Source organism: Saccopteryx leptura, chromosome 4 (genome assembly GCF_036850995.1).
Source record: "Saccopteryx leptura isolate mSacLep1 chromosome 4, mSacLep1_pri_phased_curated, whole genome shotgun sequence".
NCBI classification, from domain to species: domain Eukaryota; kingdom Metazoa; phylum Chordata; class Mammalia; order Chiroptera; family Emballonuridae; genus Saccopteryx; species Saccopteryx leptura.
This window is the reverse complement of record NC_089506.1, coordinates 34567527-35720959: the sequence shown is the minus strand read 5'-3', so window position 1 is coordinate 35720959 and position 1153433 is coordinate 34567527. Positions and strand designations below refer to the sequence as shown.

General features: G+C 42.8%; 9 protein-coding genes, 1 long non-coding RNA gene and 3 pseudogenes across 23 annotated transcripts; 11 read left to right on the top strand and 2 right to left on the bottom strand.

Annotated features, from left to right (window-relative positions):
- Positions 1–9591: 9591 nt before the first annotated feature.
- Positions 9592–138778, bottom strand: RASA3 (RAS p21 protein activator 3). The gene is made up of 24 exons (XM_066380489.1): positions 138637–138778; positions 99148–99265; positions 70195–70298; positions 57306–57400; positions 52483–52559; positions 40489–40569; positions 40023–40095; positions 36996–37072; positions 34071–34175; positions 31738–31894; positions 31171–31319; positions 30256–30370; positions 29085–29159; positions 28077–28200; positions 26568–26674; positions 25561–25638; positions 23967–24044; positions 22865–22938; positions 21872–21978; positions 20930–21012; positions 16891–17099; positions 15335–15438; positions 12486–12669; positions 9592–11104 (listed from the first exon to the last, which is right to left on the bottom strand). The coding sequence occupies exons 1-24, from the start codon at positions 138689–138691 to the stop codon at positions 11029–11031; spliced, it is 2505 nt and encodes an 834-aa protein (XP_066236586.1). The 5' UTR covers positions 138692–138778; the 3' UTR covers positions 9592–11028.
- Positions 138779–171904: 33126 nt separating this feature from the next.
- CFAP97D2 (CFAP97 domain containing 2) lies at positions 171905–191621 on the top strand. Of its 5 annotated transcripts, none has more exons than XM_066380488.1 (5): positions 171905–172026; positions 176984–177064; positions 178455–178573; positions 180357–180566; positions 191034–191621. In XM_066380488.1, the coding sequence occupies exons 1-5, from the start codon at positions 171937–171939 to the stop codon at positions 191047–191049; spliced, it is 516 nt and encodes a 171-aa protein (XP_066236585.1). In that variant the 5' UTR covers positions 171905–171936; the 3' UTR covers positions 191050–191621. The 5 variants fall into 5 exon arrangements, with proteins under 5 accessions (XP_066236585.1, XP_066236582.1, XP_066236581.1 ...); XM_066380485.1 differs by having other exon boundaries at positions 190998–191621; XM_066380484.1 differs by having other exon boundaries at positions 190968–191621.
- A 12858-nt stretch (positions 191622–204479) lies between these two features.
- On the top strand, positions 204480–236049 carry CDC16 (cell division cycle 16). The gene is made up of 18 exons (XM_066380490.1): positions 204480–204700; positions 207094–207148; positions 207250–207347; positions 208644–208682; positions 208999–209139; positions 210714–210873; positions 211876–211967; positions 212458–212591; positions 213425–213504; positions 214544–214593; positions 216804–216877; positions 218458–218583; positions 222544–222696; positions 224617–224680; positions 227118–227179; positions 228157–228292; positions 230389–230479; positions 234440–236049. Exons 1-18 carry the CDS (start codon positions 204653–204655, stop codon positions 234697–234699), a joined length of 1863 nt encoding a protein of 620 aa, XP_066236587.1. The 5' UTR covers positions 204480–204652; the 3' UTR covers positions 234700–236049.
- A 12838-nt stretch (positions 236050–248887) lies between these two features.
- On the top strand, positions 248888–272922 carry UPF3A (UPF3A regulator of nonsense mediated mRNA decay). Its single transcript, XM_066380483.1, has 10 exons — positions 248888–249153; positions 250506–250612; positions 252484–252590; positions 255493–255591; positions 255716–255826; positions 260593–260648; positions 260739–260897; positions 266589–266758; positions 268298–268583; positions 271840–272922. Exons 1-10 carry the CDS (start codon positions 248947–248949, stop codon positions 271990–271992), a joined length of 1455 nt encoding a protein of 484 aa, XP_066236580.1. The 5' UTR covers positions 248888–248946; the 3' UTR covers positions 271993–272922.
- A 7425-nt stretch (positions 272923–280347) lies between these two features.
- On the top strand, positions 280348–294784 carry CHAMP1 (chromosome alignment maintaining phosphoprotein 1). Of its 2 annotated transcripts, XM_066380481.1 has the most exons (3): positions 280348–280499; positions 287552–287608; positions 291283–294784. In XM_066380481.1, the coding sequence occupies exon 3, from the start codon at positions 291331–291333 to the stop codon at positions 293794–293796; it is 2466 nt and encodes an 821-aa protein (XP_066236578.1). In that variant the 5' UTR covers positions 280348–280499; positions 287552–287608; positions 291283–291330; the 3' UTR covers positions 293797–294784. The 2 variants fall into 2 exon arrangements, with proteins under 2 accessions (XP_066236578.1, XP_066236577.1); XM_066380480.1 differs by lacking the exon at positions 287552–287608.
- Positions 294785–405133: 110349 nt separating this feature from the next.
- Positions 405134–466548, top strand: LOC136402743 (arylamine N-acetyltransferase 1-like). 3 transcript variants are annotated; one of them, XM_066380471.1, is made up of 2 exons: positions 405134–405215; positions 462622–466548. In XM_066380471.1, the coding sequence occupies exon 2, from the start codon at positions 462628–462630 to the stop codon at positions 463498–463500; it is 873 nt and encodes a 290-aa protein (XP_066236568.1). In that variant the 5' UTR covers positions 405134–405215; positions 462622–462627; the 3' UTR covers positions 463501–466548. The 3 variants fall into 3 exon arrangements, with proteins under 3 accessions (XP_066236568.1, XP_066236569.1, XP_066236567.1); XM_066380472.1 differs by lacking the exon at positions 405134–405215 and adding an exon at positions 428661–428695; XM_066380470.1 differs by lacking the exon at positions 405134–405215 and adding an exon at positions 452863–452924.
- Positions 405155–419581, top strand: LOC136402741 (arylamine N-acetyltransferase 1-like). The gene is made up of 2 exons (XM_066380467.1): positions 405155–405215; positions 417146–419581. The coding sequence occupies exon 2, from the start codon at positions 417152–417154 to the stop codon at positions 418022–418024; it is 873 nt and encodes a 290-aa protein (XP_066236564.1). The 5' UTR covers positions 405155–405215; positions 417146–417151; the 3' UTR covers positions 418025–419581.
- Positions 415737–415880, top strand: LOC136404737 (small nucleolar RNA SNORA48; annotated as a pseudogene).
- On the top strand, positions 428640–441698 carry LOC136402742 (arylamine N-acetyltransferase 1). Its single transcript, XM_066380468.1, has 2 exons — positions 428640–428695; positions 438759–441698. Exon 2 carries the CDS (start codon positions 438765–438767, stop codon positions 439635–439637), a length of 873 nt encoding a protein of 290 aa, XP_066236565.1. The 5' UTR covers positions 428640–428695; positions 438759–438764; the 3' UTR covers positions 439638–441698.
- Positions 466549–536427: 69879 nt separating the features above from the next.
- PSD3 (pleckstrin and Sec7 domain containing 3) lies at positions 536428–1133888 on the bottom strand. 7 transcript variants are annotated; one of them, XM_066380473.1, is made up of 19 exons: positions 1133773–1133888; positions 1127858–1127913; positions 1071420–1071469; positions 1029222–1030115; positions 889976–890084; positions 842146–843241; positions 838800–839195; positions 787242–787436; positions 787073–787153; positions 785495–785607; positions 780725–780783; positions 763179–763268; positions 651930–651973; positions 633979–634172; positions 612426–612496; positions 589685–589842; positions 586893–587037; positions 567777–567920; positions 536428–544898 (listed from the first exon to the last, which is right to left on the bottom strand). In XM_066380473.1, exons 4-19 carry the CDS (start codon positions 1029990–1029992, stop codon positions 544683–544685), a joined length of 3882 nt encoding a protein of 1293 aa, XP_066236570.1. In that variant the 5' UTR covers positions 1029993–1030115; positions 1071420–1071469; positions 1127858–1127913; positions 1133773–1133888; the 3' UTR covers positions 536428–544682. The 7 variants fall into 7 exon arrangements, with proteins under 7 accessions (XP_066236570.1, XP_066236571.1, XP_066236572.1 ...); XM_066380474.1 differs by lacking the exons at positions 1127858–1127913; positions 1133773–1133888 and adding an exon at positions 1075903–1076012; XM_066380475.1 differs by lacking the exons at positions 1029222–1030115; positions 1071420–1071469; positions 1127858–1127913; positions 1133773–1133888 and adding an exon at positions 960725–960937.
- Positions 931420–940340, top strand: LOC136403251 (amidophosphoribosyltransferase-like; annotated as a pseudogene).
- Positions 1010815–1010958, top strand: LOC136404734 (small nucleolar RNA SNORA48; annotated as a pseudogene).
- Positions 1129073–1135445, top strand: LOC136402747 (uncharacterized). The gene is made up of 3 exons (XR_010751030.1): positions 1129073–1129239; positions 1133799–1135032; positions 1135397–1135445. It is a non-coding gene; the product is annotated as an uncharacterized lncRNA (long non-coding RNA).
- Positions 1135446–1153433: the final 17988 nt, after the last annotated feature.

The window sequence follows — 1153433 nt, the reverse complement described above, 5'->3', positions numbered from 1 at the left end:
GACTGAGGGAAGATGAGAAAGAGGAGAGGGAGACTCCAATGCCCCAGGCCAGGCCAATCCTCAACATCGTGAAGCTTCCTCGGTGCTGTTGACCTTATCTCAGCCTCCAGCACACTCGTGAGTGGGGCAAGTTCCCCAGAAACGCCTTGCAGGTACTGAGCACAAGCGTTCCCTGTGGCTGGTTTGGCTTTGCTGTGGGAAGGCTTTTTTACCTCCTCGACATGGTCTCCCAGATCAATCTCCACAAACGTAGATCGTTTCTGTGAATGCAAACCAAAGAGACATGGGTGACAGGCTTGGGGGAGCTAGGGAAGTGAGTAGACTTCTTGGGAGGTAGATTGAACTCCTGACTCCGGCGGTCAGGATCTGAGCGATTACTGCTGGGACCACCAGTCACTGGCAACCCTCAGCGGGGCCCTGAAGAAGCTGAGCAGAGAGCTGCCTGCAGGGTGGACAGCGAGGTGGCTATGGGGCAGCACGGGCAGAGGAGGCGGGCGGAGCAATGTGGCCTTCCCACCTCTGCCGGCTCACTGTCCCTCAGGTCCCTGAGACCCCAGAAGTTTTCTCTCACCTTTACCCTCTGAGGACCAGGGCCTCTGGGTGACAGATGATGTCCAGATCTGGGGCAGCCCCTCCAAGCCCACTTCAGGCCTGCTCGATTGGGAAGAGCCTTTACCTTCACCTCCACAAACCTACCTGTACTCACTGTCCCCCGCTTTGCCAGGCTGTGAACACTCACAGGGAGACGTGAAAAGCCCAGGCAGCTCAGGTGCTGCTGCCCTGAGCTCGCTCACTAGGCACCTTGGCTAAATCCAGAATGGGTTTCTAATGGTGGCACTTTAGTCAACATCAAGAGGAGTATTTGTGGTGGGTAAAGGACCCCCCAGAACCCCGAGAATCACAAGGACCGTCGACCATAAATCCTGGTCAGACACAGCTAGCTACCTCTCCATTCCCCATCACATGGCTAGGGAAGGGGAATGACAGCCACCATCCCTCAGAAGTGCCCTGTGCCACTTCCTACTACAGTGCTGACATGTCCCTGGCCAGCGCATCGGGGATGGAGACTCAGAGTGTTTCCCTGGGCCAAGGTCAGTGTTACTTCCTGTTAGGGACCTGCACACCTTCAGCAACTGCACTAAGCATGCCCCAGCATAAAGCTTGCCCTGGAAGGCTCTCGGGAGGTCAGTGAGGTTTGGTCCAGCCCACACCATGGTCCTGCTGAGATGAGTCAGGACCACATGCCCACAGTGCACTCAAGGTGCAGCAAAACTGTCCCTCATAGGCCTCTCCATCTGACTTCTGTCACCAAATTAAAAAGCTCTTGCCTCTTTTTCCAGAAGGTCTTCCGGCTTTATGGATTCCGACTCCTGCTTCTGTAAGAAGACACCAAATCAGTGAAGAGAGGCTGAACTCTGACCTGAGGGGACAGCAGTCCATAAACGTGCAAGGACCACACAGCCTGACCTTGGCTTCTTGGGTGCCTCTTGCTGTGCTCTCCTCTTCCTCGTGCTCCTCCTGGTCACTGGCCTCTGAGCCACTCCTCTCAACATCCGGTTCCAACTTCTCACTCTCATGATCCTGCTCTCCAGGGACATCCTGGCCCCGCTCTCCAGGGACATCCTGGCCCCGCTCTCCAGGGACATCCTGGCCCAGCTCTCCAGGGACATCCTGGCCCAGCTCTCCAGGGACATCCTGGTTATTTTCCTGCTTGTCTTCCTCTAGGTTTGCCTGACTGTAGAAGTGGAAACAAGGGTTCAAGATGACCCCTTTCTCCCCCGTGGGCATTGGGCAGCTCTGGGAGCAGCCCCAGCCTGGCCGCGTGGGCAGAGAGGGGCCCAAATGCGCAGGGTTTCCCTCCGTCCTGAGGGCAGGAGGCGTGGGGGGGGGGGTTGACAGAGCAGAGTGGGGGGGGGAGGAGAGGGGAGAAGGAAGGTGACGTGCAGAGGTACAGAGGACAAGGCAGTGCTACCCAGGTCGCTTCTGTCACAACTGCACATTCAGACCTTCCTCCCATGAGGCCTCCAGCAGGCCCAGCGGTCGGTGACACCTTTCTGGAGACGGGTGCCAGCTCCGAGGTTCTAGGGCCATGGCGCTGCTGGAGGAGCTGCCTGGGGAAGTGGGCGGAGGGCAGTGGAGGGGGCTTGCAGCCGTGAGAACCACCTTCGTTCATCTTTCCTCAAACCTGGCCTCAGCCGCGGTGCCGGCCCCTCCTCCTGGCCTCACTGTCTCCTGTGTCCTCCACACGTCTCTAGAAAACCACCCTCGCCAGGCAGAGTCCACTTACCAGACGATGTCTTCCGTGTCGCCTTTTAGGTCCTTCGCCTGATCTTCGGGCTCTGAGGAGGAAGGAGCAGAGTTTGTCACTGCCCCTCCGTCCTGTGGGGCAGGGCTGCCGCTGGCCCGAGGCCTCAGCCGGGGAAGGACTGACCGTGCCCTGGGTGTTGGTGCTGGGCCCCCTGTAGCCCCAGGCGCTCAGTGTTGGCCTGAGGACCAAGGTGACTGAAGTGAGTCTCAGTGTTTGCCCTGATGGGTAGTCTCTGGGTTCCCTGCCCCAGGACGGTATCTAATCTGCACGAGGGGTGTGGGCCCCACCCACCCACGGTCACTCTGGGACCTCTGCCCTCTCTAGGCAGAACCCCGGGTAAAGCAAACAACATTGTCTTCACAGTAAATGTGTAAGAACTGGGGTTGGGGGGTGGTGAAATCCTCCGGGGCGCAGCACCCTAGACTGTGAGCAGCAGAAGTGGAGGGCGCTGGGCAGTTCCGTGCGCCGGGGAGGGCGATGTAGCCCCGGGGAGGGGGGACTAATTGAGCCACACATGGCTCAGCCAAGAAACTGCTCTCCTCGCTTGCTCCTCTGAAAGGCATGGCCAGGGGGCTCTAGTACAGTCTTTTTCCAAGGAAAGTGCAGACTAATGTCCATCTAGAAAGGATCTTTGTCCAAGAGAGAGTGCCCTGTACTCACTGGCTCAGGAACTTGCCTGATGTCCAGAGAGCTGTTCTTCCAGCCTGAGCCTCACAAAAGTAGCAATTGTCATTAAAGAATTAAAGTAAAACTGTATTTGGGTGACTTTGGCCAGATCAGAGCTTGAGCCTCCTGAACTATTTTCACTGAACACAGAGACTTCTCACGCCCAGGAGCTTGTCTACCAGGAGAGCCTTCAAGGATTTATATAGGAGGGGGTTTCCCCAACCCTTCTTTAGGACGTAAGAGGGACGCTCCGAGGGGACTCAAGGTTGCCAACACTGAAGGCCCTGACTCTGTGCGGTCACATCTGAGACTGGAATGATTGAGATGACCAGTTTCCTGTAGTAGCTGGTCCTCCCTACAAGCAGCTCGGTCCATCCCCCTCCCAAACACACACACACACACACACACACACACACACACACTGGGGCCCAGACGCAAGCACAGCACAGCCTGGGGGAAATTTCAAGGCTTTAAGTAACACTTCTGACGGAAGGTCTGGCAAGGGCACCTCTGAGCAGCCTCGTCTTAGGGAATTTTCTCACAGGATATGGCTGTTGGATCAGCCACTCCAGGCCTTCCATTCAGGCCAGATGTGGCTCACAGACCTCAGGGCTGGGACAACCGTCCCACCGGGTGACAGCCTAGTTTCCAGCAGGTGCCCCGCTTCTCTAGGGCATCTGTCTGGTCGGGCTGGTCCTTGCATTCTTCCATGCTGTTCTTCTCCTAGAACATCACTCCTCTCCTGGAGCCAGGGATCGAATCATTCCAGTCTCAGACGGGACCCTGCGCCTTCCAAAGCCTTCTTCCTTCAGGGGGACCTGGGTGCCCCCGCCCAGTGTTCAGCGGCCTGCCTTGGAGGGAGCTTTTCATCATGGCCAGGTCTGCGCGTGCTCAGCACATGTGACCTTGGGCTGTGTCGGGGGCATTTTCTTTGTCTCTGACTGGTCTGAGTTCCCTGTGGATAAGAACTAGGTATTCTTCATCCTCCTCACCTGCAGGCTCAGAGGATGTTTGTGGATCTGCAGCTGTGCTGTCCCAGGCAGACACTGGCCACACGGGGGACAAAATGTCCTAGGCAAAGGGGAGGGGTGTGAGGGAGGGGGTGGGACAACTGTGTTTTTAGAGACTGTTTTAGAACTTGGGACAGTAGTCCTGATTTGCACACAGTTTTAGTTCCGAGGTCAACTGTAGTCTGAAAATATTAACTGGAAAATGCCAGAAACCAACAATTAATAAAGTTAAATTGTACGCCATTCTAAGTAGCAAGATGAGACCTCTCACTGTCCTGCTCCATCTTGCCCAGGTCGTGGATGATCCTTTCGCCCAGCGCACCCACTGGTTAGTCACGTGGTAGCCATCCTGGTCAGCAGACCCACGGTCACTTTATCGTGGTGCTTGGATAATCCTTTCGCCCAGCGCACCCACACTGTGTACACTACCCGCTGGTTAGTCACGTGGTAGCCATCCTGGTCAGCAGACCCACGGTCACTTTATCGTGTGCTTGTGTTCAAGTGACTCCTGTCTTACTTATCAACAGCCCCTGGTGCGAGAGCAGTGAAGCTGGCAATCAGACGTGCCAAAGCGAGCCTGTGAAGTGCTTCCTCTTCGGTAGAAAGTATGTATATGTAGGAAAAACCATAGTACATACAGGGATCAGTACTACTCGTGGTTTCAGGCATCCACTGGGGGTCTTGGCACGCGTCCTCTGTGGGTAAGGGGGCTATGTAGCTCTCAATACATCCCTCAGGGAGAAAAGGAGTGGGCCAGCCTGGACCTCAGATAAGGGGACTGAAAGGATTCAGAATTAATAGCTTTGAAGCTGGGATTTAAACATCGGCTTCTTTTGGGAAATCTTTGGCAGCCCACGAGCCCCTGTGTGCACAGGTGTGTGTGTGCATGTGTTTGTGAGTCTGTGCATGTGTGTGTGTGCATGTGCTTATACGAGCCTGCGCATGTGCTTGAATGAACCTGTGCATGTGTGTACATGTGCTTGTAGGAGCCTCTGCATGTGCATGTATGAGCCTGCACATGTGTGCGCATGTATGTGTTTGTATGAGTCTGCACATGTGCGTGTGTGCATATGCTTATATGAGCCTGCGCATGTGTGTGCATGTGCATGTGCTTGTATGAGCCTGTGCATGTGTGTGTGTGTGCATGTGCTTGTATGAGCCTGCGCATGTGTGTGCATGTGCATGTGCATGTATGAGCCTGCACATGTGTGCGCATGTATGTGTTTGTATGAGTCTGCACATGTGCGTGTGTGCATGTGCTTATATGAGCCTGTTTCAGAAGACACAAGGCTGTCCCGGGCAGATCTTCCTAGTATGTATCCAGCAAGAAGAAAAGAGTCAGTGTAGAGAGGGACGTGATTTTTCTTTCCCCCACTTTACGATGTGGAGAACAGGGCCTGGGGCAGCCTTCCCAGTGCGGCTGGCGAGGCCTCCTGCTCTGCGTCCTCAGGCTCCTGCTCTGCGTCCTCGGGCTCCTCCAGGACGGCCTGGGCATCCTGCTCTGCGTCCTCGGGCCCCTCCGGGACAGGACGGCCCGGGCGCCCTGCTCTGCGTCCTCAGGCCCCTCCGGGACGGCCTGGGCATCCTGCTCTGCGTCCTCGGGCCCCTCCGGGACAGGACGGCCCGGGAGCCCTGCTCTGCGTCCTCAGGCCCCTCCAGGACGGCCTGGGCATCCTGCTCTGCGTCCTCGGGCCCCTCCAGGACGGCCTGGGCATCCTGCTCTGCGTCCTCAGGCCCCTCCGGGACGGCCTGGGCATCCTGCTCTGCGTCCTCGGGCCGCTCCGGGACGGCCCGGGCGCCCTGCTCTGCGTCCTCAGGCCCCTCCGGGACGGCCTGGGCGCCCTGCTCTGCGTCCTCAGGCCCCTCCGGGACGGCCCGGGCGCCCTGCTCTGCGTCCTCAGGCCCCTCCGGGACGGCCCGGGCGCCCTGCTCTGCGTCCTCAAGCCCCTCCGGGACAGGACGGCCCGGGTGCCCTGGGGCCTGCACGGCAGGGCCACGCACCACACGGAGCCTGCAGCCGCCGGTTACTGGAGACGTGCCCTCTGGGTCTACTTGCGGCACTTCCTAAGCAGTCTTTGGTTGATTTCTTCTATTGGGAGCTGGGCTCCTCTTGTACAAGTGAGAAAAGGAGGCCCTGCTCGGGGCTTGAACCAGAGGGAGGTGGACGAGCCACACAGCTGCCCTGCTGGCTGAACCAGCATCTAGACTCTTTCTCCTCAAACACCACATATTTTAGATTTTTACACTAGAGAAGAACAAATATTTTTACACCTCCTACCTCTTAATATCGCCTCTAGGGCTTGAACGAGCAAGCTGTCTTTCCGTTTACTGTGTCTCATTTCTCGGCTTACCGACAGCCTCACAAAGGGCCCCTTGCTGGCGTGAACTTCCCAGGAGAACCGGACTGCTACGTGCCCCCAGCACAGGGCTGTGTCGGCCACCACAGTCCTTCAGCCTGCTCAGGGTGCTGCTGCTCAGAGAAAGGGCCCTGAGGTGCCTCTGGGCAGGAGAGCCCGTGTGGGTTAACGTTCAAGGCGCAGGCCCACAGAAGGACTGGGGGTGTTTCGGGACCCATCCCCACTTTGGCCACATCGTGGCCTCATTTAGGGTATTTAGAAATAGCCTAGAGTGGCAAACACAGCTTAACATAAGGTATAAACCTATACAGTTTACAATTTAAAAGTCGCATTAGTGCCAAGCAGGACAGGCAGTGCCGTCCCCCGCAGGTGCTTGGCTGACCCGGGCCCTGGGAGGTGCCATGGGGCCCTGAGTCAGACGGAGGCTGGACTCAGAGACACCCTGTCGGCAGGGCCTCATTATAAACCCGAGACACTGCCTACTGCCCTGAATCAGACGGAGGCTGGACTCAGACACCCTGTCACCAGGGCCTCGTTATAAACCCGAGACGCTGCCTACGCTGGCTCTCCCGAACAAATGGGATTCTCCCCGTGTCCGATGGCTTTGCAGGTCCACAGAGCTCACCAAGGCCCTGGTCGGTCCTCCTCCACTTCATCCTGCCCCCACAGCGGGTACCTGGTCCCCAAGCTGGCCTCACGGGAGCCCCAGGCTGGTTGTGTCACCTGGAAACCTCAGTGTGCGGTGCTCGCCGCCTGGGCCTCTAAGGTTTTAGCGGGGGCAGGGGGACAGGGGGGAGGCTGCTCTGGGCAGGCGGTGGCCCCTACCTAGCTCCTTGCCAGGCTTCCGCACGCGGCTCAGAGGGTCCCCCTTCTCGTGTAAGCCACCCACGCTCCTGCTCCTCTGGAGTTCGGTCATCTCGCTGGTCCCCTTGAGGTGTCCGGCGGCCACCCCCAAAGGAGGGGCCCCAGCGCCCAGCCGGTGCCTCCTATGCAGGGCGGTGGCATCCTTCTCCATCCTTCTCCTCTTTTTAGGTCTCGAGAAAGAAGAGGAACCGGCTCTCAAGCACGGCCTCAGATGGAGGACATGGCTTTCAACCTCTCCCGAGGTAAGCAGCCCAAGAGTGTGCTCCGTGGGCCTCTGTTGCTAAGTGTCCCCTGTGACATCACCGCAAAGTCAGAGGTCAGAGGTCATCCAGAGCAGCCCTTCACCCAGGCTGTGGGTCTGCACAGTGGGCTTTGCTGGGTTCCTCTCCTGGACCATTGCTGGTCTGTCCAGCAGAGAAGCAGAGGAAGAGGCCAGGCAGGCTGAGGGGACAAAGGTGACACAGCCAAACTTGAGTAAATGGACGAAGGACTCAGAAGTGGCAGCAAGTGTCGCGGGCACCTCCTCCATGGTGAGGAGGTGCTCTTTCTCCGTGCCCCACACAGCAGATTGCTGCAGCTCCAGCAGGCAGGGCGGTCTGGGAACAGGTAAGGTCGAATTGGACTGACAAAAAAAAATTTAATCTGTATTTTCAGTCTGTATTAGTTTGCTGGCACTGTCATGGCAAAGTACCACAGCCTGGGTGGCTTAAACATTTTCTTTCCAGGTTTGGAGGCCTCTTTTCTTGGCGTGTAGATGGCTGTCTTCTGTGTTCTCACATGGTCGTCCCTCTGTGCGTGTCTGTGTCCTAATCTCTTCTTAAGAGGTCACCAGTCACACGCAATCAGGGGCCACGTGCATGACTTCATGTAACCTCAGTGCCTCTTTAAAGACCTGGCGGCAGGTCTTCATCAAAGGGGTTTGGGGGGGGGGACACAAGTCAGCCCATAACCCAGCCTAGCGGAAGATGCTGATATGCTATTCAAGCACCCCGTTCTCCCCTTCAATCATCCAAGACCATGGGGGACAAATCATAGCAGGCACTTTTCCTGAGCAGCCAGCTGCTAGCACTAGGGTGTCACACATATTCAGAAGGAAGCAAAGGTGCTCCCTAAGCCCCCCTGCACTTCTGTTTCCTCTAAGCTTATAGCATCTTAGCTCTCAGGAGGCCTCAGCGCTCCAACCCACGCGGCCAGTGCAGGGGCAGGCGTGGCGCTCACATAGCCGAGACATTCCTCAGAGGTGTCTGCTCCCATCCAGAAGGCTCTAATCTTGGAGTCACTGCAGTGGGAGGCTTAAGGACAGCTCTTTTCTTCAGGTACCAGGTTTTCTGGAGAAAGAGCAGCTGGAAACAGAAATCCAACTGTGACCTGTCACTACAGGGTCCTGGGAGAGGGGCCTCTGGTCCCCGTGTCTCCTAGTGTTTTCTCCTGTCAGCCCTTCCACGTCCTCCCCCGGGGGCAGAACTCAGCCCTCCCGATTCGCTCTGCTGGGCCAGGTCCTTCCTGTAGGTGCAGCTGAGTCATCTCAACCCCCGGGAGCTGCCCTGTGGCCCTGCTGTGGATGCTCACGTCTGGGCTGACCGGTGGCCACCCCTGCAGCCCCCACTCAGCCCTCAGCTGTCCCCGCCCAGAGCAGACAGGAGGGGCCAGAGAGAAACAGCAGCAGCAGTTCCCTCCCCAAGTTCCCACGTCTATGCCCCCAAGATGGATGGCCACCATCGCCGTAAGTCCTGTGGCTGCAGCACCCCCAGAAATGTCCGATTCTTCTCAGAACAGCCGACCCAGGTTGGAATTTAAAAAACAACGGTATGAAAACCAAATAGAGAAAAGAAAGGAATAATGAAATAATTAGGTGCATTCTTCCCCAGAGGGTAGGGTCTCCTAATGGAGCCACTGTTGAGCATCTGGCTCCTCCCTCTCCACCCTTCCAAGGACAGCAAACCTCTGCTCAAACGACACTGCAGGCCAGCAAGCTCCTGCTCCTCCTCTCTTGGGAGGCCGGCCTGTCTGGTCCTCAAGCACACAGCCCACGGCTGAGTCCTCAGACATCGCACACGACAGAGCCTGTCTCTCCCACCCTCCTCGAGCTGGACCCCCATCTCCATCCACACTGGAGGTTCCCAGCAGAACCTGCTCTCCTCACCGTGCCCGGCCCCCATCTTTCCATCCGAGATCAGCATGGTTTCCAGCTCAATCCAAAGCCCCACAGCTGGACCTGAACAGTCAGAGGGACCTCACTTGTCATCGGGGGAAAGCTCACCTGTCGTCAGAGGAACCTCACCTGTCATCACAGATAGCCGGCCAGCTCCCCAACTCCCCCTCACATACCCCTCATCTCCTACACGGGCAATTATCAGTGGGCACTTCTGAGAAACCAAGCCAGTCCTCAGAAAGAATAAAACGTCTGTTTTAATTGGCCAGTAAAATGCATCACAAATCATTAGTATCTTATAAACAAAAACATTAAGTTACAAATCCATGTTAAAAATTGCAGTTCGGTGCAGCCTAACAGCTGTGAGTCCCAAAGTTTATTTTTTGCAACATTTTTCTCCACCACTTTTGTGACAAGTACTGTTTGTTACTCTCAGCCCCCGAGACTCGGCCTGAGGAACAGTACTTGCAAACAAGGACAGAGCCGGGCACAAGGGCACGTGGTCCTGCGTGTTTGAACAGTGCTTTCCGAAGCCGGTGCCCGCAGCGACGAGGACGGTCTGGGGACAGTCAGCAGACAGTCCACACCCCCCTCCTACAGGCAGGACCCCCTCGCCCCAGTAGAAAGCAGCCTCCCCTCTTGCTTCCAAGGGCTCCACAGAAACATGGCGCAATACTGTTCTTGGGGCCTAGGGGGCGCGTGTGCAGCGGAGAGCCTCCCATTTCAACCTCAGAATTTCTACCCTTTCTTGGTTTTCTTTGGAAGACCTGTAACTAGCCTCCATGAGATGCACCCCATTCCCTTTTTCGCCCACCTGTGGCACCCTCCACTTTCATGAGTCCAGGTTTGGACGTTCCAAGTTATTTTTTAACAAAGAGCTAATTAAAAATGTTAAGAAAAACAGCTTGACAATAATGCACATTTCTATTTTTCAAACCTTCCCTTAACTTCCACAAGGGGTGGGAAATGTGGATTCTACTTTGAAGCCCCGCTGACAGCACAACAACACAGCTTGTTCTTGAAGTGGGGACTGGGCAGACACCCAGCTTGGCCAGTCAGCAGTTCAGGGGCCATCGGGGGCTGCGCACACGTCTCCGCAGCCAGCAGGTGTGACTCCACCCCGGGGAGAAAAGTATGAAAATACTCACTGCTAGGAACTCTCTGCCAAAGAACCCTGTACCCCTGAAATAGAAAGAGCATCCTCAAATTGGGATCTCCGTGTAGTTCTGCACATTCCGGCCACAAAACGGACCGTCCAACCAGGAACAACTGCAAAAGCTGAAACCGGGAGGCCACCTGCCTGTGAGCGCCGGGACAGCAGGCTCAGGAGAAGAACAGTGCTCCTAACGTCCTGGCCTGGCCCTGTGGAAGCGAAGGCTCCCAGCGCAGGCGCCACAGAGACCAGCAGAAGCAGTAGTGCAACGAGACAGGGGCCCTCGCTGAGAGGCCAGCTCAGGACACCTGCCCGCCAGCGTGAATAAAGTGCACAGCGACCGCGGAGACAGTCTCAGGGGTTCCATGAGCTAGACGCTTCTCATCCAGGCGGACGGAGAAGCCTGGATCCCGGGGATCCCTTCCTCCGCCTTCTTGTCTGTCTCCTTCTTCCGCAAACACTGCGGCTTTCCTGGTGCAGCTCATGGCGCCGTCCTGGGGCAGGACGTCCTCCAGACTTTAAATGGAATGGGTGGAGATCTCTGAGTGCTGCCTGATGTAGCTCTGAAAACTCTTATCTCCGATGGGGTGCTCCCTGCAGAGGGGAAACGGGGGAGAGGGGAAGATGAGGCACAGTCCCCTCCGTCGCAGGTGACCATCTGCACTTTCTAAAGAGCCCTTTTCCTATCTATATATGTGATGTGTATTCTTTGTAATAAATATGAGAAACAAAGACACACTCAAGAAGAAAGAATAAGCCCACAGCTGCCTGTGGAAGCACCCACTGAGACGCTGGACACAGTGTACATAGGTCATACGTGTGTGCGGAGAGGGGTGTGATGCACCCACATGTGTGTGGGAACCCTGAGCTCCATGAGGGCACGTGCTCCCTGCTGAACGCCTGCTCCCCAGGGTCCCAGGCGCTCGGTCCTGTGAGCTGCCTGAGCGCGGCACAGCCGGAGGTAGGACTGGGCTTCTCAGGCTGTTTTCGACCTACGGCTTTACCATGTTTAATAAAAGACAACATTTTTAGAAGGTCAGCGTGGGCTCTCCTGATGGAGGGGTGTTAAAGGGAATCTGGAGCATGCTGCGAATGTTTACAAAGCCAGGACAGGCTCAGCTGCCTAGTCTAGGAGCAGACTGATCAGCATCACCTGGGAGGTGTTTGCTGGGTGCTCAACCTGGTTGAAGCTGGCATCTCTCCCAGAGCCTCTGCCCTTCTCTTCTCTTTCCAGATCAAACTCACAGGAAGAAAGGAAAGTGGAGAGGGAAGGAAGAGGGAGGGAGGGAGGGAGAGAGGGAAGAGAATGACTCCCTACTAGAAGTCACCCTGTCCAAGGCTGTGTGGGTGAGTGGGCTCTCCGCAATGGTCCACAGGAATACCGGGCAGACAGGGAAAGGTTGGCAGAGAGGCTGACAGGGTGGCCTCTGAGCTCTGTTCTAGTCCTGTATGCTGGAACCCGGTGTGTCAACAGTTCCTGAGGCTCTCGTCACCCTCCATCCTTAGAGCGGCAGGTGAACTGCCTGTGGGCACAAGGCCAGCAGGGGGCGGAAGAGACACGGGCAGCCTGGCTGAGTCTGTAACCTCTGCACCCCAACCGGCCCCTCACAAGATGCAGGTGGGGCGCCCCAGAGCTGGCCTCAAAGGAGAGGAAAACGGTGCAGAACTTGCTGGGGGCTGTGCTGCTGGCCCAGGGGAGCCTAATTTTGAAAGTGAAAGAGCTGGGGAGGCAGGAGGGCAGAGGGACAGGGAAGTCAGGGGCAGGAGAGGTGCTGCTCCCAGGGCCCCGCCCAGAAGGCCCTGGAGAGGGAGGCGGAGCCCTGCTCTGAAGGAGCCGGAAGCCTGCCGTCCCCACGCCGCGCAGGGGGCTCTCGGGCGGGCCCAGCACCGTCCTCCCCGCTGGGGCTCCTGCAGTCTCTTCCCCAGCTCCCCACACCCCTGCCGAGACTTCCTGCACAGCCAGCTGCCTACTCACTGGCTTCCATACTTGGTCTTCTTGAACTTGTCCCTTTTGTACTGGGCGTGCTCCTGCTCCAAGGCCGAGACGCCAGCGATGACCTGCTTTAACGTCTTGTAGGTCTCCTGGGGGTCGTCGATGAGGAACGTGGAGTACTCCTCCTGCTCCGGGCCGTCGTACACGGATCTGCTCCCGCAGGCCTCTGCATCGTGGGGACAGGGCTGGAGGTCAGTGCCAGCGGGGCGCCCAGCCAGGCCGCTCCCTGGAAGTCCTCCGATATCCCCACGCGATGCTCCCAGAAACAGAAGCCGTCCCCACCAGTCCCACCGACACAGAGCACTGGAAGAGCCAGTGGGGCCAGAGCCAGGGCCCAGGACCTGCGGCCTCTGAGGGTCCAGTGCCCCCAAACCCAGGGCCCCCTCTCTGATCAGCCCTTCTCCTGGGTGACCTGCACCTGTCCACACCCCACCGGCTCACCAAGCCAAAAGAGCAGACGTCCTTCTGCTCCTGGACACTTGGCCAGGCTGGCTCAAGGGCCTGGGGGAACACACATGGTCCGCCTGGGGAGATGAGCTTGAGGACATCACCTCTCCATCAGTCTGTGCTAGCAGCTTCCTAAGACCTGCATCGCCTCACCTGCTCAGCAGCTAACCTTCTCCTCGGGCACCTCACTCTTGCTGAAGACCATGCTATGGCCTTTAGTCACCCACAGGAAGCATCCAATACCAGAACTGGACAGCCCCCCCTTCCTGTCCCCAACACCTGGTCCAAGCCCCTCTCATCCGTCCCCGAACACGGATGCTGGGCCCTATGCTCTAGGGCCACTGAGGGCCAGGTGGAAGACATGCCTGCAGGGCGCCTAGCCCCAGGTGAGCCAGCACCAGGGGGCGCCTTGCCCGCATCTGTACCGTTGGTTCATTATCACAGGAAGTCCTGGTGTCCACTCTACTGTCTTTACTTCCTACTCGGGAATATCGTACCTCTAATTGAAAAATCGTAAGTCTGTGCAAAGAAAAACTGAAAAGATGTAAAATTTCAGAGAAAGGGGGAGTGTGATATGAGCAAGATAAGGGGCTCTAAACATGAGGGATAGCAGAGCGAAGAGGAGGAATTGGAGGAGAAGTGAGAGGGGCCCCGGGCCCTCAGAGCACCGATTGCGGTCCCTGGAGCCAGACTGCCTGCTTTTCCTCCCCAGAGCCACGCTGGCAAGTGCTTGGCTCTGGGCAAGTGACTTACGCTCCAGAGCCACAGTTAACCCTTCTGGGAAATGGGAGACGCAAGGCTCCCGGCCCAGGACCCAGCACAAGTGTGAGCTGAGGTTGTTACTGTCATAAAGGTAGAGGGAGGGGACATATGCAGAGGAATGTCCCAGCCACCATGGACAGGTCAAGAGGGCTAAGACCCGACTAAGCAAATGTGTGAAGCTTGTTAAAGAAACAGAAACAAAAAGATCCTGCTCTCAGCCAGGACAGGCATCTGCAGCTGTGCAGCTGAGATGCTGAGGAGGGCTCACCGAACGCCCTGCCAGGAGGGACCAACGGTGGTGATGCTGATGAGGACGGGGCCCAGCGGCTGAGACCCAGCCCTGGTGGTGATGCTGATGAGGACAGGGCCCAGCGGCTGAGACCCAGCCCTGGTGGTGATGCTGATGAGGACGGGGCCCAGGCGGCTGAGACCCAGCCCTGGTGGTGATGCTGATGAGGGCAGGGCCCAGGCGGCCGAGACCCAGCCCTGCCGCGCCCTGGGCGCTGTGCTCACTGCCTCACGGAGTGTATTTCATTCGATCCTGCGATTAACCTAGTGGGGTCGGTGGCATTGCTGCCCCATTTTGCAGAAGAGGAATCGGGGCCTGCCCGGGGCCTGACGTGCCCAGTTTGTCTCATAGAGGATGCCAAAGCCGGATCTGCACTGAGGCCTGTGAATCCTGGAAGAGTCCCATCCCAGCGCTGGGAGTGGCCTGGGAGAGGCCGGGACCCTGGAGGAGGTCTGATGATGGATGGTGGGTACAGTTTTAACTGCTGAGACCATGAAGAAAGAGGAATCCATAAACCACCTATCAGATGCAAAATCCTTGAATGGACTGGTAAATAGATTATGAGCTAAGCTCAGGGAGGAGAAAATAAAACCAGAATGGATCATGACAAGCAGCCTGTGTTTCCTCTTTAATACGGTATACGAAATCAAGGTGTAGGAAGTGCCAAGTGTGTGTGCACTGATTTCAGCAAAGCAAGTGAAGCACCTTCACAAGCCCGGGAACAGGATGCAGCACTGGATGATGGGATAGTTACTCGTGTGGTTTGTGCTGACCAATCACGGCCCCAAGTAATAAATTGTTCCCCAAATAGATGCCTAACCTGAAGAAAGCTCTCAGAGATAACGCCGCCTGTAAACCAGGCAGGCTCAGGGGGCGTTAGGGGCTGATCTTGGAAATATCGTGGGTTCAGTTCCAGACCACCGCAATAAAACGAATGCTGCAATAAAACGAGTCACACTAACTCTTCAGTTTCCCGGTGCGTATAAAAGTCACGTTTCATTATGATCTAGTCCATTAAGTGTGCAAGAACATTATGTCTAGCAACATCAACACACATACCTCAATTAAGGTTATTTTATTGCTAAAAGATGCTAACTATCATGGGTTCCTTCTATGAGTGGTGATCTTTTTGCCGGAGGAGGGTCTTCCCTGGACGTTGCTGAAAACATCTTCTCTGGGAATCTTAGCAGAGCAAAGCACAAGGAGCTGAGGTCTGCCTGCACTTCCTAGTCATCGCTGCAGAGAGCTCCCTGTGTCCCCAGGACCCTGACCGGGCGTCCCCAACGCTGCCCGCACTCGGTGTGCCAGAGGCCGGGCTGCCTCCTGTCCTTACCCTGCATCTTCTCCAGTTTGCTCATGTACAGGCTGAACAGGGAGTAGATGCGCTCCGTCTCCCGGTCCCCGTCGATGTCCAGCTGGATGTTGGCTGGGAGGCCGCTGCCCGACACAGTGAGGAGAAGGGAACACACAATGCAGTTAATCACGGTGTTGATTTTTTTTAAAGATCACTATAGACCAGGGGTCCCCAAACTACGGCCCGCGGGCCACATGCGACCCCCTGAGGCCATTTATCCGGCCCCCCGCTGCACTTCCGGAAGGGGCACCTCTTTCATTGGTGGTCAGTGAGAGGAGCATAGTTCCCATTGAAATACTGGTCAGTTGGTTGATTTAAATTTACTTGTTCTTTATTTTAAATATTGTATTTGTTCCCTTTTTGTTTTTTTACTTTAAAATAAGATATGTGCAGTGTGCATAGGGATTTGTTCATAGTTTTTTTTATAGTCTGGCCCTCCAATGGTCTGAGGGACAGTGAACTGGCCCCCTGTCTAAAAAGTTTGGGGACCCCTGCTATAGACGATGGAGTGATCCAACAGTGAACTCATCCCCGGCAGGGGCTGGGGTCTCTGTGGGGTTTGTGAAATAATTCACAAGCATTGAGAAGTGACTGTCTCCAATCTGGGGGACTGACTGCAGGTGTCTGAGGACCCACAGGTCTGCCAGGACAGCAAGCACACCAGGCAGACCTACTGTGCTGTGAACAGAGATGGCCTGGAGTGGAAACAGCCCTGCACGCGGGCGTGAGCCCTGAGTGTCGGTTGGCTGTCTCAGGTAGGGACAGGCGGGTCCTCTCTCCTTCCTGGGGCTACGGTGGGCTCCCATGTCTGCCTGAGGGTACAGCAGGGGCCCTCCCCCCAGACACAGCACCCAGCCTCTATGGGGAGACGGGATGGGGCTCGGTCACAGACACCTGGGCAGGACCCGGCAGGGGGTCACCTCAAATCTTAGCTCCTCTGTCTGTTTCTATTCCCACCTCCAAGAGCTTTGGGGGAGTTTGTTATATTCACAACCACAACAAACAGCAGTTGTCACTGTTCTCACAACTGTTCTCCCATGCACAAGGACTGGCCAAGCTTGAGTGACCCAGGCCTCCTTCCAGCATGAAGATGAGCCACTAATGACCTCCAGGGGGCCCCCAGCTCATGGTGGGGCTGGACAAGAAGGGCTGCCTCAGTTTCCAAAGGAGGGAGGGCGTCGGTTAGAGAAACCAGAGGGGGTATAATCAGGAGGGGCGACTAGTCCCAGATTCTTCATAGAAGAAACAAGACAGTAAAACCTGCCCTGGGGGTCTTCTCTCTGCATGGAGCCCCCTCTTTCATTGCCCACCTACTTCCCAAAGATGGCTGTGACCTCCAGCGGGGACAGCAGAGCCCACGAAGGCTTGGGGCTCCTGGGCAATTTAGAGAACAGTCCTGGAGACTCAACCTGCATGCGCACAGTTTGCTGAGTGGGTGGGGACTGCGTTTTAGCCGGGTGCACAAGCCAGATAACTAGGCTTGGCCGCCCTGGGCGGCTGGGAGGGCCCAGGAGGCCCGGCAGGCGCAGCCCTACCCGGTGCAGGGGGAGCAGCCCGGGGCCGTGTCCGAGGAGGCCCTGCAGCACAGCCAGTGGCCGTTGAGGTAGGCGGAGGGGTGGTAGACGGTGAGGCGCTTCTTGTTGCACTGGCTCACTTTGGTGAGGATGTCGATCCAGGCCTTGGCCTCCACACAGTTGTTGGCCTGGATGTACAGCGCTCGCTCGGGCTGGATGACCTGGAACATCTGAGGAGACAGAGACCGGGCTCGGGGGACCGTCCAGCAAGAACCACGGGGCTCGTTATCTCCGGCCTGGACCCAAAGGTTATTATCTTCAATGCCTAAAGCCCAAGGGGTGCAGGGAGAGGGTCTGAAACTGATTTAGGGGCCCAGACAAGTCCAGTGGGCACAAAGGGCTTTCTGCTGCCCTTGAACTTGAAAACAGAAACCGAAGTCCTCCCTCTGGAGGACACAGGAGCAGTGGGAGCCACGGGAGACTGAGAAGGCCAACGTGAGCCAGAGGTCACCCACAGCCAGCCTGGCCGGGGCACTCCACTTCCTGGGGCATCAGGGGCCTCCGTTTGAAAAGCCAGAGGGCAGCACTGCCTGTCCCTCCCATGGGAACTCCTAAAGCTGGCCCTGGCTGTCACATAAATGGACTGGCTTCTTTGGGACCCCTTCATTTTTTTATGGCTGTTTTACAATCATTTTTCCTCTCTAAATGTATATCTAGCTTTCTCATAGGTATAGTCTTGCTTGCTTTCTTACCACATTACATTTTTTTAGTTCTTTTTTTATTTTAAAGATTTTATTGATTTTAGAGAGAGGGGAAAGAGAAAGAGAGAGGAGAGAGAAGAGAGAGGAGCAAGAAGCATCAACTCATAGTAGTTGCTTCCCATATGTGCCTTGACTGGCCAAGCCCAGGGTTTCAAACCAGCAACCTCAAGATTCTAGGTAGATCCTTTATCCCCTGCGCCACCACAGGCCAGGCTGGGCCCCCTTATTTTTTAAGCAGAGCTGGGCTTCTGGGCAAGGTACATCAGAGCTCATCTTGCCCACCTGTCTGTCCTCATCCCCAGAGCCCTATTTGGGGCTCTCTCTCTCTCCCCACTGACCACTTTGGGGATTCTTCATCCTCATTTCAGACAGGGCGGCTCTCAGAGCCTCCACTGCCACCCCTGCCGTTCTTATTTATTATTCATTCAACAATCATTCCTGAGTAACAGGTACTGTCCTAGGTCCTGGGTACACAGTGTGGGTGGAGAGTACCTGCCTTCTTGAGCTTCCAGCAAGCAAGAGAAAGTGAGCACAGAGTGCAGGGTGGTGTAGCCTAATGGGGGGCAGGTCAGTATGGAAGGCCCTAAATAAACAATTCTCCAGCTGGGATCAGAGGACGAATAAGAGTTCATTAAGCTGAGTGGGGAAAGCAGGAATGGCCACTGTCCCAGGCAGCAGGGCCAGCAGGTGCAAAGGGTCTAGCAGGCGTCCCCAAACTACGGCCCGCGGGCCGCATACAGCCCCCTGAGGCCATTTATCCGGCCCCCCACCGCACTTCCGGAAGGGCCACCTCTTTCATTGGTGGTGAAAGGAGCACTGTATGTGGCGGCCCTCCAACGGTCTGAGGGACAGTGAACTGGCCCTCTGTGTAAAAAGTTTGGGGACCCCTGGTAGAGTATCGGGGGGGTGGGGGTTGTCAGTGCTCCAGCAGGAGCGGTTCAATGGCACACAGAAGTGGGTGACCAGGGCAGGTGGGCAGGCAGAGCCCTAGAGGGCGTGAGGGCAGGTCAGGAGTCAGGATGTCAAGGAAAGAGGACAATGACCTTTTCCAAGGGGTGGTGGTGTGCACCAAGAGCGGGAAGGAACAGGAGTCTGTGGGAGAAGGAGCCGTGAGCCCCAGCTCCTGAATGTATGATCGGGGCTCATTTCCAGAGACCGACGTCCCCCTGTCCCACCTGGCACACGCACGCACTGTCACCCAGACCTCCCACTGCCTGAGTCTGTGCAGGGCTTCCGTCCCAGTGGAGGAGAGCCTCTAGAAGGATGTATTTTGCCCTAACTGTCCTCGCAGCCCCTGCAACAGGGCTCGGAACACAGTAAACCTTCAAAACTGGAACAGGACATTAGCTTAGTGGTTAGTGCCATGGGAAGCTGGCTGTGAGGAAGGCAACAGGAAAAAACAGGCTGATGAATAAATGATGCTAAAATTAGGAAATCATTCTAAACCTAAATTAAGGGCTCGACGGGACAAAACAGCTCACAGCTGCTTCCAGGACACCTTTCCCCCTTGCGTCCTCCCGTGGACGTCTGGGAAGGCCGCCGGCTGAGGGCACAGCGCTCCCAGCCCCCCGTCCTGGAGAGGGGAGAGGGGGGGCGCACACTACAGGAAGCAGCCTGCAGAGGGTGCAGGCCAGCCACCTCCTGGAGCAGGTGCAATGGGGCGAACATCCCTCAGGTCCAGGGGGAAAAAATCCACATCCGCCACAGGACCGTCAGCTTGCCCAAGAAACGGCCTCAAATAGTCCTGGGAGAAGGACAAGGAACTGAGTTAAGAAAACAGGGCAGGGGGAACAGGAGCTACTGTCCACTGGCTGAGTGTCCGGGGTGGGGGCCCCTCCTCACACCTCCTCACCCCTCCTCACAGCCTGCTGGGCAGATGATCTCACACCCAGACAGAGATGGAAGCACCTTGTGACTCTTCAGCCCAGCCCAGCCAAAACAGATGCACAGTGTCCCCCACGGACCCAGTGTGGCCTGAGGCACCTCCTGAACACCAGACCAGGGAGCTGTGCCAATGAGGGAGGGGCAGGCAGACACACAAGGAGAAGGAGAGGATGGGCCGGCTTCCCTGTCAGCTTCCGAGAGGCACAGCCTGACACGAGGTCCTGTTCTGTAAACCGTGAACCTGGCGTCCGCCGCAGAGCCTGCTGAGAGAGGCCATGCTGCTGGTGCAGAGAAGCAGCGTGCAGGGGAACACGGTGTCTGGAGAAGCAGGCCGTCCCTCCAGGGCAATGAGGCTCCAGCCCCTGAATAAGACGGGGCCCTGGGAGTCCTTACAGTTCTAACAAACGAATGAACCAGCCTCCTTGGGGGAGGAGAAAAAGCTATGCACAGTAGAAAGCCAACAAAAAGCAGTGAGGACCCTGAAAACGGTGGACCCGGAAAGTCATCGTGGATGGGGAAGAACTGGAGGAGGAACAGGATTATGACACGGTTTAGAATCTCTCCCCATGAGTCCCTGATTAACTGTGAGCCATGCCTCCGGACAGGATGCACCAGCAACACAGGGCGCCTCTGGGAGTCCCAATAGAACGCATGGCCCGAACATACCCGGTGGACCGCCTGACACACCCAAGTTGAGGGATGTCCACCCAAGCTGGCCTGTGTGCTTCAGAAATGCCAAGGCCACGAAACAGGGGTGAAGACAGAGGAATGTCCCAAATTAAGGTGACAACAGAGAAATAAAGGGCCATGTGGCCCTGGGTGGCCTGGGAAGAGAACCGCAGCTACAAAGAATGTTACTGGGACAATCGGCAGAATTCAAACACGGGCCGTGGATTAGAAGAACCATCGCATGAGTGCTGGGTGTCCTGACTTTGGTAACTGTGTGAAATGATAGAAATGCCCTTGTTTTTAGGAAATGCACTGAAGTGTTTATATGGTTCAGGATAAAAAGTGTGCCCACTATACATGGGGAGGACCAGTGACTGTGTTACGAGACATGGGAGGTCCTTGTTCTAGTCTTGTGACCTTTCTGTAAGTTCAAAACTAGGTCAAAATAAAAAGTTTCAAAGAAATTCCACATGGTCCCAGAGCCAGCCCCTGGTGTCCTTTAACAGAGGGTCCCTGGGCACCCAGAGCCACCAGGGAAGCCACCTTCCAGCGGGTTCTGCCTGCCCCGGCCGAGCGGGCAGGGGAAGCCGGCCTGCTTTCCTCCGAGGTTCTGAGGCTCAGTGACGCCGTGCCCTGCGTACACTCAGGTGACGTGGGGCCCCCACGAGGAGAAGCAGGGCGGTGAGGTGTCAGTGGAGAGGAGAGAGAAAGCCCCAGAAGAGCACGCCTAGAGATGGTGCACTCACATTCTTCATCTTGAAGGACTCCTCCTCCAGTCTCTCCACTGCCAGAATGTTCTCGATGGGAATGCTGTAGAGAGGCTGGTCTCCTGCGGCAGAGAGGGGTTCATGAGCGGCCGGGCCCAGAGCCGGCGCTAGGTTAGGAGGAGGTATCGGGGTCTCCCTTTTTAGGCGAGAAGGCTAAGAAACTGACAGGGCACAGGCATCAGGGGGCCGAGGGTCAGTGGTTACTACAGGCCTGGAAATGGGTTCTTTGTGTTCACGGAAAAGTGAGCCTCAGGCACTCGCTCCCAACAACCCCTAACACTTACACCCATCAGGACACTAAAGCCTCTGGTCATACACTGTCCCCAGGACAGTGTCCACATTTTTACGGGGAGAAATTTCTCAGCAGTCCATGATCTAAGTCTGAGCCATTTCAGATCCAGGAGAACACAGGCAAAATAGGACAAGACGACCACTGCCCGGTGAGACCCTGAGTCCTACACCCGGAGGCTGGGACCTGCCCGTGCCCCTCCCACTCCCGCCAGGCGCCCCCCCACTCCCGCCAGGCGCCCCCCCCTCACTCCCGCCAGGCGCCCCCCCCCACTCCCGCCAGGCGCCCCTCCCACTCCCGCCAGGCACCCCCCCCACTCCCGCCAGGCGCCCCCCCCTCACTCCCGCCAGGCGCCCCCCCACTCCCGCCAGGCGCCCCCCCTCACTCCCGCCAGGCGCCCCCCCCCACTCCCGCCAGGCGCCCCTCCCCCTCCCGCCAGGCCCCCCCCCCCCCCCCCCCGTGGGTGCCTCCCCTGCTCTCCTGTTTAAGGCAATGGCTGGCTCTAAGGAACATCTGTTCTTAGTTTCAGCCCAGGAAAGCAGACAGTGCCCCCACGGGGGCTTAAACAAGGCTTTGGTCCCTCAGGATAAAGGGATGTGAAAAGAAGGAAAAAGTGAACTTTTTTGTGATACCTTTGCTTTTCTGGTAGGTAAATTCATGATTTGTCAGGCGGAACCACCTTTTCTTAAAATTCTTCATCCCAAAGCGCTTCCGTCCTTGCGCCCTCTTAATCATGAACCTATTGTGAACAGGATAGGATGGTGGTGAATGTCCTACGGCTCCGGGGGCAGGTGCCACATGGCCCTCACTGCCCTGCAGCCCAAAGGCACGTCTGCAAAATCAAAATAACCCGCCACTCATGCGCCTGTGGTACCCAGTGCAGACTGTGGATTTTTAATATCTTCTCATTTTATTTCCAAGTGATAGGATTAAAAAACCAAAAAGCCAATGTCTGTACCTTAGAAAAAAGTTTAGTCCCCCCCCTACTGGTGTTAACTTGAAATTACAAGTTGGTGATGACCGTGGGTTTATTAGACCTCCATCAAAGCAGCCACCCCCTACCCATCTCCCCATCTCCCCATCTCCCCGAAGATGCTGACGAGCCGCCCCTCAAGGGCAGGTGCCGGCAGTGGGCTCACAGAGCGGAGCAGTGTGGAGCTCCAGCGGTGTGGAGGTGCTGCTCTGTGACCAGTGCTGTGCTTTAGGGTCTCTGGACAGACACTGCAGGAATGAGGGGCTGACGAAGGAGAAGGTAAGGCCTTGAACGCAGGTGTGAATGAGCCAGCTGCGCACGAATGCCTGACTATTCGGGCGTCATTTAGTTTCTCACTCCCCTTTCTTCCCAATGATGGGCATTTCTCCACTTCCAATTCAGCAGTGAACAGGCACAGAGAGATAAAAGTAAACCACGCCATGTTCAGACATGCCCTGGGGGCTGTCTTGGAGGGTTTAAGAGTGGTGGGCCGAGGCCACGCTTCTCCTGGCCTCAATGGCCCCGAAAGCTCTGGGCTGCCTGCCACCTGGGGGACCAGCCCGCGGGCAGAGGCAGACCGCTCCGCGAGGCAGACCGGAACACCCCCGCCTGCACTTCTCTCCGCCCGCCCAGCCGTGCTCGCCAGCCTTACCCCTCCTTAAGCAGGATGGGCTGCTCCACGCTCTTGGGGTCTCTTCTCCCAGAGGACGAGATCAAGTCTAAGAACTGCAGCGGGAAAGAAACCAGGTTATTGAAAGGGGAAATGACACGCGGCATACATTCATTCTTACGTAGAAATGATGCTGCAGGACGCTTTGTGGCCCTTCCTGACACCCACAGAGGGAGGCGTGTCTGGGAGGCAGGTGCCGGGGCAGCGCGTCCTTCTCTGAGAACCACGGGGACTCTGAGCTGGTCTCCACTGCTGCTCAGAAGCTTCCGGCCCCCACCCGGCCCTCCCGCCAGCTCCTCCGTCCCTCCGGCTCCTCTGGGGAAGGTCTCCCTGCACCCCCAGCTGTTACTCGGCCTGAAGGGCTGCCAGGCTTCCGGTGACACCTGGAGCAGTCTACCTGCACTTGAACAGGTGACCTGAGCAGCACTGCAGGCTCTCCTCCCTGGCCATCCTCACCGCCCAGGAGCCCTCTCTTGTCTGCTGGGGTGGGGTGGCAGCGAGGGTTGGGGCTGCCCACTCAAGCCAACTGTCCCATGGCCTGTCTGGATTCCTTTCATCGAGAGGTGGCTGCCTCCAGCTCCTCTCCCTTCCTGCTCTTCTAGGTCATGGTTTTTGAACAATAAATACATATGATTGCTTCTAAATGGAAGAAACAAAGCTTAAGCATCCAGAAGAGTTTCTCTCCAACCATGCTGTTCTTAGCTCTTGGTCTGGGGCCCTAGGCTCTGTGACTCTGCAGGACATGGGAGTTTGTGAAACAAAAGGAAAAGATGTTCTATGAAGGTGTGATGCTCAGTCACTTAGAGAAAGAAATTAGATACAAAAATGATGAGGGCCCCCCCTAATCATCAGATTCCAAAGAAGAGTGATGGAGGAGGAGTTTACGGCAGCCCCGAGTGAAGAGAGTCCTGGCTGGGGGGGGGGGGGGGGAGCTGCCTGATACTGAGAATGGAGCCAACGGTCGGAACTGCTTCAAACGGCAGCGAGTGGTCAATTTTATGACCATTCAAATTTAAACTCAGTTTCTAAAAAAGCAACTCTGTTTCTTAGACACAACATAAAACGGTGGGGGATTGCTACTTACATTTTTTACTGCATCAGCATATTTCTGTTCATTGAAGAATTCATAAAATGCAGCCATGTAGGATTCCTTAAAGCTGGCCTAAAATGAAACAGGGGTCACTTAACAAAGGCCCACAACCCAAATCTGAAAACTCTATAGAGGCATGGACTATACAAGCCTCGGTCATGGTAACTAAACCAAAGGAAGATGCTAGGTATTGCTGGGGGCATAGGCGCTGCCCCCAAAGTTTAGCCCGGGTACAACAGTACTGAAATCACAGAAGCATGCTAAAATGTTCACAGGAGAGGAATTCCACTTAAGTGGAGTTTTTAAAAGCTAGCTATATGGGGGGAGAGGGGTCCTCGGTGAGTTCTTTGTTACAAACAGCTCAACACCCTTCCACGTGTGGTCGGTAACATCTGGGTCCACGAAATTGACATTGCACCCAGATGTGGCCGCTGGGATGGAGCCCAGTCTGCGAGCCGAGGGGAATGGACAGGAGTCGGGGCAAGTGCAGGTACTCAAGAGGGGTCTTCAAACAATCATTCCTGCTGCCCTTCCCTATTTAACACTGTTTGCATGTTTAGGCCACTTTGCTAGTTCTGGATATGAAAATGAGGTGGGTTTTGACCAGACCCTCTGACCTGGCAGGTGCCTGTTTATCTGAATTTCCAGCCAGTGAAAGCTGGGGTTGATGGATAGAGGAAAGCAATCAGCGCCCGTCAGCCTGCCTGTGAGCACCGTACACCTCTGACTTCACTCTGATCCAGAGAGAGCCAAGCACTGGCCCCAAAGGGGGGCTGCTTGCCTGCAATGACGGGACCCACAAAGGATACAACGAGGCGGTCTGGGGTGAGGGCTTCTGTGAACCCTGCTCAACCCCTTCCAGACAGAAGGGGAGGTTTCATTCCACCTGGGTCAGCCCGTCCATGGTCAGAACCAGCGTCTGGCTCAGCCCCCAGGAAGGAGGCCGCCTCGTTCTGCATATCACTACCTGCACACGTTAGCTCCCAACATCCTCAAAACTGCTTGTCATGAGGCATGTTCTTAGGGCCCCGGAGCCTGGGGTAGGCCCTCACGGTGCCCTCAGCACCGAAATCCAGCCTGAGGCGAGCGACAATGAGGGCGAAACACAGATCAGTCAACAAAAGGGGTCAGATGAGCACGGAGCCCAGGGACCGAAAGGAGTAGGCTGCTGGCTGCGTGTGGACGGGCCCTCCGGTCACCAGGCAGTGACTGAACTCTCCTAAGACACAGCCGCCCTCGGATACTCACGGCCGAGGCCACCGCCAGCTTGCCACAGCAGGGCGATGGCAGCTGCACTGAGGAGACTCCGTCTCTGAACCCACACAGAGGCGTGGACGTGTTAGTCATCCTCTAGGTGACAATAACGTACCACGTGCCATCCTCAGTTTCCCAGCAAAAGGCTGAGGTCCACAGCTCACCAGTGGAAAGAGGAGCTTGGACAGGGCTGGACTGTTCTACCTCCTTCCCTGGTTGGTAGGAATGCCTGGCTGCTTGTATTGCTCTTTATCCTTATAATTGCATTAAACACACACTCTCTCTTGTGTTAGAAAAAAAAAAAAAAAAAAGATGATTAAAAGAAGTGACTTACAGACTTGGACTTGGATAAGCTGCCAAGAGTTTGAATAGTCTTTGAGATAAGGGTCAGCGTCCTAGATGTCTGTGGGTCCTGTCAGACGGGGATGAGAAATGCAAGGTTCGTTTCACTTTTACAGAAATGTTGTGATTGAGCCCAGAATCACACAGCCGACAGAGTAAACGACGTCACCTAAAAGCTGGACGGCAGGGGCATGTTGTCCGTGAGCGAACAGTAAACACGCAAACACTGGCTTCGGAGAAGTTCATGTGCACCCTTCTACTTTATGGTCTGGGAGTTGCTAACAGTGCGGGCTCTCAGTCCCCAGGCCCCAGACCCCCACATTTCCACAAAGCGCTGGACAGTCCCCCAAAAGGCAACATGTGAAAAAGGTCTGTTGGAAACCAGAGCTCTGGGTCCAACGTGCAAAAGGAGCGTCTTCAACTTAGCAGCATCCCTGCCCGGTTACTGTCCCCGCCTGTGTCTCCCAGGTCACCCATCTCACCTTCACGTGATTTGGAAGTTTAATTTAAAACCAGCAGAAACAGGAATGGGACCATCACCCTCAAATTCCCTGACCTTGGACTTTTTGTCAAGCACTGTCCCCACCTGGCACTCTTTTTGCTGATGCACCACTAACATCAGCTCCGTGAAAGCTCAGAACCTGGCACATGGTGGGCGCTCAATAGACACTTGTTGATTGATTGAATTAATGACTGAATATACACAAGATAAAAAACACTCATTTTCCCCTGTGGTGGGAGGAGGAAGAACATAATAGCAGTCAGCAGTTAAAACCTGGCCACACCATCCATGTTTTAAGACACAATTTAGGCAAGTCGCTCAACCTTCCCATGGATGAAGAAGTTAAGAGCGCGTGACACATTCACAACCCGATGACCACAGAATGGCTGTCTCTCTCGCCGCCCCACACCGGACACGGAGTGCCTGGCCCAAGCCTGGCGCCACCTGCCAGGGCGGGAGGACTGGTTTCCCAGGGTACAGGGCTGGTGCTCACTTACTGTGTGGTGAGGCGTGAGCTGGAAGAGGTTGGGGGACAGGATGGCGGGAGCAAAGAACCTCAGGAAGATGAAGCTGCTCACCGCCGTGTACCTCACGTCCAGGTCATCTGTAGCCGGGACACAGAGAGAGCAGACTCAGTGGGGCTTTCTGCAGGGGTCGGCCGTGGACCGGGGCAGGGGCTGCAACCCGCAGCCTCCGCTCCTCCCGAGGGTCTCCCGGGGGCAGGGGTGCTGGCCTGCAGCCCTCCCCTGGCCACACTGTCTCTCTCCTTCCTGTCTCTCCACCTGTCTCTCTGCCTCTGTCTCCACCTCTCCATCTCTCTCACCCTTTCTCTCTCCCCCTCACTGTTACTAAAAGCTCACCACCACCTGGCGGTTGGGCTGTAACAGACATCACCTGCTCACCGGGCCCTGGTGACCTGACAGGGAGATGGCTCATTATCGGGAGGCTAACTCACATCTTGAGTGAGAGGATATGGTTTGTTTATTACTTATTTCCATCTTATTCCAAAGCAGATCAGAGGTTTGGTGAGCTTGGTAACTGCCCACCCCAGACACTAGATGCTTGTCGGTCCTAGGAGCCCGAGCTCTCTGGAATCGGGAGGTCCTGGCCCAGGCTCTGCTGCTGGAGGAGGCTGAGCTGCCCAGCAGGTGGAGGGAAGGGGCCGGAGCTCACCCTGGGGCCTTCTGTCTAGTCCACAGGGTCTGCTCTGGGGGCCTGGAGGCCGAGGTTTTACAATTCCCCAAGGCAGCAGGTCACACCTGGGCTGACCCATGGACTCCCAGGGATGAATAAAGTGGGTCAGAACAGTGCCTGCTGGACCAGACAGGGGCCAGGTACCAACCGGCTCCTCCCTCAGCCTTCCAAGACCTGGTCTGAGCCGGTGAGTGCCCTGCATCCAGGTCCTGAGTTACCCACCCCACCAGGGTGGGATGCCTTTGCTTTGCCCACAGGAAGGTCTGCCACAGTAGCTCCAGGTGCCTCCCCGAAGAATCAGCATAATTAACAAGGGGGGCTCAGCCCCGGGACCCTTCCAGTCCCAGTTCCCCAAAGGGCTCATCCTGTCTTTCTTGCAAATGCAGCCAGGCAGAGTCAGATGGCACAGAGCACTGAGTGGCACCATGATGGACCGCGGCAAGAATGCCGGAGACCTGGAAGGGCAGCCTCCTGCCTGCAGAGGCCCAGACCCGGAGAAGTGAACGCCGTGTCCCAAATAAACCAGTGACGAAGCTCGGCCAGCCGCCTCTGCCCGGGGCTGGAGCCCTAGCTCACCCAGGGACAGGTGCGGACAGACACCAGGGAGCACTGCCTGGCAGGACACAGATGAGGGATGTCCTCTGGGCACCATGTGCTGACATCTGAGGCCCGGTCCAGTGGCTACATTAGAACCGTCCTCTGCAACGTCCCTTCCTTGCTTTGAAAGGTCTGGCCCGGAGGAAGGGAAGCACCCAGTGGGGGGCCGGGGGTGTTTTCTGCTGGCATGAGCGTAGTAGCCACAGAGGACTCACCCTGGAAGCGCTTGGCAGCCGCCTCTCGGAGGGAAAAGAAAATGTCACACATGACAGTCGGGCAGCTGACCCCCGACTTGGTGATGACATTGAAGATGCGGTCGACGTACTGCCGCAGGTTCTCCTGCAATGAGACGTGGGTGGGGCACCCCACGGTGCTTATCTGGACGCAGCCCTGTCCCCAGGCTGCACAGAGCACCTCGGCCGCCCCAGGGAGGGAGCGGGTCCACAGCCAGGGGCCGGCTCGGAGCAGCCGGGGAAGCCGCGGCAGCAAAAGATATAATCCCCATCACGACTAAACAACAACCCGTCTTAAAACACGTGCTGAGTAGTTATAATAATTCTTATGGCACAAATAACTGGAGTTAAGGGATACATGGAAAAGCCACATCGTGTCCCCCGCCTCCATGCCTGACCTTATTAACTAAACACAGAAGTCAAATTCACAGAAATGTAAGCTCCCAAAGACGAGACTCCTGTCTCTCTTTTTTAAAGATATGACAAAGTCCTAGCATGATCTGGATGAAGAAAACATTAAAAAAAAAAAAAAAGACTACTATATTAGAGTAAAGTATCAAAATTAGGGGGCTTTGCTTTTTAAGAAACAGCTCTGGGAACAGCCAGGTCTGGGACCCGTTTGTTGAGAGGAGAGAGGATGGGCGGGGAAGGCTGGTCAAGCTGGTCAGGCTACCTCGATGGAGGGGTGGAGGCTGGCGGGGCGACCCCGGGTACCCCAGGAGGGGAAGGGGCAGGACTGAGTGTGGCACCACAGAGTGATGCGAAGTCAGCAGGAAAGACATCAAGAGCAAAGAAAGATGGTGGCCCATCGTTGACCAGGGCTGGTCACCTGACACCGGGTAAGTCAACCCCTGTAACCTCAGGCCCCCGGAGGCGCCCTTGCAGAGCATGCCCCACCCACCCTGACACTCCCAGGTGTCTAGGTGCCAAAACCCCTCATGACAGTGACTGGCTCTGGAAAGGGTTTGTGGACGAACCAGAACCCCTTACCATGTTGTTTTCAAGGTTTTCACCATCTTTTAACTTCACAGGGTCAATTTCACAGGATTTGTGGCTCTGGCATATCTGGAAAGAGTGTTTACAACAAGCAGTGGGTGAGACAGACCCCAGAAGCACGGTGGGGGGGGGGGGTTAGCGGTGTCAGGTTCAGAGACAGACTGAGCCCTGCTCAGGAACCAGCTGCCCACAGGTCACCGCCTGCTCGGCCCGTGGGAGGGGCAGCGGCCAAAGACACTGGGCAGCGTGCAAGGCCCAGTTCTGTGGGAACGGGACCTGTTTGACGGTCCTGCATGAGCTCACACGGAGTCAGGCATCATAAAGTTTAACAACGATTTTACTTCAAAGCGTCACCAGGATTTTGCACACAGGCTAAACCAGAATGCTATTTAAATTCTTCTCACACTGCACAGGGCCTGTTTTTTATGAAACTGTTCTGGGGGAAACGCTGCCCGCCCAAGCGCCCCGTTAAGGGGTCAGGTAAGAAACGCCGAGTCCTATGGAGAGGAAGCGCGTGGCCCCTGTGAATGCGTCTGACAGCCAGTGAGGAATCAAGGGGGGGCCTCCACAGCTGCAGGGCTCCAGAGGAACTCCAGGCCTCACGGGTCCGCGTTCGGGCGAGCCACACTCGCGGGGAAAGAAGCGTCCTCTGAAGGACCAGCTTTTCTCTTGCATGGCCCTGTGTCTTTAGAATAATGGATTTTCTAAAGAACGTTTTTAATTTGAGAAAATAAGGAAAATTCTGAAATACACATGGACGGTCCCCATGGTGAGGTTGGGAACCGACTTTAGTGATGGCTCTTGGATCAGGGGAGCATAGGTACACTACATTCCCTGCGTGTCCACCTGTCCCTCTCACGGGCATTCCCTGCGTGTCCACCTGTCTCCCACATGGGCATTCCCTGCGTGTCCACCTGTCCCTCTCACGGGCATTCCGTGTGTGTCTGCCTGTCTCCCACACAGGCGTTCCCTGCGTGTCCACCTGTCTCCCACATGGGCGTTCCCTGCGTGTCCACCTGTCCCTCTCATGGGCATTCCGTGTGTCTGCCTGTCTCTCACACAGGTGTTCCCTGTGTGTCTGCCTGTCTCCCACATGGACGTGTGGGCTCCTGGCGGAATCTTTCACACATGCGGTAACACTGGGCCCTCGGGGACCCTGACCCACCTCCTCTATGGTGGGCTTCAGGGTGACGTGCAGATAGTGCATCCCAGCTAGCTTCATCGTCTCATCAATGCACTTGGAGGTCAACGAGTTTCCTCGGAAAATGGTGTTGGGGTCCCTAGAAAACAGCATCAGGGGTGACTTTTGTCTCCTCAGCAGAGCAACGTGGAGGAAGAAGCAGGTCCTTGTCTTGAGCGCCCATCTATCAGCTGCAGAAACATGCTTGTCCTGAAGCCCACTCTCAGGTGTTTGAGGACCAGGAGGCCGGGCCTGTCAGAGCAGCGGGTCCTGCACCCCAGCCCTGCCTGTGGACTAAACCCCCCGTACAAGAGCGGCCAGTGCCGGTCGGCAGGCTGGAGGCACGTCCCCGCCATCCACCTGTCTGAAGCACAGGGAGGAGTGGTGCCTCCCTTCTCGGGGCTTGTTTTTACGTCGCTAAGGACCAAACCTGAGGTCAGCGCAGGAGATCGGCAGGGAAGCAAATAGCATAGGCTGTGCTTTTTGTAATCTGTTTCAACAAGGGTATCAAGGGTGAGTCTGGGAGTCTCTGAACCGAGGGACCAGGGAGTGCAGAACCCACGGTGGGAGCAGGTCCTGGCAGACGCAGCAACCCAGTTCTCTTATATGGTTTAACACTGAGTGAGCCCGTTACCAAGGCAACCGGTGCCGCATTCACCCCCTCTTGTACACACGCCTCGGGATTTCCAGGTGAAAAGGTGCATTTACAAAGTGCTCTCTGAAAGAAAACCTGACTGCTATGGTTTCACTTATTTGCCCCACCCCTGGATTCTGACGTGTTTCGAGGGAGACGTCTGCTGTCCCGGTCCCCACCGTCTCCAACCCCAGCCCCCGCCACCGGGCCAGACGCCCCTGGAGGAGTGTGAGGGGGTGCCGGGCAGAGGTCGCAGCAGCACTCACTGTGTCCTTCGGACCTCGGCGTTGGCGATGGCGCTGATGAAGGGCACCACCCGGCCACAGTGCAGCAGGAGCCGCACCAGTGGGATGGCCGCCTCCTGCTTCTCTCTGCAAACCTCGCCCAGGATGTGGGCCGCGGACGCCGAGACGGGCTGCAGGGGGACACAGTGTGACCCGAGGGCAGCTTCCAGACTGTTCCCACAATAACTCCCTTGTCCAGCAAAGGGAGATGCAGGTGTTCCCGGGCACAAAACAGGCCCAGAGGCGCCAGGCTGCAGGGGAAGTTACCAACAGGGAACAGGCAACCCAGGTGCTGGGCCCCAGGTGGTCGGGGCCCGGGCAAGGGGGGGGGGAGTGGGCAGGTGTTGGGGGGGCGACCAGGGGACCAAAGGAGTGGAAGGTGGATTTGGGGCTGGTCTGGGAAGATGCAGGAGGCCACGCTGGGCAGAGGGCAGGGGGCGCTGTCCACAGAGGGAGTGGGTCTGGGTAAAACAGGGCTAGGCAGCGGCCTGACAGCAGAGAGGGGACAGGGCCGGCCGCGGCTCATAGGTGCACCTGGCACAAGAGTACCTCGACATCCGCAGACTTCAGCAGAAGGTCCCGAAGCGGGCTGTAGTAGTCAGAGGAGAAGACGTGGTCTTCCGTGTAAACCACATTCAACCTCAGGGAGCCCAGGTCCCCCGGCTTCAGATTCTTACTGCCATTGCCTCGGGGCTGCAGAAAGTACCTGGGTGCAGGACGCAGGACGAGGCAGCGTGAGGCGGCGGCACTCTGGGGCTGGTCCTCCCACCAGGGCTCTGCGGACCCGAGGCGGGAGGGGGCTCCAGGGCGACTCAGTCCGTGCACGGTCCGTGCATCCTCCCACCAGGGCTCTGCGGGACCCGAGGCGGGAGGGGGCTCCAGGGCGACTCAGTCCGTGCACGGTCCGTGCATCCTCCCACCAGGGCTCTGTGCGGGACCCCAGGCGGGAGGGGGCTCCTGGGCGACTCATAGGACACTCCCCTGCACGGTCCGTGCATCTGGGCGTTCCCCACGGGATGTCTATCAGGGCTCAGTGCACAGAGTCCACAGACGGAAATTATGATGGGAATGCGGGAAGGGTAGAAGAAGGAAAAGAGAGGATGAGAAGGAAGCGAAATGACTACAATAACTAAGAAAAATCCAGCAGTAAAATAATATCTGTGAAGATTAACACCCGGCAATGGCTAGCAACAAGCAGAGCAAAATTGTTCTAAGAAACAGGTGGTAGGTAGAAGGGATGGTGAACTCGTGCTGGCGGGCTAGGCAGGCCCTGCGGGCGCTGTCCGACGGGCCCCTCCTCTCCCCCGGGTGCTCCCCAGCGCGGCCCTGCAGGAACCCTGCCTGCTCTGAGCTCACTGGCCAGGCAGGCAGAGATGTGTTGTGTGTAGGGGACCCATGGGGAACCAGGCGAATGTCACATCCTCAGTGACAAGGCCGAGGGCTGCTCAGCTTAGCAATGCCTCGTGGCCGGAACCAGAACCCAGCGGGGGGCTGTGCTGGTGTTATCCTCATACAATTAAAGACCTGAATTTCACAGCCTCCTGAGGACGGGAAACTGTGATTAAGCACAAAAATACAAAAATCCACCCACATGGCGAGTCTCTGTACACGTGCAGGGCCACGGTGTGCAGCGTGTCGTGTGATGTGTGGCGTAGGACGGGGCATGTGGTGCGGGACCCGCACCTTCTCCCCATCTGTGTGTCTGTTAGAGGAGAACGGATGAAACGGGCGTGCCCGTGGTCAGAGTGCCTGCGGCGTCCTTGTGATGTGCACCGGGACGCAACGTGACTTGTGAACTGAATGTGACATAAAACAAAGGCACATCCCTCGCGCCAAAATGCAAAGTGGCCTACAGAAAACAAGAAATGAAGACACGGGAAGGGAAACAGTCTTCTGGGACATGTGAGTGCTGGGGAGGCAGAGCTGGGACCCCTCAATTTAGACGCACAGATTGAAATGGAGATTTGCCTGAAACCCACAGCACATGGCACACCTTCCTCGTCAGGTGACACCTCTGACGATAGGCAGAGGGCAAGGCCTGCCGCAGGGCAGAACCTGGTGCGATGCCGCTCCGAGCTGTGCCAGCTGTCTGCCCTCAGTGAGCAGGCCCAAAGAGCTATTCTCGACGTTCTGAGGCTTTCTCGCCCCTGCTGTCCTGTTTTAGGCTCTCAGCCACCACATATGATGTCAGCGTGATCACCTGCACCAGCGACCTTCCCCCGGCATTTTCTCACCTGAACCTGTCACCTCGTCAGAGCTAGTGAGGACAGAGGCGGATTTAATGGTGGACACACCAGGCGCACCAGGCCCTGGGGCCCAACTCCTGAAGGGCCCTGCAAAGCCCCAACTTGACACTTTTTTCTCATGATAACAACTTTGGTTTCACATGTGTAACTTTAACATTAAGAGTACATAATATTTTTTATTTATTTAAAAATATGATTAACATGTATTTTTTCCCCTATCTTTTTATTTTATTTTTATTTTTTTAATTTATTCATTTTAGAAAGGAGATTAGAGAGGGAGAGGAGAGAGAGACAGAGAGAGAGAAAGGGGGAGGATCAGGAAGCATCAACTCCCATATGTGCCTTGACCAGGCAAGCCCAGGGTTTCGAACCGGCGACCTCAGCATTTCCAGGTCGACACTTTATCCACTGCGCCACCACAGGTCAGGCCTCCCCTATCTTTTTTTTAAGGAGTCCAATATTTTCTTCTGCGCCCAGGGTCTCAACCGGCCTTAATCCACCTCTGAGTGAGGACCATGGCAAAGCAAAAGTAAGTGGGTAGGCAGGAAGTTGATTCGGGCTATGTAGAGGCAGCTTTGTGTCCTTTTGACTTGTTACCTCTGTCCCGGCTCAGTGACGCCCGGCCAGGCACCTTACCATGCTTCGTAGCAGCTGGACTGCCGCAGCACTTTCAGCGGAATCCTTAGTTCTCCCAGAAACTCATCTCCAAATTTCAAGTTACTGGCATTCCAGAGGTCAACTCTGAAAAACAATAATCGGTTTGTGGATCTTCTAGAAGAATGACCTAGGGTGGCACAGAGGCTGTCACCAGAGTTCCTTCTTTCTCCCCAAGAGGGTTCGGAGCAAGATGAGCCTTCGGTTCCACCGAGTCAGTCTCCGTGGTGATCTACACTGACTGAGGTCAAAGCAGGACCTGACCTCGTCAGGAAGTTGTGCATTTCCCCAGGCTGTGGGAAGTAGCCCAGAGAAGAGGGGGTAGAGGCACAGCCCTTGGGCTAGTGTTGGGTGAGGTGGTCTCCTGTCTTTACAGCAGGAGGGAGTTGCTTTGCACTGAAGCCAGTAGCGTCCATTGCCTTTGTCTGGGAGGGGCCCCTGGGTAGCAGGATTTATTGCCTCTCAAGGCTGGGCAGTGTCTCAGACATAGCCTGAGTACTCAGCAGGGTGACCTCAGTCTGCAGGGCTCACAACACAGTGGAGTAAACACAAATGAAGTCCAGTTCTGCTTGGGCTGTCGCAGAGGATGATGCCCACAGGGGACTGACCAAGCTGCCCAATTCAGGATGCCCCCTACCTTCCATCATATGAAAGTACACCTGGGGAGAGAAACTGTGTCTCTGACCCCTCTTTCTCCCTCTGCACTCAGAACCCTATGCCCCATGTTCCCTGTGATCTATCAGTGTGACTCATGACCTAGAGGGCCCGACACTCCCAACAGAGAGGGGAGACGGTGGCTGACAGCTGCAGCCACAGCAGTCTACCACCATCTCTGTGAAAAGTTCCTGCTCACCTTGCTAAAGAGTCTGGTCCCTCACTAACCCTTTTCCCTTGGGGGTTCTCACTGTTCCCTCTGGTTTGGGGACATGGCAACTATGTAGGCTACAAATGGAGGTAGATGACGTTACCCAGTGCTAACTAGCACGCACTACATGTACCTACAGAAAACAACTTAACCAGTGGTTGTGATTCCATGAATTGGCAATCGAAGACCAGGAGAAATTTCTAGAAGACTGTACCAGCCCTTCTGTTACCCCTGCAAGACTGAGCAGGAACAGTAGACATCACAGAAGGTAAAGGATGTTCCACAGGAACACATGCACATCGGGGCACGAAGATGAACACTGTCCATAGCATGATACTTCTAGATTAACAGGTGGAAGAATCTTTGTGTGTGTGTGTGTGTGTGTGTGTGTGACAGAGACAGAGAGAGGAACAGATAGACAGGAAGGGAGAGAGATGAGAAGCATCAATTCTTCATTGCAGCACCTTAGTTGTTCATTGATTGCTTTCTCATATGTGCCTTGACCGGGGGGGTTACAGCAGAGCAAGTGACCCCTTGCTCAAGTCAGAGACCTTGGGTTCAAGCCAGCGACCTTTGGGCTCAAGCCAGCGACCACAGTGTCATGTCTATGATCCAACGCTCAAGTCAGCGACCCCACACTCAAGCTGGTGAGCCCAAGCTCAAGTCAGCTACCTCGGGGTTTTGAACCTGGGTCCTCTGCGTCCCAGTCCGACCTTCTGTCCACTGCACCACCACCTGGTCAGGCCAGGCAGAAGAATTTTTAATCCGCCAAGCAACACTTTAACAATAGACAAGTCATCAGGTGCCCTTTTCTTTTAACAAGAGAAGCACTTAAAAACATTTTTGGGTTGTATGCCTAGAGTAAGAACTAGGACTTACTTCTTTAATTCAAAGCCCAGTCTTTCATAAACAATTCTTTCTCTGAACAAGAAAGGGGAGCTATGTATCTGAAGGCAAGCAGTACACAACCACCCCTCAAACAAGGCCTTCGGACCTCCAGGGGGGACCTTCTTGACTTGGAGTCACTTTGCCTCTGCTTCAGTATTTTGAAATGGGAGATTTAAATTACTTGGAAACACTTTAAACTGGGCTCAAACCAAGATCCAACGTGGAGGCCACGATTCCTCCTTAGGACTTGAGTCCAGGCGAGAAGAAAAGAAAGAGCGCACAGGTCCCACATCTGGGAGAGGAAGAGCCCTGGCCTGTCCCCGGTACCCGAAGGTCAGCCCCCACCTGGCCTGGAGACCCCACCCCCAGCTTGGTTATCGCACAGAGGCCTAGAAAGACACCGCAAGTCAGAGGGAAAGCCCCCTGAATGAATGCCTGTGGTGTTTCTAGTCGAACCTCACGTGCCTCAGAAACCCGGACTCTCAAGGAAAGTAGATTTTAAACCATGCCAGATGGATCAGGAGTGTTCCGACACTTCTCCTGCACAGGGCTAGGCGGGCCTCCCTAGCCCAGGAGGATGGCACCGGACACCTGGCCTCTGATTTCTCTTCCCCCAGGGAACTGTGCACCTGGGGGAGGTGCTGTAGGCAGGCAGGGCTTCCTACAGGCAGCACAGGCGGGAAGAAGGCCCCTGAGTGGATCCTAAAACAGAGGCTGGTGAATTCACGTTGCGATCTTCTAGGGTGACAAGTACAAACTGCACACTAAAGTGTATGTCACAAGGATCCCTAAGCAACAGGGACCAGTGTGCTTGGCTGAGCGATGCCGCTTGGCAGATAGAGCCTCACACATGCTGAAAGCCTTTGACCTTTGACACTTAGAAGATATTGCAAAGTGAGTTATAAAACCAAGTTTGTCCCTTGGGAAATTAAGTGTTCTTTCAAACGCAACCACACAAATATCAGGGATGATCATGACGGATTTCAGCTTCCAAAACCCTCGTGTTAAAATCACCAAGAACATTAAAATTCCTTCCTATCCATTCCCCTATTTTTAGAAACAACAACAACAACAAAAATGACAAAAGAGGTGAGTTCAAACTGCAGCCAGCCACCAGGCAGGCAGGAATCTCAAAACCCCTGACGCTTGCTCACCTGATTTCAAGCTTGTCCACATCCTCCTCCTCAAAGTCAAAGTGGGACTTGCGGTTGTAGCTGCAGGGTCTGGTCACCTGGTGGTGCAGAAGGACAGGGAGCGGGGTGACTAAGCGCCTGCCCAGGGCTGACCAGCTCAGGGGAGGAGGCTGTGCGCCCCACTCACCATGAACAAGCAGAAGCCGGATTGGAGACCAATTTCCTGGGAGCTAGAGGTGAGTGCTTTCTACTAATTCCTGTGGAATCCCCCCAGCAGCCATGAGCATCTGCCAGCTCCCTCCCTCTTCCAGATGTCTTCTCCTACTGACCACCTCCTGACCTCCACTACCATGTGCCTCCAAACTGCTCCTCCCCAGCTTTCCCATCTCATTGCCTCCATCTGCTGCTTCCACCTTGTTGGCAGCCTGTCTTTTACCATCCAAGCAGGGCTCCCACCACTCACCCAGCTGGTTCCAGCCTCATCTGCCTTTGGCTAAGACTTCTGAAGACCGCACCCAGCACACAGGGATCTTTCTGCAACCTTTGCCCTCTGCCCAGCTCACTACTAAGTCCATTCCTCCCTCTGGCCCATGCTGGGAAGCCCACAGGTGTCTCTGAAATGCCACCTACTCCAGGAAGCCCCCCGGTGCCTCCTGCCTAGTATGGCTCACAGTACTATGATAAGGTGTCTGGCTTCCAGTGGGATGGCCGCAGAAGCTGTCTGTTTCCTTCTCTGTCTTATTCCTACCTGTCACCTAACATGTCTGTTGAGTGAATAAAGGTGGCTCTTATAGAATTTTAAGTCATTTCTTGTACATAGTTAAGGGTTTTTAGGTAAGTCTATTGTCTTGGAATAAGACGGCCTGGAGGCTACCACCTGTTGAAACTCCTGCAGGAAGCAGCCTGCCAGCCCCAAGCCCACTGCCAGAGTGCGGGTCCCCAGCAGGGGCTCAGCCTCGGGCTGTTTGCCAGCCGAGGCTGGAAGGAGATGAGAACCCGACAAAGGCTGAGACCTGTGAGTCACAGGACATAAACTCCCAACAAAAGCATATCTACAAGTCCTCCAGCCGGAGGCCACAAGCAAGGTCATTGTTAGACGGGCCATAACCAGCAGCACTGAGAGCCCAGGTCTAGGCCTGCCCTGGGACCCCATGCAGGCTTTGGTCGTGGCTGCCACATTCAATCATATCTGGGGGTCATAAATTAAACTAGTGAGTTGAGACCCACAATTCTACAAGTATACAACATAGCAAATACGCACCACTCCTCGTGTGAGATCCACACAGAAGCGGACATAGCTGTTTGACTGAGGTGTGTCATCATGTAAAGTCTATGCCTTACTGTGTGTTGTATTTAAAACAAAAATTTGTAAAACGCTGGTCTAAGCCTTTCTAGGCAGACTGGACATGGAAGGCTGCTGCCCTCTTTAATGCATTCATATGAAAAACTTTTCTACACTTTTTGTTCTAGACTTTCATCCTTGCCTTTGGAGACACAGCACAAGCCCCCTTGAGGTTAAGGGTGACCACATCGGCTTCCTGACTTATCTTGAATTTCTTAGAAACCATTTTCTTCCCCTGACTATAAAACCAGAACGGCCCTCTGGGACAGAGAGGGGCTCTTCATCTACGCCCTCAGGATCCGTCTCCACACACCTTCTCACGGCCATCCAACAAGGGCAGCCACGGGCTTTCTCCACTTAAGAAACGTGTGACCTGTGGTGGCACAGTGGATAAAAGTGTTGACCTCGAGCACTGAGGTTGCCGGTTCAAAACCCTGGGCTTGCCTGGTCAAGGCACATATGGGAGTTGATGCTTCCTGCTCCTCCCCCCCTTCTCTCTCTCTCTCTCTCCCCTCTTTAAAGTGAATAAATAAATTAATTAATTTAATAAAAAAGAAAGAAACGTGTGAGCTTCTAGATGCCAGCTGGAAAAGGTCCAGGTTCTCTTCCTATGAGCCCCTTGGTTCTAACTCTCTCTCTCACTTTATTTTCCAAAAACCCTGTCTCTCACCCCAACCTCACGCTACAGTCTAGATTCAGAGTTTCCTGCTCCACACGTGTCCACGCGTCTTTCCAGACTGCTCGGGTGCCACCGCGCCGGGGAGCCTGGCCCCACTTCCCGGGCAGACTGCTCGGGTGCCGCTGCGCCGGGGAGCCTGGCCCCACTTCCCGGGCAGACTGCTCGGGTGCCACCGCGCCGGGGAGCCTGGCCCCACTTCCCGGGCAGACTGCTCGGGTGCCGCTGCGCCGGGGAGCCTGGCCCCACTTCCCGGGCAGACTGCTCGCTGCATTTGCTTTCTATTCCCCAAAGCCACTGACTTAACAATCACTGCACCAAGTGGGACGATCAGTTCGTATGTGCTCTTCTGCTGGGCAGCAGGCTCATGACGACAGAAGCGAGGCCGTAGTCCTGCTTACCTACCCATGGCTGGTGCACACTGCCACTCAAAAAACCTTTGTGGACGGACAGAACACCTGCCTAAATATATCCCATGTGGGCCACCTTAGAAATAAAGCAGCCAGGTCTACTTGTTGTTCTGGTCTGGTCTTCACCCTCACCCCCTCCACCTCACTAATTTTGGTGGTTCCCATTCTGAGAGGCAGCCGGGGGTGGGGTGGGGGGTGGAGGGTCTCTGTATCCGAATGCACTTCCTCTTTGCTTCAAAACCCTCAGTTTCCGGTAGAACAAGCCTTCCTTCACTGCTCAAGGAAGACCGGGTAGAACAGGCCAAAAAACAAAAGAACCCAAACCTAAACAAACAAAAGAAAAACCTAAAGTTCTGATAATTTGGAAAGTATGATACTTTTGGTCAGTATTCAACTCAACACTGAGTCATTCTGGAAGCAACAGACAGCCTTTCTAGGGAGGAGAGGAAAGTTCAAGCCGCCGGCTGCGGAGCAGGAGGGGCGATCTTCCGCTGGGGCGTAATCACCCAGACAGCTTTCAGAAGGAAGCAAGTCATGGAGATCCTTCAGATCTAGACTTTTTGCCAAAGAATCTCGGGTGTAGGGTTTCAACTTAACTTGCAAACCACTGAAATACCAACCTCAAAATAAAACACTTCGTCAAACTGAGGGTTGTTGGTCTTCTTTTTCACTTTCGTCTTCTTTGCTTCCGATCTGTAATGAGGGGAGGAAGGGCCAGGATTAAAAATACACTTTTGATGCCAAATCCCTCCGCCTTAAGACTGAGCTATCAAATGCACAAGTAATTCGCTGCCTTTATTTATCTTATAAATATTTCTGTTTGTCTCCAACCCCAGATGGTATGCAAATCAGGAACCTTTACTGAGCCAAAAATACTCAACATGAAGAACAGAAAGGCGTTCTTTTTTTTTTTTTAAACAATTTTAGGGCAATAAAGGAAACAAAAGGATGCATGCAAAATTATGCATTCTACCTCACAGCGCATCCCACCTTCCCCTGACTGAGGGATCTTCACCATCGTCCCAAGTGACTACGACCCCCTCCTGGCCTGCAGGCTGTGGGCAGGTGAGGGTAACAGCTACTTGCCTGTATGGTCCTGCTAGTGTCACAGTGGCATAAGGATCACACTGCCCATTCACGATGGGGAGGCCTTGGCACTCGAGGATGCTGAGGGGAGAAGTGGGAGGGGTGGTCAGGAGTGGGTGACAAAAGGCCTACAGGCTGCCTCTCAAGGCCATCCGGGGTCCCTGAGAGCAGCTGTCTCACCAGCTCAAGGCCAAGAGCCATGAGTTCTGGCTTAGCATGAGTCATCAACTGCCCAGAAGCTCCTATCCAATAAATAAATAGTAATAGGCACACTGATTAGCGACCAGAAAACATTGGGGGGCAGGGCAGAGAGAAAGTGTGTGTTGCACTCAGGGTAAAGGAGCCCAGCCGAGAAGTTTCTGGTGAATTTCCACGACAATGCCACTATCTTCACTCTCTAGGAGCTGGATACTCTTCAAGAGCTTTACATGACTCATGTGTGGACCTCTGCAACAATCTTACTGGACTATTGTTAAGCCCATGTTAGAAGTGGGGAAACTGAGGACTGGCAACCTGAGGGGGCTTCCAGCTTCAGCCTGTGCCTCTTCCACGTCACATGCACCTCTTGTCCATAGAAGACTCCCCAGCCTCAAGCCACACTTGTGCCCAACCCTGCCTGCAGATCCGGGCCAGGACGAGGCCAGCTGTCCCAGCTCCTGGTTTTGTTTAAATTCTGGAACATAGTTACACTAGCTCCCCAGCGTCCTTGTTACTAATTCTATCACCTCCTTCACACCCAGTCTGTATCTCTGGACTGCTCCCTCTCCAGGTGTCCCTGCTTTGGGCCCGTCAGGTTTTTTTTTTTTTTTTTTTTTTAATATATATTTATTTTTATTGCTTGATTTGTTTCAGAGAGACAGAGGAAAGGGGGGAAGCATTCATTTGTTGTTCCGCTTGGTTGTATGTTTATTGGTTGCTTCCCGTGTGTGCCCTGACTAGGGTCTGAACTGGCTTATTAGCTTTGAGTGGAGGCTGGATGTGGCAGGTGTCCTGATTCTCTGGTCATCTGTAAAGAACAGAGCTGCCAGGGCTTGTACTGGTTGGCAGTTAAAAGTCTCTTGCTTCGGGCTGATCGTGGCAATTTTTATTTGAAGCTTTGTCCTGGGAGGGGCCAGCAGCTATTGTCTACGCTTAGTTTTAGCCCCACTACACACAGGTGTGGCCCTCCTGGAGGCTGTGGCGAGTGTCCCAAGCGAACAGAGCTCTCCGTTGGGCCGGAGGGGATTCAAATAAGTCCCAGTCCCATGGAGGGAGCCCCCTCATTGCTCAGCCTGGCCGGTGGCATTTCCCCTGGCACACTCACACTGGCTTGTGGAGCACTGTGAAGTGTCCTCCTCTCCAGAACACGTGGCCTCAGACCCACAGCTCCTCACCCACCTCTGAGCTCTGCTTGGGACACCTCCCTGCCCCACGTTACCAACACACCTCCAGGACGGGAGCTGGCTGCTATGGTTCACCTCATCTGCTTCCCTTGTTTGGGGGTCACAAAGCCAGGCGGCCGGCTGCCCGGGTTTGAACGGCTCACTCACACAGCGTCCAGCTCTTGAGTGGTTAGTGTGGGAGAGGGGATCGGATCCAGTTCCCACTATTCCAGCGCGGCCAGAAGCCCCGGTCCCCACATCTGAAGGTCGGTTTGGCTACATAGAGACACACAGTCATTCTCCCTCAAATATCTGCGTGCTCCATTTCCTCTTTACTGTTGGGAAGTTAGAAGGCAACCTCATCCCCTCATCCCTTCCTAAGTCAAGCGACTGACTGACCCAAGCTGCTCTGTCCCTCTTGGGAAGGCTTTGGGTTTTAACGTTCGACCAGAACGCTTCTTTCGGGAGGAGAGGTTTGTTTCCTTCCTTCGTCCTTCATGGCACTTGTGACCCCAGGACTGGTGCCACCCCTGTCCTGAGCCAAGGAGTTTTCTGTAAATTTCTTCTCTCTGTTTCTGAACCATTTTTCTTTGGGAACTCCTGTTCGATAAGGCTGGGCCTCGTGGCTTGGTCCATTATTTCTATTAGCTTTATCTAATATTTTTCAACTCTCTCTCTTTTTTTTTCATTCTACTTTCTGGAATATGTCTGTATATTTCTCTACCAAGTTACTGACTTGGTCTTTGGTTATCTCCCTCCCTTCATTAGTTCACCATTTTAAAAAGAAAGATTCATTCGTTCCTTAATTCATCACTAGACAAATATTTGTTCATCCATTAACTCATCATTAAACAAGTATTTGTTGAGCTCTCACATTTCAGGCACATTGCCAGGAACGAGAGGGCAGCAGAGAGGACAAAAGCTCGAGTGTGAAGCTCATGACCCGCGAAGCTCAGGTTTGCTCGGCTGGCACAGCAAAGAAGTAACGGGTAATCACCGTGTGCGGTAACGCAAGGGAGGAAACGAACTCCCTTTACAACAGTGGAGAAGTGCAGTGTGGCGGTCGACCCCTCAGGTGGGTGGCGGCCTCTGGGAGAGAGTGGGCCTCAGGCTGAGGTCTCGCCCATTATCACTGGGGGAGAGCAGGTCCCCAAAGGGCAGCAGCTCTGAGATAGGAAGCCAGAGGCAGGGGAACGGTTTGTTCGGGAGGCATGAAGGAAAGCCCACGCTCCCTCCCTGCACAAATGGTACATGTTTAATGTGCATGCATTTTTATTACATTCAGTTGTTGACAAAGAAGAAGTTTCAGATGGTAGGTACATCCCCATTTTGGATTCTCAGAGATAACGGGTTTTCACGGTCAGCAAAGCATCTAACAGGAAGCGACTCTTCGGCCATCTTGTGCCTTTAGAAAGCGCTGTCAGATGTGGGGCAGCGGGTCACCACCTAGAGCTCATTCGGCTCACGTCGGTGTCACTGTCACACCTTCTTTTAAAGACCAGTTTGAGAGACACTCTATTGTTCTGTCTCTCAGGACAAAGCTTGGCTCCTGATTGCAGTTACATGAAGATATCTCGGAGAACAAGGAAAATCAATACCCCACCATCTGGCACGCAAATTGCAGAAACTGGAATAAAAATGGTGTTAGCTTCCATCACACCCTCCTCCCAGCAGCGGTGGCAACAGCGAGCATCCCTTCATTAGCACCCTGACAGCTGTGGCTGGATCACAGCTCAGCAGCACGATCCGGGGCTGGGGGTGTGGTACTCTCCTGGGCTGCTCGGAGCACATAAAGCCAAAGCTCATTCTACCTGAAAAGCTATACACACACGGTGCATCTGTCTGGACCCAGTCTATGCAAAACAAAACTCACAAATTCACAAATGCTTAGGAATGTAACAGGAAAATGAAAGGAGAAAAAAATACAGTATTCCCTGCACTGGGCATTCCTATGTCCTAGAAAGGACACTCTGAAACATACAAAGTGACCAAAACAGTCCACTAATCTGGAAGCTAAAGTACCAAAAATACAATAATTTGTATCTATTTTAACATTTATAGGTTTCTATATTCAACCTGACCTTTAAAACAGTTCTGCCTCACAGCTAGAGAAAGGGCTTGCAGCTGTGAACTCTTGTTTCCATTTTCTTCCTAGCCTCGATGGGGGGCACGGGCCAGTGCCTCCACTTCCTGCCTCGCTAGGAAAAAACATAGCGTGCCTGCTGAACTGGCCCGTGTGTGGGCACGAGAGGGCTGCAGAGATGCCCTGGTCCTGTGGTGACAAAGCACCACCCATGGTCACCAGCAGAGGGCCCACATGCTGCCTGCCCAGTTCTCCACCTTTACCCATTACTTGGAAAGGCTTCCTGACCCTAGAAAGAGCCACAAATCAAGAGCCTGTCTGCTGTTTTTTCTTTTTGTAATTCCTTAATAATAGAAAATAAGATCGTTATTGGAGTTGAGATATTGGAAACCTGCAAATAAGTAATTTCTCGGTTGGGTGCTCCTCGAGGTGGAGCCAATGGCAGACCGCGCAGCCTCGTCTGGTGATGAACATCTCAGAGCCCGGCCGGTGTGCATGGCCCACTGCTCCGGTCAGGAGGGGCGGCTCGGCGGGCATCTGCAAGCTTGTCAACAGGGCTCTTGTCTGCTTGTAAAGTGACAGAGCTTGTCAGTGAAAGAACACACGAAACCTCACTCTCAGACAAAGCGGAGCACCCAAGAGAAAGACCATTTACAGGAACAAGAAGAAAGGAAGGGTTGCGAAAGGAGGCAAACCAAGCTTGACCTCCGCAGAGCGGAGGCGAGAGCCGGCGCACGTGCGTCCTCCTCCCAACCTCCGTCTTCCGGCACCAACAGCCGCTGCCTTTCTCCCGATCACACTGGTGTCTGAAGGAAGAGACTTGAGGTCCAAAAATAAAAAAAACATTCATGAAAAATCAATTTACGGTACCTTCAATCCTCAGCATGGTTTCCTCTAAACCTGGTGTAGACCCCCAGGGCCCCAGTTCACCTCCAGGTCACACATGTCACATTTAACTCACTCCACAAATGGCTACAGAACCTTCACTCTGTGCGCAACAGCCTGGCCTGGCTTCTCTCCAGTGAAGTGAAATGTTACGTGTTATGAATGCAACGTGTTAACGTCTCTCCCCCGCTGGAGTGTATGCTCAGCCTAGCACAATGGCTGGCACTTCGTACGGGCTCACTGAATATTTTTGAATGAAATAATGATATATTGCCATTTACGACAACATGGATGGACCTTGAGATCATTATACTGAGTGAAAATAAGTAAATCAGAAAACGCTAAGAACTGTATGATTTCACACCTAGGTGGGATATAGAACTGAGACTCATGGAGACAGATAAAAGTGATGTGGTTACCGGGGGGAGGGGGAGGGAAGGGGAGTAAAGAGGGACAGATCTATATTGCACGTAGGTGAGAAATAAAATTGAGACTCATAGACATTAAAAAATAAAAACAGATGATGTGTTTATCTTTGTTGGAAATTAAAACAAACAAACAAAAGAATCATAAGATCGTAACCCCGAGTCCCAGCTTGAAATCTGGTTGGAAAGACAAGGCACTCACACATGAACAGGAACCGTCCGAGGCAGGGACGGGTAGGTGCCGAGTCTGTGTACAGATACTATGAACATTCAGGAGGGCGGGTCGCCCAACTGCCTGCGCCTCAATCGGGCGTCCAGGTCAGCAGACTGGGACGTAGGAGTAAAATGAGGCAAAAAGAGGGATTATGACCAGGGAGAGCTGCAGGGCGGGAAGAAGGGCGAGATTTCTATGAGCCAGTCCGAAGGTTCTCCCTCCGCAGAACCGCGAGAAGGCTGGGCACTGGAGGGCCAGCCCAGGCGGAAAGCCCTCTGTCCCTACTTATTTTGTAAACATTTCCGTTTCTTAAGGCTTTCACTCGCAAATCCAGGGAGGGAAGGAACTGGTGATGTGCTTCCTGCGGTGCAGCTGGGAAGGCCCACAGATAATACCCATATCAAGAGCAGGAAGAGAGAGTAGGGCGGGAGCCTCCAGCCCCTTGTGGGCTTGTGGGAAACGGGCAACCTGCAGAAAGCGGTGGCCTGAAAGTAGAGAGGGAAGGGCTGGAAGGAGAACTCAGCCCAGCCAGAACACCCCAGGGACCCCACAGAGACTGAGTGGGCCCGGCAGAGCTGAGGGGAGCCCAGGGAGAACCTGATGGATGGGAGAACTGCCTGCCTCAGTAGGAATCACCTGATTGGTGGCTGTCCCCCCAAAACACGTTGTTCTGCAACCAGTGAATGGGACTATTTTGGAAAAAAAATCTTTGCTCAGCCTAAATTAAGGATCTGGACATGAAGAGCTCACCTGGGATTTAGGGTGGGCCCCAAACCCAACAGTAAGTGTAGTGTCCTTACATGAGAGATTTCACAGACATAGGATGGTGAGAAGACAGAGGCAGAGATTGGAGTGATGTGGCCACAAGCCCAGGAACATGTGCAGCCCCAGAAGTTGGGAGAGGAAGAAGGACCCTCTTCCCCTAGAACCTGCAGAGGGACCACAGCCCAGCCGGGTTTTAGGCTTCTGGCCTCCAGAACAATGAGAGAATATATTCCTGTTGTTTTAAGCCACCAAGATTGTGGTACTTTACTAAATAGCATCAGGAAACAAACATATCTGTGATAAGGGAATGATTCGTCTGGGAGGCCAAGAACACATCCCGGGCTGTAAGCACAGGCCCTGCCAGAACTCTGTCACTTTCTGGTGTGGGAAGTGGGAATAAGTCACAGTGCTGCTGGGCAGAAGGGAGGGGATGAGGTGATTCTCAGATAAAGAGAGAAGACTATTTATTGGAATAAACTTTCCTTTGTCCAACTGGCTTCTCATCAGAGGTTCATCATCCCAGCTCTTAATTTTTCCTGAGCCCATAACACACCACGGGGTTGGCCCAAGCCCCTGCTACGAGGGGAGACCCACAAACAGAGGTGCTTGGCTTCCTTTCTGCATCCTGGGAAAATGCCAGCACAGATGCTATTACTCTCATTCTGCACAAGGAAGCTGATACGCAGAGAGTGTCAGTGGTGTGTCCAGTTAAGGAAGATTTTGCTAACTTTGGACACCAGGACTTTGGGTCCAGAGCCTTCTACACCCGATCACAGGTAGATGCCTGCACCTGATCACAGATGGGTGCCCACTGTTTCCAATTCCATCCTGATTCAGAGCTGTTTGTGGAAAGTCGCAGGTATATGGAACAGATTTGGAGAGCTCTAAGAAAGTTATAAAATATAAAATCTACAGTGGTGTTACTGGGAAATTTGTTGCTATAAACACCAACATTAAAAAAAAAACCCATCTCAAATTGATAACCTAACCTTCCACCTTAATAAACAAGATAAAGAACAAACTAAACCTAGCACAGGCAAAAAGAAGGAAAAAATCAAAATTAAAGCAGAGATAATGAAACACAGAATAGAAAAACAATAGAGAAAAATCAATGAAACCAAAAATGTGGTCTTTGGAAAGATCAACAAACTTGACAAATCTTTAGCTAGACTGATCAAGGAAAAGAGAAGACTCAAATGATTACAATCTGTAATAAAAGATGGGGCATTACTAATGCTCTTACAAAAACAAAAGTTTTAATAGAAATTACAGAAGGCCTAACTAAATGGAAAGAAACTGTGTTCAGGGGTTGGAAGATTTAGTATTGTTAATTCCCCAAACTGATCTAGAGATTCAATATAATCCCTATCAAATGCCAGCTGCAAATTTTGCAGAAATTAAAATGCTGATTCTAAAATTTACATGGAAATAAAAGAAGCTCAGAATAGACAAACAATCAGAAAAAGACAAATCAAGCTTTAAGACTCACACCTTCTGACTTCAAAAGTTACTGCAAACCTATAGTGATCAAGACTGTGTGGTATTGGCATAGTGATATAGATCAATGGAATAGAACAGATTCCACACATACCTTCACCCATTAATAGTTATTAAATTTCAACAAAATGCCAAGACAATGTGATGGGAAAGAATGGTCTTTTCCACAAATGACACTGGGACAACTGGATATTCAAATGCAATAATAATAATAATAATAATCCCTACCTCATACCGTATATAAAAATTAACTACAAATATCAATATATTGAAGATCTAAAGTTAAGAGCTAAAACTATAAAAATCTTAAAAGGAAAACATAAGTGTAAATCTTCATGATCTTGGATTAGAAAATGGCTTTTTAATCAGGTACCTAAAACACAAACAACCAAAGAAAAGATAGATAAATTGGATATCATCAAACTTTAAAACTTTTGTTTTACAAAAGATTTGAATAGGTATTTCTTCAGAGAAAATATACAAATGGCCACCAAAGACAAGAAAAGATGTTCAACATGATCAGTTATGACATTTAGGGAAATGTAAATCAAAACCACTTTACACCCACTAGGATGGCTGCAATAAAAGTCAGCCAATAATAACAAGTGTTAGCAAGGAAGTGGAGAAATTAGAGCCCTCACATACAGCTGGTGGGTGTAAAATAGGGCAGCCACTATGACAAACAGTCTGGCAGTTTCTCAAAAAGTTAAACATAGAATTACAATATGACCCAGCAATTCTACTCCTAGGTATTTACCTAAGAGACATGAAAATAGAAGTTTGTACAAAAACTCATACAAGAATGTTAATAGCATTATTCACAATAGTCAAAAAGTGAAACAACCCAAATGTACACCAATGGATGACATAAACAAAATGTGGCATAACCATATAGAATGGAATACTATTCATCCTTTAGGAATAAAGTAGGAACACATGTTACAACTTGGGTAAGTAAACCTTGAAAACATTATGCTAAGTGAAAGAAGCTAGTCTCAAAGGACCACAAATGGTATGGTTCCATTTATATGAAATGTCCAGAGTAGGCAAATCCACAGACAGAAAGTTCATTAGTGGTGTCAGAGACTGGGGGTGGGGGCTGGGGCGTGACGGCTCATGGCGATGAGGTTAGACAGTAGTTGGTGGTGCTTGTATCACCCTCTGAATACACTATAATTATGCATTTTAAAATATTGAATTTTAAGGTATGTAAAGGATATTTTTTAGTAAAAAAATAAAATAACTACAGGGAGAGGGGAGGGGAGAAAAGAAAAGTCACTGGTCCCTCAGAAACTTCTGCTCTTTGATTGGAAACTATGAGCCCCTGTGGGATTCCCCACTCTTTCTTCTTCATAGCACTCCTGTGGAGAACCCTCCTGCTCCAGGGCTCTGAACAAAGTATACTAGTGTGAGTACACATTATACTAGTGTGTACTAGCACATGTACTAGTGTGAGTATACTTGTCTGTGCTAACATGTATACATGTGTATGCCAGTGTCCTGGCCTGTGCACTAGCATGTATGTATGCTAGTGTATATTAGTGTTGTATATTAGCATGTGTACTAGCGTGTGTGCTAGTGCATACTAGTGTGTATATTAGCATGTAAGCTAGGGTACTAGCATATATATTAGTGTGGGCACTAACTAGCATGTGTACTAGTGTGTTTGCTGGCATATGTAGTAGGTATACTAGTGGTGTGTACAACTAGTATACGTAATAATGTGTGTACTATTGTGTACACTAGGTGTGCCAGTGCATGTACTAATGGCAGTGTGACAGGCCCAATTCCCACATGTGAAAGAGGCCAAAAGTCCTGCTCAACATTCAAAGAAAAGTCAGCAAAGAGAGGAAATCTCATCTTGGTTCCTCTCTGAGCCTCCTTCCTGCTCCACTAGACAGAATGGGCCCTATAAAATGAGCTGGAACACGCCCAGTACACAAGTGTTTGCTGAGCACTTACAATGTGCCAGGCCCTGTCCCAAGTGTCAGAGATACAGCAAGGAACAAGAAAATTTACAATCCAGGGGAAACACACAAAATACAGGGGTCATCGACCACACGCCCTGTAGTTAGGGGCATGGGGCGGGGACACAGAGGGCTGGCTGTACTCTGTCCAGAAGGGGATGCTCCTTAGGGACATCTGAGCACAAACCTGAATTAAGGGGGATCTGGAGGAAGGACGTTCCAGGCAGAGGGTCACAGAAGCAAAGGCCAAGTCAAGGTGGGCTTGATGTGTCTGAGAACCCACAGGGAGTCCTCGTCTGGGGCAGTGTGGGCAGAGGGGCCTTGACCGGATGATGTTAGCTCTTGCCCCTCCCATGCACATGGCAAAGCAATCAAAGGTTGACCTGCAACACTACCGAAAACAGCATGTGGTCAATCACTGGGGGACAGAACCCAGAACTACGTGAGGCAGGTGGCTGACATCCTTCTGACATTCAAACAGGTATCTGAGCAGGAAAACTCAACGGAGCCACCCTGGCACACACATTTAAGAAAGCACTTTCAGAACAAAGCGGGTTATTTCCTTTCATGAATTGGAACCAGTGAGAAAAACAGTGTTGGCAGGGCCCCGTCCTAACAAGGCATGCTCCACTTAGCAGTCGTCTGCAAGGATCCAGTCTACACAGCCTGAGGCCATCATGGATCCAGATCTGTTCGAGTGGTTGGAGGCATTGCCTAGGAGACACTCTAGGGTGCACAGAACCTTCCTGATTCCCACTCTGTGTCTTCTCTAAACCAAAGCTCCTTTAAAAAAGCAAACCCCCAAAAAGGGGCCATGCACACAGCACACTCCTGTGTTTCATAACAGAACCCCAAGCCCTCACCCGCCTCTGGGACTTGATGTGCCAGCAGTGGGCGTCTGGAAATAGCTACAGGCCCACACTCAGGCAACGGCTGCTGCTGACAGACGGTCCCGACTTTAGACACTTGTGTTCCTGGAACCGCAGCCTAGCGTGCACCCCAGTAAGATGCAGGACCCGATGACTGCAGTGTCCTGGTGTGTCACACATGGATTCAGTGGCGAGCGGACATTTCCACCCCTCATACCATAGTCGTGGGACCAGATGGGGCCACTCTTGGACCAGGGCTCCCGGTCCACATCGGCTGGTCTGCCCTCCTGGCTCCGTTCTCTGCCCAGCCCGGTCCATTCTGCCCCCCCACCACTAGCTCACATCTGCCGGTCTGCCCTCCTGGCTCCGTTCTCTGCCCAGCCCGGTCCATTCCGCCTCCCCACCACTAGCTCACATCTGCCGGTCTGCCCTCCTGGCTCCGTTCTCTGCCCAGCCCGGTCCATTCTGCCCCCCCCCGCACCACTAGCTCACATCTGCCGGTCTGCCCTCCTGGCTCCGTTCTCTGCCCCGCCCGGTCCATTCTGCCCCCCCACCACCACTAGCTCACATCTGCCGGTCTGCCCTCCTGGCTCCGTTCTCTGCCCAGCCCGGTCCATTCCGCCTCCCCACCACTAGCTCACATCTGCCGGTTTGCCCTCCTGGCTCCGTTCTCTGCCCAGCCCGGTCCATTCTGCCCCCCACCACCACTAGCTCACATCTGCCGGTCTGCCCTCCTGGCTCCGTTCTCTGCCCAGCCCGGTCCATTCCGCCTCCCCACCACTAGCTCACATCTGCCGGTTTGCCCTCCTGGCTCCGTTCTCTGCCCAGCCCGGTCCATTCCGCCTCCCCACCACTAGCTCACACTGTCTTGCCCTGTGTGAGGTTTGTATTAAGCAGCTTGCAGTCCTTTGTGAACAAGGAATAAACCAATAAATAAACAAGAAAACAGGCAACTCTTTCCTCACGACTACAGCATCTGAGAGCACAGCAACTATTTTAAGTAGAATGGGAATAAGGAAGGAGTGAAGGATGAAACTCATTGAACCCATCGCCCACGTGCTCCCTGGACCCCCCAGTTTCAGATAACAGGGAGTTCTCACCTTCCACACGTCCTACACATGTCCTCTGTCCTATCTGTCATCGTGTCCCTACACTGTGTCCTCCCGTATGTTCTACAGAGACGGCCCTGCAGCCCGAGCTGACCACTGGATGATGAATGCGGGTTGGGCAGCCAGGACAAAGCCCTCTTGGACAAGAAACAGTGGGGGACACTGCTCACCACCTGCCTCCAGACCCTGCTGGTGGGCCAGAGAGACTGGAATCCTGTTTCCTCATCTATTATACCAGGGTGCAACACCAACCTTTTTGCCTAAATGTTGCACACAAAAACTGGCTCGTGCCTGACCAGGCGGTAATGCAGTGGACAGAGCGTCGAAATGGGATGCGGAGGACCCAGGTTCGAGACCCCGAGGTGGCCAGTTTGAGCGCAGGCTCATCTGGCTTGAGCAAAAAGAAAAGCTCAGCAGTTTGGACCCAAGGTCACTGGCTTGAGCAAGGGGTTACTCGGTCTGCTGAAGGCCCGCAATCAAGGCACATATGGGAAAGCAATCAATGAACAACTAAGGTGTCGCAACAAAAAACTGATGATTGATGCTTCTCATCTCTCTCCATTCCTGTCTGTCTGTCCCTATCTATCCCTCTCTCTGACTCTCTCTCTGTCCCTGTAAAAAAAAACAAAACTGGCTCGTTATGTCTAGGATGAGCATTTGCTTTATTGAGAACATTCAGAGCATGCCAGAACCTCTAAAAATGGTGTCGTCCGGGGAAATCACCTGTTCCGGGAATTCTGATTCATTTGTTTGTAAAACAACAACCCACCCCCCTGCCAGGGATCACAGTTATTATTTCCAGGCAGACTCGAGTCTTACCGCGTGGCCAGCTTGTGGCAGACGACGCCAGTGTCGGTGATGACCTCACTCAGCCTCAGCTCCAGGTGGACTTTGCCCTGAAAGGCACAAGGGGAAAGGGTCATGGGGGGCAGCCATGCAACATGGAGAGCCACAGAGGCTATGTTCACAAATGTACGTGCTTACCTCTGACTTCACGCAACATGGAGAGGCACAGAGGCTATGTTCACAAATGTACGTGCTTATCTCTGACTTCACATGGCGTCCACCAGGCTCCTACCACCCCCACTCAGATTCCAGCGACCAGAACGGGTATGACTCCCCCAGCAGGTTAAAGGTTCCAACCATCAGGCACACCAGGCTCCTAGCTCCACAGACAGAGCGGGAGAGAGGTCCTGAGAAGCCCAGACCTCCGCCTGGCACGTGTGGCAGCAAACTCACCCACCACAATGCCCCACTGTGGGCAGGGCCAGGTACTGTCCTTTCAACCTTTTTCTCACCCGCAGGACAGAGTGGCCACAGGGAGGGCAGGAGGATGGTCAGGCAGGATGCCCGGCAATCAGTTCTGGACACAGGACCAGACCACTAGCATCGCATCCATGTCTGGGCCCTGCCCTCCTGGCTGACCCCACCAGCCAGGAGCAAATCCTCAGGGCCAGTCACTGAGGAAGGGACCTCAGTGCCATGCCAGCTCACGGTGACAGCTCTGACTGACAAAAGCTGACCCCTGTGCCTCCATTTCACAGAGCACGGGCCAGGGTTTAGAGCATTCCGAATCCTACCGCGATTCCCAGCACATCCCAGGAGGCGGGCTCACTCACCCTCTGCTAAGAGGAGGACACTCAGGCTCATAGCAACTAGCAGCCTGTCCTCTCACACCAAACCCAGCACAAAAGCTCGTGGTCAAACACAGAAAACACAGCACGAAACAGTCGCCTGTGAAGTCTGGTTCTTCACCAGCCTTCTCAAACACACTGGGTGCCAACTCCTTCGTGGCTTAATTTCTAACATTGGCCACGGCCACTCAGCCTGACATTTCCCTGAATCACTTTAAATGGGCTTCTAAGAAGTGAAAGAATGTGTCTGGGGTGAGACGGAGCCCCCACTGCTGACGCCCGGGCTTGCTGTCCTGTTTCCTGTTTTTCCCAGAAAGGACGACACGTCCACACCAGCAGGCCCTGTGACTGCTCAGGTTTCCTCTCTGAGGGCAAACACTTCCTTACCAAGGTGGCAAACGCTGTCAGCTAATTCGTGTTGTTACCACTGCCCGGGCATCGGGGAGAGGACGGTGTGAGGTGAACCAGCACAGTACACACACTCGACATGACTGAGAGGACTCGACCCCCCAGAACCGAACTCACGATCTGCGGTTCAGAAGTTCCCAGCTGTTGCTACACAGCATTGCCGCTGGTTCGGGCCACGCCTCGCACGGTGTGGGTATCACAACACCTCCAGCACAAACAACCCAGCCACAAATGCCGACGCCCAGAGGAACCGAGGGCCACACCTTACACCTCAGCGCAGGCAGGAAATTCGGGTTTTCTAGGCTCAGCCTCTGCATAGCTGGTGTTTGGGGCCCACAGAGTACTGGACGCAGACATGCCAGTCTGAGCACCAACCTGCTCAGTTACCTACATTGGGGTGAGTGGAGGGGAAGGAAGGGGGCCTGACCTTGCACTTTCCTTCCTGGAATTCCTTAAACCCTTAGAAAGGGTCAGGCTGGGTCCCTGTATGTGGACAGCTGCTGACGCTACTGGGAAGTCCTTTGTAGAGGGCTGTCTGACACGTGAGTCAGCTGCTCAGAGGTGGCCTGGATGTGGCTGCTGGGTTGTCTGCAATGACTCATCTGCAGTCTTCCTCCATACGTGCTTCCATACAAGCTCGCTAAGTAAACCAGAGCACAAAGCGGGGCTCAGTGGCTGTGGGCATCCTGGGAAAGTCGGGGAAGGACTCCCTGGAGGCTCAGTGGGGGGCCTGCTCAGGTAGGTGGGTGGGGGCTCCCTCCCTCCCCACTCGGTACCAAGCAGGACACGGGGCACAGGAAGAAGGGAACCCCGCAGGTTACCCTCGGAGGGTCACGATTTGGCAGCTGTGATTGGCCGTCAGCAAAGATCCACTTCGCTCCGTTACCCTCATAGGGCAGGGAAGGAACAGAAGCGACTAATTCTTTTTAACAGAGTGATCTACCAGAGACCTTCAAAAACATCAGTTCTGGAAGGAAGCAAGACATCTTTTAAACCGTCCTTTCCCCCTATTTTTCCGCAACTCACTGATATGTTGTTTTGACCCCAGTTTTGTGACACTCTGTTTCAGACACAGGCTTTTTATAGAGCAATGGAATAAAGAAAATATATCCGTCCTTTGCCCTTCCAAAAACCGTAAATGGTGCCATTTCAAAATGAAACTGGGGTTGTCGGAAAAACGATCGTAATTGCACTTTTAAAGGCTAGTTTGAATCTGGGGGAGCGCTGCCCCTAAGTGGCATAACCACTTCATGAGGGGCACTCTGAGAACCAGCTACCCTAAGGAAAGCACTCAGCTCCTGTCGAGCCTAAGCTAACAAGCAACCAGGAAACACTGTCCTTCCTCCTCCTCTTTGTAGTAAGACCAACAATGCACTTGCCATTCATAATTCACAAAGTCCAGCTAGAGTGAGTCAGTACACCATCTCATAGATGATACAAACCAGGCTCAGAAGGACAAGGGACTTGTCCATGGGCACACAAAGGGCATCAGTTATGAAACAGTACAAATATTCCACACAGCTGTACAATTTAAAGCTCATCCATGTTTGTAAGATGTGTGCTGACGCAGCAGTTTTGGATATTGACCATGGTGGTGATTACATAAATTAATACATGTGATAAACTGCACAAAATACACATGTACATATATGCAAGCACACACAAGTGATAGACTGCATAGAATACACACATGCACTTGTGTGTACACACACACATACTGGCACACATGCATGCATGTAAAACTGGTGACACTTTTATGAAATCTGTGTTTCATGGGAATGTCAGCATCCTGGCTGTGACCTTGTCCCGGTCACAAAGGATGTTACCACGGGGAGACAGGGTGAAGGAATATGGGTCTTTCTTCACTATTTTTAGTCTTTAAGTATAAATAGGAGAGTACACAATTTGCTAATCGTATTCCCTGTATACTTTTTTGTAGTTTCCTGTAAATCTGTCACCATTTCAAAACATAAATATTAAAAAAAAAGGGCATGAAAAAAGAAAAGCCACACCTGCCAATAAAATCCAACCTGAATCTGGGGGTAACTCAGTGGGAAGAACATGGTGTAGCTGCCGCTAGCCGTTTGCAGAACCTTTTAGATTACTGTGCCACAGGCTGTGTTATTTCAGAATGAAAGTGATGGTGGAAATTATTAAAATAAAAAGCAGAAATGGTTCTAATTATCGAGCACCATTTCATAGCACAGTGCTTCTGGAAACTTCCAAGTCACCTAACATTATCATCCATCTTGACTGTTAGAACTCTGATTTTCAACTTCAGGCAGAGTTATTAGTTCTGCAGTAATTACAGTGTCTTCTAATTTACACAGCAAGTTTGGGCCCTGGGTCAGAATTAGTTAAGCGTGAAGAACCATTATGAGGCCTCCCTTCGAGGCAGCTCCTCAACCTTTCCCTCTTGCTGCCTCTTTGTTAAAGTTTGTGGGTCCGTCCCAACAGCCACCAGGGTCTGCGCGCCCCATGGCCCCAGCAAGCAGAAACCCTGAACCCCCTGCCTTCACGCTCAGAGCTCTGCTGAGGACACGAGGGCCAGCCAGGCCTCCAGACGCTGGACGAGGAGCCCAGGAAGGTACACGCCAAGCAGGGCCAAGGGAAGCCCTACAGCAAGATGTCAGGCACTGTCCAACTGCTCACAAAGCCCCGCTCTACAGATGAGGAGACTGAGGCTTGGAGAGGCCCACTGCTGGCATACTTCACTAGTGAATGGGGGCACTGAGCTTTGAGCCAGGCCTGCCTCTGCCAGAGACCCTGTGCTCGGTCATGTACCCCTGCCAAGCCCTGGCGCCTCACAGGACCCGATGATGAAAACACTCATGCATCTCAGCGCCAGGTCCGCTGTGCTGTGACATGGCTCTCAGTCTTGGAACTCTAGACATTAGCATGAAACAGGCTTGACTGGAAACCACACAGGCCAGGGTCACAACAGAAGAGAAGATATGGCCACCCTCACGACGGGTGTTTGGGTGTGCTCCTGGACACTCAGCATGGAGACTGACCCCAAGTTACAGGCAAGTCCAAGAGAGCCTGCGGGGCAGGGTTGGGATCTTACATCCCCAGTCTCCCCTGCTAGGCGGAGAAACCCCCAGTCCTGTGGGTGTAGCTCCTTCTACTGGACAGAGAAAGTCAGAACACTTAACACATGGCCCAGGGGCACCAGGATAAGCCGAGGACCCCTCAAGACAATGGGAACCTCTTCAGAGTGGTCACTTCTTTTAGCTCTAAATCCTTCTTTGCTGAATGCAGGGTGCTTGAAAACACATTCGGTGACCTCCAACAGACACAGGGACCTACAGTGTGAGGTTTTGCGTCCTGTTCTCAACCCACAACTTTGTTTTTCTTACCCCTCTTTTCTCTTCACCTTCAATTATGTTATCTTTCTTTCACATTTTGTATTTTTTAAGCTGCTTCAGTCGTGCATGACAAAGCATGACGACAGCCAATTGAACAAGACCATACTTACTATAGACAGTAGGACACAATGTGCTAAGCATTATTCCCTGTCTCTACTACTTTAACCACAATCCGAGTCACCTCCGTTCCCAAAGACCTCCTGTGGTCCACGGGCTCTGCCAAGGGTCTCACCTGAACTTCTGAGTCAGCGTCCACGTGCTGCAGCTGGAACCAGGTGTCCCTGTTATGGTACTTCTGCAAGTCTTCCTTCTGAATGGCCACCTTCCCTAAAACATACAACACAGAGGAAGAGCAGTCACGGAAGGGCACAAATCCTCCAAACCCACAAGGGGCCCTGGAATCTTCACTTTCACAAGGGCCCCAGGGAACTTCTGTGGGGCCCAACGTTTGACAATGTTTACTCTAGATAGTTTTATGTTCCTTACACAGGCTTAGTACTTTGCAGTGAAAATTTCAATAAAAATACCCATAAAAATATATGCTGTCGGCTCTTAGCTACTCCCCCGAGACCTGTTCTGTTCCCAAAGGCTCACAGGAGACCTTCCCTAGGCCCCCGCCCGATCTGTTCCTCAATGAGAGATTCAAGGAAAAGAAGAGGACGCTCTGCTGTTAGATCCTACGGGAGTTCAGAGCGTGCCACCCCAGAATGCCACTCTGGCATTAAGATTATTTGAGTTGAAAGCAAATGAGAATCAACGTGTGCAGAAAGAGGGTTCCCAGGGCTCCCCTTATCTGATACAAGCAGAAACCGCCGAGAAAGGAGACTGCCCGAATCCTTCTCCCGGGAAGTTCTGGGCCGTGACAACGGCGGAAAGCCTGCGTCAAGATGATCTTGCACATTTCCCCACACTCATATGTACTACCCCACAGCCTGCCACCCTTGGAAGCCTAAAACCTCTTCCCTTCGTCTTCTCCCTTCTCTGAAGTGAATTATTCCTCTGCTAAGATGCCATATCAGTCCAATTCTAACTCCGAGTTATCCACATACTGTGCTGCAGGCGTTAATAGGCTGTTTGCTACTCTCTTGTTAATCTGTTTGTTTGTTTTGTGTTTTTGTTTTTGTTTTTTTGGTTAGTCCAATTTTACAGGGCCCCAGCCGGACGTCAGTGGGCAGAGAACAAAAGATTTCCTCTCCGATGGTCTTCACACTTTGTTCTGAGAACTCAGTCCACTGAGCTCCGCTCTGTACTCCAGACCCTGGGAGACTCGCCCACCAGCACAGATGGGATGTTTGACGGGCAAAACAAACATGTAAAAAGCTGGTCCAGGTGCCAGAGTGTGAAGGTGCCCAGAGAGTCGGGACAGTTTGCTTCCACTGACACGTGCCTTCAATCCCCATCTGTCATTGTGCCATTCATTATTTCAGCACAATTACATCGTCTCGTGTTCTCAAAGGGAAGGTAACTGTACCTCATACTTCCTGCACTGCAAAATAGACTTGGGAAGGATCCTGGAATCACTCCATCAAGGCTCCCCAGTTCATGGCCAATTATTTCTACACAGCCAATACTTCTGTCCACTGTAGCATGCACCGGGTACAATAACAGACGTCAGAGACTTTCAGGAATATATCAATAGATGTTTCTTTATTGGCCAGTTTAACCTGCGCAGGGGCGAATTCCCAGGTGTCCGGAGACACCTTACTCACAAGAGCTACAAACGGGAATCGCGCCTGGTGCTGACAGCTAGTTCCTTATATATCCTAAGTAAGAAAGCATAATACAGAAGCAGATGTGGCGGTTACCTATTCACTAAGGGGGCTGCACATAGCATAGCAACAGGGGCTGGGTCTAGCTCATTGGCAAATTCCAAACATAAACTTCTGATAAGGGTCTTTAACCAATGGAATGCAAACGTTTGTCTTTCTTTGTTCTCAGCCTCACAGGGTCCCTATCTGTCTCTGCTTCTTGAACGACCTTGGGCATGGTATTCCTAACAGAACAGGAGCAGGACCTGCCTGTAACCCTTAAGTTCCCTGTTCCATCAGTGCCCTGCCTATATCCTATTATTTTAGATATTCTGATCTTCTCTTGGTCCTTACATCCACCAGCGAAGTGGATACAGCGCATTAGCACTCCAAGGGTCAATACCATTGCCCACGTCAGCCTTGCTGGTTCAGCTCTCACCCCAGGCAGAGCCATCTGATGCTGAAAACTGCCCAGCCACACACCAGGTCCCCCAAAGTCGGCAGGTGGGAGAGCAAGAGACAGACGCAGGACACACGCAGCAGACACACGTGGCAGAGGGTATGTTCCACAGAAATTCAGAGACCCAAATATAAGCCACGTGGAATTTCCTCCAAATATCAGGTTACCGGGGCAGAGTCGCTCCTTCAGGGCTGGTCTCAGGCTCCTCCCCACGCCTTGGCCCTCCCCTCCCACCACAAACTGTCTTGATGAGCACCTGGCTGAGGCCCCGAGGGTGGGTCCTGCAGCCTCTGGCAATCCCTCAGCACACCAGGTCACCAGGAAGAACAGCCCCAAGGAAAGACTCCTTCCTCTCTGCTTGGCTTCTGTAGAACTTAGTCCTCCCCCCCCCCCCCACCTATTGGGAATATGATTTTGAGTTTTGCAAGAATAAAGCCATGTGAAACAAAAATTTCTTGGAATTGAATTGGGCAACATAATTCATTGAAAAACAATTAAAAATATCTTCAGACTGCATGATTAGTTCAGCTGGATAAGAGGATTAAGTTTGAAGTTTGAAATGTTAAGTAATTGTAATGCTTTTATGAGCTTTAACTGTAATAGAGGGACTCATGTATTTAATGTTTATATGAATCCTACAACTTACACATCATTACCCTTTTAGTTTTTCAAGTACTTAATGCAATATTAAGTAGGTAATAAAGGAACATAGGGCAGCATGTGAAACAGTCAAAAGAATATAAAAGAGCCAAGAAAAAGTTTCTCTTTCCCCCGCTACACAGTTCCTGACTCAGGGTCACCTCTGTCCCAAGCTACTAGTCTGTCCTTCTAGAGATCGATCATATTCAAGAATATACAAATGTGTACTTTTAAAAACCATGTGTATTAGTGTTTTCTAAATGCTGTTCTGAGACAATACCTGACCCACAACCATAAGGTCCACTTACATGTCTTAATCTGCAGAGCTGTCCCAACCTATCAGAGTAAGTGATAGGGTCACTAACCCACCCTGGCTGGGCCTCACTTTCCTGGGCGTGGTGCTGCCTGCCTTTTCGCCACTAAAAACCCATGTATTGTTTCCTCTGGTGGGTGCTGCACCTGCCGAGGTCTGCTTAGAAGACAAGTGATGTGGAAACCCAGGTACAGAGGAGTCAGAGGGCATGGGGGGAGGTGAATAGCCAGGGTGAAACCTGTAGGAAAGCTGACTATGGTCAGACTCAATGAGGGACAGCCCAACGCTTGCCCAACACCTCCCCGAGATTGAACTCGTGGAAGAGAAGTCTGTCCTCATCACTCCTGTTCGACCTGGCATCCTAGCCAGTGTATGACGGCAAGGGAAAGAAACAAGGCCATAGAGACTGCAAAGGGAGAAATAAAAGTCTTTATTCACAGACTCTACAGAAAAATCAACAGGACTAGCTATTAGAAAATGTGTGTGTAGCAAGACCACAGACTACAAAGTTAATGCATAAAGATCAATTGTGTTTGGCTTGGCCTGTGGAGGTACAGTGGATAACATGTCAACCTGAAATGCTGAGGTCACCAGTTCGAAACCCCAGCCTTGCCCCGGATTCTCAAGGCCACATACAAGAAGTAACTATGAGTTGATGCTTCCTGCTCCTCTCCCTCCTTCTCTCTCTCTCTCTTCTCTCTCTAAAGTCAATAAAAATAAAATCAATTGAGTTTGTGCACATAAGCAATGATAATAAAAATTGAAATAAAAAACAGTATCTTTTGCAAAATGATGCTTTTATGGGTTATGATTTTGGTGTGTGCTACCAAAAAAATCTTTGTCTACTCCATCAAAAATGAAATAGCTAAAGATAAATTCATGTGTGTGTGTGTGTGTGTGTGTGTGTGCGTGCGCGCGCAATGTGTGCAAGATGCGCTTGCTGAAAACACATCGCAAACTCTGATGAAAGAATGCTTTTTAAGAAGGCCCAAGGACATGGAAAGACATGCCATGTTGGGGGATCTAAAGACTAAAATTTCGTTAAGATGTTAAGTTCTCCCCAAATTAACCTACAGATCAAAGCAATCTCAGTTATTTTGGAAATTAAGAACCTAATTAAACATCAGAGAAATGCAAATCAAAACCACAATGATATACTACCTCTCACACCTGTCAGAATGGCTATCAATAAATCAGTGATCAGTATTGATCTGGATGTGGAGAAAAGGGAACCCTCCTGCACTGTTGATGGGAATGCAGACCAGTGCAGCCACTGTGGAAAACAGTATGGAGATTCTTCAAAAAATTAAAAATGGAACTGCCTTTTGACCCAACCATCCCGCCTCTAGGAGTATATCCGAAGAAACCCAAGACACTGATTCAAAAGAAGACATGCACCCCTGTGTTCATTGTAGCATTATTCACAATAGCCCAGATTTGGAAGCAACCCAAATGCCCATCAGTAGATGAATGGATAAAGAAGCGGTAGTAACTTTACACAATAAAATACTACTCAGCCATAAAAAAAAGAAATCATACCCTTTGAGACATGAATGGACCTTGAGGGTATTATGCTAAGTGAAATAAGCATAAAAAAACAAATACCAAATGATTTCAGAAGAAACAAATACCATATGATTTCACTTAGATGTGGAATCTAATGAACAAAATACACAAACAAAATAGAAACAGATTCACAGAGAAAAAACAGACTGACAGGTGTCAGGAGGGGCTGACAGTTAGGAAGCTGGGTGAAAAGGTGAAGAGATTAAGCAGTACAGATTGGTAGTTGCAGAAGAGACACAAAAATGTGGATTGCACCATCAAGACTAGAGTCAATAGTGTCGAGATAACTGGGTATGGGGCCAGGTGGGTGCTTAGGGGAATGAGGGCACCACTCTGGAGAGTGCTTGGCTGTCCAGCCACTTTACTGTACATCTGAAACTGGTGTGGAATGGTACAGATGTAAACTGTGGTTGAAAAGAATAAAGAAGCCGATTTCAAGATGTCAATGACAATTCAAAGGCCCTAGAATAATAAAACAAGTTTGGAATAGAACAAAGCTGGCGGCAGCCTCCCTGGCCCCACCCCTTCCTCCTGGACTTGAACCCGCAGCAGAGCACACGAGCTGCTGCACTAGGGACGCCTGGGGTGAGTGTGGGCTCCTCCTGACGCAATGCCAGCAGATCAGGCTCAGGAGACCGTGAGAAGCCCAGTGCGACACTGTGCTTGTTTCCGCGACACAAATTTATATCCTGCAACTTGGCTTCTCATCCTGGTAACAACATAATTACTAGTCATAACTTTAAATTATTCCTGGAGATCCAGACAGCCACTTATTTTTACAGCTGTAAAACGGTGGTGAAAACATCTAAGTCCAATTGCACACTGACACACCATAATTTTAAAGCCACTAAAAAATGGCTAAACCATGATTTTGCATGTTATCTTCAAAAATAGCAGGTACTACTATGAGTAACTTATCTGATTATTTTTAGGAGAAATAACCCCAGCACCAATTTGATCAGATTCTCTGATTAAAATGTGCAGAATGACTTTAAATTTTCTTTTTTCCTTAGGCTTATCATTCAAAAAAGTTCTCCTGTGCCTCCAAGGTTTAATCAAGCTCCTCTTCAGTCTAGTAGAACCTGAGCCAAGTACTAAGACCAACACTGTATCTCTGTATTCACTTTCACCTGCCGCTCAGGTGCGTCCAACGCAGCCACAGTGTCGCTGGGTAAAATGCCAACTTCTAACCGGACGGTTTCAGAGTCTACACTTTGGCTCGTCCCTCTCCTGCTTCCTTCCTTCTGTCCTTGAACAAACCCTGGCACACCCAGTAGGTGCTGGATAAAGATAAACCCAGGTGCTCCCTCACAAGCTCCGGGCCATAGGACGTACAGTCCAATGAACACTGGACAAGAAGCAAAAGAGTGGCTCCAGCAAGTGCAACGACGGAGGAACATACACACCAAGGGGGCAGCTCACTCAGGAGCCGCCTCTGGCTAACCGGGGTCTCAGGTGGGCAGTGGCAGCCAGGTGAGCATGGGGATGGGGAGAAGAACCACAGGTGGGCACCAGGCAGAGAACGCACTGTGAGTCAAGGCCAGGAGGCAGGGGGCACCAGGAGAGTGATGGGGAGGGACTGGGGGTCCTCAGCCTGCAGCTGGGGTTGAGCGGACAGGAAGGAAGAATCCCTCAGCAGGGCAATCACAAGTGCTTGGAGGCCAGGCTCAGGGTTTAGGAGTCATCCTGAGGGCCAGGGGACCCCTGTGGGTCCTGGCCAGCAGAGTCCCATGGTCAGATCTGAACTTCAGACCCATCATGCCAGTGGAGACATGAGGAACAGCTGCCATCGACTCCCGGAAGGTGCGTGCTGCCACCCCGCAAACCCTTCCTCACTGTTCCTTCAGCAGTGAGGATCCTGTTGGGAAGCTCCTATCACAGTTCCACATTGAAATGAAGTCAAACGTGGATTATCTCAGTTCCTATGTGATCCATGAGCAAATTCCCGTTATTTCTACCTACATCACAGCAGCTTCCAAGAAATGTTACCAGTTGGAAATGCAGACCTTCAGGCGCTGCCCAACTCATGAATAAGCATCTGCATTTGAACAAGTGTGTGAAGCTCTGGTCATTACTGTTAGAAACACTACCAGAGGCATGGGTCATTCCTTCATAAGCACCACTGGATACCGCAGCACCCAAGCTGATTTAGACTTTGTGAATTTGAATTTGTTGTTACCTGTCATCAGACATCTTCACTGGACTGGGAAAGCAGTCTGGTTAGCATACTCTGGCTCACACCAGAGGAGGCACAAGCTGAAAGGAGCTTTCGGTGGGAGAGGATGAGCGCTCCCTTCCCACCAACAGGCTTTGCAGAAGTAGGCCTCCCTGGCCTGTGCCTGTGCAGAGCTACCCTCTTCGGGGGAAGTAAATCTACTGCGGGGCTCTGGTGTTTGGATGTAGATACCCAATAAGGAAGTGTTCCACAATCACATGGTTCCACTCCAATAAAGGCAATATATATCAGAGGCTAGGACAGATATAAATGAGGAGGGGAATCCAGGGTGACGGGTTCGAACCAAGAGAATTTTTGGTGGAGGGACATAGATGGAGCTGAAAAATAGTGGACGGTGGCAGTGGACGATGGTGGGTGATGGGAGAGGAACGGTGGATCAAGGGACAGGATGAGGGCTTAAAGATGATGGGTGAGGAGAGCAGATGATGGTTGGTGGATGGTAGGTGATGGGTAAAGGTGGTAGGTGGTAGATGGTGGGTGGTGGTAGTTAGTAGCTGGTAAGAGGTGGGTAGAGCCTGACCTGTGGTGGCGCAGTGGATAAAGCGTCGACCTGGAAATGCTGAGGTCGCCGGTTCAAAACCCTGGGCTTGCCTGGTTAAGGCACATATGGGAGTTGATGCTTCCAGCTCCTCCCTCCTTCTCTCTCTCTCTGTCTCTCTCTCTTTTCTCTCTCTCTGTCTCTTTCTCTCCCTCTCTCTCTCCTCTCTAAAAATGAATGAATAAATAAATAAATAAATAAAAAGAGGTGGGTAGAGAGTGGTGAATGGTGATATGGGTGGTAGAGGAGGGTGAATGGTGATAGTGAAGGGTGACAGTGGGTAGTGGTGGTGGTAATGATGAATGGTAAATAATGGATGGTGGTAGAAAGCTGGTAGGTGAGAGATGGGAGGGTGGTAGAAGACAGATGAATGACGGATGGTAGGTGGTGGGTAATACATAATGGGTACAGGTGGTGGATGGTGATGGTGGAGACTGGTGGTAGCGGATGGTGGATGGCAGGTGACGGGTGGAAGGTGGTGGGCAGTGATAGTGGAACGAGAATGGTAGATGACGAGGGAAGCGTGGTGGAGACGGGTGGGTGGTGGATGGTGCATAACGAGAGGACGGGGGTGGGTGGTGATAGCAAATGGCACCTCATGGGAAGGGTCATGGAGGGGTGATATTTTGTTCTGAAATGAATAACTCAGCCTTCTGCCATCACCACCCCCATTTCCCATCCAGCCGTCACCAGTACCGCCTCCCACCATTGTCCAGCCCCATCTACATCCCGCCCCCCACCATCCACTTGGTGTAGTAAAAACCCATAACCAGGAGTCATCCTGGACTTCTCCCCATCGTCAGACTCCACATTCACTCACGTAGGGCCTCTAAATACAGGGAGAGAAACATAAGCTAAAATGAGGTCGATAGCTCAGGTAGCACAGACCTGAGCATGTGGCTGCCAAGGGCTGAACACCAGCTCTACCGCCCAAAGGCCGTGTGACTTGTTTGTATCAGTTTTCTCATCTCAGAAATATACCTACTTCCCAGAGTAAAGTGAGTCAATATTTGTAAAGCACCCAGAACAATATCTGCATATAGTAAATGCTATGTGATTGTTACATAGAAAAATAAGATGGATATACACCAGGTAGTTCCATTTACGTCTCTCCTCCTTTCCAACAACATGAATTCCTGCCAGGCAGTTCCAGAATAAACAGGCAGCAATTCCCATTCGTCCAGAGTGAGAGTGTGGAAGATGGAAGGAATGACAGAACAAAAGGACAGCCCTCTGACACACCAGATGGCTCATTAAAGCCGGATGGTGAGTTTAACTTCCTAGGATCAAACACTAATCTCTATCTACACCCCAAACACTTTCAATATAAGCAACAGAGTTTATTGAAATCTCAACACCATGAATGCTTAATAAAACTTGCATAAAGTTTTATTATTCTTCAACTAAGCCACCCTAGCCAAAATCAAGCAGGAATCAACATGTCATACTCCTGTATAAAGGCTCCTCACTGCCCCGCCTGTATTTTCCCTAAGCCCTCGGTCCATGCTGCCTTGGAAGCCTTATTCACCCAGTTTCGAAAAAGAGGCATTGCAATGGCTCATGGAGATGACTCAGGGGTAGGAAATAAGCCACACGCATGGACTAAAGGAGGAATTCACACGTGGACCAAGAGCCTAAAAAAGGAAAACAGGGTGAAGGAGAGAAGGAAATGACGGAGCATGATATCAGAAAGGGAGGAAGGGGAGGGGAGGCAGAGAAGGGGTGGGAAAGGGGAGGGCAGGGGAGGGCACGGGAGGGGGTTCGAGGGCACATCTCCTCTCTGCCCACCACGGAACAACTGGGCAGCGGAGCAGCAGGAGTGTCTGTCTCTCTCTCCTGTCCCCCATTCCCACTGCAAACAGTGGGCCTGGTGCTTCTGGTAGACAATGGGACTACCGCTCGCCCTTCCTCTAGGCCAGTGGTCCCCAACCTTTTTTGGGCCACGGACCGGTTTAATGTCAGAAAATATTTTCACCGACCGGCCTTTAGGGTGGGATGGATAAATGTATCACGTGACCGAGACAAGCGTCAAGAGTGAGTCTTAGATGGATGTAACAGAGGGAAACTGGTCATTTTTAAAAAATAAAACATCGTTCAGACTTAAATATAAATAAAACGGAAATAATGTAAGTTATTTATTCTTTCTCTGCGGACCGGTACCAAATGGCCCATGGACCAGTACTGGTCCGTGGCCCGGGGGTTGGGGACCACTGCCCTAGGCAATCCAAATTACTCATATTTAAGAACCTTTTCACCCTCATACATCAGGTGGCTAGTGGCCAAAGTCCCAGAGAAAGCATGAATCTAAATGCTTGATTAAAATCTGACAGGTTCAGACTGAAATTCTGGGAACTACCTGTCACACACTGGGCAGGATAAAATGAGATCCAGAGTGAGAGTGAGTTCTGGGGATGATAGGAGAACCCACTGAAGAGTCTTCAGCGAGGAGATGACTTCATGGGATGACTAACGCAGGTGTAGACACACCTTTCTCCTCCCCTGTCTCTTCCACCACTGGTACTCACTTCTCTACAAATACGACAAGAAATGTTTGACTTGTCCTTACCGCCTGTGTTATGCATCTTCAGGCAAGTGTCTTATGCTTTCTGAGCTGCATTTTCTTCTTGATATAGCAAGTGGAAGTGATATCTACTTCCTGAGGTTAACACAAAGGGCAAATGGCATACTTTTATGACCATTAAAACACCTAGCACAGTGACTGGTGTATATAAGCATTCAGTACATGTTAGCTTCCTTCTAACTGTAAATGTCACCTTGAGGAACTTAATAAAACTATGGGATTCCAGGTTTAGCCCCTGGAAAATCTGGATCCAGCAGCATGGCTGGGGCCCAGGGATCTAGATTTTAACACACTCCCCAGTAGCAAAAGAGGAGCCTGCTGCTTACGGATAGACACATGTGAGCTTGTCACTGCAGGACCAGTCAGATTTCAGAAAACCGAGACATATCACAAAGGCTTCTAGTATTGAGAGAATGAGACGGGTAAACTATGTAGGTGAAGCCTGCACAGGCGCACAAGTAGGGTTCTATGCGTGTGTGAATGCACATGTGACTGTATGTTGAGACAGCTAGAAAGGCCACTGTGGATGTTGAGAAATTAAGCCCAGAGAACACTTGATCAGATTATGAAAGGTCTTGAATACATGCTAGGGAGCATGGCTGTCCTTCTCCGGACCAAATGAGACAATATGCCTTCAAATTTGGCAATTTAAAAAAATAATATCTAATAAATGGAAGCATGTAACTCCAGAAAAGAGCTTCTTTAGGTGGGAAACTATTAGTAAGACACACTGAGTTTCTAAAATGAAATAGATGTAATACATGAAGCTGTTTTCAAAAACTGTCCATTCTTTTAACAAACATTTAATGACTGCTTCCTGCGCCAAAGCCCAATGCTGGGGACAGACACGAGGGAGTCATTTCTGGGCCCTCACCTGGCTTTGAGCATTCTTGTGACTACAGTATGATGCCGGTGGTCCACTTTAAACTGGGAGGGCTTCCAACCCACACAGAGAGAAGACAGCTCTGGTAGCCGGGGAGTGAGAGGAAGGGAGGCGGGGCGAGCCCCGAGACCATGCAGGCCACCATTCAAGGAAGCAAAAGCTCGGCCTAGGGTGACGTGGGTGCACCCTATGGGACCTGAGCTCCAAGTCTGGGCAGGCCAGCTAGAAGAGTAAGGAAGCAGCAGGTGTGCCGGGTCCACCCAGCGATGAGGAACTTTTAGTGGCCACCGTGAGCTCAGCATGATGCATAGAGATGCCTCGAGACAACCATAGGGGTCCTGCGGGACAGCTGGACCTACAGGCTGACAGCTAAGGAGGCAGCGGAGTAAGAGTAAGAGCCAGAGGGGGCGAGGCGGTCCACTGTCCTGAGAGCTGCTGGGAGTGCACTGTGCCCGGCGGTGAGTGACCCTGCTGGGAGTGCACTGCGCCCGGCGGGGGATGACCCTGCTGGGAGTGCACTGCGCCCGGCGGGGGATGACCCCGCTGGGAGTGCACTGCGCCCGGCGGGGGATGACCCGGCTGGGAGCGCACTGCGCCCGGCGGGGGATGACCCGGCTGGGAGCGCACTGCGCCCGGCGGGGGATGACCCGGCTGGGAGTGCACTGCGCCCGGCGGTGAATAACCCCGCTGGGAGTGCACTGCGCCCGGCGGGGGATGACCCCGCTGGGAGTGCACTGCGCCTGCTGGGAGTGCACTGCGCCCGGCGGGGGATGACCCTGCTGGGAGTGCACTGCGCCCGGCGGGGGATGACCCGGCTGGGAGTGCACTGCGCCCGGCGGTGAATGACCCCACTGGGAGTGCACTCCGCCCCGGCGGTGAATGACCCCGCTGGGAGTGCACTGCGCCCAGCGGGGGATGACCCTGCTGGGAGTGCACTGCGCCCGGCGGTGGATGACCCCGCTGGGAGTGCACTGCGCCCGGCGGTGGATGACCCTGCGGGCTACGTGGTGACCTGCTCAAGTGGTCTGGCAGTGAGTAGGAGCTGGTCAGACGCCTCAAGCATGATCAAGAGGAAAGGCAATGAACAGTCTGCATGACTCAAGTGCACTTCAGATTGAAAGTACTCTACCCAAAAGCCTCCCCTGCCAGGAAAGGCCAAGGCCACGAGGTGGACGTTACATGGTGCTTGGATTCCAGCGACTACAATTGTGCCCATGTTTGGCTTCTCTATTCCACTTTGGGGGCCACAGTAAACATGAATAAGGACACAGGTGCATTCCTGAACCTGGGAGGCTTTATTGCTATTCCACACCTCTCCTCCATATTCAAGCTGAGCCTCACTCTCTCCAGTTATCCCCCACTGAAATGCTAGTGCCTCTGAGAGCACTCCAATACCTGAGAACCCCAGTATCCCTGAAAGCATCCCAATACCTCTAAGATACCCCCTATATTGCGAGCACACTGGTACCTCTGAGAGTGACCTAATGTCTCTGAGAGCACCAAAACCTCTGAGAATCCAATATATCTAAGGATATCACAGTACTTATGAGACCACCCAATACATCTGAGCACTCTAATGCCTCTGAGAAGCTCTCCAATACCTATGAGAGAGCTTAATACCTCTGAGAGCCCCCATAGGTCTGAGAATACCCCCATAGCTCTACGAGTCCCCCAATGCCCCTGAGAATACCCAGGACCATCCCGTTCCTTACAGAGGGGTGCTGGGAGTCAGGAACAGGAGTGGCCTAGAGATGGCGGGAGGGGATCTCCTCTGCACACCAGCCCCTGGGAGGAGCTCTCGGTAGTCATTTGATGGCAGGTTTGAGGGTTGCTGTATTCTTGCCTTAAAGGGCAGCTCCCAGAGCCTTTCCTGGTGTGTGCTGGTCTCTTCCATGGGGCCTGATGCTGTAAAGGCCCTCCACATGCTGCCAGAGAGGGCCGCAGACGGCCTGTCCCAGCCCTGGGGGATGCCACAGCCAGGCTAGCTGGCTGCCCGGGGCTGTTCCTGCCACTGCTCCACACGGCCAGGAAGGCTAGGCTAAAATGCTGACTCAACTCTGCTGTCCCAGAACTGGAAGAGACGCTCCACTTTGCCAGAACGAGACCCCATCCAGGAGAGGCGGAGATAAAGAAGAAAGCATCCATTTAAGTACCTACCTATGATTGAATCCCTCCGAAAAACGTCTCTATCGAAAATGTAAAATGACAGGTGACGAAAACTCCGAGGAATTTCACAGTAGAAGTCTTCTCCATAGAAGGGGCTGGACAAATAAACAGAATGAGCACCGTTAGATTCTGTTAGGTAATGGCCTTGTCATCAGTCGTGGCGTCGGCATCACCATGGGGCCTGCAGACTAAGCACTGACCTCTGGGACACATGGGCAATCTCATTTTTAAATGCACCACAAACACGCCATTCTGAGTTTCACCTGTAAAAGACATGCAATTGCAGTGTCTTATTTGGGATTAACATGAAATCAAGAGTAAGCAGGCTGTAAAAATCTTCACAGATGTGGCCCCAGCACCAAAGGCATGTCACATTAAATGAATGAATTGCTGTGCTGGTTTAGTGACAGCTCAGGGAAACTGGACAGCTCGACAGAGATCATGGCGTTAATAAAACTATGTCTGTTGTGTGTGTCCAGGTTTAGCACAAACTGCTAACCATTTTGAGCAGGGGTCCCCAAACTGCGGCCCCCTGGGGCCATTTATCCAGCCCCTGCCATACTTCCGGAAGGGGCACCTCTTTCATTGGTGGTCAGTGAGAGGAGCACTGTATGTGGCGGCATCGCAAAGCACGGTGTCGCTCACGTACAGTACTACTTCCTGTGACACAGGGCGCACACGTCACGGCTCCGGAAGCACGTCATTTCACTTGTTACGGCTAGAATTGACAAATATGGAACCGGACATTGACCATCTCATTAGCCAAAAGCAGGCCCACAGTTCCCATTGAAATACTGGTCAGTTTGTTGATTTAAATTTACTTGTTCTTTATTTTAAATATTGTATTTGTTCCCGTTTTGTTTTTTTACTTTAAAATAAGATATGTGCAGTGTGCATAGGGATTTGTTCATAGGTTTTTTTGTTTTGTTTTGTTTTTTTTAATATAGGGGTTTTTTTTTTGGGGGGGGGGGTTCTGAAGCTGGAAACAGGGAGAGACAGTCAGACAGACTCCCGCATGCGCCCGACCGGGATCCACCCAGCACGCCCACCAGGGGAACGCTCTGCCCACCAGGGGGCGATGCTCTGCCCATCCTGGGCGTCGCTCTGCCGCAACCAGAGCCACTCTAGCGCCTGGGGCAGAGGCCAAGGAGCCATCCCCAGCGCCCGGGCCATCTTTGCTCCAATGGAGCCTCGGCTGCGGGAGGGGAAGAGAGAGACAGAGAGGAAGGAGGGGAGGTGGAGAAGCAGATGGGCGCTTCTCCTATGTGCCCTGGCCGGGAATCGAACCCGGGTCCCCCGCACGCCAGGCCGACGCTCCACCACTGAGCCAACCGGCCAGGGCCTCATAGTTTGTTTGTTTGTTTTTTTTTCTTTTTTCTTTTTCTTTTCTGAAGCTGGAAACGGGGAGAGACAGTCAGACAGACTCCCGCATGCGCCCGACTGGGATCCACCCGGCACGCCCACCAGGGGGCGACGCTCTGCCCACCAGGGGGCGATGCTCTGCCCCTCCGGGGTGTCACTCTGCCACAACCAGAGCCACTCTAGCGCCTGGGGCAGAGGCCAAGGAGCCATCCCCAGCGCCCGGGCCATCCTTGCTCCAATGGAGCTTTGGCTGCGGGAGGGGAAGAGAGAGACAGAGAGGAAGGAGGGAGGGGGTGGAGAAGCAAATGGGCGCTTCTCCTATGTGCCCTGGCTGGGAATCAAACCCGGGTCCCCCGCACGCCAGGCCGACGCTCTACCGCTGAGCCAACCGGCCAGGCATAGTTTTTTTTATAGTCTGGCCCTCCAACGGTCTGAGGGACAGTGAACTGACCCCCTGTGTAAAAAGTTTGGGGACCCCTGATTTTGAGGGTTTGGGATAGCAGGTGGCAGGCCTCACACAGTGTTCCCATTTCAGAGAGTGCAGAGCGCTCTCTTTTTGCAAAACTCAGGGTGAAATTCCAACTGGGTGACTGTCCACACCCCTCGCTAGGGAAGGGCACCTCACCAACCCAGGCCACCCTCCACACTGACCCTTAGGCTCATTCACCCCCAGATGGAGACTCAAAAAACAAAACAAAACCGCAAACTCTGACTGAGGGGCTGGAAACCTGGACCATCCCGGCCAGGCACAGGCTGAGGCTAGCAGACGCTGGCAATGGAAGCCACGTTGAATGTGCACAGAATACGGCACCCACCAAACCCGCATCCATGGTTAGGAAATGTAGTAATTATTTCAGCACACAGGCCTACAACTACCTTGGAATCTGACATGATTCCCTTTTCATGCATGTTTATGGCGAAGGTCCAACATAGGAAACGTATAATAGGCCAAGTAAAAATGCCTACATTTTGTAGGAGAAAGCGGGATGTAGGCTCCTGACCAAATATGAAAGGAGAGGTAGAAAAGAACTGATACCGTGAGTGTCTCCTACTGAACGTTTACTGTGAGTGACACAGAAATGACAATGGGAAGAAGAGGGGAGGAAGGGAGGGAGGTAACAGTTCCCAACTAAGAGAGCTCCAGAGCCATATTTCATCAATTCTGAGATGATCCTCCTCCCACTAAATTTTAGCATCCAGAATGTATCCTGCAATCCATGTCAGAAAGGAGTGTTTCATAGCGTTATTAGTTAGCATTGCTTTTTCTTAAGAAGTGCACATAAAATAATGGTATATCCTATAACTGACGAATGTCACAGGTTCCATAAAATACAGTATTTATGATGGCATGACATGCTGTTGCTTGAAAGTCAGTAACACAAAGAGCTGGAGCTTTGAGGAGTTACAGAAAGAAGAAAAGCAAAGAAGCCGTCCAGCAGGCAGACATCATGCAAAAGCATAAACTCATTCAGAAGGGGAGGGGCAAGTGTGGAGGAGAGAAAAACAGCAACGCAAGAAGGGAATCAGATAAGTCTGGGGTCCAGAACAGACCCACAGTGAGCACTGCCCATGCCTAGACTCAAAGATGGCTGAGTCAGGGAGAGTGAGTCAGTGAGGAAGAGAGGACTGAGAGAGGTGGGAAACTAGCAGGTTTGACACTCAGGTCAGAATCCAAGTGGTGTGCCAATCCTTACAGCTGAAAAGGCAAAGGACCCACTACAGCCAGCACGTGCTTGAGATAGAAGAGCCAGGGTGAAGGGCTCACAGTTCCAGGTTTCAAAATTCACTGCAAAGTAAGAGTAATCAAGACAGTGTGATCCTGACCCAGGGACAGACAGAGATATATAAAATTACCTCACACCATATATAAAAATTAACTCAAAGTAATCACACACCTAGGTGCAAGGGTTAAAACTATAACAACTAAATCTGTAACTATAAAGAAATAAAGCTTTGAAACCTAGAGGAAGGCAAAAAACTTTTAGATATGACATGAAAAGCACCATCACCAGAAGAAACATATCAATATCAGGAAGCTAGACTTCATCAAAATTAAACATATTAAACATTGTATTCTGCAAAATACACCATTAAGAAACTAAAAAGAAGTCTGGGAGAAAATATTTACAAATCAATATATCTGATATAAAAACTTATATCTAGAATACATAAAAAACACATTTACAGCACAAAAATAATAAGTAACTCAACTGAAAAATGGGCAAAAGATTTGAACAGATATCTCACTAAAGAAGACAAATGACCCACAAGCATATAGAAAAAAAGTTTAACATCATTAAGCACCAGGGAAATGCAAATGAACTAACAAGATACCACTTCACACCCACTAGGATGGCAATAATAAAAAAGATCACAGGTCACAAATGCTGGGTGCGGTGTGGAGAAGTTGGAACCCTCATCCATTGCTGGTAGAAATGCAAAATAGCACAGCCACTTCAGAAAACAGTTTGGTGGGGTCTTTAAAAATTAAACATAGAGGGACCACAGGACCCAGCATTCCTCTCATAAGCAGTGGTGGGATTCAAATAATTTAACAACTGGTTCTGCCCTAAGGACTGTTTAAAGTATAATATAAAAAAGAAACCATATACCAAAGGTAGCTTATTATTTCATGCATTTAATACTTAAATAAGAACAATAAAAGAGGTACACAAAACTATATTATAAGAATTTTAAAATATGGATATTAATGAAAAAACATTAATGTAACATATTTTCTTCATTTTATCAATATTAATCAAAAATTTCTAGGCTAAGTTAATAAATGGCAGAGGCTATGCAGATTAAATATGATCAAATAATGTGTACAAGAAACCTGTTTGTCATGGGAATGTTCTACGGCTTTTGAAATGGGCGTTAAGATAACCCTTGAAATCTATATTTCTATTGGTTGTGTCCTAGCTTCCTATTGGTTTCATCCTGGGATTCAAATAATTTAACAACCAGTTCTCTGCCCTAATGACCATTTTAAGTATAAAAAAAGATATACTGAAAGGTAGTTTATTATTTCATGCATTTAATACTCAAATAAAAACAACAGAAGAGGTATACAAAACTAGATTTATTATAAGAATTTTAAAATATTAATAAAAAATATTAAGTAATACCCTACAAAAAACAATAAAACTGTTATTTAAGGTATTTCCATATTTTCTCTTGATTGGTGTAGCATTCTCACTTGCAATTTTTTTCACCTATGGACGGATGAACATTAATTACTACAGGCGCTTAGAATACGCTGTTGTGCAGGTGAATGTTAAAAAAGAGTAAGGAATGTAAATTTGTGATTTCCACATGGGGCGGCTGCCCAGGCACCCACCGTAGAGAGAACCCTGATTACAGGTGCCATTTTAATAACTAGTTCACCAAACTCAACAAAAAATCAGGTATGGGTTCTGCCAAACTGGTGCCAACTGGCCGAATCCCAGCACTGCTCCTAGGTATTTACCCAGGAGAAATGACAATGTGTCTACACAAAAACTTATACATGAATGTTCATAGCAGCATTATTCACAATAACTAAAAGGTGGAAACAACCCAAATGCCCATCAAGTGACAAATGGAAAAACAAAATCTGGAAAATCCATACAATGGGTTTCCATTTGGTGATAAAAGGAACAAGGTAGTGATAAATGCTACAGCAATGAGCCTCAGAAGGATACTAAGTAAAAGACTCCAGATGCAAAACAAAAAGAAAAAAACACACATTTTTTAATATTCCATCTATATGAAATGTGCATAAAAAGCAGAGGTGGATCCTAAGTAGGTCAGTGAATGCGGGAGGCGGGAATTGGGAAGGGGGTAACTGAAAAGGGCTCTTTTTTTCTTTTTTGAGTGTTCTAAAATGGATTATAGTGGCAATGACATAACTGTAAATTTACTAAAAATTGCTTAATTGTACACTTTAAAAAATGCCTACAGCATGAAGAGAGCTCTCTGTAGCCCTTTTCCTAGCTCCTCCCCTCCACAGCTCACTCAGCAGGGAGCCAAAATAGCTCCTGCATCCTGGTCTGGGCGCCGGGCCCCGCCCCCTGGGGGCCTGCGCTCCCTCCCGTGGGGCAGCCCCCTGCACCCGGGCACCCATAACGGCCCTGGTCCCGTTCTGAGACCCAACAGGTAGCAAATACAGTTGACCCTTGAACAATGCGGGTTTTTAAATTCACAGGCAAGTGGAGCCACACTGTTCAAACCCACATTGTTCAAGGGTCAACTGGATTCAGCCCTCACAATACCTCACAAGGTGGGGAAACTGAGGCCACTGGGCAGTCTAGCTTGTAAAGACTTACAAGCAAGGTAATAATGGGGGCTTTGAATCCCACTGTGGTCAGCAGAATAATGTCCCCCCAGAGCTGTCCAGATCCTAGTCTCCAGGGCCTGTGAATAAGTTACCTCCCTGGCAGAAGGGACTAATAAATTAAGGATCTTGGAGTTTGGAAGATCTCAATGCTGGATTATCCGGGTGGGCCCAATGGATCGCAGGACTGTCCTCAGATGGTGGTCGAGGGCTCAGAGCCAGAGCAGGACCCGTGAAGACAGAAGCAGATGTTGCAGTGATGCAGGGCCTTGAGACCAGGCTGGACCAGGCTGGACCAGGCCGGGAAATGTATGCAGCCCTGCCGTGTGCAGACGGAACCAGTCCTGCTGGCACCAGCTTCAGCGATTTTGGACTTCTTATTTCCACAGCTGTAGGAGAAGTTTCTGTTGCTTAGCCACTAAGTCTGTGACTTTTCATCACAGCGCCACAGGCCCCCACACACCAGGCCCGACCCACACGGAACCAGCTTCTCACGCTAACGGGGGAGCTCCTCTATATGGGGGTCAGTGGAATACAATGAAACACAGGAGAAAGTATAACATGGAGTGAAACTCAATAATGCACGGAAGAGACAGTGCACGTGATGGTATTTTATTCTCCTGGGACATCACATGGCAGGTCTCTAGGGAAAAGGGTCTGGGGTGTCTGGGGGACACTCCCCTGACAAAGAGCAGAGCACAGACAAGGCTCAGAGTGGTCCCCCAGACCTGGGCTGACAACACGGCTGACTGCTGCTATGCCAAGGACGCTAGAAGGAAGAGAAGGGAGAAGGGTGACAGCCATAGACACCCCCAGCTGTGGGGCCAAGATGGGGAGTCCAGGCAACAAACACCTCTTCCTGCTCAGACCACACCTTGATGACAATACAGCTTTCATCTGCATTTAACTGATTTCATAATTTTTCAAATTTGTCCAAGAGACTGGGTGAAGTTTACTTAGAAAACCATGTCTATGTAATGAAAACAAAACCTTCAGAGGGAGATTTAAAATGCTTTTGTTGTTTTGAGTATTCCACAGAAGTATCCATCTAAAAACAAGAACTATGCTCTTATCTTTCGATGAAAGCAGAATGCCTTCATACTTCCATCAAGTGACAGGTCCCAAGTTTAACAAATGCTCATTGGAAAATCCCATCTAAGCATACTCCCCCCATTGGATTTTCGCTTCGATGACCCTTCCTGTGACTCGTTGTCAGGCATCTGTGAGACTCCGTCTGATGTCAACAGCCCCCACAGGGGTGTGATGCACTGGGTTACCTCCAGCTCCACAACCCACTCCTCCTGTGAGACGCCAGCCCTCTCGCTTCCAGTTACTCTATCTGTGACTAAGAGCCTAGAACATCATGAATGAAGATCAACGATATCATCTACAGGAAACCCTCTGACACCGGAGGAAAGAAACTCTGAAAAGTCAGTAGGTCAGTGTGAGTGGGTGTGCGTGTGTGTATGTGCATGTGCATATCAATGCATTGTGTGTGTGCATGTCCAAGTGTATGTGTACGGGTGTGTGCGAGTATTCAAGTGTGTGTGCATGTGCACATGCATGTGTGTGTATGTGCGCATGTGTTGCACAAATATTCAAAAGCACACACGTGCACACACTCCTCACAGTACACTGCTTTTGTTAATGAGGTGCAGTGCCCACCTGCCTCTCCCAAGTCTAAAATCACGGTGGTGCTGGAAGTTGAATTAAATTTTAAAACATGACTGAGCTTCAGAATACACATTCTCCCGGCCTGACCTGTGGTGGTGCAGTGGATAAAGCGTTTACCTGGAAATGCTGAGGTCGCCGGTTCGAAACCCTGGGCTTGCCTGGTCAAGGCACATATGGGAGTTGATGCTTCCAGCTCCTCCCCCCGTCTCTCTCTGTCTCTCTCTCTCTCTCTCTCTCTCTCTCCTCTCTAAAATGAACAAATAAAATAAAATAAAAAAAAGAATACACATTCTCCCTTATTCACCCCATGAACCCTCCCGGGCAGAGCCTAACACCACGTCACTCTGGAGACGGCCAGATGCTCTGTGGCGTCACTTCCTTTTCCACAGGAAAAAGCCACCACTCACCTGCAGGTCTGAGAAAGGGAATAAGGGGAGATGGCTTTCTAACTGAAGCAGGGAGCCAAATCAACAGCGTCTCCTTGGGGACGCGAGGCACCAGCTGGTGGTCCTGGCAGGGCCAAGACTGAGGGACTAATCTGGAGGCAGGAGGGTGACTGAAATACGGAAGGACCAGAACAGAGTGAGATGAGATAACAGCCAAGGAAGTCACACCAAAAAAGGGAAGTGACTTCGTACAGCACAGCAGTGCTGCGTCCAGCAAAGCAGCAGCCTCACCGGCGGCATCAGAACAATTTGCACCGTCAGAGATGCTGTTAGAAATACCTAAGAGGTTTGCCTGATTTAGTAATCATCTCAAGTCTAAAGCAGAACGGGGGGACCCTGCTGTCCTGAGGTTCAGAGAGTAGAGAGAAGGCTGTATCAGCAGCTGTTCCTGCCTCATGTTCTGGGGGCCAGAACCCCAAACTCACTGTCACACAGAAATTAGAACTGCTTCTCAAGGCCTCACAGAGAAGTTACCCACTCACACTCTTCTGTTTTTCCGGTTGCAAACATGTCAGATATTTCTGTGGGAATGCCACAGGAATGGGCGGCCACATGTGAGTCCCGACTCCACTCTTCCCTCACCAACACTGCCACCCCCACTGCCGGGGACCCACAGCTCTGCATGTGGGACTCTGATTGTTTTCCCTCTCAGATTCAAAAGACAACACAAGCGTCCAGGCTCAGGAAGGAGGACACACACATGAAGGGTGTGGTGGCAACTTAGACAGGGTACGGGCACCGACCTCCAAGGTCTCCGGGCTATTTATTGCGAAGGCTCCGTCTGCAGGCACCACTCCTTATCAACTCGGCCTAACCCGCCCCAACCCCAATGTGGCCTGTGTATCCCGGGAAGACATTATTTTTAAGAGTAAGTTGATTCATAATTAGATTTATGTGTAAATTTTTAGAATTTCTCTGTTGTTTTTACGCCTTCATGATCTGGATTTTGTTTGCTTTTTTAAAGGACATTAATGGAAACAAATACTTCCTTTCATTTTACCTAAAAAACAAGAACTTGTTTTTTACTTTTTAAGAATAACAGCCTATTGAGAATATTACATTGTAAAATCAAAATTGGACCCCCCAGGATGGCAAGAATCAAAAAGACATAATAACCAATGTTGGTGAGGACGTGGAGAAATTCAAGTCCTATACACTCCTCGGAGGAATGAAAACATGGTGCAGCTACTTTGAAAAACAGTGGCAGTTGCTCAAAATGGTAAATATGGAGTGACCACATGGCCCAACAACCACACTCCTGGGTATATACCCTGGAGAAATGAAAACACACATCCCACACAAAAACTCATACATGCAAGTTAATAGCATTATTCGCAATACTCAAAAGTGGAGACAACCCAAATGTCCCAACAACCAATGAATGGATAAACAGAACGTGATCCAGCCACACAATGGAATATTATCAGCCACGGAAGGAACCTCTGACACATGCTGCACTGTGAATTAGCCTTGAAAACATTATGTTAAGTAGAAAAAGTCAGGCCCAAAAGGCCACACAGTGTAGGGTTCCGTCTGTATGAAATGCCCAGAATAGGCAAATCTATAGAGACAGAAAGTAGATTAGTGGCTGCCAGGGGTTAGGTAGCAGGGTGTTGGTGGGAAATGGGGACAGTGAAAGGGAATGGGTTTCTTTTTAGGGAGATGAAAATGCTCTAAAATTGATTGTGGTGATGATGACTGCACATCTTGTAAATGGGTAAATCATATGGTATGTGAATTGTATCTCAATAAAGCTATTTTTTTTTTTAATTTAAATATATAAAGATGTCAGAAAGCAAATACCAGAATTAACATTCTAGGGTATTTCCTCTTAGAGTTGTTTTTTTCTCTAAATGTATATGGATATGTAGATAGAGAGACATTTTTTAAAATAAAAGTGGGATTACATTAAATATCTTGATGTGTAGCCAGCTTATTCCCTTCACATCATGCCATGGGCTACCTTCCAAATAAGAACATAAAATGTTAGTGGCTAAACAGTACCTGAGGTCTGAATGACCATAACTACAGTTCCCCGGGTTACATGAGATATTCTGTAGGTTTGTTCTTAAGCTGAATTTGTAGGTAAGTTGGAATAGGTACATTTACCTATTAAATGCAACTTAGATGTTTGTCTTAATATAATATTTATTTTTACCTTTCTGTGCATATAAATACTTAAAACATTTTCAAATCAGCAGAACCTATCTTGTTTATAAGCCGGGGACCGCCTGTACTTGATTCACCCATTCCACCATTGATGGACAACTTGAGTCCTCATCAACTTTATAATTAGGAGCAGCACAGAATGAGACTCTACATTAGGGGGTCTTTTTTTTATTGATTTTAATTTATTGTGTTTACACAGATTCTAGTGTTGCCCCAAATGCATCACCCCGCTCCCCTATTCCCCTCAACATCTCCCTTGCCCCCCTCCCCAGAGCACCCTCCCCCCTTCCCTTCAGGTTTATCCCCTCCTATCATCCCCTTTCCCTCTGTTCTCTTTTCCGCTGGTCCCTTTGATCCCTCCTCTGTCTCAATTCCATTCCTCAGTTCACATTGTTTATTGGATTCCTCAAATGAGTGAGGTCATATGATATTTTCCTTTCTCTGACTAGCTTATTTCACTTAACATAATAGTTTCCATGCTTGTAATGCTATGAACTTCCCTCTCAGTACTTTTTTTGCTGTGTCCCATAAATTTTGAGGAGTTGTATGCTTATTATCATTCGTTTCTAGGAATTTTTTTATTTCTTCTTTGATCTCATTGTTAACCCATTCGTTATTTAATAACATGCTATTTAGTTTCCAAGTGTTTGAGTATTTTTCTGTTTTTCTGTTGTGGTTGATTTCTAGTTTCATGCCATTGTGGGCAGAGAAGATGCTTGATATGATTTCAATCTTCTTAAATTTGTTGAGACCACTTATATGCCCTAACATGTGGTCTATCCTAAAGAATGTACCATGAGCACTTGAAAAGAATGTATATTCTGCTGCTTTAGGGTGAAAGGTTCTGAAGATATCTACTAAATCAAGTTGATCTAGTGTGTCCTTTAAGTCTGCTGTTTCTTTGTTAATTTTCTTTCTTGAGGATCTATCTAGTGATGTTAGTGGGGTATTGAAATCCCATACTATTATAGTATTGCTGTTGATCTCGCCCTTTATATTCATCAAAGTCTGCTCTATATATTTAGGTGCTCCTATGTTAGGTGTGTAGACATTTTTAATGGTTCTAGTTCCTGATGAGTTGCTCCCTTTATCATTATGTAGTGACCTTCTTTACCTCTTACTATAGCCTCTGTTTTAAAGTCCATTTTGTCTGATATAAGTATTGCTACCTTAGCTTTTTTTTCATTTCCATTTGCATGAAATATTTTTTCCATCCTTTTACCTTCAGTCTATGTGCATCTTTTGTTTTAAGGTGTGTCTCTTATATACAGCATATGTATGGGTCCTGTTTTCTTATCCACGCAGCTATCCTATGTCTTTTGATTGAATCATTTAATCCATTTACATTTAAGGTTATTATTGATATGTAGTTGTTTATTGCCATTTTATTCTTTAAAGCTGTATTCCTCTTTTTTATATTCTTTTCCCCCTTTGATCTGTTTACAACAAGCCCCTTAATATTTCTTGTAGCATTGGTTTGGTTGTAATGAATTCTTTGAGGTTTTTTGTTTTGTTTTGTTTTGTTTTTTTTGTCTGGGAAGCTTTTTATTTCTCCTTCAATTTTAAACGATAGCCTTGCTGGATCAAGTAGTCTTGGTTGTAGGCTCTTGTTCTGCATTACTTTGAATATTTCTTGCCATTCCCTTCTGGCCTCAAGTGTTTCTGTTGAGAAGTCGGATGTCATCCTTATGGGGGCTCCTTTGTAGGTGATAGCCTTTTTTTCTCTAGCAGCTTTTAATATTTTCTCTTTATCACTTAGCTTTGGTATTTTAATTATGATGTGTCTTGGTCTACACATCATAATTAAATACACAAGACACTTTCTTTGGGTTTCTCTTTAACGGAATTTCCTGTGCTTCTTAAACTTGTGTGGCTTTTTCCTGCATCAATTTAAGGAAGTTTTCAGCTATGATTTGATTGAACAAAATGTCTACCCCTTGTTCTTTCTCTTCTTCTTCATGGACCCCTATGATGCGAATGTTATTTTTCTTCATGTTGTCAAAGAGCTCTCTTAGAGTTTCCTCAGACTTTTTGAGTCTCTATTTATTTTGCTGCTCTTCTTGTCCTCTAACTTGCTGATTCGATCCTCAGCTTCATCCATCCTGCTTTTAATCCTTCCATTGTGGTCTTCATTTCTGATATTGTATTTGTCATTTCTGACTGATTCTTTTTTATTATTTCAACATCCTTTTTTATACTTGCTATCTCTTTATTTAGTAGTTCATTATGATCATCTATTGTTGTTCTAAGATCTTTGAGCATCCTGACAATCATTATTTTAAACTCTGCATCTGGTAATTTGGTTATATCTGACTCATTTCTGGGGATTTCTCTTGATTCAATTGGGTTGCATTTCTCTGCCTTCCCATTTTGTCTGTGTATAAGAAGGGTGTGGCCACTGTAGTCCAATGGGTGTGGCCTCCGTGTTCCCTAGGTGTGGTCTCTCTGCTGGCCCACCACCCCCTCTGCCACTGCCTCAGGCGTTTGGGTATGGGCGTTGCCAGAGCCGGCAGCCGGCAGCTGTCACTACAGTTTCCACCTCTCCTCCACAGGGGGGAGAGGGGGGCTGTGTTCACATGCCCGGGTCTACAAGCCTCAGCTTTTGACCCGCTGGGGGCTGTGTGCCACACCCGGGGCCACAAGCTTCGACACCGTGGGCAGGGGTGAGCCTACATTAGGGGGTCTTTGCACAGCTGTCCAATTGTTCTCTTTGAATCAATTCCACTTGTAAAAGGGTATCATTGTCATATGGCTTTGGTATATAATGCTATATGACCCTCCAGAAAAGGGGGCCAATTTATGCCCCCACACACACTAACACTAAGTCTTACCTACATTTATAAACTTTGCTAAACTGATGGCAAAAAAAAATCTACTGCTTTCATTTGAAAAGTTTAAATCAGTGACTTCAACCTTTTTACACTTGGGGACCAATGAAAATAGGAGAATTATTTCATGGACTGCTAAAGCGGACATCACCATGAGCATAAGCAAATTCGACTAAGATCATTGAGTCTATAATCTTCATACAATATCAGGTTGGTTAACTATTTCATGGACTGGCACGAAATTGCTGGTGGACTGGTCCGCAGACTGGTATGTAGTTGAAAAACACTGGTTTAAATTATTGGGAGGTTGAATATCTATCATGTGTGTATGAGCACTTTCTGTTTCAATTTTCCATTAAAATGCCTTGGGCCCGTTTTCTATGACATGCCCATCTTTTCATATTATTCCCATGCTCAGGACATCTAAGCCACTGAGAACTTGTAAACTTACATTGCAAATTAAACTTACATTGCAAATTAAAAGACAAATAACTACAGTACAACATATAAGGAATATCTTTTTAAACCAGAAACACAACAAATTTGTTAACAACATCTGTCATCAATGGGCAAGAACGGGCATGTGATCCTGCTGTTTCTGAAATGCGCTCCACCAGAAGAGCGAGAGGGTCCCTGCAACGAGGGTCCCCGGAGCAACAGGCTGAGGCTGCCTGCAGCACAAAGGCCATTTCAGCCCCAATCGTGGTATCTCTCAGGACATCTCAGCCCTCCCAGCTTCAAGAAGAACCCACGTGGGGGTGTGCATGGGGCAGGCCACACAGTCGGTCTCCTCTCCCTCTAGTCCTGCGAACGGAAGACAGATGTAGGATGAAACCCTCCCCAAACCCAGGTGCCAACCACCAATGTGGTCATCGTCCCTCCTTCTTGGTGAACAAGAAAGCTTGCACGTGTCTGTTCATGGGCAGCAGGGTTGAAAGTTTATTCCGAAATAAAAAAGAGACAGTCAGATGTTTGGGAGCAGAGTGAGTTCACCCTCACCACTCTTCTCCATGTGCCTGGCAAGACAATATATTCTTTCTGGTGGACTCAAAGGGGACACACAGCCTAAACTTCCCCTTCGCATTAGAGGCTTAACCTGGGGCATCTCTCGCCACAGGCTTTGTCTCCCACCCAAGGTCAGCACAGTCAGATACATGATTAATGTCCCTGAGCAGCCGGCTCCCACTTACAGCCTTAGGGCTCCAGAACCCTCTTTCCAAATAAAGAAAGAAAAAATGTTGCCCAAAGGACTTGGCTTGCCTTAAATACCGCTATCTGACAGAAGGAAATTAATGTGTGCAGCGGCATCCGCCTCTGAGGCCGGCCAGAGTGACAAGCTCTTTGCCTCAGTAATTACAGAGAGAAGCTCAAATGAAGTTGCACAAAACCAAGCAAATTCTCCTAAGGAAAGAAGAAAAACATCTCCTCCAGAAAACCAAGTAGGTCTTTAAGGAGCACTCTGACAAGGGGAAACGGTCCGCATTCCTCCTCTTCCTCCCACAGCCCAGATGTGCAGCCGAGAGGTTGAGACAGGGCCCCGTTTGGGACCCACAGAGAAAACTCCGACTTCTCCATGACTCATTTCCCAGCATCTGCGAGGCTGGCACGCCCCATCCCACACCAGGGCTGCTTGCTGCTGCGACAACGATGTTTGCTCATGAGAAAACAGCCGTGAGCCTGGTTTTCCCCACTTTCATGCTATTTCGTAAATGCCTGCGTCCATTTCCCAACATCTGGGGTCAGGGAGGAGGGTTGGGGGAGGTGCTGAGCTGCTCCACACTTCGGGCAGATGGAAAGGCTGCATGCTGAAGAACAGGGGCCCCGCACTGAGTCTCTTTGTGAGAGGGCTATTCTTAAGACAGTCTTTGTGCCTCAAAGTCTGAACTATGGGTACTCCACAGAGAAGGCCATAGAGGGCCAACCATCCAGATGCAGTGGTTCGTGGCTCCCAGGGGAAACCCAGGGCTCCCTGCCCTGCCCAACGTGATTGGGAAGCCAAGCAAGCAGGGCCAGCTTTCCAAAAAGGGCACCAGCCCAGTTCTGAACAGTTTAATGCTCAGCTAATAAAATTTGCATGCAGTTAAATCACTAAGTAACAGCTGGATTAAAGCGCCATCAAACCAACGCTGTATTCAAAGGTCCACAGCAGAAGAATGAGCATGGAAAAGGTGTCATGTAGTTTGCACCCCCAAACAGACTGTTGGGGCTTGAAGGGCCCACCCATGTCCCCGACATCTGCAGCAGGTGGTGCTGTGCCCTGCATGGCAAGGCCTGCCAATCGACTGCTCCAGAAAGGAGCCTCCGGCTGCCACAGTTATCCTACAGGCACTCAGGGGCAGGAGGAAAACCTTTTGGGTTTCTGCTAAGTCCATCTCTCCCTTTAAATGGTGATTTTAAAACTCCTTTAAAACCCCTGTCCAGCTCGGCCCCTCGGCATCTGCGACCTTCCATTATTAAAGGATTTTTCCTCTGTGACCTTCCATTATAAAAGGATTTTTCCTTGAGGTTCTCAATAAGACATTGCATCTTATTGAAAGGCAGGGTGCTCAGTCTCTCATAGTGAACTGTAACCCTCAGTCCTATGTCACTGCCTGAACTGTTCACAGAAGCCTCCCCCGGGAGGGGCAATTCCCAGGAGAGAAAGCTACTCTGTCACCACAAAGGACAGGATGAAGAAATGCATGACGTATTGCACAGCATCTTGCAGACCGGGGGGCAGGTGGGTGCAGTTAACCCTCTTCCAGGGAAAGAGAGAATCTGAGGTCAGAGCACAGTTTTTGTCCAAACACTGGGGCACAAGTGTCCTGAATGGCCCGTCCTGCAGCTGAGAGACTTAGCACAAGTACTGGAACTGCGGGACACTGGCTGTGAAGCACTGAAGGTCCGTGGTGGTTGCTAACAGATAGCAGGGACAGAGGACAGCTAAAGGGCGTGGCCGTGCAGGCAAGGCCAGAGGAACAGGAAGTCAACACTGGGCAGATGCAAGAACGGGGCTGGGCAACGCGATCAGCTTACACTCTTCCCAAAGGTCCAGGGCCCAAACTGGACATCTGTGCATCCTCCGAGCCCAAGTCCGCCGGCCACCCCCTCAGTGGGGACCTAGCTTCAAGGTGTAGCCATGTGGCCCAGGCAAGTTACCTCACTTCTCTAAGACTCAAGTTTCCGTATCTGCAGAACTCCTACCCACAGGGTAACAATGGTGGGGTCCACCAGACGCTCCGCACAGCTCCCAAAATGCCCAAACCCATCGTCCACAGCAGCTTTTCCTTCTCGGGTTCGTCTCTCAAATAAAAACCACATGTTCTTACCAACAAATTACAATCAGACCCATCTTTACTAAGGCCTGGCCATGCTTTCTAAAGTGACCGAGACAGCCTGACCTGTGGTGGCACAGTGGATAGAGCATTGACCTGGAATGATGAGGTCGCTGGTTCGAAACCTGGGCTTGCCTGGTCAAGGCACAAACGGGAAGGAACTATTATGAGTTGATGTTTCTCACTTCTCCCCATTTCTCTTTCTCTCTCTCTCTCAAATGAATAAACAATGAATATAAAAACAAAGTGACTGAGACAATGATTCTTGGAAGCCTGAGTCACACACACTGGCAAGTTGTGACGGCAGAAATGTTTCAAACTCCAAAAGAAAGACCCTGAGAGAGGAGGGTGTCAGGGAGGAGCCCAGGGGACAAGAAGGGTGGGCAGCCTGTGGGTGGAGTGATTAGGGTCTCCTTCAAAAGTTCTAACCTGGACCAGGGGAAACCCATGACCTCTGGCATCCTGCCAGCCCAGGTAGTGCCCACAACTCCCAGAAGGAGGAGGGAAGGGAGCCGCCATAGCGCTCCCCTCAGAGAGGGCAGGCCTGGCTCCTTCCCCACCAAGTGCATCCAGCTGTGAGCAGAGCCACAGTCCCTCCCGACAGGGGCCAGCCACACCTAGCACCGCATGACTAATGAGCCTGGGCCTGGGTGTGCAGTAGGCATTCAGTGCTTGTGCAATAAAAGCAGACCAGCACTCGCCATCAGCTGAGCGTCCCTGAGAAACTCTAAGAGTCCTCACATTCTGACCAGAGATGTGCTCCCATGACCAAGGGAGAAACTAACTGCAGCTGGATGTCAGGAAGAGGACACTCGGAACACGGCAGGCTCACCCTGGACCCGGAAAGCCCGTCGAGGCTGCTGGAAAGCCAAGCGACCCGCTGCCTACCCCACGAGACCTTCAGAAAATCAGACTTACATAAAGCTACCAGAAAAATTCTTCTCACAAGACTCACCCTTCGGCATCACAAGTAAGATTATGATGACCAAAACCCAGGTCTTTCCGGGAAAACCCACTGAGGACCCGGTCTGTTGTAACTGAACTGGAATCCTGATTCTGTCATGCAAAGACACTTGAAAGGACTTGTCTCCCTGCTTGGAGCACCCCAGAACCATAGAGGGATGGAACTCACCACCTGGAGCACCCCAGAATTGTAGGGGGACATGTTTCCCACCTGGAACATCCTAAGACTATAGGAGCCGTGTTTCCCACCTGGAGCACCCTAAAACTGTAGGGAGCCGTGTTTCCCACCTGGAGTACCCCAAGACTGTAGGGAGACATGTTTCCCACCTTGAGTACCCCAAGATTGTAGGGAGATGTTTCCTACCTGCAGCACCCTAAGACTGTAGGGAGACATGTTTCCCACCTGGGGCACCCCAAGACTGTAGGGAGATGTGTTTTCCACCTGGGGCACCCCAAGACTGTAGGGAGATGTGTTTCCCACCTGGGGCACCCCAAGACTGTAGGGGGATGTGTTTCCCACCTGGAGCACCCCAAGACTGTAGGGAGATGTGTTTCCCACCTGGGGCACCCCAAGATTGTAGGGAGATGTTTCCTACCTGCAGCACCCCAAGACTGTAAGGAGATGTGTTTCCCACCTGGGGCACCCCAAGACTGTAGGGAGGTGTGTTTCCCACCTGGGGCACCCCAAGACTGTAGGGAGGTGTGTTTCCCACCTGGGGCACCCCAAGACTGTAGGGAGGTGTGTTTCCCACCTGGAGCACCCCAAGACTGTAGGGAAATGTGTTTCCCACCTGGGGCACCCCAAGACTGTAGGAAGGTGTGTTTCCCACCTGGGGCACCCCAAGACTGTAGGGAGGTGTGTTTCCCACCTGGGGCACCCCAAGACTATAGGGGAAGAGTCCGTCTGCTCCAGCTGGTGTGAAATGTGTGGGCCAGAGGCCTGCTTTTATGTCAAAAAGACTTTTTTAAATGCTTTAAGTTGAAAAATTAGAAAAATAAATGTTAAGAGGGAAAATGTTACCTGTCTAATCTCTTATATTTCAAAGTCAGTATTTCTAATTAACAACTTGGTTTTTATTAAAAATGTCTCAGAAAATGAAGTCTGTCTCCAAAACCACAGACTTCCTCCTGTCCTCTCAGGTCCTAGCCCCAGAGAGTTTCTCCCCCTCCTAAAAAGTCTGGAGGTCCTCCTTGGCTTACTCCTTTCTACCACGCAACAGTACTATGCATTTTCTGAGCAATGTGCATCTTTCAGCATGAGCAGAAAGACACTCTCATGTCACTGACCCTCACGTTCCTTCCAAATCCGAAGTGTGCGCCCGTCCGCTTATGAGCAGTCTTTCCGGTAAGTCCTCAGCAAGAATGACAAGATTTGAGGGTCTATAATTACACCCATGCCAACACACAAGACAGTGAGTCAGCCCCTCCTGACGTTGCTTAAGAAAGCAGTCATTTTAGTGTCTAATCTCTCAATTTATGTTAAATATATATATACACACACACACACACACACAGAATAAAAATACCCCCCATAATCCCACTACCCTGAGAAAATAACCACATTGACATTTATGTCCATATATTCCAGACCAATTTTGAAGCAATCCAAATTGTTTTTAAACAAAAAGGAATCTTACTATGAACACAGCCTTGTAACTTGCTCTTACCGCTTAGCAGACACAACCAAACTCAGAGAAAGGCAAGCACCACTCCAACCAGCACGTGAGCAGCCATGAGGGCCCTGCCGCTGGGGGCAGACCAGGAGGGCAGCGTGCCTGCCGGCCTCGGCAGCTCGGGCGGGACCAGGTGGTGGGCCCCTTCCCTTCCAGATGGCAACACAAATGAATACAGGTGAGAGGAAGCAGGAGGGAGGAGGCCTCTGGGCTGGACCTGGGGCGGGGTCCAGGATGGGCTGCAGGTGACAGCTCAGCCCCGCCTCCATCGGAGCCGCCACTGGGGAAGGAGAGGGTCAGACTGGGAACCTGGGCTGGACCTGGGGCGGGGTCCAGGATGGGCTGCAGGTGACAGCTCAGCCCCGCCTCCATCGGAGCCGCCACCGGGGAAGGAAAGGGTCAGACTGGGAACCTGGGGACGGCACCTCACTGAGCCAGGAGCTGGGTTGTTATTGTGGTTTCATTTATTTTGTGGGGATTTTCTGGCAAAATGTAGCTGACAGCATCCTCACAAGAATCGCACAGATAAAAGGAATTGAACACACTGATCGTTCATGGAATATTCTTGCCAAGGATGGACTAACCCAGCATTTACGAGCTCTTAATTTTAACTCTTTTGTTCATACAATATCAATGTGTTCTTTTTACTGGATAAAACGGTGGTTTCCTCCATAATATAACTTTCCCCTCCCCTGAAGCAGAAGGCGGCCCCTCCCTGGGGAGTCCTAAGGTGCTCTTAACAGGTGCTCTGTGTAGTCCAGACAGCAGCTGCGTCCCAGCCCCAACCCTGCCGACCCAATGTCATAGCTTTCAGTTTATTGATTGATTTTTTGATTGGGAAAACATTTTCACTTTCACAGTTGATCATGGGGCACAGTTCCTGCTCGCTGCCTTACGCACAGATGTCACAGATGTTGATGAAAGGATCTGTGAACAGCCTTTCCTTTTTGTTCCCTGGCTGTGTGGGCCCTGACCTGGGGCAGAGACTGGAGCCAGCAAAGTCCCCAGTCTAGCACAGTCCTTCCCTGGGAGCAGGGCTGGATTCCATCACCACCAGGGAGAGTTACACCAAATTTACCCGAAGCTTAGAGAATAATAAGCAGAGGCCTTGGCTGGTGAGGGGACAAGAAACAGGTCAGGGAGAGAAGATATGAAGCTATAACTGGAGTCCCAAAAGGTGGGGTCTGTTTAGAATAGAGTCCAAGGAGCCGCTGTGCCGAGGAAGGAGCCCGGCGGGTCTATGAGCCCCAAGGCCAGAAGAAGCTGCCAGGGGACGTCTCAGGAAGTAAGAGTCTCTGGCAGGGTCTGGACCTGCGGCAGGAGCAGGATGGATGGTCCTTGGTCCCAGAGAGCTGTGGGGGCTGGAGATGGTGAACTGTGTTTACTGCTCCTTCAGGTAGCATTCCGTGAGTCCGAAGAAGCTACCATCAGGGTTCCTCCTCTGCCACCAATTGGGGTCAAGTGAGAATGAGATGAAGGAGGAGGAGCACCTGGCCTTGGTGCTGGCCCTGGGGACACCACCAGCAAGGCTGATGGTGAGCCTTTCCCACAGGAACATGGTGGGTCACAGCGGAGGTGGGAGGTGGGAGGCAGGCTGGCCCTAGGAGAGGAGGGGGAAAGCCCCAGGGGTGCCCGGGGAGGGGTGGGACCATCTTCTGGCCCTCTCATATGCCATTTCTTATTCCCTCCTGGGGCCTGGGCCTTTAGATGTGTGAGCCCAGATGCGCTGGGCTCATTTCTTACTAACTCAGTGTCCAAGTGGCTAGCTGGTACCAAGTGCCAAGCACCAGGCAGCCATTGGACCCGCTCTGCCTCTGACTAGTTGGTCACCTCAGAGAAGTCACAAAACTCTGCTTAGTAAGAGACCTTTATAATAAGGAAAAAGCACTCTGGTTCTTGCCCAAAGAAGTAATGGGGAAATATTTTGCAAGAAATAAGATTTTTCTTATATTTCAGATGGTGCCTGCCATTCCAACTGCTTGTGATCCACCGCACAGCATGAGCTGACAGTCGGCGCCGTCCCCATAGCTCATGCCAGGCCTTCCCTGTCACTAACACTCAAGCCCCTGAATGACCCCAGCACCCCGTCGTACTGCCTGGTGACTGAAAGGTCACAAAAGTTTAGTTTTATAAAACCTTTAAAACTGACCCTCCGGAGATTGGGCTGTGTGGATCCACACCTAACAGGGGAGCCCCTCCTGAGCTGTCTGGAGCACTGATGCTCGGGGTACCGGGCACCAGCTGGCATCATACACACTGGCGTCTGAAGGCAGGACATCTCCTCTTCAATAAGTGGCGATGGGGAAGATGATTGTTTTAATTTTTATACACACACATATCTGTGTTTTTAAGAGAAAACCTACCCATCTAGTGTAGAGGTCAGGAAACAGGCTCTGACTAAGACCGAGACCTTGCCTTTAGCTGCCTGGTGACAGCAGGAGAGAGAGAAGGCTGATGCTTTTAGTACACTTGTCTCATGTTCAGCGGCGTGGGGTTCAGAGTATCGGACTCCTTCACCCGATGGACAGGATTCTACACTTCATCTTTTTAACCAGCATCCAGTTCTGTCCATCAGGGTCCCTTTGATTCATGATTTTGTCATCCTATGTACCCTTCTCTGCTTGGGTCATTGCCAAAGACAGCTGACATTTGAGAGGACATGTCATTCTGACTGTCAGGACTGCTCAGTGTGAGCCTCGAAACACCCCAACCCTTTGCACGCTACAATTCTTCATTTTGACAGATGTAAAACCATCAGGCTAAGAATTTCTTGACACACCAAATTACCTAATGAATTAAAATGTAACTAGTATTGTAAACACGGAGAGTTCCTCCGCTTGCATGCAGTCAAAAGGGAAGCGAGGACCTTGTATCTACCCTTGGAACTCAAAATCTGACTGGAGACACAGATCACACGGAGAAAAGGGACTAAAACCACCTTCAAGCAGAAGTGAGTGTGGGTCCGGGTTCCCACTGGCGCACAGTTCGTGAACTCTCGCCCACTTCCTAGTATTTATGAGAGGCCGGCCTGGCCCTGAGGGCGACACTCCGCCCCACTGACACTGGGCACTCACCCAACGCTGGCTGAGCTTTCTTCCCGGCACGAGCTTCCTGGTGGAGAGGAAGATGGCAGCTCTGTCCAAAGGCTCTCCCACACTCGTGACACGGATACGGCTGCTCCCCAGTGAGGATTCTCTGATGCACAGAGAGGCCTGACTCCCCCTGAAGCCTGAACCACACTTGCCACGTCTGAAGGACTTCTCTCCAGTGCGGAGGCCCTGATTGAGCTCAGCGGAAGGTCTTCCCACTTTCTCAGCATTCGTAGGGTTTCTCACCACTCTGGGATCTGTCGTATGCAGGGGGACCTCTGGCTAAATCTGTTCCCATGTTCATCGCCCAGGAAAGGTTCCCCCCGGTGTGGATCCTCTGGGGCACGACAAGGGCTAAGGCTTCTCCACACTCCTGACGCCGAAAGGGCTTCTCTCCTATGTAGTTTTGTTTGGTTTTGTTTTGTGCCGACTTTCCTCCTCAAGCGCACTCTGTCTCGGAGGGCAACCCACTTGGGGCCTGCCCGGCTCCCCCGCTGCCCCTCGGCGCTCCCCTCCCCCCCCCCAGGGCTTCCGGAAACCTGGCTGCCAGAGGGGCACCCTGCCGACACCTTTCGGGGGCTGTAACTGCTGCTCTGACTTCTGACACTGGCCCCTTCTTCTTTTCCCTGTGGGTTCTTAAATATGAAATACTTTGTGAGGCTGGATTAAAGCAGTTCTCAAATCCTCTGACTTTCTGGCTTCTCTGGGGAGAGATCTGCATCCTTGATTTCTGCTGGTTTTAGGCTTTTGGCCCTTGTCCCCAACACGCCCCTGGCAGAACTTCACTGATGAATTTCCAAAGTATCATCCCAATGTCTGCATCCTCTGGTCCTGCATCCTTGGGGATTCATTATTCTGAAGTCCTCTGGAGGCGATTCTGTGGCTCTGTTTCTCTTGATACTTCCTGCTTTGGAACCAACTTCTCAATCTCAGATTTGGCCTCACAATCAGAACTCCAGGCCATTAGAGCCTGACAGACCCAGCGGTGGCATGGTGGGGACCCCAGGGTGGTCCACAACCCACAGCACCCAGGGGATACTGGACCTTTTAGTTTAAATCAGCAGTAAACTAAAAATGAGTTGCCATTTAAATGATTAAAAAATAGCTCACTCTTGGCCCTGAGCAGGTGGCTCGATGGATAGAGCATCATCCCGGAGCATCAAGATCGGGGGTTTGATCCCCGGTCAGGGCACATAGGAGAAGCAACCACAGACTGACTGCACAACTAAGTGGAGTAACTAAGTGCAACAATGAGTTGATGCTTCTCACTCTCTCTCAAATCTATGAAAAGAATTTTTTTAATAGCTCACTCTCAACAACAGAAAGACATTTTTCCTAGTAAGACAGAAAGAAACCTTGCCTCAAATCACTTTCCCAGAGAAGGGACAAGGTCTGGGAGAAAAGGCCTGTTCTCCCAGATGTGTCAGAGCCAAAGAGTTTGAACAAATATATCTGCCACAGGTGCTACCTCTCCAACCTCCACTCCCCCACATCAAAAATAAAGAGCCAGGAAAGAGAAAGGCATGAGGGCTCTTTTCCTACAGTACCCACTCAGGCATCAGGTGTGATGCTGCAGACATCAGTTAGTGACTGCTGGGGACACTCAGGGGACACTCAGGGGACACTCAGGGCAGCACGGTGGGAGCCTGGTGTGATCCCCCGGGGCAACCTTCTGCTGGGGAAAAGTAGGGAGGGACACGTGTGTTTTCCCTCTTCGCACACATTCCATCTGCACTCAATGCTGAGTCAGAGGACAGACAATACTGGGCCACAGCCGCTGAGCTCCAGGCTGACCCTTCGCCCCAGAGGCTGCTGAAGGGCTTCTGCGGAAGCACTGCATTCCTCCCTGGGATAGAGGGCACAGCCTGCCGGCTCCGACCAGAGGCTTCCAGGAAGCCACGGGCTAAGACGCTTTTGAGTTCAGAAATCAGATGTAGGCTTTTTGTTTCCTACAGGGGCTTTGCCAAACTAACGATCACATCTCCAAGAGGACGACGAGCCTGGAGGGGGCATGTGAGAAGGGGGAGCAGCCGCTTTCTTGGTGGGAACAATTAGACTCTGGAATGTGGCGGCTGACAACTGCCTGGTCCAGGCAGCATTGCCCAACCTTGTCTCTCAGATTTGTCCACCTCCTTCCACTCTCGCAGCCACCATCCGAGTCTGAGTCTTTGTCCTCCTGGACTCCAGCAGAGGCCCCCAGACTGGTCTGCCTCTGGACTCTGCCCCTCTAATCAAGGCTACTCAAGAATGTAATGTTGAATCTTCCTACAATTTCCACCTATGACCTCTCTCCTCCATTCTCTCGCTTCTCACCATTGGAATTCCCGTGAGAAAGCTATCATTATACCTCTGTCCCCTCCAAACCTCTTTCATACTTTCTATTTCTTTGTATCTCTCGGTATATTTAAAATCTACCTTCTAGTTGACCAATTTTCCCTTCAGCTATTTCTAATCAGCTGCTTTGCCGGGGTCCAGCCCCGGGGGGGATCCAGGGGTCCCACAGGAAGAGACGGCGTCGGCGAGATCGAGTGAGAGAGCCGAATTCTTTTCTTTCTCTTTATTCTCTAGTTAGCATTCACTGCCAGGCATCTCTGCTCAATGCTAGTATAGCTCCCTTTTTATACACACACACTGAGTTACAATTACATGGTGTTAATCATTGCTTCTGTTTCACTATGTTTACATGTTTCTGGATAGCAGTTAATTTATATCTATAAATTACAAACCAGGTAGCAAATCATTCAAAATACAAAATAACTTGAATAGTGATAACAACATCGGTAAAAGCTTTTAAGGTATTAGTACTAAAAGTTAACTAACTTTACTGCTGTTGTGAGTTAAGGGGCAGAGAGAGATTAGCAGACGAGATTATTAAGGACTAACAATGGACAACCGTTTGCTCAGATAAATGGCTTTGAGTTTAAGCAGTGTCCTACTTTTTCTCACAAGATTCTAAAAGGCTTGCCTATAAAGAAATAGACAGAACATTAAGAATAGCTTTCACCCAAAGATATACAGAGTGCACTTGCAAGATAGCCTAGTAGCAACATAAGACATTAATTGTTATTACTTCTATGGATTTTCCTACATTTCTCTCATTATTAAAGAATTTTTTGAAAGTATGTAAATCTTATGAGAACATCTCATTGAGAAAGCCTAGCAATTGCCTTTAGTCAAAAGACAATTCTCTTAGTAAAACATTCTTTTCTTGCTGACTGCGCTTTCATTCTAGGCCACACAATGGGCCATTTTATTATACCTTACCTAAGATACTATTGTCTAGTCAAATATTACTTATTTATTATATTTAAACACTAGTTAAGTTCTACCTCTATTCTTCTCAGAGTGTATCACTATCTGCAGATCAAATAAGCAAGAAGAAAGGAATGTTTCTTTACTCTATTACATGAAAAGGCTAGGAGGAAAAATGTTGAATTAAGTGAAGGCCGAGAGGTGCTCTGTACACAGCCACTGCCTCCTACCTAGTCACAAGTCACAATCTATTCTTTCTAACATGATTAAGAAGGAATTCTCCTACAAACTTAACCCTTTATGAGGGATATCATAGCCAGCCTCTTATGTCTATGAGCCCAGTTCAAGGGGCTTACAGGCTTTTCTGTGGAACTCACACCCTCTGTCTCATTTCCAAAGAAATTACTACAAATCTACAGGGAAAGTACGGTACTATTATCCCTGTGCCACAAATAATAGCACACACCCAGAAAAAGGGGGGATATAAGGCCAGATTAATTCAAAAGATTAAAGGGGGAAGTATCATGCCTTTCCTTGCGGTGACTTTGTCACCCCACAGCCATTGGTCTTCACTGCTGTGACTTTGTCACCCCGCAGCCATTGGTCTTCTCTGCTGTGACTTTGTCAATCAGCAGTTTTTGATCTTCTTCTGCTGTGACCTTGTCAGCCAGCAGTTGTGGGTCTTCTCCTGCTGTGACCTTGTCAGCCAGCAGTTGTGGGTCTTCTGCTGCTGTGACCTAGTTAGCCAGCATTAGTGGATCGGCTCCCGACACTGCTTAATTCATCCACTGAGTTTTTCATTGAAATCCTGTGTTCTTCATTTCTGGAAATACTATTTTGTTCTTTTTTCACATTGATTCAGTCATTCTTTATTGTTTCTTTTCCTGCTCGTTTTTACTTTTGTCTTTTACGTTAAATCATTAAACTGTTAGTTGACATTCTGCATACTCTGCAGGTCTGATTCTGCTGTCTGTTGTTTCTCTTGGCAAATATGATGTTTTATTTCCTTGCGTTCTTTGTGTATTTTTCCCTCTGAGTTCATGTTTCTTGAAACTTTATATAGGAGAATCCTTTGGGACCTGAATTGAAAGATGACTGGATTTGATTTTGACTGGCATATCATTCCGTTGGTGGATGTTACAAACTACTGATCCAGAACTACTTAATGTATATTTAAGGACTGAGATTTTTTTGATCATGGATGTGGTGTGGATTCAAGTAGCAAACTCACAAGAGAGACAGTTTTTGGTTTCAAATATTCAGCACCAAGTGGCGCCAGCAATTGTCCTTGCTAACTTCTTTTATAAAGTGGATTTACTTGTCTTTTCCCTTAAACTATAGAACAGGGGTCCCCAAACTTTTTACACAGGGGGCCAGTTCACTGTCCCTCAGACCGTTGGGAGGGCCGGACTATAAAAAAAAACTATGAACATATCACTATGCACACTGCACATATCTTATTTTAAAGTAAAAAAACAAAACAAGAACAAATACAATATTTAAAATAAAGAACAAGTAAATTTAAATCAACAAACTGATCAGTATTTCAATGAGAACTATGCTCCTCTCACTGACCACCAATGAAAGAGCTGCCCCTTCCGGAAGTGCGGCGGGGGCTGGATAATTGGCCTTAGGGGGCCGCATGTGGCCCGCAGGCCATAGTTTGGGGACCCCAGCTATAGAGTATAGCTTTGGGGCTACTAGCTTACAAAGCCCATCAGTGGAAATAGGGTTTTTGCCTCAATGCTAAATGGCCACAGAGACCCTTATTTTTTAAACTTGGAATTATTTTGTGCAAGTTTGTCTCTTTCTTTGCTGTCAGTTTTAAATTTCTGCTTATAGCACCCCTGTCCTTATCTGGCATAATTGCTAAACACTCAAATATTCATTAAGCTAATGAATAAATTAATAAACAAAAAAAGAACTAAATTCATGAAAATTAACTATAGGAAAGTATAACTAGTCTGTGAAGGGGTTAGGAGCTCTGACGCGCTGAGAGCACTACTGCGGTGTGCTCACTAGAACTAACCGGGCTTCTGGGACAGCCTTTCAGGGGCTGTCGCCTGGTTCTGCCTAAACCGGGCTTCTGGGACAGCCTTCCAGGGGCTATCGCCTGGTCTGCCTAAACCACAGCTGATTTCCCAGAAAGGACAGTGTCACTATGTCATTGTTCTTATTTAGCTCTCACCCTCCCTCTCCTGCTCCGCAAACACATTTTCTAGTACCACTGAAACCAGAAACCATGATTCCTACTTCTAAATTTGTCTGAAATATTTTGAAGAAAATGGTCCCCATTCCTCAATCTCACCTAAAACAGAGGTTCCCAAATCTATCCCCTTCCCAGAGATCCTGATTCAGCAGGTGTAAGGGGAGCCTGGCTTTACAGAGACTGGCAGTCATCCTCCAGGTTTATGATCCACAGGCCTCTGACGTTGACTACACACAGAAAGGACTCTTTTCACATTATGCTGATGGAAGTAATCCTGGAAGGATGCAGTGACAGCATCAACCTCAGGGTCATCTTATCATCAACTCAGAGCCAGACTTGACCCCTGACAAATTCCTCAGGCTTTTCATTTTCTTCAGGAAATCACTTCAGAGAATCAGTCATTAAAGGAACAACACCACAACTGGAACAGCTCGACCTCAGGAGGAGCCTCGCCAGTGCTGGTGGCAATGATGCGGGTGGAGAATGAACTGCGTCTCCACATTTCAGGGGCAGGAGATCCTTAGCAGTTTTCTAAAAGTCAAATTCATTAAGTTATTGAAACGTGCTGTTTGTTTGCATTTAGGAGTAGCAATATGTAAGGATATAATTCATCTGCTAAAAATGCTCTCAAACTCAAAATAGCAGTTTGGATGAGCCCATACAACCCATAATTCTAAACCCTACGGTGGAGTCGCTGGCTGCACAGGGATTCTTCTTCACTCCATTAATCATCTCATACAAACAACACGCTCAGGGCCCCACTACCAGTGTTGGTGTCCTTTCCCCAAACTGCAAACCACTAACCCCACCCACCTGCTAACACATATGTACCGAGATGTTCTGCAGCCTCACTGTTGGCATTTCTGGTTTCTCTCTTCCCACCCACTATGTAAACTGCTGTGACTTTTAAGGTACCATCACTTCCTACCCCCTGGGGTGTGGTCAGGGTCAGCAGCAGCAGCTTCTCCTGGAAGCCAGTGAGATATGCAAATCGCGGCCCCACCCCAGACATCCTGGGGCAGACATCTGTTTTAACAAGCCCTCCAAGTGATTCTTAGGTAGGTTCAAGTTGAGAGGCACCGATGCTTTCTTTACCCAGCAAACATCTCAATCTTAAAACCTGTTAGATGCTGCTCTTTCTTACCTCACCCATCTTCCTTAAATTCTATCAATAAATGTTATCTAGATCTCCTACCTCAGTGAATAATTACTTCCCTGACCATCTCAGGCATTCCTCTCTGATAAATTTAAAAGAAGCTGGCAAAAAAGGGGGAAAAAAAAGCTTTCCAACTATCCCAATATTTATCTACTCAAAGTCCTGGATTTGTACTCTTTTGTTGCAGCCTACACTTTCCAGTTCAGCTCTAATAAGAAATTGTCTCAAAGGGAAAGAAAACACAGTTATGTACGTGGTTTTGGTTCCCTGATGCCGTTCAGTCCAGGGCATCACAATCACTTCAGGACATATCACCCACTACCGAGGATGGAAGCTCAGGCTGTAACTGCCCTGTCCGCCAGAGCCCATACGAACATTTCCTAATCCTCTCAAACTAAACAACACAGAGGATGGCAAGATGACATGTGTGTTCAGGGTATTTTCCAGACGGAAGAAAACTTAGCAGTATCAAATAAAACAAGAACACACATTACCAGAGGGATTTCTCCACGATTTTGGTCCTGAAAACCTCCTCTTGGTCCAGGTTCACGGTGCAGTAGCAGTCACGCATCTTGTTTGGCCCCGGGTAAGTGGGAAGATTTTTGGCTTCACCTAAAAAGCAAGTGTAAAAATATCATTGACTTAGCATGGAAGTATTTAGTCCCCTTGATGATCACGGATGCGTTTCCAAATGATGGATTTATTTCAGAGCAATGCACCTGCTTCCACTTGTGTACATTCATTAGTCTTCCGAAGGGCTTCGTTTTCTTGCAACCACAAGTCAAAACATTGATGAAAATACCACTTGTACTGCTAAAAAAAATGCAAGGTAGCACATGCTCGTTAACCTCTAAAACAAACTGATAAAAGTAAGAATCCATCAGCCTGGGAATTAAGGATTATTTGTTTTGTTTTACTCACATTAGTCCTTTTAATTTTTTAATGTTTAAATTATGGTAAGATATATAGAAATTAAAATGAATCATCTTAATCACCCTTAAGAGTACAGTTTTAGTAGCACTGAGTATATTCACACTGTTGTGCAACCAATCTCTAGAACTTTTTTCATCTTGCAAAACAAAACTCTGTACCCATTAAACAACAACTCCCCGTTTCCTCCCCCCCCCTCCCTTGGCAACCACCCTTCTACTTTCTGTTTCTCTGAATTTGACTACTTTAGAAACCTCATAGAAGTAGAATCGCACAGTGTCTTTCCTGTCTCTGACTTACTTTACTTAGAGTAATGTCCTCAAGGTTCACCAATGCTATAGCATGTGTCAGAATCTCCTTTTCAAGGCGAAATGATATTCCATTGTATGTATGTACCATATTTTCCTTAACCATTCAACCCCCAGGTCCCTTTTTATTTTGAATTTAATTTGATAATATTAGGTCCAAGCTGGGGAAATACTTAAGGGGAAGGACCCATGAACCTCAGCTGTTTAAAACACAGATTAGCCAGCTAGGGAAAATACAAGAAGGAGAAAGCTGCTCTAGGTTGAGTGTCTCCCTCTCACAAGCCCTTTCCTCCCCACAGGGCCCTATGAGCGTTGAAGCACATTGGAGAAAAGGGAGACATCTTCCAGAAAGCCAGCTTGCCTGGCCAGCCCTGCAGAAAATGCCCATGATGTCACAACTGCCTGTTTGACCCTGGGTCTGTCTAGAGATCATTATCAAAACCACAATGGCTGGCATCCTCTGCTAGAAGCTCGGAACAAGCATGAAGGGCTTGTCCAAACAGCTCTGTTACTTGTGAACTGAGAGTGAACAAGAATGAATGAGAGGTGGCTTTCAACCTGGACAGCGGATGCCCACGTGAAGTCCACGACATGGAAGAAATGTCTCGAACATGCTATCACCACCCAGAGTCTTCCTAGTCACCAAGTCACTTTGGTTCTAAAGAATCCTGGCCCTGGGCATCCACAGCACCAGAACCAGTGCTAGAAAGAGAGGACAGGTCTGAGCACCCAGCACCATGACAACAACACGCCAAGAACATCTCAATAATGCCTGTTAATACCACTCACGAACAACCTATCTCACTCTTGTTAAAACTGAAAAAACAAAAACAACAACAACAACAACAAAAAACCCAGAAACCAAACCAAAACCAAGTAGAAGTTCCTCCAAACTATCTTCAGAGCTCAGTGCAGACCACTCTGCATCAAACCCACCCAGGGCCACCATATCTTCTTTTGTACAACCCCAACCAAACGTGCATTGTAACCCACGTGGGCAATCCATCTATCTGAAAAGATATCCATTTGTACACTGGCATGCCAGAATCTCCAAAGGGCAGAGATGAATTCCATTTGTTTGAAGCTTTTCTTTTTTAACTTTTCATTCATACTATTACTTGAGACCAAGTAAGGCAGCAAGTTAACAGAAGTTACTCAATAACTGATTGGATGTTTTCGGAGCCAATAAATCTTTTTTTCTGATGCACCAAGGTGTTTTTTTTGGATTTCCACTAGTACCAGTAGTAATCTGTGCATGTGGTCATTTTCTGCATATGGCCAAAACATGACACCTGCTTCTCTGGGCCTCAGTTTGCCCAACTGTAAGAAAAATAAAAGAGCTTTTCAAGGCTCCCTTGGCTTTGAAACTCTTCTAATTCAAAAGATCCAGAAATTTTTCTTTTTCATCAAAGAATCATCAATGGCTATCAGTTGCTGAAGAAAAATAACATAAATGTCTTCTTATGGCCACTGTTATTCTTAAGACACCTCAACATTATAATGCTCCCAGAACATGCCGTTTGTGCATGAGTTGAGCAAATGAAAACATGGCCAATCTGGTAAGAGGCATTTGAGTCTGAGCCAAGCTTCAAGTCAGTTGTTAAATGTCAAAAGACAGATTCTCTGAAGGCTTCTAGCAGATGTGAAAGGTCGTATGTGCACATGCATATGCATGCGGAGTAGGCGATGAACCCGTAGACAGGAAAGCGTAAGATATAACTCTATGGCAAGGGTCCCCAAACTACGGCCCGCGGGCCGCATGCGGCCCCCTGAGGCCATTTATCCGGCCCCCGCCGCACTTCCGGAAGGGGCACCTCTTTCATTGGTGGTCAGTGAGAGGAGCATAGTTCCCATTGAAATACTGGTCAGTTTGTTGATTTAAATTTACTTGTTCTTTATTTTAAATATTGTATTTGTTCCCGTTTTGTTTTTTTACTTTAAAATAAGATATGTGCAGTGTGCATAGGGATTTGTTCATAGTTTTTTTATAGTCTGGCCCTCCAGTGGTCTGAGGGACAGTGAACTGGCCCCCTGTGTAAAAAGTTTGGGGACCCCTGCTCTATGGGCTTCTCCAGACAAGGAGGGGAGCGGATACCACAAGCAGCAGTCACAGGTTTCCTGGTGACGGTTCCTTCCACTGAGCGGACCTGAATGGGCAGCCGCAGCACATACACCGAGCCTGAAATGAGGCCTGTCAGCCTTCCAGTTCTGTTTCTGGAACTGATCGTAACTAGCCTGACTTGACTGGCTTTCCAGCTGTCACCTTTATGATAAGAATGAGGGCTCACCATATTTCCCTTTGAAAATTATTTTTTGCAACAAATGGGATATTTAGCTGCAAGCCCTGTGTTTCCTAAAAAGAAAAAGATATTTCAGAAAATACTTTATTGAAAGTCTAAAGGAGACGGTTGAGGGAACTAGAGAACTGGGATTTTGCTACTGTTTATTCTCCAAAGAACCTCAGAACACAAGCAACAATAGCTGACACTTTTCGTCATGGTGGGGACTGTCAGGATAAAAGAGAAAGAGCCTTCTCTGAATAACAGTTGCTTTAAAATGTGAAAATGCTGAATTATCTTGTTCTGGTATGAATACAGTCTGATCCACATTCCTCCCACCCTACAGGCCCCCAATCTGGACTGTTATAGAAACATCCTGGTTGCTATGACAATGGCACACCAGGGAGCCAGCTGGTCGACCTGAGCCAACATTAATAAACCACTCAGACAAGGAGGTTTGGGAGCAGTGGCCAGAACCCTACCCTGGGCCATGTAATCTACCACGGTCCGGTCCGTATAGTTGGGGACCCCACCAAAAAGGACAGAGAGCGATGAGTTACTCCCAAGTCTCTGCTTGGAGCCCCATAGCAGAGCGAGGGTGGATGTCCCAGTTATCAGGGTTGTTTCATTTCAACCACACTCAAAACAGATTTGCTTCTTCCATATTGATTATTTATGCCAAAGGCTAGAGGTTGCTTCCCTTCCTTTTTGTGTGTCTCAAAGAAAAAGCATTCTTTTTCCCAGCAAGTAAGACGTTTACATAAGAATGTAAAGCTGGCCCCCCTATACAGTACATGCTGAGTTATTTGCTGAATGAATAGATGCATAAATGACTATAAGATAAAAAGAGAAGTCAACCCTGGTTTCACTCTAAGAAGCAGATAAGTAAGCATTTTCATATGACTCCTCCTATTACCCACATCTGTAAAAATTATTATTCACCAACCAGAACTGTCGATCGGTAGATTTGGCAAAGACAGAAAATTTGGTAGGTGAGATCATCTCTGAGCACCTAATTTACCAAGAGAAGTAAAAGGCAGCACTTAAGAAACAGTGACATAGCGCTGACACAGCAAAGCCTGACTTCTAATTACAGGAATCAGGCAATGAGTAAGAAAAACAAAGATTAGGGTCTGAAAGCCGTCATTATTCCCCACTGGTAATAATTCCTATGTATGCTGTCAGTGAACACAGCCAGAAAAACTCAAACCCACGGGTAGCTGAGTCTCTGGCTTGACCTGGAGAGAGGGAAGAGCCACGTGTGACTGCCCATGCCTCACTGGAGGGACTGTGAGAGGTCTCAGTGACACTGATAATTCAGCCCCAATAAAGAAACCCCCTGTCTGTCTGAAGGCTAGCTTCCCTGGAACACTCAGGAACAATGCCCTCTATGCCTGGAGACGGGATATCAGACACCAGGCACCCTAAGAGTGAATAAGTAGGCTCAAACTCAGGTCGCCTCTACAGGAAGTCCAATCTTGTTTGCTGCCCTCCAGCACCTAGCACGAAAGAAAAGAATGGAGGAGGGAATGAAGGCATTGAGAGGGAAGGGTGAGGGATCAGGCAACTGACAGAGCACCGTCCTTCCAGATGTGAGCCTGGGGCCAACACAACAGAACCACCTGGGAGCAGACTTCCCAGACGTGTTTCACTCTAACGGAAGTCCATGCACCTGTGGCACTTTGTTCTTTTCTACTTGAATATGGTTTTCAACTCAACTACAAATCAATCTCACTAAATAATACACAAACAGGTGCCTGAGCCCAGAGCGCTAGTCCCCTAGGCACAATCTCCTCCCAGCCCCAGGGGCGTCCAGGCAGAGAAGCAGACGTGCAGAAGAATGACTGTTCCTAATGCTCCCCATCTTTATGCAGGCCTCCGGTCATTCTGACTTAAGAACACACAAATGGGTCTATAAATTCTAGTAGTCAATATAGCTTATTATAACAAAATAAAAGTCTATTTCCCCAAAGAGATAAGTTTCATGATTAAAAACTCTATTTCCTTGAATATATTTTTGGCTTCCTTGCTATTTTAGCACTTGATATTAAATAGAACAAAATTCTATAAAACCAGATGAGACTGGATTTCTAAATCAAGTTATAAACAGCCTCCTCTAGTGTATACTGATTTAGAAGTCTGGAAAACTCCATCCTGAGCTGCCTGGCTGCCCGCAGGACATCACCAACCACCACCACCAACAGCAGACATCTGCTCTTGGAAGGAGCATGGTACAGGAATAGTGAATTATATCCATTTCAAATTTCCTACAATTTCCAAAATAAATAAATAAGTAACACATTATAAAATTTTTTTTAAAAAACACACAAATATACAATAAAGCTGTTAAACTGGAAATTAAAAGTTTAGAGTATAGTAAAAGGGAGGAAAAGTACATCTATCCAAATCCGACATGTGTGACTTGGTGGTCCATTGAGCGCTGAGTTTCCTAGTAGCTATGGTACAAATGGAAGTACAGTGGGACATGTAATCCTCATAATTTATTTAAAAATTAATAACACCAATTCTCCAGGAAGAAACACCTTTCTACAGCAACTCCATTGCTGGGAGCCCTCCACAGTGGGCACTAGAGGATGGACCGGGCATGTAGAAGATGCGGGAACGTGCTCCACACGCCTACTTCTTGTTCTATCCACCAGGAGAAGGGGCTTCACGTATGAATTATGCAGCCTGTGAGAACAGTTCTCAGCAGAGGAGGTGGGAGCTAACCAAGGAGGAACCACTCTCTGCTGTCCCATTTGGTTCAAGGCTAGAACTCCGCACATTCTGGACAAAGTCCGACTGGCATTTCCACCTTGACTCTTCATCTCACAGCCATGCTTGACCCCATCTGCCCCCCCCCCCCGTCTCAGCTCTTCAGGGCTGGTCTGTCCGTCAAGATGCAGACTGTCCCTATACGTTCCCAGCTCCTCCCACAAGGGGCATCTGGGGTCACCTGGAATAATGGGCCTTTATAAAATGTAGAGCTGGCACCCAACCCCCTGGCTCCCTGGAACCTATGCCCCCCACACACGTGCAGCTTTGCAACTGCTGCCTTGAACACCCAAATCTTGCGCACCCCCAGCAGCGTCTTCTCCCTCTCCTGCTCCCTCCCCTCTTCTCCACTCTCCACTCTGGGCTGTCCAGTAATGTCACTTCTGCAAATGTTCCTTGAAGAGCCATGTGTCAGGACAGTCATTAAAATTTGGTAAAGCACCTTAAATGTCTCTCTGCTTTCACAAAATGACAGGAGTGGGGATGGGGCAAAGAGACACCAGAAGTCTGAAGAAAAGTGCATTTTAGGCTCCCAGACCAGAAACAAAAGCCTGACACTAAGAATGGCAGACGGAAAATCATCCTCTGCACCCCAGTCTGATGCTCTATCCACTGCACCACTGCCTGGACCGGAAAATCATCCAATTCTCCATTTTCAGATTAATTTTAGAGGCAAAAGCACATCCCCAGAATTATTTAGAACTTCAGTTTTGAATTAAATTCAGTCTATTCAGTATCTACAAACACACAAAACATTAGCTAGCTCCTTCACTTAAAATCTGGTATTTTCCCACTGGGGAGAAAAATGCATGCTCTATTCTCTTATGCTTTTCCAATTAGGCTAGAAATGAAAATAGTGTTCTTGACAATAACTCATTCCTGAAATAATAACTGTAAAATTAAGTCAAGAAAAGGAAAAAAGGAAACCATTAGTTTCCTTTTAATTTGTAAAATGTCATGTTGTATGGGTATTTTTGATTCCTTGGAAACTAAAACTGCATCTCTGCTTATAAAATATTTTTTCATCTAAAGCTGTGTTTTCTATCGAATGACTATTAAAACCAGAAAAGAGCAAGCAGGCCCTCAAGAATGCTGGCACTTATTACTAAGGTGAGCATATTATAGAAACTTCTGGAAGAGTGAGGACCCCTGGAAACTACAAACTCTCCCCAGAGCAAGACTCACAGGCAAGGAGGCCACCTCCACATGGACCCCTGTGCGCCTGGACGGTAAAATGAGGTGCGGGTAAGGTAGTCCGCGGGATGCCGCCAGGGCTGTGGAGAACCTCAGACTGAGAATGCTCTTCATTCAGTTGGCGCTCCCCGCCGCCGGAGGACTGATCATGTGACCAAAAAAAGAACCCGGAAAAGGGCAGAACGCCTGGGTGAATGCAAGAGGGGACTACCTTGGAAATCACCCTGGAGAACCCCTGGGCCAACGCCTGGAGAAGACCTGGAAGTGGACACGAGTCCCACACGGCCACACCCACAGCCAGCCATTTTCTCCTATCGAGGTATTATGCAAGTGCTTGTGTATATGGACACCTTTGTGTCTTGCTGCTTTTTAAAACAGCTTTATTAAGATAGGATCAGCACACCATAAAATTCACCCATTTGAAGTGTACAATTCAATGCTTTTTAGTATATTCACAGGGTTGTGCAACTTTCACCACAATCAACGTTAGAACATATTTGACCCCCTGAAAGGAAACCAGGACCTACTCACTGTCACATCCCCTTTCTCCTCCCCTCCCCCCCCCCCCCGACCCTGGCAACCACTAATATGCTTTCTATCTCTACAAATTTGCCTATTCTGGACATTTCATACAAACAGAATCATAGAATATGCAATCATTTGAGTCTGACCTCTTTCACTCAGCATAATGCTTTTTCAAGATTCATACACATGACAGCATGTGCCAGAACCTGGTTCCTTTCTCAGCTGAATGATATTCCATTGTTTGAATGTAGTATAATCTGTTTATCCATTCTTCAGCTGATGGACATTTGGGTTGTTTCCAACTTTTGGCTATTGTGAAGAATGCTGCTATGATATTTGTGTACAAGTGTTTGTGTGAATGCATGTTGTGAATTCTCTTGGTTATATATATGGGAGTGGAATTGCTGGGTCCTAGGGTAACTCTGTGTCTAACTGTTTTCCATAGCAGCTACACCATTTTACATTCCCCCCCAGCATTGTACGAAGGTTCCGATTTCCCCACATCCCCATGGACGCTTACTATTGTCTAGCTTTTCAGTTACACCTTTACTTTGAATCAGAGAAATATCAGTTTTCATTTCTTTAATGATGGCAAAATGGGTCGGGAAACGGGGGTTGTGGTGACAGTTTTATTAAGACAGTAAATATTTTTGGCACATGGCCAGGCAGATAATGAAACTGACTTGGAAGAGCACAGATGGAAGTTCCTTCCGCACAGCAGCAGGTCCAGGATGCATAGCTTTGGGTTTCATGTCTCATTCCGGACCAGATTTGTGATCTCCCCAGCCCCTATTCCCAGCATGAGAGATTCTGGGTTTATACTGCCCACGTTGGAGCACTGGCTTTGAAAACATAACGAGAAAAACACATCACACAAGAGAGCCAGACTCGACAAGCAGGCATGCGTGACTGCGAGGGCAGCTCTGCGGGAAGCTTGGGTACAAACCACACAGAAATGAAATCCATCTGCTTCCTCTCGGCTCCCCAGAGCTGGCCCTGAGTCGTGGGTAAAGAAAAGAAAGCCAGTTCCCTTTTCTAGAGAAAACTGGAGAGGTTCCAGAGGCCTGCTCTATAACACTGGTTCAGAGTTTTAGAGTGTTATTTAGACACATGTATTTTTTGTTGTTATTGTTCAGTAGTACCAGTAGTGCATGGTAGGAAATTTCCAGATGTAAGAATCCAAGATTAAACATTAAGAGTTTCTCTGCAGTCCCAGGCCCAGCCAGGGACCCACTCTCTAGAAATAATAGCCTTGCTTACTAATTTGTTCCTTTGTTCACTGAGCAAGCACTATAAATTTAAATAACAGCCTCGTTGATAGTTGTTTGGTAATCAATTTAAACTCATTTGCAGTTTCCTTCTATGAAAGACAAAGAATTGAAAGCCATATACATCACCCACCACCACCTCCTAATTTCTGTTGTCAGACCATTTTTATGGTGTCTTACCTATTTTGTTTATGAGTTGATTCTAAATCTTTTAACCCCACAAGATGTCACTTATATCATCAAGATTATACAACTATTTGCTGGGAGTCCACCCCTGTCAGCAGGCCCTCTGAGCACGGAGGTTTACTGTGGCTGATACTCCCCCCAGAAAGCATTCCGGTCTCTTTCGTGTCATGCCCAAACACTGCGGTGTCTCACAGCCTGTCACTGGGCCTGAGCACCTCCTGTAGTCACTTTGTTCTGTGGTGGCAGGAGGACACATCTTTGCCAGCTCAAGTGTCCTTACAGCTTGACAAAGTATATATTCAGGGTTCAAATTAACTTTAAGGTACTGTTCCATTTGTAGGAGCTCTTTGAAGCATTAAACAGGGCCCTGGCCAGGTGGTTCAGTAGATAAAGCGTCATCCTGGCGTGCCATATACTTCTTAAAATAGGTATTAATACACTGCTCATAAAAATTAGGGGATCTTTTATCGCTTCATATTTATTTAGAAATATCCCCTCATTTTTGTGAGCAGTGTATTATACCTGGAGGAGATGATCAGTATATTAAGAATTTACTCCTCTTTTTTAGGGCTGACAGCTTTTCACTAACTGAACACAGCTCATTTAACCCTCCCTAAGGGTGAGCACTTTGGTTGTCTTCTGTCTTTGGCTACTACCACGAATACAGAAACGAATGACCTCGCAGAACTTCCATTGCTGCGGGATAAACAATAAACTCCTAGTATCAGAATTTCTGGCGCGAGGGATAATTTGTAATTTTCATAAAAATTTATCACATTGCCAAATAGTTCTCCACGGTAGCAATTTACATTCCCACCACCATCTTTGAAAATGCCATTTTCCTATACCCTTGCTAGTACTGAGTTATTAAAATCATGGATCTTTTGCTAATCTGATAGATGAAAAATGGTGTGTGTGTGTTATGTGCTTCATTTATTATAACGGATTCTTTTTAAAGTACTTAACTTTATTCCGTTTATGCTGGAGGTAAAAGCACGCCCAGTACACATGCACAGCTTTCTCCTCCTCTGTTCTCCACCCTATAAGATCCCCATGAACCAACCACGACAGAGGCGGGGCACACACAAAATTTTGGGAAACTGAAATCATCTTTGTTGTCAAATTCTGATTTTGCCCATTATGTCTGGATTCATTATTTCTAACTCTAAAATATCCAGCGATGCACAGACTTGAGGGGCTGGGACCTCGGCCTGGCCAGAGGCTTGGGGACCCTGGGCAGCCCAGATGCTGTGGGGATCTCCCCACCCTCCACCCAGAGTCGTCCTTGGTAACGGGGAAGCCCAGGGACCTCGTCGTCACGACCAGTTTAACGCTTGGCTGTCATCACTGCAGGGCCAGCTCCTGGATTCTAACAGCAAAAAATTCTTCATAGTTTGCATTAAATGTATCTTTTTTTTTAAGTCAAGGAAGGAAGACAATCTGGAAAATATTGAATGTGTGGAAAGTCATTATGTGTGCTGCCGCCACGAGCCCACTGACAGGTCTCGTGCGTAAAACAAGATGACTGCGTTGGCCCAGGACAACCATTCCCAGTTTGTGGTGGACAGAGAATCTCCTCTTTCAAGACCCACGTTTACTTTTCAGAAACAATCGGCGTACTATTTCACCCGGCTCTTTCCCGCCCTGTCTGTTTTGGTACCACCACTTTTGCTTTCCTTTCTTTTCCCCACACCATTCTCTAAAACAGTCCCGGCTTGAACCTGAGAAATAAAACTCCTTAGATGTTAACAAAAGGTTAGAAAAACCATTTTCTTCCTTACAAAATCACAGTGCAATAATCTAGTGCAAAACACAAGTTCTGGAAAGAATTTTAAACAGATGCCTTTCCTTTGTGCATCCACATCTGACCTGCAAGGGAAATGGCCTAACTGCTCTCGGACAGGCTGTGGAATAGGCCAGGACCGTGCCTAAAACAAGACCTCACGCTGAATGAAATAGCTTTCATATGTTATTCTGGGGCTAAGGGGGCCTCGGAGAAGCCTTACTGGCCAAAGCCTGAAATTTTCATACATAATTTATCCTCCCACAGTTGGCTAAATACACAACAGGCTCAGTTTCTCAAGCAGTTCCTATTTTGTAGTCAGGGCTGTCTCTGGCTCTTCGTGGGGGTCTCCCAAGAGTGAAAGCGGGAAGGACATGGCCAGCTTAATGCAAGGCTATCTGTTCGTTTGACTTCACATGTAAGTGTAACATCTGTGAAGATGCACATGTGTGCTAAGACTATTCCTGTGCACATGTGGCATCTGTTAAGATGCATGTGTGTAACATGCCTATCACTGTTCATATGTGGATGGGTGTAACATCTGTGGGCATGCATGTGTGTGCAACACGCCCTTACTGCTTCGCTGTGTGGAGGGCTGGCATTCACCAAAACCCTAACAACACTGTGACTTTCCTTTGCAGAAAGTAGACAGGCTGCTTCCTCATAACAAACCAGTAAAATCCCTTCTTCCCTTTCCTTGCTCTCAGCAGCCTGAAGCAGCAGTGACATTCAGAAGATGTTGATGACAAACAAGAGGGACCCAGTCACATGACAATGGCAAAGCCCAGGGGAAGGAGACACTTTGGCTAGAAGCAAGTACCAATGATCTCCAGAGCTCAGGATGAGCCCCCTCCCCACCCCAAAGGCACAATCACCAGGATGGCTGCCTCCTTTTCTCCAACAGCCAAAGGAGACGCACTGAGACATGAAGAGAAATAGGTGATGGCTCTCCAGGTGTAAGACCCAAGATCTGCAGCAGTGCAAAGGCTGTGTAAGAGGGTCACCAACAGAAACGGGTAAGATATGTGCAAAACGCACATCTGATAAGTATTCTTACAGCCAAAATATACAGAGAGTTCCTACAACTCAACAAAAAGACAAAGGATCCTATTCAAAAGGACCTGATAGACATTTCTCCAAGGACAGACAAATGTTAACAAGCACAGGAAAAATGCTGAACATCACATGTTATTAGGAAAAAGCAAGTCAAAAGCACAGTGAGATACCACTTCACACCCCAAGGATAGCTCGAGTTTCTTTTTAAGGAAAATAGGCAGTGTTGATGAGAAGGTAGAGAAAAGGGGGTGTTGGCAGGAACATGAAATGCTGCAGCCGCTGTGGAAAACAGTCTGGTCATTCTGTACAGTTACCAGATGACCCAGCAATTCCATTCCTAGGTATTTAATGCAAAAGAGCCGATGTTCACACAAAAACGTGCACATGAATGCTCAGAACAGCTTCACTGTCAGGAGCAAGCAAGCACCTGAAGATGGAAGAAAATTGTCATTCAAATAATTTCAGGAAAAGTAGGGGCCGGATGGGAGTCTGTGTCCTGCACTAGCCCAGGGGTCAGCAAGGCTCCAGTTGGAGGCTGGAAGGATGCTCCTGCCTGGGGGCTTCGGGTTAACTATGTACGTGCCATGCGGGCTGGAAACTGCCCTTGCAGAAAATGGTGGCAAGAGCTAGTTCTGGCTGGGAACCCAAAGACTTCACAGGAAATGTGACCCTGTTGCAGGCGACCATGGCGACAAAGGAAGCGTAGGTGAGGTGGAAGCTGACTTATATCCAGAGGAGACATGAGACCCCGTGGAATGTTGCAGAATGCAGGTTTCCCCGTGTCTGAGTCCGGCAAGGAGAGAGAGGCAGCGGAAGGTGCACGGCGGGCAGAGGCAGAACCTCCGGAGGGATTTAAAGAATGAAGCAGTAAAAGCTTTACAATTATTTCTAATGGGTAACTGGCTGTTCTCTTAGCCGTGACTCGTCTGCACGAGAGCAGAAAAGCTTGGCACAGTCTCCCAACCGCAAGGAGGAAACACCAAGATCCCAAACCCACCAGCACATTTGGATGGACTGCACCGGGCGTGACTCATGCCTCCGACCAGCACCCTGTGCTGGGCAACCCCTCCCTCCCCGTGTGGCCTAAATCAGGCTGCTTCAGACCTGGCACCAACCGCTGTCACACGCACACACACACGCACACGCACACGCACACATACACCCCCCCCAGCAGCCCCCTGGCACTCCAGCATTTCAGGAAGTCAGAGTTCTCTTTGCTAAGCTCAGAGTTGTTTGAAACTCCTAAATTATCTTAAACATCACTACTGGTCTAAATAGGCAAGAAACACCGCCAAGCTTACAAGCCGACTGACTACGTTTGAAGAACCATGGGCCATTACAGGTGAGACCTAAGCACAGGATGTTTCTTAAACTTTGCTGAAATGAGGAAGAAACTAAAAGGCAAATAAAAGAGCTTGCAGGAGACTCCACTCTGATTTCGTCTCCCCATTCAGATCACCCTTTTGGAGTGGGCGCACGCCAGCCAGCTCGCTTGTATGAAACATCCATGCCTCCTGTCCTCTCCCTCACCCCCTCCTCCTCTCCCATCCTGGCCCTCTTCCCCTTCTCTTTCCCCCACTACTTACTCCCTCCTCCTCTCTTCCCCTCCCCTCTCCTCTCCTTCCTCCTCTCTTCCCCTCCCCTCTCCTTTGTCACCCCTCTTTGAGATGTACCCAGCCGCCTTATCTTTAAAAACAGAGCTGTGGAGAATTCCTACTGCCAGCATATGCAAAAGGAGTGAGGGACCCGCCACTGATCAGACACACCAGATCGCCAACAACAATGTTGCTGGCTTCGCGGACCTCACCAGCCTGCCCCACACCGCCCGTTCACAGGTGAGGAGCATGGCCTAGGACAGTTAAACAGCTGGCCCAGGGTCACTGGGTGGTCGAGGCAGCAGGATTCGAACCCCAAGGATTGTGTGGGCTCCTTACAACACTGGGCTGGCATCTTGGTCAGAAGTTGTGTTTCTAAGATACAAGCCTATTCTGTCTTTCCTGCTTCGGGTGCCATTCTGAGATGAACCTGAGCCTCAGAGGAAGGACCCTTCGTGCCCAGAGGCACTTATTTCCTTATGGAAGTAGACTGCGATTCTTGGAGGCTTCCTGACACAGTGTCTGCTTCCTCTGAAAATAGTCCATTCGCCCGTTCTCTGGCCAGTGGTTTCCCCCGAAGTAGAGCCCCAGGGACCCGGACACAGGGTGCTGGGGTCCTGGCAGCCAAGCAGGATGGTCCTGGCAGCCCCGAAGGATGGAATCAAATGATAGTCCTGAATGCCGACTGTAATGCAGGGCAAGGTAATACAGACTGGCCTGGCAGGGTGGACCTTCACACCAGATGTGGCTCTTCCCGAGTCCGGCTCCTGAGCTAAACCATTCCTGCTGCATAGACTCACCAGGACTGAGGGGTGAACGGACCCCCATTCTGGCCTGTCGGGGACCAAATGTACATGCAGCATCCTGCTCTGTGGGTCATGGCAACCTGAGCGATGCTCACCCTCCTGGCCCTCACACCTGCTGCCCTCTGACCACCAAGCAGTGTGCTAACTCTTCTCCTTTCCAGGGAGCTGCCCTCATCTTTGTGGTGGTCTTCGGCAAAAAAAGGGAAGTGGGCTTACCAGCTCTCTGATGTGACCATACTTGAGTCCCTCCAGATGTTGTGAGGGATATGTGCCTATTTGCCTGGCACCCACTGGACTTTGGGTCTGAGCGGATGCAGTCTAGGCTGGTATAGGGGTGTGTCCCAGAAGAACCTAGCATTCTCCTTTAGGGTAAGTCTTGTCCAATCAAAGCACAACGGTCAGAAAGGCTCAAAGGCACCAATCAATGCACCGAGAATCCCACAAGTAACTTGTGTCTCTTCCAGAGATTTCTGTCCTCCACAGAAACCTGCAGGCTGGCTCATGGGAACGAGCCCTAAAGAGAGCTCCTGCCACAGAAGCAGGTTCCACAACTAGGCTAACTGTTGAATGCAGCCAAACTTGAAGAAGGGCCCAGGTTGCCGAAGATGACCCAACACACACACCAGCAGAGCAGCCCTCCTGCGAGGCGCTGCTGGAATCAACAAGCCCAGCACGGCCACCGAACCCCGCAGGAAGGCCTATGCCTCTGGGCTGGCTTCACGTGAACCTTCAGCCAGCGGAAGTGGGCTTCTCTGCCTGACCCTGGTCCTCGGGGGATTGCAGCCAAGGACACCCGCCCCCAGCCTGATGATGTGTGAGCATCTGGCCTTACTTCAGTGCACACAGCCACAAGATGGTCTCTAATCTGCTGTCCCCTATGGAGAACCACAAACCAAAACCTTGCTCTGGCCGCTGGATTTGAGTCTCAATGGCAATTTTAGTCTAGGAGGAAATGCCAAAATTAAAATTTTGGTTTTTCCTTCCTTATTTATTACTGCAAAAGACTGCCCAAGAGAAAGATCAGATTCTAAATGCAAAGAGACTGTCATGTGCTGGTTGGTTCTGGTGCAGTGTACGTTCCGCCTCAGTCCTAGTGTCACAAATACTAGCAAACACAGAAATGCATCCGAGTCATCGGCATCCTCTCTGCTTTGTGGCCACTGCGCTGATAAGCCCTTGCCTGTCCCTGCTACCCAAACCCCAGGCCCCCAAGGAGAGCATTTTCCACCCCATCCAGGACAGGCAGTGCCTGCCCGGCAGACCTTATGAAGGGGCGTGCGCTCTCCTGGGTGGAGGGGCAGGGAGAGCAGCCCGACGAGAGGTCCCAAGCCCCTGCTGCCACGGGCTCCCAGCTGTGTCCCCAGCAGGCCACACCTGCGCTGTGCACAGTCATCCCACCATCCCAGGCGGGCTCACCTTCTGTGGCTGAATAACCAGCAAGTGGCAGGTTTATTTATAAAATCAGCTGGGCTCTCAGAGTACAGAGAACAGGTGCTGGTGAGGCAGCACCGCCAACCTTTAGGAAGGGAGCCCGGGGCAAGGGGCTGTGGAGGGAGAGGCTCTGCGGCCCCTCGGACAAGAGTAGGGCAGCCCCCAGGAGCCTCCAGCCTCCCACATGGGGGCAAAGACCCCTCTCCAACTGCCTCCTACCTCCCCAAAAAGACCATCACATCAAGGGGTAGAGGCTGACAAAACAGAAGTTCACCTGGCTCGCTTTCACCGAGCTGCAGCTTGATGGTGCGGCGCCCACGCTTTGTCGCCAGAGCCACACCTGGGCAGGGAACACGGAAGAGGCGCCACCAGCCTCCAGACTGTTCTTCTGCCCTCCCCTTACGCCTGGCCAGGATTTCCAAAATGGCCATCTCTCAATCTTTTAAAAACTATATAAATATATTTTTTAAATAAATAAATAAATATCTAAGTCTCCTAGGGAAATAATTCAAAAAAAACACAAAGATTTATGAATGAGCAATGCTGTTCATAACAATATTTCTGCTGATCAAAGAAAAAGAAACAATTAAATGTTCAGCAGTGGGAGATGCCAACAGAGAGCGTGCCTTTGGCAACACTGGGCCAGGATGTGGGTCCAAACTGTGACACATTCTAGAGTATCGCTTACCCCGTTTCTGGGCACACAGTAGGTACATAATCCACAGTAACTGGATAAGATGCACAGTCTCTTTCAGAAAGCTCTATGATTAAAATTGAGAGCTTCATTTAAAAAAAAAAAAGTATGCTTTTTCCTTATCCATTTTTAAACATTTTTAATTACAAAAGAAATATATTTTCATTGTAACAAGAAATGCTCCATAAGTGTAGCATACAGAAAAAGTCAGTCATCTTTCCTTTCCCTCCCTTCGACCAGCCGCACACCTGTGAGCTATCACCCACACTGGCCATTCGCTGCGGATCCTTTCAGATCTCTCTATGATCTTACAGCCATACAAGGAATAAATGTATTGATATACGAGAGTGAGGCGTTTTGAACTTGTTCATTAAAATAGGATCCTATTACACGGCTCTTTAACTAGCTTTTGTCTCTTTGCCATATGATAAATGTGTTACTGCCTGCGGGCTTATTGCAGCCCTGTTCAGCAGTGGCCATGTTCCTAGGTTGGCAGCACCAACACAAAGGTACTCACCCAACTGCTATCTGAAAACTCAACCTGCAGGCACCAAGTTCAAGTTGCTGTTACCAGCTGGCAGACTAGGACACTCAGACGCCCCCACACCTCGGCTAATTGCCTCTCTAGTGGGGACTGGAGTAGAGATACTCGCTGGTGTGAGGGCACACACCAATCACGGGAGAAATGTCACTTCTGTGGGGTCTGCACTTTCCTACCTTTGCTCATGGTGTCAGGCCTGATGGGACAACCTGCCATTTCTTCTTCTGTCACTTCTGAGCCCACGTGTCCCTGGATGGCAGGAGTGTACCCTAGGTGTGAGCGGCCCAGGTCAACTGTGAGCAGATTGGTCATGAATGTGTGTCACAGACACTTCTTTTGGGTACACCATTAGTCATTAGTGTTTTTTGCCACACAGAAATTTTAAATTCTTATGTAATCAATTCTGCCATCTTTTCCTCTTCAGCTTTTTAGGTTACTAATTACTTAGAAAGTTCTCCCATGTTCCAGAGGTTATTCACAATATTCCCCAGAATACTCCTGATATCTTTGTTTTATTTTTTCACACTATAACATTTAATCTATATAAATGTGTTTTTATATGGTGTGAGCTAGGATGTAATTTTTTCAAGACAGTTAAGCCAACTCTATTTATTAAATATAGCATTCTTTCCCCAGTAAACTAAAATAAATTAGATTCCCATATATATTTTGATTTGCTTCTGTATTCTCTATTACATGTTTTGTCTATTAGAAACCTAAGACTAACCAGCTTAACATTTAAAAAAGTTGACCATATATATATATATATATATATATATATATATATATATATATAAAGATGATACATAGGTAGTAAATATCTATTTAATAATTCTATCACTTTTGTTAGTGAATGTCCAAGTTATGACCTTTCTATCCACTAACATATATACAAAGCAGGCACCTAGCCCTCCTACCTTCTGAATAATTTTTCCAGGTTTGATTTCTCATTACATTTAATAAACCAACATTGAAAATTCCACATGTATTCTTTAATTTATTGTCTTTTAAATTTAAACTGTCCCCACCACTCTTAAAGTACACTACTGCTGCTTGATTAGACAGAAAGGAAGCCCTCGGGCCACACTGGGACTGGCCCTACTCTCTCTGCCAGCTGTGCAGGGCTTGGGAGCTACCAATTTACTCATGAAAACTTGCTCGCTTCAGTTTCAGCTAGAGCTCTTCCCCTCCATGAAGCTGCTCCCTTTCCCTACCACCTCTATTTTTAACTCCCGAATCTGAGCCGTTGGCTGGTCTAGACTGCTTGTTATTCAATCAGGCCCAATTCACATTTTCCCATGAATTAAAACAAAGTGCATTCATAGAAAACCCCTAATCCTAATGTCTACCATTATGTCCAAGAAATGTCAAGTGCTTTGTGCCACCAAGACCTCTATTGGCCCTGATGAAGTAGGGCAGGCTCTGGGTGGCCTGAGACAAGGGGACCAGGAGGCAGGAGAATGGAAGCCAAACCATGCAGGGAGACGGGGACAAAGGCTGTGAGGTCAGAGAGCAAAGGGCAGGGGTCAGGGAAGGTGGAGCCACAAGGGCAGAGGGAACTTGACAGACGTTTTGCATAGTGTCCTGAGTTAGAAACACAGGAAACAGCAAACCGTGTGTGTGTGTGTGTGTGTGTGAGAGAGAGAGAGAGAGAGAGAGAGAGAGAGAGAGAGAGAGAGAGGAGAGAGAGAGTGTTTGTGTGTTTGTGGAGTAAAATGATTGCCTATAACATCTGAAATACAGAAAAAGGAGAAAAGATCACACATAAGCCAATGGCCCTAGCACAGCCCCTTGTGCTGTGCTGGTGATCAGTAGAAGTAACATCTGGTAACCTGCCTTCTTATAATATGATCCTATGGGTTTAACTTTCCACCCTCATAACCTGCTCTTTCAATGTTAACATCTCCATCTCGTGTCAGAACAAAGTATGTAAGGCTGCTTCTTTGTTCACGCATGTTTGTGCCCCTCCAAGCCCCAGCTTCTTCGCTCGGGGCTGGGTCTGCACCACCCATGACCTGGACATCCACCACCCTGTCCAGGGACAGGGACCCTGCAGGCAGCCAAGCCTCCTTGGAGCCCCTCCAGGAGTTCCTTGTGGCAGCTCCGCTCCCAGCTGAAGAACCACCCTGGCCCACCACCACCCACATCCCAATCCTCCCAGGAAGCTCAAAGCCGCCAGGATCGGAGGGTGAGCAGGGCCCCACAAAGGCAGATGAACTGCAGGGCCATCTGAGAGGGGCTCAAATTACTGCTGAGCTTTCCAGAATGAAGCCAGCATGGTTCTGTCCAAACCAGAGGCAGATGCCAATGGCCCAGCACCGAGCCAAACTGCCCTTCCCTGCTGCTATCTCAGATCAGGTATGAGTCTCTGGCTAAGCCTCAGTTTCCCCATAAATAAAATAAGGACAATACTGAAATGCTTAGCATGGCTCCTGGCACAATTAGAGTAAGCAGTCAACAATGACTATTTTGAGCCTTTTAATTCCCGCTCACCCCCCCTACACACACACACACACACACACACACACACACACACACACACACACACACACAAGTTTAAACCAGTGATGTTAGGATCAGGAACTGGTCATTGTCATCACCATATAGCTTTCTTGGTGCTAGAACACAATAGGGAGTTAACACCTGCTGAGTATACCTGATCAAAGTGACTACAGAGGCGGTGGTCTCTCGGGGATGCAACCTTCCTCTGGAGGCTGGGATCCAGAGAGGTATGTCCGTGACGTCCCTCAATCACAGTAACAGCTACTCGTTTTGAGCTACTCTGAACTGTGCCCAAACATCCCTGTAGTAAATCATAGTCTTTCCATAAAAATCTTCTCCCACTAAATTATCACAGTGAATATTCAATTTCCCACAGAAAGGTATACCAGAATAACAGAACTGGCAGCAAATGCAGAAGCCACCTAAATTGATACAGAGCCAAGGAGAAGGAGGCTGCAGTGGTCAAGGGGCCTCGTGGTGGCTGAGGGCAAAGCCAGAGCCAGAGGCAGTGTCCACCACTCTGCTTACAACCTTCAGTGGGATCAGAATCCCATGTTTCCCAGGGGAAACTGCTGGGAAACTGTCAATTCCTCGGGTCAGACAAGAGGCAGCATAGAGCCAGGCCTGACAAATGAGTTCTCAGAACCTCATCTCGGTCATGGGATGTTCATCTGGTTTTATTTCAGTCCAGACCTCTGGCACTGTGGTCTCATCTTGAGAAAAGTGTAAACAGCACTGAGCATCTTCTCCTTCGTTCCCTTCACATGTCTAACTGGGTCACAGTTTTGCATTTCGTTCTTCCCCATCAACACCGGAACCCGGTCCAAGCGTGTGGAGCCCTGTTCACAGCCTCCTCTTGTCTCCAGCATCAGTTCTAAAGCTCAGCTCCAGCGCACACCCCAGTCACGCTTAGATGATCCCAGGCCAATGACAGCTCGAGAATATAAGGATGAAGTCCACCAACATTCATGTGGCACATATCATAGGTACTCTACATCACCATTCTGTCCAATCTTCCCCTCAGTCCCTCAGCTGTGCGAACACCAGGCTGGGAGGCTGTTGCTGTTCTCTTAAACCACATACCTAGTCAACATCAAAGCTAAAACTAAACCTGGGACCAACCGACTTTAAACTTGTTCTCTCAACACTGCACGAAGGTCTCGCACAATTCCATCTGAAGCTAAAGCCAGTCCCTCAAATCTCTAAACACCATCATCAATCCCTCCAACTCCGGCTTCCAAAACAGAGACTGTGACAGGCTCCACGGGCCGGGGAGGGGGTGCTCTTTGATAAGGGGGGGGAAGATATCTAAGCTTTAAGTATAGGGCTGACAGCTTCAGATCCACATGGGATGTCCACACTTGAAGCATCTTTGCAGCAGGCACCCCATAAATGTGCCCTGTGTCTTAGCCACCCATAGACATAGTGACAGTCCAGTCTCACCTGCAGAAAAGGAGTGTCTGGGGTTTACCCATGCGAAAGGCGCCTGCTGTGGAATTACAATTTCTTCATATTCTCATTTTGCTTTTTGATATTCCCCAAATATCTTCTTCAATGAAAATGTTTACTTTCACACACACACACACACACACACACACACACACACACACGGCATCCAAAGACAGGAAGTTGCAGTTGCTAGCAATCTTCAGGACACAGGAGTGAAGAGCATCTGGGAGAGGCCCTTACGGCAGAAACATGAGAGACGAGAAGGGAAGGGTGGCTCAGCAGAAGACCCTGAACCCCACTGCATTCTTCACTGACTTCCCCCTCTTCTTCTCACCCCGGGCGGGGATTAGATTCCCCCACCCCCAGAGGGGATGTGAGGGGGGCTTTGAAAGTTTGCAAGCACCCCAGCCCAGACCCATGGAATCAGGTCCTCAGCAGGTGGACCAGGCTTTAGTGTTGTTTAAAGCTTTCCAGGAGGTTACGATGTACACCCAGCTAAGGACCACTAACAGAATGACCCCCTGAGGCTCCCTGGCCGGGTTAGGGAGACACAGAGGTGGGCACCGGCCCCCAGGGGTACTGCCACACGTTTTGCACATGAATACCCCCCAGCGTGTCTGAGAGTGAATGTCACAAGGCGGGCGGGCAGCTGTCAGGGCTGGCAGCATTAGCCCCGGCCAGCACAGCCTGTGGCATGTGGCATGTCCACTCAGCCATTTAGCCCCGTTCACTGGGGTTGGGGGAGGGGCGGACAGGGCCTCACTGCATAGAGACACACTCAGCTGATACCTGTTTGATGCTTGTTGGGGGACCATGAATTCACCCTAACAGACTGAAGGGCCACTTGGGCTGATGGGACGGATTCCGGCCCTGAGCCTCCGCAGGTGGGACTGGACCAACGCTTCCTGCAAGAGAGGCTGGGCCGCCAGGCATCAGCATTCAGGGCCGCTCCGGGTAAAACAACTACAACAACAACACAGAACAGCAAACGGCTGAAGCCACGAACACACCGTAGACAGAATTCTAGTGGGCTGGTGTCTTTGGGAAAGCGGCCTCGCTTCCCACTCCCCACAGTCCCACACAGAGCCCAGCCTCGCTACAACACCCATGAAAAGGCTCGGTATTTTCAACGACACGTGTGACAATCTCTCTCTCCAAAATAGCCTCTGACCGCACAAGCTGTTCAGAAAACCTCAAATGTAATAAGAGAGTATGCAAACTTCCATCCCAGGTCAGTAATTAGGGTTCCCCCTGACTGCAATGTAAGCAAAGCTGCTATTTCTAGGGGCGCATCAAATCCTCAGTTGTGGCTGGGCTAAGAACACATGGCAGCAGCCGTCCCAAATAGAACATGATCACCTCAAAATATCCTCCTCTACGCTGTTATACAGTTGGTACCCTATCCTTTCATTGGAAGTGGGGGTTTTAGTGGAAGAAACAAAAGCAAAAAAGCAGAGAAGCCCCCCCCCCCCCCCGTGTGTTGGGGGGTGTGGTACTGACCCGCCTTGTCCTGTCTACTCCGGGCCCCACAGGCCCTTGGGGCTGGGGCACATCAGGCAGTCCGTATGGGAAGTGCCGGTGTGTAATCAGACCAATTTGGTGACAGCAAATAGAGATAAGGGAATAAAGCCCTCCATCTACGGCTAATGGGTGTTGGCATCGTGCCCAGAGAGGTTTCCCAGCAAAGGGCTCCTTCCCTGAGCTGTTGCCGCTGAGGGAGGCCAGCTCCTCACATTTCCCCAGGGAGCGGGGACCTGGCAGGGCACAGAGGGTTTTCGCCCAGGGAAGTCAGGACCCTCTCCCCGGAGCCAGAGCACAGCCCGTGACGAGGAGCGAGGAGCACTTTCCGTGGATGACAGCACAGGAAGCGCTGCCGGGCTCTCCGCTCAGCTGTGAGGGGAACAGCGTGCTGGAGACCAGGGGCCCTCAGACTCCCGCTGCCTTGGGAAGCGCTGGAAACAAAGGCTGCCAGGCTCTTCCCAGTTACTGCTTCTGCAGGTCTGGGTGGGGCCGGAACCTCTGCCTATCAAACAGGTTCCAGGTGATGCACTGGTGTGGGCACCTGAGAGCCTGGGTTGAAGGGAAGAGTTCCAAGAAGGGATGGTGGGCATGCCCTCCCACCAGCCCCAGTGGCCCAATTAGGTTTCAAACAGGAAATTCAGCAGAAAGGAGACCCTGCCTCCTCAGAAAGGGGGTGGGGGGGGGGGCTGGGCGATACAGGGGAGGGGGCTGAGGGCACAGAGCAGGGGGCACTGAGAGGGGAACCAGGAAGGGGGCACTCAACTCAAAGGGCAGAGCCAGGCCCTCCCGGAGGAGGCTGGCCAGGAGCTAAGAGACCAGACACTGGGACGCCTTTCCTGACTAGGGGAGGGGCTGGGGTCCTGGGACAGCCCCCTTGAGCAGCGCTGGTCATGAGCCACAACTCCAGGACCCAAAGGCAGCTCCCCTTCCTGCTCTGCTATTCACTGGCATTCCTGGACATCGCCTCCTTCTTAGGACAGGCCCACACAGGGCTCCTGGGGCTTCAGAAACCCAGCCCCGCTCTCAGGCCCGGCCCCCAGCCCATCGGGGACCCTAACCCAGCAGACACCCAAGCCAGCAGTCCTGGCCTGGGGTCTTCCCTGCACAGCCCCACTCATCCTCAGCACATTCAGCGACAACACAACCTGTGTGTCACTTTGACAGCCAGACAGCACATTACCTGTGACTGCAGAGTGGTGACAAAAAGCAAAAGAAACGTCAAAGAAATGGATTGAAATGTTAAACAGAGCCCTGCTAAGCCCGTCTGGCCTAACCAAGTTAAGTTGCCTTTAAGCTTCTCAAAAAGAGAGAAACATGCTAATGAGAATACCAGGTTGGTAACCTTTGCTACCCAAATTCCATGATTGTGAAACGGTTTATACTGCAGATTGGTTAGCTTGATGCAATATCCATTATTTTATTCCACAAACTGTTATGAAGTGCTCACACTGCAGACAGACAGGCACTGCACCTGGCGATGGAGCCACCTGAACGTCACGCCCTGGGGCTGACGTGCGCTGTGATATTAGAAAGCCAAACCACAAATTTATCTGCAGAGCTCAAAATGAATTTCCTCTCGTCATGTGCTAACTTTCTATTCTGGATTTCCTGGGGTTTCCTTTCTTAGACTTGAGTCCAAAGCTATCTTGGAAAGGACTCTGGGTCATCTTGGCCTTGCACATGGACGGGGAGTGCGGTGGGGGTGGCGGGAGGGGGGATGGGAATGAGAAGGAATCAGCAGTCACTCCCGACCAGAGGGGGCTAGAGAGGTGGGCACTTCCCAGCTCTGGCAGCGCGTGAGCTTCAGCCACAACACCTAGCTGCTTACTTGCTAAATGGTGCAAAATGGGCAGGGCCCTCATTCTATCTCTTAAAAAACAAAAAACAAACAAAAAAAAACGTATTCTTAGCTGGTCTTTAAACTGCACAGACCAAAATGAGTAGAATATGATGTATTTAATTTTCCTTTTAAGAGTAACTTGATTTTCTTCAACCTTCATTAATCTTTGTTTACTCTTACCCGTTAATAAAATTTGAGAAAGTTTTTAGTATAAACCTGAGAGTAGATTAAGGATGCTCCCTCCAAAACTTAAGTGTTGATTTCTCAGCAGCCCCATTTCTACCTGCAGGGAGAAGGCAGACTCTCTAACTCACCAATGAAATTATCTAGAATTCCCCAATTAATCCCAAGGAGGGGAGGAGAGAGCTAAACTAGTGTGATTCTATTACTCAGATGGCATCCTTGTGCAGAAAGCATCCCAGACATGCAGTCCAGCCGTATGGAGAGGTCACTGTTCAGGGGACACAGGGCGAGACCTAGTCACTACAAAAACCTCTAGTCCACGGAGGGCTTCCCTTGCCACAGGGTCATCTGCAACTCAAACTTGCATCCAGCCACCCAATATTAATAGCCTTGTCCCACTGTGAGAGAAGTAGTAGTTTTCTCTTAGCCTCTCTAGGGGCAGGAGTATTTTGTACACGAATATAATGCCTCAATGACTAGGCACTCCGCATCTAAGAATAACAGCTGGGGGTTAGAGCAATTATGCCCCCACCCAGCACACAAAAGGCAATACTTCTGTTTTAGTGCCTTTTGGGGGATGCCTGCATGCTCCAAGTGCAGGCTCATCACAAGATAACTTCCTATGGTTTCTAAAATAGTTAATTGATTCATTTAAAACCCACTTCCTGTCATAAGAGCCTTGTGCAACAGAGATAAAAAAACATAAAACGATCCAGAAAAGGAACGACGGAATTCAAAACAACATGCTAAATAACTTCAGCTGTCACCTAAAGTCCATAGTGTCAAATGGAGTGATGTGGCCACTGTTTTTCCAATTTCTTCCACAACATACACGGCCTTGTAGGAATTTTTTAACTACACTAACTGCCTTATAATTACCCTAGAAATCAGAAACACCTCTTATTTCCTTCTTCTATTGCATTTCAAGGAGAAACACAGCTCCCTAGTTAGTTTGTTGCTATTGACATAGCCATTCCCGTGAAACTGCATTTATTATGTGCGAGTATGCTTCTTGGTTAACATTTCACTTTTAAGTCATATCCAGCATGCCTAAAGAAGAAGCACGATGCTCTCTATGGAGAGAATGCACAGGCTCATAAGCAGCCTACAGTCAAGCTGGTGACATCCTGGGGTCCCCTTGAAGGGCAGCCTGATGAAACCAGTGTGCGGCCAGGTCCCTCTGAGCCAGGATGTGCCCTCTCACCCCTCCACCTCCCCCCCACCCCCCTACCCCTATCTAACAGGCCCTATTTTACCCGAAGGTGGTTTACAACTCTGAAACACACCTATAAACATAAACATAGAAAAAGTTTCCTGTCCTGCCCTCCTGTTAATCTGCAGATCCCACCCCAGCTGTTCCTACTGCTGCTTTCCAAGGAAAATGTCACAGTTCACAGTTCAAGGAACTAAGCAGCCTCTGTTGTAAGACAGACCGGACGGTTGTTATCTCCCACCGAGATAAAGGGAAACACTGACAATCAAACAGTCACTTGCCAAAGCATCCCTTCGGCAGAACTGTTAAATTGTAGAGAAACTACACTTCAGAATAGGTGAAACTCTAGAACAGGGAAAACGCTGAGTTAATGTTTGATTTACTTCTAACGATGAAGGTTCTGCTCTTATTCAATGATGCCATTGAATATATATATCTATATAGATATAGATAGATAGATATAGATAGATAGATATATAAAATGAAAAATTAATCCCGCATATATAGTTTCTGTTATTTCTGAATTTGTTTGGAAAGTACATTGTATGCAGTGCGTGCATGTGTGTGCACACCTAAGTGCCTGTGCCTAGGAGAATAAGAAGAGCAGCTTAGACCCGCCCAGCCTACCTTAGCATAAAGGAGAGCTCTCCTCCCTGAGACCTGGAAATTCCCCAGTTATTATTATGCCCATACACACAAGACTACGTCAATACATTTGTCTTGTTTACCCTTGAGCCTCTAACGTCTTTGCAGGCAAGACCCCTATGTTCTCTGCATCCCTGTGAAATCCCCAGTTTTTGCCTCCATTGGCCCCTATGAAGCATTTGAAGGTGGCATCAAACTACACGAAACACGCAGGGTGGCAAACCTCAGATCCCCATTGGGCGAACTTCCGCTAAGAGCCTGTGTCATTTGCAGTTGCCACCAAGGCAACCCACAACTACATTTTTAACAGGAGGAGAACTTTTGAAAACTAAATTTTCCCCAACTAAGTATTTGTGACTAATGCCTTGAGTCGAACCAAAAGTTCTTGTTGTTGCCTTATAGTGACCCTAAAGAGTCATCTATCTTATACCGACTTCTGAATGCTACCCCGTCCTGGCCCACCCCTAGTCTTAACACACAAAACCAACATGTCTTCATACTCCCCACAATACTTCCCAGATTCTATGCAGACAGAAATTTCCCCAATAGTTCTGACATACTGTGTTTGATAAACCACTTTTAGGCCATGGTGATAACTAAAGTCTGAACAAGGTTCTAAAGCAAGAGGCAGAGCTTTCGCGACCCAGGTATTCAGGTAACCATCCGTCAGTCCACGGTGAATTAGTGACCCAGCTCGCCGTCACCTGGCCTCTGGAATGAACATAAGCACATATGTCCTACTTTAAAAACAACATTCACAAAACCGGCAGATTCTAATCCAGTTAACAACAGGAAAGCTGATGGAGGCAGGGATGGATGGTACCACTGCCCCAGTACTCTGAGAAAAGAAAAAAAGAAGAGAAACACAGAACTAAATTATTATTGATTACAGTGAAAAAATGGTCCGGAGGAAAAGAAACAAAAGACCAGTCTAATTGGAGGGACCAGACACCCAGCCTGCTCTCTCCTCTTCCCCGGCCACTCCCCGCAGCTCTGGACTCAACGGGCCGCTGTCCGGCAGGGGCAGAAGGAAGAGAGAAAGGCTTCCCCGAAGAACACACTGGAATACACTTTAGGAAGCGAAATAAAACAGAAAATCTGAGCAAAAACATGACAAGTGGTTTTTCTCTTTCCACACAACCCTTTATTTCCAGTCAGGACATGCATAATAAACACATTCTTGGGTCCAAATGCCGAAACTCTTTCTCCAAATACTTGATGCAGAGCTGAGTGGAGCAGGAAATGATGAACAGAGAAAGGAATGCCACAGATTCCAGATGGATGGAGCCAGCTGGGGGGGCTCGGAGAGCTGCCGAGGTCTTCTGACAGTCACCTCCTGTGATGTCTTAGGGCGTCACCTCCGTGTCACTACAACTGCAAGGGGACAATCGAGCTATCTGTACGCAGCCCTCTCAGCGCAGAGGGAATCCCACCAGGCCCCCACCCTGCCAGGAAGGTGTTGGCCGCAGCTGCCAAGGAAGGGGCTGTCACAGAAGCAAGCTAGTCGTTTCCTGGGGTTTGCACCAAACAGGGCTGGTATGAAGCAAGAGCCTGTACACAAACCCCCTCTGACACAGCCCCACGTTAACCAGCTGAAGGTCTTCTCATCAAGACCTGCAGAAGCGTCCAAGGATCACCTTCCCCTGACCGACACCAGCCCATGTACCCCTGCCGGGAGCAGACTTCCACAAGGTCAGGTGGCCACCAGTCACTTCTGACTCCAGTTCAAGTACCAACGTTTACAGTGGTTTCCTTTCCACGTTTTCCCTAGAATAACATCCCTCTCACTTGAATTCTGGTATATTCTCCTGAGTGGCACAGCCCAGCCCGGGTCCTCGGAGCTGGTCAGAGACTGGTAATACCCACCGGATTTCAGTCAACTGAAAGAACAGGCCAGAAACAAGTCGGGGAGAGAAAAGGGCATAAGGAAACTCCAGGCTGGGGGCCTAAAAATTAAAAGGCGTCTGATACAGATACAAAATATTAAAAAATCAAAAACAATTGCAGAAAAAGTTCTCAAGTTATAAAAGTACAAAGAAAACCAAATAGAAGGTAATGGAAGACAATTTGACTTTGGGTGATGGGTATGGAACATAATCAAATGTCAAAATGACCTGGAGATGTTTTCTCTGAACATATGTACCCTGATTGATCAATGTCACCCCATTAAAATTAATAATAAAAAAGAAAATGAAATTTAAAAATGTTATAAAAGTGAAAGGGCAGGTGTCTCAGCAGGGAGGCCGCGGGGCAGTGGGAGCCCCCCCCCCCCCCGTCACCAAGCAGCCCTCAGGGCTCTTTGGCTGCAGGTGTCCCCAAACACACCCCCAGACCCCTGGGAATCAGGCCCACATGGGCCACGTGACTATCTGCAGTGTCTGCGGCCTCCACCATGTCAGGAAGACAAAAAAAGATTAAGACTCACTTGAGAAATACAAACCATTTTTAAACTCCACACCCCTTATTCTGGCGCACAAGGCCGGCTCCCTGGTGCCATGGATCCTGGCTACAGGACCAGAGTGTGCAGAAGCCACTGTGAGCCTCCCTCTCACCTCCGTCTTAGACCCACACAGGGCACACAGCGTTGTGAGCCTCTAAACCTGATACAGGCTCCAGGGCGTGCGCGCGCGTGTGTGTGTGTATGCACATGTGTTACGTGTACACATCTGTCACATGTTTATATGTGTATGCACATGTGCCCATATGTTTGTGCCCATATGTATGCACATGTGCACATGTGCCTGTGTGTGTGTGGCTTATTTGTGTGTTGTGCACACATGTGCATATGTGTGTGCGTGCACAAGAGGAGACTGACTGCGTAAGAAAGTAAAGATGAATGCCTTCCTCCGTCAACAAAACCCTCTGCTTTATGAGGTGCAGCCTTGAGGAAAGGCCTTGAATACTTTGGTCTTCTGTAAGCCCTGACCAACTTCTGGGCGTACTGCATGTTGTCCGGACGTTGGTCAGGGCTTAGAGAGTACGGTGTGTGTTTTCCAGGAGAAAGTCAAAGAAGCAGAATTTATTGCCCTTATAACTCACCCCTATAAAGTAGATAAAATATCCAACTGTTTGATCCTAAGTTACAAACCATTTATGGCTGCTGGCCCCAGAACAGCCTAGCAGAGCCTCCTGAGAAGGCTGAGCTTGCCAGCCGGGTCCCTAGCAATCTGGAATTCCCCAGCCCAGTCCCCATCCCAAAGGCCATGGGAAAACCAGCCCATCACAGCATCCCACACAGACCTCAAACAAGAAGCCAGCTTGGCCGGGTCCCATGGGGTCTGCACACGGATGGAGTTTCTGGAACCAGTTCTTATTCCTGGATCTCTGCTAATAGTTCTGTACCAGTCTGGCCCCAGCCTTGGAAAGCCCCAATTTAGCTGGGCCAACATAAGCAGATGTGCAGAGGCTTGGGGTCCCAGGGCTGAACCACCCTCCCGCACGCCCAGGCTGAACTGCCCGACTCCACCCCCCGCCCCCGCCTGCCCTGCCCCAGCAGAGCCTCCATCTGGAGCACAGTCTCAGGTGCTCAGGTGTTTCAGGCAGCTCAAGCCACTCAGCTGGGAAGTGGGTCAGCAGGCTGCAAACCCCTAGCTGTCTTGGCCTCTTGAGGACCCCGGGTTCGTGAGAAAGCGTGCTCTGCTGAGTTAAGTCCCATAAATGCTCATTTAAAGATTCACTGAGAAGGAGAAGGCCACGGTGAGAAGTCAGCTATCTCCTGTTTGAGGAAGTGATTCGGTTCGATACACACCCAGGGAGGGTGTGTATCCTCCTTGGGTCCTTACTAACCACAGGATGCCTGAGCCTGGGTAATTACAAGTTCATCACAGGACAACCTAGGCAGTCACAAACTCTCTCGTTGTGCCCTCGGGAGGCTCTCTGCACAGAATCGGCACAGGATTCGGACACAACCGTGTCCTACAGGAGCCGTCTCGGTTTTGCTCAGCATGTCCATGGCTCCCTCCGTAATGCCTGATCTGGCAGAGGGGAAAAATGGACAGCATACACAAAAATCAACCGAACTGGCTATTCTGGTAACTCCCAGTAATGGATTTAGAACCAAAAGGAAAAACCACAAAAGCTAAAAAGGAAAATGAAATCCGTATGCTGCAGAAGAAAGAAAACACACACACACACACACACACACACACACACACACAAAATAAATAAATAAAAAACAAAGCTGAAGAGAATATTTCAGGGCATGTGTAGCATCCTCAAATATTTGATGGGCTTGGCTGTGTGGGGATCGCTGGAGGTTACTGTGTGGCTTTTTCTAATGACAAGGAAGGAGAAACTGGCCCCACTCAAATGGCCTACACACAGATCAAACCTAACTGGACCCTGGCAGCAACTTACAAAAGGAGTTCAAAAACAAGGCACCAGAAAAAGAAACCCCAATAATTAGCACCCTCAACTCTGTTTAATTCCCAAAAAAGTCCAGAGCCTGAGTCCAATCCCAGAATCCTGCCAGTCCCAGAGGCCGGCAAGCAGATCGTTCTCAGGAAAGGCCTGGTGACTTGGTCCCGATGTGTTCACAGCTGCGAGCAGAAAGCACTGCGTCCAGCGCCCCGGGGGGCAGCAGTCACCTGGTTAGAGAAGCACCACCGCCCTACGACCACGTGGCGACTTTGCTTTTGGAGTTTATCCTGTTGGCAACTGGGGGCCAAGACAGAACAATTCTTTACATTTGGGAAATTATACAGGCAACAGGAACAGAAACAATGCAAAGAGAAAAACACAGTCACGGAGTCATTCCTCCACTGACTCAGGAGTGATGGGCACTGTGTTCTGGCTCTAGAAAAGGCTCTGATTTACTGGGTAACCCTGAGTGGGGCTCCCGGGCTCCCCCAGCCCCCTGCCAGCCCTCACTAGGAGCACGCTGACCCATAACAACATGTTTCACATGTTCAGGTGTAACATTCACCAGCCATGCTCTTATACCACCAGCAGGGTGACTGTCCCCAGTGCGGGCTCAAACTTACTAGAAAACTGAAACAAACAATGCCCGACTTCAGGAGAGAGAGAGCTACGGCCCCGGGGAATCCTGCCCTGCATGCAGAAACACGCCTAGTATTTTCAGACACTAACAGAACAAGGAATCACCACCTTTGATCCTAGGGTTATCTTGATGATACATCATTTCCAGCAAGAATAAAAAAACAAAAGAAAACACTCAAACCAAAAGCTCCTCAGACACTCTGGTCCCTGGGTAGGCTTCGGGGAGACCTAACAACCCTCGTGTGAGAACCACTTCCTGGCCTCCAGCCCCCGGAGCGAGCTGGGAAGCCAAGAACTGGGAGACACTCACCTCCTTATTTCTAAAGATGATCATGGGACTTGCATTTACACCAAAGTTTGAATGCGTTAACTGTTCATTTTGGAAGCTTCCTCACACTTGAAGAAAAGCACCGGGTCATCTGGTGTGGATGACCTGACTTTAAGTTCCCCTTTACCAGTGTCTGAGTTTCCTGAACCCAGCAGCTGGAACATCAAACCCGCTCAGCGTGTCAGAGCTCGTACAAGGACCCCTCACCAGCCAGCCCTGGGCCCTCCGCTCCGACAGCCTTCGCTGGGCTCCAGCTTGTCAGTCACTCGCTCATCTGGACTCTGACAGCAGTCCCGTTCCGACTCGGCAGCACGTGGCATGCACAGTGAGCCTTCTACAATCCAGGTAAATCACTTTGCCTTCTCGGCCTCGGTTCCTCTACGGAATGTTGTTCTTTCCATTTTTAAAGTTGTTGTGTTTTAAAGGTTCTGTTTACCTTACCTATATACATCTGTGCAGAATAGTCATGCCCTTGCTTTTTCAAAACAGACCTTTTATTTCTCATTTGCTTCCCTCTTCCTAGGAACCATTTCCACGCTGCCCGCCACAGGGAGTCCGCCTGATGGGCTTGTGTAGGTCTTTTCTGCCCGTGTCTGCACTTGCTAATCTCACTTTTATTACTCTGTAAGGAGATGATCTGAGATAGACTTTCTGTATTTTGCTTTTCTTTCTAGTCATACCCCATGGAACTTCCTGCACGTCACGTGACCTGGCCTGGCTCTAACTCATTCCTCTGAAAGCTGCGTAATATTCCAGGCTGCGGAAGAGCCATAATATAACCGCCCTTCCAGTTGGCATTCTTTGTTTCCACTTTGGTTATTTGTTCATTTAATTCTGACTGTGGTGGTGCTGCCATGAATATTTCTGTACATCTCTACCTACTGGTCAAAGTTAGAACATTCAGTCATGCTGTGAGCTCCTCCTTTCCTATGGAGAGTATAGATGCCCACCCTGACATCATGATGCAGAAAAGTAGACAACTAGTGAGGTCAGACAGACACGCGTACATACACACACACACACCTGCCAAGCGCTATGATCTTACATCTGCTCTCTCACCTTGGACTCTCCAGGGGTGACAGCACCTGCAAGACTTGACATCCAAGTCCCCATGAGGTCCAACCAGAGGCCAGAGGCCTATCCACATGCCTTCACTGGCCACTCCACCCAACCATTGCTGGTCCCCAAAGCTGCATCCATTGCCCAGCTCTGCATTGCACGGTGACTCCCTCCTTCACCAAACTCTTCACTGCAGGTTCAAGGCTACTTGTCCCTGATCCCTGACCTGGCCCACCTGCAATCCCACAAAGTGCAGGGGTCTGTATTTATTTAGTGGGAACTCTAATTTGTTACAAGATTAACATAACAAATAGCTTCAAATTGTCCCAGTAACACCTATCAATAAAGACCAGAGCAGTAGGAGTGCCTTTGTTCACACAAGCTTATTAAGCTCCCCCCACCAAAAGATCTTATTCTTCACTTTGACAAAGAAACTGAGGCAGAGGCCCTGGCCGGTTGGCTCAGCGGTAGAGCGTCGGCCTAGCGTGCGGAGGACCCGGGTTCGATTTCCGGCCAGGGCACATAGGAGAAGCGCCCATTTGCTTCTCCACCCCTCCGCCGCGCTTTCCTCTCTGTCTCTCTCTTCCCCTCCCGCAGCCGAGGCTCCATTGGAGCAAAGATGGCCCGGGCGCTGGGCATGGCTCTGTGGCCTCTGCCTCAGGCGCTAGAGTGGCTCTGGTCGCAATATGGCGACGCCCAGGATGGGCAGATCATCGCCCCCTGGGGGGCAGAGCACCGCCCCTGGTGGGCGTGCCGGGTGGATCCCGGTCGGGCGCATGCAGGAGTCTGTCTGACTGTCTCTCCCTGTTTCCAGCTTCAGAAAAATGAAAAAAAAAAAAAAAAAAGAAACTGAGGCAGAGAAAACTTGGATTTGTGTGAAGTTACAGAATTATTGAGAAACAGAGCCATGACTCAGTCTTGGGTCTCCGGTTCCAAGTGTGGTTAGTTGCACCCTCCACCTCCTCCGCTGGCTCTCCGGGGCTCTTGTCCCTACAGCGGCCTGAAAGCGCCAACTGTGAACACAGCAGCCTGACCATCTTCAAGGTCACTCAGGAGTGGGAAGTGCAATCGCAGCCTTAGTTAAGTGCAACTTGCAAACTTCACTTCTTAGACCTTAGCAGCTACTATTTCTGGTTGTTCCCAGCAAGTACATCCATCTCCTCTCCAAACATGTGCACGTCTTATGCCTAAGACCCGACATGCCGGGACCCTCATTCCCCAAGTACCTTCAGGAAGCCTGAGAACATCTGAGTTTATGAACTCAAATGCCTCATTAGCTTCAGAGAAACAAATCTAAACCTTTTCTACCAAATGTTATATTCCAGCCAGGCGATTCCATCCACAGGGCTGCCTCAGGAGCCCGGGTTTGGCTTACCTGCCCGATGCCTTTCCCTAACGTGCCCAGGGCCTGTATGGGTTGCAGGTGTCCCTGTTCAAAGACCCATCTCTGGATTTCTGCATTTTGTTCAGAATCGCATCTTCACAACTTCTCTCCTCTCCAGCTCCTACCCCAGCACCCCCTGGTCAGGGTCTCGGAGCACCCAGGCCAGCACTCCCTGCGGTCAGCACTTCTCTCCTTGCCACCCTCCTCTGTCCCCACCCTCACCGGCCACCATCACCATTCAAATCCAAGATCATGGACAGAGAAAAGGCACACAGTACTAAGTGGTGAGGAGAACAAGAACACTGGCATAGCACAAAGGTGAGTTCACATCCCAGTTCCACTCTTGGAAGCTTGGTGACTTTGGCTAGTTAAGTTCTGTAAGTCCCCGTTCCTCCAAGTCAGTGTCATGGAGTTGTGCGAATTTCAATTACACTGAGATAATACACACAAACTAGGCCCTTCGAGTCTACGTCCTCTCCACCCCTAACATGCATGCACAGCAAACCCACCCCCTTTGCAGGCGAAACCTGGAGCCACAGGCTGAAGTCACCCTTGGCCCCGAGCCCGGCAGCGCCCCAGGCACAGCCCAGCTCTGCGCATTAGTCCTTAGGGGTTAAAAATAGCACAGGCAGCTAACTGAGCCCGGTTAATAGAATATCCAGGTTAATTTTAGCATCAAAAAGCTCAAGAGAATATAAAATCCCTGATGCCAAGAACCACGTGCGGCCAGCACGACCTCTTCTTACACGGTCAAACGCGCGCACACACACAAACTAATGTCACTGATATCACTCCCTTAAATGCACAAAATGATTCCTCTAATTGAGAAAAACAATTTCTTCTTAGCCCTGTGAAGACACTACTAATAACAATAACTATTTTAACTTATTAAGCCGGGCCACCACCTGATGGGATCCTTACAGGACCCTGTGACAGTCACACTAACTGTTTCCCATGGAGGAAATCAGGGTAATTATCACACTTTTAGCAGAGCAGACCTAGAACCCTGAGGTCCCAACCTCCATAGTCTGAGTCTTTTTACCATCTCCCCTCCTCTCCAGCTGACAGGGAGGCTCAGACCAGGGGCCCTCACCATGGTTCCCTGCCTCAGGGACCTCCTGCTCCTGGTGGGATTATGGTTGAGTCTATCGGTGCAGGGAGGGCAGAGGCTGGGGCAGGCCCACAAGCAGGGCCGCGTTTTGCTGAATAGGAGGAACTTGTCAGTTCTGATGTGTTAATACTGGACCCAGACTGCCATCACCCTTCTTGAGGGACAAGCTCTAATCTTACAGAGAAAGAAAGAACTTTCTCTGAGCCCAGCGAGCACCTGTGGAGCGGCTCACTAGACCCAAGGAGAAGGAGGGGAGAGACGGTGTCAGAGGAAAGCCTGCAGCAAGGAACCAGATGGAGGGCGGCCTCACATGGGACACACACGCCAGCACACCACACAGATCCAAACTGCACCCTCAGATGAGGAAAACCATTAACAGAGCAAGAGGGCTTTCCTCACTCGGAAGCGCAAGGCTAGGTAGGCTCTTTTTTTTTTTTTCTGGCTTGAAAGAAACATCTTTGTATATCGTGTTTAATTGAACACATTTATGAAGATAAGATGACACGTGACCTGTGGTGGCGCAGTGGATAAAGCATCGACCTGGAAATCCTGAGGTCGCCGGTTCGAAACCCTGGGCTTGCCTGGTCAAGGCACATATGGGAGTTGATGCTTCCAGCTCCTCCCCCCTTCTCTCTCTCTGTCTCTCTCTCTCCTCTCTCTCCCTCTCTCTCTCCTCTCTAAAAATGAATAAATAAATAAAAATAAAAAAAGAAGATAAGATGACACTTAAACACAAGTAGTAACTATTATGGAAAAGGAAAATGTCACTGGGAGGTGAAGCACCTACAGGAGCGTTGGGTCCCAAATGACACTGCCCAGCAGAAGTGTTCTCATTGTGGGTTCTTCCCCCAATCAGCGCCTACAAATCTTCAAGTTGCTTCCCTTCCAGTGCTCAAGTCCTGACTCATGGAAAGTAGAATAACACACTTCCTCAAAGTAGTCATCTCATAGGAAGTGCATTCGGTTTATACAACATGAGGCACTGGTATAAAAACAGTTAAATAACTGGCACCAAAGACAGACAGCATTTAAGATTTTTAAGTGTCCTGCAGAACTATCCAAATAATATTACAAGACTTAAGTGGAGACAACAACAGGTTCTTCAAGACAAAGATTCAAAATAGTTACAATAAAAATATTCACTTTTATTTGATACTTTCTTGTGTATTGTCTTATTTCAAAAGGTAGAAGAGGAAAAGAAGATTTTTTTTTCTGTTTTCCCCAATTTAGCCTCTCAATGAGACCAAGAACCATCATACTTTCCAAAACTATTTAAGAACTAAATAGTTTTAGGTCCCTACAGCTAAAAACAACAACAACAAAATCTCTTCATCCCCTCCAAAGTGTTCTGCTTTTTTTCTTAGCAACATAGTGATAATGCTTACTGGTATAAAACTTCAGGGAGAATTTTTCGTTTGGTCTTTTTCTGGGAGTGAGAGGGCAGGCGTTAATGTAAGCCTGAACAACACTGTCTTGTAAGCTCCCACCGGATGCCGTAGACAATAAGAGCCTGCATTTTGCAAATGGAAAAATGAGGCTATGAAAGGGGAGGGCACTTGCCCTGGGTCATCTAGCAAGCCAAGAGCAGACACGGGCAGGCAGCCAGCTCGCCTGGAGAAAAGGCTCAGAGATGAATGGACGACTCCGCCAGTGTCTCTCCAAAGAAGGAGAGCAAGTGTGCATGTGACCATGTGTGCCGTGTCTCAGGCACATCTGCCCCTCCTCCAAGTCAACTGCAGTGTCCCTCATCGTCATGCCTTCAGGACCAGGGCATTCAGGAAAGTCAGAGCTGAGAGTGACCACAGACAGAGGACTGGGAAAAGAAATCAGCACACCAGCTATCCCGGGGTCATCACCGTCCTGTTTTACTAACAGGCTTTCCCTCAAGTTACATGAGACTATGCCTCAAACCAGCCTGCCCACAGTTTACCTCCAGGGTCTCAGCCCAGATGCTCACTCTGTAGCAAAGCCTCGTCCATTTCTGTGCTCAGACTCTGGAGGATGCCTTGCCTGCTCCATGTAGAGGCCCTGGCTCCCGGCATGCCCCTGGCTACAAAGGCCAGACACAGATGCTGCCTTCCTAAAATGCAGCATTGTAAGCAAAGGCTCTCCTCAGAAAGGAGAGAAAACAGGGGCTTCTCTGAGCTGGAACCACGTCCAGAGAGTTGGATGGCTGGTGCACGGCTGTTTCTGCCTCACTGCTATAGCTCCCAAACATTGAGGGGTTGGCGGGGGAGGCTCCAAAGGCTCTAACAATACCCAGTCTCCACGTGGGGTTAGAGATGGCAGATGTTCCAGCCACTACACTAATCCTCAGCCAAGCTGGGTGTTTCTCCCACTTGTTTAAAGTGGAGCACACAAGAGAGACCACCTAACCAAGTAGCGTCTTCTAACACCCTTCTTCCACATCAGGCTCCTCCAAATTGGGGTCCAGAACCCACCCAGGAGCGTGCACTTGACAGGGCAGTGGGGCTGCTACTCCGGACCTTCAAGTGTCTCCTCACCCTCCTGCTCCTCACACTACACCATCCTGGAATCAGTGGTCTCTGCTTAACAAACCACTGTTCCGGGACCCTCCTTGAGTCGAGTCTGAAGCTGGCTGGCTGTGCTGGGCCCAGACCACACAGTCCCCAGACCCCTTCCTGCCTGCTGCACCCAGAACCCTGGCACATTTCCCCACAGCCACGCCCCTACTTAAAATGCCCCCACCCCCTCCCCTTGATTAAGGAAGCACCTTGAATTCTCCAGGATCCCCCAAACAACTCACTGCACCCAGACATTGAGTGAGGGCTCTTGGCTGAGGGGACCCTAAGAGAGGCATTTTCCCCCCACCCCCACTTCAGGTGGAGTTCAATGTTGAATCTCTCAGTAAGAGAGCGCAGCAGACTTCAACCGAGTAAACAAGAGAAACCCTTTCCAGACTGACTCCTCCAGGCCGAAGTGCTGCCACATCCTATCTGCAGTGCTTCTGAACCAAGTATCAACAGCGTCTCAGCAATGATCCATAAACCAAAATAAAGCAGACAGGAAACAACATGCTGATTTAGGGTGGCTGGAATTCCTCAGGCAGCATCAAATGTCATCAACAACTGACACTTCAACAGTGACTGGGTGCCTGGCTCTGTTCCCTGTGACCCTTTTCCACGGGGGAAGAGACGGAAACGTGGAGCATTCCCAGGCACAGGGAGTTGAGTAGGAAGGAAGGACCCCGAGCATGACGACATTCTGAGTTCTCAGCCCTTTCCAATATGAACTGTCCTCTTACCCGCACATTTATGTAAAACAGAAATTCCAGGTACGGATCTTTTTTTGGGGGGGGGGCGGGGGGGGAGAATTGCATATCACCCTCCCAAGATAAAACAGAACTGGAAAAAGCAAATATCTCCAGATAAATCCAGGAAGTTCAGATATAGCCCTCCAGCGCACTCCGGAATCTGCATTTCATTTCCCTCCAGCGGCTCTCGGGTCCAGAGAGAAAGGCACACTCCTCCCGGGTGACAGGGCCTGAATGGAAGGCCCCAGTGGCCAAAAGCTTCCTCCGCCAGTTCTCAATGGAAGGTGGAGGAGGGGTGGTTCCAGTGTCTCCCCGCCCCGAGGGAGCCTTGGGACAGTGTGCTCTACACATTCTCACGCAGACACATGTACACAAAAAAAAAACACAGCTACACAGATGTGTGCACACACGGACAGTCACACACAAAAACACACACATACACGCAAAGACGTGTGCACACACAGGCACAAGTCAGCAACCCGACCTGGCCCCATGCTCCTGGGGAAACATGTGGAAGAGTTTATATATTCACAGAAAAGGAAGTTTTGGGGTGCAGCAGCTGAGGAGAGATGCCAAACCCTGAGATCGGTGGATTTGGCACCTGAAATGCACGCATCCAGAGCCCCCACATGTGCGCACGCATTTATGCACACAATCATGCACACACAAGCACACACACAGACACACTCCTAGCGGGGAAGGAACCCACGTCTTGCAACGCACTACCCGCTCCGTACAGGCGACCCGACCCCCAACACTGCACCTTCAGGGACTTTGGGGCTGCTCGAGGCGCAGAGGAGGCGCGGGAGCTGAGTCTCGCCCGGTTCGGCCCAATCACCGTCCTTTGGAAGAGGCGGGGAGAGAGGAAGGGGGTCGCGGTTCGCAGACCAGCCGACCTCAGGGAAGTGGAGGGGGCGCAGCCAACTGACCGGCGGTCCCCAAGTGGTGGGGAGGGGGCGCGGCTCGCGGACCAACGGTCCCTGGGAGGTGAGGAGGGGGGCCTCGACAGGGGAGCGCGCATCTCCAGGAGCGTGTCGGAGATCTAGGGGCGCCGCCGCAAAACCCGCGAAGACCCCGCTGCCTCTGCCGGCTCCCGTGCGCTCACCGATCTTGATCCTCACGCTCTGGAACACCCGAAGACCCTCTTCCTCCACCGCCATGCTGGTCGGAATTCGCGCACCGAGCCCCGCGAAGTAGCCGGAGCCAGAGCAGCAGCGCAGTCCCCGCGCTCTGCGCCCTACCCTGCGCCCGCCAGGTCTGGGGCACCCTGGCCTCTCGGCTCCACCCACGTGCCCGCCCCTTGGTCCTGCCCAGCTCCCCATTGGCCGAGGGCAGGTAGAGGGGCGAGAATGTGACGGCTCCGCCCACAGCGCAATCCCAACTGCCCATTGGCCGAGTCACCGGAGAGGGGTGGGGTCTGTATCAGAGGTGGGAACCCCAGGGACAAGGAGGGGGGCGGCAGCAAGAGGACGAGGAATGCGGGAACAGAGGGAGAGCGGGAGGGGGGGGGGGTACGGCAGGAGGGGTCAGGGTGACAAGGCAGCGCAAAGGGGATCCGGTGAGGGCGTCGCAGGGGGAACTTGGAGTGCGGGGAAGGGAGGGGGGCACCAGCGAATGGGAATGGGGGCTGCACGGGGAGGACCCAGCTTGGGGTTTGGGGGGACTGGGGGGGATCGGCCCCGGTGCACTGCTGTGTGCTCTTGCCCCCAGGCGTCTGCAGAGTCCTTTCCTCACTTGCCTGTTTCAAGGGCCCCTCCTGACTTCCTCCACACTTCCCTCCTTCCCTTAATTTGTACCACAAACACACACACCCTGTATATATCAGAATACAAGCTTAATAAAGATAGGGATCTGTTCTTTTCACTGATTTATCCTCACTTCCTAAAAAAATGCTTAAGTGTGTGTTGAAAGAATTAAGAATCATTCTTTACCTTTACTATTTGAGCTGCCTTCCAGGTTCCCTACCATCTGCTTGAGTTTATTCTCAAGACCTTCATATGTGGTGTTTACTGGTAGTTTAATATGGAGGTTAGGAAAGCAACTTCTTGGTTCAGTGTTGCTGCCCTTATCTCGGGAGATTTCTGTAGTGAGCTGTTGTGTGCCGTCCAGATTTCCCCCTTAAGACCAAGGCCAGATTTCCCCCTTAAAACCAAGGCTTTGCCTCCAGCTGGATAACTGAATAGCAACCCCAGCTTCTGAGCCCCTCAGAGGATTGGCTGAGGCTTTTGTGGCAACTGCATTGTGGTTAATCTGCTTCTGCCTGATCCTTCCCTGGCCTGCTCCTAGGACTTTTTTTTCTGAGAACACTTCTTATGACATCCTGCACACAGATCTCTGCCTCAGAGTCTGTTTCCAGGGGAACTCAGTATAAGACAGTAGGGGCCAGGAGCATCTAGGAGCAGCCTCTATGATGGGGTTTGAGAGCTGAATGCCCTTTGGCTCATCACCGGTGACACAACAGCATTGCTACCTTAAAGCAGTGGTGAGCTGGAATGGAAACCTGTGGAAGGAAATACACCAGCGGGTGCAGGTTGCAGGCATTGGAGAGGTTGGGGAAAGCAGTGATTATTTTGACTGTGGAATCAGGTTGCTCTTGCTGAGGGCAAGGCAATAAAAAAAAAAATCACCCATTTAAAAAAAAAAGTGTGTCAAAGAGGGTTTTCTTGGTACCATGTAAAGGCACTCTCATTTCCTGCAACCATAGAACCAAAAAAGCTATGGACCAGAGCCAGGATTTAATCATGAAGATTGCAATGTTGGAGGGAAGGTCAAATGCTCAACCCAGGGAAGGTTGCTGTACCAAGGTCAGGACCCTGGTTGGGAAGAAGAGAGACCCTGAGGTTTGGGGAAGGAACCTCTGGATTAATGCACTAAAAAATCTTGAATCCCAGATTTCCCTTAATCTTTTGAACCTGAAGAGGTGTCCCACTTCTCCCTGTTAAAGGCAAGGGCTCTCTGTGCTTAAAGATGATGCAGAGACTTGTGCAAGACTACATACACCCCAGTGGTCTACTTCCAGCTCCCTACTCCACAACATTTGTATCACCTAGCTGGGAAAGTGTTGGGCCTGACAAGGGAGGAAGGTCCTATATGCAAAGGAGCTTCAGAATCTAAGAAACAGTGCCAGAGGGAGCTGGGAGAGTAAATACAGAACCAGATCCAGAGAATGTTGGATTCAGGGGAGGCATAACATAAGGACAGAGCAGCTTAGAGTTTATTGATATAAGATTATTCAACCACGATACAGAATTTGGCACGTTGGCGAGTACCACATGGAAGCTTGTAGAAAGTGATGTCCCACACTAAATGAAGTGGAAATGCCAAATGGGCATGGCAGACAGCAGAGGAAGGCATCCAAATGCTCTGAGAAGTGGCACAGAGGAGTAAATGTACTCCATAAAATCGAGAAGCCTTGTCACTGACTAGAAAAGCCCAGAGGACACTCTGTTTACAACCATGATGAGGAGTGTGCTGTTGAGATCCTCAGCAGTGGCTGGCCACTGCAGGGCTGGGCTGAGGTTAGAGGTGCTGTTACAGTGAGCATGGGGATCTCATAGCAATGAGGATGATCAGATGGTGACATGATAGAGGCCAGGTGTTGACATTTAACCATCAGAAGCAAGACACATACAGTTACTGCAGTGATCAGCAAGACCGGAGAGGCAGCCTAGGCTCCCTGAGCTACAAGGAGTTCAAGAAATGGTCAGCTGAACACAGATTCAGGAGTAGGACAAATAGCCAGCCAGCAAGAATATTGCTCAATTTATACAGTCCAAAGAAATCAATGATTGATATCAGAAGGCTGAAGAAAGTTGCCCCAAGAAAACATCACAATCTCTTGCCCAGTTTCCATCCCCAGAACATGAGCCAGTTTTCATCCCCAGAATCCACTGACTAGAGGGCCAACTGAGCAATGTGAGAAATTTTTAGATATATTATTTTCCATTAGGACTATTCAACAATTTAGAAAAGGATGTTTTCAATCTCAAATGACTAACCTTTGCTAATGTGCTCACTACAGTGCCTGGCACATAGTAAAAGTTCAACTAATATGTGTTGAAAGAATGTCGTGGTTTCTCCTAATGATCATGAAAAAGTCAGAAACATAATGCTAAATCATGAGAGTCAAGAAACATAGTTATTTAGTGACCCTAATAGGCTATGAGAAAAAGCATTTAGAGAATCTAGAGAAATGGGTAATAACACACCTTTGAATTATATTTCTCAAATATTAGTTGTTTGGGCCACAAAGAAGAAAGAAGCCAAAAAGTGAACTTGTGTACACTAAGGTTCCTTTTGTATACTCGAAGCCCAGATGTTCTGTACTGCTGGTAGAAAGAAGACCCAGTGCTCTGTGGGTAAGTGAGCCCAACTTGTTAATTGCAATACATCTATAGACCTTACTAGTGTGCACCAATTACTTCTTATAGCATGTATGAGGGCCACACTGCTTATCTTCCTGACATATCAGGGAGGAACTATGTGTTTAGAAATGTAAAGGAAGTGACATCACATCTGAGTGGAAGCTGAGAAAAGCCACTGTGGTATTCTCCAGTGTCTCTCTGCTGCTGTGACAATTGAGAGGCCTTATTTGAAGCTCAAAGATAAGACAGAAGCAGCCTAGATCCCTGAGTCACTACAGGGAAGGCAGCTATAGTGGAGAGCAACTGGGATCTACAGCCAGCTTTATAAAGGTAAAAAACAAACTTCTGTTGTGTAAAGCAAAGAAGATTTGGGGATCATTGGCATGACCCAAACCTATCCTATCTTCATTAATAAAAAAAAATTAATAGAGTTGATATGGGATGCTATTTGATTACGATCAATGTACCTGTCAGTTTGAGTTAATAGTAAAATATAAGTTCAGATAGCTAATGGATTTACTTATTAAATAGATTTGTATAATGCTTTGATAATTTATCATGAACATTTGCTCGAAGTGACTATTTGTTGTTATAATAAAGTTTAACTTGTTATTTTTACCCTAATTCAGGGGATCCCCAAACTACAGCCTGTGGGCCGCATGCAGCCCCTTGAGGTGATTTATCCGGCCCCTTCCACACTTCTGGAAGGGGCACCTCTTTCATTGGTGGTCAGTGAAAGAAGCACTGTATGTGGTGGCACCGCAAAGCATGGCATCGCTCACGCACAGTACTACTTCCGGTGATGCGGGACGCACATATCACGGCTCTGGAAATGCGTCATATCACTTGTTACAGCTAGCAGTGACAAATATGGAACCGGACATTGACCATCTCATTAGCCAAAAGCAGGCCCATAGTTCCCATTGAAATACTGGTCAGTTTGTTGATTTAAATTTACTTGTTCTTTATTTTAAATATTGTATTTGTTCCCGTTTTGTTTTTTTACTTTAAAATAAGATATGTGCAGTGTGCATAGGGATTAGTTCATAGTTTTTTTATAGTCTGGCCCTCCAGCGGTCTGAGGGACAGTGAACTGGCCCCCTTGTGTAAAAAGTTTGGGGACCCCTGCCCTAATTAGTCATCTATTAAGGTGATTTTTGAAGACACCCCTGAAATCATCAATTAACTAGACTTCAAATTTTGTCTTCTTAGCTATGAAAAGAAGGGTTTTTTTTCCCTAAAATCTCCATTAAATTATCCCAGAAGATGTTAAAAGGAGAGGAATGCCCAATTCACACCATTTGGGAAGAGGATTCACCATCAAGGCTCTACTCTGACACTTGATTCTCAAAGCCAAATCTCAACACAAGTCATAGAAAACGCTGCATTTGACCCACAGATGCTTCCTATGCCAGGGACCAGACATGAGAGACACAGCAATAAATGCAGCAACGTGTCCCAGCTGGCCTTCAGCATTGTTACAACCAGGCAGAAAGATTTTATCAATGACCAGTAAGAGCTATTCTTTTCATAAGACATTAAGAGACTCAACAAAATAGTGGAGAAATTTTAAAAGGGTAAAAATTACTTGGGTGCCTATGTGCCCATCATTCTAACGCAAATATTTTTATGTCTCTTTATTTCCTTCAAAGTTTATACAGTTTTACTCAGTGACCATTCAATTTGTTTGAGTAAGTGTTTACTCTGCTTGGCAATTCACTTATTTAGCAAAACTTTACTGAGTACCAATCACATGTCCAGAGCCTCCCAGGTCCCGTGGGTATACCAGAGAAGTAAAACACATGCCCTAATCTCAGGGCACTCACATGAGATATGTAGTGGCCACTTAAATAGCTTGCCTTCTCCACAGGTTCTCTCTGCCTGCCGTCAGTTCAGTTTGGAGTGATACAGCAAAAAAGATAAACAGAAGAGAAAATCCTAGAAGCAGACGTGGTCTCAAAGATCTAGCTACCATGAGAGCACTGCATGCAAAACTGAGATCCTATTTCTGAGAATGTGGTGGTTCTAGATCTCCCACTGAAGAGCCACCTTGTGATGGCTCTCACCCTTTCACAAATTCTGCTCACCATTACTCCTAGTTTCAGGGATAGTGGCAGCTGGCTGAAGAAGACATCTGCTAGATTGTGCGTCATGGGTCGGCACGGTGACCGCAGAGAGGCAGAGAGGTAAAGCGGGGGCTCAGGAGCAAACACTGCATCTGTCTGCACATCAGTACATTTCATTTAACTTTGAGTATGATAAATGGTTGGTAGGCGCTGCTTTTATTACATTTCAGGTCTGTGATATACCACTTAAACTCCTTTCTATTCTTTCCAAATTAATTAATGTAAACATAATTCTCCCCCCACCCAGATTATCTGTAAGCGTCCTTGTCTGTAAGTGGGGAGAACCACAGTGCCCAGGAACAGCGCAGGGAGTTGGCATGGGGCTCATGGCACAGCAGTTAGGCTGGTGTGGAGTAAATAAGGAAAGTCAGTTCTCAGTGGTTTTCTCGTCACCCCTCCTCCAGGGCAAGGGCGGGACTCCTTCTTCTCTCACGGTCCTGACAGTGCAAGCCTTGCGGAGCACCTGGTAGATGCCAGCTGTCCTGTGACGTAAACACCAGAGCCTGCAGACGTCAGCGAAGCACGACACCAGCTCTGGCTCTGGGATCTCAGGATGCGGGTCCATGCCAGCTCCCTCACCAGGAAGTGAGCCGCCTCCAGGCGCCACCCGCCCCCAAGCACCATGACCCCCAGGAAGAGGGAAGCCTCTGGGGAGCTGAGGTGATGTCAGATCCATGTTTACACCGAGATCATTGCTCCCCTCTGTGGGAAGAAAATGTCCTTCAAAAGTACACAAAACCACCAATGTTTACTGCAACTTGATTCATGATATCCAAAATCCAGAGAGGACCTTCAGCCTGCCCTTTGACAGGTAAATGGTTAAACTCTACCCAGCAACAAAAAGGGACAAACCACTGAAACCCAACAAATGGGTGGGCCTCCAGGCTGAGTGAGGAGAACCTAGCCTACGCACCCTACGTTTCCACGTACGCAACATTCTTGAAATGAAAGACTGTAGATCAGGTGTAGTCAACCTTTTCATACCTACCGCCCACTTTTGTATCTCTGTTAGTAGTAAAATTTTCTAACCACCCACTGGTTCCACAGTAATGGTGATTTATAAAGTAGGGAAGTAACTTTACTTTATAAAATTTATAAAGCAGAGTTACAGCAAGTTAAAGCATATAATAATAATTACTTACCAAGTACTTTATGTCGAATTTTTGCTAAGTTTGGCAGAATAAATCTTTATAAAACAACTTACTATAGTTAAATCTATCTTTTTATTTATACTTTGGTTGCTCCGCTACCGCCCACCATGAAAGCTGGAACACCCACTAGTGGGCGGTAGGGACCAGGTTGCCCAGCACTGCTGTAGAGGAATACATGGTGGTTGTTAGGCGTCAGGAAAGGGGGGAGGATGTGGCTTTGACTGTAACAAGGCAGCAAGAGGGACCTTATGGGACAGAAATGTTCCGTGTCCTGACAGTGATGGTGGCCACCCAGTATATATACGTGTGATGAAATGGCACAGATCTAGATACACACACACACAAGTGCATGTAAAACTGGTGCACTCTGAATAAGGTCTGTGGATTGTATCAGTGTAACCCCCTAGCCATAGGCACCACAGTCATGCTAGATGTCACCATTGAAAAAAAATTGGGGAAGGATACACATAATCTCTATTATTTCTCGTAATGCCTTGTAAATGTACAATTAGCTAAACATTTTTTAAAAGTTTAAAGGACAATATGGTGGTAGATACCAATTTATTGACTATCTGCTGCTGTTCTTGCTACAGCCTCACATGGGCCCACATCCTTTCCTGTGGGGAGACTAAAATCAAATCTGGCTACCCACAGGAAGGGCGTGACCTCGTGTTTACTCACCTTGCCCTGTGGGGAAAACGCCCCCTTGTTGTCTTGAGAGGAAGACTGAGGCCAGAAGAAACCTCAAAGTCCTCACTTGCAAACACTCTGCCAACCCTGTTTGACCCCAGGAGACCGAGATGTGTCTGAAGACAACAATTTGCACCTGCAGCTTCAGGGAGCCCAACTGCAAACCTGGCTCCTGCTACATTCTTTTCTCTCAAGGGTCTCCTTTTCCAGAATCTTCTCAACCCCTCTGGGCTTCACCTAATCTGTATTTCCTGGAAATAAGCAAGCTCTCAGCAGCCCAGCTGCCCTCTGAACTCCAAGATGTGGGCTATATTAATGGGCACTGAGGCCTCCTGACAGTCACTCTCAAATTCACAGTGGATAGAAACGCAGCTGGAGGTCTTTGTTCCAGAATTGCTCAAATTTCTTAGTAAAGGACCCACGAAAGTAAATACATTTTAGGTTATGATCTGATATACTCACACAATTTTTATAAAACAAGACTTATCTTGACTAGATATAATGTGTTTTAAAATGTGATTTGCTAGTCTGACCCGTAGTGACACAGTCAATAGAGCGTCGACCTGGGATGCTGAGGTCCTAGGTTCGAAACCCTGAGGGTGCCGGCTTGAGCATAGGCTCATCTGGCTTGAGTATGGGGTGGCCAGTTTGAGTGTAGGATCATCGACATGATCCCATGGTCGCTGGCTTGAGCCCAAAGGTCACTGGCTTGAGTAAGGGTTCACTGGCTTGGCTGGAGCCCCCTGGTCAAAGCACACCTGAGAAAGCAATCAATGAACAACTAAGATGCCACATCTATGAGTTGATGCTTCTCATCTCTCTCCCTTCCTGTCTGTCTGTCTCTATCTGTCCCTCTCTCTCACACTCTCCGTCTCAAAAATGAAATTTAAAAAGAAGAAAAAAATTTTTATATTCTATTCTAGCTTTGTGTAAACGAATCTGGTTTATTTAATTTTAAAAATTTTATTTAGAGCCCTCAAGCAGATAGTGAGCCACTGGTGTGCTGGAGGTACCAGCTCATAAGATCCAACTATTAAATTTTTAGGAATTCTGCCAGCTGATTGTTAAACAGAACCATTATTAAAAATTAAATTCTGTAAGCTTACAAAGTTTATAAAATTATATAAACTCATTCTCTTGAGGCTATCTCTATTATATGGTGGAAATACTATTTAATGACATGTTCTTTACATCTCTTTCCAACTTAGAGTATTTACACCACAGAAACTGGCAAGTGCTATGCACTAAACCCCACCCCTTTTTCTTGGTTGTTAAGCATTACCAACACATCCCTGGTTGTGACCTATAGTTTAAAGTGCCCTGTTCTACTCAATTCTCCTCACTGTTCCCATTCCACTTTTGTGTTTTATGCAAAGAGACTAAAGGAGAGTTTTGGGAGTGCCCAGGATAGAAGACTAGTTAGTATGCAAGCTGAGAGAGATATCGTCTCTTCTGATTCTGATATAATGTCACCCCATAAAGTTCTGCCTCTTGTTTCTTACCCCACCCTGGAGGCAAGAGGTATCCATACACAGCTGAGCTGTGAGGCTCTAGTGTTAGAAGCAGAACTTTCTTCCTATCTAGCGCTGATCATGTCCTTCTGAGACGTAGACATGGGGTGTCAGAGAACAGATCACTGCTCCAGGCGCATCCACTGTGCCCACAGGTGTCCCAGGAGCCACTACCAGCTGGGCTTCTTGGTCAGGCAGCTAGTACTCACTCAGCACAGATGGGGTGCTGGGTGAGGGAAGGCAGTTGTGGAGACCCAAAACCCAGCTTTGGGAACATGTGAGATCTTTGCTTTCTGTCTATCCTACTGATGCAGTCCACTCCTGGGGTGTGCTTCTTATTTGCCCCTTCCAAACTTGTTTATAACATGTCATTTAGGAGGCAGGAAAAGAGGACCTGGAGTAACTAGGAACATTAGTCCTTTGAACCATTTCTCCAGGCTGCCCCTAAATTAGAAAGAGTGTCTGATGGGGACACCATGTGTAGTGTGTAGTTTTTGTTGCTATACATGACGGCCTTCACTGCCCATTCAAAATGTGTTTAATGACAACATTCCAAAGCGTTTCTCTTCCATCATCAATTTTAATTGCTATAAAGGCAACAATTAGGGAAATTTAAAAGAAGCACTCATAGTCCCACCTCTCTCGCATGAAAGCTGTGTGTATGTCTCTATAATCATCCCAGCAGTCTTGCTCCTGACACCTGATTTTCACAGTTGTAACCAAGGTCCTGGACAGCTGGAGCCCTACATCATCCTTCCTGAAGCTATTGTGGACAGCCTTCCATGTTTTACCTGAATGGGCACTGAGGCTCTGAGGATTTGCTGTGGGCCTTGGGACCGATAAACAGGGCTCTCTGCTAATCTCCTTGGCATATTTGAAGGGGATGAGGATGAGGTGTGAGGCCACGGTTTCTCTGTCCTATCATAACTCTCTCCTTGCATTTTTCAGGTTTAAATAAGAACAGATACAATTGGCAGGGCCTCTTTTCCTCTAGAGAAAAAAATAAGCTGAAAATTGCAGTGTGCTTTTAATGAGGCAATGGCCCCAGACAGGTCATTGATGAGCCCAGGCACAGTCCCTGGCTTGCATTGTCTCCGCCTCTCCCACCCCGACCATTGTAGAGAAAGCGGCTTGGGAAGCCTGGGCAGAGGAAAGAAAAAACAAAGGACGACCCCACAGGACAGACTTGGGGCCTCCTGTGATGAAACATCGTGTTTGGGAGCTGGGAGTAGCAGGAAGCTATGACGCTCTGGCTGGGTTATCTTCCGTAATTCTAGCTCAATTCTGCCTCACACAATCAAAGGGGCTCAGAATAGACATTTATAGTGATGAACTAAGTCCTGGGGTGTTACCTGATCCCGTGATCACTATGAAGTTATTTTGAAATTAATATGTGGAGTATTTCTGTTTTATCAGTCTAGAAATTTGAGATGAATTAAAGCACAACCTCTGGAACCCACTCAGCTCAAGAATAAACATCTATCTTTTTTTTTCCAAATTACTGCCTTATTATAATAAAGTATAAATATTTAATTTTTAATTTGGAAATTTTTAGTTGCAGTTGACATAAACAATATTATATTAGCTTCAGGTATACAACACAGTGATTAAACAAACATTTATTTAACAAACAAAGTGATCATTTGCAGCAGTTTTTACAATAACCATGATATGGACAAACCAATAGATGAATAGCTAAAGATGGTACATCTACTCAATGGAATATTTCTCAGCCATAAAAAGAATGAAATTTTGCTATTTGAGACAACATGTATGGACCTACGTGAAATAAGTCAGACAGAGGAAGAAAAATACCATATGACTTCACTTATATATGGAATAAAAAAACCCACAAAGTAAATGAACAAGCAAAACAAAAACAAACTCATAGACACAAAGAACAAATGCATGGTTGCCCAATGGGAGGGGGTGGGGGTTGGGAGGGGGGGCGAAAAAGGTGAAGGGATTAAGATGTACAAGTGGCCAATGCTAAAAGCAGTCACGGGGCTGTAGCCTGACCGGGCGGTGGCGCAGGGGATAGAGCGTCAGACTGGGATGCGGAAAACCCAGGATCAAGACCCCGAGGTCGCCAGCTTGAGCGCCGGCTCATCTGGTTTGAGCAAGGCTCACCAGCTTGAGCCCAAGGTCGCTGGCTCAAGCAAGGGGTTACTCGGTCTGCTGAAGGCCCGCAGTCAAGGCACATATGAGAAAGCAATCAATGAACAATTAAGGTGTTGCAATGTGCAACGAAAAACTAATGATTGATGCTTCTCATCTCTCCGTTCCTGTCTGTCTGTCCCTGTCTATCCCTCTCTCTGACTCTCTCTCTGTAAAAAATAAAATAAAATAAAATTAAATTAAATTAAATAAATAAATAAATAAATAAATAAATAAAAGCAGTCACGGGGATGTAAAGTACAGCATAGGAATATAGTCAATAATAAACATTTATTCTTTGTTTCTCAGTGAGAGGAATCCTCTGGAAACTTGATTCAGGCCATGTCACTCCTCATGAGGAGGTTCAAACCCTCTTGCTGGCCTCTCATCTAACATCTCAAACCCCTTCCACACCAACGAGAGCTAATGTGATCTGGCCCGGCTCGTCCTCTGCCCTCACCTCCCACCACTCCTTTCCTCACTGCTCTGGGCCACGGGCCTCCTTACCCTTCCTTCAACTCTCCTGCCTCCGTACCTTGCACTTGCTGTTCTCTCTGCTGGAACGCTCTGTCCCTACACAGCTGCATGTCACTCTCTCTTCTTCCTTCGGGACTTTGCTCAAATGATACCTGTCAGACAGATTTCTCTGACTATCTGATATCAAATAACTGCCCTTCCCATCCCCATTCATTCTCAATCTCTTCACTCTGCTTTATTTTTCTTCCTAACATTTATCATTACTTGACCTATTATAGATGTAATTGACTGCTTATTATCTGTCTCTCCCGGACTGGCTGGAGTGAAAATATCTCATTTAGAACTCACTTTGCAAAAATAAACAAAACACTAATCTGCATTCAGACTGAGGATGCTTTTGTAGTTGTTCTTTTTCAGTTCCTTAAGAATCTGTTTCATGGGTAAATTGGCGTATCCAGCTAGTAATAAGAATGATAGTGCTGATGGTATGACAGCTGCCATCTGTCATCTGCTGTGGCTGTGAGCCACACCATGCTAGGGCGTCACACTCTCAATCTCACTGGCCTCTCATAGCAAGGAAGTAAGTTTCTCTTGACCCTCACTTTATATACGTACGGAACAGAGGTTCGGTGACTTTCCCAAAGGCGCATAGCTTGTCTATGAACTTTTTAAACAGCAGTTCTTCTCTGTAAAAAGAAAAAAATCTCCAGCCTTTACTGGGCACCCTTTCTATTTCCTCTAAGAATCAAAAGTCAGGCTTTTGAACCTCATGCACTGTAGTTTTCCATCTGGGGAGAATAAAGATCTGAAAACAGGAAGGACCAGAACTCAGGGATGCCTGGGTGCTGGTCCCAACGTTCTCAGTGTTTTCCACGCCACCATCCCTGAAGAGATGCTCAGCCCGGAGCTCAATGACTCACCGCCACCCAGCCAGTCACTTCCTTCCTGCTCTCTGGAGGAGGGCTTCCCGCAGGGAGACAAGAAGAATTGTCACTCCAGCCTCCTTGGTACCGTTCCAGAAGCCAGCAAGCGAGTCTTCCGTTTGTGTGTGTGGCCTGTTTTTCCTGCTCTGACTTCCCTTTACACACACATACACACACAGATTACTTTCACATCCATTCAAATAAGCAACTCAAAAAGAAACTGAGAAAAAGAAAAGTCATTAGACTCAAATGGAAATCAAAAAGTGGGTCAAAATGAGAATTAAGATCCATAGCATCATAGTAGTTGTTGTCGTAATTGAGGATTTTTTCTAATTTAGCAGCTATTCTGAACCTGAGGACCAATACCTATTTTAAGTTGTGACTTAAGGATCTCAGAGCTAAAGTTTGGTGGGTTTTGTCGGGTGTTGTGGAGATGGGAAGCCACCCGCACAATTTGTGAACCACTAATCCAATGACAACACCTCTTTGATCAAATTTTTTTCTTACTCCTGTCCAGTCCTCAATGCTGAGTTTAAAAGGCAATTGAGCCTGATCAGGAGGTGACACAATGGATAGAGCATCAGACTGGGACGCGGAGGACCCAGGTTAGAAACCCTGAAGTTGCTGGCTTCAGTGCGGGGTCACCTGGTTTGAGCAAGGCTCATCATCAGCTTGAGCCCAAGGTCGCTGGCTTGAGCAAGGGATCACTCGGTTGGCTGTAGCCCCACAGTCAAGGCACATATGAGAAAGCAATCAATGAACAACTAAGATGCCGCAACGAAGAACTGATGCTTCTCATCTCTCTCCCTTCCTGTCTGTCTGACCCTATCTGTCTCTCTCAATCCCTGTAACACACACACACACACACACACACACACACACACACACACACACACACACGGCCCAGGAGAAAAAACACATGCAGATTCATTTCCTCTTACTTTTAGGTGGGTTTAAGGCAGAGCTGGGAAAAGTAAGTAGAAGTAATTTAGATTCTCAAAATGAGAATTTAAGATTGACATTTTCCTCCCAGCTCTTTTCTCATTTAAGTATATATTAGCATCATTTGTGCCTTAATTTCTCCATGAAATAACTAGAAATATAAACAATAGTATATAATATTTTGAAATTTCTATTCAAAAGGACAGTATTTTGGTTCTTTTTATTTTTTAGCAAGGGAGCATGAGGAGGGACAAACAGGGACAATCAGACAGGAAGGGAGAGAGATGAGAAGCATCAGCTAACTCATAGTTGTGGCACCTTAGTTGTTCATTGATTGCTTTCTCATATGTGCCTTGACTGGGAGCGCTCCAGCTGAGCCAGTGACTCTTTGCTTAAGCCAGCGACCCTGGGCTCAAGACAGCAATGTTTGACTTTAAACCAGCAACCATGGGATTATGTCTATGATCTCACACACAAGCCAACAACCCCGCACTCAAGCCGGCAACTCAGCGCTCAAGCCAGTGTCCTCAGAGTTTCAAACCTGGGTCCTCAGCATCCCAGGTCAATGCTCCATTCACTGCACCACCACCTGGTCAGGCTGGCTTTTTTTTTTTTTTTTTTGAGAGGATCTTACACTTTTGTTTCAGTTTTGTTGTTTTTGTTCTCTAAACTAAATGCCAGCATTTAAACTATATATAAACAGGCACAATTATGTAATTATCAATGTGGGATTCTCTCAGAGATACATTCAGATAATCAAAGGTCTTTTCACTAACAGAATTTTTTGAAGACTCTCAACCATGTTCATAATGCCCTTGGAAGCGTGACTTTTCTCTGAGAGTTTTCAGCACTAATTGGCAAGGTCCTGCTCAACCCGAGCATTGGCAGGATCACCAGCTATATTTAACTTCCTTGTGCTATATTAAAATGCTTAATTTCTGGCTAAGTTACGGGGACACGTTACAAGACCATCTATTCAAAACTCTGAGAGGCCATGTTATTGCTAATCCCAATGCTAACTTTTCTCCCAAATTCCAGGAAATACTGAGACCAGCAAAGATTTCCGAGGTGCAGTATGCAACAGACACCATGGTAGGAGCATTAAGAACACCTGTCTACTGCATTTCTTAGCAATGATCATTGTGAAGAGTGGCCCCAACAGGCTGCTGTGACCCATCAAATCTCTGGTCCATGGTAGAGCTAGGGGCTCAGGACCCATATCCTATCTGCTTTGCTGCCCATAGCTCACGGCCATGCTCAGAGAGGCCCCATACTCACTGTTCTCTATAGTTTTTGCAGAAGACAATGGTTTCCAGGCTACAGATAATACAGATAATCACACTGGAAGTCAATATCACTGTAGGGCAATTTCTCAGGTAGTAGAAAATAACCTGTTCTTGTATGGCTTTTATTCTAAGGCATCTGTGAAATAATGGGGATATAACAAAAATTTATAGGGCCACTATCTTTACTTTGCCCCAAATTTTCTCCTTAATAGATAAAAAGGAGATTGCATTTTTGGTCACACTCACGTCATTAAATCATCTCATTTCCTTCTCTGTTCCGCTAAAGGCAATTTCATAGATTTTTACCAGGATTGGGCAACATTAGCATATATCCTACAAAGCATAGTAAATTTTAAAATTTGATGGAGTAAACAGATACTGAATTTTAAAATATCATTCTTTATTTTTATCCTTCAAAAAAAAATCTGTGCTTACCAGTCTCAGTGTAACTGGAGCCAAAGAGAGTATTCTTCTTGATGACACATTACTGCACTCAAGTACTAATTACGCCAATTACAAGTTTCTCTTCATCATTGCTGATGGCATAATTTGCCTGCAAGTGCTTTGCAAATGTACACACCTGGTGTTTCAGTAACTCAGTCAATGCTTGAATTTACTCAGATTTCTAACGGGGGCAATTAGCATGTGCCACCTGCTGGAAATAAGGACATTGTCCCCAAGTGAGAAGAGAAGCCTGGAAGGTGGCCTCAGAGCAAACAGACCTGGCAAACTTCAGTTCTCAAGTCTCGGCAGACTTGGGGCTGTCAGGACCCTCCCTTTGGGCAGACCACACAGCTCCAAGCAGTGATGGGATTCCAATAATTCAACAGCCGGTTCTTTGCCCTAATGACCCTTTTAAGTATATATAAAAAAAGATATACCGAAAGGTAGTTTATTATTTCATGTACCTAATATTTAAATAAGAGCAATAAAAAAGGTACACAACACTAGATTATGTTATAAGAAAGAGTTTTAAAATATTAATGGAAAAATATTAAATAATACCTGACAAAAACCAATAAAACTTATTTAAGATACTTCCATATTGTTTCTTGATTGGCATCCTCACTTGCAATTTTTTTCAGCTATGGACAGAACGAACATTAATTACTACATGTACTTAGAATACACTGTTGTCCAGATGCATGTTGAAAAGAGTAAGGAATGTAAACTTGTGATTTCCACATTGGGCGGCTGCCCAGGTGCCCACCTTACAGAGAGCCCTGATCACAAGTGCCATTTTTACAACCGGTTTGCCTAACTCAACAAAAAATTAGGTATTGATTCTGCCGAACCAGTGCAAACCGGCTGAATCCCACCACTGGCTCCAAGTAGCCAATAGTCCCCGTCTGCCAGAAACTAAGGAGGGGTTCTCAGGACTGGATTTCAAAACTGGAGCAGTCCTGGGTTCAAAGCAGTCCAAGGCACTTACTTGGGGACCACACTTTGAAGTATCAGGACCATGATCTAAAAGTATCTACCCCAGTGATCCATTTTACTTCTAATATTAATTGTTCAAAACTTTGTACTTTTATTGAAGATTTCCTTCTTTGATATGTAAATATTCAAGGAAGATAACAGAATAAATCTCTAACACCTAATCTAAATTTGTTCACAAGGAATTTTCTTTTATAAAAAGGAACTTCAGCCTGACCTGTGGTGGCGCAGTGGATAAAGCATTAACCTGGAAACACTGAGGTTGCCGGTTCGAAACCCTGGGCTTGCCTGGTCAGGGCACATATGGGAGTTGATGCTTCCTGCTCCTCCCCCCTTCTTTCTCTCTCTCTCTCTCTCTCTCTCTCTCTCTCTCTCCTCTCTATAATGAATAAATAAAATCTAAAAAAAAAAAAAAAAATAGGTAAAAAGGAACTTCAAAAGAGGCAGCCACTTAAACAGGAAAAAAATAACAACTTGAAGAGAACATTGTACGTTCAAGCTAAATCTGAACTTTATATACTTCACTTCTTTGGTCTTAGCTCTAAATTTTATAAAAGGTTATGTTCTTTTCTAATGTCAGAATGTAGAATCATTTCCACAACTTGATTTTATGCACGAAACAGCTTAAGTTTCATTCATTAACTTTTTAACAAAATCTCGATCAGTTACATAACAACCCTCCACAAACCTAGTGGCTTAAAGTAGCCAGCATCATTCTCCTGGTTCTGCGGGTTGGCAGAATGGCTCCTCTGACAGTAGGAGCTGAGGTCCAGGAGGACCTCACTTTCTGGGGTGAGTGGGGCGGTGGTGGCAGGTAGGGCAATGGCAGTGTGTCTCTCATCATTCTCTCACGTGCTCTCAGGCAAGCAAACCAGGTTCCTTTGTGCTGTGGGAAAAGGGTTCCTCACAGCAAGAGTGGAAAATCCCAAGATCTATGCCCTTTTAAAGTGTCTGCTTGTGTCCCAGTGGTGAAACCAAGTCACGTGGCCCAGACAGAGGCAGTATGGAGGGGAATCACAGGCTCAGAGGCATGGCCAAGTCTGTAACAATCTCATTGCCTCTTTTAACAAAAAAAACTTTATTGTTTCTGAATCATCTTTAAAAGTAACTTGTAGAGGGGAGTGTAATAAAGAGAAAAAATATAAGGTGACAGAAAATGATTTGACTTTGGGTGATGGGCACACAACACAATCAATAGTTCAATGCTATAGAAAAGTTTAACTTGAAATCTATGTGCTCTTATTGATCAGTCACCCCATCAAATAAAAAAGTAACTTCTGAGAAACGTGAAAGGCTAACTAGTATAGCACTCACCAAGCATGGTGTGACAAAGCTTCTCAAATTCCAGATCCATGGGAGCCAACAAGCCAGAACTATCCCTGACCTAGCATCCAAGGAAACCAAGACACTTAGTCACCCTGTGTTCACCCTATTGTCTCCGTTTCACAGTGAAGATATTGTGGGTTGGACACATGAAGTGATTGTCCCAGATGTTCCTGTAAGTAAGCAGCCAGGCAAGGTTTGAGCCAGGCAGTCCAATGTCAGACTTATAGCTGCCACACTGCATTGCTTGAACAGCTAAGAGGCACATTTAACATTTGGATAAGTGTTAGGGCCTTCTCACTCCTTCATTTAAACAACGATTCCAAATTACTTTGGTCTGTGTTGGAAAATAAAATTCAAACTTACCTTCAAAGACAAAGATTTGCCATAATTAAGAATAGTCCGAAGAATGTGCTGCTGGTTCTGAAGAAATACAAAAATACTTTGAAGAATAGCATCATCATTGCATAAGCACATCATATTCTAATTAACTATTAGTGGCATGTTAGCAAAAACTGTCATGCTATCTGTCCTTCTTCAAGGCCCATGTCCAATGCTGTGCTTATACTTTGCTTCATTATCACTGACTGTCTATGCTGGCACTGTAGTAGGTACTTAGCGTGCGGCAAGTCATTCGATTCTTCATTAACCCCATGAAATATATGTTTTGGCTGGCATTCTGTTTGTTTATTAATTATGTATGTATGTATGTATGTATGTATGTATGCATGCATGTATGTATTTATTTTGCAGAGTTTAGGCATCTTGCCTAAGGTGACAAAGCCAGTTAGTAGGGAAATTATGGTTTGAACCTATCCCCTTATCCCAAGTTAATGCTTAATCACCACACACAGAGGCTCCTTTGCTTAGGCAAAGGTCCAAGATAGAGCCCAGGCCCTGGTGCACAAGCTCTTTCCACTAGGCTGTGGTAAAAACCATGCTTGGAAGAACCACCCTCATTTGGCTGAATAAGTTCTCATTGGTTAGTTGAAAATCAAAAGACCCATCACTTCCCACTGGGTATTCTTTTGGTGGATGTATGACAGTTTAATGGCCAGCCCTGGTCCCCACCCAAGGAAAGGGTGGAGAAAACAAATCCATGATTCAAAGAACTACACCTAGAAATAGCACGACTCTTCCACTCCCATTTCCCTGGCTGAGAGTTAACCTATGGTCACTGCCAACTGCAAGGAGGAGACACAAGTACATTTAGCCATGTGTCCAAGAAGGAAGAGAGAATTAATTTCGGTGGACAACTTGCAAACTCCACCACAGAGTTTTGTGTAATGTGAATATTCATCTTTTCATAAATTAAGACCAAAGTATTTTTGCTATGAAATATCTGTTCATCTTTATTGCTCATTTTTTATGCATCTGTAGTCTTTGTATTAATTTGTTGGTACTCTTTATTTATTAAAGAAATTAAGCTTTTATCTGTGATATAGGTTGCAAATCTTGACCTCAGTTTGGTTATTATTATTTTTTTAAATACTTTATTTATTGATTTTACAGAGACAGGAGAGAAAGGGGAGCATGGAATGGGAAGTATCAACTCATAGTTGCTTCATGTTAGTTGTTCATTGCTTGCTTGTTGTATGTGCCTTGACCAGGGAAGCCCAGGGTTTCGAACTGGCAACCTTGGCATTCCAGGCCAAAGGTTTATCCACCGCACCACCACAGGCCAGGCGGTTATTTTGTTTTTGAAATACATTCAGATCTTGGGGAGGGGGGTTGAGGCCATATTCTATTTTTATGTAATAAATTTATTTATTTTTATTTTAAATTATTTTCATTAATCTTTCATATTTTGAAATTTTATGTCATAAGAAAGACCTTCCCCTCTATTATTTTAAAAACCAGTCATATTTTATTTTACTACTTTCATAGTTTTATCTTCTCCAGTTAAGTTTCGACTGACCTAGAATTTATTTTGGCATTAGGCGTGACATATGGATTAAAGTTATTTTTCATGTCTATTTAGTTGTCTCAAGATCACATATGGATTAAACCTTTCCCTGATGATTTGAAATGTCATTTGTAGCAATAGATTTCGGAGTGTATTTCTGGACCTTCTATTCCGGAGTGTATTTCTGAGTGTATTCTGGAGTATATTTCTTTTTTTTTTTAGAGAGAGACAGAGCGATTGCTTCTCGGCCTTTTGGCTAAGATCAAGTGTAGAGAGACAGAGCAAGAGTCAGAGAGAGGGATAGATAGGGACAGACAGATAGAAATGGAGAGAGATGAGAAGCATCAATCATTAGTTTTTCATTGTGACACTTCAGTTGTTCATTGATTGCTTTCTCATATGTACCTTGACCGTGGGGCTACAGCAGACCGAGTAACCCCTTGCTCGAGCCAGCAACCTTGGGTCTAAGCTGGTGAGCTTTACTCAAACCAGATGAGCTCGCGCTCAAGCTGCCAACCTTGAGGTCTTGAACCTGGGTCCTCTGCATCCTAGTCTGACGCTCTATCCACTGCGCCACCGCCTGGTCAGGCTAAAGTGTATTTCTGAACCTTCCAATTTGTTCATTGATTTGTTGATTTATCTACCAGCACTACCACCATGACCATGGGTCCTTTTTCTCAGATATTTTTGTAGCTATTTTTGATGATTTATCTTGTTTAATTAAAAAAAAATCCACATCACATAATGATGTCTTTTCTGGATTATTTGCCTGACATGACTTTGCCCATCCTTTCATCCAAATCCCTGTTTTAGGTGTGCTTTCACATAGCATAAAGCTGGGTTTGCCTTGGTGATTCACCCTGGCTTTCATTTTAATAGGTGTGTTGAGCTTATTTATGGACATTCATTGATAGGACTACCACAGCTGCTCTTAGCTTTGTCATCCTATTTCACATTATAGTTTCTAGTTATAATGTCTTCTCCTTAAAAACAAAACATTTTCTGTGTTCTTTCATTTCCTATGTATGTGTTTCTTAGTTTGGAAGGGCAACATTTTTGTTCCAGGAGCTGTTTGGTCATGATTTTTATTCCTTTATGCCACAGTCTTCTGCTTCTTCTGCGATGTATTTTACTTGTTCCTTTCCTTTTGTTTTATACTTTTTATTCTTGCTCTATCTCTGTATAAATCTTGTGCTGGCTTCTTTCTGATTATGACTCATCTTCAAGTGTGGCGAGTCCTCCCTGATTAGCTATTTTTAGGAGGTTCTGTTGGGGGCTGCGGCCCTGCCTTTCTGCCAGAGCTCCCCTCAAAACCAGCCTGGACAGGAGTGATCGCCCCTCCCCCTCCGTGAGCCGTGCAGTGCGCTGCTTCCTGCGGGGGCGTCTTTGCCCATTGGCTCTATCGCTTCTTCTTTTCTATGCCAAACGAGGCCTGATGCCCACACTGTTGTCTTCTGAGGATGTGACACTTGCTTTGAAGGCCTGTGACCGATAGCCTCGTGGGGGTCTTCCTGTCTTCTCGGACCGGTCTGCTCCACTTTTCTCGCTACTGCAGTTGAGACTCACACTATCTCCTGCCTCATTGGAACTACAATGTGTTTCTCTTTCTTCTTCTTTTTTCTTTCTTTATTTTTGTTCCCCAAAAAGAGAAGGGAGGAAATGTCATTTTCTCTCTGCCGTCTCCCAGTGAAGTCTCAAGCGCTCCAGTGCCTCCTAAAATGTTGCTGACAGGTCTGGAGTGGTTTGGCTCCGGAGGCTCACAGGTGACCTGGTCTTTTCCTCCTGGAGCTTTCGGATAGCTCCTCCTGCCGATGCTCTGAGAGTCCCTCTGGCCGGCTCTCCATGTGCTCATTACATCTAACAGCCTCAGCCCTCTGATGGGATTGTCTCATGAGTCACATCTTCTTTCTGCTCTGGGAAATTTTCCTCTGTTATTTCTTAGTGATTACTCACCCTTCCTTTTTTCCTTCTGAAACTCGTAGTGGTCAGACAGTTGACTCCCCAGCTGGTTACCTATGCCTCTTCTCTCCCCTGGTGTTATTTCTCCATCTCTCCACTTTTTTGGAAATATGTTCTAAAGATCCATTTGGCTCCAGCCTCCAACTATCTTGGGACCTTAAGTTCAAAATCATATTTTTAATTTCCTTCTTGGTTCCTGTCAATTTGTAAATAGCATTCTGTTCTTACCTTATGGATATGCAATATTTTCTTGAATCTTTCTAAGGACAATAATTAGACTTTTAATTATTTTCTTTTGTTTTCAATCTTAAAAGTTTTCTCCCTAGGTTGCTGATTTTCTTCTGAAAGGCTAGAGATACCTGGATATCCAAGTATGTTAAGAGTCCATGGCTCATTCTGATGAGCTACTACTGTGGGTTTTCCCTGGGCTTCTCTGAATGGAAAGTTGCAAGTTCTGTGTCCTCAGGTGGGGTTTGTTGGCTGTGCTTTATTTAGGATAGACACATATACCTTGATATACCCCATCCCAAGAGAGAATAAGGGAAATTTTACTCTGGGTCCTCAGATCTATGTAGTCCGACCCATGCTGTTGATTCAAAGTGTTTGCAGAAGCGCCCTCTAGTGTCTGCCTGTTGGGAACCTGTCTGCCTTGGGGGGTGGGGGGCAGTTGCTGGAAGCTTGTTCACAGACAATTACAGCCCAGTTACAGATACATTTCACATCTCAGTGCCTCTCTAGGGTTCCCTCTGCAAGATGAGACCAGCCTCCAGAGTCACCTTCCTCTGCCCTTTCCACCCACCGTCACCTTCCATCCCCTTTTCAACCTCAGAGATTGTTTGGCATCTTATGTCCCATACTCTTTGCCATTGCAGGTCTATTCTTCTGGCTTGTTTTCCTCCCAGCCCAGTGGGGCCTAAGGAGGAAGGAAGCTGTGTGTGCGCTCAGTGCACTCAGCATCCCACACCGTCATATTTGACTCAAGTTAAGGACAGGTGCAGTTGTCCACAGGGCTCGAACTCTTCGAGGTATTCTGTCACTTCAAGACACCCCTTTACAGAGTATTCCCAGGGGCTTTCTTAAAAGATGGAAATGAAATTTAGGCCTATGACTCTTCTGAGAGATCAGGTCACACTTAGAATAGAGGGTAATTAGTGTCTTTAGTCATGCCCTTGCAAATGGTACCCTGTATCAGTTTATCTTTTTAAAAATCAAGTAGAAAAAGACAATAACTAGTGTCTTGCCAAGGCCTTGGGGGCCTGTGTGGGCTGGGCTTCTGAACTCAAGGTTCTTCAGTTTCAGGATAGATCTGCATTTTTCCTGAAGAGGTGCCAGTGGTGCCGAGTGGGTGGGAGACCCACAGAGTCAGGAAAAGGCAAGGAGAGGGGGTGGGGTGGGAATAGGAATGTTTGAGTTTGGCAGTGAGCAAGTAAGATTTGGGAAATCTTCATCAGTGTGGTCTCTAAGGACTAGAGGCCAGAAGCCTGACTGGAAAGAGTCCAGAGAGCAGCAGTTTGTCAGGAAGCTCACACAGTGAGCTCATGGCAACCAGTGAATCGGAGGAAGGAATGAAGGACACCGTAGCCCCCCACCAGCCTGGGCCCTTCCCCCACCTTCTCAGGCCCGATGTGTTAGTGATACTCAGCAATGAAAACCCTTTGTCTGTAATCTCATTATCTTGAGGAAAACAGAAGCTTGTCCTAAACTAAAGACCTGGTCAAATCTTCTAACTTCTATGTTCTTGAAACCATGGTATCTATTATATTATCTACAGAAGAAGGTGAATTACCACCACTGAAACACCTCAGGCCTATTTCATCAAGACATTTCAAACAGAAAGGTCTAATTAGAGGGAAATGTCACTGGACCAAGAATCAGAACACTTGGCTTCCAGTTCTGTCTCCACCTGAGCTGGGACTACCTTGTAAGGTTGAAACAATTATTACTGCTTATTGGGTCTGGGTGTTGTTTTTGACAATAATCACTTCTGTTGTGTGTGTGTGCGTGTGTGTGTGTTTTTTTAATTGGCCATGGTCAGTTAGCTCAGTCGATTAGAATGTCATCCCAAAACACCAAGCTTCCAGGTTCAGTTCTTTATCAGAGCACATATGGAAAGTGACCAATGAATGCAAAACTATGAGGAACAACAAATGAATGCTCCCCCCACCCTTTTTCTCTTGTCTCTTCCCCTTCTATCAATAAATTTTTTATTGATTGATTTTAGACAGAGAGGAAGAAGGAGAGAGAGAGAGAGACATAAATTTTGTTGATCCACTTATTTATGCACTAATTGGTTGATTCTTATGTGTGCCCTGACCAGATTGAACCCAGAACCTTGGTGTATGTGGATAACACTCTAACCAACTAAGCTACCCAGCCAGAGCCAATCACTTCTATTTTTTTTTTTTAATTAAGCAGCCCAAGAATGTCTCTGGCCTAAGGCTAAGATGACTACAGAATGCTTTTCTGACATTTGAAATTCAATTTTTTCCTTAGAGGAATAAGATTTAAGAACTCATTACTATATATTATTGAAATGATATCTAACAGGGAAGAGTGTAAACGGTCTTCAAAGGGAGACTAGGGTCTTATTTTTAAAATAAATGTAACTATTTAAACCAAAATAACTCATAACTATAAACCAATATAATTGAGCTTTTATCTGAGGGACTCACTGTGTTTTCCAGATTTTAACTAAGCAATGGCTATTTGTTATTGAGGCTTAACAGAACACTCTTGTTCAAGAAATTTCAAAGCACTTAAAAATTCTTCAAGTAGCAATATGAACCTAAAGATCTTGCAAATAGTTGTTAGTTTTTCCAGGGGTCAAATAAAATAAAGAAAGCTAGTCAACTAGAGATATGAAGATTTTTCTGTCGAAGAAGCTGGGTCACTTCTCAATATGGGAAGACAACTATTACCGATGCATAAACCCAGGTGGAAACAGGAATTATTTTACCTTATGGTTTTAGATTCTTGATCTCTGTCCACTCAAGACAGAGAGAAATTTATAGAAAGATTCTGGAGTCTGTGATATAAACCCAAAGGAAACAAGACTTTTTGCACATCAAAATTTGTGCCTGGAAAGCCAGCAGGGGCCCATTGGCCTCTTGGTGTTCCTTCTCTGCCCCTCCTTTCATGACTTTCAATCTTCTCTAGTCTGAAGGCTGTTTCTCCTTGCTTTTGTGTCTATTGGGTAGAAGATGGCTCCCTCGTTTCTAAAGATTTTGTGGGTATCTCAGTGCCAGCACAAGCCCAGACAGATGAGCTGAATTCAAATACTAATTCCAGTTTCTAAAGAGATAATTTTACTGATACAATCGACTGGGGTGCAGGTCAAGGATCGGGGTGGGGGCATCGTATGGTAAGAACATGACATTTAGGGGCAGGTCGGGAGAGCTGGCGGTATCTGCAACACCCATTTATATTAAGAATGTAATTGGAAGAGAGCAGAGATGATGAGATCTTGCCACAGATTTGAGGAAGGTGAAAGAACAAAAGTTAAGAAGCCCGTATCCTAATAATCTCAGGACTGGGGAGCTGTGTTTCCCAACCAGATCCTGTCAGCCTCCCTGAGACATAGTTTCTTATTGAAAATATGAGACTGGACTACAACAAACAATCTATGCATGCTACTTGACCATTTTTCTTGCTCCCACATGACCAACCACTTCCACTGATAGAAGTACAGTACTTCTTTTATACTGGGGCAAGGGTGAATTCCAAGTAGCAGTATGGGGAAGGCAGGTGAGAGATGACACTTAGAGGGGACCACCCCGACTAAGAGGGTTCCTCTACGTCTTCTGGGGCAAGGTTGGGTACACTGTTTGAACTCTACCCACCAGATTCTGATCCACAAAGGGACCTTTCCTCCCTACTCCCCACTCCCACTTGTGAATCACTGTTCTGAGGGATGTTCACTCATTGTTTAAGGAGTAGTTAAAATAATTGAAGAAGTTTCACCAATTATTTTAATTAAGGGAGAGGTAGATAGTGGAGGGGTACACACTACAAACACATCAAATACTGAAAGGATGTCATGAGCAGAAGAACACCTGTTTCTTCAATGTGACTTTAATTGGCAGAATTAGAATCAAAAGGTAAAGGTTATGAAAAGGCAAGTTTTAGATCATTTAAATTTTTTTTCTCTGAATTCACGTTGTCCTAAGTTCAATATGCTTCTTCCGGAAGTATGAATTTTCCATCCCAGGGGTTATTTATGTACCAAAAATATGTAAATCAGGGAAGGTCAAAGTAGAGAAGATGAAGCTCCTTCATCATTTAGTCCTGACGTTTAGGGAATATTTTTTTTTCCAAGTGTTTCTCCCTGTGGTCTTATTTGCCTCTAGTAACATGTCTCCGGTATCATGTCCCCGAGTCTCATTTATAACTGCACTGGAGCCAGAAGGTGAGTGACATGCCCAAAGACAGCATCAAGGTAGCAGAGCTGGGATTTGGCCCTATGCCTTGGAGTACTAGCCCAGCGCTTCTGCCACTTGTTTTAGATAGAACAAAAGTTCTTCATTGCCATCAGGGGCGCACTTCTAGCACACAAGGTGCTTCTACACATCCCTACCAATTGAACGGATGCTTTTGAGTGCCAATAAGAAAATAATTTGTTGTTTGGGTTCTTGATCTATCTTTCTCACCAATTTTGGTTAACTCGGCCCAAACTTCCAAAAGTACAGCTTGTGTTAAGTTCTTACACTTTTGGTGATTTCTGTGAATTTCTCATCATCCTCCCTCCCGGGTCCCTCATTTCTGCTGTTGTCCATAAACACTTTCTCCATTTGGTCTTGAGCTAGTGTGCACACACTACAACTTCCCACCAGGAAACCCACTCGCAGTTTGGTTTTCAGAACTTATTAACTTTACTGAGGACTTGGTAGTTGTGAGGACAAATTATACTGCATTCCACACAACTATCTACCAGCTTCCTGACCTACTCCTCATGTCCTCCATCTTCCTTAAACCCACCCACCCTCGTGACCTCTTCACATGTACAGACCCCTCTGAAGGGTGGACAGCCTTTCACTCAAACTGTCTTTCTGACGGATACAGACTCCTCAGGCCAGCCTGTCCTTCCTGTTTGCCTGAAATTAATAATAGTAAATAACGGTCTCTCTTTTATCACACATGAAGGACAACTACTCTGATTTCACCAGTATCCCTCCAAATTAGCCTAGTTACCACACCCGAAGTTTCACAGATTAGACTTTTAAATGATTCTCAACTGGGGGGGGGGGGATTTAGCTCCCAGCTCTCCCCAGGGTACAGCTGGCAACATCTGGAGGCATTTTGGGTGTAACTCTGGGAGGGAGGGGTTGCGGCTGGCGTAGAGATTCGTTTAGCCACAAAGACCCGTTCAGCCCAAAATGTCAATAGCGCCGAGGTTAAGAAACCCTGAATTAGACCATTTGTCTAGTTGCCTTGCTTGAAGTTCTTCCAATTGGGCAATAAGCAATCTTAGTGAAGAGTGTGGGGGCAGGGGGTGCATCACTCTAATCGGACTGCTTTCCACCCGAAGCACCAAGTGGAAATCACTGTCTGTAAAATAATGGGAATCCTGACAGGCAGTTCTGGGGAAGTAAGAGAAGGAGAAGGGTGGAGGAAGAAGTGGCAGGCGTGAGGCATTTTGAGATGGGGCAGACCGAGGAAATACAGCAACCAGCTCTGCCAGAGAGAAGGCTCCACAGCCATCAAGCTGGACCTAGGTGAAAGCTCCTGTTAACAGCCTCCTCCTGATCACTTGGAAACATGCCAGGAGAGCAGCAACCCTCAGTCATGAGTCACAGATGAGACACAAAACCATGCAGCGATGCCTGGCCCAGAATTGCTATCTCACTAGGAGGCACTTCATTACCGTTCAGGTGCAAATCATACCCGGTGCGCGTGTCGTTTTCTTTCTAAATTGGAGGAGAGGGTGTAGTTTGTTTTTCAGCTTCATTTTCTTCTTTTCCTTGAAGGGACGGCTATGTTGCCAAAAATACTCATGAACTGCTTTTTTGTTTTTATGATGGAGAAAATGGTTTATTTATTTTACAGTTACATCCGCACAAAATGGAAACAAGGGACAGCGGGGTTGAGAGCCTGGACCCTGTTCCCTGCCTGGGTTCCTAAAGCGCTCATGGGCAGGGCATCGCGAGCGTCTCCCGGACACGGGCGCGCCCCTCCCCCCAGGGCTCAGAACGCACACACATCCTGTTTGGCTTGTGCCCCCTGCAGAGCCCACACTTCAAGAGCTATGGAGACAGTGTCCGCAGCCACAGCAGTGTCCAATCCAAGGCGGCTCCCAGCAGCCCTCCTGGCAGGCAGGGCCTGTGGGTTCTCCTCCAGGGACTGGCTGCTCTGCAGCCTCCCCTGTCCCAGCCAGCACCCGCTTCCCTGCCCCTCGCCCGCAGGGAGCCTCCCTTCCGTGCTGATGGCTTGAGCTTCACCAAAGGCCAGGCTTGAAGACCAATAACTAGTGACAAAATATAGCTGCTTTAAAATAGCACAAAAGCTCTGAAGGTCTCACTACCTTCTATAGCCAGATTCAAAAATAAGTTGGGGTGGAGACCCTGGGAAAGAGCTCCCCACCCCTGAGTGTTCTGTGATCATGGAGCGACTCGTGCCCTTGCTTCCTCCATACCGGGAGCCGGGGAGCTTTTGGCAAGACTGCCGGAGGGGTCGGCTTTGCCCCCTTTCCTGGTAAAAGCAGACTGAAAATTCAAATCAGCTCTCCACTCAGGCTGGCTTGGAAGAGGAGGAAGGAAAAAGATGGAATAGTGCCCTTAGGATCCTTTCTGATGTTTTCCCAGGAATACTTAGTGTCCCTGAAACGGTCACAGAGTTTAGTGCCTTCCTGATACATGGCCTCTCTCTGCAGATGCCCTAAGACAGTCAGATGCCATGAAAACAGTGTGGGCTGGTGAGCAAAGGCACATTCACTGACCACATGACCTGAAAGCGTGAGGACCCAGGAATGCACTGTTTAGACCTCAGAGGCCAAGTAGATTCTTGTTTGCTTTACAAGAGACTGTCTAGGGAAGGGGTGAATGGAGTGTTGGGGAGTGTGGTATTTGTTAGTTGAATTCTCAAAACTCACTGGATAAGGGAAATGGTGTCAGGGAGAAGGGGGTGGGCCATAAATGGTGTGATCAAGGCTTAATTCACACATCAAATAGACTTTTTTAAAAATTAACCACACAAATATGATAAAACCCATTTTCAAAATTACACATTTTTTCATTCCCACCTATAACTAACTTTTCCAGGATGTCTTCTAGATGTCTGTGAACACTCCTGATTCTTACATATTGTAAGAGAAACAATTTGGTATTTGCTTTATTGGGTTAACAATCTTTCCAACTGTAACAGTAGCGACTGCACAATGTCCATTGTGTGGATATGCACAGATGTCGCACAGCGCACACTGCAGGTGCAGCTCTCCACCGGCACTAAATAAATGACACCAAAGTTCATTGTTTGTGTACATAGCTTTTCCTCTCTTGTGGATTAATTGCCTAAAAACATCCCAGAGTAGGGTTAATAAACCTCAGTGAATCTTTTCAGGACTAACATTCTTGAGAAGCAATTGTAAAATTAAGGTTACAGTTAACATCACTGTTACTAATTACTGGCAACTAGAATGCTTTATGTTCAACACCCAACAAATATGTCCAATTTATATTAAAAAGCATCTCTTGAAAGTCAAAGATATCCCTGTCATGTTTTGACCTTAAAACTGCATTGGTTCATTTCCAAATATATGGGATTCCGAGTTATCTTTGTTGTTAATTCCCAGCTCAGTTCCACTGCCAACAGTATCCACTGCCATCCTTTGAAAGGTGAAACTTTTTTGTGTATGTGTGACAAAGACAGAAAGAGAGTCAGAGAGAGGGACAGATAGGGGCAGACAGACAAGAAGGGAGAGAGGTGAGAAGCATCAATTCTTCGTTTTGGCACCTTAGTTGTTCATTGATTGCTTTCTCATATGTGCCTTGACTGGAGGGAGGGGGGCTGCAGTAGAGCAAGGGACCCCTCGCTCAAGCTGGCGATCTTTGGGCTCAAACCAGCAACCATGGGCTTCAGGCCAGCGACCATGGGGTTATGTCTATGATCCCACACTCAAGCCAGTAACCCCCTGCTCAAGCTGGATGAGCCCACAATCAAGCCAGCAACCTCAGGGTTTCGAATTTCAGTCCTTGGCATCCCAATCCGATGCTCTATCCATTGCGCCACCACCTGGTCGAGCAAAACGTGAAACTTTTTTACAACTCAGCACATGAACATTTTTGTGATTTCCTGTACATGAAAGTATTTCTAATTTCGTCTTTTTTTTTCCTCCTTAAAAACAGTGAGGGTAGTTGTCTGTATCTTGTGATTTCAGTATCTGTGATCTCTGGAACTCTGTTCCAAGGTTTCTGCTGGTTCTAGTCGTGGTGGATGTCCATGCCATGGAGGCATCAGGAAAGTCCGGGGCCTTTGGAGGCAGGGTCATCACTTTGTCTCGGCATCTTGGGACATTGTCAGTCCAGGGCTACTTTAGCCGGTTTCACTATTTGAGGGTGTTTTGGCTTCCTAACACATTGCAGATATGAGCTGCAAAAACTTTTCCCTGTTTACCCCTGTTCTACACTAACCTGGCAGGTGCTTTGGGGGGAGAATTATTTGATTCATTTCTTCTTGTGTGTCCTATTAGCTCCCCCTCCCCCACACCATCTTTCTAACCTGCAAAGACCTCAGTTTTCAAGAAGAAGCCCCTGTTTTCTAAGCTGGCTTGGGGCTCTGTTCTCTCTGACCATAGCCTGGAAATTCAGACACCTCTGTCAGCTCCTTGATGCATTTAAGTCACTGTCTAGGATTTCCAGTTGTTGTGCGTGGAAGGAAAGGGACCTGGCCCAGCGTTCCTGGAGGTGGGCACCCTGGTGCTTTAGTTAAGGTTCTTGAGCTACCCACACTCAGCAGAGGGCACTGAAGACATGTTCATTTTTCCTGTAACACATTACGTTTTTCCTCCAAAATCTGAATGAATCTGAAGCAATTTGAGTTTGTTTTTAAGCTACTCTGTCCTGCATAAGAATGAAGTCTGTTGTTTTGTTTTGATTTCATTGTTCTTCTGGAAAGGTGGAGAAACATAAAAGCCAAAGCTTGAACATAAAGTTATAGTTCATGGAACACATAAAAAAATAATGACTATTAAGGATTTAGTTAATATATATTATATCACAAAGGCTTTATACCATATATTATAAATGATGTAACAACCAATTCTATGTAATGGCCTTTAGTTATTCAGGATATCTATCGCTTGGTAACATTTAAGGCATTTCTCATAAGCTCAATATTCAAGTCAATATTGGGCCAAAGCACTGATTAAGGCTGAAGTCAAACATATAGTTATCATCTACATAATCAAATCAAAAATAGGTTTTGGTGTTTATGTTCTGCAGGGTATAAATAGAAAGTGTGTAATATTAAACATTTAAACCTACTTCAATATTAAAAATGTAGTCTCTACTTAAAAATTCACAAAATGTGGCTCTGGCCAGTTGGCTCAGTGGTAGAGGGTCAGCCCGGTATATGGATGTCTCGGGTTCGATTCCCGGCCAGAGCACACAGGAGAAGCGCCCATCTGCTTCTCCACCCCTCCCCCTCTCCTTCCTCTCTTCCCCTCCCGCAGCGAGGCTCCATTGGAGCAAAGATGGCCCGGGCGCTGAGGATGGCTCTGTGGCCTCTGTTCAGGCACTAGAGTGGCTCTGGATGCAACAGAGTGATGCCCCAGATGGGCAGAGCATCGCCCCCTGGTAGGCATGCCGGGTGGATCCCGGTCGGGCGCATGCGGGAGTCTGTCTGACTGCCTCCCCGTTTCCAGCTTTGGAAAAATGCAAAAAAAAAAACAAAAAACAAGTTTTAGGAAAAGGGAAAGATAAGAACCATACAGAACCAGCCACATAGTCTGAATAAAAAAAAACTCAGTTGGGGAATCATTCATTAAACTTATCATTATTTCTATCATTATTAATTACAGATATTTATTGAATATCTACTTAATATTGGGCTTGACCAATGACAATAATTGGGTAAAGAAAATTATTTTAATAGAATTCCTCTGAATATCCTCTGAGTACGACATATAAATTTTTCCCCCCAAAGTTAGAAGCAGGGAGGCAGTCAGACAGACTCCTGCATGCACCCAACCAGGATCCACCTGGCATGCCCACCAGAGGTCAATGCTTTGCCCATCTGGGGCATTGTTCCGTTGGGGCCAGAGCCATACTAGCACCTGAGGTGGAGGCCATGGAGCCATCCTCAATGCTTGGGCCAACTTTGCTCCAATGGAGCCTTGGCTGCAGGAGGGGAAGAGAGAGACAGAGAGGAAGGAGAGGGGAAGGGTGGAGAAGCAGATGGGCGTTTCTCCTGTGTGCCTTGACTGGGAATCAAACCCGGGACTTCCACATGCCAGGCCAACACTCCACCGCTGAGCCAACCAGACAGGGCTGACATATAAATTTTATAGGCTATGAAATCTTAATCGAAGCTTATATCTTAAACTGCTGGTTGTATTTTTTTATTATTATTATTAAATGAGAGGTGGGGAGGCAGAAAGGCAGAGAGGCAGAGAGAGAGGCTCCCACATGTGCCTCGACCAGGATCCACCCAGCAAGCCCACTAGAGGGCGAGGCTCTGGCCACCTGGAGCAGCTGCTCCCTTGCTCGGCAACTAAGCTATTCAGTGCCTGAGGTGAGGCCATGGAGACATCCTCAGCACCCAGGACCAACTTGCTCAAACCATTCAAATCATGGCTGCGGGAAGGGAAGAGAGAGAGCAAGAGAGAGAGGGAGGAGGAGGGAGTGTGGGTGGAGAAGCAGATGGTCACATCTCTTGTGTGCCCTGACCTGGAATCAAATCCAGGACTTCCATATGCCGGGCCAACACTCTACTGCTGAGTCAACCGGCCAGGGCCTATTGGCTGTATTTTTTAGGTAGTAATTCTTATATCTATCTTCTGCATGTGCACAGTTTTCTAAAGCTAACGCTTGTGGACTAAACTAAATTAGTACTTTGAAAAACCCAGACAACTTTTTAACTGTCAGTACATCAACCATTTACCAATCTGCAAAGTTTTCTGCCAAAGTTTTGAAGGTCATTAGAACCAGCAAAGGACAGCATAACTCAGCTTGCCTAAAGCAGGAGAAGGGACAATCATATTCTGATCGTATTCACATCTCATTTTTTCCAAGTGTGATTCAATTTAAGCTTGGTCCATTCTCTTTCAGACTGACGGGCACTGACTCATGCTAATAGGCAGAACAAGATTTTTCATAAAATGCCCCTTTTCTTTATTTACACCCAGCTGAACAATGAGTTCCCATTCACGGACTCTGCACTACAACATTTTCTTTAAAGGGTACTGTAATGTCTTGAAGACAAGAATTCTGAAATGAAAATAATATTGCTATTTTGTCGTTAACCAATTCTAATCACGTCATCTCCAAAACGATGCATATGTTTTCAACAAAGATGTGTGACTCAACAGATGCCAGCATGACTTTCCCTTCATTTGTCTCATGGAAAACCATTCCGACCAGATGAGACATGAAGCAAGGAATGGCTTAGGATGGCTGAAACTTTCTATAACTAATCCTCAAATCAATTAAAAACAAAACAAAACACTTAATGATGATCTGCCACTTAACCTGCAAATAAAAAAGTTTGAAGTTGTATAAATTATTATAAATTATTCAAAGATAAGAGAGAATGGGGGTAAGGAAGGGAGGAAAAAACATGAGAAAGAAGGGAATTAAAAGACAAGTAAGAAGGGGAGGAAAAAGCAAAGAAAGGAGGAAGGAGGGGACAGAGAACGAGTTAGTTGGAGGAGAAATTCTCTGACTTCCTCGTGAGTACGGATGGGGAAGGTGGGGGGTGGGCATCAAAATGGCATCACTAAGCTACTCAGTATCTCATTGGAAAGGAAGAATATTAGATTCCTTGTTAAGCACGCACAGCCAGGGATCCTCACATACAGGCAGAGATCCTCACGCCCTCTTTTCTTCTCCGTAGCTTGGATGCCAAGGCGATTGTCATGTGATCCAGCAAACACAGCCACTCCCAAGGTTGCACCTTGGCCTGAACCAGTCTCTCTCTGAAGGGAGCAGGCTGGTGGTCTTTGAGATGCACAGGGCACCCCGGCTGATACTTCCCTGCGGAAATGAGTGCCTGCAGAGCGCATGGGAGAAAGCCTACCACAATCACAGGAAAAAGGTAGGAAATACTGGTGCCAGGCCCTGATGCTCAGGGTGAGGTCCCCAAAGCAATAACAATGAAATACCAGGGCTTTCCCTGGAAACCAAAAGCTAATTTTCTCTTAGGAATGGGATGGTTGAAATGACATTTCCTTACAAAGTCGGTCATATATCTTGCCATACAATAAAAATCCCACTAAATGGATTACGGTTTTCATGTGTCATGTTTTAGGACCATTCCTTTTTCAATTAAAACATACACTTATGAAGTACTTCATTTTGTATAAATCACTTGAAAGTATCCTGAGACCAAAAGATCTGAGGGACCCTTTCTCCTGTCAAAACAACATGCTCTGGCGGGACAAAAGCTGCCTTTTATCTTCATTGGGAGATTAATTATGATTTCCATTTTATTTGATGCAAATGTGGACATCTTTTGAGACTGTCGCCATGTGGTTCCCACATGGTCTGCCCTGGCCTTATGCCTGTGGGGAGACCAGTGGGACCATCCACCTGCTTACGCTCGGTTCACATTCCCACGTCTGTGTTCATGAAGGCTGAGCAATCCTCTGAGGGAATGTTCTGGAACAGGCTGTTGCTTCGTGATCATCTGAAGTGGTCCCCCAGGCAGCGGACCCAAGGTCTCGGCAAGATAACAAGATCCAGACAAGCCTTTCCACTCCTTCTGGGTTGTGATGTGAGACAATGAGCCTTCTCCAGGAGGCTCAGGTGGCACTCTCTGCAAGGCTGGCCTGGTGCCCATATGCACAGCCGGGCCCTGAACCCACTGTCCCCCTTGATAGTCCCACTAAGCACTCTTCGCCCAACTGTTCCAGGGCTCACCCTCACGTCCTTAGACATCTGGTCTTCCTAGAAGTCTCAACCGTGCCCTCTCTGAGAAACACATCTCCTCATCTTTCTGTGGTCCCTGGTTCTGCTGTCTCGTGTCATTTCATGATTGATTTATGATTTGTATTATTTTATTTTGTTTGTTTCTCCCAATCTGTGGAGGTGGTGACCATGTCCTGTCACCATGATATTCTCAGCACCTACGTCACACAGTGCCAGCTTAGTAAATAGTTGTTGCTAGGGAAAGATTGAAAAGGGTATGTGTGACAGTAACAAGTATAAATCTATTCACATCTTTGAATAATAGACCAGAATGTAAACACCATGGGTGTTTCGTTGTTCATTTTGTATGCCAGGGGCTAGAATCATCTCTGGTAAGAGACAGGTGGTCAATAAACACCCCTAGTTTAAATGAGCAACCAGGCTCTGTGCCTAAAAATCTGTAAGAAAAGGAAGATTCAAAATAGTCATTGTGGAAAGTGGCGAGCTGATCGAATGCAGAGTCAGTGTGTTGACAGTTGGCATGGGCCCCGGGCGTGGTTGGGAGCATGCATGCACATGGCACTGATTCATGCAGTTCCGCTCTGTCCCAGAAACACACGGTTGCTGGGTCTAACAGCGGAGTGTGGGCACACCCCTATATGGCTCGTGGCCAGCAACAGGGCATAGGGTTGGGAATCCAATGATCTTGGCTCAAGATGTTAAAGGGAGGGCCACAAATCTTACCTGGAAAGAGATGAAGTAAAGACGGGGAGCCAGTCAAGGAGAGATGCTGGGAGCAACATGAGGTCAAGGAGTCACTCTTGAACACAGTCAACCAAGAAAGCTGAAAAGAAAGGGACTGTGGGCGAGGAATGGGACAACTGCAGCACAGCTTCCCAGAGGGGTGGTTTCAGGTGAGGGACGTGCCTGCAGTCCTGGCACAGCTGCCCCAGGGTGTAGAACTTATTTAGGGGCAGCTGAAACCGTGGTCAAGAGGTTAAAGGCCCTGGTGAATGAGGACAGACAATGGCCTGCAGCAGGAGGAGGAGTGAGGAGGAGCAAGGGCTGGGGTGTGGGAGCCCCCCCGCTCTGTCTGGACGCAGCAGCAAAGAACCCACATGACTCTGTCACCGCTCCAAACCTCGCCAGTTGGCATTACAACTTGGCTTAGAACAAATTCTTCCATATTAAGAGAAAGGAAAGTCAGCTCTTTAAAGTAATTTTATTTCTTACTGCTTGGCTTAGAACCCTGGGAATATAAGGGGCTTCGATGCAATAGAAGAGAGAAAACAGAGCTGAAGGGACTTCCGTGCCCAGAGCCAGCACCTCGTCCTCAGCCTGGCGCCTCCGCAGAGCCTTCCACCTTCCGCATAAACACATACGTAGCCTAAAATAAAATCAAAATAGCCTTGATAAAATATAAATTGCTATTGCTATTGCTCTAACTTAATAAAAAATAAATATCTCATCCCTAAGCCAGTATCTGCAATTAATAGGGAAATACTAAAAGTGTTCCTTATAAAGCAAGAAATAAGACAAGGATGCCTACTATCTTTTATATGCTTTTAAATTGTGTTGTGTTGGAGGTATTAACCAATGCAAGTAGACAGAACAAATCCATTAGGCAAGAAAATAGATAATTTTTTTCTATTTGTGGATAAAAGGATTAAATAACTGATGAACCCAAAAGAATCAATGAAAAGACAAATATAAATTGGGCAAAATAATTACAAGTTATATCACAGACACAAGGTTAATATCCTATGTATAAAGAACTTCTAAAAATAAGTCGATTGATTTGAGCATTGACCCCAGAAGGGGGTTGCCGGGTGGATCCCGGTGGGAGTACACGCGGGAGTCTGTCTTACTGTCTCTCTTCCTCTCATCTAAAATAAAAGAACATCTAAAAATAAAAACAATCCTCTATGAAAATGGGCAAGTGATATGAACACAAGTTAACAGAAAGAAATATTGCAAATAACTCTTAACCCATATAAAGATTACCAACTTCACTTATAATAAAAAAATACAAATGAAACTTGCACTCTAATACTGTTTCTCAACTATCAGATTGGCAAAAATTCCCAAACTTGTTGGCAGTGCTCTGGTGGACAAAAAGGCACAGCCGTGTGTGTGTGTATGTGTGTGTGTGTGTGTGTGTGTGTGTGTGTGTGTGTGTGTGTGTTGGGAGTGAATTTAGCAATGTGTAATAAAATTGTACACACATTTTCCCTTTACCCAGAAGTCCCATCTTTAAGTATTCATTCCAGAGGTACACTGGCAAAGATACAAAAAGAAATTGCAAAAGATTCTAATTGTAGCATTATTTGGAACAGCAAAATTGGAACTAACCAAAATGCAATCAAAAGTGAGCTGCGGCCTGACCTGTGGTGACGCAGTGGATAAAGTGTCAACCTGGAATGCTGAGGTCGCTGGTTCAAAACCCTGGGCTTGCCCGGTCAAGACACATATAGGAGTTGATGCTTCCTGCTCCTCCCCCCTTCTCTCTCTCTCTCTCTCTCTCTCCTCTAAAATGAATAAATAAATAAAAATAATTTTAAAAAATTTTGAAAAGTGAGCTAGGTGAATAAATTAAAATGCTTTCACATGGTGAAGTAGTATACAGCTATAAAAATGAATGAGAAACAGCTATGTATATTACTAGAATGTATTTTGAAGTGAAAAAAACAACAGGGTGAAAATGTATAAAATGTATTATGTTTAGCTAAAAAAGAGGGGATGAAATGTGTATATACACACACATATAGATATATTTACACATATACACGTATTATATATAGCTTTATATTTTCAGAAATGAAAGGAGAAACTGTAAAGTTAGAAGATTTTTCAATAAAGTAAAAATGATAAAGATAAGGCTCAGACCACTTAGAAAAAGAAGTTGTTTGACAGATTCAACTTTGGAGTCATGTGAATATTTTATAAATTCTAAAACAAAATGAAATTTAGCCTGACCAGGCGGTGGCACAGTGGATAGAGCGTCAGACTGGGATGCGGAGGACCCAGGTTCAAGACCCCGAGGTCGCCAGCTTGAGTGCAGGCTCATCTGGTTTGAGCAAAAGCTCACCAGCTTGGACCCAAGCTTGCTGGCTCGAGCAAGGGTTTACTCGGTCTGCTGTAGTCCCACGGTCAAGGCACATATGAGAAAGCAATCAATGAACAACTAAGGTGTCGCAACAAAAAACTAATGATTGATACTTCTCATCTCTCTCCGTTCCTGTCTGTCTGTCCCCATCTATCCCTCTCTCTGACTCTCGCTCTCTGTAAAGAAAAAAAAAAAGAAAGAAAAGAAAAGAAATTTAAAAAGCATCCCAAAATGAGTGTGTTAGTCACACGCTCTCACCATTGAGCCTTTCACCATCTCCTGGCTCCTCCCACACGTGCTCTGCCCATCACTGCACACTCTGTGGGTCTGATTCCCGTCGTGCATGATGCTCAGGTTATCATTTTAGACAGACTCAGCTGGTGGAGCTTCCCAATACTGTCACTTTCAGATTATCAGCTAGTAGGTCCCGGTAGTTAGTGATATCTATAAACAAGTACTTATATAGAATCTGGAGGTGGGAAGGAATTTCTTTTTATTGCACGTGATCAATAGCCCTCATGTATTTAGTTCATCACATTTTGAAGTATAAATTTCTTCTCTTGTTTGTACATTTCCATATAGAAAATTCTGCAGAGATCATTTTGCAGTTAATCAATGTTTAATGCACTCATCCTGAAAATATTGCTGGAGGCTCAGAGATTAGAGTGAGATAGATATAGGGACATAATTCACTGTCTTAAAGGCCTTTGGCAACAGAGTGCAGAATACAAGTGTCAGCTGGTGGTTATGGTTAATGAATCCTCACTCTGCACCTATTTAATTCTTCACTTGAAAATGACATTTATAGGCTCATTTTCGAGGGCTGCCTGGTTCCTGCAGGGGATATTCAGATTCTGAATCAGACCCTGAACCTCATTCAGAACTTCCTGCCACAGGCCAACTTGGAATCATTGGTGCCATGAATAATGATCTATACATGTCCCTAGTGCCCGCAACCCAGAAGCTGTGCAGTCTAAGCTCACATTGATTATCTACTACCAGTGTGCCTAGGGTCATGCCACCCTCTCTTGTGCCGTAGGTCCGGGATGCCCAGCCGCTTGTGGACAGCCATGCCCCACTGTGCCTCAGCCACCTCCACCTGAACCTCAAGAAGCTGAAGGTATCTTCCAGTGTTACCTCTCAGCTACCGTCATTGCTAACTAGAAAATGTCAGCATAAAAACCGAGGAAAGCCCTGGCCGGTTGGCTCAGAGGTAGAGCGTCGGCCTAGCGTGCGGAGGACCCAGGTTCGATTCCCGGCCAGGGCACATAGGAGAAGCGCCCATTTGCTTCTCCACCCCTCCGCCGCGCTTTCCTCTCTGTCTCTCTCTTCCCCTCCCGCAGCCAAGGCTCCATTGGAGCAAAGATGGCCCGGGCGCTGGGCATGGCTCTGTGGCCTCTGCCTCAGGCGCTAGAGTGGCTCTGGTCGCAATATGGCGACGCCCAGGATGGGCAGAGCATCGCCCCCTGGGGGGCAGAGCACCGCCCCTGGTGGGCGTGCCGGGTGGATCCCGGTCGGGCGGATCCCGGTCGGGCGCATGCGGGAGTCTGTCTGACTGTCTCGCCCTGTTTCCAGCTTCAGAAAAAAGAAAAAAATAAAAAAATAAAATAAAAACCGAGGAAAACGGAAAAGGCAGGCTCAGTAAGGAACAAACAAGTTACTATCAAAGATAAAAAGCCGCCTAGGCAACCAATTAACCTTGTCAAGCTCCAGAACGAGCTGGTGGGTCATTGCACCAGACAGCTGTCTCTAGTCTTTCTGTTGATCCATCATGTCTTGAGGAAAAGGGGGAGGGAAAGGAGAGGAAATTTGCAGTAGTAATGTATTCAATGCAGTTCTATAATAATTAATTAATTAGCATCATTTATTTCTACCAGGCATCCCATAGTCACCTCAGAATGCTGATTTCTTTAAACTTAGGACATCTAGTGAAAGTAAAAATCATGTGGTTATGCTGATAGTATTGCCTCCAAAATCAAAATGCTGTGGGCTTTTTATGTGCTTATTAAATAATAATATCATCAATGGGCAGAACAAAAACTTAACCAGTTTCAAGCAAGTCAGCAGATCAATCAATTTTAAAACCTAGAGCAAGAGGGTTTTTGTTTTCTCTGGGCTAAAATCTGCTACTCAGCAGTATAAAATATCTTTCTTAAACTGGAAAGTGATTTCCTCATTAGCATCACTGTTACACGTCAGGGTTTTAGAGGCTGACCTAATTTCACAAAGAATCATAACAACCTTGCTGTCACTTCCACTCTGAGCATAGAAGATTTGGCTTCATCCTAATGTCTTCCAATTTACAGACGAAGGGGCCTTCCCATGTCACACGCATTGCTGAAGCTTGCTACAACGGCGTTTGCTGGTATTTGAGCAGGCAATGTACAACCCGCAGGGTACTCAGGTCAAGGGAAGTGTGGGGCTGGAGGAATCCTCTGAATAAATCAGTGCACAGTAATAGCACAGATACAGCTGGTGCTTCTGAAGGCTCCTTGTGTGTCTGCCCACAGCTGGAGGAGGAGAGGCTCTGTACCATTGCCAGGGACAACCGCCTGCTGCTGGAGAAGCTGTCCTGCATTATGAGGTCCAGGGGACAGACTGACAGCAGGAACAACTACACACAGAAGAGGTAACTGGGGCCACAACACCAAACCTGGAAGAACTTGGAGCACTTGACCCCAGGGCCTGAGCAGAAGAGTTTCCCATGAGCCAGAGTAAGGCATTTCTGCCTTCTCTCAAGAGAACCATCTGCCAGAGAAATGCCTTTTACTGTGGTCCATGAACAGAGGCGGATTCAACGGCGGGTGCACCGGGCCTGCACCCAGGGCCCCAACTTCTGAAGGGCCCCACAAAACTCCAACTTTACATTTTTTTCTAATGACACCAAGTTCGATTTCATATGGGCGATTTTTAACATTAATAATACATAATATTCTTTATTTATTTAAAAATATAGTTAACATGTATTTTTATTTTCCCTGTCTCTCTCTCTTTTTTTTAAGGGGTCCAATATTTTCTTCAGCACCCAGGGCCTCAACTGACCTTAATCTGCCTCTGTCCATGAATCAAAATTCTATGTGAGACTTGGCTTCACTCTGGAGGGTTTGAAGCAGGTGGACTTTGCCTGGGTGTCAGAAACATCCTATGCTCCCTGGTTGCACTCAATACCCAGTCACTGTCATTCAAACCTGGAACTATGGGTCAACCTCCATTTTCCTGGGACAGTTTATATTAGATCTAGAATCACTTTCTGCTTTAAAGGTAGATATTTAACCTGAGTATAAAATCATTGTTCAGTGTTGCTTACCGTAAAGCTGCAATGAAGGGGCCTAGGATAACAGTTAACCTGAGGTGTCACTCAGAGGAAAGCTTACCATTGTCCCCACTTCCAACTCCAGCGCTCTGAGATTTTACCCAGGGAGAGAAGCAGACCACAAAACAGAGAGCTCCTGATCTTTTTTTCTAAAAGGAACTGGCTTCATTTGCAGCAGAGTGTAGAGCAGTCCAAGCCTCACTGGACATGAAATAAAAGGCATCCCAACTGGGGAGAAAGAAGTAAAGCTGCCTCTATACACAGATGATATGATCTTGCATACAGAAAATCATAAGGAAATCATTTTTAAAAAGCTATTAGAACTAAAACAAAAATTCTACAAGGTAGCAGGGTACAAGATCATTACACAAAAGTTAATAGTATTTTTATATACTTGCAATAAACCATCTGAAAATGAAGTTAATAAAAATAATTCTATTCACCAAAGTATCAAAAAGAATAAAGCACTTGTGAATAAATTTAACAAAAGAAGTGCATACATATTCTGAAGTACAAAACACCGCTGAAATAAATTAAATAAGATCTAAATAAATGGGGGAAAAAATCCTGTGTTCATGGTTCAAAGTCTAAATATTGTTAAGTTAGCAATATTCCCCAAACTGATCTACAGATTTAATGCAATCCCTATCAGAACCCCTGCTTACTTTTCTTCAGAAATTGACACGATGGTTCTAATCATATGGAATTGCAAGAGACACCAAATAATCAAAACAATTATTTTTTCTTTTTTCAAACAAATGAGAGGCAAGGAGGCAGAAAGACAGACTCCTGCACACGCTCTGACCGGGATCCATGGGGCAACCCCCATCTGGGGCCAATGTTCTGCCCATCTGGGGCTGCTGCTCTGTTGCTTGGCACCTAAGCTATTCTAGTGCCTGAGGCAAGGCCACCTGGAGAAGGATGGATTACTAAGTATTTATGAAACGAATGAATGAGAACAAACACCTTCTCTCTGGGAGCCCTTCCTACCCTATTGGCACTCAGGCACTTCCTCTTGAATGCAGAGTGAGAATTCTGTCACTGGCATCAACATTCTTAGTACTTCAAGAAATATCTATGGTGGTTTTGTTGTTTTCAGTCTAAACAGGGGTAAAAGAGGACAGAAACTTCACAAAATTCAAAGGGAAAGCCATGTGTTGCAAAGAGAAAGCAAAACCATTTTGGGAAGGATCACAAACTCAGAGCCAGTGTATCGAACTCAGAAATGGCAGGACTGGAAGACAAGGGACAAGCCCGGGCTCGCCTTTATGAAGTATCCTGGGAGTCGGCAGACAGGCCCAGGGAGAAGGTACCTGTGGTTTCTTTTTTTTTTTTTTTTGTATTTTTCTGAAGCTGGAAACGGGGAGAGACAGTCAGACAGACTCCCGCATGCGCCCGACCGGGATCCACCCGGCACGCCCACCAGGGGGGCGACGCTCTGCCCACCAGGGGGCGATGCTCTGCCCCTCCAGGGTGTTGCTCTGTTGTGACCAGAGCCACTCTAGCACCTGGGGCAGAGGCCAAGGAGCCATCCCCAGCGCCCGGGCCATCTTTGCTCCAATGGAGCCTCGCTGCAGGAGGGGAAGAGAGAGACAGAGAGGAAGGAGAGGGGGAGGGGTGGAGAAGCAGATGGGCGCTTCTCCTGTGTGCCCTGGCCGGGAATCGAACCTGGGACTTCTGCACGCCAGGCCGACGCTCTACCACTGAGCTAACCGGCCAGGGCCCCTGGGGTTTCTTTTTAATTTTGAATCTATAACTATCTTAAATTTTCATTTACTTCCCCAGATTTTTCAAACATATGGGCTCACTGATTCTTTGCTATTTTAGGGCTTTTTAATCTATTGTCAACAAGCATATGCCAAGTGATAATATCCTAATAATAGAAGACACCGAATAATGATTCAACTGACAAATTCATCCACACACAAAATATTATACTTACAGAAGATAAAAATGAGCTCAGCTGGCTTTGGTCAGGTTGCTCACTGGATGGAGCACTGTCTCGGTGCGCGGAGGTCACAGGTTCGATCCCCAATCCCTGGTCCCTGGTCAGAGCACATAAGAGAAGCAACCAATGAGTGCACAACTAAATGGAAAAACTAAGTGGAGCAACAAGTTGATGTTTCTCTCTCTCTCTCTCCCTCCCTCTCTCTCTCTTTCCCTTGCCCCCACTTCCTCTCTCTAACTCTAAAATCAATGGGAAAAAAATTTAAATATATACATAAAAACTGAGCTCAGTTGATTGATTATAGATTATAAGAGAAAGGTTTTGTGAAAAATAACTTAGCAGGATAACATGCATAAAACCTCATTAGGAAATTATGTGACAATCTTGAACTAGTTCGCTGCCACACACTGTGTCCAGAACAGCAAAGAAAAGCAGTAATTTGAAAGAGTTTGCCAGCTAACTTAAACTTTACATTTCCCTCTTCATCTAATCCTCTTTACTGGCACAACCGTAATTCCGAATGAAGAAAAATGAAATTTTGTCATTAATTATCCTGCTCATGAGTGTCCCAATAAATGAAACCAAAGAGTTGTAAAACCTTCACTCACACCCCTTGCTAGGATATATAGCACTATGTGGTGGAACATTTCAGCACAATGCTTTCCCTTGAAATCTAACCCATCTTAGGAAAAAAATGCATGATATCGAAGTTAAGAAACACTCTTGGATCCAAGTCCCCACCCCCTGCGCATGCTCAGGCCCCACGCGCTCCCCTCCCATGCTCCTCTCTCAAAGGCTCCTGCTCCCTTAGGTCCTTGCTGTCCCCACAGGTATTGAAGCTGATGTTGGATCTACTGACACTTTTTCCCTTGCTTGGTAGGGACGTTGAGAAGCCCCAACCTGCCTGCCTTCTTGCCTTGGGCATTTCTTACAAAATTTTGAGGCATGAAGAAAACAAATATTTTTTTGCAAAGATGCTTAACTAATAAGCAATTACTAATTACTAAGACATTCAGAAAATTTAGTTTGCTTTGCAATTTATCATACACGGAAAACTTAAACATTTTGTTTGAAATCTTTATTTTTACTTATAAAAGGAATATTTCTTTATTGTAAAAAATAAATGATCAAACAGTACAGAGTGTCTAAGTAAAAGGTAGGGCTTCTCTTTTTTTTTTTAATTTATTTTTTAAAAGTTTCTTTTTTTTTTTACTTTTTTTTGTTGTTTTTTGTTTTGTTTTTTAATTTTTTATTTATTCATTTTAGAGAGGAGAGGGGGAGAGAGAGAGGAGAGAGCGAGAAAGAGAGAGAAAGAGAGAAGGGGGGAGGAGCTGGAAGCATCAACTCCCATATGTGCCTTGACCAGGCAAGCCCAGGGTTTCAAACCGGCGACCTCAACATTTCTAGGTCGACACTTTACCCACTGCGCCACCACAGGTCAGGCAAGGTAGGGCTTCTCTTGAACTGAACTCCCTAGAAGCAACCGATATTGACTTTGTTCATTATTTGTTAAAACAAAAATGGAATCAGACTCTATGCAGTTTTTCATCAACTGCTCATTTCATTCAATAACACAGCAACTTTCAATTTTTTTTATCTAATGGCACACATAAACTAATTACTGAAATTCTGCAGCACACCAAGAACTATATTATATATTTTGCCAACCTGTCAAAAAAAATAGACATAATTTTGATTCATTCACAGCAGACAGCTATTGTTGTATTAGTTGTTGTCATTTTTTTATTTGACAATCTAAGGGAAAACAGGTCAGTGACCCTGACTGAATAGTCAGGTATGGCATGTTTTAAAAATTCTCATGACACACCAGGGTGCTGCGGAACATGGCTTGAAAATCACTGCCACAACACGTCCTAGAAATAGTTTCATGTCAATACAAAAAGAATTTTTCATTCTTTCTGAACCCGTTAAGAAGATTTTTGTACAGATGGATCCTAATCTAATCATCCCCCTAGCTATGGACATTTAGATTATTTCCAGTTTTCCACTATTCCAATGAAACTATGACAATCATCCTAGCTCACACGTGTCATTACACATAATATTTCTGTAGTTTATATCCCTAGAAATAAAATTGTTCAATTACAAGGCATGCATATTTAATTTTTTGATACTGCCAAATGGCTTTCCAAATGGTCTAGCACTCTGCACTTCCGTGTGCCGTGGCAGCAAATTGCCAACCCTCGGTGTTTTATGTGTTTTAGAGTCTCGTCCTGTCTGACTTCTTCCTCTATGAATGGTCTCTTCATACCCTTGGATCATTCCCCTACTGGGTGTGTCTCTTAGTTATTAGTAACTATTTACATATAATTGATAATGACTTTTTTCTATTATCAATGTCACAAATATTTTTTGCACATTATTGCCTATCAAATCAGTCCCTCTTTCTCTTTAGGACATCTGGTTCTTGTATCAAATACAGAAAGGGCTCTCTCCACCTAAGACTGAAAAATAATATTCTCCTCATGCTTTTCCCAGTTTTCTGGATGCACTTGAAATCTTCCATTAACATAGAATTTAATAAATACAGGATTTTTATACATTGTGTAAATTAGAGATCAAAGTCCTGTTTTTCCCAAATTTATTGCAAGTTAAAAGGAAAAAGTTTGCATTATCCGAAACTTTTTCATATTCTTCATACATCATGCGAAGTGGTTTCTGGAGGTTCCCAAGGGCTTCCAGGCCCTCCCACGGTACACAGGATATTTCCTAGTCCTCCCTAGCACACAGGCGAGAATCACCTCCTTTATTGCACATGACACTGTCTCTTCCAGTGAGTTCTCAGTGCTTTGGGGTCCTTTCCCATTGGGATCTTGATTTTATTTGTGCTGATATCTCTGCTGCCCCCCTTTGGTTTATATCTGCCTAATTTGTTTTTTGAGATCATTTTGTTTTATTCACTTATTTATTTATTTTATTGATTGATTTTTAGAGAGAAAAGAAGGGCGAGAGACAAAGATAGAAAGAGAGAAACATTGATTTGTTGTTTCTCTTATTTATGCATTCATTGGTTGATTCTTGTATGTGCTCTGACCAAGGGATCGAACTGGCAACCTTGACTTATAAGGATGACGCTCCAGCCAGACGAGCAACCTGGCCAGGGCCAATGTCATTTTGTTTTTAAATATTTTTGTGTCATTTTATTTCAGGTCTGTGTCTTCTAAGCAGACCACTATGCCTTGCTTTTTATTCTAGCTTAGAGACTTTTATCCCCTCCATTTTATTTGTTTTATATTTATTGGCATAAATATCTTATTTACTTTCATTTCTGATTTTTGTTTGTTTTTATTTTCTTACTTTCCCCCCATTTATATTGTTTTCTTAACAAATGTCAAAAATTAATGCTTGGAATCTAAATTTCAAATCTATTCTTCATTCATTTACTTTGACTCTCTCGAAAGCCCCCTTTTACACACAGGAAACAGATAAAGCCTAAGAGATGTTAAGATAAAGCAAAACAAAGAAATGGAAAACAAGCCTCTAAGAAACAGGGTTTCCGGCAGCTGAAGCCCAGAGACTGCATTTTATTTGAAGTGTCACCAGTTTCGCGCAGTGTTTCAGGCTCTGGCCCCTTGTGATGCAACCCTGAGGAATGGGGCCTTGACAAAGAGAATTTGAGAAGCACTCAGTTCTGACAAAGACCAGAGGCAGGACGCCAGGGTGGCAGGCGGCCAGCCCGGACCTCCTGCTGAGACATCTCTGCTCTGTGTGCGCCTTCCTGCGGACAGATAAGCACGGAAAGAAAGCGTTAAGGAAACAACTGCCAGCTCATTGCCTCTGGACCCCAAGTCGGAATGGAGATCCAAGTGACCTAGATCAACAGGCGGTTCTGCCATGCGCGGCCTTCACACCCTGTTTGTTATAAGTGCCTAGGGCCTTCTGCTGCAGTGTTTGTGGGGGCTGGGGGGAGGTAGTGACGGGGCACAGAAGCAGATGGGCAGGCTATGGAATTCCCCAGCAGAAAACACCCTTCCCTGCTGTCAGGCCCCAGGGCTTTGAACTAGCGGAATGTGTTCTTTTCCTCTGCTAGCCCCCTGCCCGCAGCCTTTCACACATCAGAGACTTAAGTCAGTATCAAGGAGGGGGCGGGGGATAACGGGGCACTTTTTATGGTAGGGTGCTTCCCTGTAGAAAGAAAAACAAGACCAGCTATTTGAAAACTGCGGGTTTAGGGAGGAAAGAACTCAGTTTTATAGGACAAGAAAGTTGGAAAGGGGCCCAAAGAAACGGCAGGCGCCGCCCTTGACCAGCTGTCTGAGAACCAGATGCCACCTACCAGATGTCTGGTCAGCTGGGTCTGGGACCTTTGCTGGTACAGTGCAGACAGGACACGCCGCAGTTTACCGTTAAGTTCTCAGCAAATGTGCCTCTGTCGTTGGCTTGCCTTTCCCTGGACCCCACCCCTCTCCCCAGCAGCGTCTCCAAGGGAACACTGTGAGTCTCTCCCTCTGTGGAGGGCTGCCCTGCCAGCTCTGCAGAATGTCTCAATCTTTTTTTTTTATTTCCACTAGTTTAAATATTAACTTGAAAAATATCTCAAATATTTTGAAGGAAGAATTTCAACATTCTATCCTCCTCCCCCTTTCAAATCATCCTCATTTATCCTTAGCTCCAAAATAAGAAATTATGTATTTAATTTGGTAACTGTGTGTATGGCCAGTGGTGGTCGCCATTGAGGCCATTCACTGTAGGTTCTCATTGAATTTGTGCAGACGGTAAAGAAACAGTGGAGCCAAAAAATGGTGGGCCATTCCGTTTATTAAAGTCTCGCACCGGCCAATGAGCAAACACACAGGGAAAATACTTTCCTTTCATTCAGGGCTCCCAAAGCCCTGACACATTCTCCAGTTCCACAACCAGGAGAAACTTCTCCAGTTCCTCCTAGAATCAAAGGCCTCACCAGTCTCAGCAGTGCTTGCAAAGCCCCTCAGCTCTGGTTCCCCATCTGCACACCTCCTCTCTGCACAAACTGACCTCTTCTTCAGCACTCCGCATTCTTTCTGCACAAACTGTCTTCTTCTTCAGCACTCTGCATTCTCTTCCTTTCCCTGCAAAAACTGCCTGGACCCTCAAAGACCTCTCCTCCAGCAAACATAAGCAAAACAATGGTCCCTCCCAAGTAGGAATGCAATCCACAATTTGAAATCAACTGCCCTGCTCTGTGGGCAAGCGCACACATGGCTGCCCAGTGCCATTTTTTTTAACAATAAAAGTGAGCAAACTCAAAAAATACAAAGCTTACAAACTCATTTGTCCAACACTGTGTTTACCAAGGAAAGATGAGATTTCTACAAAATTGTCTAATAAAATCCATTAGCCATCCGGGAATTTACTGGAGCCTTCAGTTAACTGGAAAGATGTACTACTCTAATCTAGTGCCTCAACCCCGAATAACCCACCTTCATGAAAAGGAAACAAAAACAAAGCACAAGTGATCTTGAGGAGCAAGTTACATGTTCACCTGATCAGTGCAGAGAAGCATGGTGGAGACAGGGGAACATGAGGCTGCCTCTAGCTCATTCAGCCCCCTGAAACCCCTATTTCTTGTTTGTAAAGAGAGAATATGAACCCTGTCCCAGAACTCATGTCAGGGTTAAATAAGTAGCTGTAAAGCCAGTAGCCATGGCCACCATCACAGCTGCCTGGCCCGTGCAGGTTCGCATTTGATTCAGACAGACGGTAATGAAACAACGGAACCAAGAACTGGGTGGGCCATTAGCTTTAATCCTAGCTTTCACCTGGCTGGTGAGAAATATTCTCAGTGAGAAAACACTTTCCTTTCCATTCAGGGCTCCCAAAGCCACTGACTTCTCCGAGTTTCCTAGAATCAAAGGTTTCTACCTCACCAGCCTTATTCACCTCTGTTTCCCACCTCCTTCTCTCTGCACAAACTCTGCACAAACTGGCTTCTCCTTCAGCACTCCACCATCTTGGCTGCTTCTCCTCTTTTCCACATGGCCTTTCTCTGCTCTCCTCCAGCATGGACTCCTCTGCCCCATTTTATAGTGTAGAAATCAAAACTTTTAATCCAATATACAAACAAGGAAGTCTCTGATACAAAGTCACTTATCTGAGGCATAAATGGGATTCCTCATAAGAGTGCACCACCCCACATCATGCAACAGTCAAGGGTGTGGGGAAAAGCTTAGTCTTAAAACTAAGCCTTAGGCTATAAGGACCCTGCCTGCTTACAGCCTGTCCTTCACACCCAGTGCAAACTATAAGCAAGCAAACATATATATCATATTTACAAACCTATTTGACCGACAGTAGCATTTGCAAAAATGACTATAAAAGTGCCTGGTATTTACTTGGCAAGCAATGAAGTTTTTTCTATTTTTCACCTTTAGCTGTATGCATCTGCCACACGGAAGAAAAACACAAATTAAAAAATATTTATATATATCCCCTGGCCAGATAGTTCAGTTGGTTAAGGTGTTTCCTTAGTCACAGAGGTTACCAGTTCGATCCCTGGTCAGGGCACATACAGGAACAGATTGATGTTTTTGTCACACACTCTCTCTCCCCTTTCTCTCCCTCTAAAATCAATTTTGAAAAAGATATCTGCACTCCATGTTGATTGCAGTATTATGTACTATAGCCAAGACAGGGAAACAACCTAACTGTCCATTAATGCATAAAGAAATTGTGGGGTGTGTGTGTGTGTGTGTGTGAAATAGAATATTATTCAGCCATAAAAAAGAGTAGTCTTGTCATTTGATACAATATAAATAGGCCTCAAGAATATTGTGCTAAGTAAAATAAGTTAGACAGAGAAAGACAAATACAGTCTGATCTGTCCTACATGTTGAATCCTTTTTTGTGTGTGTATGACAGAAACAGAGAAAGAGAGACAGAGAAAGGGACAAATAGGAACAGACACACAGGAAGGGAGAGATGAGAAGCATCAATTCTTCGTTGCAGCTCCTTAGTCTCCTTAGTTGTTCAGTGATTGCTTTCTCATATGTGCCTTGACTGGGGAGCTGCAGCAGAGCAAGTAACCCCTTGCTCAAGCCAGAGACTTTTGGGCTCAAGCCAGCGACCCTGGGGTCATGTCTATGATTCCACGCTCAAGACAGTGACCCTTGCGCTGAAGCTGGTTGAGCCCGCCTTCAAGCTGGTGACCTCGGGTCTCGAACCTAGGTCTTCTGCATCCCGGTCCAACGCTCTATCCACTGTGCCACCACTTGGTCAGGCTCCTACATGTCGAATCTTAAAAAAAAAAAAAAAGCACATTCATAGACACATAGATTAGTGGCTGCCAGAGGCAGGAGGTAGGTGGGAGAAACAAGTAAAGGAGTTCAAAAGGTGAAAATAAAGTAAGGACAGAGCCTTTAACCTTTACATAAACCCTAAATTCTGTTTATAAAAAATTATTTATTAAAAAGATGTGGGCAGGTAGTACCTTCAGACGTTTACCCACCTCAAAGATTTAGTGTATATGATGTGTGTGTGTGTGTGTGCATGCACACTTGTGTATTGAAGAAGTAGATGTGGAAATAAATGGACAATGAAAAGGTAGAGCTTGCTGTTAAAGTTATTTTAATTATCTTATGATAGTGTAAAACTAGGAATAGGGTGACATTTTTACATAAGTAGTTGAAATCAAGAATTAATTGTTAAAATATTTCTGTCATCAGTCAATCAATGTTCATTGAAAGCCTACTATATATCAATTATTTGTCATAGCTCCCGGTAGGGATTTGTTGTTTTAGGCTTGTAGTTAGAACTGAAGAGAATACAGTAGGTTCTTTTTAAGGGTTTTAATCATTTAAAATAATATAAAAACTTTAATGTTTCTCATTTTAAGCCAGAAGAATCCATCACTGTGTTTATTGAGGTGGTTTTTTAATTTACCCCTTAAGCTATGTATAAGCTTTGGAAATTTTTGTAATTATAATGATTATAATGGCCAGGACTTGATGAGTTGTTTGCCTAATTATATCTTTTTTTGGGGGGGGGAGTGGAGACAGACAGGGACAAATAGGAAGGGAGAGAGATGAGAAGCATCAACTCAGTTGAGACACTTTAGTTGTTCATTGATTACTTCTCATATATGCCTTGGCCGGGGGACTCCAGCTGAGCAAGGGTGCTCAAGCCACTGACCTTGGGCTCAAGCCAGTGACCATGGGGTCATGTCTATAATTCCATGCTCAAGCCAATGACCCCATACTCAAGCTGTTGAGCCTGTGCTCAAGCCAGATAAGCTCATGTTGAAGCCGGATGAGCCCGTGCTAAAGCCAACGACCTCAGGGTTTCAAACCTGGGTCATCAGCATCCCAGGCTGACACTCTATCCACTGTGCCACCACCTGGTCAGTCACCTCATTATATCTTAACTACATTGTGAAATAAAATAAAACTCTAAGAATTCAACTAGCATCTTAGATGAAAATTTTATACGTGTGTTATAACACTCCCTCCCCCCCCCACACACACACACACACTGTGGAAGGTCAGAGTAAGTGGACACTCTCCAGTGGAGGAACTGGCAGTGAATCTTGATTTTTTCTTTTACCAAGTCCGAATGATTCCATAGCAAAGAAAGAAACCCTATTCCACCTCTTTCCCTGAGAGACCAACACAACTAGGTCCCCTACTTCAGACTTTATCCACATACATTTCTCAGAACAGCTTTCAGAGGAGGAATGAGGGAAATAAAAGAAAAAAAAACTCTGGGATTGAGTTACATCCTGAAAGTCCTGCACATCCAACACCAACAAGCAGACAGTGTCCGTAGTGTAAGTGTAGATGCACTAGTTTAGTATAAAAGTACTTTGATGGATTTCAGAAATATTTCAACAACAAAACTGTAATAACAAAGAATTATCTGATTATTTAAATAGACATTTCTCCAAATAAGATGCACAAATGGCCAATAAGCCCAGGAGAAGAAGCCCAATATTATCAGAGAAACATACCTCAAAACTATAAGACCTGATTTCACATCCACTAGTTGACCTAAATCAAAAGATAGAAAATAACAAGTGTTGACAAAGGATGTGGATAAACTAAAACTCTCAACCTCTGTTGGTGGGGTTGTAAAATGCTACAGTCACTTTGTAAAACAACCTAGCTGTTTCCCTGAAAAGTTAAACATAAAGTTACCATAAAGCCTAACAATTCCACCCCTAGGTATATACCCAAGAGAATTGAAAACATATGTCCACATAAAAACTTGTACAAGAATTTTATAGCAGCATTATTTATAATAACCACATAATAAGAACAACCCCAACGTCTATCAACTGATGAACAGATAGACAAAATGTAATATAACCATGCAATGAACTATTATGCAATCACAAAAAAGAATGAAATTCGGACACATGCTACATTGGGAAAGATCAACTTTGGAGACTGTATGATAAGTGAAAGAGCTCAGATACAAAAGGTCTCAAATTGGATTCATTTACATGAAATGCCCAGAATAGACAAATCCATTGAGACGCAAGGTAGATTAGTGATTGTCAGGGTTATGAGAAGGAAAATTGGGGAATTAGAGCTAAGGATTATGGGTTTTGGGGGGAGAGGTGGTAAAATTCTTCTAAAATTGGATTTGGTGATGGTTCACAATTCTGAATATACCAAAACCACAAAAATACACGCTTTAAAAGGGTGAATTTTATGATATAGAATTATGTCTCAATGAAGTTGTTATTTAAAAAAAAATTATATGATTAACTCTAAATAGAGTAGAATTGCCAATGAATTGAAATGCTCCATTTCCCTTGCATTACAGCATAATGCTTCTTTACTGTCTTTGCCTAAGGAAGGTGCTTATTTCCAGTACGCATTTTTGATCCAGCAGGAACTTAAACTGAACTTTCAGAACAGCTGCATCCAAGCCTGGACCCAAATGGAGAAGTGGAAAAGGATGGCTCAGAACAAAACTTGGGGAGAAAAAGACAAATGTGAGAAGCAGTGATGGAGAAATGGAAAGGCTGCCATGGGCTCCCTGATGCTCAAGTCACTGCTGGTCTTCTGGGGGCTGACCAGGTCTCCCAGCTGTTATCATACCGAGGGCAGCTGTAAATGTGCATGAGCCAGCACTCTAAAACAGTGTGTTCTTACACAATGTACTTGACCTGATGATACAGCACAACTATTTTTTGTGCTTCTTAGGCTGATAGCTGGAAACAATTATGCAGAGTAACATTGGGAGTTGAAGGGCTTCGAATTAGATTTTTTTTTCTCTAGCTATTACTTCTTACTCTATTCTTGTATTTTGTGCAGTTGTGTATTTGTTTATGATTCCCAGATAGGTTTATATAATTGACCTTACAAACCTGTGACTGTTACTTTAACAACTATCTAAATAAATCAGATGAAACCCCCTCTGCATGATGAAATACAACATAACTTCATAATTGTATTCATAACCTATGTTGTGAAAGAAATCAGTGAGTCCCGGTTAGAGTAATAAAGCATGGCTGGAGAGTGTCTCAGAAGCTGCTTATTTTGTCATGCCCGGGTAAGATCATGTTTAAACTATTCCACAACAACAAACTATCTTATAGTTAGTGCCTCAAAAAATATGATTAAAAGACTCATACACACATCCATTCATTTATTCAACAACCTCTGTGTATGTGCCAGGTCCTAGGGCAGTCTGGGTGTAGGGTGAAGAAGACAGATACGGTCCTGCCTTACAGGGGACCCCTCTGTAAGGCCACAGTACTTAAGGCCATATTTATTCTTCCCTATATTTAATTCATGCTGTAAATGGAGGTTGAGGTCTCTACTTAAAAAAAAGAGAGAGAGAAGAATAAGAACAAGTTCCTTTATGCACAAAAGCTTTAAAGCATACTTGATGATCAATAGTGAGTCTCGCTTCAGGTTTCTGTATCTAAACAGAGTCATCTCAAGTCCTTGAGTGAACTTGCGGGCAGGCCTTTTAAGATCATGGACCCTGGAATCAGAAAGATCTGGATGTGAATTTTGACTCTTTAACTCAGTCACTGAGTGATTTGAGCAGTTTGCTCAACCTCTCTAAACTCCTCATCCATCGAGCAAAATAGTGCTGGAACCTGGCTCTTAACTGTGTGCTTGGCCTTCAGTGCACTGTAGGGACCATCTTCAGAACCTCTCCTGGCTGTCCACATCCCTGTCCTATTGTAAAGTCTTGAATTGGGCGCATACTGCGCTAAGAGTCTAGAGCAGTGCTAAATCTGGTAGAGAAATAGCTTCTTTTTTTAATTCAGTGAGAAGAGGGGAGGCAGAGAGTCAGACTCCTGCATGTGCCCTGACCAGGATCCACCTGGCAAGCCCACTAGGGGCAATGCTTTGCCCACCTGAGGTGTTGCTCCATTGCTCAGCAACCGAGCTCTTCTTAGAGCCTGAGGCAGAGGCTATGGAGCCATCCTCAGCACCCAGGGCCTAATCACTTCAATCAAGCCATGGCTGCAGGATAGGGAGAGGGAGAGAGAGATAGAAGCAAGAGGAAGAGGGGTGGAGAAGCAGATGGTTGCTTCTTATGTGTGCCCTGACTGGGAATCAAACCTGGGATATTCACACACTGGGTTGACACTCTACCACTGAACCAACCAGCCAGGGCCGAGAATTGACTTCTTAGTGCTATCATGTATTTGATTTACAAGCCCTCATACTGGCACCTTCTTTATAAAGTGGAAATTTAGGGTTGACATCAGCAGCACATTCTGACTACAGTCAGTATTTTTCGTGCCTTGGTCCTTACCCCAATGAGCACATTACTCCCAGAGTTGTGGTTTAGTAGCTTTGTCTCTGCAACCTTGTTCCAAAAACAACCCCAATGTTATGAAATTTTAAAAATCTATCACAGAACTGGAAGCATTGCTGTGTAGTCATGAGGACATAATTCTCTTTTTCCACCTGCTCCTTCCCAGAAAACTGACAGTTTATAAAGACGGTCAAATTACTCCACATGGCCAAGAAATAGCACTCTCTATTGGAAAAACAGGCTTTTACAAGTCTTCGTGTTACAGGGTGACTTCAGCTCTTTCCTCTCTGAACCTTGCTGAGGGAGTCTGTAGTCGCCAAATGGGTCTTACTCCATACACCATACACAACCTTTACAGGGGAAACTGGTTATCCAGGAGCTCTGATTTTGAAGATAACTTGAAAAAGAAAAGTACATAATGGGTATATTTTCAGGTGAAGAATGTGTCTGTCCCATATTACAATGTGTCTGTCCTTCAAATTAGTTTAAACATGTAGAACTTTGAAACACTTTTAAATCAGCATCATTGTAATAAACAGAAACAGTGAGAGGGTGGGAGGAGGGAGGAGGAAGGAGGAAGAGGAGGAAGAGAAAGAGGTGGGGCGGGAGAAGGGAGTGGGGTCTGGAAGAGCCATGCCACGCTGTGCCCAGTGACCTCGCAGGCACTGAGTGAGGCGGGTAAAGGCCTTGGGCAAAATGTATGGGGAAGGTGCTCCCGTCAGGGTGTGCAGAGCCCGACCCTGCACTTGGCGACCTGAGGGTGAGTGCCTCTTCCATCTCAACTCTTGGGACCCTCCCCTGTACCACCCAGCTTCCAGTGAGAGTGCCACAATGCAGTGGCCCCTGTCCCTTTTCACAAGGACAGTGAGATATGGGTCTGCTAGAAACTCCAAAGTCTATTTTGGGCCAATTTTGTCAAGTTTTACATTACTCATCCTCTTACTTGCTGCTAAATCAGCCAGCGTCACCTAAGAAGACTAAATAAGGGTGCCCTTGGGGCTCCTGTATCCCCTGTATTCTAGACAGAGAAGAAGGAACTCACTATAAAGGGCAGTTTTCTTTCTGTTGGCCTTGGAATACAGGAAGACCCCCTCTGGTTGCTAAGTAGATAGAGTCCTGAATGTGAGAGAATATACCGGAACTGCAGATGTGGGTGGCCCTTGCAGTGTTAACTGTCTATAACTTTTTACTTCCAGAAATGGTTGTCAGGTCTGAAGGTTAGACTTGCCCAGCAGAGACAACAAGCTCCTGTTCGCTAGAGTGGGTTCCATAAACTGGGTTGCAGGGAACACCAAGAGTGAGCACAGAAACAGAACTGAAAACGGAAACTGTGACACAGGCTTAATCCACCAGGAAACAGGAGCAGCTGATAGTGAAGATAACTTGAAAAATGCAAATTGCACGGTGCTTTCAGATCTGCAGATGAGCCAGTCCTGGTGCACGTTGAGTGTGAGCCATTCACTGAGGCCTTGTTTTGCTCATGAAACTGCCATCGCTCCTGGTATTTATCACCCAGGCCTGTTGTTGGGTAGCGGCTGTCTTCTTTCAACCTTCACTTTAATGTCCTAAAACACTGTAGACAATAATACATTTTTAAGGACCACATTAATTTCTACATAAGCCTTAGTATAAATGAAGGGAAACCACAAATAGGACCAACCCTCAAAACAATGAGTGGCTAAACCAGCGAGAACACTGTATGTTTTATGCTGTTGAGTCAGCTCTGGCTACTGGCGACCCTGTGAATGAGTGATGTCCACCATGTCCTGTCCTCACCAGCCTTCCTCAGCTCCGGGGGACTCATGCCTATGGCTTCTTTTATGGAGTCATTGCATCTCATATTTGGTCCTCTCTTTTCCTGCTGCCTTCTATTTTTCCCAGCATTATTGTCTTTTTCAAAGAACCCTACTTTCTTATAATATGCTCAAAGTAACCAGCATCAGTTTTTGCTTCCAGTGATGTTTCAGGCTTAATTTGCTCTAAGACCCACTTGTCCATCTTCCTCGTGGTCCAGGGTATCTGTAGAGCTCTCTTCCAACACCAAATTTCAAATCAGTCAATTTGTTTTCCTGGCAGCCTTCTTCACTGCCCAACTTTTGCATCCCTACATAGTAATTGGGAATACAAAAAAGTGCATATAATCTTAACCTTGGTTTCTAATGACACTTTTTTACTGCTGGCAATCTTTTCAATTCTCTCATTGTTTTCTTTCTGAGTCTCAGCCTTCCCTTGATTTCTTGGTTGTAGTTCCCATTTGAATTGATGACTGCACCAAGGTCAGCAAAATCTTTAATAATTTCAATTCAAATTCAAAAGAACCCTAGCAGTCCTCATTGATTCTCAGGCTTTATGACTTGGACTTTAAACTTCCGATGTTCCTAGCCTGACCATGCACCTATCTGGTCAGGGACTTGCACAAAAATCAAATGCCACAGGCCTACCCACCATAGTCCCCACAGACCTTAGGGAAAAGCCAATGGATTGCATAGAGAAGTGGCACCCACTAGTGGTGATTTCTGAAACTGCAGCTCTAATTTAAAGGAAGATGCCCGATTGGTCCCAGCGGTAAACCACAAAGCACTTCCAAATCACTCAAGGACAATTTAAGGTTTTCTTTCTGTCCAGAATTTTAATGAGAAATTTTAAGAAGCCCACACGTCAACTCCCCTAATTAACATTTTTCCCTTCATATTTCCCCCTAATAACTTCATCAAACCGCAAATTGTAGCAACATAATCAATTGTTCTCAACCAGTATGTGCTAAGTGACCCAGAGTACTGAGACTTGATCAAGAAGAATGTTAGCAGTCATCAAGTGCTACTTTCCTGAAAGTGGCAGTTCTTCAGCACAGTTTTATAGGCTGCTGTTTTATAATGAGATTCTCCAAATTGTGGGATTCAATTCGGAAAAATGAAATTAGATTCCCCAAGAATCTTAACAAAATCATGTTTAAGAAGCGGTAAGAGAAAGAGCCGTAGAGGAGGAAACTTCCATTTACCCTGCCAGATTCTGCAGCCGGTCTCAGAGTTGATCTGACGTAAAACATTAACCAGAGAAAAGTATATACATTTTAAAAATAATTTCACATGAACATGGGAGTCTTCAAAAGGAAAATGAAAACCTGAAGAAACTATTAGCCCCAAAGTTTATGTACATTTTGAACAAAGAATGATAAACTATGAGGGTGTGACGAGACAAAGGGGCTTGAGCCAGGGCAGTAAACTGTGGGACATTGACTAGGAAATACATGGGGAAAAGTAACAAAAAAGTAAGGGTTATTTGAGTAGCTGTGTTTGTACAGATTCATCTTGCATTGCCTCCCATCTGGTGGTAATCTTGTTCTCTTCTTCTTGGTGCAAGGAGGGCACCTTTTTTTTTTTTTTTTTTGTATTTCTCTGAAGTTGGAAATGGGGAGGGCACCTTTTTTTTTTTTTTTTTTGTATTTCTCTGAAGTTGGAAATGGGGAGGCAGTCAGACAGACTTCCGCATGCGCCCGACCCCGGGATCCACCCCGCAGGCCCACCAGGGGGCGATGCTCTGCCCACCTAGGGTCTCGCTCTGCGGCAATCAGAGCCATTCTAGCGCCTGAGGCAGAGGCCATGGAGCCATCCCCAGCGCCCAGGCAAACACTGCTCCAATGGAACCTTGGCTGTGGGAGGGGAAGAGAGAGACAGAGAGGAAGGAGAGGGGGAGGGGTGGAGAAGCAGATGGGCGCTTCTCCTGTGTGCCCTGGCCGGGAATTGAACCTGGGACTCCCGCACGCCAGGCCGACGCTCTACCACTGAGCCAACCAGCCAGGGCCAGGAGGGCACCTTTCTCACGGGAATTTATGCCCCCACCTCACTCCTCCTCCCACTCCACGCCCCCTCCAGCATGCCTGGCCTTGTTTCCAGGGCCTGCTGCGATTCCTCTATGAGGCTCAACACTCAGTAAGGAGCCCTTTCACTGCTCTCCCCGCAACAGCGGGCCCAAGAGCCTAAAATATACATGTGAATGAGCCAATGAGAAGAATACTTTATATTAAAAGATGTTTTCCTAAATTTGAAATAAAAACTGAGACGAATGACCACTCCTTGGCTAATAGTGAGGTTCATGTCTGCTTAACACAACATCAGAGATTTATTGACTTAATGCAATACATTTAAGTCAATAAATAATCAGGTAACCAGCAGATAATCAGGTAACCAGCTAGAGAAGACGTGTGTGAATTGGGTCTTTACCCTGATGGAAAAGCCTAGTCGGGCTTGCCCACCCTGGGCCACCAGCTGTCCATGCCCACAGACGGCAGAGCTGGAGTGAATCCATGGTTATTGTTATGTCCTACAGACATCAAGGCAAGATGTGCTGGTTGCTAGGAAGAACTAGATGCTATGCCCAGGTGACATGGCTTGCTACAGGCAGCTTTGTAGTCATTTTAACACTGCATTTTCAGGGGATAAAGGTTGGAGACACAGAGACATGGTCAAGCCTCTCCAGGAGTCCCCTTGCCTGGCAGATCCCCCTCTGCACAGGCACAGGATTACCCCCACAGCCCGAGGACTCGTTCCCTGGAGAAGCTGTCCCCACACAGAGCAAACACTAAGCCGTTGCCTCAAGGTGCGCTTTTCTCCAAGCCTCAAACCCACTTCCCCCGCAATGGACTCGGTGATTCCTGGTGTGGAAGAATGAGCCATATACTGAATCTGACAAGCTCAGGGGAAGCCTGCGTGGTGGGCGGGCCTTACAAACTCAGAGACTGAAAGTAACCAAGCCGGGTGGCCTGAACATAAATATTCCTAACTAATATACGTGGGATATAAAACTAAAACTCATAGACACAGAATACAGCATGGTGGTTGCCAGAGGGAGGAGGGGTGAGGGAGTAGTAAAAGGTGAAGGGGGCCAACTATATGGGGATGGAAGGTAATTGGACTTTGAGTGGTGGGCACACAATGCAATGTATTGTAGAAATGTACAATTGACACCTATACAAAGCAATACATGTTTTATTAACCAATGTCACATGATTAAATTTAATATTAAATGTTTATTTTATTGATTTTAGAGAGAGGAAGGGAGAGAATGAGAGAGAGACAGGAGCATTGATCTATTCCTATATGAACCCTGACTGGGGATCAAACCAGCAACCTCTACCCTTGGGGACAGTGCTCTAACCACCCAAGCTAACCCACCAGGGCTAAACTAAAAAAATAACTTAGCCAGAGCTAAATTTAAAAAATATCCTAACTAAACATGGGGCATTGTGGGTAGTCATGTTAGAAGCCCGTAACTTCCTTGACAAAAGTCCATCTTTACTTTAAATTAGCCTGTCTATTGTCTTTTTGCATCTCAGATAACATATCTTTGAAATATCAGAGAGTAATCTCTTCCAGAGTCCTCAAGGGACAACCACTGCAACGGAGCAGAGACTATGAACCCCTCATTATTGTCTTATTCCCACACACCATCTCTATGTGCTATAAATCAGTGGTCCCCAACCCCCGGACCACGGACCGGTACCAGTCCGTGGGCCATTTGGTACCAGTCCGCAGAGAAAGAACAAATAACTTACATTATTTCCGTTTTATTTATATTTAAGTCTGAACGATGTTTTATTTTTAAAAAGTTACCAGATTCTCTCTGTTACATCTAAGACTCACTCTTGACGCTTGTCTCGGTCACGTGATACATTTATCCGTCCCACCCTAAAGGCCAGTCTGTGGAAATATTTTCTGACATTAAACTGTTCCATGGCCCAAAAAAGGTTGGGGACCACTGCTGTAAATGGTCATTGTTAACTATCCTGGACTCACCAATGTAAAAGAAGTACGCCTTTTCTATTTTGCTGTTTTCCCAGTCCCAGACATTTCCCCTCTTTGCTTTCTCCAGCCCCCTTAATCTACCATCAATAAATTTCACATAATCCTCTTTACATCTACTCCTTTGATAATCATGTATAAAATGCGCTGCCAAACTGTCATTCTCTGGAGCATTTTCTCAATGTGTTGAGATTTTGCTCCCTGGCAATGGTCATCATCAGTTCAGCGCAAATAAATTCATAAACATTCTCTACTGGTTTGGATGTTTCTTACATCGACACCGGTGTTCCTGTAAAGCCCCTGGGAACAAGTTAGCTGTGATTCCCACTGACATGGAAATGTCCCTAAATCACATGCCCTAATTTTAACCAACTGAATAAATCAATATATAAGATATAAACCAATAGTATTCCATAATGGAAATATGCTCAAATTAATATACCACACACACTCAACTGTAAGAGGCCAGGCAAAATGAAGAAGTAATCAGTTTTCTAGTGCACTAGTGAACACAGGGTCACACAAGCAAGCAACTGGCAATACTCCAAAGATTCAGAGATGACTATTTGCCCAGAACCCTGCATGACCCTTCTGTGGGATGACCTGAGAAAGCACGAGATTCAGCATGAGTCAGCCGCCTGGGGCTGAGTCTCGGCACACCCCTGAGATCAGAGCCCATCCTAAACAATAGAGCTGATGCCACCACAACACAGGATGGTGTGAGGTGGGTGACAAGCTACATGGGAAGGTATTCTGAAAAGGGAGAAGTCTCACATGGATATCGGATATTACCTAAAGATTGCTGGGACTTTGAAATGAAATATTCCAAGGTTTAGATTCTTCAGATAGTCAAATGTCACAAGAATCATCTTGTTTCGAGTGCAGTGGAGAGGATTCTGGAACTGCCCTCAAGAGCAGAAAAGAACAAACTGGGAAAAAAAGTTATTTTTACTCTCAAGGGTATGTGTTTACTTTATTAAATCCTTTTGCAGCAAAGCTTTTAAGACATGAAGACATTTGGAGAGCTGCAGAGAATGAAATAAAAGATGTATGAACCTCAAGCACATCTGGGTCATGTCAACATGATGCAGTTACTAAGGGCTTGTAATTCAAACTAAATTCACTATTTTATTTTGTCTTTTTATAAATGAGTTTGATGGAAGACTATTTTAGGCTATATCTGTGATTTTATTAATTACTCATCTCAACTTTGTCACTTTATTTTTAAATATTTTTTTACTATTATTATTTTATTTATTTATTTTAGAAAAAGAGGAGAGAGAGAAAGAGAGAGAGAAGGGAAAGGAGCAGGAAGCATCAGCTCCCATATGTGCCTTGACCAGGCAAACCTCAGCGTTGCAGGTTGAATGCTTTCTCCACCTCGCCACCACAGGTCAGGCTCAACTTTGTCACTTTAACTAGGACATATATGTTAACAAAAATGTTCGGTAAAAACTCTACGCATGAAATCAGGTATGACAAATTACCTGGCAAGCCTTACCACAATAGAGCAGTGTCAGGCCTATCTGAGGTCCTAGAAACTTTGTTTGGCAATCTGCTTTATAGCTATTCCATACAGTCGAGCAAGCCAGGAGGTAAACAAGAAGTGTTGGCACAGAGACCTCAAATGAAACAGGAACAAATGATCTAATTTTGAGACGGACACTGAGAAATGGCTAAGACAGATATCCATGCTGCTAGTTTGTGTCTCTCAGACTTGTTAGCAAACTTTTACTATTACTATCAATACTGATAAGTGCCATTTAATAATATAATGTAGGTACTTCTGGTCAAGATGGCAATGCAGGTAAATGTGGTGTTTGCATCCTTCCACAACCACATCAAAATTACAGTTGAACTACAGAACAACTATCATTCAGAACCAGCTGAAATCTAGTGGCGTGAAAGTCCTATAACTAGGGATTGAAAAAAGCCACTTCGAGACTGGGAGGAGGGGAAGAGATGCTGAATGGGCTGGTCTCACACTCAGTGTGTCAGATAAACATTGAGAGGGATATCTCAGCTGCAGAGGTCCCACCTGAGGAGCAAGGGGTCCTAGCCCACACCATGCCCTCCAGCCCAGGTCTCCAGTGCCAGGAAGAGAAGTCACCAAAACTTCTGTCAAAACCAGCAGGAATTGTGGCTGAATAAGACGGTGGGCTGCTGGAGTCTCAAGCAGTTCCTCTTAAAGTGCTCATGCACAGACTTATGTGTACTCACTCCTTCTGAGCTCCAGTACTTGGGCAGCAGCTCAAAAGGCACCAGGGACATATAGAGAGGAACACCTGGCATCAGGGTGAGAGCTGGGGCAGTTTTCTGTCAGACAAAAATGCTGGCAGAAGCCGTTGTTCCTTTTCTGAGTCCCCTTTCCCCCAGGGCCAGTAGGTAAGCACCATATTTGAGTCTTTATCAACCAGGCTCACACTGTTTGGCCCAACCTCATAATTCCCTGAGAACCCATTGCTACATAACCTGTGGACCCACCCAAGCTGTTTCCAGTGGCTTTTCCATAAAAATGGCCTGTATTGGCTCATATTTCAGACTTTCCTAAACCCTTTATGGTAAGTGGCCTCAGGACTGGCATTACCTGCAGCCTGCCTTGGGTCACAGCATGGCCTCACCTGAGCACCTCCAACCTAGCACAAGTAACAGCCATCTGCAGATTGCTGTGTAGCTCATGTCAGTAGCAGAACATAAGTGGTGGCTGACATTGGCCTATAACTCTCAGGAGTCCCCACAGCCAGCACACCTGGTGGAGAGCTTCAGACTACATCAAAGTGCCACCTAGCCAGTTTACCTGCAAGGAAGTTCTCATAAGACTGTCAGATGATTCTTTAACAGAAATTTTGCAAGCCAGAAGGGATTAACAAGAAATATTCAATGTGATGAAAAGCAAGAACCTACAACCAAGATTACTGTACCCAGTAGAGCTATCATTTAGAATTGAAGGACAGATAAAGAGCTTCCCAGACAAGGAAAAGCTATAGGAGTTCATCACCACCAAACCAGTATTAAAGAAATATTAAAGGGTCTTATTAAGTAGAAGAAAAAAAAGATAAAAAATATGAACAATGAAGTGGCATAAATACATTTTTATTAACAATTGAGTCTAAAAAACACAATAAATGAACGAGCAAATGGAAGCAGACTCATAGATACAGAAAACATTTTGACCATTGTCAGATGGGAGGGGGGTTGGGAGATGGGTGATTAAGTGAAAGGATTAAGAAGTACAAAGTGGTTTTTACAGAATAGTCATGGGATGTAAAGTACAGCATAGGGAATATAGTCAATAATATTCTAACAACTATGTATGGTGTCAGATGGGAATGAGATTTATCAGGATGATCATGTTTTAAACTATATAATGTCTAATCACTGGGGTTTACTCCTGAAATTAATATAATATTGTACATCAACTGTAATTGAAAAACAAACAATGATTTAAATTAAAAAGAAATATAATTTAACAAAAAAACAATGCAATATATACTGATATACATATAGGATGGAACAAAAGTAGGTTTACAGTTGTTCATATGTAAAATAATACAATAATTAATAAATAATAAAACAAGAGTAAACTCTTTGTTTCACAAATTCACAACTTTAGACCTACTTTTGCCCCACCCTGTATGACTTACAATCATATGGTCAGCATTATTATAAGCACTTTACATGAATTATCTCACTGAGTCCTTATATGCATCAGTCTTACAAAGTAGGAGCTATTATCATCCCCATTTTACAAATGAGGAAAATGACCCACAGAGAGGTTGAGAAACTTGCCCCGAATCTGAACCAAGACAGTCTAACTCCAGTGCCCCCTTTCTCACTGAACAGCACGCTTGTTGCTTCCTCTCTGGTGGGCTTCCTTGGCCTTGACTTTTTATTACTCTTCTGCCCCTAGCTGCATTTTAGAGGTCTGCCATCCCCATGCCATGGTTACCGTCCAATGGGAGTGGGTAAATCACTTGGCTACAGTGTTGGAAAGAAGAGGTGGTCCTGGAAAAGATAGTCCATATACTTTGAATTGACTTCTAGTCAGAAGGGTGAATTTTCTCTGATCCATCTATATATATTTTTTTACCTTGCTGTAATAAAGGCATGCCTTTGGGTGGCTGACTTGGTTAGGTAATCTGGTGGCCAGAATAACAACCCTTAAGGTATTCTCACCTAATTCCTGAACTTATGAATATGTTACCTCAAATGTCAAAAAGTACTGTGCAGATGTGATTAAGTTAAAGATTTTAAATGAAGCGATCATCCTGGTTTGGTTTTTTTTTTTTTTTTTTTTGTGTGGGTACAATGTAATCATAATACCCTCATAAGTGAAAGAGAGAGGCAGGAGGAAGGGTCAGAGTCAGAGAGATTTGAAGATGCTATTCTGCTGGCATTGAAGATGGAGGAAGAAGCCATTAGCCAAGGAATGCTGGTGGCCTCTAGAAGCTGGAAAAGGCAAGGAATTGTATTCTTCCCCAGAGCCTCTAGGAGGAAAACAGTCCTGCAAACACTTTGACATGAGCCCAGTGAGACCCATTTTAGGTAGTGATTGTACATTATAGGAAACAAAATTAGAACTCTGCCAAATGTTTACAAATTCAAGGGTGGTTTGACTAATAGAGGACATTCTATTTATTTCCCTTGGTATTTGCCCTCAGATTCGCTCTAAACTTAACTAACAGGATTCTTGCTGAAGTCAGGCCAGGGTGATCAGACATCACCTGGGGGATGGAGGGAGTGAGGAATTTGGTCATATATGGGAGGTGGATTCTGGCTAAATAGACAGAATTTTTGCTAAAATTGGACAATGACTTATAAAGGAACATGAAAGTCCAAAATTCAGGCCTAGTTGAGGAAGAGTTCATCTTTTTTTCTGATGAGAGTGCCTGAGTAGTGTTTGATGGATGAGTTAACCTTTGTCAATGGAATCATGCAATATGTGGTCACTTGTGACTGGCTTCTTTCATTAAGCATATTACTTGTTGCATTGTGTGTCAACACTTAATTCATTTTTGCCACTGAATAATATTCCATTGTATGGATTCTAAGTTTTACTTGATCTTTTTGTTTTGTTTTTACTTGGGTTTTTTTTTTTTTTTTTTTTAGGTTTTATTTATTCATTTTAGAGAAGGGGGAGGGGGAAGGAGCAGGAGGCATCAACTCCCCCTATGTGCCTTGACTGGGCAAGCCCAGGGTTTCGAACCGGCAACCTCAGTGTTCCAGGTCGACGCTTTATCCACTGCACCACCACAGGTCAGGCTGTTTTTACTTGTTTTTGATCACAGTGTTCTTTACCTGAGGTTGAAGAATGAGCCTTTCGGGTTTGTTTGCCAAAAGACAATCTGAAACAGACACCAGGGTGTGATGATAACAGTAAAAGTTTATACATCACGTGCCAGGACTTGGTGTGTGTGCTCATTTAATCCTCACAACCAGCCTCTGAGGTGGGTCTCCTTACTTTTACACATGAGAAAAAAACGAGGACCTCGCCCAACATGAGGGAAAAGGAGCTGAACTCCAAACATGCCTAGACTCTGGGTGCCCGCGCCCCATCGAGAATGAGTTCATGAGTCCCCGATGCAGGGACAGAGGCTGCGTCCTACCAGGGCACTTGGGTCAGAAGAAAAGGCGTCCAGGGCCACTCACGAATCTCAGCCACCCAAGAGCCAAGAGCGCGCCTCGGAACCAACGGCGGGAACCCAGTTCCCGACGCCGGAGGGGACGCGTTTGCGGAGAACTTCCGGGACGAGGCCTGACCGGGAGCGGAAGAACCGGGTCCGCTACATCGCGGACAGGAGTAGTTCTGTTGGGTCTCTGGGCGTTCGCAAATCGGGGTTGGGGTACGGATCTGCTCTGCGGGCAGCGTGGGGAAGGGTGCGCGCCTGGGCGGCGAGGGTGTTCGGCCGGACACCTGGCCGCGCGGCCATGAACCTGGAGCGGCTGCGGAAGCGCGTCCGGCAGTACCTGGACCAGGTGGGCAGCCCGACTCGGGGAACTGGGGCCCGGGATTCGTGATCCCTTGTCCAAAGGGGTAACAGCGGTGAGGGGTTTGGTGCTGCTTGGCCCGGCCAGGCCTGGGCGTTAGGGTAAAGCACCGGATGGGCGGGATCCAGCCCCCAGACTGCTCTGCAGCCTGGAGGAGGAACACTGAAAATGAAAGCCATCTAAACTTAGGGTGGCCTTCCTTGTACTTAAGGTCCCTCTCTGCAGGCGACCTAACTCCTAGGCACACAGTATGTGCTCAGTACAGACATACTGCTAAGTGGAAGTTGAATTATTTTAGAAGGAAAATTGCAGGGTGGCTTTTGAATTTAGGTAGCTGATAGAAAATGTCGAGAAGCTGTCCTTCTTTATTTGGCCGAATTTAAGTGAATAAAGATACAAACAAGCTTGTCTCAAATCCGTACTTTAAACTGCATCAGTGTTCCCTGCATTGGCCTTCAGTGAACAGCAAACAGTGTTTTAAGGAAAGAAGTGTCTCCAGAAATCAGCATCAGTTCAATCTAAGATGTTTTAGTAAAATGTATGCTCTCCCAATAAATTGGAAACCAAGGAAGGGAGAGAAGAGCATGTTCAAAGTGAGATGTTCAGAATTGGTTGTGAAACGATGCTGCCAAATGTTTGCAGTGCTTTGGAGGGCTTTAATATTGGTTTACCATAAGCCTGTTGAACAATGCTTCCTGAGCACTTTTTCTTTGGCACTGGGGATGCAGTGGAGAATGAGAGGCCTGGTTTCCACCCTTGCAAACTCACTTTGGGCAGATTTGTTACCAGCTTAAGCATTCCTCCTTCCAGATTGGCAGCAGTTTGCATCCAGGAGGACTGAGGCAAAGATTATGGAAAAATTGAGAACCACTGCTTATGACTAGATACTGCAAAATAATCATTTAAATTGTCTACTGTTTTCGATGCCTGCTGATACTATTTTCTCTGTTTTTAAAACTTTATTTTCTCCCCAACCCCTTACCCTCCTCTCTTATGACAGCAATCAGCTTGTTCTCTGTATCTATGGGTCTGTTTCTGTTTTGTTTATTCATTTGTTTTTTCTTTTAGATTCCATTTATAAGTAAAATATGACATTTGCTTGTCTTTGTCTGACTCTCTTCATTTAACATCATACCCTCTGGGCCCTGACATATTGTTGCAAATGGCAATATATCTTCATGCATTCATCTACTGATGGATGCTAGGTTGCTTCTGTATCTTGAGCTATTGTAAACAATCCTGCAGTGATCATAGAAGTGCATATATCTTTTTGAATTAGGGTTTTGGTTTTCTTTGGATAATACCCAGAAGTAGAATTGCTGGGTGATAAGATAGTTCTATATTTAATTTTTTGAGGAAACTCCATACTGTTTTTCATAGTGGCTGCACCAATTTGCAATCTCACCAACAGTGCATGAGGATTCCCTTTTCTCCACATTCTCACCAGCACTTGTTGATTTATTTGGTAGCCATTCTGATCGGTATGAGGTGCTCTCTCATTTTGATTTTAATTTGCATTTCCCTGATGATTAGTGATGTTGAGCATCTTTTCATATGTCTGTTAGGGATTTGGATGTCCTCTGTTGAGAAGTGTCTATTCATGTCCTCTGCCCATTTTTAAATCGGATTGTTTGTTTTTGGTGTTAGGTTGTACAGTTCTGTAGGTTATTTTGGATATTAACCCCTTATCAGATGTATCATTTATGAATATATTCTCCAAATCAGTAGATTGTCTTTTCATTTTGTTGGTGTTTTCCTTCACTATTTGTGCAAAAACTATTTTTATGTAGTCCCATTTTGTTTTTCTTTTTGTTGCCCTTGCTCAAGACATATCCATAAACATATTACTAAGAGTGATGTCAAAGAGTTTATTGCCTGTTTGCTTTTAGGCCTTACATTTAAGGCCTTATATTTAATTCATTTTGAGTTTATTTTTGTATAAATATATGGTTTGATTTTATTTTTTTACATGTATCTGTCCATTTTTACTAAACCGCTTACTGAAGAGACCATCTTTACCCCATTGTATATTCTTGCCTCCTTTAATTGACCATATAAGTGAGGATTTAATTCTGGGCTCCCTATTCCATTGATCTGTTTTATGCTACTACCTGCTAATACCTTTTTGCAATGTATACGTTTAAAAAAATAAACTGCTTCTTGAACTGTATATATCATTGATCTTACAATAGTTTTTTTTTATTGAACGACAACTCACCTAGCTGAGATAGAAGATAAAAATAAGATTGATAGACCCAATACATGTAAAAAAATTATTGTATTAAGATGTTGACTGATTATATAGCATTCTAATAATAGTAGATATCTGTTTAACAGTTGAAATAATAGAGCAATTACCACCTTTTCTTTTTTAAATACAGCAACAGTATCAAAGTGCTCTATTTTGGGCAGATAAAGTAGCTTCACTCTCTCATGGTAAGTGACAAATTCTAATTTTTTTTTTCTGATTTCTGTCTTTAAAACATCTTTCTATTTTGCTTTGCACCTCTGACCATTGGTGTAATTTTTGCCTCCAGAGGAACCCCAGGACATCTACTGGTTGGCTCAGTGCCTTTACCTGACAGCACAGTATCACAGAGCAGCTCATGCGCTTCGGTCACGAAAGCTGGACAAAGTAAGCGATTGTATGAACTTTAAAGCTTTCCAAAGCTTTTTAAAACCATCATTAGATTGGTATTATAGGTGTATGTTTTATTGAAATCAAAATTATTTAAAAGGATTTGATTTTTCTATTCCTAATCTCAGTCGCCTTGTTTTCCCCTCCCATCTCTAGTCACCAAGTTTTGAAAATCCTATTCCCTAAATACTTCTGAAGTATGGGCATTCCTTTCTATCTCATTACCGCTCATATGTGTTGGGCCTTTCATTTGTTTGTTTTGTTGTTTTTGTCTCTTTTCTCCAGTAACATCTTTCCCGCTTCCCACCTTCCCTGTCTCCTTCATCATTTAAACTATCCCAGGGGTGGTCTTCCTGAAATACAGATCTGCTTATGTCACTCACAGTATCACTCAGGGACTTCCAGTTTCCTACAGGATAAAATCAGACGCTTTAATAGACTCCCAGGGTCCTTTATGACTTCTTGCCAGTCTGCTTCCCACCTCCCATCACCATCGGGACATGTGACACATACTCAAGGCATGCTGACTACTTGTACTTCCTTAGACTTGTGGCAGTTACTCAGACTCCGTGCCTGCAGTGCTGACCAACTCCTCACTTAGCCTCTCCCCCGCAGATGTTTCCTTCAGGGGCTAGTACTTTACGGCCTTCTTTTATAGTTTGTGAAAGAAACTCTGTGCCCCCCGCAGGTCCTCACTCCTAGAGGCTGGTCCTCACTCCTTTATGAGTCCTCATTGCCTAGTAAACAGTAGGTTTGTGATGACTATGGGTTGAAAAGACTGGCTTTTATTTTCTCTGCAAGAGGAAAAGGAGATCCTGGCTGGTTGGCTTAGTGAAGAGAACATTGGCCTGATGTGCGGATGTCCCGGGTTTGATTCCCAGTCAGGGCACACGTGAGAAGCGACCCTCTGCTTCTCTCCCCCTCACACTCCTTCTTCCCCTCCCACAGCCAGTGGCTCAGTCAGTCCAAGGGCATCAGCCACAGGAGCTACTCACACTCCTTCTTCCCCTCCCACAGCCAGTGGCTCAGTCAGTCCAAGGGCATCAGCCACAGGAGCTAAAAAGAGCTCAATTGATTCAAACACTGGCCCCAGGTGGGTTGCTGGGTGGATCCTGGTTGGGGCACATGCAGGAGTCTGTCTTACTATCTCCCCTCCTCTCACATAAAAAAAAAAAGGAGTAGAAGGAGTAGTTCTGAAAATAGCTTTCTTTATTTCATCTTCATAGTTTTCTTTTAGCGTGAAGATGCATATTTATCTTGACCACTATTTTAACAGATTAATTTATTTCCTAGCTGTATGAATCATGCCGCTACCTTGCAGCTAGATGCCATGTAAGTATGCTCTCAGTTTCCGTTTTATTTGACAAAAGTGTAATTATGTGAATGTTGTACATTCCTCACATATATGTGAGAATTCTTATGATAGAGTTTGGCAAATTAATATTTTTTGAGGAAATGATTTTTTCTTTAATATTTGTTTGCTATAAAATATTGATTCTCCAATTACATGTATGAAGAAATTTCTACTTTAGACATTTTAAATGTAAGCAATGAGTGGGATAACACCCTTTTAAAGTCTGTAGTATTTGTGTCTCTATCTAATGTTTGAAAGCATGACTGATGAGCAGTATTTCTGTTTTCTACCTAGTATGCTGCGAAAGAGTATCAGCAGGCGCTCGATATTCTTGATATGGAGGAGCCAATCAACAAACGATTATTTGAGAAGTACTTAAAGGAGGAAAGTAGCTTGAAAGACCCCTCCAACGACTGGGAGATGTCCCAGTCCTCGGTAAGTAGGACTGTAATAAGCATGCTTCAGTACCATCAATAAGAATTACCAGCACAACATGGCAAGCATCAATCATTATCTTTTACTTGAGTACAAACCATGTTAAAAAATTAAGTTCTTTAATTTGAGCACCAAACCCCAAGAAGATTCCAGACATTTCTGAGCCATCAGTTGGAAGCTGTAATTATGTTCTCACATGCATGGATCTGAAATAGGCTAACTTGAGATCTTCCTTCTCATACTTCATGCCTTATAACCTAACCCTTACTGTGTTTAAGCACCGTTTGTTCCTTCCCCCCAAAACTTTAATTACCTTAGATTGTTTCTTTCCAGGGAGTGGTTTGGTGTTACTGTTTATGAAAGTGTAGAGTTGTTTGGCTTTTGATATATTCACAGAGTTGTCCCCCCCTCCCCACAGTCAATTTTAGAACACTGTCCTTACTCCAGAAAGAAACCCTGGACTGTTTAGTTGTAACCCATCAATTCCCCCATTTTTCCAGTTATTTTTTTTATTACATTTACTAAGGAACTTGGTTACTTTCACCTAAAAAACATAGGAATACTATGCATTTTTAGGTGTTTTTCTTTCTTGCTTTTTTTTTTTTCACTGTTTGTCTATTAATTTTTGTGCTAAGAAGTTCACATTCATTTTTCTGCTAAGAAATGCATTTATGAGGGAGCTTGGTGGTACTATTATTTTTGGACCTCTTATCCATTAACTTCCATGCTAAGAAATACATGATTTATTTGAAATGTATTATTATTTATTTTATAAAATAACTTTTTTTTTAACAACTCATTGGATACTGCATAGATCTAAGATTCTCTCATAAGGGGTTCCAGTATTTTGATTTCATGATGAATGGTCTTCATTCCTTTACCAATTTTAGCTTCCCTTCTATGGATCATCTTTAAGCTTAGTTATATGTTTCTTGAGATTTGGAGTCTGGAACACCAATCAGATTTCTATATTCTGTTGTTAATGAAAATAGTGAGGTCACTACTATGTTACCATCTTACCATGTGCTAGCTGTACAGAGAATATCACCTCTACTCCTCGCAGAGCCCTGTAATTTAGATGAGAAAAGGAAACTGAGGCCAAGAGAGCTTATATCACTTGTCCAAGGTCACTAGTAAGTGTCAGCAGGATTTGAACTCAGGTCTATCCAATTCCAGAAAGCCATGCTCCCAACCACCGTGCTGCATTGCTGCCAGTTTTCTATTATTTTTAAAGATCCTTTCATTGAGGTCTGTCAAACTGTATTCAGGTTTGATTAAATATATGTGTACTGTTTGCTGTCTCTAAATTATTACCCTACTTGAGACAGAACAAGTAATGAGAAAAGTAGCAGTGACATGTGCACTCTGAAGATTTGTTGGAGTAAGGAGAGCCTAGGGAAGATAGGTTAGAGAAGTTCTGTTTGCCCCCATGTTTCTATTTATACTATGACAGTGCGATTGACAATCCCCGTTAGATGTTAAAAAATGTCTCAGCTTTCAGATTACATAAAATTTTTTGATAAATCAATTTTGAAAGTATTGACTTAGTATGTAACTCATCATTTTTCCAACAGATAAAGAGTTCTATTTGTCTCTTACGAGGGAAAATCTACGATGCTCTAGATAACCGAACCCTAGCTACCTATAGCTATAAAGAAGCTTTGAAGCTTGATGTCTACTGTTTTGAAGCTTTTGATCTTTTGACGTCACACCACATGTTGACAGCCCAAGAAGGTTTGGAAACTCAGGTGTTTTTATGTTTCACACAATTGATATTCATTGTTTTTATTCCTCTGAAATCTGTAGAATCAAGAGCAGCCTATGTACAGATTTAGATTTAAGTGGACCTATTCTTTAATGTCTTCAAATATGAAGCTATTACAGAATACAATTTTGTGCAGTACCTGTTGCAGTCAGGATCTTTAGGGATTGTGTTGTAATGAGGCCATTATTTTAAGAAGTGATAAGAGGTAGTATAAATCAAGATTTCAATATCTGGTTATGTGACTTTCAGCCTGACTGCACTTTACATTCCCTAGGAGCTTTAAAAACTTCAGTGTGCAGGTCCCAACTCTAGACCAGTTGAATCAGAATCTCTGTTGGGGAGGCTCTGGTGTGGTTAAAAGCTCCCAGATGATCCTAAGTTACAATAGATTCTGAGAACCGTTGACCTAGAATATTGGCAGTGATATGAGATGGATAAACAAGAGAAACAAAATAAAGTGGGGATATTATATTAATGAGATTCAAATATAAATTAGCCTAGTGCAGCGGTTTTCAAACAGGATGATTTTGCCTCATCAGGGACATTGAACAATATCTGGAGACATTTTTGATTGACGTAACTTGGGAATAGGGAGGTTGGGAGGTTGCCACTGCTTTGCTAGTGAGTAGAGGCCAGATACTGCTATATATCCCGTGGTGCGTAGGACAGCCAACACAACAGAATTACCCGCACACAGTGCAGTAGTGCTGAGGCTGGGAAACGGGCCTGGTGTTCCATCAGTGTGGTGCCGACCAGGATCACCTGAAGTCTTCATGGCATAGCCCTGCAGGTAGTTCTCACCACCTGGGCCTGGAAGCTCTCTAAGCTTTCTCTAGTACACTTGGATCTTGCTGTTTTCTTTTTTGAGTTTGAGTTCTTAGACAAGAATGATAGAAGAATATTTTTCATTGCTGATTCTTCCCCACATAAATATTGTAAGGACATTTTTTTTTTTAATTAATGTTTTTAAGAGAAAGAACTTCTTGAATCACTACCTCTTAGCAAGCTCTGTACTGAAGAACAGGAATTGCTACATTTTCTATTTGAGAACAAATTAAAAAAGGTAAGTAAAAATACATTTAGTATTTGTATTATGTGTCTTATTTTTTTCACTTAAGATATCCTCTATTCTTTTACTAAATTTTTAGAAATTAATTTTTATTAATTTAGCACATTTTCAAGAATAAATTTAGATTACTTAAAACATATGATATGATTCCTTAAAAAGCTTCCCAAAACAACTGTCTGCCTCCCAGGGATTCCTTATACTAGAAGATTGAAATGTGAAATAAATGGAATGGCACTGCATGAAGAGGATATTTTTCTTATGCGTCCTGAGTTTTTACTTTGTAAAATGCCTTCTACCATGAAGTTCTGTGGTAAAATTGCGAAGAGAATTAAACTCATTGAGAGGAGTCCTGATGAGTCTTGAAATTAAAAATATTTCCAGAGACTCACACTTGTCCTTATGTAAATCCTTGAAACATGGGTCAAGTTCTGCCTTTTGATTTAGTATAGCTCACTGAGTTTATGTTTACCTTCCTCTGTTTCAGTATAATAAACCAAGTGAAACTGTCATCCCCGAGTCTGTAGATGGTTTGCAAGAGAATCTGGATGTGGTAGTGTCTTTAGCTGAAAGACATTATTATAACTGTGATTTTAAAATGTGCTACAAGCTTACGTCTGTGTAAGTATATCTACTCATTTTTGTGTACCAACATAAGAGTTCCGTCCATTTCGCCTAAGAAATGCTTGTCACATGCTTTCTGAGTAATCTTGAACTAACTGATACTTACTTAAGTTGCCTTTACCATTCTGCAGAGTACCAAAGCAGGTGCTGTTTCAAAAGAGCATTTATAGACAAAGGTTTATACACATTTTTAGGGTTATTTCATTAACTCAGGAGTGTATAGGTCCCTCGTTTCAGTCTTTGACAAACTGCAAGTTTGAAAATGCCATTCTGGCACATAATTTTATAAAATCCTTTCTTTTTTCTGTTAGGGACTAATAAAATCTGGAGATACTCTAGGGGCTTGGTCAGGCTCACGGACTAGACGAGCCATCTTACCCCTCACCAGTTTTCCAGTGTACATAGCTCAAACTTGTCCTTTAGCTAAATTACGTATACTATTTAGTAGATTAAATAGAATCTTTAAGGTTGCTTAAATCCTTGAATTCACAGTAATTTTAATTGCTAAATACTTGGTTCTATTTTACATTTCACATTATTTTTGATCCTTCTTAATAATTGGACTACTTATTTTATGTCTCAATTCTGTTGATTTAAAGTAAATGTATGTGATGTTTATTTTTATTTCTTTCAAACAAGCCAGAATTTTCCTTTTCACTTATAACCTAATCATTGCCTTAATTGGACCGGCCTGAGATAATGGTATTAAGAAAGTAAAAGAAAAATATTATGACCCACAATATTGCACATAATGTTGTAATGATTACTTAAAATGGGTAATTATAATGGGTGCTGTTTCTGAGGTAGTAATGTGTTGCTTTAACTTTCAGAGTAATGGAAAAAGATCCTTTCCATGCAAATTGTTTACCTGTTCATATAGGGACGCTTGTGGAGCTAAATAAAGCAAATGGTAAGAAATTTTCTGTTAACTTGTCCAATTTTGCCTCACGAGTCCTGGGTAATTGAGATTGCAGAGAACATACAGGGTTCTACAGTCAGAGTAATAACTGGGAGAAGAGCTGCTTATCAAAGAGACCTGTGGTCTGTTCTGTTATCTCAATAGAACACTCTTTGTCCCTGGTCCCCCTTCCATGTCTCAAATGTAATTTGTGATTTAAGAGACGGTTTTGCTGTTTTCTTTTCTTTTTTTTTGGTAAAATCCTTAAGTAAAGTGATATGGCAAGAGTCAGTAACTTTTTAGAAGTTGGAAGGGGGAGGATTTTGTTGCTCATGTTTTCTTAACGTTTTAGAAACATTTAGTTGTGTTTGGACTGTATTTGCCCTTAAATCTTTTCTTCAAAAAGAAAAAAAGCCAGCCACCCCACTCCAAGTCCCTGCTGCTCAAAGTGGTGTCTGTGACCAATAGCATGTCTCCTGGCAGCTAGTTGGAGATGCAGACACTCCAGCTGCCCTGGTCTAATGAATTCAAGCCTGCATGTAGGAACCATTATAGTGACATGCCTAGGACTCACATTACTCAAGAGGAAATCATCTGGCTGATTTGATCAACTTGAGAGTTTGGTCCAAAAAGATTGGTTGTGGGTGATGGAGCTGGTCCATGGTATGCCCCTCAAATAGGAGAATGAGTTTCTAAGATAGGTGAGGTGCTTTGAAATAATCTCTTAAGGACCATGAAGTGCTTTATCATGTGCCATTCATCCGTTTTTCCAGTCACTCTGCACATACTCAGTGCCCACTCGGGGGTCAGGCACCAGCTAAGGAGTTGGGTGGAGGAGATACCATGAAACGGCCATGGTATCTGCCCCTGGAATTTCTATAGTTCATTGGGTAGATGAGTTTTGTATCTAGAAAGAAAGAAATGGATGAAATAATTGCTGTGAGAACAATATTTATGTGATTGTAGAGTTGTAACTAGGGGAAAGTCATATCTTAAAATTCATTTGATGTGAATAATTTTATTCTTTTTTTTCCCGTTTTTCCTTCTGTAGAACTTTTCTATCTTTCTCATAAGTTGGTGGATTTATATCCTAGCAACCCTGTAAGTAAATATAAACAATTCTCTTTTCTTACAGTGTTTCTTTCTTACTTAAACACAAAGAAAATGTTTAACTAGTATTTAGACAGCTTATATTTAAGTTAAAACAGATATGTTTTATTTTAAGGTGTTTGGAGCATAGTCTCTTGGTGTTTATGATTATTAGAAGCAGCATTAACTTTCTCAATTTATGAAAGTATTTTTTTAGTATTGAAACATAACTTAAAACAAAAATCTTTATTTTTTTCTGAGTATAGAAATTATATATCTTACTATTAAAAATACTTAACAGCCTGACCAGGCAGTGGCACAGTGGATAGAGCATCAGCCTGGGACGCAGAGGACCCAGGTTCAAAACCTTGAGGTTGCCGGCTTGAGCGCAGGCTCATCCAGCTTGAGCGCAGACTCACCAGCTTGAATGTGGGATCATAGACATGACCTCATGGTCGCTGGCTTGAAGCCCAAGGTCACTGGCTTGAACAAGATGTCACTGGATCAGCTGTAGGCCCCTGGTCAAGGCACATATGAGAAAATAATCATTGAACAACTAAGGTGCTGCAACGAAAAAGTGATGCTTCTCTCTCTCCCTTCCTGTCTGTCTGTCCCTATCTGTCCCTCTCTCTATCTCTGTCTCTTACTAAAAAAAAATAAGTAAATAAAAATACTTAACATATGGAAAAATAAAATAATGAAATTTAAAGTTGCCTGACCAGATGGTGGCACAGTAGAGGACCCAGGTTTGAAAACCTGAGGTTGCCAGCTTGAGCCCAAAGGTTACTGGCTTGAGCAAGGGGTCATTGACTTGGCTGGAGTCCCTGGTCAAGGCACATATGAGAAAGCAATCAATGAACAACTAAGGTGCTGCAACTATGAATTGATGCTTCTTATCTCTCTTCCTTCCTGTCTGTCTGACCCTGTCTGTCCCCCTCTCTCTCTCATTAAAAAAAAAAAAAGTCAAAGTCACACTCCCACCTCTCATAAGTAATATTAATAATTGCTTAGTAGCTTTCTCATATTGCATATATAAAGTAACTTACTAGATTGTGCACTGATTGAATCACTTATCTTCCAACTGCCATGAATCAGAATTAAGACCTAGAAATTAAAAATGGATCCGGACCTATGTTCTTAAAGACAAAAGTCAGGAATTGTTGTCTTCATCTCAGGCAAGAATCTGCACCCTAGACCAGTGTGAAAATAATTGATAAAGAAGTGAAACCAGGCCTGGCCTGTGGTGGCGCAGTGGATAAAGCGCCAACCTGGAACGCTGAGGTCGCCTGTTTGAAACCCTGGACTTGTCTGGTCAAGGCATATATGGGAGTTGATGCTTTCTGCTCCTTCCCCCTTTCTCTCCCTCTCTCTCCCTCCCTCTCTCTCTCTCTCTCATTCTCTCTCTTCTCTAAAATGAATTAAAAACAAAACGAGTGCCAGAGATGTCAGCTAGCAACATAGAACCTGGTAGAACCAACATCGAGCCAGGGAAAACTCACAGTGCAGGTGGTAGGCAGGACTTTGGCTGGTTTGAAGTCAGTGTTCAGGGGCCTCATCCTGTATTCATTCAGTGCTGTAGCGAAGGGATTGGAGGCATCTTGAGGAAGAGCTGTGCAGATTGGGTTCTCTTCATCTAGGACCCTTAGATAGCCTGTCTCAGTGAAGTTTCTACCTTGAAGCAGAATGTGGAATGAACACCTAGCCTACCCTCTGGCCTAATACTACATGTTAGATATATATTTTTTTTTTTTTTTTTTTTTTTTTTTCATTTTTCTGAAGCTGGAAACGGGGAGAGACAGTCAGACAGACTCCCGCATGCGCCCGACCGGGATCCACCCGGCACGCCCACCAGGGGGCGACGCTCTGCCCACCAGGGGGGGATGCTCTGCCCATCCTGGGCGTCGCCATATTGCGACCAGAGCCACTCTAGCGCCTGAGGCAGAGGCCAAGGAGCCATCCCCAGCGCCCGGGCCATCTTTGCTCCAATGGAGCCTTGGCTGCGGGAGGGGAAGAGAGAGACAGAGAGGAAAGCGCGGCGGAGGGGTGGAGAAGCAAATGGGCGCTTCTCCAGTGTGCCCTGGCCGGGAATCGAACCCGGGTCCTCCGCACGCTAGGCCGACGCTCTACCACTGAGCCAACCGGCCAGGGGCTACATGTTAGATATTTTAATTCCAAGTTCAGATCCTTGGTCATGGTAAACTTTGAACTTTGTAACTTTGTAGGTGTCTTGGTTTGCGGTGGGATGCTATTATCTCATGGTTGGCCATAAGAATGAACATGCCAGAAGATATCTCAGGTATGAGTTTTTTATCTTTCTCACTCTAGTGAACCTATAGTAAGAGGTTTCTTACTCATGTGCTTTAATGCAATATTTTTAAAGCAGTGTAAATATTTTTAAAGCAGTGTAAAAGAACAAAATGTTTTCTTTGGCAGATTCAGTTCAGTTGCATCAGTTATGAAACTTGCTCTTTCTAAGTTGTCATGAGGGAGATAAAAGTAATCAGTGGTGCTGACCTTGTTCTTGAGGAACATATATTTAAGCTTTTATTTATAAATGAGAACTGTGAAATAATAGAGAATGATATAAAGTGGTTTGAAAGATTCGGTTTTTCATTACAGAGATACTACTAACCATTTACTTTTAGGACTTTTGTTAATAGCTGTGAAATCACAAAACTTTACATAAGATTGGGATCACTAAATGTGTCATAAAACAGAATTCTTGACATAGTAAACTGGTTTATATGAGGACCTGCTGTGGTTTCAGTTTAAGGAACTCCATGCAGCCCAATCAAGATACTTAACCAGTATTATTCAGTTATTCAAGTACAGGAAAATGTCTATATGTGAAGAATTGATTACTAAAGATTTAAAATAAAATGATGCTTGTAATTTCCTTCATGTAAACAAAATAGATAATGGATCTAAGGGAAATATGTATACTTTGGACACAGACTTGAATTCTAATCCAAGTCCTGCCACTTACTAGCCATAATCCCTTGGGAAAGTTAATTTCTCTATTTAATTTTTTCTAAAATTTGGAATGATATAATACTAGTATCCCAGGATTGTTAGGAAAATTGATAAGATGACACAAAAGGATCCTGCACTAGGAAGAAAATAGGAGAGCTCTCAGGTTAGTTGTGTTAAGCAATTTAGAAAACCTGGCTTGTGCTTTTTCCTAGAGTAGGAAGATGATGTGTATTATCATTATTCTTTGAGCTGTGCTTCTTTGAGTTAGTATGCTTATTCAGTGATGGACTCTACATGAAACAGGGAACACTTGGGTAAAAGAAAACTTGGAAAATAAAGTGGTAAGAAGTGTGAATCTCACCCTTTATATTTTCCATGTTTTGTAATATTTGCTTTCTTTCCTGTTAGGGGTCACTATGAAGACTGTTTAAGATTGTGTAGTTCACTTTATAGAATCAGGGTGAATCTCTCACCACCTTCTGTAGCATGTCAGTCTTTCCAGCCTCAGTATTAATCTTGCAAGTTATTAGGATTAGAGGATGCAGATAAGGCATCTGACCTGGTACCTGACACACAACAGGCCCTAAATGGTTGCTGCTACCACCATTTACCCACTAGGCTGTGAAGTAGAGCACCTTGTTCCTTGCCCATCTATGCAGAATTAATGGGTTCAACTATAGTACCTAGACTGGAGTTGTGGACCTCTCCGAAAATTTCTTAAAATTTTGCTTGCACTTTTAAACATTCTTTTAGTTCAAATGAATTAACACAAATGTTACCTTAGTGTTTAATATATTGACAGCTCATTTATTTAATTTGAATGTTCTTGAAACCTTCAGCTTACATAAAATTAACAACTTAAGCATAAAAATTATATTAATTGAGTGAAATTTCTCATTTTAGTAAAGCTACCACGCTGGAGAAGACGTACGGGCCTGCCTGGATAGCATACGGGCACTCGTTTGCCGTGGAGAGTGAACACGACCAAGCGATGGCTGCGTACTTCACAGCAGCGCAGCTGATGAAAGGGTATGGCGGAGCGACTGACCCGGCGCGTGAGGGGATGTTTCCTAACAAAATGAAATTTCTGTTATCACTATCACTGCCATTTGGTTGGTAAACTATCAAAAACAAATCTTATTTTTATCTTGTTACTAGCTTATGATTATAAAATAACTATGGAAATTGAGGAAGAAGGAAGCTGGTATAGTGATTTTTGCCTAGCAGATGCTGTTTATATCCAAAAGGTATTTGATGTGGCTTAATAGTAGGATAGGACTATATTTGTTATATGTTCTAGATTAGTGGTTGACAAACTCATTAGTCAACAGAGCCAAATATCAGCAGTACAACGATTGAAATTTCTTTTGAGAGACAAATTTTTTAAACTTAGACGATATAGGTAGGTACATTCCTTATCGAGGTAGCGCCCGCACGTGGTATTTTGTGGAAGAGCCACACTCAAGGGGCCAAAGAGCCGCATGTGGCTCGCGAGCCGTGGTTTGCTGACCAGGGTTCTAGATTGATATCGATATAAAATATATTTTACTTTTAGGACTCCTTTCATTAATAGTTGTGAAATTATATAAAACTTTACATGAGATTAGTGTCGGTAAATAAGTTAATAAGAGTGTGTTACTTCGGGGAGTAGAGTGTTGCTGCCATTCCCATGGATGATTTGGACTGAAGGTCAGTTCCACCTTGCAGTGTTGTCTCTGTGGCCGCCTCCGCTGCCTGCTGCCTCCAGCTCCGTGTGGAGAGGTAGGGGGAGTGTGCTGGTTCAGAGGGCTGGTCCGCAGTCAGGCTGCTGCTGACCTTGCAGTGTTGTCTCTGTGGCCGCCTCCGCTGCCTGCTGCCTTCAGCTCCGTGTGGAGAGGTAGTGGGAGTGTGCTGGTTCAGAGGGCTGGTCCGCAGTCAGGCTGCTGCTGACCTTGCAGTGTTGACTCCGGGGCCGCCTCCGCTGCCTGCTGCCTCCAGCTCGGTGTGGAGAGGTAGTGGGAGTGTGCTGGTTCAGAGGGCTGGTCCGCAGTCAGGCTGCTGCTGACCTTGCAGTGTTGTCTCTGTGGCCGCCTCCGCTGCCTGCTGCCTCCAGCTCCGTGTGGAGAGGTAGGGGGAGTGTGCTGGTTCAGAGGGCTGGTCCGCAGTCAGGCTGCTGCTGACCTTGGCAAATATTGTGCACTCTTGAAAAACAGGAATAATAGTGACACTTACTCTTAGGCTTACAGTGAGGAGTAATGGAGATAATACCAGTTAAAGTGAACAGTGTCTGGCATGTATCAATAGAAAGCACTCAATAAAAGTTAGCTACCTTAATTTGTTTGCTTACAGTACTCAGGAGTAGGATCACCTATTTATCTGCATTGAATTTCATCTTGTTAGTTTTGATTTACCTTTTCAGACTATCAGACTCATTCTGACACCCAGTTCTTCATTAAAATTATGATTCCCCAGTTGTTTTTTTTTGTTTGTGTGTGTGATGTTAAATTTGATACATGACTTAAATCTAGTCATTCATGAAAATACTGTAAAGGACATAGCTCCCTAACTGTATTAGTTTGCTCAGGCAGCCATGACAAAATATCATAGGCTGGGTGACTTAAACAACGGAAAGTTATTTTTTCACAGTTCCTGAGGTTGGGAAGTACAAAAGGTCAAGGTGTTGGTACGAGTGCTCTTCCTGACTTCTAGACGGCTGCCTTCTCACCATGTCCTCACAGAGTAGAGAGAGAGCTTTGGTGTCTCTTCCTTTTATAAGGGCACCAGCATTATGGCTTATTTAACCTTTATTATTTCCTCACAGGCTCTCCAAGGACAGTCACATTAGTTGTAACATGGATTTTGGGAGGGACGCATACATTCAGTCCATAACAGTAACTTATTACTAGAAATAATCCTCCAGATTAACTGGTTCAGTTAGGTATTGGTCCACCTGATGGTCCTCATACCTAGTCCAGGTTTCTCTAGCCCATCCACCATCGTGTCTGACCTTTTCCTGTGCTTGGCTCCAGGGTCTGCATGGACCCCCATTCTGTCAAGCTGTTACTTGTCAGGGGAAAAAAATCTTAATAATTTTTTTTTTTTGTATTTTTTGTATTTTTCTGAAGCTGGAAACGGGGAGAGACAGTCAGACAGACTCCCGCATGCGCCCGACCGGGATCCACCCGGCACGCCCACCAGGGGCGACGCTCTGCCCACCAGGGGGCAATGCTCTGCCCCTCCGGGGCGTCGCCACTCTAGTGCCTGGGGCAGAGGCCAAGGAGCCATCCCCAGCGCCTGGGCCATCTTTGCTCCAATGGAGCCTTGGCTGCGGGAGGGGAAGAGAGAGACAGAGAGGAAGGAGGGGGCGGGAGTGGAGAAGCAAATGGGCACTTCTCCTATGTGCCCTGGCCGGGAATCGAACCCGGGTCCCCCGCATGCCAGGCCGACGCTCTACCGCTGAGCCAACCGGCCAGGGCCAAAAATCTTAATAATTTGTTGTGAATTGTTTTTTATCAGCACGTTAGGGTCTGCTAATTTTTTTTCCCAATTCTAGGTTCTCTGGACCCAGAATAGTTATTATGCATTATTAGTTGCCAGCTAAAACTAAAAACCAATGGTAACTAATGACATAATTAATACTTAAAATTTTTTTATTTATTGATTGATGTTAGAGAGAGGGAAGGAGAGAGATACATCAATTTGTTGTTCCACTTATTTATTCGTTCATCAGTTGCTCCTTGTATGTGCCCTGACCGATCAAACCTACAACTTTTGATGTTGGGACGAAGCTCTAACCAACTGAGCTACCCAGCCAGGGCAGTGATTAATATTTTTAATGTTTCCCAATCTGGACAAACTTTATGTAATTAAATTTTCAAGTCAGCTTATCAAGCTGTAAGCTTTTAGTTAACTTCTAGAGTTCTGAAAAAGTATATTTTGATCATTTTTGGCAATGCTCTTGTTGCTTTTATGGAGAAGTAGGGTTAGGGTACAACTTCTTCCAGGTTAGTACTTTTAAAGTATTCTGTAGAACAGGGGTCGGGAACCTTTTTGGCTGAGAGAGCCATGAACGCCACATATTTTAAAATGTAATTCCATGAGAGCCATACAATGACCCGTGTACGTTACGCATTATCCAATAAAAATTTGTTGTTGTCCTGGAGGACAGCTGTGATTGGCTCCAGCCACCCACAACCATGAACATGAGCAGTAGGAAATTAATGGATTGTAATACATGAGGATGTTTTATATTTTTAATGTTATTATTTTTTTATTAAAGATTTGTCTGCGAGCCTGATGCAGCCATCAAAAGAACCACATCTGGCTTGTAAGCCATAGGTTCTCAACTCCTACTGTAGAACATAGAATCTTGACTCATGATTCTAGATTAGAACCAAAGCACATACTATCAGTATCTATTAACATTCTTAGAACTATCTTCAAAGAAAAATTATGTTGTGATTGTTTAATGTAATCACTGGTCTGACGCAGTACTTACTCTGTCCCTAAAACTGTCTCAGCGGATATGAAAATGGACATTATATAATTAAGAACTCGGTGGTAGGGAACTGATGATAACTGATATAATGGGAATCCACACAAGGGAGAGCCAATTTAAGTAGAAAGTCAGAAGGAGCGTCATAAAGGAAAGTATAACTGAAACACAATCATGAAGGATACATGGTACTGAATAAAGGAAGACGAAGAAGACAATCTAGCATAGTGGAGTAAAGAGGCAGCATAGACCTGCTTTTGAGGATTTTTGAGTCTTCTTGTAGAATAATGAAAAGTAAAGAGTAAATTACTGATAGGTTCTAGAAGTGGCAGCTGATTAGTCTAAAAGCCCATTTGACATTTGTTAAATATTAGTAAATGAAATCTTAGAAAAAAGTAAGTGCTCTGTTTTTGGCTATATTTAAATTATTTTGCAGACAGGATTTGAAGTCAATAGATTTCTATCAAATTATGAAGTTTTTGGCATTGAGTATGTGAATTTTCCAATATTTTTAGGTGTCATTTGCCAATGCTCTATATTGGATTGGAATATGGATTGACCAATAACTCAAAATTGGCCGAAAGATTCTTTGGCCAAGCTCTGAGCATTGCACCAGAGGATCCTTTTGTCATGCATGAAGTTGGCGTGGTTGCGTTTCAAAATGGAGAGTAAGTACTGAAAGGCCAAAGGCCCTTCTGTTTCCTTTATATAAATAGAAGAAAACCTCAACCACTAGAGTTTAACTGATGAGAGTGGTTCTTCAGCAGATTTTTGTTTTTAAATGTGTATTCTTTTAGGAGAAGGAGGTGGGCAGTTAAAAAAGGAAATAGGAAGTGTTATCTTGGATTTTAAAAAAATGTTCAACTTCAGGTTTTGGTCCTTTTTGATGTGGGCTATCACAAGCTCTTAACTTCTAAGATTGGACAGTTGTTGCTAACTGTGTCAAGTCACTGGACCCCACAGGACAGCCCTGGGGCACTGCAGAATCCTTAATCATCTATCTTCTTGTTGATTAGGAGTTGGGTTCATGCATTTGAGAAAGATTTTTCACAGTTTTAAAAGGAAAATGTTTTCTGTTTAATTACCAGTTAATCCAAAAATTAAACTTAACTAGAATGAACTAATCTGAGTTTTCTGGTCAGTTGAGGTATTACAGTAGCCTTGGATATTTATGGAATAAGTAATTCAATGTCAGACTCAAAGAAAAAATATCTGTGGCCCTTTGCAATAAATCATACAGGAATTTAAAATAGTAAATTAGTATTACTATAGTGGTTTGTTATGGCCTGTGTGTGTGTATTTCTAAAAATTGGGTTGTCTAGTATTTATAAAAGGAAGTTTGGAGCTTTTAAAATAATGTATAGTAATAATTTAATATGCAGTCAACTTATTTTTAATTCCAAAATCCATCAAGTTGCTTTCACATATGCAGACATGCACATGTTCCCAGTGAAGGTCAGTGATGTTCTGCTTTCTTATTTCCACTCTCCTACTATAAGCAAGTGCTCTTTTTTACATTCTGTTTTGTGCCACGTTTTTGTTGGCGATCTCACTCTTTAAAATGGTCCCCACTGAAATGTTGTCTAGTGTTCCTGAGCACCAGAAGGCTGTGTCGTGCCTTGGAAAAAATTCATGTTAGATAAACTTTGTTAAGTCATGAGTTATAGTGCCTTGAGCTCAATGTTAATTAACAATATATGTTAATTAGGCATCACTAAACACAAGCACATATAGAACAGATTATAGGTTGACCAGTTGGTGAAAAAATGTGAGCCAAGGTTTATAAAAATCTAATCTTGTCCTTCCACTGGGAGCAGCGGTTCGGTCTGCACTAAAGCAGCGTGCATGGTGACTTCACAGAATGATGAGAGTTGACTGTGTCTCCTAAAATCTTGAACTCCTGTGATGTTAATACCATAAATTAACCATTGATCATTTGACTTAAAGTTGAATTGTAGTAAAGCATTTAGAGAGGTTTATCTCATTGTATCTTTGTAAAGCTAGAAAGAGATTCAAATTTTTCTTTTTTGACTTTTTATTTATTGATTTTAGCGAAAGAGGAAGGGTGAGTGAGAGACAGGAACATTGATCTGTTTCTGTCTGTGCCTTGACTGGGGATTGAACTGGCAACCTTTGTGCTTCGAGACAATGCCCTAACCAACCGAGCTATCTGGCCAGGGCTCAGATTTTTCTTAAAATGATTCTACTTGCACCTGACCAGGCAGTAGCGCAGTGGATAGAGCCTTGGACTGGGATGCCAAGGACCCAGGTTCAAGACCCCAAGGTCGCCAGCTTGAGCACAGGCTCATCTGGGTTGAGCAAAAAGCTCACCAGCTTGGACCCAAGGTCGCTGGCTCGAGCAAGGGGTTACTCAGTCTGCTGAAGGCCCGTGGTCAAGGCACATATGAGAAAGCAATCAATGAACAAGGTGTTGCAATGAAAAACTGATGATTGATGCTTCTCATCTCTCTCCGTTCCTGTCTGTCCCTATCTATCCCTCTCTCTGACTCTCTCTCTGTCCCTGTTAAAAAAAATTATTCTACTTGCTAACTTTAAATAACCTACAATCTTTTTTCCTTCTATTTTAGGTGGAAAACTGCAGAAAAATGGTTTCTTGATGCTTTGGAAAAAATTAAAGCAATTGGGAATGAGGTATTTTATATAATATCTGTAAATATATATATATACACACACACATAAGTATGATAACTATTGAATGAGAACAATAATCTAAATAATCTGTCTTAGAAAAAAGTTACCTGTTTGTCATATAATAACCTAATATTTATCATAACAATTGTCAGGCTATTAACTGTTTTACTACATGATGCAAAGTTTGTTTCTAATTGAGAGGAGAGCAAAATTTGTTTCTAATTGGCTCTTTGATTCTTAAGAGGGTCTAGCTTTGATATGTGGGAGTAATCAATATATTTGGTGATTATTTGATATGGGAATGTGTGTGATCGTTAATGGGAACTGGTAGGCACTGAAGCATGGAACATAATATATCTTTTTCTAGCCGCCCAAAGAGCCTCATCCTTGATTAATGGGTAAATATAGCAGTTGAGCCCCTTTTTACTGAAATAGGGCTAGGTGTCATTCAAATTCAGACTTATTATTGTTTTTCCTTATCTTGTACTTAGTGTATATTTAGATTGTTAAGTATTTGAAAAATTTACTAGGTTCTGTTGTATGGAAGATGTACCCCATGAATCTGTGCTCATGAATTAACCTTCTAGCCGGCATGGGTGTGTATGTACTACATTATTTTTAAATAATAATAAAAGTTTTAGAGATTGTAAACTTCTGTAGGTAATAGATTTGCCTTTTGCTACTCTTCTGTTTCCTGATTCCTTTTATTCGCACCTATTTGGTTTTATTCTGTTCTGATTGTCAGTTCCCGGTTACATTCTGTCTCTGGGAATACTTGCCCACAGTCCACCTCTTCTTTGTGTAGTTCCTCTATCCCAAGACAGACACCAGCTACCTTGGGCTTCCTGCCAGGTGGCAGTTTGCCTCTCCCTATAGACACAGCTTTGTTTATTTTGATTTCTTCTCTTTTGTCATATGAACTTAAACACACTATATTTCTGTGTGTTTGCACGTGGATGTATATAAACAGGTTCTTCCACGTGGATGTATATAAACAGGCTCAGTCTTAGATGGCTGGATAATGCATGTGGTTTTGTTAATCAAACTGGACCAACCACGTCAGTATTACCTGGGAGCTCCTTAGAAATACAGAATCACAGATCTACTGAATCAATTCCTGCAGTTTTAGCAAGATCCCAGGTGATTCTCCTGCACAGGAAAGTTTGAATTGCGCTGTCATAAATGACACTTAAAATGGAAACTTATGTTCTTTGATACTCAGAAGGTGCTTTGAGACTGTTACAGAAATTTAAAGTAACGGTTTTAGTTACAAAAGCACAGTACTATTAAATGGTCAGGATGTCCATTAAAAAGTTAAGTGAAGAGAGGAAAATATTGTTTGGCTTTAGTTAACAACTGCAGCAAATGTCAGAATGCCCACAGGAAAGCAGTCACACCTCAGGATCGCCAAGGGTTTGTTTTTGCCTACATGGGCTGTGCCTCCTGAGCCAGGCTCGGGAGAGAGTGCGGCTCAGGTCTGCTTTCGTTCAGTTCAGGCTTACTCACTGCTGTTGCCTGTGTCCTAAGCTCTAAGCTAGCATTGGGAGGCAATGGGGAGTTTTTTGATATTTCCTGCTCTCAGATCTATCGGGGAGTGCAGATAGGTAAATTGGCACTAATACAGTGTACAAAAAGGGCTATAATTGGGGAAATGAACCCACATATAAGGGCAGTTAACCCAGACTTGGGGGTGGGTCAGAAGCCCTGGATACATTATACGCCTCAGTCCTAAAGGATGATTGATGTTAACCAGGTAAAAGCGAGGAAAAGGATATTTTCGGTATAGGGAACAGAGTGTGCAAAGTTGGAGCTAATTCAGTATGGCTTGGATTTTGAGTTCACAGAGAATGTCAAGAAATGGTGCAGGAGCTGTTAAGGGCCTTGAAGGTGGTGTTAAGGTCTGCACCTTACCCTGAGGGGGTGAGACAACAAAAGGTTTAAGAACAGTAGTAGCATGGTCAGACTTGCCTGATTGTGGCCCAGACAAGACTTGTTAATGGACGGTTGAAGTTATGTCACGGAGGCTATAAACAAGACGGGGTGATTCCTGGAGGGCTCAAGGATGACATGACATGGTGCCGTGTACTGAGTGATGGGCACTCAGGAGGAGGTGAGTGTGGGGAGCTGCGATGGCAGGAGAGAGAAGATGGTTTAGCATGTGTGCTTATGAGATTTCTAAGTAGAAATATTTAGTAGGTAGAATGGAAGCTCTTGGCCAGAGATACTAAATTTGAACTTCAATATAGATGGGCTCTTTGACAGAATTATGCTAATAAAATAATGTCTCAGGAAGTCTCATTAATAGTAAAGAAAGATGGAAAAACCAGGAAGCACCAGGAGAGAGTCCAGCTCTCAGAGATGTGTGAGATAATGAGTACAAACAGGCCAGGCTGAAAGGTCGTCTGTGAATCATGGGTTTGCTGGTGCTGTGTTTCAGGTAACTGTTGACAAATGGGAACCTTTGTTGAACAACTTGGGGCATGTCTGCAGAAAACTTAAGTAAGTGAAGTAGAGCATTTTCAGAAATACTCTTTGTGACTAGAAGTTTACTTAGTTTTGTGTAGCCTTTTCCATATTTTTATTTTACAAGATTCTCCCTCCATCTTTCTTATATTTGGCTGCTCAGATATAACAAGCATCAAAGTAGTTACTATCTCTGTTGGTAGAATTTCTTTTGGTACTGTATTAAGAATTATAATAACTTTTATTAGATAAAAAATTTTTTAGTGTTCAAAATTAATTTAGAAGAATTAGGACAGTAAGATCTAATTAAAACCTTATCTGGACTCTAATTTACCGTTTTCTCTTGGTAACAGTTTTGTGTTGTGATAAACAGATGGTCGTTAAAAACTAGATTCTTTAGTTAAATGAGTTTGGTACCATCGAGGTTACTCAAAATTTAACAGGTTTTTCTATTTCAGGAGTTCTTGGAGTCTTTACTGTGCATTGTGAACTGTAGCATTTCCCAAACTTTATTGAGCACAATACCTTTTTTTTCACAAAGGTTTTACAGGGCAGTTATTCCAGAGAACTGGGAAACTGCTGCTCCATGTAACTCCTCTGGGCCTTAAAGCAAAACGCTGGTTGCTTTTCACCACCCCTGGTGTGGCTCTGACTTCACACAGGAGGCCTTGCCTTGTGATGGGGCAGGGGCCCGGGGTCAGGTTCTGGCTGCAGTCTTCTTGCTAAGCATCAAATGGAATGCAGCTGATGGCCCTGCAGGAGTCCCCTCAGCTGGCTGAGTGGGCAGGACAGGAAAGGACATGTTGAGGACGTGTTAAGATACACTGAAGTGGACATGAAGTACCGTTACCAGTCTAGACTGTTATTCTGATACAGGGAAGTGTTTTTGGTGTGTTTTTTATAGGTGAATACTCATCTTAGACTTAGGAACTTAGTATTTTTACTGTACCCACCAATTGTTTTCTCTCTTCTCGTTCTCCTTTCCTCACTTACTTCTCTTTATTCTCTCACAGAAAGTATGCTGAGGCATTGGATTATCACCGTCAGGCACTGGTGTTGATTCCACAAAACGCCTCCACCTACTCTGCCATTGGGTATATCCACAGTCTGATGGGCAACTTTGAAAATGCTGTGGACTATTTTCATACAGTATGTCTTTTATTTGTACCTAACTTTAAATCTGCTTAACATTTACCACTTAAAAAAAAAAAGGTCTTTTCTAGGCAATGTTTTGTTACTTTACCATTTTAAACTCCTTTAGGTGACCTTGTATTTTATTTAGTCTTTTCTTTGCAGAGAAAGTTTGTGCATGTTGTGCAATATTCATCAAATTAGAAACAAATGTGAGACTTGTCTTATATATGCAGTGAGACGTGGTAGTGTCCAGTGGTGTCTGTCAGCCCCGTATGAGTCTAGGCAGGGAGTACAGAAATTCTTGTTGCACAGTGAGAGCCCTTTGGGGATTCTAGTCTTTTTATTTACGACTTATAATGAACTCCCTTAGATCGTTAGATCGCTTTAATAGGTGAGCAAAACACTGCATTCATTACGAGGAAAGAATCTCTTCTTAATCTATATGCTGTATTTCATCAAGTATAAGACACCATTAACAAGCAAGATGGCCACAAGGAAAAAAAAGCAACACAAACAAAACACTGTCACTTACGCTTTAACATAATTTTTTCCCATCACTTAATATTTTTGCACTTAGAAAACATGCTTTATTGGACATTTTAAAATGCAGATTTTTATCGGGGATCACTCTAGTACCTACGTCAAGAAGAAAATGTAAGTGACATAAATAGTTAAGATAGTTCTTCACATTCAGACTTTGGTTCTTCTAAATCACTTTTGAACCAGGTGATCAATACCCCTGTTTTCCCAAAGTCCTGTCCTGATGCCAACACACCCTGGTGTTGACTCAGCCAGACATTTGCTCTGCCAATCTTATGCTGCCAGAAAATACCAACAGAGTTTTTAGATAACAACCACAAATCACGTATCTCCTCCCTGTGTCTCCCTCACATGGTTGGTGTCTAGTTTATGCCGCTGACCTGGCCACCCGGTCTGTGCCACTCTCACGGGATACCCTCGTCTCAGCGCGGCCAGGCGACAGTGGTAGTGAGAAACCACCAGTGTAGGATATCCCAAGTTCAAAAATGTCAGTATTTGAAAAATGTGGGCCTTAGAATTGATGGAAAAACAGTATTTGGAGAAATATAAACAATGATAAAATATAATATTTCAAATATGAATTAAAGAGTGAAAGATTCATAACTGATTTTAAAGAGTTGGTGATAGATTTTCAGGTGAGATTATGTCCTGAGGTGCCACAGTGATAATCAGAATACTGAGCTAGTCAGAAGTGTGGACTAAGCAGGTTTCCTAGTGTGTGTGATTTTCAAATATGTGTATTTGAATATTGTATAATTTATTTCTCTTCAGTTATTTAATTAACACAGAGGCTTGGAGGGCTCTGTGTGAAGCTAGAGTTTTTAAAATCTTTTTATAGGAGGGGAATTTTAAACATAAAAATTAGAATAGATGCCCAGAATCTATGTACTCTTGTTGACCAATGTCACACTGTTAAATTTAATTTTCTAAAAAAAAAAAAAAAGGAATAGTGTAATGACTTGTTACATACCGATCACTCAGCTTCCACATCCATTAACTCATGGCTACTCTTTTTTTTTTTTTTTTTTTTTTGTATTTTTCTGAAGCTGGAAACGGGGAGAGACAGTCAGACTCCCACATGCGCCCGACCGGGATCCACCCGGCACGCCCACCAGGGGGCGACGCTCTGCCCACCAGGGGCGATGCTCTGCCCCTCCCGGGCATCACTCTGTTGCGACCAGAGCCACTCTAGCGTCTGGGGCATAGGCCAAGGAGCCATCCCCAGCGCCCGGGCCATCTTTGCTCCAATGGAGCCTCGCTGCGGGAGGGGAAGAGAGAGACAGAGAGGAAGGAGAGGGGGAGGGGTGGAAAAGCAGATGGGCGCTTCTCCTGTGTGCCCTGGCCGGGAATCGAACCTGGGACTTCTGCACACCAGGCCGACGCTCTACCACTGAGCCAACCGGCCAGGGCTCATGGCTACTCTTGTTTTAGCTGTATCCACTAACAACCTCCCCTCTACTCCCACCCTAGATTTCTGGAGTATGTCAAATTGAGTTTAGCAGGTATATTTTGAAACAAAAGAGAAGGAAATACATTTTCTTGTAATAACCATGCTGAATTTTTTCTGGCAGGCTCTTGGTCTTAGGCGGGATGATACATTTTCTGTCACAATGCTTGGTCATTGCATTGAAATGTACATTGGTGATTCTGAAGCTTATATTGGTAAGATTACAATTATTCTTACTGATATTATATTCCCTTTTTTTTAGGCTTCTGTTTAGGTTTCTCAAATTTTTGTGTAAAGTTATCTTTCTAACCATTTTAACTACATTAATATCAAGAAACTCCATTGTTTTATACGCACAATGCTGTGAGAATTAATGACTTATTAAGTATTCATTCAGTTTAAAGTTGAGTACTTGCTATATGCAAAATACTATCACAGAATATGTGCAGAGCACTGGGATATATAAGAATTATTCTGCCTGACCAGGCAGTGATGCAATGGATAGAGCATCGCCCAAGGATGCTGAGGGCCCAGGTTTAAAACCCCAAGGTTGCCAGCTTCAGCCCAGGCTCATCAGCTTGAGCACAGGGTTGCTGGCTTGAGCATGGGATCACAGACATGACCCCAAGGTCGCTGGCTTGAGCCCAAGTGTCACTGGCTTGAAGCCCAAGGTTGCTGGCTTGAGCCCAAGGTTGCTGGCTTGAGCACAGGGTCACTCGCTCTACTGGAGCCCCCCAGTCAAGGCACATATGAGAAAGCAATCAATGAACAACTAAGGAGCTACAATGAAGAATTGATGCTTTTCATCTCTTCCTTCCTGTCTGTTCATGTCTGTCTGTCTGTCTGTCTCCCTCTTGCTAAGAAAAAAAATCTAATTGCATAATGGAAAAATCTTGGAGACATTTTTCTAATAAGTGGCTCTGGCCTTAATATTTTATAATGCAGGGTATGGCTAATTTACTCCATTTTTTGGAATATTAAGTTGGCTTACATTCACATTATAGTGCTCTATAATTCTTCAAATTATTTTTAATGACAAGCAAGTCATAAGTTTGGATGGAAGTGATATACTGTACTTGGACGCTCATTTAGTTATAACATTGTAAGGTAAAGAGGGTGGAATAAGGTTAAATCTTGAGATGTGGACATTGGAGTAGCCAAAGATTTCTGTAACAGGACAAAAAGTCATAGAAGGAAAAATGTTATATTAGGTTTTAATAAAATTAAGAACTGTTCATCAAAAACACTAATATTAAGAAAGTGAAAAGGCAAGTGATACACTGGGAGAAGTTACTCATAGTACACAGACTTGTCAGAGAACTCGTGTCTAGAATACAAAATAATATACAAATCAGTAAGAAAAAGTTCAATCAAAAATGAGTCAAAAATAGGCAAAATACTTGAACAGGAGCTTATGAGATACCACTCCACACCTGCCAGAATGGCTAAAAATGAGAAATACTGATAGTATCTATATTGCCGATAATAATGGAGTAACTGGAACTCTTATATATTGTTGATACAGTTATAAACAGATAAAACCTGTTCATAAAATTGTTAAACATATCAACCAAGTTAAACAGATGTATTATATCAGTTATCTGCTTAACAAACCACTTCAACAAAGTTTAATTCTTTTTCAAAGTTCTTTGGGTTGATTGTTGGCTTTTGATGGTATCATGGTGTCATTCAGTTACGTATCTGTGGTCAGTAGGCACTGGGCGGGGCTGATGATCTGAGTGGCCTCATACACAGTTGGGGACCTCAGCTGACACAACTGAGCCTCTCCATGGGTCTTCTATCCCAAGGTTCTTCATATCATGATGACCTCAGGGTTTTAAAGACAAGAAGTAAATAAAGTTGAAGACCTTTTGAAAGCTACAAGTTATACAAACTCATTTCCATCACATTCTTTTCATCAAAACAAGTCGAATGATTCAGTGCAGAGTCAGCCTGGGAAGGGGTTACTTGAGGGTGGCAGAAGTGCCATGGGGGATGGGTATTAGCGTAGTGATCTATCATACTGACCTTACGATGTAGGGTTCTACTCCCAAGTATATGCCCAGGAGAAACCAGCGCCTCAGGAAGCCGAAGTTCACACACAAGATTGTTCACAGCAGCTTCATTCTTAATAGCACCGAAGTGGAAATAACTAAATGGCCACCAATCGGAGAATGGAGAAATATGTTATACTGTAGAATACTACACAATTAAAATTAGGAGGACTGACTACTGAACTGTGTTGTAACATAGATGAATTTCAAAGATTTTGACAAAAGAAGAATATATACTGATTAATTCCATTTATATGAAGATTAGTAATAAGTAAAACTAATCAATGACAATAGAAAATAAGAGCAGTGACTACTCCTGGCATGGAAAGGGCACTATTCACTAGAAGCAGCAGGAAGTGGTTTTCTAGGAGCTGGCAGTGTTCTGTTTCAGTCTGGTGGTGGTGATGTGGGTTTATACATATGTGAGAATTCATCCAGCTGTGCACACTTTATGGTTTGTAGGTTATGACTCAGTTTTTTAAAGTTAACAGAAAAAGAAGCTTGAGCTCTGGCATCCGGAAGACCATAGGTTGAAATCTCAGCTCTGTCACTCAGTAGCTCTGTGGCTTTGGGGCACACCAGAGCCTCGGTTTCATCATTTGGTCTAGTTGTGAGGTTTAATGCAACATTCGTATATAGATAGCTAGGTGAGGTCTGGAGTAAGACAATACTGAGTAAGACAGACCTTTTTTTTTTTTTCCCTGGGGGAGGGACAGACAGTGACAGACAGGAAAGGAAAGAGATGAGAAGCATCAACTCATAGTTATAGCACCTTAGTTGTTCATTAATTGCTTTCTCTTATGTGCCTTGACTAAGGGGCTCTAGCTGAACTGGTGAGCCTTTACTCATGCCAGTGACCTAGTGCTCAAGCCAGCGACCATGGGGTCATGTCTGTGATACCACACTCAAGTCGGATGAGCGTACGCTCAAGGGTCCTCAGTGTCCCAGGTCAACACCCTAACCATTGCGCCACCATCTGGCCAGGCATGAGTAAGACAGACCTTTTGCTTGTCCTAGTAAAGATTTCCAAATGTATTATTCGCTATACTTGGAAATCTCCTCTATGATTTTATATCCGTACTACTTTTTTATTGAGGTGTAATTAACATATAACATGTAAGTTTCAGCTGTACAACATAGTGCTCCGATATTTGTGTATATTGCAAAATGATCATAATAAGTCTAGTTTAACATTTGTCATCGTACATAGTTACCGAATTCTTTTTCTTATGCTGAAACTTTTAAGATATATTCCTTTAGCAGCTTTCAAACACAGGATTTAGGATTATTAACTATAGTCACCATGCTGTACTATTTATTTTTTGTTTTTCTGAAGTGAGAAGCAGGCAGACAGACAGACTCCCACATGCGCCCAACCGAGATCCACCCAGCATGCCCCTAGGGGGCGATGCTCTGCCCATCTGGGCCATTGCTCTGATGTGACCAGAGCCATTCTAGCGCCTGAGGCAGAGGCCAGGGAGCCATCCTCAGCACCCGGGCCAACTTTGCTCCAGTGCAGCCTTGGCTGTGGGAGGGGAAGAGAGAAACAGAGAGAAAAAAGAGGAGGAAGGGTGGAGAAGCAGATGGATGCTTCTCCTATGTGCCCTGGTCAGGAATCGAACCCAAGACTTCTATACACCAGGCCAACGCTCTACCACTGAGCCAACCTACCAGGGCCTATGCTGTACTATTTTTATTTTTAGAAGGCTTATATATCAGTATCTGTCAAAACACCTGTTCGTTTGGACTGTGTAAAATTGTCCTTTTGTTTATGTCAGAAATGATTGAACCTAATACATCAGTTGAAAGTCTTTCTTCCATTCTAAAGATTTTGATATGTGGAAAATATATTTCCCTTCACTGTAGTTTTTATATACCTAAAACTTGTTACTATACCAATGCTAAAATGCCAACAGGCAGTTCTTGTCTTGTCTATAATTGTCTGCCTTGATAATAAAAATAGAAAGAGCAGGAAAATGATTGGAACATTTTTTCATTCTGAGCTGTACTTGTGTTCTGAAAAGTACCCTTTGACTTCAGTGATAGAGGCGGTGTTACGTAATAGTGGGATGACAGTGAAATAATGGAATTTCTTATTCTTATTATGGTGTTTCTTTTTAGGAGCAGACATTAAAGACAAATTAAAATGTTATGACTTTGATGTGCATACAATGAAGACACTAAAAAACATTATTTCACCTCCGTGGGATTTCAGGGAATTTGAAGTAGAAAAACAGACAACAGAAGAAACGGGGCTTGCACCACTGGAAACCTCAAGAAAAACTCCAGACTCCAGACCTTCTTTGGAAGAAACTTTTGAAATCGAAATGAATGAAAGTGACATGATGTTAGAGACATCTATGTCAGACCATAGCACGTGATTCCCAAATGGGTCTGAGTTTGTTCTGTCCTAGAGCGGAGTAGGTCTGCGTTCCTCACATCCTTGTCATGTCTTAAGAATGTCCCATTTCTGAACATGAATTCAGATTATACCTCTACATTTAGGAATGGAGACCTGCCTTAAGAGACTGGATAGCACACCTTTGCAATAGATATTTTCGGATCCCACAAAAGAGTTATACATGATGGAATAAAGAAGTAAAGCATCTATTATGTCTTTTTTTCTTTTTAATAAATTTTTATTTTGGACTGATTTTCCCTTTACAGAACAGCTGCCGAGTACAGAGAGCTCTGTATATCCCTCACTAGTCTCTTTCATTATTAGCATCTTATATTATCATGGAACCTTTGTCATAACTAAGAAGCCTGCATTTTTATGTTACTAGTAACTAAACTCCAGACTTGGATCTCATCAGTTTTTGCATCAATGTCCTCTTTCTGCCCCAGGATCACAGTCGGGCCACGCTACACTGAACTGAACTGTCCCATCTCATTAGGCGCCTCTTGACTGAGACAGCATCTCAGACTTCTGTTGTCTTTCCTGGTGTGAATGGTTTTGAGGACTGGTCAAATATTGTGGAACCTTCCTCAATTTGAGTTTGTTTTGTGTATTTCTCATGATTGGACTGGAGAGAAAACACTACAAATAGGAAGGCTCTTTCTCATCACATCATGTTGGGGTACACAATATCAACTTACCACAGATAGTGTTAGCCTTGGTCACTTGTCTGCCAACTTTCACCTCTTAAAGTGACTAATTTTCTATTTCCATATGCTGTCCTTTAGAAGCAATCAGACCAAGTGACTCAGTGGGACCAGGGGTTTAAGCTCCACCCCCTGGAAAGGAATATAGCTGCACATATCATTTGGAATTCTGTAATGAAAATTTGTGTGCTCATTCATTCCATCATTTATCAGTATGTACTCACATGTGTATTTTATATTTTAGGTTATAGTCCAATTGATATTATTTATTGTCTAGATTAATTTCAGCTTTTACCATTGAAGTTCTTTCAGCTGGGCTCCTTTGACATGCCCCATCCATTTGTTTTGTTTTACTATGGCAATGATAGATAGATAGATAGATAGATAGACAGATAAATAGATAGACAAATATCTAACATAAACTGTAGACTTTAGTTGACAATAATGCATCACTTTTTTGTAACAGAAGTGCCATACCAGTTCAAGGTGGGGATCTGGGGGAAGTAGGGAGGCAGAGTATATGGGAACTGTGTGCTGCTTGTTCCATTTTTCTGTTAACCTAAATGTTGTAAGAAATAAAGTATGTGTATCTGTTGATATAGCAATAGATAGGCATTTTAACCATTTTTCTGTGTGCAGTTCAGTGACATTTATTTCCAAATTTTTTTCATCACCCCAGGCAGAAACTTTGTACCCATTAAGCTCCACTCATCCTTCCCCGAAGCTCCTGGGACCTCTAATCCACTTTCTGTCTTTCTGAATTTGCCCATTCTAGGCATATAACCGGAATCATGTAGTATTTGTCCTTTTGTGTCTGGTTTATTTTATTTAGCATAATATTTTTAAGTTTATTCAAGTTGTAGCTTTTATCAGAACTTCTTTTTATGGCTGAATAACATTCCATTATATTTATATAATGTATATATAATTATATAATACATTCTTCTGTTAATGGACACTTGGGTTGTTTCCACCTTAAGGTTTTTGTGAATAATGCTGCTATGAACATGGGTGTCATAAATATGAGTGTCTGTTTTCAGTTCCGTGGGTATAAATGAGTGGAATTGCTGGGTCATGATAATTCTGTGCTTAACTTTTTGAGGAACCAGCAAATATTTTCCACGTGGCTGCACCATTTTACATCCCCACCAACAAAGTGTGAGGGTTCCAGCCTCTCTGAGTCCTCACTAGTGCTTTTTACTGTTTTAGCCATCCTACTAGGTGGGTGTGGTGTTGCATTTTGGGTTAATTTGCATTTCCCAAATGACTGGTTTTGTTGAGCATCTGATTCCTGTGCCTATTGGTCATTTGTATGTCTTCTTTGAGAAATGGCTATTCAAGTTCTTTGCCCATTTTTAAATTGAGTTGTTTATCTTTTTTGGTGTTGAGTAGTAAAATTTTTTTAATAGGTTTTGGATATTTAAACCCTTATCAGATATATAATGTGCACATATTTTCTCCCATGTCTTTTTACTCTTGATAGTGCCCTTTGATACACTCAAGTTTTTAATGCAGTTAAGTCCAGTTTATTTTTTTCTTGTTTGACTGTGCTTTGGTATCATACTGGTCAGAAAAATTAGGGGATAATTCAAAATGCATATGAAGTGATAAAATATCCCCTAGTTTTTGTGAGCAGTATATTTAGGAAACTATTGTCAAATCCAAGGTTATGCAGATTTCTACTTATGTTTTCTTCTAAGATGTTAATAGTTTTACTTTTAAATTTAAATTGACCCATTTTGAGTTAATTTTTGAAAACGTTCTAAGTTAAGGGTCCAGCTTCATCGTCATTATTTTGCATGTGCATATTCTTTTCCCAGTACCATTTCTTAAAGACACTGTCCTTTCCCCATTGAATAGACTTTGCACCAGTGTAAAAACCAATTGACAGCAAATAGGAAGGTTTATTTCTGAGCTCTGAATTCTATGCTATTGACCCATTTGTTTTTCTTTATGTTAGTACCACAACATTTTTATTATTGTAACTTTGTAGAAAGTTTTGAAATTGGGAAGTGTGAATCCTCCAACATTGTTCTTTTTCAAGACTTTTAGATATTGTGGGTCCCTTAAATTTCCAAATCAATTTTACAGTATTTCTGCAAAAAAAAAAAAAAAAGCCATTGTACTTTTTTCATTGAATTTTTGTATCTTCTTATTATGATGTCTAATTCATGAACACAGGATATCTTTCTATTTATTTGTGTTCTTAGTTTATTTCAGTAATGTTCTATAGTTTTTATTGTAAAAATCTTTTACCTCCGTTAAATTTACTCCTCGGTATTTTATTCTTCTGGATGCTATTGTAAACGTAAGGCTTTTTTAGTTTCCTATTTGGATTGTTCATTCCTAGTGTGTAGAAGTACAACTGATATTTGTGTACTGACTGACATTGTATCCTGAAAATACTTGTTCACTTTAACATATGTGTATTCTTTAGAAATTTTATATAATAGGATTATCTTCTCTGTGGCTAGAGATAGTGTTACTTCTTTTCCAGTTGGGATTCTTTTTATTTCTTTTTCTTACATAACTGCTCTGGTTAAAATTCCAGCATTATGTTGAATAGAAGTAGCAAAAATAGGGCATCCTTGTCTTATTCCTGATCTGATAGGGAAAGTTTTCACTTTTTTAACATTGAGTATAATGTTAGCTATGAGTTTTCAAAAGCTCTTTATGGTGTTGAGGAAGTTCTATTCCTAATTTATTGAGTGTTTTTTTGTTTTGTTTTTAATCAGGAAAGGGTACAGATTTCGTCAAATGCTTTTTTTTGGTTCAGTTGAGAGAGAGGGCCAGTTGTTTGTAATGAGTTCTGGGATTTCAGAGCTGTTCAAGGAAAAGGCATCACCACGAGGTGGCAGTAGCACATTGTATTTGGGTTAGCTTTAGCTGAGCCACGCTTTGCGGGTTGTGGGGCTGATAGCCCCTTCCAGAAACAGCAGCGTGGAGCTACCACTCAGAAGGGGAAGAGAGCAAGGGTACTCCTGGGGGAGAAGGGAATTAGAGGCAGCTCCTATGTCTCAATGATGTAGGAGGAACATGGCAAGGAGTCTCCAGGTTAGAGAAGTCAGAAATGCGGCAGCAACCTAGTCTTTTATAGTCCTGGATATGGCTCATTTATGCTAGCAGATGCTGGGTATAGTTTTGCCTGGCATGCAGTTTAGGCAGGCTCTAACTGGCTAAAAATATGGGCTTTGTTTAAAATAATTGCAAATGGAAAAATTTGATTTAGTGCCTTGTGTTACTGGCCTGCTGTGAAGAAGGAAACAACATAGGGACTGATACATAGCGGCTATCTTTGGCTCATTTATATAACATCGGGCAGTTTTTTTCCTTCATTCAGTTTATGTTGTATATTACATTGATTGATTTTTGTATATTGAACCACCCTTACAATCCTGTGATTAGTCCTACATGGTCAAGGTGTGTGATCCTTTTAATACACTGCTGAATTAACTTTGCTGATATTTTGTTGTGGTGTTTATGTCTATATTCATAAGAAATAGTGGTCTATAGTTTTCTTGCGGTGTCTTTGGCTTTGGTATCAGGGTTATACTGGCCTCATAGAATGGATTAAGAAGTGTTCCCTACTCTTCAATTTTTTGGAACTGTTTGAGAAGAATTGGTATTAATTCTTTAAATGTTTGGTAGACCACCAATGAAGCCATCTAGTCCTGGACCTTTCTATGTTGGGAAATTTTTGATTAGTGATTCAGTCTCCTTACTTGTTACAGCTATTTCTTCTTGAGTCAGTTTTGGTAATTTGTATATTTTTAGGAATTTATCTGTTGATCTCAGTTACTCAATTTGTTGGTGTATAGAGTTGTTCATAGTATCTTGTTATAACCCTTTGTATTTCTCTAAATAAATAACAATTTCCCTTCTATTTTATAATTTTAGTAACAAGTCTCTCTTTTCTTAATCTGGCTAAAGGTTTGTCAATTTTGTATGCCTTTGAAAGAATTAACTTATGATTTTGTTGACTTTCTCTTGTTTTTTTCAGTTTCTATTTCATTTCCACTCTAATCTTTATTATTTCCTTCCTTCTGCTACCTTTGGGCTTAGTTTGTTGTTCTTTTTGTAGTTCCTTGAGGTGTACAATTAGGTTATTGAATTAAGTTTTGTTTTTTAACATAGGCATTTACAGCTATGAACTCACCTCTGAGCACTGTTTTTGCTGTATCCCATGAGTTTCGAAATTTTTATTTTTTTAAAAAGATTTTTAAATTGCAATTGGCAGTCAATATTATATTAGTTTCAGGTGTACTGCATAGTTGTTATACATGTATCTAATTTGCAAAGTGATGCCCCCAATAAGTCTAATACCACCTTGACACCATAAATTTATTATAATATTATTGACTCTATTCCCTATGCTGTACTTATATCCCTCTATTTTGTAACTGCCAATTTGTACTTTTTAATCCCTTCACCCAGCTCCCCAACCCCAGTTGCACCTGGCAACCATAAATTTGTTCTCTGTAGCTATGAGTTTGTTTCAGTTTTGTTTGTTCATGTACTTTGTTTTTTAGATTCCACATGTAATTGAAATTGTATGGTATTTGTCTTTCTCTGTCTGGCTGACTTCACTTAGCGTAATACCCTCAAGGCCCATCCACGTTGTCACAAATGGTCAAATTTAATATTTTTATGCCAAGTAATATTCTGTTTTATATATACTTATATACTGCAAACAAAAATTAGGGGATATTTTCAAAATGAATATGAAGCAATAAAATATCCCCTAATTTTTGTGAGCAGTAAATATATATTCCACTTCCACAGCTTTATCCAAATGTCTTTATCTATGGGTACTTAGATTGCTTCTCTATCTTAACTGTTGTAAATAATGCCCTTATATAATGAACATAAGGATATATATTTTTTAAATTAGTGGTTTGGATTTCTTCAGATGAATCTCCAGAAGTGAGATTGCTAGGGCATGTGGTAGCCTTGTTTTTAAGTTTTTGAGGAACCTCCATACTATTTTCTTTTTTTTTTAAGAATTTTTTTAAAAGATTTTATTTATTCACTTTAGAGAAAGGAGAGAGAGACAGAGAGAGAGAGAAGGGGGGGAGGAGCAGAAAGCATTAACTCTCATATTTGCCTTGACCAGGCAAGCCCAGGGTTTTGAACTGACGACCTCAGCATTCCAGGTTGACGCTTTACCCACTGCGCCACCGCAGGTCAGGCCATATTTTCTATAATGCTTGCACCAATTTGCAGTTCCTTCAACAGTATGTAAGGGTTCCCTTTTATCCACATCCTTGCCAGCACTGCTTGTTATTTAATTTTTTTATGATAACCATTCTCACAGGTGTGAGGTGATATCTCATAGTGGTTTTAATTTGCATTCTCTGATGATTAGTGATGGTACATTTTCTTTAGGTGAGAGGAGGGAGGATAGTGAGGTAGATTCCCACATGTGCCCCAACTGGGGTCCAGCCGGCAACCCCGTCTGAAGCTGATGCTTGAGTACTGAGCTATTTTTAGCACCTGAGGCTGACACTCTGACCAACTGAGCTATCCTCAATAACTGGGGCCATGCTCGAACCAACTGAGCCACTGGCTACATGAGGGGAAAAGGGAGAGAAGGAGAAGAAGAAGCAGGGGAGAAGCATATGGTCACTTCTCCTGTGTGCCCTGACCAGGACTCGAACCCAGGATGTCCATATGCCAGGCTGACACTACCACTGAACCACCGGCCAGGGCCCTGTTAGGTCTAATTCGTTTATAGTTTTGTTTGAGTATTTTATTTTCTTGTTTATCTGCCTATTTATTCCATCTGTTATTGAAAGTGGGTGTTGAAGTTTTCAAATGCTATTGTAAAATATTTCTCCATTTAGTTCTATTTTTTGCTTTATATATTTTATATGCATCTCTCAGTGGATGCATATATATGTTTATGCTTGTTATAGCTACTTGATGAATTGACCCTTTTATTAATATACAATCTCCTTTTCTGTTATAAAAGTTTTGACTTTTTAAATTTGATTATTAATATAGCCAGCCAATCTCTGTTACTATTTTATGGAATATTTTTTCATCATTTTGTTCTCAACCTCTTTGTGTCTTTCTATCTAAAGCAAGTCTCTTCTAGACAGTATACAAGTAGATCATATTTTTTTTCCGTAATTGAGAAGCAGGGAAGCAGAAAGACAGACTCCCGCATGCACCTTCACCAGGATCTGGCAAGCCCCCTAGGAGGTGATGCTCTGCTCATCTGGGGCTATTGCTCCATTGCTTGGCAACCGAGCTCCATTGCTTAGTGCCATCCTCAGAGCCCAGGGCCAACTTGCGCCAACCAAGCCATGGCTGCAGGAGGGGAAGAGAGGGAGAGAGAGAGAGAAGCAAGAGAGGGAGGGTTGGAGAAGTAGATGGGTGCTTCTCCTGTGTGTCCTGACTGGAAATTGAACCCGGGACATCCATATTCTGGACTTACACTATATCACTGAACCAACCGGCCAGGGCCAGTTCTGTTCATTTTTCTTCATTCTTTCAGCTTTTCATACTGGGTAGTTTCAATTTCTATATTTCAGGTTTACTGATACTTTTTTTTCTTCTGCTTGCCCAACTCTGTTGAACTCCTCTAGTGAATTTTTTATTTTCACTATTATACTTTTCATTTCTAGAATTTTTATTTGGTTCCTTTTTATAATGTCCATCTCTTTATTGACATTTCCTATCATTGTACCACATCATTCTTCTACTTCCCTTAGTTTGTTATCCATGGATCTTTTAGCTCTTTGAGCATGTTTAATACAGTTGATTAACATCTTTGTTTAACAATTCCAATATCTGGGATTTCTCGGAGATAGTTTCTGTGAAATTCACTTTTTACTGTGAAAGCACCATATTTTCTAGTTTATTTCTGTGCTTTATATTTGTTAAGACTAAGACATTTGGGTATCACAACATAATAACTCGGGAAGTCAGATTTCCCCTCTCTGGGGACTGGTTTTGCTACCTGTTGAGGTGGCAGTTGTCCATTTGTATATTGACTTTCCCAAAGTCTATATTCCTCGTTGTGTGTAATTACTGAAGTTTCTGATCTGTTCTCTCTTTAGTTAGCCCATAGCCTCACAGATCTGTTTTAAATGTCTGGATCTTAAAGAAACAGTGTGTATGTGTCTAAATTTTCTAATGGAGTCTGCCAGGAAAACTGCTACAGCCTGAGGGGATCAAACAAGGTTGACTCAAGTCAAACATTTATGCTGGTCCTTTGCCACTTCCGACAACCAGATGTACAACTCTAAATTCTCAGAGGACAAGCTCCTTTCTGTCAACCTTAGCACCAGCTAGTTTATCCAGGAGCACAAGCCACTTTTCCATGGCAGGGAATAATTGAGGTCGTGTCCATAGAGCACCACCCCTTATCAAACACCCAGTTTTTCCATTGTCAGCATTCCCCTGGTACCCATAGTACCTGATCAGCTTCCAGCATTCCAAAAGTTGATTCTGATTTACTTTTTTCATCTTAATGGTTTTGGTGGGGGGACTGACCCCTGGAGCGTCCTCCTCTGCCATTTTTTGTGCTTTTATTCCTATGTCCTAAAACTATAGCTAGATCTTTTCCGATTACTGTGATAAATGTTGGGAGTCACATAGAATTGTATACAGTACTTATCAAAAGTAATTAAAACACTCAAAGACCGTAACAGTATTTAAACTAATAAACTCAACTAATAAGCAAGTTTTGTGATATTTACAAAAGCCAAAAGAATTGAACAAATTTTGGTGCTAACTTATAATTTTGTTCTATAAAATAAATGTGGTCCACTGTTCTCTATAATGTCTACATCCTTGTTTGTAGAAGTTGAGTTCTACCTACCTTCTCACATACTAACTTGATACATTCTTTTAACTGTTGGTAAATGATATAAATTCTCTTGGCCTGTTGTTTTTTAGTCATTTTAGCAGCACTTGTACTTTTCTCACATAGGGATAAGATTGAAAACTAAATGCATGTGAAATAAGTAGGGGATGATCAGTAATGAAGTATAATTTTTAATGTCATAGCTAGATAACTGTCTTGTGAAGACATCTGGAATCAGCCGTGGCAGAGCTGATTGAAATGATATGCCGCATTTATTGGAGAGAAGAAAGTTCTCATAGAGTTTTGTACATTGGCAAGTGATTTATTTTGTGAAGGATGCTAAAATTTTTCTCTTAGAGAACTTACATTTTCAAAGTTCATATAAAAATTTACTAAATCTCTAATTTTTTTTAACTTTTTTTAACCTCTTCGCTGAAATTGGCACAAAAAAATATCTTGCTATGACTCAGGTGATAACTGCATAAGCAAAGAACAGCTCTGTAATTAGTCATTTTAATAAAGATGTGTGCTTCATTTATAGACATTCTTTCAATCTCTTATCTTAAATATGACTTACATAGGTATATTATTCATATTTTTAATAGAAAATGTTGTATTCCAAGATGTTTATTCACAGCTTCACTAACAGATAAGGGACTGTATAGAAATGAATTTTTCAGGCACCTGAAGTGCTTTTTTTTTTTTGTATTTTTCTGAAGCTGGAAACGGGGAGAGACAGACAGACTCCCGCATGCGCCCGACTGGGATCCACCTGGCACGCCCACCAGGGGCGACGCTCTGCCGCGACCAGAGCCACTCTAGCGCCTGGGGCAGAGGCCAAGGAGCCATCCCCAGCGCCCGGGCCACCTTTGCTCCAATGGAGCCTCGGCTGCGGGAGGGGAAGAGAGAGACAGAGAGGAAGGAGAGAGGGAGAGGCGGAGAAGCAGATGGGCACTTCTCCTATGTGCCCTGGCCGGGAATCAAACCTGGGACTTCCGCACGCCAGGCCGATGCTCTACCACTGAGCCAACCAGCCAGGGCCTATTTTTACCTTCTTAATGTAGAAATACATTGGCTAAGGTAGAAAAACTATATATAGTATACAAGTAGGAAAAATACTAGCTCTCATTTTGTGAGGCCCCACCAGTAAGGCTTCCTACAGAGGAGGAATCTGAGCACTGCTCATGAGGCGTCAGGCCCGTTCTCTGTCTCAGCTCATCATAGAGAATGTCAGTTTAACGCAGTGATGCACTTAGAGACCATGACCTGCCTACTCTTTAACTGTGTTCTGAGGGTTTTTTTTTTGTTGTTGTTGTTGGTTTGTTTTTAGAGAGAATGAAAGGAAGGGGGAGAAAGAGAAGCATCAACTCATTGTTCCACTTAGTTGTACTATTGATTGCTTCTCATATGCGCCCTGAACAGGTTTCAAACTAGCGCCCTTAGGATTGAACCAGTGCCCTCAGGGGTTGAGTCCTGACTGGGGCTCGAACCCTGCTCAAGCCACTTGGGATCGGTGACCCCAGGCTCCAGCGGAGGACCTCTGCACTCCGGAGCAGTGTTCTATCCAGTGTGCCATGCACCAGGGCTGCTATCTCTTCTGTGTCAGGTGTCCTCTGTGCCTGTTTTTATGCCTCCCCTTCTCTTTAGTTGGGGCTAGAAATTCAAATGACTGCATTTAAAATAATCATTTTTAAAATAAAAAGGAAAGTACATTTTAAATTTATTTTGCTCATTAGACCAAAATATTTCTTCATTTAGTTTCTTCATTGATTATTTATAATTTTTTTAGGTTTCTGGGAAAATTAATTCCTGATAGTGAGCCATTAACCGTATTGACCATATTTTAAGACACTAAAAGCAAAAGCTTCAAGACATTTGACTAAGGGGCTTTTCAGCTCAGCAAGTTTAATACCAATGTGTAGACTATTTAGAGAGTATCAACAAGGTAATGTGTAGTTGTGCTGTCATGCTGTCATCTTCAAAGGGAAATAGAAGTGTTACAGTCACCACCTGCTTTTTTTTTTTTTTTTTTTCTGAAGCTGGAAACGGGGAGAGACAGTCAGACAGACTCCCGCATGCGCCCGACCAGGATCCACCCGGTACGCCCACCAGGGGCGACGCTCTGCCCACCAGGGGGCGATGCTCTGCCCCTCTGGGGCGTCGCTCTGCCGCGACCAGAGCCACTCTAGCGCCTGGGGCAGAGGCCAAGGAGCCATCCCCAGCGCCCGGGCCATCTTTGCTCCAATGGAGCCTGGGCTGCGGGAGGGGAAGAGAGAGACAGAGAGGAAGGAGAGGGGGAGGGGTGGAGAAGCAAATGGGCGCTTCTCCTATGTGCCCTGGCCAGGAATCGAACCCGGATCCCCCGCAAGCCAGGCCAACGCTCTACCGCTGAGCCAACCGGCCGGGGCCACCACCTGCTTTTAAGTCACTATCATCCACCAGTTAGGCCTGTGCTCTCAAGTAAAACAGACTTTCCTATGACAGGCATTTAATTTAGTCCAGGACCATATTTATGGGTGAAGAGTTCAGATAACCCAGTGATTTTCAATTTTTATCTCATGGCACACATAAATTAATTTCTAAAATTCTGTAGCATAACAAAAAATATATATTTTTGCCAATTTGACAAAAAATAGGTATAATTTTGATTGATTTACAAAAAAAAAATATATAATAGTAATTACCTACACTTTTTGCTCCAAAATGACTTTTTAAAAAATAAGGTGCCTATATTTTAAGGATTTCTGATAGCAAGAATTAACCTATAGACGAAACCTGATGCTATGTGACCAATTAGACACAACTCTATTATATGACCTATATATTTATGGTATAAGACAGGGCATTCACACCAGATGGCTATTGTTGTGTTGGTTGTTGTTGTTCTTTATTTGACAATCTATGGGAAAAGAGGTCAGTGCCCCCGACTAAATTGTCAGGTATTGCGTGTTTTAAAAATTCTTCGACACGCTGCAGCACATCGTTGAAAATCACTGAGTTAAGCAAAATATTTTTTTACTGTGTTCACTGTTTTGAGATGATTTTTTACTAGTTTGTTTTGGCTGTATTACTCTGCATATATAAAACAAAACATTTTAACAGGCTGGACAATGTGTAGGAAGCCTTATTTTTTAATGTTTATTTTTTCATATAAAATCAGGCTATTTTACTAGTGTATTTCATTTACTATATCTTTATATTTTTATTATAAGATTTTTATTTAAAGAATAAGTTTAGAACAAAAAACATGAAGACAAAAGAAAAACAAAACAATTTTAGCAGACAAACTCGAGTTCTAAAATTCTGTCACTTTCGTGAGTCCATTTCTCAGAACTTATTTGAATTAACAGGCAGTACAGAATCAGAGGGGTCTTTTAAAATTGACACTGGTATATGTTTGTTGTGGGGGAAAAACATTTGGGCATTTTTCTGGCTGGATTGACAAACAAACATCCAACAAACGTGTTACTGCCTGTAAGTACCAGGTGCAGGCCTAGGCTGGGTACACAGACTTGAATATAGACATAATTCCTGCCTACGTTTTGGGTGTTGGGCATGTCCTTCGAGCATTGAGTACACTGTGGTAACCAGTGAGTGGGGGTGTGCTCAAGGTCCTGGGGGATCTCAAATGAAGCCACCTTGACTGAAAGGGTGTTCGGTTCGACTAAGAGGGCTTCATAGCAGTGGGGGCAACATGGACACAAGAAACATCACAGGCATTGTGCATGACTGAGCCTATTGAGAAGCTGAGGACAGCAGTTATTTTAACCTTTTGATAATTTTGGTGGTTTTTGTCTGAGTAGTAAAATAATTCCTTTGGAGCAAGAGTTCAATAAAAATAGATGTGAGGTCTGAGATTTAGAATCCTTTTTTATTACCCCTATTTAGAAAACTCACAAAGATAAATTAGATACTGTAAGATTGTTTAATCTGAATTATATTTAGAAATTAGAGAGGGAAATCCTTCAAATAGCTGGAGAGCAATTTTTAAAAAAGCTAGTACAAATATATGCTCTGTATAAAGATTGCTGAGACATTCAAATTTTTTAAGTGAGTGGTTTTTACAATTTTCACCATCAGCCCCCCTGCCCTACCTCCCACCTCACTATATAATAAAAGATTTTGTTTGGCAACCACATTTCCCTTCTTTTTATCACAAGTAAGACCATCATAGTTTCTGATCAGCATAACTAGACTTTCTATACTGACTCCATTTGAGACAGAAAAGGACACTGGATCTAGTTTGTGCAACTTTATTACAGGTGTGTTTCCTACAGGATACCTTTAGACTTTATGATATATTGAAAACAGCTCCTGGCCCCCTTGGAGGGGGCTGTAGAGAACTCAGTTTTGGAATTGCTTTTTGAATCCTTTGGTCCATTAATATGTCACATTTCCATTGTGTTCACAGGTACTTAGTGGTTCAAAGTTAAAGTACTGGATTGCGGTAAGCCTCGATTTACTTCCAGTATCAGCCAGTGGCTCTTTTGATCTCTTAATGTCTCAGTTACTCCATTCTCTAGCTTCCTCTTTTGTTTATACATGAAGTTCTTGGGAAAAGGTAGTGTGAATGAAAAATATAGCCAACATGCATAAACAAATGAGAAAATTATTTAGAAACGTGGCACTTAAAAATAAACTTCCATATAAAAATTATACTAACCAAAAGTGTTACTGCCTATATGTTTGTAAAAGAAAAATAGGCAAATATGAACCTGGTTTAGTTGCTGTCCGATGAGGACCCCCCAAAAAAGCTGAGTAAAAATTGTATTAAAACCTTATGTCTTGTTTTGTGAATATAGTGGGCCAGCCTGAACCTCCATCCACACAGTAGTCGACGTTTACACCTGAGCTCTAAGGACAGTCGAACCTTTTATGCCAGCTAATTTATGCATTTATTTTATTCCGTATAGGAAAGCCATGCTTTTGTTAATCGCTTGACTTTTGTTCAATGTAATTGCTATTTGGTGAGACACTCAGGTTTTCTTAGAGAAGAAAAAAGAGCTGCAAATAGTTTCTTAAGCATGTGCATGTAACCTTCAGCCAAAGGGCCTATTTCCGTGGGGAACACATTCAGCTCTGTAGCTCCTTCTCCTCCACAAGTCAAGTCTTCCACCGTCCCTATTTATGTGACCACACAATACTGTGTACAGAGACATGTAGGATTGGGCTGCTGAAACCTGTATACTTTTGTTAACCAGTGTCACCCCAATAAATTCAATTTTTAAAAATAAAAAATAATAAAGGCTCCTGCTGGAGCCAAAAGTCCTCTCTCTGGCCCTGATTTTTCCGGTCACTGCTGACAAGCTCAGAGAGAGGCCTTTGACGCCTCTTCTGCCCCCAGATCCTCCTTAGTCCGGGCTGCAGGAGAGCGTGGTTAGTCTGACATTTCACCCTCCTTCCCGTGCCCGCGTCTGCTGCTTCCCAGAGACCGCACGCCTGGGCACTGGCGGCACCAGGCGCTGCTGGAGGTGCGGGTCCTCGCGCTGCGGGGGTCCCGACCCCGTCGCAAGCCCACTAACCCCCGGGAGTCTCCAACCCCGTGTGAGGGTTCGGCATCGGAGATCCTGTGCAGGGAGCCGGGCAGCTGGACGTCGAGCAACGAGGACGGAGGAAGAGGGGCGGGGTGACAGTGGGGGCGGTGGCTTCCCAGTTCTCGCGAAGTTTAGGCCCGGGAGGGAGGCGGCGGTGGATCCGCAGCGAGTGCGGGATGCGCTCCGAAAAGGAGGGGGTTGGAGGCCCCGGGGTGGCCGTTGCTGTGCGAGGCCAGAGCGGGAGGGAGAGGACATCGGCCGTGGAAGTTCAGTTCCGCCGGGAGTCGCCACGGCGAGAGACAGGGGCACCGTCGGCCTTATCTTCCAGCTGCGGAGGCAGCGCAGGCAAACCTCGCGAGGAGAAGAGGACGGTCCTGAGCAAGGTGGGTATGAGACCAGGAACAGGGCGGGGTGAAGACGGAGCGGGGCAGGCAACTTTCGCAAGAAGAGCAAGGTCCTTCCCAGCGTGGAGCGGGGCGAGGACGGATGGTATCTGCAAACTCGGGTGAAGAGCAGCGTGCTGAGCAAGGCGGGGCGGGCCAGGGAAGGACGCCCGGAGGGTGGAGCGCTGCAGGCGGCCCTCGCTGGAGGGGGAGGAGGAGGAGGAGGGTGTTCAGCTCGATGGGCGGGGCGGAGGTGGGCGGGGCGGGACGAGCAAACGTCCGGAGAGGAGTACGGTCCTTAGCAAGGCGGAGGCGGGGCGAGGGCAGAGGGCGGGGTGAGTACAGGAGAGGCGGTCGTGCGTCGCGAGGTAGACATTCCTGACCAAGGTGGAGGCGGGGCGAGGAAAGGGGATGGTGGGCGAGGGCGAGGCCAAGGGAGCCTAGGCGGTGGAGGGGCGGGACTAAGGTGCATTCCACGGGCTGGTGGGCGGAGCCGAGGAACCGGGCTGAGGGGCGGGGGCGGGGCCGCCAGCGGCGCGACCGTATCAGCACCGTGGACAGCGGCAAGCCCGAGCTCTGGGCATCGCAGGCCTCCAGGGATAGTTTTCAGTGCACTCTGACGTTTACTTTTCTGTTTTGGGGAGAAAGAAAATTCCTTTCAGCCTCTGGAGGTGAACGTGTCTCCTTGAGGCTGAGACGCTGGGCTTACCAGCTAGGTAGGGACAGTAGCTGTCCACACTCTCGAGGATCTCGGCCTGAGGGGGTACGAAAGGGGTGTGGTGCAGCTCTGCTGAGGTTCTTTCAGGTTCAGGGAAGCCGGGTAGAAAGCCTGAAAAGCCTGGTGGCACGGTGTGAGAGGACCCGCAGTGTAGACACTGGACTGCAGGCGAAGGTGTCCACCGCAGGTGTGGTTCCTTTTGGCAGTAAGAATAATGCGCCGTTGCTTCGTTACTGCTGGTAACAAACATTACAACATACATACATTACCTGCATGGGTCTTATCTTCCATTGTGGCTTACTGTGCAGATAGAGCGTGGGGAAAGGTAGTATTTTTCAGCTTGGGCACAGACATTCCAACAGTTGTCTGGTGGTAATGAAATAATTACATGAAAAAGAACTGTTATGCACAGCCTTTCCTGACCTCATGGATCCCTTTTCAATTATTTAGCGTTAATTACACCTTTTATAGCTATGGTCTTATGTACGTTTTTCTTAACCTTTCCTAAAATGTGTGTGTCTGCTGGACTCCTGGTTTAGATTTTCCTCTGAGCATAAACACAGGTCACCAAGCATTGAAATAAAGGTTAATACAGTAAGAGTGAAACAAAACCCAGCCAGTGTCTTTTCCCCAGGTGGTCATCCGGCGCCTTCCTCCAAGTCTCACCAAGGAGCAGCTAGTAGAGCAGCTACACCCACTACCTGCACATGATTACTTTGAGTTCTTTACTGGGAATCTCAGGTGAGAAGCTGTTTGCTATCATTGAGTATCCAAGAGGCATTGTCACTTTCTGGCAAATTATATAGATAATAGAACACATTTGCATTTCCATCTTCTTTTCCACATGTTCCTAGAAATCAGTGCAGCCCTTTATGTCTGCAAGTTATTTCTAAGTAGGCCGATCATTAAATACCTCTAAAGCAATTTGAAATACACCTCTACTGGCAATGCCACAGTCTAAAAAAAAGACCAGCTAACAATGTAATACTTTTGTTTTTGGATATTAACAAACCTTATTTCATGTAGCTTTTTAAAGTAAATTGCATTAAGTTATAACAAAGTAAATTGAATAAATAATAGGTGTATAACCTGATAAATTTTCACAAGTGAACACACCCATGTCACTAATACTAGGTAAAGAAACAGAATATTCCAGACCCAAAAACCCCTCTGGGCCTCTGGGTTCCCTTCCATCACTTAACACCCAGACCACACCCAATCCCCCTTTTATAGTTTTTTAGAAATTTATTTAAAAAATTATTTTGCGAGAGAGAGACAGACAGACAGACAGACAGGGACAGACAGGAAGGGAGAGAGATGAGAAGCATCAGTGCATAGTTGAAGCACCTTAGTTGTTTGTTTTTTCAACCTTGACAGCGGTGGTGGTGGTGGGATTTCAGCCCAGCCAGTCAGTGACCCCTTGCTCAAGTCAGTGACCTTGGGCTTCAATCCAGAGACCTTTTGGGCTCAAGCCAGCAACCATGGGGTCAGATCTATGATCCAACAATCTAGCCGGCAACCCTACACTCAAGCCGGAGACCTCTGATTTTCAAACCTGGGTCCTTAGCATCCCAGCCTGATGCTCTATCCACTGCACCACTGCCTGGTCAGGCTTATTATATCTTTTTAAATTCTCTTTTACAACTTGGGTAGATAACTATGACAACACTTTTTGCTTTCAAATCTCCCTTTTATTAACAAAGAGAGGGCTAACCTTGGGTTAGACCTTCAACAGGTAACAGTTCAGCTGTGATTTTCACTATGTTTTTATTAGTATTTCAATTATTATCTTTTTTTCTTAAATATCATGAGTTCTTATTTATGGTAACCATAAAATTGTCCTTTTGAAGAAATATATTGAAGTAAAAAATGTTTGGCTATTCAGTAAAAAAAATACCACTAATAGGTAAATACAGATATGGTTAAAAAAAAACCATAAAGATTATTTTAAAATGACTAAAATTGGAAAACAGGTACAGTTAAAAGAGGACTGACGTAGGATCTAGAGTGACTCAGGTTGGAATCCCAGTCTCACGTTTCACCTAACTGCACCTTCTGCAAATACCTAATTTCTCTGAGCCTCAGTGTTCTCATCTGTGAAATGGGGTTGAGAGTTCCTGCCGGTAAAGGAAATTGGTAGTTGTGAGATGGTAGAGAAAGGCCTAGTTCTTCTGTAGACCCTGTATAATACGCTACAATAAATACTCTTATAATACCTAGAACTGTTCTCTTAAATCAGTAAAGAATCATTTTTACGATATAACATTTTTTTCTATGGAAGGATATAAGTAGGTTTTATTGCATGACCTTTGAATGACCTTGTCTTGGTTTCCAACCCCTGAGAACCAGTATTTTGGCCCTGATTCCATGGATTTGAGAAACTAACCTAAAGAGTCTCTCTCAACTCATTAAGAAGACCTCAATTAATGTTTTGTTTGTTTTTGGTTTTTTTGCTAAAGAATATCCAGATCGTTGTCATTTAGTGAGAGATGAATTCTTGGCTTAGAAGTTTCATAGGAAATCGTTTGTTGTATCCAGACAAGGGGAAAAAAAGGCAAATTTAAAAATTCATATTTTATACTAACCATTTTCACTGTTATTTCGTATTTCAGCTTTTATCCTCATCTCTACTCAAGAGCATACATTAATTTCAGGAATCCTGATGACATTCTTCTTTTTAGAGATCGATTTGATGGATATATCTTCATTGACAATAAAGGTTGGGTCATTGGCTTTTTCAATTGCTTGTTACAATCTTTAAGGACATTAATTAAATTTGATGGAAAATTTGCTAATTTTAATTAAAAATTCTTAGATACTAATCTAAAGTAATGTGTAAATTTACATAATGTTACTTTGTGTGCTTATTTTTTTTCTTCTTTTTTTTTCTTTCTTTTTGTGAGTCAGAGAGAGGGATAGACAGGGACAGACAGACGGGAACGGAGAGAGATGAGAAGCATCAATCATTAGTTTTTCATTGCGCGTTGCAACACCTTAGTTGTTCATTGATTGCTTTCTCATATGTGCCTTGACCGTGGGCCTTCAGCAGACTGGCAACCCCTTCCTGGAGCCAGCGATCTTGGGTTCAAGCTGGTGAGCTTTTGCTCAAACCAGATGAGCCTGCGCTCAAGCTGGCGACCCCGGGGTCTCTAACCTGGGTCCTCTGCATCCCACTCCGACACTCTATCCACTGCGCCACCGCCTGGTCAGGCTTTGTGTGCTTATTTTTATTTTTTTTATTATTTTTATGTGTTTTTGTTTTGTTTTTAATTTATTCATTTTTAGAGAGGAGAGTGAGAGGTAGGGGGAGGAGCAGGAAGCATCAACTCCTATATGTGCCTTGACCAGGCAAGCCCAGGGTTTTGAACCAGTGACCTCAGTGTTCCAGGTCAACACTTTATCCACTGCGCCACCATAGGTCAGGCTATTTTTATTTTTTTGTATTTTTGTGAAGCTGGAAACGGGGAGAGACAGTCAGACAGACTCCCGCATGCGCCTGACCGGGATCCACTCGGCACGCCCACCAGGGGCGACGCTCTGCCCACCAGGGGGTGATGCTCTGCCCCTCTGGGGCGTCGCTCTGCTGCGACCAGAGCCACTCTAGTGCCTGGGGCAGAGGCCAAGGAGCCATCCCCAGCGCCCGGGCCATCTTTGCTCCAATGGAGCCTTGGCTGCGGGAGGGGAAGAGAGAGACAGAGAGGAAGGAGGGGGGGGGGGGTGGAGAAGCAAATGGGCGCTTCTCCTATGTGCCCTGGCCGGGTATTGAACCCGGGTCCCCCGCACGCCAGGCCGGCGCTCTACCGCTGAGCCAACTGGCCAGGGCTGTGTGCTTATTTTAAAAATTGCAATTATATATAAAACAAAGAATTTCAGCAATTGTGTAATAGAGACAACCTATTTATGTATTATCATCGATGATTGAGTTTTTTCATATAAATGAGCTTTCTAGATGAGTGAGCTTGACTTTTTTATGTCTCCGAACTAAGTTATTTTACCCATGTTTGATAAAATTTTTCTAAAATACATTATTCACTTATATCAGTGTTTTCCTAAATAGACTATGCCTCATAATTTTACCATTTATGGGTAATCTAATGGAAGGAGGGGATTGTAAAACTAAACATCAGTTTTTGACTGTGTCAGTTTTTGACTGTGTTTAATAGTGTTGTCTGCTGAGACAATGTCATTTACCTCTGCTCTAACTGTGCCAGTTTTCTGAACTTTTGTGTCTGCTTTTGATATATATAAATATTTTTTTCTTTTTTCTCTTATCCTGTCAGACTGTCAGCTATTGTGTTTGTTGCTATCATGTTCGTACACTTTTAACAGTATATTGTTTTTGACATACTCCTTACCAACCAGCCTCCTCCCTCTCCACTGCACCCCCTCTCCTGACAACTGTTTTCTTCCCCTTCACTGAGGGGTTATGGACCTGAAAATATGGTTAAAGGGTGCCGAGGCTGGGCCAAGATATTTTTGCTGTGATTAAAAGCAAGTGTATTGCTTGAACTATTTGACATTTGTGTTGAATGTTCAATTACTCAGTAATTCATTCAAGTACCTTTTTTCTTGCCTTTTTAAAAATTGTGATAAAATACATATAAGTGAACTATCTTATTTTTTAAAGTGTACAGCTCAGTAGCTTTAAGTATGTCCATATTGTTGTGCAGCCAGTCTTCAGAACTGTTTCATCTCGCAGAACTGAAACTGGACTCATGCAACAACCTTCCCCACTTCTCCCTTTCCCCAGCGCCTGCCTTTGGCAACAACCCTTCTAATTTCTGTTTCTATGAATTTATTCTAGTTATCTCATAGAGTGGAAATCATACAGTGTTTGTCTTTTTCTGACTTGTTTATTACACTTAGCATAATGTTTTCCTGGTTTGCTAATGTTATAGCATGTGTCCTCCAGAGAAATGAGAGAATTACAGTATTATAGTCTCCTGGTCATTCCTGACAAGTCTGAAAGTGATTACTCAGTAGGTTTAGTATGGAGGTGGAATGGTTCATTTGTTTATTAAGCATATAGCAGATTCTCATCGTGATTATTTCTATGAGTATGCCGCCTCCCCACACAACAACAAATTAAATTTTTAGTGACTTTCATTGGAACATTTTTATTTGAAGCAAATCTTACCTGAATGTTATATATACACTTTGAAACCTTCTCTTTTAGCAAAGTGTCTATTCAAAAGCAAAGTAATTTTCTTGAACTCATAACAGATTAATAATTGAATTAACCTTTTAAACTTAAAAATAAAGTTCAACGATACTAAGAGACCGATTTAAAGATATTCCATTCTTGATGAGGAGAGACAAGGCTTATTGAGGCATAAGTTATATTTTAAGGTGTACAAGTAGATGAATTTTGAATGTATTCAGTCATGTAACCACGACTACAACATGAGGTATCATTTTATTTAATAAGTAATTGTTCTCCTTTGTTTAAATTTGAAGGCTGACATGCTATGATGCATTTGCTTGAAAGTATGATTAAATTATAGATTAAACAATAACATTTTTATTGTTATGTTCACTCCATAAGGAAGCTAGATCATTCTTTTCTAAGATGAATATAGTAGAATTTCAGAATGATTTTTGTAATTTGTTTCTGGCGTAAGGCCTGGAATACCCTGCAGTGGTCGAGTTTGCTCCGTTCCAGAAGACAGCCAAAAAGAAACTAAAAAAAAAAGATGCCAAAACTGGAAGCATTGATGATGGTGAGTCATTTTTCCAAGGCTGGATGATAAACCTGCCAAATTAAATACACTGATTAAATACAATTTCTCTCCTTTACATGGGAAAGAGTGTATTTATTTTCTTTTTTTCTTTTGAAATGTACAGATCCAGAATATAAGAAGTTTTTGGAAACTTACTATGTGGAGGAAGAGAAAACTAGTGCCAACCCAGAAACTCTTCTGGGAGACATAGAGGCAAAGACAAGAGAACTTATTGGTTTGTTTGGCTCATTTCTTCTCTTTACTTTATTGAGATATATATTCATAGAGGATGTGGTTTTTTTCTTGTTTTCCACGATTTTCATAAAAAATTGACACTTGTGCCTGACCAGGTGGTGGCGCAGTGGATAGAACATCAGCCTGGGATGCAGAGGACCCAGATTTGAAACCCCGAGGTCGCTGGCTTGAGTGTGGGCTCATCCAGCTTGAGTGTGGGCTCTAGGTTGGTCATGTGGTGGCCAACTTAAGCGTGGGATCATAGACATGACCCCACGGTTGCTGCTGTGAGCAAGGGGTCACTGGCTCAACTGGAGCTCCTCCGTCAAGGTACATATGAGAAAACAGTCAATGAACAACTAAAGTGCTGCAACTATGAGTTAATGCTTCTCGTCTCTCTTCCTTCCTATCTGTCTGTCCCTGCCTATCCCTCTCTCTGTCTCTATCTCTCGTTAAAAGAAAAAAAAAAATTGACACTTGTGACAGGTTTGACAGAAATGTAGACTATTTCCTAGTTTTGACAAAGGGAAAGCAAGATGGTGGCTTGGGAAAATGTTCTGTGTGTCTGCAGGTGGGAGAGTATTGAGTTTTCAGTTTCACTCATTTTCTTTCAAAGTTGTGATAAATGAACAGTCGAAAAGACATATGAGTTCTCTGTGCCTGGCTATATTAGGCAAAGAGTGTTATATCTCAAGGTTGAAATCAGTGCCTTTTCAAATATCAATCGCATACAGTGTGATGATGAAGGAGGGGTGTGGGGGTGGGGTGCAGGATAAAGGGGGATAAATGGTAATGGACGGAGACTTGACTTGGGAGTGGGGAGCACACAGTACATGTCCTGAAGACATGTTGTGGACTTTGTACCTGGAACTTGTATAATTTTGATAATCAGTCACTCCAAGAAATTCATTTGAAAAATATAAATAAAATAAGACAAAGAAAATGACCAATCACAGAAATGAGATGTTTGACTTAAGTATAAAATCATCTTAACTGCTGTTCAAAAACATATTAAGCCTCTTGCATGAGCTAAGCAAATGAGAGGATAAACCCAGCCACAGCACAGAATCTGGTTTGAACCTCAGCTTGCCCGCCAATGCTTTATTTATGGAGCCACCTACCCAGAACCTATAATTTATCTTCGAATCTGCCCATCTCCTTCTACATAAACTCTCTTCTCATTTGGCTCCCCATTACCCCTGCCAGTGGAACTGTATGTTTGTCTTCGTAGACCACATAATGCATTGCTTGGACAAGTTTAGGTATTCAGTAGAGGTTTGTTGAGTAAATAAAATAGGTTAACATTATTGAAATATTCTTCATTAGTCTAATAATTGAAGTTTTATATTTTTAACAGCTGGTTTAATGTGTGGCTCAAAGGATTTTTAATCACTGAAGCAAATATTTATTAAGATGCACTTAGGACCTGGCCGGTTGGCTCAGTGGTAGAGCGTCGGCCTGGCGTGCAGAAGTCCCGGGTTCAATTCCCGGCCAGGGCACACAGGAGAAGCGCCCATCTGCTTTTCCACCCCTCCCCCTCTCCTTCCTCTCTGTCTCTCTCTTCCCCTCCCGCAGCCAAGGCTCCATTGGAGCAAAGTTGGCCCGGGCGCTGAGGATGGCTCCATGGCCTCTGCCTCAGGCGCTAGAATGGCTCTGGTCGCAACAGAGCGTCGCCCCAGATGGGCAGAGCATCACCCCCTGGTGGGCGTGCCGGGTGGATCCTGGTCGGGCGCATGCGGGAGTCTGTCTGACTTCCTCCCCGTTTCCAGCTTCAGAAAAATTACACACACACAAAAAAAGATGCACTTAGAATGCATTTGCTCATTTTTATTCAATGCATGTTGACTGGGTAGCGACTCTGAGCCTGGGCAAGGGGACAGAACATGAGCAGGATGACAAGGCCTGTGCCCTCATGTAGCTGCTCTTGTAGTGGGGATGCCTGTGGTAAACACATGCAGAAATCATCAACTTCATGCCAGAGCATTTGTATATGTGATACGTGCCACAGTGTAATGAAATGGGATAATGGGATAGAAAGAAAGGCTCTGAGCCGGTATTTCAGCTGAGACTAGCCGTGCTCAGGGATGGCAGAAGGGGGAATTCCAGCTGGAAGAGCTGCAAGCTGGCACTTTAGGTTATAGGAGCAGGATGGGTTATAGGAGCAAGTGTGTGGTTGGCACGTGGTGGACAAGGAACAGAGTGACTGGAGAGGCAGGTGGGCACATCCAGTCAGGGTGGTGGGTAAGAGCTTTGGATTTTGTCTGTGGGACATCCAGAAAGCATTGAGGGAGTGACACGGTCGGATTTATTTTCCCCATCTGGTTGCTCCACACGTGATGGATTATGGATGCCAGGAGGAGAAGCTGGGCCTCTGGTTAGGAGGCCCTGGCTGTAGTCCAGGGAAGGCTGCTTGAACGAGGCCTCAGAGTCAGCATACAATCCGGGGACAGACTGACAGGACTGACTGACGGGTTGGGTGTGGGAGGTCAGGGCCTCCAGGAGTCTGACTGGAGTAGATCAGTGACTGTGGCGCCGATACTGACATGAAGAAGACAGGGAGAAACGGAGGGGCAACCCCAGGTTTCACTGTAGAACATGTTAAATTTAAGAAGAGCTAAAATAGGAAGCAAATTACAAATTGCTTATAGACCTTGCCTTCCTCCCGCTCCCATTTCTTTCCCCCTTTGTTTAAATGCCCCGTACAGGAGAGTGGCAGGAAAGTGGTTCGGGGACATCCCCTTGCTGGTCAGACACACACCCTCCAGCAGTTTGTTGTGGCTCCCCTGCAGAGGAGGGGTCAGTTCCTCCCTCACCCATTCTTAGGGCCTGCTGCACAGTAGATGCAATGGGGTTATTTACTGAATGAATACCTGCGGCTGAGAATCCACTGGCCCAGGATAAGGCATAGATCTTTGTTTCTGTGATTCTTCCTTCTGCCGTTTAGATTTGCATTTTAATCAAGCAAATCATGGCAAATAGCCTCTTTCTTTTTTTAGATTCTGGCCTTCAGTGAAATTTTATGATCAGGGGTAAGCAATCAGGGTTCAATGGGAATATGAATTGGCTCTGAAGTTGCAGGTGAGTGCAGTGGCATATCAGAGTCTTTAGAGCAGACAGCCCTGAGACCATGTGGCCTCAGCCCTAGCCTCAGGTTCTGTGTTTCCTCACGGGTTGTGGTGACACTGCCTACTGTGCATCAGCTCACTGTCGGTGGTAACTGTTACACTGTTGGTTAAATTAGTATATTACATGGTCATGTGTCCTCTATTTAATAAATGACCAACTTTTGTAGTGTGTAAAGTGCTTTCTTATATAGGGTCTCATTTTCCCTTCACATTGATCATTGGGTTACTCGCCAGGTGTTTCATTGGAGAGGAAGGAAGGTAGGGGTGGTCTCAGGTTGGCTCCTTCACCCAGGGGCGTATGTCTCGGCCCCTTCCTTGGCAGAACTTCCACGGTGCAGAGCGGAGTCTTCTCTAGTTTGGGGTGACCTGCCTGTTACAAAGGCTGTGCTAGTTAATCCTAAGCCACAGTTTGTGGTTAACATAGGAGCCACCCAGGGAGGGAGTGGGCTCTTCTTGGCCCCCAGAGCTGTGCTGAAAAGTGAGCATCTGCACCACGTCAGCTCTTCATCAAGGCCAAGGACCTGGGGCAGAGCTCCCTGGAGGACCGTTTGATACCTGACATCAGGGTGTTCAGCAGTCCTTATTTCCAAGTTCGGAATCCCTGGCCAGGGGCCGTCTTCCAATTTTTTATTCATTCCTGGTCCTCAGAATTCTGGAAATGTCATGTCAGTCAATCTAAAGTATTGAATACCTATACTACAGACCCAAACCATGTTCCACCTTCTCACCTAAGTCCTCCACCACAGCCATGGGGGACACATAACTCTCAAAGCAGGTCCCTGGGGGTGGCAGCACCCAGAGACCTGCCATCCATTTGGGCACCCGATATCCCGGTCATATTGGACAGGTCAGGGGCGTGAACGTTCAGGACACAGTTAGAGTTTGTGGAGACCTTTGTTCCTGAGTAGTTGGTAATTTTTTTTAAATTTTTTAAATTTTTATTTATTTATTCAGTTTAGAGGAGAGAGAGAGAGAGAGAGAAGGGTGGGGAGGAGCAGAAAGCATCAACTCCCATATGTGCCTTGACCGGGCAAGCCCAGGGTTTTGAACCAGCGACCTCAGCATTTCCTGGTCGATGCTTGATCCACTGCGCCATCACAGGTCAGGCCGAGTAGTTGGTAATTTTTAGATCAACATGGAGTTATTTTCTAAACTTGAACTTCTGGTTGTTCTAATTTTTGGAGCATATTTTATAAGAAATTAGAAGAATTCACACTATTGTGTAGGAGAGCTGTAAAGGGAGAAGTTACCAGAATATGCATTGAATCAAAGTGAATATATATCATAAGTGTTATGTAATGGTTTACAATATCTGCAAAAATATGAATATATAACATTTGGGAAGTTTAATTCATTTGTAGTCATTTTGCTTTTATACTATTTTTGTAATGTATGACTCCCTTACGAATCAGAAATTAAGGGCCTACTATATATAAAATTGTCAGTACTTTCAAATTACTTGCCTTTATAGTGATGGAATGAGAACCCCCTCATATGCAATGCATGCTTATATAAATGTAAAAATGAAAATATTCTCCCCTTAATTATTTTAAAAATTACATTGAAAACAAGTATTTAGAATAAAGGAAAGAAATATTATTTTTGAGTTAATACTCCAATACAATTTTTTTGTTTGTTTTAGCTAGAAGAACCACACCTCTTTTGGAATACATTAAAAATAGAAAATTAGAAAAGCAGGTATGTCTGGCTTTTTATGTGATGACTATCCTTCCTGTTTCTATCACATCCGTGCTGACAATTTATACACATACGTTCTTACCTCTTTAGAGAATTCGAGAAGAGAAGCGGGAAGAACGAAGGAGGAGGGAGTTGGAAAAGAAACGCCTACGGGAAGAAGAGAAAAGGAAGAGAAGGGAAGAGGAGAGATGTAAGAGAAAAGAAACCGAGAAACAAAAGAGAGCTGCTGAGAAAGAAGTAAAGATTAAGGTAATTTAGAGGAGAACTTTTATTTCTTTTTATCCAAAAATAGTTATGCTATTTTAATCATTTAAGTATTTTAGTTCTCTAGAAGTAAAAGAACATTTTAATTTGTCTACTTTTTTTTTTTACTCTAGTTTCTTTTCTCTATTCTATAATAGTAGTTGTCACGCTGTGTCCCTGGACCCTCGGGGCTCCTCAGGGATGCTGTGTTTGGGAGGACTTACTCTAGTTTCTTTTCTCTATTCTATAATAGTAGTTCTCACACTGTGTCCCTGAACCCTCGGGGAGGCTGTGTTTGGGAGGACTTACTCTAGTTTCTTTTCTCTATTCTATAATAGTAGTTCTCACGCTGTGTCCCTGGACCCTCGGGGCTCCTTGGGGATGCTGTGTTTGGGAGGACTTACTCTGGTTTCTTTTCTCTATTCTATAATAGTAGTTCTCACGCTGTGTCCCTGAACCCTCGGGGCTCCTCGGGGATGCTGTGTTTGGGAGGACTTACTCTGGTTTATTTTCTCTATTCTATAATAGCAGTTCTCACGCTGTGTCCCTGAGCCCTCGGGGCTCCTCGGGGATGCTGTGTTTGGGAGGACTTACTCTGGTTTCTTTTCTCTATTCTATAATAGTAGTTCTCACGCTGTGTCCCTGAGCCCTCGGGACTCCTCGGGGAGGCTGTGTTTGGGAGGACTTACTCTGGTTTCTTTTCTCTATTCTATAATAGTAGTTCTCACGCTGTGTCCCTGAACCCTCGGGGCTCCTCGGGGATGCTGTGTTTGGGAGGACTGCGTGGTGGACGCGTGGAGGAGGACTGCCTCCCGTGCGCAGGGAGCACTTTGCCCAGAGGAGCCCCACATTTACGTATCATATTGGGCTCCTGCTTACATTTTCCTTTAATGAAAAAGTTTCTTGACTAAAAAATACACATTTGAAAACCACTGGCTCAGTGTACACTGGCCTTGCTGTATGAAGGCTGACTCACAGAGCTGGTTTTCTTGGGAACTGGCCTCTACATCTCTTGCCCGATTTCTCCTTTGCTGGATGCGTTCATCTGGGGAGGGTGGTTTCATGCCTAGAGGGAACTATTCTCTATGTAAACAATGTTGCCCCAAATTGGAGTCAGCCCTTTCCTTCTTGGTACTCTGCTCAGATGACCTTATTAAACAGGTTTCACCCTAATCTGTGTCTTACCTTACTCCATGAAGGATATAAAATGCCTTATAATTCATTAAAATTAGTTGCTATAAAGAAAAAACGATCAAAGCTCAGAACTAGGGGGAAGCTAGAGAGTAGGAAGGGAAAGGATGAGAAGAGATCACAGTCTCCATCATTGTGCAGTAGATTAGTTTCTGATATTCTCAACAGTCAGAAAAGTTGATTAGAAACATAGTTTGTATTTTCCATGAAGAGAAAACATGCCAGTTCTTCAGAGGAAGCAAAGCTCCTTCTAGGCCTTTGCTTCTAAAGCAGTTTCTTCCATGTGGGGTATATTAGCAATAGAGGGTATAATTTCTTAACAATATTCCTACAAAAGCACATTAGCAATTGTATCAGTCAGGACTGCTTAGGTTATCCTCCAGTAACAAATAGTCTCAAAGTCTAACTGGTTTCATAAAACTCAAGTTCTGTTCTTGTTCATGTCACTTGCCCATTGTTCATTACTCATTGTGGCTATTCAGTGACCCACACTGACGGAGGTTCCACCTAGGCATTTGCTTCTACAATTTCTTTTTAAGTGAGGGGAAGGGAAATAGACAGACTCCTGCATGGGACCCCTACTGGGATCCACCCGCAACCCCCATCTGGGGCCGATGTTTGAATCAGTGGAGCTATCCTTAGTGTCCAGGGCTGATGCTCAAACCAATTGAGCCACTGGCTGGGGGGGGGGGGGAGAGAAGGGGAAAAGGGAGGGGAAGAGAAGCAGATGGTCATTTTTTGTGTGTGCCCTGACTGGGAATCAAACCTGGGACATCCATACGCTGAGCCGACGCTTTATCTACTGAGCCACCCAACCCAGGGCCTCCACAATCTTTATGACAAGGGAAAGGAATGGGTAATATGGCAAGTTGCACACTAGTTCTTAAACCTTCCACATGAAAGTGACATGTCCCTCTGCCCACATTTCACTGGCTGAAGCAGTCACATGACCCTACCAGGTCTCAAATAACAAATAAAAATGAAACCTTAAAATATTACAGTAAAGGCCTTTGTCGTAGAAATTCAGCCCTGTCATGACCAGGGACAACATAGGTATACATTTAATGTAAATTTCATGGTCAAGGTGTGTGAATATTGTCTAACCCTTTCATTTTACTTCCTAGACAAAGAGTAATAGCTCACTCAATGCCTAATGCTTTACATTCTCAAAAGCAGTGTTGTCAACAGCTCTGAGAGTTTTTCAGGAAGAATCACTGAAGCTGATAGCCTGCAATTTCAACTCTAATTTTGTCAGACTTTAAGTATTTGGAATATAGTATTCTACTTTCTCAGTTTGGAGAATGAAATTAGAATCCAAGATAAGCCAAAGAAAAAAACACAAATTTGTTAGTAAAGTAGATATAGGATCTTTCATATAGAAAAAAATAAATCAAAGCTTAAACACAGCAAGAAAAAGAGTTAATCTGGTCCAAATCTAATAGAACAAAATCTTGGTGACAGGTTAGACCCAATGACATGAGTAGTCCACAGCTTCAGTCCTTAGGAGTGTCTAGTGTTCTGATCTAACAGTAAACATCTGACCCAAGTTTACTGTTAAGGGTGCCTTTAATAAGCATCCTTGCTCAATTTGGGGTTCTCTAGCTTATGAATGATTTGGAGAATGTAAATAAACTGAGAAACAAAGTCTGTTTAGAAATGCCAAAATAATCTGTATTAATAGCCGAAAAATAAAAAGTCAGCAATCCTCATGGCTAGTGTTAGCAGTAAAGCCAAGGATAATCTAAGGAGAGCAACCCCGCAGCTGTCTATTTTTCTGTGACTACTAGAACTAAGCATTAATCAATTTGAAGTAGGAGGTTAGGTTACCAAAATTACAAAAAAATCCTTGAATATATAAATTGTATAGATTACATTAAAAAATTTGAGTGATATTTTTCACAAAGCTCTTTAAAGACAGATGCATGTGTGTGAGAGCTGGGTACAGGCATGGAGGAGGAGCACAGATGAAGGCTGGAGGGAGCACTCCCGGCCTGGCACCTGCTTCCACCACCTCCTGTGTCATGTGCCCCTGGCTTGTCCCTCCTTCCGTCTCTCCCTCCCTCCCTTCTTTCCTTCCACCCTCTGCCTGCTCTTCTCCAGTGAGCTCTCCCCCCAGACGTATGCCTTCTCATAAGAACCGTACTCCTTCTCATCACTTGCTCCCTGTTCCCGTCTTGTTTTCCCAGAGTGGCCTTCCCGAACCCCCTTCAGAAACCATTCCTCTTCCTCCTCTCACCCCACACATCTCTGTCATTCTATTCTGTTCATTGCATTTCATACCACCTGAGATGATCTTGTTCACGGTTTTCTGTTTTTGTTACTGCATGTACCAGTCTTCGACCCCATGGCCCCACTGCCACAGCTAGAATGTCAAGTGTGAGTTCTTTGGTTGTGGGCACTTGTCTCTCATCCACAGCTATATTCCTAGCACCTAGCACAGGGTTTGTTTCCCTGGTTGCTGGCACATAGCCCTTATAACCCTTGTAATCTCTGGAGTGATAAAGTGTCTTCTCTATCATAATGTTGTGACGGTGGCTAATACCCTAGATAGCTTCAGGGTGGGAGCTGGTCACCAGAAGGCAAGGTGTGATTAGAGATTGAGTTCAGTCACCTGTGGCCAGTGGTTTAATCAATCCTGCTCAGTGGAGCCTCTATAAAAATTCTTGCAGTATGGAGTTTAGAGAGATTTCAAGCTGGTGAACATTCACCAGTGTGGAAGCTCTGAACATTCCCCTGTACCTTGTCCTATGCATCTCTTCCATTTGGCTGTTCTGGAGTTGCATCCTTTATAATAAACCAGTAATAGTGAGTAAAACACTCTCCTGAGTCCCATGAGTCTGTCTTATTCAAGCACCCCCTGAAGTTATAGCCATTTGTCCAGAAGTACCAGCGATGACAACACCATCTGAAGTGGGGCTAGTCTGTGCCCAGGGTCTGGATGTCCCAGACTTGATCCCCGGTCAGGGCACACATGGGAGGCGATCATCTGCTTCTCTCCTACTCCCTCTCCCCTTTTTCTCTCTCTTCCCCCTCCCAGCCAGTGGCACAATTGGTTTGAGTGTGGCCCTGGGCACTGAGGATAGCTGGGTTGATTCAGGCATCGGCCCCAGACGGGGCTTGCTGGGTGAATCCCAGTTGGCACACGTGTGGGAGTCTGTCTCTCTCTTTCCCCTCCTCTCACTAAAAAAAAAGAAGAAGAAAGAAAGAAAAAAGACCTTACTAAAAACTTGGTTTCAGAAGTATTGTGAGTAAAAACAATTCATAGGTGCACAAATTATTTGCTGGATGAATGGATGGGTGGATGGATGGAGATACATACTATTGTACTTCCAATTGCATTTATTATAAGCATATGTTACCTTTGTAATTTAAAAAACAGGTTGATAGTTATCTGAAAGGAAAAGTTAAATTCACAAATCCCACTTAGGCAGAATAAGAGCATATACAGAGGTAACCAAAATGCATACCTTTGATGAGAAGCAACTTTAGTATTTTGCTTACATTATATCTGTTTCTTTCTTAAATGAACTCATTTAGTCCAAATGTATCTGTTTATAATTTTTCTATGCTGCAATTTAAAATATATTTACTTTTGTAAGTGAGAACAAAATTCTCAGAAGTAGATATTACATTATGCTCTACAAACAGACTCTACTTATGGTGTTTAAATTTCACCAAAGAGTAAGTCATATGGGGAACTAACTGGGCAGAAGGCCCAAATCAAAGGTATACCAAACTAAATGTGTCATAGCAAGCTCCAGAAAGGAAACAATGAGTGTTTCGAAAACTCAAACTATTCTAAAAGTCATTAATATAAAGTGATATTTTTAAAAATTGTTTTTCCTTATTATAAAAGTAGTATTGTCTGTTTTAGAAAAACTACAACCTGTAGGTGAAAGGAAAGAAAATCATTCCAATTCTGCCACCTAAAAATAATCACTATTTTTTTAAAAGCTTTTATTTCTTGATTTTTTTAGAGGGGAGGTGGGGGAGAGAGAGAGAGAAAAAGGGAGGGAGGAGCAGGAAGCATCAACTCATAGTAGTTTCTTCTCATATGTGCCTTGACCGGGAAAGCTCAGGGTTTCAAACTGGTGACCTCAGCATTCCAGGTCAACGCTTTGTCCACTGCTTCACCACAGGTCAGGCAATAATAATCACTATTAACACAGTGTCGCAAGCCCTCTAGACATTTTTCTATGTGTGTGTATTAACATAGAACTAGAAATCAGATCGTTCTGTTTTGTATCAATCAGTCCTTTGTTCATTAATATCATCATCGATTATGATGATGATATTAACTATCCTAAATCATTTTTCGTAACTACATAGACTGAATGTTGCCCTAGGTATTTAACTGAAAACCTATTCATTGGACCATTATCTTATATTTTTTGCTATTCAAACATTTGGGCTCAATATTGGTATATATTTCTAATTATTTATTAAATGACCTCTTTTATAATATACTCTTAAAGTGATTATTTTACTAACATTATAATTTCTCAGCTTCTTAAGAAACCAGAAAAGGGAGAGGAAGCAGCCACAGAGAAATCCAGAGAAGGAGGAGAGGAAGCTGATCCTGGAGACGCACCGTGGGAAGCCTGTCCTGGTGGTGGTGTTGGTGGCGTCCTGAAGGCCAAGGCCTGGGAGGGGCTGCTGGAGGAGCGCAGGGAGAAGTGAGCCCGCACTTCCCTTTCTCTGACCATGTTAAGCATTGCAGAATTGTCATCGAGTCATAGTCATTTGTCCTTTGTCAGTATGAGTGCTTATACAATATCCTTGGAAGTCTTGAATGCTTGTCCTCATTTTTGTTTCTCGAGGAACTTGGAAAAAAACCCATTTAAGCTGCAGCCTCAGGTCTGTCATCGGGTTTCTGTTACCGCACTTTAGGTCTTCAGGGTCGTCTTCCCAGCCTCTTTTCCTTGTATTTTTTATCAGTTCATAATTTTCCTGTGTGTTTGGAGGTATCTTGTCCATTTGATCTTCCAGACCTCAGTTTGTCTATGGAATTTTAAATTTGAGAACCTACTCTTGTAGGTGCCCCAAATCTTTTGTGCTACAGATAGAATTCTCAGTGCTGCAGTTCCTTTGTTGGAGTTGTCATTCTTCTGGTCCCATGGGATTTGACCCGCAGCTGTAGATCCTGGTGTTCTGCGGGCCCTGCCGCCTCTCCCCTGCTCGGGGTCCTTTGGCACATAGGTCTTTGCCTGCTCGTGACATGAACCCGGGAAAGGAGCCCGGGCAGGGCTTCTCTGGCAACCTCCTGGAGCCTGGGGCTGCTCTGCTCACAGGGGTGACTGGCAGTGGATTTGAGTTCAAAGGGGAAGATCATAGAATTAGACTGCTGTTTGCCCAGAATCCCAATAATGTGAATGAGTTATTACTGCCTCCCTTGCATACAGAGTTATGTATATTTTCTTCCCCCTTTTTTCTGGGCGGGGGGGGTGGGATTCTGGTTTATTGCTTTGTATATAGAATTAACTTATACATGATATCAAGTCTGATCTGTTAGCACTGTGACTTACGTTGCAGACATTTGTATTATGATTGCTTATGATACAGCAGTGCCTTTTGTCATGTTTCTGGCACCAGCTCACACTTGGCTTATAGATCTCTTTGTCCCCGCCAGTCCTGCTGCTTCTGTATGTGGGGAATCCACAGGTGGTATGTGAGGACTTTTGCCTGTGGTTCATGGAGGGAAGGACTTTAAGAGCCAAATGAACTCACTAGCCACTTATTTATTTACTATTCATTTAATAATCTGACATATGCATACATATTACTAAATTTCAGTCAATTTTAGCTATGGTTGGAGCAGAAACTAAGCTGTCAGTGTGAAATCTTCCTCGTGATGGATGTGCATTTGGGCTACTGGGAAAGTCACTTGACCATGTGCAGCCTCATTTACTTTACCTGCAGTGTGGGGAATATATTTACTTTGGAGGGTTACTGAGAATTGAATATGTATGTATGGTACCTGAGCATAGCACGTGTCACTGAAGTGTAATAGTAAGTATTGTTAATAAAATTTATTCATCTTTTCAATAGCTTTTTTTATTGAATGCATGTGGTGTGCCCATCACATGCAAACTTGGCATAAAGTTATGGGCAGACATATATTCCCTGCCTTTTCTGGAACTTATAGGCTGGAAGGGAAGACAGGTAATTGAGAAACAATTGATGTAAGGTTACTGATAATTTGTATTAAATCACAGGCCACAAAATGACAGCGATAAAGAGCAAAAGGAGATGGAGAGAAAATTTCGAGAAAAAGACCTTGAAACACAAAGATACCACTTGGATGACAGCAGAAAGCTTAGAGCTCACTGTGAGTTTGACAAGTTTTCAAGAAGAGGTGAAGAAGAGACAAAACGGAAAGGATTCTCCCCAGACCGAGGGGGCCAGGACCGCGGCATCCCTGTGGAAGCAGCGGAGAGACCGGGCAGAGAGCAGAAGAGAGAGGACGGCCTGGCGCCCAGAAAGGAGCGCGTGGGAAACAAGGTTCTTTAGTGCATTTGGGGTCATCTCCCATTCACCTGTCTGTGCTAGAAGTAGAAACGTCACTTCTGCAGGCTTGTAACTGCTTTTCCAAACAAATTATTTTATTTCACGAGAAAAGGAAAGTGCACAGGTGTCTGAGGTACAGGACCTCACAGTCCAGCAGTGAGGGCTGCCGCACTGGCGCCTCTGCTCTCTTAGGCAGTCTGCCCTGGGAGTCTGTATCTGCACAGGTGTCTGAGGTACAGGACCTCACAGTCCAGCAGTGAGGGCTGCCGCACTGGCGCCTCTGCTCTCTTAGGCAGTCTGCCCTGGGAGTCTGTATTTGTCAGAGCAGGTTTTTGTCCACTTAGTGGGCTCAGGTGCTGAATGACAAATCAAAAATTGGAACCAGCTATCATCTTTTCACCAGGGGAAAAGATAAGCTTTTTTTAAAATTTAATTTATTGATTTTAAAGAGAGGCAAAGAGAGAGAGAGACAGAAATATCCATCTGTTTCTGTACTTACCCTGACTATTGAACTAGTAACATCTGTGTATTGGCTCGATGCTCTAGCCCAGTGGTCCCCAACCCCCAGGCCGCGGACTGGTACCGGTCTGTGGACCATTTGGTACGGGTCCACAGAGAAAGAATAAATAACTTACATTATTTCCTTTTTACTTATATTTAAGTCTGAATGATGTTTTATTTTTAAAAAATGACCAGATTCCCTCTGTTACATCTGTCTAAGACTCACTCTTGACGCTTGTCTTGGTCACGTGATACATTTATTCGTCCCACCCTAAAGGCCGGTCCGTGAAAATATTTTCTGACATTAAACCGGTCAGTGGCCCAAAAAAGGTTGAGGACCACTGCTGTAATCAACTGAGCTATCTAGCCAGGAACCCCTAATAAGCTTTTTTAGTATAAGACTAGCATATTCATACCATTTGCTTGAAAATAATAGTATGTCATCAGATTTCCCTCTAAGACAGTAAGGGAAATATTAATGATATTTCTGGAGCTTCCTTTTCCATTATTAACAATGTCTGATGATTAATGGACAATCAGATAGCTCATGAACACCCAGAGGTTAGAGCTGCACAATCAACCCTGGATTGAGATTGCCCACTTAGCCCAGCAAACAGGCTTTGTTTCAGAAATTTGAGGTTAATTTGTGTTCAGATCACATTGTCACAGAGAAGCATTATAAATGGGGTCATGTCCCTTCCAGGGCCAGGCCACATGTTGCTTTCGGTCCCTCAAAGTCCACCATCCAGATGAGCAAGTGGAACCTAGGCTGCCTGGTTGCAGGTCACACCCCCCTCCCACCCATTGCTGACTCTGGCAGCCACTCTCTGTTCTCTGTCTGTATGACTTTGTCATTTCAGGAACACGGTATAAATGGAAACATAGAGTATGTAACCTTTTGAGATTGGCTTTTTCACTCCCCTTGATTCCTGTCACATCCATCCCAAGTTCCACATGGTATCCATGCTGTTGATTTCCTGAATGTTACTGGTAAAGGCAAGGGAGATCTTCGAAGAGCCCGCACGCTGTAGCTTCACCTTTGACTGATTGTCTGCATTGAAGGGTTTCTGTAGTTGCCTTAACCCCGGGTACACCACGTACAGCCGTGGGTCTCATCAGTGGGAGTTGTTCCTATGAATACTTGTTTTTCAGTTGCCTTTTTATTTAACAGGAGCGAGTGATTTGGTTATTTGCGTAGCTTTAGGTGCATAGCTTTAGCTCATGATGACTCCTTCTGTCAGTTAAGTCTGCAGTGCCGTAGCAGTGGAAAACTGCTTTGTGGGTAATAGCTCCTTTCTTACCAGACTGGGAAGGTTATGATGTGCTTTTAGGGTCAATTTGAACTCTGTGCACACTGCTGTTCCCCTGGTGAAAGAAGAACTATGCTTGTTGACCTGAGAGGTGGTGGCCTCTGAAGGCTGCATCTTAGCCTACACAGTGGGTCCTCTCCTACTCTTCTCACCTGCCAGGCTTCTATTAAGAACATTCTGATAAACCCGGGTGGGGACTGTGGGGCCTCCACACACAGCCAGGAGAGGGTAAGGGTGAGACAGCAGCAGGACATGCCCACCCGAGCTGCACCGTCCTTGCGCTCCAGGTGGCCATGGAAAGGCAAAGGCTGCTGCTGCTCCGTCATACATGCAGGCGTGCAGGGGGCACTGAGGCAGGGCTTCCTCCCCAGGCTGCAGGCTTCACTGAGCTGGGATGGGGTTGTTCCCTCTCTTCTTGAGCGCTGGTTCCCTGGGAGGAGCTATTGTTCCCACTGGGATTACTGATCCCAGCCTTCAGAATCACACTGTCCTTCCCTGGCCTCACTGTCCTCATGCCCGGAAGCTACCTAATTGCATTCTGTGTACTTTATTCTATCTTTGTTTTTATTCCACTACCTCTTAAGAAATTTTTTGTTTTGTATTTTTCTGAAGCTGGAAATGGGGAGAGACAGTCAGACAGACTCCCGCATGCGCCCTACCGGGATCCACCTGGCACGCCCACCAGGGGGCGATGCTCTGCCCCTCCGGGGCGTCTCTCTGTCGCGACCAGAGCCACTCTAGCTCCTGGGGCAGAGGCCAAGGAGTCATCCCCAGCGCCCGGGCCATCTTTGCTCCAATGGAGCCTCGGCTGCGGGAGGGAAAGAGAGAGACAGAGAGGAAGGAGAGGGGGAGGGGTGGAGAAGCAAATGGGCGCTTCTCCTGTGTGCCCTGGCTGGGAATCAAACCCGGGACTTCTGCACGCCAGGCCGACGCTCTACCACTGAGCCAACCGGCCAGGGCCCCTCTAAGAATTTAATAAGATGATGGGTTAATATTTTCTATAAAAGAGACAGTTCAGAAATAATCCTCATGGAAATGTCTTATTATGACTGTTAATAACTTGAGGTTAGCCCTCTAAAAGCTGTTTCTCTGAGGGGCCATGCCTCATTTTCTTTCGGACCTCAGGTTCACTGCTTGGCGAGTTTGAGGGACTGAGATGTGTATATTTGACTTGTCATCTCTCAAATGCCATGCTCTACTGTTTCCACAGAGTGTTCTAGGTTTGTGCAATAACATATTAACTATCTTTTTATTTCGTGGCTTTTTATTTTTGCCTCGAAATGCTTAGTTTCTGAGATAGTGCTGTGAAAAAGGCTAATTTTTAGCTGCAAGACTGATAGTCTTTAGATAATTAAGATCATCAGTCCCTAGACATGGAGATGTTGCTCCCTCCTGCATTGCCACCCTTGGAAGAGTAACCCACCCTTCTGTCCTGGCAGAACCGGCCATCCTTGCAGCTGTACCAAGCAGGAGCTCGCATGAGAGCACGTGAATGTGCGGGAAGATTCTCCGAGGAGGGCCGTGATGGGAGGAAGGCTGACGCAGAAGATTCAACTGGGGCCGGTTCCAGGAAGAGCGAAGAGGCAGAATGAGTCCATGTGCATACCACAGTTGTGACAAGGGTGAGCTCCCATTCAAAACTCCTTGGATTAGAAATGTATAAGTTAGCCTGGAATACCACCTGCAAGGGGAATTTACAACTTACAAAGAAACCAGAAACTGGTGGTTTAGAAACAATCCTTTAAAAATTCGAACAGTTTTCTTTGATTTTACTATTTTTGGTATTAACTACTGCGTATCGTTTAGACAAAACAGAGAATCTCCTTTGGAAAGAGAAAAGTATGACCAAAATAGGGGAGGGAATTAGTATTGTGTCAGTATGATTCTGAAGCACTTTGAAAGTGTTGTAGGAGTAACACACTTCGCACTGTACACATGTGTAAGCAAATCTGTTGAGATCTGTATCTCATTAATGCTTCTTGTCGTTTTCTCTGAGCCCTAGTTTCTGGGAATTGGCAGCTCTCACTCCATTATAACCTTGGTAATTCAGCCACCTTTGTGCCTTCTGCCATAATATTCCAGAAGGTCTGCTGTTCTGTAGTTCCTCTGATAGGAACCTTAACAGAAGGTAAAGCTTTAAATATGGCCCTGTTAACAATTTGGCCACTGACTTGATGAAAATAGTTTCACAGTCTTTTGATGGATATGGTCATGGTTGATAACCATTATGGTTTAAGGATTGCTAACATAAAAAGCATTACTTTGAGACATGGATAACTTAGGTACAGCATCTACAGTTTTTCTTTTTGCAGTCTGAGGTAACTTTAAAGTGACTTTATGTAGCTTTCTGCAACTATGCATTCTAAAGTATTTTTACTTTTTAGTGAAATTTTAAAATGTTCATGTATTTTTGGCACTGTTTTGAACCATTAAATAAAAATTTTAGTAGCTATGGATTTGAAGTCCAGTTATTGTACTTTTCCTACATAGAATTTTACACAATAAAATTTTGCTTTTTAAAATGTAGCTTTAAAAAAAATAAATAAAATGTAGCTTTATCTGAATATTTTGTTGATTACATCTTATTAAATATGAAATGTTTGTCTTATTAGATAAGAATTACTCATTTATCATTAAAAACATCTGTAATTGTTGGACATACGGTTTTATGGCACTGCTGCATTCTTGTTCTTCACTCCTGAGCTCCAAGACTTTGGTGGGGGAGGAGATAGAGGGCTTACTGTGGGCTCAGCGAGGTCCATGTGATCCAGAGGAGCCAACTCTGGCTGGAAAGGGCTAGATAGTAGGTATTTTACACCTTGCAGGTTATCTGGTCTCTTTCACATCTACTAAACTGCTGTTGTAGTGAGAAAGCAGCCTTAGACAATAAATAAATGGATGGGCAGGACTGTGTTCCAGTAAAACTGCATTTATAAAACAGGCAACAAGCCTTATTTAACCTGTGGACCACAGTTTGCCGACCCCTACTTACAGGGTGGGTCAGACTGGACCCACTGAACAGTGACTGGCTGTGGTCTTTGCTGCTCCTGTGACTTTGATCCAGACCTGAGAGTCCAGGACATAGTGAATCTGATTTCTAAGGCCTCCGTCTTGGTCCTCTTGGATTGTTGGCTTGTTTGTATTTGGTGATGAAAGACCTGGAGGTCTTTAGTGCTCATTTTCAAAATTTGTGGTTTAAAACATTGGTTCTCATACCTTTTGGTCTTAGGAACTATTTACATTTTTAACAACTATTAGCAACCCCAGAACTTTTATCAACTAGGTTATATCTACTATGTTTACTGTATTCAAAATTAAAACAAATATTTAAGGCACAAGAATACATAAACACATGTTCCATTTACTGTCATAGTAATAACATCATATATTATATAGCCTCTGGAAAACTCGACTATACACTCGTACAAGGATCAAGGTGAAAAGGGGAATAATGCCTTAGTCTTAACATAGAAGTAGGGACACCGAAGGAGGGACCAAGATGGCGACAGGTAGGTAAGTCTGTAACACACTCGCACCATAAACCCGGACCCCAGCAAGACACTGTACAACCAGAAGGGAGCCTTCAATTCCTAGCTTGTCCTTGAGGAGAATCTAGGGTCCTCATATCTAGGACCCAACTTTTAAGGGTTCCACCTGAAGGATGGGCCCCCAAAACACCTAGCTTTGTAAGCCAGAAGGGCTTGCATCAGTGAGACCCACAGGACTAGAGCAAACAAAGAAGCAGTTAATGGGTACATGAGTAATTGCTTTTGCTGTCACCCCAGGGCTCAGTACTGAGGGAGCAGATAAAGTATCCATCTCATTATTTTCCTGGAAGAGCTTTGACTGAACATCAGCTGCTGCCTGAGGGTCTGACTTCTCATTAGCACCCATCTAAGTACTGACTGCAATCCTCCCTGGAGCCTGGGGCAGCTAGTGGGCACTTTTACCACCTTCTCCCGCCAGCTTGCTCCAATGATAAAACAAAGTTGCCAGCTTATCTCTAGATAGAGCTTGTATATTTTTTCTGGTGTGTCAGCTTTTGTAGCTGCTGCCTCAGGGTTGGCCCCTGGATCACCTAGTTCTCATATATAGAAGGGCACTTGCCTTCACAAGTCCAACAGGACTATGCAAGCAAAGGCATTGCGAACCCCTGCAAGGGATTTGAGTGCCTAGTCTTACAGCTACCTGAGAGTCCTGCTCCTAGTCAGCCTGTATGTGGAAGCTGACTGGATCGTAATCTAACCTATACATACAGCCTAGCAGTAGCCCAGCACAGACTAGCTTTTATTTAGAATTCATAACTTTGCTTAGATTAACCTGTAAACCCACTTAGATCACTATAGATTTTATAAAGTATAACCATATCCTATAATTTGTTAAAAGTTTAATAGAAAGGCTAACACTTAATTAGCTAAACTTGCTTCCATATGTATGCTGTCACCAACACTGATGATTGCCAGAGCTATTTTTCAGGAACAAACCCAGAATATTTTTGCAGGACCAAGGAGTTAGCTGGCTGAATCTTCCTGAGGCTGGCTGAAGCTGCTTGGAGAACCCTCTAGGCCTCCTCATGAACTTTTCTCATTATAATACAAAATTCCTCCCCAGGAACAGAGATTTTCCAACATGGGATGTATGTATAGCCATGTTTTCTAACTGCAGACGCACAGGAATGTCTTTACCTATACACGCAATGAGGAAATTCACCTTAATGTTTATGCGTGATATCCCTGAATACAGACAGATTCAATCCTTTGTTCAGGATGCACTGCTTTGGGTATGTCCCTGCTTGCTGGCTCACAATAAAGTTCCTTCTCATATAATCATCTTGGAGTTGTCTTTTGGCCGGCAACTTCTGAGTAATTGGGCCCTGTTCAGTCTGGTAACAGGATACACCCCTATGGGACACTGATGGATCTTGGTATACTCTCAACTACTGGAACCCTCTAAGAACAAAGATGATAGTTTGGACAATCAAAGGTTTGAGGCAACCAGCTGTTTGGGCTGAGTTGATTGACAAGGTTCATTTCCTACATGAGACCAATCTCTCAGGAGTGGGAGAGATGGCTGTTTTATTTATCTAGTGCACAGAAACTAACACAGAGAATCAAGAAAATTGAAATAAAGGAATATGTTCCAAACAAAAGAACAAGATAAACATACATTAACAGATTTTTATGAATTGGAGATAAGTGAGTTACCAAATATAGAGCTCAAAAGAACAGTCATGAGAGCAGAAATAGTAAACTGATACATTTCTAGAAGTCTCCGGGCTCTAACCAGCTCTTTAATTGGAAATTGTGTGATATGAATGACAAACTACTTCCAGGTGTCCTTAGGAGTAACAATTACAATAAAAGGTTGCAAGTTATTTTGGTAATGGCTGATATAGCATCAACACTTCAAATAAAAATTACAAGATTTTTACAATATAGACTCAAAATAAGAAAAATAAAACTTTACACCTAACCAGTGGTGGTGCAGTGGTTCAAAATCTTGAGGTCGCAGGCTTGAGCATGGGCTCACTAGCTTGAGCCTAGTAGCAATCACAAAAGTTAACATGTAGAATTTGATATTCAGAAAAAGATACTCATTTTTGCATATAAAATTTACATCTTAAAAAGTGCTTTTACTTGTATTTTATTATTAAGGCTGAAGATTATTTTCACTATTGGACATTTGTCTCTTTTGTAATAGCTGTGTGTTTTGCCTGTATTTCTAGTGTGGTATTCAAATTTTCTTTTTTATAAAGATCTTTTCAAAGTTGGGCCTTGAAGGATGGGAAGGCTTTGAATGATGCTCAATTATTTAGTCCCCTGTTACTCCCTCCCAGCCATAATTAAATATAATCAAAATGAATGGATCACTTTGTTAGAAAAAACAAAAATCTGACTGTAAGGTATTTTTCCCCACTGAGGAAGAAGGAAGGGTATAGCCACCAAGTGTGGAATAGCAAAAGCTTTATTTAGTACAGCGCATCCTGCCCCATGAGGTTCCCTGGTCCAGGGTCCAGGGGCCTGAGAAGTCACATGGAGGAAACCGCATGGGGGAAATTTAAAGGGTTGTTAAGACCATCAAGCTAATATGATGTGGTGAAATTTCATTGGCTGACAAATGGTCGCTCTTTTCCAAAGGACTCCTGGAAGTGTCTTTTGGCGCGCATGGTTGTGGGAGGTCTAGCCAAAGTTCTCCCGGCTGGTTCCTCACGTGACCTTCCCCCATTGCCCACCGACCTTACATTCCGACCTTTTATGTTAGCTGGGGCGCCGCAATTTGTCTGACTACTTCCTGCTGGTTAGGGGCATGTGTGGAGGGGAGGTCGGAAGGTGGTGGCTTTGAGGGGAGTCACGAGGGACAACTGTTTGACCATGACTCGAGAAACTTCTCGGATGCGGTCCTGTAAGAATTAAAAAAAAAAAAAAAGGAGCAAATATGAGTTATATACTGATAATTAGAGGATTTAGGATAGGGGCAGCCCAGGTGAGGATGGGTGGCTGCCATCAGGAGTTAAGCAGGTTGTAGGAGGATTCTTGCTCAGTTTCTCTTGTAGATTGTTGAGGAGATTGAAGTTTTCTTCCATTAGGCCAGTCTCATTGAACAGCATTGTTCCCTGCTTCAGCTCGCTCTGGCAGCAGCTTCCTGATGGGAAGGGACAGGAGCAACAGGAGGGTCTGAAGGGCCCAACCTTTTGGTGAGCCAGAGACGGATAGGGCCCAGTGGTTCTGACTGCCAGCAGTCCTGCATGGGGGCAAGCTTGAGGTGAGAGACACGATTAGAAATGAGGGTAGTATTGATTATAGGGGAGCCCTTGGTAGTGAGGAAGCCTCTTTCCTTCCAGAGGGCATAACAAAGGAGTGCGAAAAGGAGATTCCATCCAATCTGCATGTCAGGGGTAGCGTGTGAAGAGGAAAAGCAGGGGTCCCATCCACTCCCATAACCGAGACCTGTGAGGGAACTAGAGATCCAGAGTGTGATGGCGAAATAGAGAAGGTAACCCTCGTGTCCACAAGAAATAACATGGACTTACTCGCTACACGTTGCATTACCCAGGGCTTGGTGAGGGTGATGGGGGTCTCAAAGTCTGGGCCATGTCAGTTGTCCATGAGGCCAGGAGTTCGAGCGATGGTCCCGCCTGGCTGGCTTGGCCTCCCATTCGGAGGCTTGTCCTCCACGTAGAGGCGCCGAGGAAAAGCCTGTTGCCCAAAGGGGCAATCGCTCCGCTAGTGATCGGGTTGCTTGCAGCTAGGGCAGGGCTTAGTGGGCAGCAGTGGGCCGTGGGCAGGGACACTGTCAGGACCAGTGACCCTACTTGTCACATTAAAGCAAGCTCCTGGTGGGGATCCTCTTTGTCTGGGCACCTGCTGTGCCTTGCCCCTGTTGCTCTGCTGGCCTCAGGGCTGCCACAAGAGCCTGGGTTTAGAGTGTTACCTTCTGCTGCATGCGGGCCTGGCAAACAGCCTTGGCCTTTTTCTACTAGCCGCGACCATTAAAAACTTTAAGTGCCATGTTCACAGGTCTCGGATAGGGGTATGAGGGTTGAGAATAAGAGGAGGGGGCTCCTGGGGAGCCCAGCACCCAGATCTAGCCAGGAATGCTGGAGCCAGAGGCAAGACAGGATCAGGCCTTCCTGCAAGAAGATGGGGGTTGGGTTGTGGGGTCAGGAGCCCTGCAAACAGGTGTGAAGGCCAATGCCCGGTGGAGGGCGGCCTGACGGGGGAGGGGCTGAAGAGCACAGTGGAGAAGAGAGGGGCCCCTATCCGGCAGGAGAGGAGAAAGAGGGACTGGTATTTGCAGGTGAATGAGAAACAAAATTCTGCAGAGGAGAGGGGGGAAGAGGTCTGCAGAGGGACCAGAGAGGGGGTCCCGAGAGAGAGGCGCCCCTGGGTATCAGCAAAGGAGGAAAGATCAGAAGTGGAGAGTTTAGGTGAGGTTTCTCTGGCCATAAAGGGCCTGCACCGTACGTAGAATAGGCAACACAGAGATTAGGATGGGAGCACAAATACTAGAAGCCCTGAATGTAAGGGATCTCCAACCAGTTCCTGTTAGATTCAGGGAGTACTGATATGCTAGCGCTGCCAAGAGTGTAACTACTGAAGGAACAGGGAGTGCTGATATGGCCCCTGTGAGGCTGAGAACAAAGAAGGTCAGAGACCCTTATCAGAAGTTTATGTTTGAAATTCGCCACTAAGCTAAAACCGGCCCCTGTTGCTATGCCAGCCCCTGTTGCTATGCTGTGTGCGACCTCCCTAGCCAATAGCTAAACTGCCACATCTGCTTCTGCACTATGCTTGCTCACTTAGGATATATAAGGACCTGGCTGTAAGTGCCAGGCGTGGCTTCTGTTTGCAGCTCCTTGCGAGCACGGTGTCTCCAGACATCTTGGGAGTTTGCCCCCGCACAGGTTAAACTGGCCAATAAAGTAACATCTAAACTCCTAAAAGTCTCCAACGTTTGGTTTGTTCTTGTACCCGGTGGATGCAACAGTTCCCACTTCTTTTGGCGATAAATTGGTGAGGATGTTAAAATTGAAAGTCCCTTCAGGAGGCCCACCTGTTTCAATTATCCAGTGGGTTCTGTGGCCTGGCCACAGTGGAGAAAAAGAACAATTTCACATTTAGGGAGGGAGAGATTTCGGATAAGGCACTTCAGGAGTGTTTTTGAGTCAGGTTTAGATTCCTGTGCCCCCACGGCCGCCCCCAGTTCTCGGAGTGATCAGAGATGAGAATTGGTGGAAAGAATTGAGGGGAGGCTGGAGGCAGGGGACTTACTGCACCATGTGCAGAAGTGGGTGGAAAGTCAGAAATCCTGGTTCTTTCTTGGAAGGGGAGAGGAGCGGGCTTCAACTCCTCCTGGGTTTTGGCACCAAATGTAAGGTGTTTCTCCCCACCAAGGAAGAAGGAAGGGCACAGCCACAAAGTGTGGAATAGCAAAAGCTTTATTTAGTACAGCGCATTCCGCCCGACAAGGTTCTCTGGTCCTGGGGACAGAGGCCAGAGAAGGTGCATGAAGAAAACCTCCAAACCTTGTGGAAGAAATTTAAAGGGTCGTTAGGACAGTTGAGCTAATAAGATATGGCAAAATTTCATTGGCTGACAGACGGTTGCTTTTTTCCAAAGGACTCCTGGGAAGTTTCTTTTGGCGTGCATGGGTGTGGCTAAAGCACGGTTCTAGCTAAAGTTCCCTGGTCTGGTTCCTCACGTGACCTTCCCCCATTGCCCACTGACCTTACAGACAATTTCCTAAAATGCACCCCAATTACTATACAAACATTAGAAATCAGAATATGTCCAGAAATTAAAGACTGCAGAATCTTAAATTCGGTGTGAAAGGGTGACGAGAAGAAACAACACAACATACTGGAGGTGCCAGTAACTAAGGTCCAGTGGATGGATGCCTTTTGCTTACACAAGTGAACCTTGCGGGATGCGTTTGCTGGCTGGCACAGGTGAACCTGGTGATGGGTTTGCTCACACAAGTGAATCTGGCGCAGATGTGTTTGCTCACGCAAGTGCACGTGGACGCAATGCTCACACAGAGGAACCTGCTCTGATCAGAGGAGCGGGAACACCGAGGTAGAATCAGCTTGTTTTACCCTAACAGGCTCTACCCCGGCCTTCGAGCCAGCGAATCTGAAACGGCGCAGCTTCTCGGCTGGGCACCCCAACGCTAGAGCTCCACTCCTCGAACTGGCAGGGTGTAACCGCGGACTCAACGTGTGTGAAGGACACAGAGGCCCTTCCCCAAACCCTGGCCGAAGGGAGGAAAGTCATAGGAACCAGGTTAGGGACGCGTCACTTCCGGGGGCTGGGCTAGCCGTTTTACGCGCCAACGCACTCTCGGCAAAGACGCGCCCCGCGGTGCGCGATTTGATTGGCCCGTGCGGAGCGCGCGTGTCGCCAAACTCGCTTCCCGTCAGCCCCGGTCCGTCTGTGCCGTGGGCGCGCGCGCGCACGCACGCTCGCGCGTCTGCATCTTGCGCCTGCGCCTCGCCGCCATTCGGGAGGCCGTAGCTCTGCAGGCCCTTGCAGAGCAGCCGGAGACCGCGAGCTGGCCTCCGGTCGACGTTCACCCTCTTGGACGCAGCCGTGGTTTAGCGGTGAGAAGCGAGGCGGGCATGGGGGGCGTCATCGGGGCCTGCAAACCTCGGGGCCCGCGTCCCGAGGAAGCCTAGGGCGTCCACCGAGGAGGGGCCTGCACCGCTCCGCTCCTGCCCTGCTGGCGGAAGGACCCTCTTTCCAGAGGACGCGGGCGGGGGCACTGGACGGGACTTGGGGGTGGGGAGGCAGGAAACGTTTTATTCAGAACTACTGGGAAGTCAGGTCAGGCTGTTGAGGAATGCGTTCTTTTCGTTTCAGTCCTAGATGCAATTTTCTTTGCTCCTAGACTGCGAGGGCTATTGTCATTGTTTTAAAATCAGCTAGGCAACCCACAGAATGGGAGAGATGTAATTATTTATCAGATAAGGGATTAGTGTCCAGAAAATGTAAAGAAGTCTTATTCAACAACAAAAAGCAATCCAGTTAAAAAATGGTCAAAGGAGTAGTTTGTAAGTAGTTATTTCTCCAGAGAAAATCTACAAATGGCCGGTGAGCACACCAAAGAATGCGCATTAGCCATCAAAGTTATGAAAATGAAAACCAGAATGAACTACTGTATCAGACCCATTGAGATGGCTATTAAGAAAAATCACAAGTGATGGCGAGGATTTGAAGAAATCGGAGTATTTGTGCATTGCTGGCAGGGATGTCAGGTGGTATAGCCAGGAGCTGTGGTAAACGGTTTAGTAGTGGTTCCTCCAAAATTTAACCAGAGTTATTATATTGTATGATGTGGCAATTTCACCTCAAGGCATAAACTTCAAAAAATGGAAAGCAGAGACTCAAATAGATATTGTACGTAAGTATTCATAGCAGCCTTATTTAAAGTATCCAAAAGGAGTAAGCAATCCAAATGTCTATCCACAGATGAATGGAAAACAAAATGTTACTCATCTTTCAAAAGGACTAAAATTGTGTTGCATGTTAGAGTTTACTTGAGCTAAGTGAAATAAGCCAGACACAGAGGGACAAATATTGTGTGATTCTACTCCTAGAGAAAGAAAGTGGAATAGAGAGTACCAGGGGTTGGTGGAGGTAAGGTGGGTCTGGGAAGTTATTGCTTAATGGATACAGAGTTTCTGTATGTGGTGAAGAAAAATTCAGAAAATGAGTAAAGGTGGTGGTTTTACAATGTTGTGAACGTACTTATGCCACTAAATTGCACTTTTAAAAAAGTTTAGAATGGTAAATTTTGTTATCTTTTACCACATTTTTTTAAATGTATAGGAAAAGGCAGAAAGATCAGTGGTTGTTAGGATTACAGGGAATTGTTATGGCAGTGACAGTATTCTGTATGATCCTGTAATGGTGGATACATGACACTGTACATTTATGAAACCCATAGAACTGTTAAAATATGTACAGTGACCTCTCATGCAAACACTGGACTTTAGTTAATATCATTATTTGTCATTTGTAGCAAATGTACCACACTAGTACCAGATGGTAATATTGCAATAATAGGAGAAATTTTGTGCAGGGAGGTGTGTAAAAGGAAGTACTATGTGGAAACAAAATTTTAATTTTTCTTTAAACCTAAAACTCCAAAAAAATCAAGTTTACTAATTTCTAAAAAGTCATTTGGGGTAAAGAGCAATGCGAGAAGCACAGCTTTAAAGATGCTCTACTGGTCCTGGCCGGTTAGCTCAGTGGCAGAGTGTCGGCCTGGCGTGCAGGAGTCCCGGGTTCGATTCCCGGCCAGGGCACACAGGAGAAGCGCCCATCTGCTTCTCTACCCCTCCCCCTCTCCTTCCTCTCTGTCTCTCTCTTCCCCTCCCGCAGCCAAGGCTCCATTGGAGCAAAAAATTTCCCCGGGCGCTGAGGGTGGCTCTGTGGCCTCTGCCTCAGGCACTAGAATGGCTCTGATTGCGGCAACGCCCCAGCTGGGCAGAGCATCGCCCCCTGGTGGGCGTGCCGGGTGGATCCCAGTCGGGCGCATGCGGGAGTCTGTCTGACTGCCTCCCCGTTTCCAACTTCAAAAAAATGCAAAAAATAAAATAAAAAATAAAATAAATATGCTCTACCAAGTTGAGTTAATTTTAAAAGCTATACATCAAATGCCTGGCCTGTGGTGGCACAGTAGATAGAACATCAACCTGAGCACTGAGGTCACCAAATTGAAACCCAGAGCTTGTCCAGTCAAGGCAGGTATGACAAGCAAGCAATGAACAGTGAAAGTGAAACAACTATGAGTTGATAACTTCTCGCTCCCTCCCCCTCCTCTCTGTAAAATCTATTTTAAAAAAATTTAAAAGCTGTACATCAAAATGTTTTTTTTAATGACCAGGAAGAAATTGGGTAAGAATGGGAAATAGGTGTGATATCATATGGCATAGAATGTCATTGAAAACTGTAGAATGATGCACTGGCAAAATAATAATGACTAGAACTTAGGTATTTAGAACATGTATTCTGTAGAGGCAAAACTAGGACAAGAAATTTTTATTAACTGGAGAATTTAGAGTTACTTTCATTGTTAGGCTTTAGAGCTCTGATAAATTGGAAAAAATTGCTAGAATTGTAAAACTGAAAGGAATTTCAGTGTCTATACCCAGCAGCTGAATTCTAGACTCGGTTCTGCAGCAACTCTGTGGGAAAGGCTGCGTTTTGTTACAACATAGTTTCAGAATCAGGAAACCAGGATCTTCTCTTGTTTCTTCTGACTTTGTGTGATCTTTCACAAGTCACTTCTCTCACTCAGCATCAGTTTTCTCAGTTGTAAAATGACGAGGTTGTACTTAAGTCCTCTAAGGATCCTTTCAGTCCTGTCCTGATCATTTGCTTCCAGTTACGGAGGGCTCCTACCTGACAAAGTAACTTATCCTGGGCTGTGATTAAGCAGTTCATACAACTTTATATGACATCTGTTTTCCAGCCGGCTTCCTTTTGTTGCTTTTAGGACAACTTACATATCCATACGTAATTCCCCTTTTGAAGTTATGTGCCCATACTCACGAAGGACATGTTTTCAAAGACTGTGTGCTATCCTGGTTGCTTTCTTTTGCAAGTTCCCTAATGCTAGGGACTCTCTTCAGGTGTCCTTCCTGCCCAGTGCAAAATATGAAATGCAGTTCTCTATATATAGTGCTATATTCTGTGATTGGTATTTGGATTCTAAATATTTGATAAATTTCATCTTGTTTTGGCCTACTGTATTGGCTTTTCAAGATCTTAATGAATTTCACTGTATTAGGTTGGTCAATATATACTAGAAAGAATCTGGATAGGTAGCAGAACTTCATTCTTGTCCTCCATCACATTGCTGATTATTTGCCTTATGTGGAACAAGTTAATGTCTAGACTTTGAGTTTCCTTAACTATAAATTGAAGTTTTAAAGTAGTGTGTCTGTAAAGTCATGGTGCACTTTTGACCGGTCACAGGAAAGCAACAAAAGACGATAGAAATGTGAAATCTGCACCAAATAAAAGGAAAACTCTCCCAGTTTCATACTTATTCAGTGCAGTTCGATGTGGGCTCACGCACAGATTTTTTAGGGCTCCTTAGGTAGCTATCCCGTATAGCCTCTACAGACTCGTCACTGACTGATGGCCTACCAGAACGGGGTTTCTCCACCAAACTGCCGGTTTCCTTCAACTGCTCATCCCACCGAGTAATGTTATTCCTGTGTAGTGGCGCTTCATTATAAACGCACCGATATTCACATTGCACTTTGGTCATGGATATGAATTTAGCGAGCCACAGAACACACTGAACTTTTCTCTGTACCGTCCACATCTCGACTGGCATGGCCGTGGGCTGCTCCGCTGTATACACGGTGTTACATCATCATCTGCGCATGCGCACGCACACATGCTGCCACATCATCCTACAGAAACTGGGAGGGTTTTCCTTTTATTTGGTGCAGATTTCACATTTCTGTTATCTTTTGTTGCTTTCCTGTGACCGGTCAAAAGTGCACCATGACTTCACGGACACACTGTAGTTTTGGTCCCCAGCCCTTCTCATCCTGAATTCCAGTGGCTCTAAGACTAGATGGTAGCTCAGGTCTTTTCTAGTTTTAATATCCTGTGAATCTAAAATCAGGTCTTCAATCTTTAGGAAAAAATGTGTGAGATTGAATAGATACTTTCTGAGCATGTACCATGTGTCGACTGTGCAAAGGTTACAGAGGTGAATGGGTAGACCCTGCCCTTCAAGAGCCCACGGCCTGGTATGGAATCAGGCTGTAGTGCCAGAGGATGACCACTATAATAGACATGTGTGTACTCTAGGGGTCCAAGGAAGTTGGTGAGGGTGAAGAATGGGCCAATATTTAAGAAGTGATCCCACCTAAAGGATGGAGGAACTTGCCTGATGCCTGGTGGCATTTCCTGGAGAGGAAACACCTTGTGCAAATGCCCAGAGGCTTAAATTGTCAGGGACTTACAGGTGGGTCAGTACTTTGAGAATGCAGGGTAGTCAGTGAGATTGTGAAGAGCTTTATATGCCATGTTCAAATTTTGTAGTATAGGTGTTGGAATTGTGAGCAGGCAAGTCACATGAGGTTTTTCTCTTGGGAAGATGACTGGCAGCGGTATATGAGTGGATTGGAAGGAAGTGACACTAGTGGCAGGGAGATAAGTTACCAGAATTAAAGCAGTTGACAAGATGTAGGGAATGGAGGGAAGGGCAGATAAATGTGCTAGAACTTAATCAGAAGAGTTTTGTGAGCTCTATCTAGCTTATTCACAGCCAGTTTATCCCATTCTGTTCAAGTCAACAACTTACTCAGACCCTTCTAAATTCATTCATGAAAAGGCCTGAGCAGTCACTGAAGCACCAATATCTTCCCCTTCCCCAGGGGTCCCTTTCTTCTTTGCCTCTTGGTCCTGTTGATTATGTTGTCCTTTTCTCTACCGCCTGTTTTTTGCTGTTCTGCTGTGCAGATTGGTAACTGACAAAATGCCAGCTGCACCTCGTCAGACAACAGTCTCCTGAGTGCTTGTCACATCAGCTGAAGTTAGATGGTGGGTTTGAGAAGGGTTTGGTTCTACTCATGGGGATTAGTTCCATAGTGGATTATTAAAGTGGAATTAGACGGGGATGATGTCATGGATAGAACTGTATTTGGTATCGTGTCATTAAAGTAAGCGTCCAGGCTGACTGGATTGGACCCCTCTCACTGTTGGGGGTGGGACAGGGTAGTGAGAGAAATAAAGGCACACAAGATACCACAGAGATAGAATTTTAATTGCCCTTTAATTTTTTTTTATTTTTATTTTTAAGGTTCAACTTCTTATCTTGGTCCTTTAGGTGTTCCAGACTATTTCCTGTGGTTTAGTCAAAAAGCCATGTAAACTTGCTGTCCTCCGAAGACCACTTTTTTTTTTTTTTTTTTTTTGTATTTTTCTGAAGCTGGAAACGGGGAGGCAGACTCCCGCATGCGCCTGACCGGGATCCACCCGGCACGCCCACCAGGGGGCGATGCTCTGCCCATCTTGGGGCGTCGCTTTGCCATAGTCAGAGCCATTCTAGCGCCTGGGGCAGAGGCCACAGAGCCATCCTCAGCGCCCGGGCAATCGCTGCTCCAATGGAGCCCCGGCTGCGGGAGGGGAAGAGAGAGACAGAGAGGAAGGAGAGGGGAAGGGGTGGAGAAGCAGATGGGCGCTTCTCCTGTGTGCCCTGGCCGGGAATTGAACCCGGGACTCCCGCACGCCAGGCCGACGCTCTACCACTGAGCCAGCCGGCCAGGGCTGAAGACCACTTTTAAAACTTCTAGTAAGACAGCTGGTAAGTCTAACAGGGAGAAGCATGTTGGTCTTTCCCACTCTAACAGTACTCATTGTGGATTTGTAAAGTGTTATTCTACCAGCAAACATTTCTTGCTTTCTAATGTTTAGGATAATATTTTATGATGACAATATTTTTGAAAAGAATTTGGAGTTCTTAAGGAAGAACTCTAAAAGCATACACAGCTATATATATAAAATGATTTATGAACATGTACTGATATGCAGATAAATAATAGAATTTGGGATTTGAGTGGTAAATTCTGTAATTCTTTTTATTTCATTTTTTTAAGAAAGCAGTTATCAGAGGATGATATTGAGGTTCAGTAGTAGGCAGGTGTGGGTAATAGGCACTTTGAGATTGGCCAGAAGGATTTTTGATAGAGGAAAATTTTTTTCTCTCTCTCTGGGAGAGAAAGAGAATGATCCAAGAGTAAGGAGCCATTGGGTTCAGTACAGGCTGAAAGGGAACTGGGAAGGATGATGCATTTACTGAGTGGCCTTCCTGACGGTGGGAGAGCTGGTCAGCGGACAGATTTGGCAGGCAGCAGCTGAGGACAAAAGTAGTCAGTTCACTCCAAGGAGCTGAGGCTGCTTGAAGAGCAGCGGGAATTAGGCTAAGTGGTGTTCATGAAACAAAGACTAAATTACAGGAGCAGCTGTAAAATGTAGGGTTAGTATAAAATTTCCAAAGAGGCAAGAAAGGGAGAAATTCAGTCAGTGGAAAGTAGGAATAAGGAGAAAAGGTGGTAAAGCTTTGCATACTGAAAGGTGCCAAGGCTGGGATAGCAGTCGAGAAAGTGTACAGCTAAAAGAGGACCAGCTTTTTACTGTTTTGCTGTATTAAAGATGTCTGTTATTGAGATGTGGTTTTGTTTTATTCTGTGTTTCATTTGTTGTTTGCCAGAAGCATTTAAAAAAATCTTCCTGACTGTAAAATACTGTGCTCAGACATTTTCTTGGGAATAGAATAAAAAATGGTTTACCTGTAAAGTTCATAATCTGATCCCTATTTATTATACACTTCCTGGGCTTTTAAATGACCTCTATTATATGAGTTAACTATTGGTAAAGTTGATGAGGCAGCCTGTAGGAAAGGAAGAAAATTGCTTTGTTAATGGGACTACACATGCATAGAGGAGAGCGATGTAGCTAAGGATGTGCTACATTGATAGGAGAAAACAAAAATATATTTTTCATGATGTATATGAGTTATTGCTTGAGAAGTTTAGGTAAGGTTTCTATGGTTAGCAGTTTGTTAATTAAGCTTAAGAAAGTTGGACAAAAACATGAAAGTAATGCCTTTCTTTGTCACAAGCAGGACTTGAGTATCTTTTGTATGATCCACTGCATGTTGGTCAGCCATAATTTCACCAAGGTGAGTCGGGACTATTTAATTACCAGAAACTGAAGGATTATATATTTTACAGACTACCTTGTAGTTTTTGATGTTATAATAATAGCTAACACTGAGTGCTTGCTGTGTAAGAGATACTATTCTAAACATGCTATAAAATGTCACATCATTTTATAGTGAGGGAAACTGAAGCATAGAAATATTTAGTGACTTGATGAAATGGTGGAGCCCAGCAAGCCTGAGCTCTTAACCTGTATATCATAATATATATGATATGACATGTTATAATATGATATAATATATAGCATAGTAATATAGCATATATGTAATAATACACATAATATGAACATCCTTTTACTGTTCATTATTGCTACTATGACTATATGGGGTTATTGAGATAACCTATTTTTACATGTTTTCTTAATTTTGTTTTTAAGGTAAAGATTCTTTTTAGTTTTTTTTTTTTTCAGTACTAAGTGATAATATTTTTCTTTCTTTCTTTTTTTTTTTTTTGTAGTCTTTCTAGCCCTAAAAACAATTTTCTAAAAAACAGGACAATTGTGCCTGACCAGGAGGTGGTGCAGTGGATAGTGTTGGACTGGGATGCAGAGGACCCAGGTTCGAAACCTGGAGGTCACTAGCTTGAGCGTGAGATGGATATAAACCTATGGTCACTGGCTTGAGCCCAAAGGTCTCTGGCTTGAGCAAGGGGTCACTTGCTGTGCTGTAACCTCCCAGTCAAGGCACATTTGAGAAAGTAATCAATGAACAACTAAGGTGCTACAACTAAGAATTGATGCTTCTCATCTTTCTCCCTTTCTGTCTGTCCCCCCACTTTCTGTCAAAGAAAAAAAAAGGATAATTGCTAATACTTTCTGAAGCACTAGTTTGTTTCCTTAGTTATCACCCAACTTTAGCTGCCCTCTCAAAAAATGCAAATGATATACCACTGATACAGGTGATAGAAAATGGTATTTTCAGTAGTAACATTTTAAAAGCAAGTTATCAGAATTAGAAATGATGCTAAAATTTTAAATTAATCTGCTTTAAATTAATAGAGAACTCTTGTGATTATCAGTAAGTATTTTTAATCTGTATTTTTTTTGTTTTTTTACAGAGACAGAGAGAGGGATAGACAGGGATAGACAGACAGGAATGGAGAAATGAGAAGCATCAATCATTAGTTTTTCGTTGCACCTTGCGACACCTTAGTTGTTCATTGATGGCTCTCTCATATGTGCCTTGACTGCGGGCCTTCAGCAGACCGAGTAACCCCTTGCTCGAGCCAGCAACCTTGGGTCCAAGCTGGTGATCTTTTGCTCAAACCAGATGAGCCCACACTCAAGCTAGTGACCTTGGGGTCTCAAACCTGGGTCCTTGGCATCCCAGTCCGACGCTGTATCCACTGCGCCACCACCTGGTCAGGCTGTATTGTTTTTTATTGAAGAGCAGTAACATGGAAAAAGTATATTTTGACCTTGTTGTTAACCATTAGCACAGAGCACATTGCATACTCTTAGTCATGCTTGTACTTTTGGTAAATGATGGGGCCTAGTTAAATGAGAAGAGATTTTATAAGCCACTGGTGAATACTCACTGTGTATATTACAGAATCTGTTTTAGCAGTTATTGGATTCTTGTGCTGAGAACAGCATACCAGGTAGAACTGATGGAGAACAGAATAGAATCATATACATGAAATGTAGTAAATGCTAATGGAAAATTATATATAAGTTAGGAGAAGGGTTACATAATCAATATTGTTGACATAACTCTCCATTGGGGTGAAAAAATAAGCTGGGTCCCTAGTTCACCTTATTAAAGATATAAATGTAAAAAAGAATTAAATTATCAAAATCATAGGAAAAATCTTGAGTGGTTAAAAAATAATGATGTGGCCTGACCTCTGATGGCGCAGTGGATAAAGTGTCGACCTGGAACGCTGAGGTCGCCGGGTCAAAACCCTTGGCTTGCCCAGTCAAGGCACATATGGGAGTTGATGCTTCCTGCTCCTCCCCCCTTCTCTCTCTCTCTCTCTCTCTTCAAACATGAATAAATTATAAAATAAAAATAATTAAAAAATAATGATGTGGGTAAACATTTTAAAACACAGATGTAAGGAAAACACTAAAGTTTTGAATATTTGTGTAAACCAGTTGTGTGTGGTAAATGCCATAATAAAGTCAAGAAACAAATGATAGACTGAAAATATTTTCTGTAAGGGAGTTGAATTTTTTTATATACAAGGACAGTTTACAAATAATTTAAAAATGACAAAGCATGTCCTAGAAAAATAAATTACATGGCTAATAAACAAGGAAGAATGTTCAGTGTCATTCAAGAAAAGCATATTAAAACAAGAGTGCGGTATAGTTTTCACCTAAGAAATAGCAAGATTAGAAATATAATGATACTCAGTGTTGATGAGGAATTGGGGGAATTGTTTCTCATATATACACGGTTGGTATGCAGTAGTGCTGTAACTTCTTAAAAGGAGTTTGGTAAAATGTGTCCATTTTAATTGCAAATAGATTTTGAACCAGGTAATCCATTTCTAGGCATTCTTCCTTCAGAAATACCTTGGCATTCAAAGATATGTACAAAGAAATTCAGTGCTTATTCTATTTGTAAAAATGTCCTAGAAAATGCCCTTTAATTCATCAGAGCACCTGAAACCTATACTTGCCCTTTCCATAGAAACTTAGAAACTTGGCCCAGTTTATTTCTAGAATCACAGAACCTCTCATTTTTGTGGAGCCTTGGAAGCCTGGCCTTGTTATTTCACTTGGAGCCAGAGAGATACCTTCTCTTCCTTTAATGAAAGCAGATCGCACAACATGTTTAATATCCCATTTGTGTAGAATGTGTTTATGCATTGTGTGTACGTAGGACATTTCTTCACTGACATGGAAGTACAGAGGCTACCCCTAGGCAGTGATACTGTATGAGCATCTTGTATTGCGTTAATGAGTATGCTTTTAACTGAACTTTTGTTACTTTTATCACCTAAGACGACTCACTTGAAGATTTTAAAAAGACATATTTTCTGGCAAGCAAGTTCCTGCTTCAAGCCTCAAGACTGTCCTCTGTCTAAATTGTCCTTTGCTTAGCAAGGGCAACATCTCTGCTCAAGTAGTAATTTTAAGCCTTGGGTGGCATGTCATTCAAACCTCTGCTTGCGTCTCCTGACAGAAACAGCAACAAAACAAATCTTCATGGTTAGACTTAAGTTCTGAAATGGGTTTAAAGCTTCTTGCTTAGCCTGAAATAGCTTAGCTATTTTGATATTTATTTAGCTTTGTACTCTGACAGCTTACTTATATTCGAGGTTTTAGAGTCAAGGGGGAACACACATACAATAGATAATTCTAGCTTCAGGCTCAGGTCACTGTTAGTTTCATAACCTTGATTAAGTCACTTCTCTGAACCTGTTCTTTCATCTGTAAATGAAAACAATAATACTCAAGTTATTGTTAGGAGAATACAATGAGATAATGTATGTAAACGTAGCAGAATTCCTGGGACTGAGGTAAAAATTAGTTTCATTTCTTTCTCTACAAAATCTTTTATAGAGATATTACTGAATAAATGCATGTGTCATCCTAGGCTTAAAATTATGCAGTTTTAGAATGGGATAATAGCATTTCATTCAAAACTATGTTCCCTGAAAATAATTTATTTCTACTTTATTGCAGCACTGTTGAAAGTTTTTAAGGAATATAACTGTTGTAACAGAAAGAAAAATGGAAGTATTTCAGGAACTTCGTAAACCATCACTACGCTTGGAGTGTGACCACTGCAATTTCAGAGGCACAGATTATGAAAACGTGCAAATCCACATGGGCACCATCCATCCAGAATTTTGTGATGAAATGGATGCTGGTGGGTTAGGTAAAATGATATTTTACCAGAAAAGTGCAAAGCTATTTCATTGTCATAAATGCTTCTTCACCAGCAAGATGTACTCTAATGTATACTATCATATCACATCCAAACATGCAGCTCCAGAGAAATGGAATGAGAAACCAAAAAACCAGTTGAACAAAGAAGCAGATTCTGTGAAAAGTCCTCCTCTTCCTGAACACCAGAAAATGCCCTCTAATTCAGCAGAACTCCAGAAACCTCTACCTGTCCTTTCCATAGAAACACAGAAACTTGTCCCAGTTTTGTCTCCAGAATCCCCCAAACCTCCTCTTGTTTCCCAGGAGCCTCAGAAGCCTGGCCCTGTTGTTTCTCCTGAGCCACAGACACCTGTTCCTTCTCCTGAGCCACCAAAAACTACTCCTGTTTCTTCTCCTGAGCCTCTAAAACCAGCCCCTGTTGTTTCTGAACCTCAGAAGCCAGCCCCAGTTCCTTCTCCAGAACCACAGAAACTTGCTCCTGTTTCTCCTGAGCCAGTAAAGGCTAGTCTTATTAACCCCAAGCCTCAGAAACACTCCCATTTCTCAGAAACATTGGGGCCACCTTCAGCCTCTTCTCCAGAGTCACCAGTTCTAGCTGCTTCTCCTGAACCTTGGGGGCCGTCCCCAACTGCATCTCCAGAGTCTCGGAAGCCAGCCCGGACAGTCTCCCCTGAGCCGAGGAAGCCATCCCCGTCAGAGTCTCCTGAACCTTGGAAGCCATTTCCTGCTGTCTCTCCAGAGCCTAGGAGACCAGCCCCATCTGTGTCACCAGGTTCTTGGAAGCCAGGACCACCTGGGTCACCCAGGTCTTGGAAATCTAGTCCTTCAGCATCAGGATCCTGGAAGCCAGCAAAACCTGCTTCATCAGTGTCTCCAGGACCTTGGAAACCAATTCCTTCTATATCACCTGGACCTTGGAAACCAACTCCATCTGTGTCCCCTGCATCCTGGAAGTCGTCATCAGTGTCACCCGGTTCCTGGAAAACTCCCCCTGCTTCTCCTGAGCCGTGGAAGGCTGGCCCACCAGAACTTCGAAAGACAGCTCCCACCTTGTCACCTGAACATTGGAAGGCAGTTCCTCCATTGTCTCCAGAGCTCCGTAAGACAGGACCTCCCTTGTCTCCTGAGCTTCGCAAGCCAGGCCCACCATTGTCCCCAGACATTCGTAGTCCAGCGGGATCTCCAGAGCTCAGAAAACCGTCAGGGTCTCCAGAGCTTTGGAAGCTTTCTCCTGATCAGCGGAAAACTCCTCCTGCTTCACTTGATTTTCCAGAGTTCCCTAAAAGTTCTCGTGGTGGTTCCCCTGATCTCTGGAAGTCTTCCTTTTTTATTGAACCTCAGAAACCTGTCTTCCCTGAGACCCGGAAACCTTCTGGGCCATCTGAATCCCCTAAAGCGGCATCTGACATCTGGAAGCCTGTTCTCTCTATTGATACTGAGCCTAGAAAGCCTGCCCTGTTTTCTGAGCCTACCAAAACAGCCCCCCCTGCTTCTCCTGAACCACGAAAACGTGCCCTTTTTCCAGAGCCCCGTAAACATGCCCTTTTCCCTGAACTTTCCAAATCTGCCCTATTCTCAGAATCTCAAAAGGCAGTTGAACTGGGTGATGAACTGCAGACAGATGCCATAGATGATCAAAAGTGTGATATTTTGGTTCAGGAAGAACTGCTAACTACACCTAAGAAACTATTAGAAGACACTTTATTTTCTGCCTCAAAGAAGCTCAAAAAGGACAACCAAGAGAACTCTGATGCTGAGCTTAGTAGCAGTGAGTATACAAAAACAGATTTAGAAGCAGTGGATAGTAAGGGCCAAGAATCAAGCAGTGATCAAGAGCAGGTTGATGTGGAATCGATTGATTTTAGTAAAGAGAACAAAATGGACATGACTAGTCCAGAGCAGTCCAAAAATGTACTACAATTTACTGAAGAAAAAGAGGCTTTTATCTCTGAAGAAGAGATTGCAAAATATATGAAGCGTGGAAAAGGAAAGTATTATTGCAAAATTTGTTGCTGTCGTGCTATGAAGAAAGGTGCTGTTTTGCATCATTTGGTTAATAAGCATAATGTTCATAGTCCTTACAAATGCACGATTTGTGGAAAGGCTTTTCTTTTGGAATCTCTCCTTAAAAATCATGTAGCAGCCCATGGGCAAAGTTTACTAAAATGTCCGCGTTGTAATTTTGAATCTAATTTCCCAAGAGGCTTTAAGAAACATTTAACTCATTGTCAAAGCCGGCATAATGAAGAAGCAAACAAAAAGCTAATGGAAGCTCTTGAATCACCACTGGAGGAGCAGCAGATTTGATTTTTAAAAACTGTGGATATGGTCTACGAAGTTGTTTGTTGAAACTATTTGTTGACAATATAGTTAAATAGCCTAGTTGGGTCAGTAGATGTTGCTGTGTATGGTGTTCTGTGTTTGTCTCACTAGTGTACACAGAATAGGCAGTTACTGATTTTTTCATGTTCTCTGTTTATGTTGCTATCTTGTAAGTCAGTGCAGACTGTATATTCCAGGTGGATAAAATATCTAGTCTTTTAACTATATTTGAATAATATGAATATGTAGGTGTTCATTTAACAAGAACAAGTTGTACTCAATTTAAAATCTAGTTAAAGTGTTATCTTTTTTGTGAAAGTAATTTCAGACAATGAAAATTATCAGTTGGAATGTTTAAGAATTAGGCATGAAAATTTTGAGAAATTCTGTTTTTCCTTAAAACTATTTTCAGATCATAAAAGTTATTTTGAAGTTTCTATTTGACCATTTTTATAAATCTTGAACAGTTTCTAGATGTTTTATTACTTTGGTGGTATGGAAAATTGGAGTCTCAGGGTTGCTGACTCTCTGCTAAAAGGGGAAAATTGAGTAAGTATAAAAATTGTTTGCAGCCATTTCCTATAGGGAACAGAAAGATGAGTGTGATTTTAGGTCTTGTCCTTAGTTGTTTGCTTTGGAGTCTTCCATTCTGTGTCCTGTCACAAGATCTGGCCCTTCACTTCCCTGTGAGCTTACACCAATAGATGATCCTTCATTGCCAAATGTGTTAGAAACGTACCTCCTACTCCTAGGCCTCTGGCCACCTGTTGGGGCTTCAGATAAGGGTAATGAGTAGGAACTGAAAGTCTTCCAGAGTCACCATAGAAAAATTTATAAATAGACATTTGTTTGAGAATGTGTCAATTTTTTTTTTTAATTGTGTCTGTAAATACTTGAGCCTGTTCATGGATTATTTTATTCTAAAATATTTTGTCAAATGTGTATCAGGCAAATTAAAAAGGCTTTCATGTCACCAACATCATGTGTATTCTTTTCTGTTGTATGATATCCAGTTTGTTCTTCTTTCCTATTTCCACTTGTTTTCAGCATACTAGTTCTTTCATGTCTGGAGCAGCATTTTCTCAGTACTGTTTTTTCAGTTCTGTAGTCGGTCAGGTAAGTTAGGGAATCACTATACTAACAATAGATACTCCTTGCGTAAAATCTTACCAGTGCACATCAGCTTTGTAAACTTTTTTAATTCTAATGGTTATCAATCTTCGCTGCTTCATTTAAACAATGTGAAACATTTAGTGCTATTAGGATTCTGGTATAATCAGAATTATACCAGAATTGAGATGCTGGCCTTAATTAGCTGTTCTTGAACATTTCTGAACTAAGAGTGCCATTTTTTTTTCTTTTTAATTGCATCCAAATTAATACGCCAGTTGGGAAGAGAGTGTTTAGATAATACTGGGAAGGGTTTACAAGCTTCAGATTCTTGATTTTGGTGAGCCAAGTCAGGCAGGGAGAGCACTGAGCAGTTGTCAGTTTACACTGGGCACCTCAAGAACAAGCTTCCAGTTCTGGAGTTCCCCTTCTAGGCATGATGCCAACGAGTAGGACAGAGATACCTTGGATATACAATATTTTTCTCGGTACTTTATTAAAATTATGAATGGAAGATGGGTCTGCGATACCCAGAAACTCTTGAAGCCTATAGTCTAATCTGTTGTATTCTATGCAATAGATTATTTTCCTTGCACATTTTGGTGCAAACTTCTCACAGAATTCTTTCTAGACCTTTGCTCAAGGTGGTGCCAACTACGTAGTTCCCATGCCATCTAATATGTTTTTGTTTCATAATATCGCTATAGAATAGAGGATGTTACACTAGGGGAAATGGTGGTGACCTGTAGTTTTAGCTGTAAGGCCTCAAGCAGGGATAATCAACCTTTTTATAAAAGCCGCCCACTTTCGCAGTGCTGGTCAACCTGGTCCCTACCGCCCACTAGTGGGTGTTCTAGCTTTCATGGTGGGCGGTAGCAGAGCAGCCAAATGGTGCACGATTGGCAGACCATGAAAGCTGGAAGCCCACTAGTGGGCGGTAGGGACCAGGTTGACCACTGCAAAAGAGGGCGGTTTTTATAAAAAGGTTGACTACTCCTGGAACCAGCATGTTTTTGGCTCACCTCACTGGTGGTTTCCCATTTTTCTCCTTTTTGCCTCCAAGGTTAGGGTAAGCAGTGCCATTAACTGAGGACCTAAAAAGTTGTTAGATCCTTGATAATTCTTTCTATGTGGTAGCATACCTCTCCAATCAATATGACCCTCTGCATTTTTTTTCCCATGTATTTACAGCTTATTAATTGTTAGATCATTGATTTTACTTAATATGCAAGGGAATAAAAATTATTGTATCATCTTTTACTCAATATTCATGGGCTTGATGCCATTATATTTTTGGTGACCAATTCCTTTGAATGAATTAATTGTATCTAGAGACTTAAAATAACTGGTGTGGATTCTACAGCTTTGTCTTACATGAAGACAGAAGAATGCCTATCTAAGTGTCACAAAAGGGTGCCTTTTTAAGTTGAATTGGGCTAGATTTTAAAACCCTGAAATTGTTCCTCTTTCTCAACCTACCTGATTCTGTTCATGTAGTGTATTAGTTTCCCACTGCTGTAACAAATTATATTAAGCTTACTGGCTCAAAACCACAATTTTTTTCTTTTGACAGTCTGGTTTTACTAAGATAAAATCTGGGCATCAGCAGGACCACATTCTTTCCTGGAGGCTTTAGACGAGAATCCCTTTTCTTCCCTTCCCCCATTCATGGATTATTTTATTCTAAAATATTTTGTCAAATGTGTATCGGGCAAATTAAACACATGTTGGCTTTCATGTCACCAACATTGTGTGTGTGTTCTTTTCCCAGCATCTAGAAGCCACCAGCGTTCTTTGCTCATGGTTCCTTGCCTGCATTGTTGAGCTAGTAGATAGCATCTCTTTGGACCCTCCTGTTGTCACATCTCCTCTGACTCTGTTTCCCTCTTCCACTTAAGGACCCTTGTGATTATGTTGGGCCACCCAGATAATCTAGGACCATCTCCCTATTTTAAAGTCAGCTGATTAGCAACCTTAAATTTCCTTTGCCATAAACTACCATATTCACAGGGTCTGGCAACTGGGTCATGGACATTTATTTTTAGGGGCCATTCTTTCTACCACACCTGGGTGTGAAAATTGGGAGTTTTGATTCCTCTTCTTGGCCTAAGCAAACCTGGTTTCGTTTCTTCGGCAATATGTCTGTGGCTAGTGCCTAACTGGTGTAGGCCCTCATTGTGTGCACAGATTGGTGCAGTTGAGACTGCTCATAGTCTGGGGCCTCTCAACCCACCCTTCTTTTTACACACTAGAATAAGGTCTCTACGGCACTGATTTTATGGTGTATTAATACAGAATGACCCCTTAAGATCTAGTTACTTAAGGCATTGGCAAATGATATTTAAGTAACCTTCCCACCCCAGGTTGCTCATTGCTTTTTCTTCTCCAATCTATAATGCTTACTGTTTTTTCTATTAAAGTCCTACCCATATTGGCACAGTTCTCTCTTTCTGCCAAGGCTACTTTTGCCAAACTGCTTTTCATTTTATGAGCTGGGAGGAAATCCTATAGGACTGAATTGGGCCTTATTTAGTTTTAGTTCAGTTCAAGAATGCTTTTTTGGCCCTGGCCGGTTGGCTCAGCGGTAGAGCATCGGCTTGGTGTGCGGGGAACCCGGGTTTGATTCCCGGCCAGGGCACATAGGAGAAGCGCCCATTTGCTTCTCCACAACCCCCCCTCCTTCCTCTCTGTCTCTCTCTTCCCCTCCCGCAGCCAAGGCTCCATTGGAGCAAAGATGGCCTGGGCGCTGGGGATGGCTCCTTGGCCTCTGCCCCAGGCGCTAGAGTGGCTCTGGTCGTGGCAGAGCGACGCCCCGGAGGGGCAGAGCATCACCCCCTGGTGGGCAGAGCTTCGCCCCTGGTGGGCATGCCGGGTGGATCCCGGTCGGCGCATGCGGGCGTCTGTCTCCCCGTTTCCAGCTTCAGAAAAATACAAAAAAAAAAAAGAAGAATGCTTTTTTCCCTTACAAGTTCTCCTGATTGAATACTACATTCATCCTAAAACAAAATACTGTTGTAATAAAATTGTTTTAACACCTTTGATTCTGATCAATTAATATCTTAGTTGAATTTAGCATAATGGCAATTAACTTTGCTTCTAACACCAGCTAATTTCTTGCAAATTCTTCCCATAGGCCACAGGGAGGGTTAGATGAAATAGATGGGAAGCCTACCAAATTCTTACTTTATATAAATACAGGAGTTTTAGGTAAAGTGAACAAAAATTTAATTTGAATCATAGAGTCATGGCTCCTTAATCAGTTCCCAGACTTGAGCCAGCTTACAGACCCAGAGAGAGCCCCTTGGATAAAAGGGAGGCCAGGTCTCTTTAAGCAGGGACTCCAGTACACTGTCAGAAAATGTATGCTGTTAATCCTTTTCCTAGCCTTATGCAAAGAGAACTATGGCCATTTCCTGAGTCACTGTGCTTTGGGGAAAAAGTAATCAGGACACTAGGAATGCCTGGATGCTGGCTCTGAACTGACACTGATTCCAGGATATCCCAAGCATCACTGGCCCTCCAATCATAGCAGGTGCTTATGGAGGTCAGCTAATCAATAGACCTTAAGTTTAGGTCCATATCACAGTGAGTTCAGTGGGCCCCTAAATCATTCTGTGGTTATTTCCCCAATCCTGGAGGGCGTAATTGGATTAGACATACTCAGGAACTTGCAGTATTCCCATATTGGCTTCCTGACCTGTGGGGTGAGGGAAAGGCTAGTTGGTTGGAAGCCACTAGATTTGCCTCTACACTGGTAAATAGTAAGTCAAATACAATCAGGTGATGAGGCTAGGAATCTGTCTCCCTACCTAGACAACAATGTCATTGGCAGAATCTGGTAACTGCTTTGGAGCTGAAGTCTGTTGAAGGCTTGGAACTTCCAGGAGAAGGCTTGGACAGAAAATTGTGGTTCATTTTTGTCCATTTCAGCTCCACACAGTAGCATCTACACCCTCCTCCAACACAACTTGAGGGAGCTAAGGTGGGTTAAAAGAACCCTATATTCCAAATATTGGGGATCTAAGCTCTGATTGCTAATTGCTGCTTTTGATCACAGAGTTGCAAAGAGGCAGACAGCCATTCTTACTGCATCTCCCCCATTGTTGCAAGCACCCCCTTCCCCAGCAGAAGTGACTTTCAGGATAGTTAAATTAAAGATCAATGGAAATTATTGAGGCTAAGGAACAGAATGCAAAATGGCTGAAAATAAGTGAGCACAACCTGAGGACCTGTGGGATATCAAAGTGGAACAAAATATTCATTGTGGGAGTCCCATCAAGAGAAGGGAGAGAGAATGAAGAAATAATGGCTAAAATTTTTGCAAATTTGATTAAAACCATAAAAACATCCAAAAAGTTAAGCAAACTCCAAGTAAAGTGAACTCTAAGATGAACCCAGACACTGAGACATTATAATCAAACTTTCAATAGCCAAAGACAAGGAGTAATTTTGAAAGCAGTAAAAGAGGCAGTTATCAAATACAAGGGATCCTCAATAAAATTTGAAATTTCTCACCAGAAACGAGGTCAGAAGATACAGGGTCAATATATTCAAAGTGCTAAAAGAAAAAACCAAGAATCCTACCCATCAAAACTGTTCTTCAAAAGTAAGGGAGAAATCAAGACATTCCTACATTTAAAACAAAGCTGAAGGAGTTTGTAACCACTAGATGTGGCCTGCAAGAAATGCCCAGTGGAGTCTTACCAGGTTAAATGAAAGTACAGGGGTCCTCAGGTTATGACACAGCTCTGTTCCTACGACAGTGACATAACCTGAATTTTGGTGTAAATCGAAACACACCCTAGCCTAAGTCACTTACGTATCCTAACACACTTGTAAAATCATAATCTAGAAAACTAAACTACAGAAAAAGGAAAAGGACATAAATATACTGTACTGTACTATATATAGTAACAGAGAAAATGATTATAAAAAGAATTACCTTTGTTCCTGTGGTTGGCTTGCACACTGGAAGGGGCATTACAAGGTGGGAGAGAGTGACCTATTGGGAGGAGGAAGCTGGAGAGACAGGATAACCTGCAGAAGGTGCTGGAGAAGCTGGGTCAGGTGAATCAGGATTGCCTAAGGAACATGCCCGAGATGGTGGAGATGATTCTACCTGTACTACAGGTGTGCTATCTCGAGAAGCAGCTGATGTAGAGGGTACAGGGTCTGTTGCAGGTCTCTCTACCTTAAAGAATTATTCCAGGCTAGTCTGTAAGGATGACATCTCTTCCAAAATCTGCCTATAACATTGCAAGGCATCCATAACAGCTCTATAGAACTTACTGAATCTGTCATCACTGGGGTCCTCAGCCTGAAATTTTGCCAACCCATCCTCTACCACAGAAAAACCTTCTGCCAAACCCTTGGTAGTAAATCTCTAGGGTTTCTATTGCTTCCTCTTCAGTCAGCTGCTTCTCCAGCTGAATGAGGTCCTCAGCAGACAGCTCCTCTCCATGTGATGCCAGTAGCTCTGTGACATCCTCAGCCTCCACCTCCAAATTACGCTGTTTATCCATGACAACAACATTCTTTGTTACAGCCTCCACTGACTCCTCAAAGCCATGGAAGTCATACACAAACTGGGAACACAGTCTTTACCACACACCATTTAAGTTTGTTCTGCATAAGCTGAAACAGGTCTCAATTTTTAAAGTTTTTATGGGAGTGAGTGTTATATACTCGAAACGTCATATGTTAAGACTGTTGTAACCCGAGGACCCCTTGTATTACTAGACAGTATCTCAAAGCTCTATAGGAAAATAAATATCTTAACAAAAGTAAATGTATTGTCAATTATAATGGCTAATATTGTAACAATGGTTTATACTTTGTTTTCTACATGACTCAAGAGACAGCTATTACCATATTAATTGTACTTTAAGATAAAAAGCAAAACCTTCAAAACATTTGACTAAGCTGCTTTTCAGCTCAGCAACAATTTAATACCAATGTTTAGACTTTAGAGAGTATCAAAAAGGTAATGTGTAATTGTACTGTCAAGTATTTTTCTGTTACTACCCAATTCTCTAGTATCTCACAATGATGCATATTTTCCTAAAAAGGCATGCTTATTGCCAACTCTACAACAACTATGATGTCTGGATGAACCTGGAGATTATTATGCAAAGTGAAGTAAGCCAGTAACAGAAAGAAAGAAAAATATCATATGATCTCACTTATATGTGGAATTTAATGAACATAGTAACTGATGAACAAAATAGAAACAGGCATGGACATGGGACAGAGGGACAGCTATCAGAGGGGACAAGGGTGAGGGGACTGGATGAAAGAAGGTGAAGGGATTAGCCAAAAAAACCCATATACATGACACATAGACACCGACACCAGGGTGACAACAGCCAGAGGGAAAGGAGGGTGGTGCAAGATGGAGGTGGGCAAGGGGGGTGGGGATGGAAACCGCTTGGGGTGGAGGGTGCACGATGCTGTGTGCAGATGGTGTTATACTGAGTGTGCACTTGAAACCTGTACGGCTTTTGTGAACTAATGTCATCCCAATATACAGTGTGTCCGTAAAGTCATGGTGCACTTTTGACCCGTCACAGGAAAGCAACAAAAGATGATAGAAATGTGAAATCTGCAGCAAATAAAAGGAAAACTCTCCCAGTTTCACACCTATTCAATGCAGTTGGATGTGGGCTCACACACAGATTTTTTTTTTTTTTTTTTTTTTTACAGAGGCAGAAGGAGAGAGTCAGAGTGAGGGATAGACAGGGACAGACAGGAAGAGAGAGATGAGAAGCATCAATCATTAGTTTTTCGTTGCGCATTGTGACACCTTAGTTGTTCATTGATTGCTTTCTCATATGTGCCTTGACCATGGGCCTTCAGCGAACCAAGTAACCCCTTGCTTGAGCCAGCGACCTTGGGTCCAAGCTGGTGAATTTTTGCTCAAACCAGATGAGCCCACACTCAAGCTGGCGACCTCGGGGTCTCAAACCTGGGTCTTCCGCATCCCAGTCTGACGCTCTATCCACTGCGCCACTGCCTGGTCAGGCCAGGTTTTTTAGGGCTCCTTAGGTAGCTATCCCGTATAGCCTCTACAGACTCGTCACTGACTGATGGCCTACCAGAACGGGGTTTCTCCACCAAACTGCCGGTTTCCTTCAACTGCTCATCCCACCGAGTAATGTTATTCCTATGGGGTGGCGCTTCGTTATAAACACACCGATATTCACGTTGCTCTTTGATCACGGATTCGAATTTAGCGAGCCACAGAACACACTGAACTTTCCTCTGTACCGTCCACATCTCGACTGGCATGGCTGTGGGCTGCTCCGCTGTATACACGGTGTTACGTCATCATCTGCAAATGCGCACATGCTGCCACATCATCCTACAGAAACTGGGAGGGTTTTCCTTTTATTTGGTGCAGATTTCACATTTCTATTGTCTTTTGTTGCTTTCCTGTGACTGGTCAAAAGTGCACCATGACTTTACGGACACACTGTATTCAATTTAAAGAATTAAAAAATAAAGTGACTATGCTGTCATCTTCAAAGACTAGCAGTTTATATATCAACTATTTTAATATTTGCTTTGTTTTTAGTATACTTATTGAAATAGATATTTTTAATACTTAGGAACTTAGGGCATTTAATGATCTGCCTACTTAAGAAACAATTTGCAGAAATAACGGTCTGCCTCTGTTCTTACTGTCAAGAGGAGCTCTGCTGTCTAGACGCCTTTTGCCTCCAGTCCACAGTGTCACATCGTGGCGCCTTCTCTCCCACCACTACGCCACCAGGCTTTCGGGGCTCTCTACCTTCCCAGCTTCCCCGGACCTGGTGAACGCTTGCTGAGCTGCCGCCTCCTCGTGCCTCCTCAGGGCCGGTACCGGCGGTGTGGACAGATACTGAACCCAGCGTCTCAGCCCCAACGGGGCATCTCCACCTCCACAGGCTGAAAAGACTTTTCTTCCTCGTCTAACCTGGAGAACTCTGAGTCCAGCAGCAACACGTGCTCCCAAGCAGCGCTACCTAACTGCTGTCCGGGGTGCTGAAGCGCTCGCCGTTCTTGGCCTCCGCGCCTGACCCCTCCAGGGATCACACCCTCTTAGCTCCGCCCATTCCGTCGCCACCCGACCCCTTGAACCGGTCCCATGATCCCATCCGCCCACTCCTCCTCCTCCTTCGCCCCAACCCCCACCTAGCTCAGGACAGTGCACTTCTCGTGAGTTTTGGCCGGGGCACCTCGTCCTCGCCACGCCCCACATTGCTGAGAACCCCCTTCCTCTAACCAGGTTTGCCAGCAGGGCCCGCCCACCCGATCCCACCCCACTCAGTAGCTTCCGCTTCCTCTTCCTCTCGCGAGGTTTGCCTAAGCTGCTCCCACAGTTCGGCCCCAGGCGTCACGTGCTCTTGCAGGCGACCCCCAGCGGAACCGAACTTCCACAGACCACGCCTTCTCTCTCCCGCGCGGGACCTGCGCTGCAGCGGACACCCAGGCCTCCGGGTCCCTCCGAGTGCATGCCACACCCGCCGCGGCTCCGCTGCCGCCGCCTCCTTCCCGGCCCTAAACTTCACGAGAACTGGGCTGCCGTCCCCCCACTCTCACTCCTGCTTGCTCCCACTCCATGCTCGCCCTTCCTCCTGGGTTCAGTTACCCCTTGACCCTGACCCATGTTACTCATAGATCTGCGGCAACTCTCCCAGGCCCACGACCTCCCATGCCACCCCCTTTTACAGTGCTGGAGACACGCGAGGTCCGGGGGTTTGCAGCGGGCCGAGACCCAGCTCCTGGAGTCAGGAGGCCCCGGCCGGCCGTGGACCCGCACCTCCACCCTGTTCTGCCGTCACCGGGAGGCGGAGGTCAGGGTGGTTGATGTGTACTCTCCTGCAGCCCGGATTTTGGAGGGTTGGGGTTGACAACGGGGTCCAAGGCCCCTCCTCTTAGCGGATCAGGGGTCAGCAGGAAATTCAGGACCAGAGGACCTTTGACTCCAGCAGGGCGGAGTCCTTCCCACTGAGAAGGTTGGGCTGGCTCTTTGGCTAAACATTACTGTCAATTACATACACGTGCTTAATAAACTTTACTGCTATTTATTTATTTGTTTTTAGAGAGAGAGAGAAACATGAATTAGTTCCACTTATTCATGCCATCTTTGGTTGATTTACATTTGTGCCCTGATGGTGAAATATAGAAAAGAAAGGCTTCTAGCAATAGGTAACTTTAAAAAGCTCTTAGCATAAGTAACTTCATTTAGCTTCTCTTCTATCTTAAACTCTAAATAACCCCAGAACTCTCTTAGGTCTAAAACTCCCTATCCCCCAGCCTTGAAGTTAATTTTGCCAAATTGCAGATGTGTTGGGAGTGGGTCGTAAATCCTGAAATGTTTAGAAGGTTGTAAATTCTAGAATGTTTAGAAATGTTTTTGTTAAGCATGCAAAACATCACTACTGTGTTTATCTTCAAAGTTTATGGTCTTAATGTGTAGAAATATTTTTTCTTTGAATTAAATCCTATAGATAAACATTGTAACAAGACAGTAAGATTAGCGAGATTAATGAATATGTTTTATTGCTTTTGTACCATACTTTGCTGAGCAGATGGTGTTATACTGACTGTGCACTTCCCATACCCCAACCAGTATGTGATTATGTTTTTATTTTTATTTATTTATTTATTTATTTATTTATTATTATTATTATTATTTTGTATTTTTCTGAAGCTGGAAACGGGGGGAGACAGTCAGACTCCCGCATGCGCCCGACCAGGATCCACCCGGCACGCCCACCAGGGGCGAAGCTCTGCCCACCAGGGGGCATGCTCTGTTGCGACCAGAGCCACTCTAGCGCCTGGGGCAGAGGCCAAAGAGCCATCCCCAGCGCCCGGGCCATCTTTGCTCCAATGGAGCCTTGGCTGCGGGAGGGGAAGAGAGAGACAGAGAGGAAGGAGAGGGGAGGGGTGGAGAAGCAGATGTGCGCCTCTCCTGTGTGCCCTGGCCGGGAATCGAACCCGGGGCTTCTGCATGCCCGGTCGACACTCTACCACTGAGCCAACTGGCCAGGGCCATGATTATGTTTTTAAAAGCTAGCTCCAAGCTGTGTTTGGGGCCACATGATTTCAATGATTTAGGTCTTCGCGTGGTTGCGCAGGCTTTAAAATAAAGACTCCTTAATCGTGTGGCAAAACGTCTGTTTCTCCCTGTTCCAATACAACAATGGAACTGAACAGGCAACCTTGGCATATGTGGCCCACACTCTAACCAACTGACCTACAGGACCAGGACCTACAACTATTTATTTTCCTCCAAACATTCAAGAAATCACTAGGACACATCAGGCTTATGTTTCTCATAAACATAAGAATGAAAAAACTTAACACATTCACTCCGGGACCTGCTGAAATTACTAAATCTTACTAAGAATCTATATATATAAAAAGATAACTTTTTTGTCGTTTTTAAATTTTTTAGCCCCTCTTTTTTATGAATTCTAAAAAGCGTAACTCAAAAAGTGTAACATAAAAATGTTTTTTAATGTCAGAATAAATTTAATTTTGTCATATTTATTTTGTTTAATTACCATAAAAGCACACTTGGACTTTATATTTTTTCTTTAATATTTAACTTAATTATTATAACATATTTCTCAGAAATTTGTATATAGTGCACCTACAATTATTTGTAGGATTTTAAATCTGCCCCGACTTCAAAAAGTTTGTGAACCACTGAACTAATAGCTCATACCAGCCACATTCACAAAACAGAGAATAAGGTTTTCCAAATATAATTTTTACTCAACTTTCTGGGGATTCTCAATGGAATGGCAACCAAGCCAGGTTCCCATTTGTATATTTTCCTTTTACAAACACAGGCAGTAACACTTATTTTATTTTATTGATTTTAGAGAGAAAGGAAGGGAGAGACAGGAATATTGATCTGCTCAATATTGATCTGCCCCGACGGGGATCAAACCAACAACCTCTGTGCTTCGGAGCAATGCTCCAACCAACTGAGCCATCAGGCCAGGGCCAGGCAATAACACTTTTTTTTTCCTCCAAAGTTAGAAGTGGGGAGGGAGACAGACTCCCGTATGCGCCTGACCAGGATCCACCCGGCATGCCCACCAGGGGGCGATGCTCTGCCCATCTGGGGCATTGCTCCTTTGTGGCCGGGGCCATTCTAGCTCCTGAGGCACAGGTCATGGAGCCGTCCTCAGTGCCCGGGCCAACTTTGCTCCAATGGAGCGCTGACTGCAGGAAGGGAAGAGAGAAATAGTGAGGAAGGAGAGGGGGAAGAATGGAGAAGCAGATGGGTGCTTCTCCTGTGTGCCCTGTCAGGGAATCGAACCCGGGACTTCTACAAGATGGCAGGCACTCTACCACTGAACCAACCAGCCAGGGCCCAGGCAATAACACTTTTGATTAGAATAATTTATATATGTAATTTATTCATTTTTAAATGCCACATTTAAAAAATATTTTCTCATGTTTTTCTTTATGTATGTTAGCTATACTTTTCATTCAAAGTACCTTTCTCCCAAGAACTTAAGTACAAACAAGAAAAGAAATTAAAAAATGGAGTAACTGAAGCATTAGGAGATGAGGGCTGATATAGGAAGTAAATCATGTTTACCTCAATCCAGCATTTTATCCTTGAACCAATAAATTATAAATACCTGTGAACACACTGGAAACAAGATGTTACTAATGGACCAAGGATTCAAAAGCAATTCTAAAACTGAGTTCTCTACAACCCCTTCAAAGGGGTCCAGGAGCTGTTTTCAATATATCATAAAGCCTCAAGTCACCTTGTTAGAAACACATCTGTGATAAAGTTGCACAAGCTAGATCTGGTGTCCTTTTTTTGTCTCAAGTAGAGTCAGTATAGAAAGTCTAGTTATGCTGATGAAAAGCTATGATGGACCTGACCAGGTAGTGGCGCAGTGAATAGAGCATCGGACTGGGATGCAGAGGACCCAGGTTCGAGACCCCAAGGGTCTCAAGCGCCCAGATGAGCCTCCAAGCATGGGCTCATCTGGTTTGAGCAAAAGCTCACCAGCTTGAGCCCAAGGTCGCTGGCTTGAACAAATGGTTACTTGGGCGGCCCCCTGAGGCCATTTATCCGGCCTGCCGTACTTCCAGAAGGGGCACCTCTTTCATTGGTGGTCAGTGAGAGACTGTATGTGGTGGCGCTGCAAAGCGTGGCATCGCTCACGTAGAGCACTACTTCCAGTGATGCGGGATGCATGCATCACGGCTCTGGAAGTGCGTCATATCACTTGTTACGGCTAGCAGTGACAAATATGGAACCGGACATTGACCATCTCATTAGCCAAAAGCAGGCCCATAGTTCCCATTGAAATATTAGTCAGTTTGTTGATTTAAATTTACTTGTTCTTTATTTTAAATATTGTATTTGTTCCCGTTTTGTTTTTTTACTTTAAAATAAGATATGTGCAGTGTTCATAGATTTTTTTTATAGTCTGGCCCTCCAACGGTCTGAGGGACAGTGAACTGGCCCCCTGTGTAAGAAGTTTGGGGACCCCTGAACTAAGGTGTCGCAACGAAAAACTGATGATTGATGCTTCTCATCTCTCTCCGTTCCTGTCTGTCCTTGTCTATCCCTCTCTGTGACTTTCTCTCTGTCCCTGTAAAAAAAAAAAAAAAAAAAAAGCTATGATGGTCTTATCTGTGATAAAAAAAAAAGAGGTAAATGTGGTTGCCAGACAAAATCTTTTATTATATAATGAGGTGGGAGGTAGGGCAGGGGGGCTGATGGTGAAAATTGTGAAAATCAGTCATTTGAAAAATTTGAATGTTTAACAGTCTTAAAAGGCAGAGCATATATTTGGACTAAAAAATAACTGTCAATCTATTTGCAGGTCTTCTTTTTCTAGTTACTAAATATTATTCAGGTTAAACAATCATCTGAATTAATATCTATTATTAGCCCTTTAGTGATGTAGCTAGACAGGGGTAATAAAAAGGATTCTAAATCTCGTACCTCCCAACTATTCTTCCGAAGCTCTCTTGCTCCAAGGGAATTATTTTATTACTCAGACAAAAAACACCAGAATTATTAAATGGAGAAAAGAATTGCTGTCCTCAGCCTCTCAATAGGCTCAGTCATGCACAATGCCTGTGATGTTTCTTGTGTCCATATGGTGCCCCCACTGCTATAAAGCCATGGCTTATGCTATGAAGCCTTCTTGGTCCAACTGAACACCCAAAGTGGCTTCACTCCAGATGCCCCAGGATCTTGAGCACACCCCCACTCACTGGTTACCACAGTGTACTCAGTGCTTGAAGGACATGCCCAATAGCCCAAAACTTGTGTGACTTACACAGGAATTATGTCTGTATTCAAGTCTGTGTACCCAGCCCAGGCCTGCACCTGGCACTTAACGGGCACTCATATGTTTGTTGGATGTGTATTTCTTGTCAATCCAGTCAGCAAAACACTAAATATTTTTTTCCCCAAGCAACAGACACCACTGTCAATTTTTAAAGATTTCTCTGATTCCTTACTATCTGTTTTACAAAGAAAGTTCTAAGAAATGTTTTCAGAAATATGACAATTTTAGAATTCAGATTCATCTGCTGAAATTATTCTTTAAATAAAATTTTATAATACAAATGTTGAGATATAGTAAAGGAAATGCATTAGTAAAATAGCTTATAATTTTATATGAAAAAATAAGTATATCACACAAAAAAATCTGGCTTCTCACACAATATCCAGTCGGTTCAAATGTTTTATTTTACATGCATGCGGAACTACAATGAAAACAAGGCAGTGATAACAAATCTCCATTGTCAAAGTGAATATAGTAAGTAATTTTGATTTTGCTCAAATGAACACTCTGCCTATGAATGTATGTAGTCCTGGGGTAAATACCTATCATAGGAAAGGCTACATTTACTTGGAAGCTCAGGTCTATGGTGGTTGACAGTGGCTTAAAGCAGATGCTGACCAGAAAACTCCCATTTTTCTTGAAGATGACAGCATATAGTCACTTTATTTTTTAATTGAATTTATTGGGATGACATTGGTTCACAAAAGCCGTACAGGTTTCAAGTGCACACTCAGTATAACACCATCTGCACATGGCATCGTGCACCCTCCACCCCAAGCAGTTTCCATCCCCACCCCCCTTGCCCACCTCCATCTTGCACCACCCTCCTTTCCCTCTGGCTGTTGTCACCCTGGTGTCGGTGTCTATGTGTCATGTATATGGGTATTTTTGGCTAATCCCTTCACCTTCTTTCATCCAGTCCCCTCACCCTTGTCCCTCTGATAGCTGTCCCTCTGTCCCATGTCCATGCCTCTGTTTCTATTTTGTTCATCAGTTACTATGTTCATTAGATTCCACATACAAGTGAGATCATATGGTATTTTTCTTTCTTTCTGTTACTGGCTTACTTCACTTAACATAATAATCTCCAGGTTCATCCAGACATCAGTTGTTGTAGAGTTGGCAATAAGCATGCCTTTTTAGGAAACTATGCATCATTGTGAGATATTAGAGAATTGGGTAGTAACAGAAAAATACTTGGCAGTACAATTACACATTACCTTTTTGATAATCTCTGAAGTCTAAATATTGGTATTAAATTGTTGCTGAGCTGAAAAGCAGCTTAGTCAAATGTCTTGAAGGTTTTTTTTGTGTGTGTGTCTTAAAATACAATCAATATGGAAATGGCTGTCTTATCCGGAGTTTGCTTTTCCAAAAAGCTAAAAAACCACACCACATAAGTAGTGAAGAACTTTGTGAAGAGCCTGACCAGTGGTGGTACAGTGGATAGAACATCGTACTGGGACGCAGAGGACCCAGGTTCCCCGAGATCACCGCTTGAGCGTGGATTCAGCAGCTTGAGTGTGGGAGCACAGACATGACCCTATGCTGTAGTCACTGGCTTGAGCCCAGAAGTCACTGGCTTGCAGCCCAAAGTCACTGGCTTGTTACTGGCTTGAGCAAGGGATCACATGGTCTGCTGTATTCCCCCGGTCAAGGCACGTGTGAGAAAGCAATCAATGAACAGCCAAAGTGCTGCAACGAAGAATTGATGCTTCTCATCTCTCTCCCTTCCTGCCTGTCTGTCCCTCTCTCTGTCTATCTCATTAAAAAAGAAAAGAAAAAGAAAAACTATGTGAAGAAATATTTTGGTCTGGAGAGTGAAATAAATGGAAAAAAATGAATTCAGTACCTTCATTTTTGCTTATTTTAAAAACAATTGACATTCAGCCATTTGGTTTTCTAGCATCAGCTAAAGAGGAGGGGAGGCATAAACAGGCAGATATAACGCCTGACAGAGAAGAGATAGAACAGCCACTTAAAAAGAAAAAGAAACCCCAAAACATAAATTCTTGAGTCCAAAGAGTTGGCAACTCACGGTCTCTACGTCACTGCATTAAACTGACATCCTCTGCGAAGAGCTGAGAACGAGCCTTGACGCCTCATGAGCAGTGCTCAGATTCCTCATCTGTCGGAAGCCTTACTGGTGGGGTCTCACAAAATGAGAGCTAGTATTTTTCTGCCTTGTATAGTATGTAAGTATTTTCCTGCTGTCACTTTTATATTTCTACCTTAAGAAGGTAAAAAAAATATATGGGATACATTTTAGGTTAAGATAAAAAGTTTTTGTGTTTAAAGGATCATTTCAGGTTTGTGAAAAAGCCATTTCTGTACAACAGCTTATATGTTAATGATGCTGTGGGAAAAATGTGTTGGAATACAGCTTTTCTATGAAGACGTAGCAACATGTGCCTGCTGAAGTCAGGATAGTAATTGGGATTGAAAAGATTTCCACAAATGAAGCATATAACGCTTTATGTTTAGGATGACTAAGAAAAGAGCTGTCTGTTGCTTATGCAGTTACCACCTATTATGAATCACAGTTAGAGTCAGTCTTTCCTATGCCAATTTCAGTGATGAGGTTAAAAATGTTTAAAGATCAGAGATTTAGTAAAATTGTTGTATAAACATTGAAAAGTATAAGCTTTTTGAAGACAGAAATTTGATGTCTTTCACAGAATAAATCACTTGCCAATACTGTATGAGAATTTTTCTTTTTTCATCCCAATAAACGTGCCATATCATTTCAATCAGCCCTGCCATAGCTGATTCCAGATGCCTTCACAAGATAGTTATCTAGCTATGACATGAAAAATTACATATCATTACTGATCATCACCTGCTTATTTTACATGGATTCAGTTTTCAATCTTATCCCTATGTGAGAGCAGGGCAAATGATGCTAAAGTGATTGAATAAAAATAAGCCAAGAGAGCTTAAAATATTTACCAACTGTTAAAAGGATATATCATTAAGTTAGTATGTGAGAAAGTATATAGGTAAAACTCATCTCATTTACACACAAGAATGTAGACATTATAGAGAACAGTGGATCACATTTATTTCATAGAACAAAATGATAAGTTAGCACCAAAATCTGTTCAATTCTTTTGACTTTTTTGAAGTGTCATAAAATGTGCTTACTAGTTAGTTGAGTTTTTAGCTTAAGTACTATGACCTTTGAATGTTTTCATTAGTTTTTGTAACTACTATAGACGATTTTATATGACTTTCAACATTTATCACAGTAATAGCAAAATATCTAGCTATAGTTTTAAGACACAGTAGTGACGTCATAGTAAATGGCAAAGAAGTTTAAGAACACATTTAATTAAAATGTTTCTCAGAAGCTACTTGAAACATGCATTCAGAACAGTGATGCTTAAAAAAACCAACAAAAAAGTGTTGTTTTAATGAATGAAGTGATACTCTAATACATTCAGTAATGTGTTTAGCATATATTTTAAAAAGATGTTTTTTAAAAAATTATTTACAAGATGCCATTCAAAACAGGTTATTTCAGTGAATGAAAGTGATAGACGCTCTGTAATGTAGGTAGTGAAGTGTTAAGAACACATTTATTTATTTATTTATTTATTTATTTATTTATTTATTTATTTATTTATTTATTTTCTGAAGCTGGAAACGGGGAGAGACAGTCAGACAGACTCCCGCATGCGCCCGACCGACCGGGATCCACCCGGCACGCCCACCAGGGGCGATGCTCTGCCCACCAGGGGGCGATGCTTTGCCCCTCCGGGGCATCGCTCTGCCGCGACCAGAGCCACTCTAGCGCCTGGGGCAGAGGCCAAGGAGCCATCCCCAGGGCCCGGGCCATCTTTGCTCCAATGGAGCCTTGGCTGCGGGAGGGGAAGAGAGAGACAGAGAGGAAGGAGGGGGGGTGGAGAAGCAAATGGGTGCTTCTCCTATGTGCCCTGGCCGGGAATCGAACCCGGGTCCCCCGCACGCCAGGCCGACGCTCTACCGCTGAGCCAACCGGCCAGGGCTAAGAACACATTTAATGTAGATGTTTCTTCTGGCAAACTACTAGTAAGCAGTGTTCAGCACAGTATTATTTCAGGGAGTGGAAGTATTACACACTCTTCAATGCATGTAGTAAACTGTTTAATAACACATCTTATATTTCTAACAGTCTCCTTGGAGGATGGGTTCAGCACAATTATTTCAGTGAATGGAAGTGATACCTATCTGTAATGATGTAGTGAATTTTTAAAGAACATTGAATATGTTTCTAACAATCCACAATGTATTCAACACAGTTATTTCAGTGACTTGATGTAATAGATATTCTGTAATGCGCGAGGTGAAATGTTTAAGAACATTTTTTATAAAAATGTTTTCAACAGTCAACTTGCAGTATGTATTCGGTACAGAAACTTTCAGTGAATGGAAATGATACTCTTAATGCATACTGTGAGATGTTTAAAATACTTATAATGATGTTTCTAACAAACTACTTGCAAGGTGCATCTACCACAGTATTATTTCAGTGAATAAAAGTAATATTTTATATGCATGTAGTAAATTAAGAATGCATTTAGTTAAGATAGTTCTAAGAAATTACTTACAAAATGCGTTTTAAAAACTCCTGATACTTCATGAATGGAGTGATAACCACTGTGTAATGCATATGGTGAAGGGTTTACTCACACATTTACTAAAGACATTTCAAATAAGCTGCTTGAAAGTTATTTTAGTGATTGGAATAGAGACCCACTCTGAATGTATGTAGTAAATTTTTTTAATAACACTTCTTGCGAGATGTTTTTAACAAGCTACTTGGAAGATATGTTCAGGTAAGTGTTATTTCAATGAATAAACATTATGCCCATATAGAATGCATTTACTGAAGTGTTTAAGAACCTTTTTGATACAGATGTTTCTATAGGCTACTTGCAAGATGCATTCAGCATAATGTTATTTCAGTGTATGAAAGTGCCACCCATTCTTTAATGCATATAGGGAAGGGTTTTTTGTTTGTTTGTTTGTTGAGAGAGAGAGGGAGAGGCAGAAAGGGAGAGAGATAAGAAGCATCAACTGGTAGTTGTATCACCTTAGTAGTTCTTTGACTGCTTTCTCATATGTGCTTTGACTGGGGGTCTTCAGCTGAGCCAGTGACCTCTTGCTCAAGCAAATGGCCTTGGGCTAAAGCCATCGACCTTTGGGCTCAAGCCAGCGACCATGGGATCATGGTGATGATCTTACAATCAAGCCTGTGACCTCATGCTCAAGCTGGTGAGCCTGTGCTCAAGGTGGTAACCGTGGGGTTTTGAACCTGGGACTTCAGCGTCCCAGGTCGATGCTCTAACCACTGCTCTACCACCGGTCAGGCTGTAGTGAAGTTTTTGTTTGTTTGTTTTTTGTCTTTTTAGGTGAGGGGAGATGTTGAGGCAGATTCCCGTATGATCCCTGACCAAGATCCACCGGGCAATCCCATCTGGGACTGATGCTTGAGTACTGAGCTATTTTTTTTTTTTTTAGCTCCTGAGACTGATGTGTTCTGGTGGCGCTATCCTCAGCACCCAGGGCCACACTTGAACCAATTGAGCCACTGGCTGCGAGAGGGGAAGAGGAAGAGAAGAGGGCAAGCAGAGAAGCAGATGGTCGCTTCTCCTGTGTGCCCTGACTGGGAATCGAACACAGAGGTCCATATGTTGGGCAGACGCTCTATCCACTTGGCCACCGGCCAGGGCATTGTATAAAGTTTTAAGAACTTATTTAATAAAGATAACTGGCTAATTAAAAGATGCATTAGGTACCTTTGCTCTTTGTTACTTCTCTGACTGGAACTTATACTTATTCCATAATGCATGTAGAGATATGTTTAAGAACACATTTATGAAGATGCTTCTAACAAGGCACTTACAATTGCATTTAGAACAGAAGATGAAAGTGACACCCAATCTGTTCTGCGTGTAGTGAGGTTTTTAATAACACTTATAAAGATGTATCTACCAAGCTACTTGGAGATGTGTTCAGCATGGTTTTATTGCAGTGACTATAATGTATGACATGAAATGTACAAGAATAATTCCTATAAAGTTTCCAACAAGCAACTTATAAGATGTAATCAGCAAGTGTTTTTTCAGTGAATGGAAATACTACACATCTTTAATGCTTGCCGTGGAGTTTTTAAGAACACATTTAATAAAGATGTTTCTGAAAAGCTACTTTCAGAGGCAATCAGCACAGCATTAATTCAGTGAATCCAAGTAATAGACATTCAGTAATGCCTCTAATGAGGTGTTTAAGAATTCATTTAATAAGGGTGTTTAACAAGTTACTTGCAAGATGCATTTAGCACAGTGTTATTTCAGAGAATGGAAGTGATACCCACTTTGTAATACTTGTAGTGAAGTGTTTAATAACACGTGTAATAAAGATGTTTCTAATAAGCTACTGGATAGATACACTCAACAGAGTTATTTTAGAGAATGAAGCCATGTTTACTCTATAATGCATGTAGTGAAGTGTTGAAAACACATTTAATAAAGTTGTATTTTTTTTAACAAACTACTTTCAAGATGCGTTCAGCATAGTGTCCTTTCACTGAATTGAGAAGATAAACTTTCTGTAGTTCATGTAGTGAAGCTTTAAGAACACTTATAAAATTGCTAACCTATTAATGATCTAATAAAGATATAAACTATATAACACATAGTAATAAAGGATCTCAAGAATTAGCATGACTTAAAAAAAAGAACACTTATAAAAACGTATCTACCAAGGTACTTGAAAATGAATTCAGTACAGTGAAAGTTCATTATACATAAGTGATACCCATTTTATAATGCATGTCGTGAAGTGTTTAAGAACATCTTTTTTTTGTTGTTGTTAGGGAGACAGAGAGAGACAGAGAATGGGACAGATAGGGACAGACAGACAGGAAGGGAGAGAGATGAGAAGTATCAATTCTTCATTGCGGCACCTTAGTTGTTGTTCATTGATTGCTTTCTCATATGTGCCTTGACGGGGGCGGGGGGAGGGCTATAGCAGGCCGAGTGACCCCTTGCTCAAGCCAGCAACGTTGGGCTCAAGCTGGTGAGCCTTGCTCAAAGCAGATGAGCCTGCGCTCAAGCTGGCGACCTCGGGGTTTCGAACCTGAGTCTTCTGTGTCCCAGTCTGACACTCTATCACTGCGCCACCACCTGGTCAGGCCCTTTTTCCTTCTTATTGAATTTATTTGGGTAACACTGGTTAACACAATTTTACAGGTTTTGGGTGCACAACTATACAACACATCACCACCCCAAGTCAAGTCTCTGTTCACCATTATTTATCCCCTTTATACCTTCCTCCACCACTTCCCCCGCAACACCACACTGGTGTCTGTGTTCATGAATTGTTGGTTTTTTTCAATCCCTCTACCCCCCACCCCAGCAATATACCCCCACAGCTGTCAGCCTGCTCTCTATGAGTCTGTCTCTATTTTGATTGTTCATTTTGCTCATTAGATTCCACATATGAGTGAAATCGTATGGCACTTGTCTTTCTCTGCCTGGCTTATTTCACTTAGCATTATGTTCTCCATCCATGTTGTTGAAAAGGGTAAGATTTCCTTCTTCTTTTTTTAAACAGTCATGTAGTATTCCACTGTGTAAATGTACCACAGCTTTCTTATCCACTACTGATAGACACTTGGGTTGCTTCCAAATCTTGGCTATTGTAAATAACACTGCAATGAACATAGGGGTGCATGTATTCTTTCCAATTAAAGTTTTGGGTTTCTTTGGATAAATTCCCAGAAGCAAAATTACTGGGTCATAAGGCAGTGCCATTTTAAATTTTTTGAGGTACTTTATACTATTTTCCACAGTGGCTGTACCAGTCTGCATTCCCACCAGCAGTGCACGATGGTTCCCTTTTCTCCACACCCTCCCAACACTTACTGTTTGTTGATTTATTGAAGGTAGCCATTTTGACAAGTGTGAGGTGATATCTCGTTGTGGTTTTAATTTGTTTTTCTCTGATTGGTGATGTTGAGCATCTTTTCAACTGTCTATTGGCCATCTGTCCTCTTTGGAGAAGTATCTATTCAGGTCCTTTGCCCATTTTAAAATTTGATTGTTTGTTTTTTTGGTGTTGGGTTGTATAACTTCTTTATAAATTTTGGATATTAACCCTTTATCAGATATATCATTCATGAATATGTTCTTTCCTTCAGTATGTTGTATTTTCATGTGCAAACATTTTTTGAGATGCTCAATATACAAAAAATTAGTTTATTATATAGTTCCATTTGTTTATTTCTAAAGATGCTTTTAAAAGTTACTTGCAAGATTTGTTCAGCACATGTTATTTCAGGAGTGAAAGTAACATCACTCTGTAGTGCATGCAGTGAAGTGTTTGCAAACACATTAATAGAGGAGTTATTTTATTTTATTTTATTTTTAATGGGGTGACATTGATAAATCAGGGTACATATGTTCAGAGAAAACATCTCTAGGTTATTTTGACATTTGATTATGCTGCATTCCCATCACCCAAAGTCCAATTGTCTTCAGTCACCTTCTAACTGGTTTTCTTTGTTCGCCTCCCTCCCCCAACACCCTCCCTCTCCTCCCCACCTCCCCGTAACCCCCACACTCTTGTTCATGTCTCTGAGTCTCATTTTTATGTCCCACCTATGTATGGAATCATATAGTTCTTTGTTTTTTCTGATTTACTTATTTCGCTCAGTATAATGTTATCAAGGTCCATCCATGTTGTTGTAAAGGATCCGATGTCATCATTTCTTATGGCTGAGTAGTATTCCATAGTATATATGTACCAAAGCTTTTTAATCCACTCGTCCACTGACAGACACTTGAGCTGTTTCCAGATCTTCGCTATTGTGAACAATGCTGCCATAAACATGGAGGTGCATTTCTTCTTTTCAAACAGTGCTATGGTGTTCTTGGAGTATATTCCTAAAAGTGGTATAGCTAGGTCAAAAGGCAGTCTGATTTTTAATTTCTTGAGGAATCTCCATACTGTTTTCCACAGTGGCTGCACAAGTCTGCATTCCCACCAGCAGTGCAGGAGGGTTCCCTTTTCTCCACATCTTCGCCAGCACTTATTCTGTGTTGTTTTGTTGATGAGCGCCATTCTGGCTGATGTGAGGTGATATCTCATTATGGTTTTAATTTGCATTTCTCTAATGATTAGTGATGTTGAGCATTTTTTTCATCTGCCTATTGGCCATCTGTATGTCCTCTTTGGAGAAGTCTCTATTCATTTCTTTTGCCCTTTTTGATTGGATTATTTGTCTTCCTGGTATTGAGTTTTACAAGTTCTTTATAAATTTTGGTTATTAACCTCTATCAGATGTATTGTCAAATATATTCTCCCATTGTGTAGTTTGTCTTTTTATTCTATTCTTATTGTCTTTAGCTGTGCAGAAGCTTTTTAGTTTGATATAGTCCCATTTGTTTATCCTGTCTTTTATTTCACTTGCACGTGGAGATAAATCGGCAAATATATTGCGAGAGATGTCAGAGAGCTTACTGCCTATGTTTTCTTCTAAGATGCTTACAGTTTCACAGCTTACATTTAAGTCTTTTATCCATTTTGAGTTTACTTTTGTGAATGGTGTAAGTTGGTGGTCTAGTTTCATTTTTTTGCAGGTAGCTGTCCAATTTTCCCAACACTATTTGTTGAAGAGGCTGTCTTTACTCCAAAATATGCTCTTACCTCCTTTGTCAAATATCAGTTGTCCATAAAAGTGTGGATTTATTTCTGGGTTCTCAGTTCTGTTCCATTGATCTATATGCCTGTTCTTATGCCAGTACCAGGCTGTTCTGAGTACAATGGCCTTGTAGTATAACTTGATATCCGGAAATGTGATACCTCCCACTTAATTTTTCCTTTTCTCTTTTGGTTCCATATAAATTTTTGGAATATATGTTCTATATCTTTGAAGTAAGTCATTGGTATTTTAATCAGTATTGCATTGAATTTATAGATTGCTTTGGGTAATATAGACATTTTAATGATGTTTATTCTTCCTAACCATGAGCATGGTATATGCCTCCACTTGTTTGTATCTTCCCTGATTTCTTTTATCAATGTTTTATAATTTTCCAAGTACAAGTCTTTAATCTCTCTGGTTAAATTTATTCCTAGGTACTTTATTTTTTTTGGTTGCAATGGTAAAGTGGATTGCTTCCTTAATTTCTCTTTCTGACAGTTCATTGTTAGTGTATAAAAATGCCTCTGATTTCTGAGTATTAATTTTATATCCTGCCACCTTGCTGAATTCATTTATCAGATCTAGTAGTTTTTTGACTGAGACTTTAGGGTTTTCTATATACAATATCATATCATCTGCAAATAATGATAGTTTTACTTCTTCTTTTCCAATTTGGATGCCTTTTATTTCTTTTCTTGTCTGATTGCTGTGGCTAGGACTTCCAGAACTATGTTGAATAAGAGTGGTGAAAAGGGGCACCCCTGCCTTGTTCCTAATCTTAAGGGGATTGTTTTTAATTTTTGCCCATTGAGTATGATGTTGGCTGTGGGTTTGTCATAGATGGCCTTTATCATGTTGAGGTATGTTCCCTGTATTCCCACTTTGCTGAGAGTTTTGATCATGAATGGGTGCTGGATTTTATCAAATGCTTTTTCTGCATCTATTGAAATTATCATGTGGTTTTTCTCCTTCCTTTTGTCTATGTGATGAATCACATTGATTGATTTATGAATATTGTACCAGCCTTGCCTCCCCAGAATAAATCCCACTTGATCATGGTGTATGATTTTTTTTCATATATTGCTGGATCCAGTTTGCTAATATGATATTTTGTTGAGGATTTTAGCATCTAAATTCATCAGGAATATTGGCCTATAATTTCCTTTCTTTGTGTTGTCCTGGTTTTGGAATCAGAATTATACTTGCATCATAAAAGGAGCTTGGAAGTCTTTCTTCCTCTTGAATTTTTTGAAATAGCTTGAGAAGGATAGGAGTTAGTTCTTCTTTGAATATTTGGTAGAATTCACTTGTGAAGCCATCAGGCTCAGGACTTTTCTTTTTTGGGAGGTTTTTGATAACTGTTTCAATCTCATTTGTTGTAATCGGTCTGTTTAGGTTTTCTGATTCTTCCAGATTAATTTTTGAAAGATTATATGTTTCAAGGAATTTGTCCATTTCATCTAGGTTGTCTAGTGTTTTGGCATACAGTTCTTCATAGTATTTTCTTACAATATTTTGTATTTCTGTTGTGTCAGTTGTTATTTCTCCATTCTCATTTCTAATTTTATTTATTTGTGTCCTCTCTTTTTTTCTTGGTGTGTCTGGTTAAAGATTCATTGATCTTGTTTACCTTTTCAAATAACCAGCTCCTGGTTTTATTGATCCTCTGTATTGTTTCTTTAGCCTCTATGTCATTTATTTCTGCTCTGATCTTTATTATTTCCTTCCTTCTACTAGCTCTGGGCTTTACTTGCTGTTCTTTTTCTAGTTCTTTTAGATGCAGGGTCAAGTTGTTTGAGTTTTTTCTAGCTTCTTGAGGTATGCCTGTAATGCTATGAACTTCCCTCTCAGAACTGCTTTTGCTGTGTCCCATAAATTTTGAGTTGATGTATACTCGTTATCATTCGTTTCTAGGAATTTTTAGATTTCTTCTTTGATCTCATTGTTAACATATTTGTTATTTAATAACATGCTATTTAGTTTCTAAGTGTTTGAGTATTTTTCAGTTTTTCCTTTGTTGTTGATTTCTAGTTTCATGCCATTGTGATCAGAGAAAGTGCTCGATATGATTTCAATCTTCTTAAATTTGTTGAGACCGGTTTTGTGCCCGAACATGTGGTCTATCCTAGAGAATGTCCCATGAGTACTTGAAAAGAATGTATATTTTGCTGCTTTAGGGTGAAAGGTTCTGAAGATATCTATTAAATAGAGTTGATCTAGTATGTCCTTTAAGTCTGCTATTTCTTTGTTAATTTTCTTTCTTGAGGATCTATGTAGTGATGTTAGTGGGGTATTGAAATCCCCTACTATTATAGTATTGTTGTTGATCTCACCCTTTAAATCCATCAAAGTCTGCTTTATATATTTAGGTGCTCCTATATTAAGTGCGTAGATATTTATAATGGTTATATCTTCCTGTTGGATTGCTCCCTTTATAATTATGTAGTGACCTTCTTTATCTCTTACTATAGTCTTTGTTTTAATGTCCAGTTTATCTGATATAAGTATTGCTACCCCAGCTTTTTTTTCATTTCCATTTGCATGAAATATTTTTTTCCATCCTTTTATCTTCAGTCTATGTGCATCTTTTTTTTTTTTTCCTGTATTTTTCTGAAGTTGGAAACGGGGAGGCAGTCAGACAGACTCCACATGTGCCTGACTGGGATCCACCTGGTATGCCCAGAAGGGGGCGACGCTCTGCCCATATGGGGCATCACTCTGTTGTTACCAGAGCCATTCTAGTGCCTGAGGCAGAGGCCACAGAGCCATCCTCAATTCCCGGGCCAACTCTGCTTCGATGGAGCCTTGGCTGCGGGAGGGGAAGAGAGAGACAGAGAGGAAGGAAAGGGGGAGGGGTGGAGAAGCAGATGGGCGCTACTACTGTGTGTCCTGGCCAGGAATCAAACCCGGTACCCCTGCACTCAAGGCCGACGCTCTACCACTGAGCCAACTGGCCAGGGCCTGTGCATCTTTTGTTTTAAGGTGTGTATCTTGTAGACAGCATGTGAATGGGTCCTGTTTTCTTATCCACGCAGCTACCCTATGTCTTTTGATCGGATCATTTAAACCATTTACATTTAAGGTTATTATTAATATGTAATTGTTTATTGCCATTTTATTCTTTAAAACTGTATTCCTCTCTTGCTATATTCTTTTTCTCCTTTGACCTGTTTACAACAGGCCCCTTAGCATTTCTTGCAGCCTTGGTTTGGTTGTAGTGAATTCCTTGAGTTTTTTTTTTGTCTGGAAAGCTTTTTATTTCTCCTTCAATTTTAAACGATAGCCTTGCTGGATAAAGTAGTCTTGGTTGTAGGCTCTTGTTCTGCATTACTTTGAATATTTCTTGCCATTCCCTTCTGGCCTCAAGTGTTTCTGTTGAGAAGTTGAAAGTCATCCTTATGGGGGCTCCTTTGTAGGTGATAGTCTTTTTTTCTCTAGCAGCTTTTAATATTTTCTCTTTATCACTTAGCTTTGGTATTTTACTTATGATGTGTCTTGGTGTAGATTTCTTTGGGTTTCTCTTTAATGGAGTTCTCTGTGCTTCTTGAACATGTGAGATGTTTTCCTGCCTTAATTGAGGGAAGTTTTTAGCTATGATATGATTGGACAAAGTCTCTATCCCTTGTTCTTTCTCTTCTTGTTCAGGATCCCCTATGATGTGGATGTTATTTCTCTTCATGTTGTCACAGAGCTCTCTTAGAGTTTTCTCAGACTTGAGTCTCTTTTCTTTATTCTGCTCTGCTTCCGTGCCTTCATTTGTCTTGTCCTCTAACTCGCTGATTCAATTCCCAGCTTCATCCATCCTGCTTTTAATCCCTTCCATTGTGTTCTTGATTTCTGATATTGTATTTGTCATTTCTGACTGATTCTTTTTTATTATTTCAATGTCCTTTTTTTATATTTGCTATCTCTTTATTTAGGTGTTCGTAATGACCATCTATTGTTGTTCTAATATCTTTGAACATCCTAACAATCATTATTTTAAACTCTGCATCTGCTAATTTGGTTATGTTTGACTCATTCAGATCCTTTTCTGGGGATTTCTCTTGATTCATTTGTGTTGCATTTCTCTGCCTTCTCATTTTGTCTGTGTAAAAGAAGGTTTTGGCCACTGGAATCCACTGGTGTGGCCTCTGTGTTCCCTAGGTGTGGTCTGTCTGCAGGCCCACCACTCCCTCTGCTGCTGCTGCCTAGGGCATTCAGGTATGGGCATTGCCGGTGCCTGCCCACTGGGGCTGTTGCTGTGGTCCTCGCCTCTCCTTCATGGGAGTGGCTGTGATCATGTGCTCAGGTGTACAAGCCCTGGTGGCCTTGGTCTTCACCCCGCCCCTGCAGGTGGCATTATCCTTGGCCCTGAGGACAGGGGTGAGCACCTTTGCTCAGCTGCAGGTCTCCTCCTGATTCTGGGCTTTCGCCCTGCCCTTGCAGGAGGAGCCTGCTTGTGGGATGGCTGCAAGCCTTGGCTCCACAGCCAGGCAGGACTGTGTGCCCATGCTCAGTAGTGGGACTCTGCCTGTTCTGGGCTTTTGGCTCCACCCCTGTGGGATGAGCCAGCTCCCAAGTCAGACCACAAGCCTCAGTTCCACAGGCAGGGCAAGGTAGTGCTCCTGCGCCCTTGCTCAAGGGTAGGTCTCCACCCCTTCTGGGGTTTCTGCACTTCCCCCGCAGGCTGGATTACAGATGGCCCGCAGCTGGGCCTGACCACTTTTGCACGCCCCTTCCTCCCTAGCTGGGCAAGACTGAGCTCACACTTGGGCCTCAGTGGTGGCCAGCCGGTTTCCGCCCTTGCCGACAGAATGGTGCTTTCGTGTCCCACTGCCACCCACCCTCTGGTGAGCCCCCAGCCATGTGGGTGGGGGTGCTGCAGCTCATACCCTAACACTCACTACTCTAGTCCCGAAAGCTCCCTCCTTCTAAGCGACTCTGCTCTGAGTGCCATGGGAGAGCTTGTTTGGCTGGTGTTCTGCTTCCCTTTGCTGGTATTACTGTTTCCAGGGGAAATATTTGCTTCAGATTTGGGGAGTGACTTGTCCCAGAGGTTAGGGTGGCTGTCTCTCAAAATGTTTCTCCCTGTGCCTCCTAGATATACTCTCTTCCTGCTACTCTGGTCCTCTCCTCTCTCCCTGTCCCCTGGAGCCCTGGGTGAGTGGTTGTGAGAGAGGTATTCTGCGCGGCTCCTTTAAGAAGAATCCTGGGTCTGAGAAATCAGTCTCTTTCTCACAAACAGTATCCTGACTTGTTTCCAGCTAAATACTGTCCATACACCTCTTCTAGGCTCTGGGGCTGCAGGCTGGGGCTTTGCTCCTGGGACTCAGGACCCTCTTCTCTCTGCTAAACTCACTTCCCACCATGCAAGCCTCTCCCGGCTGCCGTTTGCTCCAGGGAGCTGGGCAGCCTTCTCCGCATTTCTGCTTTTCCTACCAGTCTCAGTGTGGCTTCTTCAGTGTTCCTTGGTTGAAGAGTCCTCTTAGTTTAGTCCAAAATTGGTTTTTCCAGATGATGGTTCTTAAAATTAGTTTGTAATCCACTTTGGTTCTGGGAAGTGGAAGTTGGTATGTCCACCTACTCCATCGACATCTTGTCTCTCGAGGAGTTTTTAATTAGCTACTTTCAAGATGTGTTTAGTGTTACTTAAGTAAATGGACATGACACCCACCTTGTAATGCATAGTGAAAATTTTCCTCCCTCCCTTTTCCATCAGGAGTCCCAATTAAGTCTAATATTTGTCTTTCTGGTCAAACCCAAGAACTCTCATAAACTTTCTTCACTCTTCTAAAATCTTAGTCCTCTCACCCCCGCTTCTTATAAGCATATTGTTTATATTTTCCTATCCTCCAAATCACTTATTCTATCTTCCAGTCTGTCTTTCCTGCTACAGATGCTCTTTACTGCATGATCCATCTCATTTATTTAATTCTTCAGCTCCAGAATAAATGTTTGGCTCTTTTAAATAATTTTATTTTTTTGGTTAAGAACTTCTTGTGTTCATCACTTTCATTAAATTTATTGAGTTCATTAAACTTCTTCCTGAATTTTCTTGTGGTTTATTAAATTTTTTATTTTTGTTTATCAAAATAACAGCTATTTTGAATTCTGTATCATTTACATTACAATATTCTGTACCTTTGAGTTTGGCTGCTAAAGAACCATCATTTTAAAAAATACGTACTTACTTGATTTTTAAAAAATAGTGTTTGCAGCTAAATGCTTCCGCTTTCATGTTTAGTAGCATACCCAGTGGTGAGATTCAAATAATTTAACAACCAGTTCTCTGCTCTAATAACCGTTTTAAGTATAAAAAAAATATACCAAAAGGTAGTTTATTATTTCATGCATTAAATACTTAAGAACAATAAAAGAGGTACACAAAACTAGATTATGAGTTTTAAAATATTAATGAAAAAATATTAAACAATACCTGACAAAAACAATAAAACTGTTATTTAAGATATTTCCTTATTGTTTAATTAGCACCCTTATTTGACATTTTCTTCACTTTTTATCCAAGAATCATTGGCTGTGTGATTTATCCTTAACCATATTTTCACTGTAGGAGTAGGATCCCATTCCTGTAGAGGTAGGCTGATCAGACTAATAGTCATCGTGTTTGATACACTGTTTCCTCAAAAATAAGACATCCCCCCAAAATAAGACCCAGTGCAATTTTTTTCAAGCTTAACAATATAAGGCCTACCCTGAAAATAAGACCTAGTGTGTCTTTAGGAGCAAAAAGTAATATAAGACACTGTCTTATTTTTGGGGAAACATAGTATTAGAAACAGGCGACTTCTCTTCTCTGAACATATTAAGTTCATTTTTGAAAAAACCCCTTCTGCTTCTGCTGAATTTACAGCAATTGTTCTGACAATATTTTTAGCTCTTTGAACACTTTCAGAAATTGCATGGTTCTGGAAATTTTTAAAAACATTTTTCACAAAATCTCGATGGTCATTAATATCAATTTGGTAATTAAAAATGTCATTAAATATGAGCAATTGTCCTTCAGCTGCTTTACATGGAACTGGTACTTCTTCAATATTCCAATAATCTGTTCTGTTGTGCAGCTGAACATTAAAGAAGAGTAAGTAAACTTGTGATTTTCACATTGGGCGAACCAGCTGAATCCCACCACTGCATACACCTAACTAAGCTTTTTAATGTCTTTGGTTCTTAAAATTTACCAGGCTGGCCATTAGAACCTTTCTTTTATATTCCAGCAGGTGGCACTGTAGTTCTAGTGTGTGGGTTTTCTTCGCCCACTGACCTTGGACTATTTCCTAGCTTACTCTCTGTCTCTTGGAACTTGCTCTTGCTTACGCAGTAGAGGAGCAGGCACGCACAAGTAGTCAGCAGCAAAGTCGGGGAGGTTGGGTTTAGCACCTGGGGCATTGGGGCGCCCTGGGCCTAGTGGGTAGATCTTCCAGGGGGGTGCTCCAAGAGGCCTGTGGACAGACTTCCTCCTAAAGTTCTGAAGCAAACATCAGGAACCACATTCTTTAATATTTGGTCCTCTTTTATGTCTCCTTTCCTTGGCCCTCTCTCCCTCCAGTCATGGAGGTCCCTCCTCAGAAATGCAAGTGCAGCTTGAGAATCCTTGGCTTCTCCACTTGTACCCCGAACAGCTGGAAGCGGGGCAGTCTCACCACGTTCACTTTCCACCTCCTCCGCAGAAGCTGTTGCTGCCGCCACCAAACAGCTTAGCCTACTGCAGTATTTCCCTGGAGAGGGTGTAGCCTTGGCACGTTTTTCCCTCTCCTCTGTTTCCAAACTTCTCTCTATCCCACACTGAGGGCAAGCTGGAATCCCCCCCCCGCCCCCGCCCACAGGCAAGCTGGACTTCTACAGGTCTATCTCGGCCCTGAGTATCTATCTGCTCAGGATTGCATTCCAGGTTTTCCCCATCACAAGTGTGGGAATGGGTCCTGGGCCCTGATTCTGTCTTGCTTGTTTATTTTCTGGTGCACACGGGCACAGTAATCCTCCCAGGTCCCCTGTGTAAGGTGTGGCAGGCACTTTTGTTTAGTTATTGACATTTAATTAGTTTTAAAACAAAAGGAAGAAGAAGGAAAAGGGACTTGTGTCTCCATGATGCTGACATCACTTCTTTTTTCTTTTCATTTTAAAATTATTTATTGATTTAGAGAGAGTCAGAGAGAGCCAGAAACAATGATCTGTTTCTGTACATGCCGTGACCGGGGATGGAACTTGAAATCTTTGCATATTGGGACGATGCTCTAACCAACTAAACTTTCCGGCCAGGGTTCTTTCCTTAATGTAGGCATTTATAGCTTTCACTTTAGATCTGCTTTTGCTGCATCTAATAAGTTTCGGTTAGTTGTGTTTCCAGTGTCTTTTTTTTAAAAAATTTATTCATTTTAGAGAGGAGAGGGAGAGACAGAGAGAGAGAGAGAGAGAGAGAGAGAGAGGAGAGACAGAGTGAGAGAAGGAGGGGAGGAGCTGGAAGCATCAACTCCCATATGTGCCTTGACCAGGCAAGCCCAGGGTTTCTAACCGGCGACCTTAGCATTTCCAGGTCGACGCTTTATCCACTGCGCCACCACAGGTCAGGTTCCAGTGTCTTTTTGTAAAAATATATTTTGATTTTGCTTTTGCTTCCTTTTTTTACCCATTGATTGTTCAGGAATATGTTGTTTATTTTCATGTATTTGTGCATTTTCCAGTTTTTCTCCTGTTATCAATGTCTAGTGTTACACAGTTGTGGTAAAAAAAAATATGCTTGATATGTTTGTAAGACTTGTTTTGTGGCTCAGCATGTGATCTATCATGGAGAACCAACCATCTGTGTGTGCTTGCGGGGAACCTGTATCCTGCTCCTTTTGTGTGGAATGGTATATATATCTTTTTTTGGGTCCAGTTGTTCTATAGAGTTACATGAAACTTGTTTCCATTAATTTTCTGTTTGAATAATCTATCCGTTGTTCAAAGTGGGGTGTTAAAGTCTCCTACTATTTTTGAAATTTTTTCTTTAATTTGTTTATTTTAGAGAGGAGAGAGAGAAAGAGAGAGAGAAGGGGGAGGATCAGGAAGCATTAACTCCCTTATGTGCCTTGACCAGGCAAGCCCAGGGTTTCCAACCAGTGACCTCACCATTCCAGGTTGACTCTTTATCCACTGCGCCACCACAGGTCAAGCCTCCTACTATTTTTGTATTGCTGTCTATATTTCCTTTGGTTTTATTAATATTTGATTTCTATATTAAGTTGCTCCAATTTGGTAATGATAATTTGCCTGTACAGGATCACTGGAATATAACAGACAGATAGTAGCCACCCTCATCCCTTCTACACGTACTCAAAAATGCATAAAAAGGAAGAGGGAGGAGATGATTGATTATTCTCTTAAACAAGTCAGTCCTGAATGGAATCACCTAGTGTCATTTTCTGTTGCCCAGGATGAGAATTTATGAAGACCCAGCACTTCAGTCATTGTTTCTGTTTAGTTCTAAATTACAGATGCAGTGAGAGCGAAGATAGAGATAGAACACACTCTGTTCACCCCGCTACTTTCAGCAGAATAAACGAAAATGTTTCCTGTTTCGTAAATGTATTCCTTGGTTTTGGTTGGAGTAGTTTTTTTTCTTTGTTTCAAGATGCCTCCTCTGTTGTGCTTTTAGGTAAAACTAAGTAGTTATTGTGTTCTAGCTAAAATTGTTCTCTATAAATCTTGGAGACTTGGCCCTTTTGCTTTGCACTAATTTTCCTTTATGACATCCTAATCAATACTACGATTACTTTGCTTTGTGTCCATCTGTCCAAACAGCCTAGCATTCCAGGTCCAGTTCAAGGTCTTGGTGGTGTTTAGAAAGATGCAACTCTCTGAAGCCACCCTAATCTCATCATAGAAGTGATTCTTCCCACTTCTGAACACCTATAACCTTTATTGTCTATATTACTCAGTGGAGGAGTTTCAAGCTTTTATGACTATATGTCTGTGTCTTATGTTTCAACTTGACTAAAAGTTCCTTAAGAGTAAGAATCACAGCTTATATTTATTTCTCTGTACTCTGCAGAGTACCTGCTCAGTGCAGAATCATTACCAATATGTGTTATTTATTGCATAGCGAATGAAACTGACAGCTTTGTGGGAACTTTCTTCCCAACTTTAAGGTCCTCAAATATCCCCCAATGGGATGCCTTGATTAACACTATAAAAATGGATTTGTTTAAGGCCTTGGAAGATGCAGCATTGCTAAATGGGCGACAAATCCTTAGAGTAAAAGGAGAGATCACCACCAAATCAACCTTCACCAATGTCACAATTGTGCTGCTTCCCCCCTTCTCAGGACTCAGAAAGCAAAGGCCATCATTAACTCGTTCCAGAAAAATATCACAGATGCCTTGGTCACTCAGCTCCTCAATCCAAATGAGATTACTGTAGGTACAATGAAAATGCAATTATAAAGGAACATGTGAGTACATTCCAGCATTCCAGTGTTTTTAATTCCCTTGCCTTATAACCATCAGTTCATGAAAAAAGGTTCCTACTCAAACTCTTGAGACGTCCTAATTCTTAATTAAGATTTCATAGGAAATTGTGAGCTGTCATTCAACTAGTCTTATTAACATTTATAGAATCTGTCCTTTGCTTTGACCTAGGTGTGAGGAGTAGAAAACCAAAGAAAGAAAAAGATAGTGAAACATCTATGTCATTTAGAAGTCTGAAGTCTCAAACGTAGATGAATTGGGCAATCCTCAATACGTGTTATTTATTGCATAGCAAATGAAACTGACAGCCTTGAGGGAACTTTCTTCCCAACTTTAGGGTTAACACTTGAAAAATTAAATCTGGCCAGGAAAAAAAAATCCCAGAGCATAGATAGAGCTATAACAAAAGCCTGAACAGCAGATTAAAAAGAAATTAGGAACACACTGCTAACCGTGGGGCTGATGCGTACTTACTGGTGATATTTCACAGGCTCCTCTAATTGCTTTCTGTGGGGAATGCACCACATGCCAATTAATTGTTCCTAAGTTACCCTGCCTCAGGACTGTATGCGCTGAGGCATGTCGCGGTGTGGAAAGCTAGATGTGAGTTCAAGAGCACCGTGGGATTCTCAGCCCGCTATGTTGCTCTTTTAATCACGGGGCTCATTTTATCCAAGGGAAGCATTTCACAAGAAAGAGCCAGAAACAGGAGAAAACTTTGTCACCAATGTCACAAGTAGGTTCAAAGCAGAGAAAAACTGTCACCAGATCTTTTTTTGAGGCTTTGTTCAGTCAAGAGCCTTTGTTTCATTCCAAGTATGGGTACTGCCAAGTACGAATCAATAGACGTTTATGGAAGCCTACAGTGTGCAAAGTACCGAAATAGGTACTAGGTGGGTCAAGGATGAAAGGGACAGTCTCATCCACACATTCACATGCTGTACTTGTGGTCCCTCCATATTCATGAGCCTAATATGCAATGACCCCCCCCCCCCCAAATCTGGTCACAGTCTCTCCTGCTCATCTTCCACTATTCCCCTTTCTCGATTGCAGCTGGAAGTCTAGCTTCACAAAATGTACCTCCGCCTTCTCTTAGTTGTAATTCATTCTTCATGCCTCGTTTCCATTTTCATCTCCCTGAAACCTTCCCGGCTCATCCCTGTCATCACTGAGTTTCCAATTCCCTTGTGCCGAATGGACTCACTGTCGGCGTCATTTCTGCGGCACTTAAAATGCACTGTCTTGTAGTTTTGCCCAATTTTTTCCTCATGTGACATTTTATCATCCTCATCTATTGCTATGACAGTACCCACAGTATGACGGGTATTGCCAAGGGCTAATGCAAAGATGCAATACTAGATGCAGAAAGCCTGGATGGGCAATTGTGATACCTCAGTGAGTAGCAGGAATTAGTGTTTCTTTCGTTTTCAGCCAACCTTCTGTTGGGTGTCTTAGTTTCTAAAACGAGGATTAAAGACATAAAAGCAAGGGTCTCTTTGATCAGCAAAGGAAGGAGAGGCCTAAAGGAAGGATGGTGATATTAATCGTACTTTGGTTTTATTTGGTCAACATTTTCAGTTTGAATGTTAAATCCTCAGCTCATCAGTGATATTCCACAGTAATTTCTCAACTCACTCCAAGACTAACAGAAATTTCTCTTCTAAAACAAATCTGTCCAATTTGAAGGGAAAGGGTCCAAGTTGCTTCCCCTTTTCATGGGATTAGACTTTGAAAGAACATAGAAATATATTTTGCGTGTGGGAGGGATATGAATTGTTGCAGGCCAGAGAGTGGACTATTGTAGGTAACCTTCTAAGATGTCCTCCAGTAATCCCCACCTCCTGAAATCCATATTCTTGTCTAATCCCCTCCCCTTGAGTGTGGACAAATCCTGCCGGGGGTGAGGACGACGGAGATGCAAAGACCCGACTCCGGGGACCAGGTTCAGTGATGTAGATCCGCTTTATTCAGGAAGTAAGCTAGCTTATATACACAGGTTCAGCCTATAGGATGTTACAGCGTGTCCTTCAAAGCCAATGGCTGAAAAGGTCAGGGTGCTGCCTGGTTAGCGCTGAGTCACTTTCTTAGAGTGGGCCAGCTCCCTCCTGGGTGTGCCTAGGAGGGTTTCAGGAGCTGGAGTGTTCTCACAGCATTGCATCAGCCACAGATGCTAGGAATGCGCTCTGCGCTCTACCTACACTTGAGTGTGAGCTGCACCTAGTATATTGCTTCTAATAAACAGAATATAAACAAAAATGATGAAATGTCCCTTCCAAGATTAGATTATAAAAGACTGTGACCACCTCGGTGTCTCCCTCCTTGCCTGTTCACATTGATGGAGCCAGCTGTCACGTTGGGAGCTTCTCTATGCAAAGACCTACCTGGCCAGACATTGAGGGGTGCTTCCAGGTACAGGCAGCGAGGAACTGGGGCCTTCAGTTCAACAACCTGTGAGGAACTCAGTACTGACAACAGCCACATGTGTGAGGTTGGGTGTGGTCCTTGCCCAGGGCAGCCTGCAATGACGACAGCCACAGCTGGCCCCTGGATGGCAGACCCAGAGGGACCGTGAGGCAGAGCAGCCAGCTGAGCCACAGGTGAATTCCTGATATACAGGAACTGTGAGATGGACAATATATTGTCATCTTAAGCCACTAGGTTTTGGAGTATTTGTTATAGCAAAAGATATCTAAAACACCATGAAGGACGTGCTTCCTCTTATGCACAGGAATTGAATAGGAAGTGTTCATTTTTTTCATATCTTAATATTTTTTACTTTGACAATCAGCAATCTTATAAGTAAGAAACATGATTTAGACATGTGTTTAGAGCCTGTACAGAACCCCTCTGCCAGGCAGCCATGAACTGCACTGCGGGACCCAAACCTCCCTAGATCCCTTCCACAGTGACGCCTACAGCTTGACTTGAAAAGATAATTTTGATTTCTTGTATTTTTATCATGGAAATTTGGCATTGGTAAACAAAAAATCCACAGAGTCAATTAGCTGTAGAAACTAAAGTGAAGAGATTATGATGTATGTATTTGCAAGAGAGAGAGAGAGAGAAGGAGAAAGAGAGAGAGAGAGAGAGAGAGAGACTGGCAATAAACATCTATATTCATTTTGATGTAGAGACGGTAACATTTAAGGGTGAGTAGGAGAAGACAGCTGGTATATACACAGAAAGAAGAATGCAGCAGAGCAGAGAGAACCATATGGTCCATGAGTGAGAAGAGCTGAAATGAGGAACTGCCTTGGTTCCGATGGCCACCAATTAGACCGGCTGCCCGATGGCTTCTATTATCAGTGGGCTCACCTCTGCATTTGCTTTTGGTCTGTCTGTAACATCAACTCTGAAAAATTGTGATTAGAATGGGCAGCTGCCCACAGGGGCCTGCAAACCAGCCTGGGACCCTGTCTCTGTGGTCTGGGAGCACCTGGGGAATGCTGACTTGGGCAGACACCCACAGACAGGAGAGCTTCTGTAAAAGTCCAGGTTTCCTGAGGACAGATTACAACATTCTGTTGGAGAATAAAACCAAACTGAACAAACAACCAAAGGAGTCTGGATGCATTGGAGAGGGTAAGAGGAGCTTGGCCAGCCTCACACCTCCGGAAACGCAGCAGACACGGGCTGAACTAGCTGACGGCCACCTCTGCGAGCCCGAGCCGGCAGAAACCCCGGTCTCTCCTGCTGCACTCAGTGCCTAGATAGGACCCCCTAGACTTCAGGTGAGGCCACACTTGTGGAAGTCTAGTTCTCTTGAGGGGAGACTCCGGTAGCCACTGGAGCATGAAAATGCTTAGTTTGGACGCTCAGGAGAGGAAGGGACTCCACCAGGGCAACACTGCACAGGCTGAGGTGTGCCGGGGCAGTGGCCTCCCCCACAGAGGGGGAGAAAGCGGTGCGTGAGTGCCTGACTACTCCAGTTACGCGGGTCATGGCTGGAGAAACCCCTTTGCATCCAACATCACGCTGAGTAGTGCGGTGGGACCTCCAGGACTGGGGAGGAAGGAGGAAGTGAAGGAAGCAGATACTCTAGGACTTTGGCAGGAAGTTTGCCCACAGGCCTCTGGGAATGAGCCGCAAGGGTCTCCCCACTGGGTCCTTGGAACCCTCAACACCTGAATGCTAAGCTCATCCGTCCTGCGCTCTGCAGCCACCTCCTTGTGCTCACTCCTGGCAATAATAGCTATAGGAGGTCCGGCAATAGAAAAACCACAAACTGGAGCCCCAGCGCCACCTTCTGGAAAACAAGAGAAGTTTCCAGCATCCAGCCTAGTGAGTCATGAAGAGAACATAAAAAAGCTTTAAAAATTCTGCCACAAGAGGGCGCAAAAAGAATGAAGCAAGTTTATCCAAAATAAACCTAAGAAATCCCAGAGAACACCAAGTCGCAGCGCCCCACGTCAACATCACCAGCAAAGGTACTTCAAATGTGAGAGCAGCAACATAAAAATGGAAACAAAAAATCAAGGAAATATGCCATCTCCCAAAGACATCAATAATTCTCCAACAACCGGCTCAACCCATAAAACACAGCAATCTAGCTGATACAGAATTCAAAATAGCTGTGTTGAAACTCAATGAACTACAAGTAAACTCAGAAGGACAGTTCATTGATGTCAGAAAAAATAAATAAACAGAATAGAAACGCTTTACAAAAGAGATAAACCATAAAAAAGAGCCCAGCAGAAATTCTGAAACTGCAGGACTTAATGAATGAGATGGAGAATATGGTAAGAGCCTCTGTAGTATAGTAGAGAGGATGGAAGACGGAATAAGTGATGTAGAGACAGCAATTCTGAAATAACACAGTTAGAAAAGGACAAAGAGAAAATGGAAATGAGCAAAGAAAACCTGCATGATCTATATGAGATTCAATAAAACAAAACATCACAAAACAACTATCAGAATAATCAAAATTCCAGAAGAAGCTGAGAGGGAGAAGGAGGCAGAAAATTTATTTAAAGATATACTGGCTGAAAATTTCCAAGCCTGGAGAAAGACTTGGGACATCCCTGTTCAAAAATCTAATAACAGATCCCCCTGTTATTTCAATGTCAAAAGACCATTTATAAACACATTATAATAAAACTATCAAAAATCAAAGATAAATAAAAAATCCGGCTGAAAAAAATTAAGTGACCAGCAAAAGAACCCCCATTAGGCTATCAGCAAATTCCTTAGCAGAAACTCTACAGGCCAAGAGAGAGTGAAGTGACATATCCAAGTGCTGAAATATAAAAATTGCTCCAAGAATACTCTGTCCGGCAAAGTTATCCTTCAGATAGAAAGGGAAAATGGAGCGTTCCAGACAAACAGAAGCTGAAGGAATCCATCACTACTGGACCTGCCTTGCAAGAAGTGCTGAAAGGAGTCCTTAACAAATGCATAAGATAGAGTAAGGTAGGATGATGTCGGCGTTGAAGCAGCAGGAGTCCTTCCTCCTTTTCTCTCCCCTTTGATCAGCAACCAATAGGACATCCATAATTGAACAAAAGTGGCTCTGCACATTACACCCAGACATGTGGGAGCCTCCTAACTATCTGTGCATCTGAGAGTGGGTAGATAGGACCTCAGTGAGAACTGCAAACCCAAGGCAGTCTGTGGGGCTGATCCCTCCCCTCCCATAATGACTGGGGAGAAAAAGGGAACCTGGAAATTACAAAACTGAGTTGATATCCATGAACCAAAGAGAATATATGGAGGTGCAGCCTCTCTAACGGTAGAGTCTGGCATGCCATCTCAGTGGGGTAGAGATGACTTTAGATGCAGAGGAGAGGCAGGAACAAGGTGGTCCCCTCCTGGGACAGCACTGGAAGGTGCTGGACTTCACTAATGTCAGCAGTGATCTTTCTGGCAGAGGATGTGGAAAGCAAATGTGGTGAGTGACCACCTGCTGTCCACATGTGTGCATCAGCATTGGGATGGTCTCTTCCTCTCCAGCAGCTCCCAGATTTCTGAGAACGGTCCTTCTCAACTGGGGGAAGGAAGAGGAAAGAGAAGGAGGTGGCAGAATATCAAAGGGCACTGATGAAACACATGTCCTGCTGCCTGTTTGGAGACTTCAGCAGGAGCCCACTCATAGCCCTCTGGGTGCGCCCCTCTTGAGGACTCTCCAATTTTCTTCCCCCACACAGTTTTTAGAATGATGTGGAAACCATTTAACTATAGTATAAAGGTTAAAGAAAAAGAGTATTAAAAATAACTGTAGCTTCTATAATTTGTTAACCCATTCACAGCATATAAAAGGCAAATTATGACATCAAAAATATTAAAGGGGAGAAGTGAAAGTACAGAACTATTATAAGCAAACAAAGATGAGTTGCTATCAGCATAAAATGGATGAACTTATCTATGAGAACTATTATGTAGGCCTCATGGTAACCACAAAGTAAAAATCTAGAGCAGATTTATGAAACATTAAAAAAAAAGAAGGGGGCAGGGAACTGTTTACCACCATGAAATACTACAAACTTAAAAAGGTAGGCAGAAACAGGAAAAATAAGCAATAGAGACACAAAACAACAGGAAGACAAATGGTAAAATGGCAGTAGTAGGTCCTCACTTATCACTGATTACTCTAAATGTAAATAGGTCAAATTCACCAATAAAGAGGCACAGAGTTTCTGGATGAATAAAAAACAAGATCCAACTATATGCTGCTTACAGGTGATTCATTTCAGCTCTAAAGACACACAAGCTCGAAGGGAAAGGGTGGAAGAAGATATATTATTCAAGTGGAAACCAAAAGATATCTGGAACAGCCATACTTAGAAAAAATAGACTTCAAGTCAAAACATTAACAAGAGAAAAAGGTCATTATATAATAATAAATGGGTCAATAAATCACAAAGCTATAGCAATTGTAAGTATACATATACTCAACATTGGAGCACCTAAATATATTAAGCAAATACTAACAGATGTTAGGGAAAAATAAAGAACATAATAATAGTAGGGGACCTCAATATCCCACTATCAGCAATAAACTGATCACCAGGCAGAAAATCAACAAGGAAACATTTGAATTGAACAATACTTTAGACCACATGAACTTATAGACATATATACAACATTTTATCCAATAACAGCAGAATGCACATTTTTCTCAAGTGCACAGGGAGCATTCTCCAAGAGGGATTATATCATAGGACATAAAACAAATCTTATCAAATTTACCAAAATAGAAATTATACCAACTATCTTTTCTGAACACAATTGAGTATAACTAGAAATAAAAAACAGAGGAGAACTGGAAAATCCACAAACGTGGAAACTAAACAACACTTCTGAACAATCATTGGTTCATAGAAGAAATTAAAGGGAAATTTAAAAATTGTCAAAAAACAAGTGAAAGTGAAAACAGAACATATCAAATCCTAAGAGATGCTGCAAAAGCAGTTGTAAAAAGAAAGGTTTAGCAATAAATGCATATGTTAAGAAATAAAAAGATCTCAAATAACCCAACTTTATACCTCAAAGAACTAGAAAAAGAATATAAATTAAGCTCATTAGCAGATAGAAGAAAATACAAAGATCAGTGCAGAAATAAATAAAGTAGAGACCAGGAAAACTATAGAAAAGATTAGTGAAACTAGAACTGTTTTTTCAAAAAGAATAAAAATTGACACATTAGTGGGACTTAATAAAAAGGAGAAGACTCACACATAAAATTAGAAAGAGGCAACACTACAACTGATAATACAGAAATACATAAAATCAAACAGACTGCTATGAACCTTTAAATGCCAACAAATTAACCTAGAAGAAATAAATTCCTAGAAGCACGCAACCTACTAAGACAGAATCAAGAAGAAATAGCAAATCTGAACACACCAGTAATGAGTAAAGTGATTGAATCAGTTATGATATACCTCCCAACACAGACACCCCAGGGCCAGATGGCTTTACAGGTGAATTCTATAAAGCATTTAAAGAAGAATCAATGTCAATCCTTCTCAAACTCTTAAAAAATATTGAAGAGGAGGAAATACTTCCAACTCATGTTTCCAGGCCAGCATTACCTTAACATCACAAGAACAGAAAACTGTAGATTGATATCCTTGATGAATGTAGATGCAATAATTCTCAACGAAATATTAACAAACAAAATTCAAGAATACATTAAAATGATTATACACCATGACCAAAAGTGATTTATCTCTGGGATGCAAGGATGGTTCTACATACACAAATCAATAAATGTGATATATCACATTAATAGAATAAAAGATAAAAATTACATGATCATCTCAATAGATGCAGAAAAAGCATTTGATAATATTCAACATCTTTTCATGATAAAAATATATAACAGATTGGGTATAGAAGAAACATAATTCATCATAATAAAGGCCACGTAAGACAAACCCAACCCAATGTTACATTCAATAATGAAAAATTGCAAGCTTTTCCTTTAAGATCAGGAATAAGAATGAGATACCTACTTTCACTCTTATTCAATATAGTCCTGGAAGTTTGAGTGAGAGCAATAAGGAAAGGCAAAGAAATAAAATGCATCCAAGTCAGAAAGAAAAACTTATTTGTAGATAAGATAATTTTATATAGGGTAAATCTCAAAGGCTCAACAAAAAAAATTGTTGGAACTAATAAATAAGTTCAGTGAAGTTACAGACTATAAAATCAACATACAGAAATCAATTACATTTTTATACAACAGTAATGAAATATCCAGGATAAAAAACTATACCATTCACAATAGCATCAAAACAATAAAATACCTAAGAATAAATTTAATCATGAAAGTGAAAGATATATACAATGAAAACTATCACACTTTGGTGAAAAAAACTGAAGATCCAGTAAAGAACTGCAAATACCATGATATTCAATCAATCTGATAATGGTTGCATGGACAAATAAGATGATTGTATATACAATTGTGTACTGTTTAGCCACAAGAAACAAAGAAATTGTGATATTTGCAACAACATGGATGAAACTTGAGGGCATTATGCTAAATAAGATAAGTCAGAGATAGCCAAATACTATATGATATCACTTATGTGTAGACTCTAAAAGAGCTGAACTCATCTACCCAACAGAGCTATCATTTTGAATGGAAGGACAGATAAAGAGCTCACCAGACAAGAAAAAACTAAAGGAATTCATCACCAACAAACGAATATTACAAAAGAATGTTAAAGGATCTTGAAGAAGAAAAAAATGAAGATGACGACGACGAAGAAGAAGAAGAGAAGGAAGAGGAAAAGATAAAAACATGAGTAATAAAATGACAAATACATATCTACCAACAATGACTTTAAATGCAAATGGATTAAATGATTCAATAAAAAGACATACGGTCGCTGAGTGGATAACAAAACAAGACTCTTACATATACAAGAAACATTTCAGATCAAAAGACACACACAGACCGAAAGTAAAGGGATGCAAAAGGGTATTTCATAAAAGTGAGAGACAGAAAAATAAAGCTGGGGTAGCAATATTATACCAGACAAAGTAGACTTTAAAACAAAGGGTAAAAGCCCTGGCCGGTTGGCTCAGCGGTAGAGCCTCCACCTGGCGTGTGGGGGACCCGGGTTCGATTCCCGGCCAGGGCACATAAGAGAAGCGCCCATTTGCTTCTCCACCCCCCTCTCCTTCCTCTCTGTCTCTCTCTTCCCCTCCTGCAGCCAAGGCTCCATTGGAGTAAAGATGGCCCGGGCGTTGGGGATGGCTCCTTGGCCTCTGCCCCAGGCACTAGAGTGGCTCTGGTCGCTGCAGAGCGACGCCCCGGAGGGGCAGAGCATCGCCCCTGGTGGGCATGCCGGGTGGATCCCGGTCAGGCGCATGCGGGAGTCTGACTGTCTCTCCCCGTTTCCAGCTTCAGAAAAATACAAAACAACAACAACAAAAAAAAATACACAAAAAAACCCCAAAGGGTAAAATAAGAGACAGTGAAGGATCCAGCATTTCCAGTTCTGGATATTTATCTGAAGAAACCCAAAACATTGCAGTGAAAATACATATGCATCCATATGTTAATTGCAGCATTGTTTAAAATAGCCAAGATACGGAAGTAGCCTCAGTGTCCATCAATAGGTGGATGGATAAATAAGAAGTGGTGCATATATACCATGAAATATTACTCAGGCATGCCAAAAAAAAAAAAAAAAATCTTGTTTGCAACAACCTGGATGGACCTAGAGCATATTGTGATGTATGAAATAAATCAGACAGAAAAAGACAAACACAATATGATTTCACTTATATATGGGATCTAAAAATCAAAATGAAAAAACAAGCAGACCATAAACAGATTCATAGATACAGAGGACATTGCCAGACAGGAGGGAGGTTGGGAGGATGGGTGAAAAAGTGAAGGGATTAAGAAGTACTAATTGGTAGTTACAGAATCATCACGGGATGTCAAGTACAGCATAGGGAATACAGTCAATAATATTGTGATAACTATGTATGGTGTCAGGCGGGTACTAGGTTTACTGGGGTGAACACATTGAAAATTGTATAATCGGAAACTAATTAGATTAGTTGTATAGCTGAAACTAATATAATATTGTATGTTAACTGTACTTGGAATATAAAAGTTATTTTAGAAAATATAAGAAAGCTGAACTCATAAAAACAGAGACTAAAATTGTAGTTACCAGGGACTGGGAGTGATGTTGGTTAGAGAGTACATGTTTGCTGTCAGAGGGTGAGCAGTAAGTTCTGGAGCTCTTACACACAGCACTGTGGTTACAGTCAATACTGTACGACATGCTTCAAAATTGCTAAGAGACTAGTCCTAAATGTTCTCACCACACACACAAAATATAATGATGTGACATGATGGAGATGTTAGCTTAGCTATGCAGGTAGTCATATTGTAATATATAAGCGTATCAGATCAGAACACTGTACCCCTTAGACGTACACAATTACTCTATGTCAGATATACATCAATTTGAAAGAAAAAATGTGGGTTAGTTAGCAGAGCATAGCACAATGGTGACCTACAAAGACTGCAGCTAGACCGCCTTGGTGCAAATTCTGCCCCTTAACAGATTTCATGCAAGTTACTCAGCTCTTTGGGCTTCCTTCTTCTGCTTGAGAAGGAGCAAATAATAGCATATTGTGATGGAAGCTACATGGCTTAAATAAATTAATGTATGCAAAGTTCTTAAAACAGTCATTAAGCAAAGCAGAAGAGCTGAATACATTTTAGTTGCTATTAGAGGGGAGCATCTGAGACATAGCTCATACCTTTTAATACAAAGTGACTCCAATCACTTATTAAAATTTTGCTAATATGACCAATCATAAACAATTAGGAGGAAAGTTGGCAGGTGGAAGTCTGACCAATGGGAGTGTCAGGACCTCCATAGACCGACACAGTGGGATGTCCTGGGCTCTGGGCCGTGACCGGCTGGTGGAGCAATGGGGAAGAGGAGAAGAAACTCATGTTACTAGACTCAGAGGGAGATTCCGCATGCAGGGTAGCCCTGTCTGGAAACGACGAGCCTCAGTAAGTCCCCAAAAGGTCCACGATAGGTGGACAGAAAAAGAGACTGCTGAGAAACTCGGAGAAATGTTCTAAATAAAAAATAACATTTAAGACTTTTAAACAACTTGCCTCTAAAGAGAACGTTCTTTATAAATAACAACTGTCCTTTTCTGAAGCATCCTTTCCATTGAAATAGAATGCACATTAAAGAGAACACAATCTTCTGGGTAAAAATATGCCTTTGCCCTCCCCCACATTTCTCTTATTTGAGAGTGAGTGGGAATGTCTGTTCTGAAGGAAAAACCAAAAAGAAAAACATATTCATATTCCTTCTTAGACACGTAAATCTACCCAAACTGGCAGAATTACAGCAGCTCCTATTTTACTACGTTCCCATGACTTGGTGGTGTTAAGCAGGAGTTTAAAAAAAAGAAAGAAAAGGAAACCCTACATCCTGTTATACAAAAATATGGCACGGCTGACATCACTATGATAAAATTTCTAAGTGAAGGAATCAACAGTTTATTTAAACATTCTCTTTTTTGATTGCCATATCCCTTAGTTATGTGCTTCACTAAACACATTTACAACCACGAGGAAGGTGTGTGAGTGTGTGTGTGTGTCTTCCTTGGGCTGGATATACCTTTTCCTTTGAGATCACAGCCTAAAAATGTAAGGATCTTTTCTGCTATTGATTTTTTACAAGAATGTTGAGGTGAGATATGCCTCAGACCAGTCTTTTTAAATAAACTGACATATGAGAGGGTGTCTGTTTGCCATTGGTTCCCAAATTGAGTTGGATTAAGGGCCAGGCCAGTTTCCTAACACCTTAATCTAATCTATGATATACATTTTTTCCCTTTTTTCTTTCTAGTGAGAGAGAGAGAGAGAGAGAGGGAGAGAGACAGGGACAGACAGACAGGAAGGGAGAGAGATGAGAAGCATGAACTCATAGTTGTATCACTTTAGTTGTTCATTGATTACTTTCTCACATGTGCCTTGACCAGGGGGCTCCAACTGAGCCAGCGACCCCTCACTCAAGCCAGCAACCTCGGGGTTTCAAATCTGGGTCCTCAGCAACCCAGGCCTATGAGCTATCCACTGTGCCACCGCTCAGGTCATGATGTACTTTTAAAAATCACTAGAAATAAGTTAAAAGTAGAGAAAACTACATTTACTTTTACTCTTCTCAGGGAAAAGAATCTGTAATGGGAAGAGATCAGCTGATAATCAAGAGGAAGGAGGGAGTTGCGGGTGAATGATACAAACCTCACAGGGCAAACCCCTTCTAAGATGGTCCTCTGGGTGATTCACGGCTTTCTATCATGCCAGACAGGACCCAGCTGGAGGCCAGAGCTGCCCCACACTCCACAGAGCAGCTGCTTAGAGCAGAGGCCGAGCCATCCCCAGGCTTCTCCTTACCAGGCACCTACACCTCAGCCTGTCCTAAAGCATCTCCATCAATTTCAAGGGTGTAGTAAAGTGCCCCAAAGGTCCAAAACATCAGATTAAATTTACTAATTAAAGCAAAAATGTATGTTCTTTCATAGCACTTTTATGAGAGGGGAGAAAATTATGAAATTTGACGAGCCATATCAACCCCTCTCGGATGTGGGCTGGGGAAGAATACAGGTTAGTCTTTTAATCTCTAATGATAGAAAAAAATCTTTGCCTCCCACACATCTGTTTACTAGAGCAGTGGTTCCCGACCCCCGGGCCGTGGACCGGTACCGGTCCGCAGAGAAAGAATAAATAACTTACATTATTTCCGTTTTATTTATATTTAAGTCTGAACGATGTTTTATTTTTAAAAAATGACCAGATTCCCTCTGTTACATCTGTCTAAGACTCACTCTTGACGCTTGTCTTGGTCACGTGATACATTTATCTGTCCCACCTTAAAGGCCGATCCGTGAAAATATTTTCTGACATTAAACCGGTCCATGGCCCAAAAAAGGTTGGGGACCACTGTTCTAGAGCATTTGGATGGCTCCTCAGTCAACACCACAGAAGGCCAGTCTTCCAGGCAGGCGCTCTTCAGAGAACTCAGCCATGAATTCACGTAGAGCCAGCCCTTCCCAAAGGCTTACCTGGCTTATCAGCATGTGAGGGAGGCCTTCACTGCCCATTCCTAAACACTGACCTTCTCCTTTGTAGCGAAACGTCACAAAGCAACACAATGAAGTCGATAGATTTCATGTAGAATTTGATTATGGGCAGTTTGTCAAAAATATCAAAAGGTTTTAAAACAGTCAAATAGGATCCTAGTCATTGTGAAACAATACTTGGTTATCCACTTAACCCCAGTGCAAAGACTGTGTTTACAGGCAAAGACTGTGTTTACAGGCAAACACAGAATGTTAACTAGTGGTCAGTAAAACTTAGTTTTTTGCATGTTAGAATACGTAATTTTAAGCAATCAAAGATTGAATGAAGACAGCATGAAGCACAATTGGTAAGATACAATGTCTTTGCTTTCTAGGAAGATTAGTTTAAAAGGAAAAGACAAACCTTTTACATTCATTATCAAAAGCATAAAAAGTCCAAGAAAACTATCATGTTAGCATATAAGAGAAAATTAAGTTTTAGTTTTACATAAGTGCACCATTCGTATTAAAGATTCTTTTTCAAACCCATATGATGAATTCACTCAATGTTATCTAGCTTGAGCATACATAAAATTCCTTTATTAAGATTCCTTTTTCCACCTGAGACCTGGGAGGAACCTCTCTGAAATGTTAACACTAAGGAAGATGGCACTTTTTTCTCCCAGTGGGAAGGTAGGAATCCAACTTTAGTGGATGCCTTGCTCCAACTTGCGAAACTACCTCCTGTATTAGTAAAGATATGAGGAATTTGTTTTTTCTCTGGATAGAGCCAGTTAGCTAATAGATGGTCACCCTTATTACCAGGTGAATTGGAGATGAGCTGCTTGTGACAAATAGTGCTGTCAAGTTCTCTTAACTTGAAAGCTAGTTACCGTTCATCTTGGAAATGTATGTGTCACAGAGTGTATCTTCTTTGCTGTATAAAAGGGGAAGGTGTCTTTCTGCTTTTACAATCTTAGCAGGTTGCCTGTGATGTAACCAATTCTCCCCCCTTTCTCCAAAATACCCATTAACAGAACCTCCAATATTATATTTTTCTCATTCAAAATCTATATATCCTAATCACAAAAAGTGCCTGCTTGACTCGTGGTGCTCTAATAAACTAGTTCTCAGCATAATGTTAGAAGTTGTTGCGTGACCAGTGGTGGCGCAGTGGATAAAGCATCGACCTGGAATGCTGAGGTTGCCAGTTCGAAGCCCCAGGTTTGCCCGTCAAGGCACATATGAGAAGCAACTGCTTCTTGCTACCTCTAGCCCCCCTTCTCTCACTCTTTCTCTCCTCTCTCTAAAATCAATAAATAAAATCTTAAAAAAGAAAGCAGTTAAGTTTGATGTGCTGGTATGAAAAGTTGTATAACCCTAAAGTGGTGTTTATAATCACTTTAACAAAAGAGCCATATGACCACTGCATGCTCCACGGAGCTGCATAAAATAACAAAGAATAAATATTTGCATGTGATTAGAATTCCGCAAAGCAAACTGTGACACAGGTGGCGTGACAACCACATCACTGACTGATGCAAGAACACGTGCCTTCTCAAAGGAAGCTGACCAGTGTGCCGTGGGGGTGACCCTAATGCCTTAAAGACATTTATCCTTCCTTACCAAATATCTCAGCCTAGTCATCACTGAGTTACAAGGATATCCTCTTCATGACACATACGAGCATTAACGAAGGGCTTTCTAGAAACAACTTGAAATTATTTGTTTCTAGAGCATTTCAGTCATTGGTAACCAAACATCTAACACCTGCAGTTCGTTGCTATTATTTTCAAAACTCTCAACACTGTGGTATTTACTTATTGTCACCTCCTAAAATTCATAGGAAGAAACAGATATAAAGAGCCTGTTTAATAGCAAGACCCAACAAGCAAAGCTCCGATCTGGAATGTGCCCTTGAAACAATGTCAAAAGGGGAGACATGCATTCAGGCTGGGTGGGGCTGTTCTAAGGAGGGAGAGGCAAGAATCCAGAAAGGGACTTGACCTCGCTTCTTTCTCTTCCACTATAATTAGGCCACATTTGGAGTAATGTCTATAAAGTAGCATATGCAAAAAGTAATTATAAGCCAGATGTGTGGGAATAATAGCTTAATTGGAGCTAAATATTTGCATGCGATTAGACCCTCACAAAGCAAACAGTGACACAGCTGGCATGACAACCACATCACTGACTGATGCAAGAACACATGGCTTCTCAAAGGAAGCTGACCAGTGTGCTGTGGGGGTGACCGGCCCTAAACTGAGGATCGTTAACTGAAGTCTCTGAGTCCTAGGATTCTATGGATAATCATTAGGAAACGTATGGTTGCTATTCCAAGGAACAGGCCCCTAGTTTCATCAGATTATCAAGCAAACTGAAACACAGTAAAACCTAAAAATCATTTCCTAGGTGTTGTACAGAAATGAAGTAGATGATTTACTCCCTACAGTGATTTGTAGGTCGTTGTATTAATCTGAGTTCTCCAGAGAAACTGAACCAATAGGAGAGATAGATATAGATCACAAGAAATTTATTGTAAGAGAATTGGCTCATATGATTACAGAGCCTGAGAAATCCCAAGATCTGTAGTCAGAAAGCCGGATACCCAGGAGAGCTGATAGTATAGTTCTAGTCTGAGTCCCAAGGCCTGAGAACCAGGCTAGCCAATGGTATAAATTCCAGTTTGAGTCCAAAAGCAGATGGGTGGTATTTTAGCTCAAAGAAGAGAGAACATTCTCTCACTCTCCTGTTTTGTTTTTAGGCCTTCAATGGATTAGATGGAACCCACTCACACAGGGAAGAGCTTTTCTCAATCCACCAGTTTAAATGTTAATCTCATGCTGAAACATCCACACAGACACACCCAGAACAATGTATAACCAAATATCTGGGCACCCATGCGCCGGTCAAGTTGACACGTAAATTAACCATTGCAACTCCACCCCTTGTCAACTGGACTGCCATACATATCTGCTGAAACCATACTTAATCCCAAATAATGGCAATAACAAAGCCATAATTCCACCTGACATAATGAAACCATCCTGCATGTAGAATAAAAAGAAGTAAGACCTTCCCCAGAAAGGAAGGTAACGTCTTTGAGTGATGTTTACTCTTTTCCTTAATATCACATATAATATATTAATACACAGCTGATCACATTAATACTGTGATATAGAATTAACTATACTTAAATACCATGGTATAAAGCCAATACATTTTACAAACATGATGAGGTAATAAGAGAAAGAAGAAAACATATTTGCTTAATATATATATATACGTACACACATCTTTAACAAAATAAAGAGGACTATTCATGACAAATATAGTTCTCATTTTTTATCTGGTCACATGGTCCCCAGGGTTTCATAACTACCTCCTCTTACTATCCGCATTCCCTTCCCCCTACTTAAGCAAGCTTCTCAGCTGATCACGGTTCTTCTCCTGTGGGGTGATGAAAGCTTCACTACTGAAGGGTCTGGGCCTCACAGAAACATCTAGAAGAATGTCTAACCAATATCTGGGCACCCCATAGACCAGTGAAGGTGGCACATAGAGTTAACCAGCACAGGCAAGTTAACCTGATCAGGTTCTCTCCCTGACCTAGGGGCTTGGCCTTGCCTGGTCCTGCTCCACGTCTTAGAATTCTCACCACTGTAATCATTCTTCCTGATTAACAATAGATGACATAATGTTGTATCATGAAATAAATATGGAATGGAGTAATTTTATTTATTTATTTTTCATTGAATTTATTAGGGTGACACTAGATAGCAAAATTATACAGGTTTCAGGCGCCCCGTTCTCCATTAAGGGATGGAGTAATTTTAGTAATATAGTCATTTTCTAGGACTGCTACAAAAAACTACCCCAGATTAGGGGCCTTAAACAACAAAAACTTCTTGTCTCACAGTTCTCGTGGTTGGCTCTGAAGTCAAGCGTCATCAGGGGCGGCGCTTTCTGAGGTTGGGAGAGAGAGGCTGTTTCAGGCCCCTCCTCTGGTTTCTGGGGTTGCCTGGCAATCTTTGATGTTCCTTGGCTGATCGAGGCACCACTCTGAGCTCTGCCTTTATCTTCTCATGCGTTCTCCCTGTGTGTACCTGTCTCTATAGCTCCCATTTTTATAAGGACACCAGTCATACAGAATTACCTCTTTAAAGGCCCTCTCTCCAGATAAGGTCACATTCTGAGGTAGTAGGGATTAGGACAGGGGTCCCCAAACTATGCCCGCGGGCCACATGTGGCCCCCTGAGGCCATTTATCCGGCCCTCGCAGCACTTCCGGAAGGGGCAACTCTTTCATTGGTGGTCAGTGAGAGGAGCATAGTTCCCATTGAAATACTGGTCAGTTTGTTGATTTAAATTTACTTGTTCTTTATTTTAAATATTGTATTTGTTCCCGTTTTGTTTTTTACTTTAAAATAAGATATGTGCAGTGTGCATAGGGATTTGTTCATAGTTTTTTTTTATAGTCCGGCCCTCCAACTGTCTGAGGGACAGTGAACTGGCCCCCTGTGTAAAAAGTTTGGGGACCCCTGGATTAGAATTTCAACACAGAAATGGGGGTAGGGGACAGTGCAATCCATGACAGTCTCAGACATTTTTGAATGTTAGATGGTATCTAAGTTTCCGACCTCTCAGGGTCATAGGAAACTGGTATATAACAGACGACAAATCCTGGCTAGAGAGTCTGGAGGGCAATTTTTAAAAGGCCTAAAGCAGCAACAAATCCCGGAACTCTCGTCATATTAGACTGAAAATATAAATAATATATCCTTGGCAGCAGTTGACCACTCTTGACAGATTTTGCTTCTTTTACCTATAGGGAAGCTTAGCCCTATTCTGCCTGGACACTACCACTGATTTTAATACACTTAAAATTTTTTTTACTTATTGATTTTAGAGAGAGAGAGAGGGAGAGAGAGAAACATCAATTTGTTGTTCCACCTATTTATGCATTCATCAGTCAATTCTTATTTGCGCCTTGAGTGGGGATTGAACCGGCAACCTTGACATATTGGATGGTGCTTTAATCAGCTGAGCTACCTGGTCAGGGAACTACCACTGATTTTAAAGGCCTATCACTCACTCTGAAAGGACTACCTATGTGTTGCAGTATAAATTGCCAAGGATGAATGAAGGGGGTCATAGTGAGATTTTAAATGCCTTGAGTTCTCAATAGTTGCTCACCATTACTGTTTCTCCAAAGGTTATACTAGCAGTGGCCTTAGTCATATGATAAGAATGAAATATGAGGGAGCCATGCTTTTTCATGCAGTCTTTATTGAGTAGACATTGAGTATTTATATGCACACTTAACTGGCACTAAATTTAAAATGATGTCTGTTTGCTAGCCAGTTCTCAGATAGAAAAAGACCAATGAAAGGCTTGTAATCAAGGGAGACATGGGCAAAATCCCAAGAAACCTCTGCATATTATTTTTTCTCACTGTAGTTGGTAGGTTGAGTCTGACCAAATACATCTTACCAAAAATAATCTTATAAGCATACAGTTTTTTTTATGAATAAAGAGAGGGTGCTAAGAGAAAAGATTTTTCAGAAATTACTTGGTGATCTCCCAAGATCTGCAAATATGAGCCCCAAAGGATGACGTGTCCGTGTGGTTTTCATCCCATTAGTCTAAGGTAGCATTTCTCCCATCCGCTTTAGGATATTTATTATTATTATTATTTTCTGATAAAAGATGTTGTGAAACAGTTTACAGCCTTTGAAATCTCAGAAACAACCATTCAGGATATTTTGCTACATTTAATATTGGCTACGCGTCTTTAATTATAAAATTCTATTTTTCATCCTTAAAAAAAAGAAAAAAGGACCGTAGGTCTCTTTCCCATCTGTTTCTACAGCAGGAGGCAGAGTATTTAGTGGAAGGAATGAAGTGCTCCGAATTTCATTTGCTTTTTCAGAGCTAAACTTTGCTTAGTAACCTGTCTCCAGTGCTGTGCTTTCTCTCTGGACTCCAGGATTCTCACATTAAGGAATCAAACTGCAGCAATGACTTACTGCTTCCAAGATTCAGAGGTGCTGACAATCTAGGTCAGATCAGATGAACTATCCTGCCTTTGGCCAACCTTGGGCTGCTATATTGCACGAAGAAAAGAAGTGTAACAAGACTTGGTAAAATTATAAAATCAAGTAAGGAGAATCTGGATTCATAAACAAAAGGACTGGATGGTGATGTGAGGGCCCCTGGAATGATCCCCAGGGGAGACTGCACGATTATCTACACGTTAATTTCCTTGTGTTGACTCTTAAATACCTGCCTGCAGATTAACTGCTTTCAGCATCATTTATCTTGATTATTCCAGGAAATATTTCTCAATTATTCTTACACAGACCACCTAAATTGACATCTACTATGGTGCTGATAAAAATATACAGATTGGGGGTCCCTTTTTTATATCTACTTGAATCAGAATCTCTAGAATGAGGTTTGAGTTTTAACAAAACCTCAGTGGTTTTATATACACCGAGGTTTACAAACCACTGATCCAGGGTCTTTCCCCTTATTGGCCAGGTTCTGGGACAAGACCTGATGCAAAAGCACTTAGGGAAGGCTAAAGAAGAGAGCACTGCTGCTGTCAACCCTGGACCATGGACCCCAGCCTCATCCCAGCTCCTCTAGAGCCGTGCTGTCACTGCTACGTCATCACCTACAGGAGAGAGCGCGCCATCGTCCTCCATGCTCTTGTAGCCTGAGACTCTTCAGTCCAATCCTCCCTTCTCTTCCCTTTCTTCCACAGGGTCAGACCCGCGTCATGCTCTGAAGGCTCTCCCTGCTTTCCCCCGCTTCCTAGCCTCTGTTCTTTTTACAGGTGTTTCCCCACATAAATATTTACAGCTCGAATTCCATCTGAGAGTTGGCTTCCAGAAGAGCTGAACAGACAGACTAGCTTTCCTCTGGGCTTCTGTGGCATAACTCTATAATGACAGTTTTCAAAATAATTGCTCTTTTTAAAAGTATATACTTTTACTTCTGTTATTGCCCTTAAAAATGTTTTATTGACAAAACAGCATGGTATTGGCAGGAAAAATAGACACTCAGACCAATGGAACAGAATAGAAAGTCCAGAAATAAAACCACATATATATGGTCAAATAATTTTTGATAAAGGGGCCAACAACACACAATGGAGAAAAGAAAGCCTCTTCAAAACTGGAAAGCCACATGCAAAAGAATGAAACTCGACTACAGCTTGTCCCCTTCTACTAAAATTAATTCAAAATGGATCAAAGACCTAAATATAAGACCTGAAACAATAAAGTACATAGAAGAAGACATAGGTACTAAACTCATGGACCTGGGTTTTAAAGAGCATTTTATGAATTTGACTCCAAAGGCAAGAGAAGTGAAGGCAAAGATAAATGAATGAGACTATATCAGACTAAAAAGTTTTTGCTCAGCAAGAGAAACTGACAACAAAATAAACAGACAGCCAACTAAATGGGAAATGATATTTTCAAACAACAGCTCAGATAAGGGCCTAATATCCAAAATTTACAAAGAACTCATAAAACTCAACAACAAACAAACAAACAATCCAATAAAAAAATGGGAAGAGGACATGAACACACACTTCTCCCAGGAAGAAATACAAATGGCCAACAGATATATGAAAAGATGCTCATCTTCATTAGTTATTAGAGAAATGCAAATCAAAACTACAATGAGATACCACCTCACACCTGTTAGATTAGCTATTATCAACAAGACAGGTAATAGCAAGTGTTGGAAAGGCTGTGGAGAAAAAGGAACCCTCATCCACTGTTGGTGGGACTGTAAAGTAGTACAACCATTATGGAAGAAAGTATGGTGGTTCCTCAAAAAACTGCAAATAGAACTACCTTATGACCCAGCAATCCCTCTACTGGGTATATACCCCAAAAACTCAGAAACATTGATACGTAAAGACACATGTAGCCCCATGTTCATTGCAGCATTGTTCACAGTGGCCAGGACATGGAAACAACCAAAAAGCCCTTCAATAGAAGACTGGATAAAGAAGATGTGGCACATATACACTATGGAATACTACTCAGCCATAAGAAATGATGACATCGGATCATTTACAACAAAATGGTGGGATCTTGATAACATTATATGGAGTGAAATAAGTAAATCAGAAAAAAACAAGAACTACATGATTCCATACATTGGTGGGACATAAAAACAAGACTAAGAGACATGGACAAGAGTGTGGTGGTTACCGGAGGTGGGGGGGAGGGGGGCGGGGGGAGGGAAGGAGGGAGAAGGGAAGGGGGAGGGGGAGGGGCACAAAGAAAATTAGATAGAGGGTGACGGAGGACAATCTGACTTTGGGTGATGGGTATGTAACATAATTGAATGACAAGAAAACCTGGACATGTTTTCTTTGAATATATGTACCCTGATTTATTGATGTCACCCCATTAACATTAATAAAAATTTATATTAAAAAATGTTTTATTGAGATATATTGCATATACTACACAATTCACCCATCTAAAGTGTTCACTGCAATGGTTTTTAGAGTATTTACAGGTTTGTTCAACCATCACCAGTCAATTTTGGAGCACTGTCATCACGTTACAAACAGAGCCATACTCTTTAGCTATCACTCCCGTGCCCCAGTGTCTCTGGGAAGCGGGTCTGCAGGGGTCCTCCTGCTGTCCTGCTTGAAGTCCCTCTTAGGAATGACTTACCACATTGCAGATTAGCCGATAGAAATATATCTCTTGACTTTTTTTTTGTACTTTATAGATTTTTCTTTTTTTCTTTTTGTTGAATTTATTGGGGTGACACTAGGTTTCAGGTTCCCAATTCCACAGCACATCACTGGTACACTGTAGTGTGTGTTCACCACCTAAGTTGTTTCCCTCCATCACCATTTCTCCCCCCACGAGCTCCTCAGCCTCCCCTCCCCGCAGTCGCCACACTGCTGTCATGTCCCTGGGCTTTCTCTTTTATTTCTCTTTTGTTCAAATCCCTCCACTCCTTCTTCAGCCCCCCAGGCCCCCCCACCACAGCTATCAGTCTGCTTTCTACCTATGAGTCTGTCCTTATTTTGCTCGTTAGTTCATGTGTAGTTGTCTTTCTGTCTGTTGCCTCAGCTAAACTGTGAACACATCAGAATAGGCACCTTACACCCTGGCCAGTGGCTCAGTGGATAGAGTGTCGGCTGGCATATGGACATCCCAGGTTCGATTCCCAGTCAGAGCACATAGGAGAAGTGACTGTCTGCTTCTCCCTCCTTTCCTCTCTCTATACTCTCTCTTCCCCTTCCGCAGCCAGTGACTCGATTGGTTCAAGCATGGCCCCTGGTGCTGAGGATAGCTTGGTTGAGCGTGTCAACCTTAGGCACTAAAAATAGCTGGGTTCAGGGGTTGCCAAGACGATCACGGTCAGGGAGCCTGTGGGAGTTTGCCTCACTGTCTCCCCTCCTCTCTCATAAAAAAAAAGAAAAAACACCTTCTTTATGTTTCCATAACAGCATTTATTAGAACTAGTGATGTTTTATTTACTAGCTCTTTCCTGTTAACTTTCAGAATTGTGGGGACTTGGTCACATTCAGCATTACAATATTCCATTATAATATTATGCCTAGTAAAATACTTGGTACATGAAAGGAACCCAATAAACCTTAATAAATAAATGTATGCGTTATGACTGATCACAACAAATTCAACCCATTGAGCTAGGTCTATATATTTTGTGCCATATGAGACAGGCTCTTTGGCTCCATAAAAGTTATGCCTATGCCCCTCTCCCTTGACTCCTCTCACTTTAGAAACTTAAAGGTCAACTGTTCATTTCCCAACTTTCTTTGCAGCTAGGAGTGACCATGTGACCAAGTTCTGGTGTATATGAATTAAACAGAAATCTACTAGGATAGTGAGTAAAAGACTTCTAGAAAATGTACTGTTTTTTTTGATAAAAAGGAGCAAAGAGCATGTAGTCCTTCCTCCTACTCTGCCTTAAAAGTGGATTTGATGACTGTACCAGTAGTAACTACCATGTGACTAAAAAAAAAAAAAATCACAAGATTAGAAAAGATATTTAATCTGTTGAGTGGCTGGACCAATGCCAGAAACTTCCTACCTCCTGATGTCTTGTGATGTGAGAAAGAGAAACTTTATTTGTGGAAGCCAAGGGTGGTGGTACTGTGCAGGCTGAATATAATTATAACTAATATACCACAGTATGGAGGTAGGGCAGATAGCAACTAATGGTATACTTCACCCATCCTTTTATTCATTTATTCACTAGTCATTGAATGGGCCATATTATTTTCCAAACACTGTACCAGCTAAAAAAATGAGTAGTCTGAATAATATAGACCATGTTTCTTAGGGATCTTACCTTCTAATAAGAAAGACAATAATAAAACAAATAAATAGAAAACATGTGATTAAACATTAGATAGTGATATGAGGTACAAAGCAAAATAATGTCAGGGTCTATTCTTTTAGATTATCACTGAAGTAGTCATATTTGAGTGAAGACTTGGATGAAGTGCCGGAGTAAGGAAGGTAAGGAAATACCCATGGGAAGAGCATTCCGTGTGATGGGGAAGTGCTTGTGATCAAAGGAAATCAAAGAGACCAGTGCATAGGAGCCACTGGCAAGGGTAGGTGGCCCCAAATAAGGGAAGTTTTCAGAAAGGGGGCAGACAGAGCATCAGATTATACAAGGTCTATAGCTCACAGTGAGAACCTCGAATTTCCATCTAAACCAAATGAGCAGCCAATGTAAAATTTGAATAGAGTGCCATATTTGGGAATGTGAGAAATACATTCTAGGGGAGCAAGAGTGGAAGTGAGGAGATGAGTGAAGACATAACCCAGATGAATGGAAAGTCTGTGACGTGATGGAAGTGTTCATTGACCTGATTACAGTCATCATCTCAAAATACATAGGTATAGCAAATCATCATGTTGTACACTTTCAATAGGTATAATATTATTTGTCCATTGTACCTCAGTAAAGGTGGAGGAAAAAAACTAAATAATAATTTTTAAATTCTACATGTTTATGTTCATTTAATTTGATTAGTAAGTTCTTTTTAAAAAAATTTATGCTGAAGGCCCTGGCCGGTTGGCTCAGTGGTAGAACGTCGGCCTGGCGTGCAGAAGTCCCGGGTTCGATTCCCGGCCAGGGCACACAGGAGAAGTGCCCATCTGCTTCTCCACCCCTCCCCCTCTCCTTCCTCTCTGTCTCTCTCTTCCCCGTCCGCAGCGAGGCTCCATTGAAGCAAAGATGGCCTGGGCACTGGGGATGGCTCCTTGGCCTCTGCCCCAGGCGCTAGAGTGGCTCTGGTTGCAACAGAGCGACGCCCCAGAGGGGCAGAGCATTGCCCCCTGGTAGGCAGAGCGTCGCTCCCTGGTGGGCGTGCCGGGTGGATCCCAGTCAGGCGCATGCGGGAGTCTGTCTGACTATCTCTCCCCGTTTCCAGCTTCAGAAAAATAAATTAAAAAAAAAACAACAAAAAAACAAAACCCCAAAAAATTTATGCTGAAACAATAGGGGTTTGTGAAGTACATAAATTGTTTACCTTTTGTAAACTGTTTTGAAGTTGTATGAATGCTGTAATTTACTTTTGTTATTCACGCTAGGAATCTAGGGCATTTTTACCCTTTTAATACAACAATTTTCAACCTTTTTAATCTGATGGCACACATAAACTAATTACTAAAATTCTGCAGCACACCAAAAAATATTTTATATTTTTTGCTGAATTTGACAAAAAATAGGTATAATTTTGATTCATTCACACCAGACAACTATTGTTCTGTTGGCTGTTGTTATTTTTTTATAAGAGGAAAGAAGTCAGTGCCCCTGACTAAATAGTGGTACTGCATGCTTTAAAAATTCCTGCGGCACACCAGTTGAAAACCGCTGCTCTAATAGAATGCAGTTATAACCTCAGCCACTATTTCCAGCAAGTGGTGGATTAACTGATGGTTTAATGTAATCTTAATTATTCAAAGGTCATGAATTTAACATGAACCAATTAGTTTATTTTGTTTGCTTTTGCCTTAACAAATCCTTTGTCAAAATAATTTACAAATTATACTGGTTCATTCTATATCATTATATATATAAAAAATTTGGAAAATCCAGAGATATAGGTAGATAACCAATCATAATTCTTAGAGCAATTAATGTTAACATTGTGGGCATATGCAATGGAATGCTGATACATGTTTAACAACCATGTTGTGTTTCCAGTATGAATTCTAATGAGTGTTGGTTGATATTTTTGTTTATATTAACGAGTAAGATAAAAGTAAAACAACCAAAACATATGTCAGAGTTTCTATTCATTTGTCAATGACACAAGCGGTTTCTTTGCTGAATCAGACTAATAGTTTTTAAGTACTGGAAGAATATTTCCTTAATTTTATGTGCTATTCATGATGTAACAGCTACAAGCACAACACATTTTTAAGTTGAATCTGCATAGTTAATGTATTTTCTCCATCACTTTCTTAAGTCTAGACAATCAATAAAACAATTATTAAAAAGACAACTCAGATGAGACAAGATCAGGATGTGGGAGCAGTATACTGTTAAAGGTCTGGATATAACTGGAAGGTCAAGCCCACGTGGATTGCCAACAGTATGTAAGTGCTCCGTGAGAGAGAGAAGTGAAAATGATCCCCAGGCTTTTGGTTCAAGCAACTGAGTACGTACATGGCGATACAAAGACAGGAAACATTGGAAGAGGAGCAAATTTGAGGGGACAGAACAAAAGGTGCCAGTTTTAGACATACCTAATTGAAATTTCCAAGGTGCAATGATCAGCAGGCTATTGACTGTGTCTGCAGTTCACAGGAGAGGCGAGATCTGGAGATGCAATAATAGGAGTCATAACAGATGGTACTGGAGGCCCTGGGCTTGGATGAGATCAACAGTAGAGTGTGTATAATTAGATAAGAGAAGAGATCCTAGCACTGAGACAGGGGAAATGAGGACAAATCACAGAGAAGACTGAGAAGTTGCTAGGGAGGTGGGAAGAGAACCGGAAGAGTGAGCGACCCCAGCGGCCAAGGGAAGAGAGTGTTTGTGAAGGAGAGAATAGTTGGAGCAGACGGTGTTGGAGCACACCCGCTTCCCCTCAGCTCTCGGGAGCAAAGAAACCACAAAAATAAATAGACATCTAGAAAGAACAGAAAACTACTGACATGCCAAGGGTTACAAAGGTGTTACGAGAATATAATGAAAATGAATGCCAGTAAATTTGAAGACTGCCTAGTAAAATGCATAGATTCTGAAACATAAATTGGCAAAATTAAGGCAAAAATTAAAAAGCTTGACAATTCCCTCAACCACATAATTGTAGTCATTAGTTGATTTTTTTTTTAATTCAATTAGAGGAAGGGAGGCAGAGACAGACTCCCTCATGTGCCCCGACAGGGATCAACCGGGCAAGCCCAGTAGGGAATGATGCTTTACCAATCTGGGGCATTGCTTCATTGCTCAGCAACTGAACTCTTTCTAGGGCCTGAAGTGGAGACCATGGAGCCATCCTCAGCACCTGGAGACAACTCAATGGAGCATTGGCTGCAGGAGAGGAAAAAAGAGAGAGAGAGAGAAGCAAGAGGGGGTGGGGTGGAGAAGCAGATAGGGGTTACTCCTGTGTGCTCTGACCGGGAATTGAACCCAGGACTTCCACACGTCCACCACTGAGCCACCCTGCCAGGGCCAAAATCTTCATTCACTTATAAAGCAAACAAAAAAGGCCACATAGTTTAACACACTAGGGCTATTAAACTTTCAACTACCAGATAATTTTAATCTTAAAGTTTTCCAGAGAAATAAAAAAGGAACTACAGTCATCCCTCGCCATATCATAGTTCACTTTTTGCGGTCTCACTGCTTTGCGGATTTTAAAATTGTATATATCTAATTTTGTATCGTGGATTTTTCACTATATCACGGGATTTTATGTAGGTTTAAGAGTGTAGAAAGTGTTTAAGAGCATAGGAAGTGTTTATAACAGTGTGGGAAAGGTTTATAAGAGTGTGGGGAGGGTTTATAAAGCCTTAGAATATATATAAATAATAAAATAAATATGAGGTTGCTACTTTGAGGATTTTCGCCTATCACAGGGGGTTCTGGAACCTGACCCCTGCGATCGATGAGGGACCACTTCATTCCTCATTCTATAAAGCTAGTGGACCTTTCTTTCCAAAAGTCAAATGAGGGAAGTATAAGAAAGAAATTATAAGAGGAAAAGGGATCCCCCTTGTCAGATGATTAAAGCATGAAGCACTGTTGCCTTGGATGACATTTAGGAAAGCCCAGGTCACTTGTACTTGGTTCCCTCATACCGGCTGGGGTGGCCATTAAAAAAAGACAAGAGGTAAGTGTTGGAGATGATGTGGAGGAAAGGGAACCGTTGTGCACTGTTGCTGGGAATTTAAGTGGGTATAGCCATTGTGCAAAGCAGTAAGACGGCTCCTCTAAAAATTAAGAATTAAGCTACCATTTGACCCAGCAATATCGACTACTTCTGGGTCTATAAACAAAGGAAATAAAAACAGGAGTTTGAAGGAATGTCTGCACTCCCTTGTTCATTGCAGCTTTACTCACAATAGCAAAGAGATGCAAACAACCTGTGTGGCTGTTGCGGGGTGAATGGATAAAGAAGTTGTGATGTATACAAAATGGTGTCATATTTGGCCACAAGAAGAATAAAATCTTGCCCTTTGTGACAACTTGAGGACAAGATGTTAAGTGAAATGTCAGACAAAGCAAGAAAAGTACTGTATGGTATCTTATATGTAAAATCTAAAAACGTTGAACTCATAAAAACACTGCGAGAGTTTATCTGCATCAGCCATTGCCTGCAAAGCTATTGGGCTTTCCGTGGCTTGCGTGCATTCCATTTCCGGTACTTCCTTATGATTTTTTTAAGTTTCTGTTAATTTTGTTTATAACTTCCCCATCATTCATCTGAAATTTACCTTTTTGTTTAGTGCAAATTCTTTGGTATAAAAATTGTTTATCATTGTAATTTTTAAAGTGCTTTGCCTCTTTCAGTCTCTTAAAGAGATCATTGGCAATTTCTACAGAAATTCCATTAGGAGGATGTTCTATTTTATAAATGTGTACAAACACACATGCATGGGCATGCACACATGTTCACACACATATGTGCGCACACACACACACACACACACAGAGTCTTTAATCCAGTGGTTCTCAAAGTGTGCACCAGAGTGCACTGGTGTGCCCTAGAAGATTTCTAGGTGTGCCCTATGGTATTCCAGAGAAATATGTGCCTGTTGGGGACCAAAAAACCAACAGGGTTTTTGGAGTTTAGATTTTTGGGGGATAGAGGTGTGGGGAATTGGCTGTAAACTGACAGTCTACCCAACCCCCCACCTCACTTGCCTGATTAGGTTGCAAAAGGCTGTTAAACTGTGGTGCTGGATTGTTTACACTACCCCCATGTTCACCAGAAAGAATGGAGGCAAGTTTCTTCTATCCTTTGTTTGGTGTAAAGTTAAGATGATATGTATGGTGGGGGTTTTCTGCACTCAACACAATTAAGAGTAAAAAGAGAGGAATTCTTCAATGTATTGACAAGGAAATGAGAATTTGCCTTTCAAATATATGCCCAAACATTGAAGAAATTGCTAGGACACATCAGGCTCATGTTTCTCATAAACATAAGAATGAAAAAACTTAACACATTTGCGCCCGAACTTGCCAAACTTACTAAATCTTACTAAGAATGTATCTATATATCAATATATATAAACAGATAACTTTTTTGTCATTTTTAAAATATTTTTTAGCGAATATTTTTTACGAATTCTAAAAGAATAACTCAAAAAATGTAACATAAAAATGTTTTTTAATGTCAGAATAAATTTAATTTTGTCATATTTATTTTGTTTAATTACCATAAAAGCACGCTTGGACTTTATATTTTTTCTTTAATATTTGACTTAATTATTATAACATATTTCTCAGAAATCTGTATATAGTGCGCCTACAATTATTTGTAGGATTTTAAATGTGCCCTAACTTCAAAAAGTTTGAAGAACCACTGCTCTAATCTGTACCAGGCTTTGTCCTAGGCTCTGAGGTAACAGCAGTTAACAAGGAATGACAATTTGCTGAAATCACCTTGTTAGTTGTCTCTCCGCTTGTCTGCTTTTTGTCTCAAGTGTGCCAAGACTTTGTTCATCCTGTTTCTTGAAGTGCCTGGAATAAAATAAGTACTTTCAATAATTAGTTCATATTTTTTGAGGTAATTCATTAACCTTTGAGTAGTGAGTTTTTTTCATGCTTGCTGACCCCTAGGAGTATTTTTTCAAAAAATAAAATTAGTTCCAGTTCCAGTTTTATTAACTTAAAATTATGTTTGATAACCAATTTATGGAAACAAGAAAAACATACATTTGCCTTTTTTTAATGTTGCTTTACATATTTTTAAAATAAATTGATTGTACTCTGGATGGTCAGAAGGCATGAGAACATACATGAATGTTTGTACTACTCAAAGGGTTAATTCAGCTGCTATACTTACTTCTTGTATTAGTCAGAGCTCTCCAGGAAAACAGTACCAATAGGACATATAAAAAGAGATTAATGGCAGGAACTGGCTCACCACATTATGGAGGCCGAGAAGTCCCACATTACGCAATCTGCAAGATAGAGACCCAGAAAAGACAAGGTAGTGGTGTAGGCCCCAGCCGGGTAGCTCAGAGTGTCATCTGGATACACCAAGGTTGAGGGTTCAATGCCCAGTCAGGGCACTTAGAAGAATCAACCAATGAATGCATAAATAAGAAACAACAAATTAATGCTTCTCTCTCCCTAAAATTAATAAGTAAAATTTAAAAAGCTGGTGGTGTAATTCAGTCTAAGTCTGAAAGCCTGAGAACCAGAGGGCTGCTGATATAAAACCCTGGAGTTGGAAGGCCCCAAACCCAGAAGCTCTAATGTGTGAGGGCAGGAAAATATGGATATGCCAGCTTAGGTAGAGGGAGAGAGACTTCACTCTTTCTTTGCCATTTTTTTGTTCTATTGGGCCCTTGGCAAATTGGATTATGTCTGTCCACCTTGGAGAGGGCAGAACTCTTCTACTGAATCATATGCTGATTGATCACTTTCAAAAACACCCTGAGAGACACACTCAGGAAGATGTTTTACCAGCTAACTGGGTATTCCTTAGCTCAGTACAATTGACACATTAAATTAACCACTGCACTTCTGAACCATTTATCTGGCAATTAGTCATGTACTTCCTTGTGAAATTTATTTAAACACACATATAAATCAAAAGTTAGAAAATAAATTCATTGTCACCCCCTATAGCCCATCTGAATTGTTTTTGGACAGTCACACTGTTTCTTTCTGCTTCTTCCACAAATGACTTGTATTGTGATTGATTCTCAAAAAATGGTAGAGATGGTGATTATAAGAATTATTAAACAAGTTCAAATATAACAATAAAAATTGTCATGAGCATTTTAAAAAGAATGCTCACCAGTTCTTCAGAGTAGTTAATATAAATGTGTGTATATTTGTGTGTATATGTATATACATTTATTGTATTTTTTGCTCCATAAGATGCACCTGACCATAATATGCACCTAGGGTTTTAAGGAGAAAAATAAGGAAAAAAATATTCTGAACCAAATGGTGTGTTAAAATATTTAATAAAATATACTACAATAATATTTCAACAATGTAAACTCAACAGCAATATTAACAACCAGTAGTACTGTTATTAGCAAATGAAAAGAGCAGGGGTCCCCAAACTTTTTACACAGGGGGCCAGTTCACTGTCCCTCAGACCATTGGAGGGCCAGACTATAAAAAAACTATGAACAAATTTCTATGCACACTGCACATATCTTATTTTAAAGTAAAAAAACAAAACAGAAACAAATACAATATTTAAAATAAAGAACAAGTAAATTTAAATCAACAAACTGACCAATATTTCAATGGGAACTATGGGCCTGCTTTTGGCTAATGAGATGGTCAATGTCCGGTTCCATATTTGTCACTGCTAGTCGTAACAAGTGATATAACATGCTTCTGGAGCCGTGATGCATGCGTCCCGTGTCACTGGAAGTAGTACTGTATGTGAGCGATGCCACACTTTCCTCTCACTGACCACCAATGAAAGAGGTGCCCCTTCCGGAAGTGTGGCGGGGGCCGGATAAATGGCCTCAGGGGGCTGCATGCGGCCCATGGCTGTAGTTTGGGGACCCCTGGAAAAGAGACTTTAATGTTCAAATACTCTTCTAGTTGTCCAGGAACCCCAGGAACTCATCATCGCTAGTGTCAGAATTTAAGAAGCTCAGTTGCTCATAATCACTGGTATCACTTTTTTCACTATTTTCATATATGATACCATCTTCAGTGCCATCTAAGGCATTGCTAATGCCACATTTTTTGAATGACCATACCACGGTTTTGTTCTTCACTGACTGCCATGATGTTTTCACCCATTCACAAACTTGAGTGATAGTGTGTCTCTTCATTCGTCCAGTTGGTGTTAGATCATGATTACCAGCACAACTATCCATCTGTTCCACTCTTCTTGCATAAAGACTTTATACGGTTTGTTGATGGAAATGTTGAGAGGTTGCAACTGGCTGGTGAGACCCCCAGGAATTACAGCTTGATGAGTCTTCACTTCTTTAAAGTTTTTTGTTTGTTTGTTTGTTTCACTAATAGGTGCTCTAAACTGGTCAAGCACTAATAGAACAGCAAGTGACATCAGCACTTCACACAGAGCTCCAGCCACTGTAGCGCAGTCCTCCACTGCTGCAGTGCACCTCTCACATCTGCCCCGGATGCCAGATGATGAATGCATCCACACAACATCGCTCGCCTTCCCTCCTGTGCTGCATGCAGCTGTAGAAACCAGAACCAGGAGATCACTCAGCAGATGCTGGGGTTCCGCACGCCGCTGTGGCAGGTATGTATGCTCCCACTGGCGCTCATTCTACACATGTTTACCAGCACATCACCCCACAGCAGCTAAAAATAAACGAACATTTGCTCCATAAGACGCACAGGCATTTCCCCCTCCACTTTTTTTTTTTTTTGTATTTTTCCGAAGCTGGAAACGGGGAGAGACAGTCAGACAGACTCCCGCATGCGCCGGACCAGGATCCACCCGGCACGCCCACCAGGGGCAACGCTCTGCCCACCAGGGGGCGATGCTCTGCCCCTCCGGGGCGTCACCCTGCCGCGACCAGAGCCACTCCAGCACCTGGGGCAGAGGCCAAGGAGCCATCCCCAGCGCCTGGGCCATCTCCGCTCCAATGGAGCCTCGGCTGTTGGAGGGGAAGCGAGAGACAGAGAGGAAGGAGGGGGGGCGGGGGTGGAGAAGCAAATGGGCGCTTCTCCTATGTGCCCTGGCCAGGAATCGAACCCGGGTCCCCCGCATGCCAGTCCGATGCTCCACCGCTGAGCCAACCGGCCAGGGCCTCCCCCTCCACTTTTGGGGAAAAAAAGTGCATCTTATGGAGTGAAAGATACGGTACATGTATTATTGAACAAAGCCAGGAGTAGCAAGTATCTCCTATTAAAGTACTGAATTTCATACATATTTTATTTTCTTCATTCTCTCCCTCTCTCTCTCTCTCTTTAAAAGAAAATGACTTTCCATTTTGCTTTCTCACATGTGCCTTGACCATGGGCCTTCAGCAGACCGAGTAACCCCTTCTTCAAGCCAGCGACCTTGGGTCCAAGCTGGTGAGTTTTTTTTTTTGCTCAAGCCAGATGAGCCTGCGCTCAAGCTGGCAACCTCGGGGTCTCGAACCTGGGTCCTCGGCATCCCAGTCTGACGCTCTATCCACTGCACCACCGCCTGGTCAGGCGAAAATTACTTTCCATTTTGAACCAAACAGAATCTTGGTTCTAAATGAGAAATCTCATTGAATCAGACTGGAAGTCCAGTTCAGGCTGGTCGCTCATTCCCGTTTGACCCAAAGCAGAACACTTAGCAACTGCTCACCTGTGGTGAAGACTGGTTTGGGAGGAATTTTCCATCCTTTTTTTGGTAGGCTGTTGAATGCAATGATTTTTATTTTCTGGGCTTTTTATATTTGGAAAACATCTTCATGCCTTTCGGTTTCATTTTTGTCAAGTGTGTGATGTTGTTACTTTACTGGACTCTTGTTTATTTCTTAGAAATCCTGATTAAGATCCCTACCAATGGTTGAAAGATCTACCTTTGAAGAAAAGAAAAAAAATTTTCTTCAACCTATTAATCAGGTTGAAAAATACCCGCCATTAACCAGCACACATCTTAGAGGCCGTCTGCAGTAATTTCACAGACGGGCTCGCACATGGCAAAAACTATTCAGTGTTTCAAACCCTTGGAAATACTTCTTATTCTGATGCCAAGCCCAAGCAGAGAGGAAAATATAATATGGGAATGTGACTGCCTATAATTCTAAAATTTCTTAATGTTCACTTTACTTCTTGAAATACGTTTCTTTAGTATTCATTATAAATCCTGACAGATAATATCCAGAGTATTAATTAACATTCTCAGTGCCCACTTATTTACTCTGCTCTGAAGTCCTAGAAGAGAATAAAGAGATGGGTTTTTCTACAATAATTTCTGCATGGTTCCATAACTGTGCTCTCTCATCATGTTCGTGTCCTTTCTTCCCAAGTCCGTTGTGAGCAACTCAACACCAGGGGTTGTGTCATTTTCCTGGATGCCCCCCCTGGGAGAGCAGAGCCTCTGAGTGCTGCTGGGTGACTATGGAGAGGTTAAGCTGGCCTGGGACCCAGCGCAGTTTGTGACTCAGTAAGACAGAATATTGTAGCCTGGGGCACAGCAGATACTGTGAAGTGTTTCCTCAGATAGACCTGGGTAAGAAATAGCTGTGCAGCATGAAGGTACATTTGATATGTCTCCAAAACATCTGTTTTCTCCCACGCAAGCAAAATGTCTACGTAGCCTGAGACACATGGCTTTAATTTGCCAAGCTCTCCAGTTTGCTTTGTGGCACTTTAATCACAAACACTCACCTGCTCCACGAGGAAGTTGAAAGGGGAGCTTAGGAAGCACTTTCAAGATTACACTCCAAATTCTTACCAGAGTGGTGGAGAATGTATCATACTGATGTTGTGAATTTATTTACTGTCTTACTATGGGCTAATGATAGAATTAAGATTTCCCGAGACCAGCATAATGATAATAATTCGCTGTGAGCGGGGAACTTGTGCACAGCTTCTGTGAGAACTTGGCCAGGGCAGTGATGATTTTTGCTTTGTTTATTTATTATGCTTTGGCCCACAGAGTCCGTTTTCCTTTTTGGTGTTTGAAAACTATGAAACACACATTGTAATCTCTTAATAGCTATGGGATGGCTTCTCTCCTTTATTAACCATAACATGAAATCTGCCCAATCCTGGGGAATACAGAGAAATTGGCAAAGTTGCCTTTACAGTGTGAACCGCATTTTTTCCTCCACTGTGTAAAATATCAACCCATGAAGAAACCCATAGTGTGCATACATACCTCCCTTACAAAACTTAGTGCCATGGAAGGATCTAGTACATTAATTCTCACAGAGGGTCAAGAAACCAATTATGAAAGAACATTGCTTGATACAGGAGGCTGATGCTTTAAACCAGGGGTCGGGAACCTTTTTTGGCTGAGAGAGCCATAAACGCCACATATTTTAAAATGTAATTCCGTGAGAGCCATACAACAATCCGTGTACGTTATGCATTATCCAATAAAAATTTGGTGTTGTCCTAGAGGACAGCTGTGATTGGCTCTAGCCACCTGCAACCATGAACATGAGTGGTAGGAAATGAATGGATTGTAATACATGGGAATGTTTTATATTTTTAACGTTATTATTTTTTTATTAAAGATTTGTCTGCGAGCCAGATGCAGCCATCAAAAGAGCCACATCTGGCTCGCAAGCCATAGGTTCCCGACCCCTGCTTTAAACCCAGCTGCAGTATTTGTGAACTGGGTCATTTGGGGGCATGTTACTAAAGCTTCCTGAGCAAATTTGTTAATGTTTTTATCTGAATCAATCTAGGTGACAAATTATGATGTGGAAGAAAGAGTGTTAGAATTCAACTCAAAATAACTTCATGTATTGACCTGAAAAGATGTTTTATGCTATGTGGGAAAAAAGCATGCTAAGAATAGCAAGTTTAGTGTATAAAAAAGGAAGGAAGGAAGGAAAAAAGAAAGAAGAAAGTAATGTAGGAATGACTGAAATTTTACCTTCTACTTTGTTTTTAGAAGACCCAAATTATGTAGAAGTGTATAAATAGCATATATTACCATTGTTTTTTAAATTTCCAAGACAATGGTGAACTATATCTTCCAGTTATGTATTCCATGTGCACAATGCATTACCCCATAATTAGTATTTTTTTTGGTTGGAATGCATTCCTATTTACATGGTTGTATCCATTCCAGAAGAAACCTTTCCAAACAGACTGTGATTCTAGCACAGTATTTTCTTGTGCAAGAGTCTAGGGCAGTGGTAGTCAACCTGGTCCCTACCGCCCACTAGTGGGCGTTCCAGCTTTCATGGTGGACGGTAGCGGAGCAACCAAAATATAAATTAAAAGATAGATTTAACTATAGTAAGTTGTTTTATAAAGATTTATTCTGCCAAACTTAATGAAAATCTGACATAAAGTACTTGGCAAGTAATTATTATTATATGCTTTAACTTGCTGTAACTCTGCTTTATAAATTTTATAAAGTAAAGTTACTTCTCTACTTTATAAATTACCATTACTGTGGAACCGGTGAGTGGTTAGAAAATTTTACTACTAACGGAGATACAAAAGTGGGAGGTAGGTATAAAAAGGTTAACTACCCCTGGTCTAGGGCCTGACCAAGCGGTAGCGCAGTGGATAGAGCGTCAGACTGGGATGCGGAGGACTCAGGTTCAAGACCCTGTGGTTGCCAGTTGAATGTGGACTCATCTGGTTTGAGCAAAGCTCACCAGCTTGGACCCAAGATCACTGGCTCGAGCAAGGGGTTACTCGGTCTGCTGTAGCCCCACGGTCAAGGCACATATGAGAAAGCAATTAATGAACAACTAAGGTTTTCCAACAAAAAACTAATGATTGATGCTTCTCATTTCTCTCTGTTTCTGTCTATCTGTCCCTATTTATCCCTCTCTCTGACTCTCTCTCTCTCTCTCTGTCTCTGTAAAAAAAAAAAAAAAAAGAGAGTCTAGGGCAGCTTCCTGACTTAATTTATTGAGCCTAATAATCATAGCATTTCATCCACTGCACCCCACATCTCTCCAGATACAACATTATCTTATGGTTTCAATGAAGTTGGTCCTTGTTTTTGCCAGAGTGTCCTATTTTAAACCACTCCATCTTGGGAATAATTCTCTCCCACCCAGAGGTGGTATTCAAATAATTTAACAACTGGTTCTCTGCCGTAATTATCATGTTAAATATAAACAAAATGATATACTGAAAGGTAGTTTATTATTTCATGTATTTAATAAATAAGAATAAAAGAGGTACACAAAACTAGATTATGTTTTAAAATATTAATGAAAAAATATTCAATAATACCTGACGAAAACCAATAAAGCTGTTATTTAAGATATTTCCACATCGCCTCTTGATTGGCATCCTCACTTGCAATTTTTTTCACCTATGGACGAATGAACATTCCTATGGGCGCTTGGAATACGCTGTTGCGCAGATGAATGTTAAAAAAGAGTAAGGAATGTAAATTTGTGATTTCCACATTGAGCAGCTGCCCAGGCGCCCACCTTAGAGAGAATCTTGATTAAAAGTGTCATTTTAATAACCGGTTTGCCAAACTCAACAAAAAATTAGGTATCAGTTCTGCCGAACCGGCCGAATCCCACCACTGTTCCTACCTCTTCATCACAACTATTTTTCCACCCCTCCACGTAGGTTATTTTTCTTAACTATTAATTATAAAAGCAAAATATGTTTACTGAGAAAAATTCAGAAAATAGTGTCCAAAGAAGAAAATTAATCCACCACCATTTCCCACTAATATTTTAATATGATCATCAGTCTTTTACTCGTGTTTCCCATACATTTTATTTTATTTTATTTATTTATTTTTTCCCTATACATTTTAAAAGAGCAACTTTGGGATGTAACTTCACCGGTTTGTGTAATCTGTTTTAAATTTCAATTTTGGGATTCTGTTGAAAATCCTGGATTCAAATACAAAACCTCTGTTCCATATCTTTGCAGAGGTCACAAATATTGGTTTAGGGGTCTTAATTTTCATAACAAAGTGTTAACCTTGTCACTTGTTCCCAGAGACTAAACTTAAGGAAGTAACTTTAATCAACAGGATAGGTTATCTACATATCAAGCCCTCATCAGAGAGTAGAGCCTCCAACATTATTCTTCAACTCATATTAAAAAGGCCAACTGAGGAAATTGATATATAAATTTGGTAAAATGCTATATATCCCCTATTACAAATATTCAAAGTTCTATACTTGTGTGAGTCAGTACAACATAAAAAATTACATTCCTGTGTAAAGTAGTACAACCATTATGGAAGAAAGTATGGTGGTTCCTCAAAAAACTGAAAATAGTACTACCTTATGACTCAGCAATCCCTCTACTGGGTATATACCCCAAAAACTCAGAAATATTGATACGTAAAGACACATGCAGCCCCATGTTCATTGCAGCATTGTTCACAGTGGCCAGGACATGGAAACAACCAAAAAGCCCGTCAATAGACGACTGGATAAAGAAAATGTGGCACATATACACTATGGAATACTACTCAGCCATAAGAAATGATGACATCGGATCATTTACAGCAAAATGGTGGGATCTTGATAACATTATACGAAGTGAAATAAGTAAATCAGAAAAAACCAGGAACTGCATTATTCCATACGTAGGTGGGACATAAAAGTGAAACTAAGAGACATTGATAAGAGTGTGGTGGTTACGGGGGAGGGGGGGAGAATGGGAGAGGGAAAGGGGGAGGGGGAGGGGCACAAAGAAAACTAGATAGAAGGTGACAGAGGACAATCTGACTTTGGGTGATGGGTATGCAACATAATTGAAAGACAAGATAACCTGGACTTGTTGATCTTTGAATATATGTAACCTGATTTATTGATGTCGCCCCATTAAAAAAATAAAATTATAATTTAAAAAAAAATTACATTCCTGGAGTGTATTGCATTTGAGCCTGAAAATGAGACTTTGTTGAATTATGTGTTAATGCTTTACCTTTACATTTTATTTTATTTTTTTATTGATTTTAATTTGTTGTGTTTACATAGATTCTAGTGTTGCACCAAATGTATCCCCCCTCCCCCGTATTCCCTTCAACATCTCCCTTCCCCCCCTCTCCATACCACCCTTCCCCCCTCCCTTCAGGTTTATCCCATCCTATCATCCCCTTTCCCTCTGTTCTCTTTTCCTCTGGTCCCTTTGATCTCTCCTCTGTCTCAATTCTGTTCCTCAGTTAACATTGTTCATTGGATTCCTCAAATGAGTGAGGCCATATAAAAAATATCATATGAATTTACCTCTACATTTTAAAAAGAATGACAACCCAATCAGTTTAAATTCTCTAATGTGTGGGTAAATAAGGTTTGAGGCTATAGTCTAATATTCCATCTACAGGGAGTGACCTGAGTGAAAAGGACAGAACAGGCATAATTATGTTCATTTTCCAGATGATAAAGTCACCCACCCCAGAGCCTCAGGGCCAGAGGGACTAGGGTTATAAATGAGACTTGAATCCACAGGGGGAGCTGTAGAATGCCATATTGCTGCTTTCTCTCTTAGTCTATTTGGCACCTACTCCTACTTCTACTTTAAGTTAAAGTCTATCTGAGGATCAATTTAACATTTTACTAAATTTCTGATGTTTTCTATAAAAATAAGAGATAATGGAGTCTTTGAGTTTTACTGGACAGCATTTCATAGAATCACTTTAGACAAATATATGCTATATATAATTTATGGTTAGGAATTTACAAATCATCCCTTTTTGCTCTTTTCCATTCTCTTACCAATCTTTTTAAACCACATATGCTAGATTTGGTGAAGACTCAACAAATGTTGCCCTTGTTTAGGTATTTTTTTCTGGCTGCCCACATAACCTCTGCAAACAATAGTGGGAACAGACTAGAACACTAGCTGAGTGCTCGGAGGACACACAGTCATCACTGGCACACTAATCATCAGCCAGGCAGACCCGGAGCAACACAGAAGCTGTGGAACATGAATGGGGGGGGGCTCCGCAAACCCATAAAACAGTATCATCCTGCTGCCAGCTCTGACTTGACATTATTTTTAGACAGCAGTCTGAACCTCAAGGCAACAATTTTCACAGTAAATGAATGTAGTCTCTTTCCTGGGTAAAGCTGGGAAGCTACTGTTTTATTGGTAAGTTCTGCTTTTCTGGATTGCCAGCAACAAGCCATGAGTAAAGGATGAAGGCAGAGGGGAGACCAACAGGAAGAGGCCTTGTCTGCAGCGTGGAGTATGAACAACAGGATGAAGCTGAAGAAATGGAAATAGTTTCCTGAAAGTCAAGTGCTATAAACATGATTATAATTTTGGTTTTCTCTTTGTCCTCCAGGATGTTGATTGTGGTTCAGAGATATAGTAGGATCAGCTAAATAATGTATTGAAACCGTAAACTGAATTAGCATTGAACTACATATTATTTATGGTGTTGTTGGTTGCATGTAACAGAAAAATTCAATCCAACTGGCTCAAATGACCATGGAAAATATATTATCTTATATAATAAATCCAAGGGTAAGCCAGTTCCAGGGTTGTGCCAGTAGCACAACAAAATCAGGATCCTCTTTTCTTTCCATCTTTTTGTTTTTCCTTCCTTGGCAGTTTTGTCCTAAACTCACAGGGTAGGTTTTTCTTCAGATGGTGCCTTTCATGATTATAAGACAATGTAGCAGCTACAGATATTACAGCTAGAACAATGTCCAGCAGAACTATAAGGTGATGTGTGTGCGCGCGCGTGTGTGTGTATGTATGTGCTCATGCTTCTCTCTCCTTTTTGCCAGACATCCCTCGTGTTTTCATTGGCCAAAATTTATCTCACACCCATGCCTAAGCTAGACACTAGAAGGAGAAATGAGGTTCCCATGATTATATTAGAGAAAATATGATTCACGCCCCTGAGACTGAGGATGTGACCAGCTTCCTCTCAAAAGCTCAATTCCACAGAGGAAAAAGTGATCTCAAAACAAAATTGGAGTCTTGAAAGAATGAAATAATCAGTATAGTAACATAGGAGAGGATGAAATTTAAGAGCATCTGTTATTAGAAAACCTCATTCATATTAACTACAAATAAGTATGGTTTGAGACAGAAGATGGGGAACTTCCAGAGCTAAGTAAAGTTTTAGATGTCAAATATAGTGGCAGATCTGGGTCCACAAGGGAGTAGATGCCAGATCTTTTCCAACTCAGTGCCCTGGAAAGGAGAATCTACAGAAATTTGGGGAGTAAATCTAGTATGTATTATTGGAAGCTCAGTTTTATTTGTCACCTTTGATGAAAAGAAAGGGTTTGGAGCTTCTGCTCAATGAAATCTTACGGAGCTACAGAGGCCCAAGACAGGTCACATTTCCTTTGGATAAGTACTGTGGTGACTTTGAGAATATACCTCAGTTCAGTTCCAAGGACTGAAATTGACCATGGGCCCCAGCTGCTACACTCTGAAATCTACCTGAAATTCATTATATTTTCACTGAGGTCGCACTCCTTTTGGGATACCCCAAGCCCTTGATTGCACAAGGGAGGGCTGCTGAGGCAACCCCATTCCTAGGCGGCATTGGACTCTTCCCAGCAACTTTATCTTGAGGGCTCCCTGAAGGCCTTTTCTTAGACTTCCCACAGGTTAGAACACTTCTGCACGGCCCTCTTTCTCTTTCTCCCTCACTTTGGGTCAGACTTGCATGTGGTCTGACAACTCTCTGTGTCTTCCCAGGTTTCTCCCTATTCTCTTTCACTGGCATTTACTCCTTTAAAGTTTTGTACTTTTAACTTCATTTTGATATTTAAATTAACAAAGGACCTGAATTAACACAAATGATACCAGTAGTCTGAGAATCGAATGGTAAAATAAGGATTTGGTCACAGGTTATCTACCACTAGTGGTAGAGTTAAGTGGGTGACAGATAATCCCTGGCAGTTAATAGAGACTGAATTGCTAAGATTTCACTGGTGGTGATTTTGGAAAGCATTGGCTGGTATGTTTCAGACACAAGTACAGGAGTTAAGGAAAATGAAGAATCAGAGAAAGTGTTCCATACAAAGGAACAAGGTGCCCCTCCAGTAATGATGCTAATAAAACAGAATAATATAATTCACTTGACAAAGAATTCAAAATAACTCATAAAGATTTCCACCAAGGTCAGGAGGACAATTCATGAACAAAGTGAGAATTTTAACAGAGAGAAAATATTTTTAAAGTACCAAAAAGAAATTGTAAAACTGAAAAACACAATAATTAAAACAAAAACAATTACTAAGGGGTTCAACAGAAGAATAGCACAAGCAGAAGAAAAGATCAGCAAACTTGAAGAAAGGTCATAATAATTCAGTTAGGAAGCAAAGAGGAAAAAAAGAATTTAAAAAGTGAAGGAAGATCAAGGAATTTATGAAATGAATTATTATGTGTATTATGGAATCCTGGAGGAGAAGAAAGAAAGAAAGGACTAGAAAGCTTATTTAAAACAATAATGACTTAAAAAAAAAGAAAAACAGAACACTAAGAGTTAGTTAGTTTTTTTTTTTTTTTGAAAAGACAAAGTTGACTAACTTTTGGCTAATTAACTATGAAAAAAGAAAGAAGACTCAAATAAATAAAATCAGAAATTAAAAATCAATATAGCTAATATTACAGGGGAAAAGAGGACAATAAAATACTACTATAAACTGTACATGCCAACAAACTGGGTAACCTTGAAGAAATGGATATATTCCTAGAAAGACAAGACCTACAACAACTAAATCATGAAGAAATATAAAGTCTGGAAAGGCCTATAAATGGTATAGAGATTGAATCAGTAATCAAAATCTTTCAATAAAGAAAAACCCAGGACCAGATGGCTTCACTTACGAATTCTACAAAACATTTAAGGAAAACTAATGCCAATCTTCCTCAAACTCTCCAATAAAATTAAATAGAAGAAACATTTTCAAACTCATTTTATGAAACCAGTATTACCGTGACACCAAGGCCACGCAAGAACACCACAGGTAAAGAATACAACAGGACAATATTTCTGATAAATATAGGTATAAAATACAAAATTCTAGCAAACTAAAGCCAACATCTCATTAAAAGGCGCATAACCCATGACCAAGTGAACTGTATCCTTAGGATCTCAGTAAAAATTCTTACCTCAAAAACAAACAAACAAACAAACAACAAAAAAACACCCCAGATCTTGGCACAATACTGTGCCCTAGATAGACCTAAACACTTGACTGGGGGACACCAAGTGACCATATATACTGCATTCCTTGTGGTCCACAAAGTTATACAAATGGGTGGGCTGAGTAGCTGTCATTGCAAAACAGAAATGTTATATTTTGGATTGAGACCCGGAAGGACAAGAAGACATGTATAAATAGCATGAACAGGTAGCCTAGATCTTTATACTACACACCCCAATTGTACCAGAGCCTCTCCTGACTTGGAAATTATTCTGAGCTTGGTCTACCAATCATTCATCTCAGTACATTGGTGCAGGCTGGAAATGAGGATGATTGCATTAAACATTTGTTCATGGGAAAATTTTCCCAAAGGGTGGCATCACAAGCAGTGCACCTGGTCATTCACTTAATGTTAAAGGAGAAGTGATTTGAAGTGAGAGCAGACAGAGATTCCTGGGCAGTGGAAAATGGCCTGGATGTCTGGTCAGGGGCCTGAAGAAAAAAGGGTCAGAAGATTAGAGACAAGAAGTTCATGGGAAAGCATGTGAATGAATGTATGAGTGAGTATGACGTGTGAAAATTTTGGTGCCTCATGTTAAGCTCTACCAGAAAGCATCTGCTAGCTACAGAAAGACCAAGTTGACAAAATTATTTGGCCTATTAACTGACATTAGCCAGCTTTTATAATTAGCCATTTCACAACTGGCACTATGGGCTCATGGATGGAGTAAGTATAGTGGCAAAGAAGAGGTGTGGGCTTAAGAGCACGAACTCCCACTTACCAAGGTTGATGTAGTTACTGCTGCTATCAATGCCCAAATTTTCAGAAATCAACACTGGGTTACTAATATGCCACTATTACTATCAATATATCAACTAACCACTTGATGGCAAACTGAATTTTATCCTAGAAGACCAAAATTTGTTTTCAAAGGGATAAAGTAATTTTTTGGGGATATGGATTTGCCTTTCCTGCCTACAGAGCTTTAGTCAGCACTACTATCTTGAGGCTTAAAAATACCTGATCCACAGGCACAGATCCCACACTATGTCACCTAACCAGAGGGCCTGCTTCACCGTGATGAAGTGGGACCGTGCCCATAGAACCACTGGTTGCATCAAATATCACAAGAGTCAGAAGCAGCTAAACTGACAGACTGCTGAATGGCCTTCCAACTAAAGTCTCATCTTGGAGGAAACATTCTGGCATGATGAGATGTCATCCTTCAAAATGCATTGTATTTATTAAATTAGAGATCTTTGTACAGTGCTGTGTCCTTAGGAGGAAGGACACATGGTGTGGGAACCCAGGGTTGGAAGCAATAGTGGCCCCATGTATTACCGCTCTCAGTGAGCCACTGGATATTTTTGAGCTTTCCATCTCTTCAACTCAGAGCTCTATTAGGTCCATATTTGTGCCAAGACCACATTTACTATGAGCTGTTTTCAATGAATGTTTAAGGCAATCTTGCTCTGCTGATGCGTGACGTGTTTCAAGGATTCCTCATTGGCTTGAAACTTTCCTTAACTAGCATGTGGTCTGGAGCACTTTCATTCAACCTTCCTAACCTCTGTCCCTCACTTGGGATCAAACTTGCTTCATGGTCTCATGGCTCTCCCAGTCGTCCCATGCTTTCTCACTCTTTCTCTCACAGGTATCCCTCCCGATGAAATTCTTGTCTAAAGATCATGTCTTGGCATCTGCATCTCAGAAAACCCAGACTAATATATGAAGGGTTTTGTATGAGAAAAAACAACAATAAAAGATACATTCTGGTTAACCTAACAATTAATTAATTTGAAGGCTAACAAAAAAAGTTAGAGACTGGGTCTCAGAAAATGGCGGGAAAGAGAGAAGCTTTGTGGCCCAAATCATGCCAATGGGAGTGTAGCTGGAAAGCTGCTCCCCCACTGGACCTTGGAAGTCCTGCTAGCACAAGACACTGAACCGCACCACCTCCTCCTTCACCACCAGAATCATTTCTGAACTGCTCCAGATTCTTTGTGTTTCTAACTCCTAATTTAAGTTCCTCGGCTGGAGCATTCACTAAACTGAACTTAGGTGATACTGCAGGGTCATTTCTCCAGAAAGCAATTCTGCAACGGAGGTAAGTGAGACATAATCACCGTCTGTAGAGTGGAAGTCATTATAAGGTAAGCCATGTCGAACTCCATTTAAGAGAATGTATCTAAATTGTTAAAATTTCATTATAAAGCAATTTAATCTGTTCTAGGCTCCTTGACACGCATATGCAATCATCCCTCAAGTTCTAAGGGTAACTCCCTGATCCCATCTTCCCTACTGCTCTTTCTTCTTTGCCTACAGAATCCACTGTGTCTCACTGTGTTTCTATAGAACTACTTTTTTTTTTTTTTTACAGTTCACATCCTTTGTTGCCTTTCTGATACCTTGTTGCATGCCTCTCACTCCTGCTGGAATGAGCCTCTTAGAGACAGAGTCTTACTGATAGTGGCGTCTCATAAACTCTGACATAAGATAGGTGAGTACCCACGAACTCAGAGATTCAAGGACAGCATTATAATGCAACAATGACTCCAACCATCAATGTCTTTCCAGAAGCCAATCTACTTCCCTTAGAAACTAAGCTGATGGTTTGTACATGATGGAATCTAAAACTTGGTTAGATTAGGCAGACTTCAAAGATGTTCCTCACAGTGAGTCTGAGACTAGATAACGGGCAGGAGACTGGGGGAGACCACAGACTGTATCCCAGACAGCAAGAACAGTATGAAGTGTGAACAACAAGTCATGGTCAGGACCAAGAAGAGAGGGCAGCAGAAGCTAAGGCTGGGATCTGAGACAAGCTAGGCTTGTTTCCATAGGAGCTAGAGGCCCATTCAGAGCTTGTCTTCTCCCTCCAAAACTCCCCAAAGAGATCACCCTCCCCTTAGAGCACAGCCTAGCCTATCAGTGGTGGGAGGTGTTAGGTCTTGACTGATCAGGCTAGCAATGTTGAAGCAGACGGTGGGTTTAGCCAGCCACATCATGTAGGGGGCTCCCCTTCATTTCAGGAAACACTGACATCATTTCCCAACTCATTCATTCACTCATTCATTCATTCACGCATTCATTCACTCATTCACTCATTCATTCAATTCATTTAACAAACCATACTCTAAATGCAGATCTGAACACTTTCCAACTGAAGAGTAAGTAAATTACAATCCAGATAACCTACTCCTTACTTCACCCAGTATCTTCTCTCCTTTTATCTCTGAATTCCCTCCACATGCAAAGACAGTCATCAGTGTAACGCTCTGCATGGTCTTTCGTGCTGAATATGTACAAAAGGCTTACATAAGTGGGAGACCACTGGTGACTAGCTGAGTGATGGGGTTAGTAGTATACATTAGAAAGATGATCTGTTATAAGTCACAATCTCCTCTATCAGCTTACCCTTTGTAAAGCTGATAATTTCTCTCCTCTAAAACCTAACTCTATTGTTTTGTTTTTCAGCTGATTTCTGAATTTGGATGGGGAACATAAATACTATATACATTGAGGCCTATCAACCACCTAATGACAGTCATTATATTAACCCTACTTTTTTTTTTTACATTTAGTCTTCCTTTATCCTTCTCTTCACAACAACTACCATATCAGATATCATATTTTGTTTTCACTCATTCTTCAGCACTCTGAAAAGTACAATGATATCTCTCTGTGGAAAAGTTAGAAAGTAGTTTTTTTTCTCACCACGTCACATTATCTACAAACCAAAGTCAGCTTGTCACACTCCCACTGTTATTAAACCTGAAGAACACGTGCCAGCATGTACCTAGGGACACTTCAAACCTCAGAAAAGCAGGCAGGTTTCATTCATTCACACTGGTATTTGAAAGAATTTGAACATACTATGCTGAACTTGTTTTGTTTTGAATTGTTAAGCTTTTTTATAGTTAGCTTAAGAAAATAATATAAGAATAACTTTAAAGAACATAATTTATGCTTAACAGTAGCATTAGTTATGTTTAAGTATCCTTAATCAGTTTAGACATATGCATTTACAACAAACCATGCTAATTATTTTGGTTAAAGTAGATTAGATTTTCTGAAGATAATTTAATCAGATTTATCATCAAGTAAACTTTATATTATACTACCGATTTGACTGACTTCCTCTTTGATTAGTCTGAATTGTTGAAGTTTAATGTAGTACTTCAATTATGAAAACTGAAGTTCCAGAAAGATTATCATCTAAACATCAATTCAAATTCTACTTAAGTGCTTGCTAGGAGCCAACAATTATGTTTGGCATTTTCTCAAATTTCTACCCTGAAGATCCAAAGTAAATTTTCTTTTTTGAAGACATAACTCTAATAATTAAACCTGAATGGTGCTTTTGAAAAATAACTCACTCTGCCACTGTAAAAAAGGGCCACGTATTCTGGGTAACTGAGAAAGACAGCTCTCTCTTAGAAGGAGTAGCAAGAGTCTCAGAAAATAAAAAGCATCTGCATACAGACCCCCAAATTCATTTAATTAAACTTGCAAAAACAATTACTGAGAAAAATACTGACAAGTATAATAAATAAAAAGAAATCTCTTCTTAGTATAGAACACAAGTGACTACAGTTCATGGGCCATGTATGATCCAGCACCTGTTTTTTGTATACCCTGCAAGCTAACAAGAGTTTTTACATTTTTAGAGTAAACAAATAAGATGAATAATGGTTTATGGTAGATGAAAATGATATGAAATTCAGATTTCAGTATTCATGAACTTTTAATGGAAAACAGCCATGCTCACTCATTTATGCATTGTCTGTGACTACAGTGGCTGAGCTAAATCATTGCAACAAGAACTACATGGATCTCAAAACTAAAGTATTTACTACGTATCTTTTTATAGAAAAGCTTGCCTATCCCATTATAGAATGTAATGGGAAAGAAATCTCTATCATTACAGAATCCTACCGTTAGTACAACAAGCAGCTAAAAAATTGAAAACTGCATAATTCTAACTGCATGACATATCCTTTACTTAACAGTTTCTGACCTTGCAAAGTTATTGAGCACCTCCCTGACACCGAGGCAGAGAAATAAAGGGACACACAATACGATCTAAAGCAAAATGTTAGAGAAAATGCTGGGATCATATATGTTTGCTGTTGCCTATTTCTTCATTTTAAGTATAAAAAATGAGAGTGCAGTACTGTATTTACCCACGTATAAAACGCATCCCCCCCCCCCCATTTGACGTCTACAAAATGGGTGCATCTTATACGGTGGGTGTAGTTTTTTTACTTGCATTTCCTGCTTTTTCGCACTTGTTTTTGCGCTCATTGTTGAAGACAGTGATTCATCATCAAACACAGATGCAGACAGGCTAATGGATGGGAGTTTTGACAGTGATGAGGAGTTCTATGAATTTTATGATGAATAAAACTTGAAGTCAATAACTTTATGTAATACATTTTCCCCCCAAATTTCAGGCCCCAAAATTAAGGTGCGTCTTACACATGGGTTTGTCTTATACATGGGGAAATATGGTATATGTAGTCATACTTCAAGGAAAAGGAAATACTAGATTCTATAATAGCTTTAAGAAGACTGCTGTTAATAGTATTTGTGTGTTCTGGAATTAAATATAGAAAACTCAGATGCTCCCAAATTATTCTCCTCATTTAAAAAATAAACAAGTAACATATTTTTCTATATCTTTGTGTTCCTTTCTCTCTTTTTTATGTTTATAGTCTCCATTATACAAATTGTCCTAGTTTTGTTCTTTCTCACACTCTGATAACTTGCTCTAAAAAGGGAGATGGGATGCTGTACTTCTCACTCTAGAGGAATGCCATCTACAGTCTTGGTTTTCTGGTTCTTTCTTAGCCTATTTCAGTGCCTTCTACGCTTTCGTAGTCCACATTTAGGTTTTCTGCGTTTCAGACGTCCTATCAGTTCTCTTGCACCCCCCCGCCACACACCCCCGCCACACACCCCCGTCATCCCCCCCCCCCCCCCCGCCACCCCCGCCCCCCGCGCGCATTCCTCCTCCGCCGTTTTCGTTTGCCGGTGGACGGCCTTCTCCATGACTCAAAGTTCCCTGCTTTTCTTTCAGCATTGAACCTCACCAGCACCTGCTCCTCTAATCTCTAGTTTCCGCCCTCAGATCCAGGATCCCGTCCAAATGCAAATTCTTCTCCCACACCCAACACACCTGCCAACTGCTCGGCACCGCTTCACACGGTCAGAACGCCTCTCCACTGAACCTGCTCCAATTAAGCCACCGTCCCTTCTGTGAGCATATGGTCCTACGCCGTGCCCTATTCCCTGTATCCGGGAAGATGTGTCCTGCCAAGGATGCATGATGATCAGACCTAAAGAGTCTCACACTCTGGCAATTCAACTTCGTTTTATTTTATGTGAAGCTACAATACGGTAGAAGGCAATTTAAAGAGATTTATTATTAGATTTCAACCTACTCCAGAGAAGACAAACCTCGCCAAAAAAATCAGATTAGTAATTGAGGCTGAAAGGCAAAGAAAAAAAACAACAAGAAAGAAAATAGAAGAAAAAGTATTCATATATCAGGTAGGGCAAATATATATATATATTTATATATTGGTTTATAGTTGTGAGTACACGAAACACAGTTTATTGTTGTATTATTACCATATTTCCCCATGTATAAGGCGCTTCCATATTTAAGGTGCACCTTAATTTTGGGGCCCAAAATTTGAAAAAAAATGTTTTACATAAAGTTATTGACCTCAAGTTTTATTCATCATAAAATTCACACAACTCCTCATCACTGTCAAAACTCCCGTCCATTAGCTTGTCCTCATCTATGTCTGATGACGAATCACTGTCTTCATGTATTGCCTCGTCCTCAGTTCCATCTATAACATCCCAAATGCCACAACCACTGTATAAGACGCACCCAGTTTTTAGACCCCAAAATTTTTTGGGAAAAAGGTACGTGTTATACATGGGGAAACAGGGTATATTAGTTATTATATTATTTTCCACATGAATAACTGAAACCCACTTTTGCCTCACCCTGTATATCACACATACACAAACACACACATCTGTGTTTATTAATATAAACATTTGTATTGCACTGATCATATAACATGTTTGGCATTGCCATCCTTTTTTAATTACCCCGATCTTATCATTCTTTGTTATACCTACCTATCTGGGCCTCACAGAAATTCAACTAATAATATGGTTGGTCTGGACTTCACTAGGATTAATATTATTCCATGCACATGTTATTTTCACTGTATACTTTTCAGTTTTTTTTCATAAAAATGTCTCGTTCAACCATTGCAGTTGTTAGTTATGAGCACTGTAGGCCCTGCCTTGCCTAGTATTTGTGGCTCAGTTGTTGCTGTCAACAGAATATACTTTAAAGTCAGAGACAAATCTAATTTGCAAGCAACTCTATTGCCCCTGGGATGCTTGTCATTATAGGAGAAGTCAGTGTGATATCTGAGTCCAACTCAGTTATCAACCATCTTGAATGGTTACAGTGGCTAAAGATAATATACAAAAGTTAATTCAAAATGGATCCAACCTAAATGTAAAGCCTGATGATATAAAACTATTAGGAGAAAATGCAGAGGCAAAACTCCATGAGAGTGGGTCTGCAAATTACATTGGAAATATTATATGACACCAAAAGCACAGGCAACAACAGAAAAAATAGATAAACTGGGCTGCATCAAAATTAAAGACTTCTGTGCATCAAAGGACACAATCCACAGAGTGAGAAGGTGACCTAGGAAATGGGGGAAAGGATTTGCAAATATTGTCCCCAATAAGAATTAATTTCCAAATGTATAAAGAACGTCTGCATCTAAACAATTAAAAGCCATATAACAATTAAAAGATGAACATACTCAACATCATTAACATTAGAAAAGTAAAAATAAAAATTACAATGATATTATCATCTTATCCTATTAGAATGACTATTAAAAAAAGTGTTGGCAAAAACATGGAGAAATTAGAAAGATTTGGGAATGTAAATTGTATATCTGCTATAGAAAAAATTAGAAAGGAAATATGATCTAGCAATTTTAATTCTGGGTATATATTCAGAAGAATGGAAAGAACGGTCTAGAGGAGATATTTGCATACCCTTTCATAGCTTTTCTATTCTTAGTGTCCATCAATGGATGAATGGGTAAACAAAATAGGGCATATACGTAGACTGAAATATACAGCTTTGCAAAGGAAATTCTGACAGGGGTCTCCAAACTTTTTTACACAGGGGGCCAGTTCACTGTCCCTCAGACCATTGGAGGGCTGCCAAATACAGTGGTCCTCTCACTGACCACCAATGAAAGAGGTGCCCCTTCCAGAAGTGCAGTGGGGGCTGGATAAATGGCCTCAGGGGGCCGCATTGTGGCCCGCGGGCCGTAGTTTGGGGACGCCTGTGCTAGCACATGGATAAACTTTGAGAACATTATGCTAGGTGAAATAAATTGACCACACATGCACAGACACAAAAACCCAAACACGGTATGATCTCCCTTAAATGAAGTGCCTTGAGTAGTGAAGTTACTACTCATAATTTTAAGTTATGTGTATTTTAACACAATTTAAAAAACAGTGTTTAGAGGCTGAGACCTCTGATTTTGTAATATAGTACACATTCTACTCCCATGCAATCCTTGCCTTGCCTTAATATCCCTCACCCTCCTATAACAAGAAGAGAACAGTTTTTATGACAGAGGATCCTGGGCTTGATAAAATATACAGTAAGGCCCAATCTTGATGGCTCAGAGCCATAGATATAGTCCTCAAATACGAAGATTACAAAAATCCCACATAAGTGTATTTAAGAAAGGTATAGGACCTAGTTTCAATTATAATCCAGTCATAAAGAAAAACTGTGAAACATTCAAAAGTTCCAACCAGAATGCAGCCTGATATCTGGTGGAGTATTCCCATCCCCCAAAGCACTTTACATCAGTGAGAAAGACTCTTAGCAATGAAAGGAAAATAAATGATTTCTACGTCCACCACAAGACCTGAAGACCTGTGTACAAGCTCCCAATTCTGTCTGAATGTGTCCGCTTCTTACCTCATCCCTCTTTAGTCTCTCCAACAACAATTGCCCTATATTACTACCCTGAGCAAATGACCACTAAATCCAAGGTCAAGTAGTTATTGACAGCCAAGACTAAAGGTCTTCTGCCTTAGGAAAAGAGATGACACCACTCTAGAAGGCCTTTAAAAAATTCCTTCCAATTACTGTCCCATGTAAGGTATATGCAGTAAACCACCTGCCACTGGAAACCACCTAAAGCAGTGTGCTCTCCTTGCCCTCGGAATAAAGCCCAGGCACACGTGAGAAGAAGGAACTGATACCGTGGGTAAGAGGCCCATGCAGAATGGACGCTCACTCAGCCCTGGCCGGTTGGCTCAGGCGTCGGTCTGGCGTGCAGGAGTCCCGGGTTCAATTCCAGGGCACACAGGAGAGGTGCCCATCTGCTTCTCCATCCCTCCCCCTCTCCTTCCTCTCTGACTCTCTCTTCCCCTCCCGCAGCCAAGGCTCCATTGGATTAGGGGTGGCCCGGGTGCTGAGGATGGCTCTGTGGCCTCTGCCTTAGGCGCTGGAGTCGTTCTGGTTGCAGCAGAGCAATGCCCCGGATGGGCAGAGCATCGCCCCCTGGTGGGCATGTTGGGTGGTTCCCGGTCGGGCGCATGAGGGAGTCTGTCTGACTGCCTCCCTCGTTTCTGGCTTTGGAAAAATACAAAAAAAAAAAAAAAAGAATGGACGCTCACTCTGAGGAAGCAGCTTCTGACCATGAGAGCTGCAGCAGCAGCTACAGGAAAAACGCTGGAAGTGGAAACCATGCCTGGAGGGACTGCGGAGCATCACCAGAAACTTCCAATAGTGGGAGGGGCTCGGGAAGGAAACACAATGGCATGACACAAACGTTCTGAGGCCTCTGCCTAACATTTCCACTCCGAGCCCTAATTATCCCAGCATCTGGAGGACACTTTGATGCTGTTTTTTTTTATTTTTTATTTTTTGGTTTTGAAGGGTTTTTAGTTGTTTTGTTTTGTTTTGCACAGACCAAAACCAGAGTTGAATGATACCATTAAAATCAAGAGACTTGGGACAGTATCTTGAATATATTTGAGGCCTTAAAATGTATAAATTGCCCTGAGCTGCCTTATGACTTATTTAATGAGAGAGTCAACATATGTCTCAGACATTGTGACAAATGGAGTCTTTTATTAAAGACACTGTTTGGACATGGCCAAGAAAGGCTGTGAGAAAACCCCACCCCAGGCACATTGATCATGGAAAGTTCCAGGCCACAGGGAGGTTTCCCCTTGCCCTGGGATCCTCACAGGGATGAAGGGCAGCGTGGACCCTGGCTTGGATGCTGATGTATTGAGCCTTGGTCCTGGCTGCATAGAGATCTCTTAAGACTTTTCCAATTTCCCCTCTTAGCTCTTTCCATTCTTGCAGCAGATGGGAGAATGCAAACCCAGATATTTGGCTACATGTTCATACTCTCTGCATCTTTCTAGAGTCATGAGTCTCAAGTCGGGCTGTATAATAAGACTTTTGGGGAGCTTTGAAAATATATCAATACAACCAAAAAAAAAAAAGATGCTGGCAACAGAGGCACCATATTTTAACCTCTCGAAATTCCCTCACACTCCCTCCACAAAGAAGAAATTTAGAAGGAACAACTAGCATAGCAAAAAAGATTTAAAAACATTCATGGACAACATCTTTAACAAACAAAGTGACAAGATACACCAAATAACATAAAATATAGTGGGAGGGTCAAACGACTGGCAGCAACAACATCCAGTTAGTATAAATAACTGTTCAGGAGGAAGAAAGGGCAGAGGAAACTCAGACGGCCCTGAAAATTTGGAAAGCAAGAAATAGCTAATAAGCATGTACCCTAAAAAGAAAGGGTCCAAATCAGAATACAAGATCGGAAGCCGATCTAAAAACAATAGCCAAACTTGGGAGGGATCCTAACAGGCTTGAATTATGGGGTTAGTACAAGGGGACTGCAGGAAGGTTGGAGGGAGTGAGTTGAGTCATAAGAATTCTCAAAACACCATTGTCTGGGGGAACAGCCAGCCTTCTAGTGACAGATTGATTACGTAGTACTATTGCCATTATAACACGGGAGCACTTCCTTCTCACTAGACAGGACACTTACTCTGAATACAGATGTGTTCTCTCTATCTGCAAAGTTTCTGCTAAACTCACTGTCCATTGGCTGCCATATTCATTCACCTTCATGTTATTCTATTTAGGATTGCTTCCTACCAAGAAACTCATTTTACAACAAATGAAGTGCAGCTATTGGCTCATGCTCATAGCATTTACTGGTCTTTCATGTGCTCTGTTATTCTGAAGCATATGGCCTGATAGGTTTGCAAAACAGACCTTTAAATATATACAGCACCAATTAAAGCAAGCACCTTGTGAGGCTGGAGTAGTACCTTCCAGGATGTGGCATACCCTCCAAATCAATAACCAATACATGGCACTACTTTTATTACCAGGATTCACAGATCCAGAAACAAAGAGTGGCTTCCAAGAGAGTGGCCCCTCTCACTGTCATCTCTAGGATCCACTAGCATCTTTCCCAGCTCCATGAGTTTGGGCTACGCATGCCTACAAGTTTAGTTCACAAGGGAGAATGCTTCCAACAGGGGACACAGCAGTGGTAGTTGAGACTATTTGAAGCTCCAGGGTTTGAAATAGACCAAAAAGAAAATAATGACAAACATGAGGGTTATTAAAAGAAAAGTGTTAGGTATTTAATTAGATCACGTAATTATATATCTGACTGAGGTTTGAGTCCTGAGGATGGAGAAATGTGATGGAGACCAATGAACTGTCCCTATGCAGGGGTAGACGTTGGGAAGGGCATGTCACAGGGCACCTGAGCCTCCTGGGACTTGATGGAGTTACGGGATTGATTGCTGGAACTGTGACAAGATGGAGGAAGTGAAAACTACTAGAAATCCTGAGGGAGTTGAAAGGAGTCGCTTGATAAACTGCTAAGGATTTCCAGGTTGAAAATCTCCAAGGAGAATGTTCAGGAATGCAAACTTCTACTTCAGGAGGGTGACCCTGGTTCATAGCAGGGGTCTTGTTTTGCTGACTAGGTTTTCCTGTTTGCTGACTAGGGGCCATGTGAGAGCAGTGATGAACAGCAGAGGAGGAGCTGTGGGCCCCTGACAGCTCTCCTCTACCCTCCCCCTTGCAGCACAGAAAGCCTCTCTGCTAAATAAATACTAAATGTCTACCCTTCCACACGCACATGCGTGCGTGCGCACACACACAGACTCATACAAGCATGCACATGGAAATCCCTTTGGGACTAAATTGGGAGATAATTTTTCAACAAATGTATGAATGATTAAACAGCTGGAAGACCCGTATTGAAGGAACACCAGTGCTAACTATAGAAAATATATTATAAATTTCAGAAAGTTATCCCTTTAATAGCAAAGACAATTTAAAGAGAGTTTTTTTAGAAAAGTATAAATCACATGTATGGGATTACAGAAGTATAAACAAAACATTCTACAAGCAACTTGTATTGTTTGGTAAAAATTACTCAACACAAAGAAAAGTCCTCTTAGCTTATTTGGTCTCGGGCAAGTGACTGAACATCTGCAGCCTTCCTTGCGTGAAGAAGATGAAGGGTAGGTTTCTGGAGGCCCCGTAGGCTATGAAATCCCTGGAGCCGGGATTGTTCCACCAGGGCAAGGTCGACTTTAAATTCACTGCCACATTCTTGTGTTCTCCTTAATATTGTCTACGCACTTTCCTGTTGTGGGTCATTTCAGTGAGAAATTGGGACTCTTTGCCCTCTGGATAACCTTCTTTTCCTTTACACTTTCAAGACACTCCTGCAAAACACTTAGTCTTCCAGCCCAGACTGGCCGCTGTCCCCGGGGCCCCATCTCAGCCTCCCACTCTCAGAAACCTGGGGTCAGTCTTGACTACCTTTTCTCCCTAGTCACCCAAGTAGAATATTTTGTAGATGTTTTCAGAATGGCCCTCTATATCAATAGCCACCACATACAAAACATGATTATTTATTTATTTTTGTGTGTGACAGAGACAGAGAGAGGGACAGATAGGGACAGACAGACAGGAAGGGAGAGAGATGAGAAGCATCAATTCTTTGTTGTGGCACCTTAGTTGTTCATTGATTGCTTTCTCATGTGTGCCTTGACCAGGGGGCTGAAGCAGACTGAGTGACCCCTTGCTCAAGCCAGCGACCTTGGGCTCAAGCTTGTGAGCCTTGCTCAAACCAAATGAGCCCGTGCTCATGCTGGCAACCTCAGGATTTTGAACCTGGGTCCTCTGCATCCCAGTCTGACGCTCTATCCACTGCGCCACCTCCTGATCAGGAGTAAACATGATTATTATCAAAGAAAACAATTATAAACAGTTTTGGGAAAAGTTTTACTTGCATTGCAAGGGAGCCAGACTTTCAGAAAAAGTGTCTTCCTGAATAGAGAAAAGAAGCAACATTTGCAGCTCATTTCTTATATGGTAGTCTATAGTTCTGTTTGCATAGTGATTGTGTGAATTTTAATAAAATTTACCTTAGGACGCAGAACTTCTAAGCTATGACACACAGCATTCATTACCCAAAATGGTGGGGGAGGTTAGTCAAAGGGGCAAGATGTCAGTTTTCCTTTTATTATAATTTTTTACTTGCATAATTAGTCTTCTGAATGGATTCCCAGCATTCATTTTTGTTCCTTTCAATCTGTTCTCTAGTCTTCCGGCATAATAAGCTGCATAAATTGTTTATCAGTCCATATAATGGCCCTAGAATTCCTGCTGCCACCTAGAATAATGTACTCTCATTCCTGTTTAAACTCTATTCATTCTTCAGGTTGCAGCTTAGTTATTTCTCCTCTGGGAAGCCTTCCTTGACCATGACCTCCCCGTCTACCCACATACACTTAGTTAGATTCCCTCTTCAATCACTTCAACCACAGCCTCTTATTTAACCCTTTTGTAGTTCATACTTGTTTACTTCAATTTGACTTGCTTACTTCTTGTCTTCCCCACTAACCTGTGGGTCCCATGGGAGCAAAGATTAGGTCTGTCTCATCCATCCCTGTGTTCCAGCAACTAGCCCAGCTCTCAGTCATAGTGAGCACACTGTAAACATTTCTGAGTGCCTCTGTCTTAGACTCTCTTCTGGCAGAGACCCCACTATTGTCTTCGCCAGAGATGCCGATGCTGACAGTGATGAACGGAGAAATGATGCTGAGAACTGTCCTCGGAGTCCTCCAACAGTCCCCTGTTCTCTCCACCCCCAGGAGGCTCAGCCTCCTTCTGTCTCTCATCCCACAGGGTGCTTCCAGGTGCAACAGCATTAATATTAAGATATTGTTCATTCATTCCTTGATTAAGGCTTGTCTTCCTCTGACACCCACACAGCAGTTTAAATCATCCTCCAGGTCGCTTTGCTCTGCGACAGCATGTGTCCATCTCCCAGTGTCGGGTTCCCTGCCTGCCCGCACAACGGCCAGGGGCAGCTAAGCATTGCTACGGGAGCTTGGACTTCAATGAACCGCATTCTCTTCTTTCACATGTTGCTGTTTTTGTTTTTCATTATTAATAATTTCTACTCATCAATATTTCAGAGATTTCATTTACTTGGCGCCTGAAGACAGAGATAAAGCAGGGGAACTTCCTGCAGCACAGTTGTGTATCTGTTCCAGGGAGTGACTTTTCCATGGAGGGCTCAGCTGCAGACCCCAGGACTGAGTTATGAATGAGAGCAGAATTTAGGGGCACCAGGAAATGGGCAAACCCATTCCTACCATCCTAGTGTCAGCAACCTGATTAGATTGGCTTCACATTTAGGTAAATGTTTACAATGCCATTTCCCACAAGTATCAGGGGACCCGTCATCTACATAGCACTGAAAGAACCCAGATAAAAAGAACCCAGATAAAAAATACCTGTGTCCACAGTGTCCTTCTCCCTGAACACTCCTTAAAGCAGACATCTGCCTCTTCATCAAATCCGTTTGGCACTTTTGCTCGGTATAGAATTTTTAATGTCTCTTCTGGCAAAGAAAAACTAGAGGTGGATAGTATTAAAGCAGTGAAAACAGATTTTACTCAGGACTATCACAGAAGGGGGAAAGAGATGTCAGCACAGCACCAGGCTCAGTTCTGAACACAGCATAACAGGGTGGGGATTTACAGTCCAGGACCAGGGCAGGGGTTAGAAAACAGGCAATCACTAAGAGGAAACATCGTGGGTAAGGGAGATCCTGGTTAAACTGGCCCGACGGTATCCCTGCTGAAGACAGGCGAGGGTGATCAAACTTCACCTGGGAAGTGGAGGAGGATGAGGAACCCAGTTAGATGCTAAGGCTGATCAGATACGGAGGCTGGGAGACTGGCTAAGCCGATGCAGTAGGGCTCTCATTAACTGAATTTTACAAGGAAGTATACAGATGGGCCTAGGAGAAGTTTCGGGAGCCTGACCACAATTTGGTTAAGTAAAGAATTTCTGAATATATCTGTACCTAACTGCCCATTCCAGGAAAGAGCCTGGAGGACGGCGTTGTTTTGGCCTCTAGAGGCTGTGCCTCAACTGAACCCCACTGTTATATTATGCCATACTCTCACATAGCATGGATAGAAGAAGGAGTGTCATGAAGGACAGTGTTGTAATTACTGGGAAGCGTGAAGGAGGCTCCTGGTCACTGTGTTACATACTGTCCATTGAGCGCTCATTCACGAGAGGAGTTCTAGCCCACTAGTAGCAAGAGCGAGGCATCACCTGATTTCACGTTAGTAGATCCCTTATGGCTTCTAAGAATCATGACACTGATTTTTACATTGACTGCCAGCGTGTCAGAGCCTGATGTGTGGCATGCTTCTCCGAAGTATCTTAGAGCTCATTATGCACTGTGTCCTGACTTCCAGTTCTCCTCTAGTCTCATATTACTTTTGTTCTCTTTCTTTCTCCGCTCATTTTTAATTGAATTTTATTTCACATATATTTATATAAGCCAAATTGATACTTTCCTGGAACAAAGCTGCTATATGTCCATGTAAATAAATAAACACAACATATAAACTCAATATTTTAGGGGCTAAATAATTCCCATCATATATATTCACCAAATATTGAAAGTACCTGTCCTGAATAGTGAGATTAAGGGTAATTTTTATTTTCTGTATTTTTCTACATTGTCTACAGTTTTCTAATATGTAATAATAATGACAATAATTTTGTAATTAAAAAAACTTTAAACCAGTTTAATAAGGAATTTAGAAAGTTCCTTAGCGTTATATATAATATAAATGAGATGAACAGGAATGACATTAGTGTTGTGGCAGAATAAGACGTCGCTTGCTTCTTTCCCCTCCTCAACAGCAACAGTTTGACATCCTACCATAGACAAAGTGCCTTTGTGGGAGCCACATGTCAAAAGGACCCAGAAAGAGTCTCACCCACCTGTGTGCCGGGTAGTATGCCGACCTGGGTCTGGGGGGCCTAGAAACCTCCAACACCTCTTGGCTGCAGTCCGGGAGCTTTGGGAAACACTGGTTTAGATGATCAGCCCTTGTCTTTGTGGAAGTCCAGGTTCAGAAACTGTTCAGCATGCTATTGGAGAAAAGAGAGAGAGAACAGATAAAAAGAACAGCTTGCTTTTACCCATATCCTCCCACCCCAGCTTATGGTCAAGAGACTGCACTGATCACCTGTTTGGAATATTGGTTGCAACCATACATTACAAGAAAAATTATGACACACTGAACACTTTCTTGGTGTTTGAGAATTTTAAAAGTAATTTCTTTAAAAACACATAATTAAAAAAAAAAAACAGATTTGTGAAATGCTGTAGTTTGGGTCTTGATTCTGGAGGCCTTCCACCGGAAATGCTGCAATCTATTCCATGCTCTTACAGCATTAGTGTAGTAACATGGTATCATAGCAAATTCTGTAAGTATTGCTGCATAATGACATAACAACTCTGTGTTGCTTGGTGCTCAGTAGAACATTCATTCCTTTTCTGTCTTTGCTTCTCATCTGTCTAGACAGATTTACACAGACACCTTAGAAATATGCAAGACTAATTTCTTCTCTGAGAGCAGTAAACAGAGCTGTTACCAAGTACTCTCTTCTTCTAGACTGGACTGCAACTAGACTGCTTCCAGGGGAGACAGGGAGAGCTAAGTCATCTCTAAGGCCAAACTCTCATAAATCCCCCTTTGAAATTAAGTAGCTTGTTAGTCAAATAAGTTTGTAAATATGATATATATGTTTGCTTGCTTATAGTTTGCATTGAGTGTGAGGGACAAGCTGTGGGCAGGCAGGATCCTTATAGCCTAAGGCTTAGTTTTAAAACTAAGCTTTTCCCCACACCCTTGACTGTTGCATGGTGGGGGTGGTGCACTCTCATGAGGAACCCCATTATGCCTCAGATAAGTGGCTTTGTATCAGAGACTTCCTTGTTTGTGTATTGGATTAAAGGTTTTGATTTCTGCACTATGAGGAGAGCAGAGAAAGGCCACGTGGAGAAGAGGAGAAGAAGCCAAAATGGCTGAGTGCTGAAGGAGAAGCCAGTTTGTGCAGAGTTTGTGCAGAGAGAAGGAGATGGGGAACAGAGGTGAATACGGATGGTGAGGTAGGGCCCTTTGATTCTAGGAAACTCAGATATGTCAGTGGCTTTGGGAGCCTGAATGGAAAGGGAAGTGTTTTCCCACTATGTGTATTTCTTGCCCGCCGGGTGCAAGCTAGGATTAAAGCTAATGGCCCACCAGTTCTTGGCTCCATTGTTTCATTACCATCTGTCCGAATCAAATGCAAACCTGCAAGGGCCAGGAGGCTGTGATGGTGGCCATGGCTACTGGCTTTACATAGCTTTACTGTTAAATGTCTAGAAAACTTTAGGAATAAAATTATATGGTTTGTGCATGTGCATGTATTTTAAATTACATAAATGGATCTCATTCTGTTTCATACTCTTTTACTTAACACAATAGATTTTGAATTCTAGCCTGTATGGCTTATGTACATCTGCTCTGTGACTACTAACTCTAGCAGGCGTCCCCAAACTACGGCCCGCGGGCCGCATGCGGCCCCCCTGAGGCCATTTATCCGGCCCCCTGCCGCACTTCTGGAAGGGGCATCTCTTTCATTGGTGGTCAGTGAGAGGAGCACTGTATGTGGTGGCCCTCCAACGGTCTGAGGGACAGTGAACTGGCTCACTGTGTAAAAAGTTTGGGGACCCCTGCAGAGCATGCAAACATTGGTTTTATCTACCTCTTCTCCTCGGTTGCTTTCACCTCTCTGTCACTGCAAACATTACTGTAGAGATGAATGTCTTTATAATCCTTTATGGACCTCATGAAAACACATTTGGAACATATCTCAGAAGCAGAATCTGTAATCTATTATAATTAAACTGCTCAGAAATTGTGCTTCTGAAGTATATGATAAATAAATTCTCACCTAGGTCCATAAGTGTGTGTGTGTGTGTGTGTGAACACACATACATAAATATTTATATATTTGATCAGTGCTTCCAGCTCACTCACCAGAATGGCTGTTTTAGTTAAGCCTCCAACATATACTGTCCTCCCACATTTATCTAAAGATAAATAGATAGTGACTCTTAGGGCCTTGTACAACTTTTTAATATCTTGCCAGTCTTACAGGAGCAAATACTTGACTGCTATTTGAAATAGCAATTCTCTGATTACTAATGAATTAGAGCATCTCTTCATATGCTTGTAGCTATTTGGATTTTCTCTTCTTTAAATTGTTCTTATTCTTGCCCTTTTCTACTAAGACTCCAGTCTTATTCTTGGTGATGCAAAGGAATCTCTTATATATTATACAAAACAGTCCCTTATCAATTTTGGATACTATAGATATTACCTCTTACTCTATCATTTCTCTGTCATCTTTGTCCCTAATGTCCTTAATTAAATAGATATCCAGATATTTTTAATTTTGAAGGAAGCAAATTCTCCAAATGTTTTTCTCTAAGTGTTGTAGGGTGAGAACATTGTGGGTTTAGATTTGGAGAAAACCCACCTTTAGGAGAATGTTGCTGAGAAGCCAGATCTCACAACTAGTCAAGGCCGGTCTCCATTCCTATGGCCCAATGAACATAGAGAAAGAAGCTGCAGTAGGAGACAATGAATACAGTTTAAGACAACTACCCTCTAGAACAATGGTCCCCAACCCCAGGGCCATGGACCGGTACCGGTCTGTGGGCCATTTGGTACCGGTCCACAGAGAAAGAATAAATAACTTACATTATTTCTGTTTTATTTATATTTAAGTCTGAATGATGTTTTATTTTTAAAAAATGACCAGATTCCCTCTGTTACATCCAAGACTCACTCTTGACGCTTGTCTCGGTCACGTGATACATTTATCCGTCCCACCCTAAAGGCCGGTCCGTGAAAATATTTTCTGACATTAAACCGGTCCGTGGCCCAAAAAAGGTTGGGGGCCACTGCTCTAGAAGATGGCTTGTGAGCTTGAGGGGAGCAAGTCCCATTATTAGCGAGGAGGTGGTTGTCTGAGAGCAGTTGAAATCCATAATCCCCTGGCTCTTATTCCTTTATTCTAACATTTCATTTTTCTTATGCTCCTTCCTTCTTTCTCTCCTAACTTTCCTTTTTTTGGTTTTGTTTTTTATTAATTCCCTTCTTCAACATCATTATTTTGGAAGTTCTGGCTAATGCAAAAACCTGGGGGGAAAAATAAGTACAGAAATATTGTTGTAAAGTACCGTACCTCCAAATGTAAAGTACCATGCCTCACTTCTGTGGGTTTACGTAGAGACACTAAGTCCAGATGAATTTTGAAGGGTTTTATTAAAAGGAGAAGATTTATTAATATGCCGGCCACATATGACTGACACGGGGCATAGCAGACCCAAATTGTGCAGCCCCAAATGTATCTCAGAGGCTGATTATATACCCTTTGACTACACACAGGTTGGGGGAGCATGACAGCATGACACAATCATTAACAAGATTATAACATTTGTCTAGGGCAGGGGTAGTCAACCTTTTTATACCTACCGCCCACTTTTGTATCTCTGTTAGTAGTAAAATTTTCTAACCGCCCACCAGTTCCACAGTAATGGTGATTTATAAAGTAGGGAAGTAACTTTACTTTATAAAATTTATAATGCAGAGTTACAGCAAGTTAAAGCATATAATAATAATTACTTACCAAGTACTTTATGTCGGATTTTCACTAAGTTTGGCAGAATAAATCTTTATGAAACAACTTACTATAGTTAAATCTATCTTTTTATTTATACTTTGGTTGCTCCGCTACCTCCCACCACGAAAGCTGGAACGCCCACTAGTGGGCGGTAGGGACCAGGTTGACTACCACTGATCGAGGTTAATCCACCTTGGAAATGCCTCTTTTCAGACCCCTCTGAAGCAAAAATACCCTCGAGAGAACACATAATTCCTACCTTGCTTTCTCCCACCCTTCATGTAATCTTTTTTATGTCCCCTCCTTAATTCTAAATGTCCTAAATGCATAAAAGAAGCTGCAAACTGCCACTCTGAGAAGCTTTTCCTCAGTCTGTTGAGATCTTTCTTCCAGGCATATCCTCTGTTTTGGCTCACATAAATTTCTATAAAAACTCTCTACAGGTTTGGACAGTCTTACTTCAACAGAATGCAGTTGATTTTTATTATGTATCCTCTGAAGGGAGAAATAAAGGGATTTTAGATAATAAACATCTCATGGAAAATTTTCCGAGTATCTGTTCCAGACACGGTTTCCTCCCCGCAGTGTTCCGCACTGAAGGTGGCTAATAGAAGGTCCCTGGCTCTGTCCCCTGCTGAGTTTCTGCCCCAGCACACTGCTCTCCTCATTTAGCTCCTCTTCCCCCGCTCCTCCTCCGCCGTCTGATGCAACACCTCCCAGGCAGACGGGAGCCCAGGGACTTCCATTCCCTGAAATGGGAGAGGGTCTCGTGCCTTCTTCGCACAAAGAAATTTTTGGAAAGAGTCGTTTCTTTCTCACCCTGAAATCACCTACAGGATGAAATTTTCAGTGAAGTCTCATTTCTCACATCTATTAAAAATAACCTTTAAAACCTAATGTGGCACTTCACACTATACCTCTTGGTATTTTAATAGGGTGTTTAGAGACGTACACATGCTGGCTGTTTCACAAACCAGCACACACAGGTTCTACGTTAACTGCCAGTGTCTGCTGCTTCTTGCTGAGTAGTAAGAGAGCTGCTAGGAGACCTGCCATACACTCACTATCCAAATCTGGCAGAACAGGCTTACCATTCACTTAACCCCAAACATCTAACCATCAGTACTCTGAAATTTAGGGAGAAAAGACATTAAAATAATACCTTCATCTCTAAGTTGTGTGTGTGCGTGCCTGTGTGTGTACATTCTGACATGTATGTTCTATGTCCTCCTGAAATATAATGATGAGAGTTGACTACTCATGTGGAAAGTTATTTTATAATACCCCAAGTATTTCTTTTTATGCCATATCGTTTTCCAAATAATGAATGTTTATTTATTTCCCTTTAAAATAACTTTTAAATTTTAAATAAAAGACTCGTTTTGAGATCCCACTGCATGACAGACATTGGTGCGAGATGCCATAGCTTTGTATTTTTCAGGGTACAGGAAAAGGCCATAAAATGAAGCAAAAACTTCAAAGGGACTACTGTATGTGTAAAACCAGTAGCCATGGCCACCATCACAGCTGCTTGGCCCATGCAGGTTCCCATTTGATTCAGACAGATGGTAATGAAAAAATGGAGCCAAGAACTGGTGGGCTATCATCTTTGTCCTAGCTTGTACCCGGTAGGCAAGAAATACACACAGGGGGAAAACACTTCCCTTTCCATTCAGGGCTCCCAAAGCCACTGACTTATCTGAGTTTCCTAGAATCAAAGTTTTCTACCTCACCAGCCGTATTCACCTCTGTTCCCCATCTCCTTCTCTCTGCATGAACTCTGCATAAACTGGCTTCTCCTTTAGCACTCCGCCATCTTGGCTCCTTCTCCCGTCCTCCACATGGCCTTTCTCTGCTCTCATCCTGCATGGGCTTCTCTGCTCCATTTTATAGTATAGAAATCAAAACCTTTAATCCAATATACAAACAAGGAAGTCTCTGATATGAAGCCACTTATCTGAAGCAGAGTGGGATTCCTCATGAGAGTGTACCACCCCCCACCATGCAACAGTCAAGGGTGTGGGGAAAAGCTTAGTCTTAAAACTAAGCCCTTTAGCCCTGGCCAGTTGGCTCAGCGGTAGAGCGTCGGCCTGGCGTGCAGGGGACCCGGGTTCGATTCCCGGCCAGGGCACATAGGAGAAGCGCCCATTTACTTCTCCACCCCCCCTCCTTCCTCTCCGTCTCTCTCTTCCCCTCCCGCAGCCAAGGCTCCATTGGAGCAAAGATGGCCCGGGCGCTGGGGATGGCTCCTTGGCCTCTGCCCCAGGCGCTAGAGTGGCTCTGGTCACGGCAGAGCGACGCCCCAGAGGGGCAGAGCATCGCCCCCTGGTGGGCAGAGCGTCGCCCCTGGTGGGCGTGCCGGGTGGATCCCAGTCGGGTGCATGCGGGAGTCTGTCTGACTGTCTCTCCCCATTTCCAGCTTCAGAAAAAACAAAAAAACAAAAAACTAAGCCCTTTAGGCTATAATGACCTGCCTGCTTACAGCCTGCCTTTCACACCCAATGCAAACCATAAGCAAGCAAACATATATATCATATTACAAACTTATTTGACCAACAGTATGGCTTGTGTGATATTTAGGGTTGATTTCTATGATTTTTGATTCTATCCAGACTCAAATTGGGAAAAAACAGATGACTCTGTTTGACTTCCCATGTAAAACTGAGAAGCATTAAATAAATGGGAAAGGAAAGAACTCTTTTGGAATCCACAAATCTATTTTATTTATGACTAAGAGCCCCACTTAGCAAATATCAAGATGGATCCCAAATATTGTTCAATTAAAAAGAAGAACTCCATTTTATAAAACCAATGGAAACAATGCAGAATCATCTGTTTTTACTGGGTTTGAATGGGTACATGAAATCATTCTTTTCCTTTAAAATGATATATGCTATCCATATGTCCCATGGGTTTCTTGCAACTCTTACTGTTCTTAGAATGCCTTAAAATAGTTGTTCCCAGATGCTATGGTTTTGTAGTAGGTTATTACTTCAATATGTTTTATAATTAATATTTAAACACATGAATAATTAAATTGTTGATTAAAGGATACAAAAAGAGACAAAATTGTTGGTAAACTAAAAAAATTACTTTTTCAAAATGGGTTTTAAAAATAATCTAATGAATGCCTTCTTTAACTTGATCCTCTCTATGATGTTTATTCTTCACCATTTTAGTCTCCCAATTATTATCTTCCTTTAACACTCTGAGCAGCTACTAATCCAGACAACAGAGTTTAAATAAAATGTGTAGAGCAAAACTAAAGATATAGTCTTCAATTTAAAGGAAAAAGTGCATCTTTGATAAAGATCAATTTCGTCTTCTGTTTCCTCAAGTCTGAGCATGAATAAAAGGGTAACATCAGCCAAAACTCATCTGGAAGGGACGCGCAGCCCGACCGCGACGACAAGCTTCCCAATATGCCAGCACTTCGTCCCTGTGGAGGACATCTGCCTTCCCCTCCTGTTTACGAGGCAGTGTTTGTTGAAGCCAGGATGCGGGATGTGTTGGAGATACCGCATGTATAAACAGAATTCTTTTTCATCCTAGGGGAGAAACCCCTTCTCAATTTAAAAATGAAAAAGGTAGCATGTTTCACTACCTAATTTTTCCAAACCAGAAAGCTTGAGTCTACTCCAGGATTTATTAGTAGTCCCCACATATGAAAGTTTGCCCTTGGACTGATTTAGAATAACTTCTTATAGCAGTTCTGTTGATGCCCAAGTGATCCACAGGCTACCAGTCTAAGTGCTGTAAAGTACTGTACCTCACTTCTGCGGTAGAGACACCAAGTCCAGATAAATTTTTAAGGAGTTTTATTAAAGGAGGAGATTTATTAAATATGCTGACCTCATATGACTAACAAGGGGCATTGCAGACACAAAACATGCACGCCAAATACATCTCAGAGGCTGGTTATATACCCTTTGACCACATACAGGTTGGGGGGAGCATGACATCACATAATTATTAACAAGCTTATAACATTTATTTAGGGGACCCACAAAAACATTAAATTTTTCAAGGTAATACAATCAAATACATTTACAAATCTTTTAGTGTCTATCTTCCTTCCTTTGCTTGGAGGTATGTTACTCTCAGGATTCCAGGAAGGGAGGAAGAGCCAAAATCAATGTAGGGTGGTATGTAAATTCTGTCTCTTATTGAAAGAGAAAAGAAGTTCCTCAGACAACCTTTATTCTATAGTTAAAACTAAATGACCCATTGTCCTTGTAAGTCAGGAGCTTTTACATTCTTCTACCCTCCCTCTCCAAGGAAAGAACAGGACAAAAAGCCTGACCTTTCTTCCTAAAATATCAATATTAATTTTGCAACTTTTTGGTATCTTACCACATTCCCCACTGGTTTTATATCCTAAGTAAAATCCTTGACTTAATTTACTGAAGAGCATGAGGCTGTTGAGTAGGAATAATAATTTATAACATGTAACAGATATTTAACAGACAGCATTAATAGCAATACAGTTCATTAAAGAAACAAATGTTACTGATTAATTTCTTATAAACTGCACAATCCTTCTGCAACTTATATAAAACTAACTGGCTTTTATAACAATTTACTTTTAGTCAGAACTTTAATTTTAAAACCTTAACCTTTAATGACAACTAAGCTGGCTTTCTTTTTACCCTAGTTTTTCTTTTTTTCTCAAAGTCTGATTAAAAGGGAGTCCTTAGTGGGTTTCTTCATGCATTAGCTGTATGTAAACCAATCAGCTTCTGGTTTGTGGATGGAGCAGGGCATGCTGTCCTTCTCAGGGTTAACATACAAGGGTTGGTGGGATCAGTCTCCGCTGTCCACGAGGGTGTCTCTGCTGGGACTGCAGGCTTCAACTGGCTATGGTGGACCCAGGTGGGCATGCCTTCTACCTTGGCAGCAGTGGGAGTGGTCAGGATCATGGTCTGTAGACCCATTCATATGGAAGTCAGTTCTTGGGTGATGTACTTCTTTACCCAGACTGAGTCTCCAGGCTGAAAAGGAGGTATCAGATCTCCTGACAGTGCTGGAAGTGCCTCTCGGACAGTCTTTTGAACAGCCTGCTGAATAATTTGCAGACCCTGCAAGTACTTAAGGAAGGAGTGGTTATGTTTCCTTTATGATTTGATTTATGTGTTCTACTTGCCCTGAACCTTTGGGGCCGGTGGACACAATGTAACTTCAAATTAGTTTCTAATTAATATTGGGTTCTCTTCCTACTAGTTGTGAGACTTTGGACACAAATGCAGGCCTAACATTAGAATGGGCAAGCTAAATTTGGAAAGAATTCTACCCAGCAACTTCCTAACAACTGTTACTGTGGCCCCACTTCTAGTAGAAAAAGCTTCTATCTATTTGTCAATTACTTTAGTAAAATCTATTTCTAAATGTTTACCTGGGAAAAGTTTCTCTCTTCCTGTTTCTTTTCAGTTTCCTTACTTTACTTAGTATTCACTTGGGCACAATCTAAACACTCGGACATTATGTATGCCTTCTGCAATAGATTCTAAGTCTGGCTTTTCTAATTATCCCTTTCCTGCTGGCAAAATCCTTTTTTTAATTGGTTGCAAATAAACCTTTGGCAATAAGGGTTTTAGTAAAGTCACTAAAATTTTCTAGAAACCCCACTGGTTTTATGTAGCATCTTCAGCTGTTTGGTTTTTCTTGAGTCTCCCTTCTTTTGGTGTCCTGGTCAGTGGATGGAAAGTCACTATTTTAGGGGAGCAGGCTCCCATATTATTGGGGTGAGGGTTTGAGCCTCACTTGGTTAGTTCTTAAGCTTTCTCTTTATGGCCCCTTTTTCAACTGTGCCTGTCTTAGGTTGTCCCTTTCTTTCAGGGATTACCCATCATTGATAACCACTCATCTTTAGGGGCCAAGCAGAGCTATGTGATTGAGGGAGGAGCAATGTCCCTTACAAAATGCTTAGTTTTATTCATTTATTTATTTTTAGCAGCTGATGATGCAACCCTTTTTAAATTCTAGAGCTGGTTGCTATATAAAGACTAAGTTGACTGTCTCAGTATCTTTTCTGAACCTGGCTAACAGAAACTGATGGAAAAATGTCTAAACCTTCCGTACTTGCTTGGTTGCTAAAATCTTACTTAAGCTAGGCAACTAGAAATATTTTCTTGAGGTGGTCTCGATTGTTTTACAGATGATAGTTTTTTGATTATTGATTCAATTTCATTTCTAGTAATTGGTCTGTTCAGATTTTCTGTTTCTTCCTGAGTAAGTCTTGGAAGATTGCATGTTTTTTTTGTTTGTTTTTTGTTTTTTTGTGTGTGAGAGAGACAAAGAGAGAGAAATAGGCAGGGACAGACAGATATGAAGGGAGAGAGATGAGAAGCATCAACTTGTTGTGTCATCTTAGTTGTTCATTGATTGCTTCTTGTATGTGCCTTGACTGGGGGGCTCCAGCCAAGCCTGTGACCCCTTGTTCAAGCCAACGATGTTGGGTTCAAGCCAGCTACCTTTGGCCTTAAGCCATTGACCATGGGGTCATGTCTATGATCCCACTGTCAAGCCAACAATCCCACATTCAAGTTGGTGAGTCTACACTCAAGCCAGATGACCCTGCGCTCTACACGCAACCTAGGGGTTTGGAACCAGAGTCCTCAACATTCTAGATCAATTTTCTAGCCACTGAACCATTGCCTTGTCAGGCTGCATGTCTTTTAATTAATTATATATACCATTCACATCTAAGTGATTATTTATATAGTTGGATTAGTATTTATCATATTCTTAACTGTTTTTTTGCTTGTTGTATTTGTTTATATTTTAATCGTCCTGTCTTTCTGCCTTCTTAGTTTTAATATAACATCTTAAAGCTGTGGTCCCCAACCCCTGGGCCACGGACCGGTACCGGTCTGTGGGCCATTTGGTACCAGTGCGCAGAGAAAGAATAAATAACTTACATTATTTCTATTTTATTTATATTTAACTCTGAATGATGTTTTATTTTTTTAAAATGACCAGATTCCCTCTGTTACATCCATCTAAGACTCACTCTTGATGCTTGTCTCGGTCACGTGATACATTTATCCGTCCCACCCTAAAGGCTGGTCCATGAAAATATTTTCTGACATTAAACCGGTCCATGGCCCAAAAAAGGTTGGGGACCACTGTCTTAAAGGATTCCATGTCTCTCTTTTCTTTGCAGATCAATTATACTTATTTGAAAAATGTTTGCACTACTTGTCCAAGGGTTTGCCACATACCTTTACAACTAATCTGTATCCCCTTTCAAAAAACTCTGAAATGCTTCATAGGTAATGGTAATGCAGGTCCTTTATAATATAGTATTCCAGATCTTATCTCACATCCATCATTACATTTGTCATTCATTGCACTTATCCATAAGCCACAATTACACAAAACATTGTTGCTATCATTATTTTAAACAAACTATCATCTATTAGAATAATTAAGAATAAGAAAGGTAAAAGTCTTTTTTAGCCTTCCTTTAATTTTCTTTAATGTTCTTCATCTTTCTGTACATTTGAATTTCCGATCTATATCATTCCTCTTTCTGAAGAACTTCTTTTAAGATTTCTTGCAAGGCAGGTCTACTGGTAACAAATACCCTTGGTTTTTGTTTGTCTGGAAATATCTTCATTTTTCCTTCACTTTTGAAGGATAATTTTGCTAGATACAGAATTCTAAATTGGTAGGTTTATTCTTTCAATACTAAATATTTCACTCCTTGCTTGCATGGTTTCTGAAAATAATTTAGTATAATATTTCTTTTTCCTCTATATGAAAGATGTCTTCATCTCTAGATTTTTTTTAGATTTTAATTTTGATTCTGTTTTTCTACAGTTTTAAGATGGTATTCTTAGGTGTCTCTATTTTGAATATTTTTTTCTGTGGTGTTCTCTAAGATTCCTGGATCTGTAGTTTAGTGTCTGTCATTAATTTTGGAAAATATTCAGCTATTATTAATTTAAATGTTTTTTTTCCTGCTTCTCTCTCTCTCTTTTTTTCTTTCTGGTATCCCATTACATGTATGTTTTGCCTTTTATAATTGTACCAAAGTTCATGAATATTCTCTATTTTGGAGTTTTTCTTTGTGTATTTTTCTCTTTGCATTTCAGTTTAGAAAGTTTCTTATTGACATATCTTCAAGCACACTGAATCATTCTCTAATCATGTTTGGTCACTGGGGAGTTGTTTATTTCATTACAGTATTTTTTATTTTTAGCATTTTCTTTTTATTGATTCTTAGAGTTTTAATTTCTGTGATGATGATACTTACAATACCTACCTATTCTTACATGTTGCCCACTTTTCCATTAGAGACCTTAGCATATTAATTCGTTAATTTTAATTCCTAGTCTGATAACTCCAAAATCTCTACCATATCTGAATTTTATTCTGATGCTTGATTGGTTTCCTCAGACCATGTTTTTCATATGTTAGCATGTCTTACAATTACTATGTTGGAAGCTAGACATGATGATGTAGAGAATATGAACTGAGGTATGTGGGCCTTTAGTGTGAGAGTTTATACTTACTTGGCTAGGAGTTATGCTGTGTATATTATTTTCTTCAACTATAGATGTCTTAGGTTTCAATTTCCTTTAGTGTCATTGGTTTTTGTCTTCCCTCTTATCTCTGGACTGCCTAGAAATTCCTCATTAAATAGAATCTGAAACTCATAGTTTTTCAACAGAAATTCTCTGTTATATACAAAGATGTATTGATGTAGTTATAAGGTATGGTGGGCAGAGAAGTGTTCTACAGTCTTATATGATTAGTCTCAAACTTTTAGTAAGCCTTGGCTGTGTACTACGGTGTAAACTTATGAACAAGGACAACAGTGTGGTTATTGCCAGAAGGTAGAGCTAGGAGGAGGTGGAGGAGGGTATAGGGGAGATAAATGGTGAAGGACAGAAACTTGACTTGGGTGGGGGGGGCTGAGCACACAACATGATCTACAGATGATGTGTTGTAGAATTGTGAAACCTGTGTAATTTTGTTAACCAGTGGCATCCTAATAAATTCAATTAAAAATACTTCTCAATATTTTTCTCTCTTAGGTAAGAAAAAGATGCTACAGAAGGTTGAAGTACTGTTTTTTCCTTACCTCACTTCAACTAGGCCAGGGGTTGGGAAACTTTTTGGCTGAGAGAGCCATGAACGCCACATATTTTAAAATATAATTTCATGAGAGCCATACAATGACTCGTGTACCTTATGCATTATCCAGTAAAAATTTGGTGTTGTCCTGGAGGACAGTTGTGATTGGCTCCAGCCACCCGCAACCATGAACATGAACAGTAGGAAATGAACAGATTGTAATACATGAGAATGTTTTATATTTTTAATGGTATAATTTTTTTTTTGTATTTTTCTAAAGCCAGAAACAGGAGGCAGTCAGACAGACTCCTGCATGAGCCCGACCGGGATCCACCTGGCATGCCCACCAGGGGGCGATGCTCTGCCTATCCAGGGCGTCGCTCTGTTGCAACCAGAGCCATTCTAGTGCCTGAGGCAGAGGCCACAGAGCCATCCTCAGCACCCAGGCCAACTTTGCTCCAATGGAGCCTTGGCTGCGGGAGGAGAAGAGAGAGACAGAGAGGAAGGAGAGGGGGAGGGGTGGAGAAGCAGATGGGCACTTCTCCTGTGTGCCCTGGCCAGGAATCGAACCCGGGACTCCTGCACGCCAGGCCGGCGCTCTACCATTGAGCTAACCAGCCAGGGCTACGTTATAATTTTTTTATATAAAGATTTGTCTGTGAGCCAGATGCAGCCATCAAAAGAGCCACATCTGGCTTGCAAACGATAGGTTCCTGACCCCTGAACTAGGCTCTTATAATTTTCCTTGAGGAAAAGGAGGAAACAGTATGTTTAAGATTCACTTTAAAAATGGTTACGTTGTGTTCCTTCTATCAAAGCAGCAAGGAGATTTTTCTCTGGTCTTCTCAGTGAGAACCTGGTGGGGTTTCTGGAGATAACACTCAGAAAAAGGAAGTGGCTTCCCTGAGACTGAGCCCTCAGCATTATGAACTTTCAAACTAGTCTTCTCTGAGTCTGCAGGAATTTATCAAATAACGTGTTTGAGTGTTTTGAGTTACGAGCTTCAGCTACAGGCTTCTCATCCTGGGCTGCAGTTGCCAGTAATCTGTGATTCTCTACATGCACTGTCTCCACTTTTCAGGACAGCAGCTTGCCTTGTGACCTGACACTCTGAGGAGTCTGTTTTATTCTCATGAGCTGTTGATTTTCTGTGAAAATGGGATAGTTGACTCCCAAATTTTTACCTGATAGAACAGAAAACAGGAGGGTCAGCAATCAAATGATAAAACAGACTTATTCAACAGTAACTAAAATGTCTTAAATTAGAGGCCAGTGTGTTCCATGGATTCAAAAACTGAAGGGGAGAGTTTGACTTCAATCTTTCTACCTTTGCAAAAGTAAATATTACTCTAAATGGTTTTTTGAAAAGCAATAAAAAGTGATCTAGCATGCTTTAATATTTAAAATAAAAATGTAAAATTGTTATAATATACTAACTAATTTGACTATGTTTGTTTTATAAAAGGGAGTATGCTTGCAAATTTTATAGCATTCACATATTGGAATTGAGAGAGCTTACCCGCATGTTGTCATTATTATTATTCCTACTTCACTTCTCTCTGTCCCTTCTGTGGTGACAATAGTGCTCCATGACAGTTCAACTGTTTCCCAGGAAACAGTCAGCTTTCAGCTGAACGTTACTGTCCTCGGGCACCAAGATCTGTGATTCAGGTCTGATACTCCCTTAGACACAAAATCCATGATCTCAGATTCCTGTGACAGTTTTTTTTTTTACAGAGACAGAGAGAGAGTCAGAGAGAGGGATAGACACAGACAGACAGGAACGGAGAGATGAGAAGCATTAAATCATTAGTTTCTCATTGCGCATTGTGACACCTTAGTTGTTCATTGATTGCTTTCTCATATGTGCCTTGACTGCGGGCCTTCAGCAGACCAAGTAACCCCTTGCTCGAGCCAGCGACCTTGGGTCCAAGCTGGTGAGCTTTTGCTCAAACCAGATGAGCCCGTGCTCAAGCTGGCGACCTTGGGGTCTCAAACCTGGGTCCTCGGCATCCCAGTCCGATGCTCTATCCACTGCGCCACTGCCTGGTCAGGCCAAGACCTGTGACAGTTTTTGATGGAGATTTTCAAGAGGCTCCATTCCTTTAGCTACAATGACAAGTGAATAAGGTGAAGAGATTAAGCAATGACAAAAAGAAAAATCTCAGAGACACAGACAACCGTGTGGCGATTATGAGAGGGAAGGGAGGAATAGGGAGGTAGACGAGAGTAAAGGGGCGATAAATGGTGAGGAAAGGAGACTGGACTTGGGGTGGTGAAAGTGCAGTGCAGTATGTGGGTGACGTATTATGGAATGGTACACCCAAACCCCTGTAATTTTATTAACTAATGTCGCCCCAATAAATTCAGTTGAAAATAAAATTGTAGTAGTATTCTCAAAATCATGAATTATCATGGATTTTATGTCCAAGTATCAAATTTTTGTGAATCAAGAGAATAATACTCATACTCTACTGAACAATTCCTGCCCGTAGTTTGTGGAGAAATGGCCCAGCCCCAAAGCTGCATTCTGAGGATTATATCTTTCCCCTGCAATGTCCCTCTGGCAAGATCAGCCCTGCCAGCTAGCCTTCATTTCTGCCGGGTCCTGGTGACCAGGGCAGAGGAGTGCTTCCTCAACGCCTTGCCATGTACTTCTCAAACAAGAAACTGAAAGGGTCAATAGGACTGTGAAGAGCTGCTCAAACTCACTGGGAATCAGAAAAGTGTAAATTAAAATAACACTGAGCTGTCACCTTAGATACATGAGACTGGCAGACATTTGAAGGTCGCTAACAGAAAGTGTCAATCAGGACATGAGGAAAGTGGGAATCTATCTACACAAGAGGACAGTAAGCTCAGTGAAGTTAAGCACACATATGCCCTGTCCACAGCACATCCCACTCCTGATGTTTGTTCATGTAGAGTCCTCCTCGTGTCCATCACAGGGCATGTGAAGGAAAGCTTTCCTCACACTGCTGTTTGTAGTAACTGGAGGGCCCCTAGGTGGCCTTCACCAGTGGTACTGGTAACCTAAATGGCCTTAGGTTGGTTTCCTCTAAGACCAGACCCCAGATGTAGATTTGCATTTAAGTAGCTTATTTGGGAGGTGGTTTAAGGAAGCACCATCATGGGAGTGGGAAAGGCAGGGCGGGGCAGTTTGAAAGTCACTAAAGGCTACATATTGGCAGGTGACCTCAGTGGATAATAGGAGCTCAATCCCACTGAAGGACATTGAGAGGCAATGTTGTCCATGCCCCAGAGTAATCCCACCTGAGCAGGTAGAACTTGACAGCATTTATCATTCAGTTCCCATCATGCTGGGCTGAGTGGTGGTCCCAGGGGCATAAGTTGCCTCTCCATCTAGCCTGCCCACGCACAGGCCAAGAGAAAGGCTTCCCAAGTTCATGCAGGAGGACACCAGAGGCATGAACTAAACCGTTAGTGCCAAAGGGAGGGCAAAAGGCAACAACTGTGTCATGTAGACAAGTTCTAAAACATAGTGTAGAGGGAATGCACAGGAAACAGCTGAGCTATAGGCCAGTATCATTAATGTGATTAAAAACACAATCAGGAACACTGCCACCGTACTGTAGACATGTCACACTCATTCCACATAAGGAGACTCATTTTGGACACATTACACAGGTGCTAGGGTGAGGGGAGTGGTGAGTGGGTCTGACATGGGGGATGAAAGGAAGAAGAATAGAAACCGAAGGGCCTCATAGAAACTGATGACAAAGCAGTATCACAACCTAGGGAGAGTGGCTTAAAACATCCATCTTCTGCCTCCTCTATTTTAATAAATCTGCTTTTCCTGGACCCTCTTTAAAACCCCACATTATGTATAGGAATCTGACTTCAGGCTTTTTAAAAGCGGGAGCTGGCCCTGGCCAGTTGGCTCAGTGGTAGAGAGTCACCTGGTGTGTGGAAGTCCCAGGTTCGATTTCTGGCCAGAGCACATAGGAGAAGTGCCCATCTGCTTCTCCACCCCACCCCCTCTCTTTTTTTTCTATCTCTTTCTTCCCCTCCTGCAGCCAAGGTTCCATTGAAGCAAAGTTGGCCTGGTGCTGAGGATGGCTCCATTGCCTCTGCCTCAGGTGCTAGAATGGCTCCAGCTGCAACGAAGCAACACTCCAGATGGGCCGAGCATTGCCCCCTGGTGGGCTTTCCAGGTGCATCCCGCTGGAGTGCATACGGGAGTCTGTCTGACTGCCTCCCTGCTTCTAACTTTGGGAAAAAAAATAAAGTGGGAACTGTGTCAAAAATAAGATCCTACCTCCCACAGCCTGGGACTGAGGCTCATGAGATAACAAAGCTCTCCACTCTTCTCCAGTGAATAGATTTGAATAAGAGGAGCACAGGACAACCAGAAGGCTTCACGGTTACATTTCCCAGAGGTCCCTGGGAGGTTCTGAGTAGACTCTGAGGGAGGAGCAGTTTGCAAAGCCAGTGAGGGCACTCCCTGTGCTCGCCTCCAAGTGGAAGGAGTGAAGTCAGTGTGGTTCCTGGTGTGGGTCCAACTTGAACTCGGTAAGTAACTTTTCTATGCTTTGAAATTGGGCTTAATCTTATCTTAAATGTGGGTCCAGGAGACTAGATACTGCAGTGTGCCTGAATTTCAAGTCCAACGGTGGTTCAGAACTTTAGCTGACACCTCCTTTGAATCCGTACGTATGCTGTGAGGACTGTACAGTGTAATGTGAAGATAATGGACCTTAATTCAGACTGTCTGGCTTAGAGTCACACATCCCAGCTGTGAGGACTTGGGCAGGTCAGCCAGTATCTCTAAAAAGTCAGTTTATCTGTCAGTAAAATAGAGCTAATTAGAGAGCATACTTAAAAAGATCGTTGTGAGGATTAAAGAAGTGTAGTAACCATTTCTGCTCCCTCTGCATTAGCTGATCAGAACTTTTCTAATGATCCAGAATGGCCAGGGAGGCTGGGGTACGCTGTCTGCAGTGTTTGCAGGAATTCCTAGGGAGAGTTTCATCCTGTTGGAGGGACACTTAGGGGAAAGGGTGCTCAGAAACCATAAATGACAAGAATGAACAGGTTCACTGCCAGGCAGACTGAAGACACCTCTCCCTGGGCAGAGACATGCAGAATTCCACAGGACCCGGACCTGTGGGGGCAGACGGCCCAGCAGCCAGGGCCCTAAGGGTGCTATGTTCCAGGCTCCCACGTTCTGGCATAGTGCCCACAACAACACCTCAGTGGGCTCGTTCTTTTGATAAATTGTTCTTTCCCTTCCCAAGACCCCTCACTTTAGTTTTATACTAACGAAATGATCGATTCAAAAGAAATGAACTCCCAACTATTTATCCCACCCACAGAATTATTGTGTTTGCCCATAGGCTTAAAGAGTTCAGAGCCAACTTTTATGAGCTGGCTACCTCAGAATCAATCCGCCTTATTCTTCTATGTTTGGCTCTTGATTTCAACTTCATTCAAAGTAAAGAGAAAGGATCTTTAACCAATTTGAAAACTGCTATTATATACGAACACATTCTGGAGACTGGGAACAAGTTAGTCCTTTATATTGCATCTGCTCTGCAGGGAGATAGCCATGACGGTGATTTGCACTGGAAGTGGCACATGACATAAGGATAAATCAAACAGTATGTCCAACTTAAATACTGACTATTTGACAAAACAACAGGCATTGTTGTGATCCACATAAAAAAGTCAATCTTTTGTCTGATGTGTGAGGCCTTCTGGAGTTGGCTTCACCCTGTGTATCTTTTCTTACAAATGACTTTTAAGAATGCACCACTCATGTGTCTCAAGTCAGGGTCCCCAAATTCAGACACTCAGATTAGAATTTATATGCAAGTAATTTATCAAGGAAATGCTCCTGGGAGTAACTAATCGAGCAATTAGGAAAATGTGACTGGATAGAGAAAGAATCCTAGCAGGTATGAGATTCAGGGAAAATGCCAGCTTCAGTGTGGATATGAATTGTGTTTTAGACTTTGCCAGACTCCATGCAAGGATACAATACTCCAGCCAGAAATTCATTGGTTCAAAGCTGCCCTGGCAGGATATGAATTTCCTGGCCCATCCAGCTGTCTGCAGAAGGAGCCAAAGCAGCTTCAGTTCTCAAGTGGTCCTTCAAAGAGTTTAGGGTGCAGGTCCTTAAGTATAAGAACACAGAAGCCAGGTCAGGGGCACAGCAAAATGGTAAAAGACATCTGAAGAGATCTTTAGTACAGACAGAATGCTCCCTACAGTAGAATCCAGTCTCGAATCCTCATCATCTCATGTGGCCTCTCTAGGTACACTGAGCATGCTCTGTTCCTTACTTCTGTACATTGTGGAGGCCAGCAAGTCTAATTGGTTTCATTTGCTTTAGATAGGCAATACCCTTTCATTCTCTTCAGGCTCCACTTTCCCCTATTTTATTTCACTGGATGCTTCCTGCCTTTACAGTTCAGTCATTTATCCAGGTTATGTTCTAGTGTTAAGCATGCTTGATCAAATTTTCTTAAAAATCTAGTATCTGATTTTTAGATATAATTTTTGCTTTGGGTGAGTTACTCCTGGGTCTTTCTTCTTTCCTGAGATTCAGGCCATCTCCTTCAACTGTTTCTACTTGGATCATATCACATATATAACCATATTTTAATTTATTTCATCTTAACTTTTAATATTAGTAAACAACATAATTTTTGGCATGGCAACTTTGAAGATCTGAGTTTAAATACTAGATAAATAAACAATCTTGGGGAAATAACTCCATGAAGTTCTAACTTCCTCTTTTTAAAATTAGTTAATATTTATCTTCAAGATTAAATAAAAGTATAGATATCAAATTTTTGGATTTGATCTTGGAAAACAATAAGTATTCAAAAACTGGTAATTACTATTAATCTAGTCTTTTGTTTATACTTGTATTTTATTTCGGAAGGTTTTGTAACATCGTTAAGGGAAAGCTAATCAACATAGACAATTATAATTACATATTAGAAGAAACTTATTTTCTAACATTGAGAGAAAAATAAAGGTTAAAAAAGTATAAACATTATATTAACTCTATTAAAGTGTATAGAAAAAGCCTAGAAATAAATGCACTAAAGTATTGAGTGTAGTTATTTCTTAGTGTTGAAGTTAGAAAAAATATTTTCTCTTCAAAGAATCTTTTTTTAGTGTATCAGTTTAAAAATGTTTCTGTATCATAGGACATACTTTCTAAAAGATTCTTTTAATGTGCAAAAAACACATTATAAATAAATGTTAACTAAACAGAGTCAACTTTCACCTTCATATATATTTTGGTCAAGTAAACATGTTACTTTAACTCCTTATTTCTACTTCCATATAATACAAACTAGTTTATTCAAAACCCATAATTCTCATAAGTTATCTCTTCTTAGTTTTGTTAAAAAAAAAAAAAAAAAAGGAGCCAAAATTGCTCGCCAGTCCTTTACTGTGGCCCACTGAGGTTGCTCATCATTCAGGTATTCAAGTTCTTTCATGTTTGAGATCATCTTTATATTCATGATGCCTTTGTGATTAAACAAAATACTCGCTGAGAATAGTATTTGAGGCTCAGACTTCTCTCTTAACTTAGCAGACATATTACTGTGGAGTATTCTGACACCTGCTTGATAGTCTCTCCCTTATAAAGGGTTTGCTTTTCTTCCAAATACAAGTAGTTTGCTTCAATTTTGAATTTTAATAATTTAACCAGACTTTCACAGAATCTTGCTGTTTTTCAGATCCAAATTTTGCTTCATTTCAGGAAAATGTTTCTTTGATATTTCTTTATATATATATATATATTTTCTATTGCATTATTTGAGTTCTCTGTTTCAGAAGCACCAACTATCTTTATATTGGATTGTCTTTGACAGCTTATTTATGTCTATGGATTCTTTCCAATTCCTTAATGGCTTCATCTTTTCATTAATTTTATTGTTAGTAAAAAGTTTTTCTGCATAAGTTGATAGTATGCTGTATCTATGTGTCTCTTTCTGTTGGGACACATGGGGGTCTATCATATCATATCATATCAATCTATTTTTTGTATGCTATATTCTTTTATTCTTACTCCCATGTTATAGTATATTTGCATTCTATTTTTTCACCATCTTCAGCTTGTGAAAGTCTTCCTCCAAGTTTTATTTATTTTTGAATCTAATGTTGCTGTTGAGATGTCTGGTTGAAGCAAGTACACGGACTCTTCATTCTTTTCTTTTTTCTTTTCTCTTTTTATGTGAGAGATGGAGAGATAGTGACTCTTGCATGTGCCCCTACTGGGATCCACCTGGCAACCCTATCTGAGGCTGATGCTTGAATACCGAGCTATTTTTAGTGCCCAAGGCTGATATATTCCAATGGAGCTATCCTCAGCACGTGGGGTCAGGATCAAACCAATTGAGCCACTGGCTGCAGAGGGGAAGAGCGAGATAAAGAGGAGAGGGGAAAGAAGTAGATGGTTGCTTCTGTGTGCCCTGAATGAGAATCAAACCCAGGACGTCCATATGCTGAGCTGATGCTCTATCCACTGAGTCACTGGCCAGGGCCTCCTCATTCTTTTCAGTGGAGGTGAGGAGAGATGAGTGAGCTATGAGATATCCTAATGACTGATTTTCTGTATCTGTACATAGAAGGTCCTTTTTCCTTTCTGGTGACACCAGATATTCAGGGCACTGACTTGTTACTCTGCACTCAAATATCTGCAATTACAGTTATCACCTAGAGGGAGACTTGTTAGTATCACTATATACTGGTCTTTACTGTGTATGGTATGTGAAGTTAGATGTCGAACATGGTTCACCCATTCTTACTGATCCCATGACAACTAGTCATCTGGTTGGCTGCTTCTGAGACCCTTTGTGGTGACTCCCATAATCTCCATCTGTGTTGTTCTCATCTCACATCATTATATTCAGCACTTTACTAGCCTTTATGCAACCCAGATAGCCATGTTACTTTATTCAATTATTTTATTAAAATTTTTTTTTACATTTATTAGAGAGAGAGGGTAAGAGAGAGAGAGAGAGAGAGAGAGGAGAGAGAGAGAGAGAGATCAACTTGTTCCACTTAATTGTTCCATTTAGTTGTGTATTCATTGGCTGTATCTCATATGTGCCCTGACTGAGGATCAAACACATGACCTCAGCACACTGGAATGATGCTCTATCTAATTAGCCACTGGTCAAGACCTGGATTTTTATTTTAAATATCCTTCATGTTTATGGCCTAAAAAGAATTACTGCTCATGTTCCCAAGGAAGGATATCATATATTTTTAGACAATTTTTTCTGTTATTTCTAGAGTTTAGGTCAGGAAGAAGAAACAGTCTCGGTGTTCTGAATTAAAATTAAAAATCATTCTACATCTAACTTCTTTAGAAAAGTATTAAGTGCTTTTCTGAGACATCTCAGTGGGCTCCCTAAGTGTGTTTACTCTGCTTCTTTTAGTCTTCTCTTATATTTATGATTAAGCCAAAATGAAGGGGTATATCAGTGCACAGTTAAGCTGCAAGTCAACATATAAATTTAGTAATGTTTTCAGTCAGTTATATCCTAGCAAATTTTTCCTAAATGCCTCCATATTTTCCCACAGACGATAACTTCCGTAGTATACAACTCCTTTTACTTAGTTATGGAACATTCAGCTATAACTTGGTTATACCATGTTGCTTGCATCCAGGTCCCTAAGAGAACTGGCTTTTTTGAATGGACTTGAAATGACTAAATCCTAGGTTAATATCGTACCTTTAAAAATACATGGAAAACAAAATGTAGCTTTTTAAAAAGAGGTATAAAGTAAGTTTTAAATAAAAAATATGTTGATCAACCCAAGAACAAATGGCCAGGCATGTCTAAACCATATTCCTTTCCTTCCACATCTTCTGTCCTTCTGACTTAGCACTGCTTCTGAATGTAGAGAAGGAGTAGGTTTGGGATGGTCTGGTTAAATAAATTATAGTAGCTCTCTCTGTGCCTGAGTGGTAGTTTTAGAGCTTGTATAGATGTTTAGAGAATGTACAGATAAAAGTTAAGATGAGAAGATATGAAATGAATTACATAGATATAGGGAAAATAATTTTTCAGATATTAAAAGAAGAGAAAATTAAAATACTAGCCGAATGGGAAGAATAGCTGATCAAAAAAGACAGATAGGAAAATCCAAAAGAAATGACATTAAGAGGGACAACAGGAAAACTTAACTTATCACCATTAACCCAGGGACAGGGTGCTTTGTTCCATGTCACCTCAGTCCAGGTCATATTACCAATGGTAATGCACCACTGTTATAATCAGAGTAGCAGGGGGCAAACCTTCCTACATGGAATTTAACAAAACAAAGACACCCGTATTTTCTTTTGGCTCACCTTACCAGAAAGTCAAAAGATAAGTCGACCTTTGGAGCCTGACTGGTGATGGTGCAGTTGATAGAGCATTGACCCCGGATGCTGAGGTCCTGGGTTCAAAACCCCGAGGCCTGGTTGGCTTGAATGTGGGGTTGCTGGCTTGAGTGCAGGATCATTGACATGATCCCAAGGTCACTGGCTTGAGTCCAAAGGTCACTGACTTGAAGCCCAAGGTCACTGGCTTGAGCTCAAGTTTGCTGGCTTGAGCAAGGTAGAGTAAAGATATGGTGTAAAAGTGAAATGTGGTGCTCATGCATAGGTCATTTACCATGAAAGAAGCTTGTGGGACTGAAGTGGTTCTGGGGGACACAGCGAGTGAGTGCTGCATAAACGTGAAGCTCTGGGGCATTACAGCACACTACAGTAGACTTTATAAACACTGCAAACTAGGCTGCACTAAATTTATGAAAACACAAGATTAAATCAAGCACAGGAATATGATGCAATCAAATATATGGTAAGCATGTGACTGTATGAGGCTGTTGTCGGCCTAATACGGCATCCTGTTCTATAGTAAATGTTTTAAATTTCTAAATTTTTTTAAATTTTTATTTTTAATTAATTTTAAGGGGGTAACATTGATAAATCAGGGTACATATGTTCAGAGAAAACATCTCCAGATTATTTTGACATTTGATTATGTTGCATACCCCTCACCCAAAGTCAAATTGTCTTCCGTCACCTTCTATCTGGTTTTCTTTGTGCCCCTCCCCTCCCCCCACCCCCCTTCTCCTTCCTCCCCCCCTCCCCTTCTACCCCCCCAACCAGTTACCATCACATTCGTGTCCATGTCTCTGAGTATCATTTTTATGTCCCATCTATGTATGGATTCATATAGTTCTTAGTTTTTCTGATTTACTTATTTTGCTCATTATAATGTTATCAAGGTCCATTCATGTTATTGTAAATGATCCAATGTCATCATTTCTTATGGCTGTGTAGTATTCCATGGTATATATGAACCAAAGTTTTTTAATCCACTCGTCCTCTGATGGACACTTGGGCTGTTTCCAGATCTTTGCTATTGTGAACAATGCTGCCATAAACGTGGGGTTGCATTTCTCCTTTTGAAACAGTTCTATGGTGTTCTTAGGGTATATTCCTAAAAGTGAGATAGCTGGGTCAAAAGGCAGTTTGATTTTTAATTTTTTTTAGGAAGTCTCCATACTGTTTTCCACCAGTGGCTGCACCAGTCTGCATTCCCACCAGCAGTGCAGGAGAGTTCCCTGTAGTAGAGAGTGTAGAGAGTTTCTCTACATCCTCCCCAGCACCTATTCTGTGTTGTTTTGTTGATGAATGCCATTCTGACTGGTGCAAGGTGGTATCTCATTGTGGTTTTGATTTGCATTTCTCTAATGATTAGTGATGTTGAGCATTTTTTCATATGCCTATTGGCCATCTGTATGTCCTCTTTGGAGAAGTGTCTATTCATTTCTTTTGCCATTTTTTGATTGGATTGTTTGTCTTCCTGGTGTTGAGTTTTATAAGTTCTTTATAAATTTTGGTTATTAACCCCTTCTCAGACGTATTGTCAAATATGTTCTCCCATTGTGTAGTTTGTCTTTTTATTCTGTTCTTATTGTCTTTAGCTGTGCAAAAGCTTTTTAGTTTGATATAGTCTTTTTTTCTCTAGAAGCTTTTAATATTTTCTCTTTATCACTTAGCTTTGGTATTTTAATTATGATGTGTCTTGGTGTAGATTTCTTTGGGTTTCTCTTTAATGGAGTTCTCTGTGCTTCTTGAACTTGTGAGATGTTTTCCTGCCTTAATTGAGGGAAGTTTTCAGCTATGATATGATTGAACAAAGTCTCTATCCCTTGTTCTTTGTCTTCTTCTTCAGGAAACCCTATGATGTGGATGTTATTTCTCTTCATGTTGTCACAGAGCTCTCTTAGAGTTTCCTCAGACTTTTTGAGTCTCTTTTCTTTTTTCTGCTCTGCTTCTGTGCCTTCATTTATCTTGCCCTCTAACTCACTGATTCAATTCTCAGCTTCATCCATCCTGCTTTTAATTCCTTCCATTTTGTTCTTGATTTCTGATATTGTATTTGTCATCTCCGACTGATTCTTTTTTAATATTTCAATGTCCTTTTTTATACTTGCTATTTCTTTATTTAGGTGTTCGTAATGACCATCCATTGTTGTTCTAAGATCCCTAAGCATCTTTACAATCATTATTTTAAACTCTGCATCCAGAAGTTTGGTTATTTCCATATCACTCAGTTCATTTCCTGGAGGGTTTTTTTTGTGCTTTCATTTGGATTGCACTTCTGTCTTCTCATTATGTCTGTGTGTTTGGGTGTATTGTTTGTAGAGCTGGTTGAGTCTAGGCTTGGTGTTGTCTGCCTCCAATTTTCAGTTGTGTTATTTTTAGGTCTTCTTGGGTTGGCATCAGCTGTTATTTGTAATCCACTGTTGGATTTGGCTTTTGTAGTAGAGCTGCTTTGATTTTTTTTTTTTTTTTCAGAGACAGAGAGTCAGAGAGAGGGATAGACAGGGACAGACAGACAGGAACAGGAGAGATGAGAATCATCAATCATTAGTTTTTTGTTGTGACACTTTAGTTGTTCATTGATTGCTTTCTCATATATGCCTTGACTGGGGGCCTTCAGCAGACCAAGTAACCCCTTGCTTGAGCCAGCAACCTTGGGTCCAAGCTGGTGAGCTTTTGCTCAACCCAGATGAGCCCATGCTCAAGATGACGACCTCGGGGTCTTGAACCTGGGTTCTCCGGATCCCAGTTCGATGCTCTATCCACTGCGCCTCCGCCTGGTCAGGCTGAAGTCTTTATTTGTTTGTTTTCTTCTCAGTTTACTTAACATGTGGTAGTCTTGTTTACTGATCTCAGCAGGGGACTTATTTGAAACTGTATCCAGGAATGCAGTGTGTTTAACCTGAGACTCTGAAGGCCTGATCTGCCAGTTACTCTCTCTGGGGGTGGGGTGTTTTCTCAGCTTCAGTAGGGGGAGATGTATCTCAGATCTCCATGGAGACCTGAGTTACTGCCCCTCCTCCCTACTTCTTGTTTTCATATGTGTCTTGTTGTGCTGATTGGAACTGGAGAGATGTCTGTGATGGGTGACCCGGAACTACTTTAGTCTTGTGTTATGTGGAAGGATCAACTCCTCCCCCAGCTATGGCTGCCTCCAGCACTGGATGAGTCAGCTTCTCAGGTTGTCCCATGCATTCCTCTGCCCCTCACTGTCTGTCCCTTTCTCTTCCCTTTCCTTTTGGAAGACAAGCCAGCCCTTTCAACACACCTTGTTCCCAGGTCCCCAGGCAAGTGGCTGTGAGCAATATTTTCTGCTCTTTTCCTTGGAGTGAGAGCCCTTTGAGAGCTGTTCTTGTAGTCCAGAGTTGGTTTTTCACACTAATTATTCCTAAATTAATTTGTAATCCAGTTTGGTGGTGTGAGCTGGGAGTCTGTGCATGTGCCTACACTGCTGCCATCTTCAGGTCCCCTTAAATGTTTTTTTAGTTTAAATAAAAAGAGTATGCTAAAATAATGATTAAAAAGTGTGGTAAATACATAAACCAATAACATAGTCATTTATTATTATCATCAAGTGTTCTATACTGTACATAATTGTTGTTGCTGTACTTTTATAGGACTGGCAGCACAGTAGGTTTGGTTATGCCAGCATGAGCACAGATATGTAATACTTTGTGTTACAACATTATCCAGCTATAATGCCACTAGGTGCTAAAACTTTTTCAGCTTTGTAATAACCTTACACACAATTTGTATATGCAGCTTGTTACTGACTAAGCTGTAGTTGACCAGTGCATAGCAGTACTATTAAAAGCCCACTATAGATTAAATTAGTCCCTATCAAAATTTCAATGACATTTGGCACAGAAATTTTTTTAAAAATCATGAAATTCATATGAATCAAAAAAGACTAAACAATACTGAGAGAAACAAGCATCACAATACCTGATTACAGACTTTATTACAAAGACATAATAATCAGAATAGTGTGGTATTATTTAAAATAGTCAAAAGGGTAAATTATAAGAGTTCTTATAACAATAAAAATTCATTTTTTTCTTTTCTTATCTATATGAGAGGATGGATGTTAACCAAACTTACTATGGTAATCATTCCATAACATATGCAAGCCAAATCACTATGTGGTACACCTTAATTTTATACACTGCTGCATGTAAATTATATCTCTATAAAACTTGTGGGAGGAGCCATAAGTTTATACAACTAAAAAATAAATCAAAACAAGAAAACAGCATGGGAATGACATAAAAATTATACATAGACCAAAAGAACAGAATCAAGATCCAAGAACTAAACACACATACATATGATCAAATAATATCTGACAAAGGAGTCAATAAGATTATATAGGGAAAGGATAGTCTCTTTAATAAACAGAAAACTGGACAACCATATGAAGAAAAATGAAATTGACCCTTACCTTACACCACTCACAAAAATAAACTCAAAATGGATTAAAGACTTTCATGTCCTTCCAGACCGTAAAACTACTAGAAAATACATAGGGGGAAAGCTTCTTGACATTGGTCCTGGCACTGATTGTTTAGCTGTGACAACAAAAAGCTCAAGCAACAAGAGCACAACTCAACAAATGGGACTATCTGAAACCAAGAAGCTCTGTCAGCAAAAGAAATAACCAGCAAATTAGAAACACATCCTACCCCCTGGCAATGGGCAAGGAGACACCTGGTTGATGGTGTTGCTCTTATATCAGTCAGGGCAAAGCAGACATGTAGCCCTAGTTCATCCTAGTTTGATGGTTATGTTGGTGGCCAGAGCGTTTTTCATGTCTGGGCACATAAAAATATATAAATAAATAAAAATGCAAATTATAGGATGGGAGAAAATATTTGCAAATCATCTATTTGAAAACAGGTTAATACCCAGTATATATACAAGGAACTCTCAACTCAATAGAAAAAATGAACCCAAAATAATCCAATTAAAAGTAGGTGTATAACTTGAATAGATATTTTTCCATAGAAGCACTAAAAGTGGCCAACAGGTAAATAAAAAAAAAATACTCAATGTCACAAATCTCAGGGAAATGCAAATCAAAACCACAATAAGATATCACTTCACACTGTTAGAATAGCTGTTATACAAAAGAGAAGAAACAAGTGTTGGTGAGGTTGTGTGAAGAAAAAGAAACCCTTGAACACTGTTGGTGAGAATGTAAATTGGAGATATGGAAAATAGTTTGGAGGTTCCTCAAAAAATTAAAAACAGAACTACTATATGATCCAGCAATTCCACTCTAGGGATATAGCCAAAGGAAATGAAAACACTATCTTGCAGAGAGAGCTCCACCCCTATGTTCACTGCATAATTATTCAAAATAGTCAAGAAATGAAAACATCCTAAGTGTTCATGTGCATATGAATGGAAAATAATTCAGCCATATGAAAGAAGAAAACCAGGTCTTTTTCCACAACATGGATGGACCTTGAGGGCATTATGCTAAGTGAAATAATTCAGACAAAAGTGACAAATCCTTTATGTTCTCATTTATATATGGAATCTAAAAAGAGCCAAACTCATAGAAATAGAAAGTAGAATGGTGGTTGCCATGAGCTGGAGGAGAGAAGTAGGGAGATGTCCGCCAAAGGGTGCAAACTACAAGCTAGAAGATAAATAAAGTCTGGGGAGCTAATACACAGCATGGTAATTATAATGACAATACTGAATTATATACAAAAAGAAACTAAGAGAATAGATCTTAAATCTAATCACCAACACCAAGAGAAAATTATAAAATATGACAGCAAAGAGGTGTTAACTAACCTTATTATGATAATCATGTTGTAATATAAATGTATCTAATCATGTTATACACCTTAAACTTACATATGTTATATGTCAATGATATCACAATAAGGTGAAAACATTTTAATTTAAAAATAAATTTTAAAAAATTAAAGATTTATAAATACAGATGTTTATAACCATTTTAATCTTAATATATTTATTTATATATTTAAGACTCATTAGATTTATAATTAATCTACTCAAGGAAATCCAAGCACAAAAGTAACACTGTGTTTTTGTTTTATTTTCCTTGCTTTAGGAGATCATGGATATTGAAGCATATTTTGAAAGAATTGGTTATAAGAAGTCTAGGAACAAATTGGACCTGGAAACACTCACTGACATTCTTCAGCACCAGATCTGGGCCATTCCCTTTGAGAACCTTAACATCCATTGTGGGGAACCCATGGAATTGGGCTTGGAGGCCATTTTTGATCAAATCGTGAGGAGGAACCGGGGTGGGTGGTGTCTCCAGGTCAATCAACTTCTGTACTGGGCACTGACCACCATCGGTTTCGAGACCACAATGTTAGGTGGGTGTGTGTACAACACTCCAGGCAACAAATATAGCAAAACTATAATTCACCTGCTGCTGCAAGTGGTCATAGATGGCAGGAACTACATAGTTGATGCTGGATTTGGAAGCTCCTACCAGATGTGGCAGCCTCTGGAGTTAATTTCTGGGAAGGATCAGCCTCAAGTGCCCTGCATCTTCCGCTTGACAGAAGAGAGAGGGATCTGGTACCTGGACCAAATCAGAAGAGAGCAGTACATTCCAAACCAAGAATTTCTTAATTCTGATCTCCTGGAAAAGAATAAGTATCGAAAAATTTACTCCTTTACTCTTGAACCTCAAGCGATTGAAGATTTTGAGTCTGCAAGTTTATATTTTCAGATGTCTTCAGAATCTGTGTTTACAAATGAGTCTTACTGTTCCTTGCAAACCCCAGATGGTGTTTGGTGCTTAGTGGGTTGTATTCTCGTCTTTCGGAGATTTAATTATAGGGACAATATGGATTTGGTGGAGTTCAAGACACTGAATGAAGAAGAAGTAGAAGTAGAGCTGAAAAATATATTTAATATTTCCTTGCAGGGGAAGTTTGTGCTGAAACACAGTGAAAAATTTTTTACCATTTAGAGTAAGAGTAAAAAAATGGGTCAGCCACCAAAGGCAAAAGAAGTAGAAACAAAAATAAATAAATGGGACTTGATCAAAGTAAAAATCTTTCTTTCACACAGTGAAAGAAACCATTAATAAAACAAAAAGGCAACACTAAATGAATTGGATTATATCAAACTAAAAAGCTTCTGCACAGCAAAAGAAACCAACAACAGAACAAACAGATAGCCAACCACAATAGCTCTGATAAGGGGTTAATGTCCAAAACATATAAAGAACTCCTAAAGCTCAGCAACAAATAGACAAACAATCCAATTTTAAAATGGGGTAAGCTGACCTGTGGTGGAACAATTGAAAAAGCTTCGACCTGGAACACTGCTGTAGCCAACTCAAAACCCTGGGCTTGCCTGGTCAAGGCACATATGGGAGTTAATACTTCTTCCTCCTCCCCTCTACTCTCTCTCTCTCTCTCTCTTCTCTCTCAAATGAATAAATAAAGTCTTGAAAAAAGTGAGGAGAGGACCTGAACAGACACTTCTCTTAAGAAGACATACAAATGACCAACAGATATATGAAAAGATGCTGATCTTCTCCAACTATTAGAGAAATGCAAATCAACATGTCAATAAGATACCACCTCATACCTGTCAGGCTGGCTAATATCAACAAGATAGGTAATAACAACTGTTGGAGAGGCTGTGGAAGAAAATGAACCCATAGTCACTGCTGGTGGGGATGTAAATTGGTACAGCCATAATGGAAGAAAGTATGGTGGTTCCTCAAAAAATTACTAATAAAATTACCTTATGACCCAACAATTCTTCTATTTGATATCTACCAAAAATAACTCAAAAACATTGGTACATAAAGACACATGCACCCCCATGTTCATCATAGCATCATTCATAGTGGCCAAGACATAGAAACAAAAAAGTGTCCCTCAATAGAGGACTGAATAAAGAAGATGTGGAACGTACATACAATGGAATACTACTCAGCCATAAGTAATGGTGACATGGTACCATTTACGACAACACGGATGGGACTTGAGAAGATTATACTGAATGAAACAAATAAATCAGAAAAAGCTAAGAACTATATGATTTCACGTATAGGTGGGATATAAAAGTGAGACTCATGGACATAGATAAAAGTGAAGTGTTTACCAGGGGGAGAGGATTCTGAGGTAGGGCTTGCGGGGTAGGGGCGTAAAGGGGGCCAAATATATGATGACAGAAAATGATTTGACTTTGGGTGATGGGTATACAACATAATAAACAGTTCAAATGTTATAGAAACATTTACTTGAAACCTATATACTCTTATTAATCAATGTCACCCTGTTAAATTTAATTTTCTAAATAAAAATTTTTTAAAAAGCAACCAAATGAATAGAAGATATTTTCCAACAATACCTCTAATAAGGGGCTAATATCTAAACTATATAAAGATCTTATACAATTCAACAACAATAAAAAACCTAATTAAAAAATGGGCAAAGGACCTGAACAGATGCTTCTTTTAAGAATATATACAAATGTCCAGCATATATATGAAAAGTTGCTTAAATTCACTGGCTCTTAGGGAAAAGCAAATCAGAACCACATGAGATACCACGCCACACCTGTTAGAATAGCTATTATTAAGAAGACAAGAAGTAACCAGTGTTGGAGAAGATTTGGAGAAAAAGAAACCCTCATACACTGTTGGGGGGAATGTAAATTGCTGTAACTACTATTGAAAACAGTATGAAAGTTCTAAAAAAACCTTAATAATAGAGTTACCATATGAGCCAGCAATCCCACTTTTGGGTATCTACCAAAAAATTGAAAACACTTATTCATAAAGATATCTCTATCCTTATCTTCATTGCTGCAACATTATTCACTGTGGCTAAGACATGGAAACAACTTAAGTGTCCTTCAACGAATGACTGGATAAAGAAGTGGTACATATACATAATGGAGTACCACTCAGCCACAAGAAAGGATGAAATACTGCCATTTGTGACAACATGGATAGATCTTGAGAATATCATTCTAAGCGATGTAAGTCACATGGAAAAAGACAAGAACCCTGTGATGTCATTCATATATGGAATATTAAACAGAAAGCAACAGAAGGACAAACAAAACAAACTCACAGACACAAATCACAGTGTGCTGGTTACCAGAGGAGAAGGAGAGTGGTGGGAGGTTGAAGAGAGGAAAGGGGGTCAAACATATGATGATGAAAGGAGACTCGACTGTGGGTGGTGAGCACACAGATGATGTATTATAGAATTGTATACTTGAAACTTACATACAGTTATTAACCAATGTCACTCCAGTAAATTTAGTTAGAATGGGTCAGTATTACTTCAGATATCAAAAATTTTTAATATGAAGAATTTCAAAAATATTCAAAAGTAGAGAGAATAGAATAATAAGCTATATATTCATCACCCAGCTCATCAAACTTCTAGATTATTTTGAAAAAATAAAAAACTAGGAAAATATAATTCAGAGTCCAAATTTGACCTGTAAACATTTTAGCATATCATTAAGTAATAAAGAAAAAGCATAATTGCATACCTTATAAAAATTGATAATAGTGAGGGAATTATAGGGATAGGAATCACAGTCATTTATAGTAGAAAGCTATACTAGAAAGCTTGCCACATTTGTTGAGTGTTGAATTCATAACAAATGTTTAATGACTGGCCTGACCAGGTGGTGGTGCAGTGGATAGAGCGTTGGACTGGGATGCGGAGGACCCAAGATCGAGACCCCGAGGTCGCCAGCTTGAGCACGGGCTCATCTGGTTTGAGCAAGGCTCACCAGCGTGGACCCAAGGTCGCTGGCTCGAGCAAGGGGTTACTCAGTCTGCTGAAGGCCCGCAGTCAAGGCACATATGAGAAAGCAATCAGTGAACAACTAAGATATCACAACAAAAAACTAATGATTGATGCTTCTCATCTCTCTCCGTTCCTGTCTGTCTGTCCCTATCTGTCCCTCTCTCTCTCTGTAAAAAAAAAAAAGTTTAATGACTAGGTAGTAAAATATTAAGAAAATCATTCTATTAAGTTTAAGCAGAATTTATTCAATATCTACTTTTTAAATAAAATACAGCATGTGTAATTTGGGATCGAAATTTAGCAAAGAAAATGTAATATATTGTTTTGTGTGGTCTCAGCCTGTTGATAGTGATGCAATTGGCTAGAAATGCCTGAAATCACTGCCGGGGCCCCAGAGTTGTGGCTGGACAGATCCTTGTGGTTCTTATTATGATTACAAGATGCCCTTCAGCAATAACCATCAGGAAACTTTAAAGAAGAAATATCTTTATTACTTAAAACAACCGGAACATACACACAAAGGGCTACAAGGCAGGGTCAAGGTAAAGGGAGCAAGCCTGGTCCTGGAGTCCAGCTTTTATTGGGCTTGAGGTGGAGGTCTGGAGTTTCCTGGACTCACTCTTTATTGACGAATTTAAATTGTAAGAGTAGAAATTGAAAGTACTGGGAGAGAGAAAAAGGAAAAAGAATGCAAGCAGCTCAAATGGCCAGTTATTTAAACCAGTCAGGAGCTCTAAAATGAAGGAGCCTCTTTGGGGGCGGGGGGTGGCTGGATCCTGGCTTTTTATCTAGTCATGTATCTGGCAATGTGTTTATTTGGGACCAACCTTCTTTGAAGGGTTTGCCTCTTTAAAAAAACAATTTGGTATGCAATATAATCAAATGTCAAAATAATCTGGAGATGTTTTCTCTGAACATATGTACCCTGATTTATCAATGTCACCCCATTAAAATTAATAATAATAAAAAGACATTTTGGCAAAGCCTAAGTCAGGCACTTGCATTACAAAAAGGAAAAGTGGCTATCAGGGTTTACACTACAATGGTACTTGTTTCTGTGGACGAGTGGATTAAAAAGCTATGGTACATATATATAATATAACGGAATACTATGGGGCCATGAAAAAGAAGGAAATCTTACCTTTTGCAACAACATGGATGGACCTGGAAACTATTATGTTAAATGAAATAAGCCAGGCAGAAAAAGAAAAATATCATATGACCTCACTCATTTGAGGAATCCAAGGAACAATGTGAACTGAGGAACGGAATTGAGACAGAGGAGGGATCAAAGGGACCAGAGGGAAAGAGGACAGAGGGAAAGGGGATGATAGGATGGGATAAACCTGAAGGGAAGAGGGGAGGTGTTATGGGGAGGGGGGCAAGGGAGATGTTGAGGGGAATACGGGGGAGGGAGGGATGCATTTGGGGCAACACTAGAATCTATGTAAACACAATAAATTAAAATCAATTAAAAAAAACAACAAAACAAAAACTCATGACAGAGACCTTAACCTAGACAGGAGTTGGGGCCTGTGGGAGGAGCCCTAAGACCCTGCATTGTCTTGAGAGTGCAACCTAAATAGCTGCATGTTCACAACATAGCTCTATGGCCGTAACAGCCTGTCCCTTTAACTTTTTCTTCACCAATGAAAAGTTCTTTCTCCATCTTGTTCCAAGCAGAGCTTGCATGTAAATTGCCATATCTTTACATTCTACACTGCAATCTTTTATTTTTTACCAAATAAATCTTTCTTGGTGGCAGAATACAACTTTTATTTTATGGCCAACACTTCCAAATAAACTATTAATTCCCAGGGAAAGACATTAAACCAATACAGTAAGACCTCTCTTAATGTCGTACTGATAAGTTCTCTGACTTTAAGCTAAATAATGTATAACTAAGACCAATTTTACCAAAGGCTAATTGATATAAACAAAAGTTTAGTCCCTAGGACATGTTCTCAGCATATAACAAAATAATATGGAATAAAACAAGGTTATTCAAGGACATGCTATACATAATAGTATGTGAATCTTCTATATATATATTTTTTTCTTTTTGTATTTTTTCTGAACTGAGAAGTGGGAAGGCAGAGAGAGAGACAGACTCCTGCATGCACCCAACCGGGATCCACCCAGCATGCCCACTAGGGGGCGATGCTCTGCCCATCTGAGGCATTGCTCCATTGCAACTGGAGCCATTTAAGCGCCTGAGGTGGAGGCCATGGAGCCATCCCCAGCACCTGGGCCAATACTGCTCCAGTGGAGCCTTGGCTGAGGGAGGGGAAGAGAGACATAAAGAGAAAGGAGAGGGGAAGGGTGGAGAAGCAGATGGGCACTTCTCCTGTGTGCCCTGACCAGGAATCAAACCTGGGACTTCCACACGCTGGGCCGTTGCTCTATTGCTGAGCCAACTGGCCAGGGCCGTGAATCTTATATTTTGTGCACATAAAAAATTTAGGCTATTTCTTATAAATGCCTCTGATAATCATGAACAAAACTTAATATGTACATCTTCCTAAAATGGTCTGAGGTAATCACTTTTAACCAATCCCCTGATATCTGGTAATCCCGATTATTATAACCAATACAACTTTTGTATATTCCCTTTATAAACTGTCTTAGAACTACATGCCTCTGAATTTCTTTCTAGTATTGGTTTGAAGTCTCCCAGTTTGCATACTATTTTTTTTGTATGCTGAATAATTCTTTTATGATCTGATTTTATTTTTGACAGACCAAGACCATGACACAGCTAATATTTCTTTCACAGTTCTCTGGTAACCACCATACTATTACCTGTGTCTAGAAGTTTGTTTTGTTTGTTTGTTGCTTTCTATTTTATATTTCACATATGAGTGAAATGATATGGTTCTTGTCCTTTTTCCATCTGACTTATTTCACTTAGCATTTATTGTACTCTTAGGTTCCATCCATGTTGTCACAAAGGGTAATATTTCATTCTTTCTTATGGTTGAATAGTATTCCATTGTATATAAGTATCGCATCTTTATCCTATCATTCATCATATCTAAGAAAAGATTACATCTAAGTAAAGTGATCAATGTATTGTCCAAACCAGAACACTTCTGAGAGAGAAAGGGGAAACCACCAATTATTATGCCAGGACAAGAGGTATAAAGCAGAACTGTTCCAAACAGACAAGGACATTCATCTTACTTAACCCCTATCAGTTCTCATTACTAAATAAAGGGTGTATTTTCTACAAATGAAGCTTCAAAACAGCGAGTCAAAGGAAAGGTTATGGTTCCAGAGGTCCATGGACTGGGCTCAGGTCATAATCTAGGACTTTGGACTGCCCAATCACACAGTTCTCAGTCATCACAGGAACTTAGCTGAGAACAAGATTTGGACTAATTCACGTTCAGTGATTGCAGCCAGCCATGGAGCTTGGTAATTTGAGGAAACACTGAAATCTTCCTGGGCTAGAGGCAGTCCACTTGGACTGGTTCAGAGCCTGAGCTAGGCGTCAAAGAGTGTGGAGCAATCTGCAGCTCTACCACTTTCCGATTATGTGCTGTCAGCAACTTATTAATCACTCTGGGCCCCAATTCATCTGTAAACCAGAAAGAAGAAGAATACTCTTCTCACAGGCTTGTCACTGAGGATTAAATAAGATAATCCAAATAAAGTGCTTTGAACAATGCCTGGCACAAAAGACCACGCTGTGTATGTCACCTACAGTTACTGTTCTTGTATAAGTGATCTAAAATATGCATCCTGTTACCCTATGGGGCACTAAATTCTTGAGTGTCCAATGCTCATGAGATGAAGAATTTTAAGGTATATAGTTATAAGCCTAAATCGATTGTTTAAACTCAAGTAGCAAAAAGAAAATGGCTCAAAAGAAGCATTTTGAAACATTGCTTGCTAGACTGTTCTGACACCACATTACAGCCAGAGCACCTCTTTCCCCTGAGACTGGGCGCACACAGCCCCTGCTTCCCCAGGCTCTGTCTGCTTTCCTCTCCAGTTCTCTGCCTGACTAAATGCTCTGTGCTCACGTGGGGACCAAAGAGCTGTGAGGTCTCACTGTGTCCCACTTGACTGGCATATAGCTTGCCTACTCTTGTCCTCCCCTCCTCCTCCAGGACTCCCAGCACCAAAGTGTCTGAGACTTTGGAAACTAACTTTTCCCGCTTTAATCTAGACTTTCCCTCTACTAATTCTGTCCCTTAACATTTCCTCTCCCCTTACCATACTCACCTACCTACCTGCTGTGGCACTTCCCCACTTTTTACTAAAGTTCCAGCACCCCATTACGAAGAAGTCTCAGAAACCATGGCCGAAAGTCAAGACTCTAAACTGATCCTGACTTTCCCAAGACTCATCAATTTGCTGCTTTTCTCAGATCTCTATGGTCATCTCTCCTAAACAAAATTATGTCTGAAGTACAAACATTATTTAACAGTGCCTTTGAACATTTTAGTTAAAATCCTAGAAAACAGGATAATCTGAAATGATATAACAGAATTAGTCAAAACATTCACCTGAACAGATCAACTGTTTCTACAAGAAATTGCTCCTTGCCTAACTGGTGTTAGCACAGTGGAGAGAGTGTTGACCTGGGATGCTGAGGACTAACGTTCGAAATCCAGAGGTCACAAGTTGACTATGGGCTCACCAGCTTGAGCTCAGGGTCACTGGCTTGAGCGTGGGATCATTGATATGATGCCATGGTCACTGGCTTGAACTAAAGGTCACTGGTTCAGCTGGAGCCCTCTGGTCAAGGCACATTTGAGAAAGCAATCAATGAACAGCTAACGTGCCACAACTATGATTTGATGCTTTTCATCTCTCTCTTCCTGTCTCTCTCTTTCTTTATCTCTCTCTCACTAAAAAGAAAAAAAAACTTCTTAAACTCATCTACAAATAGACATCAGCACTTTTCTATTTCCTGAGTTAAGTACTTTATAATTTCTACTTGGAGGATACAGTTTCAGGCAGAAAATTATTTCTATATTCCTGCCTTCTGCACACCATTAAAAATAATAATAACAATCTTTAACCAAATATCAGTAACACAAGGCCATATGTATACACATGTGGAAAACAGAGACCACAACAAACAGAATTACTCAATAATGAAGTCTCTACTCGGAGCCAGTGTCACCATAAATGTCTTTTTCAAATTAAGGTCTGAGAAAAGAAAGTTTTTCTTCCCTTCTTTCTGCTTTTACAAAAATAAAAGTATGACCTTTAGCAAGGAAAGAAAAGTATGAGTAAACTCTACAATTTTGAAATAAATGAATTGACCCATAGGAGAATGTTTACACTAGACACATTAATTCTAGTGCTTTAAGTTTATTTATTTATTTATTTATTTATTTTTGTATTTTTCTGAAGTTGGAAATGGGGAGGCAGTCAGACAGACTCCCACATGCGCCCAACCAGGATCCACCCGGCATGCCCACCAGGGGGCAATGCTCCGTCCATCTGGGCCGTTGCTCTGTTGCAACCAGAGCCATTCTAGCACCTGAGGCAGAGGCCACAGAGCCATCTTCAGCGCCCGGGCCAACTTTGCTCCAATGGAGCCTCGGCTGTGGGATGGGAAGAGAGAGAGACAGAGAGGAAGGAGAGGGGAGGGGTGGAGAAGCAGATGGGTGCCTCTCCTGTGTGCCCTGGTCAGAAATCGAACCCAGAACTCCTGCACGCTAGACCAATGCTCTACCACTGAGCCAACCGGCCAGGGCCTACTTTAAATTTTTTTAAAAACCACAATCAGCATTCTTTCAAATGACCTCTGTCATGGTGAAAACGAAACCTTCCTTCATGTTATTTATCATCATTACTACTGCTAGCCCACCTCTGTATCTCTGTCCCTTCTGTGATGAGAAGAGTGCTCAGTGACAGTTCAAGTATTTCCCAGGTCTGCTTTTATTCCATGAAGAAAACCTAGCAAGTAGTAAGACTGTGGCTTAAAAGTTTGGATGGCCACTCTACGGGAGGCAGGAGGAAGTTCTCAAGCCCACAGAAGTCTCAGCCCTATAACCTCCGCTGTTACTGCCGTTAAACACCAAGATGGCTCAGGTCTGACTCTCCCTTAGCCTCAAGTCCTGTGATCTTAGATTCCTGTGACAGTTCTTGATGGAGAGTCTCAAGGGTCAAAGTTCTCATAATAAAGGGGGCAATAGTCATACTCTATTGAACAATTCCTGTTCATACTTTGTACCAAACGGTCCAGCCCCAAAGTTGCATTCTAGAATAATTATACTTCTGAGTAATGTTTTCCTAGAAAGACCTGCTCTGCAGTCCAAGCTTTAACTCTGCCGGGTCCTGGTGACCATGGCTGAGGAGTGCTTCCTCAACACCTTGCCATTTACTTCACAAATGAGAAAATGATAGGACTGTGAAGAGCTGCTTATATTCACTGCTATTAGAGAAGTGAAAATTAAAACATCACTAAGCTATCACCTTAGATACATGAGATGGGCAGACATTTGAAGGTTTCTAACAGAAAGTGTCAATCAGGACATGAGGAAAGTGGGAATCTATCTACACAAGAGGACAGTAAGCTCAGTGAAGTTAAGCACACATATGCCCTGTCCACAGCACATCCCACTCCTGATGTTTGTCCATGTAGAGTCCTCCTCGTGTCCATCACAGGGCATGTGAAGAAAAGCTTTCATCACACTGTTGTTTGTAGTAATTATGGAGTGGAGGGCCCCTAGGTGGCCTTCACCAGTGGTACTGGTAACCTAAATGGCCTTAGGTTGGTTTCCTTTAAGACCAGACCCCAGATGTAGATTTGCATTTAAGTAGCTTATTTGGGAGGTGGTTTAAGGAAGCACCATCATGGGAGTGGGAAAGGCAGGGCGGGGCAGTTTGAAAGTCACTGAAGGCTACATATTGGCAGGTGACCTCAGTGGATAATAGGAGCTCAATCCCATTGAAGGACATTGAGAGGCAAGGTTGTCCATGCCCCAGAGTAATCCTACCTGAGCAGGTAGAACTTGACAGTATTTATCATTCAGTTCCCATCATGCTGGGCTGAGTGGTGGTCCCAGGGGCATAAGTTGCCTCTCTATCTAGCCTGCCCATGCACAGGCCAAGAGAAAGGCTTCCCAAGTTCATGCAGGAGGACACCAGATGCATGAACTAAACCGTTAGTGCCAAAGGGAGGGCAAGAGGCAACAACTGTGTCATGTAGACAAGTTCTAAAACATAGTGTAGAGGGAATGCACAGGAAACAGCTGAGTTATAGGCCAATCTCATTAATGTGATTAAAAACACAATCAGGAACACTGCCACCGTACTGTAGACATGTCACACTCATACTACATAAGGAGACTCATTTTGGACACATTACACAGGTGCTAGGGTGAGGGGAGTGGTGAGTGAATCTGACATGGGGGATGAAAGGAAAAATAGAAACTGAGGGGCCTCATAGAAACTGATGAAGAAATGGCACCATAAATTTAGGAGAGTGATTTAAGTTCTTAGTCTTCTTCTGCTTCTTCTAGTTTGATGTATCTGCTTTTCCAGTACCACTTTAAAACCTTTACCTCCCACATTATCCACAGGACATCTGGTTTCAGGCTCCCTAAGGCAAGGACTCTGTCAGATACAGTATTATCCCTCTCACAGCCTGGGACTGGGGCTCATGAGATAACAAAGCTCTCCACTCTTCTCCAGTGAATAGCGTTGACTAGGGGGTACACAGGACAACCTAAGGTCCCAAACTACATTTCCCAGTGATCCCTGGGAGATTCTAAGTGGACTTCAGGGAGGAGCAGTTTGCAAAGTCAGGGAGGGCACTTCCTGTGCTTGTCTCCAAGTGGGAGGGGTGAAGTTAGTCTAGTTCCTGGTGTGGGTCCAAGTTGAACTTGGTAAGTGACTTTTTATTTGAAATTGGCTTTGAAATTAGGGCTTAATTCTCTATCAAATGTGGGTCCAGGAGACTAGATACTGCAGTGTGCCTGAATTTCAAGTCCAACGGTGGTTCAAAACTTTAGCTGACACCTCCTTTGAATCCGTATGTATGCTGTGAAGACATACAGCGTAATGTGAAGATAATGGACCTTAATTCAAACTGTCTGGTTTAGAGTCACAGCCAAACCACATCCCAGCTGTGAGGACTTGGGCAGGTTACTCAGCATCTCTCAAAGTTAGTTTATCTGTCAATGAGATGGAGCTAATCAGAGAGTTTACTTAAACTAAGTGTTGTGAAGATTACAGAAGTGTATATGAGTATGATGTGTGTTTCAGGGAATTGGATTTCCCTGTTGGATAATTGAAACAGTGATGTCCACCCCCTCTGTCCCCGACTGAGGGTGTCCCAAAGGGCTCAGTTAGTCCTTGTAGCAGCAGGTTCGTAACCACTCCTGCTCCTTCTGCATTAGCTGATCAGAACTTCTCCAGTAATCCCAGGTGCCAGGGAGGCTGGGCTGCACTCCCCACAGGGATTGAGGGAAGTCCTGGGGGCAGTTTCATCCTGTTGGAAGGACACTTAAGGGGAAGGTGTTCAGGAGCCATACTGACAAGAATGAACTGCTTCACTGTCAGGCAGACTGAAGAGACCTCTCTCTGAGCAGAGCCGTGCAGAATTCCACAGGAGAGGGGCCTTGGGGGCAGACAGCCCGGCAGCCAGGGCGCTAAGGGTGCCGTGTTCCTGGCCTTGACCACCTTCCCTAGCAGGTGTCCACAACATCACCCTGGTGGGCTCTTTTTTGATAAACTGCAGTTTCTTTCCCCAAGGCCCTCACTTCAGTTTCTCACTCACAATATGGCTGACCCCCCTGTTCTCACTCAGAAAAAGTAACAACTGCCCGTCAACTATGTAGTGCGTCTCACCAGAGAATTATTTCATTGCCCTTTTATGAGTTTTAACAGTTCAGAGCCAACTTTAAAAATACTGAGATTATCACGCGCACATCTGAGCTTGTCAGTTTCGGCCTCTCCTGAGGAGGGGGAAATATACTGTTTACAAGAATTAGGGCATATTTCAAAATGAATATGAAGCGATAGAAGAAAAAGAAGCATTTAATTTTTTTTCTTAAACAAGAATATCAGGAAAGCAAACGACAAGTCAAAGAAAGTTGTTCAATTATGTAAATGAGATGCAATATCAACTTTTATTTCATTGGTGAAAATGTACTATATAAAAGGCTGAGAGTAGTGGAGTATCTGCACATTCCCTGATCCCCTAAATTTTGTGAACAGTATATTAAAAAAAAAACGAAACCTACTCAGAAGTTCCTTTTTTTGCTCTCACCACTGCTTCCCATGCTCAGGGCATTCTGGGCCTGCTCACAGGCTGTCGGGGCACTAAGCACTGTTGATGGAAGGTCTGTGGGTGAGGCTTGCCCAGTGACTTCTTTCCCATTAAGAAAATGACTGGCTGGCCACCTGCCCCTGGGACCGAGCTGGATTGTAGTGTCCTGGCAGGGGGCCTCACAGCCAAAAGGAAAGATCATAAGGAGGGGAGGGGAGGAGAGGGAGAGACAGGGAAGAAGAGGGAAAGAAAATATAATAACAGCACACAGAAAGCAAAGCCACTCAGAAACACTCCGTAAAATTCTATTTAACTCAGCAAATCTGTTCCTAAGTATGAATGCAAATTAATTGAAGACACATGCTGAAACATGCTCTTGAACACAGACTTCACAGCAGCACTATTCACGATAGCCATCGGTGGAACAGTGAACAATGGCCTTTGAGCAGGACTAGCCTGGCAGCGTTCTTTCCATCCGGAAACAAACAGCTGGCCTCTTGCCCTTGTGAGGTGGGGCTGGGTTGTAGAATCAATACAGGGGAATGCCATGACCTTCATGGGGACAGAGAAAAAAAAGGAAAGGGATGGAAAAAAACAGACAAACACCTAAAGAGATGGTTACCCACTGCCTCTCCTCAAAATTCTTCTGTTCTGCAATGCCAGACATTCAAGCGTTAGGTAAAGAAGATTACATTTCAGTCCATAAGTGTACTTGTGTTGCTTGTAGCCTTGAGGTGTGACAGCGCCATCTCATGTGTGGACTAGTTTTGGATCAATCTGTTTTTAATTATTCCATTTTAGGCTTTTGCCTGTAACTTTGTTTGAGAAAAGACTAGGGTTTTCTTTGGCAAAAATAAAATAAATAGCCTGACTAGGTGGTGGTGCAGTGAATAGACTGTTGGACCGGGACATGGAGGACCCAAGTTCAAAACCCCGAGGTTGCCAGCTTGAGCATTGGCTCATCCAGCTTGAACACGGGGTCGCTGGCTCGAGCCTATGGAATCACAGACATGACCCCATGGTTGCTGGCTGGAGCCCAAGGTTGCTGGCTTGAGCAAGGGATCACTTGCTCTGCTGTAGCCCCCACGTCAAGAAACATATAAGAAAGCAATCTCTGAACCACTAAGGAGCTGCAATTAAGAATTGATGCTTCTTGGCCCTGGCCGGTTGGCTCAGCGGTAGAGCGTCGGCCTGGCGTGCAGGAGTCCTGGGTTCAATTCCCAGCCAGGGCACACAGGAGAAGCGCCTATCTGCTTCTCCACCCCTCCTCCTCTCCTTCCTCTCTGTCTCTCTCTTCCCCTCCTGCAGCCGAGGCTCCATTGGAGCAAAGATGGCCCGGGCGCTGGGGATGGTTCTGTGGCCTCTGCCTCAGGTGCTAGAATGGCTCTGGATGCAACAGAGCGACGCCCCAGAGAGGCAGAACATCGCCCCCTGGTGGGCATGCCGGGTGGATCCCAGTCGGGCGCATGCGGGAGTCTGTCTGACTGCCTCCCCATTTCCAGCTACGGAAAAAAAAAAAAAAGTAAAAAAAAAGAATTGATACTTCTCATCTCTCTCCATTTCTGTATGTCTGTCCCTATTTGTCCCTCTCTCTGTGTCAAAATAAATAGAGAAATAGAAATAAATAAAATTAAATTAAATAAAAAATAAAGAAAATCACTTATCCATGAAAGATGTAGAGATCCTAGAGACTGGGAACTGGTCAATGAGTTCTTCATGTCAACTTATTTTCCAAGTGTACATTCAAAAAGTAATTTGAAATTAAAGTACCATGTCATAAGGACAAATTGTTGAAAATATTGAAATGACAAATGAAAATGTTGAAAGGACAAATGTTGAAGTGACAAAAGTCAGTTCAACAATTGACGATCATTCAGCAAACAAGAAGAATCCATTTGATCTTCAGAGAAAAGCAAGTCTCTTTGACTTGCCATTCCAGGCCCTCTGGAAGCTGCCTGTGTTTTGCACAGCTCCCCTAAGTGACCGCCAGTTGTCTTAAGGCAGGTTCCCCAGAATCAGACCCTGAGACAAAGACTCAGAATCACAGACAAGTGACATTAAAGAAGTGCTTCTGGTAGAAACCTGGTTGTAGCCTGGTTGTGCATTCTAACTCCAAGTGTATCCAGACTCCAGGCAAAGCAGCTGGACTTGAAAACCTCCCACCAGTCACTCACTGACTCACAGCTGGCCTGGCAGAATATGACTCCCTGGCCCCTCCAGCTCTCTGCAGAGGATGGTGAAGCAGCCCCGGGAGCCCTCAAGGGGTCCTCCAAAGCGAGTCTAGGGTGCAGGCCCTTAAGCATAAGTGTAACCAAACATGCAAATGCAGGTTCGGCTGCCTGCTGCAACAAAATGAGGCAAAAACTGATGCAAAAAGAAAGAGGTTCATTCAGCTGCCCTGACCTGGGAGAATGGTGGACTCCCTGCTTAAAGACATCTCTCCTTCTTGCTCAAGACTAAGGTTCTTACAGGGAGAGTGAAGGGAGAGTTTTTCCCATCCAAGTATCTTGCTAGCTTTTGGTGCACTGGGGCCCTGTCCGTTCATGTCTCTAGCTTTTGGTGTGCTCAGTGTAATAACCTCCCCCTGCAGCCATCTTGGTCAATGGGGAAGACTTACTGGCGCTTCCTGACTGTCTAGGTAACATAAGAACATAGAAGTCAGGCCAGCAGCATGGTGAAATGGTAAAAGACATCTGAAGGGATCAGGTGGTACAGTCAGAATTCTCCCCACAGTAGTTCCAGTCCTGAGTCTTCACCAATCCCATGTGCCCTCTCTGAGTACACTGAGCAGCTCTATTTCTTACCTCTGAACTTAGGGTGGAGGCCAATAAATAGGTCTAATGGGTTTCATTTGGGTTACTTTTTTTAAATTTTTTTTTTTTAATTTACTATTGCTATAATTCTCATAACTTTCTACTCTTTGTTCTATAATAAAAGGAGCCAATGATGACCATGAGTCCTTTACTGAGGCCTCTCTCTTCCTTCTTTTTTCATTTTGATTCACATCTTCATTGGCCAACGAGGAGGTAGCACTTTATCAGGGTAGCTCGTTGTTCATGCATTCCTCAACTTCCTATTTATAATGCCTCTGTGCTTAAATAAAATACTCGCTGAGAATATTATTTGAGGATCAGACCTTTCTCTTAATTTAGCAGACATATTACTGTGGAGTATTCTGACGCCCTCCTGATAGTTTCTCCCTTATAAAGGGTTTGCTTTTCTGCCTAATACCCAAGTCATTTTTTTCAATTTTGAATTTCAGTAATTTAACCAGAATACAGTCTGAATATTGAGTCAAACTTCTCCATAATCTTGCTGTTTTTTGGATTTAATTTTGTTTCCATCCAGGAAAATGTTTCTGTTTTTTTTTCTATGCATTTTCTATTGTGCTTTTTGAGTTTTCTTCAGAAGCACCAATTGCTTTTCTATTGGCTTTTTTTCTGATTGTTCAATGGCTTTATCTTTTTATTCACTTTTACTATGAGTCAAGCTTTTCTTTTATGTATATAATTTGATATCGTGCTGTATCTATATTGTCCCTTTCTGTTTATAAGTAATTATGTGTTAGTTTTGTTTTTTTTTTCTTAGTTCCCTAAGGTCTCAAATTTGTCTTTCCATAATGCTGTAATATTTTATCACCTCATTTTTTGGCTCTTTGTTTTGAGTCCAATTTAAATGATCTTTTGCTCCAAGTACCTGTGAAGAATTTCTTTCCATTGCTCAGTTTATTCTTCTTCTTGAGTTGGTTGTCTTTTCTTTTTTGTCTGTCTTTGGCATATTACGCCCTTTTCTTTCATTCCCAGCCTCATAGTATATTTGCGTCCTGTTTCTCATTATGTTCATGCGTGTTTAGCTTTGTCTCCTCCTTTTACTTGGCTTGAATCCAATGTGACTGGTGAGATGTCTGGCAGGAGTGAGGCTTGGCCGGGTTATGAAGGAAGGTGAATATAACAGGAGATACTTTGTTGCCTAACTTCCCTATATGCATGGTTCTTCCTTTCTGGTGACACTAACAAAAAGAACATTGTGCCTTATTTTTCCCCCCCAAAATCCTAAAGGAAGAACAGCTGCTACTGTTACCTCCTGTGCCTGCTGTGTTTGGTAAATCTTGTAGCAATAATGGGGGCATGGAACAAGGCTCACAGCTCCTTGCTCATTCCGTGGCAGTTAGTCATCTGGTTGCTTGCTGCTGAGCCCTCTCCTGGGGCTTCCATACCCTCCAGGCTTGGAGCCCATCACTGCTGCTCCTGTCTCCTGTGCTTACACTCTCACACTCTCTCCTGTGCAGCTCAGATGTTCACATTACTCCTCAGTCCTATCCCTTCTGTTTTGTGATTTTTAGGGATTTTTCATAGTTTATAGTCCATCAAAATACCTTTTTATTTTCTTGGGAGGTCACATGATATGTTTTACTGTCTTTTCTATTATTTTTAGAGTTTTGGCCAGAAAGAAGAAATTTCCAAGTCTTCTGAATTAAAACTGAAAATCAACATACTTCCAATTTACTTCAAAAGATATTAGGTGTATTTCTGAGTGTTCTCCTTGTGTTTCCCTTGAGTCTTTTTTTTTTTTTTTTTTTAGTTGAGAAATGGGGAGATAGCAAAGCAGACTTATACACGTGCCCCAAATGGGACCCATCCTGCAACCCTACCTGGGGCCGATGCTGAAGTACCAAGTTATTTTTAGTGCTTGAGACTGATGTGCTGCAGTGGAGCTATCTTTAGCCCCCTAGGGCCATGCTTCAACCAACTGATCCACTGGCTGCAGGAGCAGAAGAGGGAGAAAAGAGGGAGAGTGGGGGGAATAAGCAGATGGTCACTTCTCTTGTGTATGCTGACTGGAAATAGAACCCTGGAACACCCATATGCCAGGCTGATGCTCTACCCACTGAGCCACTGCCGGGGCCCCTGGAGTCTTTTGTTATATTTATCATCCAACTGAAACAAAAGGGCACATCCTGCACTGAAATGATATAAGTCAATATATAAAGTCAGTAATGTTTTCAGTCATCTGTTGCCCTAGGGACGACCTCCTAACTGCTTCCAGTGTTTCACCTTGAATCACAGCTCTAGTAAATCACAGCTTCATATGTTTAGTTGCAGAATACTGAAATATTATTTGGTTACATGTTACTTGCATCCAGACTCATAATAGAAACTGACTTTTTACGAATGAACCTGCAGTTACTCAATTCGAACTCAACATGGTATCTTAAAAAAAAAGAGGGAAAGAAGAGAAAGAAATGGGAAAAAAAGAGAAAAACAGATTACAACATTTAAAACATATTAAATTTTTTTCTAGTAGAAGGAATAATGGTCTAGCCAAAAATCAACTAGTCAGGTTATAAGCCACCTAATTTCCTTTTGGTCAACCTTCACCTCTTTTTCTTACATACTCATTATAGATTCTAGGTTAGGGGCCAGAATTGGTGTGGGGCAGTCTGGCTAAATACTTGTGTTCTTTTTCTGGCAGGGTGGAAGTGTATTAGAGCTTGTCTAAATGTTAAGAAATATGCTGGTGAGATGAGAAGAGATTCAATGAATCTCATAGATTTAAGGAAAATAATATTACAGATATATAAGAAAAGAAAGTTTAGAAACACTGACAAAATGAAAATGATGGCTGGGTCAAAAAGAGAAATAGAAGACTCTGAAGAAATAATATGAGAGAAAAGAGAGATGCTTCGCTCATCATTAAACTATGTCACCTCAGGCTGGGCCACATTTGCAAAGAGGTCAGTCTTGATGTCTCTGTGCCACTGTTGTGATCCAAGTCTCAACAGATTAAGGTAGCAGGTGAAAAAACCCTTTCAGAAAGTTTGGCATGTTGACACCACACTCCTTTTCTTCCATATCACCTGCCTCCTTATTCAGCACTGCTTCTGGATGTAGAAGTGAGAGGGGAGCCCAAAAGTTAGAAATTTGGCTTCAGTTATAGAAGTTTTTCAGTTGCATTGAATATAAGATTATGTAAGGGATTAAATTACAATAGTTTCTTACAAGGGCTCAGTCACAGAATTTTCCTGCAAGGAGTTAAGGCACTGTGGGTAACTAAGGGTTCACAAGCCTTAATCTTTATTTTATTGCCTAAGAAATATAGGGAGTTCTCTTGCAGAAGTTCCCAGATGCATCACAACCTCGGCTGTTCTTGAGAAATGCCAGGGACACCGGATAGGACCATGTTGGTTAGGCCTGTGCTACCTCAGAAGACCTCGTAAAGGAGACGTTCCTGCAACTGAACCTTACTTTCTGCACATTTTTTTTTTGTATTTTTCCGAAGCTGGAAATGGGGAGAGACAGTCAGACAGACTCCCGCATGTGCCCGACCAGGATCCACCTGGCACGCCCACCAGGGGGCAACGCTCTGCCCCTCCGGGGCGTCGCTCTGTCGCGACCAGAGCCACTCTAGCACCTGGGGCAGAGGCCAAGGAGCCATCCCCAGCGCCGGGGCCATCTTTGCTCCAATGGAGCCTTGGCTGCGGGAGGGGAAAAGAGAGACAGAGAGGAAGGAGAGGGGGAGGGGTGGAGAAGCAGATGGGCGCTTCTCCTGTGTGCCCTGGCCGGGAATTGAACCCGGGACTTCTGCACGCCAGGCCGACGCTCTACCACTGAGCCAACTGGCCAGGGCCTTTCTGCACATTTTTACATGACTATCTGCACGGAACTTTTTCTCCCTTCCACCACTACTAACAGCCCCTGAACCCTAAAAAAACCGCCAGCACAGGGAGAGTGTTTGCCAGTTCTTTTGTATAGGAGTCCCCTGCCTTCTTAAGTTGCTACAATTTGAGTTAAGGACACTCATACCTACTCAGCCCCTGTCTCTCATGAAATTGGCAACAGACAACTCAAATCCCAGCTTGTTCCAGTCACAGAAGCAGAGAGAGTAGGGATGGTTAGGTTAAATTAGTTCTCTCTGTGTCTGAGTGGTAGAGTTTTAGAGCTTGTATCGATATTGAAAAAGAATACTGATGTAAATTAAGATGAGAAGAAATGAAATGAACTTCATTGATTTGCGGGAAATAATATTGTAGACATCAAGAATACAGAAAGTTGAAACACTAGCAGAATGGGAAGAATAGCTGACCAAAAAAGACAGATAGGAGAATCCAAAAGAAATGACATTAAGAGGTGCCAGCAACACTTGGCTTATCACCATTAACCCACAGACAGGGTGCTTTTTTCCACAGCACCTCAGGCCAGGGCGTATTACCAGTGGTAAGCACCACTGTTATAATCAGGGAACATACTAGGTTAAGACAATTTAGTAGCAGGGATAGAAACCTTTTCTACATGGGCATAACAAACGAAGCACTTCTTTTATTCTTTTCTCTTTGGGCTCACCTCGCCAGAGAGTCAAGTTAACTTGGGGCTTCATTCAGGTCTTTTCTCATCTTTTCATCTCTTGCTGTTCATTCCTCAACTCAATAAATTCATTGTTGATACTATTCTCCAGCAAGTTCTCCCAGGTGCTTTGAGCAAATATCCTACCAGCTTCTAGCCCCACAGCAGGAAGTATCTGCTTGGGCTTTAGCAGAGTCCCCCACAGAGTCTCACTCACCTGACCTGGGTTACATGCTATCCATGCGCAAGCCGGTGGCCCTATGGCACATGCGCTGTGAAGTGGTCCAACCTGGATCACATTTAGCTCGGAAAGAATGAAGAGACCAGCTCATTCTCCATACAATAACCAAAAATGCCAATATGATCATTGTATAATGTGACCAAACTGCAACCTTTTTACAGTGATTTCTCACCTAAGAGTAAAAGCCAACAGAATTGGTTTTAAGGCCACTGTCATCTGTCTGATTTCATCTCAGCTCACACTTCCTCTCACTCACTCTGCTCCGATCCCCCGGGCTTCCTAGGCAGGTTCCACTTTAAGGCTTTTTAATTTTCCATTGTTTCTGCCTGAATGGTCTTTCCTACATATGTGACATGGCTAATTCTCTCATATCCTTCAGGCCATAGTGAGGGTTTTTCTGACCACCTTATTTGAAATGAAATATCACTGTGTGCACATCTTTCTTTGCTGTAGTTTTCTCCAGACACTTAACATAATGAAGAAATTGCATGTTTTATTTCTTTATTCAGTTGACTGCTTGTGTTCTCCCAACCAGCCCTGTAAGATTTCTGAGGGCAAGTAAGTAAAGTACTAGATCAGTAGCAAATATACGTAATAGGTTTTTATAAACTTTTTATTGACTGCATCAATAAATCAATGAATATAAATCTTTGAGTAGGTTCAGCTAAAGGTGAAATTAAGGGTATTAGGCACTAAGAACACAACATACTCTATAATTCTCCTGTTTGCATTGGAACTCTTTGTAAACCTATTTTAATTCACATCAATTTGAAGCTCTTTAAATTTATTACCAACAAAATCACATATCAGTTTATCATCAGTTTATCATCTTGCTCATCACTTATCTGGATTTACAACGTCTCAAGTTTAAAACATGGAACCAGTGATAATATTTTTCTTACGGGGTTACTGAGACAATTAAGTGAACTTTAGCATGTGAAAGCAATTAATACAATAAAAGTAGTAAACAAATGATTGGATTGCAGATATTCGGAACCACTGTTTTATAATTACATATTTAAAATAATTATTTATAATTAGGCTAAATCCAAGTACAAAAGTAACACTGTGTTTTTGTTTTATTTTCCTTGCTTTAGGAGATCATGGATATTGAAGCATATTTTGAAAGAATTGGTTATAAGAAGTCTAGGAACAAATTGGACCTAGAAACACTCACTGACATTCTTCAGCACCAGATCTGGGCCATTCCCTTTGAGAACCTTAACATCCATTGTGGGGAACCCATGGAATTGGGCTTGGAGGCCATTTTTGATCAAATTGTGAGGAGGAACCGGGGTGGGTGGTGTCTTCAGGTCAATCAACTTCTGTACTGGGCTCTGACCACCATCGGTTTCGAGACCACAATGTTGGGCGGGTATGTGTACAACACTCCAGCCAGCCAATATAGCAGTGCTATGATTCACCTCTTGCTGCAGGTGGTCATAGATGGCAGGAACTACATAGCTGATGCTGGGTTTGGACGCTCCTTCCAGATGTGGCAGCCTCTGGAGTTAATTTCTGGGAAGGATCAGCCTCAGGTGCCCTGCATCTTCCGCTTGACAGAAGAGAGAGGGATCTGGTACTTGGACCAAATCAGAAGAGAGCAGTACATTCCAAACCAAGAATTTCTTAATTCTGATCTCCTGGAAAAGAATAAATATCGAAAAATCTACTCCTTTACTCTTGAACCTCGAACAATCGAAGATTTTGAGTCTGTTAATGAGCATCTTCAGACGTCTGCTGCATCTGTGTTTACAAGCAAGTCATTTTGTTCCTTGCAGACCCGAGATGGGGTTCACTGTTTAGTGGGCTTCACCCTCACCTTTAGAAAATTCAGTTTTAAGGACAGTATGGATTTGGTGGAGTTTAAGACACTGAATGAAGAAGAAATAGAAGAAGAGCTGAAAAATATATTTAATATTTCCTTGGAGAAAAAGCTTGTACCCAAATATGGTGATAAATTTTTTACCATTTAGAGTAAGGAGTAGAAATGATCTTCAGTATTATGTCTGATACTGACACTTTTTATTTAAAAAAAATCCAATAGGTATAAAAGTAGAGAGAATAAAATATAATAAACCCCTATTTTTTGTCACCCGTCTTACCAACTATGAACTGGTAGCCTATTTCTCGTATTTCTTCAATGACCCCACATGATGTTAGAGAAAATCCTAGACATCAAATAATTTCATTCTTTAAAATGTCAGCATAAGTATTCAGATATCATTTTAAAGAAAGAGAACCACATACCTTTTCAAAATTAATAACAGTAAAGGTATTTTAAGGATGGCATATGGCTTTCTGGGGGAAAATAGTAATTTCTGGTAGTAAAATTTTCATATAGGTTGAATATGGAATATATAAGAAATATTTACCCATAGTTCAGTAAATGGAAAATTGAAGATATATCTTTTATTAAGTTCAACCAGCATGTGTCCAATATCGAATTTTACCAAAAAAATCCCAAAAGCATAATGTAAAATTAGAATTCAACAAAAAAGAATGAGACATGATATTGCTTCCTAATACTTCTCAAGACAAGGCTTAAACAACAAGTAACGTAATTAAGTACCAAGAGAGACACAGCTAATGATTTCCTACATGGTTCTTTTGCAACCAGCTCTTTAAGTAGAATTTTCCTTAATATAGAAACACTGATATTTAGAATTGTTTAAATTCCAGAATTGTCATTCTGTCCAAAATAATTATTATGAATTTTAAAATACATATTATCTGTAAAATCTTGATGCCTACAAAGTATGTTAAATATTGGAGGCTAATACAATGTCAGTCCTGAAGTGTGTGTTTGGCAGAGTTGGGATATCATGGGGCCAGTTCTTTCTTGCATCCTTTTTCTGTTTTTGTTATTTTCTTTTATTTCCTCCCACACTCTGTTATAAGAGTGTGGGCTTCAAAGTGTGTAGATCTGAGTTCAAATCCTGTGGATACTGGATGAATCACTTCATGAATCTGTGCCTCTGATCTCCCAGATGTGACATGTGGACAATACTTAGGTAATTAAGTGACAGACCTACAGTCACGTCTTGGTGTAACATTTGTTATATGGATGAATGAAAACATCAGTAATGTTTTGGATACTGAGTCAGCATTTGATGAAAGTTCTCCCATCTAGCTTTACTTCCCTAGCTCGAATCTGGTCTGGAATCTGCCTGCTTCCTTGATTAAAGTGAATACAGTATCAGATGGCCCAAATCTGACTGTGGCTGGTGCTTCAGAATTGGAATCTTTACTTATCTATAACTCACGTTTTCTGTTAGTGAATTCCAGAACCAGGGCTATAATTTCAACTGCAGCCTTGTTCTTACATTATTCTCCCTCTTCAACTTGTGGTTATCATAATGATAATGAAAAAATAAAACAAAATGGAATGAGCTTTGCTAAGAGAGGCACTTCAAATAGAGTCAGGAGGGTATTAAGGAAGTGGGGCCTTTGCAGCCCAAGCACAGACCAAGCCTCAGTGCTTAGAGCTGCTATTAAGTTGCTAACCTGTTGCTAAACTGAGGTCAAAGGCTGAGCCAGAAACCTCCTGGAACAACTGCTGTATGGATGGATCCATATGGACTTTCCTTCTTCCTTGTAGTGTTTGCCTCTCCCACTGCACATCGGAACTAATCAATCCCTGGCAGTTTAGTGAACAATCCTTCCTTTGCAGGAAAGAATTTCACTTTGTGGATTTTGCCTTTATAAACCTTGCCTTTCTTTATTCTCTCTAAAGTGCAGTTTGAGTTGCTACCTGAATTTGCATCTCTTGGATTGGAATTCTTTTGCTCAAACACATGTCTTTGTTCTTTTTTTTTATTTTAATTTTTTTAAATTTCTAAGTGAGAAGAGGGGAGATAGAGAGACAGACTCCTGCATGCACCCCAACTGGGAATCACCCAGCAACTCTCACCTGGGGTTGATCCTTTGCCCATCTGGGCCATGCTTGCATCCGAGCTATTTTTAATGCCTGAGGCAGAGGCTCCATGGAACCATCATAAGTACCTGGGGCTGATGCGCTGGAATGGAGCCATGGCTGCAGGAGAAGAAGAGGGAGGAACGGGGGGGGGGGAGGAGGGGAGGGGTAGAGAAGCAGATGGTCACTTCTGTGTGTCCAGACTGGGAATCAAACCTGAGACATCCACATGCTGTGCTGACGGTCTACCACTGAGCCACCAGCCAGGGCTTTGTTCTTTTTCTATAGCCTGAATCTCTTCTTTGGTTAATAATAAGTTTAAAGGGAAAGCAGTGGTGGGATAGAGAAATGCTAGTTAAAAGAAGAAGTTACTTTGGATTATGGGTACTTCATGAACTGATGTGAGAGTTGGGATATGCTGCTCAGGGTAGATGGAGATCCCTAGGAGGGTGGATAGACCAGTCCTGAGTGGAAGGAAGGATGAAAGGTGTATTTCAGCATGTGACAGCTTGCTATCTTTCTTACCTTACCTGATGGGTCTTGCTCAGCTCTGATGCTGTCTTGTAGCAATGTGGGAATGGATTTTCTCACATTTTTACTAAGGTCATGTCAATGGAAGAGTAGCTGGCAAGAGACACAGACTAGATTAAAAGCTGGCTCAAGGAGAAAGATGCAGGTTTGTACAAATGAGTTAAGGAAGTCGTATTGTACAGTGAGTATCCTGAATCCCAATGCAATTGCTTCTCTTTGACTGCATCTACCTCATGTTTAAAAAGGCCAAAATATACGGATCATAAAAATTAGGGGATGTTCGATTGCTTCATATTCATTTTGAAATATCCCCTAATTTTTGTAAGCAGTATAAATTTGACTGAGATATATAAAATTAGTTGCCATATTGAAGAGCGGTGCCTTATTTGCAATGCTAACTTTTCTTCAATAAATCTAAATGAGTGGTCTCTCCCTGAGCAGAGAGTTCAATTGGTTAGAGCATCATCTTGATATGCCAAGGTTTCAGGTTCCAGCCCTGGTCAGGGCACATATAAGAAAAAAACCAATGAATATATAAATAAATGAAACAACTAATCAGTGTTTCTTGCTCTCTATCTCCTCTCCCCATGTAAAAATCTATAAAAAATTTTAATAAGTGATCTCTGTGGATGAATGGTTATTTTTACAGATACTATGGCTGCTTAACACATTGCCTGAAATTTAGGGTTTAAAACTGCAGATCCTGTCGGTCTGCAGTTCAGAAAGGACACAGTAGAATGTCTCTTTTCTGCTCTACTATGTCCAGTGTCAGCAGGAAGGACTCCGGAAAATGGTGGTTATCTGACGTCTCTGTATATCTTGTCTAGAAGCTTTTTCACTGACATGTGTGGTTCTGGTCTGGGGGTAGCAATTGGAGTACCTCCATGTGGCCTCTCCATGCCAGCTGGGCTTCCTCACAGCATGGTCACCTCAGGGCAGTAATATTTCTTACATGGTGACTCAGAAATCTATGTGTGAGGTGGAAGGTGAATCAGCTTTTTAAAAAGTGTATTGTCTTTAGTTGAAGTAAAAATTACATAACACAGAACTATTTCAAAATGAACAATCCACTGATATTTATTACATTCACAGTTTGTGCAATCACCACCTCTATTTTCAAAAACACTTTCATCACCCGGACACAACGCCCTACCCATTGAGTAGTCTGAATTACCCAGCATCAAAGTCATGTAGCATAATTTCTGCCATAGTCTGTTGGTTATAAGTCAGTCACAAGTCTTTCTGGTTTCAAGGGGCGAAAACTGGACTTCACTTCTTAATGTGGGAATGGATAGCATCTGGAATGGAAGAGAACTCCTTCTTATTTAATTGAAAAATTAGGGTGACATCGGTTAACAAAATTACATAGCTTTCAGGGGTAGAATTCTATAATACATCACCTGTATATTGTATTGTTTGCAGGATGAAAGATACTTCGATGGCCATCTATGGAAAATATTGTTTGACACCGTCAACCTTCTGGTTCCCCAAATTATATTCTTCAAATGTGCAAATACACTCTGCCCATTCCAATATTCCACAAAAGCCTCCTTTTATGGCATCAGGCTTGGGCTTGAAGTCCAGGATCTTGTCATCATGGCCTGGTGTAGAGGATGCTTCTTGGGTGGTTTTGTGGGTATATTCTTTGAGTTCCATTCTTGATATGAACTCTTGTGAGCTACCTTTCCTCCACATACCCAGCACACAGTAGTGAAACCAGTATAAAACAAACAAGCATAAAATAGACCCTTTCATTCAAAAAGTGGTAAATAAAGCACACAGCCATGACCTAAATTCTTAAGAGTTCTGAAATCCAGCTGGGCCCAGGTGGCCAGTTTCTTGATTAGGGCTCAGTCCTATTTCCTAGGAGTTGTTCCCATGGTTCTTGTCTTTATTCTCTGGGCTCTTAGATTTATCACATGCCTCAGTCTTTAAATTATAAAAGAACTTATTTTCTAATAAGAAGCTTACAGACCAATCGGACCTAATAGAATTGTTTATCTAAGGATTTTTCTTTGGGATAAAAGCAGTTTCATTTACAGATCTCCCGAGAAATACCAAGACTCAAATGCTGTTTGATGTGAGTTTATGCAACTAAATATGCATGCATTTATTAATATGATGAGACAACATTTTTAGAAAGTGGTGTCCTAAGTTTGGGTACTCTGAAAACAGAAGTATATTAAATTTTGGGCATAACAATGAGGTCAAGTGTGAAGGAGGGACTGTAGTGGAAGAATGATAGGTAAGAAAAAAGGTTACTTGGAAGCATGGAGGTTAGATGCAGCACTTTAACACTCAGACACTTGTGTGTAGTTTATCTGTGAGGTGACACCAGTAAGCAGGAGAGGGGACAGTGAAAGTGAGGAGGAAGAGAAGTAATACGAGGACTCATTAAGTTTGCTGCTGTGGGAAACAGGGACTCAATGCCACTGGGACTTCCGAAGGAGCATAAATGAGCGCCCCCAGAGTTTTCCACCGAAGCCGAAGCGTGCACATTTACCACTGGTTCCCGTTTGCTGTTGGCTGAGAGTTTCCCCTGAGGAGTTATCTCCCCTGCACTTCCAAGCTCCACATGAGATTGAGCTCCTACAGGGAACCACTGGAGAAGCCTGTGCCAGAAAGTGAGAGCTCCCAGTGTACATGTGAGACAAGACACTATCCGCACGAAGCCGCTGGAAGCCCGCATGGCTGGACTAGCTACTTTGCTTGAGTCCAAGGTCGCTGGCTTGAGCAAGGGGTCACTCGCTCTGCTCTAGCCACCTCCCCCATCAAGGCACATATGAGAAAGCAATCAGTGAACAACTAAAATGCTGCAAAAAAGAATTGATGATTCTCATCTCTCTCCCTTCCTGTCTGTCTGTCCCTCTCTCTGTCTCTGTCACAAAAAAACAAAACAGAACAAAAATAAAACCTCATATTGAATTAATGGCACACATGGCTTCTGAACATGTTTGGTCCATGCAAGGCTCCACACTTGAATATTGTTTTATTCTTCTTGGTGCTTTTTTCTAATTCCATTCTGAGTTAGATAAAGCTCCGTCCCATCATCCTGTGTGTCTCTCCTTTACTCTCTCACTGTGGCCACCCTCACAACCCTCCAACACCAGATGTGCAGGGGTTTCTCCCCACCAGGCAATTTTTCTGTAACACCAGCCTCACTCTACAATTTAACTCAATTCTGACACTGTCTACCTGGAGACAGCATCAGATCCCACAGGTGGAGGGCTCAGTCCCACACACTTCAGATGCCAATCGCAAGCCCAGGTTGCCACCTGGACCTCTGACCTATAAGTCAAAGGTAGCCATGACCTCCTTCTTGGTTTTGATTAATTTGATAGAGTTGCTCACAGAACTAAACAAACAAACGAACACCATTTATAGATGTTTACCAGTTTATCATAAAAGGATATTTTAAAGGACATGGATGAGCATCCAGATGGAAGAGATGCTCAGGGCAGGGGAGGGCAAAGGGGGTGGGGCTTCTGTGCCCTCTCCATGCCCACCACTCTCCCTGCACCTCCACGTGTTCACCAACCCAGAAGCTTATGGTCTTGCCCAATAGTATGTGTTTGTTGGCCTCTGTTTGGGTAGTACTGCTTACTGAACCTTCTGATTTCATTCTAGAAGTCTCACAAGGTTCAGAAAATTAACTTCTCAAAGTGTAACTCAAAACTAGCTTTCCAGATATTAAAACTTGTTATAAAGCTAAGTAACTAAAATAACATGGTGCTGGGGCAAGAAGAGAAACAATTTAATGAGATAGAAGAGAAATATATCCAAATACATGTAAGAATTTACAACAGAATAAAAACCACATTTCAATTCAATAGGGAAAAGACATATGATGCAATAAATAGTATTGGGCAATTGGCTAGTTATTTGGGGAATGGGGTAAGATGGATCTCCAACAAGAGTCAAAATAAATTCTCAGACAGATCAAAGCATTACCTGTAAAAATAAAATCATAAAGGAATTTTTAAATATATAAATATGTTGACAATCATAAGATAAAAGAAACTTTTAAACATAATGATCATGTAAGTTTACAATTCGGTGAACAATGGCATTAATATTTTGTTAGGGATTGCACTGAATCTGTGGATTGCTTTGTGTAATGTGGGCCTTTTAACAATGTTAATTCTCTCAATACCTGAACATGGTACATCTTTCCATTTATTTTTGTCTTTTTTTTATTTCTTTCAGCAATGTGATGGTTTTCTGAGTATAAATCTTTTACCTCCTTGTTTAATTTTATTCCTAGGTATTTTATTATTTTTGATGCAATTTTAAATGAAATTGTCTTCTTAGCCACTTCAATAAATGGTGCTGGGAAAACTGGAAAGCCACATGCAAAAGAATGAAACTGGACTACAGTCTGTCCCCCTGTACTAGAATTAACTCAAAATGGATCAAAGATCTAAACATAAGACCTGAAACAATTAAGTACATAGAAGAAGACATAGGTACTAAACTCATGGACCTGGGTTTTAAAGAGCATTTTATGAATTTGACTCCACAGGCAAGAGAAGTGAAGGCAAAAATTAATGAATGGGACTACATTAGACTAAGAAGTTTTTGCTCAGCAAGAGAAACTGATAACAAAATAAACAGACAGCCAACTAAATGGGAAATGATATTTTCAAACAACAGCTCAGATAAGGGCCTAATATCCAAAATATACAAAGAACTCATAAAACTCAACAACAAACAAACAAACAATCCAATAAAAAAAATGGGAAGAGGACATGAACACACACTTCTCCCAGGAAGAAATACAAATGGCCAACAGATATATGAAAAGAGGCTCATCTTTGTTAGTTATTAGAGAAATGCAAATCAAAACTGCAATGAGATACCACCTCACACCTGTTCGATTAGCTGTTATTAGCAAGACAGGTAATAGCAAATGTTGGAGAGGCTGTGGAGAAAAAGAAACCCTCATACACTGTTGGTGGGAATGTAAAGTAGTACAACCATTATGGAAGAAAGTATGGTGGTTCCTCAAAAAACTGAAAATAGAACTACCTTATGACCCAGCAATCCCTCTACTGGGTATATATCCCAAAAACTCAGAAACATTGATACGTAAAGACACATGCAGCCCCATGTTTATTGCAGCATTGTTCACAGTGGCCAGGACATGGAAACAACCAAAAAGCCCATCAATAGATGACTGGATAAAGAAGATGTGGCACATATACACTATGGAATACTACTCAGCCATAAGAAATGATGACATCGGAACATTTACAGCAAAATGGTGGGATCTTGATAACATGATACGAAGCGAAATAAGTAAATCAGAAAAAACCAGGAACTGCATTATTCCATACGTAGGTGGGACATAAAAGTGAAACTAAGAGACATTAATAAGAGTGTGGTGGTTTTGGGGGGAGGGGGGAGAGGGAGAGGGAAAGGGGGAGGGGGAGGGGCACAAAGAAAACCAGATAGAAGGTGACAGGGGACAATCTGACTTTGGGTGATGGGTATGCAACATAAGTGAATGACAAGATAACCTGGAGTTGTTATCTTTGAATATATGTATCCTGATTTATTGATGTTGCCCATTAAAAATAAAATTATTAAAAAAAATAATAAAAAAAAAGAAATTGTCTTCTTAATTTTTCTTTTTGATAGTTTGTTATTGGTATGTAAAAAACACAAGCAATTTCTGGATATTAATTTTGTATCTGTAACTTTGCTCAATTCATTTATTAGTTCTAATAAATAGGTTTGTGGAATCTTTAGGATTCTCTCTATATAGTATCATGCCATTGGCAAATAAGTTTTACTTCTTCTATTCCAGTTTGGATCCTTTTATTTCTTTTCTTGTCTGGAAAATGTGGTAAGAGTTGATTTTCTGTTTTGCTACTAACCTTAAAATTTTCAGCTTTTAACCATTGAGCCTGATGTTAGCTGTGGTTTGTCATATATGGTCTTCATGAGGTATATTGCCTCTATCCTTACTTTGCTGAAAATTTTTATGATAAATGGATGCTGGATTGTGCCAAATGCTTTTTCTGTATGTATAAATGTGATCACACAGTTTTTATCCTTTGTTTTGTTTATGTGGTGTATCATGATAATTGATTTGTGGATAATGAACTAGGCTTGTATTCTGAGAATCCATCCCATTTGGTCATGGTGTATGATCTTTTCAATGTATTGTTGGATTTGGTTTGATAATATACTGCTCACAAAAATTAGGGGATGTTTAAAAATGAATAAGAAGCAATAAAATATCCCCTAATTTTTGTGAGCAGTATAGTTTGTTGAAGATTTTTGCATCTACTTTGTCAGGGATATTGGCTTGTAATTTTCTTTTTTTGCAGTCTTTGTCTTGTTTTGGTAATAGGATAATGCTGGCCTTGTACAATGAGTATGGGAGCTTTCTTTCCTCTTTAGTTTTCTGAAATAGTTTAAAAATAGGTATTAATTCTTCTTCGAATGTTTGATAAATTTCACTTGTGAAGTCATCTGGTCCAGGACTTTTATTTGTTGGCAGTTTTTTGATTACTGATTCAATTTCACTTCTAGTAATTGGTCTGTTCAGATTTTCTGTTTCTTCCTAAGTCTTGGAAGATTGCATGTCTCTCTCTCTCTCTCTCTCTCTCTCTCTCTCTCTCTCCCTCTCTATTTTATTTTATTTTTTTTAGTGAGAGAGACCATGAGTGAGGGACAGACAGGGACAGACAGACAGGAAGGAAGAGAGATGAGAAGCTTCAACTTGTTGTGGCTCTTTAGTTGTTCATTAATTGCTTTCTCATATGTGCCTTGATGGGGGAGCTCCAGCCAAGCTAGTGACCCCTTGCTTAAGCCAGCGACCTTGGGTTCAAACCAGCAACTTTGGGCTTCAAGTCAGTGACCTTTGGGCTCAAACCAGCGACCATGGCATCATGTCTATGCTCCCATACTCAAGCCTATGACCCTGCGCTCAAGCTGGTGAGCCTGTGCACAAGCTGGATGAGCCTGCGTTCAAACTGGAAACCTCGGGGTTTGGAACTGTAGTCCTCAGCATTCCAGGTCAATGCTCTATCCACTGTACCACTGCCTTGTCAGGTTGCATGTCTTTTAATTAGTTATTTATACCATTCACATTTAAGTGATTATTTATATAGTTAGATGAGTATTTATCATATTTTAACTTTTTTTTCTTGTTGCATTTGTTGTTTTTTTTAATCATCCTGCCTTTTTGCTTTCTTAGTTTTAATATAACATCTTAAAGAATTCCATGGCTCTCTTTTCTTTGCATATCAATTATACTTATTTGGAAAATGTTTGCACTACTTGTCCAAGTGTTTGCCACATACATTTACAACTAATCTGTAATCTGTATCGTCTTTCAAATAACCATGTCATGCTTCATAGGTAATGCAGGTCCTTTATAATATAGTTCTAGATCTTCCCTCCCATCCATCATTACATTTGTCATTCATTGCACTTATTCATAAGCCATAACCACATAAAGCATTGTTGCTATTATTATTTTGAACAAACCTATTAGATTAATTAAGAATAAGAAAAGTAGAAGTCTTTATTAGCCTTCGTTTAATTATTTTTAATGTTCTTCCTCTTTTTATGTACATTTGTTTCCAATCTATATTATTCCTCTTTCTGAAGAACTTCTTTTAACATTTCTTGCAAGGCTACTGGTAACAAATACCCTTGGGTTTTGTTTGTCTGGAAACATCGTTATTTTTTCTTCACTTTTGAAGGATAATTTTGCTGGATACAGAATTCTAAATTGGTGGGTTTATTCTTTCAACATTTTAAATATTTCACTCTTTGCTTGCATTATTTCAGAAAAAGAAATTTAATATAATACTTCTTGTTCTTCTATATGAAAGATGTCTTTACTTTCCCTCTAAATTTTTCTAGATTTTCTTTTTGATTCTGCTTATCTGCAGTTTTAAGATATTCTTAGGTGTTTCTATTTCAAATATTTTTCCTGTGCTGTTCTCTAAGATTGCTGGATTTGTAGGTTAGTGTTTGCAATTAATTTTGGAAAATATTCAGCTAATAATTAATGTAAATATTTTTTCTGTTTCTCCCTTTTTTTTGTTTCTGGTATCCCATTAAATGTATTTTCTGCCTTTTATAATTGTCCTAAAGTTCATAAATATTCTCTATTTTTGGGTTTTGTGTGTGTGTGTTTTTTCTCTTTGCATTTCAGTTTAGGAAGTTTCTTGTTGACATATCTTCAAGCACACCGAATCATTCTTTATCCATGTTCAGTCACTGGAGAGTTGTCAAAGGCATTCTTTATTTCTGTCACAATATTTTTTATTTTTGGCATTTTCTTTTGATTTTTACTTAGAGTTTTAATATATATGATAACAATACTTACAATACCTATCTATTCTTACATATTGCCCACTTTTCCATTAGAGTCTTTAGCATATTAATTAATTATTTTTAATTCCTAGTCTGATAACTTCAAAATCTCTGCCATATCTGAATCTTACTCTGATGCTTGATTTATTTCCTCAGACCATGTTTTTCATAGTTAGCGTGTCTTACAATTATTATGTTAGAAGCTAGACATGATGGTGTAGGCAATATGAACTGAGGTATGTAGACCATTAGTGTGAGGGCTTAATCAGAAAAGTGTAAGTTAAAACAATAGCCTGACCAGGAGGTGGCCCAGTGGATAGAGTGTTGAACTACTATGCGCAGGACCCAAGTTTGAGACACAAGGTCATCAGTTTGAGCGCAGGCTCATCTTGTTTGAGCAAGGCTCGCTAGCTTAAGCTCAAGGTCACTGGCTTGAGTAAGGGGTCACTCGCTCTGCTGTAGTGCCTCTAGTCAAAGCACATATGAGAAAGCAATCAATGAACAACTAAGGTGCTGCAACGAAGAATTGATGCTTCTCATCTCTCTCCCTTCCTGTCTATCTGTCCCTCTCTCATCTCTCAGTCTCTGTCACAAAAATAACAAAACAAAAAAACCCCCCACAAAAAAACAAAAAAAACAACACTGAGCTATCACCTTAGATACATGAAATGGGCAGACATTTGAAGGTTGCTAACAGAAAGTGTCAATCAACATGAGGAAAGTGGAAATCTATCTACACAAGAGGACAGTAATGCTGAGTGAAGTTAAGCACACATATGCCCTGTCCACGGTACATCCCACTCCTGATGTTTGTCCATGTAGAGTCCTCCTCGTGTCCATCACAGGGCATGCATGGGAAGGAAAGCTTTCCTCACACTGCTGTTTGTAGTAACTGGGAGTGGAGGGCCCCTAGGTGGCCTTCACCAGTGGTACTTGTAACCTAAATGGCCTTAGGTTGGTTTCCTTTAAGACCAGACCCCAGATGTAGATTTGCATTTAAGTAGCTTATTTGGGAGGTGATTTAAGGAAGCACCATCATGGGAGTGGGAAAGGCAGGGCGGGGCAGTTTGAAAGTCATTAAAGGCTACATATTGGCAGGTGACCTCAGTGGATAATAGGAGCTTAATCCCACTGAAGGACATTGAGAGGCAATGTTGTCCATGCCCCAGAGTAATCCCCCCCTGAGCAGGTAGAACTTGACAGCATTTATCATTCAGTTCCCATCATGCTGGGCTGAGTGGTGGTCCCAGGGGCATAAGTTGCCTCTCTATCTAGCCTGCCCACGCACAGGCCAAGAGAAAGGCTTCCCAAGTTCATGCAGGAGGACACCAGAGGCATGAACTAAACCGTTAGTGCCAAAGGGAGGGCAAGAGGCAACAACTGTGTCATGTAGACAAGTTCTAAAACATAGTGTAGAGGGAATGCACAGGAAACAGCTGAGCTATAGGCCAGTATCATTAATGTGATTAAAAACACAATCAGGAACACTGCCACCGTACTGTAGACATGTCACACTCATACCACATAAGGAGACTCACTTTGGACACATTACACAGGTGCTAGGGTGAGGGGAGTGGTGAGTGGGACTGACAATAGGGGATGAAAGGAAGAATAGAAACTGAGGGGCTTCGTAGCCCTGGCCGGTTGGCTCAGTGGTAGAGCGTCAGCCTGGCGAGCAGGAGTCTCGGGTTCGATTCCTGGCCAGGGCACACAGGAGAAGCGCCCATCTGCTTCTCCACCCCTCCCCCTCTCCTTTCTCTCTGTCTCTCTCTTCCCCTCCTGCAGCCAGGGCTCCATTGGAGCAGGGTTGGCGCGGGCGCCGAGGATGGCTCTGTGGCCTCTGCCTCAGGCACTGGAATGGCTCTGGTTGCAGCAGAGCGAAGCCCCAGATGGGCAGAGCATCGCCCCCTGGTGGGCATGGCAGGTGGATCCCGGTCAGGCGCATGCGGAAGTCTGTCTGACTGCCTCCCTGTTTCCAACTTCAGAAAAGTACGAAAAATAAAAATTAAAAAAAAAAAAAAAGAAACTGAGAGGCTTCATAGAAATTGATGACAAAGTGGCACCATACATTTAGGAGAGTAATTTAAATTTTTGATCTTCTTCTGCCTCTTCTAGTTTGATGTGTCTGCTTTTCCAGGACCACCTTAAAACCCTCACCTCCCACATACACATTGGACATCTGGTTTCAGGCTCCCTAAGGCAAGGACTATGTCAGATACAGTATTATCCCCCTCACAGCCTGGGACTGGGGCTCATGAGATAACAAAGCTCTCCACTCTTCTCCAGTGAATAGCGTTGACTAGAGGGCACACAGGACAACCTAAGGTCCCAAACTACATTTCCCAGTGATCCCTGGGAGATTCTAAGTGGACTTCAGGGAGGAGCAGTTTGCAAAGCCAGTGAGGGCACTTCCTGCGCTGGTCGTTAGTGCAAGGAGTGCAGTCACTCTAGTTCCTGGTGTGGGTCCAAGTTAAACTCGGTAAGTAACGTTTTTTTATTTGAAAATGACTTTGAAATTAGAGTTTAATTCCACCTCAAATGTGTGTCCAGGAGACTAGAGACTGCAGTGTGCCTGAATTTCAAGTCCAATGGTACTTCAAAAACTTTAGCTGACACCTCCTTTGAATTTGTACGTATGCTGTGAAGACATAAAGTGTAATGTGAAGATAATGCTCCTTAATTCAAACTGTCTGGTTTAGAGTCACAGCCAAACCACATCCCAGCTGTGAGGACTTGGGCAGGTTACTCAGCATCTCTCAAACTTAGTTTATCTGTCAATAAGATGGAGCTAGAATTTACTTAAAATAAGTGTTGTGAAGATTACAGAAGTGTATATGAGTATGATGTGTGTTTCAGGGAATTGGATTTCCCTGTTGGATAATTGAAACAGTGATGTCCACCCCCTCTGTCCCAGACTGAGGGTGTCCCAAAGGGCTCAGTTAGTCCTTGTAGCAGCAGGTTCGTAACCATTCCTGCTCCCTCTGCATTAGCTGATCAGAACTTCTCCAGTAATCCCAGGTGCCAGGGAGGCTGGGCTGCACTCCCCACAGGGATTGAGGGAAGTCCTGGGGGCAGTTTCATCCTGTTGGAAGGACACTTAAGGGGAAGGTGTTCAGGAGCCATAATGACAAGAATGAACTGCTTCACTGTCAGGCAGACTGAAGACACCTATCCCTTCCCTGAGCAGAGCAGTGCAGAATTCCACAGGAGAGGGGCCTTGGGGGCAGACAGCCCGGCAGCCAGGGTCCTAAAAACACAGTGTTTCTGGCCTTGATCCCCAGCCCTAGTCGGTGCCCAGAATATTACCCTGGTGGGCTCTTTTCTGATAAACTACAATTTTCTTTCCCAAGGTCCTCACTTCAGTTTCTCGCTCACAAAATCGCTGAATCCCCATTTCTCACTCAGAAACAGTAACAACTGCCCATCAACTATATAGTGTGTCTTACCAGAGAATTATTTTATTTGCCCTCTGTGGGTTTTAACAGTTCAGAGCCAACTTTAAAAATACACAGATTATCACCTGCACATCTGAGTTTGTCTGAGTTTCTGCTTCTTCTCAGGAGGAGGAAATATTAACAAAAAACCTACTCAGAATTCCTCTCTTTAGCACTAATCACTATTTTCATGCACAGGCTGTCAGGGCACTGAGCACTGTTGATGGAAGGTCTGTGGTGAGGGTTGCCTGATGACTTCTATCCCATCAAGAATATCACTGTCTGGCCACCTGCCCCTGGCACCGAGCTAGATTGTAGTGTCCTTGCAGTGGGCCTCACAGCCAAAAGGTAAGAGATCATAAGGAGGAGATAGAAAGAAAGGAAGAGGAAAAGAGAATAGCAGCACATACCAAGAAAAGCCACTCAGAAGCACTCCTTAAAATTCTTCTATTTAAGTCAGCAAATGGATTCCTAGGTATGAATGCAAATTAATTGAAGACACATGCTGAAAAATGCTCTTGTGCACTATTCACGATAGCCATCGGTGGAAACAACCCAGGTGCCCATTGAGGAAGGAAGAGATAAAACAAAAACCAGAATATTATTCTGTCATGAAAAGGAATGAAGTACTGATACGTGTTATGTAATAAATGAACTTTGAAACATTAGGCTACGTGAAAGAAGCCAGGCACAAAAGGCCCCATGTTGTATGATTGCATTTCTATGAAATATCCAGACTGGATAAACCCACAGAGACAGAATAGGGTGCTGGTTGCCAGGGGCTGGAGGAACAGGGAGTAACTGCTCAATGGGTATGGGGTTCTACTTTACGCTAATGAGATATTTTGGAACTAGATTGAAATGGTGATTGCACAAAATTGTGCCCTTACTAGATAGTACTGAATTGTTCACTTGGACATGGTTAATTTTACATTATGTGAATTTCACATCAATTTTTTGAAAATCTATTCAGTAATGCCAGCAATCCTGGAATTGGGGGGCAGACCATTTTTCCTCAGCCCAGAAGTGTCCCCGTGCTGCTATAGCCTGGGGGAGGTGGCAGCTTTTTATTTCCCTCCCTCATGTTAGTTCCTCAAACACAAAACAAGGACCCCAGTCCTTCCCTCAAGTCAGCGTTTAGCTGTTGTCCCAGGGACTGATTTTGTTTGGCCTTCCCCATCTCCAGCTATTTTGGTGGACTGGCCCCGTGGGCCTGCTCTGTGGACCTGCCTGGCCTCGGCAGGTGCTAGTTCAGAGGCGGGGCCAAGGCCCAGGCCTTCAGTTCACTAAGAACAGAGAACGATGGCCTTTGAGCAGGACTAGCCTGGCAGCGTTCTTTCCATCTGGAAACAAACAGCTGGCCTCTTGCCCTGTGGGGTGGCGCTGGGTTGTAGAGTCAATACGGGGGAATGCCATGACCTTCATGGGGACAGAGAAAAGGAAAGGAAAGAAATGGGGTAAAAAAAAACTACCCAAAAAGACAGTCATTCACTACCATTCCTCAAAATTCTTCTATTCTGTAATGCCAGACATTCAGGCCGTAGGTATAGAAGATTACATTTCAGTCCATAAGTGTACTTGTGCTGCTTGTAGCCTTGAGGTGTGACAGCACCATCTCATGTGTGGACTAGCTTTGGATCAATCTGTTTTTAACTACTCCATTTTAGGCTGTGGCCTATACTTTCATTTGGGAAAAGACTAGGGCTTTCTTTAGCAAAAATAAAAAAAAAATAAAAAAAATAAAAATACAATCCAAAAAATAAGAAAAATCATTGTTGTCCATGAAAGATGTAGAGATCCTAGAGACTGGGAACTGGTCAATGAGTTCTTCATGTCAACCTGTTTTCCAAGGGTACATCCAAAAAGCAATTTGTAATTGAAGTACCATGTCACTAAAAAAAATTACAACAGTCAGTTCAACAATTGATGAACATTCAGCGAACAAGAAGGTCCATTTGATCTGCAGAGAAAAGCAAGTCCCTTACCTGACAGTCAAGTCCCTTGGGAAGTGCCTGTGTTTTGCACAGCTCCCCTAAGTGACCGCCAGTTGTCTTAAGGCAGGTTCCCCAGATGCAGACCCTGAGACAAAGACCCAGATTCATGGACAAGTGACATATTAAAGAAGTGTTCTTAGTGGAATCCCAGTTGTAGCCTGGATGTGCATTCTAACTCAAAGTGTATCCAGACTCCAGGCAAAGCAGCTGGACTTTGAAACCTCCCACCAGTCACTCACTGACTCACAGCTGCCCTGGCAGAATATGACTCCCTGGCCCCTCCAGCTCTCTGCAGAGGATGGCAAAGCACCCCAGGAACCATCAAGGGGTCCTCCAAAGCGAGTCTAGGGTGCAGGCCCTTAAGCATAAGTGTAACCAAACATGCAAATGCAGGTTCAGCTGCCTGCTGCAACAGAAGTTAAACTCATGAGGCAAGAACTGATGCAAAAAGAAAGAGGTTCATTCAGCTGCCCTGACCTGGGAGAATGGTGGACTCCCTGCTTAAAGACATCTCTCCTTCCTGCTCAAGACTAAGGTTCTTACAGGGATAGGGAAGGGAGAGTTTTTCCTATCCAAGTATCTTGCTAGCTTTTGGTGCACTGGGGCCCTGTCCGTTCATGTGTCTAGCTTTTGGTGTGCTCAGTGTAAGAACCTCCCCCTGCAGCCATCTTGGTCAATGGGGAAGACTTACTGGCGCTTCCTGACTGTCTAGGTAACATAAGAACAGAGAAGTCAGGCCAGCAGCATGGTGAAATGGTAAAAGACATCTGAAGGGATCAGGTGGTACAGTCAGAATTCTCCCCACAGTAGTTCCAGTCCTGAGTCTTCACCAATCCCATGTGCCCTCTCTGAGTACACTGAGCAGCTCTATTTCTTACCTCTGAACTTAGGGTGGAAGCCAATAAATAGGTCTAATGGATTACCTTAAAAAAATTTTTTTTGGCCCTGGCCGGTTGGCTCAGTGGTAGAGCGTCGGCCTGGCGTGCAGAAGTCCCGGGTTCGATTCCCGGACAGGGCACACAGGAGAAGCGCCCATCTGCTTCTCCACCCCTCCCCCTCTCCTTCCTCTCTGTCTCTCTCTTCCTCTCCTGCAGCCGAGGCTCCATTGGAGCAAAAGATGACCCGGGCGCTGGGGATGGCTCCTTGGCCTCTGCCCCAGGCATTAGTGTGGCTCTGGTTGCAACAGAGTGATGCCCGGGAGGGGCAGAGCATCGCCCCCTGGTGGGCAGAGCGTCGCCCCCTGGTGGGCGTGCCGGGTGGATCCCGGTTGGGCACATGCGGGAGTCTGTCTGACTGTCTCTCCCTGTTTCTAGCTTCAGAAAAATACAAACAAAAAAAAATTTTTTTTTTAATTTCCTATCGCCATAATTCTCATAACTTTCTACTCTTTGTTCTATAATAAAAGGAGCCAATGATGACCATGAGTCCTTTACTGAGGCCTCTCTCTTCCTTCTTTTTTCATTTTGATTCACATCTTCATTGGCCAACGAGGAGGTAGCACTTTATCAGGGTAGCTCGTTGTTCATGCATTCCTCAACTTCCTATTTATAATGCCTCTGTGCTTAAATAAAATACTCGCTGAGAATACTATTTGAGGATCAGACCTTTCTCTTAATTTACCGGACATATTACTGTGGAGTATTCTGATGCCTGCCTGATAGTCCCTTCTTTATAAAGGCTTTGCTTTTCTGCATAATACCCAAGTCGTTTTTTTCAATTTTGAATTGCAGTAATTTAACCAGAATATATTCTGGTGTGGATACTGAATCAAACTTCTCCATAATCTTGCTGTTTTTCAGATTTAATTTGCTTCAGTCCAGGAAAATGTTTGCTTTTTTTTTTAATGTATTTTCTATTGTGCTTTTTGAGTTTTCTTCAGAAGCACCAATTGCTTTTCTGTTGGCTTCTTTCGTATTTTTCGATGGCTTTATCTTTTTATTCACTTTTACTGTAAGAGTCAAGTTTTTCTTCTGTGTATATAGTTTAATATCCTGCTGTATCTATATTGTCCATTTCTGTTTATAAGTAATTATGTGTTAGCTCTGTTTTCTTTCTTAGTTCCCTAAGGTCTCAAATTTGTCTTTCCATAATGCTGTATTATTTTATCACCTCATTTTTTGGCTTTTTGTTATGAGTCCAATATAAACGATCTTTTGTTCCAAGTACCTGTGAAGAATTTCTTTCCATTGCTCAGTTTATCTTCTTGAGTTGGTTTTTTCTTTTTTGTCTATCTTTGGCATATTACGTCATCTTACTTAATTCCCAACCTCAGTATATTTGTCTCTTTTTACTTGTCTCGAATAAATGTGACTGGTGTGATGTCTGGCGTGAGTGAGGCTTGGCCCCGTTATGAAGGAAGGTGAGTATAACAGGAGATACTTTGATGCCTAACTTCCCTATATGGATGGTTCTTCCTTTCTGGGGACACTGACAAAAGAACATTGTGCCTTATTCTTTTCCCCCAAAATTCTTAAGAAAGAACAGCTCCTACTATTTATTACACACTGTGTGTGCTGTGTTTGGTAAATCTTGTAGCAATAATGGGGGCATGGAACAAGGCTCACAGCTCCTTGCTCATTCCGTGGCAGTTAGTCATCTGGTTGCTTGCTGCCGAGCCCTCTCCTGGGGCTTCCATACCCTCCAGGCTTGGAGCCCATCACTGCTGCTCCTGTCTCCTCTGCTTACACTTTCACACTCTCTCCTGTGCAGCTCAGATGTTCACATTACTCCTCAGTCCTATCCCTTCTGTTTTGTGATTTTTAGGGATTTTTCATAGTTTATAGTCCATCAAAATACCTTTTTATTTTCTTGGGAGGTCACATGATATGTTTTACTGTCTTTTCTATTATTTTTAGAGTTTTGGCCAGAAAGAAGAAATTTCCAAGTCTTCTGAATTAAAACTGAAAATCAACATACTTCTAATTTACTTCAAAAGATATGAAATGTATTTCTGAGAGTTCTCACTATGTTGCCCTTGGATCAATTTTTTTTATTTTTATGTTTTAGATGAGAGGAGGGAAGATATTGAGGCAGACTCCCACATGTGTCCCAACAGGGATCCACCCTGCAATCCTACCTGGGGCCAATGCTCAAGTATCAAGCTATTTTTAGTGTCTGAGGCTGATGTATGCCAATGGAGCTATCCTCAGCCCCCTGGGGCCATGCTTGAACCAACTGATCCCCTGGCTCCAGGAGTGGAAGAGGGAGAGAATGGGGAGGGGGGAATAAGCAGATGGTTGCTTCTCCTGTGTACTATGACCAGGAATTGAACCTTGGACATACATTTACCAGGCTGACACTCTATCTACTGAGCCACTGGCCAGGATCCCTTTGAGTCTTTTCTTATATTTATTATTCAGCTGAAAGGAAAGAGTACATCCTGCACTGAAATGCTATACATCAATATATAAAATCAGTAATGTTTTCAGTGATCTATTGCCCTGGGGGACTACTTTCTCAGTGCTTCCAGTGTTTCTCCTTGAATTCCAGTTTTAGTAAATCACAGCTTTTTATGTTTTTTCACAGAATACTCAAATATTATTTGTTTATATGTTACTTGCATCCAGACTTATAACAGAAACTGAATTTTTATGAATGAACCTGCAATTTTTAAATTCTAACTCAGCATGGTATCTTTAAAAAACAAAAAATAAAATAAAATAGAGAGAAAAGAGAAAAACAGATTATAACATTTAAAACATATTAAATTTTTTTCTAGTAGAAGGAATAATGGTCTAGCCAAAAATCAAACAGCAAGGTTATAAGCCACCTAATTTCCTTTTGGTCAACCTTCACCTCTTTTTCTTACATACTCATTACAGATTCTAGGTTAGGGGCCAGAATTGGTGTGGGGCAGTCTGGCTAAATACTCGTGTTCTTTTTCTGGCTGGGTGGAAGTGTATTAGAGCTTGTCTAAATGTTGAGAAAGATGCTGGTGAGATGAGAAGAGATTCAATGAATCTCATAGATTTAAGGAAAGTAATATTACAGATATATAAGAAAAGAAAATTTAGAAACACTGACAAAATGGGAATGATGGCTGGGTCAAAAAGAGAAATAGAAGACTCTGAAGAAATAATATGAGAGAAAAGAGAGATGCTTTGCTCATCATTAAACTATGTCACCTCAGGCTGGGCAACATTTACAAAGGGGTCAGTCTTGATGTTTGTGTACCACTGTTGTGATCCAAGTCTCAACGGACTCAGACTGCTTGGTAGCAGGTGAATAAAGTCTTTCAGAAGGGTTAGGCATGTTGACACCATATTCCTTTTCTTCCATGTCACCTGCCTCCTTATTCAGCACTGCTTCTGGATGTAGAAGTGAGAGGGGAGCCCAATAGATAGAAATTTGTCTTCAGTAATAGTTTTTCAGTTGTAATAAATATGAGATTATGTAAGTGGTTAAATTACAATAATTTACTATAAGGGCTCAGTCACAGAATTTTCCTCCAAGGAGTTAAGTCACTGTAGGTGAGTAGGAACTTAGTTCACAAGCCTTAATCTTTATCTTGTTGCCTAAGAACTATTGAGAGTTCTGTAACAGAAATTCCCACATGTATCACAACCTCGGCTGTTCTTGAGCAATGCCAAGGACACAGGATAGGACCATGTTGGCTAGGCCTGTGCTACCTCAGAAGACCTTTAAAGGAGACGTTCCTGCAACCGAGCCTTTACCTCCTACACATTTTTACACGACTATCTGCACAGAACTTTTTCTCCCTATCACCACTACTAACAGCCCCTGAACCCGATAAAAACCACCAGCACAGGGAGAGTGTTTGGCAGTTCTTTTGTACAGGAGTCCTCTGCCTCCTCAGGTTGCTGCAATGTGAGTTAAAGACACTCTTATATCTACTCAGCCCTTGTCTTTCATGAAATTGGCAAAAACGGGCGAAAGACAACTCAAATCCCAGCTTGTTCCAGTCACAGAAGAAGAAAGAGTAGGGATGGTTAGGTTAAATTAGTTCTCTCTGTGTCTGAGTGGTAGAGTTTTAGAGCTTGTATCGATATTGAAAAAGAATACTGATGTAAATTAAGATGAGAAGAAATGAAATGAACTTCATTGATTTGCGGGAAATAATATTGTAGACATCAAGAATACAGAAAGTTGAAACACTAGCAGAATGTGAAGAATAGCTGATCAAAAAAGACAGATAGGAGAATCCAAAAGAAATGACATTAAGAGGGTGCCAGCAACACTTGGCTTATCACCATTAACCCACAGACAGGGTGCTTGTTCCACGGCACCTCAGGCCAGGGCATATTACCAGTGGTAATGCACCACTGTTATAATCAGGGAACATACTAGGTTAAGACAATTTAGTAGCAGGGATAGAAACCTTTTCTACATGGGCATAACAAATGAAGCACTTCTTTTATTCTTTTCTCTTTGGGCTCACCTCGCCAGAGAGTCAAGTTAACTTGGGGCTTCATTCAGGTCTTTTCTCATCTTCCCTTCTCTTGCTGTTCATTCCTCAACTCAATAAATTCATTGTTGATATTATTCTCCAGCAAGTTCTCCCAGGTGCTTTGAGCAAATATCCTACCAGCTTCTAGCCTCACAGCAGAAAGTATCTACTCTTAGGCTACAATTAAGTTTCTCATAGAGTTTCATTCACCTGACCTGATTCACATGCTCCTATACATGCACAAAGCAATAGCTCTAGAGAACACATGTGCTATGAATTAATTTGACCTGGATTACATGTCTACTCATCTAGCTCAGAAAGAATGAGGAGACCAGCTCATTCTCCATACAACAGCCAAAAATGCCAATATGATCACTGTATAATTTGACCAAACTGCAACCTTTTTACAGTGATTTCTCATCTAAGAGTAAAAGCCAACAGAATTGGTTTTAAGGCCACTGTCATCTGTCTGATTTCATCTCAGCCCACACTTCCTCTCACTCACTCTGCTCCGATCCCCCGGCCTTCCTAGGCAGGTTCCTTTAAGGCTTTTTAATTTTCCATTGTTTCTGCCTGAATGGTCTTTCCTACATATGTGACATGGCTAATTCTCTCATATCCTTCAGGCCATAGTGAGGGTTTCTTTGACCACCTTATTTAAAATGAAATATCACTGTGTGCACATCTTTCTTTGCTGTAGTTTTCTCCAGACACTTAACATAATGAAGAAATTGCATGTTTTATTTCTTTATTCAATTGATTACTTGTGTCCTCCCAACCAGCCCTGTAAGATAGCTGAGAGCAAGCAAGTACTAGATCAGTAGCGAATACATAATAGGTTTTCATAAACTTTTTATTGACTGCATCAATAAATCAATGTGGGGATGAATATAAATCTTTGAGTAGTTCAGCTAAAGGTGAAATTAAGGGTGTCAGGCACCAAGAACACAACATACTCTATAATTCTCCTGTTTACATTGGAACTCTTTGTAAAACTATTTTAATTCACACCAATTTGAACCTCTTTTAATTTATTACCAACAAAACCACATATCTGTTTATCATCAGTTTATCATATCGCTCATCACTTAATCTGGATTTATAATGTCTCCTGTAAAAAACGTGGAACCAGTGATAATACTTTTCTTACAGGGTTACTGAGACAATTAAGTGAACTTTAGCATGTGAAAACAATTAATACAATAAAAGTAGTAAACAAAAGAATTGCAGATATTCGAACCACAGTTTTATAATTACATATTTGAATACATTATTTATAATTAGGCTAAATCCAATCGCTAAAGTAGCACTGTGTTTTTGTTTTTATTTTCCTTGCTTTAGGAGATCATGGACATTGAAGCATATTTTGAAAGAATTGGTTATAAGAAGTCTAGGAACAAATTGGACCTGGAAACACTCACTGACATTCTTCAGCACCAGATCTGGGCCATTCCCTTTGAGAACCTTAACATCCATTGTGGGGAACCCATGGAATTGGGCTTGGAGGCCATTTTTGATCAAATCGTGAGGAGGAACCGGGGTGGGTGGTGTCTCCAGGTCAATCAACTTCTGTACTGGGCTCTGACCACCATCGGTTTCGAGACCACAATGTTGGGCGGGTATGTGTACATCCCTCCAGCCAGCCAATATAGCAGTGCTATGTGTCACCTCTTGCTGCAGGTGACCATAGATGGCAGGAACTACATAGCTGATGCTGGGTTTGGAAGCTCCTACCAGATGTGGCAGCCTCTGGAATTAATTTCTGGGAAGGATCAGCCTCAGGTGCCCTGCATCTTTCGCTTGACAGAAGAGACAGGGATCTGGTACCTGGACCAAATCAGAAGAGAGCAGTACATTCCAAACCAAGAATTTCTTAATTCTGATCTCCTGGAAAAGAATAAATATCGAAAAATCTACTCCTTTACTCTTGAACCTCGAACAATCGAAGATTTTGAGTCTGTTAATGAGCATCTTCAGACGTCTGCTGCATCTGTGTTTATAAGCAACTCATTTTGTTCCTTGCAGACCCGAGATGGGGTTCACTGTTTAGTGGGCTTCACCCTCGCCTTTAGAAAATTCAGTTATAAGGACAGTATGGATTTGGTGGAGTTTAAGACACTGAATGAAGAAGAAATAGAAGAAGAGCTGAAAAATATATTTAATATTTCCTTGGAGAAAAAGCTTGTGCCCAAACATGGTGATAAGTTATTTACCATTTAGAGTAAGGAGTAGAAATGGTCTACAGTATTATTCCAGATACTGACAGTGTTATTTAAAAAAATTCCAATAGGTATAAAAGTAGAGAGAATGAAATATAATAAACCCCTGTTTTTTGTCACCCGTCTTACCAACTATGAACTGGTAGCCTATTTCTTGTATTTCTTCAATGACCCCACATGATGTTAGAGAAAATCCTAGATATCAAATAATTTCTTTCTTTAAAATGTCAGCATAAGTATTCAGATATCATTTAAAAAAAAATAACCACACACCTTTATAAAATTAAAACACTAACGGATGGCTTATGGTTTTCTGCGGGAAAATAGTAATTTCTGTTGTAAAACTTTCATATGAGTTGAATATGGAATTTATAAGAAATGTTTACCCCATAGTTCAGTAAATGGAAAATTGAGGAAATATATTTTATTAAGTTCAATCAGCATATGTGCAATATCCAATTAAAAAAAATCCCACAAGCAAAATTTAGAATTAGAATTCAACAGAAAAGAATGAGACATGATATTGCTTCCTAATAGTTCTCAAGACAAGGCTTAAACCAACATGTAGTAACGTGATTAAGTACCAAGAGAGGGACACAGCTAATGATTTCTTACATTTTTTTTTTTTGCAACCAGCTCTTTAAGTAGCATTTTCGTTAATATAGAAACACTGATATTTAGAATTTTTCAAATTCTAGAACTGTCATGTTTTCCAAAATTATTGTTAATTTAAAAATACGTATAATCTATAAAATCTTGATGCCTACAAAGTATGTTAAATATTGGAGGCTAATACAATGTCAGCAGAGTTGGGATATCATGGGGCCAGTTCCTCCTCACATCCTTTTTCTGTTTCTGTTATTTTCTTTTACTTCCTCCCACACTCTGTCATAAGAGTGTGGGCTTCAAGGTGTGGAGATCCGAGTTCAAATCCTGTGGACACTGGATGAATCACTTCATGAATCTGTGCCTCTGATCTCCCAGATGTGACATGTGGACAATACTTAGGTAATTAAGTGACAGACCTACAGTCAAGTCTCAGTTTAACATTTGTTATATGGATGAATGAAAACATCAGTAATGTTTTGGATACTGAGTCAGCATTTGATGAAAGTTCTTCCATCTAGCTTTACTTCCCTAGCTTGAATCTGGTCTGGAATCTGCCTGCTTCTTCCTTGATTAAAATGAATGCAGTATCAGATGGCCTAAATCTGACTGTGGCTGGTGCTTCAGAATTGGAATCTTTACTTATCTATAACTCACATTTTCTGTTAGTGAATTCCAGAACCAGGGCTATAATTTCAACTGCAGCCTTGTTCTTACATTATTCTCCCTCTTCAACTTGTGGTTATCATAATGATAATGAAAAAATAAAACAAAATGGAATGAGCTTTGCTAAGAGAGGCACTTCAAATAGAGTCAGGAGGGTATTAAGGAAGTGGGGCCTTTGCAGCCCAAGCACAGACCAAGCCTCAGTGCTTAGAGCTGCTATTAAGTTGCTAACCTGTTGCTAAACTGAGGTCAAAGGCTGAGCCAGAAACCTCCTGGAACAACTGCTGTATGGATGGATCCATATGGACTTTCCTTCTTCCTTGTAGTGTTTGCCTCTCCCACTGCACATCGGAACTAATCAATCCCTGGCAGTTTAGTGAACAATCCTTCCTTTTCAGGAAAGAATTTCACTTTGTGGATTTTGCCTTTATAAACCTTGCCTTTCTTTATTCTCTCTAAAGTGCAGTTTGAGTTGCTACCTGAATTTGCATCTCTTGGATTGAAATTCTTTTGCTCAAACACATGTCTTTGTTCTTTTTTTTTTTTTTAATTTTAATTTTTTTAAATTTCTAAGTGAGAAGAGGGGAGATAGAGAGACAGACTCCTGCATGCGCTCCAACCGGGAATCACCCAGCAACTCTATCTGGGGTTGATCCTTTGCCCATCTGGGCCATGTTTGCAACCGAGTTATTTTTAATGCCTGAGGCAGAGGCTCCATGGAACCATCATAAGTACCTGGGGCTGATGCGCTGGAATGGATCCATGGCTGCAGGAGAAGAAGAGAGAGGAAGGGGGGGAGGGGTAGAGAATCAGATGGTCACTTCTGTGTGTCCAGACTGGGAATCAAACCTGGGACATCCATATGCTGTGCTGACACTCTACCACTGAGCCAACCAGCCAGGGCTTTGTTCTTTTTTTATATCCTGAATCTCTTCTTTGGTTAATAATAAGTTTAAGGGGATAGCAGTGGTGGGATGGAGAAATGATAGTCAAAAGAAGAAGTTACTTTGGATTATGGGTATGGATTCATACACTGATGTGAGATTTGGGATATGCTGCTCAGGGTGGATGGAGATCCCTAGGAGGGTGGATAGACCACGTCTGAGTGGAAGGAAGGATGAAAGGTGTATTTCAGCATGTGACAGCTGCTATCTTTTTTACCTTACCTGATGGGCCTTGCTCAGCTCTGATGCTATCTTGTAGCAATGTGGGAAAGGATTTTCTCACATTTTTACTAAGATCCATGTCAATGGAAGAGTAGCTGGCAAGAGACACAGACTAGATTAAAAGCTGGCTCAAGGAGAAAGATGCAGGTTTTGTACAAATGAGTTAAGGAAGTCGTATTGTACAATGAGTATCCTGAATCCCAATGCAATTGCTTTTCTTTGACTGCATCTACCTCATGTTTAAAAAGGCCAAAATATACAGATCATAAAAATTAGGGGATATTCGATTGCTTCATATTCATTTTGAAATATCCCCTAATTTTTGTAAGCAAGTATATGTTGACTGAGAAATATAAAAGTAGCTGCCAGATTGAAGAGTGGTGCCTTATTTGCAATGCTAACCTTTCTTCAATAAATCTAAGTGGTCTCCCCCGGGAGAATAAGTTCAGTTGGTTAGAGCGTCATCTTGATATGCCAAGATTTCAGGTTCCAGCCCTGGTCAGGGCACATCTAAGAAAAAAACCAATGAATACATAAATAAATGAAACAACTAATCAATGTTTCTTGCTTTCTCTCTCCTCTCCCCCCTGTAAATATCAATAAAAAATTTTAATGAGTGATCTCTGTGGATGAAAGATTATTTTTCCAGATACTACAGTTGCTTAACACATTGCCTGAAATTTAGTGCTTTAAAAGAACCATGTTCTTTTGCTTATAGATTCTGTCTGTCTGCAGTTCAGAAAGGACACTGTAGAATGTCTATTTTCTGCTCTATGATGTCCAGTGTCAGCAGGGAGGTCTCTGGAAATTGGTGGTTACCTGATGTCTGTCTACACCTAGTCTAGAAGCTTTTTCACTGACATGTGTGGTTCTGGGCTTGGTGTAGCAATGAGAATATCTGCATGTGGCCTCTCCATGCCAGCTGGGCTTCCTCACAGCATGGTCGCCTCAGGGCAGTTGTATTTCTTACATGGTGACTCAGAATTCTATGTGTGAAGTAGAAGCTCTATCAGCTTTTTAAAAAGTGTATTGTTTTTAGTTGAAGTAAAACTTACATAACACAAAACTATTTCAAAGTGAACAATCCATTGATATTTAGTACATTCACTGTTTGTGCAATCACCACCTCTATTCTAATGTCAAAACACTTTCATCACCCCAATATAATGCCATACCCATTGAGTAGTTTAAATTACCTAGCATCAAAGTCATGTAGCATAATTTCTGCCACAGTCATTGGTTATAAGTCAGTCACAAGTCCTTCTGGTTTTAAGGGGTGAAAACTAAACTTCACTTCTTAATGTGGGAATGGATAGGTTCTAGATCATCTGGAATGGAAGAGAACTCCTTATTTCATTGAAAAATTGAGATGACATTGTTTAACAAAATTACATAGCTTTCAGGGATAGAATTCTATAATATATCACCTGTATATTGTATTGTTTGCAGGATGGAAGATACTTTGATGGCCATCTTTGAAAAATATTATTTAACTCAGTCAAACCTTCTGGTCCCCCAAATTATATTCTCCAAATGTGCAAATACACTCTGCCCATTCCAATATTCCACAAAAGCCTCCTCCCATTATGGCATCAGGCTCGGGCTTGAAGTCCAGGATCTTGTCATCATGGCCTGGTGTAGAGGACGCTTCTTGGGTGGTTTTGTGGGTATATTCTTTGAGTTCCATTCCTTTTTTCTTTCTTTCTTTCTTTTTTTTTATAGAGACAGAGAGAGAGTCAGAGAGAGGGACAGACAGGGACAGACAGGAATGGAGAGATAAGAAGCATCAATCACGGCCTAGCGTGTGGAGGACCCGGGTTCGATTCCCGGCCAGGGCACACAGGAGAAGCACCCATTTGCTTCTCCACCCCTCCGCCGCGCCTTCCTCTCTGTCTCTCTCTTCCCCTCCCGCAGCCAAGGCTCCATTGGAGCAAAGATGGCCCGGGCGCTGGGGATGGCTCTGTGGCCTCTGCCCCAGGCGCTAGAGTGGCTCTGGTCGCAACATGGCGACGCCCAGGATGGGCAGAGCTTCGCCCCCTGGTGGGCAGAGCGTCACCCCTGGTGGGTGTGCCGGGTGGATCCCGGTCAGGCGCATGCGGGAGTCTGTCTGACTGTCTCTCCCCGTTTACAGCTTCAGAAAAATGCAAAAAGAAAAAAAAAAAAAAAGAAGCATCAATCATTAGTTTTTCGTTGCGCATTGCGACACCTTAGTTGTTCATTGATTGCTTTCTCATATGTGCCTTGACCGTGGGCCTTCAGCAGACCAAGTAACCCCTTGCTGGAGCCAATGACCTTGGGTCCAAGCTGGTGAGCTTTTGCTCAAACCAGATAAGCCCGCACTCAAGCTGGCGACCTCGAGGTCTCAAACCTGGGTCCTCAGCATCCCAGTCTGACGCTGTATCCACTGCACCACCGCCTGGTCAGGCGAGTTCCATTCTTGATATGAACTCTTGTGAGCTACCTTCCTACACATACCTAGCACACAGTAGTAAAACCAGCATAAAACAAACAAGCATAAAATAGACCCTTTCATTCAAAAAATGGTAAATAAAGCACTTAGCCATAACCTAAATCCATTCAAGTTCTGAAATCCAGCTGGGCCCAGGTGGCCAGTTTCTTGATTAGGGCTCAGTCCTATTTCCTAGGAGTTGTTCCCATGGTTCTTGTCTTTATTCTCTGGGCTCTTAGATTTATCACATGTCTCAGTCTTTAAATTATAAAAGAACCTATTTTCTACTAAGAAGCTTACAGACCAATCGGACCTAATAGAACTGTTTATCTAAGGACTTTTCTTTAGAATAAGAGCGGTTTAATTCACAGATCTCCCGAGAAATACCAAGACTCAAATGCTGTTTGATGTGAGTTTATGCAACTAAATATGCATGCATTTATTAATATGATGAGACAACGTTTTTAGAAAGTGGTGTCCTAAGTTTGAGTACTCTGAAAACAGAAGTATTTTAAATTGTGGGCATAACAATGAGGTCAAGTGTGAAGGAGGGACTGTAGTGGAAGAGTGATAGGTAAGAAAAAAGGTTACTTGGAAGCATGGAGGTTAGATGCAACACTTTAACACTCAGAGAGTTGTGTGTAGTTTATCTGCAAGGTGACACCAGGGGGCAGTGAAAGTGAGAAAGAGGAGGAAAGTAATACGAGGACTCATTAAGTTTGCTGCTGTGGGAAACAGGGACTCAATGCCACTGGGACTTCCGAAGGAGCATAAATGAGCGCCCCCAGAGTTTTCCACCGAAGCCGAAGCGTGCACATTTACCACTGGTTCCCGTTTGCTGTTGGCTGAGAGTTTCCCCTGAGGAGTTATCTCCCCTGCACTTCCAAGCTCCACATGAGATTGAGCTCCTACAAGGAGCCACTGGAGAAGCCTGTGCCAGGAATGAGAGCAGTGCCTATGTGAGACAGACACTATCTGCACCAAGGCGCTGGAAGCCTACAAGGCTGGACTAGCTCCTTTCCGAACGAAGCAGTCGGTGGCGTAGGTGCAGGACACAGACACAGTATCCTGGTAGGACTCTGAAGCTGCCGTCAAAGCAGAGGAGGAAGCTAAGAACCAAGTATTACGGTGCTCACATTCCCCACTGGCCAGGCTAAATGTTGAGTGTAAATGAGTAACTTTCCATTGGCGGCATCAATAGCCTAGCTAGGAGATATTAAAATGAGTGCTATGCTTTATCAGAGCTCCTTCTAACAAGACAACATGGGAAAGCAGTTGTTAGCTCTAATCAAAGCTGAGTAACAACTGAGACCTTTGATCTTGCCACTACACCAGAGCCTCACTGGACCTTTAAAGACTCTTTTCTGACCAATGAATAGTGGAACTTGTTTTAACCAAAAAGATAAAAAATCTTATGCAACTATTTTGTCCTGTTCAATCAGAAAGTGTTAAATATCTGACTTGTATAGCCATCTGTATATTCCCCTTTTTAGCCATAAAACCTCCTGACTTTTCCCCTCCAGGGGGCCACTGGGGTGATTATTCATTCACCTGTGTGAGTTCCTTTGTCTGGTAAGTCAATAAGCTCAGCGTTTGCCTGCTTTTATATTCTTTGGACTTTGTTCTCCTTTATAGAAAATAAAGAGATGCTATATTCTGGCACATTGGAGTCTAAGGACTGAAATTCATTTGACTCATTGCATGGCTCATCAAGCTATGAGGTGTCCCCTGCTACAGTGACCAAATACCTGTTCAAAATTCAAATGCCAAGATGTATGAAGCTTCCATTAATGAAAGGAATTGCTTGCATTCCCAATGCCAGCTCTTAGATGTTTTTGCCTTCCCTATCATCTTCCTAAATGCTCATTTCAGTATCCCTTGTGGCAGCTTTAGTCCTTGCTCTGAGAAATACCCCAGTATAGACCTTTTAGTTTTGCAAATGAAGTGATATTGTTTTCCAGAAAGAAGGTGTTCCCTAAGCAGAACAATTTTGGGGATGACAATGGAAAAGTTGTAGGTCACAAAAGAGCACTGAGTCTTTCTTGGGAGAGAAGCAGAGATTAAGAGCTGATGGAGCCCTGGCTGGGTGGCTCGGTTGGTTAGAGCAGTGATCCCTAACCTCCGGGCCGCGGACTGGTACCAGTTGGTGGGCCATTTGGTACCAGTCCGCAGAGAAAGAATAAATAACTTACATTATTTCCGTTTTATTTATATTTAAGTGTGAACAATGTTTTATTTTTTAAAAATGACCAGATTCCCTCTGTTACATCTATCTAAGACTCACTCTTGACGCTTATCTCGATCACGTGATACATTTATATGTCCCACCCTAAAGGCTGGTCCGTGAAAATATTTTCTGACATTAAACCAGTCTGTGGCCCAAAAAAGGTTGGGGATCACTGGGTTAGAGCATTGTCCTGATACTCCAGGGTTGTGGGTTTGATTCCTGGTCAGGAAACATAGAAGAAGCAACCAATGAATGTGTGAATAAGTGGAACAACAAATTGATTCTTCTCTCTTTCCCTCTCCCTTCCTCTCTCTCTAAAATCAATAAGTTAAAAAAATTTTTTAAGCTGGTGGGTTGTTCTCATGAATAATTTGGATATCAACAGTAGCTTCATGGCCCAGGTGACCACAGGAGGCCCCAGATTAAGGAGAGCCCATGCTCTCTGCTTTCAAGGGTATTTCTCTGACAATCTAGAGTAGTGTTTATTTTAAAAGGTAGTTTACCATTATATTTTCTAACTGGTTGTATTAGATTGCTAGGGCAAATACTAATTAAGTTAACCTGTGGGTTACTGAGTCTCCACTTGCTAAGCCCTCCCCATCCAGCTCAAGAGCTGGAAGCAATGAAAAGGCGAGGAGCAAGCCGCCACAGGAAACGGGCGCCACCGCTAGGGCTGGGAACCCCAGAAGGCAAGAGGCACCACTGCCTGAGAAATAGGAGCTGGAGGAGATACTTCTTCTTCTTTGGAGAAAAAGAAGTAAAGATAGAGGTAGAAGAGAGAGCAAGAGCAAGAAGAAAATGATAATATCGCCCCATCTTCTGTCTACGAATCCACTAGCGTCTCCCACTAGTACAACTAGATAGGAAACCACTGGCAAAGAATCGGAGAACTGCCTTTTGTAGATTCCCACCCCAGATTCCCAAAAGAGTGTAAAAGCAGTTACGGAACTGAAAGAGAACAGGTGGCTACCCAGCACCCCTCACCAAAGGGCCCCAAAGAAGTCACCCATCTCTGAGCTGTCTCCAGTTCCTCCATCTTAATAGTCTCTTCCTTTCACAGCTACAAGACAATGATCAAAGAGATACCTTTCCTCTCTTCCAACAAATGTCACTGTCCCAGAAGCAATCCCTTTAGCATGAATAATTCTTGAACCTTTTCGTGCCCATCGCATTTGGGTTATCTATTATCCTATGTGCAATGAAAAATCATTTTATAAATCAGGAAGAGCATGAGGACTGGAGGCATCTCTTTTAAAAAGTTTAAAGCAAATACATATGTATTTGGTTTTTTATTCCTCATGTTTATCAAATACATAAGCACACAAGGGAATAACTCGGGGAACTGGGGAAAATATTTCGACCCTGACTTCGCCCACCAGAGCCATCCTCCTATATTTTTTTGTCTTAGTAGGTGGCACCACCAATGAGCAAGACAGAAACCTAGAAATCATATTTAACTTCATCCTCATCTCGTTTCAGGCATCAAATCCAGTGGATCTTTTTTCTGACAATTTCTCAAACATGTTTCTTCACACATAAAGCTTTTGTTCTCTCTTGCTTAGACAAATGCAACAGTTTTCTCATGCTGTAAGCCCACAGGAACCCATGCTCTACTGAGGAAAGACACATAATAGATGTGTTTAGATTGGGATGGCCTTATTTGCTTATGTGTACTGAGCCCCTAAGACAGTGCCTAGCACCTATATTATCAATAAAGTATTTGGGGAATAAATGGATCTGTCCTTTTCATTGGTGAGAGTAAGGTTTAGTTAATGTATTTAAATTACTAGAATAATTTTGTGTATATTACCAGCCAATGTCCTATCTGATAGTCTTTGCCAACCTAGTATTTATTCTTCCTTTGTCCTTCATAACAGAAATTTGACTATCTTCCTCACTCCCACTTCCAAAGGGGAGTCTGATTCTTTTGATTCAACTAGTTGAATTAAGGCATTTCTCAGCCGGTGTTATTGATCTAGGGGGTGGACACCTGCCTAAAACAAACCAGACTCTCACTCAAGCTTGGCCCACTTCATTTTTGATGTGAACAAGCCGTTTACTTCTGGGAGTAATTTTATAGCCATGAGGAGGCCCAGCATTAGAATAAAGCTGATACTTTGGACAGAAGATTGGAGAGACAAAATAAGTGATGTCTACCTTTGACCCAGGGACTCCAACAACCCTGAAGACTTCTCTATGTCTATGCATGTCTATGCTTCCTTTTTTTTGTGAGATAGTACATTTTCTCATTAAATAAATTGGAGTTTTCTGTTACTTATAACCAAGAGAATCCTACGTGGTTTATTTATTTACCTACTATTTCCTAAATGGCCTATTGTCACCTCTAAAGGTTGTTTTTTACTACTTCTAATCTGAAATATCTCTGCTGATTAAAAAGTTTGTCACAGTGTTTAGAATTCCAGTCTCTACTGCAAAGAGGAGGGGAAAGTGAAGTAGAGGAGTAAAGGCTTCTGCCAAACAGGGGAGGGGTTTCTGGGAGAGAATTGTCAGTAAATATTTCTCATAACTAATGAAACAGGAATTCAAACAAATGCGAATACGCTAGTTAATGTGACACATTGTTGGGAAAGTTTCTTGGGTTGTTTTTAATCCATAATCTTGCCTGGGCCTGAGGATCTAATGTTATGCACCACTTAACGATGGGGGGTATGTTCTGAGATGCACCTTTAAACGATTTCCTCCCTCTACAGACTCATACAATGCACTCACACAAACGTAGATGGTGTAGCCCAGGGGTCTCAAACTCGCGGCCCGCGGGCCACATGCTGCCCACCGAACAATTTTGTGCGGCCTGCAGACTAATCCACGAAGTTCAAAATATTTTGGATAAAATTAAGTAAGCCTAGGGGCCTACTTGTATTTTTCATTTCTCTAGCATCCTAGCTAGATATTAGCTTAGTTAACAGCAGTTGTGATGCGAACTACAGTTTCTGGTCGTTTTGTGACACTGAGTAAACTGCATGTACGATTGTGCTTGTTGTACTGATTTTTTTTTGTTTTCAACTGCAGTGAGAAAAGTGTTGCGTAACAGTTGCCTTTTGTAGACCTAGTGCGGCCCGCCGAATGGCTGTGATCTTGCTCTGCGGCCCACATGCTGAGTTGAGTTTGAGACCCCTGGTGTAGCCCATACACACCTAGGTTATATGGTATAGACCAGTGGTCTGCAAACTCATTAGTCAACAGAGCCAAATATCAACAGTACAACGACTGAAATTTCTTTTGAGACCCAAATTTTTTAAACTTAAATTATATAGGTAGGTACATTGTTATTAACTTAACTAGGGTACTCCTAAGCTGGCCTTTGAGCCACACTTAAGGGGCCAAAGAGCTGCATGTGGCTCGCGAGACGCGGTTTGCCGACCACTGGTATAGACTATATTACTCCTAAATGAGAAGCCAGCACGAGATGTTATTGCTCAAAACAACACAAGAGTAAATCGAGCACAAGAGACAATGATGCAATCAAGAGATGTGGTAAACACAAGATGTATGAGGTGGCTGCCAGGGCAACATAGCATACTTACTGTTTTATAGCAAACAATTTTTTTCCAATAATAGAAAGAGTACACTCTAAAATATTGATAAAATATATAATAAACACATAAACCAGTAACAGAATTATTATTGTCATTATCGAATATTGTGTGCTGTACATAATTGTATTGCAGCATTTTACACGTCGGGCAGGGTGGAAGGTTTGTTTACACCAGCATCGCCGCTAGTATGGGAGCAGTATGTTTTCAACAACATTACAGTGTCACTAGGTGGTAGGAACTTTTCAGCTCCATTATATCTTATGAGACCACTGTCGTATATGCGGGCCATCCTTTACTGAAACGTCGTTTTATAGTGATGACTGTATAACATCAGGGCAATCTGCAACCATAGAGCTGAGTAAAGTTAATGTGATGATAGGAAGTTAATACTTGCCTCATTAAATTAGCACCATCTTATGACATAGTAAGATGACTTGTCCACAACTGTAATTCTACTGTTAATAGATAAGATTTAATCTCTGAGCCTGACTAACCTCTGATCACAGGAAAAGATTTAATGGCATAAAGCAAATTAGAACATCTTAACTCATTCTCATCTGATTTCCAGTACTATTTTAATTTAGTTTTTCTCCCTGACTACGACATGCTCTTCTTCCAATACGGGAAAAGAGTGTTATAAATATGATTCACCCTGAGAGATGGATTCAGTTTGATTGTGTAAGACCTTTCTATCCCTTGTTTTGAATAAAAGCTAGACAAGGTGACTGACAGGCTCTCCAGAGATGTTTTGTATAACAGCATTTCTTATATGTATTGCATCACCTAGATCAATCAGTAGTCAAATTTCATCCCTTAATACTTGTTGGCATTTTCCCTTCAGAAAGTAATTACTTTAGAATTTAAAAAGAAAAAAGGAATGCATTAGAAACAAGCCAATATTGTTTTAATTTCAAAACACCCTCAGAAACTTCTAAGATCAAGGTGAATGGCAGGATAATAGGTTGTGATTCAAATTAAAGACAACAATGTCCCTACTCATGGCACATCACTAGGCAACCAGAATATACCGTCATTTAAGAACCATACCCAACAGTTCCCCAATGTATTTTATATTATTTGATCTTGACATTGGTGGATAGGTTGAAAGAACTCATAGACCACTATTTTCTTAGGTGATTTAACAATTCAATTGTTGACAGCCAATTTTTTAAACAACATATATTTTCATGAGGAACTTATCTTGAGGATAATGAGGCCCAGGAAGGTTAGATAAGTTTGACACTTCCCACTTAAATCCTGGTTTCCCTTTTCCATTTATTCTTGTTCCACTATGCATATTAAGGCCAGATCATAGAATATTGACATGACATGACTGACATTACAAAGAGTTAATCCTCATTCTGTAGTTGGAAGGCAGGGGGTGGGGATTTAATCTTTTGAGGAAGGAACATCATGAATCAGGTTGTTATGTTAAGGTGCTTATATGTCCCATGTGATCTGGGTTAAGACATAGTTCATCAGCATTTTAGGGAAGGTTGATAAAAAGCCACAAAACACACTGGTAATCGATGCCCTCAGCTCCTTCTTTGAGATCTCACAGGCCTAATAAATCTTTATCCAGAATGAATTTCTTGTTTGTTTACTTTAGCCAATTTTATTTTTTGAGAGAAAAAAGGTGGAGAGGGGAGAGAAAGAGAGAGAGAAGCATCAATTCATTTTCCACTCAGTTGTGCACCCATTAATTGCTTTTCACACATACCCTGACTGGGGCTGGAACCGGTGACCTTGGGGATAAGCCGGTGCTCTTGGTATTGAACTAGCGGCCTCTGCATTCTGGAATGATACTCTATCCTCAGTGCTACCAGTCAGGGCTATTTTAACCAATTTTTGGTCCTGCTCATCCATTTTTCTAACAAATCCGAAGCCATAGGCAAACAAGTAATTTTCAAGTTTTATATTTTCACCTTCCTATTCCCAAAATGGGCCTGAATGAAAAAGCATTTACATCAAATGGGTATCTCTCCCCATAAAGGAGCAGTGTTGGAAACACAGAATGTTGCAGAGATTGCCCCGTACTCATCTCAGTCCTGACTTCAGGTAGAGACGGTACTATTAAAATGGAAATCATGCAAGTCTGCATGCTCTGGTAACTTGTTTTATGAAATTAAATATATTTCCAGAAACGGTAAAGCACCGCAGTCGTGTAGTTATTGTTTGAATCTGAGATAAAAAGATGCCCATTTTCAAAAAGAAAAGAACTATGAACAAACCCTGAGTCTTAGAAGATGAATATGAATCAGCAGAATGAGACAATCTTATCCCTGAGGGTTTTCCTTTCGGATCAGAGATGAAACATTTAAAAATAAGAATTCAAAGCTTCAAACCTCTTGCGGTGCTGTGTGACTCAGAATTGAATTTATTAGTATGACAAATTGGTTTTTACAGATGCCTTGATTTGAAAACCTAATATACTGTTTGGCTGATAACCTCACAGAAGCCACATATCTTGCAGAAATGGCTGAGACCAACTTCCACTGTGTTTGTTTATACAGATGACAGAGGACACGGAAGGGGGCTGCCTCCCAGGTGATGAACTTCTTCAAAAAGCAGGAGGATCCTTCTCAGTCGGGATGGAACTGGTTTGCCCCTGCTGCTCTCCTGGGAACTGCCTTCCCTAACCCGGACCTCCTCTGCTCTCCTAACCCCAAGCATGAACAAAAGGGAACATGGCCGCAAGACATGCTCGAGTCTGGGCAATGGAGTCGAAGCCAGAACTGGAAGCCAGAACTCAACGTCTGGATTTATTGGCTGTAGAATTCTAGAGCTATCCTTTTTCTCAACGTCTGGATTTATTGGCTGTAGAATTCTAGAGCTATCCTTTTTCTTACACCTTCACTTTCTCATGAGGAAGAAGAGGAAAGTGGCTAAGTGTCTAGGCTCTGAAGTCAGTTACATCTGAACTTGCAACCTGTCTACCACATGCTGTCTGTGTGTTCTCTAGCCTCCGTTTCTCTATCTGTGAAATAAGGATAAAGATATTACCTCACTGTTTTAATCGAGCTCATCAGGGAAAAAGAGTCAAAATGTGTGTGTGTGTGTGTGTGTGTGTGTGTGTGTGTGTGTGTGTGTGTTGGGGGGTAGATTTGTTATAAGGAATTAGCTCGTGTGATTATGGAGGCCAGAGAGTCCAAACCTGCAGCATGGGCTGGTAATCTGGAGACCCAGGAAAGTGATGTTCCAGTCTGAGTCTGAAAGCAGTTGGCCCTAGAACTAGGAAGAGCCAGTGAGATTGAATGTCAAAGGTAGTCTCCTGGGGGGTTTCTTTCTTTCCAGGGAAGGTTGGTCTCTTCTTTGTCTATTCAGGCCTTAAACTGATTAGGCGAGGCTAACCCATATTATGTAGAACAATTTTTTTCTACAAAGACCACCAATTTAAATCTTAATCTCATCTAAAACAACCTCACAGAAACTTCCAAAATAATGTTTGACCAACATCATACTCATCTAATCCTTACAACAGCCCTGTGAAACGGGTATTATTTCTGAGGCACATCTCCCAAACTCATACAGCAGTCATTTTTATTCCTTCATGTATCAAATAGTGACAAAGTCAGGGGTCACTGCAGCTTTCTCTTGTTTTCAAGACATTTCCAAACAAACCCCTTCTTCTCAATGCCCCCTTCATATATATCCACTCACTGTTTTTTGATAAGAAAGCTAAATATAGTTAAAAGTTACTCAAGTGACTTGAGAGTATATGGTATTTCACTTTCTGACAGTTCTGCCATGAGGTCACTTCTGAGGCACAGGAAATTATAAAAGTGGATACTAAATCCCTGACCCTCAAATTTTCTGCTTTAATGATTATATTCTCCCATCTGTCTCCTCCTTTGGAAGAGCCCTCTCATCTCCTAGAATGAGAAAGAGAAGAGAGGAAAGGCAAGATACGGTAGGGAGAAAGGAGGAAAGGAGGGGAAAGAGACGGACTTAAAAACAAAATGAAAATATGATCAGGATAACTGTATCAATAAAAGAGGCAGGTCGTCATACCCTCAGGGCTGGTTGGCTCAGTGGTAGAGCATCAGCCTGGCGTGCAGGAGTCCCGGGTTCGATTCCCGGCCAGGGCACACAGGAGAAGCGCCCATCTGCTTCTCCACCCCTCCCCCTCTCCTTCCTCTGTGTCTCTCTCTTCCCCTCCTGCAGCCAAGGCTTCATTGGAGCAGAGTTGGCCTGGGCGCTGAGGATGGCTCCATGGCCTCTGCCTCAGGCGCTAGAATGGCTCTGGTTGCATCAGAGCGATGCCCCAGATGGGCAGAGCATTGCCCCCTGGTGGGCATGCCGGGTGGATCCTGGTCGGGCGCATGCGGGAGTCTGTCTGACTGCCTCCCTGTTTCCAACTTCAGAAAAATACAAAAACAACAACAACAACAACAAAAAAGAGTCAGGTTGTCAACTTTCCCTGGCTTAATTTTAAAACCCCAAACCAGGAATCTGGGCTCTGGGTAACAATGCTCACAGTATGTCTGGAACAGCCAGGCAAACTGACTCACTTGTAGTTTTTGGGAAAAAAATTCCAGATATTTGGACATTAGAAGAAGAGCCAGGAATAATTATACCCGCTGGTCAATGGGGAAACCACAGACAGCCAGTCCTGTCCTTCCCACCCACAGCTTGCTCCAACCATGCATGGTGAGCATGGTGATTCTCGGTAGACTTTTGAAGGCCTGGGGACTGTGATGCCTCACAGTGGCGGCTCTCTAGGGCTATGAAGGCTGCAGTGTGCAATCCTCATATATTCCTTCCCTAGTGCGCGGCCATTTGAGATCATATTGTCTCTGTATCACATTTTCATTTTCTTTCTCATCTGAGGAAGAGTCGCAAATCTTGGTATGATATGTTTATAATCAACATATGGCTGTTACTGACCCAATACTAGAAGAAACCCCAATGGTCTATGAGACCAACTCCTTGCCTAGTGTGGAAAGCCCTATAACAAAATCCCAGTCAGATAATCATTGAACACATCATTCCCGTGTCCTCCTGAAGTGATTCAACCTGCTGGTCACTTTAAAATGAAAAAATATGAGGTACTCAAAGGTGTAATCCAAACATTCCCTTTGTGTAAATGATGAGATAATGATGAAGGACTCCAGATTTTCTATTATTGAAAAATATTCCTGAAAATTTTTTTTCCAAAATTTCAAATCCTGACTTACTCTGCATTAGGATAATCTGTTCATTACTTAAAAGAAATTAAATTCTAGATCTATATAGATGTATCTGAATTTTGGAAACAATGAGAATTTAAATGTCACTTCTTTGTACCAGGCTGACTGGGCATTATGTGATAGAGATCTAAAGACTACTTTCTGTCATCGAAACTGGAGTATTTTGACTAAGTCACAATGAGTCAGATAGAAACAGTCACTAAGCCAGGATTTAGGAGATTCTGGGAGGAAGACACCAGGGGAAACACACTCCACCATATTCTTTATGACGCGGAGACCCAGCTGTTCTCTAACAAGATTTGTTTGTTAAGAATCCAGAATAACTAGAATAACTGGTGGGACACATAATAAAGAAATAAAGCTTATTACACAACAAAATGGAAATAAAGGCTGTTATAATTATTCACATTCAAAAGAAAGCCTTCAAATGTGCTTTGATCTATGGATTAAAAAAATAAATGAAAACCTTCCAACTTTAAGTTGCAAATGTCAGTTTTCAATGTTTTCCACATGAGATTAGAAATGCTATTGTCCCCAGTGTGACTGGCATTCTTTTTCATAACACAAGTGGAGGGAGTCTTAGCACAAACAGCCAGCAATTAAGAGAACTATCATTAGAGATTCTGAGGCAGTAGGAGAGGTTGTGTGTGCTCCAGGAAGCTTAAACAAAAGTTTCAATTCAGCTAATATTTTATAAGCAATATTTTAGATTTGTTTTTATTCAAGGTAAAAATTAATTCCACAAACACTGAATGTTTTCAGCTACCAACTTTGCCAAAGAACCTGTGTTGAGAGTAAAAGAAATAACCAGGGAAAATGCTGTTTGTGACTTCATTCTGACCGAAAAGAAAGAAGCTTTGGGTTGTATGGAGAAACTGAATAGAAAGGAATTATTTTTAAAAAAACCTCATATTGAATTAATGGCACGCATGGCTTCTGAACATGTTTGGTCCATGCAAGGCTCCACACTTGAATATTGTTTTATTCTTCTTGGTGCTTTTTTCTAATTCCATTCTGAGTTAGATAAAGCTCCGTCCCATCGTCCTGTGTGTCTCTCCTTTACTCTCTCACTGTGGCCACCCTCACAACCCTTCCGACACCAGATGTGCGGGGTTTTCCCCCCACCAGACAATTTTTCTGTAACACCAGCCTCACACTCTACAATTTAACTCAGTTCTGACACTGTCTACCTGGAGACAGCATCAGATCCCACAGGTGGAGGGCTCAGTCCCACACACTTCAGATGCCAATCGCAAGCCCAGGTTGCCACCTGGACCTCTGACCTATAAGTCAGAGGTACCCATGACCTCCTTCTTGGTTTTGATTAATTTGATGGAGCTTCTCAAGGAACTAAACAAAAATGAAACCTTTTATATATGTTTACCAGTTTATCATAAAAAGATATGATAAAGGACACGGATGAGCATCCAGATGGAAGAGATGCGCAGGGCAGGGGAGGGCAAAGGGGGCGGGGCTTCTGTGCCCTCTCCACGCCCACCACTCTCCCTGCACCTCCACGTGTTCACCAACCCAGAAGCTCTCTGGACCCCCTACTATTGGGATGTTTTGGAGGCTTAGTCACATAGCATACTCACTTAGCTCCCCAGTTTGGCCCTTCTCTCTTCTCAAGAGAATGGGGAGAAAGCCTGAAAATTTCAAGCTTCTAATCATGCCTTCCTCTTCCCAGTGAGCAGCCTCATTCAGGAGCCAACACAGCCACCTCATTAAACACAAGGCACCGTACGGCCCAGGAAATTGTAAGGGTTTCTGGTACCCTGCATCAGAAACTGGGGGCAGAGACTTAAAAGTCCTTCAGTACATTGTTGGCAAGAACGTGAAATGATGTTTCCAGTCCCTCTGGAAAACAGATTTTGGAAGTTTCTTATTAAACTAAACATGCAACTGCTATTCAATCCAGCAATTGGATTCTCATCCCTTACCCTGGAGAATGAAACACAGAAAAATCTGGATGTGACTGTTCAAAGAAGCTTTCTTCATAATAAACAAAACTGGAAATAACCCAGATGTCCTACACCAAAATATGGACATGGAAAAGAGCAGAAAGCGGGGGCAAACAAGACAGAGAAAGGCAACCAGTGAGTAGTGAAGGGTTAAGGGTGAACCGTTAAAGAAAACCCATACATCTTTCCAATTTGCAACCCTTCAGCAATACAAAAGAATGAACCACTGATACAATCACGCAACAACTTGATCAATCGCCAAGCAATTATGCTGAGTGAAACAGGCGCATCCCCAACTGTTACGCACTGTAAAATGTTCTTTAAATGACAAAAGTATACAAATGGCCTCTCAGGCCCCTCAGCACCCCAACTTCTACATCCAAAGCAGCTTATCAAGTATTTTCTTAAGCAATCAGAATCCATATGTTGGCCTTCACCGGTGGCTTGTTTTTACCGGGTTATGTTCAATGTAGAGAAACCACTTGCATTAGAGCCTTGGTTAGTAACCAATGTTTGGTTAAAATTTTTAAAGGAGGAGGATGAACAGTGTATGCTTTAAGAGTCCACACTAGACATCTCTTACTGACTACTCTCTTCCTCATCCTTCAGATGGCCAGGTCTCCTCTCTTCCTCTTCGTTCCAAAGCTCAGCCTGCTCTGTCTCCGCCTCTGTCTCTTCCTGGTGAACAGTCCTGTCTCTGCCTCCATTCTCCCATCTCCCTCCCTTCAGCCCCGCCTGATCCCGTCAACATCTGTCTGCAGAACCATTGGACTTGCTTGCCGTTTCTGCCTACAAACTTACGAACCTGTACCCCTCACTTTGCTCAGGAAAAAGGGGCCCTCTTCATACCTGGACCTCATCATCCTTAGAAAGCAGAAAGGGACTATAAATATTTCCCTTTTTTTCCTTTCACACAAAAGTTCTTTCTCTATGAGTAAACAACAATTTTTTAAAACTTAAAATGTAAACCTTAGTTTTAAAAACCTGTTTTAATAAACTTCATATTTTAAAATTCTTATGAAATCATGGACAAGAGCTGATGGCTACAGAGAGACTATCTCAAGTACCTCCCAGTAATGTGGGCAGCTGGACTATAAGCTAGCCTGCGGAGTGATGCCCACCACTGTTGCAACGCACCGGCATTGCCTGGATGCTTCTGGAATATTGTATCTCACTGCAGCCAACCAGCTTTCTGAAAGACAAAGCTGAGGAAGACAACTAGAATGTCAAAGAATGTAGGGATTGAAGACATTTATTCTCTTTTAAAGAAGACTTAGGAGTGGCAAAGCTGTCATCAAAGTCATTTTGTATTGTTCCAGGGGAAGAATTAAGTAAAAATTAGTGACAGCTAGATGTTAACTTAGTAAAAAAAAGATATGCTCTAACAAATCTTACTGTCCAATAATGGGGTAATAATCTACCTCATGAGATAGTGAACATTCTGTCACTCACAGTCTTTAAAAAGATTAAAAGAATAGTTAAGATGGTTATGAAAGTATGAATTACTGCAGCAGGAAAGTGTCACGGATCCAAAAAAGATGATTTAAATATAATGTTGGCTTCACTGAATGGGGACAAGAGGAGGAGAACAAAAGCATCATCCAGCATTTATGAAGTGCTTACTGTATGCTAGGCGCTATGCTAGTGTCGGCGTTATTTTTGTTGTTAAATTATTGCATGTTGAATAGGCTTTGCCAGTGAACTTGTACCATGTAGAAGTAATACCTTTCACCATGTACTGCATTCTCCAAACGATGAAGTGGTTATGAATAAAATCAGAGTAACTGTGGGAATCCATGAGAACTTTCTGCCCTGTGTTGGCAGCATGTTGCTGGCTCCTTCCTGAGCTTAGTGTCAGTTGAAATTTCAAAACATCGGTAGTGGGAATGTCAGAATTAAGAAGTGTAGATCCTATTTATAATTTTTAATTATTCACTGTCATTGACCTCTAAAATGTAATTAAAGAAAAGGACATTTTTTATTTCATTTAATTTTTCTCTCAGATAATTTAGTGTATATAGTTTTCAGAAAGAGCCTATATGTTTTGAAACTTTCTTGAGAGGAAAATATTTGGGGTTTAATTAAGAATCTCTTTGTAGGCAAAGATTTGAAGTGTGCCCCCCACCCCTGAACTCCTGCCTTGCACTGTGAAAGGATGTGCTTTGAATACTCCTAGTCCAAGAAGGAACAGGAACATGAGGAGCAGGTCGGGATCTAAATCATAGCTCAACTCACAGCTGAACCCAACCCGTACTAGTAAAACTCAGCGGCCCCATAGATGCATGCACAAGAAATTAATGCCTATTGTTGAATGCCATAAAAATAACAATAAAGAAACACCTTTGTTAGGCACTGCTGCATTTGGGTCTTCGATCCATTTTGAGTACATTTTTTATATGTGGTGGACGGTGAGACTGCAACTGCACTCTTCTGCCTGTGGAGATTTAACTGGTTTTTATTTATTTGATTTGGTTGGTTACCAGCAGAAAATTATGTAATATGCTTAATGCCTTAAATAAATTATTTACCTCCTTTAAAATTAAGTAAGACTGCAAGAGAGGGCTTAGAAGATCAAATAAGAAATGGTGTCTCAGAGAGAGGTAGACTTACACGAGATAGCAACACCGAGATTTGAACCCATGTCAGTTGATCCTGTTTCTAGGACACTGGGCTCTCTCTCTAAGGCTGTTTGGTTGCCATTTAAAGCTCTATACTGCTTGTCAAAACCCTGCTTCCCCCACCTCACCTTTTACTATTGTTGCCTTCCTATCTGGGGGCTTATTTCTGAAATGCATATTTTTCTAAATATAATATATTATGAAAATGTCCATTTTTGAGAATTCTAGAGAACAGTGGCACAGCTTAAGCAAACAATACTTTCATTTATTGCAACCCTACCTATCCTGTTTAACCATATTAAGAAAGCACTCTTCATGAGCCTATCCTGCTCTTCCAGAGCTCTTGTCCCCAGACTTCTAGAGCACTTAGGATGTATAGTCATGCTTGGGTCTTGTTTTTTGATACACTGACAATCACCATCAATAATTATTGTATTTAGACCATTGATAGTTAAAGTGTTTACTGATGTTTTGGATTAATATCTACCATATTTGTTGTTTCCTATTCATTACTTTTGTTCCTATTTTTATATTATTTTTGTGGTTTTCTTTTTTTTTCAGAGACAGAGAGAGAGTCAGAGAGAGGAATAGACAGAGACAGACAGACAGGAATGGAGACAGACAAGAAGCATCAGTCATCAGTTTTTTGTTGCGACACCTTAGTTGTTCATTGATTGCTTTCTCATATGTGCCTTGACCATGGGCCTTCAGCAGACCGAGTAACTCCTTGCTCAAGCCAGCAACCTTGGGACCAAGCTGGTGAGCTTTGCTCAAACCAGATGAGCCCGCGCTCAAGCTGGCAACCTTGGGGTCTCGAACCTGGGTACTCCACATCCCAGTCTGACGCTCTATCCACTGCGCCACTGCCTGGTCAGGCATTATTGTGGATTTCAATGAGCATTTTATGATTTTTTTTTCTTTCTTAGCAAATCAGCTATGCCTTTTAAAAATGTTTTGTTTTTCTTTTTTTTAGTGGTTGCCCTAGAGTTTGCAATATACATATAGAACTAATCCAGGATCACTTTTTTTTATTGATTTTAATTTATTGTGTTTACATAAATTTTAGTGTTGACCTGAATGCATCCCCCCTCCCCCCTATTCCCCTTCACATCTCCCTTGTCCCCTCCTCATAGTGCCATCCCCCCTCCCTTCAGGTTTATCCCCTCTTATCATCCCCTTTCCCTCTGTCCTCTTTTCCTCTGGTCCCTTTGATGCCTCCTCTGCCTCAATTCTGTTCCTCAGTTCACATTATTCCTTGGATTCCTCAAATGAGTGAGGTCATATGATATTTTTCTTTCTCTGCCTGGCTTATTTCACTTAACATAATAGTTTCCAGGTCCATCCGTATTGTCGCAAAAGGTAAGATTTCCTTCTTTTTCATGGCCCCATAGTATTCCATTGTATATATGTACCACTGCTTTTTATTCTACTCGTCCACTGACGGACACTTGGGTTGTTTCCAGGTCTTTACTATTGTGAACAATGCTGCCATAAACATGGGGGTCCATGTTCTCCTTTTGAAACAGTGCTATGGTGTTCTTAGGGTATATTCCTAAAAGTGGGATGGCTGGGTCAAAAGGCAGTTCGATTTTTAATTTTTTGAGGAATCTCCATACTGTTTTCTGCCAGTGACTACACCAGTCTGCATTCCCACCAGCAGTGCAGGAGGGTTCCCTTTTCTCCACATCCTCGCCAGCACTTATTCTGTGTTGTTTTGTTGATGAGCACCATTCTGACCAGTATGAGGTCAGTATGATATCTCATTGTGGTTTTAATTTGCATTTCTCTAATGATTAGTGATGTTGAGCATTTTTTCATATGCCTATTGGCCATCTGTATGTCCTCTTTGGAGAAGTGTCTATTCATTTCTTTTGCCCATTTTTTGATTGGATTGTTTATCTTCCTGGTGTTGAGTTTTACAAGTTATAAATTTTGGTTATTAACCCCTTATCAGACATATTGTCAAATATGTTCTTCCATTGTGAAGTTTGTCTTTTTATTCTGTTCTTATTGTCTTTAGCTGTGCAAAAGCTTTTTAGTTTGATATAGTCCCATTTGTTTATCCTGTCTTTTATTTCACTTGCCCATGGAGATAAATCAGCCAATATATTGCTGAGAGAGATGTCAGAGAACTTACTGCCTATGTTTTCTTCTAAGATGCTTATGGTTTCATGGCTTACATTTAAGTCTTTTATCCATTTTGAGTTTATTTTTGTGAATGGTGTAAGTTGGTGGTCTAGTTTCATTTTTTTGCTGGTAGCTGTCCAATTTTCCCAACACCATTTGTTGAAGAGGCTGTCTTAACTCCATTGTATGCTTGTACAGCCTTTGTCAAATATCAGTTGTCCATAAAGGTGTGGGTTTATTTCCAGGTTCTCTGTTCTGTTCCATTGATCTCTATTCCTGTTCTTATGCCAGTACCAAGCTGTTTTGAGTACAATGGCCTTGTAGTATAACTTGATATCAGGAAGTGTGATACCTCCCCCTTTATTCTTCCTTTTCAAGATTGCTGAGGCTATTTGTGTTCTTTTTTGGTTCCATATAAATTTTTGGAATATTTGTTCTATATCTTTAAAGTATGTCATTGGTATTTTAATTGGTATTGCACTGAATTTATGAATTGCTTGGGTAATATAGACATTTTAATGATGTTTATTCTCCTTCCTTTTGTTTATGTGATGAATCATATTGATTGATTTACGAATATTGTACCAGCCTTACCTCCCAAGAATAAATCCCACTTGATCATTGTGTATGATTTTTTTCATACACTGCTGGATCCGGTTGGCTAATATTTTGTTGAGGTTTTTAGCATCTAGATTCATCTGGGATATTGGCCTATAATTTTCCTTTTTTTTTTTTTTAAACTTTTTCATTTTATTTTTTTTTAATATTTTATTTATTGATTTTTAGAGAGAGGGGGAGAGAGAGAGAGAGAGAGAGAGAGAGAAAGGGGAGGAGCAGGAAGCATCAAGTCCCATATGTGCCTTGACCAGGCAAGCCCAGAGTTTCGAACCGGCAACCTCAGTGTTCCAGGTCGATGCTTTATCCCACTGCGCCACCACAGGTCAGGCTAATTTTCCTTTTTTTGTGTTGTCTTTGCCTGGTTTTGGAATCAGAATTATGCTTGCCTCATAAAAGGAGCTTGAAAGTCTTCATTCCTCTTGAGTTTTTTGAAATAGCTTGAGAAAGACGGGAGTTAGTTCTTTGAATATTTGGTAGAATTCACTTGTGAAGCCATCAGGCCCCAGACTTTTGTCTGTTGGGAGTTTTTTGATAACTGTTTCTATCTCATTTGTTGTAATTGGTCTGTTTAGGTTTTCTGATTCTTTCAGATTGATTTTTAAAATATTATATGTTTTAAGAAATTTGTCCATTTCATCTAGATTGTCTAATTTTTTGGCATATAGTTCTTCATAGTATTTTCTTACAATTCTTTGTATTTCTGTTGTGTCAGTTGTTATTTGTCCACTCTCATTTCTAATTTTATTTGAGTCCTCTCTCTTTTTTTTTTGATGAGTCTGGTTAAAGGTTCATCGATCTTGTTTACCTTTTCAAAGAACCAGCTCCTGGTTTCATTGATCCTCTGTATTGTTTCTTTAGCCTCTATGTCATTTATTTCTGCTCTGATCTTTATTATTTACTTCCTTCTACTAGCTCTGGGCTTTACTTGCTATTCTTTTTCTAGTTCTTTTAGATGCAAGGTTAAGTTGTTTACTTGAGCTTTTTCTAGCTTCTTAAGGTAGCTTGTATTGCTATGAACTTCCCTCTCAGTACTGCTTTTGCTGTGTCCCATAAATTTTGAGTTGTTGTATGTTCATTATCATTCATTTCTAGGAATGTTTTTATTTCTTCTTTGATATCATTGTTAACCCATTCCTTATTTAATAACATACTATTTAGTTTCTAAGTGTTTGAGTATTTTTCAGTTTTTTGGTTGTGGTTGATTTCTAGTTTCATGCCATTGTGATCAGAGAAAATGCTTGATATGATTTCAATCTTCTTAAATTTGTTAAGACTGCCTTTGTGCCCTAATATGTGGTCTATCCTAGAGAATGTACTGTGAGCACTTGAAAAGAGTGCATATTCTGCTGCTTTAGGGTAAAAGGTTCTGAAGATATCTATTAAATCAAGTTGATCTAGTGTGTCCTTTAAGTCTGCTGTTTCTTTGTTAATTTTCTTTCTTGAGGATCTATCTAGTGATGTTAGTGGGGTATTGAAATTCTCTACAATTATAGTATTGCTGTTGATCTCGCCCTTTATATCCATCAAAGTCTGCTTTATATATTTAGGTGCTCCTATATTAGGTGCATAGATGTTTATAATGGTTATATCTTCTTGTTGGATTGCTCCCTTTATCATTATGTAGTGACTTTCTTTATCTCTTACTATAGCCTTGGTTTTAAAGTTTATTTTGTCTGATATAAATATTGCTACCCCAGCTTTTTTTTTTCATTTCCATTTGCATGAAATATTTTTTCCCATCCTTTTACCTTCAGTTTATGTGCATCTTTTGTTTTAATGTGTGTCTCTTGTAGACAGCATATGTATGGGTCCTGTTTTCTTATCCATACAGCTACCCTATGTCTTTTGATTAGCTCATTTAATCCATTTACATTTAAGGTTATCATTGATATGTAGTTGTTTATTGCCATTTTATTCTTTAAAGCTGTATTCCTCTTTTGCTATATTCTTTTCTTCCTTTGATCTGTTTACAAGAAATCCCTTAACATTTTTGAAGCATTGGTTTGGTTGTAATGTATTCCTTGAGTTGTTTTTTTTTTTGTCTTGGAAGCTTTTTATTTCTCCTTCAATTTTAAACAATAGCCTTGCTGGATAAAATAGTCTTGGTTGTGGGTTCTTGTTCTGCATTACTTTAAATATTTCTTGCCATTCCCTTCTGGCCTCAAGTATTTCTGTTGAGAAGTTGGATGTCATCCTTATGGGGGTTCCTTTTTGGTGATAGCCTTTCTTTCTCTAGCAGCTTTTAATATTTTCTCTTTATCACTTAGCTTTGGTATTTTAATTATGATGTGTCTTCGTGTAGATTTCTTTGGGTTTCTCTTTAATGGAAATTTCTGTGCTTCTTGACTTTTTCTTGCATCAATTTAGGGAAGTTTTCAGCTATGATTTGATTTGATTGAACAAAGTCTCTATCTCTTGTTCTTTCTCTTCTTCTTCAGGAACCCCTATGATGTGGATGTTATTTCTCTTCATGTTGTCACAGAGCTCTCTAAGAGTTTCCTCAGACTTTTGAGTCTCTTTTCTTTTATCTGCTCTGCTTCCATGCCTTCGTTTATCTTGTCCTCTAACTCACTGATCCTCAGCTTCATCCATCCTGCTTTTAATTTCTTCCATTGTGGTCATTTCTGATATTGTATTTGTCATTTTTGATTGATTCTTTTTTATTATTTCAATGTCCTTTTTTTATACTTGCTATCTCTTTATTTAGTTGTTCATATGACTATCTATTATTGTTCTAAGATCTTTGAAGATACTAACAATCACTATTTTAAACTCTGCATCTGGTAATTTGGTTATATCTGACTCATTCAAGTCCTTTTCTGGGGATTTCTCTTGATTCAATTGGGTTGTATTTCTCTGCCTTCCCATTTTGTCTGTGTATAAAAAGGGTGTGGCCACTGGAGTCCAATGGGTGTGGCCTCTGTGTTTCCTAAGTGTGGTCTGTCTGCAGGCCTGCCCCTGCCTCAGGTGTTTGGGTATGGGCATTGCCTGCGCTGGCCGGCTGCAGTTGTCGGTTGCGGCTGTTACTGCCTCTTCTCCATGGGAGGAGCTGTGTTCACATGCTCTGGTCTACAAGCCTCGGCCTTCACCCTGCCCCTGCAGGTGGGGCTGTGTGCTGTGCCTGGGGCCACAAGCCTCAGCTCCGTGGGCCAGGCAGGCTCTGCCTGCACTCAGCTGCAGGTCTCTGTAGTTCCCAGGCTTCTGCTTTTCCCCTGCGGGCGGGATTGCAGGTGGGCCCGCAGTCGACCAGACTGCTTTTGTGCTCCCCTTCCACCTCCACTGGGTGAGACTGAGCTCATGCTGGACCTCCGTTGTGGCCAACCTGGCTTCTGCCCCTGTTGATTGGACTGCGCTTCCACTTCTCGCTGCTGCCCATCTTCCGGTGATCCCTCAGCATTGTGGGTGGGGGTGCTGCAACTCAGACCTTAGCACTCAATACTGTATTTCTTAAGGCTCCCTCCTTCTAAGTGACTATGCTCTGAGTGCCATAGAAGAGCTTGTTTGGCTGTTGTCTTGCTTCCCTTTGCTGGTATTGCTGGTTCCAGGGAAAATACTCACTTCAGATTTGGGGAGTGACTCAGCCCAGGGGTTAGGGTGGCTGTCCTTCAAAGTGTTTCTGCCTGTGCCTCCTAGATTACACTCTCTTTCTGTACTCTGGTCCACTCCTCTCTCCCCAACCCCCAGAGCCCCAGGTGAGTGGTTGTAAAAGAGGTTTTCTGCGCAGTCCCTTTAAGAAGAATCCTGGGTCTGAGAAATCTGTCTCTTTCTCACAAACAGTATCCTGACTTGTTTCACAGCTAAATACTGTCCATATGCTTTTTCTAGGCTCTGGGGCTGCAGGCTGGGGCTTTTTTCCTGGGGCCCAGGACCCGCCCCTCTCCACTAAACTCATTTCCCGCCAAGTGAGTCTCTCTGGGCTGCCATTTGCTCACAGGAGCTGGGAAGCCCTCTCTGTGTTTCTGCTTTTCCTACTAGTCTCAGTGTGGCTTCTTCGGTGTTACTTGGGTAAAGCCCAGGATCACCTTTTAATAGCACCATACTGCTTTATGGGCAATACAAATACCAAATAACAAAATAATCCTAATTCCTCCCTCCCAATCCTTAAATAATTGCTGTTATTCATTTTACTTATACATAAATGTATATGTATACTTATTCTGTATATAAATATACAAGCATATGTAATTGAATAAATTATTACTATTATTATTTTGAACAAATTGTTATCTGTTAGATCAAAGGTCCCCAAACTATGGCCCATGGGCCGCATGTGGCCCCCTGAGGCCATTTATCCTGGAATACTATATGTGGCGGCTCCGCAAAGCCCGTGGCATTGCTTACATACAGTACTACTTCCGGTGATGCGGGATGCACACGTCCTGGCTCCGGAAGTGCGTCATATCACTTGTTACGGCTAGCAGTGACAAATATGGAACCGGGCTTTGACCATCTCATTAGCCAAAAGCAGGCCCATAGTTCCCATTGAAATACTGGTCAGTTTGTTGATTTAAATTTACTTGTTCTTTATTTTAAATATTGTATTTGTTCCCATTATTTTTTTTTTTTACTTTAAAATAAGATATGTGCAGTGTGCATAGGGATTTGTTCATAGTTTTTTTTTTATAGTCCGGCTCTCCAATAGTCTGAGGGACAGTGAACTGGCCCCCTGTGTAAAATGTTTGGGGACCCCTGTGTTAGATCAAGTTAAAAAATAAATGTTTTTATTTTACTTTCACTTATTCCTTCTCTGTTTCTCCTTCCTTTAAATGTAGACCTGAGTTTCTGACCTATATGATTTTCAATCTTTCTAAAGACCTTCTTTTAACACTTCTTACAAAGCAAGACTACAGACAATCAATTTTTGTTTGTCTGAAAAATTCTTAATTTCTCACAGTATGGTATACAGAATTCCATGTGGGCGAGTTTTTTTTCTCTCAACACAATTTAAATAATTCACTGTCTTGCTTATGTGATTTCTTACATGAGGAGAATTTGGATATTGTTTTTATCTTTGCTTCTCTACATTAAGGTGTTTTTATAAACCCTCTGTTGAAGATGTTTTTAATATTACTCAGGGTAATATTAAAGAAACCACACCAGAAATGTGAACAGAAAACTTTAACATAAAGAGTTGTTAACCATCAACAGAGGTATTGACTACTAAGGGATAAAATAGAACTTTAAAGACCACCGAAGTTACAATCTGCCCTTAGCAGATCTGCAGTTTACTAGATATGTGACCTCTGAAGAGTCAGGCAAGCTCTGCAGCCAGGACTCCCAAGGACACACCTGGATTTATTACCCACTGCAGCAAGGGAGACCATGCAACCTTGCAGTTCAGTAAGAGAATGTTAGATCAGACTTAGAAGATTAGAGCTTGTGTTAGGTGATTTGGGAAGGGCTTAAGCGAGGGGGGTTCTCCTCTGGATTCGATGCTGTCAGAGTCTGTGGTGATTATACGATTCTGTATACAGGAGGACAGATCAAGCAAGGCTGCAGTTCTAACTGAAAAATCGGCTGCCAGTACTCAGATTAGCTGGAAAAGGAGAGGTTTGGTCAATTTGAGGGGTCTGGATCCCTCATTTTGTCTGGGGTCATATATGGTGACAGAAAGGTCTTGATCTTGTCTTGACTCATCATGGTCACAGAATGGCCTTGTGTGATATTGGTCTCTGGTGAAATTGTTTATGTTTAACAAGCAACAGAACACCAGCTGTTAGAACACAGGGGCTTCTCTTCTTTTTCCCACTGCGCTGTTTTTTTTTTTTTCATTTGTAAGGTAGGGAATAATGAAAGTTACTACCTTTTGGGTTTGGGACTAGGGAAGAGTACCCAAGAAGAAACAGACATGGAAGGGACCTCTCTCTCCAAGGCTCAGTTTCAAACACCACTGGAGAGGGTGCATGTGGTTCAGTGGATAGTGGCAAAGTTCACTGCGTTGTACTGGGCCCAAGCCAGTTCCACAGCTTGGAGAGTTAGGGCTGCTGAGCCGGAAACCACAGGCCAGAGATGAAAAGCATAGCTTGCTTGTGGATGAGTGCCACTATAACACTGCAAACGAACAGCTGTGCGGAAGAGCAGGAGGTTGGAAGGAGCACCTTCCTCCTCCAATGGGCCTCCAACGCCCTCTGTAGACAAAGCCAAACATTTGTGCCGGGTGGATAATGAAAAATGTGTGTAGTGTTCAGCTCTAGTAACACAAAGAAGGGAGAATGAGAGACTTGGAGCTGAAAGACAACAAACTGATAACTGGAACAACCAGTATCCATTCATTCTTCTTCTGATAGTTGTACCCCAGTTTCCCACATCTACTTTATTTGTCCACATTCTCCAACCGGAGCACCACATCTTCCTGACTACAGTGGTTAGTGTACAGATGACATGTGACCCAGGCAGGGATCTCTATCTGTCTATCTATTTATCTCATCTAACTGTCCATCTGTCTGTCTACTTAGGCTTATACCGAATTTACAGACTGAGAGTCATGTGTTCTTTTCAGCTGTTTGAATAAGGGAGAATGTGAGTCTTTTGTTGCCAGGGGCAGAACATAGAGCCTGAAAGTATAATTTTTGCAGCAGAAAGCATCACTCAGAGGTGAACCATTGTGTCCTGACAACTTAAAGTCAACAATCCTTAAGCTTTTCAGTTATGTGAGTGAATAAATTCCCATTCTTCTTTTCTTAAATCCTTTTGAATTAGGTTACTATGTTTTCTGTTATTGGCAACAGAAACTATTTTGAATGATACAGTTCTTCAAATTTTATGCACATTGGGTATTTTCTAAAACTCTTAGATGTCTGGTTATAATTTTCTCCAATAATGATTGAATATGGCTTTTAAAATAGGTCTTTGTCAATATATTGTCATTTCTAATTTGATAATAATTAATTCAGAAAACATTTGCGTGAGTGATATATGCCACATAACCTGCTAGGCACTGAGAATTAATACATAAACAAGTGGGCATATTCCTTATGTTTTGGAGCTTATGGTCTAGTGAGGGTTATGGAGAAATGGAGAAGCAAATAGTTGGTAGCAATCCAGGATAAACATGATGTTGAGGGAGTCCTGGGTGCTATGGTAGCTCAGAGGGGAGACAGCTGACCTGCACTTGAGGGAAAGGGTGGGTAATAAATTGCAAAAAACTTCCCAGAGAAGCTAACCAGTACCCCGTGCTGCTTTTCTGATGAGGATGAGAAGTACTTACCAATTAGGGAGGCAAAGAGAGAATGATAGTAGACACAAAGTCCTGATGAGAAAAGAGAGGATGGCATGGCCTGGCACTTGGACAGCAGCAAGGCTGGACCTAGAGTATGGAAGGAAGGGCAGGAGGCTGTGAGAGGTGAATGCAAACCATGCGAGGCAGGAGGCTGTGAGAGGTAAATGTAAATAATGCTAAAGAATGCGGACTTTGTTCCACGAGTGCGAGTGCGATGCCAGGAAGGAGAGAGGAGAGAGAAAGGACTGGACGTGTGTGTTAGGTCATTCCGACAGTGTGGAAGGGGAGGAGGGGCCCCAGCAGGAGCACGGGACGGGGGATGATCCACGTAGGTGATTCTAGTGATCTGAGCGAGGGTCTAGCAGGCAACGAGAATGAAGTGACAGGGACAGACTTGAGACATATTTAGGAAGTGAACTGGACAGAATGTAGGGATGGTTTGACGCCTCCCTAAGGGAGAGAAAGATGAAGGCACCATGGTTGGCTTGATGCCATTCACCAAGAAGGAACAGAGGAGGATGAACAGGTTAACGGTGTCTGTTTGGGACCTGGGGGATGTTGAGAGTGCACGAAGGAAATTCAGAAAGTGAGTGTGTGACCCCTCGGTTGAGAATATCTCGGCTGGAAATAAAAACAAGAGGTCGTACACAGACGGCAACTCTAGCAATGAAAAAGCAGTAAGTCAGGTGTGAAATTACCACAGAAGAAAAATAAGAAACAGGCCAAAGGCAATAATAAAAATGATTAAGAGGTGGTCAAAAAGAGGAGCTTCCAAAAGAGACTAAACAAACAGGGAGAGAGGAGAGAAGAAAGGGTCTGAGTGAAGCAGGGAATGGACAACAGTGTCAAATCACACCAGAAAGCTGTGAATTTAGGATTAAGAACTGGTAATAATTTAACGGCAAGAAGGTCATGGGTGACTTCAGAGAGAGCAGTGTCAGTAAAGGGGGTGGGACTCATAGTCCATTCATCTGCAAGAGTGAATAGGGGTGAGGAAGTAGAAACAACAAGTTAAATTTTTTTCTTTCAAGAAGTTCCCCATAAACCATTGAAAGAAATAGCTAAAGGTAAACTTGTGTTTGAAGGAGAATTTTTTTAAAGATCAGTGTTGAACATATTTACAAGTTAACAGGAAGGAGCCAGTAAAAAGGGGGCCAGATGGGACCCACAGTGGAGTGAAGGATTCACCCGGAACAGGAGCTGGGATATGTCCTCTCCAAAGAGAGTGAGTAGGGAAGGATATAGGTCTGTGCTTTGGGGGACAGGAGAGTGAGGACATCAGATGGCTTCTACGCATTCTCTGTGAACAGGGAAGCAGGCCTCCCTGCCAGGAGGGATGGGATGAGGATTTTGAGGTGTGGGGAGAAGTCCTGAAACGGTCCCTGTGGAACACAAGCAAGAACTGATCAGAGAAACACAGAAGGGGCCACCCCGAGAGCCTCACTGAAGTGGGGACCACAATTACAAAGTGACACAGAGCCTTAAATTGTTGAATTTTCTGCAGTGGCCCTTGGCAGCTTGAGGGCACATGTGGAGAAAACAGAGAAAGCACAGCTAGCTCCTTTTTTAGATTTCCTAATCTTTGGTCCATGTGATAATCTGTCTTTTTTTTTTCCTAAAAACTCAACCATCCATTTCAGTGAGATTCTAAAATGTAATTAGCATTAATTTCCTATAGTTATTCTTTATGAATTGATAATTCTATCCTTGGCAGAATTTTCGTTTTTGACTTCTAATACTCCTTGACCAACCTTCCTGAAAACTAGGATGTCCTATGTATTTGATTCCTTTGGCAGTTGAACAAATGGCCACAAACTTGGTGGCTTAAACCAACACACATTTATATTCTTACAGTTATAGAGGTCAGAAGTCTGAAACCAGTTTCACAGGGCCGCACTCAGTCTCTAGGGAGGCATCTGTTTTCTGGCCCTTTCCAGCTTCTTAGAGCTGCATTTTCTGTGTTCTTCTCATGGTCTCTTCAAAGCCATCTTGCTCGAGTAGTCATATTGTCTTCTTCTTCTGTCTAGTCAAATTGCCCTCTGCCTCCCTTTTAGAAGGACACTTATGATTGTGTGTAGGGACCACCCAGATATTCCAGTATAATCTCTCCATCTCAAGGTTCTTAACTTGATGACACCTGCAAAGCCTTCTTTACTGTATAACATATGCAGGTTCCAGGGATCAGGAGCTAGATTTCTTTGAGGCAACCCACCACATCCTGTGTTCCTCCACGGGACTTAGGGGTGACTAGAATGACTACAGGCAACAATAGCTATAATGGCGATGCACCACTTTCTCTTTTTTTAGTGAGAAAAGGTGTAGGAAGGGAGAGAAATGAGAAGCATCAATTGTAGTTGTGGTACATTAATTGTTCATTGATTGCTTTTTCATATGTGCCTTGCCTGGGGAGCTCCAGCTGAGCCAGTGGCCTCTTCTTTGCTCAAGCCAGCAACCTTGGGCTTCCAGTCAGTGTCTTTTGGGTTCAAGCGATCCTGGGGTCATGTCTATGATTCCATGCTCAAGCCAATAACCCCATGCTCAAGCCAGATGAGTCCGTGCTCAAGCTGGCAATCTCAGGTTTCAAACCTGGGTCCTCAGCATCCCAGGTCAATACTCGATCACTGCACTACCACCTGGTCAGGCAACAATGCACCACTTTCTGAAGTCCATGTGTGGGAAGCCAGGGGCAGCTCTGTCAGACCAGGATGTAGAATCTGTGAAGGGAGATTAGGATAAAGCTTGAATCCCACGAGGTAGCTATGGAAATGATGATGCATCATTTTGCAGGTGGGCGAGTCAGCTTGCAAGTGGGGAGAATGAGACACAAGAAGAAAACAGTTGCCTACGTCCATCAGAGAAAACAACATCCCAACTTCCTACTCTCAAGTGCTTCTAACGTAATTTTCTGTGCCATACTTGCCAAGGTTCTGCTCATTATTATCTCCAACATGCTTAAGAGATCCATTAACTTTAACAAAAAAGATTTTTATACTTGCATATCTCATTTCCTTTGACTTTCCCTTATGAAACTGGCAATTTTCTGGAACAAAGAAGGTCCTTGACCAGCATCAGGACACGATGCCTCTAAACTAATTTCGGGTCTCTCTCATGTTGTAGAGCTCAGTGTGCTTCTATGTAAGTGTTCATTTGGGCGAATAAGGATGATGCAGTGTCAACCCAGGGCATTGCAAAGACAGGCCTAGGAATTCAGGAACCCTGACATCACTCTCATAAAAGCATCTGCTTTCTGTTAAATGATTTCATAACACAGAGAACTGGAGAATTACCAGAACTGGTATTTCTTCCTGTGGTTCATATGCTTCGACTCAAGAAACCCCATCTTAAATTTATATCCAAAAATTTAAGTGGAATAATCAAGGAACATTATAACGTAGAAAGTAACTCTCTCATCTCAATTGATAGCTTTCCAAAAGTTACGAATGACATATGCTTCTGTTATATAAAGGTATAACCATGCATTTTCAGACATGGAAGAGTCCTAGGATCCAAGAACCCTAGGTTCGAGCCCAGCCTGAACATGGCACTTTACCATTTGACAAACTTGTTTTTCTCATCTGGGCCTTATTTTCTGCTGTTGTGTGATTTTATCCACAAGTCAAAAGATATTAGATTAGGGACAATTGTTTAAGAGTCTATAAATTTCTTAGCATAGCAAAGGGTAGCTATCACTCAAATAGCATCTACACAGACATCTGATTCATATGTTTTATTTATATTAGTCAATTTGAGCATTATAGGATCTCTGCAGCCATAGCTAAAGCATATTTCTCTTTGACAAGTTCTTTTATATTGAAAAATTTTGAATCTTTGCTAGGTTTGCTGCCCAGAGCATTTTGAGGGAGATCACACCCTTTCAAAAATGCTTAAATTCTTGAGACAAGGCAACATAGCCATTAAAGTAAAGGCAATGTTGTTTCTATAAAAGGAATTTCATCTCTTTAAAATTTAAAAGGTTATCTTGAAGACAATGACAAAAAAGAATACATAATATATTCAGCCTTGAAAAATGTCTTTCAGGATTTCACCCCAAGGGCTATTTAAACATTAAAGTTACTATAGGATTTGCAAGTTCTGTCAAGGCTGAGAAAATGGTTAAAATCAGAGGTTGGAAATTATAGTTCAGATCTGCCTGCAGATATTTGAGTTTAACCCACACAGAATCCTAAAAGTTCAAAAATTTTATTTAAAAAGAATCGAATTTGGGCTGCTTTTGAAAACTGGAAAGATCTGGCTCTCCTGGGCTTGTTCCACAGTCCCCTCCACCCCCTACTGTCTCACCCAGTGCACTGCTCTCAAACACATCACTCCCTGCCCTGTAGGAATTCAAGTTTACTCCCCAGGCCTTGGGCAAATGAATAAAGACTAAAAATAAACACAATTTTTATGAAAATGATATGGGGGAGAGGGAATTTCTCCTCTGCCATCCTTTACGGCTAGCTCTTTTAAGTAGAGAAATGCCAAGTTGACAGGAACAGAGTGTGGCAAGACCTCCCAGGCAGCGTGGGTAGGAAGGAAAATGGAGAAAAGCCTCAGAGTGGGTTATGTGTAAAGCGCTGCGTTTGGGAGAATATTAACTAGAATCCTCACAGGAGCGTCTCTGAGCCACGCATTACGATTCAGGAGTGATTGCTATTCCTCTCGTCTCCAAATGGATGGGCCACATTCAGGATGTTGCTACTGATACCAGTTCCTCCTTCTGGGAAATTCTGGGGACATGTGCCCCAGGGACAACAAAGTACTACATCTGTGAGTGGCAGCAATTCTTAAGTGGAAGTTAAAATAATTCTAGAAACACAGACTCTCATGTGTCTGAAAATACATGGTTAGAAATGAAACTTGCCCCAAAATGCAAATTCTAAATTACATTTCTACATTTTCTTTATAACTCTGACACTATTTGGCATAGATGCTTTCATTTACTTTTATGAAGAGTTAATACATTTGCATGATTCAAACACTAAAAACTATTTTAAAAAATGGATTTCTCCCTCCCACTCCACAACATATGCCCCAATTTTCCCCACCTCACACCACCCACACACACACACACACACACACACACACACACACACACACCTCTTGTATATTTTTTCCTTTTAGAGACCCATTATATACATAGGATCTAATAGATTTGCTTTTTCTTCCCCCTCCTTTTAAAAATAATACATGCTCTACACCCCTCCATCCTGACTTCTTTCCATTCAGCAATATGTTTCAGAGACTGTTCCTCATTAACACAGAAAGAGCTAACTTATTTATTTTTATTAGATATAAAATAGCCCTTATGCATATACATCATAGTTTGTTTAGCCAGTCTTTGGCTTGACATGTAGATTGCTTTCAGTATCGTGCTCCTCTAAACAAGCTGCAATGAAAAACCATCCTGTATGTTATTTTATATGTATGATAGTGTTAGAAAAAATTCTAGAATTGGAATGGTTGGAGGGCCAGATGTATATATATTTGTAACTTGCATAGCCAAATGGCCCTTCAGGAGGCTGGTGCCAATGTAGCTTCTCAGCACTAATGTTTAAAGGGGCCTGTTTCCCCACAGCCTCACCCACACATATACTGATCACAAAAATTAGGGGATATTTCAAAATCAATATAAAGCGATAAAGTATCCCCTAGCTTTTGTGAGCAGTATATATTAACAATTGTTTGGAACTATTATGTTCTAGTGGTCTATTCTGATTATGTCTTCATGACTGGTACTTTGTGGTTTTAATTGCCAAGATTTATTATTTGCATATTTGGTAGGGCTCATCCCCACTCATTGCTCTGCTTTTACAGAACTTTGGGTTGATACTCATTTTTTTTTTTCTTCTTTTCATATGAGGTTCAGAATCACCTGGGCTAGCTTGTCTGATCTGGTGCGTTGAAATCCGACTTTGGGCATAGCCTCATCAGGCAGCAGGGAGCTACATCCTTGTGTCCTTGATCTCATGGATGTCTTCCTTTCCACTGCTTGTTAATGAGTTTGCTCTAAATTATGTTGGCTCAGCGGTAGTGTTGGCCTTGCATGTGGAAGTTCCTGGTTCGATTCTCGGTCAGGGCACATAGGAGAAGCAACCATCTGCTTCTCTACCTCAACCCTCACCCTCCTCCTTCTCTCTCCTTTTCTCTCCTGTCCTCCTGCAGCATGCTGAAATGAGTTCAAGCAAGTTGGCCCCGGGCTCTGAGGATGGCTCCATGGCCTCACCTGTTGGAGTGGCTCAGTTGCTGAGCAATGGAGCAGCAACCTCAGATGGGCAGAGCATCCCCTGGTAGGGGGCTTGCCTGGTTGGGGCAAATGTGGGGACTCTGTCTCTTTGCCTCCCACCTCTCACTTAACAAAAACAAACAAACAAAAATAAAACAAACAAAAAAATCACGTAAAAGTACTCTCACAGCCACCTTCAGACCCTGGCCAACTTTTGTGGTCCAGCCTAACTTAAAATAGGAGTAGATTAAGGGTGGATGTCTAAAGGAAAAATTAAGATGCTGTTATAAAAAATAAAGGAGAAAAGAATGCTTAAAGGCAACTTTTACCACAAAAATACTGGCTTAATTATCACAGTTTTTGTGGCTCAGGAATCTGGGTCCTCAGCCAGGCTGCCATGAAGTTGTGGCTTGGGCTGTGCTCTCATCTGAGGCTCACACGAAGGCTCTGCTTCCAAGCCCTTGTTCTTTTAAAAAAAATTTAAAGTGATTTTATGTATTCATTTTAGAGAAGAGAGAGAGAGCAAAAGGGGGGACGGACGGAGGGGAGGAACAGGAAGCATCAACTCCCATATGTGCCTTGACCAGGCAAGCCCAGAGTTTCGAACCGGTGACCTCAGTGTCCCAGGTCGACACGTTATCCACAGCCTCACCACAGGTCAGGCTCCAAGCCCTTGTGATTGTTGGCAGATCTCAATCCTTCACAGCTGGAGGACTGAGGACCTTGTGTTCACACTGGCTGCTACCTAGAGGCCAGTGTGGGCGCTGTCCTCATCTGTTAGAGGTCACTCACAGCTCTTAGGGTTCCCCAGCATGGTAACTTGCTTCCTCAAAGTCAGGGGGAGAGAGAAGGAGAGAGAGATTCCAACAAGACAGGTGCTTCCATCTTCTGAACATAATTACATAAGCCCATGTCTTCCATCACTTTTACTATATTCTATTGATTAGAACCAAGTCAGAAGTTACATCCACATTTAAGTTTCCTCCTACTCAAGGGCATGAACAGCAAGAGGAGGGGATCATGGGAGCCATTTTTAAAGCAGCCTACAACCAAAGGTTACTCTTTTGTTGTGGTGTAAACCTAGGTATCAACCTCAACATTCAGAGCCATGCCCTCTGAGAAAAAGCCAGGAATGTATGACATGATAATGTATGACATGATAATAAGTCCTTATATCTTCTTTCATTGGGGAAAGGGACAATGGGTATAGCATGTTCAAGATGATTCCGTATAGGACAGAAAGGGGACAGTGAAGAGGAGTCAGTATCTTTTAAAGGAGATTGGATCTGGTAGCACACAAGACGTCCGTTGTTTTCACCTGTCTCGTCCATTTTATCTTCATTTAACAAGTCCCTGACCTTTCTTGGAACTCATCCTTCCCCCATTCCCAACCCATGTCATTCAAGTGGGGAAAACAACCCACACACCAACTAGAGCTACAGTGCACTATATATGTAGTAACAAGCATGTACCCCAACCCAGGATGATCAGAAGTGGGCCTGGGACTTCTGTAAGTGTTACTGAGAAAGATGCTCTCAGTTCTCTGGGGTAGTCGAGCTCAAAATAAAACACTAGACCAGCTAGCAGCCCAAGTTGGCGGGAGGGAACAAAACAGTTATCAGGTGGAGTGAGGAATAGTCCTGATTATAGCGTCTGAGTAGCTGGTCCCACCTATGTCTGAAGTAATTAATGCACACCTGGTCCTATAAATCCATAAACCAACAAATCCCTTTCTATTTTGCTTGAGCTAATTTAATTTGGATTTCTATCATTTGTAACCGAGATATAGTCGAGATGACTTACTCCAGATAAAATGTCAATTTTAGGGGGCAAGGAGACTGTCCTACTGGAAATGTCCACTTCTCACCATGTTTGACTGCTCCTTGTAGCCTGAATCACCTTTTTGTTCATTTTAGGGTGAAATTTAAAGGGCCGGTTCAGGCCTAGGTGACCTTGTTTCTCAGAGCTGATCACTACAGCTATTGACATCAGGTATCAGCACCAGTTTGGACAGAACCTGCGCGTTCTAGGTGATGGAGACAAATATCATGAAGTAGAGAAGATGCCAAAAACAAACAAACAAACAAACAAACAAACAAACAAACCCAGAAAGTCAAAGGAAAAGAGTCGATTTAGCAGCATGGAGTATTTCAGGTGAGATAAATAACTGAAATAAAATCTCTTCATCAGAGGTGATGAAGAGGTTGCTTGGTGCCTTTGCGAGCGTATCTTCACTGGTGCATCACGGGGTCTGCAGCAAGAATCTAAACAGGAACAGCAGAGAGGGAGCAGCAGCTCACAGAGGAGCCTGCTGAGGGCAAGTATTCTCACCTGAGAAAGGACGGGGAGCTCAGACATCAGAGGGAACAAGGTCTTCTGGGAGAAAGAGTGAAGGCTGTCCTCCGACGGCACCCCCAGCCCCCGCTGCACACGGACTCACCTGGAGCTGGTGTACCAAATACCAATGTCTCCGCCTCATTAATCCGTAAACAGAGTCCCTGCGGGGCATGGCCCAGGCTTTGGGATGATTTCATGCGCTTCCCGGGTTAAGAACCACTCCCTTAGACAAATACTTCACTCCCTGGATCAATGGGAATGGATGAAGTTTGAAAGAGAAACGGAGATTTCAAGGTTTCAAGACAGATGGTATCGGTCTCCTCAATAAAGAAGACAAGGTCATCTGTGAAGAACAAGTGGGATAGTCACTGGTTTGGGCCCGAAGTACAAAAAGTTTAGAACAGCCATTAGGTTAAAAACAAGCGTCTCCGTCTCAGGAGTGCTTCTGCTTCCGTGCAATTAGGTCATGTGATGAATAGTGCCCCAAATGAACTACCCTGGCTGCGACTGGAAAACAATGCAATAACTCACTGAGCTTGTGAGATTTAAAGCTGAAAGGAAGGAAAGTGAAGTGGTTAAATCAACTTTGGAGAATAAATTACATGGAAGGTGTCATTAGCTGTGAGGATTCAACGGTAGGAGCATGTAATGTCGGCTCAAATGGTCATTTAAATATAACACTTTATTCTTTTTAGCTCTGTGGATGAAATTACATTTTTGTGTTGCATCCATATGACAAGGCTTTAATGATTTCTTTCTCCAGTTATGAAAAGATTGGGGGGAGTGGATGGGTGCAGAAAATATGAGTTAATTTGCCCAGGCTCCAAGGAAAGAAAAACATAATTCTACTTAACAATTTTCGAGGCTTAAAAAAAAAGGAGACACAGTACTTGACCGTACAAAGCATTTACTCTAGCAGAGGGTTTAATTAATAACTGCGGAACATGTTGAAAGACATGAGCAGGTACAATGTGCTATGGGGAGACCCTAAAAATAACTCAAAAGGTATTATTTGCAAATGCCTAATTTATCAGAGAAAGTTTCATGTGCCTAACAAAAATTTAACAAGGCCTTTAAATGTGGGCAAGCATCTATGGATAGATGTCGGGGCTGGGGGTGTGGAGTATGAAGGGAGGAGGGAGAGGGAGCTAAGACGACAAAGTATGTCACTATAGGGTCAATTTAAAGAGGAACTAGAGAGCCACATCAAGGACTTTGAACAATGAGAGTCACTGAAGACAGATGAATAAACAAGTCATGAGATTGGAACGTGCCTCTTAAAGATTACACTTGCAGGAATGCTACATGGGAAACTGCAGGGGGTCCTCGGGTTACAACAGTCTGGACATACGATGTTTCGAGTTTCCGATGCTCACTTCCATGAAAACTTAAAGAAGTAGATGTGAATATTTCGGCTTATATTGTTAGCGATGTACTTACAGACAAGATGGGCAAACCAATGTGGTTGCTCACAGCGGAATACACAGTAACATGACATGAGTGAGGGAGTAGGCGTCCCCCAGTACGCTTTCCTGTACCATTTTGGACTGTTAGTGCAAGTGTTCCGTTTGTGTTAGGCTAGGGTGTGTTTCAAATTACACCAGAATTCGAGTTACACAACTGTCATTGGAATGTAACCCAAGGACCCCTGTATTTCAATGTTTGGGTGAGAGACATAAAGGAGGAAAATGGGTAAATTATATATATTTTAACTTTTTTTACATTTTTATTGAAGTGTTATAGATTAAATAAAAGTACAGAAATCCTAAATGTGTAACTCAGTGAACACAAGTGTGTACCTACCACTGAAATGAAAAAATAGAATAACAGCAATATTTCAGAAGTGCCTCAGGCACTCCCCAGCACCCTCCCAATCACCACACCCCCCTCCTCAAAGGTAACCCACTACCTGGACTTCCACACCTGGGTTTGAATTTTATATGAATGGAATCATACACTATCATTCTTATGTCATTGGCTTCTTTCCCCTAATATTATTGATGCAAAATTTAGCAATGATTTTGTGTGTAATTATAGTTTGTTTTCTTTCTGTGCAGTGTCCCATTAGATGAATAAAGCACAACTTTGTTCTTTATTCTCTTATTGATGGATATTTGAGTTGTTTCCAATCTTTGGCTACTATGAATACTCCATCTGTCCCTGTACATGAATTTTTTTGAGTATAATTTAGGAGTGACATTGCTGGTCATAGTGTAGGGGTCGGGAACTTTTTTGGCTGAGAGAGCCATGAACGCCACTTATTTTAAAATGTAATTTGTGAGAGCCATACAATATGTTTAACACTAAACACAAGTAAATGTGTGCATTTTATGTAAGACCAACACTTTTAAAGTACAATAAGTCTCTGAATTCTTTTTAATAACATTGTTATGCTGTTGCTAACCAATGATGAATAAAGTACTTCTTACCATTAATGCGACTTCTGGTGCTGCATGGTTTTGCTGATGGCTTTGTAGTCTGGTTGATACATGGTGAGGTCAAGCTTCATGCAGGCATTGAGACTTCTATCAGTTAAACGTGATTGTAGGTTGGTCTTAATGTTCTTTAGATGTGAGAAAGACTGCTCACATGCATACGTAGAGCCAAACATTGTCAGTACAGCAATACTCACACGCTGCAGTGTGTGGTATGTGACAGGAGCACATTCCAAGTTTTGACAATCAGCTGGTCTGCTGGTTGAGGTTTATTCATTCCTCCCCACTCGTGTTTGCTCGCCAACTCTGCTTGCTGTTGTGCAAGTCTTTCCAAATCTTCATTCAGTGACTTGAACTTATTCACCCACATGTCTGAGACCCTCAGGTCAGCAGCTTGTAGCTCAAAATCTCTGACGGAGACACCGGGATGTAACTCAGGTCCACGCTGTCCACTGCACACTCGTGTGGATGGGTGATAAACTTAAAAAGATGAGTGCGCTCACAAAATTCTCCAAAGCACGCTTTGAATGACTGCAGGAGATTAGATGTGAAGCCCGCTAGCTGCTGGAGATCAAGATGTTGAGCACAGTCACTTGCTGTGCATGCATCTTTAAACTCTCCCAGTTTTCCAAAGTGTAGTAAACGACCTGTTTCAATGTCGGTGATGAAGAGTCCCAGCTTGTTTTCAAATGCAAACACTGCTTGTTGAAGGGATAAGACTGTATTTCCAATGCCTTGCATTTTCACATTGAGCTGGTTCAGATATTCAGTCATGTCCATGAGATAGTAGAACTTCAGGAGCTACTCAATGTTAGCTAACTCAGGATGCTCGACATTTTTCATTTCAAGAAAAGTTCGGATTTTGCTCAGACAAACTGTGAAACCACTGAGCACCTTCCCTCTTGACAACCAATGCACATTTCTGTGCAAAAGCAGACCAGGATAATTATTCTCAACTTTATCCAGCGGTGTTTTCAACTGGCGATCATTTAAAGCTCAGGTAACAATAAAGTTGACCACCCAAATGACCAGCAACATCACCTCACCAAGCTGCTTGCCACACATCTGAGCACAAAGCGCCTCCTGATGTAGGATGCAGTGAAAACTTAGGATGGGTCTCTTTTCATGTTCACGAAGAAGCGCTACAAATCCTCTGTTTTTCCCCACCATCAGTACACACAGAAGTAAGTTTATCCATTGGTAGATTTTTTTCTTTAGCGAACTCAGTGAAAGACTTGAATAAATCCTCCCCTCTTGTCTCTTTCATAGGCAAAACAGCAAGACTTTCCTCACGTAGCATGTCACCGACAGCATATCTTGCAATCACGCTGAACTGGGATAAATGGCTTACGTCTATTGACTCATCCAAAGTGAGAGAAAAGAATGGTGCTGCATTTATGTCCTTCACTTGTGTTGCCTCAATTTGATTTGCCATCATAATGGTACGATCATGAACAGTTCTTGCCAACAGAGTCACGTCTTTTATTCATTTGATTATCTTGTGTTTGTCTGAAAAGTCATCAGAAAGTTCATTGGCAACATCAAGCATGAATGTTTTGGCATACTTTCCATTTCTCACAATTGCTAAAGCACCAGCGAAGCTAGCTGAATTCCAGACACCTTGTTGGGTCCAAACATGGAGTTGCTGCTGACTAGCTTGCACTCTGCACAGTAGCTCTTGACATGCTTTCTTCCTGCTGTCCCCCGCTGGATATTTCAATGCAAGTGTAGTATGGCATGTGTTGAAATGCTGCTCTATATTTGACTGTTTCATCGATGCAGTTTTATCATTGCATATTAGACACACTGCAGTGCCTGCTCTCTCCACAAAGGCAAATTCCTCCGTCCATTCCTGCTGAAAAGTATGATACTCCTCATCTTTATTTCTTTTAGCCATCTTCTTCTTCAAAAGGGTTTCTGCATTTAGCTAGCTGACTACTTGATTAAAAGGAGGGAAGTTTACTTCCTGACCTCACAATGACCCGTGTACTTTATGCATTATTCAATAAAAATATGGTGTTGTCCCAGAGGACAGCTGTGATTGGCTCCAGCCACCCACAACCATAAACAATAGCAGTAGGAAATGAATGGATTGTAATACATGAGAATGTTTTATATTTTTAACATTTTTTTTTTTATTAAAGATTTGTCTGCAAGCCAGATGCAGCCATCAAAAGAGCCACATCTGGCTCGCGAGCCATAGGTTCCCAACCCCTGTCATAGTGTATTTGCATGTTCATCTGTAGTAAATATTTATACTAACAGATTTCCAGGGTGGTTGTACCACTCTACACTCTCAACAGGATGTGAAATTTTTGGTATTCCACATCCTTCTTAATACCTGGGAATGTCAATCTTCAATTTTTTTGTGGTTCTAATTTCCATTTGATCTATTACTAATAAAATAGAGCATTTTTCAAATACTTACTGCCTATTAGGTTATTCTCTTTTGTAAATGTCCTGCTCACATTTCTTGCCAATTTTTCCACTAGACTGGCTCCTACTTATTGATTTGGAGGAACTCTTTATACATTCTGGATATATACCCCTTGTCCATTTTATGTGTTGTAAAAATCTCCCACCTTTTGTTTTGCATTTTAATTTTTTTCACGTTTTTTTTTTTATGGAAAGTGTTTCTTGATTTTAAATACTGTCCAATGTATTGACCTTTCCTTTATGTTAAGCAGTCTTTTGGTCCACTTAAGAAGCCTTTGCTTGCGACTTGTTCGGAGGTTCTAGCAGGGGAGCGCTACTACTCGTATACCCTTGACAGAAGAACAGTCCTCTCCTCTATCAGGGAAGGTCATCCTCTTTGACCTAGCGTGCAGCTTCGGGAAGGACACACATGGAGCAGTGAGGGAGGAAGGGGACACCTGCCTAGCCAGCCAGATCAGCCGAATCAACCCTGGTGATCAATGGGGTGACAGATGTCGCAGCCAGATCGCCCTTACATCCACAAAGCCTTTGCTTATTCCAAGGTTAAATTAAAGTGTTTTAGGAATCTCTGATGCTGTAAAAATGAAATCATTAATTTTTCTAAGTAGGATTTCCTCTGGCAAAACATCCCAAGCTGGTAGATTTAGCTTTAAGCAAATGTTGCCACAATTGAAGTAGCAATGTGTTTGAGGGTTTAACGTTTCAAATGGTAGTCAAATCTAAGAAAAAAATTGTAAGCACCCTGACAATATGACCTACTGAACTTGAACTTGAACTAAAACCATGAGTCTTTCATATACACTTTTCTTTTGAGTTAATTTTGAGCCATTACTAAAGTGGTATATGTCTCCATGTATCATGTATATCTCTTCTTTGAAAGGTATATTTTTTTATGCCTTGCATATTTGAAAATATTTTGATTGCTAAGACTAAGTAATAAATTCTTAGATCACTATCATTTCTGCTCAAACTCTATAAACTATAATTTTTTTCAGGTGCTAAGTGTTGTATAGTCATCTGAAGTTAGGCTGATTTTTTTTTCCATTTATTTGTTTTTTTTTTCCTGCATGGATGTTTACAGATTTTTTTAAAATTTGACTTATTGTTTAATGGGTATAAAGTTTTGGTTTTGAAAATGAATAGAATTCCGAAGATGGATGATCATGATGGCTGTACAACGTGCATGTACTTAAATGCCACTGTACTGTACATTTTAAAATGGTTAAAAATTTGTTTTTTTGTGTATTTTTAAACCACAATTTAAAAATAACACAGATCTTTGATGTGAAAAAAAAAAAAAAGATTTTGCCACACTATGACCATACATAAGACATTCCTTTTTTATTTTCACCTGGAACATAGCATTAAATAACAAAGTGTCAACTGAGTGAATTTTGAAGATTTAATTGGTTTTATTAAATGAGTCATGAATTGGGCAGCATCCTAGCTAACAAGGAGATAGGTGCTCTGAGGAATTGTACAAAATGGAAGGCTTTACAGGCAGAAGGGGGAAAGGAGTTAATGACTTCATTTTTCCTTGAGGGATAGAAAGGGGGTTATGTGACAAATTACCTCATAGGTGGTGACCAGAAAATTCCCGACTGACCAGTTAAGACCTTATTCCTGGGTAAGGTTGTAACTGCAATTAGGTGAGGTATTAAGTCTTGGTTTTGTGATATGAGGTTTTAACACAAGTGTTCCATTTGGGAGCTGTTGTCTCTTTTTTAATAACAGTGAACACTTTTGATCTATATATTGTTTTGTTTTCTCCAAATCTTCAACTTTTTTTTTTTTCAACTAAGTCTTAGTTGTTCCTCCTTTCTAAGTAGTTCAGCCTTTTCATCCTGAATGCCCAGTTCTTCGGTTGATCCTCAGGTTACGTATTCTCTTTATGTGTCGTGACCGCTTTCCTGATTTTACACACTGTGTCCTTTTGCTCTGTGCTCTGATCTGTGGGCACCTCATTCATACCGACGCAAATTCTCACCAGGGGCAGTTCTGCATTCTTTTGTCTTTACTGAGGTCTTTATTTCTATTTATTTTTTATGTCTCTTTACAGACTTAAAAAAAAATCTTGCCAACCTTATATTTTGTCTCATCCTGCTGGGCTTTTTTTTTTTCCCCTCTCATCTCAACCAGTTTCACAGAGGCTATGTATTCATATATCTTCTTAGGGATGTCAAACAATTCCCATCACTTTTTTTTTTTTGATGCTTGTAGTCAATCTCTGAAAAAAAGAGACTTCCTCTTTGTCAGAGTTTTCAGGATGATTCTGCTTTGTTTTGTCCTAACTACCTTCTCAAAAGTGCCACACTGTCTTTCCCCCTCAGCATCCTCATATTTGAAGAAGAAGAGACTTTTATTGGGTTTGACACTAGGAAAAGTTTATTCAAATTCCAGAGATATAGGCAAGCCACAGACAAACCTAACCTCAAGAAAGTTTCAAGAATTATAACAGAATGGACCCAAACTGTCTAATTTTATAAATATAAAAAAGTATGATCTCAGAGCAATGATAATTGAGGGGACTAGTGTGTTAAATAATTTCAGTGCTTATATGTAATGAAATTTTCTACCACAGTATAATTATAACTAACTTTTGCATAAGGTATTGCAAATGAAAACTTTTTTTTTGTGACAAAGACAGAGAGAGAGAGAGAGAGAGAGAGAGAGAGAGAGATAGGGACATACAGACAGGAAGGAAGAGAGATGAGAAGCATCAATTCTTCACTATGGTACCTTAGTTGTTCATTAATTGCTTTCTCATATGTGCCTTAACTGTGGGGGAGGGGGCTACAGAAGAGTGAGTGACCCCTTGCTCAAGCCAGTGAGCCTGTGCTCAAGCCAGCAACCTCAGGGTTTTGAACCTGGGTCCTCTGAGTTCCAGTCCAACGCTCTATTCACTGTGCCACCACCTGGTCAGGCATGAAAAAATTCTTTAAATATTTTATTTAATTGCATTTGACCACATCTTTGAAGTATATATTAGTATTTGACTTTGATGAATAAGAAAATAAGCTCAAGGAAATATGATTTGCTTACAATCACACAGCTAGCAAAGCACAGAGATAGGGTTCAGATCCAGTTCTTGGGACTCTCCTAAACCCTTGTCTTTTCTCACACGATGCAGATATTGCTTCATGTATGAGATCTGCAAATTCTGTAATTTTGACAACAATGGTTTATTTTTAAAATAAAACTGGGTGAAAAGCCAGGCTGTTTAGGTCATAAGCTCATAGTCTGGGCGTCTCCTGGTGGAGGTACCTGAATTATAGGCTCAGTCCCTATAAAGCAGCTCCCAGTGCATCAGCCCTGCAAATCCGAGTAACACAGACAGAAGGCGACTGTCGTGCAAATCAACCACTTACATGGCTCAAGGTTAAGAAATCATTATTCACCTTGATGGTCTGAGGTAATCAGCCATACCCATCTCCCACCTTCAATACAGTCTTCCAAAATATCTGATCAAGAAAAAAAAATTGAGATAACAAATAAATAGCTTTACAATCCTGGAGACTATGTTTGTCAGAAACGGTGAGTGAGCAGGAAATAAGACTGTGGTATTTCTTAACAGTCCTCACAGTTTCTTCCAGAATCCTTCCACTTGCTGCTTGCCTCCATTCAATATTTTATCTAAATGTTCTTGAACCAGGCAAAAGGTGCCCCATAGGCTAAGCAGGGGTCCCCCAGTCTGGGCTTGCTCTCGTGCCTCCAATACCATCCCCCCCAGCCATCTCCTTTGTGAAAGGTCAACGGAAGTGATTTTAGAAAATAATAATCATTTATATTTGTACAGTGCTTCACAGTTTACAGATTGCTTTCATAAGATATTATATGAGGACCTGGGTAAATTATTTTTGGACATTAAAGAAAACTCCCTAACAACTGAAAATGGCATCATTGTCAGTGGTCAACTATTTCTGGTGACAAATGGAAGTCACCTCCTTAACTCTGATCGTTGATCCCAGAGCCGTCTGCTAGCCTTTACTTATCCTTTCAGCAAATATATTTTACTTTCAACAGCAAAAAAAACAAAACAGAAAAATGCTGAGATGATGTTTATTTGAAATGCCTTCCAGCACAAGCTTGATTTATACCTGAATATTGTTTTTATTTTTTCTTGAGGCTCAATGTTTGTTGAGCAATTCTGCAATATTTCCTCACCTCTAATAAAACACATTTTAGGCCTGAAGTAATTTATTAAATAGAAATATAAATCCAAAAAATAATTAGATTTTCCCTTCTCTAATATTAAAGAAAAACAACCTCGAAGGATTATAATGTCTAAAGTGAGGTCTCTCTGGCTTCTCTTCCCATTGCATATAAACTTTTCATTTCTATGCTCATTTGCAGCATTAAAATGATTAGAGGTCAGTTTCAATATACCATAAACAAATATACCAGAATATTTAACATGGCATCAGTGGTATACATAGTAAAAATTTTAAGGTGAGGCAAAGTATAAATGTTTCATGCTTACAAGAATACATGTTGCCAAGTTTTATGATACTGTTTATTTTTCTTTAAATTCATATCCCTCCTACCACTGACAGGAACACAGTGAACTATTTGTAGCTTCCTATGTGTTAAGAAGGTAGTAGGTGAAAACAGGATCTTTGTTCCAGGTGGCAATTTCAACCAACTGAATTTCAAGATATAAAAGGTTAGGCTCTGACAGTATAGCCGAAGTTCTGTTTCCAGGCAACACAGAGGCTGGCCACAGAATTTCAGTCGCAGTCCCAGCAGTGTCCTATGGACAACTGGGGGACTGGCGGCAGAAATGGATGGTCACTCATAAGGGGTGGATGTAGGGGGTTTTAAGAATAGGCAAGAGATTAGAGTAGCCAACAGCCAGCATTCAAAGCTGCGTTCAGTTTCGAGAGTATATGATTCCAGAAGCAGGGGAGGTTTATGTGCCCCCAGGACAAATTGGGTTTGGCCGGCTTCACTAGCCCAGTGTTTCCCCCTCACTGCTCTCGGGAGTTCCCTGCAGTGAAAGGTTCAGGTGCAGAGCTGAACCCTGAGCACTTTGCCTGGGCTTCTCCATGGGCAGGGGCAAGGACACAAGTGGATCTCCCTTGGGTTCCTGTGGGCGTGTCTCATTGCAGTACTGGGATGGTGGAATCCCCCCCCCCCCGCCATTGGAACTGGCACCTGGAGAAGGAAATGGGGAACGAGTGACAGACAACTGAGGAATTCTGAAATGAAAAAATGGAGAGCTGGGTCTTACGTAATGGGAAACCCCAACAAGGATGTGCATCTCAGCAAGTGAAGAAGCTGGTGCCGGTGGGGTGCCCTGCTAGGCTCGCTACTCCTCAGGCTTAGAACTGTGCCAGCATGGAGCCTTCACTGCTATCATCTGCCCTAACTCTGACATTCACTGGGCACCTGCTCCATGCTGGGCCTGTGCTACCCCTTCCCATCATAATCTCTGCATTTCTCACTTGCCCAAGGTCCCCCGGGGAAATGGAGGATTAGGGATTCGGCACCAGGCGTGTCTGCTTCCCGCTCTGAGCCACCTAACTCAGTGGCATTCTCCACTGTCTGCTGGGAGGACCCTCCCCGCAGGCCGAGGGTACAAGTGGCTCCTTCCCCCTGGTTCCTGGATACACACCTCTCTCACAGTGTACATCACACCTCGTGGAGTGGGGACTGTCCTCTCAGTCACCTCTGCATCCTCACGGATGAGCAAAGTCCAAGAAGCGCTCAGTAAAGACAAATTCAACAGAGAGGAAGAATTCATAAAGATCTGGGAGACGGCCAGACCAGGCATAAGGACGGCAGCCAAGGGCAGGCTTCGGAAGAGGGAAGCAAGGCTGCTAGGGGTATGAGCAAGCCAAGAAATTCAACCATTTCAAAACAGGCTCTCAAAGATGGAAACAAGCCAAAAAAAAAATCTCGTTAGCAAAGGAGGGACACCGTGGCCCCCCCGAGCCCCGCATATCTACCTCTCAGCCCCTGGGGAACACGCATCTGCTTATTCAGTGCTATCTTCATTAGCAGCACATTTCAAAATCTATTTTGAATTGGTATTGGAACTGCATGGTTCTGAAAGATGAATTAATAATAAGACTAATTTTATATCTGTCTGGTGACTTCAGAGTCTCCAATATCCTGGGAGGAGACACACACACGCTGGCAGAGGTCGCCGCCACGCCCCCTGACTGCCAGGGTCTCATCCCCTCTGAAGGCGCATTGCGGGTCTTTCTGGGCTGAGGGCTTCAACTCTGGAAATACTAGTTGTCATGGGGTGAATTATCTAATCACTCTAAGCTTCATTATCCGTACTTTCCAACTGCAGAAAGTAGTACCGTGTCGTGGAGTTTTTCAAGAGATTAAATAAGATGATGTACGTAAGAGCACTTAGAACACAATGTTTGCATGGATAGATTTTAATTAAAAATGAGTGTTGGAATTTTGTTTTCATCTTGTCTGTTGGGCCCTTTCTGTGGACTGGCCCTAGATAAAACTGCTCTACAATGACAACTTTTAGAATGTGAACAAGAAATGAAATAATCTTTTAATGGAGCCAAGAAAAACTCACTCTCTACATATTTTTACCGACAGTACCATAATAAGACGTTCAGTTTAAAATGGCACCTGGCTGGCATTAAATAGCACTAACATATGACAAAGTGAGGAGGGAAAATCACAATACTAAAAATGAAGATGACGTATTTCCAGATTCGAGGAAGAAATTCTACTAATTATAAGTCAGCTAGAGGTGGGCCAGCTCCCCATAGGGTTTGTGCCATAACATGGGGGTTGGGGAGGCCCCTCGGGAGAGCAGGACAGGAGCAGGGCTCATCGTCCCTCCCTCTGACACGTGGACGCTGCTTTCTGGAGCAGCCAAAATACACCTCCCACTCTGCTCCCACTCTGTTCGCATGTCCCAGACAGTGACTCTAAGGGCGGGAGGAGAGGGATTGCAGAGCAACGGACTTGACCCTAGGAAGTTCCGTTCTGTAGGTGGAGCGCAGAGCGCATTCCTAGCATCTGTGGCTGATGCAATGCTGTGAGAACACTCCAGCTCCTGAAACCCTCCCAGCACACCCAGGAGGGAGCTCGCCCGCTATAAGGAAGTGACTCAGCGCCAACCACACAGCTCCCTGACCTTTTCAGCCATTGGCTTTGAAGGACATGCTGTAACACCCTATAGGCTGAACCTGTGTATATAAGCTAGCTTACTTCCTGAATAAAGTGGATCTGCGTCACTGAACCTGGTCCCCGGAGTCGGGTCTCTGCGTCTCCGTCATTCTCACCCCCGGTGGGCCTTGTTCACCCCATTCCAAAGAACAGAGCCCTGAAGATGGACAGAGAGACAGGAAGTGCCCCAAAGGAAGTGCTGGCAGGAAGCCGGTTCTTCCAGTCAGAATACCAGAGGAGAGGAAACGGGGCAATGGGCACAGCAGAGACACAGGGTGACGCCACTAGGAAGGGGGACAGAGACGCATGTTAAAAGACCAGGGATGTGAAACATCTTTAAATACTCATTGAATTTTATTCAGTAAGGGCAAAGCACATCAAAATGTAGAAAAACTCCCCCAACATTGCTGCACTATCAAAGGTGGCAGAGCTATTGAAAGGGAAGTGTTTGGTTAGCCGGCAGTCTCACATAACAGCTTAGGTATTTGATTTACTAAAGCCCAAATACAGAGGGTGGAAGGTGGTTTAAGGACATAAACCAATATGGATTGTTTTAGAAAAAGTAGAGAACAAGATAACTTTGGGTACATTTCTTAAAAATATAACTTGAAGACATGTATCAATCAATGAAATGATAAAGTAGATGAGAAAAATCATACAAGAAATAAGATAGCAGATAAACATGGCATTGTTTAAATAATTACAAGAAATGTGGTTTCAAAACTGTATTGCAATGTCAAAGGATCTTTTGAAGAGAGGATGTAATGTGCAGAATGTATTGTTAGTATCTGGGGCTTTAGTCCCAGAGTCAGTGAATTTGTCATAGGAACTGCAAGGTCCACATTATAAATAAGGGCAACTCAACACAGCATGAGGCTTCCACACTGGTTTTGGGGTACTCTCCAGAAAGGCTCTCTATCATGGGAAGTGGGTGAAGTAGAGAGTAAGGGCCAGTCCACCCCCAGCCCTACTCCCAACTGAGCTCATTGCCCATCCCTGTCAAAACCCCAAAGGAAAGAAAACACAAACTCAGAGTCCAAAAGACATTATGAAATTCCAGTGGAAGATGAAAGTCTGAGTGAATAAAGAAGTTTAATTAGCTCTATTTTTTTTTATAAGCTTTGATGAGGTTTACTGAAATTCTGTGAGTAGCTGTTTAAACTACCTCTAATTACAGAGCATCGAAACAGTAATGATGCAGATGAGAATGTCATATGTACAGCCATTTGGGACAGTGTCCTCCAGGACTCAGGGAGACAGGGCACTTTCTGGGGCCCATCTAGCCTCTGGTGAATGAACTGAGTTTTAAGGGCTGATATCCAAAGGGCAGAACTCTGGCCTGGTCATCAGGCAGGCCGGGTGGGAGACATGGTCACACGGCTGAATGTTCACAAGGACTTCAGGGCACAGAGAGGATTGTGAGTTCCGTGGAACACTGGACTCATGGGATGGAAGAAAGTCAAGAGGTGACAAGACCAGCAGGGTGTGTGTGATCAAGGACACTGCAGTGGAGAAGCAATGAAAGTATTCTGGGACTGCGTGGCTCTGAGGGGAGCACGGCAGGACACAGGGACCAGTCAGGAAGCTACAGAAATAACCTAAGTGAGAAACACCGCAATTAAAGGGGCCTGTAAGGATAGCAAGAATGAATTTGAGAGAGATGTAGGAAGCAGAATTGACAGGACTTGGGATGTGGTAGGGAATGAAAGAGAACAGTTTTACAGGACTCAGCATTTCTGCTTTAGATGGCACATCAGTCAGCAATACGAAGGCGTGAACCAGCACTACCACAGTAACATGGACGACTCTCAGCTGGGGTAAGTGAAAGATGCCAGGCTCCTAAGGTTACGTCACGTATGATTCCATTTATATGACATCCCGGAAAAGGCAAACTTACTGTCACACTGAAACAGTACTGTCACTTACTGAAACAGCTCAGTGGTTTCCAGGGATGTTTCAGAGGTTCTGTCCCCTGATTATAGAAGTGGTTACTCTGCTGTAAACCGGTATCAAAACTCAGAGGGCAATGGCTAGGAAAGGCAATTCACTGTATGTCAGTCGTAAGAAGTCTGACCTAAAAATAAGTTTCTGTCTTGGGCAACGGGGTAGGAAATGATGCCATTCATAATTTAGAGAACAGTGGGGGTGGGCGGAGGAACAGGGTTTAGCTGGGGATCAGCAGGCAGATGAGGATTTCTGTTTGGATGTGCTGGGTTTGAGCATCCAAGACACGGAGTCCAGTAAGCAGCTGGGCACACCGGTGCAGAAGAGCTCGGAGCTGAGGTCAGGAACCAAAACAGCATGGCTGCCCTCAGCTCACTGGCAGTGGGTGGAGCTCCAGGCCTGGCGGGGTTGCTGCTGGCAGAGGGGGAGAGTTTGTGAGGGCCAGCTGGCTGCCACAAGATGGAGTTTTAGGTGTCTTCCCTCCAGTTCCTTCCCTGAAATACCTCCCTCCAATGTCTGTATATCCTTAGAGTAATTTAATTTGTCCATTAGCATTTTTTTTTTTTTGTATTTTTCTGAAGCTGGAAACGGGGATAGACAGTCAGACAGACTCCCGCATGCGCCCAACCGGGATCCACCCGGCACGCCCACCAGGGGTGAAGCTCTGCCCACCAGGGGGCGATGCTCTGCCCCTCCGGGGCGTCACTCTGCCGCGACCAGAGCCACTCCAGCGCCTGGGGCAGAGGCCAAGGAGCCATCCCCAGCGCCCGGGCCATCCCTGCTCCAATGGAGCCTTGGCTGCGGGAGGGGAAGAGAGAGACAGAGAGGAAGGAAGGGGGGAGGGGTGGAGAAGCAGATGGGTGCCTCTCCTGTGTGCCCGGCGTGGAATTGAACCTGGGACTTCTGCACGCCAGGCCGACGCTCTACCACTGAGCCAACCAGCCAGGGCCCATTAGCCTTTTTAAAAGTGAGTGCTCCTGTGAATGGTAACACAATTAAAAAAAAAAAAGGTTGATGTAATGATTACCTAATATAAATGATTAAGGTCAGATCTTCTTATGAGAGCTACATTAGAATTTAGGGTAGGGCATTTATTTTTTATTATTTATTTTTTATTTTAGTGAGAGGAGGGCAGGCAGAAATACTCTCCCACATGTGCCCCTACTGGGATCTACCCGGCAAGCCCACTAGGGGGCAATGTTCTGCCCATCTGGGACCCTTGCTTCTTTGCAACTGGAGCCATTCTAGCGCCTGAGGTGAAGACCATGAAGCCATCCCCAGTGCCTGGGCCAACTTGCTCTGATCAAGCCATGGCTGCAGGAGGGGAGGAGAAGAGAGAGAGAGAGAGAGAAGCGAGAGGGGGAGGAGTGGAGAAGCAGATGGGCACTGCTCTTATGTGCCCTGACTGGGAATCAAACCTGGGACATCTACATACTTGGCTGACATTCTACCACTGAACCAACCAGCCAGAAACTAGGGTAGGGCTTTTAAATACTTCAAAATGTAGAGCATATTTCTCAACTTTATCCATTTATCCTGCTACATTACTTTTCCCAAACATAGGTGAAAATAGGCCTCTTTTCCACCACACAGGACTTATTAACCTTCTACAGAGAGTTCTTCCAAACAGCAGCTTGGAAAGTTCTAACTTAACTGAGAGAATTGAGATCTGGCTAGCATTCTGGGTGGAGTAGCCGGTACTGGGAAGGGCAAGGAAGCATCCAGGGCCTGGAGCCTGGTGCCCCAGGCTGTGCCTCTGACAGCGACCCAGCTGTGGCTGCAGGCAGAAAGGGGCACCAGCCCCTACCAAGGGCTGGCCTTGGGCTCTGAGCAAGAGCTCTCAGGCCCCCGGCCAATCCCAGCTCAGACACACACTGGTGGCCAGGTCACTGAAACCCCCTTGCTGATTCTGGGATTCCAGCGCCAACCTCAAAAGATTCTTGTGAGAATGAAAGAAAGTGACAAAAGAGATAGTGGCTGCTGTTTCTTTCCTTTCTTTTCTTGTTTTCCCCCAGGACCAATAGTGGCATGGGACAGAGCTAGTGGACGCTGGTGGAAGACAGTGTGACAGTGCCACTCAGCAGTCTGTAAACGTGAGGCAGCCATACATGCCTAGTCATATACAAACTAACAGTTGACGTGCTTCAGCGGCTTTTCACTTTGCATTCTGAAAATAATTATAGCCTTGGCTGGATAGCTCAGCTGGTTAGAGTGTTGTCCCAAAGCTCAGAGGTGGCCAGTTCGGTTCCCATTCAGGATACATACTAGAACAGATGGATGTTTCTCTCCTTCTCCCTTCCCCCCCTCCCTCTAAAAATCAATCAATAAAGAAAATTTAAAAAAAGAGAGAGAGAAAATAATTATAGGCTCACAGGAAGTTACAAAAATAGTACAGAAAGGGTCCTACATTCCCTTTCCTACCCAGCTTCCTCCAGTGGGAACTATATGGTAGGATACTGCTAACTAGACGACAGACCTTGCTCAGATTGTGTATGCCATCATTCATGTATGTGTGGTTCTCTGCACTTTTATCACGTCTAGATTTGCGTAGTCACCACCACATTCAAGACACACAACTAGTCGAGCCCTGGAAAAGAACCTTTGAACATAGGTTTCCAGATCACCTGAAAGCAATACAGCTCTCGCTCCAACTGCCATGTCATTCTCAGGAAGGCAGAAGGCAGGCACTAAGCTTGCCTACCCTCTTAACCCCCCGCTGGAAGCCACTTGATGAGGAACAGGAGAGAGGAGACAGGGTGAAGTGGGCTTGGGTGGGTGAGGGAGGGTTGATTTATCAAATATTCATTCTACAGACTTGGCTTCTTCTTAGATGAGAAAAATAAAAATTCTCCCCACCTTACATTATTGATATCAGCTCAAAGAAAGCAGTATCGGGGAGACAGCTGCCATGTCTGTGAAGAACAAACACCATGGTGTGCAGACAGAATTAAATAGCTGTTGCATGGATTATTCAAGGTTCAGGGTGACACTGAGAACGGCCTCTTCAGTGACAGAGGCGCATGAAGTTATCAGGAAAGCTTCAGTGTGTCATGGACTAAGATTCTGGGGCAGCAAACTTTCTTATGTATTATGTATTATAAAGAAGAGCAAACACCAAAGGACAAACAGAAGAGAAATGAAACTGCTGCTCTGGGGGGAGGGCGACTGAAGGGAGGTGACCAAGGCCCAGCACCAGGTGCTCTTGTTCATAAGGAATGTGGCCAGGGATGCAGAACTGTTCCCCATCCCGGGGGCCTGACTGGGGAAAATACAATACAGAGGTCAAGAAGTTAACGTCACTTATCCAGGAGCTAATGCTGTCCATTGGTCTTGTAAATGACCTAGACTAGGGGTCGGGAATCTATGTGGCTCTTTTGATGGCTGCATCTGGCTCGCAGACAAATCTTTATTAAAAAAAATAATAACGTTAAAAATATAAAACATTCTCATGTATTACAATCCATTCATTTCCTACCGCTCATGATCATGGCTGCGGGTGGCTGCAGCCAATCACAGCTGTCCTCTGAGACAACACTAAATTTTTATTGGATAATGCGTAAAGTACACAGGTCGTTGTATGGTTCTTTGGAATTACATTTTAAAATATGTGGCGTTCATGGCTCTCTCAGCCAAAAAGGTTCCCGACCCCTGACCTAGACCTAGCCTTTCTTCCTGGTTCTTCCTGCATTTTGGTAAAGGTGTTGCTCATAAGCACTTTATCCTGAAGGTGAATAACCATATGCATCAGCCAAACATTAGCATCTTTGATTAAGGTTCCAAAGAACTGCGGAAGAGGATTTAAATTTTCAATAGTGCCAGGGATTTTGACAGTTTTGCAAATTAACTTCATCCACTGTGGATGTGTTATTCCCCAGGACCCGCACGACAGTTGGAGATCTGCAAAGTGGCCATTAAGTTCTGCGTTAGGGACTTCTAACCATCTACCTGGAAGAAGATACCCAGGAAAATATGAGAGAATTAGAATTGTGCCAGGAGTGAAAGAGAAAATAGAGATAGCACCTACTATTGTAGAAGCCCTCCTTCCCAATGACTCACCACCTTCCCCAGGACTCAAAGGAAAAGAGTTTATTTGGGAAAAAACGTCGGCGGTACAAAAACAATCACACCCAAAGGAACAGGTCTTCACCTAGCTGAATGTTTTAGTTCTCATGACGGAGGACACAACTGAAAGAATCAGTAAGAAAGTGTAGAGCACCTCGTGTGTGACCTGTACAGGAGGATGGTTGAGTGAGACACACCAGCCCTCAGTGAGTTTGTACTATTGTTGTAGGCTGTAAAAGAAAACAAACATCCAGAAAACAAAAAGAGTAGTCTGCCCAGGACAGACGGCCATCGGGGGCTGCACCGTTCGGTCTACATGGTTACATGCTACAGCTCAGGGAGAGGAGTGGACCAGGAGGGCTTCATGAGCAATACAAGGCTCAGCTGTGACAGGTGAGCACAGCTAGAAAGGAAGAGAAGACAACCGGATGGGACATCAGATAGGGGTAGGCCCCCTCTACTTCTAGATGAGAAGTACGCACCTAGTAAGGGGAAGCCTGGTGCTTCTCCCAAGGACACCCAGAAAGGAATCATCCACATGGGAGGCCCTATCCAGAGCCATCTTCTTGGGAACTGAGGTTGGTGGTGGGCGAGGAGAGGAAAAACAATCCACCGAAAACAATCTCAGCCTTTGAGTTTCTCTTGCAAAGACAATGATCCGATTTGTTCATCTATCTTTAAAGGAGGGGTGCCACACAGATCTGAGCAATGGCAGCCTTGCTGGAATAATAAGTACTCTGATGAAGATCTGTCTGTCAGGTTCTCATGATAACAGCACCTACTTCATGGGGTTCTCGAGAGAGCTAAATGACATTTCTCCTCTGCAAAATGAGGATGAATGTCAGAAAACTTACCAGAGGCCACATGACAGGAGAGTCTGAGGGACAGAAGTCCAAGTGATAAGCATGTATGTTTGCAGCGAGGGAGCAGGTGCTACACTGAGGATTGTTTCAGTAAGAAGTTGGCTTTGTCGACTCCACACAACTCTCCTGGAGGCAGAAACTAGAGAGGGGACCTGTTCTGTAGCAGCCAGTATCTCTCTAAAACGGCCTCTGCCCTCCATGGGCCTGTAGTCCCTGCCACAGGATGATGGCCCACCAGGAAGGATTTTTTAAGAATCAAGGGCTTTCTGAAGTGCGCTAGTCTTCTAGAGTTGGGGCTGAGTATAGGCTTTCCCCTAAACAGAGCCCAAGCCTGGCTGACCAGCCCCTCCCCTCCCACGAGGCTTCCCCCAACACAACAGCGCCAGGCCATGGGACCCTCTGCAGCAGCGGGGCGTGGGCTTACAAAACTCAGTCCTCTGGACCTCATCAGTCAACAAGGAAATTAACATTAAAACCATAACATTATACTGCTACACACCCACCAGAATGGTTAAAATAATAGGATAGAAAAAACCCAGTATTAATGAGGATGTGGAAGAAACAGAACTCTCATATACTGTCTTGCGAATATAAAGGGAATTGGTGCAACCGCCCTAGGAAGCCATCGGTGGTTTCTACTACAACTGAACAAGCCCAGACCCAACGACCCAGAAATGCCATTCCTAGGCACAGACCATCGGAAATGTGCACATACGTTCACCAGAACCATGTGTAAGAATGCTCATAGCAGCACGATGCATAATAATCCCAAACTGGAAATGCCTACTGAAAGAAAAACGAGTTAATACCTTGTAGTGTTTTCTACAAAGAAATATTATAAGGCAAAAAGAATGAACAATCTACAGCTGCATGCAACAACCTGGCTGCGTTTCAGAAACATAATATCGAGTAAAAGAAGCCAGACACAAAAGAGCAAATACCATGCGATTTCCCATTATACAGTTCGGAGACAGACAAAGCTAACCCATTGAATCAGACTTCAGGGGAGTCGATACTGGAAGGAAATGGGAACAGGACTGGAAGGAAATGTGAGGGGTGCCCGGGGTACCAATAATATTCTGTCTCTCAGTCTGGGTGCTGGTTAGACAGGTGAGTTCAGGTCATAAAAAGTCACTGATATACATTTAGGATGTCTGCTTATTTTTGTATGCAGGTTATACTTTAAGGGGTGCAAAAACACGTTTGAGGAATGCTTAGAATTTGGCAGGAGGAAGGGGGGGAGGTGGAGGATAAGAAGGGGAACTGAGGAGCACAGACGTCAGTCAGGGGAGGCACAGCCTTGGGGACGGAGAGAGGGCAGCTGGACAACGGTGAGGTCCTCTCTTAGCAAAGCGTGGGCCCCTGCTTTGAAAGGGACAATGGGCATTTGTGTGTGAAGACACACACTGCCCATCCCCATCCCACCCAGCGCTGACCTGGGTCACCCTTGTCATCTTCATCTGCACTCTTCTAGAGGGATGGCAAAGCCAAGCAGAGGCCTCTAGACCTCACCAGGAGGGAATCTGGGTGCTCTCTGGAAATCTGACCCAGGGAGGTTAAGACGGGAGCTGTGGAATCAGACAAAACAGCTACTATCAGCTGAATGATCTCTGCAGGAGTGGCCTGCCCGCTGGGAGGTTATTAAAAATCACCACCACGCACATCAGGATTTCTAGGTTTCAAACAAGACCCAAAATGTCCCGGCTCATGACTTCATGCCATAGTACAAAAATTTCTAAAGTTTCAAAAATACTATAGTATTTAAAAGGAAAATAGAGCTTTTTATAAACCAAGCTATAAAATAAGCTTTTGATATATGCTTTTGGGAGATTTTGGCAGAGTTAGAAAAGGAGGCCAGGTTCCCTACAGCTCAGGTCCACGGAAATCTATGACAAGGTTTCAGTCACGGAAGCAAGCTTTATACGTACATGCTCACACGAAAAACTTCAGCTGGGAGCTCTAGAAATTATTTTCATACCATTTTTATATTGATTAAATGGATGTTCACATTAAACACACACACACACAAGCACCAATCAGAGCAGCAACCATCTTTATTGACAATGACACTTTGATGACCCTTCAGATGTGCAGGAGGTTCCAGGGGAGAATTTTAAAGGGGAAGACGCTTGGGTTATAGAGAGAAATGGGGAAACAAATTCTTTATGGATATTTATCTGGACACCAGGAATGTCATTCATGCTAATCTTTGGCTTGGACTCACACTTGAGGTCTTTCTTCTGTAAGTTTCTGTGGCTTCCTCTGAGGGTCATAAAGCAGCCTAATAACACTGTGTAGGGAAGTAAGAGCCTTGGGTTGGGAGTCAGGAGATGTACAGTGTGTCCGTAAAGTCATGGTGCACTTTTGACCGGTCACAGGAAAGCAACAAAAGACGATAGAAATGTGAAATCTGCACCAAATAAAAGAAAAACCTTCCCAGTTTCTGTAGGAGGATGTGGCAGCATGTGCGCATGCGCAGATGATGATGTAACATGTATACAGCGGAGCAGCCCACGGCCATGCCAGTCGAGACGTGGACAGTACAGAGGAAAGTTCAGTGTGTCCTGTGGCTCGCTAAATTCGAATCTGTGACCAAAGTGCAATGTGAATATCGGCACATTTATAACGAAGCTCCACCACATAGGAATAACATTACTCGGTGGGATGAGCAGTTGAAGGAAACCGGCAGTTTGGTGGAGAAACCCCGTTCTGGTAGGCCATCAGTCAGTGACGAGTCTGTAGAGGCTATAGGGATATAGCTACCTATGGAGCCCAAAAAAATCTGTGTGTGAGCCCACACTGAACTGCACTGAATAGGTATGAAACTGGGAGAGTTTTCCTTTTATTTGGTGCAGATTTCACATTTCTATCGTCTTTTGTTGCTTTCCTGTGACCGGTCAAAAGTGCACCATGACTTTACGGACACAGTGTAGATCCTGATACCCTAAAGCTTGAGGCCATCCTGGTTTATATCTGCTCTCTTGATGTAATTCCTAATAGCGTTCCCTTTCACTCTCACAAGCGTCCCAGTTTAAGACATAAATTACATGATGGGGTACATACACTCAGTGGTGGGATTCAGCCAGTTTGCACTGGTTTGGCAAAACCGATACCTAATTTTTTGTTGAGTTCGGTGAACTGGTTGTTAAAGTGGCACTTGTAATCAGGGTTCTCTCTAAGGTGGGCACCTGGGCAGCCGCCCAATATGGAAATCACAAATTTACATTCTTTATTCATTTTTAACATTCATCTGCACAACAGTGTATTCTAAGCGCCCGCAATAATGTTCATTCTGTCCACAAGTGAAAAAAATTGCAAGTGAGGTCGCCAATCAAGAAGCAATATGGAAATATCCTAAATAACAATTTTATTGTTTTTCTAATCAGGTATTATTTAAATTTTTTCATTAATATTTTAAACTTTCTTATAATCTAATTTTGTGTGTCTCTTTTATTGTTCTTATTTAAGTGTTAAACGCATGAAATAATAAGCTACCTTTCCATATGTCGTTTTTTTATACTTAGGGCAGAGAACTGGCCGTTAAATTATTTGAATCCCACCACTGGGTACACTGAAAAACAACCATTTCTCCCTGAGCCAACATCCTTCCCAATGTGACTTTTCAGCTTCTCCAATAATAAGTTGAATCTTCCCATCATTGAGTCTGGACTCATCTTATGACTTGGCTTTGCTGATATAATACTATGGAAGCAATGTTGCAGCTCCAGGCCCAGGCAGCAGCAGACTGTGCATTTTCATAATTGTTTTTGGGGTTGTGCTTAAGTGAGCCTGCTGGCAGTAGAGCAGAGGCAGACCCTACCAGCTGAGACCATCCCAGACCAGCCAACCCCCAGAGGACAACTGACTTCAGATGTATAGATGAGATCAGTCATCTCCAGAAAAAACACGCAGGGGAGCCTAGCTTAAATTTATGATCCCGGAGAAGTATTTGCTAAATAAATGTGCATTGTTTTTTTTTTTTTTTATTTATTTTTATTTTTTTATATAATTTTATTTTTTTAATGGGGTGACATCAATAAATCAGGATACATATATTCAAAGATAACAAGTCCAGGTTATCTTGTCGTTCAATTATGTTGCATACCCACCACCCAAAGTCAGATTGTCCTCTGTCACCTTCTATCTTGTTTTCTTTGTGCCCCTCCCCACCCCCTATCCCTCTCCCATTCTCCCCTCCCCCCCGTAACCACCACACTCTTATAAATGTCTCTTAGTTTCACTATTATGTCCCACCTACGTATGGAATAATACAGTTCCTGTTGTTTTCTGATTTACTTATTTCGCTTCGTATCATGTTATCAAGATCCCACCATTTTGCTGTAAATGTTCCGATGTCATCATTTCTTATGGCTGAGTAGTATTCCATAGTGTATATGTGCCACATCTTCTTTATCCAGTCGTCTATTGATGGGCTTTTTGGTTGTTTCCATGTCCTGGCCACTGTGAACAATGCTGCAATAAACATGGGGCTGCATGTGTCTTTACGTATCAATGTTTCTGAGTTTTTGGGATATATACCCAGTAGAGGGATTGCTGGGTCATAAGGTAGTTCTATTTTCAGTTTTTTGAGGAACCACCATACTTTCTTCCATAATGGTTGTACTACTTTACATTCCCACCAACAGTGTATGAGGGTTCCTTTTTCTCCACAGCCTCTCCAACATTTGCTGTTACCTGACTTGCTAATAACAGCTAATCGAACAGGTGTGATGTGCATTGTTTTAAAGCACTAAGTCCTTGGTTATTTGTTACACATTAAAACCTAATTGTTATATAGTCACTCTAGTTCTAATCAACACTTTGTCTATAATCATCCCTGAGAATTTGGATGAGCCCCTTAACTCTGCAGAAGTTAAATGCTAGGTGCAGACTAAATTAATTTTGTAAAGAGGTAACTAATATTGCCCGCGTTAGTTTCTTATTGCTGCAGTAACATATTACCAAAAATGTAGTAGCTTAAAACAACACCACTTTATTCTCCTACAGTTCTGGAAGCAAATCAGTTTCCACGGGCTAAAGTGGAGGTACTGGTGGGGCGAGTTCCTTCTGGGGGCCCTTGGCGAGAGTCCATCACCTTTTCCAGCGTCTGAAAGCTACTTGACTTCCTTGGCCTGTGGCCCCTTCCTTCTATCACTCCAGCCCTTTTGGTTCTGCTGACACGGCTGCTGCTTCTTCTCTGATCTCTTGCCTCTCTCCTATACAGATCCCGGGGATTACACTGGACCTGTCCAGATATTCCAGTGTGATCTCCCATCTCCAGATCCTAAACTCAGTCACACTTGCAAAGTCGCTTTGGGCATAGAAAGTATCACTTACAGGTTCCAGGGAGGAGGACCTGGTACCCTTGGGTGCTATTATTCAACCTACCAAGTTGCCCAAGAACTCAATGCACATTAGGCACTCCCAGGAGTCCTGGGGGAAAAAAGAGATGCAAAGATCCGTTTCTGTCCTCATGTCAGGAAGCTGGACTGGAATGATTTCCATGGATTCCTGAGCAATACTCGAGTGTTCTTTACTTCTGCACTTCCACAGTTGCCCCTGGCATAGTGTATGTTGCTGCCCCAGGAGTGATACAAGAGCCATATTTATTTAAGCCGTGAGGTCCAAGAGCAGCTGTTTCCCAGTGCCCGGTCGCAAGTGAGCCATTTAGTCAGAGGCAAGACATGTTATATAGTCTGTGCCAGAGGCAGTGATGGTTTAGTAAAGGCAACTGGAAAAAAGTGCAAGCTGAATGAGAGGGCATATGTTAGCTCCGAACTGGGCGGAGAGATGTGCTAAATATAAGCTATTAATTCAAGTGACACAGTGGATCCGTTGCTTATTTGTGGAGGAGGGGACAAGAGAGGGCAGAGGGTAACAGTGGATGAGAGAGAGCAAGAACTGGATGACGCATCAAGAAGAGGGAGAGGAAAAATGCACGCCAGAAGAAAGGAGGGACCGCTCAGTTTGGAAAAGTGAATCCTATAAAACACCAAACGGCACAGGGACCACAGGCAAACGACTCAGGCAGCAAGAGGCGGGGCTGGAGCTGGGACGCCCAAGCATTCATACCCATCACCACCCACCTGCTTTTATGATTCATTGCTTTGGAGAAGCATTTATCCTCAGTGGGAAAACATCAGAATATTAAAAATATTATTTCTAGAAATGGTGAAAATGACTTCTTGTCAAACTCACTTTGAATTTGGAAGGAAAACAGGGCGAGCACACGTGCCGCCAAGAGAGAATCTGGAACTGAAACTCAGCTGCCCCTTCCTGGAGGCTCCTGATGCCTGAGGACCCCGTGAAAGCAGCCAGTGTGGCGAAGGCTCGCCGCAGGAGTTGGATTAGCAATGGCAGCAACAACAATAGTAATAACTAAGATGGGCTGAGCACTTCATATGTGCCATGTGCTTCATCTGATCACGAAAATAACACTGATGGGACACTCTTGTTTTATTTTATTTTATTAAATTATTTATTTATTTTAGAGGGGATAGAGAGAGAGAGAGAGAGAGAAGGGGGAGGAGCAGGAAGCTTCAACTCCCATATGTGCCTTGACCAGGCAAGCCCAGGGTTTTGAACCAGTGACCTCAGCATTTCCATGTCGATGCTTTATTCATTGCATCACCACAGGTCAGGCTGGACACTCTTGTTTTAAGAAAAAGAATCAGAGGCACAGAGACTTTCCCGTTCTCATGGAATAAGACAGTTGTCTAAATTAGGATATATCCACACATCCTACAAAAACCACACACACACACAGCAATTTAAAATCCATAGAAACACAATGCAGAATGCAGATTGGTGGTTTCTGGGGGGATGGGGGAAAGCTAGCTGGGGAGTAACTCCTTAATGGGTACAGGGCTTCCTTTCAGGGTGATGGAATTTCTTGGGACTAGGAAGAGGCAGTGGCTGCACATTTTAAATGTACTAAATGCCATTCAATTGTTCACTTTAAAATGGTTCATTTTAGGTTAAGTAAATTTCACCTCAATTTTAACAATAACTAAAAAATAACATAAAAATGATCAAAGAAATAGATTGCATAGAAACACAATAAATATATAACACCACGAGGACAGTTAAATATAACTAAAATATGGCAGATGTGATGCCAAAGATATTAGTCACATAAACTAATGTAAATGGAACTGACTCACTTATTAAAAGAAAAACATTTTCAGAGTGGCTCACAAAGCAAACTCAACTCTTTGGTGCCCAAAACAAAGTAATATGGAAAGGTTGGAAATAAAAGTCAAGGCAAAGGTTATGCCAGGTATATGACCAGTAGTTGCCACCGTCATGGCCATTCTCATGCAGTTTCCCATTCGATTCAGAAAGACTGTAAAGAAACAGTGGAGCCAAAATACGGTGGGCCATTCCTTTATTAAAGTCTTGCACTGGCCAACGAGCAAACACAAAGGGCTCCCAAAGTTCTGACACATTCTCTGGTTCCTCCTAGAATCAAAGGCCCCACCAGTCTCAGCTGAGCTCACAAAGCCCCTCACCTCTCTTCCCCATTTGCATACCTCCTCCTTTCTCTCTGCACAAACTCTGCAAAAACATGGCATCCCTCTCTTCCAGCAAACATTAACAAGACAATGGCCCTTCCCAAGCAGGAAGGTAATTTGCAGTCTCACAGACCACATACCTGGCACTGCCCAGAGCCATTTTTTAAAACTAAAAGAGAGCAAACTCAAAAAATACAAATTTTACAAACTCCATTTGCCCACCCACTGGCAAATGCAAACCATAAGGAAAAGGGTTATGATTCCTACAGCAAACAGAAGGATTCAGGGGGAGATTATTAAGCACTTTGAAATGCTATTGTTCCATATCACAATGAAGATTTAATGGTTATCAATGTGACTATTCCAATAAAATAGCAACCATGTTGGCCCTGGCTGGTTGGCTCAGTGGTAGAGCATTGGCCTGGTGTGCAGGAGTCCCGGGTTTGATTCCTGGCCAGGGCACACAGGAGAAGTGCTCATCTGCTTCTCCACCCCTCCCCCTCTCCTTCCTCTCTGTCTCTCTCTTCCCCTCCCGCAGCCAAGGCCCATTGGAGCAAAGTTGGCCTGGGTGTTGAGGACGGCTCTATGGCCTCCACCTCAGGCGCTAGAATGGCTCCCGCGGCAGCAGAGCAACGTCCCAGATGGGCAGAGCATCGCCCCCTGGTGGGCATGCCAGGTGGATCCCGGTTGGGCGCATGTGGGAGTCTGACTGCCTCCCCGCTTCTAACTTCAGAAAAAAAATTAGCAACCATGCTTCCAAAGGAGAAACTACACTAATAACTAAGAAAAGTACACAAATAATTAGAGATTTTAATGTGCCACTCACAGTCCAACACAGATCATGAGTGGATTTTAAATATCTTCAATATTTAAAAATTTAGAAGACCTAATACAAAGCAAAACAAAATAAAATAAGGCATGATCATAAGGTAGAATGTATGAATATACATCAAACTTCATATCCTGAAATAGAGAACATATCTTCTTCTAAGGAGCCCATGGAATGGAACAGTCATGAAAATTGTCCACACTGGTAGACAATTCCAATGGTGTTACATAGGACTGCAGCTATCCATGAAATAGATAAAATGTAAACAGCACTCTTTGATCAAAATGGAATCAAATTAGACACTGATAACAAACATTTAACAAGCGCTTCAACCTGGAAATTAAAAATGTCTTTAACAAATAAGTGTTGGGTTAGAGCAGAAATGACAAATTTCTTTCCAGCTATGATAATGAAGTGATAATAAAAACACTATTATTACATTTCACAATTAAAATGGTAATCTGAGGGAAAATGAACAAATTCGATACTTAGTAAATAACAGTACTTGAGAATAAAAGAAATTAGATTCTCAATTCAAAAAGCTACTAACAAAAAGGCAGAAGAAAGTAACAAAAATTAACGCAGAAATGAACAGAAAAACAAATATCAAAACACAAAATCCTTTAAGAAACAGCACAGAAATATATAAATCAGCATCTAATCAAGCAAAAATGGAGAAACAGCACAAATATACAAGATAAATAATATCAAGGGGAAAACAGCCATCAAAATACAGGATATTAAAAACAACCTTAAGAGCTTATTTTGCACAACTTTATGCAAATAAAATTTTAAATGCAGATGAAATATATAATTTCTTAGGAAATGCAATTCAACAAAATTGACCCCCGCAGACTTGGAACACAGTATTAGAGTAGTTTCCATAAAAGAGACAGGCATTTACTGAAGTTCTTTTTTACAAAGAAGGACTGAACCAGGTGTTTCATAAAAAATTTTCAAGGTCCTGATAGTTCTAATATTCTAAAATATAGAAAAAAAGAACTTCTAAAAGAAAGTTAACAAATAGGATCTAGCAGCATATTTATAAATAACGAATCATGACCAAGTAGATTACTGACTGATCTAGGTTTAAACTGGAAATAAAATTATTAATAATTCAGAAATCTGTCTACATAATAAACATGTAAATAAGACTAAAAAAACCATGATATGATTATCTCTATTGATATATAAAAGGCTTCAACAAAATTTAACACCACTTGCCGATAAAAAACAAAACCAAACACTTAATTAAAAAAAATGGCAGAAACATCTTTATAGAAACTGCATGCATCAGTATTAAAATCGCACCTAAATTAACGTGAAAACATTGGAGGCGCGGCTGTTAAAGTGAGGGAAAAGGATGGCCACCATTTGCATGATTGTGTAATATTGTATTGAACAATATTCCTATATGACAATGAGTTGGTCAAGGCTGAGTGTAGGGAGAATATAGAACACCTGGGAGCTGCTTATGTCAGAGGTACATGCACCCAATTGCAGGCTCTCTCCATGACCTCACTGGGCCCCACAGAAAAATTGGCGAGCCCCGATATTGTATTGTACAATATTGTATTGAACAATAGTCCTAGCAGGGTTGCCAGATAAAAATATAAGATGCCAGTTAAATTGGAATCCCCCCAAATATTGCATGGGACATATACTAAAAAATTATATTACCTAAAATTCAAATTTAGTGGGGCATCTTCATTTTCATCTGCCCAATCTGGCAACCATCAGTATTAACCAGTGAAGCGAGGCAAGAGAAAACAATTAGGTGCATAGACACCAGAGAAGCATGTGTGTGGATTATATGGTAGGACACTTGGAAAACCCAAGAGAATCACTGATCAAAATAACACAGTTCAGTAAAGTAGCAGAATAAGAAATTTAGGGTATGAAATTATCATAACACAAATCAATAGCTTTTTGTGTCATACACAAATCAATTTCTGGCTTCTGCGTGGGATGTAGAAAGTCAAAGAGAGCCTAGCTCCCGTTACTGCAATAAGAAAAGCCAGATACTAATTGGAAAATTCACAACCTTTCTTGAACCCTCAGAGTCCTGAGGTTGCAGGGCAACCATCTACCTGAAATCCGCGGAAAGACGTCAGACGTCCGGGAGAGACAGGAGCTGCGCCGTCGCTCGCCCTCGCCCTCGCCCTCGCAGGCCGGAGTCAGTGAGTTGGTCAAGGCTGAGTGTAGGGAGAATATGGAACACCTGGGGGCTGCTTATGTCAGAGGTACGTGCACCCAATTGCAGGCTCTCTCCATGGACCTCCCTGGGCCCTCACAGAAAAGATTGGCGAGCCCTGAGAAAGTGTCCCTGGAAGAAAGGGGGCAGCTGCTGCAGGAAAGGCATAAAACTTCAGATCTTTGTCCCCCCAGGACAAAAGCTGCCATGTGTGTACAAGCAACTGCCCTGGTAAAAACCAGTTCCAACTGGGGAAAGGGAGCAGAAAAGAAATCTCAACCTCTGGAACCACTGGCCCTAGAACAACGCAGAGGTGAGAGGTGTTGGCCCCATGCAGCTGAAAATCCAGGTATAATTTTTGACTCCCCCATAACTTCACAGTTGGCCTTCGAATTCCTGGGTCAACCAGATCAAAACCAGTATTTTCACATTCCCAAGTGCAGTTTCCCAAACAAGAATAGACCTGTGGTTAGTTGAATCTGTGGATGCGAAACCCCAGATGGGAAGAGCTGATTATTGGGGGGGGAAAAAAGTGGACTCATAGTTCAAACCCGTGTTGTTCAAGGGTCAGCTACCCTTGCGGGAACCCCACACTACAGCTAGGGAAGTGACCTGAACCCTGACACCAGGGACACCCTGCTGCCTCACGGTTGGGACTTGGAACAGAGAACACTCCCCACACCCTCCCCACACCCTCGCCAAGCTGGCAAGTACGGAGTGAAAAGGTAACGGTGGGGTGCCGCTGACAGTGTCCCCGCTCAGGCTGCTGTTATAACAAAGCACCATAGAGTGCTGGTGGACGCCAGGCGTTCAGTTCTCAGTGCTGGAGGCTGCGAGTCCGAGGTCGCGGCTGGTGGTGGGGAGAGCCCTCTTTCAGGCTGCGGACTGACTTCTCCGCGCATCCGCACACGGTGGAAGGCTCGCTGCTCTTCTTACAAGGAGCTCGCTCCCGCGGGGCTCGTGACAATCGCTCCCAAAGGCCCCCAATCACATCAGGGATTACATTTCAACATGTGAATTTTGGGGGCACATGAACATTCAGTCCATGACTGTTTGTTACAAGAGCACGGAGGAAGGCCCCATCTGTGATAACAGCACAAAGGGAGAAACTAAAGCGGAGGCCAGCACACAGAGCAAAGCCTCAGGCAGAGCGGTCCCACGGGCAGCATACCGCCCTGGAGCCTGGCACAGGCTCATTCCCAACGGTAACACGGAGAGGGAAGTGCCACATGGAAAAGATGGAACAAGAGGCTCTGTGCTATGTAGCTAACAAATTGCCAGGCACTTAAGTGCTCGGTAAATATTTTATTTTATTTTTCCAGTAGATATTTAAAATAATAATAATAATATCTATCAACATGATCACAATCCAATCACCCACTTGAGGTTTCCCTTGTTCCTCAATATTGCACCCCTCCCCCGCTCCGTGGGTGCCAGCCCCGTCTGAACTAGTCTGTTGGCAGAGGACTTATCTGTCATGCCAGATTTTGGTGGAAGGTCCTCCCTGTCACTGAGCTGTTGTGTTACTTCTCATAGGTTCCGATAACCAGCGCTAGTTAACCCCGTAGATTGCTGCAGCGTGGTTTCATTGTCCTCCCTCGTAAGACTCAGATAAGCCACCAGTCTCCCCTAGTTCTGTCATGGGTTAACCTTCCTACCCCCTCCCCACCCCCGGTTCATATATTGCCCATGTTCCCCATATTGCTTTGTTCATAACTCTTGCCATCCTGGCTGCTGCTCGTGCATACAGTCTGGTTTTGCACCCCAACTCTCAAGGCCATTTATGCAGGTGCGGTCTCACTAGGGAAGGGCAGTCCCACGGACCTCCCTTGTCAGAGAGATGGCACTGACGTCACAGAGAGCGTGTGCCTGAGATGGCCTCTGGGTTTGGTGGCTACAGCACTGTGTTCACATTCACTGCGCTCGCTGTGGGTTAAAGCTGGAGGCCTTCATTCCTGTGCTCACTATACTATGCCTCACAAGGTCTCCTACCTTGACCTTGGTAATTGTTTTTTGTTTCATAACTGAAGTGTAAAATTGCACACATTTTCATTTCTCAGTGTTACTTTGCCCCATTTCTCTACCTGATGAGATTTCTTTTTGAATCCCAATTCTGTCATTTAGTATAATCATTCTTTCTCAGCTTTATGACATACACATTTTTAACAAACTCATCCTTTGTAGCTTCAGCCAGTTATTAATTAACATGTAGAACAGATAGGAACAGAAGACAAGCTCTGCAGCAGGACACTAGAAGTGTTCTTTTCTTTCTTTTTTTTTTGTATTTTTCTGAAGCTGGAAACGGGGAGAGACAGTCAGACAGACCCCCACATGCACCCGACCGGGATCCACCCGGCACGCCCACCAGGGGCGATGCTCTGCCCACCAGGGGGCGATGCTCTGCCCCTCCGGGACGTGGCTCTGCCGCGACCAGAGCCACTCTAGCGCCTGGGGCAGAGGCCACAGAGCCATCCCCAGTGCCCGGGCCATCTTTGCTCCAATGGAGCCTTGGCTGCGGGAGGGGAAGAGAGAGACAGAGAGGAAGGAGGGGGGCGGTGGAGAAGCAAATGGGCGCTTCTCCTATGTGCCCTGGCCGGGAATCGAACCCGGGTCCCCCGCACGCCAGGCTGACGCTCTACCGTAGAAGTGTTCTTATAAGGTTGATAGGTGGCCTTTAATTAGCACCATTCCAGTGGCTACACACCCACCAACTGTACTGATGTCCAGACTGTACTCCTCAATTGGCCCAGGCATATTTCATTGAAGACCGTGTTAAATTCTTTGTTATGGCTCAGATATTCTGTCTACTACATTCTTCTAACCTACCTAACCATACAAAAATAGGGAATGAATGTAGTCTGAAACGATTTGTTCTTGGCAACCCAGGCTGGCTGCCAGTAATTGCTGCTTCCCTTATTAACTCTAAAACGGTGCCCAGAATTAATACCGAGCTCGCTGGTCCACAGCATCTAGAGTGCACGCTCTCCTCTAATACGCCTGTCTCCAATATGTCCCACTGCATACAGTTTTTTGTTTTTTTTTTCTCAATAAAAACTGAGTGATTCGGCAGTCTCACTGGCGGGATGGAATTAATCTACAGATGAGACATTATTTAGAATTGCTAGTTTTTTCATGATAATATCTTAATTTGCTCTGCATTTTAGTTTCCCCTCATGAGTATCCATCTTTTATATAGTTCCTTTGGTTCTAATATTATTAATTGTGCAATTATTAATTGTGCAACAAACAGAATCTGATAAGATACACAAAACTCTTGGCTCCAGAGCAGAGACAATTTATATATTTTTTGTATTTTAAAAAATTACGATATAATTGACAAGTAGTAACATTATATTAGTTTCAGGTGTACAATGATTCAATGTTTGTATAAAAGGATTCACGTCTGAGATCCACACGCCACAGAGGGCGTTTCTGTGGAAGCCGAGTGGCTGCCGAAAGACCCCTCCTCCCCCTCCCCCTTCCCCAACTATTCAGTTCTTTGAGATTTACACATTGTTGAAGTTTTGATCTCTTCCAGGCTGCAGTCTCATTTATATTTAGGAGGACATAACCAGCATCCTTGCTTCAAAAATCCCAAATCCCCAAACATAAGACACGCTTTGCAATATTCAGAAGTTAAGTGGTGACTAGTGAAGACACTTTTGTTTCCGTTTTCCAAGTCCACAGATGTTATTTTGCCATTAAGTTTGGTTATGAGAATAATATAGTTATACACACAAGGCACCATGAAGCAGAGATCAATATTTGCATTTTAGGGCAATAATGAACTCCTTTGGTCCCTTTACCTTGATGAGAAGTATTACAAATAAATGGGGATGCAGATGGACTTTTGAAATTATTTCAAAAAGTTTTGTTTTTCCCCTGCTCAAGCCCCGTGATGAAGACAGCAGGGGTCTTAGGTCCCATTAACATCCTTAGGAGACACACATTTTGCACAGAAGTCAGAAGAGGTAAGTCGGAGTGGACAATTTTTTTTTTTTTTTGTATTTTTCTGAAGCTGGAAATGTGGAGAGACAGTCAGACAGACTCCCGCATGCGCCCGACCGGGATCCACCCGGCACGCCCAACAGGGGGCGATGCTCTGCCCCTCTGGGGTGTCACTCTGCTGCGACCAGAGCCACTCTAGCGCCTGGGGCAGAGGCCAAGGAGCCATCCCCAGCGCCCGGGCCATCTTTGCTCCAATGGAGCCTTGGCTGCGGGAGGGGAAGAGAGAGACAGAGAGGAAGGAGAGGGGGAGGGGTGGAGAAGCAGATGGGAGCTTCTCCTGTGTGCCCTGGCCAGGAATTGAACCCGGGACTTCTGCACGCCAGGCCGACGCTCTACCACTGAGCCTACCGGCTAGGGCCCGGAGTGAACAATTTGACTCTCACCACCCTCCTCAATTACCCTGGCTTGCTCTCTCACTGTGGGGCCTGTGCTGTCTTTCTAGAGAAGAGGGAATAAGTCATGTTGCTTGTTTGATTTTTAAAGGTATTTATTATTCTAGATGCTTCAATGAGCAAATAAAAACACTCCCCCAAATGATTGAAATTTGTTTTATTTCTTTCTTTCTAAAGTTTGTACATTTACATATATCATATACATACTTTAAATCCTTCACTATTTTGCATGATTTCTATTACATAAAAACCATTTAAATGCAATAAATTTTGTTGTAAAACAACAAATTATCCCCAACTTATAAAAACACAGGAACAGTTCTATTCATAAACATTTACACAATAGAGAAATGTACTATATATATATCACAGCTTCTATACATATCAGGTGACTCACTTGTCTACATGGTTTAGGTTTACTTCAACAACAGTGAAATGTAATATTTACATACAACTATTTTTTAATAAAAAATAAAGCAATTGTAAAATGTAAACTTAATTTTCAAAATATTCTTTAAACACTTTAACAATATCCACATAAATTACTGTTCCATTCCAAAGATGACCACCGTAAATGCCCTAATTTTCTAGGAGATGGCATTTCTGAAATCTGGTGGGTGGTGACGAGGAACAGGTTTCCAGTACAGGATACGGTACCACTAGCTTCCCCCAGTCCGCTAATGCTGACAGTTTGGCCACCGAAAAGAAGTAGGCTGCTATTTTGTCACTAATTACTCTCACAATGTGCAGGGACATATGGCACCAGGACTGCAATGAAACTGAAATGATTGGTGGAGAAAACTTTGAAGGTGAAGGAATGTTGCACACTGCCAATTAGTCTCAGCCACAGTGAGTCTAATCCAGTTCATAGGCTGGACAGTTAAAAGCTTGCTTCATGTATGTACGCGTTAGTAAAGATGCAAACTACCTCCCTTCCACCTGACCTATGGTCGTCCAGGCTGACAGCAGTGGCTCTCCACTTGGGTGAATTTCTGTTCTAGAAATGGGCTCCTAAAACGTGAGGTAGAAGAGAATGCAGGGAGGCATCTAGGCCTTCCCCGACAGCTCTCACCTGGACTGAGCAGAATGGCTAAGCAACAGGCTTAGTGTTCCTTGACCCTTCCCACAGAAACGAAAACGTTTTCCATTTCCAGAAGTCTGGGCGCAAAGGCAGAGATATCATCCATCCCTGGTTAGAGCTCAACGTGCCAGCTTGGGTCTTACAAAGGCAAAATATACGGCCTTGGCTGCAGTTGGATTTATTTTTATACCATCATCATGCGGCTGGGTCACTCTCAGAGTTGATATCTTGCCTCAGCAGGGTCAGCCCGTTAGGACAGCTGGATTCCTAAAGCTGGAAGGCAGCACGTGAAACCCAGGGTGTGCCTCTGCTCAGCGGGAGCCCCAGTGGAGTGGAAGGCCAGGCAAAGCTCCCCTCTGCAGAGAGAATAGATCCTCACCCTCTGGAGGCCCCGGCATTCGGGGGTCAGAGCAGTGAGCCTCAGACCTGCAGGGCTGCCGTCAACGGAGCTTTGCAGCTGGGACTTGGCGGGGAAAGACTTACCAAGGCAGGGTCACAGAAATTCCAAAATTCTCTCCATTAACCAACATTTTCAGGAATTGAAGTTAAGGTGCTTATTTTATAACACTATTCACGAGAATTTAGTTCTCTACCCTGCAGAGGGGAAAGTATTTGAGCTAGGTCCCATCCCATTGTTGCTGATGGAAAAGTGCTTAACTGTCCAGCACACTTCAGTCTGAGCTCCCGGCAGCGAAGTGCAGAGGGGGCTGTGGACCAGCAGCGCATCGGCTCCTGGGGAAGTGCTTTGTTGCTTCTCTGCTGCACATGATTTCCAGCGCAATGCTATCTGGAAAAGGGCGCGCACAGCCTTCTGGAACTTCCCCGGCTACCGCGGGAGGCTGGAGGGTGACTGCTTATGAGCAACAAGCCAGCATTAATTTGATGGTCCATCAGGAAAAATGTGATCTGCGTCCCCTCACTTACTTGTTTAAAATGCAGTGCATCTCAGAGCCAGACGCTGGAGCTCAAACTCCTACCCGGCCCTTGGAAAGCATTCCTGTGATGCAATTCCCACCCCCTTCTCACCACCTCTTAGAACACTCGGGCCCTTGGTGTCTTAAGTTTGTAGAACTTAAAACATTCACTCTATGTACATGTGTGCAAGCACATGTGCATGTGTGAGAGAGGCCCAGATGTGTGAACCTTCCCCCTTACACACCTAACGACACAGTAAACTGGTTGTGAATCTCAGTGCAGAGACTGACCACATGCATGTCTACCTCCGACGGACCGACCAGCTTACATTCCCCTACCCCTGACTTTAATTTGGTCTAATTACTTTTGTTCCTACAGCTTAAAAAAAGTATGTTAATGGCATTACAAATCAATGTGCATATATACTCTCTGCAGAGTGGATATTATTATCCATGCCAAATGGTTACTTGGCTTTATAATGTACATGGCTTCATATTGAAAGTTCAAAACATTCCAAATAATTAAGGCCCAAAATAAAGCTTTGTTACTTTTGCTACTCCTTTTGTATAGGATTTCTGAATCAAATAGATGTTTCTGCAAAGCACTATATACCTCTCAGAAGGAAACACACTCTTGCAGAACAAAGACCCCGCTCATCAGTCACAGGGCCAGTTCACCGCACGTCAAGAACAAATCAGGAAATACGGTACATTTGCAGAAATACTTTGAGACCGTAGAGTCAATAAACAAAGCTCAAGTGGAACTACCGACTCGCCACTGTAGCCTGGAGCCAACGACTAGTCTCCCACCCTACAACTCCAGCTCTCAGAGTCGGGCTCAGACGCGAGACCACAGGCAGTGCGCTGACGCAGACCCAGTGCTCTCAACCACACACTCAAACACGCTCAGGGGCTGCTGTACATACGCCAGACATGCTGGTTAAGAAATGTTAATTTCTAGTTACCTATGTACACGCTGTCAGATAAGCAGTAAGCTCAAACAACTAAGGCCAGTGGCTCTTCTTTGGGGAGAGGCAGGAAAAGAGACTTAAGTATAAAAATATTAAATAAAGTTTTCACCTGGTCCATAGCCTATCCTAAAATTCTTCTACCTGTGACACTAGCTGCTAGTCTGCGCAACTGTGAACCTAGAGCACAGTGCCCGACCGCGGGAAGCCCGATACACCGGCACGTGGGCACTATGTCTTTACAGCGGAGAAGAAAGGAAGTGGCAGGGGGCAGTCTGAGCTACTGTACAACAGACACAGGGACACGGACGAGCAGTGTGTACTTACTTAGCTCTCCCAAAAGCTTTTACATTCCTGGACTAATTACAACAATAAAGAACGTGTGCTTTAAAGCATCACATTTTGTAAAAAGCCCCAAACTGACAGTTTGACTTTATGTTTTAAGTGCTCTTAATACTGAAGTTGCTAAAACGGCCTGCTTGTTTTTTTTTGTTTGTTTGTTTTTTCCCCCCTTTCTGTAACCCCAAATTCTAATGCGCAACTCTCCTTTGTCCGGTCCTCAGTACACTGAGAGAGTTTCCCAAAGTGAGTTCAGAGTCTTTTTTGCCCTGGTGTCTCAAAGCTCAAAGATGGAGTTTTCTAGCATAAAATCTTATTATTACAAAAATTTAATCAAAATAGCATTTGAAGTTAAGTTTAATAAAACAGTACCACTATATATATTCTCAATAACTGTATTATAATATACTCAATCCTATGAGGTTTTTACTTGCTTTTCATATCACACTGGTTATTAAGGACAAAAATAAATTTGATGTACATATACGATATACTGATATACAATCTACACATTGATACATATACATACATACAACCATAAATACCCACAAGGACAACATTGGCAGGGGACAGAAAGCATCTTCTTTGACATCTGACATACTAGCTATATGAATACTTTTCAAAAGCCTGCAATACTACAGATACACACATGAATTACACAGGATGAGCCAAAGAGACTCGAGGAAACCTACTGTATAAAGAAATGACTTAACTTGCAATAGTTCCTTGCTGTTGCATTCAAGTTAACAAACTATCATGCAGATTCAAGTATTCACTGACATCGTCTCCATGAAGACATCTCTCTGCATGCACTGTCCTAAGCAGAAGCTGCCCACTTGGGTTTTGGATACTTTAGGTACAAAATGAGATTGGCTATGACTTTGGACGTTAGTCTCCTTGTAAGAGTGAGGCATCGAAAAGGAATCTGAGAGAAGTGACAAGTCACCTCTCGATCACTTTTTGGGAGTATTTTGTGGTGAACTACTGATTTCTGAAGTCCTGCGGAGAACTTGGTGGTGGGAGATGTCCGGAGGCTGGTGGGGAGAGCTGCTGCCCTGGGCGGACTGGTGGCCCGGCCTGGCAGGGGGGACAGCCAGAAAGTCTGGAGCAAGTTCGGCCTGGAAGCTCATCTGCCTACAAAGGTGACTGATTTTTTTTTAATGTTAGAGTGACTCAGATGATTTGTGACAAAAGCAGGTGCTACTCAAACCCCAAATCACCCTACTCATAGCTAGACTCTCCTTCAACAAGTCCACGATGCCACTTTGTTCTTTGTTGAACAGCGCTAATTTTACTAGTGGAAAAAATGCTGCTGTTTGAAAAGCGAAGGGGCCATTCAGTGGGTAGTTTTCGGCCACCACCCTGCCGAAAACCTGACCAGAACCACAGGAGCTCACTGACAGGGAACTGCACCAACAAGGCCAAGTGACTCCCTGTGAGTTCAGACAAAAAAAACCAAAAAAAACTTAACTGATGACTACAGGAAAAATGTCAAAGGGATTCAAATCTCAAGACAACAATCTAACCCCAACGAAGTCTGGATAGTATGATCATGGAGAAACTTCTTTACGGAGAGTTGTCTTCCCATTGCTCAGGAGCAGGGATCAAGGCAGAGAAAAGGGCGGCTCCACCACAGCGGGCCTGGCCTCTCCGAGAACACCTCCCAGCCTCCTTACACGCCAGAGGGGCAGCAGGCCAGGGCCCTGTAACCTTATATACGATATACAGGGGGAAGCCCTCTAACTTTGTGCTTGGGCAGCAAAGGGCCCCCTCCCCTGCCGGCTATCTAAACCCCTCTCCAGCCTCAGAAGTTCTGTGCTTTGGTCACAGGGTGAGGTACAAACTCAAGAGACCAACCTAGTTTGGCTTTGGAAAGCCAGCCGACTTTCTCCGTTCACAAGGAACTCCCCCACGTGACTTTCACCTAGGAAACAGCGCTCACCTTCTGAAGTTAGCACCCCAGTCGGGGAAGCACAGAGGGGCTCATGCAGCTGCCTCCCATCCAGAAATCACAGCTCCACCACAGGACTCTCCCACACGTTGGTTTTACTGAGATTCATTAAAATGCACACAAGTATTGCTTGGCTCAATTAGGCATTGCTAAGAGTTAATAACATGATGTTTTGTAAAATGCGCACCTCAAATAATATCTATGGCCTAAGGACTCTGCATGCTAGTAGTAATTAAGTTTTGGTTGCTAACAATAAGTTTGACACCTCCCTGTAAGAGTCAGCACATGAATGAGGTGGGGGAACAAGGCCTGAAATACTCACAGATTTAATACACGGGCCACTTCTACGGTCAATTGTGCAACAAGACTACCCATCAAAGTATTTTAATGACTATCAAGACTTTGTAGACTGAAAATTAATATTAAGTGTGTATATGAAGAAGAATAATGACTTATCATATGGAGAGACATCCCAGGCTCTTGATGCTGAGGTATGGGTGAGGAACGGGGTTCGGGGCGGGCGTACCTTCAGAAGGAGAGAAGGGGGAGCTCCCCTGTACCGTGAATTAGGCAGCTGGCTTGGGCTAGCCATGAAAGGAATGTCTTCAGTTTCTTCTGACTACACACCCTAGAGAATAAATTATGGCAAGTGACAACGTGGTTGACCAGGGGCAAGATTCTCAGAACCCAGTCAAACCAGGGTCCATTTCCTCCTACAGGAGAAGCTCCTGGCCTGTTAGGCGCACTGACAACAGAGAGAAACCTCAGAGGGTCCAGGTGGAGGTGTTCTCAGCCCGTCCCTTAGAGAGGAACAACATCACGCCAGGGCAATGTGCCACCCAGGCTCACCAAGTAATCACTCGCAATTGTTCTTCAAGATAAACTGTGCAAACACAATACACTGCAGTTTCAAAAGAGCTCTTCTCATCCAATTACCTATTAGCATATCCAGCAGTTCCTGGAGATGACATTAGTGAGTCATATAATGGAAGCAACGCTGTTGTGCTAATGCTGACCAGGCACTTCCGAAATACTCTGTGTCAGACACGGTAGCAAGGTACCATTCTATGTTTATTAAATACTATAAGGAAAACATAGGGCTATTCTATGTACACAGACATGCTCACACTGTGGGCGGACACATTCAAGCCAGTCAGGGATGTTTATCTTTCTTTAGTTACTGAAGCTCAGAGCAGATATGATCTAGATACCTTCTCCTCTCAGCTTAGGATAAACATCTTGGCAGAAGACCAACAGGAAGACAGACAATTAATTCCCTTGTGGACATCCTGAATTCAGTCACAAGCTACAAAAATGAATCAGGTCCACGAGCCATGTTGGTAACTATCCTGTTTCTCAGTTTTGGAACATAAACTTAGTCATTGGCTTCACCTCAACAAGATAGAGGGTTAGAGTGAGATATTCAAGAGTGAGGCCAAAATACTTATTACAAAGCAAGCAGCTATAACCTTAGAGAGGGGCTCCCTTTTTCTGGGCACCAGCAAATATGAACATTTATATACTAGGTGAAGGAAGTGCATGTGAATAAATAATCCTGTAACTGAATGCTGGCACGTGGAAAAACATGCCATGAGAAACCGCCAGGGTTTAACAGCAGGTGTCCTCTCACTCACTGGAACTGCGCCACCCATGCAGAGTCCCTGCTCCTTTGGTCATAGTACCTTTAACTAATACACTGAGTAGAACTAGAGAAAATTTCTCTAGGAAGAAAAAGAGTATTCAAAGTGATTCCATTAGCTTTGAAGTTGTGGAGATTATAGTTTTAAAGATCACAAAGTTTCAAGTTTTCAAAATCACGAAGTTCTAATTCATAGTGGGCTCAATTTTCACTCCTATCCCTTCTAATACAAGAGAATGTTCTTTTTACCACCCTGAATTTCAAAGGGACCGTCCCTGGAACAAGCTCACAACTTTAAGGTCAACAGAACTATTCTGAGTAGATAGAAATGATGTAATAAAGTATTTATTTATAGGAGAAAGTTCAGTAGGAGCAGAGAGAAGTGGCTATCAAAGAGACTGAAGTAAGAACAAACTAAGTAACTCTGTCTATACAACCAGCAGATTCCTCCGTTTTCCAACCATAATTCATTCAGACTAGTAGTTACTTTCAGATTGACTTTATAAAGAATCAATATTCCATTGCCAGAAAACTGTTACTTTTTCCGCTCTTACTTTGTTTTGCTTAAGACCCCAGTATTCTGACCACCAGACCTGAACACCATGCCTATACATGTATAAATTCCTGGACGGCAGGGTATCAACAGTAGAGAGATGATTCTGGATTCCTAGTCTAGACCCCGTGGGAATGAGGTAACAACTTCTTGCAGATGGAACACATGCCTACCGCGACTGCTCCCGAGAGTCAATTATTATCATGATTCTTCAAAAAACAAAATGAACCTGGTGTCATCTTTCCTCAACCTTCAATGGCAAAAAGGTTCCACTCTCTCTTTCCCCGTTTGGCTGAAATGACAGTCCAAGCAAGCTAACGTGGTTCCTCAGTTCTCCAGTCCTGTGATCTTGCCACCCCCGTCCCTGCTTCCGGCAGGGTCAGAGCTCAACTATGAGTGCTAAGATGCACCCCAGCCGCATCACTGTGAAACGTCCCAGAACTGCATTTCTGAGCTCAACTTGCGTGCGTGCTCAATTCCACATCTGTGACTGGGCAAGATTTCACATATAAAGGCTTATATGAACTCTGGCTAGAACTTACTAAACTACCAAATTTGTCCAGTTAAGTGTTTCACAATGAATTAAGTTTTTAACCTTAAAGAAAAAGTGTAACAGTTGGTTTGAGAATACATAAAACAACTGAGCAGAGTGCAAATAAGAGGAAACCAAAGGAGAAGTGATACAAAATTCATTCTGAAATCATGAGACCCTCCCCCTCCCGAAAAGGTGCATTAGTTATCAAGTAACCAAAATCATCAAAGCAAAGAAATCAAGAGCAAAGAGACACACTGTACAGAAACTAACAAAAAAAAAATACAATAGGAAAGGTTACTAATGCACCATGTAGTCACAGACTTTTTTTTTTTTTAAATATATTCACGGATTTACCAGAAAGATCTTGAAAACTCTATTTTGCTCCATGACCAGCACTTTCCTGGTCGCAGATAGATTCTAAGTAACTTTTTGCTTAATGCTGGGTGTTTCAGGTCGGTGATCTTTCCTCTCTGACACGTTCCGCTTGACTTTGGCCGTGACGGGCGATGAGTCGGGGTTCAGTGAAGGACTCGAATGGGACTTCTTCAGTCCTGCGGTCTCGCTCTCGTTGTTACTCAGGAGCTTCTTGCCACCTTCTTTTAGAATGCTGACATAAGTTTCATAACGGGTTTGCTGGAGGGGAAGTCAGAGAAGAATGGTAATCAATATATGTAACTGGCAATAAATATGCTGTATTACTGACTTACTGATCATATTCTGACTAGCCATTAAAATAGAGCTACAGAAGAACATACTAACAAAGTAATCATATAAAAGAAATTCTTGAAAATGTCGAATCCAGTTTGTTGCTCTCATAACCACAACTCAATATTACTAGTTTAGTGATCACAGTTATTATGTATTCTGTAACAAATCAAAAGTGTATATCAGGCCTGTGCTTTCACCTCTGACCAAAGTCTTGTTACAGTTAACAGGCCCGTTCTTCTCTGGCTGAAGCACAGCAAGGGTTAACACCTGAGCAGGAAGAATACGCAGGAAGGACACCTCCTACTGCTGTCATCATGATGAAGCGTGGAGTTCTGATTCTCGCTCAAGTCCCAGAGGACAACCTGACTGTGGGAATCGGGACACTGGTTACATGAAACAAAAACCCTAATTTATAACTTACTTGTTAACTTCAATTCCTGTACCACCCAAAGGAAGGAACTCTGATTTTCAGATATGCCAGCTCCAGAACATGTGCTGGCCTTCAATGTTATCTGAACACTCTGAGCCGGCTTGCACATCACACACCTCGGCCCTGCTTCAGCAAAGGCCTCTCACCCCTCCTTTTGATTCCTTTGTTCTTTTTCAGTTTATTTCCCCTCCTTCTCCCTCCTCATAAAAATCCCTGCCTGTACCAAAAGAGGAAAGTGGGTTTTTGAGGACAGGAGTCTCCCCATCTTCTCACGTGGCCGACACTTGAAGAAATCTCTTTCCTGCTCATCAGCACCTGTGTTGTATGACTGGCTTTCATGATGACAGGCAGCCTGACCTGTGGGTTCTTTTTCTGGTTTCAAATACACTGTTCAATGCATACATGCAGCATACCTGGTGTGCTAACTACCTGGAGAGTATGCTTTGCTGTTGAAGACTTGACTTCAATCCCCAAAGTGGGCAACAGGTATAGGAGACTGATGGATTCATTTATTTAGATAAGAAAAGATAAAATTTTAGTTCTCATTTGTTCTGCATTCCGAAGGAATGTCAATCTGGAATTGTTGGCTATTAGAAGGAAAAACTGTGCTTCTTGGACACTCAGGTTCAAGAAAGGTGTCAGCTGGAGGAGCTGTAATTTCTGGGTTTGGGGACTGGATGGTCCTTAATGGCTCTGTGATGCCCGTAATCATTGGAATGTCCCTTGCATGGCCTGGGTGTCACTTGAGCCTGGCTTGGATATGGTTGTTTACTCTCTTTCCTATTCCCTGTAACTCTACACAGACTCAACCAGAGGAATCAGTCTACAGTGACTTGACTGTCTAGTCCCCTGCAAGACCAAAACACTTTCCAGAAGCCACTCTGGGTTTCCCGCCATACTTCAAATTATTTTCTGATGTTTTTCTCATTTTACAATTTTTTTTCCCATCTATTATTTGTTGAGTATCCACTACATTTTAAATAGTTCCCAGTACTCTGGTCTCTGAGCATATATTTTGGAAGAATAATTGAGAAGAACATTCCAGAGATTATTTTTTTCTCTAACCCTAATTGGTACTTTTTAAAAAAAGTTTCTATCTAAGTTACTATTTAGAACTATTATATATAGTATATTGCAAATTGCAGAAGGGTCTCGGATTCTTGATTTGGCAGATTCTAGTCAGAATGAGTCTTTCACTCTACTGCTTCAACACATGAAGGATTTACAAAGGCCTACAGTGTTTCAATTCAAAACAAAAGAACATGTCAGTTAAAAATTGCCTCAACAAAGGCAAGCAAATTCTGTTATGACTAAATCTTTGAGGAATTTTTCTAGTCAGATTGAGATTTTGTATATTTCAGTTCTAAGGTAGTAATTATGAAGTTGGAACTATTGGGAGCTTTCGTTAAAGTTATTTCATTCAAAGTGGAAAAAAGCTTCTAGTCATAAGCTTGTTCTGGGTCTGGTCTATGTGGGGTGGCCAAGCTTTGGCTGGTGATGAAGATGACATTAATGGAATGCCCGCATGCTAACCTCGGATCATTAGTACAATAATCATATTAGTACATTCCTAACCCTTTTTTACAGTAGAGGAAATAGAGGCAGAGAGAAGTACAAGGTCAGAGTTAGCAAAGAAATAAAGCCGAGGTTTGAACTCAGGAGATCTGACTCCAGCACCCATCTTCTTAAGCTATATTTCCTCCCTGGAGATGAAAGTATGTACATCAGGGTGACTGTTCTGACAGACACTGTTGGTTTGGTCAGTCCAAAGCCATTCTCAGCCCCCTCTTCTCCTATGTCCCTCCTGCTACACAGTTTGATAAATAACTACTTTCCCAGCTCCTCTGTAGCTGAGATGGGCCCTGTAATATTCTAGCCAATGACATAGAAGAAGAAGTCTATTGAGGGGCTTCTGGGAAAGCGACGGGGGCTAGCTCTTCACTCATTCCTTCCTTGACGCGGGTATGATTCCTATAGCTGTACCCTGTGACTTGGGGCAGTGGGCATGAGGACAAAAGAGTAGCACGCAAGGCCTGAGGAAAATGGAAAGATAGAAGCAGGCTGGGTTCTTGATGACACAATGAGTTGGATTAAACTCTAAGATTCCCTAAAACCTCTGAATACCTTGTTAACCGATGAATAACAGATACCCTTAGGGGGTAAGCCACTGTTAATCAGGTACTGTTAATTGCAACTGAAAGCATTACTAACTGACACACATTCTAATTTTAATAAAGAAGTAACAAAGTAAAAGAATAAAATGCTAAGCTTATCACAGAAAGCTACATCAGGGTTTTTAATAAGGGCATTTGCTAATTTAAAAAATGTCACCGGTAATACACATCAGTCTATGCTTCAGTGAAATCAGGGGATTGAAGTAGACAATATCCCAAGGGCATACTAGTCCTAAAGTCCTAGTCACTAGAAATTTATTACTTAATCTGTCTCTAAACTGCTTTGATGGCAAGATTAAAATGCAGGAAAGAATTACTCCCAATATGAACAAGGTTTAGTAAAATGACCTAAAGGCAGTTTAAAAACTGGTTCGGAAAACCAGTGAAGGCAAGCTATATCATGAAACTGGGGCATTTATACAATGAAAGGGGGGTGAAAGACGATTTTTTGAGATGACTTGAAAGGGGACAAAAGGAGAGAAGGTGGTAAGGCCAGTTTTCTACTAGCCTCTGAAGACACTGATAGTACCGAAAAAATTCACCTGAAAAGCACCTGAAGGAAAACCATTCATCCACTCACTCTGCAGCTCCGGCTGCAAAGCTGTTGTCTTAAATAATTACATCAGGGAGTCAACAAACAAAGTCCAAGGCACGGCACAGAGGTGTGGCAGTCCTTGAGTCATCAGACAAAGCAAAGCCGAGGGTCAGGGGAGCCAGGGAAGGAGGGGTGTTCTGTCCTTGTTAAAGAGAAATAAGGAAAAGGAAACTGAAGTGGGTTATGACTTCCCAATGTCTGTGCTCTATTTCTGAGTTACAGAGGCTGACGGAGAGGTGACAAAACCCAGTAATACAGCTTTGCTTTTTACCATTCTCTGAAACCAAACCAAACATGCCTCTTCAAAACATTTTCGCTAGATATATCTTTTCTTTTTTTGTATTTTTCTGAAGTTAGAAGTGGGGACGCAGTCAGACAGACTCCTGCATGCACCAGACCAGGATCCACCCAGCAAGCCCACCAGGGGGCAATGCTTGTCCATCTGAGGCATTGCTCCATTGCAACTGGAGCCACTCTAGTGCCTGAGGCAGAGGCCATGGAGCCATCCTCGGTGCCTGGTCCAACTTTGCTTCAATGGAGCGTTGGCTGTGGGAGCAGAAGAGAGAGACAGAGAGGAGGGAGAGGGGGAGGGGTGGAGAAGCAGATGGCACTTCTCCTGTGTATCCTGACCGGGAATCAAACCGAGGACTTCCGCATGCCGGGCCGAAGCTCTACCACTGAGCCAGCTGGCCAGGGCCTGGTAATATATCTTTAACCTAAGAACTATTCAGTGGGTATTGGTTTCAGCTACCTCTTTCCCAGATTACAGACTCATCTAAATATATAGATCTCTATCCAGAGGCTGCTCCTCCTCCCCAATATTGCCTCTGTGTAAAGAAACAGCTCTGCAGGAAGCCATGAAGAGCAGTGGGAATGCACATGATTTCTGAAGTTGCTTCATCATTGGTATCTCCTTTTTGGGGGAGGGAAAGACATACTTCTTCTGGGGCGTTTATATTCTATCTTCCTTCCAGAGAAGAAATGATTCCTAACTTTTTTTTTAAAAAGAACAAATGTGGAATTTAAGTTAAAGCTGGTGTGTAAGGAAAAGTACAGCAGCAGCAGCAGGAAGGGTATTTGTGAGTCACTTTGAAGCCCCCGATGCACCAGTACAGAGACTGAACCTGGTGGCACGGCTCAGCCGGGCCGTCGGCCGAGAAGCTGGCCGGCGATACTGCGGCAGTCACGCTGCTCCCCAGCAGCCGCTCCTTTCGCGCTTGGAACTGGGATTGTTAGTGAGGATGTCAACGTGCCTCGTCCCGGGAGAGGAATCGTGGTTTAAACAGGACGTGATAACCCTTTACCTCCTTTGCCAGTCAACCCTGCAGCCATGTGGCCTAGATTTGGTTAATGACCTGTAAGTGGAAGTTGACTAGGGTACTTTGGTGAGAGCAGCTTTTGTGACCCTGATAAAAAGTGATGGAACAAAATGTGTGAAACTCTGGTAGCCATTCTGAGACCATAAAATGGTGAGCATGAAGACAAAACGCCAACGTACTAAGGAGAGCAAGTTAGAAATCAGGAAGATCACTATCCATTTCCAGATTTCTTACGTGAGATAAAGACTGTTTAGACTGTTTAAATAGTCAAGTTTTCCGATATTTGCAGTGAAAAGCATTCTTAGCTAATAAGATGGTCTACACTCAGCTTCATCTCACTCATAAAAAAAAATCCCAGTTGAGTTGTACATGCACCCCTATCTTCATTTTATTTAGGAAAATACATGCTTGATTAATAGGCTTTGTTGTGATGTTGCTTTGTTAGGTTTTCTCTGAATATTCAATAAATTATTGATGGACATTATCCACTACAGGCTGTACGTGGGCAACATAATAAATATCAAATCTCAGTCCTTCTCTACAAGCTCACAACATGCAGGACACCTAAGAGATTCTAAGAGTTAGCCAAAATACTGACAGTTCTATACTAGTTTCCGGAGCAGCTAATGGTCAGTAGTCTAGTATTGAGTGAACAGGCTAGAGATACTTGCAAAGCTCTGAAGACGGAAATGCAACAATAAAAACTTCGCTCCTTGATCCTTCTCTTTCTCTGAACCCCCACAGCCATTCTGTTGGCAACGCCTGTCCCTGTCCCTCTAGCTTCAGAATATACTCAGAATCACACCATTTCCCACCACCGTCACCACTTCCAGTCTGGACCAAGCACCATCATCTTGTGGCTGGCTTACTGCAATAGCTGCCTCATTGGTCTCCCTGCTTCCCTCTTGGCCCTCCCACCTCCACACAAGCACTCTTCCCAAGAGAGATGACATATTACAACGTAAGTCAGAGTGTGCCATCTCTGCTCTAATTGCTCCAGTGGCTTCTCATCCTTAAAAATCCTTTCTGACACCATATTGTTTCTTTTCTTTTCTTTTTAAGTGAGAGGAGGGGAGATAGTGAGACAGATTCTCACATGCACCTCGACCTGGATCCACCTGGAAACTCCTGTCTGGGCATGATGTTCGAATCAACCAAGCTATTTTTAGTGCCTGAGGCTGATGCTCAGACCAACTAAGCTATCCTCAGTGTCCAGGGCCAATGTTCGAACCAATCGAGCCACTGGCTGTGGGAGAGGAAGAGGTAGAGAAAGGGAAGGGGGAGAGAAGCAAATGGTTGCTTCTCATGTGTGCCCTGAGAGGGGATTAAGCCTGGGACGTCCATATGCCGGGCCAATGCTCTGTCCACTAAGCCAACTGGCCAGGTCTATCATATCCTTAAAATCACCCAGAAAACCCTAATCTGTGTCCACTTTCTTCTGTTCTTCTGGTCTGCATGCCAGCGTCTCTCTTCCCGGACACCCCGAGCACGGGTGACTCACTCTTACTCCCAGGGCTGATGGTGCTTACTGTGCAGGAACCCACAGGGCTTATTCCCTCACTGCCTCTTTCTCTTCTTTTGATCTTGACTCAGATGTCACTTGTACACTGAGGTCTTCCTTGGCCATCCAAATCTAAATTTATAACAGCTACTTATATTGCTGTTCACTGCTTTATTTTTCTCCTTAGCACTTCTGAGCATCAGACATATAATATTTACATACAAAAAGCAATCTTGTTTATCTTCTCCCTGCCAAGACTAGAATGCAATTCATGAGGGTAGGGACTTGGGCTTTGCTTACTAATATGTCCCCAGTATAAAAAACACATAGTATACACTAAATAAACATTTGTTGAATGTATGAAAGAAAAGGAAAAACAAACATGAAAAAATAAAAATTTTCATATCGAGCAGAAAACATTTCAAACCCTCATTATAGCAAACTCTAGAAATATAAAAATAATGGGGATATAGATAGACATAGAGGTAGGTGCCTGATGAGTTTCTAAGCCAGTAACCTATGGGGACACACTTTAATCTCCCATGTTTTCCACAAAAACACTAAGGGCTGACCCTATGTGGCAGTACTGAGGCTCACGAGCTGCCACTCAGCAAAAACTGGTGTGTACCCTCCCATGTCCATGTCCAGTTTTTTTTTTTTGTTTTGTTTTGTTTTTTACAGAGACAGAGAGAGGGATAGACAGGGATAGACAAACAGGAACGGAGAGATGAGAAGCATCAATCATCAGTTTTTCATTGTGGCTCCTTAGTTGTTCATTGATTGCTTTCTCATATGTGCCTTGACCGCGGGCCTTCAGCAGACCAAGTGACTCTTTGCTCAAGCCAGCGACCTTGGGTCCACGCTGGTGAGCTCTGCTCAAACCAGATGAGCCCACGCTTAAGCTGGCAACCTCGGGGTCTCGAATCTGGGTCCTCCGCATCCTGGTCCGACGCTCTATTCACTGTGCCACCGCCTGGTCAGGCTGTCCATGTCCACTTGACCGTGACTGTCAAGACACCACGCATAACAAACCCTGACCGTGCACTGAGGGGCAGGCTGCGAACGGGGCTCTCTCTATAGAGAAAGAGGTAGTTTATCGCCTACTTTTGAAGTTCATAAAACAGACAATTGTTTTCTGAGGACCTTTTATAGCAGTAAATGAAGACCAATTTTATTATTCATGTTCAGCTTAAAAATAAAGAGAAGCTGGAGCACAGTATATGGACTATGTTGGATCTTCATTTGGATAGTTACTAGATCTCACTCATAATTGCAGACCAGTCTCTTAAAGGTTGCTTTATATCAAAAGCATCCATTAAAGGGATAAAGATTTGTCCATGGTTATTTATATCTGAACTCCTCTGCTTGAACTTCTTACATGTAATTTACATGCAATGGGTCAGGAGCACATTTACCTTCCAGTAAATACTTCAATACTAACCCAAGAATCTAAGCTCCCTGGGTGGGAGAGCAGCAGCCTCCTCAGCATTTTTCTTTTTTAAGATTTTTAAAATATTTATTCATTTTTTAGAGAGGGAGAGAGAGAAAGAAAGAGTGAGAAGGGGGAGGAGCAGTAAGCATCAACTCCCGTATGTGTCTTGACTGGGCAAGTCAGGGGTTTCGAACCAGCGACCTCAGCGTTCCAGGTCGACGCTGTATCCACTGCCACCACAGGCCAGGCACCTCCTCAGTATCATTATGGAAAGGAAACTGTTGCTGACACTAACAAATAAACCATAGCAATATTGAAGTTTTATATTTTGTTACTTGTTGCTGACACTAACAAATAAACCATAGCAATATTGAAGTTTTATATTTTGTTTTGACAATAACATTCATTACCAGAAGGTAGAAAGGTAAGAAGAAATTTAAAAACCTGAATGTTATAATTAGTATAACTTCATGCTACAAAGTAATCACTAGGCAAGAACTAGCCTAGCTCCAGACAGGAAGAGCAATGAGACCGGATGTGGAAGAGGAGTCCATGAGAAAGAAGCATGGTGCAGTGAGAAGTGTTGGGGGCAGGTCACCTGCTGTGGACGCTGCCAGGAACTAGTAAGCACGGCATTAATTCACTTTCTGAGATCATTATTCAGTCTTCATTATGGGCCCTTTCAGGTGTGTGTGCCTTTCATTAAGAAAGGCAAAGAGGGTCTGAGAGTAAGATGTGCCTCAGGGACGATTTACTACTGGCTTTGGTCAGGTTTTTAAAGATTTTGTCTTAGTCTCTGCTGGCTCCTTTTCAGATCAATTCTAACAAATTTCAGAACTGTGCACTCAACATCCTCGGGAGTTCTCTCACAGTGTGAAGAGCTTTCTGACAGGGCAACTGCGTAACACTCTAATTCCGCTAACAGAAAAGAACTCGAGATGGGATCTTACCAAATCTGAGTCCAGCAGCCGCTCTGCGGACGAGCAGCTGATCATTGTTTTTGTGGCTGGGCATTCAGCAGACTCTCCCTTAATTTCCTTCTTAAGATTTGCTATTTTCATGAAGCCTTTTGTGACCAAGAGACAAAGACAATTCAAATGTTTAATGGCTTCTTTATCTACTAAAATAAAGCCCTTTCTTCCCTTTGTAATCTCCTTACATCTTTTTGCTACGTTATTTAAGTTGGTCTTCAGTTACTTATAAAAATACTTCTCAAATATGTAGAAAAACATATCCTTGTTCACTAGCAGCAATGCTTACGAGGGAGGAATAAAAAATACCACTTCTAAAGCTGCTGCTTAGATTGAATGTTAATTGCTTTAAAAAAAAATCACAGCTCTTGATATTATTCCAAAAGAAATTTAATCATATCCACATGTAAATTTACATGCATCTGACCGAGCAGTTTCTTTTCCCTTGAGCCCTGCATACAATTTTTTATTTAATTTAATAGAACACTATCGCCTTTTGACCTCTGCTATGAATACGGTAGTAACAACCTGAATGACAATGAAACTGCACAGGCAACTGTAATACGGCCCTGCCATTTGCATTCGGACCTCACGGCTCTGACAATCAAGTCCTGAATACATTTCCTCCTGACATTTTTCTTTCTCATGGAGGCAGAAGAAAAGGCCATCTTGAAGCGGGAAGGAAACTAATAATGTCATGTACATAGCAAAACACTTTTTGCTCCTAGATCTCTCCAATGGAAAACAGAAACAAACCAAAAACTAAGGACAAGCAAACAAAACAAAAAGGAGCTTGTGAGTAACTGCTCATTCACATAAAGGCTGCATTGGCGTTCTAGGGGGGGGGCGGTGGCGAATTCATCTGCACAGGTTTTCTCCATGATTGGCTGAGGTACCCAGCATCACCCGCTAACTTACGAAAGGAATTACATTCAAAATAGAGCTTTCTCTAAATTCTGATCTGAAAGCTATGTCAGGACTTATGTTTTTTTAAAATAAAATTAAAGGAAAGGTTTCCTCCTATACTACTTCCCTATCAGGCTTCGGCATGCTGCCTAAATGCAGCAAATACGCACATTCTCAGTTTGTTTGTGGCTTCCCGGGAAAACCGAAGGAAGTGTGGACTCAGCTCCTTTGTTTCACTCTACCTTTCGGCTCTAGCGCTCTCTAAATAATGTTCTGGTTTCAATTTAAGAAATATTTAACATGAAAAGTTTACTTTTTATACTGACACCAGCAGAAGAGGTCAAGGCTGTGACGCAGATGAAAAGGACTGGGTTTGCAGAAACGCTCTGATGCTTCAGAGTGTCTGCTCTGCGGCCCTGGCCCCGGGTGCCTAGTCTTTGCCAGGTGACACGCAGGCCGCAGGCTGATGCCACCGCCCCAGAGGAAAAGGAGAGCCCAAAGGCCAGCAGGGTGAACCCCCCACCCCAGCCCACGGTCCTGCTGCTGCCTCCTCAGGGCCCACCTGAGCACAGGAGCTGGGTTGCTCCTCATTCCCGCTGAGGGCTAACTCCTGGAACACCGGCCACTGCTCTCACGCTGTTTCTCTAGCTCTCAGAGCCCCTCCGGAGAGCCAGTCTGTGTTAGCGCCCAGCCTTCCCTTCTAACAGAGTAAACCCAGACTCTGACCTGAAAAGCACACAAAGATCACTTAGAAAAGCGCATTTTGTTTTCTAGGTGGAAAACTCAAGAAATGAGTTGTCCGGTTCCAACCCATTAACTGGGGGTTCCAGTTACACCAGTTCCTAAACGGCCCCGCCCAGCTTGGCCTTGTGGCAGGGTTTTGACAATAACCAAGTATATAAAAACCTTTTAAAAAATTTACTCTGGCCCTGGCCGGTTGGCTCAGTGGTAGAGCGTCGGTCTGGCGCGCAGAAGTCCCGGGTTTGATTCCCGGCCAGGGCACACAGGAGAAGCGCCCATCTGCTTCTCCACCCCTCCCCCCTCCTTCCTCTCTGTCTCTCTCTTCCCCTCCTGCAGCTGAGGCTCCATTGGAGCAAAGATGGCCCGGGCGCTGGGGATGGCTCCTTGGCCTCTGCCCCAGGCACTAGAGTGGCTCTGGTCACGGCAGAGCGACGCCCCCGGAGGGGCAGAGCATCGCCCCCTGGTGGGCAGAGCGTCACCCCCTGTTGGGCGTGCCGGGTGGATCCCGGATGGGCGCATGCAGGAGTCTGTCTGACTGTCTCTCTCCGTTTCCAGCTTCAGAAAAATACAAAAATAAATAAATAAATAAATAAATAAATAAATAAATAAATAAAAATTTACTCTGGTTGGATAGATTAACGGCATAAAATATTGCTGTTCAGTAAAATGGAAAAAAACCCACGTCTTTTGAAACACAGGGATATGAAGTTAAGTTTCTATATACCCAAATAAGTAATCTGAGCTACAGAAACACTACTTAGTTATCTGGACAAAAGGCTAAACTTAGTTCTTGCGGGATAAACTTTGTTTCTCACCAAATTTTCCCTGAGGGAACTCACGTCTAAAACAAAATTTCAGTCTATTATGACAACATTTTTATACAGGTCATGCTCTTAATATTTCGGCTTACATTTTGTTGATGCTTCTGATTGTATTAGAGCTCTCTAAGGTCACAGAAATGTCCCTCAGAGGCACGTTCCCAGACCTCCTCACCACAGCTTGCTCGTCACAGACTCCGAGCTCCAAAAAAGGCCACAGCAGGCATAAGGGGACAAGGTCAGTCTTCCCAGGAAATCTTTCAAGTAGGATCTCAGGAGGCTTTCAAGGACCTGCCCACGACATTTCACACCCCCCCCAAGATGTATTAATTGTTTTGACCTTGAAGCATTTCTACACCTTCTGTACACCCTGCTAAAACGCCCCTTTCCATAGGAAGCCCCATCAGCTCCCATCTTACCCGTTCTGTGTCCAGCTTTGCCCTGGGGGGGGAGGGATAAGGCTCTTCCACCCATGGAGTCAGAACACCAAGCAACCGGGTGCCAGCCAAGTCCCTGCCTCCCTCCGGGTCTCAGGTGCCTCACGGGCAGAATGAGAGAGCGTGGCCACTTTCCACTGTAATCTTCCCTAGACTCTAAGTTGGTGAGACTACTTGGAAGAACCATATGGAAGAAGACACAGTATAGGTTCTTAGGAGGGAATGTGAAACCTGAGGTGGGAAGAGGGTACTAAAAGGAAATAGGAAAACCAGCCATGATTTACCTATTTCACAACTTTGTCCAAGGCCAGAGCGAGTCAGGGCAGAAAGCTACCGTGAAAACACCCTGCACATTCCTTACTGTGTGGTCAGAACTGCCTTCTTCCACGCATCCTGCTTCCAAGCGTGGGCTTAGGAGGAACGTGAGTGGGCAGGTGTTGATGCTCCTGGGAGAAGTCACTGTGACACAAACGGAACAAATCTGCAGCCTTCCAGCGAGGCTGGGCTGACAGTGCTTACAGCAAACATCTCTTGGCTTGCGTATGACTCTTTTAGTCTCATATTTTCAGAGAAAATATTTCTGAAAACATTTAAAGTTTTCATTGTAAGTCTACTGGGTAATTTTGAACTAGATACAGCTAGAGAACCTCAAAAATCTGCTCCCCACAAAAAGCCTCTTCATCTCCAATCAGCTACTTAAGCAAACAAGTTTTTACAACTCTTATATCACAAGCATACAGAATCTTCTAGAAAACAGTAAGACGAAACTTAATATGGCCTAGAGAGAGATAAAGTACTTTGGGTAAAAACCGAAACAACAAAAACAAAAAGCATACCCTTTTCATTGTTCTGATTCCAGAGAATGGACCCGGGAAAGGACCAGGCAACAGCCATCTGCAACCTGACACACAGGGTGGGTCATTTACCAAAGATATTCGCATTGTTCATGTGAGAACTTCCATTGTGAGGTAAGTGAATCTAGCTTTCTCCTATCTTGTAAGTTACTGATGGGAAAAAGCCACAAGTCTGCAGGTGAGTATATCACTCACACCAGGGGGTGGGGGGAGCCACAAGTCTGCAGGTGAGTAAATCACTCACACTGGGGGGGGGGGGAAGCCACAGTCTGCAGGTGAGTAAATCACTCACACTGGGGGGGGGGGAAGCCACAGTCTGCAGGTGAGTATATCACTCGCACGGGGGGGGGGGGGGGGGGAGGGGGGCTCCTTGTTAGTGTATCTCTACCCAGAAGTAATAGCCAAAATGTTAAACAACTGGCACAGCAGGGGCGCTGCTAAGCCACAGCGGACACCATCCGCAGAGCACCGGAACTCCTAATGGGTGCACAATACCTGCATACCCTACTGCGCAGCCGCGCCCCTTCAGTTAAGCACAGACCCTGTGCCCGGGCTGTTTCCAGGCCTCTGCATACCCGGCTGACTTTTAAGCAGACTGCGTGGGCCACACCTGTGCTGGCCAGAAAGGCAGCCTCCGGCCTCACTTGCCACACAGCACGGCAGACGTGGCTTATCTGCACTGAGATATGCCACAAGGGTAAGGCGTGTGCTAAATTTTGAAGATATAGTAAGAAAAAAAATGAATGTTAAATATCTTAACATCTTATACTAATTACATGTTGGAATGATAGTATTCTGGATATACTGCATTAAATTTAAATATCTTATTACAATTAGTTCCACTGCTTTTAAGTTTTTATTTTATTTTTTTAAATTTTATTTATTCATTTTTATTAAAGAGAGAGAGAGAGAACAGAGAACAGGGGGAGGAATGGGAAGCATAAACTCCCATATGTGCCTTGACCAGGCAAGCCTGGGGTTTCGAACTGGCAACCTCAGTGTTCCAGGTTGACATTTTATCCACTGAGCCACCACAGGTCAGGCCTACTTTTAAGTTTTTAAATGTGGCTGCTAGAAAATTTAAAATTACATATGTGATTTGCATTATATCTCTACTGGATAGCACTGTTTTAGATGCCCAGATCTCCCCAAATCAAACTATTCGTGTTCAGTGTTTAACATCCTTAGCGTGAGAGTGAGTTACTTTACTCCACTAATTGGTGTTAATATGTCACTGTCCTCAAAAACACATACAGAGTTGGAAGGGGACTTATAGGTTAGTTCACTCTTCCCCATCTCAATTTGATACACAAGAAACCGAGGCCAGAGAGGATGACCATGTAATACACACATCAAGGACAAGACGAACAAGACCTCTTCACTGCCAGTCGTCATTTCCCCAGTTTTACTAATTTATTACTCAAGTACTTGCCCTTTTTCTGCAGAAAATATCTTCACTCAAAGCAGTGATCTCATCACAGCAGACATTTCAGGCATAAGGACATAAGGACAGAGTTGGAAACAGGGAGTCATTTCAAGTCACACGACTGGCTGTTTATTCTGTATTCTGGAGGATGGCCCTAGTTCTTGTCAATCATTTATTTAAGATGCCATGCAAAGGATCCTGTTGCTAAGTGTCTCTTCCTTTCAAAAGCACATATCATCATTTACAGATTAAAATTCAGAGCTTCTTAGCCTTTTTTCATCATGTCATACAAAATGCAATTCCAATGGCAATGCAAGAATTATGTCTCTATTATTGCCTGGACCAGAGAGCTTAGACAACTTCTGATCTTAGGTCTCTAGCCTTTGACCCGTAATTATACTACTTAGCATACCACTAAAAAGAAGAAAATTCTTAAATTTTCCCAAGAATTCTATTAATCTGCAATATCTTAGCTTCTCAGACCCAGACGTGTAATTACCTTTGTGATGTTTTCTATAAAGAGGATGGCAATGGAGTCGGGCTAGTCACAGTTGCTAAGACCGAGCTGTGCCACTAATCTTCTTTAAATTAATGGATTTCTCCCTTGCTTTCACCAGGGAGAAAGAGACTAATAATTGCTATCTTTGTACTTTTATGATCAAGGCCACTTATAAATTAATAGCTAGGTCATTTTGTTTCAGAGGTGGATTTGCCTTGTGACAGGTGGCATTATATTGAGATAAGTTCTTGTACTGCTCCCGGGAGAGGAAAAGTGGTCCACAGTGAGAAAATCACTTATCTGATGTAGACAAATAAAAAATGAGAAGCTGGCCCTGGACGGTTGGCTCAGTGGTAGAGCGTCAGCCTGGCGTGCAGGAGTCCTGGGTTTGATTCCTGGCCAGGGCACACAGGGGAAGCGCCCATCTGCTTCTCCACCCCTCCCCCTCTCCTTCCTCTCTGTCTCTCTCTTCCCCTCCCGCAGCCAAGGCTCTAATGGAGCAAAGTTTGCCCGGGCGCTGAGGATGGCTCTGTAGCCTCTGCCTCAGGCGCTAGAATGGCTCTGATTGCAGCAGAGCGACGCCCCAAGATGGGCAGAGTATTGCCCCCTGGTGGTCATGCCGGGTGGATCCCAGTAGGGCGCATGCGGGAGTCTGTCTGACTGCCTCCCCGTTTCCAGCTTCAGAAAAATACAAAAAACAAAACAAAACAAAAAAAAATGAGAAGTTGAGGAAACAAAGTTAAGATCACAACGAGAGAATTTGTTCAAAAGAAATACATCAGACCACTCACCCACCCAGCAACAAGCAACCCAACAATAAAACTGAGGGTTCACAACCAGAAATTTTTATTACATGCCCTTCTAGATATGAGCTGTTTTGAGTTTCCCTAAGGACTGTATGGAATGTGCTCTTATTTTCAAGTATATCAGTTTCAAAGAAATCATGCCATTTTACATGCCACCGAAAATTAGAATTCAGAAACAATGCAAAATGTCTCAAGAATGTCCTAGATTTTCTAGATTTAAAATATTCAGCCCTAAGACATTCATATGTTTCGTTACAGTGGACATTTGTTGTTTCTAAAATTGAGTTTCCTAGCCATGTGGTTGGTGTGGGTTCTGATTGTGTTAAGCCATAAAAAGCTTATACTACTCCAGGTTGCAATTCAGGAGTGACACTTGGCTGAATTCTAGCCCCTAAGCCAAGGAGACTTTATTCTCCATGTGGGCTGAGCCATCAGGGAAGTGAACTCTTTTCCCTGCTGGGCTGAAACCTGCAAACACAAATACCTGGAAGTATCTCCTTTCTAACCACGAAGGGACAGTGATTCCAAAGTCCAAGTTCAAAGATCTAAGAAAGGAGCACATCCACCAGGCTCCGCCTCTGCATCAGGATGGCAAAGCCACTTTGGGGCCAGCCAGCAGAGCAGTGTGAAAACCGATCTGATGTGTTATAATATGGAAGGGCAGGGAAGAGACGGTTTGCCTTCCCTAACTGCTTTCAGATTGTAATAAAAACAAATACAGCGCTGTGCTCGCTAAGAAACATGTTGGATTTGGTCTAGGGACCACATAAAATTCACTGGCACTGTGAGGGCCACCCTGCTTCCACCAGCTCTGCAATGAACCTTGAAAGCGTCTATTAACTTGACCCTCAGTGACCCCTCTTCAGTAAATGCTTTACAGCACAGTCAGCTTTTTCAAAATTAAAGTATGTATTATAGTACATTGATGTTTGTGTTGATTTTTTAGACATAAGGCTATATTGCACACTTAACAGACTATATATCACAGTGTACACATAACTTTCACATGCACTGGGAAACCAAAAAATTAGTATGACTCCCTTTATGTTATGTGCGCGTTATTGCAGTGGTCTGGAACTGAATCTGCAGTTCTCCGAGGTAGTCATGTGTTCATCTGCATCATATTTTTAATAGGTTTGGGCTGCTACCCAGAATCCCTTTCCATAGTCAGATCTAAGAATTAACTACTTAAGCCACTGAAAACATCTTAAATGTTACACGGAAAACATCCTTGAATACACAGTATCTTCCCGGGAACTTCTTTAAAGGCGATGTTTCTCTAAGGGCTCAGGAGTTTCCCAGAGTTTTTACCTCCCATCTATTGGTCCCACACTACATCCTGATACATTTCCAAATCCACCAGAAGCATGGAGAGCAATTCAAACATTTCTAAGTGAAATGGGAACTGAATAAAGTAAAAATAAGTTAATATAGCGAAATTAGGCTATTTCAGATATTTACTTTTGGAAATTGAGAAATAATGGTGCATTTAACATAGACTTATGATGCCTAACAACTCTTTCAAAAGTGAGATTACATTCCAAGTGAACCCTTCTAAAAAAGTAACAGGCCCTGGCCAGTTGGCTCAGTGGTGGAGCGTCGGCCTGGCATGCGGAAGTCCTGGGTTCGATTCCCGGCCAAGGCATATAGGAGAAGCGCCCATCTGCTTCTCCACTCCTCCCCCTCTCCTTCCTCTCTGTCTCTCTCTTCCTCTCCCGCAGCCAAGGCTCCATTGGAGCAAAGTTTGCCCGGGCACTGGGGATGGCTCCATGGCCTCCGCCTCAGGCGCTAGAATGGCTCTGATTGCGACAGAGTGACGCCCAGGATGGGCAGAGCATCGCCCCCTGGTGGGCGTGCCGGGTGGATCCCGGCCGGGCGCATGTGGGAATCTGACTGCCTCCCTGTTTCCAGCTTCAGAAAAATACAAAAAAGAAAAAAAAAAAGTAACAGCCACAGCTTGGAGGCACCAATTCAGTCAAAAATAAAACAACCCTCCTAATTAACAGTTAACAAAGAGAAGGACATGCATGTGGTCATGTAGCCCAGTGCTGCGTTTTGACTCTCTTTCTAACAGGCTTGGGCTAAGATAGATGGAAGTCTCCTGCTCTCTGTAGACATTTTGTAGTCTTAAAAATAAAGCCTGAACCTACTTATTTACCAGAATTTCTAATTATTTACTGTCAGCCAGTATTTGGAGAATTTCTAAGACATAGAAAGAGCTATGAATTTGGCCACCATGAAAAACTGTTGGTGCTCAAAGCAACTTGAGAAATAACAGAAATGCAAAATGTTAGGAGAGCCTGGCTGGGTAGCTCAGTTGGTTGGAGCATCGTCCCACTACACCAGGGGTTGGGAACCCTTTTGGCTGAGAGAGCCATGAATGACACATATTTTAAAATGTAATTCCATGAGAGCCATACAACGACCCGTGTACGTTAGGCATCATCCAATAAAAATTTGGTGTTGTCCCAGAGGACAGCTGTGATTGGCTCCAGCCACCCGCAACCATGAACATGAGCGGTAGGAAATGAATGGATTGTAATACACGAGAATGTTTTATATTTTTAACGTTTTTATTTTTTAATTAAAGATTTGTCTATGAGCCAGATGTAGCCATCAAAAGAGCCACATCTGGCTTACGAGCCAAAGGTTCCCGACCCCTGCACTACACCAAAGTTGCTGGTTTGATCCCAGTCAGAGCACATACAGAATCAACCAATGAATGCATAAATAAATAAAACAACAAATCGATGTTCCTCTCTCTGATCCTTTCTAAAATCAATAATAAAAACAGTCAGAAGCAACTCCCAGTGTCATTACTAACAGCTTACTGTTCTAACAAAATAAGAGTTTTCCTCACCGAGCTGTGAAAACGGTGGAACTGCTCTGAAACCACAGGTGGCCTTGACCACAGGGACAGGTGAGAGAGCTAATTCCAGGCCACAGAGAGATTGAAGCTCCCCTGTCACCTCCCATGTGAGGGTCACACTGAAGTGTGCACGCTGCTCTCTGTCCTCAACTGCCCATCAGACCTGCCTTTTGGGGAGGTAGGTACTGGACGTTTCCAGGGAACTACTCCAACTGCTGTGACCTCTTACACGCAATGATACAATTCCATTTCCTCAACAGATATGAACTGAGCACTCATTCCATGCTCTAGAAGCCGAGGGTAAAGCAGTGAGCAGAGTACACAAAGCAGTCACTAACTCTCAAGGCTATTTAGGGAGTGAAGTGGCTTGCTCAGAGATGTCGCTTATAAAGCAAAGTACTTAATGCCATGTCAAGGATCTCCATTAGCCAACACATGGATCAAAATCTGGTGGTTGAAACAACAGCAAAGTGTACCCCACCCTCAACACACACAAGATACTGCTTCAAGTTTACATGAATGAAAAATGATACTTTTTTTTTTTTACAGAGACAGAGAGAGTCAGAGAGAGGGATAGATAGGGACAGACAGACAAGAACAGAGAGATGAGAAGCATCAATCATCAGTTTCTTTTCGTTGAGACACCTTAGTTGTTCATTGGTTGCTTTCTCATATGTGCCTTGACCGTGGGCCTTCAGCAGACTGAGTGACCCCTTGCTCGAGCCAGCGACCTTGGGTCCAAGCTGGTGAGCTTTGCTCAAACCAGATGAGCCCGCGCTCAAGCTGGCGATCTCAGGGTCTTTGACTTGGGTCCTCTGCATCCCAGTCTGATGCTCTATCCATTGTGCCACTGCCTGGTTAGGCAAAAAATGATACTCTTTAAAAGAACAATTACTTTTACAGAAACCTTTACAGAGAACATCTGGAAAGTGAGGCACCCTTCTACCTTTCTGGTAGACACGGGTTTACCTTTCTGGTAAAACAGCATGGCAGACAATCCAACGTGCTCACCAAATTAGCACAGGGTGTGCTTTTAATGAGCTTAGGGTCCTGGAGTGCAATCCTCAGGCTCCTTGAACCGACAATGTGATGAAAGCAAGACTCGAGCCTGACCAGGCAGTGGCGCTGTGGATAGTGTTGAACTGGGATGCTGAGGACCCAGGTTCGAGACCCCGAGGTCCCCAGCTTGAGCGTGGGCTCATCTGGTTTGAGTAAAGCTCACCAGTTGGACCCAAGGTCGCTGGCTCGAGCAAGGGGTTACTCAGTATGCTGAAGGCCCGCAGTCAAGGCACATATGAGAAAGCAATCAATGAACAACTAAGGTGTTGCAACGCGCAACAAAAAACTGATGATTGATGCTTCTCATCTCTCTGTTCCTGTCTGTCTGTCCCTGTCTATCCCTCTCTCTGACTCTTGCTCAGTCTCTGTAAAAAAAAAAAAAAAAAAAAAAAAAAAGAAAGACTCAACCCCACAAAGCTTGGTCTAAGTTTGTGTCCAGAGAGGAAGATGCTGGCTCTTGCTGGGTTACCTTTTCAGACAAGGGTGTCACAGTAGATTGAAAACAGGAAGTCTTCTCTCAGTGGCAAGCCCTCCACGGTCCTGCGCAGTCCCCACTGCCTGGGACAGGCTTTCAGCCTTCAGGGTCAAGGGCGCAAAGCAAGGTGTTGAGTGCCGGAAGCCAGGGACTGAGGTGTTGGGAAATTTAATTAGCACGTGTGAAACGAAAAGGGCCATAGCTTGAAAGCCCTTCCAGAAGCGTGAAAGAGGATTATTGCTGTTTGAGAGCTCCCACCTCCCGGGAACAAACAAGCCCAAGGAGAGCTGCTTAGTTTTCTTGTTTGTTTTTCAGAAATTATTTGTTCAAGTCTTTCGTTGGTAAGGCTTCCAGAGTTTGTGCTAATAAACTTCCACTTTTACTAAAATAGAGACCCATCGTCACCTGCCCAGAGCACAGACTCTCCTGACCATGAAGAGAACTAACTGTACGTGGAGGTGCAGTGGGTTAAAGGACACACTTTACAGCCAACGCTTTATAACTCGGGAAGAGACTAAAGCTTCCCTGAAATCCTGCTCAATTCCACAAGCGAGCATAGAGCACAGATTAGAAATGAACTGGGTGTCCCTGCACTCCAAAGGCTCACTGTTTCGGGCAGCAGAGGTGTCACAGAATTCACCACAGATACACAGTGAAAGAACTTGAACAAAGCCACCTGTGATGGGACTCGCAGCAAGTAAATCGAACTGGTGGGCTCAGAGCAGGCTTTTCACAGGGGGGTCTGGTCACATCTTGTAAGATACAAAGACTTTCAGAAATGAAGATGAGGGGAAGAGCATTTACGGCAGAAGAAAGCAGGTAAATAGATAGACAAAGGCATCACAGCGTGTGGGAAGAGTGGACAGAGATGTGGCTGACGTGCATGGAGGCTGTTGTGGAAAGACAGACATTGTGGAAAGACAGAAGGAACTCACACCCTCTCAGACTGGAACTTCGAAATCAGCAAGCAAGTGCAGGTGAGGATGTGGAGGAAAGGAAACCCTTGTGCACTGTTGGAAGAATCGTAAATTGGTGCAGCCAGTATGAAAAACAGTATGGAGGGTCCTCAGAAAATTAAAAACGGAACTGCCATATGACCCAGCAATTCCCTTCTGGGTCTTTATCTGAAGAAATGAAAAATACTAATTTGAAAAGACATATGGACCCCGATGTTCACTGCTGTGTTATTTACAATAGCCAGGATATGCAGGTAAACTGAAGTATCCACTGACAGACGAGTGGATAAAGACGTGGTACATCCATACAGTGTAACAGTACTACTGTGCCAAGAAAAAGAACAAAATCCTGCCATTCGTGACAACACGGATGAACCTAGAGGGCACTATGCTAGTGAAATAAGTCAGAGCAAGACAAATACCGTATGATTTCACTTATACGTGAAATTTAAAGAGCAAAATAAATGAACAAAACAGAAAAACAAACTAATAAAGGCAGAGAACAGACTGTTGCCAGATGGGAGGTGTCCAGGGCGGGGGTGGGATGGGGGGTGCAGCCAGGAAAGGTGAAGAGATTAAGAATGCAAACTGCCAGTTATAAACATAGTCACGGGGATGAAAAGCACAGCCTAGGGAATATAATGAATAATACTGGAGTCACTAGGTAGGATGTCAGATGGGTATGAGACTTATTCGGGTGATTACATCTTATGTTCTATAAATGTCTAACCATGAGGCTATACACCTGACACAAATATAATACTGTGTGCCAACTATAATTGAAAAATAAATGAAAAACAGAAGGATCGAGCCTTTACTGAAACAAAGGCAAATTCTGGGGGCAGGTGTAGGGGAAATCAAGGGCAGCTGTCGACCCGAGGAATGGCATTATCTGGGATGAGCCTTAGAAAAATACTGTCATAACCTGCAGGATGAACTGAGCAGAGACCAGAGGCAACCGCCAGGCTCCGGCCAGGACGAAGACCCCGGACTTGCAGGAGGACACAGAAAAGCGGCCGTGTGGCAGTGACGGGCGTGGGACGCCTCAGAGGCACTGCAGGAGGACACAGAAAAGCGGCCGTGTGGCAGTGACGGGCGTGGGACGCCACAGAGGCACTGCAGGGGGACACAGAAAAGTGGTGGTGTGGCAGTGACGGGCGTGGGACGCCACAGAGGCACTGCAGGAGGACACAGAAAAGTGGTGGTGTGGCAGTGACGGGCGTGGGACGCCACAGAGGCACTGCAGGAGGACACAGAAAAGCGGCCGTGTGGCAGTGACGGGCGTGGGACGCCACAGAGGCACTGCAGGAGGACACAGAAAAGCGGCCGTGTGGCAGTGACGGGCGTGGGACGCCTCAGAGGCACTGCAGGGGGACACAGAAAAGCGGCCGTGTGGCAGTGACGGGCGTGGGACGCGACAGAGGCACTGCAGGGGGACACAGAAAAGCGGCCGTGTGGCAGTGACGGGCGTGGGACGCCACAGAGGCACTGCAGGAGGACACAGAAAAGCGGCCGTGTGGCAGTGACGGGCGTGGGACGCCACAGAGGCACTGCAGGAGGACACAGAAAAGCGGCCGTGTGGCAGTGACGGGTGTGGGACGCCACAGAAGCACTGCGCGACCCGGCTCCTGGTCAGACCTTGGGTGCTCGCAGGGCCCGGCAGGAGGGCAGTCAGATGCCTCTAAGTTCCAAGCCTGAGGAAGAAACCGGATGATAAGATGGAAATGAAGGAGATGAATGATGGGAACTAAAATCAAACAGAGCTACAGTGACAAAGAACAGCTAAAGACGGATGCAGCACACCCAAAAGAAAAAAAAAAAAAAAACCAGTGAAAAGAAATGACATTTTGCATGTTGAAAGGTGGCAGCTGAAGGGGGAGAGTCAGAGGATCGATCCTGCATCGCCCTGACACTGTCCAATTAGGGAGAGTATTGAGCCGACGGTAACATTTATATCTATCCTGCTTTCCACTTGTGTTTAAATTTCCCACCATCCCTGAGTTTATGGGTCCGCCCCAACCTCTCCAGCAGCCGCGCTTGCTGTGGCTGGGCCTCCACTCCTCAGCCTCCGCCTGCAGGGCAGTATGCGGGCAGAGGAAGAACAGAGGTGTCGCCCAGCAGCAGGACAAAGCTTCCTGTCACCCCACATCTGGATCTCATTTCTCCACTGCACTGTTTTCTATGGTTTGTCTCAAACTCTCTTGGAAGAGACACAAGTACACAGAAAGCAGCTACCCGCCCGGGCACGACCCTCTATTGTTGGTGTTTTCTCTCACAGCAACACAGGCCAACCAGGCAGGCTACCTGCATTTAAGCACAGAAACCGACTGTTATCTTTGATGTTTCTTTGATGCTTACAGAGCATCATAAACATAAGGGGCCACCATGACTTAGACCAGGCCCGGAGCTATCAAGTTAGAGCCACAGAGCAAGGCACATTTCCCACAGTTACAATAACTGAAAAACCAAATTGCCTCAAGGAAAAGTCACCGAATAACTCAGGTACAGGCTTGCATCACCCGTAGGCCCACACACCTCGAACTCCAGATAGTGGTCTTTCAGTTTGTACTCATCGATCTCCTTGGCCTTCACTTTCTTGTCCGGGGGGTAGGAGCGGTGCTCCGCCAGCTCTGTGCTAATCTGCTTCAGCTTGCTTTCGTGAGATTTCAGCTGCTCCTCCTGCAGGAAATATTAAGCTATTTAGTGTCCGAGAATCAATCAATGAAACATTGCAGAGTACTTTAAAAAATCCTTTATGATGAATGACTTTAATTCACTGAAACAGCAGTCTGCTGTGCCCCGGCTGCCACATCTCACCAGCTTTCCCAAGCCAGGTGCCTGTTCACATGTGCCCCTGCCCAGTGGCCACCCGGGCCAGCTGCCTGCCCAGGGCCTGCCACAGAACCAGATGCTCTCAGAGCCCTTTGCCAGACTGACTGTCACGAAGCTGAGACAAAGCCTCCCACGACACTCCACCAGGCAGGGCACCCGCCAAACAGGGAAGCACCGATCCTCAGTGCCACACAATGTGGCTTCTCCGTTCTGTGGCCACTCAGCAATGCTCTTACTTTCCCTGTCTGTCACAATGACCAGACCACCTATGTGCATCGTTTTCCCCTTTTTCAAATAAGAACTGTCTGAAATAATTCTCTGAGATCTATTAGAGAATATTCTTAAAAAAATGGAGCAGTCTATGTATTTTCCCTCCAAAGTAGTAGTTTCTGACTTCCTTCAATTTTATGGACCCAAAGTAGTTACTCAGTTAGAATATACCAATGGAGTGATTACTGCCCAAATGGTGTTATTATAGGCATCACGCACCATTGCAACATGGCTGATTGTATGTCAAAGAATTTCCATTCTCGGGAGCTTTTATATCACTTTAGCAATAAGCTACCTAACAAGAGACACTACCGAACCCTCTGGCGGCATTTTAAAAGCTGAAACAAAGAGACTGGAACTATCTTGCATTCCTAAAATTGCATGACTGCTTTGCTTACTGTTTTACTTTCACATGTAATAACCCAAATTCTTACTGAGAATAAATTTCACATGTACAATAAAGAACAGATGAAAGCAAATGAAGGCAAGTTATTTAAACTAGTTGATAAATGCATTTTGTATAAAGCTAACATAATTGCAAAGCATAAACATTTTATTCCAGATAAGTGGAAAAATTAAAAAGACTGCCAAAAAGGAGTAATTATGGACACCAATTAAGATTATATAACATCAATGTAAATTAAAGAAGAGATATTCAGAAGTTATAAGAGTCACATATAACATCTTAGGATTTGTTATAATGTACATCCTAAAACTCAAAGAAGGAAAAAAAAATCCAAGTCTAAAGCCATCAAAATAGAGAAGAATGAAACACTTTTAAACAGCAGAGTACATGAATTGAAAAAATGAACAACAGAGGTGGCAGGAATAAGCAGAATGAATAAAAAGAACAAGACTTATTTTTAAATACCAACTAACTAAAAACCAAACCAAATACCTAAAGAAGTCTCAGAAAAGTAAAGGGGGAAAAAAGAAACCTATCCTGAGATTTTGCAAAGGGGTCTACACCCCCACGCCTGTCACTTGCACACTGATGATACTGAACATACAGGAAAGATGCTTCAGATAGCTTCTCTTGACAACTTCTCATTCCTCCTTCTTTTTCTCCAAGGAGACCATAGATTATATGATGGACTGAATGTTTGTGTCCCTTCAAAATTTCTATGTTGAAGCCTAGTATGGCTATATTTGTAGCTGGGGTTCCTAAGGCAGTAATCAGGGTAACAGGAGGTCGTAAGACCATGGCCCTGATGTGCCTGTCTGGCGTGTCCTTACAAGAAGAGACACCCAGAACACACACTATCTCTGGGCACAAACAGCACAGAGAGGCTATGTGAGAACACAGGAAAAGGGAGGGGCCGTCTGCAATACATAGGGAGACCCTCACCAGGCCCCAGCCCTGCCGACACCTTGATCTGGGACTTCCAGTCTCCAGAATTGTGACAAAAAATTTTGCCATGGAAGCCTCACTGTCTGTAGTATTTCAGTCTGGCAGCCAGAGCTGACTAAGAATATATTAATAGCTGTCATCTTTCAAAGTAACTTTCCTTTGTATATGTACTGCAACATGTAAATTATTTAATAAAATTTTTGGCAAAAAGATGTTCGGTGACTACTAGACCATTTTGAAAAATAAATACAAATGCTTCAGGTATATAAAAAAGTCATACTGAATAATTTATGAAAAACACTCATGTGTCTAACACCCAGTTTAACAAATATTACATAAATAAGTTGAAATTCCCTATGTTTATGTATTCATCTTATTCAGTTGCTATGCTATTCCTATTCCATAAAAGTAAGAGAGTATGTCCTTTAGGTTTTTATACTTAATAAGCTTCCTACTGTAACTTGTGTTTTCACTCAACGTTTTTTAAAATTTTGTTCACATTTAAGCTCTAGCTCTTTCCTTTTCGCCACAGTGTAGTATTCCACTCTGGGACATACTACAATTTCACTGAAGGATAGTTAGGTTGCTTTCAGGTTTCTTTGAGCAATTTTAAGTGATACTTAAAACATGTTGCCTAATGAATTCGAGCAAGAATTTTCCTATAGTATAATCAACAGGAGGCGGAATTTCTGAATTTCAGAATATGTACATCTTTGAGATGACCCTAAACTGTGTTCCAAGTATTGCTACCAGTTTACAATTCCGCAGTAGGCTTGAAAGTTCCCATGGCTCTACATGTTTGCCAGAATTTTATATCACACTTACAGATCTTTGCTAATTTCCTTGGTTTGAAATGATTAGCCATTATAATTTGAATTCACATTTTCCTTATTACAGATGAATATATTTTCATATGTTCTTCTGGGTTTCCTCTTCTGTAACCTGGCTGCTAAAATATTGGACTCATTTTTCTACTGGATCTAGATTTGTAAAGTACAGTGACTCATAGTTTAAGAAAATAAATTTGTTTCATTTTTGGTTAATAAAATGATTAGAATCCAAATACGAGCTTTTTTCAAATAAGATTTTATACAATTTGGTAAAACAATTTACAGAATTCTCTGTAGTTTTGGTCTCTGCCTCTATGTCAATATTCTTTTAGGTGTTTGCTTCTTCCAAAAGCTTTAGATCTAGGCTTCTCCATCTTGAATATTCAAATGTCCCTTTCTTATTGAATAAATCCCAATTTCTACTCATTTTAATGAGGACTATATGTCAAGACAACACTATCCAAAGCGTATTACATTTGTCACTTTCCTACTTTCCCAGGACTTATTCACTGTATGGTTTGTAAACCTGATTATTCCTCTAGCAGCATGAAAGATTAGTCATTAGGGCTATACTTTTATGAAGGAACTAGTCGAAGAAATGTTGAAATTCAATGTGCAATGCCTACCTCCTACTTTACTGTATCCATGAAGCAAGAATCAAGAAAATAATCTCAAAATGCAAGCATTTTAGAGTCTGTCCATTTTGACCAGTGAAATACCACATGGCTCTCTTGGGCACAGAATAGGGAAGACCATGGAAATTATTCCAACGCTGAAATCCCACGGTAAAGGAGACACACAGACTTTCCTGACAAAAACCAATGGGAAAAACGGAGGAGGAAGGCAGTGGCCATGGAGGCATGGTGCATGCTTCAACTCAGGACAACTAAATTTGTAACAGACATGATGAAGAAAGACAAAGGAGCCCTGCTGTCTTTCTCCCTTTTTGCTCTTACAATTGATTGGGGGAGCACAGGCTCTATTCTCCCGGGATGAAGCTAACAGAAAGGGTTCCAGACAGGCAGGGAAATGCAGCTGACGGTTACAGGGAACAGAGACAGGAAATGGCAAGTTCTCATGGAAACTGTTCTAAGTTAGGAAGTGGTAACTTACGGAGTGGAACTAAAATAATAGATGCAAGAAAAATTGCTGTGCTTGTATGTCAACAGATGAAACTGGTAAAACCTATGATGATAATATAATGAAATCTTATCTAAAAGGCAACTCTCAGGTGATATCATCCAGGAGTTCATCCCCCCTCCCCTTGTATTGTACTTGGAGGAAAATTTCATATTGTTTTAAAATACTGCACTCTAATTTCATCTCCATGAAAAATGCATTTCTAACAGATGAAGCAATAGGGCCACGCAAGCAGATGTTCAATATCTGGGAGTGAGCCAAGGGCTGGGGGAGAGAGAGCCCTCATACTGACGCACAGCCCAGGGGAGCCCCCACCACCAGCAAGGCTCAGAAACTAGCTCTCCATCCATCTTATACCAAGCATTAGACTTTCTAATTACTTCCCCTGCAGAAGAGGATGAAAGAAAAGCTGTCAAAATAAAAGGGAATGACGATATAGAAATGCACATACAAGAGGAGAGGAGGTGCAGCAAGGACTAGGCAGAAAGAGCCGGGCAGGAGAAAGAAGTCCCCTGTCCCGGACTCACAGAACACCGCCCTGCGCAGGCTCTGTGCTGGGTTCCTGCCAGCTGCCCCCCCCCCCCCCCGCAGTTGTGAATCCTCGGAACTCTTAAGCCAGAAGAGAACCTGGCCATTGCCCTTCTAGCCTATTCCTCTGAGAGGCGACGGAGCTCCAGAGAGTTCCTGCTCGGGGCCGCAGAGGTCAGGGCAGTGGGGCAGCAGCCCCCTTCTCCCAGCTCCTAGTTACAAACTCTCCTTGGAACAACCTTCTTCAATCCAAAGGGCTACCGAAGACAAGCTTGAAAACATTCCATGTTTTAATGTATCAATGCTGACCTCAGTTTTCAAAATTTTGTGCACTGCTTGGGTTCTAACGTGCCCGCCCCCCATGGTTCTCAACACGGAAGTGGTACTCAGGTCCCTTCTCCGAATTCCACCCAAGACCAGTGTCATCACATCTCACAACCTCCTCCTCTTCTGCATTACCTTAGCCCCTAAAGTCTATACCGCATGCTTATTACAAATATACTCTAAATTATGTGTGAATTTAATTTCCTTTCATGATTACAAGCTCTTTAAAGGCAGAAAAAGGTTACTTTTCTCAAGTCCCTCTCTCAAATCCTCCAGTGCCCAGTACATGCTGAGCTGAGACCACAGTATGCAGCAGTCTGTGGCTTACAGATATTGCCTGCCTGACATGAACACATACCTTAGGTTCTCAGAAGCTGAGAGTCAAGACCATTGCCTTAGATATTTTTATAATGCCCACATAGCTAATACAGTACCTGACTGACAGGTCCCTCAGTAAATAGTGGCAGAATAAAGTGGTTTTTTTTAAAGGGAAGGTAAAGACGGGAGGGCTCACACTGTTTCCTCTGTGCTGTTTTAAAGCAGACAGATGACTCAGAAGGTTATGACATTTTGAGGAGTCTGCTAGGCAGTTTATGAGTCAAATTGCTAAGCACATATCAAACCCAGGCTGTATGGAAGTTAGAATAAAAACATCTGCCTTTGAGTCAGTCTGAGGGGGGACTATTGCCGGAAGTACCATCAGAAAGATTGTTTTATCATTTCATTTTTAAAACAGTAGTAGAGACCTTAAACAGTGTTTAGTGAGCTTTAGTATGATAGCTTCAATGTGACTTAATCAATTGTTTTATTGAGTATTTAATGTATGTTAAACACAGACCTCTAAGAAATGAATGTACTATTTCTCTATTCTGGAAAAGTATAGTCATGACTTGGGACGTGGCAGTTCTGGCTGCATCTTGTTGGCAAAAGTGAGTCAATTACAGTTAAGTGACATAATACGAAATATGGATTAGCCAGAACCAAGAAGGATGGATTGGAGAGAAGCAAGATCAGAGGAAGAGAGTTGAGAGTATGCCAGAGTTTCCCAAAGTGGGGTACGTGCATCCTAGGCAAGATGACCCTTGGGAAGAATTTTTAAAATCAGCATTGAGATATAATTCACATACCTAACAGTTCACTCATTTAAAATGTACAATTCACTGGTTTTTAATAACTCACAGGGTTTTGCAACTATCATCTCTATTTTGTTTAATGACATTTAGTTTCCTTAGAATGGAATGTCCCAGTATGTTTCTTTTGTGACTGTCTTCTCTCACTAGAATAATATTTGCAAGGTTCGCCCATATTGTAGGATATGTCACGTCTCATCCATCCATTTCGCAGCTGATGGCCATTTCCACCTTTGGCTATTATGAATAATGCTGATATGAACATTTGGGTAAAGGTTTTTGTGTGGGTGCATGTTTTCATTCTCTCGATACCTAAGTAGGAGTGAAACTGCTGGTCACATGTTAACTCTATGTTTAATCATTTGATGAACCATCAAACTGTTTCTTGCAAAATAGCTGCATCATTTTACATTCCAACTAGCAATGTGTTGCTACACACCCACAACAACACATTATTATCCTTTTTAAATATAAAGATTAAAAAAATATATATAGCCATCCTAATGAGTATAAAGAGGTATCTCATGGCTTTGATTTGTACTGTATTTCCCTAATGACACAGGATGTTCAGTATTTTGTCATGTTGTATTGATAGTAGGACATCCAATACATTTTATATAAATAATACACATACTGTAGGATATCTGTTCAAAGATTTAGTACTGAGAAAGTGAGTGATTAAAAACATCAGGAGACTGGTGATCTAGGTAAAAGATGACAAAAGTCTGAATTAAGGGATGTGGGTAGGATATGAAAGATACTAAAAGAGAAGTGACAAGATTTGTGAGTGAAAGCATGACACTGAATGGGGTGGGAAGGGAGTGGTTCTGGCCAGTGAGGGACACAACTACAAGATTGACTTCCTCCTCTGAAATCCCACCAAATGTCTGCCCGTCGGAGGAGGTGATCAAGGGGATGTGACCTCTGGGTGACCCTCGAGCTTGCCGGCCATCAGAGGCTCCTCGTCCTCTACCCTGTGCTCGGAATGTGCAGTCAGCTTGCCTTCCACACACTAGACCCTGCGCCAAGGACACAGCCAGGAGGGAGCAAGGGGATGCTGAGACTCTATGGATGGTCTGCATGACTGAACCTGTTAAGACCTCTACATACACTTTTAAGATTATGATGGTTGGGTGCAAAGATCTACTTCCATAAATCCCGTGTACATGAAAATTGGAAAATGACTACTCTGATGAGTAGAAAGGGAGGTCCTGGGTACATCCTGGAGAGAGCCAACCACAGAACCCCGTTTGGAATGCTACTTGAGAAGGAGAACAAAACTTGAATTTTCAAACTAGTCTCTCCACTCCCAACAGAGGAAAAATGTGCTCTGGCAACACTGCCATGAAAACCAGCTAAGGAAGGTGACTCCTCCCACACAGCAGAGTGGCTCAGAAAGAACCACGCTGTGCTGACAATTATCGATATTAATAATGAAGGCTAAAACGTTTTGGATAGAAGACAAGAATAAATTAAAGAAAAGCTTGCAAATGACAGGGTGATGAACAGTGTGTTTTCAAAAGCACCAAACAATCTTTTAATTGAACGCTTAGTTATTTTTCTAGCAGGGCACTCACACTGTTATACATGTACTCCGTAAATTGAAATGATCCAAGTGGTCCTGGCATCTAGGGAGGCACAGCCAGGCTGTGGGCGGGCGGAGGAAGGATGGCGGGGCTGCAGCAGGGTTCTCAGCAGCAGGTGGGTGGATTTTGGCCCCTAGGACATTTGGCAATGTCTGAAAACATTTTTGGTTGCACAACTGGGGAGATGATACTGGCATCCATGGGTAGAGGCTGAAAATTTTACAATTCAACTCATCCTACGATGAAGAACTAATCAGACCAAAATGTCAGTGTAGTGCGGATGTTGAGAATGCCTGGGCTGCGGGATGAGGACCAGCCTTCAGGGTACGGAAGAGCTCGCGGGAACGGAAGAACTCGCGGGAACGTCCTGATGCATCCCAGGATTCACCAACGATGCACTAGGACTCCAGCGAAGACTACTGCAACACGGAGGGCACCCAAACACCTGCCCCAGGCTGTGTGTGACCTCTCTTCTCCCCCTTTCTAACCTGGTCTTTATAATGTGCTTGGTTTTTACGTATTTGTTTCTAAGTTAGCCTTTTCATCTTCATTTTTAGTAAATAAACATGATGACCTGGGGGGGGGGGGGGAAGAAAAAGAAGAAAATAGAGCTAGTGATAGAACCTTAAAAACATTCTAGAATGATCTCCTCATTTTCCAGATGGAAACAAAAGTTTGGTTATTTATTTGTAGGAAAAGAAATCATCTTACAGTTTACAATGCAATTAAATGCCAGCAAAGGGCTTGGTTACCTTGTCTTATGTGACATAAGAGGGTACTTCTTTTTGGTTATTGCTTTCTTATTTAAAATGGTGAATTCATCATTTTGATCACATTGCATCATTACATATGCATTTTTTTGCACTTCTGTGGATTTATGTTCAACATGAGGAAATATCTAAAAATTTTATGCATCCTATTTTTAGTTCCAGTATAAGATTTATTTAAATTACAGATCCTGTCTTGAGAAAAAAGGTGCTTGCTTGTCTGGTCTCATGGTAAAAATATACAAGTAGATGAATATTCACTTTTATGTATAAGTGACTTACTAATATATAGCCTGCACATAAACAGTACAATAGTATATTTTTCGAAGTAGAAAGTAAATAGAAATGTAGATTCTATCGTGAGGAAAGAACAAGGAAAAACACTTATGTTGCTCTATTCTTATCAATGGTTCCTCCTTAACTTCAGCTCACCTTTCCCCTGATCTATCAGTGAGGTTAATTGTGAGAAAGACCAATTTGTTGAAAAATAACAACTGAGAAATCCCTAGTGAAATTATTAGAACAAAACCCGACTTTGGAAGGTGTTTTTTTTGCCTCTTTTTCAATTGCTTTTTTCTCCTCTTACGTTCAGTAATGTGGTTCACTGTTTATGTTAAATACAATCATGTTAAATTTATGTTCACCATCCAAAATAAAGTGAGGAACTACATTTGCTTTTAGAGTCCATATGTCAGCTGGGTAGATGGAGAAATCTGCCAACATATTCTCTGATCATCAATAAGAGGTAAAGCCTTCTTTTGTCCTTAGGGTATTTATTATCCTTGAAAAGTAAACGCCATTCTGCCTTGTAAAGTGAGCTGGCTCAGTCCCTTCTGTGCTGACCAGTTTCCTTGGTAGCCCTACGTAACACTGGCAATGACCTCCAACTCACGTTAATAGATAATAATTATGAGCTTACAAAAACAAGAGTCTTTCCTAAGCCCATGTCTCCCCTCTTCTTCGTACCTGCCCATATGTTTTTTATTATACACATTCCCTTCCTGCACCTCCTTACTACCTTTCATTTCTTCCTCAAAGAACACCAGCATGGCTTCTCCCATCACCCCATTCCTCCTCTCACCAAGGGACCCAACGTCCTCCCTGTCACTTCACAGGAGATATATTTTTTTTGGTCCTAATTTTATCTGACATTTCTTCCTTTTCTTAGCACAACACTCTCCATTTTTTCTCAACTAACTTAAAGCCTTCCACTTCCGTCTATTCTGCAGCTAACAGTTATTTTTACACTGCATTATTGCAAGTGCCTTTAAAATTAGCCTTTCTCCTTCTAGCAGTTTCCTTATCTAATACCTTCTTCCCATTGTAACAAGAATGCTTTTTAAAGAGCAAATTTAATCCCATTACTTTGTGGCTTTCCCACTATTACTCTAAGGACGCTGGGAACCAGTGAAGCATCCAAATCCTACATGTGACAAATGAGATTTCATCATTTGGCGTTGGCTCACCTCTGCGGGAACGTCTCTTGCCTTTTCTCCACACTTCGTGTTCAAATCACATTTGATAACTTACGAGTGGCTCCCATATCCCAGGGCTTTCTCCTTTGGGCCCTTTTGATCCTCATCTGATCACTCCCTCTTGCCACACACACCTGACTGCTGCTCATCCCTCAAGCTTCATAGTAGATATCACACTTCCACCTTCACCTCCACGGTGATGTCCCTTTCTTGTACCCCCACAGCACTCTGGACTCATCCTTCCTGCACTTCTCATCCAGCTGTGTCACAAATACTTGCTCGTTTGTATTTGCCAATCCAATCTCAGCGTCTGGGTTTCACCTGCCTTTCTATCTCCAGACCTAAAAATAGTCTCTGAAGTACAACAGGCATATAATACATATTTATTAAATAAATGTATCATTGATAATGATAATATGAAATGTGTAGATGAGCCAGTTAATAACAAGACCTGGTTGATCAGAGACTGATGAAATTGTTTCTATTATTGTACCAATAAGAAATTCACAGTAGATATCAAAGTAGCTTCCAAAGTCCCTGACTCGTCAGTGTTGCAGACAGGTTTAAAGCTGGCAAACCTGGACTGTATGCAGCGTCCTTAGAGCAGTTTTAAGTAGGAGAAAGACACGATAAAATATGATCTTTAGAGAGATCAATCTGACAACAGGAGAGAAGCTTCTGTGAGTGCAGTTGGCACAAAGCTCTAGCACTCTGTCTTGATTAGCTGTGGGAGGAACACCCACATGGTACACTCAGCTCTCCCCGTGGGATCAGGAGGGCCTGCCCCATTGAACTGTGCAAGATGGGATTCCTGTGAATATTTTTTATATACTTAGCATCACATACAGCCTGGGATATGAGAAAACCTCAATTATAAAAATAAGGAAAAACAAACAACTGAAAGAGTGGATAAAAGCTTGTTTCCAAACCAGGATGTCTAACATCAGCTAGTTCATTCAAAAACATGAGCTGTTCATATAAACAAAAACAACAAAACTAGGCCTGTATGACTGGATGGTAAGTAAATGAATATAGATTTTAGAAAGTAATACAGGAGATGACGTCAGAGTAATGGCACGGTAGGAAGCGATACAGATAAATCTCCCCCAAAACTCAACAAGATTTTCAACCAGAAACAGAAAAACCTATCCTTGGAGCCTCCAGATGTTTTGCAATACACCCGAAGGTATGGTTGAGTGAAAAATTGGCTAAATATATAATCAAACCCCAAAGGAAATAGGGAGTAAGAAATGCTCCACCTTCCTCACTAACCTAAATAGGGCTGCTTTCACTGGGAACTGAGAGTATAGAAACTGAGGCGGGCAAAGGGGGTGAATAGATCCAGGCCGCGGCACAAACGGCCGAACCAGGCTGTGGCACGGAGATCCAAGCCAAGGAAAAACTGTGCCTGTGGCAATCCAGGCAATACAAGCTAACACTCGCGCCAAACCCAGACAAAGAAAGACAAGTGGGGCAGCCATTTTCCCCGATCTCCTGGTTGGCGCACGCAGATAGTGGGTAAGAGATTCCTCCGAGTGCCTCAGCAGTGGGCGCTCATGTTACCCCACAGAGAGGCAGAGTCAGGGGCCTTTGTGTGGGCCAAAAGAGGAATCTCTGGACCGCCCCAGTGCCCTGAAAAAGCCGCACACGGGGAGGGAGCGAGAGCCAATTCCAATGCTGCAACTTTTCTGTGCAGGCGGGGGTTTCACTCAGAGGGTGAGGCAGCTGGCCTGATATCCTGGTTGGCACACAGAGAGTGGGAAAGAGATTCCTCCCAGCACCTCAGGAGTGGGAGCCCGTGTTATCCCACAGAGGGGCAGAGTCAGAGGCCTCTGTGTGGGCCAAAAGCGGAATCTCCAGGCCACCCCAGCGCCCTGAAAAAGCCGTCCAGGGGGAGGGAGCAAAAGCCAATTCCAACACTGGAACTTTTCCGTGTGGGCGGGGGTTTCACTCAGAGTGTGAGACTTCCGGCCTGATATCCTGGTCTGCGCACAGATAGTGAGCAAGAGTTTCCTCCAAGCACCCCGGGAGTGGGTGCCCGCCTGTGTTACCAGACAGAGTGGCAGAGCCAGAGGTCTTTGAGTGGGCGGAAGCCCCGCCTGATTATGCTAGCAGCTCTGACTGACTGAGCCTTACCCAGAGCCCTGTGCTGAGTGGGAATAGAGTGGGGAGTTGCCAGCTCTTTGAGCCTCTTACTATCCAGGCAGAGGCAGCAGCAACCCCATAGCTGGATTATCAGGCTACTAATTGAGGAAGGAAAGACTAGGAGAGAGGCTCCAGGAACACGGACTCTCTCACTGTCAGAGCCTATAAATGATAATGAGCCTCGACTGCCAACGAGACTGAAGCACAATATATGACATCGCCATAGAGACTTATCATCTGCAAACCTCTACCTGAGCGTGCCAAAGGGGCAGAACCCGGGGTACAGAGTCACCGACCAGGAAGAAGGAGAGAAAAGAAAAAGCAAGAAGATAACCTCTCAAAATCAAGAATAATCTGCAGACTTTATAATCTATCCCATTTTATTATATTTGTTCGTTTGTTTCTCTTATCTTCATTCTTGATTTTTTTTTTTCCTCCTCCAATTTGGTCATTTAACTCTCTACCAGTCTTACTCTCTCCTCTCCTTGAACTACACTAGCCATAAGTGTTACATCTCCCATTATCTTTTCTTTCCTCTTCCTTTCTCTCTATGAGGGTTGCACTCCAAAACCCTTAACTCTCTCTCTCTCTCTCCTCTTTTTTCTTTTTTCTTCTTTTAGTGGTTCCCTCTTTTTCTCTCTCTCTCTCTTTCTTTTCTCCCTCTATATTAGTTTCTTCCTTTCTCCTTTACATCTCCTCTCATTCAAATCTCAATAACGAACAAATTATCTTATCTGGAACTCAAATTTATGTTTGTGGCATTTTGGGGGGGTTTTTATTTCACCTTTTTAACTCACTAGCAGTGCTCCCATCCCTGGCTCTCCATTTTATCTAGTTCTTGTTCCACTAAATACAATAGTAATTTTTTAATTTGTCCCCCCATTTTCCTGTTTCCCTCTTATTCCTCTCATCATAACTCTTAGTCAACCAACACCTAAAAGCAAATCATTTTATTCTTGACCCAAATTTTTTCCTTATTTGCTTTTTGTGGGTCCACACCCCCTTTTTTTCTGGTTTTATTTTTTTGCCCCTTTATTACTTCTCCCCAATTCAGGCCCTCCATTACAGGCATTGTTTGTTCTATTTAGTCCAGTATAATTCACAGTTCACCACAAGATTTTCTCAAGAAAGAGGGGAGAGGAGAGGAGAGGAAAAAAGGAGGGGGGAATAATTTCCTTTTTTTATAATTTTTATTTTATTTTATTTTTCTTTACTTAATTATTAATTAAAAAAAACTTCGATTTTTTATTTTTCTTTTTTTTAACTTTTTATTCTTTATTAAATCTCATTAATACTATCAACAAAACCACCCTCAGATGCCATTAAGGAAGAGAAAATTGAATATCATGGATACAAAAGAAAGAGAGGTAACACAGATAGATGAGGAAAAATCTATGGAGAAAAAATTTAATATATTGGAAACCTTAGAGTTAAACAACAGAGAATTTAAAATAGAAATCCTAAAAATACTCAGAGATATACAAGAAAACACAGAAAGGCAATTTAGGGAGCTCAGAAAACAACTCAATGAACACAAAGAATATATTTCCAAGGAAATTGAAACTGTAAAAACAAATCAAACAGAGATGAAAAACTCAATTCACGAGCTGAAAAACGAGGTAACAAGCTTAGCTAATAGAACAGGCCAGATAGAAGGTAGGATTAGTGAAATAGAAGACAAGCAACTTGAGGCACAACAGAGAGAAGAAGAAAGAGACTCAAAAATTTAAAAAAATGAGATAGCCCTACAGGAATTATCTGACTCCATCAAAAAGAATAACATAAGAATAATAGGTATAACAGAGGGAGAAGAGAGAGAAAATGGAATGGAGAACATACTCAAACAAATAATAGATGAGAAGCTCCCAAGCCTGTGGAAAGAACTAAAACCTCAAATTCAAGAAGCAAACAGAACTCCTAGTTTTCTTAACCCCAACAAACCTACTCCAAGGCACATCATAATGAAATTGGCACAAACCAACGGCAAAGAAAAAATTCTCAAGGCAGCCAGGGAAAAGAAGAATACAACATATAAAGGAAGGCCCATTAGATTATCATCAGATTTCTCAACAGAAACTCTACAAGCTAGAAGAGAGTGGACCCCAATATTTAAAGTCCTGAAAGAGAGGAACTTTCAGCCACGAATACTATACCCATCAAAGCTATCCTTCAAATATGAAGGAGAAATAAAAACATTCACAGATACAGAAAAGATGAGGGAATTTATCATCAGAAAACCCCCACTCCAGGAATTACTAAAGGGGGTTCTCCAAACAGATACAAAGAACCAAAAAAAAAAAAAAAAAAACAAAGCCACAAGTAAAAGCTCCAAGAAGAACACAATAAAACCAAATTTAAACTGTGACAACAACAAAAAGAAAGGGGGGGAGAGGATGGAGATTACCAGTAGCAAAGGACGATGGAGTGCAAAAGTACTCACAAAATAGTGTGCTACAATGAACAGGGTAGGAACCCTTTTCATTACTTAAAGGTAACCACCATTGAAAAAACCACCACAGAAGCACATGATTTGAAAAAGATAGCAACAGAGGAAAGATGTATGGAATACAACCAAATAAAAGCAAAAGATAGAAAAAGGAAAGAGAAGAATCAAACAAGACACAAAACTAACAGAAAGCAATCTATAAAATGGCAATAGGGAACTCACAAGAGTCAATATTACACTAAATTTAAACAGATTAACTCACCAATAAAAAGGCAGAGTAGCAGAATGGATTAAAAAAGAAAATCCAACTGTATGCTGCCTACAAGAAACTCATCTAAGTAACAAGGATAAAAACAAATTTAAAGTGAAAGGCTCAAAAACAATACTCCAAGCAAATAACATCCAAAAAAAGCAGGTGTAGCAATACTCATATCTGATAATGCTGATTACAAGACAGCAAAAGTACTCAGAGACAAAAATGGCCATTTCATAATGGCTAAGGGGACACTGAATCAAGAAGACATAACAATTCTTAATATATATGCAGCAAACCAAGGAGCACCAAAATATATAAGACAGCTACTTATTGACCTTAAAACAAAAACTGACAAAAATACAATCATACTTGGAGACCTCAATACACCGCTGATGGCTTTAGATCGGTCATCCAAACAGAGAATCAACAAAGATATAGTGGCCTTAAAAAAAACACTAGAACACCTGGATATGATAGACATCTACAGGACATTTCTCCCAAAGTGACTGAGTATACATTTTTCTCCAGTGTACATGGATCATTCTCAAGAATTGACCATATGTTGGGCCACAAAAACAACATCAGCAAATTCAGAAAAATCGAAGTTGTACCAAGCATATTTTCTGATCATAAAGCCTTGAAACTAGAATTCAACTGCAAAAAAGAGGAAAAAAATCACACAAAAATGTGGAAACTAAACAACATACTTTTAAAAAATGAATGGGTCAAAGAAGAAATAAGTGCAGAGATCAAAAGATATATACAGACAAATGAAAATGACAATACGACATAGCAGAATCTATGGGATGCAGCAAAAGCAGTGATAAGAGGGAAGTTCATATCACTTCAGGCATATATGAACAAACAAGAGAGAGCCCAAGTGAACCACTTAACTTCACACCTTAAGGAACTAGAAAATGAAGAAAAAAGACAACCCAAAACCAGCTGAAGAAAGGAGATAATAAAAATCAGAGCAGAAATAAATGAATTAGAGAACAGAAAAACTATAGAAAAAATTAATAGAACAAGGAGCTGGTTCTTTGAAAAGATCAACAAAATTGACAAACCCTTGGCAAGACTTACCAAGGAAAAAAGAGAAAGAACTCATATAAACAAAATCCAAAATGAAAGAGGAGAAATCACCATGGACACCGTAGATATACAAAGAATTATTGTAGAATACTATGAAAAACTTTATGCCACTAAATTCAACAACCTAGAAGAAATGGATAAATTCCTAGAACAATACAACCTTCCTAGACTGAGTCAAGAAGAAGCAGAAAGCCTAAACAGACCTATTAGTAGAGAAGAAATAGAAAAAACCATTAAAAACCTCCCCAAAAAGAAAAGTCCAGGCCCTGACGGCTACACCAGCGAATTTTATCAAACATTCAAAGAAGACTTGGTTCCTATTCTACTGAGAGTCTTCCAAAAAATTGAAGAAGAAGCAATACTTCCAAACACATTTTATGAGGCCAACATAACCCTCATACTGAAACCAGGCAAGGATGGCACAAAAAAAGAAAACTACAGACCAATATCTCTAATGAATACAGATGCTAAAATACTAAACAAAATACTAGCAAATCGAATACAACAACATATTAAAAAAAATAATACATCATGATCAAGTGGGATTTATCCCAGAATCTCAAGGATGGTTCAACATACGTAAAACGGTTAACGTAATACACCATATCAACAAAACAAAGAACAAAAACCACATGATCTTATTAATAGATGCAGAAAAGGCTTTCGATAAAATACAACACAATTTTATGTTTAAGACTCTCAACAAAATGGGTATAGAAGGAAAATATCTCAACATGATAAAGGCCATATATGATAAACCATCAGCTAACATCATATTAAATGGCACAAAACTGAAGGCTTTCCCCCTTAAATCAGGAACAAGACAGGGTTGTCCACTCTCTCCACTCTTATTTAATGTGGTACTAGAGGTTCTAGCCAGAGCAATCAGACAAGACAAAGAAATAAAAGGCATCCATATCGGAAAAGAAGAAGTAAAGGTATCACTTTTTGCAGATGATATGATCCTATACATCGAAAACCCCAAAGACTCCACAAAAAGACTACTAGAAACAATAAGCCAATACAGTAAGGTCACAGGATACAAAATTAACATACAGAAGTCAATAGCCTTTCTATATGCCAACAATGAAACATTTGAGAATGAACTCAAAAGAATAATCCCCTTCACGATTGCAACAACAAAAAAATAAAATACCTAGGAATAAACATAGCTAAAAATGTAAAGGACTTATATAATGAAAACTATAAACCATTGTTAAGGGAAATCAAAAAAGATATAATGAGTTGGAAGAATATTCCTTGTTCTTGGTTAGGAAGAATAAATATAATCAAGATGGCCATATTACCCAAAGCAATATACAAATTTAATGCAATTCCCATCAAAATTCCAATGACATTTTTAAAAGAAATGGAGCAAAAAATCATCAGATTTGTATGGAACTATAAAAAACCCTGAATAGCCAAAGTAATCCTAAAGAAAAAGAATGAAGCTGGGGGCATTTCAATACCTGACTTCAAACTATATTATAGGGCCACGACAATCAAAACAGCATGGTATTGGCAGAAAAATAGACACTCAGACCAATGGAACAGAATAGAAAGCCCAGAAATAAAACCACATATATATAGTCAAATAATTTTTGATAAAGGGGCCAACAACACACAATGAAGAAAGCCTCTTCAATAAATGGTGCTGGGAAAACTGGAAAGCCACATGCAAAAGAATGAAACTGGACTACAGTTTGTCCCCCTGTACTAAAATTAACTCAAAATGGATCAAAGATCTAAACATAAGACCTGAAACAATTAAGTACATAGAAGAAGACATAGGTACTAAACTCATGGACCTGGGTTTTAAAGAGCATTTTATGAATTTGACTCCAAAGGCAAGCCAAGTGAAGGCAAAAATTAATGAATGGGACTACATCAGACTAAGAAGTTTTTGCTCAGCAAGAGAAACTGATAACAAAATAGACAGCCAACTAAATGAGAAATGATATTTTCAAACAACAGCTCAGATAAGGGCCTAATATCCAAAATATACAAAGAACTCATAAAACTCAACAACAAACAAACAAACAATCCAATAAAAAAATGAGAAGAGGACATGAACAGACACTTCTCCCAGGAAGAAATACAAATGGCCAACAGATATATGAAAAGATGCTCATCTTCTTTAGTTATTAGAGAAATGCAAATCAAAACGGCAATGAGATACCACCTCACACCTGTTAGATTAGCTATTATTAACAAGACAGGTAATAGCAAATGTTGGGGAGGCTGTGGAGAAAATGGAACCCTCATCCACTGTTGGTGGGAATGTAAAGTAGTACAACCATTATGGAAGAAAGTATGGTGGTTCCTCAAAAAAACTGAAAATAGAACTACCTTATGACCCAGCAATCCCTCTACTGGGTATATACCCCCAAAACTCAGAAACATTGATACATAAAGACACATGCAGCCCCATGTTCATTGCAGCATTGTTCACAGTGGCCAGGACATGGAAACAACCAAAAAGCCCATCAATAGATGACTGGATAAAGAAGATGTGGCACATATTCACTATGGAATACTACTCAGCCATAAGAAATGATGACATCGGAACATTTACAGCAAAATGGTGGGATCTTGATAACATTATACGAAGTGAAATAAGTAAATCAGAAAAAACCAGGAACTGCATTATTCCATACGTAGGTGGGACATAAAAGTGAGACTAAGAGACATTGATAAGAGTGTGGTGGTTACGGGGGGGAGGGGGGAGAGGGAGAGGGAAAGGGGGAGGGGGAGGGGCACAAAGAGAACTAGATAGAAGGTGACAGAGGACAATCTGACTTTGGGTGATGGGTATGCAACATAATTGAATGACAAGATAACCTGGACATGTTATCTTTGAATATATGTATCCTGATTTATTGATGTTGCCCCATTAAAAAAATAAAATTATTAAAAAAAAAAAAAAAGAAAGAAAGTAATTCAAAGTGTGTGTCCTACTAACCTTGACCCAATTATCTTGGCTTCCTACCTGAATTGTAAAACCCAGTACACTTCATTGTGACCCATTTCAACAACATGCCCTTCCAGGACCAGGTCTCCTAGGTTTCACCCCCGCCCTCCGAAAAGAAAAATATATATATATTTTAAACAGAGACAGAACAAGAGTCAGAGACAGGAATATATAGGGACAGACAGACAGGACGGGAGAGAGAGGAGAAGCATTAAGTTTTTCATTGCGACACCTTGCTTGTTCAGTGATTGCTTTCTCATATGTGCCTTGACCGTGGGGCTACAATAGACCAAGTAACCCCTTGCTTAAGCCAGCAACCTTGGGTCCAAACTGGTGAGCTTTGCTCGAACCAGATGAGCCTGCGCTCTAGCTGGCAACCTTGAGGTCTCGAATCTGGGTCCTCCGCATCCCAGTCCGACGCTCTATCCACTGCACCACTGCCTGGTCAGGCCCTCCAAATATTTAAATACAAATATTTCCAAGGTCAAAGCACTACCAAAATGGTTACCTGAGACAACTTTGTTGTGGTGGCAGGAAGAAGTGGGCGACTGAACTTCTTCTGAGACCCAATGGCTGCTGGGAATGGCGGCGCCGAGAACACAGCCGCCACACAGTTGATTTTGTTTATCCACCCCTGCATCTCTTCCGGACTCCTGCGGAAAACATACATTGACATCAGGGTATTTCTATATCTGAGTGCATCCCACTTTGCCCATTTCTCATTGCTGATTTGAAACGGCACATAAAATCATTTATTCTTCTTGGTACAACTAATCCTGGACAAAACTTCATTAGCAATGAACATTTCCACAGAAATCACCAAGGTAATGAAGGACCCTGGACCTATGATCACCTGCAGCATAAGGCTGCGATTATCCCTTAAGGATACAGAGGGGGAAATAAAGGTAAATCATTTGATAAATATTTATTAAATCCTACTTTCTGTTTAATACTGGGTGAGGTAAAAAATTAATTAAAAAGCTAACTCATCTCTTCCAATCACATATTTGATTTTAAAATCCAACTGAGGGATAAATTGATAGAAGGAACAGAAAAGGGTCGACCCACTTTGGAAAGCAATTTTGACAGTTTACTAAAAAAGGTATCTACAAATTATCACACAATTCAGCAATTCGACTCCTAGGTCTGTACCCAAGAGAAATAATAACAAAGAGGCACAAAAAGATTTGTATGTGAATGTCTAGAGCTGCATTTTTTATAAAAGTCACAAGAAAAAAAATAATTCAAATGTCCATCAACTAGCAAATGAATACACAAAATGTGGTATATATCCACACAGTTGACAACTACCCAGCAACAAAGGATGAAGAGCTGACACACACACTCTGACGTGGGCGAACCCCCCCGAACTTGATGCTCTGTGCAGAAAACCAGACGGAAAAGACCACATACTGTACGATTCCCTTTACAAGAAAGGTCCGGAAAAGGACACACCATAGAGACAGAAAGGAGACAGTGGCCTCTGGGGCCGGCGTGAAAATGTGGAGGGGCTGCAGGATGGGCGCTGGGGGGTCCCTTTGTGGTGACGGAGTTCCCAAACTGAACCGTGGGGTGGCTGCTAAAAATCACTGACGTCACATGGTGCTAGTATCATACTTTAACTTACATACCACAGTCACAGGGTCTAGAACTGACAGCGGTTAATAAATATTTGTGAATTGATAAATGAGTGGTAGAAATAGTCATAAACCAGGACCAATTATCCACCATGGATGTAATCGATAAACAAAATGTTAGCCAATCTAAAATCATTTTCTTTACTCAAAGAGAAACCACACTAACCTGAGACCACATGGGTATCACGCATGGCACTAGGCCTCTCTAATCTGATTTCACCACTCTGTTATTTCAACTGACTGATTTCGGTATCAATTTTATCTGAAGTAATTAGATCTCCTTAGTTATTATATCCGGTATTTTAGATTGAAAATAAAAGAATGTTAGGGAATAGAATAATTTGAAGGACTCTTATTACTAATAGCTATAATTATACAGCTGGCTATAGTTCCCTTTGTGGTGTTAAAACTGTCTTCCTCCCACTCCACAAAAATCCTGTGTAACTTGGATTTCCTTACAACTTTCTCCTCACCGGATGTCAGCAATTTTATACCTTTGCAAGTTCAACATTCACAAATCACTAGAGCACCTGTTCTTGTTCTTATTTCTTTTTTGGAACTTACATTGTGTTGACCAACAACCATGTTCACTACCTTGATGTCAAATTTTGATCCCAGTATCAAATGCAGTCTATTGGCAGTGTTGCGCTGAGAGTGATTCTAAAGTCAAGTTCAGGCTATGAAACGTATGCTGTGAATAATTAGTATTTTCTGTCACAAACACGGATGCTATGCATGCTCCTATTAAAATTCCTGTTCTGAAGGCTCAGTTCTGAAAATCCAGTTTCCCACTTCACAAATCCAGAATTTTCCAGGTAGAATGTTCCACTTCTAATCCAAAGGCTGTCACAGACCCCTTGTTACTTTTTAATTGAATTTACTGGGGTAACACTGTTTAATGAGGTTTCAGTGTACAATTCTCTATCACCTGCACTCTGTATTGTGCGCTCACCACTCCAATCAAGTCTCCTTCCGTCATCATTCATCCCCCTTTGCCCTCTTCTCCCTCCCCCACCCCCTTTCTTTCTTATAACAGACCCTTAGGAAACTAGCACTCTATCCTATTTCCTAGCCCATAACATGATTTCATCTTCTCCTCCTAGTATAATCACAGATTAGAGCTCAGAAGGAGGGAAAAGAGAGAATGCATGGAAATCTACATTTATTGAACAGTTTCTATGTGCCAGACATTGTGGAGGCCCTTTCTACACTTGATTTCATTTAATTCTCACTAGAACCCTGTAAGAGAAACATTATTATCTACACTAGCAACAAGCTGAGGTTCCAAGAGGTTAAATTACATGCTAGGACAAAGAGCCAGGAAATAATGATCCGAACTCGGGTTTATTTTGCTCACTGTTTGATAGACCATGTATACTAAAATACTTGTATTTTATTCATGAGGATATGAAGTTCTAGAGATGAAAGCGGCTGACTAGAAGTCACACGGCGACTTTATGGGGCAAACAAAAAACTCGAACCCAGGGTTTCTATTTCTTTTTCTGTTTCCTTAGGCAGCCAGCTGTCTCTCTAATGCAACCAAACACTTTAACTCCAGCTCAAAAAGTGTCCCCTGCAGATCCTGATTCTCTTTCTCTGTATAAACTGGTGCTATGCAAACTAAAAAAAAAAAAAAAGAAGAAACCAAATCAACAGAACATACTGGGCCTGGAAAAGCAAGACCCTCCAGTCGGCAGTTTTAAGTTTAAGCACGTTCGGTTTCTTCTCGTAGTCGGTGGCCTTGGACGCCAGCGCGTGGTGCACGCTCACGGCATTCTTCAAATCCTCTTCAGACAGAGACTTTTCTGGCTTATATTCATCCTGTGGGCGGATACGACAGAAACAAAGACAAGGTCATGTTCAGATCTCACCTCTATACAACATATAAACGCAAGGAAAAGTTTCAGAATACTCGTGAGGGTGTTCAAAGTGAAATGAATGGTGAGGAAAGACAACTCTTCGCTGCTTCATAAAAGTCATAGAACACGCTGGTGTTTGAAAAGTATGCTCAGAATGAGAAAATATACTTACCTAAGGGGCACTTCTAAAAAAGCTGATACTTCATAAGTAAGGTAAATAGCTAAAGAAGGCCAAAGATAGAATATGTATCATAGACGTTTTGTAGTGATTTGAAATGAAGCTAGGTACACAGTGAGGGTGAATGGTTTCAGGAATAAAGGGACAAATGCAAGAGCTTTCAGATGCCCATCAACAGAATGATACTGGCAGTGAAACCCAGGCCACTGTTTTCTTCGCTCTAAAGATGCTACGTTTCCCTGCTCCTTTCTTTTGAGGATTATTTTAACAAAGAACAATGACCAGCAAAATGAAATAATTTCTCCAGTTGCTCTGAAAGAGGAGGAAATTCAGTTTAATAATCAGAAGAAACCTTAGGTGTTATTATCACAAATTTGAGAAATGGGTAAAATTACAGACTAAGGAAAGTATTATGTATAGATGCAGTTTTATCTTTGGGCATGAACTATACACACAAGTCATAGAATTTAAAGGTCATTATGTATGGCTTCCCTCCAAACATAACTTAACAAGCCAACCAGTAGAATAATAAAGATTTAAAACAAATTTGATTCTATTATTATTATTACTATTATTATTCTACCTAGTTTTCCTGGTGGTGGCAGTGGTATTTGTTGTTGTTATTATTATGATTATATCTAGTGTTTAAAGTCCTCTCTTCCCCCTTCCCGTACTTTATCATATATGATGCTAAACTTGCACTTCTGTAAATAGCACACACATGCATGTACACACGGACACACACAGAGGCACATGTGCGCACTTCACTTTCTAATTAGTAGTAAAAGCCTAAAGGAAGACGCTGCCTATTACCACAGAATAGTTGTATAACTTTTCAAAACAATTACAATTAGATTCTTCCATACCTCTTTCCCCTCCCCTAACCCCCTTCACAAACCAAGCAGTAATTCCAATGTACTATCGCCATCATTGCAGACCGAGTCAGAAATAAACAGCAGCTGTTTATCCTTCATGATCACTGTCAGCGACAGTGCTGAGACAAAAGCTGGACTAATCTCAAATATACAGCAATAGAAAGACTGCCCAAGTTTGTAATATTAAATGATGAGATTTCTACTTTAAGATTGCAACAAGTCTACTTTAGAAACCCGCAGAGATACAGAACTGCTGCTGGCAATAACAGTTTTCTAGACAGGTATGATAACTAAAGAGAATAAAAAGAAATCTTAAAATACAATAAATTTACATGTATCTGTTCTTCTATAATTACCTTTAATGCATAAAAGTTTAATCTACTTATGTGTTAGGGTCTCCTCGCCCTTTCTGAATGAGATTCTTATTAGCGATATAACATTCCAGAGATTCACAAACCTCTTTCCAGGGGAATCGTTGTAGAGTAGGAGTATCTACTAGAGGTAGCATGACTACAAAATCCCCATCAGCCTTATGATTCTGCTAAGATAGAACCACGCATAGATGGCCACCCACTCAACTGAACCGCATGGTTCCAGACAGGAATCTGAGTGGGGAAAAATAACCAGGGCCAAAATTATCTTCACTGAACTGATATGCTACTTCCATTTCCACACATACTGATCTCTAACACCCTGATATTTGAGTTTGCACAGAGATCAGCCTAGAAATTTGTATGCACCATTCTTGATGGTCTAGGTCCATGATTTGGGTTTTTAAAGCTTAATTCCTGCTCATAAGTTTCTTTTGATTAAATTTTCTTGTTGCTTGAATTTAAGATGATTACTTAGTTCTTTTGCTTTTTGTATTTCTTCTCTAATTAAGAGAAGTTAAAGCTATAATTTTTTCTTCTCTAAGTACAGGTTACACATAGTTTAAAAATGAGAGTTTTTATTATTCTCTAGATCAGGGGTCGGGAACCTATGGCTCACGAGCCAGATGTGGCTCTTTTGATGGCTGCATCTGGCTCGCAGACAAATCTTTAATAAAAAATAATAACGTTAAAAATATAAAACATTCTCATGTATTACAATCCATTCATTTCCTACTGCTCATGATCATGATTATGGGTGGCTGGAGCCAATCACAGCTGTCCTCTAGGACACCACCAAATTTTTATTGAATAATGCATAACATACACGGGTCATTGTATGGCTCTCACGGAATTACATTTCTTTAAAAGATTTTATTTATTCATTTTAGAGAGAGGGGACAGAGAGAGAAGCTGAGAGACAGAAGGGGGGAGGAGCAAGAAGCATCAACTCCTATATGTGCCTTGACCAGGCAAGCCTGGGGCTTTGAACCAGCAACCTCAGTGCTCCAGGTCAACGCTTTTACCCACTGCACCACCACAATTACATTTTAAAATATGTGATGTTCATGGCTCTCTCAGTCAAAAAGTTTCCCGACCCCTGCTCTAGATAGTTTGTAGTTTTATTTTATTTTTTTAATTTTTTTTAAATTTTATTTATTCACTTTAGAGAGGAGAGAGAGAGGGAGAGAGGGAGAGAGAGAGACAGAGAGAGGAGAGAGAGACAGGGGAGAGGAGCAGGAAGCATCAACTCCCTGATGTGCCTTGACCAGGCAAGCCCAGGGTTTCGAACCGGCGACCTCAGCATTTCCAGTTCGACGCTTTATCCACTACGCCACCACAGGTCAGGCTATAGTTTTATTTTTTTATCTCTTCTTTGATATGAGTTACGCCAAAGAATGTGTTTCTCAAATTTATTAAAGTACCTAAAGTTTTAGTTATTTATCATTATCTGTTTCTAATTTTATTGGCTTGTGATCAGAGAATGTGGTCTGTAAAATCTATTTTATGTCCTCAAAATTTGTTAAGGTTTTCCAACTATAACTTCGATTCTTGTTAATGCTCCACAAACATACAAAATAAGTTTCTTCCTTGAGGGATGATTGTATATTTATATTTAAGTTTATTGATTCAATTCCTCTTACATTAATTTTTATACCACTTAATCTTCTTAAGACAAGTACATTAATTTCTCTCATCCACTATATCATATTTTAAGTTCCCCTTGCATTTCTAATTTTGTTTTAGATTTTAGTTGCTATGTTGTTTGGTATATTTAAGTTTATGACTGTGATCTTCTTTATAACTACATGCTATTTATTACTTTTAAATGTTCTTTATCTGGTTTGGTGCTTAGTGGAAATGGAAACTTAAAAGGTTCTCTCCCCCATCAAAATGCTCTATTTCTCTACTGCTTGTTTATATCAACAGTATAAAGCTTTTAAAATGGTTTCAATTCCTTGCACCTAACCATTAATTCTAAATTTTGCTGAAATAGTTTAGTATTTTTTATTTTGTAATATTATTAAAATTATCTTGTATTATGTATTTTCTACTGGAAGAAACTTCATTTCGCACTTCAATCACACATTTCCTGAGTTTCTCTTTATTTTTTTAGATTTGATTGTGTCCGTGTTTCACTGCTCACCTACATTCTATTTCTTCTCCATCCTGAGGTTTCTTTTCTCATCCCTTTGACATTTCCTCTTCTCTCAAGTATTTTGCTCAGGTGGGTGATATATATTCTAGTTATTATTTTCAAATATCTTTTGTTTCCTTTGACATGTATAGAACTGGGTATAGAGCTCTTGGTTCCGTTCCTTTCCTATTAACTGGTCTGTAGATGCTATTCTGCTGTTTTCTACCCTCTGGTGTTACAAATTTGCACCTTCTAGTGTTACAAAAGTCTAAAGCCAGTCAGGTTCTTATTTCCTTTTCTTATACTTGCAGTTAGGTGTCTCAAAGGGGTTTCTTTTTATCCTTAGAATTCAGAAATTTTTGCTAGGCTATGCCTTAATATTCTCATCCATCCAGTCTGGAACTAAAATATTTCCATCCTAATCCTCTCTTATATAATCATTCACTTACTTCTAACTGCTGTGCAGAGCATGTGTCAGCACAGATTTATAGTCTCCAGATACAGCTGTACCCAGTGTCAACCTACAATTCTTTTAACTGTCCACATAATTGCTCTGTTCCATTCCACCAAATGCCCACCATTCTTTACAATGTTCCTACTTTACCACAACTGTGGTTAAGAACATGGGTGTCTGGAGTTAGAATCAGCTAGGTTCATGTGACTAGTTCTGATATGATACTTAAAGTTTCTGTGACCTTAGACAGGCTCATTGAGTTCATTAGTCCTTGCTTTCTCTGATTAAGTAATGATGATACCTTCCTCACAGAGGATGAAATTAAATGAGATACTGTGTTGTTGTTTTTTAACTCAATGTTTTACAGCATATAGTAAGCACTCAAATGCCAGGTAGTACAATTTCTAATAATAACTTCTTAGTAGAATATAAGTTTGACCTTGTATTTTATAAGGTCAGTCTTATAAATATCAAACTTTCTGTATATATAACCTATAAACAGCTATATTTTGTGACCACCTTTATCTTTTTTCTTCCTAAAACAGTGAAATCTTGATCAAGGCTAATACTATCTTCTCAGATCAACCTCCATCAACCTTTCCTAAGATTTTATTTCATTGGTTATTATATTTCTTCTATATTTTTAGTCATTCTCTACCTACTGGCTTTTTCACTGTAGCCTATCAAGACAGTCAAGACCTCTGTAAGATAAATAGCCCCTCCTCAATACTGATTTTTCCTCTAGCTGTCACCTCTCTGCTTTTATGCATGAGTTAGTAGTCCACATTAGCTGTTATAATACATTAATTTCCAGTTTACTTTCTAACCCACTGAGATCTGGAGTCCGTGTCTACACTTCATTGAAACTGCTCTGACAATGTCGACAAGGTCAACAATGACTTCCTAATTGTAAAACTCAATAGATTTTTTTTTTTAGTTCTTACCTTCTAGCACCCAAGGGAGTCAACAATATTCTTGGAATTTTTCCTTGACTTCTTACAATACTCTCCTGGTTTCTCTCCTACCTCTCTGACCATGACTTTGCTATCTCCTCTTCAGCCTGTCCTTCAGATGTTAGTTCTGCCATTGGCTTTATCCCTTCTCATTCTATAGGTTCCCTTTGGGATGATTACAACTACTGCTATTAGTTAAACTCCCACATAAATTGTGATGTCTAACAAACTACAACAGGTGAATAAGAAACATAATACTAACTGTTTGCTATTAATACTGGATGCTTGGAGCATATTTTCCCAGCTGATACTTTCATTTAAAACCAAGCTTAAAGAAGGATATTCTCAGACTTTTCTAATAATGAAAAGAATTTGACAATGCAACATTTATTATAGCCCTAAGCAAAAACTAACTTATCAACTTGGAAAAATTATACCATTGCTTTTGATTCTAAGGCAGTTTCCTGAACTCTAAGGTACACGGCCAGCTTACCTTACACTGCAAGGACACTTACACAGGATAGAAATGGAGGGCAAGATGGATTTAACTAGGATGCAACCAAAGTCTAGGAATTTTAAGTTTAACAAGCTCATGCTTCTCTAGTTGAGAGTAATATCATTTAACCATTAAAAAAAAAGGCAAAATAGAAACAAAATATGTTTGGGATTCTGAACTCCCACATGGAAATGAAACTCCAAATTTATAAAAAAATGAGTAAATCCCAGGATAGACTGGAAAAATTGGGATTGACAACTGGATAAAAAGAAATGACTTGGCCCTGACCGGTTGGCTCAGCGGTAGAGCGTCGGCCTGGCGTGCGGGGGGACCCGGGTTCAATTCCCGGCCAGGGCACATAGGAGAAGCGCCCATTTGCTTCTCCACCCCCACCCCCTCCTTCCTCTCTATCTCTCTCTTCCCCTCCCGCAGCCAAGGCTCCATTGGAGCAAAGATGGCCCGGGCGCTGGGGATGGCTCCTTGGCCTCTGCCCCAGGTGCTAGAGTGGCTCTGGTCGCGGCAAAGCGACGCCCCGGAGGGGCAGAGCATCGCCCCCTGGTGGGCAGAGCGTCGCCCCTGGTGGGCGTGCCGGGTGGATCCTGGTCGGGCGCATGCGGGAGTCTGTCTGACTGTCTCTCCCCGTTTCCAGCTTAAAAAAAAAAAAAAAAAGAAAAGAAATAACTTTATCCTAAAGAGTTCATTTTTACATCTTTATTTTTCACTGCTTAAAGTAGAAGATAGTGTTTAAATGATAAAATTGGGAAGAAAATAAGGGATATATTATTGTAATCAAATCATTTCAACTCTAAGACGCTTGGCTGTGCAAATTAAATGTGAAACAGAGAGCAAGATAACTGCAATCAATTCTCCTATAGGAAAAGAAAATGCTCCATGACATCCAATTACTGTCCATTCTCTCAAACAAATGAAGGGTGAAAATGATACCTAAACACGTTACTCTCCTCTATGTTCACCTTCACTCCACATCTTTTTTATTAGCATGATTCATCAGAGCATCCCACCACCTGAATAAGCACCAAGAATATGATTTCAAAACGCTATTTAAATTCATTTAAAGCATGAAATAAATGGTTTCCCCCCAAAAAAACTTTTATTAAACCTCTTGTGATACTGAATCATAACACACCAACACAAAAAATCATCTACACAGGCACAAATAATTGGCATCAATCTGAATATCTGTAGTTTCAGGTGAATATAAAGTCCAATTTGGAAAGTGACCAAATCTCAGTTGAAATTCATCAACATCAATTAAAAACACGTTCTTATTCCTTATTCCAGTTTTCAAAGTATTATTTACTTCATGTCTTATTAAATAGGTGTCATTGCTATACCTAATTTAAAACAATTTAAAACAATGTTGAAATTGTCCTTTTTTTCCTCCTGCTTGAACTATAGTCAAGTTTTATTTTTTAAATTACAATATTACATTAGTTTCTGGTGTACAACCTAGTGATTACACATTATATAACTTACTAAGAGATCGTCTTGATAAGCCTCGTACCCGTCTGACGCCACACAGTTGTTAGAATATCATTGACTGCATTGCCTGTGCTGTACTCACATCCTCATGACGACTGGTACAGAATCGTCATTTTGTACTTCTTACCTACCCCTTCAGCTTTCTCACCCACTGATTTCCACGGAGAGGCCACAGGCAGCAGAACCGGGAAAACGTTCTTGCTTGAAGCTGTGAGGCTACTTATAAAACTGTCAGCAACGAAAGTAAACTGGATCTTAAACTGTCTATTAATTCCTAATTTTGAAAAAAGGCATTAAAAGTATTTTCATAATTTGATAACTATAAAAAAATTTTAAAGGTATTTCTGGTTAGATATCTTTCTAAAAATCATTTAGCTTTATTTTTCTTTCCTGGGGAGCACAGAGAGTGCTGTTATTTCCACAAATCTGAAAGCGAGGAGTAAAAGCAAATCAAATGGAAGGCATGTTTTGCCCATCACGTAACTAATCATGTATCTGGAAATCATCTATTTATAGAATTTCAAACCTGAAAGAAACCTAAAGTATCATTTCACCTCATTTTCTCATGTTTGTAGGTAAGCAAATTTAGAGTCAGAAAAAATGTCCTATATCACTGTACGAAGGAAAATTTAAGAAAGAATATGCGAGTTAAAAAAAATCAAAGGATTCAAAACATTGATATTATTTTGTTCAATTAACATGTATTTGGGGCCTTTCTTCCATGTTACAATGATGTGGAGGTATCAGTAGGATGTTCGCTAGCACCAAAATTCTTTGTATCACAACCTAACTAATTTGTGCAGAGAAGAAGCCGTTACAGACAGGAGAGGACTGGAAGGACTTGTTCTGCTTTCTCAGCAAGGCCCCGGACCTCAGCCAGGCACAGGAAATTTTCCAGGGTAAACCTGGTGCGTGAACCCGGGAGTTAATGATTTATCTTTTTAATGATTACGCGGCTGAACTGGAAGAGAGTAGCAGATAAGCATCAGCAGCTCCTCAGGACGATGACAGGATTCCTTGACTCAGTATCTGCAAGTTAAGCCTTAAAGTTTCCAAGCAGAAGACAAATGTCAGCGCCCTTTCCAACTTCTTCCGTATTTCTACCTAATACGGCGACCAGAGTGTTTACTGGTGAAAGGAGACTTTCTGCCGTCCTCTCAGTTGCAGGTTCTCTCCAACATTCTGTTAAAGGCTGCACTCGTCACTGCCACTGCGTTGCTGTGTCTGTCCATCAGCCACCCTTCCACCCCTCAGTTCAGAACCCCATGAGACCAAATTAGAGTCTAATTCATAGTCACCTCTACAACTTTCACATGAGTGGTGTGGGTACACTTGTTACTGACGGGAAGGAGGGAAGGAGGGGAGGAGGGAAGGAGGGAAGGAGGGAAGGAGGGAAGGAAGGGGGCTGGAGGGGAGAGGAAAGTGCTGCTGAGGGAACAGAGCAGCAAACAGAAAAGGGGCTTCTTTTCTGGACCCATTTCCCAAAGCCCTGCATCAACTCATGCGGGACAAGTTCTGTTTTAAAAAATGTTATTTATTAATTTTTAGAGAGAGCGGGAAAGACACACACACACACACACACACACACACACACACACACCAATTTGTTGTTCCACTTATTTATGCTTTCATTGGTTGATTCTTGTATGTGCCCTGACCGGGGATCAAACCTGTGACCTTGGAGTATAAGGACAATGCTCTAACCAACTGAGCTACCTGACCAGGCTGGGCAAACACATTCTTTAGGAATAAACCAGTTTCTGTCTGCTAGGTGTAAGAATTGGAATTGTGTTTTAAAACAGAAACCTTCAGAGCATAGACTTTGTGTCTTCAACCCTAGAGACAAAGCATGTCTCCAACTGTAATGTCTTCTTATAAATTCGTAGTTTTTGCCGTGGCCAGTTGGCTCAGCGGTAGAGCATCGGCCTGGCGTGCGGGGGACCCGGGTTCGATTCCCGGCCAGGGCACATAGGAGAAGCGCCCATCTGCTTCTCCACCCCTCCCCCTCCTTCCTCTCTGTCTCTCTCTTCCCTTCCCGCAGCCAAGGCTCCATTGGAGCAAAGATGGCCCGGGCGCTGGGGATGGCTCCTTGGCCTCTGCCCCAGGTGCTAGAGTGGCTCTGGTCGTGGCAGAGCGACGCCCCGGAGGGGCAGAGCATCGCCCCCTGGTGGGCAGAGCGTCGCCCCTGGTGGGCGTGCCGGGTGGATCCCGGTCGGGCGCATGCAGGAGTCTGTCTGACTGTCTCTCCCTGTTTCCAGCTTCAGAAAAATACAAAAAAAAAAAAAAAAAAAAAAAAAAAAAAAAAAAAAAAAAGAATATTGTGACAGCACACTAAATTTTTAGATAACAAATGGATTTTTTTACTGTCAAAAGACATGGGAAAAGCAAATATATTCAATTTTGAACAATTGTTTTCTAGACCCTAGAGATAAAAGACATTAGAAGAGTCTCAAGAACCTGGTCTGGGGAATAATACAATAATCAGGATATTGAGTGCCATGTACTGACCAGCCACCTACAGCCACTATGCTTACTTGTTCATCTATTTCTTTATTTTTCATTTATCGTGTTGACATGGTTTCAAGTATCCCACTCAATATAACACCCTCTACACACTGCATCGTGCCCCCTCATGTCCCATGCCAAATCTCTTTCTACCACCTTTTCCCTTCCTTGCCCCCCCCCCCCCCACCTACCTCCAACCCCCTTTCCCTCTGGCTGTTGCGACCCTGTTGTCTGTATGTGTTAGGTATATAAGATTTTGGCTGATCTCTTCACCTTCTTTGATCCCGTCCCCTCTTCCTCCTTCCCTGTGACAGCTGCCATCTGTTCCCTGTGACCCTGACTCTGTTTCTATTTAGTCCCTCAGTACAATTTATTTTAAGGTAACAAAGCTCAGCTTTGTAATAATCCGACCTGTAACAAAAATACCATCATAGAGCTTATAACAAAATAGTTTCAAGAAATAGCAAGAGACAAGCAGGCTCAGACACAAAGCCCACGACAGAAACCAACAGAGAACTTCTGAGGCTTTGGCTGGGGTATTTGGATAGCATATTGACTCATTCTCAGTTAACAGAGAGATATGAAGTTATTATCCATTGTCAACGATGGTAGATCATCAGGACCAACAGGAATTTTATCACTTTATTATCAATTCATAGCAATTTCAAAATTTTGAAGCACATATGAACTGTTACATTAAAAAGATAATATTAGACTTCTCTGCTACGAACACTTAATATTCCAATAATAATAGTTATCAATAGGGTACAAGTTTCTTAGCCATGAGCCTGGGCTGAAGGGACTGCTTGATTAGAACCAAAGAAGGATAAGAGTTCATTCTTACTTAGCTGAAAGACAGACAAAACCGCTCTATCATAAATGCCCTAGTGTACTCTACCTCAGAGTTCCAGAAATGGGTTAAGTTATTCACCCAACTTTACTTTATTCTATTCACCCTATGTTTTTCCCAGTCCTCACCAACATCTGGTTTAAATCATGTCACTAACCATTCACTGCAGAAGACTGGTCTTCTCATCTACACTGTAAACCCAAGCTTGTTTAGGGGGTCGATACCGTGTTATTTCTCAAATAGCTCCGATGTGACCTTTTGTGAATGGTTCTGACATTATTATTGCTATACTCTGTGGATTTGCTATTTGCTTGAAAGTCAGAGGCAAATGTGACTAAGTAACACAAGCAAGGGGGCCTGAAAGAGAAGTGAGGTGGGCATGAGGAACCATGTGTGCCAGCTGCAGAGCCAAAACAAGAGCTTGGGTAATGCCAGAAACTGTCCAGGGGAAAGGAAGAAAGGAAAGGACTTACTTCATTTTAGAGAGAAATCAATAATGGAAAAGAAAAGGCATTCAGTAGAAATGAGATAGACTCTGGGGATCTGTTATTTACAAAAGTCACACACATTTGCAGCAGAAAAGGGGCAGTGGAGGGAAGATCCAAGTCAAACCTTCTGTTTTTTCTGCCTCCGTGCCTCTACCTCTCACTCCACCCTCACTTCCACGCCCAGCCGTCCACTGCAGCTGCTTTACCATTAGCATCCTTGTTGCTGAAATCAAGAGGCACTTCCCAATTCCTATCTTACTTAACCTTTTTACAACATGCAACATTCTACCATGTCTTGATGGCAGTGTCTGTCTGTCCCTCTCCGTCTGATTTCTTCCTGGCTCTGGTCACTTACTGTTCAGGCTCCTTCACTGTCTGTTCCTCGTCTGGCACATACAAAGGTTGGTGCTCCACGGGTTCTCTCCCCCATCTTCTCACCCTTCGACTCTGAGTGCCATCATCTACTCTCATGGCTGGAATGACCAACCATTTCTTCGTGACTCTCCAGATCTGTATTTCTAGGATCCCTATTCAGCTCTAGATCTGAATATTCATAACTGCTTATTGGACAGATCCATTTATTATTCTACAGCTACCTTGAATTCAACACTGCAAAATGAACTGTCCATTGAGACCATGCTCTTCCTTCCCATAGCCTCTACCACAGTTCAAGCAAATCTGGTCTCTATGTCTCTGACAGAATCTGCTTCCAATCCATTCTCTATCCTAGAGCCAGACTAAACTTTCTCAAATACAGATCTGATTATATCACACCCCATTCAAAACTTCAATAGCTCCACATTGCTCCAAGGTAAAAATCTCAACTTCTCAACATGGCTTCCTAGGCTCTGCACATCTGCCTAGGACACCTTCACACTCCACTGACCCAGTAGCTCATTGAATGTGCTGGGGTTTCACCCATCGGCGCATCCACAGATTCCTCCCTGTCTGTATTCTCTGTATGGCTAACTTCCATTTGTTTTTTTTAGTGTAGGCTTCAATATCATTTTCTTCATAAATTCCTCCACAATCATCCCTTCTTTTTCTGAGTTTCAGTTTCATGTCCTTACAAATGCGTTTCCATAGCATACTGCCCTCTTTGTAGCACTTATCAGATTGCAGTGAAATGGTTTGTATTTGTTGCTCTCTTCATATGGAGTGTAAGCTCCATTAGGGAATATGTCTTGCTCACAGTCATTTCTCCAGTGCATACATTTGGAACAAAGTTCAGCTGAGAACACATGCTCTGGTCTCTTTTGAGAGTCAATCTGAGAGCGAAACCTTTAAGAACAGGTTCTTGGTCCTATTATCTTTGTATCCACACACCTGGGATAGCCCCTACCCACAGTACGCTGAAGTCATTGCCAAACTAAATTAAGTTAGTCTTGGGCTAGAGGAAAAGTGGGTCCTTTCTCATGATCTCTGACCCAAATAGTAAAGGACTGGCTAATGGGGAGAAGGAGAGAAAAAGGTGACTATACTTGTATCCCAGGAATGTAAATACTGGCATTTCAAGAGCACAGAGGGAGGGCAGTGCGCCACTCCTAGGACACACCTTATCCACAGGCTCTGTGAGAGGGGCTGCCCCTCATGGAGTCCCAGGCTGTCTGAATGCTTTGAGGACTTGGGCATCGGTGGGAGGAGCACACAACCCACACTCAGTGTCTGAAACTCCTTCAGGGAAGAAAACTGCTTCTTTTGTAAAGTGGACAGTTTATGACACTGTGACGCCATCTATCCCATTTTCACAATATAGTAGTTATTTGAAACAAATTTTCATGTTTCTACCACCTGCTATTTCCCATTCATCCTATAACCCAAACATAAAAGGTTGTTTGGCTATTCTTTGAACATGCCCTTTTCTCTCAAAATGTTAATTTTCCCCTCTCCAGCTAAATGTTATTTATCACTTTGCCTGCCTAGCAAACTCCTGCTCAGTTCTGGATATAAGAATTCCTCAGGGAGGCCTTCTCTGACCTTTGCAATCACAATTAGGGAGCCCTATTCAGTAAGACATTCTCATTCCTCCGTCAATTTATCCCATTGTGTGATGAATGTTCAATTTACCTGCTCCTTTATCTTGTTTTGTAAGCTCTATGTAGGCAGAGACTGTGTCTCAGTCATCAATGGAAGCCCAGTATTTACCACTGTGCTTGACATGTGATGAACTCTACATGGTTATATGAGGATATAAACCCCAAACTGTACAAACCCTCAACTGCCTCGCAACATAGCATACCATATTCTCCATGTATAAGATGCACCCTTTTCCAAAAACTTTGGGGTCTAAAAACTGGGTGCGTCTTATACAGTGGTTGTGGCATTTGAAATGCCATAGAAAGAACTGAGGACGAGGCAATACATGAAGACAGTGATTCATCATCAGACATAGATGAGGACAACCTAATGGATGGGAATTTTGACAGTGATGAGTTGTATGAATTTTATGATGAATAAAACTTGAGTTCAATCACTTTATGTAATACAAATTTTTTCAAATTTTGGGTCCCCAAATTAAGGTGCGTCTTATACATAGGGAAATACGGTAATTACATAATTTACTTTTTGTGGCTATCCTGACAGATTAGGACTCCAGCAAGGTTAAGGATTAGCCAGCAGTGGAACATGAGAAGCCCTCCGTAGGGCACAGCCTGTTCCAGTACTGAGCCTTCTGCACACTCCATAATTCAGAGGTAATTCGAGGAAGTCTAAATACCTAGCACTGCTGTTTCTAGTGAGCAGCTCAACATCTCAAAAGTCCCTTTGAGGCAAAATTCTGTGTAGCGGCAGACAGCACCCTGTTAACTTTACAAGTGCTTGGCATTTTCAGATGTACACATTTTCATATTTATATTGCCTAACTTGATGCTTTTTAAATTTTATAAATCAGAAAAAAACGAATTAAAAAAATCAGAGTAGATATATCCATACAAAAACCTGGCCTGCTATATGATTCAGCTTCACTGACTGAGGAGCCAGTCTCTCGGATCTGTGTGAAGTTTCTGAGAACAGATACTGGTTGATTACTAAAGATTTCAAGCACTTGTCACATTTTTTTTCAACCTCTTCTTTTTCTTTTCTTTTAACAGGTGTTAACAACAACTTTATTGTCAATAGAATAGAGGCAGGATAAAAACATGGCTGCCCTTTTTCAGACCTACGCTCATCCTAAGTAGAGATTTTACAGCAATGCTTGCATTTATATTCAAATGAAACAGCAACTGGATAGAGGCCACAGGTCTAGGCTGTACTTGCCTACGCAAATGCATCATTTCCTTGGTGTCCTATGTTTCGTTGTATAAAAGGAGTTTCACCCAACTTCCCCTAAATCCACACCTGCCACATTCTAGCGGTACCAAGAATATGGAGATGAGACCTAATTTTGGAGCCCTAGTCCAAACTGCTGTTGAAGCTCCTTGGATGACAAAGTTTACTTTCTACTGCCCATGTCAGTTCTTCCTCTTCTCTATCTGGATGAGTCCAACTCAACTCAACTCATTTACCTGACAGAGAGGACAAAGAGAGAGGAGAAGCTGATGAATTGGACACAGCATCTCTCTTCGTTGAATGCAAGAGTATTTCTCTCTTCCCAGGCTCAGCCTGGGATGGAGTGGGTGGAAATCCTGTGGCTAGGTATTATTCAATGACGTGGTTTTGCCAAAGACAGCCATGCCCCTTATAGAGATTTTAGATAAATTGAAAGAGTAAGCCAAAAAATAGGATTTATGCAGGGGAAACAGCTGTGATGTGTGAAATTTACCTTCAAAGGTTGTTCCCTGCAGAGACAAGGCTAGCTGAAAGGACTAATGTGGACCCAGCATGCACACACACATGCTGTTTTGGAGGAGACCAAAGCAGCTGACTTATAAATGAGAAGCTACGTGGATTCCATAGCAAAATAAAGACAATGCAAGATACCTGGCCACCTTCAGAAGCATGGATATCTCATAATATCAACAAATTACTATTTTTCCCATTGTTTTGTCCCTCAAAGTAATGTGTGCATTTTAGTAGGATGCCATGAATCATTTTTCTTTCTTTTTTTTGATAATTTCTGAGTTTCAACTACCTCCACACCTTTCTCTGCAAAGGCTATTTACCCACAAAGAGCGCTCTGGTCCAAAGTGAAGCACCCCATGCTCCAATATTCCTTATCTAATCCAGTCCAAAAGGAATAAAAAAAAAAGAATTTGTGTTAGATATGGTTCTTCCCAGTCTAGACATCTGAAAAAGTTCCAATAGAGAAATACAACAAGTGAGAATTATAAAAGTTCCTTCCAATGCTGCTCTGGCAACATGCTGAATGTTGATACAGGATTTAATACAGTACAGTCAAGGTCCTTTCAAATATGAAGTTGGGTGAACTCCTAAAAAAGTTTGGTTTTAAAAAAGTAATTCCTGCCTGGCCTGTGGTGGACACAGTGGACAAAGTGTCAACCTGGAACGCTGAGGTTGCTGGTACAAACCTGGGCTTGCCTGGTCAAGGCACATACGACAAGTAAGCAATGAACAACTGAAGTGAAGGAACTCTGAGTTGATACTTTTCACTCCCCCACCCCTCTCCTCTCTCTGTAAAATCAATAAATAAAATCATTAAAGAAGAGAATAATTCCTTCAATTTTATTATACAGGGCATTAATGTTTAAATAAAAATAATCAAATATATTTTTCCCCAACAGTTATCCCTCCATTCCAAAGCAGATTATTGTCTCAGTGGTTCGAGTTATGGATGCCATCTGATTCCGTGCTGCAGGTGGCACCCTAAGGGAAGGACTCCCAGGGAAACACAAGTGTGGAAAGGCACCTACAGAAGTGTGGGAGGTGTGTCAGGGCATGCGTTTGTGCACTCAAAACAAAAAGCTCAAGAATGAATGAAATCTTTTTCTTTAAACATCCAAATATTAAAAGATTAGTGTGGTAAAAAAAGAGGTTGTGGTGAGACAGATAGATATTGTCCTAAACTGCTATTGGGAATGAAAAACCTCATTCAACTTTTCCAGAATTTATAAATGTATCTTAACACAGGCACACCTCACTCTGTGCTTCACTCTATTGCGCTTCCCAGACACTGTGTTTTTACAGATTGAAGGTTTCGGCACCCCTGCAGAGAGCAAGAGTGTCGGTGCCATTTCACAACAGCATTTGCCCACTTACGTCTGTGTCACAGTTTGATAATTCTTGCAGTATTTCATACTTTTCTGTTATTGTATTAGTTACAGCAACCTGTGATCAGTGATCTTTGATGTTACCTGGGCAAGATCCTCTACCAGCAAAACAATTACAACTCGCCGAAGGCTCAGATGATAGCGTTTTTGTGTTTTTTTTTGCAATAAAGTATTTTTAATTAAGGTATGGACATATTTTTTAGACAATGCTACAGTGCTCACAAAAATTAGGGGATATTTTATCGCTTCATATTCATTTTGAAATATTCCCTAATTTTTGTGAGCAGTATATTTTAGTTAATAGACTATAGTGTAGTGTAAACATAACTTTTACATGTATTGAGAAACAAAAATATTTGTGTGATTTTCTTTTGTACAATATTCACTTTATTGCAATGATCTGGACCAAACTGGCAACATTTCCAAGGTATGCCTATACTTTTAAACAGTTCCTACCCTGTCCCTGTGTTCCATAGCAATACCAGTAATCTATCTTTAGGATATAAACAGATATGTGCACAAATATATATATTACACAGTTATTTCCTACTGTGGAAAAACTCTAAGTGAGGATGTCTAAAAACAGGAGAAATATTAAATTATGGTAAGTCTATTCAATGGATAATATTTTTTTTCAATGGATAATATTTTAAGTAATTATAATGAATGCTTTTGTAATCCCGAGTAAGAGAGAAAAAATAAAACCATATGACTTATTATTTTATAGTCATCAGATACCAAATTGACCAAAAATATGCCTCTACAAATTTTTTAATTTAAAAATGTTTATGATAATAAATAGAGTAAAAAGACAAGGATGCCAATACTATATCATAGTTCAAACAGATTTAAAAATGTTTTCCTAGGAATGACATCAATAACATGGCAGAATAAGAAGTGTCTCAGTTCTTGTTCCCTTATAGGATTACCAATTTAACAATGATATTCAGACCAAAATACCTTTATGAGAATGCAAGAATGCAGTTAAGAAGTTGTAGTATTATGAAAAACTATATGCCACTAAATTCAACAACCTAGAAGAAATGGATAAATTCCTAGAACAATACAACCTTCCTAGACTGAGTCAAGAAGAAGCAGAAAGCTTAAACAGACCTATCAGTAGAGAAGAAATAGAAAAAACCATTAAAAACCTCCCCAAAAATAAAAGTCCAGGCCCTGACGGCTATACCAGCGAATTTTACCAAACATTCAAAGAAGACTTGGTTCCTATTCTACTCAAAGTCTTCCAAAAAATTGAAGAAGAAGCAATACTTCCAAACACATTTTATGAGGCCAACATAACCCTCATACCAAAACCAGGCAAGGATGGCACAAAAAAAGAAAACTACAGACCAATATCTCTAATGAATACAGATGCTAAAATACTAAACAAAATACTAGCAAATTGAATACAACAACATATTAAAAAAATAATACATCATGATCAAGTGGGACTCATCCCAGAATCTCAAGGATGGTTCAACATACGTAAAACGGTTAACGTAATACACCATATCAACAAAACAAAGAACAAAAACCACATGATCTTATCAATAGACGTGGAAAAGGCTTTCGATAAAATACAACACAATTTTATGTTTAAGACTCTCAACAAAATGGGTATAGAAGGAAAATATCTCAACATGATAAAGGCCATATATGATAAACCATCAGCTAACATCATATTAAATGGCACAAAACTGAAGGCTTTCCCCCTTAAATCTTCAGGGTTGTCCACTCTCTCCACTCTTATTTAATGTGGTACTAGAGGTTCTAGCCAGAGCAATCAGACAAGACAAAGAAATAAAAGGCATCCATATCGGAAAAGAAGAAGTAAAGGTATCACTTTTTGCAGATGATATGATCCTATACATCGAAAACCCCAAAGACTCCACAAAAAGACTACTAGAAACAATAAGCCAATACAGTAAGGTCGCAGGATACAAAATTAACATACAGAAGTCAATAGCCTTTCTATATGCCAACAATGAAACATTTGAGAACGAACTCAAAAGAATAATCCCCTTCACAATTGCAACAAAAAAAAATAAAATACTTAGGAATAAACATAACAAAGAATGTAAAGGACTTATATAATGAAAACTATAAACCATTGTTAAGGGAAATCGAAAAAGATATAATGAGATGGAAGAATATACCTTGTTCTTGGCTAGGAAGAATAAATATAATCAAGATGGCTATATTACCCAAAGCAATATACAAATTTAATGCAATTCCCATCAAACTTCCAATGATGTTTTTTAAAGAAATAGAGCAAAAAATCATCAGATTTATATGGAACTATAAAAAACCTCGAATAGCCAAAGCAATTCTAAAGAAAAAGAATGAAGCTGGGGGCATTACAATACTTGACTTCAAACTATATTATAGGGCTACGACAATCAAAACAGCATGGTATTGGCAGAAAAATAGACACTCAGATCAATGGAACAGAATAGAAAGCCCAGAAATAAAACCACATATATATAGTCAAATAATTTTTGATAAAGGGGCCAACAACACACAATGGAGAAAAGAAAGCCTCTTCAATAAATGGTGCTGGGAAAACTGGAAAGCCACATGCAAAAGAATGAAACTGGACTACAGTCTCTCCCCCTGTACAAAAATTAACTCAAAATGGATCAAAGATCTAAATATAAGACCTGAAACAATTAAGTACATAGAAGAAGACATAGGTACTAAACTCATGGACCTGGGTTTTAAAGAGCATTTTATGAATTTGACTCCACAGGCAAGAGAAGTGAAGGCAAAAATTAATGAATGGGACTACATCAGACTAAGAAGTTTTTGCTCAGCAAGAGAAACTGATAACAAAATAAACAGAAAGCCAACTAAATGGGAAATGATATTTTCAAACAACAGCTCAGATAAGGGCCTAATATCCAAAATACACAAAGAACTCATAAAACTCAACAACAAACAAACAATCAATCCAATAAAAAAATGGGAAGAGGATATGAACAGACACTTTTCCCAGGAAGAAATCCAAATGGCCAACAGATATATGAAAAGATGCTCATCTTCTTTAGCTATTAGAGAAATGCAAATCAAAACTGCAATGAGATACCACCTCACACCTGTTCGATTAGCTATTATTAGCAAGACAGGCAATAGCAAATGTTGGAGAGGCTGTGGAGAAAAAGGAACCCTCATACACTGTTGGTGGGAATGTAAAGTAGTACAACCATTATGGAAGAAAGTATGGTGGTTCCTCAAAAAACTGAAAATAGAACTACCTTATGACCCAGCAATCCTTTTACTGGGTATATACCCCGAAAACTCAGAAACATTGATACGTAAAGATACATGCAGCCCCATGTTTATTGCAGCATTGTTCACAGTGGCCAGGACATGGAAACAACCAAAAAGCCCGTCAATAGATGACTGGATAAAGAAGATGTGGCACATATATACTATGGAATACTACTCAGCCATAAGAAATGATGACATCGGATCATTTACAGCAAAATGGTGGGATCTTGATAATATGATACGAAGCGAAATAAGTAAATCAGAAAAAACCAGGAACTGCATTATTCCATATGTAGGTGGGACATAAAAGTGAAACTAAGAGACATTGATAAGAGTGTGGTGGTTACGGGGGGGAGGGGGGAAAGGGAGAGGGAAAGGGGGAGGGGGAGGGGCACAAAGAAAACTAGATAGAAGGTGACAGAGGACAATCTGACTTTGGGTGGTGGGTATGCAACATAATTGAACGACAAGATAACCTGGACTTGTTATCTTTGAATATATGTATCCTGATTTATTGATGTCACCCCATTAAAAAAATAAAATTATTATAAAAAAAAAAAAAGAAGTTGTAGTACTCTGGCAAGCAAAAGCTCAAGAACAGCTGCAATCAAATGGGTAAAAAGGACAAAGACTGGGAGAAAGGTACACAAGCTAAGGTTTCTCTCTTGGGAAGGAGGAAGAAGAACAGAGTGTATGTCTGGCATTCTGGCTCATCAGAGAGCTGTCTAAAAGGAATTTACCTGTCTCATCTGACTTGGGGCATTGATGGCAATCTGGAATACTCTGAATGCCTAGCTGCAACTCAGAACAAGGGAGAACTAGGTGGTTGCTGCTGCATAACCAAAAACTTACCAGCTCTGAGGAAGGAAATGGACATCCAGATCTAAGTAGCCCAAAAGTCTCAAATCAAGATAAACCAAAGATATCCACACTGAAATGCATTATAATCATTATAATCAAACTGTCAAAAGTCAAGGATGAAAGAGAATTTTGAAAGCAGCAAGAGAAGAGTGATTTGTCATATACAAGGGACTCCATTAAGACTATCATATTTCTCAGCAGAAATCCTGCAGGTCAGGAGAGTAGAATGATATATTTAGCATGCTGGGGTGGGGAGACTCCTGCAAACCAAGAATAGTATATGCAGCAAATTAGACTTCTAAAAATGGAGAGATATAGACTTTCCCAGATAAGCAATAACTAGTGGAGTTCATCACTGCTAGACCTACCTTACAAGAATATGCAATGAAAACAAAACAAGAATGTGAAATGAAAGGAAATGAAACAGCAATATGAAAGTGTATGAAGTAGAAATCTCACTGGTAAAGGTAAATATATAGACAAATTCAGAGTAATGAAATACAGTACAAATTACTTTTAACTACAGTACAAATGTTAAAAAGAAAAGTACCAAAAAGAACTATAAATACCAAAATTTGTTAATGGGTATACAAAAAGAAATAAATGCTGACATCAATTATCATAAACTTTGTATGTGAGTAGAAAGTAAACGTAGAGTTTCTGTGCATGACTGAAATTAAGTTATCAGCTTAAAGTTAGAAATATAATATGTTTTATGTAAACCTCATGGTAACTACAAAGAAAATCCCTTTAGAAAATACATACACACACACACACACAAAAAGAAAAAGTAATCAAAACATATTTCTATAAAATATCAATAAAACACAAAGGAAGACAGCAACAGAGCAAAAGAGGGTCAAAAAGCTACAAAAGAGTAAACAACGTATTAAACGCTAATAGTAAGTCCTTCTTTACCAATAATTATCTTAAATGTAAATGGAATAAACTCTCCAATCAAAAATACAGAGTGTCTTCTGTTAGCTGTGGGATTTTCATATATGGTCTTTATTACAGTAAGGTGGTTTCCAGTTATTCCTATCTTATTGAATGTTTTGGTTTTTTTTTTTATCATGAAGAGTGTTGAGTTTTTTAGTAAATGGTTTTCTGCATCTAGGAAGATGATCATGTGATTTGTAACTTTTGTTGTATTTTCATGTAGTTTATCATATTAATTGATTTCCATATATTGAACAATTCTTGCATCTAAGGAGTATGTCTTACTTGGTCATAGTGTATGTATGCACCTTATACTATGATACTGAATTTGGTTTGCTGGTATTTTGTTTAGGATTTTTGCCATCTACATTCATTAGGGATAGTTTTCTTTTCTTGCAGTATTTTTTCCTGGTTTTGGTGTCAGGGTAATGCTGGCCTCATAAAATAAATTTAGAAGTGTTTCCCCCCTTCAATTTTTGGTAAGAATTTGAGAAGCATTAGTATTAATTCTTCTATAAAAGTTTGGTAGAATTTATCGGTGAACTGGTGATTACTGATTCAATCTCATTACTAGTTATAAGTCTGTTCTTATTTTCTATTTATTCATGATTCAGTCTGGGCAGATGGTATATTTTTAGGAATTTATCTTTTCTTCTAGATTGTCCAATTTGTTGGTGTAACTGTTTCTTTTCATTTCTGTGGAATCAGTTGTGATATCTCTTCTTTCATTTCTGATTTGAGTCTCCTCTCTTTTTTTCTTAGTTGTCTAGCTAAACTTTTGTCAACTTAATTGATCTTTTCAAAAAAACAAGTCTTAGTTTCATTGATTTTTTTCTTATTGTTCTTTGGGTCTCTATTTCATTTATTTCTTCTCTAATCTTAATGTTTCCTTCCTTATGCTAACTTGGGACTTTGTTCTTTTTCTAGTTATTTGAAATGTAAAGTTAGATTGTTTATTTAATGTGTTTTTTTTTTATGTGCTTATCTCTACAGCCTCCCCTCCTAGTACTGCTTTTGCTGTACCTCATAAGTTTTGGTACGTATATTCATAGATCTAGGTAGGATTGAAATAAAGATAAATAATTAAATAAAGAAAAAATAGTTAAATAACAATAAATAAAAGATAACTAATTTATAGTATATATCCACTGGAATAAGTGCTACCACAGGTTTATACCTGCACAGACCTTATGAAGTCTAACTTTTAAACATATATTCAAATTTCTAATTGGACATAACAAGAACACAGCTCATCTATTTATTCCCCCTGGTCACAAACACACACATACTGACACATGTAAAATCTTCTAAATATAAAATATATATTACACATATATGTATAATCTCCCAAATAATTGTTTTACTAGAAACAGAAAAGAATCTAAAAAAGAATTTAGACATCAATGAGTGTTTTGGTGTTTGTACACAAAGTAAACATTTTGGGGGTAACTTGTCTTTCATTGCATAGTTTTGATAAATTAAATAATTAATTTTTACCTTTTGCAAATAAAGAACTGTCCCCTTCAGTACAGCATAAAAGGTTTTCCATCCTCGCTTTCCTCTTGGAGCTAGAAAGGAAAAAAAAAAATGAAAATTTTTATTTGACAGAAATTAGTATTGAGAAAAAGAGCCTGAATCATCAACCCAGTGACTGTGTTTCCATGTTCCTGGTAACAGTGACCGGAACTAACAAGGAGAACCAGAATTTCCTTGAGTTTCACTGTGGCAAGCAGTATTCTTAAAATGTTTTCCACAAATTATGTCATTTAGTCATCACATTAATCCTAAGAGACAGGCACTATTCCTCTCGTTTTTTACAAAACCGAAGCACAGAGAAGTAATCCCTCCTGGTCACATGAGCAGTAAGAGGAAAGAAGATCTGAACCCCGATAGCATGGCTCTCCAGTCTGCACCTGGAGGACTCAGAGACTGGGACAGCGAAGGAGGCTTACTGGAAATACGTATCAACCTTAGAGGATGTTTAAAAGGCTCATTTGCCACGGCCTTTATGGCTTTGCTAAAGTTTCTAGAAATTATAATAAATATGTCCCAGTATATAAAAGGACATTTTCTCCACATGCTCACCAACCAGGTTACGACTTTAATTATTACTATTCACACAACAACTTGTGACACCTTGGTTACAGAACTTGCTGCACTGGAACATAATTTTTTTGTCTAATTTCTCTTCTAGGAAATTGTGAATGACCCGAGACCAGGTATCTTTCATCTTTAGAATCTACAGAACCAGACACAGTGCAAGGCAGACTTCAGGGGCCTTCATAAAATGCCTCCAAATGGCTTTTCTTTCAGAAGCCCTTACATTCCTGTTCTTCCTATTCACCTCGACTACAAGTATGTAGAATTTCTCTGTTGACTTAGATAAGCTTTTACAGACTGTCCTACAATCTATAGGACGGACTGGCAGAGATTAGCAAAACAGTTTAACTATTTATTCTTAATCTTAATAAAAGAAAATCTGTAACTGGAAAATGCTATTTTAGAAAAACGAAGGCCATTTTTCTAACCATGTCTACCGAAATAGAGAAGGCTAGTTATTCTTATTCTTTAGCAATTATTTGGCTGCCTTTAGACTGTCTTTAACTTGGACACCAGATTAAACCGGAAAGTGTATTATTAAGATTTAAATTCTTTAAACCCTCCTTTGACTGAAGACTTAAGAATTCTTAAGTCTTAGAAAGTGGGTGAGTACATCCCCTTCAGAACAGGGGTGCTCCTGCCAGCACCATGCAGAGATAGCCACCTGGCACAAAAGGACTCAAAACATCCGCTCGGCAGATTTCCAGGGGAAACAAAAAAAAAAGTCCCATCTGTTTCCACTATGCAAGGCTTAAAAGTGTATACTCAAAAATAAATTATCATTTATAAAGAAAAAAGCCACTACCACAAGTAGGATCACAGATCATCTCTATATAAAACAAATATTGTCTGTTTTCAACAGATATCAAATACTGTTATGGTTGATGTGAGAACAGTGGCCACAGAAGTGAGCACGGCCGCAGGCGCTATTGAGAGCGGGACCCTGGTGGTGGGAGCACCTGACTCGAAAGCAGACCAAGGTCTGGACCTTGCCTTAACCCTATTCTCTCACGGCCGACCCGAACTGGGTAAGTCCCACAAACTTTCGGACCTCAGCTGCTTCATTTTAAAATGTGGATAATCCACATAACTTAGGGCAAAGCACTAGCTAATGCAGGAAAGGAATTTAGAAAAAAAAAAAACACCTTTTGTTTTCTATAAGAGAAATATAGGTCCTACATTTTGAAGGCTTTCCCCAAGCCCTAAAACTAGTTTAGTGACATCTTGAGATGTCTCCAGTTCCAAGACCTACAAATCTATTTTTCTACTTTTCAAGCAGAAACCTCCTCTCTATGAATCCACGTACATGTTCACAATAAATTCAGTTGTTTAAACTTAAATGAAACAACCAATGTTCCTAACAAGATAACTTAGAAGCAAGTGCTCAACAGTATATAGTAGCTAGAATTCTAGGAAAGCAGTGCTCTAAGTGATTTTACGTGCATTAACCCATTTAACCCACACCGTAATTCTAAACATAAGGTACTAGTATTACCTCCATCTTATAGGATGGTATGAATGCAAACGAGTGGAATTCAGGGAAGAAAGTGACCACTGTGCATTAGAGCAGGCTGGGAGGCTCTCTAGGGGCAGGCTCCACTGCCCTGATTTTTAAAGCCCCCCCCCCACACACACTCTGCTTCTACAGCTTTTGCATCCTCGGTGAGGCTCCATGTGTGAATCACCTGGGCTAAATATCAACAAATGAGGGACACTGTTCCTCATAATGGTGACTGAAGAATAAATTAGCACTAATTTCATAGCACATATTAAGTATATACTCTGGGGAAAGAGTTGTAACTGATTACATAATGAACATAATGGGAGGAATGAGGGAGATGATTGATTGGAATCCCAGTGTATCCTCTTTAAAGAAGTTGGTGGGTAGATGTATTTTAACAAATCTGGCTGTCTATTGTGAAAAAGTGTTTATGAACTTGATCAAAAGATCCCATTTTATGGACTAGACCATGCTTTCATGGTTATTTTTAATATGCATAATCACAGTCCAAAGATAATCAGTTGCTTTCTTTCTTTTTAAAAATACCAGGATCTTGAATATTTTAATTTTAATCATCTTCCTTCAACCTTACATGATGGCATCTATTACATTAGTTTTTTAAAGTATTACTAAAATAGACATTATTTTTCTATCAACTGCCATTGTAGGATTAGATTTACTGTCCCACTTACTATTATATTACCTTTATTCGTTACTGCTTTCTGTACCTCAGATTGATTTTTGGAGGTCATTTTCAACTACTTCTTGAAGTCTATATTTAAGTTTCTTCAGTGAGTGTCTTTTGGTGGTGAACCTTTCCCTATTTTTGTTTATATAAAAATGTGTTTTTTCATTAAAAATTCTAGGTTGGTAATTATTTTCCTTATGAAGGTATTATTCTGTAATCTTACTCCCATCATTGTTGGGATGTCCATCTTGAGTCTAAACATAATGTCTAAGTATAGGTTTTTTTTAAATTAAAATTTTTGGTTTTAAATTTAAAAACTTGGTTTTCTTCAGAGGCGGGATCAAAGGGACCAGAGGGAAAGTGGACAGAGGGAAAGGGGATGAGAGGATGGGATCAGAGAAGGGAAAGAGATTGGTGAAATTATATTGATATATACATAACCCAGCATTGTAGAGAGCAGAAAAGCAAATCCTGGAGGGAAAAGGGGGAGGACATGAGGGGGAGGGGGGCAAGGAAAATATTGAAGGGAACAACGGGGGGGATGTATTCAGTGGGACACTTGAATCTACATAAACACAATAAATTAAAATCAATTAAAAAAATCAAAAAACCCACCTTGGTTTTCTTTAGACTTTTTTTTTTTTAATTTTACAGAGACAGAGTCAGAGAGAAGGATAGACAGGAACAGAGAGAGATGAGAAGCATCAATCATTAGTTTTTCATTGTGCGTTTCAACACCTTAGTTGTTCATTGATTGCTTTCTCATATGTGCCTTGACTGTGGGCCTTCAGCAGACTGAGTAATCCCTTGCTCAAGCCAGCGACCTGGGGCTCAAGCTGGTGAGCTTTTTTGTTCAAACTAGATGAGCTCATGCTCAAGCTGGCGACCTCGGGGTCTCGAACCTGGGTTTTCCGCATCCCAGTCCAATGCTCTATCCACTGCGCCACCGCCTGGTCAGGCTCTTTAGACTTCTTGAACATCATTTCTAAATGCTTCCAGTCATTGTACCTTTGACTCCCGTCTCTCCTCCACTGTGTCCACTACTGTAAACTCTGCGACTCTAACTTCTCACTCCATTCCATGCTCTTTCCTATTCTCCAGCTTTTTGGCCTTTCTGTGCTAAACGCTCTGTAATTCTACCTCCAGTCCTCCTCCCTGGGCACCCAGACCCAGAGGTGCCCCGAGAGGTTAGCAGCCCAGGGTTAGGGTCCCTCCATAGATTTGCAAATTTTTTAAAATCATTTTCAGATGTTTTATAATAGAAGAGTTTTATAATTCCTAGGCTGTAATATGGCCAAAAATAGATTGCCTAGTTCTTTTTACTTACTCTTATTTAAAAAAAAATTATTCACAATATTTTGTAATCTCGTGAGAATTCATTTGGAATAAGATATAGGAGATACAGGCTAAGGACAGAACAAGTCAGAAAAAGAAACAACAGTAAGGAGGTTATTATAATTTCCCAAGAGGAGAGAAAAAGGCCAAAATATAGATAGAGGTGCAGGATAAATTAAGATAAAGAAGTGGAAGGTAAGAGGAAGGCAATAATGTTAACTGAGCACCTATACTACAGTGCTCTAGGCACTGGGCTAGATTATAAATGTAATTCTATCTGAGCTGAACAACCTTTTCAGTTAGAGATGATTGCCTCTATTTCACGTTAATGTTTCCGTTATTAACTACATCCGCAGTTCTAAGAGGTAGATGAAACTCCTGAGGAGGTTACCTGTGTAAGGGTCTCAGAGCCAGTGTACCCGGCACTTCCGATGAGGAAACATGTTCTAAGGGCACATTAAGAAGGAGAAGCTTTGCAGGTGACGACCCTTTGCAATGGTCAGGCTGCTGCCTGCTCGAGGTGGATGTGGGGTGCAGGGAAAGGAGAAAATGAGCAGGAGGGGAAGACAAGTCAGGCACGTTCTCTAATCTCACTGAACTCCTGGACTGTCACGGCATCCCTGCTCGCTCACAGCTACGGGTTTCAGACCTGAGGCACCACCTCCATGTCTTCCCTCTCTGCTGCTAACCGCCCAACATTTCTGCAGAGTAATAATGCTAAAAGCAATGATAATTATAGTAGTAACAGCAGCAGCTAACCTTCACTGAGAACATACTGTTTAAAGCACTGCTCCAAAACTTGATGTGTATTAGCCCACAGCTCTATAAGGGAGCCACTATTATATATTCCATTTTATAGATGTGGACTCTAAGACCCCACCTAACTTCCAACTCTTGGTTACCAACTGCACTGACCACTTTCACTCTGCAGGTGTTGGGGACTAGGGCAGCCTGTCCCCAAATATCCCACAATAGCACACTGATTACTTTGATTGACAGTTACTTGATAAGCAGCCAGTGCAAGAAAGGCATGTTGACCGTTTCTTGTCTCCTTGCGTGTGGGAAGGCAACCTCCCCCCTGAAGGGTGCCCACCTGTTCAGTAGGCCTGAGAGGAACACCCTTATCACTAAGTGATGAAATCCAGGACCAAAAAGCTTACATAACACCCCTTGTCCTCCTTTGTTGCCTTAATACCCAAGCCCACACACTTGGTTTAGATTCCTCATTAATGAGCACCAAAATCTATCTTTATCCTATCATTTCATTAGAAATTTGTTCAAAAAGTAACAATACTTTTCATTGTGGCTGGTTCATCATTTCTGAGGTCATCTTTTATGATCTTTGTCTGCATGTATTATATTGACTTTTCTCCTGTTAACCTGATCTTGTGTCAGTTTTCTAATCAGTCCAGCCATCAGAACTCAAGAAGGATAGAGGAAGAATTTCCCCCTCCCCAACGCAGGGAAAGAGCAATTAAACCAGACTCAGGCTAGAATGTCTTGGTTAACTCTCAGATATAGGGATGAAATTGAAATTATTGAAGAGCTGATTCAGCGTGGAAACTGACCTATCAGAAAAAAACACTGTCCAATCAGGATTGAAGGGATACCCATGGCAAACAGTCTGTATAAATGAACCAGTACCCACTCCCTATCAGCCCTGGCTGTGGGGCTGTTTCTTACCCACTGTAGGCAGAAATAAGAAACAAACAAAAAAAAGTAACCAGGCTTCTATGATTGTTATTCTATGTTACATACACACAGAATATATATTTCTGCAAAGAAATTGGCTGTTGTTCTAAAGATGGGTGATATTGGAAATGTCATTAAATCTTTAATATTAAAAACTAGTTATTATTCATATTCTCATCTCATCTTTATTATACATTTGAAGAACTCTTTTTGGAAATATAAAGTAGAATGAACAATATTTTGGCTTCAATTATTACCACTGATCTTTGTAAAATAGTTAAAGGAATAACTGGGAATGAGGACACAGGTCGTCACCCTTCGTTTGTAAAGAGAAAGGTATAAAATATTCCTAAGCAATAAAATATTCAGTTAAGAGTAATAATGGATATCTATCAGAAATAAAGTTTTATTTTTTAATCCATCAAAAGGTATAAACTTCAGGCAAAAGTTTGTATTTGCATGCTGTGCTTTCCAACTTTAATTTCTTCTGAACTGAACTGAGAACAGACTGTGTTTAAGATCTTACTGTTCCAATGTTTTATTTTATTCAAAGGGCAGATAGTTTTTTCCTACATAAAAATTTCATCATGTTTTGACCGCTTCTCACTCTGGGTTCCCCGATCATCTACTTTTCTGTTTTCTTCAAGTTTAATACCCGAAGGACTTCACGTGCATAGAAAGACACAGTATGCACATTGCTTCTTTGTTCTTTTACTATGTATACTACCCTCTCCTGTTGGCTTGAAAAGCATTCTTCCCTTGACAAAAATACCATCACCCCCACAAGAGTCAAGAAAGCCAGTAAGCCATATCCACAATAATGAAAAAGAATCCTTTAGTCATGCATGGCCTGAAGTCTTACAGTGAAGGTTAGAAAACGAGGAAATATGAGGATGTGATAGTTCTGTGCAAAATACCTTTGGTTTCCTCATATTAATGGAGAAAGATTTAAATTTTATTTATTTATTTATTTATTTTAGTGAGAGAGACAAGGGGTGGGGGAAGAGACAAGAACATCAATCTGTCCCTGTATGTGCCCTGACCAGGGATTGAACTGGTAACCTCTGTGCTTCGGGATGATGCTCTTAACCAACTGAGCTATCTGGCCAGGGTGAGAAAGACATTTAAAATATGATGCAATACCAAGGAGAGCATTCCAAAATAAATCCAACGCCTTGTTGTACTTTGGACAAAGATGTGCTCAGAAAAGCTCTTCTATACTAATATAGTTGGGATGCATCTAGATTTGATTTGTAGAAGGCACAAGATATATTTATTTTTATTTGTATATGAATTACTCTAATATTGAAAACAGCTTTATGACCAGCTAAACTTCTTAACGCCATATCAATGATTAGTAAATTTAGATATCTATAGGGCTTGAGGTCAGGGAGTATAAGGACTGAGATTCAAAATCAGGAGCGCCCCTGTACTACACATACACACCCCTATAGATCACTCTCCACAAGAACCCCTAGACTGCTCGGTGAGTGTGAAATCAGAAATACAGAACATGATGAACTAAATGTTAAATAGTGTCTGATGCAGAAGATTTAGGCAGTCATTTTATCCCATGAGTACTGAATGGTCTTGTAGGAATAGTATGGAGCACAACACACAGGGTGTTACAAAGTTAAATGCTTACAGGAGCCAGGATAGTGCTCAACACTGCAGTGATACTGTACTAAATTACCAGCTGTTCCTGGAGACCAGAGGACGCACACCCTGACCTAAACGAACAGCTGCCCGTCAGTCTCAACGAAGGACCACCCTGGACAATAGAACCAACCCATTCTGATTTTTCAGGAGAGGTTATAAAAAAAGGTTGTTTATACTTAATTTTTTTAAATGTTGATAACTAACTAAAATGGTTTTAAAAAGACATGATGGGTCCTGGCCAGGTAGCTTAGTTGTTTAGAACATTGTCTCAACACGCCAAGGCTGCAGGTTCGAGCCAAGTCAGGGCACATACAAGAGTCAGCCAATGAATACAAAATAAGTAGAACAACAAATCAGTATTTCTCTCTCGAATCAATAAACAAATTTTAAAAAATGACAAATAATACCTGCCAGCAATGACCTGCACAAGACATTTTTAAAGCTTCTATATTTCCCTAATGACGGTATCTAAAATTTGGGCAAAATTCTTAAAGTATCTATCTTATAGGATGAAGAAAGAAGCTACGCTGGTAGGAAGCAAGCTCTACGTTCTGTATCACTGAGGCAGTTGATGGTGTATTTCAGGTGGGCAAAGTCTGCTTTCTGTGGGTGGTCTGCAAAGGGTATACATGAATTCATAGATGATATCCCTACAAATCATTAAGTGAAGTTAAAGGTAATCCTTGCATATTTATCCCTAACTTTCTTTCATAAAATATCTTCAGGCACCACCATGAAGTACTATTAGATTTTAATTAATAGAGTAAACTCAGACACTTTCAGATTACTGCTTGAAGCAACAGAATCCAAGCTGTGCATAACAGAAGTCACCCTGGGGAATGAGGCACAGCACATTAACAACGGACAGTATGAATTATCCCAAGGTTTATAACAGAGTGATAGAAACAAACTAGTACTATTACTTCCTTATATTAATAAATAACACCTTTAAAACTCACAAGGTAATTTACACATTTTTGAAAAACCAGTTAATCTTTATAATCTTCCTCTTTAAGACTGCGAGCTATTACATATCATCAACTCTACCTTATAAAAGGAAAAACTGGGCAGCAGAACGGAACCAGAAGTACCACCAATATCTATTGTTCTTCCCAGAAAAACGGTTGTTTCCTTTGTGTGATAGGAATACATTTATAATACTGACAGAGAACAGAACCTGAAACAAAAGAGAATTGGGAAATAATACCCTACTCAAGCTGTCCCCTCGAGAGTGGACATTCACTCTGGATATGGTTCTACTCTTTTAAGAAGTCAAGACTCTTACCCTAAATCAGTCTGGAATGGCAGAACGTACCCTGGACTGGGAGCTTAGAGACTTGGGATTTTATTCACACCCTGATGTCCATTATTTCTCTGATTTTGGACAAATCACCTAACAACTCTGGTCATAAGTCTATAAAATGAATATTCTACAATGTACCATAATTACTTTACAATTTTGTTACAATGTTTGTTATGTAAAGATTATTAGGAACACAGACCCGACCCCTAAAGAGTTCCCATTAGAAGCAGTCCTATTAAAAATCTGACTTAATACAACATGATAAGCTGTATAAAACCAGATGGTAGCAGGGCACTAACCTGAGAAAATCACAGTGGGTTTCAACCAGGTAAAGAGGGGAAGAAGTCATTAATTGTATTACTGAGTAAAGTTTGGAAGGCAAAGATTTTAAATGAGCATTTAGTTTTCAGCAGGACTTTGAAGGGGAAAAATTTTTTTCTTTTGACCTCTACCATCTCTATATTTTGGACTAAGACATTAAATCAAAATGTGAATTGCAATTATGGAAGTCTCATAGCATTGCTAATTAACACCACCCTTTATCAAGATGAACAGAAGTGAACATAACATTTTCTATAGAGAACATCTGGTTTGAAATTCTGGTTTCACCTGAGTGACCTTGGGGAAGTCACTTAGCCTCTCCACGCTTCACTTCCTTTCTCTGTAAAATAGAAATAAAACAGTACCTACCTCATAGGGTTATTCTGAAAATTAGATGAGTTAATATATGTGGATCTGTTAAAAATATGTTTTTTTAGGCTAAGGCTACTGTGTACTAAAAGAAAATGCTTCCAATTTTCATGCTAAAACAGAAAGACATACTTTTTAAATTTCATTCAAGTATTCAGAATTTTTCTCTTTGTTCAAGTCAACATTTGGAGAAGAAGACACTCCTGATAGTATTGGTGAATTTTTAACAGAAAGAAGATAAACCTTTCATCCTCAATTTAGGGGAGGGTGGTGTGCCATCTTTTATTAATATATTTATTATTTCTATTTTGTTCTGAGACCGGTGTTGATATTGGAGAGGTCAAATATAAATACAAACAATAAAAATAAATAATGGGAAAAGGGACAAAAGCTGATGGAGAACTTTTTACCTAAGTAATAGGCTACAAAAATGTCCAAACTTACAAGTATCTTTCTCTACTCAGCCAGGAGATAGCTTCACAGGTGGCCACTATTAGAAGCACGGGAAGGATTTAAACGACCTGTGCTGAGGTTGGGAAAGAGGACAGAGCATACAAGGACTTATCATCATAAGCTAAGGGTATAGGAAAGAGCATGCAGGCAGGAAGAAACACAAAAATGACTCTGAATACCTAATTATTTTTCAGGAAAAACGGAAGTACTAGCATCATATAAATTTGTTTAGAATTTTGACAAATGAACTATACCTCACATTCTTTCCGGCTAGAATTTCTTTCCCCAGGTGTCGCCATGACCTGCCCTTTCACTTCAGCTAGATCTCTCATTCAAATGTCACCTCACACAGAGGTCTCTTCAATCACTCTACGCAACACAGCACCTGCCCACTCCACTCTCTCCTCACCTTGGCTTTGCTCTTGTCTGGAGCACTCACACCCTTCGGAAATGCCACATGTAAATTTATTACTAAGCTCCCCTTATAATAGAATGGAACTTCCAAGGAGGTACTTTGCTTGGTTTGTTGCTGTGTCCAGAGAGCAGATTAAAACCAAACAAACAAAAAGTCAGATATTCTAAATAGGCATGTAAATTGTGACTCAACAAATACTAAAGAAGTTTTTTAAAAGAGGCATTTTTCTCTATCATTTAGGTGAAACATATTAGAAAGCTCAGGTTGCTCAAGGAGAAGAGAAAGCAGGATAAAATTTTGATGGCTTATTTCAACAGATTATTTCAACAACATGATGTTGGGTATGAAAATAAGGTATCAGCGACAACTCAGGATCATAAGCAACAAATATAGCCTGACAAACGACAATGGGTTGTCAAGGGTTTTTAAAGAATGAACCTCTCTGGTAAGGGAATTCACAATTCTAAGAAACAAATATGATCTCATAATTTTTTAAACTATATAATTGACATACAACATAATGTTAGTTTCAGGTGCACAAAATAATTGGACATTTATATATATCGTGAAATAATTCCCACAATAAGTCTAGTTAATGTCTGCCATCATACATGTTGCAATTTTTTTCTTTCAAAATCTGCTCTCTTAGCAACTTTCAGATATGCAATACAGTATTATCAACTATACTCACTGTGGTCATACTTCTCATAAACTAAAGGAAGCTGGAGAACTTGTTTTAATAACCATCTAAAAAGCTGGACACAGCAAAATGTACTGAAGTTCAGTTAAGTTCATTACATGTGAAAGGTATGAAACAACTCCAAGAAAATCAAGCCTCGTAAGGTTTTTTTCATAATTTCTTGAGTAATTTATAGAGCTCATTATAAAATTCAGAACAAAGTGTTAACACAGAACGTAAGGTTAAGTTATCACAATCTAGCTGAGAAGCACAGGTAACTGCTGAAGCAGACAGGCAAGCTTTTCAAGTGACACCCAATCAGATTTCTTCAACTTCACGAGCACCTTAGACCAAGATGTCAAAGTCAAAGACCCTGCTGAGCACGCATTTCGACAAACAGCAAATCAAATAAGCTACTGTAATTATAAAACAGCCCAAGGCCCATGGGCATCTTTAAAATATGCTTCTGGGTGAACTAGAATACAGGTCAATAGAAACAATTCCTAGCGACAAGGACGAGCAGCCTCTAATCAGAATCTGTTCTGAGAATGTGACAGCAGTCTGACCGCTTCCGCAACCTTAGCAGCTTCAGGCTAGACTTCCAGCTTCTCCTTTGGAAAAGCCATTCCTCACTACAAGGCTGCTTGCACACAAGGACCAGAAAGTGGCCCACTACCATGGTCGGCCTCTGGAGGGGTACCACTGCTTGTTTAACTCTGCTTTCCAAGTCGGGCGGAGCTCCTCCCCTCCATCTAGACTCCCAATGCTCCAGAGGTCCATTCCCACTGAAAGGCAACCAGAAGCCTTTATGCAATTTACTAAGTGCGCAAAAACAACATGAAACCACGTTTGTCAACTGTCCCAATCATCCCCCACTCCAATTTATTTACAGTAAAAACGGCAGTGCGACTGCTGTTAAGCAAATTTTTAAAAGAGAGGGAAACTACCCACCCATCTTACCTTAATTCATCATTATTTTTTTATTGGTAATCATGCTATATAGTAAACATTTGTTTTACCTTTTTTCATTTGTCATTATTTTAAAAACATTTGTGTATATTTTTAGACATACTGATATTTTATTAAGATTTTAAAACATTCCATTGTATTGATGTCATATTTTAAATAACAAGTGTTTAACATAAAATATTATTTTTCCCTGATAAAATAGTTATACTTGTCCAGTGTTAATGGCAAAAATAAAGTTAATTTAAAAATAAGGAAAAATAGCAGAAAAACACACAGAAAAAAATATAAAATCACCAGCCTAATCACTAGAGACAACCACGATTAACCTCCTAATTATTTTACTATACGGACATTTGCCACACAGTTGGAATATTATACTTGTTCTTTTAAACACATATGTATATGTGTGTGTGTATATATATCTATAGATATGTCAACGTCATTTTTAGAATGACTGCGAAGAATGATACTGTATTGCTCTACCATATTTTATACAAGGAATATTTATTTATTTTATTGACATCATTAGTGTGACACTAGTTAACATAATTATACCGGTTTCAGATGCCCACTTCTACACCGCATTTCTACACCACATTGCGTGTTCACCCCTCATCCCCTCAGGCCAAGTCTTCGTCTATCACCATTTATGCCCCCCACCCTCCTCCACCTCCCCCACTTCCTGGCAATCACCACACTCCTGTCTGTGTCCATGAAGTGTTTTTTTGTTTTTTTTTAGCTCTAACCCTCCACCTCCCTTGCCCAGTTCCCCGCCTAGCCTCCCATAGCCGTCAGTGTGCTCTCTATGTATGAGTCTGTCTCTATTTTGCTTGTTAGTTCATCTTTTATTGTCCAATAAGCTGTTTCTAAGATGATGAGTACCATGAGATGAGGATATTCTGTAGCTAAAATAGCAAAAATAGCAAAAAAGCTAAAATAGGTGCTTTGCTGTACTAAACACCTTAACGGGTATCAGCCTCATTTTGATGCTTCTCACCTTAAGGCTTTTGGTTATCTATTTCTTGGCCAGAATAATCTTATCCTTGATCTTTGTGTACAAAGGTTTTATGGACTTCTTTTTGCAATTCAGCTCTAAGTTGCATGATGCCCACTCAGGTACAGCCTCTCCCTCCTCTTATGCCTCATCAAGAGTGATGAACTGGCACACAGCTGCTGCTCAGAAGTGGTTTTTAAAATGAATCAATGACCCATTTCATTTCAAAGCTCAAATTCTTAAGTCTAGACAATCCAGTGGTAATTTTTTTGTGCATGAATTTCTAGCACTGTCATTATTACCTTTAGGAAACTGGTAATGCATTTTTAATTTCAAGTTTTCATCAGATTACTGAAGGATTTGAAGCACTACATTACATAACCATAACAGAGGCCTCAAGATTATTTTCTTCTTTCTCCTAAATGTTAACTAAACCAAAAATGTAAACAAAACACGTCAACAATACAAACAGAATAATCAGAAGCAGTGAAAACTGCATGTCCCTCCTTCAGGAAGAAATACTGACTGCCATTTATTTTTCTTTTTTTCTTTTTGGTGCTAAAAGATTGCAGTTCCTATTCCCTGGGTCCTTGTTAAAAGTAGTTCTTCTGGCGAGAATGGTGGGTGACCTCTTTCAACCAGCTTTACTCCAGTGCTGCAAAGGGTGGATTTCAAAAAAGGCACGAGCCATCAAAACGAAACTGAAACAGCTAAAACTTATTCTTTTAGTCTATATGTAGAATTGTGAAGAGGCATTTCCCGTTAAAACAGATAAAATGCCACCAAAACATATCCTGGGCCAAACTGCTACTCGAGAGCTTGAGGGGCTGCCTTCCCGTGCTGCTCTTTGACCTTTTATCAGAGCTCGTATCACTTCAATACAGACCCTCTGCCACTGGACACAAAGAGGAAGGAAGGGGGACCTTGGTCTGGTTTTAAAATAATTGCTTTGCCTTCATTCAAAGAGTCTTTCTCTAACAGGAGGAAATGACTATTTTCAGGGGGGAGGGGCACCTATACCACTTTTATGTCTTAATTATAGTGTCACTGTTCCTAATGTTACACAATACCAGCATTGCCATTATAAACTCTATTTTCAGTGTATGTGACTCAGAACAACATCTACTCTCTCAAATCTGACATGTGGGACTAAATTTGTAAAGCTTTTGCTGACAGGCAAGTATGAAAACCTGTCTAAAGTGCGTGAGCCTCCCCAACCTCCTCAAGATGTTCCCCAACACTCCTTAGCAGTTTGAACTGGGATTGAAAATGTCAACCAAATATGGTTCTCACATCCTTAAAAGGCAACAAACATTTCAATATTTCAAATCAGAAACAAATCTCCATTGGGTAAAATCACTGGAGAACCAATACTGAAACTGTAATGCGATTAAAACATTTCAAAATTATTGAAGTGAGCTGACCACATAATTACCTCTTTAATGTGCTTCTTCCCAACTCCCCCACTTCCATTTTCCAAAAGAAAATATTTTTTTTCAAAAGAAAATATTTTGACATTTGAGTTGTTTTTGTGGGTAATATCCATCAGAACACTAAACAAGGTGCTGTTTTAATAGACTGTAAAATTCTCTCTTGTTTTTCTGTTGAGACAAGACGATTTAGTAAACTTAACCTCTTCAGTCCATTTCCCCAGTATATTTGAATGGCCTTTTATATGCATCTGTCTCTCTTGGCTCCCCCAGTAGAGCATCCTAACAACGCAACTTTCTGTTTCCTCTGTTAGCAGGTCTCTTCCTACTTTATCTCCGTAAGATCGGCGCAACAGCACCTTCCTGGCTTTCCTTCATGCCTCCTGTCTGGTTTTACCTCCCAATAATTAAATCTTTTGTACTTCCAAAAGTGAAAAAAAACCCCCACCAAAATCCTATTATTTTGGTAAAGTTTTAAAAGGTTACACTGTGGTGATAGTGAATACTAATTTTTATTTTTCGGGTTTGCTGTTACTATTCTTGCACAGATTTCAAAAAAACAACCCTCAATTGTTTCTAAATTTCCTATGCATCAGTCATTCTATTAAGTTTATAAACATTTATTATGAAACATTTAAGACATCAAACGGTTATCAAGACCAATAAAGTCAACATATAGGTACTATCACTTAATTAAAAAATTATCAGTACAAGGTGGAGTAAAAGTAGGTTTACAGTTGTTTGTGTGGAAAATAATGCAATAATAAATAACAATACAAGAATAAACTCTTGTGTTTTGTGTACTCACAACTATAAGCTACTTTTGCTCCACCCTGTATAGTTGAACTGCTGGGTATTCCTCACTGATGGCATGTTCTTCCCCTGCCAGAGTAACCCCTACTCCATAGTTAATAGTTTCTGTGTGTGAATGCATTCTTACTAAAAACAGTGCTGTATGCTTTAGAATGTTATCATATGCGTGCATTCTTCTGCAACTTGATTTTTTTCATTTTAATACTATGTTTGTGAGAGCTTCCCTGTGATTGACAGAACTCTAGTTCCTTGTTTCACACTGTTACATAGTTTTCTATTATATGATAGATAAAATCCCTCTAATTTCTTATTAAGGGCCATTTAGGGTATTTAATTTTGAGCTATTACAATGTTGCTATGAACATTCCCTCTCTTTAAGAGTTTCTGGAAATATTCAACTATGATTGGATTAACTGAGACAAAATTGTGATTATTTTCAATTTTACCAATTACTGCTATCTTCCAAAGTGGTAATACCATCGACACATTCACAGGGCAGAAGAGTGGTCACTGCTCCGAATCCTTGCCAACATTTGGTATTATCATCCTTTCAAATTCTGGCCAATGTGACATATGTGATATGGTATCTTATTGTGTGTTTAATTTGATTATCCTTGATTATTGATAAGGTTCAGCACCTCTTCATAAATTTACTGATTAACAGTATCTCAATTTCTTTTTCTGTGAATAGTCTGTTCAAATTATTGCCCATTTTCCTAGGGAACTGTCCTTTCTAATTAGTGCAAGATTTCTTTTTTTTATATATATTGTGGATATTCATCCTTTATTAGTAATATGCTACAACTATCTTCTCCCAATCTGTGGACTGACTTTTAACTTTTTAAAGAGGATTTTAATATAAAGAAGGCTTTACTTTTAATGTAATCATATGTATCATTATATATTTATAATGCTTTTTTCCCCCTAAATCTTGAGAAATCCTTCTCTACTCAAAGGCAACCAAGATATTGTTCCACATTTTCTTTTAAAATTTTTAGATTTTGTCTCTCAAATGTTTACCTTTAATCTACTTGAAACTTATTTTTCTGGTTGGACTAATGTGGAGAACACACACACAAACCACTCTCTGCCCACACTCCACCCACCCACATGCCACATATATCCTCAGCACCATTTACTGAGACATTTCTGTTGTCCCTAATTATCTGAATTACTTCCTATGTTATATACATCAAGTTATCATATACACTGAACACCATTGCTTCTAGACTCTTCTATTCCACTGTCCTACTGATGTCTTGCTAACTGGGAGATACCTGTCAGCATGGTCCCAAGGGCACTTTCCCCACTCAATTTTGAACATGTTATGTGGTACTTTAGCTAAGTGTATGCATTTAAAAATTTGTACTATGGATTCCAGACTGTAATTACTCTCTATATAGTACAAGTAAATATAGGCTCCTTAGAAGAGAGAGGCTGTGTTTCAAATCTTTGCACACAGAGAGTCTTAGCTATTGAGAAGTGCTTAACTCATGTAGAGAAAAAAGTCATTACTTACTTCTCAGCTTATAAACTGTGGTAACAAAAACTAGACAAGAACCTCATTTAGCACCACTAAAATATAAATACAGCACTAGGGTTCTGTCCATTTGTCCCCATGTCTTGGGTGCTATGCCAGTCTACATCGGGGGTGAGGAGTCACAATTTCAAAAAACCCGAAGGCCAGAAAAATGGCAATTATTGTGTGAGGAGGCCTGGTGTGACACTACAGGGAATTGTGGAAATTACAGTCAACCGGAAAATGCCCAAATAAATTCATGCAATTCAATTTACAAAATGCACTGTTTTGGACAAGTAAAAGCCATGTTTAGTCCTCATTGGCCCTAATTTGAACCTCTAGTCATCTAAATGCATGCTGCATAGTGATGGACTGTCCCGATCACACAAAACATGCTGAACCTAAATGTTTTCTAAGCATATATTTTCTCATGGGCATTGGTTTTAACAATATGCTACAATCAATTTGCTATATTCAGACTTCAGTTTCAGCAGGTGTTCTGTGATTCTATACTGCAGCCTTGAATAAGACATTTAGGATCAATTTCCTCTTCAGTAAACTGGAGATGATGATGATGGCAACGATGATAATAATGCCTGCTTCATAGGGCGATCATTAAACGAGTTAATACATGAAGTGTTAGGATAAAGCTGTAATACTGAGTAATCATTTAATTACGACTATTATCATCATCATTAGAAACATTCATCTTTTCAGTACCTTGTTTCCCATCACTTTATTGATTTCCACAGGTATCTTACATCTAAAACTAAAAGCTTATGTCGAACTGTTTTTCATTCTGCCTGACAAAATCCAGGAGACACATTTCTTTTGCCAAATTTGACTGTGCAAAGCTTTCCCTTAATGTCAGATTTAATGGGCTTGGTAAACACGCTCTTTTATGAGAGACACAGAGTTTGCTTTTAATCATGGTTTGTCTCCTGGAGGCAGAAATTCGGAGCTGCGTGTATCTTCAAAAGGCTAAATAATTAAATAAAATGAAGCAAAGAAAACCTCCAAGGTTTTTAAAATGTTTATATGAGCAATTATGCATTGCCATCTAACAAATTGAGCCTAGAGTTAATTAAGAAAATGAAAGATATCAAATCTTAAGTCAGACAAGTGGTCATTTAGAGACAAGTTAATCAGGTTTTAAATTTCTCCATAGAGCTTTGACCTAAATCTTCACTTATTAAAAAGTTTTAGTGATATCTGTCATTAGAGAACCTGGCCATGTTTATCTATATGTACAAATGCCAATACAGCCCTACCTATACTGAACGTGATAAAGCCAAATAAACGTCTATAGACTTAGCACGATAAATATGCTTCAAACGTATCATTACAGATGTCTTAAAAATTATTTGGAGCTTATGTTCTAGGAAAGCACTGTTTATTTTTCTTTCGAAATGTAGTAGAAGTAAAAATTGCTGTATTTCAGAGCGCATCAGACATAAGGAATAGAAAGCCCCTTTCATGTTTGCTTACAGTGACCACGTCTCAAAACGGAAAGGCAGGTGCTTTCAGAAGATCAGGTTCAAATTTAAAAGCTAGAAAAAATATTCTGTGCATTGTGCTAAAACTAAAAAGAAAGCGAGAGTCACTATTAGACTTTGAAATAAGGGATGTGACCAGGATAAGGAGGATTATCTCATGACAAAGGCATTGTTTTATCAAGAGGATATAACATGCATATCTAGCAAAGATGCAAAATGGTATAGACACTTTGGAAAAAAGTTTGGTTTCTTATAAAGTCAAACATACACTTAACATACACCCAAACAATTTCACTCCCTTACTCCTAGACAACTTCTAAAAACATGTACGTGCAAAGACTTGTGTGTGAATGTCCAAAGCAGGTTTATTTACAACAGCCAATAAACAGACAGCAACCAAATGTCTAGCTGGTGAATGTGTGTACTGTGGGGCATCCAAACCATGGAATGAATATTCTACTCAGCAATAAAAGAGGCAAACTACGAATTCACACAGCACACAGCAATATGGATGCATTTACAAAGAACACTGCTAAGTGAAAGAAGTTAGCACAAAACAGTATCTATAATTCCATTTACTAAAATTCTAGAAAAGGTAAAAATATAGTCCTCTTGGACAGATAAGTGGATGCCACAGGCTGGGAATGAAGGGGGGGAAATTAACTGCAAAAAGTACAATGGAACTTTTTCAGGTAAAATGTTATATATCTTGATTGTGACAGTGGTTACACAACTGTATATATTTTGCAAAACCCAAACTATACACTTTAAATTGGTATATTTTAGTGTATGTTATTACTAGAAATTATTCACTTTCTGTACTGGAAAAGTTAAATTATCTGCCCACACTAAAGTGATTAGAAAAAACATGGAAAATTGGAATGAGAATAGACAGGAAGAGCCCAAAGAACTGAAGGTGGCTGGAACTTGGAGACTCCCTCCAATACCCCTCCCTCAAAGGCAGGGTGAGGAAGCCCCCAGTGGTAAAGCAACAGGCAGGCAGGAAGTCACAGACGGGGGCCCAGTCAGCCCCACGTTACTTGATCCAGCTATTTGCCACTTATTTTTCTGTTCTGAGGCAGGAGCAGAAACAGAGAGAAGCAGAGGCAGGTAAAAGGCAGAACTCTTTGAGTTGCTGACAAGATAAAAGTCCTGTGACACTTAAAACTGCCCTAGTGACCCAGAAGTTCTCAAAGGAATTAACTAAAGCCTAAAGAAGTTTCATTAGAAGGAAAACCTTGGCCTCAGGGGACAAGAGGTCTATGATGGCTCAACTAGTAAGAAACTCCCAGGTTTTCTACCTATATTCATGTGCAGTGGACTGTTAAGGAAACAGAACTTCTGGCTGGGGAATTCTCTCCAATAATCCTCAGAGGTGGTGCAGGAAAACATGGACAAAGAAAATTTCATCAGTAGTCTGAACCTGGGGACATGGAGTAAGTTAACCAAGTATGTTAATCCGTTACTAGGGACGTGAATCCATGAAAAGATGCTCAAGTGGGTTAAATTTGTTCTGGTCCAGTAGGATGTAGTAACATTCTCTGAATCAGTGGTAGCTGTTTGGCTTCCTTGTTTTTTTTTTTTCCTTTTCTTGAACTGGCATTTTAAATCACAGTTATTCCGTTTTCCTTTTTTTGCCTCCAGTACTTCATCTGAAGTATGTCAGTTATTTCTGTATTTTTCATTTAGCCTACCAAGTGAAGCCACATCCCCCCTGAGGAGGACGGATACCAACTGGCAAATTTTAGCCCTGGAGATGGGAGCCATAGTTAGACACGGCATGTGGGACAGAGATGAGTATATGTGTATTTGAGGTTATAAATGAAAGACTGGACTATGTTTGGCAGAAGCGTTGTTTGAACTCCATATCTGGAGAAAGGGTGTGTGTGCAGGCTGGGAACACAGAGATGAATGCCTATTGCTTTGTCTACCAAGTAGCCCCTTTCTCTGAGAACTGTATCTTACTCCTTCTTGATGGAACTTTCCTGTTGCCATGACAACCAAGTTGGTGCTGGGACAGCATCCCATACCCGCAGTCATACAAATCAGGGTCCTGCCCCAGAACACACTAAATTGGAAGTGTGGGATGAAAAAGAATCCTTCTGGTGACAAAACTGAATATATGCTCTACGGTGCTGCTAATCACCATGTGTCCAGCCATGTAAGAGAGTTCTGTTTCAAAGAATACAGCTGACATGCAATATAATGTAGAGACAGAAATGGTTCTAGTGACAATTCTTCATCTTCAGGTGTGTCCTTGCCCTTTTATCCCTGAGCCAGTTGGAACTACCGTCACCTGCAACTACAAGAGTTCCGAAACCATGCTGTTAGAGAAAGTGAAGTAGTTTGTAGGCTAGTGCAGAGGATGCACAGGAAATACGACGGGGGGTAGTCCTGAAGAACTCGGAAACATTCAGAAACCTGCTCAGCCTGTAAGTCAGTGTCAAAGTCACTCTACTGAAGTGTTTCCCCTGACTGTAACCTACCGAGGATGCTAGCACAGGAAGAAACAGTGCCCAGTCACAGATGGAAACAGCGGTACTGCCCATCCCAGCACTGATGCTTGTCTCTGCGGGCAGCAGGGACACCTTGGAGGCAGAGCCTACAAATTTTAGCAGACATGTCAGCTTATTTCGCCTGTTCAACTACGTCAAATTGCTATTTCACTTTGTAAAGGTTATTCTAAACATGGAAACATACTCCATTTTTCTCAAATCTCAAAGACTATATCTGTCAGCAGATATTTATGTCTCATACTTCACAAAGCTGTCATATGGGACTCCTTCAATTTCCCAGTGATGCCATGCTCGCCTACGTCGCACCTGTCCATCTTCCACAGGGCCAACTCTTGCACATGTGCTTGAGTTTTAAATTTTTTCCCTCCTGCTTTGTCTCTGGATTTTATTCCATTCTATGTGTTGTTATATGTTCAACCTTTCCCATAATGACCAGAAATGTAAATGACATGAAGACAGGGACCTTGTCCATTCTATTCACTACTATATGCCTAGCACATAGTAGGTGCTCAAAATTATTTGTTGAAAGCAAGACTAAATGAATAAAAAATGAGAGATGAATAATCTGTAAGAAGCCTTCCTTTCTGAAGTTCTGTAATTCTACTTGGAGATGATAAGATGCCACAGTGGATCTCTGACTTAGGGTTAGTGGTTTTATCAAATTTCAATAATACCTTTCTAGGTCAACATAATAGAATTTTCCTTCATCTTCGACTTTACTTCATACAAATTCACTTTCAATTTTGAGCCAAAAGATGAAATAAATGAAATTACAAAATGACAACAAATGATGCTTACTCTTTTTTCCATCCATATCTGCGTGAATTTTCCGAGCCAAGAATCCACTTTTGTACACAGCAGCATTTGGGTCATGGGGAATGTCCAAGAACGGGTTGGTGGTGCTCCCAATACGACTGATGGTCTTTGGATGTGTACCATTAGCCTTTTCTTCAGTACCTTCTGACGGAGATTTCTTTTTCTCTTCATCATCTCTAAAGGGAGGAGACACAAAGATTGAGCACCTACCACAATATTCAACAAGCAAAGTTATTTAGTGTAATAAACTATCATATTTTCCGATGGTTTAGCAGCCTTAATAACCACCATGATAATATCAGCTATCATTTACTAAATATCTCCTATATGCCAGGTATTAATGATCATGACAATTCTGTAAGACTGGCATCAATACCCTACATTGAGATAAGCAAACAGGTTGAGATATATACCAATGGTACAGATATAGTAATTAAAGGAAGAGACAGGGAGGATATAATTATAAAATCTCTTAAGTCTCTGCTCTTTCTACCCACTACAGTGCCTTCATGTTTGTCTTCTTTCAAACAAGTAGAAGTTCTTTGGCGGAGATTATGATTTTGATGTTGGTTTTTGATATATGCATGGTCTAGCTCTAGTACAACACCAAGCATACAGAATACTACAACAAATAGTTATAAGTCCAATGAATAGCATTGACTTCTATCTGTCAAACAGCATTGAACTATATCTGTCAAATAACCAGGTTAATCTCAAATATTAAAACATCAGGTAAAGTTACCAATGGGTTAGGATGGTGGCACCATGTGCACTACTTTGGCATCTAATAGCTATTATATTTTCTGAACCACATGAAAGTTTGGGACACCCTATCAGCCATGCTTGAGATTGTAATGCACATTAAGTATAAGGGGAAAATGGATGGTTACATTCAGCTAATACAGAGGAGGGAAGAGAAGAAGAAAGTTAATAAGCTTGGCCCTGGCTGGCTGGCTCAGTGGTAGAGCATCAGCCTGGTGTGTGGAAGTCCTGGGTCTAATTCTCGGTCAGGGCACATGGGAGAAATGACCATCTGCTTCTCCACCCCTTTTCCTCCCCTTCTCTTTCTTTCTCTCTCTCCCTCCTCCCACAGCCATGGCTCATTTGAGCAAGTTGGCCCCAGGCGCTAAGGATGGCACCAATGGCCTCGCCTCAGGCACTAAAATAGCTCAGTTGCCAAGCAACGGAGCAATGGCCCCAGATGGGCAAGAGCATCACTCCATAGGGGGCTTGCCAGGTGGATCTCAGTTGGGGTGCATGCGGGAGTCTGTGTCTCTGCCTCCCTGCCTCTCACTTAATAATAATAATAAAAATAGAAAGTTAATAAGCTCTGATAGACTACTGGAAAACACAGCATGGCAATGGAGCATTTGTCTTAGCTCCCCTGTTTTAGTTTTCTGAATTACATCTGGTTCCACTGTTTATGAAACTTTGATTATTGAATCTTTTTATTAAAACTTCAACAAAAGTAACCATCAATAAAATGTATTTAAAATAAACCACAATATTATCATAAAAAGTGTTTATTTAGTGATCAAAGAAATATAGCCTTTTTTCTCCACTGGTATTTTTAAAGTAATTGTGATATATATGAAAATAACACGTGCTCTAAGGCATCCATATTTCAATTTTAACTTTATTTTTTCGGAGAGAGGCAGGAACATCCAGCTGCTCCTGTATATGCCCTGACCAGGGAATTGAACCAGCAACCTCCACACTCCGGGACAACACTCCAACCATTCGAGCTATCCAGCCAAGACTTAATTTTTATTGTTTTTTTTAGAAAGACAGAGAGAGAAAGGAAAGAGAGGGGAGAAAGCAAAGAGAGGGGAGGTAGAAGGGAAGCATTTGTTGTTCCTCTCAGTTGTGCATTTTTGGCTTGGTTCCCATGTGTGACCTGACTGGGGACTGAACCTGTAACCTTGTTGTTTTGGGACAATGCTCTTAACCAACTGAGCTAACTGGCCAGCCAGGGCTACTTTTAACTTTATTTGAGATAATTTTAGATTTACAAAGATAGGGTTCTCATATGCCCATCACCCAGTTTCCCTAATGTTAAGATCTTGTATAACTACAGCAAATGTTTTAAAACAAAGAAATTAACACTACGCAATGATGACTTAAACTTGACTTTATTTAGATTTTACCAGTTTTTCATTAATATTTTTTCTGTTCCTGGATGCTATCCATTATCCCACAGTGTATTTAGTTGTCATGCCTCCTCTAGTTGATGACAGTTCCTTAGTCTTTCCTTGTCCTTCATGACCTTGACACTCTGAGGAGTACTGGTCAATTACTTTGTAGACTATCCCCAATTTAGGTTTTGTATTTTCTCAAAATAGAATTGAGACTATATATATTTGGGGAAGGAAGCTATAGGTGATATACCTTCTCAATGTGCCCAATGTTTTATTACCAGGGATATTAAACCTGATCACTGGTTAAGGTGGTATCGAGTAAGTTTCTATAATATAGTTTTCTTTGTATAATTTGGGGGAGATATTTTATAACCATGAAAATATCCTCTTTCTCTTTAAACTTCTGACCACTAATTTTAACATTTATCAATGAATCTTGCCTGTGACAATTATTATGGTGATCTAATGGTGATTTTATTTTCCTCATTTCCCCTATATTATTAACTGGAAATTCTCTGTAAGTATGGACAATGGATATTTAAATCTTTCTCTGGGTAATAATCAATCAGTATTATTCTTTAATTTGTTGCTCAAATTTTTCCAGCTTTGGCCATTGTGAGTTCTATCAAGTAGGCTGGCCACGTAAGGTTATTGAGAACTTAAAATGTGAACAGCTCAAATTCAGATGTGCAATAAGTAAAAAAACATACACTAGATTTCAAAAGCCTTAGTACAAAAAAATGAAAATTATTTTAATTTTTATATGGATTACATAGTGAAATGATAATATTCTGGCTACTCTAGGTTCAATTAAAAATGTATTTTCTGTTTACTTTTATAATGTGGCTACTAAAATTTTTAAATGATAGAAGTGGCACGCATTATACTTTGTTTAAACAGGGTTGTTGTTGGAAAGGCTTGTAGATTCTATGGCATTGGGACATTAAAACCCAAAGACGACAATAATAGCACAATAACTGGAGAAATGTTCAACAGAGTACAGCTCAGTAAAACGCTGACAGTAAGCGAAAGTGTTCAATCCTGCCAAGTAAGTACTCTTGATATTGCGAAAGTTAGTGAAATGACCTTGCCAGGCTGCGAGAGTAGAGTCTGTCCTCGAAAGAGATGCAGGTTGGCACCACCTGGTGATGGCTGTCTTTGGGCTTAAATACATGTGGCTGTGTGATGGCTGGAACTTCCAGGATGGAAGTGATACCAGTAACAATGCTGTGAGGACCTTTCTTCCCTTGGTAGCGCCCTCCTGCCCCCCACATTCCCTTCTCTTTTCTTCCTGCCCTTCCCCCCATATCTCCTCAGTCCCCAGGACTTTTACCTGGCTCCATTTGAAACATGGAAGAGGCAGAGACTAGAAACCAATCACGTTATATCTGAATTCATATTATTCTTGATTGCATCATTACATCATTGTGAGGTTTTATCGTTTTTACAGAGATAATAAATGCCAGTGCCTCTCATAAGGGAGGTTGTTTCTACTGTACATAAAAGCAGGTACAAATTAATATAATATACTGATAAAAGTAATTTTACAAATATATAATACTAATAAAAATAATTCTACAAATAAACTTAACTTGTTTCTATAAAAAACAGCCCCTTGACTAGGGATTTCCTGTGTACCCTGATCTACTGAGATATTTTCAGAGTGATAATATAAAGGATTTCGTTTAAGTAAAACAGAGAAGACCCAACAGGGCTCTCTGTTTTGATTTTGAAAAGAATGATCCATACATGAATATTTTGTACATTTAAAAAGATTCCATCCTGGCTAGTTGGCTAAGTGGATAGAGTGTTGGTCTGGCGTGTGGACGTCCTGGGTTCAATTCCTGGTCAGGGCACACATGGGAAGCGACCATTTGCTTTTCTTTCCCTTCCTCTCCCCCTTTTCTCTCTCTCTTCCCCTCTCGCAGCTGGCCCCGGGCACTGAGGATAACTCGGTTGGTCTGAGTGTCAGCTGCAGGCGCTGAGGATAGCTTGGTTGGTTTGAGCATAGGCCCCAGACAGGGGTTGCTTGGTGGGTCCCAGTCAGGGAGCATATGGGAGTCTAACTATCTCCCCTCTTCTCACTAAAAAAAAAAAAAAAAAAGATTCTTAGTAGAGTATATTCTACTGAGATTCCAGAAATCACAACACCTTACAATGTACAAAATTCCCTCAAACATTCTTTAAAACAATCTGTTCTCTCGCTGATCAAGTGTATCCTTCATTGGGTGGTTTAAGTCCTACATCATGAGGCAGTCCAAGCATGGCAACAGCTCTAGTGCTGATGATGGATAACCTTTCTACTTCTCTGTTCTTTCTAAAGGGCAAATGTAACCCACATATTTCCTACATTCCGCCTTACTCATGACAGGTGCTTTCATTTTTAAACAAACAAAAATTGACATCATACCAATCCATTGGAGTCTTACATTTTACTGAAATTCCACAAAGAGTGGAAAACAACTGCTTCCTAAAATTTACAAAAGCTGAATATTGTTACTGTGACGTAGCTTCTGAGCAGATTATAAAATACGCCATTTGGCAAGTCTCATTATAGTGAGGTTTCAATTGTAACAAAACTGTTAAGCTAGCACCAAACTCAAAAACTAAAGTTATTTTTAAGGGCCTGTTATGTGAAATTCAAACATTGAAAATAAATTGGTGGGGTTTTTGTCTGTGTGGATGTGTGTGTGTGCAAATAACAGTTAAAAAGAAACATTTTCTGGAGCAGAGCTGAAGTTTTAACCTGCGAAATCATCACTGAGCACGATATTGAAATTGGATAATAAAGATAAATTTAAGTCCATCGGCAGAAAAAGTGAGGAGGACACTTCCAACATTCACATTTATATGTGCATTTCCTTTTTAAACTGCAGTAAAATATTTAACATAAAATTTATCATTTTAGCCATTTTTAAATAGTAAAGTTCTATGGCATTCAGTACTCTCACATTTTTGTGAAACAAAAACTACCAACCATCTCTAGAATTTTTCATCACCCCAAACTGATGTTCTATACCCATTAAATAACCTCTCATTCCCTCCTTCCTCAACTACTGGCAACAACTCTCCCATTCTGCCTCTATGAATGTGACTACTGTGGTGCCTCCTACCAGTGGGATCATACATTGTGACTGGCTCATTTCACAGAGTGACGTCCCAAAGGTTCGTCCATGTTGTGGTATGTGGTGAAATCTCCTTCATTTTTAAGGATGAATAATACTCTGTTATACATTATATATATAATTGTACCACATTTTGTGTATCTATTCATCCATTAAGAGACACATGGGTTGCTTCCACCTTTTGGTGACTGTCAATAATGTTGCTGTAAACGTGAATGTGCAAATCTTTTTGAGTCTTTGCTTTGAAATCTTTTGGGGATATACCCAGAGCTGGAATTGCTAAAACATACAGTAATATTTGTTTAAAATTTTGAGGAACTATCATATTGTTTTTCATAGCGGCTGCACAACTTTACATTCCCACTGACAGTGCCCACGTTCCTTTATTCCATGTGCTTGCTAATACTTGTGTTCTGGTTCTGATTGCAGCCATTCTAATGGGTAATGGAGTATTTTATTGTGGTTTTGATCTACATTCCCCTAATGATTAGTGATGTTGGGCAGCTTTTTGTGTACCCGTTGCTCTGTCATAAATCTTCTTTGGGAAACTGTTAATTCAGATCTTTTGCCCGTCTTTAAATTGGATTACAGAGTCACGTGCCATGGAACAACAGGGATATATCCTGAGGGACAGGGTACTATATAGCAGTGGGTGGGCTATGGGTGGGCTATGAATTAGCTTCTTTGCCTTGGCAAGGCAGCAAGATGAGACCCAGGGCCTTCATGGCTCATTGTCTGGGGTGCTGAATCAGGCAAGAGTGTACACTGAATACTCTGGTCAGATGTGGCCAGCTGTTTTGCTCTGTAGACAGGAAAAGACATGGGCTGTGCTTGCCTGTTTAAGTGGGCTCTCAACTTCCTGTGTGCTCTGTCTGGTGGGTTTCCTGGTCAAGTGACTGAAGACTTTATTCAGGCATAAGTGGGACTACAAACCAGTCTCCCTGCCCAGGCACAGTGAGAGAAACAGCTCCAAAGCTATAATGCTCTGTGCAGGCTTGATTCCTGCCATCTGCGTCTCAAGATCCTGTCTGAACAGGGCCCCTGGCTTTGCTCTGGGGGTGATCAGCTCTGCCTGCTGGGTTTCGGCTGGAGCTGCTGGGTTACCCAGCATCCAGGGGCTCTCACCATCCTTCCTGCCAGATGTGGCTGGGGACATGCTCCACAGGAGATGCGGTGATGACTCGACTCTTCTGCCTGGCTGGGGGCGGACCAGGCTCCAGGGCCAGCAGCACCCGCATTCAGGAACTTAGGAACTCAGATTAGGCAGAGCAGCACTCTGCCAAATTCCCTGGTTACCCTGAAACGTTGCCTTGGTTTCACAGATGAACAAAGCCTCTGGTTGGGACTACCGTTTGGGCTCTGCAGTTAAAAGCCCAGACTGCCAAGATCTGAGCGTTGGTTATTAAAAGTCCCTTTCCCCCTTCTCTTTCTTACTCAGATCCCCAGTAGTTGAGCAACACAAACACCCTTACCATGGGGCAAAACTAGAGTAGGGGCTCCCACAAAGCAACCCACAATGCTGGCGTGGGGAGGAGGGGTGTGTGTGCTGGATGTCATCCCAAGCTCTCTCCCCACTGGAGGAACTGCAGGCTTAGGGAAGACCTCAGCATGGAGCTGGGCTGGCCTGGGAGAGGGGCAGTACAACCTATGGCCATTCCTCTTACCCTTCTAATGTGGTCTGTCTTGGTTTCTGTGGTACAGGGGGCGCTTGAGACTCACTCCAAATTTCTAGGGTTCTCCCAGTGATGTCTTGTCCATGAATAGTTGTTAGTTTTTCTTGTGAAGGGAAGCGAAGTCAAGAATGATGTCATTGGTCTCTTTTTACTTTTGAAAAATAATTTCATAGGGTATAGAATTTTAAGTTGGTGAGTTTTTCTCTCAACACTTTAAATATTTCACTACACTCTTTTCTTGCTTGCATGGTTTCTGGGAAATTGAATGTAATTTTGATACTCTATAGGTAAAGTGTTTTTCTCTGGCTTTTTTCAAAATTATTTTCTTTTTTTTTAAAATTTCTGCAAATTGTATATAATCTGCCTAGGTGTAGAGTCTTTGGTTTTTGAGGGTTTTTTTTTTTATAATACTTGTAGTCTTTATCCTGTTCGGTGTTCTGAGTTTCTTGAATCTGTTGTTTGGTGTGTAACATTAGGTTGGGGGAAATTTTTAGTCATTGTTGTTTCAAATAATTCTTATCTCTATTCCTGATATTCTCATTACATGTATGATACACCTTCTGTAGTTGTCACACAGTTCTCAGGTATTTTGTTCCAACCCCCCCCCCCCCCCAGTGTTTTTCTCTCTGCTTTTCCATTTTTGAATTCTGTTGACATGTTCTTTTAAGAATTTATTTTTCAATTACCATTTACATTCATTATTATTTTTTACTAGTTTCAAATGTACAGCATAGTGGTTAGATAATCATATACTTTACAGTATCCCTTCCCCCCATTATTTCCAGTAGCCACATGGCACCATACATAGTTGTTATAATAATTATCGAGTATATTTCCTGTGCTGTATTGTACATTTCCATGACTATTTTGTAACTACTGATTTTGTACTTCTTAATCCTTCTACCTTTTTCTAGCCCTCCCCTCTGACAGCTATAGGTTTCTTGTATTTATGAGTCTGCTTCAATTTTGTTTATTTTGTTCTTTGGATTTTACATATAAGTGAAATTATACAGTATTTGTCTTTCTCTAAGTTACTTCACTTAGCATAATACCCTCAGGGTCCATTCTTACTGTTGCAAATGGTAAGATTTCATTTTTTATGGCTGAGTAATATTCCATTGTATATGTGTGTCACACCTTTTTAACCCACCTGTCTGTTGAAGGGCACTTGGACTGCTTCCATATCTTGGCTATTGTAAATGATCCTGCAGTGAATACAGGGGTGCACTTAATATTCCCTCAAATTAGTTTTGAGTTTCTTTGGATGTATACCTAGAAGTGCAATCACTGGACCTTTCATATTGTTTTCCACAGTGGCTATACCAATCTGCATTCTTACCACCAGTGCATGACCTCACTAACACTTGTTTGTTCATATATTCATGATAGCCATTCTGATAGGTGTAAGGTGATATCTCATTGTGTATCTTTTTAAAGTAAAAATAACCTTTAAAAAAAAATTAATCCGTTCACCTTTTTCACCCAGTCTACCAACTCCCATCCTCTCTGACAGCTGTCAGTCTGTTCTCTGTATCTATAAATCTGTTCCTATTTTGTTAGTTTATTGTTTTCATTAGATTCCACATTTAAGTGAAATCATATGGTATTTGTCTTTCTCTGACTGGTTTTTCACTTAGCATAATACTCTCTGGGTCTATCCATGCTATTACAAAAGCTTAGACTCCCTTCCTTTTTATAGTTGAATAGTATCTATTGTGTAAATCGACTATAGCTTCTTTTCTTTTTTCCCCCCAAAGTTAGAAGTGGGGAGGCAGAGACTCCCTCATGCACCCAACTGGGATCCACCCAGCATGCCCACCAGGGGGCGATGCTCTGTCCATCTGGGGCATTGCTCCGTTGTGGCCAGAGCCATTCTAGCGCCTGAGGTGGAGGCCATGGAGCTGTCCTCAGTGCCCAGGTCATCTTTGCTCCAATGGAGCCTTGGCTGTGGGAGGGGATGAGAGATATAGAGAGGAAGGAGAGCAGGAATGGTGGAGAAGCAGATGGGCGCTTCTTCTGTGTGCACTGACTGGAAATTGAACCTGGGACTTCCACACGCCAGGCCAACGATCTACTGCTGAGCCAACTGGCCAGGGCTTGACCATAGTTCTCTATCCACTCATCTACTGATGGGCACTTGAACTGTTTCTAAATCTTGGCTAGCGTAAATAATGCTTCAATGGATACAGAAGTGTGTATATTTTTTCAAATGAGTGTTTCAGGTTTCTTTGTATATATTTCCAGAAATGAAACTATAAGGCCATAAGGCAGTTCCATTTTTAATTTTTCCTGAGGTAACTCCATACTGCTTTCCACAGTGGCTGTACCAATCTGCATATCCACCAACAGAGCATGAGAGTTCCCTTTTTCTTACATCCTCACCAGTGCTTGTTCGTTGTTGATTTACTGATGATAGCCCTTCTCACAGGTGTAAGGTGATATTTCATTGTTTTAACTTGCCTTTCTCTGATGATTAGTGACATTAAGCATCTTCTTATATGTCTATTGACACATCTTTTCATATTCTTAAGCTTAGAGATTCTCTTCTCAGATGTGTCCAACTACTAATGAGCCCATCCAAAGCACTCATCACTTCTGTTACAGTGTTTTTGATCTCTAGCATTTATTTTTTGGTTCTTTCTTAGAATTTCCATTTGCATGCTTACATTGCCCATCTGTTCTTTCATGCTGTCTACTGTATTCATTAGAGTACTTGGCATATTAATCAGAGCTGTTTTAAATTCCTGGTCTGATAATTCCAAATCCCTGCTATATATGTATCTGGTTCTGATGCTTGCTCTGTCTCTCTCCAAACCAAGTCTATTACCTTTTAGTATGTTAATAGTTTTCTCTTGATAGAGACAATGTACTGAGCAGAAGGAGCTGCTATAAATAGGCCTTTAATAATGTGGTAGTTAGATGGGGGAAAGAGAAGCATTCTCTAATTCTGTAATTTGCTCTCAGTCTTTAGTAAGCCTGTGCCTTAAACTGTGAACTTCACATAAACTTTTCAGAAACCCCACACACGCACCAGCATTAAGCGGAGGACTCTCCCTTCTGCCTCACTGCGTGGCAAACCCAGTGGGTCAGGCTTTTCTCTGCTTCCTTAATTCTGGTTTCTCAGTCCATAGTCAAGTCAAGAGGGCTGAGCTCAGCAGGCTTAGTCATCCAGCTCCCCACTGCATTCTCCAATCTAACCTTCTCAGGGCACCTCGCACTTTGGGGTATAGAGCAAATATTTAACTTCATTTGATTCAGTACTCCTCTAGCCAGAATATTAAGACAGGAGTAGGGGTATGAGTCAGCTACCAAACTCTATCTTGAATCTCCAAACATTACCATGAACATTATCTTAACTTAATTTCTTAATCTCACAACCACCCTAAAAAGGAAGATATTACCATCTCAATGAAAAACCAAAGGTCAAACAGGTGAACCTTACATAGGTAGGACCCTTGTTGAGTGGCTAACAGACCTTTTTGGAGCTGTACATAGGCTATGATGAATCACAGGCACAATGCATCTTAATGGAATGACAATAATGGGGTGATGGATTGTTATGCAACTCTGTAAAGTAACCAAAAACCTTGAAATCGGACACTTATATTGGTGAATTTTATGATATATAAATTAAACCTCGCCCTGCCTGACTTGCAGTGGTGCAGTGGGTAAAGTGTTGACCTGGAACGCTGAGGTCGCCGGTTCGAAACCCCAGGTTTGCCTGATCAAGGCACATATGGGAGTTGATGCTTCCTGCTCTTCCCCCCTTCTCTCTCTCTCTCTCTCTCTCTCTCTCTGTCCCCTCTCTCTAAAATGAATAAATAAAAAAATCTAAAATAAATAAATAAAATTAAAATTAAACCTCGCCCTGACCAGGCAGGGTTGGGCAGCTCAGTTGGTTAGAGCATCATCCCAATAGGCCACAGCTGCAGGTTCTACCCCCAATCCAGACACATACAAGAATCAACCAATGAGTGCATAAATAAGTGGAACAACAAACTGATGTTTCTCTCTCTCTTCCCTCTTCTTCTCTAAAATCAATAAATAAATAAAAAATAACCTCAATAAATCTGCATTTAAGAAAGAATACAGTGGTTGAGTGTATGAACAGAACCTTAAGTTGAGTATAATTTTAACATTGTGATCAGGTGACTATTGGAAAATTAAAAATAAACTTATTTTAAAAATGTTCTCACTTGTCATGGAGTTTTTATTATATCCCATCATATAATGCCATAAGGCAGAATGAGTTTAAAATAGATCTGCTTTGACACTTAACAAAAAAGCATGTAAACTAAAAAATTGTTGTTTAAACAGTAAATACATTTTATTTTCTGAAAATACCTTATTCCAACACAGGCATCTTGGCTATAAAAAACAGACTATACTTTTATGAATGATGTTAAGCTCCACGATTGGCCCTTTAACACGAAGAAAAATGCTTCCGGTGTGAGTAAGAAACCAACTAGTAACTTGGTTTTCTGAAAAAAAAAAAAAGGGTGTGACTGTATGAACAATGACTGCAGCATACTTTCCAAAAGAAGGAAAACTTCATTGAAGATGTTAAGATATTTTTGTTTTTGAGTTTTAATGGAAAACAGTTGTTGGTTGTACATTGGGGTAAAGCCAGATGCTAGTTTCCAAAAAGACCTACTAGGGAATTTCTAATGGGTAACTAAAAATAATTTTCTCCAGTGTTACTGACAGGAGGCGAAATTCTTCTCACCTCTGAAAATGTATGTATGTGAGTATATCCCAATGTACACATACAAGATGGTCAGTAAAATCCAGACAAATATTGTCAAAAACATTCAGGGCACTATAGTAGCCATTGTATGTGTATTATGCTTCATTTAGAAATTATATTTACTACGTTTCTTCTTTGTCATTCTTTAACAAAAAGAAAGGCTTAGCAATTCTAACTCATCAGCATATTAGGGAAAAAACCCACTGTTCTTATATCCCAGCCTCTGTAATTCATCGCACCTCAGTGATTCTAAAATTGCTTTGGGACAAGTAGGTTACTGCCATTATAATCGCATTCCATCTGTTCACCAACCTGTCTGCTCTGCATATTTTGAAGATAAAGAAAATGTGAAGCAAAGATAACAGTGTTTATAAAATTCTATCACTTTTGTCACCATATTTGTGGATATTAAAAGTTATACCCATAAAATTCTTGCAAATTCTAAGTACTGATCTCAATCTCAGCTTTGAGATGCCACTTACACAGAAAGGAGACTTTTTTTTCAACTTACCCTTTTAAAGCTAAGAACTGGATGGTAAATTCTTTCCAATTAGATGGCCAAGAAAAATATGTACTTAGAGATTGAATACTAAGTGTGAGCTATGGTTCAGATTCTTAATAAAATGATATCTCACAGAGCTATATGAGATAATCTTCCCTAATTTTAAACCTGAAACCTTTCCTCCATTAAACACCAAAACTCAGGAGATTGATCCATGTTCAGTATTATTTTCAGCGAATAAATTTTTAAGTGATATCAATCCTTTAGCTAATAATCCACTTTGCATATCCACTATATATATTTAGATTTACCCTTACTTAATATTCGTATGGATTGTCTCTTAAATGTGTCTTCTAAAATTGTAAAGTCCATCAATTATTAACACTAGAATTACTACAATATATAAAGTTTACTACAAGTCCAGCATGATGCAGTATATTTTCCATGTTAGAAATGTGAGGATAGTCTAATATATAGCAACAATGGTAGAAATGTTAAATTCTATTCTATTTTAGTATTTCAATGAGGCACAATGCATATCTAGAAAATGTTTAAGAATATGAGCACCTCAAATAAAGAACTGAGTTTTATTCATTCTTTATAGACAAATATATCAGTTTTATTAATTTTTAGTTAGTTCTCTTTCTAGCAATTACTTCTAATGCCAACCCTCCTACTTCTTTCCCCTCACACTCAAATTTTTCTTTATATATTTACTATATTTGCTATATCTACAAGCATTGTCTAAATTATAGCAATTTCTCTTTGTCTTAGTTTTCTCAGTAGTATTTACCAACCTACAGGTGGCTACTTGGAAGTTTCAAATGAGAATTACCTTTGGATTTCTTAGATCAAAATATCATATAAATGTTTTGACTCAACAAGATTTGAGTAAGAAAGTTATTATTTATATATACCTGCTCTTAAGAAACACTAACCTGATTAATGATAACACATATCTAGATTCACCAGGGCATTAAGATAATAAAATTATTAACAGAATAACATTGTAAAAATGAATTGCCATGATTTATCTTTTTATGCAAATAAAATAATTTTACCTCTAGGTAAGGTATATTTTAAAATAAAACAAAGAAACACCCTTTCCTTTAGGATACAAGTTCAAATATAAAAGATGTAGATAGGAATTTCAGTTCTTCTTCCTAGAGGGCTCTAATGCTAGCAAATTAAAAAAAAATATCGGGGAGAATTATAACAAAGAGAAATTGATAAAGAAAATTTAAATGCAAAGCAATAAATTACATTTACAAGCTAAAGGTGGCTCACCTAAATCAATCTAACTTAAAAGAAAACTCTCCTGATTGGAAAGAAAACTATCTTTTGAGATGGCCATTCCCATCTCAACAATTGCGACTACATTTTAATTGATATGCATTATAACATAAAATAAAATGAGAGTCAACACAATTATGTTAGATACAAAAAGGGACTAAATAATGAAAGTAAAAGTTCTAAAAGGGTTCCTTTCTTGGAAAGAATTTTTTCCCAAGACTGCATAACAAAGACACTGGAGCAGTTGTCAGTTTAGATCTAGATCCTTGGATTGGATAGAGAATTAAAGTGCCATGTGAATTAACAAGTACTAGTTACTCCACTGTCTTTATCTATCATTCTCTAACAATACACACAGATGCAAACACAGGGACACACTTCACACTCACAAGCAGCATTACATATATAATAATGGTAAAGAAGGAGGAGGAAATATTTGGAGAGCTTTCTCTACTTCCTAAAATCAGCCAATAAATGGGCAGCAATGGTTTCCTGAAAAGCTCAGCCATGATAAAAGTTCTTAACAATAACGACAACAAAAACAAACAATGAGCTGTTGGCATTTAAAACTATACTTTTTAAGGCTCTGGGATTACATAACACATGATCTGAAAGATAGATTCCAAGATGCTACCACGTCACCTTATTAGTTAGGACAGTTTGATACATGAGGGCATTCAGAAACAATTTACTTTAAAAGCAAAGGTAATAAAGATTTTAAACTGCTCTTGTAAAATGAGCAATAGGGTAATGTAAAATAGCAAAGTTTATCCCATGAGGCAACGTTGTAAAATGCTTCTTCAGAATTAAAGAGAACTGTGCATAATGATACAAAGCAAACGGTGTTGTGACCAGACATGGAGGGAAGTGGGGAGTGGAGAGGGGATCCCAGAGTGCATTATTTAAAATCAGTTTTATTGTATCTTAATTAAAGTGAGACTGGATATATAAATTTTTAAAAACCATGGTAAGAAAGATTTCTTGCAATTCCTAAACACTGTTGTACAATAACAGCAATAAACAAGAGGAGACCATCACTTTTCCTAATGAATAATATGCACTGCTTTTCCTTTTGGTTAGTTGTTATGTTCTCTGAAGACCTTCATGCAGCTCATTTTAAACAATTCTAACATAAGTTATAAGCTCCCATACCCACTACCACTCACCTCATCCCATCCCATCCTATCCTGATCAGAGAGAACCTACTCTTTACCTTTATTTTGTCATCATTTGTATTAAACTATAAAATTTGTGAAGGCCAGGGAAAATTCCTTAATGCCTTGTTTTTCTCTCTTACTTTTTGTTCTCTCCAAGTTTCCAGATATTGCCTACTACAAAGTCGTTCAACAAATAAATGCTTCATGAATAATGAACAACTGAACAAAGAGTCTGGGGAAGAAATGGTCATTGTCCTGCATGAGGGAGCTGAGACCTTCTGCAAGGTGGTTTAGCTAACTGCACTCTTCGCTACAATTCTTATGTTTTATGTTTTCCTCTTTGTGCAGTCCACCCCCTCCCACCCACTCCCATGTTGTGTTCTCATTAGGCAGAAAACCTGTCTTTTTCATATCTGTATCTAGGATACAGCACTGGGCCAGGCACAGAAGCAGCAGCTTAAAGATTTGTGAAATAGATGTAATAATGATCCTAGCTACCTAACTTGCCTGAGTGAAAAATACTAATAATTCTAGGAGCATTTAACAAGACTAAAAATTTAATATAAAATTCTCTTAATTTGCACTGTATCAAAAGCTGGCATAGAGACTTTCAGACATGTTTGCTGCCCAGCAAAGACTTGATGAGTATGTGGCTACAGAGAAACGAGGCAACACGGGGCTGCTCCGGGGAGCCAGGGTACCGGGAGTAACGCCTGACTTTGCCACTGCATTAAACTGTAACTTTTTTGGTGTGTGTGACAGAGACAGAGAGAGGGACAGACAGGGACAGACAGATAGAAAGGGAGAGAGATGAGAAGCATCAAATCTTAGTTGTGGCTCCTTAGTTGTTCATTGATTGCTTTCTCATATGTGCCTTGATGGGGTGAGGGGTGGGCTACAGCAGAACGAGTGTCCCCTTGCTCAAGTCATGGGCCTTGGACTCAAGCCAGCAACCTTGAGCTTCAAACCAGTGACCTTTGGGCTCAAGCCAGCAACCAAGGGGCCATGACTATGATTCTACACTCAAGCCAGTGACCCTGTGCTCAAGGTGGCGAGCCACATTCAAGCCAATAACGTCAGGTTTTCGAACCTGGGTCTTCTGAGTCCCAGTCCAATGCTTTATCCACTGCGCCACTGCCTGGTTAGGCACTAACTGTAACTTTTGACCTGTTAATGAATGCTACTTGACTTCATATTCATATATGAAATGAGAACTATTGGACTGAAGTAGTACTTTTCAAAAAAAAATTTTTAAGTTCAGATACCTTTAAAAAGAGAAATATTAAGTAGAATTCAAAATATTTATTTTAAAAAGATAACAGTGGGGCTGTTTTGATCAACCAAAAGAAGCGTGATACTTGTGGAAGGTAGAATTGTTTGTTACTTTCCCTCACTCCCTCAGTCACATCGCTTATGGAGGCTCCCAGCCATGTAGCTCCTAGGGCTTCCATGGAACCCAGAAAATCAATGAATTAAAAAACTCTGAGGTTGTAACATTCCATGATATGATTCCATAATTCAATTTCTTCTAAGGTTCTAAAATCAACGTCAGGATACCTCCCATGCAAATATAGTTATCCTACAAATTTTGTAGCAGCATCTTTGTAGCTGAGCTGGAATTCGAACCCAAATCTATGTGACTCTGGGGTCTGGGCTCCTGAACACGATACTCTGTTGATTTGACAAGGGGGGGGGGGATAGATGAATCCCGTTCCTGGTAAACTCCCACTCCCCACACATAGATAGCGTCCAGGATCAAGGTTTCTTGCACCAAGTTGCCACTGCACATAAATATAAATGAAGCCTACTGTAACAAATTCATATATCAAAAATCTAGATTTGCAATATAGATCCTAAGGGACATATTTATTTGCTTTTAAAAACAACTTTATAAAAGAATCCTTAAAATATTCTCTCCCCTAGTAAGACTATGCTTAAAATTATTTCATTTTTATTAGTTTTCTCTAGAATAGGATAGGATGTGCCTTCATCATTTCAGCAAGATTCTAACTACATTATTTATGTAATTGTTCTAGAAACTAGAAGTCCACTTTTACTTAAGAGAGATAAAATGATCATTTTGGATCTCAGATCATGAATTCTTATTAATCTTAATGAGTTTCCATTGAAATGATACATTGTCTTTAAGTGAATCTCATGATATCTATATATACATACATACACATAAGCCATCACATATACTTGTAAATATTACAGTCCCAACTTAGACTTTGAATCTCTAATTTAAAGCAGTAGTACCATATGACCTTACAATTAGTGGAAACAATTCAAGTGGTATTGATATTTTCTGTCCTTTCAAACATATTATATGTAAGATGAAGACAACTGCTAAGCCGCTTTTCCTCAAGGTACATATGAAAGAATAAGATTAGCCCTCCATGTTATGCTTCTGCAAACAAGTTCATTGCTGATTGCTATGTTAGGTCACATGGCAGAAAAATATTTATGAATGCTTAATATAAGTGAAAATCAAAAATAAAATTCACATGTAGTTCTCATTGAAAACCGTATTTGACCTAACTTCTTGACAACATCAATATAAACTTAGAAAAGAGTCTTCCTTAATAACTTCTTAAAGATTAAATTAACACTTATACTGATCAGTGAAAATTTAACAAGAGTGGTACATTCGTCTACACAGAGTAGGTATAATTAATCTGGAACAGTACCTCCCAAAGTATTTACCTTGAAATACTACATTGTACTGTCAAACAGGCTCAAGAAACATTTCAAATTGTATTCATCTCTTGGAGATTGACACTATATACTGGCACTACATAAGCTTCTGGAAGTTTTACAGTTAAAAAATGTTATAGTTTATTTTACCTACCATTTCTCAAGCTTATATATCAATACCCTGGTATCATAAGAAATAGGATTGGAAAACCCTTGATCTGTGACAATTTGACAGAGAAAATTAGAATAAGGGATGTACTTATTTTAAATGATTAAAAATCACTTGTATTAGAGTTTGGAATATATGTAATTTTATCAGATTTTCTTTTGGAATGCTGTTTTTAAAAGGATACATTAAAAAGGAAATTAAGTGCCTAGAGGTGTAACAACCAAATGAAAAGCAGAACAGGAGCATGCTGGGTACCCAGATAAAGACACGGGCATTTTGGGTTTGGTACAAAGTAGGTAAGACACTAGTGTAAAGTGAGAACTGTCCACGCATATTTAATCCTTCTCTCGGATCACCTCTAAACCATAAAGGAAGACAGAAGAAAAGAGCAAGCGGTTCATTTATTAAAAGGCTGACATCCAGTATACTTACGCTGCCCACTCAAGCTTCTCATTCTTGATTGAGTTGTACAGAGCCTGTAAAGAGAGAAAACAAGATGGAATTATTCCTTCATTCCATTCCACATTTTGAATTCAGACAATGACCAAAGCCAGAAGTCTGGAGTGCTTCAGAAAGCAATTCCCAAGCCCCTTGGCTGGTCACCCTCTGCAGAGACGAGGGACACACGGATGAGGCCAATATGCACAGGGTAAGCAGCATTTCATAAAGCAGATTTTTTACAAAGTAAAAAAAAAGTCTTTTTTAAGTAAGACACATATGACCATTACATTTGACCAATGAGATATTAATATTTATCCTATTTAAAACAGGATATGATTAAAATTAAACCATGTCTTCTGTTTTTCTTAGTCTTGTCATTTCACTAGTTTAAATATTAGAGTATTCAATACCTTTTCCTTAATGGAATAGATACAACTATATGTACAACAACTTAATGAGAAAGATACATGGAAGGAGTACCAGAGCCAGATTATAAAAAACCATCATAGAGTAATTCCAGAGTTTCTACACCAATGGCGCAGGCAGCTTTTACTGGTCTAACTTTATGACTGGGCTTGACAGTTGGTGCGATAGTGGTGTGTGTGAGGTGCGGAGGGGGAGGCAGCCAGCTTGCTCAGAGCCTTGGTAACGATAACGACGAGGGCGGCGTAAGACCGCCTCCCTGGTTCTCCCAGCGCTGGCGTTACACAGGCGCGCCTTGCAGTCAAAATGTTCCACTACCACAGCGATCCAATGAAATGCCACTCCACATCTCAACTTTCTCAATTTTGAGTAAGATGCTACAAGGAAAACACAAATGCACCTCTAAGATATAAAACCACAACAGCGAATCATGCTGAAGGAAAGAATAATGTAGGCGCATAATCACATTATGATGAAGTTGGAACATTTTTCTTCAAAAAAGGACTTGGACCTATTACACTGAGCAAAGACTAGACCGACTGTGAGATGGGACCAGAGGGGCTCGGGTGTCATTTAGCCCCTCATCTTTCAAAAGAGGAAATGGCAGGTTCACACTTTCCCGGGGAACAGAGCAGAGGGAGAAACGCCTCGTATTCCTGCCTCTGCCTTTCGCTCTTTCTTGTACAGGTGCAGGCGAGTCTACACGTGTGTCAACAGAAGACTGCATTCCAGTAGTAAGTCCCCTTTTCAGCGAAAACACTTCCAAATTCAGTTCAAATAGATTTAGGTTACAGATTTTATATTATTTATGGTTTAATACATGTATCCTTACCCAGTATCTTGACAGACTGGGAATTCTCCTATGTGATTACAATAGTCAAGTTTAACTACTGGCTAATTATGGGAGCTAATAAATTTTAAGACACATTTAATCATTATTAGGACATGGCAAAATGTGTCTTCAAATACAAAAATGATAAAACACCAAATTAAAATGAGGATAAATCAAGGCAATAAAAACCATGCTGTAAATTGTGTATTCTTTTCGAAGAACTCAGATTTCCTGAAGAACTAGAATAAACAAGCTAATATACAGCTAATGTTTCATGAGGCTGCACTTAGAGAGGTACAGTGACTAGACATCTCTAACTCAAGACTCAACATACTCTTACTGGATTAATGCCTTTTGAATGGATTCTATTATTTGTATGAGCCATTTTGAACCCACAAGTGCAAGTGGACTGAGAAACTATAATTGAGAAGAGATAGATCATTATAGGTTCTTTATAAATTATCACATTCAATACTACCCAGCGTACTTTAACAATGTGGTAAAGATTTTAAAAAATCTGTTTATAAAGGTAGTTGAAAATGATATTTAAGTTCCAAAATTTTTTGATACAGTCAATTCTGCCCTAGAACAAATTATTTCAGTTTTTTTTAATTTCTGAAAATATTTCACTTAAAGGGATATTGAATTCCAAATCAGGAAATTCTTGTTACTTAATCAGCTGCATACAATACATTAAGACTTGATTATAAAATGTCTTATATAAGTCAATAAACTTGCCACATTGTAAGTCCCTGTGTATATAACAAGATCACCTAAAAGGTGGATATTAACCTTTTCAACGGCAAAATTACAGAGATTTTCCATGAATTATTTTAGAGCTTTATGATGATCTGTTATTTTTCTTAAGGAAGCAAAATCTGTTTTTGCAAATGCATCCAACACTCTTATTACAACTCATTACAACTTCCTATCCTTTTATCTACATACTTAGCTTAGCTAAGAACTGAATTCCCTGGATTCCTCCTCATTCCTGGAATCCCTTTCCTTCCTGTGCAGCGAGGACCCCACACTCTATCACCTCAGACAGTCTTGTTCATGTCTTCTGTTGTATCTGTAACTCTTGACCAATCCAACTCTAACTTCTCCACATTTATACTCCCTATATATTAGTTAGGGTTTCTTTAGCTTCAAACACAAATACCTAAATTCTATCTTAAGGGTAAAGGGGACCTAATAGTTTATGTAGTCAAATCATAAAAGGATATGGATGAAGTTGGCCTTGGGACACAGGAATTTAAAACTCTCCCCGCCTCTCAGCTCTTCCCTTGCCAACCCAAATATCTCCACTCCTTCCTTCTTTACTACACAAGAAATGTGTTCTAAACCAGCAACGTCCATTCACATCTTTGTGTCTCTCAACGAGAGAAAACCAATAGTTCTGTCTCCTACTCCAGTTTGAAAAGATACCAGTTGGTGTGATTGAGGTCATCTGCTTTCTCCATGGACTAATCCACATGACAGGAGATGAGGTGCTACGATTGGGTCCACCCCTGGAGTCAAGGGGGCTGGGTTCTCTATAAAAGAGAAAGCAACACTGACCCCGCCACTGGTGGAATCTTCCTGAACTGAACAGGCTTCCCCCTTTGTAGGAGACTAATTCAGCACTAACAGAAAATTAAACAGTAGTACAAATTAATGCCACTGAAGATCCATCACCTCAAACTTCAGCAGAGCCTTCTTCAATCATGAGCCTCCTTTCACTTTTTGACACCTTCCCTAAAATGGATCTGCGCCGGCATGTACCCTCCCCTCCTTCTGATGGTTCTGATGGGCAAGGAAGGGGCACTCCACATCTCCTCACTGGCTCCCTGATAGGTTTCACACATGTGCGACTCTCCCAACCCCACTTCTGTAATGCAGTTGCGTCACCTCTGTTCCTCAGCTCCTCTTTTTAAGCCAAGTTTCTGAGAGATGCTTCTGCAATCCTTATTTCTATTTACTTCCTTCTCTTCCATTCAGCAATCTAGCGCTCAGCCCTGTTCCTCTATTAAAACTGATCACAATAAATTCATCCACTTCCTTCGATGCTAAATTCAGGCCACTTTTTGGTGCTCCTACATCTCTTCACCTTTCGGCAGCACTGAACACTCTCAAATTATTTTCTTCCTTATTTTCTGTGACACGTACATAGTCTCCTGAATTTTCTCCTGTCTCCTGGGATTAACTTCCTCATTACTCCTATCTTCCTCATCTTATCTCTTCAGCATGAATGAATTTAGGGGTTTTTTTTTTAGCCCACATGAACTCTTGTGAACTTCAGAGCGACTTGTCAGCTGCCCCTGGCTGTTCCCAAAGCATCACAAACTCAGTAAAGAGGAACTAGGGCATGAAGAACTAAAGATAAAGTGAACTCTCAATCTTAGGACATGCTCTTGGTGTAAGGTGTAAAATGTTTACTTTTTTCAGTACAGACACATGACATACAAAGCACCAGGTAATTTATGGTAATATAAGCTACTCAAAACAGAATCCTAGAACCGTGTTGGGCAGATAAAATGTATTATGCTCACTTTGTTAAAGATAACACGAGGAGGCCGTCCGCCCAGGTGATATTAATGTGTGTTGGGGTGGGCTAAAGGCAGGCAGAATCCTTGTAGCCTGGGGCTTGGTTTTGGGATTAAGCCTTTCCTACCCTTTTTGATGTGGGGCGGTACAATCCAATCATGCCTCAGAGAAGTGACTTTGTATTAGAGACTTCCCTACTTTGTATATTGGATTAAAGGTTGTGAAGCTACACTATAAAATGGGGGCAAAACGGGACTTGGCTCTTGGTTCCTGAGGTTAGCATGAGAGAGCAGAGAGAATAGAGCCAGCAGCAGGAGGAGGCCACGTGGAGGAGACCAGGAAAAGCAGCCAAGATGGCGGAGTGCTGAGTGAGAGGCCAGTCTGTGTAGAGTTTGTATCTGGGATAAGGAAGAAAATGGGGAACTGAGGAGAATAAGGTTGGTGAGCTAGAAACCTTTGATTCTAGGAAACTCGGATAAGTCAGTGGCTTTGTGAGCACTGAGTGTGACTGGGTTTTGGAGCCCAGTGTGTATTTTTACTTGCCCGCCGGGTGCAAGGTAGGATTAAAGGTTATGGCCCACCAGTTTTTGGCTCCATGGTTTCTTTACCGACTGTCCGAATCCAATGCGAACCTGCATGGGCCAGAAGGCTGCTGTGATAGTGGCCCCGGCCCTGCCTGCTGGCTTTACAAACCGCCAGAATTTTTCCAGCTGTTATTCCACCTTGTATCTGCCTAATGATGGCACAAGAATACGTCTTTTAGTAACAACATTTTCAGGACAAATTGTTAAATTCTCTAATTTCCACTCAAGAAAAAACAATAGAATTTCAGAGCTGAAAAGTGCTTTAGAGCAGTGGTCCCCAACCCCAGGGCCGTGGACCGGTACCGGTCTGTGGGCCATTTGGTACCGGTCTGCAGAGAAAGAATAAATAACTTACATTATTTCCGTTTTATTTATATTTAAGTCTGAACGATGTTTTATTTTTTAAAAATGACCAGATTCCCTCTGTTACATCCATCTAAGACTCACTCTTGATGCTTGTCTCGGTCACATGATACATTTATCCGTCCCACCCTAAAGGCCGGTCCGTGAAAATATTTTCTGACATTAAACCGGTCCGTGTCTCAAAAAAAGGTTGGAGATCACTGGTTTAGAGAATATGGAACAAATTCTCCCTTTCATAGGTGAGGAAAATGAAGCTCAATATTAATTAACTTGCTCAAGGTCCTGTAGCTGGTTTTCACAAACTTTGACTCAGCAATCACATTTCTTTTAGACATAAAGTAACTATGACCAACTATAAACTACATCCCAAACTTTATAGCACCATAAATATGTGGCTTAAGTTAAAGCCCATGTGAAAAGGTAACAAGCCTTGTACCACCCTTAGAATAGATTCAAATAAGGCTGGTCACTGTAATAGTACAATCTTAAAAGATGAGCTGGCCCTGGCCGGTTGGCTCAGTGGTAGAGCATCGGCCCAGCATGTGCATGTCCTGAGTTTGATTCCCAGTCAGGGCATACAGAAGAAGTACCCATCTGCTTCTTTACCCTTTCCCCTCTCACTTCTCTTTCTCTCTCTTCCCTTCCTGTAGCCATGGTTTGATTGGAGTGAGCTGGCCCTGGGCGCTAAGGATGGCTCCATGGCCTCTGCCTTAGGCACTAAGAAGAGCTCAGTTCACAATAGCGAAGATCTGGAAACAGCCCAAGTGTGTCAGTGGATGAGTGGATTAAAAAGCTTTGGTACACATATACTATGGAATACTACTCAGCCATAAGAAATGATGACATCGGATCATTTACAACAACATGGATGGACCTTGATAACATTATACTGAGTGAAATAAGTAAATCAGAAAAAACTAAGAACTGTATGATTCCATACATAGGTGGGACATAAAAATGAGACTCAGAGACATGGACAAGGGTGTGGGGGTTACAGGGTGAGGGGGAGGAGAGGGAGGGAGTTGGGGGAGGGGAGGGGCACAAAGAAAATCAGTTAGAAGGTGACAGAAGACTTTGGGCGATGGGAATGCAGCATAATCAAATGTCAAAATAACCTAGAGATGTTTTCTCTGAACATATGTACCCTGATTTACCAATGTCACCCCATTAAAATTAATCAAAAAAAAAAGAAGAGCTCAGTTGCTGAGCAACAGAGCAACACCCCAGATGGGCAGAGCATCGCCCCCTAGTGGGCTTTCTGGGTGGATCCTGGTTGGGGCACATGTGGGAGTCTGTCTCTGCCTCCACGCCTCTATGAATAAAAAAAAAAAAAGATGAGCTTTCAACAAGAGTCACTGTTGATAGGACACATGCTTGAAATGCCTTTGTTGGTGAGGATGACACTTGCTGACCGGATATTTTACTGTCAGTCCACTTATGACCAAAGGTATTTGTGACATGAATGGCTGAAAGTGGAGGTATAGTCTACATCCTTAGGGAAATAGTTTATCTCCAGCTATAGGAGGGGTTATCTGAGCTAGCTCACAGGCAGCAATGTTTGTAGGTAAATACTCATGGAAGGCTGCCAGTTCCCTGTGACCATGAGTTGGTACTAGGGGATAAATGGAGAAAGGTACTAAAATCAACGTTACTGGGCCACAGCAGCCCATATAAATTACATGCAGTGAGATGACAACTAGGTATCATAGGCTAAGCAGTGAATCCCCCAAAGATGACCAGGTCCTTAACCCCAGGAGCCTGTGAATGTTTCTGTATATAGCAAAACGTGTGCAAATGTGAAGTTAATGATCTCAGGCTGGAAAGAGTATCTGGGCTGAAGTGGTGCCCATCTACATAAGAAGGTGGCAGAGGGAGATTTTAGACAGAGAGGAAGCCATGTGAAGATGAACACAGAAACTGGAGTGATTAAACACAAGCCAAGGTATCCTGGCAACCAGCAGGAGCTGGAAGAGGAGGGAACAGATTCTCTTCTCCCTCTTAGATACCTTGATTTCAGACTTCTGGCCTCCAAAATTGTAAACGAATAAATTCCTGCTGTTTTAAACTACCGTTTGTAGTGATTTTGTTACAGTGGCCCTAGGAAATACACTAGGGTCTAAATGAAAGACATGTCTGAATAAAGAATAGTCATACCTATAGGCAGATATTTACCCATAGGCGGATTTTCAGAAATATTTCTAGAGTAAGTCCTTAGGTAAAACATCGTCTTTTACTCTACTGGTATAAACTGAAGGAAGGTATGAGGGTACTCACCAGAATCAGCAAAGAAATGTTTAAAGCATTGACTGTTGAGCCCCATCCCACATCTACTGAATCCCATTCCCAGGTGAGAAATCTATACGTGAATATTTCCCAATGCCTACACAATACTTTGCTATGAACCCTTGGTTAAAACTCCCCGCTTTACAAGTTTACCAATCTTTTCTCTAACTGAAATTCCTGCCACTTAACCAGGAGCTATACAACAATCATGCACTTCCACCGGGGCTCAACAGGAGAGAATGATTCTTCAAATTCAAATGAAAAAGCAAAGTTGCTTAAATTACAGAGATCAAGGTATCCTGATCTAAATTTACTTTAAAGTCTTTATTCCTCAATTCTGATTGCTTTCTGGTAAAATGCAATTTTCTTCAAGGCTTAGCACCGTCGTTGACAGTCCGCGCATAGGTCTCTAAAGTTTCCCCCTCACCACGCACGGTGTAACTACGAGTCTCTTTCTCCCTGTCTCTCTAGAAGCACATTTTGTACTCTATGAAATTTATGCATTTTAGTTCAATCATCTCTAAACTCCAATGATTTTCCCCCTCTGTGCTCCTTGAATTATTATGAAAAGTACAAAGGATAACAAAGCTTCCAATTTCCCTTAGTGAGACTGACAGTGGCCACAGAAAATTTTACCCAGCAAGGATTATGACACATCAACACCATGACTACCTCTGTCAAGTGCAATGCTGTTTCACACGGATATTCAGATCAAACAGACTTTTAAGTAGAGAATTAAATACGCACCCCTCTGGAAGTATTATCAGAGAAAGACTGTGTTTGAAAATGATAAAGGTTAAAAAATTAATGATAAACTAGTTACATCAAATAAATTTCAGATTGGTTAGAAAAGCTCAAAATACCTTAAAGCAATGGGCCTCAAGTTTTATTTTCTTCTCTATGCCTTAACATAATATTGAAAAACTGCATTATCCCTCATTAAGGAAGGCTCCCTAAAACCAATATTTATAACTGACTCTTCATTTGACCCCTTTACCTCTGAAGATTTTTACATCTGTGCAATATCAAAAAAATTATGAGTGAGAGTTATGTGGGGCTTTCTTGGACAGAGACAGAGAGAGAGTCAGAGAGAGGGACAGATAGGGATAGGCAGGAAGGGAGAGAGATGAGAAGCATCAGTTCTTCGTTGCAGCTCCTTAGTTGTTCAGTGATTGCTTTCTCATATGTACCTTGACCGGGCTACAGCAGAACGAGTGACCCCTTGCTCGAGCCAGCAACCATGGGCTTCAAGCCAGCAGCCTTTGGGCTCCAAGCCAGCGACCTTTGGGCTTAAGCCAGCGACCATGGAATCATGTTTATGATCCCATGCTCAAGCTAGCCACCCCTCGCTCAAGCTGGATGAGCCCGTGCTCAAGCCGGCAACCTTGGGGTTTTGAACCTGGGTCCTCTGCATCCCAGTTCAATGCTCTATCCACTGCGCCACCACCTGGTCAGGCTATGCTTTTTTCTTTTTTAAATGCCAGAAAGCAACTGTCAAACAGGTAAAAATGGATAAAACAGCATAAAACTTTGACCACAAGGGTATCATAGGTGGATCTATTTTAATGAGAAGTAGACACTAAAGAGGAGTTTCTAAAAGCACTCCCTTTAAACTACATGTGTTCCTGCACCTACTGGACAGTTTCATGCACTCAAGTATAAACGGGGTACATCAAATAGCTTCACAAGCAACCTCGTAGATACTCAATGCTTTAGCTCTCCTTCAAGGGTGACAGAAGCATACTCAATGTAACGTAACATATTGTGAATTTGTTCTTTCCCACATCTATAGTCAGATTTATTTTCTGGATGTAAACAGAGTCAAAAATCGATGCCCTGGACCATGAACTTAACCTTGTGTGTGCGGCACATACTGACCAACCAGCTGCAGCAGACAGAAACAATCTAACCGTGAAGCGTCTGACCACCGAGCAGACGCACCAGCACAAGCCCGTAACAGACACTACAAACTTAGAAAGCCCTTACCTTACGGAATGGGAATCTGAAGTGCAATTAGCAGGTATCATTCATCTCATAATAAACCTTTCTGAGGACATTCTATAGACTAGAGTGGCATCATGCTCAGTGCAGGTGAATCCACCCCACGCTCAGGGCCTCTTATGTGAGATGTGAGCAAAACATAATGTGCCGCTTCACCCAAGAGAGAATTAGTCAGCCAAGAGCATCACCTACCCTTCTTCTTCCCACTTACAATGTACAAGAAACTTTCACACACGGTACCTAATGTGCGACATTAGATTACATGTAGTTAGAGAACAATGAAATAGAACAGACCGATTTTCAGAACTTAAAGGGGAGGGGTGGGCATCTGTCACTAACTTGCCCTTTTAAGACAAATTAAATCCCTCTGCTGGCTTTTATTTTCTAAAGATGCAATCTGAGAGGGTTATGTAAGGCTATCCTTTTAGGCCCCTTTCCAGATCTACCATTTTATGGTCCTGTAAGAAAAGATCGCAGAAATCTCCTGGTCAAACGCTCAAACTACTTCCTTCCCCAGTCCCTACCCCTCTGCCTGTGCCCCCACTAACTTTTTTTTGCCACAGTTGCTGATTAGCAGGATCGCTACCTGCCCTCAAATCTCAGGCACGACTATTATCAACTAACAACTAACCGTTTTAAAATTGCATGTGAACAAGAATGTAAAAGGGAGAGAGGGAAAGAAGGGGGAGAGAGAAACTGAATTGATTCTCTAAGGGGGAGGGGGGCACAGGGGCTCCCCTGATTGTCTGCTGTCAAATGGATCTTTTTCAGCTAAAACAGGAACCACCACGCCTTCATTATTGCCAAAGGTGAAAAATGAAGGGGGTAAAAGGTGCAAACTTACAGCTATAAAATAAACACGTCACGGCAGTGGAATGTGCAGCCCGGTCACTACAGGTACCAATACTGTGTTGCATACTTTAAAATTGTTAAGAGAGTAGATCTTTTTCTAAAATTTTTAATTTTGAAATTAAATTTAATGGGATGGCATTGATCAATAAGAGTACATAGGTTTCTGGTGAACAAACTCTAGAGCATTTGAACTGTTGATGCATTGTGTGCCCATCACTCAAAGTCAAATCATTTTCCATCACCGTATATTCGTCCAAGAGAGATTTTACAAAGTCCTCCTCAACAAGAAAAAATTTTATAACTATGTAAGATGACACGTTTATAATGAGACTTACTGTGGTGGTCATTTTGCAATGTATATAAATATCAAATCATTATGCTGTACACCTAAAACTAATGTTATATGTCAAAAATACCTTAATTTTAAAAAAAGCTGTAGATATATCCTAATGAGTTGGTTTGAATATCAAATCCAAATGCTTGTCCAACATCAGAAAACAAACTAAGACTCAAATATGCAGAGAAGTAGGTAAGTAACATAAATGAGTAAAGACAGCTAGGGAGAGACTCTAGGGAATTCAAGAAAGCTCCGTCTAGAGGAGCAGCTAATACTCAGCTGTAGCCTCATTTCAGCCAGGTGGGAACGTAGACTCACCCCTGCCAGCTCTTCCTATTTTTCAGAAGTAGCTAGAAGTACAAATCATTCAAGGTCTCCAAATTTTCAAGTGTGGCAACAAAAACAAAAACCTCTGGTGGCCAGATACGACACATCTGTTGTTCAACAGGATGCCAGTTTTGAAATGCTGAGAATCACTGAACAGGTCCAGCAAAACTTCTTGGTTTATGATTTATAGATTTAAACTCCTGTCTATGTGGTGTTTCGGTTGATGAGATTTCAATGCTTTTGTGATGATGTTCTAGCCTTTTTTCAATAGCTGGTCCTCCACTAATGTTGATAACACAGATCCAGGAGTCCACACTGTGTGAGCCACTATGCTAATAGATTTATTTCCACTTAGTCACTCTGAATCCTCACAGCAACTATGTGGGAAAGGCATTATTATCCCCACTTTAGAAATGACATAACGGACACTTATAAACATTAAACAACTTCCCAAAGGTCATAGAAGAGATGTGAGGGTCTGAAGACAGGTCTATCCAAAGCCAGGCAGTGCTTTAACTGTCCTACCCATGACCCAGTGCCAACATTCGTATACATATATGCTTCAAATTAACGTAAATGGGGTGATAAATTCTGCAACTTCAATAAATGCTTTGCTGTTAAAAAGCTTATTAGAAACTAGAGTTTATAAAGTTAAAAACAATGCTATAGCTATTCTTTAATTGCTTTTTTTTTTACTATCTATTATGTCAGCTCAGGACTTGTTATTTAGTTTATTTTAAAATGTTTCACAGGGAAAGATAGGCTTGAGTTTTCATAGCTAAGAAAACTTATGATCACAGTGTACATGAATTGATTGATGGTCAGTAGTTCAAATTCTCTTTTAATGCATCATTGAATCTTTATAATCTGTCTGCTCCAACTGCCTTCATGGGATGCCTTGCTTAATTTTTATTGTATTATTTTAAAGTACAATGACCACAACAAATATTTTGTTGTAACATATGCTTATATGGGAAAGTACTTTTTATAAGTACTAGAACAATAGAAGGCATTTTTCTATAATAGTACAGCATATACTATAAGTATCTATATAGAATGGTATATTTTTTATAGCTAATATAGAAATAATTTTTTATATTTCCTATAACAAGAATAGTACAGCACTTCTAACACCTGTAATAGTATGATATAAATAAATCTTGTAAAACAATGCACTCATTCACTCACTGATTCAGCTGACAAATATTTATATTTACTGAGTCTCTACTACCTGTCAGGCTGTCGGGTACTGATACAGCACACAGGCACCACAAGTCCAGTGGTGAACAACGCAGACGCAGAACTTAGACTCAGTAGGGGCAGAGACAGACAGTAAAGGAATAAGAAAACAACCAGAGAAAGATAATTCCGTCATTTTCTGATAGGCTACCAGATAATTATTGTGAGATAATTAAAATACGGTAACTCAAAAGAGTAGCTTTGGACTGGAAGGTCAAGTAAGCCTCGCTGCAAGGGAATTCAGGGTACGAGCGACAAGGAGCAGCCCCGCACCAGAGCAGGAAGTATTTCCTTGGCATGCCAGAGCTCGGTGACTGAGAAACAGAACTGAGCTCCGTGAGGCTACAGCATGGCGGGCCCGGCTGTGGGTGTCAGACAGCAAACAGGTAACCAGGTGAAGTCAGGCTCTGGACCAGAAAACAAGGCTTTCCTGTGTGTGTCGGGCAACCGCTGGAGGACTGCAAGCCAGAGAGTGACTTGTCTGATCCATGGTCTTGAAGGTCACCCTTGCTGCTGCATGGAGACAGGATGGGACGTGGCGGCAAGACCAGGGGTACCGGGGTGAGCGGGGTGCTGGCCGGCACTGCGGCGACAGCAGCGGCAGACTGAGGTGTGTCTGGCTCTCTCCTAAATGACGGAAGAAGGGTGGCCCATTTTCACAAACCTCACGCACAAATTCAAACTGGGGTAAATCAGCTTCAACAGGAGCCCCAGAGATACCTTGCTATCCATTAGTACCTAACGTCATTTAAGCGAAAAATGAGGTAGATATATTAGAACATACTGTTAAAATAAAAAGTAAGGTGCAAAACAGTGTGTTTGGCATGCTCTGTGTGTATGTGTATTTCCTCACACAGGCATTTCTGAAAGCATACAGAAGAATCCATTGACAGCAATTGCCTTTGGAGAGGGCAACTGGGAGAATGGGGTGGGAAAGAGAATTTTCAATGCATCATCTTCTCCATACTATTTGAATGCTTACCACACCACACATATATTATTTTTTCAACTAAAAATCTAGATAACACTAAATTTTCAACTCCTTGCACGTGTGATCAAGTCTTCTGCTTCTCTTTATTTCCCACAATGCATCAGCATGTGTTTTATAAAAACATTGGTTGAGAAGACAAGGACCTCAGAGATAATGATCCTGATGCCCAATTATGATGAGAGGCAGAGAACGTAAAAAAAAAGAACAAAGGACTAGATATCAGTCGGCTTGTATCAAACCTGTTGTATCAAACCAGCTGTGGGAAATGAAATCAGCAGTATGAAAACATCTGTCCTCTGTGAAACGACATGGAAATAAAAGGCACCACTGCTGTTCTATGCAGTCTACTCCTGTCCTCCTCAGACTTCACAGCACACAAGAACTGAAACATCCGGAGTCTATCCATTCCACTCCCCTTAGCCGATCAATACCCCACGCCAGACATAAGCTGAGTGTGGGGAGAATCACTTGTTTTGAATCAAATTGGCAGTCTGGCTTTTGGACAAACAATGCCAACTACTAATATTTATTGGACCTGCTCTTAGGGTCAGATGTGCATTACCTCATTTACTCTTCACCAAACCCATGCATAGCATTCCCATTTTACAACAGTGGAAAATGGGGTACAGAGAGGTTAAGTAAGGTGTTATCAAGTGGCAGATCTCAAAAGGGGATTATAGGGCAGTTTGATTGCAAAGCCTTTAAAATTTTTCCCTTGGCTTTTTATTTTCCTTTATTAAACCTTTCACTTCCTGTCTCCACTTCCTGGCACACAAGTTAGCCTCTGCTATATAATTCTCCTCCCAAAATTTAGAAGGACAAGTCATGCTGTCTCTGTATATTACACAGAATATACTCTATGTACTTCAACTAGTATAGTATTCTCTCAAGGATCTTAGAATTTGGTACAAAACTCCAACCTGGACATTTCACTTCCTTTTACAGCTAGAATCCTGTCTTTATTAGGAGATGCCAGGATCAATGTCTGACAAGTGAAGGAGAACCCTCCATATAGTTGACGCTTACTGAGTGCTTCTACATGGTGGGCTCTGGGCTGAGCAGGTATGTGCCTATTTAAATCTAACCTACAATCTGTGAATTAAGTATGATTTACTCCACTGGTCTCAAAGCTGGGGATTAGGTAGAGTGAAAGGTGCTGCAGGTTGTAAATTGCCAGATCAAATGAACGATGCCTAGTTTAATGTGTGAAAACAAATGACCACAGTAACTCCATCTTGTACTCTGGAATCCATCTTGTTGGACAAATTGCACTGACCTTGCTGACTTGCCAAACGAAGTTATTTGTCGAGAAAGAACTTTTCAAGGGCTGTACAAAATAGCTGTGCTTTTCCAGTTCTGTGGGGAAAAATGTTTCATTCCCAGTAATGGAAAGAGATGTTCATGAGAAACAAATGACTTGTAAAAAATAAATTTCCCTCCAATCACAATTCTTGATAAACAACTAATATAACCTAAATGCTCTTTTTTTTTTCCTTTTTCTTTTAAAAGCCCCTGTGCCTAATCCCTATAGGGGACACTTTTCTGGTTGCTGCCAGAGTGTGTGTACCCGAATTATAACTCAGGACCCCGAATAAATGTTTTTCTTGCCTTGTATACCTGCCTTTTCCTCTCCATTGACTAGTCTGAATTTCAGATAAGTAACATTTTTAAAGCATAAGTATGCCACCCTATTTTGCAAGAGATATATTTATACTAAACATATATTTATACTAAACATAACTTGTTATTTATCTAAAATTCAAATTTAATTAGGTGTTCTGTATTTTATTTGCAAAATCCTACCCCAGTGACTGAGTTATCAAGTAAGCGGCATAACTGGAACTTAACAGGACTATCTGACTCCAGAGCCCATGTTTTTATTCACTAGTTTCTTCTTTGTCCTTCCCAAAGTGGACTTACTATGACGATGTCAGCCCTGGGCTGGGTAGCTCAGTTGGTTAGAGCACCATTCCAACATGCCAAGGTTGTGCATTTGATCCCCGGTCAGGGAACATACAAGAGTCAACCAACGAATGCATAAATAAGTGGAACAACAGATAGATGTTTCTCCCTCTCCTTCTCTCCCTCTAAAAAAATTGATCAATAAAAAAATAAAATACAATTAAATAAATTTTAAAAAATGACCACAATGTCAAAACTCTCCTGGGAAGAGGATATGTATCCCAGGTCCAGAGCAGTGAAGTATCGCTGGAAGGATTGTAACACACATCACGAAAGGCAGCTAACCTTCAAATCAATGTGGGCATTAAAACCTAGTGTCCAAAACTTGATGTAGATGTGATTTAATGTAGCAGTTCTTAAGAGCCTGAGAGCTTGTACAAAGTTGATGTAATTAAGGTCTTAGTGAATCACCACCTTCTCCCATGTGAGTTAAAATTAAGGTCCAGCCTGACCAGGTGGTGGTGCAGTGGATAGAGTCGAACTGGGATGTGGAGGACCCAGGTTTGAGACCCCGAGGTCGCCAGCTTGAGTGCGGGCTCATCTGGTTTGAGCAGAGAATGCTCGCCAGCTTGGACAAGGTCGCTGGCTCAAGCAAGGGGTTACTTGGTCTGCTGAAGAGCCGCAGTCAAGGCACATATGAGAAAGCAATCAATGAACAACTAAGGTGTTGCAACAAAAAACTGATGATTGATGCTTCTCATCGCTCTGCATTCCTGTCTGTCCCTATCTATCCCTCTCTGTGACTTCTCTCTGTCCTTGTAAAAAAAAAAAAAAAAAGATTAAGGTCCAAAGTATTCTTCAGCACATGTAACTATTGTCTGACCTATGCAAACACAATGATTTTCAAATTCACTGCATCTCCTGATTTGCTTTTAATTCTTATACCCTAATCCTCAGGCACTATAATTTATCAAAAACTTGTTTGAATTTGAATAGCTAAGCCATGATTTGGAAATATATAACAATAACCAATATTTTCAGAGAAGATTCTGGATTGTACTTGCCATAATCTGCTGTTAGACCCTCTTGTTGGTAAACCTTACTTGTTGGGATGTGGCAGGTACATATAATAATAAAGGATGCTTCATAATTTTGCTACATAAGGAGAACATAAATTCAAAGTGACCTTGCAAATTACATGCAGTATTTTTTAAATACCCGAGAAAAATGATCAATTATATTTAATGATTCTGGAGATATGATGATAAAGTTAATGTCACAGTTAAAAAACTGTTTTCTGGGTGAAACGAAGAGTTTGTTTTTTTATATAAATGGCTTGTAGAAAACGATCCCTAAGGGACTTTGACATTTAGAGGAATCACCAGGCCTGGCATTTGTTCTCTGTCATTTTCATGCATTAGACAAAGCAATGAAGACAAACCAAATGGAAATAGATTTCATTTAAGCAATCAATCCAGCAAAATTAAATAATCTAATCCAGTGGCTACCAGGCTTTGGGATTTCATAAAATGGAAAATTTTCAAAAGAGGTTTTGGGAACCCACATACAACTGTCAGCTTTTAATTTTGCAAGTGAGAAAATAAACTTAAATAAAACAAAACCAATATTATCTAAAAACAATCTCAAAATAAAGGACTTTTTTCCAAGAAAGGACAAGTCTTACACTAACATTTCCACTACAGCCTGAAAATTTAGGCAGCAATCAGCCACAGTACACAGTCTAGTTCTGTAATTGCCAGAGTGTTCTGAGAAAGACGTGATTTTTAAAAAGGTGTCTGTTATTTGGTATTTGCTAAACACAAAGTTAATTAAGACATACAACTCAGTCTAGTCATTCCAGTTTTAAATTTTTATTTAAAAAAATTTTATTAAATTTATCAGGGTGACAATAGTTGGTAACCTGTAGAGGTTTCGGGTGTACAATTCTATAACACATCATCTGTACGTTGTATTGTGGTCACCACAAGTCAAGTCTCCCTCCACCCCCATTCACCCCACTTTACCCTCTTCTACCTCCCACCCCCTTTCCCTGTTGTAATTCCCACTCAATTGTCTGTGTCTATGAGTTTCTTTTTTCTTTCCTTAGTCCCTTCACCTTTTCCACCCAGTCTCCCAACCCCCTGCCCCTCTGACAGCTGTCAGTCTGTCTCTGTATCTGTGAGTCTGTTTCTATTTTGTTTGCTAGTTTATTTGTTTATTAGATTCCACAGATAAGTGAAATTATATGGTACTGTCTTTCTCTGACTGGTTTACTTCACTTAGAATTACAGTTTCATATGTATCTATATATGCTATCTTCCTTACTATTCAGCATTAATTTTTTTATCAAAGTAATAGATACATACTTTATAATAAAAACTTACAGGCTTATAATGAACATAATAATCTCTTGATGTCGCTCTGATTCTTGATGCCCAGAGGTAACCTCTTCCAATGGGCTTTTCTATTTCAGTAGGCACTATTGCCTTTCAACGTGAAACTCTAGAAAAAGAGCACTTCACTATCTTAACACACACAGCTCGCTCTCACTCTCTTGCTCCTGTCCTCCACCCTCAACCCTTCCACTAAAATGATATGGCAACCACAATTTGGAGGGACATCATCTTTCAGTTCCTACATTATTATGACTGTATATACAAACTGCTCCTGAGCTATGCGTGCATTATGATTATGCTACATTTCTTTCTTATGAACTTTTCTTTTCCCTGGGGTTGATCATCACCTCACTCTGTTGTTGTTTACTTCATGTTCTAAAAGTCTATCTCTAATTCATCTCCACATTCTCCACCAGAACGGGAAATCTCCCTACAGTCTAGCACATCACTCTCTCAGTGACTCTGCTGGAAGCATCCTTAGGACCCTCTATTTTCCCAGCGTCGCCCGCATAACTGTTGTCCTAGGACCTCCCTTTCCCAACATCCTGGGGACTCTCTCTGCCCCTAATTACTCCATCCCCCGTTTGATGGGTATCATGCCTTCTCTTCTTCAAGTAACTGAGAAAAGGTGCATGGGTGAGGACAGAGGGAACAGCCTGTCTATTATGAAATGGGTGTACATTTCACTTAATCCTGCTATTTTCAATGTGGGAATCTCACTACTGGCTTCAACTGAGCCTGGTTTGCTAAATCAAAAGTCTCTGAGTAAACCTACACAGAGCAGAGTTGAAGAAGATGTGGGGATATAGGAAATAGGGGAGATCCTCTGGAAGGTCCAGTCACTGATTTTAGAAGCTTTAAAGCAGTGGTCCCCAACTTCTGGGCCATGGACCGGTACCGGTCTGTGGGCCATTTGTTACCGGTCCGCAGAGAAAGAATAAATAACTTACATTATTTCTGTTTTATTTATATTTAAGTCTGAATGATGTTTTATTTTTAAAAAATGACCAGATTCCCTCTGTTACATCTGTCTAAGACTCACTCTTGACGCTTGGCTCGGTCACGTGATACATTTATCTGTCCCACCCTAAAGGCTGGTCTGTGAAAATATTTTCTGACATTAAACCAGTCTGTGGCCCAAAAAAGGTTGGGGACCACTGCTTTAAAGGGAATCTTCCAGTTTTGACCCACTGCCCTCAGAGACAGCCAGCACCTCCAATTCCTGGGTCTTTCCTGTCTTCTGGGGGGAAAATGGCTCCTTCTTCCCTTGGCTTCGAGGTCTGCAGACACTTGGGCTGCAGCTTCCTCTGGTGTGCTAAATTAGCTAACAAATCTATGTGCTTCCCATCTTTCAACTTTGTTGACATCTTGAGGACAGCCTATCTTGTCCTCTGTGTCTGAGAATATCTATGAGTTCTACTGAGATAAAAGCATACGGTTACATTAAACTTAGAGAGTTATGCTTTTGCAGTATATAAATACCACTTAACCGTGGTCTCAGAGATCACAGCAGGGGGCTGATGAGGCATACAAAAAACCCTGAAAGCACTGCCCAGTCATAACACATGTGTTCTGGAGAGGCTTTCCATTTTACCTGGTTTTTAGAAAGTGTTCTGAGGAAAAGAAATGTTATAAACCAGCATGCTGCTGGAGCTTTCTCATCCCTCTGACAGTCAAAGGCTTTTTCTTTTCACGTACTTTTCTGTATCTGGTTGCTTATTAGATCTAGTTAGTTAACCAAGACCCCCACCCCTTCCAGTTTACTTCTGCTAGATTAGAAGAGAACGCTAATAAAAAGCTGGATAGAAATTAATTCCCCTCTCATGAGCTGCGGGGGATCCAGGGTCTAGAGCAGGTCCCGATGCTCGCCGTAAACAACTCAGCATGCCCCAGAGGACTTCTCAGCTGTAGAGTGAAAGCAGACCCCACTGAATTGCCTCTTGGTTCAAAAGGAGATGACTGTGTCTGGGATGGGTTCATAATCTCATTTGATTTGCAGGCATACCTCGGAGACATTACAGGCGTGGTTCTAGACCCCTCCAATAAAGCCAGCTGTGATCTTTTTGCTTGTGGAGGGTCTTGTCTTCAATCTCTAAAAAAGTCAACAGCTGTGAAGTACAATAAAGTGAAGCGCAGTAAAACGAGGTGTGCCTGTAGTGGAATCCTCAGGTTTGAGTCTGGCGGCAACCAGGCTACCGATGTCTCTAGCTGCCTTGATACTGTCTCACATGCTAACTTCTAACTGCAGGCTACACCAGCATCACATCAGGAGATGAGTCAGGCTATAAAGAGAGGGCCTCAGCCAGTACTTTCGTCAAAATTTTGACCTGAAGTATATTCCAAGTAATCTACCTAGAAAAACACATTTCACTGAAATCAGATAATCTGCGTAATACAAACAAGACACTAAATGTTGTACCATCAAATGTGGTAGACTGGATTTTAAACATGTAATGAAAAGTAACCTACTTAAAGGACAAGATAATGCTCAAAAATTCTTAATTGAAATCAAAGATAAAAGAGTAACTCCCATGACAAATACTGAGGAGCCACTCTGCCCAGCTGTTCATGGTTTTCACATCACTATGGATGAGTAAATTAAAAAGAAAATTCTCCCAAAATTTCCTATTAGTTCCTAAACCGAATGTAATCCCTGAACTAAACCAGGCAAGCAGGCATGATCTAATAACAGACTGCAATAAAGGAAAAGTATCATTCTGGAAAATGCGGGACATTTGGTCACCATGCGTATTTCCACACAGTAGCTGCTGATGGTTAGCTTCAGGTGAGCATGATAGGCTGCTAACCTCCAAGCATCTGCAACAACAACAAAGATCCAAGTATTTTCTTCTCCCTTACCTGACAACACAACAATATTTCACATATTTTTCTTCTTCCCTTTCCTTGCTTCCGCCAAGGGTATTATGCTAGCTTGCCAGGAATGACAGCGTGGACCAGAGCTTTCTTTACAATGTTCAAATACTGCGTGGGAGCTCAGAAACACCTGCTTCAGGGCACCATCACCGGAGGAATATCTTCAAATAGAAAGGCGTGAGTGTAGCAGAGCAAAACTTCAGCGTTGACACTGGGAGTTACTTCAGAAACACTCAAGCCAAACACACACCACCGGCACTTTAACCAAGTACAAACGGGTAAATAGTGTGACAGTGAAGATCTGCTTTTAATTACATTCAGGAGTCAACAGTGTCATCTCACCAGAGTATAGTTTGTTCAGCGTTGTGCCGTATTTCCCCATGTATAAGATGGACTCTTTTTCAAAAAATTTGGGGTCTAAAAACTGGATGCATCTTATACAGTGGTTGTGGCGTTTCAAATGCCATAGATGGAACTGAGGATGAGGCAATATATGAATCAGTGATTTGTCATCAGACACAGATGAAGACAAGCTAATGGAGGGGAGTTTTGATGGTGATGAGGAGTTGTATGAATTTTATGATGAATAAAACTTGAGTTCAATAACTTTATGTAATACATTTTTTTTTCAAATTTCGGGCCCCAAAATTAAGGTGCATCTTATACATGGGAGCGTCTTATACATGGGGAAATATGGTAAATAATTATGGGCATATCCTTTTTAAAAAGGTATTAATTTACATAAAAGTATTGGCAGGATCTGAAAAATTCAGAAACCAGCTGGGGTGGGAACAGGGGGGCATGTAGAGGTTGGAGGAGAATCCAAAAAACCAAACCCAACAACAAAAACATTATCACTTTGTTAGCTTCATAATTTAAAAATAAAAACAAAAGTATTGAAAAACCAAAGGCATTCTATTTTGGGGCAAGGTTGACTCAAGTCTTAAGAGGATTAAATAGCTACTGATAATGATGAAGTCTGTAGAGCTACCATCCAGAAGGGACCAGAGGCATCTTCTTAAGGTAACCTCCTTGGGGTAAAGATTATATTAAAACATCAAAATGTGTTAGTCTGGTAGAGTCACACCTGAGGGAAAAGCATAACTGATAAAATAATGGCAGAGATTTTTAACCTGGACATTACCGGAGGGTCTGTGGGAGGAGCTCCGGTTTATGGGAGGAGTTCTCATACTCTAAGTCACTGTGAGAAGCCTACACAAAGAACCCTATCTACAGAGCTTTATGGTTGTTAACAGCCCCTCCTGTTAAACCTCCTCCATCTCTGCCAGGTGCAGTGTGTGCACGTGCTTCACCACGTCTGTATGCACTGGGCTGTGTTCTTTCCTATATGATCCTTTTGGTGATGGATACCTGGTCGATTCTGCTTTTCTAGTTGACAACTTCTTAGAACACAAGAAGTAACTCCAGTGGCAGGATAGAAGGATCAATAAAAGAAAAACAGAGTTCTGGAGATAAGATTGTTTTTATCTTTGCATTGCCAGATTTACTTTGTGAAAGACCACTCCTCTCTGCTGCTCTCACGTGCCAGGGTTACAACGAGTACTGAGACATGCTCTTGATATTCTGACCCCAATAGTTTAAATCTACTGTCCTTCTGAAAGGATGCAGCTAACAGGTGAATTTATGAGGTTAATAGATGTTCTACTTCAATTTAAGAAAAAATATATATTATATGTAATATATATATATATAAAATGCCATTTGCAGGAAATTTTTTCCCCTTAGACTAAGGATTTCCTCTATAGTACATGAAAATACACAGTTTTGAATAGGCAGATATAAATGACCCATTTGACCAGAATCTTCTTCCTAGGCTCTAGACTTAGTCTAAAGAACAAAGGGATTGAGTAAGGAAAGACAACAATCTGCAAACCTCTCCTATAAAACTTCATGTTGCCAAAGGGCAATGTATTGATTTCTTCAAGGTTCCTTTGCATATAGACTTGATTTACAGGGAGACAAAGGATTACTATTTACCTAACAATGCGAAAGGAATAATAAGCAACGCCTATGCAGGATGAAGAGCATGGAGTTGATGGTGCCTTTCAACACTACTGCAACAGGTTTGGCAAAGCAATGTATTAGGCACTCCCATTCTCCTTTAACACGTTATGGTTAACATCCCCCAGCACAGAAGGAGGTTTATGCAAAATACATATAACATTCACCTTCCCTGAGTCTAGCTCAATCTTTAGGTTCCTTTTATAAAGGAAATAACTCCCACCAACCCCCACAAGATTTCTAAAATTAACACTGCTCGGAACAAAGATACCATTTTGTCAACCCCTGCATTTTATGGATGAATCTCAAGGAGAAGTGACTCGTTTAGGCTCTCATTGCCAATCAGCGAGCAAACCCAGGCTGGACCACTAGGGTGTGGCATCGGGGCACAGGGAGCGAATGGCCCAGGTTTTCATCTTGCACCACCCAAAGGAATACCAGGTGTTTCACTCTAAAATTTCACTGCTGGAAAAATCGATTTCTTTGAATAATACCTTTAAATAGTTCATTTGAATCTAGATGATAATCAATTAGAAAATTCTTGGTGGTATCTCTAGTCTCATACTGTTCCTAAAAAAAATGCCTCCAGGATTCTACCATGCATGTTACGTCCACCCACAACAATATAAAGAAACAAAAGCATCGAGATCTCCCCAATCTACAACGTGTAATGCAGTTTGGCAAGAGACAGGAAAGGAAAAAGGGATATTATCAACATGAACTTTTACAGATTTATGTTTTAAACCTAGAATTAGTTGACTTACTCAAATTAAAAATTAAGCCACACCGAAATAATTTATATTTGAGGAATACTTAGATCTGGAGGAGAAATGAGGGAATGTTTGGCAGATCACCATCTTAAATCTGCACACACAGAATTCCAGAGTATTTGCCTTTTAAGAAATTGATTACAAAATGTTACGTCTGTCAGAGGAAGAGCAACCAGCTGGCTCTGACAGCAGGAAGGTCTGCACTGCCCCCTCATGGACAGGAGCCTCACTGATCACTCCCCCAGTATCAGACCCTTAACTGATAAATAACTTAGATCAAAGTCAGACATGATTAATACATTTTAATAATGAATGTGTTCTCTACCAAACGTATAAATATTCTAAAGCATCTTGACATTTACGTCCTGCCCATTTTTTCTGCTTCAGAATTTGATGTAAACATGTTTATGTAGAAAAGAACAAAGTCACATTCTATTCAGAGCACTAAAGAGTAGGATTTAAAAAACCTTAAGTAATCCTAAAATAAAATAAAAAATACTTTAAGGAAAAAAAGAAAAGGCCACACAAAGGATGGAGTTGGAAAGAAAATAACATATAGACTGTGTTTCAGTAGTTTAATACTCAATATTAACCACAAAGAATTAAAAAATCCAATTTCTTGAATTTAAAACAAGAATAAAGAAAGCCTTTAAGACATTTTGCTGAACTCAGAGGCAAGAGGTCCAGTCCTTGCAGAAGCCCTTTAACGCTTGCTTTAAATAAAGAACAAAAAATGAACAAACCAGATAAAAAGTGAGGACTGCGACACATCAATATTTAAATAAGTCATCAGTTTTTAATGAACAATCAAACAGAAGTTAGAAATGTGGAAAAATGAAATCTTTCAAGGAATATAAAGCATGTTCTAACTCCAACTCTCTGACAAGGGCAACAATTATTACGCCTATTCTAGAAAGAACCAGAGTGTCGAAGAGACAGAAATTAAACCCCAAGATCACATCAGAAACTAATGGTACCTTCTCCTTTCTTGAAGGGGGTGGAGAGATGTGAGTTGTAATTTCTTTTTATCATCAGATTAGACATTTTTCATATTGAATAAAGCATCAGATAATCAAAAAGTGTTATTTACATGATTAGCAGGAGGAAATAAATACTGATTTAACTGCTAAAAAAGTACTACTCTATGTAAGTAACGTGATTGAGGATTCTGGTTATTAACCTCTGGAGTAAAATGTATACACTGTAGGCAGGAATATGTATTAACATGGATTTATACACATTTATAAATTAACTCAATTCATTACACTCAGGGTATAAGTGTTATTCAGGTTACCTCATTTAGGGAACAAAAATGGCTAGTGAAAGACTGGTTCAATTTATCCAATTTCCTAGTCTAATGATTTTTAATTAGCTACTTCTGATGTTCGATTTTAAGCCTGCATAATCCTATAATATCTCTTGTGAGATATTTGGAACTTGGATACATTCTACAACACATTCCAGAACTTAGAGATCACATATGCCTCTAAAATATAATTTTAAAAAATTGACTACAATCTCCAAAGTACCATGTGATGACCTATTAACTACAATTCTGCCAGGAGTCTTTTATATTGTTCACTCCTTGTGATGTTTGCAATATGCCCAAAAAAGGCTTGGCAGTCTCTTGCATAGATGCATATCAGAAAAGAACCTGTTCTGAGTAACAGAGAAGACAGTCAGAATGCTTCATTTCACCTCTGCTAAATTCCAACATTAAAGTACACAATCACAATTCTAGGTGAATAAAATTAAATCACACATAGGGACTGGTGATAGTTGATAATAGTCTGTTAACTCCCCAAAGCCTCTGGCTGCACACTGTGGGTATAATCCACACACAAAAAAATTTAAAGATGCTTCTTAGCACTCTTAATAAAAGTCAATGTTAGAGGCATGTTGAGAATCACATGCCTGCCTACATTTGGTTATTTAACACTATAATAAGGCATCCAGGTCTATCTCAGCAGGAGACAACAGTCATCACACCATAGGAGGTCTCATAACAGTTTCAGTGGAAACCAGTATATATCCCCATGCAGGTCATATTAACGGAACTGTGAAGACACGTTTCCCCTAAAGCTACAGTTTTTAAAAAATACTAAGGAGGAAAGAGCTACAGCTGAAGACATTCCAGCCAGACAATTTGCCAGTGATTGATGGGGTGAGATCCCACTGTGTCATAGTCTGAGGGGGTGGACAGGAAGCCAGCATGCTTCTTTAAGTCACACTAAGGCATTTTGCCCCCTTCTGCCCCACCCCCACCATATCTTGAGGGGAGCCTAATATCACCAAAGTCTTTTAATAATGTAAATGTCACAGAAGGGGACTGGGAGCCTAGAAGCCTTATGTCACTCTCAGTGGGTCTGCATATATAACCCATGAGAAGACCGAAACGATCCTGAGCTCCACCTCCTGGTGCTTTTTCTGTATATTATCAAACCTCCGAATCTCCATCATAATCATCCACATTGCCAGCCGCAGAGTTCTGGGATCCTATGAGTCTATTATTCCATTTTTAAACCTGTGGAGTGGGAGTGTTTCTGAGTACCCTGCTCACACAGATGGTGGTGGGAAGAATCTCAAGAATATGTTGCATGTAGTAAATGCCCACTTCACTACGTAATCACTCCCTTCACATATCATATGAACAGGGACTATATTATCCTACAGAGAGTCTCAAAAAAACCCCAAACCACAAGTAATTAACAGCAGCACAGCCCCAGCACACATACATGGAAGGAACATGAAATAAGAAATTCTCCCCAATTACATCCACCTGAGGTTGAGGACTCTGAACAAGACAAGAATGTATATGACAGGACCGGGTCCCCACTGTGGATCAGCTCCACATACTGAGGGGAGAGCAGGAAAGGGAAAGCAAGAGGAACTAACTGAATGATGAAAATCACAGACCCTGTCTCTGTATTCCCGATGTTCTAAAAATACACTGTACTGACAAATCGTCTGTCAAGACAACCTTTCTGAGTCTAAAAGGAAGATCAATGTGCCAACCAACACTTCACTTTCCCACAGTCGTCTCATTCTGAGCATCGCTTCATCCTTGTCTTCCCCAAACTGGCTCTTTACGAAACTGACCCAGGCAACAGCAACCTTTATATCAGGAGTTCAGATACCAGCCCTTGCACCTAATCTCACCTTGATTATCTTAGAGCCATTTTATACACCTTACTTTCTCAGACTGAGCATCAGACCCTGGCAAAGACTGTACTGAATTTTGTTATCCGAACATACAATTGTCAATATGGTTTAACACGGTATTTCTTTACCTTGGTCTCCTTAGCAGAAAACTCTGAGGAGTTGGAAATTTTCATAGACTTTGACCGGTGGGACTGCCGCCGGATAGAATCCTCCCGGGAGTATTTCACGGACCCTGAGGTCCTCACCCGCACCTTGCTGGCGCTCTGAACACTATTCACGCCAATCATTTCAGAGGCTGACTGGGGAAGGGGTTTGGAGAAATAAAGAAGGCACTTTCCAAACGCTGCGAGGCTCAGAGGCTGGAGGAGCTCTCTCAGGGCTGTGCCGGAGCAGCTCGGGGAGCCGTGATCCGCGTTAGCTTGAACACCAGGCTGCCTCCCCCAGCGGCTTCAACTACCCTGTTTGCAGCCAGTCTGATTGTTCCAGGCACAGCTCACGTCACTGGCTGCGAAGAGGAAAAAAAATGCAATCCCACCCCTGCTACTCGGCTCTCTTTTACACACACACACACACACACACACACACGTATTCACACATTGGAACAAATGGCAATTGGCCAGGCAAGCAATGCATTAACATTCCAAATAGCAACACTATTTCTCTGGTGATGTTTTGCAGTACTCATTAACATCAACAACAAAATAGAGACTCCAAGATACCACAAATAAAAGTCTCCAGTAATTTGTTAGACACTATGTGGGGTGGGACCAGTGATAAATTTTCAAAAGGGGGAAAAAAAATACAGAGAGACATCAAAAGGTTCAATCAATTACAGGCTAGTAAATGAATGGTAGCCACAAAGGCACTTCAATGATCATTCATTTTCCTCTTTCCTGTTCCAGGCTGTACATTGTTTAATAGTAATTCAAACTGTATCGCTTTCTAAAGAACAAAATGTTTCTTACTGCCTTAGACGACTACAGCCAGATATTTAAACAGGAATTATATCAGCTTATGTGAGAAATCAAGAATAAAAATGTTATACTACCTCCCTGACATACTGAAAAGTTAAAAGAAAAATTGGTTGGTTAGCAAATGTTGACTTTAAATATGGCTTAGAGTAAGACCAGTAAAGACAATGACAATCAATGAGGAGCAAAGAGCTTTTCCAAGAGCTACATGCTTAGTACACAAGAACGTATGTAACCTGAGTCAGAGCTACAAATGGGAGATTATGAGAAGCCCAGATAATTTCAGTTCCTGACACATGAGGTTAGCATAATAAGCAGGACTGCATGCCTCACTTATCTAACATCCCAAGGGGAGAGATGAGCCTCCAGATAAAGGAAGATGTAGTGGTTATATAAATAACAAAGTAGTTTGTAAAATGCTCGTCTGGGAAAAGCATTCCTATCCTACTCTTCAAATCTGAACTCTTGGATGGCTCAGGATTACAGGCTTTGTATAGCACACGGCAAAGTACTGAGCACTGTTTCAGGCACCCAGGGCTGTTTCCTTCACGGTCAGGGAGCCCAGGCAAGGTGGTGTTTGGACAGGGCTTTGCTTCACCCTCACACCATGGGCTTGCTCCCAGCCTCCTCCACACTTCCCTCTCTGTCTCTCTGAAGCACTTGATGCTTCAGCTCTGCTCTAAGCAAAACAAAGGCATTCACTAATTTTGGCAGACTTTTGTCCAACATGTAATAGATTCTAGGTTTTGAAAGATCTTCCTCTTCTTTAAGAATGCATCAAGTTTAGAGTCTACATTATTTTAGCTATTTTGAGGTAAATTTTCCTCTCCTGACAGGTAATTGCAAGCAACTGAGTAACTGTCCTTTAAAGTAAACTTAAACAAATTTCTGTAGTGACTTAATACTTTGCAAAGCATGTAACAAAGACATAAAATACGGTGTAGTTATAACATTATGATAAAATTGATCATTTTGAATACATATGTATAATTCTAACTTAAGCGTACAATGATTCCATAGGCAAGCATCTTCATTTAACACAAACTCAAGATAAAAAGGTAAAACCTGGGCCCTGGCTGGTTGGCTTGGTGGTGGAATCGGCCTGGCATGTGGGAGTCCCGGGTTTGATTCCCGGCTGGGGCACACAGGAGAAGCGCCCATCTGCTTCTCCACTCCTCCTCCTCTCCTTCCTCTCTGTCTCTCTCTTCCCCTCCCACAGCCAAGACTCCATTGGAGCAAAGTTGGCCCGGGCGCTAAGGATGGCTCTGTAGCCTCTGCCTCAGGCGCTAGAATGGCTCTGATTGCGGCAGAGCAACGCCCAGATGGGCAGAGCATCGCCCCCTGGTGGGCGTGCCGGGTGGATCCCGGTCGGGCGCATGTGGGAGTCTGACTGCCTCCCCGTTTCCAACTTCAGAAAAATACAAAAAAAAAAAAAAAAAAGGAAAACCTATGAAGCAACCAACAGCAGAGCCAAGATAAAAATGTAAAAAGGATTATGTAAAAGAGAGACCCTGCCTCCACATGGTTACAAATACAGAGCACTTGTTTAAAAGAAACATATCTTTTGGTTATTTGCCAGTCACCATAATGAGGAGTTAGACTATGGTAAACTTAATTCCCTTTTCCCCACCAAAAGTGTTACATAAAAGGAACAAAAACCACATGCCAGCGTGTACAGAAATGGAATCTGATAAACAACTTGATTTCTGGGGAGTTTAGCAGAAGTATGCTATCTTTACCCAAATACAGCAGGTCCTCAAATAACATCGTTTCACTATAACATCGATGAGATGCCACAGGAATTTAACTCTTGTTTATGTGAGTTGAGTTCGCCTGGTAACACCATTCGGCGAGGGCTTACTGTAGCTTATCTTTACTCTAAGACTGACCAACTGGCCTTATGAACCCCGATAAGACATGACTAACAAAAACTCTCATCTGTCTAACCTTTTTACTTTACAGAAGCACCTTGTTATCTCATTTTGCTCACATGACAATTTTGTGAGGTGGGTGAGCTCGTGTGGCAATCCCCACTGTACAGAGCGGTCAGCTGGGCAGCCATGGCGGAGCGGCATGCAGGTTCTCCCTTGAAGCCGCAGCACAAACCACACTGCTTCCCACAAATGAGGGCTATTTACGTCGCCCTTGCCTTTTAAAACCAGAAATGGACCTTTCTGCCACTCAGGGAGAGAGAAGTCTTCCTCCGCCCTCCCCTGCAGTCTGGGTTCCAACCAAACCCTGACCTGGACAGCGCGAAGGGCATGGCTGCAGGCCTCGAGCAGCCCCGGAATTCACAGTGGGTGACGCCTAAGCCCTGTCTGGGTAGGTCATCAAGGGGGATGCAGAGGCGAGGGCAGGACCCCAGCCCCCCGGCCCTGGGCTGCTCTGGCTCCCCCTGCTGGCCTACACGGAACCCCCACTCCTTTCCAATGACACGGCCTCCCTCAGGGAGGCCTGTCGCTTCACCCCAGGTTAATGCACGGGACTGTGGCTTCCACTAAATCCACATGTGACCCAGGAGCGCGCCCCCTTTCGGAAGCTTCCCGAGTTACTCCCCATCTGCTGGCGGCCCGCCTGGAACTCTGCTGCGCCTCCCTGGTCCTCCACAGAGCCGGCTTCTCATCACTCGCGGTACAGCGCACTGTCACCTTTCCTGTTGGGCTTTCTCCCGCCACCCATCCTCAGAGAGCCTGCGCCCTCCACCCAGACCTCCTCCATCGCTGCTGCTACCTCCTCGTCCCACGGCCCCCTCACCGCCTGAGCTCACCTGCAACCCGAGCACAGAGCAGCGTCCAGCAGGGAGCAGGGGCTCAAGGACTGTTTGTCGGATAAACACACTCCTTAAATACATCGTGGGCTTTTCTTCCCTTCTCCATTGGATTTCATGTCCTCGAACTCTCTTTTTGAAACAGTGCAGCATACACAATGAACTTCTTCACAAATGGTGCAAGAGAGGATGCAGGGAAATTTCAGCTTTCTTTCCACACCAGCTTCCCGTCCCTCCGCCCAGAAACAAGCGCCGCAGCCAGCTCTCCATGCACCCTTCCAGACAGTCCAGCCACGCTGAGCGTGCTTCTCCTCCTTAGGGGCTAGACATCAAAGCAGGATACACATCCATTTCTTGCCTTCCCTCCTTCCCATCAAGACCTTCCTCCATCAGCATACACAGCGCTACCTCGTGCTCCTCACTAGCTGCACACAGAACCCAGCGTGTGGATGTGGCCTGTTAGCGGGGTCAGGTTAGTGGATGCACAGTTTAGTCTTTGGCTACCAGAGTTAGGCTGCAGTGGATATGCCTGTAATACGTCACATCTTAAAGAACAGTTGGTTTTCCAATTGTTTTCTGAGCCAGTCTTATTTTTCCTCCTCCTGCATGTATTTCAAATCGCCCACAGTCGTCATGTGATGTACATATGGGTTCACATCTAGATTCAAGAGGAAAACAATCACTTCAAAGACATATTGGATGTCCCCGTCCGACCCCATCCTGCTCTGAGAGGGCGTGACCGTTTTTAGATATCAGCCAGTCGGGGTGCAGAGAGCCTGCTTGCTATAAAATAAAGACAGGCCTCCCAGAGAGCAGCAGCTGTTTAAAAGTCCAAAAATAACTTTCCACAAAAACTTTAGCAGAAAATAAAGGTGACTTCCCTGTCAAAGTAAAAATTGTAGGAGAAATTTCATTATGCAAATGGATTAACTGAAAGGCATTACCTTCTGATGCGTCCTCTGACTGAGGACACTCTTCAGTACACAAGCCCTGAACGGCCTCTAACAGTGGTCCAGCCAATGGAAAACTCTCTAACGCTCTTGACGCACAGAGTCTCAGAGAAACTGGGGGTGCCTACAAGGTACTACGTGCTGGGGACATGGACAACACCGACAGGATAAGGCCCCTTACTTCAGGCAGCTCACATTCAGTTGGCGGTTGACGGTAGGAAGACCAGGACATTCCATTGCCACACTTATAATAGTGAATGCCTTCAGGATATCAGTGAACTGAAGACCTGTAGACCCCAAATGAGAAAGACAGGAGAACATCCATGGTATTTAGGCAGATGCTTCTGTCTCAGAAACTGTCACAGAACCATTAAGCAGAGAAAGCTTCTGGAAACTAGAGAAAAGGCCAAGGTGGTAATGAATTCTAAATACCACTTGTCCAGAGGTACAATTAACACCACACACAGAAGGGCCAGGGGAGGAGAGGGAGGCAGCAGGTGGGGAGAGGAAGCCAGCTTCAGGTTACTTTCAGAACAGAGTGGTGGATGTAATGTTCACTTAAAAGGGCCCCATGGGTCTCCCTAGGTGCCTTAGGTCACACTGGTTTATATGAAACAGAGGAAAGTGACGAATGCTCATCTGGAAATCAGAGGCCAGGTGCTCAGTGAGGCGTTCTGGCAATGAGTGTCACATGGCCCAACAACGTCAAGAAGCTGATGCTACTGTCATAAAGGCACAAAGGAAGAACTTCTTTTCTAGACCGTTCATTTGGGGTTAATCTCATTGGTAGAGCTAGAAGTGCCCTTAGAAATGGTTGCCTTCTATCTCTTCATTACAGAGGAAGATTCCCTGAGATCCAGAAACATGACCTCATAACTGTCAGTGGCAGAACTGAGACTTGTGTCCAGGCTTCCTAATTTCCAAGAGAAGTTATTTTCCTTCTCTGTTCTTTGTTTCTTAAAGGCTAAACAGCCCATGGCCACACATCTGTTCAGACTGCAGTAAGGCTTGGAACGGTTGCCTTGAAATGGAAAATTGAATATGAAGAGACTGACTCCAGAAATGAAATGGAGGCCAGCCACTCCTGTAATAGCTGCAGAAAGGAGACTGGAAAAATCAGCTCTGCCAATCACTTAGGAAGTAGTGTCATGGTCCAGAAAATTGTGTGACAGCTTCCTGACCCTGACATGGCAGGAGGAGGTATGCCTTCCATGCAGCAACATGATAACAAAAGCACTTAACCTTTCAGAGAACAACATCTACTGTCGTCACTGAGAGAACATAAAATCAACAAATGATTTTATATATTAAAAATAAATAGGTTAGATAAAAACACATCCCCTGCTTCATTTTCCTTGTTTTCCTCCCGACTTCCGCAGCTGACACTTTTGTAGTCTGGGGACTTGTTTGGAACCCCAGAAGATGGTGGCAGCCTAGATCACCTAGTGCTCACACCCCAGGACTGGGGTCTGACCCAGACGGCCCAGCTGCAGGAGGCCTCCTGCAGACTCCCGGGCCGGCATCTGCGTTCCGAGTCTGCGCTGGGTCCCTGTTGCCATGCGTCACTAATCTACCACTTCAGTCGCTTGGACACACCTCAAAGACAACTTTCCGAAACAGGACTCGGATCATTTCTCCCAGAATAGACACTGGATCCGCTCTCTGGTCTCTGTATCCTTTCATCTCAGCCTAATGGGCAACTTTCACAGCCCGTCCCCTTTGTCCACTGACCTTTTTGTAAAGGTCTGATAATGCTTCTCTTTATCCATCTCAGCTAGATACAAAACTGAAAAGTTTTCTCTAGCCATGGGGCTACGGATTTCCTTAGTTCATAAGTCATTATCTAGAATGCAAACTAAGTCTAATTTTAATGAACAAGCACTGTCTTCGTAATTGGCAGTTAGAAGCCCAAGTCCCTCTGACATGTTTAACCTTTAAGGACATATTACCTCACCCTAACGGCCCTCAATCTTGCCTGTATTATCCCATGCTTTCGTTCCATCTGTTCTTCAAACATACAGAGCAACAGGATGCGGAATAAATCTTTAAATAGAACCGTATTACATTTAAAATTGAATAACATTCTTACGGAGGAAAAAAAAAAACACACCCTGTAAGCGTGAAAACGTTCCAAACTTGAAAAAAGCATCATTTTTCTCTTATAAACCAAAGCCAGTCATGTAAGACATTTAGACAAAGGATATTCATTTATTAGATATGCTATTTAGAAATACAGAAAAATAAGAAGGAAGACTGCATCTGTGTGTGTTCATAAGACAATTCTTTATAGCTGGCAATGTCACATTCAGCTCTAAACAGAACCTTATCTTGAAGCTCATAGGCTTTCTGAAGGGACAGAAGAACCCATCATGTATACTGAGATAATAGAAATTCTCCTCTCTGTGCCACAAGAAGGTACACTTCATTCTACCACAAAACACATACAAAATGCAAACACAGAAATCATATCAATTCAGAGGCTCCCAAGCTGCTCTTCCAGTGAGTAAACCTATAATTATAGATGGGGCAGTAAGTGCTGAGAATATAGGTTATTCCAGAAGCCCGCCCATGTAATAATCTCTTTGGAACAGTGAGGGTCAACTCAACAAATATTCCCTAAGTGCCTAACACATGCCAGGCACCGTGAAACGGGCACGACTGCCGCCCTGAAGGAGCTGCACACAAAAGACAGATCCACTAAGAAGCACTGCCAATCACAATACGTGACTCTACTTGCATTTTTTTCCCAAATAAAAAAGATGGTTTGTACAGAGAGGCTGCCACATTTTGCTGCTTCACTTTCACTTATCAGAAAATCATCTAAAACCACAAAATGTCATTTTCTATTTCTTTGCTTAGTTCACTTGGTAGTTTGGGTTCCTTCCTTATCCGTTTCCACCAGTCCTTACTCATTTCAAGTCATATCTAATTTCACCAAGAAATGGTCACCATTGGTGCTACATAAAAGCAAATGTAAATTCTAGAGTCCAAATGACAAACACCTGTTCAATCCTATTCACCACGGTGACTTCCCTCCTTTACTCTGTTAGGCATGAGGAATAGAATAAACAAAACCAGACTGCTGCTCCCACTGAGCTTGCATTGAGATAGACATTGATCAAATAACCATTAATGAGTAAATAACCAAATAATCCCACAGCAAATGTGCAACAGAAGCTCTATCCTGGCTGAGGGGAAGCATGAGATGCTCAGAGTCCCCAGCAGGTTCTGTCTGGGACTTAAGAAGCACAGGAAAGGGCCCTGGCCAGTTGGCTAAGTGGTAGAGTGTCAGGCTGATGTGTGGAAGTCCCACGTTTGATTTCTAGTCAGGGCACACAGGAGAAGCTTCTCCACCATCTGCTTCTCCACCACTTCCTCTCTCCCTTCTCTTTATCTCTATCTCTCTCTTCCCCTCCCACAGCCATGGCTTGGTTGAAGCAAGTTGGCCCTGGGTGCTGAGGATGGCTCCATGACCTCACCTCAGTTGCTAAAATACCTCAGCTGCCAAGCAACAGAGCAACAGCTCCAGATGGGCAGAGCATTCCCTGGTAGGGGCCTTGCTGGGCGGATCCCAGTTAGGGCACATGCGGTAGTCTGTCTCTGCTTCCCTGCTCTCACTTAAGAAAAGAAGCAGCAGCAGCACAGGAAGGCTTCCCTGAGGGAAAGAAGAAATGAGGCAGAGGTGGGACCTAGGATGAACAGGAAGGAGAGCGAACACTAGTCTAAGCACTAGTAACACATCAGCAGTAGTAGTGGCTATATAGTTACAAGGAGCTGCAAAAACTACTAATTTGGAGACATTTTCTGTTTCCAAACTTATCTTCAGCTTTCTTTCTCAAAAAGACAGTACCAAACTGCCCATACTACATGGATGTTATTTTATCTTCTCAATCATCAAAGTTCTCCAGAATTCCAATCAAAGAAACGCCTGAAGCAGAGAGGTAGGGACAAGTTAAATTCCTATAAAACCAAAGCGGTGCTCTGGGGCTTCAGGTCGTATCCAGGGATACACGGTCCATTTGGGAGTTTCAGATGGTACCAGCCCACCCTCCTGAAAGGTTTAGAAAAATATTGGAGCAAATTCAGGAGTCTAGTTCACTGTGAAATAGGAAAAGGCTAGACCATACATATATCATAGCATATCAGATGATCAACTTTCCAAACTGAGCCAGACTTTTCAAAGTTTGCAGGATACAGGGCTGTTTCAAGCACATTTGTCTCAACCTGCTGCTTATAGTGCTGCTACCCCTTAAACGAGTCCCAAACTACACCTGTAGGATTTCTATGGCACCAGCACAGCATTCAAACAAAACGATGGATTTCTATTTAACACTTTCTGCCTCATCCAAGTCTCACTGGGGATAAGACCACACTGTGGATTCTACAAGGCTGGCAGCATAACAGTGGCAGCAAAGTGCAATGGTTATGAACCAAACAGACGTGTGTTCATATCTTGATTTCATCACTGACTGAATATAGCACATTGGGCAAGTTTCTTTAATTCTCTAAAGCTCCAGGAAATAGGTGGGATACACGACTCAATGGACACCTGTTGCTTTTGGCTACTCCTAAGATTGACTTCCTACTTTAGGGGAAGTCCCCATTGTGTGCCCTTAAAGTAAAGTGACTTCTCCAGATGAAAGATTAATTCACTTCTTACCTAGATAATCAATTAAAATTATTATTTACAATAGCCAAAATATGGAAGAATTTAAGTGTCCAGCAATACAGAAATGGATAAAGATGTCTTAAAATGCAATATTACTCAGTCATAAAAAAAAGAATAAAATCTTGCCATTTGCGACCCCATGGATGGACCTACAGGGTATTATGCTAAGTGAAATGGGTCTGACAGAAAATCACTTATACATGAAATCTAAAAAACAAAATAAACAACCAATACAGAAATAAACTCACAGACACAGAGAACAAAAAGATGGTTGCCAGATGGGAAGGGTTTGGGGGATGGGTAAAAAACAGGAAAGGATGAAAAAGTACAAATTGCAAAATATAAAAACAGTTATGGAGATGTCAAGTACAGCATAGGGAATATAGTCAATAACATGCAATAACTATGTATGGTGTCAGGTGGACACTAGACTTATGAGGTGATCACTTCCCAAAGTATTTACAGCTCTAATCCGTGTCATACACCTCAAACTAACATACATAGTGGGGCAAAGGTAAAGTTACAGTTGTTCCTATGGAAAATAATGCAATAATAAATAATAACACAAGAACAAACTCTGTGTTTCACATCCTCACAACTGTAAACCTGCTTTTGCACCACCCAGTAAATATTGTATGTCAATTGGAACTGAAAAAAAAGGAAAAACTATTCTGATAAATGAAATGGTTTTCAAGACAGTGGTGCTCACACAAGGGATCCATAGAGGTGACCAAGTGTGTGAGAGGAGTTTACAGAACCCCCTTAAAAACACCAACTCTCAGATATTAAAAACAATCCAATACACATTTTCATGTAAGAGGAACCAATAAGTGGAAACAGAGAATATAAAACAAATCGCAGTAAGAAGGGACCAGAGCTAAGCTGTGCAATTCTCAAGTCCTCTAGGGACTGAACTAATCTAAGAAGACAAAAGGTCCCCAGCAGAAGGAAAAGGTCTCTTTACAAAGAACAGCAACAACCCAGGGCTGACGAGAGCTAGTATTACGGCAATAGTGAGATCACAACTCGGGTTGATCAGATGAAGACAATCTAAATTCAACCTTCATATCTCTTAGAGGAAGCTGCAGACACAACAGTCACTGATACCTGACAGCCTCAAGTGAGCCTTGCAGACAGGAAAGTGCAAGCATGAGGCACAAGAGTAACTGGTTAACAGCATCTTTCATGCCTCCTGTCATAATGTTCGAAACCAACGATCATAACCATGTACTTTAGAAGACTCCTGAAGGATTTCATGGAACTGGGGACAACTTCTTTCTATTCCCTCTTACAAAGCATTTTTATTATGTAATAATTGATAAACACAAGAAAATACATGTAATGTTTATGAAAATATTAAACATGAAAAAATAATCACCTTTCAAACTCCCAATATGTGAAGTAGAATATAACCATCATCATTAACACTTCCTGGGGTCCCTCCCCACCTGTTTTGCTCTTCCTCTGCACACGCTCTGGAAAATCATTGGCGTCATCTGATAAAGCTGAATTTGTCCTCCTTATGGGCTGGCAATTCTTCCCCTAGGACTGTCTCTAGAAAAACTCTTACACATATGCTCAAGGAGATGAGTTTAAAAACATCATTGTTTGTAAAAAGATACAGTTCAAATAGTCAAATTAATTAGGCTAACTTCAGACAACACAAGAGCATATTCTCCTGCCCTCGGGCAAGCTTTGTAACAAGAGGGAAGGGTAAGGGACACTCCTGGGCGGGCACTGCTGCACTGCCCAGGGGCTTCCTCAGGACAGAGGGGCACCTCCAGCCACACCAGTCAGCCCCTCTGAGAGAGACCTCCTGCCCTGCGCTGTGGAAAGCTGCCTGGCCCAAGTCCACTGTTTCTAGGGACGGATGAGTCAATGGCTGTCTGGCTCCTGCACACAGCAGGACAGCTCTGAAGAGCCACTACGGTTTGAGAGCTCCACAGGGTCAGCTGAGGTCTTTGTCGAGACTGTATCGCAGTCCAACTTCTTTTCCTGCCTCTTCCACAGACCCCACCACCACCAACCACCACCACCATAGCCCTGCCCTCCCTAGTATGATCTGGAGTCTAATCCTCATAAACTTCTTACAAGTTCATTCTGACTCAAGAGTATGCTTCCCCGAAAACTTTACGTATGTCAGAAACTTCATGTACATTATTATTTCACTTAATCTTTTAATCCTTATGATTAACCCTATTAGGCAGATATTATTCATCGCATTTTAGAGATGAGTTTCAGAGAGATTAGTTATATTACCTAAAATTGTTCAGCTAAAGTAAGACTTGAATCTACTAGGATCCTAGAAATGATGGTTATTTATTTATTTTTCATTTATTGATTTTAGTGAGAGAGGAAGAGAGGGAGAGACAGGAACATCGATCTGTTCCTGTATGTGCTCTGACCGGGGATGGAACCGGCAACCTCTTCGCTTCAGGACAATGCTCTAACTAACCCATCTGTCTGGCCAGGGCGCAATGCTATTTCTATTACTCAGAGTGACCTACTTTACTAAGCAGCACTTTGCTTAGCTTGTATTAGTATATATTCCTAGAAGCAAAGAGAAGTACATTTCTTTCAAAATATTACCTAACTCAGTTACTAACGATAATTTCCCCCCAGAATTCCCAAGGTTTTAGTCTATTACAATAACATAGTATCACAATCACTCATCAAGTCATGCAGTTTACTGAATATAAGTCGAAATAAGACATTTAGTACTTACTGTGCTAGTTCTGAGAAATCTGGCTCTACCACTTTTACTTGTTCTGATTAGGATAAGGGGAAGGTGTTCAGACTCAAATCATACCATCATTAATTCTGGGGAAAAGCTTAGGGCAGTAGTGTCCAACAGAAATATAATGAAAGTCACATCCATAATTTAAAATTAGTTCTAGTAACCTCATTACAATGAGTAAGAAGAAAACAGGTGAAATTAACAAATAATTTTATTTGACCTGATATATATTAAATATTATCATTTCAACATATGATCAATTTATAAATTAATAAGATAATTCTAATCCTTTTTCCTGCACTAAGTCTTCAGAATCTGGTGTGGACCTTATACTCACAGAGCATTTCAATTTGGACTAGCCACGTATCAAGTGCTCAGGAGCCAGACGGGACCAGTGGCCACAGTGTTGGACGACACAGGGAAAAGGAGGAAGGGGAAAACAAAGAGCTAATTACGATATCTGAGAACTTCCAGTATTTCTACTATCCAATCCCTTCTAGCCAATAATAAAGGACTTGACAACTGATAGGAATCATCATAAGAAATGTTCTCTCAAATATAAAGCCTGTCTCCTTGATGATCTATTTAAACAAGAGCAGCTTACAAAACACTCAGAAGAAATGTTTATTTTTTTTATAGTTATTGAGGTCCATGATGGACTAAAACATCATTACTTTGCTATCAGAAATAGACTTGGAAACATTTGTGAGATGTTTACCCAAAATCTATGTACTTTTGTTGACCAATGTAACCCTGTTAAATTTAATTTTCTAAATAAATTTTAAAAAGTATTAGTATTATTATTTCTTTAATGCCTTAAATTGAGTTTCAAGAGAGGGACAAGGTACCTTCTCTCTTCATCTTAAAATCCCCAGAAAGTTTTGAAGCTCTGTCTCTGATGACTTGAATGACCTCCAGCAAAAGTCTCTTAATTTTTTTAGGGGACCTGCATCATCTCTACAGTTTCTTTTAGAATCAACATTTTGTGACTGTTGAACAAACTGTCTTCTGAAAAGCAACCAAAAATTCATTCCATTGTTGTATAGCTTTTCCCTGAGAAAAGGCTGTTCATTATTTATCTAGTGTGTTAAACTTAATACTGCTCCGCCAAAGATAGTCACATCCTACTCCCTGGATTAGGTAGGGTATTTTTGTTACTCTATGAATACATTACCCACATGGCAAAAGGAACTTTTAAGATATAATTTAAGGACCTTGAGGTGGAGAGATTATCCTGGGGTATATCAGTGAGCACAATGAAATCACAAGGGTTCTTATAAGAGAGAGGTAGGAGGCTGAGAGAAAATACAATGGCAAAAGCAGAGCTTACTACATTTGTGAAGTTTTAAGACACTAAGTTTATGGTAATTTGTTATAATAGTAACAGCAAACTAATACTTATATATCATACAAATATCATCCCAGATTGGAAGTCTATGTTGCTTCCTTATCAGAAATAGGTGTTCTGATTTCTAACTAGGATTTCTATTTCATTAGGAATGACAAATTTTATATTGGTTCTTATATAAGAGAACAATAACAACATATAAGTTTGAAAAGAAAAATAGAAGGTGGAAGGGTTTAAGAAGTACTAATTGCCATTTATAAAAATAGAAATGGGAATGCAAAATATAGCATAGGAAATATAGTGAGCAATACTGTAATAACTATCGTTATTACATATACACACACATATATAGTATATATATATAAAGATGTGTGGTGTCAGATGGGTACTAGAGACTTACTGGGGTGATCACTTTGTAGGGTATATAAATGTTTAATCACTACATTGCACACTTGAAATTGCTATAATATTGCATGTCAACTCTAATTGAAAAATACCTTTTAAAAAATAGTACTAGCTCTTTCAATAAAAGATATAGAAATATTTAAACTTAAAAATTACTATTAATGAAGACAGTAAGTCTTATTAAAACCAATGCATCTGAGAACATCAAGACCCAAAGAGGAAACCTCATTCAAGCAGGCTCATCAGGAAACGGAGGAAAAGATGACCTGGTGTGACACACACACCCTTTGTCAGCCCAAGGCCCTCTCCTTCTTCGTGGTACAGGGTTGCTGCTGGGAACAGCCAGAGGCTGCTTCTCAGACCCACTTGCAGAGGGATGCCTACCAATGGAGTGCGAGTAGCAGGAACGTGTGCCACTTCCAAGCCCACCCCTCCAAGAACCACTGTCCTTCTGCTCTCTTTCCCCTTTCACAAGGCAGATACGAAAAAATTAAGATGTCCCTGGGGACGATGAAGCCACAAAATGGAAAGAGGCTGCTATATTTCTGCCCGAAAGACTAGCAACTTGCTCACCAGGAACATCTGCTTTGAATGACTGGATAAGTAATAAACAAACCACCACTGGGCTTGAGTCAATATACAATTTGGGATCACTTACTGTAGCCATTGAGCTTACCCAAATGGAGACACCTATTCACAATTAAGAAAGAGGGCCGACCATTTAGTTCTTCAGTTTGCTTTTGTAGTGACGATTTGTATTGTGTGGTCAAAATTTAGTGAGTTGACTACTCTTATACTCACTTGGTCAATTACTCTATATAAAGAGAGTTTCCTCAGAAAACTTTTGCTGAGAGGTTTATAATTCCTGGTAAAGATTTTAGGTAGTGGAAGGACTACTGAGCAATATATATATACATTTTGTATTTTTCTGAAGCTGGAAACGGGGAGAGACAGTCATACAGACTCTTGCATGCACCCGACCGGGATCCACCCGGCACGCCCACCAGGGGCGACGCTCTGCCCACCAGGGGGCGATGCTCTGCCCCTCCGGGGTGTCGCTCTGCCACGACCAGAGCCACTCTAGCACCTGGGGCAGAGGCCAAGGAGCCATCCCCAGCACCCGGGCCATCTTTGCTTCAATGGAGCCTTGGCTGCGGGAGGGGAAGAGAGAGACAGAGAGGAAGGAGGGGGGGTTAGAGAAGCAAATGGGCGCTTCTCTTATGTGCCCTGGCCGGGAATTGAACCCCGGTCCCCCGCACGCCAGGCCGACGCTCTACCGCTGACCCAACCGGCCAGGGCTACTGAGCAATATTAATGATGAGAAAAATAAAAGGAATTCAAATGGTATAAAAGATAAATTAATCATAGAAAACCTTTGGCTAAGCATACTGACATACAGAATGGGTATGTGGTAAGAGTGGAAAATGCGATATTGCAGCTTTTTTGATTGATTGATTTTAGAGAGACAGAGAGAGGAAGGAAGAAAGACAAGGTGGGGGAGGGAGGGAAAAAGAGGGAAGCATTCATTTGTTGTTCCACTTACTTATACATTCACTGGTTGTTTCCATATGTGCCCCAACCAGAGCTCAGAGCCACAACCTTGGTGTTTCCGGATGATGCTTTAACTGACTGATCTACCCAGTCAGGGCTGTGTAGCTATTAACACTGTTTCCATTATTTAAACCAAAGTTCACTATGCTTCCCAGAGCTACACACTGCACAAATTGTAATGAGACCTTAGAAAAGAAATGTCAAACTATAGATTTTGCTCTTTTTCCTTCCTTTCTTTACTAGGCCCATTGGAAATAGTTAACTTTTTAAACTTATTCCCAAGTATAAAATTTTCACCACAGGCAGTTAATCACAATAAAATTTCTGGAAACTTCTGATAATGTGAGGTGTTCTCATTTCCAAGGACATTTGATAGAAGTGTTCTTTAGTCAAATCCTGTATCATCTTCCTACGCCAAGAATTATTTGAGAAATAGGATCTGAAATTAATAATCATCTTTTGGGGCTCTCATATTACTATTAAACATAATGTATCTTTTAAAAACAAAAATGAGATAATAATGCAGCAACTCTTTCTGTTTCCCTTTGAAAACAAATTTCTTACTTTAATCATTTAATCAGATATAATTTAAAAGGTACATAAAGTTCAAGAATTTATTATATAGGCTGTTAAAAGTATGAATATTTTACAGGTTCTGATGAATGAGTCATCAAAAGGGCATATATTTACATTAATTACAGGAAATATGGTCTACTTTCTAGAGTATAGGTGTTTTCCTTTGGATCAAATTCTTAAACATATAAAACACCACTTAACAGAGTAAACACTGCTTAGGGACTGCACTCCAAACCTGTCAACTTAAATCTTTCTGATAAACTGAAAACCACGTTTGAGGAAATCAGCAGTTTGCTCTGGGAGCTAAGACTTAGCAGAGCACAACTTGGGCATTGAGCGGGCTTCCCGGACAGAACAACAGCTTCTAGGCTGTAAGGGTCTATCATTTTATCATTAAACATAGCTACCCGTTTACTCGTAAATTAATGGAACTCTGGAGAATAAAGACTTAAAGAAACTACATTTCCCCAACAACAAAAAACCAAACTAAAACCAAAAACAGGCCAGCAGGACAGATACATAAAACAATGCGGAGAACACAGTTTTTACTTAAGAGGAAACGAGGCCAAAAAGTTCAACAATATTCTCAAGACACCAAAACAAGGACAAGCAGGAGCAAAAGTCAAGCCAGACTTCAAAACCAGATCTCCAGACTTCAAAACCAATGGCTTTCACACTGTAACAATTAAGACCAATCCACAGAATACTGCACCTTCCCCTCCTTCTTTCTGTCTTTTCCTCCTTCTCCTCTGCCAGGGTCTACTGACAGCAGAACAGAAAGGGTACTGGACTGACATTCAGAACATCTGAAGTTGAAGAAGTGCCACCAGTTTGCTACACAATCTTGGGAGAGTCCCTTCATGTTCCCAGGCCTCAGTTTACTCATCGGAACAGAGGGTATGATCGCTAATGTCCCTGCAGACTTCAAGATCAACAATTTTATGAAAGAACATTTATCTTAAATACCACAACTAAAAAGATTCTCTTGGTCACAGGAATGATATATTTTTAGTTGGTATAAATAATTTCAATGACAAAACAAGTTTCATTTAGCTTGCTACAAATTTTAAACCCATACACAGGAATCTAGTTTTTTAAATTGATTTAAATTTATTGTGTTTACACAGATTCAAGTGTCCCACTGAATACACACCCCACCCCGTGTTCCCCTCAACATCTCCCTTGCCCCCCTCCCTCTTATACACTCCCCCCTGCCCTCCAGATTTTGCTTTTCTGCTCTCTATAACTCTGGGTTATGTATATATAATTTCACCAATCTCTTTCCCTTCTCTGATCCCTTTCCCTCTGTCCGCTTTCCCTCTGGTCCCTTTGATCCCGCCTCTGTTTCTATTCTGTTCCTCAGTTCACACTGTTCATTGGATTTCTCAAATTAGTGAGGTCATATGATATTTTTCTTTCTCTGCCAGGCTTATTTCACTTAACATAATAATTTCTAGGTCCATCCATGTTGTTGCAAAAGGTAAGATTTCCTTCTTTCTCATGGACCCATAGTATTCCATAGTATATATGTACCACTGCTTTTTAATCCACTCGTCCACTGATGGACACTTGGGATATTTCCAGATCTTAGCTATTGTAAACAATGCTGCCATAAACATGGGGGTGCATTTCTTCTTTTGAGTCAGTGATATGGTGTTCTCAGGATATATTCCTAAAAGTGGGATGACTGGGTCAAAAGGTAGTTCCATTTTTAATTTTTTGAGGAATCTCCATACTGTTTTCCACAGTGGCTGCACCAGTCTGCATTCCCACCAGCAGTGCAGGAGGGTTCCCTTTTCTCCACATCCTCGCCAGCACTTATTCTGTGTTGTTTTGTTAATGGGCGCCATTCTGACTGGTGTGAAGTGATATCTCATTGTGGTTTTAATTTGCATTTTTCTAATGATTAGCGATGTTGAACATTTTTCTTTGCATTTTTCTGAAGCTGGAAACGGGGAGAGACAGCCAGACAGACTCCCGCATGCGCCCGACCGGGATCCACCGGGCACGCCCACCAGGGGTGACGCTCTGCCCACCAGGGGGCGACGCTCTGCCCCTCCGGGGCGTCGCTTTGCCACGGCCAGAGCCACTCTAGCGCCTGGGGCAGAGGCCAAGGAGCCATCCCCAGCGCCCGGGCCATCTTTGCTCCAATGGAGCCTTGGCTGCGGGAGGGGAAGAGAGAGACAGAGAGGAAGGGGGGGGGTGGAGAAGCAAATGGGCGCTTCTCCTATGTGCCCTGGCCGGGAATCGAACCCGGGTCCCCTGCACACCAGGCCGACGCTCTACTGCTGAGCCAACCAGCCAGGGCCTGAACATTTTTCATCTGCCTACTGGCCATCTGCATGTCCTCTCTGGAGAAATGTCTATTCATTTCTTTTGCCCATTTTTTGATTGGATTGTTTATCTTCCTAGTGTTGAGTTTACAAGTTCTTTATAAATTTTGGTTATTAACCCCTTATCAGTCGTATTATTGAATATATTCTGCCTTGTGTGGTTTGTCATTTTATTTTGTTCATATTGTCTTTAGCTGTGCAAAAGCTTTTTAGTTTGAAACAGTCCCATTTGTTCATCCTGTCCTTTCTTTCATTTGCCTGTGGAGATAAATCAGCAAATATATATATTGCTGCGAGAGATGTCGGAGAGCTTACTGCCTATGTTTTCTTCTAAGATGCTTATGGTTTCACGGCTTACATTCAAGTCTTTTATCCATTTTGAGTTTATTTTTGTGCATGGTGTAAGTTGGTGGTCTAGTTTCACTTTTTTGCAGGTAGCTGTCCAGTTTTCCTAACACCATTTATTAAACAGGCTGTCTTTACTACATTGTATTTCCTTACCTCCTTTGTCAAATATCAGTTGTCCATAGAGCTGTGGGTTTATTTCTGGGTTCTCTGTTCCGTTCCATTGATCTATATGCCTGTTCTTATGCCAGTAGCAAGCTGTTTTGAGTACAATGAACTCGTAGTATAACTTGATATCAAAAAGTATGATACCACCCACTTTATTCTTCGTTTTCAAGATTGCTGAGGCTATCCGTGTTCTTTTTTGGTTCCATATAAATTTTTGAAATATTTGTTCTATACCTTTGAAGTACGTCATTGGTATTTTAATAGGAACTGCATGGAATTTATAGATTGTTTTCGGTAATATAGACTTTTTAATGATGTTTATTCTTCCTATCCAAGAACATGGTATATGCTTCCACTTGTTTGTATCCTCCTTGATTTCTTTAATCAATGTTTTATAATTTTCCAAGTACAAGTCTTTAACCCTCTTTGCTTAACTTTATTCCTAGGTACTCTTTTTTTATTGTTGTTGCAATAGTGAAGGGGATTGTTTTCTTAATTTCTCTTTCAGACAGTTCATTGTTGGTGTATAAAAATGCCTCTGATTTCTGAATATTAATTTTATATTCTGCCACCTTGCTAAATTCATCTATCAGGTCCAGTAGTTTTTTGACTGAGACTTTAGGGTTTTCATATCATCTGCAAATAATAATAGTTTTACTTCTTCTTTTCCACTTTGGATGCCTTTTATTTTTTCTTCTTGTCTGATTGCTGTGTCTAGGACTTCCAGAACTATGTTGAATAAGAGTGGTGAAAGGGGTCACCTCTACCTTGTTCCTGATCTTAAAGGGATTGCTTTTAATTTTTGCCCATTGAGTATGTGAGTTTGTCATAGATGGCCTTTATCATGTTGAGGTATGTTCCTTGTATTCCCACTTTGTTGAGAGTTTTGATCATAAATGGGTGCTGGATTTTATCAAATGCTTTTTCTGCATCTATTGATATAATCATTAGATTTTTCTCCTTCCTTTTATGTGATGAATCACATTGATTGATTTGTGAATATTGTACCAGCCTTGCCTCCCCAGAATAAATCCCACATGATGTATGATTTTCTTCATGTATTGCTCGATCCAGTTTGCTAATATTTTGTTGAGAATTTTAGCATCTAAATTCATCAGAGATATTGACCTATAGTTTTCTTTCTTTGTTGTGTCTTTGCCTGGTTTTGGAATCAGAATTATGCTTGTCTCGTAAAAGGAGCATGGAAGTCTTCCCTCCTCTTGAATTTTTTGAAATAGCTTGAGAAGGATAGAAGTTAGTCCTTCTTTGAATATTTGGTTGATTTCGCCTCTGAAGCCATCTATCTGGCCCAGGGCTTTTGTTTTTTGGGAGTTTTTTGATAGCTCTTTCGATCTCATTTGTTATAATTGGTCTTAGGTTTTCTGATTCTTCCAGATTGATTTTTGAAAGATTGTATGTTCCAAGAATTTTGTCCATTTCACCTAGGTTGTCTAATTTTTTGGTGTACAGTTCTTCCTAGTATTTTTTTTTACATTATTTCTGCTGTATCCGTTGTTATTTCTCCACTCTCATTTCTAATTTTATTTATTTGAGTCCTCTCTCTTTTCTTCTTGGTGAGTCTAGTTAAAGGTTCATCAATCTTGTTTATCTTTACAAAGAACCAGCTCTTGGTTTCATTGATCTTCTGTACTTTTTAGCCTCTATGTCATTTATTTCCGCTCTGATCTTTAATATTTCCTTCCTTCTACTTCCTTTGGGCTTTACTTGCTGTCCTTTTTCTAGTTCTTTTAGATGCAGAGTTAAATTGTTTATTTGAGCTTTTTCTAAATTCTTAATGTAGGCCTGTAATGCTATGAACTTCCCTCTCAGGACTGCTTTGGCTGTGTCCCATAAATTTTGAGTTGTTGTATGTTCTTTTTCATTTGTTTCAAGGAAATTTTTTATTTCTTCTTTGATCTCATTGTTAACTCATTTGTTATTTAATAACATGCTATTTAGTTTCCAAGTGTTTTGAGTGTGTTTTTCAGTTTTTCTATTGTGGTTGATTTCTAGTTTCATGCCATTGTGATCAAAGAAAATGCTTGATATGATTTCAGTCTTCTTAAATTTATTGAGACTCGTTTGTGTCCTAACATGTGGTCTATCCTAGAGAATGTACCATGAGCACTTGAAAAGAATGTATATTCTGCAGTTTTAGGGTGAAAAGTTTTGAAGATAGCTATTAAATCCAGTTGATCTAGTGTGTCCTTTAAGTCTGCTGTTTCTTTAACTTTCTTTCTTGATCTATCCAATGATGTTAGTGGGGTATTGAAATCCCCTATTATTATAGTATTGCTGTTGATCTTGCCCTTTATGTCCTTCAAAATCTGCTTTATATATTTAGGTGCTCCTATAGTAGGTGCATATATATTTATAATGGTTACATCTTCCTGTTGGATTGCTCCTTTTATCATTATGTAGTGACTTTCTTTATCCCATACTATAGCCTTTGTTTTAAAGTCTATTTTCTTAGATATAAGTATTGCTACCCCAGCTTTTTTATTCATTTCCATTTGCATGAAATATTTTTTTCCATCCTTTTACTCTCAGTCTATGTGTATCTTTTGTTTTGAAGTGGGTCCCTTATAGACAGCATATGTATGGATCCTGTTTTCTTATCCATGCAGCTACCCTATGTCTTTTGATTGGAGCATTTAATCCATTTACATTTAAGGTTATTATTGATATGTAGTTGTTTATTGCCATTCTGTTCTTTAAATCTACATTCCTCTTTTACTAGATTTCCCCCCCTTTGTTCTGTTTACAACAGGTCCCTTAACATTTTTTGCAGCATTGGTTTAGTTGTAGTGAATACCTTGAGTTTTCTTTTTCTAAGATGCTTTTTATTTCTCCTTCAATTTTAAACAATAACCTTGCTGGATAAAGAAGTCTTGGTTATAGGGTCTTGTTCTGTATTACTTTGAATATTTCTTGTCATTTCCTTCTGGCCTCAAGTGTTTCTGTTGAGAAGCTGGATGTCATCCTTATGGGGGCTCCTTTGTAGGTGATTGACTGCTTTTCTCTTGCAGCTTTTAGTATGTTTCCTTTATCTCTTATCTTTGGTATTTTAATTATGTGTCTTGGTGTAGGTCTCTTTGGGTTCCTCTTTAATGAGATTCTCTGTTATTCTTGAATTTGTGTGACATTTTCCTGCATTAATTTAGGAAAGTTTTCTGCTATGATTTCTTCAATCAGGTTCTCTATCCATTGTTCTTTCTCTTCTCCTTCAGGAACTCCTATGATGCGGATGTTGTTTCTCTTCGTGTTTTCACAGAGCTCTCTTAGAGTTTCCTCAGATTTTTTAAGCCTCTTTTCTTTTTGCTACTCTGCTTCTGTGCTTTTGTTTATCTTGTCTCCTAAATCACTGATTTGATCCTCTGCTTCATCCAGCCTGCTTTTAATTCCTTCTAGTGTAGTCTTCATTTCTGATATTTTGTCATTTCTGACTGGTTCTTTTTTATGATTTCAATGTCCATTTTGATGCTTGTTATCTCTTTATTTAGGTGCTCATTATGTCCATCCATTGTTGCTCTAAGATCTCTGAGCATCCTAACAATCATTATTTTAAACTCTGCATCCGGTAATTTGGTTATTTCTATCTCATTCAGTTCTTTTTCTGGGGATTTCTCTTGTTGAGTCATTTGGATTGCATTTTTCTGTCTTCCCATTTTGTCTGTGTATAGATTCCTCCTTTGGGTGTGTTGTTTGTGTATCTAGCAGAGTCTAGATTGTGTTGACCCCTCTAATTTTCAGTTGTGTTGTTTCTAGGTCTTGAGTTGCCATCAGCTGGTGTTTGTAATCTGCTGTGGGCTACTTATCTGTTATCACTGTTCTTTTTGCTATTTGTGTCAGCATTTTCTATGCCTTAGCTGGGTCAGGTGTGAGGAGCCTTTCCTTAAGCTACCATTCTAACAAGGGTTGTAAGGTCCTGAACTGATGCTCTCTGTATCTGGCCTCTGTATGTGCCTAGCCTGGACCTCAGTAGCCAGAGCCTGGCGCAGATCAGTGGGGGTTACTGCCTATGACTGGTCCTTAGCAACCTTCTTGGAGCTATAAGCAATCCAGAGTTTGTGGCTGCCTCTGCTGGACCCAGGTGCCATTGTAAATCTCAGCTGTGCTCCTAGGCTAGCTTTTATCTACTCTTGGCCTGGGGGGAGTTCCTTTAAAAGTTCAAGCACCCCTGATATGTGCTTTCTGCTGTCTCTTATTGCTCTCCAATGGTCTGCTGGTGGTTCTTTGGTGGCTGAGATTGAGTTCTTCCCTGCCCCAAGCGTCTTCTTGTTTGGAGACCCAGCCTGAAGGAGCCATCCCTCTCTGCATAAGCCCATCCTCGGGTAGAAAGAGTAGGATGCCTGGCCCAACCACACAGTACACACCAGGGTTCTCCTCTCCTTTCCACTCGGTGTCTAAGTCTCCCCACTGCCCAAGTGCAGCTTCTCTCCACTGGCCCTCTCTCCTAAAGCAAAAGTCTTCATTGTTAGTCTTGCAAGAGAAAAAACGTTCAAAATAAAGCAGATGATCTTTATTACAGTGACAAGAAAGTTTGTGTTGGAAGAGAAGACAGAAATGTATCTATTTTCAGTTGGGAAGCAACTGAAAAAGTTCTGTTATTGCTGGCTACTTGTTGGGCCCAGTACTGTAGTTCAGTGATTAGGTATGGTAGTGGACGTGGCTTGGCTCTTAGCCTCAGGTGTCATTCTATCCAGACTTTTTATTTATTTATTTTATTTTGTTTTTTTCTTCTTTTTCAGCAATAGAAGGGTGTGGCCTCTGTGCTCCCGATGTGTGGTCTGTCTGCTGGCCTGCTGCCTGACACTGATGCTGCTGCTGCCACCTTGGGCATTTGGGCTCTAACCCTGCTGGTGCCAGTCCACCTCTGTGGCTGCCGCAAGTTCCACCGCCCCAGGTGGGCTCGTGCGCCCACTTGGACCACCTCTGCAGTCGCCTGGGCCTCTGCCGCTGCCAATGGCGGGCTCATGCCACCGGTGGGATTGCACGCAAGGTCAGACTTCCATGGGTGGGCCTGTTTGCATCTGCTCAGACCGCCTCCACGGCCTCCTTGGCCTCGGGCCTGCTCCTGTGCACTCCGGCCATAGTTGCAGCCTCTGTGGCTTCCGTTTCCATGGGCGGGCTTGTGTGTGCCCGCTCCGACCGTTTCCAAGGCCCTCCCAGCCTCTGCCACTGTCAAGAGTGGGCTTGCACTGCAAGAGGGATTGAGTGCGAGTTTGGACTGCCGCTGCGGCCTCTGCCTCCACGGGCAGACCTACTCATTCCTGCCTGGACCACCCCTCCCCCCCAGTCAGGGCCTACTGCCCCCTGCCTGCTGCTGGGCAAGCACTCAGCAGTGTGGGTGGGCGGTGTAGCTCAGACCTCAGCACTCACTACCTGTGTCCCAATCGTGCTGCCTGCTTCTAAGTGCCTCTTTGTTCTGACTGGAGCAGAAGAGCCTCTGGTGCGTGGGGTAATTTCTTCCCTTTGCTGGCGTTACTGCTCCCAGGAAAAACGTTCACTTTCGATTTGGGGAGTGACTCAGCCCAGGTGTTAGGGTAGCTGTTCCTCAAAGTGTCTCCTCCTGTGCCTCTGAGACCACACTCTCCCGTAGCAACTCCAGTCCCATCGTTCCCTGCTCCCGGAGCCACAGGTAGCTGGCTGTGTATGAGGCTCTCTGTGCAATCCCTTTAAGACAGAGCCTGGGTCCGAGAGTTGTCTCCTTCTCTCAATCAGTGTATCTAGGCTCCATTCTCAGCCAAATACAGTCCGTACGCCCCTTCTAGGCTCCAGGGCTCTAGGCTGGGACTCTGGTTCTGGGGCTCAGGACCCACAACTTGCCAGGCAACTCTTCCCACCAGGAGAGTCCCTCTGGGCTGCCATTTGCTCCCAGGAGCGAGGCAGCCCTTTGCATTTCTCTGCCTTTACTACCAATCTCAGTGTGGCTTCTTTGGTGGTCCTTGGCTACAGAATCCTTAGTTTAGTCCAAAGTTGGTCTTTCAAGATGACTGTTCTCAAAATTAAGCTGTAATCCACTTTGGTTCCGGGACATGGGAGTTGGAATGTCTACTACGTGGCCATCTTGTCTCCTCAGGAACCTATTTTTTTTAGCTTTTTTTTTTTTTTTTTGTATTTTTCTGAAGCTGGAAGCGGGGAGTGACAGTCAGACAGACACCCGCATGCGCCTGACCGGGATCCACCCGGCATGCCCACCAGGGGCGACGCTCTGCCCACCAGGGGGCGATGCTCTGCCCCTCTGGGGCATCGCTCTGCCGCAACCAGAGCCACTCTAGCGCCTGGGGCAGAGGCCAAGGAGCCATCCCCAGCGCCCGGGCCATCTTTGCTCCAATGGAGCCTTGGCTGCGGGAGGGGAAGAGAGAGACAGAGAGGAAGGAGGGGGTGGAGGTGGAGAAGCAAATGGGCACTTCTCCTGTGTGCCCTGGCCAGGAATTGAACCCGGGTCCCCCACACACCAGGCTCTACCGCTGAGCCAACCGGCCAGGGCAGGAACCTATTTTTTAACAAGTCCCTGAGTGAAGGCTGCACAACTTAAAAACCAGCATAGAGTAAGGGACCTCTTATAGAGGACACAACGGAATCATATTGATTATCAACAGAATATAGCTGATCATTAATAGTACAGTTGAGTTAAACCAAATGTGTGTGTCAATGGTACATGAGTTAAGTCTTTCACTTGGGTAACTTCCTAATAGTGCACAACAGATAAATTTTCATGATGTTTAAAAGAATATAGACATATCTGTCAAGGTGAATTGTCTTCAATCACATTGAGTTTATTTGGTAATATTTACTTTTAAAATGGAATTATTTACCAATTGCAAGAGCTTTACAATATCATGACCATCAGCTTTCCCAAAGGTGGAAAAACCTACTTACAAGGAAGAATTTTATGAACAATATTTCATATCAATCGTTTCGTTGTTTTTTTGTTGTTGTTCTTTTTCTTTTCTTTTTTTTTTTTAGGCAGATCAGAACTAATTTTTTTATTTATTTTTATTTTTATTTTTTATAAATAAATTTTTATTAATGTTAATGGGGTGACATCAATAAATCAGGGTACATATATTCAAAGAAAACATGTCCAGGTTATCTTGTCATTCAATTATGTTGCATACCCATCACCCAAAGTCAGATTGTCCTCCGTCACCTTCTATCTAGTTTTCTTTGTGCCCCTCCCCTCCTCCTTCCCATCTCCTTCTTCCCCCCCCCCCATAAGCACCAAACTCTTGTCCATGTCTCTTAGTCTCATTTTTATGTCCCACCAATGTATGGAATCATGTAGTTCTTGGTTTTTTCTGATTTACTTATTTCACTCCATATAATGTTATCAAGATCCCACCATTTTGTTGTAAATGATCTGATGTCATCATTTCTTATGGCTGAGTAGTATTCCACAGTGTATATGTGCCACATCTTCTTTATCTAGTCTTCTATTGAAGGGCTTTTTGATTGTTTCCATGTCTTGGTCATTGTGAACAATGCTGCAATGAACATGGGGCTACATGTGTCTTTACGTATCAATGTTTCTGAGTTTTGGGGGTTTATACCCAGTAGAGGGATTGCTGGGTCATAAGGTAGTTCTATTTGCAGTTTTTTGAGGAACCACCATAATTTCTTCCATAATAGTTGTACTAATTTACATTCCCACCAACAGTGAATGAGGGTTCCTTTTTCTCCACAGCCTCTCCAACATTTGCTATTACCTGTCTTGTTGATAATAGCTAATCTAACAGGTGTGAGGTGGTATCTCATTGTAGTTTTGATTTGCATTTCTCTAATAATTAATGAAGATGAGCATCTTTTCATATATCTGTTGGCCATTTGTATTTCTTCCTGGAAGAAGTGTCTGTTCATGTCCTCTTCACATTTTTTTATTGGACTGTTTGTTGTTGAGTTTTATGAGTTCTTTGTATATTTTGGATATTAGGCCCTTATTTGAGCTGTTGTTTGAAAATATCATTTCCCATTTAGTTGGCTGTCTGTTTATTTTGTTGTCAGTTTCTCTTGCTGAGCAAAAACTTCTTAGTCTGATGTAGTCCCATTCATTAATTTTTGCCTTCACTTCTCTTGCCTTTGGAGTCAAATTCATAAGATGCTCTTTAAAACCCAGTTCCATGAGTTTAGCACCTGTGTTCTTTTATGTACTTTATTGTCTCAGGTCTTATATTTAGGTCTTTGATCCATTTTGAATTAATTTTAGTACAAGGGGACAAGCTGTAGTCGAGTTTCATTCTTTTGCATGTGGCTTTCCAGTTTTCCCAGCACCATTTGTTGAAGAGGCTTTCTTTTCTCCATTGTGTGTTGTTAGCCTCTTTATCGACATTTATTTGACCATATATATGTGGTTTTATTTCTGGACTTTCTATTCTGTTCTATTGGTCTGGGTGTCTATTTTTCTGCCAATACCATGCTGTTTTGATTGTCGTGGCTCTATAATATAATATGCAGTCAGGTATTTTAATGCCCCCAGCTTCATTCTTTTCCTTTAGGATTGCTTTGGCTATTTGGGTTTTTTTATAGTTCCATATAAATCTGATGATTTTTTGTTCCATTTCTTTAGAAAATGTCATCAGAATTTTGATGGGAATTGCATTAAATTTATAAATTGCTTTGGGTAATATGACCACTTTGATTATATTTATTATTCCTATCCAAGAACAAGGAATATTTTTCCATCTCATTGTATCTTTTTCAATTTCTCTTAACAATGCTTTGTAGTTTTCGTTATATAGGTCCTTTACATTCTTTGTTATGTTTATTCCTAGGTATTTTTGTTGTTGTTGTTGCAATCGTGAAGGGGATTATTTTTTTGAGTTCATTTTCTAATATTTCATTGTTGGCATATAGAAAGGCTATGGACTTTTGTATATTAATTTTGTATCCTGCAACCTTACTGTATTGGTTTATTGTTTCTAGTAGTCTTTTTGTGGAGTCTTTGGGGTTTTCGATGTATAGGATCATATCATCTGCAAAAAGTGATACCTTTACTTCTTCTTTTCCGATATGGATGCCTTTTATTTCTTTCTCATGTCTGATTGCTCTGGCCAGAACTTCTAGCACTATGTTAAATAAGAGTGGAGAGAGAGGACAACCCTGTCTTGTTCCTGATTTAAGGTGGAAAGTCCTCAGTTTTATGCCATTTAATATGATGTTGGCTGATGGTTTATCATATATGGCCTTTATCATGTTGAGATATTTTCCTTCTATACCCATTTTGTTGAATGTCTTAAACATAAAGTTGTGTTGTATTTTATTGAATGCCTTTTCTGCATCTATTGATAAGATCATGTGGTTTTTGTTCTTTGTTTTGTTGATATGGTGTATTATGTTAAATGTTTTACGTATGTTGAACCATCTTTGAGATTCTGGGATGAATCCCACTTGATCATGATGTATTATTTTTTTAATATGTTGTTATATTCGATTTGCTAGTATTTTGTTTAGTATTTTAGCATCTGTATTCATTAGAGATATTGGTCTGTAGTTTTCTTTTTTTGTGCCGTCCTTGCCAGGTTTCGGTATGAGGGTTATGTTGGCTTCATAAAATGTGTTTGGAAGTATTGCTTCTTCTTCAATTTTTTGGAAGACTTTGAGTAGAATAGGAACCAAGTCTTCTTTGAATGTTTGATAGAATTCACTAGTATAACCGTCTGGGCCTGGACTTTTATTTTTGCGGAGGTTTTTAATAGTTTTTTCTATTTCCTCCCTGCTAATTGGTCTGTTTAGGCTTTCTGCTTCTTCATGACTCAGTCTAGAAAGGTTGTATTGTTCTAGGAATTTATCCATTTCTTCTAGATTGTTGAATTTGGTGGCATATAGTTTTTTGTAGTATTCTACAATAATTCTTTGTATATCTATGATGTCTATGGTGATTTCTCCTCTTTCATTGGATTTTGTTTATATGAGTCCTTTTTCTTTTTTCTTTGGTGAGTCTTGCCAAGGGTTTGTCAATTTTGTTGATCTTTTCAAAGAACCAGCTCCTTGTTTTATTAATTTTTTTCTATAGTTTTTCTGTTCTCGATTTCATTTTATTTCTACTCTGATTTTTATTATTTCCTTTCTTTGGCTGGTTTTGGGTTGTCTTTGTTCTTCTTTTTCTAGTTCCTTAAAGTGTGAAGTTAAGTGGTTTACTTGGGCTCTCTCGTTTGTTCATATAGGCCTGAAGTGATAAGAACTTCCTTCTTATCACTGCTTTTGCTGCATCCCAGAGATTCTATATGTCGTATTGTCATTTTCATTTGTCTGTATATATCTTTTGATCTCTGCACTTATTTCTTCTCTGACCCATTCATTTTTTAAAAGTATGTTGTTTTGTTTCCACATTTTTGTGGGGTTTTTTTCCTCTTTTTTGCAGTTGAATTCTAGTTTCAAGGCTTTATGATCAGAAAATATGCTTGGTACAATTTCGATTTTTCTGAATTTGCTGATGTTATTTTTGTGGCCCAACATATGGTCAATTCTTGAGAATGTTCCATGTACACTAGAGAAAAATGTATACTCTGTCGCTTTGGGATGAAGTGTCCTATAGATGTCTATCATATCCAGGTGCTCTAGTGTTTCGTTTAAGGCCAATATGTCTTTATTGATTTTCTGTTTGGATGAACGATCTAGAGCCATCAGCAGTGTATTGAGGTCTCCAAGTATGATTGTATTTTTGTCAGTTTTTGTTTTTAGGTCAATAAGTAGCTGTCTTATATATTTTGGTGCTCCTTGGTTTGGTGCATATATATATATATATATATTAAGGATTGTTATGTCTTCTTGATTCAGTGTCCCCTTAGCCATTATGAAATGGCCATTTTTGTCTCTGAGTACTTTTGCTGTCTTGTCATCAGCATTATTAGATCATATCAATCGTTTTCAATCTGACAAAAAAAAAAAATCATGAAAATGTCTTTGGTGTGAAATACTATGCTCACAGGACTGTTTGCAGCTCTTGGCAAAAAACTATGTGAAAAAACTATCAATAAAAGTCAAAAATAAAAAAATAAAAGCTCTTTAAGATCCCGTTACTTTTAACATTTTACTTGTCAAGGCAGAATGTTTCCCAGGAATTGTGGGGCTGACTATATGCTGAGTGATTTTCACTAACCCAGGTTTACTCTGGTAACTCACCCACCTGCAGAGGAAGGCTGAAACCAGTTTTAACCAACAGTTCTTTCTATTTGTTTAAGATAATCTTGAAATAGACCGAACTGTTTGTCAGTCTATGTATCGGATCTATATCCTCCCCAATAATGTCAAAACATGACCGGATCAGTTAAATAAATTACACCATGGCAATCGAGTACAAATGAAAGGGGAGAGGGGTCGTGTCATTTACTACAGGGGAAATCCTTGGGTACCTACACTCTCTAAGCTTCAGTCTTTCATTCTGTAAAATAAGATGTTATGTGCGTGAGTATATGTATGTAACCTAAAATGTATGTATGTAACTATGTGAGTGTATGTATATGTATGTGAGTATATATATGTAAACTATGTGAGTATATGTATGTAAACTAAAATGTGAGCGTATTAGTAAAACAGCTACACCTCAGTGGCACTCTTGAGCAGAGGGACTTTGTTGTTTTCGTGTACTGCTTACCTGGGCCACTTTTGTGTTCTCCTAAAATGTCTGCCTCTCTCTTTTCTGATGTCATCTTGATTTTTGTGTTTTTGTGAAGACACAAACTGTGAGAGTTCCGAGCACAAGAAACTTTTATTTTTTACCAGTGTCAAGACCTGGACGAAGTGGCTATTAAATTTTTGCTGCTAGGGCTGCATTAAAAAGAAGGTGATGCTACCACGTGGGCCTGAGCTTTCTCACTGTACTTCAGGTATGGGGGCAGGGTAGCCTTGATGAATTCACAGTCTACAAACCACAGTAGAAAGTGTTCTCATGTGTGTCTGTGGCTGTGAACAAGGGTGGAGTTCCTGCCCAGCTCAGGAAGGCCTTTCCTGGAGTCACACGGAGCTGCTGTCCCCTCCAAGGCACCCGGTGGTGTCTACCCGGACTTTCAGGAGTTCGACATCAACTTTGCTTTCTTTCAGTTCTTCATGATCACAAGACAACTTGAACTTAGAGGGGATCAAGCTTATTTTTCAAGAAACCGTTTAAAACAAATGAATAAAAACAATGTGCCGTTTTTGTTGGTGTAAATAATCACCCACAGAAAACAGACTCCCACATACAGAATCCCCTTGCAAGTGGAATTTTCAGTTAAAATAAATGACATGGAAATGACTTCCACAGGAGACTGGGTGATTTAGAGCACAATGGGTGCTATTTCTAAAAGGCCAATTGCTAATCTTCAGGGTTTTTTTTTATATATAAAGTAAAATAAAATGAATTTGTTTCTAATAAGAATATATAACACTAAGCCTGAAAATTAGTAAGCAAACCTGGCATTTGAAAACACAATGAACAGAAATGAATGCAGTTGAAACTCAAAGCAATCATTTTCAGAATTTGGCCTGAAGTATACCGACAAATTTCACTTTAATCAAAATGCTTTTAACCCTGAAAATACTGCAACATCACTGACTTGTTCCTAAAATGGTGGCACCGATTTCAAAAAAGCAGCTGATTCATCAAAAAGGAACTTCCTGGCACATAAGATCTAAAACAAAGATGCCAAAAAGATGAAAAAGCAAAAACCAAAGCAAAGCATCATGTACCAAAAAGTTGCTTCCCAACTGAAAATAGATACATTTCTGTCTTCTCTTCCAATACAAACTTTCTTGTCACTGTAATAAAGATCATCTGCTTTGGTTTGAACATTTTTTCTCTTGCAAGACTAACAACGAAGACTTTCGCTTTAGGAGAGAGGGCCAGTGGAGAGAAGCTGCGCTTGGGCACTTAGACACCGAGTGGAAAGGAGAGGAGGACCCTGGTGTGCACTGCCCTTCCTGTGTGTCCCCCCACCCACCCACCTGCCGGGTCACAGAGCATCCCCTCCGGTCCTCCTGCTGCCCCTCGCTCCATCTCACTCAGCCTCCGCACTCTATGCCATTTCTAACGTCTCTGCCCTAAGACTTAAAAACTCGAGTTTAAAAAATAACATACATCCAGCTAAAAGACAAGCTAGAAGAAATACAAGCAGCATGTATGACAGGGGTAAAAAATAATCCCTAAAATACATTTTTAGGATGAATTAGAAAAAAGAAGACAAGAAATAATAACAGGCAATTCCAAAAGGAAGAAATACTAATGTTCAATAAACATACTGAAAAATAACTAATACTAAAAAAGTGACAAGGAGATACTATTCTCACCTGTCAAACTGGCTCAGAAATAATATACAATTTTGTAATACAAATAAAAAGCACTAATTATATGCATTTATCTTTCGATTCAGTAATTCCTAAGAAAATACCTGAAGAAAAATTTTTAAAATGTTTCAACAGTTTAAAATAGCACAATCTAAAAACAATCAAAATGTCTACTAATGGAGCTCTGGTTAAATAATTCCAGCATATATAATAAAATATAGTGAAGGCACTAACATTCTATTGAAATATATGTTGATATGTAAAGTTTTAATATATGAATTGAAAAAAAGCAGACCATAACCATTTCAATTTGTGTTCATTTATAGCTATATTGTGAAAGTTCTAAAGAATGCAACATATGCTGTTTGGATGACTCATCTTAGGGAGGGGTGAGTGCTTTTTGCCTGTGGATGGAAAAGAGCGTGTTTATGAACAGGCAAGTGGAAAATGGTTTTTGTATTATTGTATACGTGTATTTTACGTGTGGAGAAAGGGAATATTTGTGACCAAAATTATAAAAAATTGCATTTTTTTTTCACAAATACCCCCTACACACCCTACTCCCAAGGTCTCCCAAGGAAACCTCCCTGTTCCATTGACATTAGCCATGGCCATGTAACTTGTTTTGGCCAGTAGGCTCGGAGTGAATATGATGTCTGTCACACTCCAGTGGAAGCCTTAAATGCACTGTGTGATTGGGCCAGGCGTCCTACTCTTTCTACCCCAGGATGAGCTTGTGCACAGAGGGACGGCCCCTTCAGGCTGGGTCTCCAAACAAGAAGACGCTTGGGGCAGGGCAGAACTCAACCTCAGCCACCCGAGAACCACCAGCAGGCCACTGGAGAGGGAAATGAATACCTGAGTCATTGAGATCTTGGGGCAGTCTGTTACATAGCAAAGCTACTCAATAAATACATAATGTAATGCTATTCTGAAAAATGTTATTATGGAAAAACTATTTTCTCTTGTTTTGTTTATCTGTACTTCCTAATTTTTGTCTTGTAACTATCTAATACATGATCACATAATAGTTCAAAAAAAAAACAGAATAGTCAATGCACTAGAAGGATATTCACTTTAACTTCACCGAGTATGCTCCAATATATAAAGAAATTACTCATTGTCAGCTATTTGTCAGCCAAAGAAGAACAGGAAAAGAGCCACCCATAGAGCACAGGCCAGGGGAGAAAAGGGCTTAGCTAACAGGCTTGGATATGCTTTTGATCCAAGTGACAATCTCCTAGCACGGAGACGAATACAGAGCTAAAGCTAGGGAGCTTGGAGGTCTGTGGTCCACTGACAAACATCCCTTTAAAAACATGGCTTAGAGCATGATGTTCAATACTCAGTTCTTCTAACACCCTTTTTCCTGAGGCCACACCAGCTAAACAATCTTCTGAGCACTACATGGTTTCTTAGTTGTTTTACCTATCGGGAAAGAATTTGCTGATAAAATAAGTTCAGATAAAATGTATTTAAGTTAAAAAAAAAACCTAGCATTTAGGTTTCATTTTTGAGAGATAGAGAATAGTAAGGAATCATTAAAAAAAAAAAAAAACACCTCAAAGCTCACCCTCCTAAACTGCCTCTTTCTAACTCACAACAGCCCTGCCAGTTATGCAGTTATGCTAGTCTGCTCACGGGTCAAGTGCACGACCCTTCCCCTGCAGAGGACTATAAGCTCCCTGACACTTCTCCACAGCATCAGATGAACAGCAGATTTTCAAAACATATTTATGGAACCGATTTCTGACCACATTAATCTGGCAGTTTCGGGGCAGGGAGGTTTATTAGAATTTATGGGCAGCAGCCCCACAGCAAGTACATTTACTACAGAGTCCTGAGCACTTTATATGAATTATCTCATAAAAACATGAAGTACCAGACTATGAGATATATACTATCATCATTTCCATGTTCCAGATGAGAGAGCAAGGCTCAGGTGTTTTATAACATTCCCAAGGGCAGAACAGGTACAGCTGGGATTCAGAGCCCACAGCTTAGACTTCTGTGTACTGCTTGATGTTAATGCTAGCTCATTATAATATTGGAAGACTCGCTGGGAACGATCACATTCCTCCTCTAAAGAGTGCGCCGTGAGACTGGAAAGTTGGGGATGGGAAGTTAGAGCCTCCAGGAGGCCTGATTAAAAACAGATAGGTACTAACCTGTCTTCTATGGAGAACAGTGACTGCCTACAGTTTTATTTGGTTGAATAAGACAGGAAAGTTTTGGGCTAGGGCTGAATTTCTAAGGACAACAGAGGACAGACGGGACTCTGCCACTGGCTTTCTCCTCGCTTCATGGCCCAGGTGACAAACAACCTCCCCGTTGTAATGACAATTCTGTAAAGAATATTTATTACAATTTTGGCAGAAGTGCCCAGCCTCACCCTGGAGGTAGGGGAAGTGGGAAAGAAACCAAGGAATCATGTCTAACTTACAGTTTAATGGGGATCAGGTTAATACTCAGACTTACTCTATTCTTCCTCCTTTATACTTAGGGCAATAAAAAATTACAAAAGTTATAGTTAGACTCCTTTTCTGTACTTGTGAAACAAGGATGATGATACCAGCAATTCCTCCAAGTTGCACTGAACAGTCTAAGTATGAGATTGTGGTGGAGCATTTAGTGCAAGCCCATACATGCTCTGACCTCACTTCCTGCCTGAACACTGAGCAAGCGTCCGGTGGAAGCTCCAGGCCACGGTTTGAAAAGATGACACGCATAGTCTCTCCACAAAGTTCTACCTTTCAGTGTTAGCAGTATCTGGATAGAGTTGTCCTCTCCAAGTTTTTCAAGGTGTTTTTACTCCAATGTTCAATAAGAAAGAACATTTTCATCATGACCCAGTACATGTAAGACACATATGAATATCTGAAACAAAAGTTTCAGAGAGTCACACTGACCATTCCTATGTGTACTGCATTCTTTTCTATTCCATTTTAATAAAATAAATGCCAGCCACATTGATCTAGATCCGTGATGGGGAACCTTTTATAAAAACCGCCCACTTTTGCAGTGCTGGTCAACCTGGTCCCTCCCGCCCACTAGTGGGCGTTCCAGCTTTCATGGGGTGGGCAGTAGCTGAGCAACCAACTTCGCTGCAATTGGCCCACCATGAAAGCTGGAACGCCCACTAGTGGGCGGGAGGGACCAGGTTGACCAGCACTGCAAAAGTGGGCGGTTTTTATAAAAAGGTTCCCCATCACGGATCTAGATTAAGCAGATCTAAAAAACCCACTTTTAGGACACTTATTTTTATTAATGCATTTATGTATGTATCTGTTTATTGGCCAGCTACAAATTCTAACACTTTAAGGAAGGATATTTTGCTATTTTTTTAATTATCTTAATTTGGATAATTCAAGAAAGTAAATGCTCTATAAACTTTAAATCACCCAGCTTGTAAATTAACTACTTTAAAATGCAATTTATTTCTAGAGACTAGAAACCTTTAGACTTAGTCAACTCTGCTAAATGTAACAGAACTTTTTTTTTTTAATTTATTTTTCTGAAGCTGGAAACAGGGAGAGACAGTCAGGACCGGGATCCACCTGGCACGCCCACCAGGGGGTGATGCTCTGCCCCTCTGGGGCGTCGCTCTGTTGCGACCAGAGCCACTCTAGCACCTGGGGCAGAGGCCAAGGAGCCACCCCAGCGCCCGGGCCATCTTTGCTCCAATGGAGCCTCGCTGCGGGAGGGGAAGAGAGAGACAGAGAGGAAGGAGAGGGGGAGGGGTGGAGAAGCAGATGGGCGCTTCTCCTGTGTGCCCTGGCCGGGAATTGAACCCAGGACTTCTGCATGCCAGGCTGACACTCTACGCCGACACTCTACCACTGAGCCAACCGGCCAGGGCCAATGTAACAGAACTTTTTAAAAAGGAAAACCATGTAGAAGTATTTCCCAAAACAGGTGTGCCTGCTGTGCCTCAGCTACAAGCTCTGGCAGCACGGCGAGCACAGGGCCCTGCTGCAGTCTGTGCAAGCGCCACCGATTAATAACAGTTCTTTCACTGACCCCGCTGCAGTCTCTCGTTTAAGTCTCGATTCTCCAGGCAGCCACCCAAAAACTGGAGTTGGCACATAAGTTCATTCAACAAATATTGACTGAGACCTAGTATGTGCCAGGCTTTGTTCTGGGTACGAGAGGGCACAGTGGAAAAATACAAAGCCTCTACCCCCAGAGAACATAGACCTTAGTGAGGGAGGCAGCCAGTGCAGGAGAATGAAGCACATTAATCATTCTAGGTTATGTAAGTGCTGTGAAGAACACAAGCAAGGTGACGGACAGAGTGTATTGGCAGGGTGGGTAAGTGCTACCTGAGATGGTAGGCACAGCACAAATACTGGTTAGGGCACAAATAGAGAGAACACAGTCTACTTAGCTAGTTTGAGACTGTGATTGGGCAGACAGTGAGTGGTTTTCAGACTGCTGGAAAGGCGGGAGAAGTGCAGACTGAGTGTCCAGGAAACACTCCTAAAACTGTCACGCACCAGGAGCCACTGCACATCCTGCTGCTGGGTGCACACATAAGTACAGACATCTCCACATCAGAAACCACAGAAGAAATGTCACAGGCAGACCCGGCCTCCTCCTGGCCCACGCTCACCTCTCACACTTCACGTGGTGTGTCTGATGGCCAAACCCGAACCACAGATTGGGATCCTAGCAGCAAGGGAGAAGGGACATGTGACCTTTCCGGGCACTACACTGCAGCAGAATAGATGCCTCTGTGAGAATGCAATATTTGAGCAGGCCCCCGATCAACAAGGGAGAGCCAATCAGAGGAAGATGGCCCTGTAATGTGAAACAACAAAAGGGCCGAGAGTGGGAATGAGTGTGGTGTCTTCAACAGCAGCGAGGAGGCTAGTGTGGCAGAAGCTTGGGCAATAAGAGAAAACCTGGCAAGAGATGAGGTGGGGATCAGGGAGGAGGTGTCAGGAGCCAGATATGATGATCCTTGTAGGCCTTGATAAGGAGCCTAAATTTATTTTTTCTAAGTGTAGAGGAATGTTATGGGAGGAAGAGTTCTAAGCAGTGGAATCACACGATCTAATGAACCTTTATAATAGACCATTCTAGTTCTATGGCTAGTCTCCATGTCCTGATATAAATCAATGGCTTAGAAACACACACAGATTTAGAATGGCTAACTCGATCTTGTACAGAATGAGAATTTTATAAATCAGAAGAAAGGCCCAGAGGCCGTGTGTGTCTTATCACGATAACTTCTTCCTTCTCCAGGACCAAGAGGTGGCCCAGGGGTGGCTGGCCAGCCCCGGGCATCCGTCTCCTGCCGGACTCCAAAGACACGTGGTCGGTCAAGGATGAATCTTCTAAAAAGAAATGTCCAACTTCTGAACATAGAAATCCTGAGATTTTTTTTTTAATGTGAAAAAAATACTGTTAGAAAAGAAGAGGAAAGTTAGCCTCCCCGAAACCAGCATTTCGAAGGGAGCTGCAGCCCAGAGGCAGGTCTGTTGCTGTTGTGGTTTTCTTCTCCAACACACAATTCCAAACCAAGCCCACGGGACGAAATAAATCAGCAAAGTCAATCATGTTTCTCCTGGATTTCTTTTTTCAGAGTGTGCGCATTTTACTCTAACCTCCCATTTACAATGGACCTGCATTTTGTAAGGAGAGGAGCCATTTAAAAGAAAACGTCTACTTAGAAAATGCTCCAGAAAGGGAGGAGGGGCACTTGTCCCAGGCACACACAGCATCAGGCTTCTGCCAGGAGCACCTCTTATGGGGCTGAGGTCAAGCACTGTAACTGCGGTCTACATGTTCCAATTCGCTCTTTATTTTACAATATTAATGTGTGAAGCTTTTGAGTCTAAACATATTTTACACAATTTTAAAAGAAAACATGACTTTGGGTGATGGGTATACATCAACATAATCAACAGTTCAAATGCTATAGAAACATTCACCTGAAACCTATGGTTTTCTTATTAATCAATGTCACCTTGTTCAATTTAATTTTCTAAATAAAATAAAAAAAACCCAATATTGCAAAAAGGAAGTCAGTTGTAAATACATTTGATATATTACCTATTTTATGTATTTGTATATTAGATATCTATGTAATTTCATTCACCTTTTCCTCCAAGCAGCCATAATACAGCCTTTGATGGATTCCTGCCATTCTGACTGAGCCAGAAGGATAAACAACCATTATTTCCTTTGCTTTCTTTCCATACAGCCTATCTTGGTGATTTTTGTTTCACATATAAGTACAATCTGACCCAATCATCCTCTTTCCATTTCACAGTTTTGCTGCTCCAGCTCCCCCACTTACAATGAATTAGAGAAGTGAGGCCCGGTAAACACAAGGACACAGAAAATGGTCCACAGAGGGTCAGACTAAATGCCAAAGATGACTCAGAAGGAGTTGGGGCGGCCAGCTTCCAAGGAGGCACCCCGCTCGCATCTCCCTCCCCACTTCTGTATCAGGGTTTAATATACTCTTTTCAAGTGCATTTGATAGAAAGGGGATTTGTTTCAAATCTGCTCCCATGAGCAGGTTTGGGCCTCTCCTCCTGCCTGCTGCCCCCCCGCCCCAACCACACACCTCCCTCCATTCCCTGAAAGAACCCCCTCACACGGGCATGGGCAACAGTCCTTTAGCCTCACATTCTGTGTTTTAATCATGCCTCCATTCATTCGTGCCCATCTCTCCAGAATCACAGCGCAATGTTTACCTGTTTTCCCATGTCATCCGTTACATGCTCACATTACCCTCCGCCTGTAAGGAAGGGTAAAGGGAAATATCTAGAAAGCACACTATTAAACGCATATTTTATTTTTTGCTTTTGTGAGAAAGATGGCAGAGGCAGGGATTACAAAGAGGTTAGAGCATTTAGCTTCATAGATCAAAAAGGACTAGAAGAGGATATTCAAAAACATTAATTATCTTTGGGCTATAGAAATACTGAAAGAGTTTTTAATACTATCAAGATTTTCCATCACTAGTGTTTAATTTAATAATCAGAAAAATTAGTAGCATAAAGAAAATGTGACTACCACATGTGCTCATGTCTTAGCTGTATTTTTGGTCACAAGCTCTTCCAAGACCTGCAATTTTTATGCAATTGTAGATAGAACCCTAGAAAGGCACTTAGGAGATGAAATATAATGGTAAGAAAAAAAAGAAAAAAGGAAACGATGGTAGAAAAAAGGAGGGAGTAGTCAGGGAAAATTTCTAATTTAGAGATATAATGAGTTTGAAAGTAAAGAGGTTTGGAGCAAAACAACAAGGAAACACCTAAACTAAAATGGAAAAAAACAGGTTTGTTTTTTTAAAAAAAGGAGGCAAGTGAGGAAAGTAGAGCTTAGCACAAATGCCTAGACAACGTGCAAAAACAGATATCACAGAACAGCAGACTGCACCCGGCTGCCGCAACGTCTGTAAACTGTCAGGCAGGTGGTGCAGAGATCGTGTGGGAATAAAGGATTAGGGCACGTCAGTGATAACCGAGTTACCCCAGATCAGGAGAATGAGGCTGAAAGGAAAGACTCAAGACAGATAGAATTAGGTCTGTGACTTCCAATAGTCAAGCAGCCTGCTTCAGAAGACAGGGCCTTATTTTAGCTGATAAACTAGTTTCTAGAAAGCACGTGAAAGAGAGATATGAGTGGACTCCATTGAGACTGTCCAAGTAACAAGTTCTATGTGTAGCATATATAAGGTTCCTCTTAACCAGACTGTATTGGGGTATTTACCAAATAAAAATTGACAAAGTCCTTACAGAACTTTTAAACATCTGAAATGAAGTATCTGGTCTAAGGAAATTGTCAAATTCAGGCTCCTCACACCTTTATTCTGTGTCTTAGAGAACTCCAAAGGTGAAGAACTTTATCAGCCACGTAAGCAACATGGGCAGAAGCTGAAGACCTACCTCTTCCAAGGCATCTACTTTATTATGTGCTACTAGCATCTTGCTTTAAAATATTCAGACCTGTAAGCAAATACACACCTTAGAATCTCATTTGAGCAAGACTTTAAAAGTCATTTAGTCCAAACATTCTTTTAGCCGAACCCTTTGTTCAATATCCTGACTAATGGCCCAGTCTATGCTTGCACACCTTCAGGTCAGTGAAGCCACTATTTACCGAGTGGTACATTTTAACCATGCACACTGCCAGCTCTAAGACAGACTGAGAAAGACCGGCTTGTTTGTTGAAGGATATTTTATTTTTATTTCTAAAATCGCCAACATCTGCTATTTTACGGTCAAGTGGTTTCATTTTAATCTAATAGCTTTTTTAGAAATAGAGCATACCAATATAGGCAAAACTCAATTTTTTTTTTTTTGTATTTTTTTCTGAAGCTGGAAACGGGGAGAGACAGTCAGACAGACTCCCACATGCGCCCGACCAGGATCCACCCGGCACGCCCACCAGGGGCGACGCTCTGCCCACCGGGGGCGAATCTCTGCCCCTCCGGTGCGTCGCTCTGCCGCGACCAGAGCCACTCTAGCGCCTGGGGCAGAGGCCAAGGAGCCATCCCCAGTGCCCGGGCCATCTTTGCTCCAATGGAGCCCTGGCTGCGGGAGGGGAAGAGAGAGACAGAGAGGAAGGGGGGGGGGTGGAGAAGCAAATGGGCGCTTCTCCTGTGTGCCCTGGCCGGGAATCAAACCCGGGTCCCCCACACGCCAGGCCGACGCTCTACCGCTGAGCCAACTGGCCAGGGCCCAAAACTCAATATTTTATATGTTGTTTGGCCAAAGATTTTTGAAGTAGTAGATAAAAAAAAGGGTTTTGTAAACCACAAACTATATACTAACACAGAGGATTAAAAAAAATACAAATTACCACTCTTCTTTTCTAAGCATTATGTTTCTCTCACTGAAACACAGAAGACATGTAAGTTGTCCTCAATTGGCGAAAGTATAAGATAGAAGCCTACAAGCTATTGTGGCTGTTCCATCCTGACCCCACCCCAGGGCTACTGTCGCACCCAGGGTGACGGAACTCAAATGCACAAAGAAAATCTGCAGAGGGACAGGTATTCCCTGACTAGAGGGGCATGCTGGAAAACTCCAAAACGTTCAAAGCTCTGGTTCTGGATGCAAAAACCTCACCCTGTTTTGTTGGACTTGGGATTGAAGTACACAGGAGGCATATTCCAATCATGGTCACCTACCTGAACTACCAGATGCATACCAGATTCCACATGTTGGCACAAGTGTATTCTACAAACCTCTCAAGAACATCTCAACTGACAACATATTTTAATAAAACATCTGGAAAAACAGTACAATTTTTTTAAAGTGAAAGCCAAGCAATGAAAGAAACAAAATTTAAGATTAAAAAGCAAACAACCATCCATGGTCTCACACTATCAGAAATTATGTGTGTTCTTGGCTATTGACAACTGGCAAAAGTGGGAAGAATAGAAGCTCTTGACTAGGACAGAAATATAAAATATTATATATATGCAAACTGACCAAAAAAAATGAGAAGTGCAAGGTTCTTAAAGAAGTACATATTCAATCTTCCGGAAGATTTGCAAGAGGAATCCGGTCTTTGGTACCGAGCCGTCCTCCCTGCCTGCCACCCCCACAGTGCCTGCAGATGGCGTACAATCCCGCAATGCAGGGTGCAGATGCATTCATGTACTGTGCTTTAAACACACACATAATTACAACCGAAGTGTCAAGAAAAGAAGGGTCAAAGGTTACTTTCAGAACAGTAACTCATTATTAGTGGTTTTAATTTTTCCTACTTGAATCATTCTTCCCTAGAATTTGGGTAAATAGAAACGAGGCTTCATTTAAAAAAAGAGAAAAAAAGCATGCAGACAGAAGTGTTCATATGAAGGGGTAAGCCTCATCAGCCGACACGAACAGAGAGAATAAACACATCACACACATTCTACTGGTTTTCTTGGGGAAAGAAGCTGTTCATGTCGCCCTGAGAGCAAAGCCCGCCTTGCCCCAAGAGCCCTGATGAGTCAGTTCATTGCCATCTGACCAGCAGGACACCCCCTCAAACACACTTCTGGCTAGCAAAACAAGGTGAATGCAGTTTCTGATACGTTTTTTCAAGTAATCTTAATGGTTTCCTTTTAAGGATCAATTATTTCTGAATAAATCTGCCAAAATTCTAATAGAGATTCCCAAGGAGGTGCGGAGGCAAAAGTGCTATTGGGTATGATTCGTTTTGAGATATGCCTACAACTGGCTGCCTGGATCAAATCATGCCCTAGGCAGCTAGGACCAAGTACTTGAGCCACCTGAGACTAAGGACTTAACTTGCATTTATTCATTACCTCCCTCTGAGGTTCTGTAGCATAGCTAGGACCACAAAAATTTTAGAAGTGTAAATGACTGACATTTAGTGAGAAGATAAAGCAACGTCTCATTTTATCCATGAGGATGATCAAGCTGTGTGTAACCCGCCCAAGGCCACGGAGCAGTGTGACTAGCCTGGCCTGTGTAGGGCCTGTGCCTACTCCCCGCTGCTCTGGAATCACTCCTCATAAATAAAAGATCACTCGAGAAAATGTATTAAACTGCAACACACAGTTATCTGCACACAGAGCAGAAGGGAGCCGTTTAATTATGACACTATTTACCAAGTGGCTCCCTAAGCAAAGATTCGCTGCGCTTCCTCATCCAATAAAACCCAGCCAATAGAGACTCACAGTCCATATTTATTTAACCTCTTGATGTTTGACATATAATTGCAATGAGAAGACAGCTTTAAAAGAAGCCTCCAGATCGACCAGTGTGCGCTGCACACATACTGTTCCCCCTGCAGGGGCAGCCATTTTAAGTAGGTCACTAATAGTAACACCATGTAATGTAAAGCATGATGACTAACAACACATTCTAAAACGAAAGCCGATTTATTGTTATAATTTCTAAACTGGTGCAGACATAGTCTGTGATTTTTGAGACTTAAAAAAAATTATATTTTAATTCCCCTTTTTCCCAGCTGCAGTATTGAACTTAAATGTCTACTAGATCAGTGGGTGGGTGATCAAAGAACATTTAAAAATTTTTAGCTTTACTACCCACAAGGATGTGGGAGTAATATGTCAGTGGGACTAAAATGTATGTGACAGCGTCTCAGAGAGATCCCTAATTCGACAAGGAGCAGGCTGTTCCCTCCTTTAAAGAAGCAATACGCACCCTTCCTTTGCTTGGTTGCCTTCACAGAGCTGATGAGCTGATGAATACAATAAAAAAGTTAAACCAGAATCTAAAAATGTACATGTTCTTATATGTTCTCTTCCAGCACATTAAAAAACACAAATCACAGCTCATAATTTGAGCTGTCTCCTACCTAAACAGCCTTAGAAGCGTTTCCCTTCAGCTGGGTAATAATGTGATCAGCACTAAGAATAAACTCAATCTTGAAGAAATGAACAAATAGAAACTCTTTCCATTTCCTTCCCCTTCATTCCTCTTTAAGGGAGTACAGATGTGAATAAACGTATCTTAGCATCATCAGTAGAGAAAGATGTCAATCTCATTTCCAAAAGCTGCAGCTAGGAAGGAGGAAGGTGCAGCCGCAACTGTAGGTGGAGCACGGACAGCAGGTGGACCCCTCGGTCCCCGGGTGCTCTTCCGGTGTCTCTGACTCGTGTCAGGTCCTCTCGGAAAGTGTCAGACCTGTGCAGCCGGACCTCAGGTAGGCCATCTTTACTGCCACCCACCTCTCATACTGTGCTCCCTCCCACCACCCAAACCCTGCTCTTCTCTAACCCCAGAGGGTCCTTCCCTTCTTGCCACAGGTCCCCTGTCCATCTGTCTAAATCCCAATCTGTCAGGCCCATTCAGACGTCATCAACCCACAGAGCTTCCCTGGAGTATCGTGTACAAAATGAGCTCTCACATTACTATGTGAACCCCATAATCTGTACCAATTACAGAACAGCTCGTGCCCTTTGCTAGTTGTTGCTCTAAGTTACCATTTTTGTTTCCCCACTTAAACTGTAATATTAAGGGTGCACAGCAAAAGTCACACTTTGAAGTGTTTTCTACAGCATTAGCATGTGAGTGGACAGAGAGGGACTTGGGGGAAGTCCTGCTGCACTGGATGACACAGTCAGACTCAGCCCTCTCGGGAGTGACCACAGCAGTCCTTCCTCTGGCTGTGCGTGAACCCAGGTGCAAGTGGATGTTGTGTGGCTGTATGTCACACCACTGCTCCAGCTCCTTGGGAAAGATGAGACACAATCACCAACCCTGTTGTTCAGGGGTCCCCAAACTTTTTACACAGGGGGCCAGTTCACTGTCCCTCAAACCATTGGAGGGCCGGACTATAAAAAAAACTATGGCCCTGGCCGGTTGGCTCAGCGGTAGAGCGTCGGCCTAGCGTGCGGAGGACCCGGGTTCGATTCCCGGCCAGGGCACACAGGAGAAGTGCCCATTTGCTTCTCCACCCCTCCGCCGCGCTTTCCTCTCTGTCTCTCTCTTCCCCTCCCGCAGCCAAGGCTCCATTGGAGCAAGGATGGCCTGGGCGCTGGGGATGGCTCTGTGGCCTCTGCCTCAGGCGCTAGAGTGGCTCTGGTCGCAACATGGCGACGCCCAGGATGGGCAGAGCATCGCCCCCTGGTGGGCAGAGCGTCGCCCCTGGTGGGCGTGCCGGGTGGATCCCGGTCGGGCGTATGCGGGAGTCTGTCTGACTGTCTCTCCCTGTTTCCAAGCTTCAGAAAAATGAAAAAAACAAAACAAAAACAAACAAACAAAAAAAACAACAACAAAAAAAACTATGAACAAATCCCTATGCACACTGCACATATCTTATTTTAAAGTAAGAAAACAAAATGGGAACAAATACAATAATTAAAATAAAGAACAAGTAAATTTAAATCAACAAACTGACCAGTATTTCAATGGGAACTATGGGCCTGCTTTTGGCTAATGAGATGGTCAATGTGCTCCTCTCACTGAGCACCAATGAAAGAGGTGCAGCGGGGACCGGATAAATGGTCTCAGGGGGCCGCATGAGGCCCGCAGGCCGTAGTTTGGGGACCCCTGCTGTTATTATTCATCTTCAGAGGAAGCTAAGTGCCCTAAGTGACACTCAGACATAAGCTGTCATGCAAAATCCTCAAATGCCCGTGTGCATACATGAATGCAATTTTTCCTTAATTTCAGAATTTCACCTTGCAGTGCACCTTCTCATTTTATAGCAAGTCATTAAAAAGATAGTTCAGTCGGCTACTTGAATGTAATCCGAATTAGTCCTACAGGCGCTTCTCTGCTGAGGAACTATTAAATGCCTGGGGCACGCAACCTCCTGAAGGGAATACAAAATAGACATACGACAGAGCTCCCGTTCTGTTTGGATAATTCTCAGCTGTAAAATGAACACACACATATACCTAAACACACACACTCAGACACACACACACAGTCCTCAAACAAAGGTATCAAAACCTGTTCCTTCTGCATCTCCAAACCCATTCCTCCCAGTGCTGTGCACATAAAAACAGTCCAGTGTGCTGTGTCGTTTATGAAATGATGGAATTTATAGGTGTATACACAGCAAAGCACAGTAGTGCCCTTTATAAACAAGCTCGTAAAAGCTATGTACATAGAAACAAATTAATGCATTTTAAGGACATTTTCTTCTGACAATGTATGAAGAAGAGTTGGTTCTCCCACACACTGTCACTGAAAAACCACTTATTGATTTTAAATCAGCACTCAGGTTCCTGAAGCAGAAATGAATTTGAAGACAATTCCTGTTTCCATACCCTTCCAAGCACCTGTGGGAGCGCCGCTGTCACTGAAGTGACTTGCTATTACAGTCATGTTAAAATACAATACATGACTATAAACATTCTTGTATGAAGAAAGTTGCTTGACCAGGTGGTGGTGCAGTGGATAGAGCGTTGGACTGGGATGTGGAGGACCCAGGTTTGAAACCCCTGGTTGCCAGCTTGAGCGCGGGCTCATCCGCTTGAGCGTGGGGTTGCTGGCTTGAACATGGGATCATAAACATGACCCCATGGTCGCTGGCTTGAGCCCATAGGTCACTGGCTTGAAGGCCAAGATCGCTGGCTTGAGTCCAAGGTCACTAGCTTGAGTAAGGGGTCACTTGTTCTGCTGTAACCCCTCCCCTCAAGGCACGTATGAGAAAGCAATCAATGAATGACTACAGAGCTGCAATGAAGAATTCATGCTTCTCATCTCTCTCCCTTCCTGTCTGTCCCTATCCGTCCTTCTCTGTCTCTCTGTGTCTCAGTCACACACACACACACACAAAAATCTTATATAAAAATGAAAGTTACACAGAAAACTATTCTTTTGAAAGTTAATGACAATAGACATAAAAAAATGTATATACTAAAAAGAAGGCTAAAACAGAAGCCTAGGGTTTGGGTCACACAGCAGCAGGCAAGGAGGGGGCACCATGTGGACCAGAGATCCAGGCATCAGGACAATAGAGCGGTATGCCTATTATCGAGGCTGTTACAGGGGTCGGTTGCCAGAAGGAAAACGAGGCAACAACATATTGAGTACCAACACCAACAGCAGTAATATGAAGGCTAGAAACCTCTTCATATAACTCTTTCTGGGGAAGTATGCATATAAAAGTTAATGTGGGCATGTAATGTTAATGTGGAAGAAGTATATACTACTTAACAAATGATTCTAGAACAAAGGATCATGTGATAAATGGGAGAAGGAACACATGAATACATGAATAAAATAATGAGTGGAGAGATCATCAGTAGCATGAGCTCTGGATACAAGGGGAAGTGGACGAAGAACAATTATAACCATTAGACAAGGGCACTGGAACATTTGGAGTGGGCAGGAGCACTTGGGCAAAGTCACCAGTTCAGGGGAAAAGAGAGAAAACTTATGCAAAAAGGATTGTAAGACAGATAAAGTGATCTCCCCTGTCCGAGATCATTGAGCAAGGCCTCATTTTCTTGTTCTTTTCAAAGAAGCTTTCAGAGTAGAAATCATGCCCTGTTCACCGGCTCCCAATCACTTTATTTCTTTTGTAACGCATGCCTGGATTATAACCCCACCTCATCTTAATCCTATCCATCCTTTAGGTCTCACACAAGCCCCAAGAACTCTTTCTTCTTTAGGACACGTAGGAGACAGTCAGCTTTGAGAAGAGAGGCTACAAGCAGATAAGGGATAGAAACAGATAAAGCGGGAGATGCAAGTAGAATCAGAGCTTGGAAGAGAATAACATTCCAGATTTCCTTGGTTGGGTTCTGAAAAAAAAAAGATGAAAAGCAGGTCTCTCAACCACACTTTGTCCTAAGGGGGTAAAAATCCTTTATACGTCCTTCAAGGAGGCGAGCTTGTACTTTCTGGAATCACTCAAGACAATGGGGTTGGTACACTTCTCTACCACCCCCTACCTTATGTCCTGTTTTCTCCTCCTTTTGTGGCTTGAGGCATCTAGTGTACAGGTGGCCCTTAAATAACACTGGTCTGAACTATGCAGATATCTACCTGAAACTTCAAATCTACATAGCTTAAGGGTAAACTCTGATATTGGGATCCTAGAATGCAGAAGGCCAACTGTAGTTAAGTTTGGATTTTCATTTTTTAAATTTTTATTATTATTTTTTTAAGTGAGAGGAGTGGAGATGGTGAGACAGACTTTCACATATGCCCTGACTGGGATCCAACCTGCAACCTGTGACTTGGGCCAATGCTCAAACCAACCAAGCTATTTTTAGTGCCTGAGGCTGACATGCTTGGACCAACTGAGCTATCCTCAGCACTCGGGGACAACCTTCGAACCAATAGAGCCAACTGGCTGTGGGCAGATAGGGAAAGAGGGAGGTTGGGAGAGAGGAAGGAAAAGAAAAGCAGATAGTTGCTTCTCTTGTGTGCCCTGACCAGGAATCTAACCTGGGATGCCCATATACCAAGCCAACGCTCTATCCACTAAGCCAACCGGCCAAAGCCAAGTATGGATTTTCAACATCAGAGGAGGTCAATGCTCTAACCCTTGTGTTGTTCAAGAAACTGTATAATCATTTAGGATATGTCCCAAAGAAAAAGGCAACAGAGAGGGACTATCTCTCATTTTCTTTCTTTTCAGAATTCCTACAGCATTAGCCCTGTAAGATGGGATGAATAACATCTCCTAGGTTATTGCTTGAGAACACTGCCACAACTCCAAAGAAAATGTAATGCTGAGACACTAAGCTTCTCCCAGGGAAACAGGGTGGGGAAGGGAAGTATAATTAGTGGCACCGGTGGCAATGACGCAAAGAGAAAGAAAAAAAGGAAGAAATGCCAAGCTGTAGCCAGGCAATGCAATGCAAACCATTGCTTCATGTCCCACCCACTTCCACACCCACTGAGAATGCTGTTCTTGGGCATGAAAAAAAAAAAAAAAAGCCAGCTTGAAAGAGCAACAGAAGAATCGATGCCAAACCATCCTTAGCTCTGAGCCAAGACACTAACCTCACAGTTCATGGCCATTACAGAGAGACAGAAGGCAAAGACACCGGAGAAGCTATGATTGTGGGTCTCCCCTTACTTGTCCACCGCTTTCCAAAACCCAGAAAGACAGTCATGCTAAATCTGTTAAAGATCATGTGGATTACTGGCCTCTAATTCTTTTCATGCATTTGCTGGAGAGCAGCCTAAACTGATATCGACAAGTTAGTGAGATATTGCCAAGTAATTAGCATGCAGAGACATTAAATGACTGATCTTTAATAAAATGACAGCTTAGAATTTAAAGGCAAAGAAATGTCTTTTTCCTTTCCTTTTTGGAAAAGGAATAAAGCTGATTAAAAGATCCACAAAAATTCCCTGATTTTTTTTTTTCTGCTCTCTTTCTTTATTTTGCTATCAACTGCTATAGAACTATTAAAATCATTATATTATTTCAAACCATAGATATAAAATGTTAAACAAACTACAGGATTTTCTGCTAACTAGATCCAAACCTCCATCCATGCCTGTGACTTCAAGTCATACTTATCAACAGAAGTTTTTCAAACACCTACCTACAATTCCTACCCTCTTATCTGGGTGCCCAGGGGAATGTCAACTCATTTGATAGCAAAGGCCTCTTTTGTCTTGTGTACCTTTATGTCTATGACCACTTCCCAGAGCGTGATAAAAAGAGGGAGGTGAGTTTGACTGACAGTGGTGCAGTGCATACAGCGTTGACCTGAAACGCTGAGGCCCCAGGTTCAAAACCCAGCTTTAGCAAGGGGTAGTGCCTTGAGTGTGGGATCATCAACATGATTCCATGGTCGCTGGCTTGAGCCCAAAAGGTTGCTGGCTTGTGTAAGGGTTCACTGGCTCAGTTGGAGCCCCTGGTCAAGGCACATATGAGAAGCAATCAATGAACAACTAAAGTGCTGCAACTACAAGTTGATGCTTCTCATCTCTCTCCCTTCCTCTTTCTCTCTCTTGCTAAAAAGAGAGGTGTGGGAGCTAAATAAGCATCAAATGAATGAACTTAAGTTTCATGAAATCTCAGATTCAAATTATGCAAATATTTTAATTCCATCCAGAACTATTGCCCTTTCTCAGTGTTCCTACTGCTTTTCTGGGCTCTAAATTTATAGTTGCCCATTTATCTTTGTCCTTTATCTTCTCTAGCCAGACAACCCACCATTAAGGAAAATTTCTTTAGAAACTATTTTGCTGAATTAAAAAGAAATCCAAACACATACACTCCGCCCCGCCCTGCACACACAAAAAGTCTCTTCCGTTCCTCTTTACCTCTTTGCCACCGCCCTATGCCAAACTCGGTATTATTAACCCCTATTTTGGCAATCTTGTCTAAGCTGGTCTTTTTACTTTCAGTTTCTGCATACTAATTACAGACTACAAGCCTCCTTTGCTCAAAAGCTATATATACTTCTCCGTTATCCACCTACTTTCCAAAGTAAAATTATGCTTTTAAGGGAACCATTCAAAGTCTGACTTTGCAACACACCCTAGCCATCAAATTTGCCCCCTCAATGCCCTGCCAGCCTGCTAAGCGAATTTCTACCCTCCTGTTAACCCGTTTTGACCCATTAGTCCACTGGAATGTGAATTCCATGAGGGCAGGGACTTTTCACTGTTCTATCTTCAGCACCTAGAATAATGCTGAAATATAGCAGACCCTCAAAAAATATTTGCTGGGTGAATGAATGAGTGATTATAAGAAAAAAGAGAAAAGAGAAAGGAGGGAGGGAGGGAAGTAAGAGAGAGCATGTGTCAAACTCACCCATGAAGGAGCTTATCATTCAGATCAAGTCCTCATTTGCATTGATCACTTTACCTTCCCTGGTTTTCTCTTCATACCACTTAGTACTTAAACACTCATTAAACAAGCATTCGTGAATAGTGGAGAACCTGCTACATGTCAAGCTCTGGTTAGGCCCTGGGGATACACCAACACAGCAGACGTCCTGCCTTCTCCTAACTCACAGCCCAGGTTAACATGAAAGCCAGTTAAAAACCGGATGCTACAGATGTACATAGAAAGAACACTGAACTCGGACTTCAACCGCAGCAGAGAAAGGGACATCTAAGCAAAGGCTGGACGGATCAGTATGAGTTAACAGATAAAAAGTAGGGAGGAGTGTTTGGGGCAGAGGGAACTGCACGGAGGAAGATCTGGAAACCACAGAGAGTGGGAAAGTGTTTCGGAACTGAAAGCAGTCAGTGGGTCTAGAGTTCGGAGCAAAAACTGGGCAGGAAAAGGGCTGAAGCGCAGGGTGGGCAGGGGCCAGAGTGTGAAGGGTCTTTCAATCACCTCCACTTGCCCCTTAGGACCTAAAGAAAACAATAAGTATGAGCTCTCAAAATGAACATGAAAAGGAAGCTGGGAAGGGGCTAAGGAAAGGGAGGGGCTTATGTGTCATTCTGTACCTCTCACTCTAGTAAATTCCCGGTGGGAAAAACACAGAATCAATTCCCATGCTCTTACATTTTCTCTGCATCTCAAAATGCCTGGTCAAAAAAAAAATGCAGTGTTCAAAAGGTTGATCAAAATCAAAAGGTTGATTTTTCCTTCCCCTTTCCCATGCAAAGGAAAAAAGAAAGATAAATTTAAAAGTGTAACAACTGAACAAAGAGGCTAATACATTTAAATGCAAGAGATTTCAACTATATATATGAACCTTAAGTATCTTTTCCCCCCTTTGAGACTCTGTATTTCCTTGGTTAGTTGGCTGAGATTACTGGACTCCACTCAGAATTCACAAGCCTATAAATTCTCCTAATTACCAGGCAATCTGTAAAAGCTTAAGCAATGAGCTAAAGAAACAGTTCATCAAACTGGCTTTGATTTTCTTTTTTACTTTTGCTTTAAATTGGTTCCTTTAATCCACACTTCTTAACATTAGTCCATAGTCAATACAGAGTTCTATCCAAATGTGATACCAGGCTTGGGGCTTTCTCACCCACGATATTTCAAGACCGGGTTATAGCCAGACTTGTGCATGTCGTCACATTAAAGAAGTGTGCAACAAAGATAAACAGGGCGCAGAGCACCCAAGTTTTTTTAGTATGAATTAAAACAGGGCGCAGAGCACCCAAGTTTTTTTAGTATGAATTAGAAAAGGTATGGACTTTAACTGGAAAATTTTTAGTCTTTAGCATAAACTGTATTAAGAAATGCTACCCAGTATGTATCTCATACCTCACCATTAAACATTATTCTTCCTCAAAACAGCTAGCACTTACTCTGGGTCATGAATGAAGCAATGGCACTATGAAACACTATAAATGCCATTCTGTGGGAAAATCTTTCACACCCTTGTCTCTAGCCTACTGCACATCCTGCTAAACCAGCCTATTGAGGAAGTTACTAACGGAATTTTTCTAGCAATGTCACTACAATGCATCAAAACAATGTCTCTACCCATGAAAAACAACTCTGATTATCACATTAATTTCCTCTTTCATTAAAATAGCAAAGCCTGAACTCCATGGAGACTAGGAGAAACATCATAAAGCAAAAAGCTTCCCCTTTTCTAAAATAGGGGCATCAACCCTAGAATCTATGTAAACACAATAAATAAAATAAATAAATAAATAAATAAAATAGGGGCATCATCAGGCATACTATCTCTTGACTCTGAAAAGTAAGAAATAGACTTTAGTACGGCTCTTTTCAAATTATTAGTAGTATGTGGTGTTTCCCCCCAATGTACCACTTCTTTTGCAATGTTCTTAACATGGAATGTTGCTTTGGAACAGCTCTAAAAACTGCATTTGTTCCCTATCCACAGGACAACAAAACGAGGACCTGCCCTTTTAAGGATGAAACTACCAATGGCATCATTACCTGTGCCACCACCAATTCTCACCTGTTAATACGTCTCCCTGGCTGATAAGTAGCAAGTATTCTCCAACATAAACAAGCACGCATGCAGCACGCATGCACGTGTATACTGGTCACAGCATACGTAAATAAAAGCTTATCTAGCTTTGATTTTTGTCATTCTGTGGAGGAAATGCAAAACCCATTTGTACGTAAATATTAACAAGACAACCATGAGTTATATCTGAACTAACAATCTGGTCTTTGAAAAGCCTCAGTACCTTTGAGGAGAGAGAAAGAAGACAAGACACACTAGACTCATTATTACAGTCACTGATTGCTCACCCGCCCCTTTGATCAGCGCTTGCTAGCCACTTCCCGTGTGCCAGACAGATACCATGCCCTGCATAACGTTTAGCAGCGTCCTTGGCTTCTGTCCATTAACTGTGATATCCCCTACCCGTTCCAAGTTGTAACAACTAAAAATGTCTCCAAATAGTGCCCAGTGTCCAGTGGGAACCACTGTCTTCAAGGTTCAGAGTATGTAGCCACCATTAACCAGAAATTTAAAATATAATTAAAGGAAAAGATATGCACACTTGAAATATGCTTGAACACATCAGAAAAGATATATAAATAGCCTCTAATACCATTTTAGGGCTGGAAAGGTGGGGACCAAGTAGAAATACACATGTACCTAGGTTAAGGTTAAATATAATATCTATATTTAAATGAAACTATGGAGAGAGAATTTGTTCCTAAAAAACACTCCCCTCTCTCCTCTCTAGAAAATTATCTCCCCCTACCCCCCAAAAACCTCTTAATCATATGGCAAAGTATTATGGTAACAACTGACAAACCATCTTGTGAAAGCAGTGTTATTAAATAAACAGTCACCGGAAGTATGCAAAATCATTAAGATGGGCTGAAGATGATTTTGTCGATTAAGAAAGATGAGGTAGGTCCACTAAACCCAGTCTCTTCTATCTATTTGCTACGTAAACTTCACTGCCCTGGAATAAACATGATCCCAGTAATTCTCTCTTAATCAACTGTTTAGGAGTGTTTGAGGGGAGAAACTGCTAGGCAGAAAGACAACAGGAAAAATGATAAATAATTAAAGTACAAAAAACTGACAACAAAATGAGAAAACAACTACACTGAGCTTTCAAAGGAAATTGCTTATAGAAGCTGACACAAGAGCAAGCTTTTGTTCTACTCAGGAAATTAAAAGTTGTATTTTTAAAACTGGTTTCAGATCCTTCCAGAAAATTTAAAATAAAACCTTCTAAGTTTTCCTGGGAATATTTATAAACAGAAAATGTACATTGCAAACTCCCCCTAGAATGGTTGGCCTTTGCTTTACTTTTATATTCCAGACCCTTTCCTTTTGTTCTTTATCCGCTGAGTAGAACAGTCAGCTGTTCATGGAGTCTGAGAGGTGAGTATAGTCTAATCTAGAAACCGGAAATACTCTTTTTATTTATTTATTTTTTATTTTTTTTATTTTATTTATTTTTTTAAAGATTTATTTATTTATTTATTATAGAGAGGGGAGAGAGAGAGAGTGTGTGTGTGTGTGTGAGAGAGAGAGAGAGAGAGAGAAGGGGGGAGGAGCAGGAAGCATCAACTCCCATATGTGCCTTGACCAGGCAAGCCCAGGGTTTTGAACCGGCGACCTCAGCATTTCCAGGTTGACGCTTTATCCACTGCGCCACCACAGGTCAGGCGAAACCGGAAATACTCTTTAGAGAAATAAGACTTTTCCCCCCCCTTTTCATTGTTTTTCTTTTGAGAGTGAGAAGTAATGTTTTCTCTCCCAGAAACAACTGTCAGGCATTGGTGGCGCTGTGAGCCCCGGAGCAACGACCTGTCAGTGGCACTTTGGGAGAAGTGCCTGCTCCAAGTGAAGACAGATCCAAAGCTGGTCGAGAGAGAAATGCAAAACAGCTGCTATTGAACACTGAACACCTTTTACCACCATACACATGATCCTGACCAGTGAGTAGGTCCCTCAGAAACACAGGGTCATGCACGTACCGGAAGAAGCAGTAACTAGCTCTGAGACAAGAAGGATATTTGGAAAATATAAAAATTCTGTCTCAATTATCTATTGCTCTGCAACAAAAGTCAGTGGCTTATAACAGCTACTATTTGCTCGTGCTTCTGTGCACGTGCAGTTTGGGGCAGAGCTCGTCTCTGCCCCACGTGGTGCCGGGTGGGCTCGCCTGGGGCTGGAGGCTCCTCGTGCCTCGTGGCCACGTGTGGGAGCGGTGCTGGCTGCAGGAGGCGGAATGCCCATGTTCCTACTACATGCTTGCTTCCCCCTCTCCATCAGGATAGCGTGGGCTCCCTTCCTTACACGCTGGCTCAGAAACCACCCCTTCTTAAAGTCTGTAATTGTGACAGCACCACTCTGCCACACGAGGCCAGCCCAGACTCCAAGGGAAGGGGAAAGAGACCGCCCTCTAGATGGGTAGAACAGCATAGCATCCCGGGGTAAGGAAAACTGCAGGTGGCCATCTTTGCAAACAATCCATCACACACCCCATTACGGAGAAACCGGAATTAACATAAAGAAATCAAGGGAAGGAAAATAAAAGATGACCAGAATTAAGTGCCTTTTCTTGCCAATACACCCCGTCTCCTGCCCTTGACTCTTCAGCCAAAAGAGAATGAACAGATGGGAGTTGCAGTGCAAACTATGTCTTTATAGAGGCAACCTGGATTACAAACAACTAATTAGCATTCTTCAAAAATACAAAAAAGAGTACAAAAGAGTTTATACAATCGTCACTGAGTGTCTCAGAACCGTGGGTTAAATGTACATTTTACACAAAAAGATTACAAGGGTTTGGTACCAGGTAAAGGATGTATAAATTGTTAGGAAAAAAATAAAATGTTCTTTTTAAGAAATGAGAAGTTTTATTTCTCAGGGTCATGATTTTAGAAATCAGTGTTTCTAGTATATCTTCCTAACAGAAATAAGAACTGGAGTTCTCACACTTGAGAAATAAAACAGATAAACAGGTAGTAACACAGTCAGTCCATCCTGTGGACAGGCAGCTGCCTCTTTCCTGCACCAAAGTGTGATGCAGCCAACACCAACACCCTCTTGAAATCTCCAAATCTGTGTACAGGAAACAGTGCCCTTACTCACGCATGACCTTCGCCAGAAGGCGGTTGGGAGATAGGCTTACATACCAAAGCGGAGATGTGATGGGATTATCCAGAGTCCCCAGGAACTGACCCAATGGAGCCTAGATAACTTTTCACTGGGTAAGAGGTTTATCACTTTCAAAGAAAGTGATCTTATGTGACATGTTACGGTGGCTTCATTTTCTGGTTTGTCACCCTTCCTGTCCGAATTCTCCTTAATAAACAAAAGAAGGCAATAGTCTTTCTTCCAGCTAAGTTTTCATGCCATTCCGTCTCAGGGATATCTGCCATTTAGTAGCAAAGCTTTGAAGCCTGCAAATCATTTAGAACCAAAAAATGAGAAAATTCAAGTCCAATTTTTGGAAAATGAGAAAAAGACAAGCCCTTCAGATTAGACCACACAGAAGGCCAAAAGTGATTACCGAGAGGAAAAACCGGACAGCAATGCTTCTTTGGCTGCCTTTCAAACACAGACCTCAGTCTAAGCCAGCACTTACTGAACAAAGTTCTCAGGTATTGAGGTCTGCACCATAAAGGCACTGGGCTAAATAATTTCAGTTAGTTACTTATGGGCCTGGATAATTCTTCATATTGACAAACATTGATCCCTATGTAAAAGGCAAAAGTAGAAAGATCACTTAACTTGGAGGTAGGAAAAAACTGATGTGAATCCTGGTTCTGACTCTGTTTAAATTAATCTTTGTCTATAAAAAATATGGATAAAAATACCTTCAATGAATGAGTTGTACTATAGGGTTCAATGAAATATGTAGCTTATACACCTGAAAAATAGTATCCAATAAATGTAAACTGTGATCTTATACAGATTAAGGTCCCCAAATAATTTAGACACCCAAGTAAAAGGTTTATTTTTGTTTTGTTTTGTAATCCTGGAAAAGTCACAAAATTGTAGTCAGAAGATGAAATTTCTGGTTCAGACTTTGCTACTTGCTGGCTGGACAATCTTGGGTAAGTCTTTTCTTTTCTCAAGTCCTAGGTTCTTCATTTGCTCAGCAAACCTAACTCAATACCTACTGGGACTCTGGGACAAGGCAGTGAGCCACGTACAGTGGGCCCATGCCCGCCTGGAGCCTCCCCTGGAACAGAGACAGAAAAGGAAACGCACAGTGCCGGGCAGGGTCATCTGTTAAATGAGGTGATTGGGTCAGACTCTCTCCAAGCCCTCCCCACCCCCACCTGTCTATGAATCTTTGACTGTAACAGGAAAGCCAATGAAAAGGAAGATCACCATTCCCCATTCTGTGCTTTATAAGGTGTTAAATCATTCTTTCTAAAGAGAAAATCAAAAGCTTCTAAAGACATAGGTGGGACATAATAGTGAAACTAAGAGACATTTATAAGAGTGTGGTGGTTACGGGGGGGAGGGGGGAATGGGAGAGGGATAGGGGGTGGGGAGGGGCACAAAGAAAACAAGATAGAAGGTGACAGAGGACAATCTGACTTTGGGTGGTGGGTATGCAACATAATTGAACGACAAGATAACCTGGACTTGTTATCTTTGAATATATGTATCCTGATTTATTGATGTCACCCCATTAAAAAAATAAAATTATATAATAAAAAATAAAAAAAAAAAAAAAAAAAAAAAAAAAGCTTCTAAAGAACAGCAGCGTCCTTACAAAGCCTTTCTGTGCTACAAAGGCAACAGTCCTCATCTGTGATGAAAACTTAAAATTCTGCTGTTCCAGGGAAACCTTTGCTGTTAACGAAAAAATCAGATCTGTACATCAAAGACTATGCCTCTCTTTATGCTACTTAAATCAATGATTTAGAGGGTTATACTGGCATCATATATGCAAGAACACTCAAGCCTGAGCATACACAATCACAACGGATGCCTGGGAAACTCACTAGACTAGTTCTGAAAAATATCCTGAGCTGGCACACGGTCTGTGAATTGAACATAAACAGACCCAGGAACCTCTAGGCTAAGATTCACAGTGAATAGACATGCTTTATTTGCAGCCTTTGTACTTTATATTCTGTTATCAGTCGCACAAACATATATTAAGTTAATCAGATGGAGAAGAGTAGGTTCTACAAGGTCAATTTTTTCCTGCAATGTGTCTATTCCCCATAGCATGGTTTGTATGGGCAAACTCAAGTGTGTATGCTTTACAAAGAAAGATTGAGCTTTCAGAATAAATCAGACAAAAACCAAGAAAGAATATTACTAAAGAATTAGAATCAATACAAATTTCTCAGGCTGGTGAAACTGTGAGAACACAAAAAATTACTGGATATCAACAAAGGTTCTTGAAATGATTTTTCAATGCTAGAGTCAGGAACTTTCTGTTTGAGTCAACTGACGAAACACTCACCTAAATAATGAAATTATGTTTTAGAAAATTTATTTGGCAAAATGAACAAATATTGTCCAACAAATTCATTAAAAATCTACTTTAAAGAATAAAAATATAATTAGCATATAAATTATTTTTATGGAAAGTAGCGTCTGAAATACTTGAAGTTTTTAAAACAGCAAGTAATTGTAACAAATTTGTGCACATCTCTAGTTTACCTTATTCAGGTATAAGCATAAACCTTATACCCTCCATATAACTTCTTAACTCCCATCTTCCCCACTACAAACTAAAGGTAACTGACTTCATGAGTCATAATGCTTGACACTCTCAAGCTATAGAATTCTATGAAATATATCAAGGTTCAGAATAGGCTCTCTCCATATTTTTAGATGCTAGATGAATGAATAGAATCTAAATTCCTTTATGTTATGCATGTGTACATGTACACATGAACATATGCATGCATGTATGTATGTATGTATGTGTTACTACAAAGTGAAAAGAGTGGTTTGTTGTGTAAATTCAGACAATGGCATCTGTGACTTAGAATAAAATAAACAAAACTTTCTTGGCTTTGTTATAACTTGAGAAACAGATCTAAGTGTCTGAAGATTGTTTTGTTTGAATATACTATCTTAAATTGATTGGTGTAAACATACTATTATTAATTTACATAGAATCTTAAGAACTTGGAGGTGAAAAGGTACTTGGAGCCCAACATTCTTATACTACAGATGACGATTCCTCTGTTGAAAGGCCATAAGGGTTACAGGTTCTGCAGTAAGACGCCTTATATTATTCAAATTCTAGCTCTGCCAATTATTGTGAAATCAGAGGCAAGACACTTACCTGGTCTACTCCTTGACTTGTTTCATCTTTTAATCTATAAAATGAAGATGATAATAGTTCCTACTCATACGGTTATTGCAAGAGTGTGTAATGTATTTAAACACTAGAACCATGCCTGGAACATATAAGAATTCAAAACTACTAGGGATCATATCATCTACCGTATTTATTAGGGGATGCATCTGTAGACCAGTGAGTGTTGTTAATGATTAAGCTATTTACTAAAACTAGGGACTTTTATTAACCCTAAGCTCAAGTAAGAGTTTGAGAGGATGACAATCACCGAACCCCCCTGGGCTTCCTCCTCTGATCATCAAGGGACACACTGCATGCAAATGATGGCAACCCAGGCTATCTATTGAGCAAGCAGGATCCTGGGATATGGAAATAATGTCACATGAGCAAAAGATAAAAATTTGGGAGTGTTTTACCTTAAAAGCTAAATTTGTGAATCATAAAAGTAATCTTCAAATATCAGAAAGGTCATCAAATAAATAAGGAATTAGATTTATTATCTCTTTCTCCAAAGGCAAATTTGGCTGCTTATCAGAAAAAAAAACTTAAGAATCTAAGATTTTTTATGGTAATAGGCATCCTTTCAATACAAATGTTCACATAAAAACAAGATGCTGCCTTTCAAATACCGAGGGCTGATTATGTGTGGTTGGCTAGATGACGTTAAAAAAAACAATCTCAGAATTGCAGAATATTAGAACTTGAAAGAGACTTTAAAGTCATCTTGTCTGTTGGCTTAGTTGTCCATTAGACTCACCCGGGGAGCTTTAAAAACAATGCCAGTCCCATAAAGACTGATTACAATCACAGCTTTCTGGGGGTGGAAACTGGCATTATTTTGTTTGCTTTGGGCTGTCTTTATCATTCTCCCAGATGACTGCAGCATACAGCCACTGCATAAGAAACACCATATTAGCTCACACATGAGGAAATCAAGGGCTCACTGCTACAAAAGGATAGGACTATCATTTGAACCCTGCTGTGTTATTTTCAATGAACTAAATTACTCAAAAAGTCTATTGCTTCATTCGATTCCACCTATAAGTGAGATCATATGGTATTTGTCTTTCTGACTGGCTTATTTCACTTAGCAAATTAAACTGATGAACAAAATAGAAACGGAGACATGGAACATGGAACAGACTGACAGCTGTCAGAGGGAGGGGGGCTGGATGAAGGAAGGTGAAGGGATTAAGCAAAAACAAACACATACACACCACATATGTATGTATATAAACACACAGCCTCAGACAGCAGTGTGGTGACAGTCAGAGGGAAGAGGGGGTGGGGTCTATGGGGGTGAGCAAAGTTGGGGGATGGGGACAGAAGAGACTTTGCTTGGGACAATGGGAGCGTGACAGTGTGTGTAGATGGTGTTTTAGTAAGTTGCACACCCAAACCTGTACCCCAATAAACTCAATTAAAAAACAAAGAATAAATATAAAATGTCTATGGCTTTATGATAACGAGTTTGAGGAGGAAAAAGGTGTGCATTTTAAATCCCCCCCAGAATCCAGATCATTCTCTAGTCCATTCTACCTTTTCTAGTTTTATAGCCATGACATTATTAAACTTTAGTAAAAAAGACACACAAAAACAATCGTGTAAAATGGGTTTTACTGTTAACTTTGATTTTGACCTACTTTATCATTTCTGCTGTATGAGTGTTTCTCTGCATAGGATCCTTATCACATGTTATTGGTACTGGCTCCCTCTACTCAATTTGTGACCAAGAGGAATTGCTTGTAAATTCTTTTCTACTTACAGGTAAGAAAGATTAAAAACTACCTTTGCTTAATTTTTAAATTAAAAAAACATTTTTTTTTGACAGAGACAGAGACAGAGAGAGAGAGTCAGAGAGAGGGACAGACAGAAAGGGAGAGAGATATGAAGCATCAATTCTTTGTTGCTGCTCCTTAGTTGTTCAGTGATTGCTTATTCATTGATTACTTTCTCATATGTGCCTTGACTGGGGGGCTGCAGCAGAGTGAGTGACCCCTTGCTCAAGCCAGTGACCTTGGGCTTCTAGCCAGTGGCCTTGGGGTCATGTCAATGATCCACGCTCAAGCCAGTGACCCTGTGCTCAAACCAGAGGAGCCCGTGCTCAAGCCGGCGACCTCAGGGTTTCGAACTTGGGTCCCTGGCGTTCCAATCCAACACTCTATCCACTGCACCACTGCCTGGTCAGGCAATTTTTAAAGTCTTAATTAGTGTGAGACTGGGTTAAGGACAATGGAGTGGGAATCAGAAACTCAGAATTCCAGACACAGTCACTGGCAAAGAACAGTAGACCCAGAACTGAGTGCTCATTCCATCCCTCAGCCTCTGCCTCGCAGGCTGTGGTCACAGCATTCCCGTACGTAATCAGTTTTGCATGTCATTTTAAATCAGAGGCATCCTGGCAGGGGCAGACCCAGGGTGGTGGAAATGAGAAATGGCTTTACTCCTCTCTATTCTCTTTGCTTATGCACACTAACTGGGGCCGTGAACTAGTCACAGTCTTTCCCTGAAAACCATTTCCTCACTTGTCAAATGAGGGGTCAGCAGGATCACCTGAAGGGTGACTTACAACTCTAATGATCTATGATTAGATGACACCCACACTGCCAAGATCAACAGGGCCGATCTATTATGTTTTACTCTATGTAGTCGCTTTTCCTGGGGACACCATCCACCAAATGGCACATCTGAATCTACACGGTAACCCATGTTTATAGAGGGGGTCTACACACATATTACACATTCAATTTTGAAAAGTCTAATCATTATTGGAAAAGTGAATTCCATCATAGGTTAAACCATAACATGAGTAGGTGTGAATGCTAAACCGGCCCCTTGCCCTCAACACCAAAATGAAGACTCATACTAGTCCTCAAATAATGGCTCCATGAGAGCTATAAACATCATCCAGGTTGAAGGGTTTGAGATTCCTTTAATGAAGCGATCATTTACCAGAAACGGTCTTGGATTGCTAAAAAATGGCAAAATTAAGCTCTACTCAAAAATAAGAAATCTTCAACAACTCTGCCTCCCCCCAAAAATGTTCTATAAAAAATTCTCATCTCTTAACAAAAACTGTGTCTTTTAATATATTTTTAAAGCCAACAACACCCTAAGAATGATGCTTTTCCTTATAGGAAGAACCTTAGGTATCAAGGTATTGCAGGTTGCTCAGAACTCAGACCAAAGGCTGGTTTTACCTAATAATTTAATTAACAAGGTCAATGCCTAAAAATCATCGTGGAAGGAACATATGGAAAACTAGGAGAAATTCAAATGGATGAAAATTTCACAATAAATATAATTAAGACAATATTAAGCAACTGAAAAACTCATTTAGATTGCAAACTATGCTCAGTTATAATTGAAAAGAAGGAGACATATAATTCTCCCAGTGGAAACAAAGACTAGGAAATAATCAAATCTTTGTGGAAGAAAGAGGACTAGGATATATAAGGGGAAAAAAATGGATGTTCTTATGCTTAATTATTACTTACAGGCATGCTGCTGAAATATCATGAACGTTTCATGCAAACTTAGAAAACATCAAATGTAAATATAGTGCATTTGTTTGAACTCTATGCTGAACTATAAAATGTCCTAAAACATCTGTTTTATTATACAGTTGGAAATGAAAAAGAGGATAATATAGTTCAATTTATGTTTTCAACTTCCATTTTTCATGCGTCTTTTGGTCTATAGATAAGAAGTCCATTTTATAAATCCAGTATCTATCACTGTTAATTAACATGGTCACAGGACTCTAATTCATGCTATTTTTAGTAGCAAAAAAATATAATGTAAATATTTTTAAAGAAAACAAGAGACTAGATGAAATGAACACTGTTAGCTATTTTCAGAACCTAAGTTCTTGAAATAAGAAATTTCAAAAGACCCCAAATAATGTAACATCAAATCTGGGAGGGCAGACTGCTTGGTAACTTTCTTCTTCATGAAAATGCTCAGAGAAACAAACTGGACAATACCAGCCAAACGGCAAGGAGCAGTGGAGGCAGGCCACCCACAGGAGAGGTCGTCGGGCCACCTCCACAGCCACTGTCTGCGCTGCTGCTCTGTCCAGAGCCCACATCCACGTCACTCAGCTTTGTTTCCCTGCGTCCTGCTCCCATCTCCGATCTGTGACCGGCCTGACGGGCACCGGCTCCACACCGATAGCTCCGCTGCGGTCACTGGGCTGGTCCCCCCCACTGCCCTTACCAGCCCTCGGTCTGGCCACCTGCTCGCTCTCTCCTCAGAGACTGACCTCAGTTCCCCTTTTCCCAACCGCTTCACAACTCCTCCTCCTCAATCCTGACAGCTTGCAGTGACCTGCTCCTGCTGCAGAGACAGAAAATACCTTGGTGTTTCATGTGCAAAATTCTCAAGTAGAACACATAAGCCTTGAGTGCCGCTCTTTGGGGCCTCTTCCAGCAATCAAATGACTGCCCGTCTATTAGAAGCAGGGAGAGTCTGCGTGACCTCGAATAAGTCTCAACTCCTCTTCGAGCCAACTCTTAAGTTCCTAGGTTTCCTCATCTACAAATTCAGGGTTATCAGACTAGAGAGACTTTGAAGATTACCTCCAGCTCTAATAAAAACATTCTTGTATTCCTAATCTCAGTGAAATGGCACCACCAGGCACCTCCTGAGTTTGCTTAAACGTCCCTGCACCTTCCCCTGTGAGGCCAACCTAAACCCTCCCGCACCCCCTCACTCTGTCGGGAGCAGCACTGCCTTGGGTCTCCCGGTGTCTCCTGGTTTCTGCGGAGTGTGAATTAGTTTGAGGGCCTCCCCAAGAGCAGAGGGTTCACCTGATCTTCCAGAAAGATGTGCTGGCACCCAGTCTACAATAAATGGAGGACTGAAAGGAAGAAAAACACCAAGGATTATCAGGCTCAATTATCAAAAGGGACTGAGTATTTCCTGTTGTCTGTTTTTTAAATCTTAGACAACAAAACACTGAGCCAGAGGTAGATTAGAACAAATGGGCAGGAGAAGGCTTACAGACACTAGTTATGAGCCAGAGGATGCGCTAACCACTTTGACATATGTAATCTAATTGAATCTTTACAACAACTGTTCAAATAAAGTAACATCATCTCCCTTTTGCAGACGGAGAAAGGAGCCTCAGAATGCATCACCAACTTGCCCAATGTACATAAAGCCAGTTAAATAGCAGGGTCAGAACTTGACCCAAGATGATGAGACTCCAAGAGTACATGGCTCTTCCCCCACTGCCTGTTTCTATCCTGATTCCCACTTCATATCCGTGACTCACAGGAGCCAATTTTATCTGATATTAAAATCCTAGAATTAAAAACAAACAAACAAAGGATTTGGAAAACATGGAATACTCTACAAACACTGCAGCTGTGCAATAATTCATGCAGAAACTCTACAATTATATGTTGGCACTAGCTACATAAACCGGTACCTTTAAAATGTAACATCCTAAAACCTAATCTTGTGCTAAAATTATCTACCGGAATCAGTGGCAATATAACAATATGGGCTTCGATGCATTGCAGCGTCTAATTTTACCATAAAAGAAAAATGCTCTGCCATCCAGTTCCCATAGATGGAACTGTGACTGTCGGAAACAGAAGAAAAACGCAGGCGGAGTCCTCAAGGAAAAAGTGGAACCTACATGAAAAGTAAATGATTTTAAGCAGCAGACCAACCAGTAGGGTGTATTTAAACAAGTGTTTAAGAAAACCAGGATGAAAGAGGTGTAAACACATTACCAAAAGGCCAATGAGGAAAATAAGCTTTTATCATTTTTCACTTTTTTCCTTGGAAAGCTTTGGTGATTTGCATTTGAGAGGCCTATTAGAGGGAAGATATAAAAAGGAATCGCAAATGCAAGAGAACAGAGGGGCATTCTACCTTTTATTCTAATTTCTTGGACTGGTCTTCTGATATCCCTGCAATAAACGTGTTTTTGATATTTCATCCTATTTCCCCCCGTGGTCTTTTTAGAAACCCAATATAGCCCAAAGTCATGAAGACAGATGGGCTTTCAATCTGTTGCACTTAGCCTGACCAGTGGTGGTGCAGTGGATAAAGTGTCGACCTGGAACGCTGAGGTTCCCAGTTCGAAACCCTGGACTTGCCTGGTCAAGGCACATATGGGAGTTGGTGCTTCCTGCTCCTCCTCTGTTCTCTGTCTGTCTCTCTTTCTCTAAAAATGAATAAATAACATAAAAATAAGTCTGCTGCACAGACCTGTACACACTTAAATCAGAATGGTCAGGCTTATAGCCGTGGCACTAGAATATCACAAGCAAGAAGCAAGCATGAAAAAATATCCTTTATAATCATAACAATGTAATGTTATACCTAAAATATAAACATAGTCTTTGAAAATATATACAATTGTGTATATATATTGGGGGGGCAGAGACAGAGAGACAGAGAGAAGAACAGATAGGAACAGACAGACAGGAAGAAAGAGAGATGAGAAGTATCAAATTCTTCGTTGTGGCATCTTAGTTGTTCATTGATTGCTTTCTCGTATGTGCCCTGACCAGGGGCTACAGCAGAGTGAGTGACCCCTTGCTCAAGCCAGTGACCTTTGGGCCATGTCTATGATCCCACACTGAAGCCAGTTGGTGAGCCTGTACTCAAGTTGCATGAGCCTGCGCTCAAGCCTAAGCCTGCAACCTCAGGGTTTCCACCTGGGTCCTCCTTGTCCCAGTCCAACGCTCTGTCCACTGTGCCACCACCCGGTCACGCTTTGCATATTTTCATGCCTATGCTTTTGTTAAAACACTGGTGAACCCTGACTCCCACTCTAACTCAGGTAGGCCTTGACCACCTAGGAATCAAAATGCAATTGACATTTATCCTATTTTTAATAATAGGCCTAGATATTACATCATTTTGGTGATCTACTCCAGGGTTTAGTTATTCTAATGAAAATTACTGGAATTACTTATTTCTGGCTAAACTCTACAATTTAGTTCTTTTGGTCTATTTCCTAGTAAGACAAAGAGCTGGTCACAACCATCCTCAATAATAACATTTCACAGCCGAGAATTATAGCCTAGAGTCATTAAATTTTCCATTTTCCAAGTTAAGAACCACCTTTCAGGGGATGATAGATACTGACAATTTTCGAGTTTTAGGAGGCTGAGAGCAGAATCAGGCCTCTTATATTCTCCACAATGACAGATGACAAGTCACATGGTCTTGGAGACTTACCTAGAATGACTACCCAATTCCTGTAGTCCGCTCATTCCCCTATTTGCTAAGAAATAAAGTGAAATTTAAAAACCTGTTGATATTTTTTAAGGTTAAAAACGGTTTCTCAAAGACAATTCTCCACTCTTAATAATGATAATGTAAAAACACACCATAAATTGAAGTCTGGCCTTTTCATAAAAAATACACCACTTACTGGAAGTTAACGGCATGGAAGGATCTTTACTGGAAACTTTCAACTAAGTATTACAAATAAGGAAAACATAAGAATCTAAAGAAATTGCCCATAAGAGTTTCTGAAGATTTGGTTTCATAGATTTTTTTAACGCAATTTTGCCAACAGAAAAAAAATATGCAACTGAGTGGTGAACGAACAAGGAACACACACACACACACACACACACACACACACACATACATTCAAAGGCAGCAGCAGCAGCACTGTGGAACTATAGAAAAAAATAAGTGAAAGCTACAACAACCTGTTTGAGCTACCAGAAAACGTAGCTTTGTATATATATTAAAGTGTGGAAAGCCAATGGTGAAAGAGGAAATCAGGAAGAGTTTCCGGTACCTCTGAGCAGGAAAGCATAAAGCTTTAATAAGCCACCATCGGAGATCATGGCAGGATGGGGACAGGAAGATGGCTACATGGTGAAGACAGCCGTGCTTCCCTTGTGGGTGATAACTAGCTAAATTAACTACTGTATGACTTGCTTGTACACTATTTACTCAGAACACAGAAAGCAACCCCCAGGAAGAACTATTTTCTCCTCTCCAAGCTAGTAACAAGTAACCCAGAAGAAGAATGGGCTTCCTCTGGCTGGCCTCTCTACTCCTCATGACCAGGCCGTCAGATCTGGGTGGAAGGTGGGAAGGAAAGGAAAGGAAACACACACTGGCCAGTGATAGGAAGAAAGGTTTGGAAAGACTCTTGAGTGCTAAGTGGCCCTGGAGGTGTGAAGAGCAAATTGTGAGTCACGCAAGAGAATCGACATTTGTGGATCCCCATTAAAAGGCCCCTTGGCTTTTTGCCACCATACCTTCCTTTTTGAATTCTATTTCTCCTACCCAGCTTTCAAAATACCAGCCAGCTGTGCTGGTTTCATTATTTTAGCCCTTATGGACACATCCTTTAAAAGGCTGAATAAAAATGACCATTGGCAGTTACAGCCTTTGTACTTTTAAAAGGTTGGCAGGAGACATTGTAAGACTTTTTTTGTACAGATGCATACATGCTTTTCTTTTTTTTTTTTCTTTTTTTTTTTTTTTTCTGAAGCTGGAAACAGGGAGAGACAGTCAGACAGACTCCCGCATGCGCCCGACCGGGATCCACCCGGCACGCCCACCAGAGGCGACGCTCTGCCCACCAGGGGGCGATGCTCTGCCCATCCTGGGCGTCGCCATGTTGCGACCAGAGCCACTCTAGCGCCTGAGGCAGAGGCCACAGAGCCATCCCCAGCGCCCGGGCCATCTTTGCTCCAATGGAGCCTCGGCTGCGGGAGGGGAAGAGAGAGACAGAGAGGAAAGCGCGGCGGAGGGGTGGAGAAGCAAATGGGCGCTTCTCCTGTGTGCCCTGGCCGGGAATCGAACCCGGGTCCTCCGCACGCTAGGCCGACGCTCTACCGCTGAGCCAACCGGCCAGGGCCCATACATGCTTTTCAAAATAAAAAGGTATACACAATCTTTTCTAAAAGCTTATAAATAAATAGGTAAAAAGGAAGATAAGTGTTCAAAGTAATCTATGCATATACAAAGGGATTTTTCCTTTATGTGGAATAACTTAGAAAATAAAATCGGCTGATAAGGCTGTAGTGTTTTGATAGATGCCCAGGGCCACAGGGTCTCCCGGAGAAGCTGAGATCGTACTGATACTGTCATCCACATGGAGCAGGGTACGGAGTCCACCAACAATGGGCAGAGTTCAGTACTGTGAGAAGTATGAAGGAAGAGTGGTATACTTTTACGGAAGGCCACATTCCCTGGTTTTCATCCATAGATTTGGAGTTCTGAAGTTTAGCAATATGGAAATAAAACTCTTTAGATTCATAGAGTCTGACAGCCAAAGAGAAAGTGATACAAAAACCACACTATAAAACTGCTCCAGACCTTTTAAAGATAATATTTCTACATATTAAGTGTGTTACTTTTTGACATTCTTCCTATCTTTTTCTACTTAGATCTTAAAAAAAACACGTCTGTATGCTACAATGGCTGGAATGGCACAGTGCAAAGAATAACTAAAACACACAGAGAGCAGTCATGGGGCCAGGGGCTGTACTGAGCATATGATACATGGTCACCTCATCTTTCTCCACATGGGCACTTAAACTATTACACGCCCTCCCCCCCAATTCAGGCTCCATCGTATCCATCAGAGCAGCCTCTTAAATGACAAGTAAATGCTACTGCTTTGCAGGAAGTTTCCCAGATGCTCCCCTGCTGGAAGTCGCTCATCTTTATTCGGAGAGCCCTCCCCATTTTATATGTACCTCTCTTGTGTAGGCAGGATTCTAAAGATGCTGCCTCCACCTCCCAAGATTCTCATCCCCTGGTTATTTAATCAAACACCTATCTAGGCACTGCTGGGAAGGAACTCTGCAGATAGAATTAAGGTTAATCAGCTGACCTTAATACAAAAAGAACATTCTGGATTATCTGGGGGCCGGGGTTCTAAGTAAATGTACTCTTCAAAGCATAAGAAGAAGACAAAACTGTGACTCAGGGGATAGACAAAGCAGTAAGGGGTCAGAGGCCGATAAAGGGTGAGGACCCGACCTGTCAGTCCTGGACGTGAAGACAGAGGAAGGGACCGGAAACCACAAGCTGCGGTGGCCTCTAGAAGCTGAGAATGAGCCAACAAGGAAATGTGCCCTCAGTCCTGCAGCCACATGGACCTGATTCCTGCCCATAACCTGAAAGAGCTCGGCTGGGGCTTCACCCTGAGACTTTCCAGGAAGGAACATAAACCTGCCTACACCTTGACTTTATCTTATGAAACCTGGGGCAGAAAAAAAGACTCCAGGCCAACCCAAACCTCTGACTGACAAAATGGTGAGGTGATCAATCTGTACTGTGTTAAGCCCCTGAGTCTATGGTAATGTTACAACAGCAATAGAAAACGAATATGCTTTCTTTTGTACTTTATTCTACTTAATAGTTCAAATCTCAGAGGACATCAGAATCACCTGTAGAGCTTTTTAGAATGCACATGGGCTCTAGCCCTGGAGATCTGTAATTATTGGGGGGTCGGGAGAGGAGGGAGAAGACATTGAGTTTTTGTTCATAGCTCTGATAGTAACATTTTCCCCAATATTTAAAAATATTAGATGTTTTGACTTTGGGTGGTGAGCACACAACATATAGATCATGTATCATAGAAATGTACACTTAAAACCTATATAATCTTGATATCACCCCAATAAATTAATAAAAAATAAAGGCCAGGTCTGAGCTCCAAGGGCACTTGGGCTAGTGATTTAAGCTAATACACACACACACACACACACATATATTAACATCACCCCAATAGTTTCCTACATACTTACTCCCAGTGTTAGGCAAAATAAGTTTGTAAAATGTGATTTTTATGCTCACTTTGTTGAAAATGGTGCTGCCCACGTGAATGATGCTGCCCAGGTGAAATCGCTAATTACCTTCCTGCTTGGGAAGGGCCATTGTTATGCTAATGTGTGCTGGAGGAGGGGTTTTTGCGCCAAAGAGTTGGAAGAAAAAGGAGAAAGGAGGAAGAAGGAGGCCACGTTTTTGCAGAGTGAGAGCAGGGAGGAAGAGTGCTAGAGAGAAGGAAGAAGCAGCCAAGATGGCAGGGTGCTGAAGGAGAAGCCAGTTTGTGCAGAGAGTAAGAAGCCATGTTGGCAGATGGGGAACCAGAGGGGACTTAGACTGGTGGTGGGGGGGCTTTGATTCTAAAAAGAACGGAAAAGATTCTCCTGGTTGTGGAACCAGGGAATGTGTGAGTGGGTTTTGGTGCCCTGTGTGTTGTTTTCACTCGCTGGCTGGTTGCAAGGCTAGAATAAAGGGATGGCCCACCCCTTTTCAGCTCCGCTGTTTCTTTACTGTCCACCTGAGTCCAATGAGAACCTGCACGCACCTGCAACGATGGCCGTGACTATTGGCCATACACCCAGGTAATTCCAATCCTCACACCCTCAGAGTATACCGCTGCTGACCTTTTCCCCTTGCCACAGGTTACTTCTGCCTATACTAGTACTTCATATAACAAGATCATGCATCGCAAACATTTGTATAAAGCGTCTCAATGTGGCGTGTAATGGCCATCCGTTCCATTTTATTATCACATGGTTTTATCCGTCCATCTGCTGGTGGGCATTTGGGTCCTTTCCAGTTTTCCAGATCTATTATGAATAAAGCTGTTATGAATACTCTTGTGACATATGCTTTCATTTTTCTTGAGTTGCTGGATCACAGGGTAATTTTATAAGAAAGTTCAAGACCTTTCTCTGAAGTATCTGTACCATTTAGCAGTTTCCATCTGAGAATATGTCAGCTGCCTGCTTTTTCTCCCCTCACCTCAAATGATGTTAATGTGCAGTCAGAGTTGGGAAACACTACACTAGATTAGAGATTCCTTCAGGGCACTATGCATGTCTTCCTCACCTTTACTTTCCCTGGTATAGTTAGCACAGTCTTTCCCAAAACAGGAACGCACACGTCCTATCAGACTTCACCTGGATCCAGCTCCTGACTTCTGCCATACACGGCAGAAGCATCAAGTATGTGTCTGTACCTTAACACAGTTAGGATACGATTTTGAATAAAACATTTCATAATCTGTGTAATTCTGGGTCTGATGTTTGTTTTCCTACCAAATTCAAAGCTCCCTGAGGGCACGGCCTGGTCTGTCTTATTCAGGGCTGTTCCCCTGAGTCCACACAGAGTCCGGCACGTAGCAGGGCCTCGGTGACTGTGCTGAGTACTTCAGTGACAGGGAAACCCTACGCTTGTTTATTGTTACTGAAATACAAGGCACAATCTCCACTCTGGGAGAGTCCCAGGGCTACAGCTCTCAATACTCTGAGGAACAAAGATCCTTCTGAAAATCTGATTAAAGCTATGGATCCCCCCCAAAACAATTATATCAATATATATATTCACAATTCTATATACAGTATAAAATTGTTCACGTGAGCTCACAAAGCCCATCTACGGTCAGAAATCACTGTGTTTTATATAAAACTTAAATCATTTCTGGAATTATGCTAGGGATACTGCGACCAACAAGCACAGTCTCTGCCCTTAAGAATAGGGGCAGGGGGAGATCACGCACAAGTGACAAATAATCCAAAATTTACATAGTCTCAGAATCCATAACTCTTTTCTTTCTTTCCTTTTCATGCAAGCAATCAGGTATTTAATAAAAAGCATGTCTATGAAAACAGAGGGAAAAAGAGGTTAATGATCAGAGTAAATTAAAAACCCATTTCTGGGTCTGTGCGGCCGTCAGTCGAGATTTCTGGACGTGAGGCTCAAAGTTTCTTTAGCTGGAATGAAGGTGGGCAGGAACTAGCCAACAGATCCTCCTTGTCTGCCCTTTGAATGTGTCTGATGATGTTATCAGCTGCTCAGGTGAGTGAGTTCTGCATGGTTAACACCGCATCGTAATTGAGATGCTTTAAGGGTGAGGTGTTGTGGTGATTTTTCTCAAGTTTATATTATGTCCTTTAGCTGACATTTGCAATTGCAAGGCTTTGAAAAGTTTTAGTTCTTAGTAACTCTAAATCAAAGGATCGGAAGTAAATGAAACATTAGTTTGAAGGGTGATAGCCAAAAATTCAGGATCCAGTCCAGTTATAGGTGAAAAATAAAATATGAAAGATAATTAACTGAACTAGAATTTAATTTCCACAACTGTTAGTATCGACTCTATGGAAACACAATTTCTCTCCCTAAAATCATCATTTTTCTCAAAGATAATCAAATGAAGACTATTTACTGCATAAGTCTAGTTTCAATAAATTTGGCTTGATTATTAGCATAAATAAAATAAGAATAGCAATTGACCATATAGGGTCTCTTAAGTCTGCTTTGCTGGAATCTCATAAGGAGTCTACAGATTGAACTTTTTTTTTTTAATCTTTTTTTTTCTTTTTTTCTTTATTCATTTTTAGAGAGGAGAGAGAGAGGGAGAGAGAGAGAGACAGAGAGAGAGAAGGGGGGAGGAGCTGGAAGCATCAACTCCCATATGTGCCTTGACCAGGCAAGCCCAGGGTTTAGAACCGGTGACCTCAGCATTTCCAGGTCGACGCGTTATCCACTGAGCCACCACAGGTCAGGCTGCAGATTGAACTTTAATCCTTCAGAGGAGGAAGCCAGGCCACAGAGCTGCCACCCAACTTTGCCTGCAATACCCACAGATTTGGGTAAATTCCTCAAGTTCTTGATGCCCCCAAGCACCTTGAGGTTCTATCTTTGCCAGCTCTTCATTCCTTACCTGGAAAGACTGCAATGAACTATGTAAATAAGCAAGGTCCCAGGGGTTTTTTTCCAGGGGCTTTTATTGGCCCCTAAAGTCAATCTTAATTCCTTAAAGCTTTCTGGCGACATCTAGAGTCTATGCAGGTCTCTTAAACATGACATGCCACTCAAAGTCTTGGTTAATAAAACCAGTTTCCAATTATCCTGTTATAAAGAGAACAGATTCTCGTTGAATTCATACAAACAACCATATTGCCATGAAAATTAAATAATACTCATTAAGAGTTTCCATATTCTAGAGGAATCAGGTAGGAATAAAAATATACATGCTTCAGTATTGCTTACAAAAGTATAATTTACCAAACTGCTCTAAGAAATAAGTTTCTTTATATGTGGAAAACAAAAAAAAATTTTTAATCAATATTTTGGACAAAGTCATAAAAATAATTATCCTCAGTTCATTCAGCCCCATATGATCAATTCTTCGTTGTCCAGATCATTTGCCAGTATTTCCATACATCTGGCTATTCCTTAGAAATCTAAGAAATAAATCTGAACCCAGTTTAAAGGTATGATCTGAAAACTTACTCTTAGAAAACTCTATCTTAGAGTAAGTCAGAGTCCTTTCCATGGATCTTTAAGAGGAAACCTATTTGCAAATGCATCAGAGTAAAACAATGACTGTCTGTAAATGACAAAACTTAAAATGACATGTTTATAGATCAGACTATAATGCAACTGACAAAGAACTTTGCTTTTCAGTCTTGATGTGGCTTCTTTCAATCCCTAGTTGTGGGACTTCATTCAGCTAGGTTTCAGGCGGTTCTGAATGATAGTTGTTCTGTAGTTTAGTTGAAATTTTGATGTGGTTATAGGTGGATACGAGTACTGAATTTACCTATCCATAACTCTTTTCAAAGATGTCTCTTTTGCCTAAGTCTACAACATATGACTAGCAACTGGAAATGCAAATAATAACCCTTGAAGGTTATATTTTGAGTACACAGATTTACCTCTGATTTATGCTTCTGGAAGTGAAAGGAAAAAGAGGAAAAGGAGAGTAACAATTTATCTATGTTGCATTCTTAAGGCGTAACTGCTTCTAGAATTAAGCAACCTCATAGTGAAATGGCTTGTGCCAGCAGTAAGCACTGACATCCCTTGGTGGTCTTCAAATGGCAGTGTGATGAAATGAACATAGCGGTGTTCTCATCTGGGAACGAATGTGAAGGTAGCAGAATTCTCACAGGCATTCCAGCGAGATGATGAGGAAGCAGCACAGGAATATGTGTCTACATTGACCATGAGGCACAGTGCAAAGAGGAAGGCTCCTGTACCAGCCTCATCCTTGAGAGGTCTGGGGAGACATGTTTGCTGGTGTTTCTGAGAAAGCGACATCACGGCACAAAAGCTATCTGCTATCTGTGAAAAGTCTGAGGGAAGGGCCAATGTTACAACAACTAAAAGAAATAGAAAGCTCTAAAATAACAACAAAGAAAACCCAACACTGAGAGGGAATGCAGTTCAAGAATGTTTTTGGGTATAGAGATAAATTATTCTATATTAGCAGATTTTCTGATAGAAGCTAATTTCTTTAAATGCCAAAGTCTTCATAAAATAATCTTGTTGGCAAGCTTTCCAAATCTATTTCACACATCCTGTCTCCTTAATCAAATTAAGTAAATGTAATGTAACATTTTTGATGACTCATTAAGTACATCCATTACTCTCTGCTGGGCTATAATTCAGCCATTCTCTGAGAAGCTACTGAGGACATAGATTTCCTGCCCTTTGTCAAAACAACTCTAGCTGTTCAGTTTGGAGACCCGGTGTTTTTCAAGGTTTCATTTTCTTTACATCTCATTTGCAAATCACTTCTTGAGAATGTCCATATAGCTGACTAACAGCACCCCAACCCCAACTTTATCCTTCTAATTCATGGCTAACTGGGAAAAAACTGTTTCTTCAAAATAATTGACTTAAAATAGTTTGACTTAAAATATTAGGAAAAACCTAAATGTTTCATGTCCCTTGGTGGTCAGCTAACTGGGAAAAAACTGTTTCTTCAAAATAATTGACTTAAAATAGTTTGATTTAAAATGTTAGGAAAAACCTAAATGTTTGATGTCCCTTGGTGGTCTTAAGGTCTAAATTTGTTTTAGAAAAACCCACTGGACGTGACTATTGCCTTGTCGGCGAGGACCTGGCTCAGAGAGGACCAGTGGCAGGTCTGGCCCAGCCCCCATTTTTGGGGTTTCTTTAAATAATTTTATTTTTTTAATGGGGCAACATCAATAAATCAGGATACATATATTCAAAGATAACATGTCCAGGTTATCTTGTCATTCAATTATGTTGCATGCCCATCACCCAAAGTCAGATTGTCCTCTGTCACCTTCTATCTAGTTTTCTTTATGCCCCTCCCCCTCCCCCTTTCCCTCCCCCCTCCCCCCCCTAACCACCACACTCTTATCAATGTCTCTTAGTCTCACTTTTATGTCCCACCTACGTATGGAATAATGCAGTTCCTGGTTTTTTCTGATTTACTTATTTCACTTCGTATAATGTTATCAAGATCCCACCATTTTCCTATAAATGATCCGATGTCATCATTTCTTATCCACCCCCCAGTTTTAAGCAGCTACTTGTACATTGGTATTCACCTGTGTCTAAATGGCCATTTGCTTAGGATACTCCAGGGGAAAAGACTGGGGCAAATTTTTGAAATTTAGTTATTATTAAAAATAGGCCATATATGAGGGTCAGAATAAAATTTATAAGGTTTGTTATATAAACGCTGTAATACCCATTTATTCTGGCTGTTCAGGGTGACTTTTATTATGTGTTTTCAACTTTTTCAGTCTTTTTTAGATAACTGACCTTTACATTAGTGAAGCATTAATACAATCCCAAGGCACATTGTTTTCCTTTATAGATTTGTTTTTCCTGTACAGTTATATACAAATGCTTTTAAATTAAAGTCTGTTTCCATAGGCACAGACGACAGTATGGTGATTACCAGAAGAAAAGGAGGTGGGGGAGGTGGAAGAGAGTATAGGGGGATTGGATGGTGACGGAAAGACACTTGACTTGAGGAGGTGAAGACACAGTACAGTAAGTATATAGAGGATGCATTATAGAATTATACCCCTGAAACCTATATAATTTTATTAACCAATGTCACTTCAATAAATTTAATAATAATAAAAAAACCTTTGTTTCTATGCATCCTTAATGGTTAGGAAGGGACATTTGCTATGATAGTTCATTTGCCATTGGACTGTAGGCCTGTTAATAGAAGTGCATTGGCCCTGAGGAACTCCCACCCACTCCCCAATCCCCACCCGTATATCATACCCAAAGGAAAATGGTTTAAATTCACAAAGCGACCCACTGCATTCACACTACATTCATATCAATATTACATGTTCAAGCTTGAGTGAGAAGCAGCAACCTTGATGGACTATGTCATGACATTTAAAAATGGTGTAAAGACACATTCTAACATCTGTGGATGCATCTGAATATGAAATTCTGTAGCACTTCTTCACGATCAAACTAAAACTTGAATCTATCTAGAAATTATTAATATTCCATGACAGTACCCTTAGTGATTACTACATCCCATGTCAAACGTTTTTTCTTTCTTTTTGTTTAATAATCTGTTTGTACTTTTTAAAAAGCATCTATTCTGTCAAAATGTTCTAACAGACTTCTTTGTAATAGATTTTTTTTTTTAAAGCATCAACATGATTCGTGGGTCTTCAGCTACTTCAAAGTATTATCCTCATTATCGTCACCAGTTTTCATTCAGGGTCTGAATCATTCCAAAGGGAGCATCATTATTCTGTGCACGCCGAGCACGTCACTGGAAGCAACGGCGGACCTCCAGATTTCCATGGGGACAGCGAGCAGGAATGCACCGCGAACCTTTTATCACAACTCAGCTGGATTCGTTTCACCGAGAAAAGCGGTATTCCATATTTTATGCCAGAACCTTTAAAGCTTTTCTCTTTAAAAGCTTGCTAACATAGCTTTTCTCTTAAAAGGCTCTCCTGCTTCCATCGGAATAAGCATCCAAGCACTTCCCCTCCCTAGATACTGTTGCTACCAGGTTTCCATGACCTTCTCTGAAAGAACTCACCTACTCTAGGCAACAGTTGATGCTCTTTTTTTAGCTACACTTAAATACCATCCATAAGTTCCTATTTTCAACTGCATACTCCGAATATAACTCAGATCAAGTATTTCCGAGACTTCACTGAGGATTTTCATTTATAAGAAGTTCAGACGTTTTTCAGATGGGGCCTGCTGCTTCTGCATGTGATTTTTTAGGAGTAACCCTTTGAGAATGCTGCTACAACCAAGGTAATGTTCTTGGACTTAAATCTGAACTTTTACTCTTTAAGTACACACTTCTTTGTCTAAATCAATAAAAAAAAATTAAAGTTAAAACTTGAGAGATATAAAAAATAACTTGAGAGAGATGACTTGAATTTACAAAGAAATAAATGACAATTGAAAAAGATCCTTAAAGGCCCTGGCCGGTTGGCTCAGTGGTAGAGCGTCGGCCTGGCATGCAAGGAGTCCCGGGTTCGATTCCCGGCCAGGGCACACAGGAGAAGCACCCATCTGCTTCTCCACCCCGCCTCCTTCCTCTCTGTCTCTCTCTTCCCCTCCCGCAGCCAAGGCTCCATTGGAGCAAAGATGGCCCGGGCGCTGGGGATGGCTCCTCGGCCTCTGCCCCAGGTGCTGGAGTGGCTCTGGTCGCAACAGAGTGACGCCCCGGAGGGGCAGAGCATCGCCCCCTGGTGGGCAGAGCGTCGCCCCTGGTGGGCATGCCGGGTGGATCCCGGTCGGGCGCATGCGGGAGTCTGTCTGACTGTCTCTCCCCGTTTCCAGCTTTGGAAAAATACAAAAAAAAAAAAAAAAAAAAGAAAGAAAAAGATCCTTAAAGATCACGCATAGTGTTTTGGTAACTACTACTTTGCCAAGGAATATTTTGCTCAAAAGACATTGCATGGGTAAGTTTGAGCACAACAGAAAAACAAAACAAGAAGTTCCGGTCCAGGTGGTACCGTGGGCCACAGAAGCCTGGACTGAAAACCTTAAAGTTATGGGCACAGCCCCAATATCTTATTTTACAAAGAAACTAAGGCACCAAGAGGTAGAATTACTACTCAAAGGCTCGGTCACTAGTCACTAGCATCACCAAGAGCCTCAGAGCCCCGTCACGGAAACTGGAGCGGTGCTGGGAAAACAAGCTCACACTAGGCGCCCTGGGACGCATTCTAGATGACCAGTATCTGCCGCTGAACACACAGAATTGCATTAACCGTCATAACCACTCTTGGAGGAGGTCGTATTACCCATGTTATACATGAGAAAACAGTGAGGTGGCCTGACCCAGGTAAAATATTGGGCTTACTTTCCAGAGCAGACACTACTTATTCCACTCCACCACAGAGCCCTCTATTCCACTGGCTTCACAGATCCAATACTAACTCAGAAGAAACAATGGCGGTTAGAACAGTGATTTTCAACCCTTTTCATCTCCGGGCACACATAAATTAATTACTAAAATTCTGTGGCATATCAAAACATATATTTTTTACCCATCTGACTCCCCCCCGAAATAAGCATAATTTTGATTTCTTCCCACTGGACAGCTATTGCTGTGTTGGCTGTTGTCACTTCTCTATTTGACAATCTAAGAAAAAGAGGTCAGTGCCCCTGACCAAATAATCAGGTATTGAATGTGTTAAGATGCTTGTGGCAACACTGGTTGAAAACCGTTAGTTTACAATACAGGTGATAGAGAAAGAGAGGCAATCTAGGAAAAGAGTTTTGCAAAAGAAACTTTAGTAATGAGCACAAAATAATTCCATAGCTAATATATTTCCCTCAATACAGTTGCCACCCACATCTAAGCCACCATTCCTCTTCTGGTGGACAATTGCAACCATTTCTTTCCCACCTTTTCCAATTCTACTCCCTTTTCCTTCCAAACAATTCTCCACAGCATCTGGAGTAACAGAAATAATTAAAAACCAAAAAAAAAACCACCCCAGATTTATGTGACTTTCCAGCTCTCAACTCTGGAAAATAACTTCCATTGCCTTTTTCTCAATACACTGTTGTCCTTAATGCTGCTACACAGTTATATCTAAGCTGTTGATCATGACATTCAGCAATATGAAAGAAAGGCCAAGAGCAATGGAATTTCATTATGCTAATTTTTACACGATACATAAAAGTCTCTGGCTGAATGGAAAGAAACTGCCTTTTTTTGGTGTGTGTGGACTTTTTCATTGAAAATTGTATTTAGATAAATGTAGATGCATGTGCAGGTTTGTTTTTGTTTTGGGGGATTTCTTTTAGTGAGAGGAGGGAGGCAGAGACAGACTCCTGCATGCACCCCGACTGGGATCCACCCAGCAAGCCCACTAGGTAGGGGGCGATGCTCTGCCCAACTGGGGCCTTTGCTCTGTTGCAACAGGAGCCATTTTTTTTTCTTTTTCTTTTTCTTTTTTTTTTTTTTTTTAGTGCTTGAGGCAGAGGCCATGGGGCCATCCTCAGCTCCCAAGGCCAACTCACTCTAGCCAATCGAGCCATGGCTGCGGGAAGGGAAGAGAGAGAGAAAGAAAGGGGGGAAAGGTGGAGAAGCAGATGAGCACTTCTCCTGTGTGCCCTGACTGGGAATTGAACCCTGGACTCCCACACACCAGGTGGACACTCTACCACTGAGCCAAATGGCTAGGGACGTGAAGGTTTTTAAAAATTTTTGTTTATTGATTTTCCTTTTTTAGAAAGAAAGAGAAGAGGGAAGGAGGAGAAGTAGAGGAGGGAGGGAGGGAGGGAGAAACATCAATTTGTTTTTCTACCTATTTATGTATTCACTGGCTGATTCTCATATTTGCCCTGACTAGGGATCCAACCCATAACCTTGGTGCACCAGGAGGACACTTTAACCAACTAAGCTATCTGGCCAGGGCATTCTCATGCAGTATGTAAGAAACAATAGATTTCTCTCACCTTCTACCCAGTTCACTCCAACAATAATATTTGCAAAACTATAGTGCAATGCCATACCGAAGTTCTGATATTAATAAAACCCATTCTTGTTCAGCTTTCCCTTTATACTTGTACTCACTGATAATATTGGAAGCAAAGATGAAAGAAGAGAACAAAAAATAGAGGAGAATGTTGCTTAAGGTCAGACTTTTGGTAGAAAGAAAAGTAGGGGAATTGTCGTGTTAAATTCCCAGTCTTCTCCCTGGCTGAAAGGGTCAGATGAGATAGGTAAATTGAACTCTGTGAGAAAGCTGGGCTGACTTTGCTTTCTCTTTTTTAGAAGAATCTTAATAGCTCTTACTGTCACTATGTAAACAAATCTTTTTTGGAGTTTAAGTGTATAAAAATTGTTTATCTCTAACTCTTTAATGGCTGATTTTTTTTTTTTGCTTACCCTTATATCCAACTATAATACATTAAAAAGACTAATGGTTATGACCCTGGATGGATGCTGTATTTCCTACTTTATTTCTTCCTTGTCCAACAAGACACATTAATCTTTATTTAAAATGTGTCCTTTTGTTGTTATTGTTGTTGACCTTTTGAGACTGTTTAAATGTTACCATCCTGGCTAATTTCTCCATCATCTTTACAAATGATATTTCCCTAAAAATGCCAAATGAAAAAATTGCATTTAAAACAAAACATATAATACTTTCAGCCAAGTACATATATTAAGGAATGGATGCAGGTAATCTATATGTTCTTAGAAACTACTTTTAAAAGAACCTCACCTAAATTCTTTCCTTTGGGAAAACAAGGACAAACAAATGCAGCAGAATAAGAAAGAACTTTTATTGTGATTCCACCCAACAGAATATATATGTAACAATTTAATTCACTGCTATTTATCATTCCATTAATGGAATGAAGCATGCAAATTCTACTAAGCCAGGCACACTGATTTGCATTTTTTCAGTTTATCTGCCACTCTCCCTTCCTACCCTGCACTGGAACAAACACACACAGCATGCGCTCTCTCTCTCTCTCTCTCTCTCTCTCTCTCTTTTGTCACCAGTAACTACAAACTTAAGAGAGTAAAAAAACTTTTGGTTTTCCCTTGACTGCAAGCTAATTTCAAAGTTAATAAATTCTCAAGTAAAGGAGATAGAAGCAAGCAATTTCTACCAAAAAATTAAGTTTCTGAAGAATATTGTAAAGTCAAACATCTAATCATAAGCTTGAAAGCATGGTATGTTATTGACTTGCCCAAGCAAGATTTATTTACCTTTTTAATGATTTCTAGTAAGACTGCCTTTTAACTAGAATTATTATTAAAGCTATCTGTGTACTTATACAGATTTAGGAAGAGGTATGTTTTTGTTTTTGTTTTTTACAGAGTCAGAGAGAGGGACAGACAGGGACAGACAGACAGGAACGAAGAGAGATGAGAAGCATCAATTGTTAGTTTTTTGTTGCACATTACAACACCTTAATTGTTCATTGATTGCTTTCTCATACGTGCCTTGACCGTAGACCTTCAGCAGGCCGAGTAAGCCCTTGCTGGAGCCAGCGACCTTGGGTCCAAGCTGGTGAGCTTTGCTCAAACCAGATGAGCCCGTGCTCAAGCTGGCAATCTCGGCGTTTCGAACCTGGGTCTTCCGCATCCCAGTCCAACGCTCTATCTACTGCACCATCGCCCAGTCAGGCGGAAGAGGTATGTTTTAAAACACTCTTCACATTACATTATTTTATTTTTTAGTTATGTTAGAATCATTTTGAAAGACTTGGGTGTTAAGGTTTGTTGTGTCTGTCCTATCATTAAGATGATGCAAATATTCAGAAATTAGAGATTATTTTAGTTAATATTTTTTTTCTAATTCTTTTTGGCACATAACTATGAAGACCTAATTACAAAGAGGATAAAAATATTAAGAACATTATTTGTGTATGAAATGATGGGCGACAATAGGAAAACTGGGATAAGAAACAACTAGGGTTTCATATTTCATGCCAAAATCTTCAGTCTGGATGTCCTCAAAATGTAATTAGTGTGCAGCCAATAACTGACCTTTGCCCCAATATGTCCCTATGCCACTTTTCACTGGCTCCTCTCTTATCTTACTTCATATTGTTTCCTTCCTTCTTTCCTGTAAATATAATTTGAAATAGCTATTTTCCTTCTAAATAATTACATCCCGAGTCCCCAAGTCTCTCCCTCTATGTAACAAGAAATGGAGGCTTATCAGCCACCAGAGTTAGAAACGAAAAGCAGCTTGGGCTGAAGATAAGGATGCAACTTTTCTGTTAAAAGTAAGGATAGAGGCTCATAGGAAACTCAGAAGAAGTAAAACTTAGGGAACAGGAAGACAAAAGAACAGGTGCTACACTTTGAGCACAAGACAGGGAAATATTCAGGACAATTTTGAAGGCTTATTCTACAAAGAGTTTCAGAAACATCCCTAGGACGACATGCCAACACTCTAGTTCCTTGGTATCAGCCCCGAAAGGATTGGATAGAAGAGATGCCCAGGCTAACAGGGTCAAGAGTCTGTAAGAACCTGCTGGACCAAGGCTGAAATACCCACACTTCATGGTCCTGAGCTCTGACCTCAGACTGTCCAGAGAAAACTCAGGCAAGCAGGTACACACGGGGCAAGAATTGTTCCTACCCAGGGATTTTTAGTCACTTCAAATAATTCATATCTCCATTCATATCCCAGGATCACCTTGGGGTCTTTAAAGAGCATAACAACCAATTTGCTTTCTCAAAGGATTTTCAAGAGTCCAAGACTAGTTTAAAACCAAACTCTCCATAGTACCTCCATGTTAGTAGCATCAAAGAATAATATTCCATCCAAAGTTGTCCTTTGATATTCAACTTATTCCACTTTATACTATAGATATCTGTAACTTATAGTCTAAGCAACTGGTGGGGGAAAGTTCTTACTTGCAGAGAGCACTCAGGATTCTTTTTAGTTCATCTGAGTAAAAGGGGAAACTACAGTGGAATTGTGAATTGTAAAAAAAAAAAAAAAAAAAAGAAGCTCAACATATCTATTCCTTCAATGTAGTCTAAGGCAAGTTTAAAACAAAATATTAACTAAAGTCTCTGAGTTAAATGTTTAAACAAGTTTCTCATTTAAGCATGTTAAGATCTTTTTTTCCCCCATAACCACTTCTCTTAAGAACAGCAGCACTCAGTTTATACTTTCATTTTAATCTGGAATGACGGTTTATTTTAAGGGAGAAAGAACCTTCCGTCTTTCTTTGTAGTTGGTGATCTCTGGGGATAGGAACCTCTTTGGTTCCAGAATGTTCTCCAAGTCCAAAACACCTGATGAGCACAGTACACCTTCAGTAAATACCAGCCATACAACAATGAACCACAGACATGAGTTGAAATATTACTTCCAGTCCAAAGAAATCTGTACAACAAACATAAGTACAAACTTTACTTTTGATGTAAGGAAATCTAAAAGTAATAAGGCCAATATGTAACAATAAAAGCTTCAATTCAGTACATGTAAATTAAGCACCTTACCTCATAAATTAAACATTAGTACATGTACATAATGTTTTAAGTTAGAGAGGAGGTAGGAGAAGAAAGGGGTCACCCAGAACCTATAAGATGGTCCCATGTTTTGTGTTTATCTGTATGCATATGTGTATCTGTCTGTGTGGCATGTGTATAATCAGATTTCCCCCAAAATTCAAATTAACATTCCACTCAATAATTAATTTCAGCAAGGAATCAAGAGCTAGCTAAAGAAAACATAAGTGACAGGAGAAAGAAATAGAGACAGAGGGAGAAAGGGAAGGGAGGAGGCAGGAGAGTCATGGAGGAGGGGAGGGGAAACAAATAGCCATATATATAGAAGAAATAAAACAAAATGACCTGAAGAAAACCTTTTCTTGCTCAAATCTGCAGTAAAATCCAGACTCCTACTGAAATGAAAAACTCGTCTTGGGCTGTGAGTGGCTAGACTTTGCTATGAAAGGAAATCGATATTTTGCTTGACAATTTCCATGCTAAACACCATGGTCATTTTTCAGTGCCATTTCCCTGTCATCTTCCCACAGTAAATAAAGAATAGTATAATACATATTTTCTTCCCTAAGGTTTGTGAACATGATCTCAATTGTACAACTGCAACAAATCACCCAGCAAATTCTTGGCAGAGTAAATCAAAGAACGTGTTTACCCAAGGTGAACGGTGGCCACTGGACTGGACGGTAACTACATTTGGTTTCAGACAGCTCCATCCAACACGCCCTAAGCTGCCCAATAATTTACCCACAGTCGCACATGTTACCATAAGCCTACCACTAAAATCTAAAAGCTTCACCAATGAAAAATGTTCCTGTCAATTTTCATTTCTGACATAACTGGATAACAGCTTCACAAGTCCTCTCTTAGAAAGACTCCATTATTTTCCATGCTAATGCAGCTAGACTGAACACAGACTTGTTAATCTGTATCTACAGTATAGCGCCAGTGAAGGTGCAGAACGTATTCATCGTGTCACAACCCAACACCTTTCATTTCCCATTCGCATTTGGAATTAAATTGTAGCTTCAGAAATGCAGCATTTGCTCTATAAAGAAGCAACTTAAAAAAACAAAACAAAAAAAAAAACACCTTCCTTTAACAGATTGGTGGTTGCTGGAGGCAGGAGTAGGCCAGTGAGCAAAATGGGTCAAGGGAGTCAAAGGTACAAACTTCCACTTATAAAATAAGGTAAGTCATGGGGATGTAATGTACAGCATGGTGAGTATAGTTAATAATTCTGTATTATATATTTAAAAGTTGCTGAGTGTATCTCAAAAGTTCTCACCACAGGAAAATAAAATTCTGTAACTATATATGATGACAGATGATTAACTAGACTTATTGTGACCATTCTGCAATAGATACTAATAGTGAATCATTACATTGTATACCTGAAACAAATATAATGCTGTATGTCAATTATACCTCAATTTAAAAAGCTTCCTTAATAGTAAGCTGAAGCTACTTTTCTTCCTGTTTTTTTCATAATGTAACATTTTAACAAACTGCAATTAAAGTCAGAAAGACTAAGACTCTCATTATACCATATTTGTATAATTTCTTTCTTTTTCCAAAGTATATATGTCTTTCTAAAACTAGCAGAACTCTATTCTATATTTTTATATGGTTTAAAAGTCATATAAAACATAATTAAGGACTTATCATGTAACTGGTGCATTTCTATATTGGGCATAATTCAAATGTGTCACCCTTATTAGCAAAGTCATTCAAAGGAAATGATTTCAAAAACATATGTACAAAATTTTTAAAAAGGGCTAGAAACAAACAACTCTAAAAGTCACACTCTAACATACACATCTTATTCTGAACTTCTAAAATAGTCACATCCATTATCAATCAGTGTCTTGCATTTGATCAAATGCACATCTCACTTATGCTGCTGCAGAATGTTGTGAATTTCAAATCGTCTCCTTGAAAACAATCTGATGATAAGAAAAAAACATGCTGACTGCTACCAATAAAAAACCAAGTGCAAACAATTCAGGCATTCTACAATTACTTAGATTTAAATTAATTCATTTTCAGAGACAACCTGAGTGGCGCTGTGACTAAGAACTGAGAACAGTCTGAACTTCCAAGAGAGTGTGCAAATGCTTTTTTTGTTTGTTTCCATAGTGAATGTACCTTTGTGACCTTTCTCAAGTTCTGACAGGCTGCTTACAAATAAATCAAAAACTGCCCACCAAGTCCTTATATCACATTTATTCCAAATCTATTTATTACTATCTGCATGCCTGACTATAATGTTGACTTTCTGGAACTATTAATTGAAGGGTACTTTGCAGTCTGATGCATCAAGAACAAGATCTAATCAAAATATCAACAATAAAACCAAAGCAAAAAAGAAAATATATACTATGTAATCCTTAGCCTGTCTGATAGAAATATATATGGATACATAGGAAATATAAACATAAGTATATTTTAAAAACAAATAGATCAGGGCTTACTTTCAGTAGATCCTTGGAGAAATCACCACCCTCATTAACCCCTTGAAGGTTTGCAATGAACTCTTGGCAGGTCATCTTCTTTCCAATATTCTGGAATAGAGGCAAATGACACATCATAATGCTGTATATGAAATTAAGATTAAGTCTATAAAACGTGATTAAGCAATGCAGGATTGATTTGACTTTTCAAAACATGAATATAAGCACATACCCCAATATATTTGTGTATATATACATACATATAATACAAATCTATATGCATAAGAAAAACATGGCTTTTATGTTTTTAAAATTGTCATTAAAATAAATAACAAAATTATGCCAAATCTTTATTTTAACCTAAGGAAAAAACCCATGCTGCATTTATGTAAATAACATATAACATAGTTTTTAATGAAAAATGGATTGAAAATGGCATTTCTGTGCTGAACTCTGATAGCTATTTATTTGCTTTTTTATTTAAATCTCCTACATATTGTCAAGAACTGTGGAGGATCTGAGATATTGGCCAACTTCCAAGCAAACCAGTTAGCCTGTCACAATCTCATGAACACTGGCAGAAACAGTAAGCTTCCTGGGTGAGAGAGGTACATGAGTTTGTTACGGTAAGAGTAGTCAGAATATCAGCATTTGCTTGCTCCAGAGCAACGTGAGAGGGGCCGGCTGACATGTGCACGCGCAGTGGGCTGAGGAACAGGAAAGGATTCCCTGAGCTCTGGAACCTGAATTGGTGTAATGGGCAGGAAGCATGTCTACCCCTTTGCTCTAAAGGGAGAAACCAGCCCTCATCTTCCAAAGCTATTTAAGCAAACCTACCTATCAGCTCTGGGGTCACTGTATCATCCATAGCTGCTCACTATAGGAATAATCTTGAAAATATAGCCAGAACAAAGGCAACCAATGCTTCTGTTCACAAAATGAAAAGAAAAGCAAGAGCCCCATAAATATCTCCAAACACATTTCTAAGCTGATTTAAAGTTTAACAACAACAAAAAATCATATTAACAAAATGTAATTAGAAAAATCTAAACTACAAAAAGAAGAGAAAAGACACAGCTGAGTTGACTGAGAAAAGTAATAAAACTGCTAGGGCAGAGAATCACCTCCTAAGCCAGCTCCGGTGGACTATAAAGGCGGCCAGTTGAGGAGGACTCGGAGGTTCTATCTGGACACCAAGAGAAAGCTGGCATGAGTGCAGGAGAGGGATGGAGAAGAGAAACAGCACAGGCATGGGCTCCTGGCAGAACATGATCCAAGTGACTGAGTGTGCCAAGAGAATAGCGTCCCTGCACACACTATGCATTCAAATAAAATATATGTATGCTCTGCAAGGCTCTTTTATTCATAAAAGACGATACCCTAAGTAGAGCAGAGAGTAGTCCTCACGCTAGGGCAGCACCTTCCAGAAAATAAAAACCTGTAAAAGGGATGCAAAGCCCTGGATGGTTTTAAGGGAGTATGTATACAGAAGCTTAACTTCAAAATAAAGATCTGCCTGAGAACAGATACACCTACGGGTCTTAAAAGCAATTGCTTCCCACTTCCCCTTTCACAACTGCCCTTCTAATGTATCATATAAAATGAAACAATTTGTCTATCTCATGTTTTCTAATTAATTACAGTGAAAGTGCTAAATAACTAATTTACCTTTCCTCTTTCATCAGCAAAAAGGGCATAATCAAACTTCATATGAAAGATGGATGAATGTTTTAACACTGATAACTGGTTTTGTCAATTAACTTATAGGATAGATATTTCCCATAATTTGAATAGTTAAACCTGCAGTTCCAAATTCTGATGAAAATTAATTTAAAGCACAGAAAGAAACTTGAATGAAAAATACTGTTTCAAAACACTGTATTAAAAAAAAAACCGTTTGACATTTCCACAAAAATTTTAGGATTGGCATATCAATTCCTGGTTGGGGGGGAAAAAAAAAGCCAGCTAGTATTCTGATTGTGAATATCTTGAATCTTAAGATCACTTTAGAGAGCACAGCACTTTAACATTCAGTGTTCTAATCCATGACCATGGGATAACTTTCCTTTGTTTCTTTCAACAATGTTTTGTAGTTTTCAATGTCAATGCCTTGCCCTAATTTTGTTAAACTTAGTCTTAAGTATCTGGTATTTCTGATATTATTGTAAATTAAATTTTATTTTCATATGGCTCATTGCTAGTACAAATATACAATGGATCTTGCAATCAATTCTAAAGACTTGCTAAGTTTCTTTCTAGATTCTAGTAGTTTTTTTTCTTTCTTTTGTAAATTCCTTAGGATTTCTATTTTTAAAAAATCAGCAAATAGAGATCATTTTACTTATTCCTTTCTTATCTTGATACTTTTTGATTCTTTATCTTGTCTAACTACTCTGGCTACAATCTTTAATATAACAGTTACATACATGTGGCAAGAGCATACATTCTCATCTTGTTCCTCAGCTGCAGGACAGTTCTGTTTTTCACCATCAAGTATATTAGCTCTGAGTTTTTCATAGATGTCCATTTTCAGATTAAGGAAATTCCCTTTTATTTCTAGTTTAGTATGTCTTCTTTTAAAATGATAAAATGGCATTAAATTTTGTCAAATGCTTTACCTATGTTTACTGAGATCATCTTTTCTCTTTTATTCCATGAATATGGTATAGTGGGTTGATTTTTCACCTGTTGAACCAATCTTGCATTCCTTAAATAAATCTCAATTGTTTATAATTTGTAACCCTTTATCTTTATTATATGCAGCTTAAGTGTCTGTCGCCGATAGCTTATTGGTTGCTTGTGTAACTGTACTAGCCAATGGGGTGAAGTTGCCACGGCTGAACATAAATTGAGCGGGTCAGGGGGAAGGTGAACATTTGTTTGCATTGGCAATCATCTGCTTTTGAAACAATTTAAGGCTGAACACAAATTGAGCGTGTCAAGGGGAAGGTGAACATTTGTTTGCATTGGCAATCATCTGTTTTACATAAAAACTACGTCTTAACGTAATTTCTTTTAAGAATGCCTCCTAGAAAATACAGCACTGAAGAGGAGAGAAAAGGAGCTAAAGCTGCACAAAAATGGCTTTCTCGACAAAAAGAAACCACCGAGCAGAGAAAGACAAGGCTTGCTTCAGTCGCAGAGCAAATGCGTCTTCCTCGGCAAAATGAGACTGATGAGCATAGAGAAACAAGGCTTGTCTCAGATGCAAGACAAAAAAGCCTGTCTCGACAAAATGAGTCCCTTGAACAAAGGCAGGAGAGAAATGCAAAAAAAACGACAGAGTAATGCTGACCAAAACGCAAAAAGGATTAAAACAGTTTCAAACGGAGAAACTTTAATTTTTGAGCATTCCTCTGGTGACATGAATATTAAATGTGAACACTGTCAGTCCTTAAACTTCAAGTTAGAAACTAATCAATTTGACCATGGCAAGAAAGGATTTTCTCAATGTTGCAAGTAGGGAAACATTGTAGTTTCACTAATTGAGAATTATCCACCACTCTTGAATAAATTATTGACTAATCAGCATCCAAATAGCAAACAGTACATGGATAGCATTCGATCCATTAATAGTTGGCATTTTTTTACCTGAGTCTGCATTTGCACACGGTCAACTTTATGTTGCCTGTTCAAGAGTTCGTGAAAGAACGGAAGTAAAATTAAAAATAATTGATGGTCCTCTGCAAGGTGAGTTTAAAAGTGATGGAAAGATCTACACAAGAAATGTGTACAGAGATCTTTGACATGTGAATTAACATTTTATTATTTAAATCACCTTTATTTATTGAGCTAGCGGTGGCTCTTAAAAAATGTACCACCAGTGGTTTCCTTCACTGCACTCTACTTTAAGCAATTAAGCAAGTAGAAGGGGGAAACCCCGTGGGGCAGTAAGCAAAGGGGCGTCCTCGCCGCCTGCCCTGGGTAATTCAGTTTGAATTAGCAGACACCTTTGCACAAATCATTTTAATTACAATTTATAATATCTAGAACAGCGGTCATTTCATATGACCGCCGGGCTTTCTAGTATATCATATGTTGCTGTATTAGGTATGCACTTTTTAAAAAAGTATTTTTGTGTCTATATTCATAAGGGTTATTATTAATAAGGGATGTTAGTTTTGTGTAGCTTTGTCTGGTTTGGTTATCAAGGTAATATTGTCCTCATAAAATGCTTTGGAGACTGTTTCCTTCCACTTCTCTTTCTGAATATTTTTTAGAAGGATTTATGTTAAGACTTCTTTAAATGTTTGATAGAATTCACATACAAAGGCTTCTGGTCTTAGCCTTTTCTTTGTGGGGAGTTCTTTTTTAATTACTAATTCAGGACCTGGCCAGTTGGCTCAGTGATAGTGTCAGCTTGGCAAATGGACGACCTGGGTTTGATTCCCAGACGAGGCATTCAAGAGAAGCAACATCTGCTTCTCTCCTCATTCTCTCCCTCTTCTCCTCCTGCAGCCAGTGACTCAACAGGTTCGAGCATCAGTCCAGATGCTGAGGATAGCTCAGTGGGTCCAAGCATCAGCCACAGACACTAAAAATAGTTTGGTTAATTTAAAGCATCAGCCCCAGACCAGTTTGCCGGATGGATCCTGGTCAGGGCACATGAGGGAGTCTGTCTCATTATCTTCCCTTCTCTCACTTAAAAAAAAAATTAAGAATTCACCCACTTGCTATAACACAATAATTAATTAAAAATAGAAAAATAAGCTGTTTTATGTACTCACAAATGTAAACTTACTTTTGCTTACTCCTATATTTCTTCTTGAGTCAGTTTCAGTAGCTTTATCTTTCTAGAAATGTATTCAATTCACATAGGTGATCTAATTGTTAACATACAATTGTTGATGGAATTCACTTAACAATCCTTTTTCTTTCTCTAAGGTAATAGTAATGTTCCCTTTTTCATTACTGATGTTAGTAATTTGAATCTTCTTTTTTTCATGGGCATCTAGCTAGACATTGTCAATGTTGTTGATCTTTACAAAGAATAAACTTTTGGGTTTGTTAAAATATTTCTCTATTACTTTTCTATTTCTGCTATTTCTGTTCCATAGTATTTCCTTGATTCTGCTTTTTTTGGGGTTTAGTTGGCTCTGTTTTTTTTCTTACACTAAAAGCTTAGCTTATTCCTTTGAGATCATTCTTCTTATATAAAACAGCAACAAATTTTCCCCTTAATACTTCCTTAGCTGCATCTTATACATTTTATGTTGTTTTTATTTTCATTCATCTCAAAGTATTTTTTAATTTCGCTTGTGAATTTCATCTTTGACCCATAGGTTATTTAGGCATGCATTATTTAATCTCCACATAATTCATTCTGCTAAGATTACTAATTTCATTTCATTTGGTCAGTGAACATCCTTGGTATATTTTCACACCTTTTCAATTTTATTAAGATTTATTTTATGACCTATCCAGGAGAATATTCCATTTGTACTTGAAAAAACAACAACATATTCTGCTGTTGTTCAGTGGGTATGCTATTGATGTTTCCATCAGATTTAGCTGATTTATAGTGTTAATTCAAACCTATTTCTTTGTTGATATTCTGGTGGTTATTCTAAGCATAATTGAAAGTGGTGTATTGAAGTCTCAAACTGTTTTGGTTGAATTGTCTAGTTCTCCTTTCAACTTACAAAAGCTCCAAACTGCCAGCTCCAGTGGATGCCAGGCTTCTGGTCCGCAGAGCTACTGTGATGTGAGGCTACTGGTTTTCAGGATTACTGTGGAGCTGGAGAGGAATGGTAAGCGGGCACATGAAAACACCACGGAGGTTACTGTTCTTATAGAAACTCAGCTGCTTAGTCCCCCTTCAATAAACACTCTTTAGATTGCTATAATCCTTTGGATTTCCCGACAGTGTTTATTTTTTACTTTTTTGTGGGGGGGGGGGCAGAGTTTTCACTGTTTTCTAAAGAAAAAGCTTTTCCAAAGTAGTTACTTTGTCATTTGGAAAGGTTTTCCCTCACCATGGTCATTAGAGTCTAATAAAAGACTATTTTAAAAATATCAATATTTAATGTTTGCAACAGAAATTCTTTTTATGTTTTAAACAAACTTATAAAAAATTTACAAAAACTAAGATACTAATTTTCTCAAACTTCATTAGTAACATGTCAAAAATACTTTTTTTAGGACTCTATGAATGTCTATTGTAAGGTGTGAATAAAGTCTCATTTAATTATCAAAATTATTTATTTTTTTAACATGTAAAGGCAATGGTAAAATCCTTTGTTATTTTAGTGTATAAACTCATAATTCATTCTAAATTTAGAATTATTTTACCTGCTAATTTGTATACTTTCTCAGCACATCATTACCAACATTAATATAAAGACACCATTTGACTCCCTTGGACTTTGAGGCAGCAATTTAAAAGATAGCAATTGGGGGAGGGGTGGATATGTCAATTCAGACCAACAAATAATTCAAACAGCTTGGGGTCCTCACAGTAACGGCCGCATCAGTGCAATCACCCAACTCATGTGTCTCAACTTGTCTGACCAATGCAGAGAATACAGATAACCAAGACACAAGACTTACTACAAGTCAAAGGTGCCCAGCAACTTCTTGAATACTTTATTCACTGAGGCTGTTACATTTGCCATTTATTATCCTCCTCTGATTCACTGGTAATTTTTCTAGGTAAGGTTTAGGAGCAAAAGAGCAAAGGGTCAGATTAGTCCATTATTGTCTTACTGACTTAGATGTGTGAAGGCTCCCTGAGTTTTTATACCATTGGTATCAGAAAATAAAAGTAAAATGAAGTCTTGGTCATTAAGAAACACTCCTTATGATAGCCTGGATTTTCTTCTGCTGGTTATACCAAATTGTATCAATTACTGTGAAATACTATTATTCAAACAAATACTGTCCATTGCACAAAGCTAACGATAACCACTGACTTTGTCTCCCAGTGATTCATAGGCACCAGAGAAGCTTACACACCATCATGGTTCTAGTCATTCTCTTCCCAAAGAGATTCATAATTTTGGCAATAAGGAGGCCTGCTCTGGAACGCACGCTGGCTGGCTGCCTGCCTGCCTCGGCGGTGCTTTTCCAGTACTTTCTGATACTCCCAATTCTCCCCATGAACAGAATGAGGCAGGGAGCGTTGAGAGCACTTCGTGCACAGACAGGCACAAATCACCCCTTAAAATCAATGCAACATTTCTAATCACACCTCAGATAATGAAAATGAATCTCTAGATCAGTACCTTTAAAATCAGGAGGCATTTTAAATCAAACCTAAAAGATAATACATAAAGTGGAAAAACCCACAAAAAGAATTCAATTTGAAATCCCAAAATACTAGACAGGCCTGTCTTAAATATTTAGCCAAGTAAGGTGCCATCTTTAATGAGAAAAAATAGTAATTAAAAAGTCAGAAAACCTTAGACTGGGATTCGTGTCCCTAGACAAATTTAGGCTATTCTTTGAAATAATTAATTTGCCATTATCAAACATATTTTAATACAAAGAAAGAGCTGTTTTCTCCATGTGTTTTCTTTTAAAGATCCATTAAATGTCTTTCAGAGAAAAATTCTTTGATGAACTTATAATTTCTGAAAAACTTAATTCAAGATGTTTTTAACACATTCCTCTTTAGAATGTTAAGTAAAAGGACCCTCCTCAACCAGATCTTACCAAGTTTGGGGAAGGGAATAGTAGGTTTCATGGACAAGGGAGGAGTCTGGAAGAGACACACCATATTTTCCTATGTAAAAGACAATCCCATGTATAAGACACACCTTAATTTGGGGGCCCGAAATTTGAAAAAAAAAAGTATTACATAAAGTTATTGAACTCAATTTTTTTTATCATAAAATTCATACAACTCCTGATCACTGTCAAAACTCCCATCCATTAGCTTGTCCTCATCTGTGTCTGATGACAAATCATTGTCTTCAACAATGAGCACAAAAACAAGCGTGGAAAATGCAAGTAAAAAAATCTACAACCTCTGTATAAGAAGCACCCAGTTTTTAGACCCCAAAATTTGGGGGGAAAAGTGTGTCTTACACACGGAGAAATATGGTATTCTATAAAGTTCTGTAAGTGACCAGATAGGAAATGTTTTAGGTTTTACAGGCCATCAGGTCCCCCTTACAACTACTCAACACTGTCATTTTAGTATGCAGATGTACACAAATGGGTGTGGCTCCTTGCCAGTAGAATTTCACTGGCTTGAGTTTGCCTTGGGGCAAATTTGACCAACCCCTGGGTCCAAAAGAAAACTGGAAGGGTGCCGTGATTGAGGCTGCATGATAACAAGCATGCAAACAGACTAGGCATCCTGATGTATCTTGTACCCCAATTTCAGATTTCTGCTTTGTCAAAGTTGTGGTATTTGCTCCCTACCCCGGCACATAATCAGCTTCCAACTTCCGTGGTAACAATAAGAGCAAAGGGGGAAAGTTAAGATGAAGAGTTTCATTCCTAACAGAGTCATCTAGAAATCATATAAGCTACCATCGAAACTCAGCAGGTGTGAGCGTCTCTGCTTTGAACGTGTCTTCCCAACAACAGGGGAATGGACCCTCTACACAGCTCCAGCCAAGACCTAACCTAACCTCAGTCCTAAGGGAGAGCGGCTAACAGGCTGCAGTCAAGTACTGACCAGGAAAGCCCGCCTAGAGGTTAAAGAATCAGGTAAAATGATCCTAAAAGTTCTCATTTTTAATAGTATCATGTCCAGAGGCGTTATGGAAAAGATGCTTTTGGAGAAGCAAAAAGCTCTCAGGATCCACTGGTAAAATCTGGCTTCCTAAATCTTGGGATATTAAAAACACAGCAGGCATACTCTCCCACATGACAACTCCACCTTCTGCAACATGTTACAATAAATGGTGAAAAGCATACTACTGATCTGGTAATTAAATTCTGAAGTTCTGCTAAAACTCCTATTTTTGTTTGGCAGGCTTCTCTATCAAACAAGTTTAATTGTGCTATGCTGCCCTCCGGTGTCCATTTTTTTACACATGTAACGAGCAGGTAAGGCAGGATCCTTTGTAAATTTCCAAACAGGGAAGCTACTGCTGTGATACTCGAAGTGTTCTTTCATAACCCCAATCGCAGAGCTAATATGTTAAAAGTACAACTTTTAGGGATATCAGAAATATTACTGGGATTTTTCCTACCGCCTGTGCAATACATTGTTATTGAGAAAGGAACCAGAAGTGGTATCAAGAAAAATATGGCAACTAAAAATATTACTGCTGTTCTCAAACTATGGTTCAGGGACCTTGCTCAGGGTGTCTGTGGGGTCAAACTTATTTTTGTAGTAATACTAAACATGTTTTTTCACTCCCTTGAACAAGTTACAGCAAATTTTCTATAAGTTACATAACTTGTGCAATATTGCAACAGACTAAACACAAAAGCAGATAATCTAGCTCTCTTCTATTACGTCAAATATAAAAGAGATTTAAAAATTTTAAATGGTATTTTTTCCAATTTTTTGTTCTTATAATTATTATTCACAAAAAACTGATACTCATTTAATGGGTTTATTAATGCTATTTTAAAATAATTTATGCCTGACCAGGTGGTGGCGCAGTGGATAGAGCATCAGACTGGGATGCAGAGGACCCAGGTTCAAAACCCCGAGGTCGACGGCTTGAGCACAGGCTCATCTGGCTTGAGTGTAGGCTCACTGGCTTGAGCGCAGGGTCTCTGGCTTGAGCCTAAGGTTGCCGGCTTGAGCAAGGAGTCACTTGCTCTGCTGTAGTCCCTCAGAGAAGGCACATATAAGAAAGTAATCAATAAACAACTAAGGTGCCGCACCAAAGAATTGATGCTTCTTATCTTTCTCCTTCCCTGTCTGTCTGTCCCTCACTCTGTTCTCTCTGTCTCTGTCACAAACAAAAATAATAATAATTTAAAAAATATTTTAAAATTTTGTCCGTTTAAGTTCTAACATAATAAATACTTTAAAATATTAAAAATACTTTTAGCTTGACCAGTGGTGGCACAGTAGATAGAGCGTCAACTAGGGACACTGGGGTCCTAGGTTTGAAACCCTGAGGGCTCTGGTTTGAGAGAGGCTCATCAACATGATCTGTGGTCACTGGCTTGAGCCCAAGGTCGCTGGCTTGAGCAAGGGGTCACTGGCTCAGCTGGAGCCTCCTGGTCAAGGCACATATGAGAAAGCAACCAATGAACCTATGAGTGCCGCACCTATGAGTTAATGCTTCTCATCTTTCCCTTCCTGTTTTTCTCTCTCTCGCAAAAAAGAAATAAAAAAGAATTAAAAATACTTTTAAAAGCTGTTTGGGTTCCTCAAAAAATGTTAAGGGTGTAAAGAAATGCTGATGCCATAAAGTTTGAGAAGCATCGTAGCAGCAGATTTTATCACTACTTCATAGAAAGTATTTCCCGGAAAATTTGAGAAGATAAATGAAAAGATATTGACCTAATTATCAAACTACAAAGACTGACCGAACTCTCTTTTTAACTTGATTGTCATAGAAGGACAGGCATTAAATGAAGTAATGGGATTAGAGGTCAAAGGTTTCAATCACTTCCCTCATCCTCACTCCTCTCTCCTCCCTCCTCCCCAAAACATCAGAGGAAAGAAAGGGAGAGAACTGACTTACTGGAGTTTCACCTGCTTTCTTTTATCTCTTGCTACCAATTAGCTGTGCACACGCGGAAAAGTATAACGTTCGGAATCAGAAGGCATGTAGTGACCAAATAATGTATAAATTAGATACGATGAGGTCCTAATGAGAACCATTGGCTCATTGATAAAAGCTACTAGTGTTGTAGTTTCCATTATGTATGAACCTATTTTTTTTTAAAAAAGAAAGAACTACCGAAAAAAAAAATGTTGAAGAAAGAAGGAGCTAGAGAGAGGAAGGCGATGAGAGAAGGGAGAACAGGGAGAGAAGACAGAAAGGAAAGAGGGAGGAGGAAGAGGGAGGTACACAGGGAGGGAGGGGTGGGGGAAGGAAAAAAAGGAAAAAGCCTTTAATTTGGAGGAGTCGTAGAAGCCAAGAAAATCCACCAGTGCACAAATAATTCTGACATGCTTAAAGAAGGATTCCTATTAAAAAATCTACGTAGTTGCCAATTTGATAGTGAATTACATTCTAAAGGTTATTTTTTAATTGAAAAATCTGAAACCATAACATTTTCCTATAAAAGCATTTCCCCAGCTGATGGTTAGGTTCTCAGACTATCTACATGCTCATCCTGGCGATAGAAATAGTAACAGTAAAACTGAACCCCACGCCTCACGAGAAACACTTCACCACGCGGAGATCTAGGTCTGACCTTTAGTGAACTTTCAGTATCACGGAGAAGCTCCCAGGGATGAGAGCCTGGAAGTCACTCTGGCTAGGAGATCCCAATCAGGTGTAAGAAAGACCAGGCCCTGGCCAGCCGGCTCAGTGGTAGAGCATCGACCGGCGCATGGAAGTCCCAGGTTTGATTCCTGGTCAGGGCACACAGGAAAGCGCCCGTCTGTTTCTCCACCCCTCTCCTTCTCCCTCTCGCTTCTCTCTCTCTCTCTCTTCCCTCCCCTCCTGCAGCCATGGCTCTACTAGAGTGAGTTGGCTCTGGGCACTGAGGATGGCTCCATGGCCTCTACCTCAGGCACTAAAAAATGGTTCCTGTTGCAATGGAGCAAGGGCCCCAGATGGGCTAGAGCATCGCCCCCTAGTGGGCTTGACGAGTGGATCCTGATCGGGTGCATGCAGGAGTCTGTCTCTGCCTCCCCTCTTCTAACTAAAAAATATATAAGGAGGTGGAAAAGAGGCCTCCACGGCAAGGAGGTGGTACTGGCTCAGTGAAAATTAAAACCAAAGCTGGAATCTACAACCCAGGCCCAGGTAGGGAAAAAAATGAATCCCAGGGATGGCTTAACTGGCAGAGGGGGTCGAGGACGTGGGCTGGCACAGACAGGAAGGGGCAGCCACAGAGAAGACAGCTCCACAGGAGGAAGGGGAGGCAGCAGGGAAAACGCACTTCAGGCAGCTGCCAGTTACAAGAATGACAATCACAGACACGCAGGTTTCCTGAGGACATTAACTATCTCTCAACCTCATGGAAGTTCGTGGGATGTTTGAGGGCGGAACTATAAAATAGCACGATATAAAAAGTAAAAGAATTGAAGTTTTTAAATAACAATCCTTCCAATACTCATTTTCCACTTCTGATAATAAACCACATATTTTACCAACTATTTAAAATTCCAGGCTCCTAGAGAGACAATCTGAGAATTGGAAACTCACAATTATCAATGCAGTTTACAGACTAAAAATAATGAATTCTTATGGCCTGTCTCAAATTGAGGTACACATCTCTTTTGACATTGTTCTGTCACAAAACCTACACTTCACTTCTTGACCTCTTTCTTCCCTACGTCAGTATGGTGTACTAGCTTTGGTTTCACCCCTTATCCAACCCATAACCAGTGGTGGGATTCAGCTGGTTCTCACCAGTTTGGCAGAACTGATACCTAATTTTTTGTTGAGCTCTGCAAACAGGTTGTTAAAATGGCACTTGTAATCAGGGTTCTCTCTCTAAGGTGGGCGCCTGGGCAGCCACCCAATGTGGAAACCACAATTTACATTTGTTATTCTTTCTTAACGTTCATCTGCGCAACAGCATATCCCAAGCGCCCGCAGTAATGCCCATTCCGTCCATAGGTGAAAAAAATTGCAAGTGAGGATGCCAATCAGGAAGGAATATAGAAATACTTTAACAATTTTGGTTTTTGTTAGGCATTATTTAATATTTTTTCATTAATACTTTAAACCTCTTTCATATAATCTAGTTTTGTGTACCTCTTTTCTTCTTCTTACTTAAGTATTAAATACATTAAATAATAAACTATCTTTAGATATATTGTTTTTTAATACTTAACATGGTCATTAGGGCAGAGAACCAACTATAAAATTATTTGAATCCCACCACTGCTTATAAACCCACGCACACACACACACACACACACACACACGCACACACACGCCAGTGAAGGTCCTGCCTTCTGCATTAAGCCCAGACCACTGAGGATGATACTCAGCACGCGCGGAGTACCCTCAAGACAAAGCACCTGCAGGATGCTAGCCAGAGGCAGAGGGAACCAACACTCCCGAAAAACCATACTTCCACCCCCTTCCAGCCCCTGCACAGGGTGGGCTGGCTCCGCCAATAGGCAAAGGAAGAGAGACACTCTGGGTAAAAGAGCTACTCAAAATCCCAAGCCATAGTGTTAAAGGGTAGATTTTGTCACAAATCTTGATTTAAAAAGTGTCCTGGCTACTGCTTCTGAGCATGGCCTGACCTTGGGCAACCACTGTCTTGTAAATATCTTTTAACTTTTAGTTGTGCAATTGGCCAAATGAGTATGGACTTACTGTCCCACTCTTCACTGCAACTCAGTTCTAGGCCTACAACCTCCTCCCACCTCGGTCCGTCCCTGGAGCAGTCCCTGCCTGCTGTGCCGGCCCCACCACCTGGTTTCAGGCTCAGGAACAATCCAGCCAGGAAGCCTGGACTGAAGACAAGAGAGCTACCTGGAGTCAACTGGGTGAGCAGGTTTGAAGGTAAATCCAGAAAAGGCATAGGTTTAAATTTATCCTAACACGACAGATTCTTTTATTCATATTTCCAATAAAATGCAGGCTTAAATAAAAAGATTTTCAACTCTTATTGACAGTTCAAACAAAAATCAATACAACATAGTTCCATTATACCAAGAGAAAAAGAAATTATAAAGTTTGATTTGATAGAAATTTACCTGTCTGTGCAATTTTAGTTTGCATATATTTCACAGATGAAGAGGCATTTTAAAAATGAGGTTACTTAGCAGATCAGGCATGTGGCCACAATGATAAAACATTTAAGAAAATAAACCACTTGCAGACAAGGAAAAGCAAGTCAATACTATTGCTAAGATCGTGATAAATCATTCATATTTTTCAAAAATAGGTACTGAAGGGAACTGCCATTCTTAGTTCCAATGAAATAACTATAACTCTGAGTGAGTTTCTCCCCAAAATATACTTCAGATTATTTTTTTCTAGCCTCCTTAGTGAGGCTGAACTATAATCCAATGTGGGATTAAACGCTCTCTCCAATGTCTTTCCACCAAAGCGCCGCCGTCACCTGTCACCATTTCTTCAGTTAAACCTGACTAACGGTGGACAGCTGGCTGACTCTACCAGAGACAAGATCTGGCTTCCATGCACGTGTCCCATGTGTTTCTGACCCTCGCCCCAATGGCACAGAACTTGAAATGGAGTAGACAAACTCTAAGAGTTTGCTGAATGAAAGAATGAAGTAGAATAAGAAAGACAGAAAGGCATTCAACATGTAACACTATTAGATTTATTATATTAGTATACATTCTATCTTTTTATTAGTTGAGAAAATTAGCAGGAAGAACAAAAGGCCATTCCCAATGCATCATTCCTTTGAGTCAATGAAACCCACACGAAAGATTCACAAAGAACAGTCAAAAGAAATGAATCTCCCAAGTTATGCCACCCCCCACTGGGAGCATGAGGACAGCTTGTCCCAGCACTTCTAAGAAAGGTCATGCTGTTGTATTCCTGTTATGACATGATGTAAGGATGAAAAGCAAAATGGTTTATTAGTTCATTCCCCAAGAGAATTATCCCGGCATTGAAGTAAGTAAGGAGAGATGATGGCCGAGGTAGTGCAGCATAAAGAGAAGGTGAACAGGGACAGAAGTTAGCAATAATCCGCAAGTTCTGAATGATTCACTTTCATAGGGTCATGCTGGTAAGTCAGACAGACACTAGAACAATAAATCAGGCAGTCATGATGGAGAGAAGATACATCCAGAATTATGGATAAAAACTTACCACCTAGAAGGAAAATTTATTTTTAAAATGAATCCAGAGGAGGAAGATAAGAGAAACACAGTTTCATAGAGTTAGTTCTTATATTGATACATTCTATAGAATTGTAACAGTATGCATTGTAGTAAAGATAAAGAAATTTTAATAAACAAAATCTAAACAATACACAATATTAAGTATATAGAACACATTTATGTAAACAAAGCTGAGAACCAATAATCACCAAAAATATGATCTTGAAGATGATATACCATATTCCCCATGTATAAGATGCCCCACGCATATGACTCTCCTTAATTTTGGGGCCCGAAAATTGAAAAAAATCTATTACATAAAGTTATTGAACTCAAGTTTTTTCATCATAAAATTCATACAACTCTTCATCACTGTCAAACTCCCATCCATTAGCTTGTCCTCATCTATCTCTGATGACGAATCACTGTCTTCAACAATGAGCGCAAAAACAAGCGCGAAAAAGCGGGAAATGCAAGTAAAAAAATCTACAACCACTGTGTAAGATATACCCAGTTTTTAGACCCCAAGCTTTTTGAAAAAAGATGTGTTTTACACATGGGGGAAATACAGTAGATTTACTTGTATTTATAATTGTTTCCCTCTTATATGAAGTTCTACCACTTAGTTACTTGTTTACTATGTATGATTAGCATAATTCAAGATAGTATTTATATATAATTTCATTTAAATAAACTGTCCCTTATATTGCAGTTGCCAAAAAGAAGTAGATGCTTCATTTAATCTCCTTTCAATTCCTCAAAAGTGGTTTGAAGAGCAAGCCAGAGCCAATCTGAGCTCTGTGGTTCTAAATGTACGTTTGTTTGAACATTAAGCATCTGAGTTATCTGAATACATAATAAACCTCACACCTTAGTTTACTGCTATTTCAAATTATTGTGATTTGAAAGATACATGCTTATTTGAAAGTATCATTAAAGCAATCAGCTTTTAATAAAAACAATTTCCTTCAGATTTAGCAACTTCCATAGAACTTCTGTTAGATCCTCAACCTTTAAATAAGAATTGAACTTGACTGAATTTTTTTCCTTCATTATATATTTTCTCAGTCAACAGACAATAAATGCACAATAATGATACGTGGATAAGACCTCAAAATATCTGATGTGAAGAAGTTTCCTCATTCTGGAATCGTGGGCTTGGATCAATGTTATATGTGGACCAGCCCACTCACAATCGTCTCCTCTGGCGGAAAGTTAGGTTGAGAAATTGAGTGGGAAGAAAAAGAGGGGACAAAGTTGCAACTGGTATCGCATGGCAGAGAAGAAGCAGTGAAAACTGGCTTCACTAGTAACCGGAAAATAGAGGTCAGGACAGTCCACTGATTGGTCATCCTTGTAACAAGTCAGGTGACTATTAGATTCTGATACTTATTTCAAGGCTCAAATTGTTGGAATCCCAGTATTTTCATTTCTGCAAGACATATTATGGCTCTATTATCCAAGAACGTCCCCTGAAAGCATCTATTCTTTAGGCTATATAACCTCTGCACACATTACATATGTCTACAAGTCACTAAGCTATTCTAAATTCACCTTTTGCAAATTACAAAAGAAACTTCCTAGTGAAGTACTGTGAGATTTGTGAAGGTAGTGCTCATTCTATCACTATATCTCTTTACTGTTCTGATGGTAGACCCTTTTTCCCTCAGTTCATCTTAATACAGTTCTTTTTTGTCTTTCTTAAAGAGAACCACTACAATTTAAATAAGGGAATAATATGTCTTTTTGGAACAGCAGAACTAATTGGACTAATATTTAAGTTTCAATTCCTTTAAGTGACTTTTTAAATTGTAAAGTAAATCATGTAACCAATCAAGAGATAATCTAGACCAGTGGTTTTCAACATTTTTACACTTGGGGACCAGTGAAAATAGGAGAATTATTTCAGGGAGCAGGAAGACAGAAATCACCCTGAGCATAAGAGAATTTGACTAAGATCACTGGGCCTATAATCTTCATACAACATCAGGGTGGTCAAATCTTTCCCAAACCAGCACAAAATTTCTGGAGGACCAGTCCATGGGCTGGTGATTAAAAAACACTGATTTAAATGATACTAATAAATACAGTGAGAAAAGTATTATTTTTCTTTTGTTTGCACTTTTTCTTTTTTTCTTTTTCTTTTTTTTTTTTTTTTGCTTGAGATGTTCAAAACCATTGTTTTAGCTGGTGCCATCAGAAATGAGATCCAATAAACCTTCAGTCAACCCTCTGGGGACCAGAGGAATCCTAATAGCTTCTGGAAGCCACGGTGCACAGTCTCTCCAGCTGTTACAGAGCCAGCTGTCTGCTAGCCTTCGAAGAAAATGTCTCTTTTCAGTGTCTTAAAGATGATCCTTCTAATCCAGCCTGAGTAAATATCAAACCTAATAACTAACCAAAATAAAATAAAATAACAAAACAAAAAACCAAAAATCCGAAAGTAAAAGCTCTGCCTCTGCCATCTAGTGGAGAAAGAAGGTATGGAACACACATAAAATACAGCTCCATACATGCTGACAATGTGGTATTCACTTGTGCTCTGTGTTAGCATGTGAAATATGTTACTTCTTTTCCCAAGGATTGACATTTACTTACCTGCCATGCAGAGAATGAGAGAAGGGAGGGAAAGAATAAATGGGGATGAACATAAAAGCAAAGATAAGCCCAAGATATTTGGATTTCTATAAGATAGTTCATGATGTGCACTTACATGGCCGTGGAGATCTGTGTTAAGAAGCATCATTGCACAGGTGAGGCAATGGACTCCGTCTAAAAAAAGAGACAAAGACAGAAAGCATTAATTCACTATTTCCTATGGGACTCCTATTGTCATTAAAATAGTATATATTAAGACCCTATGAAAGCACAATACTAAAGGTAGGCACAAGACAGAACTCAGATAAGAATAAAACATTAAAATGACCTCTGTCCACAGAGTTGGACTCTCCTGGGTAAAGTAAATTATTCCTACCTCGCAGGAGGACAGTTTTATAGTACGTATCTTTAAGCTTTAAAACAATGTCTTGTGACACAGCAAATCTACTTCTTACGGCTGTACACTAAGGAAATAAAAATCTACATAAAATACAAAGCTATGCAAAGAAACACTGCTTATAATAGAGAATAAGTAAATATGACTCTCGAAAAAACACAACTCTGTTATATTAATTAAAATGTCCAAGTATATATGTTGAAGTAGAAAGATATTTCATGATAAATCATTATGTAAAAAATACATTATATGGCCCTGGCCAGTTGGCTCAGTGGTAGAGCGTCAGCCTGGCATGCAGGAATCCTGGGTTCAATTCCCGGCCAGGGCACACAAGGAGAAGTGCTCATCTGCTTCTCCACCCCTACCCCTCTCCTTCCTCTCTGTCTCTCTCTTCCCCTCCCACAGCCAAGGCTCCATGGAGCAAAGTTGGCCTAGGCATTGAGGATGGCTCTGTGGCCTCTGCCTCAGGCGCTAGAATGGCTCTGGTTGCAACAGAGCAACGCCCCAGATGGGCAGAGCATCGCCCCCTGGTGGGCATGCCGGGTGGATCCCGGTCAGGCGCATGCGGGAGTCTGTCTGACTGCCTCCCCGTTTCCAGCTTTGGAAAAAAAAAATACATTATATGTAGTATGATTTCATTTAAATATAAATACATTTAGAAGAAGATATAAGGAAATATTAAAAGAGATTATTAACTCTGGAAAGAGATTATCATTTTTATCTTTTTATTTATATATTCTCAATTTTCTTTAACACAAGCTATGATGATGAAAATAAAACATTTAATACTGTTACTTTTTTTTTTCTTTACCTTCTGGGAGGAAAATGCATTAGGAAAGAAGCAAAAGTTAAAGAAAGTTTCTATTTGCATCTTCTACACAGTTTACTGTTCGGGTATTAGTTCTCTGGTTAAAAATATATAGGCAGAATAGTTATTCTCTTTCTTGCCATTCTTTAAAGAAAATGTTTACATTGAATGGTCAAAGATACTATGGATCAGACAAAAGTAAAATATTGAAATAATCTGTGAAAATTAAAAAAAATAAATATTCTGGGCCCTGGCCGGTTGGCTCAGTGGTAGAGTGTCGGCCTGGCATGCAGAAGTCCCGGGTTCAATTCCCGGCCAGGGCACACAGGAGAAGCGGCCATCTGCTTCTCCACTCCTCCCCCTCTCCTTCCTCTCTGTCTCTCTCTTCCCCTCCTGCAGCCAAGGCTCCATTGGAGCAAAGATGGCCCGGGCGCTGGGGATGGCTCCTTGGCTTCTGCCCCAGGCGCTAGAGTGGCTCTGGTCGCAACAGAGCGATGCCCCGGAGGGGCAGAGCATCGCCCCCTGGTGGGCAGAGCGTCGCCCCTGGTGGGCGTGCCGGGTGGATCCCGGTCGGGTGCATGCGGGAGTCTGTCTGACTATCTCTCCCCGTTTCCAGCTTCAGAAAAATACAAAAATTAATAATAATAATAATAATAAATAAATAAATATGCTGCAAGAAAAAATTGACCAAACCAGAAGAATTTCACACTTATGTAGAAAGATCACTCTTCTTATATATAAAAAAAGAAAAAGCACTGAGTTAAGCTTCTCATTTCCAAGCCTCAGAATTAGTCCTCCTCCTATTCTCTTCCAGCAATTCTCAATCCAAGTACAGGAGACCGTAGCGGCTGCAGATTCAGACAAATCTTATGAATTATGCTAACTGTACAGAAGGCCTGTCCAATTACTGAATTCACAAATTAAAGACAGTGCAGTTTTCCAAAGGATGCCTTTCAGTATAGTAGGTTTCTGTTATTTATGTCTCCAGGTAGATGCTTCTAAATGCCTAAATGTATATTTATTCCAGTTCTAGTTTATTATCTCAAATTCTAAACACATTTAAAACAAATTTCTTTTTTTTTTTTTTTTTTTTTTTTTTTTTTTTTTTTTTTTTTTTTCTTTTTCATTTTTCTGAAGCTGGAAACAGGGAGTGACAGTCAGACAGACTCCCGCATGCGCCCGACCGGGATCCACCCGGCACGCCCACCAGGGGCGGTGCTCTGCCCCCCAGGGGGCGATGCTCTGCCCATCCTGGGCGTCGCCATATTGCGACCAGAGCCACTCTAGCGCCTGAGGCAGAGGCCACAGAGCCATGCCCAGCGCCCGGGCCATCTTTGCTCCAATGGAGCCTTGGCTGCGGGAGGGGAAGAGAGAGACAGAGAGAGGAAAGCGCGGCGGAGGGGTGGAGAAGCAAATGGGCGCTTCTCCTATGTGCCCTGGCCGGGAATCGAACCCGGGTCCTCCGCACGCTAGGCCGACGCTCTACCGCTGAGCCAACCGGCCAGGGCCATAAAACAAATTTCTGAATGCATTTGTGAAACTCAGTAGCCAACTCTCAACTGTCCTTATCAACAGCCAGCTGAATGCACAAATCTATATTCCAGATTCCACTCAGGAATGTCAACATCTTCTTAGATTTGACGGAGGTTCTAATAAAAATAACCCTCTTCTATCCCTTGCATTCTCAGTGCTGACAGTGATAGAGACAGTGAATAAATGGTCTAAATATAGTCAAAGAAAAGAATAAAAAAAGATAATTTTCTATTTTACAGATAGGAATGTGACTCTGATAATCAGATTTGTTTATTTATAGCCTGCAGAACAAGAGAGTGGGGGACAATCACTTTACTCAATAACAAGTACACTTGTCTTTTAGTTCACTGGTAACACTGCAGCTAAGAGATAAGTACTATTTCTAGTGCATCTCATCTCAGTGATTTAGTCCTGGATTTGTAACCCTATGGAAGATTCTCCAATGGCAAGTAAAGACACTTGATTTTACACCCTGAAAACTCTGCTTTATTGTAGGAATTGAAAAGGAGAAAAGACCACTCCTCACAGGGGATCAGCAATTAAAGTTGCTTTTTAAAAATCATACAATAAACATCAAGTCATAGTTCATTAGCCAAAATCAGTGGTCAGTGTTGTTTTGATGAATATCAAACAAAAGCACCAGAGACACATCACGGACTCCAGTGAGATTTACAAACATTTCCAACACGAACCCAACACCAAAGGCGGATTTAATGATGGGGGCACTGGACATGCGCCCTGAGCCCCAACTTTTGAAGGGCTCTGCAAAACCCCAACTTAGATGCTTTTTTCTAATGACACCAAGTTTGGTTTCATAAGTGCAATATTAACATTAATAGTACATACCCTGTTTCCCTGAAAATAAGGCCTTCCCTGAAAATAAGACCTAGCGCGTCTTTAGGAGCAAAATTTAATAAAAGACACTGTCTTATTTTGGAGGAAATAGGGTAGATTGTTGTACATGGAAATAGAGTCGCAAGAAATTCTTGATGGAATTCAGAGTTTGGCTGGTTATGCTGATGTTTGTGATGACATGACTACAGTATATTAATAAATGTTGATTTTTTTGTTCAACAATAAATGTGAATTCTTGTTCATGGAAAAATAAGACATCCCCTGAAAATAAGACCTAGCGTGTCTTTAGGAGCAAAAATTAATATAAGACACTGTCTTTTTTTCGGGGAAACACAGTAGTATTTTTTATTTATTTAAAAATACGGTTAACATGTATTTTTATTTTCTCTTTTTTTTTAAGGGGCCCAATAGTTTCTTCCACATCCAGGGCCTCAACCGACCTTAATCTGCCTCTGCCCAACAACTGAACCCACGTACACTTCATTGAGAAATTTAGAGACTGGAGGTTTAGGAATAGAAAATAAGAAAATAGTTTCATTTATTACAACCCATTTTGAACGTAAAATCGCAGCGTGACAAAGCATAAGCAATTTAAAGATTACTGTCATACTGTGGAACTGGAGAAGAGAGTGAAAGAACTGAAAGGAGGTGAAGAACATCATGCATCGATTAATGTGCTTTTTTTTTTTTTGTAAGAGGGATAGACAGGGACAGACAGATGAGAGAGGGACAGACAGGAATCGAGAGATGAGAAGCATCAATCATTAGTTTTTCATTGCACACTGCGACACCTTAGTTGTTCATTGATTGCTCTCTCATATGTGCCTTGACTGAGGGCCTTCAGCAGACCGAGCAACCCCTTACTCAAGCCAGCGACGTTGGGTCCAAGCTGGTGAGTTTTGCTCAAACCAGACGAGCCTGCACTCAAGCTGGCGACCTCAGGGTCTTGAACCTGGGTCCTCGGCATTCCAGTCCAATGCTCTATCCACTGCGCCACCGCCTGGTCAGGCCAATTAATATGCTTTTTAAAAAATATTTGATGACATGAGAAAATGCTCACAGTGAAAGGGAAAGATAGTAGGAAACAACTCCCTCATGATTTCAATTTGACAGTAACCAAATATTGTACAAACAGACTAGAAAATAAATCTGTTAATAAAAATGCTCTCTAGATAGATTTAGATGATTTTCATTTTCTTTGTACAATTTTCCACAATAAAATGTAACTGTCATAATGAGAAAAAAATAACTCTTATTAAAAGAAAGAAATTCAAGCATTTCCATCAGATTACCTTGTGAAGTAATGGTGTCTGGGTTACAATAAAAATATCTATTGGAGAAGTGTATTAAAACTCTTTCTCGTTCTTGAGTTTCTCCCACAAGAGAAAATGCTTTAAAGAAATACCTAAAAAAGAATTGAGGGGAAAGGTAAAATTTTAGAAAATATTGCTATATTCTTATGTTTGACAGTTAAACTTAATTCACATAAACATAAGAAATTAATTATACAAGTAAGGTGTTCTGCAGTTATTTCCAAAAAAAAAAAATCACTAGGTACCATTCAGTATAAATTTATATTGAACATTTAAATTCTCTTAAATGTCAATGTAAAAAAATGGCAGGGCAATAACATGGTGGTCAATACATCAAGAAAAGCCTTGGAGAGGTAGGTAACTTCCCCGTATGACTAAGTGTCAAGTAGCCATTTTAAAAGGTCAGCTGGATAAAAACCAAAGAACACCTAAGACTGAATACATAAGGCTATATATTAAAACTTTACATAAATCACAGTTTTTTTGTCATTTTTTGTTACATGACTGTAATCGCCACTGATCTGTTAAAATTATAATTATGTTGTCTTGTGCACAGATTTTCCTTTGCCTATTATCACCATATTATTAAATTGTTACAGGAGGAAAAAATTGAGAGATAAAACTCTCATTTATTCCATAAATTGGGAATAAACTAATTTGTGCATAAAACTTCTTTGAACAATAGAAAGTATGTCCAGAACCATCTGCCACTCACATCAGAGTCACTGTCTATTGCAGATAAATCCAGATGCTCCTCACTTGACAAAGTACATGCATTCCCCAAAACATGAGGTGGGAAGGAAACAATCATTTAAAGTGCTCTGTGAAATCTTACTATTGAAACATACAATAAACCTTATTTCTATGATGAAAACGTTGTTTTCCTTATAGTTTGTTAATCTATACAATCTATAGTTAATCTATAGCTTGTTCCTCCAAGCTCTGGTATGTTATAAACCTCCGAAGATTAGATGTTGACTGGGTCTTACCTTCAGCTGCTCTTTGAAATTTACAGTACGATAGATAGGGTGTGAAAAGGGAGGATCCGTTTATTTAAGACACCGTCATTGGAACAGATCAGCAAAAAAAGTGTTACTGCCTGCCACACTTTTACAGATAATTTCTGCTGATTATTATGTTGATACTCATTTTTATTCCATTCATAAGTTAAAGTACTGTTTTAAAAGGTTAATTGGTTTTGTAAACAAATCCTTAGGAAAAATAACTAAAATTCTAGTCTGTACACTGCTTTTTTTTTTTTTTAACATGAGCATCCGAAAACCAAATTCCCCAAGATTCCACTTCTCCTCAAGACCTCTGTTGCCATAATTCTCTACTCTGTCACAATGCAGACTAGGAGTTTGTGTGATTTCAGAAAAACAATATATTTTTCTCACTCTCTACTACATTTAATATCTACAGTACAATCTGAACTAAACTTACAAAGTGACTGTAGGTTAGAAAAAATAAAAGCCAGATTTTAGCTTCAGCACATTACTTTCTCCTCTTGGGAGAAATTCTGTGGAAGCAAAGAACAGAAGTGATGTTTGATCGTACCTGAGAGACTGATCCAGCGTCATTCCTGTAAAATCAAAAAACTTCAGATATTCTTCTGCAACTAGTTTGCTAAATTCATTGCTGTGGGAAAACAGAATAGACTTGGTCATTAATATCAAAGCTGATTGACACACACACACAGAGACAACTAGCCTGGAGCAGCACATACTTCTTGCCTAGGTGTTTTGCGACATCTGATCTCTTGAATCTGTCCAGTTGATAAAGGCGTTTGGCCAACCTTTTGGCTGCTTCTACATTGCTGCTGGTACCATTACTGAGATTTTCTGAGGGCTCCTTCTCCAGAATTTCAGTGTTCCCCATTTCAGAATGAGCCTCTAGAATTGTTGTTTTCACCCCAGCATGGCTGTGAGAATTAAAAAGAAAAAAAAAGATTTTTCTTGTGTGGCAAAAAGGAAAAGAGCTGATGAATTATCATACTATTATAAAACAAACTAAACAAAAATAAGATTTTAAGTGAGATCATTTCACACTTAATTATTCATTAATATATTTTCAGCGACTGTATTTCAATGTACTGAAGAAGCGATTGCTGCTGAGACCCTGGATAAGCCGTTCTCACAGCTGTTGGTCTCAGGACCTTTACCTTTTTAAAGGCATGAGAGATTCCAAAGGCCTGTTCATGGGGATTATATCTACTGATAGTCACTATATGAGCAACTAAAACAGAAAATTTTCAAATATTAATTCATTTTAAAAAATCCATTTCATGAATATGAATAATACATTTTTATTAAAGATAATCGTATTTCCTCAAACAATCTAAAGTTTAGTGAGACAAGCAACTGTGATTTACATTTTTTACAAATTTTTTAAATGGCTGGCTTACTAGAAAACAGCTGGATCCTCATAGCCACTCTCACATTCAATCTGTAACAATCCATAGTTTTGTTTGTAATAAATTAAAGTCCAACGTCACAGATATTTAGTTATTTTTAATATCCTTTTCAGATAACTATAGATATTCTTTTCTGATATGACACCAGAATAAGGCAGGCGGTAATTTCTTAAAGGTTAGTTGCAATAAAGAATCTAAAATTGTATCGATGAACTTTTGGTGCTCTTATATTAAAGTCTGTTTTACATTTTGAGTGGCTCTTTTACCCAGGCATGATTCTACAACATGCAGTGGTCATTTGTGAAATATTTGTTGACACAATTCATTATACCATTAAAAAATAATTGCATTCATTAATGTCACCATTAAATCTTCAGAAGAGCCTACATATTTGGAAGCTGTCAAACTTTTGGTATAGATGTTTTCCAAACTTCTAATTTTTGATCGAAAGGTCACATCTTTTTTCATTGGCAACAAAAATTGTCAGTTGTTTTCTTTAAAGTAATAGGTTCACTCTATTAATCTCCCAGAAAACGTTTGCCAATAACTATAGTTTCCCAGTCACATTTTGAAGGAAGGACGGCAGTCCCGACACAAGGGGGCAGTTTACAGCGCATGACTGTTTCCATACAAGGGCTTTTCCTGCGTACAGCCAACAGGAGCGGAAGTGCTTTATGCCTATTTTCCATTTCATCACACGAGAAATTATAAAGGCATGTAGGCAAGGGTTGAAATGTAATTAATTTGTACTGCTTTACACCAAGGACATTTTCAGGTGAAACTGTTTTTTGTTTTATTTTTTTGTTGTTATTTTATTTTTTTTAAATTTCAAGCGCAGGCAACATGGTAACAGCTGGAACTAACTTGATGCTACTCCTCTGGTGGGTGCTAAGCCCCGCCCCATCAGTGCAGATATCAACACAGTGAGACAGGAAAATAATGCTGCACTGTCACAGTAAAATAACTGACCTCACTAACTCTACGGAAAGGGTCTCAGGAAGCCCCGCAGACCACACTGTGAGACCTCCGTTCGAGAACGGGGTCACAAACCACAGCCTGTGGCTGGCTATAGAAAGTGCATCATGCATTTTTAACACTAAAACTAATGAGGACATAGTAATGTCCAAATCTTCATTTTAACTCGGTAACAAAACGAAGCTATGTTCATAATAAACTCCTGTGCCTAAGCAGACTCTGACACACTTACCAGAGGCTTGGAAATGGCCTGAATGTTCCTGTAAGGGACCAGGCTGTAAGTATTTTGGGCTTGCAGGCCACCTAAGGCCCCTGTCACACATGCTCCTTTGTTTCTGTTGTTTTCTTTTGCAATCTTTAAACGCATAAAAGCCACTTAAGGCAAAGTTGAATGGGCACATAGCCTAGTTTGTGTGTACTTGCTCTAGCCCATACTTCTCTAACTTGGCCTCAATTAAAAGCACAGTAACCACTGCCTGACCAGGCAGTGGCGCAATGGATAGCGTGTTGGCCTAGGACTCAGAGGACCCAGGTTCGAAACCCCAAGGTCACATGCTTGAGCTTGGGCTCACCAGCTTGAGCGCAGGGTCGCTGGCTTGAGCATGGGATCATAGACATAACTCCAAGGTCGCCGGCTTGAGCCCAAAGGTTACTGGCTTGCAGCCTAAGGTTGCAGGCTTGAACCCATGGTTGTTGGCTTGAGCAAGGGGTCACTCGCTCTGCTGTAGCCTCCCATCAAGGCACATATGAAGAAGTAATCATTGAACAACTAAGGTGCCACAAGGAAGAATTGATGCTTCTCATCTCTGTCCCTTCCTGCTTGTCTGTCCCTATCAGTCCCTCTCTCTGTCTGTCTCACTTAAAAAAAAAAAAAGCACAGTAATCATTTATTGTATAAACCAGGACACTCTGAAGAAGGAACAGGGATGATCAAAACATTAAATATGTAATTATAATTGTTACAAGTAAAAAAAAAATTATTACCAACAGAAAAAGATTAGTTGTAACTTTACATTATGTAATAAATAAATAAATCATTTCAGCAAAATGAATATTTTAAAAACTGCTCAATCTGTATTTTGTCACTCTATCTAAATTATAATTTCCCACTGCCACTAATCCATCAACAGAATGTTGGCCTGCCCACTTCACAGTCACTCAAAGGTAGCGGGGCTACTGTACAACCAACTGGTATACTAAGTAACTCCTAGGGGCTGGGGCTACTGTACAACCAACTGGTATACTAAGTAACTCCTAGGGGCTGAAGAGTCCCAGGCTTCTGCAACCAGGGCCAGACTCGAAGGAGTCAACCACCCCAGCAACTCCCAAGCTCACTTTATCAGCAAGTACTCTACTTGCTGCCCCTGAAAGGTGGCTCTCAGGAAGGGAAAAAGAAAGGTTATCCCACATTGTCTTTGAGACTCAATTCACTACATGAAAATTCTGTTCAGTGCACGTGTCAACTTCCAGGAGAGACTGTGGAGAAGCTGAAAATACAACGTGGAGATTTGTCAAATCCATGCTGACTTATTTTACTGCAAACGTTAATGGTATTACTTCATTTTCTTTAAGTCAAAGTCAAATGCTACAGTGTAGTCAATTCCAGAACACCAGATGCAAACTTGAATTGACCCAGGGAAACCAGAATGTTTGGTAACTCTCCTTAACAATCAGCCACCTTAAACAATGTTCCAGCAAAAGTACCCATCAATTTTAATAAATTACTTCATCATGAAAAAATCTCCATGCAAATACATTTAAATATTTTTTTCAACCTAAACCTTCCTTTAGAGAGGTCACATTACCAGTTTTGTGAAATTTATCAGAAAACTGAATGTTTTATTATTACATGCAGCAAACCAATAATAAGGAAACTCACAGAAGAAATTTCTTCTAAAGACAGCTCAACTCTGTGCTTTCTCACATAAGTGTTGGAAATGTAAAATATTTACTCCAAGAGCTATTTTAGCTAAAATCAAGTAATTTTTATAAATTAAAGATAAAAAATCCCTTGAGTTTTATTCTCATGCATTCTCTTATTCTTTGTATTAGCTATCACGTTGGAAAAAATGTCAAAGAAAGGATTTTCTTCTCAGTTAAACTGGTACTTTTATTCATTCTCAGGGCAAATTCATGGCATATACTTAATTACTCCAAGAAAACATATAATTATGCCATAGATATCATACTGCAAAGACTTTGTTCAAATACAAGTGACTTATCCTCGGGAGTATATACATATACATATTTTCTAATGTAGTGGCCAAAACCATTCCGACCGTTCACGTTTCTCATCCCTTGCGTTTTCCTCCCTTTCTGCTATCTTGCCCAGTCGGTCTACTCCTCATTTCCCTCACATTCATCAGAATAAGGTAATATTAAAGTCTACCTACTAAAAGCCTAGGCACCAGACTTCTCAGGATTTTCAGTGAAAAAGAAAATTAGGAATAAAGTGAGGTTAAATACCTCCATTCCTAGATGTCTTCCTTCTGTCCCATTTCACAATGTATGAGATTACTTGAAAAACAACAGCAATTGCTCCTTTTAAATCAGAAAGTCTGCAAAAATGATGGCAACACAAACTCACCAACAATCAGACAGACACCACGACAAGCTCATCGTGTAGCCCAGGGTGCGCATGGGCCATGCCTCCTCTTTGAAGCCCCTTCCCAGCATCCATGTGCCCACAGTGCCAGCGTCTGCTGGTCTTCTAGGGACTCCAAAGAACCGGCTCCTTGTGAGGTCACATTACTATGACCTCACATTCTCAGCAGAGTGTTTATTGTTGGGGTTTTGTAATGTTTCTAGAGCCTCAATAAAAACAGAAGCCAGAACACAGGGGCCACTGTATAGCAAAAGCATAAGCAACAATGGCAGCCCAGCCGTGTCCACATTGGATCAAGCCAAGTGGATGCTCCCTCTCAGCAAGCATGACCCCCATCTTCTTTCCTGGAATACACAGGCTCTGTCCTTCTAGTCTGCTGAGTATTAGATGTTCTCAGCGGCTTGAATTTTCCCTCTTCTAGAATTCCACTTTATTCTTAACAATCTTATAAGGTGAAATCCCTACCAGTGACTTAAATGTAGAAAACACTTCCCAAAAGATTCTCCCTGTGTTCTATCAAATGCTTCACCAGAGTGGGGGGGGGGGGGGGGCTGTACTTCACATCTCCAAACAAACATGATAACACTCACTGAGTCTGATCACCAGGGTTTTTAATGACCTTCTCTTTTTCTTTTAAATTATATTAAGGTTACTAGATTTTCCAAATAAAAACAATAGGACATCCAATTAAATCTGAATTTTGGATAAACAAAAAATTAGTTTTTAGTAGATTTCAAATATTGTTTAGGCAAACAACACTAAAAAATTATTCCTTGTCGATCTAGAAATTCAAATTTAACTGGGCATTCTATATTTCTTTTGATAACACTATCTCTTGAAAGGTTTGTTCTAAACTTTATTTGAAGAATGCCAACAATGATGTTCCCTGACTGTGAGGTAGTATGTTTCACAGTTACGCTACCTTCTGGGTTTGTTTTGACTTGATTCTGTGATTATATTTTTATTCCAACTATTTTTCTATAGTTTTCTCAAGACTTTCTCAGTTGCCGAGGACCCACCAACTCTTCTTTAAATACTAAAAGAAAACCTTCTCTTCTCTGTATGCTCACCCTTTTTCCCCAGCCTGCACACTGTCACCACATGGGATAACATGTGTCCTTTACGAAAATCCTCACAAGATAAAAATACATATTCTATGACATGTGACATAAGGCTTTTCACAAGCTGATCCCAAATACTCTTTTCAATTTATCATCCCCATTGTCCTCGTGCGTGGGCCACGCAGAAATATTTCCTATGCTCTCATATCCCTTTGCCACTCTGTTACCCCCACCCCAAACTCTGGGGTGCCCCAAATTCTGCAAGCTCTAACTGATCTAGGCAAAATAACTACTTTTCTAGAAATCATACTCCAACTCCCACCCATTGCATTTTCAGAGCAAAAGATATATCCTTTTATTATAGCTCTGCCTGTTTAAAATCTTGTCTCTCCTCTACCACCATCTTGAATTTCATTTTGTATCCACATCCAACAGTAGATTGAAGTTTTTCATTATCTGTCAAAAGAATGCAAGAATTGAGCAACTGGCTGTGTCCATGTCCCCTATTGTATTCTATGCTCTGCCATCAATGACACGAACTTTCTATTCCCTTATAACTAATCTTGGAAAAGCGCTACAGAGACCAACGTCAGCAGAGGGTACTAGATATACGGTCTTATTTCATATTTACTTTGAATTTAAATTATGAAAAAAATTTTAAAACTTTTATTTAATTGTGGTACTAAAACTAGAAAAAATAAACTAGGCTAAGGTGTCAAAGCTTTTCCTTCCTACATTTGTAAAATACGCCCTAGGAGTTGTGCACAGAAAACAACACACAGCCACCTCGTTCAGTCCCATGGTGGAGTAAAAGTAGGTTCACAGTTTGTGAGTATGTGAAATGCAGTTTATTCTTGTATTATTACTTATTATTGTATTATTTCCCACACGAACAACTATAAACTTACTTTTGCCTCCCCCGTACAAGCAAGGCAAAGGCAATTCAGAGGAACCCCCAAGAGTGGGAAGAAATGACTCCAGTTGCTAGTGGAATAAAAGGACCAGAGGGAGCAATATGACCCTGTTGTCATTCGACAGGCTGGAGAGACACAGAGCCTGGAACCCACAGACTCAGGAGACCCAGTACAAATGTAGAGCTTTCGTGGTTAGAAGGAAAGTCAGTCGAGAAGAGGTCTAAGTACCTCATAAGCAAGAGACACTTAAAACAGCGAAGCATAAATTGTCGTTAAAGAAAGGAAATCTTGTTGGCCATCATTGTCTATGGTGTGAATTTCTCAGGCATTGCAGATAGCACATGATCTAGTCCTGAAGGAAATATCAATGAGCCGCCTGACCAGGCAGTGGCGCAGTGGATAGAGCATCAGACTGGGATGCAGAGGACCCAGGTTCGAAACCCCGAGATCGCAGGTTTGAGTGCTGGCTCATCTGGTTTGAGCAAGGCTCACCAGCTTAAACCCAAGGTCACTGGCTTGAGCAAGGGTTACTCGGTCTGCTGTAGCCCCCCAGTCAAAGCACATATGAGAAAGCAATCAGTGAGAAACTAAGGTGTCGCAACAAAGAATTGATGCTTCTTGTCTCTCTCCCTTCCTGTCTGTCTGTCCCTATCTGTTCCTCTCTCTCTCTGTCTCTGTCACAAAAAAAAAAGAAAGAAAAGAAAAATGATTCAGACCAGCGAGAACACCTCCTGTGGTACCATTCACCTGACAGCATCGAACACACTAAGTCACTGTGTGCCAGCCACTGGCTAGTGCTTGCTAGAGATTGTCTCACCTACTCCTCAAGCTTATGAAGTAGGTAGTGGTATACCCACTTCACAGATGGAAGCTGAGGCACAGGGCTGGACACGAACAGTGGGATGCCAGCATCCAAGTCCTATATACCCTCCTATTACTACTCATTTTGCTAGTCATTTCCTGTTATGTTTTTGCTGATTTGACAAATATTAACAAATTCCCAGGCATGTGCCAGGCAATGCTTTAGGTGTTTGAATAATACTTCAGTAAACAAAACAACAACAACAAAAAACCCCTTCTGTCCAGGGGAGGTAAAAATAAATCACAAACACAGTAAATGAGTATATGACATGCTAGAAGGTGACAACTGCTGTGGAAAAAAACAGAGCCAAGAGTGAACGGATTGGAAATCCCAGTTTGGCAGTGGTGCACACATGCTTTCCTATACAGCGGTCATGGCTGGTCTGAGCAAACACAAGGGCAGGGGTGCCACCAACCCAGGCAGGAAAGGTCAAAAAGTGAGCACAGGTTTGGGGAAAGAAGTTCCATTTTAGACATGTGAACTTTGAGGTGACTGCTAGATATCCGAGCAGACAGGCTGACAGGAGGGTATGTGAGCCTTCCAGAAAAGACGAGTGCCAGGGCCCCACTCCAGGGAATTCCCACGCTGTTGGCCTGAAGTGGCCTCAGCACTTTCCCTTTTGAGGTCCAAGAGGAGCCTGATGTGGTGTCAGGACTTTGAGTTTCCACTGCGGCCCAAGAGGAACCTCTACAGGGCTAGACAGGGGGAAAGATAATAAGTCAGACTTGGATTTTGGTAAGACCATGGCTGTAGCATGGAGGAAAACAGCAGTGAGTCAAAACTAATGGCAGAGAAACCAGCTAGGAAAGGTCCCCAATAGCCCGGTTGGTGAAGAGGTATGATCCTGAACTGGAAGATAGTCGGTGTCAGTATAAAGGAGAAGCTTGCTCTGAAAGGTATTTCATAAAATGAAAGAACACGGTGGATGACTTGGGATTGTGTGGAGTGGCATTCACAAGGAGGGCAAAAAGCTCACTCTGCCTTAGAAGCTGGGCAGAATACGATGCCCCAACCAAGGTAACGAATATCAGAGGAAGTGTGGGGTGTACAACAGTGGGTGTGCACACGGAGAGAAAAGGAGGCAGAAGGAGAAGAGACAGGAGTCTGGTTCGAAGACTTGACAAGCAGGAGGCGTCCACAGGATACCAGGCAAGCTGGCTGGCAGCCACAGCAACCAGGCGCTACCTGCGGGAAGTCAGCACAGGAACAGAAGTCACCCCGCACTGGGGGACAGGGCCACCTCTGAGAAGCTACAGTTAGTGTGCAACATGACCAAGGAACCCTGAAATGTGCCAATACAGAAATATGTCTGGTGGTGCATTCATCTGAACACAATTCCATTACAGCAGAAGAATGAGGTCTCCTGTCATTCATTTATTAATGGGGTTCTACGTACAGGCGCTCAGTTTGCCAACAAGTAACAATTATTAATTTAGAAGATGCTAAAAGCAAACTCCATCCAGGTAAACTGCCAAGGTGCAAACACTGGTTCCATCCATCACCAGTTGTGGGGTTTCAGGAAAGTTCCTCAGGCGCCGGGAGCCTGGGTGTTTCACGGGTGAGATGGAGATCACAGACCAGTGCCGTGCTGTTGAGCAGAGGAGCTGAGAAGAGCCGTGCAAATGCTCAGTGCCCTGTCCGCTCCCGTGGCGCTCATCACCAGGTCCATGTTCACCACTGTGCCTGCCCTCTCCAGTATTTAGACTCAAACTGCTTGGTTATTTGTATGATCACATGAGATAATCGTATCTGGCAGTATTTTAGTCAATGTAAACTACTCTTTGTATGGTATACAAATGTTATCAGCTCCTGGTAAAAATTACGGTAATACTGACTTAAACTGCCACAAATGAATCCACTTTTGACACACAGAATACATTTTCTCTAGAAGGAACTTCGTCTCTCTTATAAATGATTTTGGGGCTTTTAAAAGGGGACCATAAACAAAGCCTAACTGTCAAAATCCCTAACAGCTATTTCTCTGTTTAGCAGAGGGGCCAAAATTCAGTCTTTGTCAATGAAGATCTTTCGGGTCACCTCGAGGTCCCGCCTCCCCAGCCTGCCTTGCGCACCTCCTCAGCTTGGCTTGGTACTGCATTCAGTATTCCATCCAGGAGAGGGCGCCAACACGCAGGCCGAGGCACAGAAACTGGCCCACTCGTCCAGGCAATGGAGCAGGCTGCACTGGCTTTTAGCAGCATTGATTTCCAATAAATAAATGGACTTTTGACTTCTAGAAGTTTGTACTCCTCTGGGAACATGACCAGGTGACGCGGGTTATTGCTTTTGGGGGTTTGATTTTCTATACTAAGCAGCAGCTTTTCTGAGCCAGCACTCTAACGAGAATGTATTTATTTGCAATATTATCAAATCAACTTCAGTACAACAACAGCATAAAAATTTGAGTTGAATCTTTAGCAAAGCCACTATTAATACGTGTTCAGCTTGGGAAATATAGAGAAAAAAATGATGCAAAAACATGTGCATGCTCCTATTTGCACAGAAGCGTCTTTGTGCAAACTGGGATCAGTGAGTCCCCAAAGCAGTGGACAAGAAGGGAAGAGTGAATCAGTTGTGTGGACTAACTTGTTTTCCTGCCAGCCTCTCAAACTGGCAGTGGATGTTCTGAGTTTACGTCCCCCATGAGAAACAGCTTCTGGCTATGTTACTTCACTGCCTTGCTATGGCATTACAACTCTCAACTGGCACCGCATCGTGTGCGCGCTTGGCCGGGCAAAGGGAAACAAAGCAAGGGGAGTATGCATCCCATTTCCCTGCAAATTACTGCGCAGACGGTCGGAAGCCCACCGGGCTTCAGTGCCTGTGATGTGGCCGGCGCACACACCGCTGGAGACCGGCGCTCTGCATTAAATATCGCGCCCACATCTCTACGCGGAGAAGCACTTGCTTATCCAGGTCAAGAGATCACATCCCTTCCTGTTTCTACAAATTCAAATGATCTAATTTTAAAAATCCATTTCAAGAAAGGTATTAAGTCTCAATAAATAAATATATCATAAACTTATACAAATAAACCAAACAAAAAACAAAACCCATACACAAAAAAAGTTCCCTCCTTAGAAGAAGGAGGAAGAAGATGCTTCTTGGTTCCTGACACAGGAGACAAGTAAGACAGATAAAAGAACTATCTAAGTTGCCGGAGCCCAGTAACTGCCCTCACAGGGCTTAGTGGGGTAGAGTTGCAAATACGAATTTCACTTGATCAGACCCGCGCCCTCGCAAGTAGAGGTACTAAATAACATTATCTAGCCAGACAATATTAGATTGGTTCTGCTCTCCTCTTCTCTCTTCCTTTTCTAACCCTTCCATTTTTTGAAGAACAAGAGGCTTTAAGAATACTTTCTGGTATCGCACCCATTTTTACCATCTCTCTAAGTGCTTTCTGCCCTTTCTCCAGGCTCTTACAATTACCTGTTCCTAGGGTTGGTACAGGGCTCTGCTTCCCTTCTTTCATGTGCTCGGAACTGCACGTCTGCCCGCAGGGCCCTCTCCTGCTGCACGTTCACTACCGGGCTGTGCAGTCGCACCGTGCAGACACCTTCTGCAGCCTGCATGCTCCATGCAGCTCTTCCTACAGTGGCTGTCGGCACATCCTCTCCATCCTGAGTTTCCCCGAGTGCTACTTATTGCAATTACACTGCAAGCCACTGTCACCTGATATATGCAGGGTTTCTCAGATTCGCTTAACAAATTTTGTGTGCCGTTTTAAAAAGAAAGAATACGCTCCCTGACGAGCGTGCAGGAAGATCAGCAGGAAGAAGTCAGGAAGATCATCCCCTATGGAAACAGAATCCTACCTCTGTCACTTCCTGCTTTCATCTCTTTGCAAGCATCCAGCTCATCTGGGGACAGATCAAAGGGGCCATCCTCATCTGGGGCTATGGGAATAACAAGGGACTTACTTTTCTACTCTTTATTATGTATGACCAATGAGTTAGCAGGAATATCCATATACATGTGTGTCTTAACAGATTTTATAAATGCATCTAGAATAATTACTGTGCTCTGTACACGATTCTAAGCACTTTATAACCAATCAACAAATCCCTTAAACGAGTCCTGTATTATTTTACAAAGGAGGAAACACACAGAGAGACATTAAGTAACTTCACCTGGTAATGCTACTAGTAAACGGCAAAGCTGGGACTGGAGCTCAAGCCGGGCAGTTTTACTGGCAGAGTTCAAGCTCTTAACCAATCCGCCGTGTATCCTTTCTCCTGCACTGTATTACTGTGGGTTATACTTCAGGAATAACATTGAGATGGAGGAAAAAAAATATCTACTTTTTGAAAGGACATCCATATATCTAAACAAATAGGCTTAGTACTGTTACATAATGAAGCATACTCACATGAATCTGCATAAATTCTTTCAGCAATTACTTATTAACACACCTACTACACACTGGACATACTCCTAGGTGCTAAGAGTATAGCAACAACCACCAAAGCTGCAGTTTTACCTTCTAACAAGAGGAGACAGACTATACACCAAATGAAGGTCCCCTTTCCTTCTGTCTCCCCTTCCCCCTTCCACAAATACTTGCTGAATATCTGTTGTAAGTCACACACTGTGCTAGGTAAACATTAGGTGTTCAGTAAAGCATCAAATAGAGCAAGCCTTGCTTTCATGGAGCTAACATTCAGCAGTGAGACTGGTTAAGCGCCTTAGGGAGGAATACAGCCTGATAAAGGAACAGGAAGGTTGGGGTTGCTGTTTTATTCATCGCACCACATACATTAACTTCATATATATCTCACCTGCTAAAATTAAAAAAAATCAGATGACTATGTTCAGATATCTCATGAGTTTAGAAAACAAGAATATTTGCTTGCCTACCCTTCTCCAAGATCCTGGCACCACTGAACTCCTATCCCAGCATTCATATGCTCTCAAAAAAGATGGTCAACCTAGTCATTCAGCCCTATGAAGGTTTTATTTAAGTCTTATTCTTTCATTTCATTTCTAAAGTGAATGATAGGATTACCACTATGGCAGTAAGAAAAGGAGGGGGTAGGGAGAGAGGGCAATGAAAAGAAAAAGCTAGCTAAGCCAATAGCTAGAGAAACACCCAAGAAGCTAAAAATAATAAAAATAAAAAAACCTACCAATCTGGACTTCCACTCAGAGAATACACTTCTTCCTTCAGGGTAGGCAGAAAACAGATTTCACTTTGCTACCATTCTTTCATTTCATTTTATATTATTTTTCAATTTTTCCATTGATTTGAGAGAGGAAAGGAGGAAAGTCAGGGGGAGAGGGGAGGAGGGAGAAGGAGAAGGGGAGAGGGAGGGAGGGAGGGAGAAAGAAACATCAACTCATTACATTTAGTTGTTCCATTTGTTGTGCACTCATTGGTTGTTTCTGTTACGTTCCCTGACTGGGGATCGAACCTGCTATCTCAGAGCAGCGGGATGACGCTCTATCCAATGAGTAACCCAGCCAGGGCCTGCACCATTCTTAAAATTCATTTTAAAATTCTCCTTCAACCATAATCAAATCACTTAGACTGGGGGTCGGGAACCTATGGCTAGTGAGCCAGATGTGGCTCTCTTGATGGCTGCATCTGGCTCGCAGACAAATCTTTAATAAAAAAAAATAACGTTTAAAATATAAAACATTCTCATGTACTACAATCCATTCATTTCCTACCACTCATGTTCATGGCTGCGGGTGGCTGAGCCAATCGCAGCTGTCCTCCGGGACTACACCAAATTTTTATTGGATAATGCCTAACGTACACAGGTCGTTGTGAAGTCAGGAAGTAAACTTCCCTCCTTTTAATCACGTAGTTAGCTAGCTAATTGCAGAAACCCTTTTGACGAAGAAGATGGCTAAAAGAAAAAAGGATGAGGAGTATTATACTTTTCAGCAGGAATGGACAGAGGAATTCACCTTTGTGGAGAGAGCAGGTTCTGCAGTGTGTCTAATATGCAATGATAAAATTGCATCGATGAAACGGTCAAATATAAAGCAGCATTTCGACACACGCCATACTACATTTGCATCAAGATATCCAGCGGGGGACAGCAGGAAGAAAGCATGTCAAGAGCTACTGTGCAGAGTGCAAGCTAGTCAGCAGCAACTCCACGTTTGGACCCAACAAGGTGACTGGAATTCGGCTAGCTTTGCTGGTGCTTTAGCAATTGTGAGAAATGGAAAGTGTGCCAAAACATTCATGCTTGATGTTGCCAATAAACTTTTTGACGACTTTTCAGATAAAGACAAGATAATCAAACGAATAAAAGACATGCCTCTGTCGGCAAGAACTGTTCACGATCGTACCATCATGATGGCAAATCAAATTGAGGCAACACAAGTGAAGGACATGAATGCAGCACCATCACCATTCTTTTCTCTCGCTTTGGATGAGTCAACAGATGTAAGCCATTTACCCCAGTTCAGAGTGATTGCAAGGTATGTTGTCGGAGACACACTACGTGAGGAAAAGCCTTGTTGTTTTGCCTATGAAAGAGACAACAAGAGGGGAGGATTTATTCAAGTCTTTCACTGAGTTTGCTAAAGAAAAAAAATCTACCGATGGATAAACTTATTTCAGTGTGTACTGATGGTGCTCTGTGCAGGGTGAGGAAAAACAGAGGATTTGTAGCGCTTCTTTGTGAACATGAAAAGAGACCCATCCTAAGTTTTCACTGCATTCTACATCAGGAGGCGCTTTGTGCTCAGATGTGTGGCGAGCAGCTTGGTGAAGTGATGTCGCTGGTCATTCGGGTGGTCAACTTTATTGTTGCCCGAGCTTTAAATGATTGCCAGTTGAAAACACTGCTGGATGAAGGTGGGAATAATTATCCTGGTCTGCTTCTGCACAGCAATGTGCGTTGGTTGTCAAAAGGGAAGGTGCTCAGCCGTTTCGTGGCTGGTCTGAGCGAAATCCTGACTTTCCTTGAAATGAAAAACATCGAGCACCCTGAGTTAGCTAACACTGAGTGGCTCCTGAAGTTCTACTATCTCATGGACATGACTGAACATCTGAACCAGCTCAATGTGAAAAACCAAGGTGTTGGAAATACAGTCTTAACCCTTCAACAAGCAGTGTTTGCATTTGAAAACAAGCTGGAACTCTTCATCACTGACATTGAAACAGGTGCTGGATGAAATGGATGGATGAAATGAGTTGGGACTTCTAAGGGGCTTACCACAGCACGTGGACAGCAGTGAGTGCTATATACAGGATGTGTGCTAGGAGTGAGAGACTGGAGGCAGGGTCCTGTTAGCAAACTGCCACAGAGGTCCAGGTGACAGAGGTCGGGGAGAACGGTGGGAAACGCTGTAAAACTGGCAGAATGTTAGGGTCCATTATATATAGGGAAGGCAGGGGAGAACCAAGGTAGACTTCCGAACTCCTGACCTGAACACCACAAGGGTGTTGGGTAAATCACAGAGAATTTAGCCAGTATTTAGTCAAGCCAAGAAATACCTGTTAGGCCCTGGCTGGGTGCCTCAGTTGGTTAGTGTATTGTCTGAGGTTGTGAGTTTGATCCCCGTCAGGGCACGTATTAAGAATCAACCAACTAATGCAGGCGTCCCCAAACTATGGCCAGTGGGCCACATGCGGCCCCCTAAGGCCATTTATCTGGCCCCCCACTGTACTTCCAGAAGGGGCACCTCTTTCATTGGTGGTCAGTAAGAAGAGCACTGTATGTGGCGGCCCTCCAATGGTCTGAGGGACAGTGAACTGGCCCCCTGTGTAAAAAGTTTGGGGACCCCTAAACTAATGCATAAATAAATGGAGTAACAGATCGATGTTTCTCTTTCTCTTTCAAATCAATAAATAAAAATTAATAAATTAGTCAAGCTGTTTTAGAAAGGATAATGCATTTGATTTTTTATATCAGAAATAAAACCTAATTAAATCATTTCTAATTAAATCATTTGGGTCTCATAAGCTCCTTGTAAGGTGGACAGTTTATACTTATTTAAAAGAAAGGCTCTGAGAAGTTAACCAGACTGTCCTGGGTGCACATTATAAAAGCTGCAGGCAGCCGGATCGCAAGCCAAGTCCTCTGGCTCTTTGGTTCAGGGTATTTCCACTTCGCAAACTTCACCGGGGAAAGGTGTCAGCCTCAGACCCGAGATTTCCCCTGTTCTCTAAACTGAGTGGAGAAAGCAACCAAAATCACCAAAACAATAGACTCCTGTCTTATAGCTGCTGGCTTTTCCACTGAAGGCTTTGTGGCATCTACTTAGTAATGAGAAATTCCAAATACTTATTAATACTATATATTAGTGGTCCCCAACCCCCAGGTGAGAATAAATAACTTACATTATTTCCGTTTTACTTATATTTAAGTCTGAACAATGTTTTATTTTTTAAAAATGACCAGATTCCCTCTGTTACATTCGTCTAAGACTCACTCTTGACGCTTGTCTCGGTCACATGATACATTTATCCGTCCCACCCTAAAGGCCAGTCCGTGAAAATATTTTCTGACATTAAACTGGTCCGTGGCCCAAAAAAGGTTGGGGACCACTGCTATATATACTCAGTCACCAATGGACCTTTACGTTTCTTTCTAATCAACCTCTGTTCTTCCAGAGTTCTCCTGCAATTATAGACAGATTCTATTCTCTTTCTCAAAAAACATTCCAATACCAAGGGAACCCTGTCCCACCTTGCTCGCAGAGGGCCACCTCACAGTTCCCAGCGAGCTGCCTCAGCGCTGGCTGGTCACGTGTTTGGCCTCGCGTGCACTGCATCTGCCCCTGTGCTCCACGCGGCCCTCTGCTCAGGCTACTGCTCCCGTCACCCCAGTGTCCTTCCTCCTGTCTAGCATAAAGACGTGACTCACTCCTCCAGCCCTTTCAAAGGCCTCTACACGGCCTACCTAAACCCACGATGGCCTTGACTTTGGTCCCCTGCTCTGTGCTCTGCCTCTAGCAGGATCCTTCTTCTGTTCTGTCTTGAAATAAAACAATGCATGTGAGATGCAGTAAAAGATGCTTTAAAGTTTGACAGAAATTTTTATTATAATTTTGAAACAAATTTTTAAAAGACTACCACCTCATAGAACCTGACAGGCAAAAAGCACCGTTTTTTTTTTTCCCTCTAGAAAGCTCTAGAGACACCAAACCGCAGTAATTTTCTATTGAATTATTGAGCACTCTAGACTCCATGAACTCTGGATTTCACAGTGCTAACAGTAAAACATATGTCAAGTTCTTTTTGGTCTCAATTATAAACTCCAATGAATTATATCTATCCAAAACATCCACTTTGGGTGAATCTAGCCTCACAGCTCCTGGGGGTTCTCTGAGCTGTTTCCCAGGAGGACACAGACAATGCATATTGTAACTTATTTAAAAGAATAACAGTAGAAATTATTGTCTGTGATCAATACCAGAGAAATAGATATTTAATAAGTATCAAAATGCCTTTGGCTATTATACCATCAACCAATTGCATCTGTTTTTGAGCCAACTTAAAAAAGAAATCAGTTCTCAACCATGGTTGAGAATGGAAACAAGACTATAGCCTAACCCAAACTACACACTTGCAGAAGTTGTAGCTGTCTTGGAGGTGACGGCTCCCACTGCTCCCAGGCTGGTAGGTATGTTTCCTGTTTCAGGGTTCCTTACTCACAGACTAGACTCATGCGGTCTGAGCCATCTCTGAAGCCAGAGCACGATATTACGGGAGGGTAACGCCATTCTCATGCGTGGAGAACCCCTGCAGAAGCCATATGCCGGGGAGCAGAGATGCTGACGCCATTCCAGGTGACAGCATGGTAAGAGGCAGAGAATACTGGACTGGGGCTGGGGGCCAAACCACGCGCTGGTTAAGAGCAAGGACTTGAGACCCAGACCTTGATTCACATCCGGCTCTGCCATGCGCTAGCTGTGTGAAGTTGGGCAGGTCACGTCTCTGTGCCTCTGCTTCCTCATCGGTAAAACAGGTGAGAGTGTTACCTGCATCGAGTGTAGACTACAGTGCAGCTATGATCAGGCTGGCCCTGAAGCTAAAATGCTGCATGACCTCAGGTACTCACTTAACATCTCGGTTTCCTCATCTGTAAAGTGACAGGGCTGCCGTGGGGCCCCGTGCAGCTCTAGAATTGCTCTCCACTTAAATACAGTATCACCTCCCAACCCATCTGCCAAAACGCGCAGTCTCGTCTTGCTTAGTTTTGTTAGTCATAGTAACGTCACATAAAACCCGTTCAATCACTATGTGTTTGTTGCAACATTACGTCACCACAGCAGGCTCCGTCAGGAAGACCCAGCATGAAAAAATGAGATAAAGGAAATGATAACTAAAGAAGTATATGGTCTTCCAATCTATATTCAGTTCTGAGTCCACAGTTCATGATTAATCAGAGAAGTAATGTTATCACAATATAAAAGCAGAAGTACAGGAAGATAAGCTGACACTAACTTGAGGGACACTAAAACTATATGATAATTTTTTATTCACTGCTGGAAATATTTTCATCAAGTGTCACCCCTCCAGGCTCACAAGCAAACCTTCCTTTCCTTTGCCAATGAAAGAGCAACAGATACTATACTTCATTTTGTACGCACATGACTTGTTTTTTCCCTCCTCCTGCCTTTTTCCACTTTAGCTTTGCCATTGTGGATGCCGTCAAAGCCCCATGGCTGCCCCATTGCAGACCTGATGAGCAAAGAAATGACAGGGCAAGGCAGAAAGTATGGGGTTAGAGTATCCTTCGTGTCCTAGGGCGCAGAGTCCCCCTGCACGAGACGGCCTTTCACATCCCTCCAACCCCTGCTCCCTCCAGTAGCGGAAGGCGGGCCTAGCCTCAGTTCTGTACGGGTTCAGGTCCAGGTAACTAAATGTTTCCGGCCCAGGCAGACACTGTCCCTCCCCCTTTCAACTCCTCGGCTTCCCTCTTGCTAGCTACCATTTCTGCTAGTCAAGGCAGCTCCTTGCAGTCTCTCACACAAGCTCCCTGATAAACAGGCCTGACACTATCCTCCATCCTTCTTGTAGTCATTAACTTAGGAAGCATTTACTGAGTGACTCTATCTGTGTCAGACAGTGGTCAATAAGGCAGGATACTCTCTCGCCGTGTGCAGTTTGAGCGCATAGGGGAACTGCTATAAAAAAATGTTAAAGAATTTTAAAAATCAATTATAACAATATTATTTTAAAGGAAATACAGGATTCATGAGAAGTACATGGTGGGACACATAACCAAGTCTAAGGAAATCACCAGCCTTCCTAAAGAAAGTGGCACTGAAGTTGACCCTGAGGGCCAGGATACTGAGTGGGCGGTAAGAACATGCAAGCCCACGGCAAGAGAACAAGACATGGTTAAAAAAGCAAAAGAAATTTCCGATGGTCAAAGTTTAAGGATGGAGGGGTGGTTGTGCAGAACACAGAGCAGGCAGAAGGTGCGGCTGCTGCATCACGAGGCTCCTGCTGACACTGCCTTCACAACACTTCCTGTTCCATTTGTTTAAGGTCCTTTCTCAATTTTCCATAACAGCAGACCACTATCAACTACCAGAAAATCAGAACACTAAATCCATGACATGCTGTAATAGCAAGTACCATGGGCAAGGTCTCGTGTGCACTTTAACAGGGACTCCCCAGAGCCAATAATTTGACCAGAAAGAGTGGTACAAGTAAAAAGATCAGGTCCCGAGACAAGCCAGTGGAGAAAATCTTCTGAACCAAGACTGGTTTTCTACTAGTTTTGTTTACCTGTATATTCCCAAAGCATTCTATCTAATCAGAATAATTACCCCTAACAAAATACAACAGTGTAAGATATGCCCCATATGCCATTCCAATGATCATTATTCTGAAAGATCTACCACAATAAAATGCGAAGAACTACAGAGCAAGAGGAAGCTAGGCATAAAACAATTATTTACAGATGTTGTTACTATCTACACGTAAAGCCCAAAAGTATCAAGTAAAAAAGCTGTTAGAACTAGTAAGGTAGCCAGTTATAAAGTAAAAATATATAAAAACAATAGCTTTAATAAACCATGAAGGACGAATTAGAAAACATAACTGGGGGGGGGGGGTTCTACTCAGAATAAAATTTATAAAGTACTAGGAATAAACTTTAAAAAAGTATAAAACTAATATAAAGAAAGCTACACAATCTTGTTGAGAGAAATAAATTAGTACTAAATAAACACTATGCTTCTGCAATGAATATGGCAAAAGTATTATTTATTATTTCTCTCTCAAATTCCTCTAAAATTTATCACAATTCAAGGGGCACATAAAAAATAAAACCATAAAGAAAAAGAGGCCCGACCGGTGGTGGCGCAGTGGGTCAAGCATCGGTCTGGAACCTGAGGCTGCCGTTCAAAGCCCTGGGCTTGCTGGTCAAGGCACATGTGGGAGGTGATGCTTCCTGCTCCTCCCCACCCCTTCTCTCTCTCTCTTCTCTAAAATGAATAAATAAATAAAAATAAAGTGCTTGGCTTAAAAAAAAAAAAAAAAAACAATCAGATTTCTATTAAAAAAAAAAAAAGAACTAGAAGAACATACAGCAGAATGTATAATTTCCTCACAGAAAAGGTATTTCTAAACTCTACACTGGCAGAAACCATGGTTTAATTAACAGATTTGATTACATGGCAAAAACACCAAGCAAAATTAAAATGATAGACAACACACATGAGACAAAAGACAACACTAGCCTTCATGTGTGGAGGACTTCTGTGTACGCACAGGAGAAAGATGAATACGCCAAGTCAAATGGGGCAGAAGATACGGCACTGAACATTCTAGTCACTGTGTCCTTCCTGGGGAAGCGCTTCATCTGCAGCCCCTGGACAGAGCAGCCCAGCTGCCTCAACTCCCGATCCTGATGTCAGCTGACTGGACCAGGAGTGACCACCTAATGAAGCCAATTGATTGCTCACTCCTAGAAATCCAGGACGCAGATACCCATGGCACTTAGATGATGACGGGCACCTGAACTGAAAAGTTGTATTAAAGTTGGGCCAGACTAAGTCCCATGATAAGCCAATTACAGGTAGAATGAAGAGTTATGAGAGAGCAGAGAGACCTCGAGAAAAAGGAGAAAGGAAAATCCAGTTTGCCAGGAAGAGCAGGAGTGAAGCTGCCAGAGGGAAGCAGACCCTCCAGTTCCTGTCCCCGGGAAGCCTGGCTGAGCCCTGTACTCTGTGGTTGGCTATAAACCAGAGTGCCTGTGATAGACATCCAATTACACCAGTTCACGTCGTTGCAGTCCACTGCAACGGGAGCCCCAGGCCAAAACAAACACGAGCAAGCACTTCGCAAAAATAAAAAGGATAAAAAGATCATGCATTAAACATGAAAAAGAATGTTCAATACATATCAGCTCTCAAAGAAGTACAAGTGTAGGCACTCAGACAGCACTTCCGGCTCCCAAGCAGACAAAGGCGCAGACGCACTGATAACAGGGAGGTGTGGGAGGGAACCAGGCCCTCCACTGGAGAAGAGAGTAAACTGATGGGTTTTCCAGCTTCCGTGAGTCTTTAAAATGTGTATGTCCTGAGTACCAGCAATTATACTTTTAAGCCAGTTAGTTTAAGAAAATAATCATAAATATACAAAAGAAAATTACTTAAGACTATGTACAGCAAAGCTATTTATTTATAAGAACATAAAAAACAAACTCAAAGATGACTTGAATTAGTGTTTGTCAAACTTCATTCATCACTCTCATGACTTTGGCATACCCTTGTACCCCATGTACTTGCTTACTTAGCATTTTTCTTTAAATCAGCTCATGCTTTTACTTAACCTATTCTTCCAATAAGTTTTTACTGAGTGCCTACCAAGTGCCAGAAACCAGCCTGGGAGCTGGAGATTCAGCAATGACCACATGAGACAGAAATCCCTGCCCTGGTGGAGCCTACACTGCAGCAGGGAGACAGATAAGGAATAAAATCTACAGCATGTTAATGGCATGGTTAGGGAGAAAAAAATAAAGTGGGCAATGGGACTATGAGGCTTGATGGGAAAGGAGGTAGAATTTTAGAGCAGGTAGTCAGATGCTCACTAGACAGGAAGCTTTAAAGACCTGGCGTGGGCGAGCTGGCCGTGGGACTACCTGGGACAAGCATTAGGAAGATGAAAGAGCCAAGGGCTCGGCAGGAGGCGGGAGCAAGCCTGGTGTGTTCAAAGAAAGGCGGAGCGTCCAATGGGATAAAGCAGAGTGAGCGAGAAGAGTGGGAGGAAATGAGGTCACAGAGGTACGGGGCGTCCACAAGGCAGGTCGAGCAGGGACTCGCAGGTGCTGGTGAGGACTCCGGCTTTCACTCTGGGATGGAAAGTGAACAGAGATGGAAAAAAGACTGAAGTGGGACGCTAGATAATGGTTTTGGATTAAACCATGATGACTTGGATCATCTGGACCATGGTGGCATTAGGAGTGGTGAAAGAACTGAGATATGAGTACATTCTGAAAGTAGAGCTGACCGGATTGCTGACCTCCTACACCCTGAAGACCTAGTGAAATCGTGTGATGAATAAGCCTCTGAAGAGGTCCTGAGGACTCCCAGCATCTAAAGGTCTTCAGAGTAACTGTGACCATGAAATCATAGGTTTGAGGCACTAGTTGTTATTTTATAATATGTATATAAGTACACAGTATAGCTATTAGCTAACCATGCTTATTCACATATTTCCTACAGTTATTTCATATACCACCAGTAGTGTCTGCACCAGACATTGGGACGCATTCATTCAAATACATTCTGTGTACATGCACACTCAAACATACACACACACACACACACACACACACACACACACACACACACACACCTGTTGACAATGAATATACCAAAATAGCAATAGTACTAATTTCTTGGAGGTGGAATAATAGTAGATAATTTTCTTTGTGCTTTTCAAATTGTTTTCTTTGAATATATACTTTACTTTTTAAAAACTACACATGCACGTCTTGTTCAAATCAAGTTCTCTGCTTCTGGTTCGATATGGTGGGAAGGCTTTTAACTGCACATTCAGGAGGAGAGAAAAGAACCAGACAGACCTATCAGCAAGGATGAGGAATGCTCAAAAACTAAAAAGAGAATCCCAGATAGCTGTGACACTGATAGCATTTAGGATTGTAAAGCTCAACGGATGGCACACTACACAGGCAAAATCAAGACAGAAGACAGGGAACAAATGTGAGACAGTCTTGAACCAGCCATGAACCAGCCTGGGCACTCACTAGACCAGGGGCCAGCAATCCACTGAGCCTTCACTGCTTTGTGGTAAACAAGTCTTCTTGCCACATGCAAATTGTATTACGTTATATTTTAATAAACTGCTCAAATGCTTCTATGTAAATGTCACCTAAAATATCACCCAGGTAAAATAAACATTAGTACGCATACACAGAACTCAAGAGGAGTAAGAGTAAGTTCATCAAAAATCAGAGTCGGCTCTAAAAGAGATCGATTGTTTCCCCTCCCTGCCCCAATGGTGCAATTTTCATAGGTAACTAGGATTAAGTGGAGGTTTTTAGGTCAAACCACTTAGGTTATCAAGAAGTCACTGTTCTTGAAGCTTTATTACCAACTGACAAAAGATCATACATGTGCACAGTAAATGAACAGAGACTAAATTTGGAAGGCACTCTAGTCAGCTCTGAGATTTGCAAGTAATTCTCTACCTAGTTTAAGAACTAGGATGACTCTTCTAACTTCAACCAGATCAACAACTCATTTTATCTTCAAGAAATTGTGTTGCACATCAGGTAGACAGCTGCTGGGTAATGGAGAGTCACTCTGGGAATGAAATGACAGTGGGTTGTCCTAAAAGCCTATAGTGCACAGACACAGCTCTCCAAGCTCTCTAATAAAGAGCGTAATTATGGTTTTAACTCCTGTCATTTATCCAATGAATCATATGACTTCACTACTTAATCATGAAATGCCATCTGACAAAGCTCACACCTGAATGCATCTTGCAGCCCTGGCCAGGGTTTTTAGTTCCTGAGACAATCTTGTGCCAATAATCCTAGATTTTTAGTTTTGATTTCATGTATGGCTATGGCTTCAGGATGTGATCAGGAAACACTAAGTATAAAAAATTACCTAGCCATCTGCGCTGTCTCACCACAGAACAAGTGAGAGCACATGGGTTTCCTGGGAAGGAAATAGTCTGGCCCTCTCTCCTCCCCTCTTCTGCTTTCCAAGAGCACTTTAGTTATTAGTAAATCGTTTTTTTATTAAATGTGTCCTGTCCTCTCCCTGAAAAAAAAAAGAAAAGAAAAGTAAATGGAATTATGGAATTGCGAAAACTTTAAGTACGTTCAAACCAAAGTTCAACTTTTTTGAAAAAATAATGTTCAATAAAACAAATGTAAGCCTTCAGTGGCTGACAACCTGTTTCAGCTAATTGCATTTCAAAGATGTTGTGTTAATCATGCCCTGTTTGTTTCTCAGTAATCTCAATGGGTCTCTGAATATTCTATAAATGACCCAAAGGAAATGGGTTTATCATACAAATAGAAGTGACAGACAAGTCAAACCAAAGTTAAAACAAACAGAAGGAAGAGGTCCTTGGAAAGGAACTAAATCTCAAAACACCACTTCCTGCACGCAGCTCCGTAACAAATACTCAGGCTGCTGCTCCTCGTTTTCACCAGTGTGCCAGCACCCTAACCGGAGGGGAACGCTTTACGAGCGTTCTGACCAGTCAGCGCATGGCTCTCTGGGATCATTTCATCAGATCATAGACAGAAAAGGCATCCTTATCCAAAGACATTTCTCCATGGAACTTTCAGACACAAATCTAACTATACTTTTAAAGGAAAATATTTTTCTTAAGCGTGAAAAAGGAAAAAGATAAAAAAACAATACAGTAGAGCAAAGTTTTCCTTTGAAAAGATCCTTTGTCAGAGGGGAAATTTCCCTGGCTGCTCCCGCAACATGCTCCTGGAATTCACTCTCCACCTCAGCGCCTGGGGCTTGCTTTGCCTCACGCAGCTCCTGGCCCTTACAGGTGGAGCCTGTTTGTCACAGCAAAGCGAAGGGAGTGACAGGCTACTCTGAGGAGGAACACTTCTGTAAATGTGAGCAGGAAGCAGGGTCACTCACCCGGAGAACAAGTTTCCTAGGAAGGTGTTGCAGCCCCACAAGTTCTAGGACATACCACAGGTCTCAGTCACCCCCGTAGGGCAGCGCGACCCTGCGCTCACAGTGCCAACGCAGCTAGGCTCCAAGTACACAGAGCCACCTGAGCTCGGCTGTGGCTCTCCCATGACACAGTGATGGCACAACTAGCCCCACAAAGTAGCTCCCTGCCTCCCACACAGCCCAGGGCCACGAACTGACAGATGCGGCAGTCACTTAGCAATACTTTGTGGTTATTGCACCCACATCAATCACAGAGACAGACAAAGCAGTGCCATCCTCTCATGAAAATCCTTCTTCCTCCCCGCCCACCTCCTGCTAAACTCCACATTATCACACAGAGGAACGGAGGAACGACATGCCGGCTCGTGCTTAGCAGGGAGTAGTCATCCCGTGGGCCTTTGGGGGTCCTACTGTCGATCCCTGTGTCCTCTGAACTGAACAGAATTCCTCGCAGGATTTCAAAAGAATGTGATTGCCAAGGGAATCAGTCAAAGGAGATGAGCAAGGACCACCTTCCGCCTGAGAATGTCCCACCACGTCGGGCTAAGCAGCTGAGCCTTCTGCCCCTAATCACTCCTGAGTAATAGACAAGGGCATGGAGGAGGGTGTTGGAGGGGAGGCCTAGGCCAAAATGTCTCAAACACTTGTGACGACATGCTGGCCTCCCAGAAGCGACCTGAGGGGCTGGTGTCTATTGTGTTAATGCTGCTAAATGAACTAAATGAACCCTAGCTGGCTCGTCCAGGCTAGGTAAGCATTTCACTGGGATCCATAATGGACTCGGCTTAACTTCTCTCCACTGACATTAGAAGCACTGAGACAAAAATGAGGGTTAATATGTATTAAGCACTTTCAATGTCCCAGGCACTGTTCTGAGACTTCACAGCCATTAGCACCTTTCATCTTCACAGAATACATCCTCTTGACAGATGGCGAAATTGGGCACGAGTGAGCAGGATGGCAGAGCTGGGAGAGTCCCCAGACTTCAGACACCACGCTGGGAACTCCCTGGGAGAGGACGGTGGCAGACCAGATGCTGAGGGCACTGGCAAAGACATTCCGGAACAGCAGGATGTCTATGGAAGTCGGGGAGTTGAAGCATTGTTTCAATTTCAACATTAGCTCTGAGCCCTGAGACAACTTACACCTCATTGCCTTGGTCTCTGTGTATTCATTCATCTGCACAGCTCCTATGTGTGGAGGGGACAAGATGAATGTCCCTTTTAAAAGTCTACAGTATTGTCCTGTGGATGGTAAGGTTATCAAAAGACTATTTGCTATTGAGAAAATACTAAAACAAGAACCCAAGTAGGGGGGAGAAAGCAAAAGAAGTCTCCCGATTTCTGTTGGATAAAAATCAAGTTCACAACCTAAACTGCCTGGTGGGACGCCTGAGCAGCAGTGACAATTCATGCCTAAAGCAGTCAGGCGGTCCCCACACTGGTCGGATGGCTTAGGTCTTAGGCTGTCCTACTTGTTACATCTGCTCACGTGTGCACCTGTGTCTACGCATGCTCGTGCACAGCATGGAACAGAAGCGAGAACTACATTACGTCCCCTTAGTGAGGACAACTCACGAAAGCGGCACATGGGAATGTCAGTATCGCCCCTCTCGGGCTTCTCATAATGCGTCCCACTTTGAGCCACCTGATAAAATAGAGCTCATTGTAACACATTATTTTTAAAAATGTCTATTTAAACACACACGCGCAAAGTCCAGCACGGAGGAATCACACTTACTTTCCATGAAGAGAAAGGGCTCCCCGGATCCCATGTGGACACAGAGACAGGAAGTGCAGGCATTGTTGGGACTGTGTGAGAGGAAGGAGGCTGGTGAGTGGGTGGACTTTTCTGGGTTGCACCCAGCCAGCTGGTATCAACCAGTCATCCAGGGTGACTCAACTAAGATGAAGACAGCCAAAATTGTCTGAGGTTTTCAAGAGACCCTTGTCTGCTGCGAATAGGACTGAACCACCCTCCGGAAGTCTCAGAAGGGGCAGGGTAGGAAGAGTCTTCTATACTGAATCATACCACCCTAGAGGGAAAGCCTGCCTGCCTCAGTATATGAGGGCAACAAAACGAATTTAAAAGTATACACTAGTAAAGGTACCTAGTCCCTTCCTCTGTGTGATGAGAACCTACCCCATCTGTAAGCAGAGTACTCAAGTCCACTGGAGGTGTGCGAAGGTAGAGATGGTAAAGAAATCGTACCTACTAGTCACGGAGTAGAAAGGCAGCAGAGGGCCCCTCCTCTGCTATTCCCAAGGCCAACAATTAGATGGATGTCACCGCATTCCCATTTTAGCCGGTATTTCAAATCACTTAGATTCCCAGGAAGGAAAAGTGCCCAGAGCCTACTGCTGGACACAGTGAGGCTGCCGTCTGCTGACTGAAGATCACGTCAACCCGCACGCAGCCTGCAACCAGAGCTCCTTGGACCAACACGGCCCCTCTGTGCAGCATCACTGTGAATTCCCGTAAACTCAAAGCGGCTCGAGACCGTTTACATGCCCTTTTGTAACCCTCTGTGGTGCACAGACTGCTTAGAGGTCATTCATTTGGGGCATAAAAATGCTCCCACCAGGGGCTGAGGTGTAAATAACTTTCTTGGTTCTCCTTCACAGCAACCTGGATGTTTCGTTTGTTTTAAGATGAGTTAGATCTCATAAATATTGTATGGTTCTACTAATATTCCGTCAACGAGAGCTCTTCAGTGACGGTTTTAGACATAGCATCCACCAGAGAGTAAGCACACTGACCACGGGAGGCGGCAGGGCCTTCCTCTGATGTGCCCTTCTGCCAGAACGTGTGGAAGCAGGCATGGCTTTTTCTCGAGCACAGACCCATAAGCGTTCCTATGATTCTAACTGTTATAAAAGGAGGTATTTGATTTCCATGTTGTTTTTCCCCACGCTCAATGCAACATTCTCCAGCGTGAGGAATCAGAATTGCCACACCTAAAGATATGAGCAAGAGGCCAGACATTACTTGCATTTCTTTTTCTTTTTCCCCGCTTTGTGCAACATAGCATATATAAGAGGCCACAGGCTATTCCTTCTCCCTGGAAAGATACCTGCAGAGAACTCTGTGTCCTGGACGTGTAGTTCTTTCTCCTCTTTTAATAATAGCTTTGAGATAAAACTTCAGTCCTCATCCAGGGCACTTACCAAAGGGCTCCAAACAAAGGTACAAGGTATAGAGAAGAAGTAGAAAAAAAAATGAGTATGCAGTACTGTCCCTTGTTGCTAATCTGAGCTTCCTGCTTAATGGAAGAGTAGAAGCAGCACGGTGAAACAGGCATAGTCGAGCGAATGGAAGACCTGATGATGGGGAGACAGCGAAGACGGTGATGACAGCCGACACTTCCTGTGCACTCGCTAGTTCCAGACACTGTGTTAAGCACTTCATAGGCATTATCTCTATTGATGCTGGCAACACCTCTACAAGCAGGTATTACTGTGACTATTTTAGAAGGGACAGAGGGAGGTTTTTTTGTCCAAGGTAATAGTGTCAGGAAATGGCCAGGTTGGGCTATTGGGACAAATTCCCTGGTAAAGAACCAGGCACCTACCCCAACACAGAATTCTCCCCATTGCGGAGTTCTGACCCTAAAAGAGGCCCAGCAGTCAGCTTAACGTGATTAAAAATTTCAACATAATTATGGGAAGATTTGCATTAGTATCACCTTCATATAAATTACTCATAATTATTTAAGAGCTGCATCTTCCTAGGAAAAACTAGAAGAGTACTGATAATTACCATATTTCCCCATGTATAAGATGCTCCCATGTATAAGATGTACCTTAATTTTGGGGTCTGAAATTTGAAAAAAATGTATCAACATAAAGTTATTGAACTCAAGGTTTTTTGTTTGTTTGTTTTGGGTTTTTTTATATTTTTCTGAAATGAGAAGTGGAGTGACAGACAGACTCCCACATGCAGCCGACCAGGATCCACCCGGCAAGCTCACTAGGGGGCGATGCTCTGCCCTTCTGGGGCGTTGCTCTATTGTGGCCAGAGCCATTCTAGCGCCTGAGGCAGAGGCCATGGAGCCATCCTCAGCGCCCGGGCCAACTTTGCTCCAATGGATCCTTGGCTGCAGAAGGGGAAGAGAGAGACAGAGAGGAAGGAGAGGGGGAAGGGTGTAGAAGCAGATGGGTGCTTCTCCCATGTGCCCTGTCCAGGAATCAAACCCAGGACTTCCACACACTGGGCTGATGCTCTACCACTGAGCCAACCGGCCAGGGCTGAACTCAAGTTTTATTCATCATAATATTCATATAATTCCTCATCACTGTCAAAACTCCCATCCATTAGTTTGTCCTCATCTGTGCCTGATGACGAATCACTGTCTTCATATATTCCCTCATCCTCAGTTCCATCTATGGCATTTGAAATGCCACAACCACTGTATAAGACGCACCCAGTTTTTAGATCCCATTTTTTAGAAAAAGGGTGCGTCTTATACATGGGGAAATATGGTATTCTTTAAAAATGAGGATATTATAGAAAGTTCCCCTTTCGGTTCCCTGAAAATTCTAAAGAGGGTAGAATTTTCTAGTAGTCGATCTTTCCTTTATCCTTTTTCATGTACATATAAATAATTTGAGGTAGACACACATATCTTCCATCAGAAACTTGGAAATTATATTAATGACTCCTAGGGGCTCTAACACATTTCCTTTAATTTTTAAAAAAAGATTGTATTTATTCATTTTAAAGAGAAGAGAGAGAGAAGAGAGAGAGAGAAAGGGAGAGAGAGAGAAGAGAGGGAGGAGCAGGAAGCATTAACTCCCATATGTGCCTTGACTGGGCAAGCCCAGGGTTTTGAACCGGCGACCTCAGCGTTCCAGGTTGATGCTTTATCCACTGAGCCACCACAGGCCAGGCTCCTCTCTCTAATTCAAGGTCTTATATTTAAACAACTTAAAGTATACTTTATCTTGGCTAAATTTAACAATGATCCTCCTTCTTTCCGCCATATTTATAGCTTTTACTGTTCTGTATCCTTGAACTCAAACCACAGTGAGATCGAATCCCTCCCACGGAAAAGACACCCCGAAGCTAGCAAATCAAAACAGAATGCACTGGCTGTCTGCAATTTCAACCACAACCCCTGCTCCACCTTAAATAGGAGGGGCTGCCTTTTCATGGAAAAATAAGATTTATTACCAGAAAAGTTAGAAGCACAAAAACAGTAACTTATAAAGATACTGTTCACTAACAGGGCTCTTTTGCAACAGAAGATTTTAATCAGGGCAAAAATAAAGCAGTTAAAGTCCAGAATCATTCAGTCAGCACGGCATTTACTTTGAGTATAAAGAAAATGACGTCGTTACAGGGTTGGGATCAGAAACAAGTGTTCCACACAAAACTGGTTACAATGACCAGTTCATTCCAAATTGGCGGGAAGAGGTTTGCATTCAAACAGGATGTACAGCCACACGTGGCTCACAGCTTGTCAGGTGAGATCACAAACAGGCCTCGACTTTCAAAAATATGGTCATTTAAATAGAATAGTTTAACTTGAGGTTAAGTTTGTCCTAAAGGAGAGAAAAAAAGTCAAAATAAAAATATGACATTTAGTAAGTTAGACTATTTCGTCAAAAATAAAGAGCATATTTTACTACTACCACTCTGATGGGAGATTACAGAGCGGCAGACCCCCACTGATACTACCTTGAAAAGGATGGGGACAGAGAGGCTGTCACATCAGTAGTGAGCTGGAGGGAATCTCCTGGTGGAGGTGCACCCTGGGTCCCCTGGCACTGCACCATCCCAGGGACACAGGCCTGTTCGTGGTCCCAGAGTTCGGGACATAAGCAGGGTAGCAACTCCCTCTTCACCCATCACTTCCACGGGTACAGGACGGGGTTTTAGGAGACAGGTCCTTCCAGCCTGAGCGCTGTCTGAGCCCATCCCATCAACACCCAGTCGTCCAGGTGGGGCTACTCAAGCCCTCTGTCTCCCCCTCCCCACCCCGCTGCCCATGGGTGGACTTTCCCAGATCCCACAACTACAGCAATTAGAATTTGGCAGAAGAGAGAAATGCAAATGAATCAGACTATCACCGAGTCCAAGAATTTGATAAGAAAGAGTACAGAAACTACTGTTTTGAATAAAATAAACATATATAAATGACATCCATTTTATCTCTGTTGGCCAACAGCACAGGTAGCTAAATGCAATTGCAACCATCAACACTGGATTTCTATCCTTCAAGTAAGTCCGTGGGATGAGCCTAAGTAAAAGGCTTTTCCAGGCTGAGTAGAGCATCTGTCACTCAGGGTGTATGTTACACTCAAGGCAGTTTGCCAACCCTAGTGCTGCCCTGTTATACCAATAGAAGGACAGAAAAAAAATTTTTTTTCAGAACCCCTTATGACCAGAACGTAGTCTCAATAACCCATTCAATGCGTGTGCTCAACCTTATCAATCAGAATAAAATGTTTTGATTGACACTATCATCAAAAAGGCAGAGGTGAATAATTCCCAGGAGAATCACTGATGGTCCCTGATAATCCTCACCATCGGGACCTTCAACCTGCATGCCAGCAGACAGTTCACATCGGCTGGGGAACAACAAACATCCCTGAGGGTTATATTCAAGGAAAAACACAACCCAAATAACAGAAAGAGGGAGATGGATAGAAAAGATTCTATTCCCCCCCCCACACACACACAGGGAGACCTTTCCTTGTGAAAGCTCATTTTAAAGTCCTGCCGCCACCATGGGGAAATTCAACCACTCAAGTTTCCGGAACACAGTGCCTCAGACCACTGATGCCCAAATCGGTACACTGACCACAGGAACAATCAACCTCAAGACGTTCTGTGATAACCTGGACTTAGTGCTATGCAAAAATTAGAGGAGAAAACAATTCAAGGACATTACAGGCCCTCTCCCAGGCATCAGCAGAGCCCCAATGCTCAAACTCTCTCCTCTCCCCTTGCTGGCCGCCTCTGCATGGTCTTGCAAATGAAGAGGAAAACCGCAGGTTCCCAGAGCGTTGACCCTGGAAAATAACCCTAACTATTGCCTAGTCCATCTCCTTCATTTTAAAGATCAGATCAGCTCAGAAATGGGTAAGCGATGTGCCCAGAACCACAGAGTTCCTGTAACGTACCCCAGACTGCCCACTTCATTCTTCTTCCACTGCGAAGGGAGAGAAGCCTTCTCCTGCATGAAGGGCCTCCGACGTCCATACACTGGACAACTAAGACTCAAGAATCACATGGACATCTACTACCTCCTACGCCCTGGTTTCCTTTCAGCTGCTGTGGCTCTCACTTCTGCTTTGAAGTGAGAACAAGGACCCTCTGAAAGGGGTGGAGAAGCTGCTTCCATCAGTCACTTACTTCAGCCAAGAGAAGGAGAATTATAACTGTCTCTGCACTCACCTCTCTAGAAGAGGTGCACTTGGGGTTTCAGAATAAGTATTTCTTTGCAAGCGGCTCAGACTGAGGAAGGGTGACCAGTGGAGGCTGCTTCCATGGGAGAACACACAAAGAGGTAAGTGTAAGCGGTCCGAGTCAGCCAGCCGAAGAATGGAACCGCCCCTCCCTCCACCTGCTCTCCATCTTGTCATTGGCAAGTTATGAGCATTGTTGCTAAATGTTGGTGGTGTTCTACCTGCTCCGATTCCACAGTCTCCTCACCGTCTATCACGTTGTCCAGAAGATCCTAAACGGTCAAAAAGATCTCATCTAAGGAGTCAGGATTAGTATGATCTCACAGAGTCAAGTAATGGATTTTTGGAGTTGGAAATATATGTTGTGAATTACAGTATTTAATCTAATCTCATTTTCCAGATGAGTAAATGAAGGCTTCAGAAAGAAGTTAAACTTTTAGCTATAGACAGAACTGGGTCAGAACCCGAGACTCCCAACTCCCAGCACAGCGCCCTTCCTCTCTCGCACACCAGCAGACCCTGGACTGACGCGGCTCTGACCTTCCACAGAAGGGTCTGGAGGCCACCCTGGGCTCATGAGAGTCCCTGTGGCCCTAGCTGGGCAATGGCTATGACAACAGAATAACTTCAAGTCCCAGTCCATCGGCGGCTATTGAGGCTCAGCAATAGAACGGGGACTGGAGAAACAAGGCGGGGGGGGGGGGGGGATATGGGCACAGATAATACGCAGGGAAAGGAAAGGATGCTAACAACCTGAGTAACCTGGACGATGGGGCAGGAAAGGCAGGGGAAGGAGCATAGGAAGTAGGAAACATGCCGTCAAGAAAACGCGCCAGGAATGGCGTCAGATACCAGAAAGAACAGCTTATTTTAAAGGGGAAAATTCTAAATCCTGTTACATCCTTTACAATGACCCTTTCTCTAAAAGTTCTTTAAGAAGGTCTAACTCAATTTCTAACCGAGCTGGTGTACAGTTACAGCAGACTGCTGTCTTCGGATGTGTTTTGATAAAACTGAGTGCAAGGCAGGATAAACACTTCCCCGCCAGCCAGCCCTGGGTGGATTCTGATCCCAGCACAGACCGGGCGGGGCAGCCGCACCCCTGGCCCGCAGCCCAGCTCAGCAAATGGATAGCTCAGCCTCTCGCCAGAGCTGGCCCCCTGGCTGTGTGGCCCTGAGACCGCCCAAGAAGCTCTGGGTGCCACAGGAAGAGGCAGTGCTGACTCAGGAGATGGCCGGCTCACTCTGAGGCAGCCAAGTGAAGCCGGCCTGGATCTGAGCTGCAGCATGTAGCAATGTTGACATCTCAACACTTTACTGACTGGCTCAAATGTAAGTGCTGGGAGTTCTCTCTCACCTCGGTGTGTTTCTGGAAACAGTCATGTGTGTGTGCATGTGTGTATGGTACAGGGGGTCTATTTGGTTCAACCTAAATTTCCTAGTAAAATACTTTTTAGAACTTCTTTCTCTCTCTCTCTCTCTCTCTCTCTCTCTCTCTGTGGCTTAAAACAACAGAAATGTATTGTCTCACAGCTCAAGAGGCCAGGAGTCTGAAACCAAGGTGTCCCCGGGTCGGTTCCTCTGGAGGCTGTGTGGGGGGCCTGTCCAGTCCTCCCCCAGCTCCCAGTGGTGGTGACGGCTTCTGGTGTCGCGTGGCTTGTAGACACATCACTCTAACTCTGCCTGTGATCACATCATGGCGTTCCTTTCCTGTGTGTGTCTCTGTTTCCCCATCTTTCCTCCCATGTAAGGACGCCAGTCAGATTGGATTTAGGGCCCACCTTACTTCAGTATGATCTCATCTTAACTCATTACATTTTAAAGGCCCTATTCCCAAATAAGGTCACATTTTTAGGCTCCGGGAAGGGCATAAATTTGGGGGTGTGGGCACGATTCAATTTAGTACACCTAGTAAGACAGTAAAAAGACAAATCACCTACTTACCTACCTTTTTGGCCCTTCTTTCCAAATTTTAAAGGCTTTTCCTTAAGTTACTTTCAAAGGAAGGATTGGGTTGCGAAATCCATATTGTTGGAACCCCAGAATGACAAGTAAATTTACCAAGACCCCACACAGGTTAACCTGTGGACTATGCAGTTTATTATTACATTAAAATGTGGCAACTGACATTCTTTGGCTGTGTTTCAGGGAGATTATTTTTGGTTCCCTCGTTTTTGAGCCGTAGAGAATGCTCAGCCATGCAATCTCCATGATGAATTCAAAGTCAAAGCCAAGGAAGGGACACACAAGCTTCCTCAAGTCAAGAGGCGGGAAAATGCAGTCGATTTACTCCTTAGATTCACTCTTCATTACCTTCTAACCTGTCAGCCAAATCTCCACCTTCAATCCTAAGTGGCACTTACACACGTGGCAGCGTAATAGGCATTGATGTACTTGTTTTAAATTTTGTGCAAGGTAAAGATCTGACACCCAATCCTTTGGGATTAGCAAGAAGTGTCACATCTTGAACAGAATCTCCGCTTACATTGCTACTGGAAGGGTCTACCACAGAGGTAACTCCTCCAGCACATGACCATACGCAGGCACCGTTCAGCCGGTCACACACAATCTGTGCTCCTCTCACCAACCACTGCCTTTTGAAGCCATGAGTCCTACAGTTCTTTAAGTGAAATTGTTTCAACAAAAAGGCCACCTTCCATGGGTCTCTACAGTTGGCCCAGCTGAGGAGTCCCCCAAGGTACTCACTAAAGACACAAGTTTCAGCAGAGACTGTCTCCCTTCAGGCCAGTCCCAAGCCTTCTGATTTGTAAGCTGCAGAGATAGTTTTTAACTATCTTTTTGTTTATCTTTTAGCAGCAAAATGCTGAAGAAGCCCTGGCCAGTTGGCTCAGGGGTAGAGCGTTGGCCTGGCGTGCAGGAGTCCCGGGTTCGATTCCCAGCCAGGGCACATAGGAGAAGCGCCCATCTGCTTCTCCGCCCCTCCCCCCCTCCTTCCTCTCTGTCTCTCTCTTCCCCTCCCGCAACCGAGGCTCCATTGGAGCAAAAGATGGCCCGGGCGCTGGGGATGGCTCCATGGCCTCTGCCCCAGGCGCTAGAGAGGCTCTGGTTGCGACAGGGTGACGCCCCGGATGGGCAGAGCATCGCCCCCTGGTGGGCGTGCTGGGTGGATCCCGGTTGGACACATGTGGGAGTCCGTCTGACTGCCTCCCCATACAAAAAAAAAAAATACTGAAGAAATACAAAGGTCTGCCTATCATTCTGCCACCTAGAGATGCAGGCTAACCTGGGAAAGCCAGAGTAAGATGCCCACACAAGACAGATGTGCCCCTCTATTTAACAAGATTTAGAGAAAGAAGTTAAGAAACCAGGATTGATGAAGAGTGCTGAGGAGCAAACCAGAGCAATACACACACCTCCCACCCAGCCTGGCAGAAGAGGCACCCCTGCCCTGAAGGGGGGACTGCCTGCAGCCCACAGAACAGTCCCTCTCCCTCTCCCTCTTCCTCCCCCTCCCCTCCCCCTCCCCTCCCCCTCTCCCACCCCTGCCCTGAAGGGGGGACTGCCTGCAGCCCACAGAACAGTCCCTCTCCCTCTCCATCTCCCTCCCCCTCCCCTCCCCCTCCCCCTTCCCCTCTCCCACCCCTGCCCTGAAGAGGGGACTGCCTGCAGCCCACAGAACAGTCCCTCTCCCTCCCCCTCCCCCTCCCCCTCCCCCTTCCTCTCCCTCTCCCTCTCCCTCTCCCTCTCCCCCTCCCCCTCTCCCCTCTCCCCTCTCCCTCAGGATGGCTTCACTACCTCCTCACCAGCAGCCAAGGGAGCCTGTGTCTTTCTCCCTGCAGGTACCCACTGCCCCCACAGCGGAGCTGGGACCTGCAGCCCTGATCAAAGAAGATTCCTTATGGATGACTATAAAACAAAGCCATGTCAATCAAAGTCAGTAGATTATAGGCAAAACAATTTGATACTCACCCTTAACACCCTGTCACCCTTAAAAGTTTTCATTACATTTAAATCTCAGAAGTCGACCTAGCATCCCTGAACTCGATGTTCAGCCTCACTATTCACGTTTTAATTTTTGAAGGTTCCTGTCCTAAGCTTTATAAAGGGACAGGAGACATTGGTCAGTAAGATGATGGACACAGCAAAGTCAAAGGAAGATAGAAAAGAAAGACAGTCATCATTTCTACCCCACATACAACAAGGTCTCTGAATGCACCCCCCCTTTGTTGTGCAGATGAAGACAAGGGGTCCCAGGTCTCACCATCAGTAGCAGAGCTCGGCCTGAGGGGGTGGCTCGGGGCTGCCCTGCTCAGTGCTTCCCCTGCTGAAAAGCAGGGCCTCAGCAAGGGACCAGCTGAATCAACAAAAGGGAGTGGAGAACATTCTGAGCACAAACACTGCGTTGCCCTCCTCCCTGCTGAATATGGGCTGGAGGCATGCGGGGAGCATTCAAGAGTGAGGGGCCAAGTGACCTTCACAAAGAGGTGGGATAAAGTCCAATGACACAGAGGTGGGATAAAGTCCAGTGACACCAAACACCAGTCAGCTACACTGTTCCTCCTCCTCCACGGCACAAATATCTCAATTTACCTAAACCAGTTCAGAGGAATAGCCAGTCCTTTATGAAAAACTAATTTAAAAAACCCATAGAGCAAGCCCTGGCCTGTTGGCTCAGTGATAGAGCGTGGGCCCAGTGTGTGGAAGTCCCAGGATTCGATTCCTGGTCAGGGCACACAAGAGAAGTGCCCATCTGCTTCTCCACCCTTCCCTTTCTCCCTTTCCTCTATATCTCTCTTCCTCTCCTGTAGTCAAGGCTCCATTGGAGCAAAATTGGCCCGGGTGCTGAGGATGGCTCCATGGCCTCTGCCTCAGGCACTAGAATGGCTCCAGTTGCAACGGAGCAACACCCCAGATGGGCAGAGCATCACCCCCTGGTGGGCACACCGGGTGGATCCTAGTTGGGCGCATGCGGGAGTCTGTCTCTCTGCCTCCCCACTTCTCACTTCAGAAAAATACTAAAAAAAACCCACAAAAAAAAACCCCATTGAGCACTGCACAGCCTACCTAGCACTTTCACATACATTATATATTTTATAAGATGTATTCGGGTAACATTGGTTTAAAACATTATATAAACTGTGTGACTGGCTGAATGGTACATGCGTATGATCATGTGCTGGAGGTGTACAACTTTATAATACAACATCCGGATGCTCTATGTGCTTACCACCCGAAGTCCACTATTCTCCTCCCGTCATCTTGTTGTATTCGACCCTCCTTCATCACCCCCTCAACCCCCTTTCCCATTCTGTTGTCTGTATCTATGAGTTGGTTTGTTTTGTTTCTGTTTATTCATTTTATTTCACCCTCACAATGGTCCCATTTTCCAAGTAAAGAAACTGAGGACCAAAGAAGCCTTATGTAAGCTCACAGCTGACAGCAGTGCGGCTGGAAGCTGAGCCCGCATCTGCCAACCCCATGGCAGCACACCTTCTTCTGCGCCACCTCCGCCCAATGTTATCAATGACCAGAAGCCAAACACAACAGGGGACCAGACGGCTGACTGAGCCACACCCTCCAGCCAGCTAAACAATGACTCAAACCCTTGCTGGAGCCCAGCACAGGCTCTGCCCCGCGGAATTTCAGGACTGGGCATTTCTAGAGCAGGGTCAGCCCCGGCGTCTGAGAGAACCCCCGTGCCTCGCTACCCTGCATGGCGCTGGCCCGGTCACACGGCCCACAACAGTGTGGCTGGAGCTGGACCTGCCGAGTGCATTCTGCTCTTGGTGACACACCCAGCTGTGCAGGCAGATCCCTGCAAGGGATCTCCCAGACATTCCAGACCCTGTGCCGTGGAACCCGAGAGGGACCACGCTGCACGGGGAGCGGGCAGGTCAGACAGAACTTTCTGTACCACAGCCGTCCTTCTGCACCAGGAAGGAGTTTCAGATCGGTTCCCAATGAGTCGCACAGACCATGCCTGATACAGACGCACCAGAACCCGGGAGGGGGTTCCTTCCAGGAAGTGACACCAAAGGCACACTGATTTGGATTTTTACCATGGGCAGATATTCCTTTCATACTTTTGAAAACTAGTCCAAAGTTAAATTCAAAAGCTGAGAGGATTATAGACCACACTGGAAAGTCACAGAGGCAAACGGAGTGAACTGTTTGTTACTAACTAAAGTAACTCACGACACAAGCAAATTATATTTAATTTAAAAGCTTTAGAAACACTGATACAGACAAGGGGCCTTTACAAAGCACAACAGGGGAAGCTCATTTACAGATCGTGTAAATTTTCCCTGCACAGTAACAGAAGAAATGGAGGCATTCTGGAGGAGTCCTTTGTGAGTACTGTACTTAGGTCTTATTCCGGGTCAGGCATTTTCACACGTTACCTAATCAATAACCATGGGAAAAGATATCAACCATAAGCTACGGCCCAGGAAATAGAAGCTAAGCAGCTTCACACGGCTGCCCAGCTACTAAGTCCTGGAACAACACAGAAACAGAAAGGGCCAGCCTAGAACTGCAGAGAAGCCCCACAAGAGCAGCCACCACCTCACGGCAAGGGGCATTCTGCACCTATGGGACGAACACAGGAGACTGGCCAGGTTCTGGCAATGTGTCATGCTTCTTCCTACTGTGGGTCACATGCCACCCATGAGGTACAGGTGTTGCAATGCCATTCTCCATATTCAAAGATGATGAAACTGAAACAATATTGACAAGACAGGACATGAGCCTAATGATGTTTCCACAAAGTGTTCGTGGATCTGCACTAACCCACCCACGCTTCCCTCCCAGCCCTCTTTGCCACCAAAGGTGACATTTGAGGGATGACTAATAGCTAGGAAGAGGGGACCCCTGGGGGGTACAGGCAGTAATTAAGATGCTACCTGGAGCCCTGACGTGTTTACAGTATGGGCAACCCACAACTCCAAATTCATGTCCACCTTTCTCTAAGGTCTAAGTCCCTCTCACAAGCTTCACACAAGGAAGAATGATTTACACCTAATAGTAGCCGAGGTTTTCAATGTTTGTTGAGCTTTTATTTATGTGGGAGAGATTTTGCTAGGTGCTTCCAATGCACTGCACCTTGGTTGACCTCACACCCCACACCTCTCATGTTAGCATCTCTACTTTACATATGAAGAAATCAATCAAGGCCCTGGCCAGGGAGCTCAGGTGGTTAGCATCGTCCAGGTATGCCAAGGTTATGGGAAAGAGGCAAAAATTCTATACCGACGGGCTATGTAAACTAATGGTACTATAAAATACTGGAAATATAAACTTACAATTATGAACTTAAAATCTGTAATCAGGGCAAGAAATACCAACCTAACCAATACATACCCACATACACACTTGTTATAATCAACTGACTACCCTGGATGTTCAAGTACTGGGGTTCTCATAAGCTCCTGGGTGTTCATAGAGCCTCTAAGCCAAGCATCTCAAAAATGGATGTCACGTCAATGTACTGGGTTGGCATTCCTTCTTTACCACCACTGACTTTACTTACGCCCTGCACTTGTCTGTGCCTGCTGAGCATGGAGACAGAGAGAGACCTTCCCACAGATAAACTGTGGAGCTGAAATACCCTCGGCTCCAGAAAACAGACAACAAAAAAACCCTATGTCTTTTTTCTTTAGATGACTGGCTAGCCTTTGAAGTTTCAAACCCAATGCCGAATTCTAAGAGAAATCATGTTTCTATCCCAACTGCACAGTCCCTTTGGAGCAATGATACACCGATATAAGAATGACAGCCTTGTACCATCATCAGAATGGACCCCACTGAACAACCAAGCTCCAGTTGGTGACCTTCCAATACCTGAATGAAGTTTCACAAAAGCTGAAAGCACACTGCTGTCTAGGTGCAAGCAATGAGCCACATCTAACCTCCTCAAAGACGGTGCGAGTCTCTAAGGGGAAAAATACCATCTGGACCAAACACTAGAAAACCTGTAGCAAATACATCCTTTTCATTTTTGTCACCCTTATTTACAAAACAGTCTATATGAATGATCATTCTCCTAAGTCTCTCCTAAGACTTTCTTACAATGTTTTTCATTGGAAATAAAACAGCTTTAAAATCTAAGGCATTTTCTGTAACTGCCACCCTATATAATCCAGCACCGCCTAGCACCAAACAAAGAAAATAAACTGAACTCCAGTTACCTCCATCAGCAAACAGTCTGCATGTAATTTTGTCACGGATACAAAAAGCGTTCCCCGTTCCATCTGCTCAGCAAACCTTCATCCTCTGCAAGGGCTCTTTTAATGGACTTCTCCAGCTGCCTCTGTTGTGCGTGCACACTGCTCCACACTGACTCTGCTGTGACATTCTCCCAGAATGCCACTATCTCCCTCAGGGGCTGAGGGAGAAGAACTTGAAAAAAGTTGAAGTTCTTCCCGCTCTGCCCAGCTCCTCTCTCAACAGACAGCTTCCCTCCCAGAGATCTGCTTCAGAAGTCCAGACCCAGTGAAGTCACACATGACCTCACAAACCTCCCGCTTAACTCTTTAGGAGCCAGGCAGCAAGCTGACAACAGAGAGAAAGGACAACAGTCGTCGTTTATCTACAGCGGTTGCTGCTGATGGGAGAAAAAGGAGTTCGTCCAGCATCATTAAAAAGAGAAAGTAAATTCAGCAGCGTCTTTCTTTTATAGCACAAAGGGTTTTGAAGGACTGTTTTTAAAGACCATAATTTCCTACAGCACACACATTCCTGGGCCTACAGGACTGACTTACATAGACAAAAAAACTGATCTAATTCATTTAAATTATAGAAAATTCGGCTGTGTTAATCTTATGGGGTTTGTTTCTCAACTTCCATTTCTAGTTTTGTGCCTGTTTTTCTGCTATTGTTGATATGAAAACATTCATTTTTCCTGTTGTTCAAACCCTGTTTCAGACAACCAGAAGTGGACAGGTGACACTCACAGCTGTCAGACACAGGCAACAACTGCCACAGCTGCTTCTGGGAACTCCAGGAGTTGGGGGGTCTGACCGGCAGCCGGCCACCAGACCTAACTAATGGATAACAGAGTCTGCACCCGTGTGCCCCTACAGGGGAGAGACGGGTTTCACTTCATTTTCTTTCCCAGGCATTTTCTTTGGGCTCCTGCTATTTTTCTTGGGATAGGGGAAGTATAAGGATGTAAAATATCTAAAAATTACTTTATAGACAGAAGTAGATAAAATTACATACTCTCAAAGAAAATGTAATATGCCCTTTCAACAATGCCTTGGTTCACCCAGAAAATGATTATGACTTACAGTCCGGCAATTTTATCCTTAAATATAGACAAGCCCAGAGAAACTCTCTCATATGTGTACAAGAGGCCATGAGTTAGAGCATTCCCTGCCATGCTGTCTGGGATAACAAAAATAAAAGCCAAAAGGTTCATAAATAAAGTTATAGTATATATTCATGCAATTAATTCTATATGGCAAATAAATTAATCAATTGGGGCTTTATGCACCAATAAGAATGAGTTTGAAATGAGCAAAAATAAGCAAGTTACAAAAAGAAACAAGAAGATAGCATTTCTAGGAAGTTCAAAACTATGTGAAAGGATACCAGATAGTGTATACGGATGCACACCTACATAGGAACAGTCAACACCCACAGGTAATGGTTACCTTTAGGAAAAGAAAGAGAGGAATGGGACCAGGAAGGCATTCACAGGAGTTTGCAATTCATCCATAATGCTTCATTTCTGAAACAGGCTGGCGAGACCACAGGTCTTTAATATTTTCTACATTTTGGATATCCCTAAAATGTTTCAAAAGTTGTAAAATGCGAACTGCATACTGACCACCTTTTTGAAAATAGCTGCATGTGTTCGGTCCAGCAGATGAACAGAGCAGGAGGCAAGGAGGTTAATAATCCCCTCAACTCCCAATTCTCAAGTCCCCAAATCCACGTAGCTGTTACTATTCCGGCCTCAGTGTGGCTCCAGGGGGACAGTCCCCCTGCCCGCCCGCTTCCCCCACAACCATCCGCACGTGTCCGCCTGGTCCGTCAAAGCCCACTGCAGAACGCGACAGTTCCACGGTTCCACGAGGGCCTCCATGACACCCCCTGCTAAGTACCCCAGCCTGGGAGCCTGACCGTCTTGTCTGGCTCTTGGGGCTTTGTACCCAAGTTATTTATGAAGTTACCTTATCTGCCTCCTCTCTGAGAGATACCTGGTACCAAGCATAACACCGCTAATTAAGTTCTTCATTCAACAAAAACTTAGGGTTAAGAACCCTTAATAGGTTCTCTGAGTCTCAAGACTATAGACTGGAGAAGTTTGCTGCCTAATAGCAGGACAGGCCCATACCTGACTAAGTTATATGATGGAGTCTAAAATAGTTGTTAAATGTATGTTCAGCATGAATAATGAACTTTTATGATTTTGTTTCACAATAATAATTATTCAACACCTCTTATTTTCTCCATACTAAGACTTTCTATTACCACTCTTGACTAGAAAATGTCACCTTCCTTGGGTTGAGGGAGTTGCTAACTAGGGTAATTACAAACACAGTAAAACATACTTTCATTAAATCTCCTCACTTTCAAGTAACCCAGGGCTCTTAGAATTATTATTAGATGCACAACATCCAAAGTCAATCTGAACACAGTCCATTCATACCAGGTGACTTTGAAAAAATTTTGAAAACAATAGTTCAAGCAGCACTATTACTAATAATAACAGCCAACATTTTTTAAATAATCATCAAGTGGCAATAAATTATTATCCCCTTTCCTAGATAAGTACGTTGAGGTTTAGAGAGAGAATTCACCAAAAGTGGAACCAAAGTAGTGTGACTTAAGAACCCACACTCCTCACTAGGAAATGATACTGTTTCCTAGCAGGAAAAGGATCAACACCTGTGTTTCTAGAGTAGGGATGGGCCCCCTATGATCACCACACCAAAGATGACACAAGAAACCACTCTGAGGCTCCCAGCCAGGGCTACTCTCTTCTATAAAGCTCTTAGGAGATTTCTCCCTGCTGTTAGCACAGGGACCCCAAACAGGCCTGCTCCCTGAAAATAGGGGCTGTTTCATTCGGCTTGGGATTCTGCAACTAGATAGTTTCCAGTGCTTCTCAAACTTTAAAATGCTTAAGAGTCACCTGGGATTTTGTTAAAATACACATTTTAATAGAGTAAGTCAGGGGTGAGGTCTGTCACACATTTCTAACAGGCTCCGGGGTGAGAGATTGACAACCTAGGCTAAACATAATCACCCGGGAAGCTTTTTAAAGCTATCACTGTGTGGGAACCATGTTAGACCAATCAATCGGACTCCCAGTGGGGAAGTCAGGTTTTGAAAATGCTCCCCCACATGACCCAAATGTGCAGTCAAGTTAGAGACCTCTATTCTAGAACACTTCTACTTTAGATGTGGTCCATGGACCACTGTTGTAGGTGGGGGCTCCACGAAGATCAATGTAGGTAAAGCACTGAGTATTTTCTCAAAAATACAGATTCTAGTTTAGTAGGTCGTGGTGGGACCTGAGATTGTGCCCCCTAACAAGCTCCTAAATCAATGCTGCGGGGAAGCAAGGTGGGTAAACAGAAAGATGAAAAATCTCAGATCAGCGTGCGCGGTTTAGAGGCCAGTAGAATCCTGGGGACTGAGGTGCACGCACAGGCATAGGAAACAGCAGATGTGGGGTGAGGATTATGAAGTCAAAAGTATTTACCTGGCATCGGTTTGGATGGAGTTCAATATTAATCCTCATTAGCATTCATCAGAAAGATTATATTCAACTTCCCTTGTCCGGTGGTCATGCAGGTACTGAATCATAAGGCTCTGTTAGGAGCTTGAGCCAATTTAATAAAGACTCTGAGTTTATAGAAAGCTCATGAGATCCACAGGAGAAAAACAAGATTAAAACACTGGAAAAGTACCCATTTAGGGTTCTGATAAAATGGCACTCCTATGTAAGATACCTTCAAAGAATTGTTTATTTGGAGGTCTCCTCTATTTTCTTCCCCAAACTATCGATCAATGGATAACCTTCTCATATAAAATTTGTGTTGTGACCTCTGCTGAAAAGAAGTGTTATTGCTTCCTTTAAAAGCTAAACATTGTACTGATACATGAATAAAAAGATTGCTGTATCATCCTGACCAGTTAAAATATGCACTGCCAACCTAGTTTTTATTTAGAGCTATGATTCCCCTGGTAGTACCAGGGCGCCAGTCTCCTTTATCATCCGAGGTCTTTTAATGTGTTCTTTGAGAGAGGATCCTTCGTTTCACCAGCACCCTGAACAGCAGTCCCTACCAATATCCAGGGCATCGCTGTTTTCTGAAGGTTTAAACTACAGAATTGCCGGTAGAATGTTTCTGGGAACCCCTATGTCCAGTCCGGGACCATTTCATGAAGTCATCCTCAGTTTACACGAGTGGCATCCAACAAACAGGGAGAGCCCAAGACCACCAGTGCGGGGCCCGGCCCGTCTGAAAGGAACCCACAGAGCAGCAGTGACCAAGCGGCAGCTTTCACACTGTGCCCCTCGGAGAAGCGGGGCAAGCACAGGGAGCTGTGGCCACTCACCTCGGAGAGCACATTTCCACAGAGACGGAACTGGAAAGACAGCACGCAGCACCCCAGTGCTCCTGCCCCCGCGTGCACACCACCAGCCGCTGGGCTGCGACCACTCCCCCCTCGTCCGCAGCTCACAGCTGCCAGCCCTACCTTTCGATGGGGCCTCGGTCTCTCCAGCTGACCTTCAAGCCCACACTCCCATCAGTGTTTGCCCTTGAGGGACCTTCACTTTCCTCAAGGTAAACTGTTTCCACTGCCCCCACTAGTGGGTGCTCTCCAGTGGTGGGGTTCAAATAATCTAACAACCGGTTCTCTGCCCTAATGACAGCTTTAAGTATAAAAAAAATATACTGAAAGGTAGTTTATTATTTCATGCATTTAATACTTCAATAAGAACAATAAAAGAGACACACAAAACTAGATTATAAGAGTTTTAAAATATTACTGAAAAATTATTAAAATAGTACCTGACAAAAACAATAAAACTGTTATTTAAGATATTTCCATATTGTTTCTTGATTGGCGTCCTCACTTGCAATTTTTTTCACCTATGGACGGAACAGACATTACTACGGGCATTTGGAATACACTGTTGCGCAGATGAACATTAAAGAAGAGTAAGGAATGTGAACTTATAATTTCCACTTTGGGCAGCTGCCCAGGTGCCCACCTTAGGGAGAACCTGATTACAAGTGCCATTTTAACATCTAGTTCGCCGAACTCAACAAAAAATTAGGTACTGGTTCTGCCAAACCGGTGCGAACCGGCTGAGTGCCACCGCTGGTGCTGTCCTACAAACACTGCTCTCCTCAGCTGCCGCTGACCCCGCCTGATGTCACCCACACCTGAAATCCCACAGGTGTTTTGATCCAGTGTTTTGTCCTATATTCAAGCGTCCACCAAATCCTTATGGATCTTCATCTTTACCAGGCTTTTTCTTATCTGTTTTTTATATTCCTGATACTCAGACTATTGTGAAACTCACGACAGGTTTAAAATGAACACCCACAAAACAGAACTCGGCAAATTCTCACAACAACACTGTAACTTGGGTGCTAGGTTCTCTCCAGTTCACCAACAAGGAATCAGGTTCCTTGAAGTCAGGCAACTGACCCAACATCGGGCCACCAGGAAAGAGGATGGCTTGGCCTCCTGCTGTTTGATACCAAAACCCCTATTTACGCCACCCTACCACAGTGCATTGTACTCTATGAAAAAAAGGTGACATTTCAGGAAATCCAGTAACAGGTGTTTCAGATAAGCTTAGACTCTGGAGGACGGTGCTGGCAGATCAAGGCTGGCCCGGGTCTTGGATACACAGTGGGCTGCCAGGATTGTTTTCAGGTGCTACTGTTATTGGCATTTTATTAATTTTCACTTCTTTCTCTCCTAAGATATACCAGGCCTTGTTAAGCCACTTAATCTTCTTTTCTTGATTTTTTCCCACTTGGTTATAATCTCATCTCCTTCTCGCTCCTCTGCCAGATTGGTATTGCTCATTCTGTTTTACACTGGGAAAGCTTTCCAGATTATATGATAATTTACTCAACATCATCCACCTAGGCCCTGGCCGGTTGGCTCAGTGGTAGAGTGTCGGCCCAGTGTGTGGAAGTCCCAGTTTTGATTCCCGATCAGGCCACAAGGAAGACGCTCATCTGCTTCTCTATACCTCCCCCCTTCGCTTCTTTTCTTTCTCTCTCTCTCTTTTTTCCTCCTCTCCTGCAGCCATGACTCAGTTAGAGCAAGTTGGCCCCAGGCGCTGAGGATGGCTCCAAGGCCTTCACCTCAGGTGCTAAAAAATGGTTCCTGTTGCAATGAAGCAAGGGCCCCAGATGGGCAGAGCATCGCCCCCTAGTGGGCTTGCCCGGTGGATCCTGGTCAGGGCGCATGTGGGAGTCTGTCTCTGCTTCCCCTCCTCTCACTTAAAAAAAAAAAAAGATCACACACCTAGTAAGTAACCGAGGCAGGATTTGAACCCAGATACGACTACTTCTGAAGCCTAGTAGTGCCCCCACCCCTCATCCCTGAGCAAGAAATCCTCTGTGGCAATAAATAAATAATAAAATAAAATCACCATTACAACTGCTTCAGGAAGCTACAAAGAGAAAAATGAGAACCTGTGTTTTACAGAACAAGTTTTAAAATGTGAGAGAAAAGGACGAAAGCCAGTAAGAGAGCCACAGCAAGCCCATAACCAGCTGAGCCGGGAGGCAGGGAGCTTCCTGCTGCTAATGGCACAGAGCTCTCTGGAGGCAGCTTCACAAAATCAAATCTGTTCCTCTGTCACCAGCTTAACTGGTCTCAAACTATTTTACTATTTACACATTCTATTAAAATGCCTGCAGACTTTAAATTGGAATGTCAAAAATTTTTTGAAATCACGCGTCAACAAATTTCTGTATGAATCTTGTTTCATGTGACTTTTTTCCTAGACAGAAAGACACTGAGGAGAGAGAACAGCACATGAGGAAAGAGGCACTTCTAAATGCCAGCATTCCATGTGAGAAGGGGGAAAGAAAGAAATAAATAAGAGAAAGGCACAAAACCGCAACTATCAAAATCAGAGCGGACCCAAGTCCCACTGAAGCACTCTCCTCAGGCATATCAGTTGCACGCAGATGCAATTCACCTCCTCTGCTGTGCTCCGTCTGTATACGGAGTACTCAGTATCCTGAGCCATATCTGAAAGGAAAACTAGGAAGCTGAGACACAGAATATATCTATTACACCAAAAAGGTAATTTTATATATTAATATAATTAAAAAGAAGCTTTATATATTTCAGAGAATCAAGAGAGAAGCTCCTGCCACATTATTATATTTGCTATCTCTCTTTTTCTAGCTGTCCAAACCTAAGCTCAACAGAAATGGATAATATTCAGCTCTGTTAATGGCCATGATGACCACGTCTGTGCCTGATAGTCTCCAGGTCAGAACTTACTGATTGGAGTTGCAGTCATCAGCTGATGGGCCGGCGAGGGAGAAGCACCCAGACACAAAGGAACCCATTGGAACATGTATTACTGTAAGTCTCTAATTATCCTTTCTAATTTTGGAGCCATGTGACTGGACTTCACACAGCACCGCTGACCCACCAGCCCGAGTGCTCTGTAGCTGGACCACAAGGGAGGGGATGCTACTCTTTGCTCCTTCATTAAAATATTGTATTACATTCACAGGGCGAGCTATTTCCTGACAGACGTGGACATGCGGTTCCCCGGTTAACATTCAGTGTGCAGGGCACTCAGAGCACCTGAGAGAATTTAACTCTTCCTGTCTAGATTTACTCTAAGATCTTAAAAGACTTGTTTACCTTATAAATCGTGAGATCCTTTTGGTATCACAAAGGTATATAATCCTTTAAAAGACAAACAATGAGCATATACACTCTTTAAAAATGTCCTTTCTAACCTGATAGGAGAATACTACAGATTTGAAATATTTTCTATCTGACTTGAGCGGAGAGAGTAACAGGGAAGAACAACCCTCCCCTCGCCGCCGCGCACAGTAACTCCAAGCCTGGAAGGTGCCCTGAGAGGGGACTAGATTTGCTCTCCCGCTACAACATCCTCATCACCTGTGCAACCACTCCTGCCTTTCTTTAGGGCAGCAGCAGTAGAGAATTGAGTTCAAAAGAGATCAAAGATGGCCACTGCCATAATCTTCAACAACTAACTAAAGGCACATGTTGAAACAGAAAAGGATTTTAAAAATACACACAGGCAATGCCAAACAAATATACTTTTGTTTTGAAACCAAAAATATATTTGGAGCCTGACTGCCTGGGTTCAAATCCTAGGTGTATCACTTATTACCTACCATATTTCCCCATGTATAAGACGCACACCTTTTTTCAAAAAAATTGGGGTCTAAAAACTGGGTGCGTCTTATACAATGGTTGTAGATTTTTTTACTTGCATTTCCCGCTTTTTCGCGCTTGATTTGCTCTCGAAGACAGTGGTTCGTCATCAGACACAGATGAGGACAAGCTAATGGATGGGAGTTTTCATAGTGATGAGGAGTTGTATGAATTTTATGAGAAATAAAACTTGAGTTCAATAATTTTATGTAGTACATTTTTTTTCAAATTTTGAGCCCCAAAATTAAGGTGCGTCTTATCTATGGGGGCATCTTATACACGGGGAAATAGGGTATGTGACTGGGAACCAGGTTACTCAACTGCTCTGTGCCTCAGTTTCCCTATCTGGAAAGTGAGAATATTAATAGTTCCTTTCTCCCAGCTTATTATAAGAATTAAGCACCATGTATTTACTAAATAATAAAACCCCCTGGATGCACAGGATATAAAACTGTTTAGAGATGAACTGAAGTAATCTTATAATATTTTCTACTGGCTGTCAACTGACATTCAAGTCAATACCTGAACCGGGATGGGCTGAGTCTCCTCGGTGCGTGTCTAGCTAAAATCCCAGAAGCATTAGCAGGGAGACAGAGAGCATCCTCTCTCCTTGCGCCTTCCTCAGAGTCTACATTCTCCAACACAGTCAGGACCCCGCCCCACCCCACCCCGCCCTGCCAGTCCTCTGCCCAGGAAACAGGAGAGGCTGGTGACTAGATATGGAATGCTGGGCATGTGTCCTTGTTTCACTCATTTTTCTTGTGTAGATATCACAACATTTATTAAGACAGTTGAAAAATAACTTCTTCCCTTGAATCCTTACATTAGCTCTGAACGCCTGGATGAGGGAAGTCAATCGTGCTGACCTTTGTGCGCTCAGCATTCTAAACTGGATTTCCTTAATAGGCTCAATACCGCTGTCTACTTCCTTACCTCTGCAGAAGAATGTTTTCATGCAGAAGGATTTTTTTTTTTCAGAGGATTTTTTAAAAGCCTGCTCATTGATTACTTTAAAAATTTATGGAGACGTTTATGAACAATTTGGTACATTTTTTCCTCAAATTGAAAACACACCACCACCAAAGACAAGCAGCTCTCTACAAGTCACCAACTCAGACTTCTGGCTCCGTAGACATATGGCATGGAAAGAAATTAGATGAAAAGAACGAATAAAGCGGTAAGGCCAGGCAGCCTAGATTGTTGATGACACGCGGTCTAGGAGTCAGTCGGGCAATCGGAATTCTGGCACGGGCCTGTCACCAGGTAAAGCCATCCCACCAGACTGGGACTCAGATTCCTTACTGTAAAACAAGGTGAGCTAAGGCCCCACTTCCAGCTGGGAAATGTCATAATTCTTCAGTCTGTAATTCCTCGGGTGCTGCAACTTCCCCAAAGCACCAAGAGGCAGAGGACGTAAAAATACATGTGAACGTTATTCCTGTTCCTTGGAAAGTTCTTAGGCTCACTGAGACTGTCCTTTTTTTTTTTTTAACCCTGAACAGAGACGTATAGATGTGGAAAAGTGCCCAGAGCTGGTTGAGAAGTTCAGCTGGCTCAGCTCTAAGATGCTTCTCATCCAGTATTAGAATTCAGTCTTATCGTTGGGCACGATCTCGTGGCTCCACAATGCAGATGACGCAGCTGAAACCTTATCTCAGAAAGGCCTGAAGTATACCACTGTCTCAATCAGAGCGGGGACAATACTGTAAACGGCCCCAGTCCCCTCTCTTAACTAGCTAACTCTGCCCTGCTAACGACTGGCTCTCCCACTAGCCCCAATTATGACGACTTCCTCTTCCGAGGGAGCAGACCATACATTTGATAACTTCCACCTATTCCTTCCTGTTCTGACTCGGTGATGTTTATCTCGCCTTTACTTACTCACCCCCTGTGGCTTCTGCAGCAAAGCCTCTCAGCCCCCAATGCCGGGCATGGCATCCCCACCTATTCTGGGTCTGCAGTAGGAACCACTTCCACTGGCCCCAGAAAGCTGGATTGGAACTGCCATGGGAAGTCCGGCATTAGCTGTGCTATAGCATTTTATCACAATTTACAGTTACCAGAAATGACGGGAGGTGGGGGGAGGACTAAAGTGGTACCCTGCACGCAGGGATGCCCCTCTGAGTCACCCCCCTCTCAGGAACACAGCCACTCTGGGATGCCCCGCCCTCGGGAACGCCCTCTTCTCAGAGATACCAGGAGTCTGACTGCGTCCTCTCAGCCATCCCATTCTGGCTCCCACATTCACCCAGGCCCACCCTGTGCGCCAGGCACCCTGTGGAGTGCTCTAATCTAGATCACCTCTTTAAATCCCACAGTCTCACAGAGTCCTGGGTATCATTAACCCTATTTGGCAAACACAGAAAGCGGGCTTCAGAGAGAATAAAAGTGGCTTGCTGAATAATTCAGACCAGGTCTTCTGCTTTTAAAACCTGTGTTCCTTTCGTTCTCTCTCTGTGACCCAAGGAGACAACCCACGTCTGTGGTCCATTTCACATGTACAGCTACAACGTTATACTGTCCCTGCCTTGAATGTGCTCATGCAACGAATTATAAACCTATAAGCAAACTGGCTATAGAGAATGCTTACTATAGGATGAACTAAAAGGGGCTCCTTGGAAAACGACTCTGCACACTGATTTTTTTTTTAAAAAAGCACTGACGTTTTTTCATATATCTCTAAAACAGTTTATCCCCATTTAACCTCCCTGCCACCTCCACCAACGCACACTAGAACACTTTAATTGAGGAAAACTATATCAAAACTAAATTCATAAAATCCTTAAGAAGTTTAGCATGCTCTGCTCATTAACAGGTTAATGGCCTCAGGGTGATGAGCAGGAGGAAATAAAATGCTAGATGTTCCCTCAAAAGGGAATCACTAAATGACAGGTATGGCACATAACATATAATTTGTCATTTTTATCTTGCAGGTGGACAAATAGTAATAGAGAGAGAGAATACACGTGGGTCATCTTGATCAAGGCACCAGCTCTGCCAGGAACCCCTACAATCCGCTCCTGCCCCTGCCATTCCGGAACAGGAAGGTTGCCTGACAATGACAATGGGCCCGTATAGAGCAAAGGGCGGGAAGAGACTTCAGGGACCATTTTGTCCACACCTTCAGTTTTACAATTAAGGAACCTCTCTGGCCTAAGCAAACAACCTGCTCCACGCCATCACCCACTGTCAGTGTCAGAGGAAAGCCAAGCTCTCTCAATGACCTCTTCACAGCACCACACCACTGCGACCACAGCTGCGTCACTGCGCTGATAGCTACTCATCGCTTCCAATTGTGTGTTCAGATATGTGACCAGTTTTTACACGGCCATCCAAGAAATGCCACCAAATGGAGCGACCACAGCTTGCCAATTTGGCAAACCACAAAAGTGAACTCTACCTGCCCCTAAAGCCCAAATTACGTTTTATCCAAATTAATTACTTATACCCACAGAAATTGCCAAATGCTTTTCGAATATATTCCACACTCAGATTTGCCAAAGAGAAAACATCACTAAAACCACTATGAAACGAATGAGAATGAGACTAGTACCTTCCCCAGAAGGCCATCTCCGGGCTGCCTTTCGTGTAGATGGAGTCCCCGGCGTCACCGAGCCCGTTGGTGATCCCACCAGAACAACGCATCACTATCCCGCCGTCTGCCGAGACACTCAGGATGTCCTGCTGTCCCCCCACGGCCGCCCTCTCCAGGAACTGACCACCTTCTTTAATGCGCTGCTGTATCATCGGAGTGAGGGGCATTTCAAAGCTGAAATAGCTGTCAGGCTCTGAGTACAAGGTCTCCAAGGACTCAGCACTGTAGTATAAAGACGTGTTGTCCAAGATGGTTTCAAACTGGGAGCTGTACACGTCCGTGGAGTCCTCTGTACACCCGGGCCCCAGGGTGTCATCCTCCCCTCCCGTGAAGTGCTCCTCTTGTTCAAGAATCCTGGAAAGAAAACACAAGTGAAGAATTTCAGTGTTAGGTTAATTTTTTCTTTTTCTCCCTTCAACCACATAAAAAGATAACATTCTCTTAAGCTAAATAACACTTGTACTCACTGGGCTTTATGTCTTCATATATTTGGGAAGGAAGATATCATAGAAACATAGAAACAAATTCAGGTTGAAAAAACTCTTAGCATACGTGTGCTACGCTACCTTCAAAATAATTTAACGTCTTTTTAAACTAGTTTCCTAGTATGTGACTACATCTAGGCCAATGAATATTTGAACGAAATGGTCTCATTTTAGCCAGCTAAGCTCCTCAGGTTCAAATCATTAACAGCTACCGTCATGCTTAATTTTAAGAGAGGCAGATAGATATATTGTGTAAACTTAATGGAGTAAAAATACACTAAGCTTTCATCAGTCTATTAATACTTTCTGATTTAAATAAGGACACACACCGTGGAGGGGACAACTACATTAGAATCCAAGGGCTGCCCCCTGCTGACAATGCGGCAGCACTGCAGAGAGACCAAGTCCAAAATTAGACAGAGTGCATTAATGAAAGGACAAAAAGCCAACACACGTTTATTGTAAGGCTAACCAAAACAGCAAAAACCTAGGGACAATTTATAAGTTAAGTTAGCATACAGAGATGGGACATTAATAGGTAACATGTTCTTCAAATATTAAAAATGAACATTAGGATAACTAAGCAAAATTTTAAAAACTCAGTTAAGTGCAAGAGATCAGGGGTTAGAAAAACCTGGAGCTGAATTCCGGATTCACTGAGGCAACTTTACGTAACCTCTCTGAACTCAGATTCCTATAAGTAGAAATAGGACTAAAAATACCTCATAGGTAATCCACATTCCTTCTAGGTATTACCAGGGTTCACCTTCAATAACACAGTTGTCTTGGTTGTTTTTACGTTACAGAAGGCCTACTACATACCCCGTATGATTCGGGGTGTCTGCCTCTCACTGGCTTCTCACTGCACTTGGAATAAAATGAAAAGTTCCTGTGATAAAGCTCCTCCCCACACTGATTCCCCACCATGCCCCCCCCCCCCCCCCCCCGCTCCTTATGATCCAGCCACCCTGGGGATGTCACATCTTCACACTTGTCTTAAGGCCTTTGCTCCAAACAACTCCAGCACTCCTGTGCGCACGCTGTTCCCTCTCCCTGGAATATTCTTCGTCCCCATACTCTGCCTGGCTAACTCATGGTCATTCCTTAAGTCTTGGCCTAATTATCATGTCCAAAGGAAGGCCTTGCCCAAGTCATTGAATGGATCAACCTCTCCTGCATTCAGATTATTCCTTCTGAATAATAATAATAACGGTATGTGTCTCCTTTTCCTTCACGATGGAGCACAGTTTGTGATCCTATAATCAGGAATGCGTTTATGCGGTCAGCGTTAACCTTCGGCAGTCAGCTCCAGGGGGGCAGTGACCACGGGCCACGTCTATGTCAAACATTCCTTTATGCCCAGCGTGCAGCAGTATCAAGGACAGAGAAGACAATCAAAAAATATTTGTGGGAGAGAAGGAGGGAAGAAGGGAAGGAGAAAGGGAGAAAAGGAGAAATGAATTAATAATCTACACAGAAACAAAAGCGCATATTCCAGTGGGAATATCATCGCTGAGCCACGTGCCACACAGCAAGGCTGCTCTCGAGAGAAGTCTGGAGAGTTTCTGCGTGGGGGGGGGGGGCAGGGCGGAGGGAGTGGGGAGGAGCCCTGACAGCTACCCTGAAGAAGCATCACTCCCCATGGATTTGTTAATTATTTATGGAGGAAAAGGCATTTTCTTATACCGACCGACCGGACAAACAAACCAAAAACCCTTTCAGCCTTGACACTGATGCTATCCCATAAAAGCAATGAAATGCGGTGTCATGGAGACTGAAGGAAGGCAAGATGGGAGGGGCCTGAGCACAGACGACGGCCGACAGGAGCACACGGTCAGACTACGCTCACAGGGAGTGAGGCGGGGCACGCCATCCATTCATCCCGGCTCTACGCTGCTGTGGAGGCGATGGCGGACATGAATGGCAAGACCAGGAAATGTCCCACGATGCCGAGTTTACTTAGCAGGGACATCATCTAAACATACTCTTCCTGTGAGAAGGGACTCTCACATGAACGCTATGGAACAACTGAAGTACACAGTTCCCTTCTGACCTTCTGACCGCCTCTCTAAACTCGAAACAATGGGCAGCGCAAACCCAGAACCTCTGTGTTCATACAAGTGTGTGGGCTGTATGTAGGCATTTGGTGTTGCACCCAGAAAATAACACCTAAATTAGGATGTAATGACTACAGGGTATGTTGAGAGAGCCCAAATCTTTTCATATTATTAAAGATAATTGTGGGGCACTATAGTTACCTTGATGTTGGAGAACTTGAAACCTGTCAAATATAACAAAACATCAGAAAGGGAGTCACACACCATATTTCCCCATGCATAAAACACTCCCAAGTATAAGAAGCACCTTCATTTCGGGGCCCAAAATTTGAAAAAAAAATATATTACATCAAGTTATTGAACTCAAGTTTTATTCATCATAAAATTCATACAACTCCTCATCTGCACAAAAAAGTGGGAAATGCAAGTAAAAACAATCTACAACCACTGTATAAGATGCACCCAGTTGTTAGAGCCCCAATTTTTTGAAAAAGGGTGCGTTTTATACATGGGGTAATATGGTAGTTTAGTGCTCACAGTCTCTCCATCACTCTCTGCTTGTCTATCTATGCCTAATGGACAACTCTATAACAAGATCACCTATTTAATATCTTAGAAACTTAGAAGGAACGTGGCTCACAGTAACTTCTCTTCTGCTGTAAGATAACCAGGACCCAGGACACTGTAGTCGGGTTCTCCCAGCCAAGCAGACAGTTTCCCACTGCAGGCACGGGCAACCGACAGCGGACTACGGGGGCTCACCTCGCCTTGTCTCTCTGCAGTCCAGGTTTCTTCTCAAAATGTCCTCTGTTTTCCTTTAGGAAGACTTCATCCTCTCCACTCTCCACAGGAGGCATGGGGGACAAAGTCCCCGAGCTGGTGGCAGGCCTCTCCGAAGGCCCTCTCCAGGTTTCCCCCCCAGTGAAACCAATGGAATTACTCAAGCCAGCAGAGGCGAGGTGGCTTGGCACTGGGGACACCCCCTTGCCTTCCGGAGATGAAGTCCTTCCCAGCGATGTCTCCGAATCCACAGGCAGCCCCGTCTCTCTCTTCTCCCCTTCTGTCCACAATATGTCCACCCCTTCAAATCCCACATGTTTGACCCGGCCGGGGCGTCCTGTGGAGCTGCCCTGATCACACGCCCCAGGCTGCTCTCGCCCCAGACCAGAGCTCCACTCTCCCAAAACGCCAACGCTGCCCGTGGAGCTCTGGGTCGCTGCTGGGCTCCCCACGGAGAACACGGGACAAGCTGGCTCCCGGGCGTGGAGAGCCCCTTTCCTCCCATCATGAGTTATCTGGGAAGGCTCTGCCTGAGCATCCCCAGTCGACAGCACAGTGAGGTCCCTCTGGTTGCCTGAATAAAAGTGCTCTTCCGTTGTAACTTCAGCCAGAAGAGGGACCCCTGGCAGTGGGTCTTGGCCAGCAGGGAAGAGTTTGCCGGCCCTCTGTGTCTGATGACCGGCAGCGCCCAGCTCTTCTTCCGCCCTCTGAACCAAAAAACTAGCAACAGCATCTCTGTCCAGTACCTTTGTAGCCTGTAATGTCCCTGAAGCTATTCTGGCTTCTGTAGCTTTCAGAACCGAAATCAAAGAGTCTAGGGGTTGTAAACTTTGTTCCTTGAGGTGACTTTGAGAGGCGGCCTCCCTAACATCTTTTGGTCCTTCTGTAACACTGTTGAGCCCAGAGTGCTGGCCAGCAAGAAGCTGGACCCCCTGCTGCCCCTGTGGGCAGCACGGTGGAGAATCTGCATCGAACTCGAGAGAAGTTCTCAGGCCTTCTCCACTTTCCTCCATGGTCCCATATTCCGGAAATTCGTTTGTGACATTGGGTGGGAGTAAAGTGCTTCCTCCATGATCACCTGTGAACACAACAGAATGGACACATGACTTGTTTTGAACAACAGACTCCAATGTGCATTAATAAATATCCACACATATGAGGCACTCAATAATCCCAATTGGATTCTTTCACCGTCTCCTTCCCCTCAGCACTTCTCATGACCTCGCCAGTGGTGGCTTCCACCTCGCTGGCAGGGGTGTAACCGCACAGGCTGCGGCAGAGAAGGGGACAATCTAATGCCACAGGCCACATGTAACCCTGCTCCTGATTAAAGTCCCACACACACAATTCAGTTGCTGCAAACTCAAAAAGAGATTAAAATAAGAATACGTATCACTTTCCAAATATCATTCATCAAACAGTAACTAAAATATTTATATTGGGCATAACAATAATATAATAGCCTTATGATTCAGCCAACAATATCTATGCAGGACAGTCTCTGAGATGGAGACTCAGAAAAAAGATATGAGCTATTTAAAGTCAGTAAATATTTTTTCAGCAGGAAGCCTCACTGTTTGATTTCTGGGGGGGAGGGGTGTTCTTTCAGAATATCTTTGAAAAAATAAAGAGTGGAGTCAAAATGGAACAGGAAACTTATTAGGTTGAGAAAAATTTCCGGGATCCCAACTGCACATAATTTAAATAGTATCTCCTGCAGAATCCCAATACATGGAGCAGTGAAAACAATAATTGTATATACTTAATACACTCGGTCAATTTACATTTTCTTAGTCAAATGGCAATCAGTGAGAACAAGGAAGACTTTCTCACTGAACAAAAATTTAAATTGGCAGATGTATGGATAACAGTTACAGTCATATCGGCTCCAGGATCCAATTTCCCTCCAAACTTGGTTACTTTGTATCAAGAAAATCCTCATCTACACTAGAAATGCATTGTATTTCCTTTGATAACTTTATGAACTAGGACATCCATTGTTGTTTTTAAAGCACTGAGAACCACACCCTTCCTGTTCAGTGAACCATCTAACAAATGTCTGATAACATACATTGGAACAATGTGAAAGACTTGATTCCAAGTCATACACAAAATGAGGTAACTTGGAACTACGAATTAACGTATGTTATCCAGCAGCATGCAAAATTTGATGAATTGTAATACATCTGAGAATGCATACTGTTTCATATTCCATTTTTAAAATAATTTGAAATATATGTTTAAAATTAAATTTGAATCAAGTGTTGATGGAATAAAAAAAAACCACTGCCCTGTGATGACAAAATGTAAACTCCTCGTAAAACAGAATTAAGGAGAGGTGGCTTGCTAAAATCTGAAGAGGAAGCAACTTTGCAAACACTGACTTTGAAAAGGAAGACAGTGAAAATCAATAAAGGTCCTTCGTCCTAGGATGGCACATGGACATATTTAATTTTTCAGTAAATTCCACAGGACTTTTTTTTCTCCTTTTAAAAATTCAGTGGTTTTTAATATATTCACAAAATTGTGCAGCCATCACCAGTATCTAATTCCAGAATATTTTTATCACCCCTTCCCAAAATACATATCCACCAGCTGTCAATCCCCACTGCCCTATCTTCTTAGTCGCCGTCTCTAAGGATTTTCATATACGGAACATTCCATATAAATGGAATCATATGATATGGCACGTTGTGTTTGTCTTTTTTCACTAACAGGACGTTTTCAAGAGGTATTCACACTGTAGCATGGATCAGAATGTCATTCCTTTTCATTGCCAAGTAATATTCCACTGTATGGATACACCAGTTTCTTTAGCCATCCATCAGCTGATGGATATTTGTGTTGTTCCCACTTCTTGGCTATTATTAATAATGAACATTTGTATACAAGTTTTTACATCTACGTTTATTTCCAATTCTCTTGGGTACGCACCTAAGAGTGGAATTCTGGGTTATGTCTAATGTTCTGAGATACAGTCAGTTTCCCAAAGTCACTGCAGCATTTTACATTCCTACCAGCAGCATGTGAGAGGTTCATTATTGTCCATCTTTTCTATTATAGCTATCCTTGTGGGTGTAAAATGGCATGTCACTGTGGTTTTGATTTGCATTTGCTAAATTTATTCTCCTAAATATGTACTTGACACTATAACAAATACAATTGTTTAATTTCATTTTCTTATTATTTATTGCCAGCATATAGTAGTTCAATTGGTTACTGTATATGGGACTTCTATCCTGCAAGCTTACAGAGTTTATTAGTTCTCATAGTTTGTAGATTCCTCAAGATTTCCTCCTACATACACGTCATCTGTGAATAGAGGCAGTTTTGCTTTTTCCTTTCCCATATGAATCCTTTTATTTCTTTTTCATGCCTAACCTCCCTGGCTAGTCCCTCCAGTGGGATATTGAAAAGAAGTGGTTAAGAGCAGAAATCTCTGTCTTGTTTCTGATCTTAGGAGAAAATGTTTAGTCTTTCACCACTAAGTATGTTGTTAGCTGCAGGTTTTCCACAACCACTCAATATCAGGATGAGAAAGGTGCCTTCTACTTTTAGCCTGCCAGGTATTTTTTTATCGTGAAAGTGTGTCAAACTTTATTAAATGCTTCTTCTCTGTCAATTGAGATGCTCGTATGGGTTTTGTCTCTTATTCTAGTAACATGGTATCTTGCCTTAACTGGTTCTTATACACTGAACCAACCTTGTGTTCCCAGCATAAATAAATACCACTCAGTCAGGGTGTATAATCCAGTTTATATGTTGCTAGACTCAGGATTTTAGTATCTTCACATCTATATTCATAAGCAATATTGGTCTGTAGTTGTATTATCTTATTTTATTCTGATATTAGGGTAATGCTGACTTCACAAAATGAATTAAGTATTCTACGTGGCCTTTGTTTACACTTTTTTACACTTTTTAAAGGCTTTTAACAGTTTTTTCTCCCTTAATCACTTTAGTTTCCTCAAAGCTATAATGAATGGAAATTAAAAGGAAAAAAGCAAACAATCCAAAAATATGTTTTTCTTTCTTTACACAGTTAAATAGCTTAAAATGATTAGCAAAGTACTTAGTTCATAATGGGAAGTATTTCCTTTAGATTTTACAATGTTTTTCTTATTTCACTAAGCTAAAGTATACCTTTACAAAAAGTTGAGGATTACAGAACATAAAATTCCAAAGGCTTAAGAAATCTAAGAATTCATAGACCTGACGTAATTGAGAAAACAGACTCAAAGGAATGATGTACTTACTCCCCCGACACAGAAATCAGAATCAGAGACATGTATCCCTCTCGGGCTATGCTTGCACCCGCCTCCCCGCCTCTGGCAGTCAGGTACTCTAGGATGTGTCTTCAATCTCTTCCACAAAACTTAAAAACATCTCCTGAAATGGCTATCCAATGTCCAGCCTCGTTTTACAACTTCATCTTATATGCCATAGTCTTCCTAAAAAGATGTTTATATTGCTTCAGTAGTTCCCCACTGACTACAGAACAAAGTCTAGTCCAAACTCCTGATCCACAAGTTAGAATCCATAATCCAGTCCCTATCTATTTTCCCAATTGACTCTCCCTTTCTCTCGCTTAACCCCCTTTTCAAATGTTGTACCACTGCCTCTCTAACTGAAGGGGTCAGCATATGCACGCTTTGAAAAGGTTCTCTCTAATATGCACTGAAAATAGAATTAACCATATGTCCACTCTGAGTTTTAGACTCCCTCGCCTTTGCTCCACCTCTTTTCTTCATACGGCCCACGTTTTCTTCCTGTCTCTACATGATCAGGTTATTGTCACCTTTCAAGACCCAATCAAATTCCCTCTGTAAGTGAGCCGTCCCATAACCACCAGCCTTGCAAGAAGTCACCTCTCCCCCATACAACTGTCAAGAGAATTTTAGCTGTACACTACATATAGTACATATACTTGAAATAAACAGGATGTGAGCTCATATTTTAAAGCTTCAAAAGGTTACAATTTTCAACCTACTATGAAGTATTTTAATGAAATCATCTGTAGTGACCACTGAGGCCATGTGTAAATTTGACATCAAAAGGTACTATAGTGAGATCTATTCAACAAAAGGCAGAAAAGTTCAACTTTATCATTTAGGAGCTTGCTTTGTTCTAACAGTGTCCTCGTTCTATAAGACAAGCACTAAAACAAACGCTGGCAAAGTAGCCCAAAGAAGAGTGACCAGAAAGGAAACTTTTAAAAATGGCCTCCAAGAAATTAATTTCTGCACCACATTTTTAACATTGTTCATTAAAATGGAACTTATAAAGGAGACAGCAAATGCATCAAGTGTTGCAAGTGTTTGTGATGCCTCGATATAACAGCGTGGCAGGTGATCAAAGGGGAGAGGAAACGGAGAGGGCAAAGGCGGAGCCCAGCGTGACACAGCTCGGTCACTCGTCTCACGAGTCCTCTTGTTCTCCGTTTACTGTGCTCGTAAGGACTATTCTAATGAGTTTTACCTACTGTTTATCTAAACATGGACTGGCATAGACCAGGTGAAAGAAATGTTCTAAGTGGCTAAATAACATGACCGAGGTAAATAAAATGATGTCCAATAATGTACAATATAAAAAGTCAGTCAGGGCTGGATTCCTGGTCTTTTGTTTCTCAGGAGTAAATTCTTGGGAAAATCTAAGTGTTGTCAGACCTTCATTTCCTTTTCTTTCCTCCTTTTTTTTTCCTTTTTATGTCAGAGACAAGGAGAAAGACAGAGAAGGACAGATTGGGACAGAGAGACAGGAAGGGAGAGAGATGAGAAGCATCAATTCTTTGTTGCGGCACCTTAGTTGGTTATTGATTGCTTTCTCATATGTGCCTTGACTAGGGGGCTACAACAGAGCAAGTGACCCCTTGCTCAAGCCAGCAACCTTGGCCTTCAAATCAGTGACCTATGGGCTCAAGTCAGTGACCATGGAGTCATGTATATGACCCCACGCTCAAGCCAGCAACCCTGCGCTCAAGCTGGATAAGCCCATACTCAAGCTGGCAACCTCAGGGTTTCAAACCTGGGTCTTCTGAGTCCCAATCTAACATTCTATCCACTGTGCCCACCTGGTCAGGCCAGACCTTCATTTCTAACTGCAGTAATGTTACCAAACATAGTAAAAAATGAAAAAATCTCCTAGTTGTAGCTTCTGGGTAGAAACAGCCTTTACACCTCATGAGATTCTTGGCCAGAGCACCCATCTCAGGCTGCAGCATGACATCAAGTCCTTCCCTCGAATGAGGCTCCTTTGTTAAAATGCAAGAGCAGTTGGTTTCTGCCGTTTGCATTGTTTGTCACCACTCGAACTGTTTTTAATAACAAACAAAACTTCATAAAACATTAATCCTGACCTTTTTATTTAGAATTTCTGATTTATTCCTTCATGTTTAAAGATCAGGATTATTTACATTAGTGTAATTTTTAAAAGTTTTCTATTACTTGAAGGTTTTCTTTTCTGCTCCCTTTTAAAACAGGGCCATACTTTCCATAATATGCCCACCATTTCCAAAATCCATTCCCTCAATTCAGCAAGCATGCATTCATTACCTGCTGTGTACTGCACGGAGGGAATTCAAAACTGAGTATCGCCAAAGCGTGAAGAAGCTGCTTGGCGTGTTAGAAAGCTCACCCCGCAGCCCGCGCAAGGTGCAGAGGGGAGAGAGTACAAGCGCAGGTGAGCTCAGGAGGGACACAGGCTGCTACACTAGTGCAGGTGACAGGGGAGAGCCCGAGCCAGGAGAATGCGGAATGGATGGTTCAAAGGTGCAGGCTGCCCTCCTCCCACCCCAGCCAGCCTCCACCCCCACTGCCAGCCCTGCCTCTGCCCCGGCCCTCAGGAAATTCAACCTGCGTTCACAAAGCCACCGCTCAGCCTCTGCCTACTACTGCGGGCTCTGACACCTCGCTCGCTGAAGCTCTGCTTTGCCTTGCCTGCTGTCAGTCTGCATCTATTACCAATGTAAGAACCCGACTGAAAACTGAAATAGCATTACTCCTCCAGAAGTCTTACTGAAGCAGTCCTGCCCAAATTTGGTCTGATATATGTGACAAAGCAATTTGCTAAGTATAAAAAAAGGAACATTGGCACTTACCTAAATATAACCACACACTAGTAGAATCTGAATTAATAAATGTTCATAGCTTTACTGCATTTATTCTTCCCTTTAAGGAATGAAAATGTAGTAGAAAATGCGTAGGCAGAAAAGGGGAGAGAGAAGAGTTTTTCTCCCGTGAAATAATATACTTTTCAGGGTATCTATTTATATTCCTCTAGGAGCCATCCTTTTCTGACAGGAATCTGACCCACACAGCTTTGTGTATCTGGTCAGATTCCCAACGAATTATTTCCTGATTAGTTAAAATGCTTTTTCCTATAAGGAACTAAATCCACTGACTTAAAATATTTCTTTTGGCTTAATACACTAAGAAAGAAACGGGATACTTTTGAATGCCGAAAAGATACAATTTCAGGAGTGCTTAGGGTTGTATTTCTCAAACACAGGGACAGGATTGTAGTAAGATAAAATGGAATAGAAAAAAATTTCAACATCAGACTAAAAAGTTCTGTACAGCAAAGGAAATCAACAAAATGAAAGGCAACATATTGCAGGGAAAAAAAACATTATTTATAAATCTTCTGTCTGATAAGGAGTTAATGCCCTAAATATATAAAGAACTCATATAATTCAACATCAAAAAAAGCAAACAATCTGATTATACATGGACAGAAGGTGTGAATAGACACTTTTCCAAAGAAGATACACAGACAGCCAGCAAGTATGACTGACCCTTGAGCAACACAGGTTTGAACTGCATGGTCCACTTATACGCAGTTTAAAAAAAAATACTATAAATGTGTTTTCTCTTCTTTAAATTGTTTACCGAGTAACCCATCAGCGAGGCGCTTTGCTGTGATGCTGAAACTCCCTCTGACGGCACAGGCTTTCTCACAGTGCTCATGCCCCAAGATACTCCAGGCAGCCGTGTTCTTAACGTTAATTCTTTTTATTTAATTTAGAAGTTAAACTTAATGGTGACATTGGTCACTAAGAATACGTAAGTTTCAGGTGAACATCTCTAATAGCATTTGCACTGTTGATTGTGTGTGTGCCCATCGCTCAAATCAAGTCACTTTCCATCACCGTGTATCTGTCCCTCTTTACCCCTCCATCTATATCTGTCCCTCTCTACCCCCCATCTATATCTGTCCCTCTCTACCCCCCCATCTATATCTGTCCCTCTTTACCCCCATCTATATCTGTCTCTCTCTACCCCCCATCTATATCTGTCCCTCTTTACCCCCCCCATCTATATCTGTCCCTCTTTACCCCCCATCTATATCTGTCCCTCTCTACCCTCCCATCTATATCTGTCCCTCTCTACCCCCATCTATATCTGTCCCTCTTTACCCCCCCATCTATATCTGTCCCTCTCTACCCCCCATCTATATCTGTCCCTCTCTACCCTCCCATCTATATCTGTCCCTCTTTACCCCCCATCTATATCTGTCCCTCTTTACCCTCCCATCTATATCTGTCCCTCTTTACCCCCCATCTATATCTGTCCCTCTTTACCCCCATCTATATCTGTCTCTCTCTACCCCCATCTATATCTGTCCCTCTCTACCCCCCATCTATATCTGTCCCTCTCTACCCCCCATCTATATCTGTCCCTCTCTACCCCCCATCTATATCTGTCCCTCTTTACCCTCCCATCTATATCTGTCCCTCTCTACCCCCCACCTATATCTGTCCCTCTCTACCCCCCATCTATATCTGTCCCTCTCTACCCCCCATCTATATCTGTCCCTCTTTACCCCCCCATCTATATCTGTCCCTCTCTACCCCCCATCTATATCTGTCCCTCTCTACCCTCCCATCTATATCTGTCCCTCTTTACCCCCCCATCTATATCTGTCCCTCTTTACCCTCCCATCTATATCTGTCCCTCTTTACCCTCCCATCTATATCTGTCCCTCTCTACCCCCATCTATATCTGTCTCTCTCTACCCCCATCTATATCTGTCCCTCTCTACCCCCCATCTATATCTGTCCCTCTCTACCCCCCCATCTATATCTGTCCCTCTCTACCCCCCCATCTATATCTGTCCCTCTTTACCCTCCCATCTATATCTGTCCCTCTTTACCCCCCCATCTATATCTGTCCCTCTTTACCCCATCTATATCTGTCCCTCTTTACCCCCCATCTATATCTGTCCCTCTTTACCCCCCCCATCTATATCTGTCCCTCTTTACCCCCCATCTATATCTGTCCCTCTTTACCCTCCCATCTATATCTGTCCCTCTTTACCCCCCCATCTATATCTGTCCCTCTTTACCCCCCCATCTATATCTGTCCCTCTTTACCCCCCATCTATATCTGTCCCTCTTTACCCCCCCATCTATATCTATCCCTCTTTACCCTCCCATCTATATCTGTCCCTCTTTACCCCCCCATCTATATCTATCCCTCTCTACCCCCCCATCTATATCTGTCCCTCTTTACCCCCATCTATATCTGTCCCTCTTTACCCCCCCATCTATATCTGTCCCTCTTTACTCCCCCCCCCCGCTATCTCCCTCTGGCAACCACTTCACTTCTGTCTATGACCCTGAGTCTCAGTTTTATACAATTAAATGATTTTCTCAATAACATTTTCTTTTCTCTAGCTTACTTTATAATAAGAATAGTATACATAATACGTGTAAGACAATGCATTAATCAATTTTTTGTTATCTGTAAGGTTTCTGATCAATAGTATGGTAGGCTATTAGTAGTTCCTTTTGGGGGGGGAGTCAAAAATTATAAGCAGATTTTGATTGTGTAGGGGGGTCAGTGCCCCTAACCCCGGCATTGCTCAAGGGTCAAATGTACATTAAAAAAATGTTCAACATCTCTAATTATCAGGGTAATACAAATCTGAGCCACAATGAGATATTACTTCACACCCGTTAGGACAGCTACTATCAAATACACAGGAATTAACGAGTGTAGATGAGGATGTGGAGCAACGGGGACTCTTGTGCACTGTTGGCAGGGTTGTAAACTGGTGCAGCCGCTATGGAAAATGGTTGGAGGTTCCTCACAATTAAAACTAGAACTACCACATGATCCAAGATTCCACTTCTTTGAATATGTCTGAAGAAAATGAAGACACTAATCAAAAAGATATATGCACTCCCATGTCCACTGCAGTATTATTTACAATAGCCAAGAATTACAATATAAGTAAAACTAAGTGGCCATCAGTGGATAAATGGATAAAGAAAACATAGTATTTGTACACAATGGAATATTATTTAACCATAAAGTTTTTTTTTTACCATTTGCCACAACATGGAAGGCCCTTGGGATCATTATGCTAAGTGAAATAAGTAAGAGAAAGGCAAATAAACCATTATGATCGTACTCATATGGAGAATTAAAATAAAAAAGCAAGCTCATGGATACACAGAACAGACTGGTGGTGCCAGAGGTGGAGGGTAGGGTTTGGCAAATGGGTAAAGAGGGTCACAAGGTACAAACTTTCAGCTATAAAATATATAAGTCTTCGGAGGTAATATGCAGCATAATGACTAGTTAACAATACCATACTGCATATTTGAATGTTTCCAAGAGAGTAGATCTTAAAAGTCCTCATTACAAGAAAAAAATTTTATAACTATAAATGGCAATGGACATTAACTAGCTTATTGTGTTGATCATTTCACAACAGAAACAAATAGCAAATCATTATGTAGTACATCTGAAACTATTACAATAGTGTATGTCAATTATACTTCAATTTAAAAAAAAGAAGTCTTGCCTAACCAGGCGGTGGCACAGTGGGTAGAGTGTCGGACTGGGATGAGGAAGGACCCAGGTTCGAGACCCCGAGCTCGCCAGTTTGAGCGCGGGCTCATCTGGCTTGAGCAAAAAAAGCTCACCAGCTTCGCTGGCTCAAGCAAGGGGTTACTTGGTCTGCTGAAGGCCCGTGGTCAAGGCACATATGAGAAAGCAATCAATGAACAACTAAGGTGTCGCAACGAAAAATTGATGATTGATGCTTCTCATCTCTCTCCGTTCCTGTCTGTCTGTCCCTATCTATCCCTCTGACTCTCTCTGTCCCTGTTAAAAAAAAAAAAATTCTTCAAATCATAGGGAAATGAACCTGCTCCATAAGACGGGCTCCAGGAAGACCATGGCCCTTCTACAAATAATGCTGTTCGAGGATCAATAAATGAAAGGTTTTCTTCCACTCTGGCTAGACAACTCCTTAAAGAAAATGGCTGAAGAAAATGATAATACTAACAACAAGAACTACGTCGCAGGTCTACTGCATACTTGGTCACAGGAAGCTGAAAGGTGAAGCAAGTAAATATATGTTTATCATGAGAGTCTGAGCAATGGGATGTAGGTTCCTCAGGAAAATAGGACTGTCATGTCTATGCCTAGAGCCTTTAGGGAACCATAATTATGAATTCTGTACACACACATTCCTTAGACATTGGGCCCCATTGTTTTCAGCAAAAATATTTTTGTTTGTTCCTTTCTTTGTTTTGTTGCCACTATAATACAAACTCCAAAAGGCAAGAACTATGTCTCTTTTCTTTACCATTGTATCCCCCAGAGCCAAGAACAACAACACCTAGCAAAATGGATATATTTGTTGAATCAATGAATAAATGAAGAATGTCCTACAATCAACAGGACACTATATAATCTCAAAACAGAAAGAAGTTTCTCAAACAGCCACCCAAGTGCTGTCCCTTATTCCCAAGTATAGGCTTGAACAGAAGACTGGGAACCTGGGGAGCCTCCCTAACTTTAGAATGAGCTAATCCTTCCATTTGCTCAGCCAACACTTACCGGGCAGCAAACACATGTTCAGCACTGGGAGACAGAGCAGCAGACAAGGTCAGCATGGCCCTGGCCATCGGGAGCTTATGGCCCGGCACCCCCACGATATGACTTGTCTACTGCAGACACAGTTCAGGCAGCGCTCAAGTTAAGTGGGGACAACCTTGGCCACAGTTGTAGAATTCAACATGATCTTGCATGGGCTATTACCACTAAGCATAAAATTTTTTTTTCTTTTTTTTTTTTTTTTGGTATTTTTCTGAAGCTGGAAACGGGGAGAGACAGTCAGACAGACTCCCGCATGCGCCCGACCAGGATCCACCCAGCACGCCCACCAGGGGCGAAGCTCTGCCCAGAAGGGGGCGATGCTCTGCCCACCAGGGGGCGATGCTCTGCCCCTCCGGGGCGTCGCTCTGCTGCGACCAGAGCCACTCTAGCGCCTGGGGCAGAGACCAAGGAGCCATCCCCAGCGCCCGGGCCATCTTTGCTCCAGTGGAGCCTTGGCTGCGGGAGGGGAAGAGAGAGACAGAGAGGAAGGAAGAGGGGGGAGTGGAGAAGCAAATGGGCGCTTCTCCTATGTGCCCTGGCCGGGAATCAAACCCGGGTCCCCCGCACGCCAGGCCGACGCTCTACCGCTGAGCCAACCGGCCAGGGCCAGCATAAATTTTTTCAATTGATTATTTTAGTCTCTAAATGCTATGCTGCTGTACAATATGGTAGCCACAGCCACATGTGGCTGTGTAAATTTAAATTAATTAAAATGAAAGAAAATTGAAAATCCAGTGCTCAATACCATATATAGCTAGTGGCTACCACATTGCTCCACACAGATAGGTGACATTTATTCAGGATCACAGAAAATTCCATTTGAAAGTGTCGTGCTAGAACCTTCTGTGGCCTTGGGATAGTAGCCCAGGTATCACTCAAGAGTTCGTTAAGAATGCAGATTCAGGTACCACCCCAGACCTTACTTATCATAACCTGTATTTCTAAAAACAACCTCAGATAATTTGTGTACACATTAAACTACTAGAAGCACTCCTTCAGAGAACTAGTTCAGACTACTTACCATATTTCCCCGTGTATAAAATGCACTCTTTTAGAAAAATTTGGAGTCTAAAACCTGGGTGCATCTTATACAGTGTTTGTAAATTATTTTACTTGCATTTCCCACTTTTTCACACGGATGAGGAGTTGTATGAATATTATGATGAATAAAACTTGAGTTCAATAACTTTATGTAATACTTTTTTTTTTGTTTTCAAATTTCGGGCCCCATAAGGTGTGTCTTATACATGGGGAAATACAGTAAATGGCTATGTTTTTATTCTAAAGGATAACCTTAAAAGTTCCTTCCTCCTAGGCCCTGGCCGGTTGGCTCAGTGGTAGAGCGTCGGCCTGGCGTGCGGGGGACCCGGGTTCAATTCCCGGCCAGGGCACATAGGAGAAGCACCCATTTGCTTCTCCACCCCCCCCCCTTCTTCCTCTCTGTCTCTCTCTTCCCCTCCCGCAGCCAAGGCTCCACTGGAGCAAAGATGGCCCGGGCGCTGGGGATGGCTCCTTGGCCTCTGCCCCAGGTGCTAGAGTGGCTCTGGTCGCAGCAGAGCGACTCCCCGGAGGGGCAGAGCATCGCCCCCTGGTGGGCAGAGCGTTGCCCCCTGGTGGGAGTGCCAGGTGGATCCCGGTCGGGTGCATGAGGGAGTCTGTCTGTCTCTCCCCGTTTCCAGCTTCAGAAAAATACAAAAAAAAAAAAAAAAAAGTTCCTACCTCCTAACTGAAAGGTCCAACTACTTAACTCAAAGAGAAAACTAGAGAAAGCTAGGGAAAGACTGGCAAGGTTGGTCTGTCTGCCCTCCAATCACCCGGGATCCTCCCAGGAGAGGAAGGGGTCGCCACTCTTCTTCATTTTACAGCTCATAGTTAACTTCCTTCATACATGACTCTACCTGCTGAAGAAAGAAAAAAATCCTGAAATAACTGCACATGTAAACTTGAGCATTAGTAAGTGCCTGTACATTAACATCTGTACACAGCCTTAAAAATTACGCTAGAACTTAAAGGAAAAGGATTGAGAGAAATGTAAGATTTTTTTTAATTTTTAAAAACGGATATTTTCCCAGACTTTTAATATTCATATCATTGGATATATCACTTGTCAAATAAAAATTCATGGGCAAATTCACTCTGATGAGGCACTTTTGAGAATGTACTAAGGGTCTATGATCAATTTTCCATGAGTACAATCCACCATATTTTCAATCTTTTATATCATAGCTAACCAAGCCACTAAAAAGCTGTTTCCACTTTTCCAAGTAGGTTGTTCATGAACACAACCCTTGGTGGTCTTTGTTCCCTATGACTATCAGCCAGCAAACACATTAAAACTCACATTATCAGTTAGTGTGATAAAAGCACTATAAATTTTAAGTTATTTTAACACTGGAAAATTTACAAAGACAAGATTAAAGACACACTACCCTTGACCTGTCAGGAAGGAATTCAATCTCATAGACAGAGAGGGTGACTGCTTGTCCCCTTTAGTCTAAAATTTCATAAAATCAATAAAAATTTGGAAGACAAAGATCTAACTTACAAAGCAAATATAAAAAGTAAGCTTTGCAGAGCTAGAAAATCTCAAATGCATTTGACCGATAAGCAACTATAGTTGCTTATCTGTGAATATAGTTCCTTAACTGTGAACAATGATCAATGTTTTTATGTTTAATATTCAAGAAACCTCTTCAGTAACACAGTGGTGTGTGCATGGTTCAGATTTACAATCCAATAAAGAAAGTTGTATTTAAACACACACAGGCACACACACACACACACACACACACACACACACACACGAGAATAATCCATTTGTTCTAAGCAATAGAAAATATATTTAGTGCAGTAAAAATATCAGAAAATAAGTATGAGTAATGAGAATTTACAAAATGAGTAATCTAAATACATTAGATTTTGACACATGCGTTCTACTCTAATGAAAGACACATTTTGGAGAGGCTACAGTATGTGTAGTCAAGGATGTTGGCTATTGTCTAGTCATTAATAACTCTCCAGAAACAAGTATTTAAAGCACTTATACACTGCAATAAACAAACAAATAAATAAACAAACAAACAAATAATAGGAAAAGACCTGCCAGCCACTACACAAGCTATTCGCAGGTGCACACAAATCAACTGTTCTGTTAATTGGAGGCTCTTTCCGAGCGATGAATCGTTAGAGCTGTGCTTACCTCAAACTGAATTTCACATACTAATAATTCAGAACCGTTTTTTCTCTCTCAGTTCTAACCCCTGAGGAAATGATGCCAGCTTACCATTCCAGTCAAGTTCAGAGGAAGCTCTGTGAGCTAAGGAGCAGCACACATGCAGCGTAGAGAAGGTGAAATGAACGAAATAAGGAGCAGCCCACTAATTTCAATCCAAAGTCTCTGCAATGTGCACAGTTACTTGTCAGAAGAAACGCCAAGCTGTAAGAGCTGAATTTAAGCCTGTCTTTTAAATCATTGGTTTTTAAAACTTATTTCCTTTTTTTAAAACTCTTTATCATCCACTTCTCAGAATTTTTATTTCTTTTTATCTCTATACCTTCTTTGATCAGAAGCTTTATTGCTTCTAGTCAGAATTGCTTCTCTGATTTCATCCATTCTACCCACTTTCTACTACTACTTCTTCCTGCTCAGGAATCCACACTTTTAAAAACCCAATTTTTGTTTCTAGCTTTATCGAGATGTAATTGACATACAACACTGTGTCAGCTTAAGGTGTACAGCATGTATGTCCCTTTTATACTTATAGATTGCAAAATGATTAGTACTATAGCTTTAGCTAACATCTCCACTATGTTACATAATTACTATTTATTTATTTGTGTGGTGAGAACCAACTCTCTCAGCAGCCGGGAAGTATAAACTACAGTATCACTAACTAGAATCACCATGCTGTACATGACATCCCCAGAACTTACTCATCTTATAACTGGAAGTTTGTGACCTTTGATCAACATCAATATGTTCCTATTACCTTCACCCCCAGCCCCTGGTAACCCCTACTGTCTGAAACAACACAATACTAAAGTTTCTCAATCTTCTCTGACATTTTGCTTTTATTTTATTTGAAAAAGCAAAAAAAAAAAAATTTTTTTTAACCTTTAAATAACTGCACAATTTTGTTTACAGGTTTCTCCTGCTAAAGTGAACATGGACATGTTTGCCAACAAATTCTTATATAAAATTTTACATTTTAAAAAGTGAAACTGATGGTTGAAATTACTAAAAATCCTGACTGCCAAGCAGCTGGAGTTTCTGGGAGCGATGACTAACTACAGCTGTGAGTCAAACCAGACGCCAGGTACAGTGAGTGGTAAACAACCACCTCTCAGCCTCCGTCTCAGTGCGTGTCAGCTCACCCACATTTGCATTCAGTAGTTTCCACGTTCAATAAGAAACCCACAGCTTTGCAAAAGATTCAGGCTGCAACCTGACATGACCAATAATTCCCAGTACGTCTGAAAATGCAAATTTTACAGAAAGTTTAAAGTCAAGTTCCCTGGTCAGAGAGAAATAAATCTTGGCTCATTCTAAAAGTGACACTTTCAATAGACAGGAAGCACACGCCCCTATGCAGACTGAGGAGTTAAAACCTAGTACGAGCTCCCAGTAGAGATGATCTCAGGCCACATGTCACACAGTATTTTGGTGCTACCCTACAGCTACCCTGTCCTCTTCCAGGTTATTCAGGCAGTGCCATACTTTGCAGGCAGATGGAAAAGAGTTCGAGCTCTTTAAGAGAAACTCCTCCCCTACTCCCATCAAGCGCCACAATATTATGTCTTTCTAAAACTCCGGGGGTAGACGTTTTCCTCTTTCTTCCTATACAATATTGAAAACAGGGAGCAGAAATAGTATGATAGAATTCCGTGTTGCCAGGAAAGCTGGTTGAAAAAATAAAAAACAAGTAAAGAAAATAAAAATTACAGGTAAGAATAATATTCTGCTTTTCTATCTAAAAATAAAAATTCTGAAAAATTCAATGTCCGATGCTAAAATAAACATTCCAGGTTAAAGCCAGGTGAGGTTCTGGGAAAAAGCACTCAGAGGGCAGGTGGCATCCTTCTGATGACTGGGAATTAAAAGAACAGTTGGCGTGAGCATCGCTAATTAAATAATAGGTTCCTCTCTATGTCAGGGTTCAGCAAAACCTGGTGTAGCCCCAGGAGTCTCCCTACTGGGATGGTCAGAAGACAGGACTAGTAAGCAAAAGCAGTCAATAATACAGACAGATCATTTCACAGCAGCATTTTACAAGAGATCGATGTACAAAAATAGATTTGCCTGCACAGACCTACAAATAGAGGTTACTCACAGAGATTACTGTAGCTCCAGCAGTTACCCATTGATCATAGAAAATGCCCAGTTCATCAGCTTAACGCTTGAGAAAAGTTAGCTAGAAAAAGAAGCCAGCCAATTCAAAATCTGCTGTTCTAGTCAACTGGAAGCAAATTAGTTTCAAATTTCCTGGCAGCCCCCTCTGCCCTGCACTGCACACGGCGATGTCAATGGAAGCACTCTGAGCACCGGGAGCCCTGGCGGAGAGGAGCTGCCGCCTCGGTCCCTCGCTCACAAAGGCTCAGCGGCCGCCCTCTTTCTGCCTCTGTCGCTCTCTACCTTGGGAGCTTACCGAAAACAACCACCGTAGGGCTTTTCTATATTGTGAAAACTACTTCCAGGGAGGTAACTGAGATGACTGGGAGTTAGCTTTAATGTAACCATTTCCCCAGTGCAGCACAAGCTCCGAGAGGACTGTACCATCCTCGGTGACATCAGAGGTGGGCTGTCATCTCAGTATTATGCAGCATTTTCTGCGGCGCGAGAATGACACACGTGAACGGAGATGGATGGTTTCCCTTTGAAGGGATTTAACTCTCAGGTTATTTAAGCAGAAAAGGCAAAAGTAAATGTGATGTTGAAAAACTGCCGGAGGAGGTTGAAAATCCTGCCCTGCCAGTCCTGATCTCGCTGCTAAATGTTGCTGCCATCTGAAGTCACTTTATCGATGATTACATTACCGTTCCTGTAATTAGATTAATATTTAATGGGTGGCTGATGTTACTTGGAAGACGTGTCATGACAAGATTCACAGTCATTAATATCTACTTTTAAAATATGATGGCATAAACTTTTACATCATTAACAGTGCCCTGGATGTATGCAATACCTTTCCACACAATCTCAATAAAAATACTAAATGTAAGAATTGATGGTTTTGTAGATGAGAAAAGTGAGGTGCAAAATAATAGCACAAGATGAATAGAATAGCCTAATGTAGTATCAGTCCTTAGTCTTGGTAATGAGGATTAATGCAAACATTAAAATTAACACATCTCTATAATCTAATTATTCTAACCAGTATAAAAGCAGAGGCCAACAACACAAAGCAGTCAATGTTCATTTTCATTCATTCCATATATATTTACCTACCAAATGCTTAATAGATACCAAAAAATATGTATTTCTGACAATATAATCAGAATAAAAAGTATGCCATGCTTACTATGTGCCAGACACTGTACTAAGCCGCTTTACTGTATGAACTTGCTATTTCTACCTGCAGCCCTCTCTGACAGCTACAATAACCCATTTTACAGAAGAGACCACTAAGACACGAGTGGTACGTGACTTGTCTGAGATCACACAGCCAAAACTGGCACAGACAGGATTCAAACACAGGCACTGGGGCTGCAAAGCCCGCCCCCTGCACCCCTAAGCTGTCATGCATTTTAGGGCTTCCTAGTCAAGAAAAAGAATTCTAAAAAAAAGTGTAATTTTCAGGATTTAGAACCTCAGCATGCCAGAAATAGCCACCTCTGAAGAAGCTATGCCCAAATAGAAGAGGATAAAGGTAGAGCGTGCCCCTAGAGAAAGCATGCCCAGCCGGCAGAAATTACACCGAGGGACAGGTTAGTGCTCACTGCTCACGTGACCCTGGGCCAAAGCCTTAAAAACAACTTCCCGCTTCAGTTTCCTTATTTCTGAGCTACATATTTTTAAGTTATCGAGCATTATAAACATGTGGCTAAAGCACACAGTCTTGACCTGTAATCTGGGCTATGTCACTTTTCAATTATGTCACCATGAGCAAGTTATCTAACCTCTGAGGGGCTCAATTTCCTCATCTGAAACAAATGAAGATAACAATGGGGTTGTTCTCAGGGTTCAATGTACAATGCATATAAATATTTAAAGCACTGACTAGCAACTAGTATATAATAAAAGCCCAATAATTTTATTATGATTAATCATTATTACTTTTAGTAATATTATCATTACTATTTAGTATTATTTTTTAAACTAAAACTACCAGCTTTCTCCCTTTTCAAAAACGTCTCCAAGAAGAACCTGGAAAAGCAGGGAGAACAAACAGTCGATTTCAAACATTTACCAATCCCGCATCTCCAGTTCCCTATGTGATGTAAGCTGGAGTTGTTGGGCAAGGCTTCCAAGAAGGCACCTTATCAGGGGAAACACAGGGACATGGAATGGACCCCTTTGCCATCCCCAACTCTTCCTTCCACGGCCTAGAATATGGACAGGGTTAGAGCTGATGCAGCCATCCCTACCTGCAGGCATCCCATTAGCTAAGGAGGCAAAGCAGAAAGGGTCCCCCAACCCACCTCAGACCTCCTACCCCCATCTTCTTGTATGTTGAAGAGAAATAAACCTTTAGTTCAAGTATTTCATTCAAGTTTTCTATTATATTCAACTCTTCATGATCCTGATACACAGTTAAAGGCCTCAATTTCACTATGATTTCAAAGGCTAATTTGATGTACGGGCTATTCAGCATGACTTTCCTGTTAAATCTTCTGTGCCTGTGTCCTTGTCAACAACTAGCCAAAGTCGATCTAGGGGGCAGGGACAAAGTATAATACACTGCCTCCCAATGCATAGGGCCTGTGTTGTCTTATGGCAAACAGAACAATGAAGAGCCCAGTGGTTAGAGGAGAGCATGTGAAATGCTCCTCATTCTGACTTTCTCCCAATCCCTGAATGGATTTATACTTCCAATCTGCATGCTATTGAGCTCATGTTAAAAGGAGGACAAAGAACTCAAATACAAGAGTAACGGTACTTAATAAAATTAGGGTTATTCTACAGGTTATATACCTAAGACGGTCCCCTTAACTGCGACTACAAGGACCATGAAGAAATAGTATGTCTTGACTACACAAATGTCTCGTATCTAGCATGTCATGTTAGTTTTTAAGTAACACCTTCTTTGACTGACACCCTAAAATTCACCATTTCAAAAAGTGAAACTCGAAAATAAATTTGTTATATGGCACTCCCTCTAAAAATATACACACAGAAAGAGCACTTGAGCCCATAACTGGGTTAGTAGTGCCATGCTGAGGTTCTCAATTATCTGTTTTGTTTCTGAAATGCAATCTAATAAAGCTGCCATTATTCTTGAAGGATAGACAATATCAATAATATTCAGAGGAGAAAACTATTAAAAAATTCACAGACCAGCCTGACCTGTGGTGGCGCAGTGGATAAAGCGTTGACCTGGAAATGCTGAGGTCGCCGGTTCAAAACCCTGGGCTTGCCTGGTCAAGGCACATATGAGAGTTGATGCTTCCTGCTCCTCCCCCCCTTCTCTCTCTCTCTGTCTCTCTCTCCTCTTTCTCTGTCTCTCTCTCTCCCTCTCTCTCTCCTCTCTAAAAATGAATAAATAAAATAAAATAATTTAAAAAAAAATTCACAGACCAATATTCTGTTTATACCTCTTCTGTAAAATACAATAAACTGTTTTTCAAGAATTATCCCTGAATCAATCAAAAAGAGCTAGATTTATAAAATTTACTTTTTCATTAAAATTTAAAGAAATATTTTATAAATAAAAGTATACCCACCAACTGCAACCAATATTTTTCAAGAGAGAAAATATGAAATTTAAATTATAAAATATATTGAATGTTAACATATAAAGTCTGTATGACTACATTTTAATTTCTGTATTGATGCTCTGGCATGCATGCCCTTGATCTTGGAGAAGGAGCCCCTCCCAGGGAAGACTATTTCCTGGAGAGAGCAAAGGACTCCCCTTAGGGTACACCTGTGATATACAAACTGACCAATCCAGAGCCACACCCCCAGCCATATCTTTCTTTCATCAACCTCTTAAACCAATATCCCAGGGCCTGGTGCTGGACAACTAGGGACTATCCCTATAGACCAGAACCCATGAAAATTTTCAAACATCCAACCCTGAACTTACTAAGGCATCCACATCCACCCTGCCTTCCCCATTCTTCCCACAGTCCCCTGAAAGCTGGCCGTGTTCTCTCTGGGCCCCTCGGCCTTCTTCCCTGGTGGCCCTGCAGCTGGGCCATGCCTCCTGCTTCTAGCGATCTGTGGGGACCAACATCTTCCTTCGTGACAATTACTTCACTTACTTCTGTGTCTCTGAGTCTTACCACACCTAATTAAAACAAATCTCAGTACAAATTTTATAGTTTTAAGAGAAAGGAAAGGCGAGTCATTAAGAACAAAACTTTAAATCAGTAATGCATTTCTAGACTTCTCGTGTCACTAGCACTGTCTCTTTAGTTTAGAAATGACAAGTTGTAGGAAATAAATTGTTATTTGACATAATAAGGTATTTCTCAAAAATACCAAACAAAGTAATACAAACAGGCAAGCAAATTAATTGTTATTCAATTTAGTATGAGAGTTTAGATTTAAATTTTTTTTAAATATATAACTTTTTAGGATGTAGGTCAAACAATCAAATAGCTTATAATATTTCCTTTATTATGTCAATTCTGTACATATATCAAATCACAGACTACATGAAACAATTAAAAAATATTTGTTTTTATTCACTTACATTTCAGGGAGTTAGTTAGACCTTTTCACATGCAATTTGTCATTAGGGTCTTTGCTACCACGGGAGTCTCACTTTGTTATACGACAACTTCAGTTTGGTCTTAGGTTGAGATACAGCAGTTTTCAGATCAGCATGATGCTGTAACCGGAAACTCTACCCTAATCTACAGTATCCATCCACTTCCAGTGATCTCCAAAGTGTAACCATTACTGCATGACCTTTAGAAGTCATAATTACTAAATGTGTGTTAAATGTGCTCTCTGCCCCCTTTTAAACCCATTTTAGTGATCTCTGTAAAAGCATCCCAACCAGCATGATCCGTAGTTAGTTCAAGCTAATGTTTTTTCTCCAGAAAGTTTTTTGGTATTCAAAATAATCAAAACATCCCTAATACAGAACCAGAACTTAACACCACACACCTTCTTTTCTGATAACTTAAAAAAAAAATTTTTATTGAATTTATTGGGGTGAGATTGCATTGGTTAATGAAAGTATAGGTTCTAGGTGTACAATTCTATAATGCATTATCTGTAGATGGCATTGTGTGTTCACCACCCGAGTCAAGTCTCCCTCCATCACCATCCATTCCTAATCCTCCCTCCCCCACCTCCTGCAATCCCCACACTGTTGTCTGTGTCTAAACGTCTGCTTTTCTTTGCTTAATCCTTTCACCTTTTTCACCCAGTCCCCCAACCCTCATCTGATAACTTTTTGAGGAAAGCTTCCTTACCCTACTTCACGGGTATAAAGATTGTTAACTCCTTTTCACAGGTGAAGGGCACAGAGTTTAACACACAATCAAAACTTAAGGAGAGCAGAAAACATCCCCCAGACACAAGTTTTTTAAAAAAAGAAAAAGAAGATGAAATAGTTGGCCGCCCAAATGTAAGCATGCAGAAGAGCATAAGGAAACAAACAGACCGGTATTTCACATTGGGGTACGCTGTATTCCTGTCTTCTATTCTAGCATCATTTGAAAACAAACTTTTTTCTTTGTTAGTCATATTAACTTATTTACAATAATATTTGTTTTTATTAATATGAACCATATAAACATTTTAAACAAATACACAATATGCCATTTAGTAAACTAATTTAGTTATTATTGAATAGTTTGGTTATTTCCAGTATTATCCTAGGTAGAGTCTTATCTTGACAATTGGTCAATTAGTGTTATGCAGAATGTAATCAAAACATAAGCCCCACTGACCCAAATGAAACCTGTGATTTGCATCCGTTTGGTTCACTGCTGTAGCCCCATGTCGCAGAGATACCCAGGAAGCACAAATGTCAAACTGCAAGGTCAGGTGGAAATGACATAGAGCTCAGGTTGCATGTGATGGGCAAGGAGAATGCTTATGGTTGGTAGGAAACCGTCTTCCTCATGCAGGGGCTGGATAAAACCAGAACCCACAGGCATGGGGACAGCATAGGAGCAGAAAGAAAGAAAGCAGAGTCCTGGGTAACAAGTAACCTGGGTGTGTGTGTGGGGGGGGGGGGGTTCCTTATCCATACTCAACGGTGAAACTTGAAAGAAAATTCTAGGAGGAACTGAATCATCCTCCAAATGGAAAAGTTAATAAGTAACTGACATTAGCCAGAAGGTCCCTATCAGCTCTCCGCAGCAATCTGACTCCTGGCTAGACCTTAAATTAGGATTCTAATTCTCTACTCTATAAACTTTTTCATCCAGTTGCTGTTTCTTTATATTTTCCTTCTTTCAGTAAGAGGTTCTCTTCAGAAACTCTCACGTCGCATCAACAATGTATAATAAGAGAGAAACGTGGTGGTCCACCTCTGTACAGGGGTCAATACGGGCACATGCACCCGAGGGCAGGAAGCAGGACCAGACTGCACCAGCCCCAGCCCCACCTGCAGAGCACAGCCTGGGATGGAAGGGTAAGGAACTGCCTCCAGAAGCTCTCTCCCACTGGCTCCTGTGACCACGTGCTGTCCTGGTGGTGCGTCGTCCTCTTCTGCCACTCTGCTGCTTCCCTGGCGTGTGGCACTCCTTTGCCCTTTAATTGTAAGTAGTAATACCAAGAATCGATCAGTTCTCAACCCAGTGCTCTTCTCACTCAGTAGCCTTTGCCTTCTAAAGCTGAGGATTGTCATCCCACAGACAGACCGGTAAGGAGGCAAACAAATTCTAAGTGAGTTAATAAACATAAAGTGTTTAAAATGATGCTCTGCGTATAGGAGACATTTAGTAAGAACTACCTGGTGTTACTAGTCCTGCTGGGAATCAGCCTTTGCTAGATTACTTACTGTGTGATTTGGGCAAGTTAATTTTGCCTCTCTGAACCTTCGCTTTTATCTATTACTTTAAATATCTCATTAAAAGTCCACTTTTTACAAGCCTTTTGTACTCACTGAAATAAAAACTTGCAATTACAGTATTCTGATTCATGATTCAAACAATTAATAACTAGGCCCTGGCTGGTTTGCTCAGTGGATAGAGCACTGGCCTGGCATGCAGATGCCCTAGGTTCGATCCCCAGTCAGGGCACACATGAGAAGTGACCATTTGCTTCTCTTCCCTCCCCTTTCCACCTTCTCTCTCTCTTCCCCTCTTGCAGCCAGTGGCTCAGTTGGTTCAAGTGTCAGCGTCAGGTGCTGAGGATAGCTTGGTTGGTCCGAGCGTTAGCCCCAGATGGGGTTGCCAGGTGGATCCCAATCGGGGGACATGTAGGAGTCTGTCTATCTCCCCTCCTCTCACTTAAAATAATATTTATAATAATAAAAATAATAAATAACTAGGCAAACAAGATGTTTAGCTCACAGGGTTGTTATAAGAATAAAATTAGAAAGGCCACATGGAAAAAGTAACTGAAAACCACAAAATGATATTTAAAAGTAGGGCTCTACACTGGTAATTCCAGGTATCCAGAACTGACATCACCTGAGTCTCAGTCCACCTCACACTTCTGTTGAGCGGGAAGTACTCATGAGGTGGAGACTGTTATCTATGGCAAAGAAAGACATCAATGATTTAAGAAACTGCACATGAGCCAGACCAGACATGTAGGGCAGGGGCGAGGGGGTGGCCTGCTGCAACAGAGCAAGGAGAGAATGCAAACACAAGGGAACTCCAGACCAATTTGCTTCCTTTCCATTACAGAGTGAAAGAAGACACACACACACACACACACACACACATCATCTTACCAAGTACAGTTAAAGGTCTCAAGGCTACATTCTTATCTGTCTTGGCAAAAGGACCCCTCAATTTACAATAATGGCAATTTACAGAAATGAGAAAAAAAAAAACAGAACAAGTAAACCACAGCTAGAAGCAGCTCCCGTGTAATACAGTTAGGTGGTGATGGGGGGAGGTCTCAGGAGGAGTCTAGAGGGATGTGTGTCTCATGCTAAGAATGGACGGGAAGAATCTGAGTTCTCAATGACGGGCTAACCAGAACCTCTACGCTTAACAGAGCCTTTGGGTTCTCTGCCCTGTGCTTCCCCCATCAACAGGTCAAGTCAGTGCCAGTAATAAACCATGCATTTCACACCCACAGTATTTTACTGCGCCAACCCACTGCCTTCACTCTTTGAGAGGCACTAACAGGTGAAGAAAATGTGGACTGAAGACAAAGATGCTCTCTTTCCTGGGACCTTGTGTGGGGTCTGAGCAACTAAGGGCCTCTCTGAGCTGGACCTGCCACCCCCTAAAGGTGGGTCTGCCTAGAGAAGCAGAGAAAGAGCAGAATCCATGCTTTCTAACTCTCTGCTGGATGTTGCAGGTTACACATTCAACATGTCAAAACCAAAGTGATCAACAGCAGCTCCTGGGAGAGAATTCTTGTTTCAGAGGCACCGATAACCCCTCCAGTCACTTTAGTGCCATATTTTGGAGTCCTCGTATCTCACGATATGTTTAGTCTCCAAACTATTATTATTCACTTATATTTTTATTACCATCTCTTCTCTAGAGCAGGTACTATTGCTATAGGAATTAACTGCTGGTCTTGACAGCCTGCCCTCTCAGCACAAATGCACACCCTCCAATGCACCCTACGCAACTCTGTTAGCGTTGTCCTCAGAAAACACTTTCCTGATGGCGCTGTTGCTACCACTGTCCATTAGGTGCCTCCCCCACCCCCCAAAAAACAAAAAAAAAAATCTTAAAGTGGAGACTCAGTGTAACTAAATTAAAGCTGTAATTCCTTAATTCTTTAATTGAAGAGTCAGAGAACGTTTTCTGTAAAAAAACAAAAGAGCAAATATTTGAAGCTTCATAGGCCTGAAGGTCTCTGCGCAAATACACAAAACAGCCGCAGACTAAGAGTAAATTACTCCGTGGCTCTATGCCAATAAAACATTATCTACAGAGACGAGATGAATAGGATTTGGCCCTAGTGCCATAGTTTTCCAACCCCTGCTTTACCTCATCACACAAGACCCTTAGCTGCAGCCACTGTGGAAACAGTATGGAGGTACTTCAAAAAATTAAAAATGGAACTGCCTCATGATCCAGCAATGCCATTTCTGGGATTATATCCAAAGAAACCCCAAACACTAATTCAGAAGAATATATGCACCCCTATGTTCATTGCAGCATTATTTACAATAGCTAAGATGTGGAAGCAACCCAAGTGCCCATCAGTAGATGAGTGGATAAAAAGCTGTGGTACATTTACCAATGGAGTGTGACTCAGCCATTAAACATGAAGTAAATCTTACCTTTTGTGACAGCATGGATGGACCTGGAAAGTATTATGCTAAGTGAAATAAGCCAGTCAGAGAAAGACAAGTACCATATTATTTCAGTTATATGTGGAATCTAATGAACAGAATGAACTAACAAAGAAAGGAGAAGCAAATTCAGAGATATAGAGAACAGACTGACCGCTGTCAGAGGGGAGGGGGATGAGGGCTAGGTAAAAAAGGGGAAGGGATTAAGCAAAAAAACAACAAAAACTCACAGACAACAGTATGGTGATTGGCAGAGGGAAAGGCTGTGGGGGAGGTAGGAGGCGTCAAGGGGGATAAAGGTGATGGAAGGAGACCTGACTTGGGATGATGGACACACAATACAATATACAGATGAAGTATTATAGAATTGTGCCCCGCAACCTATATAATTGTTATTAACCAATGTTACCCCAATACATTCATATGTTAAAGAAAGACTCTTAGCAATCTCGCCACTAACTCTCACCTTGATGGCACTGTGTAATAAGGTTTTCTTTTTAAATATAAAAAATGCATGCCACCCAAAAGGATGCTATAAGGAAAATCCTAGTTTTGCAAGTTAAAAAACAGGACAGAGTGGTTAGGCAGCGTCTGGCCAGGGCTGGAAGCTGGGGAAAGAGCCGTTACCCAACGCTGCCTCTCCACTGGTCAATTCGGTGCCCCCCCCAAGTGACATGATCCCCCTTTGGACCTCTGCTCATACAGTTATTCCTTCCTTTCCAACTACGTCTTACTCATTTCTGAGGTCCCCAATCAAATGCACCTCTCATTGAAGTCCTCATGCCTGACTCAACTCAGTGACCTCTCCCTCCTTTTTACTCTTAAAATATATAATATATTGTCTGTAATTTCCTTTGGGTTCCCATATATATTCATGATTTCATACTGTCTTGCCTACTTACATTCTATCTCGTATTTTCTATATCCTGGATCACTACCACTGCATTCAGAAATTAAATGGTATTCACTGATTCCTTACTGGAATGAGGCGGTTCACTTACAAGGCAATTCATCGATATGTGGACTTAATTTTCACCACTCTCATATTAATAAAGATTATAGCAAGTGGTCCTGTACAGTAAATATATCAACATTGTACATGGATAACAAGAAACTAAGAGTATAAATCAATCTCTTTGGCCTTTCCAGTAGGTGGTACATACATCTTACAAAAACAATTATGACACCACAGATTCAATAAGTGAACTACTTTAAAAAGGTTATTTTATCATAAACATCCTGTTAGTGTAATTGATTTACAGTAATAGTTGTATTTGTAGGACTAGGAAAATGGCCTTAAACTGATTTTTCTGTTACCCAAGTCTAAGAGAAGTGGTTCTTAATTCTTTTGGCACCATGAACTTCTATGAGAAAGCTATGGACTCTCTCCCAATAAAAAAACACCCAGATAGGTATTTATACAAACTTTGCATAAAATTTCTGGGGGCTCACAGACCCTGTAAAGTTGAACATCCACCATAGAAGGTCTCATATTAGGCACTCACAGCTCTCACTCACCTAAGAAATTTTCCTTTTAATTCAAGTCATTCTCAACATACCAAATGTATCTGGCAGTAATATTTAAAAAACATTTCACAGAACAAACTATTACATCAAAATTAGACTTCATTGATGTTTCCAGCTTCTCCCCCTTCTCTCTCTCTCTCTCTTTCTCTCTGTCTCTCTCTCTCTGCCTCTCTCTCTCCTCTCTAAAAATGAATAAATAAATAAAAAATTAGACTTCAAAGATCACAGCAGTGGAAATAGAGTTCATAGTCAAGAGCCAATGAGTGGGAAGGGAGAAGAGAAATGTCACCAATGACTTGCAAAATTTCAATTTCATGTCACAGCTTGCTAGGAAAGCTCAGATGCCCTGGAGACACTGTAACGTGTGTGAGAAGCACGGTTTTCCACGGACAACACGTTACTGCTAAACCTCAAACACCAGAAGTAGCAGCTTCCTATCTTAAAACAACAACTCAAACTAGGAACAATCAGCATGAGCAACTAATTGTAACATCTCCTCTAAAAACTCAAATTTGGGCCCTGGCCGGTTGGCCCAGTGGTAGAGCGTCGGCCTGGCGTGCGGGGGACCCAGGTTCGATTCCCAGCCAGGGCACATAGGAGAAGCGCCCATTTGCTTCTCCACCCCCACCCCCTCCTTCTTCTCTGTCTCTCTCTTCTCCTCCCGCAGCCGAGGCTCCATTGGAGCAAAGATGGCCCGGGTGCTGGGGATGGCTCTGTGGCCTCTGCCCCAGGCGCTAGAGTGGCTCTGGTCGCGGCAGAGCGATGCCCCGGAGGGGCAGACCATCGCCCCCTGGTGGGCAGAGCGTCGCCCCTGGTGGGCGTGCCGGGTGAATCCCGGTCGGGCGCATGCAGGAGTCTGTCTGACTGTCTCTCCCCGGTTCCAGCGTATGATATAAGTAGACTAACACACTGTGACCACAACAGCAGATCAATGACAAACACAATAATATGAATAATACATTGTGTGGAATTTTAATTTCTTTTCATTGAATCTTTTTAAATAAGGCTTACTTGGTGTGTGTGTGTGTGTGTGTGTGTGTGTGTGTGTGTGTGTGTGTGTATGTGTTTCATGACAGAGACAAAGAGAGAGGGACAGACAAGGACAGACAGGAAGGGAGAAAGATGAGAAGCATCAATTCTTTGCTTTCTCATATGTGCATTGACTGGGGGGCTACAGCAGACCGAGTGACCCCTTGCTCAAGCCAGCAACCTTTGGGCTCAAGCCAGTGACCATGGGGTCATGTCTATGATCCCACGCTCAAGCCAGCAACCCGTGCTCAAGCTGGTGAGCCCACGCTCAAGCCGAATGAGCCGATGCTCAAGCTGGTGACCTCAGAGTTTTGAACCTGGGTCCTCTGTGTCCCAGTCTGATGCTCTAACCACTGCGCCACTGCCTGATCAGGCAAGGCTTATTTGTTAAATGCATTGCTAAATAGAATTTAATTTTTATGTCTTTTGTACCCAACATGAGAAAGCGAGCAAGGTATCAAAAAAATTTGAATTTTAAGATTCAACATAAAATGGTTAAAATCAAACTCTCTGTAGAAGTAACCTAACCCACCCTGAATATAACAGGTAAATTGATAAATGTGGAATTTCAAAAACAGCCAAATTCCAGTCAAGGTCCCAGGTGGAATCTCAGTCTCCTGTAATGGAAGAAAATCCTGTAAATCAATGCGTGCCTTTCACAGGGACTGCGTCAATAACAGAGGCAGACCCAAGTACAGTGGGGACCCCAAGAATGGGAAGTCAATCACACTGAGAGGGAAGCTTCTCAGGACATACGCTTCAATTGTATCTTTTTAAACTGATCGTCTAGGCCTTCCATAATCCTACTTTAATTCACTTCTCCACCTGAGTCAACGTTCTACTGTCCCCCACATCCCTCTCAGCTTCTCCTAGAGTTCTCCCCATTCTTCCACACATTCAAATTCTACCCGTTCTTCAAGGCACAGCACACCCCACTATCCCTCTCAGTGGCCTCTGATGGCTTGCTCATACCCTGCTGTGTTCTCTCCTCTGCTGTACATAAGATGATGGCCAGACCCCAATGTCCCTGCTGCTCCTGATTTCAACCGTGTCTCCTTAGAAGAGCAGATGTCTGTCTCGTGCAGGACCTTGAGCATGAATCAGCCATCTGTTCATGAGATTTATACCAATTATCTGGGACTTAATTACATATCATCTTCTATTTACTGGCTCCTGGAAGGAATATTGTCTTGCTTGTAAGTTCATTAGCTTCTTATAAGCAATGATTAGCCATATTGGGTACATAGCAAATATTTATAAATAAATGTTTGTAAAAATTAAATGTATTGAATAAAAGAAACTTAGCCCTGGCCAGTTGGCTCAGTGGTAGAGCATCGGCCTAGCATGTGGAAGTCCCAGGTCGATTCCGGGTCGGGGCATACAGGAGAAGCAACCATCTACTTCTCCATTCCTCCCTCTTCTCTCTCTCTCTCTCTTCCCCTACTGCAGTCATGGCCAACTAGTTCAAGCGAGTTGGCCCCGAGTGCTGAGGATGACTCCCTGACCTCGCCTCAGGTGCTAAAAATAGCTCGGGTGCTGAGCAACAGAGCAGCAGCCCCAGATGGGAAGAGCATCACCTGGTAGGGTGCTTGTCAGGTGGATCCTGATCAGGGCACATGCAGAAGTCTGTCTCTCTACCTCCCCACCTCTCACTTAATAATAATAATAATGAATAAATAAAGAATAAAAAAATAAAATAAACTTATTTCCTGCCCCTCTTTTTTCTTATTTTTTTCCTAATAGTTTTATGGCTTTTTAAAAAGTTAAATTTATTAGGGTGACTGGTTAATAAGATGATCTAGGTTTCAATGATACATGATCTGTATATTGTATTGTGTGCCCACCACCTGAAGTCAAATCATTTCCCCTTTATCCTTTTCAAAAAACAAAAATAAACAAAAGAAATGCCCTGGCTGGGTAACTCAGTTGGAGTGTCATCCTGAAATGCCAAGGTTGTGGGTTTGATCCCTGGTCAGGGCACATACAAAAAGCAACCAATGGGCCCTGGCCGGTTGGCTCAGCGGTAGAGCGTCGGCCTGGCGTGTGGGGGACCCGGGTTCGATTCCCGGCCAGGGCACATAGGAGAAGCGCCCATTTGCTTCTCCACCCCCCCTCCTTCTTCTCTGTCTCTCTCTTCCCCTCCCGCAGCCAAGGCTCCATTGGAGCAAAGATGGCCCGAGCGCTGGGGATGGCTCCTTGGCCTCTGCCCCAGGCGCTAGAGTGGCTCTGGTCACGGCAGAGTGACGCCCCAGAGGGGCAGAGCATCGCCCCCTGGTGGGCAGAGCGTCGCCCCTGGTGGGCGTGCCGGGTGGATCCCGGTCGGGCGCATGCGGGAGTCTGTCTGACTGTCTCTCCCTGTTTCAACTTCAGAAAAATACAAAAAAAAAAAAAAAAAAAAAAAAGAAGCAACCAATGAATGCACAAATAAGTGGAACAATAAATTGATATTCCCACCCCTCTCTCCCTCTCTCACTCTCTCTCCCTCTACCTACCCGCCTCTCTTGGAAATCAATCAATAAAAAATTTAAAAAGAAAGAAATAGTCTTCCACATTAGTCTCTTAATGATTACATGTCCAGTGATATTGATTTCTTTGGAAGTTTTTGCAAAATTCATAAATAGGAAAACACACTCCAGACTGGTCTTTATATATTATTGTACTGCATCCTGTATTCAAGCATTATTATTATTATGGGCCTACCAAAGTGTCCATCAGAAAATATCACTAGTTAACATTTCTATTTCAAAAATCAGTTTTGCCATGAAATTCCCAATCTTTAATTTCATAACATTGTGAGATTTAGATACAACAGATTTAAAGCACATATGTACACCACTGGGATTTTTATAAACTTCCAGATGAGATTAAACAGAAAGAACAACAGCATATTAACTGACCTCCAAAACAAATCTGAAAGAAAGCTGCCCTCAGGAAAAGCAAACAGCTCTTGACCATTTGAAAACTGCTATTAAAAGTATAACAAGCTCTGTCCACCAGAGGTCAGTGTTGCTTAACTGCTAACGGAATAATTGAGAACTCGGGAACAAAATTTTGTACTTTTAAAAGAAAAGAATGATGTATTATAGAACTGAACACCTAAAACCTATATAACTTTATTAACCAATGTAATCCAAACAAATTTAATAAAAAAATAAAAAATAATTTCACAAGTGAAAAAAGATACCAAGTCTTTTAAAAATGTAGACAGTTGCCCATTTCCATGACAACTAGCATTGAACTCCTGTTTTTTAATGGGTAATCCATTCTCAAATTTTTACATTATTGTGTAATGGCTTCCTGAGTAGGTAGAGGACTAGTAACTGCCTTCCATTTATAGACTTACACTGGCATAGCCCTTCATATCGTATTCAAGGACATGTGAGTTAGACTTGCTGGTTATGATCTCCCACGATGCAGGGGAGGTCTCTGTGGAAGAAAAAACTAAACATAAACAGCCCAGCCTAGGACACCACAGCTAAGCTGGTAATGCAGCTGAGACTGAACATTTAAAAAAGAATAACAAAATTGAAAAATAAAATACATATACACACATACACATATTGAAAGAAAATCTAGTACGTAATATGCCATTAGACATCTGTAATTAGGTTAAAATACCATAAAACATAGTCCACTTTTCAAAATCACTTTGTGCCTTTGAACTTATTACAGCCCAGGTGTAGGGTTGTCCTCAAAGGAAGGAAGACTCAACGAGCCCTCTTCGCCTGAGCCGGTGCTGCTGTCTGAGCAGCCCTCAGCCTACCCAGGGCCCAAGGCGAAAGCTGCAAGTAGGCGGTGACAGCGGCAGTGGGGACCCTAACTTTCCCTCACATATTTTAAAGCATGTGATGATGCTCAGGGCTCACCTGGATTCAATACCTACCCTGCCATGCCTGCGAAAACATTCTCACTTAGCTTGAACAATTTAGTCACTATCTTGTCACAGTGACAAAAGCCCAAAATACCAAGAGGTGAGGGGCACGGGGTGTGTAGACTCCATTCCTAGACGTCCCCTCAGGGAGCAGCAACCATCTACCCTGAGTGGATTTCAGTTGCATGCACATATTTAGGTTTAATCTAAACAACTTCACATACACACACGCACATGCACACACACACACGATATATAGAGGGATCTCTACACACACACACACACACTTCCTTCTTTTATTACATTCAATTACCTCCTAATTGTCAGATGCTTCAGGCTTTATCTCACTAGACTCATCTATGGCATGTCTCTATAATTAATTACTCCCTTCTTATTAAAATCCTTCTCTCTTATTTCGCAAATACCTTTCTGTTCTGGTTTTCCTTCTGCCTCTCTGGCCGATCCTGCTGAATCTGTTTTAATCACAACTCCTTCAGCCCTTTAAATACTATTCCTCTTCAAGGCCCCATCCTCAGTCCTCTTTTTCATTTTGTACATGCTTCCTGGACAATCAGAGCCGCTTCCAAAATCTCTTCTCGCTGACCCTGACCTGTATACCCACCTGCCACTGATATCTCCACCTGAATGAGCCACAGGCATCTCAAACTCGCCGTGTCCAACATGTGACCATCCTTCTTCCCACCCCCACGCCTGCCCTTCCTTCAAGCTTGTATCTAATTGAAGGCAGCACCATCCACCCAGCTGCCCAAGTCAGAATCCACCTCAGAGCCTGTCTGTCCTCCACATCCAATCAGGTGCAAGGGCGGCACCTCATCTTTGTAGAATACTTCGTGCCTGTCTCCGCCACCTCAGTCCCATCCTCATCACGAGTCCCTTGCGTGCCTCCCTGTGGCACAGACACAGTGGTTCAACCCCACTGTCCACTCCTCCTCCTCTCTCAGTAACAGAATTCCCAACTTCCAGCTGGGCACATGGCCACTCAGAATAAAGATGACATTTCCGGCATTTCCCCTGCAGCCACTGTGGCCACGGCACCCTGTTATAATCGATGAGATGACACTGAAAGTGCTCTGCAGTAATTTCTCCAAAAACCTCCTCAAGTCACAGACAGCACGAGCCCCTCCGCCCTTCCGGGCCCCCACTTCCTCCTCCCTACTCTCAGGAATGGGGTAGAGCTCAGCGACCACATCGGAAGAGGAGACACATTCAGAGGCTGGCAAACCAAACAGCCCGAAGAGTCAGGATCACCCAACAGTGTGGGCCAGCAGCCAAGCCTGCAATCACCATGATTCCTTTCATGGGAGAGAAGAGGAAACATTTTGTCTAAATTTCTAATGTGTGTGGCTGTGTGTGGCTGTGTGTGCATGTGTGCGCGTGCGCAGGTGCCTTCCTGGCAAGATTCCCTGCCTCCCATCTCCCCTTTCTATATCTGCCATCCAGTCTCTACACTGCTTCCAGACTTATTTCCTAAATCCCAAATGTGGCATCAATTCATTACTTTTAAAAAATCAACAAAAGGCATACTCCTTAGCATGGCGTAGAAGACAGGCACCTGGTCGCTGCCCGGCTGGAGCCCGCTCCCTCATTCCTCCCGTTGACACCAGCTGCTCAGAACAAGCCATGGCTTCCACAGCAACACGTCTTAGTTTCTCCCCCACCAGCACCCACCCCACCTTACCCTTAAAGGCACCGCTAGGTGATCACCTCTTCCAGGAAGCCTTCCCTCCTGTCTCACGTACGGGTGCCTTCAGTGGCCTCCCGAGCTCCCGGCCCTCCCTCTACGACAGCAGGCACGGGACTGTTGGCATCGTGATATTTCTCGTCCATTTCCCCAACCGGACTGCACAGCCAGACTGTCTGCTTGTCTCTCTATCTCCAGCCCTGCGACCACTGACCCTCCCTGCATGCTGAGCAGTCAGCACCCTCGCGAGTGCCTTCACTTGTCCTGGAGGAAGTTTTTGACCTAAATGAAAACCCAGGCCTGTTTCCAGTACACCGGCATTTCCCCAACTGTGCTCCAATAACATCCGTTTAGGGAATGCTTATAACGCTAACAACGTGCGGGCTTCCAGCCACTCCAGACAACTCCCACTTCCACTAACCGGTCAGACTCCCTCCACCCTCCAGGGCCCTCCCCCACCTGCTGGGCGTCTTCATCTTCAGCCTCTGCTTCCCGCCACCTCCTGCAGACCCCCGTGCCAGCTCGTGTCTGGGGAGCACCCTACCCTCCCAACACTTCTAAGAATCCTCTCAATTTTGGTTGAAAATGACCTTCAACTCAACAGTTTCTATAATCTCCTTTATTCTCCTTTTTAAAATGAGGTTTCACCTCTCAAACTTTTTTAGTACTTGTTGTTTTTTCATGATTCTCAGGGAATATCTAGAGTGGATCTATATCTTAACTGTAAAGGTGCTCAGCTTTGCAGGACATAACCCCTCAGAGTACAAGTCCATGTAACAGGAGCAAGGGAAGCTCTTCTTGTGTTTCTCTCAGCAATGTTTGCTCAACCACCTCCATCCAGCAAGACGACCGCTCTCCATGAAGAGCAGACCCAGCTGAGCGGAGCTCCCTGTCTGCACGGTACCTCAGGAGTCTCCTAACGCCACCTCGCCCACCCTTAGAAAGGAGCAAACCCCACCTCATTCCTTCTCCACCAGACACCACACGGCCAGTGCACCGGCCCCCGAGGAGTGGCCGCCTGCTCACGGTGCTGTCCGGGAACCCCTGCGTCTGAACCACCTGGGGAGCTCGTCACAGATTTTAGGTCACACACCAAAGTCAGAATTACTGCAGTGAGGTTCAAGCATCTGATTGCTTTTGCAGCTTTACTGCACTACAGTGGACAAAACTATAAGATTTTAAAGGGTACAGGTGATGATTTGATATACCTACACACTGTGAAATGAAAAATCCAAATTTTTTATTTTTCCTGAAGTGAGAAGCGGGGAGACAGAGAAACAGACTCCAGCATGCGCCCGACCAGGACCCACCTGGCATGTCCACCAGGGGGCGATGTTCTGCCCATCTGGGGTGTTGCTCCATTGCAACCAGAGCCATTCTAGCGCCTGAGGCGGCGGCCATGGAGCCATCCTCAGCGCCCGGGCCAACTTTGCTCCAATGGAGTCTTGGCTACAGAAGGGGACAAGAGAGACAGAGAGGAAGGAGGGGGGGGTGGAGAAGCAGGTGAGTGCTTCTCCTGTGTGCCCTGGCCAAGAATCGAACCCAGGACCTCCACACGCCAGGCCAATGCTCTACCACTGAGCCAACCAGTCAGGGCTGAGAATCCAAAATTTTAACAAGCATCCCAGACATGTGTTAAGACAGCCTTGCTGCCATGGCAGGCAGAACAGGATCACCAGAAGCCTCAAACTGTCGTCTGCAGCCTGAAGCCGCTGCCTTCATTCACCTCAGCATGCAGCACAAAGAATATAATTTTCTCAGTATGCCAGAAAATGGAAAAGGTTCCTAGAGTGCCTAGAATTTCCTAGAAAACTATTAAATCAGCATTTCTAGGGGAGGCTCACAGCAATCATTTCAAAACTCCCACAAGTCGCCTGACCAGGCAGCTGTGCAGTGGATACAGCACTGACCTGGGACCCAGGTTCAAATCCCTGAGGTAACCCGCTTGCGCGTGGAGTCGCCAGTGTGAGTGTGGAATAACAGACATGACCCCATGGCCACTTGCACCCAAAGGTCGCTGGCTTGAAGCCCAAGGTCTCTGGCTTGAGCAAGGGGTTACAGGCTTGGCTGGAGTCCCCTGGTCAAGGCAGGTATGAGAAGCCATCAATGAACAACTAAGATGCTGCAATGACAAGTTGATGTTTCTTATCTCTCTCCTTTCGCGTTTGTCCCTGTCTGTCCTGCTCTTTCACACAAACACACACAAAAAACCTTCTACATACAGATCAAGTCAATTTGCTTTAAAATATCAATTTTCAACTTTTTCTAAGAGCAAAAAAATACCTTTTCATAACAAATATTTTGCAATGCTTCCTTTATTATTTTGAAGTGTGTGATTCACTAACAGCATAACTTGCCTAAATATAAAATTCAAAACAATCAATATAATGATTTACTAAATGTGGTACATCCAGTGGTTTACTATATGTAATACAAAGGAAAAGTAACATTAAACTGATTTCCATTACTAAATGCTCAGGGTAGTCAGACTTACTTGCTTGTACCTAAACGCAGAATCGCCCTGAGAAGCCGGCTGGAGTGAGACTGACCCAGAGGTGCTGAGCTGGTCACACTCAGCAGCAGGAGCACTGCCTGTGGCAATGCTGAATAATCCTTAGTGAATTCCCAAACACAACCAAGTACAGCAATCCAACGGTATAGGCAGTTTTACCTTCCGTGGTTTTCGTTAGCCACAGGCAACCACAATCTGAAAATATTACATGGAAATTTCCAGAAATAAAAAATTCGTCAGTTTTCAGTTGTGCACTGTTCTGAGTAGCATGATGGAATCTTGTTCTGTCCCCACACGCCGTGCTGCCTGTGGCACGAACTGTGCGTTTACCCAGCGTTCCCACCCGTGGACGCTACCTGCCCCTTCGTCGTGTAGGAGCCATCTCGGTTATCAGATCAGCTGTCAAGGCTTCAGAGCGTTTGTGTGTTTTTTGCTTAATAATGTCTCATTCACCTACTTTATCTCATCACGTAGGCTCTTTATCATCTCACATCGTCACAAGATGATAAAGGGTGAATACTGTACAATAAGGTATGCTGAGGGACACCTCATTCACAGTAACTTTCATTACAATATACTGAGATAATGTCGTTTTTTTTAATGCTGTTTTTAATCTGCTGTGCTTAATTTATAAATCAAACTATCACAGATATGTATGTATAGGAAAAAGCACAGTATAAATACGGTTCAGTACAGCACTGTCTGCAGTTTCAGGGATCTAGCTGGGGTCATGGGACGTATCCCTCACGGCTAAGGAGGAAAGACTACTTACTATAAAACCTTCCCTCAACTCACATGGCTCTTCCAGTCCTTGAAAATTCACTGATATTTCCACCTGGCCAGGTGGCTCCGTGGGTAAAATGTCCACCTGGTGTGCCAGAGGTCATGGGTTTGACCTTCACCAGGAGACGTATGAAAGGTAATCAATAAACACACAACTAAATAGAACTAAGTGAAACAATGAGTTGATGCTTCTCTCCTCTCCTTCTCTCCCATCCCCTCTTATCTCTCTCCCTTCTTCTCTCTCAAATCAATCAAAAAATTTTTTTCTTTTAATTCACTGATATTTAAAACCATGCCAAAAAAAATTGTTCACGTCCTAAGTCCAGATCATTAGAAACAGGTGATTCCCCTACACGAATGTCCAACCGGACATGCAGAAACAAGTGGCACACGGAGAAATTCCTCCTGTGCAGCCCCATCACCCCTGGCCTTCGCCATCTACGGCCAGTAGCCAACCCTCACTTCCAATCATTATGACAATTAAAGACATCCCCACAAGTTTCCAGAACCACTGCTTTAAAACAACCACCCAGCCTCTCCAAGAAATCAGAACAGAAGCACTTGTATCAGGCCGCAATATTACTTGAACCCTGTGCTGCTATCTTACATGTGGCAACTCCAGAATCTCTGCCTGATTCCACCTATATAAAAACTGTTCTGAAACAAATATTTACATGCCTATGAGCATCACAGAAATTGCTGGTGAAATTCCATATGAATGTACAATCATCACAGATATGAGACACTTTATTCATAAATTCCTGAAAATAATAATGCACAGTGTTGTTTTTTTAACAATCAAAACATGTTTTCTAATTGACATGGCATTTCAGTTTGAGAGATGTCCCCTCACATACACGATTGATCTTCAACTGGCAGTGGTACCTAAGCACTTTAGCTCTGAATGTCAAATAGATAAACTATAGTTCAGAGGTATTAAAGAATTCCACAGTGAGTCCTTTTAGTATTAAGATGGTGTATAAATAGCTCGAGTAATTACCTTTTTAAATACAGTAGTTCTTCAGCCTGTATGTGCATCATAATCGCCACCTGGGGAACTGTTTAAAACTGAAAGATACTTGGGCCCCCTGTCCACAGATTTTGGCTACACAGATCTGGAGAAGAGGGGGTCCTAGAATCTGTATTCTTTGTAAAGGGTCTACAGGTGATTTTCTTGTGGGCAGGGGTAGATCCCGTTTCGCAGTCCTTGAAAGCTATACAATCGGATGTTCTTATTATGAGAAAGAAGAAAAATTGTTAGGTCTCTCAGAGCCTCAGAGTCCTACACATTAGCTCCCTGGCCTATCCACCTTGGCTGCTACTCAGGGCTGCAAAGCATGACCTCATGAGACTCGTGATTGGAAACCATGAGCACACGGGCAAAGTCATATACTAGCATGACTCTAAAGCAGAGACCACCAGCCCCAGTGCCTACACGCTCAGCTCGGGAGGAGACAGAGATGTAAGGTAGGAGACCACACAGGAGGGGTGCTGACCAGCATGTGGGTGTGGGGCACCTGAGCTCTAAACCAGCTGCTATTCAGCATGACCGATGATGCCCGCTCAGTGTTGCAGTCTCACATTTCTCAACAAAAGTTTGAAATTAGGGATTTTATACGCAATCTCCCCAGTTTTTAAAAGTTACTGCATTTATGTCCTTCACTTGTGTTTCCTCAATTTGATTTGCCATCATGATGGTACGATCGTGAACAGTTCTTGCCGACAGAGGCATGTCTTTTATTCGTTTGATTATCTTGTCTTTATCCAAAAAGTCGTCAAAAAGTTCATTGGCAACATCAAGCATGAATGTTTTGGCATACTCCCCATCTGTGAATGGCTTTCCATTTCTCACAATTGCTAAAGCACCAGCAAAGCTAGCCAAATTCCAGTCACCTTGTTGGATCCAAACACAGAGTTGCTGCTGACTAGCTTGCACTCTGCACAGTAGCTCTTGACATGCTTTCTTCCTGCTGTCCCCGCTGGATATTTCGATGCAAATGTAGTATGGTGTGTGTCGAAGTGCTGCTTTGTATTTGACCGTTTCATTGATGTAATTTTATCATTGCATATTATACACACTGCAGAACCTGCTCTCTCCACAAAGGCGAATTCCTCTGCCCATTCCTGCTGAAAAGTACGATATTCCTCATCTTTTTTTCTTTTAGCCATCTTTTTCGTCAAAAGGGTTTCTGCAATTAGCTAGCTGACTACTTGATTAAAAGGAGGGAAGTTTACTTTCTGACTTCACAATGATCCGTGTATGTTATGCATTATCCAATAAAAATTTGGTGTAGTCCCGGAGGACAGCTGTGATTGGCTCCAGCTACCCGCAACCATGAACATGAGCAGTAGGAAATGAATGGATTGTAATACATGAGAATGTTTTATATGTATATTTTTTTTTTTCTGAAGCTAGAAACGGGGAGACAGTCAGACAGACTCCCGCATGCGCCCGACCGGGATCCACCCAGCACGCCCACCAGGGGGCGACGCTCTGCCCACCAGGGGGCGATGCTCGGCCCCTCCGGGGTGTCGCTCTGTTGTGACCAGAGCCACTCTAGCACCCGGGGTAGAGGCCAAAGAGCCATCCCCAGCGCCCGGGCCATCTTTGCTCCAATGGAGCCTCGGCTGCGGGAGGGGAAGAGAGAGACAGAGAGGAAGGAGAGGGGGAGGGGTGGAGAAGCAGTTGGGCACTTCTCCTGTGTGCCCAGGCCGGGAATCGAACCCGGGACTTCTGCACGCCAGGCCGACGCTCTACCACTGAGCCAACTGGCCAGGGCCCTGTTTTATATTTTTAACGTTATTTTTTTTTATTAAAGATTTGTCGCCTTACCTGTGGTGGCGCAGTGGGATAAAGCGTCGACCTGGAACACTGAGGTCGCCGGTTCGAAACCTTGGGCTTGCCTGGTCAAGGCACATATGGGAGTTGATGCTTCCTGCTCCTCCCCCTTCTCTCTCTCTGTCTCTCTCTTTCACTCCACTCTCTCACAAAAAATCAATAAATAAAATATTTAAAAAAAAAAAAAAAAAAAAAGATTTGTCTGCGAGCCAGATGCAGCCATCAAAAGAGCCACATCTCATGAGCCATAGGTTTCCGACCCCTCTTCTAAAACAGCCTAACAGCATTCAAAGAGTTCTGTAAGTCAAGAAAAGACTAGCTCTCCAATATAAAGCACACAAAAAGGAAAGTTTAAGTTTTTCAAAAATGAATCCTCAATGGATGATAAGGACATGAGAAAATTCTGAGCTCAACTCTCTGGTGCCGCAAGCTTCTGCAGGCAAAGACTCCGTTCTAACAGAGCTGCACTACGCCAATGCCAAACCAACGTTGAGCCGATCCCATTCTCAATAGCCAAATCCTGCTCCTCGACTTTTCAACAGCAGAAATTCCAGGAACAGAAGGTAACTGTAGGAAACATTCTAATGAATTCTTTAGAGGGAGTCAGTATTATAATAAATTCACAAAACAAGTGACTGCAATGAAAACTGAGGGATCAGAGAAGAGGAAAGAAAACTCTTGAAACTATAAATAAATTCACTAAAATGAAAACTTTACTAGAAAGAAGATTATATTTTAAAACAGGAAAGAAAAGCCTGATCAGGTGGTGGCACAGGGGATAGAGTGTGGGACTGGGATGCAGAGGACCCTGGTCGAAACCCCAAGGTCGCCTGCTTGAGTGCAGGCTCATCCAGCTTGAGCGTGGGCTCACCAGCTTGAGCGTGGAATCATAGACAAGACCCCATGATCGCTGGCTTGAACCCAAAGTCACTGGCTTGAGCAAGGGGTCACTTGCTCTGCTGGGGCCCCCCCGCTACCCCAGTCAAGGCACACATGAGACAGCAATCAATAAACAACTAAGGTGCCACAATGCAGAATGGATGCTTCTCATCTCTCTCCCTTCCTATCTGTCCCTAACCGTCCCTCTCTCTGTCTCTCTCTATGTCACACACACATACACAAAAATAAAATAAAATAAAAATAAAACAAGAGAGAAAATTAAGATGTATAAGATGAATCCGATAGGAGAACCAATATCCATCTAGTAGGAATTTCAGAAGTAAAAATCGTAATAGTGTAGAGGGGAAATAATCAAAAAAATAATAGAACAAAAAAGTCTCCCAATGTCATGCCCCCTGACATGCTCAAGGGTGGGGTCACGAGCCCGGCAGAGAGGTGGCAAGCAGGAGCAGGTCGGGCACACAGAGAGCCAGCACCGTCGCGCCAGCCCAGGGGGGCCCGCAGAGAGCCACGATGTTTCCGAGGTCTGAAGGGCAATGAGCTGATCGACTCCAACTCCAGGGAAACGAGTAACAAAGCATAAAAACGAAACAGTCGTCTGCAGACAGACAAAGCATTAAGAATGTTCCCCATCCCGGAACTTTTCCAAAAGTGTTACTGAAGGATATACTCTAGGAAAGAAAAATTAAAACAAAAGATTCCAAGAATGTGGCGTGGAGTCCAAGATGCAGTATATCGAATCAAGAATGCAGTAAAGAATTTTGTCCAAGTCTAAGGAGAATAGCTGTGTAAAGGCCTAAAGAAACTTCTGGCATAATTTAGAACAAGTTGTCAGAAGGTTCTAATAAGTGTCTTCAAGATGAAAATTAACTGCCCGTTACAAATAATAATTACACCCAGCAATAAAGTGAAGACCTAACAATCGAACAGTAAACTGTACCAATCAGCGGCCCGCCTCCCCTGCCTCCTTCTTCTCTGCTCCAATTGGCTGTCCTGTCCCCTGAGCAGAAGAGGTCAGGGACACAAACAGGCCCTACTCCATTTTGGGTCCAACTACACTACTTGGGCGCTGCAATCTGTAAATGCTGGTGCCTAGGTTTTAAATTTTTTGAGTCGGCCTGTAAAGAAAGCACGGAAGATTTTGTTACAGTTACAGAACAGAATGTGGACTCCACAAGCCTTGTAAACGTCAGGGTACACTGACGGGGGCTGGGCAGGGGCGGGAGGCTGGAGGGGCAGCGCAGAGCGACTGCACTCCCCTCTCACAGGGGACGGTCAGGAGACGGCTCTCAGAACTGATGGCTTCCAAAACAGTTTCCAGTATCAATATTTAAAAATCATAAAGGTAAGCAAGAAAAAAACAAACAAAAAACCTCAACTTTTAGAATGAATGAGTAGAAAGACAATGTGAGCCAAATTCCTCATTTGTCATATTACAAAATAGATACTTTTAAAACATAGATAATAACTGCAGATGTAAGCATATATCTATGAGGCAACTACCAAAACCACTTTAAAAACAAAATGAACAGAAATAAAGAGTAGAAGAAAAAAGGCAATAAACAAAGGTCACTGCCACTGGGAAGGCCCATGCGGCTGAGAGAGAGACCCTAGCGTGTGCCCAGAGAGAGCAAGGGACGTGGTAAGGAAGGTGTCTCTCGCTTCGGGCACGTCCTCTTTACTCATGCTGGTATTCCTCAGATTATACACAAGTATTATTTTAGGTAATATCAACTTCAAATTCATATTTAAAATAAAAACTAAGGCCCTGGCTGGGTAGCTCAGTTGGTTGGAGCATCATACCAATACGCCAAGGTTGCAGGTTCGATCCCTGGTCAGGGCACATACAAGAATCAACCAGTGAATGCATAGATAAGTGGATAATGTTTCTCTCCCTCTCTCTCTCTCTCTCTCTCTCTCTCTCTCTCAAATCAATAAATAAAAATTTAAAATAAAAAGAAAAGCCTACATCTGGGAGACTAAAGGCTAATCAGTCCGTTTCCCCCATTGAGTTGCGTGGTGTTCTGTTTCAGTTACTAATTCCTTGGTGCTGAGGACTGTGTGGGAGGTGAGCCTGCCGTGGCACAGTCTTTCTGTGAAGCCATCAGTTAAACGGGAGTTTAGCTCTGTTCAATGCTCCATCCCCAAGACCCAGAACAATGTCGCCTGGGGTAACCCTTCAAATATTTACTGAATAATGAAGAAATGTATGTGCAATTTTGGATGTGTATCAATCACATAGAAAAAAAATCAGAAGTAAATGTTACCAAAATTGAGAACATACTGCCTGGAATTATGGATGCTCTTTTTTCCCTTCTCACTTTCCTGCAGGTAACAGGGAAAGTAATAATAAAAGCAGGGATCAAAAAGAGTGTTTCGGTCCCTACCAAATGTAAACTCAAAAATGTACACTTTTATTAAATTTTACTATCTAGATTTTTCGTTTTCTCTAAGTTCTATTTGGTTCTCGTTCAAATAAGCATGCCTCTACCTCCTACTTTTCTATCACAATGCAGATTTGCATTGACTGTGGCAATAACTTGTGAGCATTTACCAGTCTAACACGCTTTGTCACTTTGTGGATATCACATGAAGGTAGACTTGGACCTCCACCCCACCCGTGCTGCAGGCTCGGGCTTCCGTTCTACAGGAGCAACTCTTCCTGCCCCCCACACGCCCTCGGAGCTCTGGCAAATCTGCACCAAGCCCCAGCCAACACTTCCTCCCCTGGCCTCCACCTGATTCTAAGGCATCTGAACTACGTGCCTTTGGGCAAGTTCTTTAATGTCTCTGAAGTCCATCTCCTTTATCTTTCAAAAGTTAATAAATCAATAGAGAGTATAAGAGTAAGATTTTGTCAACTTCCAAGAGTTGCTGTACGAAGTCAGCTGATTCCTCTTAGCACTCCGCAGCCTGTACTCCCTCTCACACTTCCATAAGTCACCGTTCTCCCAACAAGCTGACGAACAACTTATTCTTCTTCAAAGGTTCTCAAAAGCATTTCTTCCCTCTGGACTTTGACCAAAAGAGAGAGACCGACCTTGGCCAACTGATCCTGCCTTAGGAACAACACTTGAAAGAGCACACCTTCCCACAATGAAGCCGCCTTCCTGTTTAAGTCAACTCCACCTGAGTGCTTTGGAAAAGCCACGCTGGCCATCTAAGCGCAGCCGTCCGGAGAGGACAGGTGTGGTGAGTGGGAGGCCCGGAAGGCACTATCCCCACCTGCCAATGAGTACAGGCCTATGGTTAGCCACCAGGGAGGTTCCCACGGGCCCTCTTTTTCCTCTTTGCAGTTCTGCCAATATTCTGACAGCTGACTGGAATGGAAGAGGTGAACCTACCTCTGGTGACTTGCCATCTCCTCATTAGGTCACAGCACACGTGAGGTCACACACAGCCCAGCACCTCTCAACAATGACCAAATATTGCGTGAACCCTTGAAAAGCTTCTGAAAGCTGCGACCGCTGCCAGGGAGCAGTGGGGGGCAGAGAAAACCAGGGAAGCCTGCTCCCCTCTTTCCCTATACTGATGAACAGATCCTGAGAATCCAGATTTTAATTCCCAGCCATTTAATTCCCAGTGGGATTCTTCCCACTATTCACCTGTTCTCCCACACTTTATCCAACACCCCAAACTTAGGTCACTGACTCAAGATCCCCGCAATAAGCAAATAATCTTCACTTGATTTCCCTAGACCCTCCCACCTGCAACCCAGGTTAAGTCCCTGCACAGTGGCGAAGTCTAAGCCTCCCTTCCTACAACAGCGACACTTTCCTTGGGCCTAACTGGGGATCATAAACCAACTGACCTCACTGACCTCAGGTGATGCCACCTGAGTATTGCTGGAGATGCAGTCAAAAGTCACTGTCAGCACTTCCCTTTCTGCACCAGCTGTTTGTGGAGCACTAAGACACTGTAAGTCACTTATTTAATACTTCACTTTGAAAAATCCTGTGTGGGAAGAGGTATGTCTATCAATCAAATGCAAACAGAAACACTGTCCTACTCTACTACCTTCCCCTATGGTCTTCTGAGTCTGGGCAGGGTTTTGATGACAGATGAATGCTCTGTATAAATAAGCTTTAGGAGTATTTTTGAAATGATAACAATGTGCCATCATTTCTTCATGAATATAGCAAAAGACGACTTGCCAAAAGTCAGTAAAAACTTGCATCTATGCAAGGTCCTATGGTAAGCAAGAGCGTGCTGCCCCATTCCAATTTCCTGATCACTCCATCTTGACTTATCTATCTACAGCAGCACTTGGCACTCACTTTCTGCAGACCTGGACAAATGCAAATTCTTTACCCTGCCTTAGAAGGTCCTACAAGATCCTTTCCTTTCTTCTTTTCTTTTTTTGTTAATATTTTTTATTTATTGAGGAAAAGAAAGCAAGAGAAACATCAATTTGTTGTTCCACTCATTCATGCATTCATTGGTTGACTCTTGCATGTGCCCTGACCAGAGTTCAAACCCACAACCTTGGCATAATAGGGCAACACTCTTAACCAACTGAGCTACCCGGCCAGGGCAGAATCTTCTCTTCTTAGTGGTTATCTTTCTAAATTTATCTCTCACTGATATGCTTTGCATACAAACCAGGCTAGTCTCCTCCCTGTTCCTCAAACTAGTTACACTTTCTGCCACCACACCCTTGCTCATACCATGCCCTGTCCCAAAACTATATTAATTAGAATTCTAGAATTCAACTTCTCCATGACATCATCACCAGCACAGCTAAAAGTGGTCATTTCCTTCCTTCAGTCACTTACAGACACATCTCTTCCTGACCAAAGAGTAAGCTACTAACGGGTAAGAACTCCATGTTCTTCTTTGCACCCTCACAGTGCCCCGCACATAGTAAGTGCTCATTAAATATATTTGTTCAATACATGCATGTATACACCCACACATGCAAGATAACATCACACTAAACAAGTAACACCAACCATTTTTACCAAGACAAATAAGGAACAGAAGGTATAAAATGTCATTTGATTTGCCCCAGGCTCACAGAGAAGACTACTCAAAGCCTAAAGTCTAACCAGGGAGTAAAAAAGAACCAAACTCACCCACCAATAAGTCAGAGAACTATGCAGACATTTGATTTACAGAGCAAAGTAAAAATCATGTATTATCAAAGTGAAAAGAAGCTTACTTGGCACAAAATCACGATGTGGCATTCAAGGTTATGGATATGCCAAGAGGAGTTTTAATTAGTTTGATGCGACTACTTCAGTATTCCCCGAGAAACAGAGAGTAGATGACCAAGTGCCCAAACCTAAAGCCCAGGACAGCTAGGCATTTATGCAGCATGATAAATAGCAAATCGGGACTTCTTACAAAAGCCAAAGGATTTTTTAAAAAGAACAGAGCTGTCTTAAATTTTATTAACAGTCCCCAACTATTAAAATATCTAATAAAATATTCATTATCAAGGCAAAGGAGTTATTAAATGGCTGCATATACATTGCATTCTTAACAAAACCAACTATTAGGGGCTCCACTATATAATCCCACCTAACATTCATCAAAAATGTGTACTTATCTGACTTTTTCAGCTGAACAATAGCTATATTGGGTCAGGTTCCTTATCTACCCAAAACAGAAATCAGTCTCAGATAGTGAGGAAAGTAAGGTTTGTACTCTAAATGTCAACTCCAAAGGTCAGGGACATGAAGTTGATGATAATAACATCAGCGAACACTTTTACAGCAGTTATTACGTACAGAGTGTGGCTCTGAGATCCTTACACACCTCAATTGACTTAATCATCAAAGGAATTCCAAGACATGTCTCACTGTAATCTCATTCTCCAGGTAGAAAACTAAGCCACAAATCGATTCATAACTTGATCAAGGTCACACACCTCACAAGTTACAAGGCCAGATTTCAAATCCAGGCAGTCTAACTCCGGAGCCAGGCGCCCTTTCCAGCTCCCAAGATGTGCTAAGAGTCCCTTTGTCACTTTTTCTCCCGCATTTCACCTGCACTGCTTGCCTTCCTGCTTCTGTGCAACACATTGGCTTTAATTATTCATCAAAATAATTTCCCTAAGATGCAGAATTCAGAAATGTAGGATGTGATTCTAGGTGATTTCGAGTAGGTTTCTGGTTTGAAGAATCCTCAGCTGTGAGCTCTGAAATGTCAGTAGTGCTTCACATCTGTGACTTGAAGGAGGAGGGCAGGGAAACACTTACTAGTATCTGGAGTTTTCTCTTCAGATTTGCCAAATAAAAATTCATATTTGGCCTTGGCAACACTCTGGGAATGTGCTGATGCATTGTTAACCCAAACAAATGTCTCTGCCTGCAAAATTAGAACAAAACAAAAGGCACAATTAAAAATACATCTTAGAGCAAACCAAGGAACAAAAAGTTGGTTAAGCGATTATGACGATAGAGTGTTATACAGCCATTAAAAATGAACTATGAAAACCATCCCCTGGCAAAATCAGAATACAAAACAGTGAGTGCAAGAGTGCAACTATGCACAAAAAGATGAGCAGCTGAACAGGGACAAGGGACTAAAGAAATATGAAGAGTTTGGCTTCATTAGAAGACAAGACTATGATAAACTTTTAGAAATTAGTTTTACATTATGTTTTTGCAATTGGAAAACTGCCTTTTATTTTGAGAAGCACCATCTCCCAATGATTACCATTACCCACAGCCCAGAGCAGGGACAGCTCTGCTTGCTATGTGCGGGATCTGCTAAAGTGTGCAAAAGAGTCTTTCCCCCAAAGAGGCCACATTGTTATTCAATCAGAAATCCCATTCAGCCAATAAGGCACAGAAGTGCAGGCATCCCATGTATGCTAACTGTCCTAAATCTGAGCATCGGTCCCAATGCTCTTTGCAATTCTTAGAAGTCCCTTATTTGAAAGAAAAACTACAAAGGTGACCATGAAAGTGGTTCAATCACGATTCTGAATTTCCACAACTTTCTTCCTCATTGCTTTAAACAACTGACAAAAATCAGGAATGCCTCCCTTCTCCAGTCTAGGATTAATTTAAAATAAGTAATCAAGTAGACATTTCAAACACAAATAAGTGTGACCAAGTCTAACCAGGGAGTCATCATTCTGTCTCTTTCCAGATCCAGACATTACCCACACTGGTTTCCACCCTCTAATTTTTTTTTTTTTTTTTCATTTTTCTGAAGCCGGAAACAGGGAGAGACAGTCAGACAGACTCCCGCATGCGCCCGACTGGGATCCACCCGGCACGCCCACCAGGGGTGATGCTCTGCCCACCAGGGGGCGATGCTCTGCCCATCCTGGGTGTCGCCATGTTGCGACCAGAGCCACTCTAGCGCCTGAGGCAGAGGCCACAGAGCCACCCCCAGCGCCCGGGCCATCTTTGCTCCAATGGAGCCTTGGCTGCGGGAGGGGAAGAGAGAGACAGAGAGGAAAGCGCGGCGGAGGGGTGGAGAAGCAAATGGGCGCTTATCCTATGTGCCCTGGCGGGAATTGAACCCGGGTCCTCTGCACGCTAGGCCAACGCTCTACCGCTGAGCCATCCACCCTCTAATTTAATGAGACGTCTTTTCCACGTCTGAGCAGCAAATAACCGTTCACTTTAGGAGCGAGAAATACGAAGAGTTTTATCAGCAACCAGGCAACTTCTTCAAAGAGGGCAAGTTGACGGCACCCATCATTTCCTGATGGAGCAGCAGTGACTGACAGTCGCGAGAAGGCCCGTGACCGGGTTGTGATGAACTCATCACCTCACTGCAGGGCTCAGTGGCCAGGCCTCTTTTTGTTTTGTGTACCGATATCAAAGAGCTAGCTTGTACAATTTAGAGATCAGCAGTTTCCTAAAAGAGCTCTACAATCACTTCATGTTCATAATGTGTAAAATTTATCTTTCTAGAAAAGGTGCACACTCCCCTTGGAGTTACATGCTTGACAATCATAGGTCGTTAATTATCCTTTTCCCCAATAGAGAAGAAATATTAATTTTTATGTGTTTAGAGAGCTTCAGGCTAGTAAAAGAGGAGCTTGGTGCCCTAATTTAGGAAAGGGGTTAGGGAAGGTTGTCTGAGGAACCAATCACAGCAGAGTAGAGGTGGATGAGAGGCTGGGAAGGACAGAAACATCCATCTGTGCAGAGGGAGGGTCCTATGCAACGGCCATAATGTACGGAAGAACGAGGCTCCTCAGGTAACTGAGAAAAGGCCAACGTGACCACAGAATGGGGAAATGAGTAAAGACTGACCAGGAGCACAGCCCAGCCAGATGTAACCCTGGACAGGAGGCAGGGACCAAACACGCAAGGGGCACAGGTCAAGCAAAGGCGTAATGTGAAGACCCAAAGGGTTTTAAACTTATAGCAGTTCCTTAACATTTTTAAAAAGTTATTCACACTTGTAAAAGATTACATGGTTGCTATCAGGAAAAAGGCCTGGCGTGAATCAGGAGGAAGTGGAAACCCTAGTGCGGCGTCCAAATGAGAGAGTATGGAAGCTTAGAGCAGGGTAACTAACGGCCACCGAACTAAAAGGACATGAATTTTGAAATACATTTTGTAGGAAGGATCTCTATTCATTTTCTGAAGGTAGATTTAAGGAAGGAGGGAAAGGGAAAAATCGAGGATATTTATAATAATATAATATTTACTAATCACTCACTCCCAGCCAGGCACTGTTCTAATGAGACACATGGGACCTCTCATCTAATGCCCAGAATAATCCTCTAAGGTGGGCACTACTGCCATCCCAGCTGCACAGGTGGGGCAAAGGCAAAAGGACTTATCCAAGGTTAGCTAGGCATGCCTGTATCCCAGAGTCATGCCTTGAATCCAGAGCCATGAGCCGGAGAATGACGCCCAGGAACCTGGCCTGAACAAGTAAGTGCACGGAGAGATGGGGAGACGAGGGAAGGAACGTTATCAACAGCATAAATCTGGACTTCTAGGTGATCTAGTTCAAAGAACTTTTCGGAAGATAATTTTCTGCTGTACAGTCTCAACCTAAAGCCTGAGAACTATTCTCTAAGAAAAAGTTTCTCATCAGCATACATTCTTAACCTCAGTTCCATGGGGCTCTGTCAACAGAACTCCGGAATTCTGAAGTAAGATGGGGAAAATATCCGTCTTCACTTTCACTTACTTTAAGCTGAAGCTTAGCATTTTATTTCAAATACATATAAAGTATGCAACAAACCACAGTATTATGAGTAACTCTAATATTGACACCAACAGAAACCATAACCATTTTTACATCACATAACAGATACTGCAGGTATTTTGAACTATCATTCATACTCACCCATATTTTGAAATGATAGTAGTTACTAGATCTACCAGTAAATATTATTATGAATAAAGAAATACAATATATTACTACATCACAAATTTGGAAATATTTTAGTAGCCAATATAATTGCTTTCTGCTGCAGCTCCACGTACACTACTGTATGCACTTAAAAAGCATTTTTCTGGACCCTGGCCGGTTGGCTCAGTGGTAGAGAGTCAGCCTGGCGTGCGGGGGACCCGGGTTCGATTCCTGGCCAGGGCACACAGGAGAAGCGCCCATCTGCTTCTCCACCCCTTCCCCTCTCCTTCCTCTCTGTCTCTCTCTTCCCCTCCTGCAGCCGAGGCTCCACTGGAGCAAAGATGGCCCGGGCGCTGGGGATGGCTCCTTGGCCTCTGCCCCAGGCACTAGAGTGGCTCTGGTCTTGGCAGAGCGACGCCCCCGGAGGGGCAGATCATCGCCCCCTGGTGGGCAGAGTGTCGCCCCCTGGTGGGCGTGCTGGGTGGATCCCAGTCGGGCGCATGCGGGAGTCTGTCTGACTGTCTCTCCCCGTTTCTAGCTTCGAAAAAATACAAAATAAATAAAAATTAAAAAAATTAAAAATAAATAAAAAGCATTTTTCTGGTCCTGGCCGGTTGGCTCAGTGATAGAGCATTGGTCCAGTGTGTGCATGTCCCAGGTTTGATTCTGGTCAGAGCACACAAGAGAAGCACCCATTTGCTTCTCCAACACTCCTCCCTCTCGCTTCTCTCTGTGTCTCTTCTCCTTCCCACCTGCAGCCATGGCTCAATTGGAGTGAGTTGGCCCCAGGCACTGAGGATGGCTCCATGGCCCCTGCCTCAGGCACTAAAAAATGGCTCCAGTTGCAACAGAGCAATGGCCAAAAATGGGCAGAGCATCGCCATCTAGTGGGCTTGCCGGGTGCATCTGGGACAGGGCGCATGCAGGAGTCTGTCTCTGCCTCCCTGCCTTTTACTAAATTAAAAAAAATTAAAAAAACATTCTTCTGAGAAGAGATCTAAAGCTTTACCAGGCTGTCAAAAGGGCCCTGGCACAAAAGTAGATTCAGAGACCCTATTCAAGAGCACCAGATCTCAAACTGTAGGTCGTGACCCATTAGTGCAGTGGTTCTCAAACTTTTTGAAGTCAGGGAACATTTAAAATCCTACAAATAATTGCAGGCACACTATATACAAATTTCTGAAAAATATGTTATAATAATTAAGTCAAGTATTAAAGAAAAAGAAATAAAGTCCTAGCATGCTTTTATGGTAATTAAACAAAATAAATACAAAATTAAATTTATTCTGACATTAAAAAACATTTTTATGTTACATTTTTTGAGTAATGCTTTTCAGAATTCATAAAAAAGAGGTTAAAATTAAAAAATGACAAAAATGTTATCTTTTTATATATATAGATACATTCTTAGTAAGATTTAGTAAATTCAGCAGGTCCCAGTGCGGATGTGTTAAGTTTTTTCATTCTTTTTTTTTTTTTTTGTATTTTTCTGAAGTGAGAAGTGGGAGGAGGGGAGGCAGACAAACAGAATCCCGCATGCACCTGACCTGTATCCACCCAGCATGCCCACCAGGGGGCAATGCTTGGCCCATCTGGGGCATTGCTCCACTGCAATAGGAGCCCTTCTACTGCCTGAGGCAGAGGCCATGGAGCCATCCTCAGCACCTGGGCCAACTTTGCTCCAATGGAGCCTTGGCTATGGGAGGGGAAGAGAAAGATAGAAAGGAGAGGGGGAAGGTTGGAGAAGCAGATGAGCACTTCTCCTGTATGCCCTGACTGGGAATTGAACCCGGAACTTCCACATGCCAGGCCAACGCTGTACCGCTAATCCAACCAGCCAGGGCTTCATTCTTGTGTTTATGAGAAACATGAGCCTAATGTGTCCTAGCGACTTCTTCAATGTTTGGGCATATATTTGAAAGGCAAACTCTCATTTCCTCATCAATACATTAAAGAATTTCTCTCTTTTTACTATTAATGGTGTTGACGGTAGAAAATCCTAATTCACATAAATAGAATGTTTAAAATTGTAGTAAAATGTTCAAAGCTTTTTTAGATATTGCCACATATTCTTCTTTTATAGAAATCCAAAAGGCTTCAAGAGACAATTCCTTATGTTTGATCATCAATCCATGATCAGTGGATATAGCTGCCAGTTCTTCTTCTGTTAATATTAAACCAAAATCACTTGAATCTTCCATGAATGGGTTTCTAATCCAATCGTATTGTTCAGTGTTAAGTGATGGAAAATGCTATAAATTAAATTCTGCCCATCAGCCTTCAAGTCCTATTTTATTTACACTTAACTTTTGCTCACTTCCAGAAACAGATTTTCTTTTTTTTTTTTAATTTTTTTTTTTTATTCATTTTTAGAGAGGAGAGAGAGAGGGAGAGAGAGAGAGAGGGAGAGAGAGGAGAGACAGAGAGAGAGAAGGGGGAGGAGCTGGAAGCATCAACTCCCATATGTGCCTTGACCAGGCAAGCCCAGGGTTTCGAACCGGTGACCTCAGTGTTCCAGGTCAACACTTTATCCACTGCGCCACCCACTGGTCAGGCCCAGAATCAGATTTTCAATATCACACTTCTTTTTGAGCAATCTATCCATTTTATTTGGGTGTATTTATCTAAAAAAATATGATGTGTTAATAATAAATATAATAATGATATGTTAACAAAAAGAGCAGTATTTCCATAATGAAATGGTATAATAGAGTAATTATATATTTTTCTATATCTGGACACTTGCCACAAACCAGTGCAGTAATTCCAGGTCCCAAGTGGGAACGAAGCAGAATTAAGAAAATACACAGAATTAAGAAAATACGATGTCAGGAGGGCCCTGTAATTGCTGCTGGCAAGAACAAAGCACACCCCAAAACCGCATCTTGCTTTATTTATAGGGCAAAGTGAGGCCATTAACAAATCAATGGTCTCTGATCACGTTTTCAAGACAACCCAAGAATTTTACCAAGTGCAGAAAACCCCCACCATACATATCATCTTAACTTTACACCAAACAAAGGATAGAAGAAACTTGCCTCCAGTCTTTCTGGGGAACATGGGGGGTAGTGTAAACAATCCAGCTCCACAGCTTAACAGCCTTTTGCAACCTAATCAGGCAAGTGAGGTGGGGGGTTGGGCAGACTGTCAGCTTACAGCCAATTCCCCACACCTCTGTCCCCCAAAAATCTAAATTCCAAAAACCCAACAGGCACATATTTCTCTGGAATACCATAGGGTGCACCTGGAAATCTTCTAGGGCACACACTTTGAGAACCACTGCATTAGTGGATCGTGTAATCAGTTGTGTAGGTCATGACCAGATTTTTACATAAATAAGTTTATACACACACACATATATAGTTAACAGAATAAAACTGAAATGACCAAAAAAGAGAGCACATAGTAAGATAAGCATTGTTTTATAAAACTGCTAAGTGTGTATGTGTGTGTGTGTGTGTGTGTGTGTGTTGTACTGGGTCATGATGTAAAACGTATTTCTCCTCATGAGTCGTGATCAAAACTGCTGGAAACACATTGCTCTAGAGCGGTTCTCAAAGTTTAGCACAAATGAACATCAGCTATAGGGACTGTTAAAACACATGCTGGGGGGCTGGCCCAGAGTTTCTGAATCAGTGGGTATGGGCCATCTGGCCTGAGAATTTGCATCTTCTAGCAATTCTGCAGGTGATGCTGATGCTGCTGGTCCAGAGACCACATTTTGGAAACCGCTGCTCTGGATCAATGTTTTCCGTGATATGAATCACCTGGGAATCTTGTTAAAATACAGACTGGGCGGGTCTGGGTGAGGCCGGGGACTCTGCATTCCTAAAAAGATCCCAGGTGGAGCTATCGCTGGTCCAGAACACACTTGTGCTGAGGCTTGAAAGGGAAGCAGTGTCCAAAGCACAGGCAGACTCTCAGACAAGAGAAACTTTCTAAAGGGATGCTCTAACCAGAAGTAAAATACTTCAGTGGGCTCCACTCTAGTAAGTATTGTGTACCGTGACAATTGTGGGAAACCCTAATTTTGAGTCAGGCCCAATTAAAGCATGCACATTCCCCCGACTTCCTAGTGCAAGAAAACTCATTCTGTTCAAACTGGTTCTTCTTAAAGCTAAGAGCCCAGCAGTGGATCCCCTCCCCATGCCCAGGGATATAAATCTTCGCCCAGCTCTATGATTTTGGCAGGTCTTCAAAAAATCATATTTGAAACAATCAGTTTGATAGAAGACTCTTATTTTTCTTTCTGTATTACTAACTGAATAAAATATATTCTTTGGTTTTATCACAGTCATTCTAGAAACATAAATGACATTAATAAATACAGGAAATGAAGTAACATCAGTGAATAGATTAACAAATGATTCGGATTTAAATCCCAGCTGGGACATGCACTCCGTCACATACTAACGTTTAGTCTTTGGACTTCAGCTTCCCTACTGATAGAGAGTGCTACTCAACTTCATCTCTAAGGTCCCTTCCAGTTCGGAAGCACACAGATTCTTCACACGTCTGAACCACCTTCACTGATACGCCATTACAGAGGAATAATGCAAATCTTTTCCATGTGGTAAAATTACAATGACATGATGACCAAGACATGCCTGTACCTAAAGGCACAAGTTGACCATTAAGTGGGCTGGACAAATAAAACCTCACACTTACATTTTACACGGCTTTTCAAACATACAAAGAATTTCACTTGCATTATCCAACTCGCAACATGTTATTGAGTATAATCACTAATTTTAGATGCAAGAGAAGCACTATTGATGTAAAGTAATTATTTTAATTGCCTACCTACAACAAAGTCTAGAGAAAGCAGAGCACTATAAGCACACAGAAGTGATGGAGTTGATGTGAGAGGGAAGAACGGGGTCCGAGGAGGGTGTGGTAGCGACAGAGGCTGAGAGTGAAGTTCGAGGCGGGTGGCATGCTCCTTCATTTCCTTATCCTTTCCCTTTCAGTGTGATGTTCAGAGGATATGAGAGCCCCCTCGCCAGTCAGAGTTGAGTTTGATAAGGTGCTTTAGGCCAGAGAAGATTAAAAGCTAAGTGAAAGACTATAAAAATAATATTTCACAACTCACTCAAAACCCACACTCGATTCCAACATTCACAATCCGCATCCTGTTCAACCCCACCTGCTCCTATTCCCCAGCAGAAGTCGGGCCATGGCAACAGGGTATCGCACATGCCACTAAAGTACAGGCAGGGGCTAGAGGCTTAGTGCTAATGCTACAAAAGACAATGGGTAGGTGTTAGGCTGATATGTGTCCCCGAAAACTTATATGTATATAATAAAGTCCCAGTTCCCAGCACCTTCGATGTGCTCTATCTGGAGACAGAGCTTACAAGGTCATTAGGATGGGCCCTAATCCAATATACTGGTGTCCTTGTAAGAAGAAGAGATTAGGACACAGACACACAGAAGGAAGGCCATGTAAATAGAACAGGGAGAAGGCTCAAACCCTGCTGACACCTTGATTTTGGACTTCTAACCTCCAGCTCTGTAAAGTTGCTTTTGCTGTAGCTTTCAAAGCTCCTCAGTCTGTGGTACTTAATTATGACATCTAGAAAATATATTAGGAAAGGCTAAAAGAGTTAGGAACAAATAGGAACTTGTTTAAGATGACAGACAATTTAAGGCCCGTTAAGAGGGAACAGAACCAATCCAAGTCACACCACAGATTACTCAGAGGCGAAGAAAGGGGGAAGGTGGGAAAAGGAGTGGCTAAAACAAGCAGGGATGATGAAAAAGAATGGTTATCAAGAAGTTAGACTCCTACTACGCCTGACCAGGTGGTGGTGCAGTGGATAAAGTGTCGGACTGGGACACGGAGGATCCAGGTTCAAAGCCCCAGGGTTGCTAGCTTGAGCATGGGCTCATCTGGTTGAGGACAGCTCACCAGCTTGGACTCAAGGTCGCTGGCTTGAGCAAGGGGTCACTCGATCTGCTTTAGCACCATGGTCAAGGCACATATGAGAAAGCAATCAATGAACTAAGGTGCCGCAACAAAGAATTGATGCTTCTCATCTCTCTCCCTTCCTGTCTGTCCCTATCTGTCCTCCTCTCTCTCTCTCTGTCACACACTCGCACAAAAAGAAGTTAGACTGCTAGACCCCACCTCCTCTTCATTAGACAACTGCACCACACCCCACTCAGGCACAAAACTAAAGCTTTCTTCACTGGAAAGATGTTCCAAAGAACACCTCTGGCCTGGGAACACTAGGTACAATTGACACAAGGAAGCCGTAGCAGGCGCCAGACAGAGATGTCAGACTTCTCTCGCCCAGCTGCAGAATGCACCCTAGACTTTCCCTGCAGGCAGGGATTCCAAAGAGCTTTCTCTGCCGAATGCAACCAGCCCTGGAAGACCCAATGAAATAGGGGGCCACCAATAAGTGGCCTAACCAGAGCCTCCTACAGTGAAGCTTAGAACTTCCAACTGGCTATTTAGACCCCACTATTATATTACCTTTCTTAACTTTCATGAGTATGATGTGTTTTTAAAATTACAGGCCAGTTATTTAGTAGAATGTTCTTTAACTTGGGTTTGTCTTGACATTTTCTCACGACTAGATTCAGATTAGGAATCTCTGACAGGAATATCGGAGAAGTGATGGAATTCTCTTTGCGTCCTATTTAGAGGCAGAGGATTTCCATTGGCCCCATGACTGACCGTAGTCACTTAGATGGGCCAGGCTTCTCCACTGTCAAACCTTTTCTCTTTTTCATTGATTTGTAGAAACTGTATATATCCTGTTCTGTATCCATATCTTTCGCTCCATAAGACGCACTTTTCCACCTTAAAAGTGGAGGGGAAAATGCCTGTGCGTCTTATGGAGTGAAAAATCCAGTATTTTATTAAATGTTTTAACACACCATTTGGTTTATTTATTTTTTCTTATTTTCCTCCTTAAAACCCCAGGTGTGTCTTATGGTCAGGTGCATCTTATGAAGCAAAAAATACAGTATATGTTTATTTTATTAATATGGACTGAGTTTACTATTTAATCGAATGAGTTGTAATCCACTCTGTTTATTATTTATTTCAATGTCTAATGCCCATCTTGGGGCAGTGGACGGTCTCTCTAGCTGGCTCTGTGTATTTGTGATCCATCCCCGTGATTCCCTGAGTGCTCCTTTCTTTTCTGGTACAGGAGAAGTTTTCAGGCTTCTTCTTCTGGACTCAGCCATCTCTTAGAAATAAAATAAAATGAAATCTTGGCCCATTTTAGTGAGGAATATTATTTAGAATTTAGATTTAAAAAAACACTAGACATTGGGTGGTTGGGTGTACTCACTGCTATCTGTTGGGGGCGGGAGGGTACCTGTTCGTAGACCAGCTCAAAGGGACAGAGCTAGGGAATTTAAGACATACACACACACACAGAGGCACACGCACGCACACGGGCACACACACTTGCTATAGGCTGAATAAGGGCCTCCCAAAATGCCCACATCCTAATAGGTCCTAATCCCTAGAACCCGTGAATATTGTTTTACATGGCAAAGACTTAGAAGATGTGATTAAGTTTCCTTAGATAGTTCTGGCTTACCTAGGTGGGCCAAGATTTGAGACAGAAGAAAGAAAAGAGGCAAGCAGAGTGACAGGAAAAGAGGCAAGCAGAGTCTATGCCACTAGACGGAAAAAGCAGCCACGGGCTAAGGAATGCAAGAAATGCAGCTCTTGAGGCTGGAAATGGCAAAGAAACGGGTTCCCCTTGGCGTCCCCAGAGGGACCTGCCCTGCTGGCACCGGGCGTGGAGCCCTGGACGCTCGCTGCGCACTGCCGGCTCCAGAACTACACGGGAATAAACTGCTGGTGTTCTAAGTCACCAAGTTTGTGGTATTGCGTTATAGCAGTCACAGCAAACTAATACAGACATACAGAGAAATTTACATACACACTTTTATGTCTACGTTTATTTCTACATCTATCTAATAAAAATAGGGTGAGTTCACACACATATTTTTCCGTTATGATTCTGCTGCTTTCGAGTGCAAATGAGTGAGTTGTTAGTGAAATAACTCCTAGATTTAACAAGTAGTTGTTATTCTACCTGCATTGTTCCTTGTTATGTGGTTCATCCAAACACACTTTGCTCTTCCACTACAATTAAGAAATTTGTATTGCTGAAAAACAAACAAATCCATCCATTCCTTCAGGCTATAAAGAGAGAAATTCAAATCCTGACATGTGCAGTATTTTTCCCTTTAAAAATTTATTTGACCTAGACCTGCATATAAACCAGTGGAAGAAACACCGGTATTTGAGAGAAAGGGTTGGCCGTGTAATTCACAGTCCCCTACAACCAGCCCCCACCCTCCCAACTAACTGCAGAGATATTCCCACCAGTAACAGCACCGGGGACAACTGGGACAAAGAGCCTCTCAAGAGTAGAAAGAGGCCAAATACAGCCAGGAGATGAATGGGGTAACAACAGAAAGGCCAAATCTCTGACGTTGAAAAGTTAGAAACAGAGTGGAAACCAAAGGACTGAGCAGGAAACGGAACAGCGAGGCCAAGGAGAAGACCGCAGGAAACAGAAGCGGGGGCTCACTCCCCCCTAACTCCCTGCCCAGCCCGGCTGCCAGCCTGTTCCGACCGTGTGAGCACAGAGACCAGGGCTGGATCCAGGGCCTTTTTAAAAGCCCCTGGAGGGTCCTTCTCATCTTCCCACCAGCTGCCGTCTGTCCACTCGGCCCACTTCCTGAAGGCACACTCCCCTGGGACAGGGCGGTGAGGGTCTGGGGCTCCCCCAGGCATGGCGCTGGGAAGGCAGCCGAATGGGGGTGGCAAGGGGGCCCCAGAGCAGAGATGGTCACCAGCTGCCTTCCACTGACCTCACAGGGAAGGATGTAAAGGCAAGCCTTTGGCTGACTCTTCCCTTGGTCATCTGCATCTTGGAGACAGTTTAGTCGTCTTCTGACCAAGCGGGAAGATCCTGTCTCCCTTCTAGTAATTGTGCTGCCCTGGGCCAGGCTCTGCACTCACAATGCATTATAACTTCTTATACATGGTGACGGCGGCTTTATTATTATTATTATTATTATTATTATTATTATTATTATTAGTTTGATGTAGAAAGTTAGGGGCTTGGAAACTAGGAAAACAAACATTCCTTTGTAACAAAGCCTCTCTTAAAACAAACGTTAGACAAAAGAGATCGTTTTCCTCAGAGCTCCTTCACTAAGGAACAAAGATACTGAAGTGTTGAAGAGCTTCAAGAAAGAATTTAAAGGAAAATTACCAAATAGTATTAGTTCACAATACACCTTCTGCCTTTCCCACCCCTTGACAATTAGTAGTGACAGATGGGTGAGCCCCTCAACAGCGACTGCACAGACCCGGTGACTTGGGTCTGGTTTAAGCCTGTTGTTTCCGACCCCCTACCTGCCTTTCACCTTCCTCAGGCGTGGACCTACGTGCCTCTGCTAATGTTTGAAACTCAAAAGAAGTGGCCATTGTAAAGATCCTGATTTTAAAAACAAAAACACACCTTTTTAAGCCGTGGGACACATCTGACTTGCTCCAGACTCTGGGTTCTTAGTGAGAAGGCTGGAGCTTCCCACATACAGGGCGCTCTGAGGATTCGAGTCAGGGGACACAAGGGCAGCCTGAACGGCCACCGAGAACTGGACAAGTCAACCCAGCACAGTCAGGATCCCTCCGAGGAAGTCAGCCAGACTTCAAATCAGTAACATTCACAGTACTCCTCCTCTATGTATTCAGAAGAAGGAGGAAGGATAGGTACTAAAAACACTTCAAAACAAGTACCACACAAAGCAGAGACTACTGCTCACAGTAAGTGTTCATAAATATTTTGCTGAGTCTTCATAAACTCAGCAACCTCAAAAAAAGCCTTCCTTTGAATACGCCTAAGAAATTACCTAAACCAAGTATCAGCCTGATTCACCTAAATCAGGGGTCCCCAAACTTTTTACACAGGGGGCCAGTTCACTGTCCCTCAGACTGTTGAAGGGCCGGACTATAAAAAAAAAAAAAAATTATGACCAAATCCCTATGCACACTGCACATACCTTATTTTAAAGTAAAAAAACAAAACAGGAACAAATACAATATTTAAAATAAAGAACAAGTAAATTTAAATCAACAAACTGACCAGTATTTCAATGGGAACTATGCTCCTCTCACTGACCACCAATGAAAGAGGTGCCCCTTCCAGAAGTGCGGCGGGGGCCGGATAAATGGCCTCAGGGGGCCGCATGCAGCCCGCGGGCCGTAGTTTGGGGACCCCTGACCTAAATCTAAATTTAACAAAATACAAAAGCACCTTTAGTTATTTCAAAGGTTCTAGTAACTTCTGAAACAAAATTAAATCCACTCTAATTTTTTAAAACCACATCGTTTAGCACTTTGACAAGAAGAAAAAATAAGTGTTAAATGTGAAACGAAGGTGGGAACCACGAGAGGGAAGTCTTCTCACCCTAGTCAGCCATACTTCCACTCCCCTGGCGTGCGAGTCGCTCCGGGTGGCCGATGCACTTCAGTGAAACACGTACCACCTGGGACTGGGGCCCACCAGCACGACATGCCAACCATTGTTCTCGATTAAGGCAAGAAATCAGCCTTACTTTTCTTCTCCTCCACGGAGGGGTGTGAGTGATTCAATAAATTAGCCCAACATTCTTTTCTACTTGGCAAAGCATTTACCCAACCGGAGTGTAGGAAGAAAAATAGTGCCTCTAGATACAAATGTTCTGACAGTCATAAAATCCAGGCTGCAATATAAGCTAAAATAGTACATGAAATAGTAGGAATAATATAACCATTGTACTAATTTCTACAGGAAAATATAAGGTTCATCTAAACCCATACAGTGAAATATCTGCAAGCACATACCCCCTTCGAAAAACACCAAATGACCCAGAGTTTAGTATCACAAAGAAAATGAAAGAAGAGTCAGGTCACCCCCTGGGAAGCATTTGGTTCTGCCCACAGGACATAAATCCTGACCAGACGACACCAAGCTCCTCATCCCCGGCTGCTAACAGATGCCTATTATGAAGAAGTGTGCACGAGCTGAGGTAAAGGGACCTATAAGACACATCTGTCATGTCAGGGTAGAGAAGGACTCCAAAGAGAGCAGAAGGTCCTGAAAATAGAAACTGAACAATGGACTCCAAGTCAGGTCTCAGACAAATAACGCTATTCACCAATGCTCTTGATGAAATTTTTAATTTTAATGTAAAGTGATGTAGAACAGTGAAATATATTGTGTGGGTCCTTAATACCCCTGCAAATTACCAGTAAAGTCATTTCTTCAAAATATCCTGACAAGGTGAGATACATTAATTGCCTGATTTTCCACTGATAACCTCTCAGCATCCGAGGCTTCAGGAAAGTTCTGGTGGGAAGTCTATAGTTGAAGACATAAACAAACTGACAAACTAGTCTGGATTTTGGTTTTCCAAAGATCTCCGTTCTTTCTATGTAAGCATTATAGGACACACTACCTGCCATACTGAAAGTTCTCATTTTACATGCTAAGCTTTTACAAAGACACAAACTATTCATTTGTAAGCCAAAAAGAATAAACTTGTTAGAAGCAAATTGCTTACATAAGCATGTTAAAAGTAAATAATTTGGAAAAAAAAAAAAGTAAATAATTCAGCCTGACCGGGCAGTGGCACAGTGGATAGAGTGTCGGACTAGGACGCGGAGGACCCAGGTTCGAGACCCCAAGGTCGCCAGCTTGAGCCCAAGATCACTGACTTGCGCAAGGGGTCGCTTGGTCTGCTGTACCCCCTCACCCACCCCGAGAAAGCACATATGAGGAAATAATCAATGAATAACCAAGGTGCCAAAACGAAGAAGTGATGCTTCTCATCTCTCTCCCTTCCTGTCTGTCTGTCCCTATCCGTCCCTCTGTCTCTGTCACAATAAATAAATAAACAAATAAATAAATAAACAGTAAATAATTCTTTCAGAACTTTTAAGTCCCATTTGGTCAATTACCTGGTCAGGGACCTCAGGTTGTCCGCTGGTGCCTGACAGTTTTCTCAGCCTCACCCGCAGAAGCAGGTGATCCAAGAATCACCTTGTCCTGACTCATCCTTGACAAAGACATAAAGAAATGAAATGTTCTAGAGCAGCAGTCCTGCTGGTCCAGGCACAACCTGCACCAGAGTACCCAGGACAATGGTGGATAGACTACAACTGCTGAGCCGCTCAGACCCACTGAAGGTGGTTCCTAGAGGTGGTGCGGGAAGACCTGAATTTTACCTAACTCCTCTAGATCCTCAGGCATGCTCACGTGAGAGCCACTGTTCTGGAGCTACGGGGGATACAACCGACTCCTCAAAACACACTGAGGAACAGCAGGACAGCCTCCAGAGCAACAAAGCCCAGCCCGCTTTGGCTGCCTCCTGGAGCCCTACAATGCAAACTGCACCACACAACACCAGGAAAAGGTACTGTTAAGCTTTCTGGTTTATGTTGGATATTTTACAACTGATGCAAAAGTTGTTAGTTGCTTTTAGCAATGGCCTTATATCTCTGCAGTGAGAACAATGCTCTAACCTTAAAGCAATGGAGGAGTATGGGGAAGTGCCTCTTGCTCCACAGGGCAAGTCATTTTCAAAATCACTGGATTTCTAACAGCAATGCATGAGCTAAAGAATAATGAGTGAATGCAAATTACCTTTGTTCTTAAATACAGAATGCTGAAGAATAAAGAATTCATCAAGGGATTTCTTCACTTTTATAGTTTTATAACTCACCCACCCACCTACATACCCCACAATCTCTGAGCAACAGAGCTTCTGAGGAGTTGAGGTTCTCTTTTCACATCTATCATTGGAATATAAAAATAATATGATAAACTATATTTTTAGGTTCAGTTAAAATAATGCTTAGCGTTACTAAGTATTATTAATAATTAATTTTAAGCTTGCTGGAAACCCAGAAACTGACTTATTTCTATGGAAAACTAAAAGCAGAGTTCCAAATAATTAAATTACAAATAAATGTCTGGGGCTCACATAAGAAAGTCAGGGATTCCCTATACATTTTATCCAGACATGTGAAAAGTCTGGTTAACCGAGCTTGAGAGCTCACGCCAATTAATAAACCACAACTACTGAAGTGAGTCTGATTGGATTCCTGATTTTGCTTGTGGGGAACTGCATACAAACCATCTTTTGCACAAGAGCAACTGAGTTAAAAGCATAAGGAGATGGTGGCATTATTAGTGTAGAACTTCCCTTATTTGGAACACAATAATCCAGCAAATACATATTCAGAACACAGAAAGTAGATTTTCAGAGTGGCCCAAGTATACACATTTAAATGTCCACGCAAATGAATATATTTATACTTACTTTATTCAGGAGAGCCCCTCAGGGTTCTTACATGGGGACAATTTTGGGAAATTTTGTTATTTTCTAACTCTTAGAAGTTAGACTCCAAACAGTTTATTAGGGAGACGGTCAAGGACACACGGACACTATCAAAAAATTAAGAATGACAACCACAAGTCCGACAGTACAGACAAATGACAAAAGACAACATGAGCAAAGATGAAAGACGAGCAGACTCAGAGTGTTTGCAACATATATTTAAATATCCAAGAATAACAAAGTCCAACAGATCAATAAGAAACCAACAGAAAAATAGAAGGTTAAAAGCAATCTGAGAAAGGTCAAATGACCAACAGACACTGAATGATGTTCGACTTTGCTAACCATCAGTGAAACTGACTATTTTTACCCTATCAAAGATTAAAATGTATGGAAATAATACAATTTCCTCATCTGGAAGTAACAACCGTCTGACTTTCAAAGATTTTTGAAAGGGTAGAAGATAACAGAGGCTGGAACATAATAAATGCCAACAGATGTCCACTGCTGGCATATCATCATCATCATCGCTACATTTATATTTCTGCAGGCGTGGGCAAAAGCTGTTATAAATAAGTAATACAGTAATAAATAATAATACATGAATAAACTCTGTTTTGCATACTCACAACTATAAACTACTTTTTTCCCACCTCTGTATATTATTTTGTTTACCTCTCTCATTCAACTATAAGCCCTTGCAGTACGGTAATTAAGTATATATTCTGAAATAATTTTTACCCAATAATATTATTGACATATTTTCATTTCAGTAGTGTGTGTGTGTGTGTGTGTGTGAGTGTGTGTGTATTTCTTTAAGTGAGCAGAGGGGAGACAGACAGACTCCCACATGCGCCCTGACCGGGATCTACCCAGTAAATCTGTATGGGGCTGAGCTATCCTCAGCGCCTGAGGCTGACGCTTGGATCAGCCAAGCCATCCTCAGTGCCCAGGACCGAAGCTTGAACCAATCAAGTTATTGGCTATGAGAGGGGAAGAGAGACAGAAGGGGGAGAGGGAGGGGAAGAGAAGCAGATGGTCGCTTCTCCTGTGTGCCCTGACCGGCGATTGAACCTGGGACTTCCGCACACTGGGCTGACGCTCCATCCACTGAGCAAACTGTCCAGGGCCAGCAGGGCATATATAGTTAACTTTCTTTACTATACTATAGTCTACTGTAGGAATGTAAAATAATTTATTAATTTATCAAAGTCTTACTATTATAAATAACATTGTAGTAATGACTTTCTACACATTTCTTTACATTCCTTTCTGACTATTTGTTAAGGAGAATGTTGTAGAAGTGGAAGTGTGGAGCCAGAGGAAATGCACACTTAAACTCCTGGTGTGTGCTGCCAAGCTGCCCTCAGGGAGCCTGTCCTAGCAGTGGGGTGAGAGCTCTGCTTCCACTCCTGCCTGAACCCCTACCCAGATCACAGAGCGTAATGCATGTTACATACCTGATAAACTGCACGTGTGGAAGGAAGAACAGAGGAAGAAGGAAATGGCATCATTGGGGAAAGGCAGGCCACTGGGGAAGTGCAGAACAGTCCATAAAAGGCCAGCTAGCCCCATTATGCTGGTTGCAGGGCACCGAGGGAGGCTAGGAAAGTGACACCGATCAGAGCTGCTCCAGCTGCCCCGGGCATATACCAAACGCGGGGTCTCACACAGTTCCAGTTCGTTTCCAGTAGATCTGGGGTGGAACCTGAGACTGCATTGCATTTTTTTCTTTTTTCTTTTATTTTAGAGAAGGGGAGGAGCAGGAAGCACCAACTCCCATATGAGCCTTGACCAGGCAAGCCCAAGGTTTTTTGTGTTTTTTTTTTGTTTGTTTGTTTGTTTTTTCATTTTTCTGAAGCTGGAAACAGGGAGAGACAGTCAGACAGACTCCCGCATGCGCCCGACCGGGATCCACCCGGCACGCCCACCATGGGGCGACGCTCTGCCCACCAGGGGGCGATGCTCTGCCCATCCTGGGCGTCGCCATATTGCGACCAGAGCCACTCTAGCGCCTGGGGCAGAGGCCACAGAGCCATCCCCAGCGCCCGGGCCATCTTTGCTCCAATGGAGCCTTGGCTGCGGGAGGGGAAGAGAGAGACAGGGAGGAAAGCGCGGCGGAGGGGTGGAGAAGCAAATGGGCGCTTCTCCTGTGTGCCCTGGCCGGAAATCGAACCCGGGTCCTCCGCACGCTAGGCCGACGCTCTACCGCTGAGCCAACCGGCCAGGGCAAGCCCAAGGTTTTGAACCGGCGACCTCAGTGTCCTAGGTCAATGCGTTATCCACTGCCCCACCACAGGCCAGGCTGAGACCGCATTTCTAACAAGCTCCTAGGTGATGCTCGTGCTGTTGGTCCATGTGCAGTACTTTAAATAGTCAGGAAGTAGATGATGATTGAAGAGGCAGATTAACCCTAAAGAATTCATGTGTTGGCCCTGGCCGGTTGGCTCAGCGGTAGAGCATCGGCCTGGCGTGCGGGAGTCCCGGGTTCGATTTCCGGCCAGGGCACACAGGAGAAGCGCCCATCTGCTTCTCCACCCCTCCCCCTCTCCTTCCTCTCTGTCTCTCTCTTCCCCTCCCGCAGCCGAGGCTCCATTGGAGCAAGGATGGCCCGGGCACTGAGGATGGCTCTGTGGCCTCTGCCTCAGGCGCTAGAATGGCTCTGGATGCAGCAGAGTGACGCCCCAGAGGGGCAGAGCATCGCCCCCTGGTGGGCATACCGGGTGGATCCCAGTCCGGCACATGCAGGAGTTTGTCTGACTGCCTCCCCATTTCCAGCTTCGGAAAAATGAAAAAATAAAATAAAATAAAAGAATTCATGTGTTGGGCTAAAGAGTTTGGGCCTTGGTATTCAATTATTTGGTAGTCAATGTAACGGAAAGTTATATTAGATGTTTCTGAGCAAGAAAAACCAAATCATTAGAGAAAAATCAGCTGAGAAGAATCTTATGCCACATCATCAACCAAGTCTTTCTTAGAAGATGGTTTATTTTGTGTGTCACCAGTATTTTCTCACTTTGGGTAGTACTGTATACAAACTTGAGGCTATTTTGGCAAAGTATCAGTGCTTTACATATATCCCTCTCTAGACTAAATAGGATTGTTAATAATGCAGGAGACAATTAACAGATAAAAGCAAAAGGATAAAAAGTTTTGGACTTCCTCATTGCTCTCTCCCCAGTCTTCGCTGGCCCACTCAGCTGAGGCCACACCCCAAAGCTCCTGGTCACCGTGTTATCACTGTTTCTGGTGACACCAGGGGACCAGTTAAACATAACACAGGGGTAGCCAAGTGCTAAGTCTCCTCTATCATATCCCCCTGCCCCCGGCCAAGACTACAACTACAACTGCTTCAAATTCAGTAAGAAACGAGTGCTAATTCTTGAAGCACACACACCTCAATCACCTCAACACGCTTAAGGTTCTGAGTCAAGAGTCATTCAGGAGAGAAGGGTGACTGCCCATGACTCAAGAAATGACTCTAACTCAGGGGGACGCAGTCCAAGCTAAGAACAGCCGAGACAGAGTCCAAATCCCCACGAGAATACCATGCCACCCATTCATCTCCATCCTCTCCATTCATCACGGGTACTGGGAAGCTGGCAGAGACAGAAGCCAGCATCTGCTGCAAGCGCAGGACATAAAGAAGAGAGAGGATCATGTTGGGCAGGCTAACTCAATGCCTGATCTTGGCATTTTGCAGATACCCTCTCAACCCCACAGTCCTACTTCAGAATGCAGCCACTTCCAAGGCTCTCATGAGGCTCCCCAGCAGCAAATCACTGCTTGCCAAAGCTTATGAGATCACCAAGTCAATAATGAATGCACTTGCACGTGGGGAGAAGTGTGGGTGCAAAGAGCAGGACCAAGAAACCGAGTGACCTGTGCTGAGTCTCAGGTAAGTGAGCCTTAGGCAGGACACTTCAGAGGCTGGCCATGCACGGCACACGCAGACAGTGTTGGAGCGTCAGAAGACGGAACCCATCTGGAGGATAACTGGGCTATTTTCATTAAAATTTGAAATGTACATAACCTTGTAGCAACTCTATTTGTAGGAATTTATCCCACAAAATACTACATAGCAAAGAGGATGGTAAAATTATGTTCATTTCAGCAAAATACCAGAAAAACATGTCCATGAACTGGGGTCTAGTTAACTATACAAGAATATCACGCAATTCAATGGAGATATTAAGAAAAGAATGAGGAAGACTTTCTGTGCTATACTGGAACTATCTCCATGATATATTAATAAATAAAAAGAGTAAAGTGGAAAACAGTATGTAGAACATGCAGTCATTCTTCTTAGAGCAGGGATGTGATACATAGACTGTCTCTGGTAACACACTGCCAAAGGACCTGGCTTTCTGAGATTGAGACTTCCGTTCTATAGCTCCTACGTGTGTGTGCGCGCTTGCTATACCATATGTATTATTATTTCCAATTTTGAGGGTGATTTGGTTTTTTTCTAAGGTTTCCCAATGTATGAGCATTCACGGTTTACAGAAAATAGGTATTTATACATATTCCTATGGAGGAAAATTGCAGGTCACACAAAACTAAATGTACAAATCTTAAACAAGAAATTAGCAAAGTAAATTCAATAATATATAAAAAAAGATAATCCATCATGACAAATCTGACTTATCCCGAGAATGCAAAGCTGTTTTAATTTAATTCAGTTAATGTAATTTACCACAGACAAATGAATGTATGCATAAAAATATTTGATAAAATTCAACATCATTTTATTATTTTTAAAAGAAGCCTTAACAAACCAAGTACAGACAGACGCTTCTAGACTCTTCTTACAGAACATTCCGCAGTAAGCAACCTGCTTGATGGTGGAATTCTACATGTCCTGTAAGCAAACAGCACGACGGGGTCTAGTGGTGGCTCTTAACCCTTTTATGGAAGACACCCCTAAAATATTCTACATATGAACTCAGGGAATTCCATGACATCATTCACTTCAGAACTTCCAAAGCCAGAAGTTTCCTGAGTCCCAAAGGAAGAAGCCTGGTCATAAGGGCTTAACACAATGTGGACAACAGGAGCCCTGTATTCTCCAGTACGGTCAGATTCATGGCACTAAAATCAGACTCTAGACACTTAGTGTTCAAAACACCTGAATGGGTCCACAGCCCACAGAATAAAATCCACACTCTACAGCCCTGAGTGGGCTGGTTCCAACCTTCTTTCCCAGCCTTTATCTCTCATTGTTGCAAGAAACTAGCCAACAGTATACCTCTACTCAATGTGTAATGCCTATGGCTCCACCGACCTGTCCTCCACCCTCTTCGCCAGGCTCGCACGCAACCAAGAGAGAAATGAGAATCAAGACATCAACTTTATTACTCATAGAGCTGCTTAGGAAAATGGCTACATATCTATGATGAGAAGTGACAGACTTGCCTAGCGAATCCCTGGCACAGCTAGACAACCCCACGCCACCCTGGCAGCCTGACTCTGAACAGAGAGGCCCAGCAGGTGCTGAGCTAAGGATCTCCATTCTTTCTCCCAGTTTACCAAGCATACAGGTCATTCCTCTTCCCACGGAAGTCCCTCTGACTGGGAACACAAGGCCAGGCAAATGTAGGCCCCTCACTAATATGCAACTCTTTTATTTCGAGGCACAGTACAAGTCCCACCCCTAACCTGAAACCATCCCCTCCCAGACAGCATTTATGACATTATCCTTGCCTTGGAATTCCCATAGCACTTGATGCCTGTGCTACACTTTTGAGTCACCATTTACTCTAGTATCTCTTTTGGATACTGATGAGTAGTCTATAAGAAAAAACAGACAGTAAGTCCCCTGATCTCAGGACTCTGTTTTATCTCTCTTTGAATTACCATCATTTGCATACATGCCCTGCACAAAGAGAACATTCAACAACCCATTGGTTTTAAGAAATTATCAATGTTGGAATGTGGACTGTAGTCTTTGATAGGTGAGAAGGAATCCTAATTAAGGAGGAAATACAATCAAGAGGTATTTTCTGAAGATTAATAGTCAGTGGCATGTCTGGTTAGAATATAAGATACAAAGAAGACACAAGAGAAGATAAAAGAGAAGCAAGAGAGAAAACCACAGTTACTAGATGTGATTGATCTGTGAAAGAGTTCTTTGAAGGTCAGAGTAATAAAGAAAAAAACCATAAGGAAATGGAAAGTTGTCCAACAAAGCCAACTGAATAAAAGCAAACCATAAAAACAGATAGGAAATGCAGAAGGCTTGCCATAGGTCACTAGGTGGTAATAAAGGGATGCTTCCGTACATTGCTAACATCACAGGGCTTTTATAAATGGGAGTGGTAAGTCACTTTATACTCTTCCTGTGTATCAGCAACAGATCCCAGTTAGATCCTTACTATAGTTCCAAATCCACCTACAAGAATAATGAAATCAACTTAAAGAAGCTGAAAATGAGATTTCTGGAGGGAGGAAAAGAAGCTTAGGACTAATATATCAATGTTTTTGCCAAGGGGTAATCATACTCTTGAAACTAGGAGTTAAAGAGAATACAGAAATTAGACATTTTACCACTCCACTGAAAAATGAAATTCAGCAACAGAGAAATTTTAGCTAAATATGACAGAGAAGCTCTCTAAACATAAGCATTGCTGATGGCTCAATGGTAGAAAAAAATACTATCGTTTTTAATTAGTTAACTCAATACTTAGGAGTCTACAGTTAACACAATGGGACAGCAATACATAACATAGAGAAAGTTACAATTTAAGCTATCTAAAGACAAAAGAAGTCAAAGACAGCGACAAAAGAAGAGCCATAAAAATTAAATATATACATAGGTATTTGTAGAGAGGTCTTTAAAAATGCCATCAAGATATTTTATTTGTCCTGATTCAAATAGCCTGTCAGCTATTTGTCTAACAAAATATATTTTTCAGACTGTATTAGTTTTATTAGGAAATTACCTTGTACTTTGAGTTTTTTGTTTTTATAATGATTTTAGTATATATATATTAATATACATATACTTAAAACTATAAATGTTCATAAACATTCTTTTCAAAGTTTATAAAAAATAGCCCAATTAAACATTTCCTATTATTGAATATATTATTCAAGCACATAATTTTCACTTTATTCTAATAAATTCAATTTTTTTAAAAAAGACAAACATTTAGAAATGTTATTTATGCTCTTAGTTTTGAGTATTTCCTTTTAATAGCGGAAGAAAGACTGGATAGTACGCCATCGTTTTCGTCATCTGAAACGTTAGTGTTGGAGAATAAAACGGGAGCAGAGGCAGTGACTGAACGTGTGCCCCTCACTTATCTATAACAGCTGAACCTTGAGACTGGAATTAAGAGCATTTATCAGAACAAAACTTTTCTGGTTATTGTTTCCAGAAACGAAATGTCTAGAGGAGTAAAATAAAAACTATTTCTGCCTGACCAGGTGGTGGCGCAATGGATGGAGCATCGGACTGGGATGCGGAGGACCCAGGTTCGAGACCTTGAGATCGCCAGCTTGAGCGTGGGCTCATCGGGTTTGAGCAAAGCTCACCAGCTTGGACCCAACGTCGCTGGCTCTAGCGAGGGGTCACTCAATCTGCTGTAGCCCCCCAGTCAGGGCACATGAGAGTAATCAATGAGCAACCAGGGTGTCACAATGAAAAACTGATGATTGATGCTTCTCAACTCTCTCCATTCCTGTCTGTCTGTCCCTATCTGACACTCTCTCTGTAAAAAAAAAAAAAAAAAAAAAAAAAAAGGAAAGAAAGAGAGAGAGAGAAAACTATTTCTAAGTCCTGGTCAAGAGCGTATATACTTCCTTCACTGCTCAGACTTACTCCTTCAAGCCTGTACCAGACATCACTTGTATTCCAGGAGAAACCATGTAAAATCTACAACACGTTCATTATGCAGAAATTTTATATTAATCTCAAAATGAAGATAGGCCAACTATGATTCTTAAAACTATGGCATGCCTATCAGGAATGCCCTTAAAGAAATTTCTCCAACATCAGAAAATTTGGAAATCTCTGGTTTGCTTTAAAGTCAGGAATATATGACAATACAGACATACACAAAAAAAGGGATTTGGGGATGGGGATAATGTCATTTTGGAAAAAATGACAAACCACATTAGTAATGCATCTTTTTCCACCAGGTAAAAAGATGAGTCTTAGATTGAGACGGAACACCTCTGAAGTAATCCCAGTTATTCCAGCTGATGCCTGAGTCCTTCCACACACCCTGAAATTCGAATACCTCCAACTGCAGAAAGATATTTTTTCCTAATGTTATATATGATTACAAACTAAGAGCCAGGCACTGTGCTAAGAACTTTATATATCTTAGCGCCTTTTCCCTTACAAGCAATTGAATTCTGGGTTCTGCTGTCACTCCTAGCTGGAAGACCAGGAGACACCGAAAGACAAGGTCATATCAAGCAAGCAGTGCAGCCATGATTTGTCATGATTTTTAAAAGAGTTCTGCTTAGACACCACATAAATTCCCATACATTACAAACATTACAAACCACAAAGAACTTGATCCTCTTAATGTCGGCCTCTAAAACGAAAACACTTCCTTCAAAACTATTCTTGTGCACATATCAAGTCCTCTAAGGTTTATGTGTCTACAGATTCCGAGTTTATGAACTTTAGTTTTGTTCCCTTATTTTATGCATACCTAACCAGCAATAACTAAAATTCAAAGCATCAAGACAAATGCAATTCTCCTCTTTCAAAATTACTCAGAAGGGTACCTTGAAACCATCAAAACGTTTAAAAATTAGAACCAAGGATCAGTTCCTGAAATTTACCTTGCCCGGGAATTTCTATTACATAACATAGCTGGGAGCAAATAAGAATAGGGGGTAAGAGAAAATGAATGAACTGTGACAATGTTTCAGGTATTAAAAACATTTATGAATAGGAAGCAGGGGTGGGGGAGAGGGGGAGAGGGGGAGGAGGAGAAGGGATACAGGGTGACAGACAGAGACCTGACTCGGGGGAGCAAACACACAACCCAGTGTACAGGAGATACGTTATAGAACTGTGCACCTAACACCTGGATAATTTTGTTAACCAGTGTCACCCTAATAAACTGAATTAGAAAATAGTACTTCAAATTTAATGAAATAGCAATTTTTTTAAGGCTTAGCTTATAGCGAAAATAAAGAGGCCATGTTATTGCAACATGAAGCAAAATGTCACTGAAGAAAGTAGGAGGTACCCAGCTGGCCCATCCGATGGGTCCCTTCACCCTAGGTGTTCCACATGAATGCTATCTGCTTGTTACCTCTCTGTGAATGCTAACACCTGCTTCACGTAATTTAGCCCCAAAAAGAAGGCTTCATGTAGAGGAAAAAGAAGTTACAAAAAATACAAAATTTCTGTATTTCAGCACTTTCTACAAAAAATATAGTATCTCATTAAGAAGACAGCACATAAAAACAGAGACAGGGTCACAGGGAACATAGACAGCTAAAAATAAAATTAAATTAAAAATTTTTTTAAAGAAGTCAGCACATATACGCACAGTTAGCAACTATGCGTGTATTTACAGGCCAGATGGCCCAATGAAAGTAAGTTCTAAGAAATATCATTTTCTAATTCTAATTAACAACTCTTGTTATACTGCACAAAACTAATGCTTTACTCCTTAAAACCTGAAGCACTTTTTTACTTCAAGGACTGCGTAGCCTCAGATTTCATTCACAGCACAGGCCCTGCGTTTCTCCTTACGTGGCACCTTGTGAGCCACCAACTACTCTAAACTTCTCTGTGGCAAGGTTCCCCTTGATCTCCAAAGCAGCCAGTGTAAGGCGCTCAGAACTGGCTGTTTTTCCCCCCGAGAGGCACAAAAGACTCTTGTGTCTACAAATACTCTTAACTCAGCGCCAGTGGTCTCCATTTTACATCCAAGCCTCCCCTTTTGCATATTTTAAAATTCAAAGAAAACATAATACTGTAAACAAAGTGACAAAAGATTTCTTCATTGGGCTATATATGACAGACCTATTATTATAACTAGTGTTGCTTTTAGGTCAGACTTTTTTGCTTTTACAGCTCTAAAAATTTTTCTTTAAATCCCAGCCCTAAAGTGTTTAAAACAAACCACTAAAAACCAAGTTGCATGACCAACTTATTCTTCATTGCAGCTCGGCTCATAAAAAGGTTCATTCATCTTAAGCTATTTTTAAATGAGCCTAACTCATTGCTTAGAACCCGCTAACAAGTAAGCATTATATTTCTGTGGAATTTTAAAAGTTTAAAATTATATTTCTCCCAGCTCACTTCCACCTCCCCCAGTTCTGCCATCCTGAATATCAACATTGGTTTAAACTTTGCTGTTTTCTATAACAGTAGCTTCATTCATTGGTCATTCAGATAAGTCTTTCTGAACACTCTGGCATCTGATTTTTCAATTCAGTCTTACCAGGAAGGACCCAGCTGCCTCAAGATGTGTGCACACATCCTGCCAAAGCCCAAGGGAAGGTTCTCCAGCCCTACCCTCAGAGGGGGCTCTACCTGGGGCGGGAGGCCATGCCTTCAGGACCCAGGGTCCCTACTGGGTCGTTCACAAAAGGAATTGGCAGGCTTTGTTCTCTCTCATCCCATTACCCCCTCCATGGCAGGTAACAGGGTGCCTCATATCCCCTGGTGAACGTGCATATCAGGTTTCCAGAATGACAGTTTATTCCTCAAGCAAGGCACAAGGTTTACCAGCATTTCTCAATGGGTGGTCCGTGGACTAGTCTACCAGAAATTTCCTGCTGGTCTGCAAAAGAGTCAACGACCCTAATGTTGAATGAAGATTACAGACCCAATGATTATAGACTCTATAATCTTCATACATCAGGGTGGTTAACTCCTTCACGGACTGGCACGATATTTCTGGCCGATTGGCACTGGTCTGCACACCGGTGGTTGAAAACCACTGGTTTAAACTATAGTTTTTTTTTTTGTTTGCATTCTTGAGGCTGCAAAATGTTGTAAAAGGTTTACAGAAAAGGTGTCCAGTCCAACAGGCAGTGGTCAACTGGAGGAATTCTTAAGATGGAAGGTAAGTTAAAACATGTGAAGCCAACAGGCTTCCCCATTCTGACATATAGATACTGTCACACCTACTAAGTCACACCTCGAGCTTAATAAGGCACTGTGTTGTTTAAAGCAACAAGTGAACAAAATAAATGAAAGCTTCCTAGTGGAGTGAAAGCCGTGCCGGGTGAAACGGCTGGTGATACAGGGCCTGGGTTCCGTGCCGTTTCCTCTGGGGAGTTGACTGCATATTATTAGCATGATCTCACTAATCCTTACAAAACCTGATGCAAGAGGAGTCGCCAGCAAATACTTTCATCTCCCTTTTTAAAATGAAAAAAAGAAAAATGCTGTACAACTTTCCCCAAGACTACAGCCAGCACACAGCCCACAACTGACTCGACAGAGCCAAGGGTGGAGTCCTCTGGGCCATTCTAAAGGCAGCGCATCTCCCTGAGGCGAGGTGGGCTTCATCCAGCAGCTGCACGGGACGTACTCTCCAAAGGCACTGCCATGCCACTTTGCGCAGTCTCTACTCCCCAGACTGTCAGACAGAGCAGTTTTTAAAATGCGTACTTCCCCAGGCGTCTTAACTTCCTGCTACGCCCTCCAACTGTGCCTCTCAAACAGGGCTGTCCTCAGACCTCAGGCTTACTCGGCATGGCACAAGGGGCACACGAAGTCTCAGAACCAGCAGGCACATTTTTGGGAGCTCAGTTTGAATAGATTATTTAAAAATTATAAAAAACCTGATCTTTATCTTAAAATAAATATATATTTTTTTGAAATGGAATGCAAAATTGGCATGAAGTTTTTAGATGAGTAATTGAAGAAACAGGGGTGACGCAGCCCGCTGCCTTAGGGTCTGCAGGGCCTCCAGCAGGACGGGGAGTTACTGGAGGTTTGTTTTTAGGTGGTTCAGGTGAAATGTTTGAGAAGCTCTAAAAAACAGAACTAAGACATTTAAGAGAAAAAAATAATTCCCATCACCCCGCCTAGCCCGAACCACTCCAGGCAGAGAGGAATACGTCTTTCCGTAAAGGCTTCCCTATCCCACACACAGGCTCAAAAACTTACAGCGGGATTGATTCTCCTTCACGTCTTCTATAAAAGAACCATAAGATTACCAGGGGTGAAATGCTACATCCACGGTAAACCTAGACGACATCAAAAGCTACTCAGTTCACTCATCTAACCATTTTCAGAATGCCAGATGCACACCAGGTTCACCCTGCTGAAGTCCCTTAACAAAGGCACCTTGCTCCTTGGGCTCTCAGAACAGTGTTCCCTCGACTATTTCAACCAGGAAATTAGAAAATAAAGGAAAGGCAAATGACCACATATATTGGCAGTGACTCCTTTACACTTACTAAAAATATCCACTCACTGCCAAAACAGTCACATGACCAAGTTAGCAACCAAAGGTGATGACAGCACAGAAAGAAGCCGGCAGGTTATCCGGAACACCAGCTGACTGGGCAAACACAGGCTTCTCCCAGCACTCACTTCCAAGTGCAGAGAATTAGGATTAGGTATCGACGCCCATTCAAATATTCCCAGCAGCTACTAGCAGGGGTCTCCAAACTTTTTACACAGGGGGCCAGTTCACTGTCCCTCAGACCATTGGAGGGCTGCCAAATACAGTGGTCCTCTCACTGACCACCAATGAAAGAGGTGCCCCTTCCAGAAGTGCAGTGGGGGCTGGATAAATGACCTCAGGGGGCCGCATTGCGGCCCGCTGGCCGTAGTTTGGGGACGCCTGTAGGGGAACTGCTTTCAACATCCAAGAAGCTCAACAAGAGACTACTGAAATATCTAATTCTAAATCACCAAAACTAAATAAGTAACCCCACTGAGGAACTAACTTTGAGCAACTATGACCATGGGAGACATTCATTTCCGCTCCTTAGGACGGCTCTACATTTATGAAAGAACCAGGGTGCAGAAATCCATGTCCATGGTCCTATAGTTCCTGAAATTACAATAGCAGAGGAGGAAAGTCTTCCTGAGTCTCAATTGCGTTAGGGTCCCAGGCCCCTGGAGGGGTGAGCACACTGTACCCCTTCCTCCAGGGAAACAAAAACACTCATGCACACCCACACACAACTCTGTCCACAGCTTCAGGGCTGGCATTCCCTCAGCTAGGGCCACCTTCTGTTTCTACCCAATAACCGAAAGAAATTTCCCAACTTGGAAAAATTGCTCCCAAATCCAATTCTGACTAGTAGTTAGGATACTGGGACACTGAAGAAGGTTTCACCCGCAGATTATAAAGTCTATGGAACTTTATTTTTAAGAAACGAATATTTATTTCTAAATGAATTGTCCTCATTCGGAGAGTTACCCTAGGAAACCACACACGTTTGAAGGAACCTTTAGCAGATCACTTAGAATTCCTATTCTGAAATAACCTCCCAAACTAGTTTTCACATTGTATAAGACAGGTTTCACTAAAAAAAAACTGTCTCCCAGCTTGCTATCAGCTGGCTTCCAGAGCAAGCTTGAAAAGTTGTGGCTTGACTCAAAAATAAAATCCACTAACAAAAAAACAAAAATCCATTACTACCAGCATAATTTTTAAAATGCAATTCCAAAGAAAAAGATCCAACAACACGCTGAGCCACTGTAACCTCGTGGAAGTAAGTACATATAGCCTTCCATGTGTCTGCTCTGAAAAGGGTAACATTCTTTAAAACCTTTTAGTGTACTTATTTAATAAACATGAGGGGTGGCTAATGTTCAGCAATGCCTTCCAGAATGGCTTCTCTTACTAGGATCCATTCTTTTTTTTTTTTTTTTTTTTTTCTGAAGTTGGAAACGGGGAGGCAGTCAGATAGACTCCTGCATGCGCCCAACCGGGATCCACCTGGCATGCCCACCAGGGAGCAATGCTCCGCCCATTTGGGGCACCACTCTATTGCGACCAGAGCCATTCTAGCACCTGAGGCAGAGGCCATGGAGCCATCCCCAGCGCCCGGGCCATCTTTGCTCCAATGGAGCCCTGGCTGCGGGAAGGGAAGAAAGAGACAGAGAGGAAGGAGGGGGGAGGGGTGGAGAAGCAGATGGGTACTTCTCCTATGTGCCCTGGCCGGGAATCGAACCTGGGACTCCTGCACGCCAGGTCGATGCTCTACCACTGAGCCAACTGGCCAGGGCTAGGATCCATTTTAATAACAGCTCTCAGGTGCTAAGAAACTAGTCATACAATCTTTTAAAAATCTCATTCCCTCCAAATATTCTTAGAGTGTTCAAATGTCCCACAAAGTAGACTATCTTACTAAACCCTGAAAACAAAGAATTTAGATGTAAAAGGCAGTAAAAAAAAAATGATTCCTTTATTATCTTCTTGGCTTTCACCTGTATAGAAAGCCTCAATGTGAATTTGTGGAACAATCAGAATTGTTCCACAATTCCTTGTGGAGGAAGACTCAGAAATGAAATACAAAGTAGCCATGCTTCAGGCCTTGTTAAAAACATTTTATACCAATGGCTTTTTATTACTGGCTTCTAAAAGGAGGTCCCATAGGCCCTGGCCAGTTGGCTCAGCGGTAGAGCGTCGGCCTGGTGTGCAGAAGTCCCGGGTTCGATTCCTGGCCAGGGCACATAGGAGAAGCGCCCATTTGCTTCTCCACCCCCCCCCCTTCCTCTCTGTCTCTCTTCCCCTCCTGCAGCCGAGGCTCCATTGGAGCAAAGATGGCCCGGGCGCTGGGGATGGCTCCTTGGCCTCTGCCCCAGGCACTAGAGTGGCTCTGGTCGCGGCAGAGTGACGCATCGCCCCCTGGTGGGCAGAGCGTCGCCCCTGGTGGGCGTGCCGGGTGGATCCTGGTCGGGCGCATGCGGGAGTCTGTCTCCCCTTTCCAGCTTCAGAAAAAATACAAAAAAATAATAATAAATAAATAAATAAATAAAAGGAGGTCCCATTATGGTATTCACAGAAATGTACTAATACACATGAAAATTTTCCCTGAGAGCTTTTAGCAAGATGGTGTAAGATCACATTAATGAAATGATCTTGATGTTGGACGTTCACCTTTAGGAAAATTCAATATCCAAATTGTTATAAGGGATCTCTCATAACCATTAGTCTTGGCTATCATATTCCGTAAACCTGAATTCTTGTTTACATACCTATAATTTCAAGTAAATGGGTGTCGTGTAGAGTAAACCCAAAGATCTTTCAAAATCTGAAAATTCTAGTCACAAGGAGTAAATATCAGGGGAAAGGATGGATTATTATTCTGAATCTGCAAATACAAGACACATGGTCTCCATATGAATGGCCCACAGGGAATTTTATTTAAACCCTCCAAATTACATATAGCTTTAAGAATCCAAAAAGTTTATTTCCACTAATAGCGTATCAATATATCAGGGGTCGGGAACCTATGGCTCGTGAGCCAGGTGTGGCTCTTTTGATGGCTGCATCTGGCTCGCAGACAATTCTTTAATAAAAAAATAATAACGTTGTCCTGGCCGGTTGGCTCAGTGGTAGAGTGTCGGCCTGGCGTGCAGAAGTCCCGGGTTCGATTCCCGGCCAGGGCACACAGGAGAAGTGCCCATCTGCTTCTCCACCTCTCCCCCTCTCCTTCCTCTCTGTCTCTCTCTTCCCCTCCCACAGCCGAGGCTCCACTGGAGCAAAGATGGCCCGGGCGCTGGGGATGGCTCCTCGGCCTCTGCCCCAGGTGCTAGAGTGGCTCTGGTCGCAACAGAGCGACGCCCCAGAGGGGCAGAGCATTGCCCCCTGGTGGGCAGAGCATCGCCCCTGGTGGGCGTGCTGGGTGAATCCCGGTCGGGCGCATGCGGGAGTCTGTCTGTCTCTCCCAGTTTCCGGCTTCCGAAAAATACAAGGAAAAAATAATAATAATAACGTTAAAAATATAAAACATTCTCATGTATTACAATCCATTCATTTCCTACTGCTCATGGTCATGGTTGCTGGTGGCTGGAGCCAATCACAGCTGTCCTCTGGGACAACACCAAATTTTTATTGGATAATGCATAATGTACACGGGTTGTTGTATGGCTCTCATGGAATAACATTTAAAAATATGTGGTGTTCATGGCTCTCTCAGCCAAAAAGATTCCCGACCCCTGATGTAGATGTACACGTAAATGCATGATAACATTATATCTTAACTATCTAGTTTTTTTAAAATGAGAAATACATGCTTGAAGGAAAAGAAAAAGACAATCCATTTACCCCAATATATCCATCACTGATAAACCAACTTTCCTCATTTTCTTATAGCTGCAATTAAAGCCCTTCCATGGAGCTCAATTAAACATTTCAATGTTCCTAATTAGATTGTAACTTTTCCATAAGCCCATCAGAGATAGCTTTACCTTTTTATAACACTTTCCCCATCCTAAATTCCAACATCTTGGTATGTTCCCTGCCTGACCTCCTTTTCTGAACAATACCTGCTTTAAAAGGGTCAAAAATTAAACCTTTCCTGAAGGAGTACTCTGAAAATTAATCCGCTAAGAAGGAGAAGAAAGAACTCCCACCAGCCACAGGAAGAGCAATTATCCACCCTCGGGACCACATTCCTTCACCAGGACACTCAGAGCTCAGAGGCACTTCAGCAGGGAGGATTCAACACCAGAATCCTACACTATGACTTGAAAAGAGTCAGTTAAGGATGTAATGTCTAGTTCCTGGTTAAAAACAAGAAGCTGATTCAGGTTAGGCAAGAAGAGTATCTGTTTATTGGCAAGGTCTGGGGTAGCTCATGATCAGCCAGAGGGCTACACACTCAGGCCCAGGCTAGGACCAAGTGGGACAGAGCACAATGGACAGTCACCTCCGTTCACCGGGGTTCCGGACCCTGACACTGTCCACAGGATACTGACCCATCAACCCCCAGGTCTTCAGAGGCAAGAGGAGTCAGAACCACTGCCCTGAGATGAGACTCCCGAGGCGACGGTGTGCCCAATCTGGTGACCAGAGGTGGGCCAGGGGAGGTTTGCCCGACTCGGGCTTCGGCACGGGAGGCTGCGCGGGGCTCCGTTCTGCCTTTGATTCCCACAGAAAGGAAGGGAACCGGGCACAAGACATAAATGTCTGCCACAGAAGGGTCTAGAAGAAATGATTTGTAGGGTACCTTTCAGATCTAAAATACTATGAAGAGTTCAGCAAAAGGTTTAATGCTTATCATTCTAAACAGAGAAAGTATGAATCTTATTGATTCAGATAATATGAATGAATAGCCTACTTCCTCAATCTGTTTTGATAAAGAATGATCTGATGGAAGCTGCTCATTTAAAGAAACCAAATACAGTACCCCTCTGTCCATTTATCTATTTATAGATTCATTTGTCTATTTAACTTTGGCTTGTGGAACCAAATTAAATTCATTTCCCCCAATGATATTTAGTAAAATGTTGTATAATGATTAGAGCAAATAAACATGAAGGGAGTCTATGAGAAACAGTCATGTGCAGGAAGAACAGACATTTTCTGCTACTCCACAGAACACAGGTGTGATCAAAGATAGAAGTTTCAGAGTCAGGCTCTAACTCAACATACATAATACCTCCAAACACTCAAAGGAATCCAAAAATGGAGTAAGTTCCATAGCAAAACAGCAAGCTCCCCACCACTGGAAGAATAGGCGCAGACCAGGCACCCACTGTTAGGAACACAATATAGTGTGTTTATGTCCCCCCAAACTTAATTTGTTGAAACTCAATCACAGTGTGATGGTACTTGGAGGTGGTGCCTTTAGAAGGTGCTTAGATCATGAGGGTGAAGCCCTCTTGAATGGGCTTAGTGCCCTATAACAAAAGGCTAGACTGCTGGGTAGCTCCTTTTCTATCAAATAAAGACACAGCAAGAGGACAGCCTTCTATAAACCAGGAAGAGGGACCTCACTAGAACCCAACTGTGTCACTGCTCAGATCTTGGACTTCCAACCACCCAAACAATGAGAAATGAATATCTACTATTGAAGTTTCCCTGTGCATGGTAATTTGTGATGGCAGCCCAAACTGACCAAAATACACAGCATGCAAACTGCCTGCACTCAGTAAGTGGGTGGGCTGGTTGGTTCACTGATTTATTCTTTAATACTCTACACAGCCTAATTAGAAACAGTAGGAGGACTAGTGATGGACAAGTGAAGAGTCTAAGCTTCTTTCAACTCCCCTAGCTATTATAACTGTTACTAAACTATAGGATAGAAGTGACTTGGTTCTTTCACAGACCCAACCTGTGCTAAGCACTATCTCACTGAATCCTTAGAACCTTATACTCTGAGGTAAATATTATTATAGCCCTTTGTTGTTGTTTATAAATTGAGGCTCACTTTTGCCCAGTGTCACAGTGCCACTAAGTGGCAGAAGAAAGACCAGTTCCCAAGTAGTCAAACTCCAAAGTGACCCACCCAGCTTTTAACCATTACATTGGACAGTCTCTTGAAATTAGTAAAAGATAGTTACAATACAACTGAGGAAATAACTCCATTTATCAATAAAAAATCACACAAAATTTTCTAAAACACCAACACCCACATCACCACAAGTTTCTTTCTCGCCATACCCCAGTTGCCACCACACATTCTCAGACACTTTCACTCACTGCACACCAGGGAGGGAGGTATTACTATGCACATCTCACTGATGAGGAAGCAGGCTCAGAAAGCCTTCCTCAAACTCAGACTTACAAAGAACATCCCAGATCAGATTTCAAACCAATGCTGGCCAGATGGCTCAGCTGGTTAGAGCATCATCCCTAAGAGTAGAGGTTGCTGGTTCAATCCCGGGTCAGGGCATATACAGGAATAGATTGATATTCCTGTCTCTCTCTCACTCTCTCCCCCACCCCATTCCTTTCTTGCTAAAATCAACTAATAAAAAATTTTTTTTAATAAAAATAAATTAAAAAAAAAAAGAATTCAAACCAAAGTCTGAGCTGTTCCCCTACAAATCTCTATACTCCATTCCTACTGGGCTCTCAGCTGGGAACCTGAGCCCTAAAGGACTTCAACATCCTGCAAAATTGATCGACTTTCGCAGGGAGGGCCAAATACAGGGCACAGCATAAGTAGGTATACAGTTGTTTGTATGGAAAATAATACAATAATTAATAATACAAAAATAAACTGTGTTTTCCATACTCCCAACTGTAATCCTACTTTTGCCCCACCCTGTATAATTTAAACCTGCTATGAAAGGGAAGAGATGGAGAAGAGCAAATCCTAGGAAACAAAAGGAGGCTTTTCACCCCCCCACCCCCCCACCAAACACCCCGGTCCTATGGTCCATGGAGGGCTGTAACATGCTCGTCCAGGGAATGCGCAGAGCAATGAACAAGAGAAAGTCTAACTCACGGAGACCTACATTCTAGTGGGGGGAGACTGAACAAACAAATGTCTAATTTTTTTTAAGTATTTATTTATTGATTTCAGTGAAAGAGGAAGAGAAAGGAGAGGGGGGAGGGCAGGAACATCAATCCGTTCCTGTATGTGCCCTATCCGGGGAATCGAACCGGCAACCTCTGCGCTTCAGGTAATGCTCTAACCCACCGAGCTATCCAGTCAGGGCAAACGTCTAATACTTGACATGTCAGGTTACAGGAGAGGAGGCGGCCGTGGGCACTCCTTTAGAACAGGTGGCAGGCGAAGCTAGAGGCTGGACTGCGCAGGAGCCTGGCAGGACTGCTGCTTGTACTTAGCGGGTCCGGTCTTGACTACAGTTAGGTACTTCCTTGCTTTTCCCTGGAGGAAAGGGTGGATCGCAGTGCTAATTGCAAACAACAGCTCAGAGAGAAAGCAAAGCAGGCAGTTGTCTTCCTTGACCTCAAGGAGGGCAGTTACCCTGTCCCGTTGCCATGGCACTGGGCAGAGAGAGAAGGCAGCATTCCAACACAAAGGAGCCTTCCCTCCCTGGGAGTGCTGAAGCCGCTGGGTGGCAGGCAGGAAGGAAAGCTTTCAAAAGTGGCGGGAGGTGGAGGTGTGGGGAAGGGGAAGAGGCCAGAGCTTATTGGGGAAAAGGTCTTTGCCTAATAAAACTGAAAACAGAGTTTCTGAAGTGCTTGGTATCAGATTAGATATTGTCTAAAAATTTCATCTTTTTGGTCAAAATGTACCTTAAGAGTTCAACCAGTTAACTAACCACGTAATCTAAGTGTGCCTTGTTAAGGTATGGCCCCGGCGTGGTAGAAACGTGCCTTAAGGGTCAGGCAGGACGGGGCCCACGTCCTATTTCTTCCCTTCACAACTCTGGGGCTTGGGACAATCACCTGGCCTACCTGAGCCTCACGCTCTTTATCTGTAAGATTAAAACACAAAGGTTAGAGAGAGAGGTAACAGGTATAAAGGCTGACTTATCATTGTAAATTAATATTCGTTCCCTGAAATATAAAGATATTTCAGTTCCTATATCTTTAACAGGGATAATAACACTATCTACCACATGGGAATATTTTGCAGATTAAATAAAATCTTAGTACAGTGTGTGGCACACTGGATTAATAGTAATAGCACTAACTGTCTTATTAGGTAGCAGGCACTGTTCTATGAAACTTGACATCGAGTAGCTGATTGTGCCACTTAATAAATATTTGTATTAGTATGAGACTACGATTGCTGCACTGCTTATAACTGTAACTATGTGGAAACAACCACACTGGGCCTTGCAGTGAACCGGTAACTGAACCAAGGGACACAGGCTGTCCATGTGGCTGTGAACAGAGACTGAGACAGCTTGTGCATGCTGGTCAAGATCTCCACATCTACTTTTTAAAGATGTAAAAAAATGTGTATGATTCGTTTTGTATAAACAGAGATGGGTGGATGGTGAATGACACAAAAGCACTTTTTATTTGCTTTTTCACAGTAGCTAAGAAATGGGCCCTGGATCAGACTGCGTGGGTCCTCACCTAGGCTCATTTCTCACCAGCTCCACAGCTTTGGGAAGACTCGTAAACACTGAGCCTCCATTGCCTCGTATCTTCCTCAGTAAAACAGGGCTGATAACAGTACCGACTTCTAACAGCTTTTATGAAGATTAGGGGAACTAACAGATAAAACAGCCCCTGGCATATAGCAAGCAACCAGTTTGGTTTACTAATCACTTAAATATGTCAACATGGGTTGTAAGATTATGGGCCTTTTTGTTTTCTTTGTACTTACTTATATTTTAAAAGATAGCGACAAAGAGACTTGTCTATTGAAAATACAAAATTATAGTACTGACCTGAGAGATGTATAGAATACTTGTTGAATGAGTAATGCTGGTACAAAAGAGCATGTACAGAAAAACTCATTGTTATTAAACTATAGCTAGTATTATGCAAATAAGTATACATAGGAAAACATTTAGATATGAACTAAAATGTTAGCAGTGATGTCTCTAAGAGGTGGATTACAGATTGTTTCTATTTTCTTCTTTTTGCTTTCCTTATTTTCTGATTTTCCTAAAATAAACTTTCATTACTTGTGCAATAAGAGAGTTTTACCTGCCAGAATTCATTTCCAACCACGGAACCTACAAAGGAAGAAGTTAAATAGATAAACTTCCAATGATGTAACCAGAGACAGACTTTAGAGGTAAAACAAATGAACAGTACGTGTTTTCCTGAGATATCACAATGCCTCCAAAGAAAACAACTGATAATCAAGAGCTAAGGCTGCCATCCTGGGTTGGGCCAGGCTCCCACCTGACTCCACGGGGTCTGCTGGGATTTAAGAACCGGGATCTGGCTCCAGGCAAACGCCTCAGGCTAGATCGAAGTCCAGAGGGCACTGTGCACAGTGGTAAAAAGCAGCACCACACACCCAACGCTGGTGTCACTGCAGCAAATTCAGAACAGACCCCGAGTGACTGGGAAAGGATAACTAAGATATGTAATACGTCTTCTGAAAATCAGTTTGCATTATGATTTCTCTTAAAAAGTCAAACCCTGACTAAACAAGGAGGGTCACAAGATTTTGCTCAGATTTAAAGTAGAAAGGAAATGTGGTTATATTCTTTTGCTGAGACCAACTATCTATCAGCCATGTAAACTTCAATTTGTCTCTTCTCTCCTTAACGTCTCTACATAACCTGAGACAGCTAGCTCTACTGACTGGACTGAACTATACAGCCAATAAGCCTACAGACACAGCAAGCTCAAGACGGGGTTTATGCTGCAAACAGGTATAGGATGTTCCTGGAAGAGAGTCTGAACACCTAGTCCCTTCTAGACTTAGCTATCTGACCTCAATGCAGTCCCTTCACCAATGCCATGATTCCACGACAGCTAAATCAAGTCACTAAACAGGAGAGCCACCGGGACATTGGAGGCAAGCAGCACATCAACTGAGTTTGATCTTATTAGGCAGCACATTCAGTCAACAAGGAACTTTAGACATTTGGACTAATAGAACCAAGAACAGCCCTGGCCAGGTAGCTCTGTTGGTTAGAGCATCATCCCAATACAGAAAGGCTGGAGGTTCAATTCCTGGTCAGGGCACCCACAAAAATCAACCAATGAATGCATTAAGTGGAACAACAAATCGATCTCTCTCTCTCTCTCTCTCAACTCCTTCCTTTCTTTCTAAAATCAATCAATACATAAATTAATAGAACCAAAAATATCTTTCACCCCAAAATAAGAAATTGCTATTTTGGTATGCATCTACCTGATATTTCGCCCAAGAAAAATACTTAGTATTATTTTACTACTAATATTTTATCACAGCTTTAATATGAATAAAACATTTGTTTTGGTATTAAATAAATCACACTTTTCAAAATATAAAAGAATAATCTTCAATCTATAAAATGTATTTATGAAATAGTAGGTACTTTATTGTCTACAGAAGTGCTTTTGTTTTTTCTTGGCTTTTTATTAACAAACCTCCAAAGCACAGGGAGTAGACTGTGTCCTTATGCAGAAGTCAGATTTTTTTTCTAAAAGCCAATTAAGTTTTTCCTAATTAGTTTCATTTTAATGGAAATCTTGTGACTCTGAATTAATAATACTATAATATAACCATATTTCATCAAGCTTTGCTGTTGATAATCTACCTCATTTTATTCCACAAAGTTCTATTTAAAGACTAATATTCCAGTTGGGCCTTAAATTCCTAATATGTAGGGTACCATAGTAATAGGTCTTTAAAATACTTAAATGGTAATAATGTAATAAAGGCTCATTAACTCAGACTGTGAAAGGTCATACCAAATTGGAAAGTTTATATTTTAAAAAAATGATTTTGATCCTTTCACATACCTGGAATTATTGAAATTAGGTAAACAGTAGAGATCCTTGGAGAAACTCTATTAATAAATAGATAAAAATTACTGTGATGAGAAATTGAACACAAGCACCTGAAAATTGTTTTATTTTTCCCTTTAGTATTTAGGTTTTCACTAGTCTTTGTTTTATTTTGTTTTTGCTATCAAATATTGAATATCTCATATGAATACCACTATGCTTACAACATGGATTACCTCATGTAATCCTCAGAACGCTCCTGCAAGGTTGGCATTGTTAACCGATTATATACTGATTAAAATACACTCAGGAGCCCTGGCCGGTTGGCTCAGTGGTAGAGCATCGGCCTGGCGTGCAGGAGTCCCGGGTTCGATTCCCAGCCAGGGCACACAGGAGAGGCGCCCATCTGCTTCTCAACCCCTCCCCCTCTCCTTCCTCTCTGTCTCTCTCTTCCCCTCCCGCAGCCGAGGCTCCATTGGAGCAAAGTTTGCCCGGGCGCTGGGGATGGCTCTGTGGCCTCTGCCTCAGGCGCTAGAATGGCTCTGGATGCAACCGAGGACGCCCCAGATGGGCAGAACATCGCCCCCTGGTGGGCATGCCGCGTGGGTCCTGGTCCCTGGTCGGGCGCATGCGGGATTCTGTCTGACTGCCTCTGTGTTTCCAACTTCAGAAAAATACAAAAAAAAAAAAAAAAAAATACACTCAGGGATAGAAGTGTTCAAAGGTCCGCCTGGCTCTACCTCATTACACATTTTATCACACCCATCAGCTCTCACCTAAGGTCAGGAAAGCGGTCAAATCAGCACAACATGCTTAACGTTTGAAAACAGTCTCACAAGCATTTTCAATTGCACCGTATTTTGTTTATCAGATTAGTATCTATATTGCCAGTGTTTGGGTTTTTTTTTGAAGAGTTAGATGCTTCACTTATCACTGAATGCCCGACGGATTCTTCAAAAGAGCCTTTTGTCAGCTGGGTACAGACGAGTGTTCTCTTTAAGAGCAGACTGAAACGAGACAGCAGTGAGTCGATGAGTAGTACTGTCCTATCCCTGTTATGTCCTAGCCATGGGCACAAGGAAAAGCACCTCGCTTTTCTGAACCCCGCACAACGTGCCCACTATGAGGGGCCTGCGCAGGGACAGATGTTGCCTCGCCTCCTTCAGAGTGACCGCAGGATCAAACAACACAGCATGTGTAAAAGGACTTGGTAAGTTATACCTTGTACCACATTAAAATCTGACATAACACTTTCCCTTTGCATTTTTATTCATAAAAGATCTATCTACAGCATTCCTGCTATTATTTTTTTTAGAAGCAAATTCTTTGAAGAGATTTAGCCCAAGTGTTAAAACTACAGGAAAATAAATGGGATTAGATTTACAGAAATTTGTTTTCTTTTTTTAAAACAATCCGTTTTACAAAATAAGCTCCAATTCCATGAGGTAATTCTAAGCATACACACAAAATACAAAACAAAGGCCTGTCCTTAACTCCCTCCTTGTTTCAAAAAATATTTATATTTACATAGTACCTGCCATGCACCAAGCAGTGGGGACAACAGTCTTTAATGGCTACAGAGATCTGTGATCCTTCACACTCAGGCACCAAGAAATGTTAGATAAGTAAACACGTGAAATTCACTGTATGAAAATGACCAGAGGTGGATGACCCAAGCTTCTGAGGCCTGCTGGCCTGGCTGTGTGGCCAGCTGGCCTGTGCTCTGAGCCCTGCCATGGTGGCAGCAGGTCCCTCCCCGTGCTCTCCGCGGGGACATGGAGCTAGAGGAGCTGGGGACCGAGAGGAATCTGCTGTGTTTGGGAGCATCCACTCAGGAGTGTGGCCCACGCAGCTGGATGGGCCACAGGTGGCCTGTCTGGGACTCTGCGGAGCCACAGCCCTGGGGTCAGGAGAGTGCTGGTTGTCAGAAGAGATGGGAATTCAGTACCAACACTCAGCACACCCCAGGGAACGAGTCATAAAAATCACGTATTTACTGAAGACAATGTGAAGAAATTACACAGTTCAAATCTTGGAATTGGTCACACAAGGCATGCCACTATAGGAAACTGGATTCAAAAACTGTTAAGTTCTGTGTTTTTAATTACTGATTCATTGTAGAGAGAGAGGAAGCAAGGGGGAGGGGGAGAGAGAGAGAAACACTCATTTGTTGCTCCACTTATTTATGTATTCACTGGTTGATCCTTGTATGTGCCCGGACCCAGGATCGAGCCCATAACCTTGGCATATTGGGACGATGCTCTCACCAGCTGAGCTACCCATCCAGGGCTAACACTGTTAGTTCTCTGTTGTTGAAACACTTCACAGGAAAAGAGATGTGGCACATAGTGAAGAATTGGGAATACTGCTCCATTAAAGGAAAAGCTTTTTGAAGTCAATGAGTTCTGAAAGTGAAATGATGACCAGTTACTGGCATATACCCCACCTCAGAGATAAGATGACACCCCAGTCTGGGTAGCAAGGATTAAAAACGTAATGAAAGAAGTGCCCACAGCCTACTCCCTACTTATAATGCACAGAGACGTTATTCATGCAGTACGAGATCCTTACAGAAATCATCCTCTATACATCGGCTGTCTTATTCCTTCCTGTATCTGATATAAATGATAAAAAGTCTTCAGAAATAGAAAGATGGGTGGTGTCTTCAGAATCTTGTAGCTCTTTATCTACTGGTGCAAGATATTACCATGAAGTCATGCCTGGAGGAATTATGGAAATGTACAGACATAATGTCCAAACTCTTAATTTTATATCAAGGTCTGAAGAAAACCCAGTGAATTTTAGTATCTTTGAATATGTTTATTTTGCAAGCCCAGATGGTATATTTGAAGACCTGACACTGCTGCGGTCAGCAGCTGGACAGGGAAGCGCCTGTGGAGGCAGAGTTGGTTAGCACAGGTCTGGAGCTGCTACACATCCGCTGCTCTGGGTGACGCAGGGAAGCGCGTTCCCATGTGTGGAGGTGCTGTGTAAAAACCGCTAAGAGGAAGAACCTTCATTCAGCCAACTATGAGGTTAACACAACTTGGTGTTGCAAAAAAAAAAGAGAGAGAGAGAGAGAATATTGTCAGACAACTTTAAAGGCAAAAGAACTGTCCTATAGACCGTATAATTCTATAATCTTCATACAAGTTAACTATGATATTTCATAGACCAGCACGAAATTCTGGTGAACTTGCACCAGTCTGCAGACTGGTGGTTAAAAACCACTGCTAGAGATGATGCAATTGTGAGAGGGAGTACCACCTCCCTATGGCCATGGCAAAGCAAACTGGCATTGGAATACAGCCCCGGAACCACTGAGTGTATAGCCTCCTGTCGTAAATGTACTATAGTTCTCACAGCAGCACAGAGGAGGCAAGACTCAGGTCAGTTCTGAATGGCCTCACTTGCATTGGGTTTTTAAAAACAAGAGACTCAGGGAAATTATTAAACAAAAACTTTGTTTGACTTTTGTGTTTTCTACAGTTTTTATTTTATTTTCATAGTTTTTATTTTCTTTTATTGAAATGCTTTTATAAAGGAATATGATACTGTGACAGTTTGATAACTACAAATTTCTTATTTTTTTTTCCTTTTATTCAGTGAGAGGAGGGGAGGCGGAGAGACAGACTCCTACATGTGCCTGGTCTGCAATCAATCAGCAAGCCCACTAGGGGGCAATGCTCTGCCCATCTGGGGTATTGCTCCATTGCTCAGCAACCAAGCTCTTCCTAGCACCTGAGGCAGAGGCCATGGAGCCATCCTCAGCACCCTGGGCCAGCTTGTTCCAATCGAGCCATGGCTGCAGAAGGGGAAGCGAGAGAGAGGAAGAGAGAGAAACGAGAGGGGGAAGGGTGGAGAAGCAGATGGTCACTTCTCCTGTGTGCCCTGACCAGGAAATTGAACCCAGGACATCCACATGCCAGGCCAATGCTCTACCACTGAGCCAGCCGGCCAGGGCTACACATTTCTTAATGTTTCTCCATCACAGCCTTCTATTTCACAAGTTTCCGAAGTCTAAATTACAATTCTTTACCAATTAATCTGAACACTGTTGAACTGCTTGCCTTAAATTTATATAAGTACAGCATTGTGAACTGCAGAGAAGATGAAATATGTGTTTTCATTGATCTGTACTGTGGTGAACTACATAATCCTACTTTCTGTGACTTCACTGTGACGTGTTGGTGACAAATATATGTAATGTAATTAAGTAATTTTTTGAGTGATCAGAAAGATACTCATCAAGTTTCTTTTTTTTTTTTTTTTTTTTTTTTTTTTTTTTTTGTATTTTTCTGAAGCTAGAAACGGGGAGAGACATTCAGACAGACTCCCGCATGCGCCCGACCAGGATCCACCTGGCACGCCCACCAGGGGCGACGCTCTGCCCACCAGGGGGCGATGCTCTGCCCCTCCGGGGCGTTGCTCTGCCGCGACCAGAGCCACTCCAGCGCCTGGGGCAGAGGCCAAGGAGCCATCCCCAGCGCCCGGGCCATCTTTGCTCCAATGGAGCCTCAGCTGTGGGAGGGGAAGAGAGAGACAAGAGAGGAAGGAGAGAGGGAGGGGTGGAGAAGTAGATGGGCGCTTCTCCTGTGTGCCCTGGCCGGGAATCGAACCCAGGACTTCTGCACGCCAGGCTGACGCTCTACCACTGAGCCAATCAGCCAGGGCTTCATCAAGTTTCTTATACGCTGACCCAATAAAACATTCTGGTTCTTTGCAAAGACTTGACTAAAGGCGTCCTGTGATGTCTGCTCCACCAGAATGGGGTGACAGAGATAGAAACAGAAGCAGGAAGCTCTGTCCCCAAACCCTAAAGTAAGATATGCTGCCTCTCTGTTATCAGAGACATAACACTGAAACAGACAAAAACCAGACAAATAAATCTCTAATTTTAAAAATAAGTAAAACCCCAAGTGTGAAACCTGTTTTTCATCCATCAAACTAATCCGGCAAGGCAGCGTTTCCAGGCCAGAGCCCTCGGGTCCGTGCGGCACTTACAGTGGCTTAACTAATTAGTCTAATCATGGCTTCTGTTCCACACGCTTGTAGCTGCCTAATTACCCAACTCGACAGTGCTCACTCGACCCCACAAGCCAAGCCTTGCCACGGCCCTTTCCCTAAACATGTTTCCACATAAATATTCAGAGACACCACCACAGGTTAAAAACAAGTACTGATATCAGAGTGTGGAAGAGACCCCAAACAGTTCTGGGTCATTTCTCCTTAGAAATTTTTTAGGAACGGAACTGAAAGCCCTTCAGAAGTATGCAAATAAAGAGTAGGGAAAACATCTTCGGTTTCTGAAATGTTCTTTATCATCAGTTTTAAAATCTGTAGCAGGCCCTGGCCGGTTGGCTCAGTGGTAGAGCGTCGGCCTGGCGTGCGGAAGTCCCGGGTTCGATTCCCGGCCAGGGCACACAGAGGAGGCGCCCATCTGCTTCTCCACCCCTCCCCCTCTCCTTCCTCTCTGTCTCTCTCTTCCCCTCCCGCAGCCAAGGCTCCATTGGAGCAAAGATGGCCCGGGCACTGGGGATGGCTCCTTGGCCTCTGCCCCAGGCGCTAGAGTGGCTCTGGTCGCAGCAGAGCGACGCCCCGGAGGGGCAGAGCATCGCCCCCTGGTGGGCGTGCCAGGTGGATCCAGGTTGGGCGCATGCGGGAGTCTGTCTGACTGCCTCCCCGTTTCCAGCTTCAGAAAAAGACAAAAATAATAATAATAATAATAATAAATAAATAAATAAAATCTGTAGCAAATGGAGAAATGACAGAACAAAAAGCATGTTTTTGCCCCGGAAGGTGACCACGTGTTAGACTTGGTGCCTCACATTCAGCCTAAAGGCCTCACAATGGATGCCAGCCTGGGTCAGGGGAACCCCAGGACCGTCGCCATCTTTACAGAAACAGCAGCCTGCACAGTGAGGGCTCCAGGTAAGGGGAGCTGGGGTCATGCCGGCAACTTGGTTTTTTCCCAATTATCTCTATTCAAATCTTCCTGTTCTAAAATTTCTCTTGGGTGGAAATAAAAAGCATGCCAGAGACAGCAAGAACCATGAAGAAAGCAAACCAAAGCCGGGATGAGGTGGAGTAGCATGGGTGAGCACCTGAGGCCTCGCTCGCCAGGCACGCGCTGGCACGTTAGAAGCCCTCTGTCAAGAGGACTGGTTTGCCCTATAACCTCAGGGAGCTGTTGCTAGGCCAATGGACTGGTCTCTTTTCACAGGTTCCTCAGAATGAGCCCTTTGGTAAGGGAAAAAGAAAAGAGACCCAAAGGAATGGAGAAAACAGCATGGAAGGTAGAGAGACCACCCAAAGACAACATATCTTGCTATTTGTGTTTTGTTTTTCTTTTAGTATAGAAGAACACCAAATAAGGGGACAAAACCCCCACTATTTCTGGGCAGAAAAAAATTACTCGGAAGAACAAGAACATGATAGATGATGAAATGAGAATATCAGGGGTTAGAAGTTACAGCTATATCAATAAATTACCCAGGGCCTATTTCTTTAGCTCTGAGGCAATATTCCATTTTCTATTCAGTGTAGCTCATGGTACTTTCTTCTCATTTAATTTATATCATTTTGAACAAATTTAAAACCAAAAACAACAAATGTCATAACAAATAGGATTTATTTTTAAAGATTTTAGAGAGAGGAGAGAGAGAAAGGGGTGGGGAAAGAAAGAGGGAAGCACCAATCCATAGTAGTTGCTTCTCATATGTGCCTTGACCAGGCAAGCCCGGGGTTTCAAATCAGTGACCCCGGCCTTCCAGGCTGATGCCTCATCCACTGCACCACAGGTCAGGCAGTAGGGTTTGGTTTTATTCCTTAAGCTTATCAACGGTGAAGAAAGAGATGATATGTAATCCTTGTTCTGAAGAAGTTTCCAGTCTAAGTGGAAGGAATTGAGTAACACACAAAAAAATTCCAAGAATGCTAAACCTCAATAATGGCAACTCCACCCATTTGTTCATCAAGCTGGAAATCTACCTCATTCTTCCTTTCCTTACATCCCATCAGTCATCAGGTTCCGCTGATCTACACAAAATGTGGGTCATTTATCTTCCCACCTATCTGTATCACAACGGCCACCTTTCCTGTCCAAGAAACCTTCATCTCTCACCTACAAACACCTCCTAATTGATTTCCCTGCTTCCTGTGGACAATGAAATGGAGAGTGATTTTTTTAAAGGCTGACCCCTTCATGACTTCCCATTTTCTAAGAATATAATCCAAGCGCCTTCCTTTAACCATAAGGGCCTGCCCAATCTGGCTTCATCTCACCTTTCCAATTCCATCCCCTCCATTCCCATCTCCCAACCGCAACCCCTCCTTCCTCACGTGGCCAGGCCCCGGGCCTCCTTTCAGTTCTTCAGATGCTCAACTCGTGGCCGCCATGCGGTGCTTGCCCTTCCTCTATGTGGCATATGCTGCCTCTGGCCTGCTCCGATGCATCTGCCGTGGACATGTTGTTGCAGCCTGCCCGGCACTGTTCCTTCTGATAACAGAACACCTCTTTCGTTCTTTAAAATCAGTGTATTTCAACCACAGGTTCACCAGAAATTTCGTGCCAGTCAGCAAGAGAGTTAACCACCCCGATGTTATGTATATATGAGATTATAGACCCAAGGATCTCAGTTGAAATTCACCTATGCTCAGGGTAATTTCTGCCTTACTGGCCCCTGAAATAGTTCTCCTATCTTCACTGGTCCCCAAGTATAAAAAGACTGAAAACCATTAAATCATTTCTCTCCTATTTTCACTCCATGCACTTAGGCTGAAACTGGCAACTTTCCCTCATACCCACCCAGGGCGATGCAATCTAGGCACGTGGCTCGGGCTCTCCACCCCTCGGCCGCAGGGACGGACACATCACTCAAGCCAGGCCTGTCAAACTTAAGCCCAGGGGTTTTGCTAGAAACACAGGCATGCCATGGGGCCAGACGACGGGTAATGGTACTATTGCCCAAGCAGAGGCTGTGCTGGGGCACGAAGGTTGGCCATAGGCTCTACTCCCCTCTAATCCAGTCCTGGGGGACGACTGTCTCTGGTGCATAAAGGAGCAAGATGAGGAAGATGAGGGACAAGGAGTGAAGTCTCCAGTCCTGGCTGTATCTTTAGCTATCTGACCTCCGGTTTCCTCGTCTATAAAATATCAAGGCAGAACTAGATTTTTTTAGATCTAGATCTAAATATTCTAGTTCTGTGATTCCACAACCTCCTTTGAAAGGTTCAACTTAGATAATAGCAACAATAAAGCCATCCCTAACCTATACCACTTAAAAACTACAAATGCTTTGTTTGACTCTATACCAAAGTGTAAAATGTAAATGGGACCACCTTTTCCAAGAGGAATATGGATTTGGGGGCCTTAAAAAGTTCATACCTTTGACTCTCAAACTCTTCTTAAATAAAAATAGTCTATAGAAATAATCAGAGATAGACAAATGTTTATATATATAAAGCTTTTATATATAAAGTATGTGTGTGGGGGTCTATGTATGTCATAACAATGAAAACCTGGAAATATCCTAAATATCCAATAATAGGGAACTGGGTAAATGAGTTTCAGAAAAGCCCTAAGATTAAATAGTAGGTGGTCCTTTAAAAACTATATTTGCAAATAGTTTTAATGACATAGGAAAATATTTACAATATAAAATTGAACGAAGTAAAATAACATGTAAAATTGTATATATACCATTTGAACACACACGCATACACGTTCAGAATTAGAGAATACAAATGCCTTTAAAAAGTTAACATTGTCTTATCTTTAAGCAGAGGAAGAATAGTTGGTTTTTGTTTTCTTCTCTAAATAGTTCTATATATCCTAATCTCTATAATTACCAGGCCTTTCTCATACTCAGGAGAAAAGTTTAAAATTAAAAATTTTGTTTCAGCCTGACCAGGCGGTGGCACAGTGGATAGAGCATCAGAATGGGATGCGGAGGACCCCAGGTTCAAGACCCCGAGGCCCCCGGCTTGAGCGTGGGCTCATCCGGCTTGAGCATGGGGTCACCAGCTTGAGCGTGTGGTCACTGGCTTGAGTGTGGGATCATAGACATGACCCCATGGTTGCTGACCTGAGCCCAAAGGATGCTGGCTTGAAGCCCAAGGTTCCTGGTGTGAGCCCAAGGTCACTGACTTGAGCAAGGGGTCACTGGCTCTGCTGTAGCCCTCTCCCCCTGGGTCAAAGCACATATAAGAGAGGAATCAATGAACAAGCAATCAACAAACAACTAAGATGCTGCAACGAAAAATTGATGCTTCTCATCTCTCTTCCTTCCTGTCTATCTGTCCCTATCTGTCCCTCTCTCTGACTCTGTTTAAAAAAAAAAAATTTGTTTCAAAATATAATTTAAAAAATTCATTACACAATCCGAAAAAAGGTTGCACAAGCCCCTCTCTTCAGCAGAGACCTGCCAAGCACCTACCTTTCCATGTGCTCAGATTCTTGCGACAATACCACTCACTGACAGACCAACCAAAAATCATTCTGAAACGTTACATTAACACATGGCCTTAGTCGTGCCAACGGACTTTCAAATGACTGAAAGGAGAGGGAAACAAAATACTGCCTCCAGGGACAGAATGTCCACAGGGCCCTCGAGCCCTCTGCCATGACCCAGATGAAACGATGGGCTCGGCTGGGCGACAGTTAAAGCCCTGGGAAAAGGTGCAGGCGGGGCTGAAGGAAGTGAGGCCGCACAGAGGGCTCGGCAGAGGCCGAGGCACTTGACCCAGCGCTCTCTCCTTCTCTCCGGACACCGGCAAGTCCAACTGTACTGCTGTAGATACAACAGTGAACTAGAAGTCAGACTGACTTTCCAGGTATAAAAACATGCGAATAGAAAACATTACTACTTCTGTAATTTTACCACAATAAATTTAATATAAGGAGAAAAAATTACAGAGGCGAATTTGACCATACAATCAGAAGGTGCTGTGTTTACTTTCTGGGAGGACAAAGATCCTGGGTTACAGAGTATACATGTACACACGGACGGACACACACACACACAAACACACCACACGTGCATGCACACACATTCCTAACCCAAGGAGGCCTCACAGTGAACCAGTTCCTCAGCTTGATGTCAAATGTAACCTACAGGCAAGAACCCCTCTGCCTCCTTTAATCAATAGTCAAACCTCCAGAATTGGTCCAAAACTGATAATGCCTATGAAACGTAGAGAAGACTTCTAGAATTTGCCAAATTGTGACACCACAGAAAACAGCTAGTGACATTCAAAAAGATTAAGTCATAACATGTAAAACTAAACTGTGTTAATTAAGTGAGAGGTATTATTTTCAGCATTGTTTCAATGTCAGGACTTTTAGACAAAGGCATTCAAGACATTTAGTTTAAACTAAAAATAAAATTGAGGCTCTGTGTTAGCACCCTAAATCTATCTCTTAAATAACTTTCACCAATTCTTAAAATTCCCTAGACTAAATAATCATAATAATAGCTAGGCTTTCATTAAATGTTGACAATGTCCCAGGTGGTGAGCTGCACATTTAACATGGGGAGTCACTTAGTCATCAAAAAGGCCTCATATAACAGGTTTTAACTCCATTTTACCAGTGAGGAAACTAAAGCTCAGAGGATTCATGCTTTTGGTCAAAATCATCGCCATGGAGATGTGGGATTCGGACCCAGGTCTGTCAGATTCCATCATGAAGTCATGATGTTTTTCAAACTGGAATACGGTAGAATATTTTCAAGAGCTTTACACTTCTTTGGTTGTATTTACTCATGTAACTACCAATGACCAAACCGCCAACTGCACTAATTCCAATCCTGCGCCAACTGGTCAAAATGTGTGGCTCACTAAATCAAGACTGACTACAACTGGTTGAAACTCCAAAGGAATTCTTTTAAATTGCTAGTGATATGTTAAAAATAACAATAATAATAAAATAAAAAGGCCCTGGCCAGTTGGCTCAGTGGTAGAGCATCAGTTCGGCATGTCGAAGTCCTGGGCTTGATTCCCAGTCAGGGCACACAGGAGAAGCGACCATCTGCTTCTCCACCCCTCCCCCTCCTCTTCTCTCTCTCTCTCTCTCTCTCTCTCTCTCTCACTCTCTCTTTCTCTTCTCCTCCCACAACCATGGCTCAAATGGTTCAAGCAAGTTGGACCCAGGCGCTGAGGATGGCACCATGGCCTCGCTTCATGTACTAAAATAGCTTGGTTGCCAAGCCATGGAGCAGCGGCCTCAGAGGGACAGAGCATCAACCAGGGTGGATCCTGGTGGTCAGGGCACATGCGAGAGTCTGTCTCTCCGCCTCCCTGTCTCTCACTTAATAAAAAATTAAATAAATAAATGGAAGGAAGGAAGGGAGGGAGGGAGAGAAGGAAGAAAAAGGCAGATCTCATCTTTTTGTCAAAAAACATAAAACCTACACAGAAACATCCCCTCTCAGAGTAAAAGCTGACACTATAGTTATGCTCGGAAGGCATTTGGCTCACAGGAGGTCCCCAGCAAATATTTGTTGAATTAATAATAAATGATTAGCGCCACTGTAGCATGTCTAATTCCAATGTGAAGATGCTCATGTTTTCAGGGAAATAAAACACTGTGGCATTAAATAAACTGAAGAAACTGACAGCTTTCTTTAGGAAAATCACTGAGCTCCACACTCAGATGAGATTTTTTTTTAAAAAGAAAGAAAGAACTCAAGTGTGCCCCAATTAGAACAAACTGAACCAAGGCTGCTTCACTGCGTTAGCGCTGGAGAACATTAAATAGGACCTTTAAAAATGCGCTGTAAGTGGTTCCGTCTGTTTCCCCTGCGCATTAATAATTGTAATTTTTTTTTTAAATGCAGTGGAGCTGAAGTCAATACCTGAATACTTGTCCAACTGGGTCTTTATTCTAACTCTTCTCCTCATTTGCAAAATGAGGTTATATAGGCTAAAATATTTAAAGGCCCTTCTTAGCTTTGACATTCTATTATTAAATCACAATCTACAACTTAACTTCCAGAAAAACTGAGATCTTAATTCTCTACATTGCAAACTCACCACAGGAACAACAGTGGGTGACTCTAGGGGATGGGGACTGGGGATGTGGAGGAGGGTGTGGGAGGATGAATGGTGACAGAGAGAGACTGGACTTGAGGGTGGTGAGCACACAATGCGTCCTGGAATTATGTACCTGAAACCTGTATAATTTTGTTGACCAATGTTACCCTGATAAATTCAATAAAAAAATAGAATAAAATGTTTTATCAAGTTTAGACTTTTTCTAAAATCCCAAGGCTGGAGAGAACTGAAAAGAGTCTTTCATTTGTACACTTATACAACTCATCTGATGGCCAATTCCTGTAATCCATCTCTTCCAAATATAAGCATTTAATCTAAAACATCCAAGTAGAGACCCAATCTCTGTCCAAACACATCTACACAGAAAGTTGGTTTGGTTTTTCAAACCAATCTGAGAAAACACAGTGGTCCTTCCTCTATGGTGGGATTAGGTCCCAGAACTCCCCGCGACAGGAGAAAAATCCTCGAAGTAGTGACCTTATATTTATTTTATTATTTACATACATTTTTAAGGCTTTATTTTGATTTAATATTCTTTTAATATGTTTTAATTAATATTTTATATTGTTTTCAACATTTTAGGCTAGAAAGTGCTTATTTTACTGCAAAAATAATTAAAATAATAAATATACAAAAATACCTATATACTGTAAAATCCTGTGATATAGCCATGGCTCGATTGGAGTGAGTTGGCTCTGGGAGCTGTGGACGGTTCCATGGCCTCCACCTCAGGCACTAAAAAATGGCTCTGGTTGCAACAGAGCAACAGCCCCAGATGGGCAGAGCATCGCCCCCTAGTGGGCTTGCAGGGTGGATCACGGTCAGAGTGCACGCAGGAGTCTGTCTCTGCCTCCCTGTTCTCTCACTAAATAAGAAAATTTTTAAATAGTAAGTTATAATAACATTTCATTAGTATTAGTGCCTTATCCCCGCAATCAAGCTGTAAGCTCTAGTTCTCTACCACACCCACAGTCTGCCTTACATCTCATTAGCTGTTTTTCCCCTAAGTCAGGGTTTGGCAGAGAAAGTGTTGAGGCTCAATTAAAATTGAAGATCAGTCAGACATTAGGGTAAAGCAACTCTGAAATTAAAGAAAATTAATGGCAAACAGGTTGTGATTTATTTAAAGAGTCAATTTATAGTGAAGTTTCCAGAACACACGAGCAATCTACACTCTTTATTCCTTAATCGTACAATTAAAGATGCACGGCCGAAACGTGCTGAGGGAATCCGTCTGGCACAGACTTTAAGAGAGTAAGCTCTGGAATCCGAGTGTCTAGAGTTCAAATCCTAGATCCACAGTTTACCCACTGTGTGACCCGGAGCAAATTACTAAACCTCTCTGGTCTCTCAGGTTCCCCATCTGTAAAATGTGAGCCATAACAGTACCTACCTACCTAATGGGAGTCTGTGGAAATCAAATGAAAACGGATGTGAAGCGTGCTTGGAATGGTGCTTCTCACCTTTCAAAGCTCTTAGTGAAGTTACAGTTATTACTACTATGCAGAAGTTATCTAAAGAGCAAATTCTCCTAAACAATTTTGCTAAAACTTGTTACTTAAAAGTCTCAGTCATCTTTGATTTGTGTAGACCCTCACCTCTGACAGCCATTGCTGAAGTCAATCAGCAGCTCATTGTGTTTTTTACATATTTATAATAATGTTTTCCATATATTCACCTATTCATTTAAATTAACACAAAAAATTCTATCCTAATTTTTAATATTTAACTAACTATAAGTGCTATCTCTAAAGCACACAGTGTGTTAATACTCACAATGATGAAATAAAGGTACAAACTACTTGTTACACCTGTGACCACTGAGCCTCCGCAGCCACGTGGGGCTCTCTGGCACCTGAAACATGGCAGATGTGCTGGAAATGTAAACTGCACGCCAGCTTTCCAAGACACAGCATGAAAAAAATACAGATTATCTCATTAATAATTTTTACACTAATTACATATTGAAATGACAATATCTTGGATCTACCAGGTTAAATAAAACATTAATAAGTTAATGTTACCTGTTTCTTTTTACTTTTTAAAAGTAGCTACTAGATATATTATTTTCTTTGCTACTGAACATTTTTAAACCATATATATAACATATATTTCTATTAGATAGCACTGATGTAGATGATCCTAAAAAATAGTGCCTCGTGAAAATTAAATTCAGGACAAGAGATAGGATCTAAATTATAGCAGAAACACCAGGACTTGAATCTAGCCAGTCTAGGCTGAGAGGGTAACTGTTATGTTACTTAACCATTTTGCTAGGATGGAACTTCTTAACTCTTCATCACGAAAACCTTCTAATGATTTATTGCAAAATAAATAATAGTAGAAACTAAATAAAGAACTTAAATTACTTTCCGAGTTTATATATACACCGTGGATTCGTCGATTGTAACAAATGTCTCACTCTGATGGCGAGTGGCGAGTGCTGATAATGGGGGTGTGGGGTGAGATGAATGTGTGGGGGGAGGGGTAAGTAGGAAATCTCCGTGCCTTCTTCTTTATTTTGCTGTGAACCTAAAACAGCTCTTAAACAATAAAATCTTTTTAATTTTTAATTTTTTATTTTTTTAATTTTTCTGAAGCTGGAAACGGGGAGAGACAGACAGACTCCCGCATGCGCCCGACCGGGATCCACCCGGCACGCCCACCAGGGGCGATGCTCTGCCCACCAGGGGGCGACGCTCTGCCTACCAGGGGGCGATGCTCTGCCCCTCAGGGGCGTCGCTCTGTTGCGACCAGAGCCACTCTAGTGCCTGGGGCAGAGGCCAAGGAGCCATCCCCAGCGCCCGGGCCATCCTTGCTCCAATGGAGCCTCGCTGCGGGAGGGGAAGAGAGAGACAGAGAGGAAGGAGAGGGGGAGGGGTGGAGAAGCAGATGGGCACTTCTCCTGTGTGCCCTGGCCGGGAATCGAACCCGGGTCCCCTGCACACCAGGCCGATGCTCTACCACTGAGCCAACCGGCCAGGGCCAATAAAATCTTTTTTAAAAAGTCATCAGTTACTGTAAGCGTATGGACGGAGTGCCCATGCATACATGTCCTCAGGCGCATGCACACTGGTGCAGAACTAGGGGCTGCCTCAGGTTGAATAAGATGAAAACTATCTATACTGAAAACTAGTTTATTTAAAGACTAACACAATAGTTTTGATTTTTGATGGAGATGGGAAGATAAAAAACTTAGTTAAAATATAGACTGCATTAACAAAAATTAGGGTTCATAATAGTAAGCTCAAGGATTATAGTTGTTTTCAACTAAACCAAAGTTCTTCTGAGTGGGAATCGTGCTGCTACATGAAGAACCGTTCCTTCTCTCCCCTTTCCTGTCTTCCTATCAGCAGGCGTGCTGGCAATGCTCCCCGTTTTAAAACCCTCTAGACCTCACTTTCCCTTCAGTTCTGTTTCTCACCTTCCCTTTACAGCAAAAATCCTCAAAGTACTTGCCCACATTTAATATTTTCATTTCTCTACTCCTGTTCTCTCTTGAATCCTCACCAATTTTTGGTCCTACTACTTCATCAAAACTGCTGTTGCTCAGTAACAGCTAACTCCTTAAGTCAGTTCTTGACCCTTGCCTCCCAAAACTGCTCTCCTGGCTTTCCTCCTCCCTCATTAGCTGCTTTTCCTCCTTCTCCTTTACTAGTTCCATCTCCTCTCCCCAGCCTCGGTGTGGAAGTTAGCTCAGTTTCCTGGTCCTCAGCCTCTGTTGCCATCTAGACTCATCCCTGTGGATTTCATTCTGACAACTCCCAAATGTTTATCTGAAAGCCAGACTAGTATATCCAACTGCCTACGGGGCAGCTCCAAAAGTGAGCTCCTGACCAGTTCCCTCAAACCAGCTTTTCCCTATATTAGTTCATGCAACTCCATCCTTCAAGCTGCACTGATCAAATGCATGCATTTCACTACTGACTTCCCTCACTCGCTTCTCACATTCAGGGAATCAGGAAATCTTTCCCACTCTCCCTTCATAACATAGCGCTGTGGTCCTAGCCATTCACCATTGCTCACTTAGGTTACCACAATAGCCTCCTAACTGGTTTCCCCATCTCTGCCCTTCCCCACTTCAGTCTGGTCTCATTAGACACAGTGTACTCTGTCCTCTTAAAACATAAACGGGATCGTGTCCCATCCTTATTTAAAACCCTCTGATAGCTTCCTCTACTAACGAGCCTAAGTCCTTGCAACAGCTTACAAGAATGGATGCCTTACAAGAACTGGTGTCTGTTCTCCTCTCTGCTCACTCTACCCTGTCACCCTGGTCAGGCCTTCCTGGAAGGCGGGCAGCCAACCCGAGCCCAGCCCCGCCCCGTCCTAGCCCCCGCCCTAGCCCCCTCCCCAGCCCCGCCCCAGCCCCGCCCTAGCCCAGCCCCAGGCTCAGCCCAGGCTCAGCCCCAGCCCCTCCCCAACCCCCCCACCCGCCCCAGCCCCAGCCCCAGCCCAAGGCCCAGCCCAGCCACAGGCCCAGGCCCAGCCCCACCCCGTCCCGCCCCAGCCCCAGCCCCAACCCAAGGCCCAGCCCAGCCTAGCCTCCAGCCCTTGCACCTGCCCTGCCGGCTTCTGCTCTGGACAGCACTCTTCCTAACCCGGCCACAGGGCTCCCTTCACCTTTCATCACAAGTCACCTTGAAGAGGCCACCCGTGACCATCTTATTTATCATATAACTGCAACTTTACCCCCTTCCTAACCTTCCTCCTCTCTCCTCTGCTTTATTTTTCCCCAAAGTACTTCACACACACACACACACACACACACACACACACACACACACAGTCTCACCTTGCGAGAGTGAATTTTTTTCGTTTTGGTCTATTTTGTTGACTATTGTATCCTCGGTATCTAAACAATGCCTGGTACATGGGAGGCACTCAATAAATATGTTTAATCAATACATGAATAAATGAGAGAGGACAGTGATCTATAACAGCCTATCGTGTAGCCTTTTTAAAGGGTTCTGTTTTACTAGGGCACTTTGTATGCATATATATACTCAGATGTTGCAAAAAAAAAAACAACCCAAAGCTTCTCCCATTTGATAATTAAATTAACATCAAGCAAAACTTGAATAATTATAAAGAACTAGTTGTCTAGACTGAGAAATGCTCTGAAACACTCCAAGGTACCGGATTTCTTAAAACCTTGGCTCTTGCCTCCACAGAGCATGCTGAAAACATGGTCTCAAGTGCCCGCTCCAGCAGCACACATACTAAAACGGGAGCGACCCAGGGCCGATCAGCACGGCCCCCGCTTGAAGGTGACATGCAAACTCAGGAAGTGTTCCATAGTAAAAAGAAAAGAGAGTCTCTGTCTGTCTACCCTATCCTAAACGGGAATGTCACTAGGCCAATATCATGGACTTTGATTTCCTCAAATGATAGAGAAATTATGACACAAAGTACAGAGCACTTAATGTTTTAATGATGTATGAAATCTGGGTGTAACCTCACCTCAGTGAACCTCTGGACTCAAGTTATGAAAGAAGAGAATATCGTGGTGGTGGTGTCAGATGTTAGTAATCATTTGCTCAATGGCTAGACATGGGTGGGTCATACTTTTATAAACCACATTTTAGAAGAACTCAAATTTATCTTCCAGATTTATCTTCCAGTGAAATGATTTCAAAAAACATTTAGATGCAGACATAAATTATCCAGGAGGGAAGAAAATCTGTATATAAACAGACGTGGTATGAGGCAGATAAAAGCTAAATGTGATTTTAAAACAAAAATGAAGTGTCTTAATTTCTCACAATATTAACATCTTGACAATATTAATTCTCATATACTATTATCAGGTTTGCTTTTGTTTCTGAAGTTAGACATATAGCAGAAGCTCTTACCCAGCCTCCAATTAGCCAACACCAGGATGAACAGTCACCCTGCAGAGCACCCTTGCTGATGCTCATGACTACTTGATGCTCACAGCTTGTAATCGAGACTCAGGCAAATTCATAGAACTGTGCTCCAAGTGAGCCGATAGTTACCAAGAGTTAGTTGTGTTTGCTCCCAAACTGACTTGTGCTGGTTGTTTGCTATTGAAATTATGTAATTTCATTAAATATTATGTAAAATAATTATATACAGATATAATAAAAGTCCTATCCATGGAAGCTAAGAAGAATGCTCGAGAAATAAGACATTAAATGGCCATCAGAGAATTCTACCAACAACGTTTTATTTTTAAAGTGTTTTTACTAAATAGAGGCAATATACAAATGATAAGTTATCTGTCACATATAAAGATTCATGATGCAAATATACCAATATACATCAAGAAATTACCATTATCCTTTTAACTTCCCTGTGAACCTATTGATATCAAATGATTTTATATTTTAAAATACTGTCTCATTGAATCACAGACATATTTGTTAGCAGTTCTTCTAAAACTTTGGCTTTAACTGCTCTAAGCCTATCTAGTTCTTTCAGGTATATAAACTTTTATATATAAATAACAAAAATATATTTAAGTAAACATATATTTACTTAAGCTCCAGATTTAGAATATTACACTGTGTCTTATTAGACTTTTTCCCCCCAAACAGGACCCATCACACTAGAGACAATCAACTGACATAAAAACCACACAAGGAAGTTTGGAAGAAATGAATTAAGAATGACAAAAGTAAGATATAAGCAAAGGAATGAATGAAACAGTTCTCTAAAACCGTTACATCAGACAAACACATCCCAAGCCTTTATCTGCTCTATCAGATGCCTCTGCCAGAAGGGAACAACATGTGTGAGAAAATTCACAGCAATACATTACTCTAATCTTTTGTGCCCTAGGTTGTCATTTGCAAGAAAGCTCTAATGAAAGTCACACACCTGGAGCTCTAAAGGCAGCCCAGAACACTATCTGCAAAGTTGGGAAAATTCCACTTTCCCAAAACAGGAGATGCAACAAACCCCGCAGTGAAGCCAATAGCAAAAATGAATAGGCCAGAAACCCTGCTGACTCTGGAAATTCTACTCCACCATGAGACAAGGCTACATGTTAGAGTACCTACTCTGCCCATACATCCTTAGAAGGGTTCCTGGGCTTAGCTATAGAACAGCTTGGGATGTTTAACTCATTCATTGAACATACATTTATTGTGCCAAAGCACTGTACAAAATACTAGACTTTTCCTCTTGGCTTCCACACTGCATACCTACAGGGAACCACATTATAGGGTACAAGAAAGTCCAGTTTCACCATTTAATAGCTGTGTGACTTTAATAATAGAAATAATACCTCCCACCCAGGTAAGCAGAAAGTACCACCCAGGTCACATTTACTGTTCACTTACTGGTTTACTGCTTCTTTCCTATGGGCACTGTTCTAAGCCCTTCATAACCATTAAGCATTAGCAACACATTCCAGAAGGCGATGAGCAGTTCAGCACACAGACATTAAGATACCGTTGGGGAAACCGCTGTGTTAGGCTTGCTCTCTTGTACTTGCCATGATTAGTGCGTGAGCATGTGGCAGCGCCATGATGTATATATAGTCTATGTAAGTTGCCCTCAGGGTGCAGTGTGGATTGTGGACTGCCTGCCTGCCATTGCGAGGGGCTGTTTTTACTGTTCGTTTGCCTGCTGCCTTGAGAAGCGGATTTCCCCTGCCTGCTTGCTTGTCCTCCAGCGAGACTGTATTAAACAGGAATGGCCCTATGCTTTCCGGCCCCACAGTTTCTCTACAGTGGGCTCGAATCCAATGTGAACCTTCCAGGGCTCGGGCACCAGCACCACAGATACCTTACCCAAGGTGCCACAGCTAGAAGGTGGCAGAGCCAGGATGCCAATCAGGCTGTCAGATTCAAGGCTACACTCTAACCACACACTGCACTGCTGCTCCTTGGTGACACAAAGTCCTCTTTAAGGAAAGGACAGGAAAATGAGTCTCTCCCTCCCCCATTAAAGGGAGCTGGCCCAACCTCACATTTATCAAATCCTTCAGGAGACCCGACAAACCACCACAAACAGGAAAGTGTGTGCATTATATGAAAGGCCATCTTTTTTGCTTCCCACGTCTTCTCGTCATAGGCTTTCATGGAGATCTGTGGTTATGGGAGCGACACAAACAAATACATGAACACATCTGAAAGGGAGGGAAAGAGAAGGCAGAAATACGCTCAAGAAAGTGCCGGCAACCTTATGACTTGAAAATGTTTGTGAGCATGGTTTAAATTTTTTTTTAATTTAAATTTTTAGTTTTCAATTACAGTTCACTTTCAATATTATTTCGCATTGGTTTCAGGTATACAGCATAATGATTAGACATTGATATAACTTATGAAGTCATACCCCCCCCATAAGGTCAGTACCCACCTGGCATATTATAATACATAGTTATTATATTATTATTGACTATATTCTCTATGCTGTAATTTGCAGCCCCATGACTATTTTGTAACTACCAGTTTTTAATCCTTAATCCTTTCCCCTCTTTCTCCCTGAACGCACCTGATCTCGTCTGGTTGAAATTGTTCCGGTGGAACCATCTCCACCAGGTGAGGGGAGGGAACGGGCACTGTAGTTGCCTTGGATCAAGATCACTGGCTTTGGTAAGCAAAGCGGCCAGACTGGCTGGATGGGCTCCCTGTAATCACCCTCCACAAGGAATGTCTGTCACTGAGAGACCACGCCCACTAAAGAGCTCTAATTAAGTTCTAGGGGCAACCACTAAAAGGTCATCATTATCACCAGTGTAGATCAGAATATCTCAGGTGTGCCTGATCTCAATCACGTGGGGTGATTATGAACAGTGCCACCTCAGAACTACTGAACCTGAACCTACAGGCGGCCCTAGAAATCTAAAACTAGGCGACCCTTGTGACAGACAATCCTCCCAAGTAGCTTACCTTCTTAGGCAAAGGCTAAATCCATCCTTTTTTCCAAGCAAAAATAAAAAGAGTGATATTCATTATATAAGTTTTGTCGGCTGACTTCAGCAAATGTGTAAGGCCCTAGAAGTGTGTTAAGATAAAGAACTTCACTTACTTCAAAGGACAGGAACAAGAAAGTGAAAAGACAACCCACAGAATAGAAAGTATCTGCAAAGGATATATCTAATAATAGACTTGTATCCTGGACATAGAATTTTACAGTTCAATAATAAAAAGACAAATAACCCGATTTAAAAAGACAAGCCAATTTTTAGAAAGGGAAAAGGATCGAAGAAGACATTTCTGCAAAGGAGATACACAAATGGCCAACAAGCATATGAAAAGAAGCTCAACATCATTAGGGAAATGTAAAACCACAATGAGATACCACTTCCTAGCCACTGAGATAGCTAAAATCAAAAAGAAAGAAAACAACAAGTGCTGATGAGGATGTGGAGAAATAACTCTCACACATTGCTGACGGGAATGTCAAATAGTGCAGCCCCAGTGAAAAACTGTGGCAACTCTTCCAAGTTTTAAACATAGAGTTACAATATGACCTAGCAGTTCTACCCTTTGTATATACCCAAGAGAAATGAAAATGTATGTCACACAAAAACCTGTACATGAATGTTCAGAGCAGCATTATTCCTAACACAGTAGCCAGAAGTGGAAACAACCCATCATCTGATGGATGGATGAATAAATAAAATGTGGCCTGTCTATTCACTTCAATATATTATTCAGCAATAAAAAGGAATGGTGTACTAATACATGCTGCAATACGGATGCGCACGGAAAACATGCTAAATAAAAGAAGTCGGTCACAAAAGGCCACCCATTGTATAATGCCACTTATATGATATGTGCAGAATGGGCAGAGTACATGTGGGTTGCCTGGGTCAGGGGATAGGAGCAACAGTGTGATTAGAGAGTGGCGGCTAATGCGCCCACAGTTCATTCTGGGGTGGTGAGGATGCTCTCAAGTTGCCTATGATGATGAACATACAGCTCTGCGAACATACTAAAAGTCATTGCATGTATACTTTAAGTAGGTAAATTGTGTGCTTTGTAAACTGATCAAGAAATTGTTTTAAAAAAGAATCCCACTTAATCTCCATGAACCTCAATTTCATTTTCTGAAAATGGGGACACTACCTACTTTACAATATTGCAAAGAATATGTAAGATATAAATTAACATACATACACACAGATAAAGCTTCACATGGTGTGTCTGGCACATATTAAGTACCGAATACATGTTATTCTTTCAGCTGCTCTTATATCCATGTTTTTGCATTGTTATGTTTTAATATCACTGTGTCTTCAGCACAAGTTAAAAAACTGAACACTGGAATGTATTCTAACAGAGGCCTAAGCATGAGAATTCTCTCACGATTTCACACACACTACACTCTAAGCCAGTGGTTCTCAAACTTTTTGAAGTCGGGGCACATTTAAAATCCTACAAATAATTGTAGGCACACTATATACAAATTTCTGAGAAATAAGTTATAATAATTAAGCCAAATATTTAAGAAAAAATTATAAAGTCCAAGTGTGCTTTTATGGTAATTTAATAAAATAAATACGACAAAATTAAATTTATTCTGACATTAAAAAACATTTTTATGCTTTTTAGAATTCGTAAAAAATAGGGGTTAAAAATAAATAAATAAAAAGTTATCTTTTTATATATATAGATACATTCTTAGTAAGATTTAGTAAATTCGGCAGGTCCCAGCATGAATGTGTTAAGTTTTTTCATTCTTGTGTTTATGAGAAACATGAGCCTGATGTGTCCTAGCGATTTCTTCAATGTTTGGGCATATATCTGAAAGGCAAACTCTCATTTCCTCATCAATACCTTGAAGAATTCCTCTCTTTTAACTCTTAATTGTGTTGAGTGCAGAAAACCCCCACCATACATATCATCTTAACTTTACACCAAACAAAGGATAGAAGAAACTTGCCTCCAGTCTTTCTACGGAACATGGGGGGTAGTGTAAACAATTCAGCACCACAGCTTAACAGACTTTTGCAACCTAATCAGGCAAGTGAGGTGGGGTGTTGGGCAGACTGTCAGCATACAGCCAATTTCCCACCCCAAAAATCTAAACTTGGTCCCCAACAGGCACATATTTCTCTGGAATACCATAGGGCGCACCTGGAAATCTTCTAGGGCACACCAGTGTGCCCTGACACACACTTTGAGAACCACTGCTCTAAGCTATTCCTATCTGCCTAACCCTGCAGAAACCTTGGAGCCCGCAAATGTGGCAGTCTTCCTTCCATATCTGTTACTAAAAAGTACTTGGAGATGAAGAGTAAGATTTATTTTCTTAGCCTTAGTGTGTCCTCTATCCTAACCATAGTGCAGAAACACCTCCACAACTGTGTAGTTTTAAAACCAGGCACATCCCTTGCTAATACATATGCTACTCAGGCATCTTTCCCAGTCAGCTTCATTGACAAATAGATATTCACTATTTGGCCTCCAAGACAGCTTTGTAAGGGTCCCAGGAAAGACCTTAGCCCTTAGATATCCAGCACTATCCACTCCATGCTCTATGATGCTACGCAGATTCAAAGGGGCTTGAAGCTATGGAACTATCCATAAGTTGCAACAAAAAGAGTTGACAACAGCATTCTCACTGTCTCCCTAAGTTCTCAAGCAATTCACAGCTATCTCTTGAATCAATATAATAATGGATTCTCAGCAGACACTCAAGTTTTCCATCTTAACAAAAGCTTTTCCTCCATCTTGCTCAGTATTGTCCTCCACGTGCTGTTTCACAATTCTCAGAAGAGTTCCTACTGTCAAATTCATTTCCTTTTTCTCTTCACTGTCAATGATTTTACCTGCACTTTCATCTCCATTAAAATCCCATGTCTCCATACACTCTTGCTACTTTTGTATTTATCAGACATGATGCGGTGAAAGTGTGCAAAACTCAAAACTCAGCAAAGCCCAGTGGGTAAACACACCACAAGCAACGCGATGGTCAGTGGGAGATGACTGCCCGGGACAGCCAACACCATCTACTAGAGCGCTTTTGCTCCAGAGCTGTGCTGTCCAATATATTAGCCGATGGCCATATGAAGCTACTTAAATTCACTGATATTAAATAGTTTAAAATTCAGTTCTTAAATCTCCCCATCCATTAAATGTGCTCTCAGTAGCTACCTGAGCCTACTGACACCATGTTGGACAAGATAGATATAGAATATTTCCATCAGAACATAAAGTTCCACTGAATAATCCTGACTTCGTGGGCAATTTCATTCATCCTATTTAAATTTGTAGGTGCAGAGTTCTCACAACAGTTTTAGTATTCACAGATCATGAGGTTTGTCTCTCAGAAGTATGATTCAAGTGCCTCTCAATTTCCTTGGCAGATTTTCTAAGAGGTTAGTAGACAAGGGTTTTGTAGCTTAACACAGAATTGGCACGTGGCAGGTACTTAATATCTGCTGAATGAATGAAAGAGTAAATAAAGAGCATATTAATATGTATGCTACAGTGTCTGCCCTGGTTTACTTCCAGATATTAGCTCACGGAAAGCAATGGTTTTTTTACTTCTATGTGGGAGATCTCTATAAGGAGAATCATCAGCAGGTGCTCATAGACCCTTTAGAGCAGGGGTCTCAAACTCAATTCAGCATGTGGGCCGCAGAGCAAGATCACAGCCGTTCGGCAGGCCGCACTAGGTCTACAAAAGGCAACTGTTATGCAACACTTTTCTCACTGCAGTTGAAAACAAAAAAAAAATCAGTACAACAAGCACAATCGTACATGCAATTTACTCAGTGTCACAAAACGACCAGAAACTGTAGTTCGCATCACAACTGCTGTTAACTAAGCTAATATCTAGCTAGGATGCTAGAGAAATGAAAAATACAAGTAGGCCCCTAGGCTTACTTAATTTTATCCAAAATATTTTGAACTTCGTGGATTAGTCTGCGGGCTACACAAAATTGTTCAGCAGGTCGCATGCGGCCTGTAGGCCGCGAGTTTGAGACCCCTGCTTTAGAGCCACAAGCAATGAAGCTGAATAAGCAAACATCTGCCCCGAAGGAACTCATATTCAAATAAGAAGTTTCAGACCCAAGGAAACATTGCTCCTTGTGGCTATTAGGAACCTGAAGGGAAGGCTGGAGGGGATGCTATGGAGGATCACAGAGCCCGCTGCCATTCTTCAGTATGTTCCCCGTATAACTTCTGCTAGTGAGTAATATAATCACACAAAGGCAGCAATCATCAATTGCATTGTCTGTGCTGCTCACTATTACGCCTAGGTCTCCCCGTCCCTCAGTGCCCTGTGACTCAATGTAAAATAAGTATTGTTGAAAACTGAAATTTAAAAAAGTATGTCAGTTTCCATACACAAAAGAAAAGCAGTTCTATTGGCCAGGAGTTCTTAACGAAGGCTCTCCTGGAGGCCCAACAACAGAGGCTACAGCTGCTTCTATTGAAATTGTTCCCTGTCCCTTATTCACAGACCAAACAGCCATAGGAAGAACCAAGCTGCTCCATTTCTATAATTCACGTTTCCGTAGAAAACTCTGGGGACAGAAGGAAAGAGAAACGGGGAGCAGCTGCCGCCTGAGCTTCTTATGAATGCCCCGGGCTCACTCCCCATCCTCCTCCTTGTTGTTTCAGAATCCTTTTCTCATAACCAGAGGCCCCAGCTCAAGGGTGGGAGGGGAGGTGGCTGTCACACCAGGAAAAGCAGCCTTCTCTGGGTCTACAACCACAGTGATCACTTCTATGAGGTGATGTAATTAGAAGTTAAAATAGGTAAATCTTACATTCAACTTTAAATTGTTAATGTGCTCTATATCAATTCCAATTAATTATTTATAATTGTATGGAAGTCCTTACATGTGGTCCTCAGTGATCCCTTTAGACATTGTGTGTTTTTAAAAGAAAATGATACAATTTCTATCTCTTGAGTCAAACAACAGTACTTGTCCCACTATTTAAGGCACAGATATATAAAATAATAGTTGTTGATGAATTCATCATTCAGTTTCAGATTCCATGACCCACAGAATCTAAATATGAGAACCAAAAAGCTCTGTTCCTGCAACACACAAAGCTAACTTTGAGGGCATAAAAAAGGAATGGTGGAGGCCCTGGCTGGTTAGCTCAGTGGTAGAGCATCGGCCTGGCATGCAGGAGTCCCGGGTTCGATTCCCGGCCAGGGCACACAGGAGAGGTGCCCATCTGCTTCTCCACCCCTCCCCCTCTCCTTCCTCTCTGTCCCTCTCTTCCCCTCCCGCAGCCAAGGCTCCATTGGAGCAAAGTTGGCCTGGGTGCTGAGGATGGCTCTATGGCCGACGCCTCAGGCACTAGAATGGCTCTGATTGCAGCAGAGCGATGCCCCAGATGGGCAGAGCATCGCCCTCTGGTGGGCGTGCCAGGTGGATCCCGGTCAGGCGCATGCGGGAGTCTGTCTGACTGCCTCCCCATTTCGAACTTCAGAAAAATACAAAAATACAAAAAAAAAGGAATGGTGGATAAGGAAAGTGGACTGCTTAGGCTTAAATCTCAGCCACTTATTAGCTATGTTACTTCTCCTCTCCAGACTTCACAATGGAGATTACAGGACTGACCTCAAGAGCGAGGGACTCTGTACTAAAGCAGATAATAAGAGCTCAATAAATATTAGCTGTGACTGCAACGCATCACGACTGAAACAGCACTTAAACATTTTCCAAAATGGAAAGGACTTGGCCCTGGCAGGTTGGCTCAGCGGTAGAGCTTCGGCCCAGTGTGTGGAAGTCCTGGGTTCCATTCCCAATCAGGGCACACAGCAACCATCTGCTTCTCTACCTCTCTCCCTCCCTCTTCTCTTTCTCTATCTCTCTTCCTCTCTTCACCTCCCGCAGCATGGCTCGAATGATTCAAGCAAGTTGGCCTTGGGCACTGAGGATGGCCCCAAGGCCTCATGTCAGGCACTGAAATAACTCAGTCACCAAGCAATGGAGCAACAGCCCCAAATGAGCAGAGCATCACCTGGTAGGGGGCTTGCCAGGGTGAGGAGTGGTCCCAGTGGAGCGCATGCAGAAGTCTGTCTCTCTGCTTAATTAAAAAAAAAAAAAATAGGACTTAAGATGAAACTTAAAGGAAAATGCTTCCCAGACAACCCACATGAAAATACTATGTAAAAAAAGAGCCTCAGGCTCAGGGCAAAATGCTCACCTTTTCACTATATCCCAAACTCTAATAATAAACTTTTAAAAATATCCATGAACATGTACAAATTCTTCATCTCACTGATTTGTGGCCAGAAAAAAGGGAGTTTCAAACTAGATGGCTGTTCACAGATAAGCAAGCCCCAAGAAATGAGTGGGGGACCCTGGGCAGGGCCTGGCTCTCAGGTGGAGGAGGGGGAGAGGTATGACCCCCTCTCAAACATAGGTGTCCACAAGAGAGAAAATGCTCCACCACCTCTGTGCCCTGAAGTGTCAACAAAATTCCTGTCCAGTGGGCGCCAATGGGCACCAGTTCGTTGCCCTTCTGGGCCCAGAGAAAAACAAAGACTGCAGGGCATGTGATATTTTTATGTAAATACGATAGCATAAGCCAAGATTCCTTACTAATGATATGAGTCACACCTTATTTTTGAACAAGGCATGAACATTTATTAATTTGGATTTAAGAAGAACTTGTTGGCCCTGGCCGATTAGCTCAGTCAGTTTGGAGCGTCATCCCAAAACAACAAGGTTGCGGGTTTGATGCCCAGTCGGGGCACACAGGGGAAGCAGCCAATAAGTGCACAACTGAGTGGAACAACAACCAAATGCTTCCCTTCACCCTTCTCTCTATCTTCCTTCCTCTCTGTGTCTCTAAAAATAAAAATTTAAGCTTTGGCCTGTCTGCTCAGTGGGTTAGAGCGTCATCCCGGAGCACGGAGGCTGCTGTTGCTGGTCAGGGCACATATAGGAGCAAGAAAAAGAACTTGTTAACTACATGCTACAAATTATCCTTTCTCTCCGTTATAACCTGCAACAGTGGTTGGCACTGCCGTTTGTCACTACAACTAACACTAATTTGGAGCATGTGAAAAATGTCCTTGGAAGATGGTCTTGTACCTCTTGAAATACAGGAAAGTTACAAAGGGACACACTCAAGAAAATAATCCTACTGCTGAAATTCTCTCCAGCAAACCTCTGAGTCTGCATACGATATCATAAATAATACAAGCTGTCCAGACGTGGACACTCTGAACAAATGCTCTGGAGAATTCCATCTGGATCCTATACTTCTCTAAAACAAGGCTAAGCTGGTTTAACTGTAAAAGAACTCAAGAAGAACTGAGAGGCTGTATTAAAGGTGAAAACACTTTCACTCGTGGCAAAGGGATGCCAAGGATGTCTATGCCTGGCCCAGACTGCAGGGGAACACTTGAATGTTGAGAACCCTCAAAGCAGCAGTGATTTGAGCTTAGACTGGACACCAGCCTTCTGTGAGCCCAATTCACATCCTCAGGTTAACAGATTTTGGTCATCTACTGATCACCAGACTACTTTTCACTGACTGCTTTAACCTCAATCATGTCTGAAATCATTTCTAAAAACTGGGAAGGATCACCATCCATTACTCACCTCCTACTTCAATCCAAGCCCAAAGAAATGGTCTTTTCATATCTGCCAAATGACAACATTATTTCAGGTAAACCTCACACCAACCAGTCTGGAGGCCAAAGCATGTGTGCGCATGCATGCACGCAAACACACACACACACACACACACACACACACACACGGAGTATTTTTACATGGTTTTTGCTTCTGCATTTTTTAACCAAGACTGAGATCACCCTTTTGCCACACTGGGGTCTTATTTATGAATAATGCTTGACAGATGACTCCAGAATTTCTAAAGAAAAATAAATCACCTCTAAAAGTAGTTAATGCCTTGGATGTATTTTTTTTTAATGTAATGCCAGGCTAAATCCCATTCACATATTTTCCATCAGGGTTAGCAAACAAATACATCAAGGTTTCAGAAAGCAAACAGAGCTGTTCATGGAAAATATCTCTAAATTTTCCTTTTACAACAGCTCACTTTCTGTCTGATTTCATTTTCATTTCCAAATCCTCAAGATTTACTAGCCTATAAGGATTTCCAAGGTATCCCGTGTTTTTAATTGCTAGTATTTAATAAAATTGAGCCTCTTGAGTACAATGTGCATCATAAAGTATGTATTATTTTTTAGCCACAAATGAAGTGAACAGTGCCAACAAAACTTTTCTTAAAGCCAACACACATTCAGATTTGCGAATCAAGCTTCTTATGCTTGCATTAAAAAAAAAGAAAACATTCAACTGTGGAATTTCACCTTAAAATAAGCTTACTTTAGCATTGCAGCTTTAATCACTCTCCCGTATTTCAATGGCCAGAAAAAGAGTGCTGATCTGTTCACAGAACACACAAACCAAGAGATATTCAGAATGTGAAGTTAAGTGTACATCACTGAATAAGTAATGTACATACATGTTTAGGCATGAAACCATAAAATGCTAGAGCTACAAAGCTCTGGAGAGCATCTACCCAATTCTCTCGTCTGGGAGAGGAGAAAATTTTAGCTGCAGAAGTTAAATGATTTTCCCAGGACAGCGGCAAAAACTCATCCAGTCAGTGACAAAATTTATAAACCAGGTAGGTTAACTACTAATTCAAGTGCTTTCCATGGGACCACTCCGTTCCTTTTAGCACAAAACGCATATATTAATGAAATATCTAACAAACAAGACAAAATCACATGCATATATGTAACATGATTTGTAAAAGGAGATAAGAAAGTTGTAGAAGAACATGCATCAAGCCATTAAAAATTGGGAGGGAAGGTGTAAATTTTATTTTGCATTGTTTTGCTGGTTCTGTTAAGTAGCTTGCATTTTTAAGTGCCAAAGAGGAATTTATTGCCTTTCTAAAAGAATATGTCTTGATTTGTAAATACTCTAAAAAAAAGAGGATACAATATTTCTTGGAAGAGGAGAGAAAGCATTTCCTTTCCTTCAGCAGAGAACATCCTTCCCTCACTCCCCAATAACAAGCCAAACACTCCCCTTCAACGTCCAGTTCAACTGCCAGCTCCTCTCAAAGGACTTCCAAGCCCTAAGGCCAGAACCTCTCCCTCCTCTGGGTTCCTCCACCATCGTAACCTTTGCAGAAGTCTCTCCTACTAGAAAGCAAGCTCCTTGACAGCAGATATCCTGTTTTACCCACCTGGCTTTTGGGCTTTGCAAAGAGTCCTTTGCATATACTATATTCAATTACAGCTAATGAACTGAAGCATTTGTTTCCACAATCCTACCTAGAGTAATTTTCCAGATCTCCCTCTTCCCCACACCAACACCGGGACCTACTCGAGTTATTCCGGAGTGGAAATCCTGGATCCCACTGTTGGGCAAACCAGTCTCTGGCAAATGAAATCGTTAATATCTTCTGCCTACTTACAGGGTGTGGAGCGTCCTTTACCATCAAGGGGCACGGTAAAACTAAACATTTATGATTGAGATCGCCAACAACATTCTGAAACCATGTTCTCCAAGTATTAATCTGGTTGTTGGCTGTATTTTTTTTTTTAATCTCAGAACATCATTTGCCAGACCTATAGCTGAAAACAACGGATAATGTTGAATGCATGTGAAACAGAATGATTTAAAAAGCTACTGGGAATGTTAGACCTAATAATCTTCCGTTGTAGCTTAATACAAGTTTGTGGATTTTTTTTTCTTTCTGACAGAGAAACGTGATAGTCCCTAAATACAGGAGCCGACCTGGCAGAGTAACATCGGCACATCGAGTCCTCCCTAATGCTATCCTTGCGATCATTAAGTGAGAAAGAGTCCTCAGGCTTTTCGTCCAAGTCTCGGGTTTTCAAAGCGGAGGGTTGAACTAAAACCTTACCACCACAAAGTTGACCCCTACCGGCTCCTAACAAACACAAAGAAAGAGCGAAAGGAAATCGCTAGGAGATCCTAACGTTAAGGTACAGACTCAAGTGGACCAGGGACCCTGGAGAACTGAGGAGCGACCAAACCACCAAACCCCGACCCCAACCGGACCCGGAGCACCGCGCGCGACCCACACGCCCCCGGCCACGGCGCGTGTCGACCCTCACCGCGGCAGTTCTTCCTTCCATCTTCCATCGCCCGCGCCGATCCCGCCGCCGGGCCGGGGAGCCTCAGGGTGCGACTGCGGGCGGGCGGGCGGGCGGCCGGCCGGCCGACGCACCGCTCCTCCTCGGGCTCCCGGGACTGCCGAGGGGCGGCGGGCAAGGAGCCCCGCGGCGGTGGCGGCGGCAACGGCAACGCGCACCCTAGTGGAGGCTGCCCGCGCCGCCCCCAGCGGTGTCAAAGCCAAGGCGGCGAGCGGGAGTGGGCGGGGCCGGCGCCCGGGGGCGGGGCGGGGCGGGGGCGGGGGGCGGGGGAGGGGCGGGGGAGGCCGTAAGGGGAAAGTGGGTGAGCGAAGAGTGGGATTGGGGCTCAGGAGACGGTGCCCCAGGGATGCGGGCAGGAGGGCGGAGTAGGGTGGTATAGCGGAGGGGGCGGAGAGGGTGGGAAGGGTTGGGATAGGGGCGGACGGGGACGAGCCCCAGGATGGGAGGGGGCGAAGGTGACCCGGTGGAGGGGGCGGTGCCCCGCAGGGAAGAGGGACGGAGTTGGGTGGGAGGAGGAAGCACGGGCTGCAAGAGGGGCGGAGAGGGCGGAGCCCCGGGAGTAGGAGGGGGCGGAGGTGGAGGAGGCGGGGCCCTTACGTGGGGTGGGGAGTGCCGGGGGCCGCGTGCCGGGAAGGGCTAGGGGTTCAAGCGAGGTAGAGGGGCCCTCCGGCGCCACCCACTCACTCTCCGCCCGGCGGAAACCTGCCTGTTGCTTTGTCTTGTTCCCTAACAGTTTTCCCACCCCGAGAAAAGTGAGAGGCGCTCTCGATGGTGTTTCCTCTGAAGAAAGGCCATGTGAGGGAAGCCGCGAGTTGGCCGCCTTCCGTCACGGTCCCAGGACGAGTGACCAGACGTCCCTTCGGGGTCCAGGACAGCGAGGCAGGGGTAACCCTCCTTGGTCCGAGTTGTGCTTTGCCTCTTCGAGAGAGCTTCAAGTGCGACCTACGTTAAGATCTATCCCTCTCGAGGAGAAAAAGCGGCCACATCCACCCAGCAATCTTGTCTCGGACTATCTACACTGAAATGCCTGCCTGGGCATAATTCACTTACAAACTGCATTTTCAATGGAAAGTTTCACAAACTAATGCCTTTTGTTCTCTTCGCCTTGACTGTGTACAGTAGAGACAGGGTCTGGAAGGGCGCCCTCCTCTGGCAAAGGGATCGGGAGACCTAAAAACCACCCTCTGTTAGAGAGCCTTCACCTTCAGTTTGAATGTTTGCCAGATCTAAGCACCTGGAGGTCGAATCCCATGTGGCCAGTTGCATGGTGCCTGTGGTATATTACAGCTTTAAAGCCACGAAGACTGGTCTTACTTCTTGAGACCAGTGGAAGACGCCCAAATAAAGAGAAGTGACCTTTATTTGGAAGTGAAAAGGCCAAGCTTTGAGTTGGGGATGGAGAGTCAAGTTCCTTGATGGCCCAAGGACAGGATGGAGGGAGGCACACTAGTCCCTGACTTTTGCTTTGACTGCCCCATTTACATCTATCGGTCAGCACCCACCAGAGGAAGCAGACCAGGGTGTGGATACATTTATACAAATCCATTCCAGCTTCTGAAAAGTGATCTTAGTCTGTGCACCCCCTGCTAGAGCAGCAGTTTGGTCAAATGTGTAGGTTTTAAAGCGCCCCAGTTACTTGGGTACAGTTCTCCTTTATGGATCCTACCTTTACCCCTACAGACAATCCCTGTGTGCCTATTCCCAATAAAAATTCAGCCTTCTTTGAAAATTGGGGTCTCATGATTTTGTCGACAAGGAATCAGGAGTAAGAACATACAGGAAATATAGTTTCTAACTGGGGCCTGACCGCTGGCCTGGTGGCCTTTAACTGGAAAAGCAACCAACATTGCATAAAAGGAGGAAAGTCAAAGTTTTAAGCTGAATCTAAAACTATACCAACTATTCTGACACCAACAATTTATACAGGAGGCAGAGTGGACCTAGATTTACATGAGTTTACTAATTAAGAGACCTGGGAATAGATACTTGTACTCTGAATCTGTGTCCTCAATTATAAAGTGAGAATAATGCTACCTTGTAAAATTGTTATTAGCATGATGAATTCTGTAAAATACAGGTTCAATAACAGGGCATTTCAAAATTAAGCAAGCAACAGAATATGTTTCCCATTTTCATCACGAATGAACTTTTAAATTTTTTTCTCCCTAAATCTAAAAATCTTTCAGATCTCACGTAATAAGGTAAACACAACTAATAAGTAATCATTCCTTTTCGCCACTTTAAATAATCAAAGATATAAATGTTGGAAATTCTGATCAGCATAAATTAACCAGTGTTACCACTTCTGAATTGATAAAACACAAAGCAAATCAAATAAAGACTGACATTTGATTTTACCAGCATGTATTTTGTGTGTAAATATTTTGTTAGGCTTTTTAAAATATTGAAAATGAAGTAAGAATCCCCAGAGATCCCAGTCACCCAGCTCAATTGATTACAATCATGCTCAAGTTCAGTGTCAGAATACACAACCATCCACCTTGGTAAAAGGAGGAAGGAGTCACACAGGCCAGCTAAGCAGCAGCTTCTAAAAGAGGCATGGGCTTGTCTATATGTATCCATATACTATTTTCCTCACCTCAGTTCTGCCCATGAGCCTAGTGTATGTAGTGTGGAAAGAAAGAGAAACTATAAAGTAGGCAAGATGTTAGATACTAGAGATCAAAAGAAAAAATTAAAAGGAAGTGAAAATTTTCTCATGCATTAGTCATACATACAGTTAATCTTTACTATTTCTGAAGGCCAGTTTTATAATACCAGATGTGCAATATTAATTTTTGGTACAAAACTGAATATTTGTCTATAATGGGGTAAAAAATTTTTTAAAACAAATTCATAAAAATTGACAAATTCCACCACATTGCCAACTCCAGAAAAAGCACACATTTTTATTAACTGCCTTCATAAGATTTTTTACTCATTAACCTACTGCAATACCTCTATGATATTTTCCCCCATGTGTTTTGGCTGCATACTCTTTTTTTATTATTATTCATTTTAGAGAGGAGAGAGAAAGGGAGAGAGAGAGACAGAGAGGGAGAGAGAGAGGAGAGAGTGAGACAGAGAGAGAAGGGAGGAGGAGCTGGAAGCATCAACTCCCATATGTGCCTTGACCAGGCAAGCCCAGAGTTTCAAACCGGCGACCTCAGCATTTCCAGGTCGATGCTTTATCCACTGCGTCACCACAGGTCAAGCTGGCTGCATACTCTTAATCACTCCTTTCAAATAGTTTTTTAAACAGTTTTATTGAGATATAATTCACATATCACACAACTCCCCCAGTTGAAGGGAATAATTTAATGGTTTTTGTGTAATCATCACCACCGTCACTTTTAGAAAAATTTTATCACCTCAAAAAGAAACCCTCTACTATTCTCAGCACTCCTCTTTTCCCTCCGACCCTCTCAGCCCCTGGCAACCACTAATCTACTTTCTGTCTTTATGGATTTGTCTATTCTGCACATTTCATAGAAATGAAACATACAATATGTGGTATTTTTGTGACTGTTATTTTTTGTTTACCATAATGTTTCCAACGCTTATCAATGTGCAGCATGTATCAAAACCTTAGTCCTTTTTACCAAATAATATTCCACCATACAGATCGGTCACATTTTATTGATCCATTCATCAGTTGATGGACATTTGGGTTCTTTCCACTTTTTAACTTTTATAAATAATGCTGCTATAAAACTTAAATGTACAAATTTTTGTATGGATAGTATATTTCTATTTCTCTTGGATATATATGTATCGTAGCATTTGTGGGTCATAAGTAACTATTTAACTTTATTGCCAGACTTCACTGTGTCCTACCATGGCTGCACCATTTTATATTCCCATCAACAATAAGTTCATTTTTCTACATACTAACCAACACTTTTTGTCTATATTTTTGGTTAGAGCCATCCTAGTGAGTGTGAAGTGGTAGAATGATTTTGTAATATCATTTTCTGTGGATACAATAAAAAGATAGTCCAATCTTTTCTCTAGTATGATTGATTAAAGGGGATTTTTTATTATTGACATTTTAAAGTGCCTGCCTCACATTCCTTATTGCAAATAACATGTACAATTTTAGTGTGTTGTTAAATTTGGGAAGACTTCTCAAGTTTCTTTCATATGTGAACTGTAGGATTTCGGGACATTTCAAAGTTTTCTATTCAATGCTCAAAATTGAAACTCATTAACTTATTTTTATTAATATTGTGAGTTTTGTCCTTTCATAGATGTCAGTTATTTCATTTCAAAAGAGCAAAAAGAAAATGTTTTCATTTTTTTCTGTGATTCACACCTCATTATTTAAATTTTCAGACAATCCAAAAGTTTAGAATATGCATTTTTTAAAGTTTTAATTTTAAATACACAGAGAACTCTACACTTTACAGTATTTTTGATTAGAAGGGCTCTTCTACATGCTTCAGTGTATAAATATGATAGAATGCTTTGTAAGTCATATGCCAACTGCATACAAAATATTAATATACTAGAGTAGAGAACATTAAGTCTTATTGTTATATTCCTACCTTCTAGCACTGTGCCTAGGCTGTAATAGGGGCTTAATAAATAATTGTTGGATTGAAAATTGCCATTATTTAATACCTGTATAGAAATATTCAACTTAAATATACAACAAATTTTCAGCCCATATATATATACAACAATCTAAAATCATGTTGTTCTTGAACTTCAGTAGAAACCAAGAGGACATGTCTGAGACAAAATTCACCATGGCATCTGACTCTGCTGAATACTGAGTGAATGCTGGATGGATAAGAGGACTGGGACACGAGAAGCAAAGGGAAAAATGTGGTTCATGTGTTTAGGTGACTGAAAAGAACAGCGAAGTGGTGAAAGGTAGAGGAGGAAGTGGATCCTCCTGCTTTGTGGCAGGTGCATAGGAAATGTTAGATCAGAGGATGACCCAAGGCAGGGCAGACTCAGCTCACCTTTGTCCCATGACCCAAATAAGTTAGGCTAAATCAGGTAAAACTAAGAATAATATACACAAATAATAAAGGTTGCCAGTTTTTTGTTTTTTGTTTTGTTTTGTTTTGTTTTTTTACAGAGACAGAGAGAGAGTCAGAGAGAGGGACAGATAAGGACAGACAGGCAGGAACAGAGAGAGATGAGAAGCATCAATCATCAGTTTTTTGTTGCGACACCTTAGTTGTTCATTGATTGCTTTCTCATATGTGTCTTGACTGTGGGCCTTCAGCAGATCGAGTAACCCCTTGCTCAAGCCAGCGACCTTGGGTCCAAGCTGGTGAGCTTTGCTCAAACCAGATGAGCCCGTGCTCAAAGTGGCAACCTCGGGGTCTCGCACCTGGGTTCTCCGCATCCCAGTTCGATGCTCTATCCACTGTGCCACCGCCTGGTCAGGCACCACTTATTTTTTATAGTTTTTATTTTTCATTCATTACTGTGACAAATATTTATTGAACATTACTATGTGTGCTTGTTTACTGAATGCAGCAGTAAACAAAACAACCCAGTCTTCATGGAGCTTAGAGTCTAACAAACTTGAGGAGACAGAAAATAAGCAAGCTAAGTATATATATAAGATGGTTTATGGTAGTAAGTGTTTTAGAGAAAAACAATGAAAGGGGATAAGGAATAAGGACTGTGTGGTGGGTGGGAGTAGATGGTTGCAAAGAGTATTCAGAGAAGGCTGCACTGAGAAGGTGACATTTGAGTAAAGACCTAATGGCGATGAGGGAGGTACACCATGCAGAGATGTGAGGAGCTGTAAGTGCAAAGGCCCTGAGAGTTTGCCTGGTGGATTCTCATCACAGCAAAAGAGGTCAGTGTACCTAGGACTGAGTTAGTGACAGGAACAGTAATTAATGTGACATGTGGGGTCTTATAGGTCATTATAAGAGTCTTGGCTTTTAGCTGACTTTGGAAGAGTTTGAGCAGAGGAGTGTTATGATCTGATTTATGTTTTACTGGGATTGAACTGTACGATTTGTCAGAAGCAGGGAAGTGAATTAGGAGGCTAATGCAACAATCCAAGCAGATAGTGGCTTAGGCCAGGTTATAGCAAAGGAAGTGGTAAGAAGTGTTCAAATTCTGGTCATTTCTTTTTTTTTTTTTTTTTGTATTTTTCTGAAGTTGGAAACAGGGAGGCAGACAGATTCCCGCATGCACCCGACCGGGACCCACCCGGCATGCCCACCAGAGGGCGATGCTCTGCCCATCTGGGGTGTCGCTCTGTTGCAACCAGAGCCATTCTAGCGCCTGAGGCAGAGGCCATGGAGCCATCCTCAGCGCCCGGGCCAACTTTGCTCCAGTGGAGCCTTAGCTGCGGGAGGGGAAGAGAGAGACAGAGAGGAAGGAGAGGGGGAGGGGTGGAGAAGCAGATGGGCGCCTCTCCTGTGTGCCCTGGCCGGGAATCGAACCCAGGACTCCTGCATGCCAGGCCAATGCTCTACCACTGAGCAAACTGGCCAGGGCCTAATTCTGGTCATATTTTGAAGGCTGAGCTGACAGGTTTTGTCAATGAATGGAGTGTGATAAAAGAAAAAAGTCAAGGATCACAGCAAAAATTTTGAGGTGAAGTTGCATTGACCGATCTGGACAAAGTGATGGAAGGAGCGGGACGGGCTGGGCCACGAGGCCCTCATGCTCGGTTAGAGGTGCGGTTTAGATATCCAACTGCAGCGTTCGGTAAACAGTTGGATAAATGAGATCAGAATTCAGGAAAGAGGCTGGAGCTATAAATTTAGCCGTCAGAGTAGAGATGGCATTTATACCAAGGAAGCTAAATGAGGCACCAAAGGAGTGATAGTAAAGAGAAAAGAGGAGAGTCCAACAGACTCCAGCGCACCACGGAGAAGTCAGGGAGCTGAGGAAGAACCAGCAGAGCAGACTGAAGAGGCCCAGTCAGGGAAGTAGGAAGAAAACAAACGGATGTGCTTCAAGCTGATTCTCACCTGAAATCTTTGCCTCTCTGAAGTTTTCAATCAGCAGTTTCTCTGTGCCACTCTCCCCCTACATCGTGCCATTGTCACTTCTCCTTTTATCCACATATCTTCTTACTGTACTTTCAAGAACGGACGAGAGTGTGGTATGCCTGTAACTCCAGCAATTTCTCACTTTGTCTCTACCTACTTTTTTTATGCCTGACCTAGTTATTAATATTTATTCACTGAGTTTTTGCAAAAATAATTACTCTAGAATTAACTAAAGAGATATTCAATATGTTTCCAGGATGATAAAAATTAACTATTAATTTGTTTGTTTTTTTGTAACAAAAGAAAGTTGCTATAAACGTAGCATCTTCAATTTTAACAAGAAAAATCTAATAAAATCAATATACCTATTAAAACCAGAGGTTGAACAAATTCCAATCCTGGTATACCAAAAGGTCTTCATGCTCACTCCATCCAGTGGGAGAAATGTTCCCCTGGCATTAAGTAGCACTTTGGCAAGCCCAGGAGCTGTTCAGCTCACTCACAGGTCCTCTAAACACAGTGTTAATTCAGTAATTAAACTAGCCAATCCAAACTTGACACAGCCTGAAGTCTTCTTCCCTGCTGAGCGGGAAGTATGCAGTGGGAAAGAGAAGAGGAGCGAAGTCCTCTGTTCTTGTCCCTTAGCCCTAGCTACCCAGTAGGACACCTTCTCTTTCTGCTGTCTGTCTCTCCAGCCACCTTATTGGACCGACCCCAGAAACCAGAGTGCAGTCCAACTCTCTGGCACATGGCCCACAACCAGTCCACAGGAAACACTCACTTGTCCCTTGCTTCAGGCACTCTGGAAGTGCAGGCTGACCCCAACCACACAGCAGGGGCTCCTTTCTCCTCTCCCCAAAGCACTGAGCAACTCTCACAGTGACTGTCCTGGGAAGGAGCATCTCCATTAGCTTTCCGGGGCAGGAGTGAGGCCACCATCCTCAGTGTTTTCCAGCTCCGGGGAACACGGTCACGTTTCTCCAAGGGGTCACTTTGAAGCTCTCTCAGTAGGCGCGGGGTTGGAGGGTAACACCACCCCTCCCCCAGTGGGGAAGAGAGCCAGGCAGCAGCTCTCAGCACCATCTCCTGCCACTTTCATACTCTCACTTCTTTTTATAGCTTTACTCTGACTGTGGGAGCCAAGACTGTGGAACAGGACCTCAGGACCATTTCCTTAAAAATCTGTGCATGGACGATGGTCTGTCCGACATTCACTCTGACATCTATTGCATTGACACCACAGTAGAACCTGAGACTGAAAGAGCCCCATTCTACCATCTTCTTACACTTCCCAGCTCGAGTCACAGCCTTTTGTTTTCTTACTATAAATGCATGTGTACATATATTTACATGGACATTTAAGTATATCCATTATATATCATACCTCTGGATACAGACTTAATCACCTCCATTGTAAATTTACATGTTTGGTGGTGATCATTCTGAATATTTGCTATCCTTGTAGACAGATACCATTGGGGAAAAGCCTTGCATCCACATCTAGCCCAATCTACCGACACTACACTGTGACTATTGGGACCCTTCATATTACCTATTCCTCATCCCTGTCCTGTCCAATTCAATAACCACATAGAGCCATTACATTTAAATTTAAATGAATTAAAATTTAAAAGAATTCAGTTTCCCAGTCTCAATAACCACATTGCAAATGTGACTGATGCCTACTATATTTAGGCAATGCAGATAACGAACATTTTCACCATCATGGAGTGTCCTACTGGGCAGCACTGGCTTACACGAGGTTTGGAACATGGTGGCACTGAATAAATGACAATAAAGTTTGGCCCCACAGATACCAAATATTGCACTGATGTATTTTATGAGAATATCAAGCTTTTCAGGACAGGACTATGTACCGACAACAATTAAAAACAAAAACCAAATCTTTACATAGGAACATAGATAGCTGCAGATGCCTCCCTCCTTCACATACGAAAACCTATCCACATCCTTCTGCTGCACCAGAACATGCTTTTTATCAAAATAATTGCTGGAAATATTTGGGAAAAAGTCCCTATTTCCCTCAAAAAACAAATCACTTTTTCAGTATTATTCAACAAATGAAAAGGAATTGTTTCAAAGGCAGTATTGAAGGGAAATTCCATATAAAAACACTTTTTTTGCTGAAATAAGCATTTCACTTATAATATTTTCTTCCAGAGTAGAAATGACCTGTGGAAATTACCAATGACTTGGTGTGTCTGAATTCCAGAAAGCACTCTGGCGTCCCTCCAAGAGGACATTATAGCATCGTAACAGCCTGCGCTGCGGTGAGTGACGGCAGGGGACAAGGAAGAGGAGCCCAGGGCAGGCCTGCATGTTGACCGGCTGGGACAGATAGAGTCCTTGCTCGCTCACTGGCTAACCATGAGATGGGACCTGCTGGTTGTTAGGCCTCCATTTTCTTCTCTATGGATGGGAAAGGTTGGCCTTCCCACTTGCAAAATTCCAGTATGATGTGATTTAAAAAAGTTTTAGGCCCTGGCCAGTTGGCTCAGTGGTAGAGCATGGGCCCGGCGTGTGGAAGTCTTGGGTTCAATTTTCGATCAGGGCACACAGGAGAAGCGCACATTTGCTTCTCCACCCCTCCTCTCTCTCGCTTCTCTCTCTCTCTCTCCCCCTTGCAGCCATGGCTCAAATGGAGCGAGTTAGCCCGGGTGCTGAAGATGGCTTCGTGGCCTCCACCTCAGATGCTTAAGAAGAGCTCGGTTACTGAGCAACAGAACAACACCCCAGATCATCGCCCCCTAGTGGGCATACTGGGTGGATTCCAGTCAGGGCACATGCAGTAGTCTGTCTCTCTGCCTCCCCTCCTCTCACTGAATAAAATATATATATATAACTTTTAATTAAAAGCAGTCTTTATTTTCACATTTTTTCTGGCAAGTGTTTAGTGACAGCGGCAACTCCCAGAAGCTGAATCTTGTAATGTTCTGAATTGGGACCCCAAGAAAGTCAGACTAGCCAGCACTCTCTAAAGGGCAAAGACCACACCTTACTTATTTACTTCTTATCTCCAGAGTGTATTGCCTAGGACAGAGGAGGTGCTCAACAAATGTTCACTGAATGTATGAATGAGTGAATGAATGAATGAGTTTTCCTTATTTGGGGAGGGAATTGCATGTTCTTTAAGAATTCCTTTGATTTCAGTGGCTCTACAGGGAGAAATGTTGGTAAACACTGTCAACAAAGTAGGTAGGAGGACTTTGAATAGAACTCTCATCACAAAATACATGTATAATGAATTCTCCCACTTGAAAATTTCTGTAAATTTGTTTATGAAAGGAGAGAAATCTATCAATTCTCTCCTCATTTCCTATTATACTCACATTCCTAACGTAACTACTGAATTACCTGTAAAAGGTGACAAGTTCGTAGGGCTGAATCCTGACAGAGTGGCTCTTTTTGAGTCACTTCCCTTCTGAGTTCTGTGGGCCCAGGTATTTAGGTCTGTTGATTCATACATATCTACCTTAAGGACCCTGGAGAAAAGGATTTTTTTTCTTCCTCTAAATCAGTTTTATTGAGATATAATTTACATACTGTAACACTCAGCAATTTTAAGTGTTATAATGTTGTGATTTACAATAAGAAATACATATTTGGGCCCTGACCCAAATATCTACACTATCTATCAGTGGATAGAGTGTCAGCCCAGCATATGGACATCCTGGGTTTGGACAGTCAGGGCACACAGGAGAAGTGACTATCTGCTTCTTTCCTCTCCTTTACCCCCTTCTCTCCATCTCCCCCTCCTGCAGTCAGTGGCTCGATTGGTTCAAGCATGGCCTCGGGTGCTGAGGATGGCTCAGTTGGTCCCAGATCATCAGCCTCAGACACTAAAAATAGCTCTGTACTTGAGCATTGGCCCCAGACAGGGTTGCTGGGTGGATCTGGGTCAGGGTGCATGTGGGGGTCTGCCTCATTGTCTCCCCTTCTCTCACCTAAAAAAATAAATACATATTTGGTCTTTGTCACCATTAGGTCTTAAACCCTTGAAATTTCCTAACAGATGAGAGCATAAAATTGTCTTTTGTTATGTTAGTGAGGTGACTTTTGACTGACACCTAAGGGGCTAGTTGCCAGGAGAACCAATAGTTTATTTTAAAGGGTTAGAACTTTCAGACTTACTCCCTACCCCCAGACCTCCAGAAAGGGGAGAGGGGCTGAAGGCCAATGATTTAATCTGTTATTCCTGTGTAACAACACCTTCATAAAAAAAGCAAAAACAAAAGGAAAGAGTTCAGAGAGCTTCTGGGTCGGGGAACAAGTGAAGATTCAGGGAGACTGTCACGCTCAGAGAGGGCTGGAAGCCCCTTGCCCTTCCCCCCCCATCGCCCTGTCCTGTACATCTCTTCCATCTGGCTGTCCCCGAGTTCATCCTTTTATAGTAAACCAATAATCTAGTAAGTACACGGTTTCTTTGAGGTCTGTGAGCTGCTCTAGCAAATTAATTGAACCTGAGGAGGAGGTTGTGGGAACCCCCAATTTATAGCCGGTCAGTCAGAGACCTAGCTGACAACCTGGCCCTGTGATTTCTGAAGTGGGGGGATTGGGGGTGGGGCAGTCTCATCCTTACTCCCTTAAGGACCCTTAACCTGTGGAATCTGATGCTACCTCCAGGTAGATAGTGTCAGAACTGATTTGAATTATAGGACAACTAGCTGCTGTTAAATGTTTCTTTCTGCATCTATTGAGATATTCTTTTATTTATTTTTTTTTAATTTTTTTTTTTTCATTTTTCTGAAGCTGGAAACAGGGAGAGACAGTCAGACAGACTCCCGCATGCGCCCGACCGGGATCCACCCGGCACGCCCACCAGGGGCGACACTCTGCCCACCAGGGGGCGATGCTCTGCCCATCCTGGGCGTCGCCATGTTGCGACCAGAGCCACTCTAGCGCCTGAGGCAGAGGCCACAGAGCCATCCCCAGCGCCCGGGCCATCTTTGCTCCAATGGAGCCTTGGCTGCGGGAGGGGAAGAGAGAGACAGAGAGGAAAGCGCGGCAGAGGGGTGGAGAAGCAAATGGGCGCTTCTCCTGTGTGCCCTGGCCGGGAATCGAACCCGGGTCCTCCGCACGCTAGGCCGACACTCTACCGCTGAGCCAACCGGCCCAGGGCGATTTCTCTTCTTATTGTTTACATTCTGCTTTTTACTTTAGATTTAATTCACTTTTCTTTTTCTAGCTTCTTAAGGATGCATCTTAGAAAAAGCTTAAACTTAAGCCAATGCCAAGGAAATAGCATAAGTTATAAGCAAAGTTGGACTGTAGAAAGGTAGGAAGTGGGCGTCCAGGCAAAAATATCTGACAGAGAATATCTCTAGATTCTATAAATACTGTCCCCCAACATATACACAGTCACACACATACTGCAGAGTAATGCACCTTTCCCCACCCAGCATTTTTCTTCTCCACCCCAATTTCAACTTAGTTTCTAACTTTCCACCACTCGTTTCCAAATCACCCTAAGGAGAAAAATTCCACATGGCAACTGTCACAACCTCTGAGGACTAGCCTAATTTTGGTTACGGACAGTGTACTTGGAAAACTGTTCCTCTTTTTTTAAAGTTTTTATTTATTGATTTTAGAAAGAGAGAAGAAAGGGAAGAGTGCACACATGTGTGAGAGAAAAACATCAATCTGCTATTCCACTCATTTATGCATTGATTGTTTGATTCCTGTATGTGTCCTGACCGAGGATTGAACCCGCAACCTTGGTGTATCAGGATGATGCTCCATCCAACTTAGTCACCCGGCCAGGGCTTTAGATCCATTTTCCTCAACTCATTGCTAAAATGGCTCATTGCTGTAGAATACTATGTCAGAAACAATCCTGTGCATTTACCGTACCATTCCGATTTCCTCTTTGGCACATCAGGAAGACTACATATCTAGCTGGGGCCATGTTACTAGCTCTGGTCCATGGAAGGTCACCAAAAGTAATATATGCCACTTCAAGGCCCGGCACTTAAATCTCTAAGAGATCCTTCATGTTCTCTTGTCTGTCTACTGGAGAGCTGCCCATGCCCAGAGCAAGCAGAACATTCACCAACACACATTCTGCAAAGTAAGCGAAAAATCAACTTCTATTTTGTTAAGCTACTGACATTTATGGGTTTTTCTACTAGAGAAAGAACAGTACTTCACTGACTAATACCTCTTTCAAACTACATACAATCAAGTACTAAGCATATTATTTTGAAAGCTGTAAGACAATTCTATTGTTCAAAAATATGTGAACCATGTATCATTATCAGTTATTAATTTAGTCACATTTACCACACCACTTTTTTTTTTTTTACAGGGACACAGAGAGAGTCAGAGAGAAGGATAGATAGGGACAGACAGATAGGAACAGAGAGAGATGAGAAGCATCAATCATCATTTTTTCTTTGCGACACCTTAGTTGTTCATTGATTGCTTTCTCATATGTGCCTTGACCGTGGGTCTTCAGCAGACCGAGTAACCCCTTGCTCGAGCCAGCAACCTGAGGTCCAAGCTGGTGAGCTTTTTGCTCAAGCCAGATGAGCCCACGCTCAAGCTGGCGATCTCTGGGTCTCGAACCTGGGTCCTCTGCATCCCAGTCCGATGCTCTATCCACTGTGCCATCGCCTGGTCAGGCACCACACCACTTTTTGAAGAGAAATCACAGACGGGAACAGAGTAGTAATACAACAAATTTAAACTCATTCTTTTATCTACTCTGCTGAATGACCTTGTTTTTTGACATAATGAAGTCAAGAACAATCTGAAAAAGTACTAAAAACATATATAGGTGCGAGTATTCCCTTCTTCCCCAACAAAGGGACTAAAAAGCTTTCTAATAAGGAGATTTAGGATAAAAATTTATAATAACAAGTATATTATCCACATCATAGTACATGTGTGCTACTTGTGAGGAAAGTGAGAGACACTCTAGTGATAGATGTGCTTCTGTCTGTTAACTAACTAGGGGTGGAAAAATAAAACTCTAAGAAAAAGACTCAGGCCTGACCAGGTGGTGGCACAATGGATTGAGTGTCAGACTGGGACACGGAGGACCCTGAGGTCACTGGCTTGAGCGTGGGATTATCTGGTTTGAGCTAGGCTCACTCAGTCTGCTGTGGCCCCCAGTCAAGGCACATATAAGAAAGCGGTCAATGAACAGCTAAGGTGCTGCAGCGTGGAGTTGATGCTTCTCATCTTTCTCCCCTCCTGTCTATTCCTGTCTTTCCCTCTCTTTGTCTCTCTGTCTCTGTCACACCAAAAAAAAAAAAAGAAAAGAAAAAAAGAAAAAGACTCAGTTTTGTAGACAGAACTCAAAGGGACATTAGAGATGATCTGATTCAATTTCTTTATTTTACAAGTGAGAAAACCCTTTTGTAGACTCGGTACAAATTACAAGATAATTGAGTAAAGTCATCATAATATTTTACTTTAGAAATGTCCTTATTGGACACATCCCATGATCTACCCTTTTTTGGAGAAATGACCACCTTCCTAGTGGAGTCCCTCCTGCCACCCAGCATAACTTGGGAATGAGACACTCAGGCCACTGGGTACCTGAAGGAAGGGGACCAACAGAGGATGTCAACATGAAGCCAAAATCTATCTGGTCATTTTACTCCAATCACTGCCTTTATTGTGAAGTGAATTACAAATAAAAATGCTTTTATTTATTTTTTAAGACTTATTTATTTATTTTAGGGAGAAGAGAGGAGGGGGAGAGAGAGAGAAGGGGGTGAGGAGCAGAGAGCAACAACTCCCACATGTGCCTTGACCAGGCAAACCCAGGGTTTCAAACCGGCAACCTCAGTGTTCCAGGTCGATGCTTTATCCACTGTGCCACCACAGATCAGGCTAAAAATGCTTTTATTTTTTTATAAAAGGCATTTAAGATTTATGGAGCAATTTTTTTCCTTTGTATTTTTCCAAAGTGAGAAGCGGGGGTAGGGGGGGCAGACAGAAAGACAGACTTCCGCATGCACCTGACCGGGATCCACCTGGCATGCCCACCAGGGGGCGATGCTCTGCCCATCTGGGGCGTTGCTCTGTTGCAACCAGGGCCATTCTAGCATCTGAGGCAGAGGCCATGGAGCCATCCTCAGCACCTGGGCCAACTTTGCTCCAATGGAGCCTTGGCTGCTGGAGGGGAAGAGAGAGACAGAGAGAAAAGAGAGGGGGAAGGGTGGAGAAGCAGATGGGCACTTCTCCTGTGTGCCCTGACCAGGAATCGAACCGGGGACTTCCACACACAAGGCTGATCCTCTACTGCTGAGCCAAGTGGCCAGGGCTGCAATTTTTATTTTTTAAAAATCAGCTTTTAATCTTCATACACAACCTCCAAACACACATACATACACAATTATGAGATATGGTTTATCTATCTCTTTTGTGTGTGTATGATAAATATAACATTTAGAAACAAAATTAAAAAACAAGTTAATTTTGTAATTTAAGCTATATTGATCTTATACTGATATTTTCAGGTAAGAAAATATCTCCATGAAAGTATTAGTAATGTGTAGTTGATGAATATTATACATTAATGTCAGAGTATAGAACTTGCATCTTCTTTTGTTGTGAATATAAGTTGAATATGCCCATATTTTGTTAAAGAATATCAGAAACTGGTAACATTAAAAAAGATGGCGCCTGACCAGGTGGTGGCAAAGTGCATAGAGCGTTGAACTGGGATGCAGAGGACCCAGGTTCGAGACCCCGAGGTCGCCAGCTTGAGCGTGGGCTCATCTGGTTTGAGCAAAGCTCACCAGCTTGGACCCAAGGTCGCTGGCTTGAGCAAGGGGTTACTCGGTCTGCTGAAGGCCCGCAGTCAAGGCACATATGAGAAAGCAATCAATGAACAACTAAGGTGTTGCAACAAAAAATTGATGATTCTCATCTCTCTCCCTTCCTGTCTATTTGTCCCTATCTATCCTTCTCTTTGACTCTCTCTCTGTCTCTGTAAAAAAAAAAAATGATGGCTACTTTAATGGTCTAAAATTTGTCATTTGTTAAAAATACCCCATAGATGTCACACAGAAAAGAAAACAACAGTGACATATCTTCAAATCCATTTTGTCTCCCCCAATAAAGACTTTTAAAAATTATTTTATAGAGAAACCATTATTTAATAGATAGAGATACACAATCTTCATACTGTTGGACATGAGATTGTTCTCTCCTTTAATTTTTTTCTCATCTGCAGCCTACTCTGTATGGAAAGTGCCCATACCGGATATGCGAGTTTATACTGCCCATGCTATTATTGCAGTGCTTCTAGTAAATGATTGATTTTAGAATGGCTATCTGCGAAAGGACGTTTTTCTTTTCTCTTTTACTGCCTATTCTGTTCTGAAAACCTTAATTTTTATTCTCTCTAAAGGACAGTATTTCTGTTTTCAGTTGAAGGCTCCCCATAGATACAAGGGTTAAAGGTTAAAAAAAGGACAGATCTTCAACTCCTTTCTTTTCCCACTTAGGCTCTTCTTTGCCTTCCCTTCCCTTTCTTCCCTTGTTCTGTTTACATCCAGCCCTTTCCCCTCACCGTGGTTACCTCCCTGGGATTTGTGTTCCCATTTCCTTTTCCCCGGGCTCCCTCTCAGCCTCCTTTAAGGTTCTTTGTCAGTTCCCTGTTATTCTCAGCCCATTGTCATAGTGACAGCCACCCGCCCAGGAGTAGTGTCTCATGAGCAGTTGGGATGGGCCTGACACTACGTCCCACAAGCAAGCCTGTCAATGTGTGAATTTCAGCAGGTCTGTGCAGACAATTTAGCAACTGGGCCAGAACTGTCACCATATAGTGCTGTTAGAAAGAAAGAAAGAAAAATGAGGAAAATGTTTACTTTTCTCATGAGAAAGAAGTCCACATTATTTAAAGCTAGACTGGTTCATTGCCTGCTCACTGATAGAGAAGTTAAGTGACAAGGTAAAGATAGTTGTAAATATTGAGGAGAAAGTGACTATAGGCAGAGAATATGCTGGATATTAAGGGAGTAATTTGTCATTTTAGAACACAATGAGCCACAGACTTAGGGAAACAAGTTGGAAAAAATCCCTGTTTGAAAAGGATCTTCTAAGGGGTCTCAGAGGGAAACCTGGCAGAGACTGGATAATCAAAATTAATGGGTGTTTTTCTCAGAGTTAAGGTTAGTTCAGGGTAAAAGTCTCAAAGAGAAAGGTTTGCTCCATATAATAACATTTAACCAATAGTATTATGTCATAAACACAGGTCCCCCAAATGCTACATTACTAGCAAGAATCCAGTGTAGAAAAGGTTGAGGGATAAAAATAGAAGTCCTTCCTCCTCTTCCCCCACCAAAAAAAAAAAAAAGTCATGGAATCATATGGACCTGGAAGTCATCTATTTTAACCTCACCATCAAAGCAGGAAGCCCTTGTGCAATATTTTAATAGGTGACCGTCCAGTTTCTGCTTCATTGCTTCTGGTGACAGAGCAGTGAGTCATTGCCTCACAAAGCAGCCCATTTCATTCTTAACAACCTTTTACAGGAAAATCCTTCACTAATAAGAACTAACAGTCATGCACTTCTTACTATGCACTAGAAACAGGCCCGAGGCTTTCTCAGGGCACTAGGTTGGTAATCCCCACAGGACCCCATGTAACCAGCTTGGAGCAGGAAGCTTGACCTCCCGAACTGAGGCCGTCTGACTCCAGAGCATTCTCCGTATGCTCGATGTCATCGGGCCTCAGATCACACCTGCCTCTTGTAGCTCCCACCGTCCGCTCTGGTCGGGGCCCCAGAGGACAAACCACTCCGTCTCCTCTTCCACTGCAAACACCCTTCAGGCACTTGATGATGACCACTGTGTCATCTACCCCACTTCCCCACAACTCCCTCTTCACTGTTAATTCAGTGGACATTTTTAGAAGCCTCTTTCATTCTGATGACCCTCTTCTCAGGATTGGTACTCAGGGACAAACACAGTAGATTAGATACAAACAGAATAATAGCTACAGATAAAACTTTCACTTTTGGCTCTCAGATTCGGTAAAGGAAAATACTTCTAGAGTAATAAATGTAAAAATAATCTTTGTAAATATTTGCTATTGTACAATACATATATATTTATGTACACTTGTAAATCTTTTCATTACTAACATAGTAATTATTATTCTGAACATATTATAGTGTTACACAATGATGATTTATTGCCCAAACTGAATTGTGTTTCAGGAGCTAAGAACAAATTCGATGGATACAACCAATTCTGTGTATCTCTTATTTACTACCATGGCAACCAATTAAAATAGGTTTGTTTAATTAATTACTTGTTGGTAAAGCAGTATGAAAATGAAAACTGCTATTAATAGATGCACAGTGTTTAGTATTACTGCTAATGTTATTATCATAAATGGTAAAGTGTTTATGGCCAGGACAGACCAATTCACTTTCTATTAACAGTAATCATTTTATTATTGAATTAGGAAGAGGATTTTAAAAAACTTCTATTGCCTTAAAAAAATTGTTTAGTCTTTCTTTTATGCTTCTCTTAGCCAAATCTTCACTGACTCACATCATATATTCAGGCAGAAGAGAAAATTAATGCATATAGTAATATAGTTTCCTGATTTAAAAAAAAAGTATCTTCTGATAGTCAAATACCATGGAGTCCTTTAGTTTTCTAAAGTTGAACAAGGATATGAAGATTGCCAGGAGCACAGAGCCAGAGGAATTACTACACCATCTACCAGGAGCTGTTTCCAGAAATGGCACAGGGGGTTGTTTGTGGGGAACCTTAGATCCCCCAAATCTTGTCAACCTCCCCCACCCCCCCACCCCCCAGTGCTTATGCAGCTGGAGTAAGGCAGCTGCTTGCCCTGCAGACGCAACTCCCGAAAGCTCCCCAGCCCGGCCCGCAAACCTGTCCTAGGTTGCAATTCCGAGCGTTACTGCTCCCTCTCTCCCTGCCTCTGGCCCTGACCTCTAGTCTGCAGGAAGATCTAATAGCTGAGGCACACTCAAGGAACTTAGAAGTGGGAAACACTCCCAGAGGCCCTCTAATGCAGCTCCCCGCATTCTAGTAAGTAAGGTGCTTTACAGACGAGGACCACGGAGTTCAGAGTTAGCCAAACTCGGGGCGGGGCCCGGCTGAGCTGAACTGGGCTGGACTCCAGCTGAACTGCGGTAGGCTGCACGGCTGCAGCTGGAAGTCTGTCCACACTCAGACTGAGAATACCTTTGACTATCCTCTCTTAGACCACGAACCTCAGGCTGGGTCCATTTAAATGGATTAAACAGACTAACTCATTGCCAGCAATTGAGTGTCCTCCCTTACATGACGGTGATGAGTGAATGCTCAGGCCCTGGCTCCTCTTTAGATGGTAGCTCACCCCAGTCCCTGCCCAGGGCCAGAACAATCCAGTGGTGTGAGGAAGGATGAATATGGCTTCAGTATTTCCCTCCCTCTGAATACCCTGTGCTCTCATGTAAACCTCTAGGACTGACCCTTTTATCAGGGTCTTATGCTCTTTAACTTCTCCTGTGCTCCACTGCCCCTCCACCACACATTAGAATTTACTTACCCTTTTGGTTGTCCTCTGTGACTACCAAATGACCCTGTGGAGGAGGCACTACCAGTGTCTCCATTCCCCGGTTATATACATACGGTTTAAAAGAACCCTTCGGTGCCATAAAGCTAAAAAGTGCTTGGAAGCGGCAATTTCAATGCCAACGGCCAATCTGTGAGAGGACTTTCTGTGCTGCAGAATCTAACCTGCGGAAGAAAGGTCTGCCTTGCAAGGTACCAGTGGGAAGCTGTTCAAATACAACTACCTGCGGGAGATGCTGTGGAGGAGGCTTGGGTGGCCTTGGACCAGATGGCTTTCAGATGTCTTCCCGTCCTAAGGCTCTAAAAGGATTCTGATGAAGCAAAAGCAACTTGATTTGCTGTTGATCAGTGGCAGCTTGGGAGAGGCCTTCTCAGGGCACGCTGTAGGAACCTACCCTTAGACCAGGGCTGTTCTTTCCAAACTAGAATAGTCGGCAGTGTTGGAATTATCGGCCAGCCTGTGGCACTGTAAGAAAGAGGGATCCTAAAGTCTCAACAAGCTGAGGCTGTGGATCTGCCTAACAAGGTGACCTCGGAATGGTTTCTCTTTATCAAAATATCCATATTTCTTCCCTAAAATCCATTCTGTGCTCCTATCTCAAGCTCTATCTTCTCTTTCCTAAAACTAAACCCTGTGCCTAAATTTGTGATCCTTTTCTTTCCTTACAGGAATTTGTTCACTCAAGAGAAGTGTTCCCTGTTCATCTCTCACATTTGCATCTTACCTTTCTTCTTCCTTTATATCCTAGACTTTTATCAAGAGAAATAATATCTAAATTTATTGAGCAGCTCCTATGTGTCAGGTACTGAGCTAAGCAACTTGAATGAGTATTTCATTTATTTTTCATAACACTTTCATGTGATAGATACTAATTCTATCATTATTTAATACAAGGCAATAAGGCTTAGAGAGATTAAAAATCTTGCCCAAGGATATACAGTAAATGCTAGAGTCTGGGTCTAAATCTAGGCAGTTTAACTCCAGAGCTCTTGACCACTAATCACCTCATCCTCATCGCTCAGTCCCAGAAACCTGACCTTTGGTCCGGCACTGCTAAAACTGTCTCTCCTCCTGCCTAGTCTTCGTCCTTCTTGACCTTCCCTCAGTTGGCCTTCTTTCTTCCTTGGCTTTATGAGACCATGCAGATCAGTGGTGGGATACAAATAAACAACAGGTTCTCTGCCCTAATGACTGTTTTAAGTATAAAAAACCCCATATACCAAAAGGTAGTTTATTATTTCATGCACTTAATACTTAAGTAAGACTAAAAGAGGTACACAAAACTAGATTATGCTATAAGAGTTTTAAAATATTAATGAAAAATATTAAATAATACCTGACAAAAAAACAATAAAACTGTTATTTAAGATATTTCCATATTGCTTCTTCTTTATTTTTTTTTTACAGAGACAGAGAGAGAGTCAGAGAGAGAGATAGACAGAGACAGACAGACAGGAACAGAGAGATGAGAAGCATCAATCATCAGTTTTTCGTTGTGACACCTTAGTTGTTCATGATTACTTTTTCATATGTGCCTTGACCGTGGGCCTTCAGCAGACCGAGTAACCCCTTGCTCTAGCCAGCGACCTTGGGTCCAAGCTGGTGAGCTTTGCTCAAACCAGATGAGCTCTCAAGCCTCGGGGTCTCGAACCTGAGTCCTCCACATCCCAGTCTGATGCTCTATCCACTGCGCCACCACCTGGTCAGGCTCCATATTGCTTCTTGATTGGCATCCTCACTTGCAATTTTTTTTTACCTATGGACAGAATGGGCATTACTCGGGCACTTGGAATATGCTGTTGTGCAGATGAACATTAAAAAAAGAGTAAGGAATGTAACTTTGTGATTTCTACATTGGGCAGCTGCCCAGGTGCCCACCTTAGAGAGACCCTTGATGACAAGTGCCATTTTAACAATGTTTACTGAACTCAACAAAAAATTAGGTATCAGTTCTGCTGAACCAGTGGAACTGGCTGAATCCCACCATTGATGTGAATCGTTTTTCTCTGTGAGCTTCTCCCATATGTAAAGGTTCTGGCCTTTGCACCCTTCCCTTGTTTCTTTCTCTCCCTTTCTTACTTTTTGTTCTTTATCTACCTGGGCAATCTCACCCTTTCCCACAGTGAGTTGCGCAATCAGTGCAGATACCTGAGCTTGTTTCTGAACTTTACGTCTAACAGCAAGTGACCAGTGAATCTGAATATCCCAGTGACACTCCAGCTCAGTGTGTCCAAAGCGGAACTCATCATCTTTCCTTTATCATTTCATCTGTACCCCAACCCCTCACCTCCTCCTGCTGACGCAAATGAGACGGTGTTATGTCACGGGAGGAACACAAGCCAGGGAAATCAGAAGATACGCATTTGTCCTTGACATACTGGCTGTGTGACCTTGAAGTCATCATTCATCCCTATCTCTAGATAAGAAGTAGACAGAATGAGATTAGATGACTTCCAAGTCTATATTCCTAAACTCCTGATGTCCCACTTCCATGATTCTTTTAATTATCCAGGGATAGAATCTTAGAGTCATTGCTTATTCCATATAAATTCAGTTTTGAAATGGAAATGAAATTTTCTAACAATTGATTTATTCATCTATCTATATATTTGTAGAAAACTTAGTATGTGACAACAATGAAAAACAATGGAGAACAAAAGAGACAAAATCCCTACCTTGGGAGCTTACTGTCTCGCAGAGAAGCCTGACAATAGACATCTGCACAAATAAACATGTTAAAAGCACAAAGGAGCAATAAGAGCTGTGAAGAAAAATTAAGCAGGTCAAAGGTTTGTGAGTGACTTGGCCGGGAGATCTGCTACAGTTAGCCTGTCCTGAGGAGTGATGTCTGAGCCTTGATTTCATCAGTGGTCGGCAAACTCAGTAGTCAACAGAGCCAAGTATCAACAGTACAATGATTGACATTTCTTTTCAGAGCCATTTTTTTTTGTGTGTGTATTTTTCCGAAGCTAGAAACTGGGAGAGACAGTCAGACAAACTCCCGCATGTGCCCAACCGGGATCCACCCGGCACGCCCACCAGGGGCAACGCTCTGCCCACCAGGGGGTGATGCTCTGCCCCTCTGGGGCGTCGCTCTGTTGCGACCAGAGCCACTCTAGCGCCTGGGGCAGAGGCCAAGGAGCCATCCCCAGCGCCCGGGCCATCCTTGCTCCAATGGAGCCTCGGCTGTGGGAGGGAAGAGAGAGACAGAGAGGAAGGAGAGGGGGAGGGGTGGAGAAGCAGATGGGCGCTTCTCCTGTGTGCCCTGGCCGGGAATCGAACCCCGGACTTCTGCACGCCAGGCCGACGCTCTACCACTGAGACAACCGGCCAGGGCCCAGAGCCAAATTTTTTAAACTTAAACTATATAGGTAGGTACATTCCTTATCGAGGTAGTGCCCGCATGTGGTATTTTATGGAAGAGCCACACTCAAGGGGCCAAAGAGCTGCACGTGGCTCGTGAGCCGCAGTTTGCCGACTAGGGATCTAACTGAATGAGGGCATGTGCCACACAGAGAGCACAGGAAGAGCCTCTCAGGCCCAGGAAGCAGCATGCAGAGGTCATGAGATAGAAATAGCAAGAAGACCACGTGGTCAGTAAGGGGCACTTAAGGAGAGGGCAGATGTAGATAGGAAGCTGGGTCATTGAACCTCAAGGCTATGGTAAGAGTTTCAATTTAAATTTTAAATACCTAGAGCAGTGGTCCCCAACCTTTTTTGGGCCACGGACCGGTTTAATGTCAGAAAATATTTTCATGGACCGGTCTTTAGGGTGGGATGGATAAATGTATCACTTGACCGAGACAAGCGTCAAGAATGAGTCTTAGACAAATGTAACAGAGGGAATCTGGTCATTTTTAAAAAATAAAACATCGTTCAGACTTAAATATAAATGAAGCAGAAATAATGTAAGTTATTTATTTTTTCTCTGCGGCCCGGTACCAAATGGCCCATGGACTGGTACCGGTCCGCAGCCCAGGGGTTGGGGATCACTGCTTTAGAGGAATTAAAGAATAACTGAGTCTAATTACATTTCTAGGAGATCACTTGCTGCTATGTAGAGAATAGATCACAGAGGTTGGGGCAGGACAAGAGTGATGGCAGGAAGACTCAAGGACCTGCTAAGATTCAATCAGCCACGTATGAGATTATGGTGAACTAGAATAAGGCCCTGGACAGTTGGCTCCGTGGATAGAGCATCAACCCGGCATGAGGACATACATCCTTGACTCGATCCCTGGTCAGGGCACACAGGAGAAGAAGCAACCATCTGCTTCTTTCCCCTTCCCTCTCTCCTTTTTCTCTCTCTTCCCTTCTTGTAGCCAGTGGCTTGGTTGATCCGAGTGCCAGCCTCAGGCACTGAGAATAGTTCAGTTGTGCTTTAATCACATGATATGTGAAATTTCTTTAACTCCAACATCCTACACATTATGAGACTATATTCCATTTTATGTAGAACCTACTTCATCTTTCTTTTATATGGGCCCCTGCATCCTGTAAGTCAGATGCCTGTGGGAAAGGCCTTGCCTCAGAGAAGGACAAAGCAAATTGGAGCTGCCCTAGCTAATTCTCCTTCCTTTAGTAGCTCATGCGACCCTGATGTGGCAGAATGCACTGCCACAGGAAATGGCCCCACTGCATAACATTCATTTTAGTTGTCTATGGAGATCCAGAGTCCCCTCAATCTTAAATGCATGGTAAAAAGGGTGCACATTTGTGAAGATTAAAAGAAAATGTATATGAAAACCATAGAGCTATAAAGTTTCATAGAAATCTAAGTTACTGTCTTTATTTAAATAAATGTCAGTGCAATCAAATATTTTCTTTTTCTTTTTCTTTTTATTTAGTGAGAGAAGGGGAGACAGAGACAGACTCCCACATGCACCCCAACTGGGATCTACCTGGCAACACCCGCCTGGGGCCAATGCTCTGCCCATCTGGGGCCCTTGCTCTGTTGCAACCAGAGCCATTTTTTAGCACCTGAGGCAGAGGCCATGAAGCCATCTTCAGCACCCAGGGCCAACTTGCTCTAATTGAGCCATGGCTGCAGGAGAGGAGGAGAAGAGAGAGAGAGAGAGAGAAGTGAGAGGGGGAGGGGTGGAGAAGCAGATGGACACTTCTCCTGTGTGTCCTAACTGGGAATTGAATCGGGGACTTCTACACGCTTGGTGACATTCTACCACTGAGCCAACCTGCCAAGGCATGATCAAATATTTTCTAATGTGCTAAGTCACTTTGCAAAGCTGTAATTGCTGGAAATGCTGCACTTCCTGAACCTACCTGGGCCAGAAGCTAGAGGTCAATATGTGTCAGGGACATACATTGGACTGTATGGCCCGACAGCTTTCGAGTCAGCGAGACAAGAGCAAGGGTATGTCCCAAAGTGCTTTTAACAACAGGTCCTCCTCTCTGTTCTGATCTTGTCAAAATTTCTGCCGTTTCATCTTTTCTCATTAAAAAGGAACCAAAAACCTTGATTGCTAATAATTGTGTTTTTCCTATGTGATTGTAGAGAGTTAAAAAGAGTAAAGGGACACATTTAAAGGGAAACAAAAGAGACAATCAAAACTGTATTTTGTTTTAAACTCTTTAACTCATACATTTTCGTAATGCAAAGCTTCACATGAATTCCGTCATCAAAAAAACTTTAAGGGAAAAAGAGAATTTCTCTTTTCATTAAAATAGCTTTATTTTATGTGTATGTGTTTATATGGGGACAAAACAAAGCTGATGAGAAACAGCTGGATGAACATGTGGGTTTGAAAGCGTTATATAACAAAAGAGAAGAAAGAGATTGCGAGTCCCACATTGCACCTAACATATGGTATTTTGTCCCTGTAGGCTTCTTGGGATATTTTTTGTTTATTTTTTTTAAAGGATATCAAATTCCAAAGTAATTTCTCAGGTGACCCAGCTTCTAGGATCACATTGTGCGGAGTATTTTCCTTCCACATGCTGCTTACTGAAAAGTAGAGAGATGCTCCCATATACATCCCCTGCATGTTCTCTAAGCAAACCCAGAAACCCAGGCACATATGTCAAAGCAAAATGTCAGGCATGATAAATCTAGGTCTATAATAAAGTGAAGAAAATCATATGTAACAGCAGGATATCAGTGATTGAAATATCAAAAAGCTTCAATTCTCTGCTGGCAGAGTGTCTATGAAGTTGACCAGGTCTACCGATGGAATTTGTGCAGTTAAAAAAAAAAAAAAATCTGAGACCTAAACTAAAAGCGCCTCATGGAAGTGCTTTCTTCAAGGATTACTAAAATTCAAAATGACTGAATTCATGAGGACTGAAAAAAGTGTCACAAATTCACAGAATGCTCTGGAGCATGGGCTTGGGCATTTTCATTTCATTCATAATGTTGGAACTTGCTGCCAAAAGTTCAATTTTTCTCCTTTTTAAAAAAATCGAATTAAACGCCTATGAAAGAATCATACTTCCAAAAAAGGAAGCACAGCTTTGCAAGAATAATTGCTCTCTCCATTTAAATACAACCTCCATCTTGGTAAGAGTGAATAAAGGAATGTTGGCCAATAATGCACACAGGAAGAAACTGCTCACAAAAAAATAAGGTCCTTAGCTTGTCCCAATTCCTCTCTCCAAAAATCTGGTTTTCATCCACAAACTACTCTGACCTTACAAAAACAAAAGGTCTATTAGGTAGAGCAGGAAAAAAAGAGAAAGAGAAAAGAGAAAAGACCTGAGACTTGAAGCATATTAACCAGAAAGTCAATTCTGTACTCACCATCAGACCACACATTTTTGTCAAATAGCACAGACTAGTAAAATAGCATTTTTGGCCACAATGGCTGTGGTAAGAATTAATAGGTATGAAATCATGCTTGCAAAACAGTTTTAGTTTTGAAACAAGACTTCCAAAACAGTTTTAGTGGTAGTTCAGGGTCAAAAACCTTTCCATACACTGTGGTATTCAGCCACAAAGAACGCAAGAAAAACGCTCTGGGCTAGCTGTTCATGCCTGTGTGGGGCTGAGGCACACACTTCCTGTGCAGTGGCTGCTAACCCCTGTGGACCTGACATGTCCCAGCTGGGAGAGAAATGGGATCCGCCCTATCACTTTTGTAGGCCGCTTTCTGGTTCACAGCTGAGGGTAACATACCATGATTACATATTGTGACAAATCTCAAATACTTTCACAGGCATTAAATACATTATGATTTTTCTTCAGGACCCAAGTCCTTTTCGTTTCCTGCTCCACACGCTGCTGGGCAGTATCCCTGCTCAGGGACAGGGAACAGCTGCCACTGTGGACCAGGGCTCAGGACTGGGTTTGGCCCCTACTGCAGGTCCAATCCCGCTCTCCGCACTCCCTTTGGGACAAGGTAGGATGCTGTGCTGCAGTGATATCTCTAAAACTCAGCTTGTCATTCATGGTTCTCAGTTTGACTCCTCCTTGTCAATGTCTCTCACTTTCACTGATGACTCTTTATGGTGTGACTCTTATCCGGGCCATCATTACTTCATAATTGAATTATTCTACTAGTCTCTTTTTTTTTTTTTGTATTTTTCTGAAGCTGGAAACGGGGAGGCAGTCAGACAGACTCCCGCATGCGCCTGACCGGGATCCACCCGGCACGCCCACCAGGGGGTGATGCTCTGCCCATCCGGGGCGTCGCTCTGTCGTGACCAGAGCCACTCTAGCGCCTGGGGCAGAGGCCAAGGAGCCATCCCCAGCGCCCGGGCCATCTTTTGCTCCAATGGAGCCTTGGCTGCGGGAGGGGAAGAGAGAGACAGAGAGGAAGGAGAGGGGGAGGGGTGGAGAAGCAGATGGGCGCTTCTCCTGTGTGCCCTGGCCGGGAATCAAACCCGGGACTTCCACCCGCCAGGCCAACGCTCTACCACTGAGCCAACCGGCCAGGGCCTCTACTAGTCTCTTAACTGCTTTTCTTCCCCTCTCAAGTCCATACTGCTTACCGATGCCAGCCTATGTCCCCGATCACAGCATCCCCCTTCACTGGGCCAACCTAGTGTGAGGCAAAGAGCTGGGTTTGGAGCATCAGACGGGATTCAGATCTAGGCTCCATCCTTACTCAGTCTACACAAGTCACTTTATCCTTAAACCCATTTTCTAATCTGTAAATGTGTTAATCCCCCCATGGTTGTTGAACAGATTAAATAAGATTATATCAATTACATCCTAGAAAGCATCTAGCACAGTACCCAGCTCATAGCAGAGATTAAATAAATGTAAACTATCATCTGGTCTTTCTCATTATGTTTACTATTCTTTCTTAACTCAGTCACCAAGACCTTTAATACCCAGGTTTTGGTTTTTAGAAGTTTGTAGTCTAGTGAAGACAGGACATAAAAATAATTACAATAAAATGTGAGAAGGATGATGAGGTTGAAAGAATGATGAAGCACTATGAGAACCTTGCTCTATGGGATACCATAAACAGGAGTTTGGTTTAGAGATAGAGAAGGCTATACGAGAAATGTGAAGCCTTAATTATACTCCAGGGAGAGAGAAAGATGATATTTTTAAGCATGTTAATGTTCAAATTATGAAAATCCTTGAATACCATTATAAGAAGTTTGGACCAGTGGTGGGATTCAGCCGGTTCACACTGGTTCGGCAGAACTGATACCTAATTTTTTGTTGAGTTTGGCAAACTGATTGTTAAAATGGCACTTGTAATCGGAGTTCTCTCTAAGGTGGGCGCCTGGGCAGCTGCCCAATGTGGAAATCACAAATTTACATTCCTTATTCTTTTTTAACATTCATCTGCACAACAGCATATTCTAAGCTCCCATAGTAATGTTCATTCCATTCGTAGGTGAAAAAAAATTGCAAGTGAGGATACCAATCAAGAAGCAATATGGAAATATCTTAAATAACAGTTTTATTGTTTTTTGTCAGGTATTATCTAATATTTTTCATTAATATTTTAAAACTCTTAACAATCTAGTTTTGTACACTTCTTTATTGTTCTTATTTAAGTATTAGATGCATGAGATAATAAACTACATTTTGGCATATCGTTTTTTATACTTAAAATGATCATTAGGGGCCCTGGCCGGTTGGCTCAGCAGTAGAGCATTGGCCCAGCATGTGGAAGTCCTGGGTTTGATTCCCAGTCAGGGCACACAGGAGAAGCGCTCATCTGCTTCTCCACCCTTCCCCCTCTCCTTTTTCTCTATCTCTCTCTTCGCCTCCCGCAGGCAAGGGTCTATTGGAGCAAAGTTGGTCTGGGCGCTGAGGATGGCTCCATGGCCTCTGCCTCAGGTGCTAGAATAGCTCCAGCCACAACGGAGCAATGCCCCAAATGGGCAGAGCATCGCCCCCTGGTGGGCATGCCAGGTGGATCCTGGTCGGGCACATGCAGGAGTCTGTCTGACTGCCTCACTGCTTCTAACTTCAGAAAAATACAAAAAAAAAAAAAATTAAAAGGTCATTAGGGCAGAGAACCAATTAAATTATTTGAATCCCACTACTGGTTTGGACCTTAATTCTAACAGGTGATAGGGAGAACATTTTAAGCAGAGAATGATAAGAATATAAAAAGATTCACAGTTCTATGTAAAAAGTTTACCAAAGGGCCTGGATATTCCTTTCATATCTTTTCTTTTGAATGTATCAGAAGTAGCCAAAAACCCTTGAACATAGCTAAGCATCAGTCCTCAAAAATGATAAGCATTTCTAGCAGCAACACGGAACTCTTGAAATAGCACCTTCCAGTAGCTGTTTTCTAGTACTGATTCTATAAAGTTTGCCCAAGTGATTATAAAACTTTCTGCTCTTGCAAAGCTGAGATCTTTTTACTGAATGAGAGAAAGGTAATAACCCCTTACCTTGGTAACATCTTTATTAAAATGGAAAGAAAATACATATTAGAACTGGAAGTTAAAGAATTGAGCCATCTGATTCAGCTAAAAATCAGCTAGTGTTGGGAGGGCTGAAAGGAAGCTATTAACAATAAGACCTCCTAGGTGGCAGCATTATGCTAGGTGCTATATACATTGTTTCATTAAATCCTTACACTAGGGCCCTGGTCAGTTTGCTCAGTTGATAGAGCAGCGACCCAGAGTATGGACGTCCCAGGTTCGATTCCCAGTCAGGACACACAGGAGAAGTAACCATCTGCTTCTCTCCCTCTCCCTTTTCTCTCCCTTTTTTCCTCCTGCAGCCAGTGGCTAGATTGGTTTGAGCGTTGGCCCTGGGTGCTGAGGATAGCTTGGCTGAGATAAAATAATTAAACAAAGCCAAACAATTTGAGCAATTTATAGCCAGCTAATGAATCACAAGGTTTTATCTTCCTTAACTAAGGACACTTAAAATAACCATGACCCATCTATATGCACATTTTGATAAGTCAGTATATTGAATCACACACCTTGAAAGCTAATAAATATCCTGTTAAGACCGTCCCCTGAGACTCCCACTAGAATTCCCGCTGCTAAAGAAAGATAAAAAGCCTCAAGACAAAGGACCCAGCAGTGTGCTCTCTTTAGAGCATGCCCATACCTTTCTCCCCACAAGACTTGCAACTGGGGGAGCAACGGACAGGGGCAGCTCGTCCAGGACTAAACCCCTGAACCTGTTTCCAAGGCCCCCTTTTTCTCTTACTTTCTAGAGAGCCAAAGCAACGTCACCTGGACTTGTGTTGTGAAATCTTTCCTGCACGAAGTCAAGAACCCACATACTACCGGCTGACCCGAGACAGACCCGCTCTGGGCCCAGTCCCTATCTGGTGACACCATCATTCTTTATGCTCTGTCTTTACTAGAAGGTACCCAAGGTCAGTTGATATTAATTTCAAGTTTAGTTTGGGGAATCATACTTTTACTGGGATTATCCAATAGGAGACAAGAAAATGTTATGTATAACAAGGATGAAATAACTACATTTCACACTCTCAGACCTAATGACAATTGTGATTTATCTAACATTCTAGCATTGACCAATTTCCTTTGTCGGACCATCACTTACTCATTTAACAAAAATGAGCTGAGTTCCCAGCACCATGCCTCTGACTGAGGTCAGACTTAACAAAGGCCATGCCTACTCCTTCTCATTCAGTCCTGGCCCAGCACCCTCTTCCTTTCCTTCTGCCTCTTGACATGCCCGAGTGCTACCTCACCTTGAATTTCCAAAGCAAGCTAAACCTTTTTTTTTTTCTCGCAAGTTTGATGCAATGTTGGATTATTCAAATAAAACTCCAGATGCTAATCCTTTTAGTACGATCTGATGAGGTTTTGTTAAAGCTTACAAAAAAGTTTCAAAGAAATACTGTTGACACTGCTCAACAGTATTTAACACTGAAGCTAGTATCATTCAAGTCTTGGCAAGTGAAATGGTTGGTTAGGTCTATAATGAAAGTACAGGGATTAAACTGGGTAGGGACAGGGATAGAGTTCTCAGGTGTGAGCCTCAGGTGAAGATTTGTCTTTGATCAAGTGTGGTCTCTACTTCAGCTCACATAAAGCCTGGAGAGGTAGGGGTTAACTCTGACAGCTGGCAGCCCTGGGACCAACAGCTGCCAGCAATTACATTTGTCAGCATATCCTCTGCAAACCCCACTACCTCCTTGGGGCGCACAGCCAGCAGGCCTCTTATTCCTGTGAATGTGGGGACATAAATCTGTTTGCAGGAAGCTGGAACTAAGGTAGGTGCTTGAGTAGACGAATTACTTAAGAGCCTCAGCAGAGAAATGCAATGCCACTCAGCTGTTTATTTGCTAATGACAAAATGCACTGCTGATTTGCAAGCCAGGAGGTCTCTAGCTCTGCAGCTCTTGGCACTCTGGGGCAGCCCTCACGTGCTTCCATGTGGCCTCCAGGCTACAGCAGGATGAGTGCATTGTGCAGATTACATCACACACAAGGGATTCAGAATTGTGTATTTTGAGGAGCCACAAGATGCTCATTTATCATAAAATCTCTCTGAGCCAGATGGTAGAATCCTGCCCTTGGGGACTCACGCCCTGGGAGAAGCATCACTCTTCCTGCACAGCCTTCTTCCTGGATGCAGACCTCTGGGATTAGGAGTGTGGATGGGACAGATAATTGGAAGAAAAGACAAAGAAGAGGGAGACAGAGTGTGAGTGGGGGAAGAAGACACAGCCATTGCTTCCCTGTACAACTATACTGCTGAGCCCAGAGGGCAGGGACCTCCTCTGTGCAATCACTGCTGTTCTCCCACATCTGCCATAATATCATACTTGGCACAGAATAGGCGTTCAATAGGGACATTATGAATGATGTGAATTAACCATGCAGAGAACCAGTTCTTTCTTCCCTAAGAATGGGACCCCGTTCCAACAAAGATCCTAAGGTACCCCTGCTCCAGGCAGAAGCTGGCTATCACACTCCCTTGGGGCTGATGCCACCTGCCCTGAAGTTTCTGCTGTCAGATGACATTTACTCAGAGCATAGTTTAGCCATTGAGTGTCTTGTGTTTAGATTTTCTTTAAAAATTTATTTATTTATTAACTTTAGCGAGAGAGGAAGGGAGAGTGTTGGTCAAATAAGTTTGTAAATATGATGTATATGTTTGCTGGCTTATAGTTTGCATTAGGGGCTGGGCAAGGCCAGATACAGTGGTCTGTGAGCTTGCAGGTCGCCTTCCTGATTGGGAGGGGCCATTGTCTTGCTAGTGTTTACTGGACGGGAGATTCTGCCCCCACCACTAACCCCTTGCCCTCCATGCTTTTCCCTTGGCTTCTCTTGTGGCTCGCCTGTCTTGGTGAGACACCAATAGGCAGAACGACCCATTATCTGCCTGAATTTAATGAGAACCTGCATGTGAATGGCCATAATGGCGGCAGCGGCCTCTGGCCTTACAGAGAGAGACAGACAGACAGGGAATGAGCCAGCAACCTCTACACTACAGGGCAATGCTCAAACCAACTGAGCTATCTGGCCAGGGAACATTTTACTTTTTAACGAGGCATCATGCAAAAACGCCTTCTATCCTCAGTGATGCAGCAGCTCTACTGACCGACCTGCCAGCATCCTTGACTTGCCCAAACCTAGAACTAAGCAGTATGTGCATAACCAAAGACTTCAAAGAACAGGGAAGACAGCTTCCAGTTCATTCTCCTGAAACCTCTGGCAGAAGTGCCAGCTAGCCAGGGTTGGATGCCTCCCGGGACTGAAATTAACCAAAACACTAGTGAGTCTGGCAGGACAATGGAGCCAACCTCTTTGGCTCTTCAAAGAGAGGTGGCCCCACCCTCTCCTAGAGGCCATAGCCTTGGCGGACCTGCCGCCTCGCAGGCAAGAGCAGCCAGGGACGCTCTTTAGGGGACCCATTTATGAGGGCAGGGTGTAGTTTGTCTCCCCATTTAGGGCCCACGCCTTTCAAAGTCAGGTTCCTGAAGAAATGGTTTATAGCCCTCAGCATGGTAAAAAGTCATTTAGCTTACAAAGATATATGGATAAGATAGTGAAAGGTGCTCAGCTGCTGAATTAATATTTTATGTACTTCAAGCAATTTAAGTGCCAAAGTGCTAGCTTAGATATCCTTGTAAGAGAAATGAGAGAGAATAAACAGAAGAGACTCTTAAATCATCAACACGGTCAATAAACATGAGACCTGTGAAATGTTGAGTTGAAAGATGGAGAGGTGTAATTTGCTTATGAATCAGTAAGCAGCTTCATTCATGAGCTAGAGAAAACTGTCGCTGTTAATTCTATATGAGCAGGGAAGCGAGGAAACTTAATCAGATGAGCTCATTCTACACAGATTTGCTGGAGCAACATTAGGCTCTGTCTTCATTTGCTAGGGCTGACATAACACCATACCACAGACTGGAGATCTTAAATAGCAGAAATTAATTTTTTCACAGTTCTGCAGGTTACACGTCCAAGATCAAGGTGTCAGCAGGTTTGGTTTCTTCTGAGGCCTGTCTTTCTTAGCTTACAGATGGCCACCTTCTTCTTGTCCTCACATAGTCTGTGCGTTGTCTATGTCCTAATCTCTTCTTATAAAGACACCGGTCATGTTGGATTTGGGTCCACCCCTCTGACCTCATTTTACCTTAATTACCTCTTTAAAGGCCCTGTCTCCAAATATAGTCACATTCTGAGGTACTGGGAGTTAGGACTTCAACATATGAATTTGGGTTGGGGGGGGGGACACAGTTCAGCCCATAATGGTCTCCAAAGGAGATGATACTCTCCAAGGAGGAGTGAAGAGAGTGTCTCCCATCCGTTAGTCCTACACAAGCAGGAGGTCAGAAATCCCTTAAACCTAAACCATATGTGTGGATGAGTTTCCTGTGCTTTTAAGACTTTCCTGTGCCTCCTAAAATCTGAGAGAGGGTAATAATGAAAATGGCCTTAGGCCCTGGCCGGTTGGCTCAGCGGTAGAGCATCGGCCTAGTGTGCGGGGGACCTGGGTTCGATTCCCGGCCAGGGCACATAGGAGAAGCGCCCATTTGCTTCTCCACCCCCCCTCCTTCCTCTCTGTCTCTCTCTTCCCCTCTCGCAGCTGAGGCTCCATTGGAGCAAAGATGGCCTGGGCGCTGGGGATGGCTCCTTGGCCTCTGCCCCAGGCGCTAGAGTGGCTCTGGTCGCAGCAGAGCGACGCCCCAGAGGAGCAGAGCATCGCCCCCTGGTGGGCAGAGCGTTGCCCCTGGTGGGTGTGCCGGGTGGATCCCGGTCGGGCGCATGCGGGAGTCTGTCTGACTGTCTCTCCCCGTTTCCAGCTTCCGAAAAAATACAAAAAAAAAAAGAAAATGGCCTTATTTTCTCATCTAACTAAAAGGGGAAACCTGGGTGTTTTTCTCCTTGGCTCCTAAGGCTGCATTGACTAGTGAGACAGCAGAGTGTCCTGGCAAAAGCCAGCGTCTGAAGCCACACTCCCTGCATTTGAATCCCATCCCTGCTACTTAGTAGCTTGACCTCTTACTTGACTAAGCCATTAATGAAAAAATAAAAATAAAAATAAAAATCATGACAAGGGAAGGAATAGAACAATTAAAATTTTTTGTTCTATCCAGTCCCTAGCAGAAAGTTGAAAGTCTTGGAGAAGCCAGGATTTTGAAAATGTAACACCTCTGTTCAAACATGCCAGCCAATTAGTGATGGAGATTGCAGTAATTCCTAGATCAAGAGCTCATTACTTGTGATATGGGCCAAGGAGGCCATTTAAGCCCTGCTAAGTGAGACTTTGAGGTCAGCCATTTGCAAATTCATAGAAAGAAAGTGCTCTCATTTCAGTGCCTCTACCAGTCCAGGGCCTGTGAGGTGGGCCTGAATGTGTTCCTCAAACCGGCCACAAAAATGCAATGGATTCCACAGTCTATACCCATTACCCACATGTTTTCCTGTCAGACAAATAATGGCAATGAGGATTAGAAAAAATTAAGAAGATATAGGATCAAACAAGTGGGCTAGAAAATCTTCTGTGGGCGAGGACCTAGTCATACATCTTCGCCCAACTCTTTCAGAGTCCAGAGGAGGAAACCAAGCCTCAGAAAGAAAATAGAGTTTATCTAAAGTCACTGGGCTCATAAGACTTGGGCATAGAACCCATGATTCCCAATTCCAAGTTCATTGCTCTTTCAATTTCACTGGAGTTGTCCCTAAACCCCTCCACACTCTTCCCCCACACTTTGACTAGAGTGCTCATTTATTCACATGTCTGACCATGCCCCCATCTTTGCTTAAAGATCTTCAACAGCTCATGGCTCTTCATGAAAACATACAGCTTCTTATCCTAGCCTGTGAGACCTTCCCACTGCTGTTTGTCCACCTCACACAGAGTCACCCAGCCTTCTCTGGCACCCCACCCAATACACATACCACACACGTGCACACACTCCTTTTCTCTCAAGAGAAAGGATGGGAGAACGTGAGGTTTTCAGGGGAGAGAATACTGGGACAGAGATCTTCAGAGAGAGGCAAGTTTCTTATAGGAGGAGGAGCTGAAGTAAAGATATAAAGAGATTTACAATGAAATACTAAACATGCAAAGCACAATCAAGAAAGAATATAATCCATAATGAGGCCCCGTTACAAAGAAGCACCTTGGACTAAAGATCATTTTGGTCTATTCTAGTCTAGGTCTACAAGCCTGGGGCTGGAGCTGATAAGTCGGCATTTGCCCACAAATTTACCTTGAGTCACCTTGTGTGCTTGTCGGCTCAAGGAGGAGGACTCACTGTTCTAGTGGTGAGCACAGTTATATGATAGAGATCAGGGAGTCAAACTCATGCAATTAAGAAATGCTTTGCTGATACAAGAATGAGCCTGCTCAGTCAAGGTAACCCAGATGGTCTGGCATCTGCTGAAAGAAAAGATAGATAGATAGATAGATAGATAGATAGATAGATAGATAGATAGATAGATAGATAGATAGATAGATAGATAGATAGATAGATTAGATAGATAGATAGATAGATAGATAGATAGATAGATAGATAGATAGATAGATAGATAGATAGATAGATATTCCAAGGACAAGAGCATGATGAAATGAAGTCCTACCACATGCAAAAGTTGAGTTTGTTGGATTCTCCTGAAAGCAGTAAAATTAATGGGTTCCTCCCATTAGAAGAGTGATAGAAACAACCAGGGTGCTGGATTCCGGATGACCAGTGCATCCAAGACGTTCTTGCCTGCAGTGTTTGTGAAAACAGACAACTCATATAAACTTCCAGGCCCCTGTTCTCCCCCCACTTGCTCCTCACTTGGAAGTCTAACACCTGTGCCCTGCGCCTCCCTCCTCCCACTGGCAGCCTTTCTGCACTGCCTCAGGGGCGTTACCTAAGAACTAGAAGGGAAAATGTCTCTCCTTTCAGGACCAGTGTTTGAGATATTCGTCTGGGGATTGCAGGATGTTTGGGAAGGGGGTGATAGGGGAAGGGAGTAGGAGGAAATGAGTCTAGTTTAAAAGATTATGAAAGACAGTTCGAATGTAATAACAAAGATAGATAATGATATGTTGAACACTCAGGCTAACATCCAGCTTTATCCAATCTGAACATTATGCCATATTTGCTTCAGATTTTTCTAAGAGCAATTACACTTTATAGATACAGCTGAGGCCCTCAGTTTGGCCTAGCTTAACTAATACAACAGCCAAAGAGGCAGTTCATACATAATGATACTTCTACTCCCTAAATGACTTGTAGCGTTTTTCATTTACATCACTAGTCCTGGGGTGAAAAGACTAAGTTATGCATTTTAATCTCAAGATAGCGAGAAAAGAAAAAGCGTTCAGAAAGGTGAAATGTAGTTGGTGCTTGGGATAAAGGGCATTGACAAAGCAAAACTGTACAATTAGGACTAGTATGTTGAAATCCTAGACACGATGGAATCCACACCCCATTCTGTGACCTGTGGACACAGAGATTTAATCTTCTCAGTGGTTGCTTTTCCTGTATTCAGATTACATTAAACATGACTGGAAGCAAACACGATTTGTTTGTTTCCACTAAGCAAGGGTAGATACAGAATTCAATACAATTTTCCGGTCTCCACACCAATGCACATAGCAAGAGAGCACGTTGCTTCTCAAAATCATCTGCTCTCCTACTAAAAATGCTGCTGCGTTCCTTATGAAAGAGACATCCTACTGAAAAGTAATTGTATTATCTTTAAAAATTTGTGTGTCTTGGTCTAATTTTTCTCCTCCATGTTAAATGCTTGTGCCCCTTGTTGCTGTTCTTTGAGTTTTTAATCTCATTTAAATGTTATCATTTATAGCAACTGTCTCATGGAATAATTTCCTTCCTTTCCATCTTTTTCAAATGAAAGCAGACAAAAGATATTATTTCAACACAGAATCTGACACTCAGAAGCCATAAAAGAAACCTGTTGTGGCCTCTGGGCAGTTAGTTATGGCGCAGCTCTGCAAATAAAGATAGTTGAACCTCCTATCCCCTGACTACTTGGTCCAGGCAGAATCCGGGTGTCTGAATATTTGTATTAAATCTAAAATCTATCTTGGAACAGCCCCTCTCAGCAGAATGGAAGCAAGCCAGACCATGGACTCCCTGTACAATCACAAGGTAAAGAGAAGGTTCCTGATGGAAAGATTGGACGGGTTCCACGTCTGCAATCTCACAGCCCAGAAAAATGCACCGGCAAACCAAGACTGGCTAAGTGCAGTCCATGTTAGCAAGGCAGTTGCCATTATTTTCAAATTTCAACAGATAGCAAACACTCCATTCAGGCTCCAAAACACACCTGTGTCTCTACACTTCTTCCATTAGCAATCTGGCTTTCTCACCAGCTGTTCCAGACCCCTTCCCTGCTCTTCTAGTTTCCGTATTCTGAAGCTGAGGGAACACCACTATCTAGCTGGCTCAAATATACCTGAATATCCCTTGCTAACCCCTTCCTCGGTCACACAGATTCAAAACAAATGAACAAAGACAAAAATAAAATGAAACAAATACAAAAATGTAACGAAGGAATTCACTGTGTGAAAATTCACAAAAAGCAGTTGGGTGGAAGCTAGTTTGGCTCCCCAAATCCCACCTGATCTCCCAGGCTGCTGGTGAGGGCTTCGGATCGCTCTACATTAGCCAGTGTCAGCTCTCAGACAAGGCGAGGCTCTTCCATCGTGCCACCACCCAACCTGCACGCCAGCCTGCCTCTGCACTCATCTGTCCTGCTAGCTTCTGATGTGCTGCTGGTGCGATTTCACCCCTCTCCTTCTCAAAACTGTGCCCCTTGGTTCTGTCCTCGACTCTCATTACCAGTACCCACTCCCCTGTATTGCCCTCACTGCCATGCAAACGTATTTTTTTATTTTTATTTTATTTTATTTTTTTATTTAATTTATTCATTTTAGAGAGGAGAGAGAGAGAGACAGAGAGAGAGAGACAGGGGGGAGGAGCTGGAAGCATCAACTCCCATATGTGCCTTGACCAGGCAAGCCCAGGGTTTTGAACCGGCAACCTCAGCATTTCCAGGTCGACGCTTTATCCACTGCGCCACCACAGGTCAGGCACATGCAAACGTATTTTACTGTGTCTTCGATACTCCCCCCTTTCCACCCTCCATTTTCTTCTCTCATTCATAGCCACATTTCTCGAAGCATTGTGTACGGACACTGCACTTCACTGACTCTTCAACTCGCTCGATTTGACATCATTCCCATCTTTCCACTGAAATTTTTCTTGTCAAGGTCTCCTCGTTGCCTCATCTCAACCACGTTAGACACAATCCTTCAAGCTTCTCTGACACCAAAAATTGCCCACCCCTCTATTGACCCCTTCTGTGTTCCTTTGCCAGGTCTAGGACTGATACTCAACTGGTCGGTACCAGTTTGGCTATCCCAGTTGGTAAAATCTTGAAATATTTAACTTCCAGTTGTAAACAGCGACCACCCTGAGCCACTCCTGCCTTAGCCTCCTGCTGTCCTGACCCCTCCTCTGGGTCCAGATGAAACATTTGCATAATCCAGTGTGGTGTCTCCAGGACCCTGTTTTAGGATTGCCACTGGCAGCTGTGCTGATTGGCCTGTCTCTGTGCCTGGCCCTTGGGACTCCTCTGCTGTCTGCTCTCTAAATGTCTTACAGGCCCAATGCTTTGTTACGTTCTTTATTCCCTACCCTCTCCCCCCGAGTGATCGCATCTCTATCTGCTGATTTAAATATCTCCAACATGCTGATGATGCCTGAACTTCCATCTTCGGCCCATCCTCACTCCAGGGTTCAATGTCTTCCCTGCCATTTTCTTTCGGATGAACTCAGAACCATCTCAGACTTGACACATCCCAGGAGCTCTAACTCACCGCCTGGGCACCCACACCCCAGCTTATTTGAATGCAGTCTTTGCCACAGCCCAGCTGCTCAGGAGTCATCCTTCTCCCTCATTCCAGTCTTCCATGCTGTTTCCATCTTTGGTCAATTCTACTCCCCAATGTATTTCATACTCATTTTCCTATCATTTCTCTCCTGAGCCACCGAAAAGCCTCCAAACTGTGTTCCTTGCTTCCATTCTTGCTCATATCCAGTCTGTTTTTCCCACAGTGGTGAGAGTGATCTAAAAATATGTATCTTATTATAGTATTCTCCTGCTCCAAACTCCTCAGTGATTTCCCATAGCACCTGGAATAAAACCAAATACTTAACAAGTAAGTAAACTGGTTACTGCCTGTTTTTTTCCTGAGGTCCCATTACAGTGGCCTTCTTTCAATCCTTATTATATTCACCCAGCCTCTTCCAGCCTCAGGACCTTTGCATCCCTAGAGAAATGCTCTGTTTCTACTGTTGGTGAAACTCTTTCCAACCATCAGGTCTCGGTCATGAATCTTTTCACTTCAGAGCAGTCTTTTCTAGATATTGACTGTGAGGATTACCTTACACCTTCCTCCCATTATTGTCACCCACAGTTCTCTACTCTTTTTCCTTATAGTACTTTCTTCAATTTGTCATTCTATTTTTTGTTTGTTTTACATGTGGTCTTTTCTCTCATTAGACCATAAATTGTAAGAGGATAAAAAGCCTGTCTCTTTTATTCACTGTTACCTATCTAGAGGCTGATGCCACGTCAAAGGAAAAACTTTTCTTGGCCTTTCTGGCCAACAGAACTCCTGTCATCGAGCCCTATAACCACCTGCCTAACAGGGATACTGTTCTTCTACAGGAAAGGACTCTATACGTAATCACCGCAGAGTAAGTAGTACTATACTCTCAGTACTATAAAATCAGAATGTACATGATTTCACTGGTAGAAGCCAGTGAAAGCTTATATTTAGAATATACCACCTTATTAAAGCACATATATTTGTAATTTGAAATTTGTTTTTAGCCTCTGGTAAGTGGAAAGGTATAGAGAAGTACCCATTTATGTTAGTATATATATATGTAAGACAGTCAATGTTCACATGCCAGCCAAAGGGGTAGGCATTCACGTACAACACCTGATCTTCTTTTCACAACGACCCTCTAAAAAGCAGACAGTCTCAACACTGACCAGACTTTCGTACCACCTAGGAATCTTTAAAATACTGATGCCCATGTGTTACCTCCGAGATTCTGATAATTTGATAGCCATGTACTTACTCTAACATGTATTAGAAAACATGTAATTAGAACATTAAAGTTTGACTCCAGGAATATTTACTTAATAAAAAAACAAACAAATATGAAGGCAGTATATAAAGGATTGAAGCTTCCTGAAAACACTGTTAGGCCAAGCAGTCTCCCTATAGAAGCCAGAAAACTCTCATTATTTATGAAAGTGTCTCCTGCAATCTGTAGAAATTCTGAAGGCTTCCTTCGAGGCAGTGTTATGCATTGGTGGGTGGTTTGCATGGACAGGATGTCTGGCAGTGGGTAAGTACACTGAGAGCCACTAGTTGGCATCTATTTTCTCTCAATACAAGGCCACCTTCTCATTTGATACCCCTAACTAATGCGTCTCTCGTTTTTTCTCACATTCATACATTGCAAGGAGAAAAAAATTAAAGCTGAGGGCAGGCAGAAAAAATATACTGTATTTCCTCATGTATAAGATGCACTTCTTTCCAAAAAATTTGGGATCTAAAAACTGGGTGCATCTTATACAGTAGTTGTAGGGTGTTTTTATTTGCATTTCCCACTTTTTCATGCTTATTTTTGAGCTCATTGTTGAAGACAGTGATTTGCCATCAGACAAAGATGAGGATTAACTAATGGATGGGAGTTTTGACAGTGAAGAGGAGTTGTACGAATTTTATGATGAATAAAACTTGAGTTCAGTAACTTCATGTAATACTTTTTTTTTTTTTTTTCAAATTTTGGGATCCAAAATTAAGATGTGTCTTATCCATGGGAGGGTCTTATCCATGGGGAAATATGCTAAGTAGAGGAGCCCAATGGAAGAAAAAGCTTTGGGGACTCCAGACCACAGTCCTGGAGGTCATTCCTGAAAGCCCAGATTGCATTGTAATTATCACTGCTCCCCAGAGGCCAGAAGGTAGAGGGTACTGTGTCCTCTCCTCCCCAGCAGGAGGGAAGATGGGTTCCAGTTTCAGAGACTGTCCGGTCCTCTGTCAGCCTTTTCTCAACCTGTCCCCAGTGGCCTGAGGGAAGAGTGACAGAGTGCAGGAGATGTGCAAGCCGCTCTCCTCCAGCGGTGAAGGTCCAGGCTGGGGCTGAGAACTGAGAGCAGGGAGACGACCACAGCATGGAAATCGAAGGGTCAGTGAGACTGCTTCTTGTTGATGGACAGGAACTACAAGAAGCTGTTGTAGTCATTTTCCCAGTGCTTATATAATTCAAGTAGGCACACTTTTCAGAGTTAAGGGTTAATTTTGTTTACATTTGAAAAAATATATATATTTCTAAGGAGAAACAGGGTTGGACTACATTGACATTTTAGAGAGAGAAACTGATGTCAGCTGACTAAGCTGAATTGTGGCCGGTGTTCCTTTGGTGGCAGCAGAGAGGACGGTGCCCAAATGTAAAACTTACAAAGATAAAAATTTTAGAAGTGAAACAAGTGAAAATCTTGTGACATAGGATTAGGAAAAGAGTTGTTTTTACATAATAGTCCATAAGCAAGATCTATAAAAAAAAAGTGATAAATTATAGTTCATCAAATGATAAAAAGCACGAGGACTGGGTTCGGAGATCACTGGGTTGGTGAGCACATGCAGATTAGGGGAGAGAGGAGCACACGGAGAGGTGGGCAGCTCTTCTACCTGGCTGTTCCTGAGGTTTGTCCTTTTATAGTAAACTAGTAATCTAGCCGCCAGCTGCAAGAAGGGATGGTGGGACAACACCTGCTTTGTTCCCAGAGTGTCCCCAGCACCTGCCATAGGTCCTAGAACATCACAGGCACCAACAATGCCTAAGTTGCATGAATAAAGACTGAGGGACTGGAAAAGTTCTTTCCGCTGCAGGCACAGAGGGATGACAGGGTCAGAAGCTACCAGCTCCGGGGCTGAAGCTGAGAACCTCGGCTGTGTGTGACGCCCCTCTCCCCTCCTGCAGGAAAGCTCTAGAGTTGCTCTTCCTTCCCTAAATCTGGCATCCAGTGCTGGTGTTGGGGGATCCACCTTGGGCAAGTTGCCAGGGAGGGGTGGAAAGACGGACAAACCACAGACCTGTCTTTGAAGAGCTCACAACCAAGTGGCAGAGGCAGCCATGGATGCACACACAGAAACTGCAGGTCAGAACAGTGTACAAGTCACTGCGATGATGGGCCCATCTACCATCTGTTGGAGTAAATCACTGCCAAAATCAGGGACTGAGGCTCTTAGCAGAGGGAGGACGCTCTAGTCCCGACAGTTGGCTTAAGCCTTCTCATGTAGAACACGCCAATTAAGGGGACTATGAGGCTTCCATTAGGTCCCAGTGGGATTCATTAGAAGAAAATCTTGTAGACTATTGCATCTCAGAACATGTATTTGGATAACCCAGAAGAGTGAATTAATTAGAGGATTAAAAGCTCATTGAAGTTGAAAAAAATAAACTTTCGTCTTATGAAAGACACCATTGAGAATATGGAAAAAACAATGCACAGATTGATAAAATATTTACAAGCCACATATCAGACAATCAGTTATCACATATTCTTTATTCAGAATAGACATAGAACACACAGAATGGAACAAAAAGACAAAAAAAACCAAAACCCCAACAATAAATGGGCAAAGGAAAAAAGTAGGCAAAGGACCTGAACAAGTACTTCACTAACAAGGATAGCCATTAGGGAGGCACAAACTAAAACCAGGAGGAGACACCACTGTACACATATTAGAATGGCAAATATAAAACACAGTGGCACTACCTGCCAGCGGCAGTGAAACTCCCTAACAGAGAAGGAGGAGAAAGACATCTCATACATTGCTGGTAGGAGTGCAAAATGGGAAAGCCATTCTGGAAAAAACAGCTTGTCAAGTTTTTTTAAATAAAATTAAACATACACTTATCATATGACCCAGCAATCTTCCTCCTGAGCACTTTTTCTAGAAAAATGAAGACTAATGTTCACACAGAGGCTCTATTCATAATCTCCAAAACTTTGAAACAACTCAAATGTCTTCCAAAGAGTGAATGGATAAAAAGAAACTATAGAACATCTGTGTAGGGGTCACCACGATCAAAGGAACACACTGTGGACATGGACATGTGCAATAATTTGGTTTCATCTCAAAACCATTGAGGTTTGCTGCGTGAAAGAAGCAAGTCTTGAAAAGTTCCATGATAATTTCATTTTTATGACTTTCCTAAAGAGACAAAACCATTGTATTGGAGATCAGTAGTTTCTAGGGAGTATGGGTGGGGAGAAGAGATAATCATAAAGGGGTAGCAGAGTAAATTGGTTGGGATAACGTAAACATTATATTTCCTGATTATGGTGGGGGTTGGTCATACAAATTAGTGTGTGTGTGCATTAAAACTCATGGAACTGAACACACACAAAAGTCAATTTCACTTTATGATATTTTTTCTAAGTGTCATTTACTCTACCAGCTAAGTTTAACTGAAATACCAAGAGTACCCCCTCACTTACCCTGAATTGGAGTGATTAAACACATTGTACAAATATCTGCTGAAACTTGGAGCTGTTTCTGGAATTTAGAGAACCGTCAGTTGCTTATCTAAATATGTCTGAGGGCCAGTGGCTCATTAGTCCCTAGGCCAGTGGGTGAGAGGGGACCATTGGGTGGGGCACACTTAGAAGAGAGAAAGTGAGAACAATGCCATCTTGGCTCTCCGTGGCTTAGGTGATCAGGCAAAACCCAGCTGGGTTTTGTTCCCAGATTGAGGCTAACTGAGGGATGGGAGCCAACAGCTTGCCCTTGAGATCACCCTGAAAAGCAGAGCTGCCCAGCCTGACGGGATACAGCGTGTATTGCTGGCAAGAGCCACAGGGAAGTCGGTCCCCTTCACTGATCTTTTGGGCTGGTTAGCTGTGTTGGCGCTCAGTGCTGTCCATGAAAATTCTGCATGCCACCTACACTGAAATCTCCACTACAGCAGAGACCTTGAAAAACAAAATGACTGAAGACTAAGTCATGGGCCCTTCTCCCCACGCAAATAGCACCCAGCTGTGGCTGAGCCTGCGTCATCACACTAGGCACCAGACCAGGGAACGGCACCCCAGCAGAGACCAATGAGGGAGAGACCACACCCAGGCTCTTGGACTCCGTTGACTGCCTTCACCTTTCTGAGAAGATAGTCCCCTACTCTCCAGCTCTATTGCTGCTCCTACTGAGGGTACAGCTCAAAGGGTGGGGGGATGGAGAGAGAAAGAGAAGAACAGGAAACAGGCATGCCAAGCTCTGCAACTCATTCTTTCCCTCAGTGCAGTAGCAGCGGCTCCTGAACAAGACCTAGCCTGAGCAGGCACCTGAGAGAGTGAGGCTTTTAGAAAAATCTAGGATTTAAGCCAGTATCAGAGGAGGCGGAGTATTTTATGAGATCAAATAGATCCCTCCTCTTCCTCCTCCTACTCTAGTACCTAGGTAGGGAAATTATGGGAGCAAGTTTATTATTGGTTATTAGAAAAAATGTTTTAAATGTCCTATGTGTGCAAAGTGATGAGTAGAAACCTCTAGTAACTCTCACAACAGAAAGAAGAAAGGTTAGGGAAATAGATTATGGAGATAACTAAAGGAGAGACAGGAAAGGAACAATTTATACAAAGTTTAAGGTTTCCTGTCTCTTGGGTCATTTTCTTTTTTTCTAACCTGCAGAGCCCCTCCCCCCTCCCCTCCCCTCCCCTCTCCTCCCCTCCCCTCCCCTCCCCCACCTTCCCGGCTCTCTGAGGCTAGCCTCCTGTCCAGGGCACTTGCATGGGGCTGGCTCCCATCTCCTACATCCATGGGAACTTCTGGTTTGGCTCCATGCCCGGTCCTGCATCCCAAGCAATTGCAATGAGAACTGATGGGTTAGCAAGTCGGCATGGGTGGCTGTCAAATCTGCACTCGAGGTGAGTGCTTTTGACCAAAGGCAGCCCTAAATGTCACTGATGTTTTAAATGCCAAACTTTGTATTGTTAGGATGCTCAGAGGACCCTAACTCCCTAAAACCTCAGGTTTTGTGGCGATGTTTTCTTCCTTATTTGTGAGTCATGTCAGCTGAAGGAATAGAGTTTGAAGTTGGGAGGTTTAAGTAGCATATGTTTTTAGGTGACTCAAAACCAATTTTTAAAAACACACACACTTTAAAAATTTAATCGAGTTTCCAAGAAGTAGCTTTAGGAATATCTGTATAGAGATTTTGCTATTAATACTTCTTACTTGTCAAGATGTAGATATCTATAGCTTCACTTTTAGGATTATTGGCGTCCATTTATTGATAGTCACAGAGATCTATAAATTTTATACATATATCAACTCTAACATATTAACATGTCAATAGATCTTGCTGGTGTGAAAGAGGCTTCCACTATGAAGCCCAGCTGATAAGTGTCTCACTGTCATACCTATTTTTCATTGATATGTCGACTTTTTCTGATTCCCTCAATTATAAAGTTAACCGCAGGAGAAAAGAGGGAAATGAAAGGTGATACATGGAAACCGGCAGTCATGCCAGGGCTGAGGCTTAAGAATGGCAAGTGGCTCAGAAGGTGCCTGTCCCCACTTATCTAGGTATCTTCTCTGGCAAGGTAACAACAGCTGCTTGTTGAAGGCTCCTGGCTTCTACCTGCTCTGACGGGCCCTCTCTTTGCCCCTTTCATACAGCTACAAAACACAGTCAGGCACATTCATTAGCCCGGGTTTTCTTCCTAGCCTGGCATACTTTGCAGGCAACAGACAGGGGCCAGCCCCCATCAGTGGCACCTGATCATGCCTCATTTATCCTCACCCTTTCCCATTTTTCTATAACAGCACAGAATTTCTTTAAAAGAACTAAGTGAAATTATACTTGGCAGTCCTTATAAACACACACACACAACCACACTTATAAAAAAAAATTTACAAGCAAAAGAGATAATCTAGTTGGTCAAGATCCTTATAGTTAAAGAATATTTTGGGAAATTAAAAAAAAACATGGCTAATAATTTAACCATTGGTGACAAGATAAAATTAACAAAATGACTCAACCAACAAGTATGTTAGATTGCAAATACTGTGCTTGAATCAGGAGTGACAGGTAATACTATTTTGCTTGTTTGCTGGTGAATTTGTTAAATTATGCACCCCAAAACACCATTTCGCAGACATTACACACATGCTAACCCAGCTTAGAAAGTTCTTACATCTTATTTTATACTCCTCTTCCTTCAAGGTCACATCCCATCTTCTCCCCAAACCTTACTGACAACTTTCCTCTGCCCATCCTGGGTAAAACTCGCCACATCTATTATTTGTTTGTGTAAATGCCTAACTTTAAGTGTCTTCCTGAGGGATCTGTAAACTCCTGGGGACATTCACCACCTCTGGCACTTCTCTCATTCCCTTCATTGCACCTCACAGGTTCAGGGCACAAATGAACTCAATGGATTGTTCAAATATTCAAGCTTGTAGCTACACAATGTATCTCTATAAGTATGCAACTGATGAGAAGGCTAATTCCATGGCCCCGTAGCTCAGCTGGTTAGAGCAGGGGTTGGGAGCCTAACGCTCACAGACAAATCTTTAATAAAAAAAAATAATAATAACATTAAAAATATAAAACATTCTCATGTATTACAATCCATTCATTTCCTACCGCTTATGTTCATGGTTGCGAGTGGCTGGAGTCAATCACAGCTGTCCTCCGGGACAACACCAAATTTTTATTGGACAATGCATAAAGTACATGGGTCATTGTATGGCTCTCATGGAATTACATTTTAAAATATGTGGCGTTCATGGCTCTCTCAGCCAAAATGGTTCCTGACCCCTGGGTTAGAGCATCATCCCCACATGTGGGTTCAATTCCCGGTCAGGGCACATACAAGAGGCAACCAATGATGACATGAATAAGTGGAATAAGTCCAACAGTTGATTTTTTTCTCTCTGACTGTCTCCCTTCCTCTCACTAAAGCTCAATAAATATTTTTTTAAAAGAAAAAATGCTAATTATTGTAGACTTAAGGGACCCTAGAGTGATCAAACTGGAGGGATATCAGTTAGCTGATTGAATCCTATAGTCATACACTGAGCCTCGCTGTGGTGATCCTCTCGCTGTGTTGGGGTTGGGAGAGAAAGAAGAGTCAAATGGGGTCTGTAAGTTGAGGATGCTTACAGCCTATGGCTGATCATCAGGTCCATTGCTCATTTTGTAGATGAGGAAACTGAGGCTTAGAAAAGTAAGGTGACTTGCCGAGTCACGCGGTACAAGCAGCAGTGTACCGCTGTTTCTTCGGCTTCACCCCGCACATCCTCTGCCCAACTTTTGTTGCATATGAATACCATCTGTTCAATTCCTACTATTTTTTACTTAAATAATTTATAAAAGAATCTTTAGAATTATAAATGAGAAATAAATGGCAAACTAGTATCATTTCCTATAAGTAGAAGGTATATATAAATATTAAAATATATAAGTTTTAAAATGGACATAATAAAAATTGTGTTAGTACCTAAAGCCTATCATTTTGGAAAACATTACATCAAAATTCATATTGACCAATTAGATAGACTAGTGTATATATTCACATATATGTTACTATATACATACGCTATGGCCCACATTTGAAAAAATTAGTTTTTTGCAGTTCTATTTATTTGATTCAATCTGTTTTGCTCCAAATGCTAAATAAATAAATAAATAAATTCAAAACCAGGCAAGAAAAAAATGAGTCGTGCAAAAGTGAAAGTGCTAAATGGTATTCACCAAAAAGCACAATAAAGAAATTAATTAGAAGGCATATGTGAAACAGTGAGATTTGAAGAATTCAGAATTCGTCTAAAAGGGCAGGAGAAAAAAACCACTATTTTCTATCTAGCAGTTTATTTAAACTTTGCTGAAATCAAAGTTGGCACTTATATTGACTAAAAGGTTTTCCTATTTCTTTGTAGATAAAACAGTATAGCCTGAATAAAAGAAAAATCGAGTTTTTATTAACCTGAATATTTTCTAAGCCGATCATTCCAGTTAGCTAATTTTTATTGGAATTTGCCAAGGATTCACAAGAAAACTTAATTTTAACTGTCATTGTTAAAAATAACTTTTGAAAAAATGAAGTCGTAATTTCCTGTCAGCTAGTACAGAATACCAAATGCAATGTCATGTTTGATTATTGGTAATATTGTGGTGGGGCAGGCTAAACCTTGATTTTAAATGATTTTCGTTTCCTGAACACCTGTCCTGAGTTGGTGTTCTGCTTTACTTGTACAAGCCCTTTTGATTCTTTTCACATTTCAGCGGGACAGGCATTAGTATCCCCTTTGTGCAGACGAATGAACTGAGCTACCAAGAAATTTAATAACTTGCCTGAAGACACATCATGAGTATAACAAGGACACTCAGCCAGGTCCATCTCAGTTCCAAGCTTATTATTTTAACCCCAAGTGTAGCAGAACTGAAGTGCACAGAGTCCTGGCCTGAGGCACACAGTTGGCATGACAGTCCTTTGTCTTAAAATACATGAGTTGGGTTTTTCAAAAATGCTTCATAATCCAGCAATTTCGCTTAAACCTTAGATCCAATACAAAAATAAATTCAATTTAATTGAAAACTTCAGACAGCTGAATTCTAGTCCATTAAGCTTGACTAGCATGCGATTCCTAATAATTAAAGATGCTTCTGGTGTACAGCCAAAGGATTGTTGCACAGGGGCATGCTTAAATTGCTTCTTTTAAGTTAAGGTGGAAACATTCTAATAATACTGAGAGAATCTAAGTGCTGCCCAGGAAACCCATCTCCAAACGTTATGTCACTCCCTAGCTAAGAAATGTACAAGTTAAACCTTTTAGAGCCCTGCTTAAAATGTCATGAATAAAATTCCTCCCTCCCACCATTATAATATTTCCTTATTTTCCCTACATTTTCTCTAAACATGTAATTCCAAGGATTGAGAAAAAGAACTTGTTAGAATCCATGCCTTTGTGACTAGCTAGGATTAGTCTACTATTAAAACAGTGAACACCCATTATGTTTGTCACCTGATAGATACAAGGTAAACTTTCATTAAAATCATTACAGAATTTTATTATTCAATGCTTACTAGACAGTTAGACCACAGGTAGATTCATTTTGAGGAAATTTACTTCCTAATAAATTTCCTAATACAAACCCTAATACCTCTGACTGCATATAAACTGTCCGCCTCCCTCTTTTCTGACTTAGAAAGCAGCTGGTTTTGCTTTCGCAAACACACTACTACCTTAAGGGACAGAGGGACAAGAGAACTCCCTTCCAAATGCATGTGTGACCAGCTGATGCTTTGCTCCAGCGTAATTTCACACAGAACATCGAGCCCGGCAGGGTCTGACCCGACTTAGTCTGAGGGCTTGTTCAGCTTCCCCGCTACCCCAGTCCGTGGGGGGCCAGGGGTACAGCTCCCCACGCTCAGATCCCAGTGTCCTCTCCGACGGTCACGTTTCTCTCCTCTTGTGCTTGATTTCTCTTGCCTGTAAATAGAAACAGTAATAGACCCTACCTGATGCAGTTCGTGTGAAGAGTAAATAAAATAATGCACATAAGCCCCTGGCAATGGGCAAGGAGGCACCTGATTGGTGGTGCTGTTCTTATATCAGTCAGGGGCAAAGCAGGTGTTCAGCCCTAGTTCATCCTAGTTTGATGCCTGTATTGGTGGCCAGAGCTGTTTCATGCCTAGGGCATATAAAAAATAAATAAATAAAATAATGCACATAATGATGACAGATAGTTGCTCCATAAGTGTTAGCTGTTCTTAACCTGGATAGTCACTCCTGACGGGAAGCATTTCCTACCCATTTAAACCAGGCTAGGTACCCCGTTACACAGTTCTGTAGCATCTTGACCTTCCTTGCAAAACTCATTATATATTTAATTGCTTATTCAATGTTGATTTTTTTAGGTAGATTATACACTCTTCAAAAAAAAGTCTTTTTTTTTTATAATGCTAGTGTTTAGCACTGAGCCTAAAAATGGATATTTGTTAAATGAGTGAAAGTTAATTGCTGATGCTATAAGACAGATGACTTTTTTGAACATACATGTAATTATCATATTTTAAAATCGGTCAATTTCCAGGAACTATGAATCGAGAGAAGTTGATATTGTACTCTGCCTTCGTTTGTGATATCATTCAGAGGAAAACCTATTAATAATAATTACCGTAGTGCTTATCTAAGGTTTCCTTACTGTAATGCCAGTGGCCGAGGCCAGGCAGGTTCACATTGGATTTGGGCAGACGGTAGAAAAACCGTGGAGCGGGAAAGGGTTGGGCCATTCCTTTTAATAGTCTCATAACGGTGGACAAGCACACAGGCAGGGGAAGCCACCTCTCAGGCATACAAACAGCAAAATGGTCCCTCACAGTGGTGGGCAGACAATCCACGCATCCACAATCCCCCACAGGCCTACAGAGGCCACACACACGTGGCACTGCCACGCACTCACGCACCAATCAAGCAGAGTGCTTGCAGCTGGTAGTCCCGCGAGCAAGCCTAACGCAGCTAGCTGCCCCACACCAACCCTCTTCGGCTTTACAGTGTGTTCATAAGTCTTATTCTATCTCAGCAGACCACAGAATGTAAGAGTTGGGAGAAACTCCAGAGTCATCGCATCCAAAGCTTCATTCATTTCAGAGAGAAGGAAAGTGAAAGCTATCAGTGCACCGCGAGACCCCACACTTTCCGGACACCTCCCACCCAAAGGGCACGAGAAAAGCCCGAGGACTCTGCCCCTGTGATCTAAGGCTTCAAAGTGTGGATCGTAACTTTCCTGAGCGTACCTCAAAGAGCCTGTGAAAGGATAGGAAATCCCACAAAAATGGGCAGCTAGAACTGGAAGGTGGGACTACAGTAGGGAGGTCCAGGCAGAGTCTTCCCTTGGGTTTCACGAGCCAGCAGCAAGCGCTGTTGCTTCATGACCTGAGGTGACCCACAGTAGGGCCGGGTGAGACAGGCAGGGGCTGCTCCAGAGGGACCCACAGCAGTTGGCTCTGCATGACTCATGTCCCCCCATTGGAGCCAACTGGGTGACTGCTGGGCTCAGCAGACACAGCCCTGTTTCCTGGCCGGTTTGAGGAACTATTCCCGGCATCTGCCTCTGCATTCTGTCCTCTGTGCCGGCTGCAGACGTCTCCCTCCAGCTCTCCAACACGGAACACCTGGAGGACGGGGAGAGTCCCTCCGTCAGTTAGGCAGGTGGGAAACGCTTTCTGTTAATGATGTACAAGATAATGATCTTCCAAGCGACCAGAGGTTCAATTCAGTTCATCCGGCTGTGTTTCAGGAGCGTGCTTTGGGACTACGGGGCTGACTGCCAGTCCCCTGATTTTGTCCCCTCTGCAGCCTCCATAAGGGGGGATACTTGCCACACCCCCAGAGCACCCAGGGAGAGTGGGTGGCCCCCTGGGCTACTTAGTAACAGCAGAGTTGAAGCTAAGGTCAGGGTCTTCCTTTTAAATAGAGTCAGGCTCAGTCTTTAATTCTCACTGTAACCTTCCTTCCTCATATCAAGTGGGCTTGGGACAAGGAGCTGGCATGAAAGGCGGGCCAAGTGCCTGGTGTGGTGACATCTGGAGCTGGCCTCGCTGTGACGATGAGAACAAGGCTGGGGCCTTCCTCCCAGGCACCTTTGCTTCCTTCTCAAGCAGTGGTCTAAACATCTAAGAATTCCAGAAAACCCCTTCCATCTCCTAACACTGTCCTTGGAGTCCTCTCACCCAAAGCCTAGTTATGCTTCATAATTCTGTAGAAATGTCTACGTTCCCATCACATTCAGCCCGCAGTTCTGATGGGAGCTATTCACACACCCTGACTTAATGTCAAGCTAACATAAAGCAAGTTGCTTAAAACTGTCTAAACTCAACAGAAGAATAGCCACCCAGCATGATAATTATTTACTTTTAGCAGCTTGAATGCAAATGTCATTAAATCTTTACAACAGCTGAAAGAATTACACAGGGGAGCTTTTCAATTTAATATGAATGATAAATCTTGTACATGCTGTGGGATCTGCTGGCCTATAAAAACTGAGCGAAGCAGTTTCTACAAGGGCTTAGTTTGCCTGAAATAACTTAGGAACAAAGCTTCATTCTTCCTATGGGGGAAGGGAAAGGAAAGGGAATAGGAGATTTGGAAGAAGGGGCCAGCCAAGTAGCCAGCCAACCAGACTCAGCAGAAGTGCTTGGGCAGAAGCTGTACTTCTGCAAAATTCAACAAATTATGCCCCATTACGTGCAAGGCTCTGCAGATGTGGATCCTGCCTTCCAGTGAAAGAGAACCAAGTATAAATAAACGCTGTCAGTCCCCCCCAACACAAAAAGAGAGGACACACCGGAATGAACCAAGCCAACTTGAATCCAGGACATTGAATCCAGAGACCCAGTATCCCCATATGGTTTATCAATACGTGTTTGTAAAATCCAAATTTTCTCTAACTCTTTCCTTTACCTAGTCTAGGCAGATGTGGTCTTGACGTTTTATCTGTAGAATGTGGTCTAAAAATTAGAAACCTCTCTAAATCATTTTTTAAATTGAATTTATTGGAGTGGCATTGGTTAATAAAATTATATAGGTTTCAGCTATACAATTCTATAATATAGCATCGGTACATTGTTCTAAATAATTCTTGAGTGGCAAAATAATTCATTAATGTGAACTTGTGGATTTTCTCCTGGTTTTATTCAGCCTCCCTCCCTTTAAGACAAGGCCTTTGCTGTGTCTTGGGGAGGCTTATGTGTCAAAAATACACAGTTTCTTCAGGACATTTCTCTTCTGCCTGGCCAGGTAGCTCAGTTGGTTAGAGTGTTGTCCCAATATGCCAAGGTTGTGTGTTTGACCCTCGGTCAGGGCACATACAAGAGTCAACCAATGAATGCATAAATAAGTGGAACAACAAATTGATGTTTCTCTCTCTCCCTCTCTCTCTCTCACTCTCTCTCTCTCTCTCTCTCTCTCTCTCTCTCCCTAAATATCAATTAAGAAAGAAGACATTTCCCTTCTGTTAGAAAATGCTGTACCAAGTGTCCGGGGAGATGAGGGTGTTGGCTTGAGCCTGGAAAGGGTAAGAAGTGAATCCTGGGGAGCTGCTCAGAGGCAGTGTCCTGGGGAAAGTTTTAAGTGGGAGAGTGGCAAAAATTAAGAGAAGGGCCAGTGTGTTTATGAAATAACTTGCAAACAGCTAGCCAGGATTTTACAGGCTTCAATAATCCTGCCTCCCACTTTCTAACCTTGCCTGAGGACCCGGAGGCACATGCCTTTCCTCTCCCAACTACAGAGAACCCTCTTCTGTTTTCCTGAAGATTGCTAAGCTTTTTCTCAAGGCCCCACCAGTTCTGCACTGGAGTGGATGATGACTTCAGACAGAATTCATATATTAGGTATAGATAACAGAATTTATAATTAAACAAAGAAAATAACAACTTTTGTCTTATATCTGGAGCTGGGGAGGGTATGAAAACGTCATCTACGTCATCTTTACTCAGGCATAGAGAAGAGAGAGAAGACCCTTGACCTCCCATGTCTCCTCTTAACTTGTATACTTCTTAGAGGTTGCTCTCCCAGAAGGGCATGGGGGGTCCAGACCCCAGAATCAGCAGAGCTATTAGTTTAGCAAGCTCACAGCCTAAGATGGGAGGCAGGTTGGCCCAGGTTAGCAAGGATGGAGAACTAACTGATGACCAAAGCAGGAAGCCCCCCCAGCATCGGCATGCTCTGTGCCAGGCATGGGTCCAAAGACTTCACCTATTAGAACTCATTTAATCCTGGTTTTCTATCAGATGGTACTCATCTACCTCTGTTTCACAGGTAAGGAAACTGAGGTACAGAGAGAGTAAGTGCTGCCCAGCCAGGAAGGGGCAGGCAGAGCCAGGACTCACACCTGGAGTCTGACTCCAGGTCTGTGCTCTTCTACCAGGGGCTAGGTTGGCATGTGCTGAAGGAACAGCGGATCAGGAATTCATGTGTGCTCTCATATCGTGGAAGTTTCTTGACCCTTGGCCCAACTTCAGTGGACTGGGAGCCCTGAGGACATCTGAGATTGAATTTCAGGCTAGTCCAGTAGGACTGGAATTTGGAGCTAGATTTTAATGGGATGTTATTACAAATAATAAAATGGCTCTTTTTCTCTGAGCATGTAGATGGCTTTTGCTAACTGCTGCATAGTTCACCAATAACTTAGTTTGTTCTTTTTCATGCTCTTAATAAATAGGAACCCATTTCTTCTTAAGACAGAGACTCTCCCCCTCAGCATAGGCCGATTGGTTAGAGAGTTGTCCTGATACGCCCAGGTGGCAGGTTTGATCCCTGGTCAGGGCACATACAAGAATCAACCAATGAATGCATAAATAAGTGGAACAACAAATTGATGTTTCTCTCTCTCTCTCTTTCTCCCTCTCTCTCTTTCTCCCTAAATATCAATTTAAAAAGAAGACATTTCCCTTCTGCAAAGAAGGGAAATTTCCCAAGCCTGCAAAGAGAGGAAAATTAATATGACAAATTCTTTGGCAGGTTTTTATGACTAAGTTGCCTAAAAGGCCCCACAAACCTGTTTTCTGGGAGGGAAAGCGGAAGAAAAACCAATCTTTACATTTCTGTTACCAGATTCAAGGGGGGTTCATTGTTTGGGGTGCTCTATTCAAGAATGAGACATTGTTGTCATTAGGTAATTTTGTTTACCTGCAGCAAGTGAAGGAGACGGGGTGGGGGGGTGGGGGCTGGGATTCACATCCAAAACTCTACCTCCTAGAGCCCAGGCTCAGCTAGGGCTTACACACACTGTTTGGCTAATTACCTGTCAGCCCAGGCTTAGCTAGGGCTTACACACACTGTTTGGCTAATTACCTGTCCATTTCTTCTTTGCACTTGGCTACACTTATCCAGTTGGGTGCCTGTCAAACTCATCTTGTTTACAACTGTGTCTGCAAAAATACTGTGCTTCATTTTAACATTTAACAAGAAGAGCATTTGGTAAGAACTGCCCAGCCCCTGAGACCCTTGTCCTGTCTAACATTACTTTTGTGAACTGATGTATTGTTACAGTGTCACAAATTACAAAACCTCATTTTTGTTCAGGGGTCACACTCTACTTGCTCCCAACCTGGATCACCTGCTTTGATCTACTGTCCAAAGAGCAGAGTCCTTCCTGTGCGATGGCAAGGTTGCAGACCTCGCACAAGGGGCCTCATTCAAAGAAGCATCCCAAGCCCAACCTCCCTCCCCGCCTACATGCTCTGACCAGGAAATAGCTTCAGATCCACTGACTTTGATCAAGCTTACAGGATCCATTCCTGTGTTCCTGCTGTCTCTTAGCAACACCTTACAGTGTGGCTTTATTCAGTTGCCATCACCACCTGCCACCTGAGAAAGGAAATCTTCCAGCGTAAGGAAAAACCTTGTAGGTCTAGTAGGATGCAACCACTTTCTAATGCACACACATGGCACTCTAGGTCCAGATTTGCTGGATCTGATTTCAAATTTTCCATTAAATGATGCAATTTATTTATTTATTTATTTTTTGCTGAAATATATGCTATTTAATTACATGTTATTCTTTCTAATAAATAATAAATAAAAGGTATAAATTTCTAAGCCAGAAATCCTAATTTTCTGTTTGGAAAATACTCACTCTGTGTATCCATGACCACATAATTATTAGGTTACTTCATAACGAATAATGTAATTCACCCATGAACTCGGCATTAACCCTAAACTGAAACCCTCTCTACATTCTGTTCACGCACCAAGCTTTCCTTCCTCCACTCACATGGCCCCTGAAGCTCATCCCCATTAAGCATCTTCCCCTAATGAAAAGGAACAGAGATGATGACTTTTCTCAGGTTAGGACGTGCAGAGAGTAACCAGAGCGGCTTTCCTATTCAGCCATCGCCGCTGTAGGCCTACTGTGATGATTACACAAAGTGGTCAACCTTTGCCCTTATGCTGCTGATGTTTCTTGTATATGTCTAAAAATTCTTCTTTGCATATATGCTTGCCTGCCTCAGACTTCAAGCTTACAGAGAGCAGAAAAAGGATCTTCCATCTATTTTGTGCTTTATAAAGGACCTACGGAAACATTTAATAAATCCTTTTAATAATGCTTAAAGTAACTTACAGGGAGTCAATAGTATAATTCCTGCAATTACTTCTAATTGGATTTATATAATGCTTTTTTCCCCAAAAGAGCTTTTTGGAAGCTACAAACAACACAATACATGAACAAAAACAACTGGCCATACATGGTTCACAACAGCACACAAAGGCGGTAGAAGGTCAATTAGCAGAGGACTGTAAGGGAAAGTTCACTTACTAAAACAGATTGAGGATGAGAAAGGATTTTGTTATTAGCATTTTTTTTAAATGGCATGAAACATAGGAATGATTTATTTAACTTGAAAACATTTGTTTTTTTTTAATTGTTTAAAGTATAAAGTAAGCTGGTTCTTTAGGAGAATAGTTATCACTGTTGGAGGAACATTATTCACAAAGTAGATCTAGAAAATTAGGTCAACAAGCTCAGCCAAAGAGAAATACTACTGTAATTCCTTGGCCATGGGCCCACCCAAGAACTCTTTAAACATTAATCTAAGCCACAACAGAAATACATTTTCACAAAACAGCACTACTTATGATCCCAAAGATAGCTTGAAATTCTGTTCCATTTTGGATCGACTCCAACAGTGCCAACCACCTTGCTTGACAAGTGGGCAGTCTGGACGGCGTCACAGGTCAATGACTTAAGAACGTGAAATGGAGGGACTAGAGGGCATGAGGAAAGAACTGAAGGAATTAATTAAAGAGAAGTTCATTTAGAGTGGCTTTGCCATAGGTGAGCTTTTTAAAATTTTTTTTTCTTTTCTTTTTTTTGTGAGAGATAAAGACAGAGACAGACAGGCAGGAAGAGAAAGAGATGAGAAGCATCAATTCTTTGTTGCGGCACCTGAGTTGTTCATTGATTGCTTTCTTGTGTGTGCCTTGATCAGGGGGCTACAGCAGAGTGAGTGACCCTTTACTCAAGCCAGCAACCTTGGGCCCAAGCCAGCAACCTTAGGCTTCAAGCCAGAGACCTTAGGGCTCAAACCAGTGACCATAGGGTCATGTCTATGACCTCACCATCAAGCCAGTGATCCCATGCTCAAGCTGGTGAGCCCACGTTCAAGCCGACAACCTCAGGGTTTTGAACCTAGGTCCCTCTGTATCCTAGGGCAGTGCTCTACCCACTGCACCATCTGGTAAGGCTACCACAGGTGATCTTGAAGGTAAGAAACATTTATGGAGCACCTATTAAGTGTAATGCTTTTTGTAATGATAAAAAAGTTTTTTGATTTAAATTCTAAACATTATAACTACAAATAATCACACTCTTTGAGGTTATAAATATTGAAGGATCTGCTTTACTGTCTATCAGTAGAGTTAAGTTTCATTTGGGGAAATTCAAGTCCTTGAGTAACTGGAGTTTCCCCTCCTTCACCTGCCTTGCTCCTTCATGAATTTATCAGACCTTTAGTTCAGCATCTCTAGTAAAGGACTTTGGGGCAGGGGTGGAATCAGAGCTCCCCATCGTTCAGAGGGATCTAAGTGATATGCCTCAAGGGTTCTTCAACAAGATTAGGAAGTGGGAGGCAGCGGTATTACATCCTTTAATCTGCAGGATAACTGTGGGCAAGTCACTTCATAAATGCATCCATCCTTCACTTACTTTTTGTGTTTTCTCTCATGCTTAAAACTCTCCAAACGCTCCCCATTATACTGAGAATAAAATCCACACTCTTTACCTGAGACTCCGAGACCCTGTGTGATCTGGCCCTACCTCTGGCCCTGACTTTGCCAGTGATTTAGGCTCTCTATTAACCCCGCAGGTACATAGAACTCTTCTGCGAACCCTACCAGAAACCTTCCCCTCCTGATTACTAATAGCTGTTGCCTGTCATTCAAGTCTCATTCAACTCAGTCCCCTTCTCCATGATGCCTTCTCTCCTCATACAGACTAAACTATTCATTTCAGTGCCTCTCACCTCATCCCTCCCTTCTGTTTTATTTTCTTCTAAGCACTTGTCACAATCTGAAGGTTGATGTCCACATTTCATTTACTTATCATTTCCTCCTCCTACCAGAATGCATGTCCTATTCACTGCTGTATCTCCACTGCCTAGGACAGTGCCATACACCTGGTGGTCAAGAAATATTAATGGACTGAATCAATCCAGAAGTCATTTGTTTGTCCATAGCGTGACCCTAGTCATAGAAAGCAAAAGCATCACCTCTGAACAAGATAAAATGATCCATGATAAAACTCATGAGATTTTTTAAAATTTTTATTTATTTATTTATTTATGTATTTATTTATTTATTTATTTATTTTACAGAGACAGAGAGTGAGTCAGAGAGAGGGATAGACAGGGACAGACAGACAGGAACGGAGAGAGATGAGAAGCATCAATCATTAGTTTTTCATTGCACATTGCAACACCTTAGTTGTTCATTGATTGCTTTCTCATATGTGCCTTGACCGCAGGCCTTCAGCAGACCAAGTAACCCCTTGCTGGACCCAGCGACCCTGGGTTCAAGCTGGTGGGCTTTTGTTCAAACCAGATGAGCCCATGCTCAAGCTGGCGACCTCGGGGTCTCGAACCTGGGTCTTCTGCATCCCAGTTCGACGCTTTATCCACTGCGCCACTGCCTGGTCAGGCAAAACTCATGAGATTTTATGCTAGATGGGCCAGTTAACCCCTTTTTACTTTGACTTTACATAATTAACAAGTTTGCTTTACAGTTTAAACAAATCTGTTATCTAGTGTCCTGGCCTGCGGTAGACACCATGTTGAAGGTAGGCATGCTGGCGGCAGCAGGGAAGAAGAGGCCAACACAGAGGAAACAAAAGCATTACTAAAAAGCAAAATGAACTTGCTGACTGTTTGGAGGCATTGAGTACAGAAGCAAATAGTGTTACAGATCTAAAGCTGCCAGCAAATGATACCACTATTACAATGATTACTTAAATTATCAAGAAAATCAAATTATGATATATATCTATCTAAGGCAACAGTGAAATAGTAAATATTAACTGTTCCTTAGAAAAGTTTTACCCTGGCTGGGTAGCTCAGTTGGTTAGAGTGTTGTCCCAATATGCCAAGGTTGTGGGTTTGACCCCTAGTCAGGGCACATATGAGAAAAGTTTTTATCCAACTTGTTATTTTTTTATTGTTATTTTAAAGGGCAAGCAAAATTCAGTTTTTAAAGAGAATTAATTTCTGTGGAACATGTGAAAGAAACACCTTTCCTTCCTTCTTATCTTCCTTCCCTCCCTCCCTCCTTCCCTCCCTCTCTCCTTTCCTTCTCATGATCAGAGCTGTGTAGCTAGCCACATCTCTGTAAGTTTGGACAGCTAGTAAGCACATGGCTAAATTTGACTTTCAAATATACCAGCTCTGTAGCTTTTATAGCACATTCTGTTGGGTTTTTTTCCTGATCTTGACCTGATCTCTTCTTCATCTTTACCTTTATTTATATTTTCTTTTTATTTATTTATTTATTTATTCATTTTAGAGAGGAGAGGGAGAGAGAGAGAGAGAGAGAGAGAGAGAGAAGGGGGAGAGGAGCTGGAAGTATCAACTCCCATATATGCCTTGACCAGGCAAGCCCAGGGTTTCGAACGGGCGACCTCAGCATTTCCAGGTCGACGCTTTATCCACTGCACCACCACAGGTCAGACTATTTATATTTTCTTAGAACTGATTCTTTATTAGCACTATAGTAACCTTTACCATTATTTTAACTTATTTTTTATGTTATAGTTGTGGGGCACTTGAAATCCTTTATGGAAAAAGATTGAGTGCAAATAAAACTCCTGAGATCTCTTTGCTTATGGCATGGGACAAATAGACTTCTTTTTTTTTTTTTTTTTTTTTCCGAAGCTGGAAATGGGGAGGCAGTCAGACAGACTCCTGCATGTGCCCGACCGGGATCCACCCGGCATGCCCACCAGGGGGTGATGCTCTGCCCATCTGGGGCGTTGCTCTGTTGCAACCAGAGCCATTCTAGTGCCTGAGGCAGAGGCCATAGAGCCATCCTCAGCACCCGGGCCAACTTTGCTCCAATGGAGACCTGGCTGCGGGAGGGGAAGAGAGAGACAGAGAGGAAGGAGAGGGGGAGGGGTGGAGAAGCAGATGGGCACTTCTCCTGTGTGCCCTGGCTGGGAATCAAACCCGGGACTCCTGCACGCCAGGCCAATGCTCTACCACTGAGTGAACTGGCCAGGGCCTAGAGTGACTTCTTAATTGTTACTTCATCATATACTCAGACTGACCACTCAATGAAGAGGAACCAAGCTTCTTGCAGACAAGATGGGATTTTCAAGTGATGAATGCTAGAATAATGCCAGGGCACATAATCTGGACCTGGTCATTGAAAGGTTAATACAAAATCACACATCCTGAAAATTGAAAGTTAAATCCCCAAAAGTTAAAATAAATAATCACAAGAAATACGCACAACACAAAGGGCAGCCGAAAAAGAGCCCCAGCGGCTGGTTGCTTTAGAGAGAAGGAAAGTGGACTTCCGGAGGAAGCGGTCCTGCGGGAGCCCAAGGTCAACTGGAAGGAGCCGTCACTCTTTCTTTTGTCCACGTTTCATTTTTTGTTGATATGGTTTATATGAAGAAATCAGTATAAACTGGTTAAAGAACGTGGCTTGTCTTTACTTTTCTGTTGTTGTTTTGACCTCCAGTCCTGGGTCAGGAGTCCCAGGGACTTGTTAAAAAGTTGAAGTGATCACACGCAGAAGCCAAGATGGGAACCTGCCTACCATGGAACCCCACTTCCAGCTGAGGACTTAGCATTTGCATAAACCTTGTAGTATGCAGAATCTTTAAAGATCTACAAGGAAAAGAATCTTTGAAAGAGAAAATTTACCATGTCATAACCACTAGCAGATTCTGGAAGCAAATCTATTTGTAAACTGTGTAAGGCAATAATTTGATTCAAATATATTGCTTAGTTTAGGGGGGCTGTTTTAAAAGATCTTCCCAAAGACTACTAAAAACTGGCTTCCCTAAAATCTGAGAGGACTCAGACAGGATATTTAAGCAAAGCAATTATAAATTTTGGTTGACAACTCTCTGAAAGTTGTTGGTCATTTATTGGGTTCCCTGTCCATACCTGCTCCCCTACTCTCCATGTTCCATCAAGTTCTAGAAACTGTCCCTTTCCAAGATTTACATGGTTATGGCCATCTTTGAGCTCTCGGAAGACCTGATGATACCTCGTGAGCTGCACCCAGCCCTGGCCCTACCATAGTAAACTGGGTGGACACCCAAACCACACCAATCAAAGAGTCTCTTCCCAGGGGCATTGGGAAGCATGCCTAAGCGTTTCTAGTCCTAGTCTGAATTATCTCTAAAGAGAAGAGATATAAATTTGGGAATTGAGATGACCATCTTCCTCCCTGTGGAGTAGGGAGTGGAGGACGTGGATGTAGAAGACTGCAGGGAAGGGCAGAGGGCAACAGAGAGACGAGATGAAAAGAGAGACCTGAGTGCTTGGGAGCCCTCATTCCGTTTGGTCCCGAGGCTCACCTGCATCTCTGCCCTTGGGGTCCACAAGACCCTACATCTACACACACGTGTTCTCCTTCTAATGAATCCCCTTCATTTGGGATTAAGTAGACTTGAAGGTTTCTATTACATATAGCCATGACATCTAACTAACTCTCTAAATCTGTGATAGAAGATACATCTGTTCAAGGGTACAAAACTTGCAAGTTAAACTGAGGCCATCTGTTGGAACTGATACACACTAGCTGAGTGAGGTCTTAATTCCTGAGTGGAAGTGATTTTCAATACTCCCTTTGCTGAATAATTGATTCGTGAGACTGAAAACATAGAACAGCCCCTTTAAGCAAATTCATTTCCTTTCACTATGGGAAATGACAAAACACAATTCCTTTTTTGTATAGTCAGAAAAAACTCAATTTAGTTTTTTTGTTCAAATATTTCAGGCAAAACCTAATACTTGACTAATGCTATCAATATTTTGTAAAAAAAAAAAAAAAATTAACACTCAAAATAAGAAAATTGGGTATATATTGGCATAAAATGTTTTAAAATATATTTTAGTTCATATTTATCCTCTGGATCATGGGGAGGTCCTAATTTTATGAATAAGGGAGTTTCCTAACAGTAGTGGCTTCTAAATATGATGGACTTTTAGAGATTTGTCATCAAAAGCTGTAGTTTCAGTTGAGTTTTCACAACTATAGGCATAAATGATTTGGTAAGAACTTAGAATCATGGCGCTAGAAGGGAGGACACCACAGTCTCATCTTTTCACACCACAGATAAGGAATTAAGATCCAAAATAAAGACACTTCCCGTTACTTAGCTAACTTGAATCAAAGAAAGGGCTAGAAGCCCTGTGTCTCGGCTCCCACTCCAAGGGCTTTTCTCCACGGCACAGGGACACAGAACTGAAAGCAGTCCGCGCGCTTGCCCCGCTCTCTTCCTCCAATCAGGATGCCGCGGTGGATGTAGTTCCACGAGGGGAGGACGTGTGCAAGGATCCAGAAGGCTTCTGTGTGTGAATGTCAACGGAAACGGTAAGGAGAGAAAGAGTGAGAGAACGTTGTCATGGGAACACCAAGGCAAATCACACGATGAAAAAGAACTGAGACCCATTCTGCTATCTCAGGCTTTATTTACTTAAAGAGTAAATAAAGACATCCATGTCAAAGCCAATGCAGTGTAGAACAGACTAAAGACAAGCTTTTCAATTTAACCAATACTGTCTTCTAAATACTAAAATCTTTAAAAAAAAAAACACTACTACACACCGATTTATCTAAATCACAGTTCAAAGTACTATATGATCATTTGTGCAAACTCTCTCTTTGTTCTAGTTTCTTTCTAAAAACTCTAAATTGCTTATCAAGAAGAATGGATAGAAATACAGAATTATCTAGAGTACCAATTTATAATGAGAACAGTGTCTAAACTTATGAAATGGCCTAAAAAGTCAAACAGGTTCGGTTATATAATTGTTTCCCCTTAAATGAGATACGTGATCTATTTCTGGGAGGTAAAACATACCCGGGGTCAGTCTTCAATTCCAGAAGGGAGTTTAACTCAACCTCAACCTGGTCAGAGAAGGAGATGATATCCTTAGGGGACAGACAGATGGCAATTCTGTGGTGGGGATTTTGTTATTGATTGAAGAAGGTACTGACTCCTTCATATCACTGAATGCTAATCATCTTTTCAAAGGCTTATTCATTCATTTATTTAAATAATCGTTCAGTGCCTGCTATGTGCCAGGCACTGTGCTATTCACATACGAAACCATCCTAGCTCCTCACTGAGGCCCCAGATCTTGCAGCTCATTGTATATGTAGCTTTCCTGCACTGAAGTCACTTGGCAACAGAATTCATCTTTAGAAATAAGCTGAAGTAGATGAAATTAACTTATTTTAATACTTTTCTTTCATTAAACAGTTTTATTTCTGGATTCACAGACTCATAGTTATCACAGAATGTCAGAACTATAAAGACCTCAGAGAACAAATAAGATGGCCTCGCCTGCTCGCTGCGTGGCCGGGGGCCACTTGTTCGTTAGTTGTCAGGAGCAGAGCTCTAGTCTTATCTCTTTAACCCCAGTGCCAGTGACCTTTACTCTAAATAAAAACTCTGTATCAAAAAGTTAATGTACTTTACAGACTTACATTTCAGACGTTGGTTTTATTTTAAGGCAAAACAATCCAAGATACAGAGGGTTAAAACTATTTTTCTCTAGTTTGTTAGAAAGGGCCTTGTTTTTAAGAAATAAACCTGCACTGCATTTCCATTCATTATCTGAAGGCAGTGATTTTCAACCAGTGTGTGGCAAGAGGCACTCTGGTGTGTCGCAAGAATTTTTAAAACATGCAATACCTGACTATTTAGTCAGGGGCACTGACTTCTTTTCCCTTAGATTGCAACGTTAAAGAAAATGAACATTGCCTGACCTGTGGTGGTGCAGTGGATAAAGCATCGACCTGGAACGCTGAGGTCGCCAGTTCAAAACCCCAGGCTTGCCTGGTCAAGGCACATGTGAAAGTTGATGCTTCCTGCTCCTCCCCCTGTTCTCTCTCTCTCTCTCTCTCTCTTTCTCTCTCTCTCTCTTTCTCCTCTCTGTTTCTCTAATAAAAATGAATAAATAAAAAATATCTAAAAAAATTTTTTTTAAAAATGAACAGCCAACACAATAGTCGTTATTTTTTTTATTTTTATTTTTTTGTATTTTTCTGAAGCTGGAAATGGGGAGGCAGTCAGACAGACTCCCACATGCGCCCAACCGGGATCCACCTGGCACGCCCACCAGGGGGTGATGCTCTGCCCATCCGGGGCATCGCTCTGTTGCGACCAGAACCACTCTAGTGCCTTGGGCAGAGGCCAAGGAGCCATCCCCAGCGCCCGGGCCATCTTTTGCTCCAATGGAGCCTCGGCTGTGGGAGGAGAAGAGAGAGACAGAGAGGAAGGAGAGGGGGAGGGATGGAGAAGCAGATGGGTGCTTCTCCTGTGTGCCCTGGCCGGGAATCGAACCCAGGACTCCTGCACACCAGGCCGACGCTCTACCACTGAGCCAACTGGCCAGGGCCCACAATAGTCGCTATTAAATCTATTTTTTCTGTCTGATTGGAAAAATATATGTTTTTGATGTGCCACAGAATTTTAGTATTAATTTATGTGTGCCATGAGGTGAGTGAGGTTGGAGACCACAGCCCTTAGGAGTTCTGTACCCATCCTTGTCTCGCTCCCACACCAAGCCTCCTGCGGCCTCCTTGTCTGTCTTACTCTCTCTCACCCCGTCTCGCAAGCCCTGAACACTCAAAAAGGTCATTGTGTTCCAGGTGAAAGAAGATGAGAAAAAGGAACACCCAACTAGAGAGGTAAAATTTCTTGGAATTTAAAACTACAGGTGAAAATGTTGTGGGGTTTATAAAAATGGCATTTGGAGGAAAAAGTTTAAAATATTTTTACTGCTAATTTTCTAACATCATGTACATACCAAAAAATCACTGTTATTTCAAAACATAAACGATATAAGACCACCAGGCCCAGGAAATGGGGGACTGCCTTCCAAGGAAACCTTACCCTTTCAGAAGACAGTGAGAGAGGCTACAAGGAACTGTCTGGGGTGTTATATTGAGTGGGATACTTGAAACCATGTCAACACAATAAATTAAAAATAAGAATTAAAAGTAAAAAGAAAGACTGTCTTGAGCTGCTATGTCTCAGCCTTGGGTCTTAGCAAGTTGCCGACCACCCTCAAGGCCCTGCCTCCTCATCTGCGAGGAGGGGATGTTAGTAATCCACATGCTCACACAGTTTTGAGGTTTCCGAAGCCTTCTGTAGGTCATGGAGTGACAGAGTTGGTTCTGCCAAAGTCCAGTCATAGTGTAAATTAAGAACCAAGTGATGTAATTCACAGCAATCACTCCTATGATATCTGGAAGGATGTAAGTCAACAATTCTTAGGAACCCACTTGTTTCAACAGCGCGAGTCAGAATCGAGCTATTTGGAGGACTGTGTAGAAGAGAAATTACACTTAAGATCCAGCTCTTTCTGCTAGGAAAGTATCAATCCTGTGATACACATATAGGAACAGACTTTGCTTCCGTGTAACCAACATTTCACTTCAATAAGGGTAATTGATTACCTCTTTCCTGAGGATATCGAATGAAAGGTCCCAACATGGGTAATCAAGGACCTCACCATTCATAGTTGACAAGAGAACATTTTCAATCAGCTTCTGCCATTTTGCTGTGACTCATAAAGCTAACCTATAAGGCAGGAGAGGATGGGGTAGTTCTCATACACTAATCTATCATCAATCCTAGAGGACACCTTCATCTGTCTGCTCAACGCTGGGCAGACGGCAACACTCTCTCTGTTGATTTCACTTCTTCCTCTGACACTCGAGACCAGGCAGGGTCACCTGGTTAATACAGCCACAGGCATTTTAAGGACTTGTGGTTCTGAAGGTGCTCATTTCCCCACTCTCCTCCTTCCCACTGCGGAGGGACTCCCAGCATCCTAGCAGCACGGTTAAGAGTAAGATTCTGTAGCCCTGCTTCCTCCCCAGACCCACCTTACATTTGCACCTCTAACTCCATGGCTTCCCTGGTCCTACCTGGTGTCCCACTGGGTCTTCTTCTCTTCTCTCACTTAAGACAGGGCTGCTCAACTTGCTCAACACGTTATCTCCATAGCAAATCTCCATAGCAACTGTGAGGTTTCCCAGATGGGAAAACTGAGGGCTCTGGTGGGTTGCTCAAAGTTAGACTTGAACCTGAGGTTTCTAAGTTTTTAGCAAGGAATCCTGCCTTCCTTATTTTAGATGCCTGTGGACTATTAGGCTTCTGCAGACAAGGCAGAAATCTGCCCACTTGAACCAACTCCCAATGCCCCTCTCCCTAGTGAAATGGCAACAGCTCTGAGGCTTTGACTTGTACTGGGACGGCGGGAAGGGAGACGAGGAGAAGATGGTGTTTCCAAGTCACCAGAGCAGCATTAAGTACACAAACAACTAGCATGTGACCCCACAGACAGAGACTGGTCTCTGACACATCAGTACGTCATTCCTCCGAAGTCCCTGGAGGAAATGAGTGATACAAGAACCAGGATGGAATGTAAACTATTCCTTAAGGAAGCAGGCTAGCGTCTTTCTTCTTCCAAGAGTTCCCTTCCAAAGAAAACCTGGGCTCATCCTTTCTCCCTGATTCCTAACTGTGGCAATACAGTCTCCCTGTCCAGAGGAGCCCTGGGAAGGAGGGTGGCATGTGGAAGCACCAAGGAGAAAGCCACCGGAGCCAGATGTAACAGCATCACGTCCAAGGCCAGAGAGGGGTCCTTCCTCGCTGTCATGGGTTTCCTCCATTTCTCCTGTGACTTCCCTGACAGTCTCCTCCATGCCAACCTTCCACATACTTCAGCAAGAGTCCCCCTCCTCTGACTCGCCCCACCCGCCCAACACACACACACACTCATCCTCACCCTCACCCCCATCACTTAGAGATGTGGGGAAAGGGAAAGCAAAAGCATGGTTTTCTAGTGTGCTCGCCTATTTTGGGAGCAGTACACCTGAGCTGGGTGGAGAAGGCAGGCTGAGCTCAGGCATCAGCGGGACAAGGGGGTGGAGTCAGAGAGTGAGTTGCTCATAACAAAGCAAAGTCGTGGCTGTGATCACAGGCAGAGCCCAGCGGGGCGGGAAGAGACCCCGGAGACCACACATCGTTCCCCTCCCCCTCCCTGTTGGAAAATGGCGGGGAGGAGGCTGATGCCCGGGGCTACACGTCTACCGGGGAGGGGTGCTGAAGGGTGGAGGTGGGCCCCAGAAGGTCGAGTGTGCAAGGGGGTGGCTGACTCCCAAGGCTGCGCTCCAGTTCTGGAAACCTCCCCGAACCTCTCGGAGTCCCTTTCTGGAGAAGAGGGTTGGGTCTGCCCTTGCCATTTCGGAAGGGTGGGGGGATTTTTGCTGAGCCCCTTCTCAGTTCCCTCATCTGAAATTGGGGATGTGGTCATGAGGCCAAGCTGGCTCTTAGAAACACCTAGCGTAATGCCTGCACGTCCGAGGGCTCAGGAAATGGCTGTGCATCTCCTCTCCTTCCCTCTGCTCTTCTCCTACAAATTATGCACTTCTTTGCCTGAATTTTTCCCTATCTTTGGCGGAAACCTTGGCAAACAGTTATTCATTCTCTTTCCAAACAAGACGTTGCTAGTGGCTGGAAGGTGTCGGAGCACAGAGGAACAGGCAGGCCCAGGAGGACTGTGGCCGCAGAACCTCTGCCGTGGGCGTGTAGCCAGCCCCCCCCAGAGCCGAAGGAGACCCAAGTGTGAGGCCCTGGGAGCCCTCGTGGGTGCACCTGTCCCCTCTCTCCATTCTCTCCTCCAGCGGGAGCCGCTGGGTCCAGCCACACACGCTCTCTTACCTTGAGAGGCAGCACGGTAGGCGGGGCTGGGTAGCTCTCGCTGGTCTGAAGGGGCGGGCAGTATCTGGAGAGCCTTGCCCTCCTGGGCCGCACGGTGGGACCTGTGCCCTCTGGACCGCTCTCCGGAAGTCCTGGGCAGGCGGTGGCACCTCTCCTCAGCGGGGCCCTTTCACCCCCGTCAGCAGCATGGGCCAAGGTGGCCTGTGGAGCCGAACATCCCAAAGCATTCCAACACTGAGGCCCTGGGCCCCAAAGGTCCTGAGGGGCCGTAACAACCAGCCACTGCTTCCAGCCCATGGAGGGATTTCTGCTCCCATCGCTCATGATGATATCTGGCCTAGGAAGTCTGCATGACAGGGGCTGGAGCCGGCCAAGCTTCCTGGAGGCCGAGGCCAGGGAACGCCCGCCACGCGGGGGTCCGCAAAGGCCACCCCTCCTCACATCCCGAGGATCCCGGGGCTTTTCCTCTCCCTCCTTCGCCTCAGTCCAAGCAGGGCAACTGAAAGCAGCTGGCAGCTGGGTCCCACGGCCCCCCTCCTGCAGCAGGCCTGAGGGAGGAGCAGCCCGGCCCTGTGTGCGCCTGAGGTCCTGGCCTGCCAAGAAGCCTGTCCTGGGACTTAGGAGAATGTGTCCCTCCTCGGGGCCCCCTGGGGCCGCTGTCCAGGCTGGAGCCGCTGGAGCCGGGGCGGGGAGGGCGCGGGCAGGGGGGGCCTGCAGCTGGATGAAGAGGAAGGAAGTTTTCATCTGCTGCTGCTCAGGCTGCTCAGCCATTTCCTCCAAGGGGGTAGGGCTGGTCCTTGCCAGGGTCGCGTTTCAGACCTCAGCGCCCAGGGATGCAAGCGCCAGCAGCTGTGGGCAGACGAGACTGGGCAGCCCCATGGTTCCACCAACAGCCTGAGGAAGCAAACGACACATCTTCAGCACCCCGGGAGGGTCCTCAAGAAGCAAGGGTCGGGGATGGTCTTGGGATGCCCGGGACTAGACTCCGCACCCACCCCACAGGATCACGAGCACAGACAGACAGACAGACAGGCTGGTGGAGAACAACCGAGGCCTCGGGGCACAGGGACAGTCAAGACCTGGCCTCTGTCACCTGGGTGTGTCACGTGGAATTCCTTCTTCTTAACTGTTCCCCTCCCCGTATTTGAAATGAAAACACTAAAGCTATCTGTTTCACTGTTTAATCCTAAACTGTACATTAGCCACACCTGTTGGGTGCCTGGCCGGCGAGACACGACGGGACGTCTAGATGAAGCCTCCAGCACACTTCAGAGCGTGCTCTTAACCCACCTTGCTGGCACTGCTCACACACAGCTGTGAGCAACTTAATGTTTTACTGAGCTTCAGCTTTAAATCCTGCTGTTATGGAGGGGCTCCCCCGGGGCAGTCCCACACTCCTACATGACGATGCAGGCATCCCGCACACACAAAATAAATACATAAATAAATAAAAGAGACAGAAATGAACAAGAGAAAATGAAAGAAAAAATAAGAAAAAGAATAGAGGAAAAGGTAAAATAAAGAAGTCTGGGTAACAACTCAGGCAGGTTTACCCAGGATGGTTTTCTGTTTGTTTTTAAAAACACTTTAGCTTTCTTAACTTGTGAGAACAGTAGCAAGTCACCTGCAAGCCCACTGAGTGTCACTATCTGTCACTATCTGTCACTGTCTGTGCTCACTATCTGTCACTGTCTGTGCTCACTATCTGTCACTCCAGAGAAGAAGCTTTTGAGTCCTGCAGACTTCATTCCTGGGGAGGGATGAGGGCGGGGGGTGGGGGGTGGGGTGAGAATACTTTTTTTTTTTTAATCAATTTGAACTTGACTGAAAGAGAACCAGGAAAGCATCCTCTGAGGTACAAGGAGCACGTGGCCCCAGAGTTGTCTGCTCTGCAGCACAGGAGCCTGGCTGTCTCCCTCCCTGACACGTGGCCGCTGCCTCGCGTGGACAGCACCCCAAAGCACGCGAGGGCCTCAGCCCCGGCCGACCACTGCTGGCCAGGGTGCCTCGCAGGGGATTCTCGGGGTGGGTGCTTGGGGCCCTACGTGGGTTTTCCTTTTTAAACATCTTCACACAGATTTCCACCCAAGTTTATAGCAGCTTTGCCCACATTTTCGGACAAGTGAATTCTTTTCAGAGATGTGCTCAGAGCTGTCTGGACCAGGCACAGGCCACTCTAATCTCTTTATAACAAACACCATTACAGAGAAAAATCTGGCAAATAATAACATCCCCAAGTCTTAGTTAGACTCATTCACTGAAATAATGCAGTGTATCTGATGACCCTAATTGTCAACAGCGATCCTGTGTGAGTGTGTCTAGTCCTCCTCCTGTAATTTTCCCACTCTCCTATATAGGAACTTGTTTGAACACTGAAATGACTCAACAAATACTAGTTTGTTAAGTGATTAACTGCTAATAAGGCAAGGAGCTATGTGTTCATACAGAACAGGGATTTGGGAGAGAAGGACCATCTCTTTGTTTTAGCTTCTGGAGGTGCCAAGCCTTCCACTAGACTGGGTGCTGTACACGTTGCACATTATTTAAGCACCACGCAACCCTGGGAGGCAGATGAGGAGTGTGGAGCTCAGGGAAGTAAAATAAGTGCCTCGTACCTTTTAACCAAAAACTGCCGCAGATAGGCAGGGGCTTCAAAGAGGTACTGGATGAGAAGTTTCACTTCAACGCCAAACTCCAAATAAAACAATGTACAAAAATAAAACAACAACAACAAAAATTGTGGTGATATGTTCAGGACACCTCTCTTCTAACTTTTTATTTGCAATCCTATCACAGAGGTGGTTACTGACAAATATTTCATTTCTAGGTTGTGTGGGCTGACATAGGAGAAGAGGAAAGAAATGAAGAAATGATAGATATCACTGGAGGTGTGACAGGAGGGCTGACTTATATACGACACATATAAGATGACTCCTCAAGTATCCAGGAGCACCTGTAGAAGGCTGAGGTTCTACATGAGGAGTAGGGGCAAGTGCCAAGGAAACAAGGGTTTCTGCTGAGATGTAAATAGCAGAGCTCTGAGTCCACTGAGTAGCTGTGTGACCTTGAGCAAGTTACTTAACCTCTCTGATAATCAGTTTCCTCTTCTGTAAGATGAGGTAACCATACCTATATCACATGGGTGTTGAGAGGACTAAATGAAGTTTAGGTAAAAGGCTGTAATAGTAGCTGGCACATAATCGTTTCTCAGTAAATGTTAGCAGCTCTTAGAAGTTATACCCACACACTTTTAGAGAAAATTGTTTGACCCAATGGAACAATTTGAACTGTTGCTTGAAGTATAGCTTTTCTTTTTAAAGCTGCAACGGACATCACATGCATGTTTTTATACTTCCTACCTGATGGGTGAGCATCTAAGAGCTAAGTAAGTAGCTGGGATGAGGGAAGGGTCAGCAGTTAATTTGGGGTCTGGAGACACACTTGAGTCTTGGTGTGATCTTATTAGCTATGGCTCACAGCAAGGTTCTGAACCTCAGTGAATGTACCTGAGTGAAATAAGTTTCTGCTCTTCCTGACCTACACAATTGTTTTGAAAGTCAAATGGGATCATCAATGTATGAGTACTTTGTAAACACAAAATTTATATATCTTCTCCAAGTCAGGATGAGTATTGTTCTCTTATCATTAGTAATTACTACAAATCATTGTATCTGATTTCTCTGCAGATTCCAGATTTCTTTGTCTAAAAGGATTCTAAGTTGATTTCATATTTCTTCACCACTACTGCCATTAAGATTCATAAGGTGTGAATGCCAACAACAGATAATTTTAACTGTACTCATTGCTGCTAATGATTTCTTCTTATCACATCTAGAGAGAAAGGAAACTTTCTAGAATCTTAACAAAGGTGGACAGGGGATGAGCACTGAGGACAGATATCAGCAGTCACTTCTCTCAAACCGAGGACAACTTTCTGACGTAGGCACAATGACCCCCTCTTTAGAATGCAGAAAGAGAGATTGAGGGAGATAAAGTAACTTGCTTAAAGCAACACTTAGGGAGGGCAGTAGTTGAGATTTTCATCCAGGTCTGACTCTCTCCGCTGCTCTCTACAGCTGCAGGACCCAACCACACGTCGTGTCCAGCCTGTCTGTGCTTCTCATCGCCAAAGCCTGGATTCCCACGAAAGATCCTCTGCCCCCACCCCCACTCCCACATAAACACACATCTTGACTTTGCTACCCAGGGAGTTTCACCCTTTCTAAAGTTGTTTCCTTCGTGTTTTTAACAGTTTCAATGATTCAAGAGTCTTCAAGAGATCTTATCAAGATCTGTTGTCTGAGTTGAAGAAAGCAATTCTCCCAAGAGTGGCAATTCCAGAGAACAAGTGTTAGAGGCCCAAGTCCCGGGAAATTCCAATGAATAGTCCATTCGGGGTTTTAAGTCAAAGGAGTCACAGTTTGCTCCTCAGAACTCATTCATTCTCTCAGAAGGTGAAGTCCACAGCACTCTGTCCCAGGCAATTAAATTGGGGGCCTTCTGGAGTCACTGTGCCCAATTTGGTTGTGACCTGTGGACATTCACAGCCTGATAGGAGGGAAAGAAGGTAGTAACTTCTCCTGCTATAAGGATGTATTTGAAAAATGCTTTCTACAGTCGAGAAAGAATGAGAGGCAAGGGGGTGGGGCATGGGACTGAGGGAGATCTTGACAGAAATGTAGCCTGAATGGCTAGGGAGGCACGCAGAGGTTAAGAGAAGGAATGTCAAGGGCAGGGACATGGGGGCTGAATGTGACCTGGGACAGTCAGAGCAGTTTCAAGAATAAGCATTTGGACAAGTAAAAATCCCAAATATTATCTGGCCTTACTAGATTCTAGATTTCTCCCTTCTTGTTGCATAGGGCAGTGGTCCCCAACCTTTTCTGGGCCATGGACCGGTTTAATGTCAGAAAATATTTTCACAGACCGGCCTTTAGAGTGGGACGGATAAGTGTATCACGTGACCGAGACAAGTGTCAAGAGTGAGTCTTAGATGGATGTAACAGAGGGAATCTGGTCATTTTTTAAAAAAATAAAACATAATTCAGACTTAAATATAAATAAAACAGAAATAATGTAAGTTATTTATTCTTTCTCTGCGGACCGGTACCAAATGGCCCATGGACCGGTACCAGTCTGCGGCCCAGGGGTTGGGGACCACTGGCATAAAAGGTCTTTCTTGGGACAGAACTTGTGTTTAACACTGATCCAGGTGACTGGTTCTTGATTCTGGGATCATTCTGCCCATGCAGGAATTAGGGAATAGAGCAAAAGATCAGAATCCCCAAGAAGGACCGAGGACCACCGTGCTTTACTTTTGAAGCCTTCATTCGGGGCCATTACTCAATCAATATGAGTTTAATAGTTGTTTTTATTAAGACCTGATAAAAACCTCTTTCACTTCTATCTAAACAGTGCCTCATTGTGCTAGTCACTGGATCATTCACAAAGTTTTCCAAAATAACTGATGCATTGGTCACATTTTGATTGTGTTCAGTGAATTTTGTTTTCTGGTATATATTAAAAATTACTACTATGTAGTTTTCTGATCTGAGTTTACAGTTGAGCCCAATATTTTACCTATGGGAGAAGAGTTGCAACACTGAGATATTTTGAATGGCTTTTGAGACTGAGTCTAAAAGCCTTTGGACACCTTCTTTCTTTTCTATCTTTTTCTTTATTTCACCATAAGGAACAATATGTGATTGGCATCAGAATAAAGGTTATTGGGGGAAAGTGCTAGAAAGGGAAGTATTACTGGTAGCCGAGTATCTGCGAAGATGCTGGAGAAATGGTGGAATCTAGACAAGATCCAGGCGGCAGCAGCACTTGCGTCAGTGGGGCGGGCAGAAGAGGAAGGGCTCCAGCCAGGGTCTGAGTGCGGCTGTGAACCACGGGGCTGGGGAGCACCTCCTATCTGAGGGCAATCACAGGGGAACAGTGGGGAAAGTCAAACCACTGGCTGTGGACTTGCCCTCCACATTGGAGACACTGGCAACCGCAGGTCATAAGCGTGGCAGACGTGGGGTCTAGAGGACCAAGGTAGCAGCAGTTAGTAAAATGGTTTGAATGGGGTGGAGTGAGCACTGGAAAGATTCAGTGGGGGTGAGCTGGGAATGAGGACAGGGTGGTGGCTTCATCTCTCTGGGCGTCAGTTTCTCTATCCTTATGGCCTCCTGATAACTACTTTGGAAAGCAATTGGAAGAGGCTTGGTGCATGGGGGCAGGAGATAAAGTTGCAGCCATTAGCAAGTTTAATAGAAACAAGCCATTGTCTCTGATTATTTATAAAATGTGCAGTTAGAAATAATTCCTATTCAGTTCATCGAGCCTTTCTGAAGGCTGCTTCCCGTAAACTCACAGCACTATGAGGGTGGCTTCAGGGAGCACCAATCTGGAGCAATTAGAGGTTAATTGCTCAAACCACCCCCATCCCAGCCCTCCCCATCCCCTCTGCAGAGTGCAACCTGATTCCCACATGCCTGCGAGGACCCCTGCCTCTAAGTGCCCAGCACTTCCACAGCGGGAAGACCTTTAAAAACCATGAATAAGAGGATGACCACTGGGACATGACACAAGACAGAGCATTTAAATTCCTCATGGCGGGTGCTCTGGTCTGTTCAAGAACTTTTTTCATTTACTTCAAAAGAAGTTGGCCTGTGTGATCAGATGCCAGGGTGGGCACATCCCAACTGAAAATATAAAGAATGGCTCAAAGCACACCCACATGTGTCTGGGGTTGGGGGGGCAGGCAGCCACGAAAATAGAAATGGGATGGAAATGAAGGACTTTCTAATTAGAATATTTTTCAAGTGTTCCCATCTGGTTCTTCCATAAATAGTCATCAGAAGGTAGGACTATCAGACACAGTGACATCTCCTGAAAAAAAGGAACTGGGCTTGCTTTTTGGGAAGAGGTAGAAAATGGCCACAAGAAAGTGAGTTTGAAGAATATTAAGAAGTGGAAAAATTGAGGTACCATGTACCCTTGTTACTTGGAAACAATGTAAAGAAAGTCTTCCTTCCTTCCTTCCTTCCTTCCTTCCTTCCTTCCTTCCTTCCTTCCTTCCTTCCTTCCTTCCTTTTTTCCTTCCTTCCTCCCTCCCTCCCTCCCTCCCTCCTTTCCTTCCTTTTTTCCTTCCTTCCTTCCTTCCTTCCTTCCTTCCTTCCTTCCTTCCTTCCTTCCTTCCTTCCCTCCCTCCCTCCCTCCCTCCCTCCCTCCCTCCTTCCTTCCTTCCTTCCTTCCTTCATTTTTTTCCAAGTGAGAGGAGGGGAGATAGAAAGACAGACTCCCATATGTATTCCAGGATCCATCCGGCAACCAATGCTCTGCCCATCTGGGGCCATGCTCGCAACTGAGCTATATTTAGCACCTGAGGCAGAGGCTCCATGGAGCCATCCTCAGCACCCGGGGCCAATGTGCTTGAACCAATCGAGCCATGGCTATGGGAAGCAAAGAGAAAAAGAAAGAGAGAGAAGGGGAATGGATAGAGGTAGAGAAGCAGATGGTCACTTCCGTGTGCCCTGACCAGGAATTGAACCCAGGACATCCACACTCCAGGCCGACACTACCACTGAGCCAACAAGCCAGGGCCCTTTTTCTTTTCTTTTTCTTTTTCTTTTTCTTTTTCTTTTTCTTTTCTTTTCTTTCTTTTCCTTCCTTCCTTCCTTCCTTCCTTCCTTCCTTCCTTCCTTCCTTCCTTCCTCTCCAAATCTCCAAACTTTGTCTATAAAATAGAAGATAAAGTTGCCCCTAAATATATACTCTGGGAAGCACTATGGCATTATGTTAAGAGCACAGACTTCAGAGCCTGAAAAGTCTAGGTCTGTACCCACTTCATTGCTATGTTGCTTTGAGAAAATAGCTTAACTTCTGCTGACTTCAGTGCCCATGTCTTTCAGACAGAGAGTCTACTGCTCACCTTGTTCTGAGGATTAGATGCAATGTTTGATAGTTATCATCATCACCACCAACAAGCTCACTGTTAGGCAAATCTCCTTACAGTAATGGAGGAAACTAACCTACTACTGTGAAGGTGTATTCCTAACCAGTAGATAGAATATCCTGGGAAAACTTGAAGCCTTATTTGATATGGCATGAGTAGGAATGCTCAGACTGGGGGGAGTCAATAGAATACTGCCATTTTGGGACAAATGTTTGGTCCCTCCAGGATTCATACGTGGAAACCTAGACCCACTGTAATGGTATTTGGAGTTGGGGCCTTTGGAAGGTAATCTGGTCATGGGGGTGAAGCCCTGTTGGTAGGATTAGTATCTTTTTTTTTTTTTTTTTAGCGAGAGACAGACAGACAGACAAGAAGGGAGAGAGATAGAGAAATGAGAAGCATCAACTCATAGTTGTGGCATCTTAATTGTTCATTGATTACTTCCTCATACGTGCCTTGACCGGGGGCTCCAGCTGAGCCAGTGACCCCTTGCTCAAGCCAGCGACCTTGGGCTCAAGCCAGTGATCATGGGGTTATGTCTATGATCCTGTGCTCCAGCTGGTGACCTCAGAGTTTCACACCTGGGTCCTCAGCGTCCCAGGGCAATGCTCTATCACTGTGCAACTGTGCAGTCAGGCGGATTAGTATCCTTGTAAGAAGAGACCAGAGAAGTGTATCCTCTCTTTCTGCCATGTGAGGAGACACTGTGCAGCCAGGAAGAGGGCTCTCCTTAGACACCAAACTGGCAGCACCTTGAACTGGCACTTCCCAGCCTCCAGAACTGTGTAGCATCCATTTCTATCGGTGGTAAGCCACTGATTTTATGGTCTCTTGTGATAGCAGCCTGACCTAAGACAGAAACTACCACCAAGAAATAAAAATAAGGAAGCAACTTTGAAACTGGGTAATGGGTAGAGGCCGGAGGTCTCTTAAGTGCATGCTGGAAGAACTCGAGATCATCATAGAAGCACTTTTAAAGGCAATTCTGGTGAGAGCTCAGCAAGAAAGGGAAGTTTCCATCTTAAAGAATACACAACTAACCATGTATGGGCTGTGGGTAGAAATAGGGTCAGTAAAGGCCATTCTGATGAACTCTCAGATGGAAATAACGAACCTGTTATTGGACAATGGAGAAAAAGTAATCCTTGTTATAAAGTAGCGAAGAACTTGGCTGAAGTGTGTGCATGTTCCAGTATTTTGTGGAAGGTAGAATGTAGCCAGTGATGAAATGAAATATTTAGCTGAGAAAATTTTTAAGCAGTGTTGGAGGAGTGGCTTAGTTCCTTTTGACTTGACATACTAAAATGTGGGAGGAGAGATATGGCTTGAAAATGGAATTATGAAGCAAAAGGGAACTATATAGAATGTAAAGATTTGGAGAAGTCGCATATTGCAAAAGTGAAAAAGGCTGCTTGGAAGAGAACACTTAGGGTGTAGCCAAGGGACCATTTGATAAGGAGATTAGTGTGGGTGTGGACTTCCAGGTAAGAAGCATCATAAATATTTTAGTTCAGAAGACCAAGGCGAGATGAGAGGAGGGGAGAGGGGCAATTTAGCAGTCATTTGCTTACTCAAGGTGAGTCTATGCAATGGAAAGAAGGTTTCACAGCACACAGCACACTGAGTCGTTACAGAGTTACTTGCTTGCTTAATTGTTTGAAGTCTGTTTCCCTAACATCAAGGCAGGCCCTATGTGATTTTGTTGTCCACTCTATATTGAGTCCCTTGCTCAGAGCTAAGCAAAGAGTAGAGGCTCAATAACTATTTGCGAAGTGAAAAAATGGTGTATAAATGGATAGGTTCTTGTCTTTAATAAGCCTGTGATTTAATGGGGAAGACAGAAAACATATAGCTTTAATACAAGACAGATGTGATGAATACTGAATAGGGTCCAAGGAGAGGGGTTCAATCTGGCGGGTCTGTCCGGGAAGGCTCATGGGAGAAATGCCGTGTGAGGTGAGCCGTGCAGATCAGCATTTCACCAGGTAAAGTCTGGGGAGCAGCGCGTTCAGGCTGGGGAGACGAGAGAGAAGGCACAGAAGGCACAGAGCTGGTTTAGGGCACGGTGCCTGGCCCAGACTGATGGAGCGCCTGCAGAGCGTGCAGGGTTTACATAGGGAATAGGGCTGGAGGGGTTCATCCCAGATCACGGAGAGCCTTCACAACCAAGCTAGGGGGGGTGTCTCTTAAGGCTTCTGGGGAAGGGGTGACTTTGAGTCAGCGAAAGACTGTTTGTTAGTGCATACAATTGAGCCCAACGAACCTTTCTCGGGGGTCTGGCAAAAGCTACTTCCCCACACAGCTGGGCACGAGGGAAGGGGCTTGATGGTGGCTACGAACCCTCCCCGGGCCAACACTTCCTGGACTGTACCTCACCAGTCCCCGGAGCACCCCCAGTTTTAGATGAGTTTGGAGGCTGAGGGTAACTTGACCTGCAGCAGCCTTAGTAAGTGGTGGGAGCCACCAGACTTCAAAGCCATTCTCTGCGGCCCTCAAGCTGTGTTCCTGTCGGAAGCCGCCCGCGGCACACAGAGCATCCTTGTGGCTGGGAGGAGAATGGAGCCAGTACGGGGCGCTAGGGCTCGGTAGGCACGAAGTCGTGCCAAGCGGCCAGATGTGGACAGACACGGGCATGCCGATCCGGTTCACCTTCGCCTGGTCGGCCAACTCCACACCATCCACTGGGTACGAGTGGAGGCGTTTCTCACACACATGCTACGTCTTTCAGAAGGAAATCTTGCAGTAGGAGAAAAAGGGCCTTATTTATCTCGAAAGGCCACAGCACGTGAAAGAAGAGCGAGGGGCAGAGGGCAGAAAGCAACACTTAACAGTACAACTGTTTGAAAACAGAACGCTTTTCACTGGGTCTGTGCAGCTGTTTAAATAACGGAAAATGACTGTTTATTGCATCTGACACACACGGGCGTTAGGACCCCCTTTTCAGTTCAGCACCTCTCATCTCCCGTGGTATCAGGACAGCGTCACAACTGGGAGACGACAAGGTTCTTCCGTAGGATGCAACTTGAAAGATGCCAGGGAGGCCTGCTTGGCCTGAACATGTGCTCATCAGAGTGACAGAGACCCCAGAGTTCTACCCTGACAGATTAATTTCTCTGGGTTAATCGCTGCCTTGCGGGTGAGGATGGAGTCTCGTTTAAAATACTAATCACTCTGGGCGGGGCACACCCCCACACCCTGAATATCTCGGAGCAAGTGGTTCCCTTAGGCCGCTTCCTTACAGGCTGTCCAGGTTCGGTGGCTCCTAGGTGGGGGTGGGGTGACAGAGGGACAGGATGGGCTCCAAGCAGGCTGGAGACAAGCCTTACCAGCACGCACCATCCCAGGTGAACTCCCACAAGTCCAGGAGGTGGGGCAGCTGACTAAGGGCAAGTCCTACAGCAGGGGTCCCCAAACTACGGCCCCGCGGGCCACATGCGGCCCCCTGGGGTCATTTATCCGCCCCCTCCTCACTTCCGGAAGGGGCACTTCTTTCATTGGTAGTCAATGAGAGGAGCATAGTTCCCATTGAAATACTGGTCAGTTTGTTGATTTAAATTTACTTGTTCTTTATTTTAAATATTGTATTTGTTCCGTTTCGTTTTTTTACTTTAAAATAAGATATGTGCAGTGTGCATAGGGATTTGTTCATAGTTGTTTTTATAGTCCGGCCCTCCAATGGTCTGAGGGACAGTGAATTGGCCCCCTGTGTAAAAAGTTTGGGGACCCCTGTCCTACAGCAACGCAGGATTCCTGGGGCTCAGTGTCAACAACTGTAGTTGGAGATGTTTTTTCTAAGCCTTTCTACTTTTAAACTATGATAAATGATGTAAATATTTTTTATAAAAAGCTAAGTTTTACACTTTCTAGCACCTTGTTACTACAAAAATTTGCTTCTAAAGAAAATGTATACTAGCCCACATTTCATATCTGACTGTGCTTTCTGTTTGTTTTGCATTTAGCAATAGGAAGAGAACAGTTCCTACTCTAAGAAAGTCCTGCCACACAGAGAACTGGGAACAGCGGCAGCTGTCGGGAGGGACGTGTGCACAGGGCACAAATCAGTTTCCTTCCTCCCCAGACTCTCCGTCCTCCTCGGTCACCAAAGGCCCATCGGGGAGACAGACCCCATGGTGCTGGCAATAACGACATTAGAGAAAGAGAGGGATGGAGAAGTAGCTAGAGGGTTTGGCGCGGAAGAAACTCCTCAAACGCTTTGAGTCTTTCTATCCCTGGTGACTCACGTACCCACTCTGTGGGCAGGCCTGGGCTTTGAAGTGAGAACGCCCTGCTTCTACCCTTTCTTAGCTGGGCAATCTCAGGCAAGTCACTCGGGCTTTCTGATCCTCACTTTCTCACCTATAAAATGATGATAATTATAATGTCTCCCTTGTAGAATAGAAGCAAGAACTCAATGAGATAATATGTAATAAAGCAACATATAGACTGGTTATTGCTATGTAGAGATGAGTCATTTTTCTAAATATAGTAGATGGTTCCACTCAAGGTTACAAAATATTCCCAACAAACATGTCCTCCTGGCTGATTCTAACACAGATCTTAAAAGATGAATAGGAATTAGCCAGTCAAAGAGAGCCTTTGAGTTTTCAGTGAGCATGAGGCATGCAATTTGCAGGACAGGCCAGGGCGTGCAGACTGTGGCGGGCAGGGGTGGGCAGAGGTGACGGAGGTGGTTGGGCTCAGTAGTACAGAACAAAAGCTTTGAGGCAGGCAGTGGCAGGAGCTCGATCCCGTAGGGCACTTTATGCCCTATTTGGAAGCCTGTATTCTATACCCTGGAACAATGGTGTGTCTACAGTGTTCAGTGCAATTTTAACAAGCATATCTTTTAAAGTGTCTATAGCCAAACAAGTTCAAGATTCACTAGTTAACCCTATTTCTTAGAACTGCAGGACTTCTCAGAGCCTTTATTATGCTAACATGTATCATGAATATTCAGTAAGGGAATGTACTGTGCCATATGTCTTCACATTTGACCCCAGGACCTTTTCCTGACTCCTACCCTCCCCTGTACTCCCGCTGCCTTAGGACTGCCCTTCTCCAGCTCCACATGGGCAGATGCTGCCGCCCACCGCGGGAGTCTCAGTCGGCCCCCGCATGTCTGTGCTAACCGGTGTTCCTGTGGCTTTGCCAGCTGTTCCTGATCTCTGTCTGCTCCCCCAGACACCCCTCGACCTTCCCTTCTCACGGGCCCCTGCCTCTCCCTCAGGAGATGACCTCACTTCTTCGCCATAGAAAGGGTGAAGTCCATGCTAGAGGTCGGACTCCCACTCCACCCTTTTAGCAAACGTGCCTACGTCCACAGACGGTCCTAGCTCCTCCCAGAGATGTTCTTTCTCCTTCTGAAGGTGGATGGCAGCATTTTCATCTAAGAAGAGGAAAGAGTTGTCAGAGAAGGGAGGCTGCTGTGCAGGGTCAGAGAATGAGTCAGAGGCAGGGACCTGGCTAGATTCCCCGTGATGCCCAGGTGAGGGCCCTTTCTCCAGGCCACACTGACATCTCAGTGCCTCCTGGGAGGTAGTCCTGCTCCGAGAGGCCCATGTATGACAGACACATGCCATTAACACGTGGTTTATACTGACATAAAGCTACAAGTCATACTGTGGATATCCATCGGTAGTATCCACCATGTTTCTTTTACTAGGACTATTTTGTTTCCTTCCTTTTCTTTTAAAAGAGTTATTTTAAATTTATTTTTTAAGAGGTAAGGTAAAGCATAAGGAATAGAGTCAACGATATTGTAATAACTATCTATGGTGCCAGGTGGGCACGAATTATCGGAGGGCACAATTTGTAACCTAAATGAATGTCTATCTGCTGTGCTGTACCCTTGAAACTAACACAAATAGTGTTAAATGCAAATTGTAATCAAAACAAGCACTGGTCTTTAACTTATTTTTAAAATTACAATTGACATACAATATCGCATTAGTTTCAACTGTACAATGTAGTGATATTTTTAAACCTTACAAAGTGATCGCCGCAACAAATCTCGCACCCACCTGATACCATACATGGTAACTGCAATATGATTGGCTGTATTTCTTAGGCTGTACTTGACATCCCCGTGACTTATTTTATAACTGGCAGTGTGGACATCTTTTCTTCCCTTCCACTGCACTGTTTCTTCAAGATAAACCATTCTAGTCCTGAAGCCACCTAGGAATTAAGATACTGTTTCCTGTCCCAACAATCAAAGCTAACACAAATTTATTAGACTGCCTTCCAGAGGAGCACCATTCCCCCCAGCATTTCTCTGTGTCCCGTGGGGCTGAGGATGCCCCAGTAAGGGGAGGACCCACACCTGCCGAGCCCAGGAGGGGCGCGTGCGATGTGCCCTCCTCGCAGCAGGCAGAGACTCCGCTCTCACCCTCAGACGCCCTCACCATGACGACCACTGAAACAAACACGCCCAGGGTGGCTGCTTCTCATAAAGATTCTGGATTTAGAGACAACATAGGAACTGGAAATCTTTTAAAGCCCTTTGCTAGGGGTGGGCTTCTTAGCTTCAGTTCCACTTTCCCCGTTGTCATTTTTCTTGCTGTTAAGGGTAGGGCTGTTCTTGACCTCTTTTCTTTTCCCAGGTACTTTGGGTAGATTTCATTGTTGTTTATTTGTTTTTAGATACATTTTTAAAAGCTGTAGGACTGTTTTTGAAGTGTTCAAGATGCATAGCTCCTTTGATCACTTTTTCCAGGCACCGTTTCAATCCAGATACTCTGAGGGCGCTGGGCTTTCACCGTGTGGAGCTGGCACACATGTCCTGAATGAGAGTTCCTGTTCTCCGACTTTAAAGCAATCTGATTTGGAAGGAGGCAGAGGTCGCTTGTGTTTAAAAATAGCCAGCTGAATATGGGAGGCTTTTTCTAATTCCTGTGGAAAGAGACTTCCGGGCTTGATTAGCCCCCAAACCACAAACCATAAATGTTTTACATTTTATGGGCATAAATGTATTCTATGATAATCTGGGACATTCTTTCCAGAACTATGATAGTTTGAACATGACAAGTCCAATGCTAAACTAATTTGATCAAGTCAAATATTGTGGATTCTCAATGAAAAATATAATTATTATATGTAACTTAGTACAATCATAACATTTATACAGTTCACTTACCTTTTCAAAGAATATATATATCTATATATATATGTGTAGATATAGATGATATAGATATAGATGATATAGATATATACTAAATCATTTTATCATTCTAATTTCTTTCTAATTTAATCCATCCCCTATAGTGCTACTAGGATATTTGCCCATAGGCACCCATGAGGCTGTGACAGGTAAAGGAATTTATGGCATTTGTAAAAATGATTAGAATGCTGGAATAAGGCTTGAACCTAGGTAAGAAGGGAGGCATTTATGAGGATGTTGATGGACACTGAGAAAGTGGAAGAACCAATGACGTGGAAATCACAATGAGACTGAAAAACTTTTCTAGTAGAAATACTTGAACAGTTGAACCAGGAGGATGTGGGTAGTCTAGTCCGGGAGACTGCTGTTGGCATGTAAGGTGTTTGGGCTGATGCAGTGTTCCAGGGTGCGATGATTGGAGCGGATGACTGAGGTGCAAAATAAGGAAAAGGTCATTGGAGACAAGAATCTAAGATGCCAAGGAATTAAAATGGTCTCTCCCTGGGAATGCGGAGGTTACAGAGGGTGACAGACTCGAGTGCAGAGGAAGACTGAGCCGTGAATGAAGAGGAGCGACCAGGAGGGGACAGAAACGGGAGGGAGCATATCCACGTGACGTGCATGTCAAAGGGAAAGGTTCTGCAGGACAGAGGGGAACAATGGTCCGCCGGTGGCAGAGGGAAGCCAGGACGCGCACCTTACTGCTGGGCCCCTGCTTACACGGACCAGGGGAGAAGAAAGGCTTTTGAGCAGAAGAGACATTTCCGAGAGGGCTGAACTGTGAGAAGGGCTTGACGGGACACTGTCAGTCTGAAGATGGAGGGGCCACGTGGAAAGGAATACAGGGAGGGGGGCCCTGGCTGTGGGCCAGCCGTGAGTGGGAACTTAAGACTTAAAGCTGCAAGGAGCGGGATTCTGCCAACAATGTAAATGAGGATGGAAGTGAATTATCCCCAACAACCTCCAGCTCAGAGCCCAGCCTGACCATCACCTTGGTTTCAGCCTTGTGAGGCCTGGAAGCAGAGACACCAGAGTAGCCCACCCAGACCGCTGACCTACAGAACTCTGGGTAAACATGGATGCTTAAGCTGCTAAATGCGTGGTGGTTTGTTATGAAGCAATAGCAAACTAAAACAGGCAGAAAAGATTACTTCTCCCTTGAAGAAGGGGGGTGGTTAGAAGGAGGAGGAAGAGAAAGAGGAGGAGGAAAAGAAAAACACCCTTTGATGGCCGTGGGAAAAGTGTCTTCAGAGAACCTCCATATTTCAGGGGAGAGGACAGGACATGGACAAGTTTGGGCCCACAGTCGTGCCCTTGTCCTCTCTGCAGAGCGCACTGTGACTACCTCTGGGTTCTCGCCTTTCTCCACGCACACTCTGGATTCCCACACCTCTGAACTCTGCCCCAAGTGCTCCTCCATGCCAGAAGCCCTATGTTAGTCCCCTCTGTCTTTAATGCCTGACGCAAATGCCACACTCTTTGCAAAATCCTGCAGGACATTTCCAATCAGAAACAACTGCTCCCGCTTCTAAATTTGAAATGGATGGAATGTTTTAAAACATTTTTTTTCCCTCCTCGACAGAAGACCTTCTAAGCTGAGCACTCCTGAGGGAGGGTGATATATCTTACAGCAGCGGTTCTCAACCTGTGGGTCGCGACCCCGGCGGGGGTCGAACAACCAAAACACAGGGGTCGCCTAAAGCCATCGGAAATACATATTTTATTTAAAAATGTATTGTATAATAAATATGTATTTTCCAATGGCTTTAGGTGACCCCTGTGTTTTGGTTGTTTGACCCCCGCTGGGGTCGCGACCCACAGGTGGGGAACTGCTGTCTTACAGGGAGACTCCTCTCTTTCTAAAGCCCCCCCTACTTCCCTTCCAGGAGGGGAAACAAGGAGGGGTAATCGAGTTTGGCAGACCACTGAGCCCCTGCCTGGGAGAAAGCAGAGAATGGGGCTTTGTGAAGGAGGGCTAAGAGGGGATGCGATGGAAGCTGGGGACGGGGCTGGGGAGCCTGGGGAAGGAACAGGGTGGGACCCCAGCCCAATGCTCAGATCCCTGGGCACCGAGGGCGCCTGCTGTAAGGGGATGCCAGGGTACCAGGGACGAGGACGGGACTGTCCAGAGCCAGAGCCTGCACCGTGACCTGACTCGAGTCCCCTTTTTGGTGGCACTGCTGGTCCATCTGGGCCAGAGCTCTCACCTGTCCCCTGCCCAGGTAGCTGCAGTTGCTGGCACAGTGCCTAGAAGGGGCCTGCTCGAGTGTGGTAGGTGTTCATTTATTGAGCTAAAATAAAAGCATCCTGTGGGGTAGGCATCATCCTCTGTTCTTTACTCTGGGTGATTCTGGGCATGAGAAGGTGAGGATGATATTCATATGTTGACTTAAAAGTGAGTTTCAGAGAGGGGACAGGAACCTGGCTCTCGGTGGACGGAGTCCCCGCCACTTGCTTTAGGTCAGTTACGCAGCTCCCCGGAATACACAGAACAGGGTACGTCAGAAAAGAAAGGCAGAAGCTCATGATTATGTATTAAAATTCCCTTACTGTAAAGAATTAATTTTCTGTAAATGCATTCCTTTGTTTACATAAACAAAAGCCAACCTTAAAGAGCATTTCCTGATACAAACACTACAATAACAGCGGTGTAAAAGTCGGAGTGGACTGGGCCCCGGGGGAGGATCTGCCAAACTGCAGTAGTTGTAGAGTCAGGTTGAGATTAGGAGTGGTACCCTCTGACTTTTCTTCAGTATTTAATTTACTATTTTTATGTTATGTTTTCTATAGAGATGCTTAAGAATATCTCAACTTTACCGTAAGACAACAACTGATATTTGTTGAATTGCTGTTAAAAAGAATCAGAGATTTTAAAAGACCTATTTTCTTGCCTCTGTTCCTAGAAGACAGGAGGAACAGTGTTCTTAGGTCAGAGCAGCACCAGAGGCCCCCCCAGGTGGGAGCTTTTCCGCTCGGGACGCCCAAGGCCACTAAGGTATCAGCTGAGGACTCTGTAGGTTGGATGCCACAGCTGCAGATGCCTCTTGTGACTATTTTTTTAATTCAGTGAGAGGAGGGGAGGCAGAGACAGACTTGACAGACTCCCACATGTCCCCCAACTGGAATCCACCGGCATACCCACTAGGGGGTGATACTCAGCCCATCTGGGGCCCTTGCTTGGTTGCAACCAAAGCCATTCTAGTGCCTGAGGTGGAGGCCATGGAGCCATCCTCAGCGCCCGGGCCAACTCACTCCAATTGAGCCATGGCTGCGGGAGGGGAGGAAAAGAGAAAGAGAGAGAGAGAGAAGCAAGAGGAGGAGGGGTGGAGAAGCAGATGGGCACTTCTCCTATGTGTCCTGACTGGGAATTGAACCTGGGACCTCGACACACAGGGCTGACACTCTACCACTGAGCTAACTGGCCAGGGCCTGCCTCTTGTGACTTTGTTCATGGAAATGCAATTGAGTGGGAAGCAGAAGAAAGTAAGGAGCTGGGCTGGAGAAAATAGGAAGGGGGCCGAGTTACATATGATCTTAGCTTTACATCATTATCTTCAGACGACACTATTCACTGCCAGGCTTCCTGCCCAGCTCTCATCAGCTGTCACCCTGCCGTCCCCAGCTGACAGTGTCTGAGCGAATTCTGATCAAGGCAGATGATATCTCAGGACGTTCAGATCCACCAGTGTAGGGACTCTAGTTAGACTTGCTGCCATAGGCTGCAAGGCCTGGGGATGTGAGGCATCCTCATGCCCCCCAAGTCAGTGCCTCCCCTGAGTCCTGCATGTAGGAGATAGTTAATGGAAGTTTAGCATGGCCAAATTAATTTCTGCTCTTAGAAGGTGGGATAGCGGTCCTTTAGGGAGTGTGGGCAATGCCCAGAGGGAGCAAGGAGGGGTTTCTGGGGTGCTAGTCAGGTTTTTATCCTTGATCTGGGGGTGTGGTTTGTGGAAATCCACTGAGTTATTGTATATTGTGCACTTTTCTGTATATTATATTTCAAGGAAAAGTCAAAAGGAAAGATGTAAAGAAGGGAAGGAAAGAGGAAATAGAGAAAGGAGGGAAGAAAGAAGGAAGGAAGAAAGGGAAGAATGTAAAGCTAGATCAAAGAACTTGAACCTAGTTCAGTGGCAATTGTGTGCAACTGTCGGTCGGTTAGATGTGGTATGTCATGACAATAGCATTGTTATAGAGAGATGCACCTGATCGTGGAGACCCGCTTCAAAGGGCTGAGGCTGAGGCAAGAAACGGAGTTCCAGCAGCCTCAGTCTGGGTGGTAATGACTTAGATCAGATGGGTATCAATAGTGGTGATGTTTAAGAGGGTAGTGGGGCCATTAGCTACAGAAGGAGCCCGTCTCAAGGAGAGCTATTACATAAATGAATCAATGTGCAGCGCATGCGGTAGGCTGCTTTACAGTATCGCACAATATTGAAACTTGCTTTGTTTAAATAGATCCCAAGAAAACTCGCTTAGATGGGTTCAGTTCTAGGCTCTGGACTTGATCAGCTTCTATCCCCAGATATGTGCCATTTGTCAGGAGGCACCGAGTAAGAACCTACAAAGGACTCTAGCACAGACCAACCAAACGCTAAACAGCATGGACCTTGTTTTGTTCTGTATTTGGGTTTGTCTAATAATACATAATAATAGTTAAAACTACTAATTTTTAGGACCTACTCAAAAGAGTAATTTAATAGCCAAATATTTGAGACTGAAGAGAATATTATTGCCTTCCAAAGTATATAATGAAGATTTAAAAGATAGAATTGAACAAATCAAAGCTTGTCCTTCAGAAAAATAATGTGAAGAACACTATAGCATGAGGTCCTTAGTAGAATTTAGATTTATGCAAATCTTCAATTTTCCATATTCCAAAATTAACAGACTCAGAATGACACAAATTTGTTGAAATGTAATGCAAACCAAACATTTTAGTGCATCTTTCTAGAATTCAACAGAATGTTGACATCTAATTTCACATTATGCATCTCATTTAATTTCTGCATGATGAACCAACAGGCAGAAATAGATGAATCGCTGACACATTGGCTTTTTCCAACTCCCAGAAGGAAAACAAAGGCTCCCAGTCAGAGATGAAGGAGGAGTTCATCTGGTTCATTAGTTTGCATAAATCCATAATTATGTACACAAGTCATTTGTATGTACTGCACTAACTGAATTATTATTATTTAGCTTTGCTGTGATGCCAGTCATTGGAACATAATCCAATATTATTAAGTTTCTCAAAGCCTTGGACAGTCTTAGTTATAAGCTGTTTCCCTGCTCATTAGCATTGGCCTCTATGGTTTGTTTATATGGATTACTTTCTTTTTTGGCCGCTTGCCCCCAAGTTAACACTCCTTTGTTTCATAATCCATACTGTCATTGTGCCCTCTTGACCCAGAAGAGAGGCAGATGAATGAAAGTATTGATGCCAACTTTATAACTTCTGCGAACAGGCAAGAGGCCTCAATGACTAGTCACTTGGCTCTAATTTCTTTGGAAACAAAAAAGGAAAGGGAAGAACTGAACAGGTACTCAAGGCCTTCATGAACTCATTGTTAAGCACTGGAGTACAATTTATTTATTTATTTATTTACTTATTTATTTATTTTAAGTGAGAGGAAGGGAAGCAGAGAGACAGACTCTCATGTGTACCCCCAACCGGGATCCACTCAGCAAGCTCCTATTGGGGATGCTCTGCCCATTGGGGTCATTGCTCTGTTGCTTGGCAACCAAGCTATTTTAGTGCCTGAGGCGATGCCATGGAGCCATCCTTAGCACCTGGGGCAGCTTGCTCAACCGATTGAGTCATGGCTACAAGAGGGGAAGAGAGAAAGAGAGAAAGGAATGGGGAGGGGAAGGGGTGGAGAAGCAGATGGTCACCTCTCCTGTGTGTCCTGACTGGGAATTGAACCCAGGACATCCACACACTGGGCCGACATTCCCATCACTAAGCCAACCAACTTAGTACTACAATACTAAGTGTGGTAGTATGGTATATGGTTAAACACTGCATGGCACATAGCTTTCAAATTGTGACATCTATCTAGCAAAGCATGACATGCAATTCTTAGCATAAATCCAGTGTATTTCATGAGTTTACTGGAAGTGCTAGAAATTATTTTCACGAGTTGATGGTCTTCATTTTTTTATAAGGCAGTAGAATACATGTGAAAGGAAAGCCAGAGTGGGAGCCCTTCTTTTCCCAGGAGAACCCTAAATTACTGAAGATTTGCAGCCAGCTCTGCTTTCCAAACTGGCACATTCGCTGCACTGTCCAAAGCTGGTCGCTCATCGTCCTATGTGGCTACTGAGCACTTGAAATATGCCTAGTGTAAATTGAGAATTTTTTTTTAAAATGTGATGTATACACAAGGTTTCAAAGACTTGGTGTCAAAAAAGAGAATGTAAAATAGTTTATGTTTAATTTCTATATTAGTTATATATCAAAAAGTTAATGTTTTGAATATATTGGTTTAAATAAAATATATTATTAAAATTAATTTATCTTTTTTCTTTTCACTTTCTTACATGGGGCTACTAGGAACTTTTACATGACAAGTGTGGCTCACGTTATGTTTTTATCGGACAGCACTGGTCTGCACAGACACAGTGGGTCCTTCCTGACAGAGCCCTGAGTCCTCCCAGCTAAGGTCCTTCCTTCATTGCTTTTCTTCATTGAGTAGGTCTGCCCACCAGGCAAATGGCACTTCCAGTTCCCACACTGCCAGCTCTGCCAGCTCGAACTTGGCTTACAGCCAAAAAGATGGCCTTGTTTCTTTTTTTTTTTTTTTTTTCTTTTCCATTTTTCTGAAGCTGGAAACAGGGAGAGACAGTCAGTCAGACAGACTCCCGCATGCGCCCGACCGGGATCCACCCGGCACGCCCACCAGGGGCGACACTTTGCCCACCAGGGGGCGATGCTCTGCCCATCCTGGGCGTCGCCATGTTGCGACCAGAGCCATTCTAGCGCCTGGGGCAGAGGCCAAGGGGCCATCCCCAGCGCCCGGGCCATCTTTGCTCCAATGGAGCCTTGGCTGCGGGAGGGGAAGAGAGAGACAGAGAGAAAAGCGCGGCGGAGGGGTGGAGAAGCAAATGGGCACTTCTCCTGTGTGCCCTGGCCGGGAATCAAACCCGGGTCCTCCGCACGCTAGGCCGACGCTCTACCGCTGAGCCAACTGGCCAGGGCGGCCTTGTTTCACACTGACTGCATTTGCTGTGCTTGTGAACACCCAACATAAGGCTTTTCAGAAGTTACTCACTTTTAATCCCATTGCTCTGGTGGAAAAAAGGGTTCAGTGGGTGGGAAACGGTGCAGATAGAAGGAGAACAGACAGGGACACCTCATGTATTTAAATTCACTAGGAAATGAAAACGCTTTTTTCACCATCTGATTATCTCGGACCGCTTGGACAAGTGTCACACAGAATTTAGGTAACGGGGATGATAGAGTAAAGGTTCCTCCAGGTAGTTACTTGGAAGCTCACAGACTTGCCAGGATTCACCAAATCCAGCAATTATGAAATCCTCCTCTTGGGAGCGCCACTAACAAGGATCTATGAGTTTGAAGTTAACAAGACACACTGACGTGTCAGAGCCAAGGTCACCCCTGGGGTGCCTGGCGCCTCCGTCTCTTGCTCAAGCTCTGTTGTGAAGGGTCAAGGAGAGACAGAGGGCAAAGGAGAGCGATTTTCCACTGACAACCCAGGAAACAACTTTCCTTTCTGCGGGAAGAAGAGGGTGTAGTCTCAACTTTAATTAAAGATTCAGTCTTATTTCCACAACTTCTTTTGGAAAATCTCTGAAAAAAAACTATTTTTCAGAATTGATTTGAAGGCAAAACCTGACCCGAACTGACGGGAGGCTATTTTCAGCCTTGACCCCACTTGGCCTGATGCTCGTACAGTAAGCTCCAGGCCTGCTGATGTGTTTGGTTAGGAGCTGCTACCCAGGCCATCTGGGGCTGTCACATCATAGGCAACATCACTGAAATAATTTACCTCCACGAAGTCCACAACATTGTGGATTGGGAAACCCATCTAACCTCACGGATTTCAGGTAACGGGTCTACTTATGGTCCATCACAGCTCAGAGGCAAGGGAGTAACAGCTCTCCACCTACTCACGTTTTCTCCCAACTCAGCCAGCTACGTAAGAGTTACTTTTCCCCCTTACACTCTAGTTCCTCATTGCCACCATCCTCCCCTAACTCTAAGGTAATTTAGTGGATGAGTTAGTGGTTGCCAGATACGTTAATGATACATGGTGAAAATGTGCACACTGGGTCTTTATGACACGGGTCAGTCTTTGCTGGCCAGCCTGCATGGACTTACACTAATTCAATTTACCTTCTTACTGAAACAGGAAAAGGGTATGGAAGATCTTTTTGGTACAACTACAAAGGAAAAGAATCCCATGAGTTATGAGAGGAGAGTAATGTGTGATGATGTTGTATTCTTATTAAGATTGTAAATTATTTTAAGAAACTATGCCACATACTCTACTGAGAGAGCTTGAATTTTCTCCAATTTCCTGTTAAGAATGATACTTTTCATTTATTTTCATAAAAGATTTCAAGCTTTAGGTAGAAATTGACAACTGAAATATAGTTAGACTTGATTTACCTTAATTAGGAAGTTTAAAAAAAATTCTACACTGTTTCTTTAACAACACTTCTAATTATCTGGCTTTGGTGAAAGTATTTACGGTTTCTTTCTTGGAAACATTTCCTTAGTGACTATTCATACACCACTCCAGATGGATGCTGCATATTTGTTATTGCTTACTGCCCTTTGGACCTAAATTTCATTTTCCACGATGATGGAACATGAGAAAACTAATCAAAGGGATGTATACTTTCCTTGTCTTAAAAAAAATTTCCATATCTCACTCTCAGGGAGTGAGTTAACCATGTAACTCTATATATAGCTTATAATAAGCTGTGATTATAGTCAATATCTGTTAAATGACTATTTTGCTGCTTGAGTACTATTGCTCTAATACAAATTGAGAACTCTAGTATAGTCAGCCTACCTAACACACAAGACACAATGTACCTTTCAAACCTTGTGCACTATACAGAATTCCTACATGCCAAGTTATTTGGAACCTCCTCTTCCCTCCTGCCTGCTTGGGGTCATTTTAGTCATGACTGGAAAATCCTCCCAAATTAAATCTTTATATATTATAATATATATGTTAATATATACAAATATGAATTTATAATTATTTTCATGCTTTTGTCTTTTAAATTTTGTAGTATTTAAAACATGGAACTATAACCCGGAAGGAAGGAAGGAAGGAAGGAAGGAAGGAAGGAAGGAAGGAAGGAAGGAAGGAAGGAAGGAAAAGAAAGAAATAAAGAAATCTTGACACGGTCATCTACAGATCACGGCCCCTCTACAACTCCAGGTCCCCTAAGAAAGTCGAAACCCAAAGATTTTCACTTATAGCAGCCACATCCCCTTGCTCAGCATGTTGAGAACCACCCTTGTATTTCTTTTCTGCAAGTCCCTCTGTCTCACAACAGCCCTGTCTGGCTTTCCTCTGACACTGCCACCTGCAGGCAGAGACTCTCACTGCTTCTCCTCTCTCCTGGTTCTTCCTCAGCTGTAAATTGGGGAGTGGCTTCAAGAAAAAAGGTCATCATGCCATTTCCTCGCAAGATTTACACCACCTCACACCATCAGATGTGTTTCTGGGCAATGAACTTTTAATTGGCTCATATTTAAAAAATTTTTTTTTCTCATTTGCCATTAAACTTAGTTCTTGAAACTTTGTGTTCTTCCTTTGGCAATGAATTTAAATGAGTGTGCTTTGATTGGGTTACCTATCTATCCCAAGCTCCACAAATGACCAGAGAAACGGCATTCCCTGCATAAACAGATGATTTTCCCATGAGGTACGAGACCCATGTGCATTTATGATTATGGTGGTGTTTTTGGTTTTGTTCTTATTTTCTTCTTTCTAACAGTTTTACTTTGGTCTGAGTTTCATAAGAACATATGAAAGTTCTGTTCTCATTCAGGTGGAGGGCATTCATTGGTAAGCAGACCTATCTACACTCGCTTGTGAGTATTCATGTGCCCCACCAGCATTGTGTCCACTCAGCCTGAACAACTGCATTTTCAAACTTTGAGCAGCACAGCAGTTGCCCTGGGAATGCAGTGACCTGAGGACTCAGCCAACCTCTGCTTATCTGAGAGGCTCCCTCAGCCTGGCAGCGTGAATTCTCCATACATTTCTCTTCAGTGGAAATGTGCAGCAGTCTCCTTTACCAACTTGTTAATTTTCTAGACCACAAGTTGTCTCTAAAGTTCCAAATAATAATTTCTGGAGAACACTATTTTGTTTTCTCCTTCCTTCCTTCCTTCCTTCCTTCCTTCCTTCCTTCCTTCCTTCCTTCCTTCCTTCCTTCCTCCCTCCCTCCCTAGCTCCCTCCCTCCCTCCCTCTCTCCCTTCTTTTTCCTTCCTTCCTTTCTTCTTTCTTTTGTAATGTTTATCTGGGATATAATTCATATAACATAAAATTAACCATTTTTAACTGGTGTTTTAGTATATCCAGTGATTTTCAATATATTCACAATATTGTGCAACTGTGACCACTATATAATTTCAGAGCATTTCGTCACTCCAAAAAGAACTTGTGTACCAGTTAGCAGTCACGCACCATTCCCCCACCTCCCCGTCTCCCAGCAGGCACTCATCTCCTTTCTCTCTGTGTAGATATATCTATCCTGGACATCTTGTATAAATGGAATCACACAATATGTAGTTTTTTCTGTCTCTTTTCTTCATCCATGTTTGTTAGGGTTGTTTGTTTTTGCATGACTGAATGATATTCCATTGTATGGCTATTCCATATATTGTTTATCCACTAATCAGTTGGCGAACATTTGGTTTGCTTCCACTATGGATTATTCTGAAATATTGTGCTATAAACATGTGCATACAAGTGTTTGTGTGAACATATGTTTTTAGTTCTCTTCGGTAAATACCTAGAAGTACATACCTTGAACAAATGCAAAACTGTTTTCCACAGCGGCAGTGTTTTATAATACCAGCAGAAATGCATACGGTTTCTACTTTCTCCACAGCCTCAACACTTGTCCTTACCTCTCTTTTTAATTACAGCCACTCTGACGGGTGTGAAGTGGTACCTCACTGTCATTCTGATTTGCATTCCTGAATGACTGATTATGTTGAGCATCTTTTTATGTGCTCTCAGCCATTTGTTTATCCCTTTTGGGGGAGAAATCTCTCTTTTTCTTTTTTTTTTTTTTTTTTTAGGTGAGAGGAGGAGGGGTGGTAGTGAGACAGACTCCCACATGTGCCAGAACTGAAATTCACCTGGCAACCCACATCCGGGGCCTGTGCTCAAATCAACAGAGCTATCCTCAGCACCTGAGGCTGATGCTCAGACCAATTGAGCCACAGGCTGCGGGAAGGGAAGAAAGAGAGAAGGGGAAGAGGGAGAGAAGGAGAGGCAGATGGTCACTTCTCCTGCATGCCCTGACCAGGAAAGGAACCCAGGACATACGTACACCAGGCTGACGCTCTATCTACTGAGCCAGCTGGCCAGGGCCCTATGTCTATTTTAAAAATTGGCCCTGGCTGGTTGGCTCAGCGGTAGAGCGTTGGCCTGGCGTGCGGGGGACCCGGGTTCGATTCCCGGCCAGGGCACATAGGAGAAGCGCCCATTTGCTTCTCCACCCCCCCTTCCTCTCTGTCTCTCTCTTCCCCTCCCGCAGCCAAGGCTCCATTGGAGCAAAGATGGCCCGGGTGCTGGGGATGGCTCCTTGGCCTCTGCCCCAGGCGCTAGAGTGGCTCTGGCCGCGGCAGAGCGATGCCCCGGAGGGGCAGAGCATCGCCCCCTGGTGGGCAGAGCGTTGCCCCTGGTGGGCGTGCCGGGTGGATACCGGTCGGGCGCATGCGGGAGTCTGTCTGACTGTCTCTCCCCGTTTCCAGCTTCAGAAAAATACAAAAATAAAATAAAATAAAATAAAATAAAAATTGGATTATTTTTCTTTTTATCATTGAGTTGAAGAGTTCTTTATCTTGGAGACTAGACTCTTATTAGATATATGATTTGCACATATTTGTTCCTGTTCTTTCGATCCATAAGAGGTTGTAATTTTGATGAGGTTCAATTTATATATATTATATATATTTAGTTGTTTATGTTTGGACAACCTTTTTAAAAAATTAAATCTGGCCCTGGCTCGTTGGCTCAGTGGTAGAACATCAGCCTGGTGTGTGAAAGTCCAAGGTTTGATTTCCGGCCAGGGCACACAGGAGAAGCGCCCATCTGCTTCTCCACCCCTCCCCCTCTCCTTCCTCTCTGTTTCTCTCTTCCTCTCCCGCAGCCGAGGCTCCATTGGAGCATAGTTGGCCTGAGCTCTGAGGATGACTTCATGGCCTCCGCCTCAGGCACTAGAATAGCTCTGGTTGCAACGGAGCAACGCTCCAGATGGGCAGAGCATCACCCCCTAGTGGGCTTGCTGGGTGGATCCTGGTTGGGCACATGCGGGAGTCTGTCTCTCTGCCTCCCTGCTTCTCACTTCAAAAGAATACAAAAAAAGAAAAAGAAAAATCTATGTGGAACCCCACTAAATAAAATGAACAAAAAGTGAAGGGGTTCTGGTGAAGCAAAAGTGAGAATCCCATATCTCTGATACAATAGGGAGCCTCCCACCACATCAGCCTCTGTGGCACCTGACGAGGTTATGAGTGCCTTTACGGCTGGTCTGGAAACATTAGTTCTTCACTCACAATCTTTCCAGGTGCCCTACACAAAACATGGCTTATTCTACTGTCTCACAGGATTCAGAAAGAAAAGGAGTCCACAAATGTGGGAGAGTGTTTTGTGAACTATATAAGGGACAGAAAAAATGGAAGTCAGAGATCATAGACAATCAGTAAAAAGAACAGTAAAGATTATCTAGTCTAATACCATATTATGTAGATGTAGAAACTAAGGTCTTGAAGAGCAATTTTCAAAGTTCTGTCTCTTGAAGATCAGAGAATCAGTGAAGTTAAAACTGTCTTCGCAATAGTTGTAAGACATTATTTGCCTTTTTTGCCCTCATTCTCTCACAAGTATACAATAGAGTTTTCCATGATGTTACTATTCTAACAGCTTGTGGGGGAAACAGCTGTGTTAGGCTTGCTAGCTGGTTTCCTGGCTGCAAGCACTTTGCAAGATTAGTGCATGAGCATGCAGCAGAAAGCCAGGAGGGAACAGCTATGGGTGCTTTCCCCCCGGGGCGATTCTCACAGATCACTGTCCCACCACTACGCAGTGCAGCTCCCTGAGGCCCTCAGCTGCCACTGTGAGGGGAGGGTTCCCTGATCCCTTGCCCTCCACTGAGAAAAGTGGTTTTCCTTTGTTTGTTTGCTCGCCTGTCTCTGCGAGCCTCCAATAAACGGGAGTAGCCCAACACTTTCCGGCTCTGCAGTTCCTCTACCGTCTGCCTGAATTCAATGCAAACCTGCCTGGCCTCAGCCATCAGTATTACATGGCTAATGGAATGTGTTTGTGTATTCTCATGTTTTATAACTATCTCAGATTTAATTTATAATATATTAACTAATATACATGTATTTATCCTATCTATCTATCTGTCTGTCTGTCTATCTATCTATCATCTATCTATCCACCTACCTCTCACTTAACCCCTAGGTGAGGGGTGGAGGGATTAAGCAAAGAAAGAAAAAGAGAGAGAGAAAAAACTCATGGACACAGACAACAGTGTGGTGATCGCCAGGGGAGGGGGTGTGTGGGGAGGCAGAGAAGGGTTTAGGGGGGATAAATGGTGATGGACAGAGGCTTGACTTGGGGTGGTGAACACAGAATACTGTGTACAGATGATGTATTGTAGAATTGTGTAGCTGAAACCTGTATACATTTGTTAACCAATGTTACCCCAATAAATTCAATAAAAAGAAAAAATTAAATAATGATAAAAAGTAAAAAATATATATGTAGGGAGAAAAATAAAATATATAGCAAAATATCAACCTCTAATGAATCTAGGCAAAGATTATATGGTTGTTTTTATTCAAGAAAAAAAAAAACGGAGACAAAAACAGATATCTCTAGAGTAGTGGTAGACAACCTGGTCCCTACCGCCCACTAGTGGGAGTTCCAGCTTTCATGGTGGGCGGTAGCGGAGCAACCAAAGTATAAGTAAAAAGATAGATTTAACTATAATAAGTTGCTTTATAAAGATTTATTCTGCCAAACTTAGCGAAAATCCGACATAAAGTACTTATAAGTAATTATTATTATATGCTTTAACTTGCTGTAACTCTGCTTTATAAATTTTATAAAGTCAAGTTACTTCCCTACTTTATAAATCACCATTACTGTGGAACCGGTGGGTGGTTAGAAAATTTTACTATTAACAGAGATACAAAAGTGGGCGGTAGGTATAAAAAGGTTGACTACCTCTGCTCTAGAGGAACAACAAACCTTTAACTATTTACACTCAGAAAATTAAAGAGAAATAAGATAAATGTGAACTAGGCAAAAAAATTTTATTTAAAATATATTAAATTTATAGTAAAGTAAAGAAAATAATATAACCAACACCCATTGCTCAGTACTCAGCTTTAACAAAGCTTAGTATTTGGTTACTATAGTTTTTTCTTTACATACATTTGTAATAATATGCACACCATTCTGCAATTTGTTTTTTTCATGTAGGATAATTTTTGGGATGTATTCATGTTGTTATCTATAGCTTCCATTTTAAATTGTCACTATTATATAGTATTCTATATATTATGTGAATATAACCAATTTATTTGTGCATTGCCTTATCAATGAACATTTAGCTCATCATCCTACTTTTTTATTATTGCAGACAATGTTGCAGTTAACATTCTTGTCCATGTTTTCTTGTGCTTTATGTGTAAAATTTTCTCTATAAGTGAAAACTAAATTTAGTGGCTGTATTAAATTTACACCTTCATTAGCCGTGTAGGAAAGGTTCCTGTTTTTATGCAATCTTGTCTGTGGTTCACTGGGCCAGCTTGTGTTGTGTATGAGAATCAATTGCTAATATTTCAGAAATTTGGAAACCAGTTGTTTAACATAGCCATTATTAAAAATTAAATTATATAAATGTATAATTAAGTAAATTATATTGAAAATACAGAGAAAACTCAAAATTTTATCAACTTCTGATTATTTTACTCCAGTTTAACATCATCCATGCTCTTGAGGTCACTTACATCTATTGTTTCTAAATGGCAAAAGCTCTCTTTGAAGAATGGTGTGCTATTTATACATCACTTCACAACCTCAAATTAATGACACCCTGTTGGTAGAATTTAATCAGCCAAGGAAATTGGCAAACACTTATAATCAGTGTTTGATTTATTGTTTTGTTGATTGCCTAGGCTTAAGAAAACAAGTAGTAAAAGCATTAATGATGTAGATTAAACTTAAATATATGTTGTTTATGTAGTTGTTATACTACGAATAGCACAATATTTCACACATTGGAGTGTGTCTGCCACAGGTTGGAAGCCAACAATTAGATGGCGATTGACATGCAGGACATTTCCTGGGATTTCTCTCTGAAGCACTACCAAGAGGGAAAGAATGAAGCAGGACCAGATCAAGGGAGTCACATGCAGCCAGAGCTAAAGTCTCATCAATCTTGTGGGGAACTCTGGAGCTAGTGTTGTCTCACACTGGAGCAAGGGGGCTGTACCTTTGTATTCCTACATCAACCAATCATTGGATATGGGCTGTCCCTGGACAGGGGTTGTGAGCTTGGTCAAAGTTGTTCCCTTCAGTGGCTTGCAATACAGGAAAAGGACTTGGGTGAGAGCTGCCAGACCACAAGCACTTCCAGCAATTAAAAAAAAAATAGTTTTCATTCCAAAAGGGTAGGGTGGACAGGAGTGGATGTGGTGGCAACCTGGTAGTGCACCACAGCGCCCCCTACAGTATCCAACGGATTTTATCCCTTTCCCCAAAGGAACAGCCTTCTTCTTCTTCTTTTTTTTTTTTTACAGAGACAGAGAGAGAGAGAGTCAGAGAGAGGTATAGATAGGGACAGATAGACAGGAATGGAGAGAGATAAGAAACTTCAATCACCAGTTTTTCGTTGCAACACCTTAGTTGTTCATTGATTGCTTTCTCATATGTGCCTTGGCCGTGGGCCTTCAGCAGACTGAGTAACCCCTTGCTCAAGCCAGTGACCTTGGGTCCAAGCTGGTAAACCTTGCTCAAACTAGATGAGCCAGCGTTCAAGCTGGCGACCTCGGGGTCTCGAACCTGGGTCCTCCGCATCCCAGTTCGACGCTCTATCCACTGCGCCACCGCCTGGTCAGGCAAGGAGCAGCCTTCTTAAACAATTACATCTAATTAATCTTTCTTCATGAACCCAAAGTAGCAAATTTTCAATTCATTTCTCTACATTTGTTCACTTTAGGTGAACTAATGGAAGACTGATCTTGATAGAGAGGCAGTAGGCTTATCTCACTCATCTTCAATGTGCCAGATCCTCACCAATGTTTGCTCAGAGTGCAGAGCACTCCTCTGCATGAAGGCTGTAATAGTGAGTGTACTATGTTGTGCTTGGATGTAAGAAGCAGGAGCAATTGTATGAACTCAGGTATCAATAAAATCAAAGAATTCCACTTCCCTCCCCTCCACAATTCCACTGATCCTGGACCTATATCTTTATCCAGAAAATTTCAGCTCTCAAGTTTGCCAAGATCACTTTAGTTTATACCCTACATACTAAAAAATTAAAAAGAATAAAAGATCTGACAGGAAGAAGCCATTCTTGTCCAGATCCAGCATCTGACTCAGCCTGGCCACTACCTGCTAGCACCCTGGGTGAGCTCACCACCTGGCACCCATCTGGCCATCTTTCTTTCTTGACTGCTGGCACATGGCTGTCTTCTTCCTTAGCATGGCCCTCTTCTTTCTTGATCTCTGGCCAGCTTGTGGCTAGTGATTCCAAAGACCTCCATCCCTAGCTTGGATCTCTTGGTTTCCAGAGCTGTCTTGTTTTGACTATTGTTAGCTCAGTGTCCTTAGTTGCTGCCTTATTCCCCCGGATCTTAATTACTTAGATCTCTTCTGACTTGTAGCAGCTAGTGGAGAAGCCCTTATCTGACTGTCTGGCCCAAGAGCTACTCAGGCTTTGTGATGTCTCTCTGTTCAGTCAGAGACGTCACAAATCTCCGAGTAGAGAAAGAGCCTGTTCGGTTAGAGCACAGAAGACAGGGTAGGGTGGCAGAAGGCATGCTGGACTAGGAATCAGAGGCCTGGCAACTGGTGATTACACCCCGGAATGTCAGAGCTGAAAGGGACTTAGAGACAATATACTTAACATCCATTATTTCATTAAAAAGGATGATTAATGCCTTGTTATGAAATGTGTCCTGCTTACATCACGGACCTATGTAGTGGCAGACTTTGTATGAAAATCTGGCCCTGGATGCTAGCCCCTTGGTCTCTACTCATGACCTTGAGCAAATAGATCTTTTCATGTCTCTGAGCCACGATTTCCTCATCTCCCATAAATGGGTAGTAATACCTTCCCTGTATGTCATAAATTGTTATGAGAATCAAACAGGATCATATATAAAGCCTTATTTTATTAAGTATAATTAACATACAACTATGAAGTCTTAAATGTTCTGTAAATACAATGTAAGCCAGTCTCTCAGCCGCAGTCTTGACAGATTATAGGTATTTAGTTAGGTATCTTATTTTTCTTGTGCTTATTTTTTGAGATATAACATCTACATATTAAAGGAAGAAACAAATATATGTCATCCAGCTAAGGTTAGACTTAAGTTAATCTAAGATTTTGAAGGAGAGTAAACTTTCTGCGTTTTTCCTGATTACTCTCTTTTTTCCCCTCTGTTAACCTAAAAGGCGAGGTCAATGAAATTACATATATGCAATTAATTTTGGTATATTTACTTTGATCTCAAATCATTTGTGTAATTTGAAGGAAAATGAAAGTAAGCAGAATCTGCCAGTTTGTCTCCATCTTCTGAACATTTTCAATTACATCATGGAATTGAGGGAAGGGCATGAGGCTTGGATTAAGAGGCTTAGACTTGAGAAGGCTTGGGCTCATGTAATCTGGGTAAGCCTCTCATCCTCTCTCAAACCACTGCCATCTCAGGGAAGGGAAATGATAACATTCCCATCTCACCGGGTTCCTACGCAGTCCAGAGAGAGAACGTACAACTCCTACCCGAGCCAGCAGAACAGTCTCATTCTGGTATATACTGTGGGCCCACGCAGTGCTTTAACATTTTTTACTCACTAGCTAACCTTTTTAAGAGGGCAACTTTGTATGAAAAACTGGGTTTCTGGCTTCTCTTGTCTGTCCTGGACTGATATTCCTGGGAACACAGCTACCAGGATGACCGCCCTGCCATGGAGACCAGGTGACGGCTGGGCTTGGCCATTGGGCCCGCCCCTTGTTTTTATTACACTGAAATTTTTCTTGTAATAGAGTGAAGAGGGAAGTGAAGCATTTCTTAGATTCGTGTCTTTATCAGAAGTTAGAAAATGAAAGCTAGACTAAGAGGATCCATACCGCACAGAAAAAAACAACAGAGAGAGTGTTTCTTTGCAGAAGCTAAGAATATGCTCACATATTTAATATGCAAATAAAGCATATCTGTGTTCGAAGCATGTCCTAAGACGCCTCTGTAAAACATCAACAACAACAAAACCTCAGCCTAAATAGTGTGATGCCCACTCTTACATGTTATGCGATGGTAGCAAGCATTTTGTCAGCATCCACTTATCTATTACTTATTTCTCCTCTTCTCTTCTATTTAGCAGGATATGAATTGCTTTTATGGTCATTAAATTCCTTTGCGACCTTGAAGCACTCTATCATAAAATTTTGCAGTGTTATCTAATACATTTCAAGTGTCTGCGATCTCAGTATGAATTGCTTATTTTAAATCTCCCCATGTTTCCAGCCTTAGATTCAGATTCATATTAGGGGATGTGAACTTGAGGAACAGAAAGACAGGCCACAGTTTAGTATGTTCACCATCTGCTGCAGGAAATCACTCACACAAAAATGGACTCAGAGCCTGAGACTGATGACAAAGCCCAGAAGTGAGCCAGTTTATATTCCCTCCTGGAAAACACCGCTCTTGAATTTTACCAACTTCCTTGCAGGCCATACATTCTACCAATATTTAATGGTCTTTAAATACATGTCCAAACCCCCAGACTAGAACCTCAGAGTTATAGTTGGGTGATACTTTTTTACTGTGCGCATTAATTTAGCTACTATATTTCATAAATTCTACTTTAAAATGTCCTAGAATCGACATCATTTATTCCATCATTATTGTCAAATATCATTGCAATGATTTTTAAACTTTTCCCTACCTCCTTGTATTTTTATATTGTATATATATTTATATATTATATATTTATGCATTATATACATATATACACACACACACAAATGATATAACCACCTCTTCTGTTCCTGTGGTCTTTTATTGTCTGATGAGGATCAGAATTCTTAGTCTTACCATGGCACCTTCCAGAGCTGGGCCTTTGCATATTCCTTTAATCTCAACTTTGATCATTTTATACCCCATCTAGACTTCACTCATTCATTTGTAAATTTCATAAATATTTATTGAACATCTGTAATAGTCTGAGTGTTATTCTGGGTTCTGGGAATATAGTAGTGAACAAAACAGATAAAAATCTCTACCCTCTGGAGCTTGTATTTTGGGGATGGGCTGTAGGTGGCACGTAGTCACCTACATATGTGGAATACAGAGTGTATGTGATCCTTACATGTAGTATGAGACAAGTTAGAAAGAAGAGGGTAAGGTCTAAGAGGAGAGATATTGCAATTTAGGTGGGGATTAGGAAGACATGCTGAGAAGGGTCATTGGATAAAAACTGGATAGGGCAGAACAAGTGCGTCTGTGGGAGGCTAGAGGAAGAGCTAGGATCCTTTGGACGAAGAAGAGTGGGCCAGAAGGGGGGGTAGAGGGCAGGTAGGCAGGATGGTGGGGGGGCGGTCAGATCATTGAGGGCCTTGGTCAGGCACAGTGAGTGCTTTAGCTTTTATGCAGATTGAAGTGAGGGTCGCTGGGGGGTTTGGGACTAGAAAATTATGTGATTTATTTCACTGTATAAACATATCACTGTCTGCTATGCTGAGAATAGGCTGAAGTGAGGCAAACCTGTGAGAGATAATGTTGGCTTGGACCAGGGCAGAGGCAGTAGAGCTAGGAAAACATGATCAGGTTTCGGATACTTTCAGTGGAGCCAAAAAGATTTGCTGACACTCTGGATATGGGCTATAGAAAGTATTCAGTAGTGACTCTTTCGCATTTGGTTTGAGCCAGATTGAGATTGCCATGAACTAAGAAGAGGAAAAAGACCGAGGAATTGATAAGGCTGTGTGTGTGTGTGTGTGTGTGTGTGTGTGTGTGTGTGTGTGTGTGAATAAGAAGCTCAGTTTGGGGTGTCTTTACTTTGAGATGCCTGCTAGACAGCCAACTGCATGTGGTAAGCGGGGAGAGACAGTCTGAGAAGTGTTTCCTTCACAACCAGGAATAGCAGCGTTCTTGTCTTTCCCTCAATACCTCATTCTTTCAGGTTTATATGCTGTCTTAACTTGCTTAAATATACTTTGTTCTTGCCTCTATTTTAGCACTTATTGCATTGCATTGTAATTATTATTTTAACTTGTCTGTTCCTTTCACTCTACTGTCCTGCTTTTACCCTCAGCATAATGTCTGATATAAAATAACTGAAAAAAAGTTCATAGAATAATTGAAACCTATGGGAATCATAATCTCTAGTCCGTTGTTAGGTTTCTTGATAGATGTCACTATTTTTTCTCTCCAACAAAAAGAGCTGTTGGGCACATATTGTTTCAATCAATGTGAATTAAACTCTATTTTTGTTGACGTGCTTTTTTTCGTAGTCCCTTAAGCATGCAATTTATTGAGCATGAGTAATATCTGGCACACAAAGTCTGTAATGGTTTCTTTTTGTTAGATCAATAATTGTCTGCAATATTGAGAAAGGAAATATTTAGAAAGAAAATGCCCAATGCCTTGAAAATGGAGCTAAAGAGAAGAAAAGGCAGCATAAAACCATCAACAATGAGATTACTTTGGGGGCACTTGACTCCTTATTTATGGAAACTTGGAATAATTTTTAAAGTATATTTTCAGCCAATAACTTAGTAATGATAGTTTGGCTTCTGAATATTAGATCTATTTAGTGTATCTTTCTTTTGTGTGTGTGTGTGTGTGTGTGTGTGTGTATGTGTGTGTGTGTGTGTGTGTGTGTGTGTAGGGGCATGGGTGGGTGTGTATTTAAATGTTTATGGCATATCTAAAAGATACATTAAGAAAAAGAAAACTAATTTTAACAAATTTTCCCTCACACCTCCTTGCCTTTCCCAGCCCCCCAGTCCCCTGCCTCAGCCTAACACAGTTAGTAGCTATGTACTTATATTTATGTCTGCCTGATTTTTCTACATAAATAAGACCATACTGCATAGTTTTTTCTATCACATACTTTTTGTTCACTTAATATATCTTAAGCATTTAAAAAAAATCATAGCATGTAATAAATAGCATGTGTGCTAGTACATATCAATATACTCTTTTTCTTGTCAACAGTTCCATAACATCTCACTCATAGATGGGTCAAAATCTAATCAAACGTATCTTACTGTTGGGCATTCAGTGTTGGATGTTTATTGTTGCAACAAAAAATGCTACAGTGAACAACTTTGTGTGTCTATATATTATATATATACCTATACTATTTACATTACAGATACATACCACATTTTTCGCTACATAAGATGCACCCCCAACCCCGCCAAAATTGGAGGGAAAAATGCCCGTGCATCTTAAGGAGTAAAAAATACGGTATTTTATTAAAAATTTTAACACACCATTTGGTTCAGAATATTTTCTTTCTTATTTTCCTCCTTAATATCCTAGGTGTGTCTTATGGTCAGGTGAATCTTATGGAGCAAAAACTATGGTAAACATTAAGTATCTATAATGTACATATTGATATATGTGTATATAGGTATGTATGTGTATATATACACAGAGTTGTTCATATATATATATTTAATAAAAATTATCTGTGGGATACATTTTAAATGGCAGTTGCTGTTATGATTTTTGACATATAATTGACAACTCTGAGAAACCCACAAGACAAAAACCCTAGTGTCCACAAACACATGCTGCACAAAATTTAATCAGGGCCCAGATTGCTATTATGGAAGCCTCATTAACCAAGCCATCTACACTCATTTTCGAGATTGCTGGTTGGCCAAAAAGCAAGTAGCAGATGTTGACCTTGCAAAGGTTAACTTAATAGACTTGAATTGGATTCAGATTCAATCACCGCCTCTACAGCGGTTCTGTGGGCCAAATCATAGACTGTAGAGGTGATGTCATGATGCTGCTCTGCATGGCTTGGTGCTCAAGCATGACTCACACCTATGCCCTGAAAGGCTCTATTGTCGTTTCGCTCCTGGGTGGAGCAGGGATTGGACTCACTCCCTGACTCAGTCCACCAGCACACCCTCAAATATGCCGATGGAAATTCCATATGGAAACATTAACTCCCTCACACCCCCCTCTCCAGCAAGTAGGTATAGGTACAGGGAGCCCCCATCTAGGATGGTTTTCACTGTGCAGTATGCAGCTTATCCTTGGGGTTCTCCATCCCCTCCTCCCACCTCCCGCTACCTAGCTTTTGAATGGCACTTTAAATGCAAAATGGTCATTGAAGTTTAATTCTACAAGCAGGGCATGAATAATATTGTAACTAAATATTTCAGTTAAATCTATATGCTCAATTATAGTTATAGAATGTATCCATAAATAAATCATTCCAGGGCCAGTGCAGTTTGAGCCTCTACCCCTCCTTACGAGGCAGACGACAGCGCCACAGCTTGGGTGAGCAGGCTACACGTTCCGGTTGGGTACCTGGTCCTTTGCTAAAGCTCCACGTTTTCCTTATTGCTTCCAGAGTCACTTTGCATGCTCTGGTGGACATGGTTATGAATGTTACAAGATAAATACCTCGCTGCCAATTCATGATCTTTCCATTCATTCCCTTACCGTCTCCTTCCTTTCAAGAGATGCTGCTGCTTTTCCCGTAACATTCATTCCACTTCTCTCCTCGTTTTTCTTGGGGTGTCAGCATCTGTGTTAAATCAATGTCTTGTCTATATTTGTTCAGACCTTTTGTCTTGCCAGCGTTTTTTTTGGTGGGGGGCTAGCTCTTTTCATAGGGGGAGAGGCTATTTCTCTGCCATTTAGGAAATCTCATTAGTAGGTTAGGAAAGACTGGCCTTCTGGGACAGTCATCAGGAAAACTGCTCCCTCTTCAAAACACACACACACACACACACACACACACACACACACACACACTTCTGCATTATACAGACCACTTGAAACTTGCAGAAGTTTCCCTGCAAGAAGAAGTTCCCCTCAACACCTTCCCTTTGTAACTCTGCACCGCGTCCTAAAGGTGTCCTGAGGCAGAGGGGAGGGGTAGAGCAGACACGCTTGAGTAGAAGAGGTGAAGCAGGAGGAGGTCTGTCTGGTTTATTATCTGGGTCGAATGTTATTACAGGTGGGACTGGGATAAGAAGGCAATGATTCTGTTCCTTGGTGAGGTGCTTATTCTGAGCAACGTTTTTCAGTTTTAGCTTTTTTGCCTAAAGTCTTCCAAATTAGGGAGTTAGAAGCACAATATGCCATCTGCAGGAACCATTTTTTATTTCACCTTCACCTCTTCTTTCTACGCTTTGAAAGTGCAACTTGTCGAGGAGGAGCCATGACACAGAGGTGCTATGCCTCAGACTCATTGACTCTCACTCTCACGCTGAAGCTCGGCGGAGGGGAAGGATGCCTGAATAGGAAACAAGATCTTAGCAGGAGACTTGGACCATGGTGTCAGTTCTACCATTTTCTAGCTAGATGACCTTGAGGAGGTGACTGAGTATCTCTTGCTCTCCTGTGCATGACCGTCTAAAGGCAGAAGGCTAGCTCCAGCCTCTCTGGGTCCCGTCTATCTCGATGTTTATGAACCAAGCACTTCGTTTAATTTGTTACTGCCCTCATCCTCCCAAGAAAAAAAAAAAAGGAAGTACAAATAAGTGATTACCCAAGTCCTATGAGGTAAAGAAGATTACATTAATGGAAAAGCTGCCGAAGCCAGACCAGATGACCTTCCAAACCCTGGGATTTCTTAAGTATATTACTTTCAGTTAGAAACACTGGCTTAAAAGAGGGAGTGTGAGATCATGTAATATGTGCCTAGAACACAGGTTATCAGGAAACAAGCATTTCTTGTAAAAATAATAACAGTTGTGTTGTAAATTTTTTTATAGAAATTTCCTCATGTGATGTATATAGTCAGGTATATTATATATCATATTGATATAATTTCTACTGAGCAAACAGACATATACATTTTAACTTAATATTATATAGTAGCTTTTAACAAAATGTGCCTCATTTCAATTCCTCATGATTGTGGATTTATTTATTGTTGTAAACTACAACAATAAAAAGTTTGAGGATATGTTTATTCAGGAGACAAGATTATCTAGTAAGAAAAATATGAGCTTTGGTGCTATCTGGAGGTTTTCCTGGTTGCAAAAATGAAGGCCCTTGAAGTTAGACATAGTGACACCTTTGAAGCAGGACACTTTCTGCTGTCCTGAGATGTTCTTGACATATAAAGCTTCAACTTGTGCCTGACCTACTCCAGGGCCTCTCTACTCATGGAGTGCATAATGAAGTCTTATTCACAACAAACTTTCACCTTTGTTCCTTTACCAGGTGGTTAACTTATAATCTCAAAAATATAAAAGTTTGGGCTTGAGTGGTGCCCAAACTCAAAGGTGCAGAACACTGAGTTTGATTGTAACCTTCACAAGCAAGGTTCTGTCCATCTTTCTTGTCGCTCTCAGTCTGCTCCAGGACTGTTTCTATACTGCCACCTTCCCGCTGAAATGACCGATCAACCTGAGGCTCAGCCTTGGTGAGGATGGAAGCCAGACCTTCAGGACATTTAAGCTCCCATACACTAGCAAGTGGAGCTTGTTTCATGCCCCGGGTCTGTGGTGTGGCATCTGAGGGTCTGAACTAATGCCTATGTCATGTTCACATGAATTAAAAGCCTCAGTAATGTACCCACTCAGTCTTCACCTAGAGACTCTGTCTGTCTGTCTTCCTCATTCTGGGGTTGCACTTCCATCGGGTTGGGTCATCACCTACTCACGCAGTACCCACTGGTCCATTCCTCCAGGGTGGGATACTATTTTTGTAATAGCTCCTATCTCCCCAATGTCTGCCCTTTACCCCCAAACACTTGCCCTTGAGCTCACCCAGAGAAACTCTCTGGACCTGGAAGTTACCTGATCCTGAGAAGCATGGCACCAGAAACTCCCCAAGGTGGACTCCATTATGGACTACACCCCTGGGCTTGCAACTCAGGCCCTGCCTGACGGAGCTGTGTGAACTGGCTCCAGCCCACCTCTGTGCATGCCCCTCCATCATCTCCCCTCACCTCCCACAGATCCTTCTTCCTTGTCCCTCAGACCTGTTAAACTTGGCCCTACTTTTGGTCCTTTCCACTAGCTGAGCCCTAAGTCCCAAGTGTTTTCCCACCTAATTTTATATGATTGGCTGCTTCTTACCATTTATATCTCAGCTTATATGTCACTTTTTCAGAAAGACCTTCCCTAATATCCCTAATCTCTTACACATCACTCTTTTTTTATTTTTATTTTTAGCAAGAGAGAAAGAGAGACAGACAGGGACAGACAGATGGGAAGGGAAAGAGATGAGAAGCATTAATTCTTCATTGCAGCACCTTAGTTGTTCATTGATTGCGTTCTCATACATGCCCTGACTGGGGACTCCAAATGAGCCAGTGACCTTTTCCCCAAGCCAGAGACCGTGGGCTTAAGCCAGTGATCTTGGGCCTCAAGTCAGGAACTGTTGAGCTCAAGCCAGCAACCACGGGGTCATGTCTATGATCCCACACCCAAGCCAGTGACCCTGCACTCAAGCTGATGAACCCATGCTCAAGCCAGATAAGCCCATGCTCCAGACGGCAACCTTGGGGTTTCAAATCTGGGTCCTCTGTGTCCTAGGCTGAGGCTCCATCCACTGCGCCACTGCCTGGTCAGGCCATATCACTCTTTTAAAAATATTTCCAAGCTATTTACCACTAACTGACACGTTTGCATTTGTTTATTTATTTTAATTATTATGTGTCTCTTTGCCTATCTCTTGCCCCTTAAGCTCCTCTGTACATTAAACTGCTTAAGAGATGGCAGTTTAACCAATGGAAGCGCCCCTGAATAATTGTGTGAAGCAGAGCCACTTACCAGCCTAGACTGCCCAGAATAAGGTTGCTATGCAAGAGAGAAACGTCTTTCTTACTTAAAGTACTGTATCTGGGGGCCTATTTGTTATAGTGGCTTAGCCTTTATTCTAACTAACACAAAGTTCAACCTGACTAGAAATCTGTGAAATGCAAGTTAAAACAAGATACTATTTCATATCATAAGGTTGACATCATTTTTTAAAAATCTGATGATACTAAAAATTGGCAAGAATCTGAGAAATGAGAAACTCTCATACTTCTGCCAGAAGAGTAAATTGGTACAACCACTGAGGAACAATTTATCAAAATTACTAAAGTAGAAAATAAGCATCCCCTTCATTTCACATCTAGTGTAATTTTACAGACTGAGATGCACCTAGAGGGTGGTTATAACATCACTCGTATTAGCAAAAATTGGAAACAATTTGAAAATTAAGAGGATGGATAAATAGCAGTATTTTTATATAATTGAGCACAAAATAGATGAACTGCATCTATATAAATACATTTTAATAATAATATTAAAGAGAAAAGGAAGTAGAGGAATATGTATAATATGATAGCATAGGTAAAATTCAAAATATGCAAAGCATAACTATGTTTTTAATAAATATAAATGTAGGATAAAGAAAGAAATGTAATCTGGAAAAATACATACCAGATTCTTGATAATAATTGTCTCTGGGGAAGGAAGGTAAGGAGCTGGATCTGTAGAGAGAACAAGAAGACTTCAGCATTATTCATAATGTTTTATTTTTGTGAAATAATGTCATTCAAATATTGTGGATATTTGTTCATTATGGCTATTGGGTACAATCAGTGTCACCTGGGGGAGAGTAGACAATGCACCTCTCTTCTTAACTCCCCATTCAGTGATGTCATTGTGATAGCTTGAAATCAACAGTGAAAGTATTTATACCACAGAAAGCAGCAAATACTACAAATACTACAAATCAGAACCTCCCCGCCTCCTGCCTCTGGAGAGTCTATTATTTACACTGACCAACACACTGATAGGTACAATGCATCTATTAAATTAATCTTTGTACTTTTTAATGATTTTAAAACTTTTCAAAATATAAAAAGTTAAAATTTTATCTGTATCTAGTTTTTCAGGATGATGCTTTTTTTGTACAAATCATCCACATGTGTGCCTTGGTGGTGATGAGGAAAAGTAAAGCATCTCAGAAAGATCTGACCACAAGTCAGGTTGCATTCGGCTTTTGAGAAAACTTGATTCATTTGGGCTGGGAGAAAACTTTGGACCTCCTACTTATTATACAATTTCAGCATCACTTGTCTTCAAATTATATATGACATCCCTATGCAATAAGGGGCTTCCTGCCTCTTCTTAAAGAAGAGAACGTCTTTCATAACTGCCAGAATGCCTAGGTTTGCCTTACTAAATTCCAGTTGTTGAACCATAATTTTCATTCCTCCTTGTATAAAAATAAATTAGGATTAAAAGTGTTTAAAATATGGCCTTGAAGGTCCCTGGCGTTTGAGTAGGCCTTTGCCTTCGTAACTTAAGGTTACAGTAATCACATTTTCTGAACCCCAAATCAGGACATATGCCATATAATTACAGGGGACTGTGGGGAAGGATGGTTGCCTTCAGTCCTGTCCCGTCGTTAAGATTCTCGGCTTTTGATCCATCTGACCATAGTACCAGGTATCAAAGAGGACTTATTCCTCATTAATCCAACTTGAATGCTCTGTTAACCTCATTCTTTGAAATGATTATTTCAAAATAACTTAATTTTTTTTATTATTTTAATTTTTTATTAAGTGAAAAGCAGGGAGGCAGAGAGATAGACTTCTGAATGCACCCTGACCAGGATCCACCTGGTAAGCCCCCTACTAGACAATGCTCTGCCCATCTGGGGCCACTGCTTTGTTGCTTGGCAACCGACCTGTTTTAGTGCTTGAGGAAAGGCCAAGGAGCCATCCTCAGCACCCAGGGCCAACAGCTTGAAATAATCAAGCCATGGCTGTGCGAGGGGAAGAGAGAGATAGAGAGAGAAGGGGAGGGGCGGGGTGGATAAGCAGATGGCTTGTGTGTCCTGACTGGGAATTGAACCTGGGACTTCCACACACCGGGCTGATATAATTTCAATTTTTGTTATTAAAAGTAAAACATATTAAATGCAGAAAATGTATATAACAAAATAAGATCATCTGTCCATAATTTCATGACTCAGTGATAACAACCATTAATAGTCAATAGAAAACTTTTCAGTTTAACTTGAATCTGTTTATATTTTTTCCGAAATATTGAACTATATACACTGCTTAAACCAGTCTTTTCCACTTAAGACTCTATCACTAACTTATTTCCATGTCATTAAATTTTCTTTAAATGTATTATCTTTTATAGCTACATAGTATTATATCACTATAATTAAATTTATTTCACCAGTTATCCCACTGTTAAATATTTGAATTGTCTTCAATTCTTCCATCATCATAGGATCCTCATCATGCTATATCTTTACATGTATCTTTGTTCCTTTATTTGGGATGAATCTTAATGATATAATTCCTAAGTCAAACTTATGAATAGTCTTCAAAATCTTTGCTGATGAACCTTATGAAACTTGGTTATTCATGTGGAAAACTTTATATCATACACAAAAAATATATTTCAGTATGTTGAAGGCATGTAAAAAGCCAAACTTTAGAACTTTAGAATAAAATTTATGAAAATATTTTTTATGACATCAAGTTAGGAAAAAGAAAAATACAAACAAGAAAGGTAATAATATATAATTTTTAGTATATTAAAATGTAAAACTTCTGTATAACAAAAGACAGTATAGAAGGGAAAACACAGGCTGGAAAAAGTATCTGCATCCTATATGACACAAAAGGGTTAGGATTCAAAACAGAAGAACACTTATAAACCAGTAAGAAAAATATAAGCAGTAAAACAGAAAAACAGAGACTATGAAAGACAATTCACAAAAGCGAGAATGTGAATGGTTAATAAACAGGATTATGCACTCAGATTTACTAGCAATAGGAGAAATGTAGATAAAACTAACACACTGGATCATAGCCATCAGATGAGCAAAAGTTAAAAAGTCTGACATCAAATTTAACAAGAATGTAAGATAACTGGAACTCTCAAATATTGCTGATGAAAATGTAAATTGGCTCAAATGTGTGGAGTGGTGACATTTATGAAAGTTGACAAGTTTGCTCTTCAGTGTTAACTAGGGTAGGTCAAGCCAGGTGTCGAAGGCCAACATTAATGGAGGTGCCCGTCCCAGGGTCCAGCCAGTGCTGGTTGGCCCCTGCTCTCAGGGGCCTTCTGAAAAGCTGTGCTCTGGGTGCTTGGCTTGCCCTGCCCTGGGCCAGGCCCTGAGGTCTATTCCTTAGAAGCTAATAGTTCCCTTTCTAAATAAACACCCGTCAGTTCATTCACATGTGTACCAAGAGAGACAGAGGTAAGGACCTCATTGCATCATTGTCCATAAACGTGAAAATTGGAAACAAGTTAAATGTCCATCAATAAATACAGTATATTTATGAAATATACATGAAAGAGTTACTTGTATCAACATGGCTAAATCTCACAATAAATCTCAAACACATAATTTTGAGTGAACAAAGCAAGTTGCAAATGATACTTTGGCATGATTCATCTTCATAAAGCCTAAAACATGTAATGTAATATTATATACTATTTATGAATACATTCACGGGGAGGACTAGAAAAAAGTCAGGGGAATGATAAACACCAAATTTATGGTGTTCTTTCTGTAAAAGAAGGGAGAGAAATAGAGTCAGAATAATAATGTAATTTTGTTGTTTTTTTAAGTAAAGTATCTGAAGCAAATACATCAAAATGTTAAGACTTCATAAAGTTGAATGTTGAGCACTTGGGTGTTAAATTATTCTCCATAGCTTTATGTATGCTGGAATATTTCATAAATTTTTAAAAACAGAAATGAAAAATTAACAAAATTCATATTCATTTCCATAGCTTGATGACTTTGGGCAACTTTTCCTGAATATTAGTTTATTTTTCTCTAGAATGATAATATTAATATGTAAGACACATAGTGACAGTGGCTAGTGGTTTTCCTGCTACCTGTTAAACTGGCTGAGCTCCATTACTACCCCTCACTGAGGTATATTAGGCTGTCTTCATTAGTTAGTGGGGCCCAGAATGGATCTTATGTCACAAGATTCAGAATTTGGTACGCCTAGGGTGCTCATTGAGCTGTAATTCCATCTTCACCCCATTATCCTGGTCTCTGGGGTATTGTGGTGGACATGGTGACATATCGCTCCAATCTCCTGGAGGGAAGGGCTTCTTGCCCACTGCTGGGAGTGCTGTCAGCAGACAACCTTCCGTTGTCAGCCCTTCCAGGGATTAGCATGGCTGCAAGAGCCATCTCATTCAAGGTCAAGCCTTTCCCAGGGTAACCCACCTCCAGAGATTGATAGATGCAGGTATATAAACACCCAGGCATTTTGGCCCAACCCAGGACAACACTGAGAAGTGATTTTAGCTCCAACGCTCCCTGTGGGGTTGTTTGAGGCTGTTGCATCTTGACTTCCCCCTCCCTTCCACAGGTACCAAGAACACCCCCTAATAATCATTCTGCAGGGTCTGCTTCGCGGAAAACCCAAACTGTGAAATTGCTGTCAGGAGTGGGTGACAGAGGCAATATGGAGTTTTGGAACTGATCAGTTGTCACATGGCCGGCCATGTGGAACCCCTCGTTGATGATAAGTCTCAAGCACAAACAGCCTCTGACACAAAGTGGCTGTGGGTAGTGGGTAGAAGAGTGTCCCCCTCCAATATTTATATCTTTCCAAAACTTTAGAATATGACCATATTTGAAAATAAGGTCTTGCAGATGTAATTAATTAAGGACTTCAAGATAAAAGCATCCTGGATTTGGGATTGGCCTTCGAACCAGTGATTGCTGCCGTTCCGAGGAAAGGGAAAACATGCAGACAGAGAGACTGGGGAAGAAGGCATGTGAACACGGAGGCAGACATGGAGTCATGAAGCCACAGCCAAGGAACGCCAGGAGCCACCGGACACCGGAGGAGGCAGGGAAGGATCTCCCTTCAGCCTTCAGAGGGGCACCGACTCTAGTGAGACACCTCGGTTTCAGACTAACCTCCAGACGGGGAGAGAATAAACTTCTGTTGTTTAAACCACCCAGTTGGTTAGGGCAGCCCTAGGAAACGAATGCCCAGCCTGGTTGTTAAAACATTCACCGATGGCGAATCGAGATGGTCTACCCGTGGAAGACAAGGCAGCAGCTGGTGGGGAGGGCCAGGTGTGTGAAAAGTCTGGAGGAAACAGTAATTATAATGACAATGAAACTCAGTAGCTATTTTATCTATTTATTTATTTATTTTTACAGAGACAGAGAGTGAGTCAGAGAGAGGGATAGACAGGGACAGACAGACAGGAACGAAGAGAGATGAGAAGCATCAATCATTAGTCTTTCATTGCGTGTTGCAACACCTTAGTTGTTCATTGATTGCTTTCTCATATGTGCCTTGACCGTGGGCCTCCAGCAGACCGAGTAACCCCTTGCTGGAGACAGTGACCTTGGGTTCAAGCTGGTGAGCTCTTGCTCAAACCAGATGAGCCCGTGCTCAAGCTGGCGACCTCGGGGTCTCGAACCTGGGTCCTCCGCATCCCAGTCCGATGCTCTATCCACTGCGCCACCGCCTGGTCAGGTAAAACTCATTAACTATGACTACGGTAAGTTGACACTCTAAAAAATATAAAGAAAACCTAAGAACAATTTATGGGCGTTAAGAGCCTAGCATGCAAGCCACAGGACCCCCACAGCACACAGCACATGGGGGGAGGCAGAGAAAGCTGCTGACCCCAGGCTCAGGACCTAACTGTCAGAACAGTGGAACTCCGAAGGAGGGAAAGCTTCCAGCCAAGGGCCTCTGGGTTCATTTCAGCCCCACTTCAGTTGCAAAACTCCTAACTCCCCAGACCTCTTGGGCCTGTGGGAGCGGGCCACCCCTCACTCTACGAACAGCACTCTCCTTTGCTTGAAGGCTGTAGAGACTCTATCCACAGGACAGTGTCCCCCTCGGACCCTGCCGCCACCTCGCCTCTTGACCCCTCATCCTATAACTAGGGCTAAGATTCAGCAGAACCCAGATGCTGAGAACATACAGAATGAGCCTGTGTCCCTTCCTCTCTTACAGAAGTGGCCCCTAAGAGCACGCCCCATCAACCTCGGAGCCGATCTCTGTCTCAGGACCTGTTTCTGGAAACCCTACCTAAGACAGTAAGTGTTGTCATCATCCTAGACAGGCTGGCTATTTGCATACAACTTCACATTTTAAAATGTTTTAATGCACTTAGAAAGATAGGAAGCAGGGTTGGGGAAACTGATATCCATAAATCTGTCCACAACAGACCCAACAGCTCTGCGAGCTCTATAAATGGCTTTTTATTTCTCTGTGCTTCCAGTCAGTTTTATTAATGAATTTAAAAACATCTCACCTGTAATAGCTCCATGCAAGCTTACAGTTTGCTAATTGAAAGACCGCCAGAAACTCAAAGCAGTCTCTGCATTCTCCAAAGCCATCTTGCACTTGGAAACAAGGAGCTCTCAAGAGATTTCAGGTTTACAAAGGCACATTCATGCTCGGAAGTGTATGGGTGTAGCATATTCAGTTAGGTCATTTTGTATCTTCAGGGTTCAGAGCTGAGGATTGGGACTGCTACGCAGGTATGGTTATGGAACATTACTCGAAAATAATGACGCTGTTTCAGGTAGCTCTGAACCACCCCAAGGGAGACACTTGATTGAAAGTCCATGCAATGTGCACTGTGTCTTCCCTAATTAGATCACCTGGGACTAAATATCAAGAGTTATGTATAATTTCTTAACATGATAGAAAGTAAATTCTCAGGGTGATATGACCCAGAAGAAAACTAGCAGTGATGCTTATATTCTAGGCTGAACGTTTCTGGTGACCTTGACCTCCAGTTCAGGCAGAAAGAGCTCCACCTAAGTGAGAGCAGACATTACTCCTGGGGCTCCTGGTCAAGCCTCCCATGAGTTGGCTCGCTGTTCAGGTCTCCTCCTGGGCCCCTGATGCATGACCCGAGGAAGCGTGGTATTGTTGCTGTTTAAGGAGGTAGTCTCACCCAGTAATGGTGTAACTTCCTTTATGCTGACAAACTGAACAGAGAAGCCAAGGTTTGGGGACAAAGCCATGTGCAGCCTAACTCCGCATCTATGACAGTTGAAGCAATACAGAGGGTTCGGCACAAAAGAGGCAATGCTTCAGGGCTAAGACAGAGAGGACCCAGGATGGTGGGCAGAGCAGGTGGAAGCTACACTCACCTCCTCCCAGGACCAAGTTGAAATTACAACTAAATTACAGAACAATCAACCGGAATAACCAGCTGAACGGAAGTCTGACAACTAAGGATATACAGAAGAAGCCACGCAGGACTGGTAGGACGGGCAGAGATGTGAAAAGTGCTGACCCCACAGCCACATGTGGCAGTTGAGAAGCTGGAAGGATACCTCCAGCTTCAAAGGTCCCTCTGAGGAGCGAGGGCTCTGAACCCCACACCAGGTACCCTAGCCTGGAGCACCAGTGCTGGGAAGAGGAGCCCACGTAACATCTGGTTGTCAAAATCAGTGGGGATTCTGTCCACCAGGGTGAGATGGGAGACTGCTAGAAACCCAGATGTCCTCTTAAAGGACCAGTATATAAAATCTCATTCATGGGTACTCATCCCAAGCTCCAGTAGAGGGTCAGCAGCTCTGAGTGGGCTGGAGTGATACAGGGAGTGATTGAGTTGTGTGACTTCAGAGATGGGAATAAAGAGATAGCTACCAAGGTCCCTGTGCTGAGTCCCTCTTCCACGCTACCCACAGACGCCATATTTCGAGTCAAGCACTCCTCTCCATATAGAATCAGCCTGGAAGAATGCACTAGCCCCACCCTCCTGACCACACCCTGCCAAGCTTGCACCTTGCCAAGGGGCCTGCTGCCTGCAGCCAGCCTGGGCGTGCATTGCGGCCTTTCTTTGGAGGCTCTGGAGAAGGTCTGGGCAGACTCAGGGAGTGTCAGACGTGTACGGAGAGAGCCTGAGTTGTGTGCAGGTGGGTGCTTGAAATATTGAGGAGACCACTTTGTACAGTATATAATCATCTAACAGTGTGCTGCAGACCTGAAACTCATACAAAATAATAATGAGTGTAAACTATAACTGAAAAACATTTTTGAAAAAGAGCTAAGGCAAAAGTATTTAAGTTTATGAAACCATCAAGAAAGTGAAAAAACAACCCATAGAATTGGAGAAAATATTTGCCAATTACTTACGTGATGAGAGACTAGTATCTAGAATATGTAAAGAGCTCTGAGAACTCAATAATAAAGAAACAACCTAACTAAAAATGAACCGTCTTTGAGTAGAAATTTTCTCCAGAAAATTGGACATATCCAGATGTCCAACAGTCATATGAAAAGATGCTCAACATCATTAGCCATTTTGGAAGTGCAAATCAATGAGCTATCACAAGACTGTCTAAGACAACAGATAATAACAAATGTTGGTGAGGATGTGAAGAAATTGGGAACCCTATGCATTGCTGATGAAAATGTAAAATGGTACTGCAGTTCTGAAGAACAGTTTGGCAAGTTCTACCAAAGGTTCAACACAAAATTAGCATATGACCCAGCAATCCCACTCCTAGCATATACCGAAGAGAAATGAAAACATATGTGCATACAAAAACCTAGACGCAAATGTTCATAATAGCACAAAAGTGAAAACAACCTGAATGTCGATCAACTGCTGAATGGGTAAGCGAAATGTGGCATATACACACAGTAATATTATCCAGCCAGAAAACATTACGAAGTAAGTTCTGACACATGCCACAAAGTACGTGAGCCTTGAAAACGTGCCAGGTGGAAGAAGGCAGTCACAAAGGACAACCTATTGTATGACTGCATTTCATGAAATGTTCAGATGGGGCAAATCTAATGAGATAGAAAGTAGCTTAGTGGTTGCCCAGAGCCGGGGATGGTTAACAGGAAGAGATCGCTAATGAGTCCAGGGTTTCTTTTTGAGCTGACAAAAGGTTCTAAATTTAGATTGTGATGATGATTGTACAATTCTTTCAATCTCCCAAATCCATTAGACTGCACACTTTAAATGGGTAAATTTTATGATATGTGAATTATAGCTTAATAAAGGTGTTACAAATTTTTTAAGATTAACTTTATTTAATTAAGATTTCCCCACCCATTGCTTCTCTAAGCCTGGGTCCAAAATAGAGAGGAGCTGTCTGTGCTCAGGCTCTAGGGAGAGCCTGCATGCTAGTCCACAGCTGACCTGTAGTTTACCGTATCTGCACGTATTTTCCACGCAGGCTAGGCTGTATGTAAGACAGCTCCCCAAGCAGAAAATGTGTAAGGGTGGAGAATCGATGTGAAAAAGCCTCCCAGGGCAGCGACTCAGCTCGGTGGTGCTCTGCCACAGCACTAGACCTCCCCTGTGGGTCCACTGCTTTTTCTCCTTTATATTCTTCACGGTCCTTGTGTGGATCATATAATTTCTCCATAAATGCTTCCTCGCACCTCTGATTGTTGGTCTCACTCCTCGTGCATTCCCAGGAGAGAAGACTATTTCCCAGTGCAGTGGGGTTTGTCTGGGTGACCTGCTTTGGCTGAATAGTGAGGGAAATAGTGACCCCTGTTAGCTCCAAATGAACTCTTTTTTTTAAAAAAATAATGTATTGATTAAGTTTTTTAGAGAGACAGAGAGAGGAAGAGGGAGATAGAGAGATAGAGAGAGAAGCATTTATTTGTTGTTCCACTTAGCAGTGCATTCATTGGTTGCTTCCTGTTTGTGCCTTGAGCAGGGATCGAATCCGCAACTTTGTTGTTTCAGGACAATGCTCTAACCAACAGGCTAACCAGCCAGGGACCCAAGTGGACTCTTGAAGAGCCTTTGAGATTCCCTGACAACCTTCTTATAACTACCCACCATGGGTATTCCAGATAGAAATGTCTCATTTCCTTCAGCCTGAGTCCCAGACAGAAGATACGAGAAACAGAACTGAATTGAGCATCAGCTTGGAGAAGAGCTACCCCAGACTGTCCATGTCCTCCAAGGGAAAGCTGTGTGTTCATCAGACAGTGATTTGTTCTGTTTTGTTTTACACAGCATTATCATAGTGAAAGCTGACTAAAATAATAATTTTATTTATTCAAGCATATTTTGAGCAGGCTATCATGCATTAGAGTCTATGGCTCTTCTTTAATAAGCAGGATTTAATCTCTTCTGTTCTCAGGTACCTTACAATCTAGAAAGTAAAATAGAAAAGGACACTAATAAACAATATACAAAATATACGGTAAATAGCATGAGCGATATAGAGTGCAATAAGATAACAACATAAAGAGATTACTTCTGACTCAGAGGAATCACAGAGCTTCTTGAAAGAGGTGGCATTTCCGTAATCAATTATTTTAGGAGATGAAACCTAATTGTATATAGCTTGAAAGCAAAATATATATTTTTAACATAACATACCCAGTTATCAGCATAAAGAAGTATAAAAGTATAATACAATGTAGAATAAGTTAGGAATAGAAGGAACAGTGTAGATACAACAAACAAACAAACAAAAACCCCAGAGAAATGGGAACATGTACTTAGAGAAAAGCCAGTGGTCTGATTTGTGGAAATTTAAAGAGCATCTCTTGGCCAGGATAAAGGGGGCGTATCCTACAACCCGCAGGAAGAGAGGGATGACTTTACCCCAACAGGTGCTGTGTGCAGAGAAGTCCACACCCAAGGACCAGGCAGGTTGCTCCCTTTACGGGATGTCACTGGAGAATGGAGATCAACTAGAGACCTCATGCTTTCCTACGTGCCACCCCTGCCCTGGCTATGATGCTACACAAGCCTCTGGGATTTAGGGCATCCGTCAGAGTAGGAGGAAAGAGGCAGGGAAAATCCAAAAATGTCTGAAAAAGCCTTGTTGTAATAGGTTTGATTGGAGCTGACTGTATTGGTTATCTTCAGGAAGCACGGGGGCTGAAGATAGGCTTTAGGTTTAGTTATAGAAAAACAAAGGCAGTTAGAGTTCTGTGCACCTCAGTCTGTGCCTATGAAAGTCATACTGCACACACAGCAAGGGAGTGGTGATTCCGAACGTGGTTATATATATCTTAGAAAGCTAGGTGCTTGGGTTCTTGCCCAGATATCTGTTCCTTTAGATTACTGCTCTATTTTATTCTATTTGCTAAGATAAAGTCCTATGAGTTTTCCATATACTGTGCTATGGCTGAGCCCTAAGCAGAAACATCAAACCCAAAAGAAAAATCAACACATTTGCGTTTTTCTGTATTGAAGGCATGCTTTGGAAATGTAGGTTTTCCTCCCCAAAGTTTCTATTAAAACATCCCTGCCTGCAAATTCCAGCTTGTTTAGAAAGCACATTTATAAAAAGAGAAACCTGAATGTACCTTTACAACAATAAACTAAAACTGACCACAAGTACACTGAGAAGATTCAAAACCATGGTGACATTATACAAACATTTTTGGCAGTCTGAATTTTAACTTTCGCTTGAGTACACGTTTATGAAATCAAAACGATAGAAAAATATGTCTTCCAATTCCTTTCATTGAATATTAGGGCAATCACAAGATCTGTAGATGGTGTTAGTACAATCAGTTGCAGCAATGGCTTTTAGGAGATGAGTCTGGTATCTCCAACAGGCTCCGGTGGGCACGTTGGCGGGTGCCTGGTTTCACTCCTGGCTCACCAGTAGTTCCCGGGAGGCTTGGGCAAGTCTCTTCCTGCCACTCGACTTCATTGTCTCATCCTTAAAATGAACAGGGCCCCGAGGTGATTTCCAGGCCTTTTCCAACAGTCATTTCTTTAATTCTGCTCTTTTGAATTTTTTAGTGAAACTTTCAGACTCCCAGCTTGACAGTTGAATCTTTTAGGTTTTTTTTTTCTCCTAATAACATATGTTTTGATCAAAGTCCGTTGGAGCTATTTTTTTTTTTTTTTTTTTTGTATTTTTCTGAAGCTGGAAACGGGGAGAGACAGTCAGACAGACTCCCGCATGCGCCCGACCGGGATCCACCCGGCACGCCCACCAGGGGGCGATGCTCTGCCCCTCCGGGGCGTCTCCCTGCCGTGACCAGAGCCACTCTAGCACCTGGGGCAGAGGCCAAGGAGCCATCCCCAGCGCCCGGGCCATCTTTGCTCCAATGGAGCCTTGGCTGCCGGAGGGGAAGAGAGAGACAGAGAGGAAGGAGGGGGGGGGGGTGAAGAAGCAAATGGGCGCTTCTCCTATGTGCCCTGGCCGGGAATCGAACCCGGGTCCCCCGCATGCCAGGCCGACGTTCTACCGCTGAGCCAACCGGCCAGGGCCCGTTGGAGCTCATTTTATTTATCATAAAGGTTTATTCAGAATTTATCTTCACACTTAGATGAAGGAGGTGATTATGCTGGAGGAAATGTACCATCCCATGCAGGCTTCATCTCAGATCAATGAACTCTTCCTTGTTGATTGCAAGTGATGGTAGATCACTCAGAAAAAGTATTATCCCATGAAAAGAAAACGTTAGCCTGGTTTTCCATGAGAAAGAGAACCAGTAACATTCCAGCAGAAGCCTTGCAGAACCAATACTGTCTACTCCCCTCGTTTCTACACAGCTTTATTGACAGAGTCAAGGTAGCATTGAGTTTGGGGGCAGTTAGCAGTATTTGTAGTTTACCTTCAAGAATAATTTTGCTAAATATAAAGCTCAGAGATGATGGCAATGAATGTATTCTGTAAAGAGAAAATAAAATGTCAGGGAGGTGTGTCTTAAGATTACAGACAAGGCCTGACCTGTGGTGGCGCAGTGGACAAAGCGTCAACCTGGAAACGCTGAGGTTGCCGGTTCAAAACCCTGGGCTTGCCTGGTCAAGGCACATATGGAAGTTGATGCTTCCTGCTCCTCCCCCCTTCTCTCTCTCTCTCTCTCCTTTCTATAATGAATAAATAAAATCTTTAAAAAAAAAAAAAAAAAGATTACAGACAAGAAAGGGAGAACCAGGAAGAAAAGTAAGATGATTTTTGAAAAGAATTTTTAAAAGAAACTTAATAGCATTTAAAGTCTGAGTGATGAAAGGTATTCAATTAGAAGCAGAATGTAATCTAAAAACAAGAAGTAAATAGAAAAGAAGAAGAAAGGGATGATTTGGAGAAGGGGAAGTAAACAACTCACTAGCTGTAAGTACGTAAAAAGTCACTAGTCTGAATAAAGAACCTGTACTCCAGAGAAGTAAGGTGAAAAGAATTTCATGAGTGCTAATATTCTTCTCATTAGCAGGGATAACTTATGCCTATATTACTATGTTGTTTCTCATCTTGGGAGTTATTTAACCCATGACCATGTTGTTATAGGGTATTTAAATATGTTGTTAATATACTCATAAATGGCAGACAGGTGAATAAACAAATAAATAGCCATTAGAAAAAAATATATGTATAATTTAACTGGCAGGAGATTAAGATAACTGAGGTGAAACTAAAAAAAAATTCTTTAACTTTTCTCCAAAATATTATTTTTCTTAGGTCCATTCAATAAAGAGTATACAGATTAAACATAAATAAATTCTTATGAACATAACACCATAGATTAGCTATCAGCATTTATAACTGGCAAGTTTTTTTTTTAAATGATAATCAATTATGCCAAGATTCTTATAGCTCTACAACCCAGGCTACACTAAATATTTTGAAGAAAATTTGAGATGCATAACCAGAAATATCTTCATGATGATGGGAAAAAAGAATAACAGAAATAAGTCCAATGAGAGGAGCACTCTACCCATTGTGCAGATGGAAAAACTGATATTTAGAGAGGTGAAATGACATGTGCAGAGGTGTCCAGTAAATGGGAGCTGGAATTGGATACTATATAGCCTGTGGTCTCATCAATTCTATCGATCCACATGGAACATTACCGCTTTATTTCTTTATTATATTGTAGAATAAATTTTGCTAGTGTTTTAAATATTTGTGATGTTTACAGCTATTGTCAAAAGTGAGACGGTTGTGCAGTTTCCTTGCAAACATGTTTCCTGACCTTGGTGTTTGAACTACCTCTTGGCTCTGGCTGGTATTCAGAACCTCTGACGTCTCCTGAGGTCTTGGTTATCATGTTCGATCAGTCTGTTTCACACATACCACTAAATGCCTGGGCTTGTTACACAATCCCTCTAGCGAGACAAACCAAGGACGGGGGCCAGAGAGAGAATAGTGCAGATTTTCTGCTGAATTACTCGCTCTTAGTGTGTTTTTTCTTTCCATCAGGAATGAAATAAACGTGCCATAAGCAGGTGATAAGCAGATTCCACTCCGCCAGTGTTGCCTGAAGCAAGAACTGTCTGGAGATGGTGTGGGTTCAGTTCAGTGTATATTTTCAAGTGTTCATTTCATTTGATTAGAAACAGCTGGAAAGTCAGACCGCCTGCGTAACCTCTCCAATGATGCAGAGGGAAAGAATGTTCAGTGACATAACCACAAGTTACCATCCTGGCTTGATTCAGAGACATGATTTGCATTAGCGCAGTTACAAGCCTCAACCTTCTTGTCCCTCCGTGTTTCTCTTCTCTATTCTTCTCTATTCCGATGACTATCGCCCCCCCCCCCACTCTGCTAACTCCTATCACAGTGCTAATCATTACCTAATTTACATCCTTTTTGTCTTTTCAAAGGAGTTTTTAAGTATTCATATCAATATAAGATTCTTACCAAAGGTAATTATTTTCATTATTCAATCAAGAGCAGAGAGGAGAGAAGTTTCTCTAGGTAGATGGAAGACTTAGATGTTGAGCCAGCCAAGCTGGGGAGGGCAGAGCCTGCTTCTCGACTCTCAACGCCCAGCCTCCATCATCACTGCGTCACTGCGGTGGGTGCGTGGGCCTGTGCTGCCCTCTACCTGAGACCAGGCCTCCTCCCCTCCCCTGGAGACCCTTTTCCCAGACACTGGGCCAAACTCAGTCTTCAGATCCTTGATTGAGCCTACCTACTACTTGTTTCACAGAAGAAGTTGAGAGAATTCTTGGCTAATCTTTTCTATTCTTTACTTGCATACTGTAAAAATCAAATCAAAACTGTGTGTGACCCTCACAGAGCTATTGTCAGAATAAACAGCAAACCTTCTACATTGTGTTTTAAGTAACACAAGTTGCCTTTAAATGATGAAACCTTATAACAGGTATAAAATGTGAAAGTACAGAAAAGAAAGGAAGTAAAAGAGAGAGAGAAGGTAATCTATACTTTCCCTCCCAACAACCACTATTAACATCTGGTTACGTTGTTTCCCAATACAAAGTACTATGTTCTTTTGTTCCCTTTCTCCTCTCTTGGTCTCTTTCTTTCCCTCTCTCACCCAGAGGTTGCCTTGCTGATCTCCCCTCACAGGTAGTGCAGAGAGGTGAAAAGGGAGATGGGTACAGTGGTACGCACTGAAAAGCTCTTGGGGTCGATAACTTGCTGTGGCCTTAGCTCTTCACACACCGCATCCTCCCAGGCCCCCCTATGATATATATATATATATATATGTGTGTATATATATATATATATATATATATATATATATATTCATATTCCCTGGCTTACTTCTTAGTTACTCACAGCCATCTCAATAGGGGTTAGCTGGCAGTCATCTGTGAGCGAGGACGGGATAACGAGACGCAGCATGTGGACTGGATACAGAAGGACCCTTGTTTCCATGGCTGGCCGGCCCTGGCTGAGCGCTTCAAGTTCTAGGTGCCATACCTAACCCCACTCTCATCTGTCCAGTGGCCCTATGTTGCCCCATCTAGAGAGTTTTCAAATTCTCTTTCTACTAGCATGGCAGAGACTCACCCAAAAGGGGCTCCCCAAACACTCCTACCAATCCCAGCTCTTCCACAGCTGGGCAGGGCTGTGTGGCTAATTTTCTCCTTCCTTGCCCCACATGGTGCAACTGCAAGGTGGAAAACTGAGGGATTATATGTGTTGCAAAACCCTTGCTGGCTCATGTGGACCATGTCATGTGGGAGAGAAAAGTAAATGTGTTTTAGGTCTTTAAAGTTTATGGGTTTTTAAAAGACGATTACAAAATAATAAACGATTACAGCACAATCTAGCATATTCTGACTAATACAATTGGAGAGGCTTTGCTCAGTTGGCACTATACTCTGATCTTTTTATATCCTGAAAATGAGGATTCAATCATAGTATTTCTTTACTTAAAAAGGATCAGGAGCTCACCATGACCTAAACAGTGAGGATGAGTTCCAAACGCTTGATTCTGGCAGACTATCCGATACAGCCTATCCTTGGGCTAAGCTCCTGGTAGTCGACCCGCCACCCTCCACCTGAAACTGCAGCCTGACTCCTCGGCCGTTCCCCAAGTTGCCAGTTCCAGGATATCTCAGTTCTTTAACTGCTGCCAGGCCGTTAGTCATGCTGTTCTTTTTGCTTCGCTGGCTCCTACATTTCTCCACCCGGCATATGGTTACATATCCTGCAAGACCCAGCTGAAATATGGTATTGGTGACACCGAACCCAACTCCACAAGCATTGTCGGCTCCCTCCTCCAAGGTGACACAGTGTGTGGTAAGGTGTCTCCTTCAGAAAGTCTCCTACCATATGATGTATTTACATGTCCATTTTTTTAAATAACATGGTCAGGTTATTTTTTTTTTTTTACTTTAAAATTTTTTTTTACTGATTGATTTTACAGGGAGGAAAGGAGAGAGAGAGAAAGAGTGAGAGAGATTGGCCTGTTATTTCACTTATCTATGCATTCATTAGTTGATTCCTATATGTGCCCTGACTAAGGAATTGAACCCACAACCCTGGCATATTGGGACAATGTTCTAACCAACTGAGCTACTTGGCCAGGACAATGATTAGGTTCTTAAAGGTGGTGTTACAGCACATTCTTTTCTAGCACAATGGCAGGTATGTAGAGATGCATATGCACTCTCTATAGAGCCTACAGCTGTGGCCATAAGGGGTGGCTAGAAGCAGCATTTGTCCCTCCACCGTTCTGTTGGTGTACCCTGTTAAGTAGTTAGTAGGTAAGGCTGATGCTTCTCAACCACAGTGTTACTTAAATACAAGTTCTCTGCCAAGTCTTCTCCCTCTAACTAGAATGCTACCCCTTAATCTCTCCTATGTCACATTTTAGAGCCAAAACTGAGTTCTACTAAACAATCTATAATAGATGCTCAACAAGAATATGTTCATGATACAAAAAAAATATCTCATGGTTACAGAGCACTTAGTATGTACTAGGCAATAAGCTAAATATTTATATCCACCATTTTATTCATTATGCCCAAGTTAATATAGCTGGTAAGTGGCAGAGCTAAAATTTGAACCCAGATTCTCCAACTCCATAGTTTTTGTATTGATTAATTAAAGAGTGCTCAGAGTTGATTCTTATTATCCCAAACAATGACACTCGAGTATGAAAATCACCTGGGAAAATGTCTTCTTGCAAGTCAGGTCTCTACAGATGGTGACATAATTTTTGTGTATTGATTCCTGAGACCTCCCACACAATCTCTGGAACACGCCTTCCTGAAGGGGGCACATGGCACAGAGTGGAATGCAGAGGCTTGAAGCAACACAGAATTGTGTTCACATTTGATTCCACTCCTTATTCAGTGATATCAGAAAACCCTGTCTCAGCTTTCCTGGTGTTAGCTGGAAATTCAGGAGAATAATGTCTACCTGCATATTGTTCTGAGGCTCAATGAGTGTCATATCTTTATAAGCCTCCAGGGCCCTGGCATACCCGCCCTGGCATTCTAGAAGGTTAACCATCTGTTATTCCCTCGGGCCCTTTCTTTCTCCCCTTGAGCCTCAGGTGTCTCCTCCATAACCTGTATGCTTTGCCCAGGGTGCCCTCCCGAGGACCTGCCGTTCAGCTGCTTGGTCACCAGCTCTGACTGGTGGCCCCACTGTTGCTGCTCTTGCCTGCCCACTCCTCCAAGGGACACACCGATCTGAGCTTTTATTTTTCATCACCCACAAGAGGTTCGGTCCCAGAGGTCAGCCCCAGATCTCGCCCTGCCGCGAATGTAGCTTGTTATTAGCCTGCACCCTCCTTGCAAGGCTTTAACACTCTGAAACGGGCAACCTGCTTCATGGCATTTAGACCCTTTAAAGAAAAATCTGAGTTGTGAGTTTAAAACACACCAACCACACTGTCCAATAGAGTAGCCACGAACACACATGGCTATTGGATGCCTGAAATGTGACCGGTCAGAACTGAGTATGCTGTGAAGTAAACGACACACCAGATTTCAAAGACTGACTACAATAAAAAAAAAGAATCTTAAAAGTTTAAATATTTTCACTGATTGCAGGTTAAGATTCATGGGGTTAAATACAATACATTATAAAAATAAATTTTAACAGTTTCTTTTTACTTGTTTTAATGTAACTACTGGAAATTTTTAATATGGTTTGCCTTTTATTTCTGTGAGGGAGCACTGGTCTAGACAAACCTGCAAGCAAGCATATTAGCAACTGCAGAAACGGTGCAGCAATGAAGCACTTCCGTACTAGTGGGGCAGCTTTTTATCTGAAGAGGTTTGAGGAACAGGTTGTGTTTGTCGTATACCTTACATAATTACTAATACTTTAAAAGAATGCTTGCAGCCCCTTTGTATTCACCTTTCATATGTTGTCATATGACTATTTCTTTTATTGTATTTAATAAAGTCACAGATAAATGGTTTCAACTGGTAAAAAAAAAAAAGTTAAATATCATGCTTAGGGTTTTCTGATATACGAGTGATGCACAATAATCACCAACTAATAAAACATTTGTCATATCCAAGGGAGACTTTACAATAACAGCAGTGTTTGTTTTTGGCTTATTTATTTGATTGTCTAACTCATATTTTATATCTTTTCAAGTTATTTTGATTGATATTTTGTAAACTATTTTGGATAAGCAAGTCCCCTTTATGAAACTGCCAATTGCTTACTTAGCCATGAATCAAATTCTGGAATTAGCTCAACGATTCCAACAGTTTCATTATTTGAAAAAAGCCACTGTTCATTGCAACATCAATGAACTGTACTTTAGCAATCAAAATAATACTGTACTTCTTTGTCTGTTCTTTGAGACATACTGTGTTTTTAATTGATCCAAATAAACATAGCCTTCTAGTGCTTTGTAGAATCTTTATGATGTTTGAAGGTTCCCAGCATATTTATCTAGTCTAGAAACTGATCTGGTACAAGGAATATCCATCTCTGAGAACAGTTTATAAGCAAAATGATACATGGAGTCTTAGAATAGACCAATCAGAATCTCATTATAGTTTAGATCATTTAAATTTTCTCCAGAATATCTCTATTTTCAAGACATCATTGTGTGTGTATGTGTGCATGTGCGTGTGTGTGTGTGTGTGTGTGTGTGTGTGTGTGTGTGTGTTTTGTTTGGTTTCTATAAATGGCATTGGAATAATAATTATGGAAAACATAAAAACAACTATTTTCATTAAATAGTATCAAATAAAGTTATTGCTCATTGCAACAAGCTGATCACGGTATTTATTAAAGCCAGTGAATTCATTAGGATGAAGTTGCTGTTGGCCATTATGTATGTCTGGCTATCCACATTGTGTTTCACTTCGTTCTTATGTTAATCCCCCTGCTTTTTTCTTTCTCATTTAAAAGTGGCCTGACCTTCATTATCTTTTAAAATTCTTCTATGTAATTTTTATTATATTTTCTTGGCTTTATTAACTCATTTTATCCTTCTCTTCATGAGTGTTCACCATCAGAGGTGTTTCTGTTTGTTTTTTAGGTTTCTATGGTGCTATGTAGGAGAGCTTTTGACATTTAAACTCTGCTAGTCTTTCTGTCAGCGTATAATTTGGACTTCCTTTGTAGTTGAACTTTAGTATGAAGAATAAATCTGAAGAGATTTACCAAACTAATTTGAAATTAAGGCATACACTGGAGCAATTCAAAGGCACTTTTGAATGGCTACAGTGCTGTTCTGTGTATTGAGCTGCCTCGCTGTGTGATCAGATCACTCTTTTGCTCTATACATTGACTTCTCAGTGACTGAGCTCAGGCGTGTGGTCCCTGGGTCAGTAGTGCCAGTGACTAGTTTGCACGTTGTTTCTTCTGGAATTACAAGACTTTGTTAGGACAAGCCATATTAAGATGTTGCTCACGTGGTATAATATACGCATAAAGCACATAACCTCACATAGATATTTCCCCTGTATTTGGTACAGTATAGGTTTGTGCCCTTAAACATAAGAAATCAAATCAATTCATTGCAGTGACTTCCAACAATAAAGAAAAACATGGTACAGAAATTTTATTATTTCATTCACTAGGTTATTGTGTGTATTCCTAAGAGAAGAGCACTTTTTATTTTGACCAGGTGCTACTGAAAATAGAATCCTCTACCTCTCATACTCATACTGCATGTCTGAGAGCTGGAAGATTTCCCACAGACCAGTGTCTGTCTCCAGCTGTGCAAATCCTAGCTTCTCCTCCACTGTCGAGCTGTCCCAGTGCGGGTAACACAGGACATGTCATCACAGCATGACCTCTGGCCCTGTCTCATTGCATCACAGCAACTGAACTGATGTGAGGGCATGGGACCCCCACTCCGGGACAGCTCACAGCAACTAGACCCTGAAAACACTTGACTGTGAACCTCATAAATATACTCCCAATTCAACTTCCCCTGAGACGGAGCCTCAAAACTCCACGAGCACTCGACATTCTCAGCAAGAGAGAGAGAAGGACAGAGGCAAAGTGAGAGTGGACAGAGACAGAAGTCTTGACTGGCACTGCTTAAAATATCATGTTTTTCCTTTTCTGGGTGCGTATTTTACCAGGACATCTGAACACGTGCACACATTTCTAAGGCCCCTCCAGGGGTCCTGGAAGAGGTCCACCGAATGAGGGGCCCTGACGCATAAGCTTTACTAGCTTCACAGTAGGTCAGCCTCCGCCCTTGCCTCAGGACTTGGCCCAGGCGTCTCAGTTCTCTGCTGTGTCAGGGTGCATCCCATGCCCACCACTGTGCTCTTTATCTGGATATGGGCACCTTTGCCTCCCTTTTATTCAGGAGCATTAATCAGAGTGGTGAAGCCCTGTGAGCGAGTCCTTCGGTGTTCTCCATTTCTCCCATGTGGTCTGTTGTGTCTTCATGCAAACATGTCCCCTCTGGCTTCTTCTGATAACCCAAGCTGCCTCAACTGAGCTCCCTAATTCCAGTCTTCTCTGGTTCTCACTATGAGTTATGGCAGAAATGACCATTAAATGAATCAAGAATATGAAAAGTAAAACACAAGTTTTATCGGACAAAATTCAAAGAACCTACACAAAGTTTGTGTTAACAATGAGAGGAAAAGAGTTTCTGAGTGTTTGATGCTATTTGGTAGATAACTTACAAAGAATTCTGGGAAGAGCATCAAACATCAGAGCAAATGATACAACGCAAGCCCAGAATTTTTCACACCATCATGACATTTAAGAAGGGCTATGATAGCTGCCTTCCAACAATTGCTGTGTGTGTTTACAAGGAAAGGGATGGATGATTTAGCTTGGTGCAAAGCAGTCTAAATTAAATCAAATGAATTAAATTAATTTAAAGATAATCAGGGTCAAGTGTTGTGAAACTCCATTCGGTTATAGAAATCTCCCTAAGGAGATGTAAATAACACCATTACTCAGAACTGAGTAAAAGATATTATCACTGAATGTTACGAGTAACTGCACTGTGTGTTTTCCCAGGTCTGAGGGATGTCCGACACATGTTGACTGTTTCTCTTCTCCAATGCCATGATTCTGTGGTAACCGCATTTTTGTTTTCCCAGTGCTAAATTATGAGAACAGATTTATTCATTTATACAGTACTTTAAATATGAAACCTGTTACCTAAAGAGTCCAATGACTTAAAAGCCCTAATTCGAATGTGGTCATCTCATAGCATGGCTGAATTTCCAGGTGGGCCAGTTAGTCTTGATGCCACCCGATAAAGAATGTCAAACTGGAAAGAGAGAGATGAAAGCAGGGAAGATAAATGCATTTTGTCTAGCAAGTCTACTCTGAGCCATGAATGGTGTCTGCTTGAAGCTCTAGGTTAAGAATGGCTTGTGGAAAACAACATAAGCCATTAGTCATTAGTGATGTCTGTCATGACATAGGATGAGCTAGTAACAACTTGTCTGCCATTTGCAGAAAGCTCTCTCAGACCACAGCTAGAGTCAGAATCCAAGATACCCAGGCAGTATGGACATCCTGTACCAGGGCTCTGGAGTCGAGATTCTCCATTCTTCCCTTAAAGGAGACCACCAGCAGCGAAGAAACCAGGAACCCATGTTTTAGATGCCACTACCTTAGGCTCTGGAAGTCATATGTATATTAAGCTTTAACAGGGAAAGTTCTTAGAAATCTCTTTTTCCTCAACTGCATCACTTTAATTATGAGGAAGCTGGGGCCACAGAAGCTATTTCACATTAAGACATAAGAAAAGCTAGAAGCCAAGTTGGGACCAGAGCCCAAGATCTCTGCCTCCCAGAACTGTGACTTAAAGCTCTGAGGCAACAGGAAGTCCCTCCCCTGCTCCCACCCCGGAGCCCTGCTCCCAGGTCCTGGGGAGCCATATCAGATTAGTCTTAGAGCTGTGTAGGTTTACAATCTCTGGGCTGAAGGCCAGCTGCATCCCTGGGTTCTGTTCTTGCTTTACTGTCACAGGATTGACTTTCTCTTGTTCTTCAGGATCCAGTGGCTCACTGCACATAGTAATTGAGGATATAGCAATAATGGTGGCTTCTAATGCGTCCAGAGCTCAGGCTGGAGTATACTGTCCTTTATTATAAGGAACGGTTTGTAAGCAACAAAACTGGATGTCTTCGATCTACATCTAGAGACCCTTGAACAAGCCCCAACATTCTTCTCCAGTCATTAGGTGGTGAGAGCCAGCTGAAGGCAGATCTGAGTCAGGCATCAGGCTGTCTCAACGTGCTATGCATAGGAAAGGCCTAGGGACAGGGGCAAGAAGCTCCTCCCTGCCTTGCCATGGGCATTATCACCTGGCAGAGGATGATCTGACCCGTTGTGCTTGGCTTCCTTTCATTTACCCTTTCTTCTCTCCCTACCGAGGGACTCAGAGATAGCTGACAGCATGATGGCCACCACCTTCCATCTTTCAAAGGCTTGTCAAGACGCAGATCAAATAGGTAGAAATAGAACTTCATATTGGTACGGAGCCGAGCACCTCCTGTCTCCTTTCCAGAATGGGAAATGTTTGGTGATACATTCCTCTGAGCTGTCGTTGGCCACGGGCCATAGCCACGAGAAATAATCAGCAAGCACCCTACCGGAAAGAGCGTCTCTCCTCCTGCAAGGACTTGAACCATTCCTGGTGCAGGGCTTTGGCCTTTGTTTTGTTTACACGTAGAGGGGCCTTAGCTTGACTACAAGACCAGTATTGCTCTGGCAGTATTAGGGGTTGCATGGAATGAACATAAAACCCAAAATGGCAACTCCTCCATCTTTGGAGCTTCTTATTTTCAGAGGACCTGAGCAGACTGCTGTTACTCGTCCAAACACCTGCTGGATTTGCACATACATGCCTGAGTCTCTGGGAAAGGGTCCACATTTCTGCCTCATCATCTAATCTTTAAAAAGGAAATATCTGATTTCTCACGCAAAGCAATTAGTACAGCACCCAGCACAGGGTAAGTGCTAGGTACTATTACTGTCAATTATTATAATTCTGTTTGTTTTCTTTCACATATCTCTAATCCCTTCAGGGTGCTAACATCTCCCTCGGTTATTAGTCTTTGGGAGCCTGAATAACTTTCTTTTAACCTTGCACACACCCCTGCATATAATCCATCAGTCAAGTCTCTTCATTTGAACCTTTTAGGGTGAATGCTGTTTCCTTGTATGGTCCTGATTCATCTTTTCTCCCATTTTATAATCAAAATAAAAATATTGGTTTATTGTGGAAATTTTAGAAAATAGAGAATACATAAAAAATAAAAAGCAACCAGAATCCTGCGAAAAGGAGGTAATCATTGACTATTGGTATGAGTGAGGAGTGCAGTATTAAATAAATAGTTGGTCCTTGTGTGTCTCATTTATTTAAATATTCTTCAATTTTTAACAGTTGCCTATTATTCTGTGGTATCTATATTTCTTGTGGCATTAGGATTATAAAATATTTTCTGCACTCAATAAAAACTCATAGGGTCGATTTCTTCTGTCATTCAACGAACTTGGTACCTTGCACATTATGTTATTCATTTATAAATACATCACTTATCCTACCTTACCAAAGATGCAAAATAGTTTGCAGAGATAAATAAAATATAGCAAGAGAAAGCACATGTTAAACATCTGAGACTAAAAGAGAAAATAAGCATAGTGAAAAACGATGAAGTCAAGAGTGAGGTTAGAATCCAATAATGCATTCCAAGAACCTTACACTGTTGTTAGAAGTTAGCCACAACTTGGCTCAAAGCTTTCCAATAGTCCATTCAAAGAGGAGAAATAGTAGTTACTCAATTCAGAGTTTCCATTAAAGAAAAGCAATCCAGTTACTCATGAATAGTACTAACAGAAAGGCGTAATATGGTCTTCAGCTAGATCTTTACAGTGAAGGCAGCAAGGGTTTTCCCAAAGCTGTTTCTTATAAGAACTATAAGCTGAGGGTATTGTGCCAAACTGCAGTTCAGGAAAAGCAATTCTACAAGGGGCCTGATGAGATACATTCCTGGTACGCAGCTCTTGATTTGGCTTACCCCAGGAGTGGAGGTCAGAGAATCTATGAAAAGGGTGGCTTGCATATTCTTCAGGACAATCTCAAGGCTAGATCTCTCTCTACATCTATATTAAGTGGCAGAGTTCTGGTTCCAGCAACACAGTCATTTTAACTAAAACAGGCTTCATCCCTTCTACAAACACATAAACTATAACAAAAAATTGTAAACACTCAGCCAAGATTGGAAGAACAAATGGACTTCCTCCAGTTATCAGCAAGAGCAAGAAAGGTCCGGCAGAGGGGCAGGCTGACAGGCAGCCTCTGGTGGCTCCAGGAGACATCCAAGCTGGATACAGATTCACAAGGGTGAGGTTTTCAGGCTTCAAGAAGGTCATTATGTTGATAAGGTCTTAGCTCCCTGCAAAGTAGGAAGCTGAAACTGGGAAATGCTTTCTACAGCTAAGTATCTGGAAAGAAGTTCTAGAAAACTCTGCTATTAGTTTTGTTTCTGGAACATGCTCTGATTTAAAAATAAAAATCAAATAAATGGGGAAAAATCCTCCTTTGAGAAATGAAATTCCAATCCTAGCCAAATGCAAGTATAGAGCCTCAATTTATGGAATCATAAATCTCTCACTTAACACAAAAATGGTTTCCAGACCAGCGAAACCCATGGAACACTTGGCAAAAGAAAATGTAGAATGAGTCTGTAGGGACAGTTTCCTACCGTGGCTCGTGGAACACCCACAGAAACAAACAACCTCAGCTGAAGATGAGCTCACAGTCAAGATTTACAAACCGCATGCACAAAAAATGAGTCACCATAAGAGAAAGTCAGCAGATATAAATACACAGGAAAATATGTGCTCTCCACCAAATTGAAATACTAGAAAGAATGTATAGAATAACTATGTTTAAATAATTAAAAACTTAAAAGCCCGGAATAGAAACCATATGAAAGCTCAGGACACTATCTTAGAAAAGGAGATCCTAAATAGAACTAACAATGAAATAGATGCCGACTGATGTTAAAAACTCAGGATATAGGTCAGATGACAGATCAGATATAAAGAGAAGGAAGACTTAAGGAGCTCCCCTCAGAATTGAGGGCTAAAACAAGTTTATAATATTAAATGATGGCAAGTTTAACATCAGACGTACTTTGACACTTGCATGGCGCTTACTTTGGGCAGGCACTGCACTGCGTTGTTTATCAATATCATCTCACTTAATCCTCATAGCAATCCCTGTTTTTCAAATGAGTTAACTGAGGTACAAAGAGCTTGATCCACTTACCAAAGTCACACAGCCAGTGAGTGGCGGAGCTGGGACTGGAACCCGGGTGAGCCAGGCTTCCTGACCTAGAGCTTAACTCCTCCTCAGAGCCTGTTCACCGCTCACTGCTGCGTCGTTCCTACCAGCGTCTAATGTTCTCGTATTTCCCCAACATTTAAAATAATCCTTTTGTTGACCTTATATTATTCTCAAATCCATTATTTTGCTCTTTCTCACACCAGCAGGTACACAAGATTTCTCCATACACTCCTGACATGCTTACTTAGTCCCTTCTCTTCACTCTACTTCCTCTGTCAGCGGTGCTGCACCGCGCTCCCTGTTTCAGGACCCATCTCTGAGCTTCCTCCTCATTCCAGTGTCTGCCTATCTGACTTCAAACTCTTGATTCCTGCCTTCCTCATTTTATTCTAAAAATGTAAAAATATTTATATGAAAGTAAATTATCTCCCCATAAGATGCTTATTAGTGACAAAGAGCAAATGTTACTTTTCTGGCATCAATAACCTTAACCAAGTAAAGTTAGTCACCAATAATGGGACAAGCACATATGGTGTGACTGTTGATCTGATCCACAGAGAAGAACACAGCTTCTGTGATGTTCCTGCCAAAACGGTATAATCTGAACCTAGTCATAAGGAAACATCAAACTAACTTTAATTGAGGGACATTTTACAAAATAAATGGCCTGTGCATTTGTCTAAGTTGAAGTCATGAAAGTTGAGGAAAGACGTAGGAACTGTTCCAGTTTTAAGGAGACTAAGATTAAGCAACCATTAAATGCAATCTGTGGTCCTGGATTGGATTCTGAACCAGAAAAAAATTTATTTTTCTTTAGCGATAAAGGATATTAGTGAGACATTTGGTGACATTTGAGTGAGATACGTAGATTGGATGATAGTACTGTATCGGTATGAATTTCCTGAATTTAATCATTGTACCATGGGATATAAGAGAATGAATTTGTTTATAGGAAATACACTGCTCACAAATATTAGGGGATATTTTATAGCTTCATATTCATTTTGAAACATCCCCTAATTTTTGTGAGCAGTATATATACTCATAGAGGTAAAGGACATCATGTCTGCAACATTCTCAAACTATTCAGTAGAGAAATAATACGCAAGCACACACACACACACACACACATGCACAAACGCATTCATGTATATACACAGAAAATAATAAGGCAGAAGGGGTGTTATCAACATTTGAGGAACTGAGTGAAAGGTATACAGGAATTTTTTACATTTTTTACAACTCTTCTGTATTTAATTATTTCAAAATAAAACATTTTGCATGTACACACACACACTCAACCAAGTAGAGCACACAGTGTAATGATGTCCTATGCACCTGTCATCTAGCTTCAGCTGTTACCAACCATAGCTAGTCTCACTCCATATTTACCTACACTCACCTACTCCCCATTGGTATAGTGCTTTAGCCCTTTAACATTTTTACAAATACTATTTCATTTTGAGTCTCACAGAAATTCCCCAAGAGAAAGGGTGGAGATCATCTATCTTCTTCATTATGTAGATGGGGTGTTGAGACAGGCAGGTTAGAAAATTGTCTATCTCCATAGTTAGTAACAACTTGAAGACTCAAATAGCTTTCTGACTTGAGCTCACTGTTCATTTTGCCACATAACGTTATTCTAAAAATAGTAATAGCAGTTTTAGTAGTTTCCTTAGTTGCAAGGAAATCCCACACCTCCAAACCCCCACCAGCCCAAATGCTACCTCTAGGTGAAGACTCCTCTGTTTGCACCTCTGCCTTTCCCAGGAAGACTTCATCCCTCTTTCCTCGGTGCTCCGACATCCCTTTGTGCAGGCCTTTATGTAAAGTTTTCACTCTACGTCACAGTTAGCTGTTTATATGTCTGTCTCTCCAGCTAAAATGTGAGTTCCTTGGTGGTGAGTCTGTATCTTCATCTATCAGGGGCCCGGCCCCGCAAATTAGTAATTTCGAGTGAGTTTAACAAAGGGACTATTTACAAAGATGTGAGCAGGGTTTAAGAAAATGAATGAAATCATACAATATTCTTTTCCTTCTCTCACTTTCTCTCTCCTCAGCCCTCCCCCCACCTATTTATCACCTCCACACCTGACCAATTACTGACACCCCTCCGGATTCAGAGAACGCCACGTGGAACAAAGCTGCTGACAGTCTTCACAGGTGCAGCTGACCCTAACCGGAAGCCAGAAGGCAAGGGCGCCAGGGGTGGTGGTCAGACCCAAGGCACAGAGCAGGGAGGAGAGGACAGAAAGTGGGGCAGATAGAGAAAGTGCTCACATATTTGTATCCCTGGCACTAAACAGAGCGCCCAGCACAGTACCAGCACACAGAAATATTTTTAATTGAATTGCTGAGTTTTAGATATTCCTCATTGATATACCCTAGAAATACAGAAAACAATTTTAGCATTGCTACATACAGCAATAGTTAGCACAATTTGAACCACAGACATATAAAAATTGAAAGTGCTATGTTGTCATGCTGAATTTGATTTCTAAACCAAAACAGAACACTGTTTTATTTAACAATGCCATAGCCCATGTATATGGTATCGTATGATTATGAAGTCGTAATTCATAAGTGGATTGTATACTTTTCAATATTAGAAAATACATTTTTGTTCTACTTTTATGGCCCAAATGCTGAAGCTCCTCAGGCTATTTAATAATTAAAACACCGTAAGTCTTAGACAGAATGTCAAGTGCTGCCGATAATGATACACATGCAAATATATCAGTTACACCCCCTCTGAAGGAACTGGAGAGTGGACCCAGGAACTCTCTGCAGTGCCTGCCAAGGTCCCCAAACAGGCATGCCGGTGCTCCGGGTTTCCCGGCAGTCTCTCCCCGGCAGTCAGTCTCTGCTTTGGATAAATGTCTGCCCGATGATTTCTGCAACATAAAATCCCCACAGTATTCATTTCTCTCATTGATCTAGTTAACAAAAACACCCTGCAGTATTTGCATCAGACACTCAAATTCCTTGAACATCTATAATTGATACATTGAGATTCACCAGTGGCTACTCATTTGCTGGAAATTAATAGCTTAAGCCATAGTCACACAAATCAGCTGGTTTAGGATTTATGCACATTGTCCAGGTGTAATCATTGCTAGACCCCCTTCTTCCCTAAAATGTGTTCTGATTTGGTCAATAAATGCTATGATCACCCTACTTAAGGCCTGACCTCAGTCTAAGCATCAAAAATTTTAAGTAGATAGGTAACACTCCTCGTGTAGCCCCTTTACTGACATTAAAATCTCAGCATTTATGCTATTATTTGTCACTTTATTGCCATATTGTATTAGTTTCCTGTGGCTGCTGTAACAAACTTGGTGGTACAGCAGAAATTTATTAGCTCATAGTTCAGAGGCTAGAAGTCCAAAATCAAGGTGCAAGTTGTTCTCTACTCCTTCTAAGGTTCTAGGGGAAACTTCCTCCAGCTTCCGATGGCTGCAGGCATTCCTTGGTGCTCCCTGGCCTGTAGCCACATCCCTCCAATCTCCGCCTCTTCTCATGGCCTTCTCCTCTTCTGTCAATGAAAGCACTATCCATTTCACCTTTATAAGGACACTAGTCATTGCATTTAGATCCCCCCAGGATAAGACAGGATGATCTCTTCATCTCAAAATCTTTAGCCCTCCAAAGACTGTTTGTTTTTTTTCTAAAAAGGTCATATTCACAGGTTCTAGGAATTAAGGCATAGACAAATCTTTTGGGGGGCTACTGTTAGCCTACTACCCATATTGAAGTTAAGCTTACATTTTCTTACTACATTTCTGAAAGTATGGTATTTCTGCATTACATTTTCAAAGATTCCATTGAGTCACTTATACTTGACATAATTATGTCCCAGCACACAAAATTATATTTAATATTTCAACATTTGGGCAATAAAAGTAGAACAAAAAATATGTTTTCAAATATTGAAGAGTATATGAGATCCTTGTCTCAATGCATTTAATAGGAAAAAATTATAACTTTGTAGTCATATGATACCACCTACTTGGGCTATAACATTGTTAAAAAAAACAATTAGCCCTGGCCGGTTGGCTCAGCGGTAGAGCGTCGGCCTAGCGTGCGGAGGACCCGGGTTCAATTCCCGGCCAGGGCACACAGGAGAAGCGCCCATTTGCTTCTCCACCCCTCCGCCGCGCTTTCCTCTCTGTCTCTCTCTTCCCCTCCCGCAGCCGAGGCTCCATTGGAGCAAAGATGGCCCGGGCGCTGGGGATGGCTCTGTGGCCTCTGCCCCAGGCGCTAGAGTGGCTCTGGTCGCAACATGGCGACGCCCAGGATGGGCAGAGCATCGCCCCCTGGTGGGCAGAGCGTCGCCCCCTGGTGGGCGTGCCGGGTGGATCCCGGTCGGGCGCATGCGGGAGTCTGTCTGACTGTCTCTCCCTGTTTCCAGCTTCAGAAAAATGAAAAAAAAAAAAAAAAAAAAAAAAAAAACAATTAGTTTTATGTTTCAGTTTGGAAATCAAAATTCATAATGACAACATCACACTTTCAATTTTTATATGTCTCTGTTTCAAATTGTGCTAACTAGGCTGTAGCAATGCTAAAATTGTTTTCTGTATTTCTAAGGTATATCATTGAGGAATATCTAAAACTCAGCAATGAAAAGTATTTCTGTGTGCTGACTATGTCCCCATTATAAATTGAAAACCAACTGAGAAACCAACTGAGACAGCCTCCCCAGTGTGTGGCCTGAGAACTCTGCTTCCCATAACCCTGTTTACAGCAGATTAGGTCAATTCCACTACACAACATCTCATTAATGGCCACTCACCCCACGCTCCTGCAGCTCAGAGTCAGCTAGAGCCATACCGGGAGAGGTTAGGTTGTGTGGGTTTCGGGAGAGGGCTAAAGGGACAGCTGCCATGGTCCCTGTGCTGAGTCGCTCTCCCATGCTGCTCACAGACTCCATCTTTCCTGGGCAAGCACTCCCCTCCTTATGACATCAGCCTGGGGGAATGCACTAGTCCCACCCTCCCAACTACCAGGGTCCGCCCAGCCAAGTTTGTACCCTGTGGAGGAGTCTGCTAGCTGTGGCCAGCCTAGGCTCACAATACAAACTTTCTTTCTTTTTCTTTTCTCTTTCTCTCTTTTTAATGCAGATTTCTTGAAGGACTCTTGAGGAGCTCTGGGCAGATTCTGGGGCATGAGGGATGCACAGGGAGAGAATAAGTTGATGGCTTTAGGCTGATAGCTTTTTTTTCCCCACATGTCCCCTCATAGGAAATCCACTCCTGACTCCCGGTGGCCCTGCCATGCCAAGCTGGTGCCCCGTGGAGGAGCCAGTTAGCTGTGACTAGCCTGGACTCATGGTGCAAACTTTCTTGGAAGGCTCTTGAAGAGGTCCAGGCAGACTCAAAGGGTGGCAGAGATGCACTGCAGAGACCTAGTTGTGTGGTACGAGAGTAAAGGCCATTTTTCTTTCATGCCTAATGGGTGCCACCATTCCTATGCACAGTGCTCCTTCCACACGGCCAAATCATAGTCCATTTTAGCCTAAAGAACCCTAGTGGCCTCTTCCTGATGAATTCCTGAAACACCACGCCCCAATAAAAGTCTGCAGGCCCAGGCTGGTAGTGGCTGGCTTCGGTGTACAGTGAGACTTGCTGAGTGACCTCAGAGCACGCACTGGCACTGAGTTTAAATCTGTTTAAACCTGGTGAACACCACTCACCTTACCCAGTGACTCACTGAGAATCTACCTCATGCAGCTCACATACAGCGAGAGGCTCTTTCAGTGACTGAGTCTAACAGGTAGCTAGAAGACAGAGGCAGATCTCGGGCTGCCTTGGGCCTTTTGATGACCTGCCCAGAAGACTAAGATCTGGTGAAAGCCAGTCTTAGTACATTAGCTTGGCCCCTCCCATACACACCCAGGCCCAGCACATGCAGCTACAAACTGTGTGTCACTTTGTACCTCCTAGCAGGTAGCCCTGGGCTGGTCACAGGCAGTGTCTGACATTGACCTGCACTGGAGTCCCTCCCAAGAGGCCCCAGAAACAACACATGTAGTGGAAGGCCACATCAGACCACATCAGAGAATGACCTAATTAGCTCCACAAGTTGCACATTCAATAGGCACTCACCAGAATTCTGCTTAATAAGGTCAGTCCTCCCTACACCCACAGTAGCTGTCAATGGGGAACTATAACACCCCACTGACATCAATGGATAGATCTTCTGGAAAGAAAATTAACAAGGAAAAGAGACCTTAAATGACACTCTAGATCAGATGGATTTAATGGATATTTTCAGAGCATTTTACCCTAAAACAGCAGAATATACGTGCTTTTCAAGTGCACAAGAAGTACCTTGTGTACTCTAGTCAGGGGTAGTCCCCATAATCATCCAGCCAAAGGGTCAACCTCACCCGCAGATGGGTCAACAGCACTCAAGACTCAACTACCACAAAAGGGTTCACATAACCTGCACAGGGACATTCCTGATACACCCAGCTCAGATGCTCAAGAAGACTGCATCACTGAGCCCCATAGGGCACCTGCTACATAAGATCACCATATCAATATGGGGAGACATAGCATATCTGCCTAATGCATAGAAACAAAAATAGAGAGGCAGCCGAAATGGGGAGACAAAGAAATACAGAAGCTATCCCCAGAAAAATAAACAAATAAAATGTAGGAAAGCAATCTAACAGATACAGAGTTTGAAACAATGTTTACAAGGATGTTCAAGAAACTTAAGGGGGGCCCTGGCCGGTTGGCTCAGCGGTAGAGCGTCGGCCTGGCATGCAGGGGACCTGGGTTCGATTCCCGGCCAGGGCACGTAGGAGAGGCGCCCATTTGCTTCTCCACCCCCCCTCCTCTCTGTCTCTCTCTTCCCCTCCCGCAGCCAAGGCTCCATTGGAGCAAAGATGGCCCAGGTGGGGTGCTAAGGATGGCTCCTTGGCCTCTGCCCCAGGCGCTAGAGTGGCTCTGGTCGCAACGGAGCGACGCCCCAGAGGGGCAGAGCATCCCCCCCTGGTGGGCAGAGCTTCGCCCCTGGTGGGCGTGCCGGGTGGATCCCGGTCGGGTGCATGCGGGAGTCTGTCTGACTGTCTCTCCCCGTTTCCAGCTTCAGAAAAATACAAAAAAGAAAAAAAAAAAAAGAAACTTAAGGGAAGAATAAATAAACTCAGTGAGAACTTCAACAAAGAATAAGCATAAAAAAGGATACAGAAACCATAAAAATGAACCAGTCAGAAATAAAGAACATAATATATGAAATTAGGTAGAATCAACAGCAGATTAGATAAAGCAGAGGATCAAATCAGCAATTTGGAAGACAAGATAGTAGCAAACATGCAATCAGAGCAGCAAAAATAAGAAGAATTTTAAAAAATGAGAATATTTTAAGGGACCTCTGGGACAACATCAAGAACAACAACATCCACATCAAAGAAGTACCAGAAGGAGAAAAAAGAGAGCAAGAGATTGAGAAGTTATTTGAAGAAATAATGACTGAAACTTTCCTAACCTGGTGAAGAAAAGAGACACAAAAGTCCAGTAAGCACAGAGTTCCAAACAAGATGAACTCAAAGAGGCCCACACCAAGACATAGCATAATAAAAATAGTTTAAAGACAAAGAGAGGATCTGAAAACCAGGAAGAGGAAGACAGAAAATTAACAAGGAAAGTGACCTTAAATGACACTCTACATCAGATGGATTTAATTGATATTTTCAGAGCATTTCACCCCAAAGCAGCAGAACATACATGCTTTTCAAGTGCACAAGAACATTTTCCGGGATAGACCACATGCTAAAACACAAAACATATCTCAATAAGTTTAAGAAGATTGCAAACCTATATCATCCCAATAAATTTAATTTAAAAAATAAATACATTTAAGAAGATTGAAATGATATTAAGCATCTTTTGTGGCTACAATGATTTGACACTAGAAATCAATTATAAGAAAAACTGAAAAACACACAAACATACAGAGGCTAAATAACATGTTACTAAACAATGACTAGATTAACAATGATTTTAAGGAATAAGTAAAAAGAATCTTTGAGACAAATAAAAATGGGAACACAACAACCCAAAATCTGAGGTACAGCCTATCTCAAGATACATAGCAATACAGGCCTATCTCAAGAAAATTTTCAAATAAACAATCTAACTTTACACCTAAAGGAGCTAGATTAAGAACAACAATAATAAAAATCCCAAAGTGAGTAAAAAAAAAAAGGAAATAATAAAGATCAGAGGAGTAATAAATAAATAGAGTCTAAATAAAATCAACACAAAAGAACAATAAAACCAAGAACTGGCTCTTGAAAAGATTAAAAAAAAATTGATAAACATTTAACCAGACTCATCAAGAAATAAAGAGAGGACCCAAATAAATAAAATCAGAAATAAAAGAAGTAATAACCACAGAAATACAAAGGACTATAAGAAAATATTACAAACAACTGTAAGTGAACAAATTAGACAATCTGGAAGAAATGGATAAATTCCAAGAAACATACAATTTTTTGAAACCAAATCAAAAAGAAACAAAAAAATCTTAACACACCAAGTACAACCAACAAAATTGAAAAGTAATCAAAAACTTCCAATTAACAAAAGTTCTTTATCAGATGGCCTCACAGATGATTTTTACCAAACTTTCAAAGGAGAACCAATACCTACCCTTCCCAAACTATTACAAAAAAATCAAGAAAAAGGAAGATTCCCAAGCTCAATTTATGAGGCCAGCATTATCCTGATTCTAAAACCAGATAAAGACACTAAAAGAAAGAAAATTATAGACCAATATCCCTGATGAATAATGATGCTAAAATTCTCAAAAAATATTAGCAAATCAGATCCAGAAATACATTTAGAAAGATCATAAACGTTTTTTGCAGATGACATGATCCTGTACCTCAAAAACCCCAAAGACTCCACAAAAAGACTACTAGAAACAATAAACCAATACAGTAAGATCGCAGGATACAAAATTAATATACAAAAGTCCATTGCCTTCCTATATGCCAACAATGAAACATCAGAAAACGAGCTCAAAAAACAATCCCCATCATGGTTGCAACAACAACAACAAAATACCTGGAATAAACATAACAAAGAATGTAAAGAACCTATATAATGAAAACTACAAAGCATTTTTAAGGGAAATCGAAAAAGATACAATGAAATGGAAAAATATTCCTTGTTCCTGGATAGGAAGAATAAATATAGTCAAAATGACTATATTACCCAAAGCAATATACAAATTTAATGCAATTCCCATCAAAATTCCAATGTCATTTTTTAAAGAAATGGAATAAAAAATCATCAGGTTTATATGGAACTATAAAAAAACCCTGAATAGCCAGAGCAATCCTAAGGAAAAAGAACGAAGCTGGGGGCATTACAATACCTGACTTCAAATTATATTATAGAGCCACTATAATCAAAACAGCATGGTATTGGCAGAAAAATGGACATTCAGACCAATGGAACAGAACAGAAAGCCCAGAAATAAAACCACATATATATGGTCAAATAATTTTCAATAAAGGGGCCAACAACACACAATGGAGAAAAGAAAGCCTCTTCAACAAATGGTGCTGGGAAAACTGAAAAGCCACATGCAAAAGAATGAAACTAGACTACAGTTTGTCCCCCTGTACTAAAATTAATTCAAAATGGATCAAAGACCTAAATATAAGACCTGAAACAATAAAGTACATAAAAGAAGACATAGGTACTAAACTCATGGACCTTGGTTACAAAGAGCACTTTATGAATTTGACTCCAAAGGCAAGGGAAGTGAAGGCAAAGATAAATGAATGGGACAATGTCAGACTAAGAAGCTTTTGCACAGCAAAAGATACTGACAACAAAACAGACAACCAACTTAACAGGAGAAGATATTTTTAAACAACAGCACAGATAAGGGCCTAATATCCAAAATATACAAAGAACTCATAAAACTCAACAACAAACAAGCAAACAATCCAATAAAAAAAAATGGGAAGAGGACATGAACAGACACTTCTCCCAAGAAGAAATACAAATGGCCAACAGATATATAAAAAGATGCTTATCTTCATTAGCTATTAGAGAAATGCAAATCAAAACTACAATGAGATACCACCTCACACCTGTTAGATTAGCTATTATCAACAAGAAAGGTAATAACAAGTGTTGGAGAGGCTGTGGAGAAAAAGGAACCCTCATCCACTGTTGGAAATGTAAAGTAGTTCAACCACTATGAAAGAAAGTATGGTGGTTCCTCAAAAAACTAAAACTAGAACTACCATATGACCCAGCAATCCTTCTACTGGGAATATACCCCCCAAACTCAAAAACACTGTTACGTAAAGACACATGCAGCCCCATGTTCATTGCAGCATTGTTCACAGTGGCCAAGACATGAAAACAACCAAAAAGCCTTTCAATAGAAGACTGGATAAAGAAGATGTGGTACATATATACTATGGAATACTACTCAGCCATAAGAAATGATGGCATCAGATCATTTACAACAACATGGATGGAACTTGATAACATTATACTGAGTGAAGTAAGTAAATCAGAAAAAACTAAGAACTATATGATTCCATACATAGGTGGGACATAAAAATGAGACTCAGGGACTTGGACAAGAGGGTGGTAGTTACCAGGGGTGGGGAGGGAAATGGAGGAGGTAGGGAGAGAGGAGGGGCACAAAGAAAACCAGATAAAAGGTGATGGAAGACTATATGACTTTGGGTAATGAGTAATGGGTAAGATAATCAAATGTCAAAATAACCTGGAGATGTTTTCTCTGAACCTATGTACACTGATTGATTAATGTCACCCCATTAAAATAAATAAATAAATAAATAAATAAATAAATAAATAAATACAGTACCAATAGTTAAGAACAGCAACAACAAAAGATCATACACCATGGTTAAGTGAGATTTTTTCTGGAGAGGCAAGGTTGGTACAATGTCCACCAATCAATTAATATGATACACTGATACACCACATAAAGAAAATGAAGGATAAAAATTATATGATCATATCAATAGATGCAGAAAAAGCATTGCACAAAACCCAGTGCCTATTTATGATAATATTTCTCAGCAAAATGTGAATAGAGTGAACATATCTCAACATAATAAACCCTATATATGACAAACCCATAACCAACATCATACCCAACAGGGAAAAACTAAAAGTATTTCCCTTAAGATCAACAAAAAGACAGGTATGTCTGCTTTCACCACTTTTATTCACTGGCAGTCACAGGCAGCTATCAGACAAGAAGAAACATAAAAAGTATTCAAACTGAAAAGGAAGAAGTAAAACTTATTATTTGCTGATGACGTTATACTGTACATAGAGAACCCCAAAGATTCCACCAAGAGACTACTAGAACTGATAAAGAAATTCAGTAAAGTAGAAGGATACAAAATAAATATTTAAAAATTGGTTGCTTTTTTTCACACACCAATAATGAACTATCAGAAAGGGAAACTAAGAAAGCAATCTCTTTACAGTTGCTTCAAAAGAAATAAAATACCTAGGAATAAATTTAATTGAGGAAGAAAAAGACTTATATGCAAAAAATTTTATGACACTGTAGAAAGAAATTGAAAATATAAATAAATGGAAGCATATACCATGGCTAAAGAGAATTAATATTATTAAAATGCCCATACTACCCAAAGCAATCTATAGATTGAACTCAATTCTAATCAAAATACCAATAGCATTTGTTCACTAAAAATTGTACTAAAACAAATGGAAGCAAAAAAGGCCCTGAATAGCCAAAGCAATCTTGAGAGAGAAGAACAAAGTTGAAGGAATCATGGTACTTGATATAAAACTATATTACAAGCTATAGTAATTAAAAGAGCAAAGTACTGACATAAAAACAGCCATATAGATCAATAGATCTATTCTTAAAGAATACAGAAATAAACCCACATCTAAATGGTCAATTAATATTTGACAAAGAGGAAAGAACATATAATGGGGTAAAGATAGTATATTCAATAAATGGTGTTGAGAAAATTGGACAAATACATGCAAAAAAAAAAAAAAGAATATTAGACCATCTTCTTATACCATATACAAGAATAAACTTAAAATGGATTAAAGACTTAAGTGTAAAACTCAAAATCATAAAACTCCTAGAAGAAAACATAGGCTGTAAAATCTCTGACATTTATTTTAGCAATATTTTTTCTGATATAACTCCTCAGGCAAGGAAAACAAAAGAAAAAATAAACTATGGGACTACATCAAATTAAAAAGTTTTTGCACAGCAAAGGAAACCATCAACAAAACAAAAAGACAACCTACTGAATAGAAGTTATTGGCCAAGGCCCTGGCCGGTTGGCTCAGCGGTAGAGCGTCGGCCTGGCGTGCGGGGGACCCGGGTTCGATTCCCGGCCAGGGCACACAGGAGAAGTGCCCATTTGCTTCTCCACCACCCCCCTCCTTCCTCTCTGTCTCTCTCTTCCCCTCCCGCAGCCAAGGCTCCATTGGAGCAAAGATGGCCTGGGCGCTGGGGATGGCTCCTTGGCCTCTGCCCCAGGCACTAGAGTGGCTCTGGTCGCGGCAGAGCGACGCCCCGGAGGGGCAGAGCATCGCCCCCTGGTGGGCAGAGCTTCGCCCCTGGTGGGCATGCCGGGTGGATCCCTGTCGGGTGCATGCGGGAGTCTGTCTGACTGTCTCTCCCCGTTTCCAGCTTCAGAAAAATACAAAAAAAAAAAAAAAAAAAAAAAAAAGAAGAAGTTATTGGCCAATAATACATCAAGTAAAGGATTAATATTCAAAATATATAAAGAACTTATACAACTCAACACCAATTTAAAAATGAACAGAGGACCTAAATAGACCTTCTCCAAAGAGAACATACAGATGGCCAATACACATATAAAAAAATGGTCAATGTCACTAATTACAACAGAAATGAAAATTAAAACAATGAGGCCCTGGCCGGGTAGCTCAGTTGGTTAGATCATTGTCCTGATTCGCTTAGGTTGCTGGTACTACCCCTGATTAGGGCACCTTCAAGAACCAATCAATGAATGCATAAATAAGTGGAACAAAAAATAAACATCTCTCTCTCTCTCCTTTTCCCTTTATCTCTCTCTAAAATTAATAAATAAATAAAATTTTTAAAAAGCACAATGAGATACCACCTTACACCTGTCAGAATGGCTATCATCAATAAATCAACAAATAAGTGTTGACAAAGAGGTACAGAAAAGGGAACCCTCCTGCACTGCTGGTGGGAATGCAGATTGGTGCAGCCACTGGAAAACAGTATGGAGAGTCCCCAAAAAATTATAAAGAAACTGCTTTATGACCCAGCAATTCCACTTTTGGATATATAGCCATAGAAAGCCAAAACACTAATTTTAAAGGAATGTATGTACCCCTATGCTCAATGCAGCATTATTTACAATAGCCAAGATACAGAAGCAACCCAAGTGCCCACTAATAGACATGTGGATTTTAAAAAGTGTAGTACACCTACACAATGGCACATTACTCAACTGTAAAATAGAATAAGATCTTACCATTTACAACAGCTTAGACAGACCTAGAGGGTATCATGCTCAGTGAAATAAGCCAGCCAGAGAAAGACAAATGACCCATATGATTTCACTTTCATGTGGAATCTAAAGAAAATAGAAACAAACAAAATAGAAACAAACTCAAAGATGCAGAGGATAGATTGATGGTTGCCAGAGAGGATGGGGTTTGGGGAACTGGGAGAAAAAGGTGAAGGGATTAAGAAGCACAAATTGGTAGTTACAGAACAGTCACGGGGCTATAAAGCACAGCCTAGGCAAGGTAGTCAGTTATACTGTATCACTCCGTATGGTGCCAGGTGGGTACTGGAAATATCAGGGGGCACACAACACTTGGTTAAGGGCATGACTGTCTAACCCAGCGATTTTCAGCATTTTCCATCTCATGGCACACATAAACTAATTACTAAACTTCTGTAACACACCAGAAACTATATCTTTTTTACTGATCTGACAAAAAAAAAAAAAGGTACAGTGATTCATTCACACCAGATGACTATTGTTGTGTTGGCTGCTATCGTTTCTTTACTTGACAATCTAAGGGAAAACAGATCAGTGCCTCTGGCTAAATAGTCAGGTATTGCATGCTTTAATTAAAATTTTTTGTGGCACACCAGTTGAAAACTGCTGGTCTAACCACTATGATGTACACATGAAATTAATACAAAATAATATTAAATGTAAACTTTAATTAAAAAATAATTTCTGCCTATTAAAATTATGAAGCAATATATTGTTATCTATTATCAAAATCCAAAATCATAGATACTAGTAAAAATCATTTTTTTTTTTGGCTTTTGCATGTGGTGTTTGTAAATTGTTATTTTTTAAAGTATTTTGGGACCCTGCCCAGTTGGCTCAGTGGATAGAGTGTTGACCCAGCATATGGACATCCGGGTTCAATTTCTGGTCAGGACTCACAAGAGAAGTGATCATCTGCTTCTCTCTCCCTCTCACTCCCCTCCCCCCTACTCTCTGTCTTCCTCCCTGACAGCCAGCGGCTGGACTGGTTCAAGCATCCATCTGGGCGCTGAGGATAGCTCAGTTGGTCCGAGCTGGTCAGCCTCAGCTGCTAAAAATATCTGGGTTGATTTCAGCATCGGCCCCAGATGGGGGTTGCTGGGTGGATCCCAGTCAGGGTGCATGTGGGAAACTATCTCTCTATTTCACTTTTAAAAAAATACAAAAAACCCATATTTTTTGGAGAGGCGAGTATTAAGGGTTATATTATTCAAGCACATACAGTCAGACAATAAAGAAAGTAACCTGAGAGTTTTTTGCAAAACCAGAAGAGACTTCATTCAGTGTGAGACTCAGAAAAAAGAATAAAGAAAAAATGAAAAAAAGAGTGAGGCTGAATAACCTGGAAAATGTAATTGAGAACAAATCTATCTATTCTAGTCACAGCTGTGAAAATAAAAGGATTGTTCTCACGTGCAGTTGAGTAACCAGTATATGACTTTCTAGTAATTTGATATTAGAAGAAGAAGGAGATGGTGAAAGGGAGAATTAGGAGGCAAAACCAAAGACCAATAATGAAAGAGAAGGAAAAAGGCAAAAGCTAAAATGACTTCCTTAGCTCTCTCTGTCCCTTCCTGGTGGCAATGGTTACCCTTGCTCTCAATTCCTAGTGGAAAGTGAAAGGAAGCAACCCAGATGAGGCAGGTCACAGAAAGAACACGTGTGACCATCACAACCCAACGTCATATTGTCGATTTGTTTCCCCAAGTTTCCTCTCTGACTATTTGGCTAATGAGACCCAGTTCCAAACAGCAGGGATTGCACAGTTCTGGTAGACTCAGGACACCATGTGCTAAGATAAACAATCTTTAGGCACGGCTGCTGCTTTGTGTGTGTAACGAGCAACCCATTTTCAGTGTTCTCCATCAGCCCCGGCACAGCAAGTGCCAGAGAGACAGTTCCATAAGAGCACAGTCAGTCCCCAAGCATGGGCTCCCCCCCCCTCCTCCTGGGGCACAAGCCTGTGAGTCCCTGCAGGCTGGACAGCCACAGCCACAGCCAGGGCTCGGCTATGACCGCACTGTCCTCGCTCCTTTTTTAAAGTAGTGTTCGAGCCCGAGCTTGAGACAGCACGACGGTCTCTTATTTATTTTGACACATGAGCATTTAAGAAGCTGAAATATCATGTGGAAAATGTAAAGGAGAAGACTGGTATCCTCAGGGTGCTTCAAAAGTCATAAACACCTAAAAATTAAATTAATTAATTAATTAATAAAACGAGGCCAAGCCAAGCCAAGCACATTGTGGGATGATGTTGCATGATGTCTTTGAAGAAGAATACAGGATACAGGGAATCTGAGTTGTGTTTAAGTTCCAAAGGCAAAATTTTTAGAGAGACACTTAGTGCTTTACAACTCGCTTGAAGGGACACGTCCCGATTCAATCCTGTCTGCTGGATGGATGCCAGATAATTAAATATTGTGATGTCAAGTAGGCCAGCTGGATTAAAGATGCAGTTGGACTGCTGACTGCATAGGTTTTGTATATAAACGGAGCCGGCCTCAACAAAAGCCATCTGACACCAAATGTTACGGTCCCTTTGCAAAGGCAAAAATCACAGAGAGGGGTCCCATAGCAGCAAATCCCTGAGAAAAAGGTGATTTGGCTTCTTCATCTCAGATGTTTTTTAAGCTCTGTGTTATACCTTTCAAGTCACAGGAGATAGTAGGTTTTTTTTAAAATATCACTTTTCTCAATATGTGTTCTTCATCACAAATTCCCACATGAATGCCTTAGTTTCCCTTCCGTATGCAGAGAGTGAACACAGAAACTGATTTAAAGGCCGTGTATAATGGTCATGCTGTAACATTACAATCAGAGCAGCGGCTCTCCAAGTGCAGTCTCTGAGCAAGCAGCACCTGCAGCACCTAGGAACCTGCTGGGAATGCAGGTTCTTGGGCTTCCCCAGAACCACCGAACCAGGAACTCTGGAGGTGGGCCCCCGCAACCTGCATGTGATGAGCCTGCCAGCCGCTTCTGATACAAGACAAAGTTCGAGAAAAACTCTGTCATTATTTTTTACTGATGACAGGGATTCATTATTAGACATGAAGGGAAGGGAAACCACTGAATTGCACACTCTTTGGTCTGTTCTCACATCTGCTATTAAGCCAGCTAGATAATTTTGGAACTGCTGTGTTCTCATGCATCTAAAACATAAATCCTAGACTCTGTTCACTGAAAAGAGAGTTCTGGAAGGATAGCTTCCTTGCCGTTTGCCATTCAACTTCAGAAGAGACGGGATCCTAAAAACAATTTTGCATCTGAGTTGCTGACAACGTAGATTATTCTGCAGGAGTGGGTAATGTTGCATAGTTTCAGACTCCGCGTGTCATCTGATTAGCCTGGGCAACTTAAACTCCCTGAGTAATTAGTGAGCACTCTGACTCAGAAAAGACCTGTGTTGAAAAACTAAACGCAAAGGAACAACTTTTTGTTTGGATGTAAGTGGATGGAAATGTTTGGGAGGCTGGAGGAAAGAACAAACGATATATAATATTATTAGCACGTTCAACTGCTTCCTGCCCGAGTCACCTCCATTTTAAATTAAAGCTGTTTTATTCCTATGTAGACCTTTGAAACTGTCTAGAATATACAAAAATAGAATATAGAGGGAAGGGTCTTCTGATAATCCTTACTACCCAAAAGCGTGACTGTAAATTGATGCTCCTTGAAAAGTTACTGAGTGTTCACATTCCTCTAAAAATTAAGTCTACAAGAAGGAAAATCAGGAAAATCAAGGGATCATTTAAGCTGGTAAAATCAGTATCTTTACTTCCTCCAAAAAAACAAACAAACAAAAAACCCTAGTACATTAGGCTTTTAGTGAGTGTTGGAAATAAGACATGGAAGAGCTCAACATCAAATGAATTTTGAGACTAAACCTCTCAGCTACCTCTCTGAGCTGATCGGGTTTCCTTCTTTACTAATACTGGGGTGGGGGGGGCTTTCGTTTGGGGATTTCTAGAGCTCCTGTGACTGGTTTTCTGCTTCCCTTCTCCCTCAGACTTATGAGATGTACACAAGTCTTACGTCTTACTTCAGGCTTCTTTGCTACTTTGCAAGAAGTCTTTCCCTTTTGGAAGTATTTGCACAACTCTTGTCCTCTGTGACTTCTGTTCTTTAGAAGAAAGTTGAAAGTGCAGTTTTTTAGGGGTTATTAATGGTTTCCAGCAAAATCATCCCACAAACAAAAAGGAAGGGCAGAAAAGAAAAAAAAATGTGGAAGAGGAAGGAAGAAGACAGTTAAAATGAGAAGTAGGCAAGTAACTACAGTCTTTACATGTAAATCTGCAGCACAAATGAATGCTCTAACTTTGGAGAAGCTCTAACTTTAGGGAATATACCCAGAAACTACAGGAAGGCTTCACTGGGTGATTTCCTGGATATTTCTCAGTGCTGTGGTAAAGAGGTATTAAGTACCTTGTAATAGGCAGTGCTGTTTTCTAAATAAAAGATACAGTTCTTGTGCTTCAAAAATATTTTCTGTAATGACTCTTCACTTAGAATGGAATATGCTGCCATGCTTCCTGCTGAGAGATGGGACTCATGGGGGCTCACAGACTCAATGTAGCAAAATGTCATAGCAGTATACACTTTGAGTTCATAAAGGACCCAGAGGCAAGACCTGCTTCCAGGTTTTCACATAGCCTTGTAAAACCCTCTTTTGTTCTGATCCTTTTCAATAGCCAGCAAACAACAGAGAAAGACCAAGGCCTTTGTCACCAAAAGGAACTTCCTTCCTGTATTAGGGTAAGGCAAGAAGGGAAACAAAACCATCAACTTCTGGACTTGAGTATCAGATATTCTGAAGCATTCTTATTTCTATAACAACCCTAGGGAAGAAGTGAAAATGGAAACCATGGGATGATCCATGCTTTGAAGTGTCACTAGAGAGAACATGGTAGGAGCCATTGCCAAGTCCATCTCAGTCCCAATTAAAATTGACCCCAGGGAGAGAACCATGGGGAGGAGAAGAGAGCTGCTTCACCAGCCCAAGGGAGGAGTTTTCAAAAGGGAGGTTGTAGTGAGCTTCAGTAAGACGACCACTTTAAAAGGACACTGGGTTTAAGATCATGGATGATCTTTGCTATGTCAATTTCAGCCAAGTGGTGAGGCCAGGAACTAAGTTTCAAGGGGTTGAGAAGTATGTGAGAGAAGAGAAATCAGTGATTGTAGAAAATGCAATCAAGAAGTTCGGTAGTGAAGCAATGGAGAAGGAAAGGGGAATAAGTAGATGGGACATTGTGACGTTAAGGAAGGGAAACACTTATGTGCAATTATAAGCAGGAACAAAGGAATAAATAGAAGAGAGAACGAGAGTAGGAAAATTGATGAAATAAATCCCCAGAGACAGTGGGAAAATGGAAAGATTGTCAGCCAAGATGAAAAAACTGGTTTTGGAGAGAAATGAAGGATTTTCCCCCCTCTAAGATAGAAGGGGGAATAAGATGAGTAACTTTGGAAGTGGACAAAAGGAAACTGAGGCATGAAGATGCCTCATAGCTTCTTTTCTGAATAACCTTGGAAGCCAGGCTCCCTGTCAAGGGCAAACATGGCTAATGGGACTGAGAATAGAAGTCAACTGAGTTTATATAGAGATATATGGACGCTCATCGCTAGGGACCAAACCAAAACATTTATTTAAAGCTTCTTCCTTCAGTCACTATGTTTTCTGGTAAAATGATATTTTATTTATTAATTAACTTATTTTTATCAAATTTATTAGTAGTGGCACTGGTTAATAAAATTATATAGGTTTCAAGTGTAGAATTTGATAATCCATCATCTGTATATTGTATTGTGCGTTCACCACCTAAACTGAAGAGAATAGTGGGACTCAAAGTGAAGCGGAGGCAGGGGCAGAAGTAATATTGATTGGTCTAAAAGAGAATTATTTGGTCTAAAAGAGAATCCGTAGTTGATTGGGACCTCAACTGGTCATCTCAGTTGCTCTCACAGGGATAAAAGTAACATTTACCCAAGGCAAAGAGTCCTTCACTCTTGGACTCTTTCAGCCATCACAGTTAAGAAACCTTGTTATAACCTGACTTCAGGTATCCCTAGCCTGCTTGCTTGGCCCGAAATAAGGAAGCAGAGTACAACCCCAAGTACTGCATTTATATCCCCTTTGAGGTTCTAATTTTGGCTCTGCTAAGGCAAGAGGAACTCAATGCCAAACTTAATTCGGAGTCGAAGGAAGGAAGTCTCAGCAGAACCCCAGGTAATGTACAGTGCATTCTAAGAAGCTAAGGTATGTTTTGTGGGGGTTTTTTGGAAATGGGAAAATGTTCAGCTTACCATATAGACATTGAACTAATAATCCTTTATAAAATATTGAACCCAAAATATGTGCTATCACAAAATATTTGTTTGAGCCTAGAAAACTGATTATGTTTCCCATAGATAAGCTGCTACCAGAAAAACAATGGTGTTTTGAAGTTTGGATACACAGGTGACCTGTGTATAGTTTCTAGTTAAGAAGTAATACACTTAGTCACAATTCATCCAATTATTTTTTTCTAAAAACATTTTAAGAAAGGAAAAATAATAACTAACTCTTAAATAACTGACATAAGCTAATACAGAGCAAGATTTAAAGAAACTCAAACACCCAGGTATATTTTGGGACTGAAGAAACTAGAATTCAAATTTAATATGTCTGCCTTTAAGACTCTCTGAGTCTTTTCTTAAGATCAGAAATTACCTAAGACTTATATGTTACATATACAGACCAATCTCCTTGGACAAGAAAGCATATTGCTTTAGCTAACAGGCCTGTATTTACTTCTTTACTCTAATTACTAGGACTTTATCTGTATCTATGCCCTAATTATTCCAGGAATCTAAATTCCTTGAATCCTCTTTTCTAAGAGAAAGTTACTTCCTCTCTGCTCCAAACAGTGAATGTTCTCTTCCTTATGGCTAGCAGAAGAAAAAGAAAAGAAAAGAAAGAACCCATGGTATAGACTGTACTTTTCTGTGCTTTCTTCTTGTTCCAGCATAAAAGAGGTCCTTGGCAATTAAGTCACTAACTTCCTTTGAATGCTCCTCCTTCTTTATTTTTAAATTGTATGTTGCCTCTAATAGTTTCTTCGCTTGAGATTCTCAATCCTAAGAGACTTCTTTTATTCTTTCCCAGTTTTTTTTTTAATTTTTTTATTTTTTTTTATTTTTTACAGAGACAGAGAGAGAGTCAGAGAGAAGGATAGACAGGGACAGACAGACAGGAATGGAGAGAGATGAGAGGCATCAATCATCAATTTTTCGTTGTGGTGCTTTAGTTGTTCATTGATTGCTTTCTCATATGTGCCTTGACCGTGGGGTTAAAGAAGACCGAGTAACGTCTTGCTCAAGCCAGCGACCTTGAGTCCAAGCTGGTGAGCTTTGCTAAAACCAGATGAACCCACACTCAAGCTGGCGACCTCGGAGTCTTGAACCTGGGTCCTCTGCATCCCAGTCTGACGCTCTATCCACTGCACCACCGCCTGGTCAGGCTCTTTTCCAGTTTTATTGAGATATAATTGATACACAGCATTGTATAAGTTTTAAGATGTACAGTAACATAGTGATTTGACTTACCTATGTTGTAAAATTATGAAAATACTTCTTTAATGAATCAAACCTTTTAAAAAATTTTTAGGATCAAACAATACCCCCCCCCAACAAAGTATTTTTAGTCAAGCTATTCAGTAGTTTCTTAAAATATCCGTTTAGAAAAAAAAATAATTTAAACCATTTTATCATATCTTCCATTATTTTCTCTGCCAACAGAAGAAATGTCTAAACCTATAAGAATTTTTATGAGTTTATTTGACCCAAAGTGTCGACAACTGCCAGGAAGCATGGACTTTTTGTTCACATTCCACTGTCAAATTTGTTGAATATACCCATTTTATACATGAGCATATTAAGGCAAATGTATCTATCTCTTAATTTATTTATATATTGAGACAATTTTATTTTTTCTCCAATTATTAAAGTCCCTACCTAATAAGGTAGTTGTAAAAATTATGGTTAATGTAAATTAATTACATGTAATGTAAAACACTTAAGAAAGTGCCTATAAGTAAGCAAGTGTTTAAAAAAGTGTTAGCTGCTATTAGAATTTTAGTATTTCCCCAAATATAAGATGCACTTATTTTTGAAAAATTTGGGTTCTAAAAACTGGGTACGTCTTATACCGTGGTTGTGGCATTTCAAATGCCATAAATGGAACTGAGGATGAGGTAATATATAAAGACAGTGATTTATCATCAGACAGATGAGGACAAGCGAATGGATGGGAGTTTTGACAGTGATGTATGAATTTTATGATGACTAAGACTTGAGTTTAATAACTTTATGTAATACATTTATTTTTCAAATTTTGGTCCCCAAAATTAGGGTGCGTCTTATACATGGGAGCATCTTATACATGGGGAAATACGGTAAGAAAATATTAATTATTGCCCTGGCTAGGGTAGCTTAGTTGGTTAGGGTTGTCTCCCAAGATGCCAAAGTTATGGGATCGATCCCCAGTCAAGACATAAGAATCAATCAATGAATACATAAGTAATTGGGACAACAAATCAATGTCTCTCTCACTCTCTCTCTCTTCCATCTTCTCTCAAATAAATAAAGAAAGAAAGAAAATATTAATTATCTATTCTGATAGTTGGCCTGTATTTTCTGCCTAAGAAATCCATGAGTTTATTTTTTCTGAGGACACCATTTAAAACTCAATTTTTAAAAAGATATTAAATTCCTTGTTTAAAAGTGAGCAGGAATTGTGGTTAACCAAAAATTTCCTATTAAAACTTCAGATATAGCTGATGCTTCATCCAAAAAAATATTGTTGAGGTCATATTATTCATAAATTTTCCTGACATATGATTCCAAGAAAACTGTGTGAGTTATACTCTGCTTTCTTATAACTGTTACAAAATATAAAATTTTGTAAAAAGTATAAAATATTGCAACATTTTACCATATTGTGTTAGATATATAGTCTTCAGAATGTGGGGAGTTGGGAATGAAATCTTTACTAAGTGGGGATTGCATGGTTTAGGTAAAAGTACATATTTCATTCAAACGACAGGTTATTTCCAGGGGCACATCCAGAAAGAAACCAAAGAAGTTACAGAAGCCCAAGGATGTAGTCTGTCACTTTAATGGTGGGGAATTATTTTTTCTCCATGAAGGTCTACTGACTATCCTCAGGTACTTAAAAAGAAATCAACAAAAGACTTCATGTAAGTTTAAATAAAGCAATTCAAATTTTGAGAGAATAATATAAAATAATTCAATAACTTTGCTAATTAAGAACAGGTGGTCCAGAACCTTACCTAAAAACAACAATAATCTAAAATATATTTAGAAAGGCAGAGAGATGAAGGAGACAGAAGGGGTAGTAGGATCAAGAAAAGAGTAGGAAAAAGAGGCAAGAAGAAGTAGTATAGAGATAGAAATATTTCACATAAAAAGGAAGAAAAAAAACGTCAGGAAAGTTATAACAGAGGGAAAGTGATATAAAAGAATGATGAAAGAGTTCCTTCTACATTAAAGAAAAAAGAAAAAGATTTTTCTAGATATGTATTACCAAATACCCCTCCATGGAGATCTGACCAGTGTGCATATACACTAGCATTGTATATGAGTGTCTGTTTCCCTACTGCCTTCTCCAGAGAGTGTGTTGTTTAACTTTGTGATGTTTGCCTATCTGACACATGAGATGTGGTATCTTGGTGTAATTTGTTTTTTAACTTCTTATTTAAGTATACTATACATACAGAGAAGTTCTCATGGCATAAGTACACAGACGGTAAATTTTCACAAACTGAACGCACCCGTGTAACCAGCACATTGATGAAGAAGTAGAAAGTTCCTAGCATTCTAAAAGCCCCCTTGCGTTCTCTCAATAAATTTTAATCTGAATTTCTCTTACTTTGAGCACAATGAAGTTTCTTTTCACGTGTTTAAGTTCCATTTGCATTTTTGGTAATTTTCCATTTAAATATTTTGCTATTTTTCAACTAAATGAATCATAGTATGATTTATAGGAAAGCAACAAGGTTTTTAGGAGAATTGTACTGGTAGAAACAACATCAACTGGGACAGGAAAAGATAAAATATTATAAAGTGAAAAGACCTTTGGACCCCAAACCTTCTACAGACAGGAAGCACAATAGGAAAATTACTCAGCTGCAAATATGGGCTACATTTTATTCAAAAGGAGTAATGAAGGGCTCGGAAGACAGAGCCAAGAGCTGCAGGGAATTATTTCTAGAGTGGTAGGCCTGAGCCCTAATCAAGAAGGTGGCAATCAGGTACCTGGCAGGTTTTTTATTGCTGGGTTCTCCTGCCGTCCCACTTCTGAAGGGACGCGCCTACGGCAGTTACTCTACACTGTCCTACTATTGTAGGTGGCACATGAAGAGACCAGATAAGCTGTCTCTTTAGTTTGCAACTCTTTAGATTGAGGAATGTTATTTAAGGAGCTGTGTATAAAAACTGCACTTGAGAGGCCTTAGCTCTACCTATACTTTATTTAGATAACTTGATCTTGAACCTTAATCCTAAGCCTGGTGTCTTAATGCATGATATTTGGGGGTTTTATAAGAGAGTATGAATGCATTTTGCTTTTGGCTGGGATGTGGATTATTGTAGCCAGAGAATAAACTGTAGAATATTGTGTGTTCCAAAAAATGGACATTTGTGACCCCACATATTCTCCTGAGAACTTTTCAATTCTCCCATCAAGAGAGAGTCTATGTCTCCTCCCCTTGAACTTGATTGTGATTTGATGACTGTCTCAATGGACAGAATATGGCAGAAGTGACACAAATGACTTCCAAGGCAAGTTCATTATAAGGAATACAATTTCATCCTGGCTTTCTCTCTTCTCTCTCTCTCTCTCGACACTAGGCTTTGGGGCCCTGAACCACCATGTAAGAGTCTGAGGCTCTTATGCTATGAGGAAGCACAACTAGTCATGAGGAGACCACATGCAGAGAGAGATGCCTGGCCAGTCCCCAGATGCTCCGGCACACTACTGATTCCACGGCAGTCACTGTCAGCCTGCACCACGCCAGACACTGAGCCAGAACTACTAAGCAGAGCCACTCCCAAATTCCTGAGCCATAAAACCCATGAGAAATGCTACATAAGTCATTATTTTAAGACAGGGGTCCCCAAACTTTTTACATAGGAGGCCAGTTCACTGTCCCTCAGACGGTTGGAGGGCCAGACTATAAAAAAAAACTATGAACAAATCCCTATGCACACTGCACATATCTTATTTTAAAGTAAAAAAACAAAACGGGAACAAATACAATATTTAAAATAAAGAACAAGTAAATTTAACAAACTGACCAGTATTTCAATGGGAACTATAGGCCTGCTTTTGGCTAATGAGATGGTCAACGTCTGGTTCCCTATTTGTCACTGCTAGCCGTAACAAGTGATATGACGCACTTCCCGAGCCGTGACACGTGCGTCCTGCGTTACCGGAAGTAATACTGTACGTGAGTGATGCTGTGCTTTGCGGCGCCGCCACATACAGTACTCCAGGATGCATCCTGTGCTCCTCTCACTGACCACCAAGGAAAGAGGTGCCCCTTCCGGAAGTGCGGCGGAGGCCGGATAAATGGCCTCAGGGGGCCGCATGCGGCCCGTGGGCCATAGTTTGAGGACCTCTGTTTTAAGACATTAAGTTTTGGGGTTGTTATGCAGAACTAGATAACTTGAACAGATATTGATCCTTGCTCACAATATAAGATAATTCCAATTCTGTACTGAATTTAAACTCAAAAAGAAACTCAGGAAGGGTGTGTGAAAAATAGCTCAAGTTTTATAAATTTATTCTGGAATGCAAGAGATGTTGGTTAATTTCATACATATCACCTGGAATTTAGTTATCTGAGTGCCTTACACTTTAATTTGCAACAAGAAGACATAATACCTGAGTTTTCTAGTTAACATTTATTTAATTAATATGAGATTTTAATTGTTCCCACAGCTTTACAAAAATTTAGTCAGTATAATAAGGATAATTAAGCATACGAACAATACCACCAAAAGCAAACACAAGCCAGGAATAAAATTGGAAATACTATTCTCAGATCTTCAGCAGTGATTATAAGCTTTGCTCTGACTGGAAATGTTAAAGAAGCCATTTGACAGAAATTAATTTCTGAGACAAAATAATATCCCTTTTAAGCATAACTGGCCAATTAAATTTTTCTAAAGAAAGTTAGGACTTGATAGTTTTGAAAACCTAAATTTCATTATTTGATATGGCCAAGTGCCAAAACATAGTCACTGGATACAAGTTCCAATAACTTTATTATATCACATTAAAAATAGCACCAAACTCTTGCCTTGACTAGTTTAGTAAGCAACAATAAAAATATTGGTTTCTAGAATGTCAGCACAGAAGAAATATCAGAGCTGACTTATGAGCATAGAAATTGCCTTAAATTACTGAGTCAATTAGGTGCCCCTTACTCTGTAATCCAAATATAGAAAAAATAGGGTTTGACTAACTTTTAAAGTGGTTAATGTGGTTTTCTTTGGAAAGCTTTTGGAGTCTCAGCACATTTTATCATATTCAATGTGTGTTTCCTCTTTCTCGTTAGTGGTTTTCATTATTAACTCTAACAGGAGTTTTTTTCCAAAAGACTGAAAAATAAGAGATCCCAGGTATTGTCGAATTTCAAAGACCAACCTAGACAAGGTGCATGAGAGCTGAAAACTGCTTTCATAAAGCTTAACCCATTGCCCAACTCAAGCTGTAAAAAGACTGGATGTGAAGAGGAAGAGAGAGGTTTTCTGGGATCGGGTTGTGGTGTGCTGTGCCTCCTCTGCCACCTTCGCCCTGACACAATGAAGGAACGAAGGAGGCTTTACCCCAGCCATAATCGGGTGGGAGAGGAGCTTCGGTAGAACCCCACGGGGAGCTTGGCACAGGCGTGAAGGGTGGTCTGAGATGTGTTGCTAGGTCAACCTGATGCAATGGGAGTTCACCACCCTCCATCAGTGAGTGGCTGGACACAGGGGCACATATCTTCCCTTGGGTCAGCGGGGCAGCCCAGAGATGCAAACCACACAGGATCATTTACAAAAGGGGATGTTTCCCCAGAGCCTTCTGCTGGTGACAAGCCTACGTCAGCAGAATGAAACTGGAGGCAGGCCTTGGTCAAAGAGGCTGAGGGTTAGAAGTTGATAATGACCAGCCAGGCAAGTTCAAGATCCACCTCACTAAAATTCAGACAGAATAAGTCCCAGAGGGATTCTTGAACAGCTCACGGAAGCTTCCTCGTTCCCAGCAATGAATCAGCTGCGAGAATCCACCACACTCCGAGAGCACGCCAACATACTAGCTCGGAGCTGGACTCTCAGGAGCTCTCACGTGCCTCATCTCCCTTCCTGGTGGATGGGACCAGCTGTCTACAGGTGGTAGTGCAGGGAGGGGTCAAGCAGAGAGCAAGCGGGAACAGAGGACACCAGTGCATTACTCATGCTTTTTTATTTTCTGTATTCCTCATGCTTTGATATCTGGGACCTTGCTGACCCCAGGGACACTGCCCCTCCCACAGCTAGATGATTCCTAGAGACTTTCCTGGGAGTGCACTTTGCATAGGCAAACTGGCCGACCCAAAGCCCATACCCTGTCACTCTCTGAGCCATTATCCCCCTGCCCTAATGATCCCAGGGCCAAGTACCAGAAAACTAGAGACAGCCCTATACCCCAGAGCCTAAAGATATTCAAACCAGCCAATCCTAAGCCCATTTACCTGCCTTCCCCATTTCCATGGAAACCACAACAAGAGTGCTTGCCCAATTTTCCCCTCACTCCCTTTACTTCCAACCAACCCTGGTGCTTCTCCACCTGGCTCTGCGTGCCATGCCACACCTCTTACTAACTGTGAGGGAACACTGATCCCTTCATGACAGTCACTTCACTGTCCGCATGTCCTACCACATCCGAGTAAAACGAAATTCCAGCACTTGAGAAACAGGAAGCCACTGCATTGTAGGCTTCCCAGGATGAACAGACCTCAGGGAGGAGGAAGCTTCTCTTTTGAATGAGGCTAGACACTTGATTATTTCACTAGATTGGACATTTAAATACAGACATGAGACTCCTCTTGTATCTGACGTTGACAGAAGATGCTTTGTCCTCAAGGGGGAGGGTGGCCTGGAAAAGTTATGGGATCCACCTGAGAGTCTGCAAGCTTCCAAGGAAGAAATTGAGTCAGTTGCACAAGACTTCTTTAGGTAACCTTTAGCCTGTAATGTAAGACGTTCGCCGGAGTTTGCCTAGCCACAGTATTCGGAAACCGGTGAGCCCGATCCGTCGCAGCCCCGTTAGGCCACCGTGGCCACCCACGCCCAGCTCAGCTAGCACAGCTAGGTGCTCTCTCTGCTAGCAGAACCAGTTCAGAGTCATTCGTCGTGAGTTCTTCCTTTCACCTGCCCCGTGCTGCTGTCAACTCATCACTAACTTTACTGCCAGCTTCCAACTTCTCTCCTTGCCTTGATCCTCAGATCCACATACCTCTCTTCCTTCTTAGGATTTTAATGCTCTACTATTGTGATTCTCCACTTGAGTCTTCATCTCCCCCCTCCTGGATGAAACTCAGAGCCATCCCTGTAAGCCTCAGCTTCTCTCACGGCCAAGACTCTATCCATCTCTGGGCAAGACGAACCCAGCAACAGCCACATGCCACTTAGTGACAGGGATCTGTTCTGAGAAACGCATTGTTAGGTGATTTTGTCATTGTGCGAACATCACAGAGTGCGCTTACACAGACCTCAGTGGTAGACCCTACTGCACACCTCGGCTACATCTATATATATATATATATATATATATATATATATATATATAGCCTATTGAGTCTAGGCTACAAGCCTGTACAGCATGTTATTGCACTGAAAACTGTAGGCAGCTGTAACACAATGGTAAGTTTTTGTGTATCTAGACATATTTAACCATAGAAGGTACAGTAAAAATACAGTATATAAAGATAAGAAATGGTACACTGTATATAGAGGGCATTTACCATGCATAGAACCTACAGGATTGGCAACTGCTCTGGGTGAGTCACTGAGTGAGTGGTGAGTGAGTGTGAAGGCTGAGGGCATTAGTGTGCACTTCTGTAGACTTTGTAAAAACACTTAGGCTACACTGAATGCATAAAACAACACTAGATTAAATCAAGCACAAGAGAAAATTATACAATCAAGAGACACAGTAAGTGTGAGGTGTATGAGGCTGCTGCTGTTTTACAGAAATTTTTTTTCTATGCTCTAAAATAGCAATAGAAAGTATGGTATAGGCCCTGGCCAGTTGGCTCAGCGGTAGAGCGTTGGCCTGGTGTGCGGGGGACCCGGGTTCGATTCCCGGCCAGGGCACATAGGAGAAGCGCCCATTTGCTTCTCCACCCCCCTCCTTCCTCTCTGTCTCTCTCTTCCCCTCCCGCAGCCAGGGCTCCATTGGAGCAAAGATGGCCCCGGGCGCTGGGGATGGCTCCTTGGCCTCTGCTCCAGGCGCTAGAGTGGCTCTGGTCACGGCAGAGCGACGCCCCAGAGGGGCAGAACATGGCCCCCTGGTGGGCAGAGTGTCGCCCTGGTGGGCGTGCCGGGTGGATCCTGGTCGGGCGCATGTGGGAGTCTGTCTGACTGTCTCTCTCCGTTTCCAGCTTCAGAAAAATACAAAAAAAAAAAAAAGAATGGTATAGTAAACACATAGGTCAGTAGCATCGTCATTTATTGTTAGTATCAAGTACTATGTACTGTACATAATTGTGTCCTATCCTCTAACACGGCTGGCAGCGCAGTAGGTTTGTTCCCACCAGCATCACCACAAACATGCGACCGATGCATTGCACCAGGATGTTCTGATGGCTGTACTGTCACAAGGCAGTAGGAGTTTTTCAGCTCCATTAGAATCTCACGGGACCACCGTCATATACGTCATGATCCATCACTGACCAAAACATCTTTATGCAGCAATGACTACACAGCGTTCTCAAATTTCACTGGCTGATGTGTATCTGTTTACCAGGAGCGTTTTCTCCTCCCTCTCTCTATGCACAGCAATTCTGCATAAAATCTCAGGGCGTTTATAGGTTTTCTGAAGTCCACCCAAGGAGGAACCAGCTGGGTCCCCTTAGAGTTTCTCTAACTTGGTCAGCATCCTTTCCTTCCCTCATCTCAGGAAAGTGAAAGTTCCAGGATAGAGAGCAGGGAATAAATCACATCACATGACTGACAGAGTTCTTCCTGAGAAATTTATCTTTTCAGTTCATATCGCAAAAGTACATCCCTGGACTGCTCTCCCCTCACCCAACACTTGTCCCTGAAATCTCACTCCTATGCTCCATCCTGCTCACTTATTTACTTGAGATTATACAACTAGGCTGAAATTTAGTCTACCTTCACAGTTGCTACCGCAATGATACTTAGTCAGTGTTATTAATGACACTAATTATAATATTAACTCTTCTTAGGAACATATAACACAAGGGGCATGCTTGCTGGATCATTTTATAATTATTTATAAACTATGCGTTTTGTGTAGGTATTACGTGTCTTTAAAGGGAATTCTGACATTTTCTGTGGTTAGGAACTGCCCTACGTGGCAACTGGTTATCAATATATGGTTAACAAGTTTCCTGTGACATTTAATAAATTGCAGTGATTTCACATTTAGGTATTTCCCTACTTGCCTGATGAGGGCAAAGAACCATAGGAAGGCCAACTTAGTGGGTCCAATTCTAAAAATAAAGGCAATTTTTATGGACAAGCAGAAAACAAAATGTTTTTTCTACTTTTTTTTTCTCTTTTAACTGTTTAGCTTTTCTCTGGAAATACATGAACTGTTATTCTAATATGGTTACTGTTCACAGGTTTCCTTTATAATATATTTGTCAGCAACTCAACACTTTGATTATAGTTTTGTCTGTTTCACACTGAAGATATTATTAAATAAATAGCAAAAAGCAACATTTTTGAAAAATGGAATTACATCTCCTTAAATCAGGATAGACTTGAGTTTTCTAGTAGAATCGTTCCTTAGGTACATTTATGAAAATTCTACATATACAGCCAGTCACTGTTTCAGAATAGACTGAAAGAAAAGCATAATTCATAAGTCATCAACATGCTGAGATCCTCAAATCCCAAGCCACTAGCTATTTAATATAATGCTAGAATAGATTTAAATGGTAAAACAAGAATATTTTTCTTAGCTCAGCAAAATACTTCAAATTGTTGCTCTTGTCGTGTGAGAATTCTTATTTTCACACAGTCGTGGTTATAGAGAAGATACGTATTTTTTTAGGACCCTAACATTTTTTTTCTAAAATATATTCGTACTAGACTTTTTCTTCACATGAAAGGCTCAGTGCTAAACAGTGACTTACCAGGCTTGCGTCTGGTCAAGCTCTTGGAAAGGTTCCTCTTTGCTTCGAGGTTGTGCCTGAAATGTGAAATAGAAAATGCAATCAGTTCAGCGGCCTGGTGTTAGTGACCGTTCATCCCGGAGGACTCCACAACAGAATGAAAAGCTCAATCTCTTCTCTGTAAAATCTTCAAAGTATTCTCTCTTCATTCCCCTTCTCTTCTATACTTCAGGCCACGATGAAAACCACACAATCTTAGTTGACTTGTCAAGGAAGAGGTGTAAAATGTACATGTCTCAAGCAAATTAGGGATCATCAATTGCAAAATGATGTAAAAGTTTCTTCAAATAGTTGTAGTTAACCCCATGAGCTCTTTGCTGGTGTTTGTGAAAAGAGTAAGTTTTTTGTTTTTTTCCAATGCTGGAATGATCTAAGAGCAACAAGGTACACTCCTGCTGGCTGAGAGTGAAAGGGAGAGTGATTCTAAAACAAGCCAGAGGGAAATCGGACCCTTCGGCTCTGATAATTAATCCAAAGCATGATTCAGGAAGTGCACTGGTTAGCTAAAGTTAGAGAAACAGTGGCCTCTTACGGAGTCCCAGATGTCACACTGATTACACACGGTGTGGGAGCTTTTGACTCCCATTCAAGTGAAACTACAGGATGAGAGGGTTACACTAGAAAAGCCATCTTAGGCCTAATTAGTCCATTTTAATAAATAACATTCAATAGCTCCCAACCGGTTATTAGCCTGTATCTCTTCTTCCTCCTCCAGACTTTTCAAAGATGCAAACACAGTCTAATGAGATTCAACTTTTAAAATATTAGTACAGACCCGTGAATTATGGGTTTCCTAATGTTTCTAGTATTCTCTATGTTGACATCATAAGCAAACAATCTCACAGTGTTTACTTTGACAACTTCAGATATTGAAAGATATCTTACAACTGGGGAAAATCTGTTATTTCTATACGGAGCAGTTTTGCCCACTTTGCATGTAGAACATAGGCATGCATGGCAAGAGACAGTGAGTAATTCACAATTTTCTTTAATGCCATTTTTGCCAGAGTAAGCACAGCCAAGAATATTAGCACACGTGAGTCTATCCAAAGTCTAATATCAAGCTGGTCCTAAAGTAAACCAGACAGAGAGGCTGCATCCTGACCCTTTCCAGATATGGTATTTACTGGGGTTTGGGAAACTTCATATTTACAGAACTCTGAACGCCGGCCAGGTGGACCTTAGTGTTGTTGCACCCGTGACCTGGGAGAGTGACATCCAGAACAGAGAGCAATGGTAAACACGAGCAAGGACGACGACTTTACCCTGGGAGAAGAAAACAATATTTGAAGAGTTCCCTGAACTTTGAGTGGCATGCATTTGGCGGCAAACAACAACACAAGGTAAGAGTAAAATAAATTCTAAGAACAACCAAAAGGGGGGCTCCATTTGTCAGAAACTTCTCTGTCTGTTAAAGATAATTGCCATCGTTTTCAATTCAAGGGATATATGTAGCAGAAACTTTGGAGTCAGACCATTTTACCATTCCATATTGCCTCAAGTAAGTAGCCTTATCATGTCATATTACCTGTTTGCTAAGTATACAAAGCTAGGAATTACCGTGGTTCTAAGATAAATTAATCTCTTGGTTTTCAATTATTATTTTCTTCAAGGACACACTGTGGTCTTGTTTCCTAGAAATATTTCATTTAATTGTATATAAATTCATTAGAAGTTCTCAACATATAAACGATTTATGGTGTCATGGGATGGTCAGTTTTCATTATTCTTGAATGCACTTTCATTGAAAAAATTTTGCAGTCCTAGTGGCAAACCAAGAGGAATTGTGGCAAAGGTCTCCTCAGAGGTTAGCAAACCTAATGAAATACATCGGACAATGAAGCATTGTTTGTAGTTGTGACATAACTGCATTCTTATCAACTTCCGGAGTTGCCTTTGTATTTATCTGAGCTATAAACAGCTTCCAAAGGTCAGACTACCTTACACAGAAGTCCTCTGATTTCCTTTCAGTCATTTCAGTCAAGGCACATAACTCTGCTCTATTTTTGCAGTATTTTATCTTCTTTAGGTCTATTCCCTTTCTCCTATTAACCTCACTGCTCTCTCTCTCTCTCTCTCTCTCTCTCTGCCATGCCAAGAATCTACTCCACTTCATTAATATTTTCTTATAAAAAGATGCTATCTCTTTACCTATGATATACTATTTTATTTTGAAACAGTTATCAAAGATACAACACATCTAAAGATTTTAAAAGTAGTGGTTGACCTCATGTCTTTTTCTTTTTTTCTAAGTATCTTTTTCTCATTATCAAAGGAATAAAGGTTCATTGTAAACAATTTGGAAATTCCAGAAAAATACAAAGTATAAAAGTGGTAATACAAATCAGTCATGTACCATTAGCCAGTGATAATCACTCTTAACATTTCATTCCGTTCCCTTTTTCAAGTCATATATTTATTTTAAATATTCAGACAGCTTTGTGTCCTGTGTTCTCCACCTACCTTTATATTTTGAGTATTTATGCCCCAATTTTCTTCACATGTGATTTTAATTTCTACATAAATTTCATAATTTATTTACTTCATCCCCCACAGTAGATAGAGCATTTAGATATTTACCAATTTTTTTATCATTTTTAAATAATGTTCTTAGAATATCTTTCTAGACATTTTTAAATTGCTTCTCTTTATTAAAACAACATACGTACATAACAAGTTTCAATCACTGGTGAAGTGAGTGTTGCCATCCCATTTTCTTCCCACGAGAGGCCCAAAGAGATTCTACGACTTGCCTGGGGCCACATAACTAGTTACAGTCACGTGTGCCATACTGGCATTTTGGTCAGTGATGGACCACACATCGTGGATAGTCCCGTAAGATTATAATGTAGCTGAAAAACTCCTATTGCCTAGAGATGTCGTAGCTGTCATAACATCGTGCTGTTAACTGTTAACTTTGTAGAGCAATGCGTTAGTCACTCAGGTGTTTGTGGCGATGCCAGGGTAAGCAAGCCTACTGGGCTGCCGGTCGCGTAAAAGCACAGCACATACAATTATGCGGCAGGCGGTACCACACAGGCTTGTCAGTCACTCTATAAATTCCCACCGTAACGAAATCACCTAAGGACAAAATTTTCAGAATGTATCACCGTCGTTAAGCAGAGCATGACTGTAGTATTTGAAATGTGAAATTCTTTGATTGTTTTCACTTCTGCAACTAAGATTATTCATTTGTATTTCTTTTATTTATTTCTATTTTATACTGTTGCCACCCCCTTCCAAGCCCTTGCTTGTAGTCACACCCTAAGGCACTTAGATGGCCTTCCTGCCCCTGGGGCCTCCCTGCTTAACCCCTTCCTGCACATCACTATCGGATGGGCCCTTCTCTATGCCGCTATCACTGGCTGCTCACTGAAGTCCTAGATGCAATCTAAACCCTTCTGCCTGGCTCTCAAAGCCCCACTGACCATCCCGTCTTGCCGTCTGCTCCCCTTTCTGTCTGCTCTCTATCCCATCCTTGGTTTCCTGCCTTCTCCTTATGGCATTTTCCCCATTCAGAACACTCCTCTGTTTCACCTCATCTCTTCAACCCTCTCAGCCCCATTCAAGTCTCACTTGCTCCATGGAATACAGTGAGCTTCCCATTGCTTTTGAAGTTGGCCACTTTGAGTTCAAAATTTTATTTTTCTGCTTTTGCTAGGGGAGTTGGAGAGAAATAGTTAACTCCTCTGAGCCTATTTCTGCACATGCAAATATAAATGAGTATACTAATATCTGCCCTATATCAAAAGCTCCCAAGATCCCAGGAAGGATTGAATGTATGTTATAAAGTTTTGGTAAGCAGCTAAGTACTAGATGAATGAGAGAAAATATTTCCTACACTTCAAACCAGGTCAGTATGCCAGTCTATACATAACGTGGCACCGAGTTACATTCTGTCCTATCATACTCTCTTATTGTTTTATATATGTTAATAATCTTTCCTCGGCTTGGCTGTTAGGTCTCTAAATGCACTACAGCATCTTCTATTACTTCTATAATCCCCAGAGCCCAACACTGCACATTGTCTTAATAACTGCTAGTCTAATCTAGATGAGTTCTATCTGGTAAGGACTGGATTCCGGGCACCTTGGGATTTAGCTATAAATGGAAAAGCCTCAGCATACCGTGTGTCATCTGCAGGAAGAAAATCTTTTATTTTGGGGGGTCCTAAAAGTCTGAGATCAGGTCATCACACACTTTGTGAAGTCCATGAAAATGTACCCTCAATTTGGATCTTGCCTCTCAGAGATAGTCACTGAATTTTCCCAGCAACCCTGATTAGGGACCTTACTGAAATCAGAGAAGAGAGGCAAGGATGTCCTGTCGACATCCAGGACTAATACCCTGACCGTTGGATATTTTTATCAGAAAGGTCAGGCTACCTAATCATGATATGTTGTTAAAGACAGTCTCCTGATATTTCCTTATAACTTACCTAATCTGAAATTCATTTCTCAGCTTTGTTTATCTAGTTACTAGAGACCTAAAGAACATTTTCCCTCTACTAGGTACACCCCTTAAAAAGCCAATTTTAGGGTTAAGGTTAGGATTAGTGACAAAAAAAACAGGGTTAAAGCTAAGGATAGGGTTAGTGCTACATTTAGGTTTAGAATTAGGGTCACAATTAGGTTTGTGGTCAATGTTAGAGTTAAGATTCAGCTTTAAAGGAGGTATAGATTTGAGTGTGTAGAACTAGATTTATGCTAGAATTAGTGTTAGTGTTTTACTTAGGTTTAGGGTTGGTGCTAAAGTTAAGGTTACAGTTTAGGGTAGAATTAAGGTTAGAGTTAGGTTATACTTCTGGATACAAAGGACAATTTTACGAAAAGCTGTAAATATTTTTTAAAAATATTCTTAAAAATTCCACTTTATATAGTAAAAGACTATAGGCCTTTCACATTTGTACCAACTTCCCAGGGATTCATAAAGTACTGTTGGGAAAGAACTTTCATTTTATAGCATTCCAAGATTAAATGCAACTATGCAATCTTCCATTGTTTGTCAGAGTGTCTTTTAAATCTCTAATTCTGAAAAGGCGAGTAACACTGTTAATGTTGATGTTAACACCCTAAAGTTTAATTTGTAGATTGTTTTTAGTTTGCACTGCTCTCTTTCCCCCTCCTGATATGTCTAACCCTCAGCATAAAAGCTGTTCAGATTAAAGAAAAAAAAAACCTTGATCTGGGATCCACTGACATTTTACCTGAAAACTATCTTTTACAATAAACACTATAAACCTTGGAAGCACCAGTCAGTTGTCAAGCACCGAAACAGATAGCACAATCCGTTTTAGAGTCATCCTTCCATATTGTCAGATATCGCTCACATCTCTATCTCCAGCCCAGACCTCTTTCTCAAACGACAAACTTGGATTTCCAATGAACAAGTGACGTCCCCACGTAGCACTTGAATTTCAACAGGTCCGACAGTGGACCCATTGTCTCCATAGGCCTCACCCAACACACCTGCTTCCCCTTCTTTTCCATTCTATCTAAAGATAACACCACTTACCAAGGGCTCTTAAACAAACACCTTCACTCAACTCTTTTCTTCTCACCTCCCACTGTCTCATCTTATTTTAAAAATTCTGTCAAATCTCCTCTGCACCCACCCTTGTCTTCAGTCAGGCCCTTATCATCTCTTGCCTAAACCATTGCAACAGCCTCGCTTTCAAGCTCTTCCTTATCCAGTCTGTCCCCTTACATTGTCACTAAGCTGTGGCATCTTTGTCATGTCATCCACCCACTGAAAAGCTTTCCTAAATTCCCGTCTTGAGCCTCTTCTATGAACCCTCTCACTCCTTTTTTCTCCTAGAATTTTCCAGTTCCTCCTTTGCATGCCGTCACACCTTGCACTTCTAGCGTTGCACTCACCACACTTTATGACACTTGTCTCCCAGGAGTAGATGGTGAGCTGTTGGACATTGGGGGTCTCTCACTTACTCCTGCAGCACCGGTGCACCAAGCAGTGCCTGGCACATCGCGAGTGCCCACCAATTGTTGCTGAAAAAATAAAAAGGCTTATGTACAGGACTAAGGAACTTTCACAGATCCTCTTTATATATTAGTACATCCAGTCCCAAAATAAAACATATGCTGTGTAAGGCTTCCTTAAAAAAGCACACCCTGCATCTTCACAGGAAGTTTCAGATTAATAAACAGCTGACAGAATGAACTAAATAGCATCCAATGAATCACCAGTTGACCATTCAGTGCTGCTAACTGGGCACAGGGGGAGAGTAAAGATGGAGACAAAAAACATCATTCTTCATGGATGGAAGGTTCTGCAAGATGCTGGAACCCTCTGGGCATCAGGGCATGATGTGTTTCCCTACACTGTGGTGAAATTGCAGGCACAGCAAAGGGCTGTAACGAAATTGAACTTGGGAGGTTATGTGAATACAGAAACTGGATGGATACCAAATTCGTGGCCGCAGAACGTCCACCACGCCTTACTTCGTCCTCTGGTGTAACAGAGCTTTGCACTGGGGAACATACTCAGTTCCTGGTTGCTATTCACGAGAATGCGATGAAAATATAGACAGAACTAAGCAGTGAGGAGAGGAGGGGAGGTGTCACAATTTTCAAGCCGAAGAGCTCAGCTGTCCATCTGCATTGCAGAGCGGAAGGCCTGGAAGACACAGCCGTGGTCACAAGCTGCCTGTGCCAGATGTTGGCACTTGCAGCTCCTCCTCTCGGGAAAAGATGCTCAACCCCAGCACGTGGAAAGGGTAGACCCTACTGTGAACGCCCCATGACCGTTTTCACTAGGAAAGCTGTATGTGGTCAGAGGAAACAGAAGGGGGTGAGTGGTAGGGACGATGGGATCATGGCCAGACCAAACCGGACAATAGAACTCTGACCCACCGTCTCTGCCGCAACCAGTGCAAAACTCCTAAAATTGGACTGATAAATGCAAGCTTCCTTAGGGTTTGCCCGGTCACCCACCAGGCTTCCAACTCAGGACCAACCAAAGAAAGCCAAATAGACTTTCCGAATCAATCCCATAGGATGTCTGCCTCCAGCTTCCCCAGGCCGACAGCCTGCAGATGGCACCTACCTGACACCCTCTTCCCCGTTTAACAGCGAGAGCCTTCCTGGTCCCGGCCGCCTGGCAGTCTCTGTCCCTCGCAGGTAGTGAGAGCCTTCCTGGTCCCGGCCGCCGGGCAGTCTCTGTCCCTCGCAGGTAGCGAGAGCCCTCCTGGTCCCGGCCGCCGGGCAGTCTCTGTCCCTCGCAGGTAGCGAGAGCCTTCCTGGTCCCAGCCGCCGGGCAGTCTCTGTCCCTCGCAGGTAGCGAGAGCCCTCCTGGTCCCGGCCGCCGGGCAGTCTCTGTCCCTCGCAGGTAGCGAGAGCCTTCCTGGTCCCGGCCGCCGGGCAGTCTCTGTCCCTCGCAGGTAGTGAGAGCCCTCCTGGTCCCGGCCGCCTGGCAGTCTCTGTCCCTCGCAGGTAGTGAGAGCCTTCCTGGTCCCGGCCGCCGGGCAGTCTCTGTCCCTCGCAGGTGACGTAGGCCGGCCCTTGAGCTGCAGTAAGTTCTGAATAAACAGCCCCTGCTCGTCCTCATTTGGGTGGTCTTTGTGGGTTTTCACCCCTTTAAAGCATTCTGAGAGCCTGCTGCCTGTGCTGGAAGGGGCACTGGGCGTTGCTGGGGGGTGTTGGGGCCGTTGCTGGGGACATGGGATCTGGATTGGGAGGAAGGCACTTGCTCGTTCCCTGGGAGCAGCCAGGGTGCAGGTAAAAGGCACAGGGTGACTCCTCCGGCCGGGATCCGAGAGCCACTGGAGAAAACAAGAAGGAGATGAAGAAATGTGCCCAGCAGTGGCCAGTGGTGACCTGCACAGGAAGAGGGGTGCACACGACTTGTGCTGGGCTCTGGGTGGTGGCCGTGGTGGTGGTGGCACAGGAGCTGACTGGCTCTGTGGCAATGAGGCTTCACAGGGAGGTTGGGACCCCAGCCTCAGGGGCACACTGTTTCTACGGTGAGACCTACCATCCAAGCCCACCACTGTCCTGGAGCTGGTCCTCCACATCCCACCGCGCCACCACCGGGTCAGGCCTCACTTGTCTTCTTAATGACAAGCTCTCCATTCTCAGGTATCCACTAACTCCAGCAGTCCCTGTTTCCGGGCTGATCCCCCAAACCTCATGCAGATCAAGTAGGCTCCAGCAGCCAGAGAAAGCGCCCAGGCTCAGGCTCGCTGTGTGAAGCGATGGAGTCCTGGAAAGTTCAGACAGTGAACATCTCCTAGGCAGGAGATGTGGATGGATCACCCACAGTGTCTGCTACAGTGTATCCCTTGTGCCGCTCACATCCGCTTGTGCCCCACATGACGTTCACTCTGTTCTGTGGTTGTGGCGGCCAGTCTCAACCCTTAAATATAATATATAAATAAGTAGATTTTCCTCAAAGTGCCATAGGAAGGTGCCCAGGACACACTACAGACCCTGCTATTCAGTTAGTGCTAAAGCCATCATTTGTATCTCTTTCCTCTAATGCCCACTCTAGACTCTCCTTCTTGGCCAGCAGTCCCTCTGGGTTGCTCTCTAGGCTGCTAGCCCAGTAGGACAACCCAGACCTTTACCCCCGTGGAGTTGGAGACCCCGGCTATGTCTCTGCCGCGGTAGACACACAAGGATCGAGATGCCCTCAGGTTAAGGCTTGAGTTTCAAGTGCACTTCCCCCTGCCCTCCACAGCAGCCGCTCTGCCTCCCCAGGGTAATCACTACAGTAATTCCGGTCTTTGCCAGATGGTCTACTGGCACGAGAAATCTGAAATTATTAGATCTAGGTTATGACTTATGTTTAGAGAAATTTTACAATGTCCCATGTTAGAAGGGTCTCACCATCTTTCACCTTCTTTCAGGCAACAAGGACTGCTAGCCCAGGGGAGGTAAACGTTTCAGGGACAGGATGCACAAATTTCCCAAGCCGGTCACCAGGAGTGGTGGGGAGAGGGGCCTAGGCCTGCTGCCCCCTCTTGGTTCTTGGATCCATGCATTCGAGCTAACGATGAAGAAATCACACATTGCAATGGCTCGCCTAGGAGGACAGCTCTCTCAGCCACGCTACTGCCTTCGGTTACCTTTACATTCTAACACCGGATCAGGCCAGCAGCTTCCACGTGCTGTTGTTTATGACAAATCCAGTGGGTCCCCTAGTCGTGTATACATTGTCACCACTCATTTGCTATAAAGTGGGTCCTGTGGTCTGAGGCAATGTTAGGTGGGGTGTACTGTCTGAGCTGAGACCCTCTCTGAGACCTCGGAGAATGGTACTGGCCAGGACACTGACTCATCCTGTTTCGCTCTGACTTCAAAGGGGAATCGCTCCTTTTCTTAGAGTGTAGTCCTTCCTCCAGGAAAGGGAAAGTCATCCGTGCAAAACATGTCAATGGCAATTAGGATGAATTAAGGAGGATGAGAGAGTCCAATACAGTCACCTGCCATCAAATGGCTGATTAATCACATTGAGGGATGACACCGCGTACTGTCCAAGCACCTTGAACATGGAACTGGTGTGTCAGACTCCTAGCAGCAGGGGTAGCTCGGTCAGCCTTGGTGAGAGGACTCCATGCTGTTGGTCTCATGCATAGCTTTCATCTCGGCAACAACGGCTATTCCTTTTATGGGTCAAGTTCATTAGAATATATTCGTTCATAACCTTACAATTTTTTGTCTAATTATTTCCCCTTTTCAGTATGTATATTTGGGCGGGTGGGACTCACTCATACCTCTGCAGGCAGTGGGGCAAAAACTTCAGCTCCTGTCTGCCCAGGGCAGTGTGGCACGAGGCAAAGCCGCCCTGACTGTCAGCACCCCTTTCGCTCTTAGCACCCGAACATTGCCCCGTCTTTTCTGACAGCTCTGTCCTGTTGTGAAAGGGTCGTTTGCAGTACAGTACTGTAAAGAGTTTGAAGTACAGTAGGAGGATTTCCAGGTAGTTTAGTCCTCTGTGTTGCTTGCAGCTGGAACAAATTCAGACAATACAGGTGGGTATAAAATGAAAGTCTGTGTCAGTAATCCCAGTGTCAAGAGCTAACCCCTGAGAACAGTGTGGTTGCTTTCCCACAAGCCTTTTCTTTCCACCAACACAGTCCTCTGCGTTTGCGAGAATGGTGACAGAGAGCCTAGATTCCTAGGCTCAGCCCGCCACAAACGACTTACCTGTGTGACTTTGAGAAAAATTATTAACATTTATACAATAGATCTAGTTTTCTCTGTTCGGCAGTGAAGGGGCCAAGAAAACACTGAGATATAGCATAGTAAGCTCTTTTTTTTCTTTTTTCTTTCTGACTTCTTTCTGTCTTTTCCTTTTAGTTTCTATAAATTTTTTTGCATGGAACTAGACTGTTTTTAGCAATGTATAACTTTTCTGTAATTAAAAAGAAAAAAATAACAGGACTCTATGCCTATCTATATATATCTACATATATGAGCAGTCCTGCTAACTTAGACCAGTATTGCCCAAACCCTGCTCTCTATCTGGGAGCACTTGTTAAAAATAAAAATCCATGTTAAAAATATTACCTCTGGGTTTTAAAATAAAAGAGTCCTGGAGAATTCCAGTAAAGCCAGTGGGACGCAGAGCAAAGCTCCGGCATTGGGCTCGTGGCCTCGCCAGCAGCGCCAGGGCGGCACAAGGGCGCTGCTCACGTCACTACGGAAGCCGCTTGGCATGGCGACTGTGAAGTCCCCATGCTGACCTTGGATAAGATCCTTTCTCTCCCTGGGCCTCAGTTGCTGCTTCTGTGAAAAAGAACATGGGATCCTCTTCCACCTTGTACATTCTACTTATTCACAATCAGCTGCAGTTCTCCCTTGTGCCAAAGCCCATCCGACATAGTGGGGCGTCCCTTCGTCCAGAGCTGGTCCTCTGCATAATCCTGAGGCGACACTCCTCTCTTAAATGCTGTGGTTCGGGGCCTGGTTCCAACAGCCACCCTGAACCCTTTCTCCTGCCTGAGAGGAAAAGATTTGGTAGTCACACTTATTCCAGGGGGGTTGTCTGTCCTTCCTACGGATGTTCATATTTTCAAAGAGGTCCTAGGCATGGTCAATGTTTAACCCCCTAAAATAAATTATTTGTAAAATGAAATACTTGCTTGGCTAATACATGGGATACTAAAGGTAGGGGTGTTGTTTCTCATTATTTCAGATGTACCCCTCAAATGACCACCCATATTCCCTGCAGATAAGAACACTACTTCTCTATTAATCTTGCATCATTATTTGTTTCACTTTGTTTCTTTTTTTTTTTTTTTTTTTTTTTTCATTTTTCTGAAGCTGGAAACGGGGATAGACAGTCAGACAGACTCCCGCATGCGCCCGACCGGGATCCACCCGGCACGCCCACCAGGGGCGGTGCTCTGCCCCCCAGGGGGCGATGCTCTGCCCATCCTGGGCGTCGCCATATTGCGACCAGAGCCACTCTAGCGCCTGAGGCAGAGGCCACAGAGCCATGCCCAGCGCCCGGGCCATCTTTGCTCCAGTGGAGCCTTGGCTGCGGGAGGGGAAGAGAGAGGCAGAGAGGAAAGCGCGGCGGAGGGGTGGAGAAGCAAATGGGCGCTTCTCCTATGTGCCCTGGCCGGGAATCGAACCCGGGTCCTCCGCACGCTAGGCCGACGCTCTACCGCTGAGCCAACCGGCCAGGGCTTGTTTCACTTTGAATGAGTCACAGTCCCTGCATTTGGCACCTGTAAGGTAGGCAATGCTAAGCTATGATGTTCTATAGGTTAAGTGTATGAAATGCATTTTTAACTTACAATTGATTTATCAGGATATAACCCAATCAAAGCCCAGGAACAGCAGTATTACTTCCCTCTGATTGTAAACAGATTTAAGGATTCCTTTGAGAAGTCTCTGAGTCCCAAATCATTAAATAATTAGCGACCTGAATAAGCACTGTTTTAAGAATAAGCACTCATTTGCTACTTCTTCGACTAGAAAATTAAAGGGGCTCAATTTCCTAATACTTACCAGCCTTAGAGAAAGGACTGAGTTAATCTTGTTAATGACATCACTATATTGTAATTGACTACTGAGGAAGGCAAGGATCTCAACAGTGATGCCTCTCCATTCAGCATGGTTCCAGTGCTTTTTCTTTTTTCTTTTTTCTTTTTTTTTCTGAAGCTGGAAATGGGGAGAGACAGTCAGACAGACTCCCGCATGCGCCTGACTGGGATCCACCCAGCACACCCACCAGGGGGGACGCTCTGCCCACCAGGGGGCGATGCTCTGCCCATCCGGGGCGTCGCTCTGCCGCGACCAGAGCCACTCTAGCGCCTGGGGCAGAGGCCAAGGAGCCATCCCCAGCGCCCGGGCCATCCTTGCTCCAATGGAGCCTCGCTGCGGGAGGGGAAGAGAGAGACAGAGAGGAAGGAGAGGGGGAGGGGTGGAGAAGCAGATGGGTGCTTCTCCTGTGTGCCCTGGCTGGGAATCGAACCCGGGACTCCCGCACTCCAGGCCGATGCTCTACCACTGAGCCAACCGGCCAGGGCCACCAGTGCTTTTTCTTTCAGAGGTGAGGGAGGATGAGAAGAGGTCTGGGCACCTGATCATAGCTAAAGTCTGGACTCTGGGTTGGAGGAATGAGTCCATCTCTGCAAAATGGTCCATTTTACAGATGAGCAAACTGATTCAGAAAAGTGAAAGCTCACTAGATGTGATGTTTTCTTCCCATTATATCTAAGTAACTTTTGAAATGCTGTATTAGATGCTAGAAGTATGCATTAAAATCACCTGTGGACTTAACACATGTGCCCCCCACCCAGACTTGTCAATCAGAGCATTCAGGGGTGCAATCAAGAAATATTTATTTGTTTCAAGCTCTAAGGGTGATTCTGATGAGTTCCTTTGATTAAGAATCATTGCAATATCTATAGAGTCAATGCAATTTCTATTAAAATACCAATGGCATACTTCACAGATCTAGAACCAATATTCCAAAAAATAGAACCAAAAAAGAACCCAAATAGCTGCACAATCTCAAAAATAAAGAACAAAATGGGAGATGTCATACTTACTGATATCAAGCTATATTACAAGGCCACAGTAATCAGAACAGCTTAGTACTGGCATAAGACCAGGCATACAGATCAATGGAACAGAACAGGGAACCCAGAAATAAACACATGCCTTTATGGTCAATTAATATTTGACAAAGGAGGCAAGAGTATACAATGGAGTAAAGACAGTCTCTTTAACAAATGGTGTTTGGGAAATTGGACAGGTACATGCAAAAAAAAAGGAAAAAAACTAGACTACCAACTTACACCACTCACAAAAACAAACTCAAAATGGATAAAAGGCTTAAACATAAGCCACAAAACCATAAAAATCTTGGAAGAAAACATAGGCAGCAGACCTTCAGTATCTCTCATAGCAACATTCTTGCCAGTATATCCTGTGGACAAACGAAATAAAAAACAAAATAAGCAAATGGGATTATACCAAACTAAAAAGGTTTTGTACAGCAAAAGACACCATTAACAAATTAAAAAGACAACCCACTCTATCAGAGAATATATTTGCTGATACATCTGATAAGGGGTTAATAACCAAAATTTCAAAACTCAGCACCAAGAAGGTAAATGATCTAATTTAAAAATGGGCAAAGGACCTGAATAGACATTTCTTCAAAGAGCACATACAGATGGCCAATAGACGTACAAAAAAAAATGCTCAATGTCATTAATCATTAGAGAAATGGAAATTAAAACCACAATGAGATATCACCTCACACTTTTTTCAGCCACTGTGGAAAAACAGTATGGCATTTCCTCAAAAAATTAAAAATGCAACTACCTTATGATCCAGCTATTCCACTTCTAGGACTATATCCTAAGAATCCCTAAAGAAGATAGGCACCCCCATGTTCATTGCAGGATTCATAGTTAACAATGGCCTCGATATGGAAACTGCTCAAGTGTCTGTCAGTGGACGAGTGGATAAAAAAGCTGTGGCACATATACACAATGGAATACTACACAGCTGTGAAAGAGAAGGAAATCTTACTTTTTGTGATGGCATGGATGGACCTGGAGACTGTTATGCTAAGTGAAATAAGCCAGATGGAGAAAGACAAATATCATGTGTATCACTTATATGTGGAATCTAATGAATACAATAAACTAAAGAACAAAACAGAAACAGAGGCAGGGTCACAGGGAACAGATGGAGAGCTATCAGAGGGAAGGGGGAAGAAGGGATGAGAGCAAAGAAGGTGAAGAGATTAGCCAAATTACAAATGCATAACACACAGATACAGATAACAGGGGAGCAATAGCCAGAGGGAAAGGGGAGATGGACGTGGGGGGAGGGCAAAGGGGTGAAATGGGAACGGAAGAGGCTTTGCATGGGGCACGGGGGATAATGCAGTGTGTAGGGGGTGTTATATTGAGTGGGACACTTAAAACCATGTCAACACAATAAATTAAAAATAATTTTTTTTAAAATTGCATTATTATATGCTTTATTTATATTTTTTTAGATTTTATTTATTAATTTTAGAGAGCGTCTAGAGAGAGAAAGGTGGGCGTAAGGAACAGAAAGCATCAGCTCATAGTAGTTGCTTCTCATATGTACCTTGACTGGACGAGCCTGGGGTTTTGAACCTGTGACCTCAACATTCCAGGTCAATGTTTTATCCACTGCACCACCACAGGTCAGGGTATTTTATGCTTTATTTATACTTAAGTTGTTTGGTTTGCTCGGCTCATTTGTTTGTTTCCCGCTTTAAGTCAGTCCAGTTTCTGTTAAGACACCATATCTGAAGCCAACATTTCGGTGCTTCGCCAGGATTATTCTCAATGCTTACTTTGGCTAACTTACCCAAGGCTGTATGCACTGATTTCCCACGTGGCCTCTACTGATTGCCTTGTCTGTAAAAGGATCACATGGCAACGCTGTTGGATTCCAGGAAAAAAAAAAACCCTGGGCATGTAACTCTGTCCTTGAACAAACCCAGAAAGTAAGGTTTGTTTTCAGACTGTAGGATATGCACCTGGTCCTGGAGCCAGCCGCGTCCAGAGCCTCTGTAAGCCTACAGTGCCGCCTGCTGGAAGAACTTTTCATTTCATGCAATTTTAGTAAATTGGATGTGGTTAATCCGGAAAAACACAAAAATACAAAAGCGGTCAGCCAACCCCATTCGTATAGGCAAACAGAGGGCCAGACTATAAAGGGAAATTCTGCCCAATGGAGGGAAGGATGAGGGGGTGGGTGGAGAGAGGGTGGTAGGAAGGAAGAAAAATGGATTATTTCCCTTTATTTAGGCAGCCATTATGTTGACTATCCTACCCGGGCTATCTCGAAAGCCAGTGCACAGCTAGACAGTTTTAGACGACGCCTGGGAGCAGCAGGACCAATACCATATAGAAAGTATATGCCCATTAAACAGAAACGGGAAAGGCAAGATATTAAAACCTGTGGGCCTGCTCCACGATCAATAAAGGCTACATTTTATGCCAACAAGACGTTCTAAGCCAATCAAAACAGCTCTGCTCCACGTCTTGCTGAAAATAACTCCAAGGAAGTTATACAGCCCTAGGAACGACTCCAGCTGGAAGCAAAAACGATGGGCTCTGACAGGTTTTGAGGAGGGAAAAAGAAAGGCACCATTGCAGGAGGAGTCCTCCAGCAAGCAATAAAAAATTATTTTACCTCTAGGAAAATGTCAATCCGGAGATAGGCCAGAATTGTTAAATAAGACACAAATAAAGATCCTGGGAATTTTCACCTGGGGATGTTTCAGTTCTACGCCTGTGAGTCGTTGGAGCAGCCCCTAGTGTGGGGTGCTGTCATCACCACCGTTGTCACCCACAGCGTGTGGGTTTTTGACAAGGATACGGCTGTGTCTAGGTTTGAGTACAGGACTGTAAAACCTGGCTCTGAAAAGTGAAACTGCTTTCCTTCCTCATTCTGCTTCTAGTCCAGTCACCTGTTCTGTTCATTCTTTTCGACAGCGTTGATTTCCTTGGTACAACAGTAACAACGTGACTACCAGAGACAAGTCTGATAATGCCATTGAGAACAGACTGGGTTAAGGAGGAGAAAATGTCAGAGTTTTTTTTTAAAAAAGAGTTTTGGGCACTTTAATACATATCAGGAAAATCTAAAAATCTTTCCCTGGTTATTTCAAGTCTCTGCAGAGACTAAGATCCCCGTGAAGCCCCTATTCTCTCTACAGCAGCCCTCCCTGCTTGTCAGGTTGGGCCACTTCAGCTGTCCGGAAGGACCTGGAACCCTCCTCAGCATGACTTGATGACTTAGGGGGTGAGCTATTGCAGGTGGCCCAACAAGTCTAACCTTGAAAGGAAAGACAAGGCCAGACTACTGGAAATCACTTTAAAGATTGAATCAACGTATGATCTGGTTTTTTGGTGTTGTTTTTTTTTTTCTCTCCTCTGCCCCTCACAGCCTAAATGGTTCTAAATGTCCGTGTGGAGTAATATAAAGAGCCTGAGCTCTGAACTCGGGGAGACGTGGGTCCAAATCCGAGCTCTGTCACTTATTAGCTGGGTGACTTAAGCAAACGTAGTTCATCTTTCTGACCATGTCCGTTCCTCCTAGGAAAAGCGGGAAGAACATGGTGCCTAGCTCATGAGTTCTGCCTAATAAGTTATGGACAGTGAGCAAGAACATAGGTGATAGGCTTACCCTGGTGCCAGTCTCATAGAAAGAGCCCAAAGAATGAGGATGACAGTGGTCCTGAGGATAAGGGGTTAATGCAACGGAGGGGGAGGGAATTGCAGAACGGTCATGACCAGGGGACCAGGAGAGGGCGAAGGACATCCTGGGACCAGGGGACCTCCACAGACCTGAAGAGATCAGGCAGGGTGGCTGTTTCGTCATTTACATTGTCCCTCTCTAGTTCTGATGCTGAGCCTCCGCAGAGAGCCTCACTGGAGGCGACAGCCCTGCACCCTGTCCTGGTTCAGGACGTGGAAGGGAAGACTGAGGTTCCCCAAATAAAAGCTTGAGAGGCCCAGGATGAGGGTGAAGGACGGGCCTCCACCATCGACACAGGGCCATCTGCTTGTTCACGGTCCTTTCAGGCACCTCCCACAATGCGTGGGACATGATAGACATTCGATGTATATTCAGGAAATAGATTCTCTGTCCAGAGCACAAGGGTGAGCAGAGAAAGCCGGGCTCTGGGAAACTGACACTTGCCATTTGTCTGGCTGCTCAGGATGGTGACTCAGGATGGCAAGTATTCTGAAGCAGATGATCTGTGCCCTGACCCAGCCACTTACCAGACCTGGGACCCTAAGCAAATTACTTAGCCCTCTTAGGCTCAGTTTGCTCATCTGTAAAGTGGGAATAACACTACACACACACACACACACACACACACACACACACACAGCAAGAAGACCAGGATTCTTTCCAGGTACACCCTCACTTTGGACACCCACACTTCTCACCGCCAGATAGTGAGCTATGAATCTGAAGCTCCCACTATGTAATTCCAGGTGTGACCTAATCCACACACGTGGGACCCAGTTACTTGGCCGCTACCATAATGCCCTTCCAGGCCTGCATGCAATCGGTATCCCTGCCACTGGGTTACTGAGTTTTCGTTATTGCCCTTGTGAAGTGTTATGACATTGTCCTGGGGTGTGTGCAGAGGAGGTCTGGAGGGTGAGTTAAGCAGAAAGAAGACAATGATGGTAAGGGAGCACACAGAAGGCAAGGAGACAGGAAGCAGTGCTTGGCCCGAGGGACCCTCTTACTGCCTACATCTGATTATGCATGTCTGTCCAGGTGGGAGGTCCCAGGCCCAACAAACACGCCAAGAGGGACTGTAGCCAGAGCGAACTCCAGAAACAGGTGCAGTCTCCCTGGGATCTGTCCCTGAGTCTGGGCAGACGTAAGCCAGGTAACAGGCAGGGAGTTTTGGGGGGGACACCACACTGCCCAGGTCCCGCCCGCTCCAAACAGAGGTGCCAGTCCCCCAGAATGCATGCCTCATGGGATCTCTGGAGTCGTTCGGTGTCATGCCAGCAGGAAAAGAGTCTGCATTGGGACACAGGCAGGCTGGACTGTTAGAATGAGCCTTGTTCCCAGACAGCCAGCAGGGCCATAGTGGTCTGGCTGAAGACCGTTTCCATGCTCTGCAAAAGGAGTTCAGCGTGGGGAACCCTGGCCCCAGAAGATGGCCTGCCAGACAGAAGCGGCCCCTGTCTATGCAGTCCTAGGGGACCAGGACACCTGAAGGCAAGAGGTGCACAGAAGCAAACTGTGCACGTGTCCGTGGCTGTGACTCAGGCTCCAGGCTCCCTGGGATTGGTTCCGAAACTGAGCCACAGACGGAGACTTAGGGGGGACACACTGGGCTGCAGGGTCCACTTGCGCTTAAAAGAGTAGCTAATTCTCCTGATGTCAGATCTTGAGATATTTCCAAACCAGATCTCCCAGGAGCAAAAAGCTATCCTTGGCCTGACCAGGGCTACCTGGGACGGGAGACACCTGGAAATCATGGCTGCCAGACAGGCTCCCAGTCCTATGAGGACAGCAGGGACATATGGAGTTTGATAGTAATCACCATTCAAACATCCTCATCAGTGATGCTGGGAAAGCGTTCACTAGAATGAAATGATGAAGTATTTTTCAAGGGTCTTAAGATTTGCAAACCAGGTAGCACTCAGAGTGTTTTTGAAGAAAGGAGAAAAGTTGAGAGTTCTTACAGTCAAAAGTACGTTCTTGAGAAGAATCGGTCTTGCATTGTTAGCCCTTGGGTTGGTCCGAGATGGTAATCTTCCGGATGGCCACTTGTCTGGCTGATGGATGTCAGGCAGAATGTGAACATCCTTTCCTAAGTTCTTCAGACAGTTATCTATAAGATATATATATATATACATACAGGCATTGATACATAACTGAAAAATTCAGAAGTGTAAGTCCTCAGGTTAGTTAATAAAAATAAAAGCTATTCTTCGTATTTCTACCCATTCTGATTCAAGTAACGTTGTTAGATTAGTCATGGTGACTCCATAACCAAGTGGTGAATCCATTCTGTTTCTTCACTCTTTCCTCAGGTTGCTTCAGAAAGATGGTGGATGGGTGAGAGCAGGCCCTATTCAAAAGGCCGAGAGGGCCTGACGCCCGGGGACAGGTATGCCGGAGCAGACTGCCCATGCGGAACCCTCTGTGGCAGCCTCCAGGCACCCTGGGCCCAGTCCCCGGGGTTGGCACTTGGGGGGATGGATAGGCTGGTGAGGACTTCTGGGGGGTTGCTGGTTCAGGTCCCTATCAGGGCACATATGGGAAGAAATCAGTGGGTGCACAACTAAGTGGAACAAGTTGATCCTTCTCTCTCTCCCTCTCCCCACCCTTCTCTTTCATAAAAAAAAAGGTTAACTGTATGTGAAAATAAGAAGTGTCCAATTACAAATATAGTAATAGATATACTTCTTAATTACCACACTGAATTTAATCACATGTCCTTCTCCCCTGGTTAATTTACAGATTAAATACCTACATTCCAGTGCGGGCCGAGTGCTATGAATATCACTACATCCTGTATCAATGGTGGCTTTGTAAAGCTTTACAAGCTTTTGGAAAGCAATTTGGCAATATGTGTAAAGAATCATAAAAATATTAAAGCTCTCTGGCCCATAATTCTACCTCTGGGAATGTGTCCTAAGGAAATAATCCAAACTATAAGAAAAACCATATGCTCATAGATGCTCACTGCAGCACTTACAGTGAAAAATTGGAAGCAATTTAAATGCTAACTAATGGAGAACGATTATGATACACCATAGAAGGAATATTATACAGATATTAAAATTACCACACAGGAAATAACGTTAAGGAACAAAGCGTAATACGAGGCTCTGTTGTTACAACCAATAAAATGCTTAGAAGCAGATGTTTAAAAAATTACACTTTATGAGTTAAGAGAGTATACGACTTTCTTCTTTCTAAATGCTCTGTAATTTTCCTACTATAATAAAAGTAAAATTAGAGCATGATCAAGTTAGAAAGGTGTTCTTTGTGATTCAACTAACTACATCAAAATGAAAGGCAAGAAGTTTGGCCTGCCAGACATTGCTTTTCACTTGTTAGATTTGTTTTGTTTTTTCTCTTTCCAAGTGAGAGGAGGTGAGATAGAGATACAGACTCCTGCATGTGCCCCATCCGGGATCCACCCGGCAACCCCTGTCTGGGGCTGATGCTCTGCTTATCTGGGGCCATGCTTGCAACTGAGCTATTTTTGGCACCTGAGGCCAAGGCTCCATGGAGCCATCCTCAGCACCCTGGGCTGATGTGCTCAAATCAATCGAGCTATGGCTGTGGGAGGGGAAGAGAGAGAAAGAGAGAAAGAGGAGGGAGAGAGGGAGAGAAGCAGATAGGCACTTCTCCTGTGTGCCCTGACCAGGAATCAAACCCAGGACATCCACACTCCAGGCTGATGCTCTACCACTGAGCCAATCAGCCAGGGCTAGTATTTTTTTCCCCCTTAATTGCAGACACAGTGCCAAGAAAACAAAATATTTTTTAATGGCTTTGGAGTGCCTTGGAAACCAAAATGATTAAATGATAACAAACATTCTATCTCCAAGTTGCCACTGCATAGAACAGGCTACCACTCCACCTAAGTCAAGTCACAGAGCTGTGCCTTCTCCCGACCCCGGTGGATTCAGGGTAGGGCAATGCTCAAGAGACCTGTCTTACAGGATCTGAGGCTTTGTTGTATCATGAGAGCTATGGGAAGGACCAAAGGAAGAATCACAGAGGGGTAAAGACCAGCACTTTTCATCTCACTACGGTGTCTTCATCAAAAACATCATACTGAACTTTATGTATTTCTATAAGCCATCCCAATGTCCTACTAGAATAAGATGGTTATCTACATAAAGAAAACATCTAGAATTTTAAAAAATATCAAGAACTGACTCTATGTCCAGCACTATCAAAAACATTCTGGTAGGGAGCTGGGTGGTAGAGCCCTTAAGCAAGGTGCCTGTCTTCACAGGGGCCCAACACTGGCAGGGGAGACAGGGCCGTGGAGGGCTGTATAAGAGTAAGGATGTGACAGTAAACTGAGTGATGAACAAATGAAGACCAATGTTGTCCTAGGTCAGTGGTCAGCAAGCCATGCTCACCAGCCACATGCGGCTCTTTGGCCCCTTGAGTGTGGCTCTTCCACAAAACACCACATGCGGGCGCTACCTCAATAAGGAATGTACCTACCTATATCGTTTAAGTGTAAAAAAATTTGGCTCTCGAGAGAAATTTCAATCGTTGTACTGTTGATATTTGGCTCTGTTGACTAATGAGTTTGCCGATCTCTGTCTAGGTGAAGGGGAAAAAGGAAATGACAGGAGGAGAAGAGGGACAGGGAACTGTAGGACTGGGGGAGATTTATTAAAATTAAAAAAAGACATACTGGGGAAGACAGGCCAGCCAGCTGTGGATCACAGAACACGCAGAGCATGATAGCACCATGATAAATAAATGGAGTTCTGGTTTGGCTTCCCATTCCTGCTTTCCATTGGGGGCACTAGGAAACTCCATTTTGATCAAGTGCAAACACATCTTTTTCATTTTGATGTGTCTGAGAGATTTCAATCGGGTCCCTGAGCACAACACAGTATGCAGGTTGTCATTTCTGGGAGAGACAGGTGATGGATGGGCGTAACCGGCTCGGGTCTTCTGCACGCTGCGTTCCGCAGCTGCCCTGCCAGCGTGGGAGCCCATCAATCTTGGCGCTGGCTGGCACAGTCAGCCTCTGTTGTGAGGTTGCCGAGTGTGGCTTTGGTCCACATTCTTGGCATGTGATCAAAAGATCATTTGAAAGCTTAAACAGTCACTGAAATTATTCTGTTGTTTTATTGCGTGAATGATGAACTAAGATATCATTCCTGAAGGATATGGCCTGGCTTTCTATTACTATGCAGATAAGATAAGGTTACTTCTTTCTGATGTTAAATTTAAAAGCTCTGCTCTCTTTTCCAAGAGTTCATATGACATTGTGACAGGAACACCACTGAATTTTTTGCAGCAAATTGAAGAGCACGTGGGAATGTCTGCATCAGTCAATAGCATTGCTTGGGCATCAACCTGATGCAAGGAGCTAGGTTGGACAAGGCAGGTGAAATCTGGTTTTTATATACAATAGAAACCCTGCTTTCACAATGCTCAGACTGAGCATCCTAGAGAGAGCAGACAGAACGTTAAGTGAAAACAGAAGAGTTCAATAACAGGGAAGTCACTAACACAGATTGATTGCAAGGCCCGCGTGATTTTCCAACCAACCCCCACCATCCACTCTACTCGCAGTTTATGCTGTAAGAAAGGTCTTATCTATATTTGCAACCCCTTTTTTACATTCCCGATTCCATGCTTTATTTTCATCCTCAGCACTTTCTACCATCTAACATAATATATATCTATATCTTTATTATATACGGCTTAAGTGTCTGTCACCGATAGCTTATTGGTTGCTTGCGTAACTGTACTAGCCAATGGGGTGAAGTTGCCACGGCTGAACGCAAATTGAGCGTGTCAGGGGGGAAGGTGAACATTTGTTTGCATTGGCAATCATCTGTTTTACATAAAAACTACGTCTTAACATAATTTCTTTTAAGAATGCCTCCTAGAAAATACAGCACTGAAGAGGAGAGAAAAGGAGCTAAAGCTGCACAAAAATGGCTTTCTCGACAAAAAGAAACCACTGAGCAGAGAAAGACAAGGCTTGCTTCAGTCGCAGAGCAAATGCATCTTTCTCGGCAAAATGAGACTGATAAGCATAGAGAAACAAGGCTTGCCTCAGATGCAAGACAAAAAAGCCTGTCTCGACAAAATGAGTCCCTTGAACAAAGGCAGCAGAGAAATGCAAAAAAAACGACAGAGTAATGCTGACCGAAACGCAAAAAGGATTAGAACAGTTTCAAACGGAGAAACTTTAATTTTTGAGCATTCCTCTGGTGACATGAATATTAAATGTGAACACTGTCAGTCCTTAAACTTCAAGTTAGAAACTAATCGATTTGACCGTGGCAAGAAAGGATTTTCTCAATGTTGCAAGTACGGAAACATTGTAGTTCCACTAATTGAGAATTATCCACCACTCTTGAATAAATTATTGACTAATAATTTATGTGTTGGCATTTTTTAACCTGAGCCTGCATTTGGACACGGTCAACTTTATGTTGCCTGTTCAAGAGTTCGTGAAAGAACGGACATAAAATTAAAAATAATTGATGGTCCTCTGCAAGGCGAGCTTAAAAATGATGGAAAGATCTACACAAGAAATGTTGTGTACAAAGAGATCTTTGACATGTGAATTAACATTTTATTATTTAAATCACCTTTATTTATTGAGCTAGCGGTGGCTCTTAAGAAATGTACCGCCAGTGGTTTCCTTCATTGCACTCTACTTTAAGCAATTAAGCAAGTAGAAGGGGGAAACCCCGTGGGGCACTAAGCAAAGGGGCGTCCTCGCCGCCTGCCCTGGGTAATTCAGTTTGAATTAGCAGACACCTTTGCACAAATCATTTTAATTACAATTTATAATATCTAGAACAGCGGTCATTTCGTATGACCGCCAGGCTTTCTAGTTGCTTATAACTCTTCTCCCTCACTAAAATGTAAGCTCCATGTGGGCAGGAAATTTTGTCTGTTTTGTTATTGTTACATCCCCAGAGCCTAGAACAGTGTTCAACACATGCCAACATTCATAAATACTTATCACATATTCATCAAATGAATGAACAAATGACCTTTTGTGCCCCTTGCTCTTACCTGTCACATATCGGAAGCCTCTCAGCAACACCATGAGGCAGATGTTATTTTTACAAACCAAAATGCTAGTCTTTAAGCCCATAGCAATGTTTTAGAGTCCTCCCAAAAGGCTTCATGTGGCAGTGTGAAATTTACTCCGGTCTAAGGCTTTTGACCTGCCAAGTTCTCCAGACTGCCAATATATTCATTCACAGTAAGAGAGAAAACTGGCCCATGCACAGGCCTGAGCATCACCCACGGTGGGTAGCCCTTCCTCTGTAGCCAGACCCACCTGGGAACCAAACCATCTACCCAGGACTGCATTCCTCCCGCATCTACCTCAGTTAGGACTGCCCACCTGAAGCCTCACCTGAAGCTCCCACTCTCAGCTGGGTCAAATCTCCCTCTGCCGTGTCGGCCTAGCGTGCGGAGGACCCGGGTTCGATTCCCGGCCAGTGCACACAGGAGAAGCGCCCATTTGCTTCTCCACCCCTCCGCCGCGCCTTCCTCTCTGTCTCTCTCTTCCCCTCCCGCAGCCAGGGCTCCATTGGAGCAAAGATGGCCCGGGCACTGGGGATGGCTCTGTGGCCTCTGCCTTAGGCGCTAGAGTGGCTCTGGTTGCAACATGGCAACGCCCAGGATGGGCAGAGCATCGCCCCCTGGTGGGCAGAGCGTCGCCCCCTGGTGGGCGTGCCGGGTGGATCCGGTTGGGTGCATGCGGGAGTCTGTCTGACTGTCTCTCCCTGTTTCCAGCTTCGGAAAAATGCAAAAAAAAAAAAAAATCTCCCTCTGCCCTGGACAGCCCTTGGGGGAGGGCTGACCCCCTCCTGTGCCCCTCCATGGCAGCCTGCAGCCCCGTGTTCTCTCACCCTCTGGCTGCCAGTCAGATGCTAGTGGAAGGCACTGGCAAGACAACCAAAGATCAGGAAGAGTATGAGTCAGGGTATTTCCTGAAAGTGCCCACTGCACGGCCATCAGGTTAGCCGTGCCTGTTATGTCCAGTGATGGCTTTCCTCCCTCGGGCCTTCCATCACCAGGATGGTAACAGCTCCCCGCTGTGCAGTCGGCAGTGCCTCCCTATCTCTTGTTGGATCCCTTAGCCCTGTCCACAACTTTATAAATAATCTGTCTATTAAACTCTCTTCAGTTAATCTCTTAAGTGTACCATCTGTTTACTCCCAGGACCCAGACTGATGCTCACTGCCAAGGTTTGACCTATCTGAAGTTCAGAAGTTAATCAACTGACCAGCCCTTCTATCAGTTAACGGGAGCTCTTCCAGCTCGGCAGTGTCCAGAAGAAAATGTCCTCACTTTGCACTGTCCAACATAACAGCCACTGGACACATTGTCTATTGAGCTCTTGAAATGTGACTAGTGAATTTTTATTTTATTTTACTTTAATTATTTACATTGAAATAGCTGTATGTGGCCACCATATTGGACAGCATAGGTCTAGTCCCTTAGTTAATAACTGCTGGCCTGGTACTTATTTATTCTTCAAATGACCAGGTTTTGGGTGAAAAACTCACCATAGCTCCCAGGACTTACAACAATACTATCTAAAGAGGTTAGACAACTTGCCAAAGTGGGTTGTCCATTAGCAATTATGAGAGGGAACCCTGCACTTCTAGTAGGCTGAGGGAAGTGTAAGTGTGAATTATTTTATAGGGTCCCTGTCTCTACTTTGATTCTGCTGGGGAAGTGGAACAAAAATTTCCCCCTTTATCGCTACAGAAAAAATTCAGCAAACAGATGCTAGCATAACAGTTGAGGGAGGAGGAGTAACTTGCTGAGTGAACTGGGCA

Excerpts from the sequence above, each read along its gene's own strand:
- LOC136402741 (XM_066380467.1), top strand. The coding sequence starts at position 417,152 with ATGGATATTGAAGCATATTTTGAAAGAATTGGTTATAAGAAGTCTAGG.
- RASA3 (XM_066380489.1), bottom strand. The coding sequence starts at position 138,691 with ATGGCGGTGGAGGAAGAGGGTCTTCGGGTGTTCCAGAGCGTGAGGATC. Across the intron at positions 40,096-40,488 it reads ACACTAGCAGGACCATACAG|ATCGGAAGCAAAGAAGACGA; the intron begins GCAAGTAGCTGT and ends CCCTCATTACAG. Across the intron at positions 37,073-40,022 it reads ACGAAGTGTTTTATTTTGAG|GTGACCAGACCCTGCAGCTA; the intron begins GTTGGTATTTCA and ends CTGCACCACCAG.
- CHAMP1 (XM_066380480.1), top strand. The coding sequence starts at position 291,331 with ATGGAAGTATTTCAGGAACTTCGTAAACCATCACTACGCTTGGAGTGT.
- LOC136402742 (XM_066380468.1), top strand. The coding sequence starts at position 438,765 with ATGGATATTGAAGCATATTTTGAAAGAATTGGTTATAAGAAGTCTAGG.
- PSD3 (XM_066380473.1), bottom strand. The coding sequence starts at position 1,029,992 with ATGGCTGAGCAGCCTGAGCAGCAGCAGATGAAAACTTCCTTCCTCTTC. Across the intron at positions 839,196-842,145 it reads CTGCAGAGAGACAAGGCGAG|GATTCTTGAACAAGAGGAGC; the intron begins GTGAGCCCCCGT and ends TTTTCTTTCCAG. Across the intron at positions 785,608-787,072 it reads ACGCTGGATCAGTCTCTCAG|GTATTTCTTTAAAGCATTTT; the intron begins GTACGATCAAAC and ends ATTCTTTTTTAG.
- CFAP97D2 (XM_066380484.1), top strand. The coding sequence starts at position 171,937 with ATGCACAGGGCACCCCGGCTGATACTTCCCTGCGGAAATGAGTGCCTG. Across the intron at positions 177,065-178,454 it reads TGAACCTCAAGAAGCTGAAG|CTGGAGGAGGAGAGGCTCTG; the intron begins GTATCTTCCAGT and ends GTCTGCCCACAG. Across the intron at positions 180,567-190,967 it reads CAGACAGGCCCAGGGAGAAG|CATAATGCTTCTTTACTGTC; the intron begins GTACCTGTGGTT and ends CTTGCATTACAG.
- LOC136402743 (XM_066380471.1), top strand. The coding sequence starts at position 462,628 with ATGGACATTGAAGCATATTTTGAAAGAATTGGTTATAAGAAGTCTAGG.
- UPF3A (XM_066380483.1), top strand. The coding sequence starts at position 248,947 with ATGCGCTCCGAAAAGGAGGGGGTTGGAGGCCCCGGGGTGGCCGTTGCT. Across the intron at positions 249,154-250,505 it reads AGAGGACGGTCCTGAGCAAG|GTGGTCATCCGGCGCCTTCC; the intron begins GTGGGTATGAGA and ends TCTTTTCCCCAG. Across the intron at positions 250,613-252,483 it reads TTCTTTACTGGGAATCTCAG|CTTTTATCCTCATCTCTACT; the intron begins GTGAGAAGCTGT and ends TTCGTATTTCAG.
- CDC16 (XM_066380490.1), top strand. The coding sequence starts at position 204,653 with ATGAACCTGGAGCGGCTGCGGAAGCGCGTCCGGCAGTACCTGGACCAG. Across the intron at positions 222,697-224,616 it reads GTTGCGTTTCAAAATGGAGA|GTGGAAAACTGCAGAAAAAT; the intron begins GTAAGTACTGAA and ends CTTCTATTTTAG. Across the intron at positions 228,293-230,388 it reads CTGTGGACTATTTTCATACA|GCTCTTGGTCTTAGGCGGGA; the intron begins GTATGTCTTTTA and ends TTTTTCTGGCAG.